The sequence below is a fragment of the Hemiscyllium ocellatum genome, chromosome 13 (genome assembly GCF_020745735.1).
Source record: "Hemiscyllium ocellatum isolate sHemOce1 chromosome 13, sHemOce1.pat.X.cur, whole genome shotgun sequence".
NCBI lineage: Eukaryota > Metazoa > Chordata > Chondrichthyes > Orectolobiformes > Hemiscylliidae > Hemiscyllium > Hemiscyllium ocellatum.
In genome coordinates this window covers 76,598,834-77,710,108 of record NC_083413.1, presented here as the reverse complement: position 1 = coordinate 77,710,108, position 1,111,275 = coordinate 76,598,834, and the positions used below count along the sequence as shown (strand labels likewise).

The window sequence follows — 1,111,275 nt, the reverse complement described above, 5'->3', positions numbered from 1 at the left end:
CTTTGGACTGTGGGAGAATATGCAAACTCCACACTGACAGTCACCCAAGAGAGGAACTGAACCTGGTTTTCCCTCATACTGTGAGGCAGCAGTGCTAACCACTGAGCCACCGTGCCATCCCACTCGCTTTTCATTTCCGCTTGCAGTTGTCCTTCCGTGTCTCAATCATAATGTTATTCTTGAAACCAGCCTGCTATTCAACAGCATGAGGCATCACAGCCAAGACTGATGCCATCCTTCACCAACATCCACTTTCCCTTGGCTGAGAATCTCCCTGCCCTGTGATACGGTAAGGACATTTGCAGCCCCGTAGTTAGAAAGCAGAACAAGGTCAGCTGGTGTCCGAGGATAGTTTCCCAGATGGGTAAAACATCTTCTTCACACACCCATAAGGCCATACAGATATAGGAGCAGAATGAAGTATTCAGCCCATTGACACTGCTCTGCCGTTGAATGAATTCATGGCTGATCTGATAATCCTCTAGTCCAGTTTCCTAAATTCAACTTTCCTGCCTTTTCCGTGTAACTCTAGATGCCATTACTGGTTAAAATCTGCCCACCTCAGCCTTACTTGACATTTACATAATATGTATACATAACAATCAGCTTGTACAGCCCTCTGCGGTGAAAAATTCTACAGGCTTCTTACCCTCGGAGAAGAAATTCCTCCTCGACTTTGTCTTAAATGGCCAACCCCTCACTCTGAGGTTAACTCTCTGGTCCCAACCTCAATTAAAAGGGGAACCAACTTTTTTTGCACCTGCCCTGTCAAGCCCTCTGATATTCATCTTCATTCATGTGCCTTTTCATGAAAGAACGTGACCAGGAAAGAAAAGCTGCACATCACCATTACCACAATTGCACAAACTTTTTTTTATTTCAAAAATATACTTTATTCGTAAAATAATCATAAAATAATTTGATGGTCTGTACATTTGGTCATGCCATACATATGTCAACATTTACATACACAGATCAGAAATTATCATTGTTAAATACAGGTCTGTGCATTTCTCACTCATATGCCCATATATTTAGCTGAGGCATCAGCAGAGCCCAAACGACTGCATGGGCCCCCTGTTCTTCTTTAGGCAGGCAGATGTTACACGGTGGTCTATCCCCACCGCGCCTTGGCGGCAGCTGCCCCAAGCTTCAACGCGTCCCTCAACACGGAGTCCTGGACCTTGGAATGTGCCAGTCTGCAACACTCAGTCGGGGTCAACTCCTTAAGCTGGAATATCAACAGGTTTCGGACCACCCAGAGAGTGTCCTTCACTGAATTGATGATCCTCCAGGCACAGTTGATGTTCGTCTCAGTGTGCGTCCCGGGGAACAGGCTGTAGAGCACGGAGTCCCGCGTCACGGCGCTGCTCGGGACGAACCACAATTGCACAAACGCCAATTATGCACGAGTGGTGAGATTCTCAGTGAAACACACCTTCTCACCATTGTTTATTCAGATGAAAGGTTGAGCAAACCCTTTTTGGGTGAGACATCGAAACAGTCACAAAGGTCAGATAAAACTTAATGAACCTTGGCCCTCAATGATCTCACACTGTCCTTTTCAGACTGAACTGCTGAACTTCTGAGTTGGTCAAAGGTTATTGAAATTGACTGAGGTGTCTGTATCTCCGTGGCTAATCAGTTGCCCATGGCAATGACACCCTTGGTAACTTGTGAGCACTTCCTCCTTCATTCACCCATGTGAAATGCCAGGTAATGAGATCTCCTGTAGCCTTTGACCTACCAGTCTATTCTAGCTGTTGTTCAGGCTGAGGTCAGCTAGCTCAGCATCATGAGATTTTTTAATTCATTCACAGCATGAGGCATTACTAGCAAGGCCTCCATTTATTGCTCACTGGGCAATTGTCAATCACATTGCTGTGGGTCTGGAGTCGTATGAAGTCCAGATCAGGTGCGGATGACAAATTTCTTTCCCTGAAGGACATTAGTGAACTAGCACCATTTTGCCAATAGACTCTCAATACCAGATTTTCTTTTATTGAATTCAAATTCCATCATGGTGGGATTCCTCCCAGATCCCCAGAACATAATCTGGGTCTCTGGATTAATAGTCGGACAATAATGTCACTAGGCCATTGACTTCCTTGGTTGTTATTGCTCAAATCTATCTAAAGTAATGCACTCAGCTTTTGTGTGGCATCACTAGTTACTTTTGAGTCCAATCTGAACTCCCTCTCTCAAAGTGTTTTGGCTCAGTTGGTAGGATTCCTACCTTTCAGTGAGAAGGATGTAAGTCTAAAATGCAGTCCAGAGGCTTGAATGGATCGATAAGGCCTGCACTGAGCATATGATGTTGCTTTCTTGGATGCATTGTTAGCTGAAGTCCCACCAAGCTTTTCAACATATGCAAAACATCCCAGATTATCATTTTGTAGAGGAGCAGGGAGATCTTGCCATTGTTCTGACCATTATTTTTCCCTTAAATAGCATCCTTATCAAGTCATCATGTTGCCTTTTTTGTGGGAGCTTGCTGTGTAGAGATTGGGTGTCAAATTTCCTGCAGTTGGATGAACTGAGGATTATTCGAGAGGTTGAGAGGGTGATTGATAGAAGCTACAGGGACATAGTTACGCCGGAGAACAGAGGTAGCTGGGTAACAGTTAGAGGTGGGAAGGGGAAGAAGCAGGCAGTGCAGGGTTCCCCTGTGGTCATTCCCCTAAACAATAAGTATACAGCTTTGGAAACTGTTGGGAGGGACAGTCTTGCAGGTGTAAGCTGCAGTGACGGGGTCTGTGGCGTGAGGTCTGGCTCTGAGACTCAGAAGGGAAAGGGGGAGAGGAGGAGAGCGCTAGTTATAGGAGACTCTCTAGTTAGAGGGATGGACAGGCGGTTCTGTGGACATGGGCGAGACTCTCGGATGGTTTGTTGCCTCCCGGGTGCCAGGGTCCGAGACATCTCGGACCGTGTCTTCAGAATCCTTAAGGGGGAGGGTGTGCAGCCAGAAGTCATGGTACACATTGGCACCAACGACATAGGTAGGAAGAGGGGTGGGGAGGTCATTCAAGAGCTCAGGGAGTTAGGCTGGAAGTTAAAAGCTAGGACAGACAGAGTTGTCATCTCTGGGTTGTTGCCGGTGCCACGTGACAGTGAGGCAAGGAATAGGGAGAGAGTGCAGTTGAACACGTGGCTGCAAGGATGGTGTAGGAGGGAGGGCTTCAGGTATTTGGACAATTGGACTGCATTCTGGGGAAGGTGGGACCTGTCCAAGTAGGACAGGTTGCACCTGAACCAGAAGGGCACCAATATCCTGGGGGGTAGGTTTGCTAGCACTCTTCGGGGGGGTTCAAACTAATTTGGCAGGGGGATGGGATCCGGACTTGTAGTCCAGCAAGTAAGCTAGCTGTTTGTCAGGATGTCCAAGAATGTAGGGAGGCTGTGGAGAAGGTAGCACTGACAGGGAATACTTGCAGACACAGAGATGGGCTCAAGTGTGTATACTTCAACGCAAGAAGCATCAGAAATAAGGTGGGTGAACTTAAGGCGTGGATCGGTACCTGGGACTACGATGTTGTGGCCATCATGGAAACGTGGATAGATGAGGGACAGGAATGGTTGTTGGAGGTTCCTGGTTACAGATGTTTCAGTAAGATTAGGGAGGGTGGTAAAAAAGGAGGGGGGGGTGGCATTGCTAATTAGAAATGGTATAACGGCTGCAGAAAGGAAGTTTGAGGGGGATCTGCCTTTGGAGGTAGTATGGGCTGAAGTCAGAAATAGGAAAGGTGCAGTCACCTTGTTGGGTGTTTACTATAGGCCCCCCAATAGCAGCAGAGATGTGGAGAAACAGATTGGGAAACAGATTTTGGAAAGGTGCAGAAGCCACAGGGTCGTAGTCATGGGCGACTTCAACTTCCCAAATATTGATTGGAAGCTCTTTAGATCAAGTAGATTGGATGGAGCGGTGTTTGTGCAGTGTGTCCAGGAAGCTTTTCTAACTCAGTATGTAGATTGTCCAACCAGAGGGGAGGCCATATTGGATGAACCGGGACAGGTGATGGGCTTGTTAGTGGGTGAACACTTTGGTGATGGTGACCACAATTCTGTGACTTTCACCTTGGTTATGGAGAGAGATAGGTGCGCACAACAGGGTAGATTTTACAATTGGGGGAAGGGAAATTACGATGCTGTAAGACAGGATTTGAGGAGCATAAGTTGGGAGCATAGGCTGTCAGGGAAGGATGTGTTAGAAATGTGGAACTTTTTCAAGGAACAGATACAACGTGTCCTTGATATGTATGTACCTATCAGGCAGGAAAGATATGGTCGTGTGAGGGAGCCTTGGTTGACAAGGGAGGTTGAATGTCTAGTAAAGAGGAAGAAGGAGGCTTACATAAGGTTGAGGAAACAGGGTTCAGACAGAGCAGTGGAGGGATACAGGATAGCCAGGAGGGAGCTGAAGAAAGGGATTAGGAGAGCTAAGAGAGGGCATGAAAAATCCTTGGCGGATAGGATCAAGGATAACCCCAAGGCATTTTATGTGTATGTGAGAAACATGAGAATGACAAGAACGAGGGTAGGTCCGATCAAGGACAGTAGTGGGAGATTGTGTATTGAGTCGGAAGAGATAGGAGAGGTCTTGAATGAGTACTTTTCTTCTGTATTTACGAACGAGAGGGACCGTATTGTTGAAGAGGAGAGTGTGAAACGGACTGGTAAGCTAGAAGAGATACTTGTTAGGAAGGAAGATGTGTTGGACATTTTGAACAACTTGAGGATAGACAAGTCCCCCGGGCCTGACGGGATATATCCTAGGATTATGTGGGAAGCAAGAGAGGAAATTGCAGTACCGTTGGCAATGATCTTTTCGTCTTCACTGTCAACGGGGGTGGTACCAGGGGACTGGAGAGTAGCGAATGTTGTGCCCCTGTTCAAAAAAGGGAATAGGGATAACCCCGGGAATTACAGGCCAGTTAGTCTTACTTCTGTGGTAGGCAAAGTAATGGAAAGGGTACTGAGGGATAGGATTTATGAGTATCTGGAATGACACTGCTTGATTAGGGACAGCCAGCACGGATTTGTGAAGGGTAGGTCTTGCCTTACAAGTCTTATTGAATTCTTTGAGGAGGTGACCAAGCATGTGGATGAGAATAGAGCAGTGGATGTAGTGTACATGGATTTTAGTAAGGCATTTGATAAAGTTCCCCATGGTAGGCTTATGCGGAAAGTCAGGAGGCATGGGATAGAGGGAAATTTGGCCAATTGGATAGAAAACTGGCTAACCGGTCAAAGTCAGAGAGTGGTGGTAGATGGTAAATATTCAGCCTGGAGCCCAGTTACAAGTGGAGTTCCGCAGGGATCAGTTCTGGGTCCTCTGCTGTTTGTAATTTTTATTAATGACTTGGATGAGGGAGTCGAAGGGTGGGTCAGTAAATTTGCAGACAATACGAAGATTGGTGGAGTTGTGGACAGTGAGGAGGGCTGTTGTCGGCTGCAAAGGGACTTGGATATGATGCAGAGCTGGGCTGAGGAGTGACAGATGGAGTTCAACCCTGCCAAGTGTGAGGTTGTCCATTTTGGAAGAACAAATAAGAATGCGGAATACAGGGTTAACGGTAGGGTTCTCAGTCAGGTGGAGGAACAGAGGGATCTTGGGGTCTATGTACATAGATCTTTGAAAGTTGCCACTCAGGTGGATAGAGTTGTAAGAAGGCATATGGTGTATTAGCGTTCATTAGCAGAGGGATTGAATTCAAGAGTCGTGAAGTGATGTTGCAGCTGTACAGGACTTTGGTTAGGCCACATTTGGAGTACTGTGTGCAGTTCTGGTCGCCTCACTTTAGGAAAGATGTGGAAGCTTTGTAGAGGGTGCAGAGAAGATTTACCAGGATGTTGCCTGGAATGGAGGATAGGTCGTACGAGGATAGGTTGAGAGTTCTTGGCCTTTTCTCGTTGGAATGGCGAAGGATGAGGGGTGACTTGATAGAGGTTTATAAGATGATCAGAGGAATAGATAGAGTAGACAGTCAGAAACTTTTTCCCCGGGTACAACAGAGTGTTACAAGGGGACATAAATTTAAGGTGAAGGGTGGAAGGTATAGGGGAGATGTCAGGGGTGGGTTCTTTACCCAGAGAGTGGTGGGGGCATGGAATGCGCTGCCCGTGGGAGTGGTAGAGTCAGAATCATTGGCGACCTTTAAGCGGCAATTGGATAGGTACATGGATGGGTGCTTAATCTAGGATAGATGTTTGGCACAACATCGTGGGCCGAAGGGCCTGTTCTGTGCTGTATTGTTCTATGTTCTATGTACTATGTTCATTACAACAATGACTACACATCAGAGAAGCATCTCATTGACTTCAGAGAAGCATCTCATTGACTGCAGAGAGCTCTTTGGAGATGTCCTGAACACACTGTGCGTCTTTGTGCCTTTTCACCCCACTCTGCAGCCTTACTGAACTTTGCACTCACTCTGCGCCAACAATACAAATAACAATCACTGTTAATTGAAGCCTGCACCTCCTGACAAGACACACGTCAAAATATGATTCAGTTGGCAATGATTGTGAGGAGTTATAAACAATGAGTCAGCATGGGGATGAAATTACAAATCACATCAGTTACAAAAATAATAAACTGAAATGCTGGAAATCCTCAGCAGGTCTGGCCATCCTGTAGAGAGAGAGCCAGAGTTACTGGAAAATGTTAACTCTGCTCTTCTGTCCACAGATGCTGCCAGACCTGCTGAGTAATCCCAGCCTTTCATATTTTGATTTCTGTTTTCCTGCACCAGTAATATTTCCCTTTTGCTTCAAAAGGTGACTCTTTATTGTGTAAAGTTTTGTACTTATAAAGATGAGGTAGGGAATGAAAAGGGGGTCTTCCTTTTTCTGAGATCTCTGAATCCAACCATTCTGTACATCTCTAAGTTCCTTCCATCTGTGCTGCTGCTCCCCTAGTAGAATCGGTAATTCTGGCCCCAAACCTGGGTCCCCACCTCCCTCGCACCCTTCAAAAAAACTCCTTACAGATGGCCTGTTTGACCAGATTTAAAGTCATTGACCTTATTATTTCTTTCTTTGGTTTGATATTAATCCTTTGTCTGTTTGTACATCTATGAGGGATCTCACCATATGTCATGAATTTCCAGAGCATGGAGTAAATGCAAGCTGTTGCTTTGTAGATATCGAATAATTACAAGTAAGGTTGAGTGTAAATACATGCACAGGGAAGATTTCTCCAAAACATCTCAAACAAACACCTTCGAGACATGGGGAGACAATGGCCTAATGATAATATTGCTGGATTGTTAATGCAGAGACCACGTAATGTTCTGGGGACCGGGATTCAAATCCTGCCATGGTAGAGTTTGAATTCAATACATGTCTGGAATTAAGAGTCTAATGATGACCATGAATCCATTGTCGACTGTCAGGGAAAGCCCATCTGGTTTGTTAATGTCCTTTAGAGAAGGAAACTGCCATCCTTACTTGACATGGCCAGCATGTGACTCCAGATCCATAGCAGTGTGATTGACTTTTAACTGTCCTCTGGGCAATTAGGTATGGACAATAAATGCTGACCCAGCCAATGATACCCTCATCCTGGGAATGAATTTTTAAAAAGGCAAATACAGTATGAGGTTAGATATAGAGTATGGCTATTCTGCCATTGTTCCATAGAACACTTGTAGGAGAAATATGGATATTTTTCCTAATGAACCTGTTCAGAGATGTTATGACATATGTCCTGAGCAGGTGGGACTTAAACCTGCATCTCCTGGCTTAGAGATAGAGATGCTACCAATGTTTTCGCTCGAGTCCACAGTTATGTATCTATGTAAAGCTTCCTCAATTCTACCCTGTAATCAAACGCAAACTCAGATGTGCCTTCACTGCTACCTCAGTACAAGATTTGTTTTTGGTAGTTTGCGTGTTGTTTTTTGATAACTACTGAACTTGTAAAGTAGCTAACAACTGCTCAGGGACATCCTTAAAATGTGTTCAGAGTCCCTATTAAATTCTGGAAAAGGATTTGTTCTGGAATCTTTGGGTGTTTCCTCAATAAAGCTGTGAGGATAAGGAAGATCTCTCTCCAATCTGGCTTCGGTTGGTGTCCAAAACCAAGAACAGCAAGAAGGAAAAGGGCTACAGTCTTTACTTTGTCTCACCCCAAATGTAATTATGTCCAAAACAACTCACAAGCCCTGATTCTTTGATGAATTATATTACTATGTCAATTATAACTCAGGAGGGAAGCACATTTCTATCAAGTGAATCAATCCTTCTGTTCACAAGGTGTCTGTTGTCACCACTTCTTGGTTGTTCTGTTACAACAATATGACATTCTGATTAACCAGTAATCGAAATTTGTAATGGGAGTTCATTTGAAAGCAGTTCAAAAGACAAATGTGCTTACGACCACACCAGAACACTCTGGGAGAACGGTTGGGAAATAGCGTCAGTGGTTAAGTAGAAGAAAGTTGCAAGAGCTCAGAATAGAAACTCCATTAGCTAGAGTCCCGGACATGCACGTGTTATACTCCTGACAAATGAAGAGTGATGGCCATCAAGAGAGAAGCAATACAGGAAGGAGAAAAGAAAACTGCATTGTTGGAATGTTATGGAAATTAATCCAAGCATCCCAGAGGGAGATGAGGTCATCGGTGCTGCAATGATTCAGTCGAGAGTGAAGATTTCCTGTGAGCTTTGCCAAAAGGTGCAAGCAGCAGTTGAATTAACTAGACTCAGAACAAAATTGAATGCACTGCTGCTCAATGTAATTAGCTTCTCAGAAAGGACATATCAGTCTTGGAGGAGGCACAAGGCTGGAACAATGGTGGAGTTAAAAGGGTTAAGTTATGAGGTCAGGTCGCAGAAACATGTCTGTGTTCCCTTGAGTATGGAACATTGATCGAGGTGTTTATATTATTTTTTGGAAGGGTTCAAGAGGCGGGCTGTAGAGCAACTGTTTCCTCTGCAGGCGAAATCCAAGACTGCATCCTAAAGTTAAAACTTCAACCATTGAAAAGAAAAATCAGGAAGCAACTGTTCTAATCTGGAATTCCCTGTGCCCTGTGCTCCCAACAAAAAACAATGCTCAAACCAATTTTTTTAAAAAATTGATAGAATGTTGTGGGTCAGTGGTTAGCACTGCTGTCTCACAGCACAATGGTCCCAGGTTCAACTCCAGCCTCAGGTGACTTGTCTGTGTGGAGTTTGCACATTCTCTCCATGTCTGTGTGGGTTTCCTCCCACAGTCTGAAGATGTGCAGCGCAGGTGAATTGCCCAAAGTATTAGGTGTATTAATTAGAGGGAAATGTGTCTGGGTGAATTAAGGGCCTGCTTCCACACTGTAGATCCAAAGAAGGGAAGTTGAGTTGAAGGTCAACTGTGGTCTCACCGAATTTTTTAAATTTAGATTTCATTGTCATGTGTACTCAAGTACAGAACTACAGGAGTACAGTGAAAAGTGTCTAATGTCACCACGCACTATGCCATCTTAGAGACAAGAGTTACCCAGGTTGAAAATGTAGGTACAAAGTAGTAAAAGAAAGAAACAAAATAAAGAAGTTAAGCATTATAGATCAGCATAAGTAGAAAAGTAAAGAAATAAGTAAATAGTTAGCATTAAAGTCCTTCGTACTATTAACTGGAAAAATAAAGAAATTGGCTAAAAGTTCAACAGTCTTTCTTGAGTGTTTAACCATGCTGGGGCTCGAATCCCCTCTGCTTAGCTCACTCTCCAGGAGACCTCAGCTGCCTGTTGTTGATGTTACAGCCACAGACACCAGGGGACTTCCCTCACCACTCACTCTTCCCACATTGAGCCGTCATGCTGCCACTGAAGCCGCTGCCTCTAGAAGATGCCCGAACAGGGTCCGCTCACAGCCTCCAGTCACCAGGTACACACTTGGACCCGCTCTCACCAGCGGCTGCCTCGGACACCAGGCTGCGAGATCATGGGCTGCCGAAAGACCATCACTCTGGGCTGAGACATGGCCACAGGCCAACAAGAGACCGTGCCGAGACACCGGGCTGAGAGATCACCACAGAAGGAAGAAGAAAAGAAGCACAGAAAAAAAAAAGAAGAGTAAAAGAAACAGATGGAGTGGACAAGCTCTGGCTAACAGGCCTTACTCTGCCGCCATCTTGGAATTTGAACAGTAGATATGAGAGGCTAAATGACCGACTCTTCTTCTATAGGAGGCTACTTTTGACTACCACAACTGATGGATGTTGGTCAGATAGAAAGAAGAAATGTAATGAATTTCAAACATTGTGTAACATGAATCTGTTCAATTCACGTTTTGATTAAACAGCGATGGGATGAGAGGCTACTCACCATTTGACCCTCACAAGACAGATTAATCATTGAAAGCTGTGTTACGTCTGTACCATGCCTCCATTTCAACAGTTTCAATTTTACACCAAACTATTCCTATTTTCAACTCTCGACGTAATTGGTGCAAAGTGAGTTACTGTTGCATTCTTAAACTGTAAATTCCTCAGTTTATTCTGTCACTTCATCCCATGGGTAAATATTGCTTTCCAAACCTGAAGCTGGCAAGCAGCTAAAATGGAGTGGCTTCATTTCCCACGCCACCCTCACTTTTAATCAGTTGGCGTTGTGGCTTGCTGATTCTTAATATTTCAATGAGAAGTGAGGGCCCACAACCTCAATTGTACTTAGAATCATAGGATCCCTGTTGTGCAGCTAAAGGCTATTCAGCACATTAAGTCTATAGCAACCCGTCTGAAGAGCATCCCACCAAGACCCAACACCCCCTCATCCTATCCCTGTAACCCCACATGGTCAATCTAATCCAATCCAGCTAGCCTGCACACCTTTGGACTATGGGAAGGAACAAGAGCACCTGGAGGAAACCCACGCAGACACAGGGAGAATGTGCAAACTCCACACAGACAGTCACCCAAGGCTGGAATTGAACCCACATCTCTGGTGGTGTGAGGCAGTAGTGCAAACCACTGAGCCACGACTCCGCTCTAGGATTGGATTTTAAGTTAGGTCTGGGTAGCCCAGGTTTCTCCTGTTGTAATGAAACATATTGTGCACATCTGGGCATTGAAGGAAGGTCCAGGCCTGTGCTGCTCCAAGCTTGCCAATTTTCCTCTGTCAAGACCACGCCGAACACCCACTGCTACTCTCAGTGCAACCACCATCGTCCCGATGTACAAAGGTCTCCTTCTATTCCTCAGCTGCCACTTACCCCAATCCCACCAACCCACAACCCATTCGGGATTCAAATCTGCCTTGGTACCTTGTAGTCTGTGAATGTTAGCATTAGTACACTCCTAACTGTGCATTCAGGAAGTAGCTTGCCCTTAGAAAATAGCACTCACAGTCTCTTGACATTCCAAACCACTTTACAAGTAAAGAAATACTTTTTTTGAAGTAAAATCACTGTTGTTAAAAAAAAAGAAGCACTTAGGTTAACTTGCATTAACATTCCAAAAAGACTGATCTAATATTGACAGAAGAGAGACATTGGTTGCAAGAATGATGCCAGTTAGGATGAAGTCAAAAAATGCTGGAGATCACAGCAGGTCAGGCAGCATCCACAAAGAGAGAGCAAGCTATCGGTTCGAGTCGAGATGACCCTTCATTGGAGTTGACCTGCAATGTGGAGGGGGTAGTATTTATGCTCCAGTGTGGGAGTGAAGTGCTGGGGGAGAAAGAGTGCTGATAGAGCAGATTAAGTGATCAGAATGTGAGAATGGCAGAACAATGGTATGTCTACCTGCCAGACAGGAAAGAACAGACAGTCCCATTGGGATCAACAACTTCAGGTTGTGAACCCATTCCTATTCATTCCCTTTCCTTAAGCTTTCCTTGTTACGTTCTCTGTCAATTCCCCTCTCCTCCCCTGCCCCACTCTAGTGGGACTATCTGTTCTTTCCAGTTTGGTAGTTAGACTCACTATGTTATGCCATTCTCACAATCCAATCACTCACTCTGAACTGTCAACATCCTTTCTCCCCCAACACAGCACCCCCATACTGCAGCATAAATGCTGTCCCCTCCAAACTTCACATCAGCTCTGATGAAGAGTCATCTGGACTCAAAATGTTAGCTTGCTCTCTCTCCATGGATGCTACCAGATCCACTGTGATTTCCAGCATCTTTTGTTTTCAGTACAGATTCCAGCATCTGTAAAAATTTGCTCCTGATGGTTAGGGTGCCATGAAAACTCTCCCATGCTGCTTTAAGGCGGTGCCACAGGATCTTTTATTTCCATCTGAGAGGGACCGCAATTTGACAGTGCATCTGAAAGGTGGCACCTCCGACAGTGTAGCCCTCACTCGGTAAAGCACTGAGGCATTAACCTGCATCAGGTGCCCATGCTGTCAGAGCTTGATGAAGGGCTTTTGTCCGAAACCTCGATTCTCCTGCTCCTCGGATGCTGCCTGACCTGCTGTGCTTTTCCAGCACCACACTCTTGACCTTAATCTCCAGCATCTGCAGTCCTCACTTTCGCCCACTTGTCTTTACTGTTTAAGGATACAAAATCAAAGAGGTTATGATGGAGCTGTATACAATGTTAGCTGGGCCACAGCTGGTGTATTGTGTGTAGTTCTGGTCACCACATGGTAGGAAGGATAATGTTGGGCTAGAGAAGATTCACCAGGATGTGCCTGGGCTGGAGTGATTCAGAGAGACTGCATAAGCTGGAATGGATTTCTTTAGAACAGAGGAAGCTGAGGGGGCATCTGAATGAAGTGTACAAAGTTCTGAGGTGTATAGGCAGGATAGAAAGGAGAAACCTTTCCCCTTAGTTGAGGAGCCAATAATCACAGAGCACAGGTATATGATACGGAGCAAGGGGGATTTGAGGAACAACCTTTTCATGGAGAGGGTTGTGGGTATCTGGAACTCACTGCCTAAAAGTGTAGTTAAGATAGAAACCCAAAAGATATGTAAGAAATATTTAGATCAACTTGAAACAGCATCACATATAAGCCAATGGGCCACATGCTGGAAAATGTGATTGCATTAGATGGACGTTGGATGACTGGCGCAAACACGATGGGCCGAATAGCCTATTTCCTTGCTTTAAAACTGCATGACTGTATAATTCAAAGTAAGCATGCTGATTTATTCCTGACACACTTCAAAAGCACAAAGTTAATGAAGAAATACGACATATTTTCCCACTGTGAAGATTCCGGAAAAAGAGGTTAATCCTTCCACACAGATGCTTATAGGTGACCTAGTAGGGCATGTTGGTCATGTTAGCATTGAAACCAGCTGAAGTGAAACAGTTTGCAAGCTTAAAGTCAGGCATAATTCAGGGCCTAGTGGTATTGCAATAATGTCCCTATCTCTGAGGTACACAACCTGCGTTCAACTAGAAGAAAGTGCAGATGCTGGAGACCAGAGTCAAGAGTATGGTACTGGAAAAGCACAGCAGGTCAGGCAGCATCTGAGGAGCAGGGTGATGAAGGATCTTATGCCTGAAATGTTGATTCTTCTGCTCCTTGGATGCTGCCAGACCTGCTGTGCTTTTCCAACACACATTCTCGAGCTTGGGTTCAAGTGTCACTTAGACTTAGACTTAGACTTACAGTGTGGAAACAGGCCCTTCGGCCCAACAAGTCCACACCGACCCGCCGAAGCGCAACCCACCCATACCCTTACATTTACCCCTTACCTAACACTACGGGCAATTTAGCATGGCCAATTCACCTGACCCGCACATCTTTGTGACTGTGGGAGGAAACCGGAGCACCCGGAGGAAACCCACGCAGACACGGGGAGAAAGTGCAAACTCCACACAGACAGTCGCCTGAGTCGGGAATTGAACCCGGGTCTCTGGTGCTGTGAGGCAGCAGTGCTAACCACTGTGCCACCGTGCCACTTGTTCCAGAGGTGTGTAATAACACCTCAAAAGATTAGAAAATATGAAAAGTCAGGTGTACAATGCATTGCTAATGGGAAGAGTAAATGTTCAGACAGCACTATGAAGAGGAATTAAGGTGAAGGCTTTACGTCTTTTGCTTGAGGCTCTTGATTGGTATTCCTACAATTGAATCCACTGAATTCACACTACACTCAAATTTCAGACATTTGTGCACCATGGCTCTGTGCCCACAACAATTATGTAGAAGCAGCCTAACTCATTTCCTTTGAACTCTTATTAATGGAAGATGAAGCAGAAATTTATCCTGTTATTCTGATCTGGATTTTAACATTAGTCCCAGAGAACAGGACTAATATTTGGTCAATTTTCTGATCAATACCACAATTTCATTCAGTTTCGACTTGCTGGAGTATTAATGAATTCGTGGTTCATGCTCACTACCTGTAGAGGAAAAAAAACTCCATGTTGGGCTCTTGTGGTGCAGTGGTAGTGCTCTTGCCACTAGTTAGGAGGTCCAGGTTCCAGTCATAAATGGTCACATCTCCAAATAAGTTGATTAAAAACACTTACAATTAACATGTGACTCTGTGTCTTGATTTTCAAGGGCCTTGTGGTGGTGTGGCAGTGTCCCTGTCTCTGAGCCAGAAGACAAGCATTCAATTTTTACTTATTGCCTTACTTACTTATATGTCTGAACAGGTTGATTTGAAACAATTGCCACAAACAATCCATTAATGCTAATGGTAGAGATGACCATGGCATTTAACAATTACGCCAAAAAACTCAAGCAGGATTTAGCTTACATTGCTCATTTTACAAGTTCTAAGGAAGATTGTGATAGATTCCTGGATATATGAATGCAGAATACGGATTTTTATTAACAAGCTAATGTGAACGTCATGATTATGTTGATCAATCTTGATTGATTGTTCTGTACCCAGGTGTGGATAAATGCAGTAAACTTCATTATTCACTTCAGTTAGAAAAGCATAGTAAGGTGGAGCTCCATGGAATCAATTGTTCATACTCTAATTCCCAAGATCTAGTTAAAGAATTTTAAAAGAAAAACTTTCTGATATGTGTTATTTTGATTTCAAAAATGATTTAAAGGTATTTAATAAACTAGTGCATTTCTCTTACTCTTTAGATGTATTTCTTTCCATATAATTTTACATTTCCCAATAAACACTTTTTGTCATTTAACCAGAAGTAAGCAGTCTATTGGCATAATATTTTCCAAGGATTGCAGAAAGATGGAGTATACTGCATGCATTCAATAATTCATTGCTTCAGAAAGGTGCTATGTCTCAAGATAAAAAAGGGCTGAGAGTTAGAGTATGGTTTTATAGACTTCAATCTTGTTTCTTTTAAGGATATTTCCAGTAAGATTGACAAATTTATAAACATAATCTGAAAAGGTGAAAACCTGACATAAAAAAATAATAGTTCAAAGGCAAATCACTCTGCCTTTCATAATTGTTTTGTTACCGCGAGAACAAAGAAAAAATGTTGAGAGTAATGAATTGTAACAAGTGTCCCATAAATATTGAATACAAACCACTGTTTGTTTTGAAAGAAAATCAGAACAATTTGTTTCCCTTTTTATTTTTACCTGAAATGCCAGACTGGTTCTTTTATTCTTGAAGAATGAACATCAAACATTGATCTTAGTGTCAATTAAATGAAAAAAAATGCTGACTTGATTGTTTTACTGTGCAGTGTTGTTGTTTCTGTATGTTAGTATCCTGTGCAGTGCTGATGCACTTGCTGGCTACTTTTTAGTCTTTCTGCTTGTAACACAGGGCTCTTTACAAAATGATTTAACTAGAAAGTGCTGGTGAATTTCCAGGTTAACTTTGTTCATGGTATGTCCTTGTATTTGCAAGCTTTCTGCAGTATGGAGCAGCCTTAGACTCTTATATAAAATACATCTACACAGAAATGAATAGAACGTATCAGCACAACCTTTGTTCATTTCAAAATATACTTTATTCATAATTATGTATGCACATACAAAGTCACTACAGCAGTTTGGTTCTATATAATAGTACATGAAGTAAACAAACAAACTTAAGAGTTTGACTTTATTTATCTAACAAACAAAGGCATCTCTTGCCTATGTGAAATTATATTTACATATAATTGAGGTACCGAGAGGGTCAGATAACCAAGCAGACCCCCATTTAACTTCAGCAGAAAGACCTTAGACAGTGGTCTTTCCCTACTGAGCCATGGCAGCAGCTGTCCCCAGGCTTTAATACGTCCCTCAGCACCTTGAAAAGTGCCAGTCAGCAACACTCGGTCAGGGTCAACTCCTTGCTCTGGAAGACCAACAGGTTTCAGGCAGACCAGAGAGTGTCTTTCACTGAGCTGATGGTCCTCCAGGTGCAGTCAATGTGTGGGTTTGCATTTACCTGTTGTGAGATTAACTTGAACTGCATTTAGCTCCCCTGCTCCATTAGATTAGATTAGACTTACAGTGTGGAAACAGGCCCTTCGGCCCAACAAGTCCACACCGACCCGCTGAAGCGAAACCCACCCATACCCCTACCCTTACATTTGCCCCTTACCTAACACTACGGACAATTTAGCATGGCCAATTCACCTGACCTGCACATCTTTGGACTGTGGGAGGAAACCAGAGCACCCGGAGGAAACCCACGCAAACACGGGGAGAACGTGCAAACTCCACACAGTCAGTCACCTGAGGCGGGAATTGAACCCGGGTCTCTGGAGCTGTGAGTCAGCAGTGCTAACCACTGTGCCACCGTGCCGCCTACTCAGCTTTTCTTTCATCCTTTTCTCCATTCTGATGTGTTGACAAGAGGGCAAAGTCTTACACTGGGCTGTGGTGAAATGTCTGGCAGAATCGGGTGACAAAGTTCGGTGAGGCTCTTCTCGATGTCAAGATCATCTCGCTCCATCTTTAATGCCTCATTAATATTCAAACCCCATCTTACCCAACTTGCCATGTGAATAAAATTCAACAAGGAATCCAGAGCATGTACCTGGTGGATTCACCTCACTGCTCCCACCGAATGACCTCCAGGCTGCCTGTGACCAAACTGCAGCCCAGAGCATGACAAGCTGCATTCCACGGGCAATGGCATCCAGCATCTGATATTCCAGTTTGACTGTCTTGGCACTTCTAATGTACTCTACTATTGCACTCTCAAAGCACAGACTTGATTGCAGGACACACCAGTCTGGGAATCATAGAATCTTACTGTACTGAAGAGGCCTTTCAGCCCATCTGGTCCATACTGTCAAAACTCGGCTAAATCTACACTAATCCCATTTTCTTGCACTAACACATAACTTTGAATGACACCTCAACTGTTCATCCAAGTACTTTTTTAAAGGCTATGAAGGTACATGCCTCTACTACCCTGCACTACTATTGAAAGGCTGCCAAGGGGATACCGACCACACAGGGACAGGCACTTGGCTCACACAGTAGGCTGCAGCTCAAGGGTGTTGGTTTTCTGACTGAGCGCTCGCTTGCTGAGCACCTATCTGCTCGCCTACAGTAGTCCTGCCTTGCATTGCCATGCCCAGCCAATTACCACAGGCACAGAGCCAGGCAGCTGGCCTTGCCGGTCAGCAGCCCTCAGTCAAGGAGACGTACAACTTGCTGTGTCGCAGTGTGCCACGTCAATCTCACACCTGCTCTCGGAGCTTACATGGCGCACAGCAAGCAGACAACCATGTTACAAAGTCTTAGGCGACTAGTCCTCAATAAGGTGCCTGGAGGCATCTGGCAGTCAGGGGCTCCCAGCATAGTAAGTTAAGAGCAATTTCCCATACCAGTCAAGGGCAATGGTCCCAGTCAGGTGTCCAGTTAGGAGACGTCAGTCAGGGGAATCAATCCAGAGGGTGGGCCATACTGTCCATTTGCTCTGTAGCGGCAAGTCTGGCAATTGGACTAATGCAGTCGGGGAGGGGTATAGGCACCAGGAACGAATTTGGTTAGAAGTCGACAGTGTGCACTGGGAATCAAAGCTTACTCGGAATGGGTGGGACTAAATGACTCGACCTGTGAGGGAGGGGACAGCAGTACCCATCGTTCATGGGTTTTTTTCAAGGGAAACAACTGGTCCCTGAAATGTCTGGTACACTGGCCTGCACGTCTATGTACTCCTTGGCCATTTTACAACATCGACCCTCTCTGGCACAGCCACTGCTGAACAAATCTCTGGCAACTCACCTTTGCACACAGACGAACCCAGGCATTAGCAATTTGCGTCCAAAAGTGCCAAAGGAGTAGGCAGGGTACCTTAGCATATGTGCACATTATTCCCCTGCTTGTAACATATATGGTAAGCTCTCAGTGCAGAGCTCAATCCATGAAGCCTCTGTACAGCCATGAATAAGCGAAGGGCTTATGCCCAAAACGTCGATTCTCTTGCTCTTTGGATGCTGCCTGACCTGCTGCGCTTTTCCAGCAACACATTTTCAGCTCTGACCTCCAGCATCTGCAGTCCTCACTTTCTCCTGTCTGGACAGAGAGACTCAAAAGCTGATGTGTGCAAGTTAAAGTCAACATTTGTGCACAAAGTCTGAAATAACAAGGTAGCCTTTTACACCAAAGCACCTTCAATATGTTTTTTTCATTATCTCCATCCCACTGAGTCTAAGTGCACTCCCTCCGCTTCTGTTTCCAATAGAAGCTTTCTTTAATGTAGGTGTGAAAGGGTGACACCAAGGCGGTCGTATCTGGACAGGCCAAACCTGCTGAGGGTCTTCTCGCTAGAGGTAGGTTGACCCTCCTCAGAGTGAACTTTAAGGGGGCAGGCAGTGTGGAGGTGGAGGACCAGGACCCCACTCTCCTGTGTCCTGAGTGGAAAATGCAGAGAGATCTGGTGGTTCCTCCTCTGGCCTCTGAGACCGTTCTGTCTCCTCGTGAGAACAGGGCAGGCAGACTAGGGACAACCTGCCCTGCGCCCTTGTCACCAGGCCCAGAGTCCCGGGAACCAATGGGTGAGGCAATGGAGAGTAAGTGTGTGTGCATTACCAGGAGCCCCTGACAGCGTCGGACTTGGGTCTCCATGGCAACCTGTCAATGGAGGTAGCCACACCATCAGTCAACTCTTGGCACCGCTGCAGCTTCTGGGCGATGACGGCCACTGTGTTCCACAAACTCATCAGGCCCGATACAGTTACAAAGTTCCTGATCACTCAAACCACAGGGCATTTCCCTGCCTGATCTGAGTAGCTGCCTAGTCTCCTACAACCCTTTAAATGCTAGCAACCTGCATAGCTGCTGCTGTGAGAGATACAGATCACCATTGCTTACCAGACTGTAGCCCCTCACTCTCCATAATAATGGTCCCCCACCCAGGTATCTGGTTGGACGTTGCAGGAGGCAGTCTTGCCAGTGTTTCCTCTGAGTTGTTGGTATCCTTATCCTCAAAGGTTAAGAATGGGACATCTGGAGGTGCTGGGCATTTCTCTGCAGGGCTCAAGGTTAGGATTGAGGCATGCTTGAGGCTTTTATAGTTGGGTGGCATGGTGGCTCAATGGTTAGCATGCTGCCTCACAGCGCCAGGGACTCAAGTGTGATTCCAGCCTTGGGTGTCTGTCTGTGTGAAGTTTGCACATTCTTCACGTGTCTACGTGGGTTTCTGCCTGGTGCTCTAGTTTCCTCCCACAGGTTAGGTGGGTTGGCCATGCTAAATTGCTCCTGTATCTAGAGATATGCAGACTAGGTGGGTTAGCTATGGGGGAATGCAGAGGAAGGGGTTGGATCTGGATAGGACGCTCTATGAGGTTTGGTGAAGTACTGATGGGCCAAAAGATCTCTTTCTGCACTTTAGAGATTCTCTGATTCTATGAACCTTCAAGACAAAGAGGGAGTGTCACAGCAAGTGGTTTGCAATGTTTGAGAGTGATAGGGAGGTTAAAGGCAGATTGCCAATGGCAGGCAAATGGCACTTACTCATCTGGTGGGTCATGGATGTCTTAAGATCACTGCAGGATCAGTCCTGGTCCTCTGCTCAAACAGAGTGAGGACCATCTCCATCACTGTGATGGGCTGTTGTCTTCTGCAAAAGGCAGTGAACGAGTGAAATTATAATGGGTAGTGTGTCTGCTCATTCTGGCACCTGTGGGGAATGGTTGAGAGCTGCTCTGAGAGACTGAGGAGGGAGAATGTTGGGCATGCAGGGTTTAATTGCATGGAAGGCTGAGGTGTGAGAGTAAATGTTGGGAGATGTTGCAAGAGACTTGGTGAGAGGAAGTGCAGTAGCAGAGATGGAGTCGAGATGGGAAATATATCTGGGGGGGAGGGGGTTTACTCTTTAGTGGGCGGCACGGTGGCACAGTGGTTAGCACTGCTGCCTCACAGCGCCTGAGACCTGGGTTCAATTCCCGACTCAGGCGACTGACTGTGTGGAGTTTGCACGTTCTCCCCGTGTCTGCGTGGGTTTCCTCCGGGTGCTCCGGTTTCCTCCCACAGTCCAAAAATGTGTGGGTCAGGTGAATTGGCCATGCTAAATTGCCCGTAGTGTTAGGTAAGGGGTAAATGTAGGGGTATGGGTGGGTTGCGCTTCGGCGGGTCGGTGTGGGCTTGTTGGGCCGAAGGGCCTATTTCCACACTGTAAGTAATCTAATCTAAAAAAAATGTAAAAACCAATTTCTGCAGAGTTAACTCCTATTAAAAAGAACATGATAAGGGCTGGGTGATCTGTGATACTGATTTTGTTCCAAAATTGGTCAGAATCCCCTGATAACTTGCCAAGATTTTATCTGTCGATCTGGAAGGGAGGGATGGACTTGGTTTAACATCTCACTTGAAAGCTACCACTTTTGACAGTGCTGCACACCCTCAGGGCTGCAACTGAATCCACAAACTTCTATAATCTGTTACTTTCATAACAAACTAATACTTTATTGTCAAGTACCTCATTGCACAAGAAGGGTATTACAGCTCTGTCCAATTGACCTGATGTTTTTTCAGTTCCCAGAGATGATATAAGATGCACTTCAGTGTGACCACCAAGGTGTGGTTGGGTCATTCTTCAAACATCAATCCACAGTACCTCATGCTAACTGGTCTCCTCTTCATCTTAGTTGTGCTGAAGAAGGATCTGTTGGGCATTAACACAGAGAGCTCAGCGGCATCTGTGGAGAGAGAGAAACAAAATTAACATTTTGAAACTCCCTGACTTCTGGTTGACATTCGGATGGATTTCAATCTTTGCCTCCACTTAAGGAATCAGTCTGAGTCGAAATTATATTTTCTTGGCAAAGTTGACATCCACGGATCAATCTGTCCTACTGAACTTCATGTAATGTACTGAGTGATATCAATCCCGAGGGAACTATTTTATGGATTCGCGGATGTTGGTTTGGATTGGCCATTTCCTTACTTCAATTATTTTCAGCAGTATAAATCAATAATTTTGAAGAAATATTTGTTCCAGTTGACAAAGAAGGTACTGAACAGCTTTCCTACGCCAGGCCTGAAGATGGAGGGTTTAAGAAGCATCACAACTGGTTTCAATACAAGGCTGGAGTCTCTTCTTAAATGGAACATGAACCTGAGGCATAAATTGTGCAAGGTCTGTTTGGTTTCAGAGGGCAGAACACAGACACAGGCCTTTCCAGTTGCAAAAGGTTTGAGCACAGCTGGGAAACGCATCATCAATGGAATGATACCACACGCGGTCCACTCAGTCATGGGGCAAGAATGTCCAGTATTCATGTTGAGCATTTAAACCAGTTAATACCAGTTCATCATTATTTCTCTTTCCTTTGAATGACAAGTTTACCTTCCCTCTAAAATAAGAACAGGCACCTTTTACCAGTGCAGTTCATAGCTTTTCTCCTGAAGGTTTAATTCTTATGCCTGTCCTCTGTAATCCTGGGATATACAGCTGTAATCTTGGAGGTATAACTGCAATCCCAGGATCTGGCAGAAATCCCCAAGAATGCAGCATTCCCAGCTGCAATCCCTGGATATAAACATGCTGGAGCAGCATTTGCAGGACACAGCTACAATCCTCGGAAAACAGCATTCCTGGCTTAGAGCAGCATTCTTGGGGAGCAGCTTTTCCAAAATAGAGCTGTAATCCGGGAAGCAGCATCCCAATGATATAGTTGTAAACCCATGGAAGCAGCCTTCCTGTGATATAGCTGTAATCCTGGGGTAGCAGCACTGCTAGGGCATAACAGCATTCTGGGGATATAGCAATATTCTCAGGGCATAGCAGAATTCCTGGGATTTAGCAGCCTTCCCGGGATATAGTAGCATTCCTGGGAGAAAGAAGTATTCCCGGCGTGTAGTCATTTCCCTGGGGTTGGGCAGCATTCCTAGGATTTAACAGGATCCTCTGGATACAGCAGCATTCCCAGGTATAAGCAGCATTCCTAAGATATAGTAGCACTCCTGGTATCCAATAGCATCCCAGGGGTATCTTAGCATTCCCAGGATATAACAATATTCCCAGGGGTATGGTTGCATTCCGGGTTATAGCAATACTCCCAGTGGATATGGTTGCATGCGTGGGATATGGCAATACTCCTGGGGGTCTGGTTGCATTCCTGGGATATGGCAATACTCCCATGGTATGGTTGCATTCCCGGGATATAGCAATACCCCCGGGGGTATGGTTGCATTTCTGGGATATAACAATACTCCCGGGGGTATGGTTGCATTCCTGAGATATAGCAATACTCCCGAGGGTATGGTTGCATTCCCGGGATATGGCAATATTCCCGGGGGTATGGTTGCATTCCTGAGATATAGCAATACTCCCGAGGGTATGGTTGCATTCCCGGGATATGGCAATATTCCCGGGGGTATGGTTGCATTCCTGAGATATAGCAATACTCCCGAGGGTATGGTTGCATTCCCGGGATATGGCAATACTCCCAGGGGTATGGTTGCATTCCCGGGATATAGCAATACTCCCGGGGGTATGGTTGCATTCCTGACATATAACAATACTCCCGGGGGTATGGTTGCATTCCCGGGATGTGGCAGTACTCCTGGGGTGTAGGAACATTCCCGGTATAAAGCAGCAATCCCGGAGTGCTGGCTCCCCCCGCCCCGCTGCACGCGCTCTCTGTCCCAGACTGTATCCAAGCGGTTGCCCGGGTGACGGGGGGTTTGTTTATTTCCGGGCTGCTGCCTCACTCCCTGAGTGACTGGGTGGGTGACTGACTGAGTGAGTGGCCAGCTCTCCTCCCTCCCTCCCTCTCCCCAAAACCATGAGCTCCCCGGGTAGCCCCAGCCCTGGGCTGCCCACCCAGGAGCCCCTCAGCCCGGAGCAGCAGCAGCAGCCCTGGGAGTCCCTGGACTCCCCTGAACCGATGCAGCCCAGCCCTGCGCCCAGCGTCTCGGTGATGCCCTCCCTGGTGGACGTGGGGCTTCAGGAGTGGCCGAACGGCTGGAGGTACGAGGGGCAGTTCGAGGGAAGCCTGAAGCACGGACACGGGATCTTCCAGTGGGCCAGCGGCGAGGTAGGTCAGCGGCAGGAAAGGTCAGAGTCCATCCCCGGACCCCAGCAACTTTGTCTCCGTGCATTCCCCGCTTGGGAGCCATCAAGCCGAGAGTTTTCTGCCTCTTAACAATTGCCCTCCCATCCCCAGGAAGTGAGGGAACCAAACAGCTCCACTCCTCCCAATCTCTGGGCCACTTCATCCAGGACTCTGCAGCTGCAGGTACCCTGACCCACCCTGGAATCATCGTTTTGTTTTCTTGTTTTACGGCTCTTGAAAGAGGGACGCTGCAGAAATGTGCGTGTCCCCCTTGAACCGTGGAGGAGGAGGGGCAGATAAACCTCGAAGGGCACGGTTTTGTTAAATCGATAGGAAATGGAATGAGGCGAGCTATTTAATAAGAACCTGATGGAAAGAAGCCTGACAACGTATGTGTCATGTGAAAATGCTCAAAAGCGGGGCAGCCATGTGTCCATTAATCACACTTTGAACCACAGAATTCTTACAGCTTTTACAACATGGAAATTTGCCCACTGCTGGTCATCTCATATCCATCTACTCCCCCCCCCCCCCCCCATTTGCCAATACTTGGTTGGTAATCTTGTATGCTATGGTGTCTCAAATGTGCCTGTCAGTGTCCTTAAATCTTGTCCATGACCCTCGGAATTCTGCACCTCAATCAGATCATCCCTCAGTCTTCTCTAGTCTGAGTAAAACAAACCCCAGCCTATCCAGCCTCTCTTCATAGCTGAATCACTCCAGTCCAGGCAGCATCCTGGTGAATCTCTTGCACACCCTCTCTCGTGCAATCACATCCTTCCTGTCGTGTGGCGACCAGAACCAGCTGAACTAATGTCATATGGGGTCAGGCAGTGTATTTCTGGAAACCTTGGAACCAACTGCTTTTCTGAAATCAGATAATTTTGGCTTTCAAATACAGCTACTTCTGATTTCAAATTAAGTTTATCACTTCCTGCTGGTTTGGTGGCTTGGTGGTTAGCCCTACTGCCTCACAGTGCAGGTGACTCAGGTTCAATTCCATCCTCAGGTGATGGTATGTATGGAGTTTACACATTCTGATTCCACACGGTTGGATTTTAAGATTCAGTGTGGCCTGCTTCCCCACTGTAAGGATTCTATACTTTTCCTAAATCCCGGAGCAATGTAGTCATATCTCATTTTTTTGTACTTTTACTTTTTTAAAAAATATATTTTTATTGAAAAAGAGAGCATTTCTTGGATACTAAAACAAAAACTAAGCTAAACAATTCAAAACAATACAAAGAAACCCACTAATTACATAAATAAATAATAACTAATAGCTAACAATTAACTAATAAATCATGATTAGGAGATGCCGGTGTTGGACTGGGGTGTACAAAGTTAAAAATCGCACAACACCAGGTTATAGTCCAACAGATTTAATTGGAAGCACACTAGCTTTCGGAGCGATGCTCTTTCATCAGGTGATTATCACCTGATGAAGGAGCGTTGCTCCGAAAGCTAGTGTGCTTCCAATTAAACCTGTTGGACTATAACCTGGTGTTGTGTGATTTTTAACCTAATAAATCATGACAGTTATAATAAGGATACAGCACAGCGAATCAAGGTAATCGCTCTCGAGCATCGAGTGCATAAATTTATACATATTCATATGTTTGTAGTTCCTCCTCTCTGGATACCAGATTCATTAAACAGAATTGTCATGGCTATGTAAAAGTCCTTATTACTATGGCAGACACATCTGTACCCAAATCGTCTAAAAAGGGCTGTCACATCTTATAAATATTCTCAGTTTTGTGGCACACCATACTTGTAAGAAAGTCCAACGGGATATGTTCATGTCTAACTTAAACCCAACAGCCCTGGTGGGTTTGCAGACACCCAACCCAACAAAATGTTCTTTCTCGCACAAAAAGTGAGGATACTGAAAAGCCTTTTTTTTGTGCGTGTCTAATGGAAGTGGACTATCAAGGTCAACAAGAAGGGATACCGGGTCCATCTCCACCTCTGTCCCCAAGACCCTCTCTATTTCACCTACCACAGTGCTCCAGTATGCCCACAGTCTGTGGCAAGACCAGAGACAATGACTGAGTGACCCATACTCACTTTGCATTTAGGACACATTGCAAATATTCCCACTTTAAATTTTGATAGTTGGTCTAGAGCCAAGTGGACCCTATGGAGAATTTTCAATTTTGAGAGTGCAGTGTGGAAAAACACAGCAGGTCAGGCAGCATCCGAGGAGCAGGCAAATCAACATTTCAGGCATAAGCCCTTCATCAGGAATCACTTTCTCCTAGAGGATGTTCAATTGCAAGGCCTGGGTCCTGTTGCAAATGAAGATCCTTCTTGCATTTTCCCAGATATCCTCCCATACTGCAGAAGAGATCTCAATGCCCAGCTCCCTCTCCCATACCTTACAGAGCCGTTTGGTATTGTCCGAGGGACCCTCTCCCAATAGATGATAGACATTACTGAGAGAAAGTGTGTTCTCGGCACCCTCTTCTCTGTGTCAGATCTATAAACATCAGCTAGAAGTGTGGTCTCTTTTCGTGTGAAATTTGTAATTTGAAAAAAAATGGAAGAGGTTCCTACTGGGCTACTTGTATTTCCAAGCCAACTGGTCGAAAGACATCAGTATATCCTCCTCGAATAAGTCACCCAGGGAAGATACACCCTAGCTGCTCATAGTTTAAACCCTGAGTCTATCATCCCCAGCTGAAAACCCGGCATACCAACTATGGGTGTGAAAAATAATGTTTTGGCAATTTGCCCTCATTCTGATGCATTGCCCTCTACGCCTTGACAGTATTAATAACTATGACAATATTACTTAACTGTCTTCATTTTGTCCAAGAACAGCAAGCTAGTAAGGGGGCATCTTGCCTCAGATGCTTCAATGTCCAACTAAAATGAGTGAGGGTCCTCCCCCAGGCCCAATCATTCATGTAAGGTAGCAACAAGCCTAGTTGATAGTTTTTGATCTGTGGGAGGTCCACTCCTCCCAGTCTGCGGGGTAGCTACACTTTAGTCAGATTAATAAGGGGTCACTTGTGAAACCCGATAAAGGAACTGAACCAGCCATTCAGTCTTCTAAAGGTTTGCTTAGTAAAAAGCAGAGGAACATTTGCCAAGCAGACGGGGCAGAATGTTCATTTTAATGAGGGGCTATCCGACCTAACCAAGAGATCAGAAGCGCCTCCCATCTTCGGAGGCCTTCTTTGGTTCTGTCGAATAAATGGGCAAAATTGGTTTTAAATAACCGATCAAAGACGGGAGTAATGAATATACCTAAGTAGAGAAAGCCCTCCTGCAACCATCTAAAGGGAAATCAACATTCATCCTCAGGACCAGGCATTTTCGGGAGACCACCCACAGGCATGACCTCTGATTTTGTAAAGTTGATCTTGTAACCCAAAAAGCCACCAAATGGCTTAATGCATTGTATCATTTGAGGCACTGAAACTGTTGGCTTTGATAAAAATGTCATCTGCATACAGTTATGTGACTTTGTCCCCAGTTCTGGAGCAGATATATTGGGATCCTTACGTATTGTCTCCTCCAGCAATTCAATCACCAATGTGAAAAGCAATGGTGATAAGGGACAGCCCTGTCAACTGCTCCTAAGGATATTGAACTTGCTTGACAGTGCACCATTGGTGATGATGACAGCAAGAGGGTCACTATCCAAAACTTTTACCCATCTGATGAAGGCCTCACCCAAGCCAAAGCACTGTAAAATATCAAAAAGATATGGCCACTCGACCGGTCGAATGTCTTCTCTGCATCTAAAGAGATCACTAATCCCTGTACCAATTGTTGTTGACATGCTTGGATTATATTAAGTAACCTCCTGACCTTATTTGACGATCGGCGACCTTTTATAAAACCCATCTGAGCCTCCTTAATGACGGAGGGCAGCACAGTTTCTAGTCTTAGTGCGAGAGTCTTAGAGAGGATTTTGAAATCGACATTCAGGAGTGAGATGGGCCTATAGGAAACACAGTCCTCTGGGGCCTTCCCTTTTTTAAGGATAAGAGATATGTTTGCTTCTCTTAAAGATGGTGGGAGGAGGCCATGACTATGTGAATCGTTAAACATACTGAGCATCAGTCCTGACAGTACATTTATAAATTCCCTATAAAACTCACTGGGAAGTCCATCAGGACCAGGTGCCTTTCCACAATGAAGCAGCATCACAGTCTCCTGCACTGTGTCTTGCACTGACAACGGGACATTAAGGAGACACTCTTGCTCAGGGTTCACTCCCAGGAGGTCCAAATTCTTAAAAAAAAACTCCATCCTAACCCACCCAACCTCTCAACTTTCAGACTGGTATAGTTTGGAGTAAAATGTCTGCGTTAATCCTTTTAGATTCAAGGGTTAAACTTCTAGTATCTTCCCTGATCGAGGTAATGGCTTGGCGAGCACTCCTTTTCCTGGTGAGGTACGCTAAGTACTTGCCCGGCTTGTCACCATACTCAAGCAGCCTTTGGTTTGCAAATGTAGGCTCCCTCTTAGCTGTCTGTGTGAGCATGGAGTTCAGTGTGGATTGAAGCGCTGTGAACCTCTGCAGTTTAATCAGCGAGGGCCTGTCAAAGTATGCCTTTCAGAGGTGTCTCAAGCAAGCACTGCTGCTCACCCTTCTGCCATTTCTTACTGGAAATAACTAACCCTGTAACATAGACTTTTTAGCAGTTTCCCAGAGAATGGATGGATTACTGGCTGAGTCTTAAACTGCCCTGAACTCAGTAGAAAAGAATTCAGTAAAGTTGTTATCCTTAAGGATGAAGGGATCCAGTCGCCAGTGCCTCGATCCTACCACAGTATCGTTACACTTGACCATTAAATACACTGGAGCGTGATCAGAAATAATGATTTTGCCAATTGTACATGACACCACTGAGCTCAATGCACTGGGGAGTCAAAAAGAGATCAGTCCTGATATGGTATTTGTGCGGATTCGAGAAAAACGTAAAATCCCTGCCAATGTGATGAAGGTGCCTCCAAACATCTACCAATCCTAGTTCAACACACAAATCCCTTAACTGCTTAGATTGTGAAGAAGATATGGGGGGGGGGGGCGGCTTTTGGCAATCTGTCCACCGTAGGGTCTATTAGACAATTAATCCCCCCCCCCACCATCACCACCACCACGATAGTATGCTGAAATGCAAGGTTAACCAGTCTACCACATGCATTAATCAAGAACTTGAGTGGTTGGGCCGGAGGACAATAAACATTTATCTTCCCCATTTATCAAAGCTTTAAGGATTACAAATCTCCCATGTGCATCTTCAATGCACTGTAGCAACTGAAATGGAAGATTCCTAACAAGTATGGCCTCTCCCCTACTCCTAGTATTGAAAGGTGAGAAATAAACCTAGTCATACCCATTCAGTTGCAGTTTCAGATGCTCTACATCATAAAGGTGTGTTTCCTGCATGGCCAGTTTACCTGACATGCACGTCTTTGGATTGTGGGAGGAAACCAGAGCACACCCACACAGACACAGGGAGAGAGCGTACAAACCCCACAGAGACAGTCACCCAAGGCTGGAATTGAACCCGGGTTCTGGCACTGGGAGGCAGCAGTGCTAACCACTGAGCCACCAGACTGCCTCTCCATTGTGCCACCCCTTTTTATTCTAAACTTGTCTGTATATCACTTCCTTCTGTATTTTCGCTCCATATCTATCTTCCTGTCACGTTGACCAACTGCACCAGAAAACCTTCCCACAAGGATGTTGGTCTTGTTCCAATTTAGGCACAACCCATCAGACTTGTACAGGTCTCACCTTCGCCAGAGACAAATCCAGTGATCCAGGAATCTTTGTGCTTTATTATTACAGTATTATGTTGGGAGCTTCTACAAGGATCACCGTCATGGACATGGGATCTACGTCTGGCCAGACGGGAATAAATTCACAGGAATGTTTTACCTGGATCGAAAAGATGGATATGGGACCTTAGAAATGAAGGATGGTGCTATATTCCAGGTACTTCCATATATTCAGAGAAAAAGGAAGCTTGAAATATTTTACTTCGAATCCCTGCATTGTGGGAGCAGGCCATTCAGCTGCTTGAGTCCACACAACCCCTCCAAAGAACATCTCACCTAGACCCACCCCAACCCTGCATTTCCCATGGCTCAACCACTTAGCCTGCACATCCCTAGACATGCCAGGCAATTTAGCGTCGCCAATCCACCTTGTGGCTAAAGGCAGAGGGTAGGAATAGGATATTAAGATTGCATTATCAGCCATGATTGTATTGGATGGTGGCATAGGCTCAAAGGGCCTACTCCTGTACCTATTTTCTATGGTTCGAACCTGCACATCTGGGAGAAAACTCATGCTGACACCGAGAGAATGTACAAGTTCCACACAGACAGTCATACAAGAGTGGAATTGAACCTGTGTCCCTAGTGCTGTGAGGCAGCAATGCTTACCACTGAGCCACTGCGATTTGTTGCAAAGTTGGCAGTGGATTCTCAACATTCACTGGATATGGTAATTGCAAGCAAGGCCTGTATTGATTGCCATCCCTCATTACCCTTAAACATGTGGTGAAGTTGCTCCCACACTATCATTAAATAGGAAGCTCCAAGGTGACTCTTTGGCTCTATTTTGACAACGTAATGAGAAAGGACAGTAAAATGCTTCAAGAAACTGGAATTCTGAAATGAACACAAAGAATGCTGGAGAAACTCAGCATGTCTGAAGAGCCTTAATGAACTTGAACAATTAACTGTTTCTTTCTACACAGATACAGTCAGACCTGTCGAGTTTCTCCAGCATCTTTGTGTTTGATAAATGACAGACTTATGTTTCCAAGTCAGAATACGATGTGGCTAAGAGAGAAAATGCTGCCCTTGTCCTTTTAGGTGGTGGAGGTCACAGGTTTGGGAGGTATTGCAAGTAAGCCTTGGTGTGTTGCTATATTGCATTCTGCGAGTAAGACATCGTACTCTGGTGATGGACAAAGTGAATAGTTCAGATAGTTAAAAAGAAAAGGGCCAAAGTAAATGATGAAGACAGGAAAGAGTTTCCAAACTGGCAATGTTGGCAGTGGACCTTGCCCATTAGCTGAATACATTGGAACATGATGGGGGCCCTGCCACTTTTCCAATCTCTAAAGATATTGCAGGCCTACCAGCAGCATGGTGCTGGAGAAGTGAGAGAGAGAATCAAAAGTCTGTTGTATTTCTCAAACTTACGCAGAGGGGACATTAGTGTCTGAGTGTGTGTGCTACATGTTTTATTCACAGGATTTTTGATGTCTGCTTCATGCTTCTAAGCTGCTTTCAGCTCATTGTACAGTTTGCTTACTTTATTTCAGAATCCACATCCAGACTTAACCAATCAAGTAGAGAGAGCACCAATAGTAAACTGACTCACAAAAGGTAACAGGTCAATTGAACCACTGAACAGCACAACTTCTACAGCAATCCCATAATATGATGTATCTGCTTCATTCTTTGCAATGTGAGCTGTTCAGATTGAAGAGAGATAAAGGGCAATAATGAATTCGGAGTCGTGATGACATAATGATATTGTCACTAAATGAGTGTTCCAGACCCACAGGCAAAGCTATAGAGATTTGAACATAACAGTTTTGAATCTGACCATGGCCAATGGTGAAATTTGAATTTGATAATGAAGAACCATTGATAATTGTGGCCATGCCATGCAAACCAATCTGGTTCATTAGTGACCATTACAGAAAAACATCTGCTGTCCTTAATTGGTCTAGCCATTGACTCTATAACATTGACTGAAACGCTTATGTGCCCTGTGTAACAGCATGACACACCTATTGGTTGTATCAAAGTTGCAACAAATCCTTAAGTTAGGAATAAATCTGGACAAACTATCTAGCTTCAACCTAGGCACCAGAAAACCCAGCCTTAATGTCCTTAATAACATCTGGGGCCCTGTGAAATAAAATTGGGAGCACTGTCACATAGTCTAGTGAAGTAGCCATGTGATATAGTCATACTTAACGGAATCGTACCAGACAGACAATGTCCCAGCCACCATCATCTCCATCCTTGGATACTTTCTTTCCCATCGACAGGACGGGCCCAGCAGAGGTGGTGTCAAAGTGATACACAGTCAGGAGGGAGTTGCCCTGGGTGTCCTGAACATTCACTCTGTAGCCCATGAAATCTCACTGCATCAGGTCAAACATGCGCAAGGAACTTTCCCGCTAGTTAGCACTGACAAACAAACCCCCTCCCTCAGCTAAGGAATCGGTACTTCTCCATGTTGAACAACACTCCTTCGAAGGTGACAACAGACACAAAACATATGCTGAGTGGGGATCTTCACTGTCCATCACCAAGAACGGCTTGGCAGCAGCACTATTGATTGAACTGGTCATAGGGCACAGCTGCTAGGCTGGGTCTGCGGCTGGACGTGAGAGAGTCAACAAGCAGGAAATATATCTTTGACTTCATCTTCACCAATCAGCTGGCTGGAAATGCATTTGTCTGTGATAGTGGAAGTGACCACTGCACAGTCCTTATGGAGGCAAAGTGCCATCTTTATTTTAAAGATACTTTCCTTAATTTTCTTTGGCACAGTCACTGTGTTGAATGAGATAGACTTTGTATAGATAAAGCAACTCAAGACTGGACATCCATGAGGCACTGTGGAGGGCCATTAATAGCAGCATTGTGTTCAACCAGAATTTACAACATCATGGCTTGGCCTATCGACTGCCCCACCCTTACTACCACACCAGAGGATCAGTCAGGGTTCATTAAAGAGAGCAGAAGGGGATGCCAGGAGCATCCTAACCCAAAAATGGAAGTGTCAACCCAATACAAGACTTCCTCTACTTTTTGTCATTTACATAAATGATTTGGATGTGAGCATAAAAGATGCGATTAGTAAGTTTGCAGATGACACCAAAATTGGAGGTGTAGTGGACAGCAAAGAGGGTTACCTCAGATTGTAACAGGATCTGGACCAGATGGGCCAATGGGCTGAGAATTGGAAATGGAGTTTAATTCAGATAAATGTGAGGTGCTGCATTTTGGGAAAGCAAATCTTAGCAGGACTTATACACTTAATGGTAAGGTCCTAGGGAGTGTTGCTGAACAAAGAGACCTTGGAGTACAGTTCATAGCTCCTTGAAAGTAGAGTCGCAGGTAGATAGGATAGTGAAGAAGGCGTTTGGTATGCTTTCCTTTATTGGTCAGAGTATTGAGTACAGGAGTTGGGAGGTCATGTTGCGGCTGTACAGGACATTAGTTAGGCCACTGTTGGAATATTGCATGCAATTCTGGTCTCCTTCCTATCGGAAAGATGTTGTGAAACTTGAAAGGGTTCAGAAAAGATTTCTAAGGATGTTGCCAGGGTTGGAGGATTTGAGCTATAGGGAGAGGCTGAACAGGCTAGGGCTGTTTTCCTTGGAGTGTCAGAGGCTAAGGGGTGACCTTACAGAGCTTTACAAAATTATGAGGGGCATGGATAGGATAAATAGACAAAGTCTTTTCCCTGGGTTCGGGGAGTCCAGAACTAGAGGGCATAGGTTTAGGGTGAGAGGGGAAAGATATAAAAGAGACCAAAGTGACAACTTTTTCACACAGAGGGTGGTACGTGAATGGAATGAGCTGCCAGAGGATGTGGTGGAGCTGGTACAATTGCAACATTTTAGAGGCATTTTGATGGGCATATGAATAGGAAGAGTTTGGAGGGATAAGGGCCAGGTGCAGGCAGGTGGGAATAGATTGGGTTGGGATATCTGGTTGGCATGGACAGGTTGGACTGAAGGGCCTGTTTCCATGCTGTGCATCTTTAAGACTCTATGACTCTACTCGTGTACCAAACAGAATAAGCAGCAAATGATTGACAGACCTAAGTGATTCTACAACCAGTAGATCAGATCTAAGCTCTCTGTTCTTGCTGCATTCAGTTAGGAATGGTAGTGGACAATTAGCAATCAGGTCACAGCTCTGTGATTATCCCTATACCCAATGATGTATTGGTGAAGTGGCAGGGTGGGGGTAGCACATTGATGTAAGGGACAAGGCTAAAATATTTGGATCCATTTTCAGCCAGTAGAGCCAAGGGGATGGTCCATCTCGTCCTCCTCCAGAGTTCCCCAGCATCACAGATGCCAATCTTAGAGTCATAGAGTCATAGAGATGTAAAGCACAGAAACATACCTTCTGTCCAACTCATCCGTGGCGACCAGATATCCCAACTAAATATTCTAGTCCCATTTGCCAGCACTAGGCCCATATCTCTCTAACTCTAAACCCTTCCTATTCATATACCTGGCCAGATGTCTTTTAAATGTTGCAACTGTACCAGCCTCCACCACTTCCTCTGGTAGCTCATTCCATACACGTACCACTCTCTGCATGAAAAGGTTGCATCCTTCGGTCTCTTTTATATCTTTTCCCTCTTACCCTAAATCTATGCCCTCTCGTTCTGGACTCCTCCACCCAATCTCTATAAAATCACCCCTCAGCCTCCAACACTCCAGGGAAAACAGCCCCAACCTGTTCAGCCTCTCCCCATAGCTCAAATCCTCCAACCCTGGCAACATCCTTGTAAATCTTTTCTGAACCGTTTCAAGTTTCACAACATCTTTCCGATAGGAAGGAGACCCGAATTGCACACAATATTCCAACAGTGGCCTAACCAATGTCCTGTACACCTGCAACATGAACTCCCAACTCCTGTACTCAATGCTCTGACCAATAAAGGAAAGCATACCAAACGCCTTCTTCACTATCCTATCTACCTTTGACTCCGCTTTCAAGGAGCTATGAACCTACACTCCTAGATCCCTTTGTTCAGCAACAGTCCCTAGGATGTTACCATTAAGTGTATAAATCTTGATAAGATTTGCTTTCCCAAAATGCAGCACCTCACACTTACCTAAATTAAACTCCATCTGCCACTCCTCAGCCCATTGGCCCATCTGATCAATATCCCGTTGTAACCTTCTTCGCTGTCCACTACACTTGCAATTTTGGTGTCATCTGCAAACTTACTAACTGTACCTCTTATACTCACATCTAAATCATTTATAGATAATGCTGAAAAGTAGTGGACCCAGCATCGATCCTTGTGGCACTCCATTGGTCACAGGCCTCCAGTCTCAAAAACAACCCATCGTCACCACCCTCTGTCTTCTACCTTTGAGCCAGTTCTGTATCCAAATACCTAGTTCTCCCTGTATTCCATGAGGTCTAGCCTTGTTAACGAGTCTTCCATGGGGAACCTTGTCAAACGCCTTACTGAAGTCCATATCGATCACGTCCACTGCTCTGCCCTCATCAATCCTCTTTGTTACTTCTTCAAAAAAACTCAATCAAGTTTGTGAGACATGATTTCCCATGCACAAAGCCATGTTGACTATCCCTAGTCAGTCCTTACCTTTCCAAGTACATGAAAATTCTGTTCCTCAGGATTCCCTCCAACAACTTTGGGGTGTCACAGTGGCTCAGTGGTTAGCACTGCTGCCTCACAGCACCAAGGACCCGGGTTCAATTCCCATCTCAGGCAGCTGTCTGTGGGAAGTTTGCACATTCTCCCCGTGTCTGTGTGGGTTTCCTTCGGGTGTTCCGGTTTCCGCCCACAGTCCAAAGATGTGCAGGTTGGGTGAATTGACCATGCTAAATTGTCCATAGGATTAGGTGCAGCGGTATATGTAAGGGAATAGGTCTGGGTGGGTTGCTGTTCAGAGGGTTGGAGTGGACTTGTTGGGCTGAAGGGCCTGTTTCCACACTGTAGGGAATCTAAAATGAACTTGCCTACCACCAACGTCAGGCTCACTGGTCTATAATTCCCTGGCTTGTCCTTATCACCTTTCTTAAACAGTGGCATCACATTAGCCAACCTCCAGTCTTCAGGCACCTCACATGTGACTATCAATGAAACAAATATCTCAGCAAGCGGCCCAGCAAACACATCCCTAGCTTCCCATAGATTTTCAGGGTACACCTGATCAGATCATGTAGATTTATCCACCTTTATGCATTTCAACACATCCAGCACTTCCTCCTCTGTAATATGGACATTTTTCAAGATATCACCATCTATTTCCTACATTCTATATCTTCCATGTCTTTCTCCACAGTAAACACTGATGCAAAATACTCGTTTAGTATCTCCTTCATCTCCTGAAACACCACACAATGGCCGCCTTGCTGATCTTTGAGGGGCCCTATTCTCTCCCCAGTTACCCTTTTGTCCTTAATATATTTGTAAAATCCCTTTGGATTCTCCTTAACCCTATTTGCCAAAAGTATCTCATGTCCCCTTTTTGCCCTCCTGATTTCCCTCTTAAGTATACTCCTACTGCCTTTATACTCTTCTAAGGATTCACTCGATCTATCCTTTCTATACCTGACATATGTTTCCTTCCTTTTCTTAACCAAACCCTCAATTTCTCTAGTCATCCTGCATTCCCTATACCTACCAGTCTTCCATTTCACCCTACCAGGAAAATACTGTCTCTGGATTCTTGTTCTATCATTTTTGAACGCTTCTCATTTTCCAGCCGTCCCTTTATCTGCGAACATCTGCCTCCAATCAACTTTTGAAAGTTCTTGCCTAATATTGTCCAAATTAGCCTTCCTCCATTTTAGAACTTCAATTTTTAGATCTGGTCTATTCTTTTCCATCACCATCTTAAAACTAATAGAATTATGGGCGCTGGCCCCAAAGTGCTCCCCCACTGACACCTCAGTCACCTGCCCTGCCTTATTTCCCAAGAATAGGTCAAAGTTTGCACCTCCTCTACTAGGTACATCTACATACTGAATCAGAAAATTTTCTTGAACCACTTCTCTTTATTTCATGTGATATTAAGAAATGGGGGAAGACACTGGATGCAGCAAAGTTGATGGCCCCTGACAGCATTCTGACTATAGTACTGAAGACCTGCGCTCCAGAACTAGCTGCACACTGAGACAAGTTGTTCCCATACAGTTAAAGTACTGGTACCTAGCAAACTCATGACCATGTCCATCTAGAAAGACAAGGACAGCAGAGACAGCAGGAACACCACCACCTGCAGGTTCCCCTCCAGGCCACATCCTGACTTAGAAATATATCTCCATTCATTCTGTGTCCTGGGTCCTAACAACATTGTTGGTCTACCAATGGTACATGGACTTCAGCAGTTCAAGAAGGCAGCTCATCACCACCTCCCACTGGCCATTAAGGTTGGGCAATAAATGCTGTCCCAGCCAGCAACATCCGTATCCCGTGGGCGAATAAAAAAGAATCTATCTGACAATGTGAAAATTTGCAAAGGAATATCCTCTCCCCAAAAAGCAGCAAAGACTCAATCCGAATAACTACTGCCCTATCAGTCTACTCCTCATCATCAGCAAAGTGATGGAAGGTGTCGAGAAAGTCGCTATCAGTCAACATTTGTTCAGTCACACAGCTCCTGACATCATTGCAACTTTGGTCCAAACATCGACAAAAGAGCTGGACTCAGGGGTTCTGATGAGAGAGACTGCCTGAATATTAGCTCAGCATTTGACTGACTATGGTGATATTCAATGGTATTAGTGTTACTGAAAACCCTACAGTCAACATCCGTTTATTGACCAGAAATTGAACTGGAACAGTCATTTAAATACTGTGCCTAACTAGAAGATCAGAGGCTTGAAATTCTGCGGTAGGTAATTAATTCACCTCCTGACACTTCAAAGCCTGTCCAGTATCTAAACAGCACAAGGCAAGAGAGTGCTGGAATACTCTCCACTTGTCTGGATGAATGCAACTCTTGCAACACTCAAGAAGCTCAACATCATCCAGGACAATCAGTCTAATTAATTGGTACTCTATCTACCACTTTCACATTCACTGCCTTCACCATTAACTCAGAGTGCATCTACAAAATGTATTGTAGCAACTCACTGTGGCTCCTTTGACAGCTCCTTTCAAATGTGTGACCTCTACCATCTAGAAGGACAAGGGCAGCAGATACGTGGGAACAACATAATTTTCAAGTTCCCCTCTAAACCACATGCCACCCTATCTTATAGAGTCATATCATCATACAGCGTGGAAACAGACGCTTTTGTCCAAATAGTCCACATCGATAATGTGCCCAAACTAGGCTAGTGCCACCTGCCTATATTTGGCTCACATCTCTCCAAATATTTTCTATTTCTGTACTTAACAAAATGTCTTTTATATTTAACTGGACCCGCATGCACCACTTCCTCAGAAAGTCGATTCCACACACTAACCACTCTCTTTGTAAAAGAGTTGCCCCTCGTGTCTTTTTTAAGTCTTTCTCCTTTCACCTTAAAAATATGCCCCCCAATTTTGAACACCTCCACCCTAGGAAAAAGACCTTCGCTATTCACCTTATTAATGCCCCGCATCTGATGCTCCTGTGAAAAAAGTCCCAGCCGATCCAGTCTATTTTTATAACTCAATCCCAGCAACATCCTGGTAAATGTCTTCTGAACCCTGTCCAGTTTAATATTATCCTTCTGGCAACAGGATGACCCGAACTGGACACTACTCCAGAAGAGGCCTCACCAATGTCCTGCTCGAACTCAACACGATGCCCCAACTCCTACACTCAAAAGCCTGAGCAATGAAGCAAGCATGCTAAATGACTTTTTCCCCAATCTGTCTGCCTGTGAGGCACATTTCAAAGAGGTCTCCTGAAAATATATTACTGTTTCCTTCACTGTCTCTGGGTCAAAATCCTGGAACACTCCCTTCTAGCATTGTGGGCGTACATACATTCCAAGGACTGTAGTGGTGAGAGGTGAGATATGACCACCTTCTCAAGGGTCCTTAGAGATGGGAAATGAATGCTGGCTTAACCAGTGATGCTGTTATCAATGAAACAAATACAAAGAGGAGAGATTCCGTGCATGCAAAACTAAAAGAAGCAATCAAAGAAACAACAAAGAAAAAAAGGTGTATATTTTATATAAAAATGCCATTAGATTAGATTATATTCCCTACAGTGTGGAAACAGGCCCTTCGGCCAACCAACCCACACTGACCCTCTGAAGAGTAACCCACCCAGACACATTTCCCTTCAACTAATATATCTAACACAATGGGCAATTTAGCACGGCCAATTCACCTGACCCGCACATCTTTGGACTAGAAAAGTGAATAGTCCCAGAGGACCGGCAGACAGCAAATATGATTCCTGTATGTCAATAGGGATATTGAACCATTCAGAGAACTATAGATCAGTTACTGTAATGTAGCAACAATAATGGAACTTTTACTGAATTATGTCATAGGAAAACATCTCAAAATCGCAACAACAGCTAAAAGTAATCAACACACTTCTCTCAAAAGGGAAGGTCATATGTGGCCAGCCTTGGTGAGTGAAATAACTCCACAGAAGCCTATCTTTACCCTTTATTTACACATTAATAATCCATGACTCTAGTACTGCCTCTTCAGAGTTATGTACTAGAGTGTCAGTATCTCTGACACTCAACCTTTTTATATGTCAGCCAAGGCTCCCTGGTTGGACCAGATTAACAGCCCCAATCAGGGAACTCATATTCTGTGAGGTGCAGCTGGCTGACCTCAGTACAATCACTACAGTGAGGTTTTCCATGAAGTAACAGAACAATCATGGAATATGAACTAAAAACAGGGATAGGCTACTAGGTGCTTCAAGTTTTCAGTACAATCCTATCAGATCTATTTGCGGCCTTAATTCCACTTTCCTGCCTGCCTCTTTAAATCCTTGACTTCCTTGTAGATCGAAAAGCAGCATATATGCTTAATTGATTCATTAATCTAACCTAGATCAGTGTGAGATGCTTCATTTTGGGAGGAATATAGGGAGCACATAAGGCTTCGACAATCAGCCTAACTGGGGTAGAGGAACTAATGGATCTGGGAATGAAAGTTATCAAACAATTTAAAATAGCTGTAATTTTTTTAAAAAACACTCAAGATATATGTAAAGCACTGAGGTTCATTTCAAGAAGATGAAGTTTGCAGGTGAACTAAAGGGAGTGATTCTTAAAAGTTTGATGTCCCAGGTTTGATGGTGTAGATGTGGAGTAGGCATTTCCATTCGTACAGATGTGAAAATGAACACGCACATAAGCTACGAAGCTGAAACTGTGTTACTGGAAAAGCGCAGCAGGTCAGGCAGCAGCCAAGGAGCAGGAGAATCGATGTTTCGGTCATGAGCCCTTCTTCAGGAATGAGGAAAGTGTGCCAAGCAGGGTAAGATAAAAGGTAGGGAGGAGGGACTTGGGAGAGGGGCGTTGGAAATGCGATAGGTGGAAGGAGGTCAAGGTGAGGGTGATAGGCCGGAGTGGGGTGGGGGCGGAGAGGTCAGGAAGAAGATTGCAGGTTAGGAAGGTGGTGCTGAGTTCAAGGGTTAGGACTGAGACAAGGTGGGGGGAGGGAGGGGAAATGAGGAAACTGGAGAAATCTGAGTTCATCCCTTGTGGTTGGAGGGTTCCTAAGCGGAAGATGAGGCGCTCTTCCTCCAGCCGTCGTGTTGCTATGGTCTGGCGATGGAGGAGTCCACATAAGATAAGCAATACTAAATCTAATAAGGAACTCAGGTGAAACTTCTTTCCCTGAGAGTGTTGTGAACGACAACCTTGTTGCAAATGGAGAAAGTTGGGGTCAAGAAGATAGATAGAGTTAGGAACATGTGCTGAACGCATGAGAGAAAAGCAATCAGAACACGACATACACCCCGTCCCAACAGTATCCCAATTCCATCAGTGCGTTACAAGCACCACACTTGTGCTGGTGCCCCTTTATTACATTTCCTGATATATCAAGCTCCTTATTTTTGTCTCTTTTGGTATTTGTTGACCCATCCATAATTGCACCTAAACCGAGTGACTTGCTAGACCATTTCAGAGGGCAGTTCAGAATCAACCACATTGCTGTGGCTCTGTATTCTCTAGCATCTTTTTTGTTCACGGACCTGCGGGGTCCATGCAAGGCAGGAGCTTCCAAGATGGGAAGTCAGTGTGTCTACAGTTGGATCACGCAGATGGGCATGTGCAGAGCCTTGCAGTCACTGTGCAGCTTAGGGCAAATGCAGTTCTGGGCCTTGAGTTACACATAGGCCAGAGCAGGTGAGAGTTTCAAATAGAAACAGAAAAACACTGGAGAAACTCAGCAGGCCTGGCAGCATCTGTGGACAGAGAAACCAAGTTAATGTTCTGAGTCCAGTACGATTCTTTCAGAATGTCCTTTCCTAAAGGTCGATATTGCACCAAATGGATTTTTATGTCAATCGATGTTAGTCATCAAGGTCACTCACTGGTGCTGGTGTTACATTTAAGATTTGTTCATTGAATTTAAATTCTACCAACCGCTATGATTGGATTTGAATCCAGCAATGACCACTCACCCCAAAGAATTACTCTACCCCTCTGGATTACAGTGAGTTGCCCACAATACTACTGCCTCCACCATTGTTTCATTTGCAGTGTTGTGAAGAGTAGTGATGCTTTGTGCAGACTTGCACATTCTAAATCAGAACACTGAGATCCTGTAGTGATATGGGTTGTACACTGGAAGCATGGTATAATTAGATTGACATTGATTGGGTGAGGTAGTGTGTGTATTGTATTAAACACCATCACAGGGCAAGTTGCGAGATTGAAGTCAATAAATCCACTCATTTCTGGTCTGCCACCAGCAAGACTCACCGCAAAAGTGATTGAATTGTTAAAGGCAAGCTTCTGCTCAAACCTGACCTGAGCAACCAGAGAATACCATGAAATAACGCTGCGTCACTGCTGCTTACATTCAGTCATAGAGTCACACAACACGGAATCAGACCCTTCGGTCCAACCAGTCCATGCCGACCAGAATCCCAAGCTAAACTAGTCCCAGCTGCCTGTGCTTGGCCCATATCCCTCCAAACATTTCTTATTTGTGTACTTATCCAAATGACTTTTAAATGTTGTAACTGTACCTGCATCTATCACTTCCTCTGGAAGTTCATTCTACACAAACACCACACTCTATGTAAAAATGTTGCCCCTCGTAACTTTTTAAAATCTTTTTCCTCTACACCTTAAAAATATGTCCCCTAGTTTTGAAATACCCCACCCTAGGGAAAAGGTACCCCTCGTGATTCCTCCGTAAGGTCACCCTTTACCCTCCTACATGAGAGAAGTCCCAGCCTATCCAGCCTCTCCTTATAACCCTCCATTCCTTGCAACATCCTGGTAAATCTCTCCTGGACCCTCTCCAGCTTAATAATATCCTCCCGATAACAGGGTGACCAGAACTAGACACAGTACTCCAGAAGACGTGTCGCCAACGTCTTGTACAACCTCAATAAGATGCCCCAACTCTAACGCTCAAAGATCTAAGCAATGGAAGCAAGAATGCTAGACACCTTCTTAATCTTTGAAAGAAATGTTTGTTACCTTTTCTCATTGAAGAGTGAGCCCTATTAGACCGTAGAGCCGTGCTCTCATCAGAGAGACAACTGGTGGTGACCTAACCTGAGGGTCACTAAGCCTCAGGTAAGGGGAGAGGCTGAGAAGATGAGTCCTTCACAGCATCAACATACTAATGCTGTTAGTATTAATTTGCATCACAAACCAGCTATCCAGCCAACTAAGCTAACCAGCCACATCTAATCTTATTAGTATCTAAGTAAATGTGTGACTGTGAATGAGTTGTCCATCATGACACTTCGCCCATTGCCAGCCTGTGCTGAGTTACCTCATTGTTGTTGTGGTGGGTGATTTAAACTTCCCATATATTGACTGGACTCACTTTGTGATAGGGGCTTGTGTGGAGCAGAATTTATAAGTTCCATTCAGGAGGGTTTCTTGACACAGTATGTAAACAGTCCAACAAGGGAAGGGGTTATACTTGACCTGTTTTTGGGAACTGAGCCCGGCCAGGTGAGTGAAGTTTCAGTGGGGAAGCCTTTTGGGAATAGTGACCATAATACTATGAGTTTTAAGTTACTCATGGATAGGGATAACGGCAGTCCTCAGGTGCAGGTGTTCAATTTGGGGAAGGCAACCTACAATAATATCATGACAGGAACTGGAAAATGTTGATTGGAGGCTGTTGTTTGAGGGCAAATCCACATCAGATGTGGAGTCCTTCAAGCAGCAGTCGATAAGAATTCAGGAGTGGCACATTCCTGTGAGAATGAAGGATAGGTGTGGCAAGTTATGTGAACCTTGGATGACCAGGGACGTTATGACTTTGGTCAAAAAGAAAAAGGAAGCATATGTAAGGTCTAGGAGGATGGGAACTGACGAAGCCCTTGAAGTACATAAGGAAATTAGGAAAGAACTTAAATAAGGAATTAGAAGGGCTAAAAAGGGTAATAAAAAGTCATTAGCAAACAGGATTAAGGAGAATCCCAAGGCTTTTTATACATATGTAAAAAGCAAGACGGTAGGCAGGGAAGGGGTTGGCTTACTCAAGGACAAAGGAGGGAATGTATGTGTGAAGCCAGAAGAGGGAAGTGAAGTCATAAATGATATCAATGAATATTTTGTGTCGGTATTCACCACAGAGAAGGAATTGGTGGAAGATGGTTTCAGAGAAGCGAGTGTCAAGTAAGTTTCTGTTAAAAAAGAAGAAATGTTGTGTATCTTAAAAAGTATTCAGCAAAGTCTCCGGGGCCTGATGGGATCTATCCCAGAATATTGAGGGAGACAAGAACAAATTGCTGGAGCATTAACAAACATCTTTGTATCCTCTTTTGGCCACAGGTGAGGTCCCAGAGGACTGGAGAATAGCCAATGTGGTCTCATTGTTTCAGAAGGGTAGCAGGGATAATCCAGGAAATTACAGGCCTGTGAGCCTCACGTTGGTGGTAGGAACATTTAAATATTCTCAGGGACAAGATCTAGACACTCTAAGACGTAAACTGACTTATTAGCGATTATCAGCCTGGTTTTGAGCGGAGGAGGTCGTGCTTCACTAACTTGATTGAGGTTTTTGAGGAGGTGATGAAGATGATTGATGAGGGAAAAGTGGTTGGTATTATGTACATGGATTTCATCAAAGTCTTTGACAAGGTTCCTCATGGCAGGCTGGTACAAAAGGTGAAGACACATGGTATCAGAGGTGAGCTGGCAAGATGGAAACAGAACTGGCTGAGTCATAGGAGACAGAGGGTGGCGGCAGAAGAACTTCTTTAGGAATGGAGGTTTGTGAATGGTGGTGTTCCACGGAGATAATTGCTGGGCCCTCTGCTGTTCCTGGTCTACATAAATGATTTGATGGAAAACATGGCTGGTCTATTAGTAAGTTTACAGACAATACAAAGATCGGTGGTGTTGTGGATAGTGAGAGGGATTGTCAGAGGATGCTGCAGAATATAGATTAATTGGAGGCATATGCAGAAAAATGGCGGTGGAGTTTAATCCAGACAAATGTGAGGTGATGCATTTTGGAGGGTCAAACATAGCTGGAAATTCTATAGTGAATAACACCACCCTTCGGAGTATTGATATGCAGAGGAACCTGGGTGTGCAGGTCCACAGATCACTAAAGGTGGCAGTGCAGGTAAATAAGGTAGTTAAAATGGCTTATAGCATTGTAGCCTTCATGGAAGGGGCATTGAGTATAAGGATAGACAAGTTATGCTGCAGCTTTTTAGAACATTGGCCACACTTGGAATATTGTATTCAGTTCTGGTCACCACACGATCAGAAGGATGTGAATGGAGAGGGTACAGAAACGGTTTACCAGGATGTTGCCTGGTGTGGGGGATTTTAGTTATGAAGAAAAATTGGATAGACTGGGTTTGCTTTCATTGGAATGCAGGAGGTTGAGGGGGTGAACTGATAGATGACTATAAGATTGTGAATGGCAAGGATAGAGTGGGTAGTATGAGATTTTTTTTTCCCAGGGTAGAGAAGTCAATGACTAGAGGACATGGGTTCAAGATGCGAGGTTCGGGGTGTGGTGGTGGTTTGTTGGGGGGGTGGGGGGTGGGGAAGGTGGTTGGGGGTGGGGAGATGTTTAAAAGAGATGTGTGAGGCAAGTTTTTCACACAAAGGGTGGTTGAGATCCTGTAACATGCTGCCAGAGGAGGTGCTGAAAGCAGACACAATAGCAGCATTCAATACGCATCTGGATGAATACTTGAATAGGAAGGGAATATAGGAATATGGATTCTGTCAGTGAAGAGAGTGTCATGTGGAAGGGCAAAATACGTTGGCGCAGGCTTGGAGGGGTGAAAGTCATATTCCTGTGCTGTATTGTTCTTTGTTCCTTATATTCAACAGAACAGCGTAAAGGTGCTGCATTTGGCCTGCATCTCCTGGGCACTGTGCGCAGTGAAGGCTTCCATTGCGGTTCACTATCTGAAAAACCCATTCTCACTGAGATTCCAGAAAAGCCGCAAATGGGGAGCAGTAGGTGTAGCTGCATGGAGATTGTCAGCCAGTGCACTTTGCTGCGTGATGATAAATGCACGGCTTCAAGTTTATTTTTCAACAAATGTCCTGATTTTAACAGTCAAGAGGCCCATTTCAGTATACTGTGCATTACCATTCTGCTCTGCATTCAGAATTGCAGAATGTATGACTGCGGAATTGGCTCATTTGCCCTAAGTTTTGTTTCTGTGCTGTCTGTAACCAGGAATCTTTCTTTCCCATTTAGGGGCTTTATAAAGCTGATGAGCGATTTGGGCCTGGGGTATTGACCTATCCCAATGGCCGGCAGGATGTGGGCCTGTGGTACCGGAATCACCTCATCCGGCTTTGTACTGAAGTTCCAGGAAACACCACCATGAAGGATCACCCGCTTTACTATCCCAGCAAGGAAGAGCTTACCATCCCAGTGAGAACGTACAAGGAGAAGTATTTCTGGAGAGTCAATCCCGAGGAAGACCCCTTCTTTTACCCTTTCAAAAAACTCCTGTTTGACGACAACTACACCCTGCCTGCGGACATTGCGATTTATTCCACCGACGCTGACCACTTGCCCCTCACTCGCTCCTACACAAAGGAAGGTGACAGATATTTCTTCCAAAAAGAAGAGTTGGGAGATGAAGATGAGACGGTGAAGCTCCCCATCGTAAACCAAACCCCTTTGCTGGTTCAAATGCAAATACACATCTATAGACATAGGTATACATTTGTCAGTTATTCTAGGATGCTAACCATTTTGCAAATGTTGTGGCATAGGGTCATACAATGTGGAAGCAGAACTTTCGGTCCAACCAATCCCCTGGTCATAATTCCAAACTGAACTAGTTCCACCTGCCTGTACTTGGCCCATATTCTTCCAAACATTTCTTATTCATGTGCTTATCCAAGTGTCTTTCAGGGTTGTCAGTGTACCCACATCCACCACTTCCGCTGGAGGTTCATTCCGCACACAAGCCACACTCTGTGTAAAAAGATTGCCTCTCATGTCCTTTTTAAATCTTTCTCCTCTCACCTTACAGATATGCCCCTCAGTCTTGCAATCTCCTCCTGTAGGGAAAAGACACCTGTCACCCACCTAATCTGTACTCTTCATGATTTTACAAATCTCTATAAGGTCACCCCTCAACCTCCGACACTTGTATGAAGGGAAGTTGTAGGCTATCCAGCCTCTCCTATATACTTGTTTGTGCAAGGTATTTTTCTCCTTTCACATATGTAGGAGGCCAAAAGGTAAGTACTCTACTCCCAGGTTTCCGTCAATGCTCCTCACTGTGGCATGTGTGGAGAAAAGGTTTGAAAATGACTTGCCTGTGCAGCTATCCCTTAGCCCATGCAACTCAAACCCATGCAAGTGACCACAGACTCTAAGCTATCACTTCAGTGCTGTGCTGAGGGAGTGCCAAATCTATTAAACTCTCAGCTCTGTCAGATTAATGCAACAGAACCCAGTGGTACTATCTCAAGGAAGACGGTTGGATTCCTTGAGGAGGTGAAAAGTTTTACATTTTATTCATTCATGGGATGAGGGCATCACTAGCCAGTCTAGCATTTATTGCCCATTCCTGACTGTCTGGGGTGGGGAAGTTCAGAGCCAACCATTGTGTTATGGGCCTAGAGATGCATGCAGACCAGACCGGGTCAGGGTGGCAGTTTCCTTCCCTAATGGACATTAGTGAACCAGATGGGTTTTTCCAACCATCAACAATGTTTTCACGGTCATCATTAAACTCTTAATTCCAGGTTCTAAAATTTTTATTGAATTCAAAATGTAACATCTGCCACACCAGGATTCGAACCCAGGTCTCCAGAACATAACCTGGACCTCTGGATTAACAATGCAGCTCAGCTATTACGCCCCCTCCTCTTGCTAAAAAAGGTGCTATATAAGTGCAAAATCTCAATGTCCTTTAATACTTTTTGCCTGACTTTGTTTCGATTAAGATTGTGTTGATGACACAAATGACCAAACTTAGACCAGACAAGCACGTCTAGGTATGTTTCTCATGAGTCTCCATCCATCCTTCTTGGTCTAACCCTAGTTAAAAAGTGTGGTGCTGGAAAAACACAGCTAGTCAGGCAGTATCCGAGGAGCAGGACAGTCGACGTTTCGAGCATAAGCTCTTCATCAGGAATGTGCTTATGCCCCAAGCGTCGACTCTCCTGCTCCTCGGATGCTGCCTGACCAGCTGTGCTTTTTCAGCCCCACAATTTGTGACTCTGGTTTTCAGCATCTGCAGTCCTCACTCCTCTTTGGTCTAACCCTATCAGAGCCTCCTTCTATTCCCTTCTCCTTCATGTTGATAGAGCTTCCCCCTGAATGCATCTGTACTAATCGCCTCAGCTATTCTTTATGGTAATAAGTCTGACATTCTAACCTTCCTCTGGGTATAGAATTGTACCTGGAATCCCTATTGGAATTTGTTAGTGACTGGCTTATATTTAGGACTCAAATCTTGCCTTGCCTCATGGAAGCATCTTCTCTACCTCTACCCTGACGAATACTTGCCTCAGAGGTCTCTATTCGGTCACCCCTTAGTTTCTACCTTTTGAGCGAAAAGAGCTCCGCTGGTTAGGCCGAACCTCCCTAATAGAGTGGATTTGGAGGCATAGTGGCAACGTCTCCAGAAGCCAGGCTAATGCTTTGGGTTGTGAGATCTATTCTACCCTACCGTGGTGCACAGTAAAACCTGGAATTAAATGCTAGTCTAATGGTGACCATGCAGCTGATTGTCAACTGATATTAAAAATCCATCTGGTTCACTCATGACCTTTTCCTGATCTGGCCTACATGTGATTGCAGACTCCGAGCAATGTGGTTAATATTTAATTGCCCCCTGAAACAAATCAAGTGACACATTTCAAGAGCAATTGAGGATGGTCAACAAATACTGGTCTGGCCAGTTATGCCCACACCCCATGTAAAAGTTTAATAAAAATTCAGGATCTCTCAATTTTGGTGTAATCCAGTAGCACCTTTTTCCCATTCTTCTTTCTTCCTTTTATAATATGGAAACCAGAACTGTTCACCAGACTCAAAACCTGTCACACTTGAGGAAGTTGAGTGTAAGGGGCTGTATCCTTGCCTTGGCTTTGGGCAGTAGGAGCTGGGACTGTTTCAGTGACCCTAGTCTGAGGGACTTCATTGGAACTTTGGTTGGAATGCTCCCTAATTGGCTTGTGGAGGGGTTGCCTATCTGACTGTGAGTGGCAGGCTGGCTTTCAAAGCAAGTGGGTAAATCAGAAGCCTTCCCAGGTTGCAAGGAGCAGACAGCTACAACTAATGGTCAATAGCTGAGAGGAGGGGACTCCATCACAAAGGTGCTCTGTAAGTTACTTCATAGAAAGGATAAGTGCATAAATGAGCGAGAGCTGCCAAGTTGACTAAAAACTGTGTCTCCAGAGGTGGGGCTATGTAACAAAATAAATCTAGCCTTGAACTTATCTATCCCTTCCATAAGCTGATGACACCCCAAAGTAGTGTACAGTCAATAATGAAACAGCATTTATTTTAGCCAAATATGTCATCATTCTTATTACGAAGAAAAAACTGCTGGTTCAACCACAGCAAGACCTTACAAACATGATCATTCATTTAAGGGTCTACCGTTCCGTTACTTAATGGATAGGTACTGGCCAACTCAGCAGGAGGTCTCACCTGCTCTTCACCAAGCTCGTGACCGGATTGTTATGGCTTCATTGCCACGGGGAGACAGGACCTCGGTTCAACATCTCATCCAAAAGCCAGTGCCTCAATGTGGCCCTGTCTTGAGGTATCATCGTTGACCTTTGTGCTCAAAAGCTCCAAGGTTGAGATCTCGAGGTGTGGGGCCTTCAAAAACTGAAGAAGGCCAAAAGATACAAAGGAATTGAAGGGTTGGAAGCAGTTGTTGAAGCAGGGGCATGTGAGACTTTGGATATGGTTGCAGAAAAGGATTTGAATTTGGAGGTTCATTGGATAAAGATCAACTAGAATATTCTAGTTTTATTCTCTGTCAAGTATAGTTGAGGGAGTTAGTGATGCAGTGATACTGTCACAGGATTACTAGTCCAGAGGCCTAGATTAATAATTAGTAGTCCATTGGCCTGGATTAATAATCCGAAAAGGGAACATGGATCAAATTCCATCGTGGCAATTATTTTAATAAATCTGGATTAGAAATCTTAGTCAGTAATGGCTACCTCAACCATCAATTGGTTGTAAAAGCCCCTTCAGAAAATCTAAGCTTAGTATAACCAGGGACTCTATTTTATCAATTTTAATCGTAACATTTTTAAAAGACTCCAACAAAGGAGGTAGGGAGGAGGGACTTGGGGGAGGGGCGATGGAGGTGGGATAGGTGGAAGGAGGTCAAGGTGAGGGTGATAGGCCGGAGTGGGGTGGGGGCGGAGAGGTCAGGAAGAAGATTGCAGGTTAGGAGGGCGGTGCTGAGTTGAGGGAACCGACTGAGACAAGGTGGGGGGAGGGGACATGAGGAAACTGGAGAAATCTGAATTCATACCTTGTGGTTGGAGGGTTCCCAGGCGGAAGATGAGGCACTCCTCCTCCAGCCATCGTGTTGTTATGTTCTGCCGGTGGAGGAGTCCAAGGACCTGCATGTCCTCGGTGGAGTGGGAGGGAGAGTTAAAGTGTTGAGCCACCGCCCTCCTAACCTGCAATCTTCTTCCTGACCTCTCCGCCCCCACCCCACTCCAGCCTATCACCCTCACCTTGACCTCCTTCCACCTATCCCACCTCCATCGCCCCTCCCCCAAGTCCCTCCTCCCTACCTTTTATCTTAGCCTGCTTGGCTACTCTCTCTCATTCCTGATGAAGGGCTTATGCTCGATACGTCAAATTCTCTATTCCTGAGATGCTGCCTGGCCTGCTGTGCTTTGACCAGCAACACTTTTTCAGCTGTGATCTCCAGCATCTGCAGACCTCATTTTTTACTCCCAACAAAGGAGGACCAAGGAACTGATAAGGAAATGAAGAATAGAATATGAATGCAATCCAGCAAAAATATATAAACAGTCTGTAAAAACTTCTATAGGTACTTAAAACGGAAATGTTTGGCTAAAATTAATTTTGATTAATTATAGGCAGAGGAAGGAGAGTTAGTAATGGGGAATGGAGAAATGACAGAAGAGCTAAATGACTACTCTGTGGCAGTTTTCACTGAGAAAGATACAGAACTAGAGATTCACGTGGCTAAGGAGGATGAGGAGTTGGAAGAACATTAGCATTAGTAAGAATGTACTGAAGAAACTAGTGTGATTGATAATCCCCAGGACCTGATGGTCTACATCCCAGAGTGTTGAAGGAGGTGGCTATGGAGATATCAGTACATTGGGAATTATCTTCCAAAACTCTGCAGTCTGTGGAATAATTCCTGCAGTTTGAAAGCTATCAAATGTTTAAGAAGGGAATGTGAGAGAAAACAGGAAACTACAGACTTGTTAGCCATTGCATCAGCAGTGGAGAGAATCTATCCTAAAGAATGTGATAAATAGACAGTCTGTTTACTAATAATGATCTGATTGAACACAGTCAGCATGGATTTGCAAATGGGAAATCATGCTTGACAAAGTTGTTAAAGTTTTTATGAAGATGTTACAAACAGAATTGATAAAAGAGAGTCAATGGATAGAGTATACGTAGATGTTCAGAAGGCTTTCAATAGAGGTTCCCAGAGGAGGCTGATTAGAAATGTTAAAGTACAGGTAATGTACTGGCATGGATTAATGATTGGTTCCAGACAAGAAAACAGAGCAGGAATGAATGTGTTCTTCCTGCGTGGGAAGGCTGTGACTAGAGGGGTACCATGAGGATCAGCACTTGGGCTCCACCTCTTCACAACACTTAACAATGATTTGAAGGTAGGGACCACGTGTGATATTTACAAATTTGCAATGATGCAAAACTCAAGGAATGTTTTGTGAGGAAAATGTAAAACAGTTCCAAGAGCGTTTGAACAGGCTTGGTCAATGGGTAAGAGCATGGTAGGTGGCAGAGAGAGATTGAATAGAAGACTGGAGAGTGTGACCTTAACTGCAGCTGCTAATTGTTGTTAATGGTTATGATGAAGTTGGCATTGAGGTGTGATGGATTGTCAAAGGATGGGAGGTTATTAACAGTAGAAAGAACAGGAAGTCCAGCAACCAAGTTACCCTTGATGGGGTGATTAAGAGCAGGTGAATAATGGCTTAGAGACCTCATGAAATACCAGGTCCCCAGCTGAAATACAGAAGGAAATGCAGTCAGATTCACCACCTCTGCTGACACTGAGTGAGTAAGAGTATAAGGATTCAGGGAGAAACTGCAGCTGTAGGAGAGACCAGAGACTGGAGCAGGAACTAGGGACCAGATGGAGACTGGGGACTGGGGCAGAGACTAGGGACTAGAGGGAAACTGCAATCAGAACAAAAATGGGGACCAGAGAATAGGCTGGGACATGTGTGAGAGACTGGACTAGGGAGAGAATGAGGATCTAGGAGGTGTCTAGGTACCAGAGGAGAGAACAGATCGTGAGAAAGAGACTGGAGATCAGCAAGAGACTGGACTTGAGCGAGAGGATTGAGTCTGGGAGAGGGATTGGGCTCCAGAGAGAGGGAAACCAGGGATACACCAGCAGGGAGAGAAAAGACCAGAGACAGAAATACAAAGGAGACAGAAAGTCTGGGGACCTGTGGAGAAATCAGAGACTGGGGGAGAAACTAGGGACTAGGGGAAGAAAGGACACCAAAGAAGAGATTGCGGATTGGGGAAAAGACCAGAGGGAGAGACTTGTGACCAGAGAGAGAGTGGGCAACAGGGAAGAGATCATGGGTGAGACTGAGGACTGGGGGAAAAGTTGGAAATGGAGAGAAACTGGGGCAGCCTGTGGGGAATGTTGTCACCTAACTATAATCAATATATAGAGTGAATGTTGTGATACAGCTCCCCCAGAATTACAATGCTGTTATATGCTGTCTGCACTGTGATTATATGGTGAACAGAATCTGGTTCACATAGGGCACACAGGACATTGGAGGGTATAGTGCTCATGTCCCTGCCAATGGTTGGCTGTGGCAGATAAAGAACAGAAGGCAAGCGTAGCCCAACAGCAAGATGCTCCCGTTTGGGGAAATGTGGGAGGACTGGGGATGGTATCAACTGGTATTGTATCTCGGGAATGAAATGGGAGTGGGATATTAGTGAAGAGGTGATTAGAGGATGAAGATACTATGAGAGGAATCCAATGCTGTATTTATTCTAACAAACCTGTTCAATGATGTCATTACAAACCTCTGGAGCAAGTGGGATTTGAACACGAACTTCCTAGCTTAGACATACTGACACTGACGTTGCTCCAGAAAGGGTCCCAATACAATGGAATAGTCTGAGACAATGTTGGCATGGAATGAATGAAATGACATTAGGTGAGCATTAATAGATACAAGTTGCAACAGAGAAGCTCATTCCATTGCTAGTATTTTGTAGGTCCCTGCTGGTAATAAACTTAAAATGGAATGCTGTGAATGCTGAAATTCTGAAAGCAAAAGAGAAAATTAGAGAAATACAGAAAAAGTTAATGTTTCAGCCCATATGACACATACCACAGAGAAACAAGTTATTACTGGGAGAGATGTCTGGAAGTTTATTAACAACTAATCATGCTCACTGATATGACATCTCAGATTTCCACGTAGTCTGCGTCTTATTCTTACTTAATTACAATGACATTATATGTAGTTGACTGCCTCAGATTGACTCATTGCTCGCTTACTTAGTTCTACAAAGAGTAAAATGGGGATATTGTGTGTAGAGTCACACATCATGATGTTGTCTAACTGTCTTAAAGGTCGAGTGCCATTCTGAGATCTATGTGACAATACTACGTGCTGACATATTCACTCCTGTTTCTCTCTCTGAATATGAGGAGTGGACATCACATGATGCAACCTCCAGATGCATCCAATCAGAGACATGTACACGCAGAGTTGGCAACCCTCAGTTCAATGCACATTGCATTAACATGGTGTCACATTCCCTTCCCTGTAGGCACGCTGAGGCAATGCTCTCCTGGGATGTCGCTGCTGTCATTGCAGGAAATCGTAAGGGCTTTGGTCCAAAGGGGCCTCTGGAATGCAGTTCCGAGCAACTTATCACTGCAGCCGGAGAGGGAAACCAAGAGACCGTGCTTAAAATCCTCAAAACGAACTTAGTGAATGCAGATGTGGCAGATGTCAATGGACACTTCTCACTGATTGGTGCTGCAGTAAGTATCATTCCTTTGTCAGGGCTCTCTGTGGAGTGTCTATGAGGAGTTATCATTACCCTGTGGTAAAGTGAACAACCCATCTGTAAGGGGTTCACTCTCAGGAATGACCCCATAAACTAAGAGGAGTTCCCACCATCCCAGCCAGGGAGCTCTTGATCTCCGTGAGACCAGGTTGACATAACATTGTACAGTGGAGACTGAGGTAGCATGTTTGATATATCTCACAGAGGTATGTAGCCCTCCACAGCAACCGTTTCCGACCTATTTAGGCCTCCATAAATAGACATAAACCCCGACACACACCTACCTATTGAGAGAAGATGCACCTATTTCCTACTTTGATAATGATTATAAATAATCAATAAACTGTCTGGGAGAGTGGGTCAGACACTGTCCTTTAACACTCTGGGACTGACTGGGACAGTGGGTCACACTGTCCTTTCACACTCTGGGACTGACTGGGACAGTGGGTCAGACACTGTCCTTTCATGCTCTGGCACTGACTCGGACAGTGGGTCAGACACTGTCCTTTCACACTCTGGGACTGACTGGGACAGTGGGTCAGACACTGTCCTTTCTCACTCTGGGACTGACTGGGACAGTGGGTCAGACACTGTCCTTTCACACTCTGGGACTGACTGGGACAGTGGGTCAGACACTGTCCTTTCATGCTCTGGCACTGACTCGGACAGTGGGTCAGACACTGTCCTTTCACACTCTGGGACTGGCTGAGACAGTGGGTCAGACACTGTCCTTTCACACTCTGGGATTGACTGGGACAGTGGGTCAGACGCTGTCCTTTCACACTCTGGGACTGACTGGGAGAGTGGGTCAGACACTGTCCTTTCACACTCTGGGACTGACTGGGACAGTGGGTCAGATACAGTCCTTTCACATTCTAGGACTGACTGGGACAGTGGCTCAGACGCTGTCCTTTCACACTCTGGGATTGACTGGGACAGTGGGTCAGACGCTGTCCTTTCACACTCTGGGAGTGACTGGGACAGTGGGTCAGACACTGCCCTTTCTCACTCTGGTACTGACTGGGACAGTGGGTCAGACACTGTCCTTTCACACTCTGGGACTGACTGGGACAGTGGGTCAGACACTGTCCTTTTATGCTCTGGCACTGACTCGGACAGTGGGTCAGACACTGTCGTTTCACACTCTGGGACTGACTGGGACAGTGGGTCAGACACTGTCCTTTCACACTCTGGGACTGTTTGGGACAGTGGGTCAGATAGTGTTCTTTCACATTCTAGGACTGACTGGGACAGTGGCTCAGACGCTGTCCTTTCACACTCTGGGAGTGACTGGGACAGTGGGTCAGACACTGTCCTTTCACACTCTGGGACTGACTGGGACAGTGGGTCAGACACTGCCCTTTCTCACTCTGGTACTGATTGGGACAGTGGGTCAGACACTGTCCTTTCGCACTCTGGGACTGACTGGGACAGTGGGTCAAACGCTGTCCTTTCACATTCTGGGACTGACTGGGACAGTGGATCAGACACTGCCCTTTCTCACTCTTGGATTGGTCAGAGTTTTTGACTGACTCCAAACTGCATGGGTTGAGAGCAGTAAGCCTAGTATGTGTCACCCATTTCCAATTTTCCTTGGGCTAAATGGTCTGTTAGGCCATCTCAGAGGGCAGTTGAATGTCAACCACATTGCAGTGGGTCTGGAGTCTCATGTGGGCCAGTCAAAATAAGATTTCCTTCCACAAAAGGCATTTGTGAACCAAGTGTTTTTTTTTCCCCAGACAATCAGTGGTCATAGTCATCATTACTGAGACCAGCTTTCAATTCTAGATCTGCTAACTGAATTGAAATCTTTCCAGTCAATATATTTAGATTTGAACATATTTCCAGTGCATAAGCCTGGCTCTCTGTGTTCCCAGGCAAATGCTGTGTGGGTGGGTACCCAGAGAATGCGGGGTGCGCAGGAATGGGGTGCATGGTGAAAAAAAACAAATTGGGGAAATGTGGTAAAAAGAAAGGAACATGGGAGCAGACTGCAGAAGGACATAGACTTAAAACAGGGCAGGCAGATGCGATTCAATGGGGTGGCACGGTAGCTCAGTGGTTAGCACTGCAGCTTCACAGCACCAGGGTCCCAGGTTCGATTCCAGCCTTGGGTGACTGTGTGGAGTTTGCACATTCTCCCTGTGTCTCTGGGTGCTGTGGTTTCCTCCCACAATCCAAAGATATGCAGGTCAGGTGAATTGGTCGTGCTAGATTGCCCATAGTGTTAGGTGCATTAGTCGGAGGGAAATGAGTCTGGGCGGATTACTCTCCGGAGGATCGGTGTGGACTTGGTGGGCCAAATGGCCAGTTTCCACACTGTAGGGAATCTAATCAAATGTATGAGAGATGCATTTTGGATGGGAGAATGAGAAAAGACAATAAATGAATGAAATAGTGTGATGCTAAATGTTGTCATCAAACCAAGATACCTTGGGTGTCTGTCCCCTAATACTTGTACATCGCAGAACTAGTTGAGGAGGCTATTTTGAAAGGCCTACCTCCTCGGTTTTATTAATGGAGACCTGAGTACAAAAACAAACAAAAGGTTATATCTGGGCAATAGAAAATTTACACCTCCCAGATTGAGTGCTGTCTTCAGTGATGGTCAGAAACCACATTCCAAGAAGGACACAAGGCATTGGAAAGAGCAGAAGAGATCTACTGAAAGGCACCAAGTATAAGGGACTTTGAAGACAGGACCTTGGTAGTAGTTTAGCACGGCTACTTCCCAGCACCAGGCACCTGGGTTCAATTCCACTCTCCATTGACTGTCTGTGTGGAGTTTACACATTCTCCCTGTGTCTACATGGGTTTCCTCCCACAAACCAAAGATATGAAGGTTGGGTGGATTAGCCATGCTAAATTGCCCATAGTGTCCATGAATAGGCGGATTAGCCATGGGAAATGCAGAGTTACAGGGAAGAGTCTGGGTGTGATGCTGTTTGGAAGGTTGGTGTGGACTTAATGGGCTGAATGGCCTGCTTCTGTACTGTAGGGATTCTGTGATTACCTGGAAAGGGAAGAGAGGCTACAATTATTTATCCTTTGCACAGCGGTGGTTAGCAGAGATTTAATTAAGGTATTTAAAATCAAGAAGGGTTTTGATAGAGTAAATAAGGAGGAAATGTTTCCCAATTGAGAAGTGTTGGTGACAAAGTACAAAGTCAAAAGAACCAGTGGCAATATGTTTATGACCAGATGAGGAGGTGAAATTGGCTCCCCTTTTTTCTCATCCCCTCTCGGTCAATCACAATAAAAACTAATATTTCTTTTTTTAGCACACAGCTTTAGTTAAACTTAACAAGCCAGAGGAAAATGAAGGACCCAAAAGATGGGTTTTCTAAAGTGGAAAGATGAGGAATTTTATTATCTATTAATTCTGAAAGTATAATCAAACCATAGTCTCAAACAATGCACACAAACATAGGTAATAGTTAAAAAGGAAAAGATATATGGTGGCTCAGTGGTTAGCACTGCTATCTCACAGCTCCAGGCACCTGGGTTAAATTCCAGCCTTGGGCAACTGTCTGTGTAGAGTTTGCACGTTCTCCCTGTGTTTGCATGGACCTCCTCAGGGTGCTCCAGTTTCCTTCCACGGTCCTAAGATGTGCAGGTTAGGTGAACTGGCCATGCTAAATTGTCCGTAATGTTCAGGGATGTGTAGGTTAGGTGCATTGGTCAGGGGAAAGGATGATAAGATGGGGGAATGGGTCTGGGTGGGTTGCTCTTTGGAGGGTTGTTGGGCCGAAGGGTCTGTTTCCACACTGTAGGGATTTTATGATTATAGGTAGGAAAAATAGGTCAGGTCTTCAGACTGTCTGATTTTAAATTGGAAGCCGATTGTTTAATAGTTGACTTGGATTCTTCAGCAGCTGCTAAGTTTGTTGACAACCTTGAGTTGTCAGTGAATGCTGGATTGTGAGAGACAGGGAGAAGAGAAATTTGCAGTGTCCGTGCTGTTATGAGTTTATATTTATTTCTGTGTCTGCTTTTCTACTCAAAGCAGCCGTTGATATAGTTCCATTGATAGTTCCTGAGTCTGCTCCATTGTCTTTCCAAGTTGACAGTTGTGGGCAGTCCTTTGATGCCCAAAACAGCTAACTCATCACCTCAATATAAATTAAATTACAGATGGGAATTCTTTCATTGCTGATTTAAAGAGATTGGTTTTGTTCATCCCATGTGTGTTCCCAGGACTTACCTCAATTTGGGGCCGAGTTAGCCATTTTATTTCAGTATTTTCCACTTTTGAAAACCAGGTTTAGTCTATAAAATCATATGATTTGAATCAGAAACTTGAACATCAATTGTTTATTTTTTTATCAGCGGAGCAGTAAGAGGAAATAATTTTATCACATAATGGATTGTTGTGATCTGGAACAAACCGCCTGTTAGGATGGTGGAAGTAGGTGGTTCACAAAAGAGAACAGGAAGAAATACACAGAGTTAAAAGGCAAAGTGGCAAGCCATTCACAAAGAGTAACAACGTGGGATTAATTGGTTACACCAATGAGCCAATGCAGACATGATGGGCCCTTCTGTTCAGTATATTCTCTGATTCTGTCATTGCATGTTCATCCTACCTCATATAATGCAAAATTGAAACAATGTTTTGCAGGCTGTCTGCAATGACTCGATCATCAACCTGCTGCTTGATAATGGAGCCAATGTGAATAAGCTGAACAACGAGGGTGTATCTGCGCTCAACTACAGCTGCATACATTACTATCCTTCAGGCTGCTTTCTTCACAATGAGATCTACAAAGTCACAAACAAAAAAGAGGTTTGTTTCACTTGAAGCCAGCACTGGATGGTAAGAAAACTCCCTGAGTCCGGTTGCCTTTTGGTAAGACCATGTGCAGCACAGTGGCTCAGTGGCTAGCACTGCTGCCTCACAGCGCCAGGGACCCAGGTTCAATTCGAGTCTCAGGTGACTGACCGTGTGGAGTTTGCACCTTCTCCCCATGTCTGCCTGGGTTTCCTTCGGGTGCTCCAGTTTTCTCCCACAGTCCAAAGATGTGCAGGTCAGGTGAATTGGCTGTGCTAAATTGCCCATTGTGTTCAGGGATGTGTAGGTTAGGTGCATTAATTAGGGATAAATGTAGAGAAATAGGGTCGGGGAACGCGTCTAGGTGGCATACTCTTCGGAGGGTTGGTGTGGACTTGTTGGGCTGAAGAGCCTGTTTCTGCACTGGAGAGGTTCTAAAAAATAACAGTTGTGTACTTATTGGGTCAAATGTTCTGTTGCCACTCTGTAGGAATTCTGTGATTCCATAAAAAGGTAGAGGGACAGAATGGCTGATATGTTTCCTAACCTCATTCTCCTCCTAAAGCTGGATCCACTTACTAATCTATCTACCTCTGTCTTAAGTACATTAAATGGCTTGGCTTCCACAGCCCTCTGCAGCCATGAGTTTCACAGATTAACCACCCTCTGACTGAAGGCATTCCTCCTCATCTCAGTCCTAAATCCCTTTATCTCAATCATTCGGGTAATCCTGACAGTGTGCTGTCGACATGATCTTCAAGGTCGGATACCACTTTCCAACACTCCTAGTTTTAATTTAAACAGTGATTTTTGGGAATAGTTGTTGGCCTCTTGAATTTTCACAAATTACTGCGTGGGATAAATCTTTTCTGTGTTGCTGGTTTAAATTAAGCTGGGTGGGAGGTAGTTTACCTCGTGTCATAACATTTTGGGGGCTTTCGTCTGAGATTTGAACTGCTATAGACAGATTTAAATAGATTTGGGGGTACGAAAAATCCCAGCAGATATAAGCACCTGCTAGTTAGTGTTGTGGATCTTTAAATAAAATGTAAGTGAGACAATTTGTTTAATTTTGGTGACTTATGATTGATTAAATTAAAAGTGAGAGAAATGACTCTTAAAATTGCTAAAAAGGTTCTGGGATTTGAACATGATTCTCAAACTTGCCAAGAAAATTTAGAAGGATGAAAAAGGCCATACTTTTAGAATTAGCAAATAAGTTAGATTAGGATATAACCAAGGACAAAAGTAAAACTGAAATTGTAAGGGAGTTGCTCAAACATTTAGGTCTGTCAGATAAACAGACAAGTGCAGTAGAGGTAGAGAAACTTAAATTACAATTGAGGAAAATGGAGTTAGAAAATAAACAGAGAGAGAGAGAGAAAGGGAAAGAGAAGGTTCTTAGCTGAGCAAAGAGAGAGAAGAAAGGAAGAGAGAAAAGGAAAGTGAAGAGAGAGAAAGAGAGAGATGAGAAAGAGAAAAAAAGAAAGAGAGAGAGAAGGTTCTTAGCTGAGCAAAAAGAGAGAGAATTCGAACTTGAGAAGTTGCGACGTAGTCAGCAAAGTCAAGGTAACAAGATGGAGATTAAAGGAGAGGGTAGTGATATATACAAAATGTCAAAACTCTGCCACAATTTGATGAGAAAGATGTTGAAGCATTCTTTATGTCATTTGAAAAATTGGCTGGGCAGATGGAGTGGTCTGAGGATTTATGGGTAATGCTAGTTCAGACTAAACTGGTAGGCAGAGCTAGTGAGGTATTTGCCACACTGTCAGATGAGGGGTCAAGAGATTATGAAGAGGTTAAACAGGCTATTTTAAGTGCTTATGAATTGGTGTATATAGACAGCTGTTCAGAAACACAAAGGAGGAACTAGGTCAGATTTATGTTGAGTTCAAAAGAATTAGACAGAGTCATTTTGATAGATGTGCTTTAAAAATAGATAGGACCTTTGAGGCTTTACAAGAGAGTATTCTGCTGGGGGAGTTTAAAAATTCACTTCCAGGGGTAGTAAGAATTCACATGGAGGAACAGAAAGTTCAGGAAGTGAGAAGTGCAGCAGAATTAGCAGATGAGTACATGTTGGTGCATCAGACAAGCTTCCGGCCAGAATTTCATCCTGAGAGGGATAGACATTGGGAAAAGAGAAGATCCTACACTACTAAACCAAGAATAGAGAGCACTGGTAAGATTTTACCGCAGGTTAAAGAAGCCCAAGAGGGTGGACAGGAGTTGAAAGGCCTCATATAGTGGAGTGGGACACAGAATTACAGTACAGGTGGTTTCAGAAGCGCACTGAGAAAAGGTATTTTCACTGCTAGAAGGTGGGACAGGTAAAGTCACAGTGCTAGTTGTTTAAGAAAAGTGCTGTGGGAAGAGATGAGGTAAAAGAAGCTAAGCCAGTGGCATTGATGGAGGTAGTAGAGGAGACCCCAAGAAGAGCCAAGGAGCTGCAGGAGAGTGCACAGCCTAGACAGGGGCAGGGTATGGAGTTAGTACCTGATCTCTACAAAGAATTTGTCTCTGTGGAAAAGTTTACTCAGAAAGAACGGTGGAGAAGGACAAGAAGTTATCATTTTGAGAGAAACTGGATCTAACCAGTCACTGAGGATCGAGCGAGTAAGGAACGAGAGAGTGTACACTCTCTCTGTTACCTGAGAGTGTGGTAATTTGTGGGATAGATGGACAGAAATGTAACATCCCCCTATGTAAGATCAGGCTGGAGTGCCAACTCAACTTTGGGGAAGTTACAGTGGGAGTGATTGACCGAGTGTCAATTCCAGGAATTCAGTTTGTTCTTGGGAATGATTTGGCAGGATCCAAGGTGGGAGTGACACCCCATGTTGTGGAGAAGCCCAAGGAAGACCAAGAAACTGAGGAGTTAACACAGAAATATCCTGGTATTTTCCCAGATTGTGTGGTAACCAGATCCCACTATCAGACGTCATAGCATGAAGCGAAAAGTAAAGAGAAAGATGAAGGAGTTGAGGTTCAGTTAGTGGACACCATGTTTGACACTATGGTGCAGGAAAAACCTGAACAGGCAGAGGGTCAGACAGAAGTATTTCCTCCTGAAAGGCAACAGCAAGACAAGACATTAAAAGATATACATGTGGATGCACACTCTGAAAAAGAGGCAAAGAATATTCCTGAAATTTTTAACTGAAAATTTTCATCTGGATTCTTTTTTTAGTTATTATGTGAAAGATAGAATCCTAAGATGGAGATGGAGACCACGGCAGGTTAGAACAGAGAAGAAATGGGCTGAAGTGCACCAGATTGTGTTGCTGGTAGTGTACAGATAGGAAGTGTTATAGATAGCACATGGACTACCTGTCAAAGATCACTTAGGGGTACAAAAGTCTCAGGCTAAGGTACAAAAACATTTTTATTGGCCTGGAATGCTCAAGGATGTGGTTAACATTTACCGTACGTGTCAGACATGCCACATGGTAGGTAAGTCTCAGGCGGTAATAAAACCAGCACTACACAATGCTCACATTTGAAGAATCTTTCACGAGGGTTATAATTGATTGCGTAGGTCCGCTCCTGAGAACTAAAATTGAGAACCTGTACTTGTTAACCAAAATGGAAATGTCTACAAAATTTCTGGAGGCAATTCCATTACAGAGTATCAAGGCAAAAAGGGTAATAGAGGTGTTAGTAGCTTTCTTCACATGAGAGATTCAGTCAGACCAAAGGTCAAATTTTACTGCTAGGCTGTTTAAGGAGGTTATGGATAGCTTAGGTATACAGGTACAGAACTTTAAATCCAGTGCGTATCATGCTGAATCCTGTATGAGCCCCAAAACTGTTACGACATGGGGTAAACTATCCTGCTTAATTTAAACTAGTGAAAGGATTTATCCTGTGCAGTAATCTGTGAGAATTCAAGAGGCCAAGAACTATTTAAAGTAAAAATTAACAACTTGATTTCTTAAGTCTAACATAGAATATTAACTAACAATTATTTACAACTCCTTCCTCTAACCTATCTTTTACCTTTCCCTCTACAATACTAGTCTGATAAAACCCCTGAGTAAGATTTACCAAAAATCAAACTTCAAAAGCAGGTAAATCTTCCCTTTATATCTTCCTCTGTAGATTTTCTTCTTCTTAGGGATTTCTGTTTCACAGGACTTTGATAGATAAAGGGACCTTTAAGAGAGCTGTGTTTCAGGCAGTCTGTACATGTTGGTGGCTTAGCAATTCTCCCCCAACTGTTCAGTTTTGTTTGGTTTTATATCCCAAAGCATCGGATTGTTTCATTGGTGTTAATGTTGTCAAAATATCAACTTCAATCTTGATTGGAGTTTGGTATTTTGGGGTATAATTTAAAATGATTAGTCAAATTCGAACTTGTTTTTTTTTCTCCAGGCAACCCAGCTAATCTAGCTGTTTGACCAACTGTTACATTTTAAATTTTTCAGTACTCTCTGCAACTCTCTAAGTCTTTCAACTCTCTTAAAGGTACAGTCCATCCACATCTGCATAACATGAGTTATCTCCTTCAGAACCCTGAGCTGTGGTCCAGGTGATTTATTCACCTTTAGATCTTTCAGCTTCCCAGCACCTTCTCCTTAGTGATGATCACTATTTTCATCAGTGCCCCTGAAACTCTTGATGTTCTGGTATGCTGCTGGTGTCTTCCACCATGAAGACTATTGCAAAGTAGCTATTCAGTTCCTCTGCCATTTCTTTGTTCCCCATTACTACTTCAGCAGCCTCATTTTCCAGTAGTCCAATGTTTAAATGCCAATCCCTTTCTTGCTACATCTCTGCCATACCCACAACATCATACCTGTCAATTTTGATCTGCACTACAAGCTCTCATTTACCTTGTTTCATATACTACATGCATTTAAGTACAACACCCTCAGTCCTGCATTGACTGCTCCCTTTCATAGTTGTCCCCTCATCTGCTATGCTTAAAGTTAGATTCCTGACCCTTTCCACACTCTCTGTCCTATTATTTGCTCTGGAAGCTTTAACAACCTTTCCTGAGCCCTCCCCACATTAAACTTTTTTCCATAATTTTCCGTGCAATGGAAACCACATCTCCCCCCCCTCCCACAATTGAGTTTAAAGCCCCATCCACAGCCTGATTTATACAGTTCACCAAGAGTCCAGTTCCAGCATGATTCAGGTGGAGACCATCCCATTGGAACAGTTCCCCCCCCTTCCACAGTACTGGTATTACTGTCCCATGAACTCAAAACCTGTTTCTCCCACTCCAATCTTACAGCCACATCTTTGCCTTTTTGATCTTATTGGCCATGTCCCAATTAGCTCGTGGCTCAGGTAGTAATTAGAGATGATGACTTTTTTTGGTTCGGCTCTGCAATTCAGCCCCGAGCTGCTCATATTCCCTCAGCAGAACCTCATTCCTCTTTCTGCCTATTTCATTGCAACCAATGTAGTCCATGACAATTGGATCTTTCTCCTCCCACTCCAAGTTCCTCTACAGCCCAGGTGAGACATCGTGAACCCGGGCACCAGGCAGGCAACACAGCCTTCAGGATTCTGCATCCTGGCCACAGAGAACGGTGTCTATTCCCCTGACTATACTATCCCTAATTACAACTACCTTTCTCTTTTTTCCTCCTGTCATGACTGCAACTCAGTGCTATGGACAGTTTCCCATCTTCCCTATAGCCTCGAATCTCGTTGACATAGGAAGCAAGAATGTCAAACCTGTTCGACAAGCTCAAAGGCTCAGGTTCCTTCAGCAGTACCTCCTAGATCCCTCTGCCTGCCTCGTTCGTAGTCACATACTTCTGTTCCTGACCACTGACCAAATGCAAATCTAAGGGATGGGCCTGTCTCCTGAAACTATTCCCCCTCCATGATGTGTCACAGTGTTTGAAGCTCAGACTTCAGCTCATCGACTCTGAGCTAGAGTCCCTCAACCAACCAGACGTTGCTTTAGACATGGTCACAATGAACGACAATGGGATCCACCAGCTCCCACACCTGAAGCCTGCCCCAGTATTTCGATTTTATTTAATCAATTATTAATTTGTGTTTTTGTCTGAAATTCCTACTGGTCTTTTAGTTTGTAGCCTATAAATATTTGTCCTATTTAACTTTAATCTAAAAATAACCTATAACACATCGTCAAATTCGCGATTGTTACCAACCAATGAACTTACCGTTTTCCAGTGATGTCACTCTTTCTTCTGACCCTCGGCTTCATTTTATTCTGTTCAAAAAGGACTGTGTAAACTATGAGCCAAAAAGCAGGCAAAAAAACTCCTTTTCACCTCTGGCCCGAATTCCCGGCTGCCTCCAGAACCCTGTTCTACATATACTCTCGGGCTGTGGTCTCACACTTGGGTAATTATTCAAAATGGATCTGCTTTCAGTTGTCCAAGTTCTGTTTAATGTCATTGACAGAGTTATATTAAGTGGATGTGGAAGCAGTTCCAAGCAATGGTTCCAGGAATGAGGAGCTTCAGTTAAAAGGATTGATTGAAGAAGCTAGGACTGTTCTCTTTGGACAGACAAGGGATATTACAGGAGAGGAGTTGCAGAATGTCTTGAAATGCATAAAGGTGGATAAATCCCCAGGACCTGATCAGGTGTACCCGAGAACTCTGTGTGGGAAGCTAGGGAAGTGATTGCTGGGTCCCTTGCTGAGATATTTGTATCATCGATAGTCACAGGTGAGATGCCGGAAGACTGGAGGTTGGCTGACATGGTGCCACTATTTAAGAAAGGTGGTAAGGAAAAGCTGGGGAACTGGAAACTGGTGAGCCTGACCTCGGTGGTGGGCAAGTTGTTGGAGGCAATCCTGAGGGACAGGATGTACATGTATTTGGAAAGGCAAGGACTGATTAGGGATAGTCAACATGGCTTGTGCGTGGGAAATCATGTTTCACGAACTTGAATGAGTTTTTTGAAGAAGTAACGAAGAGAATTGATGAGGGCAGAGTGATGGATGTAATCTATATAGACATAATTAAGCAATCAACAAGGTTCCTCATGATAGACTGATTAAATTTACAAGGATGTTGCCAGGGTTGGATGATTTGAGCTGTAGGGAGAGGTTGAATAGGCTGGAGCTGTTTTCCCTGGAGTATAAGAGAAATTTGAGGCAGAGATGATTCATAGTTTGTAAGTCATTTTTTAACAGGGTAAAACGAAACCCAGGATCAAAAGACAGAGTGACATCACAGGAAAACTGTGGATTCATTGGTTGGTAATAATCACGAATTTGATGATGTGTTATGGGTTATTTTCAGATTAAAGTTAAATGGGGGGGAATATTTACAGGCTACAAACTAAAAGACCAGTTGAAATTTCAGACAAAAACACAAATTAATAGTTGATTAAATAAAATCGAAATATCGAAATTAGCGGTTTATAAAATCATGAGGCACATGGATAGAATAAACAGACAAGAGTTTTTTTTCCCTGGTGTGAGGTAATCCAGAACTAGAAGGCATAGGTTTAGGGTGAGAGGGGAAAGATATAAAAGAGACCTAAAGGGCAACTTTTTCACACAGAGGGTGGTGCGTGTATGGAATGAGCTGTCAGAGGAAGTGGTGAAGGCTGGTACAATGATAACATTTAAAAGGCATTTGGATGGGTATATGAATAGGAAGGGTTTGGAGGGATATGGGCTGGGTGCTGGCACATGGGACTAGATTAGGTTGGGATATCTGGTTGGCGAAGACAAAGGGTCTGTTTCCGTGCTGTATATCTCTGTGACTCTATTACCCGATGGAGGTTTTCAAAATCATGGGTCATCTGGACAGAGAGAAACTGTTTTCACTTGTAAAAGGGAAAAGGGAGTATTGACTTAAAGTGATCAGTAGAAGAACCAAGGGTAATCTGAGGAAAATCTTTTACATACAGCAAGCAGTTTGGGTCTGGAATGCACGGCCTGGGATCTGTAGAAGGCTGGTTCAAGTGAGGCATTCAAGAAGGTACTGAATGGTTATTTGGACAAAACCATCATGAATAACAGAAGATTAGCACTAGGTAATAATGCTTATTTAACAAGCCAGTGCAAGCACAGTGGCCTGAATGGCTTCCTTCTGCCCTGGGACAATTCTATGATTCCGTCATTCAGAAGTAACGACTTCACTAAAAAGATAGTGGGGATTTGGAACTTGCCAGCAGGAAATGGTGGAAGTGAATAATTTGTCTTGACTTGATTTGAATCAGCTTTATTGTCACGTGTACTGAAATGAGCACCGTGAAAAGCTTATCCGTCACCACTTACAGTGCCAGCTTAGGTACCTTGCTACAGCTTCTGTAGTTACAGGATTAATTCCAGTGTGTCATTAACACACAGCACCATCTTAGCTGCAGAGAATCTAGGTACAGTCCTTACGTACAGAATAGAGAAATTAACAAAAATAATTTGCCTGTATTTGGCGGATTACTGGACTAGCCAATGAGACAGCAGGGATTAGAGAGTTTCAGCAATTGATGTAAACAGGAGAGCAATGGATTGTACCCTTCCATCATCAATCATGGCCATCCCCAAAGATACCAGGCTCCATCTTCCGGGTTGAACTAAGGATACCTCTCAATGCCACTGCAGCCTTGTTGGCACTGATGGTCCACCATCTTGTTTTTCAAGAAAGATGAAAGTTTTTCGGTCAGTGCAATCTTTTTGGGCGATGTTCCTAGCATAGCTGACAGTATGTGCAAGCTGGGAGTTTTGGGGACAAGGCTTGAGAAAATGCTGGGTGTGTGAGTGTGAAATGAAGTGTACGAGCTCCGGATTCATAGAGAGTTTTCCTTTTCCCTATTCTTTCACGGGACCTGGACGTTGCTGGCAAATCATTTGTTTTCCATCCCTAATTGCTGTCTGAAATCAGCGGCTTGTGAGGCCACATCAGGGGCTAGTTGAGAGGCAGCGAGGCTGGTGGGTCTGGGTCATGTATAGGTCAGGTCAGGGAAGGAAGAGAGGTGTCTTTCCTTCAAGGGCATTGGTGAATGAGGTGGGCTTTTGCGATAGTCAATGATGGTCATTGCCACTGAGAGTAGTTGGTATTGCTGATTTCTCAAATCATTTAATGTAAGTTTTGGATTGTTGGTCGGTGAGATATGGTATACTCTTCAGTGAATGAGGTCCCATTATGCAGTTGATGTGCTGTGGCAATTCAAGGTGCATTCACCTACCTTGATCATCACTGTGAGGCCATTGGAACTTCTTGTGAAGCCAGTCCTCAGGATGGTCCGACACAGTGATCTGATCCCACTCCCTCCTCAAAGCCTCCATCTGGAGTCTACTTTCCCTCCTGATGATAATAGACATCTTCCTCCACTAGGCGAAAGTGGTACAGCAGATGCTGGAGATTAGAGTCAAGACTAGAGTGGTGCTGGAAAAGCACAGCAGGTCAGGCAGTATCCGAAGAGCAGGAGAATTGACGTTTCGGACAAAAGCCTTCATCAGGAACCCTTCCTTCACCCCAGCCTCCAATGCATGATAGCTGGAATGTCTTGAAGGGGTACATAAAAGGAATTTTTCTCCTTTTAAAAGATTGGCATTAAATTGTTCTGACCTCCTGGGAGTTTGCAATAAAAATACAAAATGGAGCCCGTGTGATTGGGACTGCCTGTACACAGGTAAATAGGAAGACAGTGTAATGCTGGGGAAACAGCAGGTGTAGGTTCTCCTGGTACATGTGTCCCTGAAAGTGAGCATGTAGGTGCAGTTGGCATTGGTGTATGGGCCTTCATAGCGAGAGGATTTGAGTTCTGGAGCACGGGTGTCTTGCTGCAGTTGAGCAATGCCTTGGTGAGACCAGACCTGGAATACCGTGTGCAGTTTTGCCCTCTCTGTCAGAGAAAGGATGTCCTTGCGAGAGAGAGAGAGAGTGCAGTGAACATTTACCAAGTTGATTCCCTGCGAAGAGGTTGTATCGGTTAAAGATTATGTTCACTAGTACTCAGAGGCTTAGGGGTGGGAAACCTATAAAATGGGAGTCCAGAACTGGTTCTAGATGTGGGGTAAACCATTTCGGAGTGAGATGCAGAGAAATGTTTTCACTGGGAGTGGTGGGCCTGTAGAATTCACTGCCACAGTAAGCAACTGAGGCAAACATATTGTGTGACTTCAAGATAAAGCACTTGGTGCTTAAGGGATCAAAGGGTATGGGGGATAAATGGGAAAAGTTGGATGGTCAGTCATGGCTGAGCAGGATCGAAGGACCGATTGGCCTAATCCTGCTCCTAATTGTCTATGGTTCTGTGTAGCTTGTCCCTCCCGCACCTGTTTTGGCTTTCACAGCCTTGGAAAGCAAGCCTCTGTTTGCCGCTCCGACAGTAAGCGTTTGAAGTAGGCTGCGACATGCAGAAGTTCTTCCCTTTGTGCGGTTTTCGCTCCCTGGAGGGTCACTGGCCTTCCATTTTAGAGCGGAGACACCCAAGTGTTTAGACTCTGGGCTCATTTTCCAGAACCTTGCCTCTGGCCATTTTCAGCTCCCACTCTAAAGTACCAAACACTTCAGGCTGTGAATTCAATAAAAGCTGTCTTCCACGTGAAACATCTCCACAGAGATTGGAAATGGCACATTGCAAAAAGGAACCCACCACCACCTCCCCCAACCCCGCCTAAAGTTTACACTCACCTTAACCCCACGCTCTCTCCTAGGTCCGATACAAAAAGGGTCTCAGTTTAACAAAGAACAATGAAAATTCCGCTCTTCGGCCCTCCAAGCCTGTGCTGATCTAGATCCTCTATCTAAAACTGTCGCCTGTTTTCAAAGCATCTGTATCCCTCTGCTCCTCGCCCATTCAGGCATCTGTCTAGATACATCTTCTATAATGCTATTGTGCCCGCCTCTACCACCTCCGCGTTCCAGGCACCCACCTGCGTAAAGAACTCCTTAAACTTTTCCCCTTCAACTTTGAACTCATGACCCCGAGTAATTGAGTTCCCCCACTCTGAGAAACAGCTTCTTGCTCTCTACCCTGTCTGTACCTCTCATGATTTTGAAGATCTCAGTCAGGTTCTTCCCTCAACCCCTGTCTTTCTAGTGAAAATCATCCTAACCTATTCAACCTCGTAGAGAATCCTGCGCTTGCCTCTCAGTCACTTGCTGATTTTTCCTGCTTACAGTATTCACAATCACTTGCATTGTGGTGAGAGCTGGCTGACTTTGGGATTTTTTTTTCCCCCTGTCTCCAGCCTCCCAGTGCGACCGAAAGGAAGGTAGAGGATATGGAGATGGATGACGAACTGACAACGCAGGTGAAGATGGCCAAAAGGCTCTCAATTTACGACCGCAAGATAAGAGTTGGCAGCATAAGCTTTAAGAAGACTTCATTAGTAGCTTCACAACAGGAAGAGCTGACGTGGAGAGAGGAAGAGGATGCGCAGGTACACGAGCTTCCGTATTTTGAAGGATCTGTAGACGGTGAGACTATCACATCAGAAATCGACGAGGAGAGTCTTGTGTCACCGTCAGTAGGGCCTCCCTCAATTGGTTACTTTGAATCCTCACGGAGCGTTCACCATTTTCAGTTCAACATAAGTGGCCAACAGCTGCAGCGGGCTGCCCACGTCTTAAGTAGGAACCAGCGTTTCAAGAGCTCGGCTGGGAAATCTATGCTGACATCTGATTTCAAACACGACGAGAAAGTCTGGCGGATAGCCGCGATGAAATCTGAGTACGTGCAACAAGAGCAAATATTGCCTTACCCGACGGGGCCTGTGTCGTAAATGTATGCCGCTCAATCTGACCCAAAGCACGTTTTTAGCTTGCCCCATGTGACCCGGGTCAAAAGACCACCCCAATAGATTTTCCATCAGTTTCTGTTCCCCATCCCTTATCTTCCTGTGTAAGGCCCATTGCGAACAGAGGTTCAAATTCAGGGCAGGCTGCACTTGAGAATCTCACGAAAATGCCAAACATTGAGTGGCTCACATGGGGATGGCATCAGCGCCATCTGCAATCCAACCCCAAGATTGGTTTTCTTTTGCCTGGGTTACTCTCGTGTGTTAAGGCTTTGTTTTTTTTTACAGTACGTACCCAGGCCTATACCTGCTAACTCGTCATAGGGATTCCAACATGCAAGTTCCCTGCATCGGCCCAGATTAAACTCTTACTGCCTCCTGCTCTATTATTCCGCACAGAACCAAGGCTGAGTCACCCTCACACTCGCTTCTGTTCCATTACTAATGATATTGACCTCTCTGCAGCAAGTTAATGCCTCATTGTCCCATTACTGCATGCTCGTTATACCCGGTCGAGTTTGACCCTACGTTTCTGCATTAAAGATAGTCAATCCTTGATTTGCGGAGGGTATTGTAGATTAAAGGATGGCATAAATCTATTTTTTTTCCAAATGTTTCCCGTTCCCAGGCACCAGAAGAGAAGGGAAATCATCATCCTGCTTCTCCGAAGAGGAGCAGATCCCAATATTTCCACTAATCCGATACCAGCACTCTTTCTCGCTATGTTGGCTGGGGACCTCAGCTCAGTCAAATTGCTACTGGAAAGCAAGGCAGATCCGAACACCCGTATTCAGTCACAGGTAATGCACCAAACCAGCACAGCGAAGGGGGTAGCCATATTGATATGCTTCAACATGTTAATCAAGTGCAGGGGACAGCATGAGCTTTCATCAACAACAGCACACACTGAAGCAGTTTTGAACAGCCGAAACACGCTTCAGAATAAAAAATGGTTGAAAGCAGATCCAAAGATTGAGTTTTAAGGAAATAGTTGACAAAGAGATGGTTGGTAGGTTTGAAATGAAAAAAGGGGGGGGGCAGGGGGCTACACGGTGGTTCAGTGGTTAGCACAGCTGCCTCACAGCATTGGGGACCTGGGTTCGAATCCAGCCTCAGGTAACTGTCTGTGTGGAGTTTGCACATTCTCCCCGTGTCTGCGTGGGTTTCCTCCGGCTGCTCCGGTTTCCTCAAACAGTCCAAAGCTGCGCTACATTGCCCATAGTGTTCGGGGACGTTAGGCTAGGCGGGTTAGCCGTGGGAAATGCAGGATTACAGGGATTATGCTGTTCGGAGGGTGGGTGTGGACTTGTTGGTTGGAATGGCCTACTTCCACACTGTAGGGATTCTATGAAAAGGGATAATGGTGCAAGGCAAAAGGGGGCGATAATATGACAGGTTAGGAGGACTTATAAACAGAAACTGCAGAATCATTACCCACACGTTTCTCCCCTAAAAGGAAGAATGGCTGCAGTGGTTATGAAATGGCAAGGACTCATTCCTGAGGCCGGAAGACTGTGAAGTGTATTGTCCGAAAGATTTAGTGCAGTTTCTGTAGCAGGTTGAGGACAGAGGTTTGAGAGTGAGAGCAAGGCAGAGAATTAAAATGAGGGCACCTGGAAGCTAAGGGTCCCACCTGAAGTCTGAATTCTGGAGGTATATCTTGTGAGGAGCACACCATTGTGAGTGCGGGTAACTAAATTGCAAGAAGCACAATTTTATTCAGAACTAGTGCTTGGGCCCCTGGGTGGGGGTGAAAGGGCAAAGGTTGCATCTTCAGCACTAACTTGGAAAGGTGGTGTAGAAAAGATGGGGTTTTCCAAGCCATTCAAAACAGGAACAGGACTTGAAAGAGGAATAATACTTCTGGCACATAGTCACTGCTAATCCAGGTGGTTTAACTCTGATTGACAAAGGCATTGCCATGAGGAATGAATGAGATGATGGTTGTGTTGAATTTGAAGGAGTGCAGTGTGTGCATATGTTCCTGTTGTCTGCAGAGTACAGGGCACTGGGTGTTAATCTGTATCACTTCCCGTACACACTGCACTATGAGCCCAACTGACAATCCTGAATTAATGGTCAGCTTAATTCTTCACACACTATGCAGCAAGTGTTGTCCAATTGCAAAATCTTATCTAATAATCACTGTGCTTTGCAAGTGCGGACTGGTTCAGTATTGGCAGTACCTTGGTAAGTTTGAACAGAGAAATGGGTGTGCTTGGCTGTTGACTGCCAGTCATCTTTAACTGATGTATTCTCGATGGGAATACCTCTACCAATCAGAGTACACTTGCTCACCAATCTGTCCTCTCCCTGCTGCTTTGCTTTGATCTTGCTTGTAAATTGTCCTGGTGAGCGCAAAACAAAAAGCTTCAACAAGATTTTTTCTCCCCCCCAGCAGCATGACCACTTCTGTACTACAAAGCAACTAAGAGATGGGTTTGTTGGGGATGATTTGGGATCTAAGTGCATTGCGTAAGTGAACACAGGGGTCAGAGGGAGTTGAAATCAAACTTGCTGAGGATGAGAATCATTTGGTGCACAAGCTGAGAGAAGGCAGGGAGAGGATATACTGAGGTGTAACCTTGATGGTGGGGCTCAGGCCATTACTTCAATGATTTGGACACTCCAGGCAACAGAAGGCAAGGCATTGACATTGACAGAACGTCAATGAAGGTGACCATAACATGGCTGCTAATGGCAGGGACACTGTTTGCAACCTCCTGATGTTGATTCAGAGAAGGCTGTGATTGCAGGTTCATTGACTGAAGCCAAGGGGGACGATGTGGGTGGGTGTGAGGAGACAGTCATTGAGACCAGGATGAGTCAGGATGGAGGGGCGTGCATTGGTATGCTGGGGGATGAGAGAGTAAGTCAGTGATGGGAGGAGTCAGTGGGGAGGGGACGGTGAATGCGAGTCAAGGTAAATGGACAACAAATGCTAGCCCATTGATGACCCATACTCCATGAAAGAGTTAAAAAATAAGACCAGAAAAGAAGGGATATCTATGGAATGTTTTGTTTTTCATTCAATCTTGAGATGTGCGTGTTGCTGCCAGTTACTGTCTATCCCTAGTTGTCCCTTGAGTAGTTGGTGGTGAGTTGCCTTCTTTAACCACTGCAGTCCATTACTGTGGGTTGACCCTCAATGCCATTAAGGAGGGAATTCCAGGATTTTGACCCAGCGACAGGGAGGCAACGATAATATATTTCCAATGGTGAGTGCGTTGGAGGGGAACTTGCAGGGGTGCGTGGTATTCCCATGTATCTTCTGCCCTTATCCTTCTAAATGGAAGTGGTTTTGGGTTTTGAAAGTGATGTCAAAAGAGCCTTGAGGGTGGCATGGTGGCTCAGTGGTTAGCACTGCTGCCTCACAGCACCCGGGTCCCAGGTTCGATTCCAGCCTGGGGTGACTGTCTGTGTGGAGTTTGCACATTCTCCCCGTATCTGCATGGGTTTCCTCCCACAATCCAAAGATGTGCAGGTCAGATGAATCGGCCATGCTAAATTGCCCCTAGTGTTAGGTGCATTAGTCAGGGGGAAATGGATCTGGGTGAGTACTCTTCGGAGGGTCGATGTGGACTTGTTGGGCTGAAGGGCCTATTTCCACGCTGTAGAGAATCTAATCTAATCATAAGTTAGTACAGTGCATCTTTTCTATGATTCACACATCGCTGCCCCATTGTAACTTCAAGATGAAGGGAATGCATGTTAAAGATGGTTAGATGATAAGAGTTCAGCAGGATGCTTTGTACTGCATGGTGTCAAACATCTTGAGTGTTGTTGGAGCTGCACTCCTCCGGGCACGTGGGGAGTATTCCATCACACGCTTGGCCTGTGCCTTGTAAATGATGGACAGACTTTGGGGAGTCAGGAGGTGAGATACTCAATGCAGGAGCTCCAGCCTCTAACTTGAGCTTGTCGCCCCAGCATTAGACGGCTGGACCAGTTCCGATTCCTGATGAAGGGCCTTTGCCCGAAACGTCAATTCTCCTGTTCTTCGGATGCTGCCTGACCTGCTGTGCTTTTCCAGCACCGCACTAATCTTGTGTCTAATCTCCAGCATCTGCAGTACCCACTTCCGCCCAGTTCAGATTCTGCCGATAGGGAGGAATTCAGGAATGGTAATGAGAGATGGTGCAGACACCACACCCGGGAAAACATTCATGGCACACTTAGCATCACCCCAAAGCTCTGTGATTGGATCCTGGAATTGGATGGTGGGATGGGGGTGAAATTTAAAACCCACAACTCACCGTCTCACTCTGTTCTCCCTTGATCTTCGGTATTGTTTTCTGAGCAAGGAGCCCTCATCCAGGACAGTTTCTTTGGGCATTATCGTGTTGTTGCTTCACATCTACCAAGTCCCATTTCACCCAGTTCCTAATCTGAAGCAGGACAAATAGCAATGTAAGAACATACCAACAGGAGTAGGCCATTCAGCGCTTCAAAGACGCTTTGCCGTACTCAATAATGTTGATTATCCAGCTTAATGCCATATCCCTCAATATCATCAGTGACTAGAATTCTACCAATTTCTGTCTGAATCAAACTCTGTGAATCAGCTTCCATATCCCTCTCGGGCTGATGAATACAAAGATTTACCATTCTCTGAGTGAAAGAGTACGTCTCTATCTCACTCTGAAATGGATTGCCTTTTAGTATGTGTTATGGACCAGGTCAGAAGCCCTCAAACCATTTCAAGAAGATAGCCCAGACCCTAACTTTTAAACAGATGTATAGTGGATATTCCAGGAGAGAATCAGCTAGTCAAACCACTTAGTTTAAAACAAAACAGAATTAAATTACAAGATTACTGAACGAAACACAAAAAAAAGACAACAGATTACCGAATGACTTATCCAATCCGAAAACCCAACAGACATTCCAAACTTAATGATTCTGTTCCAAAATACTCGCGAGCATCCCCATAACACTCCTTGGCAGAAAAGGTAAAATCAAACAAGGTCTTACAGGCTTGATGTTACAGAGAGAGAGAGAGAGAGAGACTACAGTAGCCTTTCCTCACAACCCACACTCACAGCTGCATTAAACCAAACCAAAGAATAGCTACTAGAACTGGCCACTCCCCTTTCATTATACAAGTGCTTTTTTTTCCAAAACTTGAAAGCCTTCTGTCTGCGGCAATATCGGTTAGCTGTAAACAAATTGGCCCTGCCATCCATCCAAACTCAGACCAGTCGGAACCTTTTGTTGTTTACAACCTCTCTGAAAGACAACCTAACCTTGCCAAAGGAACATCTTCATCACAGTCTGATACTGTGTCCCCTGATCCTAGGCCCCCACACCAACAGGTAACACCCTTTCTGCAAATACTCTGTCAATCCGGTTGAGAATTTTGCTACACCACCACCTTACCCCCCCCCCCATTATATTTCATATGACTGTGTCCTGTCCGTTCCTGCCTGTCCAAATCCCTGAGGAGGCCCTTTGCATTCCCTGTACACCTCACTCCCCACCAAGTAACATCTCCCACTATCTTCCAGGGAAGACAGTCACTTCCGAATAGTCTGTGAGTGGTTCCAATGGGCACTGTTAAAAATCGCGCAACACCAAGTTACAGTCCAACAGGTTTATTTGGAAGTACAAGCTTTTGAAGGGCTGCTCCTTCATCTGATAGCTAGTGGGAAAGGATCATAGGACACAGAATTTATAAGTAAGAGATCAAAGTGTCATGCAACTGTTGCAATGTATTGAACAAACCTAGATTGCTGTTAAGTCTTTAATCACTTAGAATGCACTGGCACCACTCTCCTCCCTCTACATGCCCGTCACCCGGTCTCAGCTTCCAGTATCTGACTGGGTAACTATCGATAGCAGAGGCAGGCTCAGCATGTCTGATTGAAGCCAGCGTGTGAGAAGCCAGTGCAGGTAAACACCAAGACTGCTGGTTTTGTGGCTGTTTTCTTGCAGATAAAGGAAATTGATGGACTGACCCCACTCCACGTCTCTGTGGCGATCCCTGGCAAGCAAGGAGTGTTGATTACTGAGCTGCTGCTTAATGCTGCAGCCAACCCTAACGAAGGAGCGTACGATGACAAAGTGATCTACGAGCCTGACATGGTACGCCGTTTAACACGTATATCCTGCACTTGTATGTTGTGAGGAACTCCCTGAACCTCCCACGGGAAGGAGACAGCAGCTCCACTCCTCCTTATCCAAGGAAGGAGGCAGAGCTATAAGGGAGGCCCTGAAATTGCCCACCAGGTCTAGCTGCATTTTTCGGTTTCAGGAGAGTTCCTCGTTGCTTCGGAGGGCGCAAAACGTCGAGACTGGGTTTTTGTTTTAGGTAACTTGGAGCTCTGAGTTGGAGCAGCACAGTGGCTCAGTGGTTTGCACTGCTGCCTCACAGTGCCAGGGATCCGGGTTCGATTCCAGCCTCGAGTGACTGCCTGCATGGAGTTTGCACATTCTCCCCGTGGGTGTGCTCTGGTTTCCTCCCACAATCCAGGTTGGATGGATTTGCCATTGGAAATGTGGGGTTGCAGGGATAAGGTAGGGGTTGAATGCTCTTTGGAGGGGTCAGGATGGACTCAACGGGCCAAATGGCCTGCTTCCACACTCTAGGGATTCCATGAATTCAAAGCAAATTGCCTATTGACCACAAAACCTATTTATGTAGCCCGTCCACTTTTGGCTCTCCAACAATCATTGCAGCTCAGAAAAGGCATCTACCCTCTGGAACAGGAACTGCAGTGTCCAGGGACAGTGATGCAAGTGGCAGTGTTAGGAAGACCAAGACTTCCTTCCACCGAAACACCTCAAATATTCCTATTAATTGTTCTTCAGGGCACCATTGGCTAGACCAGCATTTATTGCCCAGAGGGCAGTTCAGAGTCAACCACATTGCTGTGGGTCTGTAGGCCAGGCCAGGTAAGGACCAGTTTCCGTCCCTGAAGGACATTAGTGAACCAGATGGGCTTTTTGCAGCAATGGTTAACATTAATGCTTGCCTTTAATTCCAGTTTGTTCTTGGAGTTCACCTTCCACCATCTGCCATGTTTGAGTTGAAACCCATGTCGCCATTCTGGATTACCCGCCCCAGTACCAATGCCACCTCACCTTCCCGTCCAGCCTGATCCAACTGCTGGGCGTAGACCCAGCCCCAACAGTGTGGCCATGGCTTGGCTGGTGTAAGGACAGACACTGGTTAGGGTGCAGTCTGATGGGACAGACTCCAGGGCTGGTGTTGGGGAGAGGTGAACCAGCCTCCTGTACCCACAGCGGGTCATCAGCAGGGCCGTCCCTCTTGGGCGACGTGAGAAAGCGACACCCAGTCATGAGTTGTCTCTCTGGCAGGACATCCAGATAGAGGAGCCCACAGGTATGATCCTGAAGAGCCCCAATTTGATGGGAGTGCCATCACATTACTTTACGCCCACCGACATAGTGCCCATCGAAGATGGACGAACCCCGCTGCATATTGCTTGCCAACGTGAAGATAACCACAAGGTAAGAGAACATACTGGTGTTTTCCCCCCTCTCTCCGTGCTGCCTGGCCAGCTCCTGACCCGCCTTCTGGTGGGTTAGGTAGATACCGCATTGGGGGAGAAGGTAGGGGCTGTTTTGGGTGCTGGATGAGTAGGTGGGGGGCAGAACCTGACACTCACCCAATGTCAACATTGAGGGGAGTGATCTTCAGTGCTGTTGTTTGGGATTAGTAAACCCACCCGTTGGAGGCAGAGTTCCATTGGCTAGAAGTTACATGGCAGACTCAATACAAACACTGCATTCCACCAGTGACTGATAGAAGTTGCAGTGCTGCTTTCAGGATAAGCGCTTTCTCTCTCCTGAATGGCCGTTGATGGCAAGGTTAGCATTTACTGCCCATCCCTAACTGCCCAACAACCGAGAGCCTTCCTCAGCCAGTTCAGAGGGCAGTTAAGAGCCAAACACATCACTGTGGGCCTGGAGTCATGTGTAGGACAGACCTGATGTGGGCTCCCTTCTGTAATGATCAATGGGGTGGAATATTCTCAGTGCCGCTGAGATGGGATCAGCAGCAGTGCAGTCTTACAGGCCAGGTGTGTGTGTGTGTGTGTGGGGTGTGTGTGTGTGTGTGGGTTGGGCTGTATCTGGAGGCTGTGTTGCAATGGTTCAATCCTGACAGCTGACAGTGAGTGTTTATTGATGATGGGCATCACGTGTCATTTCAGGACGCCCACCAGATTGTCAGACTGCTCCTGCTGCACAAGGCTAATCCCAATTTACTGTGGAGTGGTCACTCACCCCTTTCGTTGGCAATCGCTAGTGGAAATGACCTGGTAGGTGCTCCCTTCGAACACTTTGAAAATGTTTGTTCACATTCTCACCCATATCCCATGACGCAGCTATATTGACACTGTGTGTCCTGCAAAGATTCTCAATGAACCAAGTCTGTGTGTAGCGAGCGAGGATTAGATTGGGCTCACTGTGGGTCAATCCAAGTTAGAGAATTTGCCAAGACCACTGAGGTACCAGATGTGACCACTCGGGGCAGGCACTGGAGTGCACTCTATAATGGGAAATGCTCATGGGTTTGCCCAGGGATTTGCAGATTCTGAGGAGAGGGTTGACTCATTAGAGGGGGAGGGAGGGGTGGAGTTGTCCTCTTGGTGAGGGAGACTGACCTTTTTGATCCTTGACAAGTTTAACATTTGGACATGAAGAAAAGGGAGAAGGGAATGAACTAGAAAGTAACCTTTGCCCTATTTAAGGTGTTGGTCAACTTCCTATTGAAAATCCTCTGGCCTAATAGGGTTTGAGGATTAATGTGGCTGCTTTTAATGTTACCTTCAGCTTCCTGCAATACTAAGATTCGCCGCATGATGGTGCAAGTGCATCATATATAACTGGCAGGCTCTTCCCTATTGTGGCTGTACTCTGCTATAACTTGCAGGAAAAATGCAGTTAAATGTGAATACATCAAATAAATACAGAGATTATTTTAAAGTTGCAAATTGAAAATGAGGGCAGAAGAGGGAGCAAATTTATATGAGGAACAATGCTGACCAGTTATTTAGAGAGGGAGTGAAGCAGACAAAGAAACCTTGCCATTAGATTCACTGCTGAAAATGTGTTGCTGGAAAAGCGCAGCAGGTCAGGCAGCATCCAAGGAGCAGGAGAGTCAACCTTTTGGGCATGAGCCCTTCTTCAGGAAAGATTCTGAAACCCACCCGCCCCACCCTTATGCTCCCCTCATCTCCCCTCACCCCTCCCCTCATCTCTCCAGTCTAGAATCATCCTGCTGCCAGTCTCAAAGTTCAACCTCTTACTGGTCTGGCTTTGCCCTCATCTAACATTACCCCTGCCACCTTCCCACCACTCAAGGGCAACTAGGGATGGGCAATAAATGTTGGGCCCGGCCAGCGATGCCCACATCCCTTGAGTGAATGTTGGAAAAAGTCTGCATTAAAGATTTAAGAAAGGACTGTCAATTCTTTCATCAATTTGAGTTGTAAGTTGATTTGTTGGCCTCTGGTGTGAATTGATTTATTTGCAACAAATATTCCTCCTTATTGGGAACAAAAATCTGCTCAGTGTTTTCTCTTGATCTGAGTCCATCCCGCAGGCAAATTGGGGAGCTTGATTAAGTTTTGAACTTACGTGGAGACCCGGAGTGGTGGGGTCCAAGTATCAGTTGAACTGTCCCAAGTGTTTCGTAGCAAATGCTGGTGACTCAGAATTCTGAATCCTGGGCTCCACCAAATTGAGTGGCTTAGGGTTAGCTTTTATACTATTCTAAGTGTGCCATTATTACTCCACTCAGTGCGTTTTGAACACCCTATGTTCTTGAGCAGACTGCACAACTGAGTCACGACTGGCGCTCAACGTACGTTACCTTGCCAGCCAATTTTGCGTAGCAAGATCCCAATCTGACTGCACGATACTCATGGTGTTTGGAGCTCAGAGGCTGGTATTTATTCGGCCAGGCTGTTCCAGTTTGGGACCTTCCTGAGACAGCATGCCCACTTCGCAAGGGATCCAGGTGAAGCGGCCTCCTCCCACCTCTCTGCTCCAACCTCTGTAGACCCCCCCGCCCCACTCCCCCACCCCAACAACATGCCCAGGGTTAGCCCAGAGCCACTAGCTTCCCCCCTTTCCTGTGGTGTTGCTCTCACACCCACTCCCACTGTCAGCTTGAGGGAGTCGGGCTGCACTAGTTCTCGGGTCCCGCCAGGAGCAAACGTTCGGTGACCTCTGAACCCTCTCTCTCTCTGCCCTCCATCTGTCCCCAGGCAGTGAACGAGCTGCTGGCTAACGGAGCTGAGCCGAACCTGCCGCTGACCCACGGACTGGGGAGTGCGATGTGCACTGCTGTCAACACCAGGTACGAGCACAAGAGGAGCCTGACGGGCAGACTCGCATTGGTAAGTGACAGAAAAACCCAGCCAACTGAGGAAGGGGGGGAGCGGGGGGTGCCGGGGGGTTGGAATCATTGCTGGGTACCATGCTGAAGAGGGAAATGAAGAACCTATCATATTGAGGAGATCGCTACAGAGTCCCTGGAAGCAGGCCATATTGCCTATCGATGAGCTTCCCTTCTGGACCCACTCCCTGCCCTATCCCTGTAATCCTGCACTTCCCATGGCTAGCCCACTCAAAGGGCGCATCCCTAGATACTACGGGGGGAGTTTAGCATGGCGGCACGGTGGCACAGTGGTTAGCACTGCTGCCTCACAGCGCCAGAGACCCGGGTTCAATTCCCGCCTCAGGCCACTGACTGTGTGGAGTTTGCACGTTCTCCCCGTGTCTGCGTGGGTTTCCTCCGGGTGCTCCGGTTTCCTCCCACAGTCCAAAAAATGTGCAGGTTAGGTGAATTGGCCATGCTAAATTGCCCGTAGTGTTAGGTGTGGGGGAATGGGTCTGAGTGGGTGCGCTTCGGCGGGCTGGTGTGGACTTGTTGGGCCGAAGGGCCTGTTTCCACACTGTAAGTAATCTAATCTAATCTACATAACCTGCACATAGAATGAATGAATAATAGAATCCCTACTGTGTGGAATCAGGCCATTTGGCCCAACAAGTCCACACTGACCTTCCGAAGAGTAACACACCCAGACCCATTCCCCTACCCTATCACTATACATTTCCCCTGACTAATGCACCTAACTGACACCTCCCTGAGCAATCTGGCGTGGCTAATTCACCGAAGTTGCACATCTTTGGACTGTGGGAGGAAACCGGAGCACCCGGAGGAAACCCATGCATACACGGGGAGAATGTGCAAACCTATAAACAGGCAGTCGCCCGAGGCGGGAATCGAACCCAGCTCCCTAGTGCTGTGAGAAAGCAGTGCTAACCACTGAACCACCATGCTGCCCAGGGCCTGAGGGGGCAACCTTTCCACAGAAAAGGTGGTGCTTCTTGTATGGATCAGGCTGGCACAGTTACAACAATAAAAAGACATTTGGACAGCTACATGATTTAGAGGGATATGGGTTGAAAAGTGTGGTGCTGGGAAAGCACAGAGGGCCTGACCTGCTGTGCTTTACCAGCACCACATTTTTTGATTGTGATCTCCAGCATCTGCAGTCCTCACTTTCTCCGAGAGGGCTATGCGTCAAACACAGGCAAGTGGGACGAGATCAGTTTGGGAAAGCTGGTCGACATGGACAAGTTGGGGCGAACTGTCTGTTTCCATACCGGATGACTCTGGGTGGATCTAGAGTCACATGTAGCCCAGACCAGAGCAGGACAATGGATTTCCTTCCTAAAGGACATTTGTGAATTGGATAGATTCTTACAACATTTCACGGTAATGTCACCATCACCATCCCAGATTTTATTAGTGTGCTTTAAGTTAACTCCAGCAGCTCTCCCGATGCAATTTGACCCCATAACAGCAACCTGTGTCTGCAAAACTATTCCAGTGACATCGCACCATCTCCACCATAACCTCTGCCCTCCCACACCTCTGTCATTTCCAGCAGGTTTAATGGTTCACTAGTCTACTCAATGGCCTTCAGTTGGAAATGCCTGAAGAATGATGGATCGGTCCAGGATCATAGATGTATAGAACGTAGGAGCAGGAATATGCTATTCAGCCCTTCAAGCCTGAGTCTCCAATAAACACGATCATTGCTCTTCATCCCTGTCTCTCCTGAAACCCCTTGACCTATTAGGTAGAGACTGATACAATTGCAACATTTAAAAGGTGCCTGGATGGGTATATGAATAGGGAGGGTTGAGAGGGATATGGGCCAAATGCCAGCAAATGGGACTAGATTGGGCTGGGATATCTGGTCAGCGTGGATGAATTGGACTAAAGGGTCTGTTTCCGTGCTGTAAATCTCTATGACTCTAGTAACCAAGCAGATTGATGAGGACAGAGCAGTAGCTATTGTTTACTTGGATTTTAGTCAAGCCTTTGACAGTGTTCCACACAGTCGACTAATCAGTAAAGTTAGAGCACATGGGACTCTGGGTGAGCTTGCCAAATGGACACAAAATTGGCTGAACAATAAGAGACAGAGAGTGATTATGGAGAGTTGTTTCTCAGACTTGGAGGCCTCTCAGCCCGCTCTGGTTTGTCATTTATACGAAATGGATGAGAGTAGACATGGTTAGTAAGTTTGTGGATGACACCAAGATTGGTGGTATAGCAGACAGTGAAGACAGTAATTCTTCATGAATTGGGTCAATGGGCTGAGGACCAGCAGATGGAGTTTAATTTGTATAAATGTGAGATTTTGGTCAAACGAACAAGGGCAGGACTTATACAATTAATGGTAAGGTCATGCAGTAGAACGTAGAGACCTAGGGGTTCAGGTACATAATTCTTTGAAGTTTGCATCACATGTAGACAGGGTGGTTAAGAAACGTTCAGCACACTTGCCTTCATTGCTCAGTCCTTTGAGTATAGGAGTTGGGTACGTCATGTTGAGATTGTACAGGACGTTGGTCAGGCCTGCTCTAGAGTACTGTGTCCACTTATGTCACCCTGTTAAAGGAAGGGTATTATTAAACTGAAAAGAATTTAGAAAACATTTACCAGGCTGTTACTAGGAATGAAGGGGTTGAATTATAAGGAGCAGCTGGATAGGCTGGGATTTCTTTCACTGGAGCGTAGGAGGTTGAGGATTGGCCTTATAGAGGTTTGTAAAATCTTGAGGGCATAGATTAAAAAAGGTGAATGGCAGGTATTTTTTCCCTAGAGTGGGGCATTTCAAGACTAGGGGACATGGAAGGGGACAGGAGAAAGACATGAGGGCAACTTCTTTAAACAGAGAGTGGTTCATTTGTGGTATGAAAATTCAGATAAAATGGTGGATGAGGGTACGGTTACAATGTTTAAAAGACATTTGGATAAATATGTGAATAAGAAGTGTTTGGAGGTATATGGACAAGAGCAAGCAGATGGGACTCGTTTGGTTTGGGACTGTGCTTGGCACAGACTTGTTAGGGTCTGTTTCTGTGCTGTAGCACTCGATAACTCTAAGAATTTTATCTAACTCCTTGAAAACATCATTGTTTTGGCCTGAACCACTTCCTTCAGCATGAAATACCATGGGCTCACCCACTTCTGAATGAAGAAATTTCTCCTCATCCCAATCAAACCAGTATACCTATACTGTGACCCTTTGGTCCGTGGGTCAATGGGAATACCCTTCCTGCTTTACCTATTCTAGTCTTGTTAGAATTGTATTGGATTCTATGAGATCCACCCAATCCTCCGCACCTCATTCTTCTGAATGCCACTGAATGTAATCCCAACCAACCCAGTCTGTCTCCATTTATCAGTCCAACTTTCCAGAAATCAGTATGGTAAACTCCCTCTGTAGCCAGAACAACTTTCTCAGATAAACAGACCAAAACTGCACACAATACTCTGAGTAAGGTCTCAGAAAGGCCCTATATAATTACAGCAAGACATCTCTGTTCCTGAATCCCCTCTCGGTGAAGGCCACCTACTGCACCTGCACGCTTACTTTCAGCGACTGGTGTAAAAGAACCCCAAGTTCTCTTGGTACCTCCTCCTTTCCCAGCCATTCAGATAATAAACTGTCTTCCTGTTACTGCTACCAATGTGGAAAGGCTCACGTTTATCCAAGTTACACATCATCTGCCATTATTTTCCCACTCAGTCAACTTGTCCAAGTCACACTGAAGCATCTCTGCGTCCACCTCAGAGCAATGTCTCATGATCCTGTGTGTTCTGATCCTTTGACTCATGCACATTGAGGCGCTGCATTGAACCTGTGGAGAGTCAGCACGTAAAAGCAAGATGCTCTCTCCCAGGAAGAGGAGGTGCAACAGTTCCATTCCAATTTATCTCCTGCCTAAGAGCTGTCATTAAACACGCCCTTGGCAGCACTGAGCTGAAAAGTGCTGCCCATTTGCTTTGTGCACATCAGCACAAATGCTAAATTTCAAACAATCACAGCAATTTATACCACAGGAGACAAACTCTTTACAATAATATTAATGACTTGGAGGAGGAAGTGAATGTGCTGTAGCCTGTTTTGCAGACAACACAAACCTAGATGAAAAGGCAGTTTGCAAGAAGGATGCACACTGTAAGGTTGAGTAAGTGGGCAAAAAGTTGGCAAATGAAGTGTATTGTGGGAAAATGCAAAGTTGTTCATTTTGGAAAGGCGAACAAAAGAGCAGAGTATTATTTAAATGTCGCGACAGTGCAGAAAGCTGCAACACAAAGAGACTTGGGGTACTTGTGCACAAAATACAAAGCTCACACACACGGGGCAGCAGGTAGTCTAATGGGCAGGGAGGCGAATGGGCTTGATGGCCCTTAATACAAAGGGATTGGAGTATAAGAGTAGGGATGTCTTACTGCAACCGTACAAGGTGCTGGTGAGACCACTACTGTGAGCAGTTTGGGTCCCCTTTTTAAGGAAAGATATTATTTCCCTGGAGGCAGTCAGAGGTGGTTGATGAGGATGGTCCCTGGTACGGAGGGATTGTCTTATGAGTAAAGGCTAAACCATTTGGGACTCTCAACTAGATTCTAAACTCACTGGGGTTTAGAAGAATGAGAGATGACGTTACTGAAAGATATAGGATTCCAAAGGGGCCTGACATTGTGATGATGCTGCTCCTTTAACAAGGTTATGTTGTCCTTGGCTTTTTTCAAAAGTGCTGTATGAAGCAGAGTTGCTGAGAGGTCTGGCTTGGATGGGTTTTAGGGCCAGTTTGATTATAGGTAACAGATACTGCCTCAGGAAAATGGCTTTCAAACTAAAACAAATCGCATCAATAATGAAAAAGGAGTGACCAGTTCTCCCAGCTCAGCTCAACTCTGGTTTGGATGGTTTTAGCAATCTGGCTGTTCAGTTTAAGCTGGTCAAAGAAACAGTTCTATGGAAGAATTGTTCCATGCTGAATCTGTCTGCCATTTCTCTCTCCTGTAAGATCCTGTGTTTGATTTTACCTTTTTTGCCAAGGAATGTTGTGGAGATAGTTGCAGGAATTTGAAAAAGCATCATTAAAAGGGGATAATCTGTTTGGTTTTCGGATAGATTAGGTTATCCTGTATTCTGTTTTCTTAGTGTTTCATCAGGTAATTTGTTTTTAGACTAGATTAGATTCCCTACAGTGTGGAAACAGGCCCTTCAGCCCAACAAGTCTACACTGACCCTCCAAAGATCAACCCACCCTGACTAATGCATCTAACACTATGGACAATTTAGCATGGCCAATTCACCTGAACCTGCACATCTTTGGACTGTGGGAGGAAACTGGAGCACCCGGAGGAAACCTGCGCAGACGCCGGGAGAATGTGCAAACTCCACACAGACAGTTGCCCGAGGCGGGAACTGAACCCGGGTCTCTGGCGCTGTGAGGCAGCAGTGCTAACCACTGAGCCACCCTGCCGCCCTTTCTTGTAAATAAACTCTGTTTTGCTTAAAACTAAATAGTTGGGCCAGCTGCATCCCTCCTGGAATATCTACTATACCCTGCTTAAAACAACGAGGGAAGTTAGGGTCTGGGCTACCTTCTTGACATGTTTTGAGGGGGTCTGGCCTGATCAGAACAACAGGGGATGTTTCCGCTCATGGGAGAGTGTAGGACCAAAGGACATAGTCTCAGAATAAAGGGGCACCAAATGAAACTGAGATGGGGAGGATTTTCTTCCCTCAGAGGATTATGAGTCTTTAGAACTCTTTGCTACAGAGAGCTGTAAGGGCAGAGTCCTTGTGCAATATTTAAGGCTGAGGTAGATTCTTGATCTGTTGGCGAATCAAAGGTTATGAAGAAAGGACAGGAAAGTGGATGTGAGGAATGTCAGACCAACCATGATCCTCGTGAATAATGGAGCAAGCTCAAAGGGCCAAATGGCCTAGTCCTATTTCCAGTGTATAAAATGAGGTACAGTACCCTGCTGCTGCTGGTTTATCCATTTCCTGTTGAGCTCTGTGCTGCCCATGACACTCAGCATAACCTGCACATGACCAGTGTGGGTTTCACCTGCAGCCTGGTACTGATGTTTGAGTGCCTTTTACAATGGGAGCATTTCCCTATTTAGGATGTTCGTGCAGTAACACATGTGCAGTCTTATGAAATCTCATATTCGTGATACGTAATGTAAGGGTTGCTTAATGTCACACTGATATTGTTGTTTGAGGTTTTGGGTTTGAGTTTTGATGAAAGAGCAGTGCTCTGAAAGCTTGTGATTTCAAATGAACTAGTGAGACTATAACCTGGTGGTCATGTGACTTCTGACTTTGTAATATTGTAGATCGTGGTTGCATAATGTCACACTGTGATATAATTGGTTAAGGTGTTGTAATGTCAGACTGTAAATATTGTTTTAGGTGTTGTACTGTCACACCATGATATCATTGTTTAAGGTGTTGTACTGTCACCATGTGATATACTTGGTTAAGGTGTTGCAATGTCAGACTGCAATAATGTTTAAGGTGTTGTACTGTCACACTGTGATATCATTGGTTAAGGTGTTGTAATATCAAACTGTAATACTGTTTAAGGTATTGTACTGTCACACTGTGATATCATTGGTTAAGGTGTTGTATTGTCACACCATGATATCATTGGTTAAGGTATTGTAATATCAGACTATAATACTGTTTAAGATGTTGTAATTTCACACCGTGATATCATTGGTTAAGGTGTTGTAATGTCACGCTGTAATACTGTTTAAGGTGGTGTAATGTCACATCGTTATATCATTGGTTAAGGTGTTGTAATGTCAGACTGTGATATCATTGGTTAAGGTGTTGTAATGTCACGCTGTAATACTGGTTAAGGTGTTTTAATGTCACGTCGAAATACTGGTTAAGGTATTGTAATGTCACGCTGTAATACTGGTTAAGATGTTGTAATGTCACACTGTGATATCATTGATTAAGGTGTTGTAATGTCACACTGAGCTATCATTGATTAAGGTGTTGTAATGTCATGCTGTAATATTGTTTAAGGTGTTATACTGTCACCATGTGATATAATTGGTTAAGGTGTTGTAATGCCAGACTGTAATACTGTTTAAGGTGTTGTACTGTCACACTGTGATATCATTGGTTAAGCTGTTGTATTGTCACACCGTGATATAATTGGTTAAGGTATTGTAATGTCATGCTGTGATACTGTTTAAGGTGTTGCACTGTCACACCGTGATATCATTGGTTAAGGTGTTGTATTGTCACACTGTGATATCATTGGTTAAGATATTGTAATGTCATGCTGTGATACTGTATAAGATGTTGTAATGTCACACTGAGCTATCATTGATTAAGGTGTTGTAATGTCATGCTGTAATATTGTTTAAGGTGTTGTACTGTCAACACCGTGATATAATTGTTGAAGGTGTTATACTGTAACCATGTGATATAATTGGTTAAGGTGTTGTAATATCAGACTGTAATACTGTTTAAAGTGTTGTAATATTGCACTGTGATATCATTGGTTAAAATATTGTAATGTCACACTATAATATGGTTTAAGTTGTTGTAATGTCGCACTGTGATATCATTGGTTAAGGTATTGTAATATCAGACTGTAATACTGTTTAAGGTGTTGTAATGTCACACCATGATATCATTGGTTAAGGTGATGTAATGTCACACCGTGATATCATTGGTTAAGGTGTTGTAATGTCACGCTGTAATACTGTTTAAGGTGGTGTAGGGTCACACCGTGATATCATTGGTTAAGGTGTTGTAATGTCAGACTGTGATATCATTGGTTAAGGTGTTGTAATGTCACGCTGTAATACTGGTTAAGGTGTTGTAGTGTCACGCTGTAATAATGGTTAAGGTGTTGTAGTGTCACGCTGTAATACTGTTTAAGGTGTTGTAATGTCACGTTATAATACTGTTTAAGGTGTTGTAATGTCACACTGTAATACTGGTTAAGATGTTGTACTGTCACGCTGTAATACTGTTTAAGGTGTTGTAATGTCATACTGTAAGACTGGTTAAGATGTACTGTCATGCTGTAATACTGTTTAAGGTGTTGTAGTGTCACGCTGTAATACTGTTTAAGGTGTTGTAATGAGGGTTACGTAATTTGCAGATCTCAATCGGCACAGCTTAGTAAAGATGTGGTCACCACTCAGATTGTGTTGGAGACAGGGCGGGACTCCCACCAACCCCCTGTCCCTCAAGTTGCTCATGGAGAGGAGGCTGAAAAGGTCGAGAGAAAATTAGCATGTTGTGTTTCTTTCTTTTTCCAGGTCCACAAGTTGCTCGAAGCCAAAGCAAGTATTTTGATGCCCATCACTCTTAACTCCCAGGTCAACCAAGCTGTAGGAACAGCTGTGGATTATGCATACTACAAATATTTTCAGGTACATCCTCACAATCTTCCCTTTACTTATTTCAGGGCCTCAGAGGCCATTCATTCCCACTCAACCCCATCGCCCCCATGTAATCCAACATCCTATCATAGCTTTCACAGCTGCCTATGTTTCAGCTGGGGCTCACTGGTATTGCTCTTGTGTCTGGATTGGAAGGCCATGACTTTAAATCCCCCACAGAGGCCTGATCTAGCCACCACTTCAAGTGCTGCACTGTCTCTCGGATGAAGCATTAAATCAGAGCTCGATCTGTCCTTCAGGAGGATGTTTATGAGTAACACGCTCTAGCTCTTGTTGAGGAATTCCACAGCACTGAAAGGGGCTATTTTTCCTGGTTTCCTCACCAATATTTGTATTGGGGATCAGCCTGAAGGCAGGCCCTGTGCTCCCTTGGGAGGCTAACGAAATTCAGCACGTCCATAAAGATTCTTACCAACTTTTATAGATGCACCATAGTGGCACAGTACGGTATGGCAACTGCTCTTCCCAAAACTGCAAGAAATTATAGAGTTGTGAACACAGCCCAGTCCATGATGTACACCAGCCTCCCTTCCATTGACTCCATCTATACTGCCCACTGCCTCTGGAAAGTAACCAACATAATCAAGATCCCTCCCATCTCAGTCATACTCTCTTCCACCCTCTTCCATTGGGCAGGAAATATAAAAGTTTAAATACACGCATGAGCAGATTCAAGAACAGCTTCCTTGTCACTGTTATCAGACTTTTGAACAGACCTCCCAAGCGTTAATTCTGATCTGCCTCTCTCTCTGCACCTTCTCTGTGGCTGTAACACACTATCCTGCACTCTGTTCTATTACCTGATGCACTTTGGATAGTACGATCTGTCTAGATAGCACGTAAAGCAATATTCTTCACTGTATTGTGGCATGTGACAACAATAAATCGATCAATAGTTTTTCTATGCCCTCCTATCCCGACGTACCTCTTAAATCCATGTAGTTGCCTCACGTTTTCAATTTCAATGGGCAATGAGCCATGTGACCAGGTTAAACTAATCAAGGAAGTAGTTTTCCTGTTCTCCCTTCCTCATGTGTGATTAAAGAAAACAGAAGTCCTCTTCCCAAAGGACACTCTCAGTAATCAGCACTAGATCCTCAAGGTTCTAGCCATCCCACAATCACTCATGAAAACTCTGTGGTTCCACCTTTGACCCTGAGCATGGGACTCTTGCCTGGTCTGATTTACAGAGATGACCATTGCTTACTCACCCTATCCCCACTCCTCGTGAATTAAAGTGATTCACGGGTAACATCTATGCCTCAACAAAAATCACGATAAACAGCTCATCTGATCACTGCTTCTTGCAATACTTTTGACCATCTGAAAAGTGCCATGTAAATGCACACCTTTCTTGCCAGCGTGTTGATGCACAAATGTATTAGAGGAGTTGTTGTAACGCAATGTCAGTGAGTTAACCCAGGACATGAACTTGCCTCTTCTCTGTTCAGGTCTACCTGACTTTAGGTTGTCTCTTGCCTTTTTTTATTGTTCCTGCATTGTGGCATCTAATTCTCCTTCTTAATTATCGGGTTAAGAATAGTCTCATTAGTCTTGGTCTGCTTTGAGTTCAGAATGTGGCTTTTCCTATTCACTGTAAATTATCAATGGAAAAATCAGACAGGAGTCTTTAAGGCCAGGTTCTTCCTCTTAGATCCAACATTTAGGAACAGCAGTTACAGTAGAAACACTACACAGAATATTTCGCTCCAGATGTAGGCCATTCAGCCCAATTTTGCTAATGTTTATGTTCCTCCCACGCAACATTGACTCACCTGATCACCATGTCTTCATTCCTTCATGCACTTACACGGTCTCCTCTGAAATGTAATTACTTCTGCTCCTCTGCTCCTGCTTTCTCTCAAGAAGCCATTAGACGCAGAATTCTCTTCCACAGAAAGCACTGGGTGACTTGGTCATTGAGTTTATTCAAAGTCAGAAGTCACACGACACCAGGTTATAGTCCAACAGGTTTACTTGCAAATCAGAAACTTTCAGAGCGTTGCTCCTTTGTCAGATGGAGCAGTGCTCCAAATGCTAGTGCTTTCAAATAAATCAGTTAGACTATAACCCGATGTCGGCTGACATCTGATATTGTCCACCCCAGTCCAACACTGGCACCTCTACATCATGGCTACTATCGAGTTTATTCAAGGCTGAGATTAGACAGATTTTTAACAGACAAGTGCTAATGGGTGGACAGGAAAAACCACAACCAGATTAACTATGATCTTATTGACTAGTGGAGCAATGCTGAGTGGTATCTTGCTCCAACTAAGTCTGCTTTCTGACACCTGTACATAATTGACCTCAGTTACTCAGTAGCAGATATTCCGGGTGTGATGCAGCTGGTCAAACAACTTAGCTTTAAGCAAGCAGAGTTTATTTAAACACGACTGTTGAAACACAAACAAAATAAATCAAAATTTAGAATAACTTAACTATTGGAAAAGTTAACCAACCCAACACAGCAACTTAACTCAGGAGCCGTTCCAATTCATCCCATAAACACATCCTTTGACAAAAGATATATTCAAACTCAGGTTCTTACAGGCAGAAGTGATTTCAGGGAGAAAAGTCTATCAAAAATCATCTGCTGAAGCACGGAACCTTTCTCTGGACTGTAGCAGCTTCTCAGTGTTACAACTACAAAAGAAGCAAGAGCAAAAAACCTGAACTGGGAGAATGCCACTGCCCTGCCATTTTATAGACATTTCAGCATCTCTGCCTTTGCAACTTCTCTTAAAAGAACCCAAGGACAAAATAACCTTGTTCAAGTGACAGCATTGTCACAGAGATGCCACCATCTGTGTAAAGAAGAATTGGTTTGTGACTTTCCGATATCCTGGTTGGACCTCCAAATGACTATAACATAGAACATAGAAAAATGCAGCGCAGTACAGGCCCTTTGGCCCTCGATGTTGCGCTAATCCAAGCCCACCTAACCTACACTAGCCCACTAGCCTCCATATGCCTATCCAATGCCTGTTTAAATGCCCATAAAGAGTGAGAGTCCACCACTGCTACTGGCAGGGCATTCCATGAACTCATGACTCACTGAGTAAAGAAACATCATTGCTATATTTAATAAGATCAATAGTTTTAAAATTCTTTATCAGATCGCCCCTAAGCCTTCTGTCTTCCAGGAAGAAGGGCTCCTGCCTGTTCAATCTTTTTTTAGCTGACCATTTTTTCTTACCTAACACATCTGATAACATCAGGTGTCAAAACTCTCACCCATTGTCATCAGAATGGAGAATGAAAAGTCTGTACCAAGGCTCTTGCCTGTGCATACTCACTCTTTCCTTTCAGTGCCCTGAATATAATGCTCTTAACTACTCCTTGAGGTGCTAGATGAGCAGAAATACTAACCCTCTTCAAATAAGCCACTTAGTTCAGGTTAACCCAGGCATCCCAGGTCTGGTGGAGTTGGTTTTCAATGGTCATGGCCTGGATGCTGTGCTATTAGCTGCTTCAAACACCACTAGTGTTAATGCACCTAATCTCCCAGCTGAAAAGGAGAATCCATCTCAAACAGGGTTGACGGTACTTCTCCAGGGTCTTGAGTTGGTCGTCTGAGTTCACAGCATAGCCAGTGGGTCAATTACACATGGCTGCATTGTGACCAGCGTCAAGATCACATCTCGTTAGTTTACATATATTCGGACTGTAGATCAAAAACTGGGAAAATACTGCTTTGAATGAAGGGAACTGTGGAAAGGGGATGGCTACAGTTTTAAAACTGAGAGTGTGGTGCTGGAAAAGCACAGCAGGTCAGGCAGCGTCTGAGGAGCAGGAGGATCGAGGTTTCAGGTGAAAGTCCTTTACCGTCACTTTCACCCACAGTTTTAAAATGTCAAGTGTACTGGAGCTGCAAAGGAAATAGAGTGAACAGATGCACAAGGAGCTACTATTAGGGCACGGCAAAGCCAGACAAATCCTCTCCAGTTCTCTTGTGTTCAAGGGGATTTTGCACCATGACTCTGGTTTGATTACTCTTTCCGTTGTTTATTTTGTCTGGGTGCACAAGAGCTCAATCTAACGACAGCATCTCGATTGGCCCCTGATCAGGTGATGAAGTCTTGCTTGTGCTAGCAGAGACAATCTAATCTCTGAAGGTAAACCACCAAGATCTATTTCTCTCTCTCTGTCTGTCCACCTCCTGTGTATGACATTCACCTTCAAAGCCAGCTCCTACTGACTGTTCTTATCCAACTCGCCCTCCTTATCCTGTCATACCCCTATTAAAGGAAGGGAGAGAACCCTTCAAGAGGGTTGAAAGGATCGATTCTCAACCACTGACTGGAAGACTGAACATCAGTGCAAATAACCCCATGTCATCAGTAAAGTACCAAAAGAGATCCAAGGAAATTGGAAGACATCAACCTTAAACAACTCATCAGATCCTGTAATCCAGATTGCACTATCAAACCAAATTATCCCTGCTTTCCCCCCACCCATAAAATCCATATCCCTTTGTCCATGGGTATATATGTAACGGTACTTAAGAAGAGATAGAGTTATAAGGTTTTAAGCTGGCGTTCATACTTTTTCATTACCATTGGCTAAGGGCAGTTTGTTTACAATGAACAGTTCCGTTCTGGTGAAATCACATACTTTCTGTATGAATTTGAGAGTCAGATAGAAGTGGGCAATTCGGTGGTAATCAAGTTAGTGATGACTCTGGGAGTAATGGAGCTGGATTTCCAGCGCGCTACCCCAGTATTTGCTAACATAGGTGACATACTACCTTCTGTTGTCAGTACCACAACCACAAATGGGTCACACGGGAATGTAAGGAATTGAAAGAAGATGGTGAATTTTTCTGTGACTGGAAGCTAACACTCCTAGATTGGCCTCGAGAATAGAAACAAAGCATTCTTTTTAATAGGAGAAAGTGAGGACTGCAGATGCTGGAGATCAGAGCTGAAAATGTGTTGCTGGAAAAGCGCAGCAGGTCAGGCAGCATCCAAGGAGCAGGAGAATCGACGTTTCGGGCATGAGCCTGAAGGACTCATGGCCGAAACGTCGCTTCTCCTGCTCCGTGGATGCTGCCTGACCTGCTGCGCTTTTCCATTCCTTTTAATACCCAAAAACAGAAATTGCTGAAAAAGCGCAGCAGGTCTGGCAGCACCTGGGGAGAGAAATCAGAGTTAACGTTTTGGGTCCTGTGACCCTTCTTGTTCTGAAGAATCTTCCTCTGATCTTTGATCTTGCTGCAATCTCATATTGTCGGGGCATCCATCTATGAAGACCCTTGAAAGCTCCTACTATCCCCAGACCATTAAGGTGTCTCAGAAGAAAGTAGCTTTGACCAGCAACATAGTATTATGGCTGAGCCAATCTGACCTCAGTGGGTGACAGAAGAAACATTGTAAATGAACTCAGTGCCCCTGAGCTGAAGGCATGTGCTAACTCGGTCCTGAAACTGAACATGCGTTTCCACTCTTGACCAGTATCCCACCAGAAACAGGAGACAATGTGAAATGCATAGCTTGATACAAAAGGATTGGGTGTAGCAAGTCCTACTCCCCGACATTGATCATCTCCCGGTTATTTTGTGCACAGGATTCAAGAATATCGCAAACACCTTACCACGCCCTGACACACAATGAGCGAGAAATCTATAATGCCCGCCGTGAATTACTCAACTTTCTGAGCAACCTGTTTCGAAAGGCTACCATCACCATGGAACGGAAGAGATTTGAGGAGATCATACAGCAGAACATGCAAGGTCAGTGGAGACGTGTGGGTGGCTCAGTGGTTAGCACTGCTGTCTCACAGCACAGGAGACCCAGGTTCGATTCCAACCTTGGGTGACTGTCTGTGTGGAGTTTGCACATTCTAGCTATGTCTGTGCGGGCTTCTTCTGGGACCTCTGGTTTCCTCCCACAGTCCAAAGATGTGCAGGTTAGGTGGATTGGCCACACTAAATTGCCTGCAGTCTCCAGGGATGGATGAGTTAAATGATATAGGCATGGGGCAAACCTTTGTGGGGTTACAGGGATGGGTCTGGGCAGGATGCTCTTTAGGGGTTCAGCCGAATGGCCTCTTTCCACACTGAAGTGATTTGATATGGTGACACTTTCCTTTTTATGTTGTCGCATTGAGTGTTTTGCTCACCTGAACCTGCCACCTGAGGAGCGTGGTCTAACCGCAGCGACTGTCCAGGCTGAACCAGGAGGCTATCCGCAAATGAGTTCAAGTCTCACACTGCGAACGGGGCCCCCCGCTGAAGCTCACTGGGCAGGTTGAAAATCTAACTTCCATGCCTGCACTGCCTGACAAATACTGAGAGAGCAGCTAAAGATGGAAATCCCCCATTTTAACCTAATTCCTGCTTTCCCAGTCATAAAGGGGTGGACTCAGCTTGTGTTAGGGCTCGGGTTAGGGTTCCCACTGACTTCCAGTTGAATGACATATGGGACTTTTAAAAAATTATGTTGTGGGATATGGGTGTGATTGACAAGGCCAGTACTTGTTGCCCATCCCTAGTTGCCCCTTGAACTGAGTGGTTCAGACTCACACGTAGACCAGATAAGGCCAACACATGTCTTTCCCTAGATGGGGTTGGGTTTTTACAGTAATCAATCATTATCATCTTGGTCACCATTACTGAGTCTAGTTTTACATTGCAGATTTACTAATTGCATTTAGATTGCTGAATTGGGATTTGAGTCTTTGCCATCAAAGCATTAATCTAAGTGTCTGAATTTCCTAGTCCGGTGGCATTGCCATAATTGCTGCAGTCTTCCTGGCCTGATATCCAGATGAAACTTCCTGGATGGGTAATGGCCTTAGTCATCAGGAAAAGACCATCCCCTCCTTTTATTTTTGGAGATTGGAGTAGTCTAAGGTTTCAGGGTTACGGTAAGGATCTGATTCACAAGATAAGCATGCTGCCCTAAAGAACCCAAGCACTCTCTAGCAGCAGCTATTAACCATGATTGGATTAGTCCAAGATACAGTCAAAAATACAAAAGGCAACATTGCTGTCTCCAAAGGAATGGGTGGGGGAGGTTATCCAATATACAGGAACCATTGCACGAAGGAGGAGACCCACTTCAATTTCAAGAAGGCTGTCAGCTCAGTGCTAGGATCTATCAGAGAACAGGGATGAGTTTTGGAATTTAACCCAATACATCCACCACCTCAAATTTCACCTTGAGTCTAACCCTCGCTCATGGAGGGGGCAGGGTGGGGGCCATGGGATAAGGTTGCTCTGTACATTTAATGTGATCTCTTTGCAGGTCCTATGTTGACGACATTGTAGGGGGACAGTTTTATGTTGTATGGTCATCTGAAAGAACTAGGAAATTTATACAAGGAGTGGTAACAATGGATTAATCAGTCAGATAAGGTGGTGACAGGTACCCTAAACTGCTCTGTACAGATCTGGAGGACACATCAAAGCTCTTTATTGGGATGTCTGCCCAATAAAATTGTACAGCACAGATGGAGGCCAATCATTCCTTTGTGCCCGTTCTAGCTCTTTGGAAGAACTATCTATTCAACTTGTTGCTGTCTCTTGCTCTTCCCTCTTCACTCTGAAATGATTTCTCCTTTTCAAACATCTACACAATTCCTTTCTGGAAGCTATTTCTTTTCAGGCAGTATCCTCCAAATCATATAAACTCACTGCATTAAAAAAAAAGGTTTCATCTCCGTTATGGTTCTTTTGTTTTTTATTTTAAGTCTGTGTCCTCTCGTGACCGGCTTCCTCCCTCCAACATACTTGTTATTGAGGGAGCCCAGCGAAGATTAATCAGTGAAGGTTGATTCCCGGGATGGCAGGACTGAGATATGAGGAAAGACAGGATCAACTGGGCTTGTACTCACTGGAATTTAGAAGAATGAGGTGGGATCTCATAGAAACATATAAAATCCTGCTGAGACTGGCCAGGCTACATGCAAGTAGAATGTTCCCGATGTTGGGGAAGTCCCGAACAAGGAGTCAAAGTCTGAGAATGAGGGTACGCTATTCAGGACCGAAATGAGGAAGAATTTCTTCACTCAGAGAGTTGTGAACCTGTGAAATTCTCTCCCATGGGAAGGGTTGGAGCCAGTTTGTGAGATATGTTCAGAAGGGAGCTGGACCTGGCACTTGCATTTAAAGGGATCAAGGGGAATGGAGTGAAAGTGGGAACGGGATACTGAGATGGCAGGATTAGCCGTGATCATATAGAATGAGGATGCAGGCTGGAAGGGCTGAATGGCCCATTCCTGCACTTATTTTCTATGTGTCTATGTTTCTTCACCTGTAATCTCTCTCTCTATATAAATGTTAATGTATACGTGAATCCCTCCCTGTCTATCCCAGTTGACCACAGAAGCTAACTATGTATAAATTGCTGGAAATTAAGGGCCAGATTTTCACATGGGTATGGGAAAACGCCACCAATGCAATTTTGTGACTTCTGGAAATTTCAGCCAGCCCATGCGTGACCCAGAACTTTTTTCTTCTAAAGGATTACATCTGTAGAGAACACGTTTGTTAGAGGCTTAACCTTCACCCTCCAACATAGCAGCCCAACTTCCCTAATATCATTCAAAACTCTGCTCCACCTCACGGCAAACCCCATATCCCCTCAGATTCCCCACATATGATTCCCTATTCCATGTATCCTCTGTCGCCACTCACACGGTATCAACTATGTACAGTCCTCGTGACCCATGTCTAGCAATTGTGGACTATTTTGAAGTCATTGGATTGAAAAAAAGACTTGGGGCAATTTAACAATTCAAGCACTATTATTGATACAGAAAAAAAGCCAGCTGCAGCAGAAAAACAAAATCCCTCCGTGCCTCTTGTAAACAAACAAGAAGCCACATCAAAGGTGTGTTATGTTGTTACATGCTGTTAAAAATGTTAATCATGCTTGAAAGGATAAACCACTGATTGAGCCAAAGCTGCCCAAACCCTCTGACATCTGTAATGGCTATTGCTGTCATTGCTGTGAAAGCTCCATGCCACATTACCCGAAATTGAGAGAGCAGAATGGAACCCTTTTCCATTTCAAAGTGGCCTGCCTGTACATCCATGGAGGGGAGCAAGTGCAGAGCTTTATCTTCAACTTCCAAAAGAATTTGTGTTTCACAAGACAGAACTGTCAGCTGATTTAAATCACAGCACCACGCATGTTAGCAGAAGCTGGCAAGGCTTGAGGAAGTACTGTGTCAGTTCTGGTCCTGTTCCAGGAAGAATCTTATTAAGCTGGAGAGAGTTCAGAAGCGGTTTACCAGGATATTGCCAGGGATGGAAGGTTTGAGTGACCGGGAGAGGCTGGATAGGCTGGGACCTTTTTCACTGCAGTGTAGGAGGTTGAGGGATGGTCTTATAAGGAGTAAAGGTAAGGTGAATGGCAGGTGCTTTTGTCCCTAGGATGGGGGATTTCAAGGCTAGGGGGCATATTTTTAAGTGAGAGGAGAAAGATTTTAAAAAGAAATGAGGGGAATTTTTGTTTTACAAGGAAGAGTGATTCGTGCGTGGAATGAACTTCCAGATGAGGTGATAGGAATAGGCGCAGTTACAACAATCAAAAGACATTTAGATAAATACATGAATAGGAAATGTTTGCAGAGATATGGGCCAAACGCAGGCAGGTGGGACTAGTTTGGGTTTGTGGTCCACTGAAAGCTCTGTTTCCCTGCTGTAAGACTCTATTACTTTTTATTTTACATCTTTAATGCAATATAGCACCTTCGATATTTGGAAAAAAAACTGATGTGATGCATGATAATGGACACATGAAGCTGATCAAAATAGGGTTCAACTTACCAGCGCAGGACTGATCCTTGTGATGAACTACAGCGTCTAGTCTGTAGTACAACATTTGACAGTCACCTGTAAAAGAATCAAAATGTTTTACACCAACCTGTCATAATCCTCAGCAGGTTTCCTGCAATGGTCACGAACAGTCCAAGTGGGTGAATCCTTCAGGGCTTCCAAAACCCACAACAGAAGATATAACAAATATGCGGGAGGGAATACAATTTACCTGTAGTCCTTGCAATGGGGGACTCTCACGTTGTATATAGTGCATTGTGTTGTGCATCCAAGCCCCTTCCCAACACAAGAAACGGTCACACCAGCAGCATGGAGTGGGTTGGAGAGGACAATTGTTTTATCTTCCAAATGAGTGCTGGGTTTTGTACCTCGGATCCCACTTCCATTTGGAGTTGAAAACCTGGCCTAATAACGCCAGACTCAAAAAAGAAAAACATCTAATTGGCTTTTCCCCTTCGTTCATCAGCAGTTGAATGGATGCTTTGAAATATTTGCAGAGTACGGGAAGGCAGCAGGGGAATGGGGCTTTCAGACAAAGCAGCAGAGGTGCAATGTACCCACCCAGTGGCTCCCACTTCCTGATTCTATGACGGGACCTAGTGGCTCTGAGGAACTCCTGGTTTACGTAGTTATGTATAACTGTGGCACTTTGTACACAGCTACGCCAACCACTCAAAGTAAGCCTCACAACAAGACATCCCCCAGTATTGTAGAGACGGGCAGGTAATGAGTGTGGGCTTTGAAAGTCTTGTAAGTAGAAGCAGCAAAGTTGTATCAAGAGACCTGTATTTACTGCAGTGACAGCCAGTTTTTACGTTGCTTTGTTTTAAATGTCCGCTGATGCCTCTGTATGCCTCGTGCAACCACCCACTTCATTGTATGGCAGGCACAAGGGATTTGGTATGTTTCTGATGACAAGAGGCTTCATTTTTGCAATGTGAGTTTTTTTGTGTGTGTGTGTTAGTCCATTAGGCAGGAGATTGCTTTTCTATTAGGGTCTTCTCATTCATCAGTGTCTCAGTCATTGAATGGCTGTAGTTTTTGATTGCCTGCTCACAATTACATGCAGATAGACTCTGGCTCCTGACATCCACCATCATTCTCTTACTCAGCCCAGTTGCTTCTCTCATTATTGATCTGGAGCATTTTAAATTCAAAATTTATTTTTCAGCCTGACACGCGTATGCTTTTTTTTTCTCTCTCTCTCTTTGTTTTGCTACAATGCATGAATTCAGTTTGTGAAAACAACGGGATTCTCCTTCACAATGTGGCAATAAGATTGGAACTGCCGGAGCTGTCACTTCTGAGTCACTTGAAGTGGTTGTTCCCTCATGGAATTGGGTTGGATGATGTGGATATTGTCCAAATTTTCCTGGAAGTCTCAGCATTTAAACTAAATGGACAAAGTGCTCAGTGGTTGGCACTGCTCTCTCACAGTGCCAGGGACCCAGGTTTGATTCCACCCTTGGGTGACTGTCTGTGTGGAGTTTGCACATTCTCCCCGTGTCTGCGTGGGTTTCCTCTGGGGTGCTCCGATTACCTTCTATAGTCCAAAGGTGTGCAGGTTAGGTGGACTTGCCAAGTTTAATTGCCCATTGTGTCCATGGATGTGCATTAGTCATGGGAAATACAGGTTATGGGCATAGGCGGGGGGATGAATCTGGTGGGATGCTCTTCAGAGAGTTAATGCAGACTTGATGGGCCAAATGGCCTACTTCCACACTGTAGGGTTCTGTGATTCTTTGAGTTGGCTGCCGTACCCAACATTGTTACATCCAAGTTCTGAATTGCCTAAGCCGCTGAACCACAAGCAATATTCAGCACAGCAAGAGGCCATTCAGACCAAACTGTCCATGCCAACCCATGCCAGATCAGTTCATACTGAATCACACAGTGCTGCCTATTTCCCCACTGTCCTGTTTGTTCCATTGCTTCCAATATTTACCCAGTTTTATCTTAAATGTTTCAATAGTTTCTGCTTCAATGATAAACATTCCATGGGTTAACAAGGGGTTACAGAATTACATTTCCAGTTTGTCATGTCTTCAATGAGAACTGTAAGCTGATGACCCAGGGATAATAGCTTTTCCTCCTCTCCAACGTACACCTACAAGACCATCATCGTTTAAAAATCTTCACTTCATGGCACAAGGTGAGTTGGTAAATCAGAGAGAGTTCACACAGATGATGGAATGGATGGCCTCCATCTGGGCTGCAGCAACTCTGTGTTCCTGAAAAATCTCCCCTTTGCCTTAAAAGTATTCGCAGCATCTTAAATCTAACCTCATGACAATAGTTTTTCAACACATGATATTATCCTGCTAAATCTATTCTACGCAATGTCTTTGCCTTGAATGACCATTCTAATAGCAGAGTATCAAAAACACAGTACTTGAACAATATGTCACATTTGCTTTGTGAAAAATCATTATTTCATGACTCTTGTATTACTGTTAAAATATTTTTATTGTCACTGGCCATCTTATAATGTGTCATCCATCTGAACTTGCAGCGATTTATTTATCTGAACCCTTTGATTCATTAACTCGAATTTTTCTATTGTGTGTACACAATTTCAGTCCTTCTTTTTCCGTCCTCGCAATCCTCTACCTATCTCCCCATTGCACTGATCCCCAGTCTTTTCTAGTCTACTCCACTGTTTGCTAACTGTCCTGCTTTAACGTATGAACACATTCTCCCGGATTCTTGCGCCAAATCCAGTCACATATATAAACCAAGCACTCACTCTGAGGGTGCACAACTGTTAATCCTCTTTATCTCCAGCAACGTACCTTTCCCAAATTCTGCTGGGTCAGATGTGATTTGAACAGCCCCCTTTACACCTCTCCTTGCCAAAGTGTGTGCGCATGAGTGACAAGGAAAGTTCTTGCATTTGCTTACACCAATCGTGGCCTCAGGACATTTCAAATGCACTGGAGGTAATCGCGTCATCCTTTTGGAAATGTCGGAGCTTTGTAATAGGGGAAAAACATCATTTGCAACTAGCACTGTCCCCCCCCATCATGATCGGGTTATTTTGTGGCTGTTGAGAGATAAATTTTGATCAGTACACTGAAATGAAACCCCCTGCGTCTTCTTCGAAATGACACAATGGGATCTTCTGCATCCACCGAGAGGGTACCGAGAGCTTCTGTTTAAAGTTACAATTGAATGCGGGTACCTCAGGCAATGCAGCACTCCCTCACTGTTGCAGTGGAGTGTCTGTCCAGAGGTCTCAAAAAGGGACCTGAACCTATAACCTTCAATCGGACCATAAGACATAGGAGCAGAAATTAGGCCATTCACCCCATTGAGTTCTGCTCAGCCACTCAATCATGGCTATAGGTTTTTTGACTCCATTTTCCTCCTTTGTCCCCATAACTTTGATCACCTTGGCAATCAAGAACTTATCAATCTCGGTCTTAAATACACTCAATCTCCTGGTCTCAACAGCCTTCTGTGGCAATGAATTTGACAGATTCACCACTCTCTGGCTGAAAAGGTTTCTCCTTAACTCTGTTCTAAAGGGTCTTCCCATTACCCTAACGATGTGTCCACAGGTCCTCATCTCTCCTGCCAATGAAAACATCTTCCCAAAGTCCACTCTGTCCAGGCCGTTCAGTATTCTGCAAGTTTCAGTCAGATCCCCTCTCATCCTTCGGGTTTAGTCCCAGAGTTCTCAAACGTTTCTCATATGTTGAGCCTTTCATTCCAGGGATCATTCTCGGTGAACCTATTCCAAGGTTGTGTCCAGTGCTTTGAAACATTTATCATCCACATAGACCTGTAGGGATCGAGCGTACCTTCCCCCCTCCCTCAATCCCAGTGTCAATGGTGTTGCTTTAAGGTTGGTTTAAAAAAGTGCAGATGAATGGTTCTCCATTTGAAAGGATTGTCCATTTCAATGACTACTTCCTCAACTGTACCTACCAGCCCTGCAAAGTGTCTCAATCGTGAACAGGCTTTGACGTTGCTCTGGGCAGAGCTAGGCTGCTCTGTCATGGGTAGTGCCTGCCAATTTAAGACAAAATGAAAATGTTGTTATGGGGCAGAGTTGACGTACTGCATCCCCCATGGTGTCCAGTGGATGTCTCCTGTGTGTACAGTATATAAACATGCATGTGACCTCAATTGATACTATCAGAATATAATTCACACCCAATGAGTACTTTGAAATTCCTGTGGAAACCTAGTAAGCAGAAGCCATTTCTTAACTATTTGTCTGATATTTTTACCTTTTCTTCCCATGGTGGCACCTCTTTCATTGTGTATATTTTCTACCAGGCTTGTGCCAGTAGGTTTTCTCCTGTCTGGCAAATGTGGCACATGGGTGCCAAGCAGATCCTGCTGTATGAGTGATGACATGTTACATTCTTAGCTATATCCGCCTGCACATTAGGGTCAGTCAGTAGCAGTCTCGCCCTGTTCAGTATGTGACTTTGACCTTGAAGCTCTGCTCTACAGAGTGCAGTATAAGATTGAGACTGGCATTCCAGGGTGGGTGCTGCCCTCCCTCTCAGACCTGCTTGCTGCCTTGCAGGTACTTCCCTCTTGGTTAGACCCTTCAGCACGGTGTTGGAGGCGAGCTGACAGGTTCTGTCCAGTGTCCTGGGCCAGTATTTGTCCCGCAGCTGATAAAGGGATGGCCTTTTTGTTTATGACTGCTGCTTGTGGAGCCTAGCTATCTGCTGTATTTCCTGTATCACAGCAGCCACTATGGAAAGTGCTCAACTGGCCGTCAATCAATTTGCTACGTTGAGAGAGGCGCTATATTAATGCAGGGTCTGAAGGAAGCCTAGCAGGCGACCCCGTCTCCAGTCGTGGCACTGAGTAATGTGGGAGCCCGACTGAGTGAAGCAGTTTCCCGGTTACACAGTGTCTTGATCTTGGTGATGCAGCATGGCATGAGCAGGGTGGTGAAATGGCAGCTTCCGTCTGATGGGCTTCACCCACCCGAATATTCCTGCAGTTTTCGGGACAACCCGTAACAGTGGGCACCTGTTGACCCTGGGTCAAGTTGGACAGGGAGGCACAGTTGTACCATTTCAGCGTTTGGAAGGGATGGGCAGGAAGCCATACATAACCGTCTCATAAACATTCAGGCTGGGTCAGATTTCCCCCAGAGGGATCGGGCGTGAACCTACTTGCTCTACATTAACGTGTCATGAATAATGGTGAGAGCCCAGCCCCACTGGAGGAGGGTCAATTGCACAAACTTTGTTCAGTAAAATCATGAGGCCCGTCTGGTCATCAAACCGATGAGAAATCAATGAGATGCCAACCTGACCGGGTAGTCTTCATGCTCCAGTGAGCTTCTGGTTAGCTCATGTGGTTCGCAACACAGAATGACACCCACAGGATGCCTTCAAGTCCTAGACTGCTTGAGGTCACCACAAAGGCCCCAACTCCCAACCTCTGACGAGTCCTTCCCTGAAGTGGTGCTAACCCTCAGGTTAAAACCCCCACCAGTCATCTCCCTCACCAGTGAGAAAGCAGCCATCTTTCACCAACCTTTCCTTCAAAAAAAATCAAGTTGTTATTTTTACACTAATGTTTAAACTCTTTTTGTTTAAGGTGTGAAGCCTCTCCCTGTTGGTCAACTCGTGAGAAGTCTCAGTCTGGCTTTTTGTTGTTAAACACTTACAGCGTTGGCAGGAGCTGTGGGAAGCCTGACTGTGCCTTCTAAGCGAGGTAATGGCATTGGCTGACGCCAGTCAACTTGACCAGGGCAGACAAGTAGGGCTGAACCCAAAAGGCCACACGTCATGGTCATCTCCTTGTCCCATGATGCCTTTGATAAAAACCTGTCAGATGTGTACATGAGCTGCTGAGTGTTGGAGCACCCTTTATATTTGAAGGGTGAATACTAAAATGTGAGAGGTCATGCTGCTCTCAAACTATTATTGCTCCAACACAATGACATTAATTTCCCATGAGGGGCATCTGATGGAGATGCCTAATGTTCAGTCTTGAGTGTGAACATCCTCTGCAGTGCCAATCTTACTACGTTAATTCACACTCAGCAGATACTATCTATTGCATCTGCTGCACCCGATGTGGCCTCCTCTATATTGGTGAGACAGGCCGCTTACTTGCGGAACGCTTCAGAGAACACCTCCGGGCTGCCCGAACCAACCAACCCAACCACCCCGTGGCTCAACACTTTAACTCTCCCTCCCACTCCACCGAGGACATGCAGGTCCTTGGACTCCTCCACCGGCAGAACATAACAACACGACGGCTGGAGGAGGAGCGCCTCATCTTCCGTCTGGGAACCCTCCAACCACAAGGTATGAATTTAGATTTCTCCAGTTTCCTCATTTCCCCTCCCTCCACCTTGTCTCAGTCGGTTCCCTCAACTCAGCACCGCCCTCCTAACCTGCAATCCTCTTCCTGACCTCTCCACCCCCACCCCACTCCGGCCTATCACCCTCACCTTGACCTCCTTCCACCTATCCCACCTCCATCGCCCCTCCCCCTAGTCCCTCCTCCCTACCTTTTATCTTAGCCTGCTTGGCTCTCTCTCTTATTCCTGATGAAGGGCTTATGCTCGAAACGTCGAATTCTCTATTCCTGAGATGCTGCCTGGCCTGCTGTGCTTTGACCAGCAACACATTTGCAGCTGTGATCTCCAGCATCTGCAGACCTCATTTTTTACTCGAAGATACTGGCACAGGCCCTGGCAGAGTGCAGCTGGTCAATTATCTTCTTGTGGCACTGGAACCAGGTTCTCTTGAACTGCCCCGTGGGCACTAACTTCCTCACCCACCTCTGTCCAGGCTGACTTCGCCAGCTGAGGTGGCATCTTGTTGCCACTCACAGGGAATAGAACTTCCCTTGTCTCCCTTTCAACCTTCAGGAGGTCACAGAACCACAGAGTTATGCAGCACAGAAACAGATGCTTTGGTCCAACTTGTCTGCACTGACTAGATATCCTAACCTAATCTTGTCCCATTTGCCAGCACTTGGCCCATATTCCTCTAAACCCTTCCTATTCATATACCCATCCATATGCCTTTTAAATGTTGAAATTGTACCAGCCTCCACCACTTCCCCTGGCAGCTCATTCCATATATGCACCACCATCTGTGTGATAAGATATCCCCTCAGGTCCCATTTAAATCTTTTCCCTCTTACTATAAACCTATGCCTCTGGTTTTGAACACCCCTCCCCTGGGAAAAAGACCTTGTCCATGTCCCTTAAAGTTTTATAAACTTCTGTAAAGTCACCCTTCAGCCTCCAACACTCCAGGGAAAACAACCCCAGCCTATTCAGCCTCTCCCTATAGCTCAAACCCTCCAACTCCAGCAACATACTTGTAAACCTTTTCTGAATGTCTTAAAGTTTAAAAACATCTTTCCTGTAGCAGGGACACTAGAATTGAATGCAGTTTTCCAAAAGTGGTCTAACCAATATCCTGTACAGCTGCAATATGATGTCCCAACTCCTAAACTCAATGCTATGATCAATTAAGGCAAGTTTGCCAAGTGCCTTATTCACCACCCTGTCTACCTGCAACTTCACTTTCAAGGAACTATGAACCTGCGCCCCTAGGTCTCTATTCAGCAACATGCCCGAGGACCCCACCATTAACTGCATAAGTCCTGCCCTATTGGTAACATGTGGCTGTGTTTTTTGCTTAGTCGCCAGGGATGGATGGGGGCGATGAGCAGAGGTGTGGTGGTGGTGCTCCTATTGCAGAGAGTGAAGTGCACTCCAGGTCCCTTATAAATATATCAGACAAACGGTGAAGCCTGGAAAGACCAAGTGCAGGACGACCTTCCTGTGCCCGCCTGCCACTCCACAATTTGGCCTTTTACCCACTCATGAATACCAAGCTGAGAAGGATGCAGTGAACATGCCTCCCACCTATCCACTTAGCTGTGTAATTAGCTCAAAATAAAAACAATATTTTACCTGAGGGGTTAATCCGCTCTCTTCCTTCTTGGTCCACCAAACCCCCCTGCCATAGCCACTCAAATGAGAAATGACAGGCAAAGCTATCCCTCATTATCTACCTTAACTGGGATCTTCTTGCAAATTCGAGCTGAAAGGTCAAAGGCCATCACTTGAATTGCTGCCCTCTTGAGAAACAAAAAGTGACACAGTGAGGATACATGTGTTAATTGTACTCCCAGCTCCGGAACAGCAGGCAAGCCCCAGGTCGTCGATGGAAGTGCTTCAGGGATACCCTCAAGGTCTCACTGGCGAAGTGCAGCATTCCCACAGACACCTGGGAATCACGGGCCCTAGAAGGTCCGAGGTGGAGGAGGAGCACCCAGGAAGGCATGGACCACCTTGAGACTTGCCATCGGGACAGAGGGGAAGCCGGGGGGGGGAAACAGCGAAAGGAGCGCCCTTCCACACCACCCACCCATTACCCAAGACCATCACCTGCCCCAAGTGTAACAGAGCTTGTGGTAGCACACGGTCTGTATTGCCAGCTATGGACTCACCCTAACAGTGGAAGAGAGTCGTCCTCATCTGTGAGGGACCGCCGATGATGATGATGTTAATTGTTTATCAAATGTGTGTTATTTGATGCAGCTGGAGGGCACTAAATCAAGTTTTATTTGAGTGCTTAGAATCAGACAATAACTGCAGCATGGCAGGAAGTCATTCAGCCAGTTAAAGGAGAATGTTACTTTGTACCAATCTCCTGCTTTCTCCTCATCCCCATGCACTTTATTTTCGGACAGTGATACCCGGTACGGAGAGGGGCAGGCACATCGGAGGATCTCCTTGTGGCTCTGCGCCTGGGCTTTACGCAAGATACCTATGAACTGGTCCAGGCACAGGCTATAGTAGGTCGGGGTGGGGGTGGAATCCCTTGTGTCCAAATGCCTGCCTTTGCTTGGGGACTAAGTCAGTGCCAAGGTATCCTTGAGAGAAAGCACAGAGTGCCTGCCGGTACATCTCAGGCCTTTGACAACTGCTGAGCCCTGTTGGAGGATCCTCAAACTCCAACAGATATTTTCATTTATAATTGTGAGTTACCTTTGCAATTGGATTTTTGCTACTGTGCCCTGAAGGGGATGTACACAACTTTTTCTTTAGTCTAACCAATTAATTGTTTTGGCTTCACATAGTAGAGGCACTTAGTAAAACTAAGAGATGGCTGAGCTCGAAGCTTTAAGATCACAAACAGGCTGTTCAAACCATCATGCTTGTGCTATCTCTATTATTTAGTCCGAATATCTTATTTAGTTCTAATCCCCTACTTTTCTCTCATATCCCCGCACACCCCTCGTATCTAGAAAAGAACATCCTATGTCTCCTTGAGTGCTTCAATTGAACCTAGCTCCACCACATCTCCAGGTAATCCATTCCATATCCTAGCTACTTGCTGTGTGAAAAAGAACTTTTTCTTAAATTATCCTTGCTTCACCAAAACATCACCTGAAAGGTATGTTCTCCCTGCCCTTGTACCTTTGGCAAGCTGAAACACTCGACCTAATCTATCCAGCCCGCTCATGATTTTGAAAACCTCAGTCAAATCTCCTCTCCACCTCCTTCTCCCCCATCCTCACGTGATCGATCCCCAAAGCCAAGGGAAATCACTTCCGCACTCTCCCCAGTGCATTTGCACCTTTTCTATCGCGTCATGTTTCACATTTGTAAATAAAGTGAAGACTGAGTAAAACTTGAGTCCAAAACCATCGCTCACCAACTGGCTTTTCAGCTCAGCTCAAGGACTTATGGTTGGGTGACTTGAGCCTGGGTTTTTTCAAGCCTGCAGATTGTAGCAGAAAGAGTTAGCAAGAGGGTGTCTCAGTCCTGAGGGAGATTGGCCCTGGGAAATGCAGGGTTCCGGGGTTAGGGCCAGGGGTTGGCATGCTCTTTGGAGGGTCAGTACAGACCCAATGGGTTGAATGGTCTGTTTCTGTGCTGTAGAGATTCAGTGACAGAAAGAAATTGTGCAATTGTTTCCAAGGGGTAAAGGAACAGCTCAGATGGTCCAAGAGTGGAGAGCAGCAGAACACACACCGTTAATATACTTATTAGATTGGGAAACGTTGTGTGAGAGAGATGTTGAAGATTTGGGGGATGGGAGTCAATGAAGGTAATGTGTGCTCTAATCTTGACGGATAGGCTTGAGCATTCAAATAATACTGCTTCCCACAGTATGGAAGCAGGCCATTGAGTCCACACTGACCATCCAAAGAGCAACCCATCCAGACCCAGGCGCTACCCCTGTGACCCTGCATTGCCCATGGCTAATCCACCCAGCCTACAGTTAGACTGCGGGAGGAAGCCAGAGCATCTGGAGGAAACCCATGCAAATGCAGGGAGAACATACAACTTCTACACAGACAAGCATCCAAGCCTGGAATCAAACCTGGGCCCTTGACACTGTGAGGCAGCAGTGCTAACCACTGAGCCACCACACTGCCAATGCTGTTAAATGAAAATGCATGAGTCTGGTCCCTCTCGCTTTGGAGACTGCTCTAGTTTTAAATTGTCCTTATTTCAGGATTTGAGATCGGCATGCATTCCGTTGTAATCCTTACTGGAAAATGTTCATGCTTTTACAGATCGGGAAATCGACTCAGCTTTGCCACCCCTGACTGAATCAGAGGCCCTGTCTTTCGCCAACGTCAGTCTGACAGCAAAGGCCATCTTTGAGCGAAACGCTGAGGGGAACCTGCCAATATTGGCAGCCTCCGAAAAAAAAAGCAAAGTCCAAGATACAGCTCCCAGGTAGGATGTGTGGGCTGGAGGTTGGCAAGGCTGAGGTGGCCAGATCTCCAAGTGTCCCGGGTTTCTGGAATCAATAGCATCAGACCTGGAGTCCGTTCCCTCCAGAAGCACTAGGACAGAGTCGGTGGAGTGTAACACTATAAATACAATACCAAGCGAGTAGAGAGCACCACCCTGTGTCAGCTTCACTCAGTAAGCAGGGATTCATACTTAGAAAGAGAGAGAGACACAGCCAGTGAATAGAGAGCAACAGAGACAGGGACTCACTGAATGAGCACAGAGTGACTCAATGAGAGGTCACAGAGTGAAACAGAGTGAGGGACACACTAAGAGAGAGCAGAAACGGACTCATAGAGAGAGCAGGAAGAGACTGAGGGAGAGAGACATGGCAGACAGGGACACAGAGAGAGAGACAGACAGACAGACAGAGGAGAGCAGAATGGAAGAGGAAAGAGGCCACATTTGGAGTACTGTGTGCAGTTCTGGTCGCCTCACTTTAGGAAAGATGTGGAAGCTTTGGAGAGGGTACAGAGGAGATTTGCCAGGATGTTGCCTGGAATGGAGAATAGGTCATACGAGGGTAGGTTGAGAGTGCTAGACCTTTTCTCATTGGAACGGCGAAGGATGAGGGGTGACTTGATAGAGGTTTATAAGATGATCAGGGGAATAGATAGACAGTCAGAGACTTTTTCCCTGGGTACAACAGAGTGTTACAAGGGGACATAAATTTAAGGTGAAGGGTGGAAGGTATGGAGGGATGTCAGGGGTAGGTTCTTTACCCAGAGAGTGGTGGGGGCATGGAATGCACTGCCTGTGGGAGTGGCAGAGTCAGAATCATTGGTAACCTTTAAGCGGCAATTGGATAGATACATAGCTTAAGCTAGGACAAATGTTCGTCAAAACATCGTGGGCCGAAGGGCCTGTTCTGTGCTGTATTGTACTATGTTCTATGTTCTATTCTATGGGAGGGAGAGCAGAGAAGGACACAGGGAGAGAGCAAAGAGGGACAGAGAGAAAGAAAACAGGGAGGGACACAGAGAGTGCAGAGAGGAACACAGAGAACAGAGTGGGAGCAGAGCTGAACAGATAGCATAGCAGGTGAGGAGACTTGTGTCAGAGTTGGAAATCCCGCAAATAGCCAGAGGAATCCTCTCCAGGATCATCCTTTCTACCAAAGATCAAGCAGCTTTCTGTGTAAGGTCAAAGTCTGAAGTCACAACGCTGATTAGCAAAGTTAAAGAATTAACTCCAGAAGAAAAGAAATGTGTACCTAGTGGAAGAGTGAGGGGGCATCAAGGTAACTAACTGATCAGAACAATATGGAAAGGACCCTTGCCATTGGATCTCTGAACTGTTCCACAACTCATTAAAAGTTGTGATGATATGCCCAGGTAGCTACATAGAAACATAGAAAATAGGAGCAAGTGTAGGCCATTTGATCCTTCGAGCTTGCTCTGCCATTCGTTATGACCAAGGCTGATCATTCAACTCAATAGTTTTTCCCTGTTTTTCCTCCATATCGTAACACCCCAAGGGCTATATACAATTCCTTTTTCAAATCAGACAATAATTTGGACTCAGCTGCATTCTGTAGGAGCAAATTCCACAGGCTCATCACTCACTGGATGAAGACATTCCTCCACATCTCTGCCCTAAATGATATACCCGTGTCCTCAGACTATGACTTTGGCTGTGTTGCAGTGATCACAACTGTCTCTGAAAACCCTCCGATTCATATTTCTTGACTTTGCTCTTTTGCTCGCTGCTTGTCCCATGAAACTCTGTAAGAGAGAACAGCAGCTAGGAACTACCACAGAACCTGGGCAAGGGGGAGAAGCAGGGCTCAGGATTAGTGTGATAAGGGGCAGGAGCCAGCTGGTATCTATGAGGCTGGCGTGAGAGACATCAAACTGAAGAGTATTATTACAAGGGGACATAAATTTAAGGTATTAGATTACCTACTGTGTGGAAACAGGCCCTTCAGCCCAACAAGTCCACACCGACCCGCCACCCACCCATATCCCTACACTTACCCCTTCACCTAACACTACGGGCAATTTAGCATGGCCAATTCACCTAAACTGCACATCTTTGGACTGTGGGAGGAAACCGGAAACCCACGCAGACAGGGGGAGAATGTGCAAACTCCACACAGTCAGTCGCCTGAGGCAGGAATTGAACCCGGGTCTTTGGCGCTGTGAGGCAGCAGTGCTAACCACTGTGCCACTGTGCCGCCCACGTAATATCAGGCAAGTATGGCATAAATGGAACAGGATTGTTTGACCCGGCAGGAATCAGCTGAGCCTGAGTCGGGGGATGGGTATATGCAGAGATCAGAAAGGAGATTCATCATTTCACTGACAATTTACTCTCCCCTGCTCCCCCTTTTGAAATATGAAGTCCTAATCTTTAATCACTTGTACCTCTGCTGACAATAAGATATAAAACTAATCAATATCCTTTCTTCCTTCATGTTTGTGCATCGAGTATTTATGAGGGAGGGATTTTGAGTTTCAGCTAATTGAGTTGTGTTATTAATTCCTAGTTTTGTTTGTCTGCTGCTACTACTAATAGGAAAAGTTTAGAGGGATATGAGCCAAGCACTGGAAAACGAGACAAGATTAATTTAGGATATCTGGTCAGCACAGAGAAGTTGGACCAAAGGGTCTGTTTCCAAGCTGTATATCTCTATGACTCTATCAGACCTGCACAACCTTGAACTGTGAAAGAAAACCCACATAGACCCAGGGAAGATGTGAAAACTCCATACAGTCACCCGAGGGTGGAATTGAACCTAGGTCTCTGGTGTTGTGAGGCAGTAATGGAGCAGATTTTGGAGCAAAATGGAGTTGGCTCAATCAAAAATTGTGTGAAGCAGTGAAAAAGAAACATTGTTGTGTGTTTTAGCTGTTCACAGTTGCTAATGGGCAGATGCGTCTTTCCTGCCCAGTGTGCAGTGTTTAGCTACAATAGCAATGAAATTGAATCTGTGTGAATTTTTCATAAAGTGAGCTCTCACTCCAGAATCTGCTGTACAGTTTTACTGCAGCTTCAGAAATCACAGCAGACAGGATTTTGCTGTTTAACTGTCGCAGCTTTTACCAGGATCAGATGTTGTCTGGGCAAGGTCCATCCCAGAATGGAGGTACTGTGTGTGTATAATCCCCACAGTGCTGCCAGTACCTTACACTGAGTGAATCTCAGATTATTTTGTTGACAATTCCTCTCCATATTGGGTTAATCGGGAAAGAGATGTCAACATGGCCAGAATCTTACTAACGTCAGAGTGCCCCCTTACGTGAGGTTAGACACAGGGTCCAGAGTTGAACCAGAGGCAGCTTCGCAGTGGTGGGTCCAGTCTCCATTGTCAGCTCCTCTCTGCAACAGCTGAACCGCTGGCTGTAGCTGGGTGCACCAGCCGTGCTGTGGATTGGCTGCTCCTCTGCATCAGTGGCCTACAGGGGTGGACTTTTCTCAACCCTGCGGACAGCACCTCCATTTTGAGACTGCCTCGCCGTCTCCTGCCCTACCTCAGAAGGGGCTGGCCAGGCATTGCAGCGGGCCCTCTGATTAGCTGTTTCACTTCCCTGCCCTGCTCCCTGTCTTTAATATGATGGATGCCTTCTTAACTATGAATAGCAATGCCAACACCCCCCATCACCATCTTCTGCCCCATCACCTTTCACCATCATCTTCCCCCCTCTTCCACCACCACTGCCTCCCCATCTCCCTCCCCAGTTTCAGATTCCAACCCAGAATCCAATTGGATGGCAGGATCCCATTGGGCTGGGTCGGTTGTTTGCAAAGGCCCCAAAAACACAGCAGTTATAGGCCCTTACTGAGCTCACTACCAGGTAACAGGGAGCCCCTGGACTAGGCCGTCCAGGTAGCTATCATTATGAGCAGAGGGTGTGAGTTGGATTGGGCCTGTGAGAAATTAGGCTACACACATCCTACATCAGGATGGCTTTGCGGTTTAATCTCTGGTCCCTTTTGAATGAGAGGATTCAGAGTGGCAGTACAGATGCTAAAATTGATCTTGAAGCTAAGATGGGGGAATGAAGTCACCCAGTTCCTCTTTGCCACCAACATAATGAGTGAGTCGGAAAATAATCAGGATTGGCTTTGATGGGCCACATTGCTGAATAGCACAATTATACACAATTTCTACAAATGAAGGGTGGGTTCTTGGGCCAAGGATCAAAGTTACTGTTCAAGCAGTGACACTGACAATTTATTTGCAGGAGGGGAATACACACAAGGGTTCAATACCTGTTATATATCAGTGAACTATTTAAAACCAAACCATTCCCCTTTTAAAGCACATGACTGTAGTTGGGTTGGCTACATGTGGGATGGTGCTGGGATGGAGAGGGAGAGCAATGTTTTGGCTACATTCTTGAAATGTAACCAACCAGGAGCGAAAATATGTTTATTTCTTGAAGGTGCTTCTTGAGATTTTCTGGAGCGCTATTTGATTTTCAGGGGCTACTATTTCATTCTGACTAACTCGTTTATCTAGTCATAACAGCACCTCCAGTACTGCTTCGATGTATTTAGTGTCACAAAGGAACAGCATCAGAACGATTTATCAATATATTCAGTTATCAGCCCTCCATTGAACTTAAAGCCACTACACTGAGAGGAAAGCATAAATTTCTTAGATACCATTGTACTTAAATTGGCATAAGAAATTAGCACAAGCTTCCAACAGAAGTTTTCTTTCCAAAACAATTGACACGCAAATCTACACAAAGTCATCATCCTTACCATAGCTTCTATCGATTGGCCAGGTCATTACCAATTCCTTTGCAGATGCATGAAGGTGGAACGTATTAACCAGGCAGTTACTACCCTATTTATTGAGTCTCAAATCTCAATCTCAGATTCAAAATTTAACAATTGATACGGAGTCTATTATAATGACAGAAGTTCATTTCACTCTAAACGGTAAAGTCATGCATACTTAAGCTAGAGATTCCATTTTGATTACTTCAGTGATTTCACATTTTCTGACTTCAGTTGACTGACAATTCAGTTGTTATCCCTGAAATCATTCTCTTTCCTTCACAGCCTCCATCTTCTCTCTTCCCATTTGCAGTGTCCATCTCCCTCCCTTACATCTCTTCTGCCACTCTTTCCTGATACTTGTGGCCCTCCTTTTACCCCAGCCCTGCAGCCTCCTTCTTCAACCCTCCCTACCTCAACCACTTCCTTCCCCCACCCCCAACCAATGCAGGAGACAACACCACCTGAATATGGCAGACTGCAACCCCAGCAAGACAGTACTCACTCACATACCGTCACATTCTAGACCTCTCCCATGGCCACTACTGATAGTGAGCCTATACATAGAAGATCTATAATCACAAGGAGCAGGAGTAGACAATTCTGCCCCTCAACCCCCCCTCAACCATTTAATACCATCATAGCTAATCTCATCTCAGCCTCAATTCTTCCCTGCCCCCGCTCTATAACTATTCAATCCATTACTAATTAAAAATCGATCTCCTCCTTACATTTACTCAATGTCCCAGCATCCCACTGTGGGCTACTGAATTCTCCAGATTCATAAGCCTTTGAGAGAAGTAATTTCTCCTCTCTTTTAAATCTGGTACCCCTTATCCTAAACTATGACTCTTCATCTGAGATTGCCCCACAAGAGGGAACAAGATCCTTTCTACACGTACTTTGTCAATTCCTTTTCGGATCTTATATACCTCAAATAGATCTTCTCTCATTCTTCTGAACTTTCAGAGAGCACAGGCTTGAACTGCTCAATCTCTCCTCATAAGAGAAACCCTTCATTTCTAGAATCAGTGGCAAATACAGGTGAGAAACAACCTGTGATTGGAGGAGTGTGAGAGATTTCTGATTGGAGGAGCAGCTCCTCACTGACCCTGGGTCCAGTCCCAGAGAGCGGAGTGGGAGGAGGGCAGTGTCCTGGTTCTGACAGAGTGACCCCATTGATTGAATCTCCCCGGGCGTCTTTGTTGATCTTGGAGGTGGATTCACCTGCTGTCTCTTTGTATTTTGTACGCTGCCACCCACCCGCAAGTGGAATATCACAAAATAGCTGATACAAGCCTGTTTTTCAAGAGGGAGAGGGTATCCCAATGAGCATTGTCTTTTGATTTCACACATTCCCTTCCCTATCCCTGGTCTAGGACATCACATGTCACATCTTTGATCTTTGACTGCCACCTCACACTCCTCCCAATAGTCACCGCATTTGTCCCACTGCGCCTGATATCCTGGCAAGCGAGAGGCGTGCACAGGCATTTGCTGACGGGCTATTGCCCCAGGGAAATAGGCACAAGCCCTGCCTTGGCACACCCCAGTGGAAGAGGAACGGCAGCGCCCGTTTGCAGATCCGGCCCTGACTAACCAGATTTCTGCTCTCCTGCCTGTTTTAACAGGAGGCAGCTATTCAAGTTCAAGTTCTGTTACGCCTGTGGGCGTTCGGTGGGCGTTCGGCTGATCACGTGCAGTCGGTGCAAGGAGGTGTACTACTGCAGCAAGGCCTGCAAGGTGACAGCGTGGAACGAATTTCACAAGGATGAATGCCACTTAACGAAAGGTGAGGGCACCCTATGTTTTTAATTCATTCCTGGGATGCAGCATTGCTTGTGTTTCATGCCCATTCCCAGTTGCCCTTGAGAAGGTAGTGTTGAACTGCTTTCTTCAACAACTGCTGTCAATGTCATTATGGACCAGACCAGACCCCCTGTAAGAAGGTGGCTTGCACCCTAATGTTTCTTATTTTAAAGGCAAATGTGAAGTGCTGTGTTCCAAATGCAATTTGACTGGTCAACATTAAGCAAAACACAATTCAAATACTATCGTTAAAACACAACAAAAGAAAGAAGAATTTAGAAGTATGTAACTCTGTTGGGAGACTTAACAGAATGACAGATACAGTAACTACTACTAATTAACTGTTCCAACATTGTAACATTCCATAAGCACACCCTTCAGCAAAAGGGAAATTCAGAAAACAGGTTTTGTCTCACATGTAATCCAGCAGCCTTGGCTGTAATTGAGAGCGGGAAAAATAGTTTCCAATTCTTCAAGCCCACAGCAGCAATTGCTGAAAGCTAAAAGTCCTTGGTCTGTGAGAGCTTGACCACACCCATTCAGGCTACTTCTATTGTTCCAACTTTAAAAAATACAAGGCTTCACAAGTTGTTTATCTTCTCATAGATTGCTCAGCACTTGTACCCCAATCTCTATCTAAAAGAAACCAGGACAAAACATACCATCGTCACAATGTGCTGTACGCCACTAGGAAGGGAGTTCCAATAGACCCAGCAACATTGAAGGAATGGCACATGTTCAGCCATTCACACTTTTGGTGTATGTAAGACATGATCCTGGACTTCCTTGGCTCTTAGGATCACTATCATCATGCCATCATATCCCTGAAGAAATGGTGGTATACTTCCACGTCCATTCAAGAATTCAGTTTCGTCATTTAGTTAATGAGATAAAGTCCATATTGTCTAGATGTATGGATGTCTCTATTCCATGCATATATTTCAATAACCTCCACATTTTTCATCGAACTCTTTTCACTCTCTTAAATGCTTACTGCTTTGAGATACACATTTTAAATGTACAGATATACCTATAAGTATGTAGCCACTAACCACACACAAGACTAAACATTTGCCATCTGTTAATGCAGACTGTCAGAGTTAAACACTGCAGGCGTGCTTGACATGGAGAAGTCTAATACAGCTGGTCAGTTGCAGGCATCCACTGTATTTGATTGTTTTGCAATGCCTCAGGCCAGTTGCTACACTGCCAGCCTGTAATCAAACGTTAACTTCAATATTGTCAATTTGCCTGCCTCTTTAAACTCCCAATTGCCTAAATTGTTCTTCAAGTTCCACTAATTGAATGCGTGAGGTGCATTTCTCTTTGTCTCCCCGTGTGGCCGAGGGGTAAACCTGTACCAATCAGATTATCATTCCACTTGACAGACAGAGCTCCCTTTCATCTTCTGTTGCAGTTAGATCTGTTTTAATGAAGTGCTTCGATGAGGTGGAAGAGTGAAGTTACCTTCTCAGTCGTTAATTGAAGGCTGCCAGAAACAACATGAACAATTTACCTTGGAGACATTCCCGAAAGCTAGTGCTAGAATACCATAATCTGTCAGTCTTTATATAGTCCTAGACACATTAGGACAGGGAGAAGACCATCCAGTCTATTGGATCTCTGCCGGTGCTTTATAGAGCAACCCATTCAATCCCATTCCTCCTTCTATTTCCAGAGCCCTGCACATTGATTTTCTTCAAATGCTCTCCCAATTCCTTCGTGAAACCGTCGATTGTTTCTGTAAGGAACATCTGACTGACTTGTATCATTTAAAAATCTTGTCATGGAACTGTTGTGTGAAGCAGCTTGTATAAAATGAAAAAGTAAGTGGTTTCCTGCCATTGGCACCACAAATGTCCACTGGAGTGGTCTCCTCCTCACTTACTTCAATGGCAGATTAGGGAAAAGCCCAGAAATCTTCTATCTGTGTGGAATTTACACATTCTCCCCGTGTCTGTGTGGGTTTCCTCCAGGTGCTCCAGTTTCCTCCCACAGTCCAAAGATGTGCAGGTCAGGTGGATTGGCCATGCTAAACTGCCCATGGTGTTCAGGGATGTGTAGGTTAGATGCATTAGTCAGGGGTAAATGTAGAGTAATAGGGGAATAGGTCTGGGTGGGTTACTCTTTGGAGGGTCAGTGTGGACTTGTGGGGCCGAATGGCCTGTTTCCGCACTCTAGGGATTCTAAAAAAGAACAGTTTTCTGGGGCAACATTTGAGAACAAAGGTAAACAATGCTCTGCCATGCTATTAGCCAATATAAAGATTTAATGGTGCAGAAAGGTAATATATCATATTGTGCATTACTTAAGTACAAAGAACATTTGAAGCAGGCATTGGAAAGTAAAATGTAATCTAAAGGAATGTTTGGAAAGCAGAACAAGTAGTGGGCAATTGTTGCAGTGCATGTGTGTATTATTCAAAATGTGAATGGATTGCAGAATTCGATCCTGGGGAATGGGCTTTGTAGGAAAGGTGACTTGAGGGATGGACTTCAGTGGGAGATTGAGGATACTAGAGGGATAGGCTTGATGGAAGAGCTGGCAGACTGGAAGAGTAAGCATTGGTAGGAGAGCTAAAGAAATATAAGCTTCAATGAAAAATTTGGGAAACTGGAGGAATGATGCTTTGATGAGAAAACTCAGGTAACAGGATAACAGAAGTCGTACTGATGTGGAAATTTAAGGGATGATTTAAAATTGAAAAGAATAGGCTTTAACAGGAGAGTGAGGATACTAAAGAACAAGTTTTGATAACAGAGGCAGACTGAGGCAGAAGTGTTAGAGTACTAGAAAAATGAACTTCAATGGAAAAATTAAGGTCTTGTAGGCTGGAGATTTGAAGGGAGGGCAAGGACAGTGGCTTGAATGGGCTGTGGTGGCAGGTTCGGAGACTAGAGCATTGAGGTTCAAAAAGCCAAAATGGCCATAACTTATTCTAAACATGTTGTAATTGTTAATGTAATCTCTCTCTCTCTCTTTCAGGTCGCCCCTCAAGCAAAAAAGATGGTTTTTATGGGGATGGTGGATTGCGAAGTGGTTCATCATCACCATCTGTAGAACTGGACAACTACAGCTATATTTAAACTGATACCCAGTCGATTCTTTTGTTCATGTTAATTCTCACTGTTTTGTTTTGTTGGAGTGTGAGGCATCTTCCCTATTTTTCTATCAGTGCAGGGAACTAAAAACTTTTGTGAAAAGTGCCAACATTAAGCAACCCTGGGCCAGAATTTACACAGACCCTTTTTGCACTGCCAAGATAGATGTGATTTTTTAAAAAAAAAAGTTTATTCTATCTTCTAGAACCGTTTATCAAGCACTCTCACAGAACAATGTTACATTTCCCCGAAGTGGGGGGAGGGGAAGGGGGGGCATCAGAATAAAATGTTAAAATTTCTGCCATTGACCTAAACCACTCTGAACAACTGAAATTACATGCTCATCAGAATTATACAGGTGTAAATCAGCTTGGTGTGCTGAAGGCAAGGAAAGATAACTTGACGTTTCAGTAATCACCCACACTCGTCATTGCTGTTTTAAATTTAGCATAACTCATCACCAGGTTAGTCCTATGGTTTCCACTCTGAGGGGGGAGGTATCAAGTTGACTAGAATGCTGAAAAACACAGCAGGAAGTATTAAAGCCAGGGAGAGGGATGGCTCCAGTACTGAGTCAGAAGGTATGTGGAGAGAGTAGCAAAATAAACTCAAAAGCAATTAAGATGACTCACTGTGCACTGTGTTTGTTACTTTTATATAACTTGAGAATAAACTATTTTGATGGAAATAAATGGATCTGATCTAATGTTACTCTGTTTGAACACATTATTGTGAAATAAAGCAACGGTTTGGTTTCAGTCTTACCCCATCTAGTTGTAACCTGGGCTGCTCCTGGAGAGATTGAAGAAATGCATGTATGAAAGAAAAGAACATTCTCTACACAGAAATCACAAAAATGTTATGGTGCTGAAAGAGGCCATTTGGTCCATCGTCAAGAAAGCATGCCAATACCTATATGTCCTCAGGAGGCTAAGGAAATGTTGCTTGTTCACAGTGACCCATATTAGTTTTTATAGATGCACCAGCGAAAGCATCCTTCTGAATGCATCACAGCTTGGTATGGCAAGCGTCCTGCCCAAGGCAAGTGTCCTGCCCAAGGCCACAAGAAATTACAGAGAGTTGTAAACACAGCTCAGACCATCATGAAAACCAGCAGCCCATCAATTGATTCTGTCTACACTTTCCACAGCCTCAGGAAAGCAGCCAATATAATCAAAGACCCTGGTTATACTCTATTCCACCCTCTTCCATCAGGTAAAAGATACAAAAGTTTGAAAACACATGCCAACAGATTCAAGAACAGTTATTTTCCCCAGGTATCAGATGTTTGAATAAACCTCTTGATCTTTCTCTGTACCTTCTCTGTAGCTGCAACACTATATTATGCATTCTGTTCTGTTACCTTACTTACATAAGGGATGATTTGCCTGGACAGCACACAAGCAATACTTTTCACTGTATCTCAGTACATGTGACAATAATAAATCAAATCAAATCAAATCATGTCTGTTTCAGCTCTCCAAATGAGAATCATGATCTATTACCATTTTCCAACCTAATTCACACACCCTTGCACATTATCTTTATCAATTTTTTAAAAATCAAATAATCATTAATGCACTCTCTAATGCTTCAGTTGGTTCATCCTCCACCTCATTTCCAGGCAGTACATTCCTTAATTTTTTTCTCTCATGTCACAATTGCTCCTTTTGCAATTCATTTTGAGTCTGTGGCCTCTCATTCTTGTTCCTTTTACAAACGGGAACCATTTTTTCCTATCTATTCTGTCCAAACTGGTCATAATTTTGAGAATGTGTATCAGACCTCCTCTTAGATTTCTTCTCTCAAAAGAGAGCAGTTCCAATCTCTCCAATCTGTCCTCAGAACTGAGGTGTCTCATCCCTGGAACCATCCTTGTGAATCTCTGCTGCATTGACATCCAATGACCTCACATCCTTCTTATAGTGTGGTACCCAGAAATGAGAACAATATTCCAAACTATTAAGTACCTGTGTTGTGCTTTCAGACAGTATTGTGAGTCAGTAAATCACTCAGGCTGCTTAACACCATAAATTACCCCATGGTCCTCTGGAGGAACCATGGAAAGATCTGAACTGAGAATAAGTTAATTAAATTACCACAATATTCCTTCATCAAACACTCACTTGCTGAATTCAATAGACAGAGAAAGGGTCCAAAGTTCCTTCCACACTGTGCAATTTAAGAGTAGAAGATCAGGTTTCAGTGTTGGTTAAACATATTGCATTTTTCAAAATGCAGTTATACCCAGCAAGCAAAGATAAAGTTCATCGTAGTCTCACCTCCTCATTAGAGAGTTTTAAGATGACAGTCACCATACCTCCGGTGAGCTGGACAGGCCAGGGCCCCCATGGTAATCCCAGCCCATCTGGGAGTTGAACCCATGCTGTTGGCATTGCTCGAGCATTCATGCCCCAAACCACTTGTTCATTTCATTCTATTTCAATTTAAACTCCACCAGCCGACATGGTGGGATGTGAACCCACGACCCCTGAGCATTCAGCTGGGTCTTGCGATATCTAAACCGGTGACATCACCACTATGCTATCGTCTCCCCCTGACATCCCACGACAGAGACAGTGCTGGTTAGATGTAATACACACTGTTCCAGGCAGGATCAGGTTAGATCCAGGGTACAACTTGATCCATCTTCCACAAGCAAAGATTCTGAAGTCGGGTCCAATACAAGTTGGATCCAAAATAAAGCTCCTTCTGCACTGCTCCATGAAACACACCCAGATCAAGTTAGATGCAACATAAAACTTTCTCTCTAAACTATCTGAACCAACAATCCCAAGAGAAGTACAACACAGGTTAGATACAGAGTAAAGGTGGCATACTATATTGATATTTTTTCCAAAGCAGGTACAATGTTAGTCAGATTCACAGGAAAGCTGCATCAATACTTTTAGGTGAGATGCAATGGAAATTCGAGAGGCGCTTCTGCAATTAGTCACACACCCTGTATGTTTATATTTACATGTGGAGCACTGACTTATTGTTTCTTTAATACTGCTGTTGAATTGGTATTAATATGGCAATGAGCAGAGTTCCACTTTCCTGGTGACAGTACAGGTAAACGGTCAGCACCACTTCCATCCAAGTGGATACCTGTGACAAAGAAATAACCTGCTCGCTGATGCTCACTTTGGGATCTGCCCTGGCCATTTGACCTCATCACAGTCTTGGTCCAAACATGGACAAAGGATGCTAAGCTTCAGAGGTGAGTGAGAGTGATTGCCCTTCGCAGCAAGATGGCATTTGACTGGGTCAATGGGAATTAAAACTCTGCCGTGGCTGAAGTTACACATAGGACAAAGGAAGAAACTTCTGTTTTCTGGAGGTCAATCATCCCTATCCTAGGGCACTACACCAGGAATTCCTAAGGGTAGAGTCCTCGGCCTAACCATTTTCAGCTGTTTTATCTTTGACTTCACTCCAGCATGAGGTCAGATGTTCACTGATGATTGCATAACGTTCACAATTCCTCAGATACCAATGTTGACCAGGTCCAGCTGGAGAAAGACCTGGACAGTATCCAGGCTGAAAAGTAGCATGAACAACACTGTACAAGTGCTAATCAGTGACCATCTCAAATGAGAGGACTAACCATCATCCCTCGAGATTTTGTGGCATTACCATTGCTGAATTCACCACTACCAATATCCTGGAGAGTTAACATTGACAAGAAACTGGAAAAGTCAGTGACTTATGGAGTACAAGTTCAGGTGAAAGGCTGGGAACTCTGTAGCAAGTAATTCACCTTGTGCCCAGCAGTCCCTTGAATTTTCTTTGCAGCTGCACAGGCTTCCTATGTCTGTGTAAGGCAACGATTTCTGGAAAAGGAGTCAATGCCTCGGGTTGACGTGCTGATGCTGATCGCCACATGCAGAACCCTTGGAGTAGCTGCACACACGCAATTTAGATAGAATGTTGCTTGTTTCCCTAATTCCTGTCCACCATCTACCATCGGGTGTGTGGTGGTATAATGACTATTTGACTGAAAGGGTACCGACCTAAATAAAGTCAAGCTCAACATCATCAAGGACAAAGCAGTTTGCTTGATTGATAGCTCACAAAACATTCTCAATAGTCCTAATGTACAGTGGTTGCTGGGGGTCTTGTCTACAAGATGTACTGCAGTAACTCACCAAGTCTCATTCAGCAACTTTTTCAAACCTGTGGTCACAACTATCTAGGAGGGCAATGGCAACAGATACATGTTAAAAAAACTCATCATGTATAGGTTCCTCTCCAAGCCACACATCATCCTGACTTGGAAATATTTTGCCACACCTTCACTGTGGCTGAGTCAAAATTCTGGATCTATATTCCGAACAGCATGACTACATCCCAAAGTGCCACATCAAAACCAGAAGGGAGCTCACCACCACTTTCAAAAGGGTAATTATTTGGCAATAACTGTTGGACAAGCCTGCAATTCTTATATCGCATAAATCAATGGAAGAAAGCAAATTGCTTGAACCAGCGTTAAAAGTTCAGTCTTACTCTATACTATCTGTCTATAGTGTCTAATTTATGCAGAATCCCAACAGTACAGATTGAGACCATTCAGCCCAATGAGTCTGTAACACCCCTTCAAAGAGCATTCCAACCAGACCCACCCCATCCCTGTTAAATTCATTTACCATGACTAATCTATCCAACCTACACATCCCTGGATACTATGGGCAATCTTTAGCATGACCAATCTTTGGATTGTGGGATGAAACCAGAGCACCCAGAGAAAACCCACTCAGACACAGGAAGAATATGCACATTACACACAGACAATCGCCCAAGGGTCAAATCAAACCTGAATCCCTGGGACTCTGACACAGCAGGGCTGAATACTCAAGTCTTTTTAAAAATTTCTCTCCTCTCACCTGAAAAATGTGCCCCCTGGTCCTGAAATCCCCCATCCTAGGGAACAGTCACCTGCCATTCACCTTATCTACACCCCTCATGATTTTATAAATCTCTATAAGGTCACCTTTTGACCTCCAATGCTCCACTGAAAACAATTCCCAGTTTATCCAGCCTTTCTTTATACTCAAACTCTCCATACCCAACAACATCCTGGTAAATCTCTCCAGCTTAATAATATCCTTCCTAAAGCTGGATGACCAAAACTGGACACAGTACTCCAGAAGAGGCCTCACCAATGCCTTGTACAGCCTCAACATGAACTCCAATATTCAAATGACTGAGCAATGAAGGCGAGTGTGCTAATTGGTTGAATGAGGTTGAAGGGCTGAATAGCTGACTCCCCTTCCTACAACATTGATTATCTGTGATCCTCGGAATGAATGTGGCATATTTCTATGTACCATCTTTAAGTCTCCATCCATTAATGGCTGCAAGTTGCGTAGACATCAGCTACCTCAACACTCAAATACATTCTTTCCAATATCATTGAATGTCTGATGAAGTCCACTTTCTACATCTTTGTGTTAATCCATTGTCAAATGTTGTCAAGTATGTACAATGTATTGAACTTCCCCGGCACTATAACAATCACCTGTCAGTAAATGAGAATATTGAGACCTAAGTTGAAGTGGAACAGCAATATAATCAACTTCAAACTGTCTTGGCTTTAACATTTGTCCCTCAGCCAGTATCAGCATTGTCACATGAGGGTTTATTTGCATTTTTGTGACAACTGGCTGGCGTAAATGGTCGTAGTCTTCGATCACAATAGTTCAAAAGCACACAGTTAGTTGCAAAGCACTTTCAGACATAGTGAGGCTGGGAAAGACGCTACACAAATTCTGATCCTTTTGTTTTAGTCTAGGTTGTGATCAGTGCTAACAGGGAGACGTGCGATTGCCCAAAACAATATTTTTTTGTCGGGTTTTTTGAAAATGCTTTATTGAGGTGTGCACTGATTTGTGCCCTAAGGGATTGTAAATTTTCTGGTAATTAACAATGATAATGCCGTAATGGACAATGCTGTTCAGAGGAGTTATTAATGACCTTGGCAGGGGTTTTGTAATTAATCATTTAAGTTTGAGGATGACATGCATATAGGAGAACAGTGCATTTCAATGAGACAGATATTATTGAAGGAGACCTCCAGTCACTTAGAAACCGGACAGAGATAAATAGCAAACACAGTTAATAGAAAATTTGTACAGCGAACAGTAAATTGGAGGATATGAATATAAAATTAAACAACTCTGAGCAAGCTTAGAGACTGTTTCGCTACACTTCAGTGGGCTAATCTCTCAGCTAAAGAAATGAACACAAGAGCAAGTGAAGGCTGGAAAGAACACATTTAAATTTATATTGCATGATTCACAATCTTATGATGATCCAAAGGGCTTTACAGCTGATGAAGTGCTTTTGAAGTGTAGAGTCTGTTAAACTTCAAGGAAAAATGGCAACCAAGTTATACATAGCATGATCCCACGAACAACAATACAATAACGTCCAGGTTATCTGTTTTAATAATAACCTCCAGCAATCTGCATTATTTTGCTACACCAATGTTGACTCGGATACTGGGGAGATCATAGAAACACTACAGTGTGGAAACAGGCCATTCAGCTCATCAAGTCCACACTGACACTCTGAAGATCATCCCCTCTAAACTATCCATGAAACGTTGTATTTCCCACAGCCAATCCACAGAACTTGCGCATGTTTGGATTGTGTGAGGAAACTGTAGCAAAACCACACAAACATGGGGAAAATGTGCAAACTCCACTTAGATAGCTATGTGAGGGTGGAATCAAACCTGGGTCCCTGGTGTTGTAAGGCAGCAATGCTAACCACTGAACCACTGTGCCACCAATGATGGTGAGTCAGGAGATGAGTACCCACCATAGGACACCTAGCTTTAGACCTGCTCTTGTAGACGCAGGTTTTATATAGCTAGTCCAGTTCAGTTTCTGGTCAATGGTAACACCACCCCAGATGTTGAAAGTGGAGGACTTTGTATTGGCAATACCATTGAATGGCATGAGGCAGAGGTCAGATTTTCATTTGTTGAATATTGGTATTGCTGGCTGTTAGAGTCATGGAGTCTTCTTCTTCACCCTATTATATGTGACTTCTGCATCCTAAGGTCTCATTGTTTAGCAACACTTCCCAGGATCTTACCATTAAGTGAATAAGTCCTGCCCTGATTTACCCTACAAAATTCAGCACCTCACCTTCTTAGGATAGTAGCTTAGAGCATAAACAAGATGTTTAGTTGAATACACTTGGAAGAGACATTAAACTGAAGCTCCATTTGAAATCCATCAACTATAAATGACTCAAATGCTGACCTGCATCAGCATTGGAGATTAAACTTAGGATCTTCCAGTTTCCGGCTGCCAACACTACTTTGGTCTATTCCTGGAGGATTCATGACTTGACTTCCCACCTCTAATTCCCAGCCAAGTAAGTGAGTCTGTTTAAAAACCTCTAATATGTTCATAACTAATGTACCAAAGTGCTTAAATAAAAAATATGAAAACAACATTTTTAAATGTCCTTGCGATTTTAGTTTCCTGGGCTATTCAGAACACTGTTGAATTGCAATGTAGTCATGATTAACGCAGAATTATTGAAAACTCCAGGGTAACTTCTGGAGGAGTAGCAACTTGTGACAGTCAGGTTTCTAGCTGGATTAATGAAACAGGAACAAGAGTTCAAATCCCACCATGACAACTGGGAATTTGAATTAAATGAATTTCCAACAAAAAAGGTAGTATCAGTTAACTTCAACTGCTTCACCAATGGCCTATCCTCCAATATAAAGTCAGGAATGAGGATACTTGCTGATGATTGCACATCATTCTTCATAGTTTGCGACTTCTCAGATACTGAAGCACTCCATTTCTCTTTGTAGCAAGACATGAACAACACCCAATCATTTGCACTGATTAGTGGCAAGTAATATTTTTGCCATACAAGTGCTAGGAAATGGCAATCTCCAACAAGAGAGAATCTAACCATTACCCATTGACATTCAATGCCACTGACATTACTAAACCTCTCACTATCAACATCGTGCAGGTTATCATTGACCAGAAACTAACCTGGGTCAGCTACATAAATTCAGAGTCGCGACTGTGGTGCTGGAAAAGCACAGCAGGTCAGACAACATCGGAGGAGCAGAAGAATCAACGTTTTGAGCAAGAGCCCTTCATCAGGAATGAGGCTTGTGAGCCAAGGGAATGGAGAGATAAATGGGAGAGGGGGTGGGGCTGGGGTGAAGGTAGCTGAGATTGTAATAGGTAAATGGAGGTGGGGGTAAAGGTGATAGGTCATAGAGGAGGGTGGAGAGGATTGGTGGGAAGGAAGATGGACGGATGGGACAGGTCAAAAGGACGGTGCCAATTTGGAATGTTGGAACTGGGATCAGGTGGGGGAAGGGGAAATGAGGAAACTGGTGAAATCCTCATTGATGCTATGTGGTTGGAGAGTCCCAAGCTGGAAGATGAGGTGTTCCTCCTCCAGGCACTGAGTGGTAAGGGTGTGGCGATGGAGGAAGCCCCAGATCTGCATGTCCTTGGCGGAGTGAGAGGAAGAGCTAAGACATTTGGCCACGCGGCGGTCGGGTTGCTTCGTGCATGTGTCCAAGAGATGTTCTCTTAAGTGTTCCGCAAGTAGGCGTCCTGACTGTAGAGTGCATCGCTCTCTTTGCGGTCTCCTCTACATTGGGGAGACAGGATGCCTACTTGCAGAACGTTTCAGAGAACATCTCCAGGACATCCACACCAACAAACCCTGAAACGTTGATCCTCCTGCTCCTCTGATGCTGCCTGACCTGCTGTGCTTTTCCAGCACCACACTCTCGACTCTAGTACATTCTCCAGCATCTGCGGTCCTCACCTTCTCCACATAAATTCAATGGCGACAAAATCAGGTTAGAAGCTCAGCATGCTGTGGTGAGTATAGGTGCACAAATAGGAAGGGTTTAGAGAGACATGGGCCAAATGCAGGCAACTAGGGCTAGATTGATTTAGGATATCTGCTCGGCATGGATGGGTTGAACCAAAGGGTCTGTTTCCGTATTGTGTAATTCTATCACTCTAGTCATCCCTTGACTCCCTAAAATATTGTCCACGAGACTCAAGTTGGGGATGTGATGGATTATAGTCCACTTGCCTGCAGGGCCAACAATGCTCAAGTGTTTTAACATTATCTACGATAAAGTACGATGTCCATTCACCACTTTAAAAATTCATGTCCTCCAGCACTGATGCACCAGACACAAGATGCATTGCAGCAATTTACCAAGTCTCCTTCACTAGCACCTTCCAAGCCCACAACCTCTATCATAGAGTCATAGAGTTATAGAGATGTACAGCATGGGAACAGACCCTTCAGTCCAACCCGTCCATGCCAACCAGATATCCCAACCCAATTTAGTCCCACCTGCCAGCACCCGGCCCATATCCCTCCAAATCCTTCCTAGTCATATACCCATCCAAATGCCTCTTAAATGTTGCAATTGTACCAGCCTCCACCATTTCCTCTGGCAGCTCATTCCATACATGTACCACCCTCTGCGTGAAAAAGTTTCCCCGAGGTCTCTTTTATATCTTTTCCCTCTCACCCTAAACCTATGCCCTCTAGTTCTGGACTCCCCGATCCCAGGGAAAAGACTTTGCCTATTTACCCTATCCATGCCCCTCATAATTTTTTAAACCTCTATGAGGTCACCCCTCAGCTTCCGATGCTCCAGAGAAAACAGCTCCAGCCTGTTCAGCCTCTCCCAATAGCTGAAATCCTCCAACCCTGGCAACATCCTTGTAAATCTTTTCTGGAGCCTGCGAAGAACAAAGACACTGTTCCTTCACTATGGCTGGATCAAAATCCTGGCACTCACTCCACCCTTTGGAGACTAGACCTCCACTGCATAGACTGCAGCAATTCAAGAAAGGAACTCACCACCAACTTCCTCCAAAGCATTTAGGGATGGACAATAAATTCTGGCCCCTCCAGCAATATTCACATCTGATTAACAAATAAACTAAATTGAGATTACATGACAACCAGTTCATGGTATAAAATCTATTTTGCTCACTGCTAACCTTTTCGGAAATGAAACCTGCTGATGCTGGCCTTTAAAAAACTCCAGACCCACAGCAATATGATTGACTCAACAGTTTCTTCTGAAATGGCCAGTCAAGCTGTTTGTTCATGTCAAACTACAATGACAAAGTGTTCCTGATTTTTCACTGTCATTGGGTTGAAATTCTGGAAATCCTTTCCAACAGTATTGTGGATGTACGATACCACATTGACTGCAGCAGTTCAGGAAGGCAGCTGATCATCATAAAGTCCCCTTTTTTGTACTGTGGGCTTAAAAATGGGAAAAGAAACTGATTTAAAGCAAAGGACTGTGGAAGAAAATGTTACAGTTGTTAAAAAAATTAATGAGTTTCTGGAAGTCATTATGTGTTTTGTCTGTATTATTGCCTATTCAAACAAAGGATGCTAGACATCTCATCTCTGTGAGTGGGTGGGTGTGTGTACAGGATAACTTTGCCGAGTGACAGTCTTTTAATTGTTTTGTCAATCAAGATCAGTTGTGCATGCTCAGGAGTACTCAGCATAATAACAGATTTGTGATTGTTCCTGGCTGAGTGGTATAGTATTCAGCCTGGGAAGGATAGAACGTCTCACTCTGTTTCCACCTTCCATGAACGCAGAGGTAAAAGGATTAACTAGCCACTTTCATTCTCCACACACCCTCTGCTCTTTGACCAATCTGTTTCAGAACGACCACTGTACTGGCAGACTGGGATCTTACACTGTTCCTGGAGTCATCAAAAATGTGAAAATTTGATTAAACTGCTGAATTGCACAATCCTAGCAAACTGCATAATTCAGTTTAAAAGAACATACACATAGGTTTATTCATTAACAAGAAAATAATCACTTATTGCCAATAAGCTGTTCTTAACCAATTGTGAAAAAGAAACATGAAGTGTTAGGTTTTAACTCCTTAACCTAAACTCTCTCCCTTTTCAAAAATATTTTCCAGACAAACCAATAGATTCATAGAGACAAGACACAGGTGTTGTGGGTGCGGGAGGGAAAATAGTCAAAAAAGCACTGTCCTGGCACTGGTCTGGATCACGGCTTTCAATCAGCTGTTTTCGTTTGACTGCTTCTTATTCTTTGCTGGTGACCTGAGTTTGTTGATGTACTGATTGTCTGTCTGCCATTGAATTGAGGATTTGCCCTTTCAGCACCTCTAAAGGTGACTTTTCTTTTCCCTTTTCCTGTTAACACAGAATTTGCAGAAAGAGCAGTTTACAGGGAAATGGTGAGTCACAACATCTCTGAGGAGATTTTCTGTTTATTCTCCTTGCAGCAGAGAGAGGGAGGGAGGGAGAGAGAGAGAGAAAAAGAAAGAGGTTTAGGTCCTTTGACATTTACAGTCTGAAAGCTTTTCTATTGTCTTCATGGAAGGCCATAATCATTTGTCCAGGTCAAATCTTACATTTTGTTTCATAATAGTGACCTGTTGGTATAAAGATGCATAGTCCATCTTAACAGGAGCCACTTGAGGCATGACTCATGAAGGAAACAGGCTACACTTTTTAACTGAATAGCTTTACATTAGCCCAGGATGATAGTATCTTTGAATGCAATAATTGCATATATTAGTAAGCAGTAATAAATTACTTTTGCGACTTTTGATACCACATTGCCCACATTATAGTTTCTTATCTTAGGAGGGTTTACATAAGCTTAGCAATGGTCATAGAGTCATAGGGATGTACAGCACGGAAACAGACCCTTCAGTCCAACCCGTCCATGCCAACCAGATATCCCAACCTGATCTAGTCCCATCTGCCACCACCCAGCCCATATCCCTCCAAACCCTTCCTATTCATATACCTATCCAAATGCCTCTTAAACGTTGCAATTGTACCAGCCTTCACCACTTCCTCTGGCAGCTCATTCCATACACATACCACCCTTTGCGTGAAAGAGTTGCCCTGTAGGTCTCTTTTATATCTTTCCCCTCTCACCCTAAACCTATGCCCTCTAGTTCTGGACTCCGTGACTCCAGGGAAAAGAACTTGTCTATTTATCCTATCCAAGACCCTCATGATTTTGTAAATCTCTATAACATCACCCCTCAGCCTCCAACGGTCCAGGGAAAAAAACTCCAGCCTGTTCAGCCTCTCCCTATAGCTCAGATCCTCCAACCCTGGCAACATCCTTGTAAATCTTTTCTGAACCCTCTCAAGTTTCACAACATCTTTCCGATAGGAAGGAGACCAGAATTGCACGCAATATTCCAACAGTGACCTAACCAATGTCTCGTACAGCCGCAACATGACCTCCCAACACCTGTATCAATACTCTAACCAATAAAGGAAAGCATACTAAACACCTTCTTCACTATCCTATCTACCTGCGACTCCACTTTCAAGGAGCTATGAACCTTTACTCCAAGGTCTCTTTGTTCAGCAACACTCCCTAGGACCTTACCATTAAGTGTATAAGTCCTGCTAAGGTTTGCTTTCCCAAAATGCAGCATCTTGCATTTATCTGAATTAAACTCCATCTGCCACTTCTCAGCCCATTGGCCCATCTGATCCAGATCCTGTTGTAATCTGAGGTAACCCTCTTCGCTGTCCACTACATCTCCAATTTTGGTGTCATCTGCAAACTTACTAACTTTACCTCTTATGCTCGCATCCAAATCATTTGTGATTGTTTTTAAATAGATAAGTCCAAGATCTTATGGCAAATGTTTGAAAACCTAATTGAAGATCAACTCGAGAACCTCCCTGGATATCAAAGCATTTTGACAATCAGGAGCATTAGCTGGTGACCTATAAGTAGGCATTGAGCAGCCAGAAGCTATGTTCTATCTGAATAAAGTCTACATTGTTTCAAATTTGAAGACCTGCCTGTCATTAATAGAAAAGAACTGATAGCCTGGCATACTGATTTTGGAATAATTTTAAACTGGCTGTTTAATGCTGTGCACAGCATAGATACAAAACTTTCCTGAAAGGAAAGACAGCTTTACAAACTTTGAAAGTCTTTCAAACTCTACCTCTATCCAAAGGTCAGTTGGTTCTACCAAATTTCTTTCTTTAAATCAGTGCCAAAGTAGAGGGAGCCCCTTTGATATTCTGATGCAAACTACAAGACATCATCCCATAGTGTGTGATGGACCACCAACTCCATACATTGACCGAGTCATATGCAGAGCCAATACCTGACTTCACTTTAGCTTCTCAAAGCCGCCTATCTCATAGAGTGGTGTAGCAGCAGCAGGATGTATAGATCTCAGTGTAGTCACAGCTCATGAAATTCAAACCACACCTAATGTTGGGCGCAGACCATGCATAATGCAATCAAATCAGTTGAAGTTAGAAACTTTCTCAAGGCTCGTCTGTTATACTTTGGCAAGAGCTAGTGTGGAGAGTTGCAATCAGCAACTGCTAAAGATGAACTACTGAAGGAGAATGTTGAAGACCATTATCCAGGGATAGTCTGACAGTACCAAAGAAATATTTGAAAACTTTCAATTATTCATACAGAGAGGAACTTGATATATCATAACAAGTCAATTTCAAGGGCAATTGAGAACTAATACCAAATATCATGTCTATATTACAGCAGGGACACATGGATATTGAATGAGGTAGCTGGTGATAATTCTGTAGACTGTCCAAAGATGAATCAAGGTATTCAATGACTTGTAAATGCATATCAGGCATGACATATTATTCCAGTGACAAAGGGACACTTTACAGCTACATGATGTTCCAACTACTCTTTGTACAAAAGTAGCAACAGTGCATGAGGAAGATTACACTTTGATGATGGATTACTTCTCCAAATTACTCGTTGTTCAACACCTTAGCAATGCCCCAGGCATTGTCAGCAATAATCACTGACGTAAAGACTGCTATTTTCAACTTATTTAATGGCCCAGGATGGAGCATGTCTGAGAACAGACTGCAACTTACTGCCAAACTGTTCCAAGACCCAACTGTTGGGAGTGACCCATATTTCATTGTCACCACACCACCCATGCTCAGATGGTCTGGCCAAATCTATAGTTTGTACCAGCTGTACTCTTCATACCACAGAAATGGAGAAGTGGTTCCCAACCACAGCACAAACATATGCTTGGAGGCAAGTCTGAATGACCAAATGTCTAATCATTCCATGACAAAGGGCATTCTTCTGCAAATTTAGAGGGGAAATGAAAGAGACATACGACCAGCAAACAGATGGGAAACAACCACAATGGTGCACCAGTCTCACAGCACACGATGGACCACCATTTTCACACATTGACAGAATCACATTGCAGTGCAAATACCCTAGCTCATCTGGCTCCCAAACGTCTTCGGCCTGGTGGATACCAAGGGTGCAGCAGTATTAGGACTACCAATATGCATAGATCTTAGTACATTCAAAGTTTATGAATTTCAAATCAAGCTTACTGTTGGGGAGCAGGCCAAATATAAAGCAGTCACATCAGGTAAAGTTGAAAACATTCTCAATGTTGATCTGTGATAATTTGGCTGGAGATAGTTTGAAGAGTTGCTCTTAACTGCTAAAGATGAGCCACTACAAGAACTGCAGAAGACCATTATCCAGGAATGGCTGAGTTTGAGTTGGAAGCACAAATACAAACTCTTGGATAGCAGCAAAGATTTCCAGACGATGCAACCAACCCAGGTGATACAAAGTCTTTTCTGATCACTGAGCTACATTGCAAAGGATCAGAAGCCAGCTCAGGTCAATGTATGACCCACCAATCATGAATGAGGAGAGTGAAGAAGAAAGCTCTGATGACGATGATTGTATGGTGATGTTGAGTGACAACCACCACCAACAAAACAACCAAGTTATCAAACGTGTACCTCTCGAAGACAGCAGGCAAATCTCTCTCTCTGGGTACAGGATCACCAAATCAACTCAAGTTGTCAAACCTCCAAAGTGTTACATTGGAGTTTGAATTATTCATTTTGTAAGCTCTGTATTTACTTGCTTTTATGAAGATTAAATTGACAATACATGTCTATGTACAACCATATATATCTGTTTCAGAATTTTCTTTTAATCTTGGATAATGAAGATTGTCATGTTATGTCTCACAGTCAGTATGTCAGTATACCTTTACGAGACATGCTCATGACATTGTCACTGTATCATAGCATGTGACTTGATGGGATAAAGATCTCATACCCCATCTGAACTGGGGCTATTTGGAGTATGATACGCTGATGGAAACATGTTACAATTTATAACTGAGTTGCTTAATGTTAACCCGGATATGGATGTACCTGTGAATGTAATAGTTATTTGTATTAGTTTGCTGTAATAAATGTATTTTGGATCTTTCAATACCACATTTGTCACCTCCTAGTTTGCTTTATTATGAGGGATAACAAAAGGTTTGGCGCATCAGAGATAAAGGGGGTAAAACAAACACAAAATTCAATACAGCCAATTATCACCCTGTTAGCCTACACGTGCTGAGCACCAAGGTGATGGCTGGCAGTCCTGTCACATGAACACGCTAAGATCCTCTGCACTGATGCTCAGGTTGGGTTTCACATGGGTCACTCAGCTCCCAAACTTACTCAAACTCTAAACACAGCACATGTGCTGATTTCAGTGGTAAGTTTGAAAGTGTGACTACTCTTGGCACCAATTTAGCCAGCCATGCAGCCTTCGCAAAATTTATGTCGATAGGAATCAATTGGAAAGCTTTCCATGGGAGTTCTCGGTGGCTCAGAGTATGGTTGCAGCTGTTAGACGTCAATGATCTCAGCCCTGGGATATTAGAATCCCTACATTGCAGAAGGATGCCATTTGGCCCATCAAGTCCACACCAATCCTCCAGAGAGCATCCCACCCAGACCCACCCGCTATGATATTCTGCAATCCCACATTTCTCATTACTAATCCAATTAACCTGCACTTGTTTAGATCTGTGGGGGGAAGCTGGAGCACCTGGAGGAAACCCAAGCAGACGTGGGGACAATGTGCAAACTCCATGCGGACAGTCGCCCAAGGCTGGAATTGAACCTGGGTCATTGCTGCACGAGTTCCTGAGGTACTGACATAGGCCCAACCATCTTCTTCAGTTACTTCACCAAAGGCTTTCCTTTTATCATAGGTGTGTAAGTGGGGATGTTTCCTCATGATGCTCTGAACTGCTCACATTTCTTCAGATAATGCAGCAATCCACGCAGGGCATGAACAACACTGAGGCTTGAGCTGCTGAGCAACTTTTGCATCACACAAAGGTTTTACAATGATGATCACCAATAAAAAGAACGTATAACCACTTATTATTCAAGAAGCTCAACACCATCCCTAATAATATAAGCTGCTTGACTGTCAACCAATCTGGGAAAAAGTGAGGACTGCAGATGTTGGAGGTCAGAGTCAAGAGTGTGGTGCTGGAAAAGCACAGCAGGTCAGGCAGTATCCAAGGAGCAGGAGATGAGCTTATGCCCGAAGCGTTGATTCTCCTGCTCCTCCGATGCTGCTTGAACTGCTGTGCTTTCCCAGCACCACACTCTCAACCGCCAACCAGTCTGCCACATTTAAACATTCACTCACTCCACAATTGCCACATATTGGCAGAGAATCTGCAAACAATAACGTGACATTTACAATTTACCTAGACTCTGTCAACAGCAACTTCCAAAAGTGCAACCTGTAGCACAATGGAAGCAGACACATGGGAAATATTACTATCTCCATGTCCCCCAGGGTGATTTTGACATGGAGTGTTGACAAAACTAGAAAAGAATGGGAACAAAAGTGAATTGGTCCAGATATAGGGAAAGCAGTTATCAAAAATAATGGTCAAAGAAATGAAGCTGCAAAGCTTGATTGTGTGCAATTCAGACTCCCATCAAGTGCACCATTCCGGGTTTCTGCATTTTATTGCGTGATCATTAAGTATATTGTTCTATCGCAGTCTATGTGAGCTGAGAAACATGTATAAAGATGTTCCAAAATATACCAGTGAAGCATTAATTGCCACGAAGATATTGGCTAATATTGCTTTTTTAAAAAAAAATACTATTTTCCTTGTTTTGCAACTGGAACCCAGTTTCACTTGGGAACAAAAAACAATTAGTGTGAAATGATTTTCTGGCATTCGCTTAATTAGCTTCTGGGGAGGGCGCAGTTGCCAGGCAACCTTCTTCAAACACACTGAAAGGGCTGGGTAGAGTCCAGCATCAAGCATATTACTGAATGTTATCATATTGATTTTGATGAATAAGTTGCTGATAGTGCCATGTTGTCTCTCTGTTTTATAGTCCTTTGGTATGTGTCCATGTAGGTGGTTATGAGGCTGGTGCATGTATGTCTGTGGCATTGTTGAGGAGAATGGGGGAGGGCAACAATTGGAGCCCGCAATTAAGTAGTTGAAAACAAGGTCACGTTGATGGGCTTGTTTTCAAAATTGCTCCCACAGGACCCAACTACTGGAATTTATATGAGCTTTCCTTAACATGTAAAGACATCCCAGGGCAACGTTCTGGGATTGGAAATAAATGCTGGCCCTATGAATGATGCTCACATCTGACAAATGTATAAAGGAAGAGAAAGCTTTGATTTAATGACAACATTGCCCTCTTTTAGCCAGAAGATTATGGCTACGAGTCTCATTCCAAGGGCTTCTGCAAGTCAGCCAGGCTGACACTGCCGTACTGAGGGAGAGTGCCAACTGTTTGATATACTGTCATAGAATCATACAGCATAGAAACTGACCCTTCAGTCCAACACGTCTGTGCTGACCAGACATCCCAATCTGGGCCAGTTCCATTTGCCAGCATTTAGCTCATATCCCTCCAAAGCCCCTCTCTCTTCATATACACATCCAGATGCCTTTTAAATGCTGTGATTGTACCAACCTCCACCATTTCCTCTGCCAGGTCATTCCATTACATTATATGGTCCACCTTCCACATGAAAATGTTGCCCCTCAGGTCCCTTTTAAATCTTTTCCCTCTCACCTTTAACCTATACCTAGTTTTTGACTACCCCAATCTGGGTAAAAGACCTTATCTGTTTATCCTATCCATGATCCTCATGATTTTATAAACCTCTTCAATGTCATCCCCCTCAGCCTCCAACGCTACGGGGAAAAGGCATCAGCCTGTTCAGCCTCTCCTTATAACTCAAAACATGCCTTCATTCATTCAAAAGAAAATTAACCTATGGCCTTCCTCAAGAAACTAAATGCTTGATTTGAAAATAAAAGGTCAGGATTGATGATCTGGCCAATACTTACGTCTCAACAATTACTAAGATCTATCGGCATGGTGGCTCTCGGGTTAGCACTAATGCCTCAAAGCACCAGGGACGTGTGTTCCTCCCACAATCTAAAGATGTGCAGCTCAGGTGAATTGGCCATGCTAAATTGCCTGCAGTGTTAGATGCATTAGTCAGGGGTAAATGTAGGAGAACGGGTCTGGTTGGGTTGCTCGTCAGTGTGGACTTGTTGGGCCAAAAGGCCTATTTACCCACTGTGGGGAATCTAATCTATTTTATAGCATAAAAGGGAACCATTCTGTTCTTCGGGCCTGTACTCACCTTTGAAAGTACTATCCAATTAGACACCCAGCTCCAGCTCATTCCTCAAATCCATATCATTTTTCCTTCATATGTCCAACTTCACTTTGAAATAAGTTACTCTGCTTCCATCACCCTTTCAGGCACGGCTTTCCAAATTATAACACGGCATATAAACCAGGGGAAATGATTTTAAACACTAATCAATCAGGAAATATTTCTGCTTCGCTGAGTTCATTAACCTCTACCCCCCTCCCTCCCCCCACCTTCAGTGATTGACAACACCCTGGGCAGGAGACTTCCTAAGCATCTGGAATGATCACTCACAACACTTGTCAGCATCAGGAGTGCCAACTGGGAATGGCACTAACAGGACTGCCCTGTAATTTGGCCAGGCTGATCAGCTGTCTGGTATCTTAAGGGATTGTCTGTATTTTGTTCTTTGTTCCTAGGACAGAGTCTGGGACTCCTCTCCTTTTATTGTTGTTGCAAACATGTGTATTGCAGGTATCAAACACGAGGGACATTTATAGCCACCAGCACGCAGAGTCCTGTCAGCATGATAGTTCAAGTGTCCTTTATGTTCGTTAGCATGGCTTGTGTCACGCTGAAATTAGATATTTGCCCTCCCAAGACACCATTTGTCTCCAGTCCGTATGAAGCGTATTGCTTTGGCTGGTACATTAAGCCAACACTGCTGCCTGTGCATTCAGATTCCAGTCTCAGGCTGTGGATGTCTGCACTTACATTTACCACTCATTATCTACGCTATCCACGGATTGTTTACTTGCAAATTCAGCCCCATACCTTGTCTTTACTTCCATCGTCCTCAGTAAAATAATTGCACCATCCACACTTTTAATTATCTATAAGAAGTCTGTGTTTCTAATCCTTAAGGACAATGAGGACTGGATGTACACTGTACCTCAGACTGCTTACTCCTTATCACTAAGTATGACTCTATGATTTATTATGGACTAATAAAATAAGATTAACACTCTTATTTTAATCTGTACATTGTAGGTCATCAAAAACAGCTCTCTAGTGCACTGTCTAAGACCTCCCTCTTCACCAGCTCCCTTATTGGCAGACTTCTGGACAAGTAACAACGCAAAGTGGCCGAGGAGAGGCTGATAGCCACGTTCTGTACCCATGGGGATGGCCTCAACCGGGACCTTGGGTTCATGTCACACTACAGGTGACCCCAGGTCTCTCACACACACACACACACACACACACACACACACACACACACACACACACACACACACACACACACACACTCTCTTTCATATGCACACACATGCACCCTCCACTCTTAGACCCACACATGCACCCTTTCACAGACTTATATCCTATCACATTCACACACATACTTGACCAAGCTGATTGACACACACACACTCACTCACATGTATACACTCACTCTGTTCCTCCTGCACGAACACACATATAAGTTTATGGAGTGAAGTGATATTTACAGAATTACATATTATTTTGCTCAAAAATTATATAAATCATATAAGATTCTATAAGTCCCACTTTCAAAATAGAACCTGTCAACATTAGGACACAGACAGGCTTTAACCTTATACCTTTAGGCATTGTCTGAGCTGAGATGGCACTTGTTTTTAGAAAAGCTGAAGCTATCTTGAACATGTAACTTAAAAGGAATTCTGGGATTTACATTTGAAAGAACTGAAACTGGCATTTTTCATTCTAAAAGGTGAAAGACTTAATCTAAATTTGTTTAACATATCATTACAGCTCCATGGTATTGTAACCCTTTTACTATAAATTTAGTGTCTTATGGCCCTATTCCACAACTATCTGATGATAAGGCAACACCTTGAAAGCTAGTGCTTCCAAATAAACCTGTTGGACCATAACCTGGTATTGTGTGAGTTTTAACTTTGTCCACCCCAGTCCAACACTAGCACCTCCAAATCATCCCTTATTGATGTCAGAGTCATCTGAGCAGCATATGATCTTTACTTTGCTTACACAATTCCTGTAGTTTACTTTTACTTATTTACATAATCTTTGCAATCATTAATGTCATTATTAACATCATTTTTACTATTACCATCACTTCTACTCAAAGTCTGAATCAATCCAAGACCATCTGAAACACTGACTGGAAGTCGTGGTCTGGCTTACTTGAGTTCAACACGAGCGTGATGGGGTTTTACCATGTCTGGAATAGTTGTACCATCTGCACACTGCCTGGTGTATGGGTTTGGCTGTCCCACATCTAAAAGCAATCATACTCAGTCTCACCTCTTGGCTTGAGTAAGATCAGTACCTTCTTGTTCCTGTTGAATATCCCTCTTTTTTTTAAGTACCCAGTTCTTTAGTTTTTCTGATAAGATTTCAGTTGCATTGTTTCCCTGATGACCATGCCTTCTAACTTGCTGTTCCTTAACCAGTCTTCCTGCCCTGATGCTAAGGTTGACTGGGTGTTTGCTGTGTGTCTGGAGTATTGACACCTCTGTTCCTTTCTGCTGTTTTTTTTTCAGCTTGTTGAATGCAAAATGGCATGGCGTAAAGACAACACTCTCTCCATCAATGCCAGCAATATGAAGAGCTGGTCACTCACTTCAGTTAGCGGAGTGGCAGGCACGTGGTATTGAGGTGGAGATGGACAAAGAGCATCAAGTTTTGTGGGAGTGACAATCACCAACAATCTGTCAGGATGACCCACATTCATAGTACAGTCAAGAATATTCAACAGCTTCCTCCCTACTTTTATCAGACTTTTGAATGGACCTCTGTAATGTTAATGTTGGTCTCTCTGCACATTCTCGGCAGCTGTAACATTGTACTCAGCACTCTGTTCTGCTTCCCTGATGTGTTTGTGTAATATGATCTGCCTTTACAGCACGTAAGACAACACTTTTCGCTGTACCTTGGTACACCTAATAGTAATAAATCAAATCAAATCAACCTTCCAGTGCTTTTGAGAGTTGATGTTCAGCCTGAGGTGGTACATCCATTTGAAATACTTCCCTATCAGCAATTCCACTGGTGAGGACACGTTATTCAATAGACAATAGGTGCAGGAGTAGGCCATTCTGCCCTTCGAGCCTGCACCACCATGATCATGGCTGATCATCCTTAATCAGTATCCTGTTCCTGCCTTATCTCCATAACCCTTGATTCCGTTATCCTTGAGAGCTCTATTCAACTCCTTCTTAAATGAATCCAGAGACTGGGCCTCCACTGCCCTCTGGGGCAGACCATTGCACACAGCCACCACTATCTGGGTGAAGAGGTACCTCCTCATCTCTGTCCTAAATGGTCTACCCTATATTTTTAAGCTGTGTCCTCTGGTTCGGCACTCACCCATCAGCGGAAACATGTTTCCTGCCTCCAGAGTGTCCAATCTTTTAATAATCTTATATGTCTCAATCAGATCCCCTCTCAGTCTTCTAAACTCAAGGGTATACAAGCCCAGTCGCTCCAGTCTTTCAGCAGAAGGTAGTCCCGCCATTCCAGGAATTGACCTCGTGAACCTACGCTGCACTCCCACAATAGCCAGAATGTCTTTCCTCAAAATTGGAGACCAGAACTGCACACAATACTCGAAGTGTGGTCTCACCAGGGCCCTGTACAGCAGCAGAAGAATCTCTTTGCTTCCAGACTCAATCCCTCTTGTCATGAAAGCCAGCATGCTATTAGCCTTCTTCACAATCTGCTGTACCTGCATGCTTGCCTTCATTGACTGGTGTACAAGAACACCCAGATCTCTCTGTACTGCCCCTTTACCTAAATTGATTCCATTTAGGTAGTAATCTGCCTTCCTGTTCTTGCCACCAAAGTGGATAACCATACATTTATCCACATTAAACTGCATCTGCCATGCATCTGACCACTCACTTAACCTGTCCAGGTCACCCTGTAATCTCCTAACATCCTCCTCACATTTCACCCTGCCACCCAGCTTTTTATCATCAGCAAATTTGCTAATGTTATTACTAATACTATCTTCTATATCATTAATATATATTGTAAAAAGCTGCGGTCCCAGCACTGATCCCTACGGTACCCCACTGGTCACTGCCTACCATTCCGAAATGGAGCCGTTTATCACTACTCTTTGTTTCCTGTCAGCCAACCAACTTTCAATCCAAGTTAGTACTTTGCCCCAATACCATGCGCCCTAATTTTGCTCACTAACCTCCTATGTGGGACTTTATCAAAAGTTTTCTGAAAGTCCAGGTACCCTACATCAACTGGATCTCCCTCATCTATCTTCAGAGTTACATCCTCAAAAATTTCCAGAAGATTAGTCAAGCATGATTTCCCCTTCATAAGTCCATGCTGATTCTGACCTATTCTGTTACTACTATCCAGATGTGTTGTAATTTCATCCTTTATAATAGACTCCAGCATCTTTCCCACCACTGAGGTCAGACTAACTGGTCTATAATTTCCTGCTTTCTCTCTCCCACCTTTCTTAAAAAGTGGTACAACATTAGCCACCCGCCAATCCGCAGGAACTGATCCCGAATCTATCGAACTCTGGAAAATAATCACCAACGCATCCACGATTTCTCGAGTCACCTCCTTCAATACCCTGGGATGTAGACCATCAGGCCCTGGAGACTTATCAACCTTTAGACCTAACAGTCTCTCCAACACCAAATCCTGGCAAATATAAATTCCCTTCAGTTCAGGCCCTTCAGCCACTGTTACCTCAGGGAGATTGCTTGTGTCTTCCCCAGTGAACACAGATCTGAAGTACCAATTCAACTCTTCCGCCATTTCTTTGTTCCCCGTAATATAATCCCCTGTTTCTGTCTTCAAGAGTCCAATTTTAGTCTTAACCATTTTTTTACCTTTCACATACCTAAAAAAGCTTTTACTATCCTCCTTTATATTTTTGGCCAGTTTACTTTCGTACTTCATTTTTTCTCTGCGTATTTCCTTCTTAGTAATCCTCTGTTGTTCTTTAAAAGCTTCCCAGTCCTCTGTTTTCCCACTTATCTTTGCTACGTTATACTTTTTCTCTTTTAACTTTACATGTTTCTTAACTTCCCTCATCAGCCACGGCCACCCATGCCTCCTCCTAGGATTTTTCTTCCTTTTTGGAATGAACTGATCCTGCATCTTCTGCATTATACACAGAAATATCTGCCATTGTTCCTCCACTGTCATCTCTGCTAAGGTATTTCACCACTGAACATTGGCCAGCTCCTCCCTCATAGTTCCGTAGTTCCCTTTATTCAACTGAAATATTGTCACTTCCGATTGTACCCTCTCCCTCTCAAATTGCAGATTGAAGCTTATTGTATTATGGTCACTACTTCCCAATGGCTCCTTCACTTCGAGGTCCCTGATCAATTCTGATTCGTTGCACTATACCAGATCCAGAATTGCCTTCTCCCTGGTAGGCTCCAGCACCAGCTGATCTAAGAATCCATCTTGGAGGCACTCCCAAAGTCTCTTTCTTGAGGTCCAATACCATCCTGATTCTCCCAGTCTACCTGCATGTTGAAATCCCCCATAACAACTGGGGGATTTTTGCGACAGGCCAATTTCAGCTCCTGATTCAACTTACATCCGACATCCAGACTACTGTTTGGGGGCCTGTAGATAACTCCCAAGAGGGTCTTTTTACCCTTAGAATTTCTCAGCTCTAACCATACTGACTCTACATCTCCTGATTCTTGGTCCCCCCATGCAAGGGACTGAATATCATCCCTTTCCAACATGGCCACCCCACCCCCTCTGCCCGTCAGTCTGTCCTTACGATAGCACGTGTAGCCTTGAATATTCATTTCCCAGGCCCTGTTCATTTGAAGCCATGTCTCAGTTATCCCCACAATATCGTATCTGCCAATTTCCAGAAGAGCCTCAAGCTCACCCATCTTATTTCTAATGCTTCATGCATTCATTTATAGTATTTTTAATTTGTTACTGCCCTCACCCTCCCCATTCAATGGTGTCTCTCTGCAACTGAGCGGAGTTAACTTCCGTTCTGGATTCCGAACTAAAAGGTCAACAGTACAAATGATCTTCTCCCTTCGCCAACTGCAGAAGTACAGAGAACAGAAAGTGTCCCTGTATGTCACCTTCATCAATCTCACCAAGGTGTTCGACCTGGTCAGCAGAAACAGCCTTTTCAAGGTTCTCCTGAAGATCGGCTGCCAATTGAAACTGCTGAGCAGGATCGAATCCTTCCACAGTAACACGAAGGGGACAGGGCAGTTCAACGGCAGTACTTCTGAGCCCTTCGACATCTGCAGCAGGGTCCTTGCACCCGCACTCTTCGGGCACTTTTTTTTGTTGTGCTCCTGAAACATACCTTTGGCACCACAACGGAGGGGACTTACCTATGCACTAAATCAGACGGCAGGCTCTGCAACCTAGCCCGCCTTAGAGCCAAGACAAAAGTACGTGCGGCACTCAGCAGGGACATGCTGTTTGCTGATGATGCTGCAGTTGCAACACACAGAAATTCCAGTTACTGATAAACTGTCTCTCTCACGGATTTCAGGCTGACTATCAGCTTGAAGAAGACGAGCGTCCTGGGTCAGGACACAGAGGTACCACAGGTCATCACCATCAACCATTATGAACTCAGTGTCATCTATCAGTTTAGGTACCTTGGCTCTATTGTCACTGACAACCACCCCTTATACACAGAGATCAACAAGAGGTTTGGGAAAACAGCCTCAACTATTGCTCACCTCATGACTCGAGAATGGACAAATCCCAAGCTGACAATGTGAAGACAAAAATGTCAGTCTACAACGCCTGCATCATAAATAAGCACACTGTTGTATGGCAGTGAGATGTAGACTACATATACCAGACAGGAGAGAAGAGTATCCACCGTATCCTGGGTATATACTGGCAAGACAGAATGTCCAACACAGTGGTCCTATCTCATGCTGGCCTTCCCAGGATGTACACTCTGCTCAGGCAGCAGAGACTGTGCTGGCTGGGCCACTTCCGCCACATGGAGGATGGCCGCATCCCAAAGGATATCCTCTATGGAGAGCCTACATCTGGGAAGAGATCCACTGGGCATCCTCAACTGCACCACAAGGATGTCTGCATGAGGGACATGAAGGAGGTTGATATTGTTACCGAGTCCTGGGAAAGGCTTGCAGCCGACTGCATGAGATGGAGAAGCCCCCTGAACCAACATCTCAAAACAGCGGAATAGAAGCTGGTGTGCGCTGCAGCAGACAAGCGGCACAAAGGGAGGAACGCAGCAGCTCGAGCAAATCAACAACCACATACAGATGTGACTTCTGCGACCGGGACTGTCACTCCAGCATAGGTCTCGTCAGCCACAAGCGACGTTGCTTCAGGGAAGCAGAAAGCTGGAACAACGAGGACGCAACCCATGCTCAGCCATAACCGAAAGGGCCGAAATCGGTATGTAGTGGGTTAACAAATACAGCTCTCTAACCTTCCAAGATCTTGCTCTTCATATGCCCATTTCAAACTCATACCTTCTCTGTTACCGATGTTGATGCTATGCAATCAGCTTCAACATCATGATTTGCATGAATCTCATTATCACACACGTGCCATGTGCCAATGATGAGGGAGACTGCCAGCTCTGTTTTCCTATCTTCCTGCTATGGTCCTGCTGTCAACCACTGAATGGAGAAGGAATCTTGGGAGAGCTGAACTGGTAGATCACCGGCCTCTCTAATTATGTGGGTTACTATGGAGGGAACCCCTCCTTGCCCTCCATACTTTGAAGTGGGCATATGAACAGAGACGTCTTGGACCATAAATGAGAGAGTTGTATTTGTTAGCCCACTATGTACAGATTTTAATAAAGTGAGCCTTCCTGCACCCCACCTCTCATCTCCACATCCCTGATCTCACCAGCACCCCCATCTCCTCAGGTCCCACTGAGGGAATACCCCTCATTTCATTCTCCATGGTCAAAGGTATGGAAAAGCAGTTCTTCAGATGGGGGGTGGTGGGGGGAGTCATTAGAAGCATCACTCTGGCTAAAGTGATCAGGAAGGAAAGCTCCAGCTGGGAAGGAGAAAGCAGAAGCTGAGAGCAGTGCAGGGCAGGCTGGTCAACGAGGGGTGGATATGACATCTGAGCTTGATCCAGTCATAGAGTCCTCACTTGAAAGCCAAAAACAAACACTTCCTCATTTCCCCAAGTGAAGCTTTTGCTTTTCTCCCTCTTGAAATTCGAAAACTCCACACACCCTCAGAGCTCAATTGACCAAACTCTGTTAGTCATCTCAATTTGCACCACACAGCATTAAAACTGGGAGAATAAATAACAGAAATTGCTGGAGAAACTCAGCGAGTCTGGCAGCATCTGTGGAATGAGAATAGGGTTAATGTTTTGAATCCAGTGACCCTTGTTCAGAAACTAGGCATCTTTTTCAAGATGGAAATGATTGGTCAGTGTACTGACTGGCAGGGAGGCTCATGGGTATTATTATTCATTCTATCCCACTACAGTACCACAATCAGAATGATCTCAGAAGCTGAAAAGGATTTCAGTAACTGTGTCCATTCATGGTACTCTTGGATAGTTAAAGCAAACAAAGTTTTTTACCTTCACTTTGTTTGACCTACTCGCAAGTGAAAAGTGATCAAATGCAATGAAAATTTGTCAAACAGCAATCCTCGCTTCTCTGCCGTCCTGCTGTAAAAATTGGCAAAATACAAAGCAGTTGACATAATCTGTGCCCAGAGACAATCTTCAAAGCCAGACTTGTCAGTCAATCTCTGTTGTCTTTCACGCACAGACCTCCCTCTTATTTTGGTGTCCTCCTTGCTGAAACCCTGTCACATCTTCTTAATTTTTCCTCATTCTGATGAAAGCTCACTGACCTGAAACAATTACTTGGTATTTTTCTCTCTCTCTCTCCATGAATGCTGCCTGACCTGTAGTGTATTTCCAGCATGTTCTGTTTACATTTCAAATTTCCAGCATCCTGTTTCTCAAATTAACAGGGGACATGGTGAATTGCTTCTGTGCGTTTTGGAAACATTTCAGATTCTACGTGGGAATTCATTGCCATGGAGCGCAGTGGAGGCTGGGAGGTTAAATGCCTTCAAGGCAGAGATTGATAAATTCTTAATCTTGCAAGGAATTAAGGGATACAGGGAGAGTGCAGGCAAGTGGCATGAAATGCCCATCAGCCATGATTGAATGGCGGAGTGGACTTGATGGGCCGAATGGCCTTACTTTCACTCCTATGTCTTATGGTTTTATGGATGAAATAAAGTACAGAAACAGGCCACTCAGGGTTAGCTCCTAAACACTTCTTTTCATCCAATCAACATACCTTTCTAATCCGTTCTCCCTTGTACTCTGCTTGAGACCCATATACATTCTCTGCTTTGTTCCGGGATCCTCATTCTCACTGACCTACTAGTTCTTTCATACTGTATCCAAAAATATTATTTTGTAAGACATATGCCTGACATGTTGAAGCATTAAAATGCCTCAACTGTGGTTTTGGTCATGGTGAAGCCTTTTTGAGTGGGAATTAGCAGGGCTTGTGTACTCTGAAGCATTAGACACATCAATTGGAGAGCTATTTTAATGAGCACTGCCGGATTCACAGCAAGCAATCGTTCAGTTCTGAATGACAAAGCCTGCCGGTACATGAACAGTACAGTGTTCACTCCACTGGGAGGAGAGAGTGTGTCATCTGTCAAAGTACCGAAGGGGATTCAATGGGCAATGGTGCCAGATGTTGTCATTCAAACTTGAACTTTTTTATAGAAGAGACCATGAACACACAGAAATAATTGAGAACAAGGCTTTTTGTAGTTCAAAGCGTTGTCAACTTTTCTGAGTTGAAACTCCAGTGATCGTAAGTTCGAGGCAGCGGCACACTCATTCTCGTGGACCTTTGGAGGTAAATGCTCCAATAGGAAAACAAAGAGGTGGTCCGGCACATTAAACACATGCCACCATTTTATTCGTTACAGTGGCTCTTGCTTTAGTTTCCAAAGTTATCCCATACTCAATCTTAGGCCTGAAATTTATTTATCAGACAAACTGTAAAAGCAGAATTAGGCTGTTTAGCTCATCACATCTGCTGTGCATTCCCATCTGGCAATCCACAACTTGGCTTCCTGCCTTTTCCTCGTTACCCATGATTCCCCTAAGGATTAAAAATTCTACATCTCGGCCTTGGAGTAGCCTTAACAAACTTCTCAACAGCCCTCTGTAGTTGAAAAAAATGAGCAGATTCCCTACCCTGAAGAGAAGAAATTCCTTCTCATCTCTGATTTGAAAAGGCGATGCCTCATTCTGAGATTATACCCTCTGGTCTTAGATTCTCCAACAAGGGGAAAACAACTTTTCATTCCGACCTTGCCAAGCCCCATAGCAATCATATTTTTTCCATAAGTTCTCATCTCAGTATTCTGAGCATTGGACCAAACAACTCAACCTTACCTCATCAGAAATTCCCTGCATACACAGGATCAACTCATTGAAGTGCCTCCAATGCTGGTATATATTTTCTTAGATAAGGGGACTCCTGACTGTTGTACATTTTATGCATTTAATTTTCCTCACAGCAACGCAGAGAGAACATTAGCTTCCGAGTTACAGAAACTTTATTGACTGAGTTTTATACAATGCTTTAAAATGTTCCTCCATGTTTCTAGATCAACCTCGAGTAGCCTCTATGGTGTCTGCTTAAGTTTCTCTAAGTAAACACCAAACTTAATCATAGAATCCTTAAGTGCAGAAGCAGGCCAGTTTGCCCAGCAAGTCTACACAGACCCTTCGAAGAGCATCTCTCTCAGACCCACCCCATCCCTGAAACCCCACATTAATCCACTTAGCCTGCACATCCCTGGACATTGTGGGCAATTTATCATGGCCAGTTCACCTAATCTGAACATCTTTGGACTTTGGGACGAAGCCGGAGCACCCAGAGGAAACGCACACAGACATGGGGAAAATGTGCAAACTCCACACAGACAGTCCTCCTGAGGGTGCCTGGCACTGTGAGGCAGCAGTGCTAACCACTAAGTTACCATGCCACCTAAGTCAATTAAGTAGTGAATATAAATCATTTACCAGACACAAATAATCAAACATAGATCAACCGAGCACTTTACTAACGTGAGCAGAAATGTATTGTTGACACCGTGTGGCATCCCTTCTTTCATTTACTACCAGCTCAATGGCTCCTATTGGGGTTGCTGTCCATCAAGCTCACCGTGCCATTCATAATGATATGGCTGATCCCCTATCTCGACACAGTACTCCCGCTCTCTCCCAATACTCCTTTACGCTTTTAGCCTTTAAAACTCTCCCAATTTCTCTCTTAAATATATCCCATCACTTTGCTCCCACAGCCTCCCACTGTACTGAATTCCAAAGTTCACCCTCTGAGTGAAAACATTTCCCATTGTAGTTCAAGATGGCCTACTGCGCATCCAGAGACCGTGGCTCCTTGTTCTGGACTGCCCTGAATCCAATCTGTCCAGCCCTCTCAGAATTTCACACATTTCAATGAAATCTCCGCTCATTCTTCTAAACTCTAGTGAGCACAGGCCCGGACAATCCAATCTCTCCTCACATGACAAACCGGCCAACACAGCATTCCGTCTGGTGAATGTTCACTACATTCCCTCTCTGACAAGTAATTTTTTTCTGAGGGAAAAGGAACAAACCTTCACACAATACTTCAGGTGTGGTCTTACCAAAACCCTGTACAGCTGCAGCAATCCTTCCTTGCTTCCTTACTTAAAGCCTCTTGCAATGAAGACTAATGCACCATTTGCCTTCTTAGCTGTTTGTTGTATCTGCACGCTTACTTTCAATGACTGGTGTGTAAGGACACCCAAGTACCCTTGTACGTCAACTTTTCCCAATCGATCACCATTTAAATAACACTTGGTCAATCGTTTTTTTTCAAGAAGCAGACAATTTACCATTTATCCATGTTATACGTCATCTGCCACGTACTTTCTCACTTACTCAACTTGTCCACATCACCCTGAAGTCTCTTTACGTACTCATCATTCACATTTCCAGCTGGTTTTTGTGTCTCCTGAAAACTTGGAAATATCACACTTAAATCCTTCATCCAAATCATTGATATATATTTTGTGAATAGCTGGGGCCCAAGCAGCGAGCTCTATGGTACCCCCCCATGGGAGTCTACCTACAAGAGTTGCCAAGCTGATCAGAGCATGGCCTGCCTCAACAGCTCCACCAGCAGCAGTGGCCACTGTCGGCATGGGCACTGAGTCATACAGGGTTGCTGTGCTTTTCCAGCACCACTCTGATCTCTACTCTGATTTCCACCTTCTGCAGTCCTCACTTTTGCCCACTGAGTCATACAGTCACTCAGCATGGAAACAGACCCTTCAGTCCAACTAGTCCACTCTGACCAAGTTTCCCAAATTAAAGTACAGCAGCGCCTCGACATACGAGCGACCCCGTTCACATACAAATCGGTTTACAAACAGGATTGTACGTAAAATTTTGCTTCGATGTACGTACGAAATTCAAGGTACGAACAAAGGCATGAACGCAAAAAGCCCGTGTGTGACCACGTGGTTTCATTGTTCTGCTTCGCTACGCGCTTGTTGAACGCAAAAGCTCTCAGGCCCCTCGTGATCTCATTCAGTTCATCTTTGACGCGTGCGCTGTGAACAGCCGTCCAAGCATTCTTACGCTATCCAAACAATGGGAAAAATTGATTCAATTTGCGAACTTTCCGGTTCGCGAACCAGGTCCCGGAATGGATTAAGTTCGTAAGTCGAGGCGCTACTATAGTTCCATTTGCCTGTGTTTGGCCCATATCTTCCCAAACCTATCCTGTTCATGTCCTTGTCTTTTAAATGTTGTAAATGTACCTGCATCTACCACTTCCTCTGGCAGTTCATTCTACATATGAACAATGGTCCTTTCTTTCTCCTCTCACCTTAAAACTTTGCCCTCTAATTTTGAACTCCTCCACCCTGGGGAAAGAACTTATCTATTGTCCTCATCTATGCCTATCGTGATTCTATAAAGTCACCCTTCAGCCTCTATGATCCAGTAAAAGAAGTCCCAGCTTATCCAGCCTCTCCTTATAACTCAATCCTTCCAGTCTCTGCAACATCCTGGTAAATCTTTTCTGAATCCTCTCCAGCATAATAACATCCTTCCCGTAGCAGGGTGACTGAATGGCACACTGTACTCCAGAAGAGGCTTCACCAAGGTCTTGTACAACCTCAACAATAATGTCCCAACTCCTACACTCAATGGTCTGTGCAATGAAGGTAATTGTGCTAAAAGCTTTCTTCAGTATCATCTGCCTGTGACGCAAATTTCAAAGAACTTTTGACCTGAAGTCCTAGATCTTTCTGTTTTACAACCCTACCCAGGGCCTTACCATTATTTGTATAAGTCCGGCCCTTGTTTGTATTACCAAAATGGAATACCTCACATTTATCCAAATTAAACTCCATCTGCCTCTCCTCAGCCCATGACCCAATTGGTTAAGAACTCTTTGTAATGGATGTACTGAAAGGGCAGGTCGCTGGGGTTATTCGCACAATCATGGCTAGAGGAGAAAACATCTCCAGCAGTAGGCTCACATTACCCAGCCTGACAAGTCAATGCCATGGATACTCTTTGGATGAGGATCCTGTTCACCTTTTGAAGCCTTCATCGCCAGCCCACTGTGGAGTTGCAGACAATGCAGTCACAGAAGAGACCTCAACCCCTGCACATCAAGGCTGGCTGTCACGATCCTTAAGGCTGGTGAGAGACACCAGCAGAGTGGGGTTTGACCACCTCCAAGTCAACATGAGGAGCATCACATAGGATTATCCACATTCACAGGGTATCAGGATGACCAAGTAATTGGGTCACAGTGCTGTGAAACTCTAGCTTGTTGTAAATATTCATCTTAAACCACTAGATATGTACTTTGACTGCTTGCTTCATTAGCTGTCATGATATGTAAGGATTGCATTCTAGCTTCATTAACTGGGTAAACTAGTGCCATCAGGTATCAATGGAGGCTGCTATCAACAGCCGATCTTCCAGCAATGGTTGCTGCTGTTCATTCTTTGAAGTGAAGATGACTAACTCCATCGTCTGGGTAGAGTTTTGCTAGATAAACTAGAAGGTACAGGTTTAAGGTGAGAGATACAAAAGGGTCCAGAGGGGCATCACTTTCCACACTGAGGGTGGTGAGTGTCTGGAATGGGCTACCAGAGGTTGTGCTAGAAGGTAGCCCCTTGTCAGGAAGGAAGGGAATTGGGCTAATGCTGAGTTGAGACTCTGAAGTGACTGTTAATTGGTCACTTGTGGAACTAACTGGGTGTGGATCAAGGAAGCAGCCATGGGCCTACCTACCCACTCAAAACCCAGTTGCTGAGACAACAGGAAGTGGGCAATTTGGACAGTGCCAACATGTCTTGACTATTTGTCCTCCTCAGCACTTCAAAAAGAGGAAAGTACTCATTTGGCCGTGAGACACTTTGGGATAGCCTCCATTTCTGAAATGTGCTCTACAAATGCACAACCCAACCCCAGAGTAATATGTGTCCCTCAAAAGAGAGAGTCTGGCCTTTATGAAGGTGATCATTGTTTGGTCTTGGTGTGTACAACTGGATTTCTGCCTTTCCCATATTACAGTAATGAGTACAATGCACCTTGAATAGCCTGCTATTGTGAAACAGTTAATTTTAACTGAGGCAAGAGCTGAGACAGACTCAAAATGTTCTTTTTATTTTCTGAAAAGCTTTGAAATCAAAAGTGTAGTAAACAGATGAATGTGTACTTTTGTTATTTTTTTAAAGCAACAAAATAACACAATAAAGAAAGACTTAACAACACTGATTTCCAAAGCATCTTATTCTTGGAGGTTATTGATAGCTCAATCCAACAATGAACAGTAAAATGAAAAGAAGACTACCATATTGACATTTAATACATTCCTTTGAGTTTAAAAAAAAGGCACAGAATGACTTGTGAGGTGTCTCAACTTGACAGGGAAAAGCTTTTATCTACATATTGAAGTGAGTAAAACAATCCACTGGATTTATATGACCACAGCTAGTGGAAGGATTCGTGTTATCCAGGCCTGAGGCTATTGTTAGCATGGTGGCATTACACTCTCGAATACAGTCATTAAAGATGACAACTTATGATAACTCTACACTCTCCCCAACCTTTAAAAATAAAGTATATCCAACATTTTGGTCCTTAATTGAAGGAAACAAGTTGGAATAATTATGAGGAAAATAGTTTCCAACCAGGCCAGAAATTGGGAGTAAAAAAAAAATGCAACCTGTGGGGTGCAATGTGGTCCCTTAGATGTGTAGGCCCTGGGAGCAGCCAGTGTGACAATGACTGGGCCACAGTTATTGTCCATCAGTCCATTTACTGTGAAGAAAAGCCCTGGAAAGTTAAGGAAGCATTGGCTATGGCGGACATTTTCCTCCAGCAATCTCTTCCCTCCTTACTTCATGTTTAACCCAAAGATCAACAAAACAAACAAACTGCGAGGGTATCCCATCAGCGGGCAGGCCAAACCTGATCAGTTAGCTGGTAGGGAGATCAAACCAAATCCCTATGATGTGGCCACTATCTTTACCCCTCCACTCTGGCATGGCAACAAGAAAAATCCCCAAACCCTCCACCTATCGCCAGAGACTGTTACAAAAACAAGAAATAAAATACAGTTGAAAGGCCTCAGTAAGTCAGACACTGCCTTTTGTTTTGTAAAGACCAGTCACAACATGTGTGTGGACGATGGTATAAGATGCCCAGATCCCACCCCCATCCCAAATGATTACTCAAAAATGGCTGACAGTTATGTAAAGTGTCAAATATCATAAAGAATGCGTAGGCCGGTCTCTGCAATGTTTAGTATCAGAACTGCGTGAACCCTGAGCTGATATTAGTACAAATAAAAAACAAAACGGTATACTCAAAGCAATTTGAAGGTTGGAGGGATGAGGAAAAGGATAGAGATCGTCCTTTTATGTTTCATTACCAATCAGCATACATGCTTGTTATGGTGCGCGTGTAAAACTATTGCCAATACCACCTCCTCCAAACTCAAAAAAGGTTACCTGTTTGCCAAGATAAGTAGGAGAGAGAGGAGTTCCCCTCCTCATCTACTGCGGCAGCCCTATGAAACCAGCCTTGACTATAAAAACTCCATACTGGACAATTCTCAACAGGCATGAGGAAGGATGCCCTTCTGTCAGCCCTTTCAACTGGGTGTAGGTCACTCCATACAGCGATTTGGTGGACCACAAGGTTAAGAAAAAAAATTACTTCCCCAAACCATTATACTCCTCGCTGCTGACATCGCTTTCTTTTAACTTAATAGATTTTACAAAAAATTTACACCTGTGGTAATATAAAAAAATCCTAAACCATTCACTTATAAAGGTACTGAAAATCACACATGAGCCACAGCTCTTGCCCCACTGTAAAAGTTATCTCCCTACTGAGAAAAGAAACATGTATGCATGCGAGAGAGACAGACAGACAGACAGACAGAGAAATGGAGGGAGAAAATACACCAGGTATGATTCCGAGAGAAAGGGTGTGAGGGGAAACCAGGGAAAGTGTAAAAGGGTATAAAAAGAAGAGAGAAGCAGAAAGAGGGAAGGAGCATGAGACAGAGGAGAGACGAACAAACATAGGGTACTACATGGGCGATATTATTCCAAAGCACATGAAGACTCACCCCGACAACAAGATCGTGTAACAGAAGCTTTGTCACAGGCAACAGTAATAGTGAGAATTACAGAAAAAATAAATTGGGAACTTGGTATGGGGAGGTCGGGGCTGGGAAACAAAGGCGGGGATTGATTAACATGTACACCCTCCAGCCCCTCCAGCACTGAAAGGTCCTTAAACTTAAACCCCAGCCTGGCCCCAATTATATCTTATTTCAATATACAACTTTAAGACAATGCAAAAGAAAAATCAAAGTAAGTGTTCTTCTGAAAGAATAGCAACCAGCAGCTGGAATATGAGCAATATGCATGAAATACAGGACCTGAAATGAAGCAAGAATTCAGATATAGCGTCTAAAAAGGGGACAGACATTTAATCCTTGACTGTGTGAAGTAACAAACCCAACAAAACAGCACTTAATAAATGAAATACTCTGAGGACATTTGAATGACTTGAATGCAGTTCGAAAGTAGGAATTCTTTATAAATCTGTCAGATTCTGGGACAGCTGTTCTAAATTTCCAATGTATTTTTTTGTTTATACCTTTAATCCATTTTCTACTCATTCAAGTTCTTTCTGCTGTGTCAACACTTCAGGAAGAATAATTGCAAAAAAAACATGAAATTTGAAAATGTTGAACAGGGAAAGCCTTCAACATTAGTTACCAAGTGAGATCTATGGCCTAGACAACTATAAATTATTTTATAAAAAATGCCAAGTAGAGTTTTGTTTAATGGACAAACGGTATTCAGGCACCAAAAGACAACCTCCATAAATGAGGCAGACTGTTCAATTAGGGCTGAGAATTTAGCCAGGGTCACTGCAGGGTGAAGGGGTGAAGGGTTATCTAAGGTTACTCATGGGTGGCAGTTGAGTGGTTATCCTGGGTCACCATTGGGTAAGAGAGGAGTCAGGGGTCATCCTGGGTCACCACCAACACATCAAATCATTACTGGAGGAATTGACTGACTACATAGCTTACACAAGACTGCAATTTCTCTCAGTAGGGAGAAGGGGATGTATACAAGCTTGAAATGAAACGTTAAATTAAGCAGAAGCCTAAAAATTGAAATAAATCCCAATGTTAGCATGCTGGTTCTGTGTGCAATTCTGTTATTTTTATTACTTTATTTTCCTAAAAGCAAAACCACGGCAACTCAATGATTTTTTCTTAGTCATATTCGTGCAGGTCAAAGGTATTGCCCAACATTCCCCAGCAACCCTACCTCAGAGTACCTCAACTGACAGTTATCTTTCAGAATGGAATGGAGCCATTTTTTTAAAAACACAACAATGCTACTATACAGCTCTACCACATAATGGACCACATACACAGCAAGGGTCTGATTGAAGGCCCATTTTGTCTTTCACGAGCCCCACCACCACTACCACCAACCCCATCCATTTCGTTCTTCCAGTAAGTTGAAAATTCAGGAACCAGAACGTAAAGAAACGTTTTACCCATCAGCGTCTTATGCACACATCATTAAATTTTTATTGGTTGTCTCTAGGCTCGCTCGAAGTAGGCTCGCTGCATTGTGCCAACACCAATAAACATCTTTCCTTTTGCCAAACCTTCCTCTGCCTATTCCATCTTTCTGATAATACTTGCATTACAACCAAATCACACACAATTTACTTTCTTGCAGGAGACAACAGCAGATTCCTGTGTGCACTAGTGAGGAGGCATACCTGACACAATTAATGGGAAAATTGTCTCAACCACTCAACTCTTTTGTTAAATGTTTAAACCCCTGGAGAAGGCAATGTACCGCTCTCATCTGCTACCTACAACCACTCCCCCACCCTCCCACCCTCCTTATTAATCCCATTCTCTACCATTTGACAGTGCAGTATTAACAAGTAGCATCAGTCACTCTCCAATCCTTTGAGAAATATCAACCACCATTTCGCTTTAAAAGGCTTAATATGAAAACAGAGACGGCCCCCACCCCCCCCCCCACTTCGTCTCCGAAAACAAGGACATTTCACAAATGATTATACCGTAGCTTCTTATGCTCTAGGTTAAGATGAACTGGATAGCCTTGTTATTGGGGGTAAATAAAATCAAAACGCAGGGAAATCAATCCTGGTATTCCGTGATTAGGTGATCCACCTGGAAATACAGGGATAACGTCCAACCTGATATCCACTGGGGTGCCATTCTGAGAATGTAGCATAGCTCATAATGTACCAGATAATACCTCACTGGCAATGTTTTACTTTCAAGAAAAGGAAAACTATCTCAACCTTAGGATTTAAAAAAATGGTTAGTTTTCTTTTCCCATATGGGGAAACCTCCTGGTCTCAAGTGGGAGCCTGTGTTTGTGCTGCGTTGAGAACAAGTGACCAAAACAATCCCATGTCCCAAAGCTAGGGGGCGAAAGCATTCAGCTTGAAAAGTAAAGGGGGCCTCCTCCAACAGCACTCTCCCCAAAGAGTTCAAAGATCCCAAGTATATCCACCTCCAGCACCGCCAGAATTTACAAATAAGATTCTTTTATTTTTGATGCAAAGTTAAACAAAACGCTTGTCCTTTTTTGTTGTTGGCAAAGGTTTTGCCTCAGTCTCTCTCTCTCTCTCTCTCTCTCATGCCCCATGAAGAATTCTACCGACAGAAAAAAGGCAGGGCAAGGGCCAAGGCCAGCAGGTGGAAGGAGGCAGCTGAGCATTGCAGGACATTGCCTCCATTTCCCGGGTTGGATTTGCCGCTCTGTTCTGGGACGGCGTAGACAACAGGTGACCGGGTCGCAGCATTGAAGAACCGTCTCCTGCTGCATCCATCTTCCAAGCAGGCATCACCACTCCCAGACCCGCTGCTGTCATCACCTGTGGGAAGTGCAAAGGCGTTAATTAGGAAGAGTCGGTTATCATCGCCCCATCAGGCCAAAGATATACACCCAACTTTGGAACTCAGCTCACTCACAGGCCTAGGTCAGGGACCCACTCAACTCCAGATCCAGTTATATTCCATGCGTGCAACTCCAGGAATTGGGTTGCCTTGGGAAACATGGGGTCCTAATTCTAGAGACCAGAAGTGTAGATTAGACCACTCAATGAGGGTGTATCTTCTTAGTATTCAGTGTCTGTGGTCATTGTGGGATTGGAGTTTCACAGAATCCCTACTGTGTAGAAGCAGGCCATTCAGCCCATCAACACTCTGAAGAGCATGGCACGCGTCCACTCCCTGTCCTATTCCTGCAACCCTGCCTATCCATCTAGTCTTCACAACCCTGGACACTGTAAGGCCATTTCGATTGGCCAATTCACCTGACCTACACACCTTCAGATTGTGGGAGGAAACCAAAGCACCCAGAGGGGACCCATACAGACACGGGGAGAAAGTGCAAACTCTACACAGACAGTCACCCGAGGGTGGAATCGAACTCGGGTCCCTGGTGCTATGAGGCAGCAGTGCTAACCACTGAGCCAGTTTTGAGAACTCATGGGAGAGGGCAGCATCCCAGGATGCAATTGGTAATTGGGAAGCTCCACATTTTCAGCAAGCAATCATGAGACTCCTAGCATTTAGGTGAAGCCAGCAGAACTGCAGAGTGAGAGATTGGAGATGGTACTTGAAGACAGAATTGAAACAGCTTTCAAATGAATGTGTGGTGAATGGAAATGCCTGGAAATATGACCCAAATCTTTCTTTATTTGGTCAGAGTGGAGCCTATCTTGGGTCATTTAGGGAGAGAGTGGCCAGGTCAGTAAGTTCAAGAGCACACAATGTCAAGCTAATTGCCCATTGTGTTCCGGGATGTGTAGGTTAGGTGTGTCAATCAGGGGAAATGTAAAGTAATAGGGTAGGGGAATGGATATGGGTGGGATACTATTTGGAGGGTCAGTGTGGACTTGTTGGGCCAAATGGTCTGTTTTCACACTGTAGGGGTTCCATGATCTCAGATAGCACACAGTGAGGGGAACAGAAACAGGCAACAACACGAGCGACTTTGACCAGCATGTAATCTGTCAAGATCCAAAGTTTACAGGCGACAGTCTGGGTGGGGAAGTGGAGTTGTGAAAGGTCATGGAGGATGTGAGCAAGAGATAGGGACACTGTGGTCATGGTCTTCAAATAATATTCAGACCCGAGCACCACAGACAGAGATGTACTAAGCTCATGCTTAAAACAAGAGGAGGAAGGTTACTATGGATGCAGGATGTGAGAAAGGGCAAATCTAGTAGTGCTTTAAATTTGAAGTATCCTTTCCCATTACACATAGCGAGTCAATGCCTGCTTTACCCTTCAAATAAAGCTGGATCACTGAGCATGGAACACTGCCGAGAATGCATCCAATTTAATTCAATTTTAAAGTCAGACATGATTTCCCAGCAACGGTGCATTTACAGTTAGAAGAAAATGGACTTTAGCAGTTCAAGGTGGTAGCTGAGCACCAGCTTATCGGGACAATTACACAATGGGATTGATCAGCCAATAGATTCAAGTTTAATGCAATAATTGGGACCAACAGTGAAGCCAACTTGCTTTTATATAGGACCTTTAATATGCCAAATTTGTAATGGCCTTATGGTATTATCGCTAAACAATGGACAAGGCAAGAAAAAGGCAAGAGAGCTGTCCCCAGTAAAACTAATATAAGATTGTGGAGGAAGGAGCAAGTAGGTTATTGACAGGAAAACATCAAGCAAGTTAAAACATAAGACCTGATCCTAAGGATTGACGAATTGGTTGGAACCTCTCTTTGGGAGGTCTCTTAAACCATTGAGCACATCCACTAAGAACAAAAAGCAATGACACCAGAACAGCGTAAATACTCACTCGTGTCCTGGAAATCCACATCATTGCCATTGTAGGCATTCCGCAGTCGATTGGTCATTATCCGCAGCTGCATGATCTGCTGGCGAATGGTCATATCAGGTTTGGTGATGTCAACCTCAACCTCTGGATTGTTAATCTGATTGGCTAATCCATCCGCCATGACCTCTGGGAGATACCTGTCAGACATGGCGAGACGCAACAAGCAATCATGCAGTGTGTGTAGAAACCAACCGTGCCCTCTTCTGGTACTGGGAGTTGCGGAGAGAGGGGGAAGAGATAATGGAGTTGGGAGGACCGGAGAAAACACGGATGAGGACTAATCCAACCAGTTTTATACTGAAATGCTTCAAATCAGATTCTTTGAAGTAATTCGAGGTTAGATCCTATTGTCTATCCTTTATAGGAAAACACCTAGGTATTTAAACCAGGTTAAAGGGGCTTTTAATGATGATGCAACCAGATTTACAGCTCTGGGTGAAACTCAAAGTATTACTATGGCAAAGCCAACCAATCAGACCAAGGCAATGGGACACGTTAGTCCAGGATGGATCTACTTTGTTGGGACCCACTTGGTGAATGGGTAATCTCCTAAGGCAGTGAGCTGTGCACAACCAGGTGGTCTTGTACTTGGTGCCTTGCTGTCAGATCTCAATAATGTAAGGAATACGAAAACTTATCAACTCCACAAGAATAGTTAGGAGGAAAAGAAATTCACCAGAATAATTTTCTTCCAGCCCCTTTAGTAATGGAAAATGGCAGGACTGCCCTCACATATGATGCACCCCATAGCCAAACAGCCAGCAAAAGGCTTGAGGCAGGTCATTATCGAGGGCTTCGTTAGCCCCGGTGCAGACAGAGATGATGGTCCAGTGGTCACACTGTTTTCCTGATTAAGGGCTCTGGCCTGAAACGTCGAATTTCCTGTTCTTTGGATGCTGCCTAACCTGCTGTGCTTTAACCAGCAACACATTTTCAGCAGTGGTCACACTGGCCAACAGACGGGTGAGCAGAGCAACTTTCCTGAAGGCGGTCTTTTCTTTGATTGGGTCCAACTATGAATTAATCATGGGGAGAGGCGGTTGCTGCTAAGGCAGGGTCTTGTCTCAAAATGGAGGTGCCCCTGGAAGAGGAACTTTTAAATGGAAGATTGGAGGGGCCAAGTAGGCTGGCACCTCCCAAGGGAAGGTTCCTCTGCCCACGCAGAGCCCCTAACACCTCCCTCACCAATCAGGAGCCTCCCAGATACCTGCATCCATAAGACTGGCAGCTGCCCCATGTGATGGGGGATACTTGGTTGCTCCAATGAATTGACCCTCAGAAGGTCATGGTTTATGTAAACTGCCTTCCCATCTAGGGGGCCTTCAGACCCAGTCAACTGCCTCGCGACCAGGAAAATCCTTCCCTCGATCATTAAGTACACTCAAGCCAGGTTATCTGTATTTAGTAAGGGTCATGGACCTGACTGGAATATACTGGGCTGGATTTTCCAGGGATTGGCAATATCACTCCATCCTCTTAGTTCTTTGTGAAAGGAGTGAGCTTTGCATTTCTGACAGGAAATTCTGCTCAGCGTCGGTCAGAAATGCAGAGCCATACTTCCATTCTGACCATTCTTTTGTAATGAATAACTGCCAGAGGAAGATAAACAATTTCCACCTCTTTTGCAGCATGGAGCTGCTGCATTCTGACACTTAAAGGTCCAGGATAGCAGGCAAGCCACTCCGACAGCTGCTGTCAAATATTAAGTACACAACGCCAGTGTGACATGAGGGCACTGGGAGGAAGGGTGCTCAATGGGAAAGGGGTGGCATATCAAGTGTGTAGGGTGCAAGGTAAGTTTGGTGCCAGGTGTGTAGGGTGCTAGCTGAGTGTGGTGCCTGGTGTGCAGGGTGCTGGGTGAGTGTGGTACCAGGTGGGCAGGGTGCTGGGTAAGTGTGGTGCCTGGTGTGCAGGGTGCTGGGTGAGTGTGGTACCAGGTGGGCAGGGTGCTGGGTAAGTGTGGTGCCTGGTGTGCAGGGTGCTGGGTAAGTGTGGTGCCAGGTGTGCATGGTGCTGGGTATATGTGGTGCCTGTGTGTAGGGTGCTAAGTAAGTGTAGCACAAGCTAGGTAGAGGATAATGGGCCAGGTGTTGGAATTCCAGATAGATAAGGGATAGGGCACCAGGTGGGTAGTGCCTGGGTGTCACGTGGATACGGTACCAGGATGCAAGAGTGGTTATTGTGGGAAGGGGGAATCAAGTGTGGAGATTGGGAGGGAAGAGAGGAGGAACAGGCTTTGTGGGGTAGGTGATGAAATGGGGTCAGTTCTACCTGGTGCAGAATGGGGCTAGTGGAGGGTGAGGTGTCATGCCTGTAAGGGGGGGGGGGAGGGGCAGGGTGGAGAAGGAGGGAAAATGAGGAGCACATAACCAGTGCCAGCAGCTCCACTGGGGTGGGGGTGGGGGTGGGGAGGAGACAGTTCATGAGCGATGCGATGGGTTGGGGGTGTGCTCAGGGGAAAGGGAAGGGCTGGGACTCTCTGGGGTGAGGGTCAGGTGCAGAGCAGGGGCAAGTGATGTCGGGTCAGCCAAGTGGAAGCTGTCAGGCAGAGATGTGGCCTGGGGTGGGGGAAGGGGGTGGGGGGAGGGTGATAAAGGCTTGTTTTCAACAATACACGCTTTCCTCCTGATTAATTATTTTACAAAACGACATTGGAACAGGCATAGAGGGACTGCCCAGTAAAATCTTCGATTTCTCTGGCAATTACTTCACAGTGTGTTGCGATGGGTTCCCTTGTACAACGCCTAGAATAATGACTGTCTGGCTGTCAGAAAATCCATTTCACATCCAAGAGGGTTAACTGTGTCTTTACCCTCCAGCAATATTAAACAGTCCAGAGATTAAAGGTGCCGATGTATCCATGGTGGTGGCGCCCCCAGTGGCCAGTAAGTGCACAGTCTGAGCTCCCTCTGACAAAATGCAGTGGGTCAAAAACTCCTGCTGTTGACACAAAGTCGAGCAATGTAATTGAGAACAGAGAGATAGAGCTCAAAAGCACAAACATACACATACACATAGACAAAGGCTTCATAGATTTCCGTGAAACCTGTGTCCTGACAGATGCTGAGCTTGGTATTTACATTGTTCCATTGACCAGCCACACAACCTCAGCCTCGGTTACATTACATGCCTGCAATGACAGCTGCTATGAAATTGCAATACAGTGCAGTTCAGGGAGAAGAAACCAAATCTGCTTGGTTTGGATAAATACAACCACTGTTGAAACATAGACTGAGCAATCTAATATGGCACTTAATAGCTCCAAGCCCCCATCTCCGTACACAAGCTTTGGAATTCAGTCGATAAGATTTTTAATTAGAAAACCACTCAAACGACAAATTTCCATTATTTTCTTTAAAAAAAAGCATGCATCCCCATTACTTAAAGTTGCACAATTCCCTTTGGGTAGTTTTTCAGCACAATAATCAATAAGGAAAGAAATTTCCTCAGATGGTCTGCTGCAGGAGAAAATCCATTTGTTGCTCCCTAACAAGATCAGCAGCATACACTCTAATGATCCTCAGGGGTACACAGTGCATCCTGCAGTGCCAGGTTGGATTCTGCCATGAGACATCACCTTGTCTATTGGTACAAAGTCCATAGAGTTCTTAAAAAGGTCTGTGTTTTTTTAAATAACATTTACAAGTTCAACTGAGGAGGATTAAAAGCTCATTGTAGCACCCCATGGCTCAACACTTCAACTCCCCCTCCCACTCCACCAAGGACATGCAGGTCATAGAGTCATAGAGAGGTACAGCATGGAAACAGCCCCTTCAGTCCAACCTGTCCATCCTTGGACTTCTCCATCGCCAGACCATTGCAACATGATGGCTGAAGGAACAGCGCCTCATCTTCCACCTAGGAACCCAGATTTTTCCAGTTTCCTCATTTCCCCTCCCCCCACCTTGTCTCAGTCCCAACCCTCGAACTCAGCACCACCCTCCTAACCTGCAATCTTCTTCCTGACCTCTCCGCCCCCACCCCCACTCCGGCCTATCACCCTCACCTTAACCTCCTTCCACCTATCGCATTTCCAACGCCCCTACCTTTTACCTTAGCCTGCTTGGCACACTCTCCTCATTCCTGAAGAAGGGCTCATGCCCAAAACGTCGACTCTCCTGCTCCTTGGATGCTACCTGACCTGCTGCGCTTTTCCAGCAACACATTTTCAGTTCTGATCTCCAGCATCTGCAGTCCTCACTTTCTCATAGTAGCAGTGAGCATGCTAACCTGTAACATAAACATGACTATCTCGAGTACCAGTTAGAAAAATCAAATGGGCAGGGACTCAAATTTAGGCTTCCCTCTTCACAACGGGCCTACTTGCTAACCTGTTGTCAAGGGAGACAATCACAGGCTTCAAGCAAGGTGTGTCAGCTCCTAGTTCACCCCCTGCCCCTGCACAACGTGCCCCCACTTACAATCATGAGGAGACAGTGACGTAGTGTTAAGGTCACTGAATTCGTAATCCAGAGGCCAAGGCTAATTAATGCTCTGGGGACACCGGTTCAGAACACACCACAACAGCTGATGTGAATTTAAATTTAAATTGATAACATTTGGAATTCAAAGATAGTCTGAGTTGTGGTGATACCATCTTTTGTCAAAAAAAACCTCCCATTCACTGACATCCTTTAAGTCTGGTCCACACATGATTCCACACCCATAGTCATATGGGCGACTGAATTACCCTCCTCTGAAATGTCTTAAGGATGGTCAATAAATGCTGACCTCGCCACTGATAACCAACCACCACACAGGTAAAGAGTGAAAAAAAACACTGCTGTTGGCAGTTATGAAGGTAATCCATAGTTCTATCGATATAGCTATGATTTGATAGGGTGTCTTTGACTTGCTTTCTTAGCACTTGGTACTGCTTTGCCTATAATGATGTCCCCTTAGCTATGTGTAGCCATACAACAAGGAAAGAAGGAACATCGTTGAGTCACAGTCCAAACCTTACTTCATAGCTAGAAGTTCTAGGGAAATGTGAGATGAAAAACAGGACAAGAAAAAGCAGGCCACAAGTATCTAATAAGTTGTATTATAATTGCTACATAATATCTAATTATATCTAATCAAATATGAGGAACCATAAAGGAAAGAATGTTGTGAAGATGCTTTATACGTAATATGTAATAACACTTAAGTTTTGATGGATTGCAGAAAAGGTAAATTATTTCAAGTATTGTGAATATAGTTTTCTTTTAAAGAGGTCATTGAAAGTTCACTACAAACATTAGAATTTATTTTAACAACGCTCCCTATAAACGATGTGACTGGTGATAGCTGCTTGCATTTTTGTAGATTTTGCTCAAGTTATTTGAACTGTGACTGACTTGCTGAGGTCCTTTTGGAGGAAAGCCTTGCTAAGAACAAGCTGCCCAGCTGATCTCTGTCACTTCAGGAAAGAAAACTGTCTACATCACTTTAAGATGAAACTTGTTTATTCTTTTGAAAGAGTGATTGAAGGAACATCTCAAGAATGTACTTCCTGAGCAATTAGTGTCTACAGAAATGACCTGCACAATCAGCAACTTGACCACACATCAGAACGTCAAAGCAACAGAGTCAGGAACATAAGACATAGGAGCAGAAAGTAGGCCATTCAGTCCATCTAGTCTGTTCCACCATTCAATCATGGCTGATAAGTTTCTCAACCCCATTCTCCCGCTTTCTCCCCATAACCCTTGATCCCCTTTATAATCAAGAACCTATCCATCTCTGACTTAAATATACTCAATGACCTAGCCTCCACAGCCTTCTGTGGTAGTGAAATCCATAGATTCACCACTCTCTGGCTGAAGAAGTTTCTCCTCATCGCCATTTCAAAAAGTTCTTCCCTCAGGTGCTAGTCTCTCCTACCAATGGAAACATCTTCCCAACATTCACCATGTCCAGTCCATTCAATATTCTGTATGTTTCAATTTGATCCCCCCCCCTTTATCCTTCTAAACTCCATCGAGTATAAACCCAGAGCACTCAAACATTTCTCATACATGATGCTTTTCACTCTCGTGAACATCTTCTGAACATGGTCCAGGGTCAGTACATCCTTCCTGAGAGATGGGGACCCAAACTGCGTACAAAACTTCAAATGTGGTCTGACCAGAGCCTTATAGAGCCTCAGAAATACATCCCTTCTTTTATATTCAAGTCCTCTCAAAAGAAATGCCACCATTGCATTTGCCTTCCTAACTGCTAACTCAACCTGCAAGTTTACCTTGAGAGAATGCTGGACTAAAACTCCCAAGTCACCTTGCACTTCAGACTTCTGAATTTTCTCCCCATTTATAAAATCATGAAGGGCATGGACAGAATGAATAGACAAGGTCTTTTCCCCAGGGTAGGAGGATCTAAAACTAGAGGGCATAGGTTTAAAGGGAGAGGGGCACGATTTAAAAGGGACCTAAGGGGCAACTTCCTGTGCTCATTCTGTTGCCTTCAAAATAACACATTGTCTAAAATGTTCATTTTTCTCCACAGAGCAATTTGCTTTTGTCCCCCCCGAAGAGTGTCTTTGTGGGAAATACTTGGGATAAGCACCCATACTTCTATATTACTGACTGCGAATGTTAACCAATTATTGCATCTTACTGAATAACTTTTGATAATAAACTAAGAGATGATAAATTAAGAGATATGGTTGTCAGATGTTCTTGTTTAGATTTAGACAAAGTATTTAATTGGTCATTCTCGTAACTGGACACAAGTAATTCATTTTATGTTACAAGCTGCAGAGTAGTGGGCTACAATGCTGGTGCACTCCCCCAGCCGAAACACAAGGCACCTGGAGGAAAAGAGACAGCCCCTCTTTATGGAGCAACTGGCTTCTCATGGGGTTTCCTTGTGCCACTCAACTCATTATCCTGAGGAAATGTTCTATAAAGGGATCTTTTCCCAAGCTAAGTTAAAAAAAACTAGCGAACGCTAATCTATCCTCATATCTCCACATACACACACACACAAAGATTTGGTCAATCACTAAGGCTGCTAAATCAATGAAGCTCAGTCATGAAGTTGATTATTAAAAGCAGCACAAATCTGCATTTTCATTCATCTGGCCATTGATTCTTCACACCATTAAAATCCTACAATTGCTGGCTAGGAAACTGCTCTCAACACTTCCAAAACATGGCCACCTGTAACAGCTCAACACATGAATATCAAACACTTTGAGTCATAGAGATGTACAGCACGGAAACAGAACCTTTGGTCCAACTTGTCCATGCTGACAAGATAGCCTAAAATTAATTTAGTCCCACTTGCCAGCATTTTGCCCATATCCCTCTAAACTCTTCCTATTCATATCATCTTCCATTCACCCATCCAGGTGCCTCTTAAATGTTGCAATTGTACCAGCCTCCCCGGTTTCCTCTGGCAGCTCATTCCATACACATATCAGTTTCTGCATGAAAAAGTCACTGCTTAGGTCCCTTTTAAATCTTTCCCCTCTCATTTTAACCTATGCCCTCTAATTTAGGATTCCCCTACTCTGTAGTAAAGATCTTGTCTATTTACCGTATCCATGCTCCCCCACAAGTAGATAGGATAGTGATGACGGCGTTTGGTATGCTTTCCTTTATTGGTCAGAGTAATGAGTACAGGAGTTGGGAGGTTATGTTGCGGCTGTACAGGGCATTGGTTAGACCACTGTTGGAATATCGCAATTCTGGTCTCCTTCCTATCAGAAAGATGGTGTGAAACTTGAAAGGGTTCAGAAAGGATTTACAAGGATGTTGCCAGGGTTGGAGGATTTGTGCTCTAGGGAGAGGCTGAACAGGCTGTGGCTGTTTTCCCTGGAGCGTTGGAGGCTGAGGGGTCACCTTATAGAGGTTTACAAAATTATGAGGGGCATGGATAGGATAAATAGACAAAGTTGTTTCCCAGGGATGGGGGAGTCCAGACCTAGAGGGCATAGGTTTAGGGTGAGAGGAGAAAAACATAAAAGAGACCTAAGGGGCAACGTTTTCACGCAGAGGGTGGTATATATATGGAATGAGCTGCCAGAGGAAGTGGTGGAGGCTGTACAATTGCAACATTTAAGAGGCATTTGGATGGGTATATGAACAGGAAGGGTTTGGAGGGATATGGGCCGGTGCTGGCAGATGGGACTAGATTGGATTGGGATATCTGGTTAGCATAGGCGGGGGTTGGACCGAAGGGTCTTTTTCCATGCTGTACATTTCCATGACTCTATAACTCTATGATTTTATAAACCTCTATAAGGTCACCCCTCAGCCTTAGACGCTCCAGGGAAAATAGTCCCAGCCTATTCAGCTTCTACCTACAGCTCAAAATCTCCAACTCTGGCAACATCCTTGTACATATTTTCTGCACCCTTTTAAGTTTCACAACATCCTTCCTACAGGAGGGAGATCAGAACTACACACAAAATTGCAAAAATGGCCTCACCAATGTCCTGTATAGCTGCAATATGACCTCCCAACTCCTAAACTCAATGCACTGACCAATAAAGTCAAGCATACCAAAAACCTTCTCCACTATCCTATCTAACTGCAACTCCACTTTCAAGAAACTATGAACATATCTCAAGACTCCCAACTCAAAATGCTCAGGCAAAGTAGGATTCATTAAACTGGCGACCATGGAACGAATGAGGCAAAGTGGAACTGAGATACAGATGAGCCGGAATCTAATTGGACATCAGAGCAACTCGGAAGAGCTGAAAGGCCTATTCCTGTCCTTAACAATCTGAGGATCAGAAATAGTCAAGGTAGAAAACAGACATGAAATGATCCACTGACAAAAAGCTCAGAGGAACGAGGTGCTTTGTGGTTTACAGAAAAGAAATCAAAGTGAAAACAAGGCAGTAGAAATTAGCTGTTTATAGAAAATACAAAGTGTACAGCTGAGGAGGTTATAGAAAAACCTCCTCAGCTGTACACCTTTCATCTCTTTGTGAACCTGCACACTATGCAATCAAGGGAAAAACAGACTGAGTTTAGAAGCAGAGTGACAGAGCAGATTAGCTTGCAACTTGCTATTTTTGCATGAGAAACCTCTGCTGGATGGAGGGATTATTCCATGAGGAAAGACTGAGGAGGTGCTGCGTCTGTATTTTCCACAATCCAGAAGAATGAGGGGTGATCACAAAAACGTAAGGATTGGGAGCAGGAGTAGGCCATTCAGCCCCTCGAGCCTGCTCCACCATTTAGTACAATAATGGCTGATCTCACCTCGGTCTCAATGCCACTTTCCTGCCCGCTCTTCATCACCCTTCAACCCTTTACTGATTAAACTTGTCTACCTCCTCCTTACATTCACTCTATGTCCCAGCATCTACTACCCTCTGTGGTAGTGAATTCCGCAGACTCACAAGCCTTTGAGAGAAGTAATTCCCCCTCATCTCTGGCTTCTTTAGCTCAAATATTGCTGAAGCAGATGAAATTCTTACAGGGTTCGACAGGGTTGATGCAAGAAGAATGGTTTCCCCCAGGCTGGAGAGGGAGGGAGGGAGTTGTGACATCTAGAAACAGGGGTTACAGTCTGATGACAAAACGGAGGTTACTTTGGGCTGAAAAGAGGAGAAATTTCGTTACCAGTTGAACGGCTTACTCCTGCTCTTAATTACTTCTTCCCTATAAAGATGAGTGACAATGGGATATTTTGATCATATCGGTAAGGACTACACAACGTAAAATAAGATTATCTTCTCAAGTCTTGCCAAATTGGTATTGCTTTAAACACCATATGGAGTAAAATAAATCTGAGAGTTAGTGCTAATTTTCCTTACTCATTCAAAGGATCAGAACATCACTGGCTAGGCCAGCATTTATTGCCCAGAGGACAGTTGGGTGTCAAGTATTGCTATGGGTCTGGAGTCACGTGCAGGCTGGACCAGGTGAGGATGGCAGTTTCCTTCCCTGAAGAACATTAGTGAACCAGACGGGTTTTTTCCTGACAATCGACAATTGATTCCTAGTCATTGTTAGATTCCGAATTCCAGATCCTTTATTGAATTCAAATTCCACCATCTGCCAGGGGCGGGATTTGAACGCACGTGCAAAGAACATTACCTGGGTCTCTGGATTAATAATCCATGGATTACACCTGAAGGCCATTGCCTCCCCTATATGTTGCTCATTTGACTGTTGTATTGAATACAGTGAGTCATGCTAACAATATTCTTGGTCCTGAAATGGTGGTTTATCCTCCCTCAGCTGTGCTGCGAAAAATTCCCAACATCATCACATTGCTGTGGCCCATGTCTTCTCCAGCATGCCCCGTCATGTGAATACAATTCAAGCTTCTTGTGTTCCTGGCCCTGCTCCTCTCAGTCCCAACATTCCTCAGAAAGCTCAGGGCTTTGCTCAAGTCCCCTGCTTTTCCGATGTAACTTAGTTTGTCCACAACCAGACACAAAGCCCCGTGACCCTGCTCTCTCCCATAAAGCCAGTGCCCCACCACATCATTCAATAATACATGTCCTTAAAAGTCTTTCCCCTCTGACTGCGCTCAAATTCCCCCTCTTTCTAGATTCTCTCTCTCTCTCTCTCCCTCTCCAGTTGCTCACCAATGGCTCAGGGGCACTTCCCTTGCTTCTATATTTCTCTTGAAAGAGGCAGGTCCGAGTCCTGCTCACCCGGAAATGTACCAAACAGGTGGGAAATAGAGAGAAAAAGATACAGCAGCACTAAAGGTGCAGACAGCCTGAGTCCCAGAAAATAGTATACAAGAAACAAGAGCAGCTGTAAGGCCATTTGGCCCCTTGAGTTTGCCCCACAATTCAATTAAATCATGGCTGAACAGCCCAAGATCTCAACTCCTGTTTTCATCGAGTCACAGAATCCCTACTATTCAGCCCATCATGTCCCCGCCGACCCTCCAAAGATCCGACCACCCAGATCCACCCCCCCCTATCCTATCCCTGCTTTACCCATGGATAATTCACCTGGCCTGCACATCCTCTGAACACTATGGGCAATCTAGCATGGCCAATCCACCTAACCTGCACATCTCTGGAAGGAAACGGGAGCAACCAGAGGAGACCCCTGGAAACTTGGGGAGAACATGAAGTTTCCACACAGTCATCTGAAGGCAGAATCGAACCCGGGTCCCTGGTGTTGCAAGGTAGCAGTGCTCACCACTGAGCCACTGCCCCAGCTCAACAAGGTCCTCAAGTTCCTGATATTTCAAAACATTGGAAAACTTTCAGAAGGAAGAATTGGGAAATGGGGAGGGTTTGGTTTAAGATTGGGAAGAGGAGCCAAATGGCTTTTTCCTGCCCCGATTGTTGAGGCATTGGAAAGCAACGCAGCGCAGCGGAGGGAACAAGGTAGAGATTTCGGACAGCAGAGGTGCAGTGTCTGATTGAGTAACCATCAATGGTGAAAGGTTCGAGGGATAGCTCGGTGTTTGAAGATCAGGCTGAGAGTGAGTGACTAAGGAGATCGGGGTAAACAGAAAAGCACAACAAATGAGGAGGAGTAGTTAGTGAAAATCAGAGTTCCCAAGGTGATCTCTGACACAAAGCACACCAAGTGTTTATTATAAGGGCCTCAGATGGTTGACAGTAACTCATTTTCTAGGCCCAAATATGAAGAATGAGAAAATGCAGGGCACATCAATATCTGTTGATGATCTCAGAACTGAAATGGGAAGTGTCCTGTTTGACTCGTTCACTCTATTTTGTCAACAACTGAGTAAGGCTCATCAAACCTGTTTTAGAACAGGTATGGACAATTTTTTTTTAAATTAATTGACAGGGTGTGGACATTGACTAGATCTGTGTTTGTTACCCATCTCTAATAGCCCTGGAGAAAGTGGTGGTGAGCTGTGTTCTTGAACCACTGTAGTTGGTTGGACCATAGGTATACCCACAATGCTGTGGGGGGGGGGGGTGGGGTGGTTTCGGGAGTTTAACCTTCTTACCTCCCTCTGTTCTGCCCATTCCAACACCTGTCCTCATTGGCCAACCCTGCCGTCACCTTCTCACTGCACAGTGCACTGGGGAGCGTGACCCACAGTTGTCGAACATCGCGGAGCTTCATCTTGACTTCAGTAACCTGAAAACACAACAGCCATTACTGCAATGCGCCCTCCCTCCGAATGTCCTTGACCCCTGACCCCAGGTGGAGATGGGCCGCTGCATCAGGTGAGCTCGGAAACAGTTCAAATTCCCCTCACCGAGACACATAAGTGATTCCCCTCACCAATGATAGATTAAACTTTCAGAAACAATATGAGTCAGTAAGCTTTATGGGGGTCCGATCTTGTTAACACAGTGGGTGCTGGGATTCATTAGGCGTTGCATTAATTGCCACAATATGGCAGTGCTGTCTGCACTGCCCCTGGGCCATGTGGCCATTTTCCTTGTTTTCATTTTCCCTATAGTTTTGCAGCAAGTCAAAAGAAGGCACAATAAGTGAAGGGGACTCAAATGATCAACACTCCAGAGCCTAAACTCCTGGGAATGCTACACAATCACCAACGTGTACCAAACCCAGTCAAGAACTATGGGAGCTAGATAGCGAAGTGAAGTTCGGGCCACAGTAAGGGCAGCTATGATTGATTGAGCTAAGACGAAGGGGCTGAATTGCTTGCTCCTGCTCCTATTTCTTAGCAATTTGACCCCCCAGAACCATTTTGACCCCGAAACCCCAGGTGGAGATGGGCTGTTACATTTGGTGAGTTTGGAAACAGTGCAAATTCCCCTCGCCAAGACACGTAAGCGATTTCCCTCGCCAATGATATATTAAAAAGCCAGAAACAATACGGGTCAGTAAGTTGCTTGGCGTTATGTCAGACAGCTCTCGTTCACACAGTGGGTGAGCAGACCTATATAACAGGTGTCCTGATGACCCTCTCTCCTGTTCTTTGTTTTAGGTTTTCAACAACAATGACTGCTCCAGAGGATTGTCCCAGGCTTGTTGCTTCCCTCCCGTTGCAGCTGGATGTCCAAATTGGCTGTAGAGGTCTCCCCATCACCTCCCAAATGAATAGGCCATCAGTGTCTGGAAGTAGATAATGGCTCTCCAGTGGTCAGTGCGTCTGAACACATTGTGACATTCAAAGTTTGTTCCTAAGGCCTACAATGACAGTGCCGCCCCGGAGCCCAACAGCCAACCGGCCCTCAGTTCTTAGAAAGGCTTCATTTCTTTCAAAGACACTCAGCAATAGCAGTGTTCATTGCAATAGGAATCTTAAAATGGAGTCATCTAGTACCCACCAATCTGTCCATGGGCGGAGTGGCAAGACTGACTGGCCTGTCCTCCACTGGGTACGGTTTCCCACGTCTCCTTGGATCATCCTCGGTTGACCGCTTGCTTACTGATTTGAGATGACCACACCCTTGAAGAACCTGAGCAAGAAACACAAAAAGAAGGGGAAGTTCAGCCAAACAGAGAAACATCCCCTCTTTCCAACAAACTTACTGATATCAATCAAGCAAAGCACAGGCAGTTGCACCATTTTCTGTACTCACCAGGATCTCAGGGTAATGGGAGGGCACACTTTCCTTTCGTGCCAAACAGCACCAAAACATCCAATGAATGATCACCTGATTGGGGCGTGAGACTGACTAGTTCAATTTTAGTGGCTGCTTCTGTTCACAAAGCGCTGACCTCCACACAACAATGACCACAACCTATGTTCACACAGCACCTCTTGGGTAGTCATTATTTTTAATCAATCTGTTGAGAGATGCTATGATATAATTCTTGAACAGGTGGGACTTGGAAATCCTGGCCCAGAGGTGAAAACACCACCAACTGTAGTCCAAAGATCCTCCATCTTTGATGTTGTAATACAAATTCCAAAGCACATTACAGCAGAATTGCTCAACAAGCCATGAGATATTGGGACAGGCAACCAAAATCCTTCCACTGAAGTAGCATTTTGGCTCATCTTAAAAGGTGAGGGGTTAATAAGTGTAGAAGATCATGAGATTTTGACCGAAGCAAATGTGGGTGCTTAAAGTGTAGAATGGTCAAGGGACCAACATTGAAGGGATGCAGAGGTTTCAGAGCATTGCAGCTTCGGAGGAGATTGCAGAGATAAGAAGGATAACAAGGACGAGAACTTTTAAGGTATTGGCAGACTGGGAGCCAGTCTAGGTCAGCAAGCACAGTGGCTCAGTGGCTAGCACTGCTGCCTCACAGCAGCAGGGATCCGGGTTCGATTCCCGCATCAGGTGACTGTTTGTGTGGAGTTTACACATTGTCCCCGTGTCTGCGTGGGTTTCCTCTGATTACTTCGGTTTCCTCCCAAAATCCAAAGATGTGCAGGCCAGGTGAATTGGCCATGCTAAATTGCCCATCGTGTTAGGTACATTAGTCAGGGGTAAATAGAGGATAGGGAAATGGGTCTGGGTGGGTTACTCTTTGGAGGGTCAGTGTGGACTTGTTGGGCCGAAGGGCCTGTTTCCATACTGTAGGGAATCTAATCTAATCTAAGCACAGGAGTTACGGGGACAATGGGACTCAGTCAGAATTGGGACACGGACAGCAGAGATTTGGATGAGTTCAAGTTCCTTGGTGTTGAAGGATGGTATTCCAGATCATCTGAAATGCAAGCTTTAGAAACAGCTTCCCAACCATCCTCCAGAAATTCTGCAGGACTGCTCCCAACCATAGCAACCTCAAAGCTCCACCGCATATCCTTATTTTCTTATGCATTCTCCCTGCAGTCTACCCATACGTCCTTGCCTTCAAATTTTAGGGCTATTTGAATTTCTGTTTTTGGGCTTTCTAAAGTCAGTTAGAAGCAGAAGTAGGCCATTCAGCCCCTCAGGCCTGCTCCACCATTCAGTGAGATTATGGGTGGTCTCTGACATAACTCCATAGATCTTTGGCCCATATTCCTTAATGCCTTTCCTTAATTTGAAATCTGCGGCAAGTAAATTTTTGTGAACAACTGATTCGGCATCCACTGCCGTTTGTGGAAGAGAGTTCCAAAAATCAACCACCTTTTGAGAGCAGAGGCCTGACCGTTGACATCCCCGCTAAAATGGTGTGGTGGTTTTATTTAGCTTTGTCATAATGGTGCTTACAGACTGGGAAGCTCATTCACTTTGTGATGTCAGTGCGTGCTGTTCAATCCTGTCACGTTCTCTTTCCTGTTTGGCTCTGTCCTATATGTGGGCTGGACTCGGTTCACTTCAGAGGCTGAATGGCCTGCTCTGTTGTTTCGGGTCCGCTTGCATATGACTTCCGCGAGATTTCCCTGCTCTCCCTTGGCACTATTTGGCTTCCCTCTTGATCCTGACGCTAACTCAATAAGCCGTAGGGGAGGATGGGCAGGAGGTAATCAATAAGGATCACAAAAAATGTACAATTTATTGTGAAGGAACTTATAAAACATGTGGTAGTAGTGGACAGGGGTCCCAACTGATGGAGGTGATTACTTATAAAGCTCAACGACATAATCCTCCAGCTTTCTTAGAGAAATTAATTACCACAAAACAAGACCCAACAAAGCAATCAACACAAGCTGGGCACAGAGGTGGGAGTGGGGGTGACTGAAAGATAGAGAGATGACACAGACTGGAGTTAGATAGGGGAGGAGAGAATGTGAAATCATTCCTAACAACCCCCCTAATTGAGATTAACAAAGTACCCTTTTCCTCATTCTTTGCTACGTGAGGATTCATCTGTTTCTAGAGTCAGAGAACCCAACTTCCTCTATACCCTGCCCAAACACGTCAAGTCGGGCAGCCTCTAACCTTCCAGACACGTGAAAGAGTGACAAGTTCCCCTTCAAGCCATTCACCATCCTGACTTGAAAATATATCACTGTCCCTTCAGTGTTGCTGGGACAAAAACCTGGAACTCTCTCCCTAACAATATTGTGGGTCAACCTGTAGCAGGTAGGCTGCAAAGATTCAAGAAGGCAGCTCACCACCAACTTCTCAAGGGCAATTAGGGACAGGCAATAACAGTTGGCCCAGACAGTGCCATCCACACCCTGAGTGTATTAAAAAAAACATCAACATTCAGGACTCAGGATTCCCTTTGGATTAGGCACTTCGATGACAATTCCAACTCAACAGGTTCAACTGGTTTAAAAATTGGATTCCAAAACAATGAAGAAGCAGATGGTAAAATACAAGTCCAAATATGAAGATCATTTGCAGGTGTTTGTGTAGAACAGGTTGTTCAGTCTAAAAGAATATCCTTGACCTTCCAAGAACCCAGTCAATCTTATTTGCAAATCGCAATTCAGGGATGTCAAATTTCATTGCAGATGGAATTAACAAGTTACACCCATGTAACACCTTTACAGGCACACCCCAAGGTGTTTCATGCAGCATTAACCAACAAAAGTTTGTGCCAAACCATGGAAAGTGACGGCAAGACAACATCTGACTGAAGGCCAAGGCAAAGAGGCAGGTTTTAAGCAGCAGTGCGGGGGAGGACTGCAGTCAAGGGCAGTTAAGGATTGAGAACACATTTTGCCTTGTATGTGACACTCACATCCCATGGAGGCGTGTAATGATCTGCCAAAGTAATGTCTTTTTCAGGCTATGGTTTTTGGGGAATTGTAGGCCTCAATGTTTGACTGCTTAGCGCCATTGGCCAAAGCTTACTTTCCAGGGGACCCAATGGTATTTTCTTTGGTTTCTCGTGGGGTTGGAGTCGGAGTTAGTGTCACCGGAAAAAGAGGGGGTCAAAAGTAAGGATGACACTTTTTTTCCAGAGGCCACACCTTTGCCTGCTCCCCCCATCCCCGACCCCCAGTCTGTGCCTAATTTCCACAGAGTGGGAGCAAATGGGAAGCCCACTGCAACCCAACAAGAAGGTCACCCTGACAACCAAGAAGGAAAAGCAGCCATTTTTTGTCACCTGCCGGGAAAGCAGGTAACCGGAGAGCTGGTGGATTGAGGCCCTTAAGTAGCTATTACTTTACCAGCTAACATTCTAAAATGCTGGTGAGTTGAGAAAGTCCCTAACCAGCACTTAATTCGTGAGGTGGTGAGACAGGAGCATGTATCTCTCCAAGGCCATCTCACCCAATTATCTCCCTTTCTTGTCACCCCCTCTTGCATCCTCCAGGGGATTTGCACCCCTAATTTGTGAAGTGAAGGAGTTCAAGGTTGTACAATCGGGTAGAACAATTAATTTCTTGTGTCACCTTAAAATAGACAACATGGCAAAGTGAAGTCAGCACCTATCCTCTTCCACTCTGATATATGTAGCTCGGCATATCAATCTTCAACAGGTAGAATGGTGATTGGTAATTGGGGTGGGTAATAACTCCCGATTCTTATACTCTTCCAATAGTCCATTGTTAGCAAGGTAAAAACAATGACTGCAGATGCTGGAAACCAGATTCTGGATTAGTGGTGCTTGAAGAGCAAAGCAGTTCAGGCAGCATTCGAGGAGCAGCGAAATCGACGCTGCTGCTCCTTGGATGCTGCCTGAACTGCTGCACTCTTCCAGCACCACTAATTCAGAGTCCATTGATAGCATCTGGACATCCAGAATAGAACTGCTGACTGGCAGGTGTTCATTCTGAGTCTGTCAGCCAAGAAAATCTCAGGTGAAGTAACACTCTGAGGTGAGGACTGTGTCTGGTATTGGTGTTTATAAAAACTGTGAACTGAAATCAGAAGGAGCAGTTTTCAAAAACGGAATTTGACAGGGCAGCGGCTGTTTTGAGAAGTAAGCAAACTGACACCCATGGCTGGTATCATGTCAGCAAGTGTTTGAATAAGCAGTAACTAGAGACTGAGTTGTAATAATTTGGATTTCAGAGGGTGTACGGGTGTAGCTTTTATTGGCAACAGAGGTTGATTCGTCTATGGACTAGTAACCATTTATCAATGATAACAACCTTTTTGTCTGTCAACTAAGCGACTTGTTCTCAGGGAACTGGAAACATTGAAGTTAGGAACAAGTTACAGACTGAGTGATAGGAAGAGTGGAAGAGTGAGAGTGTGTGAGATAGAGAGAGCATGAAAGCAAGAACAAGAGAGGTCTTCAGTGCTTCTTCAGCTTAGGAGCAGTCTCCCTGTTCTCTGCAGACAAACCTCACTGTAAACTTAAATGAAAAAGTTTATCTTTCCTGCAATAGTTGTTGTAAAACTATGACTTTGAACTGATACAACAGAGACTTTTTGTAAGGGAACCAGCATCCTCGTGTCTCTTGTCAACCAGAGGACGAAACCAGAGAAAGGTGAGTGAAGCAGCTTGCTGGCTAGCAGTAGAGTCATAAATATCATCTCAACAACAGAACCTTGGAACAAAGATCACTGAACTGGCCTTCCAATTTTTCTCTTTTGTCCACAATCTATTTAACCACGTGTGTATAGTGTGTGTGTGTATTGTGTGTGCGTATATATACTGTGTGTGTGCGTGTGTGTGTATATGCGTATGTTTACAGTGTGTACGTGCAATTCTGTCTGGACTGTTTATAACTGTTTACTGTAGCTAGATGCTAAGTATTTATAATAAATTGTGAGTTTTGTTTAGTACAGAAATCTGGTTCTCATTTTAAGTCAATTTGGATTTGAAAATCAGGTAATTTGAAGAATTCTTCATAAAATCTTTAACTTTTTTAATGAGCCTGGGAACAGCAGAACTCAATTTCCAGTGTGCAACCCAAGGGAGTCACAGCATTTGCATTTAAATAGCCTCTTTAACTTTGTAAAATGTCCAAAATGCTTCATAGGATATCAGCAAATAAAAACTTGACAGTGTACTTTAAGTCGGTATTAGGATAGTATCAAGAAGTCTGATCAAAAGGTGCGATTTTAAAAAGGAGAGAGTCATCCTTTGAAGTTTTCATTACTAGTATTTTGAAAAGAGGGTTTAGATATTCATACTATATAAAGGTAAAGTCACCAGAGTCTTACTGAACTGTAGGGCTCCTCTCTCATTAGAGAGAGGTGACTGGTGATGGTTTAATCCAAGGGTCACCACACACCTCAGATGAGGGGAGAGCTGGACAGGGAGAGCCCTTCATGATTATCCTTAGCTGGTTTGGGAATTGAACCCACACCTCCGATGTCGCTCTATATTGCAAACCAGCCATCCAGCAAACTGACCTAACCGAGCCCTTCACATCATATACAACACATTACAGAAATGTAATTCCTTCTCAGGGAAGTGGGAGGCAGTAAGGTCAGACATTTGACTTTTTCTATGTTTTGGCACACATGAATGCAAACAGTAATATCAACCCAGTGCAGTCTAACATCAGTTGCTTGCCAAGTATAAACACAATACTTTTTTTGTTATCTTTCATCAACCTGTTCAGACATGTTATGATACACCTCTGGAGCAATATCCTCTTGGACTTGAAATTAGACCTTCTGGCTCTGAGTTAGGGGCACTACCACTGCTTCACACAAAGCCCCACTGTGATTAATTAGACTTGGTTAATTATGGATAATTCATTCAGCCTCTACAACTTGTAAAGGGTAGTTCAAACCCATGGTTCCAAATCCACTCCCAATCATGGCTCCCAAATCCAAATCCAAATCCAAAAGTTAATTCTGAATTCCACCCTGACTCCCAATTTGATTCCAATCGATTGACAAATCCATCCTGCACTCCAACAGTATTCTAATTCCACCATGTGCTGGCTGTCCTATGACATAACCCAAATGTGATGTCAACTCTCCTACCATCTAATGTTTACAATTGGGTATTATTCACTGACATGCAGTGCCATTCATTGCTTCCAAGACCAGAACTCACTCTCTCTGCTCTGGGTGACCTTACCTTCGATGAGATATGAGCTCTGTTATCTCGCATGGTCTGTATTGCCTCAGCGATCTTCATGTAAATTGTATCGACCAGCGACTCCATGTTTGATGGTCCATTAAATCTGTCAGCCACCTGAACCATAGAGTCTGAAATATCAAGAATGGTCATGGTTAATGCTCACAATTCTCCTGTGGAATGCTAGTATACCGTCTTGGCCCTGCACACTGGAATTTCCACCCTGAACCTCTTTGCATCTCCATCATCCTTTGCATACCAATCCTAAAACCCATTGGTTTGAAAAGCTTCTGTATCACCTCTCCTTCTTAGGATTGATCTTGACATTTACTTGCCTTTATGCCTGAGAAGTTGCTTTGAGACATTATGTTCTATATTAGCAACATTGTGTAAATGGCATTATATTACAAATGTCATCTTTCCCTCCCACTGCTATTTTTCTCTCCTGCTCTGGATGTGTAGCTAGAGCAGAGCTTTCCCGTCGCTCACACCCCTGTGCTTTCCAAGTCAAGGGTTTTCAAAACCATGAGGATTCGAAACAGTGTTGATTGAGCACGATTGTTCCATTTGGCAGAACGGTTGAGAACCGCAAGGTGAAGGACGATAAAACCCAACAACAATGTGAGAGGGAATATTTTGTAAAGTGTGTGTTAGGTATCAGGAATGCAGTGCCTGGGAGTGAGATAGAGGCAGATTCCATTTTGGATCTCTAAAGAGAGTTGGGTATGTCCTCAAAATTTGCAGTTGGAGAGTGTGGGGAGTTGTTGATGGGACTACATGAGAGCCAGCACAGCCATTTTGGGTCTAATGGCCTCCTTCTTTATTCTTACTGTCCTTTGGCTCTGTTTGTTTCACCTCGATTTAGATATAAATAATGAATGGACTCAGAGTGAATATCAGTTGATTACTCTGCCATATCACAGTTAACACCAATCTGACATTAGTACATACTGTTCAGCAAGGCTGGAAGATAGGCTAATATTTTCATAGAATCCCGACACTGTGGAAGCATGTCATTCAGGCCATTGAGTCCACACTGAAGAGTACCCCACCCTGACCCACACACCCTACCCTTCCTTGTAACCCTGCATGTCCCATGGCTAATCCACCTAACCTGCACATCCTTCGACTGAGGGAGAAAACTGGAGTATCAGAGGAAATCCACGCAGACACGGGGAGAATGTGAAAATTCCACACAGTCACCTGAGGGTGGAATCAAAGCTGGGTCTCTGGCGCTGTGAGGCAGCAGTGCTAACCAGTGAGCCACTGTGCCACTCCATCGCCAGTTCCAGGATGTGCCATTCCTAGTGTTATCCTGGCTGAAATCAGTTAACGCATCACAGACCACGGATGACACCATGGTACTCACTACACTATAACTCCCAATATTAATTCATACTCTTACTCAACTGCCTCTCTCCCCTCAGCAGCCTGGTCATATCTCTAAACACATTAATCCAGCACCCTTACACAGTCACTCAGTAACCTCCAGCCAATTCACCCAAAGACCCAGGAGCATCCATGCTTTCAAGTGAAGGTCATCTCCCCAATCATTCCTTGCAAGATGAGTGATGGATTAATCAAAGCTTCAGACAGGACATGGTAAGTAGACTTCCCATCTAAGATATGACAGATGATTCATTGAGTGGCCAGCAGGATCTGTGCAGATACCTAACATTGAGGCTGAGTGCCTGTGACTGTTCCCCCTCACTCCTCTGTTCACCACCACAGACCTTACCGACTAGGTTCCTCCATTCGCTGTCTAGGTCAGCATGATTGGCCAGGCAACCCTTCAAGATGTTGAGGCAATAGTTGTTGCAAGGTTTCACACTTGCCATGCTCCGACAGTGAGGACAATACATCAATCTCATCATGGCTCGAGCACACTCTGGGCTTGGAGGCACCTGAGGGGGAGGGGAGGGGGGTAAAATTTGACACAGTTTTGAATACTTTGAAAAGAATCATCCCTCAAAAATATATTGTCTCCACCCAGATTTAGCCATTGCAGCTCAAAGTTTCTGCTGCACTCTTCTCAGTAGCAACGAGGAAGGACAACTGAATATTTTTTAGCTTGGATCTCAACTACTTACAATCTACATCAATGACTTGGATAAAGGGACTGAACATATGGCAGCTATGTTTGCCAATGACACTAAGATGGGTAGGAAATGGAGTTATTACGAGGTGATGAAATCTACAAAAGGTTAAGTGAGTGGGCAAGAAATGTCAGATGGAGTATAATGAGGGAAAATATGAACCTGTGCAGACGAGAAAAGCTGTATTTTATTTAAATGGAGCAAGGCGGCAGAACTCCATGATAGAGAGACGTGCTGGAACATGAATCACAAAGTTAACATGCAGGTACAGCAAGTGATGAGGAGAACAAATAGAGTCTTGGTTTATTACAAGAAGAATGGAATGTAAAAGTAACGGAATTGGGTGGCGCATGTAAGGGGGAGGGATTCATTAATGCCTCAGTGATGGAATCTTCAGTCTTGGAAGTTGGTAATGAAGAGAAGAAGTCATGTATTCCATAGATCAGATACAGGGAGCATGGGTCCTTATGTTCCAATCTCTGCTTCAGCGCAAACTCAGAATAATGCCCCCACATTTATGTGCAAGTCATGTCTCTTCCTACAACCGCCCTGATGGAGTATAACTTGCCAGGGGAGGGCTAATTTAAAGACAATTCTTTGACATGATGCAATGCTAACTATTAACTTGGGAATTATACTGGAGGCAGCAAGGGAGTTGGATTCAAACATGGAAATGACAATGATTTGATTCAGTATCTCAGAAAACAAAGGCTTTACAAACACAAGGGCAACTCAAGAAAGTCAATTTGCTTTTTCCAGGGTAAAAAAATGAACACTTAGATAAGACCCAGTCTTTTCCTGCGAGATAGGATAGGAGTCAAGAGGGAATGCTTGTGAAACAGGGCAACGTTACCTCAAAAAGGAAAGATTGAAGGGGAATTGAAACGGGCAAAGGCACTGAGAATTTTTTTTTTATTCTGGCATGGATTGTGGGTGTCATTCGCCAGGTCAACATTTATTGCCCATCCCTAACTGCCCTGGAACTGAGTGGCTTGCTTGGCCAATTCTGAGGGCATTAAAGAGTCGGACACATCACAGGTGGCTCTGGAGTCACATGTAGGTCAGACCAGATAAGGAGGCAGACATCTGGTGCTAAAAGGGCATTTTTGAACCAGACAGGCTTCAACGATGGTCACTGTCACTGAGCCAAGCTTCACATTCTAGATTTTTATTTCAACAGGTTAGGGAAGCAAATATAAATTACTTTCATTGGTTGGAATGCAAAGACAATACGATAATCTTGAGCAGGCATATAGGAGCACAGACAAAGATTATGAGCAGTCTTTCAACACAGTGATATTGGAATATGGAATTATTCTCTCAATTGTTCGTTCAATCTGAACTGAAATATAGCATTCAGAAAGGTCATGGATAACCATTGATACACAATTATGAAAAGGGTTTAAGGAGAAGAGTTGGATAAGGGGGCTATAAAACTAGCCAGGGAGGTGAAAGCAGGACAGTCAGGTGATTTGCTCTTACTCTGTGAATTTAAGATATGCTTCGTATCTTATACAGCGATATAACTGCACAGCTCTCTCCAGTCTGCACGTCTTCACTGATTTTGTTTTATTCTACACATTAACGGCTTATTTTGAGTCAACTCCTGTCGGGACTTTTCACTCTGAATGGGTTTGACATGTTTGATCTACCTCTTCCCTGCCCCACCACTGGATTTTAAATCTTAAACATAAAAGACACAGCCCAGCTAACTGCCACAGCCTTACGTTCCCTCTCTCAAACGCCGCCCAACAAGGAGGCTCCTGGATAGACTGTGGGTGGCACATACTACTTTTTGTTTGAGAATTTGGAACTCATTGTCTGAAATGATGTGCAGACTTAAATCCTTATTGTATTGAAGAAAAATACTTGGGCATGCAATTGAGGTGATGTAACCTACAAGGCCACAGACACGGCTGCACTGTGTGATTAGACCTGATAAGAGTTGGCTGTCAAGTACTTGTCCCATTTTACTTGCGTGCTGTAAATATTTTTGTGTTCCTAAGCAGCGTCACTGCCAAGGGAAGGGCAATTAGCACAACCTTGCCAGCTTTGTTCATAACCTTAACTCCTCAAAACTCTTCTCTTTAATAACCTTGCAGCAATCCCTATGGCTCCTTCTCCTTTGGTTCAGTGTCCGAGTTTCTGCTGCTGATTTGAGAAACACCTCTGCCCATGTTAAAGGCAGTTTGCAACTGAAGCTTGGGGCCACTGCAAGATGAGGCATTTGAAACTGATGATGATCTTCCCACTCCAGGAACTTGAACACATCATTTCAGCTGACATTTTTAAAAAAGTATGATGCAGGTACTGCATTATTAGCATTTCTGCGTTTTATGTGGCTTATTGAATAGATTTCCCATCTGTTCTCCAATGTCAGCATTTGAGATCAAATGGACTATCTCAAAATGAAGTTCATGGTGCATGCCTCGACCATCATCGCAAGTACAGATCATTAACTGATCATTTACTTCATTGCTGTTTATGGGAGCTTACTAAGAGAATTTGGCTGCTGCCTTCTCTATATCACAAGAGTTCAAAAGTATTTAATTGGCAGTAAAGTGCTTTGGGACTTCCTATGGTCATGAAAGGTGCTATAGAAATGCAAGGCTTTCCTTTCATTGCACACATTTCACAGTTTGTTGTTAAGGGCTCCTCACGCAGTGTGTATACAATATTGTGATTCTGCCTGGCTATTAGTTTGAACAGGTTAGAAATTGTTATTATTCTTTATTCATTCACGGGACGAGGGCGTCAATGGCTGAGCCAGCACTCATTGCCCGAGCCAGAATTTATTGCCCTTCCCAATTGCCCAGTGGGCTGTGGGTCTGGAGTCACATGTAGGCCAGACCAGGTAAGGATGGCAGCTTCCTTCCCTGAAGGGCATTAGTAAACCACATGGGTTTTTCTGAAAAATCAATGAACTAATGGTTATCATTAGGCTCTTAATTCCAGATTTTTAAAAATTGAATTCTGCTTCAAAACTTACATATTTTACTATTTTGAATAACACAAGGAGTTAATCAATCACTGATGAATGATTAGTTCTTCACTCATCATTATTGACATGATACACTTCTATCCCAAGCATGTCTAAATAGGGTGCTTGTAAAGTGTGGGTGCTGTTGTAATGTAGCCAATCAGCACGCAGCAAGATGCACGCATCAACATGATAGTGGCTGGTTAATCGGGTTTAGGTGGACTTGGTGGATTGAAAACTATTGTGCAGAAACTCCCAGAATTGCAAACCCTATCTTGGATTCTTTTATGCATACCTGAAAACTCTCAATTTCAAGACTTCCACTGAAATGAAGAACACCCCTGACGGAGCAACATTCTTTGAACACATCGCACAGTGAAAGCCTAAACTATCTCCTTGTTCAATGAATATTTGGTTGGACTTGGACATGTGCATTTCTACCTTACAAGTGAAAAGGTCACCAACCAAACTAAGCCAACAGTTCAGGTATAACAAGATTACTTCGTGTGATAGATGTCCCCAAGTTTCTGTCCCCTCGCAGAAATTAGCAGGAAGTGAAATAAAGCAAAACCACAGATTCACTCCAATAAAACGGCTAATTTGAGGAGACAGCTGCTTTCCATTTGTTATGATGTAATCTGACAGCTCTGTCTTCTCAATAACACAAGCTCCTTTGTTAGGTGGACGTGCGAGAGTTTTATCTCGATTTCCAGGCATTTTCTCAGCAGGAGGTGGGTGGATCTCTGCAGTGTAGATCCCTCCAGGGGAAAGTCTGGAATTGTAACACCTTCTCATTAAAATCTTCCTTTACGCACACAGGTGCATGGGTCTGACTGCCAAAAGGGTCTTATCACTGTCCTGCCCATGCTGACAAGGTGAATCAGGAGTGGGGGAGTATTATGGAGGCAGTTGATCCTCAGTGCCATCACAGAACCTTTTCTGAATTTAATCAAAGAGATAGTCGTTAAAATCAACGCAATTTGGTGTCTCTGACTGAAAGCCTGGGATTTGACAAAGACATTGTATCTTAGGGCACCATCCCAATGTAACTATCTGGCATGTTCAACTGTGGAGTGCATAAAGAGTGGAGATGGAAAAAGTGCAGCAGGTCATTACCGAGTGCATCCGTCGACAGAGAAACTGGAAGAGAATGTTCTTCAAAGGAATGAGAGCGATTTTTAAAGGTTTTTAAAAGGTACCTTTTGCAGCTGTAAATGGAGTGAACAGTGGAAGATGGGATGTGGAAAGGCAGCATTCCCAGTGTAGGAGTAAACAGCTCATCCCATTTATTGCCAAGAACACCTTCAACCCAAAGAACAGCCAGCACCTCAGGCAGCCCATTTAGCATTACAATTGGCACAATATTTTGGAACACTAGCACCATCGCCACCAATTGCTGTACCTTTTTCTTTTATTCATGCCCCACAACACTTTGCCTCAACAGCCTTTTCCATTTTCTTTGCGCTTTTCAGCTCTTTCTGGTTACAGGCCCACAGGGTGACAGGAGCTTCCCGGTGTCTTAGCTCAACGTATGATCCTTGATGCTGGTCAGCATGCTTTGTCGAGTCACACTGCTCTCGAAAGTGCCAGAACGGAGTCTGACCCTCTCCTCCTGCATTTTCTTTCCAGTAAGGACGATGGAGGTGCGTTTGGGTGGCAATACATTCACTGAATGGAGATCGGGGAGCAGCTTTGCTTCATTTCTCAGTGTACTTAACGATAACTGAATCAACTCAAACAGCTGCCTTAAATAAAAGAACTTTTAGATCAGCAACAGACAAGATTAGAAACTGATACATGCTGGTCTGCATGGTTAAATGCTACATCAGGCTCTGCCTTGTGAGTCCATGGGGAACTATTTTCAACGTATTGGCAACCACAACTGTATAAATTGACTACCATGTTAAAACCACAAATGAGATCATGGGATATGTTCTCAAATAGATGATTGACGTATTTTCTCACACTGGTGCTCAGAGGCTGCTCTTGAACTGTCAAGTAGGGTCTTTTTTTGGGACTGATAATGGGCAAAGTTCCTGAAACTGGTCAAAGGTGTACATTCTTTGTCTGGGGCTCAAACTGGCAAAAGGGGTAATGCGGTATGTTTCTGACCTGCTGCACGGGATGGATTTTACAGCTGCCAGTCTAGCCTGTTGCACTCAGTTCCTCGGAGCTGTTCCTGAAACACAGCCCTTGAGCTGACATGACACCTTCTACAAAATAGGACACCACAGAAGTTAATACAAATGGATCAAATAACTACAGCAGGGCACCCGTTGGAAGATCAAGCACTGTCACAACAAGCTATTTTCTGTTGCACAGAGAGGTTTCACAGAATTTGAGATTAACATGACCATCCCCAATGTGAGCCAGTAGCTTTCCCTATAGTGGCCTCATCCTTCCTCTCTATCCACTACCATCTGACAACACCTTGCTTGTTTATGCCTTTCCTGTACATATTTGGGTTACCCAGTTAATGAGGAGAAAGTGAGGACTGGAGGTGCTGGAGATCAGAGCTGAAAATGTGTTGCTGGAAAAGCGTAGCAGGTCAGGCAGCATCCAAAGAGCAGGAGAAACGACGTTTCAGGCATGAGCCCTTCTTCAGGAATCATTCCTGAAGAAGGGCTCATGCCCGAAGCGTCGATTCTCCTGCTCTTTGGATGCTGCCTGACCTGCTGCGCTTTTCCAGCGACACATTTTCAGCTCTTTACCCAGTTAATGAGCTGAAGATGAAAGCTATGGAGAATCTGGGACTGAATCTATATCTTAAGAGTAGCTTTGGCCTTTCAATTAAGCATATGGTCTCTATCTCAACAGAACAAATGCATTTTGACATCCCTTTTAACAGGATTCTGGGTAATCCAAGATGGAGGACGGGAAAAATTTCTGGCTATAACAGCTGTTCCTTTTTTGAGGTATTTTATGTGTTGGAGGTGATCTCCTCGAATTCCAGGAGCAGCAATCACTGTCTTCTAAACTATCGTATTGTTTTGGAACTTTGGAGAAAAAAACCGTCAAAACAGCACTTTTAAAAGGGAGAAGAACAGACAAAGGAAGTACATCGTGAGGTTAGTGCAGGTAACAGAGAAAGAGAAAGGAACCCACATTGCTAACTGACAGAGTAGTGAACCTGTACAGTTACCGTCTTTGCTGTTGCAACGTTTTCACACAGAGGGTGGTACGTGTATGGAATGAGCTGCCAGAGGAAGTGGTGGAGGCTGGTACAATTGCAACATTTAAAAGGCAGTTAGATGGGTATGTGAACAGGAAAGGTTTGGAGGGATATGGGCTGGGTGCTGGCATGTGGGACTGGATTGGGTTGGGATATCTGGTCGGCATAGACGGGTTGGACCGAAGGCTCTGCTTCCATGCTGTACATCTCAATGACTCTATGACTATAACTCAGTAGAAACATCTCTTCTCAATTCTCCATTCACATGCACAGTAAAAATCTTCAGCCCTTCACTTTCTATTCATTCATGTGTCAGCAACATTGGTAAACATTTGATGCCCATCCCGAATTGTCCTTGAGGAGGTAGTAAGCCACATTGTGGAATGGCTGCATTCCATCTGGTTGGGCTTGGGACATTACTCTAAGGAATTGAGAAGTGGGGGGTCAATGGCAGTGTCTCTACCTTTAAGCCAAACTGCTCCTGGTTAAAGTTCTACTTGCACCAGAGGTGTGCAATAACATTGCCAAACAGGTTGATGAGGAAATAGATCCACCTTGAGGAATTGAAAGCTCTCATGGCACAGTGACAGTGTCCCTAACTTTCAACCAGGTGGTCTGCGTTCAAGTCTCACCTACTCCAGAGATACGTGATAGCATTTTTGAACAACTTGGTGGGGAAAAGAAAGTATTCTGAGGAAATGCTGCAGAGATGTTTCAGAACTCAGGAGATCACCTATAAAAACCACAACCTTTTGCACTAGGTATGACCCAAACAGAATTTTCCTTCGCTTCCCACCGATATCTATTCTGCTTGGGGTTCTGCGTGTCACATTGGGACAAAAGTTTTCTTGATGCCAATGGCAATCCCACTCAGTTCTCCTCTGACATTCAGCTCTGCATTCTGTGTTTGTCCAGAGGCCATACTGACATCTTGCGCAGAGCGCCTCTGGTGAAAACGCAAGTGTAGGTGTAAGTGAGCAGGTTACTTCATTTTATTTCATTTATTTAGTTATTGTCACATGCATCTTGCACACAATGGAGTGAAAAGTATTGTATAGTGTCACCACTCTCCAGCACCATCTTAAAGTGCAGAAAACTAAACCAAAACACAGAAAAGAAAGGCAGAAAAAATGAAGAAATAAAAACAAACAGAAATAAAGAATATTGATGAGTCAGGGCCACTTCATCATGCTGTCAGTAACACCTTCTATCACTTCACTGTTGATCGGGAGCAGACTGATGTGAAAGTAATTTGTTGGATTCGATTTGACCAGTTTAATTTTGTTTTAGGCAGTATGTATCTGTGCAATTTTCCATATTTGCAGGTAAGGGCCATTGTTGAACTGGAAGAGGGGCATCATTGTGCATTTAAATGAACAGAAACAGATTCAAGAACTTGTCTGGTTTCTGGGAAGCTCTTTGGATTGCTTCCTGACATTGACGGGCACTGCGTTAATCCAAGCTGCTAAACTTGGCCATTCACCAAAACACGCTTTGGATGGGACTGCTGAAACTATGAGTTGCAGTGTTCACGTTGACATACAAGGGAAAATCTTGAGACTTTGTTCAGACTTGGAGACAATCAGCTGGAGTATCAGGGTGAAGCTCCCTAGTTGCAGTGGAAAAATGGCTGGAACTGGCTGCACGATACTGTGACAATCAGCTGCCTTTGCGTTTTTAAATGGTACTTTACAGCACCGGTGAATACTCTGTGAAATGATCTTACTCTATATCTAAGCCATGCTGCCCTTTCCCATCAGAAACTTGGGCTTGAATCCAACCCAGACACTTCTTTTCAAAATATCTCCACAGTCTGTCGACAGAATCAAGCCATTTCTTAGGTGCATAGAAGAATAGCAAGTCCTGCAACTGGAAACAATATGACCAATAGAGACTATATAGGATTTATAAATGCTCTGCTGATAGAGCAATGGATGCTTCTCTGAGACAATGCTTGTGAGATGCTTTCATAGAATATTGTAGAAGCTACACTCTGGATTTAAGTGAAGTTTTAACTGGGAGAGTTGGGTGAAATAATATAAAGGGGGATCTGACTTAATGCTAACTCCTCTTGTATCTGACCCAGCAGCATTTTAATCCTTTTGCGATATGAACAGAGGTTTTGGTGGGGATTTTCACACAAGTGTTGAAAACCTCCTCAGTTGACTAGAGAGACCTGTAAGCACCCATTCTCCCTTCAAGCAGTTAAATGGGAGAGACCTTCCCCCTTACCCTATCCCTGTTACCCTGCATGTGCCATGGAATTGAACCTGGGGCTCTGGCGCTGTGAGACAGCAGTGCTAACCACTGAGCCATTGTGCCACCTTAACTGGTACAGGATTATGCAGTTTAAATCTAACTCTCAAAAGAGAACTATGAGGTTATGAAGTGTTAATGGCAAGGCTGGACTGGGGGACATTACCAGATGGGTTGACAATGGACAAGCAGTAAATCATATTTAAAGTTTGCGTGCATTAATTATAACAATTATTCATTCCTGCCTGGTGCAAAAATAAAAGAGGAAACATGGCACAATTATGGCTTACAAAAGAAATTAAGGGTAAAGTTAGATTTAAGAATAAAGTTATCTTTACTCAGCAAGTGGTGAGTTCATGGAATGCCCTGCCAGTAACAGTGGTGGACTCTTCCTCCTTATGGGCAGTTAATATCATATGGAGGATAGTGGGCTAGTGTAGGTTAGGTGGGCTTGGGTCAGCACAACATCGAGGGCCAAAGGGCCTGTACTGCGCTGTATTTTTCTATGTTTCTATAAAGAAGAGACATACAAAATTGTCAGAAAAAGCAGTAAGCCTGACGGCTTGGAGCAGTTTGGAATTCAGTATAAGCAGGCAAAACAAATAAAATCAAGGGAGAAAGTAGAAGTATGGAAGCAACATTGTTGGAAACATTGAAAGTGATCGTAAATGCTTTGATAAATATGTCAGTAGAAATAGATTAGTAAAGACAAATGTAGATCTCTTACAATCAGAAGCCTGGGAATTTATGATGGGGAACAAAGGAATGGCAGAAGAAATGAACACAAACTTTGGTTCTGCCTTCACAAAAAGAGGGTGGAAATAACCTCCCAGAAACATTAGGGAACCAAAGGGTGAACTGAGAAAGGAGAATTGAAGGAAATCAGTATTAGAATCATAGCATCCCTACAGAATGGAAACAAGCCACTGAGTCCACACAGACCCTGAAAGGAGCATTCCATCCAGACCCACTCCCTACTCCATCCCTGTAACTCTGCATTTCCCATGGCTAACCAACATAACTTGCACTACTGGTAATTTAGCACGGCCAAGCCACCTATCCAGCACATTTTTGAACAATGTGAGAAATCCGGAGCAGCCGGAGGAAACCCACACAGATAAGGGGAGAATGTGCCAACTCCACACAGACTGTCTAAAGCCTGGAAATGAACCTGGCAGTGTGAGGAAGCAGTGCTAACCACAAAGCCACTGTGCTGCCTTAGTAAGAAAGTGATGCTGAGGAAATGAGTGGTGCTAAAGGCTGACAGATCTCCCAAGGGCCTAATAATCTACATCCCACAGGAAGTGGCCCAGGAAATCCTTGTTGCATTGGCGGTGATCTGCCAAAATTCTGTAGCTCCTGGTGGTGTTGGGATTGAAGTTCAATGTGGTGAATTTCCACCTGTGGGATGGGTGGAGTGATCTACAGGTGGGTATAGACTGGGACAGAGCAGACCTTGCACTTGACATTGAAATAGGTGGGAAATCGGGCTGTGATGAGATGATGAAGAGTTTACAGATAGACTGGGAGAATGGATCCGAATCTGGCAGGTGGAGTTTAAATGCGAGGTTGTCCATTTTGGCCGGAAAATTAAAAGGGAAAATTATCATTTAAATGGGAAGCAAATTGAAAGTGCATCAGTGCAGAGAGATCTGGAAGACCTTGTGCATGGATTACAGAAAGCGGGAATGGAGATGCAGCATATAATAAGAAAGGTGAATGGAACATTAGCATTTATTGCAAAAGCATTAGTTTATAAAAGTAAAGAAGTGTTGTTACAATTATATAAGGCACTAGTGAGACCACACCTGGTGTATTGTGTCCAGTTTTGGTTTCCTTACTTGAGGAAGGATGTGGTGGTACTCTAGGCAGTTCAGAGGATGTTTACCAGATTGGTTCCAGGGATGAAATGTCTGTCATATGAGGAGCGGTTGAATAGCTTGGGTTTGTACTCACTGGAATTCCGAAGAATGAGGAGGGATCTGATTGAGGTGCATTAAATACTAAAGGGGATTGTTAAGGTGGATGTGGAACAGATCCTTGTGGGATAGTCATGAATAAGGCAGCACAGGTGAAGAATGAGAGGAGGTAGCTTCAACACTGAGATGAGGAGAAACTACTTCTCCCAGAGGGTCGTGAATCTTCAGAACTCACTGCTCCAGTATGCAGAATCAATCGACAGATTCAAGAAAGAAATAGATGCATTTCTGATGAAAAGCAGGATAAAGGGCTACAGGGAACAGGCAGGAAAGTAGAGTTGAGACCAGAACAAGATCAGCTATGATCACTTTCAATGGCAGAACAGTCTCAAAGGGTTGGATTGCCCACTCCCACTCCTAATTCTTACGTCCCTCATCGATGAGATTTTTCGGGGTTGAGTGAGGGGATAGGAAACATTGGAAACTCTGGGGGTACCTGGTGCTCAGGTTGTCCACTACCAGCTGCATTCTGCTATCATTTACCATTCCCAACATTCAAAATGCAATTGGAAAACAGCTGGGACAATGCCTCGGGTGGATGGAGTCAGTGTCAATTTGATTATGGGATTCATGTTGGTGGATGCTTGGAGATGAGGGGGCAAATACATAAAGCAGCTGTTTGCTAAATCCAATGACGTTCCATTTGCAATCATTTCATTGTCCATTAGCAATGATGGCCAAAGGTAATTTGCACCACTCTATTGATGCCTAATTGAACTTCGCCATCTCAGTGATGCTGAAGTTAGCTGCAATGAGTCATGAGCCAATGCAAGGGGCTACTTCCAAAATGGCTGTGGACGATGGAGACCATCACTTCATCATCTGTCCATGGAGGTTTAACAATGGTTTGCATTAACTACAAGGAAAGGATGAAGGATGGATGTGAGTCTTGGCTGGAAATGGTATCTGTACATCAAACAGAAGTGCATGTACTGTTACGTGTCTGTCAATGAGCTACTGCTGCACTTTTGCCAAGTTAGTGCTGAAGCGGAGGATGAAGCTGAATGGATGGTGAACATGACCCTCATTATCAGGATGCTGCGTGTCCCACTGTATTGAGGAATGTGTGCAGCATTCAGATTCAAGCATGCCTTTGGTTCCCGCTTTCTGTCAAGAGTCCTGGGTCCTGCCATTTGTGGGATGTCGCTTGACTTGGCTGCTTTACTAAGAATGTGGAGACAGATGCAGCAGGACCAGGGCTGACTACAAACCCAGCAGCATCAACAGGCCAGCGCAGTGAATGAGACGTACCCAGTTCATGATGGACGCTGCACTAGGCAGGCAGGACTCAGGAACATTGCTGACTTCCCCAAGATGCAGGATGCCAGGAACTGCTCACATGTTACTGAGACGACCGCATCACAACACTGCAGAATTCATTAACAGGTGATGGCTCCATCCCATTCACAGTCATGTGACCTGCAATCAGCGTTACCTCTACCTGGAGGTGTGTGCCCGCTACCCTGGCAGCTGCCAAGACACCTACATCCTGGAGCACTCATGTACACTTGCTGTGTTTGAGGGTATGAGTGATGGACAGTACAAGGTAGGTTACTGGGTGAGGGTGGGAGTGGGGAAAAGAAGAGGTACCCATAATGATCAGGGCACATAACACTATTGGACAAGCCTTGATGGATGCTGAGCACAGACACATTGCTGCCTTTGTTTCGATCAGGGTTGTGATGGCACAGTTGAAGGTGTGGTTCAGTATAATCTGGTCAGAGTGTACTCCATCGCCCTGGCAAGCTGGGTGCTACAGACTATCATGGAATAGACTGGGAGATTTTATTTTTGTTTGGCTGATTTGCTATGACTTGGAATGCGCTGCCTGGTGGAAGCAGATACAATTGTAACTTCCAAAAATAAAACAATCTATGATAATGCTTCAGAATTACTGAGGACTGAAAGTAGTTGAGTTAAGATGACAATGCCATAGTGGCCTGATTGTGTTTGGTGCAGAAATATAGAGGAGTCTGTCCTCTGTATCTAAACTGCACTGTGCATGACCTAAGGATACTCGTACAGAGCAAGACCCACTCTGTAACAAAGCCATGTCTGTATTAAGATCCTGAGACAGTGGAATGATGTAAAGTATACTTCGCTCTGCATCCAATCTATATAAAATCAAACATGAGAATGATTTTATCTCATTATAAATCACACAAGCCACATTCAAAAGTGTTTGCCAAATCCTTAACTGTTAGTTTTGCCAAAATACAGATGTGATGATGTAATTCATGTTACAACAAGTCTCGATGCTACCCAAGTGATTCAATGTATAAGAACACTTCAGTGTAACGTCTGGTGAACTGAGTGTTGTTGACCTCAGCAATTCTGGAGAGTGAGGAGTGTTGACTACATGAGAGAGCTGCATCACCATTGCAAAGAGATGAAGATATATAGCACAGAATCAGGACATTTGGCCCACCACTCCATGCTGTTGTTCTTGCTCTACTCATGCCTACTCCTGATTTTCCTAATCAAAAGGTTACCTCAGAGTACAACAGAATCTTGATGAGATGGGCCAATGGGCTAAGGAATGGCAGATAGAGTTTAATTTGGGTAAATGTGAGATGCTGCATTTTGGAATGGCAAATCAGAGCAGGATATATACACTTATTGGTATACATCCTGGGAAGTGTTACTGAACAAACAGATCTCGGTGTGCAGATTCATAGTTCCTTGAAAGTGGAGTCATAGGATAGTGAAGGCGGCATTTGGTATGCTTTCCTTCATTGGTCAGAGCATCATGTATAGGAGTTGGGAGGTCATGTTGTGGCTGTACAGGACATTGGTTAGGTCCCTTTTGGAATATTGCATGCAATTCCGGTCTCCTTCCTATCAGAAAGATGTTGTGAAACTTGAAAAGGTTCAGAAAAGAGTTACAAGGATGTTGCCAAGGTTGGAAGGTTTAACCCACAGGGAGAAGCTGAATAAATAGGGTGGGGCTGTTTACTCTGAAGCATTGGAGGCTGATGGGTGACCTTATTGAGGTTTATAAAAGGTCATGATAGGGTAAATAGACAAGGTCTTTTCCTGGGGTGGAGAGTCCAGAGCTAGAGGGCATAGGTTTAGGGTGAGAGGGGAAAGATATAAAAGAGACCTACGGGGCAACTTTTTCATGCAGAGGGTGGTGTGTTCATGGAATGAGCTGCCAGAGGAAGTGGCGGAGGCTAGTACAATTACAACATTTAAAAGGCATCTGGATAAGTATATGAATAGGAGGGGTTTAGATGGATATGAGCCAAGTGCTGGCAAATGGGACTAGATTAGATTAGGATATCTGGTCAGCATGGACAAGTTGGACAGAAGGGTCTGTTTTTGTGCTGTCCACCTCTACGACTATGCCTCTAATTTACATCGAGAGAAGTCAACTCTTAAATCCAACTGATGTGACACCTTCCATGACAGCTCCATATTATACATAATTGCATTTTTACAGATCCAAGTGTCTGACTGCTGAATGCTCTACACAGTCAATGTCCAAATTCGCTGTTGAGTCCATGGAAAAATGCCAGAGAATGACTGAACCCAGCAGTATAATCCACCTCCCCACCACAAAGTTAACAGCTTCATGGGGGAACAGGAGAGAGAATTGATGGACAAAGGCAACTTGACAGGAAAAAAAAACATATGTGGGTTGGCTCATTATGCTTAACCAGATGATCTGACTGAAGTACATGGCCCTCTGCCAATGGTGATCTAGCATTCTCAGACGATCATGTCTACTCAATCCCCCAAAACTAATGTAACCACTGAGCTCAGCAACATTCCTTCCAGAAGCCGTTGCGATGTGAAGAGCTGTTACAAAGTGAATCACTTGTGCGGCTTTGAGACTTTTGTTTAACATGAATCACATCATCGCATCAGCATTTTGGAAAACCAACAGGAAAAAGATTTGGCAAACATTTCTGGTCGTGGTCTGTATGACTGGTTATGAGAATATTTCTCTGAATGGAGTAAAGATCCAATGCTCAATCATTTTAGCCAAATGATCTCAGCCAGTGTTTTCCAGTCGGATCAATGTATTTAATCTCTTTCTACACCCCCGATCGAATCAGATATGGACTCTACCCATCCATTTAATCTCCAATTAAATCCCTCAGGAATAGTACAATGATTTTTGAAGGAGTGCAGATTTCCTAGAATGATATCTCTCGGGTTAAATTGCAAAGAACAATTATATAAATTAGGCCTGTGTTCCATGGAATTTAGACGGTTAAGGGTCATTGAACTGGAGTTGACGGTAGTGCTTAACAGTAGATAAAGAAAATGTACTTCTGTGGGTTGGGAGACTAAGTCTGGGGTTCGTAGCCTATGTGTTAGAGCCAGACCTTTGAGCATTGAAATCGGGAAACATTTACAACAAAATACAAAGTCAATGTTTGGACCAGTTACTCCACAAATGGAAGTGATAATCAATTGTTCATTTCAAAACTGAGGGTGATAGCATTTTATTAACAAAACATATCAAGGGAAACGGAGTGGGGGGGGGGGGTGGAGGGGGGAGTTATGAGTTTGGAGCTTGGATCAATTATATCTCATTGAATGTAGCAGCAGCTTCAAGGAGCGAAATGGCCTCCTGTTCCTATAACCTGAATTTTATTCAGCTCCCATCTCTCATGTTCAAGATGAAAAACGCTGTGAATACGATATATGTTTCCTTCAGACGAATTCCCTCCAGTAAGATCAGGGTTAACTCATGAAGTTCCTTCCAGTTTGCAGGCCGACGTTCAGCAATCACACTGAGCTGGAAAATAGAGCAGCGTGGTCACATGGTCATCACACACCAGTGACAGGCCTGAAGCCAAGGGGGCAGGTAACTGGAGGCCAAGAGACTGGAGTAGGCTGTGTAGGCAGCTACTTTTATCTTGATGGAACCACTTTTAAGAGAACTTGGATAGAGGAGCAACATGAGAAGAACTGACAGAGGAGAGTGAGCAGTGGCAAGGTCACCTGACAAGCTGGAAACAGTAGCGATATTGATTGTATATCTCACAAGGTGAATGCTCTATCTTTATATCACTGTATATGGGCTAAGGCAATCTTATAAGTGGCTCATCAGTGGTTAGCACTGCTATCTCTCAGTGCTCAGGATCTGGGTTCGACTCCATCCTCAGGCGACTGGCTGTGTAGAGTTTGCACATTCTCTATGTGGGATTTGCTCTGGTTTCCTCCAAAGATGTGCAGGTTGGGCAGATTGGCCATGCTAAGCCCACGGGGAGGCAATGGCCCAGTGGTATTATCACTGGTCTAGTAATCCAGAGGGCCAGGTAATGCCTTGGCGACTCAGGTTCGAATCCCACTGTGTCAGATGGTGGAGTTTGAATTCAGTAAAACTCTGGAGTTAAGAGTCTAATGATGACCATGAAACATTGTTGATTAACAGGGGAAATGTTCATTATGGAGGGAAAGTGCCATCCTTACCTGGTCCGGCCTACCCGTGACTCCAGACCCACAGAATTATGGTTGACATTTAACTGCCCTCTAGCTAATTAGGAATTGACAATAAATGCTGCCCACATCCAGTGAATGAATTTTAAAAAAACTTGAATTTCTTACAGTGACCAGTAGCCATTAGAAATATGGGGTTAGGGTGGGATGCTCTTTGGAGGGCTGGCACAGACACAATGGGCCGAAATGGCCTCTTGCTGCACTGTTGGGATTCTATGAGTATAAAACAGCCTGACAGTATTGGGTGAGAAAAGCAGTTGCATTTATGTACCCTCAAGATACTCGGAAGCTCTTAACAGTCAATCAGGTTTGTTTGCTTGAAATGCAGACACTGTAGGAAACACAGCATCCGCATTAACACACAGCAAGATTCCACAAACAGCTGCTCTGGAACGTCAAGCCTGGATACTGCACAAAGTGGGTGATGAACTTGAACCCATCACCTTCCGACTAAGAGACAAGTGCCCTACCGCGGGCCGCGGTTGTCGAAATGAAAGGGCTGCCATACACAGTGATATGTTAAAGACCCCCTGTCCACCCATCCCTGAAGAGGAGGCCCTGGCCCCAGCTGCTCCAGGCAGGATGAAAGAAAGCACAGTTTTGCAAAAAAAAATCAATACTTAATGAGAGGATTGAGTGAAGAGCCCACTGTGACTCTCTCTCAGCCAGTGCTCTCGAACGTAGTATTTCGGCTTCTACTGCTGTCTGGCGTGAAAGAGGAAGTTTCCTGGACAGGTTGAGTACTACACCAATCCCTGCAGCGCTAACATTTGGAATTGTTCCCAGCTCATGTCACTGAGTCGGTGGGAAGACTGGACGAGGTCCCATTCTGAAAAGGTCATCACCTATGATGATTCACACATGTAAACAGATACATTTACAAGGATCTCCATGAATAAGGAGCTTCCGGCTGTGACCTCTGACAGCAGATGAAGGCAAGACCTTCTCCACGTTTGGTGCTTAACAGCAACTTGCATTTCTTAAACGCCATGTAGGGGGTAGCATCATGTTCCAACCTGTTCTAAGGCAGTAGTGTATCCCATGCAGGGCAATGTCAAGATGGCTGACCAAAATCTCAAAGAGCTGAAGGTTGGGCTCTCTACGCAACACTCCCAAGGTCAGCCAGGGCATAACCTAACTCCTTCGACACAAAGTCATAGAGTCATACAGCATGGAAACAGACCCTTCAGTGCGACTCATCCATGACATCCTAAATTAATCTAGTTCCATTTGCCAGCACTTGGCCCATATCCCTCGAAACCCTTCCTATTCATATACTCATCCAGATGCCATTTAAAGTGTTGTAATTGTACCAGCCTCCACCACTTTCTTGGGCTACTCATTCCATACACACACCATCCTCTGTGCGAAAACGTTACTCTGCAGGTTCTTTCTGAATCTTTCCCCTCTTACCTTAAACCCACCCTTGGGAAAAGACTATTCACCCTATCCATAGCCATCATGACTTTATATACTTCATTTAGCTCACCCCTCAGTCTCTGACACTCCAGGGAAAAAAGCCGCAGCCTATTCATCCTCTCCCTATAGCTCAAATCCTCCAGTCCCTCGTAAATCTTTTCTGTACCCTCTCATGTTTAACAACACCCTTCCCAAGGGTGACCAGAATTGCACACAATATTCCAAAAGTAGCCTCACCAATGTCCTATACAGCCGCAACATGACATCCCAATTCCAATACTCAACATTCTGACCAATGAAGGCAAGCTTGCCAAATGACTTCCTCATTGCCCTGTCTACTCGCCACTCCACTTTCAAAGAACTTTGCATCTGCACCTCTACCTCTCTTCGTTTGGTAACATTCCCCAGGGCCCTATCATTAACTGTATAAGCCCTGCCACAATTCGCCTTTCTAAAATGCAACACTTCACAGTTATCTCAATTAAACTCCATTTGCCACTCCTTGGCCCATTGGCCTATGTGACCAAGGTCCTGTTGAACACCGAGATAATCTTCACTATCCAACGACACCACCTATTGTGGTATCATCTGCAAACTTACTACCCATACCATTTTGTGAATGAGTTTCTTTTCAAAGTGCAGTGATGCAGGTGGTCACAGTGGCAATTCCATACAATCTCACACACTGAAATGAGCTGAATGAAGCTTAAAGCTGGCACTGGCTAAGACATGGCAATGCTTGTGTGTGCTCATACAACCAACAAGGCTGATAATTGCCTCTATTTCTCCACTTTCCACATCGTTAGCAATACTTTGATGGCCTGGCTGAACTGGACCAAGACCAGAAGGACTGAGATTGTGAGCAGGACCTGGTGCAAGGACTAGAACAGAACTGGAATGATGACCATCAATAGAACCTGGGATAAGAACAAGGAACAGGAAGTGGATCTAGAGCAGAAGCAGGAGCTGGAGCAGGACCAGGAGCTGGAGTCGGGATAGGTCCAGGAGCTGGGAGCTGGACCAGGAACTGGAAGCAGAAGCAGGTGCTGGAAATGGAGCAGGAGCAGGAACTAGGAGCTGAAGCTGGGAGCATGACTGGGAGTTGGGAGCAGGGAGCAGGAGCTGGAGCTGCAGCAGAACCAGGAGCTGAAGCTGGGAGCAACGGCAGCTGAGAGTAGGAGCTGGTGTTGGAGCTGGAGCAGCAGCAGGAGCAGGAACTGGGAGCAAGAGTGGGAGCTGGAGCTGGGAGCATGACCCAGGAGATGGGAGCAGGGAGCAGATCCAGGAGCTGAAGCTGGGAGCAGGAGCTGGTGCTGGAGCAGGACCAGGACCAGGTGTTGGGAGCAGAACCAGGTGCTGGAGTTGGAGCAGGAAGTAGACTGCAGCAGGAGCAGGAAGTAGACTGCAGCAGGAGCAGGAAGTAGACTGCAGCAGGAGCAGGAAGTAGACTGCAGCAGGAGCAGCACCAGGAATGGCATATGTATTTGAGTCAGATAGTACACCCAATTCCACAGCACAATCTGTGTGTTACTCATTAGGCGAGTAAACAGTATTCTCTTGTTTGAAAACCATGCTCACCTAATATCTGGTTTAGTTTTCCTCAGAATATCTGTTGCAAAACACATACCATCTGTGCAAATACTGACTTGTTTCTGATTGACCTGCTGCATTGTTTGGAGGGAATGGAGTGTCCTGTTGCTGAAACATTAACCTGACCGTCATCCTGCCTTTAAAAGCTGATGTTCTGCTGGAAATCTCCAAGTGTTCTTCATTTCCACTTCAGGCAGTTTCATGTTCTGTCACAGACTACAGCGGCCTCAATGCATGTCCTTGTCTGAGCTGCTTATGTACTGCGAACAAAATGTTTGTTTTATCTATCTGGAGATATTCCAATTCTCTGGGTTATTGATGGCTGCAGTTGAGGTGACTTGCTACAGTGCTGAATGCTTTGATTGTAAGGTGCAGGTGGAGAACAATGGCTAAAAACTATCACCAAACGTGTCTCTCAAAATAACTCCTCTTGTTCTGACAAGATTTTGTCGCTCTCTGTTTGGCTCAGTAATTTGCAAAAACAGATACGAAAACAAGACGGGAGGAGGTTGAACACTAAAATGTAGAAAAATATCCAAAGCACGGAGGAGGCCATTTAACTCAATGTTCATCCCACTGAGAACCCAAAACACTCCCATTCAAGTAGCCTTTGCATTTCTGCATCAAGAGACTGTGCTGGGGAAATGATTCAATTATTATCCATGTTGGTGTGGCTTAAACTGGTAACAATTTGGAGTGAGTAAGTTGTGTGTTTACCAAGCCCAGATTGAGAACTAACTTCATAATGTAGCTCAACTCTTAACCCTTTGGGGAATGGTGCACTATCAGCGATACAGCCTGGTTGGTCAGGAATTGACCTGTTTAGATGGCCCAGGATATCCAGGGCACAATTTGGAGAGGGGCATGAGAGCTCTCCTCAAAATCTAACCCCACCCCCACCCCACCACACCCACCACCCTACCCCCAAAACTCCCCTCAAAAAAAAAATTGGTTCACTAGTTTGCAAGACAACAAATTCGTAATAATCCAAACAAACTGCTAGGCATAATGTCGGGGGCGGGGGTGGGGTTAGACAATGTTTGAAAAATGGTGCTCAGTCCCTGGGTCTCCATATTAAACCAAAGTGAGATAGAGACAAAACGTTTACAACATTGTCTGGAGGACGATCAGGAAGAAGTGAACATGGTGGATCTTCTTTGCAACAGAAGAGATGACAGCCAATGAGCAATAAAGCATTCACATTACATGAACGCTCAATGTGGTAGATGCATGAAAGACATTTTTACCCACTTCTGCGGAGACCATAACCAAGGGCCGTAAATACTCACTAATAAATCGATGAACCAATTGAGGAGAAATTTCTTTATCTAGGAAATGGTGGGAAGGTGCAACTTGCTGCCACATACAGCTGAATGGTTTGCATGTGTTTAAGAGGAAGTTGGCTAAGTAAAAGGCAGCAAAATGAACAGTAAATAGCCCTGATGGGGGTGGTATGCAATAGGTATGTTTCTGCAGAGTGTTAGCGGTAACACAGAACTGTTGAGCAATTGACCAGTTTATATCCTTCCATTGGAATTCAACCTGTTAAACCAGATCCACCATTCGACTCAATCATGGCTGATCATCTAGCTCAAAGCCATTTTTTTTCACCATGCTATCCCTGTATTCCTTGATGTTATTAGCCTCCAGAAATGTATTGGTTTTGTCTTGAACCTGCTCGATGATTATACTTCCACGTGCCTCTGGGGTATAGAATTCCAAAGATTCACCACCATCTGAATGAATTCTCATTATTTAAGGCTGTAGTGACCTGCCCCTTAACCTGTATCTTGGTTCTAGACTCCCCGACCAGAGGTAACATCCTATCTGCATCCTCTCTCTAATGTCATGGAAGAATGTTGAAAGTTTCTACGAGATCACTGCTCATTCTTTGAAACTCTGGAGAATACAGGCCCAGTCTCCTCAATCTCTCCTCAAAACCATGCCTCCTTATTCTGGCAAACCACCATTGCACTCCCTCTATGGCAAGTATATCCTTCCTTGGACCAATACTTTACACAGTGCTCCAAATGGAGTCTCACAAAGGCTGTATAACTGCAGCCAAAACATCCAGACTTCAAACCCTGTTGTGATAAAGGCCAATATACCTACCATTTGGCATCCTAATGCCTTCCTGCTTGTACATGTTAGCTTTTACTGATCATGGATAGCCAGGACCCTTTGAACACAAACTTCCCAGCATTTCAGCGTTTTCAGCGTTCTGAAGTCAAAGTGGATAACTTCCCATTTATTCACATTTTATTCCACCTACCACACTCTTGCTCGTTCACTCAACCTGTCCCAAACCTTCCAAAATTTCTTTTTTTAAAAAAAAAACACCTTCCTCAAAATTTACAATCCCACCAGGTGACGTGCCGTCTGCAAATCTGGTAATATCACATTAAATGTGACATTTGCAATTCAAGTCAGATCTTTGAACAAAAGCTGGAAGTGGCAGTTTGATGAAGCAGTTTATCCTTCGACACAGAGTTTGATTACAATCAAGTTTTAAAATAGCACTAGCCTTGCCCGTTGGCTGTAAACAGCTTGTGAATCCAGTCTCAGTGGAGTGAAGAGGTTGCTGGTTGGTATGGTGAATGATAAGCTAACAATCTCACCCTTCCCTCTGAATCTCGCAACTAGCAAGATTAATTGCCATTTAAATTCGCAGAATAACACTGGCTTCTGCTTTGGAAGGTTCCACTTTCCCCCCCACCACCTTAAACATTCTGCTTTGGGAGTCCCGAAGGAAAATAGAAATTGCTGGAAAACCTCAGCAGGTCTGGTAGCCCCTGTGGAATCAAATCAGTTTTGGGTCCAGTGACCCTTCTTCAGAGCGGGACCTGATGGAAGGGACTCAGGAGATGGTGCAGAGGGGATTTATGAGAATTGGGCCGAGGAGGAGAGACTGCGCGTGGAATTCTCTCATTTGATTCATTTATTGTCTTGAGTATCTTGTTACAAAAATACAGTGAAAAGTGTTGCCATTCTCTGGCGCCATTTCAAATGCAGAAAAATAAACCAAATCATAGAAATTAAAAGACAGAAAAATGAAGAAATAAAGTGTCTAACTTTACAGTGCTTCTTGTTAAGTGCTCCACTATGGTACTGGTGGTCAGCCAGGAGTCACCTTTGACACGCCATCACTGCTGAAATGGACCTTAAGTGAAGTGGCAAGGTGACCAACACCCATTGCCAAAACCACTGGCACTCGCCCTATCTATTTGCGTCCTGAGAGAATTAAGGCCTCAACACACAATAGGAAGCCTCAACTCCACGTGAGATGCATAATTCCTGGGGCCCTGCTCCACACTAACCTGAGGCTTGCTATCAATCTAATGCTAACGAGCTCATTTGCCGCAGTGCCCCAGGCACATGATAGTGTAGCTGAAGAAATGGTGGGTGGTGGGGTGGGGGAGGGGAATGACACATCAAAGCCCTCCCTGATATCAGGCTCCTCAACCAAGAATGTCCCCCATGGGGCAAATCTGATGGCTGATATCCCCATGTAGCAGCTCCACACCCAGCGTCGACTTAATTAATTACCCACTGACGGACTTAGGATTCCTTCCCAGAGACAAATCGATGTTTCCACCGGGTACTTAATTTGGAGAGGTGTAGGGCAAGGCTGACACTCTCCCGCCCAATCAGGTAACCTCTAGATTACCTCAGAGTAATGCATCCGAGGGAGCATCAGTAAATTCCACCTTTTGTTTGAAGTGGAGAGATTGTTCTGAGGGTGACAGGGTCGATAATTTGGCGAATTCAAAGTCTTGTGGGGTTTTGATCAAGAAAGCAGAGTGGTCTTCATTGTTGGGACTGTTGTGAAAGAGGGTGTTTATCGAACCTCGAAGATTTAAGTTACCAGAGGCAAATGTACCAGAGATGAATTGAGGAGAAATTGTCTTAGAAAGGGCATTGTCGTGATCTAGAATGTACGCCTTGAAACAAGGATGGAAGTAGATTCAACATTAACTCTCAGTAGGGAATGGAAAATGTGCTTGAAAAGGAAACAAGCTACAGATTTATATGAACAGAACAGGGAAAGGGAATTACTGTACACCTCTTTAAAAGAGCTAGCAGTGGCATTGCAGGCTAAACAGTCTCCTTCCGTGTTTCTCTATTCCAGAGTTGGAACTGAACCAGTAAAAGAAAAATGAGTCCGGGCAAATATTTTTACACAAAAGATGATATGTGTATGAAATGTCCCATTTCAGAGTTAGACATGAGTAATAAATCGTGGTGCTTAAAAGGGAAATAGATACCTGTTTTCAAAAGTATAGCTATTAATAGATATGGAGAGATAGGAAGGGATTGGGATTGAAAAAGCTTCATGTTCCTGACTGATACTGTGGAGACTTGCTTGCCTCTCTGTTCAGACCCTGCAGCTGGGGCTCTGAGCTCCCCCACTTTCCGTGGTCAGGTTACATTTACTTATCTGCTGAAAGGTGATCGGCCAGTACTCTTGCAGGTGCGAGCACATTCTTCAGCTCTTTCTCATGATCTGTGGAATTGCAAGGCAGAATCCAGCCAAAGCTCATTTTTTTTTAAAAGAAAATTATCAACACCCACATGCACGAGAAAGTGAATAGTGTTCTTTAAGAAGTATATAGCAGGACCAAACGCACCGACGCCTTTTAGGGGACAGCTACACTCAGGGTGTGCTGTGCTCAGCCAACCTTGGACTGTCACACCTCCTTCAAGTGGGATCATCCATTGGGAATGTGGGATTGGAGAATTTATCCGTCACACAATGTCACTGAACAACCATACCTGCAAATGGGCTCCCGAGTACTTTGGCTACACTGACTGGGAAGCACTTCAGACCTGGCCCCTTGTCTGTGCTCTCAGCCAGCAGCCCGCTATTTAATGTCTTGGTTAAGGAGGGGGACTTAGCCAGGGACCATGCTCCTGATCATTCGAGAGCAATCCACAATCTGAACTTTGTATTTGCAGCACCGGTGCTGACCATTCAGCCCACTTATTTGGTGTGGGCCCTGCAGGAATTGCCCTGATCCCTTCTTTACTTAATCCCATCAAGGTGGTGGCAGTGGCAGCAACAAGGGTCTGGTGGAGCATGTCCCAGGAGGAGGCTGACTGAAACCCCAGGCCAGGGCTGGAGCCAGGGAGACAACCCTTTAAAATTCAGACTATTGCCCTTTTCTTTTGGATAAGGATTTGAAGATCTGGATGTTTTTTTCTTTTGGCTGTCAGTTTTATTTCTTGTTTTTCTTAAATTCTGGTTTTGTATTTTATGTTTTAAGATGGCATTACAGAATGGTGACTTTTCACTGTACTCCTACACATCTCAATAAAATCTAATTCTAATATCTCATTCTTTTTTCCTCATGAACTTATCTGGTTTCCCTTTAAATCTAGTTGTATCACTTACCTCAATTGCTCCTCATGATGGTGAATTCCACATGTTAGGTAAAAGGTAATAGGTAAAATCCCTCCCAAATCTATCTTCTTATAATAGACTAGTTCTGGTCATACACGTGCAGAGAGACACACGCGCGCGCGCACACACACACACACGCAGACACACACTTTACGTCTAGTTCATTTAGTATTTCATAATTTTCAAAAATCTCAGGTTACTCCTCATTCTTCTCTGTTCTAGGGAATAAATGCCCCATCTGTCCAATCTTTCTTGGTACTTAGTTCTGAAGCAGAATTATACCAGGTTGAAAACACTAGCTCTGCCCTCTCTCCACAGATGTCATCAGACCTGTTGAGTTTCTCCAGCACACTCTGTGTTTGTTTCCTGTTGTATCCTCTCAATTCCAGTAAATCATTTCACACCTTCTCCAGTACCTCTACATCCTTTTGATAATATGGAGATGTAAATTCTTCACCCTGATTCAAGTACGGTGTATCTGAAGGACAACACTAGTTCAGCCAAACTTGTCTGTTTCTCATCTCTGTCCCTCTTAAAGGGAACACCAGCATGTGGAGTCAAGGAGGATGAAGTATCTCTTGCCCTCTCTTTATTTCCTAGCAGATTATATGAAGTTAAGCGATAGATTTCCCGACAAGAGAACTAATGATTTTGCTGCACTACCATCAAGTCAATTGATCACAAATAGGTTTCAAGTTTTAACCACTACCAGATACAGTCTATTTGTTCAAAAACACTACCCGTAGACAGTCAGTCAGTAAATGCGGCATTTTATAAATTCTTACTTTGGAAATGAAAACATTCCAACTCCAGGTTACAACACAGACAGATCGAAACAAGGCCTCACACCTAAAGGGCATTATCTGTCCAGATATGTCACCTCTTATAACGATAATACCTTAAGTTATCAAGGGGCAGTGACTCAAAATAAATTCTGTGATTTAGATATTAATCAATTGAAAGCTGCACCTCCATTCTAACTGATTAAAGACTTACAGCCATTAGGTTTGTTCAATACATTGGCATCAGTTGTATGACCCTTTGATCTTTTACTGATAAGAAGGGTGTCCAATGTATTCTCTCTCACTAGCTCCCTGGAGGAGGAGCAGGGCTCCGAAAGCTTGTGGTTTCAAACAAACCTGTTAGACTATAACCCGGTAACTGTAACAAGGCAAAGCAAAGGAAAAAGACTTTACAAGCATCCTTGAAAGAAAATTCGAAGTCTTTATCATGACCAAGCACGTACCAAAAAGGAATAGGATCCAGTCATTCATGTTAACATGAGGAACACAATGATGAATAACTCGGTTAGTGACAGTCCCACAATGTCACATGGGACAGCATTTAATCACGATGGTGCACTGTGGGTACAGCACTGCATTGTTCATCTGTAGGATGTGCCAGTCAGTTAAACTGCTGACAGCAGATACTCAAGTGACCACTTACTTGTGAATTGTTAATGACTACACATTAACCATCGCAGTTAAACCTGGATTGCAGAAAGTAAATAAAAACCAAAAGAACTGCGAACGCTGGAAATCAGAAACAAGTTGCTGGAAAGGCTCTGCAGGTCTGGCAGGATCAGGGACTTTCTCTACAGATACTGCCAGCCTTCCCAGCAATTTCTGTTTTTGTTTTAGGGTTCTGTAGTGTGCTGTTTTCAAACTAGCAACATCGTTACAGGGAACAAACTCAACACAGGAATGTGTCTTGGACAAATCAAAGGCAAACTCTGGAAATCTAACCAACGTTCTGGTAACAGAATTCAGTCTCTACAGCTGCAACATCATTGTTGATTAGATTACCTACTGTGTGGAAACAGGCCCTTTGGCCCAACAAGTCCACACCGACCCTCCAAAGAGTAACCCACCCAGACCCATTTCTCTCTGACTATGGGCAGCACGGTGGCACAGTGGTTAGCACTGCTGCCTCACAGCGCCAGAGATCTGGGTTCAATTCCCGACTCAGGCGACTGTGTGGAGTTTGCATATTCTCCCCGTGTCTGTGTGGGTTTCCTCCGGGTGCTCCAGTTTCCTTCCACAGTCCAAAAATGTGCAGGTTGTGTGAGTTGGCCATGCTAAATTGCCCATAATATTAGGTGTAGGGGTAAATGTAGGAGAATGGGTCTAGGTGGGTTGTACTTCGATGGGTTCGGTGCAGACTTGTTGGGCCGAAGGGCCTGTTTCCACACTAAGTAATTTGATCTAATGTACCTCTCACTATGGGCAATTTAGCATGGCAGATTCACCTGACCTGCACATCTTTGGAATGTGGATGGAAACCGGAACACGTGCAAACTCTACACAGAGAGTTGCCCGATGCTGGAATCGAACCCAGGTCCCTGGCACTGTGAGGCAGCAGTGCGAACCACTGAGCCACCGTGCCACCCCGAAGAGATTCAAACTATACTTGAGGGATCGGTACATTGTAAATCTTGTCTTTATGGAGGACTGGATGATGGCTATTCATCCTTTCCCTGAAAGTCATGTTCAGTGCTCCATCCTATGGCACCATGGTGTGACCTTTACCACCAACATCCAGATCCCATCCTGGGGTCAAGGGTTTATCCTACAGCTGGACTGCTTCAGCTATTTTACAACAAACAGCCTCTTCATGAACTGTGTTTACACCTAGGATCCAGGTAAGGGCAGCTAGCGAGCTCTTTTTGTTGTTGGCCCGATCAGGCTACTCTGAAGCCTCACCTGACCAACAGGGAGAGTTTGATACTGCTGAGGGAGGCAGAAGACCTTCGGAGGTGAGAGGGGCAGGGTGCAAGGTGGAGAAAGAAAGGAACATTTGATGGAGCTGAGGGTCAGAGGGAAAATTCTCCTCCCAGGAAGACCACTGGGGCTCCCATCTCCACCCACAGCCCCTCTCCTCTGTGGGCCATGAGTAACAGAGAATTGACGGTCCTCTCCACTCGGCACCCCACACAGCCGGGAGTAACACTGCCGTCCACAAAGTGCTCTCAGCCTCATGCCGAGACACTCCACGGAATGGGCAGCTGCTCCATCTCCATTCACATCGCTAGCAAAATGCCCCAGCAATGGAAGGGCCATCTCAAAGCAGCTCCTGACTGTTTGACTGTCTTCTCCTCCTATGCCCTGTGTCGCAGATCCTGATAAAATCAGGCACTGTGTTTCAGAGATCAGCACTCGCCACAACAATGTAATGGCAGAGATAGAAAATGTCACTCCGACTGAATACACTGGAATGCTCCAAACAAACTTCAGTTGTTCTGTTAGTTCCTGGGATTTTGCAGTTGTATTATGTACTTTGGTGTATGCAGAAGTGTCAATGTGCTTGTTAATTTGCAGAGGAAATGGTGGATGTGGGTACAATTTCGACATTTAAAAGACATTTCGATAAGAAAATTCTTATTCTTATTTTCTCATTCCACGAATAAAAAAAGTTTGGAAGGATATGGGTCAAGCACAGGCAGGAGGGACTAGTTTTGTTTGGGATGAGGGTTGGCATGGACTAGTTGGACCGAAGAGTCTGTTCCCATGCTGCATGACTCTGTGACAAATATGTGCCAATACAGGTGGACAAGCAACCTAAGCGTACATCAACATACGTCAGTGTTCATGATGCAATAATCGTGACATGAGGGGCAAATGTCTTACACAGAGGGTAGTTCACTTGTGGAATGAACTTTGTAAGGAAGTGATGGATGTGGGCACAATTAGAACACATTTGGATATGTACATGAATACAGCATGGACTGGTTGGACCAAAGGGCTCATTTCTTTGCTGTTTTACTCTATGACTTTGTGTATGCATATTCTGGTTTACACAATGGTTGGTGATCATGGATATGGAGAAATGGAAGGAAATCAAGTCTAAAAAGACAAAACATTGTGAAGAAGCGACATGGTGAGACTGGCCTACTTATTTCTTCTGTGAGCCACTCGATCTGATCGTAAGATACGGGCAGCTCTTTAGAGAACGGAGGTTGGAGAATGGAACTCCTTGCCACTGGTACTGACCTAGCTGAGGGTTACTGACACTCCCCACATTCACCATGACCCAACAGTCAACAGGTCCAGGACAGACGGCAGTGCAGAAATTATTGAAATAAACTATTTTATGAAATCACAATGTTAGTCAGACCAGAGGCACCAGTTGCTCTCTCTCTCTCTCTCTTCACGCTCAGCTGTCACCCCAGTGAGCTTCAAGCTCCAACACTTGTCACAAACAGAAGCCATGAGGAATCCACAGTCCTGCAATTCAGCACACCAGCATTCTGCAGTGAAAGTGAACAGACTTTCAGACCAAACAGATGCTGAAGTCATAGAATTCCTCCAGAGTTGGCTGTGAGCAGCTCTCTGCCAAATGGCAGCAGTCAACTTCAGTCTTGAGATTACTATGTATTAGCAAACAGTCTCAAACACTGAGCACCATTCACATGGCACTGTTTCGCCACCTAACACTGCGGCTGTGGGAAGCACGTCAGTCTCTGGTCAGGACATTGTGGGCTCGGGACCCCTCTCTCCACAGACGTGGACACAAAATCTAGGCTGATATTCCAGTGGCCGATTGGGGGAGTGCTGCACTGTCAGAGAACCCCCCCCCCCATTCAGATGACTCTCAAAGGAAAAGCAGCGGAATCTTTTTTTCCTGAAGCCCTGCCCAATATTTATTCCTCAATACGAGCAATAGCAAATATAGTTGAGGTTAGCTTAAGGAAAGAGGGTTGCACCTACCTGAGAAACTTTCTTCACCACATCAGTTCCAAGACTGAGACTCCGCACGAAGGACCGAGCAGCGATGAACACCCGAGTTAGCCTCATCTTGAAGAAGCGAGGCACCTCGCCAAAGGGTCTCAGAGGCTCTGCATGCTTAACCATGCACTCCAGGTACTCATCGCTGATCTGGTAATGTGGGTTCTGATGCTTGAATTGGCACTCCATCAGCCTCGACCAGAACTCATTCAGTACCTCCTCCAGGTTGATGTTGGCGCCTTTGTAATAATGGCGGAGCTCGCTGAACAGGTCCTTAAAGATTTTGCTATTCTCAGCGCAAAGGAGTCCATACATGTGTGTCAGCTTCCTGTGCAGGTTCTTTTCGGATTGGTCCAGCAGTTCCTGGAAATAGCCTGTGGGTGAGAGAACCAAATGGTCACTCTAGGATATCTCGGATAGCTGAGAGGCACAAGATGTGACTCTTGCACCATTCCTCAGCACACCATCAGGAGAGAATCTAACACCTCTCTCACAGACCTAGACAGGGAAAGAGGAGGAAATGTCAATGGGTAATGCCATTCCCAACTCCGGACTATCACACCCCTCCACATCTTCCTCTAGAACTATCCACGCACTGTCCTGTAAATGTCCCTCCTCTTCCAGTGTTCACAGCGAGGAACTTCATCTATTCTCTCATTCCCAGGGATATCACTACCCCTTACTAACCAACAATTTTGGTCAAGAGGCATTGCATTGAAGTATACAGCCTTCAGCTGTTGAAACACCATGATAAATATTTGTGAGCAACTTGGTTGCCAACACAGCGACTCACTGCATGTCATCACACTGAGATGTGGAAAACCCCTCAAAGACCGATGACTAGTGTGTGCCATCCAATTTATTTCCCTTAATCTATTACTTGGGGTTGTAGTGCTTCAGAGCCCATCTCGCCCATGACTGGTTACATCCTGAAGCAGACACCTAGTTAAAATGCAGTTTTCATTAGTTGTGTTCAAATGCAACCACTGACCATCAATCAGCGAGTGAACCGCTCACTGCAATTAGAGTCAAAGCTCACAAAAACATCCAAGCGAAGGGGAGATTGGTTCAGCAGGGTTGTCATAACGTAGTGAGTCAACAACTGCTGTGACTACACGGGAAGAGAAAAAGTAAGTCTCGTCTATTCTGTACATGTTGGTAGGCTCCTACAATGATCTGAACCATCAATCTAAAAATATCAAGCCTTAAAAGAAGCTGGGCCTCAATGGTTGCGTTCAGAAGCCATGTGCCCATTCCTGAAACGTGCGTCAACCAAGATTGTATCTTTTCATGTCCCACTTGTCCTCCAGATGCTGGCCAGACCAGACACAAGGATTCATTACAAATGCTCAAGTGATAAAAGTCTATGTTGTGGCCAAACACCTGCTGGTTCAAAGGGGAGGCACACAGAACAGCATTGTACTGTGATTGTACTAAAGCCAGCTCAGGCTTGTTGACAACATACTTAGTGTGAACAAACCAGGTGCAACTGGCGGCAATAGCAACAAGGCATTCACATTCGCACAGCAGATTTAATTTGGAAATAAATGGCACCGGACACTCCGCTGTTTAGTAATCACGAACGTTGAAAGAATCTGCAGCTTAAAAGCTAGCTTCCTACTCACATCTTTAGCCTCTGTTCCAGCATTACATAGAAACTTGGAGCAGTTAGCCCTCCATATGATGGTTCTTTATTTCAGTGCTACATTTCTGCCTTCTCTCTGCACTGCTCAACGCCTTTAATGTTCAAACATTGATCAATCTTTTTCTTGAACAGACACAGCAGCCTGGCCTCCACAGGCTGACTACCCTCCCTATGAAGAAAGGTTGCCTCATCTCAGTCTTAAATGGCCTACCCATTTCCTGAGACCATGTCCCTGAGTTCTAGATTCACCAGGCAGAGAAAACATCCTTTCTATACCTGGTCTGTCCAGCCCTATCAGAATGTTTCAACGAGATCTCCTCTGGTTCTTCAATACTCTAGCGATTACAAGCCTAATCTCCCTGCATATGACATCCTGCCAGCTCTGGTATCAACCCAGTGAATTTCCACAGCACTCACCCCATGGCACCTATACAATACCCCAGGTGTGGCCTCACCAAGACCCTGTATAACTGCAGGAAGACATCTTCTGAACTCAAAACCATACGGTTTCCCTTCCTAATTGCTTGCCTTCTGTGGTTCAGTTCCAAGTTACCTTTGATATTTGCTCCTCAAAGATCCTACGAAATTTTACTACATGAAGGATAGTATACAAATTTAAGCTGCTGTTGCTGTAATTGGGAGAGTAGCAAGATTATTCAATCCACCTTAACTCTTTAATGCAATGGGTAATTAGTCTCAGTGCCCCTGCTTTTCCCATAACAGAATTTTAAGTTGCTATCCAATTCTCTTTTGAAAGGTGAGCACAGATCCATCAAACAGATCATTTCTGAGGCTAAGAGAGATAAATTAGAGGGAATCAGAGAGAATTCCAGTGAGCTGAGCCGAAACAGGTGATAACCCTCTGTCCCATCTTGCAAGAGGCAGGATGACTGACCAACTGGGAATAAATCCAAGGGGATTCATGTCTAAGTTTCCATTTGGCAATTTGCACTGATTAGCAACTGGTTTGGATACTTGGCTGGTGGGAAGACATGGCATGGAGCTTGATGTTCAGGAGTGAAAGAAACAAAGAACTCCAGACAAGACATAACAGCAGAGGAGGCACCACTATAGGAAATGGTGAGTCCATGGAATGGAGTGGTATGGGAAAGCATTCTGGAATTGTTCTGTAAGAGTATAGACTCCCAGTATTATTCAACGAGAATGAGCACACGGTTGGTTGAGAAGTCTGGCTGAAACATTAAAACCCACATCTTAACTAATTGGAGTAGGAGAGGAAATGAAGCTGAAATAAAAATTGCTTATTGCATTCAGCTGAAGCTTTTCACAACAATTCTCAGGTAATCCCATTTATGATTATATTAGATTACTTAGATTAGATTACTTACAGTGAGGAAACAGGCCCTTCGGCCCAACAAGTCCACACCGACCCGCCGAAGCGCAATCCACCCAGACCCATTCCCCTACATTTACCCCTTACCTAACACTACGGGCAATTTAGCATGGCCAATTCACCTGACCTGCACATCTTTGGACTGGGGGAGGAAACCGAAGCACCCGGAAGAAACCCACGCAGACACGGGGAGAACGTGCAAACTCCACACAGAGAGTCACCGGAGGCGGGAAATGAACCCGGGTCTCTGGCGCTGTGAGGCAGCAGTGCTAACCACTGTACCACCGTGCCACCCAATTTATCTTTGAAAGATTATAATGTACCCATCATTTGCGCAAATCTCTGAAGGAACCAGTAACCCTGATGTTTCAGAGGGGCACTCGCTTACTCAGTACAATGTTGAGTAGTTAATCACCCAGCCCCACCCTCTTTCTGAATCCTTGGTCTGGTTTATATGCAGCCACAGCATGGCATGACTAAGGTTGGTCTGAGAAAACAGGGTGTGGTCGGAAAGAAATATCAGCCACAATTTTTACCAGTGTTTATGAAGCTTGTGTCCATTAAGCAGGGACAGTGAGAAGCTTTGCTTTAAGGCCCCTTTTGGGTGGGGGGGTGGGGTGGGAGGTGATAGCATCTTTTAGCACAAGCAACAAGCCATTCAGCCCATCAACCCTGCTCCTACTGATTCTTCTCTGGGATTCTGCTTGTCCATTCATTCCCTGTATCCTTTGTTTCAATTGTCTGTCGATTAACCGACCCCTTGCCTTTCCAGGAATTGTTCTATTTAACAGATCAATATCGGGACTATACAATTGAGGAGCAAAAGATTTACAGAGAGCCACAGAGACATACACACTGAAACAGACCCTTCGGTCCAACTTATCCAAGCCGGTCAGATATCTCAACCTAATCTGATCTCACCTGCCAGCACCCGGCCCATATCCCTCTCAACCCTTCCTATTCATGTACCCATCTAGTTACCTTTTAAATGTTGTAATTATACCAGCCTCCACCACTTCTTCTGACAGCTCATTCCATACACGCACAACCCTCTGCTTGAAAAAGTTACCTCTTAGGTCCCTATTAAATCTTTCCCCTTCCACTCTAAACCTATGCCCTCTATTCTGGATTTCCCCCATCCCAGGGAAAAGATTTTGTCTATTTACCCTATCCATGCCCTTCGTGATTTTACAAACCTCTATGAAGTCACCCCCTCAGCCTCCAGCGTTCCAGGGAAAACAATCCCAGCCTATTCAGCCCCTCCCTATAGCTCCAACTCTCACAAAATCCTTGTAAATCTTTTCTGAACCCTTTCAAGTTTCACAACATCCTTCTGAGAGATTTACAAGGGTTTTTATTGTAAAAGATAGAGTTTCGCATAAAAACACAAGTTTCCATCTTTCCCTGTCCAGAAGCCAACCACATCCTGTGGGAAAAAAACCTGGACCTCTTTTAACCTTGTATAATTAATAACAACTTATGGTCACTATTTCTGTAAGTAGCTGTCAATTGCAGATCTTATTCTGCTCTGGTGGAACATCCATCGTCAGGATATGAGCCTATGGATTCTGTTGGGACTTGAGCCCAGGCCTTCTGACCTGGAGGTAGGGAGTACTGTCTGTGCCACAAGAACTCTCTAAGAACCTGCTATTATTTTGGAAGGTCTGTAGCTGTTGGACAATTCGGACTTCAGGCATTGACGTTAACACCAATCCACCTGACGTGCACATCTTTGGACTGTGGGAGAAAACCAGAGCACCCAGAGGAAACCCATGCAGACTGCTACCTCACAGCGCCAGGACCCTGGTTCGATTCCTGGCTCAGGTGACTGTCTGTACGGAGTTTGCATGTTCTCCCTGAATCTGTGTGGGTTTCCTCCAGGTGCTCCGGTTTCCTCCTACTGTCCAAAAATGTGCAGGTCAGGTGAATTTGCCATGCTAAATTGCCCATTGACTGCATTAGTCAGAGGGGAATGTGTGTGGGTGGGTTACTCTTTGGAGGGTCAGTGTAGACTTGTGAGGCTGAAGGGCTTGTTTCCACACTTGAAAGCATTTTGAATCAACCTGCTCAAGAGTGTCATGACAGGTTTCCAGCACCAAATGGGACTTGACATTAAACCTCCTGGACACTACCACTGCACTACAAGAGCTCCTTAAAGAATCCAGCTGTTTTTGCTCGTGTAACCGACCATCAAATCATCAATTAATTTAGGTAACACAACCTTTTTGTCTTGGAAGGCACACCACCAATTATAACAGGTGTGATTGTAGACCACAGCAAATACTCCGCTGTTCAAGAGAACTGAGGGACCAGAGGATGGTTTTGATTCATCGATTGCTGGGTTATGGGTCCAGTAGTCCTATGCTACATCACTCAGAAGAGCTCAACTCTTGTACTTATGTAAACCCATCATGAAAGCAAGTAGTAAATAAATAACAATTAGTGAACACTAAGCAGCAATGGCAGGGAGACAATTACCAAAATCCAAAAGGGAAGGGAAGGGAGAGATCAAAATGGTGTTAGAGAGAGAAATAATGGACTGTATCTTCTCTTGGAGCCTGTCTTTCTCGAAATGGATAGCTGGGCACAAGCATAACTGAGGAAGAGAAGCATCCAGTTCAGAATCGCACAATCTCCTCCACTTGCCGCTGCCTGGACCTGCTGATGGGCCCTTCAGCTAGGCCCAGGAGCAGGCCTACAAGGAGGTCATAAAACCCTGCTCTTTTCTTCATCTTTTGTAAACCCATCACCAAAGTGACTCAATCAACTGAACAGGAACCATTGACAAACACTGCCCGCAAGGGGCAGTGACTGCTTTTTAAAAAAAAACATTCACAGGATGACGGAGTCACTGGCTAGGTCAACCTGTATTGCCCATCCCCAATTGTCCAGAGACCAGTTAAGAGTCAACCACATTTCTGTGTGACTGAAGTCACATTGTAGGCCAGACCAGGTAAAGATGGCAGTTTTCTTCTCCAAAGGGCTTCAGTGAATGAGATGGCTTTTTTTCTGACAGGGGACAATGGCTTCATGGTCATCATCAGACCTCTAAGTACAGATTTGTTTTTTTTTCAAAATTGAATTCAAATTTCACCATCTGGTCCTCAGAACATTAGTAATCTAGAGACCCAGGTAATCTCACAATAATCCCATCAGGCTGTGGTAATAACAAAAAGGCAAAGAGGTGGAGGAAACAAGAGAGGGTCTAAATCAAAATGGCGTTGGAGGGAGAGATGCTGAAGCCCAGGCCCATGGTGCCCACCTCTCACTAAATGCTTTGAGGGCAAATGGTGGACACCACATGCTCCTTCTCAAAGGGCACATGGGCACAACATTGCCACACAAGAAGGGTGAGCATTATGGTAACTAAGACCCTCTCTCCCTGGACTTCCTGATGGCGACAACCCAGCTCTTAAATACAAAGTCCGTTCAGCATCACCCACTGCGACTCAGCTCTGGAGCTGTTCTGTTTGACACGGAATAGGACCTGCATTTCTAACACACTAACGTGCCAGACTCTGCCTCAGAGACTGGGTGAGCTGTCCCTACTCACTGCCAACAGCCTCAGCTAAAGGATAGCCACTCAGTCGATGCACTCCACAGATAGAACAGCAAAGGAATCAATGCTGACATTGGGCTACGAGGGATTAGAGCAAAGAGGTTTCTCTTGGAATGAACAGCCTGCAGTCAGTTGCTGGAGAAATTAGTTGAATAATCATGGTTTTATTTTGCAGGGGACAATGTCTCACCTTGATCTTAATGAATCAAGCTGGAAGTGAAATGACAATTTAATGTCTTGCCACCTTGTTTCATTTAACCAAGTTCCCTTCAGGTGTCTGCAGCATTTTAACACACATTTAATCATGAACCACAGGACTTTAGTGTGCAAGACATTGACACCGTGTTAAAAGCTCCTGCACTGAGTTTAAATTCAATTTATAACGATGCTGAGCTTTTATCTTTAGGACATTTGGAATGTACTTATTCCTTTTAAAAGGGATCACGCTTTAGTGTCTCTCCTTTTCCTGGCTGTGGATGGTGAAAATCTCCTCTGGCAGCTCTTTACAATGAGACAGTTGCAATAAGCTCACAGCACGGAATCCTCTTGACCCAAGATACAGCTGACAAATTGAGGAGGGTGAGGAATACCTTTGGTGAGTCAACACTGGGGAGATACCAGATCCCGTTCGCAACAGTACAGGCACCAGAAACTCCCGAAACGGGGACTTTCCCAGCTCGCCACCAACCGAAATGTTCAACTAATAATCACTTCAAGGTCTGATCCCATCTCCGACAGCAATGACTTCAGCTCCCAGTGACAACTCCCCAACATAGTTCACAGCTGTGAAAGTTCTGGCTACAGTTACAGATCACAGAACTCTAAAGTCTGCATCCAAATCTCATCAACATTAATCTTTTCTGCCTGTGCTCACTGGCCTACAGTGGTTCCAGTTCCATCAAAGCCGCCATGTTAAGATAGTCATCCTTGCTCAGCTTCATGACTGGCATCCTTCACTTGGCAACCATCTTCCTGGACAAGGGAATTTCCAACCCCCTCTGACTCTGGGGCATTTGGCAAACACCTTTCGCACTCACTGTATGTTTGTCAGACATTATTCATCAGCTTGTACTTATCCAGTGTTTTTAACTTTGTGAAATGCCAAAGGTACTTCACGTGAGCAGCATAAAACAAAGAATGACACTGAGCCACAAATGGAGGTATTAGGTCTGATGGTCAAAAGCTCAAAGAGATAGGCCAAAAGTAGCATCTTAAAGAAAAGTGACGGAGAGAGGTGGAGAGAGGGTGGGAAGGGATTCCAATGCTGATTTTACCTGAAGATCATCTAACTCTCCAACATTTAGAGGAAATGATAGCCAAGTGGTATTATCACTGAGCTGTTCATCTAGAGACCCGGCTAACATTCTGGGGACAAAAGTTTGAATTCTGCAACGGTAGATGGTGGAATTTGAATTTAATAAAGAGTCTGGAATTAAGAGTCTAATGATGACTAATAATCCATTATCAATTGTCAGAAAAACCCATCTGTTTCACGAATGTCCTTGAGGGAAGGAAATCTGCCATTCTTACTTGGTCTGGCCTACATGTGACTCCAGACCTACAACAATGTGGTTGACTCCTAACTGCCCTCTGGGTAATTAGGGATGGCAAATAAATGCTGGCCTGGCCAGTGAGGCCCCCAACCCATGAGTTAATACTAAAACAAAGTCAATATCCCTTAAACACTGTTGGAAGTCTGGCAAAAAAGAATGGCTTGCATTGATGGAGAGTACTCACTTCTCTATAATCATTGGTAGCTGTTTAACCACCACAAACACACACCATTGCAGTATGATAGTTCAGCTTTTTTACTGAAAGGTATTACATCGATTGCAATAATTCAAAGTGGGTGTGCTGTGTTGCTCCAGCACCCAGGGGGTTAACATTATCCAAGTAAACAGCTACCAACATCTAGATCCAAACAGTAGACAGGCCAGACAGATGCACACAATCCTGGCAAGAGTGGTCAGAAGCAGCTGCCTTGTCACATTATCGCCACAGAAAGGGAAAGGAGAAGATCCAATTACACAGCAAACTCTGGGAAGCCAGGGAGAATAGTCTGGGAGACGGGGCTGAGAATGAGACTGTGTCAGGGAGGAGAAGGAAGGGAGAGAGTAGGAAGGGAGCAAAGAATGAAGGAGTGTATGGAAGTAAGAGAGAAAAATGGTACGGGGGGGAATGAGAATGAGAGGAGTACATAAACTGGTGGTAGATGGCGGGAGCCAGTTTACATGGGATTCATGCTCGAAGTTCCTACAGGACCTTTTGCACATTTGTCAGGTGAGGCCAGGCAGTGGTCAGAAAGAATGAGGATCTGGTGCTAGCACGTTCACAAGCAAAGTACAAGTGAGATCATTCCCAGTGCGTCTGTTCTCAGACCCATTGCTATCTCCTTCTTTATCCCATGTTCATTTTCAATTTCCTCTTTTTCCACCCTCCTTACTTCTTGTTGCTTTCCTCCAGTTTTATATCACCTACTCATTCCAGGAACTTCCCTCCACACCCCCATCCTTCCCTATCCTGCTGTCTCTCTCCTTTACTGTTCCCCATCATTCATTCACTAACAGCTTCAATACCGCTCTCCGCCCCCACTAAAGTTGTTCGCTCATATTACATTTCCTATCTCTCATTCACTCCAGGTTCCCTCTCGCTCCCTAGGTCCCGCTCACACTCATTCCTCTTATGTTTTCTCTGAGCAAAGGAAAAATAACACACACCCTGGGCATGATACGGGTACCAGTAGAGTAGCAGCAGCACAACTGGGGCCCAGACTGGGCCAGCCCACCACATCTTGTGAACAAGGCTGACTTCAAACACGATCCATGGCTTCACCCTCAAGCATCTTGTCAAATGTGACCTTCTCACGTGCCAGGACAGAGTGGGACATGCTCTACCTGCAAATCGGCTAACCCCAGTAGGTCAGTTTAATTCAAGTGTAGGTGAAGTAAAGCTTATTCCCACATTGTCATATCAGCAGAGGTGAAGGATGGACTCTAAAACCTAGAAAACAGGTGCAGGAGTAGGCCATTCTGCCCTTTGTGCCTGCACCATCCATTCAATATGGCCATGGCTGACCATGCAATCTCAGTATCCCACTCCCACTATCTCTCCATACCCCTTCGATCCCTTTAGCCGCCAGGGACACGTCCAGTTCCCTCTTGTTGCATCTAACAAACTGGTCCCAACTGCATTCTGTGGGAGAGAATTCCACCAGTTTGCAACTCTGAGTGAAGGAATTCTTCCTCTTCTCAGTCCTGAATGGCCCATCATCTTTATTCTTCGACTGTGAACCCTAATTCTGGACTTCCCCAGCATTCCCAATCTAGCATGTCCAGTCCCATCAGGATTTTGTATGGTTCTAGGACATCCTCCCTCGCACCCCCTCCATTCTTCCAAATTCCAGTGTGTACAAGCCCAGTCTTTCGCGATGTCGCCATGATTATTTCGAACACAAAAAGCTTCCTTAAAATCCAGGATGGGGGGGGGGGGGGGGGGGGGGGTCGATGAAATTCTGCTCTTCGTTGTCCACATTATTATTTGATCCGACTCATTTAACAGAGTGAAGAAGCAGTTCAGCAGAAAGTCTTTAGCCATCTGGTTGGATGAGTGAATGGTTTGGCTAGGGGGTAACAATGTCATGATTACCACATGAATTTGCTTTAAGAGCGTCTGCTATTTCAGGCAGTACATGCAAACCAGGAGCACCCAGTATCTCGAGTCTACCCTGCCATTAAACAGAGCCATGGCTGATCTCGATGTTTCCAGTGCCAAATTCCTATCTGCCCACAGCAGCTTTTGGTTCCTTTGTCAAACACAAATCTACCCACCTCTGCCTTAAAAGCATTCAATGATCCTGCCTTCACAGACCAAGGGCTCTAGACTTGCGTAACCTCCTCACAATGAATTACACTGAAATGACACACAAGTCATCATAACTCCCTGCATTAAAAACATTCGGCTCATCTCCTCCCCATCCCGTGTTGTCGGAACTCAAACAATAGAATGCTTTCTTTGGTGGAGGCGAGGGTGATGCCCTTGGTGCCATGTCTGAAGGAGTGAGTCAGAACTGGTTACCCAATTCTCTGCTGGTTTGATTGAACTAGGCCAGCTATGGAGGAGTCAGACTTCTCAAGGCCAGAGCATTCTGGTAGCTGCTCCACACATCCCCCGCCAAGCCAATGCATGGCCTCATCTCCCTTCCCCTCTCACATCACAATGGCTGACGCTGAAGGAACAGGTGGGGCACAGGCCAAGCCCACAAGAGGGCCTGAGCACAGTACCCACTTGAGGGGGAATCAAAGCAGGAACATAGGAGCTGTTGGAGATTAGGCCGTTCCTGATATTGCTGACTCAGAATTGACACAATTCTGGAAGCGTTATGTCTGCTTTATGTGTGACTGATAGACACAGTTATATTCCTGGCTCCTCATAAAATCTGGGCACTTGATCAAGGACAAATGAAGGTCAGAGATATTCAGATTAATTCCTCTTCTGGGTTTTTTTTTGTTGGTATGTTCCTCTCATTCTCTGCAGACAACATGAGCAGCTGTTAATGAAAATCTCAGGACTGGGAGGGTGTGTGGAAAGCACAGGAAGAGAGCCAGGATTAGAGTATATTAGGTAGGGTGTTGGGGAAGAGATACAGAGAAAAAAAACTGAGCAGATTTTAACTTTCAGTCGGGTAGAAATGGCCTTGCTGCCTCAGACAGAGGCAGTGTGGAGGTGAGCTGGCTATAAGACTTGTCTCAGTTCCTCAGGCTTTTGTCTGAGTTGTTTTACTTAAAGGTATCCAAGCCCCAAACTCTCCCTGTAACCCTGCATTTCCCATTACTAATCCACCTAGCGGGTACATCCCTGGACACTATGGGCAATTTAGCATGGCCAATCCACCGAACCTGCACAGCTTTAGACTATGGGAGGAAACCGGAGCACCTGGAGGAAACCCACGCAGACACGGGGACAATGTGCAAACTCCACACAGTCAGTTGCCTGAGGTTGGAATTGAACCCAAGTCCCTGGCGCTGTGAGGCAGCAGTGCTAACCACTGAGCGACCTTTTGGAAAGCTATTTTAGATATTTTTGCAATGAATTCAAAAACATAAAATGGAATCTTTGAAGGAAAAAAAAATTGCAGATTAGTTCATGATAATGGAAATTAGTTTCTAGTGTTCCTTCAGTGTTAAGTGGTTTAAATTTCTAGAATTCCCTTTCTAAAACTTTGAGAGAGTATTTCACCAGTGGCTCAGGGTGATTCACTACCAAGATGGGTAATAAATGTCATAAATGCTCAACCCCACATTCTTGATGGGGTGCATATTTATCTGAAGAGACAGTTTCACATGGTTGCAAACAGAGTGTGGAAAACAAAAATGTGTCTTGAGAACAAGTCACATTGCCTATCCAACTGTCTCTGTAATCCATATTTTGGCTCCTGGACAACACAGGGTCATGCTTAATCAAATCTCTTTGTACACCCATTGCTTTGAAAGCAATCATACTTCACAGATCAGAGTGACAGGCACAAACGGAGAGAGAGAGAGAGAGAGCGAGAGAGCGAGAGTTGCTAATGGACAGACACAGGCTGACTGATAACAGTACAGGAGAAAGAAAGCTAAACGACTTGAGAGAGACAAACAGTACAAAAAGACAAAAATAAATTAAAGCAGTGAGGTGGAGATAGAGAAGCAATGAGAGGGACAAAACAGTACTTGTACACACGGAAGAGGGGATATGAACACTCACAGACATACACATACACAAAGAAGGTTAGAGTTGTAGAGATATATTCTATTTTCGTGTTCAGTTTTTTTTACCGCTTCGACAAGACGTCAGCATGGTGTGCATATTTATTGGAGGATACTATAAATAACATTAAAGATAGAAATAACAGGACCAATCCAAAACTACTGTGGTTAGTCATTCAATCAGGTTTTCCTAACACTCCCAACAACAGTAGCTCCTCCACACACGTCATTGTTTTATTGATGAGATAGTCGACATTCAATGGGAAACCCAATGATTTAACCATCCAATTGATGCTTTGGCTTTTTTGCCCCAGCTCCCTATGGGCTTTAATAATTTTATGTCTTATCCATTAGATCGCCAACCTCCGAACCCCAGCGCTTGCCCTCAGGACAGAGTTAGCATCCTTCACTTTCCAACCCCTCTGGAAGAGACATCGCTCATCTCTTCCAAACCCCTCATCCCTACTGTCCTCACTCCTCCTTTCCGACTGCCCTTACTCTTCTGTCCCACCATTCCTCCTGCATCTCGTCCCTCCACACCTCCTTACTCATCTGTGTTCTACCACAGTACCACAGCCACCACAGTCATGTCCCTCTCCTCCTCCTTCCCCAGCCTCTGAACTGTAGAAAAGAAACATCGGAAACAGTACCCCTGTGTGTAGCGTTAGGCACCAGCAATGCCTCTCAGCAAATGAGACTGGGGAAGTGAACTGCGGGGAATGGCCTCCCTCACAAAGTCAGATCTCTCGCCACAGTGGAATTGTTTTGGTTCAGGTTATCATTTTTGAAGGGCAGCTGCACTTTTAGGGCAGAACAGTCGCCAGTGTCCACAGCATCAACGACAAATTCAAGTCGTCGTGCCTCAGGCCATTACAATGGCATAAGCAGGATTCAAACGCAGAGCCAAGATCCAACACTTGTTAAGAGGGCCACATTGAGATGTTATGTTGAGGAAAGCAGTGTTTCCAGCACAATCCCTTAATGACAGCTCCTCAACTGGAAAACCTGTTTTGCATGCTGCAGCTTTCACCCAGGAATTTAGCATGTGACAGAGAGAGAGAGAGCACTCAGCACATCTTCCAGGGCCTCTTGAAATTGGAGATTAAGCCACAGCCCACAGGCACTTAGCTCAACACCGATAAACATTGTACCTCAAAGGAGTTACAAAAAATGAAAGCAGGCTGACTCATACTAAACAGAGCTGGGCTTCAGCAGGGAACCTTTCCTCAAAACTGCACTGAAAATGTTAACTTATTTCTTTCTTTCCATAAATGCTGTCTAACACACTGAACATTTTGCATCATTTCACAGTCATACAACATAGAAACAGACCCTCCAGACCAACTCATCCACACCAAAACAATCTGACCCACCTTAAACCAAGTCTGTCCCTCAATCTATTCCTCAGTAGGCTGGTTCCTTTGAATTTTGAGAAACCGTATATAAATTTGTCAGACTGCAAGTTGCTATCTTGTCAGGCAAACGTCACTGAATTCTCAGCTGCGGCACTGCAAATTTTTACCCCTTAGAACTTCAGGTCTTAGAGGTACAACAACAATTTGTATTTAAGCAGCACCTTTAACGACGACTGTCCTCAGGGAGAGTCTGACAGGAGCTTTTCCAAGTCCGATACCCGGCCGTTTAAGGAAATGCTAGGGTTAGGGAGTTTGAAGTTCTGAAAAAGAGTCACTGGAACTTGAAACATCAACTCTGTTTCTCCCTCCACAGTTGGTACCACATCTGCTGAGTTTTGCCAGCATTCTCGGTGTTTGTTCCAGGTCTCCAGCATCTGCAGTTCTTTGGTTTTACCTTCGACCTTTGCTTCGTCCACCACTGATGCACGGTGGCAACGAGATCTACAGGAAGCACTTTGGCAATTCGGTGTCACTCCTTTCACAGCTCCTTTCAAAGGCGAGGCCTCTATCACTGAGAAGGACAACCACAGAAACCCCATTGCCTGCACGTTCCCCCTCAAAGCCGCACACCATCCTGACTTGGTACGACTTCCCTGTCGCTGGATCAAAGCCCTGGGAGGCACTTCTGAAAAAACACCACGGATCTTCCTACAAGGTACGCACTGCAGCAGCCCACGACCACCTTCTGAAGGACAATTAGATGTGGGCTGATAGGGCCCACATCCTGTCAAAGAATGAATTTTTAAAATTGCACATTCTCAGTCAGCCAGGATTGGATGGACTGCAGACGCATGGGAAGGGTGTGGGGTTGGAAGAGATTATAGAGACGAGGCCATGGAGAGATTTGAAAACAAGGGCGAGAATGTTAAAATCAACACATTGATTAACCGGGAGGAAGTAAAAGAGGATGTCAGAATGGGATCTCATACAAATTTAAGACAGTTACCAGAGTTTTGAATGAGAGCAGTGTTACTGAACGTAGATGTGAGAATGTGTCAAAACACATGAGAAGCTTGAGCTAACCTGAATGAGGGTTTCAGCAACAGACAGTCGGACCGTGCTATTTCGATGGAGACAGGCAGCGTTAATGATGTGTTAATGTGCAGTACCTCAAGGGCAAATGTGACACCGAGGTTGGGAACAAGATTGATTTAGCTGGCAGGGACAGATTTGTTAGAATGGAGTTCAGAACAGAGACTTTTATCTTCCCAATGTTAACTGGAAGAAATTTCAGCTCCTCCACTTACGGGATGCTGACTGAACAGTCTGATAACTTAGCAAAGAGGGAGGAATTGAGAGAAGTGGCGGTGAGTTAAAGCTGGGTGGTGTACATTGAAAGAATGAATGCTATGCTTTCAGACAAATGTTGCTGATGAGAAATGGAAGATACCACGGGATCGATCCCTGAGGGATACTATTGTATTAGCACTGAGGCAAGAAGAGACGCCATTACCGATAAATCTCTGGCAAGCGTAACAGATAAGAATGGAATCAGGTAAAAGCTGCCAAACCAGCTGGATGACAATGGAAGATGATGGTGCAGTCAATCAGGTAAAAAGTCACAAGTCCGGTCAATGAGGAATAGTTTACCTTAGTCACAGACTAGGTGTGACTCTGATAGACTTGGTATAGGGCAGAAGGGTTCGAAGATGGAGACGGAGGTGTGGGAAAACTAGAATGGATTTGGGAAGAAATGCAGGTTGGAGATGAGATGGTAACCTGCAAGTCTGGAGAGGTTGTCCTTTACAGAGGACAGATGATGGCATCAGATTTATAGGAGGGAGGTAGAATTGCAAACAATATTGGCTTAATAGAGGGAGGGGGGCAAGCAGAGGGAAAGTTGGGTGGTGAGCAGGTTTATGGGACAGGATGAGGGGGGAGCAGGAAGTAGGTCTCATGCACAAGGCGAGCGTAGTCAGGGTAGGAGAGAAATAGAGGAGAGAAGCTACAGGAAGAAGCAAGCTCAGGGCTCGGGCTTGTGGGAGTTCAGAAAAAGTCTGGCTAGGCTGGCTGGACTAATAGAAGCAGCAGAGAGAGCTGGTCTAATAATCTCAATCTGTGGCATAGAAATCCCGGTGCTCCTCACACTTATTGTTGGGCAGGATTGAACAAGAGAGAGGCACATGGGAATGGTTTACAGTAAAGAAAAGGTTTTGGGAGTTATCCTATTGACCTTGGAATGTTGTACAGTTTTAGCACATTAGAGCAGGACCCAATGGAGCTAAGTACAATACAGCCAGATTGAATAGTGGATCGGGCAATGAATTCAACTAGAAGCAATGATTTACTTGCACTTCTTTCAGTCTAGTGTATGGCATTCACTGTTCAAAACGTGGTCTCCTACACACTGAGGGTACCAAACGCAAATTGAATGACCACATTGCAGTGCACTACTGTTCGGTGTGCATGCCCAATCCTAATCAGCCAATTACTTACTACTTCAACATATTACCTCGCACTCACACTCACGTTTCTGTCCAAGGTCAGCACAGAGGCCCAATATGAGCTGGAGGAGCAGCAAAAAAAACCAAAAAAATACCAAAAGCACTGAGGACGTTGGAAATCAGAAATAAAAATCAAAATTGCTGGAGAAACTCAGCAGGACTGACAGCATCCGTGCAGACAGAAACAGAGTTAGGTTTTGAGTCCAGAACAATTCTGAAGAAGGGTCACTGGTCTTGAAACATTAACTCCATTTTTCTCTCTCTCTCTCGACAGATGCTGCCAAGAGCTGTTGAGTTTCTCCAGCAATTTTGGTTTTAGCATCTTGCTTTCTGTTTCTGCACTCTGGCATTGAACACTGAGTGCAACAACTTCAGGGTATGAACTCGACGGTTTTGGTTATTCCCAGTTCTCATATCCCTCCCTCAGCCTATTGTTTGCAAAGTTTTTGCTTTCAACTAAGATTATCGATATTGACATATTAAACACAACGGTTACCACCTACTTTGGACCTAACAACTTTACAATGGATATGATAACTATCACTCTCTTCGCCTTTTACAACATCTTCCTTCTGCCCCAGGTACTCCTCCCCAGCAGTTGCTGCAGCATAAAAACCATCATTTTCTCCATCCCACCACTAGCCCCCTTTCAAAGAAGAGTTATACTGGACTCAAAGTGTTAGCTCTGTTTCTCTCTGCACAGCAGCTGCCAGGCTTGCTGAGTTTCTCCAGCACTTTCTGGTAATACTCCAGATCTCCCGCATTTGCAGTATTTCACTTTTGTTTCTAGTTATCATCATACCCATTCAACACCGTGTCTCTTGGACATAATGAAACACAGATGGTGCAAGGAAGCGTACACACAAGTCCTTGAGGAATAACAAAAGGAAGTTTCACCACAAGGGACTTCAATCAAATTGGAAACCTTTGTATATTTAAGTTTCTTATCCAACTATGCAAAAGAGAGAAAATGAAAGAAAAGAAATGCAGGAAGAAAGGATTGCATAAAATGACCAAATGTGCTCATATTGAGATAGACTGAAGAGAACACATGGTGGGTCAGTGGTTAGCACTGCTGCCTCAGGGACCTGGGTTCAATTCCAACCTCAGGCAACTGTCTGTGTAGAGTTTACACATTCTCCCCGTGTCTGTGTGGGTTTCCTCCGAGTGCTCCAGTTTCCTCCCACAATCCAAAGGTGTGCAGGTCAGGTGAATTGACCATGCTAAATTGCTAGTAGTGTTCAGGGATGTGTAGCTTTGGTGCATTGGTCAGGCGCAAATATAGGCTGGGCAATGGGTCTGGGTGGGTTACTCTTTGGAGGGTTGGTGTGCACTTGTTGGGCCAAAGGGCCTGTTTCCACATTAAGAATTCTAGTCCATTATAGTAGTGTCTTCATCGAGACCCATGTCGCTCCATTCCATTCTCATGGGGCTCTGAACCCAGTCCTGAGGGAGGGTCACCGGACCGGAAATGTTAACTCTGATTTCTCTACACAGATGATGCCAGATTTGCTGAGCTTATTCAGCAACTTTTATTTTTGTTTCAGTTCTATCAGCACCTGCAACTATGTAGATACCAATCCAATTCACCGGTAACATTCTTCCAAGCCCCTGCAGGGAGCAAAGGTGATTGCCTGTTCCGCACATCCATTCCTGAACTGGGAGATGTGCAAGACTTCTTAATTTCTCTAAATCTTCCCTACCGAAGCCAGGAGCACTTGTATGGAACATACTCTCTCTGGGAACAACCAGCTGAGTAAGAGCTGCACATTTTGACAACAATCCCTCTTTTAAGGCAAACTGCCTCTCTGAGCTGCCTAGTCGATTGACAATAATGAAACGTTCCACGGGGTTGTACTTTTTCAGTCTACAATCGTCCTCATTAAACAGTAATGAACGCAACCCCCTTTTATCTCCAGCTGCTACACAACAAGATACGAACGATTCAAGAGGTGATAAAAAAAGTTATGCACAGAAGGTACCGGAATAGTTCTGGAGTTCAGGCTTGTGTGTAGCTCCGCCGTTGAATTAAAGGGATCGCCTCACTGTTATTAAGCCCTGTTTATATTGCTGTGGTTGCCAAGGATACTGCAGAGTCAAACCAGAAGCACAGAAACTTTTCAAGTCTCTGGCTAAAAGTCAGGACTATTCAGAAGCTTCTCCCAGTGGGGGAAAAAAAAAACCCCAAAAAATAAGGATGTAAAGCAGCAGCAGAAAATAGCTCGCGAGGGAAGCCAGGAGCTGAAGAGACTGAAATCTGGGCCAAACAATTTCCTTTTGTTAGAAATCTGAAGTTTAGCCAGACAAAATGGCCAATGATGCATCCAATGAAAGAGTGCTGGCTTCGTCGTTGTCCCATGCCTTTGTTCTGAATCGTGTTACATAGTCTTTAGACCAGAAGAGAGTCCTCTGCGCCTTGCTAAAAACCAGCCAACAATAACTCTGCTCAGAGGTGTGAAAAGCAGTTTTCTCTCCTTCCATTACTGCATGACTTTTGGTACAAACACCAAAAAAAATGTAGGCAATCCAATCCAATCAGAAAAATGAGAGAAATGTTCCACTCCCTTGATTGGTATAATGGTGAGAGTGTTAGGAAAAATTGGCCAAAATGGAACATTTAGATTCACAACATTGAGAAATAAATATTCCAATACTCTCCCCTCAAGAGTTTAAACTGCAAGTTCTAAATCTTGCTAAAGAGTTACGACTATCTTAATTGCAAACATTTGCATTTGCAAGTTAACCTTTCCTCATTTCTATGGAGCGGCTGATTCCAGTCTTCTTCCCCAAAAAAATCCCAAAAAGAGGGGTGCTAATTGGGCTGACACCAATTGTGAAAGTTCACTTGAGAATGTAACTTTTTTTTAAAAACGTTTTGCGGTTTACATCTGAAAGAAGTGAAACTATCATGGTCATTCTAACAGATGAGAGACTTAACAAACAATCAAGGTATTTTTCAATGTATAATTTCAGTTACATCACACTGTAAACTTTTGCTATAAATTCTATGTCTTACAATTGTGCCCTCCACAACCATCTCTGAAAGCTAGTGTGCTTCCAATTAAACCTGTTGGACTATAACCTGGTGTTGTGTGATTTTTAACTTTGTACACCCCAGTCCAACACCGGCATCTCCAAATCATCCCAAAAATCTAGCCAGTGTCAATTCCCAAACCTTTCAGGAGCAGTTTATACAACAAATCCACCCCCTGCAGACATCAAGCAATGGCAGGGGGAAGGGGGGAGCGGGCTAGTGCCACAGTGGGGGGTTTGTCCAATTCTATTCAAGGTGTTTTGCTGTGGTTAGTCTGGCAGGTCAGACTACAGATAGGTCAGTCAGGGTGCTGTGGAAACAGCAATCCAGGCAGTAGGCCAATCTGTCATGCAATGAGAAAAAGGCAGGGACTTCGTTTGATAGAAGCAAATGGATGGATAATAATAAATTGAAGAAGATGCAGAAGAGATTCACAAGAATGCTATCAAGACTAGAGGGTTTGAGGTATAAGGGGAGGCTGGATAAGCTTGGACCTTTTTTGATTGGAGTATAGGTGGTTGCGGGGTGACTTTATAGAGGTTTACAAAATCGTAAGTGATGTAGATAAGTTGGACAGCAAAAGTCTTTCCCCCAGAGTTGTGATATTAAAACCAGAGGGCATAATTTTACAGTGAGAGGATAAAGACTTAAAAGGGACCCGAGGGGCAACATTGTCACACAGATGGTGGTTCATGTGTGGAATGAGCTGCCAGAGAAAGTCGTAGTTTCAGGTACAATTACAACATTTAAAAGACATTTGGATGGGTACATAAATAGGAAAGATTCAGATGGATATGGGACTAAATGGGTTTGGGAAACGTGGTCAACATGAACGAGTTGGACTGAGAGGTCTGTTTCCATGCCAAATGACTCTAGGTGGAGTTAGTTATAAGGTGTCAGCAGCAGGGGTAATTAACTGTCCCGATTGAGTGAGCAAGAACTGCAGAAAGGCTTAGAAATTTGGAAGAGGAGATGGGGCAGAGGTCCTGCATGGACATAATGCATGAAATAATGAGAATTATCGTCCATGAGTCTTGCTGAGAGGCATGTACAGTAGCAGCGTTAGAGTCAGCGGTGACACTTTGAAGTAGAGGAACCCACCCCCCAGCTCATGACCCTATGCCAGGCTCATTTTGTGTTTCTGTCTCCCTCGCTCCTTCCTAGTGGAGTATCCTCTCACTGCCTCATCCATTCCTTTCCTGATTATGTTGCAGATCAGGTGGTACCCTCCACATCCAGGTCAGACATTTCTCCCTCCTCCTTGGCCCTACTCGGAAACTAGCAAGAAAGGAACGCCTCCAGGAAGCTGGTTCTGAGCTCGATGATCACCTTAAATAGCGAAGCACACCTGAAGAGCCAAGTGGCCTATTTAGAATCATAGAATCCCTACGGTATGGAAACAGGCCCTTCAGCCGAACAAGTCCACACCGACCCTCCGAAGAGTAACCTACCCAGGCCCATTCCGTTACCCTATTACTCTACAGTTACCCTGATTAATACACCTAACCTCCACATCCCTGAACACTATGGGCAACTTAGCACGGCCAATTCACCTATAACCTGCACATCTTTGGACTGTGGGAGCAAACCAGAGCACCCAGAGGAAACCCACACAGATAGGGGGGAGAATTTGCAAACTCCATGCAGACAGTCACCCAAGGCTGAAATCGAACATGGGTCCCTGGCACTGTGAGACAGCGGTGTTAACCACTGGGCCACTTTGCTGCCCCTTTTGCTCCCAGTGCCTCTGTAAGAGAGCAGCAGACTATTCAGCACCCCCCCCCCCCGCCCCCCCAAGGCCTATTCTGAATCATTAACTTTGTTTCTCTCTCCACAAATAATCTGAGAGTTTCAAGGAGATCATCTCCTCCTTTTCCAAATGCCAATGAGTACAGGCCCAACCTCCTCCCATTTTCCTGAGGACTCAGGAATTAGTTGAGTGAATCCGCTCTGAAGTGTTTTGAAGCCTCTACAATCCCCTTTAAGGAGACCAAAGGTGTACATTGTACTTTGATCTTTGTTGAGTGAGGTACAAATCAGAGGCCAGGGTCTGTATGATCGAGTACTGAAAACGAACAAAAAAGGCTGAGTCAGGCAACATCCATGGAGAGAGAGCAAGCTAACGTTTCACTTCTCTTCAGCTCTGATGAAGAGTCAGGTTGACTGGAAATATTAGCTTGCTCTCTCTCCATGGATGCTGCCTGGTCTGTTGTGATCTCCACGCTTCAGGCTCACTGCCTTTCTTCCTGATGAAGGGCTTTTGCCCGAAACGTCAATTTCGCTGCTCGTTGGATGCTGCCTGAACTGCTGTGCTCTTCCAGCACCACTGATCCAGAATCTGGTTTCCAGCATCTGCAGTCATTGTTTTTACCTCTGTTGTGATCTCCAGCATTTACTGTTTTCAGTACAGATTCAAGCTTCTGTAGTAATCTTTTCCTACTGTCGGTGTATCGAGGTTTCTTCCCGTGCTGTTGGTTGCAATTTGTGACATTAGGGTCAGGCATACGCATTTGTGTGCAGTGGTGTTGCAACACACGAAGCAGTCAGTAATGTCAGGGAGAGGCTGCAGGGACCATTGAAGGTACACTCAGGCCAGTGCAACACAGACTGATCTTTTAGTACAAGTTCCGTGGGGGCTGTAGAACTAATGGGATACTGATCGCACAGCTCTTTCCAAATTGATAGCATAGACTCGAAGGGTCAAATGGCCTCTTCTCGTGTTGCAAGCTGCAATGATTTTAACGTGTCAAGGGCCAGCCTGTACAGCAATATGCACCACACAGCTGGCCTGGCAGTGACTCCAGTGACATCCCTTCACTCTCACAATCCCACCCCCATCTGCAAGGCACATCACATAGTCCCAGAGGCGTCCCGGAAATAAATTGCATCTCTGGAAGGCTGCTCCCATCGTGGTGACATTTGAAGGATGAAATGACAAACTGACAGCCTGAAAATTGTTTGGCGGTGTCTGGGGAGTGCTCCAGTGCTAGGAGTCGTCACAGACAGAGAGCAACAGCTCCTTCTGCTTTCAAGATGTAGGTTGGCGGTGCCCGGACCATACTACTCCAAGGTGACAGTCCCTCTCAGAAACAGAAAACCTCCCGAATTTGCCTGGATACAACGTTTAAACAAATTGCCTTGGACAGAAAGAAAGTCTCATCACTCAAGCCTTTGGTCGATGTTGTGGAGGAAGATCTGACATTAAACTACAATATTGGATCAAAGGAACACGGGCACATACTAAAACCGTTGTGTGTGTGTTCCTGGTAAAGCACAGCAGGTCAGACAGCATCCAAGGAACAGGAAAATCAGTTTCGGGCCAGAGCCTTTCATCAGGAACAAATATCGATTTTCCTGCTCCTTGGATGCTGCCTTACGTGCTGTGTTCTTCCAGCACCACACTCTCAACTCTGATCTCCAACATCTGCAGACCTCACTGTCACATACTGAAACATATTATACTGCATAGAATTATAGGATTGATATAGTGCAGAAGGGCACCATTCAGCTCGTTGTATACCACTGACTCTCTGAACGTTTTAACTCAGTGCCATTCTCCTGCCGTAAAGGCAGCATGGTGGCTCAGTGGTTAGCACTGCTGCCTCAGAGCACCAGGGTCCCAGGTTTGATTCCAACCCCCAGCAACTGTCTGGGTGAAGCTTTGCACATTCTTCCCATGGGCTGCCTCTGGATGCTCTGGTTTCCTCCCGCTATCCAAAGGTGTGCAGGTTAGGTTGATCGGCCGTGCTAAACTACCCATAGTGTTCAGGGATATGTACGCTAAGCGGGTTAGCCAGAGGAAATGCAGGGTTATTGGGATAGGGTAGCGGGTGGGCCTGGGAGGGATGCTGTTCGGAGGGTCAGTGTGGACTCGATGGACTTAATAACCTGCTTTCACACTGGAGGGATTCTATGACTTCTCCCTCACCCTGCATGTTTTTCCTATTTGAATAATCATGTAATGCCCCTCTTGTCTACCTCAAACGAACCTCCAGGAAGTTTCCTGAGATCCTGACAACTTGCCAGTGAACCAAAACTTTCATCTCCTTGCACACTTGTCTCTTTCGGAAAATACTTGAAAACTGTGCCACTGGCTCTGGGTCTTCCTGTGAGCGGGAACTGCTTCTCCCTGCTTGCTGTGTCCAGACCTCTCACGATTTTGGAAATCTCTACCTGACCATTTACTGGCCTTCTCTCCTCTGACAGAAACCGTCCCAACTTTTCCAAGATAAAACACTGTGTAGAATAAGGCCATTCGGCCGAACCAATCTGTGCCAATGTTTATGGCCTGCTTGAGTCTTCCTCTGTCATTCCCTACCTAAATTTATCAGTAAAACCCTCCAATCCCATTTCCATCCTTCAGTACCTCCATTATATTCTACTCCTTCTGGTTGTATTTTGAAACTGTGTTTTTGATTTAGCAGCATGTACTTTTTACACAGATGAGCAACAATGGTTCCAGCACGGACCCTGGTGGAACACCACCTCCTGCTGAAAGCGAGCCCCTTACTCACATTTCCTGCCACATCATCTACTTATTCACTTCTCCACATGCTCTGGTCACTGATCCTCATTAGTCTATCGGGTAGTACTTTAGCAAAGGCCTCCAAAAAACTAAACAATTCATGTCTATTTTCCCTGTAAACCTGAATTTCGAAGAAGTAAACAATACAGGAGATGGGCATCTGCAGACAGACTGCAAATAGAAGTAACAAAGTTATTTTGGAATTTGATCTGTACTGAAGGAGGTTCAGTAGATTGGACCTGCACTCATTCGAATGCAGAAGAGAGAGAGCTACCACATCAAAACGTATGAGATTCTTAGTTAAGAATCACACAACACCAGATTACAGTCCAACAGGTTTATTTGAAAGTATTAGTTTTCTGAGCGCTGCTCCTTCATCAGGTGGTTCCCAAATAAACCTGTTGGACTCTAACCTGGCGTTGTGTGAATCTCAATTTTGTCCACCTCAGTCCAATACCGGCACCTCCACATTATTAGATTCTTGACTTGCAAAGAGCGCAAGTGGGAAGAGCGCTTTTCCTCGTGGGAGAGTTTGTGACCAGAGGGCATCACCTCAGAATAAAGGGTCGCATATTTAAGACATGGATAAGGAGGACCTTCTTCTCTGAGGGGAGAGAATCTGTGGAATTCTTCACTGCAGAGGGCTGTCGAGGCTGGGTCATTGAGTATATGCAAGGGGTCATTGAGTATATGCAAGGCTGAGAAGGAAAGATCCTTAATCAGTAAGGGAATCAAGGTTTATGGAGAAAAGGCAGAAAAGTGACATTGAGGATGATCAGATCAACCATAATCTAATTATATGGAGAAGTAGACTCAATGGTCTCCTTCTGCTCCTACAAGTGATTGTTATGGTCTTATAGTGTTGTTGTGATCAAGAGATATCAAGTATCGCGCCCCCCACCCCGATCTCTACATTGTTTTAATCAACCTGTTCTCTAATGACCTTTGATGCTGTGTAATAACCATTAGTTAACAATGACCAATTAACACCTCAAAGAAGGTGCCTCTTTCTATTAAACCATCTGAACTGGTCTCATGGGGCAATCATGCTCTTTTTATTTACACTCTCTTTGTGTTGTTACTAGGCAGATTAGGCACATTGGTATTAATTAGCTATTAGTAAAGCAGAGCATTTTTCACCTGGAGAAATGCGGTCAATCTGAAACATTACCCCTCTCCAGAGATGTTACTGACCTGCTCAGTATTTCTAGCTTTTATTTCAGATCTCCAGCATTTGTAACAGCTTGCAATTTGCATTGGAGGGGATAGACAAAGGTATTATCGCAATTCTATTAACACAAAGACTCAGGTAATGCTCTGGGGACCCGGGTTCAAACACCACCAGGGCAGATGGCGAAATTTGCATTCAATAATAATCTGGAATTAAGAGTCTAATGATGACAGTGAAACCATTTTCAATTGTCAGGAAAAACCCATCTGGTTTACTGATGTCCTTTAGGGAAGGAAATCTGCTATCCTTACCTGGTCTGGCCTACATGTGACTCCAGACCCAAGGAGTTGACTCTTAACTGCCCTCTGGGAAATTAGGAATGGGCAATAAATGCTGGCCAATTCAGTGATGCCCAAATCCCAAGAATTAAGAAAATTGCATCGTTCACCTAATCTGTTTTTGAAGGTCAATGTCCTTCTGTGATACCTCACTCGTAGACACAGAAAGGATCACGTGGACCCTTAGTCCAAGAATCTTATCCAAACCCTATGTTGGTCAAAGAACTCACACACAACCGGAGTTTGGAAAGATAGATGCTGAAATCCAAGGTGTTTTGCATGTTTAAGAGGACATTGTATGAGTCAGTGTTAGGAATTTTGACAAATGTTAGCATGATTTTCTGTCCAGTGTTTCTCTGCAGCCAGACCAACTTCACAATACACATTCTTTATTTATTCACAGGGTGTGGATGGAGTCAGCATTTACTTGTCTCTGAACTTGAACTCAGCAGTTTGTGAAGCCATTTCGAACAGCAGTTACTACAGTACTGGCCTGGAGTCATGTATAGGTCAGACCGCAAAAGCATATTACTGAACCAAAAGCAACATTTTGGCAATCTGAAAAAAAAACAAAAAACTAGGCGGGTAAGGCAGCATTTGTGTAGAGAAAGTTAATGAAATTGGTTTTAACAACAATAGTCTCCCCTTATCAAGCCAGCCAACCACAATGTGTCTCTGTTCAAGATATTGCAAGACTATCCTCATGTTAAAAAGTTACTGAACCTGCATTTGTGCAAATCCATTACTGCATGTCATCACAGCTTGTTTGCAGTCAGGATGGGATTGAGATACAGTCATAATTTATCTGCCAGGCCAGCTCTTGTGCTGAATGCTACCCCGTGACCCTTGCTGTACTGGAGATACAGGGAATGATTTATTTTCTTTTCAGGAGGTCATGGGTTCAAGTACCACTCTTGTCCATTGAGTATATCACTCAGTCCGACAGTCACGAGCAGTATTCCGCAGCATCGTTCACGTCTACCTGAAAGGTAGATGAGGCCCTTGGTTTGAAAGCACATCCAAAAATGCGTTGTTCCCCTGACAGTTCAGCACTCCTTCAGTTTTGCACTAGCGCAACAGCTGGATTGTACAGTGAAGGTTCAGGATTTCAAATTGTACCCATGACCTATTGAGACAAAGGTAGGAGTGCTACCCATTGAGCTAAGCTTGACACTGCTTCCCAATGTAAGGTAGGGAATGGGAAAGCTGAGACTTATCAGAAAGTGTAAGAGACTTCCCTTTAAAAATATAGAAACTGTGGCATCATGAACATCCTGCTTAGCAGCCTGCTTTGCAGTTGAAACTTCTCACCAAGTCAGTGCGTGATTCTGAAACATTACAAATTGCACTTTTGCACACGAGGCTGATCACTTTCCACTTTCAAACTCAGTCCTGTTGACAGCACTGTGTGAGACAGTAAGTCACCCACTTTTGTCATGCTTCACAGTTTAGAAAAAAATACCAAGGTTTCTCCCCACATACTTCCCCCTTCCCTCAAGCCTCAAGTGAAATAAATCGTTTCCAATCTGTGTGCTTACTCAACCACTGTGATTAACTGACCCAACTAATCCAGCCAAGAGACCGCAATCCATTATATTTTCCATATCCGGGAGCTCCATGGCTCACAGCACAAGAGACTGGAAGGTGTTGCTGGTTCAGTGTTCCAGATCTCTGCAGGCTTCACCAACATTAATCAATCAAACTCAGGGGCCTCCTGATCCCAGCTCAGGACCCTGTATGCCATCAGCTTTTTAAATACTGGGAGGCAATGAGAACCAACCCTTCCAACTCTCTATTGCTCTGACTCACAAGAGTTCTCAGGAAGAAAGCAACGGCACCGTTTCGATCAACTGTTGTCAATTTTACAAAAAGTGCATAAGTTAGGAGGAGCTGAGATGGAGAACACACTGTCATAGAGATGTACAGAAACAGGCGCTTCGGTCCAACTTGTCCATGCCGACCAGATAGCCCAACCTAACATAGTCCCATTTGCCAGCACTTAGTCCATATCCCCCTATACCCTTCCTATTCATATACCCATCCAGATGCCTTTTAAATGTTGCAATTGTATTTGCCTCCACCACTTCCTCTGGCAGCTCACTCCCCATACATGCACCAACCTCTGTGAAAATGTTGCCCCTCTGGTCCCTTTTGCATACAGTCATAGAGACGTGCAGCACGGAAACAGACCCTTCAGTCCAATTCATCCATGATGACCAGATATCCCAACTTAGTCTAGTCCCATTTGCCAGCACTTGGCCCATATCCCTCCAAACTCTTCCTACTCATATTCCCATCCAGATGCCTTTTAAAACTTTGTAATTGTACCAGCCTCCACCACTTCCTCTGGCAGCTCATTCCATACACGTACCATTCTCTACGTGAAAAAGTTGCCCCTTAAGTCCCTTTAATACCTTTCCCCTCTCATCCTAAACCTATGCCCTCTAGTTGTGGACTCCCCCAACCCAGGGAAAAGACTTTGTCTATTTACCCTATCCATGCCCTCCATGATTTTATAAACCTCTATGAGGTCACCCCTCAGCCTTTGACGCTCCAGGGAAAACAGCCCCAGCCTGTTCAGTCTCTCCCTATAGCTCAAATCATCCAACCCTGACAACATCCTCGCATATCTTTGCCGAACCCTTTCAAGTTTCACAACATCCTTCCGATAAATTGGAGACCAGAATTGCACACAATATTCTAAAACTGATCTAACCAACGTCCTTTACAGCAGCAACTCCCTACTCCTGTACTCAATACTCTGACCAATTTAGGAAAGCATATATCTTTCACTTCTCACTCTAAACCTATACTCTCTAGCTCTGGACTGCCATACCCTAGGGGAAAAGACTTTGGCTATTCACCCTATCCATGCCCCTTATGCAACAGCAGAAGGAATAAAGTACCTGCATTTTTACAACATCTTTCAAGATGCCGGGATGTCCCAAAGCACTTTAGGGACAATTCAGTGCGGTCGCTGCTCGTACACAAGAGAGACAGCAGCTAATTTATGCACAGCAAACTCTCACAAAGAACAATGTGGCAATGTACAGAACCATAGCAATTACAGAGAATACAAGGGGCCATTCAGCCCAACTTATCCGTGATTAGAGACCCCAGACGACCATTCCTGATGAAGGGCTCTGGCCCGAAACCTCGATTCTCCTGCTCCTCAGATGCTGCCTGACCTGCTGTGCTTTTCCAGCACCACACTCTCGACCCTGATCACCAGCATCTGCAGTCCTCACTTTCACCCAGCTGACCTTCCCAATGATTAATTTGTTAATGCTTGCTAATGACTTGCTATAGTTGTGCTAATGTTGTTCATATTGTGGTGTCGTCTCAGGGATAGATTATGACTTTTAAAAGAGTCATTTACCCGAGAGGGCGACTTCAGCTTGGCTTATCCAAATGATTTTACTTGCCGCAGCACTACCTCAGTACCGCACTGGAATGTCAACGTGGATTGTGTGCCGGGGCCTGTGCTGTGGCACAAAGTGCACTGGGAAAAGGAGGCAGCATTTTGGAGATCAGTGTATCGGATTTTTTGAGGATGTAACTCTGAAGATGGACGAGGGAGATCCAGTAGATGTAGGGTACCTGGACTTTCAGAAAGCTTTTGATAAAGTCCCACATAGGAGGTTAGTGAGCAAAAGTAGGTCGCATGGTATTGGGGGCAAAGTACTAACTTGGATTGAAAGTTGGTTGGCTGACAGGAAACAAAGAGTAGTGATGAAGGGCTCCATTTCGGAATGGCAGGCAGTGACCAGTGGGGTACCGTAGGGATCAGTTCTGGGACCGCAGCTTTTTACAATATATATTAATGATATAGAAGATGGTATTAGTAATAACATTAGCAAATTTGCTGATGATAAAAAGCTGGTGGCAGGGTGAAATGTGAGGAGGATGTTAGGAGATTACAGAGTGACCTGGACAGGTTAGGTGAGTGGTCAGATGCATGGCAGATGCAGTTTAATGTGGATAAATGTATAGTTATCCACTTTGGTGGCAAGAACAGGAAGTCAGATTACTACCTAAATGGAATCAATTTAGGTAAAGGGGCAGTACAAAGAGATCTGGGTGTTCTTGTACACCAGTCAATGAAGACAAGCATGCAGGTGCAGCAGGTAATGAAGAAGGCTAATAGCATGCTGGCCTTCATAACAAGAGGGATTGAGTATAGAAGCAAAGAGGTCCTTCTGCAGCTGTACAGGGCCCTGGTGAGACCACACCTCGAGTATTGTGTGTAGTTCTGGTCTCCAATTTTGAGGAAAGACATTCTGGCTATTGAGGGAGTGCAGCGTAGGTTCACGAGGTCAATTCCTGGAATAGCGGGACTACCTTACGCTGAAAGACTGGAGCGACTGGGCTTGTATACCCTTGAGTCTAGAAGACTGAGAGGGGATCTGATTGAGACGTATAAGATTATTAAAGGATTGGACACTCTGGAGGCAGGAAACATGTTTCCATTGATGGGTGAGTGCCAAACCAGAGGACACAGCTTAAAAATATGGGGTAGACCATTTAGGACAGAGATGAGGAGAAACTTCTTCACCCAGAGAGTGGTGGCTGTGTGGAATGCTCTGCCCCAAAGGGCAGTGGAGGCCCAGTCTCTGGATTCATTTAAGAAAGAGTTGGATAGAGCTCTCAAGGATAGTGGAATCAAGGGTTATGGAGATAAGGCAGGAACAGGATACTGATTAAGGATGATCAGCCATGATCATTTTGAATGGTGGTGCAGTCTCAAAGGGCAGAATGGGCTACTCCTGCACCTATTGTCTATTGTCATAAACTGTACCAAAACCCTGTTAGTTTGGCTTGTGCCTGAACTGTCAAGTTTCCTATTTTGTTAAAGCTAAACAACACTGTGTTCACAGCTTTGAACATCAATGGCACTAACAGACATCAAACCAATAAATCATAAATATTATCAGAGAGTTACAGTTAGCAGTCCATTGCATTTGGATGCAAGACATCTCCCTACTCTAATCAAAGTACATTTTCCTCCCACAACCTTGACCCATGTTTACTCCTAACCAATCTCTGATCAATGGATCCATCTCATCAACTGGTGCTCTGTTCCAATTGGCTGCCACATTTCTTACATTAGAATGCATCAATGCTCTCAAACCACTTTGTTATCTGTAACCTATTTGGTGTCTACCAGAGATTTTGAATGGCACTATATAAATACAGGCCAAAAAAAATCAAAGAAATGTGTATGCTGGAAATCAGGAACGAGAAATAGAAATTGCTGCAAAAAAACTCAGCAGGTCTGGCAGCAACTGTGGAAGAAAGCAGAGTTAACATCTCAGGTCCAGTGACCTTTATTCAGGATTACTTGTAGCTGGGTAAAGGTTGGCATTCATTCCTGCTCCACTCCCATTGCCTCCCCATGCTGCCACGGCAATTCCCCATGCAACCACAGAAGGTGTAATACCTGCCAGTTTATTTCCACCCTCCCCACTATCCAAGGCCACAGGCGTACCTTCCAGGTGAAGCAGCAACTTACCTGCACTTCACTCAAACCAGTCGACTATGTTCGCTGCTCACAATGGGGTCTCCTCTACATAGTCTGCGCTTCATCTCGTCTGAGTGATCGCTTTGCGGAACACTTAAACTTCTGCCTGCAAAATTGACCGAGCTTCTAGTTGTCTGCCACTTCAACACCCCACCCTGTTCCCTGGTCAACATCCCTGTCCCGGGCTTGCTGAAGTGCTCCAGCAAAGCTCAGTGCAAGGTGGAAGAACAGCACCTCATTTTCCAACTGGGGACCCTACAGCCTTCAGGACTCAACACTGAGTTCAATAACTTTACAGCCTGAGTACCTTTGCTCATGTCCTTTACCTACCCCCAGACCTCAGGCCTTGTCATCACATGGGCAGTTACCACAACCAACCCTTTGTCAGACGCTACTGGTCACCATTCGCAGCTCTTGATTCCCCAGCCCGACCATTATCCAATCCTTTATCTTCCCAACTGTTTCTCTCTTATGAAAAAGGGTAACTAAATCCAAAATGTTAACTCCACTTTCTTTCCACAGGTCCTGCCGGACCTGCTGAATTTTTCCAGCAATTTCTGCTTTCAGTTCTGATTTCCAGCACCCACACTTTTGTTTCTCTCTCTCTCTCTTTGGGGCTCTATCATTTGCTCCTCCCACCATCTATTTTTTGGCACATGTACCAACCTTTTTCCCAGCTACAATCAGTTCTGCAGAAGGGTCAAAACACTAATTCTGCTTTCTCTCCACACATGCTGCCAGACCCGCTGAGTTTTTCCTCCAATTTCTACAAATACAAGTCTTTATTTGATATGCACAATGCAGAAACAGACCATGTCCCAATTGATCTGCACCAAAACATTGGCTTGCTGTGCCAGTGAGGGTCTTTCTGAGAGACATTAATGGACTTTACTTCAATTCCTTGTGACAATCTAATTTTATCCTCAGTCCATGAAACAGCACTGGCTGACCAGAAAGGAAAGGAGGAGGCACTGATACAAGCTTTTCAGCTGTTGTTATGATTTTAAAACGATGCTTTGTCTTTAAATTACAGTTTGGAAAAGCCTAAAACTGAATCCAAGACTGACTCAACCCCCCCACCCCCACCTCTGGATCCTGAATGGCTCATTTCATTGTTGTCTTATATTACAAACCAATTAACGCAGACATGGGGTATAACTAAATCTGTGCATTTCATTATCTCTGCTTCCTCCAGTTTATTAATAGCCAAATGCTGGTTTTGCGAAATTTCTCATTAGATTAATACACAAATCCATCTCATAAACTGAGCCAAGGCTGCAAAAGATCACAGCGAATTTCATTACAAAATCCAATCATGAATATGTGAGCACGCAGTGACTGCAAAGGTTATATTGCTGGGAGTCCAGGGACAAATTACTGCCACTGAGCTGTCCGATCACCATATTATAGACTGGTGAGCAGATGCCCTGGAAAACAGAAGACTCTTGGGCTCATTCCTGCCCTGTGCTAAACCAGAGAGGGCAGTGATATAAAGGAGACAGTCTGAACACCCGAGCAGAGAGGGAGGATATAAATAGATCTGTATTATAGAGTCTGCTGGAGAGAGACTTCAGCTCAGGGGGAACGTCTGCTGTCTCTGACTTAAGGTGGGGGTCAGGATCAAACCCAGCTCCGGCCAATGGGTCACACTTTTCTATCTCCAGCAGTGAGTGGAGGTGGAACTGACAAACCAAGGACTTCACACACAAACTTCTCATGCTGCCCTGAAACATCGGGGGTGGATTTCACAGACCAAGGGCCCATTTGCATTTTGTAGCCGGTGGTATTTTCATTGGCATAGACAAACTTTGGGAAACCCTCCAGCTAACAGAGTCTGTGAATTTTGGAAGGAGGATTTTGGGCAGTAGTGAACACTCTAACAGGGAAATGTTAAATGCTTTGTCAAATTCGAATGTCATTATTAGAAACTGCCTTATCACTCACATGCATTTTAGTGCAGTTATTGAGCATTGGGGTCTGTCCTGAAAAGCTAAGTTGATTAGTACTTTGGCCAGCATTGTGTATGCGTTCAGATGCACCACAGTACTTTTACCATTGGCTTTAGCTTGAAAAAAAACAACACTGATTTGCAGCTTTAAGAGACCATTAAAATCACAACTCTCAAGTTCTTTAAATGATAGGCTACCAGTTCAGAAACAGACCTCACCATCTGTTTTTCCAAACACTCCCCTGACTGGATCCATAAACGTTTATTTTGACAGCTGAGCCCATTATGAATACGTGGTTGAGTTTCAAAGGCTGTTGGAGCACATGCACATGCAATAAACTTGGCAATTTTAAGGGGTTATTAAAGATAGTCTGTCTTTTATACAGTTTTTAAATGGAGATGAAAATATAGTGGGCTCTGGAAGAGGTGACAGGTTTGGATTGGCAAAGTCTGAAACCCCCCCCTAATCATGATTTCCAGATCTGAGATCAAACCCACCCTGGAGCTTGGGATCAGACAGCTGCGTTGACATCTAGAAGGATGTTTGCATTTTGTACATCTGGGTGGCATCCTTCCACCATTTGTGCAAACCCATGAAACCTGTCTTCAAATGATAAAGTGAGAACAATTGCATGACATTTTTCAAAACCTCAGGATGCTCCAAAGTACTTTATATTTACTTTGTAAAATGTAGGAAATGTGGTAGACGATATATAAACAGTTTATTCACAGTGACACTACTGTGGGTGTAATGACCAGCTAATCGGCTTTTAGGTACGTTGGTTTGGCGTTACATATTGACCTTAGTGAGTTCCAGTGCTGCTCTTTGAAAGAGTGCTGTTTTACACCTACCCAAAGTGGCAGGTGAGATATTGGTTTAAATTCCCATCGAAGACAGCACTGGTGACATGCAAAATATCCTCAATACTACACTGGCGTGAGAGTGTACGTTATGTTCTTTGAGCAGGAGTTAAGCCCTCAAGTGCCTGATTCAAAGGGGAAAATGAGGACTGCAGATGCAGGAGATCAGAGTTGAGAGTGTGGTGCTGGAAAAGCACAACAGGTCAGGCAGCTTCAGAGGAGCAGGAGAATCGACGTTTCGGGCACAAGCCCTTCATTAGGAATGAATTCCTCATTTCTGACGGGCTTATGCCCGAAACTTCGATTCTCCTACTCCTCGGATGCTGCCTGATCTGCTGTGCTTTTCCAGCACCACACTCTCGTTTCTGATTCAAAGACAAGGAAATTAAATTTTCATCTCCCAACAGAGGTATGAGTCAACCTGTGAAGCGTGGAACTTGATTTTTGCAGGAAAAGCAATTTTATTCTGCCTTCCTGACCTCACACCATTTTATGTGGCTTTTTGGACTAGAGGAAGCCGGTATTTCGTCCCGAGTGCTGTTCTCATCTGGTGGTGGGGATTTTTGATGCCTTCGAAAGTGCACCTCCGTGGAGTGTTCTTGGGCACTGATGAAGGTCTGTTGAGGAGTTAAGAATATTCTGAAAACTAAATTTAAAATGTTTTGACACCTTCAGATGTCATTAATAGATGTTATATTGTAATATACATGTATTTATAATGCAGTAAATCATTGTGGGAGTTCTGTCCTGCTAAGGCAAGATGATGTTCACTTTGTGCAATTGTGATACGTTACAACACCTTTTCAATTATCAAAAGTATTATAATGCATGAAAATGTAGAGAAAAAAAATGCCTTGTCAACTTCTGTCACGTTTTCTGCTGTGATTGAAATTGACTGAGAACACTAGCAAAAACAAAACAGAAATTGCTGGCGAATCCCTACAGGTCTGGCAGCATCTGCAGAGAGAAATCAAAGTTAATGTTTTGGATCCAGTGACTCTTCCTCAGAGCTGATGATACTTAGGGAAAAGTTGTTTTTTATGTAGAAGATGGGGTGTGGGCAGGTGGAGGGGGAGGAGTAGATTAGATTACTTACAGTGTGGAAACAGGCCCTTCGGCCCAACAAGTCCACACCGACCCGCCGAAGCGCAACCCACCCATACATTTACCCCTTACCTAACGCTACGGGCAATTTAGCATGGCCAATTCACCTGACCCGCACATCTTTGTGACTGTGGGAGGAAACCGGAGCACCCGGAGGAAACCCACGCAGACACGGGGAGAACGTGCAAACTCCACACAGTCGCCTGAGTCGGGAATTGAACCCGGGTCTCAGGCGCTGTGAGGCAGCAGTGCTAACCACAGCGCCATCGTGCCGCCCAATGAGAGAGAGAGAAAAAGAGAGTGAGAGTGAGAGAGAGAAAGACAATTAGTTGGACAGTCAAAGAAATGGAGAATAGTCAGCCTAGGAGAATGGACAGCTGCTAATTGGGACTGTTCGTGCCTAAAAATGGGTGGTGTTTAATAACACACCATGTGATGACAAGGCCTGGTGTGTGGGGTTTGCGGTGAGGACAAGGCCTGGTGGGTGGAGGGAGGGGGCTTGTAGTGAGAACAAGGCCTGGTGTATGGGGGTTGCTGTGAGAACAAGGCCTGGTGTGAGGGGGTTGCTGTGAGAACAAGGCCTGGTGTGAGGGGTTTGCGGTGAGGACAAGGCCTGGTGGGTGGGTGGGTGGGGGGGGGGGGGGGTGTAGTGAGGACATGGGAGAAGGTGCTTCAAGTCCTAAAATTATTGAACTTGACACTGAGTCCACAAGAGTTCCTAAGCAAAACCCTACCTTTGAAAGTTGTAATAAAACCCTCTGAGTTTTCTCCCTCTAAGCACATGATGGTAAGCACATATTGCTTTGACATGGAAATGGAACTCTGCTCCTGTTGTTATTTTTAAGCAATGCAGCTTGAGGGCTTTATTATGACAACTGCATTCATCATTAATGCTTGGCTGGGTTTCAAAAACTATGAATAACTGCAGCTCAGCAGCGGGCCTATTCATCCAAAACGATTGATATTTTAAAAGCTAGTGATAATAAAATACGTATTGATGTGGTTTCTGATATGCAAAAGAATGCAATTATTTAAATACCTAGAAGTCGCTTCTCTTTTCTTACCCATTTAATGATAGTGTGCTTGAATTCAGCATTTTATTAGCTTATTAGCAGCTTATGTCAAAAATTTATTTTTTCCACTTTAAAATAACTTGTTTGTACTACAGCATGGTATCTGAGGATTCTCTGCAGTTCATATTGGTTGAGTAATTGTGGAAGATACTTGGGAAATGTGAGGAGCAGGAATAGGCCATTCAATTCAAGATGTTTGCTCCACTATGCAACGTGAACCTAGCTCATGCCTTTTACCACACTATCCCGATAACCTAATATTATATTTTGACCACAAGAAGTCCTATGCATTAATTCAATCACAACCACTTGGTGGAGAATTAAATTGATGCGAAGAGATTTGTTCACCGATTCTAGTCTCCCTACGTTGCCAAGAATTCTGTCTTTAACCCTGTATTCAGGGTTCAAACTCGACCTTCCAAAATGAATCACTTCACACTTTTCCAGGTTGAACTCCTTCTGCAACTTAACAGACCAGTTCTGCATCCTGTCACTGTCCTGTTGCAACCTACAACAGCCCACCACACTATCCACAACTCCACCGATCTTTGTGTCATCCGCAAACTTACGAACCCACCTTTCCACTTCCTCAAGCAAGTCATTTATAAAAATCACAAAGAGCAGAGGTCCCAAAAAGTATCCCTGCAGAACAGAGCTCCAGGCTGAATATTCTCCATCTACTATCACCCTCAGTCTTTTATGGGCCAGCCAATTCTGTATCCCATGTTTCCTTATCATGGGGAATGTTTTCAAATGCCTTGCTGAAATCCACTTTCACCACATCCACTGCTCTACCTTCATCAATTTGTTTTGTCACATCTTCAAAGAAATCAAAGAACCCTCACAAAGTCATGCTGACTACCTCTAACCAAACTATGCTTTTCCAAATAATCATAAATCCTGTCTCTTCAAATCCTCTCCAATAATTTGCCCACCACAGGCATACGACTGACTGATCTGTAATTCCCAGGGTTATCCCTATTCCCTTTCTTGAACAAAGGAATAAGATTTGCCACCCTCCTATCATCTGGCATTACTCCAGTGGACAGTGAGGACTCAAAGATTATTGCAAAAGGCACAACAATCTCTTTCCTCGATTCATGTAGTAACCTTGGGTATATCCCATCTGCCCAGGAGACTTATTTATCCTTATGTTTTTCAAAATTTCCAACACATCCTCCTTCTTAACACTAATCTGTTTGAGCATATCAATCTGTTTCACACAGAGCTCACAAACGACAAGGTCCCTCTCACTAGTGAATACTGAAGCAAAGTATTCATTAAAGATCTCCCCAACCTCCTCTGACTCCAGGCACAAGTTCTCTTCACTATCCCTGATCGGCCCCACCCTCGCTCTGGCCATCCTCTTGTTCCTCACACAAGTTTAGAATGTCTTAGAGAGCTTTCCTTAACCCTACTCGCTAAAGATTTTTCATGCCCCCTTCTGGCTCTCCTAAGTCCATTCTTCAGTTCCTTCCTGGTTACATTGTAATCCTCAAGTCCTGTCTGATCCTTGCCTCCTCAACCTTAAGTAAGCTTCCTTCTTCCTCTTCACAAGATGTTCCACATCCCTTGTCTCCCAAGGTTCTTTCAACCCACCTCCCTTCCTTGCCTCAGTGGAACAAACTTATCCAGCACTATCAGCAAGTGCTCCCTAACCTCCACATTTCTGTCATGAATTTTCCTGAGGACCTCTGTTTCCACTTTAGGTGCCTCAGTTCCTGCCTAATAGCATTGTAATTCCTGGTCCCCCAATTAAATACTTTCCATACCATGTGCTCCTATCCCTCTCCGTGACTATAGTAAAGGTCAGGGAGTTGTGATCACTATCACCGAAATGCTCTCCCACCGAGAGATCTGACACCTGACAAGGTTCATTGCCAAACACCAAATCCAATATGGCCTCTTCTCTAGTCGGCCCATCTATATATTGAGTCAGAAACCCTTCCTGGACATGCCTGACAAAAACTGCTCCAACCAAACTATTTGAACCAAGGAAATTCCAATCAATTGTAGAGAAGTTAGTCACCTGTGACAAAAATCTTGTTACTTCTGCACCTTTCCAAAATTTACCTCCCAATCTACTCCTCTGTTGCTATTGGGGGTCTGTAGGAAACTCCCAATAAAGTGACTGCTCCTTTCCTGTTTCTGACTTCCATCCAGACTGACTCTGTAGACAAATCCTGCTCCACGATCTCCCTTTCTGTAGCAGTGATACTATCCCTGATTAGCAATGCTACTCCCCCACCTGTTTTACCAACCCCCCCCACCAATCCTTCCTTTGTTGTTAATGCTCTTCAGCCATTTTTTTTTTTACTAACATAATTAGCTTATCAATAATCCTACATGAAACAAATTGGAGTGATCTGGCCTATGCTGTGAAATAGTCATAATCTGTAGCATTAAATGGTACCAAAGTGGGAATTGAAATAATGTTCCGGTGTTAAGGTTTAAGGCTCAGATAGATTCCTGGTGCCCTGGAGAGAGGAACTTGCTGGACTATGATACACCCAACCTGGTGAGTACCCGGCACTCAAGGGTAGCTCCCAGAATTCGGGGGAGGTCCTCCCTCTGAACAGTGGCACCCCACACATTGGTAAAGATTAAAATTCTGAAAAATTTACCAGTTCAAACATTCTTCATCACTCAAGTAACCTGCTCAAATTTAGAAAGTAATTTCAAGGTATAATTATAGAGAAGTGCATGAGGCCACTGGGCCCATCATTCCTATACTAGTGGCATTACATCCAATTCCATTCCTTCACCCCTCAATTTTTCATGCACCGTTTTGTACTCTGACATTGCAATTCCTTAAACAATTCCAAAACAATATAAAATAGTGCTGTCCTGCCTGGGTCAGTAATCAAAAAAACAATTTGTTAGTGTCTGGAATTTAGTAAAATGTCCCAGAGTGTTCCATTAACAAACAATATTTGACACAAGACAAAGGAAATATTATGACAGGTGACCAGAGCTTTGGGCAAAAGTCACACAATCCCTACAGCAGGCCATTCAGCCCAACGAGTCTACACCATCCCTTCAAAGAGCATCCCACACAGCAACTCTATCCCTGTAACCTTGCATTTCCCATGGCTAATCCACCTAGAGTGCCCATCCCAGAACACTATGGGGAAATTTAGCAAGGTCACCTAACCTGCACATCTTTGGACTATAGGAGGAAACTGCAGCATGTAAAGCAAACCTACGCAGACACCGGGGGGAATGTCTGCGTGAAGCTTGCACAGTCACCAAAGGCTGGACTCAAACCTGGGTCCCTGGTGCTGTGAGGCAGCAGTGCCAGCCACTAACCACTAGGTAAAGGTAGTTCAAGACAGCAATAAAGTGACAGTGTGTTTGAGTGGGGGTCTTTCCAGGGTTTATTGTAGGGCCATGTCTAGCAGGGAACATTGGGATCTCGAGGGGTAACAGGGTCGGAAGAGGTCGCAGAGATTGGGTGGGGCAAGGAAACCGAAGGATTTGAAAAAAAATCAAAAAGCTGAGAATTTTCAATTTAAGGCAATGTCACAACGGGAGACAATGTATGTCAGGAACTACACAGCTGATGGGTTAAATTGATTTGGTAAGAGTTCAGGCGGCAGAGGTCTGTAATGTATACGTGTGAGTATACAGTGACAGTTTCACTGTAAATGGCAACCAGATAAGGAGATACTGTGAAGCAAACAAACATTTGTGATGTAACTAGAGTGTAGTACTGAAAAACAAACATCTGTCTGTTAAATGTGGTGGTATAATTTGCATGTTGCACTGCTAAATGTGCAATTTGAACTTCTTTTCCTTCCAGTAATGATAAACTGCCCCTTGGATAGCGAGGCAGCCGTATAAAATGACTGACAAAATAGATTATGTCGCAAAAGGCTTGTTCAAAGCATTAGCTCTCAGAGAACATCTGAAAGGAAGAACACAGTAAAAAAGTGGACAGTTTTGGGGAGGATTAAGAGCACCACCAGCTGAAAGCACAACCACACCCAGGATAGTAAAGAGAAATGAGGGATGAGGGAACTGGAGGAGTGCAGAGTTCTCCAGTGATGATAGGACTGGAAGAGATCACAGAGGTATGAATAGTTAAGGACATGAAGTGATTTGAACACTAGGGTAAGAATGTTAAAATAAAGACGTTATTGTCTTGCCATCAAGGAGGGCACAATGAGCATCTGGGTAACGAGAGAGTAAGAACTGGTACGAGTTAGGATATGAGCTGCCTAGTTTTGGATGAGTTGAAGTTAGAAGAATTTGGAAGATGAGGAAGCAAGCCACCCACTTAGTTTGTGCAGGTGCATGGGCAATTTAACTTAAAAGCCATACCATGGACCGTCACCAAGGTAGAGTAGGATTTTACAGGAATTTGGCGGATCATTGAAGATAGTTACCGATACCTACTAAAAGCAAAATTCTGCCGATGCTGGAAGTCTGAGATAAAAGCAGCAAGTGCTGGAGAAACTCAGCAGAAGTAGTCACATTGGGCTCAAAACGTAATGTTTCTTTCTCCACAGATGTTGTCAGACCTGCTGAGCTCGTCCAGCACTTTGTTTTGTTCCCATTCTTAGATGCAAAACTCTTAGTAGTGATCTGCTGGCATGTGAAGCCAAGAAACAGCAAGGAGAATTCTCTTAATGGATGTGTGGTCACTTGGCAACAACTGAGAACAATTGGCAATGCTTGGATCAGTCACACACCATTAGTCACTGCTATAAGTAATAATAATCCCAAGCTGTAATCAAGGTGCATGTACATCCTGCGAACAGTTCGAACACAATGATTAGCCTTCCGCAAGGATCATAAATGCCCAGCAAAACTAACTCGTTATTCTAATTTCCATGCTGCCTCAACCTCCACTCTAAGCAGAAAGGTCACTCAATTGCTAGCTGCAGGCTCTAATAATAGATCTCACATAACTGGGAGAGAAATTGGGAAGCTCATCATATTTTTGTAATTACAAACCGCACTGCCTCAGCTTTGAAAATAAACCACTTAAATAATTAAAGATGAGAAGCAGCGTTGAGATAACTGAACACTTATTCCAACCCTGCCCTCCCCCCACACACCCCACTTGAACAGCAAGATCCAAACAGACATTCGAACGAGCTGCATACAGCTGACAGACAGGGCAAATGTGGAGCCCGTGAATGAAAGTGACCCCTCGATAGTGGCGACAGAGCTTCAGGGCAGGAGCAAAAAGAATTTGGAGGTAGTCAGGGGAAGCAATAAAATAACAACTATTCATAATGATGTACAATTGTTTTCTTTAGTAATTATGCATCCCCTCTGTGAATGTAAATGTCCTGCTTGTGATTCACCAGCCTCGCACAAGCTTGGGATTTTGATGATTGCTTAAAAAAAAGGTAAAGTTGGCATTGATTTGTTGGATTATCGGGCTCCTCTCTCATTACAGATAGTAATGTGAGCAGGCATTCAGCCCATTAAATCTATCCTGCTATCCCATACAATCAGGTTTCACCTTTGGCCTCAGATCCATTTTCCCAACTGCTCCCAGTGTCTCCTGACAGATCAAATCAAAGAATTATCTCAAGTTTAAACATACTCAGTGATAGAGTATCCATAAACCTTCATGGTAGAGTATTCCAAAGATTGAAGGAGCTTCTACTCATCACAGTCCTAAATGATTGAGCCTTTTACCCTGATGCTGTGGACCCCTCCTTCTGTCTCCGACTGGGAAAACAACCCCTCCATGTCTACCTTATCCAGTCTGTTCAAATCTTAAAGTGTTGGAAATACTCAGTCAGACAGGTGGCATCTGTGGAGTGAGAAATAACAGTTAACAAAAAATAAGAGACTATGATAGTTCTTTGGAACTAGGGTGAGATGGGTTTTATATCATTGGGTCGGGGAAATGGGAGGGGAAATGAACAAAAGGGAATGCCTGGGATAGGGTACAAAGCAGAAGAGGTTAAACGACAAATGCATCATGGGACAAAAGGCAAAACCTGTGGCCCAGGGGTTTAGGAACAAAACAAAGCATTGGTTCACAGTGAATGTTAACGAAAAACTAGGGAAGAACTCCGCTTGAAAACAGGGAGATTCAAGCTAGAGGACAGAGTTCACTGTCTGAATTCAACCGCTGAGTCCTGAAGACCGACAAAATTCCCAACCGGAAGATGGGGTGTTCCTCTCGGTTACATGGGGCTTCACCGGAATATTGTACCAGGCCAAGGACAGAACCATCAGAACGGGAGCAATTTGGGGAATTAAAATGGCAAGCAACTAGAATGCTGGGGCCATCCTTACAGACAACAGTGTTCTGTAAAATGGTGGCTCAGTCCGTTTCTAACCCCAACATAGAAACTGTCCTATTGTGAGCAGCAGAAAGGGTCGACAAGCCTGAAGCAAATCCAAGCAAATTGCAACCTCAGCTTCGGTTTGATCTCTTCAGGACCTTGCACCTTTCAATGAAATCACGTCATGTTCTTCCGAGCTTCGGAGATGAAAGTCCCAAAGTATTCAGGCTGTATGGCTATCCTACGATCAAATTATCTCAAATAACTGTTCGGGTCAAAGACTAATAGTTAGAGTGATTCCACTTGTGCAACTTATGGAAAGTGCATGTTTTAAACTAATGAATTTCCAGCAATTTATCTGCACACATGCATATGTTCTTACGGGTCAATATTCCTTTAAGTCACGGAATAATCTACAAGTGAAAAACAGACAGGAAAGGGGAGGCCGCAACCAAATCGCATCAAATGGGAACGCTGCCTTCAGGGTTCAAATGGCCTATTTCTATTCCAAATCCACCCATTTGTAAGACTTAGAACATAGGACATAGAACATTCCAGCACAGTACAGGCCCTTCAGCCCTCATTGTCGTGCTGACCTGTGAAACCAATCTGAAGCCCATCTAAACTACACTTTTTCATTCTCGTCCATATGTTTATCCAATGACCATTTAAAGTCAGCAAGTCGCCAACTGTTTGCAGGCAGTGCATTCCATGCCCCCTACTATTCTCCGAGTAAAGAAACTACCCCTGATATCTGTCCTATATCTATCATCCCTCAATGTAAAGCTATGTCCCCTTGTGCTAGCCATCGCCATCCAAGGAAAAAGGCTCTCACTGTCCAACCTATCTAACCCTCTGATTACCTTATACATCTCAATTAAGTCGCCTCTCAACCTTCTTCTCTCTAATGAAAACAGCCTCAAGTCTCTCAGCCTTTCTTCGTAAGACCTTCCCTCTACACCAGGCAACATCCCAGTAAATTTCCTCTAAACCCTTTCCAAAGCTTCCACATCTTTCCAATAATGCAGTGACCAGAAGTGTATGCAATACTTGGTTCTGGGGAGTGGCAGCCAAGATCCCATGATTTAGGCTACGCGTCTCCACAAGAAGAAAGTGTAAACTATGATTAAAAATTCAATACTTGCCTACATAACAATAATGTTGCTTCAAAAGAGTTAGTTACATGGAGACAAGACAAGTTGTGATTGTTCTCCTTACAGTAGAGGCTGTTAGGGGTTAGTTTTAGTAGAGGGGTTCAAAATGTTAGATGGAGCACAGGAGGAGAAACTGTTCACTTTGGCAGAAGAATTAGTAGCCAAAGGATATTAATGGAATCTAGTTGACAACAGAATTATTTTGTCACTGAGCAGGTTGTTATGATGAGGATGCATTTCACAGTGGATCATAGCCTACAGTGTTGAAGCAGGCTGTTTGACCCATTGAGTCCACACTGAGCTTCCAAAGACTATCCCCCTACCCTATCCCTGTAACCCTGCATTTCCCATGGCTAATCCACCTAGCCTGCACATCTTTGGACCTTGGAAGAAAACCCATGCAGATGTGGGGAGAATGTGCAAACTCCGCATAGAGTGGACTCAAATCCCATTGTGCTGTGAGGTAGCAGTGTTAGCTATTGAGTCTCCCAAGGGAGGTGGATTTATATTTGAGAAAACAAAATATTCAGGATGATGGTAATACAATGGGGCAAGTGGGATTATTTTTACAGCCCTTTTACCAAGCTGGTACTGTACTGATGGCCAAACATCTGTACCAGAAGATTTTATTAAGCTTTTTTGTGTATTCATTCACGGAAACGAGGGCATCACTGGCTGGGCCAGCATTAATTGCCCATCCCTAACTGCCCAAAGGGCAGTTGAGAGGCAACCACATTGCTGTGGGTCTTAAGTCACATGTAGGCCAGACCAGGTAAGGATGGCGGTTTCCTTCCTTAAAGGACATTAATGAACCAGATGGGTTTTTCTGACAATGGACAATGGATTTATGGTCATCAGACTCTTAATTCCAGAAATTTTATTGAATTCTAAACTCCACAACTTGCTATAGTGGGATTTGAACCTGGCTCCATAGAACATTACCTGGGTCTCTGGATTAATAGCACAGCAATAATATCACTGTGCCATCTCCTCCCTGATTACCTACAAAAGATGTGTCAGCCACAGATCACTTTGAGATGTCTTAACGATGTAATTACTCAGTATTGAATGCTGATTTCTTATTCTTTTCAATACTTTTTAGCAGCTTTTTAGTCAAACATGCCATGGGCTTGCCTCAAACTGGCTGGAAACCACAGATGATTTCTCTGCGGTATATCAACCAATGAAGTGGAACACAGCAGGTTTGTTACCCAGTCAATGGAAACATCATAGACTGATGCTTTGATGCTACTGATCAACTTGGTGACTAGAAACCAGACTTCTTAATTCTTATATCATTGCTGGATCTCCTTCAGAACTGTACAGTCTATGATACCAATGGATCAAGAAATGGCTTACACCATGCCCTGCTGATAAATGAGCTACTGGTTTGTTTATCCTCACTAATCAGCAAGGTAGTCTGCTCTGAGTAACCTCATCTCAGTCAGGTCTCTGGGTTAGGGATGTGATCAGCGATTACTGTTGTGATTTACCTACGGATTTCTGTTAGGGATGAGGATGTCTTTATACACACCACGTTCATGGAGGGCAATTGGCTGTGGGGGAGAAGGTCATAATCCAACCTGCGTATTACCACATACCCTTGGCACACATGCTAACCTGTTTACATACATGGTGAAACAATGGACATACCATGCTAGTAATAGACTCATCAGTAATGGCGTTTCAAATGCTCCTCCATGTTGGTGCCACTCAAATCACCACAATACGATCTGTCTCAATTTGCCTAACAAACACGTGTACAATTTAAGAGCAGAGGTAGACCATTCAGCCCCTCTAGCCTGCTCCTCTATTCAATGAGATCAAGCCTGATCTATGCATGTTTTGAATTCTACATTTCCATTGGTTCGAATTATAAATGCAGGTCTCTTGAACACTCAAGCAGAACAGCTCCAGAGTTGCAGGTGACGCTGTTTGGACTTTGCTTAACAAGATAGCTAAGTACCCCTTTCGACTCTATTTTGATCTCATCCCTCTCTTGTTTCCTCCCCTTTTTCCAATGTTGTTGTTACAGTTGACAGTGCTTGTAACTTCTCAATTGGGTGAATTAATAAATTGATGTTGTGTTCTAAAAATAAAAACATGGTTCTTCAGTGGGATATTGGTCTTTGGACAGAGAAAGGGCTCAAAAGGGCAAGGACGTTTGTAATACACCACAGATTTACAACAAAATCCTTCTAATTTGGAAAGTCTTTCGCTCACTAACATGATTGAGATATCAGTGTAAAAAATGTCATCTTTCCTGATAATCTCCTCTGATTCCTTTGGCTAGCAAGATCTATCCATCTGTCTTAAATATTCCTTCTATACTGTCAATGCTGTCTGACGTTGTCTAACACTTCTGCCTGGGGTGAGTTCTCCAATGAAAATAAATGAGGAGACGGCTCACTCCCACTCGTCTTGCTGATGTCTAGAGCCTGTAACATCAGAAGCCAAGAGACACCCTAAAATTCATCATTCAACCAAACAGCCACTCAACAAAAAAAAAACACAAACTGCATCAAGTACTCTCAGCTGTCTGATTACTTACTTCGACACTTGATTCAAAATAATTTCTAGACATTCCGCACTTTGTGTCGTAGCGTCATCCAGCATGGAAACAGATTCTTTGGTCCAACGAATCCACGCCAAACATATTCCCAAACTAAACTAGTCCAACTTGCTTGATCAGCTCATATCCACCCAAACCTTTCCGTTTCATCAGCTTATCCAAATGTCTTTTAATGGTGTAACTGCACCTGCATCCACCACTTCCTCTGTCAGTTCAGTCCTAACACAAACCACCCCTGTGTAAAAAAGGTTGCCCCATATGTCCTTTTTAAAACTTTCTCCTCACACCTTAAAAATATGGCCCCCTAATTTTGAGCTCCTCCACCTCAGAAGAAAGATCTTTACTATTCACCTTCTCTGTGTACCTATGGTTTTGTAAATCTCCATAAACTCACCCATCAACCTCTTATGCTCCAGTGCAAAAGATCCCAGCTTAATTTTATAACTCACCCTGGTCAATCTTTTCTGAACCCTCTCCCATTTAATTTTTCCTGCAGCATGGTGACCAGAACTGCGCACAGTACTCCAGAACAGACCTCACCAGAACCTGATGTCTCAACTCCCAATGCACCAGTGATGCAAGGAAGGAAAGCCAAAATAATCTGCCAGAATTCCCGCACCACAATCTGATAGCGGTTGCTTGAAAGTTCATGAGGGTCAAGGTGCCCTACAAAAGCATGGCTCTGCATCTTTAGGAGGGACGACGGAACAGATCTTTCCCAGAGTTGGGCCAACAATCCCAGATCCAGGTTTCCTGCACCAGTTCCATTTCTGATCATTGTATGGCTGCAGTAGCCTGCCTACTCCCAGCATTCACCACCCTATCCTGACACCTCCATTGCAGAAGTGAGCAGTCCAGCTCCCACAACGCCTATTATTTTAGTTGGGCCTGTTAATGGTTTATTGCCACTCAGAGGAGGCAGGACTCGTGGCGGGTGGGGGACCCAGACTCAGATGACGAACAAAAAATAAAACCCCTGGCTCCTGAAATTCTTGCATCGAAATGCACAAGATGTGTTCTTTCCCTTTCTACAGTCATGCTACTTATACATTACATGCAGTTTTTAGTGCTGTGATTAATTGTACAATTTTGATCTGGAGAGGTAAATTGATCAGCATTACTTAAGCACTGGAGTACTTTACTCATGGAAAATCTGTTGTTACACATTCAAAACTGAAGAATATAGGCTTTGGTAATAGTCAATTGTCACAATCTGAAGTGATTTAAATTTTCACAGCTCAAGGACATTGTTGAGATCGGAAGCTTTGAGCTATAGGGAGAAGTTGAATAGGCTGGGAATTATTCCCTGGGGCTGAAGAGTGCCCTTTTAGAGGTTTATAAAATCATGAGGGACATGGATAGGGTGAATAGCTAAGGTCTTTTCCCCAGGGTAGCAGAGTCCAAAACTAGGGGGTATAGGCTTAAGGTGAAAGGTTAAAGATTTAAAAGGGTCCTGAGGGGGATCTCTATTTTTATGCAGAGAGTGGGTGCATGTATGGAATGAGCTGCCAGAGGAAGTGGAGGAAACTGGTACAATTACAACATTTCAGCACATCTTTGGACTGTGGGATGAAACCAGAGCATCTGGAGGAAACCACGCAGACATGGGGGGAATGTGCAAACTCCACGTGGACAGTTACCTGAGGTGGGAATCGAACCTGGGTCCCTGGCCCTGTGAGACATCACTGCCAACCACTGAGCCATTGTGCTGCCTATTTCTTCAAGCAACAAATAAATGTGACTTATCCAGCACCATCCTTACCTCCAGAAAAATAAAATCCAAAAATTAAGTACGCCATAAACTGGCTCCAGGGAAAAGTTTCTCTCAGAGATGGGAGAGCTGAGAGGACATTCCATCAAGATGTGTAGAACAAGGATGATTTAGACAAATACATTCAGAAAAGCAGCTTCCACTGATGTAATGATCAAGGACCAGAGGACACTGATTGAACGAGTCTGAACAACGGGTGGGGGAGGGGAGTGACTTGTTCTTCAAGTGGACAGGCGCACACACACAATGATCTCTTTCTGCACGGTGACCATTTGATGGTAAATTCTTTTCTTTTCAAACCATCCCACCTGATCTTCCCCAACCACCCCTCAAACAATTAATTCTACCACCATTTGTAGTTCCCTGGCCCTTCAGCCAATTGGCCAAACACCTTACGTCAGCCAAGACAGTGAGCTCAAACATGGAAGATATCAGAGAGCTAAGACCAGACAAGTTGCCATTGAATGGCCACATTTTCCCCACGGATTCACGGAGGAGTGACACAATGCAGGATGCTTCGCTGGTTTCTCTCTTCCCTGCGGTTGCCCCAACTGGGATCAGAAAATTCCACTGGGAATCAAACCTGGGCCATTTTCTGACCTTTAGCACTCATTACCGCACTGTGCAATGCATTTACCCAACAGCACATCAGTCAGGCTTAGAAGGATCAAGTGAGCTTATAATAAGCTATGCAGCTCCATGCATTTCAAACATGCATCCAAATCGACAGAAACAATCCTCTGTCGTAGGCCTCAAGCTATTCAGGATGTTTTCTAACAATACTGCCAGCTCCTGCACAGACTTGCTGAGATAGTTTAATATGTTAAAAAAAAATAGCGTTTGAAAGGCACTACCATCCGATGAAAGGAAATTCAAAGCAGATCTTCAAGGAAAAATGAGAGGAGGAAGAAAGGAATTCCACCCTCTGACAAGGAGCCCTTTCTTCTCCATCCAGCTGGTTAATTGGGGCTGACAAAACGTCAAGCGTCAATCTTCAGGGAGATGTGAGGATGTGGGGGTGAAGCCAACAGTAGCAGCGCTAGGAGAAATGGATCAAGATCAAACCTCAACTTCTGACAGGCGATGGGTGAGCAACACTAAATCACTTTCCTACCAGATCATGATTACACCACTCAATGCCAGGCAAAATTATGACACAAGCTAAAAGCCAGAAAATCACTTGCTGATTGATTTCTACCTCCCACCACAGGGAGGTGAGGGAAGCTAACTTGCTGTTTGCCTTTGGCTCTACCCAATACTGCTATAGGTTTGTTAGCTTGTTATTTAGTCTGAAGACATTTGAAAAGCCCCCTACAAACTGATAAAAGGCTTCAAAAGCTTGCTCAGACATACCTCCTGTCTGTGAACCTACTTGATATAACAGTCATACAGAGAGGTGCTGTGCAAGCAACTCTCAGTCCTGTCCCTTGTCTGCGTTAGCAGTTTTCTATTTTGGGGGCCAGGACTGTGGGGTCCTGTCAATGGATGCAGTTTCAAAGATCCTTGTGCAGGAAAACAAAGATGACATTGAAAGAACATTGGTCCACAATTAGCCTCAGGGTCATACCACGATATATAGCCCCAGCTGTAGTCTGTGTTGGAAAAAATAAAGAAACATGTGTTTATACTGGTGCCATTTGGAATCTTTTTGGGTGTTCAAGGTGAGAGATTGGTGCCAAACAAGCAGGCTGCTTTTTTCCTGGATGGTGTTGTTGGAGCTGCACCTTTCCAGATAACTGAGGAGAATTCCATCACACTCTGGGCTTGTGCTACGTAGATACTGGGCAGGCGGCATTGAGGCTTTCGCCACACAGTGTCCATTCACTGGCAGGTTCTAGTAGCCATAGGCATTTGTAGCGTTTGAACAATTGAGTTTCTGGCCACCATTTCAATCCTCAAGGAATCTGATGGTGAAGCATTTGATGACAGTAATAACTCTGAATATCAAGGAAAGATTGCTTTAAATTCAGTATCACTGGAGAGGATCATTGCCCAATGTGGCATGAATGTAATTTATCACTTTGCTCAGGTCTTGCTGCAAATAGGCACTCAATCCTTTATTACCTGCATACCAAATTGCATCTACATCTTCTATGCCTACGTGCGGTAGATGCAAAACCTGAAGATGTCCCCTCTCAATTTGATGCAGAAACTTTATCCTTCCGGTCATACATGGCAGTGTTTTAAATTGACAGGGCATATTGAGGTAGCAGGTTGGAATCACAGAAACCCCACAGTGTGAAAGCAAGTCATTTTCCCCATCGAGTCCACACCCACCCGCTGAAGAGTATCTCACCCAAACTCACCCTATCCCTGCAAACCTGCATTCTCTATGGCTAATCCACTTAGCCTGCACATCCCAATGCACCAATTTAGCATGGCTATTCCACCTAACCTGCACACCTTTGGACTGTGGGAAGAAATCTATGCAGACAGGGGGGAGAATGTGCAAACTCTACACACAATCACCTGAAGGTGGGATTGAACCCAGGTCCCCAGTGCTGTGCCACCGTACAAAAAAAAAGTGGGAATCTAGGCTATACTAAGAGACACAAATGGCACAAAGTGAGGAAGTTATGTTAAACCTTTCAAAATCACTGGATAGGTCTCTTCAGCAACAGTACTGTCACCACAGTTTAGTAAGAGGTCAAGGCCTAAAAGTAGGTATAAAATCGTGCTAAAGATAAGGGAATGGTTATATAGAGGATCTGAAGAAGCTGGGTTTAATAGAAGCCTTTCAAGTTATAAATACTAGATAGTGAGAAACTATTAGTATCGGTGTGAGGATCACTAATCAGAGGATACAGGTGAAAATGAAGCTATGCAGATTTATTTTTATAACCTAGAGTCCAGGTGGAAGATAGGTCAATAACACCTTTCAAAAGGAAATGGAAAAAATGCTCCAAATGGAAATGTTTGCAAGACGGGGCACAAGTAGGGAAATAAGGATAATGAAAACCCTTCCAAGGGGTTTGGTACAACTATGACGAATGTGATGGCATTCCTGGGCAGAGCACCATTCTGTGATTGCATGCTTCATGAACCCCAGCTTTCAGATGTTGTTGTGGTGTCTGCAGTTTTGCAGATCAACCTGTTTGTAAGACGGGGTCAGCAATGTGTCCCTGCTGGAATTGACTGAGCAGGTAAATAAAGGTGACTGCGACATTGTAATATATATTTGCAGTCCCACTTGATGACAGGTAACCAAATCAGCTCTGATATAACTGCAGCTATTATAGAGCTCAACTTGCTGAAACATGACTCGTTGTCTTCAGTCGAGACTGAAGAGTAAACTCAGAACAGCCCATCACACAAGCTTGAAGAACGAGCTAACACTAATGAAAAGGACAGACTTTTCTTAGACTTGGTAATGAAAAAGCATGTCTTCAATTTCTTTTCATTGCAATGATGTCCCAAACAATCAAATGCCGCTCTTGACTCCTGTCAGCATGCCTCAGCAATCACCAATAAATTAACAAAAGGTCACAAAATGATTTTTCACACAGACTACACCCCTTCAAAGTTTAGATGGGTGCATCAGGAAAAGGGTAGAAACAGTCAGATGAAAGATGTTAATGATAAGCCATGCATTAATATCAGTTAACATTCACTAGATAGTAAAGGACAGTCACATCATCATCTTTCGCAGGCAATCTTAACACAAGGGTCACCTGTCTTGTCAAGTGAATATTCAAAAGGATTTAGATTACATTAGATTCCCGACAGCGTGGAAACAGGCCCTTCAGCCCAACAAGTCCACAACGACCCTCCAAAGAGTAACTCACCCAGACCCATTTCCCTCTAACTAATGCAGCTAACACTATGGGCAATTTAGCGTGGCCAATTCACCTGACCTGCATACCTTTGGACTGTGGGAGGAAACCAGAGCACCCAGAGGAAACCCACGCAGACACGGAGAGAATCTGCAAACTCCACACAATTAGCCACCCAAGGCTGGAATCGAACCTGGGACCCTGGTGCTGTGAGGCAGCAATGCTAACCACTGAGCCACTGTGCTGCATTCATAGAGTCATGGAGATGTACAGCATTATTTAGAGAAGAGCCAAATGCATTCTTGTTAGGGCTAATATAATGTGAGTAGTTTTGTGTATTCATAGATTGTGAACATCTGGACCAGCATGTATTACCCACCTTAGTGACTTACTACACTATTATAGAGAGTAGTTGAGAGTCAAGCAGATCGATATGGGTCTGAAATCACATCTAGGCCAGACCAGGTTGGGTCGGCAGATTTCCCTCCTGAAAAGCGTTCATGAACAGATGGGTATTTACAACAATTGAGAGCAGTCATCGTTAGACTAGATTTTTAATTGCAGGTTTGATTTTTCTTATTGAATTCAAATGTCACCATCAAGCATGATGACATTTGAACCCACGCTCCCATAAATATCAGTCTGGGCTCCTGGATTACTCACCTAGTGACATTGCTACACCCTTCTCTTAATTGCTGATGTATATTATGTTTAACAATGATAGCAGCAGTCATGTGCAAAGAATGGAAATGTGTTGGCACAGGCTTGGAGGGTCAAAGGGCTTGTTCCTGTGCAGTTTTGTTCTTTGTTGGAAGAGTCTGTGCTAGTAAATATATCCACAGAACACAATTAAAGGTCACAGTGAAAACTGCAAATAGATCAACAGATGCTAACTTTCCTCACAATGTTCAGGCTCTGCACACTCCTGATCCAGGTTTGTCCAGAGACAACAGTAGAAGATTGAGTGTGAAGGCAGCGTTTGGTATGCTTTCCTTTATTGGTCAGAGTATGGAGTACAGGAGTTGGGAGATCATGTTGCGGCTGTATACAGGGCATTGGTTAGGCCACTTTTGGAATATTACGTGCAATTGTGGTCTCCTGCCTATCAGAAGGATATTGTGAAACTTGAAAGGGTTCAGAAAAGATTTACAAAGATGTTGCCAGGGTTGGAGGATTTGAGCTATAAGGAGAGGTTGAATAGGTTAGGGCTGTTTTCCCTGGAGCGTTCAAGACTGAGAGGTGACCTTACAGATATTTATAAAATCATGAGGGGCATGGATACGATAAATAGACAAAGTCTAGGGGAGTCCAGATCTCAATGGCAGAGGTTTAGGGCAAGAGGGGCAAGATATATAAGAGACCTAAGGGGCAACGTTTTCAAGCAGAGGGTGGTACGTGTATGGAATGAGCTGCCAGAGGAAGTGGTGGAGGCTGGTACAATTGCATCATTTAAAAGGCATCTGGATGAGTATATGAATAGGAAGGGTTTGGAGGGATATGGGTCAGGGTGCTGGCAGGTGGGACTAGATTTGGGTTAGGATATCTGGTCAGCATGGACAAGTTGGACCGAAAGGTCTGTTTCTATGCTGTACATCTCCATGACTCTATGAATGCAGATGTTGGAGATCAGAGTCAAAATGTGTGGTGCTGGAAAAGCACAGCCAGTCAGGCAGCATCCAAGGAGGAGAATCGACGTTTCAGGCATAAACATTCCTGATGAAAGGCTTATCCTCCCTGACCTGCTGTGCTTTTCCAGCACCACATTTTCTGACAACAGCAGAAGTGAGTCAGAATTACAGTCAAGCACCAGACTAAACACCTTTTGAAGTGTGTGAGAGTGAGAGTGAGAGTGAGAGTGAGAGAGAGTGTGTTTGTGTGTTGTGTGGGCATGTGTGCGCGTGCATGAGAGAGAGATAGCATGTGTGTGAGTGAGAGAGTGAGCGAGAGCGCGAGAGAGAGAAACAGACAGACGGTGGGGGTGGGGGGGAAGACAGAGAGAGAAAGAAAGAGTGAGTGAGAGAGTGGCGGGGGGAAAAAAAAAGAGTGTAGAGCATCTAGCCATTTATTTCATTTACTCTCCGTGAGGCATTGCTATGCGAAAATTAGCTCCCACTTTATACTATTTAGAACAATAACTATTTTGAAAGTAATTTGTTAACTGTGAAATGTTTTGTAACACCTTATGGACCTCAACAGCATCTGTGGCAATACAGAAGGTTCACCCATGAACTGGACAGGGTCAAAAAACAGCAAATTGTCAATAATTTGCGAGACTTCACCTCCCCCTCCATTCCCCAGGCTCCCTGCCTCATCTCCAAATGGATTAAGGTGTTAGCTTTCTGAGGAGGAGGAGTAAGGTTCAACATCAGCCCACATGTATTTGGCCTCCAGGTCAGTGTGTTGTCCACAGGAACAGAATGCTAACAGAAGCTAGAGTGTGTAGAGTGGCTCTTTCTTCCTTAAGAATATTAAACACTCAAAAGCTGTCCATAATATGAACACAGATGATTTAATGTGAATTTGGTCAAAGCATTAAATTCCACATCGATCTGAGCTGCCAACTAGTTGGATTGATTTACAGACAGGAACTCATTGACCTACCAAGGATTGATGCTTTGATAGCTCTGAGAGAGACCTCCCCAAATGATCACACTCACCTGCAGGATTTTGTGTGAATTAGTTCAGTTTTCAGTTGTTTGCTTTCACTTTCCACAACATTAGCCTTGAAGAGGTTCAGAAGCCAAAGTTATTGGATTGCCTTGTCCATACATTGTGTTTCATCCTGACACTGAATAAAATGGAGCAAGGTGAACCCAAATTTCTGCCTCGAATGGTCTGGATTTAGCTCGTCTTCCTCACAATATAGAGCAGTGATGGGGGAAAAGGGAAGTGCTATAAACGCTAATCAGTGTGGGGGAGCATGGCTCAGGGAGAAAACATCACTAAGAGTTCCCATTCTAAAGATTGGTGGAACATTATTGCAAATCAATATCTCAAAAGAAAAGCAGGGGGGATGGGGAGAAACATTAAACGCTCCAACAGTTTTAACAATCTCAATTTCATTTCCTTTCTCCAGCGAGACATTTACAATATCTTGCATATGCTGCATCAGAAATAGCTCATATAATAGACAGAGCAGTCCGCCTACTCAAACCTTTTACCAACTGGAAAAGCATTCCTAGGAAATAACAGCATCACATAGCATGGAAACAGACCCTTTGGTCCAATTAATGTCACCCATTTCTCATGAACTGAGTTGAGATTGAAACTTCACTTGAGCTTCTTATTGACAACGGAGGAAAGGAGTTGGCTTGATATACCCTGGCTCATGGCTTTGGAATGGACCTTACACCCAAGAACGAACACCGATTTCCGATGTGAAACAAAAGTCTCCAAATATTGGAACAGCAAATCCTCAGTGTGCCATCCTTCCACATTCACTCATGGTATTGTACCTTCGTTGTCGTGTTTGCACACTGGATGCCAACTTTGAAACAGCGTGAGCCAATAACTATGAATGATTTGGTTTCTTGCTGTGATGAAAGCACATCATTCGGCTGAGTCAATCCTGGCTACTCAACGTCCAAGTACCACTGAGCAAACTCATTGAAATGGCAGAGTTGTGCAATCCACCCATTACTGGCTGATAACAGAAAGCTTCTGCTCTGTGCAGGTGCAAGTATGACAGGCAAATCTTAACAACCAAATGTCCAGAAGTATTTCAAAGCATTTTTTTTAAAACAAAACATGAAAGCAGGAACATACAGCAAGTTAGTTCATGTGCACTCAAAAAGAACTAAAAAGAATCCCCAAACAGAACATTAAAAATTATACAAATCACTTGAACTGCTTGATTGGGTTCCAGTAAGTCATTCCCTCCAGGTATCTGTTATTCTATACGTAAATCACTTAAGTTGTTTGATTAGATTCCTGTACGGAAACCCTTCTCAGTAACCAGTGCTCAAGAAATGAATAATTCAAACCTCTTGTGCACAACTCATTCCAACTTATCCAATATTTTACATGTGACTTCAGCTCAGTGGTAGTCTTCTTGCTCTTAAGCCCAGATACATGGGCATTGGAGGCAGTCTGAAAATAAATGTTACAAGGCTGATACCAGGGATGAAGGGAGTGTCTTATGTGGACGGATAGATTAGATTGGTCCTATGTTGGAATATAGAAAAATGAGAGGTGACCTCATTAAAACAGAGTTCTTAAGATGACTTGAAAAGGGGAGATGGGGAAAGGTTGCTTCTTCTTGTGAGAGAGTTTAGGACCAGAGGGTATACTCCCAGAATAAGGAGCCACACACTTAACACAGAAATGAGGAGGAATCTTTTCTCTCAGAGGATGGTGAACCTGTGGAATTCTTTATGGTTGAAGTTGGGTCATCATGTATATGCAAGGTTGAAAGAAACATTTTAATCAGTAAGGAAATCAAGGATTATGAGGAAAAGTGAATTTGAGAATTATCAGCCATTGAATGATGGAGCAGACTAAATGGGTTGAATGGCCTCCATCTGTCCCTACATCTCATGGCCTTATGGTCTCATCCAAGTATTCTGGGTTGAATCTGAGCAGCTCCTTCCTCCCTGCATGCTGCTTCACACCTCCCTTTCCCTCCCCCAATGACTCTGCTCCCATTTGGCTTTGCCCTAGATCATGGGACAACCTGCAGGACATATAGAACTTACTGTCGAAGCTGTTGTGTTGCGTCGTGAGCATCATCTGCACTGTATTGCTGGCATTCCTCACCATTGCCTCGAATTCACTGAGGCTCCTTTTGGCCAAGTTGTCCTCCATTTCGCTCGTACAGCAGGTGTAACCCTGTGGGCAGATCCGCAGGTGCTCTCCTGAAACATAACATACATCCAAATGTGAGAATGAAGTTTGATAGTGTTCTGGACCAGACTAAACCCTCTAAAACATTAAGAAGTTAGCCTAGACTCTAACTTTTTCTTATTTAAAACGTAAGTATAAAGCATTGCATTCCATTGGTTAAACTACCAGCCTTGAAGCAAAACACACGATATTAATTCACTTAAGTTAAAAAACGGCATAAGAAATTAAAATAACAACTCTATTGGAAAACTTAAAGAATGACAGATTATTTAGCTACCAAACAGGTAACCGTTCCAAAACAGCAACATCCCATAAACATACCCTTGCTAATGGCAAATTCAGTAAAACGTAGATTGTCTCACATGCAATTCTATAGTCCAGGAAGAAAAACATAGGGAAAACTCAGAGTGCAGGAGGGAAGAGGCCTACAGCATCTTCCAAACTCAGCTTCAAGACCTCCGGCAACAACTGCTATTGAAAAACTCAAACTAAAAATTCTGGTTCTGCTGGTACTTGACCCCACCCATTCAGGCTGCATCTATTGTTCCAACATTTAAAAAAAAACAAGGCCTAACAAACCGTTTACTCTCTTAGAATCAAATAGACAGCATGGTACCTCTATCTTAAAACCTCTCTTCAAAAAATAACAGGACAACCTATACCTCTTAAAGTCACAATATTGTCATAGTGAAAAGGCTGAACCAATTAAAAACCTGGTCAAAGTATTTTCAAATTTTCCCAAAATGTAATCTTCTAATAGCCTACTGGAAGTGAAGGAATACCTATAAGTTTTCTGTTTCCCAGGAACCCCAAGGGAAGCTTTGTTAAAAGGTGTTCAAAATGATAAGGAGCTCTGAAAACAATGATAGGGAGAAGTTGCTTCCACTGGAAGGAGCAGAGGGCAGGGTTTAAGATCATTGGCAAAAACCAACAGTGAGGGAGAGTCAGGAGACTTTTTTTTGCAAAGAGACAAGGAATGGTTCAAAATATACTGCTTCAAAAGATGTCGGAAGCAGATTCAGTAAAAAAAAATTCAAAGGGAATTTGATAAGATGGAATATTTGTGAGGTATTTAAGAAATGAGGAAAGAGTGGGTGAGTGAGACAAACGAGATAGCCTTGAGCAAGTATCTGAATAATTTGTGAAATGACACGGTAAGTATTTCATTATGTTTCATGATCAATATAAATTTAAAGACATGTTTATGAAATCATCACAATGTTACCAGAAGGTCCAATAATCTCATACTCCATTTTAGCTCAGATCACTTGAAGCATGACATCGAGTTATGACATCAGAAGCATGCTGTTCTGTTGTAAACTATTAGCTACATACTAGCCCAGATACTTTGTTTACCTCAGCAATGTAATGACTGTATTTATTAGCTAGTTGCAATAAGTATCTTTTGGATTCTTCTCTATGACAACACGTGGGACCAGTTTCTTATATTTGGGGTGATAACATGAACATTATCGCAATACACTTAACCCTATCAGAAGCAAATTCACACACCAGTAACAGTAGCAAGGTAACTTTGGAACACGGTCTGCACCATTGGTGCCTTCTTCACATGTCTAGTAGATGAATTGATGTGTGCGTGACTGCCATAATTCATCAACAACTGCATTAATACTGCATATTATGACAATCGCAAAAAGTTGAGTTAGATGCACTTTGGTCTCTTGTCAGTTAGTTACTCCTATGTTTCTACTTGCCATGCACTTGCTTAATAGGAGGAAGTGAGGACTGCTGTTGCTGGAGATTTGAGTCGAGAGTGTGCTGCTGGAAAAGCACAGCAGAGCAGGCAGTATCTGAGGAGCAGGAGAATCGAGGTTTCAGGCAAGAGCCCTTCATCAGCAATGGGTAGGGCCTATTACACAATGCAATCCGACTCATCAGCATCAAGAATTGAAAACAAACAGCTCACACTTGGCTCCAATCCAACTGGTTTGGGAACCACATTATTTAGTTTTTGATTGGTATGGAAATTTCTAAAATGCATATTTCAGCACTCCATCTGAGGCTCCTTAATTACAAAAGACTATCGCTCTTCACCCAATCAGCTTCTCCCCTCTCCTCAAGCAACCCCAACAAAGCTACCAAAGCACCAGTTGCCTATGGTAATTTCTCCAATGGCTGTTTTGTTAGCTCTTCCAACAGGCATATTTAACACTAATGAGGAGCTATCTTTAACCATCTCTTCAAGCTAGGTGCTAAAATAATCATGGCACTTGGACTAACTCCCCATAGAAAATACAGTAGAATAGACAAACCTAATTTGTATGCTTCATGCAAACACTAATTTCTGTTACTGAGCTATGGGCTACTTAATGTTCAGAATGTTGAATTTTTATCAGCAACAATTGGGCTACCCTAGTGCACTGAGAAAAAGATACTTGACCTAAAAGCAAAATACTGCAGTTGCTGGGAAATGAAACACACAGCAGGTCTGGCAGCATCTGCACAGATGGAAACACAGTTAATGGTTCGAGTCTGGCAAAACTTCAAGTTCTGAAAATGATACTAGAATGGAAACATTCTCTCTTCATAGATAATGCCAGACTTGCTGAGTTTCCCCAGCATTGCCTGGATATAGACACTTTGCTGAAGATCACAGGTTCAATCCTGGACCTTGTCCATCTCATCCAGCGCAATCGGAGTTGTGAATGTGGATTGGCAAGGGACAAAAGTCAGCCGCTCCCTCACTCCCGATTGTCAGACAGTGACTCAAGTAGAAAGCACAAGTGAGAGGGGAACCCAAGCTCCCCTGTTGACAGTTCACCACCCTCCCCATGACCTGTTTTAAATACACTTTCTATTTTCTCACATTGCCTATAGGTATACCAGATTGATTCCTAGGATGGCAGGACTGATGCTTGAAGAGAGACTGGATTAGTTATGCTAAGTTCACTACAGTTTAGATGATTCTGGGGTGGGGTTCTCATAAAAGATATACAAAATTCTAACATTAGACAGGGTAACCACAGGAAGGATGTTCCTAATGACCAAGGAGTCCAGAAGTCAGGTCATAGTGTAAGGATACAGCATAGGCGATTAAAGATTGAAGAGAAATGTCTTCACCCAAAGAGTGGGAGCCTGTGGAATTCTCTACCACGGAAAATGGTTGAGGCCAAAAACATTGAACATCTTCACGAAGGAATCGGATATAACCCCAAAGGCTAAACAAGGTCAAGGAGCATTTGTAGAAATCGGGAACAGGAATTTGAGTTGGATGATCAGCCTTATCATACTAAATGGTGCAGCAGGCTTGAAGGGCCGAATGGCCTACTCTTACCCCCTATTTTTGATGTTTCCATGTCATGAAAGTATCGTCATGCAGCGCTGCCTGAAAGTTGTGGCTGGTGTGCATGTCGAGGAAAATTATGCCAGGTCTGTGGTCCTCACTCCATCCACCTTATTGACAGGAGAAGGAGAGAATTTGCTCCTTAGCAAATCTATTGAATGTCAATCAGAAGGAGTTCGGGCTATTTCAATTCAACATCTCAGCTCTACAAACATCTTTCTGTGTGATAAACAGGACAGAAAATGTAAATACTAAAACATAACGGAATGCAATAACCTGAACCTATCAAGTCGCAACACCCATTGGGCCTGATTGATATGACAATGCAGATGGAGGCACTGCTAGGTGGGAAGGTAGATTGGTGGGGGGGCAGGTAGTACACACCTCTACACATTGGCTGACAAGACTGATATAGCCTATAGCAACTGCCTCAGACCATCTGTGATGACAGGAACAAAGAGGAATTTATTGTCACATGTACTCATGGAAATACAGCAAAAAGTATGTAAGCCGCCGTCTTAGTTACCTAGGTACATATTCTCGAATACAAATTCTTAAGGGAAAAGGAACAGAAAAATAAAATAAATAAAAAGTCCTTCAATAAGTTAGACAAACAGAGAAATAAGAGTTCAGAATGACAGTCCTACTAACCCAGACCATGCCAGACTTCACCTCATGGCCAGGAATAGAGTCCACGCTGAGGCTGAGAGCCTGGGCTGCCTCACACCGCGGACGTTGCTGATGCCGCACGAGGAAGGGAGGGCAAAAGAAAAATTTTTTTAAATGCAAAAAGACAGAGGGGAACAAGAAAAGAGATGGATGGAGGGGGGCGGTGGGGGCTCCAGCTCAGGAATCTGACTCCACTGCCACCTTGGAGAGCCGACCAAGAGATTTTACTGCGTAGTCTCCAAGCTAGAAGCTTTAAAATTCTTTGATGGGTGCATTCGTTGCCCATTTCATAGAGCAGTGAAGACTCACGTGTAGGTCAGACCAGGTTAGAAGAGTCCTCCGCTAAAAGGACATTAGTAAGCCAGATGGGGTTTTGTGATGATCAATGTTTGTTTCATGGCCATCATCACAGCGAATCATAAATTCAGAATGAGAAGTGCAGTAATTGAATTTAAAATCCTCCAGCTACCCTGAAGGGATTCAAACTTGTGTCTCCAGAGCATAATGCTGGGATGACGAGTCCAGTGACATTACTATGGTCCCCCCGAAGACTTAGATTCTAATCACACTCCCCAGAGGTGAGTACTTAATTCAGGCTCCATTACGAGGGGAGGCAGTGCACTGTTCATTCACAAACCCAGTCAGTGAGGGATTGTACAGAAGACAACCTTTACACATTTGGATATTTATTTGCAGTTATACATCCAAGCATAAACATAAGACCATAAGATGTTGGAGCAGGACTAAGCCATTCAGCTCATTGACCCTGTTCCACCATTCAATAGCTGATTTGACAATCCTCAACTCCAGTTTTAGCCTTTTCCCCATTACTGCAGATTCCTCTATTGTTTAAAACTATGTCTATCTCATCCCTGAACACAATTAATTACTTAGCATCTTCCCTCCTCTGGAATAAAGAATCCCATTGATTCATTAGCCTCAAAGGACAAATTCCCCCTCATTTTTATCTTAAATGGGTGACCCCTTACCCTCAGATGATGCTCCCGGTGTCAGACTCTCCAATAAGCAGAAATAACCTTCCCCCCTACTTTTACTCTGGCAAGTCACCCAATAATCTTGGATGTTTCAATAATGTTGTCTCTCATTCTTCTAAACTCCATTGAGTACAGGCCCAACATTCTTAACCTCTCCTTATAAGACGGTCCCAACAAGCTAGGGATCAGCCGAGTGAAGCTTCTCTGGACTGCCTCCAATGCCAGTTAGATCTTTCCTTAGATAAGGAGCCCAAAGCTGGTCAATGGATTCTAGATGTGCTCTAACTAATGCCTTGTATATAGATTTAGCAGAACCTCCCTACTTTTATATTCCATTCCCTTTGATGTAAAGACCAACATTCCATTTGCCTTCCCCTATACCTACTCGCTAGCTTTTTATGTAAGAGGACTCCCAAATCACTCTGTGCTGTAGCTTTCTGCAGTCTTTCTCCATGTAAATAATACTCAGCTCTAATATCCCTGTGAAAGCACACAACCTGACATCTCCCCAGATTATATTCCATCTGTCAAAACCTTTGGTCATCTTAACCCTACAGTTTTAGTCCATGTCTATTTGTAGGGGCTCAGTGAATCCCGGGTTAATCCCCACACAATTTACCAGAAGTAACTTAGATATTTTTCATCAACCTGTTCAGAGATGTTAGGACCCACTTCTGGAGCAGGTGGGACTTGAACCCAGGCCTCCTGGCCTAGAGCGAGGGACACTACTGTTGCGTCACAAGAGCTCGAACAGAATTAATCTACAATTGTGTGCAACATTTCTTGAGATGCCGAGTGTTGATTTGATTTGATTTATCAGAGTCTTGTGTACCTAAGTACAGTGAAAAGCTTTGTTTTGCAAGCAGTACAGGCAGATCATAGCAAAACAAGAACATAGAGCTGAAAGAGTGCTTAAACAGAGTCAGGTATGTAGGTTACACTGCAAGCGAGGTGCACAAAACGAGATCAACATTACTTGAAGTTAGCGAGACCTATTCATCAGTCTAATAACAGCAGGAGGGAAGCTGCTCTGCAACCTGCTGGCGTGTGTTCAAGCTTCTGTATTTTCTGCCTGACGGAAGAGATAGGAAGAGAGCATTACCAGGGTCAGAGGAGTCTTTGATTATGTTGGCAACAAGACATGCAAATTGAGTCCATGGATGGGAGGTTGGCTTTTGTGATGGGATGTGCACGCAGCCTTACGGTCCTGGGCAGGGCAGTTGCTGCACCAGGCCGTTTTGCACCCGTATAGTATGTTTTCCGTGGTGCATCTGTAAAAGTTGGCGAGGGTCCTTATGGATATGCTGAATTTCCTGAGCTACGTGAGGAAGAAGAGGGGTTGTTGAGATGTTAAACAAAAATAAAGGTAGATGCAAAACATCTCACGGCACTCTTTCATGGAGGAAAAGGGGAATTCTTCTCACTAGCCTATCCTACAGGAATTCCGCAATCGGAAAGGATTATCTGCATACTATCTCATTGCTCTTTGTAGGAGTTTGCTGTGCACAAATTAGTGACCATGGTCTTCATTTTCAACACAGACTGCATTTCAAAAGTGCTTCAACATTGTGACATCATGAAAGGCATGGTCCAAACATAACTGTCTTTTCTGTTTTCCCTTTAAAGCGCTGAGAATAAAGGGTCTCATGTGGTTGGAACCTTGCCATGATTTAATCTAGTGTGGAATGTCAAATAGCTGAAAATGGGGGAGGGGGTGGATGATAGCAAGTGGCAGAATATGGGGGCCACTAACTTTTTTGTCTCCTTCCACCCTATCTTTCCCTGTGAGTGAGATTACACATTCTTCCTACAACACACACTGTCTTCTGTGTGAACTTGATACAATTCAGAGGTAAGTGCAGTAGTCCCAACTCGCCGTTGTGATGTTTCGCTGCTCAGCCTTTTGTCCTCTATCTCAGGCCTAGCTCGCAACATGGGCTTGGAAGGCTGAGCGATATTCAAAACGCTGAATGGCGCATACACTGGGATGGGCTCAGAAATGGCCTCGTTTCACATTTGCAAAGGTTAAGCATGAATGGAGAGTGTGATGAATAATAGGACACGAACTCACGAAGGTTAGCATGTTATCTAAAGAGAGGGAGCGACATTTCCAGCTTCTATTTTTAAACCATGGAAAGAGTTATTATTAACACAACCAGCCATTTCTTTCCCCATTGCTGTTCCTTTCTTTTTTGTTAAATTATAGCTTTGAATGTTGAATTGTGCTGACAGGTGAAGCTTTGCAACAAGTCAGTCACTTCAGCATTTGGTAAAGGGAATGTAATTAGCATCAATAAAGGCCGTCATTAACCCTGGTGCTGAGAGATTGAGTGTCTCACTTTTAGCCTCATTACATCAACAGTGTTAACTTTTTCCAAGTCTGTCTCCCCAATGAAGTCATCAGCAAAGTCTCTTTGTGTATATAGTACAAACAAACAAAGAAAGAACTTGCATTTGTATAACGCCCTTCAGAACCTCAGAACTTCCCAAATACTTGACAAATGAAATTTGTGTCAGTGTAGAAGTCGAGAACATGGTACAAAATGCACGTGCAGCAACATCCCAGCAAAAGCAATGTGAGATTAATAGATTTTTTTTGAAATGATGATGAATGAGTGGTAAATATTGCCCTAGTCTCTAAGCAGCACTCCTGCGTTCTTATTCAAAGCAATGCCTTGGGATATTTTACATCTAGGTGAAGGGTGGACATGGATTGATGTAAACCTTCCTTTGTTTTTATCAATGTTACTTGAGATAATGAGAATATCTCGTCATTATGGCATTGCTACATGTGGAAGCTTGCTGTATGAACACTGGTTGTAATACATCCCACATTCTAACAGTAAGGAGCCTTCAAAACATACTTCTTTGGCAATGAAGTGCTTAAGGATTGATTAAAAAAAAGTTAAAGATTCAATTTAAATGCAAGTCCATCTATCCTTTTGTATCTACTAATTACTACCTTTTTGTTCCTGTATCGCCATTTTTGATCTTTTTAGATGCACTCAGTCCTGATATAATGTCTCGGATTGTTCATAATGGTTTAGCCTAATGTGTAAGTGCTGATCACAGGGTTTCAAGCATCTTCTGTATAGCCAGTCTGCCATAGGCATTGGTTATAGTGCAATGGCACCAGGTTAGAGAGTACCAAAACAGACCCTTTTGGTCCAACCCGTCCATGCCAACCAGATATCCTAAAATAATCTAGTCCTATTTGTCAGCATTTGGCCCTGATCCTTCTAAACCTATCCTTCCCATTCACATGCCCTTTAAATGCTGAAATTGTACCAGCCTCCAACACCCCCTCAGGCAGCTTATTCCATACACTCACCACCCCCAGCGTGTAAAAGTTCTTCCTTTTATACTTTTTCCCTCCTCATCTTAAATCTATGCCTCTAGTTTTGGACTCCCCTACCTGGGGAAAAACTTCACCTATTTACCCTGTCCATGGCCCCTCATGATTTTATAAACCTCAATAAGGTCATCCCTCAGTGTCTAAATGTCCAGGGAAAACAGCCCCAGCCTATTCAGTCTCCCTCTGTAGCTCAGACCCTCCAACCCTGGCAACATCCTTGTAAATCTTTTCTGCACCCTTTCAAGTTTCACAACATCGTTCCTACAGCAGGGAGACCAGAATTGAAAGCAGCATTCCAAAAAGGGTCTAACCAATGAGCTGTATAGCCACAGCATGACCTCCCTACTCCAATAGTCCAGAGTGTGATGCTGGAAAAGCACAGAGAGCAAGAGAATGAACGTTTTGGCCGTAAGCCCTTCATCAGGACTCATGCCCGAAATGTTGATTCTCCTGCTCCTCAGATGCTGCTTGACCTGCTGTGCTTTTCCAGCACCACACACTGATCTCCAGCATCTGCAGTCCTCGCTTTCTTCTACCCTTCCCTACTTCTACGCTCAATGTACTGTGGGTGAAGACAATTTGACTTTAAGCAAATGCCACTTGCCTCTGCTGTGTTGTCAGAAAGGTGCAAAGATTAAGAGTGAAGTTGCACTTTCATACTGGTGGCATCAGTCAGCCTCAGTCTTTCTTGTCTGGCTGAGCTGGGCTGATATAAAAAAATGTGCGTGAATAATGTCACATTGGTTGCTACTCAACTGAGTGCCCAGAGGGATCATAACCTCCACAGCACACATCCACTCCACCTTGCGTTGGCATCATGGACACATGTAAAGTGTCAAGCAGAATACACAGAAAGATGGCAATCTGATTCCTAGCGTTATGAGAAAAGACCAGGCAAACTTCAAATATACCATTTTGAAATTAGAACAATGCAGTAGGATCAATCCACATCCAAATGCATCAAGACTTGGACAAATCAATAGATTTTGACTAATAATAATACTCATCTCCAAGAGGAGAGAATCCAAACACCTCCCCTTGACATTCAATGGCATTTCAAATGATCAATGTCCTCATGGGGGTTACCATTGACCAGAAGCTAACTGGACCATCTATTGAAATACTGCATCCACAAGAGCAGGTCTAAGGCTGGGGGGTAGGGGATGGTGGGATTAGGATATTGAATTCAACGCTCAGCGATAATCGGACTGAATGGTGAAGCAGGCCTGAGGGGTCTTCTAAGTTTATGTGCTGCAGATAGATACAGACTGCAAAGCTACATCCGAAAATTGGTGTGGAAGGGAGGGAGCGTGCACATTTTTGTGTACAACACTGCAAAGGATACATGAGCAGCGAATATGTCTGAGCATCAACCAGGTTTCAAAGAGCAGTGATGGGAATTGAGGAGTGTGTATGAATGAAAAACTCCTTCTCGGCAACCAGAGAAAAACTATAGGGAAGCAGGGTTGGAAGAACTGAAAATCATAATGCAGTTGTGAAAGAGGGACAGATTTTCCCACCACCCCAGGCTGCCAAATCGCTCAGACATATGTATTATTGTCACTAATCTAATAACCGTGCGAACCAGTTATCCTGAGGTCCTCAGTGGTCAACATTTCTTCTAATGAAACTGAAAGAAGAGTTGAGGCATGGCCAATGCAGCTGCCTCAACCCTTTTAGTGAATACCACACTATACTTGTCAACATGGGAGCAGACAAGTAGCAAGAGATGACAACCGCAGTAATCAGTCGGCTGCTAGTCAGGGCCTGCTATTTCCAAATAAAAACAAACACTCACTTTGATCTCAGCCTGCCATTCCCCCAGTCAAGCAAGCCAGACTGAGACTGACTTTGGGAGAAGGTGAGAACTGTAGATGCAGGAGATCAGAGTCAAAAAGTGTGGTGCTGGAAAAGCACAATCGATTGGGCAGCATCTGAGCAGCAGGAGAATCGACGTTTCAGGCATAAGCTCTTCATCAGGAATGAGGGGGGTCCAAAGGGGCTGAGAGATAAATGGGAGGGTGGTGGGGCTGGGTGGGGGGCTGGGGGGGGGGGGGGGGGGGGGGGGGGGGGGGGGGGGGGGGGGGGGGGGAGGGGAGGGCAGGTAGCTGGGAAGGCAATCGGTAGATCAAGGTTGGGGTGATGTTGATAGTTTGGTGGGGAGGTGGGGAGAGTGGAGCAGATAGGCGGGAAGGAAGATGGACAGGTAGGACAGTTCAAGAGGGCGGTGCCGAGTTGATTGGTTGGATCTGGGATGAGGTGAGGGGAGGGGAGATGAGGAAACTGGTGAAATCCACGTTGATCCCGTGTGGTTGGAGGATCCCAAGGTGGAAGATGAAGCGTTCTTCCTCCAGGCATCGGGTGGTTAGAAATTGGCATTGAAGGTTGAACCCAGAAGCTTGGGCTTGAGTTTGCCATACTTGCTCAGGGCTACAAGAGCCTGCAAGGTATTTGGTTTGATGATCAGTCTGTGACACTGGTTAGGTGCCTGTGCAGTGACCTTGAATCTTTGTTCCTCTGATACTTTGTGTTGCCATTGTGCAGGAATCCAAGGAAATGAAGTTGAAGACAATCAGATCAGCCATGGTCCCAATGATTGGCAGGGAAGACTCTATGGGGCTAGATGGCCTATTTCCACCCTTGCATCTTGTAGTCTCATCCTTTCCATATGGTCTCTCACCACTCAAGAACTAACCCATATTTCTGGTTTTTCCTATAAGTATGTTGCACTTCTCATTTAATGTTTTTTTTAATATAAACATAGTAAATAGCGTCGAGCCCATTCAGCTCTTCACAGTGATCATTCAACTCTGAACCGTAGTGCTGCTTTAACCCCATACTCTTTGAAGTTTTTAACCCAAAGAACTATATCCACGTCCTTCGTGAAAACATTCAACGTTTTGGCTTCAGCCACTTTCGGTGGCAGAGATTTCCACAGGCTTTTCACTCTCTGGGTGAAGAAATTTATCCTCATCCAAGTCCAAAATGGCCTGCCCCATATCAAGATATCCCTTATTCATAGGGTGAGGGGCTCACTAGTTAGGCCAGCATTAATTGCTTATCCTTAATTGACCTGGAGAAGGTGGTGGTGAGCTGCCTTCTTGAACAGCTGCAGTCTTTATAGTGTAGGTTGACCCACAATCCTATTAGAGAGGGAATTGTGAGACTTTGACCCAGCGACAGTGAATGAATAGTGATATATTTACTAATTCAGATGCTATTCCTTCTTCCAAATATTTGCTCATTTATTTATCCTCTCTGAGTCCCCTCGAAATATCTTTGCATCCTCCTCACTACGCACACTTCCACTTAGATTTGTGTCATCTGCAAAATCGGGCATTCAATCCCCACACTCAAAATGTCTACACTACACCACCGACCATGCTTCAAAATGGACTACTTGTCGAGCAGGACACAAAAGGCATCATTTAAATGCAAATGTTTCTCTCCTGCATGACCTGCAGCGATATCTATTCTTCTGGTAACACAGGTAAAACGATACCTTTGACAACGAAAATGATGGTTCCTTTCGAGGGAATCAAAACACTTTTCAGCTTGTGCCAAAGCCAACAGGAAACATTATTGGAAAATAGTTAGAAATATCCTGCAGCATTATTCTTGTATGAAGAGCAAACTCTGGTCCAAACCCACAAATCTAACAAGCAAGAACTAGCATTCATACAACAACTTAGCTTATGCCCCTGGAAGTACCTCAAAGCCTTTCATTTGAACACTTTGAAGAATTGCAGGCAAATGTAAAAGAGTGATGAAAGGCCTATTAATGTCCTTTTATGGTGCAGGTTGCAGGAATGTAGGATGATGGACAGTGAAGGAGCAGCGTGTAATGGAAGTGACAGTGCTGGGGGAAACAATGTAAAGGAAGGGCAAGGGGAGAGGCTGACAAGGTTAGGAAGGGGAGAAGGGTCGAGGCAAGAGAAAGCTAAAGAGCAAAGTGAGAGCTGAGGAACAAGTGAGGCCTGAGGAAAACTAAAAAGGGTGGAGATCACAGCGGGTCAAGCAGCATCCATGGAGAGGAAGCAAGCTCACGTTTCAAGTGGGCAGCATGGTGGCTCAGTGGTCAGCACTGCTGCCTCACAGCGCCAGGGACCTGGGTTCGATTCCAGCCTTGGGTGTCTGTCTGTGTGTGGAGTTTGCACAATCTCACTGCATCTCCATGGGTTTCCTTCAGGTGCTCTGGAGGAAACCCATGGAGTCCCACAGTCCAAAGGTGAATTGGCCATGCTAAATTGTTCAGGGATGTATAGGTGAGAAACATTAGTCAGGGGGAAATATAGGATAGGGGAATGGGTCTGGGTGAGTTACCGTTCAGAGGTTGGTGCAGACTAGTTGGGCCGAAGGGCTGTTTTCACATTGTAAGGATTCTATGATTCCAGATGACTCTTCATCAAACTGATGTGAGGCTGAGAAATTGCACTTCTTTTAAAATTGAAGAAGAGGCAAGGTTCCTAATTCACGTCCAACTCTACCAAGCAGCTCAACATTGGTACGAATTTCCAGTGGTTCACGGAACCATAAGCCAGCATTACTTAAGAGTTCCTGCAATTTAATCCATTTCACACTTTCCAATATATTTGCGTCATGTCTTGTTAACAAATTGGGATGACTCACTGTCTGGGAGAACAATCTTTCCACAATCTATTTTAGCACTTAGCTCTATTCTTCTGTAATTGTAAATCTGGTGCCATGACGACACTACAATTTTCATACCAGGACAGCTGTAAAACCCTTTCTTATCCTGGAGCCAAAGCAGTGGAAAACACAAGTAAAGGCCAGTTCATATGCCTTCGTCAGCTGCAATTCCATTCCTAGCATTCTAGCCTCTCAGTCAGAAGAGTGTGGCTTCAAGTTCCATGCCAGCAACTTGAACAAGAGAGCTGCTATGTGTGCCAGTTTTGAGGTGCCATCTTTCAGATAAGAAATAAAAATGTGATGCAAAGATCACAAAGCCACATTGCAAATAGGGGAGCCATCTTTCGGTTGGCATGGTGGCTCAGTGCTTAGCACTTCTGCCTCACAGCGCCAGAGTCCTGGGTTCAACCCCTCCCTTGGGTCACTGCACAAACTCCACATAGACGTTCTCCCTTTGCCTGCATGGGTTTCCTCTGGGTGCTCCGGTTTCCTCCCACAGTCCAAAGACGTGCAGGTTAGGTGGGTTGGCCATGCTAAATTGCCCACAGTATCCAGGAATGCGGGTTAGCAATGGGAAAAGTGTGGAATTACAGGGACTGGGTAGAAAGGTGGGTCTGGGTGGGTTGGTCTTCAGAGGGTCGTTGCGAACTTGATGGGCTGAATGGCCTCCTTCCACACTGTAGGGATTCTATAATTCCATGGGGTCAGAGCAAATATTTATCCTTCAAGGGGCGGCACGGTGGCACAGTGGTTAGCACTGCTGCCTCACAGCGCCTGTAGACCCGGGTTCAATTCCCGACTCAGGCGACTGACTGTGTGGAGTTTGCATGTTCTCCCCGTGTCTGCGTGGGTTTCCTCCGGGTGCTCCGGTTTCCTCCCACAGTCACAAAGATGTGCGGGTCAGGTGAATTGGCCATGCTAAATTGCCCGTAGTGTTAGGCAAGGGGTAAATGTAGGGGAATGGGTGGGTTGCGCTTCGGCGGGTCGGTGTGGACTTGTTGGGCCGAAGGGCCTGTTTCCACACTGTAAGTCTAATCTAATCTAATCTAAAAGTAAGAGCATTTCAATGCTTAGATCAGAAGGTTGTGGGTTCAAGGTATGCTCAGGTCTTCAGTACAACAACTGTAGCTACTACTTTAGTGCAGTGTTGAAGGGTACTGTAATCACAGAGGTGCCATCTTTCAGAGGAGTTGATAAACCGTACGACAAAAATAAAAGATGGCACAGCACCCTTTAGATGATGAATCGGGGGTGACCCTTGATGCCTTGGCCAATATTTATCCTTCAACCCCGATCACAATCATCTGGTCATGGTCACACGATGTTTATGGGCGCCTCCTACATTTCAACAGTGATGACATTCCAAAAGTACTCTATTGGTTATAAACTGCTTTGGAAGGTCCAGTGGTCATGGAGGATGCTCTATTAATACATATCTTGCTTTTACACATTTACATTTTGATGCTCAACAACATTTTTACACAGAAGAGCAAGCAGTCTTCCTATCATGACCACATTAATTTGGAGCTTCGATTTTCTGCTCAGTTGTATTTGCATGCTGGCAATAATCATTGGAGTCATAATATCCAGTTGACTAACCTGCTACTATTTCCAGCTATAATTATTCTCCCCAGCGTTCTGTTTGCAAAAGTTATTTTTAAAAAAGCGATTTAGGAAAATAATTTCCATTATTGCGTTGGCCGAATCTAACAGTGTCATTTGATCAAGGGTCTTCTCCAGAATCTGCACCCAAACAGGTGGCTCAGGGGTCAGCACTGCTGCCTCTCAAAACCAGGGTCCCGTGTTTGCACATTCTCCCCATCTCTGAGTGCTCCCGTTTCCTCCCACAGTCCAAAGATATGGACTGCCCATGCTAAATCCCCCGCAGCATCTGGGTTTGTGCAGGTTAGGCGGACCAGCCATGGGCAATGCAAGGTTACAGGTGAAGCATAGGTGTGTAGGTCTGGGTGGGGTGCTGTTTTCAGAGTCACTGATGGGCTGAATGGCTTGCTTCTACACTGTAGGGATTCTATGAGTCTATGAAACCCAGGGTACGATAGCATAACAAAGTGCTGGGCTATTCGCTCCTTTCTGTCTCACCTCTGTTACCAAGGCAATCCACTGGTTAATACCCAACTTGTCCCACCTTTAGCTCAATGATGAACATTTTCTTACATCACCAAAGATTAAACGGCAAATTAGATAATCAATTCACTCATATTCTTGGCTGATAAAACCAAAATGGCAACCCGCCCTGTTGGTCCCACCATCCACAGCCATCACCAGGAGCATCACTCCTTAAGATTGCCAGCTCTGGTTGGGGATAGTCATTTTACATGATTTCCCTCTGCCAACCAACGTTTCCAATAAACAGTATTCGCTTCCAGGTCTCCAACAGTTTTACAATGATAGCCAGGTGCTCAAAGAAAACAGAAGCCTGTAATCTTTCTCCCGGATTGCTCACAGCAGTGCTCAGGAAATTCATCTTCGATTCTTAAGAGATTCTGTGGAAATTCTGGAGGGCTGACAATAGTCACCAGCGATCATCTGTACTCAGGTCAGTGTCACATTTTCTAAGACCACCTTCTGGAGCCAAAGGCATGGGTCGACCTGTGCATGGGTAACATTTGAGGAGTTGCTTGATTTGGGCCCAGAAGTGACTGTTGTGACAAACTCAAGTGAAAATGAAGAACATTAAAGAATTCACATTAATTATCATTTATAATCCTATCACTTCAACTGCCTGAATAAATAAAGACAAGCCTTAAACATGAAAATAGTTTTAGTATTTACCTATCAGTATTCATTTTGATTAGTGTTTACAATGAAGTAGAACCATAAACATCTCCAGGATTATATTTTGGTTCTGAAATTTGACAGTGTTGATCGCTGAAAACTAGGGTTTCCAAAGAAAAGATGAATGAGAAAACCAAAAGAAAAGTAAAAACAAAAGAAAGAATGCCCTGCTACTTCATCGCTATCTTGGTCACTGGACCCAAAACATTAACTCTGCTTTCTCTCAAATCTTGGCAGACCTGCTGAGTTTTACCAGCGATTTCGGTTTTGGTTACATTAAATGCTGATCATGTCAGCAATGCTCACACTCCATGTAAAAGTATAAGAAATGATGGCTCAGTGGTTAGCACCGCTGTCTCACAGCACAAGGGACCAAGGTTCAATTCCAGCCTTGGGCATCTGTCTGTGTGGAGTTTGCACGTTCTCCCCATGTCTGTGTGGGCTTCCTCCGGGTGCTCCGGTTTCCTCCCACAATCCAAAAGATGTACATGTCAGGTGAACTGGCCATGCTAAATTGCCCATAGTGTTAGATGCTTTAGTCAGAGGGAAATGGGTCTGGGTGGGTTATTCCTCGAAGGGTCGGTGTGGACTTGTTGGGCTGAAGGGCCTGTTCCACACTGTAGGGAATCTAATCTAATCTAAACTCACTGGAGTTGGAGGGTCCACATTCTCAATGATGAAAGAGCCTGCATATCTGTGCAAAAGATAAGGCTGAAGCATTCATAGCAATCCTCAGCTAGAAAAGCCGAGTAGATGATCCATCGTACCGTCCTCCAGTTGTCCCCAGCATCACAGATACCAGTCCTCAGCTAATTCCATTCACTCCACGTGACATCAAGAAGTGGTTGGGGAGACAATGGTCTAATGGTATTATCGCTGGACTGCTAATCCAGACATCCAGATAACGTGTTGGGGATGGGGGTTCAAATCTCGCCACGGCAGATGCTGGAATTTGAATTCAACAATTATCTGGAATTAAGAATCTAATGAAGACCATGAATCATTTGTCGATTGTTGGAAAAACAAATACGTCTGGCTCACTAATACCTTTTAGGGAAGCAAACTGTCATCCTTTCCTGGTCTGGCCGACATGGGACTCCATACTCTCAGCAATGTGGCTGACTCTGAACTGCCCACTGGCAACACCCTCATCCCATGAATAAATAAAAAAGCAAAGGCTATAGGCTCTGACAATATTCTGGCAATAGTACTGAAGACTTGTGCTCCAGACCTTGCTGCTCCCTTAGCCAAGCTGCTCCTGTATAGTTACAACACTGGCCCAACAATGTGGAAAATTGCTCAGTTACGTTGTGTACTTAAAAAGCAGGACAAATCCAACTCGGCCACTTGACGTTCCATCAGTCTACTGTCAAGCAGCAGTGAAGTGATGGACAGTGTCATCAATAGTGCTAACAAGCAGGACCTGCTCAACAATAACCTGCTCAGTGATGAACAGTTTGGGCTCCCTCAGGGCCACTCAGCTCCTGACCTTATTACCACCTAAAAACACTAGCTTTGGTTTAAACATGGTCAAAAGAGCGGAGTTCCACTGCTGCCTGTCGTTCTCCAAGTGTGACATCGCAGATCCTTAGCACTCATGGAATCAATGGGAATCAGGATGAAAGCTCTGCATTGTCTGGAGTTATACCTGGCACTTAGGAAGATGTTTATGGTTGTTGGAGACCCTCAGCGTAGTGTCCTAGGCCCAACCATCTTCAGCTACTTCATCAATGACCTTCCCCTCCATCAAAAGGTCAGAAGTGGGAATGCTTGGTTCTAACTGCACAACTTGATTTCTCAGAAATTGAAGCAGTCCATGGTAAAATGCAGAAAGACCTGAACAAAATCCAAGTTTGGGCTGAGAGGTGACAACTAGCATTCGCGCTATACAAGTGCCTGGTAATGACCATCTTCAAGAGAGAGTGTAACCACCAACCCTTGTATGTCAATGACATTATCATCACTGAACCCTTTTAACATCCTGGGAGTTATCACTAACCAGAAACCAAACTGGACTAAATACAATGGCTACAAGAGCAGGTGAGTGGCTCGGAATTTTGTACCAAGTAACACGTACTGATTCCTCAAAGCCTGTCCAACGTCTACAAATCAAAACTGTGATATAATACTCCGCACTTGCCTGGAAGCTCAACACCAAAGTTGACCACCCATTTGGCACCCCATCCACTACATTCAACATTCACTCGTCACCACCAGTGTTCAGGAGCAAAAGTGTGTATCATGTACATGATGCACTATAGTAACTCACCAAGGCTCCTAACTGCATAGGAAAGACTGCCACCATGAAGATCATCCTCCAAGCCAATAACCATTCCGTGTTGGAAATATATTGCTGCTCATTTTGTATTGTTGGGTCAAAATTCTGGAACTTCTTTCCTAACTGCATTGTGGGTCTACCTACTGACAGAAAATGGACTGCAGCAGTTCAAGAAGGCAGCTTACCACTACCTTCTCAAGGGCAACTAGGGATGGACAATAAATGCTTCAACCAGTGTGGCCCATGTTCTGTGAAGGCATAATTGTTACCAGTGTTGACTAGGCTTTGGAAGGCATGCGTTCACGTCTCTGTTTTTCTGTGTGTTAACAAGAATGACTGAGACTGAGAATGCCAGATACCCATTACAGCTGTTACCCCAACACAAGGCAGTTAGTTCAGGAAAGAAACCAAACTGCACCTAATACTTTCCTCTGCAGGTGGCCTTCCGAGACAATATTTTATACATACACAGATGCCAGTCACTAGAACAGAAACATTTCCAATACCCAAGGAATGGTTTGGCTGACTGATCAAACTACGTTGGAAATTGCACATAAAACTTCTAAAACCTCCCTTTATACATTTAAGCTGCTCCCTGTTTCTGCCCTCTGCCTCTAATACATCCTTCCTACTGGTACCCAATCACTGGCCATGGGAAACAGTCACTGCTTATTAATATGGCTGAACACAAGATCCATTCTCAGGGCCTGGTGGTTGAACAAGCTGTCAGGTTCAGCAGCACAAAGTAGAAAGCCCCACCGTTTCCTCTGTGCTAAATACTCTGATCACAGCCAAGGTACAGTCGAGAAATCTGCATACTGTCGCAATGCACAGAAAGAATATGAGGAAGGATGTTCGGACTCTCGAGGGAGTCCACCGAAGGTTTACCAGGCTGTTTCCAGAACTGGCAGGGCTGACGCATGAGGAGAGACTGACTAGGTTAGGATTCCTTTCTCTGGAGTTCAGATGAGTGAGGGGGGGGAAATCTCAGAGACTCAAGGAGCAGTGCTCCGAAAGCTAGTGCTTCCAAATAAGCCTGTTGGATTATAATGTGGTGTTGAGAGATTTTTAACTTTATAAAATTCTAACCGGAGTAGACAGGGTAGATGCAGAGAGGATATCCCCAACAGTGGGTGTGTCCAGAACCAGGGGTCACAGCTTGAGGATTCAGGGCAGACCATTTAGGACAGAGATGAGGAGACATTTCTTCACCCAAAAAAAAGAGTGGTGAGCCTGTAGAATTCATTCCTACATTGAAGGCATTCAAGAGGCGGCTAGATATAGCACTTAAGGCGAATGGGATCAAAAGGTTATGGGGAGAAAGCAGGATTAGGCTATTGAGTTGGACGATCAGTCATAATTGTGATGAACGGCAGAGTAGGCTCAAAGGGCCAAATGGCCTCCTCCTGCTCCTATGTTTCCATGTTTTCCTTGCCCCGTTTGCAATCTAGAGGCTCCTCCTGGACAGGGCATGTGATTCTGCATTATCAGGGGCAGGACTCAGCTCAGCTTTGATGTCTCTTACCAAAGAGCCTGCAAATACTCCCCACCTCAGCTCAACCATGACCACTTGGGTAATATATTGAAAGCTCATCAGGCCTATTACAACATTACCCTAACAAGATAGACTGCAGAGGCTAGGAGGACAAAGCTACGGGTTTAATCCCTCCTGCTTTTAAATACTACGTTAAATGACATGCCCACTCAAATTGTACAGCAATCTGAATCCAATGTGCTAAAGATCAAAGAAACTATCAGTGCAGTCTGCCTGTGCAGTCACATCCATCATCGGAGAGAAAATTGGTTCATGCTCACAATCCTCCACTTTGACCTCCCAAACTCATGCTACAGGGATGGTGTTTTCCTCTTAACTAACACTGGCTGCACTTGCACTGGGAGCATTGCTCAAACAATGTAGAGAAAGCTTTACTTTACATTGTATCTAATTCTGCCCTGTACCTACCCTGAGAATGTTGCTGGCAGTGTTGAGTGAGCCTTACACTGCATCTAACCCTGCACTCTACCTGCCCTGACAGCATTGCTGGAACAACACAGAGGGAGCTTCACACTGCATCTAACCCTGTGCTGGATCTGTCCTGACAGTATTGGTAGAACAATGCAGAGGATGCTTTATAGCGAGTCTAACCCAGTGCTCTACTTGCCCCGAGACTGTAGCTCAAAGAGTGTAGAGGGAACTTTACTTAACCCTGTACCGTACTTGCCCTGCAATCACTACAACACCGTAAAGGGAGACTTCTCCTCCAACTAATCTCTGTTACCTGCCATGGGAGTGTTTGCCAAGATATGTATAGGGAGAATTACTCTCCATCTAACCCATGCTTACCTGACCTTGGAGTGTTTTACGGGCCATAGGAAGGAGTTTTACTCTACAGCTAGTATGTGATGTTGAAGCCTTTAATTATTTGAAGGGACAATGCTAAAGGAGTCTTACTCTGTGTTTAACCTGATCTGAGAATCAGATGCTCAGCTGCTTTGGGATTTAAACCTTGAATCAGAAGCAGCTGAAGATGATCAAATAATGTTTGTACCAGCATGTGTACACAGTTTTACCCAGATCCTTTTATTGTCACATGAGATAGCAAGTGAGCAGGTAATTCAATAATGTTAAAATAGGCATTTCAAAAACTAGCCCAACTAAACCTAAGGCATTAGGGTCTGAGAGAATCTGACAGCATGGCCAGTTTATCCTCATTCCAACTGGATTCTAGATTAGAGTGGTGCTGGAAAAACACAGCAGTTCAGGCAGCATCCGAGGAGCAGGGGAAAAAAAAAATCGACGTTTCGGGCAAAAGCCCTTCATCAGGAATCAGGTTTCCAGCATCTGCAGTCATTGTTTTTAACCTCATTCCAACTGGCCAAATTAGTCCTGTAAGGGAGGTGGAACAGCCCCATCATCAAATAATAGAATTCCTACAAAGTGTGGAAGCAGGCCATTCGGCCCATCGAGTCCACGCTGACCCTCCGAAGAGCATCTCACCCTATCCCTGTAACCCTGTATTTCCTATGGCTAATCCACCTAGCCTGCACATCCCTGGACACCATGTGCAATTTAGCATGACCAATCCATCTAACCTGCACATGTTTGGACTGTGCAAGGCAACCGGAGCATCCGGAGGAAACCTGCACAGACACAGGGAGAATGTGCAAACTCCAGTCACCAGAGGGTGGAATCGAACCTGGGTCCCCAGCGTTGAGGCGCAGCGGTGCCGCGACACTCCTTCTACAACTGCACCCCCCAACCCACACAAAATGTCACTGAGTCAGTAACTTGAGCATGATTCCTAATTCCAACACTGCAGCACTGATTGGCATTAGGTAGAAATTAGGAAAATTAGCTAAAGCCAGTAAAGTAGGATAATCAAACACTTACTCCTTTTTACCAAGAACCTGATAACAAGACATAGAAAAAGACTTGTATTAAATTAGCACCTTTCGTGACCTCAGCTTGTGCTCTCCTCCATAAGAAGAATCATTGTCATGTCAGAAACATGGCAGCCATGTTTCCACACAGCAAGCTCCCAATGAGATAACAAGCAGAGAATCCAAATATTTTTTATGGCAAGTCCAAAGATGTTCAGGTCAGGTGAATTGGCCATGCAAAATTGCCCATCGTGTTAGCTGCATTAGTCAGAGGAAGGTTGGTCTGGGTGGGTTACTCTTCAGAGGGTCGGTGTGGACTTGTTGGGCCGAAGGGCCTGTTTCCACGCTGTTCTAATCTAATCTAATTGGAGCATAAATATTGGCTCCTGCACCACTTTGAATCAGGACACCGTATTACGGAGAGGTCAATGGATTTTCCCCTGCCTCTTTGGCCACGGAGAAAGTGGAACACAGACTTGCCATGATGACATCAAAGGTAGATGGCTGGAAATACAATGAAAGAGGTTTATATTCTCTCCAACCGAGAAAATTGTGAGGAGATTTAAAAGGTGCATCAAAAACGATAATGTAGATGGAAAATTTCCATAGGACTGTAAATTGATGAGGCCCTGATCTCATGATAAGTATCAGATGTATAAAGAGGCAGATTAGAACATGCCTTTTCCTGTGGTTATTGTAATGAGGAAATGTATCAACACAAATGGCATTTAATGTTAACTTGATTCCACATTCAGAAAGGTACAGGATAATGACCAAGCTAAAAATATCCAGTGGAAGGAGAAGGTTTGATACAGTAGAATAAAGGTGGGATTGACAAATGCAGTCTACGAGGGGTCCCATTAGGGTACAGGAAAGGCAGGCCTGACTGCCTCCTATTAGGGTAAAATCACTGTCTTATCCTTTTCCAGCTCCCCTCACTTGTGTGTTAACCGTGGCTACAGCCTTGAATTGCAGAGTGGGACAGTCAGTTTATTCAGCGCAGAAAATTTTAAACAGCAAACAAAATTGAAGAAATAATGCCCATCCCAACCTTTCAGCGTGAGGTTTGGATTTAGGACCCACTTATAGCCTCACTTTCTTGATGATTTAGGGGAAAAGGTAGGAATGTTGACATTTAACCCAAGGATATTTAGACCTGAAATCCTGCCTGGCTTCATGATTTAGTCTCAAAGATTAATTAAAGAAACACAAAGAGAGAAAGGGAGATGGAGAGAAACCTTTTTGAAGAGTCACGTTTCAAGTGACAAAAGAATTACCCTTTTAAATGGTTCTCTGATGTGGGGCTTAAGTCACAATAAAGCTCCCATTAATTTTCTGCATCCTGTCTCTCAGTTGTGGGTTTAGCCTGCGGGGCCAGACTTGCTGGCAATCTGACATTAAAACTCCCTTTGCTCCCTCAGGGATTTTTCTTGAAATGACAATGAGTGATGGCTTGTTTCAGAGTCACTCACTCAAACTGAGATGCAAGCGCATTTTAAAACCTTTTAGTTTCGAAGCAGCCATTTTTTTCCCCCTCTTTGGTTTGGATCCAGAGGAATTGGGCATCTCCCAGCAAGCCCCAGCCACCAAATGTGGATCCCTTGTCCCCGAAAGGGCAATGATTTTTCAGTGAGTCAATGGATCTGCAGTCAGCATAAGTCAGAATTTGACTCAGCACGCACAACATCTCGCAGAGTCCAAATTAAAATGGCACCATGCCTTTAATTATCCCATGGTCCCTCTCTTCACTGAGTGGTATTACCATGACAATGGCTTTCATTGTACAGCATTTCCCTTCCCCCGATGGGAACCAAAATGGGAAGCGTTAAACCAACCTCCTCAAGATCCCCATCTCGGATTCATAATCTGCTAACCACCAGCCACATCCTTCGCAGCCCCAAGAGGTCAATTCTGGATTTTGTCCAGACCACCAGCCTCTCCTCTGGACTGGGATCCGCATCCCCTTCCTTATTAGTGAAAAATCAAACACTCACGTTTCTCCCTTGAATTTTAATAACTTGCTTTTTAACCCAAACTCATCACAACAAGGGAAAAAAACGTTTTTTTTTAAAAAAGCAGCATCTATGGCAATACAAAGGCTTTGCTATCAAGGCTGGCATTTCTTTCCTACCACTGGCAGCAAGCGTTGCCACTCCATCACTCCCCAATCTGGTTGGCAAGAGACTGAAGTCACGTGGGCCAGATCGGGGGGGGGGAAGGCAGCAAGTGTTGTAGCAACCTTTCCTAATGCCAGAATTGTACTTTTCAACTGGTGCTGAATTCTAAAACTGTCCAGGCAGGACTGACCGGTTGACTTGTTTTATAATTATGAGGCTAACATCCTGCTGGCTAGAGGGAAAAAAAAAGCAAGCCATAATCAGGTTCCCACAGTCTCAAACAGCCCAAAAAGTTACTGATAAAAGGTGGCAAGCAGGTTGTTTAAGGTCATAATGCAGAAGGAGGCCATTCAGCCTATCATGCCTGTTCAAGCTGTTTGAAAAATGTTATCTAACTAGTCCCATCTTTCCATGCATCTCCTCTAAGTGTAACAATGCCATTCCCCTATTTATTTAACATACATGTGAAAGGTTGAACCTGCCTTCCTCCAATACTGGCAGTTTTTGATGTCCCATTTAGTTGCTTCTCCAACACACAAGGAATACTGTTCCCATGATCAAAAGCCAGACTACTGGGGAATGTACACTGATGGTGGTTTCTACTTGCCTGACTATGGAATGCACTTCTTTCTTTTATGGGCACATAGTTTGACAGAGCCAGGAGCCCAAAAATTACACTAAGACTCCCCCCAATCATTCATATTGATGAAACAAATGAGAAAAGTACTTTACTACATCGGAATGGTCATCATTTTCCGAGCTTACTTCAGAATGCCAGCTTACTCACACAGCTGCTCTGTTTAGCAGCTACTTTTAAGGACAGAACCTTCTGATACAAAAGAAGTATATTTTAATTGTGCAAACAAGTTCAATTGAAATTGGCCAGAGCTTTTAAATTTAGCTGTCAAAATGTTCTTGATTTCATAGCAATCATCCTGCAAGTTTCTTACGTGGTATGTCTCTCTGGTAAAATGTGGTTTGTTTGCACAGCTAGCTTGCAGTACAGAGTGACACCAAATCCTTTCAATTCCTGAACGGGCCAAGAGCAATACAAAAGTCCTGCTTCTCACCCTCGCCCCCTCGAACCAACAAGAGATATCCTGAAGCCGGGATGACTGACCTCCAACAACCATAACCATCTTCCTTTGTCCCAGGTATGACTCCAACCAGCAGAGAGATTTTCCTCGATTCCCGTTGAATCCAGTTTTGTTGGTGACATACCTAGACAAAAGTGGTTTTGATCTCAAGGGCTGTCACTCTCAGGAATTCAGCTGTCTTGTTCATGTTTGAACTAAGGCTTTAATGAGGCTAGGAGTGGAGTGATCCTGGCGGAACCCAAAGTTGGCATTACTGGGCAGGTTCTCTCCCTTATGCGCTGGTTCATGGCATGATCGCTGACACTTTCTGAGAGTTGACTCTGTGGCAGTAACTGGCCAGTTGGATTTATCCAGCTTTGTGTGTATAGGGCATACATGGGCAACTTTTCCAAGTTGTTGGCTGGATATCAGTGTTGTAACTGTACTGGAAGGGCCTGGCTAGGGGAGTGTGAAACACTCTGGAGCACAAGTCTTCAGTACTGCTGCCAGAATATTATCAGCACTCATAGCCTTTGCAGTATCAAGTGCTTCCCATTGTTTCTTGATATCATGTAAAGTGAAGCAAATTTACTGATGACCAATCTCCTGTAGGTGATTTTATCAAAAACATTCTGAAACTCCTAGTAAAATACATCCACCGATTTCCCTTCATAATTCTGTTAGTACCCTCTGCATAATTCTGTTATCAGCATCCTCAAAACACTCAAAGGTTGCTGAACACAAAGACCTTGGAGTGCAGGCTCATAGTTCCTTGAAAGTGGAATTACAGGTAGATAGGATAGTGAAGAAGGCGTTTGGTATGCTTTCCTTTATTGGTCAGAGTATTGAGTACAGGAGTTGGGAGGTCATGTTGCGGCTGTGCAGGACACTGGTGAGGCCACTGTTGGAATATTGCATGCAATTCTGCTCTCCCTATCAGAAGGATGTTGTGAAACTTGAAAGGGTTCAGAAAGGATTTACAAAGATGCTGCCAGGGTTGGAGGATTTGAGCTATAAGGAGAGGCTGAACAGGCTGGGGTTGTTTTCCCTGGAGTGTCGGAGGCTGAAGGACGACCTTAGAGGTTTACAAAATCATGAGGGGCATGGATAGGGTAAATAGACAAAGTCTCTTCCCTGGGTGGGGGTGTCTAGAACTAAAGGGCAAAGGTTTAGAGTGAGAGGGGAAAGATATAAAAGGGACCTAAGGGAAATTTTTTTCACGCAGAGGGTGGTGCATGTATGGAACGAGCTGCCAGAGGAAATGGTGAAGGCTGGTACAATTACAACATTTAAAAGGCATCTGGATGGGTATATGAATAGGAAGGGTTTAGAGAAATGTGCTAGCAAATGAGTCCAAATTAGGTTGGGATATTTGCTCAGCATGGATGGATTAGACAGAAGGGTCTGTTTCTGTGCTGGACATCTCTGACTCTTAACTACCCTCAAACAGCCTAGCAAGCCACTCCGGTCAAGGAACATTGGGATGGCTACAAATGCTGGCCCAAACAGTGACTCCACATATCATGAAAGACAACATTTCTTTTAAAAACCTCTCAAGTGGGAATATAGAGTGCTCGGGACATGTACAGACTGACCAACACAGTCCTTAGAGTGACCAGGATACAGAAGCAATACAGGAGATCGTGCCGGATGTCTAAGTTGCACTGAACATTGGTGTCCTCCGAAGGAGTGGAAATAAGACCATTTTCCAAGGTTACAACGGAACAACAGACCCAAACGGAAGAGCGGCAACTGACGAAAGAGCTGCTGCAGAGATGTCACTGCAATGATAACTACGGGAAATGGCTCATTGATTGCCATGATTCCAAGGACAGACTGGCACTCCCTGTGCTGGGAATGTGACATGAAGGTTCACAATGCAAATTACAACAGAACGAAAATGCCAAGTGGAAAAAGAAGTCAAAGCAAAATTGAAAGTGGAAACTCACTTCCACTCGGTATGCTACCCATCCTTTACCCAGCGGTCTGCTCCAGGATCACAGAATCTCTACAGTGCAGACTGAGACCGTTCAGCCCATTGAGTCTGCACCGACCCTCTGAAGAGCATCCCATCCTATCCCCATAACCCTACACTTCTGAAGGCTAACCCACCTAGCCTGTACATCTCTGGACAATAAGGGGCAACTTACCATGGCCAATCCACTTAAACTGCACATCCTTGGACATTGATCAATAAATGGTTGCAGCAAGTTATGAAGAGGAGATCTCTCAGAAATAGTCACATGCAACTAGCATCAACATCAGCTTAACAACCAAACACTGGCTCCATTGTGACGGCCAGAAGAGAGAGTTCATTTGAGACCAAGGATATCAATAGATCGGGGTGCCCGCTCTCATATGACTGCACTGCCCTCATCCCAACAATGGAGTCTGTTATCTCCCAATGGTGAGACAGGAAACTGGTCTTATCTCACATTAAAAGAACAGGAGTTATGTAATGGTCATTTATGATGTTGCCAAGTCATGCAGCCACTGCAGTAACCAAGAGGCAAAGCCGACAACTGAACTGGTAAACGGGTTACGGAATGTGCGATTACTCTACCCGGGAGGGGCCACGTTCAATCCTCAGACCACTCTGAGTTAGTTAGCAGAGCAAGTCGGGTTTGGGGAAAGTGAGGAGACTATTGAACTATTAGAGGCTTGAAATCGCTTAAAGCTTTTGCTCCTGGTCATGGAATGATGATGTCAGGAATCCACTTGTATGCAAACTGAGTGTAGGAAAGATGGGGCTCAGATGTGATTCCTGACACAGTCGATCAGCTGGTTGAAATGTTGGGGGGGGGGGGTATGCTAGTTAAATGATAGTCCAGGTGCACCACACGACAGACCATTTTCATAAAACATGGCAGCCCTACTTGAGTTATTTGGATACAGACTTGTCAGCTATCTGAACTAGGGCATTTGTTTAACCAGGATGTTAGATTTGTCAAGCCCCAGGCCCTGAAGGGGGTTTCCGGAGTTAAAACGGGTATATATACACTGTTTGGGAGCTTTGCGCCAAATATAGCTGTTCTGTATTCTGTGCGGGTTTTTTTGCTTTACTTTCTTTTCTTTTGGTGGTGCTTTGCACAGTGTTAGGGTTTGTTTTGTATTGTAGGGTAGGTCAGGAGTTAGTAGACAGTAGTTCTATTGTAACTTATGTTTTTTTTCTTTTTATTACACTGATATTTGTTATTGATTGTACTTTTCAATAATTTCATATGTTGTAAAGTTAAAAAAATTTGCTAATAAATATATTTACAAAAAAAATTGATAGTCCAGAGCTAGCACTGCAGTTTTCAGGACAGACAAAGGAAAAAAGGTAAACTCTGTTTTTATGACAGACCTTTTAATATTTTTTCCAAGTGTTGGAGTGAAGGGTTGAGTTCATCCAGCTCTACTTTTGTAAATTATGACAGGCAATGCTCTCTCAGAAGATATGTGACAGCATTGATAATACTAAGCTTACTGGGCAAAAGCTGAGGAAATAACCAGCAGAAGTAGTCCTTTAATAGGATGCTAGGGAGAGACAATTGCTGGAGAGTCAAAATGCTCATGGATCAGGGGAGGATGATACTACTCTGATTGGCATTTCTGGCATCTCGTGGTAGGTGCCTACTCTGACAGTCTGTGCTTTAGATGAGTGATTCTTTGAGGTAATTCATTGACAGCAATCCTCACTTGTGTGTATTTGTCCACGGCCTGTCTAACAATCAGCAGCAGAGGATGCACCACTGCAGAGTCTTCATGGAACAGGGATTATTCATAGTTAACAAGAAGATTTCTCACAGGATAACAAAAAGTACAACAATATGAGAGTGAGGTACAGTCAGTCACAGGCTCTTAGGAGTGGTATAGAAGTAACAAATCAAAAGGAAAAGGAAACAAAGAAGAGGAGAAACAGATGGGTATCAAAAGTCCATGCAGAGTGATAGACGGGGGAAAGGAAATTAGATTAAAAAAATGAAAAGTGAATTAAACAACAAAAAGGAGTGAGTGATAAATACAAGGCAGCATGTGAGACAGAGAGTGTGTTACAAAATGCAAATGTGTGGAAAAGCAAGTGAGAGAATAAGAGACGGTTGCTCCATAAGGTAATGATTCTGAAAGGGTTCAAGTGGAAGACTATTTGGAACCAGCAATCTGCTGATATTAGAGTTCTAGATGGAAAATTGAGGAAGCTCTGGATCCCATGGTGATAGGAAGTGTTATTATGGCTCCTGATTTCCTTCTTGTTGTGTCTAACTAACCATTGTAACTCAGACCAATTGCAGTCGTGTGGTAAACTATATCTCACCAAAAGGACAGCTACCTCTTCTTATACGGACCACTAGTTGTCCAACCACTTAACTGAACAGGCCCTTAGATCCAGAATGGAGGAGATGAGGACTGGGACTCTTGTGGTGCAATGGCAGTGTCCCTACTTCTGAGCCAGGGTGCCCACACCCACTCCCTCCACCATCAACACTGAGTTGCAGCAGTGTGCACTATGTATGAGATGCACTGCAGAAATTCACCCAAGATCCTCTGATAGCATCTTCCAAACCCCACAACCACTTCCATCGAGAAGAACAAGGCCAGCAGATACATGGGAACACCACCTCCTGCAAGTACCCTCCAATCCATCCACCATCTTGACTTGGAAATATATCGTCATTCCTTCAGGGTGGCTCCGTCCAAATCTTGGAATTCCCTCTCTAATGGCATTATGGGTCTACTTACACTAGATGGACTTCAGCGATTCAAGGCAGTAGCTCACCACCATCTTCTCAAGGGTAACTAGGGATGGGCAATAAATGCTGGCCAGTCAGCGATGCCCACATGCCACAGGAAATATATAAGTAAAAACACACCTGGGTAGTAAAGGAGGTGTTTGGTACACTAACCTTTATTAGTCAGTGCATTGAGTATAAGAATATGCAAATCTACAGGACATTGGTTAAGCCATTTTTGGAAAGATGTTGAGAAACTTGAAAGGGCCCAGAAAAGACAGGGCCAGGGTTGGAGGGTTTGAGCTATCGGGAGAGGTTGAACAGGCTGGGATTGATTTCCCTGGAGCATCGGAGGCTGAGGGGTGACTTGATAGAGGTTTATAAAATCAAGAGGGACATGGATAGGGTAAACAGCCACGGTCTTCTCCCCAGACTAGGAGTGTACAATTCTAGAGGGCAGATGTTTGAGGTGAGAGGGGAAGGATATAAGAAGGGACCTAAGGGGTACCTTTTTCACACAGAGGGTGGGGAGTGTATGCAATGAATTGCCAGAGAAGTGATGGAGAGTGGTACAATTACACCATTTGGAAGGCATCTGGATGGATAGATGAATAGGAAGGGTTGAGAGGGATACGGGTCAAGTCCTGGCAAATGGGACTAGATTAATTTAGGATATCTGGTCGGCATGGATGGGTTGGATCGAAAGGTCTGTCTCCGTGCTGCATATCTTTATGACTCTATGCTCCCGATATGTCTACTAACATATTTGAACAGGCTCTTTAGGATTGGTCTTTCAGATCTGTGGACACCATAGGGGGCCGGGTAACACAGAGTCATAGAGATATACAGCACTGAAACAGACCCTTCCATCCAACTCGCCCATGCCGACCAGATATCCTAACCCAACCCAGTCCCATTTGCCAGCACTTGGCCCATGTTCCTCTAATTCTTCCTATTCACACACCCATCCAACATCTTTTAAATGTTCCAATTGTACCAGCCTCCACCACTTCATCTGGCAGCTCATTCCATACACACATCATCCTCTGCATGGAAACAGTTGCCCCTAGGTCCCTTTTATGTCTTTCCCCTCTCACCTCTGGTTCTGGACTCCCCTCAACCCCCAGGGAAAAGATCTTGTCTATTTCTCCTATCCAAACCCTCATGATTTTATAAACCTTTATAAGGTCATCCCTCAGCCTTTGACGCTCCAGGGAAAACAGCCACAGCCTATTCAGCCTCTGCCTATAGCTCAAATTCTCCAACCTTGGCAACACCCTTGTGAAACTTGAAAGGGTTCAGAAAAGATTTACAACATCTTTCCGATAGGAAGGAGACCAGAACTGCATGCAATATTCCAACAGTGGCCTAACCAATGTCCAGTACAGCCACAACATGACCTCCCAAACTCCTGTACTCAATGTACTGACCAATAAAGGAAAGCATACCAAATGCCTTCTTCTCTACCTTAATTGCCTAGACTCCACTTTCAAGAAACTATGAAACTGTACTCCAAGGTCTCTTTGTTCAGCAACAGGACCTTGCTATTAAGTGTTTAAGTTTCTACTCTGGAATGCCTTTCCAAAACACCTTACATCCTTCCAGATAATCTTATGATGATTCGATTTTGGTAATTTTTCACTCTACTTTTCTAATTTTCCACTGATCAATAAATTTTGTTTTCTGTACAATGTCCCACCAGGGGCTATCTAACCTGATAAAGTTCTTGTAAAAGAATAGGGAGGAGGATGAGTGGTATCACTCTCCCCAGCTACTGCTGACCTCAGAGCTGCTAAGAAAGACAGGAAAATAAGCATGAGCTAAGAATAGAGTAATAAAGCTGGTCACACTGGGCAGATACAGAATCCTTAGAGAGGAAGAATCTATAGGGCCAGATCAATTTGAGATTTGACTGGAAGGCAACCACTACAAAGCATCAGAATAAAAGCTAAACATCCCTGTGGGCGAGAGAGAAAAGGAAACTTTAATTTAGTGGAACAAAAGACCAGGCTGGGAAGCAAAAAGCAGCAGTACTTAACATTTACGAGTGGTCTCAACAACAAAATGTGCACACTGCCCATAAAATACAGGGACTGTGGTAAAGTCAAGGGCCGTTAAATTAATCTATACCAAGGCCTCAGCATCAGGAACATCGCACAGCAGATTTAAGGAAACAAAAGGGCCATTTGAAAGAGTTAGAAGATGGAATCTGACAGAAGCTGTTGGAAGAATTTTCCTGTAATGGTAAGATGATATGCACATTAAATTACGGTTTGGGCAGGAACTACAAACATTTGAACAATTGGGGAGAGGGATTTGCATTGTGAAAGGTGGGAAATATCCATTTGCCCACGAGGAAGTGAAAATCCTCCACAGTGATTACTAAAGGTGAGCAAACCTCCACTTTGTCTACAGAAGTTGGGAAACCATCAGGCTCTTGCAAAAATGATTGGAAACATGCAAAAAACCAGAGGTGTCTTATTGCTACTTAGACAGTTGACCCTCCATTGCTGTGGGACAGAGTTTTAAATCCTGTGAGCAAGGAGAGGAATATAGCACGAATTACCAACGGTATTGAGATGCTGCAAATGTAAAACAGCTTTCAAGAATTAGGAATAAAGACAATAAACAGAAAAAAAACTAACACTACTTCAATGATATAAAGTCGGAGATGGGTCAAACAGAACATTGGATTAGACATCTTGGAGAAAATAGTTCTTAAAATAGAGATTTGCTTCAAAATTAAAGACTAAATCTCAAGCTGAACAAGCAAATACAATATTATATTCAATAAAAACTATAACTAATGGAATTATGAGTCACAAAAAAATAAAATGCATAATCTGACTAATAGCCATTTAACAGCTTTCAATAACTACTTCAGTCTGAGAAGAAATAAAACCCTTGGAAGAACAAAATGCAACCAAAGAGTTCAGCATTCAAGGGAATCCATGGATAATTTAAATAATGATCTCCACAGGTAAGTAGACAATTGTTTCTACTGGGGTTTGAAATCAGAAATAACACAATCTTTGAAGGAATTATTGGTGAGTTTTTGTCAGATTTATTACAGTCCAGAATTGGAATTTGGAGAAAGATACTGAAATTCTGACTCCCAAAAAAACCTTGAGAAATGACACCAAACTCCCTGCAGGAAAGTGACAAAACCTATCCACTTTGGAATGTATGAACACTCTAAACAAACACACAATTAGCCAATACAAAGAGTGCAAGCCAAACTGCAGATAATAAAAATCATTGTCAGTGCTGTGGAACGAGAAAGCCTCACTAGGTACAAGCAGTGCCCAGTTTTAACAAAATACTATATCTATAAAACGAGGTCACTTGCAGATGATTTGCAAAAAGTGCAACCATTCTTAGAGCAATAAAAAAATCCAAATGCTTACTCATAAAGAGGTTAATGAGATAGAAACACCTTCACCTTAGAGAGGATACCAATGCAGGGGAAGTTGGTGACTTAAGTAACTTAACTTTGACAGAAACATTGAAATATGGCACTCGTCTGTCTGTCTACACCATGGGAAAATACCATCTAAACTATTCTGGACATGCTGGTTGGCATGCCAACGCATTCACTTCCAATTTTTCAAGTTGCTGCCACACTCAGGCCTCAGAGTTCTGAGCAGCAAAAAAGAAATTAGAGGAACTCATCGATTTGAAGTTTGATGCAGGGGTGAGTGTTACTGTCCCAATTTTCTAATGCCAACAGTTTCTGTTCCTCTTCTGCAGTGAGTTTATCATCTCCTCTCAAGATCTAATACCATGGCTAAACAAACTGAAGTAACCGGTTCTAGAGATTCAACCTTTCAATTGGAATAACTTTTAAGGTATGCCATGAGTGACTACAACAGGAAGAAGATAAGAAGGCTGAAAATGCATTAATACTTCACAATCAACACTTCTCAGTTATCTTCCTGTATGTATGTCTTGATCTCAATATCCTTGTGGTCGCAGGTGGTCAACTATTTCCAAGAGAACAAATGGTTCAGGAATAAACTGTTGTGGAAGGGACTCATAATGTAACCTAAAAAAAGACAATCTACCGAACTACCTAGATTGCATGAGAGAATTGTTTCATATTGTTAATGGGAATTATGGAAACGTTTTCCAAAGGGTGGGCAGTGGCTAGCCTCACAGTGCCAAGGGAGGGATTTGATTCCACCCTCAGGCAACTCCCATATTCTCCCTGTATCTGTGTGGATTTCCTCACAAGTACTTCCGCTTCCTCCCACAATCCAAAGATGTGCACGTCAGGTGGGTTGGCCACATTAAATTGCCCACAGTATCTAGGAATGTGCAGGCGAGGTGAGTTTGGCATGGGAAATGCAGGGTTACAGGAATAGGGTCGGGGATGTATCTGGGTGGGATCAGTGGGTCAGTGTGGGCTCGATGGGCCAAATGGCTTGTTCCCACACTGCAGGGATCCTACATTTCCCATTCCGAACCTCACTGGAGGAGATTCAGCAGAAGAGAATATCAGCAAGATTTGCCAGAACAAACAGCTACAAGCAACAAGAGCAGTGCAACTTTTGTTACATCTTTCCCATAGATTGTTCAGCCAAAAAAACAGCCCATTGAACAAATTGATATAACAGAGCTGCCGTTGATGATGAATGATGAGCTGACACAAGTTCTTTGCCTTTTCAAAGAGAATTATCAGTTGCAGTGACAGAGCTAATGCTAAGTTAGCGCCAATCCTCTAATACAACAACAGAGGATGTGAAAATGTCTAGTTCACCAAGATGACATTCAAACAGGGTGAATGACAACATCCAACCTATTCAAGTTGAAGCAAACAGCATACATAATTCAACACATAACTATCAGCAGACTGAGAGGAAAGATTTACTTGAAAACCCAGGAAATAATTTCTCCAGTAGAACAGTCATCTTCCATGTTCGACATTCATGAGATTAAACAACCCCAACAGAAGGTAATTGACTACAAGATCATAGGATAAAGCAGAATTAGGCCGCTCGGCCCATCAAATCTGCTCTGCCATTTGATCACAGCTGATCTGTTTCTCAACCTCATTCACCTGTCTTCTCCCCATTACTCTTGATCCCCTTACCATTCAGGAGCCTGTCTATCTCTGTCTTAAATACACTTAATGAGTTGGCCTGTACAGCCCTCTGCGGCAATGAGTTCCGCAGATTAACCACTCTCCGACTTTAGAAACTTCTCTTCACCTCAGTTCTACAGGGTCGTTCCTTCACTCTAAGGCTGTGCCCTCGGGTTCTAGTCGCTACCACTGGTGAATATATCTTCTCCATGTCTAGTCTATCCAGGCCTCTCAATATTCCCTAAGTTTTAAATCAGACTCCACCTCCCCCCCCCAACATCTTTCTAAACTCCGTTGAATACAGACTCAAAATTCATCAACCGCTCCTCACATGACAAGCCCTTCACCCCAGGATCATTTTTGTAAATCTCCTCTGGACTCCCTCTAAGGCCAGCACATCCTTCCTTAGATACAAAGCCCAAAGTTGCTCACGAGATTCCAACTGCAGTTTGACAGAAGCTTTTCATCTCTGACCTTGTGTTCGAGACTGCCTGAAGTGAATTCCATTTACCTTCCTAACTGCCAAGTGAACCTGCCTGTTAAACGTAAGAGAATCCTTAAGGAGGACTTCCAAGTCCCTTTGTGCTTCAGATTGCTGAAGCCTTTCCCCATTTAGAAAATAATCTATGCATCTATTCTTCCCACCAAAATACACAACCTCGCAGTTTCCTACATTGTACTCTATCTGACACTTCTTTACACACTCCTCTCGGCTGTCCAAGATCTTCTGCAGCCTTCCGGCCTCCTCATCACTACCTGTCCCTCCACCTAACTTTGTCATCTGCAAATTTTAGTGATATTTCTGTCAGATCTTTCATCCAAATCATTAATGTCTAATGGTTTCAACACAAATCTCTACAGAACTCCAGGAGTCACCAGCTGCCATCCTGAAAAAGGCTCCTTTATCCTCACTCTCTGCCAGTTAGCCAAATCCTCTATCCATGCCAGTACCTTGCTGCTAACATCATGGGCTCTTATCTTATGTATTAGCATCCCATATTTGGGCACCTGGCCTGTAGCACTACAGGTTACAGAGCTCCAATTGCAGATCCAGGTTCCTTTAAAAAGAGGTGACACTTTCTGGCTCAACCATCAAACCAAAGCAGTCAATTCCAGACACTCCCCACCCTCTGAGTGAAGAGGATTTGCTGCCTTGAATCCTTCTATCAATCACCTTCAACCTGTGTCCAGGCCTTACCTGTCCAACCTATCCAAATCCCTCATTATTTTATACACCCTTCAGCCTCCTCTGTTCTGAGGTAAACAACCCAAGCTTATCCAATTTTCTTTTAAAATTAATGAGCTGTAAATTTCAAGCCCTGACAGCATACCAGTGCGTCACCTTGTCAAAAGTCATTTGGAAACCTAATAGATCACATCCACTGGTTCTCCTTTGTCTAACTTGATTGTTACCTCCACAATAATTCTAACAGATTTGTCTGGCATGACCTCCCCTTGATGAAGCCATGTTGTATCAGCCCTATTTTACCCTGCACTTCCAAGTACTCCACAATCTCATCCTTAATAACGGACTCTAAAATCCAACCACCAATTGAGGTCAGGGTAATCGGCCTATAATTCCCTGTGTTTTGCACCCCCCCGCCATCTCTGCTTAAACGTGAGTGTTACATGTGCCATTTTCCAATCCTCCGGGGTTCCAGTGATTCTTGAAAGGTCATCACCAATGCCTCCACAGGTTCACTAGGAACAGCAACCAATACAAAGGATATTCTCGAGAGAAATGTCATCCAGCAGAAAAATGGCTTTCAGAAGATCAGAAGCAAATCCAACAGCCCTCAAGCCAGAGGCAAAACAAGTTCCCAGGTCTGAAAGGAACGTATTTTTGGAATAATTACAGCATTTAAAAGGCATCTTGATGGAAGTAGGAAGGGTTTAGAGGGATATGGGCCAAGTGCTGGCAAATGGGACTAGATTGGGTTGCGATACCTGGTCGGCATAGACGAGTTGGACCAAAGGATCTGTTTCCGTGCTGTACATCTCTATGACTCTAATTGTGAAAACTTCCAGATTTGTTAAATCAAAGACTACGAAGAGAGAAGGGCTAGTGGAAAATGTAAAACTAGTTTGATACTTCAATGTTAAAGAGTAACCATGGGTAGAAATCCTTGGGAATATCCTGTATAAAGCAATGGTTCTGAAAGGGTGAATGTTGAAGTTACTGAAGGCTCCATCCAGTCTAATGACAGCACACAATCCTGGGTTGAGAACTGAGAATATAAATGCAGAACCCATTGGGAACAGATGTGTCATCTTTGGCTCCCGATAGTCTGAGTAATTGTGTCTAACCAGCCAACGTAACTTGAACCTTTAGTACCAAACATAAACTATATTTTGTTGTTAACACAAGACCCTCTTCTTGTTCAGACTCACAGTGGGTCATTAATGATACAGGCTGAGACACAGTCTAAGAAAGAGGACTTTGACCTTTTGACTGTTTTGCAACATTGTCCCAACATGATCTGTGTAAAACGATGAGAAGAGTGAGAGTGAGTACAAAATACAAGGAGAAAGGCAGAAGAATGAGAAAGAAGGACAGAAGGAGAAAAGTGCAATTGGGGAAAAAAAAAAGAATTCAGATGGACACAGAATAAAACATGAAAGGCAAATCAAATGAGGAGAGTGATGGGGAGAGCGAGATAGATGGAGAGAGCGCGCGAGAGAGAGTGCACGAGAGAGAGAGAGAGAGCGCGAGAGAGATTGAGATCAAGAGAGAGACCAACAGAGTCCCATTCTATCCTCAGCAGACACCCTCAAGCATTTGGTAGCAGACTGCAGAACATTGACAAGGAGTGGAGAAGATGGCCACACAACGTTTTACCCCATCCTCACCAGCAAAGACTGCAGAAACCTAAAGGTCACTTCTAACAAAATGCATCCTTAGCAGTGACATGTTTCCCAGCCCTGAGATCATCAGGTCTGAAGGTCATGCCCATGGATGGAGCCTCGGTGTGTCACTGTTGGGTGTACACGCCAATGCTACCTTGGGCTTAGGGCAAACTATCATTCAGAAAGTAACCAATCAGCCCATCATGACTATGTGGGCTGAATAGACCAGGCGCCCATTCTCATCACACACTTGGGTATCTGGCTTGTAGCCTTACAGGTTCCAGTGCTTCAGTTGCAGAACCAGGTTCTTTTAAAAAGGGATGACACTTCCTGCCTCAACCACCAAACCAAGCAGTGAATTCCAGAAACTCACCACCCTCTGAGTGAAAAGGATTTTCCTTTTGTTGCCTCTAATCCTTCTATCAACCACCTCCAACCTGTGCCCAGGTCTTTCCTGTTCACTCTGTCCGAATCCCTCATTATTTTACCCTTCAGCCTCTGTTCTGAGGTAAACAACCCAAGCTTTTCCAATTTTTATATTAAAGAGCTATAAATTTCAAGCTCTGACAGAATACTAGTAAATCTCCTCCATACTCTTTCTAGAACAATTGTGTCCTTCTTTTACTGTGGTGACCAGAACTGGACATAAAACTCGAGCTGTGGTCTAAACAGTGTCCTATATAGTTCAACCATACATCCCTGCTTTTGTGTCCAATACTTCACCCAGAGGAGGAAAGCACCACATTACCAAATTAACCACCCACCCTGCCACCTTCAGTGACCTTTGCATGCCCAGATGTCACATTTTGATTATTCTTCCCAACATCTTCCCATTTACTCTGTAATCCTTTGCATTACTTTCCATCCGCTTAGGCCGAATCTATGCACTCAAACTCGAGGGATGACTGCTGCTGCCAATATTCAGTGGAGATGAGCTAAAACACACCCAAGTGACTCAGGGGTTAAACGACCCATCAGATTGGTCAGCTGTCGGTTTGACATCATGCCAGTCTTGCCCAGTTAGAGCGTCTGAGCCACTCCAGCAACATGCATCCACTCCACTGCAGCATGATGCTTCGGAATGAGATGTTAAGTCAATCTCTGTTAGACTGCTGTAGAAGATGCTATAACACATTTTGGTGTTCTAACCAATATTTAACCTTCAATGCATGCCTCTAAATAAAGATTATCCACTTGTTTATCATGTTGCTGTCAACAGAAACTTGTTGTACTCAAATTGTATTTCAACATGCTGCACTGAAAAACATAATTCATTGGCTGAGAAATACTTTGGCAAGTCCAATGGTTTCAGATATTATTTTTTAAAGATTTTTTAATTAACCTGTTTAGAGATGCAACGACACACCTTCGGAGCAGATGGGACTTGAACCCAGGCCTCCTGGATCAGAGGTAGGGATATATACACCCCATAGAAACAAAAATGCGATGATCGCCCAGTCGGAGGGCATGGAGGGAAAGCCAATGGGAAAGTTTCATCTCAATGCAGTGATGGCGTACTGCAGCAATGTGTGCAGGTGTCAGCCAGACCAGGCTCATCATGTGATGGCTTTCACTGTGGAATAGCTCAAGGGCAAGATTGATGTCCAGATGGAGAAATACTCTGGGAAGCTTGCAGAATAGGAGCAAGGAGGGAGCAGAGGAAGCCATCGAGATCTCGTTCATCGCTGCTTGTCCAACCTCCAATCTGTTGGGCTCCGTGATACTTGTCTCGGGCAGGCTGCGCTGTGTGTATCAGAGTTAATGATTCCGACTCAACTCTTTGCCAGTGCATATGGATTTATAATTGAGTGTATTAAAGCCGAATTCAAATGTCAGCTTGCTCAGTCACTCATTAATGAGAAACATGTGAGGCTGACACTCTGCAATGTAAGCTCCTGAAGTGCGGGGGAGAAGTGGAAGCTGCCATTCATCTCTTGTCCTTTGAACCAAATGAGAGGTGACATCTGGTTGACAACAGAGGAAGAGACTTGCTTTTGTACCTCTACATGAAGCAGTGCCATTTTACAGTGTGCTCATTAAAGTTGCATAATTCAATCAAAATGCACACAGAATGAATGCCCTTGACAGGCCCAGTAGGGCACTGTTACCAGCGATCACAAGCATGAGAGAAGCCAGAGGCATCATTCCCAGATGGTTCAGGGAGGTCAGAGCATTGGTCTGTTTAAAATCTGTGCCCTGCAGCGGCCTAAATGTAGCAAAGATGAAAAGAGCCACGTGGCCTCACCCAGGTCTCAACACCTTCACATTTCTAAACACAGCCTTTCCCCAAGATCGGAAATCAGAGCGTTGGTAAGAATTTGATGCAAAACCTGTCTACTGACCAGTGTTTGGGAGCTCTGCAAAGCATTTCACAGCACATCGTGTGTGTGTCATGCTGCACAACTGCAGAACAAAGACCTTTGCGGTAAATCCTGTAAAAAAAATGGCCTGCAACAGCTTGTTTTGCGGGGAGGTGGCCCACTCGTTCGCGTACTCAATGCAGCAGCGACAACGAGGCACTAGCAACCACCATTGAGTCATAGATGTACAGCATGGAAACAGACCCTTTGATCCCACTCGCCCATGCCGACCAGATATCCCACCCAATCTAGTTCCACCTGCCAGCACCCGGCCCATATCCCTCCAAACCCTTCCTAATTGTATATTGATCCAGACACCTTTTAAATGTTGCCTCCACCACATTCTCTGGCAGCTCATTCCATCCGAGTAAAAAATGAGGTCTGCAGATGCTGGAGATCACAGCTGCAAATGTGTTGCTGGTCAAAGCACAGCAGGTTAGGCAGCATCTCAGGAATAGAGAATTCGACGTTTCGAGCATGAGCCCTTCATCAGGAATAAGAGAGAGAGAGCCAAGCAGGCTAAGATAAAGGGTAGGGAGGAGGGACTAGGGGGAGGGGCGATGGAGGTGGGATAGGTGGAAGGAGGTCAAGGTGAGGGTGATAGGCCGGAGTGGGGTGGGGGCGGAGAGGTCAGGAAGAGGATTGCAGGTTAGGAGGGCGGTGCTGAGTTGAGGGAACCGACTGAGACAAGGTGGGGGGAGGGGAAATGAGGAAACTGGAGAAATCTGAATTCATACCTTGTGGTTGGAGGGTTCCCAGGCGGAAGATGAGGCGCTCCTCCTCCAGCCGTCGTGTTGTTGTGTTCTGCCGGTGGAGGAGTCCAAGGACCTGCATGTCCTCGGTGGAGTGGGAGGGAGAGTTAAAGTGTTGAGCCACGGGGTGATTGGGTTGGTTGGTTCGGGCGGCCCGGAGGTGTTCTCTGAAGCGTTCCGCAAGTAAGCGGCCTGTCTCACCAATATAGAGGAGGCCACATCGGGTGCAGCGGATGCAATAGATGATGTGTGTGGAGGTACAGGTGAACTTGTGGCGGATATGGAAGGATCCCTTGGGGCCTTGGAGGGAAGTGAGTGTGGAGGTGTGGGCGCAAGTTTTACATTTCCTGCGGTTGCAGGGGAAGGTGCCGGGGGTGGAGGTTGGGTTGGTGGGGGGTGTGGATCTGACGAGGGAGTCACGAAGGGAGTGGTCCTTGCGGAACGCTGATAGGGGAGGGGAGGGAAATATATCCTTGGTGGTGGGGTCCGTTTGGAGGTGGCGGAAATGGCGGCGGATGATACGTTGTATGCGGAGGTTGGTGGGGTGGTAGGTGAGAACCAGTGGGGTTCTGTCTTGGTGGCGGTTGGAGGAGCGGGGCTCAAGGGCGGAGGAGCGGGAAGTGGAGGAGATGCGATGGAGGGCATCGTCGATCACGTCTGGGGGGAATCTGCGGTCCTTGAAGAAGGAGGCCATCTGGGCTGTGCGGTGTTGGAATTGGTCCTCCTGGGAGCAGATGCGGCGGAGACGAAGGAATTGGGAATATGGGATGGCATTTTTACAGGGGGCAGGGTGGGAGGAGGTGTAGTCCAGGTAGCTGTGGGAGTCAGTCGGTTTATAATAGATGTCTGTGTTGAGTCGGTCGCCCGAGATAGAAATGGAGAGGTCTAGGAAGGGGAGGGAGGAGTCTGAGATGGTCCAGGTGAATTTCAGGTCGGGATGGAAGGTGTTAGTAAAGTTGATGAACTGTTCAACCTCCTCGTGGGAGCACGAGGCAGCGCCGATACAGTCATCGATGTAGCGGAGGAAAAGGTGGGGGGTGGTGCCAGTGTAGTTGCGGAAGATGGACTGTTCCACATATCCTACGAAGAGGCAGGCATAGCTGGGGCCCATGCGGGTGCCCATGGCAACTCCTTTAGTTTGGAGGAAGTGGGAGGATTGAAAAGAGAAGTTATTCAGGGTGAGGACCAGTTCAGTCAGTCGAAGGAGGGTGTCAGTGGAAGGGTACTGGTTGGTGCGGCGGGAAAGGAAGAAGCGGAGGGCTTTGAGTCCTTCGTGATGGGGGATGGAGGTGTACAGGGCTCATTCCACCCTCTGTGTGATAAAGTTGCTTCTTCGGTCTCTTTTATATCTTTCCCCCCTCACCCTAAACCTATGCCCTCTAGTTCTTGATTCCCCCTCCCTAGGGAAAAGACCTTGTCCATTTACCCTGTACATGCCCCTCATGATTTTATAAACCTCTATAAAGGTCACCTCCTCAGCCCCCAACACTCCAGGGAAAACAGCCCCAGCCTATTCAGCCTCTCCCTGTAGCTCAAATCTTACAACCTTGGCAACATCCTCGTAAATCTTTTCTGAACCCTTTCAAGTTTCACAACATCCTTCCAATGTTCAATGAAGTCAGACAGGTGCTCTCTATGGACTCCCAGAGGCAGCATACACTGTGCAGATTCTGCCACTTGTGTGTGCAGTCAAACTTTTGCCCATCCAACGAAGGAGATCTCTGCAGGGCACAAAGATGGCCTGGGTTTGTACAAAAAGAATAAGACATTGAGGTCCATCTGGCCCATCCAGGTCAACCTGTCACAATGGCCACGGTACATGCATGGGCCCATCCAGATTACTTTGGCATCTACCTACCACTGGAGGCGTAATTCTGTTCCCCTCATCCTGTATCTCACATGCCAGTTTAAATTTCGGCCAACCATCCCAGATTCCTAAATGTTGACAGGTTCTCTGTTTCAATTACTAAATCAATCTGGTAACTCATTCTACAAACTCATAGCCACCTGCATTAACAGGGATATAGGAATAAGACGGGACAATTCTTCTGGTCAAACATGCCTTATTGTTTAATATGACCACAGCTGATTGAACACTTCAACGCTTTTTACCCACTCCATCCCCAAAACCATTACACCACGAGGAATTAGCAGTCGATTAGACTAAACATTAAACTACTCAGAGACTAAGCCTTCACAGCGGCAGGAAATTCCAAAGGTTCAACAACCCCTGAATTAAAAAAAATTCTCTTCATTTCCACAAATGGTGGAATCCCCCTTATTTTTAAATTGTGCCCTCCCCTGCCAAGTTCAAAACTTCCCAACTACAGGAACCATTTTACATTCATCCACCCTGACTATCCCTTTAAGTATTTTGTAAGTTTTAATGAGATTACCTCTCATTCTTCAAAACTTCAGAGAATTCTAGAGTGGTAGGGCAGCACAGTGGCGCAGTGGTCAGCACTGCTGCCTCACAGTACCAGGGTCTCAGGTTCGAATCCAGCCTCGGTCAACTGTCTGTGTGGAGTTTGGCACATTCTCCCCGTGTCTGTATGGGTTTCCTCCGGGTGCTCCGGTTTACTCCCGCAGTCCAAAGATGTGTGGGTCAGGTGAATTGGCCATGCTAAATTGCCCATGGTGTTGGATGCATTCGTCAGAGGGAAATGAGTCTGGGTGGGTTACTCTTCAGTGTGGACTGGTTGGGCTGAAGGGCTTGTTTCCACACTGTAGGTAATCTAATCTAATCTAATCCAGATTTGCCCAATCTGTCTTCATAGAAAAGTCCCACAACCCCAGAAACAAGTTTGGTGAAACTTGGTTGCACTCTTTCAACAGCTAATCCCTGAGGTAAGGGCACCCAAACTGCACATGGTACTCTATGCACAGTGTAACAAAGGTCCTATACAACCATGAAGACATCACTATTCCCTTGTATTCAAATCTTCCTGCAATAAAGGCCAGCATTTCATGAGCTATCCTAATAACTTAGGGTCAATAAAGTGTGGAGGTGGAAAAATACAACAGGTCAAACAGCATTGGAGGAGCAGGATCCCTCTTCAGGGCTGGTAATCCTAATAACCTGCTCCATCTGCATGACTTATTGACAAGGACACTTAGGTTCCTTGGATGGGAGGTAATGTACTGGCATGGATTAATGGTTGGCTACAGATAGAAAACAGAGCAGGAAGAAACAGGTCATTCTCCCACCAGTAGGCTGTGACTAGTGGGGTACCACAAGATTTAGTACTTGGGTCCCAGCTCCTCACAGATATATCAACAATTTGGAGAAAGGAACCAAATTTTAAACTTTCAAATTTGCAGATGATACAAAGCTAAGGACGATGTTTGGGAGGAAGCTGTATGATGTTTTCAGGAGGATTTAGAATGCTAAGTGAACAGAGAGGAACATAGCAGAAGGCATATAATGTGCAATATGTGTGGTTATCCACTCTGGTAGAAGTGACATATCCGCAGAATGTCTCTTAACTGGTAAGAGGTTGGAAGTGTAGATGTTCAAAAGGACTTCACCATCCTTGTCAATAAGACAAAATATTATCATTTACCTTCTTTCTACTATCACCAAATGTAATTTTCTCTTGGATAACTCCATTCCCCTTTCTAGGCATCCAACCCAGCTTCTGCTCATTATTTATTTGAAGAAGCACTTCCAAATATCATCGCTGAATGTGACTTGAACAAATGTGAGCTTATGGTTTAGCCCAAATCAACTCTTGCGTTGTCTTAATGGATAACTCCTGAGCATCTGAGTCATATCTACCATACAGCCCTTTGGTCATAGGATCCACCCAATGGTGGAGACCAGGGAAGCAATTTCAACTTTGCTGACCAGTACAGAGCACGAAGCTAAATTATAATATTCAAGTTTAAGACAGTTAACGCACAAATTAATTGTGTGATTCAGAAGGGCTGACAGTTTCATATAACTGATAGAATAAGGGAGAGGTAGTATAAGGGATTAGATCTGACTACATGATATACTAATGAGGCACTACACAATATTGGCGGCAGGGGAGGGGAGGTGGCGATGGTGATGGTATATCACAATCTTGCTCTTTCTTGCAGTTTTTTTGGCAAATTGAAGCTGCAGTAATATGTTTCTTAATCAAGTTAGCCTTGTTCCTTATCCCAGCAGGCACTGTAAATGTTCTTTAGCCGCTTACTGAGATCAAGAATGTTTTAGATAGGAAAGTAGCAAAATTATCTGAACATTTTAACAGAGTTGTATTCTTCGGCTAACACTGCACAATTGCAGTACGCAAACCACACAATTGATATCTGGTCCAAGTCCAAAAGGTTATAAACTCAGTCCTCACTCCAGAGGCCTAAGCACAGATTTCTTGGGATTAATTCAGGGCCCTTTACCTTCACAGGTCATCATTAAAAAAAACTCACAATATGATGTGAAGGACACTTGGAGACATATCCCACATTCCTGGCCAGTATTTATCCTCAATCAGCGAAAAAGTAAAAATTGGTTGGTGTCTCCCCGTCCCTGGGATCTTGCTGTGCACAAAGTGGCTGCTGAACTTTCCTACATTAGAACAGTGACTGCGCATCAATATAATCCGTTGGCTGTCAACCCACTTTGGGATTGACCGAGGTTGTGAAAGATCCAAGTCTTTCAGAAACAAATACATTGGAAAAGCGTAGTTTGTCAACTTACGACAATCGCCACTACGTCGACTCAACGTGGCCAGGGAGCCTGAAAGAGAAAACCTCTCCCAGCACCTTTCAGAGACTCTGGCTGAGGTTAAAGGTTTGCAAATGTCAGTTATAAACAAACAAAGAAGAACTGAAGTAGAAGCAGAAGCTGGTGAAAATGTGCAATATGGATCCACTGCGCAGTACAGCCCAGTTCATTCATCATGTTTGGATTAAATGATTCTAAAAGGTTAATGAAACCCTTCAGATTTCAAGTGTTAGTGGATATTACAATCTTCAACTCCTGGGCTCTCCACATGATGGGAATGGATGGCACTGTTTGCAAATATCTAAAAGATATTTTGAAACAAAATCTGGCTTTTCATTCCCCTCAAGAATCCAATTCGGTTTGACCTACAACACAACTTGTTCATGTTTGTTTGTATCCCTCAGTTCCTTCTCAGTCCAAGAAAAACACAATTGTTTATAGAATCAAAGAATCCCTACAATGCAGAAAGACCCCTTCTGCCCATTGAGCCTGTACTGCCCCTCCAGAGAGCATCCTAATCAGACCCACCCTCTCGATCCAATCCCCATAACCCCACATTTATCATAGCTAACCTACCTAGTTGCACATCCCTGGACGCTGTGGGGCAATTTTAGCTTGGTCAATCCACTAACCTGCACATCTTTGGACCGTGGGGGAGGAAACCAGAGCACCCGGAGGAAACCCACACAGACAAAGGGAGAATGTGCAAACTCCACATAGACTGTCACCAGAAGCTGGAATCAAACCAGGTCCCTGGTGCTGTGAGGCAGCAGTACTTATCACTAAGCTGCTGTGCACTTTTTAACCATTTATTCTGAGCTAATTCAATGGCCTTTCTTGGTGAATTCATACAAAACTCTATTATTCACTTTCCAAAAAAAAATGTCCTGCCGGATTTATCCTCTTTGGACTTAATTTCCTGTTTCCAAACCTTGTGACTCCTTGGCCATGAACTCTTCATAATCATGGACCAGCTTGGTCTTCCAGGTTCCTGAAGATGTCAGTTAGGTCAATTTCTCCTTCTCAAAGACAGAAAACCCAACCATTTAGTCTTCATTTGCAACCTCAAGTCTGCAGATTTTAAAGCCAGCATTTGTGCTTCCCTCTCACTGTTACTTTTGTGGATTAAAACATTTGAACAGAGACGACAAACATATTACCTGCATCCATTGAAGTCATCTGAAAAATGCCATTAAAATCCCAGGCCTGTACCGTCCCTGCCGAGAGTTGCAAGCTGCTTAAATAGTAAGTGTTTGAGGTGAAGTATTTTATCACTTAGTTCTAGTTGAAAGCAGAAAATGGACTGGCAATAAGAGATTGTCTTCTTATCCTCAGCTGAGATTGCTTTAGTATAGAGGAAGATGCTTCATGGTGTTTAGAATACAGTAAAAATATCAGGGTAACCAGCAACGTAGCTCAAACACAGATGACCTTTCCTCTTCCCCAAGTCAATCTCACAGCGAGCTGCATCCAAACTCCACTGCACTCTGGGGATGCCAGTAGCTAAATAACCTGCCTGTAAAGGCTAAGAATCTTACAAAGAAACATTGCAGGTGATCTACTTCAGTCTCCATGGGTTATCTTTGAACACCGATCTCATTAGTACATCAACATTGACTGCTAGCCTCCTTACACAATCATGACCTGCACCGCAGAGATGTCGACTCTGGGGGACTGGATTATATTGGCTGCTTCAAAGGGATAACTGTCACCAGTACTGAATCTAAATGAAATGAAAAGGCCTTCTCTTGGCAGCAAGCTAACAAGGATCCCTTCACAGTCATGGCTTTCAAGAGTACTTGCCTGTACCCAGAGATCTTTCTGAACAGGTTTTGTTATCTTGTAATTTTTATGAAAATAGGGTTGCTGTGCAACATGGCCTAGTTACTAGTTTGAGGCCTGAAAGCAATGAATTGTTTTCTGAACCAAGTTCCCCTCACAGACCTGCATCCTTGCAAGGGCTTCACTTAATAGTTTGTTCTTCATCCACGTGATCAGGCCTACGTCAGAAAAAGTCCAACGTAGATCGCCCATCTTGGGCTGCCGTCAAGATGGATAGTGGTGGTGTTGCAGTCAGTGGGGTGAAGGTACGTCCACAGTCCTGCGAGGGAAATGTACAACAAAGTTGTTGCACAACTTTGACTCAGTGATGAAGAAGGAATGGTGCATGACTCAGAGTTTCCCATGTGCCTGCCGCTCTGAAACATCTGGCCAGTAGAGGCCAAGGTCCGGGGGATGTTGCAACAGAAGCACAGCTTCTGAGCTCCACCAATTCCTGATCAAAACGGTCATGATTTGGGTCTGCTTAGGCAACCAGTGCTTAACAAGTTACTTTATCAATGAATGCGATCTCACTCAATCAGATGCTGACAGATAGATCATTTCAGGGAGCCAGCGGATAGCACTGAGTAGCAGTGACCACAGCCAATATTTTACTTCCTTACAAGAAGCCACTCATAGCATTGCAGAGGACAGTGTACTCTCTGTTATCAAGAAAATGAGAGGGAGAGGGAGGGTGACTAAGGACCATCCTGCCTACGTGTGGCTCGGACTATAAGTTAAAAATGATTTTAAAATAAACAAATACAGTACAAATAAAAGTATAAGAAAAAAAGCGACTGGATGGGTGTCACCTCTGAGTTAGACAGCTGTGGGTTCAAATTGCACATCACAGAGCCAAGAACAGAATCTAAGCTAACACTCCAGTTCAGCAGGAAGTGTAGTGATTGGATCGAGGTCAGTCAGCTAGACCCTGACTAGGCCTGTTAATCTGGTCCAATCAGGGAGCCCTGGCTGACAGATAAGAACAGGAATGTCTGAATAAAGATTCGTGCACCAATGTGTCTTTCACTGTGTCGCACACCTGCACACACACACACCATGGTGCTGGGGAAAAAATAAGCACTACCGCAGTTAGGTGGGAGTGTGGGGGTTAACTTTTAAAGGAAAAAAAAAGAAAATAAACAGGAGTGAACATTGCAAAAACAAAGAAGAAAAGAACAGGAATGTCACTGAAACTTGGGGCAGCTACCGCCAAGGCGTGGTGGGGAAAGACCACCATGTAACGTCTGCCTGCCTAAAGAAAAACGGGGGGCTCACGCAGTCGTTTAGGCTCTGCTGATGCCTCAGCTAAAAATGTAATCGTACAGACCTGTAAATAGGAATGATTACTGTGTTTCGGTATGCAAACAAATGGAATGTTTACATATGTATGGCATGTCCAACTGTACAGGCCATCAAATTATTTTATGAATAAAGTATATTTTTGAAATTGAGAAAAAGATAAGAACAGGAATGTCAGCAATACTGATGCCCCGCTGCCTGACGCCACATATGTCCCAGAGTCGAAAGTGTGGTGCTGGAAAAGCACAGCAGGTCAGGCAGCATCCGAGGAGCAGGAGAATTGACGGCCCTTCATCAGGAACGAGGCTCGTCTCATTCAAGCCTCATTCCTGATGAAGGGCTTATGCCCGAAACATCTATTCTCCTGCTCCTCAGATGCTGCCTGACCTGCTGTGCTTTTCCAGCACCACACTCTTGACTCTGATCTCCAGTATCTGCAGTCCTCACTGTCTCCTCCTTATGAGGCAGGACCAAATGTGTAAATAAAGGGCGACTTGGTGACAGGATAATGATCTCTGTGGAGTTATTTCAGTCGGGGAATGCAGTACTGTCAGGAGTGCTGTCTTTTAAATGAAACGTTAAATGGATTCTGTCGCCCTGTCCTTTCTGCAGAAAAGTAGAAGGCTTTATTCCAGCTCTCAGTATATGCCTCAGAAAACATCATAGAGAGAAATCTTCTGGGAGTTGTGTGCAAATCCGTTCCTGTGTTTCCCATTGATAAATATTTCACAGTACTTTATTGGCTAGAAAATGTTGAGTTCTGTGGTTGTGAAGGGTGAGATATAAATGCAAAATTTTCTTTCAATCCTTTGCTTCTGCACTATCCAAGCTTGAAATCAAAATTGTACAAAACTGCTGGCATTTCTTTTCAATCCCCTATGTGTTTTTATTAATTCCGTGGATCTATTTCAACGGAACATATTCAAACATCTTGTTATCTGTTTGCTATGTCAAAAGATTACTCGTGTTCCCTGTTTAAATGTACATCTTTTATTATTGATGGGATAGCCTTCTTCCTTTTCAGTTCTGCCTGCAAACTCCCATTTTTAACATTAATAACGAGGGGACAGGAACAGTATTCTGAACAGCAGAGGAGCCAGATGCTACCAGTGACCCAGGTCCCTCGTGAAACCTGTCTCCTCCGACTGCTGCACTTACACATGTTACAGTCCAGGCCAATCCTGCTTGACAGCAGTAATCCCATTGCTCCCTCCCCCTCCAGGCTGACTTTTCCCAGGCTCATCCTGGGGGCACTAAGTCCAGTTGTGTGGCCAGCCTTTTCTTGCCCCTCCCCAGCAAGGCCAATTACAAGGTTGCTGTGCCAACTCAACAAACACAGGAGTGGAGAGAGTGCAGTGGACCGGATTTTACTCAATGGCAATTGGACTAATACTTGCCTCACATCCCATGACAGAAATAAATAATCAAATAAATAATATTCTTTTGCGCTCCAGTAGTGACTATTAGTTGTCAAGTCACCATTGTCTTGACAGACCATAGTGCTGTTCTCTCATTCAACAGAGACGACTGGTGGTGATTTAACCTGGGGGCCTCCACTGCTCAGGTGAGGGGAGAGGTTGAGAAGGATAGTCTTTTTGTGGTAACCTCAGCCAGCGATGGGAATCGAACCCACGCTGTTGGCATCACATTGCTTCGCAAAGCAACTGTCCAGCCAACTGAGCTAATCTCAAATTTTGTCCAACACCTCGAGTTTAGTTTCGGAGCATTAAAAAAAACTGCAAGCCAACAAAAGTTGCCTGACAACCAACTCAAAGCTTCTGCCTGAAAAACACAGAAGAGCGTCCACAAACAGCCCTGAATCAGCATTTATAACTAGGTGTGGCTCAAGAAAAGCATAAACAGCATTTGCTAATTGACAGTGTGATGAAGGGTACAGCGTAAATTACAAAAAAAAAGGCAGGAATTTGGTATGCAAGAACATTTGGCATAGATGGTGAAAAAAATGATCACTTGAAAAATCAAATTATTAAAACTTCTATTCATGTTTAGAGCTTAGCAAAAGTTTGTATGTTGGAGTAAAAAAAAACTTTCAGCAAAGTAAAAAGTATATATAAATGATGTAAAGATACTTGCAAATAAACCGTCTTGCCACATATGAATAAGAGTCTTTGGATTCAAAACATGAACTCCATTCCGCTCTCCACACTTAATGCCAGAACAGCTGAGTTTCTCCAGCACTTTCTGTCTTTATTTCAGATTTCCAGCATTCGCAATATTTTGCTTTTATGATAGCTTAAGTGTCTAAACTGTTTGTGAATAGTGAGGCTGTCCTAACGGGCAGGTTCTCCCTTCCTCAGTTACTGAGCTGAAGTGTGAGTAGGAGTCACCTGAATTTTAAATAATACCAATGGCCAGGCTTTTGGTGATCTATAATTCAGGATCGAGCAACTGACACCTTGAAAATTTTCAGCTGATCAGTGAGCGGTCGCATCTAATGAACCTGATTGAATTATTTTTCAAAAAAAAAAGTGACTGAAGTAGTGGACAAAAAAAAATGTCTGCGGTAGACGGATTTTCAAAAGACATTTGATGAAGTCCCTCATAAAAGACTGAAGTTCACAGAATTAAGGGCAAATTATTGACCTCGTTAGGAAGCGGCAGGAGAGAGAAAGCAGGGATAATGAGCAGAGATTGTACTCTCGTTGACAGAATATGACAAGTGGCATTTATAATGACCCATGGCATTGCCTTGCCTATCCATCATGTTTATGAACAACATAAGTGGTGGGATAAATAACCATGTGCTCAGCTTTGTTGGCAACACAAAGATAAGCTTTGGAAGCGTAAGATGGCAAAGACATATTGCTAAATTAATGCGAATGGGTAAAATTGTGACAAAGTGATTCTCAAAACGGCCAAATGTGTGGTCATCAAATTTAGACCTACAAAAGACTAGAGAAAGGTACTTTGTAAATAAGAAAAACGCAGAAGCAGTGCAGACCCCTAAAGACGAGGGATTTCAGAAACATAAATCATTGAAATGTCAAGTACAGCTACACAAAATGTTGAAAAAGGTTAATGGTTTATTGCTCTTCCTGTATCTGGAGGGCTAGAATCTGAAAAGTTAGGAGATCAAAGTTTGTGAGAAGATTTGTAGCTCGGGTGCTCGTTGTTGTGGTTCTGTTCGCCGAGCTGGGAAATCTGTGTTGCAGACGTTTCATCCCCTGTCTAGGTGACATCCTCAGTGCTTGGGAGCCTCCTGTGAAATGCTTCTGTGATGTTTCCTCCAGCATTTATAGTGGTTTATATCTGCCGCTTCCAGCTGTCAGTTCCAGCTGTCCGTTGCAGTGGCCGGTATATTGGGTCCAGGTCATCCACAGATTCGATGAATAAGCACATCAATCTGGACCCAATATATCGGCCGCTGCAGCGGACAGCTGGAACTGACAATCGAAAGCGGCAGAAATAAATCACCATAAATGCCGGAGGAAACATCACAGAAGCGCTTCACAGGAGGCTCCCAAGCACTGAGGATGTCACCGAGACAGGGGACGAAACGTCTGCAACACAGATTCTCAGCTCGGCGAACAGAAACACAGCAAGTTAGGAGGCATTATATCTACACAAAACTGAAGTTAGATCACACCTAGAGTTATTGGGGAGCAATTTCAGCACCACGCATTAGAAGGGATATGTTGACTTTGGAAGGAATGCGGTATGGATGTACCAATTATTAATTTACAAGGAAAGTTTTTAAAGACTAAAGTTGTATTCCATAAAAGATTTAGAAGGTCAAGAGGTGATTTGATCCAAATTTTCAAGATTTTAAGATTGTCAAGCGTATAGACTCGAGAGAAACCATTCTCACTGACGGGAGAGATGGTGTCTAGCGAGACAAAATAGGGGAGCCTGGTTTTTCAGACCTGTAATTAGGAAAAGCTTCTGCACATAAGACGTGATTGGAATCTAAACTCTCTTCTGTAAACAACAATTGATTATTAATTTTAAAACCGATCCCGACAGATACCACGGTGAGCTCAGATGGCTGAGTTGCAATGCAGAATAATGCCAACAGCATGGGTTCGATTCCCGCACTCGCTGAGGTCACTGTGAAGGACTCTCCTTCTCAAGCTTTCCCTCACCGAGGTGTGGTGACCCTCAGGTTAAACCACCACCAGCCGTCTTGCTTTACTCAGAAAGCAGACTTATGGTCTAATCCGACTCTAACGATTTTACCTATTAACCCAAGACACTAAGGCATTTAGAATACAGGCAGATATAATAAATCAGCTCACAGATTATGCACAAACTGAATGAATGGTAGAGCGAAATGACCTCGTCCTATTCCTGTATTGAGAGTCAAAAGACCAATTCCAGTGAATCTTCTCCATGTGCTCGAGGAATCTTTGTGGATTGACCCATTTTCTTCTCTCACCCATCAGTTCCTGATCAAGGACTAACCGTGTATGGGGCATTCCCACAACATATTCCAATCCAGTAGAACTAACCTTCAGGTCTGGTGTTTTCAGCACCTTCCAGTCAATGTCTGTTAATGACCTTATCACAACATAAGTGCAAAGGTGTCTTTGACGAGAACAATCAAGAGCGCATTCTCTCGTCTCACGTCATACAGGAGAACGATATGGGCAACCAGTCAACTTAAGCACTACTGATTCCAAATACACTTGGACAGCCATGCACTCCATAGGGAAGCCATCACTTAGTGCAGGGAACAATCAACATCAGACAGAACCCTTGATCATATTTAATTCAGTTTCACCAAAAGGACTTGGTGGCTGGTTGAGATGCGGACAGCACTCCTCTACAGACCAAGAGTTTGGAGTTTCTGGTGAAATCTAACATCAAGTCAAAGCCACTTTAGAATGTGCCATGTGTGTGAAATGCACAAATAGTCTGCCAACCTGGTCATAGAGTCATAGAGATGTACAACACGGAAACAGACCCTTTGGTCCAACTCTTCCATGTTGACCAGCCATCCCAACCCAATCTAGTCCCACCTGCCCTACCCAACCCATATCCCTCCAAACCCTGCCTCTATTCATGTACCCATACAGATGCCTTTTAAAATGTTGCAATTGTACCAGCCTCCACCACTTCCTTTGGCAGCTCATTCCGTACATGTGCCACTGTGTGTGTGAAAAGGTTGCCCATGTGGGTCTCTTTTATATCTTCCCCCCTCACCCTAAACCTAGTTCTGGACTCCCCCACCCCAGGGGAGAGACTTTGTCTATTTATCCTATCAATGCCCCTCATGATTTTATAAACCTCTATAAGGTCACCCCTCAACCTCCGACACTTCAGGTAATAACAGCTCCAGCCTATTCACCCTCTCCCTATAGCTCAAACCCTCCAAATGCTTGCAACATCCTCGTAAACCTTTTCTGAACCCTTTCAAGTTTCACAACATCTTTCCGATAGGAGGGAAACCAGAATTGCATGCAATATTCCAAACGCGGTCCAACCAATAGATGATTGACATTATGAGAGTGCAATGTCACACCCCAGCTTTATTTGGTACTGTAGGTCACAAATATACCCACGAAATACAACTTAATGCACCCACAGTTTAAAACAACTTGCCCAACTTTTCACAAATTTGCTCAAGGTCAATTGTAACGTTACTTCATGTGCAAACTGAGGTTGATAAGCATGGGGCAACATAACAGGATCTGCATTGTAACTCCAAACGTCACTATGTTATTCAGCAGAGATTCAATGGATAGTGATCAGGAGTGCCAAGACGACATGAAAAAGGGCAGCACAGGGATGGAGTGAAGTGCACCAAAACAATCTCAACACAAGGGAGGGAGATTGTGCCGGCTTTGACAACAAAGGCAAGGGCACGACACTGCACCAGAGTTAAGGAGGACTGATTGCCTACTTAAAGAATCTTGAGCTAAAACAATTCTATTAAGGTGAGGCGTCCAGTGACATTAATCCAGCTGCAACCTTGCAATGGAACTGAACTAGCACCATATTTAGACACATCAGAGATGAGGTGCTAAATCTGCAAAACGTAAATTGCAACATGCAAGATTGAAATGAAGAGCTTGCATTTATATGACACCTTTCTTATATTGCCAAGATACCCCCAGTAAAGGGTAAACTTTATTTTCATTCCCACTAATTTATGATATGATGCAGTCACACAATGTCAGTACTTTCTGTATTTGGGTCAGAACATGAAATATTTTGACTCACAGAAGCATTATTAGGATAATTCATCAATATCCCGAATACTTATTAACTTTCCATTAAGTTTAAAGGCACACACTAAGATGCTGTTTTTATTACTGGATATTTATTCCAAGATGGCGGCACTGTAGGGTTCCTGAGCCAGAGCTCATCTGCTCTGACCAGCTTTCTTTCTTCATTTCTTACTCTTTGCTTTTTTGTTTTGAATAAAGTTTTGTTTTCGTTTTGTTCCCCTCTGCAGGGAGCCCGATCGTGGAGGCAGTGGCTGGGGGCCCAGAACGGGGGGCTTTGCCAGTCAGCACGAGGCGGTTGGCGTGCCCTGGACAGAATCTGGGCGGTTGGGAGCAGCTAGGGGTCCCGGAGCACCGACAGAGTGGGACTCTGGCTGCCTGTGGTGAACACGGATAGCAGTCCGCAGACAGACAGCAGGGCAGAGGCGAGAGGTGGGAGCGAGCCTGGAGTGGGCAGGTGTGGGCAGAGAGCCAGCCCGGTGCAGGGAAAGAGCGAGCCCGGCCTGGGGAAGGGACGGTGAGAGAGCAAGCCCGGTATGGGGAAGGCAAGGGGAGAGAGAGAGAGAGAGATCCTGGTGTGGGGGAGGCAAGGGGAGAGAGAGTGAGAGAGATCCTGGTGTGGGGGAGGCAAGGGGAGAGAACAAGCCCGGTGTGGGTTAGGCAAGGGGAGAGAGAGTGAGCCCAGTGTAGGGGGAGGGGGGAGAGAGAGAGAGAGAGCGCGAGCCCGGTGTGGGGGAGGCAAGGGGAGAGAGAGTGAGAGTGAGAGAGTGAGAGTGAGAGTGAGAGAAATCCTGGTGTGGGGAGGCAAGGGGAGAGAACAAGCCCGGTGTGGGGGAGGCGAGGGGAGAGAGAGAGAGCGAGCCCGGTGTGGGGGAGGCAAGGGGAGAGAACAAGCCCGGTGTGGGGGAGGCAAGGGGAGACAGAGTGAGCCCGGTGTAGGGGGAGGGGGGAGAGAGAGAGAGAGAGCGCGAGCCCGGTGTGGGGGAGGCAAGGGGAGAGAGAGTGAGAGTGAGAGAGTGAGAGTGAGAGTGAGAGAAATCCTGGTGTGGGGAGGCAAGGGGAGAGAACAAGCCCGGTGTGGGGGAGGCGAGGGGAGAGAGAGAGAGCGAGCCCGGTGTGGGGGAGGCAAGGGGAGAGAACAAGCCCGGTGTGGGGGAGGCAAGGGGAGACAGAGTGAGCCCGGTGTAGGGGGAGGCAAGGGGAGAGAGAGAGAGAGGGAGCGAGCCCGGTGTGGGGGAGGCAAGGGGAGAGAGAGTGAGCCCGGTGCAGGGGGAGGCGAGGGGAGAGAGAGAGAGAGAGAGAGAGAGATCAAGCCCGGTGTGGGGGGAGGCAAGGGGAGAGATCAAGCCCGTTGTGGGGGGAGGCAAGGGGAGAGATCAAGCCCGTTGTGGGGGAGGCAAGGGGAGAGATCAAGCCCGTTGTGGGGGAGGCAAGGGGAGAGAGAGTGAGCGAGCCCAGCAAATAAAACCTGCTGCACACATGGAAACTTGTGTCATCTCTGTATTGATCGGGAATATAAAATTTACAACAGTTCACCATGAAATTCTGATTGAGTTGCTAAATATTCTGCTTTGTCTACATTGACGTATGTAGAAGTAATGTTAGAAAGTTGTGTAGCATTTTTCACCAACTCAAAACATCCCAATTAACCACTTTTGAAGTATAGTGGGTATTATAAAATATAGAACATGGCAGCTAATTTGTACTCAGCAAACTCCCAGAAACAGCAATGTGATAATGGCTAGATTTTTCTTTTATGCTATTCATCAAATAATGAATACGTGCCAGCTGACCAGGAATAACCTTCGTCTCACAATATTGGTGAGTGATCTTTTAGGACAAATTGATTCCGGCAGTAGTCAGTCTTCAGTTTTACCTCCTGTCTGAAAGACTACACACCCGATAGCCAGGGTCATGGAGTCATACATCCATGCCAACCAGACATCCTAGTCTGGCCTAGTCCCATTTGCCAGCATTTGGCCCATATCCCTCTAAACCCTTGCTATTCATATACCCATCCAGATGCCGATGTTGTAATTGTACCAGCCTCCATCACTTCCTCAGGCAGCTCATTCCATACATGCACCACTCTCTGTGAAAAAGTTACATCCCTCAGGTCCTTTATAAATCGGGTCACAGAGGTCTACAGCATGGAACAGGCCATTCAGCCCAACTTGCCTATGCCGCCCAGTTTTCACAATTTAAACTGATCCCAGTTGCCTGTGTTTGGTCCATATCCCTTCATATCTATCCCATCCATACCCTGTTGAAATGTTCCTTAAATGACAAAACATTATTCGCTTCCACCATTACCTCTAGTAGCCCATTCCACACACTCACCAACCCTCTGTGTTGGAAAAAAAGTTAAATCTGCACCCTCTAGTTTTAAACTCCCCTACTTTATACAAGGCCCCTTGTGATTTTATTGACCTCTATAATGTCACCCCTCTGTTTCCTTCTCTCCAGTGAAAAGAGTCCCAGCCTATTCGACCTCTCTTTATAACTCAAACCTTCCAGCCTTTCTCCTCTCACCTTATAATCTATGCCCACTAGTTTGACATTCCTCTTCAGTGCATCATTGAGTGTCTGCACGGATTATTTACTCAAGTCACTGAATTGGGGTCTTGAAACCATAACCATCAAACCTGGCTCCCCTCAGAGTGTAACCAATGAATTAAGTAACTTAAAGCCTGAATTATTTCGTACTCTTTCACAAGTTACCCATTGCAAGACCACAGAAACAAGATAGACTACTGTGCGTCTGACTTAAATATTCAATTGGTCCGAAACACAGCTTGTACTTGGTTTCTTTTAACACCTCTTCATCCTCCTCCTTATCCCATCTCTTCTTGAATCTTAACATTTCTTTCTCAACTCTGGTAGGGAATTCCAAAGCCTAACAAGAGAAAGGTTTTCCTAGCTGTCCCATGTTCTTGATCGTTAAGGTGTCAGCTTGTTTCTATGAATCCAGAACAAGTGGAACTGGCCTTCCAAATGTCAGAGCTGAGATTTCAGGGTCTCCATAAGACATGTTCCACACACGCAGACATAGGAGCAGAGGTTAGGCCATTCAGCCCATCGGGCCTTCTCCATTCAATCATGGCTGATACGTTTCTCAACCCCATTCTCCCACTTTTTCCCTGTAACTCTTGATCCCCTTCACAATCAAGAACCTATCTATCTCAATCTTAAATATACTCAAATGACCTGGCCTCCATGTCCTTCTGTGGTAGTGAATTCCATAGATTCACCACTTTCTGGCTGAAGACATTTCTCCTTATCCGTGTTATAAAAGGTTTTCCTTCCCTTTACTCTAAGTATGTGCCCTCAGGTCCTAGTCTCTCCTACAAATGAAACATCTTCCCAATGTCCACTCTGTCCAGGTCATTCAGTGTTCTCTAAGTTTCACTTATAGATTCCCCCTCAAGGCAGCTAATGCTTCTACCACCTACCTGCCAATCAGTCAGATTGTTTTCCCTCCCTGACCCTGTGCTCTCATGTAAAAAGTGAGGTCTGCAGATGCTGGAGATCACAGCTGCAAATGTGTTGCTGGTCAAAGCACAGCAGGCCAGGCAGCATCTCAGGAATAGAGAATTCGACGTTTCGAGCATAAGCCCTTCCCTGATGAAGGGCTTATGCTCGAAACGTCGAATTCTCTATTCCTGAGATGCTGCCTGGCCTGCTGTGCTTTGACCAGCAACACATTTGCACCTGTGCTCTCATGTGTCTGCTTCAACCCTTCCTACCCACCAACTCTCCCCCCACCCCGCCCCCCCCGCCCCAACCCGAACCTTTTAGCTTGACAGCGTAAGACTGCATAGCAATGAGACTAGAAATCCAGGGTATCCCAACTTCACTTAAAAAGGAGTCACTCAACATCGAGCCTGCTGCCCAGAATGGCACAGATGCCCACTGGTATGGTGTGGTGTGCTTTGAGTGGCAAGTGGTGGTCTCTCTCGGCCTGGCATAACCTCCGTTTAGAGTTCCGGTCTCTAGGTGATTCCAAAGCAATCTGCCAGCTTCATGATCCTCAGTACGAAGCGTGGCACTGTCTGGAGTCAGGGCTTGGTGCAAACTGGATGCTCGGTGCCAGCGTGGTCAGGGTTGGGAGACCATTGTCCTGAGCTTTTATTTCTGAAGTGTCGGGCTTTTTATTTCTCTATTTTCCCTCAGATTTTATGACTGACGCAGCTGTAACTGGCGACTTATAAACCTCATGCCAAATTGGGTGGCACGATGGTTAGCACTGCTGCCTCACAGTGCCAGGGACCTCAGGAAACTCCCTGCATAGAGCTTGCAAATTGTTCCTGTATCTCCGTGGGTTGCCTCCAGGTGCTTCGGTTTCCTCCCACAGTCCAAAGAAGTGCAGGTTAGGGGAATTGGCCATGCTAAATTGCCCACAGTGTACAGGGATTTGCAGGCTAGGCAGGTTAGCCAGGGGAAATGCAGGGTTACAAGGCTGGGGAGTTGGGAAGGTGAGTCTTCAGAGAGTCACTGTGGACTTGATGGGCCAAATGGCCTGCTTCCACACTGAGTAGGAATTCTAATGATTTTCACTGCATTCATTTGATTACACGTGACAATAAAGCTAATTCTAGTTTCAGACCTGGCTTCCACTTAGCAGATTAGACAGGCAGGAGGCTGGAAGAACACAGCAAGCAGCAGAAGATGGAGAAGTCAATGTTTCAGGTGTAACCCTTCTTCAGGACTCAGTTTAGCAGACAACAGCAATGGAACAACAGAGAGGGAAGGAAACACTGCATGTCGCATCCTTGCAGGAGGCAGAGTTTTTGAAAATGACCCTCGGACAAAACACTCAGTTTGGATTGCGGCTGTTCACAAATATTAAGTGGAGCTGCACAAGAGGAACTTTACAGATAGTGGGGAGGGGAGTGGGGCGGGGGGGGTCCTTGCCATGCAGTCCAATAAGTGACTCTTATCATGCAAATGCTTTTTTTCCTAACCATTTACAAATTCCAGCCAAAACTCTCCTGTAGGACCCTTCGTCTATAATGCTCTTTTGCTGATAACAATATTTACAAAGGCTGCAAGAACTCAGCAGAATCTATTTGAATTTAGAATGTATTTTGGTCAGGGGCCGATTTAGTTTCTATGGAAACCCCAGCAGTGGGTCCAAAAGGTCCACTCCTGTGAAACACAAGTTCACAAAGGAGGCTTCCGTCAATTACAGAGTTTACCAGCTCTTAAACTTTGCAATAATCCATATAGGGCTCTTCACCCTGCTACCGTATTGTATGGCATTGTGCACTGGTCAGAAGGCTGGCATTTTAAACAGAATTTTGAAACAAAGGCACTTTTAAGCAAGTCTATTTTCCGATAGGCAGAAATGTAGGTAAAGGGTCATTCACACATTATCTTTGCGAAGGTTAATAGCGCTGCAATGGCCATTGTTCAGGAGACATTCCTCAGGCAGGGTATAACAAAGCCTTGAATGAGACTCGTCCTTGGTAGGTAGGTGGAGATTGGAGGGAAGAGGCAGAGTGGGTGGGGATGATTGATGACAACAGGTCTGAGCATGTCCAGACAGCCTGGCCAGCAGTCCAGACAAGGCCAGACAAGTTAATAGCCTCACATTTTCTTTCTTCTCCTTCTTTTCCTTACACGCCAATTAAAAGGCCAAGATCAGTCTCATAAGGGATTTCATGGGGGGGGGGGGGGGAAAGGCAAGAAACAAACGAGGGCTTTCTGCAATTAAGCACACACTGCGATGAATTCATACAGCGAATTAATTTTTATACCTACACAACTCAAAAATGTGGGAGGGGAGGTGGGAGCACTGAAGCGGAAGAGTAATTTTCGGACCAGCAGTTCTTAAATGGCTCCCCTTCCCCCACCCACCAGCCCTGCTGCCGGGGCAGCTGTGATTAGGTTTCTGCGTATTCTTCAAGGTCTATAGCTCATTTATATTACACAGCTCCTTCTAATCCCAGCCGCTAGCGTGTAGAACACTCCCAGTTTATACCGCCAGCGTGTCTGGGATGTCAGGAACAACTGGGAATGTGCATTGTGACCAAAATACCAACCTACCTGGGAGGACAAACACAGGGGTATTAGCAGTATTGGGTTTGTTTGGGGGTGGGTTGGGGTGGGGGTGGTTCCAGGATTATCCTGCATTCCGGGACTATCGTGGAATTCAAGATTTATCTCGAGGAAAGTATAACTCCCAAAATGATGGGGTGAGGTGGTGCACATTCTGGGGAGACAGGCAAGGCGATGAAACCTTCTGGAACACATGGTAACCCTGACTAAAACTATAGGCTCATTCCTGACCTCAGAGTCCCACTCCTGTACATCCCCCGACATTGGTGCTCTGAGATCATGGTACACACATGGCCAACCATCACTAACCACCGATGCCCATTGCCAGGAAGCGCCCTATTGTTGCCAAAAGTAGAAAGAACCTACCCCCCACCCCCTCCACCCCCTGCTGCTTTCAGGTATATGTGCAGTGTTCAGCACAAGGACCAATATGACTGAAAGAGAGACTTCCCTCTAGACATCTCCACGTGTTTTACAGCTAATTAAAGGTACAATTGCCAGATCATAGGGGTTCCCTCTCATGAGAGAGAGAGAGAGACACGATTGATAGTGGCTTAAAATGATAGTCACCACACCTCAGGCGAGGGCTCAGGTTGAGAAAGGAAACCCTTCAATGATGTTATGAAACTCGTAAGGTTACAGAAAACATTTACAAGGATGTTGCCAGGGTTAAAAGGTTTGAGCTACAGGGAAAGCTGAATAGGCTGGGGCTGTTTTCCCTGGAGCATTGGAGGCTGAGGGGTCACCTTATAGAGATTTTATAAAAACATGTATAGGGTAAATAGACAAGGCATTTTCCCTGGGATGGGGAAGTCCAGAACTAAAGGCCAAAGGTTTAGAAAGATCTATATGGACTTCAGCAAGGTGTTCAACAAGGTTCCCAGTGGGAGACTGGTTAGCCAGGTTAGATCTCATGGAATATAGGGAGAGCTAGCCATTTGGATACAGAACAGGCTCAAAGGTAGAAGACAGAGGGGTGTGGTGGAGGGTTGTTTTTCAGACTGGAGGCTGTGACCAGTGGAGTGACACAAGGATCGGTGCTGGGTCCACTACTTTTCATCATTCATACAAATGATTTGGATGTGAGCATAAGATGTATAGTTGGTAAGTTTGCAGATGACACCAAAATTGGAGGGGTAGTGGACAAGAAGGTTACCTCAGATTACAATGGATCTTGATCAAACGGGCCAACGGGCTGAGAAGTAGCAGATGGAGTTTAACATAGAAAAATGCGAGGTGCTGCATTTTGAGAAAGCAAATCTTAGCAATATTTGTATACTTAATGGTAAAGTCCTAGGGAGTGTTGTTGAACAAAGAGACCTCAGAGTGCAGGTTCATAGCACCTTGAAAGTGGAGTCGCAGGTAGATAGGATAGTGAAGAAGGCGTTTGGTATGCTTTCCTTTATTGGTCAGAGTAGTGAGTACAGGAGCTGGGAGGTCATGTTGCAGCTGTACAGGACTATGGTTAGGCCACTGTTGGAATATTGCGTGCAATTCTGTTCTCCTTCCAATCAGAAAGATGTTGTGAAACTTGAAAGGGTTCAGAAAAGATTTACAAGGATATTGCCAGGGTTGGGGGATTTGAGCTATAGGGAGACATTAAATAGACTCGGGCTGTTTTCCCTGGAGTGTCGGAGGCTGAGGGGTGACCTTATAGAGGTTTATAAAATCATGAGGGACATGGAGAGGATAAATAGACAAAGTCTCTGCCATGGGGTAGGGGAATCCAGAACTAGAGGGCATAAGTTTAGGGTGAGAGGGAAAAGATATAAAAGGGACCTAAGGGGCAACTTTTTCCACATATAGGGTGGTACGTGTATGGAATGAGGTGCCAGATAAAGTGGTGGAGGCTGGTACAATTGCAACTTTTAAAATGTATCTGGATGGGTATATGAATAGGAAGCTTTGGTGGAATATGGACCGGGTGGTGGCAGGTGGGACTAGATTGGTTTGGGATATCTGGTTGGCATGGACGGTTGGACCAAAGGGTCTCTTTCAATGCTGTGCTACGCTATGACTATGGTAACCACAGCCAGTGCAGGAATTGAACCCACGCTGTTGGCATCACACTGCAGTGCAACCCAGCTAAACAGCCAACGGAGACGCAACATGGAGTTCTCCAATTTCAAGTAACCTCCCTACCAATCCCCCACTCCCTTTCTAGCCCCTCCTCCTCCTACCTTCCATTCCCCTGACTGATCCTTTTTTCCAGCTACCAACCAGGATCCATTCCTTCCATTGACCGAGTAGGTCGTACCCTTTACCAGTCTTCACCTATCCCCACCTCACCAACCTGCCCCTCTCCCCACCAGAAACCCTCCCCCCCCACCCACACTTTATCTGCAGCTCTCCTTAGACCCACCCCCAATCCTGAAGAAGGGTTCCAGCCAAAACACTGACTTCTCCACCTCCTGATGCTGCCTGGCTTGCTGCGTTCTTCCAGCCTCCTGCTTATCTCCTTAGATTCCAGCATCTGCAGTTTTGTTTTTGTCTCGAACAGATAACGGAGTGAAACCAAACGCCTACAGCTAACTTGTTGAATTGCCCTAACTGTTGTAATGTTGGAAACATGGCTGACAGCCCGTGCACAGCAAACTCCCACAAACTTAAGTATAACAATATCTGACCATCTGTTTTGGTGACGTTGATGGAGGCATCAATGTTCACTCTCCTGCTCATCTTCCAAACAATGCTCAGGGCCTTTTAAACATACCGATGGGGCCTCAGTTTAACACCTCACCATGGATAATGGGTCAGGATTATCAGATGAATTGTTACCACACTCAACAGCAGGGCCAAATGACCTACTGCTCCTACACCTTATGGTCTTGGGTACAATCCACAATGAAGCAACTTAAGTGGAAACTTCGCTAGCTGAAAGCTACCTTCCTCTCACTACACCCACTGACACCTGACCACCATCCTCCAAACTTTGGAATTAGCTGGTTGACGAGGGTTACAGTCCCCCATGCAGTAATGGTCCAGTGGCTCAATTCAACTGACCATTCATCCATCACAAGTGAGCCTGATCATTGAGAAATAGCTGGCACTGGGGCACTTCAGTTGAACCCGTACCTGTATACATTCAATGCCCAAGTGTGTGAGCTCTACACAACAGAGAAAGATAGTCTGGGAAGCCGTGTGGATCAGCTAATCAGTCAAAGAAAGGGCGATGAGCAATGGGGCTCAAGGGGCACACGTTTAGAGGAGATTCCTGATTGAGGATGGGGTGAAGTTGTTAATGGATTTGGGAATGATAAGGATCTGGAATTCAGAGTGGGAACCCTACTCTTCCATCTAAGGTCTTCTCCCTGGGGTGGGAGAGTCGAGAACTAGAAGGCATAGGTTTAAGGGGCAAAATTTAAAAGGGGCAGCTTTTGCACGCAGAGGTTGGGAAGTGATTGGAATGAGCTGCCAGATGAAGTGGTGGAGGCTGGTACAATTATACATTTTAAAAGGCATCTGGATGGGTACATGAATAGGAAGGGTTTAAAGGGATATGAGCCAAGTGCTGACAAATGGGATGAGATTAGGTTAGGATATCTAGTTGGCATGGACAAGTTGGGCTGAAGAGTCTGTTTCTGTGCTGCACATCTCTATGACTCTAGGCGTTCAACAATAAACAGTTTTGTTTTGAAGGGCACAGATAGACAGATGAGATGGATTAAACTGCACAGGAGTTACAGCAACTACCAGCATAAACAGGAGAGCAAAACTGATCACGCTTGATTACAATTTGAGATTGCAGCTCCTGTCCCTTCAATACTCAATGAAAACATTTTCAGAATAATAGGCACATCGAGTTAGAAACATATTAAAGGGACAGCTCTCGAGTGTCACTTGATTCAATTGCTACAACCTTGAGAATCCAACAATACAGTGAGCGGACAGCAAGGAACAATGGCCACTATGGCTCATGAAAAAGCAGAGACCCAAGCAACAGACCATCTTCTGTTTCTCACTTCGGCCTGCTGCACTCCTTTCTTTAATGTGAACACTTGTGTCTGTGTGAGAGGGGGAGAGCAAGAGACCAAGAGAGTGAGAGCATAATCCCTCCCTCACACAGATAGTGAGAACTGCAGATACTGGAAAGTCAGAGTTGATAAAGTGTGGTGATGGAAACAGCACAGCAGGTCAAGCAGCATCAGAGGAGCACGGGAGTCAATGTCTCAGGTTGGGACCTTTCATCCACACTCCTCATCCTTCTGAAGTGTCACTCACCCGGTAACTTTTCCCCAACACAGATAAGAGCTCCATACCTGAATCATTAACCTGTGTGTTCTCTTCACAGCTGCTGACAGTTTGTATCTAACGTTTTGAACAGAATAGACCTAGTGGGGTGGCACAGTGGCCAAGTGGTTAGCACTGCTTCCTCACAGCACCAGGGTCCCAGGTTCGATTCCAGCCTCAGGCGTCTGTCTGTGTGGAGTTTGCACATTCCCCCCGTGTCTGCATGGGTTTCCTCCCACAGTCCAAAGATGTGCAGGCCAGGTAAATTGGCCATGCTAAATTGCCCATAGTGTTAGGTGCATTAGTTAGAGGGTATTGAGTCTGCTGGGTTACTCTTCGGAGGGTCAGTGTGGACTAGTTGGGCCGAAGGGCCTGTTTCCACATTGTAGGGAATCTAATCTAATCAGCAGGGGAGAGAGAAATGAGTTTTTTTTCCTCCCCAAAAGTATTGTTTAAGCGACTAAAGAAAGGACCTACCATGCAATCCCCACCTCAATGCACATTCTGCATTGACAGATTCAGAGAAATCCAGAGCAGATGGACTGAAGTGCAAATAAGTAAAGGGTTTAAATGGGTTAAATTAGGAGCCCAGGCTGCGTAAAACTGACACGCAGACCCTGAGTTTAAATGTTTCGGGGGGGCGGAATTCATTCAATTGCCATCATCAAAATGATACAAATAACTCAATGGGAGTAAATACAGGAAAACAATTTCCTCTGGTGAATGAATCAAGGAACAATACAGCATAATCTTAACATTACAGCTGGGCCATTCAGAAGCAAATACAGGAAGCAATTTTTAAACCAAAATAGAAGTCTGGAACTCTCCCCATCAAAAAGGCTGGGTTAACTGAAGATTGAGATTGACAGATCGTTTTTATCTCTGGGTATTAAGTGATTCGGATCAAAAGGTGGGTCAATGGAACTGAGGTACAGGTCAACCATGATCCAACAGGAGAATAGATGAGGATCAAGGGGCAGAATGGCATCCTCTTGCTCCTCAGACGTCAAAACACAGATTCAAATCAAGCTATTTTACCCACTAGCCAAACGGCCGTTCAGAATAAATGGGTTAACTTTTCAGCCAAAGCAGCAGTAAAAATAGACCAAGTCTTTTTTTCCCTGGGGGTTGGGGATTCCAGAACTAGAGGGCATAGGTTAAAAGTGAGGGGAGAGATTTAAAAGGGACCCAAGGGGCAACGCTTTCATGCAGAGGGTGGTGTGCGTATGGAATGAGCTGCCAATAGTAGTGGAGGAGACTGGTACAATTACAGAACTTAAAAGGTAGCTGGATGGGTACACGAATAGGAAGGGTTTAGAGGGATATGGGCCAAGTGTTGGCAAATGAGACTAGATTAGGTTAGAATATCTGGTTGGCATGAATAAATTGGATCAAAGGGTCTGTTTCCGTGCTGTACATCTCTATGACTCTACGTGACTTAAAGATGAATTTGCCAAACTATCATTGCACCCCATGGTTTAATTTTAGTTTGCATAATTGCTGTTGTTCCAGTTGTCAGGGCAATGCTACTAACTTCTTGCTGGGCGAATTAACCATCTCCCAGACCCTACAGCAATCATTCACTCAACTTAAAAACAAAAATTACAAGGCCCCGAGGGTTTCTATTTCTCTGGCTGGATGAGCTGCCAGAAGAAGTGGTGGAGGCTGGTACAATTGCAACATTTAAAAGGCATCTGGACGGTATATGAATGGGAAGGGTTTGGAGGGATATGGGTCAGGTGCTGGCAGGTGGGACTAGATTGGGTTGGGATATCTGATCAGCATGGAAGAGTTGGACTGAAGGGTCTGTTCCATAGAGTGCTGTACATCTCTATGACTCTGAGTTACTCAGACAGTGCTGCACTGTATTTTCATTTCAGCGTTGAAACACGGGATTTATCTGTCTGAGCAGATGCGAAGTTAGGATTTCTCCTCTCAATCTATGTGAACAAAATTAATTGTATATTGGTAATGCCTTTTAAAGTACCATGTGTGGGACCTTGCTGCACACAAATTGATTCTTGTGTTGCCTGGGTAATATCAGTGCACGTCCTTCAAAGAAAAAAAACGCATGCAGGTGGCTTTGAAGACATTTGAGTTTGAGAAGACTTGTAGAACAATGATGGAGACACTTCAGAGTTTCCTCCCCGATCTCTTCCCCAAGACCCTTGGGAAGAGATCAGGGGAGGCCTGGCCATTCAAGCATGTTTAAGAAGGCACTTCTCAACACCTGTGCACCAGGAAGTAGGAACACTTCCAAATAGCTGCAAGGCAGGGCAGGGGTTTAACAGAATATCCCCAAGCTGAGTTTAGTGGATTTTTATTCGGGTGAGGGTGTTAAGAGTTACAAAATAACTCAGGGTAGATAGAGAAAATGCACCAATCGCAATGATTTAATTGTATGGCACCACAGGCTCAAGAATGAGTTGAATAACTAGCTCCTGTTAGTATGTTCCACTTGGTCAGGGAACCCACAGAGAAGTCAGGACAGAGCTAGAGAATTCCTGAGCTCTTCTCAGTAGCCATGTACCCCCCCTGGGCGGAGCCAAAAAGAACATGTGCAAAGAGAGGACGGTCAATGGGTTATAATGAACGTGCTAAATTTTCATTTTCAATGTCAATAGAGATACAAAGAAGTGTCAAGCAATATGGCAACATGGTATCAACCTTCCCTTTGAACAGTGAACAGACATTAGACAAAGTTAAAAACTGAACTCAAACACAAACCATCTATTTTCCTTTAAAGTGCAAATTCCAAAGCTTCTGGGTGGCGGAGAGAGGAGGACAGGAGGTACGCTACCCAACTGACAGATGGAATAAGTCAGTCACCAGTGTGGCCAGCCCTGCCATAGACATGCCTCAACACAGCTACATGGACCATGGGAGTGATATCAACCGAGGGTCGGTTCAGTCTTCTTTTGCTCTCTGTGTACACTGCTACGGTAGGCATTAATTGCCCAGCCCCAGTGGAGAATGTGGTGGTGGTAGGCCCTGCATAATGGAGGCTGGGTTTTATGGAGCAGGAGGTTTCTGTATTCTGAACAACTAATAAGGAGGGGCTTTGCAAAACAATAAATAAATTGGGATATTATTTTAAAAAGGCCATCTTGGGACGTGGTCACCAGGGAATGATTAAGGCACAACCTCTCACCATGCATACAGGGGACTTAGCAATATCTGAGCAATGAACCATTGCTGTACAGCACACAGAGATGAGGAACCATTGGAGTTTAGCAATAAATAAACTGCTGAATATATTTATTGTTTGAAGTAAACGCATGACTTCAGTATGAAACATGCAGAAGTCTGGGCGTCCACCATCAGACTGGACAGCAGCCAAATCCTGTCAGCTTTTGTCAAAAACTGTGCATGCCAAACATTTGATGAGTTTGCTGAAAAACAACATTTTATTTGGCAATGCGAGGTGGGGAAAGTTTTGATCGTTCCAGTGAAACATCCACACATCTCGTTTGCCTGCCATATATCCAACTGTTTGATATCAAATCAGGATCTTTCCTCAGTTCTTACATTCCTCTGTGCGAGAAAGGGGGGCACGGTGGCTCAGTGGTTAGCACTGCTGCCTCACAGCACCAGGGTCCCAGGTTTGATTCCAGCCTTGGATGACTGTCTGTGTGGAGTTTGCACATTCTCACTGTCATCTGCATGGGTTTCCTCCCACAGTCCAAAGATGTGCAGGTTAGGCAAATTAGCCATGCTAAATTGCCCATAGTGCTTTAGGAGGGTCAGTGTGGATTTGTTGGGCTGAAGGGCCTGTTTCCACCTTGTAGGTAATCTAATCTAAACAGAGTTTCAAGACCAGTGAAGGAGGACCATAAAAGGAGGATACGATTGCAAACTGACAAGCAATGGAAGTGGAAGAGCTTCTTTGAGGAAGTGAAAAGGAAGATATTAAGCAGCAGAAGTGCAGGCCCATTAGAATTGGAGACAAAATAATTTATAGTGGAAGAGCCAAACAATCATCTTGTTTCTATTTTCAAAAGAAAAAAAAGTTCCCAAACATTTGCCAAGAATACTAGGCAACCTGAAATTGAGGAACTGAAACAAATCTATATTTGGAAAGATTAGATTCCCTACAGTACGGAAACAGGCCCTGATTCCCAACAAGTCCACACCGACCCTCCGAAGAGTAACCCACCCAGAACCATCCCTATATTTACCCTGACTAACGCACCTCACGCTATGGACAATTTAGCATGGCCAATCCACCCTAACCTGCACATCTTTGGATTGCAGGAGGAAATCAGAACACCCAGCGGAAACCCACACGGACACAGGGAGAACATGCAAACTCCTCACAGATAGTCATCCAAGGCTGGAATCAAACTTGGGCCCCTGGTGCTCTGAGGCAGCCGTGCTAAACACTGAGCCACCGTGCCAACCTGAGGGAGTTCTTGATAAGTAAACGATTTGAAGGTTAATAAATCCCTAGTATAAGATGAGCCACAGCTCTTAGTGTTGAGAAAGGGGATGATAGGGACAGCAAATGTACCTTTCAGAAGTCTATAGATTTCTGCAGACCAAAGGGAGCAAGTGATATCTCTCAACTATTTAAGGAGGGAGGGAGAAGGAGAATAAAGATCCGTTGGAGTCTAAGATTTCCCCTACTACTAATGTCAAACTGTTACAAAGGACGTGATAACTGGACACTTGGAAAAGAAAGATAGAATTGGAGACGGTCAACAAGGATTTATGAACAGAAAATCACATGGAAAACCCGGTGCCAATAAGTATCAATAAAGGTGAACCAGTAGACGTGGTGCATTTGAATTTTCATGAGGGTTTTGATAAGGTCCTACACAGGAGGCTAATAAACAAAATTAAAACGTTTTAAGTCAGTGGTATTGCAGGAGTATGGATTGGCATGTTAACAGATACAAAACCGAGAGCAGGAACATGCCAATTATTCTCAGGTCGTTAGGCTGTTACTAGTTATGGGTTACAGGGGTCACTGCTTGGACCGTAGCTGTTCACAATCTAAAAAAAATGATTTGATATTTATACGTTTGTACATGAGGATGGTTTGGGTTCTTAAATTTTTTTTGTGTTTCTTTGTATTGTTTTGTATTTGTTGTGATATTTAAAAATGTTTCACTGTGGAACGATCAAAAATTTCCCCACCTCGCATTGCCAAATTTTTTTTTTCAAGCAAACTCATCAAATGTTTGGCATGCACAGTTTTTAACAAAAGCTGACAAGATTTGGCTGCTGTCCCGTCTGGCAGTGGACACCTAGACTTCTGCATGTTCCATATGGAAGTCATGCATTTACTTCAAACAATAAATATATTCAGCAATTTATTTCTCATTAAAAATATATTTTTAAAAACATGACTTGAGTGTGGGGACCAACTGTGATATTTCCAAATTTGCTAGCATTTCAAAACTCTGCTCGAATGAGAACTGTGAAGGGCATGTTTGAAGGTTTCAAATGGATGTGGATCAGCTGAGTGAATGGGCAAGAACATGGTGAAATACAATGTAAATAAGTGTAAAGGAATTGATTTTACTTGAAAAAATGTAAAGATAAAATATTTCTTAAACAGTGAGTGGTTGAGAATTCATAGTCTCCAAAAGGGATCTCGGTAACCTTGTGCATAAGCCACTAAAAGTCAGCCTATAGCGGCAACAGTCAACAATAAAGGCAAATAGATATGTTGGCCTTCATCACAAGGATATTTGAGAATAGAAATAAAAGGGTCTTTCTGCAGTTGTACAGAGCCTTGGTGAGACCACTCCTGGAGTACCGTGGAGTGTTTTGGTCCTCTTATCAAAGCATGAATGTAACACCACGAATGCTAGTGTTTACTTGACTAATCCTTTTCATTTAAAAAGGATACACTGCAGATATTCACCAAAGCCCTTCAGCAGAACCTTCTAAGCCCACGACCACTCCTAGAGGGACAAGGGCAGCAGATATATGGGAACACCAGGACTTATCAAGTTCCCCTCCAAGCCACTCACCATCCTTACTTGGAAATATATTGTTGCTCCTTCAGTGTTGCCATGTTTAATTTCTGGAAATCCCTTCTTACCAATTCTATGGGTGTACCTACACCAAATGGACTGTAGCAGGTCAAGATGACAGCTCACCACCTCCTTTAAAGGAGCAATTAGGGAGGGTCATAAATGCTAGATCAGGTTTGTGTGGTGAATACTGTTGCATTCCCTCGATGGGGAATGCAACGTGCGATGACCCCATGGAGACTTGGTGAATTTCTGCAGCTTATCTTGTAGATAGTCACACTGCTGCTTTGGTGCATTGATAGCGGAATCTGTGAATGTGGTGTCAACCAAACAAGCTGCTTTGTGTTGTACAACGTTAAGCTTCTTGAATGCTGTTGGAGTTGCACTCATCCTGGCATGAGAGGAGTCTTCCACCACACTCCTGACTTATGCCTTGTTGATAGTGGATTGGCTTTCGGGATACAGGGGATGAGTTACTCACGCAGTATTCCTAGCCTCTGACCTGTCCTAAAAGCCACAGTACATATATGGCTAGCCTAGTTGAGTTTCTGGTCAATGGTAACCTCAGGATGTTGGTAGCAGGGAACATACCCTGCATCCTCGACTCCTTAACTGGATTCTCCAAGTGAAGATCAACACGGAAGGTTAATAATTCATCAGCCGAGGGAGGACGGTCCATGGTAATCAGCAGGCATTTCCTTGCCCATGTAGAACTTGATGCAATGAGACATCATGAGATCCAGAGCCGATGTTAAAGGTTCTTAGACTAGTTCTTTCCTGACTGCATATTAGTATGTCTGCTGGGTCCGTCTTGCTGATGGGATAGGACATACCCAGGGATGGTGGCAGTTTTATCTGGGATGTTGTGTACAAAGTATGATTCAGTGAGAATGTCTACAACAGGCTGTTGCTTGACTGGTCTGAAAGATAGCTCTCTCAACTTCGGCACTAGACCCCAGATGTCAGTCAAGAGGAATTTGTCAGGCTTCAGAGTTGAGTTTTCCGTCTTACTCCCTGTGCCTTAGTTGATGCCAGTGGTCGATCTGGTTTCATTCCCTTTTAGCAGTCGAATGACTAGCCAGACCTATTTCAGAGACAGTTAAGAAAAACAAACCATGTTGCTGTGGGACTGTAGTACCATATAGGGCCAGACCAGGTGAGGACAGCAAAAGATCGTATTCTCTGGAGTTTCAAAGCATGAAAGGTAATCCCATTGAAATGTAATAAAATTCATACAGTGAATTTTCATACAATGGGCAGCACGGTGGCACAGTGGTTAGCACTGCTGCCTCACAGTGCCAGAGATCCGGGTTCAATTCCCGCCTCGGGCAACTGTCTGTGGGGAGTTTGCACATTGTCTGTGTGGGTTTCCTCCGGGTGCTCCGGTTTCCTCCCACAGTCCAAATATATGCAGGTCAGGTGAATTTGCCATGCTAAAATGCCTGTAGTGTTAGGTGAAGGGGTAATCGTAGGGGAAATGGGTCTGGATGGGTTGCTCTTCGGAATGTCGGTGTGGACTTGTTGGGCCGAAGGGCCTGTTTCCACACTAAGTAATCTAACCTAATCTATACAGGATGGATGTAGATAGGGTGATTCACATAACCACTCAGCCTAGAACTAGGAGGTCTAATTTCAGGATAAGAGGCAGGCCATTTAAGACTGAGATAAGGAGGAACGTCTTCAGAAGATGGTGAATCTTTAGAATTCTTTACCCTAGAGAGCTGTAGAAACTCAATTACTGAACAGATTAAAGACAGAAATTAAGGGATTTCTGGAGACAAGTGACATCACAAGACATGGGGATAATGTGAAAACGTAGCATTGAGGTTGATGAAAATCTCATTGAGAAGGCATACACGCAACTCTATGTGCTAGAAAACTGGAGTGCACAATCTAAACTGAAATTCTAATAAAATACTGATGGAGGGCTGTACTGAAGGAGGCAATGTCTTTTGGATGCAATGCACTTGCTTTGCCCTCTTAAATAGATGTTAATTATTCCATTGTTTGATCTCAAGCAAGCACAGAGGATGTATCCCAAGTCAATCTCCCAAACAGCATCACAAAAATCAAAGTGCCCGGCCATCGATCACATCGCAAATGGTGGGAGCTGGCTGTGCACATGTTGGCTTCTGATTTTCCCGTGTGGTCTCTGAGATTTTCCCTTCAGGTCCTGTGACACCTCTGGTTGCCTTCCTGCTCTCACCCCCTCACTCTAAGGCACTGAAGGTATCCCCAGTTCTGGCTCGGGGCGTTCTGTTGTCAGTGTGGGGGAAAGTTGGACGGCGAGTATCCGCCAGCGATCTCACACATCTGAGGGAGTGGGTTATCATGATGGAGTTCATCTTCCCCGACTCGGACATCCACGCACACCTGCACATTCCAGCAGCATAGGGAGGGGCCAGATGCAGGTGTTCAAGGCCAGGAATCGTACCTCCAGGGTACAGAGGTCTGATCGTAGCAACAACATGAACTCATATAGCACCCTTCACACTGTAAACGATACCAAGGCCTTTCTCTGAAAGGCAATCAAACAAAACCTGGCATCGAGCCAAAGAAAGAGACTTCAGAACAGGTGATTAATAGGTTACTCACAGAGGATTGATTTAGGGAGCATGTCAAACGGCTAGAGGCACACAGGTTTAGGGAGAGAAATCGAGACTTTAGGGTGCAGACAGTTGATGCAAAACACCAGGGAGGGGAGGTGGAGCACACACACAAGAGACTGGATTTGAAGGAACCGCAGTATTTTCAAATGGGAATGTGGTTGCAGGGCTAGAGGGGGCTTCAGAGATAGAATGGGCACAGTCATAGAGGGATTTGTACACAAAGGTAAGATTTTTTTTAAAACTCAAGAAATAGCCAGACCTGGAGGCAATGTTGGTGAGCAAAAATAAAGGCAATGGGCAGACATTAGGTTATGGAAAACTAAGATTTGAATAGGTTCAAGTTTCTGGACAGAACAAAATGGGAAGAAATGGGAAGGCAGCCAGAAGAAAATGGATAGTCAAGTCTGGAGGTAACAGGCACCATGGATGATGATCCCACCTCTTTCTCTTCCTGTTCTATCCCTGCAGTGTTGCTGGGTCAAAATCCTGAAACTCCCTCCCTACTCATTGGGAGTCAACGTCAGCGCTTGGACTGCAGAGGTTCAAGAAGGCAGCTCATCACGTTTTCTCAAGGGGCAACGATGGACAGACCCATCCCACAAATGAATAAAAGAAAAATAAGACCAGAAAACATTGCTGTTCCTTCAATCCCGTTAATTCAAATGCAGAGTCAATTTCTGATCAATGGGAACCCCCGCCCCCTCAGAGCATCAATAGTAGAAGATTCAGCGATAGTGATGCCATTGCTTGTCAAGTGGCGACATGGTGAAGATAGTCATAGTTTGTTATTTGCGTGGGGCAAATGTTACATCCAAGGGGGTTTTTAAAAATTCATTCAGGGGATGAGGGAGTCATTGGCTAGGCCAGCATTTTTTTGTCCATGCCTAATTGCCAAGAGAGCAGTTAAGAGTCAACAACATTGCTATGGATCTGGAGTCATATGTAGGTCACACCAGGTGAGGATGGGAGTTACCTTTCATAAAGGGTATTAGTCAACCAGATGGGTATTTTTCTGACAATCAATGGTTTCATGGTCATCATGGAACTCTTAACTCCAGATTTTTATTTTATTGAATTGAAGTGCCACCATCTGTTATTTTAAGGTTCAAACCCAGGTCCTCAGAACATTACCTGGGTCTCTGGATTAACAGTCCAGTGATAATACCACTTGGCCATAGCCTGTCCTCCCATGATTGACTGACTGATTGATATAATTGAAGGTTAGACCATATGGAATACAGGGAGAACTAGCCATTTGGATACATAACTGGTTCAAAGGTAGGAGATATAGGGTGGTGGTGGACGGTTGCTTTTCAGACTGGAGGCCAGTCACCATCGGTGTGCTGCAATAATCCATGCTGGGTTCACTGCTTTTTGCCATTTATATAAAGGATTTGGATGTGAATATAGGAGATAAGTTCAGTAAGTTTGCAGATGACATCAGAATTGGTGGTGGAGTGGACAGCGAAGAAGGTTACCTCAGGGTACTACAGGACCATGATCGGATGGGCTGATTGACCGTGAAGTGGCAATTTGAGCTTAATTTCGATAAATGGGAGATGCTGCACTTCAGTAAGGCAGATCGGGGTAAGGTTCCGGGGTGTGGTGCCAAATAATGAGACCGTGGAGTGCAGGTTCATAGTTCCATGAAAGTGAGGTCACAGGTAGACAGGATGATGAAGGAGGCATTTGGTCTGCATGCCTTCATTGGACAGAGCATTGAGTAGAGGACTTGGGAGGTCATGTTGCAGCGGTATAGGACATTGGTTTGGCCACTTTTGAAATACTGCATTCAATTTGGTCTCCCCACTGTGGGGAAAAATGGGGTGTGACTTGAAAGGGTACAGGAAAGATTTTCAAAGATGTTGTCAGGGTTGGAGAGTTTGAGGTACACAAAGAAGCTGAATAGGCTGGGGCTGTTTTCCCTGGAGTGTCAGAGGCTGAGGGCTGACCTTATAGAGGTTTATAAAATCATGAGGGGCATGGATAGGGTGAATGGTAAAGGTCTTTTCACCAGAATAGGCGAAATCCAAAACTAGAGGGCATAGGTTTACAGTAAGAGGGAGAGAGAGAAAAGAGACCTAAGGGGCAACATTTTCACACAGAGCATGGTGCATAGGCCACTGTTGGAATATTGCGTGTAATTCTGGTCTCCTTCCTATTGGAAACATGTTGTGAAACTTGAAAAGATTCAGAAAAGATTTACAAGGATGTTGCCAGGGTTGAAGGATTTGAGCTACAGGGAGAGGCTGAACAAGCTGGGGCTGTTTTCCCTGGAGCGTCAGAGACTGAGGGGTGGCCTTATAAAGGTTTACAAAATTATGAGGGGCATGGATAAGGTAAATAGGCAAAGTCTTTTCCCTGGGTTCGGGGAATCCAGAACTAGAGAGCATAGGTTTAGGGTGAGAGGGGAAAAAAGACCAAAGGGACAACTTTTTCACACACAGGATGGTACGGGTATGGAATGAGCTGCCAGAGGAAGTGGTGGAGGCTGGTACAATTGCAACATTTAAGAGGCATTTGGATGGGTATATGAATAGGAAAGGTTTGGAGGGATATGGGCCAGGTGCTGGCAGGTGGGACTAGATTGGGTTGGGACATTTGGCTGGCATGGACGGGTTGGACCGAAAGGTCTGTTTCCATGCTGTACATCTCAATTACTCTATGACTTTATGATGAAGGCGAGTACAATTGCAACATTTAAAAAGCGTCCAGATGGGTTTATGAATAGGAAGATTTTAGAGGGATATGGGCCAAACGCTGGCAAGTGGGACTAGATTAGGTTCGGATAATTGGCTGGCATGGACGAATTGAACCAAAGGGTCTGTTTCTATGCTGTACGTCTCTATGACTCTAAAAGTCAGAACACACCAGAAATCGATTCTGGGGGTCTCTAGATATTGCCTCGGTACCTCATGCTGCTTTCGAGACTAATAAAAGGTTATTTGTTAGAAGGCCTTAACCAGGTCACTGTGGTGGCAGCAGGGTGGCTCAGTGGTTAGCACTGCTGCCTCACAGCTCCAGGGAGCCAGGTTCAATTCCACCCTCATGCAAACTGTCTGTGTGGACCTTGCACATTCTCCCCGTGTCTGTGTGGGTGTCCTCTGGATGCCCCGGTTTTCCCTCAGTCCAAAGATGTGCAGGTCAGGTGGATAGACCAAGCTAAATTGCCCTGTAGTGTCAAGGGATGTGTAGGCTAGATGGAGTGGCCATGAGAAATGAAGAATGATGGGGTGGGGTGGGCAATGTGGGTGGGATGCTGTTCGGACAATTGGTGTGGACTCAATGGGCCGAATGGCCTGCTTCCACATTGTAGGATTCTATGGACATGCCCATTAACTGCCTGACTCAAAGTCAGACTCTGATTCTTGTGCAATGTGATTCCCCTTCCTGATACAAACTCCACCATTCATAAAAGAAACCAAAAAAAAGGCCTGTTTAATAGTAAATTCTATTCAAGTTAATGATTGACTATTCTGACCAATGTTTATCTCTCAACCAACACCATCAAGAACAGAATATCTGATCATTTTATCTGTTATTGCTGTTCTGGGACTTGTTGTACACAATGTGTCTCATCAAAGTATAACACTAATTTTACTAACAACTTTCCAATGTCCTGAGGTCAGACCTGGTGCTACATTAATACAAGTCCTTTTGGCTTCCTTTGTAGAGAAAAACAATGCAGTGGGCAGCAAAAAACTCACCCATGGCCTTGCTGAGGGAAATTAAGGATGGACAACAAATACTGGCCTTACCATCTCATGACTGGATTAAAAATAACACTCTCTTTTCTCCCGAGCGGAAATGAAAGGCAATATCTTCATTTTTAAACCCCCAGAACAGACACCGTGAGTGTGCTGGAGCTCGCATGGAATTATTTTGCACAAATGAAGAAAGGAAAGGTCTTGGGAGCCTGAATTGATCAAAAGGGAACTCAAGTTTCAAGGCAGGCAGGGGAAACAAGCTGCATTGATATGGCGCCTTTACTTTGAAAAATGCCCTCAGATGCCAGCTTCACAGAGACATAAGGACGGACAAAGGAGCACCAGGCGGGTGAAGCGTAGGGCAAGGATGAACGATGGTCAACAAATGGATAATAAAGGAGGAGAAAAACAAAGGGGTTCAGGAAAGGTTATTCACAGAGTGGAACTCTGCCGTCAACAGCAGGGAAAAGGAACTCATATACCCATTTGCAGAGCTAGTCTAATGAAATTCATGACTAGAAAATCCAAACTGCTGTAAACTGCATGTAATTCACTCTCTGACAGATTTCTGTTTCTGAAGATGTAGATTAAAAAAAACAACACCCCTTCGCAAGCCTGTGTGAACTATAGGCCGACAGGAAGGGAGGGAATCAGATGTGAAAACTCCTCTGTTCTGTGTCTACATGATAGAATAGCAGTCAATCAATCTGTGCATATCACTGGGATTCGAGCAAAGCAATTTTCTCACTGGTGATGGGAGCAATTTGAGGTGTTGAATTAAGAGCATCACACCAGAAGTGTGCTCCATAGCAGTGAAATAAATTAACCAACATGTGATTTTTCCTATCGTTTATTGCTAGCAACAGACTTAATATCCCCAGTACTGTCAGCAGAGAGTAAACATTTTGTTTTTAAAAGAATACAGCACTAGGTGGAGCAGGGGGTGCTGGTTACAAATGCAAGTCAAACAAAAAAGTGACATTTTGCGATACAGTATATTTGAGCAATTTGAGACACAACATGTGGTGAGTGGGATGGTGAGAAGAAACAGCTAACTTTGGAACAATGGCTCTAAATCGCTGCATTACTGGGGATTCCTTGCCTCAAGTCTGAGTCTGTTGTAGGCTGTATAAGAAATTCTGTTTACATGGTATCCTGCAGCTACCAGGAGGCAAACTCAAAGGACCAAGTCTGGAAATCCCTACCTTGCTGGTTTTGAGTGCTTCCCTCAAGAAATCTTGAAGATACCAACACTTTAACTGACAGACACATGGTGAAGTGTTGGTGTCCCATTAGGTGGTGATCCTATGCGTAGTTTGAGAGTGGAGGAGGAAGCAACAGTCAGGGGGACTGAGGGAATTTGGGAACCATGGGTCACTGAGCAGAACTGCACCACCATTGGCCAGGAAAGATCATCTTGTTCCAACCTGCAATCCTTCTACCTGCCTGGCTCAGTACAGTGGTTGCTTACCCAGAAACCATTAATAATCCTACTAACAACTATTTTAATAGAAGAGTCTTAACGCCAAGTTCAAAACTAGCTCAATCCTATACTCAAATCAATGGGTTTCAATACACCATTTCAATATTATGCAAGGGGGCTACCAAAATGGTGGACCATTTACAATTTTAAAAGGCAGTCAGAGACCAAAAAATCCAGCAGATGCTGGAATCCAAGGTAGACAAGCAGGAGGCTGGAGGAACACAGCAAGTCAGGCAGCATCAAGAGGTGAAGTAGTCAACATTTCAGGTATGACCCTTCCTCAGGACTAGATGTGGGGGTAGGGGGAGCTACAGATAAAGGGGCAGGATGTGAGAGGGAGAGGGGAGGAATAGTGAGGTAGTAATGGGTACAACCTGGTTGGTCGATGGGAGGAAAGAATCCGGTTGGTAGCTGGAAGGATCAGTAGGTGTAATGGAAGGAAGGGAGGGGGCAGGGCTGGAAAAGGAACCAGGGGATGGGTGGGAAGGTTACTTGAAATTCAAGAACTGAATGTGAAGGGCTGTAGGCTGTCCAGGTGGAAGATAAGGTATTGAGGGATCCTCACTGAGTTCATGTCTGAAGGAGGCAGAGAACGTACTCAAAGGGGGCAGATGTAGCAGGGGCAGGAGATTGGGGAGTCAGGGAAGGAGAGGTAGGTAGAGGATCATGCACCTGAATAATCATTAATCGTCAGGAAGTCTGATAAAGAAAACAGAAATATCATAAACTCCCAAAAATTCGCAATGAGCCCTGGAAATGCCAAATCAATTTCTGCCGATACAACAGCACCTTGCATTTATACAATGCCAACCGAACAAGAAAGACAGGAGAATGCTAGGAATGGGAGATGGGTCTTTGTTACAATGGACCAACATGAATAACAGCTGTAAAACCGGGGACTGACGATGAGAGAATAATGAGTGTGTAAAAGTACAGGGGGCTCTTACACTGATATCATCCTATTTCCAATCTCAGGAATTCTGAAGGGCTTACAGCCAATGAACTATCATTCTGAAGAGAGTGTTAACGGTTTGTGAAATGGGAAAAGCCACAGCCAACGTGGGCACAGCAAGCCCCCAAATGCAATGCCCAGATAACCTGTGTTTTCAGGGATGTTAATTGAGGAACAGGCATTGTCCAGGAGACCAGGGATAATTCCCTGGCTCAGCATTCATGCCTGAGGAACTTTTACAAGCATTGGAGAGTCAAGCTGATACCAGCTACTCAGTAGGTATATCCAAAGTACAGATGGACTCACGAGCCAGAAAGGTGTCAATATCTCCAGTCAACTCCACTAGTCAGTGACCAGTATGGAAGCAGACTGCGGATTGGGTTAACTGACGGACATTAACCTTTGGCAGTCTTTCTAACACAGAGCGGGGATAACAGCAGCACTTTACTAATCTGTGAGGAAACAGGAGAGGAGATCACAGCTGCTCGCTGCCTTATGGAAGGGGACAGGATAGGGAGCTCAGATTTGCCCCAGTCCAGCAATACCTGTGCTTGGTAAGGGCTGCAATACCCGTGCTTGGTAAGGGCTGCAATACCCCCGTGGCGGTACAGCCCACCCAATATCCCACCTCATGGGGACGTGTGCCAAGATAAGACACAGCAACTGAACAAATTCTCCAGGCAAGTACTGAGGGGAGTGTGCTAGCTGTAGAACCGGGGGGCAACAATAAGAGACTTGGGTGGAAGGGAATGCACCAGCCCTCATTCTATGTAACCTGGAGTACCTAAAATAACCTGCTGCACATCTTCAACTCTTTCCCCTTCCCGTCAAAAATGAACAATAAATCTGAAATGGAGCCTCTTCCAGCGCCAATAGGTAGTCGCCAGGAAACTACTTAACAGTTACATGCCCTTCAAACAAATGGCAGTCAGCTTTCTGCAGTCATTGCTATTGTCCTTGAGTCTCATCAGCTTGGAGGACCCGGGATGAGGGGGACAGGGGAAAAACGGAGGCAACAAGAGCAGCCCCCAGCAAACAGACTGACCACTTGCCATCAGCCGCCACCAACTCCTGCTGGAGGCCACAGGGCAACCTCTCTCGCTCATCAGTCGCCCCGCACACAACAGACAGCGCAGGGAATGGTCACATTGTGCCAACTCTCAGTTGGCACATTCAACACACCAGCAAAAGGAGCAAGGCATTCTCAAACAAAAGGCTCTCTGGCAAAGAATTCTCACACTCCCTCACACACATACATAAGTGAAGACAAGGGAATTCCCCCCCCCCCCCCCCCTTATTAAAAATAAGGCCATTGTCTGACTTAGCAATTCGGAGTACGGATTTGAGGATCCACTTTCCACTTTGGATATCACCTTCAGCGTCCAGCTCATATCCCCAAACGCTGTCTATTCCCACACTGGGCAGACCAGACCCATTCCACTTAGAATTTCTCTCTCTCTCTCTAGGGGGTTGGGTAATTTTATTATACATTCCCAACAAAGAGCTTCGGCTACTGCTCGCTTCCAACAGCCTCTTGTTAAAACAAAATCATCAGTCGAGCCTCAGCGATTCCCATCCAAGAAACGCATGCCAAATACGGTCCTTTTCAAACAAAACGAATTGTTTTAAATATCGCGGAGAGTAACCACACATGATTATAACCTCAAATAAGCAACGCATTGTCCTTACATATCTTGTCTCCACATTATTATTCTTGCCCTGTTAGCTAGAAAACACAATCTCACTGCGAGTACCATTCTAATTTCTATATTTTAGTCCTTTTTTAAAATATCTCTCTGAAGATCAATTGAAGCTTTCAAAATGTAAAAGTCCTCAGGTCAGGAATCCTTTGCCAGCTCTCTCTCTCTCTCGTCCCCCACCCTTCTTCCCACCTACCTGAGATCTCAGCTGAAGGCGCCCCAGCCACCGAGAATCCTTTAGAACTGTATAACATTCTCGTGTCGGAACAGGTCTTGAGTCTCTGGTCTCCCAGAACAGTGGAGGGAAAGAGTCCCAAGAAAGCCAGGTACAGCGAAGTCCACATCATCTTCACAAGGACGGTGCCCTGAAACGAGCAATGTGTGTTCGCACGGGAGAATGGCACACACACACACACAATCGAGTTTTCACAAGAAACTGGGATCAACAGAGAAAGAGAAAAAAAATGTAATCCAAGCAAAAGTTTCCCCAAGTCAATTGCAGGAGGAAAGGAATCCCAAATGATTTTATTCTCTCTCTTTCCCCTTCTGAATTAAAAACAAAGCTGGTGATTTCCAATCTTCAGTGAAGAGACGCGAGTTTCAGTGTCCCCTCTGTAGTTGCCGATGCAAACGGGTTCATTAATGTCTCACTTAGAAAACACAGCCCCCAAACCACACAAAGGGATGCAACTGACAAAATGCTGTTTCTAAAACACATGCACACAATCCTTGGAGCCTTCTCTTTTTTCCTTAATTCCAATTCTGCCCCTTGTTCTTTTCCTTGTTACTGGTGGTTGCAGTCTATGATGAAGAATAGTGTTGATGTGTGAGTGAGCTGGCACAGACAGAGACAGAGTGACTGCCGGCTGCCTCTGTCTCTGTCTCTCTCTGTGCAGACTGTGCCTCACTGAGTTTTCAAACTCCACCCCCAAGCCTCTGGCAGGATGTTACGAAAGGCGCGGACTGGGACCAATGAAGACGGACCGTGCCTTTGTCAATCACCTCCCCTTTTTCTCTGTATTGTCACTGAGCCGCAGGAATGTCATCTTCTTCTACCAGGGTGCTAGTGAGCAACTGTGCACGAGTCTTCCTGTGTGTGTCTGCCAGCCTTTATTAATCTTCCATTCATTTAACCCGTTCAGCCACACATCTCTGCAAATTTACACACTCGGTGTTTTGAGCAATGGTTTCACAATGGGGAATGGGGAATGGGCTCAAGTGATTCAGAAGCAGCGCTGTCCGAGTCTATGAATGCATTGCACTTTTCAAGAGAATGGCTTCATTATTCCCACAGTGGTGCAGGGGGAGGTGGAACAGCCACTGAAATAACCTTTCCCCTGAGTCTATTGCTTACTTGTTGCCATTTGTGGCAAAGATAACAGACCCCCAAAAAAGATTTCAAGTCAGATTGAGAGGGGGGGGGGGGGGGGGGTTGGTGGTACCCCATTGTCCCTGAGCTGGAACAGGGAACAATAAGATGTGGTCTTTGCTATGTCCTTCTTCCACATTACCTCTCCTGCAGGTCAGAACAATATGTATTATTAAGCCCCCTCTATGACAATCAAGTATAAAAGACAAGCCTGCCTTTAGGTGGTACAATGCACAGGATTGTTTTATCTGAAGAGGTAATATTTACATATAAGTCTGCCATTCTGAATGAAATAACTCAAAATATTCTGCTTGAAAGATAGGAATGATGCTCGAAATATCAACTCTTCTGCTCCTCAGATGCTGCCTGACCAGCTGTGCTTTTCCAGCACCACACTCTCGATTGCAGATAGACAGTAAAACTGTTGCGTGGTAAACCATTGGGTTACTGCCTCTGTGATTAAAAAGTTGTCTGTTTCACTTTTTAGAAATTACGATGCAAGTCATCCATAATGTTTGCCAGAAAGAACTCTTAGAGTCATAGAGGTGTACTGCACGGAAACAGACCCTTCAGTCCAACTGGGCTTTTGCCCGAAACATCGATTCTCCTGCTCCTCAGATGCTGCCTGACATGCTGTGCTTTTCCAGCACCACTCTAATCTAGACTCTGATGTCCAGCCTCTGCAGTCCTCACTTTTGCCTTCAGTCCAACCCGTCCATGCCAAACAGACACCCCAACCCAATCTAGTCCCACCTGCCAGCACCCGGCCCTTATCCCTCCAAACCCTTCCTATTCATATACCCATCCAGATGCCTTTTAGATGTTGCAATCATACCAGCCTCCACCACTTCCACTGGCAGCTCATTCCATACACGTACCACCCTCAGTGTGAAAATGTTGCCCCTAAGGTCTCTTTTATATTTTTCGCTTCTCACCCTAAACCTATGCCCTCTAGTTCTGGACTCCCCCAACCCAGGGAAAAGGCTTGGTCTATTTATCTTATCCATGCCCCTCATGATTTTATAATCCTCCAAAAGGTCACCCCTCAGCCTCCGATGCTCCAGGGAAAACAGCCCGAGCCTATTCAACCTCTCCCTATAACTCAAATCCTCCAACCCTGGCAACCTCCTTGTAAATCTTTTCTGAACCCTTTCAAGTTTCACAACATCTTTCCGATAGAAGGAGACCAGAATTGCACGCAACATTCCAAAAGTGGCCTAACCTATGTCCTGTACAGCCACATCATGACCTCCCAACTCCTGTACTCAATACTCTGACCAATAAAAGAAAGCATACCAAATGTCGTCTTCACTATCCTATCTACCTGCGACTCCACTTTCAAGGAGCTATGAACCTGCACTCCAAGGTCTCTTTATTCAGCAACACTCCCTAGGACCTTACCATGAAGTGTATAAGTCCTGCTAAGATTTGCTTTCCCAAAATGCAACAGCATCTCACATCTGATCAAGATCCTGTTGTAATCTGAGGTAACTTTCTTCACTGTCCACTACACTTCAATTTTGGTGTCAACTGCAAACTTACTAACTATACCTCTGATGCTCGCACCCAAATCATTCATATAAATGATGAAAAGTAGTGGACCCAGCACCGATCCTTGTTGCACTCCATTGGTCACAGGCCTCCAGTCTGAAAAACAACCCTCCACCACCACCCTCTGTCTTCTACCTTTGAGCCAGTTCTGTATCCAATGGCTAGTTCTCCCTGTATTCCATGAGATCTAACCTTGCTAACCAGTCTCCCATGGGGAACCTTGTCAAATGCCTTACTGAAGTCTTATGAATGTTTCACAGTTTTTATGGGCAGTCATTTTTTACTCTTGTGGAAAAATGGGTATATTTCAACTTCAGTATATGCCTGAAATGTGTTTTTCTTAAAAATTCACTTTGGGCATTGGGACATGTTTTTAAAACCAGGCATTTCTTAGAAACCTCATGGTTTCAGCTAATTGCTGGACCTGTTTGGTGGAGGGCACCTATCAGAGTTTTATCATCGCCAGGGAGTTAGTTTCTGATATCATAGTGTTTTGATTTGATATTGGTCCTTTCGCTTGCTGAAGGAAACAAGCTTCCCAGACCATCTCTCCCATTTCTGAAAAACAACACTGTTCATCTACTGTGGTACTGGAACTCACTAACTCATGAGAACTGCCTGAAAGAGTTTGTCTTGATATTTCCTGAAACATCTGCAAACACCCCAGAGAAAATTATACATGAACAGTCTTTTGTTGACTGCCTGATTGTCTGATGAATGCCTTCTGAATTTTCCACACCTTATCATTGTTAACTTCAAGAACTAACAAAAGTTTTCTTTTTCCCAAAGCGAGTCTCTGCAGAGAAATCAATTTTCTCGTTTCCCTTTACCAGTTGTGTTTATGTACCTATGTGTTGTGTTATTTAGAGGGGCAAATGGTTATCCTTCCATACTATGAATTATGTAGGACTTCCAACAATCCATCCTGGTCCATCCATCCACGTTAATGCTGTGGTCTAGAAAGGACAACAGTACCTCTAATTCCTAGCTGTGTTTGGAATGCAGTGATAGAAAATGCTGAAAATGAACAGACTCGTCTATAAGACAGTTATGAGACCAGTCTTGATACTTAGTGGCATAGAGTCATGCAACACAGAAACCGACCCTTTGATCCACTTGTCAATGCTCTCCAAGTTTCCTAAACTAAAGTAATCCACTTGCATGCGTTCGACCACGCCCATCCAAACCTTTCCTATTCAAATACGAGTCTAAGTCTACTTTCAACATTGTAACTGACATCCATCAACGTTTTCACTATTTTGCTTGAGCTGAAAGTGAATCAAGTGTTGATGACTCATTCTATGATGAAGTACTTCCTCATATCATTTTAAATTTACCAATGTTTCAATTTGTCTCATTTTTCATGTTTTATTTTATGTAACATTACTGTTTAACATTTCCAGCATCCTTCACCATTTTACGCAAACATACAAATTCGAAGCAGAGTAGGTCTGCTCCACCATGTGATAAGATCGAAGCTGATCTGCTTGGAGAATGTTTGGATTGGGATTCATCTGAGTAATTTGTCCAGGAATTCTATGTGTTAGGATTAAGGTTCCACCTTGGACCAATTTTCTCAGTATATAGTTGAAGTGATAGTTTTTAGAAAAGTCATTCATAAGAAGATAAACCATCTGAAGATAAGCCATCTGAAGATAAACCATCTGAAGATAAGCCATCTTTTTACAGAAGGCCTTTTCACACAATCTCATAAATCTCATGGGAACCTATAGAATTCTAACAGGACTAGACAGACTTAGATACAGGACGTTCCCGATAACTGAGGAGTCCAGAACCAGGAGTCACATTTAAAGGATACAGGTTAGTCCACCAAGAGAAATGTCTTCACTCAGAAAATGGAGAACCTGTAGAATTCTCTAGCACAGAAAGCAGGTGAGGCCAGAACATTGAATGTTTTTAAGAAGAAGTCAGATATGGTTCTTAAGGATAAAGAGAGCAAAGGATATGGGGATATGGATGAAACTTGGACAATATGTGACTGTGACTGGATACTAATGAGATGCAGATACTGACATGAATGTGAGAAGTATATGAATAAATTGGTGAGGGTGTAGAAAAAATTTATAAGGAGGTTACTGGGACTGGGGGAATTTGAGTGATAAGAGGCTGGGTCAGCTGGGACTTTGTTCATTGGAGTATAGGAGGTTGAGTGGCGACGCTATCGGGTTTTATAAAATCATGAGGGGCATTGATAAAGTGAAGGGGCAACTTTTTCACCCAGAGGGTGGTTCTTATGTAGAATAAACTGCTATAGGAAGTGAAAAATGCGGTACAGTTTCAACATTTAAAAGATATTGAGAAAGTTACACGCATAGGAAAGGTTTAGAGAGATGTGGCTCCAAAACAGGCAAAGGGGACCTGTGTAGTTTGGGAGACTTCGCTGGCACAGACGAGTTGGATCAAAGGGCCTGTATGACATGATGATTCTAAGTGACAAGAAAAGACAAAACCAGGGATCAGGGCACTAGGGTCTCAGTGAAGAGTGTGAGAACATCAAAGAAACCAGCTGAAAAGTGATTGCAAGGGAATGACCATCTGTTGTGGAGAGAAAGTGAAATGTGATGGTGTGGGACTACCAGGAAGAAGGAGATTTGAGACCAGGTGGAAATCTGCTGTGGGAAGTGATTTAAATACAGCGGGATTAGATGAGGAGTAGGGGGGGAGCTGACAGGAGGAGTTGGAGATCAGCCAACATTATAGTGACCCAAAGTAAAATGGGGAAGGAATTCTGTGTGTGACTGAAGCCTATGTTGATGGCATTCAAAATGATAAATTAGGAAAAACAGTAGGTCAATCAATAAGATCATGGCTGATCTGATTTCCGACGTAACTCCACTTTCCTCAATAACTTTTGACTCCTTTGCTCGTCAATCTACCTTTGCCTTAAATCCTCTGCATTTCAATCTTTGTGGGTGACCCCAGATTTCTAAACTGTGTTGAGAAACTGTGTAAAAGTGGAGACATCTTTCAGTACCCACCCTGTGATAGAGTCATAGAGGTCCACAGCACAGAAGAATGCTCTAAACCCATCAAAAACACTGGTCACAAACCACCCACCTAACTATGCTAATTCCATTTTGAAGCACATAGCCTTGTTTGCCTGAAATGTCATCTCAGGTCTTAATATTTCAATAAGATAACCTCACATTCTTCTTGACTCCAGTGAATGGAGAACAAGTCTGCCCAACCTTTTCTTATAAAATAATCACCCCAAATTTTTGGTACCATCCTCAACCATGGTCGAAACAACTGATCTCACTGGAGAGAAAATACAAGCCGAGGTGACCTTGGGATAGATCCTAAATTTGACAAATAAAACTGGGTGACAGCAAGTCAGCCGCACTTCGGTGTTGGGCTTTGCTGGGCATGCAGTTATTGCAAGTAAGTTGTGCGTGCCCACTTAATTCTGAGTTCCTTCGTGACTTTGAGAGGGTCATTCCACCATTACAATGGTTATTCCATAACCAGACTAAAGAATGAAAGTTGCATGAAGATGTTGAAAGGTAAGGGACACCCTTGATGGAAACAAAAATGAATTTGCTGTGGACCAGCAGCAGAACCCCAACAATAATCCATCTCCCTGGAGTTGCGAGAACAATATCATCAGAATCCCAGAAGAAGAAGTTCAATTTCATTCAAATTTGATGAAAAGCCATTCACTCCTATCCCTGCAGCTGCTAGCTGAACTGCTGAGTGGTTCCTGCCTTTGTTACAGTTAACTCCTTTCCTCTTGCGTATTTATATTTCACTTTTAACTCTTTAATTACAAGTTGGGCTGGTTTTCTGTCTATTGCCGATCTTCACTCGTCCAATACTGAAGTTAGTGATTCCAGATTTAGGTTTGCTCGCTGAGCTGGAAGGTTCACTTTCAGATGTTTCGTCACCATACTACAGAAACTGGAAGATGCTGGTACAATTGCAACATTTAAAATGCATCTGGATGGGAATATGAATGGGAAGGGTTTGGAGGGATATGGGCTGGGTGCTCGCAGGTGGGACTTGATTGGGTTCGGATACCTGGTCGATATGGACAGGTTGGACCGAAGGGTCTGTTTCCACGCCGAACATTTCTATGACTCTATGAGTAGGTAACATCACTCAGTGAGCCTCTGGATGAAACATTGGTGGTATGGTCACTGAGGGGAGTGTGTCCCGGAGCAGACTGAACGGAGCATGTCCGGAAGCAGTTTGAGGGAAATGTGTCCCAGAGCAGTGTGAGAGGAGTGAGTCCTGTAGCAGTGTGAGGGGAGTGTGTCCTGGAGCAGTGTGAGGAGAGTGTGTCCCTGAGCAGTGTGAGGGGAGTGAGTCCCTGAGCTGTGAGAGGGGAGAGTGCCCGTAACAGAGTGTGGGGAATGAGTCCCGGAGCAGTGCGAGGGGAGAGTGCCCCAGAGCAGTGTGAGGAGAGTGAGTCCCGGAGCAGTGTGACGGGAGACTGCCCTGGAGCAGTGTGTGGGGAGTGTGTCCCAGGGCAGTATTAGGGGAGTGGGTCCCGGAGCAGTGTGAGAGTAGAGTATCCCGGAGCAGTGCGAGGAGAGAGTGTCCTGGTGCAGTGGGAGGGGAGTGTGTCCGGAATCATTGAGGGGGCAGTGAGTTCCGGAGCAGTGTGAGGGGAGTGACTCCTGGAGAGGTGTGAGGGGTGTGTGTCCCTGAGCACTGTGAGGGGAGTGTGTCCCGGAGCAGTGTGAGGGGAGAGAGTTCTGGAACAGTGTGAGGGGAGTGACTCCTGGAGCAGCCTGAGGGGAGTGAGTCCCTGAGCAGTGTGAGGGGAGAGTGTCCGAGAGCAGTGTGAGGGGAGTGTGTCACGGAGCAGTGTGAGGGGAGTGTGTCCCGGAGCAGTGTGAGGGGAGTGAGTCCCGGAGCAGTGTGAGGTGAGAGTGTCCCAGAGCAGTGTGAGGGGAGTGAGTCCCGGAGCAGTGTGAGGTGAGAGTGTCCCAGAGCAGTGTATGGGGAGTGTGCCCCAGAGCAGTGTGAGGGGAGTAAGTCCCGGAGCAGTGTGAGGGGAGTGAGTTCTGGAACAGTGTGAGGAGAGTGACTCCTGGAGCAGTGTGAGGGGAGTGTGCCCCAGAGAAGTGTGAGGGGAGTGTGTACCTGAGCAGTGTGAGGGGAGTGAGTCCCTGAGCTGTGTGAGGGGAGAGTGCCCTTAACAGAGTGTGGGGAGTGAGTCCCGGAGCAGTGTGAAGTGATAGTGTCCTGGACCAGTGTGTGGGGGGCGTGTGTCCCTGTGCAGTGTGAGGGGAGTGTGTCCTGAGCAGTGTGAGTGGAGTGAGTCCCGTAGCAGTGTGAGAGTAGAGTGTCCCGGAGCAGTGCGAGGGGAGAGTGCCCCAGAGCAGTGTGAGGAGAGTGAGTCCCGGAGCAGTGTGACAGGAGACTGCCCTGGAGCAGTGTGTGGGGAGTGTGTCCCAGGGCAGTATTAGGGGAGTGGGTCCCGGAGCAGTGTGAGAGTGGAGTATCCCGGAGCAGTGCGAGGAGAGAGTGTCCTGGTGCAGTGGGAGCGGAGTGTGTCCGGAATCATTGAGGGGGCAATGAGTTCCGGAGCAGTGTGAGGGGAGTGACTCCTGGAGCAGCCTGAGGGGAGTGAGTCCCTGAGCAGTGTGAGGGGAGAGTGTCCGAGAGCAGTGTGAGGGGAGTGTGTCCCGGAGCAGTGTAAGGGGAGTGAGTCCCGGAGCAGTGTGAGTTGAGAGTGTCCCAGAGCAGTGTATGGGGAGTGTGCCCCAGAGCAGTGTGAGGGCAGTGTGTCCCGGAGCAGTGTGAGGGGAGTGAGTTCTGGAACAGTGTGAGGAGAGTGACTCCTGGAGCAGTGTGAGGGGAGTGTGCCCCAGAGAAGTGTGAGGGGAGTGTGTACCTGAGCAGTGTGAGGTGAGAGTGTCCTGGACCAGTGTGTGGGGAGTGTGTCCCAGAGCACTGTGAGTGGATTGAGACCCGGAGCAGTGTGAGAGTAGAGTGTCCCGGAACAGTGCGAGGGGAGAGTGTCCCGGAGCACTGGGAGGGGAGTGTGTCCGGAATCATTGAGGGGACAGTGAGTTCTGGAGCAGTGTGAGGGGACTGACTCCTGGAGCGGTGTGAGGGGTGTGTGTCCCTGAGCACTGTGAGGGGACTGTGTCCCGGAGCAGTGTGAGGGGAGTGAGTTCTGGAGCAGTGTGAGGGCAGTGAGTCCTGGAGTAGAGTGAGGGGAGAGAGTCCCTGAGCAGTGTGAGGGGAGAGTGTCCCAGAGCTGTGTGAGGGGAGATTGTCCTGGAGCAGTGTGAGGGGAGTGTGTTCCGGAGCAGTGTGAAGGGAGTGAGTCCCGGAGCAGAGTGAGGGGAGTGTGTCCCTGAGCAGTGTGAGGGGAGTGAGTCCCTGAGCTGTGTGAGGGGAGAGTGCCCGTAACAGAGTGTGGGGAGTGAGTCCCGGAGCAGTGTGAGGTGAGAGTGTCCCAGAGCAGTGTATGGGGAGTGTGCCCCAGAGCAGTGTGAGGGGAGTAAGTGCTGGAGCAGTGTGTGGGGAGTGACTCCCGGAGCAGTGTGAGTGGAGTGAGTCCCGGAGCAGAGTGAGGTGAGAGTGTCCCAGAGCAGTGTATGGGGAGTGTGCCCCAGAGCAGTGTGAGGGGAGTAAGTGCTGGAGCAGTGTGTGGGGAGTGTGTCCCGGAGCAGTATGAGGGGAGTGTGTCCCGTAGCAGTGTGAGGGGAGTGTGTCCCGGAGCAGTGTGAGGAGAGTATGTCCCTGAACAGTGTGAGGGGAGTGAGTCCCGGAGCAGTGTGAGGCGAGTGTATCCTGGAGCAGTGTGAGTGGAGTGAGTCACTGAGCAGGGTGTTAGGAGAGTGTCCTGGAGCAGTGTGAGGGGAGAGTGTCCCAGAGCAGTGTGAGCGGAGTGAGCCTTGGAGCAGTGTGAGGAGAGTGTATCCCTGAGCAGTGTGAGGGGAATGTGTCCTGGAGCAGTGTGAGGATAGTGTGTCCCTGTGCAGTGTGAGGGGAGACAGTCCTGGAGCAGTGTGATGGGAGTGTATCCCAGAGCAGTGTGAGGGGAATGTGTCCTGGAGCAGTGTGAGGATAGAGTGTCATAGATCATTGTGAGGTGAGTGTCTCCCGGAGCATGTGAGAGGGGAGTGTCCTAGAGCAGTGTGAGGGGAGTGAGACCCGGAACAGTGCGGTGGGAGTGATTCCTGGAAAGGTGTGGGGGAAGTGACTCCTGGAGCAGTGTGAGGGCAGTGTGTCTCGTAGCAGTGTGAGGGGAGTTTGTCCCGAGCAGCGTGTGGGGAGTGAGTCCCGGATAAGTGTGAGGGAAGTGACTCCTGGAGCAGTGTGAGGGGAGTGAGTCCCAGTGCAGTGTGAGGAGAGTGAGTCCCGGAGCAGTGTGAGGGGAGACTGTCCTGAAGCAGTGTATGGGCAGTATGTTTCGGAGCAGTGTGAGGGGAGTGTGTCCCGGGGCAGTGTGAGGAGAGTGTGTCCCTGAGGTGCGTGAGGTGAGAGTGCCCGTAACAGAGTGTGGGGTGTGAGTCCCAGAGCAGTGTGAGGGGAGTATGTCTTGGAGCAATGTATGGGGAGTGACTCCTGGAGCAGTGTGAGGAGAGTGTGTCCCAGAGTAGTGTGAGGGGAGACTGTCCTGAAGCAGTGTGTGGGGAGTATGTCTTGGAGCAGTGTGAGGGGAGTGTGTCCCGGGGCAGTGTGAGGGGAGACTGTCCTGGAGCAGTGTGAGGGGAGTGTGTCCCGGAGCAGTGTGAGGAGAGAGTGCCCGTAACAGAGTGTGGGGAGTGAGTCCCAGAGCAGTGTGAGGGGAATGTGTCTTGGAGCAGTGTGAGGAGAGTGTGTCCCGGAGCAGTGTGAGGGGAGACTGTCCTGGAGCAGTGTGTGGGGAGTGACTCCTGGAGCAGTGTGAGGGGAGTGATTCGTTGAGCAGTGTGAGGGGAGAGTGTCCCGAATCACTGTTGGGGGAGTGTGTCCTGGAGCAGTGTGAGGGGAGTGAGTCCCGGAGTAGTGTGAGGGGAGTGTGTCCCGAGCAGCGTGAGGGGAGTGTGTCCCGGAGCAGTGATATTGGAGTGAGTCCGGGAACAGTGCGATGGGACTGACTCCTGGAGCAGTGTGAGGGCAGTGTGTCCCGGAGCAGTGTGAGGAGAGTGAGCAATGGAACAGTGTGAGGGGAGTGTGTCCTGGAGCAGTGTGAGGGGAATGCTTCCCGGAGCAGTGTGAGGGGAGTGTGTCCCGAGCAGCGTGAGGGGAGTGTGTCCCGGAGCAGTGCTATGGGAGTGAGTCCGGGAACAGTGCGATGGGAGTTACTCCTGGAGCAGTCTGAGGGCAGTGTGTCACTGAGCAGCATATGGTGAGTGTGACCCGGAGCAGGATGAGGGGAGAGTGTCCCAGAGCACTGTGAGAGGAGTGTGTCATGGAGCAGTGCAAGGGGAGTGGGTCCTTGAGCAGTGTGAGGGGAGAATCTCCTGGAGGAGTATGTGGGGAGTGTGTCCTGGAGCAGTGTGAGGGGAGTGAGTCACAGAGCAGTGTGAGGGGAGTGTGTACCGAAACATTGTTGGGGGAGTGTGTCCTGGAGCAGTGTGAGGAGAGTGTGTCCCTGTGCAGTGTGAGGGGAGACTGTCCTGGAGCAGTGTGTTTGGAGTGTGTCTCGGAGCAGTGTGAGGGGAATGTGTCCTGGAGCATGTGTGAGGGGAGTGTGTCCCGGAGCAGTGTGAGGGGAGTGTGTCCCGGAGCAGTGTGAGGTGAGAATGTCCCGGAGCAGTGTGAAGGGAGTGTGTCCCGGAGCAGTGTGTGGGGAGAGTGTCACAGAGCACAGTGAGGGGAGTGAGTCCCGGAACCGTGTGAGGGGAGGGAGCAATGGAACAGTGTGAGGTGAGTGTGTCCCTGAGCAGTGTGAGGGGAGTGAGTCCTGGAGCAGTGTGAGGGGAGTGTGTCCCGAGCAGCGTGAGGGGAGTGTGTCCCGGAGCAGTGCTATGGGAGTGAGTCCGGGAACAGTGCGATGGGAGTGACTCCTGGAGCAGTGTGAGGGCTGTGTGTCTCGAGCAGCGTGAGGGGAGTGAGTCCCGAGCAGCGTGAGGAGAGTGAGTCCCGGAGCAGTGCGGTGGGAGTGATTCCTGGAAAAGTGCGATGGGAGTGACTCCTGGAGCAGTGTGAGGGCAGTGTGTCCCGGAGCAGTGTGAGGGGAGTGTGTCCCGAAACACTGTTGGGGGAGTGTGTCCTGGAGCAGTGTGAGGGTAGTGTGTCCCTGAGCAGCGTATGGTGAGTGTGACCCGGAGCAGTGTGAGGGAGAGTGTCCCAGAGCACTGTGAGGGAAGTGTGTCACGGAGAAGTGTGAGGTGAGTGAGTCCTTGAGCAGTGTGAGGGGAGTGAGTCCCTGAGTAGTGTGAGGGGAGTGTGTCCTGAGCAGCGTGTGGGGAGTGAGTCCCGGATAAGTGTGAGGGAGGTGACTCCTGGAGCAGTGTGAGGAGAGTGAGTCCCGGAGCAGTGTGAGGGGAGACTGTCCTGAAGCAGTGTGTGGAGAGTATGTCCCGGAGCACTGTGAGGGGAGTGTGTCCTGGAGCATTGTGAGGAGAGTGTGTCCCTGAGCTGTGTGAGGGGAGAGTGCCTGTAACAGAGTGTGGGGAGTGAGTCCCAGAGCAGTGTGAGGGGAGTGTGTCCCGGACCAGTGTGTGGGGAGTGACTCCTGGAGCAGTGTGAGAGGAGTGATTCGCTGAGCAGTGTGATGGGAGAGTGTTCAGTAGCAGTGTGAGGAGAGTGAGTCCCGGAGCAGTGTGAGGGATGACTCTCCTGGAGGAGTATGTGGGGAGTGTGTCCCGGAGCAGTGTGAGGGGAGTGAGTCACAGAGCATTGTGAGGGGAGTGTGTCCCTGTGCAGTGTGAGGGGAGACTGTCCTGGAGCAGTGTTAGGGGGGTGAGTCCCGGAGCAGTGTGAGGGGAGTGTGTCTCGGGGCAGTGTGAGGGGAATGTGTCCTGGAGCAGTGTGAGGATAGAGTGTCCCGGAGCATTGTGATGTGAATGTCTCTCGGAGCATGTGTGAGGTGAGTGTGTCGCTGAGCAGTGTGACGGGAGACTGTTCAAGAGCAGTGTGAGGGGAGTGAATCCCGGAGCAGTGTGAGGGGAGAATGTCCTGGAGCAGTGTGAGGGGAGTGAGCAACGGAACAGTGTGAGGGGAGTGTGTCCCTGTGCAGTGTGAGGGGAGTGAGTCCCGGAGCAGTGTGAGGGGAGTGTGTCCCGAGCAGCGTGAGGGGAGTGTGTCCCGGAGCAATGCTATGGGAGTGAGTCTGGGAGCAGTGTGAGGGCAGTGTGTCTCGGAACAGTGTGAGAGGAGTGAGTCCCGGAGAATTGTGAGGGAAGTGACTCCTGGAGCAGTGTGAAGGGAGTGAGTCCCGGAGCAGTGTGAGGGCAGTGTGTCCCGGAGCAGTGTGAGGGGACTGAGTCACAGAGCAGTGTTAGGGCAGTGTGTTCCGAAACATTTGTTGGGGGAGTGTGTCCTGGAGCAGTGTGAGGAGAGTGTGTCCCTGAGCTGTGTGAGGGGAGACTGTCCTGGAGCAGTGTGAGGTGAGAATGTCCCGAGCAGCGTGAGGGGAGTGTGTCCCGGAGCAATGCTATGGGAGTGAGTCCGGGAGCAGTGCGATGGGAGTGAGTCCTGGAACAGTGCGATGGGAGTGACTCCAGGAGCAGTGTGAGGGCAGTGTGTCCCGGAGCAGTGCGATGGGAGTGATTCATGGAACAGTGTGAGGGCAGTGTGTCCCGGAGCAGTGTGAGGGGAGTGTGTCCCGAAACATTGTTGGGGGAGTGTGTCCTGGAGCATTATGAGGGTAGTGTGTCCCTGAGCCGCGTGTGGGGACTGTGACCCGGAGCAGTGTGAGGGGAGAGTGTCCCGGAGCACTGTGAGTGGAGTGTGTCACGGAGCAGTGTGAGGGGAGACTGTCCTGAAGCAGTGTGTGGGGAGTATGTCCCGGAGCACTGTGAGGGGAGTGTGTCCCTGAGCTGTGTGAGGGGAGAGTGCCTGTAACAGAGTGTGGGGAGTGTGTCCCGGAGCAGTGTGAGGGGAGAGTGTCCCGGAACACTGTGAGTGGAGTGTGTCACGGAGCAGTGTGAGGGGAGTGAGTCCCTGAGTAGTGTGAGGGGAATGTGTCCAGAGCAGCGTGTGGGGAGTGTGTCCCAGATAAGTGTGAAGGAAGTGACTCCTGGAGCAGTGTGAGGGGAGTGTGTCCCGAGCAGCGTGAGGGGAGTGTGTCCCGGAGCAATGCTATGGGAGTGAGTCTGGGAGCAGTGTGAGGGCAGTGTGTCTCGGAACAGTGTGAGAGGAGTGAGTCCCGGAGAATTGTGAGGGAAGTGACTCCTGGAGCAGTGTGAAGGGAGTGAGTCCCGGAGCAGTGTGAGGGCAGTGTGTCCCGGAGCAGTGTGAGGGGACTGAGTCACAGAGCAGTGTTAGGGGAGTGTGTTCCGAAACATTTGTTGGGGGAGTGTGTCCTGGAGCAGTGTGAGGAGAGTGTGTCCCTGAGCTGTGTGAGGGGAGACTGTCCTGGAGCAGTGTGAGGTGAGAATGTCCCGAGCAGCGTGAGGGGAGTGTGTCCCGGAGCAATGCTATGGGAGTGAGTCCGGGAGCAGTGCGATGGGAGTGAGTCCTGGAACAGTGCGATGGGAGTGACTCCAGGAACAGTGTGAGGGCAGTGTGTCCCGGAGCAGTGCGATGGGAGTGATTCATGGAACAGTGTGAGGGCAGTGTGTCCCGAAACATTGTTGGGGGAGTGTGTCCTGGAGCATTATGAGGGTAGTGTGTCCCTGAGCCGCGTGTGGGGACTGTGACCCGGAGCAGTGTGAGGGGAGAGTGTCCCGGAGCACTGTGAGTGGAGTGTGTCACGGAGCAGTGTGAGGGGAGTGAGTCCCTGAGTAGTGTGAGGGGAATGTGTCCAGAGCAGCGTGTGGGGAGTGTGTCCCAGATAAGTGTGAAGGAAGTGACTCCTGGAGCAGTGTGAGGGGAGTGTGTCCCAGAGCATTGTGAGGGGAGTGTGTCCCGGAGCAGTGTGAGGGGAGTGTGTCCCGAGCAGCGTGAGGGGAGTGTGTCCCGGAGCAATGCTATGGGAGTGAGTCTGGGAGCAGTGTGAGGGCAGTGTGTCTCGGAACAGTGTGAGAGGAGTGAGTCCCGGAGAATTGTGAGGGAAGTGACTCCTGGAGCAGTGTGAAGGGAGTGAGTCCCGGAGCAGTGTGAGGGCAGTGTGTCCCGGAGCAGTGTGAGGGGACTGAGTCACAGAGCAGTGTTAGGGGAGTGTGTTCCGAAACATTTGTTGGGGGAGTGTGTCCTGGAGTAGTGTGAGGAGAGTGTGTCCCTGAGCTGTGTGAGGGGAGACTGTCCTGGAGCAGTGTGAGGTGAGAATGTCCCGAGCAGCGTGAGGGGAGTGTGTCCCGGAGCAATGCTATGGGAGTGAGTCCGGGAACAGTACGATGGGAGTGACTCCTGGAGCAGTGTGAGGGCAGTGTGTCTCGGAACAGTGTGAGGGGGAGTGTGTCTCGAGCAGTGTGAGGGGATTGAGTCCCGGAGCAGTGCGGTGGGAGTGATTCCTCGAAAAGTGTGAGGGGAGTGACTCCTGGAGTAGTGTGAGGGCAGTGTGTCCCAGAGCAGTGTGTGGGGAGTGAGTCCCAGAGAATTGTGAGGGAAGTGACTCCTGGAGCAGTGTGAAGGGAGTGAGTCCCAGAGCAGTGTGAGGAGAATGTGTCCCGAAGCAGTGCGATGGGAGTGAGTCCTGGAACAGTGCGATGGGAGTGACTCCTGGAGCAGTGTGAGGGCAGTGTGTCCCGAAACATTTGTTGGGGAGTGTGTCCTGGAGCAGTGTGAGGAGAGTGTGTCCCGAGCAGCGTGAGGGGAGTGAGTCCTGGAGCAGTGTGATGGGAGTGATTCCTGGAACAGTGTGAGGGGAGTGACTCCTGGAGCAGTGTGAGGGCAGTGTGTCCCGAAACATTGTTGGGGGAGTGTGTCCTGGAGCAGTGTGAGGGAGTGAGTTTTGGAGCAGTGCGATGGGAGTGAGTCCTGGAACAGTGTGAGGGGAGTGACTCCTGGAGCAGTGTGAGGGCAGTGTGTCTCGGAGCAGTGTGAGGGGAATGTGTCTGGAGCAGCGTGAGGGGAGTGAGTTCCGGAGCAGTGCGGTGGGAGTGATTCCTGGAAAAGTGTGAGGGGAGTGACTCCTGGAGCAGTGTGAGGGCAGTGTGTCCCGAAACACTGTTGGGGGAGTGTGTCCTGGAGCAGTGTGAGGGGAAAGTGTCCCGGAACATTGTTGGGGTGTGTGTCCTGGAGCAGCATGAGGGTAGTGTGTCCCTGAGCAGCGTATGGTGAGTGTGACCCAGAGCAGTGTGAGGGAGTGTGTCTGAGAGCACTGTGCGGGGAGTATGCCACAGAGCAGTGTGAGGGGAGTGAGTCCTTGAGCAGTGGGAGGGGAGTGAGTCCCTGAGTAGTGTGAGGGGAGTGTGTCCCAGTGCAGTGTGAGGAGAGTGAGTCCCGGAGCAGTGTGAGGGGCGACTGTCCTGAAGCAGTGTGAGGGGAGGGTGTCCTGGAGCAGTGTGAGGGGAGGGTGTCCCGGAGCAGTGTGAGGGGAGTGTGTTCCGGAGCAGTGTGAGGGGAGAGTGTCCCAGAGCACAGTGAGGGGAGAGTGTCCCTGAGCAGTGTGAGGGGAGTGTGTCCCGGAGCAGTGTGAGGTAAGAATGTTCTGGAGTAGTGTGAGGGGAGTGTGTCCCGGAGCAGTGTAAGGGGAGGGTGTCCCGGAGCAGTGTGAGGGGAGGGTGTCCCGGAGCAATGTGAGGGCAGTGTGTCGCAGAGCACAATGAGGGCAGTGTGTCTCGGAGCAGTGTGAGGGCAGTGTCTCTCGAGCAACGTGAGGGGAGTGAGTCCCGGAGCACTGCGGTGGGAGTGATTCCTGGAAAAGTGTGAGGGGAGTGACTCTTGGAGCAGTGTGAGGGGAGTGAGTCCCGGAGCAGTGTGAGGGGAGTGAGTCCTTGAGCAGTGTGAGGGGTGTGTGTCCCGAGCAGAGTGTGGGGAGTGAGTCCCGGATAAGTGTGAGGGAAGTGACTCCTGGAGCAGTGTGAGGGGTGTGAGTCCCAGTGTAGTGTCAGGAGAGTGAGTCCCGGAGCAGTGTGAGGGGAGATTGTCTTGAAGCAGTGTGTGGGGAGCGTGTCCCTGACCTGTGTGAGGGGAGAGTGCTCGGAACAGAGTGTGGGGAGTGAGTCCCAGAGCAGAGTGAGGGGAGTGTGTCCTGGAGCAGTGTGTGGGGAGTGACTCCTGAAGCAGTGTGAGGGGAGTGATTCGCTGAGCAGTGTGATGGGAGAGTGTCCCGTAGCAGTGTGAGGAGAGTGAGTCCCGGAGCAGTTTGAGGGGAGGCTCTCCTGGAGGAGCGTGTCCCGGAGCAGTGTGAGGGGAGTGAGTCACAGAGCAGTGTGAGGTGAGTTTGTACCGAAACATTGTTGGGGGAGTGTGTCCTGGAGCAGTGTGAGGAGAGTGTGTCCCTGTGCAGTGTGAGGGGAGACTGTCCTGGAGCAGTGTGTTTGGAGTGTGTCTCGGAGCAGTGTGAGGGGAATGTGTCCTGGAGCAGTGTGAGGATAGAGTGTCATGGAGCATTGTGAGGTGAGTGTCTCCCGGAGCATGTGTGAGGGGAGTGTGTCGCTGAGCAGTGTGACGGGAGGGTGTCCCAGAGCAGTGCGATGGGACTGACTCCTGGAACAGTGTGAGGACAGCGTGTCTCGGAGCAGTGTGAGGGGAGTGTGTCCCGAACAGTGTGTGGGAGTGAGTTTTGGAGCAGTGCGATGGGAGCGAGTCCTGGAACAGTGTGAGGGGAGTGACTCCTGGAGCAGTGTGAGGGCAGTGTGTCCCCGAGCACTATGAGGGGAGTGTGTCACGGAGCAGTGTGCGGGGAGTGAGTCCGGATAAGTGTGAGGTAAGTGACTCCTGGAGCAGTGTGAGGGGTGTGAGTCCCAGTGCAGTGTGAGGAGAGTGAGTCCCGGAGCAGTGTGAGGGGAGACTGTCCTGAAGCAGTGTGAGGGGAGGGTGTCCCAGAGCAGTGTGAGGTGAGAATGTCCTGGAGCAGTGTGAGGGGAGTGTGTCCCGGAGCAGTGTGAGGGGAGTGTGTCCCGGAGCAGTGTGAGGGGAGTGAGTCCCGGAGCAGTGTGAGGGGAGTGTGTCCCGAGCAGCGTGAGGGGAGTGTGTCCCGGAGCAATGCTATGGGAGTGAGTCTGGGAGCAGTGTGAGGGCAGTGTGTCTCGGAACAGTGTGAGGAGAGTGAGTCCCGGAGCAGTGTGAGGGGAGACTGTCCTGAAGCAGTGTGAGGGGAGGGTGTCCCAGAGCAGTGTGAGAGGAGTGTGTCCCGGAGCAGTGTGAGGTGAGAATGTCCTGGAGCAGTGTGAGGGGAGTGTGTCCCGGAGCAGTGTGAGGGGAGTTTTGTCCCGAAACACTGTTGGGGGAGTGTGTCCTGGAGCTGTGTGAGGGGAAAGTGTCCCGGAACATTGTTGGGGTGTGTGTCCTGGAGCAGTGTGAGGGTAGTGTGTCCCTGAGCAGCGTATGGTGAGTGTGACCCAGAGCAGTGTGAGGGAGAGTGTCTGAGAGCACTGTGCGGGGAGTGTGTCACGGAGCAGTGTGAGGGGAGTGTGTCACGGAGAAGTGTGAGGGGAGTGAGTCCTTGAGCAGCATGTGGGGAGTGAGTCCGGATAAGTGTGAGGGAAGTGACTCCTGGAGCAATGTGAGGGGTGTGAGTCCCAGTGCAGTGCGAGGAGAGTGAGTCCGGAGCAGTGTGAGGGGAGACTGTCCTGAAGCAGTGTGTGGGGACTATGTCTCGGAGCAGTGTGAGGGGAGTGAGTCACTGAGCTGTGCGAGGGGAGAGTGCCCGCAACAGAGTGTGGGGAGTGAGTCCCAGAGCAGTGTGAGGGGAGTGTGTCCCGGACCAGTGTGTGGGCAGTGACTCCTGGAGCAGTGTGAGAGGAGTGATTCGCTGAGCAGTGTGATGGGAGAGTGTCCAGTAGCAGTGTGAGGAGAGTGAGTCCCGGAGCAGTGTGAGGGATGACTCTCCTGGAGGAGTATGTGGGGAGTGTGTCCCGGAGCAGTGTGAGGGGAGTGAGTCGCAGAGCATTGTGAGGGGAGTTTGTACCGAAACATTGTTGGGGTAGTGTGTCCTGGAGCAGTGTGAGGAGAGTGTGTCCCTGTGCAGTGTGAGGGGAGACTGTCCTGGAGCAGTGTGAGGGGGGTGAGTCCCGGAGCAGTGTGAGGGGAGTGTGTCTTGGGGCAGTGTGAGGGGAATGTGTCCTGGAGCAGTGTGAGGATAGAGTGTCCCGGAGCATTGTGATGTGAATGTCTCCCGGAGCATGTGTGAGGTGAGTGTGTCGCTGAGCAGTGTGACGGGAGACTGTCCAAGAGCAGTGTGAGGGGAGTGAATCCCGGAGCAGTGTGAGGGGAGAATGTCCTGGAGCAGTGTGAGGGGAGTGTGTCCCTGTGCAGTGTGAGGGGAGTGAGCAACGGAACAGTGTGAGGGGAGTGTGTCCCGGAGCAATGCTATGGGATTGAGTCCGGGAGCAGTGCGATGGGAGTGACTCCTGGAGCAGTGTGAGGGCAGTGTGTCTCGGAACAGTGTGAGGGGAGAGAGTCCCGGAGAATTGTGAGGGAAGTGACTCCTGGAGCAGTGTGAAGGGAGTGAGTCCCGGAGCAGTGTGAGGGCAGTGTGTCCCGGAGCAGTGTAAGGGGACTGAGTCACAGAGCAGTGTTAGGGGAGTGTGTTCTGAAACATTTGTTGGGGGAGTGTGTCCTGGAGCAGTGTGAGGGAAGTGTGTCCCTGAGTGTGATGGGAGTGATTCCTGGAACTGTGTGAGGGGAGTGTGTCCTGGAGCAGTGTGAGGGCAGTGTGTCCCGAAACATTGTTGGGGGAGTGTGTCCTGGAGCAGTGTGAGGGTAGTGTGTCCCTGAGCCGCGTGTGGGGAGTGTGACCCGGAGCAGTGTGAGGGGAGAGTGTCCCGGAGCAGTGTGAGGGGAATGTGTCCCGAGCAGCGTGTGGGGAGTGTGTCTCGGAGAAGTGTGAGGGAAGTGACTCCTGGAGCAGTGTGAGGGGAGTGAGTCCCAGTGCAGTGTGAGGAGAGTGAGTCCCAGAGCAGTTTGAGGAGAGACTGTCCTGGAGCAGGACGTAGGGAGTGTGTCCCAGTGCAGTGTGAGGAGAGTGAGTCCCGGAGCAGTGTGAGGGGAGAGTGTCCTGGAGCAGTGTGAGGGGAGAGTGTCCCGGAGCAGTGTGAGGGGAGTGAGCCTTGGAGCAGTGTGAGAGGAGTGAGTCCTGGAGTAGTGTGAGGGGAGTGTGTCCCGGAGCAGTGTGAGGGGAGTATTTCCCGGTGCAGTGTGAGGGGAGTGCGTCCCGGAGCAGTTTGAGCGGAGACTCTCCTGGAGGAGTATGTGGGGAGTGTGTCCCGGTCCAGTGTGAGGGGAGTGTGTCCCAGAGCAGTGTGAGGGGACTGAGTCACAGAGCAATGTGAGGGATGTGTGTACCGAAACATTGTTGGGGGAGTGTGTCCTGGAGCAGTGTAAGGAGAGTGTGTCCCGAGCAGCTTGTGGGGAGTGAGTCCTGGATAAGGGTGAGGGAAGTTACTCCTGGAGCAGTGTGAGGAGAGTGAGTCCTGGAGCAGTATGAGGGGAGTGTGTCGCTGAGCAGTGTGACGGGAGAGTGTCCCAGAGCAGTGTGAGGGGAGTGAGTCTCAGAGCAGTGTGAGGGGAGTGTGTCCCGGTGCAGTGTGAGGGGATTATGTCCTGGAGCAGTGCGTGGGGAGTGATTCGCAGAGCAGTGTGATGGGCGAGTGTCCCGTAGCAGTGTGAGGAGAGTGAGTCCCGGAGCAGTGTGTGGGGCGTGTGTGCCGGTCCAGTGTGAGGTGAGAATGTCTTGGAGCAGTGCTATAGGAGTGAGTCCTGGAACAGTGCGAGGGGAGTGACTTCATGGAGCAGTGTGAGGGCAGTGTGTCTCGGAGCAGTGTGAGGGAGTGAGTTTTGGAGCAGTGTGAGGGGAATGTGTCCTGGAGCAGTGTGACGGGAGAGCGTCCCAGAGCAGTGTGAGGGGAGTGTGCCCCGGAGCAGTGTGTTGGGAGAGTGTCCTGGAGCAGTGTGAGGGGAGTGTGTCCGTGAGCAGCGTGAGGGGAGTGAGTCCCGGAGCAGTGTGAAGGGAGTGAGCAACGGAACAGTGTGAGGGGTGTGTGTCCCGGAGCAGTGTGTGGGGAGTGTGTCCCGGAGCAGTGGGAGGGGAAAGTGTCCGGAACAGTGTGAGGGGAGAGCGTCCCGGAGCAATGTGAGAGCAGAGTGTCCTGGAGCAGTGCGAGGGGAGTGTGTCCTGAGCAGTGTGAGGCGAGTGACTCCCGGAGCAGTTTGATGAGAGCGAGTCCCGGAGCAGTGTGAGGGGAGACTGTCCTGGAGCAATGTGTGGTGAGTGTGTCCCAGAGCAGTGTGAGGGTAGACTGTCCTGGAGCAGTGTGTGGTGAGTGTGTCCCAGAGCAATGTGAGGGGAGTGAGTCCCTGATCAGTGTGAGGTGTGAGTGTCCTGGATCAGTGTGTGGAGAGTGTGTCCCGGTTCAGTGTGAGGGGAGTGTGTCCTGGAGCACTGTGAGAGTAGAGAGTCCCTGAGTAGTGTGAGGGGAGAGTGTCCCAGAACAGTGTGTGGGGAGTGTGTCCCGGAGCAGTGGGAGGGGAAAGTGTCTGGAACAGTGTGAGGGGAGAGCCTCGCGGAGCAATGTGAGAGCAGAGTGTCCTGGAGCAGTGCGAGGGGAGTGAGTCCCGGAGCAGTTTGATGAGAGCGAGTCCCGGACCAGTGTGAGGGGAGACTGTCCTGGAGCAGTGTGAGGGGACAGTGTTCCAGAGGAGTTTGAGGAGAGTGAGTCCCGGAGCAGTGTGAGGGTAGACTGTCCTGGAGCAATGTGTGGTGAGTGTGTCCCGGAGCAGTGTGGGGGTAGACTGTCCTGGAGCAGTGTGTGGTGAGTGTGTCCCGGAGCAGTGTGAGAGGAGGGTGTCCCGGAGCAGTGTGTGGGGAGTGTGTCCCGGAGCGGGGTGAGGGGAGTGAGTCCCGGAGCAGTGTGAGGGGAGTGAGCCTTGGAGCAGTGTGAGGTGAGTGTGTCCCAGATCAGTGTGAGGGGAGTTTGTCACTGAGCAGTGTGAGGAGAGTGAGTCCCGGAGCAGTCTGAGGGGAGAATGTCCTGGAGCAGGGTGTGGGGAGTGTGGCCTGGAGCAGTGTGAGGGGAGTGAGTCTCGAAGCAGTGTGGGGGTAGACTGTCCTGGAGCAGTGTGAGGGGGGAGAGTCCCTGAGCAGTGTGAGGTGACAGTGTCCTGGACCAGTGTGTGGGGGGCGTGTGTCCCGGTGCAGTGTGAGGGGAGTGTGTCCTGGAGCAATGTGAGGGTAGAGAGTCCCTGAGCAGTGTGAGGGGAGAGTGTCCCGGATCAGTGTGAGGCGAGTGAGTCCCGGAGCAGTGTCAGAGGAGAGAGCCCCTGAGCAGTGTGAGGGGAGTGAGTCCCTGAGCAGTTTGACGAGAGTGAGTCCCGGAGCAGTGTGAGGTGAGACTGTCCTGGAACAGTGTGTGGGGAGTGAGGCCGGGAGCAGTGTGAGGGGAGTGTGTCCCGGAACAGTGTGAGGGGAATGAGTCTCGGAGAAGTGCGATGGGAGTGAATCCTGGAAAAGTGTGAGGGGTGTGACTCCTGGAGCAGTGTGAGGGATGTGAGTCCCAGAGCAGAGTGAGGGGAGTAAGTGCTGGAGCAGTGTGTGGGGAGTGTGTCCCGGAGCAGTGTGAGGGGAGTGTGTCCCGTAGCAGTGTGAGGGGAGACTGTCCTGGAGCAGGATGTGGGGAGTGTGTCCTAGAGCAGTGTGAGGGGAGTGAGTCCCGAAGCAGTGTGACGGGAGAATGTTCCAGAGCAGTGTGTGGAGAGTGAGTCCCAGAGCCATTTTAAGGGAGACTGTCCTGGAGCAAGATGTGGGGAGTGAGTCCCTGAGCAGTGTGAGGGGAGTGTGTCCTGGAGCAGTGTGAGGAGTTGAGTCCCGGAGCAGTGTGAGGGGAGAGTGTTCGGAGCAGTGTGAGGGGAGTGAGTGCCGGAGCAGTGTGAGGGGAGTGTGTCCCAGAGCAGTGTGAGGGGGGAGAGTCCCTGAGCAGTGTGAGGTGACAGTGTCCTGGACCAGTGTGTGGGGGGCGTGTGTCCCGGTGTAGTGTGAGGGGAGTGTGTCCTGGAGCACTGTGAGGGTAGAGAGTCCCTGAGCTGTGTGAGGGGAGAGTGTCTGGAACAGTGTGAGGGGTGTGAGTCCCTGAGCAGTTTGAGGAGAGTGAGTCCCGGAGCAGTGTGAGGTGAGACTGTCCTGGAGCAGTGTGTGGGGAGTGTGGCCTGGAGCAGTGTGTAGGGAGTGAGGCCGGGAGCAATGTGAGGGGAGTGTGTCCCGGAACAGTGTGAGGGAAATGAGTCTTGGAGCAGTGTGGGGGTAGACTGTCCTGGAGCAGTGTGAGGGGGGAGAGTCCCTGAGCAGTGTGAGGTGACAGTGTCCTGGACCAGTGTGTGGGGGGCGTGTGTCCCGGAGCAGTGTGAGGGGAGAGTGTCCCGGATCAGTGTGAGGCGAGTGAGTCCCGGAGCAGTTTGAGGAGAGTGAGTCCCGGAGCAGTGTGAGGTGAGACTGTCCTGGAGCAGTGTGTGGGGAGTGTGGCCTGGAGCAGTGTGAGGGGAGTGAGTCCTGGAGCAGTGTGTGGGGAGTGAGGCCGGGAGCAGTGTGAGGGGAGTGTGTCCCGGAACAGTGTGAGGGGAATGAGTCTCGGAGCAGTGTGAGGGGAGTGTGCCCAAGCAGAGTGAGGGGAGTGAGTCCCGGAGCAGTGCGATGGGAGTGGGTCCTGGAACAGTGTGAGGTGTGTGACTCCTGGAGCAGTGTGCGGACAGTGTGTCCCAGAGCAATGTGAGGGGACTGAGTCATAGAACAGTGTGAGGGGAGTGTGTCCTGAAACATTGTTGGGGGAGTGTGTCCTGGAGCAGTGTGCGGGGAGAGTGTCCCAGAGCACAGTGATGGGAGTGTTTCATGAAGCAGAGTGAGGGGAATGAGTCCCTGAGTAGTGTGAGGGAAGTGTGTCCCGAGCAGCGTGTGGGGAGCGAGTCCCGGAGAAGTGTGAGGGAAGTGACTCCTGGAGCAGTGTGAGGGGAGTGAGTCCCTGAGCAACGTGAGGGGAGTGTGTCCCAGAGCAGTGTGAGGAGAGTGAGTCCCAGAGCAGTGTGAGGGGAGACTGTCCTGGAGCAGTCTGTGGGGAGTGTGTCCTGGAGCAATGTGAGGGGAGTGAGTCCCTGAGCAGTGTAAGGGGACACTGTCCTGGAGCAGTCTGTGGGGAGCGTGTCCCGGAACAATGTGAGGGGAGTATGTCCCGGAGCACAGTGATGGGAGTGTGTCACGAAGTAGAGTGAGGGGATTGAGTCCCTGAGTAGAGTGATGGGAGTGTGTCCTGAGCAGCGTGTGGGGAGTGAGTCCCGGAGAAGTGTGAGGGAAGTGACTCCTGGAGCAGTGTGAGGGGAGTGAGTCCCAGAGCAGTGTGTGGAGAGTGTGTCCTGGAGCAGTGTGAGGGGAGTGTGTCCCTGAGCAGTGTGAAGGGAGTGAGTCCCTGAGCAGTGTGAGGGGAGAGTGCCCGGAACAGAGTGTGGGGAGTGAGACCGGGAGCAGTGTGAGGGGGGTGAGTCCTGGAGCAGTGTGTGTTGAGTGTGTCCCGGGGCAGTGTGAGTTGAGAATGTCCTGGAGCAATGTGAGGGGAGAGTGTCCCAGAGCAGAGTGAGGGGCGTGAGTCCCGGAGCAGTGTGAGGGGAGTGAGCAACGGAACAGTGTGAGTGGAGTGTGTACCAGAGCACCGTGAGGGGAGTGTGTCCCGGAGCAGTGTGAGGGGAGTGAGTCCCGGAGCAGTGTGAGGGGAGTGTGTCCCGGAGCAGTGTGAGGGGAGTGTGTCCCGGAGCATTGTGAGGGGAGTGAGTCCCAGAGCATTGTGAGGGGAGTCAGTCCCGGAGCATTGTGAGGGGAGTGAGTCCCGGAGCAGTGTGAGGGGAGAGTGTCCGGGGAACAGTGCGTGGGGAGTGAGTCCCAGAGCAGTGTGAAAGGTGTGTGTCCCGAGAAGCGTGAGGGGAGTGTGTCCCGGAGCAGTGTGTGGGGAGTGTGACCCAGAGCAGTGTGCGGGGAGAGTGTCCCGGAGCACAGTGATGTGAGTGTGTCACGAAGCAGAGTGAGGTAATTGAGTCCCGGAGTAGTGTGAGGGGAGTGTGTCCCGAGCTGCGTGTGGGGAGTGAGTCCCGGAGAAGTGTGATGGAAGTGACTCCTGGAGCAGTGTGAGGGGTGTGAGTCCCAGAGCAGTGTGAGGAGAGTGAGTCCCAGAGCAGTGTGAGGGGAGACTGTCCTGAAGCAGTCTGTGGGGAGTGTGTCCCGGAGCAATGTGAGGGGAGTGTGTTCCTGAGCGGTGTGAGGGGAGTGAGTCCCTGAGCAGTTTGAGGAGAGAGTGCCCAGAACAGAGTGTGGGGAGTGAGACCCGGAGCAGTGTGAGAGGAGTGTGTCCCGGAGCAGTGTGAGGGGAGTGAGTCCCGGAGCAGTGAGGGGAGCGTGTCCCGGTGCAGTGTGAGGGGAGTGAGTCCCTGAGCAGTGTGAGGGGAGTGAGTCCCTGAGCAGTTTGAGGAGAGTGAGACCTGGAGCAGTGTGAGGTGAGACTGTCCTGGAGCAGTGTGTGGGGAGTGAGGCCGGGAGCAGTGTGAGGGGAGTGTGTCCCGGAACAGTGTGAGGGGAATGAGTCTTGGAGCAGTGTGAGGGGAGTGTGCCCAAGCAGAGTGAGGGGAGTGAGTCCCGGAGCAGTGCGATGGGAGTGGGTCCTGGAACAGTGTGAGGTGTGTGACTCCTGGAGCAGTGTGCGGACAGTGTGTCCCAGAGCAATGTGAGGGGACTGAGTCATAGAACAGTGTGAGGGGAGTGTGTCCTGAAACATTGTTGGGGGAGTGTGTCCTGGAGCAGTGTGCGGGGAGAGTGTCCCAGAGCACAGTGATGGGAGTGTTTCATGAAGCAGAGTGAGGGGAATGAGTCCCTGAGTAGTGTGAGGGAAGTGTGTCCCGAGCAGCGTGTGGGGAGCGAGTCCCGGAGAAGTGTGAGGGAAGTGACTCCTGGAGCAGTGTGAGGGGAGTGAGTCCCTGAGCAACGTGAGGGGAGTGTGTCCCAGAGCAGTGTGAGGAGAGTGAGTCCCAGAGCAGTGTGAGGGGAGACTGTCCTGGAGCAGTCTGTGGGGAGTGTGTCCTGGAGCAATGTGAGGGGAGTGAGTCCCTGAGCAGTGTAAGGGGACACTGTCCTGGAGCAGTCTGTGGGGAGCGTGTCCCGGAACAATGTGAGGGGAGTATGTCCCGGAGCACAGTGATGGGAGTGTGTCACGAAGTAGAGTGAGGGGATTGAGTCCCTGAGTAGAGTGATGGGAGTGTGTCCTGAGCAGCGTGTGGGGAGTGAGTCCCGGAGAAGTGTGAGGGAAGTGACTCCTGGAGCAGTGTGAGGGGAGTGAGTCCCTGGGCAGTGTGAGGGGAGTGTGTCCCAGACCAGTGTGAGGAGAGTGAGTCCCAGAGCAGTGTGTGGAGAGTGTGTCCTGGAGCAGTGTGAGGGGAGTGTGTCCCTGAGCAGTGTGAGGGGAGTGAGTCCCTGAGCAGTGTGAGGGGAGAGTGCCCGGAACAGAGTGTGGGGAGTGAGACCGGGAGCAGTGTGAGGGGGGTGAGTCCTGGAGCAGTGTGTGTTGAGTGTGTCCCGGGGCAGTGTGAGTTGAGAATGTCCTGGAGCAATGTGAGGGGAGAGTGTCCCAGAGCAGAGTGAGGGGCGTGAGTCCCGGAGCAGTGTGAGGGGAGTGAGCAACGGAACAGTGTGAGTGGAGTGTGTACCAGAGCACCGTGAGGGGAGTGTGTCCCGGAGCAGTGTGAGGGGAGTGAGTCCCGGAGCAGTGTGAGGGGAGTGTGTCCCGGAGCAGTGTGAGGGGAGTGTGTCCCAGAGCATTGTGAGGGGAGTGAGTCCCAGAGCATTGTGAGGGGAGTCAGTCCCGGAGCATTGTGAGGGGAGTGAGTCCCGGAGCAGTGTGAGGGGAGAGTGTCCGGGGAACAGTGCGTGGGGAGTGAGTCCCAGAGCAGTGTGAAAGGTGTGTGTCCCGAGAAGCGTGAGGGGAGTGTGTCCCGGAGCAGTGTGTGGGGAGTGTGACCCAGAGCAGTGTGCGGGGAGAGTGTCCCGGAGCACAGTGATGTGAGTGTGTCACGAAGCAGAGTGAGGTAATTGAGTCCCGGAGTAGTGTGAGGGGAGTGTGTCCCGAGCCGCGTGTGGGGAGTGAGTCCCGGAGAAGTGTGATGGAAGTGACTCCTGGAGCAGTGTGAGGGGTGTGAGTCCCAGAGCAGTGTGAGGAGAGTGAGTCCCAGAGCAGTGTGAGGGGAGACTGTCCTGAAGCAGTCTGTGGGGAGTGTGTCCCGGAGCAATGTGAGGGGAGTGTGTTCCTGAGCGGTGTGAGGGGAGTGAGTCCCTGAGCAGTTTGAGGAGAGAGTGCCCAGAACAGAGTGTGGGGAGTGAGACCCGGAGCAGTGTGAGAGGAGTGTGTCCCGGAGCAGTGTGAGGGGAGTGAGTCCCGGAGCAGTGAGGGGAGCGTGTCCCGGTGCAGTGTGAGGGGAGTGAGTCCCTGAACAGTGTGAGGGGAGTGAGTCCCTGAGCAGTTTGAGGAGAGTGAGACCTGGAGCAGTGTGAGGTGAGACTGTCCTGGAGCAGTGTGTGGGGAGAGTGTCCTGGAGCAATGTGAGGGGAGTGTGTCCCGGAACAATGTGAGGGGAATGAGTCTTGGAGCAGTGTGAGGGGTGTGTGTCCCAAGCAGAGTGAGGGGAGTGAGTCCCGGAGCAGTGCGATGGGAGTGTGTCCCGAGCAGCGTGAGGGGAGTGTGTCCGGAGCAGTGTGAGGGGAGAGTGTCCCGGAGCACAGTGATGTGAGTGTGTCACGAAGCAGAGTGAGGGACTTGAGTCCCTGAGTAGAGTGAGAGGAGTGTGTCCCGAGCAGCGTGTGGGGAGTGAGTCCTGGAGAAGTGTGAGGGAAGTGACTCCTGGAGCAGTGTGAGGGGAGTGTGTCCCAGAGCAGTGTGAGGGGAGACTGTCCTGCAGCAGTCTGTGAGAGTGTGTCCCGGACCAGTGTGTGGAGAGCGTGTCCCTGAGCGGTGTGAGGGGACTGTGTCCCGAGCAGTGTGTGGGGAGTGACTCCCGGAGCAGTGTGAGGAGAGTGAGTCCCGGAGCAGTTTGACGGGAGAGTGTCCCAGAGTAGTTTGAGGAGAGTGAATACTGGAGTGTCTTGGAGCAGTGTGTGTTGAGTGTGTCCCGGAGCAGTGTGAGGGGAGTGAGCAATGGAACAGTGTAAGTGGAGTGTGTCCCGGAGCAGTGTGATGGGAGTGTGTCCCGGAGCAGTGTGAGGACAGTGTGTCCCGGAGCAGTGTGATGGGAGTGTGTCCCGGAGCAGTGTGAGGGGAGTGTGTCCCGGAGCATTGTGAGGGAAGTGAGTCCCGGAGCAGTGTGAGGGGTGTGTGTCCCAGAGCAGTGTGTGGGGAGACTGTCCTGGAGCAGTGTGAGGCGAGTGTGTCCCGGATATGTGAGGACAGTGTGTCCCTGAGTGGTGTGAGGGGAGTGAGCCCCTGAGCGGTGTGAGGGAGGAGTGCCTGGAACAGAGTGTGGGAGTGAGTCCCGGAGCAGGGTGAGGGGAGAGTGCCCGGAACAGAGTGTGGGGAGTGAGACCCGGAGCAATGTGAGGGGTGACTGTCCTGGAGCAGTGTGTGGGGAGTGAGTCCCGGAGAAGTATGAGGGGAATGACTCCTGGAGCAGTGTGGGGAATGTGTCCCGGAGCAGTGTGAGGGGAGACTCTCCTGAAGCAGTGTGTGGGGAGTGTGTCCCGGAGCAGTGTGAGGGGAGTGAGTCCCTGAGTAGTGTGAGGGGAGTGTGACCAAGAGCAGTGTGAGATGGTAGTGTCCCGGAGCACAGTGATGGGAGTGTGTTACGGAGCAGTGTGAGGGGAGTGAGTCCCTGAGCAGTATGGGGGGAGTGTGTCGCAGAGCAGTGTGAAGCGAGACTGTCCTGGGGCAGTGTGTGGGGAGAGTATCCCAGAGTAGTTTGAGGAGAGTGAATCCAGGTGCAGTGTGAGGGGAGACTGTCCTGGAGCAGTGTGTGGGGAGTGTGTCCCGAATCAGTGTGAGGGGAGAGTGTCCCAGAGCAGTGTGAGGACAGTGTGTCCCTGAGCAGTGTGAGGGGAGTGTGACCCAGAGCAGTGTGAGGCGAGACTGTCCTGGAGCAGTGTGTGGGGAGTGAGTCCCGGAGAAGTATGAGGGGAATGACTCCTGGAGCAGTGTGGGGAATGTGTCCCGGAGCAGTGTGAGGGGAGACTCTCCTGAAGCAGTGTGTGGGGAGTGTGTCCCGGAGCAGTGTGAGGGGAGTGAGTCCCTGAGTAGTGTGAGGGGAGTGTGACCAAGAGCAGTGTGAGATGGTAGTGTCCCGGAGCACAGTGATGGGAGTGTGTTACGGAGCAGTGTGAGGGGAGTGAGTCCCTGAGCAGTATGGGGGGAGTGTGTCGCAGAGCAGTGTGAAGCGAGACTGTCCTGGGGCAGTGTGTGGGGAGAGTATCCCAGAGTAGTTTGAGGAGAGTGAATCCAGGTGCAGTGTGAGGGGAGACTGTCCTGGAGCAGTGTGTGGGGAGTGTGTCCCGAATCAGTGTGAGGGGAGAGTGTCCCAGAGCAGTGTGAGGACAGTGTGTCCCTGAGCAGTGTGAGGGGAGTGTGACCCAGAGCAGTGTGAGGCGAGACTGTCCTGGAGCAGTGTGAGGGGAGTGAGCAACGGAACAGTGTGAGGGGAGTGTGTCCCGGAGCATTGTGAGGGGAGTGAGTCCCAGAGCAGTATGAGGGGTGTGTGCCCTCGAGCAGTGTGAGGGGAGAGTGTCCCAGAACAGTGCCTGGGGAGTGTGTCCCAGAGCATTGTGCGGGGAGAGTGTCCCGGAGCACAGTGATGGGAGTGTGTCACGAAGCACAGTGAGGGGATTGAGTCCCTGAGTAGAGTGAGGGGAGTGTGTCCCGAGCAGCGTGTGGGGAGTGAGTCCCGGAGAGGTGTGAGGGACGTGACTCCTGGAGCAGTGTGAGGGGAGTGAGTCCCAGAGCAGTGTGAGGGGAGACTGTCCTGGAGCAGTGTGTGGGGAGTGTGTCCCAGAGCAATGTGAGTTTAGTGTGTCCCAGAGCAGTGTGAGGAGAGTATGTCCCTGAGCAGTGTGAGGGGAGAGTGCCTGGAACAGAGTTTGGGAGGGATTCTCGGAGCAGTGTGTGGGGAGAGTGCCCCGAACAGAGTGTAGGGAGTGAGACCCGGAGCAGTGTGAGGGGAGACTGTCCTGGAGCAGTGTGTGGTGGGTGTGTCCCAAGCAGTGTGTGGGGAGTGTGTCCCGAATCAGTGTGAGGGGAGAGTGTCCCAGAGCAGTGTGAGGACAGTGTGTCCCTGAGCAGTGTGAGGGGAGTGTGACCCAGAGCAGTGTGAGGCGAGACTGTCCTGGAGCAGTGCGTGGGGAGTGTGTCCTGGAGCAGTGCGTGGGGAGGGTGTCCCGGAGCAGTGTGAGGACAGTGTGTCCCTGAGCAGTGTGAGGGGAGTGTGACCCAGAGCAGTGTGAGTTGAGAATGTCCTGGGGCAGTGTATGGGGAGAGTATCCCAGAGTAGTTTGAGGAGAGTGAATCCAGGAGCAGTGTGAGGGGAGACTGCCCTGGAGCAGTGTGTGGTGGGTGTGTCCCAAGCAGTGTGAGGGGAGAGTGTCCCAGAGCAGTGTGAGGACAGTGTGTCCCTGAGCAGTGTGAGGTGAGTGTGACTCAGAGCAGTGTGAGGGGAGAGTATCCCGGAGCACAGTGATGGGAGTGTGTTACGGAGCAGTGTGAGGGGAGTATGTCCCAGAGCAGTGTGTGGGGAGTGTGTCCCGGAGCAGTGTGAGTTGAGAATGTCCTGGAGCAATGTGAGGGGAGAGTGTTCCAGAGCAGAGTGAGGGGAGTGAGTCCCGGAGCAGTGTGAGGGGAGTGAGCAACGGAACAGTGTGAGGGGAGTGTGTCCCGGAGCAGTATGAGGGGTGTGTGCCCTCGAGCAGTGTGAGGGGAGAGTGTCCCAGAACAGTGCCTGGGGAGTGTGTCCCAGAGCATTGTGCGGGGAGAGTGTCCCGGAGCACAGTGATGGGAGTGTGTCACGAAGCACAGTGAGGGGATTGAGTCCCTGAGTAGAGTGAGGGGAGTGTGTCCCGAGCAGCGTGTGGGGAGTGAGTCCCGGAGAGGTGTGAGGGACGTGACTCCTGGAGCAGTGTGAGGGGAGTGAGTCCCAGAGCAGTGTGAGGGGAGACTGTCCTGGAGCAGTGTGTGGGGAGTGTGTCCCAGAGCAATGTGAGTTTAGTGTGTCCCAGAGCAGTGTGAGGAGAGTATGTCCCTGAGCAGTGTGAGGGGAGAGTGCCTGGAACAGAGTTTGGGAGGGATTCTCGGAGCAGTGTGTGGGGAGAGTGCCCCGAACAGAGTGTAGGGAGTGAGACCCGGAGCAGTGTGAGGGGAGACTGTCCTGGAGCAGTGTGTGGTGAGAGTGTCCCGGAGCAGTGTGTGGTGAGTGAGTCCCAGAGAAGTGTGAGGGGAATGACTCCTGGAGCAGTGTGAGGGGAGTGAGTCCCAGAGCAGTGTGGGGAATGTGTCCCGGAGCAGTATGAGGGGAGACTCTTCTGAAGCAGTGTGTGGGGAGTGTGTCCCGGAGCAGTGTGAGGGGAGTGTGACCCAGAGCAGTGTGAGAGGGAATTGTCCCGGAGCACAGTGATGGGAGTGTGTTACGGAGCAGTGTGAGGGGAGTGAGTCCCTGAGCAGTGTGAGGGGTGTGTGTCGCAGAGCAGTGTGAGGCGAGACTGTCCTGGAGCAGTGTGTGGGGAGACTGTCCCAGAGTAGTTTGAGGAGAGTGAATCCCAGAGCAGTGTGAGGCGAGACTGTCCTGGAGCAGTGTGTGGAGAGTGTGTCCCGGAGCAGTGTGTGGAGAGTGTGTCCCGGAGCAGTGTGTGGGGAGTGTGTCCCTGATCAGTGTGAGTTGATAATGTCCTGGAGCAGTGTGTGGGGAGAGTGTCCCAGAGCAGTGTGAGGGGAGAGTGAGGGGAGTGTGTCCCAGAGCAGTGTGAGTTGATAATGTCCTGGAGCAGTGTGTGGGGAGAGTGTCCCAGAGCAGTGTGAAGGGTGTGTGTCTCGAGCAGCGTGAGGGGAGTGTGTCCGAGAGCAGTGTGAGGGGAGTGAGTCCCAGAGCAGTGTGAAGGGTGTGTGTCCCGAGCAGCGTGAGGGGAGTGAGTCCCGGAGCAGTGTGAGGGGAGTGTGTCCTGGAGCAGTGTGAGGGGAGTATGTCCCGGAGCAGTGTGAGGGGAGTGTGTCCCGATGCATTGTGAGGGAAGTGAGTCCCGGAGCAGTGTGTGGGGTGTGTGTCCTCGAGCAGTGTGAGAGGAGAGTGTCCCGGAACAGTGCGTGGGGAGTGAGTCCCAGATCAGTATGAGGGGAATGAGACGCGGAGCAGAGTGAGGGGAGTGAGTCCTGGAGCAGTGCATGGGGCGTGTGTCCCGGAGCAGTGTGTGCGGAGCGTGTCCCACAGCAGTGTGAGGTGAGAACGTCCTGGTGCAGTGCGAGGGGAGAGTGTCCCAGAGCAGAGTGATGGGAGTGAGTCCTGGAGCAGTGTGAGGGCAGTGTGTCTCGGAGCAGTGTGAGGGCAGTGTGTCTTGAGCAGCGTGAGGGGAGTGAGTCCTGGAGCAGTGCGGTGGGAGTGATTCCTGGAAAAGTGTGAGGGGAGTGACTCCTAGAGCAGTGTGAGGGCAGTGTGTCCCGGAGCAGTGTGAGGGGAGTGTGTTCCGAAACACTGTTGGGGGAGTGTGTCCTGGACCAGTGTGAGGGGATTGTGTACCGAAACATTGTTGGGGGAGTGTGTCCTGGAGCAGTGTGAGGGGAGACTGTCCTGGAGCAGTGTGAGGGGGGTGAGTCCCGGAGCAGTGTGATGGGAGTGTGTCTCGGAGCAGTGTGAAAGGAATGTGTCCTGGAGCAGTGTGAGGATAGAGTGTCATGGAGCATTGTGAGGTGTGTGTCTCTCGGAGCATGTGTGAGGGGAGTGTGTCCTGGAGCAATGTGAGTGGAGTGAGTCCCGGAGCAATGTGAGAGGAGTGAGTCCCGGAGTAGTGTGTGGGGAGTGTGTCCTGGAGCAGTGTGAGGGGAGTGTGTCCTGGAGCAGTGTGTGGGGAGTGTGTCCTGGAGCAGTGTGTGGGGAGTGTGTCCCGGAGCAGACATAGGGGAGTGTGTCCTGGAGCAGTGTGAGGGGAGTGTGTCCCGAGCAGCGTGAGGGGAGTGAGTCCCAGAGCAATGTGAGGGGAGTGAGTCCCGGTGCAATGTGAGGTGAGTGTGACCCGGAGCACTGTGAGGGGCGTGAGTTCTGGAGCAGTAGGAGGGGAGTGAGTCCTGGAGCATTGTGTGGGTACTGTGTCCCGGAGCAGTGTGAGGGGAGTGAGTCCCGGTGCAATGTGAGGTGAGTGTGTTCCGGACCAGTCATAGGAAAGTGTGTCCTGGAGCAGTATGAGGGGAGTGTGTCCCGAGCAGCGTGAGGGGAGTGTGTCCCGGAGCAGTGTGTAGGGAATGAGTCCCGGAGCAGTGTGTGGGGGGTGTGTCCTGGAGCAGTGTGTGGGGAGTGTGTCCTGGAGCAGTCATAGGGGAGTGTGTCCCTGAGCAGTGTGAGGGGAATGTGTCCCGGAACAGTGTGAGGTGAGAGTGTCCCAGAGCAGTGTGAGGGGAGAATGTCCCGGAGCAGTGTGAAGAGAGTGTGTCCTGGAGCAGTGGGAGGGGGGTGCGTCTGGAAACGTTGTGGGGGGAGTGTGTCCTAGAGCAGTGTGAGGGGAGTGGGTCCCTGTGCAGTGTGAGGGAAAATTGTTGCGGATCAGTGTGTGGGGAGTGAGTCCCGGAGCAGTGTGAGGGGAGTGTGTCCGGAGCAGTGTGAAGGGAATGTGTCCCTGAGCAATGTGAGGGGAGAGTGTCCCGGAACAGTGTGTGGGAGTGAGTCCTGGAGCAGTGTGAGGGGAGTGTGTCCTGGAGCAGTGTGTGGAGAGTCTGTCCCAGAGCAGTGTGAGGGGCTTGTGTCCCGGAGCAGTGTGAGGGGAGTGAGTCTGTGAGCAGTGTGACGGGAGAGTGTCCCAGAGCAGTGTGTGGTGTGTGTGACCCGGAGCAGTTTGAGGGGAGTGAGTCCCAGAGCAGAGTGAGGGGAGTATGTCCCAGAGAAGTGTGAGGGGAGTGTGTCCCTGAGCAGTATGCGGGGAGAGTGTCCCAGTACGTGTGTGGGGAGTGCGTCCCGGAGCAGTGTGAGGGGAGTGTGTTCTGGAGCAATGTGAGGTGAGAGTGTCCCGGGGCAGTGTGAGGGGAGTGTGTCCCGGACCAGTGTGAGGGGAGATTGTCCTGGAGCAGTGTGAGGGGAGTGTGTCCTGGAGCAGTGTTAGGGTAGTGTGTCCTGGAGCAGTGTTAGGGTAGTGTGTCCTGGAGCAGTGTGAGGGGAGTGTGTCCCAGAGCAGTGTGAGATGAGAGTATCCCAGATCAGTATGAGGAGAGTTAGTCCCTGAGCAGTGTTAGGGTAGAGTGTCCCGGAGCAGTGTGAGCGGATTGAGTCCCGGAGCAGCGTTAGAGGAGTGAGTCCTGGAGCAGTGTGAGAGGAGCGAAACCCAGAACTGTGGAAACTGATGTGAGAGTGACTGTCCTGGAACCTACTCGAAGCAGCTGAGTGCTGGTAGGGAGTGCGATGGTCGCTTGGAGCAGAGCATGGACGCCTTTTAGACTGGGGTCTGCCATTGGTGTTCACACTACATGCGGAGGCCCTGCACTGAACTGCTGCAATATAATGTGTATTTGAATTTTTTTACCTGACTGGAGTGCCAATCCTTTAATCATGTCTTATTTCTAACTTATTTTTTAAACTCTGTGAAGTAATGCAACTAGTTTTTATTCCTCTTTTGTACCCATGATTTGTACCAAAGTACTTGTCACTAAGATGGCGCCATAAGAGGGAGACAGTGTGAAAGCTTTTCTCTGTAATTCTACAGTGGAGTACACATGACAATAATGCATATTCTATTTGAACTGTTCACTACGTCTAACATCATTTGAGAGTGAGTGGAGAGGTAGCATTTCAGGTTGATTTGATGAGACCATTCTGAGGTTGCAGAGAGAGGTGAATCTGTCCTCATCTTCGTGCACAACAGTCTTTATGAACTCTTTGTCCTGTTGATATAAATGTGTATAAATCGGTGGGAGAGAGTATTCCAAGAACCCTGAAAGCTCAATCAGAATAAAAGGGCAGGAGAAAGACGGCAGAAAACTACAGAACATTTAGCTTAACATATAACATGGGGGAATGTAAGAAACTATTTCTAAAGAAGTTGCAGTCAGACACTTACAGAAGTTCAAGTTATCAGGTGTAGTTTTATGAAAGCAAAATCATATTAGATCAATCTATTGGAGTTCTTCTGGTCTCCCTGCTGTAGGAAGCATGTTGTGAAACTTGAAAGGGTTCAGAAAAGATTTGCAAGAATGTTGCCAGGGTTGGAGGGTTTGAGTTATAGGGAGACGCTGATTAGGCTGGGGTGTTTTCCCTGGAGTGTCGGTGGCTGAAGGAAGACCTTATAGAAGTTTATAAGATCATGAGGGGCATGGATAGGATGAAAAGTCAAGGACTTTTCCCAAGGGTAGTAGACCCAAAACTAGAAGGCATTGGATTAAGGTGAGAGGGGAAAGATTTAAAAGGGACTTAAGGGGCAACATTTTCACACTGTGGGTGGTGCATGTATGGAAAAACTGCCAGAGGAAGTGGTGGAGGCACATACAATTACAACATTTAAAAGGCATCTAAATGGGTACATGAACAGGAAATGGGACTAGATTAATTTAGGATATCTGGTTGGCATGGACAAGCGGGACTGAAGGGTCTATCTCGAAGACCGACACTAACTAACTTGTACTGTGAAGAAAAGAAAACTGTTGAATGCATTGTACTTAGGTTTCCAGAAGTCATTTGATAAATTGCTACATCAAGGTTATTGTGGGAAACAACAGCTCATGATTTAAAGGGTAGGGCATATTGGCATGGATTGAAGATTGGCTGGTTAACAGGAAGCAGTGAGTTTTTGTTTAAATTTGGCAAGATGGAATGAGCAGTGTGCCAAAGAATCAATGCTGAGACTTCATGTGTTTATAATTTATACCTTCAATGAACAGACATAAGTTATAGATGCTAAATTTGTTGATGACAGGTTGCAGAGTAAATATGAAGAATGCATAAGGAAGCTACAAAAAGGATATAGGTAAGTTTAGTGAGTTAGCAATGATGGGGCAAATGGAGTATGATGTAGGAAGCTGTGAAATTATCCAGGGTGGAAAGAAGAATACAAAAGAAGCACATTACCTGAATGGTGAGGGATTGCTTAGCTCTGAGATACAGAGATATCTGGGTATCCTTGCGCATTAATCATAAAAGATTAGTATACACATACAGCAAGTAATTAGGAAAACTAATACAATGTTATCAGCGAGTTTGATGAAGATTTATAGCCCAGATTGAAGTTCTGGATGTGAGTTTGCTTGCTGAGCTAGAAGGTGTATTTTGTCATCATACTAGGTAACATCATCAGTGAGTGTCCAGTGAAGCTCTGGTGTGAGTGACCCACTCTCACTAGTGTCCTTACATACAGATGAGGAAGGACACCACTTTGACTGGGACAACAAGCCAAACAGAGACACGCAGGAGAATTCCTAAAAGCATAGTACTCCAACCGTAACTCTATCAACAAACACATTGACTTGGACTCCATTTACCACCCCCTGAGAAAACAAACAGGAAATGACATCACCACTGGAAATTACATCACTAGAGGAAATTATGTCACTACAGGAAATGATGTCACACACCCCAAGGACACCTAAACACATAAATAAAAAGCAGGTCACTAACACCAGTACTTCACCAGAGGCTCACTGATGATGTTACCTAATATAGTGACAAAACATCTGAAAACAAACCTTTCAGCTCAGTGAGCAAGCTTACATCCAGAATGTCATCACATAGTATGCAGTGAACTGAATACCAAAGTAAGGAAGCTATAAAAGGCACTAGTTAAACCAATCTGTCCTTCTGTGTATGGCAATGGCATTACTTGTAAAGGCATTGCTTGCAGTTCAGAGAAGGTTTACCAGACTAATACCTGGAATGGGCAGGTTGTAAGTTGGAATGTCTAGGCTTGTATCAGCTGCAAGCTGCTGGTTAGCTTGGTTGGCTGGATGGCCGGCTTCTAATGTAGAGTGATAGCAACAGCAGAGATTCCGTTCTCCTCACCAGCTAAGGACCCATAATCATTCTACCTTCTCAGCTTTACCCTTGCCTGCGATCTGGTGATCATTAAACTCACCACTGGTCATCTCTTCTAATGAGAGTTTGGGACATTGGTGACATTATGTATCAGCTGCACTTTAGAAAAGCAGAATGTGAATTGATTAACACATAAAAGATCCTGAAGGGACTTGATAGGGTAGGTGTCTCTTTTTAAGAGGAAGCCTAGAACTGGAGGTCATGCTTTAAATAGCCAAGGTCCACCATTTCATAAGTGATGACGTAAACTGTTTTCTCTCAGAGGGCTGTGAGTCTTTGGAACTCTGTTCCTGAGAAAGGTAATGGAAGAACAATCTTTGAATATTTTTAAACTTGGGGAGATTCATATTCAGTGAGGGGGTGACAGATTATCAAGGATAGGAAGAGATGTGGATTTGAGGTTACAATCAGACCAGTCATGATCTTATTGAATGGTGGACCGAGCTCAAGGGTCCAAATAAAGATTCTGATTAACGAAGGGATCTTAGTGTGCATAACCTCAGATTCCTGAACTTGGCAAGGGAGGTAGATAAGGTGATTAAGAAGGCTTCTGGGATAGGGTAAGTAGCCAAGGTCTTTTTTCAATGGGTGGGGGAGTCCAAAACCAGAAGACATAGGTTTAGGTTGAGAGGGGAAAGATTTAAAAAGGGCTTGAGGTGTAAATGTTTCACACAGAGACTGGTGGGTGTATGGTATGAGCTGCCAGAGGAAGTGGTGGAGGTGGGTACAATTACAACATTTAAAAGCTATCTGGATGGGTATATGGACGGGAAGGGTTCAGAGGGATATGGGCCAATGGGACAAGGTCAGATTACGATGTCTGCTCAGCATGGACGAGTTGTTCCAAAGGGTCTGTTTCCATGCTGTATGATTCTATGACTACTCTTGCTGCTTGTTTGCATGTTTGTAAGTTGTTCCACATGTGTCTCAACATGAACAGTCATCAATAATGCGTAAACATCACAACACCAGGTTATAGTCCAACAACTTTATTTGGATGCACTAGTTTTTGGAGCGCTGCTCCTTTGTCAGGTAGCTAGTGGAGTGGGATCATAGGGCACAGAATTTGTGGCAAAATATCTCACTGTCATACAACTGATTCAATATATTGAACAAATCTAGATTGCTGATAGAGGGTGGCCTCAACTGGGACCTTGGGATCATGTCACACCACAGGTGACCCCACTAAACTATACACTCTCACACACACACTCACACACAAGTACACATACACACACATTCTTATATATTCACACACTCACGCAGACCCTCTCTCACACACATGCTCTTTCTTAGGCACACACATACACACTCCTCACACCCATGCACACAGCCCCTCGCAGGCATATACTCCATCACATTCATGCACATGCTCTACCAAACACGTGTACACACACAATCACATTCTTTCCCTCTTCCACACATACACAGACACACATACAAGATAATGGGGTGAATTTGCATTTGCAGAATTGTATTTGCAGATACATTCTATTTTGTTCAAAAAGCACACAACCTGTTGGCAGTCAATAATTTTTATAATCCATGTGACATTTTATAAATTCCTACTTTGGAAATAAAGCCAGTCTGACTCAAGACTGGGCTACCTACAGACTCTAACCTCACACCTTTAAGGCATTGCCTGAGCTGAGATGTCACCATTTTTTATAACACCTTAAGTTATCTCAGGAATGTGACTTGAAAGAAGTTCCAGGATTTACATATTAATGAATTGAAACCTGCATCCCCATTCTAAAAGATGAAAGACTTAACAGCAATCTAGGTTTGTTCAATATATCACACCAGTTGTATGACACTGTGATCATTTAATATAAATTCTGTGCCCTATGATCCTGCCCCACTAGCTACTTGACAATAGAGCAGCACTCTGAAAACTAGTGCTTCCAAATAAACCTGTTGGACTATAGCCTGGTACAGTGTGATTTTTAACTTTATCCACCCCAGTCCAACATCAGCACCTCCACATTATCAATAATGATGCATACCATTGATTCAGGCCATCGCATCTGTGGCAGTCAATAAAGAACTGCTCAGCCTTTCCTCCATCCTGTCCATAGCCCTGCAGGTCATAGCTCATCAAGTGGACATCTACATACTTTATAAACGTATTGTCAGGGACTTGAGGCTGTTTTCATTAGAGAGAAGTTTAAGAGGTGACTTATTATGGACATACAAGGGGATCAGAGACTTAGATAGGCTGGCCAATGAGAGCCTTTTTTCTTTGGATCATGATGGCTAGCATGAGGGGACATAGTTTAAATTGAGGGGTGATAGGTATAGGACAGATGTCAGAGGTAGGTTCTTTATTCAGAGAGTAGTAAAGGCATGGAATGCTCTGCCTGCAACGGTAGTAGATTTAAATGTAAGGGCATTTAAATGGTCATTGGATAAATATATGAATGATAACGAAATAGTGTAGGATAGATAAGCTTCTGATTGGTTTCACAGGTAGGCACAACATCGAGGGCCAAAGGGCTTGTACTGCGCTGTAATGTTCTACCTTCAGATTCTGCCTCTACTACCGTTTCAGACAGTGAGTTCCCAAATAAAAATGTTTCCCTATTTCCATTCTCGACTTTTTATTTCTTTCCATAAATAGGCCACTGCGGGGAGGGGGGCGTGGCAGGGGTAACTGAATACTTGACTAACTCAGCAAACACAAAGATTGCTCTCTGCAGATTACAGAGCAAGGCACAGACAGAGCTATGCATCTCACAGCTCTGCGACGTTACATCTGCTCTGACACATTCACATTCCGAAGCGACAAGCTAAACCCGTGGGAGATTGAGAAGTGGGGAAGGAGAGAAGGAAAGAGGGAAGCTCGGAGCCAGGAATCAAGCAAAGGGAGCAGAAAGCCAGAAGAGTTACATTAATCCAAATGAGGTCAGGACATACGTGTTGTGATGTGCTGAGCATACTGTCACTGTAGGACAGACCCCCAGCTGTTCAGTTTGATGCCCTGTACTTATTTTCCTTAAGGTTCTGACTAAAACTGAAAAATCTGATAAACTATTCCTTGTGCCAGCACACCATAAGGTAGAAGACATTTCATGTGAGCACAGTTGTGCGATTTTCTCCCCTGTTATAGCAAGCATGCTGACTGGCTGCCTAGAGTTAACAAGCAAGATACCTCAGATGCTTAAAATCTCAGAGGAATTCTGGAGAACCTCAGCAGGTCTGGCAGCATCTGTGGAGAGTGAAACAAATTAATGTTTCTAGTCAGGTATGACTCTTCTTCAGAACTGAAGACAAGAAGGCCTGAGGAAGACTCATACCAGACTGGAAACATTAATGTTGTTTCTGTCTCCAGACCTGCTGAGTTTCTCCAGAATTCTGTGTCTTTGTTCCTGATACTAATTGCTTAACCATTGGCAGCTGTTGCTTCAGCTTTCGAGACGCAGTTTCTAAAGATCCCCCACACCCGCCTGCCATCTCTCCATCCCTCCACCTCTGAGATCAAACTTTCAGTCATTTATGCTGTGGTGCACCGCCATATTTTGTTTATAATGTCGCTGCAAAATGTCTTGAAATGCTTTATTGGGTTAAAAATACCATATAAATATTTGATTAGATTACTTACAGTGTGGAAACAGGCCCTTCGGCCCAACAAGTCCACACCGACCCGCCGAAGCGCAACCCACCCATACCCCTACATTTACCCCTTACCTAACACTACGGGCAATTTAGCACGGCCAATTCACCTGGCCCGCACATCTTTGGACTGTGGGAGGAAACAGGAGCACCCGGAGGAATCCCATGCAGACACGGGGAGAACGTGCAAACTCCACACAGTCAGTCGCCTGAGTCGGGATCTTGTTAAAAAAAAATCTAAGAAGGACCTGAGGAGAAATGCCTTTATGCATTGTGGGATGAGAACATGGAGCTTAGACCCACCAGGAGTCATTGAGCGGTATAACATAATTGGAATATGGTTAAGTATGTGGCTGTGTGCACTACAATCTACTTAGTTTAACATTATACTAGGCTCTTTATATGTTAAAACCAGAATGTGTTTTTTTTTGCTTCTAATGCATAAGGGAGTGATAAGTTTAGAATTGTTTTCTACTCAGATGTGTCCGCAATTAAGTTTATTTACGCAAAGGTCAAACAGCTTATTCATTTTATGTGATTTGAATAATTTATCACATCATGTTTCAGAAAATCAGCAACAGGAAATAGCCAGGGAGCAACTTAGAGACAAAGTATTGCAGTAGGAACATTTACTAAGCACAAAAAATGACATTAATTTGGGATAATGGATGCTGGAAATCTGAATTCAAAACAGAAAGCACGAAAGAAACTCTGCAAGACTGGCAGCATCTGTAGAGGACGAAAAACAGAGTTAATGTTTTGAGTCAGAACCTTTACCTTGCAAAGTGACGAAACATCTGAAAACGAACCTTCCAGCTCAGCGAGCAAACCTACATCCAGAATCTCAACCTGAGCTATAACTCTTCTCAAAACTTGCTTACCTGGCAAAGGCTGGGTGGTAACTCTCAGACACTCCCTCTCTGACCAATGAACATCAACCTGCTGTTTGTAGGACTAATTTGGAGGTGCTGGTATTGGACTGGGGTATACAAAGTTAAAAATCACACAACACCAGGTTATAATCCAACAGGTTTATTTGGAAGTACTAGCTTTTGGAGCGCTGCTCCTTCAACAGGTGGTTGTGTAATATAAGATCATAAGACACAGAACTTGTAGCAAAGGTTTACAGTGGGATAAAACTGAAATTATATATTGAAAAAAAACTGGATTGTTTGTTAAGTCTCTCATCTTTTAGAATGAACATGTTGGTCTCAGTTCTTCTATAATTAAATCGCAGAGCGTTTTTAAAGTTACGTTCTCAAGTGAACTTTAACAATTGGTGTCATGTCGGCCCAGACAATGCATTGAAGGTGTGAGGTGCCCTGTGTGAGGCTGTCTGTGCCCCAATGTACAGACTGATTCTAATCAAAGAAATGGATTTACAGAATCGTACATGGATTCATGCAGTTTTTGATCAAAATAAAATGTAATTCAGCAAGTACAGGTTCACCTTTCAAACTTATGTGTGTGTGTACAGGGTTGGGGGGGGGGTGTTATGAGTGTGAGAAAGTGTGTGTATGTGTGTAAGTGTGAGTGTAAAGGGGTATAAGTCTGTGAGAGGGTGCGTGCATGCGTGTGAGTGTGGCAGTGCGTGTGTGAGCATATGAGAGAGAACTTGTGTATAAGAGAGGATCTGTGTGAATGGTATGGATCTGTCAGATTGTGTGTGCGTGTGTGTGTGTGTGTGTGTGTGTGTGTGTGAGTGAGCATGCGTGTAGTGCAGTGGGGTCACCTGTCATGTGACATGACCCCAAAGTCCTGGCTGAGGCCCTCCCTATGGGTACCAAACTTGACTATCAGCCTCTGCTCGGCCACTTTTCATTGTTGCCTGTCCCGAAGTCCGCCTTGGAGGAAGGTCATCCGAAGGTCCAAGGTCAAATGTCCCAGATCGCTGAAACATTCTCTGACAGGGAGGGAACACACCTGTCTGGTGATTGTTGTGTGGTGTCCATTTATCCGTTGCCATAGCCTCTGCTCGGTCTCACCAACATACCATGCCTTGGGGCATCCTTGCCTGCAGTGTATAAGATGGACAGCATTGGCTGAGTTGCATGAGTACCTGCCACATACATGGTGGGAGGTGTCCCTGCGCATAATGGTGGCATCCATGTCAACACTGACACATCTTGCAGCGTCCACCGTGACAAGGTTGTATGTGTTGGCCTGAAAGCCGGGCAGTTTGCTGCAAACAATGATCTGTTTAAAGTTTGGTGGTTGTTTAAAGGTGAGAAGTGGAGGCGTGGGGAAGGTCTTGGCGAGGTGCTCACCCTCATTGATAATGTGTTGCAGACTTCGAAGAACATGATGTAGTTTTTTCAGTTCCTAGGACTGTCACTGACCTCATCTCCTCTGAAGATCGCCCCTCCATGGCTTCCCACCTCATAGTCCCCTGACCCCTCACACCCCACTTCACCCTGAAAGCAGTTTTGAAGAAGAGTCACATTCAGACTTGAAACGTTAACTCTGTTACTCTCTACAACAGATGCTGCCAGATCTCCAGCATTTGCTGTTTTTGCTTCAATAATTTGGGGCATATTCTTCTGCACGGACAATGTCGGGTCTTGCTGTAGTTTAGCTCATCCAGTCACACGAGAGTGAATCCTAATCCAATTTATCACATGCGACTTGTTGATTTACTTTAATTGGTCAATTAGCTTTATTTAATACAATTTACTCCAGATGCCATCCCAGTACAAAAGGTTCAGTTTGTCAGGTGGGTGTTCCATACCAGGTGAGCAGAAGAAACAACATAAGCCATTCAGTATCTCACACCCCCATCTCCTGCCCATTTCAACACTATAGTGACATCTCACACTGGGTGTAAACAGTGGCCCATCACCTAGATTTTACAGTCCACTGCAAAAGAAAGTGTCTGCCCAGAGGCCTGTCAGCTTGTCAAGCCTGATGATGGGTTATTGCGTAACACTCGAGACTTTTTTCACAGGCTGCTGAAGACATTTACGTTGATAATTCAGAATCTGATTCCCGTCCCAGCAGGAAATGGGATATCTTTTCTTAAAACCACCCTCCAGTCATGTTGGATATTGAGAAGCCTCAGTCTGTCCAACTTGTGCCCCAGTGCCTTTCTTCGGAACAATCGGCCCTTTGATACCAAATGCTACCTGTCGTAGTGTTGGAAGTTTTTCTCATCAGAGTTTGAAGCTTTGTCATTTTTTGCTGAAATTGGAGCCTGTGTGTGAGCAAGCATTGTATGGCAGTTCTGGGATAACTGATAGCCTGCTGCAATTTGTTTGTCATTCTGCGACTAAAGCTGTTTCCCACAGAGTATTTAATTTGACAAAGTTTAATTAATACTAGAAAGATATTCAGAGTGGGCAAAAAGGGACCCAACGGGCAACTTTTTAAATCAGAGGTGGTGCATGATTAGATTACTTACAGTGTGGAAACAGGCCCTTCAGCCCAACAAGTCCACACCCACCCTCCAAAGAGTAACCCACCTGAACCCATCCCCCTAACTAATGCATCTAAAACTATGGGCAATTTGGCATAGCCAATTCACCTGACCTGTACATCCTTTGGATTGTGGGAGGAAACCAGCACAGACAAAGGGAGAACATGCAAACTCCACACAGACAGTCACCTGAGGCTGGAATTGAACCTGGGTCCATAGTACTGCAAGGCAGCAGTGCTAACTGCTGAGCCATTGTGTATGGGATGTGCTGCCAAAAGGAAGCAAGAACTCTGGTACAATTATAACATTTAAAAAGCATCTGGATGGTTATATGAATAGGAAGGGTTAACAGGATATGGACTAAATGCTGGCAAGTGGGACTAGATTTTTTCGGATACCTGGTCAGCATGGACGAGTTGGACCGAAGGGTCTGTTTCTGTGCTTGTATATCTCTAAGACTCTAAATAGTGGAAGATGTGAGGCAAACCATGAATGGATTCCAATTTGAGTTTCATGGGGTCCCATTCAACTAGAGAAGAATAAGTTCAAGGATAGCTCAGTCTGACATAACAATTAAAGTAGGCAACAGTGAGGACTGCAGATGCTGGAAATCAGAGTCTAGATTAGAGTGGTGCTGGAAAAGCACAGCCGGTCAGGCAGCATCCGTGGAGCAGGAAAATTGACGTTTATTTTGATTATTCCTGCTCCTCGAATGCTGCTGTGCTTTTCCAGCACCACTCTATGGGTAAAAAATGAGGTCTGCAGATGCTGGAGATCACAGCTGAAAATGTGTTGCTGGTTAAAGCACAGCAGGTTAGGCAGCATCCAAGGAATAGGAAATTCGACGTTTCGGGCATAAGCCCTTCATCAGGAATGAAGGGCTTCCTGATGAAGGGCTTATGCCCGAAACGTCGAATTTCCTATTCCTTGGATGCTGCCTAACCTAGAACATAGAACATAGAAAGATACAGCGCAGTACAGGCCCTTCGGCCCTCGATGTTGCGCCGACCGAATCCTACCTAACCTACACTAGCCCAATAACTTCCAAATGCCTATCCAATGCCCGCTTAAATGACCATAAAGAAGGAGAGTTCACCACTGCTACTGGCAGGGCATTCCATGAACTCACAACCCGCTGTGTAAAGAATCTACCCCTAACATCTGTCCTATACCTACCACCCCTTAATTTAAAGCTGTGTCCCCTAGTAACACCTGACTCCATTAGCGGTAAAAGGTTCTCAGTGTCGACCCTATCTAAACCCCTAATCATCTTATACACCTCTATCAAATCTCCCCTAAACCTTCTCTTCTCCAATGAGAACAGCCCCAAGTGCCTCAGCCTTTCCTCATAAGATTTTCCTACCATTCCAGGCAACATCCTGGTAAACCTCCTCTGCACTCGTTCCAATGCCTCCACATCCTTCCTATAGTATGGCGACCAAAACTGCACACAATACTCCAGATGAGGCCGCACCAGAGTCTTATACAGTTGCAACATGACCTCAGGACTCCGGAACTCAATTCCTCTACCAATAAAGCCCAGTACACCATATGCCTTCCTCACAGCACTATTTACCTGGGTGGCAACTTTCAGAGATCTGTGTACATGGACACCAAGATCCCTCTGCTCATCCACACTACCAAGTAGCCTACCATTAGCCCAGTAATCCATCATCTTGTTACTCCTACCAAAGTGAATGACTTCACACTTAGCTACATTGAATTCCATTTGCCACCTTTCTGCCCAGCTCTGCAACTTATCTATATCCCGCTGTAACCTACCACTTCCTTCCTCACTATCCACAACTCCACCGACTTTTGTGTCATCCGCAAACTTGCTTACCCAGCTTTCAAGCCCTTCCTCTAGATCATTTATAAAGATAACAAAAAGCAATGGTCCCAAAACAGATCCTTGTGGTACACCGCTAGTAACTGCACTCCAAGATGAACTTAGTCCATCAACTACTACCCTCTGTCTCCTTCCAGCCAGCCAATTCCTAATCCAAACCTCTAATGTATCCTCAATGCCATACCTCCGTACTGTGTGCTTTAACCAGCAACACATTTTCAGCACCACCCTATATCAACTAAAGTGGTGGTTTAATTAGGTTTGCATTTTGAAAGTTATAGGGATGGAAGATAAATGTTTTCCCGGAAACTCTTTCAATAACCATCATCTTATTATAGACAACATGAATTTTACTTTGAAATGTGTTTTTAAACTTTAATCCCCTCATTCTTTCTTTACTTCTCTCTCTTGACTCCTTGTCAGCCATAGTCATGTGTCATCATCAAGATTCCTTAGCTTATCCAAGTGGTTATTCTTCACGCATGAGCGCAGTGAGCACAGAGGGAGAGGTGAGGTAAGTGTATGAAAAATCACAGCAAATTCCAGTTCTAATTTCATGTATCATGTATGTACACATGGACTCAAACATTTACATGCACATAGGCATGTACACATATACCCATTTGCAACCATGCACACATAAATACATTTTTGTGTTTGGAGATTCACATATTGAAAACCAAATACCTTGTAGTAAATTACAGGCTGGAACATAATGGAGAGGTTCTGATGGTTTATGTACAGAATAATGGATATGTGGAAGTGAATTACATGCTGGCAACTAATCAAGGAGTTCAGTTGATTCATATTTGCTACAACAGATACCTGGGAGTAATTACAGGCTGAAACATAATTGTCCAAGTGGTTTATAGTTTGAATAATGGGTAATTTGAAGTGTGTTACAGGCTGAAATCCAATGGAAAGTTGATAGGGTTATGTATAAAAGAATGGATAACTGGGAATGACAAATTAATAATTATAGAAGTTCTCAATGACATTCAGCAGTGGGAACCAGATTTTGGAGGCAACACTACTGCTTCTGTGAAATTAGCTCCTGAGAGCATTTCCTTTCAACCAATTATCAGTGCTTTATATGACTTGAAACCTTGGGTTTAATGAGAAAAATGCAGATTTGTTTAAAAATTAACTGGACTAATTCAAACTAGTCAACGTGGGAGAAGAGCTTATGAGACTGTGGCCAATTAAAAGCAAAATTATTTCTGGTATGCTCTTATTCACCTGAAATTTCCATGGTGGTTGTCTGTCACGTGGTCAATGAATCCCAGAAGGAATGTTCAATAATGGTGCATTCTGAAGAAGATTCCTGCCTGTTTCTCAATAAATTTAAAGTAAATGAAACCCAGAGAAGCAGTTTGCCATTTTTTTGGAATTGACCAGTGTCTTAATCATTAAGCAGGACTAAGGAGCACAATAGACCTTCCGCAACAATGCCGATCACATGGGAAATGACATTGAAACAGATTTTGTGAAGTTCAGTTTGATTACAGGTATGTTAAACTTACCAATGTTAAAGCAAAACAACATTAAATGGGGTAACTTTAAATGAGAACCTTCTGTACAATGCAGTTTAGTTGTAAATGCGTTCCATGATACCAGATGCATAATTACATATAACTTTTTTTCCCAAATGTATCTTTAAGATCCAGATCAATTAAAGAGTGCATCCACAATGTGACACTACATATACCCAGGTCAGATACTGTGCCTTGACTTTCACTCAAAGCCATCGTTCACATCTTCACCACCCATGCACTGAATCTGCAATCTAATCCTTGTTTCAAAGTCCATGCACACTCTCATTCTTGGCCACCTTTTCAATGTCTTACATGTTGATATCTTTAAAATATTCCCACCTCTACTTCTCTTCATCACTTTTGTATGACATTTCCAAATTCCATGACCTCGACCACTAAGAACATCAAAAACAGGATAGGGACACCGTCACCTCCACATCCCCCCACAAATATCACTGCTCTTTCAGTGTATTTCCATCTCTGTAATTTCACCCGTTTCAGCTCCCAGCTCAGTTGAAATTCTCATCCATGCCTCCATTATCTCCAGACTTGACCATTCCAATGCTCTTCTTATGGATAGTATCTGCTTATCACGTGAATGAGTAATGAGGCATATGGATTTTAGTGCCAGTGTGATGCCAGGTATGTAGGCTGTGTATGGAAGATACTGGTAGATTACATCAAATAACTTATCCCTTTGGCTGTTCACACTTAAGGTACTAACTGTATCCAACCTGCAAATGCTTTTATGCTCAAAACAGTGTTCAACATTAGATGTGATTGAGCAACGTTTGCTAAATAATCAGAGTGATTGAGGACTCTGGTTCTGTATTTTATGAAATTTAAAAGATTGGCAGGGGGTTATTATTGAAATTTACAGAATACTGAGAGGCCCGGATAAAGTGGACGTGGAGATGTTTCCACGAGGAGGAGAAACCCGGACCCAAGGGCACAGCCTTAGGGAAAAGGGATGATACTTTAGAAGTGAGGTGAGGAGAAATTTCTTCAGCTGAGAGTGGTTGATCTGTGGAAACCATTTTCATAGAAGGCTGTGGAGGCCAAGGTATTAGTTGTACTTAAGACAGATAGATAGGTTCCTGATTGGGAAGGGGATCAAGGATTATGGGAGAAGGCAGGAGAATGGGATTAAGAATTATATCAACATGACCAAATGGCAGAGCGGACGCAATGAGCTGAATGGCCTAATTCTGCTTTTACTTTCTGTGGCTTTGTGTCTTACAGTGCGACACTTTTGTACATTTTAAGTTGCATATATGAATACATAGGGCCCTGTTCTTTGTAGAGAGAAGGAACATGCACACAAACTGCACCTGTTGCAACTCAACTAAAAGGCTTACAGCCATTTTCTGGTTCACTTCTTAGGGCAATGCCTTGACCAATCAGAGTCAACTTGGCAAGTTTAAAATATTAACAAAGCTTGACAGTTAACTGTCAGTCATCACCAAATTGTGGCCTTGCTCATGTCAATGCCTCTACCAAATAGAGCTGTCAACCAATCAGCACTCTCGTCTTGTACAGAATAAATTTTGTTTCCCCTACCTTTTTGATATCTGTTTGCAAGTTATTCCGTTCAGAGTAAGAGAAAAGTTATTGACAAAATGTGGCTTTTTCTCAGCAATGTTTCAATTGAAGTCATTTCATACAAAGTTGTGATTTTTGGAAAAACAACCTTGGCTTTAAGTGAGGATTCACTGTACCTGAGAGTTTGATGCAACAGTTCAAAGTTCTTTAACAGACTAGAAGTATATGGCATAAGAGGTTAGAGGCTTTTTTACTTCGAATGTAATCCATCTTGTACATGTGCCGGGAGTGTTTGAAAATCAAGGGACACGAAGCTTTACTTTCAGTCTGTTCAATGCTGAACATGACCTGAAGTACTTGAGGTGACAGTAGCTAAAGGACTTCAAAGTACTTTAATATCCAGGAGCACTTCTGAGCAAAATGTATCCATCAACCAACACTATCAAAAAACAATCTTGTCTCATATTTTGTTGCAGTTAGTGGAAACTTGCCGTGCACAATTTAATGATGTTCCCATTGTCCAAACAGTTAAAATACTTCATTGGCTTTGAAGTACATTGGGACGCTCTGAGATGACAAATCCGAATAGATGCAAGAGGTTTTATTTCTCCATTTTGGTTTCTATGATTATTTGCAATGTCCCTTTCCAAGCCACAGGTTCACCTCTTTCTTACATTTTAATATGCCCTGACATTTTAATACAGCTTAAAATTCATCAAAGCAACACCCTTAAATAAGCATGCATGTGGATCAATGCCTTACAGTGTACATCCTCAAATGCCCTTCTCCTGACAAATACCTTGATAACTTTCCTTGTTATGATACATGTTACGGGTTTCCATGACCTTCAAGTTCCATTAGAGAAAAGAGCAAAAGAACTTATCTTTTTTTAAACACATATCACACCATCAAGGTATCTACAAATGCTTTGCAGCCCATTTGATTACCTTTGAATTGCCTGGCAAATGTGAAAACTAAATTATGTACTTAGAAAGGTCCCAGAGAAAACGATGTGATCAATTTGTAATCCGTTTTGTAATTGAGGGACTAATATTGGCCAGGGCACCGGGAAGAACGCCCACAACTTTCTTCAAATAGTGTTTTCCATTTTATCAGAAAGGTAGCAGCTCCTACAAAGTTATCATTTAATAACCAGTATACATTTTGTTTTTAGTTCACTCATGGGATGTAAGTGTCACCAGGATTTCCTGCCATCTCAGGTTATCTTTGAGAAGGTGATAGTGAGTTCGCTTCTTAAACAGCTGCAGTCCACAGGCTGGAGGTAGACCCAGAATGTCCTTTGAGAAGAAATTCCAGGAGTTTGACCCAGCATCATTGAAGGAACGATAATATATTTCCAAGTCAGGATGGTGAGTGCCTTGGAGGGGAACTTGCAGCTGGTGGTGTTTCCATGAATCTGCTGCCCTTGTCCAAGATGGAAATGGTTTGGAAGGTGCTATCCAAGGATATTTTGGTGAATTTCTGCAGTGCCTTCTGTAGATAGTACACACGATGCTACTGAGCGTCAGTGACAGGAGAAGTGAATATTTGTAAATGTGGTATCAATCAAGCAGGCTGCTTTGTCCTGGATGGTGTCAAGCTTCTTGAGTGTTGCAAAGGCTGCTAATGACTCTCAGTGGAATGCTGTTCGGAGGGTTGGTGTGGACTTGATGGGCTGAATGGCCCATGTCCACACTGTAGGGATTCAATGAAAACTCCCAGTTTTCTGAATGGGGCTAGAATCCAGAACTGAGTAAAAGATAGCTTCCAACTGAGTCATGTCTGGCTCTGGTGAGAGGGATAGACTTAGTTGTTTTTAAAACTGTATTCAGTTTCATCTCCTTCCTTGTTTTCGGAAATAAGGAATTGAAGTGAAACTGAGGATCTATACAAACTGCAGGCTTTCCCACAATTCAGGGTGTCATTGACTGCACACATTTTGCAGTCATGTAAACTCCAATATTTTGCTGGCCCATGAGGGATTTCACTCTGTGTGACCATAGACAGGACAATGGATGGAATCTTATAGGGTCCTCAACAATTGTCCATGCAGCTGCCTGTGATTAAATGGTAATCAAACTATCACATCTCCCATAGGGAACTGACCCTGGCCAGTTTGACATAAACACTAGTTTAACATTGCCTCATGTTCAACCATCTACCAACATTCCTTTCAGCTCTGACCTTAATTCTATCTTAATATCATCTGACAGGAGTGGACTCTGATTTAGTGGCATCTGTGCGTCAATGTGAATTGCTCTTCATTCCTTCAGTGATAAAGAAATTGTACATTGCTGTGAACAGTCTGTTTATATAGTGATATATAAAAAAATAGTTTGCCAGATATACTTTTCTCTCTGGACTGGTTGATTGACTCAGTAAGACAGATAGATTAAGGAGAATCTCAGTTACAGCATTGGTCTTCATTGAGATAGCTGAGCCAAGGCAGGATGAATAGATATACCCCAGTTCCTATTGTAAGGACATTGACTTGAACACACTGCAGCTGCAGAACTTATTTGGATTCATTCCTAGGGTGTGAGGAGTCATTGGCAAGGTCAACATAATCTCTGATTGCCCTTGAGATGGCGACAGTTGAAATTTTTTCTAGTTTGCTGTAGTCTGTGAAAGAAGTATTCCTACAGGGTTTTGACCCAGTGACAATGAAGGCATGGTGAACGAATTGGAGAGGAATTTGGAGGAAATGATGTTCCCATATACATGTTGTATTCTAAAGTTCTTTGCAGACATTTTGGGTGTTCTCATAAGCATGTTGTGCAGGTACACATTGCTTATGGATTAGAATCATTGTTACAGATGCAGGCTTTGATTTCTCCTGATGTAGCTAGCACAGAGGAATATATAAGTGATTGGGCTGAATTTTACAACGTTTGGCTAGGGCCAATTACATTTGTTTTTTGATGGGTTTTTTGCTGTGAGACTGACTGAGTTTTCTCACTAGATGTTACCCTACCTCACCACAACAGTGCCCCTTCGGTCCCATTCTATCCTGATCTCATCACGCTCTGTTTCCATAACAACTGTCCACTGCCATGATATCTCAGAGTTGACTGGTACCTCTGGTACTGGCGTCATCTTTAAAAGGCCGTCATGCACCTGGACAAGCACTATTAGTCTGGAAATGCGTCCCAGGCAAGGGAACAAAGAGATTTGGCCACCCACTCTGTGGGCAAGGACCTGGACAGGGTGGTGAACCGTTGGGTCAAGAGCAGTTTCTTCCCCACTGTTATCAAGCTTATGTATGGATCACTCATTTATTAGGGGTGATTTTTCTCTGCAACCTCTCTGTAGATGTAACAGTATACTCTGCATTCTGTTCTAGTACCCACAAGTAAGGTATAATTTGTCTGGTTAGTATGCAAAACAATATGTGTGACAATAATAGGTCAAATCAAATCAAAATGTATCCTTCTCTGCTAGCACTAGCAGAAGACACCATGATACTATCCTTCATATTCTCAATGTCTATCGTGTTTGGTAAGATATCTGACTAAATATTGATGAGGTGTATTGTACTGTTGGTAAGGTGGTGAACAAGCAATAGTTCCCCGTAATTGGTGATTCGCTATGACCCAGTGAGAAAATTCACCTCGCTACTTGGCAAAAGCATAAAAGATGGAGAGAGATGCTTCCAACATAGAGATGGGCCTCACTGAATCTTCTGTGCAATTCTGCCACAAATCTCACTTTTACAACAGATCAACTTCAGAAGGTTGGCTTGGTGGTAAACCTAGCTAAATGTGAATTTGCCAAAGCCCAAGTCACCTTCCTGGCCAAGTCACCTTCCTGGCCCCGTGGGATGCGAAAACAAAAGTAATTTGGGGAATTTCCCATACCCTCGACAATGATTCTCCTTAACCTATCTTCTCACTGAGTTAATCAGCCCTTATCACATAGATGCAGAGTAGAAGTGACTTTCAAAATGCAAGGTCAGGTGAAACCCCACCAAAGTCTCTGTGTCTTTGAGTCATAGAGATATACAACATGTGCTGTGGACCAGGCCCGATTCCTCGGAACATTTTTTAAGCAGGTAACCCAGACCGTAACTTTGCTATTTGTTTAGCTAAGTGTATAGTTGATATTCCTGGAGTGAATTAGTTAATTCAACTGCAAAGTTTTAAACAAGCAGAATTTATTTACAATATTATGGAATGAAACACAAAGAACAGAAAATAGAATACTGGATAGATTATCCTATCTGAAAACCCGACAGACTATGCTGACGTACTGATGCTGTTCCGAAAATACTTGCAACATTCCCCATAAACAGACCCCTTAGCACAAAGTGTAATAATGACACAAACAGCTCACAGGTTACAAAGTCAGAAGGGCAGAAGGAGGGAGAGAACCAGCAGTCCCTCTTCACACACACACTGCTGCTGAACTGAATTCAAAACTCGAATCTTAACGAAGGCGAGCTACACAGATAACTAGCCACACCCCTTTGTTTTTTTTTAAAGACATGAAAGCCTAAAGTCGGAGGCATTATCTGTCAGGGATAAACACAAAGGGCCCCAATAAGCCTCTCAAACACAGCCTAGTTGGAGCCTGGCCAATTACTAACCTCTGGGGAAAAGACCCAAGGACATAGTAACCTTGTAAAAAGACAAATGTCGTGACGCATGGAAATAGATACTTTGTTTCAACTTGTCAAGCTGAGCAGAAATCCTAAATTAATCTCGTGCCATTTGCCAGGACTTGGCCCATATCCCTCCAAACCTTTCCTATTGACATATCCATCCAGGTGCCTTTTAAATGATAGAATTGTACCAACCTTCGCTACTTCCTCTGGCAGCTCATTCAATACACACACCACCCACTGTGCGAAAAGACTGCCCCTTAGGTCCCTCATAAATATTTTCCCTCTCAACTTAAACTTCCCTACCCAGGGATAAAGGCCTAACGTAGTTACCCTATCCATGTCCCTCATGATTTTATAAACTTCTGTAAGGCCACCCATCAGCCTCTGATGCTCCAGGGAGAACAGCCCCAGCCTATTCAGCCTCCCGTTATAGCTCAAACCTTCCAACCCTGGCAACATCCTTGCAAATCTTTTCTGAGCCCTTTCACGTCTTCGCTATAGCAATAAGCAATTTCAGCTCTTACACCATGTTGAATCACATGGCACAGAAGGAGACCATGTGGCCCATTGTGTCTGTTTCAGTTGTTTGAAAGAGTTATACCATTAGTCCCAGCACCCTTGCTTTTTCACAGCGCTTGGGAAATCTTGCCTTGTTTACATCGATCCTCCATTTTTATAAATCCACAATTGGCGGTCATATACCTTCAGATGCCTCTTCTCCCAGCTCTCCCTAAATCTCTCTGTTTCTTTATTTCTCCAGTTAATTGCTTTGAACCCTATTTGATACAGGTTTTGAACGTTTGTCCTAATTCTATTTACATCACCCACTGGCAAAACCTGCCGGATGCACACGACTGTGAAATATTTTGGGATCGTTTTAAGGCACCTATAAAATTAAAATAGTACACGTATCGAAATGCCTTTTGAAAGTTCCTTTGAATCTGTTTCCACCCTTTTTTGCAGTCCGTGAATTCCAGCAGAGATAGGGGATGATGCTTAGTGGTGCCAGCCCTCTATAGTCAGGGCTGAAAATGTGTTGCTGGAAAAGTGCAGCAGGTCAGACAGCATCCAAGGAGCAGGAGAGTCGACGTTTCGGGCATGAGCCCTTCTTCAGGAATGCCCGAAACGTTGACTCTCCTGCTCCTTGGATGCTGCCTGACCTGCTGCGCTTTTCCAGCAACACATTTTCAGCTCTGATCTCCAGCATCTGCAGTCCTCACTTTCTCCTGTATAGTCAGGGGTCAATCATCTTAATCTTATTGAAAAATATAACTCCTGTAAAACAAGATGGTAAAAGCAAGTTCACAGAGTCAGCATCTGTGTGAAGATATCATCTGCACAGCTCATAATTATTCTTTATCTATGCTCAAAGAAACATCTTGAAGGTGTAGAAACGGAAATTGCTAACGATACCAGGTCAGAAGTAAGTATTTGAGAAGAATATTTTAGTGGTAGAGATTAACTTGCAATTGTCCTTTCACTTCTCTGCAGCACAACCAATGGTTTTATCCAGATCACCATGGAGATGATTTAAACACTGAGCCACAGCAAAGTGGGTAATATCAGGTTGTACCCCTGTCCAGTTTTCCCAAGAGGACATACAATCCAATCCAATGCTACACATTGCAAGTAGGTCCCAACATTAATGTGACCTGCCATATTGACTTGGCTCTCCTTCTTTCCCTCTTGTCCTTTGACTGGCCCAGAGTTTCATGATTGTGAAGCTGTTCTCAATTCTGGACAAGCCCACCTAACCAAACACCAAAGCGCTCTCTCTTTGTCCCACCAATAGGGGCTACTTTGGGCTACACAGGGACACTTGTCCTTACTGAGATCATTGTGGAGAAGGAACTTTCAGGTCAAGAGTTGGGATGGCTTCAAATTCACTCAATGATATAATTAAAATGATAAGGAAAGGTGATGCAGGCAGACAATGCATGATGTGGTTGCACAATGCTGTAACATGTAACAGTGCTTAATGTGGTCTAAAATACTTTAAAATAAGGACCTTGGGATATTATAGCTACTAAACAGCTGCAAATTGCTGCAATTATCTAATTGTCCTGAACAATGATAATATTGACGCTAAGTACTGTTGGTGAAGGATGGTTCACAATGTTAGAAACACTTGTTAATTTGCGGGTCCAGGTGAGAGTGAAACAGCATGAATTGCTTATCTCCTGGAAAAATATCTTAAATACTCTCGAGTGTGTGGCCTGAAGTGTCAAAAGCTCAGGGTTTTTACAGGATACCCATGGAGAGTAATCAATAAACTAGCCTCACAGTCTGGTATGGCAAGCAAAGGGGAGCTAAGAGGTAGGCTGCGCAATGAGGGGTGGGGGGAGAAACAGCAGGCTCCCTGGACCCTAAACCTGAGGTGCAAGACTGGCGGAAAACAGATGGAAATTCAACGGTAAGCCACATCCGAGATTAGGAGAAAGTGAGTAACTGCAGATGCTGGAGATCAGAGTCGAGAGTGTGGTGCTGGAAAAGCACAGCAGGTCAGGCAGCATCCAAGGAGCAGGCGAATCAACGTTTCGGGCATGTGCCCTTCATCCGAGAATAACAATGAACAGCTTTGTCCCTCAGTTGTGTAAAGTTACAGAGAAAGGAAGACTTAACATCTTTCCCAATCATAGAAACACAACCAAAGCCCTTTGCTTCTAATGGATTATTTGGAAGTGTAGTTCATGCCACTAGGATAGCAGGGCATTTGAAACCTTGGGGGCATCTTCCCTACCCTCCACCAACTCCCCCATCCCCCCACCTCTTATGAGTTGGCTGAAACCCAGGTAACAGTCCCATACTCAGGACTATGAGCCACAGTGGAACCAATGAACTTTCAGTGCCAGATACTCTCAAGACATGGGCCAATTCCAGGTGGAGGGTTCTCTGGGAAGAACCTTGCATTTCCAGTTTTTCGCTGGATACGTTACTCATTGAAATTGAAAATGAGAAGCTCTTTATAAGCAACTGAAGGGGAAAGCAAAGGACCCTAAGGTATGGAGAAATGAGTACAAAGCATGGCCACAGAGAGAGAGAGAGAGAGAGAGAGAGCGAGAGCTGCTATCTTTGTAACATAGAAACCTGTCAGCATTTCTCTTGCTATGACCTCACCCTCTACGATCTCTTCCCTTGCAAATCCTCCATCTGCAAATGCTCTGCCGACAATATCCCCCCACCCCCCCAACCCCCTGCAGGTGATCTGCCCCACAAAGCATCTTCCTTTTGCAATCTCTCCTCCTGCCATCTCTCCCCCTGTGATCTCTCTCCCTCTTGCAATATCTCCTCTTACAATCTTTTGAAACCTCCCCTCCTGCCCTCTCCTCCCCAAACCCCTTCCATTCCCTGCCTGCACTGTAGGGGTTCACTCTCAATCCACTTGCTTCTCAATCTGGGTTAGGAAGTGAGAAATGCGAATCAGACATTCAGCAGGGACTCCAGGCTCCATGTTTCCTGGTATTTCTGCACTTCCCCGTGACAGATGCCCCTTCTTTCTCCACAACACTCATAACTATCAGGCTCTTACAACCTGATCCAGAAGGCAAGGGGGCGGGTCAGTCAGGAAATGTGCATCAATGAAGAAAATATTAAAAACAGCATAAACAAATCAAACACATCTTCCTCAATGAAATGGTTGAGTACGTTGAAGATAAAAATTTGCAACTGATTTTCTCTTTAAGTAAATCCATTTTTAGGTAATAGAATACATTTTAGTGTTGGTCTAATGATGAACAATTATTGAAGCTCAGATCAGGCATGTGAGACACTCATCCCCATTTCCTACAGACAGAAGCTCATTGATAGTAAACAAAATGATGGAACTAATTGGACTTATTTATTTGAATTCTGGCCCCTGTGGTGCAGCAGCTCTAAGCTTATGGCTTGACCCAGCACTGTCTGGAAAGCTGCTTAATTATGAGTTGCTGGCACATTATGTTTTTATCACTGTTATGAGGTAAGGGTGAGCGGGACTGTATTTCTAACACCGCTGCTCCAAATTCTCTGGGGAGTCAGTGCTGAATTTAAAGAAGGGAAATCTGGGTCAGTTTTATTTCTGGCGGCTGATGTATATTGGGGGTGAGTTTTAATTGCCAGGGCTCACAGTAATAGCTCAGAGGGAGAGACAGAGAGGCTGACAACTGGACTGTGACAGAGAAATAAACAAACTTAGATTGGTTTCTTGAGAACCGAGACTAACAGAGAGAGCAAGAGACTGTCAGAGAGAAAGCGTGGAATACTATAAGGGTGTGAGTAACGTGGACTGTGCAGAGATGTGAGGTGAGGCCAATCTCAACATCAAATAGCATGATGAGGTTCTCACTAAGCAGCAGTGGGATGACAATTGACTAAGCCTATTGCCCCATGTCTCAGGAAGGATGTACTGACCCTGGAGTATGATCCCAGGACTGAACAGCTTAACGTATGAGGAACATTTGAGGACTCTGGGTATACACTCAATGGAGTTTTGCAAGATGAGGGGGATTCTAATTAAAATTTACAGAATATTGAATGGCCTGGACAGAGTGGATGTTGGGAAGACATTTCCATTGGTAGGCGAGACTAGGATCCGAGGGCACAGCCGTAGAGTAAAGGGAAGACCTTTCAGAACGGAGGTAAGGAGAAACTTCTTCAACCAGAGAGTGGTGAAGCTACGGGATTCACTGCCACAGAAGGACTAGAAAATTCATTGGTTCCACTGTGGCTCATACTCCTGAGTGTGGGACCCTTACCTGGGCCTCATAAAAGGTTGGGTGGGGGTGGAGAATGCCCCCAAGGTTTCAAGTACCTTGTTATCCTAATGGCATGAACTATACTTACAAATAATCTATTGAACGCCAGGACATTGAGTATAGTTAAGACGGAGAAAGATAGGTTCTTGACTGTAAAGCAGATCAAGGGTTATGGGGAGAAAGCAGGTGTATGGGGTTGAGAAACTTATCAGCCATGATTGAATGGTGGAACAGACTCAATGGGCTGAATGGCCTAATTTCTGCTCCTATGTCTTATGGTCTCATGATGCCTTGTTAACGGCTGGTTTGTGATGCAGAGTGACACTGACGGCATGGGTTCAATTCCTGACAACAGTTGATGTTACCAGGAAGGACTCTCCTTCTCCACCTCTCCCCTCGCTTGAGGTGTGGTGACCCTCAGGTTAAACTCCCACCATCATCACTCTCATGAGTAAGCAGCCTAAGGTCTGGTAAGGGTATGGCAACTTTATTTTCAATGCCACAATGTTCATGTTCGCACTCCCATCCGGCCAAATTCACCAAACCTGCTCAACGTCAGGAAATCAGAGTGGGCACCTGGCAGATTCAGTTGGTTGTTTGCTCCAAATGAGCTCCATATCGCACACTGGGTGCCAGTATCTCAGGGCATGATCCACAGGCACCAGCCACACGTGCCCTTCTTCTATGGGCACTGGCATCAGATAGCTAGTAGCCTGTCATAGAATCATGGAATTTTACAGTAGAGAAGGAGGCCATTTGACCCATCCTACCCATGCTGGCTCCCAAAAGAGCTACCCAGATAGTCCCTATCACCAGCAGTATTGTCATTGCTCTCTAGTGCCATCACTTTCCAGCTCTCTTTTACAACTCTGTGTAGAATTGGCCTTCGCCACTCTCGGGGACAGTAAATTCCAAAGCCTAACAACTCTCTGAGTAAAGATGTTTCTCCTCATCTCACTCCTAGCTCTCTTGCTGACAACCTTGAATTTTGTTACATCTAGTTACTGTTAGAAAGTCAGGACCACCGGTGCTGGACATCAGAGTTAAAAAGTGTGGCACTGAAAAAGTACGGCAGGTCAGGCAGAATTCCTGATGAAGGGCTTATGCCCGAAACATCGACTCTCCTGCTCCTTGGATGCTGCCTGACTTGCTGTATTTTTTCCAGCACCACGCTTTTTGACTTGCTACTGATATACAAACTAGTGGAAATACAATATCCTTCTTTACCCTGTCAAAATTGTTCATAATTTTGAACACTTCAATACAGTCACCTTTTAATCTTCCCTGTTCCAAGGAATCTGAGCCCAATTTCTCTAATCTTGCCTTGTATTCCTTATTCCTGGTAACATTCTAGTAAATCTCATTTGCACTCTCTCCAGCGCATAGCATCTTACTTAGCTAAAATGCCCAGAAGTGAACACAATATTCCAAATATGGTCCGATTAATGACTTGTAGCATCACTTCCTTGCTTTTATACTCTATGCCTCTATTTTCAATTACATGGATCCTATAAGCTTTCTTAGCAAGCATTTTTACTTGTCTGTCCACCTTCAAAGAATCATGTACTTGAACCCGAAGGTCCGTCTGCTCCTGGATTCCCCTCAAAGTTATACCATTGAGACTGCATTGTCTATTCTTGTTTCTTATGCCAAAATGCATTACCTCACATTTCTCTGCATTGAAATTCATCTGCCATGTGTGTGCCCATTTGCCAAAAATGTCTTTCTGAAGTCACTCAGAATCATCCTCACACTGTATTATTCTTCCTAGCTTTTTATTATCTACAAATTTAGAGATTTTGCCGTCAACACTCATTGTTGTGGTTCTGTTCGCCAAGCTGGGAATTTGTGTTGCAGACGTTTCGTCCCCTGTCTAGGTGACATCCTCAGTGCTTGGGAGCCTCCTGTGAAGAGCTTCCGTGATGTTTCCCGTGAACCTCAACACCCATCTCCAAATCTTTTATATGAATCAGAAAAGGCCAGGGTCCCATCACTGATCCCTCAGAACGTCACTTTCAACTCGCCTCTAATCTGAGAAATGTCCATCTGTATCTATCCTCTGTTTCCTGTCTTTGAGACAACTTCTCATCCATGCTGCCAAGAACCCATCAATCCCAGCCATTCCTAATTTGCTAACCAACCTGCCATGTGGCAATGTATCAAATGCTTTCTGAAAGTCCTAATATATAACACCCACAGCACAATCCCCATCCACTGCTTGTGTCACCTCATCAAAGAACTCAATCAAGTTTGTCAGACCTGAATTTCTCTTGACAAAGCTATACTGACTGTCTAGTATCAACTTATTTTTCTCTAAGATATTTACCTTATCCCGTTCTTTGGCTTCCATCAGTTTCCCACAATCAATGTCAAGCGAGCAGATCCATAGATTCCGGAGTTAACATTTGCTCCTTTCTTAAACAATGGCATCACATTTCCTGTCCCCTGAGACTAATCCTGCGTTCTGACAAAATTTCTGTCAATGTTTCCGTGGTTTGCTCCATTACCTCTCTCAGCGGTCTCGGCTGCATCCTATCCCGGGCTGGTGACTTCTCTATCTGGAGTGCTGCCAGCCTTTTCAGCAGCTCATTTTTAATCTGTCACTATATCGCGCAGTTGTTCAACACTCACATTTTCAACTGGGCCTTCATCACCATCTTTTAATTTGTGAAAGGTGGAAGCAAAATATTAATTTGGTGACTGTCATATCTTTTGCTTCAGTCTCTTGCTATTTGATCTTTTACTATTAATATGGTTGAAGAACATATTACTCTTTGTTTTAGCTCAGTCTGCCATGCTTTCCTCATGCATCCTCTTAACCTTTGTTATTCCAGCCTTATCCTTTCTCCTGCATTTGAGACTCTCTTTCTGATTTTGTTGCTATCATTATTCTGGTATGCAGCATATGCCTCCTTTTTCTTCCTTTTATCATCAACATCCTTTGTCATCCATGGTACCCTGGGCTTTGGGTAACCCCTATTTATTTCTTATGTGAATGTACCTGAATTGTCCCTCTTTTGGAATTCTCCCATTTCTTATCTACCTATCATTGGCACCCCTTGCAGGCTGCCTAGGAAGCAAAGATGTATGCAGGGCACTCAGCAGCTAACATTAAGAAGTCTGTGGCACCCCATTTGCCAGTCAGGTCGGGGGAGAGATCCGGTTGCCATCAGTCACGGGCACAGTCCAGAGAGCTTTGTCACGGTCCACTTCAAACTCCTATGATATAGGATCTGTCAGAGTATAGTCCATTGGGTATTCAGTGGTCAGTCCTGCTGAGACAGACCCAGGCAGTCATATACCAACAGTCAGGGAGATGCAATAACAACGGTCAACGGTCATGCTCAATTAAGTCAGTTGGAGGTTTAGGGGAAAAGCACTCCTGAGTGTCCATCTGAATTTTTAGGAGGCTTTAGGGACAATGGGATTGTGAGTCATGATAGGGGGGGGGAAAGCAGATGCATGAGTAGTGATGGGGATAAGGATGGTGACAGGGCAAAAACTCAAGCTCCATGGGTGGAATTCGGAAGAGCATCACAAGGCATGGTAGGCTCTGGGAACTGGGAAGGTGGTCAGTGCCTGTGACCTCCACACGGGGGTGTGTAGAGGAGCTGGATGGGAATGATTAGGTGTAGATGGAACCACGCTGTTCACAGTTCCCATGTTCAACATGATCTGCATTACCAACCATCTCTTTTCATTCTGTCAATGCAACGTACAACAAGGAAATAGCAATGATCAGAGCAATTGGAGGAAATGTCCGTTTCATGTCTAAAAATGTGGGTTCCACTGCTGGGACCAGCCTGGTGTGTGTGTGTGTGTGTGTGTGTGTGTGTGTGTGTGTGTGTGTATGTCCGTCCTCCAGTATAGTCTGGACTGAGTGTGTCCTCATCATCCTGGCATGTTGTGCTCTGCACAATTGGAGCAGGCAGTGAGATGGTCGGCTGGATGCAGAGGGACCGAAGGAATGGGAGCAGTTGTCCGAGGAGGGGGATGAGCAGGCCATTGGAGTGCAGGAAGCTGACATTACCCATGGCAGGGCACTACAGGTCAGACAGACTCCCAATGACAGCTGTTTCCACTAGAATGCCTCTTTCAATTGTAAAGCCCAGTTTCTGTAATCCATTGGGATCAGCCTTGTCATTTTCTTTTTGGTCGTGATGCCCACAAGTTGTTAAAGGTGTTGCGTGAGTGAATTTCTGTTCCCTTTTCCTTTCTGTAAGTCGAAGTTCACATTTGTGTTCGGGATTGTCTAGTTTCTTGCCTGTAGGTGATCTCCCCTGACTGGACAATGTCAAGTTGGTATTGATAATCTTCTAATGGGAATTGGAGACAGGCTAATGCTGACTGTGTTCAGACAGATGTGGCTAATCGGAGCTCGAATTGCATCAGTTGGATGTAAATCTCCAATGATATTATTTCAAAATGGAGTGGGGCAGTCACACTTGGCCGACATTCACCAGTCAACAGCACAAGAAAACCGATTGTCCTGTCACCATCACACACTTGTTTGTGGGAACATACTGTGCACAAATTGGTTATTGCATTTCCTACAATTTAACAGCAATGCACTTCAAAACTTAATTAGATGGCTGTAAAGCACATGGAAACATCTGAGTTCATAAAATGCATCCTATAAATGAAAGTTTTTTTCCTTCTACTGATGGAGTTAAGAGACTGAACCGAGACTGATGGGAGAGAGAGTGAGAAAGACATGCAAAAAGGGAGAAAGACAGATTCCGACGAGGAAAGTGACAGGCAGGCGGGGAGAGAAAAAAAACAGAGACTGACACAGAGAGAGAATAGCAGTGAAAACAGATTGGCAGCACAAGAGAGATAGACCGAAAGAGAGAGACTGATAAAGGTAGGAGCACTAACAAAGTCAGTTTCCAAAGCTGGGTGTTTTGAGATGAAATCGCTTAATTAAAGTGTTGAAATAATTTTCACCAGAAGCAAAACAGATAATAGAAATAGTGAAATCTGACATAAACCGAGATCCTCTTTTATAGAAAGAAATGAAAATTCTGCACTTTACACATCCTCAGGCAAGCCCAACGTGCTGTGTAGCTGCTGAAGTGCAGTCACACTGTGGTTCTGGAAAATCTTTATCACTTATTAATATCATTTAATGTTTGATTTCTGTCTTCGCCTGCTCCCTAAGTTGTAAAGCTGGGTTTCTGGAATCCATTGGGAATAGTCTTGTTGGTCATTACCGCACACTCACTAATGTGCGTACATCCGATTTATTTGTGGAGAGCAGAACTGAATCCGAGCAATCCAAGTGTGGTCTGATCAATGCATTGTAAAGTCTTAATACTTCACAGTTCTGGCTGTGCATCCCTGTATTATGTTACCTTTTAAACTTCCTTCTCCACACTCCCCAGTCATTGAAAGTGATGTGTCTATTATTAGTCCCAGATCCATTTCTCAGTCCTCCGTGCGAATGTTGTCCCATTGATTGTACAATTATAGCACATAATTTTCATCTCATGAGTAATTCTTTATTTTTGATGATAATAAATACTATTTGCTGTTTGCCCGATTTGACTTTTTCATTTTGTTCACGCCTTCTAATACCTCCTTTTATTCTCCGTTCAATTTGTGTTTCTTATTCCTCTGGGGATTGTCTCGAAATGCTTTCTTTTTCCTTCGTTGAAGGAGCTATTGTAACATAGATCAGTTGACAAAAACTGTTGCTAAATCAAAGATAAAGAAATATAATTTGAGCTGAGACGGAATCTAACAAAACAGTGTACCGATTCTGTTGCAACACCTTTACTGAAGTCAGGGGAAGTCCCCAGAGATTTACCCAGTGTTTCTAAAAGGTGACAAATGCAGGTCTTCAGCATAGATAAGGTTGGAGAAAACAGGAGGAAGCAGATTCTTTGACATGACACTGACCTAGTCTGGGATTCACAACTCTATTTGAGATCATCAACAGGGATCTTCCTCACTAGAATAGTTGCTGGTCAGTGTTCCAGTGAACGTAATTAATGAAGGGTCAACTGACCCTTTTTAGAGGGAGCTGGGTTGGTAGCTTTGTGAACGGGATGTTCTTTGAATAGACGTATGATGATGATGATGATGATGCGGCTTTCAAGAGATTATTTTGACCCGATTTTTTAAAAAGAGAGGTAACGAGCAGAGGTAACGAGCTGTCTCTAAGAAGGTAAACAGATTGTGAGGCCTTGGGGTTTTTTTTAAAAGTTGGCAGAATGGGTGCAGCCTGGCAGTGGCCAGCTCTCACAGGCTGGGTTTTCTAGTTTTTTTAAAAATTAGTTTTGAGATTTAGCTTTAAGCAGACGCTATTGGGGTCTCAACAGAGTTGGAAGCTTCAGTGAATGTCTCGTGGCTGCAACTGTCTCTGAATTTTCTCTTAATGTTTTCCTCTTAGATTGGAGAACTGCATGTGAGAATCTGTGTCTGAAATTTCCTTTTTGCCAAGGGGTGTGTTTATGGGATGTTACTGTATTGGAGCAGTTAATCAGTAATAATTACTGTATCTATTATTCTGTTAAGTTTTCCATTAGAGTTAAGTTATTCTAAATTCCTCTTACTTCGGTTGTATGATTAGATTAGATTCCCTATAGTGTGGAAACAGGTCCTTAGGCCCAACAAGACCACACCGACCCTCCGAAGTGGAACCCACCCAATCCCATTTCCCTCTGACTAATGCACCTAACACTACGGGCAATTTAGCATGGCCAATTCACCTGACCTGCACGTCTATGGACTGTGGGAGGAAACTGGAGCACCCAGAGGAAACCCACGCAGACATGGGGAGAATGTGAAAACTCCACACAGACAGTCACCCGAGAGTGGAATCGAACCTGAGTCCCTGATGTTGTGAGGTAGCATTGCTAACCACTGAGCTACCGTATCGCCTCTTGTATTTTAACTACAGTTAGAATCATAGAATACGCACAGTGGAAACAGGCCATTTCGCCCAACAAGTCCACACTGACCCTCCGAAGAGTAACCCCCCAGACCTATTCCCTACCTATTATTCTACATTTATCCCTGACTGATGCACCTAACCTGCACATCCCTGGACACTACAGGCAATTTAGCATGGCCAATTCACTAAACCTTCACATCTTTGGATTGTAGGAGGAAATCAGAGAACTCAGAGGAAACTCCCACAAATACAGGGAGAACGTGCAAACTCCACACAGACAGTCACCCGAGGTGGGAATCAAACCATGTCCCTGAGACAGCAGTGCTAACCACTGAGCCAGTGTTTAATAAATTGTGTTTTGTTTAACGTTGAGTGGTTTAACCAGTCACATTGCATCTGAGAACTTTACATCTGCCTATAAAATAAGAGAAAGTTGGGATCTCAGCGGCCTTCTGAAAATATTTTTGAGACGGTTTGGTTTGATCTGGTCCATAACATGTGATGCCTCTACTTTACAACTTTTCCAGACTGCATGCCTCCATCAATGCCACAGAGAATTCCTGAAATCAGATAACCGTGACCCGTCTCAACACCCCAAGGAAGATTTCCAGGCTATAGCAAACAAATTCTCGAGTGCTGCCAAAATTGTCCGTCTCCAAACCAGTGTGTCCAAAACCGCGGCAATGTTTCAGCCAGAACGATGGACAGCCCACGAAGCAGCAGGCAGAAACGTCATGGACACCGGCCTCAAGGCTGTGGAGAAAAACTTGGGAAAAGGATCTTGGTAGCACACTTTCTCGGGATGCTACTATTCATGAAGCTATCCATGCACACCATCCAGAAAGCAAGCTCTGTCTACAAACCTGGATCTAACACCATGATGGTGTTGTGTGCAGCATGGCATCAAGTTGACCAGCTTATTGCCATTAACACTCTTCTGTATGGCACTGAATCCAGCTTTCAGTGTAGATGGCCCATCAAAGTTCTGGGATGTGTCAAACGAAGGACACTCAAGGTCCATCATGAGAATCTGTTGTAAGGTCTACCTTCATTCTGGGCTTAATTTCATGGAGAGAAAATTGATATTAGATGGCTGGCCACATCTCCCATAGGGATAGGTATAGAAACTCCCAGCAGATCTTCCATGGGGATCTGCCTGAGTTTTGTAGGTTCTACAGAGGTTACCCAGTCAAGGTTTCTTCATGTCCTTAAATCTGGGCATTTGATTGATGATTGCCACTCCTTTAGCTCCGCTGCTGTCAGCCCTGCCACCACTTGTACAAAGCTCTTGTGTCTGAATTGAAAGCTTGTGGGCTGAAGGCTGTGTTTGAAAGTTTTCCCTCGGTTGTAGAAGGTTCCAAGGCACTATGTCCAGGAAGAGTTTGAGAGTTCTTGCTACCATCCTGGCCATTATTTATCCCACAATCAACATCATAAAAAGTAGATTATGTGGTCATAATCTCATCGTAGTTTGTGGGATTTAACTGTGAGTAAACTCTCTAATATATTTACTCCACATTAAAGCAATGACACTCCAAAAATGCCTTCTAGGTGGCTAAGTGCTTCGGGACTTCCTGAGGTCATGAAAGATGCTGTGTTGGTGCAATTCTTTTATTTCTCTTTCATCTGAGGAAATAAAGTGGAGATTTTTATCTCACACTCATGAGTGAGTCAGGAGACTTCACTTGTGGATTATTTTGCTCCATTTCTGCTGTCTCTTGTTTAACTGAGCAGGCAGCATGGATGCCTATCCCAAAGCAAGCTGGGTCCTTCATTAAGCAGACAAATTTGGTGGTCATGCATTCTTGAGCTCCAACTGTTATTGTAGCTGATGGATTGGGGAACGAGTAAGAGAAGCTGGTAGGAGAAAGGTCGAAAGAGGCCGTTTTTCAGTTTTAACCTATAATTGGAAGCTTACCTTTATTTTCCTCACCAAACAGGAGGGATTCCTTGGGCCTGATGGAGCTATAGGTGAAAGGTTGAGGTGCATATTAGTCCTTAGTCCTACTATGTTACCACCCATCCATCTTGCACAGGTCCTGCCTGCCCCAAAATTGGTTCCCAATGGCTCAGAAATCTGACATCTTCTTTACTACAGCGAGCGCTCCAATCACTTAGTTATTGTGTTTCGAAGCTCACTAGAGCGTGGGGCTGGGAATAATCCTGAGATTACAGCAGAAAGCAGATTTCAGAGACCTCGACATCTCCTACCTAAGTAATTGATGCTGGTGTGGACCATGGCTTCTGGCACCTCCCACTCCCCCAGAAGGATGCCCTACAACTGCTCCATGGCACATCTGACCCTGGTAATAGGGTGTCATATCTACGGCCACAGAACTGCCTGTTTGATCCTGTAACTGCTGAATCCCTGACCACTATTGTTCTTCCATTCTTCTTCTTCTTTCCCTACTGTGTAGCTGAGTCACTCACATTGCCATGAACCTGGCTCTTGTGGTGTTCCTCCAAGGAAACAATGTCCTTACTTGTTTCCAAAGCCAAAAGCCGATAAATGAGTGAGACGTCAGGTGACTCCTGTGCTACCTACTTGACTCTCTTGAACTGTCTATCAATCACTCATTTCCTCTCAGCTTCCATGTTCCTAAACTGCAGAGTGACCACCTCCAAAACCTGGACCTCAGTCTCTGCAACTGGTGATACTTGCTGCTTATGCACTGCCCAGGACATCCCTGATTTCCTACACCACAGGACGCAGATTCCAATGCACCTGGGCTGCCCTGACAATCCTTTACTTCACTTATGCTAACTTTATTTGAATTTGGTGTACTTATGTTAACTTCCTTTCACTTGGCCTTAATGTAATAAACCTTAAAATCTTAAATTAGCCTGAACATCACATTACTACCAGAGATACGGGGAGGAATTAGGTACAGAAGAACCTATGAGTTGGGCGGGCAGCATTTCATTCGGATAATCGACTTGACCTTAAACAAGGAGAGCCATATTGGTCCAACACTGTGCTCTAGCGGACAGTTTAGTTAAATCTATCATTTTGATGACTCTGCTATATAAAAAAACTAATCTTGGCATTCTGCAAATTGCAGGTTAAACTGAGAAGGACTAAACCCTTACCGCCACATAAAGATATGAAATCCCAGCATTAAACAAGGTCCTGAACAGCTTCTACAATCACAAGAGCATTTGTCAGTTAACACTGAATTCAGTGTAGCGATAGAAAGACAGAATCACCACCTCATTCATGTGTTTACTTTCTCTGCTATTTCTTTAATGAACAGCCCGGTAAAGTGAGGGGAATAAGGCACTTACTTTTGCAAAGGGCTATGTAACTAATCCTTACACAAAAAAAAACATCCAGTCACTGTTGCTTGAGGTTCTTGTGTTTCTTTGTTTTTGTCAGCGTTTTCACATGTTCTTCAGTACAGGTCATCCAAATTCACTTAGCTCTTTGATGTAATGTTTTTATGGGACCTTGAGATTGTGTTCGGATAATCCGAAATTTGAATAATTGGTATTCGGATCATCGAGGTTCCTCTGTACTATCAGCATCACTGGAGATGTAGTATTAGACAAACTAATGGGGCTAAAGGCAGAAAAGTACCCTGGCCCAGATGACATGCATCCGGAGATTTTTAAAAGAAGTAGCTATAGAGATAGTGAATGTATTATTTGTAATTTTCCAAACATTGTTGGACTCTGGAAAAGTACTAGAGTTTGGAAAACTGCCAATGTGACATCCCTATTCACAAAAGAATGTAGGCAAAAATTTGGGGCGACTATAGGGTGATTAGCTTGACATCAATTGTTGGAAAAGTAATGGATGCGAAAGTACTGTAGTCAAATTTGCAGACAACATAAAAATAAGTGGAAAAGCAAGTTGGAAGAAGAATAAAGCAATTTACTGAGACATATTGATAGATTAAGTAGGAGGACAAAAAGTGGGCACATGGAGTATAATGTGGGAACATGAGAAATTGTTTAATTTAGAAGTGAGAACAAAGTATTATTTAAAAGGAGAAATACTGCAGAAAGCTGCAACACAAAGGGAGTTGAGGATACACAATCATGAAACACAGAAAGCTAGCACACAGGCACAATGGATAAGCAGGTAGACGAATGGAATGTTGGCCCTTATGTCAAGAGATGTGTTGTAAATGAGTATGAAGGTCTCACTGCAACTGTGGAGCCAGAGGACCTCGAGAGTTCTAAATAATACTTTGTGTTGATGTTCACTATTGAGAGGGATGATAATGAATATAGAAATCAGGAAGTGGACCTGTGATGCAACGAAAGAAACTAGCATCGACAGTGGAGGTTCTGAATGATCCAGCAGGCTTAGAAGTAGATACTTCTCCAGGGCTGGATGAAATGTATCTCAGGTTATTGAGCGAGGCAAAGGAGGAAATAACCAATGTGCTTGCCAAAACATTCTGTTTCTCTCTGGCCACAGGAGGGATACTGGAGGACTGGAGGGCAGTCAATGTGGTGCCAATATTCAAGAAGGGAGCAAGAACCAGGAAATTACAGACCAGTCTGTCTAACCTCATGGGGAACCTAATGGAAGCAATTCTGAGAGACAAAATTAATCCGCATCTGGAGAGGCAGGGCTTAATCAAGATCAGTCAGCATGGTTTTGGTATGAGGACATGTCTGACCAATTCGACTGAATGTTTTGGATGGTGTTTAGATGAGGGCAATGCTTTTGGTATAGTCTACTTGAGCTACAGCAAGGCTTTTGGCAAAGGAGACTGAGACCGATGGTAAGAGCCTATAGATTCCAGGTAATTTGGCAAATTGGATACAGAATTGTCTGAGTGGCAGAAAACTGAGTTTCCTGGTTGAGGGGTGTTTTCTGACTGGAAACCTGTGTCCAGAGGTTTCCCACAGGGGTCAGTGTTGGGACCAATGCTGTTTGTGGTTTATATAAATGATTTTAGACTTGAATATAGAAGTGTTCATCAGTACGTTGATAGACAATACAAAAGTTGCTGGAATGGTAAGTAGTGAGAAGGATAGCCTCAGATTACAGAAGGATATAGATGGTTTGGGCAAATGGGCTGCTCAGTGGCAAATGGACTTCAATTCAGATAAACATGAGGCACAGGACAAACAAGGCCAGAGAATGCATGATGGATGGTATGGCTCTGGGGAGCACCGCGGATCAAAGCGACCTTGATGTGCACGCCCACCAGTCCCTTCAGGTATCAGGACAGGTGGATAAAGTGGTTAAGAAGGCCTACGGGATTCTCGTCTTTATCAGTCAAGGCATAGAGTTTAATAGCAGGGTGGTTATGATGGAACTAGATAAAACATTGGCTAGACCACACGTAGAGTAACGTGTGCAGTTTTGGAACCCACATTATATGTTGGATATTATAGCACTGACAATGGTTCAGAGGAGATTTACCAGGATGTTGCCTAGGCTGGAGACTTCTAATGGTGAAGAACAAGGAACAATGAACAATCCCTCCTCTAGCTTCTCTCTCCACGCTTCAGGCTCACTGCCTTTATTCCTGATGAAGGGCTTTTGGCCGAAACGTCGATTTCGCTGCTCGTTGGATGCTGCCTGAACTGCTGTGGTCTTCCAGCACCACTGATCCAGAATATGGGACAGGGACAGATCCTTCACCCACCCAAGCCTGTGCCGACATATGATGGTTTTCTGAACTAAAAACTTTTTGCCTGAATGCACTCTGTATGCCTCTATTCCCTGCCTATGACAGCATCTGCTAAGATGCCTTTTAAATGTTGCTATTGTACCTCTTTCTACCACCTCCTCAAGCAGCGCATTCCAGGCTCTTATGTTAATGTCATTTACTGTATACTTCCCTCCTGCCTTAAACTTCCAGAATGGTCAACTCGCATTTGTCTGAATTAAATTCCACCTGCCATTTCTCCACCCAAGTCTCCTGGCTATCTATATTCTGCTTTATTCTGTGGCAATCCTTCTCATTATCTGCAGCTCCTCCAATCTTTACGTCCTCTTACTTATCAGGTGATCTACGTTCGCCTCTAAATCATTTGTACATATTACAAACAACAGAGGTCCCAGCATTGATCCCTGAGGAACATCACCGATCACAGATCTTCAGTCAGAAGAATGGTCTTCCACCTCTACTCCCTGTCTTCTATGACCAAGCCAGTTCTGTATCCATCATACCAGCTCACTGCTGAGATTGGACAGACTGATGTTGCTTTGCTTTTAGCAAAGGAGATTGAGAGGGAACATGATTGACGCATTTAAATTATGAGGGGGATAGATGAGGGGGAGACATTTCCCCTTACTAGAGAGCTCAATGACCAGGGACATGGATTTAAAGTAAGGGGCAAAGGAGGAAATAGCAAGGACGCTTGCAAAAACTTTCAGTTTCTCTTTGGCCTGAGGAGAGATGCTGGGGGTAGTGGGAATCTAGAACTTGCTGTCTATAAGGGTAGTTGGGACAGAAACCCTCATAACGTTTAAGAAGTATCTCGATGTGCACTTGCGATGCCAAGACCAATTTTGGAAAATGGGATTAGAATAGTTCGGTGGTTTTTGACTAGAATGTTCTGAAGTGACTCTTTCTGTGCTGAGGATCTCTGTAACTCAAAGGTGCTGGTGAGATGCATCCAGAGTACTATGAGCAGTTGTGATCTCCTTATTGAAGGAAAGGCATTATTTCAATGGAGGCAGCTCAGAGAAGGTTTGCCATGATGATCCTTGGGATGGAGGAATTGCCTTATGAGCAAAGGCTCATGAAGTGGTCTCATTGACAAGAGATATAAACATGTAGGATTCTTAAAGGACTGCAGAGTTAATGCTGAGAGGATGTTTCCCCTCGCGGGAAAGTCTAGTACCAGAGGGCATAGTCTCAGAATAAAGGGGCACTAATTTAAAAATAAGATGAGGAGGGATTTCTTCTCTCTCAGAGGGTTGTGGGTCTTTGAAGTTCTCAGTCACAGAAAGCAGGAGGGGCAGAGTCATGGAGTTATACAGCACAGAAACAGATCCTTCAGTCCATTCATCCACGCCAGCCAAGTTTCCCAAACTAAACTGGTCCCACTTGCTTGGGTTTGGTCCATATCCCTCTAAACCTTTCATGTACCTGTCCAAATGTTGGTTAAATGTTGTAAGTGCATCTGCATCTACCACCTCCTCTGAGAGTTCATTCCACATATGACCTACCTGCTGGGTGGAAAAGCTGTCTCTCAGATCCCTTTTAAATCTTTCACCTCTCACCTTAAAATTATGTCCCCTAGTTTTGAATTCCACTGCCCCTTGTTTGTTTTACCAAGATGCAGCACCTCACATTTATCCTTATTAAACCCCATCTGCCACTTCTCAGCCCATTGGCCCAATTGATCAACATCCCTCTGTAATTTTAGGTAATCTTTTTCATTGCCGACCCTACAGCAGAGTCCTTGTGTATATTTAAGACTGAGATAGATTGATTCTTAAATAAAGCAAAGATGCTGGTGATCTGAAGTAGAAACAGAAATTGCTGGTAAAATTCAGCAGGTCTGGTGGAATCTGTGGGGGGAAGGCAGAGTTAACATTTCAAGTCCAGGGACTCTTCATTGGAACTGATTACAGCTAGAAAAGAGTATTTACTTTGAAGATGAGATTGGAGGAGTCCGAAGGAGAGAGGTGAGCGAATAGATGGAGACAGAGCTTAGAGAGGGAGAGAGAGTGAGAGAGAGAGAGAGTGTGTGTGTGTGTGTGTGTGTGTGTGAGAGAGATGAAAAGGTAATCAAATGAGGGGAATATTAGGAGGTAGGCCAGAACAAAAGAGAAGCTGAATAAACTGAGAGCTCAGGGGAGGTGAGAATGGATAATTTGTGCCGAAAGCAACCCATGTTATGATAGGACTGCGAAATAAAACTATGCTGCCTACAGACTGAAGGCGAGAAGAACACAGGAGCTCAGTCAGTTTTTTTCCATTTCCACCTCATTTCAGAGCAGCTACCTCCACGCTGACTGTGACTTGCGTTTTTGCAACAATCGACAATTGCTTGTACACATTTATTGAAATATCATTTGTACTTTTAGATTTTCTAATAAATGAAACTCAGAATCTCAAAAGGTCCCAGTGGGAATTTTCTCTGAATTATCAGTTCTTTGTTTAAACAGACTAATGACCTACTTATTTCCACAGCAAAAGCACTCAAATCTGCACACCTTGGACTTAGGAGAGCCGTACCAAGGCTGGGAGTGAGTAAAAGCTTTATTGAGGACAAAAGCATTGAAGGTGAAGGTGGGCTGTATGGTAGCTCAGTGGTTAGCATTGCTGCCTCACATGGTAGGGACCCAGGTTCGATTCCAGCCTTGACTGACTGTGTATACTTGTCTGTTCTCCGCATGTCTGCATAGGTTTCCTCTGGGTGCTCCGGTTTCATTCCCTCAATCCAAAAGTGTGTGGGTTAGGTGGATTGAGTGTGCTTAAATTGTCCAGGGATGGGCAGGCTAGGTGGGTTAGCCATGGGAATTGCAGGGTTAAAGGGATGGGAGTAGGTCAGGATGGGATACTCTTTGGGGAGTCGGGGATGGGCCGAATGGCCTACTTCCACACTGTATGATTTGGTAGATCACTAGTTGCATAAATATCCTGGCGAATGACCCTGTCCAAAGGTTAGGTAATTGGGATTTTGAAAATGCCATCGTCATTGCAAGTGACTTTGGGAAAGGGATGGGAGGAAATACTTATTAGTTAAGAGTCTAATACAGAGGTAAGTTGCTGGAAGGGTGAGGGCGATTCGAGTGATGAGAGGTAAGGGGAAACCACTCAATGATGACCAGTTGAGATCACCTGAAGTTTGAGAAGATGGCCAGGAAAATGGATTGAAGATTTTATACGGAGGGAGAGGTTTCAGTGGAGTGGGATGGGGTGGTGGTGGGTGGGGGGGGGGGGGTACATGGACAAGCAGTGAACTCAGAGGACGGAGGGCAATGTGAGTAGAGAAGGAAGTGGAAACTCATGAGGATGAGGAATTGCTCAATGCCAAGTGCAGAAAGCAGTGATGATATCTCCGTGAGAAAGAATGGTGGAGTACATTGCAGTGAAAAATGAATGAAAGGATTGACAGATTTAAAGCCTGTATCTTAGCATATCGAAACAGAAGAAAAGGAATATTCCAGAAGTATCAAGTTGCTTCATTCAAACACGCAGAAGCCTTTCAGTTGAAGTGACGATGTTGTGAAGATATTCATGTCTCAGGCAGCAGAATAAAAAGGCAAAAAAATGATTTAAATTCAAAGGGAGAAAGCTGACATTTTATGAATAAAAGATCAATGCCGGATTGCTCCAGAATCAGAATTTTAATTTTTAATACAGCTAGAATTAAGTGTTCAGAAGTTGCAGATATCCAAATGTGTGGCTCGCACGTTAATTTCCAACATTATAGCAGTGACAACACTTCAAAAAGTTTCTCATTGGCTGACAAAGGCTTTGTGAGGTCTGGTGGCCATGAATAACATACAAAAAGGCAAGGCTTTCTTTCTTTTTATAGCAGATTGAAACTGATGCAGTGAAGAAGAAGTCAGATCTCGACTCTGACCTGAGAAATATTTTAGCCCGTGAATCACCTGGCTGACTGCTGTCTTCCCAGAAGGGGGGAAGAAGCTTTTTTTCAAACTTCAAATCATTACTTAAGAGGCGAGAGATCATTGTTTTTCTCAGTTGAGTGGGGCTGCTTTCGTTTGATTTGATGCTTGTCTATCCAGCTTTCAGACAATCTCCTACTGTACCTTCCCTCTATGCTCCTGCAGTTAGCTCTCATGTGCCCCAGTGATTTACCTCTGGGACTAGTCTATTTCTCATCGACATGCTGCCCCTCAGTTGAAAACACAGCACCAGTTTCCACAAGTGCACTGATGGCAGCCAACTCTACCTAAACCCAATCCTCGCTTGACCTCTCCAATGTCCAGTCCTGGATGAACATCGATTTCCTCCAATTTAATATCAGAGAGTTGAAGGTATTGTCATCAATCCTTGCGGTTAGTCCTTCTCCATTCCCCTTCCTTGCCACTCTTTAAGGTTAACTTCACCATCTTTCTTGTGTTTTTCACAGAATGTGGGTGTCATTTTGCAGTCTAACATATATTGCCCATTACTAATTTGTGTGAAAAAGTGATGGCAACCTGCCTCCTTTAAGCGCTGAAGTCCCTATATACTGATACTGTCTATATATCCCTATGTACTGTACTGTCTGTATGTCCCTATGTACTGTACTGAGTGTATATCCCTTTGTATTGATACTGTCTATATATCCCTATGTAATGTACTGAGTGTATATCCCTATTTATTGATACTGTCTATACATCCCTATGTACTGTACTGAGTGTATATCCCTATGTATTGATATTGACTATATATACCTATGTACTGTCTGCATATCCCTAAGTATTGATACTGTCTATATATCCCTTTGTACTGTACTGTCTGTATATCCCTATGTATTGATATTGTCTATATATCCCTATGTACTGTACTGTCTGTATATCCTTATGTATTGATATTGTCTATATATCCCTATGTACTGTCTGCATATCCCTATGTATTGATACTGTCTATATATCTTTATGTATTGATACTGTCTATATATCCCTATGTACTGTACTGAGTGCATATCCCTATGTATTGATATTGTCTATATATCCCTATGTACTGTCTGCATATCCCTATGTATTGATACTGTCTATATATCCCTATGTACTGTACTGTCTGTATGTCCCTATGTAGTGGTACAGCCACATAGCTGTTAGGAATGGAATTCCAGGCTATTATCCGAGCAATAGTAAACAAGTCATCAGGCAATGGACACTGCAAAGGTTATCTACCCTGACAACATTCTGACCATCAAACTGAAGGGTTATGCTCCAGAACTTGTCAATCCCCAAGCCAAGCTGTTCCAGTACAGTTACAACATTGGCATCTACAGACAATGTGGAAAATTGCCCTGGTATGTCCTATAAATAAAAAGCAGGATGAATCCAACCCAGCCAATTACTGCCCATCAGTCTACTCTTGATCATCAGTAAATGATGGAAAGTGTCACAAACAATGCTATTAAGCGGCACCTGCTCAGCAATAACCTGCTCAGTGACTCCCAGTCTGGGTTCTGCCAGAGCCACTCAGCTCCTGACCTCATTACAGCCTTGGTTCAAACATGGACATAAGAGCTGAATTCCAGATGTGAGGTGAGAGTGACAGCCCTTCACATCAAGGTTGCATTAGATCAAGTGTGGCAGCAAGGAGCCCAAGCAAAACTGGAATCAGAGGGCAAACCCTCCATTGGTTGGAGTCATACCAGAAACATAGGAAGATGGCTGTGGTTGTTGGAGGTCAGTCATCTCAGCTCCATGGCATCTCCGCAGGAGTTCCTCAAGATAGTGTCCTAGGCTCAACATTCTTCATCTGCTTCATCAATGACCTTCTCTCCACCACTAACCCATGTCCAGTTACAAACGATCTGCACAGTATCCAGGTTTGGGCTGACAAATGCCAAGTAACATTTGTGCCATACAAGTTGCAGGCAATGGCCATTACCAGTAAGAGACAATTTAACTTCTGCCCCTTGACGATCAATGGTGTTATCAACATTGAATCCCCTACTGTCAACATTGTTAGCGTTACCATGGACCAGAAACTCAACTGGACTCACCTCATAAACACATTGACTACAAGAGCAAGTCAGAGGCTAGGAATGCTACAGCGAGTAACTCACCACCTGTCTCCACAAAACGTTCCCATCATCTACAAGGTACAAGTCAGGAGTAATACTTCTCATTTTCCTGGATGGGTGCAAATCCAACAACACAGAAGAAGCTTGACACTACCCAGGACAAACAGCTCATTTGATTGGTACCACATCCACTAACATCCATTCCTTCCACCACCGATGCTCTGTAGCAGCAGTGTGTATTAACTACAGGGTGTACTGCAGAAATTCACCAAAGATTCTTAGACAGCACCTTCCAAATCCATGATGACTTCCATGTAGAAGGACAAGGGCAGCAGATAAATGGGAACACCACCATCTGCAAGTTCCCCTCCAAGCCACTCACCATCTTGATTTGGAAATATATCACCGTTCCTTCATTGCTGCTGGGTCAAAATCCTGGAATTCCCTCCCTAACTGCATCATGGGTCAACCTACAGCAATGGACTGCAGTGGTTCAAGAAGGCAGCTCACCACCACCTTCTCAAGGGAAGTAGCATTAAATGCTGGCCCAACCAGTAACATCCATGTCCAATGAATGAATAAAACAAAAAATTCCAAATTGGAATGGTGTGTCATTTGAAAGGAAGTTTGTACAAAACTGGTCCTATTTGACCCAGGTTGACCTTCCTATGATAACCTCTCCATTTACCAGATCACCTACTCCTTCTGTAACGTCTCGTACCCTCACCTGCAGATTGCCTACTTTTGAAAGCCTCATCCTTTTTTTTTATAGCCTCTTGACCAAATCCATTCTATTCCTTTCCTCACTAACCATCTATCCTAACTATCCCTGGCCAAAATTGTGCCCTCCATGTCCTGACTTATATAATGTCCTGATCGCCCATCACACATTTTGCTGACTGACTGATGCTGGTTTTCAGATCCACAATGCCTTGAGTTTAAAATTCACACCACCCTTTGCTTTCTCTGCAATCTCCTCCAAATTCACTCCAAAAGCAGAAATTGCTGGAAAAGTTCATCCAGTCTGGTAGCATCTTGGGAGAAAAATCTGAGTTAACATTTCCTCAGAACCCATCTTCAAACTGTTGTACTTGACACTTTTGAGATGGAAGCTTAAAATATTGTTGGCCTGATGCTTCCCTTTTGGTTCCCTGAAGAAATGGAAGTTGGGAATTTCTGGTGGAGAATTCCTAGCGATTTGTTCCTGTGAGCAACAGTTTCTGGTTTCGCATAAATTAAGTTGTCTTCCAGCCCCTGTCCTTCAAATTCTCAGTTGCTCAAACTGGTAGGTAAATAGAGAGTCCGAAATTCTCTGCTTCTGGTGGATTTCAGAGAGTGGCCTGTCTTTGCTGGATCTGTATCTCTTCAATATGAGTGTCCTCATTACTCAATCAAGTTGCCACAAAATGTGTGCTGATAAACGTTTCCCATCACAACCCGGCTTCTGCCAGCTGACCATAGTATCCATTTATCCAGTGTCCACATAAATGACCCCTGAGTGCTGACACACTCAATGTTATTTTTGCACAGACCTGGGAAATAAAATCTGAAGGGCTCTCTGAAAACGAAAACAGTCACTCTTGTTCCGAACCGGATTCTGGTCACTAGACCTGAAACGCCAACCCTACACAGGTGCTGCCATGCTGAGCCTCTCCAGCAATGTCTGTTTCCATTTCAGACCTTTAACATCCACAGTTCTTTGTTTTGTTTTATTTTTCTGCATGTATTTAATCAGGTTCCTAAAAGGAGCCAAGAATGCACCTACATTCATTTGAAAACAGAAGAAGCCAAATTCTAGATTCAGAACTCATCAATAGCCAAGCCAGGAATCTATTTAATGGATAACAAATGAAGGTTCCTGTCCGAATTAAGGTATCTGGGTGTCAGTTTAATAAAACAAAGACTGTGTACAAGTGCAGAGATTAACTTGATTTGATTTTGCATGGTTCATTATACTCCACCCACCAAGTGTTCTCATTCCTCAATGCTCACTCTTACTTCACTCACTAGCTATGTGATTGCTACCCATTTCCAATGATTCACATTGACCCGTGACCCTAATGGCCAAACCAATGTTACACTATCCCCAGTGGGAGGTCTGTCACTGTATTGTGCAATTATGTCCAAACCTTTTTGTCTGCCTTAATCAGGAACAGAAGAATAGAAAGGAATCATTCAGCTTTTCAGGCTTACTTCACCAATTAAGTAGGTGGTGGACGATTTGCATCAACTATAGGAAATAGGAGCAAAAGTAGTCAATTCAGTCCTTCAACTCCTCTCTGTAGTTCTACATAATCATGGCTGATGCTCTATCTCACCATCATACCCCTGCTGTCTCTCCATATCTCTTTACACTTTTAGCTTCTGGAAATCTATTTCTTTCTTAAATACATTCAGTGACTGCCTCCACACCTTCCATGGTAGAGAAAACCACATCTTCTGAGTGAAGAGATTTCTCCTCACCTCAGTCCAAAGTGGCCCGCTGTGTATCCTGAGACTGACTCATTGTTCTGGACTGCCCTGGACTCTGCATCCAGTCTATCCAGCCCCACCATTTATACATTTTCAATGGAATCCCCTCTCATTCTTCTAAACTTGACTGAATACCAGACCCAGTCAACACCCAAGCCAAGCACCGTTCTCAGGGAGAGAGTTTGAGACTTTCACAACATGGGTAGAGAATTGCTTTTGCTTGTAGCTCTGAATGGCTCAGGTCTAATCTTAAAGTGATGTCCCTCAACCTGTGTTCTGTCACCAGAGGAGACAATCTCTTTCTATCTGATACCAGCTCTTTTAGTCTTCTGAATATTCAGGATAAAACATGACTTGCCCGTGCAACCTGTCCTCACAACCCAACACAATTAAATCTTATGAGATGAATTGGCACAATTTCTGCTATAGACACAGAAATATGGGCAGGTGAACACCGAATGGTATTGTTGCTGGACTGTTAACCCAGTGACCCATGAAATGTTCTGGGGACCTAGGTTCAAATCCCACCATGATGGCAGATGGTGGAATTCGGATTTGATAAGAAAAGTCTGGAATTAAGGGTCTAACGATGATGATGAAACCATTGCCAATTGTCAGAAAAACCCATCCAGTTCAGTAGTGTCCATTAGGAAGGGGAACTGCCATCCTTACCTGCTCTGGAATACATGTGACTCCTGACTCAGAGCAATGTAGCTGACTCTTAACTGCCCTCTGGGCAATAAATGCTGGCCGAATCAGTGATGCTCTCATCCCGTGAACAAAAATAAATTTTATATCTCTCCAAATAAATCAATACATCCCTTCCAGGGTTGTGCTGCTCAGAAATGAAAATAGTGCACAAATTGAGTATAGAATCAAGTGAGCAAGCTTGCAGTTATAAACTCCTTTCCTGAGTTCGGGATGTCCCTGAGTACTTTACAAACAATTGGATACGCTTGAAGTGTTAACACTGTTGCAGTGTTGCCCACTGCAAAGCAGCAAGGTCACAATGACAAAATGACCTGCTTTTATGGACTGTGTTGGTTGAGGAGTAACTGTTGGCTAGGAGGAAGTTCATTGGTGGTGAAGTTGGCCTCTGCCAATCGTGAGGAATGAGTTGGCTGAACCCCATCAAATTCTTGCAGGGAATTCCAATAGAAGTGATACAAAATGGATGGCAGGTTCAATATGAAACCATTTCTGTCAGGTGGTATGGTAGCTCAGTAGCCACCGCTGCTACCTCCCAGTATCAGAGACCTGGGTTCAATTCCATTCTCGGGTGACTGCCTGTGTAGAATTTACACGTTCTCTCTTTGTCAGTGCGGGTTTCCTCTGGGTGCTCTGGTTTCCTCCCACTGTCCAAAGATGTGCAGGTTAGGTGGATTGACCATGCTAAATTGTCCATAGTATGCAGGCTAGGTGGGATAACAATGAGAAAAACAGGGTTGCAGGGATGGATGGGTTGGGGTAGGAGGCTCTTCAGAGGGTCAGTGTGGACTCAATGGCCTGCTTCCACACTGTAGGGATTCTATTTCTGCTACAAATAAAGTGCAATCTCCCTGTCCAAGGTGATGTGATTGCGGGCAATAATTTCTGCTCGCTGTGTCCAATTAATATGAATCAATGAGGAGGTATCTTTGTCCATCTGTTATACATGGAATTATTGCAGTCTTGCCAACATAAGTTGGCTTCTTGCCGTTCATTGTGATTTATTGATAGAGCCATGAGGTGTTTGGTTTGCCAAGTCAAATGAAGAATAAAGGAGGTTTAATGTGTTTTTTTATCAACTTTGCCTTTGCTTTGAAAATTCAGCACTGAGATTGTATTCTGTTAAACTCTCTGAAGAGAGAAAATCAAAAGGTCTGATGTACAGGGATGCAAATTTATACATATTCTGACCAACTGGCCTGGTTCACTCCTTCAATTGAGGCAATGTGGCAATGTTAATGAAAGTTTTGGCCAAGTTTTTAAAAGAACTAAGACATAGCTGGAGGCAATTCATAGATTCTTGTCGGGCAGAAAAGGCCATTTGGCCCATCGAGACTGCACTGACATATTTGCCACTAAAAGTGCATTAACCCCAATTTCCTGCACTTGTCACATATCCTTGAATGTGATGATATTCATTTGAATATTTTTTAAATGTTGTAAGGTTTCCAGCCTCCCCTACCTTCCCAGACAGTGCATTCCAGATTCCCACCACCTGCTGAGTGAAAACCTTTTTTTTTCCCCCAAATCCCCTCTGAATCTCCTGCCTCTCACCCTAAAACTATGCCCTATCATAATTGACCCCTCAACCAAAGGGAAAAGCTGCTCTGTCGTCACGCATATCCATACCACTCGCAATCTGATACACCCCAGTCATGTCCCCTTCAGTCTTTTCTTTTTGAAAGAAAACAATTCAAACCTGCTGAATCTCTCCTTATAGTTCAATTTCTCCCTCCCAGCCAATGTCCTGGTGAACCTTCTCTGCAACTGCTCCAGTGTGATCAATGTTGTGATGTGACCAGAACTGCACCCAGTACTTCAGTTGTGGTCTGACCAATGTTCTGTACAACTTCAACATTACCTCCTTGCTCTTATACTCTATGCCATGTTTCCCCATATACCTTCTTATTCAGGTAAAAGGTAAGAAGGTTGAAGATGGCCTGTTGATCAGGCATAACCTCTTCACCTCAGAACTTCCCCAATACTTTGCAATAAAATTTGACGAATGGGTGAGTAATTCCAAACCTCTACCTGTAGATGAAACAAGCCCTTCAATTAGATTCACCATAACCCACTGCCCAGGGAGCATGAAAGTACGGATAACCAACCCAGAGCACAGCATATAGTGGTGGGTTCTGATCACACTGTGTGATACGATAATAGTGACAGTAACATCACTGGTAGTTACCACAGCCTCCACTTATTTAGGTGAAACATCAATTTAATAGAATAAGTCAAGGTGACAAACTCACCAATTAAAGCCAATTAAAGGTGCGGCACCTCTCAGCTGAAGGAAGCAGGTGTTAAACAGTGCCTATTTAAATCAAAATTTAAACAAGTCTGAACACTTCACACTGACTTACATTCACACTTTCCGTTCAGTGTTTGTGCACTGACACTAATTTGTAGTTGAACATACAGTTGAAGAGGCTTATTACCCTTTGCTCTGCTGAAATCTTCAATATGCTTAATTATTTTCCATTTGCATTCATTGAGAAAATTAGTGCAGCTTCAGAGAGCACCAAAAATAATGTTGAAACCTTTTCAATAACAAAGACAGAAAAAACTCGCTTCTGAGGAAGGGTCACTGGATCTGAAACATTGACTCTACTTTCTCTCCACAAATTTCTGCCTTTGCTTCTGATGTCCAGCATCCAGAGTTTTCTGTGTTTTTTTCAAAAATGTTTTTAACTTGACAGTTTTCAATCCAAGAAACATTTGGGTTTGAAGAAAAGATTACTCACTCTGCCAAATCCAGTCACCACACTCCCGGCTCAAATTGACGACAGGCCAATTCAAACTCTCTCTGGTTGGTAGCCATAGGCAAGTGCAAACTCAAAATTGGTACAGAATCACTCAGCTCCATTGATGCTTTTGCCATCTCACAGAGGGGGTGCTGAGGTGGGTACCTGGCATGCTTGCCTCTGTCAGGAAGGAGGTATGTTGTTCAATGGGCCTCTTGATGGCAATTTTTGAGATCCAGGTGGGTGGCGCAGGAAGGCCTTTGCCAGTTAGTGCCAGTTGAATTTCCCAGACATCTGATCAGATTTTCGCATCAATTCTGCATTCCGGCTTCTCCCCAATAACCTTTCATCCCCCTTGGTAATCAATTGACCTCTGCCTTAAAAATGTATAATAATTCTGCTTCCACTGTCTTCACAGCCCTCCAGCCCTCACCCCTCACACACTCTGACCTGCAAACACCGTCCATGCCCTATCCACACCACCAAATCCTTCCAGCCACCGTCATACCTTCTATGCTAAACGATGCTCCTCCAACCACTCTGTTGAGTCCTTCCTATCCTCCTACGGCACCTCATACTCATTCACTTGCTGCTTAGAACTAATGAACCCCGTAGAGACAATAGGAGACAATTAAAAAAGTTTAAGAAAAGTGGGTTTGCTGATCGCAATTTCTGAGATACCAGGCAGGCGGCATATGAACTAGGAGGCACTTTGCCAATTGGCACCAGTCAATGAATGGCCCAGCCAATGAGAAGGAGTACTGCTGAACACACTGCTCCCTAAACAGTCCTGTCTCCCACTTTTCAAGGAGTGGCAAGATCCCACACAGTGGCCATTGACTGCCCCTCCAACTGGCAGGTGGTGAGTTGACTGGTTGTTTGCTGGAACTGGGAGAAAGGTGTCGATGTTCATGACTGCACAATCAAAAGAAACACTTTGGAAGCTTGAAGCCCTTCTTTTGAATGGGCCCTTCAATGATATTTGGTTATTGGAAGCTCAGACTCTGGAAATGCTGCTCTGGGCTCAAGTATAACCATGAACTGCCATTAGTTTTCATGAATTTAGTAGTGCAGGACAAGTCTGAAAAGCATAGATGTAGGAAGCCTCGGAAAAGGGTCTAACCATTTTAAAACCATGCTCAATATTCAGTTGCACTGCCAACCAGGTATTATTTTGAGTCGTAAATGGGTATAATCATGTTGTAATAAAAACAGAAAACACTGTGAATATTCAACCAGCATCTGAACAGAGAAATAATAAAAATACACCCTATAAATCCCTTTGTTCAGCATTTCACATTGTATTTTTTAGTAGCATCATTACTTGGCATTGTTCAGCTCAAGGTGATTTTTTTTGTTATCATTCAAGGGTTTTTCTGCTCTGGCATTGCATTGTAGAGTACGTGTATCTTTTTCTGTCCTGTATTAGCATCAGCTCCATCAGGTATGGTCAAAGCTGCTTTGTGTGATGGGGCTAATTTCACGAGGGCATTGATATGGCTTTTCCACTTCCTACACTAATCACTCCTTTGGCCCTCTCTGACTAAACAATGAGCATTTTCCTGATTGGCTTATGGGGTCAATGAGAGACATGGGTTGAAATTGTATATTGCATTCACATCCTTGCAGACAGTAGAGACATTCTTTTCTTTGTTCAATGAAGCAACCAAGGGTCAGAGGTGAAAGGGTAGGATGCACGACCATGGCATAAGTCAATTCCCCCTGTGATGCACATTTCTGAAAGGCCTTTCAGTTACTTGTGCTGTTTTGCTGTGGCTTGTAGCAGTTGAGGAACCTCTGATGAGTTTCCTGGAACCTCGCTGTGCAGCTGGCTTTGTGGCCAAATGCCTGGCGAAGTTTTCCAAACCAAGTATTATGTGAATTTTGCGGTCTCGCTTGCAGCACGACATTCAAACCTGTTTTTCTTTAACTTTTTAGGTACTTGTTTGGATCTACTGGGTTCTTACTGCCTCACCTTCCATACAATTCCTGCCTTATGACAATGGCTGGCTTTTGTCCACACACACACACCATGAGTCATGTCACAGACTGCTTGCAGTCTCATGTTGTGATCACAGCTTTCATGTAACTTTGCCCCTCTTTCTCATCAAAACAAAGACCTGCACATCTGGTTAACCTTCTCTGGACTACCTCCAGCACCAGTATATCTTTCCTTAGATTAGGGGATGAAAAGTCCCAAAATGTTGGCAGCACAGTGGCTCAGTGGTTAGCACTGCTGCTTCACTGCTCCCTCCAATTCGATTCCACCCTCTGGCAACTATCTGTGTGGAGTTTGCACATTCTCTCCCTGTGTCTGCGTGGGTTTCCTCTGGGTGCTCTGCTTTCCTCCCAAAGTCCAAAGATGTGCAGGTTGGGTGGGTTGACCATGCTAAACTGCCTTTAGTCTCCAGGATATACAGGCTAGGTGAATAAGCAATGGGAAATGCAGGGTGACAGGGATAGAGTGGATCAGGGTAGAATGGTCTTCAGAGGGTCGGTGCAGACTCAATGGGCCAATTGGCTTGCTTCCACATTGTAAGGATTCAATACTTCTCTTACCTGCAGACAAAGGACGCTTGACAGTCATCTTAAGTCAAACAGACTACATTGAGAAAGTGAATGCACTACTTGCAGATACCAAGAGTAAAACCTCCATTCAATACTTCTGCTGGGAGAAGTAGAAACTCTCACCACACTCAATAAATACTTAGATATATCCTTGGAGAACTGTGACCCGCAAGACTATGGATTTAATGTAGGAAGGTGGAATAGAGTTCTTTGTTTGAGAAAATTACTGCAGATGCTGGAATTTGTACTGAAAACAAAAAAAACGTTGGAAATCACAACTGGTCAGACAGCATCGATGAAGAGAGAGCAAGCTAATGTTTCGAGTTCCCGATGATTCTTCATCAGAGCTCTTTGCTGACTGGCACAGACAGGATGGTTCCATAACCCTTGTCTGTCTTATTAATGATTTCAAATAGTGGCTCAGCACTGCCTCAGCCACACCACGGTCCATATCCTTCAACGTGTTTCCCTAATTAAGACCTCTCAACCTTACCCTTGAAAATTCCCATTGACCCACAACTTCTTTGTTTGGAAATTCCATACTCTCAGGCCCTTATATTGGAAAATAGTTTTGCTGTAAAGAAAATCAACAAATTATTCTTCAAATTAAAAGGTTAAATTTAACAGAAAATAATAGATCTGAAGTTTTGCCAGGAGCAAGCTCTTTGATAGGATTGCAGAAGGTTAAGGTGGTGTGAATAGCCTTGCACCTGTTAAACATTTACTGTGGACTCGACTTTCTGAAAAGGGATTATTATGATCCATCAATTATTCTACTGTTTATCAGACTTAACAATAATAATAGCAGATCCTTTCTAGAATGATGGTCAATGGTTAAAGAAAAAGCTTTTAAAACTTCAAGGGTTATTACAGGCAAGCCAAGACAAGCATTTTCAGTGATGACACACAAAGCTGAAGTCTGCAAAAAAATTTCCTCTTTTAAAGAAATTAAGACGTTACATTAGACAGGGTGTATAATATTATTCAAATATTTATTTTGGATATCCAAGTTTTGCTTTTTAAAGGGAATTTGAAAATTGTGTTTAAATTTAAAGTAGGCTTGTCATGCCATAATCAACACTTGCAAAGACTATCTTTTTTTTGCTTTTAAGAATTGTGGAGTGAAATGGGAAGGACTTATTTTAAATATAATGTTTTGCATAGATTGCTACATGTTTATATTGTGACACTAAGGGTCATTTATACAAATGCTTGAACAAGAATTATTGAAAATTTGGTTGTAGATGAGCTGGTGTTGAGGGGTTCTGTGCTCAGATGGTTACAATAACCTCACTGGTCTATGGACTAGTGTCCAGTTATCAATGGGCAAATGCCTTTTTTCCTGCCAACAACTGTGTGACTAGCTCTCTGTATAACTGAATAGCTTGGAGTTAGTTACAGTGAGAAGTTACAGTGAGAAGTGATCAGGTCTCGAGCAGCTCAGGAGCTGATTCTCTGTTCATTACAATTAGAATCCTCTTAAACATGAAAAAAACCCAAATAATTTTTCCTTTAGCAATTGCTGTAAGAGCGAAAAGTAAAAAGTCAGACATCTATTGTAAGTGACTCAGCTACCCTGAGCCTCTTGCAAATCAGTGGAAGCATTCAGTATAGTAAAGCCAAGAAGGAAACTGTGAGGAGCATGTGAATGAAGACTACTTTCTCAGATTTCCCTTGATCCATGACATTTTGCTATCTATCTGAGTGTGTCAGAATTTACAAGGGGATTAAAGCTTTAATTAGTAGTGTCAAATGCTGATTTATCATAACCATTTATCTGTAGCCAGAGTCTAATTACTTGTAATAAATAGTGATTTTTGTTCAGTACAGATACCCTGTCCATGATTTCTACCAACCTGCGTCTGAAGATAAGGTAAATTGGGACATTTTGTTGACTTATTTTAAGATCTTTAACTTTAACTCCAAAAATAGCATGGGTTGATTTCCAGCACACTTCCTCAATGTGGTCTTGATATATTCTTTAGGAAGTGGATAAAGTATTGAATATTTATTATAATTGGATTAGTCACTTTGTGTAGATGTAAATTTACTATGTTTAATTAGCATATAACCTATAGTATAGTGCTCATTGCTTTAATATAATCCAAAATTGATTTTCATCACAAATATTCTCAAGCAATTGTGCAGAAGTTGTCATCTTGAATTTGATTACTTAGCATTCCACAAATAGGTAGCAATAGAGTTCTTGAATTTTGATTATATGTGCAGATATTAGTCAAGTTGTTTCTGCTAATATACCTGTAAGTATATCTTCCATCTTGACATACATTTGTTGGCCTGAAAACTCCTAAGATGAAGGGCCACTCATTATAGAACCCAGACCATAGCTAGTAATGCTGACCTACTTTTTTTAATAACCTGAGGTTTTAGTGTGACAAGATATTAAACAGAATGGGCTCACCATGTTGTGTAGGTAAGGAGAGTACAACCATGAGCAGGTAGTGCCAAGTGTGGAGTTTGGATAAATATTAATTTAGAAACATCCAAAATACAATTATCCTTTGATAGATAATTCATTGTACATGAAAAACTCGTGCTAAAATTAAACTCCTTGCTGTGGTGACATTCTGTCAAATGCAACTATGGCACAACATGGTCCACTGTTTTGCTCAACAACAAAATGCAATTCTTAGTTTCTCAACCTGAACAGGTTATAATCTTTACTGTTATAGTCATAGAGTCACAGAGATGTACAGCATGGAAACTGACCATTCGGTCCAACTCATCCACGCTGATCAGATATTCTAAATTAATCTAGTCCCATTTGCCAGCATTTGGTCCATATCCCTCTAAATCCTTCCTATTCATGCACCCATCAGATGCGTTTTAAATGTTGTAATTGTACCAGCCTCCACGATTTCTTCTGTCAGTTCATTTTGCATATGCACCATCCTCTAAATGAAAAAGTTGCCCCTTAGGTCCCTTTTAAATATTTCCCCTCTCATCTAAACCTCTGCCCTCTAGCTTTGGACTCCCCTACCCTGTGGAAAAGACCTCGGCTATTCACCTCATCCACGCCCCTCATAATTTTATACACTTCTTTAAGATCGCCCTCAGCCTCCGACACTCCAGGGAAAACAGCCCCAGCCTATTCAACACCTCCCTGTAGCTCAAACCCTCCAACCTTGGCAACATCCTTGTAAATATTTTCTGAACCGTTTCAAATTTCACAACATCGTTCCTATAGTAGAGAGAATAAAAATGGAGGTGGACCCAACAGAGATAATGCTCTAAAGATTTTCTGTTCCAACAAAAAAATCAGACAGCAACAGCACAAATAAATTTGAAGCAAAATGTTGTCTCACAGCCTTTAAATCAATATGCTGTCTACATGACAAATGGACCAGCATGAGGTAACTTGCCACATCATCTTCGAGTAGGAAAAGGAGTCCATGCATTTGTAGAAGTGAAAGGAGGTGACTTTGACCCAAGAAGAATTGGTTTTTGAGGAGAGGTCCTGTCAGTGGATAATTGTGTCTTGAACAATGTCTAACAGGCCACTGTGGAGGTTGAGAGACCTTTCTCTTGCCTGCAGAAGAGTCTTCAGTTTTCAGAGACTCCAATACAGACTAAATACTCCTAGGTGGTCTGGCAATGCCAGTTACGATACAATCATTCATCAAGTCAGTCAAAAACCATAAGGCTAGACAAATACCAAAAGCAAACTGGAAAGGACTTGAAAAAATCAGACAAGATGTAACCTTTGTACTAATCAATGGAGATCAATTGCTCTACACACAGCAGCAAATCTAATATGAGGATCTTCGGCTGTGCCAGCAACAGAAAATTGTATTTCATGAGAAGCAATTCGTTTCCATGTTTATGAGAAAACATGTGGCAAACCATTTATTTCTGAATTGCCCACAATGATTGTAAACTTAAAGAGAAACATAACTCCTTGCTGCCAATGAAACAAGTTGAGTTCTTACAGTGAATAATTGAGACATTAGTTTGGATCATTACTATTCTTACTTCGTTACCAAAGCATAGCAACTAAATTAAACAGCTTTAGATAATGTGCAAAATAATCAGGATAAATTCTTGCAAGTCTGCAGAATAATTGAAATCCACATGTTCTCATGAGCATCCTGATAATGAAGGAAGAAAGGGAATCAGCTTACCACCCTTCCTCATCTGATGCTGGACAGCCTTATATCCATCCTGTCTCCTTCCGAAGCAGCCTATTATTCATCCTATCCCCTTCCCCAGACAGGATGTATTGTTCTAATATTCAGCCTAACTCTAATGTTATGCCTTTGTTTTCTTGTTTTGGATTCTCCAATCAAAAAAAGTAACTTCCCTCCTTCTCCTCTATTGAGTCTGTTTAATATGTCAAGGGCCTTCATTAAATCAATGTTAATCATTGGATGAAGGATGTTATTGGTTACAGAGGGACATAGATAAGCTGCAGAGCTGGGCTGAGAGGTGGCAAATGGAGTTTAATGCGGAAAAGTGTGAGGTGATTCACTTTGGAAGGAGTAACAGGAATGCAGAGTACTGGGCTAATGATATGATTCTTGGCAGCGTAGATGAGCAGAGAGATCTCTGTGTCCAGGTACATAGGTCCTTGAAAGTTGCCACCCAGGTTGATTGGGTTGTTAAGAAGGCATACGGCGTGTTATAATTTAATGCTAGAGGAATTGAGATTCGGAACCATGAGGTCATGCTGCAGCTGTACAAAACTCTGGTGCGGCAGCACTTGGAGTATTGCATGCAGTTCTGGTCACTGCAAAATAGGAAGGACGTGGAAGTTTTGGAAAAGGTTCAGAGGAGATTTACCAGGATAATACCTGGCATGGAGGAACGGTCTTATGAGGAAAGGCTGAGGGACTTGAGGCTGTTTTGGTTAGAGAGAAGAAGGTTGAGAGGTGACTTAATTGAGACATATAATTGAAGGGCTAGATAGGGGAGACAATGAGAGCCTTTTTCCTCAGATGGCAATGGCTACCATGAGGGGACATAGCTTTAAATTGAAGGGTGATAGATACAGGTGACAGATTTCAGAGGTAGTTTCTTTACTCAGAGAGTAGTAGGAATGTGGAACGCACTGCCTGCAACAGTGGTAGACTTGCCAACTGTAAGGGCACTTAAGTGGTCATTGGATAGGCATATAGATGAGAATGGAATAGTGTAGATAAGATGGGCTTCAGATTGGCTTCACAGGTCGGCGCAACATTGAGGGCCGAAGGGCCTGTACTGCTTTGGGAGATCATACCCACAAACAGATCCACTGAAGGATGCTCTGATGTGTTTGGGTTGTGTTTGTGAGGTTGGGTTGCACTGTCAATTCACAGCCTAGGGAACATTAATCTGAGCTACCGATGAAGCCTAACCTGGTTAGTTAGAGTGACATGCTTCAAACTGGATTACAAAAATATTACACTTCCTGCCACTACTTCACCCACCAACATGACCAGAAGAATCCACTAAAACGTTTAAATTTCTAAGCATTACAAATTAATGTGAAAAATTAGGGATGTTTTGATAGACTTAAAATAACTCTTTACATATTTTTCCAAAGATAATTCCAGGAGAAGATTGACCTGTTAAACAGCAGATTCCATTTAGGCATACACAAGCTGTGAATTTTACGGATATATCATCACCTCATCATGTTCCACAGTGACTCTGAGAAACAAAAATACATCAATCAATGTCACTAGGTCAAAATCCTGGAATTCCCCAGCTAACTGCGCTGTGGTAGAACATCTAGGAACAGAATTTGAGTTTTTCTGGGTGGCATTTATTAAGAAGGTGGTTGGGAGTCACTTCTTGGATTGCTGCAATCCGTGTGGGAATAGTTACACCCACAGTGCTGTTAGGAAGGGTGTTCCAGGACATGGACCCAGTGATAATGAAGGGATGGTGATGGTTGTCTAAGTCAGGATTATGTGTGTGGCATGAATCGGCATTTGGAGTGATGTTTCAAGCACGTCGTTGCCCTTGATCAGCCTCCGACATCCATCATGGGGTTCAGGGTCCTCTGAGGAGTGGGGTCTTCGGCAGCTCTTCCAATGTTCATCTGATGCTTCAGCACCCCAGCTTCTCTGACTTTGAAATGGATGTGAGGGGATAAGGAGGGATCAGCTATTTATGGAGTTTGACTGCCTGTTCATTTCCTGACACAGATATTTTCCCTTTGCTTGACCTTGCCACACACGAAAGCAAAGAGCAAATGTCCATATTACAGCCTGTTGTGAAGTCAAAAGAACATCTTTAAGATAGAAAGTGTTTTCTGAATTTGAAGCACAGCCACAGCTGCCAGAACAAAAGAGGTAAGAGAAAGGCTGTTCCAAAATGTGACAATTGGCTGTTAAATGGATACCTGAGTGTTGGTTGTTGTTTTAACAACAATTCAAATTTAAACAATTCATTTAAATTCTGCCCAGAACATCAAAACCCAATTGAACTTTATTGTATTGGCAACATGGTATCAATGAGAGGGTACGATGTGGGGGGTATAAAATATGAGGAAACTTTGAAAATTTGTCAGAGCAATTGTCCATCAAACTGGAGAGCAACTGTCATCCAAAGAAATAAACATCTTGCTCTCAAATAAATCTCAGAAGGCACTGTTTGTCAAAAGGTACCTTGTCCTGTAAAAGCAGTAAAAGGTAAGAAGACGATCCGGGGAGAAAACAGCAGAATCGGAAGGAAAGAAAGAAGTGACAGATTCGGAATACCGGAAGGAAGACAGCATAAGAGACTGTGTGGCTTTGAGATTAAATTAATGTAATATTTATCAATTGCATTATTGCAGCAGCAACGTTATAGAGTTAGGGTCAGATAGTAATCAGGTAAGGAAAAGGGGCATCAGATTTGTTAATAGGTTTTGTTCAGTGTTCAATGTTAGAGTTTGGAAAATAATTTTTTTGTCAGACAATGGAAATCAGGGTTTTTTTTAGATTAGGTTAGATTACTTACAGTGTGGAATCAGGCCCTTCGGCCCAACAAGTCCACACCAACCCGCCGAAGCACAACCCACCCATACCCCTACATATACCCCTTACCTAACACTATGGGCAATTTAGCATGGCCAATTCACCTGACCCGCACATCTTTGGACTGTGGGAGGAAACCGGAGCACCCGGAGGAAACCCACGCAGACACGGGGAGAATGTGCAAACTCCACACAGTCAGTCGCCTGAGGCGGGAATTGAACCCAGGTCCCTGGCGCTGTGAGGCAGCAGTGCTAACCACTGTGTCACCGTGCCGCCCACTCACTCAGACTTTTAACAGATTACGAGATGAGGGGCGCTTTTCTGGGTTTTAATTAGCAGAGGGGTTTGAGGCTGACTGCTTGTTCATTTCCTCACACATATATTTTGAATACACTTGACTCTGGCCACACATGAAAAGCAAAGAGCAAATTTCCATATTACAGCCTCATCCTTTCCATTGACTGTTACACTCCATTTGCCAGCCATCCATTTCTTTTCATAGCCTTGTACAATGTGGACTGCATATTTAATGAGGACCAGTCTCAGGAAATCCTGTCTGCATAGCATCACGTGCTGTCATTCAACCACTGCCCAGCAGTGAGCAGGAAATTTTGTTCTCAGTTAGATGAGTTGGACTGTGCTTCCAGCTGGGGTAGATGGATAAGCTGCCTTCTTCCCCTGCCCTGAGAATGGAAGGCAGGGGCAAAGTATCTCTGATAAGTAAAACAGCTCAGGGGGGAGCATCAGTAGACAATGAGCTAAGGACCTGTCTTCAGGCACATACCATCCCAGGTTCTTTATCTGCTGACTTGGAGGACTGAGTATTGTAATCTTTTGCAAAATGTTGAGGAAGTCCATTTCTAGGAGATAGATGAGCAACAGAAGCACATATCCTCTGTTCAAACCTAATAGGCAGAACATTATCTCAGTCCCACACTTTCCATTGATTTTTTAATGCACAACTGGATCATACAAGTACCTACTAAATGTGCTTTTGTCATTGTTTAGTTAATTAAATACACCTTTTCTTTTTTAACAATCGTATAGGCTCCGTGCCAAACAAATCCACAAATTGTAATTCTGACAGAATATCAAAAGCTCATGGAGGTTGGTTCTTTATAAAAAAAAACAAGAATTCCTTATGACAGGTGAATATTATGTTAAATTACACATTTGTTGATTTGTTCATTTCTACAGGAACAGGCAGAGGCCATTCAGCCTTCTGACCTTCTTCCCCTCGCTGAACTAGAAAATGGCTGCTTCAGACCTCCCCATCATAGCTTTTGATCTCATTTGTTGATATCAGCATCCAAAGAAAACATGGCAATCTTAGCGCTGAAAGTTTTGATTGATCTGGTATCTATAATGTTTAGGCAAATGCATTCAAGGTTTTTTCTGTGAAAAACAAATTTGTGGAGAGGCCTGGCTCCAATCTTTGAAGGATTGCTTTGCACTTGTGATTCAAGTTTGTAGCTTTAAAGTTTGATGTTTGTACTTGTACGCTGGAGACCAGAATTTTCTCATTGCAGATCAAGGGGTATAGTGGTAATGTTCCTGGATGAATAATCGAGAGGCCCAGGCGAATGCTCTGGGAACATTACTTCATGTGGTGGAATTTAAATTCAATGAATTAAATCTGGAATATTAAGCAAATAATAGTAACGCCCTTGCGACTATCATTGTTTCTTGTAAAAGAAAACTGGTTCACAATTGCCTGATATGGCCTACAAGTGACTCCACACCTTTAGCAATGTCGTTGACTATTAATTGCTGTCAAAAATGGTGAGCACTAAATTCAGTTCAAGGGCAATTAGATACAGGCAATATATTCATAATTTCATAAGTTCATAAGATATAGGAGCAGAATTAGGCCATTTGGCCCATCAAGTCTGCTCTGCCATGGCTGATATGCTCCTCCCCCCATTTTCCTGCCTTCCCCCCATAACCCTTCAACCCATTCTCAATTACAAATCTGTCCAGCTCCTCCTTATATTTACTCCCTGTCCCAGCACTTTGGGGTAGGGAATTTCACAGATTCACAATCCTTTTGGTGAAGTAGTTACTCCTCAATGCTGTTTTAAATTTTCTATCCCTTATCCTAAGACTTTGACCTCTCATCCTAGAATTCCCCACAAGAGGAAGCATCCACTCCACATCTATTTTATTCATACTTTTTATCATCTTGAATACCTCAATTTGATTTCCCCTCATTCTTCTCAATTCCAGTTAGTATAGGCCTAATCTGTTCAATCTCTCTTCATATGATCAACACCTCATCTCTGGGATCAATCTAGTGAACCTCCTCCGACCTGCTCCCAATGCCACTACATCTTTCCTCAAATAAGGAGATTAAAACTGTGCACAATATTGTTGTTCAATGGCAACAATACTCCTTTACCTTTACATGCTATTCTTTTAGCTATAAAAGCCAACATTCGCTTTCTTTAAAATCTGCTATATTCTGGCCTTGTCAGCAACATCCACATCCCATAAAAGATATAACAGTGGACCGACCTAAGAGAAGGTGATGATAGGATGACCAGTTGCTTAGGAGAGGCTGAGATTGTTCAAAGGCTAAGTCTGTTGGGCTTACTACCAACTTCTAATGAACAGTTTGAGTCAGTTGACAAACGGAGCCCCCATGACCATGTGCTGCATCGCACCAGGTCTCATTTATAGACACATCTGCGCCAGAGTTAGGGAAGACATGCTAAACATAAAATCACCCATCCTTGTAAAACTGAGCAGAGGCCTTTAAAAGGCCAGGTCAGGAAGGAAGCTAAACTTTACAGGCCAAGTCTTAAGTGCGTCAACTTTTCCAGAGGGTTTTTCTGTCCTGAGGCCTAGACAGTTTTTCTCCTCATCAATAGCCTATTTTGGCCTTATGGTATTTCCCCCATCCAATTCTAGCCCTATCCTGACACACTGTACCCGGAACAAACTCACCACTCACTGGAGATCCAGGAATTGACTGGCAACCCTGGAGCCTCCACTATATATTAAAGGCCATTGTGTACCTGGGCCAACACTATTAACTGGAGCTGCGCTGCATACTTTCTGACATTTTCCCCTGATGTGGGAGGCCAGGGAAAATTTAGGGGCATGGACCTGGAGGACTGGCTGCACAGTGTGGTGCAGGAGCAGGATGTCCTCTTACAGAAGAGGTGACAACACCAAACCATGCCAGCCTGGTCTGACCCGGGTCAGTGGAGTCTTAACCATCTAGAAGTATGCACACCACTGTAGGAAGGAGGTCAAGATCCTTCTCTGTTCCACAGCATTAGTGTCACCATCTTCTCTCTGATATCTCGCACTCACTTTAACTCTGCAACTGTGCCCACCTCTCAACATGGCTCACACTCTATCACTTTCATTAATTTCTGCAACATCTTTCCCATTCAGACTTATGCACCCTAATCCTAAACACCACTAACCTTGCGCGCTTTCTGCCTTTTCACTCTGTCTCTCTTGAGGCACCTCCCCACCTGCACCGACAGTAACAGCCGTGCCACCCAATTCCATCTCCCTTAATCCTTGCCTTTATCTCATTACAGGAGGAAAGTAGCCCACAACAGCACAAGTAAACTCAGAACATTAGTTTGCTGCCTCTTATGTAGAGAGGATCCTGACTCTGACTGGCTGCAAGTGGCTCACTGACCATGTCCAAACCCTGGACCTCTATCAGAGGCTGCCATTGACTCACTCTGCCTGGAAACCCTGAGCAGAGACTATCCTCTTTGACATAATCGATCGCTGCTGACGACCATGACAATCTTCCTGGCTTTGTGCGTGGGCTAAATGGCAAGGCAGGGCAACAATACTGTGCGCCTGACATCTCTGGCCGAGGGGGGTAAAGTGAGTAAACACAGTGCAAAGCAGGGATGTGTGAACACCCAATTAGGTTCATAATGAGGGAGCGCTGTGACAACAAGAGCCCAGGCAGGAGACCCCTCGTAGGTTGGTCCAGTCCATGAGCTGGGTGTGTGTCCCTGAATGCACAGTGTCCTTGCCAGTTCCGTAGGTAGTGTAGCACTGAAGTGCAAAGCTGGATCGTAGATGAGCTGACAAGATTACTAGAGGCTGGTACATATTGCATGCCAATGTTCATGAACATTGGGTGCACGTGGCTCATGCCTGGGGAGCATGCCCTGAGATATTGGTGCCCAGGGTCCAACATGGACATTCTTTGAAACATGAAGCAAGCTGGTGCCTGTTGTGAGTTCCATGCCCTCAATGCTCACCATCTAGCTTGTTCGGGGTGTTTAGTATGACAGGAAGTTAAATATTAATTGGGCAAGTTGCAGCATTAATAAGGTGTCTAGCAAGTAATATCGCTATCCTCCCACTTTTTGAAAGTTCTTTACACCACTTCGCTTTTACGGAAGACCTACATTAGTATCTGTTTTCACCAATTGAAAGAAATCTGAAGAGGATTTTCGCTTTTACTAAAAAAAGGCAAAATGTTTCCAATATTAGTTAATGCTTCTTCACTTTCCACCATTTCGGCTGAAGAAAGGTTTCAGAGGAATGTATTACTTTCAGATAGTCAGGGATTCCTGTCATTCTTCTTAACTGGCAATTCCCAGGTGTCTAGCAAAAGAAACGGTGTCTCACTAATGGCAAATGCATAAAAGATGCAGGAAATTGCTCCCACCATCAGGATAGACCTTGCCAAATGTTCTGTGCGATTCTGCCACAAATCTGACCATAGCCCACATTGTTCAGGCCACTATAAGATTCTGGACTGCAGCTGTGCTCCAGACCCTTTACAACAATACAGGGGGTCCGCACTTGATCGTACTGTTTTACTGCAGGAGCTGCAGCAGCACAGTGGTCAGGGTGTGCCCATGACTCAAACGAATGCCTTGCATTCCAGGATCTCTTTGAAAGTGGCTGCGCACATGTGCAAACCGAGCACAAGGAATCACAAGCACTCAGTGAAACTATAATTATTGGGAACACTGAGCACTTATCACAGGACAGGGACACTTCAGAGAACCCTAGTATCATTCCATATCGTGAGATGGCGGTCACAGTCCAGCAAGATCACGGTGCTCTTGTGACACGATAATGCACCAAACAGAAGGAAGGCTCTTCAGAAACATTTCTGTCCCAGTGTAAGGCATTTAGCACACCTGCCCTCATTGCTCAGAGCTGAAAATGTGTTGCTGGAAAAGCGCAGCAGGTCAGGCAGCATCTAAGGAACAGGAAATTCAACGTTTCGGGCATAAGCCCTTCATCAGGAGGGCTGATGAAGGGCTTATGCCCGAAACGTCAAATTTCCTGTTCCTTAGATGCTGCCTGACCTGCTGCGCTTTTCCAGCAACACATTTTCTGCTCTGATCTCCAGCATCTGCAGACCTCAAGTTTTCCTCGAAGATTTTAACCTACTGCGAATCCTCTTGCAAGGGTGCCTTCCTTGAAGAAGCTCTCTTCCTTTCCTGATGAAGGGCTTATGCCCGAAACGTCGAATTTCCTGTTCCTTGGATGCTGCCTGACCTGCTGCGCTTTTCCAGCAACACATTTTCAGCTCTGATCTCCAGCATCTGCAGACCTCACTTTTTTCTCATTGCTCAGAACCTTGAGTTGGGATATTATCTTGAGGTTATGCAGGACGTTGTGTGCAGTACTGGTCACCTTGCTATGGGAAGGATATTATTAAATTGGAGAGAGTTTAGAAAAGGTTTTACCAGGATGTTGCTGGGAATGGAGGGCTTGAGATAAAAAAAATAGACTGGATGGGCTGGGACCTTTTTCACTGGAGCATAGGAGTTTGAGGGGTGACCTTATTAAGGTTTATAAAATCATGAGGGGTATAGTTAAGGTGAATGGCAAGGGTCTTTTCCCTAGGGTGAGGGGAGTTCAAAACTAGGGGGCATATTTTTAAGAGGTAAAAACAATGACTGCAGATGCTGGAAACCAGATTCTGGATCAGTGGTGCTGGAAGAGCACAGCAGTTCAGGCAGCATCCAACTAGCAGCGAAATCGACGTTTCGGGCAAAAGCCCTTCATCAGGAATAAAGCAGAATCTGGCATATTTTTAAGGTCAGAGGATAAAGACTTAAAAAGGGGAAAGCAACTTTTTCACACAGAGCGTGGTTCATGTGTGGAATGAATTGCTTGAGAAAGTGATGGGTGCAGGCACAGTTACAAGATTTAAAAGACATTCAGTTAAGTACATGAACAAGAAAGGTTTGGAGGGATATGGGACAAGCACAGGCTGGTGGATTAGTTTAGTTTGAGATTTTGGTTGGCGTGGCTGGTTTCCATGCTGCATGACTCCATGACAGCAATTCACACCTCATATAGTCATCTTGTTTCTTTGCAGGAAGTTCTTTTTGACTCCTTTTTTGCAAGGAGATTTGTACACATTCCACATTGGATCCTAGATCCACCAGCTTGGCAATCTTTTGTTTCCAGGTTTTCAGTCTGTATTTGCATTCAGCATCAACAATGCAACGGACTCCATAAAGGAGGTGTTTCATAAATTCTGGTTTCTCAGCAAGTTTTTCGTCTTAAGGAAGTCATTCCCACTTGTGGATCTCTCTGTGGCCCACTACTTTTACTGCCCACTACTAAATCACTTGCCTGCATTTATAAAGATTTTCCTCGATACTCATCCATCCCACACATGACCCAACTACCATAGTCATGTCTTCATGATTAATTACTCCTATAGATTAGTTGGGCAGACCTTTTGGGGGCTCAGGGATTCCATTTTGCCAGCTGATTCTCATTCACATGCCTTACATAGTATGACGTTAAAGGAGGCTGAAGAAGGGCTCATACTGACAGATTGGTTGTCCACTGTAATGCTACTAAACATATCTGCTGACATTGACACACTTGTGGAGAGTAAGTCTATTGGTCTTCTCAGGTCTGGGTCAGTGGGAGCTGTGATTGAACTGTGCTGATTGCTACAAGAACACTTCATAATTCTGAGGCTATTGTTGCAACTGTGAAGCTGATATGATTATTGTCTTAAATCTGGGGAAATGAAGGGTTCATGTGATCTGCTGTCAGTAATACAGGTGATTGGGTTGTTAGACATCAAATGAATGGCTTAGATTGTTTTATTGAAAGATACTGGATTGTAAATTTATTGTGTTGCAAACTGTTCATTTACATCTAACATGGAAGGGAGTTGGGATCAAGAATAGCTTATTAGAAATTCTACCTGGATGTAAGGTTAATGTTGTGATGCGGAAGAATGTTGGGGAAGACATTCAGGTTACAGGCTTCCCTACATATGAATGAATATCACAGATAGCATAGGTTGTCTGGGCCTGGCATATAGGACAGGATGTACAACCTTGCTACTACAATCCAGTGTGGGCGGGAAACTTTGCTAGTCAAAGAAATGCATTTTGCAGTTACCCAAGGATTCTCGGAGCTTTATTCTGATACGGCTGGAAGGAGCAGCCTGTACTACTGGCAATGGATTAAGAACCTCTGAAAACTAGGAGAGCAGCCAGTCACTCAAACTTACTATCCAGCAAAATGGGAATATGAAAATCCATTGAAAACTCAGGGAAAACAGTGGATTTTTGTTAACGTGATTGTAATTCCATGAAGAGTAACTGCAAAATGGGAACGTTCCTCTCTGCGGTTTAAAGTCCAAGTTGCATGCAGAAACAAAATAGTTTTTAGTCAACAGAGCTGGGAGCCATTTATTACAGAAAACATTTAAAAAATATGAATAATTTCAGTGAGGCACTGATTGTTTGATAGTCACACCATGCAGGCCCTGTTAGGCATGATCTCAAGACTCTTTCTAGGAATGATGCTGTAGTGCTGACCAATAGCAAGGTGATGTAGAGTGGCACGGAAAGGGAAACTACTCCCCAATCTCCTCACACAGTACCACATTGACCTCAGTGAAGAGACCCGCTCTCTTGCTGACATCTGACTGCACTCCCATGCCTGCACCCAGGGTTCTTCATCTCATTATTGTCCATTATGCAGCAAGATGAATCAATGGTGGGCTGAGATGCCTTTTAAAGATTTAGAGGTCATTCTCAAAACCTACCACTACCCCGAGCTCATCCTGGGATCGTCACATTCCTGGATTTGAGCCCATCTTGTTTATTTTGATCTCTGTAGCATGATTTCGCTCTGCTATGTGTGGAGGTGCCAGTGTCCGACTGGGGTGGACAAAATCGAAAGTCAGACGGCACCAGGTTATAGTCCAACAGGTTTATTTAAAATCACAAACTTTTGGAGCTGACGAAGAGGCAGTGCTCTGAAAGCTTGTGATTTCAAATAAACCTGTTGGACTATAACCTGGTGTCGTGTGACTATTGACTTTTGTTCGCCCCACTACATTTGTGATCCCTAGATGCGGCTGATTCTATGTGAAATAATGTAATGGAATTTGGGCAGATAATTGAGTGTTTTTGGCATTCAACGTCTCTGGATGGGATGTGGACCAGTTCTAAAGCACTTAGAGCTTGTTTAAAAATAATAGACAAACATTTCCCATTAAACAGCAAAGTCATCGATTCTTAGCAGGTCCCTGACATGGACAATAACTGCTGGCCTGGCCTATGACGTCCCCATCCTATGAATGAATAAAAAAAAAAGACTGGAAGAAAATGCAAATGATCAGTAGTTTCCAGGCACCATGTTTTCCCAATATTTGCTTTCTAGTTAGAAGCTTTTTTTTCATGAATGTGGTTGTTCCATTTTCCATTTCAGATTCTCCCAATGAGAGTCTCTCAATTAGTGCTAAATTCCGATTCTCTTAAAGAGACCGATATCTTGGTGCTAAATTAGGACAGTGTACAGTGGGTTAGCACTGCTGCTTCACAGCGCCAGGGATCCGGGTTCGACTCCTGTGTGTAGAGACTGTCTGTGTGGAGTATGTACATTTTCTCTGTGTCTGCATGGGTCTGTTCTGGCTTTCTCCCACAGTCCAAAGGTGTGCACATTAGCTGGATTGTCCACAGATATGCAGGTTGGCCATGGGAAATGGTTACAAGGATAGGGTAGAGGATTGGGTCTAGGTGGGATATCCTTTCAAAGGGTTGCAGTGGACTAGATGGGCCAAATTGCCTGCTTCCACATAGTAGGGATTCTATGATACCTGTGCAGATGAGAAACTAGATTAAGTCTACAACTCAACCCGTTATAATCCAGGTACCCGCGGGAGCGATGCAATTGCATAAATAGCCAGGAATGGGTTGAACATAGGTCTCTGAGATGAAAGACCGACATTACCAACCACTGTGTCTCTAACCTTTGTTGCATATGCATTGGAAGTTGCTGTAGTGTACTTTACTGGCTCCTCTGTGGGCACCGGGCTTGTATTGAATATATCTCACAAGCCACTGTCTCTTTTCGAAGGGCTGAGGAATATAGAGAGAAGGTGTTTAGCACGAGTACAAATTCAGCATCTCCCTACTGCTCCCCAATGCTCCCATTAGATTTCAGTCTCAAATGCAAAACACACCATTGAATTTCCCCCAGAGATACCTTGTTAGCTATGATGTGTTGTGCTTTGCCAGTTACTGCTGGAAGACAAAATAATATGGGTTAAATACTGTGTATAAAATAATTAATTTTATTGGCAAAATTGTTGTTTGTTTGTTTGTTAAAGGTGTTTGAACAGACAGTTCCTTGACATGAGGAGTCATTGAGAGTACAGTTGCACAGCCAGCAAGTGTAGCAGTGAAAGGACATTGCTGCTGCTTGTGGATTGAAGCAAGTGTTTCTTTTTAACTTGTTACTCTTCCTCTTCCTGTAATATGTAGCAATACAATCTTATCTTCATTTAGTTTTGACGGAAACTCTTTAAAAGCTGCAATATATTATAGCAAAACAGTGCCTTTTGAAGTCCTCTAATCGGGAGAATGTTAATTGATAGCTAGACATGTGCAGCCACCCACACCAGTGCTTCCTGAATACTTTGCCATTGGGACCCGTGCTGATGCTTGATTCATGTCACAATCCCTCAATGTGAAACAGGGGAGGGGGGAGGGAGAAGAGAGCAGTGGGCAAAGAGCAAGCAGATCTATGAAATCAAGGGAAGAGGTGGGGTACATCTCTGTGGTGACTATTGGTGCTCCCAAGAAACTCTAACCTGCAGAGGAACATGGAAGGTTGGCAAGTGTTGCTGCATGAGAGATTAGTTCTGAACCCGGGGGACAGAAAGGTTTGAGGGCCAACAGTGCAGAAAGTCGCTAAGCTCTCTTTATTTTTAAACACATAGCTGGCGGGCAAATAATGTTTTATATTGGATAGCTGACACTGAAACAGGCCATGTGGTCCATCCAGCCAACGCTTGGAACTGTGTTTGGAACCTGGGGAAAATGAGAAGGACTTGCATTTATACAGCATCAGTCACAATCTCAGAACATTTCAAAGTGCTTTATGGTCATTGAGCATGTGGATCTCATTAACCACGAGGTTCTAGATTGGGTCTGTTAACCTGGGTCAATCAGGGAGCCCTGGCTGACAGATATAAATGGGAGTCTCAAACAGCATTGCCCTTTGATGTGAAGGGCACTGCTTGTCACTGACCACCTGGGTGTTTTCCTTTCTTCCTGGTGGTGGAAATTGAATAAAGAGTCATGTACTTTGTGTCTTTTACTTTGTCTTACGCCTACACACACACACCATGGGTGCTGGGGGAAAATAAGCACTACCGCAGTTAGGTGGTAGTGTGGGGGAAGAAAAAAGAGAGAAAAAAAACAGGAGAAGAAAAAAACCAAAAAATTAAATAGGACTGTTTGATCACACAGCATTGCCCTTTTGTGAAGGGCAGTGCTTGTCAAAGAAAATAAACAGGAGTCTCAGACAGCATTTCCCTTTGATGTGAAGGGCACTACTTGTCACTGGCCACTTGGGTGTTTCCTTTCCTCCTGGTGGTGGAAATTAAATAAAGATTTGTGCACCTTGTGTCTCTCACTGTGTCTCACACCTGCACACACACAACATGGGTGCTGGGGAATAAATAAGCACTGCTGCAGTTAGGCGGGAGTGTGGGGGGTAATATATATATAAAAAAGGAGTATCAAAGGTTCTGGGGAAAAAAAAATAAACAGGAGTCTCAGAAGGGCTCCTCAGTCTAGGGACTGGTTGGTCACAGCCAACATACTGTGCAGGTGTAAATAAAAGGGTAACTTGTTGATGGGATACTGGCCTCTGTGCAGTTATTTCAGAGCCCTTCTGAAGAATAGGAATCGAGGGCAGCCAATTTGCCCACAGCAAACTTCCACAAACAACACATTAATAGCCAGATAATTTGTGTTTTCAGATGTCAGTTGAGGGATAAGTGCTGGTCAAGAGACCAAGGAGAAAATCTCCCTGTTCTTCTTCCGAAGGGACTGTCTGAGCTCTAACACCCACTGGAGAAGGCAGTTGTTGGTTCAACATCTGGCATGATAAACAGTACTTCCAATGGTGCAGTGCTCCCTCCAGTTTTGCACTATAATATTTTAATGTGTTGGTCTGCCGAGTTGGATGTCACCTCTCAGGAGTCTAACTCAGAGGGAGGGGCACTACCAACCGAGCAACAGTTAAGGCCTGAGGAAGCCCGTCTAGATGCTAAAGGTGAGATTAGAAGATTAGCCTATCGGACTGTAATTTCCTGACCCCTTCAAACAGGTCTGAGCTCTCATATGATCAGTCATGAAAAGCTCCGAGCTACTATCAGTAATCTTTTGACAAAGCCAAAGGCATCTTTTATAGATACTAAAATAAAGTACATTGTAAAGGGATGTCTACTTCTACAAGACATGGTGCTCCTCACTGCATTCGATGGCTCTGGGTGAGGGGGCATCTACACATACCGCTTCCAATGGCAATTAAAAGTCTGCCACATTAATGACTGACTCCAATTCAATGCGACAACTAAAGAGCCTCACAGAGACTTTTACTGACATCAATATTTCATTTATAGATGTTTGTTTTAAATTGAATTCAAATTTTCAAATTTCCACAACGGGATATTAAACTCATCTCTGGATTATAAATCCAAGTTTGTGCAGAACGAGACCAGTAACATAGCAAATACGCTTCGAACATTGATTGTCACATAAATGCATCTGGCTCACTAAACTCCTTCAGGGAAGGAGATCTCTCATCCCTGCCCAGTCTGGCCTACACATGACACCAGACCCACAGCAACGCTGCTGACTCCTTCCTGCTCTCTGAACTGGCCTAGCAAGCCACTCAGTTTAAAGGGCAAATGAGGATGGGCGTCAAATGCTGGCCGATTTTAAAACAAAGTGAAGCATCGATGTGAGAGTGTCAAAAGTGAGCAGGCAGACTTTGCACACTCCAGGTCTTAGCTACCGCACTGACAAGAAACTGGAGCCCATTACTGAGGCCCTGACCACTGTCAAGCAGTGAATGGAGGAACTGGGGGTAGGGGTAACAAGAAGAACAGGGAATGATGGACTCTATTGCAGTAAAATCTTGCATTACAATAATATTTCAAGATGGCACCAGAACATGGCAACACTTTGCATTTTGCGGATACGGGACAATAATATTAGTTCTAATTCAGCTGGTGTATTTGAGTGGTGAGAGTCCCCCTCAAAGGTGAGATGGTCAGAAATGATTTACCCACAGCTCTCCAGTAATGTAGGACACAGCTGGCTTGAGGAGCATCAATGAGTGATAATAAACTGAAGGGTCTTCACCCCCATCAGCACCTCCCCTTATTACAGAAGTTGAACCACCAAAGAGGGAGGATGGGTCATTCTCCCAGACCCACAGAATGAGATAGACTTACTGCTCCGAAGAATAGTGTTCCTTCAAAGTACGAAGTTGTGGGTTAAAAAAAAAACCAATGGTGTAACAACAGCACCGTGAACATTGGGTGCTGAGTGAGGCTTAAGTGTTTTTGACGAATGTTAACTGACAAAAACACCTCCTTCTGAAGTAAAGCAATGCCTGGCTTGCTTTTTTTCTAAGAGAAGCAATTGCATCATTCAAAAAGCTGAGAGCGCCAACATACAATTGCAACATTGAAAAGGTATCTGGATGGGTATGTGAATAGGCAGGGTCAAGAGTGCTATGGATCAAATGCTGGCAAATGGAACTCAATTAGGTTGGGATATCTGGTCAGCATGGACGAGTTAGGCCGGAGGGTCTGTTTCCGTGCTGTGCATCTCTACGACTTTATCTGGTGAACTTTTGGTGTGGTACTGCCCCAGAAATATCTGAGCGTCAACAGAGCACAGAGGTATCATGGAGTTTGAGAGTGGAGAGGGGTTACAGCTTTGGCTCAGGCCAGACGTTCTCCCACTGTGAGGTGTAGTTTGAATCTCATCCTCGTGCAGGTGCTGGGGGCAACTGGCTTGTTCTGAATGTCCATCCTGCTGGAAGCAGATGGCACTGCCAAACAGGATCAGAGAGATGGCAGCTGGAAAGAGGCTGTGTAGATCTGGGGATGGAGTGCGAGGGAGACAAGTGTGCGTCACAGGCCGAGGAAAGGCCTGCTAGCAGCCATCTGCAGCACACATGTTGCAGGGTAAAAGAAATAAATCTCTGAAGATTCTTTGAAGCATTTTGAAACGTGAACTCCCAATCTTCCAGATATTAGGCTATATATAGAAATGATAAATCAAAGATGGGAAAGACATTATGTTGCAACTTTTATTACCTCAGGGCATCAAAACGTACGCTATGGGCAGGGAAGGTGCTTTTGAAGCACCATCTCCACTGCAATGTGAGGCAACTGGACAGCTGGTGAGTGCACAGCAAGATCCCACAAAACACAAAGCGATAAACAGGCTTTTTATCCCCAGAATTGAAATGCCATTTGCTCAGGGACGTAGGATTAAAGTGAAAGGGGGTAAGTTTGAAGCCGATGTGAGAGAGGCAATTTTTTTTTACAAAGAGCATTGTAAGTGCCTGGAATGCACTACTGAGGATGTTGCTCAGACTGATACAACAGCGACTTTTAAGAGCCATCTTGGCATACATGTGAATAAGCAGAGAATAGAAGGTTACTGACTGTGTAGAGATAAAAAGGTTTTTAGTTTAGAATGGCATCATGTGTCAACACAGTCTTGATGGGCCGAAGGACCTGTGTTCTACTGTTCTTTTTTTTCTTTATATACAGCCAGAAGATCTGCTATGGATGCTGACCGATGGGCAAATGCTGGGTCAGGACTCAGTGATGAGAACCTCCCTCCCCAACCCCCCCACCCACCCACAATTGATCTGTTTTCCCAAATGGTGCCAAAAGATCTTTCACCTGAGGAAGGGAACAGATGGCTCAACATTGCATTAGATCGACCAAAAAAAAATCCAGCTGGGGTTCATTGATGGCAAAGTTTGGATTTTCAGATGTATCGGAGCTGCGGGAGGGATCAGATGATCTACACAGTGACCTGAGGAGCTGCCCAGTGTTGATGGAAAATGCTAGAATACAACAAACACTGACAGCAGCATAGCATCATGTCACAAACTACAACGAGCTAAACAACTGGATATTGTGAGAGTGCAGGATGAGGGATAACTGCTGGCATAGCAAAGAGACAAAACCCACTAGATTATAACCAATGACCAGTCCATTCTTTATGAGGCAAAGAATCAGCACCATTTTCCTAGAAACCACATTCACGTTACAAATAAACCAGTGATTACCTTCCACAGAAATACCCCTTAACTAGAAACACCCAAATCATGTTCATCAGAAGATCCCAAATCCAGTTAACCACAGGAGCTGGTGTTTGGGAAATTTGATCTTCAAATTGAACAAGCATTTAAAACTTCAACGTAAACAAATGAAGCCCTTTCCAAAAAGTAAACTTGTCACAAGAGGGAAGAACTCCCCTCACTTTTGATACTTCTCAGCTTGTGATATCGATGTGAAAGGTTCAGTTCTGTGGGAGAGGCTTAGAAGCCATTCAGTAAATGCATTCAGCATGAGTCACTGTGACTCTGATCTTAGTGGTTAAGCAGCAGATACAATTGCAGTTTACCATGCCCACCCCCCATCCCCATCCTGCCCACCCCCCATATCTCCATCCCGCCCACTTCACATATCCCCATCCCGCCCAACTCCCATATCCCCATCCTGCCCACCCCCCATATCCCTATCCTGCCCACCCCCCATATCCCTATTCCGCCCACCTCCCATATCCCCATCTCACCCACCCCCTTTGTTTGGTTCATAATGTCAAGATTAGCCAAGGTCTTTTCCACTTGGTAGGAAAGTCCAAGATTAGGAAGCAGGGATTTGAGGTGAGTGGGGAAAGATTTAAAAGGGACCTGAGGAGCAACCTTTTCAGACAGAGGGTGGTGCGTGTATGGGATGGGCTGCCAGAGGAAGTAGTAGAGCCAGGTACAATTACAACATTTAAAAGACACCTGGACAGATATATGGATAGGAAAGGCTTAGAGGGATGTGGGCCAAATGCAGGCAGACAGGACTAGCTTGGTTTAAGAAACCTGGCCAGCTTGGATGAGTTGGACTGAAGGGTCTGTTTCTATGCTGTATCCCTCTCTATGACTTTATCATCTCAATCCAGACGCTTATTGCTGGATCTGCTCACCTTTATTGCCAGCATACGTGTGTACATTTTCCAGAACCAGCCACCGATTATTAACCAGGATTAGAGATAATGATACTCCAGATGGCTACCCCAGCAGGGGGATAAATGTTGGGGCCTACACCAAGGGAGTCAAATCAATAGATCCTGAGAGTTAGTCAGACAACTAAAGGAGCAGGCTGCAAAAATCAAGAAACGCTATTAGGCCTCAGTGTCTGAATTCATGTTCAAAGAGATTGTCTATTTGTATCTCGGACAGTTCCTTTATCTTGACTAAATCGACTGCCTTTTTTATACAAACTATGTACATTTTTCACATGATTCGTTTTGTTTATACAATATCCTTTCAAGACCAACAGTTTGCGATAGTATATTGCAGCTCTCATCTATATTACAAGAACACAGATCCTAAAGCATCACTTGGCCTCCAACAAAGAATAAAAGCTGCGTGATTGTTGTAATACTGGATAAATAAGAGCGGGCAGGTGCACCCACAATGCATCATTAACTATAACAGCCAATGACACATCAGCCCCAGCACTGTGACCGTGGCGACTGTGGACAGGCTGTAATGATTGGCTCCTGCTCCTGGCTTGCTCTGAGCTGTGCTGCTGGGGGTGGAGCTTGGAGAGGCCACCTTTGCTCCCTTCAGTGTGGGGGCCATCCCTGGGTAAATGTGATCCTTCGTCCATCGCTCTTCTGGCACGTCTGAGGAGAGAAGAGAGAGATAGAAAATAATTTAACTAGAAGATGACTTGTACAGTGTGGTTGTGCTAACATCAGAACAATCTGTATGCAAACTATCTGAATAAACTTGCCAATCTGTACCTGTAATATGTCATAACTAAAAAAGCCAATATCTACAGTGCATCAACACTATATCAGCCGAGAGTACCACCTTTCCAGGGTTGCAATGAATTCTATTTGTGTCTACTCATTTCATTCTTTACCTTTATGATGGCCTTGATTTATACAATGAGTTGGTTTCAAAGACACCCACCCCAATCATCCATTCTGTTGTTATCTAGATAGTCAGTTGCCACAGAATAGCATGACAGTCAGTCTTAATTCAGTTTCACACTTAATGCAGAGTTAACGAGACAAGTACATATCTCAACCTTGGGTACAATATGTGTCCCTTTATTTACATTTAAGACATTTTCTAATCAACCTGTTTAAAAATGTGATTACACGCCCCTGGAGCAGGTACGACTTAGAAACGTAGAAAATAGGTTCAGGAGTAGGCCATTCAGCCCTTCGGACCTCCACCACCATTCAATATGATCATGGATGATCATTGAATTTCAGTATCCCACTCGGCTTTCTCCCTTTGGCCACAAGGGCCAGGTCCAGCTCCCTCTTGAATGTATCTAATGAACTGGTCCCAACAGCTTCCTGTGGGAGAGAATTCCACAGGTTCACAGGTCTCCGAGTAATGAAATTCTTCTTCATCTCAGTCCTGAATGGCTTACCCCTTATCCTTAGACTGTGACCCCAAGTCCTGGACTTTCCCAACATCAGCAACATTCTTCCCACATCGGGCCTCTCCAGCCCCAAATGGATTTTATATGCTTCTATGAGATCATCCCTCATTCTTTGAAATTCCAGTGAGTATAAGCCCACTCAATTCAGTCTTTCTTCATATGTCAGTTCTGCCATCCCCGGAATCAGTCTGGAATCCGTGCTTCCTGGCTCAGATGTAAGGACACTATCACTGCCCCTCAACAGCCCTCCATGCATGTACTCAAGTGAAACTCCATATAATGCCCTCCGCATACATGTAATTAAACACATTTAATATACAATGAATCACCATCACTGCTACAGAACAGTTCTGCCCTTGCCTTGCATTCAGCAGAGGGAATGGGAATAATAATTGTGACAATTGCCACAGGGGCCAGGAACATTTTTCTTTTAACAAAAAAGACATCCAAAATCCCAGATAATTACTATTGGAAACATGTCACAGATTCTAAGGTTTGAAACAAAAGTGTTTTTACTGTTCAAGAGTGAAAAAACTTAAGCACTAAACACAATTTTAGATCACACTTACAATCTAGCATCCGGAATGAATATAAAGATGCATTGTTAGGCAAATTGTAGTTGATAGTATACTTCGTACGAATTGGTTAGCAGTACACACTCGGTCACTTAACCCTTCAAAACCATTTCCTCCTCATGAAGAATTTCAGCTCTTCTCTTCCTTTGAATTCTCAGTCAACAGCAGTGTGCAACCAACACAAGTTCAAATGGGACAGACTTCAGCACAAATGACAGAATCATCGAATCTCGACAGTGTGGAAGCAGGTCACTCGGCCCATTGAATCCACAATGACTCTGGAATAACATCCTTCCCAGACCCACAAGTATATGCAGAATTTATTTGGCCAAGGTAGCATAGACCTATCAATGTTACCTTCAACTACAGCAACTTAGTCTCAGGATCTAGATCCAGCCTCAGTCTTCTTCAGCCTCCCTGTCCTGCAGCAACTGAGCTTGTAACCTCGACCTGTTTTAGTCTTCCCTGAAGTTCTGATTTCCAGTCTCAGTTTCAGTTTCTGTTCCTTTAGAAACTGGGAAGGGGGTGGGGGACGCTGTCAGTTTCTTTTCTCTTATCCTTTTCAGATTTTCTTGAAAGATCGGCATTAGCTTGGACGTCAGGAATAACTCGCCTGTCTTCTCCAAAGCAGTGCCAGCGTGCTTTTAACACTGACTTGAGCAGGCAGATGGGGCATTGGATTTGATATCTCATCTGAGAGACTACACCTCAGGGAATGCAACACTTTCCCAGCACTGCAAATGGAGTAACTCTGAGGCAACAGGACTACTGACCCGTCAAAGAGAGTGGAAACACAAAGTAGTTGGTACCGAGTGATCATACTCTAGAACGGAAGGGGAAAGGAGAACATTCAAGCCAAAGGTAAAGAAATTCTGGGTCTTTGCCAACCATCTTCAGCTGCTTCATCAATGACCTGCTCTCCATCACTGCTCAGAAGTGGGGATGCTCACTGCCGATTGCACAATGTACAGCATCAGTTTCCGTTCCTCAGAGGAACTTGTGCCCAAATACAGCAAGATCTGGACAATATCCAGGTTCGGGCTGACAAGTGCCATTCACAAGTGCCACGCAATGACCAAGGCAGGATTCAAAATAATCCTATTACTCAATGGCATTACCATCATTGAATGCCTGACTACCAACATCCTCAGAGTTACCACTGACTAGAGAATGAACTGAGCCAGCCACGTAAATACTGTGGGTAGAAAAGCAGGGTAAAATTCTACAGTGAGTAAGTCACCCCAACTCCTCGGAGCTTGTCCACTGTCTGCATGGCGTAAGTCAGGATGTGACTTAGTTGTATGGCTGCAGCTCCAACAACACTCAAGAAGCTCATTACCATCCATCGCAAAGCAGCCACTTGACTGGCACCTTCAGCATTTACTCCCTCTACCATTATAAACAGTGGCAACAGTATCAAGCATCCACAAGATGCACCAAGGCTCCTCCGACAGCACCGCCTAAACCAGCAACTGACAACTTAGAAACATAGGTGGACAACTATTACACAGGAACACCATCACCTGGCTCTCCTGCAAACCACACATCACCCTGACCTGCAACGATATCACTCCCCTGCTACTGGGTCCTCCTTCCCTATCAGTACTGCGGGTGCACATACACCAAAAGGAATGTAGTGATTCATAAAACCAACTCATTAACATCTTCTCAGGGGCAATTATGGATGAGCTGATAAAGTACATGTGAATGAATAAAAGTTCTACAATTCAAGCTGGATTTAGAATATTTTGTAGCTCCGTGCAGCGATCTTTGCTCAACGGGATAGTTTCTGGGGTTTGAGACCTTTCACCATATTCTGACATGTTATTGGAAGAACCTGACTTAGTTGGTGTAGGATATAAAATCATAGGCAGCTGACAGCAACCACCAGCAATGCATTAGAAAATGCCATCATATTTTGCCAGCTGTCTCAGTTATACTGAAAGGATTATGAATGCCTTGGGCTTTAGTTAGTTAGAGAGGTGATGCAGTGCTACAGGGAGCAAGTTTCATTTAAGGAATTCCCCAGGGAACATCTAATTCATGGTACCAGCCTTGCAGGATGGACTTAATTGGATGGGAGACTGTTATAGAAATATAGGGTGAGTATATTTGTAAATTAGAAAATCTCAGTGTAAGATCTCAGAAGAAAAATGTCACAATGTTGAATTTAAAGGATCTGTAAAGCTGAAGGAACAAATGAAGCTTGAAAACTTGCTTTCTGTTAGTATAACACATTGCACAACATCACCACATCCCAAAGCTACTCGCAGACAATGAACTACTTTTGAAGTATAGTTATCTTGCTGGTTGTAACGCAGGAAATGGGCGCAGGAGTAGGCCATTTGGCTCCTCAAACCTATCCTATCACTCAACTAGATCGTGGCTGCTCTTCTACCCCAATGACATTTTTCATGTGACCTAACATTCCTTGCTGTCCTTACTATCTAGAAATCTATTGATTTCTGTCTTGAACATATTTAATGAACTGAACCTTTACAGTTCCCAAGAGTACAAAATTCCAAAGATTCACTACCCTATCAATGAAGAAATTCCTTTTCCATTCCATAACTCTGAGACTGAATTCCCTGGTTCCAAACCTAAGCATACAGGAAAGCTTCCTTCCTGCATCTATTGTTGAGCATAGTTAAAAAAAAGTGCCTGGTTACCTCAGAGTACAACAGGATCTTGATTAGATGGGCCAGTGTGCTGAGGAGTGGCAGCTGGAGCTTAACTTAAATAAATGCAAGGTGCTGTATTTGGGAAAGGCAAATCAGAGCAGGACTTATACACTGAATAGTAAGGTCCTGGGGAGTGTTGCTGAACAAAGAGACCTTGGAGTGCAGGTTCATAGCTACTTGAAAGTTGAGTCACAGGTAGATAGGATAGTGAAGAAGGCATTTGGTATGCTTTCCTTTATTGGACAAAGCACTGAGCATAGGAATTGGGAGAATATGTTGCGGTTTTACAAGACATTGGTTAGGTGACTTTTGGAATATTGTGTGTAATTCTGGTTTCCCTCCTAGGAGGAAGATGTTGTGAAACTTGAAAGGGTTCAGAAAAGATTTACAAGGATGTTGGGAGGGTTGGAAATTTGAGCTATAGGGAGAGGCTGAATAGGTTGGGGCTGTCTTCCCGGGAATGTTGGAGACTGAGGGGTGAACTTATGGAGGTTTATAAAATCATGAGGGGCATGGATAGGGTAAAGAGACAAAGTCTTTTCCCTGGGGTGGGGGAGTCCAGAACTAGAGGGCATAGGTTTAAGGTGAGAGGGGTAAGATTTAAATGGGAGCTAAGGGGCAACTTTTTCACACAGAGAGTGGTGCGTGGAATGAGCTGCCAGAGGAAGTGGTGGAGGTTGGTATAACTACAGCATTTAAAAGGCATCAGGTTGGATATATGAATAGGAAGGGTTTAGCGGGATATGGGCCAGGTGCTGACAAATGGGACTGGGTTAGGTTAGGATGACTGGTTGGCATGGGCAAGTTGGACTGAAGAGTCTGTTTCCATGCTGTACAGCTGTGACTCTATGACTTAGAACCTAAATAGAAATATTTTCTGACAGCTGGTTGATGGAATCAAACAGCCTATTGCTTTGATTGTTCATAATAATTAGAATGCAAACCATACTCAACCAGCCCAGGCTTGGAAAATCCACCCTAAAAATCGTATGATTCCACTTGCTTGAATAATCCTGAGTGTGCCAACTGTGATACTAGCAACTAATTTGAGATATAAAGGAAGCTTGCTTGTTGATGTGACATATATTCGGCTGCATGGATCCATTCTCCACAAGCAAAAGGAATGCAATAAATGCGCCTTTTCTAAACTAGCTGTGAACTTAGGGAGTCATAGAGACATACAGCACTGAAACAGACCCTTCAGTCCAACTCGTCCACACCGACCAGACAAACTGTAGTTCCTAATTGTTTTCTCCACAGTAATTCATCAGCCATTTGAAGTCATCATTTAAACAAATCTTGGCTGTTAACGCTCAGTCATCATCTAACTGATGTATTCTCCAGTTCAACATCACTATCAATCAGAGTGCACTTGATAACCAATCAGTACTTTCCACTCATGCATTTTAAATGTTCGCATCTTGCAAATTGTCCTGATCAATCCGAGATAAAAACTTCCACAAAATGTTTTTTTTTGGTAATGCTTTCACATATAATCTTGGCTGAAACTCCAGAGGCTTTCTGATGGGATGGGAAATCGGAGATCTTCACTGCATTCTCAGGTGGAAACAAAAGATGCCAAGGTGCCATTCTGGGAGGAGATTGATCAATTGGATCAATGGGCTGAACAATGACAGATGGAGTTTAATTGGGACAAATGCGAGGCATTAGATTTTGGTAAAACAAACAAAAACAAGACTTATACAATTAAAAATAGGGCCCTGGGTAGTGCTGTAGAACAAAGACCATGGGGTTCAGGTACATAATTCTTTGAAGTTTGCATCTCATGTAGATAGGGTGGTTAAAAAGTTAATTTTCTTGCCTTTCTTGTTCAGATCTTTGAGTATAGGAGTTGAGGATGTCATGTTGAGGTTGGTGAGGCCTCTTCTGGAGTACTGTGTCCAGTTTTGGTCTTCCTGTTATAGGAAGTATATTATTATGCTGTGGACAGTTCAGAAAAGATTTACTGTGTTGCCGGGACAGGAGGGTTTGAATTATAAAAAGAGGCTGGATAGGCTTGGACTTTTTTCACTGGAGCACAGGAGTTTGAGAGGTGACCCAATAGAAGTTTATAAAATAATAAGGGGTATGGATAAGCTGAATGGCAGGAGTAATTTCCTGAGGATGGGGATGTCAAAGCCTAGGGGACATATTTTTAAGGTAAGAAGAATGAGGTTTATAAAGACATGGGGGCATTTCTTTTTCACAGAGATTTGTTCCTGTGTGGAATGAAATTCCAGAGGAGGAATTTACAATTATACAATGTACAATTACAAAGTTTAAAAGACATTTATACAAGACATGTCTTCAAATATCTAGCTTATAAGAACAATGGTTTCAAACTCAGAAATATACAAATGAACCATATTTCAGTAGATGTTTTCTAAGATAGCTAAGAACTTTTTAAACTGTCTATTCTAGAGCTAATCTTTCGACCCAGCCACACTTCCCTTCTTCCGCTTCCAAACTGTGTGTGTGTGTAAGTGCGTGTGTGTGAGAGAGAGAGAGAGAGAGAGAGAGAGAGAGAGAGAGAGAGAGAGTGTGTGTGTGTGTGTGTGTGTGTGTGTTTGATATTTTTTCTGGCTTAGTCGGTCACAAACCTTTTTACACTCAAGAGTAAGTTTGCAATTGGTTAACTAATTCTGATCAAGTGATTACATTTTGATTGAAGTGTGAGGTGGCTCTGTGCTAAAAAGAAAACAAAACATTTGTTGCAAACTGACTGAGGGGGTTAAAGCGAAGGGAAATTCTAACCCTCCCCACTTTCTGCAATAAATACATCTCTTTACTTTTACTTTCAAACCATCTCAATTTCATGTCTTAAATGGTTGAAAACAGAATTTCAGGGCTTCCTTGTTACCCTAGGAAAATCCTGAAATGGCTAAATTGGTTGACTGGAATAAATGATGTGTAGATGTTGGTGTTGGACTGTGGTGGACAAAGTTAAAAATCACACAACAGCAGGTTATAGCCCAACAGGTTTATTTGGAAGCACTAGGTTTTAGAGGAGCAGCGCTCTGAAAGCTTTTACTCTCAAATAAACCTGTCGGACTATAACCTGGTGCTTTGTGACTTCTGACTGAATTAAGGCAGAATTCGATGCATTATAATTGGTGTCTGCACACTCTGACCAAGGAGAAGAAGCACAAACTGGGCTTCGCATTACTGAGGGTCATTTCATGATCTCCATGATTGAGCAGACCTTTCACAATGAGAAGAATGGGCACTGATATAGCATGGGAGTAGATCCATCTTCTAACACGTTGAGGAGAAGGGGAGGGTAGAAAGCAGGAGTGCTGACTCTAAGTGAGAAACAGTCTTCCAAGGAATTTCTATTGACGAATAAACTCTGCACACTGGGCCAATCATTAAATGCCCAAGATACCTCTATCAGATGTGCACATCTCAAAGGCTGAAGGATTTCTCCGATTGTACCTACCCCCCACCTAGAAAATAAACATTAGTGTTTATTGATCACTGGAAGAGTTACATAACTCTCAGTCTTATCAATGAGAATTTAATTATGCCACCATTACACTGGTTCAGGAAAGAATTTGATGCCTTTAAGAGATACAAGAGGAGAACCTGCAAAATATTACTGAGGTAAATTACCAATAAATCACTTTGCTAGGTACATTCAGGCAGCTCCTTGGCTCTTTTCAAGCTCCTTTCATTATCTTCTGTGGCAATGAACAGAACACATCTCCGCAGCACTCTGCATTCTATTACATTGCATCTCGCTGACTCCAGCACTCCAGAATCATCTGATTAAATTAAGACCTCACTGGGGTAAATCTATTTCCCTCGCTCACTCAACCATGCCCAGCTTTGTAATTCAATTGCTCGCTATAAATCAACCTGGCCAGAAAAATATATTAATTCCATTATTCCCCTGTATTGACCCAATGTCAAGCCAAAGCTCTTTGATGGTTGAAGTGTGGGGAGAGAGAGAGTAGTAACTGGTTGTGAAAAGTTATAGACATTTCAACCTGTTGTTTGAGAATTTAGGTCTCATCAAAAGTAAAGAGAGATTTGCATTGGTATAGCAATTTTCACAATACACTGAACATCTCAAAAAGCTGGATAGCCAATGAAGTGTTGTAAGAATCACATAAGCTAGTGCAAAAGCTAAATCCATGTTTGGATTTCCATGCTGGGAATCTGAAAAAAAAACCAAAAAAATGCTGGAAAAAACTCAAGGACCCATCTGTGGAGAGGTCAGGTTGTGCTTGTGCAGGCTTTTTTTTGATTTTCAAATAGCAAACATTCACAAACAGCAATGAGATAATGATTTTTTAAAAATTAATTTGATGGGATGTGGGCGTCACTGGCTGGGCCAGCATTTACTGCCCATCCCTAGTTGCCCCTTGAGAAGGTGGTGGTGAGCTGCCTTCTTGAACAACCGCAGTCCACCTGCTGTGGGTTGACCCACAATGCCATGAGGGTCAGAATGCCCGGATTTTGACCCAGCAACAGTGAAGGAACAGCGATATATTTCCAAGTCAGGATGGTGTGGAGCTTGGAGGGGAACTTGAAAGTGGTGGTGTTCCCATGTATGTGCGGCCCTTGTCCTTCTAGGTGGAAGTGGTCTTGTATTTGGAAGGTGCTGTCTGAGAATCTTGGGGAATGTCTGCTGTGCATCTTGTAGACTGCTGCTCCTGAGTGTCGATGGTGGAGGGAGTGGATGGTGTCAATCACACAGCCTGCTTTGTTCTGGATGGTGTCAAGCTTCTTGAGTGTTGTTGGAGTTGCACTCATTCAGGCAAGTGAGTAGTATTCCATCATACTCCTGACTTGTGCCTTGTAGGTGGTGGACAGACTTTGGGGAGTAAGGAGGTGAGTTACTCGCTGCAGTATTCCCAGCCCCTGACCTGCTTTTGTAGCCACTGCATTTATGTGGTGAGTCCAGCTGAGTTTCTGGTCAATGATTACTCCCAGGATGTTGATAAATGGGGATTCAGTGATGGTAACAGCATTGAATGCCAAGGGATGATGGTTAGATTGTCTCTTATCGGGGATGGTCATTGCCTGGCATTTGTGTACCATGAATGTTATTGCCACTTATCAGCCCAAGCCTAGATATTATCCAGGTCTCATTGCATTTGGACATAGACTGTTTCAGTATCTGAGGAGTAGCAAATGCTGCTGAATATTGTGCAATCATCAGCAAACATCTTCACTTCTTCTTCTGTGGTGCTGGTTTCAGGATATTATAAATATTACACATAAATACAAATAAATATTACACAGATTATGGACTAATCTTCTTCAATGTATCACCATGGGATCTTTTACATTTCCCCAGAATCAGACAGATGGGGTCTCACTTTAATGTCTCAATATAAAGACAAAACCTCTAACAGTGCAGCACTCCCTCAGAGTCTTGGATTTTGGGCTCACAGCCTACGGTGAAAGTTATACTTTGTACTTTCTGACTCAGTGGCAACAGTCTCAACGAACTGAGACTCAAATAAACCACCAAACTTTCATCATTAAGCCATGTGCTTTGTGATTTGCCTTGCTAAAGTGTCTCAGTGGGATACTTCTTACCAACTCAGCCATCTTACTCTGGGATTTTCCCTTCTCCTTGTGGCAGGGTCGGTTCTCAGCCAGCTATTCCCCTAATTTAAGTTTGAACAGCACCTTCTTCGTGGCCCAGGGGAAGACTTCCACTTGCCCTCCCAATTCTACTCCAGCTCCAACCCATTTCCTTCAGTCTGGGATCATTAAGAGATTTCTGACTGGATACTAGCCCACTGAGAATGCAAAAAGAGAACAGTCCCAACATGACTGACATAGCTGGTGAGGGAATGTAAAAGTTTAGAGGTCCCCCAGAGGTCATGTTGTGCCCTACCTCTGGACTAGAAGCTCCATGTTCAAGTCCCACACCAGAACTTGCTGGCAATGGAAATCATTCATAATATGGCCAAGGGATTGACTGGCAGTGTCTAACACCTAGTGTGCAAGAGTAGGAGAGTTTCCTGGTCAGCTGTCCTACAGGATGTAATGGTAAACCACTGCCGCACTTTGCCCTTAAGCATGGCCTGGTCCAATGGAGTCCATGGCCCAGTCCTTGGAATCCAGGCCCAGGGAAAAGACAAAGAGAGAAGGGCCCCAAGATCAGAAGCACTGACCCCTATATAATCTTGAATGAGACTGGGGCTAAAAGGTTGAAAAGGGTTTGATAATGTAAATAAAGAGAGACAATAGTCTCTGACAGGTAGGTGAGTCATGAGAGAGCACAGGGCGGCCCGGTGGTTCAGTGGTCAGCACTGTTGCCTCACAGCTCCAGAGATCTGTGTTCAGTTCCACCCTCGGGCAACTGTCTGTGTGGAGTTTGCACATTTTCCCTGTGTCTGTGTGGGTTTCCTCCGGGTGCTCCGGTTTCCACCCACAGTCCAAAGATGTGCAGGTTAGGTGGATTGGGCAGGCTAAATTACCCATAGTGTCCAGGGATGTGCACACTGGGTGAGTTAGCCATGAGAAATGCAGGGATACAGGGATAGGATAGGGGTGTGGGACCTTGAAGTGCTGATGAATGAACAGCCTCGTTCTGTGTTGTCGGGATTCTATGAAAAATAACCAGAGGCAAGATGAGGATGAAATGAGAGTGGAGATAAAATCGAAAATAACCTCCACAGGGGAACTAGACCTGCTCTGAAAAGGAAACATTTGCAGGTTGAGAGTGAACAGCAGAGGAACGGCATCCTTTGAACAACACTTACCAACCAGAGACATGATGGGCCAAATGGCCTCTTCCTCCGTCATATGATTCTATCATCAAGTGTTAGGGGCCAAACTGGAGGGAGAGGAGGGCACTACGAAACAGTCAAATTCTTTGAGGGACTGGAATGGGACGCCCCGTGGTGTTCCATCACTTCCTGAGGCCAACTACTATTGCAGCTCAATGAGCTAGAAACAAGACTGAAAGATGGGAACAAATCTTAAAGGGACTGGGCCTGTAAGTTGGAGGGAAAAGGGAAGCCGACAGAAGTCGCACATACAGCCATTGGGAAGGAGAAATTAGCCATTGGACAGAGATGCCTCACCATTAACCATTATTTTGGCTTTACATTAACAGTGAACTGATGGGAGAGCTCTGAGTTATATGCCAAAGCTTAGCAAAACTGGGCAACTTTAACTATCACAAGATAGACTGGAATAAAGCTAATACTCAAGATAATAGAAGCACGTTTTTCAATGTTTCCATGACTACATTTAAATCCAAAAATCGCTGGAAAACACTCAGCAGGCCAGGCATTGACATTTCAATCCGACTGCAATTCTGAGTGTAATTCCCACTGCATTTCTCCTTAACTAAGAAGAATGTGTAATCAACTAACTCCCCACATTATTTCAAATCCCTGGTACCGCTGCCTCAACCGTGGTACGCCTTGTCAAAATAATTCAAAATAAAGCAAGCTTTCTTGTTGGGTAACATCCATCTTACCTCATGAGGACATTAAAATATATTTGCATAAAATCAATTCCAAAACTTTCCTGGAAAAACTGTGATTCTCTGTGTTGCAATTTTGTTGGAGTCAGCTACCCAGAGAACATATCGCTACATAGAATGGTTCTAGTCTTCTGGGGAGGAAATAAGGTATTGGGACAGGAAAGCAAAACTGAAGCCATGATCAGATTGAATGGCAGAGCCTTCTCAAGGAGCTATGTGGTTTAATTCTGTGTTGAGAATGTGGTACTGGAAAAGCACAGCAGGTCAGACAGCGTCCGAGCAGCGGGAGCATCGATGTTTCGGGCAAAAGCTCTTCATCAGGAATGAGGGTGGTCAGATAAATAGGATGGGGGTGCTGGGGGAAGGTAGCTGAGAGTGCATTAGGTGGATGGAGATGGGGGTGAAGATGACAGGTCGAAGGAGAGGGTGGGGCGGATAGGTGGGGAGGAAAATGGACAGGTAGGACAGGTCTTGAGGATGGTGCTGAGCTGGAAGGTTGGAACTGGGATAAGGTTGTGGAAGGGGAAATGAGGAAACTGGTGAAATCCACATTGATGCCATGTGGTTGGAGGGTACTGAGGCGGAAGATGAGGCGTTCTTCCTCCAGGCTTCGGGTGGTAAGGGAGTGGCAATGGAGGATGCCCAGGACCTGTACTTCCTCGGTGGAGTGGGAGGGGGAGTTGATGTGTTCGGCCACAAGGCGGTGGGGCTGGTTGGCGCGGATGTCCCGGAGATGTTCTCTGACGCGCTCTGCGAGTAGGCATCCTGTCTCACCAGTGTAGAGGAGACCACATCGGGAGCAACAGATACAGTGAATGACGCGTGGAAGTGTAGCTAAAACTCAGATGGATATGGAAGGCTGTCTTGGGCCTTGGGAGGAGGTGAAGGGGGAGGTGTGGGCACAGGTTTTGCAATCCCTGCGGTGGCAGGGGAAGGTGCCGGGAGGAGAGGGATTTAATTCTGGTCCTATACCTTATACAGTCAAAGAAGCAGACTGTCAAACAGCAAGGCAATAGACCCTTCAGTCCAACCAGTGTGTTCTGACCATAATTCCAAACTAAGCTAGTCCCACCTGCCTGCACTTGGCCCATATCCCTCCAAACACTTCATATTCATGTACTTATTTAAATCTTCTTTAAATGGTGCAATTGTACCCGCATCCACCACATCTACACATGAACCATCCTCTGTGTAAAAAAGTTGCCCCTCGTGTCTTTTTCAAATCTTTTGTCTCTTGCCTTAAGAATATGTCTCCTAGTCTTAAAATCCTCAACCCTAGGGAAAAGACACCTGCTATGCACCTTATCTATACCCCTCATGATTTTATAAACCTCTATAAGGTCACCCCCTCAACCTCCTACCTTCCAGTGAAAGAAGTCCCAGCTTATCCAGGTAGAAGCAAATTATTGTAGATGCAGGAATCTGCGTTGAAAACAAAAAAATGCTGGAAACCACAGCAGATAAAGCAGCATCCATGGGGCTCTGATGAAGAGTCATCTAGACTCGAAAAATGACCTTGCTGTCTCTTTACGAATGCTGTTTGCCCGCTATCATTGCTCGCCTATCCAGCCTCTCCTCATAACTCAAACCCTCCATTCCTGGTGACATCATGGCAAATCTCTTCGAAACCCTCTCCAACTTAATAATATCTTTCTTATAACAGGGTGACCAGAAAAGGCCTCACCAATGTTCTGTATAACCTCAACATAACATCCTCAAAGGTCTATTATTGGAACTCTCTGAAGCCATATGGGTATTTTATTTATTTTTACTTAAAAATTCTGTACAAGTAATATGGGTAATCATGTTTGATTGGTTCTTGCTTGATTGTCCAATCAAGCTAATCGACTGTTCTGCCTTGATCATTTAATAGTGTCTTCATTGCTCTCAGGATAGAGTGAGGACTGCAGATGGTGGAGATCAGAGTTGAAAGTATGATGCTGGAAAAGCACAGCAGATCAGGCAGCATCCTAGGAGCAGGAGAATCGACGTTTCAGGCATAAGCGCTTCATCAGGAATTGCTCTAAGCGCTAAAGAAATGCTCATTGTGAAACTCTAGCAAGCCAACTCTAGGTTTTGAAATGGATTTGAAGTTGTACTGTTTTGATGTGATGCCCTGTACTGCCACCATGTTATTTCAGATGCTTGGGGAACAACTACTGGAGGATTGTGATCAGGGCAGGGTTCCTGCCACCAATGTTCCTTCGTGTTCTAGTCTAAGGGGCTGTTCAGTAGTCAGCGGTGCAGCATGGACCATGATTAAGTTTCAGCAGAAGAGGCACGTGTCTTAGATAACAAGATGCAGCTTATTAAATATCAGGAACCATATACAGGCTACATTAACTCTTTGGTATACTAACTGCAATTAACAGAAGGCAGAAAAGACACATCTCTTTTCATCAGATCATACCAGACTCCAACCAATTCTCTGCCCAGAGCTAGGTGACAACAGCAGACTGAGCGGAGTTGACTGTAGTTCAATACATTAACTCTTTCAAGAACTAGTAAATATACAACACTACTTATGGGAGCAAAATTGTAGGAAAAGCTCAGCAGGACTGGCAGCATCTGTGGAGAGAAAGCAGAATTAACATTTCAGGTCTAGTGACCCTTCCTCATCACTGAGACCAGTTCTGAGAATGGTCACTGGACCTGAAACATTAACTCTGATTTCTTTCGACAGATGCTGCCAGGCCTGCTGAGCATTTCCAACAATTTGTGTTTTCTCTTCTGATTTGCAGCATCCGAAGTTCTTTCTATTTTTACTATGTACAGGAGGCTGCTTCCTTTATGACTGCTTTCTAAGCCATACCTTAAATCAACTGTGGCTCTCTGTCTCTGGGTCAAAAAGCCATGGGTTCAGGGTTTACTCCACAGGCTTGAGTGCAGAAACCAACTCGAAACTCCAGCGCACGACTGAGGGAATCCTACAGTCTCAGCTTTCAATGGCATGTTAAACTTGTTAAACTCTGCCGACTTAAAATGTGTGGCTGTATCTTTAAGAAGATCAGGAGAATTCTGGGTATTTTCATCAAAAGTTTTCCTTAACCAACTTCAATTGCAAATTGCTTTGGGATATCCTAAGGGTGCATACATCAACATATGTTTCACTTTCATTTATCAACTCCAAACTTCTTCATTTAAAATTGGCAAGCACTCCTGCTAAAACAGCAAACAGAGGGAAGTTACACAAATGTAACACATGCTCATTAACTAAAATCATCAAGAGACATATTACAGTTTGCATGGATGCAACATAGCCTTTAACTCATCGAGCTTGACAATCAACTATTATACATCAATTATAAGGCTGCAGAAAGTCAGGAATATGCTGATTATTTTTCCACCCGGTCCTCTAAGAGAGATGGCTATAAATAAAGATTACTGGGGTCCCATGTAATTCATGCCTAATGGAGTCGGCTCTGCAGAATGGAGATTTGCAAATAGGCTGCACACCAGCTGGTGGGGTTTTAACATCCAGCCCTGTAATAGTGTCTCTTTGTAAGCATCCAGCTGACATAAGTGATGCTTTGTGTGACGGCTTGCTTTCTCTCTCCTTCTTTCTCTCGAGAATTCTGACTGCTATTGCATAAGGCATTCATGCATTTAGAAACAACTATCTCTACCTTCATACAGTTCTCTTGATTGTAAAATGTTGACTATGCACGGAGTCAATGACCAGCATCATCTTTATTGTTGCAGGCAGAATTTGCAGCATAACTGCTTTTCTTGTAACAGTGAATGGAGGACTCCTGTGTATTTCTGAGAGAAAGTGACTTTCAGAGGTGATGTCTTTTGGCAGGGACTTTAAATCAAAGGATAAATATTAGTTGGAGCTACTCTTTAAAACAGAGCCATGGAATCTTTTACATTCACATCACAAGGCAGTTAGCACCCTGGCTAAACACCTGAACTGAAAGGCTATATCTTTGACAATGCTGCACTCCCTGAAAATGCCAGTTTGGTTTTGTGTGCTAGCACTCTAGGGCACTCGTGAATATGAGGGACAAATGCTATCAACAGAGCAGTCACCAACTATTGGCCTAAGCTTGAATCTTAAGTCTTTGGCAAGATGCAGAAAGCATTATAAGCATTTGGGTGGCATGGTGGCTCAGTGCTAGGAACCTGGTTTTGATTCTAGCCTCGGGCAACTGTCTCTATGGAGTTTGCACATTCTCCCCATGTCTGAGTGGGTTTCCTCCAGGTGCTCTGGTTTCTTCCCATAATCAAAGATTAGGTGAATTGACCATGCTAAATCGTCCATTGTGTTCAGGGATGTGAAGGTTAGGTGCATTAGTCAGGAGTAAAATGTAGAGTAATTGGGAAGGGGTGGGTTACTCTTCAGAGGGTTGGTGAGGACTTGTTGGGCCAAGTGGCCTGTTTCCACAGTGTGGGGACTCTATGATTCTTACAGAATAGGCCATCCCACTGGAAGTAATGAAGACCATGATACAGTGATTCTTGAAGCTTTTAATATGTGGGTCACTTAAGCAGGCAAAAGTCTCCACTGACCATCTTCCTTTTTTTTAATGGGATATTGTCATTGTTGGCAAGGCCAATATTTGTTGCCCTTTATTAATTGTTCTTAAACTGAATGGCTATCTCAGAGGGCAGTTAAGAGTTAACCATATTGCTATGTGACTGGAGTCACTGATGGACTAGGTAAGGATGACATGTTTCCTCTCATCAAGAGCACTGGTAAACAAGATGAGTTTTACAACAATTTGAAGGTAGTTTCACGGTCATCATAATTGAAATAAGCCTTATATTCTAGGTTTTATTAATATAATTTCAATTCCATCCCAGAGATGACGGGCTTGTCGTATGAAGAGAGATTGAACAGTTTAGGGCTATACTCACTGGAATTTGGAAGAATGAGGGGAGGTCAAACTGAGGTATTCAAGATGACAAAGGTTGTGGGTAAAATAGACATAGAGTGGATGCTTCCTCTTATGGGACATTCGAGGATGAGAAGCTAAAGTCTTAGGATAAAGGGTAGCAAAATTTAAAACAGAGTTGAGGACTTCATGCTCTATCTACGCAGCATCAGCCTGGGGCCCAATGGATGGTGGGACAGACTGTGTCTTTTTATCTTTCTGTGTTTTTTTAAAAATTGTAGACCAAACCAAAAAGGAACAACCGTAAAGGCAAGTGTTGCGGAGGTTAAAACCAAATTACTTGATGGTCATTATGAACACCGTTTGCACAGCTGTGGTTGTAGATGAAGTGGACTCGAAGAGCTGTGTTTCATCAGAACTGTGGTTGGCAGCAAGTAGGGAACTGACTTGTGAACCAACAACCAGGTACCAATGACAACCGTCTCCTGCCTGCTCATAATTACCTGAGTGATTCACCTATAGCTGAACAATTTGGGGCTGTGCACAAGATACAGAAAAACCTTCAGTCCACTGACTCCGCTCTCTGTTCTCTGTTGAAAAATCCTTTTTAACCCTGAAGCAAATCAGTTTATCTTCCCTTCAGCAGTTGCTGTAAGCTGTGACTTTTAATGAATAAGCCAGAGAGCTTTTATAAGTGAACCAGTCACCCTGTGACTCTTGAAAACCAGTGGAAGCATCTGGAGAAGGATGACTATGAAGCAGCATTTTAACCATCACTAGAATAAGAAGAAACATCTCAGCAATGCTTATGAAGAGGAACTTACTTCTTCCCTTCATCCACAACCTATATTTTTGAACCTGTGTGTGGGTATGTCTGTCTGTATACAATGGAGAATTTATAAGATATTAGAGAAAGTTCACTAGATTGATCCCAGAGATGACGGGCTTGCCATATGAAGAGAGATTGAACAGTTTAGGTCTATACTCACTGGAATTTAGAAGAATGAGAGGAGGTCAAACTGAGGTATTCAAGATGACAAAGGTTGTGGGTAAAATAGACATGGAGTGGATGCTTTCTCTTATGGGACATTCGAGGATGAGAAGTCAAAGTCTTAGGATAAAGGGTAGCAAATTTAAAATAGAGTTGAGGACTTCATGCTCTATCTACGGGTTGTGAATCTATGGAATTCACTGCTCCAAACTGCAGTGGATGCTGGGACAGTGAGTGAATTTAAGGAAGAGTTAGACAGATTTGTAATTGGGAATGGGTTGAAGGATTATGGGGAGAAGGAAGGAAAATGGGGGTGAGGAGCATATCAGCCACGATCGGATTGGCAGAGCAGACTCGATGAGCCGAATAGCCTAATTCTGCTCCTGTATCTTATGAACCTGTGAGTGTTTTAACTGGCGGAGTTTTACACTGACAGTTTATAACTGTTTATCTGTATTTAGAGTCCAATTACTTTTAATAAACACTAACTCTTGTTAATTACCGAAACACAGCCTATGTGTTCTGTCAATCTGGGTCTGAACATCAGGTAAATTGGGGAATATTTGCATATTTTAAAAGAAATCTTTCATTTTTGTGATTACTCCAGGAATAACGAGTCTTGAATTCAAAAGCAACACCCAGTGAGTCATAGCACATTACCACTATCCCAGCAAAGGACTTGCAGGAACTATCCCAGTATGGATAGCACACACACGTATGGAAACTACAGAATCCACAGTGACAACCATGTCCTTGGTGATCTTCCCTCCTCTGTACTGAATTAAAGTTGGGGAAGTTGAACCATAACAGGTGACATGTGGAAGAGTCAATAGAGGGCACCATATTTAACATTCAGTGAGTAGATGTATCCAGTGAGGGCACTGGAAGGGGCACAGAGCAAGACAGGAAGGGAACCAACAGTTGAAATCAAAGGAAGTGAAGATCCATGATTCAGTGAGCTCCCCTCACCATCTGTGCAGATGTTCCTGCAGACAGTGAGAAAGGGGAGAGAGAGGTACTGTCTCCAGTGAATGGGAGGCAGAGGCCAACAAATGGTAGAGAAGGCAATGACACCTGTGAGCTGTGGAGCCAGGAGCTTGGCCGGTGTATCTGGCAGGATCCAGGATGCACAGTAGACACAGAGCCACCTCAAACTAGACTCCACGATCAGTCAGGGGTGACAGCTGCTTTGATAAGGTTAATGGTCACTTGCAGCTGGGTTTCCCAGGCACTGGGCACAGAACATGGCATGAACTGATGAGCACAGCTCGCCTATAAGACAAGGGTGACTCATATGCTCACAATCCAAGACAGGATTTGGAGATGCCGGTATTGGACTGGGGTGTACAAAATTAAAAATCACACAACACCAGGTTATAGTCCAACAGGTTTAATAGGAAGCACAGCTGCAAATGTGTTGCTGGTCAAAGCACAGCAGGTTAGGCAGCATCTCAGGAATAGAGAATTCGACGTTTCGAGCATAAGCCCTTCATCAGGAATTGGAAGCACACCAGCTTTCGGAGCAACGCTCCTTCAACAGGTGATAGTGGAGGGCTCAATACTAACATAGAATTTATAGTAAATGTTTGCTATAAATTCTGTGTTATGATCCAGCCCTCCACTACCACTTGTTGAAGGAGCGTCGCTCCGAAAGTTAGTGTGCTTCCAATTAAATCTGTTGGACTATAACCTGGTGTTGTGTAATTTTTAATCAAAAGCAGTACAGTGAAAAGGGAGATGGTTCTAGCACTGTAATGGTAAAGGGATTGACAATATGAGCCATCTCTCCAAATGAACTGGGTGTGGAGCCCATTAAGAGAAAGGTAGCTAATGAGTGGTAGCATCCAACCTTCTGAGTACTAGCTATGCAGGCCTTGATGAAGGCAGGAGGCTTCAGGTTACAAACGTTGAGTCGCCTGAATGAGTGCAGTTCTGCTGCAAAGCTCGAGTGGAGGAGTGATTAATCCTGGATCAGGGACCAAATGAGAGCTCTGAAAGATCTGTTATCGGTGTTATATCAGTCCAATACTTGCTCATCAGTGGGTGTTTACACACATTTAGAAATAGTGCCAACAGCAGGAGCAGCTAATGGAGGCAGTAATAGTGTGGTCACTCCCCATTGAAGGATTAATGAGGGGTGCAGTGACATTCAGCTCTCTGCCGATAAGTCAGCCATCTGACCAATGAATTGGCCGATGCTGTGGAAGCACTTGGAACCAGGTGGCCACCCGTTTGGAGGAGACCAATGGTCCAAGTGGCAGTTTATTAATGGTGTGCAGGTGAATGGCCTCATCAACTGACAGCCATTGAGGCGGGCCATGTTTGGACAGACCACCCCTCGTAGTATCCACACTGAGCTTCAGGAAGCTGAGAATGCCTGAAGACACATGGACCCGTTGCCAATCATTGCCCCAGTGGGTGGGTGGTCCCTGAAAGGGGAAGGGCGCAGCTGCCTTACATCTTTGGGGGCTCTACGCCAGATGCTTCTTCTGTTGAGGGCACATCCTTAGCCTCTTTGACAGTGACATGAATACTGCACAGACCCACCTGGCACCTACACTAGGGCTCAAGCACGCCCAGAGGCTGCCTGCCACAGATACCAAAGCAACAAGTGCAGCGGCCTTCCTCTGTACGAGTAGCAAGTGTTAGGACAGCACAGTGTGGGAGTAGCCCAGAATGGTTATGCTAATCTACCTAGCAGCACTTCAATTCAGTTCAATTTAATTTCACTTTAATATCTATATGAAAATTCATTTTGGATAAATCACTTGGTTGTTATGAACAGCAATAATAAAAGAATGGAAATTACCCTATCTCAGAGATCTAATTTTAATGAAAATATGTATTAAAACGGAATCCAATGCATTAAAATAATTAGTGAGTCTCTTCCTGAAAGCACATCCTCATCCTTATTGCAAACCCCTGTTAAAAGTTCCTGCGGAAAAGGTCACAAATTAATTCAGTGATGGATCTGTCCTGCACCTGATAGGTTGGAACTTTCTTCCCTGAACACAGCAAGCAGTGACATTTAGGGGTGATCCTCATTGATTTATGGCATGCTTAACTTTTACCTAAAGTGTCAAGAAGTAAATGATCATCAAGTACTCTTGCTGTCTGGTATAAAAACATTAAACAGTACCAACAGCCGAGGCAACCTGGCAAGACAACCAAAAAAAAATAGCATTTTAAATGACAGCCTCAAAGAATTTCATAATTGTAGGATCTATGTATGTTAATTTTCTGGGGTTGCATTTTCATGCATGTCCCTTGGACACCACATCTCTTGAAGCAACATACACTTGGGTCCTCTCCAGGTGATATTTATTTGCTGAGTGCCAAAAACTTAGATTTTTGTTCAACTTCGCCGGCTTCGTCATTCACCCTTCAGTGGGTCATCTGTTTATTTCTGTTGCTGGAGATGTGTTAGCAGATGTTGAACATTTGACATAAGGGCAAGAAACGAGTTGGGGACCAATGGAAAATGTGGCACGTGGATTGATATAATGATATAGTTTGTGAGACAGTAAGGGAGTTTACGAGAAAGCCACCCAGACAGAACATTTTCCGGTAACGTTCAATGGCTTCTGGGGAAAAACGCGATGCTATTAACTGTAAATGCAAAACACTGCAGATGCTGGAAATCTGAGACAAACACAAAGTGCTGGAGAAACTCAGCAGGTCAGGCATTATCTACGAAGAGAGAGAAAGAGAGAGAGAGAGAGAGAGAAAGAGAGAGCGAGAGAGAGATGACATCAGAGTTTGGAGCCCTGACTCTAAGTGGGTTGTGTGTCATCCTGTCAATGGATTATGCAAATGACAGTTTATAATTTATCCACTGATATATCTTCAGAGAACCTCTGGTCTTGACACTCCTGCAGTTTAATCTCCACGATGAGGTGGTCAGTCCAACACAGCCACCTCTGACACTACTGCAATTTTCTCACTGGAATGTCACTTTGTACAGAGCGCAGCACGCCACCCTCCCACATATGTACATCCAAAACCCTTGATGGATCCCTCAAACCTATCATTTGCAGTACGCCATCTAAATGGACAAAGACAACAGGTACATGGGAACACCACCATCCTCCAGCTCTTCTCCAGACCATTCCTCATCCTGAGTTGGAAATATATCATTTCCTTAACCATCACTGGGACGCCTGGCACTGTCACCTTACCATTATTGTGAATGTACCTACACCACATGGACTGCAATGGTTCAAGGCAGCCCACTTCCTCAAGAGTAATTAGGGATGAGCAATAAATGAGCCGGCCAAGCCAGTGACACCCACATCCCACTAATGCCTATCCTCCAGGATCCAAACATTCAGGCGACCTGCAGAGCCGGGGCACCTACAGCCATCTCAAAATGAAGGGTTTTTAAAAATTCATTCAGCATCAACTACATTGCAGTAGGTATGGAGTCACATGGAGGCCAGACTAGGTAAAGGTTGAGAGATTTTCTTCCTGAAGGGACACCAATGAACCGGATGTGTTTTTCCCAACAATCTGCAGTGGTTTCATGGTCATCATCAGTCTCTTAATTTCAGATTTTGGATTGAACTCAAATTCCACCATAACCCCAATTGGTATTCAAACCCTGGGTCCCTGCTAGATTACGTGGGTTTTTGGATTAATAGTCTCGTAATAATACCGTTAGCCCATTGCTCATGACAGCTTCCTGGAAACACCTAAGTGTCTGACTGATGCGGTTTCAGACTATTCACTAAGCAGAACTCCTTCCTGCTGACTGAGAATGTTGGCCACTCTATGGGAGACCCAACAATGGCTTGTTCACAGTCATACAGGTGTGTCAGGACAGCCCATAGATGCAGTCCTCTATCCCTGATAGAATAGCAATTTCTCAATTCTCGTCGTTTTATCCAGTTTGATCATCGTCTTTACTTCAAAGTAATGAGGAAAAAAGGAGTGTTTTTCTATCTCTGCGACTGCTTTTATTTTCTCTCTGGTGACTGTACCTGTTAATTATTCCATCACTTTGCAGTGCTCATTAAGGTGAGGGATCTCCATGCTACTTAGCACATTCTTTACACTGTCATTAGTCAGTTGTGTGCAACCATACTTTATCAGTTTACATCACCTCCTCAGGTACAGAGACTATATCCCAGTACAAAGACCCTTGAGACCCCATACAGACACCATCCCCTAAATCCCAAGAGTCGGCAAAAAGGCCAAGTGTTCTCTAAAACCTACCTTTTTTAAAAATAACAAAATGAGATTGCTTTTTCTGGTTTACAACTGGTCAACTTTAGGCTTTGGAGTGAAGCACAGTGCACAACCCTCACCACAGACGCGGCCAATGCCAAGCCACACTTCAGAATCTCTTTCCTAACCTGAGCATTTCTAAATCAAACAGAAACAATAGGCAAGTGGCACTAATCCCACGATACATCCACGTGTGCTATATCTTCTCCTCAGGAGACCTCTGGTGATACACATTACTGCTGGGTGCATTTGTTGTGGGTCTGGAGTCACATGTAGGCCAGACCAGGTATGGTGGGTGGCACAGTGGCACAGTGGTTAGCACTGCTGCCTCACAGCGCCTGAGACCCAGGTTCAATTCCCGACTCAGGCGACTGACTGTGTGGAGTTTGCACGTTCTCCCCGTGTCTGCGTGGGCTTCCTCCAGGTGCTCCGGTTTCCTCCCACAGTCCAAAGATGTGCGGGTCAGGTGAATTGGCCATGCTAAATTGCCCCTAGTGTTAGGTAAGGGGTAAGTGTAGGGGTATGGGTGGGTTGCGCTTCTGCGAATCGGTGTGGACTTGTTGGGCCGAAGGGCCTGTTTCCACACTGTTAAGTAATCTAATCTAAAAAAAAGGTAAGGACAGTGGTTTCCTTCCCTAAAGTGCATTAGATAGGTTTTGCCAACAATCCTGAGTCTCTCAACAGCAGATTGTTGTTGAATTCAAATTCCACCATCTGCTGTCATAGGATTCAAACCCAAGTCCCCAGAACATTACCTGGGTTTCAGAATTAATAGTCCAATGATAACAGTACTAGGCCATCGCTTCTCCTTACTGGATAGCAATCAGGAGCAGAAACTAGTCAGATTTTTAGAGTAAGTTTATTGTGCAATGCACACAGGATTTTAATTTCTAGACCGGGCTCACTTCAGGGAATGAGCTCTGTTTTCAGCTTGCTGTAATGTTAGTGCTCTGTGGTAAACAAGTGAGCAGTGATTTGGATTTTTTTGCCATTGGGTTGACATGAGAGTCATCTCCTTTCGTCTCTTACTGGGACTTAGGTGCAAACATACAAATAAGAAGCAGGAGTAGGCCATTTGAACCCTCGAACGAGCTTCACCATTGGATGAGGTCATGGCTGATATGATTGTGACTTCTACTTTACTATATATTCCCTATACGCTTTATTTCTTTGTTAATCAACTAACTATCTGATTCAATCTTAAAAATGTACAAACACCCATCTCTGGGGAAGATAGACTCCACAGACTCATGACCCTCTGAGAAAAAGCAATTTTCCTCATTTCTGAGTTAAATGGGAGGTGCCACACTTTTAAACCACATCCCCTAATTCTAGTCTCTCCCACAAGAGAAACACTTCAATATTTCACAAGGAATAATCTCGATATCCATCCTCTCAAAATTCCCACAGGATCTCATGTCTTTTGATAAGATCACCTTGCATTCTTCTTAATTCCGATCAATACAGGCCCGCCCAATCTTTCCTCAAAAGACAATCCCCTCCATCTCAGGAAGCAGTCAAGTGAACCTTCCCTGAACAGCTGTTTAATGTGATTCTGTCCCTTTATAGACCAAACCTGTACACAGCACTCATGGTGTAGTCTCACCAATGTTCTGTAAGACTATAACAAAGCGACAACATTGGATTTGCCTACCTAATTAATTACCACACTTGCATATTCACTTTTTGTGATACACATAGCAGGACTTCTCCACACCTCACAGTTCTGCAATATCACCCCATTTAAATAAAATGCTGCTTTTGTATTCTTCCTGCCAAAGAGGACATATTCCCATATTATACTCCATCTGCCAACAGTTTGCCTCTCACTTAACCCATCAATATTCCTCCGGGACTCCTTATGTCCTCTTCACAACTTGCATTTCGATCTATTTCTGTGTCATCGGCAAATTTAGCTTTCACGCATTCAGTCCCTTCATCAAGGTCATTAATGCAGAATGTAAGTAGTTGAGGCCTGAGTACTGATCCCTGTGGTACTCCATTTGCTGCAACTTGCCAAGTTAAAAATATAGAAACACAGAAACTAGCTGCAGGAGTAGGCCATTTGGCCCTTTGAACGCTCTGCCATTCAACATGATCATTGTTGATCCTCTAACCCCATGTCATATTTCCTATTTCGCTCCATAATCATTGATGCCTTTCGTATTTAAAAATTTATTAATTCATCCCTTCATTATCGTGAGTGATCTGGATTTCACAGCCTTCTGTGTGAGCAAATTCCAAAGGGTGACCTCTCTCTGAGTGAAGCAATGTTTTCTATCTCAGTTCTAAATGGCATACCCTTATCCTGAGTCTGTGTTCCCTGGTTCTAGATTCATCGACAAGTGGAATCATGCTATCTGCATCTCGTCTGCCTAGCCCTGTTGGAAGCATACCAGATCCCCTTTAATTCTTTTAATCTCTACTGAAAACAGACCCACTTTAATCTAGTCTCTGCTTTCTGTTAGCTAACCTCTTCTCTATCCATTTATTATGTTACCTCTGACACTAGGAGCTCGTATTATTTTGTGATAAGCTTTGATGTGACACCTTGTCAAATGGTCTTCTGATATCCAAGTTCAATACATTTGCAGATTCCCCATTATCCTCTTTGCTTGTTACTTCCTCGCAGAACTCTAATAAATTAGTGAAACACAATTTCTACGCTGTGGGAAACTAGGGAAATAATTGTGGTGCCTCTTAATGAGATACTTGTATCAGCAATAGCCACAGGTGAGGTGCCTGAAGACTGGAGTTTGGTTAACGTGGTGCCACTATTTAAGAAAGGTGGTAAGGACAAGCCAGGGAACTATAGACCAGTGAGCCTGACGTTGGTGGTGGGCAAGTTGTTAGAGGGAATCCTGAAGGACAGGATGTACATGTATTTGGAAAGGCAAGGATCAATTAGGAATAGTCAACATGGCTTTATGCGTGGGAAATAGTGTCTCACAAACTTGACTGAGTTTTTTGATGAAGTAACAAAGAGGATTGCTGAGGGTAGAGCAGTAGATGTGATCTGTAGGAACTTCAGTAAGGCATTCGACCAGGTTCCCCATAGGAGACTGGTGAGCAAGGTTAGATCTCATGGAATAGGAGAACTCACCATTTGGATACAGAACTAGTTTAAAGATAGAAGACAGAGGGTGGTGGTGGAGGGTTGTTTTTCAGATTGGAGGCCTGTGACCAGTGGAGTGCCACAAGGAGGGGTGTTGGTTCCACTACTTTTCATCATTTCTAAAAATGATTTGGATGGGACCATAAGAGGTATAGTTAGTAAGTTTGCTGATGACACCAAAATTGGAGGTGCAGTGGACAGCGAAGAAGGTTACCTCAGATTACAACAGGATCTGGACCAGATGAGCCAATGGGCTGAGAAGTGGCAGATGGAGTTTAATTTAGATAAATGCGAGATGCTGCATTTTGGGAAAGCAAATCTTAGCATGACTTATACACTTAATAGTAAGGTCCTTGGGAGTGTTGCTTAACAAAGAGACCTTGGAGTGCAGGTTCATAGCTCCTTGAAAGTGGAGTCACAGGTAGATAGGATAGTGAAGAAGGCGTTTGGTATGCTTTCCTTTATTGGTCAGAGTATTGAGTACAGGGGTTGGGAGGTCATGTTGTGGCTGTACAGGACATTGGTTAGGCCACTTTTGGAATATTGCATGTAATTCTGGTCTCCTTCTTATAAGAAAGATGTTGTGAAACTTGAAAGGATTCAGAAAAGATTTAATAGGATGTTGCCTGGGTCGGAGGATTTGAGCTATAGGTTGAATAGGTTAGGGCTGTTTTCCCAGGAGCACTGGAGGCTGAGAGGTGGCCTTATAGAGGTTTATAAAATCATGAAGGGCATGGATAGGATAAATAGACAAAGTTTTTTCCCTGGGGTGGAGGATTCCAGAACTAGAGGGCGTAGGTTTAGACCGAGAGGGGAAAGATATATATAAAAAAAGAGACATAAGGGGCAACTTTTTCACTCAGAGGGTGATACATGTATGGAATGAGCTGCCAGATGAAGTGGTGGAGGCTGGTACAATTGCAACATTTAAAAGGCATCTGGATGAGTGTATGAATAGGAAGCATTTGGAGGGATATGGGACAGGTGCTGGCAAGTGGGACTAGATTGGGTTGGGGTATCTGTTCGGCATGGATGGGTTGGACCGAAGTGTCTGTTTCCATGCTGTACATCTCTATGACTATTTCATAAAACCATGCTGACTGCTGGATTACAACAATATTTTCCAAGGAGCCTGCGATGACCTCCTTCATAGTAGATGCCAGAATTTTCCTGAGTCAAATGTTAGGATAACTGGCTTGTAGCTTCAGTCTTTCTGCCTCCCTTCTTTATCAATAGGGGAATTATATTAATTATTTTCCGATCTGATGGTGCCTTTCCAACCTTTAGAGAATTTTGGAAAATTAAAACTAACACATCTATTATTTGAGTGAAAGTCTGTTCAGACTCTTGGATAAACCCATCAAGATCTGAAGACTTATTAGATTTTAATTCTAATATTCTGTTCACTGCCCTTTCCCTGGTCGTGGTAATTATTTTGAATCCTTTTGTTTCTTGATTGAAGATTATTCCTGGGATGTTATTTGCATCTTCTGCGATGATACCATTGCCTTATACTATGTTAGCTGCTCTTCTCCTTTTTAAATACCTCTAGATTCTTTTACTATCTGTTGTTATATTTCTGGTTAGCTTTCTCTCACACTTCAATGTCGTCCACCTTGACACATTTTAAAGACATTTTTTTTTAAAAACAAAACTGTCTCCTCTCCAATGTTCTGACGTGTCACTAATCTCCAAGGAATTGTATGCTTTTTTTTCAGTTTGATATTATCTTTAACTTTCTTAGTCAAGGATGGCGTGTCTTTGCCCTAGAGTCTTTCTTTCTCCTTGGAATGTATCTTTGTTGAGTGTTATGAAATATCTCCTTAAATGTCTAACATTGAATTTCTACTGACTTATCACTATTTCCCAAATCGCATTAATCAGCTATATCTTCATACCCTAACTAATGTCCTTATTTGAATTTAAAACACGAGTCATAGAGATGTACAGCATGAAAACAAACCTTTCAGTCCAACCCGTCCATGCCGACCAGATATCCCAACCCAATCTAGTCCCACCTGCCAGCACCCAGCCCATATCCCTCCAAACCCTTCCTATTCATATACCCATCCAAATGCCTCTTAAATGTTGTAATGGTACCAGCCTCCACCACATCCTCTAGCAGCTCATTCCAAACGCATACCACCCTCTGTGTGAAAATGTTGCCCCTTAGGTCTCTTTTATATCTTTCCCCTTTCACCCTAAACCTATGCCCTCTAGTTCTTCACTCCCCGACCCCAGGGAAAAGACTGTCTATTTACCCTATCCATGCCCCTCATAATTTTGTAAACCTCTATTAGATCACCCCTCAGTCTCCGATGCTTCAGGAAAAACAGCGCCAGCCTGTTCAGCCTCTCCCTGTAGCTCAGATCCTCCAATTCTGGCAACATCCTTGTAAATCTTTTCTAAACCCTCTCAAGTTTCACAACATCTTTCCAATAGGAAGGAGACCAGAATTGCACACAATATTCCAACAATGGCCTAACCAATGCCCTGGACAGCCGCAACATGACCTCCCAACTTCTGTACTCAATACTCTGACCAATAAAGGAAAGCATACCAAACACCTTCTTCACTATCCTATCTACCTGCGACTCCACTTTCAAGGAGCTACGAACCTGCACTCCAAGGTCTCTTTGTTCAGCAACACTCCCTAGGACCTACCATTAAGTGGATAAGTCCTGCTAAGGTTTGCTTTCCCTAAATGCAGCACCTTGCATTTATCTGAATTAAACTCCATCTGCCACTTCTCAGCCCATTGGCCCATCTGGTCTAGATCCTATTGCAATCTGAGGTAGCCCTCTTCGCTGTCCACTACACCTCCAATTTTGGTGTCATCTGCAAACTTACTAACTGTACCTCTTATGCTCGCATCCAAATCATTTATATAAATGACAAAAGGTAGAGGGCCCAGCACCAATCCTTGTGGCACTCCACTGGTCACAGGCTTCCAGTGTGAAAAACAACCCTCCTCCACCACCCTCTGTCTTCTACCTTTGAGCCAGTTCTGTATCCAAACGACTAGTTCCCCCTGTATTCCATGAGATCGAACCTTGCTAATCAGTCTTCTATGGGGAACCTTGTCGAACACCTTACTGACGTCCATATAAATCACATCTACTGCTCTGCCCTCAATTTTCTTGGTTACTTCTTCAAAAAACTCAATCAAATTTGTGAGACATGATTTCCCACGCACAAAGCCATGTTGACTACCCTGAATCAGTCCTTGCCTTTCCAAATACATGCACATCCTGTCCCTCAGGATTCCCTCCAACAACTTGCCCACCACCGTGGTCAGGCTCATTGGTCTATAGTTCTCTGACTTGTCATTACTGCCCTTCTTAAACAGTGGCACCACATTTGCCAACCTCCAGTCTTCTAGCACCTCACCTGTGACTATCGATGATACAAATATCTCAGCAAGAGGCCCAGCAATCACTTCTCTAGCTTCCCACAGAGTTCTCAGGTACACCTGATCAGGTCCTCGGGATTTACCCTAGTCTTAGGCCCAACCTTCTCTCCCTCAAATTGAAGGTAAAGTTAGATCATGCTATTGTCATATGGACTTGAGCTTTCTCCTGCAACCAGAATCCTGGGACACCATGTTGAACTTCATTTCAGCATCAGGAATCTAATGTTGGCACCACTCCTGTGTCCTGCCCCTATGTGATATGATCCTTACTCACCTTCATTTTGAAAATGTCAACTAATTTAAGGGCAAGGGAGTAGGCCTCAACATTTAATTCCTGATGGCATGTGATTGCTCAAATTTGGAGGGCCATCGGGAGACTGTCCATCAGCAGTGGCCGAGTTGGGAGCTATAGTTTTGTGACGGACAGACAGGAGGCACTACAATATTGAGGCATCTACTGGAGAATTCAAAATGGCCTCATAGCCGCTTGGCTGTGATTGTTGGCATTGGCATGAGGAGTGCAGGCCAGGGAGTGGGGAGAAGGTTTTAGGTGGATTAACCATGATAGTAAACATCGCCTGACTTTTTTTTGTGTTGTGATGCCGTATCACATAGTGTGAAAGGTCTGTTCTCCAATTGTAAAAGACAGTTTATGAATGCCCTCCATTGACTACCCACTGATATTGAGTTGGGCACGACTAATCAATTGCACAAACTTGCAGTATTCCCAACCCATATCTCATCCCAACCCTCTCGGTTAACTGAAAAAACTCGAACCATCTGTTTGAAAATGAATGGTTGACAGAGATGACAATGTTATTCCTGTAGGGATTGTGCCATTAGCTTTCTCATCCTGTCACAGACAACAGCAAGGGGGTGCAGTGGTCAGGCTATGCCTTTACGAATTAGGCCATCACGTCAGAAGTGACCTCATTATTTAAAACATACATCGTTCTCCCCTTGATAAAGTGAACATTGAATTTCCAACACCACAATGTAGTTAAACAATTTCAGTCAGAACTGGCTCCTGTACTCTGGAGAAACAATTCACCAACAATGCTTTCTGCCTGATTGATGTTTCTGGACGGGCAAGGACAGATTTCTCCTGTGATGAATGCAGGGAGTAAGCTTTAGTTTCATAATTATATTTGCACTCCATTTGTTTGAAAAACAGATGTGAGCCACTCTCCCAGTCCCTGGTGATGCCTGCTGCACCCAGTGTCAGATCTGGCTTAAATGATATCGCCTCTTACTTTGGAAATAGATAGCTGTGGATAAAAGCCCTGTTAGAGACTCGAGTGAGTTTAATTTTAATTTATTCCCTTGTGGCCATGGGTGTCACTGGCTAGGTCAGTATTTATTTCCCCATCCCGAGTTGCCCTTGAGAAGCTGCCTTCTTGAACCGCTGCAGTCTGTGTTTTGTAGATTGACCCACAATGCCTTTAGGGAATGAATTCTAGAATTTTGACCCAGCAACAATGAAGGAATGGTCTGTATTTCCAAATCAAAATAGTAAGTGACTTGGAGGGGAACTTGCCGGAGATGACATTCCCAAGTATCTGCTGCCCTTGTCCTTCTAGATGGAAATAGTCATGGGTTTAGAAGATGCTGTTTTTGGATCTTTGGTGGATTTCTGCAGTGCATCTTGTAGATAGTACACACTGCTGTTACTGAGCGTTGGTCGTGGAGGGAGTGGATGTGGTGCCAATCAAGTTCGGCTGCTTTGTCCTGAATCGTGTTGAGCAACATTCAAGGGGCTGCATCCATCCAGGCAAGTGGGGAGTATTCCATCACACTCCTGACTTCTGCCTTGGAGATGGTGGACAGATTTTGGGGTGTCAAGAGGTGAGTTACTCGCTGCAGTATTCCTAGCCTCTGCCTTGCTCTTGTAGCCATTGTATTTATCTGGCGAGTCCAGTTGAGCTTCTAGCCAATGGTAATCCCTTGGATGTTAACAGTGGGGGATTCAGTGATGATAATGCCATTAAATGTCAAGGGGAGCTGGAGGTCAGATTGTCTTTCATTGGAGATGGTCATTGCCTGGCATTTGTGCGGCACAGATGCCACTTGGTAGTCCAAGACTGGATATTGTCCAGATCTTGTTTCATTTGAAAATGGATTGCTTAGGTTTCTGGGGAATTGTGAATGGTACTGGTCTTTGTGCAATCATCGGTGAACATCCTCTTTCTGACCTTTTGATGGAGGGAAAGTCAGTGATGAAGCACTTGAAAGTAGTTCAGTTCTTCATTACCTCAAGGAACCCCTGCAGAGATGTCCTGGAGCTGAGATGACTGACCTCCAACAAACACAGCCATCTTCCTCTGTGCCAGGTATGACTCCAACCAAGAGTTTGCTCCTCAATATCCACTGATTCCAGTTTTTCAAGGGATCCTTGATACCACACTCAATCACCTGCTCTCTGGTCATTCCATTCCAGACCGGTTAATGGCTCCATCATTCTCAATGCTCTGCTCCCTCACTGTTGAACATTCCCTGCAAGTGAGGGAGCATGGCAGTGAGTAGGATAGGGTGAGGTAACCGGTGCAGGTCAGCTGGCAAGTGCTGCACTGTTGGAGGTGCCATCATTCTGTTAAAAACTGAGGCCTCTTTTGGATTTTCAAGGTGGGGGAGTCAAAGGTCATAGGCTAGCACAACCAGGACAGCAGTGCAGCCTTCACCACCAACATGTCACCTTGGGTTTGGCACTCTCCGGAAGAGCCCACCTCTGATCAAATGTTGGTTTGGATAAAAGGATCCAGTCCTCATGTTGAAGTTAGCAAATCCATCCTCATCAGATGAACGAGGAAATAAAGTGGAGCCTTTGTGGAATGGGAGACCAGTAGAAGAGTGACAGTTAATTTGTTATGGATGGTGTTCAGACAGGGACATGATTGCAAGGAATTATGTGAAAGATGTAGCACAGAAACAGACCATTCAGCCCATCCAGGTCATGCCAGCATCTACACTCCACATGAGCCTGCCTCCATTTTTCCTCCTCTGACCCTACCCTCTCTCCCTTCTCACACACATCCTTTTTCAGCTTTCCCTTGTCTGCATCCACACCTCTCAATCACTCCCTCTGCACGCCAGCTCAACAGTCTCACCAGTTCTTAGGTGAAGATGATTTTGAATTCTCTACAGGATTTCTTGGGGACTATCTTCTATTGGTGGCCTCAGGTTTACACTCTTCCTCACAATATCCGCATCCATGAACACCAACTAGCCATTAAACCAGCTAACCCCAGGACAGAGTGTGTTGCTGGAAAAGCACAGCAGATCAGGCAGCATCCAAGGAGCTGGAGAATCGACGTTATGGGCATAAGCCCTTCATCAGCCATTCCTGAAACATTGATTCTCCTGCTCCTTGGATGCTGCCTGACCTGCTGTGCGTTTCCAGCACCACACTCAACTCTGATCTCCAGCACTTTCTCCTAGTTGTCCCTAGTAGCCAAACACACAGATGACAAGGACAACAAATTCGACCGGGACAACACAACGATAATAGGACAAACTAAACAGAGGACAGCCAGACACTTTCGAGAAGCATGGCACTCATCCACAGACTCCATCAACAAACCCATTGACTGAGACCCAATATCGCGACCACTGCGATGAACAACTGGGACCAGTAACTGGAAGCAGCAGGAATGGAACAAAATAAATTCCAACTGACAAAGTACAGCAGCACTTCACAGGAAGCTCCAGAGCACTGAAGATCTCACCTAGACAGGGGACGAAATGTCAGCAAATCATCTTCCCATTTCGGCAAACATACTCTGTATAATCTACACTAACGCATTTCACTGAAAAGACAACTACTGAGTCAATGCTCAACTCTTCTTTCAAGTGACTGTAAAATGGAGGAACAGAAGTAGGTGATTCAGCCCATTGAATTTGCTCCACAATCTCATGAGACCATGGCTGATCTGCTAAGGAGGAGAGGCCCAGCCTATTAACCTTTCCTTATCAGTATAACCTCAGTTCTGATACCATGCCTTTATAATTTTTTGCACCCTTCCAGTTCCTCAACATTTTTACAGTATGGCCACCAGAACTGTACTCCGGGCCGGATTTTCACTCTGGGATCACACGGACGGAATTCCAGGCCTCGTGAACCCGACTCTTACAAAAGACCAAATTTCCGACTGGAGGAGAGGGATGGATTGGAACTCCGGGCATGTGACCCAGTGCAGGAAATGTGGAGGCTGCTGAGTGAGGTGGGCTGGCCTGGATATCTGCTTCGGGGAAATCAGTACTGCATCCAACTTTTTAAAATAAAGAGAATAAAAGAAGAAGCCTTTCAGCCCCCAGTTCCCCGCTCTCTGCCAAGCATCCACCATGCTCCAACCACACCATCTTATGCCCCTTACCCATCCCACATGACCCTCAACTACTAAAACAGACTATGTTCCCATACCCACAACTCTATTCTTCTATCCACTACGCCAACTATGAAGAAATGGGATAAAATAAAGTTCTAATTGTTTTATGTAGAGTTCACTATTTAAAAAACACTCATTCATAAAAATCCATTTGCTACTCTTACATTCCTTCAAAGTATTTAGGACAGAAATAACCAGGAACTCCATCTCTTGGAGGGAATGAATCGGTGGAATTCTTTACCACAGAGGGCTAAGGGAATCAAGGCTTACAGGGATAAGGCAGGAAGTGGAGATGGGAATTATCAGATCAGCCATGGTCTCATTGAATGACAGAGCAGGTGAGATGGGCCCCACTTCTCTCGAAAGACCTCCTTATTTTTCTGACCAAATTCAAATCATTCACGATTAATCATTGAAATTCATTAGTCAATTATATATCCATTCTGCAAATTTATTTTAGTGTTCTATCCTCCTCTTAACTATCCTCCCCAATTTGGTGCATTCTGAAATGTAGAAATTAAATTTTTGATTCATCAGTGCAAATTATTAATAAAATTTATGCAAAGTTGTCTAGTATTTACTCGAGAACATATTGATCATATCACACTACTGTTAGCCTTACTCCCTAATGCTGATTTGAAGCCATTTTTGTCTTGATATCTCATGTGCTGGCATTTGTCAAATTTGTGCCTCCTTAACTAAACACTTTTTCAAAATGTTTAAAGTGACAAGGAGTCGTTGGAGTATTTCAAGGCCAGTAACAGAGTGTGGAAACAGAGCACAAATTAAGACTAATCACAGAACCAGCTAAAATCAAGCAGGCATATTACAATAGAAAGACCAATCCATTATGGAACATGGAAACAGGCTATTTCGCCCATCAAGTCCACACTATCCCTCCAAAGAGCATCCCAACCAGACCCTATCCCTGTAACTCTACATGGTTAATCCATCTGACCTGAACATCTTTAGACTATGGGAGGAAACCAGAGCACCCAGAGGGAACTCATGCAGACAAGGGAAGAAAGTGCAAACTCCACACAGACTAGAATTGAACCCAGGCCCCTGTGATTTAGCAGTGCTAACGACTGAGCCACCAAGCCTCCCATATAAAAGTCTGTTGTACATTTTCATGACCTCCATGAAGGTGTGGCCAAACAGGCTGCAGAATATGTCTTAAAAAGGTTTCATGACTTGTGTTGAAGGGGTTTTGTGGAAGATAGATAATATAATGTTGAACAGGTACGGATTGCCAGTAAAATCCAGGATATGGCATTGTCAGGCGATAAAATAACTGAATCATATCCCATTCCTCAATCAGAAAAGGAAAGACCTCTGGACTTCACCTTCATTCCTTCCAGGAGCACTGAGAACAATGACACACTGGGTACATTTCAACAATAACAGGCCATTCAGCCCCTTGAGCCTGACCCAACATTCTCACAATAAATGGTGATCCATGCCTCAATTATCTCTCTTTAGCAAGCACCTTAACAAGTCTGCAATGCTGGAATGATAAAAGCTTAGGTTTACTGAGGAGGAGAGTGAGAATGTGAGGATTGAAAGGGAGCACCAGAGAAGAGAGAAGAAAGAATCATTTCCAACAATGACCAAGATGGGAGCCAGGACAGGAAGTTGAATGACTGTAGATTTAGTAGGAATAGGATTGAGGGAGAAGGAGGCGGGATTCATCAACAAGGTGAAGAGACAGAACAAGAGGACTTCGGAGATTTAAATTCAGAATCCAGAAACAACACATGAAACCAGCTACCTGCATGACAACATTATACAGAAGAACACACAAGGAAGGAAATGACAGTTCTGCTGCCAAGGTAACAACATCAAAATTTAATGCAAGTCAGGCATGATTAATAATGACGATATTCATGGCTTGCCTTGTGACTTCTCTCTCCAAACATTCACCACATATACACAGATGGGACAAGACCAAAACCTAAATGATGTCAGTCACTAACCGGAGTGACTGGTGTGAGCACACATTCCCCAGTGACCATGATAACAATGGTCTGGACAGCTGTCAAAATGCACAGGCACTGGGTGGGCGGGGGCAGAGACGCACTCCTGGGTCAATAGACAACAAGGCATGCGGTTCTGGCAGCACTGTGTCTGCTCTCACTAAGATTTTCAGAGAGTGACAGAAGCGTTAAAGTTTGCCTTGCGGCTCCTTCACATGGGACAGGTTAACAAGTGTCAGGGTAAAAGACATGGGACCGGGAATAGGCTGTTCAGCCCCTTGAATTTGCCTCTCCTTTCAATGACATCACAGCTGATTCAAGCACCATCCACCCATCTTAATTCCATCCATTTTGAGACAAGCTAACCTTCAGTGTATTGAAAATCCAATCACAGTAACCCTAACCTCATGAATCTCAGTGATGAAAATAGGAGTTATGTTCTGGGGGGTTCAGATCACCCTGAATATCTCAGCTCTAATTTGATAGTGATGCTTCCTTGTTCTGGGCTCTGTCCTGCCAGAGGAAAAGGTTTCTCTCATATCTAACGAACTAACTTCTTCAATCATCTTAAACACCTCAATCACTCCTCAATCTCTTATACTCAGGGATCCCTGCCACTAGGTCACCAAGACGTCACCTGCTAAAATGGTCTCCCGTTGCTTGGTGTGGATTGGCAAGCAAGTCAAGGAGAATCAAAAAGTTATTATTTAGGTCAACATTACACAAGAAAAGTGTCACTGCAGATGTCAGATGGCAGAAACATTCTGACCGGATGCATCACGGTTTGGTACGGCAACTGCTTTGCCCAGGACCATAAGAAACTACAGAGAGTGGTGAACACAGCCCAGTCCATCACGTGAGCCAATCTTCCATTCATTGTCTCCATCTCCACTTCTCATTGCCGCGTGAAGGCAGCCAGCACAAAGACTCACACCCCCAGTTATAATATCTTCCATCCTGTTCCATTGGTCGTAAGGTCCAAAACGCTAAATACACATACCAACAGCTTCTTTCCCACTGTTATTTGACTTCTGAATGGACCTCTGAAATTTCAAATTTAATATTTAACCTCGCTCTTAGTGCACGTTCTCTGCAGCCGTAATATTGCATTCCTTGCTCTGTTACCCTAACACTTTGTATGGTATGATCTGCCCGTATTGCACACAAAACAAAACTTTTCACTGTGCCCAGGTACGTGAAACCAAAATCCAAACCAAAATCAGATCGGGACACTAGGTGGGTACATGGTTACATATAACAGTTACACAAGTCAGGTACATCAGAGAGTGCACCAGACAGAATGACAGATGTATGAAACAGACAGTTACACCAGGCCATCTTGCCAGCTACGCACTCAAAACAAATATAATACACAGATATACACAAAGCATTTGTCACATATACAAGACAGATTTACCAAACTAGTACACCAGGACAAAATGGTAGGCAACTACAATGTGGAATGCCAAAGCCAGAACAGATGGTTTTGTTTAAAACGAATGAGAAAAAATTAAGCCAGCGATTTTGAAAATGTGACACAGGGGTGATGATACTAGTCTGCTAGTTTGCAGTTGGACAATACCCAGGCTTGGGCTGACCAGTGGCAAGTATCACTTGCACCACACAAATCCCAGGCACCTCCAATAAGAGATAATCAAACCACTTCCCTTTGACATTCAATGGTATTACCATCACTGATTTCCCCCACTATCAACATCTTCAGGGTTACCATTGTCCAAAAACTCAACTGGACGTGCCCCATAAACACTGACTATAAGAGCAGGTGAGAAGCTTGGAAACTGCAGCAAATAACTCTCGTCCTGAATCCCCAAAGCCTATCAGTCATCTACAAAGCATAAAACACTAGTGCAATGGAATACTCTCCACTTGCCTGAATGGGTACAGCTCCAACAACACTCTAGAAGAGTAACACCATCCAGGACAAAGTAGCCCACATATTGGCATTACACTCACTCCTTTCATCACCAATGCTCAGTGGCAGGAGTATGAGCTATCTATAAGATGCACTGCAGAAAGGCACCAAAGATACAGGGGTTATGATACCTGTCTGCTAACCCTGAAGGTGGCACAGTGGCTAGCACTGCTGTCTCACAGCTCCAGAGACCTGGGTACAATTCCCACCTCGGGCAACTGCCTGTGTGGAGTTTTCATATTCTCCCTGTGCCTGTGTGGGTTTCCTCTGGGTGCTCCGGTTTCCACCCACAGTCCAAAGATGTGCAGGTTAGGTGAATTGGCTATGCTAAATAGCCCATAGTGTTAGGTGAAGGGTTAAATGTAGGGGAATGGGCCTGGATGGGTTGCTCTTCAGAGGGTTGGTGTGGACTTGTTGGGCCAAAGGGCCTGTTTCCACACTGTAAGTAATCTAATCCTTAGATTCGCACCTCCCAAACCCATGGCCTGTTCCATTTGGAAGGACAAGGGCAGCAGATACATGGGAACCACCTGCAATTTGGCTTCCAAGCAACCCATTTCCTGACTTGGAAATACATCATCATTCCTTCACTGTCACTGGGTCAAAGTCCTAGAATTCCCTTCCTAAGGACCTGATGGGCCAATCCATAGCAGGGGGACTGCAGCAGTTCAAGAAAGTAGCTCACTGCCACCTTATCAAGGACACCCAATAAATGCTGGCCCAGCCAGTAAGGCCCACAAAAACATAAAGAAGATATATGAACCATACAGATATACCTGGACCAAACACCATACCAAATTCTCACTGCTGCTAAACCAAATCCTGAAACAAGCACAAAACGGGAACAGCACGCAGTTTCCTGAAGCTCTACTCTGTATGGGTGATTGAAAAAAACTCAATCATCTTTCTAACAGGAGCAATTAGCAACAGCCTGTGGGGAATCAAAATCAATGCAGAATTGTAATTCAAAGCAGACCCAGCCTACTCTCTGACCAGCCCCTATTTACACAGGAATGGGCATTTTGAATGTTCACTGCCTAAGAGACTGTTTTATTCATCTCACTAACAGATCCATCTTTTTGTAAATCAGATCTTTGAACTAATGCTGAAAGGCAAATGAACCAATCTCGATGGCAGGTTTGGTGTTGAGTCTCAATTGAATTATTGGGTTATCTGGGTGTGAGGAAGTTAGGAAAGGGTCTGGTCAATTAGTGGGCTCCGAGGAACCATGGGTGTGTAAATCAACCGTGTATTAAGATGCAGTGCCCCTGCTAAACACCGTGAGCGGCACGGTGGCACAGCAGTTAGCACTGCTGCCTCACAGTGCCTGAGATCTGAGTTCAATTCCCGCCTCAGGCGACTGACTGTGTGGAGTTTGCACGTTCTCCCAGTGTCTGCGTGGGTTTCCTCCGGGTGCTTCGGTTTCCTCCCACAGTCCAAAGATGTGCGGTTCAGGTGAATTGGCCATGATAAATTGCCTGTAGTGTTAGGTAAGGGGTAAACGTAGGGGTATGGGTGGGCCGCGCTTCGGCGGGTCGGTGTGGACTTGTTGGGCCGAAGGGTCTGTTTCCACACTGTAAGTAATCTAATCTAATAAACTGTGGACTTCTGGATGCTGCATCATGCCAGTAGTAGGCGCTGTGATGTAAAACAGGAGCCTGCTGACACAGTGTCAACTTGCATATGAGGAATACCCTTCCACTTCTGAGGGTCACTGTTGCCTACAGAACAGCAGGGGGTCACTTTCTGACCAGCCACTTTTATTGGGATGGGGAGGTATTGGACACAGGAGGCAACAATTCTTCAAAGTTGTGCCACAGGAACTTTTTAGATTTGCGTCGGCAGAGAATTGGGATCACAGCTTAATGTCCATCCTGAGAGGCAGCAACTCTGATGGTGCGGCACTCCATGAGCACCGCACCAGGGAGCGCCAGCCTTGAGTTTTGTGCTCAGTTCTGGAGAGGAATTTGGAGCAAAACCATACTGCAGTGTCTGGCGGCCATGAGGGGCTGAATGGCGTGCATGGGATGAATTGTTCAAGGATCTGAAGTGGGATTCAAACTCACAAGCGAGACTCAGGCAGGAGTGTGACCGACTGAAACACAGTGTACAGACAGACTGGTGGGCGGCACAGTGGCACAGTGGTTAGCACTGCTGCCTCACAGCGCCAGAGACCCAGGTTCAATTCCTGCCTCAGGCGACTGACTGTGTGGAGTTTGCACATTCTCCCCGTGTCTGCATGGGTTTCCTCCCACAGTCCAAAGATGTGCAGGTCAGGTGAATTGGCCATGTTAAATTGCCTGTAGTGTTAGGTGTAGGGGTATGGGTGGGTTGCGTGTCGGTGTGGACTTGTTGGGCCGAAGGGCCTGTTTCCACACTGTAAGTAATCTAATCTGGAAAGACAGTGAACAATTTTACAAGCCCACGTGCGATTGAGGTGCCAGTTTTCCCTTACAATAGCCATAATCCAACAGTGTTGATACAAACAATGGCAGGGATTGTGAAATCCGTATCGAGATCACAGACAGGGGCTGCACTAACGGATTTATAATAAGTGACACTTAGCAAAGGTTTAACAGGCTGCCAGGAAGACTACACAGTACGCTGTCAGGAATTTGCTTATTGATTCACTTTGGAGAATTTGAACACGTAATTGTCAGCTTCGAGCGCACCCAGGTCAGGTACAGCTCCCAGGCAAATCTCCCCGTCAACAAATCCCCAAGGGGCTAATAAAGTCAACCTGTTCGGGGTAATGTTAATGGTCCCACATCACTAGTTAAAGAACAGCAAGGCGTTTTACTGTTATCTAAGTCAATATTGCTCCCTGAGCTAACATAATTAAAGACCGGGGTAAGTGTGGAAGGATTATGGGATCTTGCTGTGCACAGATTTGTTATGTGCTTGTCTCTACAACAATACATGTCAAAGAAAGTGCTGTTTTTGGACTTTCTTCTCACTTGCTTTTGTCACATCCCTGAATGGCATTGCCAACTTATGCTCAGAAGGGAATGTACAACTTTGCTCCAAGCACATGGCACATTGCAGTTATTAAGTATCAGATGATGTTCAGTGCCAACTCTCACAGGTGAAAACAAATTACGTTTAGCCCACTGCCTGGCAGTGACATTCCACTGTGCAATAAATTGGCACAAAACTGAGTTGCACCATTCATCATCCTGCCTTTCAGTAGCCCCCTGCTGGCTGTTTTCAGAGAGCGAGAAAACGACCCCAAACCACACCCAATTTGTTGGGAGACCTTCATGCAATAACAACTGTGACCAGAACCCTCCTGTTGGGAAGCAGAGTGGGCTGCTAAACTAACAGGGAATGTGTCAGGACACCTACCATCATGGTTCTATAGAGGCATTTTTGCAGTGGATGTGAGGTGCCTGGCTTGTCCTTCTCATTTGACTTTCCAAATCCCCCCCGTACAAATACTCGCTTGCCCCTATCCCAACATGTGCCTTCACATGCTGACCTTGTCCCAAGCATTGTTTAATGTGAAGCTCTCTCAACAGCGCCATGTAGACATAGCCTGCCCATGGTCCCTTTGCTATTCAAGTGGAGACCACTCCAGTGGTACAGCTTCTGTACTGGTGCCAGTGTTTCACAACTTCAAAGCAGTGGATCCCACACGGTCGTGATCAATACAACCATTGAGAACAATGAAGCTGGACTCTTAACACTTGGCTAACTCGATGATTCATCCTAAGACAAAACATTAGAGCACACTCATGAAGTTAATGAGCTTTAAGGATTATTATAAAAGATACAATGTTTTCTCACTGATGTTTTGCACTTGGCATCCACTTGGTGCAGATAAACCACTTCTCCTTCATTCACTGGGATTCAGTACTTGCCTTTGCTTCCAAAATTCAAAGCGCTGTGAGAGATCTCTGGCAGCACTATTGCTTCCTGACTCCCTAATCTTCACCCCTCCTTCCACTGTATCACTGGGCCATTTCCCCTTCCCCCCTCACACCCTCCCTCCACTGTATCACTGGGCCATTTCCCCTTCCCCCCTCACACCCTCCCTCCACTGTATCACTGGGCCATTTCCCCTTCCCCCCTCACACCCTCCCTCCATTTTATCACTGGGCCATTTCCCCTTCCCCCCTCACACACTCCCTCCACTGTATCACTGAGCCATTTCCTCTTCCCCTCGCACACTCTCCCTCCACTGCATCACTGGGCCATTTCCCCTTCCCCCCTCACACCCTCCCTCCACTGTATCACTGGGCCATTTCCCCTACCCCCCTCACACACTCCCTCCACTGTATCACTGAGCCATTTCTCCTTCCCCTCATCATACCCACCCTCCACTGTATCACTGGGCCATTTCCCCTTCCCCCCTCACACCCTCCCTCCAGTGTATCACTGGGCATTTTCCCTTCTCACCTCACACCCTCACTCCAATGTATCACTGGGCCATTTCCCCATTCTCCACCACCACCCCCACATCCTCCTCGACTTTATGACTGGGCCATTTCCCTCCCCCCTCACACCTTCCCTCCAACGTATCACTGTGCCATTTCCTCTCCTCCCTTCACCCTCATACCTTCCCTCCACCATATCATTGAGCTACTTGCTCTCCCCCCAACCCTCACACCCTCTGCACTGTATCACTGGACCATTTTCCGTTCCCCCCTCACACCTTCTTTCCACTGTATCACTGGACCATTTCATCTTAAACGCCCAGCCCCAAAATATCCTCTTTCCACTGTATCACTGGACCACTCCTCACCTCACCCCCCCCCCTTCACTCCAGATCTCTTGCCTCTTCATTCAATGCTGTCTAACACTCAGCTTCTCCATTTTGTAAAGGGAACTACTTTATCTAAGTACAGCCATTGAGCATGTGCTTGAGGAGCTAGGTCATGTTGTCAGATCACATGAACATGATTCTCGACTAGAAAGCCTCTCTTCACATCCTCTGTCGATGATTCTGTTCAACAATGCCTGATGCTTTTCATTTTCACAAGGCGGTGGATCCCATATCAGTGCACACTTTTCTTCACTCATTTCATCCTTCATTTATCACACCCTCATTTATCACACCCCCATTTATCACACCCTCATTTATCAGACCCTCATTTATCACACCCCCATTTATCAGACCCTCATTTATCACACCCCCATTTATCACAGCCCCATTTATCACACCCCCTTGCTCCTCCAAAACTGGACTTTGTGCCCTCACCTCCTATTCTTTAGTTCCTTTTGTTCGACTCTTCTGTTTGTAAATACTGTTATGAAGGTGTAGAAGTGGAATGTACCTTTAAGAAAGTTAAAAGCTACCTGACAGCACCAAGTGTTCTGAACAAGATACAATGTAACTTTTTAGTCCAGCAGCTGGGGTAGCTGGTTGCCTGGATACAAAAAACAAATTCAAATTAGGCCAATCAGTTTAAATTATGCCCCCCAAAAATACTAGACTCCAATCAAGTTTGAATTGAGTATATTGACAATATTAAAAGCCAATGACACAATCCAATGCTTTGGGGGTATAAGACCAGGGAAAACTTGAACAGTTGAGGGAGAACAGCCAAAAGACCAACAGATGTAGGCTGCTAGTCAGAACTCTCTGAGAGGTACCTGTCTAGAGAATGAGTTTGCACAGAGAAAAAACATCGACACTGACCTGAAAAGCAAATTTACAGAGGAAGATATGAAGGGAGGATTCAGCAGCTGCCTGGTTTTGAAATTAGAATTTTTGGTAAATCCTAATTGGGGATTTATCAGACTAGTAGTATAGTATGGAAAGTAAAAGATAGGTTAGAGGAAGGAGTTGTAAATATTTGTTAGTTAATTATTCTCTGTTATACTTTAAGAAATAAAGTTGTTAATTTTTACTTTCAATAGTTCTTGGCCTCTCAAATTTTAACAAATTACAGCACGGGATGAATCTTTTCTGTGTTGGTGGTTTAAATTAGCAGGGTTTTTTTTTACCCCATGTCGTAGCAATACACTTTCCATGTTCATTGCCTCACAATTCTCATCTTAATTTTCCAATTACCCATACTTCCAATGTTCCCCTCAAACTCTTCCCTTCAAATGTTCCTGATTTTAATTTTTCCTTTTCACAACTTCTATTGATACTGTCTTCCATGACCTTACATAGAAAGCAAACACGGATGTGAAGAGAAAGAAGGGGATTTCAGAGGTTTGGGTGGGGTTTATGGAGGCAGGTATTGCACAAGGTAATGGTTCTAAAAGAGTTAATGCTGAAGGGTTACCCAGTTGTTATCTTGTACATGGCTTATGAAATGTCTGCCAGGGTGATGCAGCCCTGCACTTGGCACAATGCAAGATCTCGTAGCCCACCCTGACCTTCCTACATTGTCCAAGCCAGACCACACATGGTGAGAACCAGCAGGGCCATATTCCATCTTTCTCAGAGGGTCAGTTTGCTGGCTTCCATCTTGTCCCTTCATCAGGAGACAACATCCCTGATGACAAATATCTTTTCAGGACTCCGCGAGTCTTCGGGATTGGAGTCTCAGATTGTCACTCAGAGTTTAGATCAGACTGGTGCTGGAAAAGCACAGTAGGTCAGGCAGCATCCAAGGAGCAGGAAAATCAACGTTTTGGGCAAAAGCCCTTCATCAGCCCATTCCTGATGAAGGGCTTTTGCCCGAAATGGCGTTTTCTTGCTCCTCGAAAGCTGCCTGACCTGCTATGCTTTTCTAGCACCACTCTGATCTAAATTCTGGTTTCCAGCATCTGCAGTCCTCACTCCTGCCTTGTCACTCAGACCCAACTTCTATAGATAAGGGAGTATCCCAGGCTGCCTCCTGTGTATTCAGTTATATGCTAGTCATGTGAAGCTTTCTGGAGGAAACTCACTCACCCCCTAACTCCCACATCAAACCCCACCCTCAACCCCCATGTCCTTCCAATCAGTGTGTAGAGGTTTCCTGTACAGGTTAGTGCTTGCTTTCTTTCTCTTACCATTGGTCCTGTTGTGAACATACCCAGGTGCTCCATGTTAGTACCCGGTGATAGTGGAGAGCTGTCCACATTGCAGTCCTCCCCCTGTGCATGGGGTGGAGGGTATTCAATGCAGGAGGGTAAGTGAAACCAGGAAATGACATGCTAATTAGTTTAACATTAACTGAGGGGAAGTTACTGGAATCTGTGGTCAGAGATGAAGTCTTGGGAAGGACAGATTATACAATATATAATAGATTATATCCAACTAATCTCCAATACGTTAATTACATCATTAATATCTTGAATAAGGTAGTGTCTGTTCTTTATTCTTTCAACATGTATTGCCCATCCCTAAAGGATTGCTCGGCAATTTTAGAGGACAGTTAAGAGCTAAATACATTACAGTATATCTGGAGTCACGTAGAGACCAGGTAAGGAGGGACACCAGATTTATTTCCCTCAAAACCTGTTTGGTTTTTACAACAATCGGGAGTAGTTTCATGGTCACCATCACAGAATGAGCTTTCAACTGCAGATTTATTAATAATCCAATTTAAATCCCACCATCTGGAATAGTTAAATTTGACCCACATCCTGGATCCCTGACTATTATTCCTGAAGTCAGCTGTTTCCAGAAAAAACTGGAATTAGACGTTAATTACAATTGTAAAATGCTGTTTTTTCATTAATTCATTCACAGGATCTGGGCATCACTGGCTAGGCCATCCCATCCCTAATTGCCCAGAGGTCAACTGAGAGTCAATCATATTTCTAGGGGCCTGGAATCACATGCAGGCCAGACCAGGTAAGGATGGCAGTTTCCTTCTCTAAAAAGGCATTAATGAACCAAATGAATTTCTACAACAATCAGACTCTGAATTCCAGATTTTTGTTGAATTCTAATTCCACCATCTGCCATGGCAAGATTCAAAGCCGTGTCCCCGGAACATAACCTGTGTCTCTAGATCAACAGTCCAGGGATAATACCAAGAGGCCATCACCTCCCCCAGAGCACACCGAATTGGATGTAACCTTGTGAGGTGTGTCTGTAATTAGTCGGGGCGAAGGTGGGGGAGAAAGAGAGCTGTATACAGAGTGAAAGCAGAATGAATCATTGGTGAGACCTGACAACAAGAAGGACATCATTAAATGTGAGAGGGTAGAGATGACAATGGGATAAGAAAGATGAGGCATTGGAGGAAGATGGCGATGTTCATGTCAAGGGCTGCAGGGAGGTGGAGGAAAATAAGGAGAGATAGTGCAATCACCTGTATTCTCCATTCTCCTTCACTTCCTTATTCTCATGCTTAGTCCCCATAGCTTCAGTTTATTGCCACACATACAAAGCATTTAGATACTTCCCCATGCATGAGCACTGAATAAATACAAGGCATTGTTTGTTATAGCCAGGTATCACGTAAGTTTCACACCTTATCCAACTGGAATCGAGCTGGTTTGAATCCACAGGCATAACCCACGATATAGCTTGGCTGCTGTTTAGTGGAATAACATTGATATAACTGTGTCTGAGGAAAATTAGCCATGATTATTGGTCCAATGACCATCCGGTGACTGCTGTCTGTATGGGTATCAGTGAGAAGAGAGCTGGGATCTTCAGTTATGTTCTCTTGTTTAACTGATCCACTTGTAATTGAACGAGAATGCTTATGCTCATGGTAAGTGGTTTTAACGCTGGCATCAACAGTCTCAATCTACTGAGACTCAAAGAGTGGAATGAAGGAGCTGTCTGGGGGTGTTGGTGTACAAGAAACAGAGGTCTGGACGAAAATGAAAGGTTTTTCGGAATTTCTGTGAGTCTGGCAGTTTTCAGTCTGAGACAAGGCAAGGACAGCGAGGTGGTGAGTCCAGGCCAGTGAGTCAAGATCTGAAGGGCGCAGGGGTGGCTGGATACCTGGCTAAATGCCAGAGCCGGGAAAAGCGGGCGCTGTGTGTAATCTGGGGCATGAACCAAGCATCGGAGTGTGGCAGAGTGCCAAGTGGCGAAGTGTAGCAGTGATCTGAGCAGCGGAGCAGGGCAATGGGTTGGTGAGCCAAACACTGGAGTGGGGGCTTTGGGATGGTGAGACAACAACTGAGGGTGGTGTGGGATTGGTGTGTCAACAATGCTGTGGAGGGGTAAGATGGTATGTCAACACCAGAGTGGGGTGCGGGACCACGTATTAACACTGGAGTTGTGGGCTTAGGGGTGTAAGGTGTGCCAAGTGAGGTTGTGAGCATAATGATGACATCAGCAACTCCATGTATCTATCAGCTGACCTTCACATTATATTCTAGTTGCACATCAATGATGCCATCACCACCCATGTCCTGGAACAGTCCTGGAGGCAACCGACAGTCTGAAGAGTAAACCTGAAGTGGGAGAGTGTTTAGTGTGCACCTCTGCGTTAGTACCATCAACTACAGAGATAATTCCCTTCCAGGCATCTGTACCAATCAAAGCCTCAGCTGATAACAAAACATGGGGTGGACAAACTTCCTGCTCAGTCTGGCTGAAGCCAAGCTGAGGGAAGGAGTGGTCAGGTCTCCCGCAGTCTATCTCCTGCCAACATCCTGTGCTGTCTGACAGTGTGACATGGATAGATCAATCTCCACCTGCTGCCTGTGAGAATCATATCTACTGAGCCCCTGGGATTAGACTGTGCACAGGCACTGTTAGAGAAGGTCAAGCTGTCAATACTAACAATACATTTCATACAGAGATCAAACATAATAAGGCAGTTTGGGCCCTGTGCTAGGTAAAGGTCTGTCCTCTGTTAGTTCTACTAGTGTGACTAAATCAGCATTTGCAACAATAAACTGAGCTTTTGTCAGCCGATGTCTTACTAACACATTGCCACTTTTGTACAATTTTACCTTTTAAAATATAGATTCCTACCCACTCAACTTGAAGTCTTTGTGTCAACTTTCAATCTTAAAACCATACACAAGGGCAGCAGACATTCGACCTTTGTCAGTTTGAGTGGGGAAGATAGACAGAGCACCGACTGTGGTGTAATGTTATTCAAATTTCCCAGTTCCATAAACGTAAGGAGCATAAGGGGCTGGATTTTATATCCCAATCCACACGCATGGGGGCATCATTCCCACTGTCCATCTGCTCCCAGTCTAATTTTACCAACAACATGTCAGCTATCATGAAGTCCACTTGCTTGGTGGCCAATTGAGTCTCAGGAGAAAATGATGCCACATTGCAGGAAATGTCACTGGGGTAACAATCCAGATACCTGGGTTAATGCACTGGGCAGATGAGTTCAAAATCTACCATGGTGTCTAGTGGAATTTGAATTCAATTCATAAAACCTGGAATTACGAAACTGGCCTTTGTGACGAGCAAACAAAAATCACCAATTCTTGCGAAAAACCTATCTTAGTCACAACGCCTTTTAGGGAAGGAGATCTGCCTTCTTAACCTGGCTTGGTCTACACATGACTCCAGACCCACAGCAATGTGGTTGACTTTTAACTGCGCTCTGAATGGATTCATTTCTAGGGAAATTTAGGATGTAAAATAAATGCAGACGTGATCAGCAACACCCACGTCCAGAGTATGTCTCTGACCCCCACGTTCCTCCTCTCCCCACGCCAACACCATCAGCAAGACCTATCAAGTTGCCTTTGATGAGACCACCCTCAATTGCCCTTTAACACGGCAATCTTCACTATTGTGGACTGGGTGCAGTCCCAGTAATGGTCACACCTCCTGGTGGTTCTGTAGGGACTAAAGACTCCCAGAGTTATCAGAGGTGGTACCTCCTCCACAGATGAGCTTTCAACAGACTAAACAGTCATTAGAATACTGAAGGACAACCTGAAGGTGTGATCAACGCTGACTTTTCTTGTCTGGGGACTGGGACTCTGGTTTTCCAAAATATTCAGAGAAAAGTTGGCAATGATTTTTCGAATTGCAGTCTGCATGTTGGACTTGTTTTATGGAACAGATACTTGTACCACAAATCATCAGAATTTCATTTGCAACGATTTCAATATAGTAGATTATCACATTCATCAGACACTGTCATTAATCATATAAGAAAGTCCATTGTAAATATATTAGGGTATGTTATTGAATCAACATGTCAGAATATTTACACTAAAGGTATCAGAGATTATGACACACAGTGTACATTATAAATATATCACTGTGTTAAGTATAGATATATTATATGATTTAATGTTATTTACCTTATTTTATCATGAATACATTATACAGATTGTTGTAAATATAATAGTGTTTATTATTAGATATGTTGAAGTGTTAAATAACAATACTTTAGTGTTAACCATGTTTAAATGCTATTATTAGGTATTAATTGGGGTTACATTTGCGCTCATACGAAGAGACAGTGATTGAAACAGTGGTACAGTTGCATTAAGAGGTGTATGCTTGTAATATTTCATGCTACAATTAACTGTGAGGCTGAGTAATGCCAGCTCAGTACTACTTCTTCTGGAACAGACATAACAGCAGAACATGGCCACTTAAAGATCAAGGCTGGAAGTTTAAAAAGGAATGGAATATAGTAACCATTGTGAAAGAAAAAAAAACACATAAACTATCAGTGTAGGAATACTGTCTGATGTTTCGGGAGTATGAAGCCATCAGCTTGTGGAAGAAGGAAGTGGGTATATGAATGAAGTGGATGTGTGTCAATGTTTTAACCAGAGAGGAAACAAGGTATAACCTTGATATTGTCATTCTCTATCAAATGCAAAATAAAAAATAAAGTATTTTAAAGCCAGATGTCCAATAGTTGGATACCGATGAAGGTTTAGATCTTCTGTTTGAGTCTTTAGATTTTATAAGACCACTGATCTGTGAAGCACAGATAAACTTTAACAGATTTTGTATTACAGGTAGTTATTTAGTGGAGAAATATACCATAACTTTTACAGACTGTGTGTCATCTATTAATTCACTTGACTAAATGATTAGCATGTTATTCAGAATGTGGCCAACACTGTGCGTTCAACTTCTGGTCCAAGACCAGCACCTGAAGAGGGAGCCGTGCTCCGAAAGCTTGTGCTTTCAAATAAACCTGTTGGACCATAGTCTGGTGTCATGTGATTTTTGACATTGTCCACCCCAGTCCAGCACCGGCTCCTCCACATCATGTACCAGCTGAGATAGGCCTGGGACCTGCTACTTCACCTGTCCCTGTAAGTGGAAGGCAGTGGCAAACCATTCCTGACCAAAACACAGCCAAGAGGAACAACTCAGGGTGAGATATCAGCAGACAATGAACGAAGGACCTGCCTTCAGGTGGAGCACTCATCAAAATGATTTTACAAACTGCACGAAATATTAAGGAAATTGAGTTCAGAGATCCCAGGTTCAGTTGCTGGATTGTGTCAAGTCATCAAATATGGGCAGGCAGCTGGTTCAAACTAGCTCTTGGAGAATGAGACTGTGATGAATCAGATGTGTGTTTCCCTTAAAAAAGATTTGGGTAAAAAGACTTTTTCTGTCAGTTTTGATGGAGCAAATGATACATTCTATATTGAGACAGAGAGTTGTAGATACAATGATATCCAGATTTTGAAATGGTCCAGATATTGCATGGGGGCATCAATACAATGGATGAACTGAATGCAGTCAGAATGAATACAAAAGCATCTTTTACAGATCTGGGTTGGCAACAAGGGCTGGAGGGAAGAGCTGGTAGCTAGTGGTGGCTTTCAGTAACCATCAACTGCTAAATGCCAGGTCTTCTTGCCAGCAGCCTTCTGGGTCCACTTGGCAGGCTGCTGGCAAACCCAATATGGTTTTGCTGGGCTGTCTTTGGGTGGCATGAGAAAGCTATGCTAATTCCTGAACCACCACCGCACTGCAGTCATCTCAAGGTTAATGGGTGCACATGGAGACATTAACAGACCTATTTGATATCCACTCCCTGTGCCAACTGAGAATCCCACACCAACCCCTTCTGCTTTCATTGAGGAAAGGCTTACAGCTGCTGGAGTCTTCCATAAGGCTTCATCCACCATTAAGTGAGGTTGGGTACCTTGCTCCCGGCATTAATCCAAGCTCTATTTTATAATTATATCAGACTGTGCATGCTATAAATTTATCAGTGTTCATGTTAGGAATATATCAATGGGTTCAATATGATTACATCAGAGTGCCAATATTAAGTTATATCAAAATATGTATCATAAATATAACAAAAGCTTTAATGTAGGCTGCTATGGAAGGTTAGATTGCATGGAATCAAGGATAGGCTGAAAAATTGGATACATAATTGGCTTGATGGTAGGAAGCAGAGGGTGATAGTGGAAGGATAGTGGAGGCCTGTGACTAGTGGAGTGCCTCAGAGGTTGGTGGCTGGGCCCATTATTGCTTGTTATCAATGATTTGGATGAGAATGTACAAGGCATGATTGGTAAGTTTGCTGATGACACTAAAATAGGTGGTATCGTGGACAGTGAGGAAGATTATCAGAAATTGCAGCAGGACCTTGATCAACTGGGGAAGTGGGCCGGGAAATGGCAAATGGAATATAATAGAGGTAGGTGTGAAGTCTTGCATTTTGGAAAGTCAAATCAAGGTAGGACTTTAATGGTGAATGGTAGGTCCCTGAAGAATGCAGTGCAACAGAGGGATCTTGTAGTTCAGGTGCACAGTTCTCTGAAAGTGGAGTTACAGGTAGACAGGGCAGTGAAGGTGGCTTTTGACACACTGGCCTTCATCAGTCAGGGCACTGAGTATAAAAGTTGGGAAGTTACGTCGCAGTTATACAGGATGTTGGTGAGGCCGCACTTGGAGTATTGTGTTCAGTTTTGATTCACCTTGTTATAGGAAGGATGTTATTAAACTGGAAGGAGGCAGAAGAAATTTACAAGGATGTTGCCTGGACTCAGTGGTCTGAGTTATGCGGAGAGGTTGGACAAGCTAGGACTGTTTCCTTTCGAGCATAGGAGACTGCAGGGGACCTGATAGAGGTGTAGAAGATCATGAGAGCCGTGGATAGAGTGAATGTACTCAGTCTTTTTCACAGGATTGGGGAATCGAGGACTAGAGGGCATCAGTTTAAGGTTAGAGGGGAAAGAATAAAAGGGAGCCTGAGGGGCAACTTTTTGACACAGAGGGTGGTACGCAGATGGAATGAGCTGCCAGTGGAAGTATACAGAGAAAGGAAAGGTTTAGAAGGATATGGGCCAAGTGCTGGGAACTGCAGTTAGCGTGGATGGACATTTTGGTTGGCATGGACCAGTGTGGGCCAAAGGGCCTGTCTCCGAGCTGTAGGACCTCTATGACTCTGAGTTCCCAGGAACGAAAAGCTTAACATAAGAGGAATTTTTGAGGACTCTAGGTCTATACTCAATGGAGTTTAGAAGGATAAGGGAGGATCTAAGTGAAACATACAGAATACTTAATGGACTGAACCACAGTAAATTTTGGAAAGATGTTTCCATCAGTAGGAGAGACTAGGACGCAAGGGCACAGCCTTACAGTAAACCGAAGACCCTTTAGAATGGAGATAAGGAGAAACTTCTTCAGCCGAAGAGTGGTGAATCTATGTAATTCAATGCCATAGAAGGCTGTGGAGACCAGGCCAATGAGTACAGTTAAGATTGAGTTAGATAGGTTCTTGAGTATCAAAGGGATCAATAGTTATGAGGAGAAAGCAGGAGAATGGGGTTGAGAAACATATCAGCAATGACTGAATGCAGAACAGACTTGATGGGCTGAATGGCTTAATTTCTGCTCCAATGTCTTATGGTCTTATGGTCTTATTGATTACAAGTATAACAGAATGTGTATAGTTAAATACATTAGAATGCTCATTATAAATATCTGTATGCCTTTGTAATAACTACATCAACGTGCACATTATGAAAGTATCAGTGTGTCTATGGTATATATATTTTGAGAGCTCATTACAAATATATTGGAGTTCCCCTTATAATTTATGAAATCATTCATTTTAAAAAACTCTGAGTCTGTTCGTTTAAGTACAAAAGAGATTCATTATAAATTCATCAGGGTCTCCATGTTAGGTATTGGTGGTTATCTCAGATATCTTTGTTAAAAATGAATCAAAAACGTTATTAAAAATATATCTGAGGGTTCATCCTGCTCACACCCAGAGTATCTACATTATATATGTTTCAAAGAGCTTATTAAAAATCTATTAGTGATTGCAATAATATATCAAAGCACTCATTATAAAAATATCAGAATGTTTCTTATGAGTACATCAGAAGGTTAAGACTAAAGATACCAGACTGTCAATTATATCATGGTCCAAATATATTAAAACATCTATGTTACGAATAGATTAGTTGTCAGTTCAACATAAGTGTATCCAAAAGTTCATTGTAAATAAAACAGCTTGTCAACTTCACACAATATGAAGTCATCAAAAACAGATGTATGAGTAGACCATATTGCATCATTCAAGTGATCATGGCTGATCTTCAACTTCAATTCCACTTTCCCACCAACTTTCCTTATTCTTTGATTCAGAGATACCAAAATCTGTCTATTGCAACCTGATTTAAATTCAACAATATGTCAATACTACATATCAGCATTCATTATTAGATATGTCAGAGTAGCTATACTGTATGTCAGTATTCATTGTTAGATATCTCAGAGTGTCTATGTTATATTTCTGAATTCATTATTAATTATCTCTGAATGTCTATATTATATGCCAGTATTCATTATTAGAATTTTCTGTGTGTCTATGTTATATGGCAGAATTCATTATTAGATATCTATGTTGTAACTGCACCAAAGACTTTATTAAAATTATATCTGAGGGCTCATTATGCTCACATGCAGACTATCTACATTATATATGTTTCAGAGAGCTCATTAAAAATCTATTAGTGTCTGTAGTAATATATCAAAGCACTCATTATAAAGATATCAAAATGTTCCTTATGAATACACCATTCTTCAGTTTGGAGGATTACTAACATTCACTGCTCTTGAAGTGAAGAATTTTCTAACTCTGAAATTATTGTGCTCCTTACTGTGTGTTAATGCCCCCATACTCTACACTTCTGTATCTAGGACCTGGGTTCAGCAGCCTTGCCCATATCTTACGTATTCACTTTTTTCCAAGTTAGGGAAGGTTACAATTCAAGCAGGGGGCAAATACATACTCAGCAAGGCCATTTGAGCTCAGTGCAGGCTTCAAACAGACTCAATTGTTTCTGAACTCAAGGCTCTGTTCCATTTACAAAGCCCTTGATAGATAAATAAGACATGTATAACTGTCACGATGTCAAGTTCATTTAAAATCCCAGCATATTAAAAAAAACAAAATAGGTGGCCTGTGACTTAAATAAAATCTGTTCCACTTGTTACAACAGCTTCTTTGATGACATTATCCTAAGGGCTGTTCAGGAATCCTTTGCTTCTTTTCATTACCCATAATTCTCTCAGAAGGAATGGTAAGGAGGTGGTGCAAAGTTCATTGACTGACAGCTTAAAAGGTTATTAAAGGATTAACTATAATGCATTTTGGGTAATGAATAAAAGTTTGCTTTTTTTTTCAAGGAATTAAACATTTCAGGTGATTTTAAACTTTAGAATGGGCTTTTATGAATGAAGGATTTTAAAAAAGAATTAGTGAAGGTTGCAGTACAGATTTAGACCTCTATTTTATTTCATCTCAGCATGGCTCCTGAGGTCTGCCATGGCCGATACTGGGTAAGATGACATGAAGGTTTTAAGGGCCAAGGGTGGTATATGGGTTGGCATTAGATTGGCATGAGGTTAAGACAAACCTTAAGATGAACAGCTCGGACAAAGTCACAAAGAATGGTCCTTTATGTTGCCACTTGGCGCTTCGGTGACCATCTCTAATTTGTTTCAGGGGTGATGTTGCCAAGTCCAACCCATGCCCACCTCCCTGTGCAAATAAAAACATGTTTGATCAGCTACTTTTTACTGAGGCAGGTCTGTACCAAATGTCCAACTGCGGACTCGTTACTCAACGCTCATTTTACGAACCTAGTCCCAGGAAATGACTCACTCACCTTAATGTGTCTTGTGCTTTTTTCTCTGCTCTGTATTTCATTGTGGAGTACCTATCAGCTCGCTGTGTTAAATGTCGAGACTGTGATGCTGGGAACGCACAGCAGGTCAGGAGAGGAGCAGGAGAATCGACGTTTCGGGCATAAGCCCTCTGACCTGCTGTGCTTTTCGAGCAACACACTCTCGACTCTGATCTCCAGCATCTGCAGTCCTCACTTTCTCATAGCTCACTGAATTAAGCCCATTTCAAATTAATCAATCACAGAATTAAAAATCACACAACACCAGGTTATAGTCCAACAGGTTTATTTGGAAGTGCAGGTACACAACCCTTTATCCAAAATCCTTGGGCCCAGTTGTTTTTTGCAATTTGGAATTTTTCAGACTTTGGAATAAATGACATTTTCACGGAGAAATAAAAAAAGTTAACTAACAGCAGACGCAAGTGTGACTAGTTTGAGCGCTGAGGCACAATTGATGCTTGCCAGTGCAGGGGGGGAGTGGGGGGGTGGGGGCGGGTCACATCACAGTGACGTGGTTCGAGTGGTGTGGCACTGGGTCATCTGTTTGCATGCCGAAATGACGCTTCACACTCCACGAAAAGCATTTCGGAGCAAATCAGATTTTGGATTTTCAGAAAAAGGATTGTGTACTTCCAAACAAACCTGTTGGACTATAACCTGGTGTTGTGTGATTTTTAACTTTGTCCACCCCAGTCCAACACCGGCACCTCCACATAATCACAGAATTGTTATGATGCAGGAAGCTATTCAGCCCATCATCACTGCATTGGCTCTCTGACTTTAGTGCCAGTCTCCTGTCCTTTCTCCACAACCTGGCACATCATTTCGATTTGAATAATCATCTAATCTCATCTTGATTGTCTCAATTGAACCTACCTCTACCACCAGCACTCCAGCTACTAACTACGTGCTGTGAGATAATGTTTTTTTTTCTCTATCTCACACTTGATTATTTTGCAAAACACTTTAAAACAGTGGCCTCTGGTTCATGATCCTTCTACCATCTACTTTGTTCAGAACCCTCATGAATTTGATAGCTTCGATCAAATCTCCTCTCTGCCTTCTCCTTTCCAAGAAAAACAGTCTCCAGTTCTCAGATCAATCCTTACAACTGAAATACCTTATACCAGGAACCACTTATGTATTTTCTCATGCACATTCTTCTTAAATTTAGTCCACAGAACCGTACTCAAAATTCCAGGTGGTGTTTAATAATTGACCTCTATAAATTTAGTGCAACATCCCTGCTCTTGTATCTACACCTGGATTAATGAAGGCTAGAAAACTGTACTTCAAACTGATTAGACTTTGGGATAAGGAGAATGAAATGTTAAATAACAACAGCAATTCTTGGGAGACCACATGAGTAGCCTAATATATTTTGCTGGCAATTAATAGTGACCGTAAGTAACTTTGGTCCAATGTTCAACAGTATAACTTTCAGAGGGACCTTATTATAAATATATTACAGAGTCAGAATTAATTATCAATATTGGTGGTCATTATAAAATCAGTTGCTGGTCAGCATCTCTTAGGGGAGTAGTCTTTGTCCATAACAAGGTTGAAACTTAAACTGCAGGCAGTAGCTACCTATTACTGTTTATTCCTGTCGTTATCATTACCTGCTTTCTGGTCAGTCAACAGGGTCATTGGCATGGCCTACATATTCAGCCTTATATATTAGCAGAAAAGACCCAGCTGTCTTTGCAGGTGACTCAATGTTGAAACATCCCATCGCGGTAGTGACTAACCCTTAACCGGTGCCAGTGATAGTGCCAGCAAATGAGGTGGGGCGAGATCTCCCTCTCCTTTAGTGGATGCCAACCCAAATGGGTGGCCTGTTAATTAGCTGCCACTGTTAAAACACAATCACAGCATCCTGCTGCTCACCTAAACAGAGTCAGCTCCCACTATCTGGGAGATTATTTAACTCAGAGCATCCACCACTCTGTCCACTTCCAAAGAGACATAAAAATGTACTGCATAGAAACAGAACCTTTGGACCATGCTGACTAGATATCCTAAATTAATTTAGTTCCATTTACCAGCATTTGGCCCATATCCCTCTAAACCCTTCCTATTCATATACCCATCTATATGCCTTTTAAATGTTGTAATTGTACCAGCCTCCACCACTTCCTCTGGCAGCTCATTTTATACATACAATTCCCTCTGGATGAAAAAGATGCCCCTTAGGACCCTTTTAAATCTTTCCCCCTCACCTTAAACCTATGCTCTCCAGTTTTAGATTCCCCTACCCTGGGGAAAAGACCTTGCCTATTTACCCTATCCATGTCCCTCATGATTTTATAAACGTCTATAAGATCACCGCTCATCTTCCAACGCTCCAGGGAAACAGCCCCAGCCTATTCAGCCTCTCCCTAAAGCTCAAACCCTCCAACCCTAGCAACATCATTGTAAATCTTTTCTGAACCCTTTCAAGTTTAACAACATCTCTCCTAAAGCAGGATGGCCTGAACTGAATGCAATATAAGTGGCCGAACCAACATCCAGTACAGCCACCACATAACCTGCCAACTCCTATACTCAATGCACTGACCAATAAAGGCAAGCATATCAAGTCCATTATACGTATACCAGAATGAGGGTTCATCATCAATATATCACAGTGTATGTTATATTAAGGCATTTTTTATATAATCCACCTAGTATCTTTATTGTTAAATATCAGATAGTGTTTCTCATTAGAGCTGTCAGAGTATGTTTGTTACGAGTATCTCTCAAGGGTGTTCATATTAGGAGTATTAGAAAAGGTGTCATTAAAATGACGGACACTTGTGGATCTGTACTCCAGCAGGAGTTAACAATTTCAGCAACGGGGGAATTAACCCAACTGAAAAGACAGCTGAAAAATGTGAAATCAGCTTCTCATCACTAATGTCATTTTGAACCTCTCATTAACCATGTTCTGAAAAGACAATTTCCGTCAGGGACAAAAGCGTTTGAACATCTGGGTCGGTGATGGATGCGCAATGAAGTGTTACCCACATTGATTCTCTCTGATGTTAGGCATAGCCCGAGGTGACAATAGAGAGTTGAATACCATCAGGCTGATGATTCATGATGTCAGCCCCATTCTGTTTATTTCTGGCTGCGAAATTGGAGAGGTAGCTAACTAGCACTGTCACAGGATGTTAGAAAAGCTGACGTGAGCTGAGCTGGATAATGGAGCAATTATTTGGGCAGTTATGCTATCAGTTAGGGGACAAATTTAGAAACTTCATTTGGTCAGGTGATTACACCACTTGAGTCTTTTATAATGGAAATCTACCAACTTCCTGCATTTTCCCTCCTCATCACAGTGAGTGATAGTTATTAATGCCTGTTTTACCGAGCACAAAATCGACAATTTGACATTTTCCAAATTGGCTGATCCAACAGAATTGCAACTTTCCCCATGAGTGATTCAGACAAGCTGGGATAGAATTTGGAAACTCCTTGTTTGTGGCTGTGGGAATCACAATGCTCAACTGCCTCATGTCCGATGGAGCAGTGTACAATCCCCATAATGGTGCTTCGCAGTCTTGTAAAGTTAGATATGAGCTGCTGAGCAGTCCAATAGTCCACAGGGAGCCCCCTGCTTTATGCAGGGGTAGCACTATTTAAAGCTTTCTTCCACCCCTTGAATGGTTCAGGTGATGGAATTTGCTGACAAAGACTTCCCGAGCAGGAAGAATTCCAGGGAAATAGGTGGTTCGGCCTGCGTATGACTCCAGAACCACAGCAATGTGATTGATTCTTAACTGCCCACATCCGCAAGGTTGCCCACATCCCGTGAATGAGTAAGAACAACATCCATTTTCCCCCTTGATGTTGGGTGGCAAACTGCGGGATGTTGCTGACATGTTCTTTCTGACAAGACCCATTGTTTGACAGACCCATGATATGCCTGGAACAAGTTTAGGACAACGCATGGCCACCCTCCACTTCTGGAGCCCAAGTACAAATCCCCAAAGCCCTGTGGATTAATGAGTACAGAGGAGTAAGCCCTTTACAGACCGAGTGACAGATTAATCACTTCAGCCTGTTTTCCCTGCACGTCGGAGGCTGAGGGGGTGAACTTATAGAGGGTTATAAAATCATGAGAGGCATGGATAGGATAAATAGACAAAGTATTTTCCCTGGGGCGGGGGAGTCCAGAACTAGAGGGCATAGGTTTAGGGTGAGCAGGGAAAGATATAAAAGAGACCTAAGGGGCAACTTTTTCACACAGAGGGTGGTACGTGTATGGAATGAGCTGTCAGAGGAAGTGGTGGAGGCTGGTACAATTGCAACATTTAAGAGGTATCTGGATGGGTATATGAATAGGAAGGTTCAGAGGGATATGGGCCGGGTGCTGGCAGGTGGGACTAGATTGGGTTGGGATATCTGGTCGGCATGGACGGGTTGTTTCTGTGCTGTACATCTCTCTGATTCTATGACTCTAAATGAGGAGACCGTTGCCTGCCTCTGGAGATTTGCCTTTTTTGAGTAAATAAATAAATACCACATAGAATATCCAACAATTCACCGCCAATTTTTCAAAGTAATCCCCAATGGCAGATCTCTGTCTTTTAAGTATTTTTCAACAGGTTTGTCTTGTCGGAAGAATAATGAGAACCGAACTTTAATTTCTCTGAGGACTTTAGACCCCCTTCCTCAGACAGAGCATCAGTAAGGCCAGGGTTCCATAAAAGAACTTGTAACTTGAAAACCAGGGAGCAAGAAAAACCACCCAGTGACTTGCCTAAACCTTGATCACAGTCAATGACAATACATTTGAGGAGGGAGAGGGTATTGTGAGAGGAGGGGGAGGATAGTTATTAAGCATCTGTGCCAGAATAGGATAAGAAAAGGAAACCCCCAGATGGAGTTAAAAACATATCAGAGAAGACCCTACACTCCTCACTGTCCTTGATTAAAAGCCCTGTAGAAACTCACGGGCCGTCTATCCAGCTGCTGTCAATATCCCAAGGACCCAGTCCTGGTCGAGTGAGATTGACAAAAGCCAAGATCATAAATTGCCAAGTGAGAGCCAGCAAATTGGAATGGATGAGACACAACGCTATTATTTATCATCTGGGTCCCAACGACAGAAAACTATTTGGCGTGAAATAGTAACAACTGGTTAATGGGGATGACATAGCTCTCCCCCCTTCACCCCCCCTATGTCTGATTGCAGTTGTGCCCCTTCTTTCAAAAGAAGATGCCAGGCATCTCAGCTTGAATTACCAATCAAATTACAAATTACCAATGGACATTCCCTCCTCCCCCCCCCCAGCCCCACATTTCATATTCTTCTTGGAACACATGCAGCATTCAGTGGTGGGGTATTGTCTGCATATCATTCCATCCTCCGAGTGCCTGGTATCACAGGTCCAAAGCTCCTGACAGGCAGCTCCCACTGGAGCTGAGTGCATCTGGTTTCCTTCAGTTTGTCCCGATCCCCTGCAGAGGTTACATACACATGCTCAGTGGCCATTGGGGAGCACCCACACTTGTCCTGTTAGTCCTTAGTTAATGCTTGCCACCAAGTGATGCCACAGTGCGGAGCTTGACTTTGAATGAGAGGTAGGGAAGAAGACAGGATTGAGATTCCTGGTGGATGATGCCTTTTTCCTGGCTCTCTGCCTTGCGACCAATCACATTTGAGCCAAGCCTCAGTCAAACCAATCACCTTATGGATAGGGAGTTGCTGGTAACATGACAAGAATGAAGACCTGAGTCAAATTGTTCCCAATGTTCCCTCCAAACCCAAGCTAAACATTGTTTGTTCATTGCTGGCATTTCAAATCACCTAAACCTGCCCTCAACTCAAGGCCAATTCCTTGACAATGTGGATCAGAAAGACAAGTGAGGATTGGAGTGCACTTTGATAGTAGACCACTCCGATGAATCTGCAGCTAAATATTCTCCCATTTAAGATGGAACTTAGGATGGGTTTTCTTCTTGCAGAGGTTAGTGAGATCTTTGTGGAACTCTCTTGCAGTGGAGGCAGGGTCGTTGAATACTTTTCAGGCAAAGGTTGATAAATTCTTAAGTAATGGAGTCAAAGGTTATCAGGGATGGGCAGATATTTGAGCCACAATCAGATCTGTCATGATCACACTGAATTGCTGACCAGACGCAAGGGTCACAGTGTCCTAATGCTGTTCCTTCAAAGCAGCATGTCCAAGAGTTAGGGTTGCCCGTTTATCATTGAATGTGTCCTATCCTCCCAGCAGGTGGGAGAACTTAACAATGGGTGAAGAAACTCCACACAACAGGAAAGATAGAAAACAACACATGAAGACAGACACATTGTGAAAGACAGTTGATCTGGGGAGTGTAGCTCCAGGAAATCACACTGCCATGGTGCCAAATGGTCTTACACATACAGTTGCTGATCCCACATGTCCCGCCATATATTCTAATGGAGAAAAGGTTGACCCCTTTCCTACACAAATCGAGTACATTCAGCATACATCTCTTCATTATCTTGTCGAGAGCTGGTTCAAAGGATAATTATGACAGACCAGGAAGTGGAATCTGTCCACATGAACAAAAGGAACTCCCTACCTGACCGTTACATTTTAATTCCGCTCTCTTAACCACCTTGGTACCTTCTCTTACACTTCTCAGTCAGCTCTGCAAAAAAAGGTCTTGCTTTCCAACCCATTTTAACGCTCCACAAGCTAATGTTGGGTTTGACATTTTAGGAACAGAATAAAATGGAAACATGTTGATAAAGAAGAACCGAATGTATGACTTTGACATGAAGCTTGTGTCCTGACCACACACCTTGCTGCAGTCCTCTGCTATCTCAAACTGTACAGAGAGGTACAGAATTACACATAGCCCACCAAGGACCATAGGTATCTCTTTACATTAGAGAGACACAATGGGCTATCCAACATTGTGATGGGTTCAGAAATGGTGCAGCTTCATTTCCATTGCACTACCTCAGTGAGTTGTGACATACATAATGACCATGCCATTTTATTTTTCTGTCTGCTTAATTGTGGCCTGAAAATGTAGACGAATTGTTTTAAAACCAAGGACCTGCACCAGTTTAGAGTTTTCAGGCAGATGGAGAGGGTGCTATACAAATTCCCTTACAAGCTCAATGCACCACGCGTGATGCAGTGGAACCAGTTGGATGGCTTTGGGCCTCTTCGCTTAGAGTCCAGGACGGTCACAGGTCAGAGCTCCCTGACCGCTTTCCTGCCACTGATTGTAGCTCCCCTGGCCAGGGGAACTGATGCCATCCTCCATCTGTCTTGTGCCATCCTCACACACCCCACATTCTGTGACATCTGTCATCCAAATGCACCCAGATTGATCCCTCTTTCCGCTGTCCCCTTCGTCCGTCCCCCCCCTCTAAGTGATCCAAGTTATTTAGCTGGTCTGGGCAACATGACTGAAACAGACACATCCTTTTCCAGAAGTCTTTCCTTTCACACTAACAATTTCTCTTCACTTATCCTATGGCCTGCATATGGAATTATAAACCCATCTCTTGGTATCCACATTTCAAAGGCCTCTATTTTCTTTCCCTTATTGTCCCAGGTTCCTCAGATGCACACCGACATGAATAGTTTTGTTTTCACCATGTGACAAGCTTGAGTTTTCTTGTTGTTAACACATCCTTCAACTTCACAAAATTACTTCCGGTCACCTCTATCCTCTTCTGACACACTTTCTCTTATCCTTCGTCCCAAAATAGACAAACGTGTGACACCAGCCACTTCCATCTCTGCACCAGTTCATTCTAACGTTCTCCATCCAACCATCCGCCCACTACGTAAATGCAAATTCGTTCTATCCTTCCTGTCTTTTCTTTTCGCTGTTGGTAATCATAATCAACAGGAATCCATTATGGAGCCAAACCTCGGGTTCTCCCTCCAGGTAAAACCTTAAAGTAGTGTCACCTGATCACCCCCCACACTCCATCCACCTTGTAAAGCTGTCAAATCCCACTGGGCCCTGTCATAACGGAGGCAAAATCCCACAATCTGGCGCTGACAAACTCTAGGACCATGTCCCATAGGCACAGGACTCTCCCTCAGATGGAGCTAATGCCTATTCCCCCTCCTCAGTGTTGATAAATGTTGAAGGGCAAGGAGGTGACTTCCTTTGGCTGCTTACGTTTGAGATTTCCAACGACTCTGCCTTTGTCAACGGTGAGAATCCCTGAAAACACTCACCCCAGATACCTACTGCTAATTGCTGGACCTCACCGACCAGCTTTTACTGTACAGTTTCAAGAAAGGTGAGGGAATCTAGTAGAAAAGCTTTTTCTTTACTCTTTCACAGAACCATGGAAATTAGTTGCCAGAGCAGCAGGAAAAGTCCTGAAAATGCCTTTGAACAAAAAATGTCTGGTGATTACAAATCAATAGCTTCGATGTGACTCATTACGTGAACCTTGCCTTATTGTAAAATCACAAATCTCTCCCCGTCACAAGCAAAACCACACGTCCGTGAGTTAAGTGACAGTAAAGTAATGACCTAGGTACTCAGGTTTTCGGTCAGCAACTGTGCTACCATTCAATGCATAAACACATAGGTTTTAATTTTTTTTAAATCTCAATGGGTCATCTTTACAGAATCAAGGAACAGCCACAGCACAGGGGGGAGATCCTTCAGTCCATCATGTCTATGATGGTTCTCTGCAAGTGTAACACGATTCATAGGATCACAGAATTGTTCGAGTGAAGGATGCTGCCTTTCAGCCTGCACTGCTTCTATCACAGAGAGCCAATCTCCTGCCTTTTCCCCATAATCCCACACATCATTATGATCCAAATAACCATCCAATGCCCCTCTTGAATGCCTCAGTTGAACCGGCCTCCACCACACTTCCAGGAAGTTCATTTCATGCCCTAATTATTTGTTGCACTCAAAAAGCTTTTTGTCACATCACCCTTGCTTAATTTGCACAGTCACCCTTTCAACATTTAATTTATTCCACTCACTTTCCTTTTCCCTATAGTCCGGCAGTGTTTTCTCCTCAGATACTAACGTGTTTCCCTTTCGAAAGCCCAGACTGAACGGTGGCTCCAGCCCGCGCTCAGGCAGTGAGGGCCTGAGCTGGAAGATTCCGAGCCTGGCTTCCCAGGCTCCACTGCATTTGCTGATCTCACTCGTCGTTGCTGTGGGGACAGGCTCTGGGTCTCAGCAGGGGGGAGGTCCCCCTTTCCTGAAACAGAGGAAGCAGACGCACCAAAGATGATCAGTTGGCTCATGCTAGTGTGGGCGAAAGCGATCTGCCCACCCTCTGGGACTGTCCTGGAATCACCAATTGGAGATTTATCCACTGGACACCCCTGTAGGCAACCCAAGAGCGAAATCATTTAAAAGGAAAACACTTCCTGCCTGTTACCTTCGTTTATTGGTTATAATAAGTATTAGAAAAGGGTTGCAGGATAGAGGTTTGTTGGTGGGACTCTTGGGGGGGGGGGGGGAAGCATTGGGAGGGGAGTAGGTGAAGAAACATCCCAACCACAGGGGAGCAATCATCGTTCCCAACCCCCGCTCCTCCCTCAGTGTGGAGCCATTGCCTCCATGATGGTTGGAGAGAAGGATGGATGCGGGGGAAGAGAAAATTGACAGAGCAAGGAAAAAATATGACGATTTAAATGCGAAACTTGTTTACTCAGTGACCTTGTGAATCTCAAGCAGAACTCAGCTGTGGAATGGATCTGAATTATCGAGCGCTTACACCACACAGATAAATGATAATCACAGAACGTATGGCCTCAGAGAGAGGGAAAGCAATTTTCTGTTAATTATTTTCGTCTGTTATTATTCCAGAAATTGCTTCTCTTCAATCAATGGAAGAAGGAAAGAAAGGATGATGGAAGTCAAGTTCAAACTGCGGTTGCTTGGCAGCAACTCAAAGTACTCTGCCAGCACTGCTACCTCTGCACAAATATCCATGCGTTATTTTCCATTTGACTTGCTTCTTTGGACTGTAGCCTTCAGAAAAGGGAGCTATGACCTACATCCCTTCTAGAGCAAGGTGGCTCCCTTCATTGCCAACCCCTCATTAACGTGAGCAAGGTGAAGAAAGAAATGGGAGAAAGAGAGGTGGAGAAAATTACAGTGTGAAGGAGAGCAAGGAAATAAAAGGGAAAGCACAAAAAGGGAAAGCACTGGGAAAGAAACTAAGAGAGAAAGGGGGAGAGATAGGAGGACAGTGGAAATGGAGAAAGGAAGAAAGGCAGGGAGAGAGAGAAAGAGAAAAAAATACCAAAAAAAGTAGAGGTAGAAGGGCTTAGAAAGAAAGTGATGATCCAGTTTTTGCTGATCTCAAAACATACACCAGTTGAGCTGCTGTAGTGGGTCCTGACTTCTCATTCATTCATTCACTCCCAGACTGCTGCATGGAGATGAAGTGGTTCTGTATTAGATGAGATTCCTTACAGTATGGAAACAGGCCCATTCGGCCCAACAGGTCCACATCGACCCTCCGAACAGTTAGCCAGCCAAACCCATTCTCTCACCCTACACTTACCCTTGACTAATACACCTAACGTTATCGGCAATTTACTATGACCAATTCACCTGAGCTGCACATCTTTGGACTGTGGGAGGAAACCAGAGCACCCGGAGGAAACCCACACAGACACGGGGAGAATGTGCAAACTCCACATAGACAGTCGCCCGAGGTGGGAATTGAACCCAGGTCCCTGGCGCTGTGAGGCAGCAGTGAGCCACAGTATTGTTCAGTGGTTTCCCTCTTTTTGCTCCCCTCCCTCACTACGAAAAAGACCCATTGGAAATGGTAGCACTGGGAACAGAATGGTGTCCGGATTGCGGTGGAGGTTAATGTGACTGCCCTCAGGGTTCCTGAAGGACTGCCAAAATCTGGAATGTGATTTCCATTGCCCACACAATGCCCAGCATTCACCAATCAGACATTCCTCTCCAACCTGTACAACCTTCTATATCCTGACTGTTTGAGAGATGAAGATGGCACGGTGGCTCAGTGGTTAGCACGGTGGCTCAGTGGTTAGCACTGTTGCCTCACAGCACCAAGGACCTGGGTTTGATTCCAGCCTCAGAGGACTGTGTGTGTGGAATTTTCACGTTCTCCTCATGTCTGTGTGGGTTTCCTCTGGGTGCTCCTGTTTCCTCCCACTATCCAAAGACACGCAGGATGGCCATGCTAAATTGCCCAGGGACATGCAGGCAAGGTGGATTAGACATGGGGAATTGCAGAGTTGGGTCTGGGTGGGATACTCTTCGGAGGGTCAGTGCAGACTCGTTGAGCCGAATGACCTCCTTCCACACTGTGTTGGGGTTCCTTGATTGCTGGAGAGCCTGCAACCACAACCAAATAACCCACTGTTTTTGGAGTTTCTACCATTCTGAAGAATTTACAGTGAGAATGGCATGGCAAATAGAGAATTGATTCACCCTCCTTTGTTTCTCAGCTCTGAGGATGAAGGACAATCTATCAACCCTACATATGCACCATGTAGATCTGCCAAAGGCTATGTTCACATGTAGGGTGCTTCCAGTTCGGCAGACTGTCCAACTGCTGGCACTGGATCTGCCATCTTATTCGCCTGGGGCACTGCTGCCAGTTACATTGCCTTCAGGTCTACCTCAAGGCCTGAGGAGAGTCACCAGTTCCCCACCCATATGTTGCAGCTGAACCCACTGTGAAAGGAAGCTATTCAGGAATGACTTCAGCTTTCACACAGCGCGCAATAGGATTTTGTTTTCTTTCTCCAATCATGGGGTGAGAGCATCATTGGCTAGGTCAGCATTCATTGCCCATCCCTAATTACCCAGAGGGCAGTTAAGAGTCAACCACATTGCTGTGGGTCTGGACTCACATGTAGGCCAGACCAGGTGAGGAAGGCAGTTTCCTTCCCTAAAGGGCATTAGTAAACCAGATGGGTTTTTCCAACAATCAACAATGGATTCATGGCCATTGTTAGATTCTTAATTCCAGATATTTATTGAATACAAATTCCACCATCTGCCGTGGTGGGATTCGAACCTGGGTCCCCAGAACAGTACGAGGAAAAGGTAGCAGAAGGATGTGTGGCTGAGAAATGTCAAGGCAGGAGTACGTTATGGTCCTGCCAAATCTTTTCCTTTGCCTCATAGCACATTGGGCCTTTGATTCTACTCCAAAATGATCACAACTGATCATCCAACCGAATACCCTGCTCCCGCATTCTCCCCGTTTCCTTTGATCCCTTTAACCCTCAGAACTGTATCTAAATCATTCTTAAAGACCTGCAATGTTTTGGCCTCAACTGCTGTTCTATGGCAGAATATACCTAAGGCTCCCCACTCTTTGAGTGAGGGCATTTCTCCTTGTCCCAGTTCTAAATGGCCTACCCCTATCCTTCGAACGTGACCCCCTGGTCACGGGAACTTCCTTCCTGCCCTGCATATAAAGGTTCTTCGATGTTCAAAAACAGAAGATTGCTGGAAAAGCTCAGCAGGTCTGGCAGCAGCTATGGAGAGGAATCAGAGTTAATGTTTTGGCTTCAGTGACCCTTCGTCAGAGCTGTGCTACAGATGCTGCCAGAACTGCTGAGCTTTTCATGAGTAATTTCTGATTTTGTTTCGGAGTTCTTTCGGGTTTCTGCTTACTTATCTGTCCATCTTTGGGAGATACCACCAGTTTCCACCACAGAATTGGAGTTCTGTATCCCCTCTCTCTTCATCGATTCTGGACTTTATTTGTGTGACTTCCAAACAGCCTTGTCTCTGATTTGATCTCTGCTGATATAAACTCAACAGACATAGGCCCTTAGCCATAGTAACACGTTGATTTTCAATTGTTCTATCTCCTTGTTTATCAGTGTTTCATCCCTTCCATCTCATCAGCTCTTTAACTTCAGCAACCTTTAACTGCTGCAGCTACAACACGTTCATGTCTCTCCCAGCAGCACAGAATGATTCCACAGCAGAATTCCCAGCTTAAACCTGCCTTGTCCTGCAGTCACTTCAGGGAAGTGTTGTTGTTTGGGGCAGGATTCTGATCGGGGGCCAGTAGGGAAGGCTGGCCTATGGGACATTACACCTCTTGTGTTACCGGTGGGTTAGGAATAATCCAAGACAGTACTGGCAGTTAATTATCATTGCTGCAAGACAGAACACTTCTCCTGTCGGGCTGATTTTGAACAACAAGAACTATTTGTTCAGAAAACCATTCTCTCGCTGTCTGTTTAATTACTGAGGGATTTCATATTTTACAGTGATTAAAAAAAACCCTTTAACTTTAATGGCTATAACAATGAATTGGTAACATGAAAACATAAGATAAAGGAGCAGGAGTAGCCCACTCAGCCTCTCAATTCCATTCTGTCACAACCATGATCATGGCTGACCTTCCAACTCAAGCCCATCTTCCCTTTTCTTCTAGATTTCCTAAGTATCCGAATGTTTACAGATATTTTCAAAGACTGAGCATCCACAGTCACCTGGCGTGGGCAACTCCAAAGCTTGCAATCTGGGAAGAACACTCAGTGAAAGTCAGAAACTGCTGGAAAACTTAGCAGATCTGGCTGTATCCGTGGAGAGAAAGGAGAGTTAACATTTTGAGTCCAGTGACCCATCTTCAGAACACGTTAACACTGCTTTCCCTTCACAGACTATGTTTATTAGTCCAAAACTTTCCAATCAGTGGATCTTAAAAAATATTTTTACAATTTCTTTACTTTTATATAAAATCCTATATTTACACCAATACACTTCACTTTTTATCTTTTAAAACCCCAACTTTAAAGGATTATGGACAGTTCATGGGGCGAAGCGATTGGAAGTCATATGACTTAAGCTAATTGCTTGTTTTTTATTGGCAATCACGTGCCTGGAATTATGGCTTTGCTTTGAATATTATCTGATGTTCAGCTGGGGTACAACTTGCTGAGGGAGAGGGAGAGAGAAACAACCCAGCTCATCCTCTGCCTTCCTGAGAAAAAAACTATCTTTTAGACAGCCCAATATAGGACCTAAAATCCTGAGGCAGCTACTCTTTTCAGAAGCTTCTTAAGTCTTGACATCACTATATATGTGCCAACATGCTGACTGAAAACCATCTTAACATTTTAGCCTTTGTGCTTGTTGCCATCAAGAATGAACAACTATTGGCTAAAATTTCACTTTCCAAGATTGATCTCTGCAGAAAAGCTTTGTTTCCCCCCCCACCTCCTTTAATTAGTGCACGCATGCGTGTGTGTGTGTGTGTGTGTGTGTGTGTGTGTGTGTATGTGTGTGTGTATGTGCATGTGATGGTGGTATTACTGAGGGATAAATATTTTTCAATTTCAAACTGTGTGTTAATCAGTTTTACATCATTGCTGAAGAAGTCCTGGTTTCATAATCAATCAAGAACAATATCATTTTATAAAGTTTGATTGATTTGATTCATTCCCAGTTGAAAAGTGTTGAACTGGAAAAGCACAGGTCAGGCAGCATCCGAGGAGCAGGAGAATTGATGTTTCGGGCATAAGCCCTGCATCAGGAATGTGATTTATTCTGAACCAAATAAAGTGAAGGAATTGCCCATATTAGTGATTGTATAAAGCATTTAAGTTCATACTGTGCCATTGGAACAGTTGGACTCAAGAGACAGTGCACTCACTGATGACAATACATACCCTATTTGTTCCCTTTAATATCTTAAAACTTTGATCATATCTCCCTGTAACCATCTAATTTCCCAAGGCTGCAACCCTAGTTTCTGTCTTCATGAATAAACCTGCATCCTAGCACCATTCTGGTGAACCTGTGCTTCACTCACTCTTAGGTTAATCCACCTCTCTAATTACAGGTGTGTTGTCCAGAAAGGGTGGCATGGTGGCTCAGTGCGTAGCACTGCTGCCTTTCAGCACCAATGACCTGGGTTCAAATCTACACTTGGGCAACTGTTTGCTTGAAGTTCATACTTTCTCCATGTATCCACATGAGTTTCCTCCCACAGTCCAAAGATGTGCAGGTTAGGTGGATAGGTCATGCTACATTGCCCATAGAGTTTAGGGATGTGTAGGTTAGGTGGATTAGCTGTGGGATTTACAGGTTCTTCAGTGTTGAATTGATAGGCTGAATGGCCTGCCTCCACACTGTAGGGATTCTATGAAGGTGAGATGGCAGGCCCTTTGGGAGCTGGTTAGCTCAGTTGACTGGACAGCTAACTCATGATGCAGTGTGATGCCAACAGCGCTGGTTTAGCCCCTGCACGGTCAAAAACCTTTCTGCTGTTAGTATGATTTAAACATGGGAGCTGACCAGGAAATTTACCCCCTCCCCACCAACCCACACCCTCCCCACCTCCCTAAGTTAATTGCTTTAATCTAAACAAATTCCAGTTGTGTTGGAGGAGTGGTGATTTCTGGAGGTCTAGAACATCGATCAGGTCTAGAACATCGAGGCCTGGAAATAATTTCAGCAGGTAAGGTTGGACAGTGAAGAAAAATGTCAAAATGCCCATTGGCATAAAAGAAGGATTAGCAAAATTGCTGGTGTGTCAGCAATGTTCACACCTCATCAAAGAACAAAACCGATGACATTTTCTGAAAATGACTAGCAGGTTGGTAAATGTGATTGCCAGGGAGGCGTCAAACCAGCTAGGAAGATCTCTGTCCATTTTTTCAGGTCTCTCCATGTTGTGGCGACCTGGATTACCTGAGTTCATTCTCACATTGCTGTTTTTGGGGCTTGCTGTGTGCAAACTGACTGCCATGTTACAAGAGCGACCATACTTCAAAAGGGCTAAGTTGTTCAGAAAGTGCTTTAGGTGTCACTGGAGATGTGACAGCCACCTTACAAATATGTGTTCCATATTTAAAATGCTCTCCTTTTGATCTGAGGCATCAAATGATCTGTGTCCAGTCAAATAGAGAGGGCAGATCTGGCCCATGTCCCCTCAGCTTAGCAGGGGAAATAATTAGCCACAGTTCACGTTACTGTGTAATCGCTGGCTGACCGATATGGCCTCAGTTTGCCTTGACAATGCATGGGGGTCTGACAGTGGCTTCTCAAGTGATCTGTCATCGTGAGTCAGTGCCTTCAAGAAAGCAGATTGGAAGGGAAGGCATAAAAAACATTTTCGAAATGTTCCTTCTCACCCTGATAGGCCCACTCAGCACATTGAGTGATTCAATTAAGCTGACAAGGCTTGTTCACTGTGACAAATTACACTCAATTAGATGACTGCTGTATCACTTTTCATGGCCTCATCTCCCAGAAGTCTTTGTCGTACAACGTAATGCCCTTCAGTGGCAATGTTGTGCCTAGTGTAGTTTTTGGCACCAAAGAGGGTGGTTTAATCATCGAGTTCTTGACAAGCTCTAGTGATACTTGTTAAATTAACTCTTGAGGATTAGCTGCATTTGAGCGCCTGGATTTTAAGCACGGTGGGACTCTTTAACCCAGCACATTCTTTCTCATAATTTATTGTGAAGGTGCCAAGCTGGCTCAGTGGGTTTGTGTGGCAAATCAATGCCAGCCCAGACCAGATTTCCACCAATATGTAGTGTGTTCGAACACTCAGGAAGGGGATTACTCCAGTTACGCTCAGGGTCTCTGGGTGAACACAGCACTATAACGTTTCTGCTAACTATTTATAAAGTATTTTCATGAGATATGGGCGTCACTGGCTAGGCCAACATTTGTTGCCCATCACTAATTATTCTTGAACCTTTTGCTTGAACTATGGAAGACCTTGCTGTAGGTGCGCCCACAGAAATGTGTTTGTGGTTTCTAACTCAGTGACAGTGAGGAAATGATACATTTCCAAGTCAGGATGGTGATTGGCTTGGAGGGGAACTTGTCGGTTTTGGTGTTCTTATGTATCTGCTGTCATTGTACTTCTAGGTGGTAGACATCATGAATTTCAATGTTGCCATGACAATTGCTTCTTAAACATGTCACACATCGAGCACTTATGGTGCAGGCAGTGTACGGTTAAGATGGCAGACAGGGCTACTTTGTCGTGGATGATGTCAAGCCTCTGGCTTTCAGTAACACTCCTCTAAGCAAGTCGAGTGTTAATGAAGGGAAATGCCTCCTCAGTGTTAAACACATATATCCTGTGGAACCATGACAAGCAGTTTCCTTAATCCAAGGATCAATCATAGAATCCCTACAGTGTGGAAACAGGTCATTTGACCCAACAAGCTCACAATGACCTTCCAACAAGTACCCCACCCAAAGCCATTTCCCTTCCCTATTACTTTACATTTAACCCTGACCTAAGTTACACATCCCTGAACACTATGGCCATCTTTGTGATTGTAGGATCAAACCAGAGCACACGGAGGAAACCCACGCAGACATGGGGAGCATGTGCAAACATCACACAGACCGAGACTGGAATCGAACCCAGGACCCTAGTGCTGCGAGGCAGCAATGCTAACCACTGAGCCACCGTGCCACCCAAAGGTAGTCAAGGTAGCCTCATTGATCCACATCACCTCCAGCCCAGACCTCAGCCTAACTGTGCCTACCCAGGACTGAGTGCGAACCAGGAGTGCTGCCAGAGAGGTGTTTGCTCGAGCCCTGCCAATTCTCCGTGAAAGATATTTCGTGGGTCATCAGTGTTCAAGGGATCACCAACAATGAAAGGCAGGAAAACTGAAACCACTTTCACACTCACCACACAATAACTCATTGCTTGCAGTGTTTTGACATACTTGAATGAGGTGAAAATGGACTATGTAGATTTAGGTATTTTCACCTTGTTCCTATCTCTCTCACTATCAGGTGCAGCATTGACTGTTGGGGTCAGCAAGTCTGCTTTATCCTGTCAACCCGCCACTATTAATCCAAACTTTCTGATTTTAACTCAAATGTTAAATTTCTGAATTTAAGGTTGCCTGCACCTCGTAAATTTCAAAGGATGCCACTGAAATCCATAATTTGAGAGGAGCGCGTTTCGTGGCAAAGATTCAGATGGTCGTGGAATCCAATAAATTTCACATGCAGATAATTGAAATTGTATCCAAGTGACAAGTCTAAGCGGCAGTGTTCGTTCTTTTCTGAGATTTACAAAGGTTATTTCACGCATTCCATCTTTTCATTAAAGGAAGAATGTCCATGGAAGATTTACAGCGAGTTTTCCGCACAGATTTTGAGTGCTCTGCAGGAACTTGTTCACCTGCTGCCAAGATCAGTCAACTTGAGAATTGAGCCGAACTATCTAAAGTCTTGAACACCATTGCCGCCCACATTCACAGTTGCCCATTTAGATTCCATCCTTTCAAGAACAGCGAAACCGAGTCAGTTTGATATGACCGTATGTGGATACCACTTGCTTGTCCCTAACCCCCACACTGAGTGATCCAATTCATTGGGCGTTTATAAGATTTGACAACATTGCTGTAGGTCTGGACCAGACCAGGTAAGGATGGCGGATTTCCTTCAACATTAGTGAACATGATTAGCAAAATTACATATTTATCATCACGAGGATAGCTTCATAATTCACAATTTTATTAACTGAATTTAAGTTCCATTAGCTACCATATTGGGAATTGAACCAATGTCCTGGCAGCATTAACGTAGACCTTGAATTAGAAAACTTAGAAATCCAGTGACCTTACCACTGCCTCCCCTTGTGGTCAAATTAGGATGAAAAAATGCTGTCAAGGAGAGCATCCAATCAAAAACTAAAGCAAATAAAGCAGCAAAAACTAGCGGAAAGCCAGAGGATTGGGAATTTTTTTAGGAATTATGAGTGAATTACTAAATTACCAACAGGCTGAAAATTGATTACGAAGGTAAAATGGCAAGAAATATAAAAACAAACAGCAAGAGTTTCTGCAGGTGTATAAGAAGAGAGTAACTAAAGGCAGTGTGGGATTCTTGGAGGAACATTGCACATCAATTAAATCCAATATTTTGTCTCGGTTTTCATGGTGGTGGACACTATAAACATCTCAAAGATAATGTAAGGAAAGGTCTTACAATGGCCTCTATCATGAGAGGCAAATTATTTGACAAACTATTATGACTGAAAGTAGAAAGGTCAGCAGGACCTGATGGCCTCCATTAAAGGAAATGTCTGTAGGGATAATGGAGGCATTGATCAAATTATTCCAGAGCTCACTGGAACTCACCAGGAGAGTTCCAATTGATCAGGAAAACAGTAATAAAATGCTCCCCTTCGGAAGGGAAGGAGACGGAAAGCAAGAAACTATTGACAAGTTAATCTAACATCTGTCATTGGGAAAATGCATTATTATGGTAAGTTGAAAATGTGTTGCTGGTTAAAGCACAGCAGGTCAGGCAGCATCCAAGGAATAGGAAATTCGAAGTTTCGGGCATAAGCCCTTCATCAGGCTGATGAAGGGCTTATGCCCGAAACGTCGAATTTCCTATTCCTTGGATGCTGCCTGACCTGCTGTGCTTTAACCAGCAACACATTTTCAACTGTGATCTCCAGCATCTGCAGACCTCACTTTTTATTATGGTAAGTTGCCAAGTTTTGTGTACTTTAAAAAAATGTTTAACTTTTGTGATGACTCTGGGAAATGGGGCTTGATTTCCAGTGTGCTCCCCTAGTGAGGCATAATGCACATTCTACTGTGTTGTGTGGTACTACCACCATGATGGTTAGTACGCATTTCAAACCAATGTATCACCACAAAACTGAGCATCCATGAAGTAATGTGGGACTTCAAACAGCATCAGCAACAGAACTGTATACAAGCAAATTCGGCAAATCTAACTGACTGGCATATTCCCCACTGCGCCTTTACCATCAAGCCAGGAGATCAGCCCTGGACCAATGGAGAGTGCAGAAGGTCATGCCATGGAGCAGCACCATGTATGAGGTGCCAACCCGGTGAAGTTACAATACAGGACTAGCCACATGCCAAGCACAGGGAGAAAGTGAGGACTGCAGATGCTAGAGATCAGAGTCGAAGAGTGTAGTGCTGGAAAAGCTCAGCAGGTCAGGCATCATCCGAGGAGCAGGAGAGTTGATGTTTCGAGCATAAGCTCTTCATCAGGAACATGCCAAGCACAGTGAATAGCAAGTGATAGACAGAGCCAAGCGATTCCAAAATCAACGGATTGGATCTAAGTCCTGTCATATCGAGTTCTGCATGGCGGTGGATAATTAAGCCACCCATGAAGTCTCCATGAAGATCTTCACCCTCAATGATGGGGAAGCCCTGCACATCCGCACAAAAGACAAGACTGAGATATTTGTCACAATTGTCAGCCAGAGGGGCCGATTTACCAGCCCAATTAAGTCTCCTCTGGAAGTCCCCAGCATCGGGAAAGGTACTCAGCCAATTTGACTCACTCTACGTGATATCAAGAAGGGCCGAATGGAATCTGCAAAGGCTCCAGATCCTGACAACACTCTGGCAACAGCGTTAAAGGTTTTTGCCTCAGAGCCAGCTGCTCCCCTAACTGAGCTGTTCCAGCACAACGACAACATTGGCATCTACCTGATAATGTTGAAAATTGTCCATGCACTCAAAAAGCAGGACAAATCCAACCTGGCCAATTCCTGCCACATCAGTCTACTCTCGATCATCAGTACAGTGCTATCGAGCAGCACCTGCACAGCAATAACCTGCTCAGTGATGCCCAGTTTGAGGTCCCCCAGGGCCACTCAGCTCCTGATCTTATTACATCCTTGGGCCAAACATGGACATAGGAGCTGACCTTAAGAGGGGGAAGGGAAGCTAATTGAGTGTAGCATCAAGGAGCACATGCAAAGCTAGAGTCGTTGGTAAAAAAAGACTCTCTGGCTGTTTGATGTCATGCCTGGTACAAAGGAAGATGGTTGTGGATAAGACCATAAGAGCAGGCATTAGGTCATTCGGCCCATCATGTCTGCTCCACCATTCAGTCATGGCTGATAAGTTTCTCAACTCCATTCTCCCACTTTCTCCTCATAACCCTTGATGCTCTTGACAATCAAAAGCCTATTCATCTCCGTCTTAAATGTACTCAATCACCTGGCCTTCACAGCCTTCTGTGGCAGTGAATTCCAGAGATTCACCACTCTCGGGTTGAAGATGTTTCTCCTTATCTCCATTCTAAAAGATCTTTCCTTTACTCAAAGGCTGTGCCCTCAGGTCCTAGTCTCTCCGACCAATGGAAACATCTTCCCAATGTCCACTCTGTCCGGGCTGTTCAGTGTTCTGTAAGTCTCCCCCCCTCATCCTTCTAAACTCCATCAAATATAGAACCAGAGTCCTCAAATGTTCTTCATATGTTAAGCCTTTCATTCCTGGGATCATTTATGTGAACCTCCTCTGGACCTGCTCCAGGGCCAGTACATCTTTCCTGAGATATGGGGCCCCAAACTTGCTCACAATACTCTAAATGTGGTCTGACCAGAGCCTTATAAACCCTCAGAAGTATATCCTTGCTTTTATATTCAAGTTCTCTCGAAGATAATGCCAACATTGAATTTGTGTTCCTAACCACTGACTCAATCTGGAAATTTACCTTCAGAGAATCCTACACAAGAACTCCCAAGTCCCTTTGCACTTCAGATTTCTGAATTTTCTCCCATTTTGAAAATAGTCCATGCCTCTATTCTTCCTACCTCACACCTTCCCACGTTGTACTCCATCTGCCGCTTCTTTGCCCACTCTCCTCCCCTGCCCAAATCCTTCTGCAGCCTCCCTGCCTCCTCAATAAAACATGTCCCTGTACCTTTGCATCATCTGCAAACTCAGCCAGAATGCCCTCAGTTCCTTCATCTAGATCATTAACGCATAAAGTGAAAAGTTGTGGTCCCAACACTGATCATTGTGGAACATCACTAATCACTGGCTGCCATCCTGAGAAAGACCCTTTTTTTACCCACGCTCTGCTTTCTGCCAGGCAACCAAGCTTCTATCCATGCTTATAGCTTGCCTCTAACACCATGGGCCTTTGTCTTGCTCAGCAGCCTCCTGTGCAGCACTTTGTCAAAGGCTTTCTTGAAATCCAGGTAGATGTTATCGATTGGCTCTCCTTAGTCAAACCTGCCTGTTACCTCGTTAGATAATTCCAGAAGATTTTTCAGCCATCAGCTCCAACATAGTTGTCGGAGGTCAGTCATCTCAGCTCCTGGCGATCTCTTCATGAGTTCCTCAAGGTAGTTTCCTCACCCCAATCATCTTCAGCTACTTCATCAAAGACCTTCCCTCCATCATAAGGTCAGAAATGGGGATGTTTGTCGGTGATTGCACAATGTTCAGCACCGTTTGTGACTCCTCAGATACTGAAGCAGTCCATGTCCAAATGCAACATCCAGGTTTGGGCTGAGAAGTAACAAGTAACTTCTATGGGAAATTTTAAGAAATCATAGAGGCATAGAGATGTACAGCATGGAAACAGACCCTTCGGTCCAACCCATTGACCAGATATTCCAACCCAATCTAGTCCCACCTGCAAGCAACCAGCCCGTATTCCTCCAAACCCTTCCTATTCATATACCCATCCAAATTCCTCTTAAATGTTGCAATTGTACCAGCCTCTACCACTTCCTCTGATAGTTCATTCCATACACATACCACCCTCTGTGTGAAAAAATTGCCCTTCAGGTCTTTTTCATCTTACCCCCTCTCACCCTAAACCTATGCTCTCGAGTTCTGGACTCCCCAACCCCAGGGAAAAGACTTTGTCTATTTATCCAATTCATTACAAGGTTACTCTATAAGGTCACCCCTCAACCTCCGACGCTCCAGGAAAAAAAGCCCTAGCCTGTTCAGCCTCTCCCTATACCTCAAGTCCTCCAACCCTTGGCAAACATCCTTGTAAATCTTTTCTGAACCCTCTTAAGTTTCACAACATCTGACCAAGAGGAAGGAGACCAGAATTGCATGCAATATTCCAACAGTGGCCTAACCAATGTCCTGTACAGCCGCAACATGACCTCCCAACCCCTGTACTCAATACTCTGACCAATAAAGGAAAGTATACCAAACGCCTTTTTCACTATCCTATCCACCTGCAACTCCACTTTCAAGGAGCTATGAACCTGATCTCCAAGGTCTCTGTTCAGCAACAGACCCTAGGACCTTACCATTAAGTGTATAAGTCCTGCTAAGATTTGCTTTTCTAAAATGCAGCACCTCGCACTTATCTGAATGAAACTCCATCTGCCACTTTTCAGCCCATTGGCCCATCTGGTCAAGATCCTGTTGTAATCTGAGTTAACCTTCTTCGCTGTCCACTACACCTCCAATTTTGGTGTCAACTAATTCCAAGAAGTGAGAATCCAATGATCACTTCATGACATTAAATGGCTGAATCCTCTACTATCAACATGCTGGGAGTTTACCATTGACTAGTAAGTGAGACGGACCAGCCATTCTGGCCAACTGTGCATGGCCAATAAACACTGTGTGCAAATTAGCTGGTACATGTCCTCCATTACAAAAAAAACAACCACTTCAAAAGTATTTAGTTGGGCTGTAAAGCTTTTTTGGAGCGTATCTTTCATTTAACATTATGGCAAAGACTGTCATTTATCAATTTGTCCCAAACTCAATTACAAAAGTTGCCATGAATCATTTAGTCGAATTTAATAACAGATTCCCAAGTATTTAAAATGCTGCAGCAGAGAAGTTATACGTATCACGTCAATTTGGAAGTAATTTTCACTATTGAAGTTTGTGGTTGGTGTTTGTACCAACACTGAACACACAGTGTGAAAAGACCGTCAGTGAATAGCATAGGCCAGAGTTCATAACTGCACTTTCCCTCTACTATCATCTAAATTATAGCAAAGCTTTTAGCATTCAATTAATGTCAGAAACACTTCACTTCATTACAAGGTTAGTAATTCCAAACCACATGCATTTTCCATTTGATCCCTTTCCATTCCCCAGCTAATTGTATAGAACCATTCCGCCACTTACTGCCTGCACTACAAGGCAGTAGCACATACATTAGGAAAAGTCATTTGTCCTAATGATAGTGAAATATCATTAACCTGCACTTGAAGTGAAGTAGAAACTGTTTGAGGTCTTTTCTACCTATTAATGAGAATGATGTGTGGTCAGCTTGATGGGGATACTCAGGGTGTTAAAGACTTTACCAAGAGCACTTGACGCTTGGAATACACTTTTCACCAGAAAACTGTTTCACCCCAGAAGCGGAAAGCTAGCTTCTGTTATACTATCTCTTTCCTTTCACACAGAAGAAGATGGAGGCATTGAGCTATGCATCATCGGCGAGTCTTGTTATCTCTTCCAGGATTTTGACCCAGTGACACTGAAGGAATAGTGATACATTTCCTAGACAGTTGCTCGGAGGGGAACTTGCAGGAGGTGATGTTCCCAAGTATCTGCTGCTCTTGGCCGTCCAGATGGAAGTGGTCTTGGATTTGGAAGGATCAGTCTAAGGATCTTTGGTGAATTTCTGCAGTGCATCTTGTAGACAGTAACACTGCTGCTACTGGTAGAGGGAGTGCATGCTTGCGGATGTGCTGCTGACCGAGTGAGCTGCTTTGTCCTGGATGGTGTCCATGCTGCTTGAGTGTCATTGGGGAGTGTTCCAACCCATTCCTGACTTGTTCCTTGTAGATGGTGGACAGGCTTTGGGTAAACAAACCTGCCATCCTTCCTCTGTCTGAACTGTATGTCATGCCAGATTCACAGTAATACAGTCAATTCTCAATGCCCCCTTAAATGGTCCTGCTAGCCACTCAGTTCAAGGGCAATTAGGGATGGGAACAAATGCAGCGCCTGGCAGTCGGAGAACAATCACACTGCATATCCAATCAAATCATCTTTAAATCTTCATTGATATGCCATGGGAGTATCAGAGAAGGATGAAGGAGGCAGAGCTGCTTAACCCGGTGGGTTGGCTCTGGAGTTGGAAGGCCAGAATGTGGAAGCTCTTGGTATATATCCACCAAGGGACAGCAACACCGTGTACAAGGAGTGTGCAAGGCTACACTCAATGGCTAAAGCCCTTACTTCTGATCCTCGTGCACTGCCACGCATGTTGGGAGTGAGAACGTTGGAGACGAACCCATTTAAATCTTCAGGCAAAGCCTGCCTGACAGGCTACTCACAGAATAAGAGTCGGACTTCAGCCAAACACAGCTGACAAAGTAGGGTAGAACATAAAGAAGATGGACGAAGGGGTCACTCACTAGACCAGCATTTATTACCCATCCCTAATTGCCCAGAGGGAAGTTAAGAGTCAACCACATTGCAGTGCTTCTGGAGTCACGTGTAGGCCAGACCAGGTAAGGATGGCAGTTTCCTTCCCTAAAGGGCATTAGTGAATCAGATGGGTTTTTCCAACAATCAAAACTATCTCATGGTCACTAGACTCTTAATTCCAGCTTTTTAAAAAATTGAAATCAAATTCCTCCATTTATCACAGTAGTGATGCAAGCCTGGGTTACCAGAATACTACCAGGATCAATTCTCCACTGGGTCAATACCACTCGGCCATCATCTCCCTAAGTATCAAACCAAGTATCAAACCAAATGCAGACTGTGCTCTTTACCATCTTGTATTCAAGGCCTCAGGATGATCTGTTAATGTCTTTTTTCTGTCAGCTCTCACCACAATTTTCTGTGAATTCCTTTGAATTCATTTGCCCTGTTCAGTCCCAGAACCCCAAAGATTTCCGGGAACAATCTCTTCAATATAGCAGAACTCAGAATAGAAAAATAAAGGAAACATGTACATTTATTTTGTTTAACACTTTTACTTGTTAATTATCAAAATACTGAAAAAGTGGGTAAAATGGCTAGCTGTTTCGCTGGAAGGAGATCAAATGAAGAAACCGTTAGGATTATTCCCAACCAGAGCTGGAAATCTGAATAAAAAATTGATGTAAGACTGAAACTTGAGCGTCTCTTAGAAAGGAAAGGATTGAGTTGAACAATTCCAGATCAGGTATAGTATGGAACAGAGAAGAAACTATTTTAGTGTCTAATCCAATCCTTCAAACACTAATTTCAACACTTGAAATATCCTTGAAAGTGGAGTCGCAGATAGATAGGATAGTGAAGAAGGCGTTTGGTATGCTTTCCTTTATTGGTCAGATTATTGAGTTCAGGAGTTGGGAGGTCATGTTGCAGCTGTACAGGACATTGGTTAGGTCACTGTTGGAATATTGCGTGCAATTCTGGTCTCCTTCCTATCGGAAGGATGTTGTGAAACCTGAAAGGGTTCAGAAAAGATTTACAAGGGTATTGCCAGGGTTGGAGAGTTTGAGCTACAGGGGGAAGTTGAATAGGCTGGGGCTGTTTTTTTCTGGAGCTTCAGAGGCTGAGGGGTGACCTTATAGAGGTTTATAAAATCATGAGGGGCATGGATAGGATAAATAGACAAAGTCTCTTCCCTCGGGTGGGGACCCCAGAACTAGAGGGCATAGGTTTAGAGTGGAGAGGGGAAAGATATAAAGGAGACCTGAAGGGCAAGTTTTACACACAGAGGGTGGTACGTGTATGGAATGGATTACCAGAGGAAGTGGTGGAGGCTGGTACAATTGTAACATTAAAAAGACATTTGGATGGGTATATAAATAGGAAGGGTTTGGAGGGATATGGGCCAGGTGCTGGCAGGTGGGACTAGGTTGGGTTGGGATATCTGGTCAGCATGAACGAGTTGGACCGTAGGGTCTGTGTCTGTGCTGTATATCTCCATGATTCTATGCCTCTAGTGTTACTGGACTAGTACAGACCCAGGTGAATGCTCTATGGCATGGGTTCAGATCCCAACATGCCATCTCATTGAATTTAATTTCATTTAATACATAGAGTCATAGAGCTGTACAGCATGGAAGCAGACCCTTCAGTTCTTCTGGAACTGAAAACTAGTCTCAGTGACGTTGACCATGAAACTATCATCAATTCTTGTCAAACACATAAGTTTGACTCATACTGTTCAGGGAAGGAACTCTGCTATCTTTAGTTACTGTGAAATGCTCCCTGAAGGTATCCAGCAGTCACTTTGGTTGTGGGGGAATTAGATCTAGGCAAAATATGCTGATTTTGTCGGTAATGCTACAGGGAGCAGAAATGTGAATTGTTAACTGTGAAGAGCCGATTGCAATTAAACTGCACCTTCAGTCATACTTCGTGAACAGAGAAGCTGTATCTCGCTACACATTCATCCTTCAACAAAAATGACCTTTTGGAAAAGCAACTGGGAATTGAGCATTCACAAATCCCAACTTCTTACCCTGACCTCATCGGAATGACTTCCCTCACCTGGAACATGGACAATCTAGCACCACCTGCTGGTTGCGGAACTGAATATCAGAGAACTGCTGACCAGGCTGCTGGCTACCCAGTGTTCCAGACATGCTTCCAGTGGTACAAACTATCATATTTAATCTGCCGGAATCCCCAGCATCACAATCACTGAGTTGCTCACTGATACTTCAAAGGAAAATATAATTTTACTGACAAACATTTCTTTGCTCCCTTGCAAATGAGCAACATTATTTCAAGTTATTTTCATGCAAACAGTTCCAGGTCGTGCAATTTTCAGCACATTCATTTATGACAGTTGATTGTACAACCAAAAAGCACCCTGGGCAATGTAGCACTCCCTCAGCATCATACATAGTCTATCCGTTGTAGTGCTTTTATGGCACACTGTGTTTGGGGTTTGAGACAGACTAGTTGAGCATTTCTCCCGGTTTATTCTTCTAAGTAATACTATTTATTAACTTTACATCCGATATATTAATGTATGTCTTAGTCATATAACTTGGACTTATAATTACATTAGATGTTGATCTATCTCTCCATGTCTTGGAGTTACTTACTCTGGTATGTCTTATAGAGTTTTCCTTCGAGCATGTGCTAACTCCACCCCCATTGTGGTATGTATACCCAGTGATGTGCCACACTGGCACATCTCAGCAAGATTGCTCCAAGTCCTGTAGACCTTACACAACAGGCGACATGCTGTAATCCAGAGTGGGTCTTGGAGCCATGGTCCCCTGACTCAGAGGCGAGGGCCGTGACACGAAACTATGATATGGATAATAACATATCCTAACGATGTTCTAGTTTTCTAAAGGCAGGATATAATTTCTAGTGGGTCAGCAAAACTAGAACCAACCTCAGTAAAACAGCGTCATGGCAGCTACCCAGAAACGCACACAGACCTGTGGGACCGGTCAGATGGAGTCTGCAGGGATGTTTTCCTATTCCAGCAACCTGGAATGGGAAAACATCCTTGCAGACTTCATCTGACTGACGGGGATACGGGCAGGAGATTTTGCAGATGCAAGCAGTTGATCACTGGATTGAGCTGGAGACACAGAAACTCTCTGCTGCAGGCAATAGGAGTCCATCCACTACGTCTTCCCTCAGGTTCTCCTTCAAGAGGTGCCACTGCTCTAAGAGGTCCAGGAATCTGACCCCTGGCCCTGTCGAGCAGTCGAAGAGTGTGGTGCTGGAAAAGCACAGCCGGTCGTGCAGGAGAATCGATGTTGCAAGAATAAAATGAAGAGCATATGCTTGAAATGTTGACTCACTTACTCCTCGGTGCTGCCTGACCGGCTGTGATTTTCCAGCTTCACACTTTTCAACTCTGATCTCCAGCATCAGCAGTCCTCACATTCTCCCTGTCGAGTTGCGCCGAGGCCACCACCTTCCTTCAACTCTGGGCCCATGGCCTTACTCCTCTCTGCTGCGTTGAGCTGGACTTGGAGCCCCTGCATGCTGCTGCTGCTGCTCCTCACCTGCTTTTGGCCTTGTCCCTGAGGCTGCTAACACTACACCCCATTCTCAGCCATGTACCTGCCCAAGCTCAGAACAGGCCTGTCTTCTGTCCCTGCAGTGACTCATCCCTGGGGAGGTGTCAAATACTGCAGCATCCTCTTGTGATTTCCTCCACCCAAAACATTACCAGGAAGAGCAACCGTTGAGCTACTCCCGTAATCATTACGTCTGTGCCACTTACTAGAGTCAAAGAGTCATAGAGTTGTACAGCATTTGAATCCAACACATCCATGCTAACTAACCCAATCTAGTCCCACGTGTCAGCACCTGGCCCATATCCCTCCAAACCCTTCCTATTCGTATACCCATCCAAATGCCTTTTAGATGTTGCAATTGTACCAGCCTCCACCATTTCCTCTGGCAGCTCATTCCATACATGTACCACCCTCTGCGTGAAAAAGTTGCCACTTATGTCTTTTTCATCTTTCCCCTCTCACCCTAAATCTGTACCTCTAGTTCTGGACTCCCCCCACCACAGGAAATAGACTTTGTCTATTTATCCAATCCATGCTCCTCATGATTTTATAAACCTCTATAAGGTCTCAGCCTCCGAAGTTCCAGGGAAAACAGCCCCAGCCTCTCCCTATAGCTCAAGTCCTCCAACTCTGGCATCATCCTTGTAAATCTTTTCTAAACCTTTTCAAGTTTCGCAACATCCTTTTAGTAATAGGAAGGAGACCAGAATTACACACAATATTCGTCCCTGCCTTGCTGCTTTCCCACTTTACTCCAGCTCAGGCCCCAAAGACCTGTCACTGTGCACGGACCTCCTCAAACGTGCAGCGCTCTCAATACTTTGTTTGACTCATTAAGCTGCTGGAAAAAATGTCAATGCTTCGGGAAAATGGCTCTTAACTGCTTCCTTAAAGAGTCTATTCCTAACAGGAATGCCACTGGACTAGTAAACCAGAGACACAGACTGAGGTTCGAGAGATTCTAATCCAATTAACAGATCTGGATTACAAAGCTAGTCCCGAGATCGCCGTGAAGCCATTGTTGTAAATATCCATCTGATTCACAAGTGTCTGTTAGGGAAGGAAACCGCCATCCTTACCCGGTCTGGCCTACATGTGACTCCAGATGCACTGCAATATGGTTGATTCTTAACTGCCCTCTAAAGTGGCCTAGTCAACCCTTTTGTTCAAGGCAAAATCTAAAGGATTAAAAGATTGGCTTGCAGGCACACTGATAATCCGTAAAGCGCAGGACCTGGGAAAACACAAGGAGATAGATGCCAGCTTGGCACATCTTCCCTGATTTGCCCAGCCCCACCTACTCCCCAACACCTCAAACAGCAAATTGCCCTCAGCCCTTTTAAACAACTTCCTTCAAACAAATCCAGACTCATGTCCCGCTGCATTCTTCACCTTGGCTTCAGGTTAAACAAAAAAGAAGAGTTTTTTCTGGAAAATTCTGCAGCAAGTTACGAAATGGGAGGAGTTACATTGAGGGACAAAGAAATATTTCAACCCTGAGCTAACCTGTGCTTGGACAGCACATGACCCATTCCCCATTGAAGACTGGAGGAGGTAACGAAATGCCATTGATTGCCAGATCTCCTCCGATAGCGTTGCTGACAAATGGAGATTGCCTGGCCTTATCTGGGGGATCAGCTTTAGCTACACCTGAGCAATCAGTCGCTGTTCGAAGATAATTAATTCTCACAGAATGGGGCAACTGAGCTCTTTTGAACCAAACCCTGAATCAATGGGAAAACACTTGAAGGCAGTGCAAATTCAATCAGCTTCGAAAATTGAATCGAAAATTCATCTGCAATTAACTAAAGTCAAAAATCACACAACATCAGGTTGTAGACCAACAGATTTATTTCGGAGCCTCATTCCTTCTGGTTAGAGATTTAATAGCCGTTGTAGATGTGTTCAATTTGTTCGCCATAGTTGTTTGACCCTTTGATCTTTTACTTACAAATTCTGCGTCTAAAGTCTCCCTCTCTCACGAGCACCAGAAGGAGGAGTGAGGCTCTGAAAGCTTGCGTTTCCAAATAAGCCTGTTGGACTATAACCTGGTGTCGTGTGATTTTTGACCTCGTCCTACCCAGTCCTACATTGGCACCTCCACATCATGGCAATTAGTGAAGGCAGATTGGCCACAGTCAGAAGTAATGCACTTTTAAATGTGCTTGGATGGACAGTCCACAGTGTTGAATCATAGAATCCCCACAGTATGGAAACAAGCCATTTGGTCCAACAAGTCCACACCCACCCTCCAAAGAGTAACCATCCAGACCCATTCCCCTACCTTGTTATCCTATATTTACCTCTGACTCATGCACCTAGTCGACACATCCCTGAACACTATGGGCAATGTAGCACAGCCAATTTCCCCAACCTGCACATCTTTGGACTGTAGGAGGAATCAGAGCATCCGGAGGAAACACACACAGACACAGGGAGAATGTGTAAATTCCACAGACAGGCGGGAATCAAACATGGGTCCCAGGTGCTGTGAGGCAGCAACTGCGAACCACTGAGCCACTATGCCGCCCAAGTTGAGTTGAAGAATGTTTTTGGTTATGAATGGATTTGGGGGTGCGTGCTGCCTGCTTTCAGGGTAGCTCAGTCTGTAACAGCTGTACACACAAACACAGTGTTGTCAAGACAATTGGGCAGGAGGTGACTTTCTGGGACTTCCGCAGCACATACCCTGATTCTATCATTGGTGTGCAGACCCCTGCTGCCATCTCAGATGGATGTAAAATGTCACGTGGCAATATTTCAAAGGGAGGGAGGGGAATTCTCCCTGTGACTTATTTATTCCTCAGCCAATGCTGTAAGAATGGATGATCTGCGCACTGTCGCTCTGCTGTTTTAAGGAGGTAAAGATTGAGAACACTGTTGCGGCAGTCCCACCAACGCTGCCTATGCAAGATCCTGTGAATCCACTGGGAAGACAGATGCACCAGCACAAGAGTCCTCGGTCAGGTCAATATCCACAGCATCAAGGCACCGAACACTCCCCCCCACCCTGCCATCTTTGATCGGCTGCAATGGGCTGGGCACATAGCCTGCACATGACTGATACGAGACTCCCCAAGCCGGTGCTCTACGCCCAGCTCCAGGAGAAGAGGCGAGCCCCAGGTGAACAGAGGAATTGCTCAGGGCTGCCCTCATGGGCCTCAATGACAAAGTGCGGCATTCCCAAAGACAGCTGGGAATCACTGGCCCCAGACCATCCAGAGCAGAGGAGGAGTGCCCAGGAAGGCTTTGTGCACCTCACAATTTGCCGTCAGGGTGGAAACCACCCACCTCTTCCCGCGACCACTGTCTGCCCCAAGTATAACAGAGCCGGCGGGGGGCTGCATCGGTTTGTACACCCACCTACGGACTCACCCTGAGAGTGGAAGAGAGACATCCCATTCTGTGAGGGACTGCCAATGATGATGATGGTTTTAAGGAGGCTGCTGTCCACAAACTGGTTGTTGCATTTCTACATGACAAGGCTGACTGCTCAAAAGCACCTCCCTGACTGTAAAGGCCTTGGGATGTCTGGAGGAAACTAAAGGTGCTCTAACAATTTTATTCTTCTCACAGGACAGTGTGCACCAGCCGAGAGCCAACTGCAGAAATTAGGAATAGAATTAAGGACATGTTGGGAGGGGTTCATAACATAGAGCTGTATAGATAGAGTTAATGTTAGTTGGCTTTTCCCTAGGATGGGGGATTCCAAGACTAGGGGGCACATTTTTAAGATGAGAGGGGAGAGATTTGAAAAAGTTGTAAGAGGAAGGTTTTTACACAGAGGGTGGTTTGCGTGTGGAATGAACTTCCTGAGGAAATGTTGGATGTGGGTACAATTACAATGTTTAAAAGACATTTGGATGGATACACTAAGAGGAAAAGTTTGGAGGGATACGGGCCAGGAGCAGGCAGGCAAGACTAGATTGGGTTGAGATATCTGATCGGCATGGACGAGTTGGACCAAAGGGTCTGTTTCCGTGCTGTACATCTCTATGACTCTATGAGGTTATGTACTTTAGTAGGAAGAATAGAGTCGCAGTCTATTTTCTAAATGAAGCAAGGTTTCAGAAATCTGAAGCACAGAGGGACTTGGGAGTCCTAGTTCAGGATTCAGGCAGGAGCAGTCAGGTGGGACTAGATTAGTTTGGGATTATGTTCAGCATGGACTGTTTGGACTGAAGGGTCTGTTTCCATGCTGGATGACCCTATGATTATATAGAGAAAGCCTGAGACTATGACAAGAAATATTTCTTCGCCAAAGACCTCTCCCTCTAAACCTTCAAGTTCTTACCTTCACTCGTGCAATAGTCCAGGGAAGTTCTGTTTCTGGAGAGTGCCCTAACTGGGTCTGAGACCTGAGTGTTTCCTTTCTCCTCGGCTTCACGAGCCTGTTGTGTGTTTTGTGGTGGAGCAGTGAAAGGAAACATGTAACCTAATATTCCACAGCAGGTTTTACTGACTCACAGTATGAGAACTAAGCCTTGCATGAGGACATCACCATCTCTCAACATATTCCTAGTAGCTGAGGAGTCCTTTAACAAAGAACCATTACACAAGATAGTTTTTTTTTCCAACTGGCAGTGGAATATTAGAAACAGAATTGCACAGTTCCTCTGACCTGCTTCTTCACTCATTAGAGCCTGATTTATCTGTACCCCAGTCCCAATACCCCCTTGCTCTACATCCCGATGGTTCATATTCTATGACTTATGCTCTGGTTGTAACCTAATGAAATATCCTCAGGAATAATGATGCCAACTCTAAGAAGATTGTCATGGACTTCTAATTTAATGTTCTGAACACCACTGTGAACCACCCAACTGGACAAAACCCATTGGAATGTTAAAACAACAGCTTATTTTGCCTCTTTATAGTTTCCTGGCAAACAAATGTTTGAAGGTAAGGTATGTTTAACCGGATGAAAAGGTCACAAAATGAAGGGAATATAGTCTAATGTTAACGTGAACATCTACGGTTGGGCAGGGTCCAAGGTCAGTGGAGCAGAGTTTGTTTGAGTGAGGAGCAGTAGAAGAGTCCGGAGGCTCTCTGTAACTAAACTCAGTGTAGGCCCCAATCAGTTTATCTGCAACATCTTAACCTGCTTGATCCAGTTGCACACTTAACTGTTTAGAGCACAAAATAAAACTTTTCGTTAGAAAAGGTTTGGAAATTGAAAAATTAACTTCATTCTTTACAAACTGCCCTATAAAAACATTTCTGCGGCTAGCTTTTACAGCGTGCAAGGACTCGGCAGCCACATCAGCACAAGTCCCTTCCGGCCTAGCTGCTAACAAAGCCTGTCACTTCAAGGCCAATCTGCAACAGCTTCATCTATCAATGTCTTGCTTGGGTGCCCTTGTTAAACTTAGCCGGACCAGTTTTACAAAACATCATTGTGCAATCATAGTGTGTGCATGTGCCTGAAAACACTCTGACTTCACAAAAAAACACAGATGTCAACAAGTATCACTGATCTTCACCTGATGGTAAAGGAACAGGCCTGGCATTTTCAAAATCATCAGTGCAAAAACTGACAGAATAAAATCTTTTTAGGAAATGAATGCACAATCCTTCTTCATCACCCTAGGACCTCTCTACAGGTGTCTGGCCGCAACACCCAAGTCTTCAGTTCTAGCATTTGAGTCCGACAGAACTGGCAACCTTATCTATGTCTAGTTTTCTGCAGCCAAGGAATGAAGCATTGAAATGATTAGATTACTTACAGTGTGGAAACAGGCCCTTCGGCCCAACAAGTCCACACTGACCCACCAAAGCGCAACCCACCCATACATTTACCCCTTACCTAACACTACGGGCAATTTAGCATGGCCAATTCACCTGACCCGCACATCTTTGGACTGTGGGAGGAAACCGGAGCATCCAGAGGAAACCCACGCAGACACGGGGAGAACGTGCAAACTCCTCACAGTCAGTCGCCTGAGGCGGGAATTGAACCCGGGTCTCTGGCGCTGTGAGGCAGCAGTGCTAACCACTGTGCCACCGTGCCGCCCACTGGGAATGGTATACAAAAAGGTTGTGAGCAGATGCTTCAAGGGATCGGAATTACAGGCTGAGACTGGTGGAATTTTGCCAAGGAATAAGGCATCCGAGTAGTGGTATCATGTCAAACCACAATGCAGTATCAGGCCATTTAGCCCAACCAGCCCAGCCTAGTGGCTGTGTTTCATATGACCTTCCTCCCTTCCAGTTTGATACCCATCTTATTTTTATGACCAGACCGTGGGTGAGATTCCCCAATTTATTATGGTTCCTGACAGGTTACCCCAAATTATCAAACACTAATATGAGGAGAGATGAACAGGTTTCCCTTCTTTATTCACTTGTTCTGTTGGTTAACCACAGCAGGTTAATTTACAAAGGATCCTCTCCTTTGTGGATATATTCCTCCCAAAGTAAATAAATTTATTTTTTTTTAAGAAAAGCCAATTTAACCTTCCTTTAACAAAAGGCGAGTACCTTGCTATAATTATTGTGTGTGCGAAGAAATAAAAGCAAAATACACATTCTTCCGATATCTAATGTGCACGCGAAACCAAAAATAACACAAAGGTTCAAAGATTGTTGGTTCAGTCTGTGAAGAATACATAGTGAAACTTTGATGTATGTGCAGTCGATTTTGAAATGCTCAGTTTTTCAGGTTGTTGGAAATTAGCGTCATAGAGTCATTAGATATGTACAGCATGGAAACAGACCCTTCTGTCTAACTTGTCCATGCCGACAAGATATCCTACATTAATCTAGTCTCATTTGCCAGCACTTGGTCCATATCCCTCTAAACCTTTTATATTCACACACCCAATGCTTTTTAAATGTTGTAATTGTAAAGTCTCTACCACTTACTCTGGCAGCTCATTCTATGCATGAACCACCTTCTGCATGAAAATGTTGCCCCTTATGTCCCTTTTAAATCTTTTCCCTCTCACCTTAAATTTACGCCTTCTAGTTCTGGGAAAATATCTTGTCTATTTATCCTGTCAATGCGCTCAATATTTTATTAACCTACGGACTTTAGTAAGGTGTTTGACAAGGTTCTTTATGGTAGACTGGTTAGCAAGATCTCAAGGAATACAGGGAGAACTAGCTATTTGGATACAGAACTGGCTCGAAGGTAGAAGACAGAGGGTGTTAGTGGAGGTTATGTTTTAGGTCTGTGACCAGCAATGTGCCACAAGGAAATTCTTTTGCCCTGTTTTTCTTGCTGATTTTTAACACTCAGTGTAGTGAGCTATTTACCTGCAATGCAGGGGTGACCATTGGGTGGTTCTTCAACTATGACCTTTACAACACACTAGGCCCGAACCAAGGCTATTAGACAATAACCCTAGCAGCCCTCCAGTGCATACAGACTAGGATTGAATGGACATTTGACCCTGTGAATTCATCAAAGGGGAAAATGCAAATCTGTCTGTCGCCAGACTGTGATCATTTTTAGAGCTGAAAAATGTGTTGCTGGAAAAGCACAGCAGGTCAGGCAGCATCCAAGGAGCAGGAGAATCGACGTTTCGGGCATAAGCCCTTCTTCAGGAATGAGGAAGGTGTGCCAAGCAGGCTAAGATAAAAGGTAGGGAGGAGGGACTTGGGGAAAGGACGTTGGAAATGCGATAGGTGGAAGGAGGTTAAGGTGAGGGTGAAAGGCCAGAGAGGTTGGGAAGAAGATTGCAGGTCAAGAAGGCGGTGCTGAGTCCGAGGGTTGGGACTGAGATAAGGTGGGGGGAGGGGAAATGAGGAAGCTGGAGAAATCTACATTCATCCCTTGTGGTTGGAAGGTTCCTGGGCGGAAGATGAGGTGCTCTTCCTCCAGGCGTCGTGTTGCTATGGTCTGGCGATGGACGAGTCCAAGGACCTGCATGTCCTTGGAAGGGGGAGTTAAGTGTTGAGCCACGGGGTGGTTGGGTAGGTTGGTGCGGGTGTCCCAAAGGTGTTCTCTGAAACGTTCCGCAAGTAGGCGGCCTGTCCCCCCAATATGGAGGAGGCCACATCGGGTGCAGCGGATGCAGTAAATGGTGTGTGTGGAGGTGCAGGTGAATTTGTGATGGATATGGAAGGATCCCTTGGGGCCTTGGAGGAAAGTGAGGGGGGAGGTGTGGGCGCATGTTTTGCATTTCTTGCGGTTGCAGGGGAAGGTGCCGGGAGTGGAGGTTGGGTTGGTGGGGGGTGTGGACCTGATGAGGGAGTCACGGAGGTAGCGGTCTTTTCAGAATGCTGATAAAGGAGGGGAGGGAAATATATCCCTGGTGGTAGGGTCTGTTTGGAGGTATCGGAAATGACAAAGGATGATACGATGTATCTGGAGATTGGTGGGGTGGTAGGTGAGGACCAGTGGGGATTGGAGGGGTGGGGTTCAAGGGCGGAGGAGCGGGAAGTGGAGGAGATGCAGTGGAGGGCATCATCAACCATGTCTGAAGGGAAATTGCGATCTTTGAAGGAGGAGGCCATCTGGGTTGTATGGTATTGGAACTGGTCCGCCTGGAGCAGATGAGACAGAGGCGAAGGAATTGGGATTATGGGATAGCGTTTTTACAGGGGGGCAGGGTGGGAGGAGGCATAGTCTAGGTAGCTGTGGGAATCGGTCGGTTTATAGTAAATGTCCGTGTTGATTCGGTCACCCGAGATAGAAATGGAGAGGTCTAGGAAGGGGAGGGAGGAGTCTGAGACGGTCCAGGTAAATTTGAGGTCGGGGTGGAAGGTGTGGGTAAAGTGGATGAACTGTTCAACCTCCTTGTGGGAGCACGAGGCAGCGCCGATACAGTCATCGATATAGCGGCACGGTGGCACAGTGGTTAGCACTGCTGCCTCACAGCGCCTGTAGACCCGGGTTCAATTCCCGACTCCGGCGACTGACTGTGTGGAGTTTGCACGTTCTCCCCGTGTCTGCGTGGGTTTCCTCCGGGTGCTCCGGTTTCCTCCCACTGTCACAAAGATGTGCGGGTCAGGTGAATTGGCCAAGCTAAATTGCCCATAGTGTTAGGTAAGGGGTAAATGTAGGGGTATGGGTGGGTTGCGCTTCGGCGGGTCGGTGTGGACTTGTTGGGCCGAAGGGCCTGTTTCCACACTGTAAGTCTAATCTAAAAATAGCGGAGGTGGGGGGTGGTGCCAGTGCAGCTGCAGAAGATGGACTGTTCCACATATCCTACAAAGAGGCAGGCATAGCTGGGGCCCATGTGGGTGCCAATGGCTACTCCTTTGGTTTGGAGGAAGTGGGAGGATTGGAAAGAGAAGTTGTTCAGAGTGAGGACCAGTTCAGTCATTCGAAGGAGGGTGTCAGTGGAAGGGTACTGGTTGGTATGGCAGGAAAGGAAGAAGCGGAGGGCTTTGAGTCCTTCGTGATGGGGGATGGAGATGTACAGGGACTGGATGTCCATGGTGAAGATAAGGCGTTGGGGACCAGGGAAGCGAAGATCATGGAGGAGGTGGAGAGCGTGGGTGGTGTCCCGAACGTAGGTAGGGAGTTCTTGGACTAAGGGGGACAGGACAGTGTTGAGGTACGACTGAATGTGGTCATTTCTAACCATCATGTTAACAGTCTGAGATACATTAAGGAGATTCAGCACATTTCTCTCTTTGAAGCTTCTTTGACACTTAAAAGTGTGATATTCCGTGATTCGTCTCCATGCAGCCTCTGGAATTACATCCACAGTTGCTTTGACTGCATCAGTCCTCTTTAAAAAACAAATGTTGATTTAAAAGTTTATCAGGCATCATCTTGTGGGCGGCATGGTGGCACAGTGGTCAGCACTGCTGCCTCACAGCGCCAGAGACCCGGGTTCAATTCCCATCTCAGGCGACTCTCTGTGTGGATTTGCACATTCTCCGTGCATCTGCGTGGGTTTCCTCTGGGTGCTCCGGTTTCCTCCCACAGTCCCAAAATGTGCAGGTTAGGTGAATTGGCCATGCTAAATTGCCCATAGTGTTAGGTGAAGGGGTAAATGTAGGGGAATGGGTCTGGGTCGGTTGCGCTTTGGCGGGTCAGTGTGGACTTGTTGGGCCGAAGGGCCTGTTTCCACACTGTAAGTAATCTAATCTAATCTTCTCCCCTGTGTTCTGAGGAAGGGTCGCTCAACCCGAAATGCTAACATTGTATTTCTCTCCACAGATGCTGCCAGACCTGCTGAGCTTTTCCAGCAACGTCTGTTCTTGTCTCCAACTTACAGCACCCGCAGTTCTTTGGGTTTTTATTTAAGGGGCTTGACAGGGTAAATGCTGAAAGGATATTTCCCCCTCACGGAACAGGCTAGGACCCAGAGGACACAATCTCAGAATAAAAGGGGGGGCCAACTTAAGACTGAAATGAGGAGGAATTTCTTCTCAAGATGGTTGTGGGACTTTGGAACTACTTGTCACAGAGAGCTGCAGAGGACAGTATTGCTGTATGTTAAGGTTGAGATAGAAAAAGTCTTGATCTGTCGAGGTATCAAAGGTTAGGGAGAAAAGGCAGGAAATTAGATATGAGGAATGTCAGATCAACCAGGATCTTATTGAATGGCGGAGCAGGCTTGAGGAACTGAATGGCCCACTGCACTCCCTATTTCATATGGTCTTGTGAAAATGTATCCATGTTTTCTTCCCCAGCAATTTTTTTCTGGTAGCAATTTCCACTTTCTCACTGCTCTCTACTTGCAGATGTTTCTCATTCATTCCTTAACGGATTTATCCGTGATTATCTCCTTTTTAATGGCCTTGTTATTTTTTTCCGTTCTCCCCCACGACGGGTAGGTCTTCCCTATGCTCCCAATTTTACAAGGATACTTTGATTAATCAAGCTGACGTGTTTTTCTCCCCCCTGAAATATTTAACAATCGAATCTCAAGTAAGTTAAAAATAACGCCCACCTTAACGAATCCCACAAGATGCTTTGAATTTGAACATGGTGTTGCACACCCCCATCCCCCACTGCCGCAGTCAAAGCAAACAATTTAAAAATTATTGTAATGTGAGAGGCTGGCTTTTAACCCTTTATCTACCATGACTCAATGAAAGAACCACCAGTAGAATAAGGCAGAGACAACAAGTGTTTCATTTTCACTGCAGCTTCCTTCAGCCAGTTCTGTGGTAATTAGAATGGGAGGGGATGGGGCATTGAACAAACAGTCTGGAACTGATGTAACAGAGCTATACCTTGTCAATGAGGTCAGAATTAGTGATTGCTGGTGTTGTACTGGTTGGACAAATGCTATTCACAGCTAAGACAAGGAAGTGTTTGGCGCAGGCTTGTCAAATACAAAAGGGACCTTCAATCAACATGCCAGCCATTCAGGGAGCGAATGTTTCAGTGAAAAGAGTCCACTCCCCCCATCCCTCTGCGAGCCTCCCCAGGTATGTATTGCTGCAACAAACCAAACTCACACGCAGTTCCTTAGCAGGGTAACACATTTGGCTGACCAATTTCTTCTGCAGAAATATAATTCGGTTCTCTCAAATGTGCCTGGCATCCATCTTACTGCTGTAGGCATTTTGAATTATAACACTAGAAGACATGATGTTAAAGCAATACCAAATGTAGTGTAGATCCTCATTCCTCTGGTTGCACGGCCACTTTACCTTTTGAGCTGAGGAGAGTCAAGGTACTAACATACATAAACTGGGAGGAGTAGCACACACAGACACAGTCACCGACAACTGAACAACCAGGAACACTACAGGCAACTATCGGCCGGTCCGACCAAAGAGCACACGCATGAATTAAACACATTGATCAGGACTTTGAACCCAGTCCTTCAGAGTTCCTCCAAAGTCTCATCCCACATACTTCTCGCGTGGGCGACTTCTACTGTCTCCCGAAGATACACAAAGCCAACACGCCAGGACGTCCCATCATGTCAGGTATTGGGACCCTGTGTGAGAACCTCTCTGGCTATGTCCAAGGCATCTTGAAACCCATTGTACAGAGGACCCCCCAGCTTCTGTCGCAATGCCACGATTTCTTACAGAAACTCAGCCACCACGGACCAGTCAAACCGGGAATATTCCTCTTCACAATGGATGTTTCCGTACTCTACACCAGCATCCCCCACAATGGCAGCATCACGGTAACAGCCTCAGTACTCAACACCAACAACTGCCAATCTCCAAACACCGTCCTACAACTCATCCACTTCATCCTCGTCCATGTTTTCACCTTTGACAACCAGCTCTTCATCCAGACACACAGAACAGCTTGGGGACCAAATTTGCATCCCATTATGCCACATCTTCATGCACAGATTCGAACAAGAGTTCTTCTCTACGCAGGACCTCCAACCAACATTATATATCAGGTATATTGACGACATTTTCTTCCTCTGGACCCATGGTGAGGAGTTACTGAAAGAACTACACAGTGATATCAATGACTTTCATCCCATCATCAAGCTCACCATGGGCTACTCTTTAGTATCTGTCTCATTCTTGGACATATGCATCTCTATCAAGGATGGGCACCTCACTCTACCGCAAACCCACAGATAACCTCACAATGCTACATTTCTCCAGCTTATACCCGAAAATATTAAAACAGCCCTCCCCTATGGACAAGCCTTACACATACACAGGATCTGTTCAAATAAGGAGGAACGTGATGGGCACTTGGAAGTACTCAAGAATGCCCTAATAAGAACGGGGTACGATGCTCAACTCATTGACCGCTAGTTCCGACGTGCCACAGGAGACAGACACGTGCTGCAACCGACAGGGTACCCTTCATTGTCCAGTACCTCCCAGGAGCATCATGTTCTTCGTGGCTTGCAATACATCATCAGTGAGGATAAGCATCTCACCAAGACCTTCCTTTCACCTCCACTTCTCACCTTTAAACAGCCACCAAACCTCAAACAGATCAGTGTTTGCAGCAAACTGCCCGGCCTTCAGGGCAACACCATACAACCCTGTCACAGAAGATGCAGCAAGACGTGCCATGTTGACACGGATACCACCATTACGTGTGGGGACACCACCCACCATTATATGCGGCAGGTACTCATGTGACTCGGCCAACGTTGTCTATCTCATATGCTGTAGGCAAGGATGCCCTGAGGCATGGTACATTGGCGATATCGAGCAGAGGCTATGGCAATAGAGAATTGGACACCACACAACAATCAACAGACAAGTGCGTTCCCTCCCAATCGGAGAATACTTAAGTGGTATGGGACATTGGACATCAGACCTTTTAGTGACCATCCTCCAAGGCAGACTTCGGGACAGGCAACAACGCAGAGTAGCTGAGCAGAGGCTGATAGCCAAGTTTGGTACCCGTGGGGATGGCCTCAACCGGGACCTTGGGTTCATGTCACTCTACAGGTGACCCCACTACACTACACGCACACACACACTCCCCCCACACTCACCCTCTCACATACCAAAACCCTTCACACTCATACACACACACATGCAAACACTCTCTCACAGACACTCATGCTCCCTCCCCCCACCGCACACACACACACACACATACACACATATACTTTTGTGGGCAAATTTGTACTTGCAGAATTACATTTTAATTTGCTCAAAAACTGAATGAATCCATGTAAGATTCTGTCAATCCTTTTTTTAGATTAGAATCCATCTGAACATTGGGCACAGACAGTCTCACATAGGGTACCTTACACCTTCAATGCATTATCTGGGCTAACATGGCAACTATTGCTAAAGTTCACTTGAGAAGATAACTTGAGGGAATTTCAGGAATTTAAGAACTGAAACCAACATGCCCATTCTAAAAGATGAGAGACTTAACAAACAATCCAGGTCTTTTTTCAGTATATTATTGCAGTTACATAACAATGTAAACTTTTGCTATAAGTTCTATGTCCTACAATCTTATACTCCACAACCACCTGATGAAGGAGCAGCACTCCGAAAGCTAGTGCTTCCAAATAAACCTGTTGGACTATAACCTGGTGTTGGGTGATTTTTAACTTTGTACAGGTCTCTGAGCACTTCACATGCAATGCAAAACACCACACATCCCGTTATCTTCACTGTTTGCTTTCTCACTCTCTGTGGAGATAGCTGATCCCAGCTATGGGCAGCCGGTACTTATGGTCTCCGCATTTTGGGTTTGAGATGGGAGAATTTTCATCCAGGGTATTGCTCCAAAAGGTGGAATGGGTAGGAAGTTACAAGAGTGAATGTACTTGGCTGACTGATGCATTTTCACTGGGGGAGCATCCTGTGAGTGAGGAAAAAAAGAGGGAAAAACACGAAAAATGCACAAAACAGAGATGGTGGGAGAGTTGACAACAGGTTGAGGTTAGGATTTAGATGTAACAACCATCATGCAACTGTCTTCCTCCTGTCTTATAAATCTCACGTACTGATTTTCAATAACCAGCAAATGGCCATTTCAATCTTACATCAGTGTTAAGCGTGCAATTATTAAAATGGACACACCAGCAACTGTTTCACAAGACAGCGATTGATAGTGAGGAGAGTAGGTTGCAATGATTTATTGGTTTGAAGCAGACTAATTGGAAAGGTTACTCTAATGGCAGGAAGTGAGATGAATGATTTCACACTTTCTTGGAAAAACAATTGGAATTATGAAGTTCGATCCCCAACATTCCCAGAAACTTGTCTGAATCGAGCAATGGAATTTGACTGTACTTGTCATCTACTAACAGTGCCATGAGAAACTGGTTTAATTGTGTTCAGTTAGCTCTTAAAGTGATCAGCCTACAATATGAACCCAGTATGCTGAAATATTCAGCACGTCTGGCAGCATCTGTGGAGCAACTCAGAGAGAGAGAGAGAGAAAGTGAGGGGGGTGTGGGGAGTGGGGGACAGACAGACAGGGTTAATATTTCAAGCTGTAACCTGTCACTGGATTTCCAGCATCTGCAATAGTTTGATTTTTGATCCAATTTGCTGTAAGATGATTTTCTTGGGTTAACAGTGAAGTGGTGTCCACTCTTTCATGTCAGAATGAAAATGGGGAATGCCTGCAGGTCTCCAGCCCTGTGCGAGTCCATTGTTAAAGGTCAAAAGGTTTGAAAGGGGCAGATGGAAACTGATCAATAAAATATTGATGCCATTAAAAGGTAAAGTCACCATAGGTCTACTGGACATAGGTCACTTGGTTATTAGAGAGAGCTAGTGGATTAACCCAAGGGTCATAGAGTCATAGAAATGTACAGCATGGAAACAGACCCTTCAGTCCAACTCGTCCATGCTGACCAGGTATCCCAAACCAATCTAGTCCCACCAGCCAGCACCCAGACCATATCCCTCCAAACCCTTCCTATTCATATACCCATCCAAATGTCTTTTAAATGTTGTAATTGTACCAGTCTCCACCAGTTCCTCTGGCAGCGCATTCCATACATGTACCACCCTCTGCATAAAAACATTGTCCCTTAGGTCTCTTTTATATCTTTCCCCTTTCACCCTAAACCTATGCCCTCTAGATCTGGACTCCCCCACCCTAGGGAAAAGACTTTGTCTATTTATTCTATCCATGCCCCTCATGAATTTATAAACCTCTATAAGATCACCCCTCAACCTCCGATGCTCCAGGGAAAACAGCCCCAACCTTCCAAGCTCTCCCCTTAGCTCAAATTCTCCAACCCTGGCAACATCCTTGTAAATCTTTTCTGAACCCTTTCATGTTTCACAACATGCTTCTGATAAGAAGGAGACCAGAATTGCACACAGTGGCCTAACAGTGGCCTAACCAATGTCTTGTACAGCCGCAACATAACCTCCCAATTCCTGTACTCAATACTCTGACCAATGAAAGAAAGCATACCAAATGCCTTCTTCACTATCCTATCTACCTGTGACTCCACTTTCAAAGAGCTATGAACCTGCACTCCAAGGTCTCTTTGTTCAGCAACACACCCTAGAACCTTACCATTAAGTGTATAAGTCCTGCTAAGATTTGCTTTCCCAAAATGCAGCACCTCAGCCCATTGGCCCATCTGGTCAAGATCCCGTTGTAATCTGAGGTAACATCCATCGCTGTCCACTACACCTCCAATTTTGGTGTCATCTGCAAAGTTACTAACTATACCTCTTATGCTCGCATCCAAATAATTTATATAAATATTGAAAAGTAGTCACCATGCCTTAGGTGAGGGGAGAGGTTGAGAAGGAGAGCACCTCATGGTACCCTGAACCAGTGATGGGAACTGAGCTCACACTGTTGGTATTACTCTGTAATGCAAACCAGCTGCCAGATCAACTGAGATAACTGAACTCCCCTGAGCAGACAGAGATGAAATCTGAGGGGTACAAATAAAACCTGATCTTATGCATTTGGAGGTTCTGACTTGCTCCTTCATCGGTGACAGCTATAGCTCAATGGGAAGCTCTCTGAGTTAGTCATTGAAGCCCCAACCCAACGACTTGTGTCTGTAATTTATGTTGACACTGGAGTACAGCATTGAGGAAGTGCTGCATTGTTGAAGGTGCTCTCTTTTGGGTGAATGATTGAATGAGGGCCTGTGTCTGATCTCAGACCGGAAAGTGGAGCTGCAGTAGGTCACCATGATCCTATTGAATGGCAGAGCAAGCTCAAGTGGCTGTATGGCCAACTCCTGCTTCTTATGTTCTCTAATGGGAAACCAAGTGTGGTTAAAATCCGCTGCCTCATGCAGTCTAAATCAATACAAACGTGGAGATTTGTTCATTTGTCTCCAAGGTTACAGGCTTGAGAGAGAAAAACCAAGCTGCATAATTCAGACATAAACAATGTGTAATTGGTTCCATTATGTGCGTGACTGACAGCTCCTTTCTGAATCAAATTGTCAGTTATTTAAATCCGAGCAGCCATTCTCACTGTTACAGGGGGTGTATGAAGTGAGCTGAACAGTTCAAATCAAGCAGAATTTGTTTTGAACATCCAATAGTTCAGCTCGAACAAGATAGCTCTTACAGCAATGAGGAAAGAATCACTTTGTGAAGGAAATGTTACTTTCGGAGATGAGTTAGTTAGTAAGTCTGAAGATTGCAAGAATTTGCTTCTTCTGTGGAGCTGAACAGCATGATTTTGACAGTAAAGTTAGATATCCAACGCACTTTGACAGTAAACATATATGCTTTACATTTTTGCTATGAATTTGCTTTTTGTCATTTGTTCAATACATGTTCCTAATAGCTGGCAGAGACAGTGATTCAGGCAAAGGTTTTGCTTCCTATCTCTTGTTCTTGTAATGAAGAAGTCACGAGGAATTGTGGTTCACCTGTGTGAGTATTCCGAAGCACGGATAAGCTCTCAAGTGAGGAGGACATCTAAGACACAAAAATATATCACTCTGTCACTGATTTCCATGAGGGACTCCTCCCGGTACAGTGCAAACTTGACAAAAAATTACTCCAGTTCTCACCATTCCTACCTCGGGGATCTTTCAACTACTGCATCCCTTGCTTCCCTTTCAGCCCCAAATCTTTCACTTGCCTGAACATTAGATCCTGGAACTTGGTTCCCAAACCTCTTCTTTTGTTGCATAGCAAAGATAAGTGGGAAAACGGAGGACTGGGAAGCTTTTAAAGAACAACAGAGGATTACTAAGAAGGAAATACGCAGAGAAAAACTGAGGTACGAAGGTAAACTGGCCAAAAATACAAAGGAGGATAACAAAAGCTTTTTTAGGTATGTGAAAGGCAAAAAAATGGTTAAACCTAAAATTGGGCCCATGAAGACAGAAACAAGGGAATATATTACGGGGAACAAAGAAATGGCCAAAGAATTGAATTGGTACTTCAGATCTGTGTTCACTGGGGAAGACACAAGCAATCTCCCTGAGGTAACAGTGGCTGAAGGGCCTGAACTGAAGGGAATTTATATTTGCCAGGATTTGGTGTTGGAGAGACTGTTGGGTCTGAAGGTTGATAAGTCCCAGGGGCCTGATGGTCTACATCCCAGGGTACTGAAAGAGGTGGCTCGAGAAATCGTGGATGCGTTGGTGATTATTTTCCAGAGTTTGATAGATTCGAGATCAGTTCCTGCGGATTGGAGGTGGTTAATGTTGTACCACTTTTTAAGAAAGGTGGGAGAGAGAAAGCAGGAAATTATAGACCAGTTAGTCTGACCTCAGTGGTGGGAAAGATGCTGGAGTCTATTATAAAGGATGAAATTACGACACATCTGGATAGTAGTAACAGGATAGGTCACAGTCAGTGGATTTATGAAGAGGAAATCATCTTGACTAATCTTCTGGAATTTTTTGAGGATGTAATTCTGAAGATGGACGAGGGAGATCCAGTAGATGTAGGGTACCTGGACTTTCAGAAAGCTTTTGATAAAGTCCCACATAGGAGGTTACTGAGCAAAGTTAGCGTATATGGTATTGGGAGTAAAGAACTAACTTGGATTGAAAGTTGGTTGGCTGACAGGAAACAAAGAGTAGTGATAAACGGCTCCATTTCGGAATGGCAGGCAGTGACCAGTGGGGTACCGCAGGGATCAGTGCTGGGACTGCAGCTTTTTACAATATATATTAATGATATAGAAAATAGTATCAGTAATAACATTAGCAATTTTGTTGATGATACTAGGCTGGGTGGCAGGGTGAAATGTGAGGAGGATGTTAGGAGATTACAGGGTGACCTAGACAGGTTAGGTGAGTGGTCAAATGCATGGCAGATGCAGTTTAATGTGGATAAATGTATGGTTACCACTTTGGTGGCAAGAACAGGAAGGCAGATTACTACCTAAATGGAATCAATTTAGGTAAAGGGGCAGTACAAAGATATCTGGGTGTTCTTGTACACCAGTCAATGAAGGTAAGCATGCAGGTACAGCAGGTAGTGAAGAAGGCTAATAGCATGCTGGTCTTTATAACAAGAGGGATTGAGTATAGAAGCAAAGAGGTTCTTCTGCAGCTGTACAGGACCCTGGTGAGACCATACCTCGAGTATTGTGTGCAGTTCTGGTCTCCAAATTTGAGGGAAGACACTCTGGCTATTGAGGGAGTGCAGCGTAGGTTCATGAGGTCAATTCCTGGAATGGCGGGACTACCTTACGCTGAAAGACTGGAGCGACTGGGCTTGTATACCCTTGAGTTTAGAAGACTGAGAGGGGATCTGATTGAGATGTATAAGATTATTAAAGGATTGGACACTCTGGAGGCAGGAAACATGTTTCCGTTGATTGGTGAGTGCCGAACCAGAGGACACAGCTTAAAAATACGGGGCAGACCATTTAGGACAGAGATGAGGAGAAACGTCTTCACCTAGAGAGTGCTGGCTGTGTAGAATGTTCTGCCCCAGGGGGCAGTGGAGGCCCAGTCTCTGGATTCATTTAAGAAAGAGTTGGATAGAGCTCTCAAGGATAGTGGAATCAAGGGTTATGGAGATAAGGCAGGGAGTGGATACTGATGAAGGATGATCAGCCATGATCATATTGAATGGTGGTGCAGGTTTGAAGGGCAGAATGGCCTACTCCTGCACCTATTGTCTATTGTTGTCTCTCTTCTCACCCTCAAAGTTGCACCTCTACATCTTAACTCCTCTGGTCCTGTTTCGCACTATCTTTTCCTGGCAGGTTTATTCCCAAAGAAAAGTGCAAAATCAATCAGGTTTCAGCATCAATTAACGCTTCGAATGTCCAACTTTAATCAAACTAGCTTTGAAGATGGGAGATGTGGAAATGGAAGTGCCTCACAGTGACAATAAAAATATAAAGTTCAGGCTGATACAAATCTCTCACTCATTATACACAAACTGAAGGGGAGTGGAATGAGAGAGGAAGACAAGGTCCCATTATCATACGTGGAGAAGCAATGTTTAGTCATCACTTTGACTCCATTGGAAGATGTTTTACCTCCAGGTGAGAATATTATCTGCTCAATTTCTGCTTTAGATTTAAGCACAAGGTGCATTTTGGCTTTGATATGTGTGAGGTACTATATTTTGGTAAGAAGAATACACACATCACATATTCCTCACAAGATAGAAGCCTAGGTGAGAGACAGTAAGGATTTACAAAGATCACTCCAGAGTTGCGAGACTGTATCTGTCAGGAATGGAAGAACAAACAGATGACTTTCTCTTTGCAAGAGAGAATGGAGGTGAAACCAGGGAGTGATTCGCTGGACACAGAGTGTAGATTGTACTGATATGGAGGGCGAGGTTGGAGAGAGAGTGTGGCAGCGAGTGCCACCTCTGTTCCCCATGAGTCAGCTTTTCGCGCATGGTCCCCCGGTTCTTACCTCATTGCATTTGTAAACAAGAGGAGCACGGACAACGGGCCACCCCTGCCATTACCTATTGTTGAGGAGGGGGGAGGGGGTTCAGGGTTTGCAGGACAACCCTGTGTGGGTTCAAAGGTCAACCTCGTATGGGCTCAAAGGTCACCTGGCAGACATTCAGTGAATGCAAGCCAGGAGTGCCTCGTGGGCTCTCGGAGCCTGCCACTAAACATTCTGACCTTTCCTCGTTCAGGCTGTGACCCTGGCCCTCCCTCCTCAGGACGTCCTCCACCCTTGGCCAGCTTCAGTACCTGGTGACCCTTTACCTGCCAATCTCCTTACCTTGCTGATTCTCTGTGGCCCCATACAGCTTTTAACCCACTGCCACCTGACAACTGGCATGGCATGGCTTAGCTAAGCACATCCCCGAAGGGAATGAAGCAGCGACACACTCCAAACTTTCTCAAGTACATAAAACCCGAAAGATTTACTGCGGATGCTGTAAACAAGAAACAGAAGCTGCTGGGAAAGCTCAGCAAAAGGGAAAAAGCTCCTCTGCACTGGGAACACAAAGTGTAAACTGGGTGGCCACTTCACAGAACATCTATGTCCTGTCTGAAAAACAAAATCTCAAACTTCCAGTTGCCTGCCATTTTAACACCCCAGCCTGTTCCTGGCCAACACCTCTGTCTCAGGTTGGCTATAGTGCTCCAGAGCGAGCTGGAAGAACAACGCCTCATTTTCCACTTGGGAACTCAACAGTTTTAGGGCCTCAACTCTCCCCATGTCCTAGCCTCCTACCCCATACATCAGGCCTCGTATTTGCATCGCCTGACGTTGCTCACTACCTATTGTTGGCACTTATGGTCTCCATTAACAGATATTCACACTTCTAGCCAGATCGGTATCCACTCCCTTGTCTGTCCAACTGCTCTTCTCTCTCTTTGGGATCTATCTGCACCTATCGTTACTCCTTACCCACTGCCCCCGACACTATCTTCTGCATATAAACCGATATTTCCCTAGCTACCATCAGTTCTGAGGAAAAGTCTCTCGACCCAAAATCTTAACTGTAATTTCTCTCCACTGATGCTGTCAGATCTGCTGAGCTTTTCCAGCACGTACATGCCAGCTGCATGCCTCCAATATGCTGTCGGGGATTTGGAGACATGTGATTAGACTGGATTAGATTCCCTACAGTGTGGAAACAGGCCATTTGGCCCTACAAGTCCACACCAGCCCTCCGAAGAGTAACCCACCTAGACCCATTTCCCTCTGACTAATGCACCTAACACCACGGGCAACTTAGCACGGCCTATCCACCTGACCTGCACATCTTTGGACTGTGGGAGAAAACCGGAGCACTTGGAGGAAACTCATGTAGACACGGGGAGAATGAGTAAACTCCACACAATCATCCAAGGCTGGAATCGAACTGGGTCCCTGGTGTTGTGAGGCTGCAGTGCTAACCACTGAGCCACCGTGATGTGGACTCATGGAGGGGTTAGTTGGGGAGGGGTCCTTGATTCTGGTGATCTTGCCTTTGAAGCAGCATACATAACGTACAAAGGCACATAGAAGGATATCCCATGCCGCTGGGGAACTCAATACTGCTCGAGGGTTCTGAGAAATGAACCCCGAGAGCTCACCCCATCATCAGGTTTCTGATTTGTGATTTTTCTCTCTGAATTAAGTTCCCCAAACCTGCCCTGCTTCCCGTTCCCAGGAACAGCACAGGATCCCACCCAGAGAGTGTCCCTCCAATCAGGGAGAGGAGCAAAGTAGAAGCCATCAAGATAAACTCATCACCAAAACTCAGACAGAGGACTCAGAACAAATACCTTTCCCGAAACATCAGCAAGACTGGAACAGTGACTCAGTGGGTTAGCATTGCTGCCTCACAGTGCCAGGGACCCAGGTTCAAATTTAGCCACAGAGGACTGTCTGTGTCGAGTTTGCTCATTTTCCCCGTGTCTGCATGGGCTTCCACCCGGTGCACCGGTTTCCCACCACAGTCCAAAGATGTGCAGGTTAGGCGGATTGGCCATGCTAAATTCCCACAGTGCACAAGCCAGCTGGGCTGGCCATGGGAAATGCTGGATTATAGGGTGGAACTTGTGGGATGTTCTTCAGAGGGTTGTTGTGGACCTGATGGGTTAAATGGCCTGCTCCCACACTGCAGGAGTTTTATGATTCGCCTACTGTGGGACTTGTTACCACTGGAATCAATTGAGAGAAACAGTTCAAATGCATTTAAGGCTAAGCTAGATCAGCAATTGAAGGAGAAACAGATGGCTTTGTTCACAGAGTTAATAATGAGAAGGGACTAGATTACAACATCAATGGACTGGTGGGGTCTAATGATACTGCATGTTATAAGCAATAATTTCAGCACTCAAGACAACTGCATATGAAGGTGGTGTAATTTTGACTTCTACCTGTCATTCTGAGGCAGACAATGTTCAGAACAGCAGAGCAATCACCTCTTTTTCTGATCAGCATTGCTTCCTTATCCAACACCATGCAGTTGTGGGAAAGGTTGTGACTAATTCGGTTGCTGTTTCTGTGTCTGTTAGTAACAACTTACTGGACTTTGACAGTGGACCTTTAGCTGTGTGGCACTCTGGAATAATCTGGAGGAATGATGTAAATAGAAGACTTTTTTTTAATGACAATGTCACCAAACATTGGGGAATGTTAGTAGAGGGGCAAGCAATCCAGAGGAGTGGAGATTGAGGGGCAATCACACAGGTAGCTGGTGAAACAGGAAGGCAGGATAGTGTGGGCAGGATTTCAAATTATTTAACAGAATTGCCATTCAAATTGAGCCTAGACATAGAGATAGAAAGGAATGGGGAAACATTCTAACTCAGGATGTATCCTGCATTGTAAAACACAGATGGCAGCAATGGAAATAGCTGGTTAAAGCTTCAAAACATTGGAGAGCAAAGTGTCATTGAACATGGACAGTGGTTTGAACCAATGAGAGATCGGGTCTTGTGACTGTCAGGTGTACTGCCTATGGTCATCTGGCATTAGCCTTTTCTCAGAACTAGTTCCGAACTGACCATCCGACTTGCTGAGGTGAGGAGTTTAGCATGATTTTGTTTGATTTCGTACCAACCCAACCTGCCACCATATATGCCCAGGATTCAGGCATGGGGCAGTGACAATGCACAAGCCCATTTTACTTTTATTATGCCCCCAAGAATGTGCCCCACTTCTGATCTGAGTAAGATATACCCAGTATCCTCTTGCCCCACCCATTGCCAAAATGAGATTGTGCTTCCAACTCCGACAACAGCAACAGTGTGACTGTTTTCTGTCAGATTCTGGTTAATGTCAACATGAGGATCCCATGTGCAGTGTAGGAACTGGGCTGAGATGAAGCAAGCAGAGGCACAATTAAAAATGAGGCAGGAAAGGAATATAAATGAGGATCTGATTACATGAGCACGGTTGTTGCAGGATCTTCCTTTCACAATTCTGAAAGAGACCAATAAGACCTGAATGTCAAAGGGGTGCCTCATAGAAACTGCAGCCTCTGCTATATCTCCGAGGCACTCCAGCATTGATTAAACTGCTTCTGTAGCTGTTTCTCTTTTAACCTGTCTCTGTGCAACGGTGAAATGATGGGGACTTGGTTTCATTCCAGGAGACCTTGAGTGCAAAGGCAGCTAAAGAAATCATGGACTTTCCTTTTTCTCATCTTGGGATAATGTGACAAGTGCTAACCTTGTCATAGAATTATTGATGTGGCAATGAAACATTACAGAAGCTACTGGAGGACAGAGGCTGTCTCACAGCTTTACAAGGTGACACCAATTTCATTCCTTCCCCCCCCCCACCCCGTGAAGCAGCCCTCCCGGACTCACCGGGGAATTATTGAGTCTGAACAGGGTGGGAAATAAATGCACAGTCAGATATTTGTGTGGCAAGCTAAACTGGAGCAACAGGACCATCGTTGTTGCTAGTTGGCAGAAGGGATGTCAGTGCTTTTCACTCATATTGCCTCCTCTGACTCAGTTGGGTCAAAACGGTTGCTGGGAGACGCACTGACAACTTCAGTTGGTGCTGGGCCAAAGGAATCAAAGAACAAGAACCTCGATTGAGTGTGAGGCAACTCAGGAGCGAAATCAGAAAACACTGCCGCACACAAAAAGAAGTGGGATCCTACACCAGGTGGGCCCCAAAGGCTTGTCCCCCAAGGTGACCTTTTTAAGAGTTAAAACTATGAAACAAAGTGGACAAAGAGAGTTCAGATGTAGCCATTACCTGGTGGGGCAGGATGTAATGTCCCTATCTTTTGTCAATGCTCCTGTATTTCATTCACAACTCCCTATCTAAAGCTCCTTGTACTAAGTCAATGGATTCCACTGTCAATGATGCACATTCTTGCACAATTCCCAACCTAAATTTTGATTAATCACAGTGTGGGTCCAATTGGGTAATTCAGTTGTAAGGTGAGGTTGGAAAACTGGTCCCGTACGGGTGTGGAGAATAGCTTATCGCAAAAGGCATAGATTTATCAAAACTCAGGACAGGATAGATAACAGCACAGAAAGACCAACATTAGGAAGCATCCACAATCTGGTCCAAATTTCAGTGACACCTCCTTTAATCCAGAGCCAATGGATGTAAAGCTGGAAAAGCACAGCAGGTCAGACAGCATCCGAGGAGCAGGAAAGTCTTCAGAATATTATGGCTTCATGCATTTTGTAAATAGCTGATTTTATTATTTTTAATGCTGCTCAGTTTACATTTTCTAAACAGGCTTTACAAGTATTAGACAATGGGATACTGTGGAGGCTGACTCTCATAGTATCCAAGACCAGGTACGGGGAATCATGATAAGTGATTAACCCATGCCTGTTAATTACAATCCAGGCAACTCACCACCTTTGTCTTTCTTGCTCATTTTAATGATACTCACATTCAGTCAGCACCACCCACTTCAATTAGCTAGACACATCAGCAAGGGGTTAACCTCGTTGACACTATTACCAAAGTATGCCTGCCTTGTTTAAAGCCAGCCCACATCTGTTCCAGTGTATTTTACTGTGGCTGGACTGCTGATGGCAGTCATTCAAGATGTAACTCTGCCTTGAGATACAGTAAAGAATTGTATGACATGGAAGAGGGAATGTTCCAAGGTTTCTGAACTCTGCACACAGGGGCATTGTGAAGAAAGTAGAATGGATAAGCGTTAGGGCTGGGTGTGGAGTTGCAGGAGCTCCTCCAGACATATATTGAGAAGGCTATGTGGAAATGAATTAATGTAGCAAGACGTTCAATGGTCTCACAGGATTGACCAAGTTCAGTGTTTGTTTTTACACAGGGAGCAGTTCATGTTTGGAATGAACTTCCAAAGAATGCGGGCTCAGTTACAATGTTTAAAAGACATTTGGATCAGTACATGAATAGGAAAGGTTTGGAGGGATATGGGCCAGGAGCAGGCAGGTGTGGGATTATAGACTGGTTGAACTGAAGGGCCTGTTTCCATGCTGTGTGACCCTATGATATGGGCCAGGAGCAGGCAGGTGTGGGACGAGTTTATGTCAGCAAGACTGATTGTACTGAAGGGTCTGTTCCATGCTCTCTGACTCCGTGACACTGAATGCACCATCACGTGCCCTATTCTACCAATTGCAGCCTCAGCCAGCATTCTCATCACTAACCAACCAATGATCTCCATCACTCATTTTTCACCTGGGTGGGTGAGGCTGAGTTGAGTTTATCTTCAATGGTTATTGATGGTGGGGGATTTAGTGACAGTAACACCTGACTGTCAAGGGGTGATGGTTAGATTGTCTGTTATTAGTGATGCTTTTGGCATTTGTGTGGCAGGAACATTACTTGCGACTTGTGAGCCCAATCTGGATATTATCGAGGTCTTGTTGCATTGGGACTGCTTCAGAATCTGAGGAGTTGCAAATGGTGCCAAACATTGTGCAATCATTGGTGAAAATCCCCACTTCTGACCTTATGATGGAGGGAAGGTCACTGATGAAGCAGCTGATGATTGGTTGGGCTGAGGACACTACCCTGAGGAACTCCTGCAGAGATGACCTGCAGCTGAGATGACTGACTTCCAACAACCACAACACCTTCCTTTGTGCAGAGAGCTGGCCCAATTTCAGGTTTGTTAGGGCTCCTTGATACCAGGCAATGACCATTTCGAACAAAGAGAGAAAATTTATCGTACATTGATCTTCAAAGTTATCACCATCACTGAATCCTCCACTATCAACACCGTGAGAGTTATCATTGATCAGAAACTGAATTGAACTAGCCATATAAATAATACAGTTGCAAGAGCAGCTTAGTAGTTTGGGAATCCTGTAGCAAAAAACTCACCTCCCAAAGCCTGTGTCCATTCACAAGACATGAAGTAGGAATGTGATGGAATACACAACATCTGTACGGATGGGTGCAGCTCCAAAAACCCTCAAAAAGCATGACATCACCCAAGACAAAGCAACCCGCTTGATTGGCATCACATCCATAAGTATCCAGCCCTCTAGTAGGAGTGTGCATCATCTACAAGATTCACTGCAGAAATTCGATTAAGGCTCCCTAGACAGCACCCTCTAAACCCACAACCACTTCCATCTAGAATTACCACAGCAGCAGACACATGGATTTACCAAGTGTAAGTTCCCCTCCAAGCCACTCACATCCTGACTTGGAAATGTATCACTGGTCCATCAGTGACACTGGGTCAAAGTCGTGTAGTTCCCTCCCTAGCAGTATATTCACACCACAAGGGCTGGACCAGTTCAAAAAGGTAGCTCACCACAGCCTTCTCCAGGGCAAAAGTGAGGACTTCAGATGCTGGAAACCAGAGTTTAGATCAGAGTGGTGCTGGAAAAGCACAGAAGATCAGGCAGCATATGAAGGGCAGGAAAATCGACGTTTCGGTCAAAAGCCCTTCCTCAGGCCAGTATTCCTGATGAAGGACTTTTGCCCGAAGTGTCGTTTTTCCTGCTCTTCGGATGCTGCCTGATCTGCTGTGCTTTTTCAGCACCACTCTGACCTAAACAACCTTCTCCAGGCCAACTAGGGAAGGGGAATAAATTTTGACCCAGCCAGCGACACCCACATAAAATAAATGGTTCTGTGTTCCCCAGGTGCGTGAGATTGTGTGCTCCCGTGTGTGTGTGTGTGTGTGCGTGAGTGTGTGAGTGTGTGTGTGAGAGAGAGAGAGAGAGACAGACAGACAGACAGACACTTGCTCTTCCTAGAAGGCAGCGAGGTTCCATGATCCTGGGAAAGACACACTGTGTTCCTCGTAGAGAGAGACACTCTCTGAGGAACAAAGACTCTCTTTCCCAGGATCAGGACACTCGGTGTCTCTCTATAAAAGACGCTCCATATTTCTGAGAGAGAGAGAGAGAATCGCTGTGTTCCCAGGAGAAAGTAGGTAAGTTTGAGTATTCTCCTGGACCAATCAGCTCCAGACTCAATACAATCTTGGTCCAGAATGGTCAACACAGCTGAATTTCAGAGGTAAGGTAACAGTGACTGCACTTTGCACACTAAGACAACACTTGAGCTAGTGTGAATGCAAGGAACCATAATTAGCTTCAGATATTGGGTGAGGAACAGTTACGTTTTCAGCTACTTCATCATTGACCTTCCACCCATTCCACAGTCATTATTTGGCACCCTGACTGATTATTACCCAGTGTTTAACTTCATTCATAACTTCTCAGATGAACCAGAACATTCGTTTTTGCAGCAAGACTTGGACCATTGTTCCTGATCTGGAACTGACCGAACAACATCTGCTCAGTCCATTCCTTTCTAACACATACAAGTGTCATTTTTCTGTTAACTTTTTATTTTGATTTCTAACTCTGACTGGGAATAATCCAACTGGTTTCTCCTTTCAACCATTTTACTCACTTCTTCAGTACTTTGACTACCAACAAATAAAAGTATTAAATAAAATAAATGTTCTTATATGCATTTACACGATTTGTTTTTGTTCTGGGGACTGCTGTGTTAAAGTGATGGTTTCTTTAAACTTCGGGGACAAGGTGGAGATCTGGCAACTGAAGAGGCCAAAAGAAGTCAAAGGGATTCACAGAGAAGTGATCTACAGAGCCAGAGATCCGGTTCAATTCTCCGCCTCGGGCAACTGGTCCGTGTGAAGTGTGCACATTCCCCCCCTGTCTGCGCGGGTTTCCTCTGGGTGCTCCAGTTTCCTCCCAAAGTCCAAGGATGTGCAGGTCAGGTGAATTGGCCATGTTAAATTGCCCGTGGTGTTAGGTGCAGGGGTAAATGTAGGGGAATGGGTTGGGTGGGTTGCTCTTCGGAGGGTCATTGTGGACTTATTGGGCCAAAGGGCCTGTTTCCACACTCGAGGCAATCTAATCTAAAACGTGCAGTGAAAGCTGACAATAAAAGACGATGGCAGATTATACTGGGGCTTTGAATACAAGGCAGCAAAGGCAACAGTCTGCATTTGGCACTGTTACTCAATTTGACACTTGGGGACGTGATGGCCTCGTTGGATTATCACTAAATTATTAATCCAGAGATCCTTGTATTGTCCTGGGGACCTAGGCATGAATCCTGCCATGGTAGATGGCGGAATTTGAATTCCCAAAATATCTGGAATTAGGAGTTTAACGATGACCATTGTCGATTGTCAGGAAAAACGCATCTTGTTAACTAATATCCTACATGGAAGGAATCTGCTATCCCTACTTGGTCTGGCCTACATGTGACTCCAGACTCCAGTTGACACTTAACTGCCCTCTGAGAGATGGGTCAGTGATGCCTGCATCCCACAAATGAATGAAAGTAAATGGGTTTTGACATCTGAAGTGGAATTATCATTCATATCAAACATCTCCACATGACATTCAATTACACTGTGTCACATTCAAATTCCAAAACCCAGCAAATTAGATTACTTACAGTGTGGAAACAGGCCCTTCGGCCCAACAAGTCCACACCGACCCGCCGAAGCGAAACCCACCGTACCCCTACATTTACCCCTTACCTAACACTACGGGCAATTTAGCATGGCCAATTCACCTGACCTGCACATCTTTGGATTGTGGGAGGAAACCGGAGCACCCGGAGGAAACCCACGCAGACACGGGGAGAACGTGCAAACTCCACACAGTCAGTCGCCTGAGTCGGGAATTGAACCCGGGTCTCTGGCGCTATGAGGCAGCAGTGCTAACCACTGTGCAACATTGCCGCCCACTAAAGAGTAAACCCCCTCACCCCCAGATATATTCCCCTACCCTATATTTACCCCTGGCTAATGCACTAACCTACATACCCCTGAACACTATGGGCAATTTAGTACAGCCAATTTACCTAACCTGCACATCAAAATATGGGCCCATATGTCAGCCACTGGCATTAACAGCAGGATTGTGCAGTGTACAAACTGTGAGCTGTCTGATGGACAATCCTTCTGCCCAGAATCTAAACTACAAGGAGTGGAAGTGGAAAAGTGTACGAGGCCCAACTGTAGTAGAAAATGACTCTTGGTCAATTAATGGAGAATTGATGGACTGCCTGCACCCTCATGCATTAACCTGTCTGAATAATTCAGGCTGTATTTAAAGCACTAATTGATAGCGAAAGCGATGGAGTATTTCACACAGGCAGAAACAGCTGTGCAGAGTGACGGCAGCAGCTATGTCAGACACACTGACCTACTCAGCTTATTGATTATAGTTTCCTCTGAGGTAGTCATGCCAAAGTTCAAATCATTTCCAAACACTTGATATGGGGCTGTGTTACAGATTTCCAACTTTCTGTTTTTATCAATACTCTATCGCCAGTCGTGCAGGAAGGCATAACGGTCCCAATAGCCTGCTTTAATTCACACTTGTGTCCATTTTCATTGACCCAGAGCCTCTGACGAAGATACACATTTTCTGAGGGCAAGTTCCACAACACCAGCAAGACTCCCAAGGTCTTTGGTTCTGGTCCAAATATGTCTCCAGACTTTCCTGAAATCCATGATTCCTGCAGGACCAAAGTGAATAGCCCTTGCAGATGCCTTATGGAGAAAACAGGGAACTGCGGCTAGTTAGCCTGACACCTGAAACATTGTGAAATCTATTTATTTAGCAGATGCATTTAGAAAATCACAGTGTAGAATCAATATAGTTCAATGAAAGGGAAATCGTGTTCAATAGACATATTAGAGTTATCAAAATTGTTGCCTGTAGATTAAATAATGGGGAACCAGCAGATGTAAAATATTTGAACTTCCAAAAGGCATTTGATAAATTGCTGCACAAAGGGTCAATGCACAAATTAAGTGTTCATGGTGTTGGGAGAAACATATTAGTATAGGACTGGTTAACAGGCAGGAACAAAGAGTAGGGATTAATGAGAGATTTTTATTTGGCTTTAATCATTGAAGTGTCACAAGGAACAGTGCTGGGTGCGTACCCTATCCCAGTTTGCTGATGATACAAAGCTAGGTGGGAATATTTGCTGTTTGGAGGACATAAAGGCCTAGAGGGTGCTAGCTGGCAGGTGAATGGAGATAGGGGGTCAGGTAAATACAGTGCCAGATGGAGTTAGAGGGTATGTTGCCAGCTGGGAGGGATGTCACATTGGATGGGGATAGTGCCAGCTGGGTAGAGTGTCAGGGTGCAGGGTGGTAAGTGTGTGGGTGGGGGAGGGAGGGGGCGGCAAATAAGACTTTAGGTCATGATCTGCTGGAGAATCAGGTTTGTTGGTGTATGAAGAGTTTGGGGAATGGGTCAGGGACTTTGTGTTGGCTGTGGTGGGACAAGGGTCTATACTGATTTGGTGGAGGGACTGGGATTGGAGCAGGCAGCAGGGGTGTCAGGTCCAAGGTTACGGTTCAGGGAGGGGCTAGATAGTGTGCTTGGGGTGTGGGATATTGGGTCCCGGGATGGGAGTGGTGTGCAGACCCTTGAGATGTGTGGGGAATGTACATTATGTAGCAGAGGTGCTGTTGCGTATGTTGGGTGTAAGCATGGAGTCAATTTAATCGTTACTCAGGAAAGAGATTATGTATTTAATAGTCTAACTTTCCCTGAGTAACTACTTTACTTAATTTTGTCAAAAATCTGAAGTCTCTGATTGAAAGGGACACTTTCGGAGGATTGCACACATCAGGATAATGCCCAGAAGAAAATTCAATTTCTCAGACTATTGTCTCAGCAATGTGCGACATTGAGGATTTTACAGAGTCCCCTTGCACACCTTCCAAGTATGCTGGACTAGCAACTATCTGTTCAGCAGAATACCTACCTCAAAGACTGAAAACAGAAAGACAGGTTCAGAAAGTGTGCAAGAAGATGGCAGGCAGAATAAAACTCCGAGAAGTGTGAGATTGTTCATTTTGCTATGAATAGAAAAACAGCTTGCCTTCAAAAGTATGTGAATATTTTAAATGTTGATCATAAGACCGTAAGAAATAGAAGCAGGAGTAGGCCATTCTGGCCCTCAACACTGTTCCACCATTCAACAGGATCATTGCTAATCCAACATTCCTTGGGCCCACTTTCCTACCTTTTCCCTGTAACCCTTGATTCTCCGACTGATCAAGAATCCATCTATCTCAGCTTTAAGTATACACAAGAACTCTGACCCTACAGGTCACTGTGGAAAGGAGTTCCAAAGACTCTCAACTCTCTGAGAAAATAAATCCTCCTCATCTCAGCTTTAAATTGATGACCCTCTATTCTGAGACAATCCCTCAGCTTCTAGACTCTCTCTGCTGCTGCTCTGCCTGAGCATGAAGACATTTTGACTCAAAACATGATATGGCTTAATATATAAGTGGTAGCTAGCTCCTCCAAGTCATTAAGCTGCTCCACAAGGAGAACTTTACATTGGCTTTGTTGTATTTTCTCTCTTTCCATGGAATGCTGGTGAGTTGAGAGTTGAAACAACAGGGTCTGAAAGGAAGATATTTTTCAGCCATCTTTGTCACAGTCTCTAGTCCATCAATGTTGATTTTCTTTTGGGAGCTTAGCTTAGGTTAGATTAGATTACTTACAGTGTGGAAACAGGCCCTTCGGCCCAACAAGTCCACACTGACCCGCCAAAGCGCAACCCACCTATTCCCCTACATTTACCCTTTTACCTAACACTATGGGCAATTTAGCATGGCCAATTCACCTGACCCACACATCTTTGGACTGTGGGAGGAAACCGGAGCACCCGGAGGAAACCCATGCAGACACGGGGAGAACGTGCAAACTCCACACAGTCAGTCGCCTGAGTCGGGAATGGAACCGGGGTCTCTGGCGCTGTGAGGCAGCAGTGCTAACCACCGTGCCGCCCAAAAGCTCTGTCTGAACGTTCATGAAGTTGCCTCTGAGAAGGATAGTGGCAACTGTTCAACAGTCCTTCCACTGAATTCAAAAGATTTGATGGAGAGATTACTGGAAGATTGATGGAAAAGACCTCGTCTATTTACCTTATCCATGTCCCTTATAATTCTATAAATCTCTATAAGCTCACTCCCCCCAGCCTTTGATGCACCAGGGAAAATGGGCCCAATCTATTCAACCTCTCCCTTTAGCTCAAACCCTCCAACCCTGGCAACATTCCTTTTCTGAATCCTTTCAAGTTTCACAACATCCTTCCTTTAGGAGGGAGTCAGAATTGTACACAGTATTCCAAAAGTGGCCTAACCAATACCCAGAGCAGCCACAACATGAGCTCCCAACTCCTATACACAATGCTCTGACCAATAAAGGCAAGCATACTGTTACAACATGGAGACGAACCCTTCTGTTAATTAAAGCAAACACTCAGAAAAACTCACCTTGTCTCTTAACCTATTAAAATATGTGTGGACAGAGAACTCCTAAAGTCCATTATTTAAAGAAAATAACATCAATTTATTTTCCAACTCTTGAAGTGAACATTAAACAAAAGCTATTCACAAATCTAAGCCTCCCTTTTTCCTAACTGCTTATTATCTGCCTCCAACTCTTGAACAATATGCTATTCTAACAAGACAACTTATTAAAATTACATCACGTTGATTTGAAAGCCACGCAGTCTCTCTGTCTTCTTCAGCGTCTTCACTCTTCCGCCTGTTGGCATCCCTGGGTCATCTTAGTCTTAGAGTCATAGAGATTTTCAGCACAGAAACACATCCATCCAACCCATCCATGCCGAGTAGATATCCCAATCCAATCTAGTCCCACCTGCCAGCACCCAGCCCATATCCCTCCAAACCCTTCCTGTTCATATATCCATCCAGATGCCTTTTAAATGTTGTAATTGTACCAGCCTCGATCACTTCCTATGGTAGTCCATTCCACATATGCACTACTCTCTTCATGAAAATGTTGCCCCTTAGGTCTCTTTTACATCTTTCCCCTCTCACCCTAAACCTATGCCCTCTCGGTCTGGACTCCCCCACCCCAGGGAAAAGACTTTGTCTATTTATCCGATCCATGCCCCTCGTGATTTTATAAACCTCGTGAAGGTCACCCCTCAGCCTCCGATGCTCCAGGGAAACCAGCCCCAACCTCTTCAGCCTCTCCCTGTAGCTCAGATCCTCCAACCCTGGCAACTTCCTTGTAAATTTTTTCAGAACCCTTTCAAGTTTCACAACACCTTTCTGATAGGAAGGAGACCAGAATTACACACAATATTCCAAAAGTGGCCTAACCAATGTCCTGTACACCTACAACATGACCTCCTAATTCCTGTACTCAATAATCTGACCAATAAAGGAAAGCATACCAAACACCTTCTTCACTATCCTATCTACCTGCAACTCTAATTTCAAGCAACTATGAACCTGCACTCCAAGGTCTCTTTGTTCAGCAACACTCCCCAGGACCTTACCAGAGCAGATCCTGCATTGATTTGCCTTTCCAAAATACAGCACCTCACATTTATCCAAATTAAACTCCATCTGCCACTCCTCAGCCCCTTGGCCAATCTGATCAAGATCCCATTGCACTCTGAGGTAACTTTCTTTACTGTCCACTGCACCTCCAATATTGATGTCATCTGCAAACTTACTAACCATATCTCCAATGGTCACATTCAAATCGTTTATATAAATGATGAAAAGAACTCCTGGTTCCATTTCTTATGTCCTTAAGATTAGATCATATGGTTCCTGGCCATTCATGAGTGAAGCTTTCAAATGTTCACAACAAAGAAATGTTGCATTTATATAGAGTCCAAGTGGCTTAGTGGTTAGAACTGCTGCCTTGCAGTGCCAGGGACCCAGGTTTGATTCCAGCCTCAGGTGGCTGTCTGCATGGAGTTTGCACATTCTCCCTGTGTCTGCACGGGTTTGCTCCGGTTTCCTCCCACAGTCCAAAGATGTGCAATTTAGTTAAATTGGCCACACAAAATGACCCATAGTGATAGGTGCATTAGTAGGGAGTAGGTGAATGTGTCTGGTTGGGTTTCTCTTTGGAGGGTCGGTGTGGACTTGTTGGGCCGAAGGGCCCGTTTCCGCACAGTAGGGAATTTAATCTTATCTTCCACAACCTCAAGGAACACAGAGCACTTTACAGCAAATCAAATGAGTTTGAAATGCATTTATTGTTGGAATGCAAGAAACAGTTAATTTATGCATTCATTAAAACAGTCAATTAATGCATAGCAAAATCCAAAAACAGCAATGGAAGCATCCTTTGGTTCAACATCTCATATGAGAGACAGTGCCTCTGACAGAGCAACAGTCCCTCAGCACACCTCAGTTTCATGGATAAGCCAAGACAAATGCTGAACTTAAATGCAGTGGAATTTATTTCCAAAAGCGAGTCTGGCTACACTATCGGTAACTGTTATTGAGTTAATGAAAAATTCTTGGATCAAAAAGCACAAGTCAATGCTGATGAATCTCAGACTCAAATTCCTGGTATACTTTCCCATCACTACTTCACAAAACAACCCCATTAATTCTCCTGGACCAGAAGATGCCAGTCTTCCCCGGAGCCGGCAGAGTTAGAATGCTTGTGCAATTAGAGCGTTTGAAATAGTAAATGGAATTCCCCCTGATCTGTGGGCGTTCATTCACTCAGCACTCTGTACCTAATGCTGCTTCTTTCATGTACAGCTTGAAAAGAATTCCAGTCTGAATGGTGAGCATTTTGGGGCAGGTCCGCACTTGCAGACCCACAGATGTGTCTGTGACGGAGAGAGATGACATATGAAATGTGGACACATTGTCCAAATCCCGGCGCTGAGAACAAGCCTCTGTGACCACTAACCTCTGGGTACAAACAGCTGTCAAGAGATTCAGATTGGCCTATTGTGTGGGTCAAATGCACAGGACTTAATCAGGCTTGAGAAGCCTGTATGCCTGCTGCATGAAAGGCTTTGTTGGATGAAGCTTTTTAGTGGAGAACCCTTCGGAATCCTCAGAATGTCTGAAATGAACAAAAGCCTATTTTCCTTCTCATCTCATCCACGCCCCAAGGACAAAGTGACTGGATTATTTCCACGAGACCCGAGTGACATCCAGTGAGAATCTGGTCATAACATGTAGACTCGGACTGTTTTCTTTTGGACGAAACATTACAAATATTTATCTAGGTACGGCACCTCCATCCGCAGGACATTAAAGCTTTGGCATTGCGTCTCTACACCTGTAAGTTTCTAAATATTTGCATTTCAATGTAACTTTATCCAGACCAAAAAGGGCGGCCTGCCTTTATTGGATACATTGAGTTATTCCAGGTTACTGGCCCTGCACATACCAGGTTAGGGATCACTAGTGGCAGTACAACTGCCAATCAAGTAATATATTTTTACTGCATTCCTCTCACAGTAGTATCGTATATTAATAAATAACAAGACATTTAATGTAACTACTGTTGATGTGGAGGATTATCACCAACATGGATTGCTTTGGCCAAGTACTGTGATTTTGATCTGACATCAGACAAGTCGACCTGTTTAAAGTAAGCAAGCTAAAATAATATAGCAAAAAGAGAGAAAGAAAGAAAAGCAGACATCCCAGATTATGTTGTTGAGTAGAGAAGAGGATCCAAATTGACATCGGATGTGGCAGTCATTTCCAATGGAAATTGAGGTTGACATAGTGGCTCAGTGGTTAGCACTGCTGCCTCACAGCACTAGGGACCAAGGTTCAGTTCCACCCTTGGGTAACTGTGCAAAGTTTGCACATCCTCCCTGGGTATGAGTGGGTTTCCTCTGGATGCTACAGTTTCCTCCTACCTCCTACATTCCAAAGATAGGCAGTTTTTTTTTGTCTGGTCAGCATTTATTGCCTGTCCTTAGTTGCCTTTGAACTGAATGGCTTGCTAGACCATTCCAGAGGGTTGATGAGAATCAACCACATTGCTGTGGGTCTGGAGTCACACGTAGGCCAGACCAGGTGAAGATGGCAGATTTCCTTCCCTGAATACATTAGTGAACCAGATTGGCTTTTCTAACAGTGGATTCATGGTCATCAATAGGTTCTCAGTCCCAGATTATTATTGAATTCAAATTTCACCAACTGCCGTGATGAGATTCGAACCCAGGTCCCCAGAACATTACCTGAATTTGAGGATTACTAGTCTAGCAATAATATCACTAGGCCATTGCCTCCCCTCCATGGGTTGAAGGATTTGAGTTGGGGGGGAGGCTTATTCGGCTGCGGCTATTTCCTCTGGAGCGTTGGACACTGAGGGGGTTACCTTATAAGAGTTTATAAAATCACAAGGGACATGGATAGGGTAAATAGCCAAGGACTTTTCCTGGGGTGGGGCAGTCCAAAACTAAAAAGCATAGGTCTAAGCTGAGAAGGGCAAAATATAAAAGGGATCAAAGGGGCAACTTTTTCAGGCAGAGAGTGGTGCATGCATGGAATGAGCTGTCAGAGGAAGTGGTGGAGGCTGGTACATTTTAAAAGGCATTTGGATGCGTATATGAATAGGAATGGGTTAGAGACATATAGGCCAAATGCTGGCGAATGGGACTAGTTCAATTTCTGATATCTGGCCCGCATGGATGAATTGGACTGAAGGGTCTGTTTCTGTGCTGTACATCTCTCTGACTCTGAGCTAAATAGGTTCTGCAGGTCAAGGGGAGTCAAAGGTTATTGGGGACACAGAGGAATGTGGAATGTGAAACACTGGGAGCTCAGCCATGACCTTATTGAATGGCTTAGCAAACTTGAGGGACCAAATGGTCTACTTTTGTTCCTGTTTTGTCTCTTCCAGTGTCTCTTTAAATAGCTTGGTATAAAATGTTGTTTGATCATTTTCCTATGAGGCACCTTGGGAAACTTTATCATATTGCGGGCCCAGTTGATTTGGTTGGTTCAGCTTCTGCTTGTTTTAATTAGGATTTTCCCGGCAGGTTTTTCAGGACTGTTTGCTTTCATAAATCCTTAATTATGACTCACTGGCAGCCGTCTTAGCACACTGCTGACTTTTGATTTGTGCAGCCAAGTGTAAGGGAGAGGTGTGAATGCAAGTCAGGGTGACAGTGGAAGAGAAATGGTGAAGAAAGAAAAAAAAGCATCAGGCTAATAAACTGATGGCAGCACAGGAAATGCTGCACAAGAGAGAGCGCACGCTATCGAAAAATTTTACAATTTTGTATTACGCGTAGCGACATACAGCTTATTCCACCGGCATGGTATACCTCTGCAACCTCCTTTGGGTCACAGGCAGAATAGCAGGTGTGATACTCGCTCAAAGATCACAGGAAATCACTTGTTTGGAAATGCGCAAACGGAATTCTGCTTATCACTTCACACAGCAGAAACATCACATGCTGCTAGAACAATGTATATGATTAATGTGAACTGCACAGATTTGTTTATTCATGCAATTGCAGATAGTTCAGCAAGGCACTAAGAAGTTTCAGGTTTGGGGGAGTTGGGGAAGTACATTTGCTTCAAAATTTGAGAACTGTACAGATAAACTCCACCCCAGAGAGTTGAGCACATCGTCTAAGCACAGTACAAGGTGCCACCTTTTAGGTGAGATTGGGTTGAAGGGTTTTGAGCTATAGGCTGAATAGGCTGGGACTGTTTTCCCTGGAGGGGCGGATGCTGAGGAATGACTTTATAGAAATTGATAAAATCCTGACGGGAATGGATAGGGTGAATAGTCAAGGTCTTCTCCCCTGGTTACAGGAATCCAAAACTAGAGGGTGTAGGTTTAGGGTGAGAGTGGAAAGATTTAAAAGGGACCTAAGGGACAATTTTCTCAAGCTGAGGATGGTGCGTGAATGGAATGAGCTGCCAGAGAAGGTGGTGGAGCCTGGTACAATGACAACATTTAAAAGACACCTGGATGGGTACATGAATAAGAAGAGTTTAGAGGGATATGGGCTAAATGCAGTCAAATGGGACCAGACTGATGTAAAATATCTAGTCAGCATTGACGGGTTGGACTGAGGGGTCTGTTTCTGTGCTGTACAATTCTATGTTAAAGCAAGACAATCCTTCTCAGTTCAGTGTGAAATGGTGCTATTCAAAGAGGCACGAGGGAGCTCTCTTAGTAGCCCAACCAATGTTTATCCCTCAGCTGACATTAACAACAATAAGTTATCTGACCATTTAATGTCTCATCCACAAGATGGCCACTCGTACAGTGCAACACTCTCAGCAAAGCTATGGTGATGGAAGTCTAGGTGAAGCACCAAAGGTATTCCAGGCCATGCAGTTTCCAGTGGGATAGATTGTAGATTTTCGTCCTCCCTTGTCTTGGAGTATTGAGGACTAATTGCAAGCCTTCACATACCTCCTTCAACAAAATCAGCCAGCTCAGTGTGGAGGGGCAAAAAAACGGATTGCCTGTTCCAGAGGTCTGAACATCACAGTGGATGGCATGGCAAGGCAGAGCGTTCACCAACACAATATCACCTGAGGATAAGTTCCGGTTTGTTCAGGAATTAAAGCATTGGGGAATTGCTCCTCACTCGAACCTTACACTGAGAAGCAGTCCTTAAGTTTCCGAAACAGGTTTTAGCGGTAAGCGCAAGTGATCTGAGGAATTATGGTGCAATTAATTACTGATTATTTTGCTCAACATATTTAATTATACGTCTGCCAAGATACTGAAGGAGACTTAATTGCTTATTAAGAAGCAGACATTATTGAATTTGAAGGGGAGTGTCACGGTAAAGTGAAGTGCTTTAAATGTGATAAACATATTTCTGTATGTATTCCCTAGCACAGGTTTCTAAAATACTTTATGTTTGATTTAATATTTCATTCAGGGCAGACTTTTTTTTCCCCCTTTTCCCAGTTAGAGTGCTTTGTCAAGTGAGAGTCATGCATCAGAGCCATCTTTTTCCCAGAATCCACTGCTATTCGCTTCAATAATCCCATGACTGGGCCTCTTTGGTGTCCTTCTTGGGGGATCACATTGGAAAGTGAGGTAAAGTGCTCTGTTTCCAGGTCACTGGTGCTACACTTAAACAAAGCCCAGCTGCACACCACTCCAGTCAGAAACAGGTCCTTGTATTGTGCTGCTGAACCACTTGGACCCAGAAAGCAAGTTCACATCCTGCTTTGTAGGTGGGGAACGGGGTGCGGAATACATTAACCCCCTCCCAACCAAAAAGGAAGTCATGTGATTGGACCAATTCAGCATGGGCTCAGAAAGCAGCCCGGATCAGCGCTGTGTCCCCGAACAAACAGCTAATGATCCTCGGCACTCTGTAAAGCAAATGCCCACACTCAACGACCACCAGTCTTTCTAACTCTGCCACTAAACACACATCTCACCAAGGCATATGGACCATAAACCTCACTGCTGCGTGCATCGTGTCCACTCATTGTCCCTCACTCACTGTGTTCTCCCAAACCATTAGCCTATCTTGCCCTCTGTGTATCCTGTTCAGTCACTAGTGACACCTTATCGTCTCTCCTCTTCATGCGTCACCACAAATTGCTCTTCCAACACATTCAATCCCTCTGTTTGACTCATTGAAGGAAACCGTGGTCCCCAGCACCAGACCAAGATGGCCAAGACAAGAAGGAGATCAGGATCCTCGCTGGCTACTCAGAGAAAATATGAGTATTAGCTTGAGAAGTAACACATCCCTTGGTGGGGACAGGGAAAGCTCAGTGGTCTAGACAGCCAGTAAGAGTCATTGTGCTGTGCAGTATTGCTCTCCCATCGCCACCAGTGCTAACATATTCCTAATTTGCACACACTTTAATCCCTCTTGTGCCCACGTTTATAGGTACCCAGTGAACTTCCACAAAAGGAACAGTGCTGGAGATCCTCAGCTCCACCTTCCCCTCAGGCAGCAAGTGGACTTTCAGACGATGTACTGATGAGACCCGCACTGGTCCCTCCACCAGCTCAGAGATGTTCAACTTGGTGGGTAAGCTCGCAAATAGACTGGAGAGTGTGAACTTTAAGCTCTGATGGTTGATTTTAAGTGCTTTGCTGGCATGAAAAGGAGGGAGTTAGTGCATACAGTTGTATGCTTCTGACTGTGTGAGGCCATGATTGAGAAGGTTCATTCTTGCGTTGCTTTCCTGTGGCCCCAAGACCTTAGCTATAACACCTTGCTGGGGAGAACATCCATAATCTCTGCACAGAATTGATCTGCTCTGTCAGGAGCCACCTCTGAGCAAGAGACTGCTGAGGCATCATAGGAAGTTGAAGGTGGATAAAGTGGCTAAGAAGGCATGCGCGATACTTACTTTTAATAGGGGAGACATAGAGTTTAAGAGCAGGGAGGTTTTGCTGGACCTACATAAAACATGGGTTAACCCACAGCTAGAGTATTGTGTGCAGTCCTGGAACCCACACCATAGGAGGGGTGTGATCGCATTGGAGAGGGTGCGGAGGAGATTTACCGGAATGTTAACTGGGTTGGCGAGTTTCAGTTGTGAAGGGAGACCGGACAGACTGGGCTGGTTTCCTTTCTAACAGAGGAGAGTGTCAGGGGACTTGATGTATGAGGGGCATAGACAAGGTAAACAAAACAAAAGTTTTCCCCTTGATGGGGGGACCAATGAGCAGGGTTCATTGATTTAAGCGAAGGGGCAGAATGTTTACAGGAGATGTGAGGAAGCCCTTTTTATTCAGAGGGTAGTGGGAATGGGGAAATCACGGACGCTAAGGGTAGTAGAAGCAGTCACCCCTCATAACATTTAAGAAGTACCCGGCTATAGACCACCAGCTGAAAAATGTGATTAGAATAATAAGGTGGCTGTTTTTGACTGGCATTGATGCAATGGGCCAAAGGGCCTTTTCCAGTGCTGCAGGTCTCTATAAATCTACAAGGAAGCATTGGCAAGGCTCTCTCTTGCAGCCCTCACCACCCCAGATACAGTGGGAATATCAACCCTAAAACTTCAGGGAACACAAGCTGCTGAGCATCTCACTGTCACAGCGCCACAACTGGCCCAGGAAGGACAAACCCAGGGCACTGGCATTTGGAGGGCTGGCAGAGACCAGATACTTGCTTTGTCACAGCTAGCAGAGGAGCCTGAAGTTTCAGTGATCAGGGACTTCACCCATGAACATGGCCAGGAACAGGAGCAGCAGACAGGGATGTGGGACACAATGGCCCTCAATGCCCAGAAGCTGCAGCATTGCAGTGCATCATGTCTCCATAGCCAAGTTAGCAGTTGTCATGGAGAGCTAGGCCTACATACCTGGTGCACATACCATTGTCCCAGCCATTGGCCCTCATTGGACAGCAGTCAGAAACAGGAAATCTGCCAAATCTATCTCCCTGTATACACATTATTCAAACACTGTGCATGAATGAGGGCCAGCATTTATTACCCATCCCTAAAATCTCTTAGCTACGTGACTTGTTGGTGCACTCCAGGGAGCAATTGAGAGTCAACCACATTGCCATGAGTCTGGAGTCACATGAAGGTCAGATTGGGCATTGACAGCAGATTCCCTTCCATAAAGGACAACGACATGGGTTTTAAAAACAAGTTAGTAGTTGCATAGCCATCAATGAGGCTAATCTCTTCTCTCTCACTCCAGACTTTCTTCTGAACTGCAGTAACATAAGGTACTGATACCAATTATAGCATACCTGTCATCACCCTGGTTTGAAATCAGTCATCCCAGAATAATCAGACTGGAATGCTTCTGCTAACAGTGAAGGTTCTTTAATCTGTGTATCGTTGACAGCTGAAGAAGACAGGCTCTTTTATGACAGATGGGATTGTCACAATGTTGCCTGCATGCAGGACAATTGATTAACCCCACAAGTTACTCTCAACAGCCATTACAACCTTGTTAGCTGTCAACAGGCCTTCAGTACTCATGCTAATGCAGGGAGCCATTGTGTGAGCGGTTGTTTCTCGCAGGGTAAATTGTCTTCTCAAAAGGCAATTTTGTCGTCCGTAAATTGAGAGAAAGGGGAGCATTGAAATACTTCAAACATTCCAGTTTGTTACAAATTTGACTCAGCCTTGGTGGGTGTGGAGGCAAGGATAAACTCTGCAGGAAAGATGGCATGTATCATTCACAATGCACTGAGGAAGCTTGTGCACCCCCTGGTACTTTAGGCACAGTTAATGGAGTTTACTGTGCCACACCAAAACGTGACTCTTCCTCACGTTGCTCTAATTGGCTGCAAAGTGCTTCAACATGCCTAGTGCTTACAAAAGATGCATTATTTTCATTTTTTGTTAACTGCCTGCTAAAAAGGACCACTCAAATCTAGATTGGTTTGTCTGTTGAACTGGATTGACACTAATTGTGCTGATTATTTTAACTGCTTTAAGGAAAGGCTCTATCCAAAGTAAACGTAGTTGGTATTTCAGTCTGTTAAATTTGTGGCCCAGATGGAAAACCCTTGCCTGAATCCTGGATCATGAAGCATCAGATTATGTTCCCAGGTTAGGTCATTCCAACTTACTTTGAGCTTTAATACAGCTCACAAGGGATGAGGCTGCTTTGACTTCAAGAGTTCATGTTTGTGTAACACATGATAACTCTAAATCATAGAGGGCCATGCTGTTTGTGTCTCTGGGTTAATCAATAAACCGGATGCTGCAGGTGCATTGCTCTATAATATTCAGTACAGTGCATTTCTACATACTTTCGGAGACCTGCCATTTTAACCTTTATGTCAACTGAATTAAGCATGGCTATGTTGTCCCTGGGATACAATCAAAGTGAGAGCTCTCTGTGCTAATGCAAAATTGAATGGTATACAGAAAGAATGCCTTAGGTTTGATCCTTCACTGAGTTGGTTGGTATCTGCTAAAGAGGCAGCGTGGAAACTAATGGTATTCAATTCTGACAGGGTTAGGACTGGGTATGATTGGCATTCTTTGTGGTGCTGGATAGAATAGAGAGCTTCATAGTGCAAAATAACATCGGACATTTCGATTTGAAAGTAGATAAAGCAGTTGAATTCCATAGATCACAAAATATTGGAGCTGAATTAGGCCATTCGGCCCATTGGCACGGCTCTGCCATTTGATCATGGCTGGTATGTGTCTCAACCCCATTCTCTGCCTTCCACCCATAACCCTTGATCCCCTTATCAATCAAGAACCTATCTGTCTCTGTCTTGAATGTACATAATGACGTGGCTTCCACAGCTTTCTGCAGCAGCGAGTTAACCGCTCTCTGGTTGAAGAAATTCCTTCTCATCTCAATTCGAAAGGGTAGTCCCTTCACTTTGAGGCAGTGCCCTTGTATCCTAGTCTCCCCTGCCAGTGGGAGAATCTTCTTCACCGGTTCTCTGTTTCACTTTCATTCCCCTCTCTCACTTTGTCCCTCCCTATCTCATTTTGCACCCAGCCCATCTCAGTCACTCTCTCACTGTTCTTGTTTTTCTCAATTCTTCTTTTGTTCCTCTCTTACGCAGTCATTCCCCCATTTTTCTGAACCCCCTGTTCTGAGTTTGTGTGTGGACAACTTTAACTGTACAAGGCTGGTTGCTGTAGGAGTAGATTTTTCTATTAATGCTCGCCTAATTCTCCTTCCACACAATTTCATGCTTGATAATATGCTGAGCTGATCATATTTAAACATGCACATCTGGAGTGACGGACCGCTCAAAGTCAACAACTGAATTAGAGTGGCATCTTTCGAAAAGTATTTGTGATGAATAACTCATCTGAGCTGAGTGAATCCATCATTGTCTGTACCAGAGTTAGACTGAGTTGCCGTCCATTGCAATAAATGACCATTGATGTCTGAATAGCAAAGAGCAGAAAAACAGAATCCCTTTGCAAGATGTGTGACAGGGGAAAGGGAAGTCGGAGGGTTGATGTGTGTGGACTGTCTTTGCAGGTTAAACGACCGTATGAGGGTGAGAACAATTGGATCCTCTGGGCCATATGATCAAACGAGGGTGAATAAAAGAGAGGATATGTTTGACAAACAACATAAAGTTTGATGAGACTGAAAATAGCATATTAGTTTGAGTGGGCGGATGCAAATGCTGTTTGGAGCTGAACAGCTGCCTAGGTAACAAATTAAAATGATAAAGAAAGAGAAGGCAGGGGAGTGAATGGTACTTGCTACTCTGTCTAGGAACTGAATGGGTAATATATGATCTGCTTTGGTGCTGTGATTTACTACCTGCACACTGTAATGTGCCAGTCCCTGTTGTGTGACAATAAAAACAATTTGCTGTACCTAATTAAGATTCTTGAAATTCTAACAGGGATCTTATTGTCACCAAGTTACCAACCACTAATGGGCTCCCGTGACACTGTGGTATGTCCCTACCTCTGGACTGCAGGGGTTCAGTTCAAGTCCAACCTGTTCTCAAGGTGTGTCACAACATATCTGATCAGGCCAATCACTAAAAACTGAATTATCATTCATCCTATCAGATCTTTTCATGTCTCCAAACCCAGATGGACTTGAAGGTTCCTTTTAACAGCGTTACAGTGAAACATGAGGTGGCCCCATCTCACAACCTCTCCCCGTACATTAGGGAGCATGTATCTGAAAATTTCAACAGATCCAATGTCTGCCTTCTGTGGTTACAAAATGAATAGTATGGCACAGTAAGAAGACCGCTCTGCCTATCCATCTATTCCAGCTCTCTTTGCAAGGGCCAACCATCAGTCCCACTCCCCTTCCCCACTCCCGGGCTTGCATTTCACTTCTTCATTTCAAACATATATGCAATCTCCTTTGGAAAATTATGATCGAACCTACTTCCACCCCTGTGCAGCCCAGGCCAAAACAACTCACTGTGTCAAACAGGTTCTCATAGGCAGCCAACAGAACCCATCACCCATGGCCGTAGACACAGGTATCCCGTCTGAAACACTTCAATATCATACATACTCAATCCTTCAACTTTTAACTCAACCAAATCTAGAAGTGTTGCATTCCACTGACCAAATATTCATCAGTGAACAAAGCTGTATTGCAGCACATCAATTTTCACGTGGACTTGATGCACGCTTGGGCTTTGACCTAGACTGAAGTCAGCTTGTGGAATTAAATACCCTGGATTTGGAACAATCGTTTGTTTGGGTAAGACCTTATAAAATAAGTTTTGACTGCTCTGTCCCAACTCTAGAGTTTCTCATACACTTCCTGGATCTTCCATATCAAACTTGTTGAGGACAGTTATCGCCAATGGAATTTTCTTCATTCTGTCCTTGCTATTCTTGGCTGAACTGTATAATCTGAAGGAAGACTGAACACGGTAGCTACTGCAAAAGGTTAGGCTCAAGCTTGTACAACAACCCCGAGTGATAGGCCATTAAGTAGGTGAGCTCCAGTAGCAAGGGGGAGTGGGGGGAAAATCCGGTCAATCCAGGTGTACATTTGCTTTCTGTTGATCCCTGCTGGGTAGGAATCGAGGACAGGATTGGTTTCGAAGCCAACACTTGGGTCGTTACATGACTATCAGACAGCTGTTCTCATGGCCTGGTACTTTAGTGCCATTGTGGGTGGGACAAGGGATTATCAGAGGAAAACAGGCAGAGAAACAACCCAGGGTTGAAAAGAATGCTGCCTTTAAACAAGAGCTCTCTGTTCACACCGGCGCTACAGACCATTCTGAAATCTTGTGATGGCACTCAGATCTTCAATGCAATTTCCAATTAGCACAGAAATGAGTCAGAGATTGATATTTGTGCTCACTGACCCATTTGTTCCTTTGGCAATCCCTGTCGAACTAAATTGGCCAGCAAAAAATGTTGGAGAGAATGAAGAGTTTTTCCATTCTGCAGTACTCTACCTCATTCACCACATGTTTCAATGAATGCCCTGTAATGGATAAGCTTCAGAGATCGGACATTGATGAATGGAGTTTTCGATTAATGGATACAGGGAGCTGGCACTCCTTTCATAAAGGTAACTGTGAACCATTTTAATCAGGTTTCCCTTTCAAATTAGTGATACATATTAGACCAACATTAAGACCATAAGACATAGGAGTGGAAGTAAGGCCATTTGGCTCATCAAGTCCACTCTGCCATTCAATCATGGCTGTTGGGCATTTCAACTCCACTTACCCGCACTCTCCCCATAGCATTTAATTCCTTGCGAGATCAAGAATTTATCAATCTCTGCCTTGAAGACATTTAACATCTCGGTCTCCACTGCACTCTCTGGCAATGAATTCCACAGGCCCACCCCTCTCTGGCTGAAGAAATGTCTCCTCATTTCCGTTCTAAACTGACCCCTTCTAATTTTAAGGCTGTGCCCACGGTCCTAGTGACCCCGCCTGACGGAAACAACTTTCCAGCGTCCATCCTTTCTAAGCCATGCACTATCTTGTAAGTTTCTGTAAGATGTCCCCTCAATCTTCTAAAAGCTAATGAATACAATCCCAGGATCCTCAGCCGTTCATCTTATCTTAGGCCTACCATTCCAGGGATCATCCGTGAGAATCTCCACTGAACATGCTCCAGTGCCTGTATGTCCTTCCTGAGGTGTGGGGCCCAAAACTGGACACAGTATTCTAAATGGGGCCTAACTAGAGATTTATAAAGTCTCAGAAGCACATCTCTGCTTTCATATTCCAACATTGGAAGCACTGCTGTGCCATGAGTCAATTTTAAATGCTTATCTTATGCTTGTTGTGACTGGAACAAGGGCTGGGGTGGGCCTCATTGACTGTGAGATCCTTGATTGGGATTGTTAATCTGGGCCAATCAGGGAGCATAGGCATAAACAGGAGATTCAAGAATCTCCTCATTCTAAGGACTGTCTCTGAGCTGGCTGGTTGGAACCTATGCATTGGCACATGTAAATAAAGGATGACTTGGTGATGGGATACCAGCCTCCGTGCAGTTCGTTCAAAGCTGCAATACGTTCATGGCCTCAGCCCTGTCATTGTAGGACCAGCACGCAACACCCTGTCAGTTCACAAGACCAACCCCACATCTCCTCCAGCCCCTTCACTGCTCCCCATCTGTAACCTACTCCAGCCTCACTATCTCTGTAATCTCCTCCAGCCCCTAGAGGACCTCTTATCTCATAAACTTCTCCAACCCCTCCATATTTCTGTAATTTCCTCCTGTTCCTAAACCCCTCCTTATTTATTTAACCTCCTCCAGCCCATACAAGTGCTCCCTATCTCTGTAACCTCTTTCAATCCCTACACGTCTCCCTATTTATGTCCTCCTCCAGTTCCCACACCCTTCTGAAATCACTGCATTGCTACAATTCTGGCTTCTTGGCCTCAGCCCTGAATCCATCATTAATTCCTTTCTCTACTTATCAACTCAAGGCTGTGCCTTGAGCTGTCTAAACTCTAGAGTTATATCCTTAATCACCTGCACACAATACCTCAAAATCTATTTCTCCTCCTTTAAGGTTTTAGCTAATTTTGAAATGTTTTAATGTGATTTTTTTTCTATCAAAGTGTCTAAGAAACATAGTACAGCCCTGAGAAACACCTTGGGGTGCTGTACTACTGTAGCGGTGCTAGATAAGTGAAGATCCCTTTGAAAATGAATGATGCTTCCTGTTTGAAGGTGACTTCAGAGACAGTGCTCTTTATATTTGTTAATGACAGTGGACATTGCTAGCATTTATTGCCCATCCCTAATTGCTCACAGGGCAGTTAAGATCAATTCTGCGGCTCCATGACTTGAGTTACATTGCTGTAGGTCTGTGTTCACATGAAGACTAGAGCAGGTAAGGTTGGCAGATTTCCTTCTTTGAAGAATGTTAGTGAGCCAGATGCGTTTTTCATGACAATTGATAATGATTACATGGTCACCAGATCCAATTTTTAAAACATGAAATAAAAATTTTATTACCTGCCATAGTGGGATTGGAACGTATGCCACCAATAGCCTTGGCCTATGCATTATTAGTTGAAAAATGTGGCGCTGGAAAAGCACAGTAGGTCAGGCATTCAAGGAATAGGAGAGTTGACATTTCGGGCATAAATCCTTTATCATAATTATGGTGGACGAAGGGGGAATGAGAGATAAGTAGGGGGTGGGGGTGTGCTGGGGAAGGAAGTTGGGAAAGAGGTTGGTGGACATAGGTGGTAAGTAATTGTGGTAGGTCAGTGGGAAGGGTGGAGTGGATAGGTGGGACAGGTAAGGAGGGCGATGCTGAATTGGAGGGCTGGATCTGGGAATGAGGGGAGACTTGGAAACTGGTAAAGTCGATGCTGGTGCAGTGTGGTTGGAGGCGGAAGATGAGGTGTTCTTCCTCCAGTTGGTGGCGGATCTGGTTTAGCGGTGGAGGAGACACTGGGCTTGTGTGTCCTTGGCGGAGTGGGAAGGGGATTTGAAGCAGTCAGCCACAGGGCGGTGAGTATGTTTGGTGCATGTGTCCCAGAGACGTTCCCTGAAACTTTCTAAAATCCTGCTGAAATCCTGTCTCCCTGTTGTAGAAGAGACCACATTGAGAGCAACGGATGCAATAGGTGAGGTGGGTGGATGTGCAGGAAAATCTCTGCTGGATTTGAAATGATCCTTTAGGCCCTTGGTCAGAGGTGGTGGGGGAGGTGTGGGCATAGGTTTTACACCTCGTGCAATGGCAGATCAATGCAAAAGATAAGCACATGTTGGAATTCTGAAAAACTAAAACTGCTGAAGGCCAGGCAACATCTGTTGAAACAGAACACCCATTGCAGATTGATGATTTTTCATAGAGCAAAGAACAGTACAGCACAGTACATGCCCTTTGGCCCTCTATGTTGTGTCGACCTTTTATCCTACTCAAAGATCAAGCTAACCTACATGCCCTTCATATTACTATCATCTATGTACCTATCCAAGAGTCGCTTATATGTCCAGAAAGTATCTGACTCTACTACCACTGTTGACAGTGCATTCCACGTACCCACCACTCTCTGTGTAAAGAACCTGCCTCTGACATCTCCCCAAAACCTTCCTCCAATCACCTTAAAATTATGCTCCCTCATGATAGCCATTTCCACCCTGGGAAAAACATCTCTGTCTATTCACTCTATCTTTGCTTCTCAACATCTTTTACACCTCTATCAAATCACTTCTCATCCTTCTTCGTTCCAGTGAGAAAAGCCCTAGCTCCCTCAACCTTTCTTCATAAGACATGCCCTCCAATCCTGGTAAATCTCCTATGCACCCCTCAAAGGCTTCCACATCCTTCCTATAATGAGGTGACCAGAACTGAACACAATATTCCGAGCGTGGTCTAACCAGGGCGCTGAGCAAAACCTCAGAGCTCTTAAACTCAATCCCCCCGATAACAAAAGCCAACACACTATATGCCTTAACACCTCCATCAACTTGGGTAGTAAATTTGAGGGATCTATGGACATGGACCCCATGATCCTTCTGTTCCTCCACTCTGCCAAGAATCCTGCCTTTAACCCTGTTTTCTGCATTCAATTCGACCTTCAAAAATGAATCACTCCACATTTTTCCAGATTGAACTCCATCTGCCACTTCTCAGCCCAGTTCTGCATACTCTCAATGTCCCGTTGCAACCTACAACAGCCCTCCAAACTATCCATCACTTCACCAAACTTCTTGTCATTGGCAAGCACAATAACCCACCCTTCCACTTCCTCATCCAAGTCATTTATAAAAATCATAAAGAGCAGAGATCCCAGAACCAATCCCTGTGGAACACCACTAGACACTGAGCTCTAGGATGAATGCTTTCCGTCTACGAACATCCTTTGTCTTATTTGGGCAATTCTGTATGCAGACAGCCAGATTTCCCTGTATCCCATGCCTCTTTAGATTCTGAATGAGCCTACCATGGGAAACCTAATCAAACACCTTGCTAAAATCCATGTACACCACATCCACCTCTCTACCTTTATCAACGCGTTTTGTCACATCCTCAAAGAATTCAATAAGGGTTGTGCTGCATGACCTGCTCCTCAGAAATCTATGCTCTAATCAAGCTATGGGTTTCCAAGTAATCATAAACCCTGCCTCTCAAAATCCTCTCCAATAATTTTCCCATCACAAGACTTAAGACTGATTGGTCAGTAGTTCCCAGGATAAGTGGCAAGTAACACTTGTGCCACACAAACGCCAAGCAATGGCCATCTCCAGTAAGAGAGAAGCCAACCATTTCTCCTGACATTCATTGGCATTACCATCAGTGAATGCCTCACGAACAACATCCTGGGTTTATCATTGACCAGGTACTGATTGGATTTGCCATATAAGTAATGTGGCAACTAGAACACAGAGGCTGGGATTCCTTTCAGAGTTTAATTGATCTCCTGGCAACCAAGGCACAGGTCGGGACTGTGATGTCCTACTTTCTACATACCAGGATGGCTTCAGCTCCAGCAACACAGAAGATAACTTAATGTTATCTAAGACAAGGCACTTGACTGGCACCATCCATCACATTTAACATTCACTCCCTCCAGAACTGACGTACACTGTCAAGGTACCTTCAGCAGTACATTCGAGACCTATGACCACTTCTATCTAGATGGACAAGGGCAATTGACACATGGGAACACCACCATCTACGAGTTCCTCTCCAAGCCACTCACCATCCTGACTTAGGAATATATCACCATTCCTTCACTGTAACTGGGTCAAAATTCTGCAATTCCCGTCTGAGTGGCATTGTGAATGTACTTATAATCAGTGACTGCAGTGGTTCAAGAAAGCAATTCAACACTGCTTTCCTGAGGGCAATTAGGAAGGAGCAATGAATGCTGGCCCAGCCAGTAACATCTAAATCATGTCAACTAATAAATGCAAAACAAATCTCCAATTTCATGCAGGAAGCTCACATCTTTACCACTATAGCCTGAAGCATTGCAATTCTGTTAGCACCTAAAACGCTACTTCATTGTCAGTTTTTGGTGTGATGTTTTGGTACACCTTTATCTGGATTAGGATGAAATAGGACCTGATAATACTTCTGCCAAGCATTTTGGGTTATTTTGTTCCATTAAACTGCTTTACAGATACAAAAGTTTGCTGTTGACTCCCATTCTCTCAAATCACCTCACATGCTAATGAACAAACAAGTCTTTAATGTCTCTTAGTGAGCGAGGGGTGCTCCAGTAAAACCATTCCAAAGAGCTCCATTGCTGCATTCCAGAAAAGCATTCATTGTGGCATAATTTAGTGCTAGAGTCTGACTGAAGGCATCTCAGTGTGGGAGGTGTTTCTCATTATGGGGGGGGGGTCTCTGTGTTGGGCCCCTGAGTGTGGGAGTCTCTCAGTGTACAAGTCTCTCAGTGTGGGAGACTCTCAGTGTGGGAGACCTTCGGTGTGGGAATTTTTCATTGTGGAGGGGTCTCTGTGTGGGGGCCCTCAGTGTGGGAGTGTCTCAGTGTGGGAGACTCTTGGTGTGGGAGTTTTTCATCGTGGGGGAAGGGCGGGTCTCTATGTGGGGGTCCCTCAGTGTGGGAGACTGTCAGTCTGAGTCTGTCAGTGGGAATTTCTCAGTGTGGGATCCGAAGTTGGGAGTGAGACATTTACTCACTTGAAGAACTATTGCTGTTAAGTGACAATGAATGCTTTAAGACTGAGAGTCACTGATTGATGTTGGCCATTCACCGTAAGGAGGTGGGGCTTTGGGACTAAGTGGAAGCTCTTCACCTGTGGGTGCCTCCCATTTTCCAAGTGGACATTTCTGCTGACGAGTACTTTCACTCACAGTAAAGATGAGAAGCATGGAAGATCAAGATGCTCACAGTCACTGGTGTTGTAGCCTCTTGTACTGTGCTAAATGACTGCAAGAGTGGCCTGTGCTCAATGATATGGCTTCAAACACAGATCAGGTTCAGTGCAGGTTTTCGCACTGGCCCTGAAGCAGCCTGCGTTGACCCTGCAGTGGATGCCATGACTTGGAGTACAGTCCACGGAGCTGCCTGCGCTCGGCAGGAGTATCAGGATTAGGCCACATTTTGTCCTCCTCTGTCAGTGTGGCTTCATATGTGCGGCAATGAGACTGCAGCAATATAGGCAGTCTGTGCTTATTTAATGCATTATATAGCAAGCTGGATCAGTCAGCTCTCAAACAAACTTCCAAAACCAGCTATAAATCTCAATTTCTTTTTCAATCATGTTTTCTTTGGAAATGCCTTATGAGTAGAGTGCATCTTCTGATATTTTTCCAACATTTAAGTAGACAGTGTGTCACTATTTAAGCAACTTCTAGCCAGGCTGAAAAGTGAGGTGATTGCAGGCTGCAATGGCTCACTGTAGGAGTGTATTGGCATTGGGCTAGGATGAATATCATCGTTGAGTACTAACAAAATGAGCCCTTGTGACTCGGTTTTGTTTCCTTGAAGCGTTGACCTTCTATGTTGTTCAACATGCACCTGAACGATTGGCTTCATTATATTTCATTCTCTTTGATGCAACAGTCAAAACAGTTCGACATGGAATTACCCTGTACATTAGTAAAGCTTGCGTCAAGATGTGCAAATGTGACAGTTTTAATTACCAGTTTGCAGAAACCCAGGATCAACTCTTACACGTATTTAAATTCCATTTGCACCTCTCTTGTTTTCTTTGGCTCATAACACAGAAGGTCATTGTTCGCAACATGTCTCTTTACTTGACAGAGGTTGACATGATTACTCCAATTGACAAGACAACCATAAAATGTAGGCTGCAGCTGGCTCAAACGTGTCTCCTCCTTTTGGCCCAGAGCCCTGTAGGTAATTTTCTCTCCTCGAAGTTCACTTCCTAGTGTTCTTGTTGAAGCAAAGTTTATCAAGAGTTTTCAAACTTATGGCTTAACGCAAAAATCAAGATTCATTGGTATTCCTTCACTGGATCTCCAGTGACAATCTTTACTACTCACTCAATGTGAGGTCACGAGAGTTCACTGTGGTACTAGCAATGGGTTAGCTTGCTAAACCCAGGTTTATCGCTCAGTATCTGTTGGGCCTCTGGTCCCATAGACCGTTGCCTGCTGGGACTCCTGTCTCTGGAGCTCACTACTTGCTAAGACTCCAATTTAGGTTAGGTGCTTCCTGTGATTGATTTAGTTTAATGAACAACAAGCTGCTTATTGAGCTTAACAAATCTCATCACAGTTTGAAGTTTGATGTTAACAGTTAGAAACTTTCCATCTTCCCCACTGTGAGATTGTCCTCAGTTCTGTTGGGCTGTTTTTAAATGGCAGACTGGAACGAAGAATGGTAGTGAACATAATATACATGCAAAATACAGTGGAAACTTTCACTCTGATATATGTATTCCCGCCATTGTTGGGAATACCCTGATGAAAAGTCTGAAATGTTATCTCTGTTTTTGTTGTGGCTGTACAGGACATTGGTTGGACAATTTTTGGAACATTGCATTCAATTCCACTGTAGGAAAGATGAAAATGCTCAAAAAAGATTTACAAGGATGTTGTTGGATTGGAGGGCTTGAGCTTTAGGGAGAGGCTAAATAGACAGAGGGTATTTTCCCTGGAGCGTCAGAGGCTGAGGGGTGAGCTTATTGAGGTTTATAAAATCATGAGGGATATGGATAGGGTGAATAGCCAAGGTCTTTTCCCCAAGGTGAGGGAGCCCAAAACTAAAGACCATAGGTTTAAGATGAGAGGGGAAAGATATAAAAGGGATGTGAGGGGCAACTTTTTCACTCAGAGGTTGGTGCGTGTATGGAATGAGCTGCCAGATGAAGTGGTGGAGGCTGGTACAATTATAACATTTAAAAAGCATCTGGATGGGTATATGAACAGGAAGGGTTTTGAGGGATATGGGCCAAATGCTGGCAAATGGGACCAGATTAGTTTAGGACAAGTTGGACCCAAGGGTCTGTCTGCATGTTGTACAAAACTAAGACTCCATTTCTCTCTCTTTACTGGCTAACTAATCTGTTCAGTATTTCCACCATCTTCTGAAGACACTTATGATCGTAACAGAAAGTGGCATCATCTAGATTCAACCAATGATTTCTCCAGCCTTGGCCCACCATTACACGGACATAAATGGTCTCGGGGGCAAAAAAAGCCCCGCAGCTTCTCCAACAGTTACGAGCGTTCATATCAGTGTTAAATCTCAAGCCCAGTAGTAGGATAGCTGTGTGGTGTCACAAAGCATTATCTGATGCTGCAACTTTTCCATGCTGAATGGTTGCACTAAAGCTGATAACAAGTTACTGCTTGCATTTTGACTTCCAATTAATGTGATATCATGAACTATTTGTCCAACTCATCCAGTTGGTTCCGGACTCTGAAGGATCAGTATCTGGATGGCATGACAATTGTGTGTACTCATGAGTGAGTAATTGACAGCTTTGGAGAGTCAATATACCTCAGTCCCACCCTTCAGCCGCTTCGGGTCTCAAGTGCAGCTATTACACATTCATTGATTAAAGTATGGGGCTACATTAATCAATGATGTTTAAAAGCTGTATTTGAGACCTGAAGCAGCTTAAAGGTAGGACTGAGGGATATTGACTCTCTGAAGTTGTCACTCACTTGCTCTTGGCAATACGTCATACCACTGCCATACCATTCAGATACTTATTCTTTAAAGCAGGAACCAGTAGATAAATTGGACAATTAATTCACAATATCTCATTTGTTGGAATTCAAAAAGCTGGCAATAACTTGCTATCAGCTTTATTACAACCATTGAACATAGAAGTATCGCCCACACCCCTCAGATCCAAGACAAGTAAACAAATAGACTGCACCAGTATGAAACCTGAGAGTGTTCCCACTATAATACTGCATTCAAGATTACATTCAACTACCTTGTCTGCATCAGATTCAGCTCAAAGGGTCATCTTACACCTCACTTTCATAGGATGTCATTAGGAACCAAGTATCTGTGAGACAAATTCACCTGTATTCTTCTTACGGCCCACTTCTCCGCTTCCAGATCCTGTGCATCCATCTTCATCGTCACAGTCTCCGCTCGATTCAGAGTCCTCTTCCCTGTCATCACCACTGCCAGGTTCTCTTGAGGACCACTGCCCTGACTGCTTGCTCCTTTTCCCATGCAACATCTGAGATGAAACAGAATGTGAACTGTGAGAAAGGTGACCATGGGCTTAGAAATAAATTGTTAGTCTTTTGTTCCAGTACCTGTCAAAAGAATTCCTCATCCTAACATACATAACTCTCACTTACTGCCCTTGTGCACTAATACCCGGAATGCTATTAATTCAGCCATCAGATTGCTTTCTGATTGGCATCTTCTCACTCTCTATAAACCTGAGCTTATCTAGAATATTGTTGTCCATAGCCTAACTAGTACCATTCACCCATCAGCCCTCTGAACAATGGCGTATATAGGCTCCCCATCAAGATTCACTGAATCTGTACAGTGTGGAAACAGGAAATTTGGCTCAACAAATCCATACCAACTCTCCAAAGAGCATTCCACTCAAGCCCACCCCCTTCAGCCTATCCATGTAACCCAGCGTTCCTCATAGCTAAACCACCGAGCCTACATATCTTCGTACACTTTGGGAAATTTACCATGGCCAATCCAGCTAACCCTCACATTTTTGGATTCTGGGAGGAAACCCACACAGCCATGGGGACAATGTGCATATTCCACACAGCTAGTCACCCGAAGCTAGAACTGAACCTGGGTCCCTGCAGTGCCACCTCATGCAGCAATCTACCAGCACCATGACTTTAAAACTTAAAACCTACATAGTCTGACCCTCCCCATCTCTCTAGTCCCATCCAGAGATCTCTGTGTTTCAGAGTCCCAGGCAATGCACCAGCTAATTCTCCATATGTCCCTTCATTCATAAAACCAACCCTAATGCGTAAGAGGGACTATTCCCAAGGCCACTTACTTTGCCAAAATCATGTGGTCAATGTCTCACACGATACACTGGCTGTTCCAGTAAAGATATCATTGCAATGACTTTACGGAAAATAGTTCCCATTACAACTCAGACCAAGCTCTCAAAACCCTTCTCTTTCTGGCTGTGATGACATGCTTTGCTCAGTATCAGAGTGGAACAGTGTTGTCATCAGTGGAAACTTGAAGCATCTATTTTTCGGTATATAGCAAGATTTTGTTGCGAGCTGAGTGGATTGAGCAAAGGTCCCAGTCACCAGCTGACACTTAATGCTTAAAGGCAGCAGCACCCATGGAAGATTGGAAAGGGAATCCGGGGAGCACGGAGCAAATGGATGGAAAATCACTCCATTGAGGTACATGGAAGATGAACCTCAATGGTTTACAGTGGCTACCAAAATGCAGGAGCCTTTCATGAATCCTCCCTGCCTCTTTTGTATAAACGACTGCTGGTCTGATTTATATATGATTCATTGCACTTGTCAAGCAGCTGACTGGCTACAGCAACAGCTGAAACAGTGCTGACCCCTGAGTGGAAATGAATCTAACACCAGCTGCACAATATTAACTGCCTTTTGAGAATAAGCCGACTAGAGTAAAAAAAACCAGGGAAGGTTCAAAACCCAAGTTCACTTGTTTATGGTTTATAAAGAAAACTTGAAGGGATTACGGAATGTGCTCCCTCAAAAATGCTGGAAATCCAGGAAGATCCTAGACTTCACTGCAATAAACCTGCCTCAACTGGCAGTACACTGAGATGCCTGGAGATGGCTGTTGGAGAGTATGTGAAGACAGCGCAACAGTACCTCAAGAAAACTGACACGTTGGCACACGGGGGTTAAACAGGAATCAGTCTGCTCAGGCACTTTGATTCAAGCCTATCCCAAATTGGATGCACTAAAGGATTTGTGTTTCATTTGTTGTCAGGGCCTGAACAGGAATTAACCTCAGGGTGAGCAAACCCACAAGGCCTGGAGAAATGGCAATGTCCAATTAATGTCCACTTTTTTGGTGCAGCCACCACACATGCTTCAAAGCAAGTGAAAATTTAAATGGTATCAGGACACAGCTCAGTGCTAAAGGCACTGTGCAGTGATTTCCTACCTCAGTCCTTTTCATTCCCAGGCCAGCAACACTGAAAACCAGCTTTCTACTCTGAAAGAGAGGTGCAGGAGAGGTTGGTGTCGGGTTTCTGAGAGGATTAAAGGGAAAAACTCACAACAATTAAACTGGATTTAAGGTAGGCCACGGGATCATGGTGTTGGAAGTGACTGGGGGCCTCCAAGGCAACACTTATCTGAAGCGAGAGAGGCGGCGCAACTTTCTAACTGGTTGCTTCCACACTCGTTGCCGTACGGAAGGTTGTGTTTGATCCAACCAGCACACTGAGAGAGCAGGCCATTGTGGAATCAGGTCAGTGGCTGCTGGAACGCTTCCATGTTGGGGTGAAGGGTCTGAAGGCAGCCTGAATCTGAAAGATCACTGGCCAGAGCTTAAAGAACGATCGAGGTCACGGGTCGCAGAGAGGGAATCACTCTACAACAATGCCAACTGAGACTCTGCGGCCCTCCCCAGACTCCACCTTGGCAGAAACGTTCCACTGATGGGTGGTAAAGTCATGCTCCCCAACTTAATTGGGTTGCACAATGTCCCCGGAATGGGCATCCAATTCCATATCACCCCCTGGGAATTAATCTCCACAACAGTGCAAATGCATCTGGGAAACACCTGCTCAATTCCTCCAGCCTCCTCTCTCTGCCATCAACCACTCTATCTCCAACCCTGCCACCACTCGGATGGGAAAATTGCACCCAATGATACAACACAGCAGAGATACCTGCAGGGCTGGTGGGGAAGGTGGACAGGTGAAGAGAAGCCCTCTACGCACAGTGGACCAAACAGACAGTGTGAACAAAAGACAGTGCATACCTAGCAAAATAGATTCAGTCACCAGACAAGTTGTCTTCAAATGACTCATCATCACATTCAAACCACTAGCCTTGCAGCCAAGATGTCATTGAATTAAGCAGCTTGATGGGTCAAATGGCTTATTTTTGCTCACACATCTTAAGGTCTTGTTGTCTTGCATCTTGCTCACTTCACCAGCCTCAATGGTGGAAATGAGGGCCCACATTGTCCACGTACCTCATGCTTCACGGGAATGGAGTAGGGGTTAAAACAGTTTCCAGTTGTGCTAAACAGGGCAGCTTTGTGAAGCAGGTCAGGTTGAAGGAGGATCATTCATTTACTTAGACTCACAGAATCATACAGCACAGAAACAGACCCTTTGGCTCAACTCATCCATGTCCACTAGGTTTCCTAAACTGAACTAGTCCCATTTGCCTGCATTTGGCCTCATTCCCTGTAAACCTCTCCTTTCCATGTACCTGTCCAAATGTCTTTTAAGTGTTGTAACTGTACCCACCTCCAGCACTTTCTCTGGCAGCTTGTTCCACATACGTATCACCTTCTGGGAGAAGAAGTTCTCCTCAGGTCCCTTTTAAATCTTTCTCCCCTTACCATAAACCTGTGCTCTCTACTTTTGGACTCCTCTACAATGGGGAAAAGACCTTGGCTATTCACCTTATCTGTGCCCCTCATGGTTTTATAAACCTCTATTGTGGGTCACCCCTCAGACTCCTATGCTCTGGAGAAAAATGTCCCAACCTATCCAGCCTCTCCTTTTAACTCAAGCCCTCCAGTCTCGGTAATATCCATGTAAACCTTCTTTGCACCCTTTCCATTGGGAAATGAGGCTGGACAAGTAGTAATGGGGGACAAATAAATGAGGGAGGAAGTGAATAGGTTTCACTTGCATCAGTTTTTACAGAACTTCAAGAAAGTCAGGGGCATGAGCAAGCGTGGTGGCATTACTAAGGAGAAGGTGCTGGGGGAAAACTGAAAGGTCTGAAGATGGATAAATCATCCGGACCAGATGGACAACACCCCAGCATTCTGAAGGAGATAGCTGAGGCGATTGTGTAGGATTTGGTGGCGAGGTCTTAGGAATTTCTGGAGTCAGGGAGGATCCCAGAAGCAGTGGAAAATGGTAAATGGAACACCCCTAAGAAAACGAGGGAGGCAGAAGACAAGAAGCGATAGGCTGGTTAGCCTGACCTTAGTCGTTGTTAAGATTTTACAGCCCATTACTAAGGATGGGATTGTTGAATGTTTGGAAGTGTATGATAAAATAGGCACGGCTTCACAAGTGGAGGTCATGCCTAACAAAATAGTTACCATGGCTAATTTAACTAACTTACACATCCCAGAATCATAGAATTCCTAGATACAAAAAGAGGCCATTCAGCACATTGAGTCAGCACTGCCCCTCCAAAGAGCATCCCACTCAAACCCAGCCTCTTACTCTATCCCAGCAACCCTGCATTTACCATGGTTAATCCACCTAACTTACACATTTCTGGAAATTAGGGGGCAATATAGCATGCCCAATCCGCCTAACCTGCACATCTTTGGGCTGTGGAAGGAAACCAGAGCACCCAGAGGGGATCCATGCAGACATGGGAAGAACGTGCAAACTCCACACAGACAGTCACCCGAGGCGGGAATTGAACCTGGGCCCCTGGTGCTATGATTAGCTAACTGGCAGAAGACAGAGTGTGAGGATGAGGATGACGGCAGCCAGTGAGTAGCGGAGTTCCACAGGGGTCCGTGTTCATTATTCAAGTTAGACATTAACGATCTAAATGAAAGAACTGTGGGTCATTGTTGCTAAGTTTGCAGATGACACAAAGATAGACAGAGGGCCAGGTAGTGCTGAGGGAGTGGGGAAGCTGCAGAAAGGACTTGGACAGGCTAGGAGAGTGGGCACACAAGTGGCAGATGGAATGCAATGAAACTCTCAGGACATTGGTGAGGCCACTTTTGGAATATTGTGTGCAATTCTGGTCTTCTTCCAATTGGAAGGATGTTGTGAAACTTGAAAGGGTTCAGAAAAGATTTACAAGGATGTTGCTCTGGTTGGAGGATTTCAACTATAGGGAGAGGTTGACTAGGCTGGGACTGTTTTCCCTGGAGCGTCAGAGGTTAAGGGGTGACCTTATAGAGGTTTATAAAATCATTAACGGCACAGATAGGATAAATAGACAGCATCTTTTCCCTGGTGTGGGGGAGTCCAGAACTAGAGGGCATAGGTTTAAGGCGACAGGGGAAAGATATAAAAGGGACCTGAGGGGCAACATTTTCACAGAGTGTTGTGCGTATATGGAACGAGCTGTCAGAGGAAGTGGTGGAGGTTGGTACAATTACAGCATTTAAAAGGCATCTGGATGGGTATATGAATAGGAAAGGTTTAGAGGGAACATTGGCCAAGTGCTGGTAAATGGGACTAGATTACACTGGGATATCTGGCCAGCATGGATGAGTTGGACTGAAGGGTCTGTTTCCATGCTATACATCTCTCTGACTTTGGTAAGAAGAATGGAGTCATAGTCTATTTTCTAAATGAGGAAAGGTTTCAGAAGTCTGAAGCACAAAAGGACTTGGGAGTCCTAGTTCAGGATTCTCTTAAGGTTGACATGCAGGTTCAGTTGGCAGTTAGGAAGCCAAATGCAATGCTAGCATTCATTTTGAGAGGGCTACAGTATGACGGCAGATATATACTACTGAGACTGAGTAAACCTCTCATCAGGCTAGATTTGGATTATTGTGAGTAATTTGGGCTGTGTATCTTCGGAAGAATGTGCTGGTGTTGGAGGAAGTTTACAAAAATGATCCTGAGGATGAAGCTCTTGTCACATGAGGAGTGGCTGATGACTCTATATCTGTGCTCAGTGGTGTTTAGAAAGATGAAGGTTAGATCTGATTGAAAATTACAGAATACTGAGAGGCCTGGATAGAATGGACATGGAGATGATGTTTCCACTAGTAGGAGAGACTAGGACCCAAGGGCACAGCCTCAGACTGAAGGAACGACCCTTTAGACTGCAATGAGGAGGAATTTCTCCAGCAAGTGGGGTGGTGAATCTGTGGATCTCATTGCCACAGAGGGCAATGGAGGCCAAGTCATTGAGTCTCTTTAAGGTAGAGATAGATAGATTCTTGATTGGGAAGGGGATCAAGGGTTACAGGGAGAAGGCATACCAGCCATGATTGAATTGTCCTAATTCTGCTCCTATATCCCATGGCCTTAACTTCACCTCACTCTATGACACAGCAGTGAAAATCGCTCCTACATCCCACATTGACCTCACACTGTCATCTGTACAACCATGACAGTCACATCACTCAAATATAGTGCAGCATGTTCACAAATACATAACATGACACATTATCAGAGACAGCCGTAGCTAACTGACAAGGAAATGTCGAGCTGGACGTCTTTTCCCGATGGATGAGTCAGCAGGTACCAATAGTCCATGGCTGTGCCCAGACGCCGGGCAGAAACCATTGGAGATGCTGGAACTATCCTACTAATCCTTTGTCTCCATCTCACTTCTCCCTCAGACTACAACCTTTTCTGATTTACAAGCTGCAATTGGTATCAGTAAACCTCTTGTTTCCCTCGCTCACCCCTAACGCCATCTTCTGTCTTTGTCTTTCCCCTTACAGGGACATAAGAGCAACATTTGCCAGCAATCTGTGCATGAGTGTGAAGTGACAGAACAGAAAGGAAAAAAATGATGATTAAACAGTTCAATCTCACACGCAACCCCCAACTTACTAACTACTGCCATTGTCTGCTTTTTTGAGGATCGATTCGAGGCAGGATTTGTCGGTGGCGAGTCTCCAGGCAAGTGTGGTCTGCTGGCATGGCAGGAGGAAAGGGTGGAGTAGGTGCCAGTTTCTCAGACGGTGAGTCACACAGCTCCAGTTCAACTGCGGACAGCTCCGATGAGGACTTTCATTGGGTAGTCTACAGGAAAAGGTTGGTAGATAGACGCAATGAAACGCTTGGTGCATTGGAGAATCCCCTGACCAATGTCAAGGGCCATGATGGAGTTCTGCTCAGACTCCTTAATATCAGGGCTAACACGCTCACCAAAATTGTGTCGTGGGACAAGGGACTGCACCAGAAGGTAGAAACTGTAGATACTAGGGGGAAAACTTATAGCCCAACTTTTAACTAAGAAGAAAAATGTGAATTTGCAATGAAAGTGAAAAATGCTGGGAATACTGCGTAACATTTGCGAAGAGAGAAACAGAGTTAAGCCTCAAGGTCCTTTGTCAGTGCTGACAAAAGGTCACTGATCTGAAACATTGACTCTCTTTATTTCTTCAAAGATGCTACTAAGTATTTTCCAGCATTTGGCCTTTTTACTGCAGCTGATGAAGAAGTCAGTTTTGGACAGGACCAATACACTCCTAAGTTCCAGTTAGCATTATGTCCTAACGGTAGAAAAATTAAGTCAGAAAGGTTGGCAAAATGGTTGCCATATTTGCAAAGGTGCACAGATTGTCAGCACGGACGATGTTCTCTGTTCAATGCTGGAAAGGCCTTTCCTGAGACCGAAGAGCAACGTGTAAATTTTAACAAACACAAACCTTGTGGAAAAGGATTTGCTCACAGAAATGTGCACAAGAACCATAAAAAAAGACACTTTGAAGAGAGAGGTGTGTAAGACTTTGTTTCAGACTCACCTCCTGCAGGGGCACCTCCCAATACAAAACAGTGAACGAACTTTCAAATGTGCTGTAGTGATAAAGCCTTTGTGACCAACTCTGCGCTGAACAGCTATTCAAAGGACACATATTGGAGAAAAGATGGCAATCTGTACATATTGTGATCAGAGATTTGTCAGTAACAAAACATTGTATGGGCTCATTTGGTCAGAGACCTCCCAGTCTCTCTTTCCTGGGACAAGGCGGAATTGATGGATTTCAGAATTACAATTAGAATTAGCTTTATTATCACATGTACACACAGGGGTACAGTGAAAAGTTTACAAGTCGCTGCTTACTTAAGTACAAAGGTCTTCGGTACAGCTTAGAAAAATAGAGAAGTAAAAAAGTCCAGCATTGTGGATTTTAACATGGCAAAAAGGGGAAAAAAAAGTTCAGAATACACACGGCCAAAACATTATCAGCGTGTATTTAATCAGAAGTGGGGCCTAAATGAAGACCTGAGGACTCCAGCCGAATTTATGATAGTTTGCAAAATCCACATGCCATTCATCACTCACGCACAGCAAGTGGTTGCACAGTACCAATGCTTATCTGTTGGATGACAACTCGACATGGAATGCAAAATGCTTGATAGCGAGCAGACAAGGACATTTCAAAGATAGTTGTGATAGGATTTGTTTCTTTTTTCTGCGAGCGATATTGATCATCTGCTTCGTCAAGCTCATCGCAAACAATCACAACAACAGACTTGTAATCTCATTGTCGACATCAGGAACTTTTGTATCCATTTGGAAGAAACAGACAAGTTAAACTTAAAACATGATGTATTTAGAGTGACCTAATTGAAAATATGGACTTCAGTGTCAGAGGGAAATTGCAGCACTTCATTAAAGCTCATCTGCCCACAGATCCTTGTACAGTACTTGATTGCTTTAGGTTGTGCTAGAGAATACAGTGACTGACTCCTGATTCTCATACAGAAAATTATTGATTCCAGACATACCACTCCTGGGTTTGAGTGCATGCGTAGAAAGTCAGGCAATGTTTGAAGAAATTTTAAGTCATGTGAGTGAACTGTTTGAAATTAGAACTACCTTTTCATTATTCCAAGATGAACAAAATTTACAGCAACTCCATCTAAACATGACATGTGTTTACCCTCCCCCCTCCCATTTATCTCTTCACTCCCGAGGCTCCCAGGCTCATTCCTGTTGAAGGACTTTTGCCCGAAACGTTGTGCTCCTGATCCTCGGATGCTGCCTGACCTGCTGTGCTTTTCCGGCACCACACTCTTGACTCTAATCTCCAGCATCTGCAGTGCTCACTTTCGCCTACATTCAGTTGGATATCCTGGGGCTTGGTGCTTGGGCCAATGTTCTTTCTCATTCATATGAATGGACCAACCTCAGGTTATAAGTGAGAGGAAGTTATGGTCTGGCCTGGCTAGACCTCAGCATTGCTGAGACACAAGAAACCTTGAAAGGCTTGAAGCAATGATGGGAAGCCCTCTGAATTGACCTTGACTGATCTTGAGGCACCCAAGTTAACAGGAAAGGCTTAACTTATGTTTCCTCATCCTGGAATAGAGGTATCTTATAGATGGAGGAAAATCTTTAGTAAATGGTGTTTAAATTCAGAACAGTAACGCAATCCAAACATGATGTGGAGGAGCCGGTTCTGAACTGGGCTGGACAAAATTAAAAATCACACAGCACCAGGTTATAGTCCAACAGGTTTATTTGGAAGCACTAGCTGTCAGAGTGCAGCTCCAACATCAGGTAGTATCTGATGAAGGAGGAGCACTCCAAAGTTAGTGCTTCCAAATAAACCTGTTGGACTATAAATCGGTGCTGTGTGATTTTTAATGTAATCTAACCACTAGGACAAGAGCACAAGGACACAGCACGAGTAACAAAAAGTAACTTTATGAGTACTACAGGTGGTGATTCATTGAAAGAGCAACCAATACGAATACCCTCAATGTATCAAGGGGCTGAATGGTCTGCTCCCCTCTTTTATAGAATGATGCAGATTAAGTCTTCACATGGATTTAAGTTGCAGCAAATCTGGCAAAGCTGAGTGATGCAAGGTGGAACTGGAAGGCTTTTCTGGGGGGAGGACTGCATCATACTCCTCATTGTAATGATATGTTATACTCTGAATACTCCCCTGCTTTACCAGAAATTCCTAGCCTTCGATGCATATGTTCTGCAATGGAGCTTGCTCAGCATGCAGTGGGCAGAGGTGCAGGTTCAGTTTGCATTGCACAGCAGACCATGGATAAATAAAGTATGACAACTGCCCCTCCCTCCCCCCCCTCCCCAACCCTTGTCACATGTGACAATTGCATTAAAACCCCAGAATATAGCCGAATGCGAAATCCTTAAAATGTCTGCAGGTAAATGTGATTGGCCCTACTTCTGGAACTCCTTTAGCTCCACATCTCACCAAAAGCTTCACTACTTCTGACCTCTTGAACATCCTCAGTTTTACTGTTCCACCATTTTGTATCTGTGCCTTCAGTGACGTGTTTTGGAACAACCTCCTCACTCCTCTCTCGCTCACTACTTGTCATATTCCTTTACCACACTTTTTAATTCTTCCCACTTTGACTCCCTATGTGAAGCAGTTTTATGCTTTGTTTCATAATGCTCTGGTGAAATGCTTTTGGAAGTATTATAACATCATAGGCGCTACATCAATTGTGGTCGGCCATTTTAGGATGGAATGTTTGAGTATTATGAATGCTCTCGTAGTGTCTCCACCTGCCTATCTTTCCCATTTAGAATTTAAATGTTCTCACTGAAACATCCTTTATGAAGCAAATCATCTTCTTTCAGCATTCCTCCCTCACTTGGCTACTTCTGCGGATTGTTGAAACCAGGCAATAGATTACTGAGTGGGAAGAAATCTGTTTCAAAAACAAGGAAGATTAAAAAGCAACCTACTGAAAAGATTAAAAATAAAACCAGTTCGGTTTTGGATTTAAATCCAATTTAACAGGTAGGAATCTGCCATTCCTCAGAAAAAGAAGTTTATTCAGTAATCATCATCAGATGATATTTGTGAGGACGTTTCTGGAACATTTGCCTGCTTTTCAAGTCAGTTTTGCTGAGTGGGTGCACTCCAAATTCAAGGAGTCACTACATCCTCTTAGATAGTCAGTGTGTGTTGACAAGCGAATATCTGACAGGTGAGCTGTTATCTGAGGCCTCGCCCATCAGTCCAGTGTGTGTAAATATTCTTAATATTGACAAAGAGTTTGCCTTGTGCCCTGAAATGACATTTCACCCTCAACCACCAGCACTGAAAATACAATGTTGAGCATGTTCCTGCATATTTTGATAGTGAAATCTCATTACAGGGCTCCAGGGCTTGTACAAAAAGGCTTCTAGATACGTCTACATCTACAGGTGAGTCTTTGCACTCTGAGTACGTCCCTTTTTATGAGGATCTTTGGGAGTTCCCTCTATTCTTCCCCAACCTCTGATTACAATCAGATACTTTACAATATTATGGATATCAAACACAGAACATTCCAGTCTATTCCTCCAAGACCATTTCCCTCAATTCCATGTCCTCCCAGTGTCACTCTTCCTCACACAAGGTCAACACAACAATGATGTGATCCTCCCTTTCCTACTCCCACTTTCCCGAATTAAAACACGTGCCCAGTACAGCAGCCCTTGCTCACGGTTCACTTCCCAGTACCAACCTGTCCATCCCAATGTTACTCATCCCAACCCAGTGTCATTCTCCACCGACAAGTTTAACCAGGTTTCTGTTCCATTCTCCCCCTTCCAGCATTACCCTTCCCCTGCCTATGTTACCCCCTGTCCCTAAGTAATTCACTGTCCATCATGACACCTACTGCTGGCAAGGTGCCAAGAAACTTGAAAGTAACTGTGCTGTAACACAAAGAAACACGTCGTCAGGTTGCTAAGGTTGAGATACAAGTGGCGTATACAGATGCCAGGATGCTTCTGAGATATTAATGGAAGCTTACAAGTCCTGATGAAAGTTTTTTTCTTGACTTGCAATGACCTCCATTTCAGCATTGTCAATGATTCAGTTTTCAGATTTTCAGCATCTTTTTTCCCATTTGATCATGGGCATGTCATCCCTGGCAACATACGACTGTCATTGAGAAGGTGATTGGGTGTCACCTTCTTAAACATCTGTAACGTGGGTACATTAACAATGCTGTTTGGAAGGAGATCCCAGGATTTTGATCCAGTGCTGGTGCAGAAACAGCAAAAAAAATCCAAATCAGGATGGTGTGAGATTTGAAGGGGAACGTGCTTGGGTTGGTGTGCTGATGTATCTGCTGCCTGTGAGCTTCTGGGTGGCTATAAGCATGGGTTTGCCACTCTCAATGAGCCTTGGTGAGTTCCTTATCGATGTTATGTATTGTTGCCACTGTGCTTTGGCGCTGTAAGGAGGGAATGTTGAATGTGACAGATCTGGTGCCAATCAAATGGTTGCTTTGCCCTGGATGGTGTCAAGCTTCTTGAGGATTGTTGGAGCTGCCCCCCTCATCCAGGCAAGTGGGGAGTATATCATCAAGCTCCTGACATATGCCTCACAGCTGGTGGATCAGCATCAGACAGTCAGGAAACAAGGCACTCACCACAGAATTCAAACCTCCCCAGCTCCTGTAGGGATTCATATAGCAGGTCCACTTCAGATGCAGGAAATTGGTAACTAATGTCAAGGGGAGATAATTGGATTTCCTTTTGTGAAGATGTTGAGGGTCTAGCATTTCTACTATCAGTTTAAGCCTGTATGTTCTCCAAGTCTTGCTGCATATGGGCACCGACTTTTACTTTTGGATTGCAGGAGTTAAGTCTGACTTTATAATGGAAGGGAAGATCATTGAGCAAGCAGCTGAAGATATTTGGTCTGAGGACATCATCATGGGGAGCCTTTGTGGAGATGTACTGGAGCTGAGATGACTGACCTCCAACAACCACAGCTATGTTTCTTTCTAACATAAACAGAAAATGCTGGACAAATTCAGCAGCTCGAGCAACCACTGTGCAGAGAGAGATAAAGTTAACATTCTGAGTCCAGCACGAATCTTCTTCAGAGCTGTGGTGGGTATGATTCCAACCAGCGGAGAGATTTCCCCGTTTCCCAATGACTTCAATTTTTCTAGGTCCCCTAGATACCCCACAGTTGGTCAAATGGTGCCTTGATACCAAGGACAGAAACTTATATTCTCCTTTGAAATTCAGTTTCCCTGGCCATGTTTGGACCAAAGAAGCTTGGGGCCCTGGTAGAATGAAAACCGATCAGAGAGCAGGTTGTTGTGGCAGATCTACTGATAGCACTGTCAACAACCCCTTCCACTTCTTTGTTCATAACCTAAAGACCACAGCACTGACAGAAAAGTACAAGTTTGAATTGTTCAGGACATATCTGGGTGACCTTCCACATGTTCAGTGAGATGCTTGAACTGGAAGACCATGTCTACAGGGGTGGAAAGGTCTGGAGCAAAAGCCTGCAATATGGAGGTGTAGTGGACAGCGAAGAGGGTTACCTCAGATTACAACAGGATCTTGATCAGATGGGCCAATGGGCTGAGAAGTGGCAGATGGAGTTTAATTCAGATAAATGTGAAGTGCTGTATTTTGGGAAGGCAAATCTTAGCAGGACTTATACACTTAATGGTAAGGTCCTAGGGAGTGTTGCTGAAAAAAGAGACCTTGGAGTGCAGGTTCTTAGCTCCTGGAAAGTGGAGTAGCAGGTAGATAGGATAGTGAAGAAGGTGTTTGGTATGCTTTCCTTTATTGGTCAGAGTATTGAGTACAGAAGTTGGGAGGTCATGTTGCAGCTGTACAGGACATTGGTTAGGCCACTGTTGGAATATTGCATGCAATTCTGGTCTCCTTCCTATCGGAAAGATGTTGTGAAACTTGAAAGGGTTCAGAAAAGATTTACAAGGATGTTGGAGAATTTGAGCTATAGGGAGAGGCTGAACAGGCTGGGGCTGTTTTCCCTGGAGCGTCGGATGCTGAATGGTGACCTTATAGAGGTTTACAAAATTATGAGGGGCATGGATAGGGCAAATAGGCAAAGTCTTTCCCCTGGGTTGGGGGAGTCCAGACCTAGAGGGCATAGGTTTAGGGTGAGAGGGGAAAGATATAAAAGAGACCGCAGGGGCAACTTTTTCACATAGAGGGTGGTATATGTGTGGAATGAGCTGCCAGAGGAAGGGGGGGGGGAGGCTGGTACAACTGCAACATTTAAAAGGCATTTGGATGGGTATATGAACAGGAAGGAGTTAGAGGGATATGGGCTGGGTGCTGGCAGGTGGGACTAGATTGGGTTGGGATACCTGGTTGGCATGGACGTGTTAGACCGAAGGGTCTGTTTCCATGCTGTACATCTCTATGACTCTATGATGTTATCAAGACCCGTGACCTTTGCAGACTCCAGTCCTCTTTGCTGTTTCTTGAGGTCACATGGAGTGAACCGAATGTGTTGAAGACTGGGTTTAGTAATGTTGGAGGATGAGGAGGCTGAGGTAGTCCTCTGGCTGAAAGTGATGATGGATCAGACCTATCTTTTGCACTCAAGCACTGGTGTACCCCACCAATGGAGAGTCTGTACCTAGGGACCTTGGTAGCTAAGATGGCACCGTATGTGGCGACTCGTAAACTTTTCTCATGTGAGTAAATGTGACCATAAAGTGTCTTTAATTTGGTGAAGATGGAGGCACTCACAGAGCTTTGTGTGGCACCAAACTGGAAGATTTTGTGGTTTCATTTCACTGAATCCCCTGGGGCTGCCAGCCCGCTAGTGGTGGCACGGGGATCAGCCAATGCCCTGTTTTTGACTGCTACCCATCAGAATATTTTGATGCCAGTCTCACATCGGGTACAGGTTTTGATGACCCCCCACCCCAACCCCATGGTCCTTTAACCCTTGGCACACTGGAACTGTCAGTCAGTATTCGAGAATACAGGCTGATTTCTTAACCAAGATAATAAGGGCTGCCTCTTATTCATGAAGCCAGTACTCAGTCTGAATCAGCATCATTAGATTAGGAAGAGGCCAAATGAAGGGAACAGAAAACAGATGGAAAGTCAAGTTTGGACCTCAGCCCTTCCACTGAAACCATTGGTGAAAATTGAATAACTCTGCCTGGGTGGCATCTTAATTGGGTCTGGACTCAGTTTGGCCCTACCCAATAATTTTACCTAACAGAGGCAGCAGACAATTTATGCAAATAAAGCATGCAAACAAGCATAAAATGCCATGCAACATAACCCCCTGCCACTTGCACCACTGCCTTATTATTGGGCGTAAGGGGGTACAAGGGTGCTGTTACGGTCCGTCGTCATGAAGGGCTCCAGGTCGCGATGGGCATCCCATCGCAACCTTTCAAACCTCTTCCCTATTTGAGATCCCAGTATGGTCATCAATAGCCAAGTACCCACTGGGGAACACCTCAAGGCATTGGAGGTTAATGATCCAAGTAATGAGTGAGCCAAAATTTCAAATTTTCACCCTATGTGCTGAGGGGTTTTTCAGTGGCATTTTTGACCCCTTACCCCAAGGCTGAGTTGTAAATCATGCTTCAATTTGTTGATTCAGACCTCCAACAAAATGCGGGTATTTAGCAAAGAAAGGGAGTTAAGGTGCAAAAATGCACTTAACGTAAGTTTGAGATGGTCTAATGATTTAAGAGAGACCCTGTGTCAGTGCAGGCCACACACAAACAGAAAACACAGCTGCTCTCATCTCAAAGGAGCCCACAGGGCACCAGGTAAAGTGTAACTGTCACATTCTATTCCCAACTGTCTGTTACGTGTGGTTCAGGATGAATATGAACTGCCTGTCATCTGAGCAATAGGCAGGAAATGGTCTTGGACGGTATCCAAGTCATGCAACTGAGATCTCAGAACGTAAGCCAAGGTAGGGTGTGGTTAGATGATGCCTGGATGGGATGGTGTGTGCCTGATTTGAATCTGAGTTTGATCCCAGCTGTGATAACAATCTCAACAGTGCTGCTAATCCCCTAGCTGTACTGTACAGTGTCACCTGATAAAATACGCTGTAACAATGTGTGGGCTCAAGCACCTGCTTAAAAGGCCACATTCACATGTTTGTGGAGTTAGATAGTGATGTTGTTGGGAGTGAGCGCCTCAAGGCATTCTACTCCTAAAGCCCTCTGCAATCAATGCTGAGACTACAGGGATGGGAACTTGCTGCCTCGATTTCTGCTCCACCGAAGTTGGGAGCTGCAGGAATCAAGCAAGACTGGGCGGTGAAGTGCACAAGGTTGGGCCTGTGTGTGAGCTGGTCTTGGCTAGACTCCTGCTGAGGCAATAATTTCCAATATATCATCTAAGCAGTGACTGTGGAAGATCTGGCACTGTGTGCGCTGACTGCTAAAGACAGACCATCCAGTCTGAGGCTGATCATCCAACAGAACGCTGATTCCATTCATCCACTTTGACATTTCTCACCTTGGGACAAGCAGATTTCCTTTTTTCTTTCTGAAGAAGGATCTGAAACGATAACTCTGATTTCTCTCCACAGATGCTGCCAGACCTGCTCAGCTTTTCCAACAATATCTGTTTCGGATTTCCAGCATCCGCAGTTCTTTCGGTTTTTTTTCCCCCAGAACACTAACTGAGATTCTGGATTAATAGTCTTAGTGGTAGTACCGCTATGCTATGGCCTCCCCATATATTTGGGTTGCATACCTGTGGCTCTGTGGTTAGCGTGTCCACCTCCCAATCACAAGGTTTTATGTTCAAAGTTTGGGAGAAGATTTGTAGCTCGGGTGCTCGTTGTTGTGGTTCTGTTCGCCGAGCTGGGAATTTGTGTTGCAAACGTTTCATCCCCTGTCTAGGTGACATCCTCAGTACTTGGGAGCCTCCTGTGAAGTGCTTCTGTGATGTTTCCTCCAGCATTTTTGTGGTTTGTCTCTGCCGCTTCCGGTTGTCAGTTCCGTCTGTCCGCTGCAGTGGTCGGTATATTGGGTCCAGGTCGATGTGTTTGTTGATAGAACCTGTGGATGAGTGCCATGCCTCTAGGAATTCCCTGACTGTTCTCTGTATGGCTTGCCCTATTTATGTTCAAACTTCACTCTAATTTTGGAGCACAAGATCAAAGTTGAAACCAATACAGTAGAGAGGAGCTCTTCAAGGCCGTGTCCTAGGTTCAACCATCTTGAGCTGCCTCATCAATGACCTTCTCTCTATCATAAGGTCAGATGTGGGGATGTTTGCTAACAATTATGGCAATTTGTGACTCCTCAGTTACTGAAACAGTTCACATGCAAATAAAACGAGACCTGGGTAGAATCTGGGCTTAAGCTGGAAAATGACGATGAACATTCATGTCACACACAAAATTCAGGCAATAGCCAGCCCAACAATTGAAGATCCAACCATTGCTCTCAGTGTCACCATCATTGTATTCCTCACGAATATCATCCTGGGGGTTACCATTAACCAGAAACTGAACTGGACTAGTTATATAAATACTGAGACTACAAGAGCAGATCAGAAGCTAGGAATCCTGTGATAAATTCTGTGGTAGGTAACTCACTTCCTGTCTCCTCAAAGCCTGTCCACAATCTACAGGGCTCAGTCAGCAATGTGATGGAATACTCCCCAGGTGCCGGATAAGTGCCGTTCCAATAATGCTCAAGAAACTTAGTATCATCCAGGCCGAAGCATCCCTCTTAATTGCCACCACATCAACAAACCTTCACTTCCTTCACCACCGACACTCAGTAGCAGCAGCAGTGCGTACACTCTATAAGATGCATAGCAGAAATTCACCAACGCTCATTTGACAGCAACTTCCAAACCCATGACTTCTTCCAACTAGAAGGACACGGGCAGCAGATGCATGAGAACACACCACCTGCAAATTCCTCTCCAAGCCACTCACTGTACTGACTTGAAAATGTATCGCTGTCCTTCAGTATCCCTGGATCTCCCTCACTGTCAGCATTGTGGGTGTACCCGCACCAGATGGACTGCAGTGGTTCATGAAGGCGGCTCAATGCAAGGCCAATGAGGGATGAGCAATCAGTGCTGGCCCAGCCCGAGAACCCACACCTCCTGAATGGGTCAAAATGAAGATGATCAGATCAATATCGAATTTCTGCTTGTGCTCAAATTAGCGGCTGCATTTCCAACATTACAACACTGGCCACATTTCAAGATCTATTCAATTGCCTTCAAAGAACTTTTAACATATTCGGTGATCATAAGAAGTGATGTACAAGGCTGTTCTTTTTCTTAAAATCTGGCCAGAGGAATAGACCACACATTTTTCTTTTTGTTTGGAATTACAAATTGATATGGAACTTGGACTACTATAGCTGAAAAACCAGAGCAGTTATGTGATTTGAGAACAAGGAGTTGCATATTGTTGTGCAATGCACCAATAGACAGCTGTTTTGAAGCAGGTTAAAGGATATTCAAGACCGAGAAACACTGAGAATTTTTCGAATTAAGGAAATTCTGTCTGGTAACAGCTCTCTGATAGGTTGAACTGTGGAACGTTAAAAGCAGTAAATCCAAGAGCAGCAGAGATGGAAAGCATCCAGATCCTGCAAGCATCTCTCTCTCTCTATCAGAAAATGACAATAAAACCACAAAAGATTAAAAGAACGAATTCGTACAAGGAACAAACTTCACCTGATTGCTCATTGAATCAAATAATGATCAAATGCCTGCAGACAAATGCATATTATTATTGCAAAAATCAAAATTACTAGGAGAAAAATACATTTCCATAAGTGAACTTGTGAACTTGACTTTACACTGTCTATATTTGTTTTCCAACCTTGGTATTTATATTAAACTATTTTTCTCCTGTATAATTTAATCATGATTGAGTGTGTGTATATTTGGGGGTTTGAAAAGGTATAGTTTAAATTTAAACCCCTCCTTTCACTATTCTTTGGAAAGTTGAGTGTGTTGCAATAAATAGGTTACATTATATGTGTGCGTGCAGGGGAGGCAGAGTGAGTGTCAGCATGTGGGTGTGTGTGTTGGGGGGGGATGTGAGTGGCTGTGAGAGTGTGATTTTGTGTATATGTCTGAGTGTAAAGGGGAATAAATCTGTGAGAGGGTGCATGTGTGAGGTGTGTTTGTGTGCGCGTATGAGAGAGCTCGTGTATGAGAGAGGATCTGCTTGAGTGCATGGGTCTGTAGGAGGGTGTGTGTGTGCGCATGTCTGTGTGTGTGAAAATGTATAATGCGGTGGTGTCACCTGTAGTGTGAAATGAACCCAAGGTCCCGGTCGAGGGCTGACATGGTGGCTTAGTGGTTAGTACTGCTGCCTCACAGTGCCAGGGACTTGGGTTCGATTCCAGCCTCGGGTGACTGTCTATGTGGAGTTTGCACATTCTCCCGGCGTCTGCGTAGGTTTCCTCCAGGTACGCCAGTTTCCTTCCACAATTCAAAGATGTACAGGTTAGGTGAACTGGCTATGCTAAATTGTACATAATGTTCAGGGATGTGTAGGATAGGTGCATGAGTCGGGGTAAATGTAGTGTATAGTGTAAGGGAATGGGTCTGGGTGGGTTATGCTTCGGAGGGGGCGGAGTGGACTTGTTGGGCCAAATGGCCTGTTTCCACACTGTAGGGATTCTATTCTATTCTATCCCCATGGGTACTGAACTTAGCTATCAGCCTCTGCTTGGCCATTTTTCGCTGAGGTAAAAACAATGACTGCAGATGCTGGAAACCAGATTCTGGATCAGTGGTGCTGGAAGAGCACAGCCGTTCAGGCAGCATCCAACAAGCAGCGAAATCGACGTTTCGGGCAAAAGCCCTTCATCAGGAATAAAGGCAGTGAGCCTGAAGCATGGAGAGATAAGCTAGAGGAGGGTGGGGGTGGGGAGAGAGTAGCATAGAGTACAATGGGTGAGTGGGGGAAGGGATGAAGGTGATAGGTCAGGGAGGAGAGGGTGGAGTGGATAGGTGGAAAAGGAGATAGGCAGGTTGGACAAGTCCGGACAAGTCATGGGGACAGTGCTGAGCTGGAAGTTTGGAACTCGGATGAGGTGGGGGAAGGGGAAATGAGGAAGCTGTTGAAGTCCACATTGATGCCCTGGGGTTGAAGTGTTCCGAGGCGGAAGATGAGGCGTTCTTCCTCCAGGTGTCTGGTGGTGAGGGAGCGGCAGTGAAGGAGGCCCAGGACCTCCATGTCCTCGGCAGAGTGGGAGGGGGAGTTGAAATGTTGGGCCACGGGGCGGTGTGGTTGATTGGTGCGGGTGTCTCGGAGATGTTCCCTAAAGTGCTCTGCTAGGAGGCGCCCAATCTCCCCAATGTAGAGGAGACCGCATCGGGAGCAACGGATACAATAAATGATATTAGTGGATGTGCAGGTAAAACTTTGATGGATGTGGAAGGCTCCTTTAGGATCTTGGATAGAGGTGAGGGAGGAGGTGTGGGCGCAGGTTTTACACTTCCTGCAGTGGCAGGGGAAAGTGCCAGGATGGGAGGGTGGGTTGTAGGGGAGGCGTGGACCTGACCAGGTAATCACGGAGGGAATGGTCTTTGCGGAAGGCGGAAGGGGTGAGGAGGGAAATATATCCCTGGTGGTGGGGTCTTTTTGGAGGTGGCGGAAATGTCAGCTGATGATTTGGTTTATGCGAAGGTTTGTAGGGTGGAAGGTGAGCACCTGTCCCGAAGTCCACCTTGGAGGATGGTCACCCGAAGGTCCACTGAAGTCCTGGCCCACTGAATTGTTCCCCAATTGGGAGGGAACACACCTGTCTGGTGATTGTTGTGTGGTGCTCATTCATCCATTGCTGTAGCCTCTGCTCGATCTCACCAATGTACCGTGCCTCAGGGCATCCTTGCCTGCAGCGTATGAGAGAGACAATATTGGCCAAGTCACATGATTACCTGCCGCGTGTAATGGTTGGTGGTGCCCCCACATGGAATTATGGCACTGACATGTCTTGCAGCGTCAACTGTGACAAGGATGTATGGTGTTGTCCTGAAAGCCGGGCAGTTTGTTGTTTAAAGTTGGGTGGCTGTTTAAAGGCCAGAAGGGGAGGCGTGGGGAAGGTCTTGATGAGGTGCTCATCCTCATTGATAATGTGTTGAAGGCTGAAAAGAACATGGCATAGTTCTTCAGCTCCTGGGAAGTACTGGACAACGAAGAGTACCCTTTCTCCTGAGGGGGCCTTTATGGTTTCTTGCTGTGGCACACCGGAACTGGTGGTCAATGAGTTGAGCATCGCACGCAGTTCTTATGAGGGCATTCTTGAGTACTTCCAAGTGTCTGTCACGTTCCTCCTCATCAGAACAGATCCTCTCTATGCGTAGGGCATGTCCATAGGGGATGGCTGTTTTAATGTGTTTCAGGTGGATGCTAGAGAAGTGTAGGTTGTCTGTGGGTTTGCGGTAGGGTGTGGTGTTGAGGTGCCCATTCTTGATGGAGATGCATGTGTCCAAGAATGAGACAGATACTAAAGAGTAGCCCATGGTAAGTCTGATGGTGGGATGAAACTCATTGATATTACTGTGTAGTTGTTTCAGTGACTCTGCGCCATGTGTCCAGAGGAAGAAAATATCATCAATGTACCTGGTATATAGTGTTAGTTGGAGGTCCTGTGTAGAGAGGAAGTGTTGGTCGAATCTGTGCATGAAGATGTTGGCATACTGGGGTGCAAATATGGTCCTTATGGCTGTTCTGTGTGTCTGGATGAAGAGCTGGTTGTCAAAGATGAAAACATGGACGAGGATGAAGTGGATGAGTTGTAGGACGGTGTTTGGAGATTGGCTGTTGTTGGTGTTGAGTACTGAGGCTGTTGCCGCGATGCCATCATTGTGGGGGTTGCTGGTGTAGAGTGTGGAAATGTCCTTTGTGACAAGGAATGTTCCCAGTTTGACTACTCTATGGTGGCTGTGTTTATGTCAGAAATCTGTAGTGTTGCGACAGAAGCTGGGGGCCCCTTGCACAATGGGTTTTAAGATGCCTTCAACATAGCCAGAGAGGGTCTCACACAGTGTCTCATTGCCTGACACGATGGGGCGACCTGGTGTGTTGGCTTTGTGTAGCTTCTGAAGGCAGTAGAAGTCACCTACACGAGAAATGCATGGGATGAGACTGTGGAGGAACTCAGAAGGACTGGGTTCAAAGTCCTGATCAATGTGATTAATTCACGGGTGTGCTCTTTGGTCGGATCAGCTGATAGTTGCCTGTAGTGTTCCTGGTTGTTCAGTTGTCGGTACACTTCCTTGCAGCAATCTGTCCTATTCGGAATGACAATGGCTCCTCCTTTATCTGCTGGTTTGCTGACAATGTTGCAATTGGTTTTGAGAGCACAGATGGCATTGGGTTGTGATCAGGTGATGTTTTGCCATACTCTGTGGGTGCTCCTGTCATGATACTAAAGATTTCTTACAGAAACTCAGCACCCGTGGAACAGTCGAACCAGGAACATTCTGCATCTCAATGGACGTTTCAGCACCTACACCAGCATCTCCCATGATGTAACAGCCTCAGTATTCAATACCAACAACTGCCAACCTCCAAGCATCATCCTACAACTCATCGTCTTCATCCTCAACCACAATGTTTTCACCTTTGACAACTGATTCTTCATCAAGAGAAATGGTCCAGCCTTGGGGACTATATTTGCACCCCAATATTCCAACATTTTCATGAACAAGTTTGAATAAGACCTCTCTATGCAGGACCTCCAACGAACACTATACAGAGGAACCTCGATTATCCGAATGTGATGGGCGGGCACTATTTCGGACAATCGATTATCCGGTTAATTGATGAAATGCCTTTCCTCTGGGGCTCAAAGTTTTTAAAGTCTGATCCCTGTTCAGGAGACTGCAGCAGCACACAGGCCCCGCCCTCCAGCCAATCCCATCTAACACCGCCCCCAACCCCGTCTAACACTGACTCCCAGTCCCCAACCCCACCTAACACCACCCCCCAACTCCAACACCGTCGCCTGTTCCTGTCCAACACCAGACCTCAACCCCATCCAACACCACCCCAATACCATCTAACACCACCTCCCAACCCCATCCTACACCGTCGCCCAATCCCGTCTAACACTGGACCCCCTGCTCCCAACCTCGTCTATCACTGCCCCCAAGCCCATCCAACACTGCGGCCAACCGCATCCAACACTGTCCCGCCAACCCCGTCTAACACCGGACCCCCTGCCCCCAACCCCGTCCAACACTGCCCCGCCAACCCCGTCGCCCAATCCCACCCAACACCACCCCCCAACCCTGTCCAACACCACCCCCCAACCCCGTCCAACACCACCCCCCAACCCCGTCCAACACCACCCCCCAACCCCGTCCAACACTGCCCCGCCAACCCTGTCGCCCAATCCCGTCCAACACCACCCCCCAACCCCGTCCAACACCACCCCCCAACCCCGTCCAACACCACCCCCCAACCCCGTCCAACACCGTCGCCCAGTCCCATCCAACGTTGCCCCCCAACCCTGTCTAACACCGCCCCCAACCCCATCCAAAACCACCTCCCAACCCCTTCCAACACCGCCCCAAACCCGTCCAACACCACCCCCCAACCCCTTCCAACACCACCACCCAACTCCATCCAACACCGCCCCACAACCCCATCTAACACTGTCCCCCAACCCCGTCCAACACCTTCCCCCCATACCCTCTCCAGAGCAGCCAGTCTGTACACCAACAAGACAGCTGCTGCAGCTGCCATTGTGGGGTAAGTCTCCAAATAGCGCACGCGCGCACATACACACACACACATACACACACACATAGCCACACACACGCACACACGGTCACGCACATACGGTCACACACACACACACACACACACACACACACACACACGCACACACGCACACACGGTCATGCACACACACACAGCCACACACGCACACAAGTTTTTACTGCAATTTTTTGACAAGTTCCATCTTTGCCCTGTACAGGACAATATTGGAGAGATTATGTGGGGAAGGGGGGGTTTAGGGTACACCCCTGTGTAGAACTCCAGGGGAAGTGTGGATGGGGGGGAACAGTGGGAGGGTGGACTATCATTTGGAGACGTGTCTGTTTAATCACAAGAAAACAAAAGGCACAAGCAGTGTTGAAAACACGTCTTTGATGTAATGTTTCCATCGGAACCTCAAGATCTGCTTTGGATAATCCGATTTTCGCATAATTGGTATTCAGATGATCGAGGTTCCTCTGTATACTTGGTATACTGATGACATTTTCAACCTCTGGGCCCAGGGCGAGGAGTCACTGAAACAACCGCACAGGGAAATCAACAAGTTTCATCCCACCATCAAACTTGCCATGGACTACTCTTTAGAATCTGTCTCATGCTTGGACACATGCATCTCCATCAAGGATGGGCACCCTACGCAATTAGAGATAGGAAGTGAGTGCTGGCCTAGCTACCAAAACTCAAATCCTCTGAACTAAAATTAAAAAAAATCTGACGTAAACAGCCCCAATAGCTAGGCACTAAAACTAGGTGGAGTCATTTTCACAATCAGCCGTCCAAGTGTAGGTGATTGCTTAGCTGACAGTGTGTCTGTAAAATGGTGCTGTCTATGAGGTGTTACCTCTGCCATAAAACAGGGACATGACCCATCGGTTTGGGTCCCTGTTAAATACCTAGTAAATACTTAGTTGTCAAAGAGTTTGTTTGCACAAGTGTAGTAAAAAAGCACGGGCACATTCCTCGATTTAATCTGCTCCATGATGTCGGGGAACATGGCGTACACATCACTGGAAAAGAGGCAGTTGAAGGGTCCGTACATCCAAGGTAGTTTATTAGCTTTGGTGCACTTCAGGCCATCCCAAGGTTGTAAAGAGTGTTCTACATAAATCTAAGTTCTTTAGAGTCGTTTATGATCTGAAAAGGGTTAACAGCATAATGCAAGCTGACACACAAACCTCAACCAAATGATTTGAAAGGCTCGTAATATCTGTTCATAAAAGCTCAAACCAAAATCAAAGAGAAATTTTTTAAAAAGCGTGACCGTCAGTGGCTTTATGACAGTAGTTCTCTCTGCTTTCACTCACCGTCTGCGTCTTTAAAGATGTTGTAAAGTCAGTGAAGAGGCTGACTGCGCTATAAACCTGCACGATGGCCTATATTTATTAACGACATAACTTTCTCATAAAGTGTAGCACATGAAGAACTTGTTTCACCGATGCAACACAGACAACATGTTCAATCAGTCTCTTGGTCTGGCCTCTTTCTCTAAATACATACATCTAATACAATACCTCATCACATGATTACACTGTTCAGAACTGCCCCTTATTTGTAATTTACGTGAATTGAATATCATGCCAGATGAGCATGATATTGGTCCAGTATGAGTAATATTGGACTGGGCAAGGGTGATACTGGATCAGGCAAACAGGATATTGGATTGTGTGAGAGTGATATTGGAACAGGTGAATGAGATATTGGACTGGCTAACTGTGATTTCCTTTTTTATTCACTCATACAAGGTTGGTCCAGCATTTATTGCCCATCACTGGTTGCAAGATATTTGACCTAATATGTACAATGTGATGGTTGTGTTCCGATGCAGCCCTGTGTTACAGAAAAGTCACGGTTTAAAAACACTGCTAAAGTATTGGTGATGTAATTGCCTTACAGCCAAAACACACTTTAAAAGTTTATGCTTGAGAAACAGTGCCCCAATTCGTCAATCACATCACAGCAAATTTGTGCTAATGCAACACGTATTATAAGCAGAACAACCTGCACGAAATCGAGCTGCTTGAGTGTGCTATTGAGTATGACAATGCGCCGAATGACTGAGAGTGTGATGTTGAATCTCGTAATGGTAACTTTAGACAGCATGAGTGTGGCATGGGGCCAGGTGAGTGTGTAACTGGGGTAAGTGAGTGTGATATTGGAATAGAGTCAAAAAGTGTGGGGCAAGAAAAGCACAGCAGGTGCTTTCCAGGTGAAGGTCATAGGCCTGAAATGTCAACGGTCCTGCTCTTCGGATGCTGCCTGCCCTGCTGTGCTATTCCAGGAGCAAACGTTTTGACTCCTGATTCTCCAGCATCTGCTGTCCTCACAATCACCTCTGTGATATTGGAGGAGGTGAGTCAGAGACTGGACGATGTGAGTGCGATATTGGACTCTGTAACTGCGATACTGAACTGGGTGGGTGGGATATACAAGTAGGTGAGTGTGATATTGGAATAGGTGGGTGTGATATTGGAGTACATGGGTGTGATATGGAGTAAGTGAGTGTGGTGTTGGAGAAAGTGGGTGTGATATTGGAGTAGGTGGGTGTGATGTTGGAGTAAGTGGGTGTGATATTGGAGTAGGTGAGTGTGGTATTCGAATAGGTGAGTGTGGTATTGGAGGAGGTGAGTGTGATATTGGAGTAGGTGAATGTGATATTGGGGTAGGAGGGTGTGATATTGGGGCAGGTGAGTGTGATATTGGAGTAGGTGAGTGTAATATTGGAGTAGGTGGGTGTGATATTGGAGTAGGTGAGCGTGATATTGGAGTAGGTGAGCGTGATATTGGAGTAGGTGAGTGTGATATTGGAGAAAGTGAGTGTAATATTGGAGTAGGTGAGGGTGATGTTGGAGTAGGTGGGTGCGATATTGGAGTAGGTGAGTGTGATATTAGAGTAGGTGTGTGTGATATTGGAGTAGGTGGGTGTGATATTGGAGTAGGTGGGTGTGGTATTGGAGTAGGTGAGCGTGATATTGGAGTAGGTGGGTGTGATATTGAAGTAGGTGAGTGTGGTATTGGAGTAGGTGTGTGTGATATTGGAGTAGGTGGGTGTGATATTGGAGTAGGTGGGCGTGATATTGGAGAAGTTGAGGGTGATGTTGGAGTAAGTGGGTGTGATATTGGAGTAGGTGGGCGTGATATTGGAGTAGGTGAGGGTGATGTTGGAGTAAGTGGGTGTGATATTGGAGTAGGTGGGCGTGATATTGGAGTAGGTGAGTGTGGTATTGGAGTAGGTGAGTGTGATATTGGGGTAGGTGAGTGTGATATTGGGGTAGGTGAGTGTGATATTGCAGTAGGTGAGTGTGGTATCGGAGAAGGTGAGTGTGGTATTGGAGTAGGTGAGTGTGGTATCGGAGTAGGTGAGTGTGGTATCGGAGTAGGTGAGTGTGGTATTGGAGTAGGTGGGCGTGATATTGGAGTAGGTGAGTGTGGTATTGGAGTACGTGAGTGTGGTATTGCAGTAGGTGAGTGTGGTATTGGAGTACGTGAGTGTGGTATTGGAGTAGGTGGGTGTGATACTTAAGAAGGTTAGTGTGATATTGGAGTAGGTGAGTGTGGTATTGGAGTAGGTGCGTGTGATATTGGAGTAGGTGGGTGTGATATTGGAGTAGGTGAGTGTGGTATTGGAGTAGGTGAGTGTGGTATTGGAGTAGGTGTGTGTGATATTGGAGTAGGTGGGTGTGATATTGGAGAAGGTGAAGGTGATGTTGGAGTAGATGAGTGTGATATTGGAGCAGGTGAGTATGGGATTGGAGAAGGTGAGTGTGGTATTGGAGTAGGTGAGTGTGATATTGGGGTAGGTGAGTGTGATATTGGGGTAGGTGAGTGTGATATTGGAGTAGTTGAGTGTGATATTGGAGTAGGTGAGTGTGATATTGGGGTAGGTGGGTGTGATATTGGAATAGGTGGGCGTGATTTTGGAGAAGGTGAGGGTGATGTTGGAGTAATTGGGTGTGATATTGGAGTAGGTGAGTGTGATATTGGAGTAGGTGAGTGTGATATTGGAGTAGATGTGTGTGATATTGGAGCAGGTGAGTATGGCATTGGAGAAGGTGAGTGTGGTATTGGAGTAGGTGAGTGTGGTATTGGAGTAGGTGAGTGTGATATTGGGGTAGGTGAGTGTGATATTGGAGTAGGTGAGTGTGGTATTGGAGAAGGTGAGTGTGATATTGGGGTAGATAAGTGTGATATTGGAGTAGGTGGGTGTAATATTGGAGTAGGTGATCGTGATATTGGAGTAGGTGAGTGTGAAATTGGAGTAGGTGAGTGTGAAATTGGAGTAGGTGAGTGTGATATTGGAGTAGGTGAGTGTGATATTGGAGTAGGTGGGTGTGATATTGGAATAGGTGGGTGTGATATTGAAGTAGGTGAGTGTGGTATTGGAGTAGGTGAGTGTGGTATTGGAGTAGATGGGTGTGATATTGGAGTAGGTGAGCGTGCTATTGGAGTAGGTGGGTGTGATATTGGGGGAGGTGAGCGTGTTATTGGAGTAGGTGAGTGTGGTATCGGAGTAGGTGAGTGTGGTATTGGAGTAGGTGGGTGTGATATTGGAGTAGGTGAGTGTGGTATTGGGGTACGTGAGTGTGGTATTGCACTAGGTGAGTGTGGTATTGGAGTAGGTGAGTGTGGTATTGGAGTAGGTGAGCGTGATATTGGAGTCGGTGGGTGTGATATTGGAGTAGGTGAGCGTGCTATTGGAGTAGGTGGGTGTGATATTGAAGGAGGTTAGTGTGATATTGGAGTAGGTGAGTGTGGTATTGGAGTAGGTGTGTGTGATATAGGAGTAGGTGGGTATGATATTGGAGAAGGTGAAGGTGATGTTGGAGTAGATGAGTGTGATATTGGAGCAGGTGAGTATGGCATTGGAGTAGGTGAGTGCGATATTGGAGTAGGTGAGTGTGGTATTGGAGTAGGTGAGTGTGATATTGGGGTAGGTGAGTGTGATATTGGAGAGGTTGAGTGTGAGATTGGTGTAGATGACTGTGATATTGGAGTAGATGACTGTGATATTGGAGTAGGTGGGTGTAATATTGGAGTAGGTGAGCGTGATATTGGAGGAGGTGAGTGTGATATTGGAGTAGGTGGGTGTGATATTGGAGTAGGTGAGTGTGGTATTGGAGTAGGTCTGTGTGATATTGGAGTAGGTGGGTGTGATATTGGAATAGGTGAGTGTGATATTGGGGTAGATAAGTGTGATATTGGAGTAGGTGGGTGTAATATTGGAGTAGGTGAGCATGATATTGGAGGAGGTGAGTGTGAAATTGGGGTAGGTGAGTGTGAAATTGGAGTAGGTGAGTGTGATATTGGAGTAGGTGAGCGTGATATTGAAGTAGGTGAGTGTGGTATTGGAGTAGGTGTGTGTGATATTGGAGTAGGTGGGTGTGATATTGGAGTAGGTGGGTGTGATATTGGAGTAGGTGAGCGTGATATTGGAGTAGGTGTGTGTGATATTGGAGTAGGTGTGTGTGATATTGGAGTAGGTGGGTGTGATATTGGAGTAGGTGTGTGTGATATTGGAGTAGGTGGGTGTGATATTGGAGTAGGTGTGTGTGATATTGGAGTAGGTGGGTGTGATATTGGAGTAGGTGGGCATGATATTGCAGAAGTTGAGGGTGATGTTGGAGTAAGTGGGTGTGATATTGGAGTAGGTGAGTGTGATATTGGAGTAGGTGAGTGTGAAATTGGAGTAGATGAGTGTGATATTGGAGCAGGTGAGTATGGCATTGGAGAAGGTGAGTGTGGTATTGGAGTGGGTGAGTGTGGTATTGGAGTAGGCGAGCATGATATTGGATAAGGTGAGTGTGGTATTGGAGTAGGTGAGTGTGATATTGGAGTAGGTGAGGGTGATGTTGGAGTAGGTGGGTGCGATATTGGAGTAGGTGAGTGTAATATTGGAGTAGGTGGGTGTGATATTGGAGTAGGTGAGCGTGATATTGGAGTAGGTGAGCGTGATATTGGAGTAGGTGAGTGTGATATTGGAGAAAGTGAGTGTAATATTGGAGTAGGTGAGGGTGATGTTGGAGTAGGTGGGTGCGATATTGGAGTAGGTGAGTGTGATATTAGAGTAGGTGTGTGTGATATTGGAGTAGGTGGGTGTGATATTGGAGTAGGTGGGTGTGGTATTGGAGTAGGTGAGCGTGATATTGGAGTAGGTGGGTGTGATATTGAAGTAGGTGAGTGTGGTATTGGAGTAGGTGTGTGTGATATTGGAGTAGGTGGGTGTGATATTGGAGTAGGTGGGCGCGATATTGGAGAAGTTGAGGGTGATGTTGGAGTAAGTGGATGTGATATTGGAGAAGGTGAGTGTGGTATTGGAGTAGGTGAGCATGATATTGGAGTAGGTGAGTGTGGTATTGGAGTAGGTGAGTGTGATATTGGGGCAGGTGAGTGTGATATTGGGGTAGGTGAGTGTGATATTGGAGAAGGTGAGTGTGGTATCGGAGAAGGTGAGTGTGGTATTGGAGTAGGTGAGTGTGGTATCGGAGTAGGTGAATGTGGTATTGGAGTAGGTGGGCGTGATATTGGAGTAGGTGAGTGTGGTATTGGAGTACGTGAGTGTGGTATTGCAGTAGGTGAGTGTGGTATTGGAGTAGGTGAGCGTGGTATTGGAGTAGGTGGGTGTGATATTGGAGTAGGTGGGTGTGATATTGGAGTAGGTACGTGTGATATTGGAGTAGGTGAGTGTGGTATTGGAGTAGGTGTGTGTGGTATTGGAGTAGGTGTGTGTGATATTGGAGTAGGTGGGTGTGATATTGGAGTAGGTGAGTGTGGTATTGGAGTAGGTGAGTGTGATATTGGAGTAGGTGAGTGCGATATTGGAGTAGGTGAGTGTGGTATTGGAGTAGGTGAGTGTGATATTGGGGTAGGTGAGTGTGATATTGGGGTAGGTGAGTGTGATATTGGAGAAGTTGAGTGTGATATTGGTGTAGATGACTGTGATATTGGAGTAGATGACTGTGATATTGGAGTAGGTGGGTGTAATATTGGAGTAGGTGAGCGTGATATTGGAGGAGGTGAGTGTGATATTGGAGTAGGTGGGTGTGATATTGGAGTAGGTGAGTGTGGTATTGGAGTAGGTCTGTGTGATATTGGAGTAGGTGGGTGTGATATTGGAATAGGTGAGTGTGATATTGGAATAGGTGAGTGTGATATTGGGGTAGGTGAGTGTGATATTGAAGTAGGTGAGTGTGATATTGGGGTAGATAAGTGTGATATTGGAGTAGGTGGGTGTAATATTGGAGTAGGTGAGTGTGATATTGGAGTAGGTGAGTGTGAAATTGGGGTAGGTGAGTGTGAAATTGGAGTAGGTGAGTGTGATATTGGAGTAGGTGAGCGTGATATTGAAGTAGGTGAGTGTGGTATTGGAGTAGGTGTGTGTGATATTGGAGTAGGTGGGTGTGATATTGGAGTAGGTGGGTGTGATATTGGAGTAGGTGAGCGTGATATTGGAGTAGGTGTGTGTGATATTGGAGTAGGTGGGTGTGATATTGGAGTAGGTACGTGTGATATTGGAGTAGGTGAGTGTGGTATTGGAGTAGGTGTGTGTGGTATTGGAGTAGGTGTGTGTGATATTGGAGTAGGTGGGTGTGATATTGGAGTAGGTGAGTGTGGTATTGGAGTAGGTGAGTGTGATATTGGAGTAGGTGAGTGCGATATTGGAGTAGGTGAGTGTGGTATTGGAGTAGGTGAGTGTGATATTGGGGTGGGTGAGTGTGATATTGGGGTAGGTGAGTGTGATATTGGAGAAGTTGAGTGTGATATTGGTGTAGATGACTGTGATATTGGAGTAGATGACTGTGATATTGGAGTAGGTGGGTGTAATATTGGAGTAGGTGAGCGTGATATTGGAGGAGGTGAGTGTGATATTGGAGTAGGTGGGTGTGATATTGGAGTAGGTGAGTGTGGTATTGGAGTAGGTCTGTGTGATATTGGAGTAGGTGGGTGTGATATTGGAATAGGTGAGTGTGATATTGGAATAGGTGAGTGTGATATTGGGGTAGGTGAGTGTGATATTGAAGTAGGTGAGTGTGATATTGGGGTAGATAAGTGTGATATTGGAGTAGGTGGGTGTAATATTGGAGTAGGTGAGCGTGATATTGGAGTAGGTGAGTGTGAAATTGGGGTAGGTGAGTGTGAAATTGGAGTAGGTGAGTGTGATATTGGAGTAGGTGAGCGTGATATTGAAGTAGGTGAGTGTGGTATTGGAGTAGGTGTGTGTGATATTGGAGTAGGTGGGTGTGATATTGGAGTAGGTGGGTGTGATATTGGAGTAGGTGAGCGTGATATTGGAGTAGGTGTGTGTGATATTGGAGTAGGTGGGTGTGATATTGGAGTAGGTGGGTGTGATATTGGAGTAGGTGTGTGTGATATTGGAGTAGGTGGGTGTGATATTGGAGTAGGTGGGCATGACATTGCAGAAGTTGAGGGTGATGTTGGAGTAAGTGGGTGTGATATTGGAGTAGGTGAGTGTGATATTGGAGTAGGTGAGTGTGAAATTGGAGTAGATGAGTGTGATATTGGAGCAGGTGAGTATGGCATTGGAGAAGGTGAGTGTGGTATTGGAGTAGGTGAGTGTGGTATTGGAGTAGGTGAGCATGATATTGGAGTAGGTGAGTGTGGTATTGGAGTAGGTGAGTGTGATATTGGAGTAGGTGAGCGTGATATTGGAGTAGGTGAGCGTGATATTGGAGTAGGTGAGTGTGATATTGGAGAAAGTGAGTGTAATATTGGAGTAGGTGAGGGTGATGTTGGAGTAGGTGGGTGTGGTATTGGAGTAGGTGAGCGTGATATTGGAGTAGGTGGGTGTGATATTGAAGTAGGTGTGTGTGGTATTGGAGTAGGTGTGTGTGATATTGGAGTAGGTGGGTGTGATATTGGAGTAGGTGGGCGCGATATTGGAGAAGTTGAGGGTGATGTTGGAGTAAGTGGATGTGATATTGGAGAAGGTGAGTGTGGTATTGGAGTAGGTGAGCATGATATTGGAGTAGGTGAGTGTGGTATTGGAGTAAGTGAGTGTGATATTGGGGTAGGTGAGTGTGATATTGGGGTAGGTGAGTGTGATATTGGAGTAGGTGAGTGTGGTATCGGAGTACGTGAGTGTGGTATTGCAGTAGGTGAGTGTGGTATTGGAGTAGGTGAGCGTGGTATTGGAGTAGGTGGGTGTGATATTGGAGAAGGTGGGTGTGATATTGGAGTAGGTACGTGTGATATTGGAGTAGGTGAGTGTGGTATTGGAGGAGGTGTGTGTGATATTGGAGTAGGTGGGTGTGATATTGGAGTAGGTGAGTGTGGTATTGGAGTAGGTGAGTGTGATATTGGAGTAGGTGGGTGTGATATTGGAGAAGGTGAATGTGATGTTGGAGTAGATGAGTGTGATATTGGAGCAGGTGAGTATGGCATTGGAGAAGGTGAGTGTGGTATTGGAGTAGGTGAGTGTGATATTGGGGTAGGTGAGTGTGATATTGGAGTAGTTGAGTGTGATATTGGAGTAGGTGAGTGTGCTATTGGGGTAGGTGGGTGTGATATTGGGGTAGGTGAGTGTGATATTGGAGTAGTTGAGTGTGATATTGGGGTAGATGACTGTGATATTGGAGTAGATGACTGTGATATTGGAGTGGGTGGGTGTAATATTGGAGTAGGTGAGCGTGATATTGGAGGAGGAGAGTGTGATATTGTGGTAGGTGAGCGTGGTATTGGAGTAGGTGAGTGTGATATTGTGGTAGGTGAGCGTGGTATTGGAGGAGGTGAGTGTGATATTGGAGTAGGTGAGCGTGCTATTGGAGTAGGTGGGTGTGATATTGGGGTAGGTGAGCGTGTTATTGGAGTAGGCGAGTGTGGTATCGGAGTAGGTGAGTGTAGTATTGGAGTAGGTGGGTGTGATATTGGAGTAGGTGAGTGTGGTATTGGAGTACGTGAGTGTGGTATTGCACTAGGTGAGTGTGGTATTGGAGAAGGTGAGTGTGGTATTGGAGTAGGTGAGCGTGATATTGGAGTCGGGGGGTGTGATATTGGATTAGGTGAGTGTGGTATTGGAGTAGGTGGGTGTGATATTGAAGTAGGTTAGTGTGATATTGGAGTAGGTGAGTGTGGTATTGGAGTAGGGGTGTGTGATATTGGAGTAGGTGGGTGTGATATTGGAGAAGGTGAAGGTGATGTTGGAGTAGATGAGTGTGATATTGGAGAAGATGAGTATGGGATTGGAGTAGGTGAGTGCGATATTGGAGTAGGTGAGTGTGGTATTGGAGTAGGTGAGTGCGATATTGGGATAGGTGAGTGTGATATTGGGGTAGGTGAGTGTGATATTGGGGTAGGTGAGTGTGATATTGGAGTAGGTGAGTGTGGTATTGGAGTAGGTCTGTGTGATATTGGAGTAGGTGGGTGTGATATTGGAATAGGTGAGTGTGATATTGGGGTAGGTGAGTGTGATATTGGGGTAGATAAGTGTGATATTGGACTAGGTGGCTGTAATATTGGAGTAGGTGAGCGTGATATTGGAGTAGGTGAGTGTGATATTGGGGTAGGTGAGTGTGATATTGGAGTAGGTGGATGTGATATTGGGGTAGGTGAGTGTGATATTGGAGTAGGTGGGTGTGATATTGGAGTAGGTGAGCGTGATATTGGAGAAGGTGGGTGTGATATTGGAGTAGGTGGGTGTGATATAGGAGCAGGTGGGTGTGATATTGGAGTAGGTGAGTGTGATAATAGAGTAGGTGAGCGTGTTATTGGAGTAGATGAGGTGATATTGGAGTAGGTGAGCGTGGTATTGGAGTAGGTGGGTGTGATATTGGAGTAGGTGAGTGTGATATTGGGGTAGGTGAGTGTGATATTGGGGTAGGTGAGTGTGATATTGGAGTAGTTGAGTGTGATATTGGGGTAGATGACTGTGATATTGGAGTAGATGACTGTGATATTGGAGTAGGTGGGTGTAATATTGGAGTAGGTGAGCGTGATATTGGAGGAGGTGAGTGTGGTATTGGAGTAGGTGAGTGTGGTATTGGAGTAGGTCTGTGTGATATTGGAGTAGGTGGGTGTGATATTGGAATAGGTGAGTGTGATATTGGGATAGGTGAGTGTGATATTGGGGTAGGTGAGTGTGATATTGAAGTAGGTGAGTGTGATATTGGGGTAGATAAGTGTGATATTGGAGTAGGTGGGTGTAATATTGGAGTAGCTGAGCGTGATATTGGAGTAGGTGAGAGTGAAATTGGGGTAGGTGAGTGTGAGATTGGAGTAGGTGAGTGTGATATTGGAGTAGGTGGGTGTGATATTGGAGTGGGTGGGTGTGATATTGGAGTAGGTGTGTGTGATATTGGAGTAGGTGAGTGTGATATTGGAGTAGGTGGGTGTGATATTGGAGTAGGTGAGCGTGATATTGGAGAAGGTGGGTGTGATATTGGAGTAGGTGGGTGTGATATTGAAGTAGGTGAGTGTGGTATTGGAGTAGGTGAGTGTGGTATTGGAGTAGGTGAGTGTGATATTGGGGTAGGTGAGTGTGATATCGGAGTAGGTGAGTGTGATATTGGGGTAGATGAGAGTGATATTGGAGTAGGTGGGTGTAATATTGGAGTAGGTGAGTGTGGTATTGGAGTAGGTGGGCATGATATTGCAGAAGTTGAGGGTGATGTTGGAGTAAGTGGGTGTGATATTGGAATAGGTGAGTGTGATATTGGAGTAGGTGAGTGTGATATTGGAGTAGGTGAGTGTGATATTGGAGTAGATGAGTGTGATATTGGAGCAGGTGCGTATGGCATTGGAGAAGGTGAGTGTGGTATTGGAGTAGGTGAGTGTGGTATTGGAGTAGGTGAGCATGATATTGGAGTAGGTGAGTGTGGTATTGGAGTAGGTGACTGTGATATTGGAGTAGGTGAGCGTGTTATTGGAGTAGGTGAGTGTGATATTGGAGTAGGTGAGCGTATTATTTGAGTAGGTGAGTGTGATATTGGAGTAGGTGGGTGTGATATTGGAGTAAATGGGGTGATATTGGAGTAGGTGAGCGTGTTATTGGAGTAGGTGGGTGTGATATTGGAGTAGGTGAGCGTATTTTTTGAGCGGGTGAGTGTGATATTGGAGTAGTATAACATGATATTGGAGTAGGTGAGTGTGGTATTGGAGTCGGTGAGGGTGATATTGGAGTAGGTGGGTGTGATATTGGAGTAGGTGAGCGTATTATTTGAGTAGGTGATTGTGATATTGGAGTAGGTGAGCGTGATATTGGAGTAGGTGGGTGTGATATTGGAGTAGGTGAGTGGGGTCTTGGAGTAGGTGTGTGTGATATTGGAGTAGGTGGGTGTGATATTGGAGAAGGTGAAGGTGATGTTGGAGTAGATGAGTGTGGTATTGGAGCAGGTGAGTATGGCATTGGAGAAGGTGAGTGTGGTATTGGGGTAGGTGAGTGCGAAATTGGAGTAGGTGAGCATGACATTGGAGTAGGTGAGTTTGATATTGGGGTAGGTGAGTGTGATATTGGGGTAGGTCTGTGTGATATTTGAGTAGTTGAGTGTGATATTGGGGTAGATGACTGTGATATTGGAGGAGATGACTGTGATATTGGAGTAGGTGGGTGTAATATTGGAGTAGGTGAGCGTGATATTGGAGGAGGTGAGTGTGGTATTGGAGTAGGTGAGTGTGGTATTGGAGTAGGTCTGTGTGATATTGGAGTAGGTGGGTGTGATATTGGAGTAGGTGGGTGTGATATTGGGGTAGGTGAGTGTGATATTGGGGTAGGTGAGTGTGATATTGAAGTAGGTGAGTGTGATATTGGGGTAGATAAGTGTGATATTGGAGTAGGTGGGTGTAATATTGGAGTAGGTGAGCGTGATATTGGAGTAGGTGAGTGTGAAATTGGGGTAGGTGAGTGTGATATTGGGGTAGGTGAGTGTGATATTGGGGTAGGTGAGTGTGATATTGGGGTAGGTGAGTGTGATATTGGAGTAGGTGAGTGTGATATTGGGGTAGATAAGTGTGATATTGGAGTAGGTGGGTGTAATATTGGAGTAGCTGAGCGTGATATTGGAGTAGGTGAGTGTGAAATTGGGGTAGGTGAGTGTGAAATTGGAGTAGGTGAGTGTGGTATTGGAGTAGATGTGTGTGATATTGGAGTAGGTAGGTGTGATATTGGAGAAGGTGATGGTGATGTTGGAGTAGATGAGTGTGATATTGGAGCAGGTGAGTATGGCATTGGAGAAGGTGAGTGTGGTATTGGAGTAGGTGAGTGCGATATTGGAGTAGGTGAGCATGACATTGGAGTAGGTGAGTGTGATATTGGGGTAGGTGAGTGTGATATTGGGGTAGGTGAGTGTGATATTGGAGTAGTTGAGTGTGATATTGGGGTAGATGACTGTGATATTGGAGTAGATGACTGTGATATTGGGGTAGATAAGTGTGATATTGGAGTAGGTGGGTGTAAAATTGGAGTAGGTGGGTGTGATATTGGAGTAGGTGAGTGTGATATTGGAGAAGGTGAGTGTGATATTGGAGTAGGTGGGTGTGATATTGGAGTAGGTGTGCGTGATATTGGAGAAGGTGGGTGTGATATTGGAGTAGGTGGGTGTGATATTAAAGTAGGTGAGTGTGGTATTGGAGTAGGTGTGTGTTATATTGGAGTAGGTGGGTGTGATATTGGAGAAGGTGGGCATGATATTGGAGAAGTTGAGGGTGATGTTGGAGTAAGTGGGTGTGATATTGGAGTAGGTGAGTGTGATATTGGAGTAGGTGAGTGTGATATTGGAGCAGGTGAGTATGGCATTGGAGAAGGTGAGTGTGGTATTGGAGTAGGTGAGTGTGATAATACAGTAGGTGGGTGTAATATTGGAGTAGGTGAGTGTGGTATTGGAGTAGGTGAGCATGATATTGGAGTAGGTGAGTGTGGTATTGGAGTAGGTGAGTGTGATATTGGGGTAGGTGCGTGTGATATTGGAGTAGGTGGGTGTGATATTGGGGTAGGTGAGTGTGATATTGGAGTAGGTGGGTGTGATATTGGTGTAGGTGAGCGTGATATTGGAGAAGGTGGGTGTGATATTGGAGTAGGTGGGGGTGATATAGGAGCAGGTGGGTGTGATATTGGAGTAGATGGGGTGATATTGGAGTAGGTGAGCGTGATATTGAAGTAGGTGGGTGTGATATTGGAGTAGGTGAGTGTGATATTGGAGTAGGTGAGTGTGATATTGGAGTAGGTGAGCGTGTTATTGGAGTAGGTGAGTGTGATATTGGAGTAGGTGACCGTATTATTTGAGTAGGTGAGTGTGATATTGGAGTAGGTGGGTGTGATATTGGAGTAGGTGAGTGTGATAATAGAGTAGGTGGGTGTGATATTGGAGTAAATGGGGTGATATTGGAGTAGGTGAGCGTGTTATTGGAGGAGGTGGGTGTGATATTGGAGTAGATGAGCGTATTTTTTGAGCGGGTGAGTGTGGTATTGGAGTAGGTGATCGTGATATTGGAGTAGGTGACTGTGATATTGGAGTAGGTGAGTGTGGTATTGGAGTCGGTGAGGGTGATATTGGAGTAGGTGGGTGTGATATTGGAGTAGGTGAGCGTATTTTTAGAGCGGGTGAGTGTGGTATTGGAGTAGGTGATCGTGATATTGGAGTAGGTGACTGTGATATTGGAGTAGGTGAGTGTGGTATTGGAGTCGGTGAGGGTGATATTGGAGTAGGTGGGCATGATATTGGAGAAGTTGAGGGTGATGTTGGAGTAAGTGGGTGTGATATTGGAATAGGTGAGTGTGATAATGGAGTAGATGAGTGTGATATTGGAGCAGGTGAGTATGGCATTGGAGAAGGTGAGTGTGGTATTGGAGTAGGTGAGTGTGGTATTGGAGTAGGTGTGTGTGATATTGGAGTAGGTGGGTGTGATATTGGAGAAGGTGAATGTGATGTTGGAGTAGATGAGTGTGATATTGGAGCAGGTGAGAATGGCATTGGAGAAGGTCAGTGTGGTATTGGAGTAGGTGAGTGTGATATTGGGGTAGGTGAGTGTGATATTGGGGTAGGTGAGTGTGGTATTGGAGTAGGTGAGTGTGATATTGGGGTAGGTGAGTGTGATATTGGGGTAGGTGAGTGTGATATTGAAGTAGGTGAGTGTGATATTGGGGTAGATAAGTGTGATATTGGAGTAGGTGGGTGTAATATTGGAGTAGGTGAGCGTGATATTGGAGTAGGTGAGAGTGTGGGGTAGGTGAGTGTCAAATTGGAGTAGGTGAGTGTGATATTGGAGTAGGTGAGCGTGATATTGGAGAAGGTGGGTGTGATATTGGAGTAGGTGGGTGTGATATTGAAGTAGGTGAGTGTGGTATTGGAGTAGGTGAGTGTGGTATTGGAGTAGATGGGTGTGATATTGGAGTAGGTGAGCGTGCTATTGGAGTAGGTGGGCGTGATATTGTGGTAGGTGAGCGTGGTATTGGAGTAGGTGAGTGTGATATTGGAGTAGTTGAGCGTGCTATTGGAGTAGGTGGGTGTGATATTGGGGTAGGTGAGCGTGTTATTGGAGTAGGTGAGTGTGGTATCGGAGTAGGTGAGTGTGGTATTGGAGTAGGTGGGTGTGATATTGGAGTAGGTGAGTGTGGTATTGGAGTACGTGAGTGTGGTATTGCACTAGGTGAGTGTGGTATTGGAGTAGGTGAGTGTGGTATTGGAGTAGGTTGGCGTGATATTGGAGTCGGTGGGTGTGATATTGGAGTAGGTGAGCGTGCTATTGGAGTAGGTGGGTGTGATATTGAAGCAGGTTAGTGTGATATTGGAGTAGGTGAGTGTAGTATTGGAGTAGGGGTGTGTGATATTGGAGTAGGTGGGTGTGATATTGGAGAAGGTGAAGGTGATGTTGGAGTAGATGAGTGTGATATTGGAGCAGGTGAGTATGGCACTGGAGTAGGTGAGTGCGATATCGGAGTAGGTGAGTGTAGTATTGGAGTAGGTGAGTGTGATATTGGGGTAGGTGAGTGTGATATTGGGGTAGATGACTGTGATATTGGAGTAGATGACTGTGATATTGGAGTAGGTGGGTGTATATTGGAGTAGGTGAGCGTGATATTGGAGGAGGTGAGTGTGATATTGGAGTAGGTGGGTGTGATATTGGAGTAGGTGAGTGTGGTATTGGAGTAGGTCTGTGTGATATTGGAGTAGGTAGGTGTGATATTGGAATAGGTGAGTGTGATATTGGGGTAGGTGAGTGTGATATTGGGGTAGGTGAGTGTGATATTGAAGTAGGTGAGTGTGATATTGGGGTAGATAAGTGTGATATTGGAGTAGGTGGGTGTAATATTGGAGTAGGTGAGCGTGATATTGGAGTAGGTGAGTGTGGTATTGGAGTAGGTGTGTGTGATATTGGAGTAGGTGTGTGTGATATTGGAGTAGGTGGGTGTGATATTGGAGTAGGTGAGTGTGATATTGAAGTAGGTGAGTGTGGTATTGGAGTAGGTGTGTGTGATATTGGAGAAGGTGGGTGTGATATTGAAGTAGGTGAGTGTGGTATTGGAGTAGGTGTGTGTGATATTGGAGTAGGTGGGTGTGACATTGGAGTAGGTGGGCATGATATTGGAGAGGTTGAGGGTGATATTGGGGTAGATGACTGTGATATTGGAGTAGATGACTGTGATATTGGAGTAGGTGGGTGTAATATTGGAGTAGGTGAGCGTGATATTGGAGGAGGCGAGTGTGGTATTGGAGTAGGTGAGTGTGGTATTGGAGTAGGTCTGTGTGATATTGGAGTAGGTGTGTGTGATATTGGAGAAGGTGGGTGTGATATTGAAGTAGGTGAGTATGGTATTGGAGTAGGTGAGTGTGATATTGGAGTAGGTGAGTGTGATATTGGAGTAGATGAGTGTGATATTGGAGCAGGTGAGTATGGCATTGGAGAAGGTGAGTGTGGTATTGGAGTAGGTGAGTGTGGTATTGGAGTAGGTGAGCATGATAATGGAGTAGGTGAGTGTGGTATTGGAGTAGGTGAGTGTAATATTGGGGTAGGTAAGTATGATATTGGAGTAGGTGAGTGTGATATTGGAGTAGGTGGGTGTAATATTGGAGTAGGAGAGCGTGATATTGGAGGAGGTGAGTGTGATATTGGAGTAGGTGGGTGTGATATTGGAGTAGGTGAGTGTGGTATTGGAGTAGGTCTGTGTGATATTGGAGTAGGTGGGTGTGATATTGGAATAGGTGAGTGTGATATTGGGGTAGGTGAGTGTGATATTGGGGTAGATAAGTGTGATATTGGAGTAGGTGGCTGTAATATTGGAGTAGGTGAGCGTGATGTTGGAGTAGGTGAGTGTGATATTGGGGTAGGTGAGTGTGATATTGGAGTTAGTGGATGTGATATTGGGGTAGGTGAGTGTGATATTGGAGTAGGTGGGTGTGATATTGGAGTAGGTGAGCGTGATATTGGAGAAGGTGGGTGTGATATTGGAGTAGGTGGGTGTGATATAGGAGCAGGTTTGTGTGATATTGGAGTAGGTGAGTGTGATAATAGAGTAGGTGAGCGTGTTATTGGAGTAGATGAGGTGATATTGGAGTAGGTGAGCGTGGTATTGGAGTAGGTGGGTGTGATATTGGAGTAGGTGAGTGTGATATTGGGGTAGGTGAGTGTGATATTGGGGTAGGTGAGTGTGATATTGGAGTAGTTGAGTGTGATATTGGGGTAGATGACTGTGATATTGGAGTAGATGACTGTGATATTGGAGTAGGTGGGTGTAATATTGGAGTAGGTGAGCGTGATATTGGAGGAGGTGAGTGTGGTATTGGAGTAGGTGAGTGTGGTATTGGAGTAGGTCTGTGTGATATTGGAGTAGGTGGGTGTGATATTGGAATAGGTGAGTGTGATATTGGGGTAGGTGAGTGTGATATTGAAGTAGGTGAGTGTGATATTGGGGTAGACAAGTGGGATATTGGAGTAGGTGGGCATGATATTGGAGAAGTTGAGGGTGATGTTGGAGTAAGTGGGTGTGATATTGGAATAGGTGAGTGTGATAATGGAGTAGATGAGTGTGATATTGGAGCAGGTGAGTATGGCATTGGAGAAGGTGAGTGTGGTATTGGAGTAGGTGAGTGTGGTATTGGAGTAGGTGTGTGTGATATTGGAGTAGATGGGTGTGATATTGGAGAAGGTGAATGTGATGTTGGAGTAGATGAGTGTGATATTGGAGCAGGTGAGAATGGCATTGGAGAACGTGAGTGTGGTATTGGAGTAGGTGAGTGTGATATTGGGGTAGGTGAGTGTGATATTGGGGTAGGTGAGTGTGGTATTGGAGTAGGTGAGTGTGATATTGGGGTAGATAAGTGTGATATTGGAGTAGGTGGGTGTAATATTGGAGTAGGTGAGCGTGATATTGGAGTAGGTGAGAGTGTGGGGTAGGTGAGTGTCAAATTGGAGTAGGTGAGTGTGATATTGGAGTAGGTGAGCGTGATATTGGAGAAGGTGGGTGTGATATTGGAGTAGGTGGGTGTGATATTGAAGTAGGTGAGTGTGGTATTGGAGTAGGTGAGTGTGGTATTGGAGTAGATGGGTGTGATATTGGAGTAGGTGAGCGTGCTATTGGAGTAGTTGGGCGTGATATTGTGGTAGGTGAGCGTGGTATTGGAGTAGGTGAGTGTGATATTGGAGTAGTTGAGCGTGCTATTGGAGTAGGTGGGTGTGATATTGGGGTAGGTGAGCGTGTTATTGGAGTAGGTGAGTGTGGTATCGGAGTAGGTGAGTGTGGTATTGGAGTAGGTGGGTGTGATATTGGAGTAGGTGAGTGTGGTATTGGAGTACGTGAGTGTGGTATTGCACTAGGTGAGTGTGGTATTGGAGTAGGTGAGTGTGGTATTGGAGTAGGTTGGCGTGATATTGGAGTCGGTGGGTGTGATATTGGAGTAGGTGAGCGTGCTATTGGAGTAGGTGGGTGTGATATTGAAGCAGGTTAGTGTGATATTGGAGTAGGTGAGTGTAGTATTGGAGTAGGGGTGTGTGATATTGGAGTAGGTGGGTGTGATATTGGAGAAGGTGATGGTGATGTTGGAGTAGATGAGTGTGATATTGGAGCAGGTGAGTATGGCACTGGAGTAGGTGAGTGCGATATCGGAGTAGGTGAGTGTAGTATTGGAGTAGGTGAGTGTGATATTGGGGTAGGTGAGTGTGATATTGGGGTAGATGACTGTGATATTGGAGTAGATGACTGTGATATTGGAGTAGGTGGGTGTATATTGGAGTAGGTGAGCGTGATATTGGAGGAGGTGAGTGTGATATTGGAGTAGGTGGGTGTGATATTGGAGTAGGTGAGTGTGGTATTGGAGTAGGTCTGTGTGATATTGGAGTAGGTAGGTGTGATATTGGAATAGGTGAGTGTGATATTGGGGTAGGTGAGTGTGATATTGGGGTAGGTGAGTGTGATATTGGAGTAGGTGAGTGTGATATTGGGGTAGATAAGTGTGATATTGGAGTAGGTGGGTGTAATATTGGAGTAGGTGAGCGTGATATTGGAGTAGGTGAGTGTGGTATTGGAGTAGGTGTGTGTGATATTGGAGTAGGTGTGTGTGATATTGGAGTAGGTGGGTGTGATATTGGAGTAGGTGAGCGTGATATTGAAGTAGGTGAGTGTGGTATTGGAGTAGGTGTGTGTGATATTGGAGAAGGTGGGTGTGATATTGAAGTAGGTGAGTGTGGTATTGGAGTAGGTGTGTGTGATATTGGAGTAGGTGGGTGTGACATTGGAGTAGGTGGGCATGATATTGGAGAGGTTGAGGGTGATATTGGGGTAGATGACTGTGATATTGGAGTAGATGACTGTGATATTGGAGTAGGTGGGTGTAATATTGGAGTAGGTGAGCGTGATATTGGAGGAGGCGAGTGTGGTATTGGAGTAGGTGAGTGTGGTATTGGAGTAGGTCTGTGTGATATTGGAGTAGGTGTGTGTGATATTGGAGAAGGTGGGTGTGATATTGAAGTAGGTGAGTGTGGTATTGGAGTAGGTGAGTGTGATATTGGAGTAGGTGAGTGTGATATTGGAGTAGATGAGTGTGATATTGGAGCAGGTGAGTATGGCATTGGAGAAGGTGAGTGTGGTATTGGAGTAGGTGAGTGTGGTATTGGAGTAGGTGAGCATGATAATGGAGTAGGTGAGTGTGGTATTGGAGTAGGTGAGTGTAATATTGGGGTAGGTAAGTATGATATTGGAGTAGGTGAGTGTGATATTGGAGTAGGTGGGTGTAATATTGGAGTAGGAGAGCGTGATATTGGAGGAGGTGAGTGTGATATTGGAGTAGGTGGGTGTGATATTGGAGTAGGTGAGTGTGGTATTGGAGTAGGTCTGTGTGATATTGGAGTAGGTGGGTGTGATATTGGAATAGGTGAGTGTGATATTGGGGTAGGTGAGTGTGATATTGGGGTAGATAAGTGTGATATTGGAGTAGGTGGCTGTAATATTGGAGTAGGTGAGCGTGATGTTGGAGTAGGTGAGTGTGATATTGGGGTAGGTGAGTGTGATATTGGAGTTAGTGGATGTGATATTGGGGTAGGTGAGTGTGATATTGGAGTAGGTGGGTGTGATATTGGAGTAGGTGAGCGTGATATTGGAGAAGGTGGGTGTGATATTGGAGTAGGTGGGTGTGATATAGGAGCAGGTTTGTGTGATATTGGAGTAGGTGAGTGTGATAATAGAGTAGGTGAGCGTGTTATTGGAGTAGATGAGGTGATATTGGAGTAGGTGAGCGTGGTATTGGAGTAGGTGGGTGTGATATTGGAGTAGGTGAGTGTGATATTGGAGTAGGTGAGTGTGATATTGGGGTAGGTGAGTGTGATATTGGGGTAGGTGAGTGTGATATTGGAGTAGTTGAGTGTGATATTGGGGTAGATGACTGTGATATTGGAGTAGATGACTGTGATATTGGAGTAGGTGGGTGTAATATTGGAGTAGGTGAGCGTGATATTGGAGGAGGTGAGTGTGGTATTGGAGTAGGTGAGTGTGGTATTGGAGTAGGTCTGTGTGATATTGGAGTAGGTGGGTGTGATATTGGAATAGGTGAGTGTGATATTGGGGTAGGTGAGTGTGATATTGAAGTAGGTGAGTGTGATATTGGGGTAGACAAGTGGGATATTGGAGTAGGTGGGTGTAATATTGGAGTAGGTGAGCGTGATATTGGAGTAGGTGAGTGTGAAATTGGGGTAGGTGAGTGTGAAATTGGGGTAGGTGAGTGTGATATTGGAGTACGTGGGTGTGATATTGGAGTAGGTGGGTGTGATATTGTAGTAGGTGAGTGTGATATTGGAGTAGGTGGGTGTGATATTGGAGTAGGTGAGCGTGATATTGGAGAAGGTGGGTGTGATATTGGAGTAGGTGGGTGTGATATTGAAGTAAGTGAGTGTGGTATTGGAGTAGGTGAGTGTGGTATTGGAGTAGGTGAGTGTGATATTGGGGTAGGTGAGTGTGATATTGGGGTAGGTGAGTGTGATATTGGAGTAGGTGAGTGTGATATTGGGGTAGATGACTGTGATATTGGAGTAGGTGGGTGTAATATTGGAGTAGGTGAGCGTGATATTGGAGTAGGTGAGTGTGATATTGGAGTAGGTGAGTGTGATATTGGAGTAGGTGAGTGTGATATTGGAGCAGGTGAGTATGGCATTGGAGAAGGTGAGTGTGGTATTGGAGTAGGTGAGTGTGGTATTGGAGTAGGTGAGCATGATATTGGAGTAGGTGAGTGTGGTATTGGAGTAGGTGAGTGTGCTTTTGGGGTAGGTGAGTGTGAAATTGGAGTAGGTGAGTGTGATATTGGGGTAGATATGTGTGATATTGGAGTAGGTGGGTGTGATATTGGGGTAGGTGAGTGTAATATTGGAGTAGGTGGGTGTGATATTGGAGTAGGTGAGCGTGCTATTGGAGACGGTGGGTGTGATATTGGAGTAGGTGGTTGTGATATAGGAGCAGGTCGGTGTGATATTGGAGTAGGTGAGTGTGATAATAGAGTAGGTGAGCGTGTTATTGGAGTAGATGGGGTGATATTGGAGTAGGTGAGCGTGGTATTGGAGTAGGTGAGCGTGTTATTGGAGTAGGTGAGTGTGATATTGGAGTAGGTGAGCGTATTATTTCAGTAGGTGAGTGTGATATTGGAGTAGGTGGGTGTGATATTGGAGTAAATGGGGTGATATTGGAGTAGGTGAGCTTGTTTTTGGAGTAGGTGGGCGTGGTATTTGAGTAGGTGAGCGTATTTTTTGAGCGGGTGAGTGTGATATTGGAGTAGGTGATCATGATATTGGAGTAGGTGAGTGTGGTATTGGAGTCGGTGAGGGTGATATTGGAGTAGGTGACTGTGATATTGGAGTAGGTGAGTGTGGTATTGGAGTCGGTGAGGGTGATATTGGAGTAGGTAGGTGTGATATTGGAGTAGGTGAGCGTATTATTTGAGCAGGTGATTGTGATATTGGAGTAGGTGAGCGTGATATTGGAGTAGGTTAGTGTGATATTGGAGTAGGTGAGTGTGGTATTGGAGTAGTTGAGCATGATATTGGAGTAGGTGAGTGTGATATTGGGGTAGGTGATCGTGATATTGGAGTAGGTGATCGTGATATTGGAGTAGGTGAGTGTGGTATTGGAGTAGGTGAGTGTGGTATTGGAGTAGGTGAGTGTGATATTTGAGTAGGTGAGTGTGATATTGGGGTAGGTGAGTGTGATATTGGGGTAGGTGAGTGTGATATTGGGGTAGGTGAGTGTGATATTGGGGTAGGTGAGTGTGATATTGGAGTAGTTGAGTGTGATATTGGGGTAGATGACTGTGATATTGGAGTAGATGACTGTGATATTGGAGTAGGTGGGTGTAATATTGGAGTAGGTGAGCGTGATATTGGAGGAGGTGAGTGTGGTATTGGAGTAGGTGGGTGTGATATTGGAGTAGGTGAGCGTATTTTTTGAGCAGGTGAGTGTGATATTGGAGTAGGTGATCGTGATATTGGAGTAGGTGATCGTGATATTGGAGTAGGTGAGTGTGGTATTGGAGTAGGTGAGTGTGGTATTGGAGTAGGTGAGTGTGATATTTGAGTAGGTGAGTGTGATATTGGTGTAGGTGAGCGTGATATTGGAGTCGGTGAGGGTGATATTGTGGTAGGTGGGTGTGATATTGGAGTAGGTGAGCGTATTATTTGAGTAGGTGAGTGTGATATTGGAGTAGGTGAGCGTGATATTGGAGTAGGTGAGTGTGGTATTGGAGTAGGTGAGTGTGATATTGGAGTAGGTGGGTGTGATATTGGAGTAGGTGAGCGTGCTATTGGAGAAGGTGGGTGTGATATTGGAGTAGGTGGGTGTGATATAGGAGCAGGTGGGTGTGATATTGGAGTAGGTGAGTGTGATATTGGGGTAGATGACTGTGATATTGGAGTAGATGACTGTGATATTGGAGTAGGTGGGTGTAATATTGGAGTAGGTGAGCGTGATATTGGAGGAGGTGAGTGTGGTATTGGAGTAGGTGAGTGTGGTATTGGAGTAGGTCTGTGTGATATTGGAGTAGGTGAGTGTGATATTGGGGTAGGTGAGTGTGATATTGGAGTAGATGACTGTGATATTGGAGTAGGTGGGTGTAATATTGGAGTAGGTGAGCGTGATATTGGAGGAGGTGAGTGTGGTATTGGTGTAGGTGAGTGTGGTATTGGAGTAGGTCTGTGTGATATTGGAGTAGGTGGGTGTGATATTGGAATAGGTGAGTGTGATATTGGGATAGGTGAGTGTGATATTGGGGTAGGTGAGTGTGATATTGAAGTAGGTGAGTGTGATATTGGAGTAGGTGAGTGTAGTATTGGAGTAGGGGTGTGTGATATTGGAGTAGGTGGGTGTGATAGTGGAGAAGGTGAAGGTGATGTTGGAGTAGATGAGTGTGATATTGGAGCAGGTGAGTATGGCACTGGAGTAGGTGAGTGCGATATCGGAGTAGGTGAGTGTAGTATTGGAGTAGGTGAGTGTGATATTGGGGTAGGTGAGTGTGATATTGGGGTAGATGACTGTGATATTGGAGTAGATGACTGTGATATTGGAGTAGGTGGGTGTATATTGGAGTAGGTGAGCGTGATATTGGAGGAGGTGAGTGTGATATTGGAGTAGGTGGGTGTGATATTGGAGTAGGTGAGTGTGGTATTGGAGTAGGTCTGTGTGATATTGGAGTAGGTAGGTGTGATATTGGAATAGGTGAGTGTGATATTGGGGTAGGTGAGTGTGATATTGGGGTAGGTGAGTGTGATATTGAAGTAGGTGAGTGTGATATTGGGGTAGATAAGTGTGATATTGGAGTAGGTGGGTGTAATATTGGAGTAGGTGAGCGTGATATTGGAGTAGGTGAGTGTGGTATTGGAGTAGGTGTGTGTGATATTGGAGTAGGTGAGTGTGATATTGAAGTAGGTGAGTGTGGTATTGGAGTAGGTGTGTGTGATATTGGAGAAGGTGGGTGTGATATTGAAGTAGGTGAGTGTGGTATTGGAGTAGGTGTGTGTGATATTGGAGTAGGTGGGTGTGACATTGGAGTAGGTGGGCATGATATTGGAGAGGTTGAGGGTGATATTGGGGTAGATGACTGTGATATTGGAGTAGATGACTGTGATATTGGAGTAGGTGGGTGTAATATTGGAGTAGGTGAGCGTGATATTGGAGGAGGCGAGTGTGGTATTGGAGTAGGTGAGTGTGGTATTGGAGTAGGTCTGTGTGATATTGGAGTAGGTGTGTGTGATATTGGAGAAGGTGGGTGTGATATTGAAGTAGGTGAGTATGGTATTGGAGTAGGTGAGTGTGATATTGGAGTAGGTGAGTGTGATATTGGAGTAGATGAGTGTGATATTGGAGCAGGTGAGTATGGCATTGGAGAAGGTGAGTGTGGTATTGGAGTAGGTGAGTGTGGTATTGGAGTAGGTGAGCATGATAATGGAGTAGGTGAGTGTGGTATTGGAGTAGGTGAGTGTAATATTGGGGTAGGTAAGTATGATATTGGAGTAGGTGAGTGTGATATTGGAGTAGGTGGGTGTAATATTGGAGTAGGAGAGCGTGATATTGGAGGAGGTGGGTGTGATATTGGAATAGGTGAGTGTGATATTGGGGTAGGTGAGTGTGATATTGGGGTAGATAAGTGTGATATTGGAGTAGGTGGCTGTAATATTGGAGTAGGTGAGCGTGATGTTGGAGTAGGTGAGTGTGATATTGGGGTAGGTGAGTGTGATATTGGAGTTAGTGGATGTGATATTGGGGTAGGTGAGTGTGATATTGGAGTAGGTGGGTGTGATATTGGAGTAGGTGGGTGTGATATAGGAGCAGGTGGGTGTGATATTGGAGTAGGTGAGTGTGATAATAGAGTAGGTGAGCGTGTTATTGGAGTAGATGAGGTGATATTGGAGTAGGTGAGCGTGGTATTGGAGTAGGTGGGTGTGATATTGGAGTAGGTGAGTGTGATATTGGAGTAGTTGAGTGTGATATTGGGGTAGATGACTGTGATATTGGAGTAGATGACTGTGATATTGGAGTAGGTGGGTGTAATATTGGAGTAGGTGAGCGTGATATTGGAGGAGGTGAGTGTGGTATTGGAGTAGGTGAGTGTGGTATTGGAGTAGGTCTGTGTGATATTGGAGTAGGTGGGTGTGATATTGGAATAGGTGAGTGTGATATTGGGATAGGTGAGTGTGATATTGGGGTAGGTGAGTGTGATATTGAAGTAGGTGAGTGTGATATTGGGGTAGACAAGTGGGATATTGGAGTAGGTGGGTGTAATATTGGAGTAGGTGAGCGTGATATTGGAGTAGGTGAGTGTGAAATTGGGGTAGGTGAGTGTGAAATTGGGGTAGGTGAGTGTGATATTGGAGTACGTGGGTGTGATATTGGAGTAGGTGGGTGTGATATTGGAGTAGGTGAGTGTGATATTGGAGTAGGTGAGTGTGATATTGGAGTAGGTGGGTGTGATATTGGAGTAGGTGAGCGTGATATTGGAGAAGGTGGGTGTGATATTGGAGTAGGTGGGTGTGATATTGAAGTAAGTGAGTGTGGTATTGGAGTAGGTGAGTGTGGTATTGGAGTAGGTGAGTGTGATATTGGAGTAGGTGAGTGTGATATTGGGGTAGGTGAGTGTGATATTGGAGTAGGTGAGTGTGATATTGGGGTAGATGACTGTGATATTGGAGTAGGTGGGTGTAATATTGGAGTAGGTGAGTGTGATATTGGAGTAGGTGAGTGTGATATTGGAGTAGGTGAGTGTGATATTGGAGTAGATGAGTGTGATATTGGAGCAGGTGAGTATGGCATTGGAGAAGGTGAGTGTGGTATTGGAGTAGGTGAGTGTGGTATTGGAGTAGGTGAGCATGATATTGGAGTAGGTGAGTGTGGTATTGGAGTAGGTGAGTGTGCTTTTGGGGTAGGTGAGTGTGAAATTGGAGTAGGTGAGTGTGATATTGGGGTAGATATGTGTGATATTGGAGTAGGTGGGTGTGATATTGGGGTAGGTGAGTGTGATATTGGAGTAGGTGGGTGTGATATTGGAGTAGGTGAGCGTGCTATTGGAGACGGTGGGTGTGATATTGGAGTAGGTGGTTGTGATATAGGAGCAGGTCGGTGTGATATTGGAGTAGGTGAGTGTGATAATAGAGTAGGTGAGCGTGTTATTGGAGTAGATGGGGTGATATTGGAGTAGGTGAGCGTGGTATTGGAGTAGGTGGGTGTGATATTGGAGTAGGTGAGTGTGATATTGGAGTAGGTGAGCGTGTTATTGGAGTAGGTGAGTGTGATATTGGAGTAGGTGAGCGTATTATTTCAGTAGGTGAGTGTGATATTGGAGTAGGTGGGTGTGATATTGGAGTAAATGGGGTGATATTGGAGTAGGTGAGCTTGTTTTTGGAGTAGGTGGGCGTGATATTTGAGTAGGTGAGCGTATTTTTTGAGCGGGTGAGTGTGATATTGGAGTAGGTGATCATGATATTGGAGTAGGTGAGTGTGGTATTGGAGTCGGTGAGTGTGATATTGGAGTAGGTGACTGTGATATTGGAGTAGGTGAGTGTGGTATTGGAGTCGGTGAGGGTGATATTGGAGTAGGTAGGTGTGATATTGGAGTAGGTGAGCGTATTATTTGAGTAGGTGATTGTGATATTGGAGTAGGTGAGCGTGATATTGGAGTAGGTGACTGTGATATTGGAGTAGGTGAGTGTGGTATTGGAGTCGGTGAGGGTGATATTGGAGTAGGTAGGTGTGATATTGGAGTAGGTGAGCGTATTATTTGAGTAGGTGATTGTGATATTGGAGTATGTGAGCGTGATATTGGAGTAGGTTAGTGTGATATTGGAGTAGGTGAGCGTGATATTGGAGTAGGTGAGTGTGGTATTGGAGTAGGTGAGTGTGGTATTGGAGTAGGTGAGTGTGATATTGGGGTAGGTGAGTGTGATATTGGGGTAGGTGAGTGTGATATTGGAGTAGATGACTGTGATATTGGAGTAGGTGGGTGTAATATTGGAGTAGGTGAGCGTGATATTGGAGGAGGTGAGTGTGGTATTGGAGTAGGTGGGTGTGATATTGGAGTAGGTGAGCATATTTTTTGAGCAGGTGAGTGTGATATTGGAGTAGGTGATCGTGATATTGGAGTAGGTGATCGTGATATTGGAGTAGGTGAGTGTGGTATTGGAGTAGGTGAGTGTGATATAGGAGCAGGTGGGTGTGATATTGGAGTAGGTGAGTGTGATAATAGAGTAGGTGAGTGTGTTATTGGAGTAGATGAGGTGATATTGGAGTAGGTGAGCGTGGTATTGGAGTAGGTGGGTGTAATATTGGAGTAGGTGAGCGTGATATTGGAGGAGGTGAGTGTGGTATTGGAGTAGGTGGGTGTGATATTGGAGTAGGTGAGCATATTTTTTGAGCAGGTGAGTGTGATATTGGAGTAGGTGATCGTGATATTGGAGTAGGTGATCGTGATATTGGAGTAGGTGAGTGTGATATAGGAGCAGGTGGGTGTGATATTGGAGTAGGTGAGTGTGATAATAGAGTAGGTGAGCGTGTTATTGGAGTAGATGAGGTGATATTGGAGTAGGTGAGCGTGGTATTGGAGTAGGTGGGTGTGATATTGGAGTAGGTGAGTGTGATATTGGAGTAGGTGAGTGTGATATTGGGGTAGGTGAGTGTGATATTGGGATAGGTGAGTGTGATATTGGAGTAGTTGAGTGTGATATTGGGGTAGATGACTGTGATATTGGAGTAGATGACTGTGATATTGGAGTAGGTGGGTGTAATATTGGAGTAGGTGAGCGTGATATTGGAGGAGGTGAGTGTGGTATTGGAGTAGGTGAGTGTGGTATTGGAGTAGGTCTGTGTGATATTGGAGTAGGTAGGTGTGATATTGGAATAGGTGAGTGTGATATTGGGGTAGGTGAGTGTGATATTGGGGTAGGTGAGTGTGATATTGAAGTAGGTGAGTGTGATATTGGGGTAGATAAGTGTGATATTGGAGTAGGTGGGTGTAATATTGGAGTAGGTGAGCGTGATATTGGAGTAGGTGAGTGTGGTATTGGAGTAGGTGTGTGTGATATTGGAGTAGGTGTGTGTGATATTGGAGTAGGTGGGTGTGATATTGGAGTAGGTGAGTGTGATATTGAAGTAGGTGAGTGTGGTATTGGAGTAGGTGTGTGTGATATTGGAGAAGGTGGGTGTGATATTGAAGTAGGTGAGTGTGGTATTGGAGTAGGTGTGTGTGATATTGGAGTAGGTGGGTGTGACATTGGAGTAGGTGGGCATGATATTGGAGAGGTTGAGGGTGATATTGGGGTAGATGACTGTGATATTGGAGTAGATGACTGTGATATTGGAGTAGGTGGGTGTAATATTGGAGTAGGTGAGCGTGATATTGGAGGAGGCGAGTGTGGTATTGGAGTAGGTGAGTGTGGTATTGGAGTAGGTCTGTGTGATATTGGAGTAGGTGTGTGTGATATTGGAGAAGGTGGGTGTGATATTGGAGTAGGTGAGTATGGTATTGGAGTAGGTGAGTGTGATATTGGAGTAGGTGAGTGTGATATTGGAGTAGATGAGTGTGATATTGGAGCAGGTGAGTATGGCATTGGAGAAGGTGAGTGTGGTATTGGAGTAGGTGAGTGTGGTATTGGAGTAGGTGAGCATGATATTGGAGTAGGTGAGTGTGATATTGGAGTAGGTGGGTGTAATATTGGAGTAGGAGAGCGTGATATTGGAGGAGGTGAGTGTGATATTGGAGTAGGTGGGTGTGATATTGGTGTAGGTGAGTGTGGTATTGGAGTAGGTCTGTGTGATATTGGAGTAGGTGGGTGTGATATTGGAATAGGTGAGTGTGATATTGGGGTAGGTGAGTGTGATATTGGGGTAGATAAGTGTGATATTGGAGTAGGTGGCTGTAATATTGGAGTAGGTGAGCGTGATGTTGGAGTAGGTGAGTGTGATATTGGGGTAGGTGAGTGTGATATTGGAGTTAGTGGATATGATATTGGGGTAGGTGAGTGTGATATTGGAGTAGGTGGGTGTGATATTGGAGTAGGTGAGCGTGATATTGGAGAAGGTGGGTGTGATATTGGAGTAGGTGGGTGTGATATAGGAGCAGGTGGGTGTGATATTGGAGTAGGTGAGTGTGATAATAGAGTAGGTGAGCGTGTTATTGGAGTAGATGAGGTGATATTGGAGTAGGTGAGCGTGGTATTGGAGTAGGTGGGTGTGATATTGGAGTAGGTGAGTGTGATATTGGAGTAGGTGAGTGTGATATTGGGGTAGGTGAGTGTGATATTGGGGTAGGTGAGTGTGATATTGGAGTAGTTGAGTGTGATATTGGGGTAGATGACTGTGATATTGGAGTAGATGACTGTGATATTGGAGTAGGTGGGTGTAATATTGGAGTAGGTGAGCGTGATATTGGAGTAGGTGAGCGTGATATTGGAGTAGGTGAGCGTGGTATTGGAGTAGGTGGGTGTGATATAGGAGCAGGTGGGTGTGATATTGGAGTAGGTGAGTGTGATAATAGAGTAGGTGAGCGTGTTATTGGAGTAGATGAGGTGATATTGGAGTAGGTGAGCGTGGTATTGGAGTAGGTGGGTGTGATATTGGAGTAGGTGAGTGTGATATTGGAGTAGGTGAGTGTGATATTGGGGTAGGTGAGTGTGATATTGGGGTAGGTGAGTGTGATATTGGAGTAGTTGAGTGTGATATTGGGGTAGATGACTGTGATATTGGAGTAGATGACTGTGATATTGGAGTAGGTGGGTGTAATATTGGAGTAGGTGAGCGTGATATTGGAGGAGGTGAGTGTGGTATTGGAGTAGGTGAGTGTGGTATTGGAGTAGGTCTGTGTGATATTGGAGTAGGTGGGTGTGATATTGGAATAGGTGAGTGTGATATTGGGATAGGTGAGTGTGATATTGGGGTAGGTGAGTGTGATATTGAAGTAGGTGAGTGTGATATTGGGGTAGACAAGTGGGATATTGGAGTAGGTGGGTGTAATATTGGAGTAGGTGAGCGTGATATTGGAGTAGGTGAGTGTGAAATTGGGGTAGGTGAGTGTGAAATTGGGGTAGGTGAGTGTGATATTGGAGTACGTGGGTGTGATATTGGAGTAGGTGGGTGTGATATTGGAGTAGGTGAGTGTGATATTGGAGTAGGTGAGTGTGATATTGGAGTAGGTGGGTGTGATATTGGAGTAGGTGAGCGTGATATTGGAGAAGGTGGGTGTGATATTGGAGTAGATGAGTGTGATATTGGAGCAGGTGAGTATGGCATTGGAGAAGGTGAGTGTGGTATTGGAGTAGGTGAGTGTGGTATTGGAGTAGGTGAGCATGATATTGGAGTAGGTGAGTGTGGTATTGGAGTAGGTGAGTGTGCTTTTGGGGTAGGTGAGTGTGAAATTGGAGTAGGTGAGTGTGATATTGGGGTAGATATGTGTGATATTGGAGTAGGTGGGTGTGATATTGGGGTAGGTGAGTGTAATATTGGAGTAGGTGGGTGTGATATTGGAGTAGGTGAGCGTGCTATTGGAGACGGTGGGTGTGATATTGGAGTAGGTGGTTGTGATATAGGAGCAGGTCGGTGTGATATTGGAGTAGGTGAGTGTGATAATAGAGTAGGTGAGCGTGTTATTGGAGTAGATGTGGTGATATTGGAGTAGGTGAGCGTGGTATTGGAGTAGGTGGGTGTGATATTGGAGTAGGTGAGTGTGATATTGGAGTAGGTGAGCGTGTTATTGGAGTAGGTGAGTGTGATATTGGAGTAGGTGAGCGTATTATTTCAGTAGGTGAGTGTGATATTGGAGTAGGTGGGTGTGATATTGGAGTAAATGGGGTGATATTGGAGTAGGTGAGCTTGTTTTTGGAGTAGGTGGGCGTGATATTTGAGTAGGTGAGCGTATTTTTTGAGCGGGTGAGTGTGATATTGGAGTAGGTGATCATGATATTGGAGTAGGTGAGTGTGGTATTGGAGTCGGTGAGGGTGATATTGGAGTAGGTGACTGTGATATTGGAGTAGGTGAGTGTGGTATTGGAGTCGGTGAGGGTGATATTGGAGTAGGTAGGTGTGATATTGGAGTAGGTGAGCGTATTATTTGAGTAGGTGATTGTGATATTGGAGTAGGTGAGCGTGATATTGGAGTAGGTGACTGTGATATTGGAGTAGGTGAGTGTGGTATTGGAGTCGGTGAGGGTGATATTGGAGTAGGTAGGTGTGATATTGGAGTAGGTGAGCGTATTATTTGAGTAGGTGATTGTGATATTGGAGTATGTGAGCGTGATATTGGAGTAGGTTAGTGTGATATTGGAGTAGGTGAGTGTGGTATTGGAGCAGGTGAGTGTGGTATTGGAGTAGGTGAGTGCGATATTGGAGTAGGTGAGCATGACATTGGAGTAGGTGAGTGTGATATTGGGGTAGGTGAGTGTGATATTGGGGTAGGTGAGTGTGATATTGGAGTAGATGAATGTGATATTGGAGTAGGTGGGTGTAATATTGGAGTAGGTGAGCGTGATATTGGAGGAGGTGAGTGTGGTATTGGAGTAGGTGGGTGTGATATTGGAGTAGGTGAGCATATTTTTTGAGCAGGTGAGTGTGATATTGGAGTAGGTGATCGTGATATTGGAGTAGGTGATCGTGATATTGGAGTAGGTGAGTGTGGTATTGGAGTAGGTGAGTGTGGTATTGGAGTAGGTGAGTGTGATATTTGAGTAGGTGAGTGTGATATTGGTGTAGGTGAGTGTGATATTGGGGTAGGTGAGTGTGATATTGGGGTAGGTGAGTGTGATATTGGGGTAGGTGAGTGTGATATTGGGGTAGATGACTGTGATATTGGAGTAGATGACTGTGATATTGGAGTAGGGGGGTGTAATATTGGAGTAGGTGAGCGTGATATTGGAGGAGGTGAGTGTGGTATTGGAGTAGGTGGGTGTGATATTGGAGTAGGTGAGCGTATTTTTTGAGCAGGTGAGTGTGATATTGGAGTAGGTGATCGTGATATTGGAGTAGGTGATCGTGATATTGGAGTAGGTGAGTGTGGTATTGGAGTAGGTGAGTGTGGTATTGGAGTAGGTGAGTGTGATATTTGAGTAGGTGAGTGTGATATTGGTGTAGGTGAGCGTGATATTGGAGTCGGTGAGGGTGATATTGGAGTAGGTGGGTGTGATATTGGAGTAGGTGAGCGTATTATTTGAGTAGGTGAGTGTGATATTGGAGTAGGTGAGCGTGATATTGGAGTAGGTGAGTGTGGTATTGGAGTAGGTGAGTGTGATATTGGAGTAGGTGGGTGTGATATTGGAGTAGGTGAGCGTGATATTGGAGAAGGTGGGTGTGATATTGGAGTAGGTGGGTGTGATATAGGAGCAGGTGGGTGTGATATTGGAGTAGGTGAGTGTGATAATAGAGTAGGTGAGCGTGTTATTGGAGTAGATGAGGTGATATTGGAGTAGGTGAGCGTGGTATTGGAGTAGGTGGGTGTGATATTGGAGTAGGTGAGTGTGATATTGGAGTAGGTGAGTGTGATATTGGGGTCGGTGAGTGTGATATTGGGGTAGGTGAGTGTGATATTGGAGTAGTTGAGTGTGATATTGGGGTAGATGACTGTGATATTGGAGTAGATGACTGTGATATTGGAGTAGGTGGGTGTAATATTGGAGTAGGTGAGCGTGATATTGGAGGAGGTGAGTGTGGTATTGGAGTAGGTGAGTGTGGTATTGGAGTAGGTCTGTGTGATATTGGAGTAGGTGGGTGTGATATTGGAATAGGTGAGTGTGATATTGAAGTAGGTGAGTGTGATATTGGGGTAGACAAGTGTGATATTGGAGTAGGTGGGTGTAATATTGGAGTAGGTGAGCGTGATATTGGAGTAGGTGAGTGTGAAATTGGGGTAGGTGAGTGTGAAATTGGGGTAGGTGAGTGTGATATTGGAGTACGTGGGTGTGATATTGGAGTAGGTGGGTGTGATATTGGAGTAGGTGAGTGTGATATTGGAGTAGGTGAGTGTGATATTGGAGTAGGTGGGTGTGATATTGGAGTAGGTGAGCGTGATATTGGAGAAGGTGGGTGTGATATTGGAGTAGGTGGGTGTGATATTGAAGTAAGTGAGTGTGGTATTGGAGTAGGTGAGTGTGGTATTGGAGTAGGTGAGTGTGATATTGGGGTTGGTGAGTGTGATATTGGGGTAGGTGAGTGTGATATTGGAGTAGGTGAGTGTGATATTGGGGTAGATGACTGTGATATTGGAGTAGGTGGGTGTAATATTGTAGTAGGTGAGTGTGATATTGGAGTAGGTGAGTGTGATATTGGAGTAGGTGAGTGTGATATTGGAGTAGATGAGTGTGATATTGGAGCAGGTGAGTATGGCATTAGAGAAGGTGAGTGTGGTATTGGTGTAGGTGAGCATGATATTGGAGTAGGTGAGTGTGGTATTGGAGTAGGTGAGTGTGCTTTTGGGGTAGGTGAGTGTGAAATTGGAGTCGGTGAGTGTGATATTGGGGTAGATGTGTGTGATATTGGAGTAGGTGGGTGTGATATTGGGGTAGGTGAGTGTAATATTGGAGTAGGTGGGTGTGATATTGGAGTAGGTGAGCGTGCTATTGGAGACGGTGGGTGTGATATTGGAGTAGGTGGTTGTGATATAGGAGCAGGTCGGTGTGATATTGGAGTAGGTGAGTGTGATAATAGAGTAGGTGAGCGTGTTATTGGAGTAGATGGGGTGATATTGGAGTAGGTGAGCGTGGTATTGGAGTAGGTGGGTGTGATATTGGAGTAGGTGAGTGTGATATTGGAGTAGGTGAGCGTGTTATTGGAGTAGGTGAGTGTGATATTGGAGTAGGTGAGCGTATTATTTCAGTAGGTGAGTGTGATATTGGAGTAGGTGGGTGTGATATTGGAGTAAATGGGGTGATATTGGAGTAGGTGAGCTTGTTTTTGGAGTAGGTGGGCGTGATATTTGAGTAGGTGAGCGTATTTTTTGAGCGGTTGAGTGTGATATTGGAGTAGGTGATCATGATATTGGAGTAGGTGCGTGTGGTATTGGAGTCGGTGAGGGTGATGTTGGAGTAGGTGACTGTGATATTGGAGTAGGTGAGTGTGGTATTGGAGTCGGTGAGGGTGATATTGGAGTAGGTAGGTGTGATATTGGAGTAGGTGAGCGTATTATTTGAGTAGGTGATTGTGATATTGGAGTCGGTGAGGGTGATATTGGAGTAGGTTAGTGTGATATTGGAGTAGGTGAGTGTGGTATTGGAGTAGTTGAGCATGATATTGGAGTAGGTGAGTGTGGTATTGGAGCAGGTGAGTGTGGTATTGGAGTAGGTGAGTGCGATATTGGAGTAGGTGAGCATGACATTGGAGTAGGTGAGTGTGATATTGGGGTAGGTGAGTGTGATATTGGGGTAGGTGAGTGTGATATTGGAGTAGTTGAGTGTGATATTGGGGTAGATGACTGTGATATTGGAGTAGATGACTGTGATATTGGAGTAGGTGGGTGTAATATTGGAGTAGGTGAGCGTGATATTGGAGGAGGTGAGTGTGGTATTGGAGTAGGTGGGTGTGATATTGGAGTAGGTGAGCATATTTTTTGAGCAGGTGAGTGTGATATTGGAGTAGGTGATCGTGATATTGGAGTAGGTGATCGTGATATTGGAGTAGGTGAGTGTGGTATTGGAGTAGGTGAGTGTGGTATTGGAGTAGGTGAGTGTGATATTTGAGTAGGTGAGTGTGATATTGGTGTAGGTGAGTGTGATATTGGGGAGGTGAGTGTGATATTGGGGTAGGTGAGTGTGATATTGGGGTAGGTGAGTGTGATATTGGAGTAGATGACTGTGATATTGGAGTAGGTGGGTGTAATATTGGAGTAGGTGAGCGTGATATTGGAGGAGGTGAGTGTGGTATTGGAGTAGGTGGGTGTGATATTGGAGTAGGTGAGCGTATTTTTTGAGCAGGTGAGTGTGATATTGGAGTAGGTGATCGTGATATTGGAGTAGGTGATCGTGATATTGGAGTAGGTGAGTGTGGTATTGGAGTAGGTGAGTGTGGTATTGGAGTAGGTGAGTGTGATATTTGAGTAGGTGAGTGTGATATTGGTGTAGGTGAGCGTGATATTGGAGTCGGTGAGGGTGATATTGGAGTAGGTGGGTGTGATATTGGAGTAGGTGAGCGTATTATTTGAGTAGGTGAGTGTGATATTGGAGTAGGTGAGCGTGATATTGGAGTAGGTGAGTGTGGTATTGGAGTAGGTGAGTGTGATATTGGAGTAGGTGGGTGTGATATTGGAGTAGGTGAGCGTGCTATTGGAGAAGGTGGGTGTGATATTGGAGTAGGTGGGTGTGATATAGGAGCAGGTGGGTGTGATATTGGAGTAGGTGAGTGTGATAATAGAGTAGGTGAGCGTGTTATTGGAGTAGATGAGGTGATATTGGAGTAGGTGAGCGTGGTATTGGAGTAGGTGGGTGTGATATTGGAGTAGGTGTGTGTGATATTGGAGTAGGTGAGTGTGATATTGGGGTCGGTGAGTGTGATATTGGGGTAGGTGCGTGTGATATTGGAGTAGTTGAGTGTGATATTGGGGTAGATGACTGTGATATTGGAGTAGATGACTGTGATATTGGAGTAGGTGGGTGTAATATTGGAGTAGGTGAGCGTGATATTGGAGGAGGTGAGTGTGGTATTGGAGTAGGTGAGTGTGGTATTGGAGTAGGTCTGTGTGATATTGGAGTAGGTGGGTGTGATATTGGAATAGGTGAGTGTGATATTGGGATAGGTGAGTGTGATATTGGGGTAGGTGAGTGTGATATTGAAGTAGGTGAGTGTGATATTGGGGTAGATAAGTGGGATATTGGAGTAGGTGGGTGTAATATTGGAGTAGGTGAGCGTGATATTGGAGTAGGTGAGTGTGAAATTGGGGTAGGTGAGTGTGAAATTGGGGTAGGTGAGTGTGATATTGGAGTACGTGGGTTTGATATTGGAGTAGGTGGGTGTGATATTGGAGTAGGTGAGTGTGATATTGGAGTAGGTGAGTGTGATATTGGAGTAGGTGGGTGTGATATTGGAGTAGGTGAGCGTGATATTGGAGAAGGTGGGTGTGATATTGGAGTAGGTGGGTGTGATATTGAAGTAAGTGAGTGTGGTATTGGAGTAGGTGAGTGTGGTATTGGAGTAGGTGAGTGTGATATTGGAGTAGGTGAGTGTGATATTGGGGTAGATGAGTGTGATATTGGAGTAGGTGGGTGTAATATTGGAGTAGATGAGTGTGATATTGGAGTAGGTGGTGTGATATTGGGGTAGGTGAGTGTAATATTGGAGTAGGCGGGTGTGATATTGGAGTAGGTGAGCGTGCTATTGGAGACGGTGGGTGTGATATTGGAGTAGGTGGTTGTGATATAGGAGCAGGTCGGTGAGTGTGATATTGGAGTAGGTGGGTGTAATATTGGAGTAGATGAGTGTGATATTGGAGTAGGTGAGTGTGATATTGGGGTAGGTGAGTGTGATATTGGGGTAGGTGAGTGTGATATTGGAGTAGTTGAGTGTGATATTGGGGTAGATGACTGTGATATTGGAGTAGATGACTGTGATATTGGAGTAGGTGGGTGTAATATTGGAGTAGGTGAGCGTGATATTGGAGGAGGTGAGTGTGGTATTGGATTAGGTGAGTGTGGTATTTGAGTAGGTCTGTGTGATATTGGAGTAGGTGGGTGTGATATTGGAGTAGGTGGGTGTGATATTGGGGTAGGTGAGTGTGATATTGAAGTAGTTGAGTGTGATATTGGGGTAGATAAGTGTGATATTGGAGTAGGTGGGTGTAATATTGGAGTAGGTGAGCGTGATATTGGAGTAGGTGAGTGTGAAATTGGGGTAGGTGAGTGTGAAATTGGAGTAGGTGAGTGTGAAATTGGAGTAGGTGAGTGTGATATTGGAGTAGGTGGGTGTGATATTGGAGTAGGTGGGTGTGATATTGGAGTAGGTGAGTGTGATATTGGAGTAGGTGAGTGTGATATTGGAGTAGGTGGGTGTGATATTGGAGTAGGTGTGCGTGATATTGGAGAAGGTGGGTGTGATATTGGAGTAGGTGGGTGTGATATTGAAGTAGGTGAGTGTGGTATTGGAGTAGGTGTGTGTTATATTGGAGTAGGTGAGTGTGATATTGGAGTAGGTGAGTGTGATATTAGAGTAGATGAGTGTGATATTGGAGCAGGTGAGTATGGCATTGGAGAAGGTGAGTGTGGTATTGGAGTAGGTGAGTGTGGTATTGGAGTAGGTGAGCATGATAATGGAGTAGGTGAGTGTGGTATTGGAGTAGGTGAGTGTAATATTGGGGTAGGTAAGTATGATATTGGAGTAGGTGAGTGTGATATTGGAGTAGGTGGGTGTAATATTGGAGTAGGAGAGCGTGATATTGGAGGAGGTGAGTGTGATATTGGAGTAGGTGGGTGTGATATTGGAGTAGGTGAGCGTGATATTGGAGAAGGTGGGTGTGATATTGGAGTAGGTGGGTGTGATATAGGAGCAGGTGGGTGTGATATTGGAGTAGGTGAGTGTGATAATAGAGTAGGTGAGCGTGTTATTGGAGTAGATGAGGTGATATTGGAGTAGGTGAGCATGGTATTGGAGTAGGTGGGTGTGATATTGGAGTAGGTGAGTGTGATATTGGAGTAGGTGAGTGTGATATTGGGGTAGGTGAGTGTGATATTGGAGTAGTTGAGTGTGATATTGGGGTAGATGACTGTGATATTGGAGTAGATGACTGTGATATTGGAGTAGGTGGGTGTAATATTGGAGTAGGTGAGCGTGATATTGGAGGAGGTGAGTGTGGTATTGGAGTAGGTGAGTGTGGTATTGGAGTAGGTCTGTGTGATATTGGAGTAGGTGGGTGTGATATTGGAATAGGTGAGTGTGATATTGGGATAGGTGAGTGTGATATTGGGGTAGGTGAGTGTGATATTGAAGTAGGTGAGTGTGATATTGGGGTAGACAAGTGGGATATTGGAGTAGGTGGGTGTAATATTGGAGTAGGTGAGCGTGATATTGGAGTAGGTGAGTGTGAAATTGGGGTAGGTGAGTGTGAAATTGGGGTAGGTGAGTGTGATATTGGAGTACGTGGGTGTGATATTGGAGTAGGTGGGTGTGATATTGGAGTAGGTGAGTGTGATATTGGAGTAGGTGAGTGTGATATTGGAGTAGGTGGGTGTGATATTGGAGTAGGTGAGCGTGATATTGGAGAAGGTGGGTGTGATATTGGAGTAGGTGGGTGTGATATTGAAGTAAGTGAGTGTGGTATTGGAGTAGGTGAGTGTGGTATTGGAGTAGGTGAGTGTGATATTGGGGTAGGTGAGTGTGATATTGGGGTAGGTGAGTGTGATATGGGAGTAGGTGAGTGTGATATTGGGGTAGATGACTGTGATATTGGAGTAGGTGGTGTGATATTGGGGTAGGCGGGTGTGATATTGGAGTAGGTGAGCGTGCTATTGGAGACGGTGGGTGTGATATTGGAGTAGGTGGTTGTGATATAGGAGCAGGTCGGTGAGTGTGATATTGGAGTAGGTGGGTGTAATATTGGAGTAGATGAGTGTGATATTGGAGTAGGTGAGTGTGATATTGGGGTAGGTGAGTGTGAAATTGGGGTAGGTGAGTGTGAAATTGGGGTAGGTGAGTGTGATATTGGAGTACGTGGGTGTGATATTGGAGTAGGTGGGTGTGATATTGGAGTAGGTGAGTGTGATATTGGAGTAGGTGAGTGTGATATTGGAGTAGGTGGGTGTGATATTGAAGTAAGTGAGTGTGGTATTGGAGTAGGTGAGTGTGGTATTGGAGTAGGTGAGTGTGATATTGGAGTAGGTGAGTGTGATATTGGGGTAGATGAGTGTGATATTGGAGTAGGTGGGTGTAATATTGGAGTAGATGAGTGTGATATTGGAGTAGGTGGTGTGATATTGGGGTAGGTGAGTGTAATATTGGAGTAGGCGGGTGTGATATTGGAGTAGGTGAGCGTGCTATTGGAGACGGTGGGTGTGATATTGGAGTAGGTGGTTGTGATATAGGAGCAGGTCGGTGAGTGTGATATTGGAGTAGGTGGGTGTAATATTGGAGTAGATGAGTGTGATATTGGAGTAGGTGAGTGTGATATTGGGGTAGGTGAGTGTGATATTGGGGTAGGTGAGTGTGATATTGGAGTAGTTGAGTGTGATATTGGGGTAGATGACTGTGATATTGGAGTAGATGACTGTGATATTGGAGTAGGTGGGTGTAATATTGGAGTAGGTGAGCGTGATATTGGAGGAGGTGAGTGTGGTATTGGATTAGGTGAGTGTGGTATTTGAGTAGGTCTGTGTGATATTGGAGTAGGTGGGTGTGATATTGGAGTAGGTGGGTGTGATATTGGGGTAGGTGAGTGTGATATTGAAGTAGTTGAGTGTGATATTGGGGTAGATAAGTGTGATATTGGAGTAGGTGGGTGTAATATTGGAGTAGGTGAGCGTGATATTGGAGTAGGTGAGTGTGAAATTGGGGTAGGTGAGTGTGAAATTGGAGTAGGTGAGTGTGAAATTGGAGTAGGTGAGTGTGATATTGGAGTAGGTGGGTGTGATATTGGAGTAGGTGAGTGTGATATTGGAGTAGGTGAGTGTGATATTGGAGTAGGTGGGTGTGATATTGGAGTAGGTGTGCGTGATATTGGAGAAGGTGGGTGTGATATTGGAGTAGGTGGGTGTGATATTGAAGTAGGTGAGTGTGGTATTGGAGTAGGTGTGTGTTATATTGGAGTAGGTGAGTGTGATATTGGAGTAGGTGAGTGTGATATTAGAGTAGATGAGTGTGATATTGGAGCAGGTGAGTATGGCATTGGAGAAGGTGAGTGTGGTATTGGAGTAGGTGAGTGTGGTATTGGAGTAGGTGAGCATGATAATGGAGTAGGTGAGTGTGGTATTGGAGTAGGTGAGTGTAATATTGGGGTAGGTAAGTATGATATTGGAGTAGGTGAGTGTGATATTGGAGTAGGTGGGTGTAATATTGGAGTAGGAGAGCGTGATATTGGAGGAGGTGAGTGTGATATTGGAGTAGGTGGGTGTGATATTGGAGTAGGTGAGCGTGATATTGGAGAAGGTGGGTGTGATATTGGAGTAGGTGGGTGTGATATAGGAGCAGGTGGGTGTGATATTGGAGTAGGTGAGTGTGATAATAGAGTAGGTGAGCGTGTTATTGGAGTAGATGAGGTGATATTGGAGTAGGTGAGCGTGGTATTGGAGTAGGTGGGTGTGATATTGGAGTAGGTGAGTGTGATATTGGAGTAGGTGAGTGTGATATTGGGGTAGGTGAGTGTGATATTGGGGTAGGTGAGTGTGATATTGGAGTAGTTGAGTGTGATATTGGGGTAGATGACTGTGATATTGGAGTAGATGACTGTGATATTGGAGTAGGTGGGTGTAATATTGGAGTAGGTGAGCGTGATATTGGAGGAGGTGAGTGTGGTATTGGAGTAGGTGAGTGTGGTATTGGAGTAGGTCTGTGTGATATTGGAGTAGGTGGGTGTGATATTGGAATAGGTGAGTGTGATATTGGGATAGGTGAGTGTGATATTGGGGTAGGTGAGTGTGATATTGAAGTAGGTGAGTGTGATATTGGGGTAGACAAGTGGGATATTGGAGTAGGTGGGTGTAATATTGGAGTAGGTGAGCGTGATATTGGAGTAGGTGAGTGTGAAATTGGGGTAGGTGAGTGTGAAATTGGGGTAGGTGAGTGTGATATTGGAGTACGTGGGTGTGATATTGGAGTAGGTGGGTGTGATATTGGAGTAGGTGAGTGTGATATTGGAGTAGGTGAGTGTGATATTGGAGTAGGTGGGTGTGATATTGGAGTAGGTGAGCGTGATATTGGAGAAGGTGGGTGTGATATTGGAGTAGGTGGGTGTGATATTGAAGTAAGTGAGTGTGGTATTGGAGTAGGTGAGTGTGGTATTGGAGTAGGTGAGTGTGATATTGGGGTAGGTGAGTGTGATATTGGGGTAGGTGAGTGTGATATTGGAGTAGGTGAGTGTGATATTGGGGTAGATGACTGTGATATTGGAGTAGGTGGGTGTAATATTGGAGTAGGTGAGCGTGATATTGGAGTAGGTGAGTGTGATATTGGAGTAGGTGAGTGTGATATTGGAGTAGGTGAGTGTGATATTGGAGTAGATGAGTGTGATATTGGAGCAGGTGAGTATGGCATTGGAGAAGGTGAGTGTGGTATTGGAGTAGGTGAGTGTGGTATTGGAGTAGGTGAGCATGATATTGGAGTAGGTGAGTGTGGTATTGGAGTAGGTGAGTGTGCTTTTGGGGTAGGTGAGTGTGAAATTGGAGTAGGTGAGTGTGATATTGGGGTAGATATGTGTGATATTGGAGTAGGTGGGTGTGATATTGGGGTAGGTGAGTGTAATATTGGAGTAGGTGGGTGTGATATTGGAGTAGGTGAGCGTGCTATTGGAGACGGTGGGTGTGATATTGGAGTAGGTGGTTGTGATATAGGAGCAGGTCGGTGTGATATTGGAGTAGGTGAGTGTGATAATAGAGTAGGTGAGCGTGTTATTGGAGTAGATGGGGTGATATTGGAGTAGGTGAGCGTGGTATTGGAGTAGGTGGGTGTGATATTGGAGTAGGTGAGTGTGATATTGGAGTAGGTGAGTGTGGTATTGGAGTAGGTGAGTGTGATATTGGAGTAGGTGAGCGTATTATTTCAGTAGGTGAGTGTGATATTGGAGTAGGTGGGTGTGATATTGGAGTAAATGGGGTGATATTGGAGTAGGTGAGCTTGTTTTTGGAGTAGGTGGGCGTGATATTTGAGTAGGTGAGCGTATTTTTTGAGCGGGTGAGTGTGATATTGGAGTAGGTGATCATGATATTGGAGTAGGTGAGTGTGGTATTGGAGTCGGTGAGGGTGATATTGGAGTAGGTGACTGTGATATTGGAGTAGGTGAGTGTGGTATTGGAGTCGGTGAGGGTGATATTGGAGTAGGTAGGTGTGATATTGGAGTAGGTGAGCGTATTATTTGAGTAGGTGATTGTGATATTGGAGTAGGTGAGCGTGATATTGGAGTAGGTTAGTGTGATATTGGAGTAGGTGAGTGTGGTATTGGAGTAGTTGAGCATGATATTGGAGTAGGTGAGTGTGGTATTGGAGCAGGTGAGTGTGGTATTGGAGTAGGTGAGTGCGATATTGGAGTAGGTGAGCATGACATTGGAGTAGGTGAGTGTGATATTGGGGTAGGTGAGTGTGATATTGGGGTAGATGACTGTGATATTGGAGTAGATGACTGTGATATTGGAGTAGGTGGGTGTAATATTGGAGTAGGTGAGCGTGATATTGGAGGAGGTGAGTGTGGTATTAGAGTAGGTGGGTGTGATATTGGAGTAGGTGAGCATATTTTTTGAGCAGGTGAGTGTGATATTGGAGTAGGTGATCGTGATATTGGAGTAGGTGATCGTGATATTGGAGTAGGTGGGTGTGGTATTGGAGTAGGTGAGTGTGGTATTGGAGTAGGTGAGTGTGATATTTGAGTAGGTGAGTGTGATATTGGTGTAGGTGAGTGTGATATTGGGGTAGGTGAGTGTGATATTGGGGTAGGTGAGTGTGATATTGGGGTAGGTGAGTGTGATATTGGAGTAGTTGAGTGTGATATTGGGGTAGATGACTGTGATATTGGAGTAGATGACTGTGATATTTGAGTAGGTGGGTGTAATATTGGAGTAGGTGAGCGTGATATTGGAGGAGGTGAGTGTGGTATTGGAGTAGGTGGGTGTGATATTGGAGTAGGTGAGCGTATGTTTTGAGCAGGTGAGTGTGATATTGGAGTAGGTGATCGTGATATTGGAGTAGGTGATCATGATATTGGAGTAGGTGAGTGTGGTATTGGAGTAGGTGAGTGTGGTATTGGAGTAGGTGAGTGTGATATTTGAGTAGGTGAGTGGGATATTGGTGTAGGTGAGCGTGATATTGGAGTCAGTGAGGGTGATATTGGAGTAGGTGGGTGTGATATTGGAGGAGGTGAGCGTATTATTTGAGTAGTTGAGTGTGATATTGGAGTAGGTGAGCGTGATATTGGAGTAGGTGAGTGTGGTATTGGAGTAGGTGAGTGTGATATTGGAGTAGGTGGGTGTGATATTGGAGTAGGTGAGCGTGCTATTGGAGAAGGTGGGTGTGATATTGGAGTAGGTGGGTGTGATATAGGAGCAGGTGGGTGTGATATTGGAGTAGGTGAGTGTGATAATAGAGTAGGTGAGCGTGTTATTGGAGTAGATGAGGTGATATTGGAGTAGGTGAGCGTGGTATTGGAGTAGGTGGGTGTGATATTGGAGTAGGTGAGTGTGATATTGGAGTAGGTGAGTGTGATATTGGGGTCGGTGAGTGTGATATTGGGGTAGGTGAGTGTGATATTGGAGTAGTTGAGTGTGATATTGCGGTAGATGACTGTGATATTGGAGTAGATGACTGTGATATTGGAGTAGGTGGGTGTAATATTGGAGTAGGTGAGCGTGATATTGGAGGAGGTGAGTGTGGTATTGGAGTAGGTGAGTGTGGTATTGGAGTAGGTCTGTGTGATATTGGAGTAGGTGGGTGTGATATTGGAATAGGTGAGTGTGATATTGGGATAGGTGAGTGTGATATTGGGGTAGGTGAGTGTGATATTGAAGTAGGTGAGTGTGATATTGGGGTAGACAAGTGTGATATTGGAGTAGGTGGGTGTAATATTGGAGTAGGTGAGCGTGATATTGGAGTAGGTGAGTGTGAAATTGGGGTAGGTGAGTGTGAAATTGGGGTAGGTGAGTGTGATATTGGAGTACGTGGGTGTGATATTGGAGTAGGTGGGTGTGATATTGGAGTAGGTGAGTGTGATATTGGAGTAGGTGAGTGTGATATTGGAGTAGGTGGGTGTGATATTGGAGTAGGTGAGCGTGATATTGGAGAAGGTGGGTGTGATATTGGAGTAGGTGGGTGTGATATTGAAGTAAGTGAGTGTGGTATTGGAGTAGGTGAGTGTGGTATTGGAGTAGGTGAGTGTGATATTGGGGTAGGTGAGTGTGATATTGGGGTAGGTGAGTGTGATATTGGAGTAGGTGAGTGTGATATTGGGGTAGATGACTGTGATATTGGAGTAGGTGGGTGTAATATTGGAGTAGGTGAGCGTGATATTGGAGTAGGTGAGTGTGATATTGGAGTAGGTGAGTGTGATATTAGAGTAGATGAGTGTGATATTGGAGCAGGTGAGTATGGCATTAGAGAAGGTGAGTGTGGTATTGGAGTAGGTGAGCATGATATTGGAGTAGGTGAGTGTGGTATTGGAGTAGGTGAGTGTGCTTTTGGGGTAGGTGAGTGTGAAATTGGAGTAGGTGAGTGTGATATTGGGGTAGATGTGTGTGATATTGGAGTAGGTGGGTGTGATATTGGAGTAGGTGGTTGTGATATAGGAGCAGGTCAGTGTGATATTGGAGTAGGTGAGTGTGATAATAGAGTAGGTGAGCGTGTTATTGGAGTAGATGGGGTGATATTGGAGTAGGTGAGCGTGGTATTGGAGTAGGTGGGTGTGATATTGGAGTAGGTGAGTGTGATATTGGAGTAGGTGAGCGTGTTATTGGAGTAGGTGAGTGTGATATTGGAGTAGGTGAGCGTATTATTTCAGTAGGTGAGTGTGATATTGGAGTAGGTGGGTGTGATATTGGAGTAAATGGGGTGATATTGGAGTAGGTGAGCTTGTTTTTGGAGTAGGTGGGCGTGATATTTGAGTAGGTGAGCGTATTTTTTGAGCGGGTGAGTGTGATATTGGAGTAGGTGATCATGATATTGGAGTAGGTGCGTGTGGTATTGGAGTCGGTGAGGGTGATGTTGGAGTAGGTGACTGTGATATTGGAGTAGGTGAGTGTGGTATTGGAGTCGGTGAGGGTGATATTGGAGTAGGTAGGTGTGATATTGGAGTAGGTGAGCGTATTATTTGAGTAGGTGATTGTGATATTGGAGTAGGTGAGCGTGATATTGGAGTAGGTTAGTGTGATATTGGAGTAGGTGAGTGTGGTATTGGAGTAGTTGAGCATGATATTGGAGTAGGTGAGTGTGGTATTGGAGCAGGTGAGTGTGGTATTGGAGTAGGTGAGTGCGATATTGGAGTAGGTGAGCATGACATTGGAGTAGGTGAGTGTGATATTGGGGTAGGTGAGTGTGATATTGGGGTAGGTGAGTGTGATATTGGAGTAGTTGAGTGTGATATTGGGGTAGATGACTGTGATATTGGAGTAGATGACTGTGATATTGGAGTAGGTGGGTGTAATATTGGAGTAGGTGAGCGTGATATTGGAGGAGGTGAGTGTGGTATTGGAGTAGGTGGGTGTGATATTGGAGTAGGTGAGCATATTTTTTGAGCAGGTGATCGTGATATTGGAGTAGGTGATCGTGATATTGGAGTAGGTGATCGTGATATTGGAGTAGGTGAGTGTGGTATTGGAGTAGGTGAGTGTGGTATTGGAGTAGGTGAGTGTGATATTTGAGTAGGTGAGTGTGATATTGGTGTAGGTGAGTGTGATATTGGGGTAGGTGAGTGTGATATTGGGGTAGGTGAGTGTGATATTGGGGTAGGTGAGTGTGATATTGGAGTAGTTGAGTGTGATATTGGGGTAGATGACTGTGATATTGGAGTAGATGACTGTGATATTGGAGTAGGTGGGTGTAATATTGGAGTAGGTGAGCGTGATATTGGAGGAGGTGAGTGTGGTATTGGAGTAGGTGGGTGTGATATTGGAGTAGGTGAGCGTATTTTTTGAGCAGGTGAGTGTGATATTGGAGTAGGTGATCGTGATATTGGAGTAGGTGATCGTGATATTGGAGTAGGTGAGTGTGGTATTGGAGTAGGTGAGTGTGGTATTGGAGTAGGTGAGTGTGATATTTGAGTAGGTGAGTGTGATATTGGTGTAGGTGAGCGTGATATTGGAGTCGGTGAGGGTGATATTGGAGTAGGTGGGTGTGATATTGGAGGAGGTGAGCGTATTATTTGAGTAGGTGAGTGTGATATTGGAGTAGGTGAGCGTGATATTGGAGTAGGTGAGTGTGGTATTGGAGTAGGTGAGTGTGATATTGGAGTAGGTGGGTGAGATATTGGAGTAGGTGAGCGTGCTATTGGAGAAGGTGGGTGTGATATTGGAGTAGGTGGGTGTGATATAGGAGCAGGTGGGTGTGATATTGGAGTAGGTGAGTGTGATAATAGAGTAGGTGAGCGTGTTATTGGAGTAGATGAGGTGATATTGGAGTAGGTGAGCGTGGTATTGGAGTAGGTGGGTGTGATATTGGAGTAGGTGAGTGTGATATTGGTGTAGGTGAGTGTGATATTGGGGTCGGTGAGTGTGATATTGGGGTAGGTGAGTGTGATATTGGAGTAGTTGAGTGTGATATTGGGGTAGATGACTGTGATATTGGAGTAGATGACTGTGATATTGGAGTAGGTGGGTGTAATATTGGAGTAGGTGAGCGTGATATTGGAGGAGGTGAGTGTGGTATTGGAGTAGGTGAGTGTGGTATTGGAGTAGGTCTGTGTGATATTGGAGTAGGTGGGTGTGATATTGGAATAGGTGAGTGTGATATTGGGATAGGTGAGTGTGATATTGGGGTAGGTGAGTGTGATATTGAAGTAGGTGAGTGTGATATTGGGGTAGATAAGTGGGATATTGGAGTAGGTGGGTGTAATATTGGAGTAGGTGAGCGTGATATTGGAGTAGGTGAGTGTGAAATTGGGGTAGGTGAGTGTGAAATTGGGGTAGGTGAGTGTGATATTGGAGTACGTGGGTGTGATATTGGAGTAGGTGGGTGTGATATTGGAGTAGGTGAGTGTGATATTGGAGTAGGTGAGTGTGATATTGGAGTAGGTGGGTGTGATATTGGAGTAGGTGAGCGTGATATTGGAGAAGGTGGGTGTGATATTGGAGTAGGTGGGTGTGATATTGGAGTAGGTGAGTGTGATATTGGAGTAGGTGGGTGTGATATTGGAGTAGGTGAGCGTGATATTGGAGTAGGTGGGTGTGATATTGAAGTAAGTAAGTGTGGTATTGGAGTAGGTGAGTGTGATATTGGGGTAGGTGACTGTGATATTGGAGTAGATGACTGTAATATTGGAGTAGATGAGTGTGATATTGGAGTAGGTGAGCGTGCTATTGGAGACGGTGGGTGTGATATTGGAGTAGGTGGTTGTGATATAGGAGCAGGTCGGTGAGTGTGATATTGGAGTAGGTGGGTGTAATATTGGAGTAGATGAGTGTGATATTGGAGTAGGTGAGTGTGATATTGGGGTAGGTGAGTGTGATATTGGGGTAGGTGAGTGTGATATTGGAGTAGTTGAGTGTGATATTGGGGTAGATGACTGTGATATTGGAGTAGATGACTGTGATATTGGAGTAGGTGGGTGTAATATTGGAGTAGGTGAGCGTGATATTGGAGGAGGTGAGTGTGGTATTGGATTAGGTGAGTGTGGTATTTGAGTAGGTCTGTGTGATATTGGAGTAGGTGGGTGTGATATTGGAGTAGGTGGGTGTGATATTGGGGTAGGTGAGTGTGATATTGAAGTAGGTGAGTGTGATATTGGGGTAGATAAGTGTGATATTGGAGTAGGTGGGTGTAATATTGGAGTAGGTGAGCGTGATATTGGAGTAGGTGAGTGTGAAATTGGGGTAGGTGAGTGTGAAATTGGAGTAGGTGAGTGTGAAATTGGAGTAGGTGAGTGTGATATTGGAGTAGGTGGGTGTGATATTGGAGTAGGTGGGTGTGATATTGGAGTAGGTGAGTGTGATATTGGAGTAGGTGAGTGTGATATTGGAGTAGGTGGGTGTGATATTGGAGTAGGTGTGCGTGATATTGGAGAAGGTGGGTGTGATATTGGAGTAGGTGGGTGTGATATTGAAGTAGGTGAGTGTGGTATTGGAGTAGGTGTGTGTTATATTGGAGTAGGTGGGTGTGATATTGGAGTAGGTGGGCATGATATTGGAGAAGTTGAGGGTGATGTTGGAGTAAGTGGGTGTGATATTGGAGTAGGTGAGTGTGATATTGGAGTAGGTGAGTGTGATATTGGAGTAGATGAGTGTGATATTGGAGCAGGTGAGTATGGCATTGGAGAAGGTGAGTGTGGTATTGGAGTAGGTGAGTGTGATAATACAGTAGGTGGGTGTAATATTGGAGTAGGTGAGCATGATATTGGAGTAGGTGAGTGTGGTATTGGAGTAGGTGGGTGTGATATTGGGGTAGGTGAGTGTGATATTGGAGTAGGTGGGTGTGATATTGGGGTAGGTGAGTGTGATATTGGAGTAGGTGGATGTGATATTGGAGTAGGTGAGTGTGATATTGGAGAAGGTGGGTGTGATATTGGAGTAGGTGGGTGTGATATAGGAGCAGGTGGGTGTGATATTGGAGTAGATGGGGTGATATTGGAGTAGGTGAGCGTGATATTGAAGTAGGTGGGTGTGATATTGGAGTAGGTGAGTGTGATATTGGAGTAGGTGAGTGTGATATTGGAGTAGGTGAGCGTGTTATTGGAGTAGGTGAGTGTGATATTGGAGTAGGTGAGCGTATTATTTGAGTAGGTGAGTGTGATATTGGAGTAGGTGGGTGTGATATTGGAGTAGGTGAGTGTGATAATAGAGTAGGTGGGTGTGATATTGGAGTAAATGGGGTGATATTGGAGTAGGTGAGCGTGTTATTGGAGTAGGTGGGTGTGATATTGGAGTAGGTGAGCGTATTTTTTGAGCAGGTGAGTGTGATATTGGAGTAGGTGATCGTGATATTGGAGTAGGTGAGTGTGGTATTGGAGTAGGTGAGTGTGATATTTGAGTAGGTGAGTGTGATATTGGTGTAGGTGAGCGTGATATTGGAGTCGGTGAGGGTGATATTGGAGTAGGTGGGTGTGATATTGGAGTAGGTGAGCGTATTATTTGAGTAGGTGAGTGTGATATTGGAGTAGGTGAGCGTGATATTGGAGTAGGTGAGTGTGGTATTGGAGTAGGTGAGTGTGATATTGGAGTAGGTGGGTGTGATATTGGAGTAGGTGAGCGTGCTATTGGAGAAGGTGGGTGTGATATTGGAGTAGGTGGGTGTGATATAGGAGCAGGTGGGTGTGATATTGGAGTAGGTGAGTGTGATAATAGAGTAGTGAGCGTGTTATTGGAGTAGATGAGGTGATATTGGAGTAGGTGAGCGTGGTATTGGAGTAGGTGGGTGTGATATTGGAGTCGGTGTGTGTGATATTGGAGTAGGTGAGTGTGATATTGGGGTAGGTGAGTGTGATATTGGGGTAGGTGAGTGTGATATTGGAGTAGGTCTGTGTGATATTGGAGTAGGTGAGTGCGATATTGGAGTAGGTGAGTGTGATATTGGGGTAGGTGAGTGTGATATTGGGGTAGGTGAGTGTGATATTGGGGTAGGTGAGTGTGATATTGGAGTAGTTGAGTGTGATATTGGGGTAGATGACTGTGATATTGGAGTAGATGACTGTGATATTGGAGTAGGTGGGTGTAATATTGGAGTAGGTGAGCGTGATATTGGAGGAGGTGAGTGTGGTATTGGAGTAGGTGAGTGTGGTATTGGAGTAGGTCTGTGTGATATTGGAGTAGGTGGGTGTGATATTGGAATAGGTGAGTGTGATATTGGGATAGGTGAGTGTGATATTGGGGTAGGTGAGTGTGATATTGAAGTAGGTGAGTGTGATATTGGGGTAGATAAGTGGGATATTGGAGTAGGTGGGTGTAATATTGGAGTAGGTGAGCGTGATATTGGAGTAGGTGAGTGTGAAATTGGGGTAGGTGAGTGTGAAATTGGGGTAGGTGAGTGTGATATTGGAGTACGTGGGTGTGATATTGGAGTAGGTGGGTGTGATATTGGAGTAGGTGAGTGTGATATTGGAGTAGGTGAGTGTGATATTGGAGTAGGTGGGTGTGATATTGGATTAGGTGAGCGTATTATTTGAGTAGGTGAGTGTGATATTGGAGTAGGTGAGCGTGATATTGGAGTAGGTGAGTGTGGTATTGGAGTAGGTGAGTGTGATATTGGAGTAGGTGGGTGTGATATTGGAGTAGGTGATCGTGCTATTGGAGTAGGTGGGTGTGATATTGGAGTAGGTGGGTGTGATATTGGAGTAGGTGAGCATGTTATTGGAGTAGGTGGGTGTGATATTGAAGTAGGTTAGTGTGATATTGGAGTAGGTGAGCGTGGTATTGAAGTAGGTGGGTGTGATATTGAAGTAGGTTCGTGTGATATTGGAGTAGGTGAGTGTGATAATAGAGTAGGTGGGTGTGATTTTGGAGTACGTGGGTGTAATATTGGAGTATGTGGGTGTGATATTGGAGTAGGTGGGTGTGATATTGGAGTAGGTGGGTGTGATATTGGAGTAGGTATGCGTGCTGTGAAAGGTTGAATTTGAGCAAGTCTCAACATAAATGGATTAGCTGAATGGTCTAAAATGTTGTCACATCATCCTAGCCTACCTGTATATACCACTAAAAGCGTTAGCAGGATAAGAACTGTTTAGCATTATTCCACATGCAGAGTAGTGGTGACCCAGATTTATTTGGCACTAACCCCTGTTCAACAAGGGAGGATCTCTGATCCAAGTCAGACTATCAATGGAACAAGGAAAGTGGAGCAATGTTTAGCATATTCTTTCAGCAACTTTTCTGAAGGTGCTCGTTAATGCTGGGGCTAATGGTACTCTGCCACCGCACTCATATTATGTGATCCTGCCTAATGTGAGCAGCTATTCAACTGTGACAGTTAGCATTTCTACCTCCGTGTATTTACAATTCCAGCAGGGGTCGCTGGATGGCAGGCAAGGTAATGAACCGGAAGTGGTTTCCTTTTTCCCAGCCAGAGACACCAACAGCTCTAACAGCAAGATCCCATAACGTTGCTGAGAGATAAGCTAAATCATTAGAGAGCAGGGAGGGTCAAGAGCTATTCAGCAGTATTAACCATTGAAACATCAATAAAAAATGCTCAGTTCATTTGCAAAGATGACATGACTTTCATCGCCTTGCAGGGTAATACATTAGTTCTGAAGGGCTCCCACTTGAACCTTGAAAGGACTTCCATCAGTGCAGCTACAAAGTGCAAACCTGCTAATTAAAGTTTGCAATGAGCCTGCAGAATGGCAGCGATGAAAAGGCCATTTTATGAGCACCACTGTACTTCCACAGTTGGATGTGAAGTGACTGTGTCAATACAGGTAATAAGTCCCAGCTATTTTGCTGAGCAGAATTTTTGAGCGTTCATTAACTGGATTCAATTAATTAACAAAACTCAGCAGTTATAGAGCAAAATCCATTTTACATCTCAGTTTATGGCCATGGGCATTATTTTAAAGAGGGAGCCTGACCGCTCTGCTAAACATACCAGTTAAAAGCAATCAGGACTAGCACCACATGACCAGGGACCTTAACTTCTTTTTCTTGTTTCATCGACTTGGCTTATTATAAAAGCTGTGAATCATACATCCTTCTATTCTCTCACCCATGCTGCTATCTTTCAATGATCTGTGATATTTGAAGTGTCAGGATGTTTTTCCACCATGGGAGCCTCCTGGGTTTCTACAACGGACTGACACACTGCCCAGGCTCCTGTCAGACCACTGACCTCTTTGCTGAGATGTACGGGAGCCTCGTATCTTGAAGTTGAGCCCTAAAACATCCCCCCCACCTATTCACTCATTCCCTCACCCTCACTCCTCCAGAACAATAAGGGACTTGAAGAGAGGTGTGGAGAAAGTTATGAGTAGATTCGACTGAGGTGTTGAAAATAAGGAGCAGTTTTGGCAGAGAAATTAAGATGAAACTATTCCCACTACTGAGAGGATTGGTAACCAGAGAAGATATTGAAAATGGGAGAAGGAGAATGGGAGATGAGATGAAGACTTTTTTTTTGCAACCAGCAAGTTAAAATCTTGTGTATCTTAGCTGATAGGTGGTTAAGGCAGGTTAATTAGCAACTGGTTTCAAAAGCGAATTATCAACAAGAACAGACATCAGTTAATTAAACTCAACTGTCTGTCAGTGTGTGCGCACATATGCACAACAGGCTTCAGCTATCTGAGGATTAGCACATTTGATGACAAAAACAGCACCAACTTCATCATCACAATACCCCTCTGCATGAGTTAAAATTATGGATAATGTACATTGGACACGTCAAATCCTTGGAGGAGCATCACCAGTGATGACTCCATAAAATCCTGTAAATTCTGTGGCAGGATAAGCTGTCTACCAGTGCCCTCTCTCAGACCAGCACCAAGGCACTGGGTAAGGTCAAACAACACTCTGTCTGCCTGGCCGACACTACACTCCAGAACAAACTCTCTTCTCTGTGCTTCATCGTGCCACGTGGATACCAGGTGGGTAAAACAGATGCTTCAAGGACATCCTCAAAGCCACCCCTGTCTAACTGTGGGAACCCCTTGGCCAAGATCACTGAGGCCCATGAAGAATTTCCACAAAGGATCAACCATTTCCCATAGGGTCAGATGGACACAAAGTGCAGATAGTGGAAGGAGCATGTGAAAGCCTGAGCACACTACCCGCCCCATCTCTGGCAGTGTGTGGGGATCCAGCATTGGGCTGTTTTGCCATAACTCCGAAGTGGAAGAAAGTCAGCCTTGCTCCCGAGGCACTGCCTCAGAAGCCTGGGCTGAATGGCCTCCTTTTGTGCTGTATTCTTCCAGGATTCATAGAATAGAATCCTTATAGTGCAGAAATAGATCTTTCAATCCATCATGTCTACCCTGACCTTGCAAAGAGCAACTTACCCCTATCCCCAAAACCCCACATTTCCCATAGCTAACCCCCCCTAGCCTGTATATCCCTGGAACTATAGCATGGCCAATCCACCTAACCTGCACATTTTTGGATTGTGGGAGGAAACACACACAGACACAGGGAGACAGACAGTCACCCCAAGGGTGGAATCGAACCCAGGTTCCCAGCACTGTCAGGCAGCAGAGCTAACCACTGAGCCACCACGTCACCCATTCAAAATTCAATGAAGTAAACAGCTAAACTTGACTCGGAAGGAGACCAGTCTTCACTCAGTTCCAAGAAGCAGGCAGTGTCCCTGGTAACAGATTAAGTCTCACTGACTGACCTAGAATAGCCTAAAATGGCTGGATTGCTTTAACATTGTGAGGTGAATTCCACAGAACCATGCTGCTCAGAACTGAGGCCATTTGGCCCACCATGTCTGTGTTGGCTGATTGAAAGAAGTCTACAATTAGTCTCACATGTCTGCTTTCCTTAAAAGCATGAGAAAATTCCTCCATTTCAAATATTGATCCAATACGCTTTGGAAAGCTTCCATGACCTGCTTCCATTACCCTTTTGGTTGCACATGCCATAGCATGTCAACAGATGACTTTGTGTTCAAAGCAAATAACCTGACTTTCGCGAACATGTTTTCAGAAGGGAACTGGAAATGTACTTGAGAGAATAGGGAACAGAACAATGCATTGAAAGGCTGGTGTAATACATGGATTCTGAAATTTAGGATTTAAATGCATTTGGAGAGGCAAGGACTGCATGGGCATAGTCAGCACAAAACCACCCTTACTGTGGGGCCAAGGAGTGTCAAGCCTTGTGAAAACCTTCAATGCCAGGCTGCAAGCCAGTTATCACCCCCCTCACCTCTCGCCTAGCAGGCACTATCCAACTGGCCAGCTGACCGTTACAGTCAGTCGCTGGCACACTGCAGGGAAGTGTTTGGCCACTGGTCCTAGCTTACCCAGAGAAAAATTAGGCACAACCATAGAATGGTATCCAGTAAGGGCAAGTTTGCCAGATCTTCATTTCCAAAGCCCACTCTTGACTATCTTTTTTTCCAGCTAAATGTACATTGCACTGGCTTGGATTCCTGAACTTCGACGCTTGACTTAATCCACTCATGTGTCTTTCTGTCCAGTCATTGGTTATGAAGATCACCACCACACCACATTTTAAAAGCTAGTACTTGCCACGCAGTCCAAATCTTACATCTCTGCAACGCAACACTCCACACTAACGACTACATGAGATGACTTTGTGGCTTTACAGTGGTGCTTTTGAACTTCCATTTGCTACTCAAGTTGCCGGTTGTGTCTCGTGCTATGGTTAATCTACTTTGGATTTCACTCTTGGATGTAACTTTGATGGTTGCAGCGTGGGAAAAGGAAACGTAGGGAATCTCAGATTGCTTCACACTCACGGGCAAAACAATGATCTAGAGACTATGGCAATTTGACTCAACATAAATGAGAAAAAGTGCAATGCTAAGAATGGAAAAGGCAGTTGAAACGTCATGACTGTAAACTCTCATTGAGAGGCAATAATGAACCAATGAAGAAGGAAATCCAGATTACAGTAGCTAGGTCAGGGCCAGAGCCGTTGCTTGGCCTTAATCTCCAACGACAGAGTTTCTGCCACTAACTCAAATCTGCATCGAATGATAGCCATCGTTCAGTGGTCAAATTCCACCCCTCAAAGTCAGGAGGTAGTGGATGCAAAACTCCAGAGATCTGACGTCACAATAAAGTCTTGGATTGGGGGAGAGCTGCATTGTTGGAGGCGCCAATGTTTCAACAAACCATTCATCCTGTCTGCCCTTGGAAGCTAAAAAATAAATTGCACAGCATTATTTGAAGAGGGGGGTGGTTCTGGGACTCTTCACGTGGACACACTGGTTACAAAGCCCCAACAACGCCTCTTCTTCCTCAGGCAGCTGAGGAAATTTGGCATGATGGCAGATACCCTTACCAACTTTTATAAATGCGCCATCGAGAGCATTCTGTCTGGATGTATCACTACCTGGTATGGCAACTGTATCATTCAAGATCGGAGACGGTTACAGAGAGTGGTGAACTTGGCCCAGACAATCACAAAGGCCAACCTCCCATCGACAGAATCCATCTACCAGGCCTGCTGTCAAGGTAAGGCCTCCAGCATTCTCAAAGATCCATCCCACCCTGGCAATGTTTCTCTACAACCTCTACCATCAGGGAGAAGGTACAGAAGCCTGAATACACACACCGGCCAGTTTCGAAACAGTTTCTACCCTACTGTTTTTAGAACACTGAATGGACTCAGAAACTCTTAACATTCACCTGTACCTGTGTTTTTGTTTTTGCCGCTGTTTATCTATTATTTTCTTATCTATGCTACTTAACTTTGTGATCTGTCTGTATTGCTTGCAAGACAAAGCTTTTCACTGTGCCTCGGTACACGTGACAGTAAATTCAATTCAATTCAATTTGTTACTCTAGCCAACAAATGTCCCTCAAACCACATGGTTCATACACAGATCATCTACTCATTAGCACAATGCTGTTTGTGAGAGCTTGCTTGGATAAAATTGGCTATTGTTTTTCCCACGTTACTACGGAGTCTGTACTTCAAAAGCACTGCAGGGGGTATAGAGATGTCCGGAATTGTGTAACTCAATGCAGAAACAAAGTTTGTTTTCTCTTTCATTGCCTTTCACCATTCTATCTGGATGTATCACAGCTTGGCACAGCAACTGCTCTGCCCAGGACCATAGGAAACCACAGAGTGCTGTGAACACAGGCCAGTCCATCACACAAACTAACCTTCCATCCACTGACTCCATCTATTCTTCCTGCTGCCTGGGGAAGGCAGCCAGCATTATCAAAGACCCCTCCCACCCGGGTTATAATCTCTTCTAACCTCTTCCGTCAGACAAAAAAATACAAAAGATTAAACACACGTCCCAACAGGTTCAAGAACAGCTTCTTCCCCGTCGTTATTAAACTTTTGAATGGACCTCTCAAATATTAAATTGGATGCTGATCTCGCCCTTTGCTCTACACCTTCTCTAAAGCCGTAACTTTGTATTCATTGCTCTGTTCTGTCACTCTAATGCACTTTGTGTGCCATGATCAACCCATCTGGAGGGCTAAACAAAACTATTCACCCTACCTAGGTACATGTGACAAATCAAATCTCAAAAAAAACAATCCATGAAAGCAGTGGAAAAATAATGGGTAGGAAGGCAACAGAGACTCTGCACATCAGTATTTGCATGCACTGGGCAGAGATGATCACAGAGTGGTATTACTGGCAAGTTTAGCAATTATTGTCCATCACTAGTTGCCCTAAGGTTTATACAAGTGGATAGTGAAGCATCAGCCACATTGACTTGCAATGCAATCACATTTAGCCCAGAGCTGGTAAGAATGACAGGTCCCATCCTTAATGAGGGACCAAGTTGGGTTTCTGTAACAATTTGACAGCTTCATGCTCAATTTTGTTGGCAAAGGCTCTCGATTTCTAGGTTTTAATTGAAAACTGCATTTACATTCTGAAAACTGCTTGGATGGCACTTGAACTCTCATTCTCTGGGTTACTAATCCTAGCAGCAGAGCTGGTTCACAAGGATGAGACTAAAGATTTATTGTTCGAAATGCATTTTATATGATGATGTCCTCACAAATGTACGTCCATTTTAGCAATTCCCCTGCTGATGGACATCCATTTGCAACTGTTCTTAAATACGGCCCTGTCTTAATGGAGAAGTCATGTACTTAAGCAGTGTAATGTCAGAAACTAATACACAGAATCTCATTTTATCTCACTCTAGCCACTCAAACAACTAAGCCGGGCTCTGTGCTTGCACATAAATTATACCAGTAACAGATGAGTCCCTTCGGAGAACGGAATTAGAAAACAGAAGAACAATTACCAAGCACAATTCATCGCCCGGTGTTAACTAATGCGCCAGGGAGTGTCGGCAATGTTTTAACCACCATCCAACTGCCTAGAGAAGCTTTCAAAAAAAATTAATAGATTATGAAATGTTTTATCATGTGCCTATTAACAGGCTACCATTTCAGGACGTCTGCCTCATTTGATCATTTACCCATTTGAAAGGACTTGACTCTGAATGGCAGAATAGTTAACTAGCCCCAAATGCACTCTTTACACCCTGCCACCTTTTCTTTTCGCCTTTAAGTCCCTCATTCGAACCTCCCACTTTGACTAATCTGAAATTCTTCTGACCTGATACCTCCTATATGACTCATATTTTATCAAATAGTGCTCCTGTGAAGCGCCCTCAGTGCGTGCTATTACTTTTACGGTGATATACAAAAACAAGTTGTTGTTTGATGGATAGCCACGTTCTGTATGGCTTGTCCAGCTCCCACCATATTCCTTTTCCCTCAAACCTATTCCTTTCGCTTCTAGCTCACCTGGTCTCCTCAGTTACCAGCTCTCACAGTTATCCACTCAGAGACCACTGCCCCTCGCTTGTGAGTTTAGATCAGGTCACTGCAACTTTCCACCATCACCCGACCTTGACCTGTATGCACATCTACCTGTATTGACACAATTCTACAGGCACCAGCCCATCTCTCTGGCACCTTGCCCAAGTAGCAATTTTAAAGAGTGCCGGCCTGTATTTTATTTTTGTGTAGTATCTTAGGAGCAGGCCATTCAGCCCTTCGAGCCTGCTCCACCATTCAAATGATCAGAGTTGATCCTCTGAACCAAGAAAATACTCCTGCTTTCTCCCTATAATCTTTGATGCCTTTAATGTCTAAAACATTTTTGAGTATATCCCTGCGATAAAAAGCCAGAATGGTGATGGAATGCTACTGAATGTCCACTGGCCATGGTCAGACTCTCTCTTGTTGGAGATACCTATTGTTTAGTATCTGTGTGGTGTGGACACTGCTTACCATTTGTCAGCTCAACCCTGGATATTGTCCGAAGTATGGCAGTGCTGGGACATGAACTGCTTCAGTATCAGGAGTCATGATGGCCCTGAACATTGCGCAATCATCAGCAAACATCCCCATTTCTAGCCTTAATGACAGAGGATAGCTCATTGATAAAGCAGCTGAAAAGGTTTGGGTGTAGGACATTTTCCTGAGAAACTCAAAAGGGCCTTTGTGATAGTAGTGTCCCTACATCTGAGCCAGGAGACCTGGGTTGAAATCCAACCTGCTTCAGAAGTTTTAAATAGGTTGATGAGAAAATATCTACCCCGAAGGAACACCTGCAAGTGATGCAAGATCGCACTTGGAGCAATGTGATAAGATCAGGTCAGTTGAAGATAAATACTGGTCACGCTTTCTCTGCTCTTCATTGAGATGATGCCACTAATCACTGATACCAATATCTCAGACAAAACGTAGATGGGGCTACGTGTGCAACACAAGCCCTTTCTGGCCAGAATGAGTCTATTACCTGGTCAATCTCATGTTGTCAGGATTGAAACCCACAACTTTCTGACTCAGAGGGATGGATGTGGCCGTTCTTCTGCCGTTGAGTAAACTGGCATCATATTATCCTTTACAGAATCTCCATATTGCCAAAGCTTGTTCTAAATTAAACAATGCAATCCTCAGTCAAAGCTATGAGCAGCTCTCAAAGCCATCACTGGCCCAGAAAGACGGTGGGTTGGTGGGGGGGCGTGGACCTAAAGAGGGAGTCACAGAGGGAGTGGTCTCTGCGGAACACAGATAGGGGTGGGGAGGGCAATATATATCTGGTGGTGGGGTCTGTTTGTAGGTGGCAGAAATGGGCGTGAATAATGCGCTGTGTCAGGAGACTTTTCGGGTGGAACGTGGGGACGAGATGTAAAACCTGAGCCCACACCTCCACGACTCACCTCCATCCAAGGCCCCAGAGTATTCTTCCATATCAGACGGAGATTTTCCACCTCATCTACTGCATCCGTTGCTCTTGATGCGGTCTCCTTCACATTGGGGAGTCAGGACGCCAACTCACAGAGCGATGCAGTGAACATCTCTGGGACACACGCACCAGATAACCCACCACCCTGTGGCCAACCACTTCAACTCCCCCTCACACTGCCCCAAGGACATGCAAGTCCTGGGCCTCCTCCGCTGCTAAGTCAAAGTCACCCGCCAACTGGAGGAAGAATGCCTCATCTTCCACCTTGAGACCCTACAACCACACAGCATCAACATCAACATCATTAGTTTCTTCATCTCCCAACCCCTCACCTTATCCCAGATCCAATCCACCAACTCGGCACTGCCCTCTTGACCTGTCCTACCTGTCCATCTTCTTTCCCAACTATCCGCTCCATCCTCCCTTCCAAACGATCACAATTACCTCCCATTTGCATCCACCTATCATCCTCCCACCTGCCTTCTCCCCAGCCACACCCATCTATTTATCTCTCATCTCCCTTCCCCTTCCATATTCCTGATGATGGGTTTTTGCCTCTCCTGCTCCTCAGTTGCTGCCTGACCTGCTGTCCTTTTCCAGTGCCATACTTTTCCCCTCTGACTCTCTAACATCGGTCGTCCTTCAAAGAAAGAGGTCCAACTTTCATAGAATCCCAACAGTGTGGAAACAAGTCCACACCAACCCTCAAAAGAGTAACCCAAACAGATCCAATCCCCTATTACTCTACACTTGCCCCTGACTAAACTACACATCCCTGAACACTATGGGAAATTTAGCATGGCCAATTCACCTAAGCTGCACAGCTTTGGACAGTGGGAGGATACCCACGCAGACAAGGAGAGAATGTGCAAACTTCACACACACAATCACCTGAGGCTGGAATCCGAACCTGAATCCCTGGAGCTGTGAGGCAGCAATGCTAACCACTGAGCCATTGCACCACCCTGATACTTTGGCCTAGTCTGTCTGACTCTCCTGTTCCCTACAGAAACTTCCACAAATCTCCTTCACAATATTGACACTCATTGTAACCTTCAGCAAAATCTAGCCCTATATTTACGTTTCAGGTTCCTCGACGTATTTCCCAGCCTCCACTTAATACCTCCTTCAAATTGAAAGCCCTGTTAAATGGACTTTGCTCTAGAATTTCAATCTAAATATTTATAGTACATCATGATTACATTCATAAAATATACAAATCTCATTCAGTCAGAGTTGTTGACAGGAGTCAGCTCTAATTAATTTTTGACCAATGTTTTCTTAAATTTTGAATGCAAGTAAAATGTTTAATCTTATTTTTATTCATTATTTAAAAGGCAACAATGAATAATGCAAATCAATTCAGTCACTGGTTCAATTGAGATGACTTCTGTTTCTCTATTACTAAAAAGGATGGCTTGAAATAACCAAATGAAAAATCCTTTTTCCCACAGATAGAAAGGAGACAAGAGGCTTCACACCATCACCAAACGATACTTAACAATTTTTCACTAGTATTGGTAGTTAACAATGACTTGACAGATAGTTTAGAGGGGCAGCAAGATGGTGCACTGTCCTTGTGGGTTTGAGTGGAGGATCCAGTGGCTGTATCTGAGCTGAATATGGCCCATTGTCCAGTCAGTTCCTTAGTCACAGCTCAGAACTGTCTAGAATCTGGTCAGGGCTAGAGTTCATCTCCTGGGGGAAGATGGAGCATCTGCAACTGACCTTGTTGTACTTTTAACAGTATCGTTATTCACTTTGGTGACCTTTTAACTCCATAAGGCGCTCTGCATCAATTATTTTGGGAGTGGGACGCCTTGAGGGGAGATGTAGGGCAGGATTTAATGACGACGATGCGAACCTTAGCATCAGGCCAAATAGCCAGTGATGTCCCATGTCGTCTCTTATCATGAATGACTGCCACCTCAAGTGCCAATCAGGTACTTCACTGGGTATCAGTGGGACCAGGGACCCTGACAGGTGACGTCCCATCTGCTAAGAGCCGGCAGCTCATCAGGAACCAGAAGCGTTTCACTGCTCAGCAGCACCACTGGGAAGATGGTGGCTGATGTTGGTAGGACAGCCACCCACCTGAGGAACCCAGACAACAGGGGAGTGATGGCAAGTGGGGATTCAAGGTATTGGGTCATGGGGTCGTGGCGGGCATGAAGGCATTAGCACAGAGGACGTGGGTTGGCTCCTACATTTATTTTTGACCTCATTGAGCAATTAAAGGGTCTGCTGAGGTAAGGGAAACTTTTAATTTTACTTTAAAAATGGCTTCATCTAGTCTCAAGAGTGAAAGATCATAAAACACTGCATCGCTTCCTGTGATGACATAAGTGTCTCATTGGCAAATTAGATTAGAGTCTCTAAAGTAAGGAAACAGGCCATTTGGCCCAAGAAGTCTACACCAACCCTCCAAGGAGTAACCACCCAAACCCCTACCTTATATTTACCCCAACTAATACACCTAACATTACGCACAATTTACCATGGCCAATCCACTTAACCTGCACATCTTTGGATCATTGGAGGAAACCCACACAGACATGGGGAAAATGTGCAAACTCAACACAGACAGTCGCCCTAAGGCTAGAATTGAACCTAGGTCCCTGGCACTGTGAAGTAGCAGTGCTAACCACTGGGTCACAATGCCACCCCAAATGACAATGCATGATGGCTCAGTGGTTAGCACTGCTACCTCACAGCGCCGGGGACCCGGGTTCGATTCCAGCCTCAGGGGACTTTCTATGAGGAGTTTGCACATTCTCCCTGCATCTGTGTGGGTTTCCTCCCATAGTTCAAAGATGTGCAGGTTTGGTGGATCGGCCATGCTAAATTGCGCAGAGTATTCAGGGATGTGCAGGTTAGGTGCATGGGTCAGGGGTAAACGTAGTGTGTGGATCTGAGTGGGATACTCTTCGGAGGTTCAGTGTGGACTTGTGGGGCCAAATGGTCTGTTCCCACACTGTAGGGATTCTAGAATTTTATGAATTTCTTATTCCACAGCACCCACACCCTCCTTCTTAATGTCAGGTCCCTCAGTGAATGCCTTCGAACAGGACACTCCCACAAGAAGCTTGCCATGTTGGGAATTCTGATTGGCAAGACCTTTGCCCACCACTGGGTGCTTATTAGCTGTGGTGAATGAGGCCTGTAAGTGGGCATTATATGGCTCAGTCAGACCCGGGATGAGAAAGTGACTGGATCCCCAATCGCCATATTGCTACCTGATTTAAATGCCTCCCTCACAACCAAGTGTGCCACAGTGGAAGGCATAACATATCCCCCTATCGGGTCTGGAAGTGGAACAATTCTGCTTGCATATTGTTTCAGACTTTAACTCTGCCACATCAAGCTATGGCAGCACGACTAGGTTCCTCAGTCTGTATTTCTGTGCAAAGGCGAGAAACCATCATCTTGAGGATGTGTTTCACCGCTCTGATTCAGCAGTAATAGACATGAACTGTACTTAGAAACAATGTCAGTCAGATAGTGAGCAGATTTTGTCTCAGGCCAATTGAATCCAATTTATTGGGAAATGGATAGAGAGGGATGTTATCCATTGTAATAATGGACAATGGAAATGAATGCAGAAGGGATTTGGTCCATTGAAATTCTATACAGTGGTAGTGAGTATAAAGGGGTTTCATCCATTAGGAGGTCTATATATTGGCAGTGAGTACAAGGAGCTTGTTCCATTATGACCCGATGCAATGGGAGCAAATACAAAGGGATTTGGTCCATTGCAATCCTATACAAAACCGGTAATGGGAAGACTCTTAATTGAATTGCTGTACTTTTAAAATATTGTTCTTGCGATGTGACTCCTGAAGGACAATAGCGCACCTGTTGTGTTTTATGAAAACCTCAGGAACTTTTGTGGCCAACATTTTTATGATGCCAGTTCTTTACAATCAGGTTTATTCACTCCAGCTTTACCAGCTGCGTCACTGCCGCTCTGAGTTCTTGAGTTGAAATTTTGAGATTATACGCAGTTTAGAAACTGGATTGTGTCCAAAACTCTGGCCAACGTAAGTGCCTACTGCAATCGGAGGCTTGGCAAATTGGTAACTCAACACAATGGCCACAGTGCCAGTGAGTCTCCCAGCCTCCACCATCGAGGGGTGATAGTGGGGGGTGGAGGGGTAAAATTCACTCAGCTGGGATGCTAGCTGAAAGCCTCAGGTGAGTTTGGGAGACGGAGGGAGGTTGTGGCAGCCCGGAGACAGGAACATACGAAGACCAAGGTGTGCTTTCCATGTGGAATGCACTGTCCAGCTCAACATTTGGATAAGTAATTTAGAGTCATAGAGATGTACAGCACGAAAACAGACCTTTGGTCCCACTTGTCCATGCTGACCAGATATCACAAACCAATGTAGTCCCACCTGCCAGCACCCGGCCCATATCCCTCCAAACCCTTCCTATTCATATACTCATTCAGATGCTTTTTAAATGTTGCAATTGTACCAGCCTCCACCACTTCCTCTGGCAGCTCATTCCATACACGTACCACTCTCTGAATGAAAAAGTTGCCCCTCAGGTCTCTTTTGTATCTTTCCCCTCTCACCCTAAACCTATGTCCTCTAGTTCTGGACTTCCCCAACCCAGGGAAGAGATTTTGTCTATTTATCCTATCCATGCCCCGCATGATTATATAAACCTCTATAAGGTCACCCCTCAGCCTCTGACACTCCAGGGAAAACAGCCCCAGCCTATCCAACCTCTTCCTATAGCTCAAACTATTTAAACAGAAAAGCTATCTTTTTAGCAGGGCACTCCAGCAATCTCTTTCAAGACAGTTAGTCACTTGACATATGGGTCACGTGATCGTGAAGGGAGCAAAGCTAACCATCCATCAATAAACTGTATCACACCTAGGCCCCTTTCTCAAAGCTTTCAGCCTTGCTCTCTTCTGAGCATGTTATAGGCACCAAAAGCCTGTGTTGGAAGGTTCCTGTAGACACCTCCATTGCACTGGAACCTATAAGCTAATTGCTATGATCTGCTGCTGTTGCAGTGCAGCAGATTGACCCCCATAAGCATTGTTAAATCTCCTTTACGTCCAGCAATCTGCCAAGCGGGAATATGAATCCCCCAGTTGTTAGTTCGGTATCATTCGGTATTTGACGATGAGGAAGGTAGTGTCCATTAAGGTTCTGTACAATAGGGGCAAACAGGAAAGGGCTTACTCCATTGAGCATTGAATGAACAAGATAATACATGGCTTAGAAAGGGTGGATGCTGGGAAATTGTTTTCGTTAGGTGGGGAGACTAGGACCCATGGGATAGCCTTAGAATTAGAGGGAGTCAACTCAGAACGGAAATGGGGAGACATTTCTTCAGCCAGAGAGGTGTGGGCCTGTGGAATTCATTGCCACAGAGTGCAGTGGAGGCTGGGACGTTAAATGTCTTCAAGGCAGTGATCAATAAATTCTTGATCTTGCATGGAATTAAGGGCTACAGGGAGAGTGCAGGTAAGTGGAGTTGAAATGCCCATCAGCCATGATTAAATGGTGGAGTGGACACGATGGGCCGAAAGGCCTTACTTCCACTCCTATGTCTTATGGTCTTAACAAGGAGCACTCAATTCTTTACAATGGGAAAGCATTTGATTGGGATGAGAAAATCCTCATAGCTTGCCTTCTCCTGTCAGGGCAGTTGCTTTAAATGAACGTTAGGCCCAGTGCTGGCCCCTTTTATTGTCCTGAAATGTTCTTGTTCAATCACAGTACAGTCAGTTAGAGCAGAATGGTTGGAAAGTGTGACCTTGTGTCTGCAATAACTTCACAGCAGATTACCAAACTGGACACACTACTAATTAGTTATAAACATTAAACCAAGCATTTCTTCAAGGAATGGTGGCTATCAAACAGAATTCCATTTAAAACCTTTGCAGATCTTTTCAGTAAAAGAAATATTTACATATTCATGGTCTTTGGTGCATGAATCATGAGACAGGGACTCATTAATACTGAATGGCCCTGCAGTAAAATATAAAACACAGCTTTGCTTCAGAAGCTGGTTTCACTACTTTTTTCCAGTTTGCTTCTTCAGTGATATTTGTTTTAAGTAAAGAGATGGAAATGGAAATGGAAATGAAGAAAGCTTTACAAAAAGACCTTGACCTTTGAGTGGTTAGGGTTTGGAACGGACTGTTCGGCAGAGTGGTGGAAACAGATGTAATAGTAGTCTCCAGTGGCAATTGGACTGAGGTTGTGTTTGTGACCGTTGGCATCGCTGGGTTGAGTTCTGTGCAGGCATGGATGAATCTCAGGTCCTGAACGGTACACTTGTACAACTTAAATAGTCTAATCAATCATAGGAAGGGAGGTTCAGAATACAAATGGAGGAGGTGAGAGCTGCCTACCTGCCTCTGTCTGTAAAGCAAGGTGGCAAGTACCCTGAGGATTGCTGCTGTCTTGGCAATTTTTAACAGGCAGCTCCTCAGAAATGGACGGAGATGGATAGAGCCCTTGCACAATAGAGGTAAGACAAGTGCTTGTGCCAATGCGAGTTGGCCCCAGAGTTTTGCTGAAAGAACCACTGTAAGCAATGTCAGGACCTATACATCCCTTACATTACAGGCCGCACTTCACTCACAGCGAGGGGGGTGCAACTGTACACGCACAGCTGGCAGCCATTGTTAATGTTGGTATCTGCACTGGGAACAAGTAACTCTGACTGGGTAAATACTCTGGCAGTGGGAACTACTCACCTTTGGGGTTGTCTGATTCTGTCCTTGCTAAAGTGCATCCATTGTTATCCTCCAAATGTTAACCATATTTAAAACAGAATTCACGTCCACACTTTCAGTGCGAGCTTTATTTGAGTCAGCCACACTCCATAAAACTCTCACACCGCACTGATTACTCGCTCCCTATATTTATACAACCAATTCACACCCAATTAATTCTTAATTGCTATGTCCATTTCCTCATTCCATTAGCTCTCAGGCATCCCTTCAAATGATATTAGACAATAACATCAGGGTCTGGAACCTTGAGGCTGATTGTAACACTGCTTGGTGGATCCAGCACACGGATAGGGCACCAAACTGCTGGATGTGTGACTGCTTCAGCCATCAGAAAAGCACAGGCAATGTTAAAACAGTTCAGAGCAATGTTGCCCCATGTCCTGAGGTCAGCTGATGATTGGTAAGGCTGTGGTCATGTGACAGGCACACATTGCCATCTCACGCTGACACAATCTACAGTCAGTCAAGGTGCAGCTCTGACATTACTGGAAAAAAAGGGCATCATGTGAATGGGTTTACAGTGAGACAATGTCATGAAGGAAATATTTATGCAAAGCAGTTGTTAGGCAGGAGTTATGATGGATATGGGAATCTCTCAGTCGTGTTTAGATGTGACACGTGACCAAAGAACCCCAATATACCTCTGCGTCCCTGCCTAAGTACTTGTTAGGTAAGTTTGTACAATGCTGCAGGCTATTCTACAGCACTGAAAATGTGTTGCTGGTTAAAGCACAGCAGGTCAGGCAGCATCCGAGGAACAGGAAATTCGACGTTTCGGGCCAGAGCCCTTCATCAGCCTGATGAAGGGCTCTGGCCCGAAACGTCGAATTTCCTGTTCCTCGGATGCTGCCTGACCTGCTGTGCTTTAACCAGCAACACATTTTCAGCCCTGATCTCCAGCATCTGCAGACCTCACTTTTTACTCGCTATTCTACAGCAACCAGCCTTGTACGGTTAAACTTGTCCATACACAAACTCAGAACAAGGAGTTCAGCAAGACAGGAGAACAACTGAGGAAGAAAGGAGAATGGAGAAAAATAGGAAGAGCGAGAGTGAAAGCGTGACTGAGACAGGCTGGGGGCAAATTGAAATAAGGAGGGACAAAGTGAGAAAGGGAAATGAAAGTGAAACAGAGAGCCGATGGAAAGATGCTCCCACGGCAGAGAGACGAGGATACAAGGGCACAGGCTCAGAATGAAGGGACGACCCTGCAGAACTGAGTTGAAAAGGAATTTCTTCAACCAGAGGGTGGTTAACTCGCTGCTGCAGAAAGCTGTGGAGCCCAAGTATTTGAGTGTATTTTAGGCAGAGATAGAGAGGTTCTTGATTAAGAAGGAGTTATAGAGAGGAAGGCAGGAGAATGAGGTTAAGAAACATAACAGCCATGATTGAATGGCAGAGTGGTCTCAATGGGCTGAATGGCCTAATTCTGCTCCTATATCTTATGGTCTTACAGTTGGTCCAAGAATTGAACCTATGCTATTGGCGTTACTCTGTGTTGCAAACTTGTTCAGCCAAGTGAGCTCACCAATATCCCACAATTCACACAGAATTACTCTACAACTGACAGGAAGGTCAATCTAAAATGTCCCCAACAAAGTGTGAATTGCAAAGAAGTTAATTCTAAAGTTGGTCTGCCAGAGGAGTGAAGGAGCTTTGTGGGTTGAAAGGCTGGTGAAGTTCTGAATCGCTGAGAATGAGGGGAAATGTCCTCACCCAGAGAGGGGTCAGGCTGTGGAATTCTCTGCCATTGAATGCGGTTGAGGCTAAAATACTGAATGTTTTCAAGATGTAGCTCTTAGGTTGAGTGGGAACAAAGGACATGGGGAGAAAGCTGGAACCAGGGGACTGAGCTGAATGAGTGAAGGGCTTTTGCCCGAAATGTCTATTTCGCTGCTCCTTGGATGCTGCCTGAACTGCTGTGCTCTTCCAGCACCACTGATCCAGACTGAGCTGAATGATCAGCCACAATCATACTGAATAATGGAGCAGGCTTGAAGGGCCGAGTGGCCTACTCCAGCTCCTATTTCCTATGTTTCAATGAAACTTGGCAAGAGAGGCAGAGCTGGATTGGATGACAAGATAAACAGAGATGGACAGATGTAGAGGTAACTCTCAGGGATGGAACAACATGATCTGGGAGCTCACAGAACTGAAAAGAGAGCGCTCTCATGTAGACAGGAAGTGAGATAGTCAGAGACTGAAAGAGAAAATTCATAGAAGCAGAAAGAGAGAGACAGAGGGCTCCAAATGAGACAAAGACAGATGACTGAGATGCAGAGACAGTGAAATTTTAAAAGAGATAATTAGAGAATTCAGCAAAACAGAAAGAGAGGGAGAGTGACCAGAGAGAGGGACAGTGACAGGGACAGAAAGGATGAAAGTTGGTTTCTGCAGTGTGTGATGAATTCTTTCTTTTCTGCTGTGTGGTGGGAAGGCAGCTAAACAACATGGATTCTGTGTAAGGGAACTCAGTGAGGTGTCAACAGCAACTGGATGGCTGTTACACCGAAGTCAGAGAGAAGTTCTTGGAAATAGCACGCAGCTAAAGTCAAGACTCCGATGAAGTCCAGGGAAGCTCTGAAAGTCAGAAGGTGTGTGTTCAGGAAAGCCATAAGTGACTCAGAACAAGCCTGTGAGCATGAATACAGCAGTGTGGCAGAGATAGTGGGGTATGAATATCTTACAAGCAGAATTTGCTTAAAATAACTGAGCGAGGTTGGAATTTGGAGGAAATGGCGAGGCAGGGATGGCTTGGTAAAGCTAGCTGTCAGTGGACAGTTGGGTTAAGTTTGTAAATGGGCACTGAAGTGTAGTTTCCGAGCCCATGGGCCCAGGACAGGAAGGTGATGAACCAAAACAGGAGGAGCCGTTGAGGCAGTTTGTGATGAAACAACTCTTGAGAGGGTATTTTGAGGCCCAGATCAGTACAGATGAAGAATTGTAATCCCTTGCAATTAATGAAATTTGATGACCTAGCTACTCATGATGAAGGGGAGATTTCTTTATTCACTCGTGGAATGTGGACATTGCTTGCTGGGTCAGCATTTGTTGCTCATCCTTAGGTGCCCTGGAGAATGTGATGGTGAGCTGCCTTGTTGAGTAACTTCTGTAGGTAGACCCACAATGCTGTTGGACAGGGCATTCCAAGATTTCTGTCTAGTCTTTGAGGAATCTGTGGATTAGTCTCAATCACATTTCATGTTTTTAGTTATTTTAATTGACCTGCTCAGGTATATTATGGCACACCTCCATGACAGGTTTCACTTAAACCTGAACCATTTGGCCTAGAGGTAGTGACACTAGCATAGTGCCACAAGAGCCCAATTATAATTGTGCTGCAGGGGAATTGAACACAGTACCTTACCCAAGCTTATCACTGTTAGAAGGAAGTTGGACATGTATTGTAGACTGCAAATGTCTTCTAACGTGTATAGCCTTGGCGTTTGTTCAAAATGATGGATTCATGTGGCATTTTTCTGTTCGTCAGTCTCCTTTATCTACCTTAAAAATAGTGTTAACTAGTCTCTGAACTTATTATAAAATAAGGTGGTGGTTTTGTCATGACCTGTAACATACATCTGGTCCAGTATCGGAACAAGAGTCTGTTCAGCTGGCAGTCACATTTGGGATTGATGACTTGGTCTTACACTGCAACACAGGGCATTATTGTCATGACATTGCCAAGTACTCTTGCACTTGAAAAACCTTTGCCTAATTTTCTCAACTCAGCCATTTGAGTGATTTTCAGATGTAGGTCTCAGCATCTTACCTTGTCGATTTGCACAAGTTTGTCGATGACCTTCTTCACCATAGCATCAGGTCCTCGGACTTTCACTTCCGGGTTGTTCGCTTGTTCTTTCAATCCATTCCCGACCACCCTGTTTGTGTAACTAGAAACAGGCAAAGGGCATTGAGGTTCTGAATGACAGCAGAAAACTGTGATAAATAATTATATTGATATTGTGGGGTTTTTTTTCGTTTGTTCATCTTAGATTGAGACTGCCCTCCTGGAATGTGAAGCAGGGGAAAGATACCGATCATAACAAATTGGAGGAAAATGGCTCCTCCACCAACCAAAATGATCATGGCTGATCGACGTCAACTCCACTTTCCCACCCATTCTCCAAGCGACTCCCTGAGAGGTCAACACTGAGGCCTACTGAACCTCAAAAATAATCAAGAATGGAATCATAGCATCCCTACAGTGTGGAAGTAGGCCATTCAGCCCATCAGGTCCACTCAGACCCATCCCACCTACCCAGTCCCTGCATCGCCCATGGCTAATCCACTTCGCTTGTACATCTTTGGACTGTGAAAAGAAACCTGAGCACCCGGAGGAAATCCACACAGACATAGGGAGAATGTATAAACTCCACACAGACAGTCACCCAAAGGTGGAAACAGACCCAGGTCCGTGGTGCTGTGAGCCACCCTGTCCACCACAATCTAGTGTAGAGAATCCCAAAGATTCACAACCCTTCCAGAGAAAATATTTTTGCTCATTACAATCCTGAGTGAGCAGCAAAAATGCCAATTGTAGTGTCGATGCTATCCAATGAGGACAAGCCAAAAGAATGATCAGCGAAATGATGTGGGATTAACCCACTCCTCCAGCCTGTTACACAGGAGCAACAGGTTATTCAGCATGGTAACTCAGTGATTATGACTGCTGCCTCACAGCACCAGGGAAACATGGTCCAGATTCGGGTGACTGTCGGAATGGAGTTTGTACATTCTCCCCGTATCTGTGTGTGTTTCCTCCGGGTGCTCCAGTTTCCTCCCACAATCTAAAGATGTGCAGGTTAGGTGAATTGGCCATGCTGAATTGCTGAAAATGTGTTGCTGGAAAAGTGCAGCAGGTCAGGCAGCATCCAAGGAGCTGGAAAATCGACATTTTGGGCATGAGCCCTTCTTCAGGAATCCAGCAACACATTTTCAGCTCTGATCTCCAGCATCTGCAGTCCTCACTTTCTCCTCCATGCTGAATTGCCCATAGTGTTCAGGAATGTGTTGATTAGATGCATGAGTCAGGGGAAATGTAAAGGAATGGGTCTGAATCGATTACTCTCTGGAGGATCGGTGTGGACTTGTTGGGCCAAATGGCCTGTTTCCACACTGTAGGGATTCTATGAAAGAGGGTGGAATGCTGACCTGTTGTTTTCTCATGGCACCAGGGGAGATGTTGAAAAGGCATCTCCAACAAACACAACACTTGCATTGAACTAAACTGTCATGAGAGCCTTGTTGATGGATTGAAACCCGTGACTGGAGACTTAAATCCCTATCTCAGCAAGATAGTTCCAACAATTGGTGCACAGGTTTGAAGTTTTTTCAATGCTTAACAAAGTTTATCTCAAATGCTAAAAGAAATTAACACAGCTCTTGTTCCTCAGAATGATACCTTACAAATGCTACAGGTTTGCAGAGAAGGTAGTGGAAAATAACTCAGCCATGGGGTCATGGCATTGATATTGAATTGGGCAACAAGAGAGTATTTTGTTTGTATTGATATCTCTTGGTTTAGTTAGGTTTGGAGACTCAGTAGGGGGAGTGGGAGATCACGCAATCAATAATCGTGTTTTCAATGTTTTCTTACAAGAGGTCTGACCCAATGTATTTAAGTAGTTACATGTTTTTATTTGCCGGAGGCTAACAATACAGTTGGGAGCAAATTACTTCAGAAAGAAAGCATATAACAGTATGTGTCTACATCAGAATTTCAGGACTTGAGATTTCTCAGCCCCTTCTTCCTCATCCAGCTCCGTTACATGGATCCCATCAAAGGCTCTTCAATTGATAACTCAATACATTATTGATCAGACCCAACAATCTCCTGCTCTTTTACTTTGCACATTTCTCAATATGTTGTGACCAAGCATGAACTTGCATTGGAAATATCCTTATTGTACTTTATCCTACTGGAGGGCAATTTAAGAAACTTTTCAGTGGTGAGCAAATAGCTTTTCGGGGCTGTGTTTTGTTATTAGAAGGAATGCCTCAATTAAGCAACTTGCTCGTCAAGCCTGGTCCACAGCAGATTCAAGATGTGGGTCAGCTAAAGGTAGAGATCAGGCCTAAGTCCTGATGCTTGCTTCATTGTAACATGTCTGTTATGAAGGTGTAGGTTTGTTCTATATCTTTAAGAGAGAGAGAGAGGAAGCTAGCAAGGACTGACTGAAAGCACACAGTGGACTGAACACGGTAAAAATGTAACATTTGATTGAAGCAAATACCTGGAGTTGTGTTGCCATGGAAGAAAAACAAAGTCAAATTTGGCCAATCAGTTTAAAATATGCCCCAGATACCAAAATCAATTTGAATTTGAATTTTACTGTTTGGGATGACATCAAACCAATGAAATGATCCAATATTTTGAGGTATAAAACCAGACATTTTGAACAGTTAGGGGAGAACAGCAATGAGCACCAACAAGTACAGACTGCCAGCCAAATAGCTCTCTGAAAGGTACCTATCCGAAAGAAAAGGTGTGCAGCCAAAAACCAAAGAAGAGATGACTCAGAAAAACGCAGAGGAAAATCTCACCCTCTCTGAGACATCCTTGATCCTGGCACCAGGGAAACAACACGCCATTCTGATTTTTCTCTGCTGGCCACAGAAACGTCTGTCTGTACCTCTGACTACAGAATCCCTAACACAATTGATCTCTTGGAAGCCGACGTACCCCTCGTTGCATTAGAGCCAGTCTCAACACCAGAAACCTGGCTTTTCGTGCTATGTTCCCCTGAGAATCCATCAACCCCTACATTTTCCAAAACAGCATTCCTGTTTGAAATGGGTATATCCACAAAAGACTCCTGCACTAGCTGCCTACCTCTCTTACCTTTCCTGGAATAAACCTATCTTTGTGACTGTATCTGAGACTTCCCCCCTTCCTATAACTGCCATCCATCACATACTGTTGCTGTTGCAAATTCCTCATCACTTTCATCTGTCTCTCCATACGATCCACTTGATCTGATAAGATTCACATCCAACAGCATTTATGGCAGATATAATCCACAGTAAGCCTTAAACTCTCTTTAAACTCCCACATCTGACAAGAAGTACATATCACTGTAAAAGCCATTTTTGCTCCTTCACAATCTACATTCCCAGAAAATAACACCGTCTTATTCCTCTACAAACACTGCCCCAGGTTAAATTAATAGCTATGGCTTGTATTTTAAGTTTAATCAAGAGACGTATCTCCAAAAACATATAATCAAGAAAGAATCCACTATACTCACTACTGCAGCCTTTCTCTTGGACAGACTTAAAACAATGATTAATCTGATTCTGTGCTGTGAACTTCGCCCAACAGTTCCTCCAAGATTAGTTGTGAATTTCACTGTTTGTTAATTTTCCCAGATTTTATCTATCTCTCTTTCTCTCTCTCCTGCACTGTCCTCACCATGTGCTCCCTTTGTCTGCTCTTCTCCTTTTAAACTGCTGTTGTTTTGACTTCTTTTTCCCGAAGTTCCAAAACAATGCAACAGCATATAAAACAGGAATTGCTGATCCTGGAATTCGAGGAAATCCCCTCCAGCACCTAAAATACCTCAGAAAAAGGAGCAGCTCTTACAGCCAGAAACTTTTCCCGTCCTCCATCTTGGATTACCCAGAATCCATCTTGCCTGTCAAAATTTAATGGATCACAGTAAGAGGTGAGGTTCTCTGTGTGTCAGGTTTAAATTAGCAGGGGCTTTTCCCTCAGTCACAACATGTCAGAGAACTGAGCCAAAGCCTCAACAATCCCAACATTGATGACTCCCTGTCAGAAGGCAGTGTAAAAGGAAGGGAAATTACACATTTAGATACTTGATCTCTTAATAGTGTATGGGTTGCAAATTGAATGGGCAGCAACCCCATAATATATTCCTGTACAAAGCATCCCTACAGACACAGTACAAACCACTCCCTCATGAATACTACATGACAATCCAATTTATGGGGTACCCCACAATGCAATATATAGCAAACACAACAATGTTAGAGAATGGATATATAACAATGCAATGCATAGGGTACACCACAATCCAACATGTAGAGTACACAGCTAACTGATAATAGGCTACACAACACTGTAAGCCGTGGGGTATGCAATGCATTGCATAGGGTACACAACATTATGATACATGACAATGTGAGACATATGGTAATAACAATGTCAGACACAGAATATATGACAATGCAATGTGTAGGGTATCTTACATTGCAAAGTGTAGGGAACGCAACAACATAATACAGAGGATATGCAACAATGCAAGACGCACAGTCCGTGACAATACGCTACGCAGCGTACATAGCAATATGATACATAAGGTTTACAACATTTGAATGTGTAGGGTACACACAATACGAGGCTAGGGTACACAACACTGTGTTATCAAAGTCACTGCTGATTTTGGATAAAGTCATGACACAAAAGAAATTCAACGACTGTAGCGAAGAGATCCAGAATGTGACTTGTATGAATTTGGAGTGGCAGATTAGTTTAATTTGGCTTTAATATGTTGATTAGTAACATTTTTGAATTTTGTTTCAATTGTCCTCTGAATAAAGTGGACAAGTAACTTTCACATCAACAATACCCATTATAGCAAGTGGATCTGTAACTTTTTGGAGCAAAGTGCTGTGGGATGCCTTGATGATACTGAAACTTGATTTATAAAAGACAGACGCTTTCTTTGCTTTAACAAATCACAGCAGGCTTAGTATCAGTTTCATCTCACTGCACTCTGTCTAACCTTTACCTTCACATGTCCTAATGACTATGTTGAGGTCTGCTTTTTCAGTACATTTAGATTAGATTAGATTAGATTAGATTAGATTAGATTACTTACAGTGAGGAAACAGGCCCTTCGGCCCAACAAGTCCACACCGACCCGCCGAAGCGCAACTCATCCAGACCCATTCCCCTAAATTTACCCCTTCACCTAACACTACGGGCAATTTAGCATGGCCAATTCACCTAACTGGCACATTTGTGGAAGGAAACCGAAGCACCCGGAGGAAACTCACGCAGACTCGGGGAGAATGTGCAAACTCCACACAGAGTTTGTCTGTGCCTGAGGCGGGAATTGAACCTGGCGCTGTAATTCCGCTGGTATTTGTTTCACTATCAAAATAAAACCAAAATACTGCGGATGTAGGAAATCAAACAAACACAGAGGTTGCATGGAGAAACTCAGCAGGTCTGGCAGCATCTGTGGAGTGGAAACTGAGTTAACGGTCCAGTGACCTTCTTTCAGAGCTCAAATTTTCAAGTCTGGAATGACTTCTTCCTAATGGGTGTTTTATGCTAGCTGGCTGGTTGGCACACAAGTTTTTATTTCTGCTGTTCTTTCTGTTTTATGTTGTAATCAAGTGCGTAACTAAAATGGTGGGCTGATCACATCAGTGAAGGCGAGATGCAATCAAAGAGTGATAGTTATCGTTCCAGCAGCAATGTGGTGAGGGGAACTCATGCCTGGTCACCAGGCCCAGGGTCCGAAGCAGAGTACTGAACTAGAAGGACTGTAAAATTGGACACTTGATTTATTTCTTCATTTATTTGCCTTTGTATTCTTTTTTTGTGTGTTATAAGATGGTGCCAGAGAATGGCAACTCTACACAACACTTTTGACTGTATTTTGTAACAAGATACATGTGACAATAAATAAATAAATAAATCAAATCAATTCAGAAAGGGCCAAGGGGAATTAAAAAGGAATTGAATCAAAAATCAGCTAATGCAGAGTGGTAAACTCTGGTAGACTTTTCTCCTTCATTGGCCTAGAGATACAGAGTGAGATGCAGTGCCCCAAAAACTTGAAGTCAGTCAGCTCAGTACACATTAAGGCATAAAGCCACTCAGCTTCCTGCAATGATAATGCTCCGGGAGTAAATAATTGTGTCAGAAAAAGTCAATGCATTGTGAAGATACACAGGACATGATTTTACAATTAAGCAGAAACTGCTGACTGCGTTGTCTCTCTGCAACGCTCAAACCACTTGCCTGACGATGGATTTTAATTTAACCCCAAACCACTCTAGGTTTGAAATGATAACCACAGTCCAATATTACTGGGCCTCGATCTCATGCAGAAGAAAAATCACTGGAGAATGACTCAAGGGCTGCCACAAAGCAAACACACAAACAAACACATTCCTTCATCAAATATTTAAAACAATAACTCGAGGGCAGTCACCATTGCTGCTTTCCGAGCTTAAACACCATTACCTTGGAGAAACAGAAAATAGATTGGAGGGGATTCACAGGCCGATTAACTGACCAGCAGAGCGAACACCTGGTGTGTATTTTAAAGGGGCAGCCCTTACTAGATTAGATTAGACTTACAGTGTGGAAACAGGCCCTTCGGCCCAACAAGTCCACACCGACCCGCCGAAGCGAAACCCACCCATACCCCTACATTTATCCCTTACCTAACACTATGGGCAATTTAGCATGGCCAATTCACCTGACCCGCACATCTTTGGACTGTGGGAGGAAACCGGAGCACCCGGAGGAAACCCACGCAGACACGGGGAGAACGTGCAAACTCCACACAGTCAGTCGCCTGAGTCGGGAATTGAACCCGGGTCTCAGGTGCTGTGAGGCAGCAGTGCTAACCACTGTGCCACCGTGCCGCCCACTACGTTGCCTATTTATCTTGCCGCCATTAAGGGACACCTTTGTTCTTGATTTCTCAGGACTGGCCCTGGGATAGTGAGCCCGGGAGTCTCCTCTTGCCTTTGCCTCTTTGCTTTCGTTTGGTGAGTGTGTACACTGGCTACTGGAAGAAGTTACGGTCACCAGAAACATCGCGAACCACCGCCCACCACCCCCCAGTAAACTGATTTCAGTCCTACATGACCGGGCTGTGACCCCAAGACTGCACCTCACCCCATGGTCTTGGTGTCTAGCACAAATAAACCTTCAAACCTACACAGCCATTTCAGAGGCTTGTCTGTTTCACCTCTCACTCTGTCGCCAGGTTAGAGCAATCAAACACAGTGAGCATAGGTCAGTTACCAGACTCACATAATCAAATGCAGTGATAGTGCAATACCGTGATTGCAGAGTAAATATGCCAAATTACCTGTGGCTAAGCACAAATACTTAGTTTTTTCTGACAACGCTTCTAGTGTTATTGGTCTTAGATTAAGGCAAAATCAACAGGACTTTGTAATTCAATACTGAGATTCAAAAGCTGCCCAGCTGAATGTATGTAATTTCACGATGAAGGGCTTATGCTGAAACATTGACTCTCCTGCACCGAGGATGTTGCTTGATCTGCTGTGTTTTTCCAGCGCCATATTTTTCAATTCTGACTCTCCAGCACCTGCAGTCCTTAGTTTCTCCTGTATATAGTTTCTGATTTATATACAAACATTGGAAATTGATGGATAACACGAGTAGACATTTATCCTCTCCCTACTACTCCCAACCCATCCTCCCACAAGGAGAAACCATGCTCGAAACATTGACTGTCCTGCTCCTCGTCTGCTGCCTGACCGGCTGTGCTTTTTCAGCACCACATCTTTTGACTCATCCTCCCCAGACAAGTAATCTTCTAGAAAGGAGAGGCCGAGAGATAGGTAAAAAAAGACAATACTCAACCAAAAGAGAACAACAGGGGAAACAAAAAACCTTCTCTGATGCCCTCCTGCTGTTGAAACTACCCGGGAAATCAAACTGGATAAGCCTATACTATCTGCTAATCCTTGTTCTCTGCCCCAGCCACTGCCATTTAAGAAGTGGAGATACCAGTGTTGGACTGAGGTGGACAAAGTCAGAAGTCACATGACACCAGGTTCTAGACCAACGGGTTCATTTAAAATCACAAGCCTTTGTGTGAAAAGACAGCAGCCACCATCACCACCCAAATCTGCTGGCTCCTGGCATCCGTACCCTGGGCCAAACTTACCGGGATTTGGCATTGCTGGTGAATTTGCAAAGCACAGAAGTCAGTGACACCTTAAACCACACGTTTGAAGTCCTGAGGAACGGCTTGTGCCTGAAACATCAATTTTCCTGCTCCTCCGATGCTGCCTGACCTGCTGTGCTTTTCCAGCGCCACACTCTCAACTCTGACTCTCCAGCATCTGCATTCCTCACTTTCTCCTCGTTAGACAATTTGGTTAAGTTCAGATCCTCCGTTCTGCTAACATCAAAACCCAAGTCACCTCCATTTTCCTCATGGAGGGAGGAGGACCAATTCAACCGGTGTTGCCACCGGAATCTGAGGTGTGAATGTCAGGAGGTAGAGGTAGGAGTGGGAACTCAGCATCACTGTGAAACATCTAAAGAGTAGTCATACCAGACTTTAAATGTTAACTCTTGTTTTTCTCTCGCGATGAACCTGTTGAGTTTCTTTAACGTTCTCCTTATTTGTTCCAGATTTCCAGCACCTGCAGTATTTTGCCTTTATTGAAATATCAAGACCCATGCTGCTGAACCAAATTGGCTGCCCACACATTAAATTGGATGGTCCACACATTAAATTGGATGGTCCACACATTAAATTGGATGGTCCACACATTCGCCATGATCTTCTAAACACCCGCATTTGCCATTCCTTGGCTCAGCCATTAACTGATCCAGATCCCTGTACATAGTGTCAATGGATCTGATACACACCATTTGAATCAAAGCCTTGTTATGATGACCGTCTTCTGTAACATGAGTAAGGGGGCCACACATGAACAAAATACAAGGCCTGCAAATGTGCTGCATTGCCAATGAGTGTTTTGGAATGGATCATGGTGATTAAAGGCACGGGGGACTGACTGTGGTACAATGGCATTGTTTATGGGTTAATAATTCCTGAAGCCTCAGTTAACATCCTGTGGACAAATGTTCAAATCCCATAGTGGTGGAGTCCCAATTCAATTTAAATATCCAGGTTATGTAGCTTGTTTGTGATACCCATGATTGCCATCATCATTTACGGTAAAATCCCATTACTCAGTCTAGCCCACGAGACTGCAGACTCACAGCACTGTGGTTACCTTTAGCTACCCAGTAAATGGCTTAGCCAACCTCATTCCTGATGAAGGGTTTATGCCTGAAACATCGATTCTCTTGTTCCTCGGATGTTGCCTGACCTGCTGTGCTTTTCCAGCACCACACTCTCGGCTCTGATCTCCAGCATCTGCAGTCCTCACTTTCTCCTCCTTTGCCAACCAGTACGTTCAATGGCAATAAATGCTGGCCATACCACTAACATGTACATCCCATGAAGGAAGAATTTTAAACTACATAAATGTAGCTAATACTGTACAAAGGCTCTGTCCCTGGCATCTATCCATCAGCACATACTGCAATTTTACCAGGAGAGGTATTGAAAGGTCCACACATCCGCATGCCAATTGGAGTCTTTAAATTCATGGCCACTTAAGGACCTTGTCCAGCATGTTATCCACAGGAGAAATGACTCACATCAAGTGTACAGTCCATAGGCTTTACTGAGGTGTTGGTAACCTGATAATCTTGGAGTTGCCTCCTTTATGGGCTATTGGAGGCCACCAATAACAGCCCATTCCCTCTCAAAGATCATCCAACTCCATATTACTCCTGCACACCACTGTCCTGTCCGCCCCACAACCCCTCACCAGCACCTTCCCTGGCAAGTCCCTAGCATTGCTTTAAATGCTGGAATCTATAACTTCTGTCATCTTTGGGACTACCTGCAGTTGTGGTTCTGTTCGCCGAGCTGGGAATTTGTGTTGCAAACGTTTCGACCCCAGTCCAGGTGACATCCTCAGTGCTTGGGAGCCTCCTGTGAAGCGCTTCTGAGATCTTTCCTCCGGCATTTGTAGTGGTTTGAATCTGCCGCTTCCAGTTGTCAGTTCCAGCTGTCCGCTGCAGTGTTCGGTATATTGGGTCCAGGTCAATGTGATTATTGATTGAATCTGTGGATGAGTGCCATGCCTCTAGGAATTCCCAGTCTGTTCTCTGTTTGGCTTGTCCTATAATAGTAGTGTTGTCCCAGTCGAACTCATGTTGCTTGTCATCTGAGTGTGTGGCTACTAAGGATAGCTGGTCGTGTCATTTCGTGGCTAGTTGGTGTTCATGGATGCAGACCGTTAGCTGTCTTCCTGTTTGTCCTATGTAGTGTTTTGTGCAGTCCTTGCATGGGATTTTGTACACTACATTGGTTTTGCTCATACTGGGTATCGGGTCCTTCGCTCTGGTGAGTTGTTGTCTGAGAGTGGCTGTTGGTTTGTGTGCTGTTATGAGTCCTAGTGGTCGCATCAACAACCCACATCCATGAACACCAACTAGCCACAAAACGACACAACCAGCTATCCTTCGTAGCCACACACTCAGATGACAAGCAACATGAGTTCGACTGGAACAACACTACTATTATAGGACAAGCCAAACAGAGAACTGTCGGGGAATTCCTAGAGGCATGGCATTCATCCACAGATTCAATCAATAATCACATCGACCTGGACCCAATATATCGGCCACTGCAGCGGACAGCTGGAACTGACAACCGGAAGCGGCAGATACAAATCACTATAAATGCCCGAGGAAACATCACAGAGGCATTTCACAGGAAGCTCCCAAGCACTGAGGATGTCACCTAGACTGGGGACGAAACATATGCAACACAAATTCCCAGCTCGGCGAACAGAACCACAACAACGAGCACCCGAGCTGCAAATCTTCTCACAAACTTTAAAGTACTGCAGTTCCAGCAAAGACCAGTTCTCCAGGTGGCACTACTGGGCCCAGAGAGCTGATCTGATAATGTGTTGCTGGAAAAGCGCAGCAAGTCAGGCAGCATCCAAGGAGCAGGAGAATCGACGCTTTGGGCATAAGCCCTTCTTCAGGAATGAGGAAAGTGTGTCCAGCAGGCTAAGATAAAAGGTAGGGAGGAGGGACTTGGGGGAGGGGCGCTGGAGATGCGATAGGTGGAAGGAGGTCAAGGTGAGGGTGATTGGCCGGAGTGGGGTGGGGACGGAGAGGTCAGGAAGAAGATTGCAGGTTAGGAGGGCGGTGCTGAGTTCGAGGGATTTGACTGAGACAAGGTCGGGGGAGGGGAAATGAGGAAACTGGAGAAATCTGAGTTCATCCCTTGTGGTTGGAGGGTTCCTAGGCGGAAGATGAGGCGCTCTTCCTCCAACCGTCATGTTGTTATGGTCTGGCGATGGAGGAGTCCAAGGACCTGCATGTCCTTGGTGGAGTGGGAGGGGGAGTTGAAGTGTTGAGCCACGGGGTGGTTGGATTGGTTGGTGCGGGTGTCCCAGAGGTGTTCTTTGAAACGTTCCGCAAGTAGGCGGCCTGTCTCCCCAATATAGAGGAGGCCACATCGGGTGCAGCGGATGCAGTAAATGATGTGTGTGGAGGTGCAGGTGAATTTGTGGCGGATATGGAAGGATCCCTTGGGGCCTTGGAGAGAAGTAAGGGAGGAGGTGTGGTCGCAAGTTTTGCATTTCTTGCGGTTGCAGGGGAAGGCGCCGGGAGTGGAGGTTGGGTTGGTGGGGGGTGTGGACCTGACGAGGGAGTCACGGAGGGAGTGGTCTTTTTGGAAAGCTGATAGGGGAGGGGAGGGAAATATCGCCAGGAGTGGAGGTTGGGTTGGTGGGGGGTGTGGACCTGACAAGGGAGTCACGGACACCGGGAGTGGTGGTTGGGTTGGTGGGGGGTGTGGACCTGACAAGGGAATCACGGAACTGCAACCCTGCAACTGCAAGAAATGCAAAACTTGTGCCCACACCTCCTCCCTTACTTCTCTCCAAGGCCCCAAGGGATCCTTCCATATGCACCACAAATTCACCTGCACCTCCACACACATCATTTACTGCACCCGCTGCACCCGATGTGGCCTCCTCGATATTGGGGAGACAGGCCGCCTTCTTGCAGAACGTTTCAGAGAACACCTCTGGGACACCCGCACCAACCAACCCAACTGCCCCGTGGCTCAACACTTCAACTCCCCCCCCCACTCCACCAAGGACATGCAGGTCCTTGGACTCCTCCATCGCCAGACCATAACAACATGACAGTTGGAGGAAGAGCGCCTCATCTTCCGCCTAGGAACCCTCCAACCACAAGGGATGAACTCAGATTTCTCCAGTTTCCTCATTTCCCCTCCCCCCACCTTGTCTCAGTCAAATCCCTCGAACTCAGCACCGCTTTCCTAACCTGCAATCTTCTTCCTGACCTCTCCGTCCCCACCCCACTCTGGCCTATCACCCTCACCTTGACCTCCTTCCACCTATCACATCTCCATCGCCCCTCCCCCAAGTCCCTCATCCCTACCTTTTATCTTAGCCTGCTGGACACACTTTCCTCATTCCTGAAGAAGGGCTTACGCCCGAAGCGTCGATTCTCCTGCTCCTTGGATGCTGCCTGACCTGCTGCGCTTTTCCAGCAACACATTTTCAGCTCTGATCTCCAGCATCTGCTGTCCTCACTTTCTCCTCAGAGAGCTGATGGTCATTTCACTGGCAGGTAGCTCTGGCAAGCGAGGTGTTCGACCCTATGGTTTAGCCGTGAGAATGAGCCCACCAGGTGAAGGCAGGGTCACCCCCAACATTACCCCATTGTAAACACCAGAGGGGAAACAGGTTTGAAAACAGAAAGGAATCAGACATAGGAAAATCTAAAGCACAAGTAAGGTAGCCTTGTCACTATGCGAGCAGGAGTAAAATTGCCCCCGTCAGCTGTCCAGTGCAGTAGTTGGACTGACGGACTAAGTGTATATGTGTAGACCCATTTCTGAAGAGATGATATTAATGATGTCACTCAACGGCAAGCCTTGCTCAATCAGAAGCAAGGTTACCCAATACATTGAAGTGCTTTTATTTGCTTTTCTCTTCCTCTCTGCAAATTAAAGAAAAGACCCTCCGGTTTTTAATTTTTAGAAGTGATTCCATTTCCAATCTGCCCAGAGGTCACTTCAGTGGCTACTGCTGCTGCTTTGGGGAGTTCAACTAATTACAAACGCTTTTGCTATTTGTTCCTTCAAGGCTGCTGTGGATAGGGGAGGTGGTGAAATCCAGTGTGCGGCTGCCATTCGATAAATGAGCTTTTTACTTCAGATTTATTTCACATTCAAACCTTACGGCTCAGAGGGAGGCTATTCAGATGAAAATGCCAGTGCCCACTGGTTTAGAGAGCTTCCTGGGCCTGAGGGCCTCAATTTTCTATTCCTTCTCCGAGTGCTTGTGTTCTGATGATTTCCAATCTCTTACTTCGCAGCCCTGTGAATATTCCCATTTCAAACATTTATCCAGTTCCCCTTCAAAAGTTATCGCTGAATCTGTTGCCATTACACTTGTGGGCAGCACCGTCGAGATCGCGGCACATTCTCTGCTGAGGAACAAAATCTCATCTCCTCTGTTTCTTTTGCTCATTAGAAGCAGTTCCTCCCCTTAACCCCAACCGATGCTCTTCAATGATTTTGAATTCTGAACACGTCCATGCAGTGTGCCTTCAATGTCCTCTGTTCACAGGAGCACAGCCCCCTGCTCCTCCCTGCTCTCTGCGTAGTTCCCGAATTTCAGTTCTGCAGCTGCTGAGATGGAGATTCTAACTTTGGTTCGGTATTCATAACTGGTATACTGGACTCGATGGGCTGAATGGCCTGCTTCCACACTGCAGGGATTCTATGATACTGCCATTCTCAAACAATGACAATACAAGGGGGGTACAAAATGGACATGCAAGTCAGAATGAATTGCTTCAACATTTACATGCAACTACAGAGGAACCTCGACTATCCGGCAATCGATTATCCGAATATTGGATTATCCAGCAAGATCGCAAGGTCCTGATGCTCGGTTAGATTATGTTATCCTGCATTCGATTATCCAGAATTCGATTAACCAAATGAAATACTCCCCACCCATGTCCTTTGGATAATCGAGGTTCCTCTGTACAACTTCATGTAGTTTTTTTTTAATTATTTATTCATAGTGAGCGGTCATCACTAGTCAGTCCATTCCTAATTGCCCAAAGGGCAGTTTAAGTCTGTGGGTCCTTCCTGATACTGTGGGTCTGGAGTCACGTGTAGATGAGACCAGCTAAGAACAGTAGTTTCCCTCCCTAAAGGATACTGGTGAAGCAGATGGGTTTAGCCCCAACAATCAGTTTCATGGTCATTAGATTCTTAAATCCAGAGTTTTTTTTACTGAATTCAAATTCCATTACGTGCCGTGGTGGGTCCCCTGAACAATACCCAGGTTGCTGGATTGACAGTCCAGAGATATCGCCACTGGGCCATCTCCTCCCCTGAGTCACTTGGAAGCTCTTAAGCATGTGATTGACTATTTTTTCAACTTTTGGTTTTGTCTCATCCTATTACTCAGCTTCACAACTTCTCCTTCTGATCTCAACTGGGCATGTGCCGAGCCCCTGCTTTCCCGGGAAAGCAAACACAACAGCAGCTGGGATGCCAGTCCAGGAGGAAGCTGACGGGTTGAACCCAGTGTTTGGTCTTTCTGGCTACCTCCATGTTGTCGAGTGAGGTGAGGGAGTGGGAGAGATGTTTATGTCAGGGCGCCTGGATTTCTCCAGACCTGACTGGAATGGCCTTGGAGGACCGTGTTGTTTCACACTCAGTAGCAGCACCTGGGCCCGCTTTTGAACAGAGGCACTTTGAACATCAGATCTGAGGCCCAGGGCCTGTGTAGCTAAAGGGAAGAATGTTGTTAAACTTGAAAGGGTTCAGAAAAGATTTACAAGGGACAGGGGTGGGGGTGTATGTTGCCAGGGTTGGAGGGTTTGAGCTGTAGGGAGATGTTGAATAGGCTGGGGCTATTTTCCATGGAGCATCGGGGGCTAAGGGGTGACCTCATAGAGGTTGATTAAAATCATGACAGGCATAGATAAGCTGAGCAGCTTTTTTTCCCCAGGTGAGGGGAAGCTCAAACCAAAGGGCATTGGCTAAAGGTGAGAGGGGAAAGACTGAAAAGGGGCCTGAAGGACAACCTTTTCACACAGAAGGTGGTAAATTTGTGGAATGAACTGCCAGAGGAAGTGGTGGAGGTAGGTATAATTACAACATTTAAAAGGCACCTGGTTGGGTATATGAATAAGAAGGAGTTAGAGGGATATGGGCCAAAACCTGGCAAATGGGGCTAGATTAATTTAAGGTAGCTAGTCAGCATAGACGAGTTGGACCAAAGGGTCTGTTTCTGCATTCTACAACTCTCTGACTCTCTCTCGTTGGACCCAGGTAAAAAACACTGCCCCAGTACATGGGTTCAGCTTTAAGCACAGTTTAGAAATCGGCCCTGCTTTTCCTTTTATTGACTCCAGCAGCAGGAATTCCCATACGTTGCTTATGGTTTCTCTGTTTCCACAGAAGCTCAGTGCTCTGCACAGGAGGAGAATCGAGTTGGGTCAGCCCTGCTGCCTCCACCCCCAGCGTGTTCTTTCAACAACCCCAGGGGCTCGCTGGCTGGGCCAGCACTTATTGCCCATTCCCAGGTTGCCCTGGAGTAGGTACTGGGTGAGTTACCTTCTTGAACCGCAGCACTCCACGTGCTATCAGCTGACCCACTGTACCAGACCCCCACCATTTCCCTCCTGCAAGTCCGAGCAGAGGCAACTCCCTGGAGTTGCTAAGTTGAATCCTCTATGTGGACTGTCTTACCTCACCCACTTTCAGGTGGTGCAGGCTGTGGGTTTGGAAGGTGCAGTTTAAGAAACCCTGATGGGGAGGATGCAATCGCCCACTCTACATCCTCCCAGTGCCCTTCCAAATCCCACCACCTACTCGATCCGTCCTCTCACAAAGTCCCCTCCATCTACTATGCTTAATCCGAACCCCTTATCAGACTGGGCTCTTCGAGCCCACCATCTTTTCTGCCACCTCTTTCCAAACCCTTGCCTCCATCCTCCCATCCTTTGGTCATTTATTCCTCCACCCTTACCTCAACCTCCACTAAGCCCTGCACCTCCTAACCTCAGTTCCCCCTGACCCCTTTACATCCCTGCCCAGTGGTGGAGAGTTGCAAATGAGTTAATTTAGCGTTTGAATGCACGGTTAAGAACTGCTGCTGCTGCTGTTACATTTGTCCTGTGAAGGACTCAAAGGTGACAGGAATAAATTGATCATTTGTGTGAAATGTGAGATTGTTAACATTCAGGACCAGATATTTCTATATCAGGGGCTTATGCCATCTAACTCTTCAGACTGCTAATGAAGAATAATGGTGAAATTCTCCAAAAGAGATGGTCAAATTTCCCATTAAAGACAAGGTTAAACTTTCATTCAGCTGAGTAAGCAGGAGGCTGAGAGCAGGCCAGGACAACTGGAATGAGTATAGCTTGAGAAAATTCACAAGAGCATGATTGATAGCAGCCCTGAGATACTTCAAAATGGACTTTATCAGTTAGGGATGTCAAACACAAAGGAGATCACGCAGCCTTTGAGCTGATCAGAGGGCGTCACGGCAAGCTGGGAGCAAGTGAAAGAATGAGGAGTGTGTCAGAGGGAGCTGGGAACGTGTGAGAGAGTGAGCAGTGTGTCAGAGGGAGCCAAGAGTATGTCAGAGGGAGCATTAGAGAGAGCCGGGAGTGGGTCAGAGGGAGCCGAGAGTGTGTCAGAGGGAGCTGGGAGTGTGCCAGAGAGAGCTAGGAACGTGTCAGAGAGAGCTGGGAGCGTGTCAGAGGGAGCTGGGAGTGTGTCAGAGAGAGCTAGGAGTGTGTCAGGGAGTGAGGAGAGAGTTGGACATGTGTCAGAGGGAATTGGGAGTGTCAGGGAGTGAGATGTGTGTCAGAGGGAGCTGGGAGTGTGTCAGAGGGAGCTGGGAGTGTTTCAGAGGGAGCTGGAAGTGTGACAGAGGGAGCTGGGAGTGTATCAGAGAGAGTGAGGCGTGTGTCAGGGAGAACTGCCAAAATATAACCGTGTGCCATACGTAATAGGCAGTATTTTGTGCTGTTACGGCTCAATCCATAGAATCGATGACTTCCCTTGGCTCATTCCAGCCAAAATATACCCTCCTGGATTCTGCCGGCAATGGGCTTGCTGTGCAGTATACCTGAGGCTTCTCCATCGTGCTAGACCTGAGTCTGTGACTTTCCTATTTTTGCCTTATCTCACAGTAACGCCCTCACCCTTACTCAGTGGTTATGTACATTCTAACATAGAGAATACTGATTATAGCTTGCATCCAGTGTCTGCAGTCTTTTTCCAGTATAGACTTGGCATCATGCGGCAGACAATGCCAGTGTGACAACACCATGTACATCAACAACATTAACACATGTATTTCCCATGATGCTGTCTAGGGAACTACATGGTTAGCAGCTGACGTTGAGTGAAAGGTCAGGGTCTTTGAGCATATTCATGTTCTGAGCACTCGTTAAATCTCTTTTAGCAACATTGGACCAACCGCCCAAAGAGGGACTGACTTTCCATTTATCAAACGTCCCGTAAAGTAAATTCCCTTACTGCGGCTTTATAGTTACTCTCGGCTCTGGGTGACCTAACAGAGCGGGGAAACCCTACCCTCTACTGCCACTCTGTGCTCAGTTGGCTGTGTGCACCCCACAGCAAGTTCACTGAGACTTCACTGACAGCCCCATGTTCAGTTCTCCCCATTCACCACATCACAAAGCGCTTTGCATGCTCCTTGACCAACTCTGAGACAGCAAGCTCCCAGACAACTGCGGGAAAATGACCAGCTCTGATTCCTCATGATGTTGTTTGAACAAGTGAACACATCATCTTAAAGCAAGTGTGGGCCCCACAGCTGTTCACACCTACTATTCAGCAAGATCATGGCCAGTCTCCTAGCTTTACTTCACCTTTTTCTCTGAGAGATGAACATCGATGTGGATATAAGGGAGAATTCCCCCACTTTTCCTCCAAATAATACCATGGCATTGATTACTGTGGTATCCCGAGGGCAGACAGGATTTTGGTTTAACTGGTGTGGAACTTGAACCCACAACTTGGTGACTTTTGGTAAAGAATAATGCTTACCAGGTCACAGCTCTCACCTAAAGAGAACTCCTATCCCTCCCATCCCATCTTTCCCAAGCCTCTTCTGGCCATTGTGGTCGACTCACCCACCTCCCAGTCCAATAGGAAGGATATAATGAAGCTGGAGGGAGTCAGAAGAGATTTACCAGGAATGTTGCTGGGGATGGAAAGTTTGAGTTATAAAGAAAGAGGGGATAGGCTGGGACTTCTTTCCCTGCAGCGTGGGATGTTGAGGGGTCATGTTATTGAGATTTACAAAATCCTGAGGGAGATAGAGAGAGTTAATGGTCGTTGTCTTTTCCCTAGGATGGGGGATTTCAAGACTAAGGGGCACACTCCAAAGGTGAGGGGAGAGAGATTTAAAAAAGACGGGGGGCAAATGTTTTACACAGAGGGTGGTTCATGTGTGGTACCAACTTCCTGAGGAAGTGGTGGATGCGGGTACAAATACAAAGCTTAAAAGGCATTTAGGTAAGTCCATGAATAGGAAAGGTTTGGAAGGATATGGGCCAGGAGCAGGCAGATGGGACTAGTTTAGTTTGGGATCATGTTCAGCATGGATTGGTTGGACCGAAGGGCCTGTTTCCAATGCTGTATGACTCTGTGACTGATCTTGCCCCAGCAAATGACATTTTTGCAACATGGCAAATGAATAGCTTTCAAAATACTTCAGCAGTTAATCTGCACTGACTGTTTTCAGAGCATTGGCCATTGTGCTGTCACAGAAGGGCGTGCTTTCATGACCAACAATCTCTTCCAATTGTCTTGTCTTGACACCCACTTCTGTTTAAGACTTGAAAATGACCAGACAGAGAAGCAATTGCTCTGGAAAGAAACAGAGTTAAAACTTCAACTCAGAATGACACTTTTCCAGAAGAGTATCTGAAAAAGAGTCAATACAGCCTTCAGGGTTAATTCTGCTTCCCAGGGTAGGGGAGTCCAAAAACCAGAGGGCATAGGTTAAAGAGAGGAGCAGGACTGTGGTGCATTAGGGAATAAGCTGCCAGATGAAGTGGTGGAGGTTGGTATAATTACAACATTTAAAAGGTATCTTGATGGGTATATGCACTGGAAAGGTTTAGAGGGATATGGGCTAAATGCTGGTAAATGGGTCGAGATAAGTTTAGGATATCTGGTTGGCACAGACGAGTTGGTCTGAAGTGTCTTATGTGACTCTATGAGGCTGAGTTTCTCCAGCATTCTCGCTGTTCGTTTCAGATTAGATTCCCTCCACTGTGGAAACAGACCCTTCGGCCCAACAAGTCCACACCGACCCTCCGAAGAGTAACCCACCCAGTCCCATTTCCCTCTGAACAAATGCACCTAACACTATGGGTAATTTATCATGGTCAATCCACCTGGCCTGCACATCTTTGGATTGTGGGAGGAAACGGAGCACCCAGAGGATACCCACATAGATACTGGGAGAATGTGCAAATTCCACACAGTCACCCAAGGCTGGGATTGAACCTGGGTCCCCGGCGCTGTGAGGCTTACAGTGCTAACTACTGAGCCACCATACCACCCCCAATATCAATCTGACATCTTAAAGCCATAGTGTAATTGAGTGGTGGAGATAGCTCCAGTGAACGAATGGCTTACTCCCATTCCTACGGTCCAAGTTGTAAAGTTGTATTAAGCCGACAGAAAACTGTAATGTTGCAGGTAACCTCGTGGCTCCCTTGACAATGTGGAGCTGAGGAATCTTAGCCCAAATGCAACAGCATTGCCGAGCAGAAAAGGAAGCAGACAGCGACATGAAGTGGTGACAAAACCGGTGACTTGGCTTGTTGAGGGGTGTGCAAAATGCCCAGGCAGAGGTAGGACAAGTCCTGAAGGCACAAGTGAAAGTAAAACCAAAAAAAGCTACCTTTCACTGGATTCTTAACAACTCAATGTCTAAGTGCACCAGTGCCAAAGAATTCAAAGGCCCTCTTGGATTTACAACCTCAACTTAAATTCCAAATGCCTCCGCTTCTGTTAAAAAATACATGTAATGTGGCATCGATTATATACTCAGGCAAATCAATCAGCCATTTCAGAATCAATGTTTAATGAAATGCTGACTCTGTCAATGGATTGTGGTTGCATCGGAGTGACTGTGTTAATATAGATGTGTATTACATTTCAGATAGTTTCAGCATCAGTGGCTCCAGCAAAGTAGTAATTGGCTCATTTCACTTGGGTTATGTAGTGTCATGGCAAATTGGCTTGGGGCATTAGCAGTCAATGACTCTGCAATGGAATCTCAGACAGTTCAAAGTAGGCTGAGGCAGCGTTTTATACACCTGGAGCTCACACAGTGGAAATCTTATCCGTGCATAATCCAGAATACAACAGCAAGGAAGCTGGGTCAAACCCCACCTGCAGCACTGGGTTCAGTTTGAAGCACGGTGTCTCATAGAAGGTGTGCCTTCCTTGAAGGGGTGGTAATGTTCGAATGACTTCTGGCTCGCATACTTTTGAGTATAGCAAGTTGAGGGAATGTGATCGAAGAGTTTGAATTGTAAACAGCATTCAATAGAGTAGATACAGAGAAATTACTTCCACTGAATGGGGTATTCCAGAACATCACAGAACAGTGTGGAAGCAGGCCATTCAGCCCACTGTGTCCATACCAACCCTCCGAAGAGCATCCCACCTAGACTGAACCCCCCCTGATGCTATCCCCTAGAACCCTGCTTTTCCCATGCACATCCCTGCACACTACGGGCAATTCAGCATGGCCAATCCACCTAACCTGCACATCTTTGGATTGTGGGAGGAAACTGGAGCACCCGGAGGAAGGCCATGCAGACACAGGGAGAATGTGCAAACTCTATGCAGTTTGAACCCAGGGGCCTAGCCAGCAGTGCTAGCCAGTGAGCTATCGTGCCACTTATGGGGACACGATGATTAAATTAGAGAGAGGTGGTGTAATTTTGCCACAGTGAGTGGAAATCTGGAACTCACTAAGTGGTGTTTAGTTGTTCTAGTCTGTATAGGACAGCCTGATAACTGACCCATGTGTAGTGTGCTAAGCCAGGGCCAGGCGAGCAGACACCACAAGACTTACCAGAAACTGAGCTGTAGGCATGCGTGTGTTTTTGTGATTGTGGAGTCATTTGAAATCACTTGCAAATAAACTTGTTGCACAGTTCAAAACTAGTGGCATCACTGTATTGCTCAGAGATATATAGGACATAAAATTTATAATCCAAAAGGTTGATTGGCCGCTGGAGAGGTTGAAAAACCAGACCGTCTGTTGGTGGCATCAGCCCTGAGCAGGTGTCAGTGGCCATTCGTGCCACTTTGTCCAGTCCTTACAGTCAAAATGTGAGAGATTGAGAGTGGTTAAAACTGAATTGTGATACTCCTTTGCTTCTGCCCAAGGTATACAAGAAAACTGTTTTCTAACATCTTTCAGTTCTGAAGAACAGTCATACCAGACTCAAAACGTTCACTCTGTTTCTCTCTCCACAGGGTGTTGCCAGACCTGCTGAGTTTCTCCAGCATTCTCTGTGTTTGTTTCAGATTTCCGGTATCTACAGTATTTTGCCTTTATCCAAACGTTTGAAAACTCAGATTGATAAGATCTAAAATAAATGGAATTGAGGTCACCTGTGACTGAATTGAGTAGAGGAGCATCCTTGGGTGGGGCTGAATGGCCTCCTTCAGAGCAGAAAAGGACAAGGATTGATCCAATCGTGCTCACATCTTCAAAGTGAATGCCTCCATCCACTCGCAGAGAATGATGTCTCTGGGTCCTCCTTGCTCTGTTTGACCAACACTTGCCTCTACTGCCTCACCATCAGGCCCCAGAGGGCCTCTGTATCTTGGGTCCAAAACTCAACCAAAGAGTAAGAGACCGGGATCAAACCACAGGCCTAAGCTCGCAAGATTTCGAGAACAGACCTCTCATGCCAACAAGCTGCCCCACTACGCTCCAGAGCAGAGGCATATGTCAAAAAGGATTTTCTGGGGCCGGCTCAATGTTTCCAGACAAGATCAGAGACTTTCCCTTCAGCATTCCCATCCCCAATCCTGAGGGGGGCACACAGACTTTTAGCTGAGACTTGCTTGGAGCAACGCCAAGAATGGGGTCAGCAGTTGACTCTGACTTTGCCCATCCATGGGCATTGATGCTGGTCATCTAACTCATTGGGAGCAAGGAGCAACCTTAAGCCACAGGGGGTGGGTGGGTGGTTCGGCACAAATCTGCTGCAGGTCAGTAGCTCTTTCCGTGTTGGTGAGGCCTCAGAGAGGACAAACTTTGTGCACTTCCGGCTCAGATTTTCCTGGGGGCTTGCACAGATATGGATGTGAACAATGGAACCCAGCAGGGACTGGCCTGAGATGCCCTGCCAGAGGGGGGGGGGGGGGGGCAGGGGAATTTGATCTGAACTCCCTGGTGGAAAATGGCACTGCAGGTTGCATGAGACAGCGTCAGCCCCATTCTTACGGCCACGCGTGACTGGCCAAACCGCATTCTAAACTGGCCACTGAAACCGGGTTATAGGAAGGTTACGTCCTTGATCCTTGAGCTGAGCTAAATGGTGAGGTTGACTTCAGGGGGAAATTCCTGTTGCAGAAGGGGTTGGGAGTGGGTCGGGGGAGGGGAGCAGCTCAACCTTTCCTGAAAGCTTCATTGGGCTGGTAGGGAAACCATCGCTACTCAGGTCTTAGGTGGAAATGGCGTATTAGCACAAAACCATGAAACCCCACTCCCCCCACCCACTCACAGTCTCGATCACCATCAGCTCATCTGGCCCTTCCCACATTGCCGTGCATCAATGAGCTGCCTTGCCTCCTGCCTTACAACAGTGACCACACTTCAGAATGTGCTTCGATTGGCTGCAGTTGGAGATGTCCTGAGGTTGTGAGAGGGACTATACATACAAGATCCCTCCTTTTCCTTCCGTTTACCCTCGCTGATTCTGGGATCTCGCTACGCTCTGGCACAAAAAAAGGCTTTTCAACTTTACTGATGTCACAACATCCCCTGCAATTTGAAATAACCTGCAGCCCATTAAACACCTCTGGGGTCTTTAAGAGACGGTGCTACATATAAAAGGATCTTAGTGTTGGGGGAAGTAAATGATGCCAGACCTCAGTGACACTAGATAGGGGAAGGTCAGAAACAGAGTCACAGGAGATCATTCTGTCCATTGTGTCTGCACCTGCTCCCTACATGAGTATTATGGCAAGGTGCCCTTCTTCTGCCCCTTCCCCATTATCTGTACATTGTTCCTGTTCAAATAAACATCTAAAGCCCTCTTGAAAACCATAATTGCACTTGCATAGACAGAGGCCTACACTAACCCTGATCATAACTCAGTGGGCAAACTGTACTCCTACATTTGGGTAAGTGAGGGGAATGTCTTGCTGTCTTTCACCCATTATAAGGCGATCTCCAAAGAGCTCCCGGAGTGTAGTTTTATACTCATGGCTAGGAGGGTGAGCATCCCTAATTGAGCGTGTGATGATGAGAATATGTTAGTGAGAAGGCTGTACACTACAACCCTAAAATCAGATGAGCAAAGGTAAGATAAAGTCGCCACAGTCTTACCATATCATAGAGCTGCTCTCTCTCATTAACGAGAGACAACTGGTAGTGGCTTAACCAGAGGGCCATCACACCTCAGGCGAGGGGAGAGGTTGAGGAGAGTCCTTTATGATAACCTGAGCTGGTGTTAGGAATTGAACCAATGCTGTTGGCGTCTCTCTGCAACACAAACCCGCCATCCAGAAGGGAGGTCACCTTGGTATCATAGCTAATGGAAGAGGGAGTAACACAGTGAGTGCTGAGGAATTGGGAACTTCCTTTAAGAATGCGAATGGTTTATGATGTGCAGGGTTTGTATAAACAGTAACAGTGTGGGAGGACAAGAGGAAATCTCCACTGGGAAAGACCCCTGCTCACAGATCTCCCATCATCTCATGTTGGTATGGCTTTGCTGTGGTTACTTGCGCTGCACCACGACCTCATTCCTATGTTCATTCTTCTAAAACTTTTACAAATATGGGCAAACAAATACATAAAACTGGGGGAACGAGTAGGCCATTCGGCCCTTTCCAGTCTGCTCTGTCATTTGATAAGATTGTGGCTTCAACTCCGTTTTCCTGGCTACCCCTGACAGACTCTTGACTGATGAGGAAGTCAAAACCGGATTTAACCGGACCTTAAAAATATTCCATGTCTGTGCATGCGCCAGTTTGCAGGGAAGGGAATTTTATAGCCTAATGACCTTCTGAACAAAAACATTCCTCCTCATCTCTCTCAAAAATGGCATGTCCCTTATTCTTACATGGAATGTCCTAGCTCTGCTCTCTCCCACTACAGATAACATCCTCTGTGCGTCCACTGTCAAATTCTCACGAATGCACACCACAGTGTGACTCCATGCAGCTGTGCAATCTTAAACACACACGCACACAATATGCATCACTGGAGAGTGGTTCAATGTGAGGAAACTGGCTCAGTTTTCCACTCTCCCCTGTCCGGCCCATTAAAACCTTATTGAAAATCCAATCAAGATCAGCTTACAGAGGCTGGCCTTTCAATCTGGGCCATTTTCAACCTAGACTTGAGGTCAAGGCTAGTGATGCTGAGACAGGTTCCTTACGGTCACCCATGACAGACAGTATAGTAGATGGTAAAATCAATGCTTCTCATTCCAGCTGAAATTAAACTCTTCGACAAGATACTTGGCTCCTGTTCCCTGCTGACATCCTTCTGCATCTAATCAGCTGCTGAGGGCTAAACAGACTGCCCACGACCGTATCAGCTTTCAGGTTTGTTTGCCAGTGCTGCTGCTATTGCCATTACAACATTGAGATCCAGTGACGTAAATCCGTGCCACATCTTCCTGATGGCTGGTTTTGATTTCCTGGGCCAGAAGAGGACTCCAACGCCACACGTTTGGGCAACTTCTCGTCTACTGTTAACTCCCTGTGGACACTGAATTCCCAGGAGCAACTGCCTTTGACTTCGCCATGGATGAGTGAAGGCAGCAGGCTATTCCACCCTGTATGGCATCGCAACTGAGGCCTACCTTGTCCCTCAATTGACATCCACATGGATATAATTTGCAGCAAATTTTTTTTAAGGAGGAGGGCATTGTCGGCTAGGCCAGCATTTACTGCCCATCCTTAATTGTCCAGAGGGCAGTTAAGAGTCACATGTTGTGGGTCTGGAGTCACATGTAGGCCAGACCAGGTAAGGATGGCAGATTCCTCCCCTAAAGGACATTAGTGAACCAACTGACGATGGTATCCATGATCATCATTTGTCTCTTAATTCCAGATAGTTATTGAATTAAAATTCTACCATCTGCCATGGCAGGATTCCAAACCAGGTCCCCAGAACATTACCTGGGTCTCTGGATTAAAAGTTCAGTGATAATACCATTCGACTGTCACCTGCCCTCAGAAATAGCATTAAGCTTCACCGTCCACTTCTTAACAGAGCAGACCCTGAGATTTGTGGTAAATGAGAAAGCACTTATCTTTCAATTTCTTTTTTACTTTACTTTAATCCAGTAGATGTTTATATATTTCATGTGGGTGGCACAGTGGTTAGCACTGCTACCTCACAGCACCTGAGACCCGGGTTCAATTCCCGCCTCAGGCGACGGACTGTGTGGAGTTTGCACATTCTCCTGTGTCTACGTGGGTTTCCTCCGGGTGCTCCGGTTTCCTCCCACAGTCCAAAGATGTGCGGGTCAGGTGAATTGGCCACAGTGTTAGGTGAAGGGGTAAAGGTAGGGGTATGGGGGGGTTGCACTTCGGCAGGTTGGTGTGGTCTTGTTGGGCTGAAGGGCCTGTTTCCACACTGTAAGTAATCTAATATTTCCAGGTAAGAAAAAGACCATGGCTAGTTAAGGAAAAGGTGCTTAGAAAAGTCCAGAAGTACATCCAATGAAGTTGACAACCCTTCAGGCCAAATGCTTCAGAAACTTAAAAATGTGAAGAACATAGAACAGTATAGCACAGTACAGGCCCTTCGGCCCTTGATGTGCCCACTTTTTATCTTACTCTCAGATCAAACTGACTGACATACCCTTCATTGTACTATCTTCCATGTACCTATCCAAAAGCCACTTATATCTCCCTCATGTGTCTGACTCTACTACCACGGTCGGCAATGCATTCCACACACCCACCACTTCTGTGTAAAAAAACTTAGGAAAAAAAACATAGGTTACATTTTAACCAATTGGAAGGAGACCCATTGTTATGAAGGTGTAGAAGTGTACTGTACCTTTAAGAAAGTGAAGGGCTTAGAGAGACACACAGAGAGCTGGAGAATTTACATTGTAACATGCGGTCCAGCAGCTAGAGTAGCTGGTTGCCTGGATACAAAAACAAATTTGAATGCAGCCAATCAGTTTAAATTATACCCCAACAAATACCAAACTCCGATCCAGTTTGAATTTGGTATAGTGACAATCTTAAAATGACAATGACACAACCCGGTGCTTTGGGGTGTAAGACTGGGAAAAATTGAACAGTTGAGATAGAACTGCCAAGCCACCACCACCTGCAGACTGCCTGGAAAATTAGCTTTCTTAAAGGTACATTTATTTATCAATGACTGATGAAAGAAAAATCCTAAGAAGAAGAAAATCTGCAGAGGACGATACAAAGGGAAGATTGGACAGCTGCCTGGTTTTGAAATTTGAAGTTTGGTAAATCATAATCGGGGATTTTATTGGACTAGTATTATAGAAGGGAAAATAAACGATAGGTTAGAGGAAGGAGTTGTAAATAGTTGTTAGTTCATCATTCTCTGTTATACTTTAAGAAATAAAGTTGTTACTTTTTGCTTTAAGTAGTTCTTGGCGTCTCGAATTTTCACAGATTATTGCAAGGGATAAATCTTTTATGTGTTGCTGGTTTAAATTAACAGAGAGGGGTTTACCCCGTGTCATATATGGTGCCATAGCGAGACCTCAGTAACATAAAGGCAGTGCACTCTGGGCAACAAATATCTCAAACAATCTTTACCCATCAAGCACTGTGAATGCCAGTCTCACAGAACCAAACACAGAATCATCAAACACAATAGCAACAACCAGTGCTACCTGACCACAGAAGGAAGCCCTTCCTTTGCCTCCTCGAGTTGACAGGGTCCTAGGGCAGTATCTTTCTAACTGCAACAAGGAAGCTTTGGCACTGGGCAATGGGGAACATTTTGATGACAATGTGTCAGCTCAGTTACTCGTCATGTTTCTGCTCCTTGTTGGCAGAGACAAGAGGGTAAGTAACAGAGGAGTGACCCAGCTGGCAGTGACAAGGGAGTGCCAACTTACAGGAACCAGACTGGGCACGATGCTGATATCCTTCTCACCAATCCAGTGCCCCATAATGAAGGCTGGAGGATCAGTGAAGTCTCCTCTCTCTCAATCCCCAATCTCTCCCACCCAAAGGGTCACAGGCCACCATGGGCTGTGGGGCACGTGTGCCTCTACAATGTTGGCCTGGCCGCTCTGGCCACTGGAATGCCTCAGAGAGTGGCCTCCTCCATCTGGAGTCAGGCTTGCATTCTCCTGGTTGACTCTGCCTTTGGAGGAGAGTAAACTGACTGATCGCCATCATTGGAGAAATGACCCTGTGGTTAGTAAATGTGGAGGAGGTGACAACTGTGTGTTCTCCCAGGCTCCTTATGGGCAGAATCTTACACCCTTGCAAGATACAGAAAGATCACTGCTCAAATCACATGTCCTCAGGCTTCCTCCTCCTCCTCCTCGCCCTTCCATGCGATGTCTTACTGCCCATTTACAAACAGCCGTGTGTGCTGAAGACAAAGTCAAGCAGGAGAATGCAAGCCTCCCTCCAGATGGAGGAATCCACCCTCCGGGGCATTCCAATGGTCAGAGCAGCCAGGCAAACACTGTATCAATCTCCTGCTCGAAGATCGTCTGTGTCAATTTTGGCCAAGCCATTTTGCCCTGGGAGGCAAGTCCCAGGGTCTGCCTCAGTCAGAAATTGAACCCAGTGCAGTTGGAGTTCATCTGATCCTCATGTCCAGCCAACCGAGCTAACCGGCCCCCTTCCTCACTTTGTTGCTCCGCTGGTGAGTTCCTCTCAGGTGAGCTACCGCAGACCAAGCTGAACTTCCTTGAGAAGGTGTTCCGTCTGCACCTAGCCAGGGCTGTATTGTCACACCTCTGACTTGAGCCAGATAGGAGGCAGAGTGTATTCCTGATGCTGGGAAGTAAGCTGTTGATCACAGATCACACAACATCGCCCCCTAGCTATCAGCTCATCAGCAGTAACCGCTTAATGCAAGACATTGAGTCTGAGGTGGGTGGGGTGGGGGTGATTGTGAAGTCTCCTAGCTAGGGTTAATAATGATTGATCTGTTAACATCCCATCCTTACAATAATAGCTATAATGCCTCATTTTATCATGCTCAACACCTCCTTGGATGCATCCCTGCTAACTGTCTGAACTACTCATATGATACTAGGAGTGCAATACCGTTTGACCAGAACAGAGCCAGTCCAACATTCAGATATCCTACTTAGCCTGACAGCAGAGGGCAGCAAAGAATCATTCAAATTTCAAAATTGCGATTACACAAATTCAATCTCAGTTTACAACTGAGTTCTAGCAAAACCTAGCATTTAACTTGGTTCACTTTTTGTGTGTGTCAGGGTCAAGTCTGCATTTGATCTTCCTTTTACCCTGATACCTTGGCAAACTGATTCCAATAACCTGAGTTCCACTGAGAGAGAGAGAGAGAGAGGAAATGTGTGAGTGGTAGAGAGTGTGAGCATTACCAAGGCTGTACGACTGCAGTTGTAAAGGGAACAATAAGAAATGGAATGACAGGTACAGCCTCCGATAAAACGCAGACACCGAGTGAGAGGGACACTCAGCAATGCAGAGAAAAAGTTAGAAGCAGGTTTTGAGAGTCAGAGATGCAGAACCAAGGAGACCCAGTCCGAGATAGAGTGTAGATGGAAGACACAGTGTAAGACACAGGCAGACGTAGCCTGTCTAAAATAGAGAATAAAGTGACGACAGAGAAACCAATTGGGCAGGAAGCAGACTGAGGCAGGATAAGTGGGAGACAGAGAGTGGGACACACAGAGCAAAGCACAATACTGTCAAAGAGCGAAAGGCTGGGAGAGAGCTGTACACACAGAGATACCTGACAGAGAACTGTATTGAGAGCGCGGCACGGTATGGGTGGGATACAATATCTCCCAGGTACCAAACTTCCTTAATGGGAGGAGAATGTCCAATGGCAACTCATAAAAATGAGTCGGAAAATAGGTGCTGAATTAAAGTTTGCAATGGGTCAATCAACGAGGTGGTCTTCAGAAAATTGAAAGGACAGAGGTATTTAGGGAGAAAGTCCCAGAGCATGGGACTGAGGTGAAGTCAGAGTCACTGGTAGTGGGTAGAAAGGAGAGGGCGGAAGTTGTGAGAGAGGCTGGAATAGGAGGAAGGAGTGATTGGGACGGACTGGAAGATAGTTGTCAGGTTGTGTTGGCAGTGCTGAGATCCTCGAGAGATTTAGACCATGAGTGATCTCAGCTTTCACAGTCAGACCTTGAGAGACCAGAAGCAAAGCAATGGAAGAAAGACAGTATATACACATTATATATTGCATGTTGCAGAGGTGATTAACATGGATGAGAAACCAAACTCATGAATAGGTTAATAAAAAAACCGCACCTCTTGCCTGATTAATCCAGAGACACAACTATTGCTGTGGGATCACTGATTCAAATCCCACCAAGGCAGTTGATGGATCTTAAAATCAAGGGAGTCCAGGACATAAAGCCGAGCTTGATAATAGCGAGTACAAAATAATCGCTAGCTGTTGGAAAAACCTGTCTGGTTCACTAATATCCTTCAGGGAAGGAAATCTGCTGTCATTACTCAGTCTGGCCGACACGCGACTCCAGAGTCACAGCAGTGTGTTTGAATCTGAACTGCCCTCTGGGCAATTGGGGATGGGCAATAAATGCTGGCCTGGCTAGAGACATCCAATGAAAGAATAAAATAACTATTGCTCAAATGTTTTACAAGATGACACAGCCGTTTATTCTGTGTTGCTTAAGTCATGCCCAGGAAGCATCTAAATCTTTATGGTGTGCTGTGGGGCTTCACTGCTCGAGGTGAGAGGTCAGACAATGTTTAATTTGGGCAAAAGAATGACAGGAGACATACCCTGAATTGCAAAATGCTAAATGTAGTTCAGAAGCAGTGAGAGTTGAGTGTTGAAATAGATCTTGAAAAGTGGGAGGGATTGGGTTGTTCAAACTGAAAAGAGTGGATCCCCTGTTACCCCAAAAGAGAAAGTGGGATGAAAAGAGTGGTTAGTGGATAGAGACATACAAGATGATCAGAGGATTACAAAGGGTAGACAGTGAGAGTCGTTCTCCTCGGATGATGACGTCAGCTTGTACAAGGGGGCATAGCTACAAATTGAGGGGTGAGAGATTTAAGGCAGATGTCAGAGGCAGGTTCTTTACTCAGAGTGGTAAGGGTGTGGAATGCCCTGCCTGCCAATGTAGTTACCGCAGCCACATTAGGGAGATTTAAACAACCCTTGGATAAGCACATGAATGATGATGTAGGGGGATGGACTTAGATTAGCTCACAGATCGGCGCAACATCGAGGGCTGAAGGGCCTGATCTGTGCTGTATAGTTCTATGTTCTACGCTTTATCACATGACCGGTTATATTGCAGTTTGAATACAATGGCCAAGTTTCAATCCCTGCCGTTACATAGGGCCTCGGGAGGATTAGGATGAGGGAGCCAGAGCTGGATAATTTAATTGGAACGGAAACAGTTTGTACTCCAACAGGCCTTCATGCTAAGGTATGCTCCAATGCACCAAAGGATGGCAGCAATGATGGAGGTAGAATAAAAATAGAAAGTGTTGGAATAAATGGAGAGGGAAATGAGAGTTCATGTTACGAGTTGAATATATCTTCTCTGGAAGTGTTGGGGGTGCCATTCTTTGGAAAAATGCCCATGTTAAGGACTCATGGCTCCATTTGAGGAGAAGCAGGATGTTCTCCCAGGTGTCCCAGCTTTCAAACTCCTTCAGCAATCCCACCAAAGGCAAACACAGAGGAATTTTCCACCAGCCTCACTTGAGGATGTGATAGTGGCCGCGATTCCTTCTGTGATTGCCCACGGTCCCAGCAGTGAGCACATTGTATTGTAGGGATGTGATAAGAAGTCAAATAAATACACATCTTTCACAAGCTGGGCACAACCAGGCACCACCTCCCCTCCTCCCCCCCCCCCCCAACCCAGAGCTGTGCCTGGTATTTCTGTTCCCCTAACCTGTGGGTAAAACATATACCCACATTTTTCTTCCTGAATTTAAAGCAAATTTTTCACGAGGTTGACTGATTGCAGGGGATTGAAGTTCTCAAGTCCAAAGAATATGCAACACTTATAAAGCAATGGAAAACTCAAAGCAGATGCCTTTCTGCATCAGAATCACAGATACTACATAAATTAAAGCCAGGTTTGAATGGATATCCCAAGTTCCCAGAGGATAGACCTCCAACTGGTTAATGCTTTTCACAATTGGCTATTGTCCTCACGTATGTTGTGACTGTATTCAAAGAAGCTCAGAGGAGGTCTTCCCAGTGTCTTGATCAGTGTTTATCCCATAACGCACATCACTCAAACAGTTTATCTGGTCATCATATTTCTGGCTTTGGAGATTCCTGCGCACAAATTTGGTGCCACTTTTTGTGCAGTTTAACAGTTCACCTTCTGGCGGGTGACTGGGGTTGAGGGGATCAAGAAACCCTCACATGCGAAAAAAACACTTCATTCACAGAAGCAAAGAGTTGACCTTTTAGCCCCTTGAACCTGCTTCCACATCCTATAAAAACATTATTGATCTGAATTTTAACTCAATCCATCTAGATTTGTGCCCTTTATCGTTTAAGCAACAGAAATTTACATACCTCAGGCTCGAAGATATCAAGGAACCCAGGCTTACAAGTGTTGTTCTAATGAGTTGGTCCAGATCTCCCCCATCCTTTCACGTGAATTAAGTGTTTTCTGCCTTTGCTCCTCAACGATACAGTTCTAATTTGTAATTTTTTTTCCCCATTACTCCAATTTCCCCACCAAAGGGAAACTGAATTCCTTAATCATTTTAAACACTTCAGTTAGAACACCACTCAACACTCAATTCAAGCCAACTTCCTGCAACCTGTCCTCATAATTTAATCCTTTCAGAACATTGTATCATTGTGATGAAGCTGCAACTCACTTGTTCCAAAGCTAAACACCCTTCCTAAGATCCTTCTGGCCAAAAACTGAACCCAGTACGTCAGTGCGGTCTGACCAAGTCTCTGTTCATAAGAACATAAGAACGTTAGAGCTAGGAGCCGGAGAATGCTATCTGGCCCTTTGAGCCATTCAAGACAGTCATGGCTGATTTTTCCCTGGACTCAGCTCCACCTATCCGTCCGTTCACCAGAACCCTTAATTCCTTTCCAGTTCAAACATCTATCCATCTGTCCATTTTTGCTTTACAAACATTAAATGAGTTAGCCTCGACTGTTTCACTGGGTAGAGAATTCCACAGATTCACAAACCTTTGGGTGAAGGAGTTCCTCCTCAGCTCAGTCCTAAATCTGCTCCCCCTTATTTAGAGGCTATTCCCCCTCGTTCTAGTTTCTCCTGCCAGTAGGAACAACCTCCTTGCTTCTACCTTAGCTATTCCCTTCATAATAAGATATCCCCTCTCCCATTCTTCTAAATTCCAACAAGTGTAGACCCAGTCTACTCAATCTCGCCCCATACGCCAGCCCTCGCAATTCCGGAATCAACCTAACAAACCCCCTCTGAACCCCCTCCAGTGCCAATACATCCTTTCTCAAGCATTCTTCACTTTAGTTCACACATCCACTATTGATAAACAGCAGCATTCCAAACGTTATTTTGACGACTTCTCAATAGCTTACAGGAAACCAATGTTACACCTGCCTCTTCCTGTGGGCACAGATGATGCCCCAGTTGTAGTATGAAGAAGGGCAGCAGAGATTACCTTCTTGTTCCCAAAACCAATGCCAAAATCATTTGGTCATTCTCAACTCTGCTGCTTGTGGAAGCTTGCTGAGCACAAATGAGCAGTTCCGTTACCTGGTGTTCTATTGCTTTAAGAGCTGTGTTGCTTCAAGAACTAAATATGTTGATGAGCTAAGGACCAGAATGGAACCACGTGACTAACAGCCAGGCGCAGTCCTTCAGAAGCGTGTTCAGTCAGGACGCATTCATAGCTACACACAAGAGCAAGTTGTCGTCTTTTAAATAAATCTCTATGAGATTTTCAAGTTAAACTGAATCCACGCTACTTGCGAACACAGCCCAGACCATCATGTAAGCCGAGCTTCCATCCAATTACCCCGTTTATACTTTTCACTGTCTCGGGAAGGCAGCCAACATAATCAGAGACCCCTCCCACCTGGTTATAATCTCTTCCAATCTATTCGGTCGGGCGGAAGTTACCAAAGCTTAAGCACATGCACCAACAGATTGAAGGCCAGCTTCTTCCTTGCTGTTATTAGACTTCTGAATGGACCTTGCAATTTTTTATATTTAATGTAAGAAGGGCATCATGGGTGGCTCAGTGGTTAGCACAGCTGCCTCACAGCTCCAGGGACCCAGATTCGATTCCAACCTCACGCGACTGACTGTGTGGAGTTTGCACATTCTCCCCGTGTCTGCATGGGTTTCCTCCAGGTGCTCCGTTTTCCTCCCACAGTCCAAAGATGCGCAGTGTGAATTGGCCATGCTAAATTGCCCGTGGTGTTCAGGGATATCTAAGTTAGGTGCCTGATCACCTGATGAAGGAACGACGCTCTGAAAGCTAGTGTGCTTCCAATTAAACCTGTTGGACTATAACCTGGTGTTGTGTGATTTTTTAACTAGGTTAGGTGCATTAGTCGGGAGTAAATGTAGAGAAATAGCGTAGGGGGAATGGGTCAGGGTGTGATGCTCCTTGGAGGGTTGGTGTGGACTTGTTGGGCCTAATAGTCTGTTTCAATTATGTAGGGATTCTATGTTGATCTCACTCTTTGTACATCTTCTCTGCAGCCATAACATTGTATTCCTCACTCTGTTCTTTCCCAAATGCACTTTGTATGGTATGACCTGCCTGTGCTGCACACAAAACAAAATGTTTCACTGCACCGAGGTACATGCGACAATAATAAATCAAAATAATCTGTGTTATTCAGCAACAACACAAAAAATACAACTTGATGATTATCAGTGACTTTACTAAAAAAAAATGCAAGTTTGAAAGTCAGTTGAAATATCCTCAGTCAAGCAGAATGGAAGTTACATTGACGTGAGGACTCCAGAAGAGAAGCAAATCATTACAGAAACAGGGAATGGTTTGTGAGCTTGATCTGGCAGAGAGTTGATTCCACTATCAAAAGTTCAAACTGCAGCTGGAAACAACACAGGACAGATTATTTTTTGAGAAAAGCAAACAAAATGCAGCAGCCGCATTGCTGAACCTCCACACACAGTATCTTACAGTCATGTTACATCTGTGAATACCCTACACATTGATAGCATTTGCAAAAGACAGTTAAAACCGAACGGCTACCAAATTCCCTAGCATGAACTGGAAGGCCATAGACATTAGACAATAGACAATAGGTGCAGGAGTAGGCCATTCAGCCCTTCGAGCCTGCACCACCATTCAATATGATCATGGCTGATCATTCCTGATCAGTATCCTCTTCCTGCCTTATCTCCATAACCCTTGATTCCACTGTCCTTGAGACCTCTATCCAACTCTTTCTTAAATGAATCCAGAGACTGGGCCTCCACTGCCCCCTGGGGCAGAGCATTCCACACAGCCACCACTCTCTGGGTGAAGAAAGTTTCTCCTCATCTCTGTCCTAAATTAAGCCATGCTTTTTAGATTTCGTAATTGCAGCTTCGGATATGCTAGTGATGCCAATAACGATAGCCATGGGGAACGAGGGCTGTACAGAATTAACACGTTAGGTCTGTCTTACCGAGACTGGAATGATCTTGCTAAGCAGTGGGGAAATCAGATTCATGTTTCACAAACTTTACAATTCACCATCCAGAGCTGAGATCTTACAGGCAACAGACACAGGAGTCAACTAATCAGCTGTTCGGTGGGTTCCACAACAAAGGTGAATATTCAGAGGCGGAGCTGTCTGATTGGTTAATGTAGCTATCAAAGCATCCAAAAAGACCTCTTAGAGGAAAGGAAGTGCCAAAACATTAATATCCTGCTAAAATAGAGCAGGAGAAGTGAAGCCATTGTAACCAGGTAACAACGTCTGCAAGCATTTGGTGGAGTTACCTGTATTAATGCAGTAGACAGGATGCCGAAGGAAGCAAGTTGTGTGGGAGATGCAGTCTGTTGCGCCTGCCGCAAAGCTGTCCTGTGTTCCAAGGGGCCACGCAGTGCAAAAGGACACTAGACTCACCTATTTCAGAAATTCATTTACAAAAATACATCCAGAGACTCCAGTGAATGAGAAGCATGTGCAGTATGCCGACAGCAACAAACAGAAAGAGAGGGGGGAGAGAGAGAGAGAGAGAGAGAGAGAAGGTTTTTGGTACATTGTTTGAGTCAGTGCATTGTCAAAGTTTGCTACACAACACAGTAAGTCATTCTTTGTTCCACAATAAATGAGTCACAGACAGCAACTACTTGGGCAAGTTTGATATCACAGTTTACAGTGAGTTTTACTCTGTATCTAATCCCATGCTATACTTGTCCTAGGAGCGTATGATGTGACACTCTAGATGAAGTTTTACTCTGTATCTAATTACTGTGCTGTGCGTGTCCTCATGCTGTTCTTGACACTGGAAGTGTTTGATTGGGACTGTGAAGAGGGGACTTTATTCTGTATCTAACCCCATGCTGTCCCTGTTCTGGGACTTTTGATGCAGGTGGTGGAAAGGGAATTTTACTCTGTACCTAATTCCATACTGAACTGTGTGAGTTTGATGGGGACAGTATAGAGGGAACTTTCATCTCTATCTACCCTTGTGATCTATTTGCCTTGTCCCCCATCATGCACTCCTGATGAAGGGCTTATGCCCGAAATGTCATCTCTCCTGCTCCTCAGATGCTGCCTGACCTGCTGTGCTTTCCTAGCACTGCACATTTCGACTCTTATCTGTCTTGGACATGTTTGATCAGGACAGTGTGAAGGCAGCTTTACTCACTATCTAACGCAATGCCATACCTGTCCTGAGTGTGACTAATGGTGACAGAGTAGTGGCATCTTTACTCTGTATCTAACACTTAGCAGTACCTGTCCTGGGAATGTTTAACAGGGACAGAAGGCAACCTTACTATATCCAACTCTGTGTTGTACCTGTCCTGAGAATGCTTAATGGGGATAGTGGAGAGGGAGCTTTACCATTATTTAAACTCACACAGTAGCTGTCCTGGGAGCATATGCCGGGGGACAATGTAGAGACAGTTTTACTCTGTGACTAACCCAGTGCTGTACCTGTCTAGGGAATGTTCGATGGGGACAGTGCAGAGACAGCTTTACACTGTATATAACACTATGCTCTACCTGTCCTGAGAGTGTTTGATAGGACAGTGTAGAGGGAGCTTTATTCTGGATCTAACCCAGTGCTGTACCTGCCTGGAGAGTGATCAGTACTCACAGTGGGTGAGCAGATGGAGTTCTATTATCCAGTGTTCATATCCTTGGCCTTCAACTGTCCTTTCTTCAATACCCCCACCTCCTTGGAAACAAGGCCTTACTGTGACCCTCTGCAGTAGTAACAGAGAGAATGCCAGTCCAACCCATTATCTTGACAATGAAATTCAGTGTGGCTGTGGTCCCCTTTTTACTCCTCAATTATTTTGTTTTAGACTAATTGGAAATCATTTCCAACTTACTGTGGTTTTCTCACCTTATCGTAACAAAAAAAAATGCCAAAAAAAGACCCTTTTAACTTGAAATCCTTTTTGTCCCCTTGGATTGAAGCTGATAAAGCAATTCCTGCATTCAGCGCCTCTGAAGAAAAAACAAGACATCACATTCTTGAGAGGAAATGAGGGTCAAGCTCCAAGGAACCATGGCAACAGACAATTGAGACAAACTCGTGCTCTCACAGACAACGGACAGACTGAGCAATCAGATGAAAGTTGCCTTTTTTTTGTATGGAATCTCCATAGAGAGGCTAACAATATCTGTTTTCAGCCTTTCAGTAATGGACAGCACACACGGCTCCTTCACTCTGCTCTTCCCACTCGTGCATCCAAGTTCCCACAGGAATCAACTGACTGTGACTGCACTGAACACTGCCTCGGGGGAGGGGGCCTGGTCTTTCCTGTCCCTCATCTGTACACAGGGATGGGGTGGGCAGGTGAATGGGAAGCAATTCCCTGCCTACGCTGTAGGAAGCGCTCTCTGGGAGTTCACGATTTGGAGAGTTAAAACTCACCCAACACCAGATTGTAGTCCAACAGGTTTATTTGGAAGCACTAGCTTTCGGAGCGCTGCTCCTTCATCAGGTGATTGTTGGCATTTTAAAGCCATCCTTATTCGCTATCAGTCCGGGCACAATGCCATTTCGAAGCTCTCTGGCATGAAGGAGGAGGCTTTGCATGTGGTGTAAAAAAGGACGATTGCCACTCAAAAGCACCTCCTCCCTTCCATGTGTGAAATTAAGTTCCTGTGCCTCAGGATTTGTCCATTTCCCCTCTCCTTGTGCTCAGAACCACCATGAATGGCTCAATGGCAATAGAGACGGACATTATACTCACAGCGTCCAGCACGATTTTTAAAGTGCCTTTTTTTAAAATCTGACCACATTCTAATTGATGCTAACAAAAACAGAAATTGCTGGAAAAGCTCAGCAGGCCTGGCAGCATTTGTGGAGAGAAATCAGAGTTAATGCTTCGGGTCCAGTAACCTTTCCACAGAACTCCCTGTTGCTGCAGCCTTTAATACTTGCTTTCACTCCTTCATATAGAATTTGTAGAATGGTAACTACAGGCCTCCCTGGCTACCCTGAAGAATGAGGTACGAGATATTAGACTAGAAAGGATCGAGGTTAGTTATGAACAGGTGTTATCAATTCTAGAGGGAGTAAAAGTAGACAAGTCCCCTGGGCAGGATGGAATTTATCCGAGGATTATCTGGGAAGCTAGGGAGGAGATAGCAGAGCATTTGGCTTTGATATTTGAGTCGTGATTGTCTACAGGTTTGGTACCAGAGGACTGGAGGATTGCAAATATTGTGTCATTATTTAAGAAAGGCAGTAGAGATGACCCAGGTAATTATAGACCGGGGAGCTTTACTTCTGTTGTAGGAAAAGATTATAAAAGATAAGATTTATAATCATCTAGCAAGCAACAAGTTGATTTCAGTTAGTCAACATGGTTTTGTCAAGGGCAGGTCATGTCTCACAAACCTCATTGAATTTTTTGAGAAGGTGACCAAGCATTTGGATGAGGGTGGGGCAGTTGACGTGGTATACATGGACTTCAGTAAAGCCTTTGATAAGATTCCACATGGTAGGCTGTTGGAGAAACTACAGAGGCATGGGATTGAGGGTGATTTAGCAGTTTGGATTAGAAACTGGCTTTCTGGAACAAGGCAGCGAGTGGTGGTTGATAGAAAATATTCAGCCTGGAGTCCGGTTACTAATGGTCTGCTACAAGGATCTGTTTTGGGACCACTGCTGTTTGTCATTTTTATAAATGACTTAGATGCAGGCATAGGTGCATGGATTAGTAAATTTGCATATGACACTAAAGTCGGTGGAGTAGTGGACAGTGTGGAAGAATATTACGGGTTACAGGGGGACTTGGATAAACTGCAGAATTGGGCTGAGAGGTGGCAAATGGAGTTCAATGCAGCTAACTGTGAGGTGATGCACTTTGGGAAGAATAACAAGAAGGCAGAGTACTGGGTCAATGGAAAGATTCTTGGTAGTGTGGATGTGCAGAGGGATCTTGGAGTCTATGTACATAGATCCCTGAAAGTTGCTACACAGATGGATAGTGCTGTTAAGAAGGCATACGGTGTGTTAGGTTTCATTCATAGAGGGATTGAGTTCCAGAGCCACAATATTATGCTGCAACTGTACAAAACGCTGGTGTGGCCACACATGGAATATTGTGTACAGTTCTGGTTGCCATATTTCGGGAAGGATGTGGAAGCATTGGAAAAGATGCAGAGGAGATTTACCAGGATGTTGCCTGGTCTGGAGGGAAGGTCTTATGAGGAAAGGCTGAGAGACTTGAACCTGTTCTCATTGGCAAGAAGAAGGCTAAAGGGGATTTGATAGAGACAGACAAGATGATCAGAGGATTAGATAGGGTAGACAGTGAAAGTCTTTTTCCTAGGATGATGACGTCAGTTTGTACGAGGGCACATAGCTACAAATTGAGGGGTGACAGATTTAAGAGAGATGTCAGAGGCAGGTTCTTTACGCAGAGAGTGGTAAGGGCGTGGAATGTCCTACCTGCCAATGTAGCCACATTAGGGAGATTTAAACAATCCTTAGATAAGCACATGGATGATTTTGAGATAGTGTAGGTCGGTGCAACATCGAGGGACGAGGAACCTGTTCTGCGCTGTATTGTTCTATGTTCTATGTTATACTCAGCCAGAAGGTGATAGAGGAACAGACATGGGGGCAAATTATGGAAAAATGCAAAACCAACCAGGTGGTTGCAATGGGTGATTTCAACTTCCCCTATAATGACTGGCTGTTGTTTAGTGGCAGGGGATTTGATGGGAAAGAATTTGTTAGGTGTGTCCAGGACAGTTTTATCATGCAACATGTAAAAATCTAACTAGGGAAGGGGCCATCCTAGGCCTGATACTGGGGAACGTGCCTGGCCAGGTGATTGAAGTTTCAGCAGAGGAGCATTTTGGGAACAGTGACCATAACTCTGCAAGATACAAGTCACTTATGGATAAGGATAGGAGTAGTCCTCGGGTGAAAGCATTGAAATGGGGGAAGGCCAAATACCACAATATTAGGCAAGAACTGGGGAATGTAGACCGAGAGCAGCTGTGGAGGGTTAATCCACATCTGGCATAAGGGAATATTTTAAAAGCCAGTTGATTAGAGTCCAGGAACAGCATGTTCCTGTAAAAATAAAGGATAAGATGGCGAGATTCAGGAGCCTTGAATGATGAGAGGAATTGAGAGCTTAGTCAAAAAAAAAGGAGATATACACAAAAACTGAAGACAGACAGAGCCCTTAAAGAATACAAACATAGCAGGCAAGAACTTAAGCAAGGAATTAGGAGGACTAACAGGGACCATTGGCAAACAGGAAAAATTCCAAGGTGTTTTATATATGGACTGAGAGAATAGCTAGGAAAATGGCAGGTCCATTCAAGGACAGAGAAAGGAATTTATGCATGGAACCAGAGAAAATGGGTGAGGTCCTTCATAAATACTTTGCATCAGTACGTATAAAGAAAAGAACATGGTGGATGGTGAGCCTCAGCAGGGGACGTCGATATAAAAAATGAGCTGGTTTGGGTGCTGTGAAAAGCATTAAGGTAAAGAAAAACCCCTCGACCTGAAAGGACCTATCCCAGAATGCTGAGGGAGGCAGGTGAGGAAATTGCTCGAGCTCTGTAGGAAATCTTTGCATCGTCTTTAGTCACAGGAGAGTTGACACAGGACTGGAGGATAGCCAACGTTGCTCCTTTAAGTAAGGAGGGCAACAGGGTTACAGACCCGTGACCCTTATGACAGTAATAGAAAAAGTACTGGTGAAGGTTCTGAGGGATAGGAATTGGAAAAACTTTGGACTTACGAATGATAGGCAGCATGGCTTTCTGTGGAGAAGGGCGCACCTCAGAAACATGTTGGAGTTTTTGAGGAAGTGACAAAAATGATTGAAGAGGGCAGGGCGGTGGACCCTGGCTATATGGACTTTAGCAAGGCCTTTGACAAGTTCCTTCATGACAGACTGATACAACAGGTGAAGTCACATGAAATCTGCAATGAGTTGGTATGATGGATACAGACTGCTTACTCACAGAAGACAGAGAGTAGCGGTGGAAGGGTGGTTTATAACTGGGCAATCAGTGGTGACTGTGGTGTTCCCTGTGATCAGTGGTATTCTGCAGAGATCTGTGCTGGGACCATTGTAGTTTGCAATATATATAAATAACTTGGAGAAGAAGGTAGGTGGTCTTATTAGCAAGTTTGTGGATGACACAGAGATTGGGGGAGCTGCAGATAGTGAGGAGGATTGCAAGATATAGATAGGCTAGAGACTTGAGCAGAGAAATAGCAGATGGAGTTTAATCCAGACAAATGTCAGCTGATGCTTTTAGGAAGACTTAATGCAGGAGGGCAGTGTATTGAAAATGGAAGAACCCTTTGCAGCATCAACATACAGATAGATCCTGGCATACAAGTCCACAATTCCCTGCAAGTGGCCACACAGGTGGATAAGATGGTTAAGAAGACATACGTCATGCATGCCTTCATTAGTCTGGGCACAGAATATTAAAAAATGGCAAATCATGTTGCAGCTGTATAGAACTTTAGTGAGGCCACATTTGGAATATTGTGTGCAGTTCTGGTCATCACTTCTACCAGAAGGATATGGAGGCTTTGGAGAGGGTCAGAAATGGTACAGTGATTCCTAACCTGGTGTGGATGGTATTAACTAAGAGGAGAGGTTAGACAAACTTTGTTTGTTTTCACTTGAATATTGAAGGATGAGGGTGAACGATACAAAGTTACAAAATTATGAGAGGCATGGATAGAATATCTTTCTCCTAGAGTAGAAATGTCAATTATTAGGGGACATAGATTTAAGATAAAAGGGGGTAAGTTTAAAGGAGATGTGAGAGGCAAGTTTTTTTTAACACAGACTGTGGTAAATACCTGGAATACACTGCCAGAGGTGGGGGTGGAAGTGGATAAAATAGCAACAATTAAGAGGCATCTTCACAGATATATGAATAGTCAGGGATCAGAGGGATACAGACTTTTGTAGAGGCAAAGTATTTTTAGTTTAGAAAGACATCATATCTTGGCACAGAATCGTTGGGCTGAAGGGCCAGTTCCTCTGCCATACTGTTCTTTGTTCTTTTATGACAGCACAGGAGGAGGCCATTTGGCCCACTGTACCTATGCCAGCTCTTTGAAAACGTATCTTTATTTAGTTCCACTCTCCTGTTCTTTCCCCATAGCCCTGCATTCTTTACAAATATATAACAAATTATTTTGGGAAATTACGATTGAACCTGCATTCCTCACTTTCTCAAGCAGTTCATTCCAGATTGCAACAACTAGCTGCCATTAAAAGAAACTTCCTTGCCTGCGTTCTCCGCCAATTAACCATCTCCTCTGTTTACTGGCACCTTGGCCAGTGGAAAGATTTTCTCCTTATTTATTGAATAATCGTTCACACTTGCAACAGACTTTGGGCAGGGCAGTAACGATCAAAGACTCTGGAACTATGAATTGGAATTGCTGTTCTGATGTAACTTTCTCGAGGCATGATCTTTTCAAAGAAGTCTTCATCACTTGAGTCAGTCCTTCAATAACTCACTGTTCCATTAAGAGGCTCCACCATTCAGTTGGATCAGTACTTAAACTTAATTTACTCACCTTGTAGTCAGTTTATAGCACAGTCCGTTAGAGATCACAAGCAAAGTAGAAACTTAGGATCATGAGTAGGTTATTCAGCCCTTCAAATCTGCTACATCATGGAACTAGACCATGGTTGATCCACATCTGAATTTACGTTATGTTGCATGTGCGATGATATCAGTCATGACTGGATTGAAACCCTTGGATAGTTTACTGCCACTATCCCTTTCCTCGTCTCGGTGTATGTATTTGCAATAGCATAGGAAAATCACTAGAGAGTTTAAAAAGAAGAGGTTCTTGTTTTAATCAAGGCATCGTTAATTGAATAATAGCAACCAAGTGCAACTTAAGACACAGTCATGAAGAAAATTGGGATATCTGTGAATATTTGACTTTGTAGTACAAGATCTTAAAATATTAGGCCATTTCAAACCCAAATCCGTATGACATTGTCAGGTTCGGCAGGACTTAGTGGGGTCTGCAACTCTAACCCCTTCAGAACTATTCCCTTATACATCTTGAGGTTCTCTGTATACCTTGACCTATCAAGATATATTATGTAGAATCCTGATTTGCCCCAGAGCAGCTGGTGGAATTTGAATTTACTAAAATCTGGAATCCGAGTCTTAATGATGACCATGAATCCATTACCAATTGTCAGGAAAAATCTCTGGTTTACTCAAGTCCTTTCGGGAAGGAAACTGCCATCCTGATCTGATCTGCCCTATATGTGACTCCAGACCCACAACAACGTGGTTGACACTTAACGGCCTTCTGGGCAATTAGGGATGGGCAATAAATGCTGGCACTAATGAGTGATGCCCTCGTTCCCATGATTGAACAAAAACATGGCTTTACAATACAATGGGTAAAAAATGAGGTCTGCAGATGCTGGAGATCACAGCTGAAAATGTGTTGCTGGTTAAAGCACAGCAGGTTAGGCAGCATCCAAGGAACAGGAAATTCGACGTTTCAGGCATAAGCCCTTCATCAGGAAATACAATACAATGGCCACGTTATCTGCATGAGAAGCTTACAAGGTAAGAAGGCACCAGATCAGACCCAGACCCAAATATTTCCATTTACAGAAATACTTCATGACTCCCAAAGATGCTTTAAATAGAGAAAATTCTAAAAGGTGCACCATCATGATTAATTAAGGAAATTAAGGATGGAATCAAACTCAAAAAGAGAAAAGTTAAAAGCCGTAAAGATTAGTGGTAGGCCAGAGGATTAGGATTTCTATAGAATCCAGCGAAGGATGACTAAAAGAAGTATAAAACAGGGGACCTTTGCAGAATGAGCGAAAACTAGCAAGGAATATAAAAGTGGACAGTTAAAGCTTCTCCAATCATATTTAAAGTTTTTTTTTAAAAAAGCGCTTAGCAGACCCGGAAGCTAGTGTCGCGCTAGGTTACCTGGGTAGGGTTTTTTCCTTATTTAAACGCGCAGGCGAGTAACCCGAGGCACTACACGAGTAGTGCCTCCCACCCGTCCTCCTCCTCTAACCTAATAATAAGACCAGTTGTGACTAGCAGGTAAATGCTGCATTTTGCTTGCTTGTTTCTTTAGATTTAGTTGTTTTTTTTAAAAAAGAAAGCTTACTTTTTAGAGGGATGGCAGTGCAGACAGTGCAATGTTCCTCTTGCAACATGTATGAGGTGAGGGAAGCCATTAGCGTCCCTGCTGATTACACTTGCAAGAAGTGCACCCATCTCCAGCTCCTCCAAGCCCGTGTTAGGGAACTGGAGCTGGAGTTGGATGAACTGCGGATCATTCGGGAGGCAGAGGAGGTCATAGATCGGAGCTTTAGGGAAGTAGTTACTCCGAAAGTTATAGACAGATGGGTGACAGTGAGGGGGAGAGGGAGGAAGCAGCCAGTGCAGGAACCCCCTGCGGTCATTCCCCTCAAGAACAAGTATACCGTTTTGGATACTTGTGGGGGGATGACTTACCAGGGGCAAGCAACGAGGTTCAGGCCTCTGGCACGGAGCCTGGCCCCGTTGCTCAGAAGGGAAGGGTGGAGAAAGGTAGAGCGATAGTTCTTGGGGACTCAATAGTGAGGGGTACAGATAGGCGGTTTTGTGGGGGCGACAGAGACTCACGATTGGTATGTTGCCTCCCAGGTGCAAGGGTACGTGATGTCTCTGATCGTGTTTTCCGGGTCCTTAAGGGGGAGGGGGAGCAGCCCCAGATCGTGGTCCACGTTGGCACCAACGATATAGGTAGGAAGAGGGGTGAGGATGTCAGGCAGGCTTTCAGGGAGCTAGGTTGGAAGCTCAGAGTTAGAACAAACAGAGTTGTTGTCTCTGGTTTGTTACCCGTGCCACGTGATAGAGAGTCGAGGAACAAGGAGAGAGAGCAGTTAAACGCGTGGCTACAGGGATGGTGCAGGAGGGAGGGATTCCGGTTTCTGGACAACTGGGGTTCTTTCTGGGGAAGGTGGGACCTCTATAAAAAGGATGGTCTACACCTGAACCTGAGGGGCACCAGTATCCTTGGGGGGAGGTTTGCTAGTGCTCTTTGGGAGGGTTTAAACTAACTCCGCCGGGGCATGGGAACCTGGACTGTAGCTTTAGGGTACAGGACCTTGAGTGTAGGGAGGTTATGAACAAGGCAGCAATCTCGAAGGAGGGTGCCTGTAAACAGAAGGGCGGCTTGAAGTGTGTATACATCAATGCCAGAAGTATAAGAAATAAGGTAGGTGAACTTGCAGCGTGGGTTGGTACCTGGGACTTCGATGTTGTGGCCATTACAGAGACGTGGGTAGAACAGGGGCAAGAATGGCTGTTGCAGGTTCCAGGGTTTAAATGTTTTAGTAGGGTCAGACATGGGGGTAAAAGAGGGGGAGGTGTGGCATTACTTGTCAAGGATAGAATTACAGCGGTGGAAAGGATGATGGAGGAAGACTTGCCATCTGAGGTAGTTTGGGCTGAGGTTAGAAATAGGAAAGGTGAGGTCACCCTGTTAGGTGTTTTCTACAGGCCTCCTAATAGTCCGAGAGAAGTAGAGGACAGTATTGCGAGGATGATTCAGGAGAAGAGTGAAAGTAGTAGGGTGGTTGTTATGGGGGACTTTAACTTCCCAGATATTGACTGGGAAAGCTATAGCTCGAGGTCGTTAGATGGGTTGGTGTTTGTCCAATGTGTGCAGGAGGGTTTCCTGACACAATATGTAGACAGGCCAACAAGAGGTGAGGCTATACTGGATTTGGTTCTCGGTAATGAACCAGGCCAGGTGTTAGACTTGGAGGTAGGTGAGCACTTCAGGGACAGTGACCACAACTCGGTGACTTTTACTTTAGTGATGGAGAGGGATAAGTGTGCACTGCAGGGCAAGAGTTATAGCAAGGGGCAGGGAAATTATGATGCGGTGAGGCATGACTTAGGATGTGTGGATTGGAAAAACATTCTTCAAGAGAAGAATACTAATGATATGTGGAGATTGTTCAAGGAACAGCTACTGAGTGTCCTTGATAAGTATGTACCAGTCAGGCATGGAGTTAAGGGTCTTGTGAGGGAGCCGTGGTTTAATAAGGAATTGGAATCCCTTGTGAAAGGGAAGAAGGTGGCATATGTAAAGATGAGGCGTGAAGGTTCAGTTGGGGCGATTGAAAGTTATAAGGTAGCCAGGAAGGATCTAAAGAGAGAGCTAAGAGCAGCGAGAAGGGGACATGAAAAGTCCTTAGTTGGTAGGATTAGGGAAAATCCAAAGGCTTTCTATAGGTATGTCAGGAATAAAAGGATGACTAGGGTAGGTATCGGTCCAGTCAAGGATAGTAGTGGGAAGTTGTGTGTGGAGGCGGAGGAGATTGGAGAGACACTAAATCAATACTTTTCGTCAGTATTCACTCAGGAACAGGACACTGTTGCTGGTGTGAATATTGAGTCACAAGCGATTAGAATGGATGGCATTGAAGTATGTAGGGAAGAGGTTTTGGGAATACTGGAAAGGATGAAAATAGATAAGTCTCCTGGGCCTGATGGCATTTATCCTAGGATCCTCTGGGAAGCTAGGGAGGAGATAGCAGAGCCATTGGCCTGGATTTTTATGTTGTCATTGTCAACGGGAATAGTACCAGAAGACTGGAGGATGGCGAATGTGGTCCCCTTGTTCAAGAAGGGTAGTAGGGATAGCCCGAGTAACTATAGGCCAGTGAGTCTGACTTCTGTGGTGGGCAAAGTCTTAGAGAGAATTGTAAGGGATAAGATTTATGAACATCTGGATAGGAATAACGTGATGAAGGATAGTCAGCTTGGTTTTGTGAAGGGCAGGTCGTGCCTCACAAACCTTATTGAGTTCTTTGAGCAGGTGACTAAGGAGGTGGACGAGGGTAAAGCAGTAGATGTTGTGTATATGGATTTTAGTAAGGCGTTCGATAAGGTACCCCATGGTAGGCTAATGCAAAAACTACGGAGGTATGGCATTGAGGGTGCATTAGAGGTTTGGATTAGAAATTGGCTGGCTGGAAGGAGACAGAGGGTAGTAGTTGATGGTATAGGTTCATCTTGGAGTGCAGTTACTAGCGGTGTACCTCAAGGATCTGTTTTGGGACCATTGCTTTTTGTTATCTTTATAAATGATCTAGAGGAGGGGCTTGAAAGCTGGGTGAGTAAGTTTGCGGATGACACAAAAGTCGGTGGAGTTGTGGATAGTGAGGAAGGATGTGGCAGGTTACAGCGGGATATAGATAAGTTGCAAAGCTGGGCAGAAAGGTGGCAAATGGAATTCAATGTAGCTAAGTGTGAAGTCATTCACTTTGGTAGGAGTAACAAGAAGATGGATTACTGGGCTAATGGTAGGCTACTTGGCAGTGTGGATGAGCAGAGGGATCTTGGTGTCCATGTACACAGATCTCTGAAAGTTGCCACCCAGGTAAATAGTGCTGTGAGGAAGGCATATGGTGTACTGGGCTTTATTGGTAGAGGAATTGAGTTCCGGAGTCCTGAGGTCATGTTGCAGTTGTATAAGACTCTGGTGCGGCCTCATCTGGAGTATTGTGTGCAGTTTTGGTCGCCATACTATAGGAAGGATATGGAGGCATTGGAACGAGTGCAGAAGAGGTTTACCAGGATGTTGCCTGGTATGGTAGGAAAATCGTATAAGGAAAGACTGAGGCACTTGGGGCTGTTCTCATTGGAGAAGAGAAGGTTTAGGGGAGATTTGATAGAGGTGTACAAGATGATTAGGGGTTTAGATAGGGTAGACACTGAGAACCTTTTACCGCTAATGGAGTCAGCTGTTACAAGGGGACACAGCTTTAAATTAAGGGGTGGAAGGTATAGGACAGATGTTAGGGGTAGATTCTTTACACAGCGGGTTGTGAGTTCATGGAATGTCCTGCCAGTAGCAGTGGTGAACTCTCCCTCTTTATGGTCATTTAAGCGGGCATTGGATAGGCATTCGGAAGTTATTGGGCTAGTGTAGGTTAGGTAGGATTCGGTCGACGCAACATTGAGGGCCGAAGGGCCTGTACTGCGCTGTATTTTTTTCTATGTTTCTATGTTTCTATAAAGGAAGAAAGTAGATAAAATGAACCTTGGTCCCGTAAAGGGTGAGGATGTGGAACTGAAGGAAGTTTGAACAAATCGTTTCCTCTTCACGATCAATGGCTCAAAATGTATTCCGAGATGAGTGTACCACATATATAAAACTACATGCAGTCCTGGGGGCCATATTATGAAAACGCATCAGAGGCACTGTGGAAAATGTATAGAAAATTTACACTGATCACACGAGGTATGAGTGCGTGCACTTATCAGAAGAGGAAGGCTGGATTTCCTTTCTCTTGAGAGTGAAGGCTGAGACATTCAATAGAGGTATTTTAAAGTGAAAGGTTAGCTTTGAGTATACTCAATGTGTTCAACACAATGTCTTTTCTGAAGTGAGCTCAAGATGTCAGCTTACTGTATGTTTATTGCATCGTAGAAGTCACAAGACTACAACAGACTAGCAGGAACATTTGTACATGTTTGCATTGCAATCCAAACATGTTTTACTCAGTTACCAACTATACACACAGACAATCTTATGCCTTAGCAATTCATTATTCCCATCAGTCTATGCATTTGTATTGTACACAAAGCGGTGCTGGTCTCTGCATGGGATGTGCATGTACTGTTGTCACTGGTTGTTATTCTAAATAGTTGCCGTTTCCTGAGGGAGTGTTGTTCCTATGTCATTTATTGTGTTGGTACCTGCTGTTGTTCTATCATTACTGTCAGATTGCAGGGCACCTCTGGGTCCGCCGAGTGATGTTGTGTCTGTGGTGTTCACCTCTTACTAATCAGCTGCTTTCAAGACAGCTTCTCCAGAGGGAACTGCTGCACTGGGATCAAGGTGACAACCGTTCCTTTCAGCTCCAAAGCTGTTACAAGGTCTTGCATTTAATGAGAGCATTGAAAGTTTGTACCCTGACTGGCTTTCCAATGTTCAACTCTGTTGCTGGTCTCACAGTTTTGTCAAAATGAAGCTAGGCTTTCTGCTGTCTCAGGGAAAAAGTGACAACTGCAAATGCTGGAGGTCAGAGACGGGCAGAGTCGTCAGGAAGGGCTTTTGCCCGAAACATCGATTCCCCTGCTCCTCGGATACTGCTTGACCTGCTGTGCTTTTCCAGCACCACACTCACAATTTCTGCTATCTCACCTTGATTTTGTCATTTATCCAATAATATTTCTGGCTTCAGTCATTTTTTTTGATATCAGAAAAACAGTTTGATGCGGTGTGACAATAGTCTTTGTCCTGGGCCTACTTCCCATGCATTCAGTCAATGTGTTTGTCCATTCGAGAACTGCCTCATGTACTTCAGCACAGAATTTGCCACAATTCTTTATGATTCCTTTCACTGTCCCTTCAGCCTTTCCATTTGACTTGGGGAGAGCATGGAGATTACAATAGTCGCCTCAGGCGACTGACTGTGTAGAGTTTGCACGTTCTCCTTGTGTCTGCGTGGGTTTCCTCCGGGTGCTCCGGTTTCCTCCCACAGTCCAAAGATGTGCGGGTCAGGTGAATTGGCCATGCTAAATTGCCCGTAGTGTTAGGTAAGGGGTAAATGTAGGGGTATGGGTGGGTTGCGCTTCGGCGGATCGGTGTGGACTTGTTGGGCCGAAGGGCCTGTTTCCACACTGTAAGTAATCTAATCTAATCTAATCTAAAAAAAACCATGTGCTATGATATTCCCCAAGCCTTTAAGAAATGACGGAATCTTTCACTTGTGAACGGAGGGCCATTGTCACTCATGATAATGTGGGTGATGCAGTCATGACTGAAGTGTGCTTTCAGGTATTCAACCAACTCAGTGGCAGTCACCAAACTCATTGGTCCACTTCCCAATAGTCAGTATGGAACGGTCACCCTACAGCAACATCATCAGTTCCCGCTGGTGTGACAGATTTGCTCCCGGCTTCATCCACGTCCTGTCTGAGATATCATCACCTTCTCCAACTTGCATTGCTAGGTACTTAATGACAGGCACTGCACTGGCTGACACGGCCCTTGATTTTGTTGCTCATATTTGGCCAGTAAAACATATCTGTTACCTTTCTCAGATTTGACCCAATTCCTTCATGGCATGCACTGACGTGCTTTAGCATTTCTCCGTCATAACCTTCAGGATAATGACTACTTCCTTTGTACAATATTTGCATAATATGCCATCATGGGCTGTCAAATTCTCCCTAACTGCCCAACATACCCTTGTAGTAACAGGCGAATCCTTGATGCTCTCAGGCCATCCTCCTGCTGCTCCTTGTTGCAACACATGTTGGTAGTTTGTGTCTTGTTGGTAGTTTGCCTGCATGGGCTAGGCACGGCCTCAGCTGGGTCACAGCATGACGAACTGCTGCTTCATGATGTACGTGGACAAGTTCACACTCTTGTCGCTGCATCCGCCACTTTCTTCACTAGGAGTGCTGCTCTTGACAGCTTCAGGGGAGCTCAGTGGGCGGCACGGTGGCACAGTGGTTAGCACTGCTGCCTCACAGCGCCTGAGACCCGGGTTCAATTCCCGACTCAGGCGACTGACTGTGTGGAGTTTGCACATTCTCCCCGTGTCTGCGTGGGTTTCCTCCGGGTGCTCCGGTTTCCTCCCACAGTCCAAAGATGTGCGGGTCAGGCGAATTGGCCATGCTAAATTGCCCGTAGTGTTAGGTAAGGGGTAAATGTAGGGGTATGAGTGGGTTGCGCTTCGGCAGGTCGGTGTGGACTTGTTGGGCCGAAGGGCCTGTTTCCACACTGTAAGTAATCTAATCAGTGGAGCAGTCTTGCTAGGTTTTGATTTTGGTCAGCAATCCACCCTGGTGTCTCTTCATCCATGAGAAAAAGGTGGGAAAGACTCAAACTAAGAATAAATAGACTGCTTGAGTTGTATGACCTGTTTATCCGACATAGCTACGGACATAATGGGTACCATGTGATTGAATGGCAGATAATCACACCCCCAGAAATACTTCAAATCGGCAGTAGCATCCCAAAGTGTGGAGGTATGCGATATACAGAGTAAAGTTGATAGCGGACACTCAACCAAAGTGCTTCAACATGAAGAGATATGGGGATGATTTAAACACTTCAAGATATGTGCCATATTGATCTCCACCCACTAAAATAGGACCTCAAGTGACAAGACTTCATACCATCTCACGCGACAGACACATTCCATGGCTACCAACTGATAACAATAGGCATCCTGATTCAGGAACGTGGTTCAATCAAGAGAAGCTTGGACCAAAATGGACTCAACAGTAAGCTGTTCCACCTTCCCCTTGTATGCAGTCACATCACAATCTCTCTTTCTCACTATCTCTTGGCCAGTATAATTAAATTTATTCAGCTATTTTGCTTTTTGAAAACCGCAAATTGCAACATTAAAACTAAGTATGTGGAGAAACAGCTGAGGATAGATAGACCAACGCATTCCGGGTGGAGATATTAACATGTATAAACTTACCACATTCCTCTGCTGCTATTTTAATAAAAGCATGAATCTATCAGATGGAGCACATGGTAAGTTCACATTCAGGTCAGTGCACCATAGTCAACAAAAAAAATACATGAAATAGTCTAAAACTAAAGATAGTGCTGACACGAGTACTAAGCAGATCGGTCAACCCATGGACTGGACCAGATATAATGAACAACAGAGAGAAAGCATTGAGTCAGTTGAAGGCACTATGAAAAAAGATTCTTGCAACTGAAACCAAGATCAGCACTAGAAGTTTTGAAAAGTCTGTCAAAAGAGAGACACAAGGGCTTAAGGTTAATGAGGGCTCCTTAAACACAAACAGAGGTGGCGTTTTAACTGAAAATAGGCAAGTGGCAGGAACTGATAAAAATTATTTCAAATTATGTTCACAGTACAGGAAGGAAATAATATGGAAGTACACGATAAGTCAAAAGTAACTCTCAGGAGTTTATTGGATTTGATGTCAATATAAAAGATAGTAATAGAGAAAACAATAAGATTGAAGGCAGTATCTACTAAAAGTAGGTGAGCAGATTGTTGATCATTTTAGAATTATCATGCAAAGCTTTCCTGAATCAGGAACTGTCCCCTCGGATTGGATTGTCCTTGGATTGGAACATTGCTATCATCACTCCATCAGTTAAGCAGGGTGGGAAATAAAAAACCCATGAATACTCTAAAATCTTTTTGGCATAGGTTTTAGAATCTGTTAGCTGGGGCAGATTGACTGAGCACTCAGAGGACTGTGAATTGATCAAAGTCAGCACAAATTTATTACAAATAAGTTATGTCTTCGAAAATGTGTTTGAATTTTCTCGAGAAGTATGGAAGATGTTGCACAACAAACAGAGGAAGGACTTATGCAACTAATGGCAGGGCTTAGGGGAGTGTTGTAGAATAGAGGGACTGAGGCGTTCAGGTAGATAATTTTTTGAAGTTTGCATCACATGTAGACAGAGTGGTTAAGACCCTTGCCTTCATTGCTCAGTCCTTCGAGTATAGGAGTTGGGAAGTCATGGTGAATTTGTACAGGACAAGGTGAGGCCCCTTCTGGAGTACTGCGTCCATTTCTGGTTGCACAGTTAGAGAAAGGATAGAATTAAGCTGGAAAGGGTTCAGAAGAGATTTACTAGGATGTTGCCAGGTGTGGAAGACTTGAGTTATAAAGGAAGGCTGGATAAGCGAGGACTTTTGTTACTGGAGCGTAGGAAGTGGAGAGATGACATTATAGAGATTTATGAGGGGCGTAGATAGGGTTAATGATGGGTGCCTTTTCCTTAGAATGGAGAATGTCAAGAGCAGGGGCTCATTTTTAAGTTGAGAGGAAAGAGGTTTAAAGAGGACATGTGGGGGCAAAATTTCTATACATTGGATTGTTCACATGTGGGATAAACCTCCCGAGGAAGTGGTGGGTGTGGGTGCAGTTACAACATTTAAAAGACATTTGGATAAGTACATGAAATTTGGAGGAATTTGGGACAAATGCAGGCAGGTGGGACTAGTTTAGTTTGGGATTGTGTTTGGCATGAACTGGTTGGACTGAGTCTGTTTCTGTGCTGTATGACTCTATGATTGCCAATGGGATCAAAGGTTACAGGGAGAAAGCAGGAAAATGGAGTTAAAAAACCTATCAGCCTGATTGAATGGCCGAACAGTTTTGATGGGCCAAGTATCCTAATTTCTGCTGCTATATCTTATGGTCTCATGACTCTATGGTAAATTAAAATTGTTGATGCTGGGAATGTGAAACAAAAACAGAAAATGCAGGAGAAACTCAGCAGGTCTGGCAGTATTTGTGGAGAGAGGAAGACAAAATTAATATTTCAAGTTCTGTGACCTCTCTTCAGGAATGACAGGATCTAGGAAAAGATGGTATTTAATGCAGATGAAGCAGGTTGGAGGCAGGGGAAAAGGAGTGAGTGGTTAGGTGGAGGTGGAGCCCAGAGAGAAACAGATGAAGAAAGTTAGGCAGACAAAGGGATAGTTGATAGCAATTCAGGGAAGAGCAAAAGCTAACAATGTGGTAATGGGGCCGATCAGTAATTGAAAGTAGGTGGATAGAGCCGAAAGCAACAGATGCCCCGACAGGACATGGGTATGGGGATGGGTAATCAATACAGAGTTATCCAGGCTTTAAAATTATTAAACTCCATATCGAGTCTCAAAGATGGCAGGATCCCCAAGCAGAAGATAAAACGCTGTTCCTCCAACTTGCATGGATCCTCAATATCAAATTCAATGTCTTTGGATGTTGTTCACATGCACTTTCACAAGGCTTTCAACATGATTCCGCATGAGAGACTGTCAGTGAAAAAGTAAAAGACTGTAGAACTAAACTTGTGACGTGAGTAGGCAATTGGTTAGGAGGGTGGATCTAGAGTAGGGATCTCAGATTAAGCAAGTCACAGGTCAGAGAAATTGGCAATTTGGAGATTGAAGAATGGAAAAGTCACAGAAGGCAATGGGTGAGTCGGGGATCAGGAAGTGGAAGAGATTGGGATGGGGTAATGGTTAGAGATCGAGTCGGTGGCGGGGAGGTAGAGATCGAGATGGGGTGGGGGAGTAGAGATCGAGATGGGGTAGGCAGGTAGAGATCGAGATGGGGAGATGGTTGGAGATCGAGACAGGGTGGAGAGGTGGACATGGGGTCAAGAATCAGGAAGTAGGATAATCCAAGAGCAGGTATGAGGGAGTCGGGGATCCAGAAGTGGATGTACTTGTACATGTAACAAATCACAAAAAAAAACTAGTGGATTGTGGAAAATGGAATTTATGTAACTTATGTATAAGGCTCTACTGAGACGAGATCATGTGTAACATAAAGGACACAGGTTTAATTGAGGTATTCAAGAGGGACGATGATGATTATTTGGATTGAATTGGACTGCATGAATATGTCAAAAAGACAAGAGATCAGCACTAGGTAATAGAACCAATGCTGGCATGCTGGGATAAATGGTTCCTACAGCTCCAAAGCACTTCAGACATGCTGTGACATGGGCGAGTTGGAAATCAGGGAGTGGGACAGTCAAAGATTGGGAAGTAAAGCAATGGCCTCTCAATATTATCACTAGACTTTTATCCCAGTCACTTATCTATAGTTCTTGAGATGCAGGTTCAAAGCCCATCATGGCAGATGGTGGAATTTGAATTCAATAAAGAATCTAGCATTGAGGGACTAATGATGACCATGAAACGATTGTCAATTGTTGGGAAAACCCATTTGTTTCACTAATGTCCTTTAGCCTATCAATTAAACAAAGTGGGAAAATTAGAGAACGGTAGCATTGGGGGAGTCAAAGTGAGGGCAGTCAGAGATTGAACTATTTGAGTGGGGGGGGGGTGGAGGTTCGAAAATAGGGAGTGGGAGAACCAGAGAATGGAGGGGTAGGGGAGTCAGTGATTGGGAAGTGGGATAGTCCGAGATTGAAGGGCGGGATGGTCAGAGTCTGGATTGTTGGGGGGGGGGGTCGAAAAGTGGGGAGTGGGATGATTAGAAACTGGATTGTCAGGGGGTCGGACAGTGGAGAATGGTGGAGTTAGAGACGGTGAAAATTGTGGCAGAAAGATTGTAGTAGCACGCAAAATGAACATGCGAAAAAACTTCAAAGGGGTACTGATCGATTAAGATACTGAGCAGAAAGGGTATGATGGAATTTAATGCAGGAAGCGTGAGATCACCCACTATGGTCTTGAGAGATCACAGTGTTTTCCAACTGGTGGGGAAGAGCTTAATGATTTAAGTGTCTGCGTACACAAATTACTCAAAGCTAGGAGACTGCCAGACAAGCGATGCAAGTTATGTCACAGTTCTTTAAGGCTCTACATCGACCAGATCTGGAGTAATGTGCTGAGCTCTGGGCACAACTAATCAGAAAGGATGCACAGACCTGGGAGAGGCTGCAACAGAGATCCCTGAGAATGACAGCAGAGCTAAAAGAGGCAATTGCTGGAATAACGTCAGAACCGAAGAAGGGTCACTGGACACGAAACATTAGCTCTGCTTTCGCTGCACAGATGCTGCCAGCCCTGCTGAGTTTTTCCAGAAACTTCTGCTTTTGTTTATGATTTCAAGCATCTTCATTTTTTGAAGAGCTAAAGGTGTTAGATTAATAGGGCAAATTGCATAAGCTCAGCCTGTATTCCTCATGTTCACATGCACACACTTAAAAACAGGGGTCACTGGACGAGGATTGGAGGCAGTAACGCTGGAGTACAGAGGATTGAAAGCTTATTGAGTTCAGCTAGTTAAGGCATTTTAAGGCTTTAATAGAGTTGACAAGGAACAACCTATTTGGTCTGGTGGGAGAGTCCAGAATTAGGGAGGACAGATCTGAAATCTGGGGTGTTCTTTCCCACTGATGACAGATGAAGTACTGGGTCTGATAATATTCCCATGCTGCTCTGTGCCTTTGCAGTCTTGTCACCTGACCCCGCACAATAGTGTGAACCATGGATATTTAATCAAGATAAAGAACTGCGGATGCTGGAAATCTGAACCAGAAACGGAAAGTGCGAGAGAAACTCGCCAGGTCTGCCAGCATCTGGAGAGAAAGAAAACCAGAGCTAACACAAACAGGAGTCCAGTGACCCTTTGTCAGAGCCCATCTCACCACGCCAAGGGACTGAACTAGGAGTGGTCTCTGTGACCGCTGGGCAAAATTGATAAAGCAGATCATGAGGTGACCCCACGTCAGACAAGCCTATTTCAGCACTTCTCTGTCACTCCCAATGTGCAGTGGCTGTGTTCACTACGAAAAGGGTGCTGGGAGCTATTTGCTAAATTGCATTAAAAAGTGATGGACCAGATTTATCCAGCAGGAGCTCTGTATCCAGGCGACCTGCAGTCAGTGTTGGAAGGGAACATGAATCATGTCAAAGAGACGACAACAAATGTTTTGCTTTAAGCCAGGTCTGGAAGTGGGCCAAACAAGGATTTGGTAAAGTGATCTCTGAATATGAGAAGCAGATTGGCTGCAGTGGATTAACACAAACAGTGTGCTCACATCAGATTTTTATTTCACTGTTTTGGCTGCCAGAGTAACAGAGTCCACATGTGGCAGGTCTTCAATGCTGAGAAAGTCCCTCATGCTCAGCGGTCTCTCCCCACGCAAGGGACAGAACCAGAAGTGGCCTTTGTGTTGTCTTGGTGAGGGTGAGAGATCAGAGAATGTTCGCACACATGAACACTGTCCTGCTGAGAAGCACGCTCATGTGTGTGAGCCAGCACAATACTTGAGGGGGCCGTACTATTTCCATACAGATAAGTGGGACCCAGAACTGAGTTACAAATGGCAATCTCATTCACCTTTCTTTCTCCTTGCGATGCTAATTGACCTGTTCGGATCTACATTTTTACACGAGACTCCCAACCTCTGAAATGAAATAAAGCCCCCTACCTTTTGCCAATTATGATAGTTTATCATTTGGGGTGCATTCAGTTGTTTGGCAGTACCCAACTTGAGTATTACTGATCAATTACATATTTTGTTGAAGTTACTAATTGTGCGCTCATCAGGACAATTAGGAAAAATTTACTGAAGTAAAACAAACACATTCTTCCTGTAAGAGAGGAGAGTGCTAATTGGTTGGTACGTTCTGTGTGGCAGTTGCACAAGGAGCAGGGGTTGGAGATGGTCATTGTCTAATATTTCTGTGGCGAAATGTTACTTCATTACATTATTATACACCAGTGGCTCAGTGGTTAGCACTGCTGCCTCACAGCGCCAGAGACCCGGGTTCGATTCCTGCCTCAGGCAACTGTCTATGCGGAGTTTGCACATTCTCCCAGTGTCTGTGTGGGTTTCCTCCGGGTGCTCCGGTTTCCTACCACAGTCCAAAGATGTGCGGGTCAGGTGAATTGGCCATGCTAAATTGCCCATAGTGTTAGGTGAAGGGGTAAATGTAGGGGAATGGGTGGGTTGCGCTTCAGCAGGTCGGTGTGGACTTGTTGGGCCGAAGGGCCTTTTTCCCCACTGTAAGTAATCTAATCTAAGTAATGCCCCTCATAATTTTGTAAACCTCTATAAGGTCACCCCTCAGCCTCCAACGCTCCAGGGAAAACAGCCCCAGCCTGTTCAGCCTCTCCCTATAGCTCAAATCCTCCAATCCTGGCAACATCTTTGTAAACCCTTTCTGAACCCTTTCAAGTTTCACAACATCTTTCCCTGGGCATGCTGAACTTCCTTAGCCTCCTGACCATAGCATCAAGGCAAGGTGGGGGGGGGGGGGGGGGGGGGGTTGGGGTCTGTTTACCCCTCGTATTGGCCCAAAGAATGTGTAAACCTGCCTGACATTGTGCAGGTTAAGTCAACTCAGGAGTGGAGAAGCACTGGGCTATGAATTTCGATGGGCTCATTTCTGAATACCTTGACGGTCAAGGGTAGTTATAATTCAGGGGCAGAGGACGTTAATGCAGATCTGCAATCAAACAAAGTGTGAAGGGAGTGGGTTGTTTAGTTGCAGTACATTGATTGGAGGGGGGAGCATATTGTTATCTGCATAAATTGTATGCTTTAGTCTAAAAGGATTACTGGACTGATCAGGCATCTCAATAAATCTGAGATGGTGCGAAGCCAAATGGCCAACCAATGAAATAGAATCCCTACAATGTAGAAGCAGGCCACTCCACCCATCAAGTCCACACTGATCCTCCAAAGAGAACTCCATCCGCCTACCCACAGCTAATCCAACCTTACCTGCACATCGCTGGATTGTGGGAGGAAATTGGAGCATCCAAAGGAAAGTCACACAAACTCTGGGAGAACATGCAAACATCACACAGATAATTGCCCGAGGTTGGAATCGAACCCAGGTCCTTGGTGATGTGAGACAGCAGTGCTAACTACTGAGCCACTGTGTCGCCCTTTAATGCTATTGATTGATGGCTTTCCACCTGAAGCCATTGTTTATTCGGAAGCCAAAACAACAAGGACTATTCAACCTGGGCAAGCATCGAAATCAAACTTGAAGGTGTCCTCACTGTGAATTTCCTCAGCGAATGACAATCAGGATCAGTACATTTGTTCACTTGGCGTCTCCGAAACAATTCCGCACAAAATGAGCCCGACCGGAGTGTCAAACCCAAGATATAACTTTGTCTGCATATTGGAGCTGGGTTGTGGGGTAGAGACTCATCATGACCTCTGGCTGTCAGCAATACCAATCGTCAGTACACGGCCTGTGCTTCTACAGGCTAGCCCTGACCTTTCACTGCACTGACAGTCTGAAGCTAGGCTGGACATTTCACAGCACCGAGAATCCAACACCATCACAAGGTTAAAGTAATTCTCCGATGCATTTCTCCTTTCTCGAAGGACTGAACCCGATGTGGTTTACCTGGTGAGGGCAGAACGTTTGCTGAGCAGAGCAACACTCTGGTTAGAATGCTAAAGCAGGCAATTTGTAAAATATAATTAAAACCAATGGTGAAAGGAAAGCTGGAACTGTCTGGAGAGACTCGAGGGTATTGTGACCTTTTCCAATACTTGCAGAACCCGGTTGTGGTTTATATGAAAACTTCAGTGTGGTTTTTGTTTCCACGAGAAATTTAAACCTTTTGAGCCAAGTCACTGAGAAAGGGACCATCACTGTGATGTTTGTGGGACCTTGCTGTGCACAAATCGCCCGTTGCGTTTCCAGAATGCAGCAAAGACTGCACATCAAAAGGAGTGCCTCATTGGCTGGGGGCAGCCCTGGGAGGTCACAAAAGACCCTGTAGCAATGCAAGCCCTTCCTTTCTTTTCAATTAAGCTGCTCCTTATCTGACGACCTCTTCGAAGAGGTTATGATGGATCATTCATCGCAAATGCCACATATTAGAGCTCCTTCACCGATTGTTTAGAACTCAGTGAAGCCCTCATTGTGGGTTAGGTGCTAACCTTTCACCTCCGGGACCTAAGTTCATACACGGAGTATTTGAGTTATGACTTTGAAGACACAGGTCAGGTTCTTAACACAGATCCAATGTTTGCAGCTGATCATCACAACTAGGCTCCAGTTTGCCCATGAGTAATGCAACAGGAAAACAGCTGGGATTTGTGTGTGTGTGTCTACATTAACAAAACTGAGCAAGGCCACGTTTCCAACGGATACAATCTCATGTGATGATAACTCTTCTGTGACTCACTACATGATAGCAGTTGACCCCTTAATGAGACTTTTCACCTGCGATCACTCTAGACTTCCATTTGTAGAACAGCTAAGCCGTTTCTCAGTGAGTAAGTAAGCATACCACCAGAGGTGGGGCTGAGATACAAGAGTCAAACTGCTCCTGGTTGATTTCCAGTCCATTTTCCGAGTGCTTTGTAAGACTGAAGCGTGGAGGACGCTTTATAGGCCAAGGTGGCCGATTTCCCAAGGTTCCTTGCTTCTACAATACAAGAATTACAGCCTGAGAGCTTAGCAACTCAAGTAGGAATTTGAATAATCTACGAACAGAGTAAATAGGAGCAGAAGTAGACCATTTGGCCGTACAGGTCTGCTCCACCTCTCAATATGATCATGGCTGATCGCCCAACTCAGTCCCCTGTCTCCACCTTCTCCACATACCCTTTTAACCCTCTGGCCCTAAGCATTACATCTAACTCCTTGAAAAATTCAATGTTTTAGTCTCAAATGCATTCTGCGCCAGACAATTTCACAGGCTCACCATTGTCTGAATGAAAATAACTTTCCTCGCTTTAGTCTTCAATGGCTAATCCAACATCCTTAGACTGGTTTTAAGATTTCCTGGTCATAGGAACATCCTTCTTGTGTTTATCTTATTTATTCTTCTTAGAATTTTATCGATCCCCGTGAAACCACACCCTGCTTTCCATTCGTCTCAACTTCAGCGAATCGCGTCCAAACCGCATGTCAATCCCGCCATCCCGGGAATCAGTCTGGTCAACCTTTGTTGCACTCCCTCCAAAGCTAGAACATCTCTTCTCAGGTGAGGAGGCCGCTCCAACCTCCTCTGTTTACCCTTTTCCCCTACTGATCGGTTCAGAAGTGAATGGCAAAATGCCAGAGATGCTGGAAATCTGAATTTATAAAAAACTGGAACATGCTGGAATGCTCTCAACACAGTCTCCTTAGGCCTTCCATTGCCATGCCTTTCACCATTTAACCATTCCTGCCTCCACCTCTTACCCACCTACCCTTCTGCGCTTTCCTCCCTCTGTACTTGTCTTGTCAGTTTCCAGTGCATCGACCTGGGGACACTTGCACGGAAGCTGAAAGATCAGAAGCTCCCCGTATCTGGGAGGCCTTGAGTACTGAGTGAAGGGTTTGTGATAAACTTGCAAGCAGGAAGGCGGTGAAGTGAGATCACATGACAAGTGTTTCCAAAGTAGTGGTTCCTTGTGGAGCCTCACGATATGCTTGTCCCTTCGTAGACTTAGAAGACAATGTTCAATAAAGGGGAGCATTTGCCAAAGGCTCTGATTCCAACAGTTTAACCAGGGGACACCAACCAGGTTAAGAGCCACAGCAGCGATAAGAGGATTGAAGGCCGTCAGCCTGTGGATTGGCTCAGAGCAGAGCTCCTGGTTTGGTTGGGAGCAACGCACGCACCTGAGTGTGGCTGGAGAGACAACACCCCCTCAGATGGGAGAGGCGTACAGAGTGGATGCCCCCCAGCGGGCACCATTAAGAACACGGCCTTTTGCTAATGGGTGAGAGGCCTGGAAATGTGCTGGCAGAGCCTAATTGTGAAGAGAGCTGGTACAAAACATAAAGGTAGTCAACCCTTAGACACGCAGCTCTGGAGGAGCTGGCGAACTCTGCGACCATGTCGGTGATAAAATTTAATGCAGAAATGAGTAAAGTGATGTACCTTGGAAGGAAGAATAAATTCATATAAAAGGATTGGTACAAATCAAAAAGGGCTGCATAAACAGAGATACATTGGTAAAGTTGCTAAAAGAAGAAAGCTCATGTGATCCTGGGCGATATAAAAGGTTGCACATTTAATAGCCTTCCCCATGATGGCCTTCATGGCCGAGGTGGGGCGCATTTAACATGAAGATAGCAACAGCTGGGCATCCATGGATTCCCTTCGCAATCCACTATCATTTGAAGCCCCAAAGCATGAAAGTTAATGCCCACTTAATGGTCTCTCATCAACGTTGCTGGGTATTAACTCCATGGATGGAAGGGGGCTCCCAGGAGGCTTCCTCGTTCAAGGGCACGCAGCCTCAGGAAAGGGAAAAGGAGGTGGGCATTATGAAGAGACATCCCCCTTGCCTTGCTGGTGAGCCCCTGTCCTATGACTGTCTCCTGTGACACCCACTCCCATCACCGATGCCCTGAAATCTGGCAGTGGGACCTAGGCTTTGAGCGGGTGTGGTGTTGACAGTAGTCACTACCTCCCTGGCATTGCCGCCAATCGATAGTGCTGTCGTCTTCTGATCAGCTAATCAGCAGGCAAGATGGTCGGCCCCATTGACTTTGGGGAGGACCCATCACTGTCCAGTTAAATGCCTGAGTGGCAGCAAGACCCCATCACCTCCTCCAAATACCTCCATAGAATGCAAACTCAAATACGTTACTCTAAACGTTTTCAAATCACTGGTTAGATTGCAACTGATTTTCAAAACATGGCTGGGCCTTGTACTGGGAGTCAGATAGGTTTAACTAGCATGAAAACACAAACGTCAGTTCTATGGAGCAGCTTCAGAAGCTGGGATTGCTTTGCCTTGGGCAGAGAATTTAAGCAGGGATTTATTAAGGCCAGTAGGAAGCATAGAGGTTTCGATGAAGGTGAATAAATGGAACCTATTTCAACTGATGGACCAGTAAGTGGAGGACACAAACTTCAGGCAGTTAGTAAATGAACCCAAGGAGTGCTCAGCAGAATTGTCCATTCGCACAGTGAGTTGTCATAATCTGGGATGCCCTGCCCAAAAAGCTGATGGAAGCAGATTCAACGGTAATTAGCTTTGGGTTCACACAGATTTGGCCATGGGGAAAAGAGCACTAAATAAGGTTTCTGGTTGAAGTGCCACTCCAAGGCTTGAGGACAAAAGTCAGAGATGCCATTCCAGTGCAGTACTGAGGGACTGCTGCACTGTTGGAGGTGCCAATTTCCAAATGAGACAATACCACCTACCCTCTCGATGAATGTGCAAGATCCCATGACACATTTTTGTCTTGAGGAAGAACTGCATAGGTATCCTTGCCAACATGTATCCATTAGTCGATATTTTTAAAAATACATTTGGCAGTTATCGCAGAGGTGCTCGTGGGACCTTGCTGTGCACAAATTGGCCGCCACATCTCCCTCATTGCACCGCTAACTGCATTGCAAATGTACTGCATTGGCTGTAAAGACAACCAGTGTTGTGAATCCTGTGACAAAAATGCGCCTCCTTCTTTTTCTTTTGAATTTCAAGGACCCAGCGCACACTTTGATGGGCCAAATAATCTCCTTCGGTGCTGTCCGACTCTGTATAAAACAAAATCCTGAGAAATAACAGACTGGGAGCTGGGGAGCTCGAGAATAGAACCTTGCACCCAAATTAAATGAATTTTCATCAATTTAAAAAATTCTGGATTGGCAAGCAATGGGCAACAGTTGGCAAATTGAAGCACGCTTCAATGTCAGATCCCGGGAGACCATCTCCAGGACAAACTAAACATCATTGTATCTTTCTAGTCTATTGTTGCATTTCCCACATCAAGTTGTCATGAGTCTGCCTCTGCCCACAATCTATTCCAGATGTATGTGGTTCTCTAATCAATTCATGTGTTGATAAAAATGCAGAAAGTATTTACAATGAAAAGTCTCAAAGAGACCAAACGATTAATGAGGTGCTGCTGCTCATCTCAAGTATCCAGACCCTTCTTGGTTACTTTCCTACTCCCAGAAACAGGCTCGTTCAGGAATTCCTTTCCCCAAGCCACAAGCAATCTTCTGGGATGTTTTCCTCACAAAGTAACTCTCTGCTTTCAATGCTGCTTCTCGCTGAATCAGAAGCAGCAAGAGTTGGAAACGCACAGCGGGCCCAAGACAGCATTCGGTAGAAAATAAGAGACTGGGGCATGGCCTGACTGAGATGTTGCCAGGAATTTGACAGTTAGGTAGAGAATAACTCGCAGCCTTTAGCAAGCATGCCCATCACATCACTGCACGAGTCTGACAGTGTGGAATTATCCATGCAGAGGAAATTGAGGTGAGAAAAGAGGGTAGTGCTCATGTAAGCAGTAAAGGTATTACAGGTTGGGAAGAGAACTGAAACGAGAGAGATGTATGGGGCAATGGTAGCATAGTCCATAAAATACTGGATTAAGAATCTACAAGCCAAGGTTAATGCACCGGGAATACGGGTTCAAACCCAGCGGCCCTGGCCTCCACAATTACAAAGTGCTTTGAGAGGTTAGTCATGGCTCACATCGACTCCAGCATCCCAGCCTGTCTCTTTCCCTTGCAATGTGCCCACTGGCGCAACAGGTCCACAGCAGATGTCACCTCTCTGGCCCTACAATCATCCCTGGCACATCTGGGTAATAAGGATACCCACGTTAGGCTTCTACTTATCGCCTTCAACATTATGATCCCAATCCAAACTCATAGCCAAACTCCAAGACCGAGCTCTCTTCTCTGCCCTTTGCAGCTGGATCCTCAGCTTCCTGACCCACAGACCCCAATCAGTCAGGATAGACAACAGCACCTCCTCCATGATAATCCTCAGCACTGGTGCCCTGCAAGGGTGCCTACTCAGCCCCCTACTGTATTCCCTGTACACTTATGACTGTGTAGCCAAATTTCATTTGATTGCCATCTCCAAGTTCACTGATGACACCACCGTTACGGGCCGGATATCAAACAATGACAGGAAAGTGATAGAGTGCTTGGTGGCATGGTCAAAAGATAACAATCTCTCCCTCAATGTCAGCAAAATTAAAGAGCTGATCATCGACTTTAGGGAGCAAGGAAGAGGACACGCCCTTATCTACATTAATGGAGCTGAGGTGGACAGAGTCGAGTCCGTCAAGTTCCTGGGAGTGACAATCACCAACAATCTGTCCTGGACCACCCATGTAGATGTGACGTTCAAGAAGGCACAACAATGCCTCTTCTTCCTCAGGATTTTAAGGATATTTTGCATGTCCATAAGCTCCCTCACCAACTTTTACAGGTGCACCATAGAAAGCATACTATTCAGATGCATCACAGCTTGGTACAGTAAATGGTCTGCCCAGAAGTACAGGAAGTTGTGTGCACAGCCCAGACCACCACACAACCACCCTCCCATCCATTGACTCCTGGGACACTTCTCATCGCCATGGAAAAGCAGCCAACATCAAAGATGCCTCCCACCCCAGTTGTAATCTTTTCCAACCTCTTCCATCAGGCAGAAGATACAGAAGCTTAAATATGGGTACCAACATTTATTTTTCCCCGCTATTGTTGGCTGCTGAATGGACCTCCCAAATTTCAAATCTAATGTTGACCTTGCATTTGTGCCTTCTATGCAGCCACAACTTTGTATGTCTCATTCTGTTCAATCACCCTGTGATCTGCATGTCCTTGTAGTAAAAAGTGAGGTCTGCAGATGCTGGAGATCAGAGCTGAAAATGTGTTGCTGGTTAAAGCACAGCAGGTTAGGCAGCATCCAAGGAACAGGAAATTCGACGTTTCGAGCCAGAGCCCTTCATCAGGAAATTCCTGATGAAGGGCTCTGGCCCGAAACGTCGAATTTCCTGTTCCTTGGATGCTGTCTAACCTGCTGTGCTTTAACCAGCAACACATTTTCAGCTCTGCATGTCCTTGTATGATATGGTCTGCCTGTAATGCAGACAAAGCAAACTTTTCACTGTGCTCAGGTACATGTGACAATAAAAAATTAAATCAAAGCCCTTCAAGCGAGCTCGCGGGATTTTAATTCAAATAAATCTGTAAGATAAAGCTAATCTTAGTGATGATAGCCATAACCACTCTCACGGTTATTGTAAAAACCATCTGGTTCATTAATGTCCGTGCGGGCAGGAATCTGTCCTGCACTCGTCTGTCCTACACCTGATCTCAGACATAGAATCAGAGAATCTTGACACATTCCACAACACAGGATTACTCTCTCCCCAACATAGGATCACTATGCTCCCTCTCCATCACAGAATCACTGAACTCTTACTCCCTCCATCCCAGTGTCACTAGACACTCTCTCTCTCTCCATCACCGAATCACCACACACTCTCTCCATCACCGAATCACCACACACTCTCTCTCAACACAGAATCATACACTCTCTCTCTCTCCATCACAGAATCACAGAATCACCACACACTCTCTCCATCACAGAATCACTTCACTCTCTCTCTCCATCACAGAATCACTTCACTCTCTCTCTCCATCACAGAATCACCACACACTCTCTCCATCACAGAATCACCACACACTCTCTCCATCACAGAATTACTGCGATTGCTGCGTCACAGAATTACTCAACACTATCTCTCTACCGCAGAATCACTAAACACTCACTCCGTCACAGAACCACTGAGCGCTCTCTTTCTCTCTACCACAGAATTCCTTGCCTACATTCTGTCCTCTGCTGAACTACACAACACTTCCTCTTTCAAAGAATCACTTCAGTGGTCTTCGCCGAAGCGCTGTTCAAACATTATCCATGCAATCACTCAGATTCTCGACTTCTGAGAAATCATTATTTGATTTACTTCAGGAAACCCTGCATTGAGCCTGCCTCTTCATAGAAGAAACCTTCATCTCCCTCTCATGCAGAATCTCTGTTTGCACAACCATTCCTCCCATCCTTTCAATTTAGCTTGGCACTTGGAAACCCATGACACTCCCCTACCCTTTTCACATGTTCACAATGCCACGGCACCTCAGTGAGTTCTCCTCACGGCCCAATCCCAGACCTGATGTCATTGCTGTTCTCAGTTACAGATTTCTTGCCTCATATTACAGGATGATATTTTCCTTGTCCAACTCTAATTATGGAAAGATCAGGAATGTTCATAATACAAGCTGCAGCTTCCAGTATACAATATTAGGGCCAAATGAATGGTACAACCAGGGTCATCAGTGAGTAACATGATAGGGAGACAGGACAACATGGACATCTTGCTCCCACAGTCTCGGTCGAGCAATGTTTAGTTCAAGTCATATGGGTAGATAACAGCACAGTACCACTGTGACAACGCTGTTGCTTTAAGAGGTATGTTTTGTTCGGGTTTCTTTTAGAGAGATTGGAGAACAGGTGACGCAAAGTCTATCAGAAGATAAACAACTTGTGAAGCTTTGGGTTTTTTTAAAAGGTTGGAACAATAGAAGCAGCCTGAATGGGTGTGGTCAAGCTCCCACAGACAAAGAATTTTTAGGTTTAGCTTTCAGCAATTGCTGCTGTGGGGATTGAAGAATTGGAAGCTATTTTTCCCGCTCTCACTTACACCAAGGCTGTGGGATCGCATGTGAGACAAAACTTGTTTTCTGATTGTTTTGCCAAAGAGTGTGCTTATGGGCTGTTACTATACTGGAACAATTAATTAGCAATAGTTCCTGGCATTAACGTGCCCCTCTATATGTGGTAGGCACTGTACATGGTACAACTGTACCCTATCATCAAGGTGGACAAAAGCATTCATGACCTGCCCACTGTTTGAGCTTGTAGCCACAAACCAGCCCAGAAAGGGTTAATGCACAATGGAAACTGGTCTGAGGTAATTCAGGGATTGGATTGTTTGGAATGAAACACTGTTTACAGAAGGAAATCGTTTGTTTTTGATTAAGCAATTCTGGTCTGACTATGATGTAATAGGTCAAGTGACCTTGGTTAACTCAAGTGGTTCAGGAGCAGTGTGAATGATGGGAAGTCCTGATGTACAATTTCAATCCAGTCACTACCAGTCATCAAATGTGAGGAAAATCCACATCCCATGTATTTTACCATCCACATAACATATTTTATGCCAGGTCAGCGAGAAAAGAAGCTTTCTTTAGGTTTTTCTTAATTTTTTAGCTTCTTTTCTAATAAGTTGCATTTACACAGACTCTTTCCATCACTCCAACGCACTACAAACAGCAGGGAATGGATCAACAGGTTGGAGTTAGTTTACATTTGGACATAGAAAGCACAATGGATTTTGAAAAGTTATGTGCTTGAGAGAGGGGGCACTCCGCGAGTAGTGCTGCAAGATAGTGCGCATTCCAGCTGTAAGGTCATCAAAAGTGTAGGCCTCGTATCACAGGCCTCATGGGTAATCTTTCCTGTCATCTTCCAACCCACGACCATCGCCCAAAAGGACGCAGGCAGCAGATTCATGGAAATACCACCAGCAGCAAGTTCCCCTCCAAGCTACTCACCATCCTGACTTGGACCTAAAAGGCTGTTCTTTCACTCTCGCTAGGTTAAAATCCTGGAACTGCCTTCTAACAGCGCTCTGGCTGGGCCTACACCATACAGTTCAAGGCCACCTCCCCCTTCTCTAGGGCAATTAGGGACAGGTAATAAGATTAGGTTACTTACAGTGTGGAAACAGGCCCTTTGGCCTAACAAGTCCACACCATACCCGCCAAAGCACAACCCACCCAGACCCATTCCCCTAACACTACAGGCAATTTAGCATGGCCAATTCACCTAACCTACACATTTTTGGACTGTGGGAGGAAACCGGAGCACCCGGAGGAAATCCACACAGACACAGGGAGAATGTGCAAACTCCATACAGTCAGTCGCCTGAGGCATGAATCGAACCCGGGTCTTTGGTGCTGTGAGGCAGCAGTGCTAACCACTGTGTCACCGTGCCACCCAGCCAGTGACGAGCAGATCCCTTGGCTGAGTGGGTTTCTCCCGGTGCTCCAGTTTTCTCCTGCAGTCCAAAGATGAGCAGGTTAGGTGGATTGGCCATGCTAAATTGCCCCATAGTGTCCAGTGATATGTAGATTAGTTGGATTAGCCGACGGAAATGCATGGTTACAGGGATAGAATTGGGGAGGTGGGTCTGTGTGGGATCCTCCTCGGAAGGTGGGTATGGGCTGAATGGCCTGCTTCCACACTGACTGAAGGAAAGGAAGCTGTCTGGTATCATAAGCGTCACACACACACACACACACACACACACACACACTACATCTGCCTGTCACCAAAATACTGCTTACAAAGGAACTCAGGCACAGCCCTATAATATGAGCCAGTCCAGCCTCTGCTAATAAAGCAACAGATACATTATTATGTCTCTGTTATTACACGTACTGCCTGCAACAGCCCAGTTACAGAACTATCCTGCAGACCAGGGCACAGCATCTCACCCACATGGTATGTCACTCAACTTCAACTGAGATGTGCAGGGCAGGGGGAAGAGCAAAACCATTTTGCAAACAGAGAAACAAAGACAAATATCTATCACAAGTCTCGATGGGCTGTTTCACGGCACCATGGTTTTCACAGACTGTGTCCGTGGGAGAAGACTCTAATCAGGAGACGGGCAAAAGAAAGGACAGTTCCAAATGCTGAGTTCACCGGTTGCTCATCTCCCAGGGCATGCCAACTCTCCCAAATCTCCTGCGGCCCTCTAGGAATTACAGATTAATCAAACGCTTTACAGAAAAAAATCCAAAGAACTGTGGATTCTGGAAATCAGAAAGGGAAGCAGAAAGTGCTGGAGAAACTCAGCAGGTTCGGCAGCAACTGTGGAGAGAAAGCAGAGCTAACATTGCAGGTCCAGTGATCTTCCTTCAGAATTCAAAGGCCTGAAGTAGGGTCATTGGCAACGTTCACTCTGTTTTTATCTCTCCACAGCTGCAGCCAGGCCTGCCACATTTCTCCACCAATTTCTGTTTTCTGTCTGTGTTTAATCAGATGCCTCGTTGATTTGAACTGATCCACCATCACTGACCGTGTATGGACCTTTTGCTGTGAAGCATCCTCCTTCTAACTTTATCACTTCACTTTTCTCCATTAAACCAATCCTGAAAACCTACCTCATTTCCCAAGGCTTTGGTCACTTGACCTAATGTCTCCTTATGTACCTCAGTATCACACTTTGGTTTATAGTGCACTGGGACCTGTTACAACGATAATAATGTCTTTTAAATGATGAGTTTCTGTGAGCAAACCAGGAGAAAATTCATTCTCTCATCCTGGACACTTTCGTTTATTCATTTTAAATTCAGTCAAAGATGGAATTCAAGGTTATTTAATTGGTATTGGAGATGGGAGATCATGCATGAGGAAAGCTCCAGGGATATATCCACACAGGTGGCAACACCCCAGTCCTTGCCATGCCTTCAGGGACTTGCACTGTCAAACAAAGACAGACCGGGAACAGCAATCACAGACCTCTAATTAGATCCTCATTTCTTCCAGTATTGTTTCTGGCACAAATTTAATCAACAGAAATTATCTTCATGCTCAATTGCACAGCTTTGGCCACTGAGAGCAGGAATTAAGCATTTGGACATCGCTGTGAGGTTTTTCCACCCCTTCACCACCTCAGGCCTGGAGGTTTTTTTGCTTGCTAGGCCATTTGAGGGCAGTTAACCACATTGTTGTGGGTCCGAAGCCACATGGAGGACAATTTTATGAGAGGAAGCAGACAGGGTCTTATAACAATTGACAGCAATTAAATAAAGATGGGTAAGAAAGTGTATAGCGAAGAGGGCACAACGAGCCTACAAATAGGCAAAGAATAGGGTAACGGGGGGGGGGGGGGGGGAACGATAATCATAAATTAAGTACAATATGAAAAACTATGATATTGTCTATTGTTTCAGTCATGAAGGGCATTGGTGAGACTTGGCAAACCAGAGGACTGCAGACGCTGGTGATTAGAGTTGAGAGTGTGGTGCTGGAAAAGCACAGCAGGTCAGGCAGCATCCCAGGGGCACTAGAGTTGACGTTTTGGGCAAGAGCCCTTCAGGTTTCCTCCCACAGTCCAAAGATGTGCGGGTCAGGTAAATTGGCCATGCTAAATTGCCCGTAGTGTTAGGTAAGGGGTAAATGTAGGGGTATGGGTGGGTTGCGCTTCGGCGGGTCGGTGTGGATTTGTTGGGCCGAAGGGCCTGTTTCCACACTGTAAGTAACCTAATCTAATCTGGAGTACTGTGTACCGTATTGGCCAGTGTACTTACAGAAGGATGTTAATGTGTTGGAAGCAGTTGAGAGAAGGTTTACCAGACTTAGAACAGGAATGAGAAGATTGTCTTATGAGGAAAGGATGGACAGGCTAAGCCTGTATCCCCCAGAGTTTAGAAGAATCAGAGGTGACTTAATTGAAATACATAAGATCCTGAGGGCACTTGCCCGGGTGGACGTGGAAAGGATGTTTTGTCTAATTAAAGATCGTTGTTTAAAAATAAGGGGTCATCTGTTTAAAACAGAGATGAGGAATCTGTTTTTCTCTGAGAGCTGCGAGTCTTTGAAATTCCCTTCCTCAAAAGCAGAATCTTTACTTTTTTTTAAGGCAGAGATAGATAAGATTCTTGACCACCAAGGGAATGAAAGATGAGTGGGAATCTAAAGTTGAGGTTAAAATCAGATCTCAGCTGAGATGCTCAGTGCAGCTGAGATTGTGGTCTTTAGTGGGAACATGAAGACACATTTGGGCTCATGGATAATATACACCGGGAGTGAAAAGGTTCCAAATGATCAAAAACAATCTGGACAGAAGACTTATACAGGAACATTTCTTTGCTCTTATTCCTTGTTTCTCTTCATTCTGTTCTGTTGTACTGCATCCTTCGAGTTTTGACACATTTCTAGCGATTAATAACCCCTATTAGACGTAGCATTACGTTAAAACACACAAGTCAAGGGAGGTTTCCAGCATATATAGCCTCCCTTTCACGCAAACCCACCCAGCGTCCATCATGGGTAGGTCTCAGGTTCCAGACTGAGATGAGGTAATGCAAGTATGTTTCGATTGCAGACTCTATTTCCATTAATCCTCCTTCTGCAAAGAAATCACTACATTCGACTTCTTTCAATGGCGTAACCCCACAAATATTTAATTCAAATGGGTAATCCCATCAAAACAAAACTCATATTAGAATTCAGATTTCCCTTCTAAGAGTCCACAACCACTTGGAGCTATCAGGAAAACCGAAATCCTACTGCAAAAATGGAAGTTTTGTTTTATTCATGCACAGGTTGAGGGCATCGCTGGCCAGGCCACACTTAGTGCCCTTTCCTAATGGACCAGAGGGCAATTAAGAGTCAACCGTATTGCAGTGGAGTCACCCAGACCCACTAGGGGTGAAGATTTCCTTCCCGAAAGGACATTAGTGAACCAGGTGGTTTTTTGCAACAATTGACTACCGTTTCATGGACATCATTAGACTCTTAATTCAAACCCCACCATTTGCTATGGTGGGATTCAAGCCCGAGTCCCCAGAATCTCTAGATTAGTAGCCCAGTGAGAACAGCATTAGGCCAGTGTCCAATTCTCTGAGTTAGACATACAACACTATTCTCTCAGACTCAAATTCAAGAGTGAAATGCAACAATAATATAGTTAAAAATCCCAGACAGTATTTTCAAATATTTAAAGGGCAAGTTTTTAAATGATTTAATAGATTGATAATCCCCATTGAGAGTTTTGGCACTTCCACTTGTCTATCTTGGTTGTTCCTCTCTGACAGTTTACCTTGACAGTTTCTCTTGATACAACGGCTACTGACAGTTCCGATGAGCTTTGCAGTTACAAATCATTATGGCATTTTTAACGCACCTTCGTGTTCCCTTTAAAGAATCCAAAACAGCATTCTATCCCTCACAAAGAGCCCGTGGCCCTTCACAAACTGTCCCCAGAACTGTACCGGAGAGTCTGACCTCTCCAAAAGGGGGCCAAAATTATTCACAAAGTTCAGGGCAGCTTCTACTGAGCCCAATTTGTGCCTTTCATGTTTCACACAACCAGATAGTCAAAGGCACGCGACTAGAGGCAAGTGCTGTATTCTAGAGGTGGCTCTCCCTCTGTGAAACGCACGAGTTTGAAATGTAACCCATCTTCATTCACCCCTCTACATACAGGGGTAGATTCCATATTGGGGACAGCACTTCCTCCTGCATAAATCCAGCCTAAGCTTCTGAATCCTGAAGCATCTGATTGGACACAGCTTCTCCTCAAGATGCCAAGCATGTAAACTTAGCCGTTACGAGTTCAATTTGCCCTAGCCTTCCCCATTCTCAAATCGGATCGTTGCTTGTGGTTCTGAAAGGTGACAGTGATAAGAGCATAATTAAATGGTAGCGCGTGAGAGAAAGTGAAAGTCTGTACATGGGTCATCAAGGTGGAGTGACGCTCAGCCTTCAGGGCTCGGCCTGTGTTGTACCTCTGTGCATGCTTGCCACCGTGGTAACACAAATTATTTGCACAGGATGTGCATTATAAAGTTTTCACATTTATTCTGTTTATATTGCAACATGTAATATCAGCAGGAAGTGTTCAGCAGTAGGACCCCTCTCAAGCGCCTTTCAGAAAGTTCCACTACGGGTGGAGGGCAGAGTTCCAGCTGGGAATTCCCAGTTGATACCTGGCAGGATACTCAAGTCCTACAGCTGCCTCTCTCCATTACTAACATCACCTAGTTTAAAGAGGATTCAGGCTACAAAAGAAGCATTCATTTTGTAGCCTGTCAATCCATTAATCAGTCAATGGATTCTTCCAATGCTTCAATACCCTTCTCAAAAGGACGAGTTGAAGATGGAAAAACAAGCAATGTTGCAGCCCTGAACAGCTCCCTAAGTACCACAATAAATTACTTGTTGAAATTACAGCTACCTTATAATAACTCTTCAATTTTGTTATAAAAAGTCAGTAAAACTAAAGGCATGGCTGAAATTATTTGTTCCAGATCTCTTAATTGCAAAGATCTGATTACAATGAACATTCACTTTACTATGAATGGAAATTCAACTTCAGAAAAGCCTCCAACATGAACAGTAGTGGATGGGCTACTTATTAATTACTCATGCTGCAAAAGATGTTATAATTTGAAATTACTTTATAAAAGTTGTGTATAAATAGAGCAACACCCCCTGAGCCTCACTCTATCAAATCCCACTGCACCCCCATCCCAGCCAGTGCAACATTAAATAACATGTAAATCCTCAGTCCAGAACTTCAAGGCAGGCTACAGTTTGCAGATTGAACTGAGGCAAATACCTCACACTGAGACTTACTGCACAGCACAACTGCTCAACACAAACATTGGTGGCTCATTGGATAGCACTGCTGCCTCACAGCATCAGGGACTCAGGTTCGATTCCACTCTCAGCCAACAGTTTATGTGGGGTTTGCACATTCTCCCCGTGTCTGTGTGAGTTTTCATCCGGGTGCTCCGGTTGCCTCTCATAGTCCAAAGGTGTGCAGGTTAGGTGGACTGGCTGTGCTAAACTGCCCATTGTGTCCAGAGATGGGTGGGTTAGCCATGGGAAATGCAGAGTTACAGAAATTGGTTGGGATGTTCTTTGGATGGTTAGTGTGGACTCGATGGGCTGAATTGCCTGTTTTCACCCTGTAGGTGTTCTATTCTATGATACATATGAAGTGAAGTCTTTTGGGGGCACTCAGCTTCTCTTTTATTAAAAACCAGAGAATGGTTACAACACAGAATGTGACTATTCAGCCCATCACACCTCTACTGGATCTTTGTAAGAGTCTTTCAGCTAGTCCAATCTTACCTTTTCTCTGTTGCCCCACTATCCATTTTCTCTTCAGTCCCAGATCCAACACCAATTTTGCATCCACAAAAATCTCCTTCTTCCACACTCTTCATCAATGCATTCCAGATATTAAATACTTAATGCAGCCAAAACAAATAAAAAGCTTTTCCTCATGGCACCATTTTGCCAATCAACCTAAATTGTTGGCCTCTATTTCTCAACCCTTTGTCAATGGGGACAATTTCTCTCCCACAGCTCTGTCAAGGTTCTGAACACCTTTAAAATTGATCCTCTCAGTCTTCTCTCTGAGGAATACCCCAGCTTCACCAATCTATCCATGTAACAGAAGTCCCTCACCCTATGACCATACTTGTGATTATTTTCTGTGAGATCTCTAAAGACTTCACATCCTTCCTGAATGCAGTGCCCAAAATTAAACACAATGCACTTATGGTGGCTGAACCTGTGTTTTATAGAAGTTCATAATAACTTCCTTACTTTGTATTTATTGTCTTCCTAAAGCTCAGGATCTTACGTGTTGTTTAAGCCAATCACCTGTCCTCCCAGCCGTATTGAGATATTACAGATCACTCTATTCATGCAACTTCTTTCTCAATGGGCCCTTTAGTCTGTATCCACTCCCTCTTCTACATACCAAAACGTATCAAGTTACACATGTCTAAATACAATTCATCCGCCACATGGTTACCAAATCCATCAGTCTACCTCTCTCTTCTTCAATCCTATCAGTTTCTTCCTCTCTGTTCACAATACTTCCAAGTTTCATGGCATCTGCAAATTTTGAAACTGTGCCCAAGTCTAAGTCTTTAATATAGAGCAGGAAAAGCCATTGTCTGAGTATTGACCCTGTGTGAACCTCACCACAAACCTTCTCCCAATCTGAAAAAACAACCATCTACCTCAGTTTCCTGTCTCTCCATCAACTTCATAACCATATTACCACTGGTCCCTCAATTCCATGGCCTTCAATGTTGCTGACAAACCTGGAAGGGTCGAACCAGACTCAAAAACCTGAACTCTGTTTCTCTCTCCAGAAGTTCTGAAGTTTCTCCAACATTTGCTGCGCTTGTTTCAGATTTCAGTGGTCCGCAGTATTTTGTCTTTATTGTTAGCAAATGTTTATTGTCTCTCTGGCATGCTTAAGCTCCCTTCTCAATCTTGAATGGTTGTATGAACAGCTTCAAAGCTTTTCTTCAGCCCAGCCAATCCAGACTATTTCAAGCACTAGGCCCCATGAAGAAGCATCACTTCTGTCCTGACTTAGCCTTGTTCTGATTTATGGCCCTCCGTCTTGCAGTTGTGAACTAATTCGGGAAAAGTAAACAGCACAGGGTTAACAGTCTGAGTTTGACATGACATGCTTGATATTTCTGGACAGTCCCCTCTTAGTTGCTTCCTTTCAAAGCTGAAGATTGCACCTCTTGTCGTAATTGAATGCCCCTGGCATCAGAGTCCAGATCTGTTGGCTCTTCCTCGACAGTGTTCCCACTGGGAGGGGGTTGTTTCTCCCTGTAACTCAGTCACCGGAGCTTCGTATGATGTTCAAAGTGCAGAATGACCACGACTGCAGCTAAGATCCCTGAAATCCTGGAAATGACACATTCGGCCCCTCACATCTGTGCGGGTTCTCTGAACAAGCCATCCAATTAGTCCCGCCCCTCTCTGCAGCTCCCTCCTCATAGCCCTGTAAGTCACAAAGGTAGAAACGCCTCTGCGTTTACAAAAACCAAACTCAGAAAGGAACAAGCCACCAGATACAGAGCACTGCCCATCAACCTGAGAGTGTGCATACAAGCTAAATATAAAAGATCATGAAAAGAACAAAAAAGGATTGCATTTATATAGCACCTTCCATGATGATGGGCTGCTCCAAAGCATGTTACAATCAATTGGGTTTTGCTTTGAGTGTGGTCACTATTGCAATGCAACAGACAATTCAGCCACTATAGTAAGGACGTAGCAATGAATTTAATGTATTTTAGCAATGCTGGGTGAGTGAAAACATCTGGCCAGGGCACCAGGATCCTTGCGTACCGTCATGGAATATTTTGAAAAGGGAGCACAGCTTAACATCCCATCCAAATGTTGGATAAGACACAGAGCACACCCTCTTGAAATTTAGTTCGAAACAAAGGGACACAGAGGGAAATGAGGTCAAGCCACGTTTGGAATATAGCGCAGAGCTTTGGGTCCCACATCTCAGGGAGGATATACTGGCCCTGGAACATGTTCAGAGGTTCAGGATAATGAAAAGCTTAACATGTGAGGAATGTTTGAGGACTCTGGGTCCATATTCGATGGAGTTTAGGAGGATGACGGGGGATCTAATTGAACCGTACAGAATATTGTATTGAATAGCCTAGACAGAGTAGATGTTGGGAAGATGTTTCCACTGGTAGGAGAGACTAGGACGTCAGGGCACAGCCTTCGAGTAAAAGGGAAGACTTTTAGAATGGAGATAAGGAGAAACTTCTTTACCAGAGAGTGGTGAATCTATAGAATTCATTGCCACAGAGGGATGAGGAGGCCAGGTCAGTGAGTATATTTAAGACTGAGATAGATGGGTTCATGAGTTCAAGGATTACAGGGTGACAGCAGGAGAATGGGGTTGAGAAACTGATCAGCCATGATTGAATGGCAGAGCAGACTCAGGCTGAATGGACTAATTCCAGCTCCTATGTCTTTTGGTCTACATAAGGGCCTGAGTACATTTATTCAGCAGATCTAATGAACCTGAACTGGTCTGGGTTTTAATAATCTCCCAATTAACCATGTGCACCTCAAATCCACCACAAGTCATTTCCATCAATTCATACGACTAAGCTGTGCAAAGTTGCAATCAGGACAGAGAAGGAAATGAAACGATATGAGTAAATGTGAGGGGTCCCTGATGTCCTGTCAGAGAAAGCAGCATCTTTGACTAGCTGCTGCCTCTGGTAAATTCTGAATTTCAGGGCTAGGACCACAGCCAGTGTAAAAGATGAAGGGGATTAGTAACATTATCTCTGAAACAATCTCTCATGTGTCAGTGTTCCTCTCTGTGAAACGACCTTATAATTCGAAACAGATTTCCCTGCTAACCCACATTACAATGTCCCCATCTTTAACGCTCAAGTCTAGTGGGTGTCTTGTTCCACAATTCTGACTATAGTGAACTCCTAACACTGTACACTGAGGAGCCGAAATAATTATCAGAGCGAAAGTTTTAGCCGGGCAAGCCACAAAACACAGGAGCGGCCGAGATGGTGCTGGAGAACGGTGACTTTATACACTTCTCAATGTACTCATGTATTCCTACACTTGAGCACACGTAACAAAAAAAAATCCAATTCTGATTCAAAAAGAAATTCTAGCACGTTGCAATTTATCTGCAGCCTTTGACTCGGGAAACATTCTGAGGGGTTTTACAAGATGGAAAAAGGGAGATAATTTATAGGAGGAGCTAGGTATATGAACAAAAAGCAGAGGGAATTGCGAACACTACTTTTCAGATGGGGCAGTTTTCAAATTGGAAGAAAAGCCGAGCACTACCGCAGGGTGTAGTAAATCCAGAGAGCAGAACACAGGAAGCCAAAAAATAGTGGATCAGTGCAGAGGCCTTGTAAGATTTAAAAACCATCACCCATGTTTACATCCAGGTTCATCTGTGAGGGGATTACATTACCACAGAACTATTTGTTTTAATTACAGTCTGGAAGGGTTCAGGGCAAATTCTCCTTTTTAACCAGCAAAGCATCCTTGGCCTTAATTTTCCCACAGTGCAGATGAAATGAAGGCATTGTTTACTTTCCATTTGATGTAGTTTATTCAGTCTCTGAGCTGAGGCACTGTCACTGGCTCTTATGAGACAGGCATGCAGTAGTATAAACAACAACAAGAAAAGAATTCCTTTGCCATTGAACATTCTCAGACCTTACCTTCTCACTCACAGTTAACCTCAGTCTCCTCTTCTATAGCCCAAGGGATGGCACAAATGAACCAGCCAGAATTAGTGAACTGACTACAGAATATTGGTTGATTAACGGGTAAAAATAGGCACTTGCAGCAAGCTTTCTTGCAGTTTTGATGGTTTGTTGGGGTAAGTGCACTGTCACTCCTGGCACTGGATGTCACATCTTTTCTCTTGCAGTAACGTTTGCAACAAAAATTACCTCTGTCAGCAACTAGCTGTTTTGCCATTGAAAAGATAACCTCAAATGCATGATTTGCTAAGATTGCAATTATAATTTTATTTTTACGTTTTATGTAGTGCCTGGAAAATAATATCTTTTCATGAGCATTTTAAGAGAGAAAGAGGTGAATAAAGTCTATGTGGATTACATACTTTCATTAAGCATCTTTGTCACTTCCTCAAATGACGGTATCTCAAGGTGCCAACAATTTCACTTTGTTAGCTACTTCCTGCAATCTCAGCTGCTGTCTGCAGTCTCACTTGGTGCCCACTTTTGCACCTTGTTCCCAGACTCACCGAATGCCCACATGCTTCTATCTCCCAGCAGGCAGAGAGTCAGGACCACAAATCCAGTTTACCCCTTTCTCAGTTACTGCAAGGCCTCTGGTGGTCCATTATAACACTCAATCTGTCTTCTGCTGGGGTGAGGGTCAGATCTGGGAGCTCCCTGATCTCTCTGGCTGAGTTTCATATTAATTACTTTGCGGGAGAGGAAGTGGCAGAATTTGAAAGGAACGCACAGACCAAGGAGCTGAGAAGGCTCACAGTTCACACACAATTTCTTGCTGCAGTTTCACGTTCTGCACAGATGTCCAGTTCCTCTGCACATTGTCTCCATATTGCTGAGGGAATTGCGAAATATGAGAATATGCACAACAGCTGGTTTACCTCAAAGTTCAAACAGCAGGTAAAAGTTTTAATTTCTTGAAGGTACCAGTTATGGAAATTTGCAAAGGAACACGCAGCCCTTAATCATTGACTAATTTGGGCCATTGACTAATTTGGCTTAATTTAGACCCACCACATAACACTTATTCCGTGTTGTGCCCCACATTTTTCACATCCCAAACTCACAACTTCCCTTCATCCACGTGAACCTTCCAGAAGTACAGGCAGAGAAGTGTGACTCACGTCCAAAGCTGTAGTAAAACCAACACTCCATGCAGCAACCGGTACCAGGCTGAAGCCTGATCCTATCTCAGCACTGGGCCTCACTTAAAAGTCACCGACAGGCTGAGTGTTGGAGCTTATTGCTGTTTGAGGTGGGTGGTAAATGTGCTGGGCCTTCTCCACTGAGTGAAGTGGATCAGTTCAAGGCATTGTGGGTTTTATAGGAAATTAGGCTGCAGGATTTTTCTCTATGTCAAAAAAAAATGGAATCTGCAATTTCCCTCTTTAAACTGAGCAGTCTTCCCGCAGTCCTTTTAAGGAGAGTCAAATTGACTGGTAACTACACTAACACTACTTTTCCCTTTTGCACCAGAATGGTTCGATCTAAAGTCCAATGTGGCACCTCTGATTAGCATTTTAAATTACCTTACATCTGGGTTGAGCTTAGTGGCTGCCCGCTGGCTGATAGACGAACCTTACAATTGAATGAGGGTGGCTTTTGGGCGTCAATGCCATGGACAATGTGGCCCCTTGATTTTCAACTGTTGCAAAAGGCACTCCCCCCAACCCCCAACATCCACATAACTTCACTTAAGACTGCCTTCAGATCCCTCTTATAACAGTTGCTAAATAATTCGTTGCCCACTTCAATTGACAACATGAATTTATTTGGGATCATACCATGGTCATTACCTACCATCCTTCCACGCCCCACAACCAATTTCACAACAGGGAGGTAAATGCAATAAGAATTGCCCTTTGAGTTAATGGCAATCACCCTGAAATAGAGTCATAGAGTCATATAGCATGAAACCAGACCCTTCAGTCCAACCAGTCTACACCAACCATATTCCCAAACTAAACTATTTCTAACTGCCTACACTTGGCCCATATCCTTCCAAACCTTTCCTATTCATGTGTTCCCCAAATGTCTTTTAAGTGTTATAACTGCACCCACATCCACAATATCCTCTGGCAGTTGATTCCATACATAAACCCAATGTTAACTTGGTTTCTTTCTCCACTGCTGATGCCTGAAGTGTAGGGCAATCCCAGCATTTTCTGTCTTTCTTTCAGATTTCCTATAATCACAGCATTCTAGTCTTGTGAAGTGAGGAGCAAGGGATTTGCGATGCTGAGACTCTGTACATGATAATACATGACCCAGTTGACAGAACAGTAGAATACCTAGGGACTGTTGCTGAACAAAGAGACCTTGGAGATCAGGTTCATAGATTCTTGAAAGTGGAGGTGCAAGTAGATAGGATAGTGAAGAAGGCATTTGGTCAGAGTATTGAGTACAGGAGTTGGGAGGGCATGTTGCGGCTGTACAGGACATTGGTTAGGCCACTGTTGGAATATTGCGTGCAATTCTGGTCTCCTTCTTATTGGAAAGATACTGTGAAACTTGAAAGGGTTCAGAAAAGATTTACAAGGATGTTGCCAGGATTGGAGGATTTGAGCTGTAGGGAGAGGTTGAATAGGCTGGGGCTGTTTTCTCTGGAGCGTCAGAGGCTGAGGGTTGAGCTTATAGCTTATAAAATCATGAGGGGCATGGATAGGGCAAATAGATAGGGTCTTTTCCTTGGGGTGGGTGAGTCCAGAACTAGAGGGCATAGGTTTAGGGTGAGAGAGGAAAGATATAAAAGAGACCTAAGGGGCAACTATTTTTCACGCAGTGAGTGGCACATGTATGGAATAAGTTGCCAGAGGAAGTGGTGGAGGCTAATATAATTGCAACATTTAAAAGGCATGTGGATGGACATATGAATAGGAAGGGTTTGGAGGGATATGGGCCGAGTGCTGGCAAGTGGGACTAGATTGGGTTGGGATATCTGGTCGGCATGGATGGGTTGGATAGAAGTAAAAACAATGACTGCAGATGCTGGAAATCAGATTCCGGATTAGTGGTGCTAGAAGAGCACAGCAGTTCAGGCAGCATCCAAGGAGTAGCGAAATCGACGTTTCGGGCAAAAGCCCTTCATTAGGAATAAAGGCAGAGAGCCTGAAGCGTGGAGTGATAAGCTAGAGGAGGGTGGGGGTGGGGAGCAAGTAGCATAGCGTAAGAGCTTCAGGGCAGAGGAAATGACCTGGGAGATAGAAGTGTCTGTTTTCGTGATGTACATCTCCACGACTCTATGACTCTAATAGACTATGAGAACGGGTGAAGGGAAAGGAATCTATTTTTAAATATATCAAAAAAGTCCATTTGCTTCAGAACTCTGCTTATTGCTAATTAACACTGAGTAATAATTTCACATAGGTGGTATGGTAGCTCAGTTGTTAGCAATGCTACCTCACAGTGCCAGGGACCTGGGTTCAATTCCAGCCTCGGGCAACCGTCTGTGTGGAGTTTGCACATACTCCCCATGTCCGTGTCAGTGTGCTCCGGTTTCCTCCCACACTCCAAAGATGTGAAGTTAGGTGAAGTGGCCACGTCAGTTGCCCACGGTGTTCAGGGATGTGTAGGCTCGGTGCATTAGTCAGGGGAAATGTAGAGTAATAGGATAGGATAATGGATCTGGGTGGGATACTCTTTGGAGGGTTGGTGTGGAGGTGGGCTGAAGGGCCTGTGTCCATACTGTAGGAATTCTAATGTAATAATGTTTGCCACTAACAGAACACTGCCATTAAGCCAAAAAGGCATTCTGCCTGTTCCAGAAATGAGAAGTGTGGTATACAAATTATGATGTCGGTGAGATGTTAGGTATGTGGATTATGATTCTCAAAATCTGTTGATTATATCAAACATCAAATCCCTTCTATTTTTGCACTAAGGAAGATATTGACCATACCCAATCAGTACACATTTCTAAAGCTCATAATCACTTTAGGTATGATTCCACAATCGGATAAAATTTTCTACATAATCCTGAGAGTGCTACAAATTCTGCCAATACCAATTTGAGACCATCAGTCGGGTTTGCAGGATAGAGCACTTCAAATACCAGAAGCTATTTACATTAATACACACAGCTTTATTCTTCACAATCAGAAATAACACATCAACATACCATGCCTGGTTCATTTGTCAGGGCAATGCTTTAAATCCTCAACTTGACTTGCTTCAAATTTAAACCAAACTTGACAGTTAACTGTCGATCATCAGTAACAGGTACATTCTTCAAGGCAATGCTTCCAACAATCAAAATCCACTTGCCAACCAAATCAGCACTCTGCTTGCCCTCTACTTTGATATTACTTGTGAATTGTCTAGATGAGTGCAAGATAAAAAAAGAAAATTTTGAGAAAGGAGACTCCAAAGAGTTTTTATAAATGTATTAAGGACAAAAGGGAAACTAGGGAGAGAATAGGGCCCCTCAAATATCAGCAAGACAGCATATGTGTGGAACCGCAGGAGATGGGAGAGATACTAATCAAGAACTTTACATCAGAATTTACTGTGGAGAATGACATGGAAGGTACAAACTGTAAGGAAATAGATGGTGACATCTCAAAAAATGTCTATATTACAGAGGAGGAAGTGTTGGATATCTTGAAACGCACAAAATTGGATAAATCCCCAGGACCTGATCAGGTGTACCCTAGAACTCTGTGGGAAGCTAGAGACGTGATTGCTGGGTGCCTGACTGAGATATTTCTATCATCAATAATTACAGGTGAGGTGCCAGAAGACTGGAGATTGGCTAACGTAGCCAGGGAAGTATAAACCGGTGAGCCTGACGTCGGTGGTGGGGAAGTTGTTGGAGGGAATCCTGAAGGACAGGATGTACATGTATTTGGAAAGGCAAGGACTGATTAGGGAGAGTCAACATGGCTTTCTGCATGAGAAATCAAGTCTCACAAACTTGATTGAGTTTTTTAAAGATGTAACAAGGAGGATTGATGAGGGCAGAGAGGTGGACACGATGTATATGGACTTCAGTAAGGCATTCAACAAGGTTCCCCATGGGAGACTGGTTAGCAAGGCTAGATCTCATGGAATGCAGGGAGAACTGGCCATTTGGATACAGAACTGGCTCAAAGGTAGAAGACAGAGGGTGGTGGTGGAGGGTCGTTTTTCAGACTGTGATCAATAGAGTGCCACAAGGATCGGTGCTGGATCCATTGCCTTTCATCATTTATATAGATGATTTGGATGTGAACATAGGAAATATAGTTAATAAGTTTTCAGATGACACCAAAATTGGAGGTGTAGTGGACAGCAAAGAGGATTACCTCAGATTACAACGGGATCTTGATCAGATGGGCCAATGGGCTGAGGAGTGGCAGATGGAGTTTAATTCAGATAAATGCGAGGTGCTGCATTTTGGGAAAGCAAACCTTAGCAGGACTTATACACTTCATGGTAAGGTCCTAGGGAGTGTTGCTGAACAAAGAGACCTTGGAGTGCAGATTCATAGTTCCTTGAAAGTGGAGTCGCAGGTAGATAGGATAGTGAAGAAAGCATTTGGTATGCTTTCCTTTATTGGTCAGCGTATTGAGTACAGGTGTTGGGAGATCTAGTTGCAACTGTACAGGACATTGGTTAGGCCATTTTTGGAATATTGTAGGCAATTCTGGTGTCCTGCCAATCAGAAGGATGTTGTGAAACTTGAAAGGATTCAGAAAAGATTTACCAGAAAGGATTTGAGCTATAGGGAGAGGTTGAATACGCTGGGACTGTTTTCCCTGGAGCTTCAGAGGCTGAAGGGTGACCTTATAAAATCATGAGCGACATGGATAGAATAAATAGATAAATTCTTTTCCCTAGGGTGTGGGAGTCCAAAACTAGAGGGTTTGGGTTTAGGGTGCGAGGGGAAAGATATAAAAGGGAACTAAGGGGCAATTTTTCACACAGAGGGTGGTACGTGTATGGAATGAGCTGCCAGAGGAAGTGGTGTAGGCTAGTACAACTGCAACATTTAAAAGGCATCTGGATGAGTTTATGAATAGGAAGGGTTTGGAGGGATATGGGCTGGGTGCTAGCATATTGTACTAGATTAGGTTGAGATACCTGGTCGGCATGGACAAGTTGGACCGAAGGGTGTGTTTCTGTGCTGTACATCTCTATGATTTGATGATTCTGAAAAGTGTCTTTTCACAGCAATACTCAAGTCCTGTTCTAGATTATTCGAGTTCTGCACTAGACTAATTGTGTAATATGAATTACTAAGTATTTAACAGTATGCCTACGACTGTCTTTTCAAGATAACTAAATCACATTATCTCCCACACCAGGATTTCCGTGTCCACACTCTTCTCATCCATATCTCCATGTATAACACCTTTCCATCCTTTCCCTTCCATTTCAGTTTTCTGATGTATAAGATGTACTTCAACATTACAATCTAAAGCATTTCTCTCCTGAGAGAGAAAATGAAAATCGCCGATTAACCGGTCGGTGTCAATGGGGAGCAAGTATGGAGGAATTCTTCACAAGACTTGCCCTCGGCAACTTATGAACCTACATCTTCAGTACAATCGGCACTAACTGAACCTTGAGTGAGTGAGACATTGTGTCATTACCATGATGACTAGTTCTGTATACCTTAGGCATCTAACCTCCAGACAAGTCGGGGGCACCAGTATCTGAAGAAGAATCTTATTTTGCAAGAGTCAACCCAAAGAATTGAAGAGGTTTCCAGAGGAATTTGTTTGTTCAGAGTATCTCCTGATTCTGTTACCGATTTGCAAAAGGAAACATTGTGGGTACAATGTAATGCTTTCCAGCTGTGTAGAAAAAGCAATAGAATTATTTCCCACCAAAAGGATTAAAGTTGCTGGGAAATTATTGGGAAATTGTTGAACAGAGTTGGAATTTTCTCACTGAGTACAGTTGAAGAAGGCAGGGGACTTTAAGTCCATGTTATCCCAAGGGCCTTTCCCAATTTCAGTCTGTAAATATCACGCCAGCAAACTGTGACTGATCTTGTTTATTCCTCTCATGACGCAAAACACCAAGAAAATGTTTCACCGAGATTTCAAAACACTTTGTTTCACAAAGTAAACATAGGTTAATATGCTGTGTCTCTGAGGAATGAACAATGAACAGATTCATTGCATATTTTGCATCCCCACTCCCCCATGACCTCCCAACACACTTTACAGCTGATTTAAAAAATCCACAAGTATAGTCGCTTATACATCGTACATAACACAGCAACCAATTTACTCACAGTCAGCTCCCTCAAACAGCAATTCCATATTGAACAGTTTGTTTGAGCAATTAATGTTTGCAGGACTCCATTCAGAATTAAAGACAGAAAACAGTTAATGCTGAAAATAAAACGGAGAGTGGTGGAAAAATTTAGATGGAGAAGAGTCCCATTTAACTCAAACTATTAATTAAGAGTTTCTCTCTGCAAAGCCACTACTGAGTATTTGAAGTACTTTCTGCTTTCACTCCAGAAAGAATATCTGCTGCTCCTCGAAACAGTGCCTTGGTGTCTTTTCGACCCATCCAAGATGGCTGACCACTTGACTTAGCATCTCATTTTCAATAGCACTGCACTCTCTCAGTACCACACTGGCATTTCTGCTCAATCTCTACAGTTGGATTTGAATGCTCAACCAACAATGGTCAGACTTACCACCGCTGCAGCACTGATGACATCCAGATGTTAAGAAAAATTGATACACCAGTGGCAAGGTTATCAAACCAAGGACGGGCCATTTGCTCTATCAAGTCTGCCTCAGCAAGCAGTAATGTCCTCTCATGAATATTGACCCATAGCGCCACCATGTATCATTGAGGGATGCAGGGTCAACTTGCTTAGAAACAGACCATCGCCTGCTGGAGGCATGGGTTGGAAAATTAGAGACAGAGTTAAGCAGACCCGATTTTCCCAATGTTAAAATTAATGACCATGGAGATGGAGGTTTCACAAAGTAGGGATGCTGAACTCTACATGAGATTATCCCATTTACATTCCTGTGATATTTGCTCTAGCGTCCTTCCTTCCTTTCTGTCTCCTGCAAACAGGGTGCTTTTATCTCTAAAATCTTCAAAAGTAATGTAGCATGTCGAGGGAGCTCTAGACCAGTTAGCTTAACACTTGCTGTAGAAAAAATGGAATCCGTACCAAAGGAGCAAACAGAATAATATGTGGAAAGTAAAAAAAAAATGGAATAGTATATCAAAAGGGAAAGTCTTATTTGATCAATCTCAGTGAATTCCCTGCAGCCATAATAAAGTCAACAGCAATATTTCAGTGGATACGAAAACAGAAATTGCTGGAAAAGCTCAGCAGGTCTGACAGGATCTGTGAAGAGAACTGTTTCCGGTCTGTAAGGAAGGGTCACTGGACCCAAAACTTTAATGCTGGTTTCTCTCCACAGATGCTGGCAGACCTGCTGAACTTTTCCAGCAATTTCTGTTTTTGTTTCTGATTTACAGCACCTGCAGTTCTTTCAGTTTTTATAATTCAATGGATATAAGTTATCCAGATTTCCAAAAGCCCTTCAATTAAGTACCATAAAATAAGCTAACGATTAGCGTCACAGCACAGAGTCAGGTATGACTGGCAGAACTGACTTCAGAGCTGAAAATGTGTTGCTGGAAAAGCGCAGCAGGTCAGGCAGCATCCAAGGAACAGGAGAATCGATGTTTCGGGCATGAGCCCTTCTTCAGGAATGAGGAGAATGTGCCCAGCAGACTAAGATAAAAGGTAGGGAGGAGGTACTTGGGGGACGGGCGGTGGAAATGCGGTAGGTGGAAGGAGGTAAAGGTGAGGGTGATAAGCCGGAGTGGGGGTGGGGACGGAGAGGTCAGGAAGAAGATTGCAGGTTAGGAAAGTGGTGCCGAGTTCGAGGGTTGGGACTGAGACAAGGTGGGGGGAGGGGAAATGAGGAAACTGGAGAAATCTGAGTTCATCCCTTGTGGTTGGAGGGTTCCTAGGCGGAAGATGAGGCGCTCTTCCTCCAGGCGTCGTGTTGCTATGGTCTGGCGATGGAGGAGTCCAAGGACCTGCATGTCCTTGGTGGAGTGGGAGTGGGAGTTGAAGTGTTGAGCCACGAGGTAGTTGGGTTGGTTGGTCTGGGTGTCCCAAAGGTGTTCTCTGAAATGTTCCGCAAGTAGAAATTCTGTCTCCCCAATATAGAGGAGGCCACATTGGGTGCAGCGGACGCAGTAAATGATGTGTGTGGAGGTGCAGGTGAACTTGTGGTGGATATGGAAGGACCCCTTGGGGCTTTGGAGGGAAGTAAGGGGGGAGGTGTGGGCGCAAGTTTGTATTTCTTGCGGTTGCAGGGGAAGGTGCTGGGAATGGAGGTTGGGTTGGTGGGAGGTGTGGACCTGACGAGGGAGTCACAGAGGGAGTGGTACCTGACGAGGGAGTCACTTCAGTACAGCATGGATAAAGAGAGATTATTTAGAGTGGAAGAAGATAGGATAAGAGTTTCCAAATTGTTCCACATTTATTCACAATTTACATTAACAATTTGGATGCTGGAATCAGGAACAGAATTTCTAAGCTCACAGATGACACTAGACGTCCTGGTCTGGCATGGAAAGGGGTGGAATACTCCATATTAAGTTAGATTCTAATCATCTACAAGATGACATTAATGAATTTGCAGAAAATAACTGGCAAATTAATATTAACATAGATAAACGAGAGATTACATTTGATAACAAAAATAAGGAGAGTGCTTAATATTTGGAATAGAAGAATTTATATGAGGATGAAGAAGCAAAGGGGTCGGGGTATATACAAACACACCAATCACTAAAAATAGCGATATAAGTTAAGGAGGTTGTAATAAAACTAACCAAACATTCAAATTTATTTTTAGAAAGAGAGAATTGAAGACAAGTTGTGGTAAATTGTTCCAATCCTTCGGTAGACCACACTTGGTGTGCTACATACTGTTTCAATCAACATATTAACAATATTATAGGCAGAGTTATTACATGTCAGGGTAGTGTAACCTGGCAAACTTACACCTATGAGGGAATCAAAATAGGTTGGGTTTCTCCTCAAAACAAGAACACTGAGGGCTGACCCAGTGTTTAAAATGATGAAAGGTTTCAGAACAGGAGATGCTGAGTCTTTTTTCCCATGTGAGGGGAAGAACAAAATCAGTCGTCAAAAAAAGACAGTAATGAAAAATCGAATTGAGAACTCAGAACAAAAAGAATGCTGAGAACCAGAAAGTGATGGAAATGTGGAAATACTTCCCAAAGGGAGTGGTGGTGATCAACAGCATGGATCTATTTAAGGGAAGGCTGGATAAGCCTATGAAACAGATGGGAAGAGAGGTTTATGCTGTCGGACTTAGATCATGAAAGATGGAAGTGGAGCAGGAATTCCAACATGGACTGGGCCAAATGGCTCATAGCTGTGCTGTACATTTGAAGTGTATTCAATTAGAAATTTACCATCCCTCATAGTTCCCTAATAGGCAGAACAATGCATTGAATAAAACTTTGTATGTGGAATAATCTTGAACATGGAGAACTTCAAATCAAACCTGCAAGGAAGTTGGTTCATAGCACAAAAACAGTGCCTGTCTCTTCCACATAGTAACAATGCATGTGACATCTGGTTACCCAAGCTTGCACTCACTTGATAAATGATAAGAATGGTAGCTAGTGGGCGGCACAGTGGCTCAGTGATTAGCACCGCTGCCTCACAGCACCAGGGTCCTAGGTTCGATTCCAACCGCGGGTGACTGTCTGTGTTGAGTTTGCACATTCTCCCTGTGTCTGTGTGGGTTTTCTCCCACAGTCCAAAGATGTGCAGGTCAGGTGAATTGGCCATGCTAAATTGCTCACAGTATTAGGTGCATTAGTCAGAGGGAAATGGGTCTGGGTGGGTTACTCTTCAGAGGATTGGTGTGGACTGATTAGGGCAAAGCGCCTGTTTCCACAATGTAGGGAGTCTAATCTAGTAATGTAAAGGACAGCTCTCCAGTGTTCCCTGATTGGAAGTATATATTAATTAACTCAATCACAGAGTGCGGGTTTCGCTGGCTGAGCTAACATTTATTGCCCATCCTAACTGTCCCAGAGAGAGTGACAGTGCTGTCTTGAGAACCACGGCAATCTATTTGGTTTAGGGGCACCCACTAAGCTATGAGGGATGGAATTCCAGGATTTTGACCGAGCAACTGTGAAGGAAAGGTGATAAACTTCCAAGTCAGGATCATGTATGGCTTGGAGGACAAATTGCAGGGTATAGTATTCCCATGTATCTACTGCTCTAGTCATTCCAGATGGTGGTCATCATGGGGTTGGAAGGTGCTGTCTAAGGATCGCTGGTGAATTTCTGCAGTGCATCTTGTAGATGGTACACACTGCTGCGATTGATTATTGGTGTTGGATGGGCTACTTGTTTGTGGATGTGGTGCCACTCAAGTGGGCTCCTTTGTCCTGGATGGTGACAAGCTTCTTGAATGCTGTGGGAGCTGCACCCATCCAGGCAAGTGGGGAGTATTCCATCGCACTCTTGACTTGTGCCTTGTAGATGATGGATAGGCTTTGGGAGTCAGGAGGTGAGTTACCTGCTGCAGTATTCCTAGCCTCTGACCTGCCCTTTTAGCAACTGTATTTGTATGGTTAGCCCAGTTCAGTTTCTGGATGACAGTAATGCCCCAGGATGGATTAGTGGGAGATTAAGCAACGGTAATACAATCGAATGTTAAGGGGCGATGCTGTCTTGCTGGGCAGAGAGTTGTGTGTTGCGAATGTCACTTGCCAGTCGCCAAAACTCATCCATTTTCTCTCAGTGTCCCACTTCTTTCTAAACATGTGCCAGATCGTTTGCCTTTCAGTTTGCTTATGACATTTTCCCATGAATTCAAAGTAAAATTCTACAGCAGCATGTGTTCTCTTCAATTTGCACTCACTATAACAGTGCTGTACAGAGTCCTTAAGTGATTGGACAGGAGACTGTGACTATCTGCAGATCCCGCACTTTCTTGGATTTCCTCCACCACAAGTGAGGAGCATTCTGGGCTGGGTACAGGTCCTGAGTTCCAGAGTTAAAAAGGTTTTCTACAATCACACATTTACTCAAACCTGTGCTAACGAGTGACTGACATTATCTTCACATGTTACCAAACCAATTAGAAGTGGTTGTTTTGCCTTGGTTTTTCACTTGCAATGCCCCAATGGCAATGCAGGACTGTTAGAATATCTCAATAGGGACTATTGAGAGATCCTTAGATCACATATAACCAAACTCATATGGTAGACAATGGAGCAATACAGAATATGTCAAGAGGTTGTGTGAACCTAGTCCAGCTGATGCGAAGGTTGCTTTATCTAAACTTATAGCCAACAGTTATGTGTCGTTACATCTGTCACAATCACATTGAAACACATTTCTTGAATTTGGACATGAATCGACAATACAATTCATCTTGGCAAAGCCACCAAATAGCAAAAAGAGGGCACGTTCATAATATTTGTGCAATACAGCATATCAACAATAGACCCAAAGTGGGTCAGAGGTTAAGGTGACAGATGTCACATCTATTGCTCTTTCACATTGCAATTTTGCAGCCAAACCACTTACCTTTCCACAACGTTTACTCCGTTCCAGCAGGTTGAGCTATCATGAGGTCGGAGATCATCTTCACAGATCTGCTCTGCCATGGAAGCATAGAAGGTCCTGTGCCGCCGGATGTAGTTCATGAAGTCCCTGTTGAAATAAATACAAGTCAATCCTCCAATGTAATCAAGGCCAGTACAAATAAAACATGAGCAAAGTGTATCCATTGTAAAGCAAATGAACAACCCAGCAAATACAGTAGAATAGAATTACATCACTTCACAGCTTCCACCCTAGCATGGGTTTTTACCATTAAGACATCACTGCATGGCAGTTATCTTCCAATTATACACCTATTTAAGTTCCTTTCAAAAATATAACGTGACTTTGTACTCAGAATTAAAAGATCTAAGTTCTACATGAAGAAGCAAGAAATGAGTCTCAGATTATTAAACTGAAGTATTTGATAGTCTTAAGACAGATTTTTCGTCGCACCTTTTTTCGGGAAGGCTTTGCAATTTTTTTGGAATATGAGGGACTTCAGCCAGACTGTTCTTTATTTCCAGTTCCAGTCATCCTTGAGAAGGTTATGACTTTTTGAAATACTACAGTCTGGTGCCACATTGGAGAAGGTACTCCCAGAATACCGTAGAGTTGGAAGTTGATTTTCTTTGTACAACATGAAAGTCAATGACTAGATGAGGTTGTTTGATTGATAAACCAGCAGAGCTACTTGGAATTTGCCCTACAAAATAATCAGATTACACATGGTCTATGTAGCGATAAATATGCTGACAAGGTAGGTGCATCTTCTCATAAGACCATTCTATGCATACTTTGTCCAATTGTGGTCTTCATCTGGGGTGATTGACAGTCTTTGAATAAGGGACCATCTACAGTATATACCATCAATGCAGTTAACACAGGAATACTATCATTTTCCCGTAACAATGCATCAAGAAGACTACAAAAGACTGTTTCATGATAAAGTTTTGCAAATTATTGGAACTATGTAAGAAATACATTTGAAGGGACATCGTTTGGAGTCATATTGTGCTTTTTCGTCAGCGTTAGCTCGATGTTAACATGGTTACCTTCAACAGAAGATTGTGGACTCAAGGGCCACTGACAATTCATTCTAACCTGAAGGTTTTATGTGAGTTTTGTTGACTTTTGAAATGTTGTAGGTACTCTATATATGTTTATTTTTCTCTATATATGTATTTTTATATTGTACTATAAGAAAGAAATAATAAATACTCCCAAATCAAGTTTGTTTTGATACTGTCTCAAGACAGCATTGAGAATATTTTCTGTAATTGGTTCAGTTCATGAATGCAGCTAACCACCTCCTTCAAACACAATTAGGAATATGTAAAAAAAAGTTACATCTATAATTTATAAATTTATTGCTGTTTATGGGGAATGCTAAGAATGGAGTTAATGCCTTAAGAGAAATGTATAAATGTTGTGCTTTCTAGGCCTGAATGGAAAGCGTATGTGTTGACGAGGAGGGTACTCTGTATAACTGAGAGGCTCGTGAATTTTATGATGATTTGCCTGATTATCTTTGTGCATCAGAAGGAATTTAAACACATCATCACTGAGAAGATTAAGTGGCAAATTGTACATGACATATAAAAGAGAGTGAAGATGCTGGGGTTCTTGGAGCAGAGAATGTTAGCAGATGGTTTGAAGAGGTTGTAAACTCAACATGGCTTTGATATAGTAAACAAGGAGGAACTGCTTCTCAGTTTAGATTAGATTAGATTCCCTATGGTATGGAATCGGGCCATTTGGCCCAACAAATCTACACCGACCTCCGAAGAGTAACCCACCCAGACCCATTCCCTGACCATATATTTACCACTTACCAATACACCTAATACAATGGGCAATTTAGCATGACCAATTCACCTGACATGAACATCTTTGGATTGTGGGAAGAAACCAGAGCACCTGAAGGAAATCCACACAGACACAGGGAGAATGTGCAAACTCCACACAGTCACCCAGAGTGGGGATTGAACCTGGGTCCCTGGCGCGGTGAGGCAGTAGTGCTAACCACTGAGCCACCGTACCACCCAGTGCCGCCCGTTTAGATAGGGCAATAATGAGAAGACCTAGATTTCAGGTCATTAACAAAGAGGAAATGTGAGGAAATCTTTATTTGTGTCCACAGCGATCACAAATACACTACTTGAAATGATGGAAGAAATAGATACAAAAGGAATGTTCAAGATTAAATTGAAGAAATAGTGACTGGACAAACAAAGTATAGCAAGATGCAACTGCTCTTCAGCAGGGAATGGGATTACATGAAAGCTCTTCCCAAGAAGCAGCACAATAGACTGGGCTAAATTAATCCCTTCCACATTGTCTTAGGCCATGACTCAGGTCTGAATCCTGATGCGGTCAGGGCCACCTTTATCTGTTTGTCTATTAACGCTGTATGATTTCTGCTTGGACAGCCTAAGGGCAGGTTGGTGGTGTATGGCAAAAGAGTTTCAAATTCTCCGTAGATTGGGTGGCCATGAAGAAACAGAAACTGAAAGGGGAGCTTTTTAGACGTGACACACTGTTGGGATAAAATGGAAGGAATGGACATTGCGTTGGCTTGAGAGTGAAGCAACTACTACACCTGAAAGAGCATTCACCCACAGTGTTTGTTGTTTGTTTTATAACAAAAAGCTTATGTTAGCTGAGGGACAGTTAATCTGCCCACTGTACAGGTTCTCTTACCTAGAGTTCTTTTTCATTGTCCTAGGCCTATCAGTCTTTACTTCTTTCAGAGGCAGGGAGCTGGACAGAATCGCAGGCAGGAAGCGTCAGTCAGACAGGGTAGCAGAGTGTTTCGGGACAAGGTGAATGGAGCAAGGGAGTGTGAGAGAGAGAGAGAGCGGGAGTGAAGGAGAGAGGGAGGGAAGGGAGGAAGGAGCATATCATGAAAAAGAGAGAGAGAAAAACAAGTGAAAATGATGAAACCATATGGAAAAATAAAACATCATGCACATGCTTACAGTAGGATCAAAATCAGAATGAAGCATAAAAGGTGCCATTCCCCCTCCATATGTGAAGACCAGGACATAGAGAATCACTTACTGCCTCATCCCTATGATTAAACATAGTAATGGGACATTAATGGGACAGATCACCAACACAGAGACGAGATTGAGCTCCTGGAGTCGCTGGCTTGCAGCCACACAGGGTTCATTTTGGGGGCGATCTGACAACCATCAACTGCACTCTCCTCCTTTCCCCCCATAACCATCACTTTTACTGATTACACGTCCATCTGGGCCTTGAATATACTTACTGACCCAGCCTCTACAGCCCTCTCTGATCAAGAATTCCAGATTCACTACATTCAGAGAATTAAATCCTCGCCATCTATAGAAGTATATCTGCAACGTTAGCAACCTGTATCTCTGTGGTGTTTTTTGTGAAGTGTCAAGGAACTATCCAAGAGGCTCTTCAAACAAAACCTGACACCGGGCTACATAACAACGACAACCTGTAGTAACGCAGCTGCCATAATTCAAACAAAATCATAAAGTGTGTTGCAGGAGTGTTTTAGAATAAAGCACACTGCTGAACCACATAGGTCTGATAACCAAAAGCTTTGGTGAAGGAGATAGATTTTAAGGAGTGTTTAAGGAGCAGGTTAAAGAAGGAAAGAGAGGTAGAGAATCAGAAAGTTTCATCAACATTAGAGCTCAAGGCCTGAACTACTGACTGCTTGGCCACCAAAGTGGAGATATAAAAATGCGCAAGAAACTTGTACTAAATGATCACAGGCATTGCAGAGGTTTGAAGGTTTGGAAGAGAGTTCAGAGATTGGGTGGGATGAGCTCAAGAAGTGACATGGTTTAAAATCATTGCAATTCTTGACCAGGGGCCAATCTAGATTAGTGAGCACAGGATGGTATGGAATCAGGACTGAGTGCAAGTTAAGACAGAGGTAGACAGCTCTGGCTGACTTCATGGTTATTGGAGGGTTAGAACTGAGGAGACTACTCAGGAGTATGTCAGAATAATCACATATAGAGGTAACAAAGACATAAATCAGGTTTTCAGCAGCTGAAAGAGAGCATGTTGTAGCAATGTTACACAGGGTTCAGAAGCTATTTACCAGGATCTTGCCAGGTATGGAAGGCTTGAATTATAAACAAAGGCTGCATAGTCTGGAACATTTTTCACTGGAGTGTAGGAGGCTGAGAGGTGACCTTCTAGAGGTTTACAAAATCATGAGGGGCATTGATAGGGTTAATGGTCGGTGCCTTTTCCTGAGGGTGGGGGATTCCAAGACTAGGGGGCACATTTTTACGGTGAGAGGAGATGGGTGTAAAAAGGACAATGAGAGGGACTTTTTTTTTTACACAGAGTGTGGTTTGCATGCGGAATGAATTTCATGACAAAGTCATGGATGTGACCACAGTTACAGTGTTTAAAAGACACTTAGTTATGTAAGTGAATAGGAAAGGTTTGGAGGGTTATGGGCTAGAAACAGGCAGGTGGGACTAGTTTAGTTGGGGTTATGTTTGACATAGACAGGTTGGACTGAAGGGTCTGTTTCTGTGCTGTAAGACTCAATGACTATGACTCCATGAGTGTCAACAGGTTGGTTTTAGTGTTGGCACAAGTATGAGGGTCATAGCTCAACTCAGATTCAAATGTGATATCAAGCTCACAAACAGACTGGGTTAATCTTTAACTCTTGCATGGTAAAGGGAGACAATGTTTGGAGCTGTAACTGAAGACAAAGGCTTCAGTCATCTCAATATTTATTGGGTGGAACTTTCTGCTCACCCAGCAATGGGATGTCAAATAACTGGTCTCACAAGGAGATATTAGGACAGATGACAAATAAGCTTAGTCAAACAGATTGATTTTAAAGGCAGAAAGAGAAAGAAAGGCGGAGAGACCTAAGGAGAGAACGTCAGGTTTTAAGAGATTTAGCAACTGAAAGCACAGCCACCAGTGACAGATCAATTCAACTCGGGGATGTTCAAGAGGCCAGAAATGGAGAAAGGACTAAGGACAGGAAACAAAACAAAAAGCGATGTTGAAGGAGTTAACTCCAGGGGGTTGGAAAACAGAGAGTGAATGGAGAGCTGTAAATTATCACTTATTTACTTAGCTGTGTCGCAGCACTTTAGAAATGACATAATCAGGCTACAGGATTACAAAGAAGCATAATTATCCACTCCATTAGGCTAAATTGGAGGCCAATTGCAAAATTTATGGGAGTAATTTTCTAACGTGCAAACTGCCAGCCAAGAGTATTCCCCACCAGGAATGTCTATAGACCCATGCCTGACTATAAAATGTGGCTGGTACGGGTAGGAGTATAACATATTGACAGGACTTTGTCTCCTCTATTTTAAGCTGGGCATGTTCCTGTCTGAGTTAAAATGGAGGGATGTTGTGCAGTGCTTCATACGCTTGTCTGTTAACTGATAGTGCCTCTTTCTCAGTGGTGTAACTGTTCACTGAGTCAGCAGTTCCAGACACAGTCACCTAATCTGGACAGACAGCTCAGTGCAGTACTGAGACAGCCCTAATGTCTGCCTCCTTGAGTGGATGTAAACAATCTCCCCCCAGCACTTTCTACAGAAGATGACCTTTCTCCCTGGGCTTCTGCCCAGCATTTATCCCACAATCAACACCAGCAGAAAGCATGCTCACTAGTCAGTACCTCCTCGTCGTTAGTGGGAGCTTTCTGCACGATAACTGGCTATGCCTTTCACCTACATTCTAACGGTGAACTACACTTCAGTGAAGACAATGGGTCCTTGAGCAGCTCAGTCTTGCTTTACAAAGGCTCACAGAGCTTGCCTGCTCTTATAAATGAGTGGAGCTTGAACTGCTGTGAAGCCAGTGACAAATCCTGACAGACAAAGAGGGCTAAGAAAGAAAAGTTTGATTCTCACCACTTATGGTAAACTGCTTCCCTCCTCAGGTAGCAAAATTAAATTTTCTCTCTGTGTTCACAGGATACTGGAGTGCTGTGTGCAGTTCTGGTCGCCTCACTACAGTAACAATGTGCTGGCACTAGAAGGGTGACAGAGGAGGTCCCCCAGGTTGTTGACTGAGTTGGAGAAATTGAGCTGCAAGGTGAGACTAGAATGGCTTGGACTGTTTTCTTCAGACCAGAGAAGACTGAGGGGAGGGGGACATGATTGAGGTGTATAAGGTTATGAGGGATATGGACAGGGAGAAAAGCAGCAGCTGTTCCCCTTGGTTGAGGAGCCAAGCATAGTTTTAGATTAAGCGGCAGGAGATTCAGAAGGGATTTGGGACAAAACATTTACCCTCAGTGGGTAGTAAGAATCTGGAATACACTGCCTGGGAAGGTAGAAGAGGGTGAAAACCTTACAAACTCTAAAAAATATTTGGCGAGTACTTCAAATATAAGTACATTCAAGGATATAGGACAAGTGCAGGAAATTAGGATTAACACATGTTTATTAGTAGTTATGTTGGCAAAGATTCGATGGGCTGAAGGGCCTTTGCTGCACTGTATATATCTCTGAATTTATGGGTGTAGGTGTCATTGGCTGGGCCAGCATTTGATGCTCATCCTCACATGCCCCTGAGAGGATGAGGGGGAGCTGTCTTCTTGAACTGCTGCTCCCTATGTGCTATAGATAGAAACACAATGCTATTACAGAGTTCCAGTACCCCCAGAGGCACTGAAGCAATGTTGATATCTTTCTGAGTTAGGCTGGTGTGTGGTTTCAGACTGTCCCCTCACTGCTCCTGACTTGAACGCTGGTCTCCCTTCCTCCCCATTGCTGTAACAGACCAGGTTCAACTCTCCTCACTGCTCTTGATCTGAAGTACTCCCAGAGAACCCCAGTGTGAAACATAACATCAGGAATTACAAGAGGCACTGTACAGGAGGGAAGGATCTGCACCTGGTCATCACTCTGATGCTATGAGACTTTGCTGATCTCCTAGGGGCTGACTGAGATGGATCACCTGCTCCACACTGAAGCTGGTCCACAAACAAGCAAGACTGCAGGCTCCTTAACTGAGATGGGGTAGGGGCAACATCAATGTGTATGTGTGCAAGGAAACCTGGTTTCCAATTGTGTCAGATCACCCTGCCGCAAGACAAAGATTTGTCTGGATCGTGTGATCACACTACATTAAAGATCTCACATGGGCATCTTCCAGTCTCTTGTTAGCAATAACTGTTAATTTCCTAGATTAGCCAAAAGATGATAACAAAATATATGAAACCTGCTCTATTGAAAGGTCAATGGTTGGATGGTGGGGTATTAACCATTAACCTAATCATTTAAAAAGCACTGAATCACCTGAAGGGATGTAAGTGTTTATAGCTCAGTAGGTGATGTACTGAATTGGTGACACTATTTGTCTGGCTGAAGTTCTGATTTAAAGCAGATACAGTGCATGACAGCACAACAACATATGGTTGATCATACAGGAAGCACATTGTGCTGTGTAAACATCACACAGTCAATCAGACAACACAAAAGCTGCAAGGAAATAGTTCATGGCAGCAGCCTGGACAAGCTGTCAGTGTCCATTAAAACCGAGAGATAAGCCTCTCTCCAGAGAAAACAAACAGTTGTCGTTATGAGTGAAATGTTAACCAAGTATGGAAGGTGTTACACATTTATGAAGTTTGCCGGTGATCAAACTGATCAATCACTTACAAGACTGGGCACAGTCAAGTTTGACCACATCCATTTGATCAGCCTTAGTCAACTAGTTCAGGAACAGGAGTTGTCTGATAAGAGACCAGAGGTTGGAACAGAGCAAGCCAATCACTTATTTCAGTGTGACATGTCGACATAAACCAAGTCACTTGGAACTGTAACCATGTATGTGTAAGTTGGTGACATTTTACCTCTTGTTTGCAATACTTTGTTCAATACCTCGTTTGAGTAAAGAGCAATTAGGTATATCCTCTTTTTGGGACTGGCTTGTGTGATCGATATCCAGAGTAAAGCTGACAGATGAGGAAAAGGAGGAATGAAAGCCTCCACCCTGAAAATGAGGTTTGGCACCTGGAATGTCAGCACACAAATAGACAACTGCAGCAGGGACAGACTGGAACGTCACACTGTCACTCTCACGTGGGACCTCTTCCTCCACAATATTGGCATCACTGCCCTGAATGGAACTCAGCTGGCAGGAGGAGCTCAGCTCAAAGAACAAGGTGCTGGATCCATCTTTTTCTGGAAGGGTAAACCTAAGGCATGGTGACAACTCCACGGAGTTCGATTCACCATTAAAATAAGGCAATGTGGCTTGGAGGGGAGCTTGCAAATGGCATTCCAACCTGCCCTTGCCTTTCTCGGAGTGGGATGGGGATCTAAAGGTAGCAGGAATCATGGAGATTGCTGCAGTGAAGTGTAGATCACAGTGACAATACCAGCAGCAGTGGTCCTAGTAGCTTCTCATGCTATTGCCAAATTATTGATGCATTATCTTACACACCCAGCTTTATTGCCTAACACGTCTGCACACTGAAATCAAGATCACTCTCTGTAGCTCCTCCTTCTTTCCCAAGATCTCTTAGTTAGGGATCCTCTTGGAAGGAGTAATCACGGTATGGTTGAATTTAGAATACAGACTGAAAGCGCGAGGACAAAATCCAATACCAGGGTCCTCTGCTTAAACAAGGGCGGCACGATGGCACAGTGGTTAGCACTGCTGCCTCACAGCGCCTGAGACCCGGGTTCAATTCCCGACTGACTGTGTGGAGTTTGCACGTTCTCCCCGTGTCTGCGTGGGTTTCCTCCGGGTGCTCCGGTTTCCTCCCACAGTCCAAAGATGTGCAGGTCAGGTGAATTGGCCATGCTAAATTGCCCGTAGTGTTAGGTAAGGGGTAAATGTAGAGTTATGGGTGGGTTGCACTTCGGCGGGTTGGTGTGGACTTGTTGGGCCGAAGGGCCTGTTTCCACACTGTAAGTAATCTAATCTAATCTAATCTAATCTAACTAGCCATTTGGTTACTACAATAGGATGAGGGAGTAGTTGGCTAAGTAGTAGACTACAGACAAAGACTTTATGGTGGGACAGTTGACACGCAGTGGAGGACTTTCAAAGCAATCTTTCAAAGTGCTCAGCAGAAACATATGCCAGTGAAAAGGAAGGCCTGTAAGAAAAAGGGTTATCTGCCATGGGTGTCTAGGGAAATAAGGCATGCAAAGTGACAAAGGCCAGCAAGAGACTGGAAGATTGGGAAGACTTTAAAGGTCAACTAGAAACAATAAAAAAAGCTATAAAGGAAAGTAAAATAGATTTTGAGAGTATAACAGCTCAGAATAAAAAGACAGACAGTGCAAGTTTCTATTAAAATATGAAACAAAAACAGAGTGGCGAAGGTAAACGTTGATCCTTTAGATGATGAGAAGGGGCGCTTAGTCATGGGATATGAGGAAATGGCCGAGGCATTGAACAGGTATTTTGCGTAGGTCTTCAAAGTGGAGGACACTAATAATATACCAGTAATTGAGAAGTAGATGAAGGTAGGTGATGACCTGGAAACAACCATTATCACGGAAGGCACAGTGTCAGGGAAGCTAATGGAGCTAAAGGTAGACAAATCTCCCAACCCTGATTGAATGCTTCCCAGGGTACTAGAACAGATAGCAGGAAAAATTGCAAATGCACCTGTGGTAATTTTCCAAACTTTGTTGGACTCTGGGGGAGTTCCTGCAGATTGGAAAATAGCAAATGTGCCACCATTGTTTAAAAGGGAGATCGACAAAAGATGGTGAAGTATAGACCAGTTAGCTTAACTTCTGTAGTGGGGAAAATGCTTGAATCAATTATCAAGGAAGAAATGGCTGGGCATCTAGATAGAAATTGCCCCATTGAGCAGATGTAGCACGGGTTCATGAAGGGCAGGTCATGCTTAACTAATCTTTTGGAATTCTATGAAGACATTACAAGCAAGGTGGACAACGGGGACCCGGTAGGTGAGGTGCGCCTAGATTTCCAAAAGGCTTTCGAATTGATGACACACAAAAGGCTGATGCATAAGGTAAAGATGCATGGATAGAGGATTGGTTAACGAACAGGAAGCAAAGAGTGGGAATCAATGAGTTCTGGTTGGTGATCAGTGACTAGAAGTATGCCTCTGGGATCAGTGTTGGGACTGTAATTGTTCATAGTTTACATATGTGTCAAAGTTTTCAGATGACATAAAGATGAGTGGGAGAACAAAGTGTGCAGTGGACTCTGAAACTTTGCAAAGGGACATAGACAGTTTAAGTGAGTGGGCAAAGGTCTGGCAGATGGAGTACAATGTTAACAAATGTGAAGACATCCAATTTGGTAGGAAGAACATAAAAAGGACTATTACTTGAATGGTAAAAAGTTGCAGCATGCAACTCTGCAGTGGGCCCTGGGTGTCCTTGTGCATGAATCACAGAGTGTTGGTCTGCGGGTACAACAGGTAATTAGGAAAGGCAAACGGAATTTTGTCCTTCATTGCGAAACGGATTGAATTTAAAAATGGGGAGGCTATGTTGCTGCTGTATAGGGTACTAGTGAGGCCACACCTGGAGTACTGTGTGTAGTTTTGGTCTCCTTACTTGGGAAAGGGTGTACTGGTGCAGAGGAAGTTTACTGGGTTGATTCTGGAGTTGAGGGGGTTGGTTTATGAGGAGAGACTGAGCAGACTGGGTTATATTCATTGGAATTTAGAAGAATGTGGAGGGATCTTGTAGAAACATAAAATTATAAAGGGAATAGATAAGATAGAAGTAGAGAGGAGGTTTCCACTCGTGCATGAATCTTGGACAATAGGGCATAACCTCAAAATTAGAGGGAGAAGATTTAGGACTGAATTGAGAAGGAACTTCTTCATCTGGAGGGTTGTGAATTTGTGGAATTCCCTGCCCAGTGAAGTAGTTGGGGCTTCCTCATTGAATGGTTTTAAGACTGAGATAGATAATTTTTTGAACAGTAAAGGAATTAAGGGTTATGGTGAGAGGGCGGGTAACTGGGGCTAAGGCCACAAAAAAGATCAGCCATGATCTTATTGAGTGGTGGAGCAGCCTCAAAGGGCCAGACGGCCTACTCCTGCTCCTGGTTCTTATGTTAACACCGTGACTAAAAAACTGCTGAACTGCTGATTGCAGGCTGGGCTGCAACAGTGGTGATGGAGGATTCATGTTTTAATGGGATAGGATATAAAAACATCATTCATTCACCACAACACATAAACATTCCACCAAAACAGCTGGAAAACCTTCGGTTTACAGGAAAGCTGATTGTACTAATTCTCATTTTTAGACTACAAAGCATGAAAGCATAATCAACATTCCAAGCTACGCATAAAATCACAGCATAACATATCACAGCAGGAAGCTATTCCATTTTTCATGGGCTGGCTCTTCATTGTTAAAGGTCACCTGGCACAATTTGAAGATGAGCTCAGAATTCTCCCAGAATCATTGCATCATACAGCTTTCTATATTCTCATCTAAATCATTTTGTATATGACAAACAAAAGTTGACCTCGCACCAATCCCTATGGAACACCACTGGTCATTGGCCTCTAGTCCAAAAAACAACTCTCCTCCACCACCCTCTGTATCCTGCCATCAAGCTAATGTTGTATCAAATTGGCAAGCTTTACCCAAATCCCATGAGATTTAACTTTACTGATTATTCTACCGTGTGGAACCTTGTCAAAGGCTTTACTAAAGTCCAAGTAAATAAAGTTTACCACTCTGCCATCGTCAACCTTCTTAGTTGCTTACTCAAAAAACTCAATCATGCTTGAGAGACGCAATTTCACTCGCACAAAACCATGCTGACTATCCCTAATCATTCCTTGCCTTGCCTTGCCAAAAGCAGGTAACTCCAATCTTTCAGAATCAGAGTCATAGAGATGTACAGCACAGAAACAGACCATTCAGTCCAACTCATCCATGCCGACCAGATATCCCAACCCAAATCAAGTCCCACGTGCCAGCACCCAGCCCATAACCCTCCAAACCCTTCCTATTCATATACCCATCCAGATGCCTTTTAAATGTTGCAATTGTACCAGCCTCCACCACTTCTTTGGGCAGTTCATTCCATAGACGTATCACTCTCTGCATGAAAAAGTTGCCCCTTAGGTCTCTTTTATATCTTTCCCCTCTCACCCTAAATCTATGCCCTCTAGTTCTGGACTCCTCTGCCCCAGGGAAAAGACTTTGTCTATTTATCCTATCCATGCCCCTCATGAATTTATAAACCTCTATAAGGTAACCCCTCAGCCTCCAAGGCTCCAGGGAAAACAGCTCCAGCCTGTTCAGCCTCTCCCTATAGTTCATACCCTGGCAACATCCTTGTGAATCTTTTCTGAGCCCTTTCAAGTTTCACTTCCAACAACATAACCACCACCTAAGTCAGGCTCTCAGCTTTACAGTCCCCAGGGAAATTGGGAAATTGCTCTGGAGAATATTCCCCCATCAACCATGAAAGACAGCAGACTGACTGACTGGTACCTGATTGCACATGTACTTGTATGATGTCCCAGTATGCCAGCCTTACAATAAGATATACCACATACAGTCATCACATACCACATACAAGTAAATTATGTCTACCATTCTGCCCACATCAATAAACACAAAAACATCTGAAGTAAAAGTTAATACCAATACAATAAAACAATTGCAGAGTAACTTAGAAGTAAAGGCAAGAAGTTCTTTGACCCAGGACCAGGTGTTGTTGAAGGAGGTGATAGATGGTTTCTACTGGATTGGGAGGAGGAGGACAGTGCTGATGTGACTCCCTCCCAGCCACAATTCCCCAAATGATGAGCCATCCTCCTCTACCTCCAGCTAATAGCCAACCTCAACTTGTTCATCCTCCTGAGCACCTATGCCCTTGCTCTTGGAGGGTTGAAGGGGAAGAGCTGAGTAAAGGAACAGGTCAAGATAGCGAGATTGCCACATAAGTGAAAGAGGTTGTGGATAGGTGAGGTTTGCTCTGATTCTGATTGATTGGTTACTCATCGGCGAAATAGCGATTCGTGAATTGGTGGTTATGGAGGAATGACTGTAACAATCTTAATGCATCAAAACAACTCAAGTCCCTTGTCAAAATGTGTGGTGCTCGAAAAGCACAGCAGGTCAGGCAGCATCCAAGGAGCAGGAAAGTCAACGTTTCAAGCATAAGCTCTTCATCAGGAATTAGGGTGGGGGAGGGTGTGGGTGGTATGGCTGCCAAGGAGGCTGCAAGATAAATGGGAGGGGTTGGGGCTGGGGAAAGGTAGCTGGGAATGTGATAGATAGATGAAGGTGGGAGGGTGATGGTCATAGATTGGAAAGGAGGGTGGAGTGGTGAAGTGGGAAGGAAGATGGACAGGTGGGGCAGTTCAAGAGGGTGGTGCTGAGTTGGACGATTGGATCTGTGATAAAGTGGGGCGAGGGGAAATGAGGAAACTGGTGAAATCAATGTTGGTCCCATGTGGTAGGAGGGCCCAGAGTCAGAAGATGAGGTGTTCTTCCTCCAGGCATCAGGTGGCTAGATTTGGCATTGGAGAAGACAAGGACTTGCATGTCCTCGGCAGAGTGGGAGGGAGCGTTGAAGTATCTGCAGTCCTCACTTTCTCCACTCAAGGCCCTTGACAGGATCAATGTCAAAGCGTAACACTGAGAATATATAGGTCCACAGCGAGGTCAAAAAGAAGTGCCTCAATGGACAAAACTGATGCAGTGAGGCCAAGAAATGTTGAGAGTGTGTTCACATCTTAGGGCTTCAGCATTTTGAGGCAATGATCAGAAGCAATGACTTCAAGTCTTCGTATTTTTTAATTGAAAACTGGGCAACAGCATTGAAGTCAGAAGAGCAGGTGGTGAGGCAGGGTGGAGTACTATTAATGTGCATGTGAAAACTAATGCTTTACCTTTGCATGTTGTCACCAGGTAAGGTATGTAGATTAGAAATAAGTGAGGGTCAAGGAATGATCCTTGCGGGACACCAGAGGTAATGGTGCTGGAGCAGGAAATGAAGGCATTACCATTTAACCTCTGGTTATGGCTGCTCAGATAACAAGGCAATCAGGTGAATGCAGGAAGACGTTGGAGAGGCATGGGTGGAGGTTGGTGGGGTCAGTGTTCCCAAGACTACAGCCAGATCAAGAAGGGCGAAGGGGAAAGGTTCACCTTTGTCGCAGTCACGTAGGATGTCATTTGTGATTTTGAAATTCGATTGGAGGCTTCAAGCATGGAGTTCTGTGGAAACTCATGGAATCATAGAATCCCTACAGTGTGGAAGCTGGTCATTTGGCCCATCGAGTCCACACAGGCAATCCAAAAAGCCAGACCTACACCCTCGCTATCGCTGTGACCCTACATTTTCAATGGCTCATCCAACTAACCAGTACGTTCATGGACACGATGGGCAATTTAGGATGGCCAATCCACCAAACCTGCACATCTTGTGCAAGCTGGGAATGGATTTAGGATGCAACAGCACATTCAAGGAATTTAGCAAAGAAAGCGAAGTTGGAGGTGGGACCATTAATTGCAGTAATAGTAGAGTCAAGGGTTGGATGTTTTGAGGGGAGGAGTCAATAAGAGTGGATTTACAGTAGAGAGGAACAATCCTGAAAGGTACAAAACAGTGGGACCCAGGAAGAAGAAGTCACCATTTGACAACAGTCCGAGTTCTTCAGGGAACATATACTGTATGGGGCACTTTGAGATGGGCACATGAGGATTGGTGGAATATCCCACTGTTATGACATAAAAATCAGGACATCTCTTGGCAGTTTTCTTGCCTCCTGATGAAGATGGTACTGGCTATTATCGATTTCCACACGTGCAAGTGAATAGCTAATCTGTGAACTTTGACCTTGAATAGTGGCAGCCTCCTTGGTCATGAGGGATATCAGAACTGATTCGGATTTAGTGTCCACACAACAACCTTGAACAAGCAGCTGCATAAGATCATGGATGACAGGTCACTGTCAAGTTCGAGATAATGATTAAGAGCAAGAACTGTCCATTGTTTTCCCTCCCAACTCAAAGACACTGGGACAATTGGACCTCTCCTGTTAGAATCCCAGCCAATATCATCAAAAATGTACAAGCTCAAAACAAGGGGCCAACCCTGGGATTTTTTTTATGTAAACCCTCAACTCATCATGGTTTCTAATATAGGAACCTTGCAGGATTTACAACACAGAAGAGCAATCAAGCTTATTCCCACCTTTCTGCACTAGACACACTGCCCTACAAGTCACTGATTTCCAGCCAACATCCAGGTTCTAGTTATATATGGTGAGAGTTTCTGCCTTGACCATCCTCTGGGAGAAAAACTGTCTCATCTCCCTTCTACCAGTTGGTTTAAACAGTTGGTCCCTATTTATCTTGGAGGCTTCCATCTTATATATCTGAAATAAGATATTTCTTATCCCAAGGCAAACAGCCAAGCCTATTCAATCTTCCTTATTTTCACAATTCTCCAGTCCAAGTGGCATCCTCATAAGTCTCACTTGCATCCTTACCAGTGCAAATAGGTCTTTCTTGTAGTGACCAGAAACGCACATAATAGCTTTATGAATGTTGCATCAAGTTCTAGTATAATTGCCCACAGGGCAGCTTTCCCTCTTTTGGCACTTTCCAAGGTGGCACAGAGCACCTTTGTGCCATTGCACTGTGGCACACGTGGGCATTTGGCTGATACTGTGGATCTCATAGTCTTACTATGCAAGACTCATGCCTTTGTGAGGTACCACCTGACACATCCTCCAAAGAGAAGAACAAGTGAGAGTGGTACAAAAGCACTTCTGCAGCCGTGCCAACAGGCTGAGCAATATTTGGGATCGAACTACCCTAGTCCACCAAGGGATGCACAACCACTTCCCTGTTCCAAAAGCGTGCGATTTCAAACAAACCTGTTGGACTATAACCTGGTGTTGTATACTTCTGACTTTATCCACTCCAGTTCAACATGGGCACCTTTACATCATGGCAATCAAGGGATGTCAAGGAACGGGAAAGTACACTGCCTTGTTAAGACTCCACTGGCAGTAGAATGCCCTTACCTTCTTCTCTGGGCCAGGGTGCCATATGGGGTCACAGCCTGGGGTTTGAAGCTGGGCATGACCAGGACCTGCGCTGTGTTTTCCTGTGAAGTAGCTATTGATCGCTCTTGGGTCTGGTCACAAACTTTACCCACCTACAACACAAAAGCACACATGAGCATTCAGTTCCTTTTTGCAAATAGAGAGAGATGTTCATTGTAAGTGGTGTAAGGATGCAAAGCAACAGGAATCTCGTTGTTGAGTGTAACATCTACATGGTTCTTAACACTGCCATTTTCCAACTCAGTCAGAATAAAAGAGTGACCATGAGGGACATCATAAACCCCACAGTATCAAAAAGAACAACTGCACAAATATCAAGGTGCTGGTAAACTGCTGCTAAATCTACCCAGATAAACTTCCCACTCCTTTAAAATTCAATCATCCACTGTGAATGTTGTTGAGTTACACTTTGGATCCCGTAGCTATAAACGCTACAAATGACCACACTTTCATGCCTTACAAACTGGTGGTCAACAGGCCAGCAGATGACCACTGAAAGAAATTGGATTTAAACTGCACACTTAGCAGAAATAAGGAACATTGTAAGGTCCTTCCAAGAGAAGGGGAACCACTAGGGAGGAAGAATAAGTTGAGGAGGTGGGTTTGGAGGAGTTTGATAGAGAGGGTGAGGGATGCAGAGGCAGAAGTTTACAAAAGATGTCTACAGAAAGAACCAAAGCTGCAGAAAGGCCTGACTGGGATCAAAAAGGATAGGAAATGCACAGATGACTGGACACAAAGAACTGGGACATTTGAGAGGAGGTATAGCCCACAAGCTGCCTTAATGCACCAATAAGATTCTCTCACGTTCTCTTGAATACCTATGTTCGTTGACAGCTCCGCAAACAATGACATTAGCCCTCTGCAAACCAGCTGCACAATTATTCACATATGAGCCTCAACGATTAGTTCTGGCAGGCTATCGGACTCGGAGTTGCATTATTATATAGGTTAGTCCCGATTTCAATACACAACACCTTGTATCTCCCAACGTCAGTCTGAGGACAGTGACTGGGGGAAGGTATATCAGCAAGCTCATCCATTCCTATCAGAGCGGTGGAGAACCCACTCCAGCACCACAATGAAGTCCCAAGCTAACTTGGTACAAATTGAGAGAGAAGTGGAGCTTCGTGCTTATCTAGAGCCCAGATCCATAATGGACAATCCATTTGCCAACTGAGCCACTCTGGTCCAAACTTTTAAGCCACCATCTCCAACCGTACTTCCTCATTGATGAAGAAAATGAGATGTTCCTTGCTGTTCGGTCTCTTTGATGGACAACAGCAGCTGTGGTAACATATTGTCTTCACAATGGCCATTTTATGACCCTGTTTTTTTTCCATTGTGAATGTGAAATAAACACATTTTAGATACATAATCATCATGACCTTTTAGTCACGGAAATCTTGGCAGCCTGATGAAACTACATGATATTTCTGAAACTGGAGGGGCTTTGCTGGAAGGAACACTGTTGTCCACAGAAAGTGGTGTCAATGTAAGGTCATGAGTTGCCCTGATTGCGGTCTTCAGGATTCTGAGGAGCAAAATAGTACTCAATTGTTTTTTTGCTGCTGAGCAAAAACAAGGCAGCAGGGATGTGAGAAAAATCACAAAAAGAACTTCAAGACGGTTCAGAACAAAAAAAAATCCTTTGATTGGAGTATTTGCTGCTGCATTCCATTGTTGATACAGAATCCAGCATTTTTTTTAAAAAGGGAATTCAAAGAAAGAAATGTGAAAGGCTGTGCAGAGTGAGCAGCAGACTGCAATTAATGCAAGCAGTCCATTGGAAGGACTGTAAACTGCTGAAGACTTGCCTTGACGGAAGTCCCACAGAGCACTTCATAGCAGTCGCAATCTTAGAAGGGAATTGTCCCCTCGCCTTTCTGCAAAGTGCACAGGGATATTAGTTATACCCACCCGGTTTACCATCTCATCCAGAAGTTTCTAAATGTGTAACAGCACTATCCCAACACCACATGGGAGCGTCAAAGTAGATCACAGACACAAGTCCCTAAAGTGGGATTTGAAATCACAGCCTTCTGGTTCAGAGGTGACAGTACGACCACTGAGCCAAGACTGGCACATTGGTACAAATTATGTAAGTACAGAGTTCAGCTAGATGCCAGGAGATATTTCTGCTTGCTGAGCTGGTGACCTCTGCCTTGAGTTGTCAGCGTGTGGCTAGTGTCAGTATTTAAAAAAGATTAGTTCCTGCAAATGGAAGATGCTGTCAAGGTACAGAAAGTGGCCTCGGATTGTTTTCCCCGCTCTGCTATCAGCTTGTGTCCTGGGACAGGGGCAGAGATGAGGGGTGTGTGTGTGTGTGTGTGTGTAGGTTACGCCGAGTTATCCTCAAAGGGATGAGTGCTACCCAGAGAGTTGTAACTGACAGATTTCAGTATGAGTTATGTGGTAATGGATCTGTTTCCCTGGGCTAGAGCAATCAGAGAGGGTTTCTGTGTCATGTCATTGCCTGGTGACCCCTGATAATAGGGTACTTGGGTAAAGGTGGATAAAGACTGTGAAGGTAGGATCTATGATGACTCTCCCAGGCAAGTAGTTCATTCACACTTCTTATATATTGAACAGCAGAGGATTGATTCTCCAAATGCACCTTCCTAGCATGGTTCATTTGTCCCTAATCATTCACATCAGGGAGCTGCAGGGCAGGGCAGGCTACCCACAAATTGTTAACCGCTGGGAAGCAACATGCACTCGATCTTCCAAAATATGTCACAGCACGTCAGGCTCTCTTTATAACGGGGAAGCAGTGGCCTAGTGGTATCATTGCTGGACTATTAATCCAGGCAATGCTCTGGGGATCCAGGTTTGAATCCTGGCATGGTAGATTGAGGAATTTGAAATTAATAAACAAAAGAAATCTGGAATTAAGAGTCTAAATGATGACTATGAATCCATTGCCAGGGAAAAAAAAAACTCATCTGGTTCACTAATGTCCTTTAGGGAAGGAAACTGCCTTCCGTACCTGGTCTGGCCTACTTACCTGGTCTGGCCTACATGTGACTCCAGACCCACAGCAATGTGGTTGACTCTTAACTGCCCTCTGGGTAATCAGGGACAGGCAATAAATACTAGCCTAGCCAGCGATACCCACATCCTGTGAATGCAAATGAATAATAAATTCGAGGCATTCAGTATCATGTGAACCCAGCAAGCCTTTTCCTATTAGCGTTCCCAGGCAGCCAACATGGAATCTGTACAGCAGACTGTTGTAGGAGACGAAAACAGCCCAAAAACATCTCATTTGAAATAATTCAATCAACAGAACATTCCAGACAAGGGTTGATTCCATTGCAAAAGTGCTGGCCTTGCCAAAACATACTGTCAGAGCAATCAAAAAGAATGCATTAATGATAATGTCTACAGAACCATGTCAGATCCCATATAGTTCCAGCATCAAAGTTCAAACTGACAAATTCACACAACTAATGAATGCATCAAATGACAATTTATTGACTCGTTATTAGGACAAGGCTGGTACACCATGTGACAGTCAAATAAATATGAAACACATGTTATCTCCCTAATTATCAGCTCCAGTTTGAAAAAAAAACTGGCCTCAAGTTTTTGCTGTAATGAGTAGGGCTTACATGCTGGGAGAGGAGCTTTTTGTCAATGGCCTATTACATGAACAAACTGTTCTTCGCAAACTTAAGATATGGTCACTCACTCACTCATTGGCAGTCCCTCGCAGACGAGGATGACTCTCTTCCACTCACAGGGTGGAGGTAACTGTCCAGACTGATGCAGCTACTGCAAGCTCTGTTACACTTGGGACAGATGGTGCTCACGGGGAGGGGTGGGTGGGGCGTCAGTGTGGCAGCACATTCTTTATATTGCTTTCACCTGGCTTCCATTTTCCCAAACTTCCAGTCTCAAGGTGCTCACGCCTGCTCTTCCTCCACTCCGGACAACTTTGGGGCAGTGATTCCCAGGCGTCTGTGGGAATGCCATACTTCGCCAGTCAATGTGGAGTCTGACATGAGCACCAACAACAGATAGGACAGTACCAAAGTGGAGCAACGGGCTGGACTTTGACTTCGGGCTTGTTAGCAGCAACCGCACAGCATGGGAACAACCCAGGAAGCTCAGCTCTGCTCCCTGGGAACCCTGCAGCATCCATGTGTGGTCCTACGCAAACTGCACTTCGATGGAGTGGGAAGCCTGCAGGATTGATGAAGAATCCAGCACGATCTCAAGCAGTGATGATCGCCACATCCACACAGTGTTCCTCAGTGTAGGCTTATGAGAAGGCTGGCACCCATTCACTCTCAGTGACCTTGTCTGTTGTCACATGCACATCGCTCTGCACCCTGGAAAACGCTAGCGAGGTACATTTGAGGGCAGTGGTTTGCCTCAGATCCCGGAAGGAGCCAATGGTGGAGAAATGAATGATGGTGCTGACCCTTTACAGCACTTGGTAGTGCACGATCAGCAGGTCCACTGGCCAGGGAGGTGTTTCCAGACTCTGTCAATATCTGTGAACTGTACCCTGATGCAGTATCCTGAGTCTCCTGAGGCTCTGCTGTTCAAACATGTGCGTGTGTTTAGACTCATTGATTTGTTAGCTTTGGAGGGTAGTCATTCTGCCCCGTCATGTCCAAGCCAGCTCCCTACACGAGCAACTCACTTCATGAAGCTGAGCTGCCTTTCATGAAGGCCTGCCCCAGATTAGCATCCAGTTACATGTTGAAGGCTGTGTTTGCATCTGTCCACATCACTCTCCCAGGCAGTGCATTCCAGATCCACACCTCGTTGTGTAACACTGTTTTCCTTCATGACAATTAACTGAAATCGGTGATCCCTGATCTTCAGTGTGTGTTCTCGCTAAATTAGCATAAGTTGGCAGGTTGCAATAACTTCATTCCTGAAGAAGGGCTTTTGCCCGAAACGTCGATTCTCCTGCTCCTTAGATGCTGCCTGGCTTGCTGTGTTTTTCCAGTGTCACATTTTTCTACTCTGGTCTCCAGCATCTGCAGTCCTCACTTTCTCCAGGTTGCAATAAACCACCTCCCTGAGGCCACGTGTGCACCCATTACAAATATACACCAGCATCTTAAATCGACTCAGAAACATTTACATCACAGATGGAGGCCATTCTGTCCATCATGTCCAACTTCTCCTAAGCTCACTCACATTTTCAGTTTAAACACTCATTCCAATACCTCTGCACTCGAGTACTGTGTCCAGTTCTGTTTGCCCTGCTATAGGAAGGATACTATTAAGCTGGAGATGGTTCAGAAGAGATTTACTGTGTTGCCAGGTATGAAAGGTTTCAGTGGCAAAGAAAGGCTATTAAGGCTGGGACTTTTTCACTAGGAGGTTAAGAGATGATTTTATAGAGGTTTATAAACTCGAGGGATATAGATAGTGTCAATGGTAGTGGCTTTTCCTTACCGGGATTTCAAGACTCTGTGGCATATTTTTAAGGTCAGAGGAGAGACATTTAAAAAAGGCATGGGGGTGGGGGCAATATTTTTACACAGAGGGTGGTTTTCATGTGGAATGAACCTCCTGAGGAAGTGGTGGATATGGGCACAAGTACAACATTTAAAAGACACAATTACAATGTTTAAAAGGCACTTAGATAAGTACATGAATAGGAAAGGTTTGAAGGGGCATGGGCCAGGGACAGGCATGCAGGACTAGTTTAGTTTGGGATTATGTTCAGGTTGAACTGAAGGGTCTGTTCCCATGCTGTATGACTCTATGCGAATGAAACATTGCACAGAGATCCCACTGCTGCCCAGTGATTCTGGGGAGCATTGCACAGTTCTTCTGTAAATACAGGCTGAGTTCTGATGAGCCATATGGAAGTAAGGCCTGCTAACATTTAACCAGCATTCAGCATATTCACTTGCGTTGCTGTAGCCTCCAGAGCTATTGGCCAAGTGCTGGAAAATGCGATTCGAGCAGTTAGACCTTTGTTGGCTGACATCGACATGATGGACTGATTGGCCTCCATCTGTGCTGTAAACATTTGAGTCGGTTTAAGATGCTGGTGTACGTTGGGGATGTGTGCCTCAGGAAACTGGAGACGAGAAAAGAGGTGCTTCGAAAATCAAGCTGGCCATTGATATCCATTCGAGGTCTGTGGTAGGAATCACTTCCTTAAATGGTCTAAGATGTCAACTCCCATTGCCTTGACTAACTGACTAACAAGTCCCACCTAACAAGCAGGTTAGGTGAATTGGCCATGCTAAATTGCCCATAGTGTTAGGTGAATGGGTAAATGTAGGGGAATGGGTCTGGGTGGGTTACTCTTCGGAGGGTCGGTGTGGACTTGTTGGGCCAAAGGGCCTGTCTCCACACTGTAGGGAATCTAAACTAATCTAAAAACAATATACCCTTCATATCCTACAGTAGATCTCTCTCTGTCGTATGTCCCAAAGGTGAACCAGCAGGTACTTTATACCACATTAGATGAAAATGAGCAAACAATGGCGTCGATAGTAGTTTCTTTGTCCACAGCAGCACAGCGTGTATTGTACAGTACAGCCCCCACTGTGATGATCAAAGGTTTTCAACAGTATGATAGAAAGGTGCCTCTTTGAATATGCCAACACAACTTGAGAACTGCTCATTGTTTTGGGTCCCTGACAGTAAACAGTCTCCTACCCCCTGATGCACAACCCATCATGGAAAGCAAAGGCTTTTGTTAAACAGAACGCAGACTTTTGCACAACTTGTGCTCAATCAGGATTTGCCAAAAGAGACACATCTGCATGGGAAGAAAAACATTTAAAACGCTGTGTATCTTGCTATTAAGAAGCTGGCTTGCTGAGCAGAATGACCTTCCCTCAGTGCTTGCTTTCTTAGATTTTTAGATTTATATTTTATTGACATTTCTATTCAAGTGCTGAAGTACAGGAGTATAGTGAAAGGTGTATAATGTCACCACACACAATGCCATCTTGGGTATAAAAGTTGCTAGTTACAAAAAAACTGAGGAACCAAGCAGGGTAGGAAGTACAGAGTTAAAAAGTGAAGTATTTCTTCATATGATAAGTAGAAAAATAAGGAAATAAGGTAATAGTTAACATTAAAGTCTTTCTCAATTTAAATTAGGAAAATTTAACGTTTATGTGAAATCTCTCTGCGCAAAATGTGCTACAAACTCTGTGAATATTAAATCCAAAAGTTTATTCATGTACTTGTATGGCTTCAGTACAGCTGAAATGGTTGGATCATCTAATTTTATGCCTCCAGACTGAAGATACTGCATAACAGTTGAAAAAGGTTTATAAATCTCCATCAACTCAGACTTAATATGCAGCTTGGCAGATATTGGCTTCCATTGAGCACAGATTGGCCATCAAAGTGGTTCCTTCCTGTTGAGTGTTTACACAACTGCCAAGCCTGCAATGTAAATCACGGCTGCAAAGTCCATGTGAACATGTCATTGTGCGATTCACAAAAATGAAGAATCCAATTCTTTATACAAACAGAGGGCAAGGGCCAAGAGCCTGGGAAATTGTGATAGTTCTTTCATGCCTTGCTGTCAAAGAATCTGAGTGTCTCTTGGCGTGGTGGGGCGGCACGGTGGCTCAGTGGTTAGCACTGCTGCCTTACAGATCCAGGGACCCAGGTTCGACCCCGACCTCGGGTGACTGTCTGTGTGGAGTGTGCACGTTCTCCCCCTGTCTGCGCGGGTTTCCTCTGGGTGCTCTGGTTTCCTTCCACAATCCAAACAAAAGACGTGCAGGCCAGGTGAATTGGCCATGCTAAATTGCCCCTAGTGTAAGGGTCATTAATCAGGGGTAAAAGTAGGGAAGGGGAATGGGTCTGGGTGGGTTACCCTTCAGAGGGTTGGTGTGGACTTGTTAGGCCGAAGGGCCTGTTTCCATACTATAGGGAATCTAATCACCAGAGTCTGCACACCACCATGGAAGGTCCAGCAAAGCCATAACAGCTTTGCCAATCCTCTCGGACTGAAAGGTTAATTTTCAGAATGTTAGTGAGTGTAACCCAGGAGGCAAATCACACAGGCATTTCATAGAATCCCTAGTGTGGAAACAGGCCCTACGACCCAACAAGTCCACACTGACCCTCTGAAGAATATCCTACCCAAAACCCATTCCCCTATCCTATTACTCTATATTTACCCCTGAGTAATACTCCTAACCTACACATCCCTGAACACTATGGGCAATTTAGCTTGGCCAATTCACCTAATGGGAGCAAACCAGAGCAAACCCACATATACATGGGGTGGTGGAGGGGGGAATGTGCAAACTCCATACAGACAGTCACCTGAGGCTGGAATCGAACCCAGGTCCCTGGCACTGCAAGGCAGCAATGCTAACCACTGAACCACCATGCCAGTTATAAAATTGTTGGATGGGGAGGAAAGGCTATTGGGGTAGAAATCTAGAATTATCAAATAGTGTGAAGAGCAGCATATTTTCTCTCTGATTGGCACAGGTACATGGGTGCTCTGCAACAAGGGAATTGGCAGGTGATCAACAGGGCAAGTGTTGGGCAGGAAGCAGGTGGTAAAGTAATATCTGGTCCAGCATGGGGCAAGGAACAGTGGCTCAGTGGTTAGCACTGCTGCCTCACAGCGTCAGGGATTCAGGTTCAGTTCCGGCTTCAGTCAACTGTCTGTGTGGAGTTTACACACTCTCCCTGCATCTGCATGGGCTTCCTCCGGATGCTCTGGTTTCCTCCCACAGTCCAAAGATGTGCAAGTTAGGTGGATTGGCTATGCTAAATTACCCATAGAGTTCAGGAATGTGCAGTCTATCTGGGTTAGCCATTGGAATTACAGGGTTACAGGGATGAAGTGAGTCTGGGTAGGATGCTCTTTGGAGGATCAGTGTGGGCAGAATGGCCTACTTCCACAATGTAAGGATTCTATGAGAGCAGAATCCTGAAGACTGCTGGATATACTTCACTTCTATTTTCATTGCACCAGCAATGATGCCATTTTAACCAGGGTCTGTTAGCTATTGTTCATCTCACTGTCCTTGGTCCAGGGAAATGGCCAATGCTGCTCTTCAGTTTCAGTAGTTGTGACGTGCCCACACACCACTCACCGCCCCCACCCAGGAAAAAGTCACTTCCTCCTGCAAGCCCATTCTGAGATTCACATTATGTTGCCTCGTGTAAATGCACTGTTGCAATCACACACAAATTTCTTGTGCAAAACCATCATACTCTCACCGAGATCCTTTGTGGAAAACACCAGGGTTCTTCCTTGTTTCAATGATTCTCCCACTGCTGCGATGTCACACAAAGAGTAACAGCATGTTAAAACCTAGGGCAAACCCCAAGCTTGGCAAGACACTGCAAATGGATCCATAACACTGGCCAAAAACTTTAATCTAAGAGAAATATAGTGAAAATATGCAGGCATTTGCCCAGGCAGTAAATTAACATTTATAATTTGCAACCTTCTGCTGGCAACTGATCCAGTTGCTCCAACTAACATCTAACCAACTTGTCTTTATTTTGTTTTCATTTATTTGTAAAGTGAATGCCTGAATATTTAATTAGCTTGGAAAGACAATTGGAGAATGGAACACGCGATACAATGGGCAAATTCTCATGTTATGAAAGACATAAGAGGAGAGTGTTGTATAAATAATTCTGAAATAAGTGAAATGAAGAAGAATAGTGTAATAGTCAGAAATTATGCATTAGGCAGGAGAAGAAAAGGGAAAACTCAATGATTTAAAGTAATTAAACCGAGACAGGAAGAATAAAAGTGTAAGCAAAGTATTAAATATGAATGCACGGAGTATACCAAACCAATGAACAAGTAGTAGATCAAATTTAACTCAGAAGGTATAAGATATTATCTATCACAAGACATGGTGCAAAGCTGCCAAGTGAGAAAGCTAAATATACCAGGTAACAAATGCAACAGAAAGACAGGAAATGAGTGTGGGGGTAAAGTGTGAGGAGAGGGAGCAAGTAGCTTTGCTAATGAAGGATGAAACCATTACAATGGTAAGGGGAGATATAAGCAAGCATTGGAGACTTTATGGATTGAATTTAGAAGATTAGATTAGATTCCATACAGTGCAGAAACAGGCCCTTCGGTCCAACAAGTCCAGACCCATTCCCCTACATTTACCCCTTCAGCTAACACTACGGGCAATTTAGCATGGCCAATTCACCTGACCTGCACAGCATTGGACTGTGGGAGGAAACCCACACAGACACAGGAGAATGTGCAAACTCCACAGAGACAGTTGCCTGAGGCTGGAAACAAAACTGGGACCCTGGAGCTGTGAGGCAGCAGTGCTAACCACTGAGCCACCGTGCTCAGGAAAGGATCTACAGCTGCAGTGGGAGTTGTGCACAGACTCACTATGTACCCCCAAAGTCGTAGGACATATTAACACAGACATTCAACAAGTTGGGGTAAAGGCAGAGTGAACTCATTGGGGGCTTTGAGCTTCCATGTAGGTAAGCAAATAAAATGAAATCAGCAAGGTAGCAAAGCTTTATGGTGCATTCAGATTAATTTTCTGTAACCCATATGTCGAAGACTAAATAGGTGTGGAGAGATATAATTGTGACCAGTGAGCCAAACTTAACTAATGGAGCCCGTCCTGATAAAGGGCTTTTGCCCGAAACATCGATTTTCCTGCTTCTTGGATGCTGCCTGACCTGCTGTGCTTTTCTAGCACTAGTCTAATCTTGACTCTGGTCTCCAGCGTCTACAGTATCCACTTCTGCCAAACTTGACTAACAGCCTCATGGTAGGCAAACATTTATCTAAAATCTAAATAATGGTTCAAAAGCGTGTTTGAGAGGGAACAATGTGAAGCAGTTAAGTAAATTGAAACTTGTGAATGGGTAAAATGACAGAGCAGTGGGAGATGTTCAAATGAAATGTAATAATATGTGTTATATCAGTTGATATCCCTAAGGGGCAAGCAATACGAATGCCAAAAAAAGCAGCCAGATTAAATAAGGCAAGGTATAACACAGAACTAAACGAGCATACATGAATGCAAAACGAAACAGCTCTTGGTGAATGGGGAAAGCAGCAAGAGGTGATAAAGGAATTAAAGCTGTGTGAAGTATGAAAAGAAATGTGCAAAGGTAGCCTAATCAAAAAACAAAACTCATTTGTAATTATAAATGGAAGACGGTGGTCGTTAAGAAAAATATGGCAGCCTCAAAAACTGCCAAACTGGATACTTTCAATAAAAATAAGGAGTTAACAAGTATGGTATATGGCATTACGATGACATAGGTAGTGTGCACAGACACCTTCTTAATTCCAAAATGTGTTTTTCTTTTCAAAGGACTATTACAGAAAAAAAGTAAACCTGCATTGTAAACTCAGTGACTGACAAAGTCCCATGTGAAGTCCCTGCAAATTATCAGCGAGACATCAGAAAGTCAGATTTAACAAGAAGATATTATGAAGAGGCTGGCTATCAGCCAGGAAGCCACTTCTTACAGAAATTTCTGTTTTACATTCCAGGAATATTACAGAATAAAAACTGACTCCAATTGTAGAGTGTGTGCATGTTATTGGCTGGGCATTCTGTGGACTAGAGTGCTGTGAACACCACAACATTAGAACACCCATTAAAACACACTTGCACTGCTGGTAAAACAAAAGGGCAATATTCTCTCTCATTCTGATTGCTGGAATTTGTTCCCATCAGGAGGAAGAAGAACAGAATTTACACCTACCTACAATACAAAAGATCACAGAATTCATTGCTCAACTGCTAAAGTCAAAGTTACCAATGCTATCCAATAATGGCTGTCACATAGCCATAGAATTATTCATGAATGATCTTTTGCAAATCATCCCTTATTTCTACTCTATGTAAGCATGTTAGATTACTATTTCTTCTTATGTTTAGTAACTCAAACTTTCTTTCGGTCAATTCAAGAACGGCTGGTTAAATTGACTCCTTTAAAAACCGAAGTTAATAAGACGATGGACTGTAAGATATAGGAACATAAGGGGGCAGTTCAACCCATTGAGCCTGCTCTGAAATCCACTGAGATCATGACAGATCTGATAATCCTCAACTCTAGTTTCCTGCCTTTTCCATTAATCCTTGATTCCCTTGCTGATTAAAAATCCATCTCAGACTTGAATATACTTAAAGACCCAGCCACAACAGCCCTCCAAAGCATTCCAAAGATTCACTACTGTCAGAGAAGACCCACTATACTCAGGACAGTACAGTGGCTCAGTGGTCAGCACTGCTGCCTCACAGTACCAGAGATCCAGGTTTGACTCCAGTCTCAGGTGACTGTCTGTGTAGAGTTTGCACATTCCCCCTGTGTCTGTGTGGGTTTCCTCCGTGTGTTCCAGTTCCCTCCCACAATACAAAGATGTGCAGGTTAGGTGAATTGGCCATGCCAAATTGCCCATAGTGTTCAAGGATGTGTAGGTTAGGTGCATGAGTTAAGGATAAATATAGGGTAGGGGAACAGGTATTGGTAAGTTTCCCTTTGGAGGGTTGGGTGTGGACTTGTTGGGCCAAAGGGCCTGTTTCTACAATCTATTCCATGATAAGAAATTCATCCTCATCTTGTTTTAAATATGTGACTCCATATTCTGAGATTATTCCCTGTGATCCCAGACTCTCCCACAAAGGGAAACAACCTTTCTGTCCCTACTCTGCCAAGTGTCAAATAAAAATAAAATACTACAGATGCTGGAATTCTGAATCAAACACAAAGGAAGCTGGAAAAGTTGTGGAGGTCTGGCAATATCTGTGGACAAAGAAAGACTTTATGTTTTGAGCCCAGTATGACTGAAAGGAGTCATGTCAGACTCAAAAAATTAACTTTAATTATCTGTTCTGCCCAACCTGCTGAATTTCTCCAGCTTTCTTGATGTTTATTCCCCTAAGAATCTTGTATTTCAATCAGGTTACCTCTCATTGTTCTAAATTTCAATGAGGTCAGACCCAACCTACTCAAATTCTCCTTATAAGACAGTCCCTCCATAGCTGGTATCAATCTAGTGAACCTGCTCTGAACTGCCTCCAATGCCAGTAAATCTTTCCTTAAATACAGGGCCCAAAACCATACACAGTATTCCAGTTGTGGTATGACTAGTGTCTTATGCAGTTTTAGTAACTTGATACTCCATCCATTTTGAAATTAACAGAAGCGTTCAATATGCCTTTTCTGTTATCCGCTGACCTGGGATACTAGCTTTTTGTGTCTAATGTGTCCTGTGTTCTGCAGTTTTCTGCAGTCTCTCTCCATTCAAATAATATCCATCTTCTTTATTCTTCCTGGCATAACCGCACATGTTTGCACATTATATTCCATCTGCCAAGTTTCTGCCTATTTGTTTAACCTGTTCATCATGCCTCCGTAGACTCTTCTGGTCATCCTCAGCACTTGACTTTCTACTTTCCTCATCCAAGTTACTAATATATATTGTAAATTTCTGCACTGATCCCTGTGGCACTCCACTGGTTTCAGGTTGTCATCCTGAAATTGCACCCTTTATTCCTACTCTGTCTTCTATTAATCTTCTAATCCTCTATCCATGCAAATCCCCAACAAGGGCTCATAGTTTAAGTAGCCTAATGTTTGTCACCTTATCAAACACCTTCTGAAAATTTAAATATATTGCATCCACTGTTTCCCCCTTATCTATTCTGCTAATTCACTTCTCAAAGAATTCTAGTAAATTTGAGATGTATGATATCCCCTTCATGAAGCCACGCAGATTCTGCTTGACTATATTATGTGCTTCTAAATATTTCGCTATTATATCCTTTATTATACATCCTGTTCAAGTACATACCTCCTTGAAAGTGGCACCATAGATAAATAGGATGGTGAAAAAGGCATTTGCTATGCTTGTCTTCATTGGTCAGAACACTGAGTATAGAAGTTGGGAGGTCATGCTGTGGCTGTACAGGACATTGGAGTATTGTGTACAGTTCTGGTCACCCTGCTATAGGAAGGATACTATTAGGCTGGTGAAGATTCAGAAAAGATTTACCAGGATGTTGCTGGGGTTGGACGGTTTGAACTATAGGGGGAGGTTGGATAGGCTGGGACTTTTTTTCCCTGGTGCATAGGAGGTTGAGTGGGTGACATTATAGGGGTTTATAAAATCATGAAAGGCATAGATTAGGTGAATAGCAAAGGTTTTTTTTCCCTAGGGTAGGGGAGTTCAAAACTAGAGGGTATAGCTTTAAGGTAAAAGGAGAAAGATTTAAAAGAAACATGAGGGGCAACGTTTTCATATAGAGGGTGATTCGTATGTGGAATGAACTGCCAGAGGAAGTGATAGATGCAGGTACGGTTAAAAGACATTTAGACAGGTACATGAGTAGGCAAGGTTTGGAAATATATGAACCAAACACAGGAAATGAGACTGGTTTAGTTTGGGAAACGTGGTCAGCATGGACGATCTGGAACTGAAGGGTCTGTTTCTATGCAGTATGAAACTATGACTCCATAAATAACAGATGTTAAGCATACAGTTAAGCCTGTAGTTCATGTGGATATGGGAAAAAGGTGACCACAAGGGTTAGGAATCTTTCCCTCCTCACCTGAGAGTTTAACAAATCAGGGAACTCCACCAGAATCTGGTCATAACAAGTTACCTTGGACTAGTCCATTGAGGAAGGGAATGCATGCCAGTCAATGTAAAGAGACTCATATTGAATTAGTAACAGGGACCACAAAAATTAACAACAACAAAACAGCAAACGTGAAGACATGAATGGAACTAAAGGTTTACATCCTAGGGTTTTAAGCAAGGTGAGAACATTGCAAACATCGAGACGAAACCTTCCCAACTTCTTTCCATTTTGGAACCATTCCTTCCTTATAAATTTCTCATTCTGAAACTTTAAAAAAATGAGAGGCGGAAAACCAAGGAATTACAGTCCACTTATCCTAAAACTGCCGTCAGGAAATTACAAAAGTGTAAATTGAGGACAGAGTGAGTGAACACCTTTACAATGAACAGTACTCAAAGAGAACAGCATTAATTTGTAAAGGATAGGTCATGCCTGACAAACCTGATCGAAGAGGTGACTAAAGTAATGGCCAGGGAATATCTATCAATGTTATCTCTATGCACTTCCAGAAGATTATTGATTATTGGCAAAAGTTTGAAGTTTATGCAATTGAGGAAAGGTTATTGGCCTAATTAGGAACCTGACAGCTGCAGGCAGTAGAGATAATGTGTAGGTAATCCAACTGGCAGGATCAAACTAATGGCCTCCCACAAAAATTTGTGTTGTTGTCCCAAATCTTCATGTTCTGGATTTTGCATGCAGCAACAAAATCACTGTGCTTGCCATTGGCCTTGAAAAACAACATTCTACAAAGAACACCGGATTCTCTGTAACACGACTTTCTCTTTCCAAGGTGGAAATCTGACCTCAAGAGGATCTCCAGGAAGCCTACAGTGACATCAACAAGCAGGTTCAGTAGCCAATCACGGTGAAGCATTCTGACAGACGGCTAACCAGGAACTTTAAAAACAATCCATTTTCAAACAGCTAAACAAATGATCGTAAATACACTATGACAAGTCCGAAACAACTTTTTAAAAGTGTGGAGAAATAGGGAAGTTTCACCTTCGACAAAATCAGCTTATTGGATCCACAAGGGTTACTCATTTTCAAGATATTTACAGTGAGGTTGACAGAGTAGACGTGACAAGTTTTCAGTCAATTCGCTGATTCCTTAGGGATTGCCCCATGATGGGGCACTCAAGAGTGAAATTCCAGAGTAATGTAAATTTACTGATTGTCACTATTGGATTTCTGGGTTATTCTGCACATGTGCAAACTCCTGATATTGCTGTCATTTTCATTGCAGAATGATGGTGAAAGCTGATAGTTTTCTTGTCAATAACACCACAAAGTACGAGCCAGTGTAGACTATGAATGACATAAATGATGACATAGAGAGCCACTTAGCCAAGTTTGCTAATGACACAAAGATAGGTGGCATTATAAGTAATGAAGATGGAAGCCTAAAACCACAAAGAGATAATGGATCAAGTGAATGGCAAAAACTGTGAAGAATGCATTCCAATACAGGCAGGTGTGAGGTAATCCATTTTAGATCTAAAAAGCACAGGTGAAAAGCTAGAAATAGCGAAGACACAAAAAGGTATTTCTGTGCATAAATTCTTAAAATGTTACTGACAAGTACAGGAAGTGATCAAAAGTTCTGATGGAAGATACGTCTTTGTATCCTTAAGACGAGAGTACAGACTACAAATCATGCTGCAGCACACAAACCATTAATGTGAGCAATTCTGGCACCATACCTAGGCAGGAGATTGGAGGGAATGCAATACAAATTTACTGGAATGAGAGCTGGACCCCAAGGGGTAAGCTATAAGGAGAGATTACACAAACAATCCTGTGGAAATACAAATACAACAATTAACTGGCAATTTTGATTTAATTTTTCAAGATATTACAAGGGATTGACCAGGTTAGTCAAGAGAAACTAGCCCCAGTGGTTGAAGGACCTAAAGATCGGGGCCATGACTTTCAGGAGTGGAATGAGGAAATACCGCTTTCTGCAAAGGGTTGGAAGTGTGAGACTCTCTTTTGCGGATGGCAATCAATACTAGAACAATTGTTCATTTACAATCTAAGATTAAAGTGATTTGTGGCAGAGGTGAATATCATGAGTCAGGCCACAGATCTGTCATTATCTGTGAGAAATAGGCTTCCGACAGGAGGTGGGGGGGGGGAGGAATTTCAGTCAGGGACCCCAAACATCAGAGGTCTTGCATTGATATTACTGATGGCCCCCAATCAGATGGAGAATACTCCAGAGGGAGGCAGTGATCACCGGGGCTGGTGGGAATCCTACCGTTCCATTTGAGGGAGCCTGCCGGGCCAGAATCCCAATCCTGGTGGAAACAGGGCAGGAGGGGAAGGGAACAAAGGACAGTCTTTGGATGAGGCAATGCAGTGGCGAAGGTGGGGGGAGCCGGGGCAAATCTAACCACAGGTAAGGAGGTCAGGCTGGTAGGCAAGAGCATGGAAATTGGGCTCAAGATGGTCAAAAAATGATTAATTTTCACTCAACCCTCCCAGCAATTTTTGTAGATTGAAATTCCTTCCCCCTCAACCCTATGTTGAATGACACATCATTCATGAAGTTGTATATGATATGATGAAATGTATATCTGGTGGGTGAATCATCACACAATGGAAGGCATACAACATTGCATTGATACTGCGGTGGAAGAAAGTATTGTGATCAATTTCAACTCTGGCAATTTGAGCACAACTTAACATTAGATAAGTTCAACCAGAGTCCACTCACCCTGCTGGAATTATCAGTGCAAGGTCATGCCACAAATATACCCTCTCAGCTGACAATGAGATTGGCTCAGAGAGGGTCAAAACAAAGGAGGAAATCAACGTTCAAATGGACAGCACAGTGGTTCAGCGGTTAGCACTGCTACCTCACAGCACCAGGGATCTGGGTTCAGTTCCAGCCTAAGGCGACTGTCCATGTGGAGTTTGCACATTCTCTCCTTGTCCACATGAGTTTCCTCTGGGTGCTTTGGTTTCCTCCCACAGTCCAAAGATGTGCAGGTTAGGTGAATTGGCTATGCTAAGTTGCCCATAGTGCTCAGGGATGTCTAGTCAGAGGTGAATGTACAGTAGTAGGGTAGGGGAATGGGTTTGGGTGGGTTACTCGCTGGAGGGTGATGTGGACTTGTTGGACCAAATGGCCTGTAGGGATTCTCTGAGAATTATCATTAGAATAGATGCCTATATTGATTTTTTGCAAAAGGTGACAGATGCTCTTTCAATCTCAATTGCCATCTGATCATCACGACCAGTGGGAAGGCTGTTTCCCAGAATGGTCAAAGTATTGCTGTGGTTGGTGATCAGTTGCAATTATGTTTCTGTCTCACATCCAGAGTCCAATTGCAGACTTCTACACCCGAATCCAAGAGGTAGGTCATCCCCCACACACCGAACACAAGCTGCCTAGGCATCATGAGCCAAACCTAATCCAATTCCCACCCAACAGGCACTCACATGCTCATTCTCGCAGTGATAGTGATCAGGGAGAATGACTAATTGATTTTGCACGGCCCATTAGTCCAAGGATTTCTGAAGCTAATTGCATCAGCCCAGCAGCTGCCTTGGGTCTCCAAGTGTTAAACTTAATATTCTGCTGGCACTGCCATCAAGAATAATATTAGTGCAGTTGGAAGGAGTGTGATGATATCTTTACAGAAAACAATTTTTTTTTGTTTCCCCCAACTGTCAGCTCCTGTGATTAAGCTGAAGGTTCGTGTAAATTAAAAATAAAGTCGAACCAGCTGTGAGACATCTGACATTTTGTAATGATTACTGCTTAAGCAGTGTACAGTCAGAACCTGTCCAAATGTGCACTCGGAACCTGGGAAAATCATGTTGCCTTTGGAAGAAGTGACTACAAGATATTGCCATATTTCACTCGTCCATGTGTTTGAAGCTGAGGCCAAGCTTTAAAGATTCTGGGTTTAATTCCCAGCTTCCACTAAATTGTGAGCGACACATTATAGAAATGATGTGAACGCACTGGAGAGAGTACGGAGATTGACAAGAACAATTCCAGGAATAAGAAGCTTCGGTTATGAGGATAGATCGAAGATGTTGGCACTGACCTGCTTGGACAGAAGGCAGCTGAGAGGAGAGTTGATTAAAGTTTCAAAATCACCAGCAGGTTTGGTTGAGTAGATAGGGAGAAACTGTTTCCGTGCATAAAAGGAAAAAGAACGAGAGGGTATAGATTTAATGTCCAAATGAAGCAAACTGTTCTGAGAAAAGCATTTTTTTTTACAGATAATTAGTAGTTAGGGCCTGGAATGCCATGGCTGGCAATGAGATGGAGGTATGTTCAATGAGGCATTCAAGGGGGTATTAATCGATTATTTGGACAGAAATGTTGTGCAGGGATATGTGGAAAAGACAGGTGGACATCAACACTGAGTAATTGAACCAGTGTAAGCACAATGGGCCGAATAGCCTCTTTCTGCATTGTCACATAGAAAATAGGTGCAGGAGCAGGCCTTTCGGCCCTTTGGTCTGCAGTACCTTTCATAAAACATATGTTCCATATTCAATATGATCATGGCTTATCATACAACTTCAGTGTCCCGTTCCCACTTTCTCTTCATACCCCTTGATCCCTTTAGCCTCAAGGGTCATGTTCAGCTCCCTCTTGAATATATCCAAGAAAATGGCCTCTTCCTGTGGGAGAGACTTCCACAGGTTTCCTGCTCTCTGAGTGAAGAAATTCTTTCTCATCTCAGTCCGAAATAGCTTACCCTTTATTCTTAGACTGTGACCCCTAGTTCTGAACTTTCCCATCATCAGGAACTCTCTTTCCACATCTAGCCTGTCCAGTCCCATCAGGGTTTTATATGTTTCTATGAGACTGCTCCCTCTAAGTTCCAGTGAGTACAAGCCCAGTCGATCCAGCCTTCTCTCATATGTCAGTCCTGCCATCCCAGGAATCAGGGTAAAAAATGAGGTCTGCAGATGCTGGAGATCACAGCTGAAAACGTGTTGCTGGTTAAAGCACAGCAGGTTAGGCAGCATCCAAGGAATAGGAAATTTGACGTTTCGGGCATAAGCCCTTCATCATAAGCCCTTTTCCTATCCCGGGAATCAGTCTGGTGACCCTTTACTGGACTCCCTCAATAGCAAGAATGTCCTTCCACAGACTGGAAGACCAAAACTGCACACAATACTGAAGGTGTGGCTTCACCAAGGCCCAGACCTGTAGAACTGAAACTGATTTTCTAATGTAGCTACTGTCAGGCAGATGTAGATGTATAAAGGGACCTAGGTGCCCTGTTGATAAGCTGCTGAAAGATAACAGGCAGGTGCAGCAAGCTATCGTGAAGGTGCATGGAATGTTGGCCTTTATTTCAAGAAGATTTGAGTACAAATGTAGTGAAGTCCTGCTTCAATTATATAGATTTGGATTAGATTCCCAACAATATGGAAACCGGCCCTTCGGCCCAACAAGTCCACACCAACCCTCCAAAGAGTAACCCACCCAAAACCCATTCCCCTAACCTATATTTACCCCTGACTAACACCGTGGGCAATTTAGCATGGCCAATTCGCCTGAACTGCACATCTTTGGATTGTGGGAGGAAACCAGAGCACCTGGAGGAAACCCACACAGACACAGGGAGAATGTGCAATCTCTACACAATTGCCCAAGGCAGGAATCAAACCCGGTTTCCTGGTGCTGTGAGGCAGCAGTGCTAACCACTGAGCCACCGTGCTTCCCAGGAGCTCAGGTAGACCACAACTGGAGTACTGTGTGCAGTCAGGGTCTCCTCATCTCAGGAGAGAAATCACTTCCATACAGAGAATGCAGCAAAGGTTTACTGCACTCATTGAGAGGTGAGACAAACTCGGTCTGCATTCTCCAGAGTTACAAAGAATGACAGGGTGATCTCACCAAAGCCGACAATATACTTAAAGGGTAAGATATTTCACCTGGAGACATCTAGAAACTGGGTACTTCCCATCACAGAGGGCTGCGAAAGTGTAGAATGTTGGGCTGGCTCAATGAACTGAATGCGACTCCTGTTCCTATTTTCTTACACCTTCCCATCCGTGAATTTTCAATTTCTCCCCAAGCTTCCATTCCTCTGGTTCACTGTCTTTCTATCTCTTCCTAAGCTCCAGTTTCCCCTGTAAGCCAGCACTGTTCAGTTTCCAGTTCTCATTCACTGAATCCCCAACACCCCATGTTCTATCTTTAGTGCCAATCCCTCAACTCCTCATGTTGAGACCCTTTGACCAAGTCTCCTTCCACCTCCCCGCCCCCCAACCCCAAGTCTACCCAATTCTAGATTTCAATTCCACCCATGTCTCAATTCCAGAGCCTTTCTGAGTTCAGAAGCTCCTGAAACGCTCACCTGTAATTCCCAAGACTCCTGTCTGTGGAGTATTCACCTCCATTTCTTCCCCTGTGCACAAACTACCCCCAGCCATTGGCAGTCTAGATACAGGGTCTACATGGTAGTGGCTCTTTGGGTTGATGGACCAGTAACATCACCAAATTTGAGGCTTTAATAGTATCCAGCAATATTATGGAATAGAGTTGTGAGGGGAAACACGAATAACTGATTTCCTGAGTCTCTGGGGGCAGAGCTCAAGAAGGGGTGGGCCAGATTCCAGGAGACTCAGTTACTCAGGATACCATTCAGAAGCAGCTCAATGGAGTTGAACCATTGAACAGCAACATATTCCTGAGGGGCAGACTGACACTTCTCAACCTAATTCCTGTACAAAGCATACATACGCTCTTGATGCGAGAACAGCAAACAATTAGGAAAGCAGATCATAAATCAGCCGATGATCCGGGTACCGGAATGAAGACATCTTACAGCAGTTGCATAGAACCTTGATGAGTCCCTATCTGGAGTATTGTGTACAATTCTGGTCCTCTAATACTTTCTACAGTGGGAGAACAATTAAAGTTCACCAGACTGATCTCTGGGATGGTAGCTATTATTCTAAGAGGAAGAACTGAGGAGTTTGGGCTTGTATTCTCTACAGAATTTAGAATAATGAAAGGTTATCTCATTGTTGTTAGCAATATTCTTACACTGTTAACAGATTTACAGATTCCTTCATCTAGGGCTTCCACAGCAAAGTCTCAGGATAATTCAGGCTATTTAGAACTGAAGTAGAGAAGAACTTCTTCACTCAGACAGCAATGAATCTTCAGAATTCTCTATCCCAGTGAGCTGAGCGGGTTCAGTCGCTGGGTCTGTTTTAAAGATAATTTGATAGACTTCAATATATTACAGATACCAAGGAATTTCTGGATAGTGCAGGGAAATGGTGAAGGGACGGATCAGCCATGATCTAAGTGAACAGCAGAGCAGGTTTGAGCAACCAAATGGCCTCTTCCTGACCAATGTCAAACTCTTCTTACAATCAAAGGCAGAATGTACGAGGATAGTAGAAATTAGTACACGTCCTTTCCATCACGTTTTCCATCATGTTTTCTACATTCAATGCTGAAATAATTCTCTAGTCACATTTTAGAGCAAAGGCAACTCTTGGGGTCGACGCCTTCCAAATGCCTCCAAGACAAGGCAAGAAAATGCTGCACTTGTCAATCTACTGTAATGTATCCTCAAAACTGGGCTTATGGCCCAGTCTGGGAAACAAAGGCCCAAAACATTGAATAAATCTTTCCAACAATGTTCATTTGACAAGACCCCTCCTACTCACTTCTATTGGAAAAGAGTGATAAATGCTCGGTGATAAATCATAATCCGTCATAGAACACGCATTGTTTAAACTTTCCTCGCAAATTAAAAACATACAAGGTACTCTCTCAATAACTCATTTATTTCAGGGCCAACAACATCATTTTTAGTTTCATGCTTCACAAAGATGAACTCCCCACGGCATGGGCTTCATTACATTCTTTGAAGCTAAAAAAAGGAAGAAGAAAATGATACAAATCACTCTCTGCGCTTTAAAGCAAATTGTTGTCTGTTGTCTCTGGCTACATTGTTAATGAAGAAACCACAAAATCATATAAACTCGCACATGTAACCAATCTCAAATATAAAGCTTCAGTGGATAATGAAAAGCCATACGCAGGAGTGTAGAATTCAGAAAGGAAAAGGTCAGTTAACCCAACAAGTCTACTCCTCTTCAAACCACAGCTAATCCACTTTATCCTGGACATAACCCAACTCATTTCTGAGGTGATGCTTTGACTCAATATGCAACCCAAACAACTTGCAGCTATATAGTAACCAATGTACCTGGAGGTTTGAACAATACCAAATGATCTACCAGCCGTGGAGGTTTCAAGCTGCATTTGATTTTATTGTGAAGGATGAGATTTCTGATCACTTAAAAGTGTATGTTAAAACTAGGGCAAAGTCAGCATGGTTTCATCAAGGTGAGATCATGACTGACAAATCTGCTAGAATTCTTTGAGCAGGTTAGCCCAAGGAGAATCAATCGATGTTATTTACCTGGACTTCAAGAAGGCCTTTGCAAGGTGCTGTACAGGAGGATGCCGAGTAAGATCAGGCCCCATGGTGTCAGAGGCAAGGTGCTAGCACGGATAGAAAGCAGAGAGTGGGGATAAAAGGGTCCTTCTCAGGATGGCAGCCAGTGATGAGCTGTGTTCCGCAAGGGTCAGTGTTGGGACCATAAGTTTTCACTTTGTACGTTAGTGATCCAGATAAAGGAACCGAGGGCATTTTGGCTAAGATTGCAAATGATACAAAGATAGGGAGAGGGACAGGTAGCATTGAGGAGATGGGGAGGCTGCAGAAAGATTTGGACAGGTTAGGAGAGTCGGCAAAGAAGTGGCAGATGGAGTGCAACATGGGAAATTGTGAGGTCATGCACTTTGGTAGGAAGAATAGAGGCATGGACGATTTTCTAAAAGGGGAGAAATTTCAGAAGTGTGAAGTGCAAAGAGACCTGGGAGTTCTCGTCCAGGATTCTTTCAAGGTAAACTTGCAGGTTGAGTCAGTAGCTAGGAAGGCAAACGCATTGTTGGCATTTATTTTGAGAGGACTTTAATATAAAAGTAGGGAGAAACTTCTGAGGCTCTATAAAGTTCCGGTCAGACAATATTTAGGCTGTTGTGCACAGTTTTGGACCCCTTATTTCAGGAAGGATGTATCAGCCCTGGAGCTGGTTCAGAGAATGTTCACAAGAGTGGTCCCAGGAATGAAAAGCTTAACATTTGAGGAAAGTTTGAGGACTCTAGGACTCGACTGAATAGGAGATTAGAAGGGTGACGGGGGATCTAATTGAAACCTACAGAACACTGAATGGCCTAGACAGAATGGATGGTGGGAAGATGTTTACATTGGTCGGAGAGACTAGGACCAGAGGGCACAGCCTTTGAATAAAAGGAAGACCTTTTACAACAGAGATAAGGAGAACCTTCTCCAGCCAGAGATTGGTGAATCGATGGAAGCCACTGCCACAGAAGGCTGTGGAGGCCAGGTCACTGAGTATATTTAAGATGGAGATAGATAGGTTCTTGATTGTCAAGGGGATTAAGGGTTACAGGGAGAAAGTGGGACAATGGGTTTGAGAAACTTAACATCCATGATTGAATGGTGGAGCAGACTCGATGGGCTGAATGGCCTAATATCTGCTCCTATGTTTTATGGTTTTATTTGCTCTTGGGATATCAGCATTGCCGGTGAGGCCAACATTTATTGTTCATCCTAACTTTCTATGAGGAGGTATGTGAATATACAGTAGCTTTAAGAGGTGTATTTTATCCATTTTTTTGAAGAGGGGTTTTAAGGCAGGGAAGGTGAGCTGACTGTTGAAAGTCCATAAAGTAAATGGCTTGTGAGGCGTTGGCTTTTTTTTAAAACTAGGAATAATAGAAGCAACCTGAACGGGTGGAACAAGCTCCTATAGAACTAGGATTTTTAGTTTTAGCTCTCAGTTACAGCAAAAAGCTGTGGGGTTCTCTTCCTGCTGCTGAAGTTGCATGTGAGACAGTCTGTTTCACTGAATTTTGCTTTTTCCAAGGGTGTGCTTAGAATAGAATAGAATAGAGACCCTGCCGTGGAAACAGGTCATTTGGCCCAACAAGTCCACACTGACCCTCTGAAAGGCATCCCACCTAGACGCATCCCCCCATTTCCCATGGCTAACGCACCTCATCTCACCATCCCTAAACTGGGATGTTATGATATTGGAACAGTTAATTCATAGCACTTAATAATCTAGTATTCTATTAAGTTTTCCAATAAAGTTAAATTATTCCAATTTCTTCTTTCTTTTGTTGTATTTTAACTGTAGTGTTTGAATAAAGTGTGTTAGATTCAAAACCCAGCAGTTTGATCAACTGAATCGCATCTGGAACACAACACCTTACACTTACCTTTCAAAGAAGAAAAGGTTAGGGTCTAGACAACCTTCTGAATGTACTTTGAAGGGGGTTCAGTTGCGTCCATAACAAATAGCTGGGATTCACCGTGTTGAGCAACTGCTGTCTGATGCTGGCACATCCAAAGTGCTGATAGGAGGGAGTCACAGGACTTTTACCCAGTGACAATGAAGGAACAGTGATACAGCTCCAGGTCAAGATGAGATGTAACCTGGAAGGCAATTGTGGATGGCATTGTTTGCCGACATTTGTTGTTCTAGTTCTTCTAGGTGATAGAGGTTATCGTGTGGAAGCTGCTGTCAAAGGAATCTTTGTGAGTTCTTAGGATGCATCTTGTAAATGATAAGACACACTGCTATCACTGTGCATCAGTGGTGAAGGGAAAAAATATTTAAGTTGCTGGATAGGGCTCCAGTCAACAGGCTGCTTTATTTTAAGATGGTGTTAAGCTTCTTTAGTGTCACTCGAGCTATACCACTTCAGATGAATAGGGATTATTCCATTACTTTTCTGATTTGTGTTTTGTAGATGGTCAACCAACACTGAGGATTCAGGAGGGTGAGTTAATTGCCACTAAATATTAAGTATACAATCTGCTGATGATGCCATAGTATTTACATGGCCGGACCCATTCACTTTCTGGTTAAGATTGATCCCAAGGATGTTGATGATCAGAGATTCAATGAGGTAATGGCATTGAGCCTAGGGTGAACTGGTTAGATTCTCTCTTGTTGTGGATGGTCATTATCTAACACTTACATGGAGGACATGTTCCTGCCAATAACCAGTGCAAGCCTGAATGTTGTCCAAGTCTTGCTGCTTTCAAACGGGGAAAGAAAGATAAAGAGGAAAAGGTTGAGGTGGGAGTTCCAGAGTTTAGCACCTAGATGTCTGGAGGCAACGGTGAGATGAGGGAAGCGCAGTTTGTACAAGATACCAGAATCAATTGAGTGAGTGTTCCTACCATTGATATGTGTCTCTAAACTGAAAATAGTGAGTCCACATTGCTAATTTTACATTGATTTGTGCTGATGTACCATCCCAGTGAATTACAGGAGTAAGAATATGTCTTTCAACTCTTCAATATTGCACTTCCATGTAGTAGTCACCACAGTCTCAGAGATGACTGGTGGCGAGTTTATCCTGAGGGTCAACACACCTCATGCAAGGTTGAGAAGGTGGGACTTTCATGGTGACTGCAGCCAGTATGGGAATTGAACCCATACTGTTGGTGTGGCACTGCATTGCAAACCAGCCAGCTGAACTACCTGACTCCCAGAAAGGACAGAATCAGGATTAGTATGACATCCACTGAAAGATAATGTGCCAATATTGTTTTAGGTGTTCACAAATAAAACCTCCGCTCACTACAACACCAGCATGAGTGAACTGCTTCAGGAAAAGGGGCAAGTTTGGAAAATAAAGTACGTGCAATGGACAATATTAGGCTCCGGGCAAATGCCAGACTTCAGAAGAAACATCTGCAAGCTAATAACATATCTGCACCTCCCTCTCATTTTCCTGCATAATTTCCACTCAGTCACTGTTCCTATAGCTGCGGAGACGCTTCCCATTATTCTCCGCATTAGTACCAGGGCCCTGAAGACTGCTTTCTTCAATTGACTCAACTCTTCACTTTGATTTCATTATAAGAAAAAGTATTGCCCATATAGTGAATTAGGCCAGGGTACTAGCCTGAAAGAACCAAGTCCAAAATCCCTAAGAGCATTACCCAACAGCAAACATTTTGAATAACAATGCTCTGGCTTTGTGAATGTCGTATTATTTGCTAACTTTCAATGAACAATTAAGTTAAACCATGTATCGTTCATCAAGAAATAAAGCATATTGTGACAGAAGATGTTTTTTTGTGTGCCGGCAGCAATCAATGTTGAGGTCTAGTGAGCATGCAGTCCCTCCTGGTTAACTCATCTCCCAATGACTTCAGTGGAAAATGCATGGCTCCCCATGTGGTGCGGAGTCAAGCTGACTGGAAGGTTGCAAGCTCCAGTCTGCATCAATTATGCTGTTCTAAACTCGGGTAGATCATTGGAGCAGCACAGCTGAAGTATCCATGGGGGGGATAGAATGGAATCACACAGTAATGAAAAGGCTCTTCAGCCCATTGAGTCTGCTGCAACAAAACTACTCTCAATCTACACTAGTCTCAAACTTTCCAACTGGTGCATAGTCTTGAAGGCTATGACATTTCATGTCATTTGTAAAGTTTGTGATTACCTTCCCAGGCAGTTTTCTAGGCAGTTTCCTACCACAACTACCCACCCACTAGATTTCCTCCATCTGCCCATCACCTTAAAATGATGCCATCCCATTATTCACCCTTCAACCAAGGGGAACAGCTGCTTTCTGTCCACCCTGTCCATGCCCCTCATAATCTTATACACCTCCATCAGGTCCTCTCTTTCCTGGATAACTTCCAATAGAAGGTTTGAATTGCAATCAGACTGGAACTCAATTGGCAGTCCATGATCAGTAAAAATCTGTGTTAACTTTCCCAGTACCTCCCTAAAGGTAATCATTTTTAAAATAACAGTTTCTGGGAATTGGTCGGTGGGTGACTGTAGTGAATGTAATGAGGTCAGTCAGGTGGACCTCATAGAATATGAGATCCCTGATTGGATCAGGTTAACTGCCCCAGTCAGGGAGCCCTGGCTGACAGATATAAAGAGGAGTGTCAGGGGTTCTGTTCATTCTAGGAGTCAGCCCTGAGTTAGCTGGGTCAGTAAATAAAGGGTGACTTGGTGACAGGATACAGGCCTCAATGGAGTTATTTCAGTAATCGCATAATGGAGGTCAGAAGAAAGAGCGAGAGGTAGTTCACTCCATGAAACCCACACTGTAACCAATGAGACCATGTGGCATAAACAGCACAGAAACATATCTCTTAGACCAACTGGGCGATCCTAATGTTTCCAGTCCAAAAAAAACCTGTCTCCGCCCTCTCAACACAATTTTTATTCCTTTCTGCCTCATGTACTTTGAATATCCATTTTATAACCCAGCTGTATGCACAGATCATTTGTGGCATTTCCTTATGCTAAACAGTGATTACACTTCAAAGGAGGTTCATTGGCTGTGAATTGGAATGAGACGTCCCAGGACCATTAAAGGTGCTATAGGAATGTAAGCTCTTTCTAATACTAAACAAACTTTAAAAGGAACATTATGCAAACAACAAGTACACTCAGGAAATCTGTAAATATTTTGTTGGACTGCCAAAATTTCAGATCAGAGCCTTTTGTAACTGAAGGAAATAATTTATTTCCCAGGTTGAATGTGAACGAGATAATTTATCACAGCATGAAATCAAAGCATTCAATTGGAGCGCCCTGGAAAAAGCAGCATGTATTCCGACAAATCGCTGAGATTGTATTTCTGGACTGGTGTTTAAGAATTAAACCTGGTGTGTCTCTCTCTATCCTAGTCATAGACTAAGGAGAAAATGTTAATGGGGTAAGGGAAACGATCTTATCAAAGTACAATTGAGAAGAAGGGGCACTGGACCTGAAACGTTGACTCTGTATTCGCTTCACAACGCTGCCAGATCTGGAAAGTTCCTCCAGAAATTTATGTTTTAGACATCAAAGTACATACCTGGTTAACTTTCTCCTGGGAGAAAGTGAGGACTGCAGATGCTGGAGATCAGAGCTGAAAATGTGTTGCTGGAAAAGCACAGCAGGTCAGGCAGCATCCAAGGAACAGGAGAATCAACGTTTCGGGCATAAGCCCTTCTTCATGAATGTCATTCCTGAAGAAAGGCTTATGCCCGAAACGTCGATTCTCCTGTTCCTTGGATGCTGCGTGACTTGCTGTGCTTTTCCAGCAACACATTTTCAGCTCTAACTTTCTCCTGGGTGAAAGTTGCATTGACTGGGTGGAACTGTCTTCCACTTTTTAGGGACTGTAGGTTTTGGGGGGGGTGGGGGGAGCAGGTTGTTTCAGTTAAATCAGGGAGTGATTTCAGTTTCAAAGTATACGCAGTCTGGGCATTCCCTGCCAAGTAGACTGGAAAGGTTAGAGAAACTTTACCGATGCGTAACTTACTTTGATCAACATCCCAACGCAAACCTAACTTTTCAAGCACTGACTGGTTCAACATTTTAGCTGGAACTAAAAGGCTCCCTCATCCTTGTGGAGCACGTTCCTTTCTGCCAAACCTCTCCAGACGTAATGTGTCAGTGAGTGTGCCTTAATCCAGCCACGAACCTCAGCGTGCTCCCTGACGCTCCCTGTCTTTTCCAGATGGATTGATTGGCAAAATAAAGAGAGCTGTAACAGCATTTCACTCAATGTGAAACAGAAAGCAGGCCAGTTGAACCCAGTAAACGCCCCAACTCCTCTCACAAGTTCCAAAAAGCTAAAGCCGTAGAAAACAAATCATTCACACTCAAGATTGGATTGCCACGTAGGACTCTCTGTTTCTAGTCAGAAGGATGTGAATTCAAGTGCTAGCCTAGGATCTGTACATATAATCAAGGCTCACACTGTGCTGTAGAACAGAGGAGGTGCAGCTGTTGAACTCAAAGCTCCATCTACATAGTTGCATGTTAAGGACTCTTTAGGCATCACTTCTTCAAAGACATTGACCTCCTTAAAGCCTGGTCAACAAGGCAACTGGCAAGGTTCCACATGGTCAAGTGGTTAGCAAGGTTACATCACATGGGATCCAGGGAGTGCTAGCCATCTGGATATAAAATTGACTTGAAGGTAGGAGGCAGGGGGTGGTGGTGTTGGGTTGTTTTACGGATTGGAGGCCTTTGAGCAGTGGTTTACCACAAGGATCAGTAGTGGGTTCACTGCTCTTTCTCATTTATATAAAAGATTTGGATGTGAATATAGGAGGTTCATTAGTAGGCTTGCAGGTGGCACCAAAATTGGTGTTGCAGTGGACAGCAAAGAAGGTTATCTCCGAGTACAAGAAGACATTGATCAGATAGGCCATTGTACTGAGGAGTGGCAGGCGGAGTTTAATTTAGATAAATGTGAGGTGCTGCATTTTGGAAAGGCAAATCAGAGCAGGGTTTATACACTTAATGGTAGGGTCCTGAGGAGTGTTGCTGAACAAAGAGACCTTGGAGTGCAGGTCCATTGTTTCTTTAAAGTGGTGTTGCAGATAGGGTAGTGAAGAAGGTGTTGGTATGTCTGCCTTTATTGGTCAGTGCATTGAGTATTAGAATTGGAACGTGGCTATGCAGGGCATTGCCCAGGCCACTTTTCGAATACTGTGTTTAGTTCTGGTCTCCCTGCTGTAGACAAGATGTTTTTATAAGGATGTTGTGAGGGTTGGAAGGTTTGAACGATAGGGAGAGGCTGAATAGGCCGGGGCTATTTCCCTGGAGGGTCAAAGCCTAAAGGGTGACCTCTAAAATCATGACTGGCATGGATAGGGTGAATGGCCAAGGTCTTTTTAACACTGGAGGGAGTGCAAAACTAGAGGGCACAGGTTTAAGGTGAGAGCTGAAGGATTTAAAAAGCACCCAAGGGGCAACTTTTTCACACAGAGGGTGGCGCGTGTTTTGAATGAGCTACCAGAGGATGTGGTGGTGGGTGGTACAATTACAACATTTAAAAGGCATCTGGATTGGTCCATGGATAGAAAGTGTTCAGAGGGAAACGGGCCAAATGCTGGCAAATGGGACTAGATTAATTTAGGATATCTGGCCGGCATGGACGAATTGGACCGAAGGGTCTGTTTCTATGCTCTACAATTCTATGACCCTAGTCCTCCTACGATCAACATCACCCCTAAGCAGATCAATTGTGACCAGGTAATTTGACCACTGGATTAGACACCAACTGCCCTTTACTTGTACAAATACACACGCGTGCGCATTTGGTAGCAAAGGTAGCTGGAGAATGCAAGGAATATTATCCCTTAATCATTGCTAAAAAGAAATACAATGTCGAACCTTTTCATCTTGCATTTATCAGGACTGACGCAAAAGAAACCAAACGTGGAAAGGGAACATCAATTTTTTTTTAGCAGTGCCCTTCACATCAAAGAGGGCAATGCTGTGTGATCAAACAGTGAAGGGGAGGGCAGGGACTAAATCAAAATAGCGTTGGAGGGGGGGAACATCAATTTATACTGCATCAGAGGAGCGTGCTGATTGGTTGGACCACGGTTGGCATGGAGAATTAGCCGAAACTGAATTTATTTAACTGACTAAATTCAGACATAGCTAAACTCTGATTAGTTGTGGCATTGCTAAGGGGAATGCAGCAGGGACTGGAAGTTTCCATGGATTTTGTTGATAGAAAAAGTGCAGCATCTAGATGAATTCCTTTTACCTACACAGGGCAGGCCTCTGTTTGTAAATGTAGCTCCTATGACACATGAATGCACCTCATAATGAACTAGAGTGATCATCTTAAATTGGTCATTGCTGTAATTCGTAAACTGGTCTGAATGATTTAGTAAATGTTTCCAGTTGCATCTAATGCTGGATAGGGTGTTCTGAGGTTTGCAAACACAGGCTAGATGAGCACAACTGGCATGCTGCCCATTGTAAATGGTCAAAAGTAAAACCCATATCGCATTTATGTGGTAGGCAAAGTGTAATTTTGGCTGAATAGTCGCATCTTGTTCCTGGAGAAAACCATTTGAGTGCTGGCTGAGTGGGCTAACTTCACCTTAGCAGCACGCTGGCTCAGTGGTTCACACTGTTATTTTCCAGAGCCAGGGTAGGCAAGCAGGAGGCTGGAGGAACACATCAAGCCAGTCCTGAAGAAGGGTTACACCCAAAACGTTGCCTTCTCCACCTCCAGACGCTGCCTGGCTTGCTGTGTTCTTCCAGCCTCCTGCTTGTCTACCTTGGAATCCAGCATCTGCAGTTTTTTTGGCTCTTACAGAGTCAGCGTGGGAGATTTGTTAGCCAAACCAGCCATCTTGCCACATATTAAAAGCCTGGAATCCATGTTAAATCTCATAATAGTGAGCTGGTTGGCCTTGCAGCTGTACCTAATAGTGAGTTCTTGTGACAATTAGGTCGACTTGTCCCTCCCCACGAGCTCACAACTAAACAGTCAATAACTCAAGATTCATGTGGCGCGATTCATTGTTCCTCTAAATTAGATTGCTACAAACGAGTTACCCACTACATAATTCATTTCACCCCCCAACAGCAGGCCTACCTGGCAGGACTTCTATTTCACGAGGTTTCCAGACATTGTCCTTTCGTTTTCTTTTCCTCTCGATCTTCTCCTTTTTTGGTGCAACCTCCCTGAGTCAGTGGGTTTGTATTTTTGCGACAAAACGGGAGGGTTGTTTTCCTCCCTGAGTCAGCGGGTTTATTTGCGACAAGACGGGAGACGATTTAAAATCCCTACACAATGGGTAATTTAGCACAGCTAACTCACCTGACCTGCACGTCTTTGGACTTTAAGAGGAAACTGGAGCACCCAAAGGAAATCCATGCAGACACGGGGAGAATGTGCAAGCAGACAGTCCCCCAAGACTGGAATCAAGCCCAGCTCTCTGGCGCTGTGAGGCAGCAGTGCTAACCACTGGCCCACCATGCCACCTGTCCCCGAGTCAGCGGGTTATTTTGCGGCGAAATGGGAGAGTTGTTTTCCTAACTGCGTCGGTGGATTTGTATTTTTGCGACAATACAGGAGAGTTGTTTTCACTGCTGGCGCTGTTTCCCTCTGCCACTATCCGGAGCGGGTAGTTTTGGGCTGTGGCGACAGAGGCGAGTAGTTTTTAGTTTTAATCCTTCGCCTTGACACCTTGAGCCACAAGCAATGTGCTGCGACAAGAAAGGTTGCGTTTGGAGACTCCTCCAAAGACTCCCCCTGGTAGTTGGTAGCTCTGAGCCAACAGGCGTGAGTGGGGAGCTGGTTTGACGCTGAGGCAAGATTGGATTGAAGGAGACCGTGCTGCACTTTGGGATTAATTTGGTGGCATTTGCCTTGAGTTTTTGACGGGATCCCGAGTTCTGGTGTCTGTCTCTGCTTCAGTAGTCAGTACCTTTTTGCCTTTACTTTCGGCGGCCGTGAATACGCATGGACTCAGCTTCCCCAAGAGTATACGGAGAGCCCCACTGTTTATTCCTCCACTGTTCAGCATAACCTCGAGACCCTCCACATGCCTTGCAACAGTGTCCTTGTTCTACACGCTGATGATTTACTCATTGCTTCCACTACATCTGATGCCCTGCTTCCACGCTTGGCACAGGATGGCCACAAGGTTTCCTTGGCTAAGATGCAGATCTGCCAGCCCAATGTTCATTACTTGGGTTTCACAATATCACAGGGTATCAGGACACTTGTTCCTGATCGCTTAAAGGCCATCACAAATCTCCTTCCTCCCCTAGCAACATGCCGAACCTATGTCATTTCTAGGGTGGTGAATTACCGCAGGCACTGGATTCCTGATCTTCGTGAGATTGATGTGCCTTTGAGAGGCGTCTTCACCTAAGAAGCCATCGAAACTACAGTGGACCCCTGAAATGACACAGGCCTTTGAACAATTGAAATCTGTACTGACTCAGCACCTGCTGTGGGACTTCCAGATAATTCACAGCCGTTTCAACTTTGTGTTGCTGAGAGGGAAGGTTCTGCCTCTGGAATTCTGACACAGATGCATGGAGATCTCCGGTGCCCTGTAGCCTTTTACTCAGTCCAGTTGTAAGGAGAATGCCAGTGTGTTTGCAGGCTGTGGTGGCTGCCTGGGTAATGGTTGATAAGTCCACTCCCCGCCTTATGCTGGATCATCTATGCATGGTTTTTGTTCCACATTCGGTCTCCCTGCTGCCTAATTGTGCAGCTACCCACCATTTTGCTGCTTCCAGGGGTCCGGGCTATGAGGTCATCCTACTCTCCCGGTCTAATCTTACTCTGCGCCACACCCTGGCTTTGAATCCCATTTCAGGTAAACCTTCACAACACTGTCAGTTTATTAATAATCTTTTGGAGGCCATTCTCCTCCCTTCGGCTGTGGCTGTCATCAACTGCACTGCATACATGTCTGCTGGAAATAATGTCGCCCAGGGCAACGCCTTCGCTAATAGGGCCGCTCGGGTGGCTGCTACTAATCCAACTATGCAGGTTTTTACTTAGCCCTGAAATACGCATGTTTCCCACTGGATGCCCTCTCCTTTTGGAGAGGCAACCATGAAACTCAGCAGGTGGCCCCTCAATCTGAGCGCGCTCATTGGGCTCATTGAGGTGCCACTGAATCTGAATCCCTTTGTCTTCTTACGCTTGGCGACGGCCGTATCATCTGCCCTAAGTCTCATCTACATGTCGTAGCCCTGGCCGTCATGGAGTTGGCCGTGTTGGTAAGTGGGGCATGTGCCATTTAGTCAAATGCTTTTGGTATGCCCCGGGCTTCACTCCCGCTGCTTGCACTTTGTTATCACGCTGTATTATTTGCCTACAGAACAATAACTCAAAGCCACTGGCCAAGTTTGACCATCTTCCTATCTCTGCTGGCCCCTTTATGAAACGGCAGATCAATTTTGTGCACATGCCAACAAGGCTGGGTTGCCACTACCCGCTGGTGATTGTTGATATGTTCTCCATATAGGGTGAGGCATTTGACACCAAGAAGGACGATGCTAGGACAGTTGTTAAATGTTTAATGAGGGATGTCATCCCTAGATTTGTGGTCCCTGGGTCTATTCACAGTGATAGGAGCACTCATTTCACTTCAGCAGTCGTTAAAGCTATTTATAAGGCTCTGGGAATTTCCTGGCAACATCATATTCTGTTTCAACCACAGTCCTCGGTATGGCGGAAAGGATGAATGGCATCCTTAATACAGTCCTTACTAAGATATCACAGGATACAGGCTTACCCTGCACTGAAGCTCTGGCCCTTGCTCTAGGTTCCATTCGGCATCAGGTTAACCGAACAACAGGCCTCACTCCTTTTGAGATTTTGATGGGCAGACCCGTGCCTACTGCGACCAGGCCTCCTGTGTTCTCTGCCGATGTGGCTCTGCTCCTGACACAGGAGTGACACAGTTGATTATACTAAGGTCCTTTCAGAACTTATCATTCAGAATCATGACATTGTCACAGCGGCCATTCCTGTTCCAACCACCGTGCATCCTTTCCAGCCAGGGGACTGTTATTATTAAATTGTTTGAAAAGAACTCTTTCTCTCCCAGATGGAAAGGTCCATTCCTTGTCCTCCTGGTGACCCAAACTGCTCTCAAGGTCAAAACAGTATGGACTCATGCCATGCAGTGCAAGAGAACACCACCCCAAGGGGGATATCTATTGATTTCCCACGACCTGCAGATAGCTCCAAATGATTGTTTATGCCATTATTTTATTGTTTTTGCTTATTTTTCTGATGTTGCTTTTCTCTGATTGGGGTCCTCGGTGACCTTGACCCTGAACCTCATCCCCCAGTCCCCAAAAACACCCCTGGGTCTGGCTATCTCCCTCCTTTTACCAATTCTTCCCAACTGCCCTTCTGATTTGGTCAAAAGAAAAAAGGAAAGAATTGTGGAAGATTTATTAACCAAAGCAGCCATCTTGTCGCATATTAAAAGCCTGGAATCCATTTTAAATCTCCTATTAGTGTCTGTTTGTTAAGTTTGTACATTCCCAGGCTCGGTGAGGTGGTTGACCTTGCAGCTGTACCTGATAGTGAGTTATTTCCCATCATGGGAACGTTCTTCTTTGACAAGGATCTATTGTTATCCTAATACTTGCTAATCAGCTACTAACTAGCACTGTCTAGACACTATGTGACTTACGCTAGTGACTGGGCAAAGCGCCTATTTACTCATTATACTACAATTAACAGTTTGCTAATTGTTAAATGATTGTAACCTATATAATCACGCGACTTTCTGTACCTTGTCGGAGTGACTTGTGACCATTATGTCGATATGTCTCTCCCCGTGAGCTCACGAATAAACAGTCAATAACTAAAGGATTGTGTGGCGTGATTCATTTTTCCTCTAAATTAGATTGCTACAAGCGAGTTACCCACTGAATAATTCATTTCATCCCCAACAGCCAAGCACTTCGGTTTAATTCCACCCTTGGGTGACTGTCTGTATGGAGGGTGCATGTTCTCCCTGTGTTTGCATGGGTTTCCCCCCACTCTCCAAAGATGTTCAGGTTTGGTGAATTGGCCATGATAAACGTAGGGTAGCAAGGGTTGGGTCTGGGTGGGTTGCTCTTCAGAGGCTTGGTGTGGATTCAATGGGCCTAATGGCCTGCTTGCACACTTGTAGGGGATTCTGTGATTCACCTGATTCTTAAATTTCCTCACACATCTTAATAATCTCCATCCAACACTCAAATGTACTGTGAAGAGAAAGTAATCAAACGAGTTCCCTTTCCACTAATGTGTTAGTAAAGAAATCCGAATTCCCAAGCAGGGCAATGTCGTCTATTTGATTTCAGTAGTTGGAAGCTTTTTTTCTTGACTGTGTCCTGAATCTGTGAACATTGGTTTTCTCACCTCAGTGTTGGCTTCCATGGATTCTGTTGCAGCCCAGCTCCTAATTCTCAATCCACCATCTAACCAGCATTGAAGTGTGGGGACTTTGCACTTCAAGTTGTTGATTATGTTAGATCCTTGTATTCATCCCCTGTGGCTGACTAATGTATTAGAGTTTTGAGGGGAACCAGAACATGTGTTGTATTTGGATTTGCAGAAGGTGTTCAACAAGGTACTTAATAAAAGGTTAAGTCATAAGATAAGAGCTGAAAATGTGTTGCTGGTTAAAGCACAGCAGGTTAGGCAGCATCCAAGGAACAGGAAATTCAACGTTTCGGGCCGGAGCCCTTCATCAGGAATGAGGGCTCCTGATGAAGGGCTCTGGCCCGAAACGTCGAATTTCCTGTTCCTTGGATGCTGCCTAACCTGCTGTGCTTTAACCAGCAATACATTTTCAGCTCTGATCTCCAGCATCTGCAGACCTCACTTTTTACTCATAAGATAAGAGCCCATGGTGTTGGAGGTAGTGTAACAGCATAGATAGAGAATTGACTCATGGGCTGGAAACAGGGAGCTTTCCTTTATTCAAGTCAGCAATGCGTGACCAGTAAGGTTCCACAGGGATCGGGGTTGGCACTGCAACTGTTTACACAGTATGTTAATGACTTAGAGGAAGGAAGTGAATGTGCTGTTGCCAAATTTGCAGACAACATAAAAATAGGTGGCTGGGCAGGTTACAAGAAGAGCATAAACAGTTTACAGAGAGATATTGAGAGGTTAAATAAGTGGGCAAAACGTTGGCAAATCTAACATAACATGGGGAAATCTGAAGTTGTTCATTTTGGAAGGGAGAATAAATGAACAGGGCATTTATTAATTGGAGAAAAAAAACACAGAAAGCTGCAATACAAAGGGACTTGAGGGTACTTGCGAATGTAAAATGGAAAGCTAACATCCGTGTGCAGCTGGTATTCAGGAAGGCTAATGGAATGTTGGCCCTTATCTCAAGGGGGTTGGAGTGTAAGAGTAGGGCAGTCTTACTGCCACTATACAAGGTACTGGTGAGATCATACCTAGAGTAGGGTGAGCAGTTTTAGTTCCCTTCTTGAAGGAAAGTTATTATTTCATTGCGGGCAGTTCAGAGAAGGATCACGAGGATGATACCAAGAATGGAGGGACTGTCTTATGAGCAAAGATTATGGAACTCTACTCATTAAGAGTTTAGAAGAATGAAAGATGATCTCACTGAAACACATCGGATTTTTAAGGGGCTTGACGAGGCATACCTTGAGAGGAAGAGTATAGGAGCAGACAGCATAGTCTCAGAATAAAGGGGTGCCAATTTAAGGCTGAGATGAGGAGGAATTTCTTCTCTTATAGGGTGGTGAATCTTTGGAACTTCTTAGTAAGTTTGCAGATGATACCAAAATTGGAGGAGTAGTAGACAGCGAAGAAGGTTACCTCAGATTACAACGGAATGTTGACCAGATGGGCCAATGGGCTGAGAAGTGGCAGGTGGAGTTTAATTTAGATAAATGTGAGGTGCTGCATTTTGGGAAAGCATATCTTAGCAGGACTTATACACTTAATGGTAAGGTCCTAGGGACTGTTGCTGAACAAAGAGACCTTGGTGTGCAGGTTCATAGCTCCTTGAAAGTGAAATTGCAGGTAGAAAGGATAGTGAAGAAGGTGTTTGGTATGCTTTCCTTTATTGGTCAGAGTATTGAGTACAGGAGTTGGGAGGTCATGTTGTGGCTGTACAGGACCTTAGTTAGGCCACTTTTGGAATATTGTGTGCAATTCTGATCTCCTTCCTATCAGAAAGATGTTGTGAAACTTGAAAGGGTTCAGAAAAGATTTACAAGGATGTTGCCAGGGTTGGAGGATTTGAGCTACAGGGAGAGGTTAAATAGGCTAGGCCTGTTTTCCCTGGAGCGTCGTAGACCTTATAGGGGAATACAAAATCATGAGTGGCATGGATAGGATAATAATTAGACAAAGTCTTTTTCCTGGGGTGGGGGAGTCCAGAACTAGAGGACATAGGGTTAAGGCTGATAGGGGGAAGATATAAAAGAGACTTAAGAGGCAAATCTTTTACGCAAACGGTGGTACGTGTATAGTCTGAACTGCTAGAGGAAGTGGTGGAGGCTGATACAATTGCAATATTTAAAAGGCATCTGGATAGGTATATGAAAAGGAAGGGTTTGGAGGGATATGGGCCGGAGACTGGCAGGTGGGACTAGGTTAGGTTGGGATATCTGGTCGGCATGGACGAGTTGGACCGAAGGATCTGTTTCTGTGCTGTACATCTCTATGACTCTATGAGTTGTGGGAGGAGAGTAAATATAAGGCTGAGGTAGATTTTTGATCAGTCGGGGTATCAAGGATTCTGGGAAAAGGGCAGGAAAGTGGACATGAGGAATGTCGGATCAGCCATGATCCTATTAAATGCTGGAGTAGACTCCAGATGTTAGTGACACCCTGAGTCAGGAAATTTCATTCAAGCTTCACAAGGGAGTCTAATCTCTTCACTTTTGACAACTTGACCTTGAAGGTCCCTCAGGAGCTGCCCTATCTTGTACCACCTCAATGACTTGTGTTCTGGTGGTTCTCCAACTTTCTCTGGGTCTGCACTCCCCTGTATACATGGATACTGCACCCCAGGCACAACTCCAGGTCTTCACAACAGCAAGTTCACCAAGCCAGCACTGCTAGTGATTTGTTTTGTTTCCTGAGGTCTAATCTGGCCCAGTTTCAAAAGGAAATGCTGCTCATGAGCTTTTAACCTCCACACTCAACTGTACTGAAGCATTAATTATACACAGGCTGGTTTTGAGCCCCTTCTCTAACACTTAGCTGCCTCCCAACTCCTAGAACATCTTCCTTGACAGTACAGAACTATCCAAGTAATCTTGACTTCTTCCTGAATTCCCAAATATACAGAACCACCATATTTCTGTTACCTCCTCGGCAGTACAATTGAACAGTTCTCACCCGCCAGCAGTTTTGCTTTTGTCGTTTTCTGCCTTCGTCTCCAACTAGCTGTGGCCCAAAATTGCTCTTTCTTCATGAAACCCTGAACTGTTTTGAGTGATCTACTGAATTCCGTCCAACAAGCCCCACGCCTATTGTTGCAAAATCTGAATGCAGCATCTCGCAGTAGGACTGAAATGTAACAACCCCTTGGAACTGTGTGTTCTCTGAGTGTTACAACATTCACTGTCTCCTGACTCCCACATCTCAAAAGGAAAAGTACTCCATCACAGCAGATTCGGAATAGAGGAATACATTCTCTGATTGATAGAGAACTGTGTGCGTCCAATGAACTGGCTTCCAGCTGACCTCTGTAACTCAAACACACAACAGGGAACAGAAATTGAATTAGAGCAGGGTGATCACTCATTGCACATCCATTGGCTAAATAACTCACTTTTCTTAATTAATTAAAAGAATTAACTGGGAGATTGATCAGCGACTGTGCACATGGGACAGGCAATAAATGCTGGCTAGCCAGCGACGTCCATATCACACAAAATAAATAAACATAAATAAATAAACTAGATCTCACATGGGCTGTCAGACAGCATCAGTACCTTACATATGAGTATCAGGTACACATGGTTAGACTACAATATATTACCATACAAATCCCAGGTACGTGATGCCAGATTAGATTGTACCATTCAAGGAGTTCAAAGGGCAAATGACATAAGACTACATTAACCCCTGAATTCCCAGGGCGAATGCCATCAGACTACATTAACCCAACAAGTCCTAGCTGTGTGAAATCAGACTCCATTTTACCAGGGATCCCTAGAATAATAACTTTAGATGTTTTCTAAGCCACCCATTCAGAGATGGTATCACACACCTTCTGCAACAGTTCGAGTTGAAACCAGGCCTCCTGGCTCAAAGGTCAGGACATTACCACTGCACCGAGTACCCAAAGTAATGGTTTTAGACTATTTGACCCTCTGAGTCACAGGTGTGGGGCACTGAAACACATTACCCTGAGCCTGTGGGTGACTAGCTGCAATCTATTCTACCTTAATGCCTGGCCAGACTAGATTAGGCCACAACGAACGATGAAGTCCCAGTGGTTTCCTGAGAATGCTTTGTTAACAGAAAGGTCCCGGCCATTGTCAATGACTGTCATTAAAGTGAAAGCTGTCCACCCTCGGGATAGAAGGCAGCAGATGGTCAGCCCAGTCACAGGAAAGCAGCCAATGGCTGCATCCAAAAATCAGTTAGGTGAAATAATGACCAATTATCTGAAACGTATCTATCAGCTGACAGGCAGTGACATGGGCAGATGCTCACTCTCTAATTACTATTGTTATTAAGGAAATGCCACACTTTGGTGTAATTGTACGCAATATCTTCTCAGGTATTTCTTCACCATTGACAAAGTGAACCTTGCTTTGCCCTCTCTCGTCCAGTATCCAGGAAAACGACAGCAAGACCTACAGGACCAGGAACTGTAAGACAGAATGTTCCGTCTGTATACTGGCTGATGGAATCTACCATGTGCTAGTTATCTTTGAACAGGGGACTGAGTCTATATTGTTATCACTTCAGGACACTTTAAAAACTAGATGGGCAAAGAATAAACAGTGCAACAGAATGAAGTATATTTCACGCAGAGGGTGGTGCATGTCTGGAATGAGCTGACAGGAAGTGATGGAGGCTGGTATAATGACAGCATTTAAAAGGCTGAGTATATGAATAGGAAGGGTTTAGAGGGATATGGGTCAGGTGCGGTCAAATGGGACTAGATTAGGTTAGGGCATCAAGTCAGCATGGACGAGTTGGACCGAAGGTTCTGTTTCTGTGCTGTACATCTCTATGACTCCATGGCTCTGCTTGTCCATTGTGTGTTTATGTAGGATCTGGTTTTCATTTGATTTGATTTAATTTATTGTTGTCACGTGTACCTAAGTACAGTGAAAAGCTTTGTTTTGTGAGCAGTACAGGCAGATCACAGCAAACACGGACATACCAGATCATAGGGTGCTTAGACAGAGCCAGGCATACAAGGTTATAGCTGCACAGGAGGTGCACAAAGCAGGATCAACATTAGATTTGAATTTAGAGAGATCCATTCAACAGTCTAACAACAGCCTGTCCTTGAGCCTGTTGGTGTGTGTGTGTTGACAGCTCTCTGCTCGTAACTTGGCTGAACATTCTGGGGGTTATGAACAGTTTTATGAGTTTACGATCAGTCAACTACTTGGCTATAGAGAACATCGTAGCTAATCTTAATCCCATGTAATGAAAATTCAATGGATATCAATCAGTACTGGGGCAGGGAACTAGCTAGTTTTTTTCCCTTTCTGATCAAAAGATGTTAAGGTCAGTTATCGTTGTAGTTACTTGGGCCAAAATCAGACAACTCAGCACAGAGAGGTGATCGGTTTGTGACTTAGCCAGCACATTGATGCAGAATCCCAGCCCTTTAATCAAACTGGTGTGACCCAGTAGTTCTAGTTCAGGATACTTGTCTGGTCACATCATTGGCTCCAGTTGCTAGGTAACAGGGAGACAGCCATGCTTCCTGTTCAAACAGCATTGTCTGCACTCAGCAAAGCTGGCATCGCGCGGCAGATTCACACCTCTAAGGATAGCAGCATCCAAATTCTTGTCCCATTGATTGGCACGTCCTGCAGAGTGGCACATTTCAAAGTTGGTGTAGAGTTTCCGTGACTCATCAGTCCATAGATAGGTGAGGGCCTCAATAGCCAGTACACAGGCAGGTTTAGAATGAGCTGACACTGGCCTGGGAGAGTCAGCCTCAGCTGTCTGCACTATGGAAAGAGGTAAGGCTCACAATCATGTTCGTCTGCTCCTCATGCCCTGCAATGTCCATTACAGCCAAACAGCCAACTGAAGAGACAGCATTACTGAGCAAGTGTCCATCCATCACTTTAAGAAAGTGATCTACATGCTTGTGGCCAACTAAGGAGTATTTTCTTTCCAGAACAAGTCACATGGCCATTCTTCATTCTACCCCCTGGTTTTCCATGTCAATGGAGAAGGAGAGGAATGGTTGAACTTCGTCAGGTCCAAGGTCTGATCTGGTTGCAGAGGGAAATAGGATGACAGTAGCCCCCTATTCCCCCTCTTGGTGCACAATCATCACTGGCAGCTTCCTGCACTGGCATCAATGGCTTTGGAGCCGGAAAAGCCCAGGAAGACAAGCTCACATCACTCGCTGGCCCTCCAATATTCTCTGCCCAGCCCTCAGTTTGTTGACAGTGCTGGCTGATCTCTTGGGGATCATTCTATACTCTCTCTGGAATGAGGTGGGGAGGGGAGGGGGGTGGTGTGGAGGGGGCTGTGTGCATGCTGAGGGGGCTGGGGGTGGTGGTTGCGTCCAAGTGCCAGTATTGGATTAAACCTGAGACTTGCTTCTTTCATGGGGTGTGGGTGACACTGACCAGGCCAGCATTTATTGCACCTCCGTAGTTGTCCTTGAACTGAGAGGCTTGCTTGGCTGCTTCACAGGGAAACTAAGAATGCAACTGCTGTGAGAACCTGGAATCACATGAGGCCAGATAGGTAAGAATGGCAGATTTCCTTGCCAAAAGGACGCTATTGAGCCAGATGGGTTTTTTACAACAGGCAATGATAGTTTCACAATCGCCATGACTGAGATTTTACTATCCAGATTTATGGAATCTGAATTTCAGGGATCTACTGAATGTTAGTGTGCACTTCTGGACTATTAGGCGAAAGGGGGTACTGCAGATGCTGGAGATTACAGTCAAGATTAGAATAGTGCTGGAAAAGCACAGCAGGTCAGGCAGCATCCAAGGAGCAGGAAAATCAATGTTTCGGGCAAAAGCCCTTCATCAGGAATGAGGATTACTGGTCCAGTGACAATAAGACTAAGCCACTATAATGGTCAGTAAACAAAGCAAAAATAATGATCTCCATTGCAAGGACGGACTTGAAAAATTACTTAAATCACTGCAATAATTCCGGCTCAAATCACCTCAGTCCATCCGTGAAGATCTAGAACACAGCACTGGAGAGCGATACTATTTGTATTGCAATGTCAACCCACTTCAGCCAACACATCATGATCTGACTGCAGAGCTCATCAAAGAACTGTCCTTACATCACCCCTTTCCACTTCACCATCAATCACACACTGACAGGGAACAGGTCCCAGATCCAGATCAGTCATACACCAATGGCCAGAATATGGTCAAGATATAGAATTCTGGCAACTTAAAGACACATTCTTTGTCTCAGTAATAGGCAGATGCTTGGAATTGTATTAGTTTGACATGCGCTTGAATTAAAGGCACTTTAATTTTTCTCAACGGAAACTCCACCTCCCCAACAGAAATCGCTCAATGCCTTCCAAGAATCAGATATCTTGGAAAAGTCCAATAAAGTTCTCAATGCTGCCATCTGGAGGAATATTCCTACCTTGCATGTTCTGGGAGAGTGACAACTGTTTCCTCCAGCCCGCAGTTTACAGATCAGGCCCAGGAACTTAAGGCATGGGTTTCCTCGTATGACTAGACTCTAGGTCAGCCACTATTCCAGGGGCAGCAAGTTCAACAGGTTTGGGTTCAAACTCCAGCCCAGAGGTTAGCGAATGGAATCCAGGCTGAGATGGCAGTGTTAATGCTGAGGGAGTGCTGCACTGTTGGGGCTGCTGCTTTTCAAATGCGATGTTAAACCAACATTTGTCTGCCATCTCAGGTATATGCAAGAGATTACACAGCATCATTCAAGGAAGAAAAGGGGAATGCCTCCTGGTGACCTGGTTAATATTTATTCCTTAACCGTATCTGACCATTTATTACAGTGTGGGAGCTCGTTGTGCACTTTATTCTGCCACATTTCTTGCATTACAATAAGTGGCCGTACTTCAAAAGTACTTAGTTGTCCACACAGTGCTTTGAGATGTCCTGACGTTGTGAAAGATGTTACACAAATCTAAGTCTTGTTAGATTTTTATGACAAATCAATCCTTCTGTTAACAGCTGAGTTTATCACTGAAATATACAACGTTTAAAAGGTGCTTAAATAAGTGCATGAATACGAAAGGTTGGAGGGATATGGGGCAAGAGCAGGCAGGTGGGGCTAGTTTAGGTTGGCATTATGTTTGGCATGGACTAGTTGGACCGAAAGGCCTGTTTCTATGCTGTATGACTCTATGACTCCAGAAAGTTCAGCCTCTTATCTAATGAAGACTATGAAGGTCACTTTTGTGAAGGAGATTAAAGTTCCATCACCACAACCGCTGACCCACAGAGATTCTTCTGGGAATGGAATTCTTTCCCTATTCCTTTCCCTCTCTCACTGTTCCTTCAGGAAGCTCCCCAAAACCTTGAATATTTTCACAGTATGTTCACTGTTCTAAGATGCACAGGGAAGAGTATTACTTAATTCAGTACAAAAATGGACTGATGGGTTGGTAGGTTGGAAGATTTATACAATGCTGCATTCTGAAAATAGATCTAATATCAAGAAAGGTAGCTGTGTCCATTTCATAATTCTAGTATCGCCGACCTGTTTGGGACTGGATTAACAGTTCTGATTGTACCTCAGTGTATTGCACTGGCCCTCAGAAACTAAGAAGTGCTGAGAGCTGTATTCAACTCTTATTTCAGCTAATTCACTGTAATTTCCCTCAGTGACTTTGAGATGGGAAGGAAATCAAAAATACCATGCTCCTCATGGTACAAGCTCTTGTACCACTTGGAATTTTCTGCCACAGGAAATTGATGAGGCCAAACCATTGGAGACTTCCAAGAAAGATGGTGATATAGTTATGACTTGGAGGTGCCAGTGTTGGAAATCACACAACACCAGGTTATCGTCCAACAGGTTTAATTGGAAGCACAAGCTTTTGGAGTGCTGCTCCTTCATCGGGTGGTTGTTAAGACTAAAGAGATCAGAGGATAATGGGAGAGCAGGTACAGGTTATTGAGCAGTGCTGAATGGCGTGCTCTCACTGCTGTATTCTATGGTGCTATGATTGAAACGATCCTCCATGAGTTGGTGATGTCACACGTTAAGACAGCAACAATGCTTCATCCAGTCAGCGGTGCTAGTCAAATGAAGACTGGGGTCCAACAGCTCGAAAGGTCCGCTGTCCGGAGGTGTGATGGAGGGGTGATGTTACCATTTCATCTCCCACCAACAAAACTCCATACACATCCCCACATCCCCCCCACCTCCTCACCTTCACCTCCCCCACACCAGCTCAGCCCTTGTGTTTTGATAACGGAAGAGGGAGGATGAGGAGGCTACAAGACGTTGTGGCAGCTTCCTATGGGTGCTCCAGCTTCCTCCCACAGTTCAAACATGTGCAGGTTAGGTGGATTGACCATGCTAATCTACCCAAAGTGTCCAGGGATATGGAGGCTAAGGTGGGTCAGCCTTGGGAAATGCAGGGTTACTGGGATGGGGTGAGTCTGGGAGGGTTGCACTCTGAAGGGTGGGTGTGGACCCGATGGGCTGAATGGCCCACTTCCACACTGTAGGGGACTCTATGGTATTTTGGTTCAGAGTCAAGCTGGGCTGTAAGTAAATCTCGGGTCTTCTCCACGTCACTGGAAGTGGGCTACGCTGACTGCCTGGTTACCACACAGCCCTCTCAAACATCCCACACTCCCTGCAGCAGCCAGTCAGCCTTGAAAACCTCAAGTACAAACTAGGAGAGCTGCCAAAAAAAAATTACTCAGAGCCTGCTTTGATAACAGAGCTTAAAGACTGCCATCCAGCACTCTCACACAGAGTTCTGGCAGGGCCCGTCACAGTGGGTATAATGAGGCTTCTCACATTTTCTTTTGCTGATTTTTGTGGAAAAGTTCCCACAAACAGATCCTTTCCCCAACAACAAAAAAAATCACCTTGGCCGTTCTTCTCATTTATTTATTTACTCAGTGTGTCTGTGATTTCAGCTCAAACATTCCTGTCAGCAAACCCTTCCCAAAAGGACTAAATCCCCAGGAGAGTCAAAAATCACACAACGCCAGGTTATAGTCCAACAGGTTTATTTCCAAATATGGCTCCTCCACATCATGACAGAAAGGAAGGAAAGTTAAGCTGGCCTGCTGAAATAGTTTGATTTCCCCGTCTGCTGTTTAGATCTTACCATCCCGCTCACATTTCTGCGTAGAGCTGGTGATCACACTGGAACGCCAATTGCTCGTTTTCGGTACTGGTGGAAGTTTGCACATTCTCCCCACCTGTCTGCCCATTTCAAACCCTGTACCCCAAAGCCCTTGTGCTTTGATATCATTGTGGGGTGACCGAGAATTCTCCTTACCGCTGGGATATTTTGTGCGCGGATGTCTGTCCGACTCAATCGGCTCCTCCTGCTTCATCCGCTCCTCTCCTGTAGGCTGTAGGACAACTCCACATGCAATCTACAATTTTGTCCCAAGTGGCTAATTTCCCACATACCCTGCTCTGTGAAGACCAGGCAGCTGTAGATCCTGGAGACAGAAGCAGCCCTCTCTACACCTGGACAACTAGAGGCAGACAGCATTGGACAGCAAATGTGAGCGGAGATTCCAGCTGGTTATAGTTCTGCTCACTTAATGTCATGGAAGGAAGGAAGAAAGAATAGGCTTTTAGATCACGTTTTCCATGATTTCAGTACATCTTCAACAGTGCTTCACAGCCATCCAAGTGTGGTATGGTGGCTCAGTGGTTAGCACCATGGTCCTGGGTATGATTCCACCCTCGGGTGACTGTCTGTGTAGAGTTTAGTTTGCACATTCTCCCCGTGTCTGCGTGGGTTTCCTCCCACAGTCTAAAGGTGTGCAGGTTAGGTGGATTGGCCATGCTAAGTTGCCCATAGTATCTAGGGATGTAGAGGCAGGGTGAATTATTCCTTGGGAAATGCAGGGATTGGATGGAATGCTGTTCAGAAGATTAGTATTGACTCGATGGGATGAATGGCTTGCTTCCACAAAGTAGGGATTCTGTGATTCTGAGTGTTTTTCAGGTACACTCAGACACAACAACGTTCACACATAGCAGCGCTGCAACAACTAGTTAATCGTGTTTTTTCATGAGGGGCAAATGTTGGTTAACACAACGAGGCAACCTCCTGTCCTCTTATTTGAAACATTGTGATGGGATACAGACACCCAGCAGCGAGGACAAACTGCACCTCTGTTTGTGGGATCTTTGACCATCTCAGTCCTCTACCGAGAGCAGCAGCCAAAGAGTTTGTACTCATGGCTCAGGAGTAAGATTGCTGCCAGGCAAGTCACGATTGACATCAATGAGTTAGACCTCTCATTGTCCCAAATCCTGACAACTCAACAAAGAAATTCTTAAACAGTTTCAAACAATCACCACACTGTGTGGTTTATATGTCCACGGGCCAGGCTATTATGCGCTGGGGAGCTTATGTCTGCAGAAACCTTCTTTGAGATGGATAGAAAGGTATTTACCAGTTACAGCAAAAAGAGACAGAAAATGAAGAGAAAGTTCATGTGAGTATGTGAGAGACAGAGAGAGAGAGAGAGAGAGAGAGAGAGACAGAGACAGAGAAACATAGAGAAACAGAGAGAGAGAGAGACAGGTAGAGAGACACAGAGAGACAGACAGAGAGACAGAGAGTGAGAGAGACAGACAGATGAAAGAAACAGAGACAGAGAGGGAGAGACAGAGAAACACAGAGAAACAGAGACACAGAGAGACAGACAGAGACAGAGAGACAGAGAGTGAGAGATACAGAGCAGACAGACAGACAGACAGACAGTGGCACAGAAACAAAGGAGCGACGCTCCAAAAGCTAGTGTGCTTCCAATTAAACCTGTTGGACTATAACCTGGTGTTGTGTGATTTTTAACTTTGTACACCCCAGTCCAACACCAGCATCTCCAAATCAGAAACAATTAGATAGAGAGAGACAGAGATAGAGACACAGAGAGAGACCAAGAGAGAGAGAGAGAGAGAGGAGGGGAGAGAGAGAAGCACTGTAGCGTAATCATTTAAATAAACAGGTGAAGCTAAGGGAGTGAGTATGAAAGGAAGGAGGGAAAGGCAGGACAGACAGACAGACAGATCAACGGTGAGACTAACAGAAGAAATACACAAAGATGAGAATAAACAGAATGAAAAGTTAAAGAGGAAGAAATGAGCAGAAATAGCATTAGACAGAGGTGCATAAAAGAGCAAGAAAAAGATGATTACTCAGGTCAAGAGAAAGATAGTGTACTTTTGCAACCACACACATATGGAGAAAATCATAGCAAGACCGAAAGCCAGGCAGTAGCAACAATAAGAAAGAGACTCAAATAGCATAGATATTTTGCAAGGGAAAGATACACTCAGAAAAAAGGGGTGAATTAATACTATTACATTTGCCTGGAACTTAGTCCCACAACAAACCCCTAGAAGTGTCCAAGCATTGCTATTAACACACAATTATATATCTTTACTTACTGTAGTAGAGATTTCGGGTCCGTTCAGCTGGGCGTGTAAAATAGCTTCATTAACCAGTGGTGCCACTCTCAGTAAAGCCAGCTCCACACCTTGAGGTCCTGTAATGATACTGGTGAGCTCGTTTAGGTTCGAAATGTAGGCCTGCCAGTGAGGGTCAACATCGGCAACATTGGCCAGGCATCCCCGCATCACATTCAGACAATAGGCCACACAGGGCTTGATCAGAGTAAGGCCATGGCAGTGAGAGCAATATTGCATCTTCACCAGGGCTCTGGTACACTCCCGGGTGAAAACAATGTTCTTAGTCATATTTATCACCTCGCTGCCTATGTTCAGGACCTGCAGGAGGGTTTTCATTGCTTGCAGTGGCTCGGCTATCTCAGCTACCATCTTCATAGGGTAGCTTCCAAAGGGGTTGATATTCTGCCTGGCCGACCGTAGGCACTCTAAGTAATCCAAAGAGACCTCATTTAGTCCAGGGTGTATCAGCCGATTATAAACCAATGGGAAAAGGTTGTCAAAGAAACCCAGGACCATGTCCTCAATGCTCCAGCTCGTATCCAGGACATAGAGTGATAGGTCAGTAAACAGCCCCTTCACCACCTCTGTAGCCTCCTTTGCCATTGTCCTGTACCCTGTCTTGAACATGGAGTTGGTATGATTGCTGGCACTGTGAATCAAGGATATAAAAGCCTCTGCCAAAGGAAAAGAAGAAACTTCAGTAACAATAGATTCAACATATTCAGGAATCAAACAGAAATGTGCTGCACATTCCAACCACTTCTACTAAAAGTCCCCTTACCCCCTCTCATTCTAAGTCCCATTCATCGCCAATTTAACATTGACAGTGAAATTCTCTCAATAAACCTCACCACCACCAAACCACCCACCCACACCCTGTCAAAACACTCCAACCTCATGCAAACTCAGTCAAGGTTGAGAAATCCATGCAAAATGGAGGATCTAGTAGATCCATTTTACACCAAGGGCAATGGGATGGATTTTTGGAGAGTTTCATTGAACTACAGAACAACTGTTGGTGCAGGACGAAAAGAATAGAAAATGGGTTTGAAGTGATGTCTACAGGAGAATGGAATTGAGGAGGGCAAGTTACATCTGTTTTGTGCTAAAATGTTTATTTTCCAAATCACTCAGATCCAGCCCCTCTTCAGGAATGTATTAACGGTCGACAAAATGAGGAGTTGAAGAGCAAAATAAAAGTGGAAACAGGGCAGCGAACTAAAAGGGTCTTCACTGAACCTACATGTGTGAATTTTTCGTGGTCAGTGATGGGTATTAACCATACCTCCTTGAACAGTGGCTCATGAGAGGCACATATAACATTGACTTCGGCACTCTGTATATTTGCAAATATTGTAAAGTTCAGTATTCGTAACAAGAATTATATTTTAAAACATCTCCTTTCATTAAAGGGTGGAATATAATGTCTGGGCAGTGAGATTATGATGACATACCAGACAGCTATGTTCAGAGACAGGTTGACATAATTTAGTTGCCACAGAGAAAGAAAGTCAAGCAGAAAGCTACTGAAACATCAAGTGAGAACGATCACACACAAGCCATCTGCTTTTTGAAAGAGTTTTAACATAGTTTTAACTAAGCCTGAAGAGCTGGGTTTTATTCATGTAATGCTATGACTCTGTCAGAACAGCATTGCACAGAAAAAAAGAGCTGAAATAAAAACAGGAAGTCCTGAGCAAACTCAGCAAGTCTGGCAGCATCTGTCGAGACAGAGACAGAGTTAACCTTTTCAGGCTGATATGACTCTGCTATTGAAACCATTGAGATGGATTTTGATTGCATTAGGTAGTTAATGCAGAAGTACCGCTGCTTTAGATTGATGTGTCGGTTGCCTGTTAAACAATATTTGATGCAAGTTGATGTTAGTTTGCTTGTTACATACAAATCTTAAATAACATAAGAACTAGGAGCAAGAGTAAACTATTCAGCCCTTGACCCTGCTCCACCATTGATATGATTATGGTTGATCTCATCTCAGTCTCAAATCCACTTTCCTTCCCCTCCACAGCCATTTAATCCATTCATAATTAAAAACCTGTCTACCTCCTCCTTATTCAATGTTCTGGCATCCACTGCACTCTGGGGTAGCGAATTCCACAGATTCACACTACTACCCCTTATCCTAAAACCACGGCCTCTCATTCGGGATTGTCCGTCAAGTGGAAATGTCTTTCTACGTCGTCTTTGTCTATTCCCAAACAGCCTGTTTCTATGCTGCATGACACCATGATCTGTGCAAAACTGAATAAGTTGGATTTAGAAGAACGATAGGCGACCTCATTGCAACTTACAATATTGTTAGGTGGGGGGGGGGGGGGGGGGGGGGAGCGGTGGTGCTTGACAGGGTAGATACAGTGAGGTGGTTCCCTGGTTGGACAGCATTGGACCAGAGGACATCAGCACAGAATAAGGGGGCTGTCCATCTCAGGTTGAGGAGGTTTCTTTTCTTTCCTTCACAGAGTCTGAAAATCTTTACCGCAGATACTGCGTTATTAAGAATATTCAAGGCTGAGATTTTTAATCAGTAAGGTATTTGAAGGTTAAGGGGAAAAAGACAGGGAAGTGGATTTGAGGATTACCAGATCAGCCTTGACCTTGTTGAGGGAAATGGGCCGAATGCCTTATCTTTGTCCTATGCCTTATGGAGTAACGTTACAATATAATAAACGCTGTGTGCTCAGTCTTATTTTGTTTCAGTCCAGACTGATCATTCCTTTACGTCCCAAGCATCTCATAGATTCACTGGGTCATTTGGTTGCTTACCCTAAAGGCGAGAGTTTCGACACCAGTCCGAGCTATGTTTTATTTTGCCCAAGCTACTCCATATCAGTTGGAGAATGGCTTTGCACTTTAATTACCTTGTTTTTATGTACCATGACCGCTGCCACCAAACAAGCTTACAAATCGATTATTCAAAATGTCCTGCTGCCAACAGAATGAGAGACAGCATGTAATTGAGTAATTAGAAAGGCTTTGGCAGTGTGCAGGATAACTATGTGATTGCATTATACCTCATTAAGCTGCCAGAAAGGTGTCAGACTGCCTGTTTGAATTACCTGCAGCACCGGACAGACAGTCTGTGACAGACTGAAACACAATCAGCGCTGACAAAGCTCACAACGAGGTAAAACAATTTGGCACTGAGGAAAACTAAAATAACTCGTGACTGCTCCATTAATTTAAAACTTAAGCTCAGCTTCCTGAGGATCCCAGATATAAGCCTATTTAAAAATATCGTCAATATTGTGACAGGGAACTGGAGGAGACCTCGATTGAGGAATAAAGCAGACGGTAAATGAATTCTGGGAGAAAGTGAGGACTGCAGAGGCTGGAGGTCAGAGTCGAGAGAGTGTGGTGCTGGGAAAGCACAGCAGGTCAGGCAGCATCTGAGGAGCAGGCGAATCGACGTTTTGGGCCAGAGCCCTTCATCAGGAATTCAATCAGCCTTATTCCTGATGAAGGGCTCCAGCCCGAAACGTCGATTCTCCTGCTCCTCAGATGCTGCCTGACCTGCTGTGCTTTTCCAGCAACATACCCTTGACTGTAAATGAATTCTGAATGGGCAAAAGTTTTTTCTTGTTCACATTCATTCACGGGATGAGGGTGTCACTGGTTAAACCAGCATTTATTGTCCATCCCCAATTGAGGTGGAGAGTCAACCACATTGCTGTGGATCTGAAGTCACATGTATGCCAGACCTGGTAAAGATGGCAGCTTCCTTCCCTAAAGGGCACCAGTTGGGTTTTTCCTGACAATTGGTAATGGATTTATGGTCATCACTAAACTCTTAATTTCAGAAATTATTGATTTAAAATTCCACTATTTGCCATGGCAGGATTTGAACCCAGGTCTCCAGAACATAACCTGTATCTCAGTTTAGCGCTAATACCACCAGGCCATCACATCATTGGCAGCTCACTGCAATTTCTCCAGAGAAATTAGGAATGAGCAATAATTGTTGGCTGAGCCCGTGTCGCCCCCATCCCAAGAAGAAAGACAAAAAAAAACTGAAGAAAGTCAAGATTTAGTATCAGAAATTGTTTCAGATAAAGTTGCAAAAGTAGGAAATTCAGGAAGAAAGTGCTGCTCTGCTTGTGGTATGTCAGATCATACTTGCAGCCAAATGCCCAAATCCCACGAATGAATGGAAAAGAAAGCCAGGTCAATTTCCACTTGGCTATCTGCTCCAGGTCAATGTTAAATCTGTGAATGAAAATTTGAAACCACTGAACAATCCATTGAGCAGAGCTTCAGACATACCAGAAATGAAGTCATTGAACAAAAGGGTAGAAATCCCAAGAACAGCACCTAGTATTGCAACAAATTTAAGTTTCATGTGTGGATACTTTAGTTGCTGAGTTTTTTACAATAAATGACAATAAATTACAAGAATGTTCATCAAAACTCATGCAAAATGAGATATTGTGCATGATGGCCATCACATCTTCACAGAAAAATAATTAAAAGCTACATTTCTGTCATGATTGTAATGAATCAGCCAGATGGACCTCATAGAATATGAGTTCCCTGATTGAATCTGTTAACCTGATCCAATCAGGGAGTCCTGGCTGACAGATGTAAACAGGAGTATCAGATATCCTGTTTACTCTCCATGTGAAAAGAAGGGTGACTTGGTGTTGGGCCTCTGTGGAATTAGACCTGAAAATGTGTTGCTGGAAAAGCGCAGCAGGTCAGGCAGCATCCAAGGAGCAGGAGAATCAATGTTTCAGGCATGAGCCCTTCTTCAGGAATGACCCTGCTCCTTGGATGCTGCCTGACCTGCTGCGCTTTTCCAGTAACACACTTTCAGCTCTGATCTCCAGCATCTGCAGACCTCATTTTCTCCTCTGTGGAATTATTTCAACTTCTGTTTTCACATTTAACTTAACAGCTCCCCACCCACATAGCTGTCAGCCAGGAAACTTCCTTGAACTGTGAACACAGCCTGTCAAAATGCCCCTCACTTTGCATCCTACCTGATTGATTGGTCATGAGGGCACATAAGGAAGTGAGTCTGACATCAGTCTTAACAGCTTCAACTGTAATTACATCAGCTCAAAAGTATAAACGGTCTCCTGGAAGAGCAAAAGGACACACAAAGAAGGTTTTCTCACAAGTTTCAAGCAAGATTTCTGAGCATTTTCATGTTTATTTAAATGGTTTGGATGTGAACTTAGGAGATTTGGTTAGTAAGTTTGCAGATGACACCAAAATTGGAGGCACAGTGGACAGTGAAGAAGGTTACCTCAGAGTACAACAGAATCTTGATCAGATGGGCCAATGGGCTGAGGAGTGGCAGATGGGGTTTGATTTAGAGAAATGTGATTTTAGAAAAGCAAATCAGGGCAGGACTTAAACACTTAATGTTAAGGCCCTGGGGAGTGTTGCTGAACACAGAGACCTTGGATTGCAGGTTCATAATTTCTTGAAAGTGGAATCGCAAGTAAATAGGATAGTGAGGAGGCATTTGGTATGCTTTCCTTTATTGGTCAGAGCACCGAGTATAGGAGTTGGGAGGTCACGTTGCGGCTGTATAGGACATTGGTTAGGCCACTGCTGGAATATTGCATGCAATTCTGGTATCCCTCCGACAGGAAGGATGTTGTGAAACTTTAAAGGATTCAGAAAAGATTTACAAGGATGTTGCTGGGGTTGGAAGTTTTAAGCTACAGGGAGAGACTGAATAGGCTGGGGCTGTTTTCCCTGAAGCATTGGAGGCAGACGGGTGACCTTATAGAGGGACATGGATAGGGTAAATAGGCAAGATCTTTTCCCTAGGGTGGGTTGTCCAGAGCTAGAGGGTTTAAGGTGAGAGGGGAAAATTTTACACCGGAGCTAAGGGGCAACGTTTTCATGCAGAGGATGATGCATGTCTGGAATGAGTTACCAGAGGAAGCATTAGAGGCTGGTACAATTACAACATTTAAAAGACATCTGGATGGAAAGGTTTAGAGGGTTATGGACCATGTGCTGGCAACTGGGAATAGATTAGTTTCAGATATCTGGTTGATATAGACGAGAAGGACAGAAGAGTCTGTTTCTGTCCTATACATCTATGACTCTATGACTTGTTGCTTACATATTCCTTTCTGAATCTCCACAACTTGCTAGATATTTCAGAATTGGCTTCGGAAAACAATTGGAAGACACAATCTGGCGTGCCCTGCTGTCAGGGAGAATGTAATCTCCATTGACTAATCCATTAGTCTTTTTAATATCTTGCTGCATCTGCATATGACCATTTAGTGACTCATTGACAATGACACCCAAGTGTATTTGCATAACTATCTATACTTTCCACTCTCTCACCATTTAAGAAACACCCTGCACATCTGTTCTTTCTGCCTCACATTTTCCACATTATATTACATCTGCCATTTTCTTGCCCAATCAGAAAGCAAATCCTCCTTTATGTATTCATCACAATATGAGTCATACCAGACTCAAAACTTGTTTCGCTCTCCACGGGTGCTGTATTTCTCCAGCAATCTCTGAGTTTGTTTCAGATGTCCAGCATCTGCTGTATTGTATTCCTGATTAGCTCTGTCTGATCCACAAATTTGGAAATGTTACATTTTGCCATCCTTGTGGTTCTCTCTAGTCTCAGTTTGTCGATGTGAGAATGACCCATTAATTCATAATTTTAGTTTCTATGAGTTTGCCAACAATTAATCTATTTCTTTCATGACCCATTGAGGGAAAAAGTTGACCTTACATAGAAGGCTCACTGTGGTGGCTCAGTGGTTAGGACTGCTGCCTCACAGTGCCACACACCCAGGTTCAATTCTAGCTCATGTCCCCTTTTTGCCCTCCTGATTTCCCTCTGAAGTATACTCCTACTGCCTTTATACTCTAAGGATTCACTCGATCTCTGCTCTCTATACCTGACGCGTGCTTCCTTCTTTTTCTTAGCCAAAACATCAATTTTTCTCGTTATCCAGCATTCCACCTTCCTTTCACCTTAACAGGAATGTACTGTCTCTGGACTCCGGTTATCTCAGTTTTGAAGGCTTCCCATTTTCCAGCCATCCCTTTACCTGCAAACATCTGCCCCCAATCAACTTTTATAAGTTCTCCCTTCATTACATCTAGATTTCAACATACATCCACCTCTAAAGCACACCAACTTGTCATAAACAGCGACAGATGTCAAACCCAATTCACACACCCCCTCCCCAGTTTCACTTATACGTCATGCGCGCAAGACATTTCCTGATCCCACAAAATCAACCCAGGATAGACCACCTCAAGAGGCTGGATCTCAGTTCTGAGATGTTGGAAGTCTTGAAAGGTGGAATGAGGAACCCTGAAAGGACAGCAGAGATTACTGCCTCCAATGCAAGCTGGCTGTTGGACCTGCCTCCTTACCGACTCTCTACTGCAGCTTATTCTGATGATGATGCTCCTTTAACAGGGTTATGTTGCCCTTGTTTTTTTTCAGGAGGTTGTAAAGACATGTCTGGGGTGATTTATTTGAGGAAGCATTTTGGTTTAAAAAAAACACTTGTACAATTAATGGTAACATCTTGAAACATTTCCATATTACAGAGGAGGAGGTGCTGGATGTCATAAAATGCATAAAAGTGGATAAATCCTCAGGACCTGATCCGGTGTACCCTAGAACTCTGTGGGAAGCTAGGGAAGTGATTGCTGGGCCCCTTACTGGGATATTTATCAGTTTTCCCAGCTCAGCTTTTCTTTGGTTTGGTTTGGTTTGGGTGTTTAGCAGTCTGGCTATTCGCTGAAAGCAGGCAGTCAGTTTTGAGGTTGCTGGTCCAAGAAACAGCTACATGGAAGAAGGTGTTTCATGCTGAATCCCTTTGCCATCTCTCTCTCTCTCTCTCTCTCTCTCTCTCCTGTAAGACCCCATGTTTGATTTTACCTTTTGTGCCAAGGGGTGTTTGTGGGATTGTTGTAGGAATTTGGAATAGCATCGTTAAGTTGGGATAGTCTGTTCAGTTTTCGGACAGGTTGTTATTTCATATTTGTTTCTTTTTTGTTTGAGTTTCATTCAGTAATCTTGTAAATAAATTCTCATTTGTTTGAAACTAAGTGGTTGGGCCAGCTGCATCACTTCTTGAATATCCACTTTACACCTGCTTCAAACAAGTTAGGGTCTGGGCTACTTTCGTGAAATGTTTTGAGGGGGCCTGGCCTGGTCCATGACATTACTAAAAAGAAAATGTTGTAACCAATATTATGCCTTCACCCCCTCACCATTCATAACCCCTCACACAGCCACGTCAACCCATGCCATCTCATATCCTCTATGCCACCCTGTGTTTCTCTATTCACCCATCACCCAATACGGTACCATATTCTTTGTACCAACTAACCTGGCCCTGTATTTGCAGAGTAAATCAATTTTTACCTTCATTCTATGAACTGCCACTGATCCCCACCCATATTATTTAGTTTAAAGCCCTATCTACAGCCTTAGTTCACCAGGAATCTGGTCCCAGCGTGATTCAGGTGGACCTGTCCCATGGTAACACCTCTTTCTTCCCCAGTACTGCTGCCAATGTCTCATGAACTCAAACCCATTTCTTTCACATCAATCTTTGAGCCACCCATTTACCTCTTTAATCTTGTTGACCCGTTGTCAATTTGTTCAATTAGTAATCCAGAGATTATTACATTTTTATTTCTAATTTAGCCCCTAGTGCTCATATTCCCTGAGCAGACCCTGTTTCCTAATTTTGCTTATAGCATTGGTATATGCATATATGGACAACAACTGGATCTTTTCCCTCCCATTCCAAGTTCCTCTGCAGCTCAGATGAGATATCCCAAACCCAGGCATAACGTGGGCAACAGAGCCTTCGGGTCACTTGCTCCTGGCCACAGAAATCAGTTTCTATACGAATTCTGATTGCAACAACATCTCTCTTTTCTCACCCCTCTTGCCATCTCTCTGCACCATGAAGCTATGGACAGTTTGCGCAGCCTCCCAATAGCCCCCACTCTAGTCTACACAGGAAGCAAGAATCTCCAACCTATTAGCCAAGCTCGAGGTTCCTTCAGCACTACCTCCTGCATCCCTCTACCTGCCTCGCCTGTAGTCCTGTCCCTGATCACTGACCGAATTCAAGGTAGCTAATCTAAGAGATGGGGCAGCCTCCTGAAACATAGCCTACGGGTAACTATTCCCCCTGCCTGATATATTGCAGCCGTCAAAGCTCAGGATCCAACTCATCTGAGCCAGAGTTCGCCAAAGAACACTTGCTGCAGATGTGGTCACTATGAACCACAATGGGGTCCACCAGCTCCCACACCATGTAGTTAAAACACGCCACCGGACCCGGCAGCTCTATTTCAGTTCTTAATTTTAATTCAGAAAAAATTCATTCGGGTCTTTTAGCTTGTAGCCTGTAAGTATTTCCCCGATTGACCTTCAGTCTGAAAATAACCTCGACTAGGTAGTCAAATTAGCAGCTATCATCAACAAATGAATTTATGGTTTTCCTGTGATGTCACTCTTTTGTACTGCCCCCTAATTCTGGCCTTCAAGTTATCCCGTTAAAATATTCCTTACAAACTATGAACCAAAAAAAAACCAAAAAGCACCTTGTCCACTCTGCACCAAATTCCCACGCTGCTCCAAATTCCCCAAACTCACTCCTGACCGTGTGAAGTTGACTGATCACCATATTTGGCATTTACTGTGCCACATGAAACATTATTCAACCAAAAGACTTATCAGGTTATTATGAGTGCAATGCTTTCAGAAACAAGATTGTGTTCTTCGAAGTAAAATGAGAGGAACAAGGTGAAAATGGTCGGCCTGGCATCATGAGTAGCCACCCATTATCATTGGCTGAGAGTATTTAGACACATGCTTGGCACAGCACAGAAAACCATCGCCCAAAGTAACCAACAGGGATAAGTGAGGAGAGACAGGCACAAGCAAAAGCAGGCAGTGAGCAGAAATGGAAAACAGAAAAGAGATTTCAGACGTCATGTATGTGATTTGTAACCATTATGATTCTTTAATAAGCAGAGCTGCTATTTTAGATTAGATCAGATTACATTACAGTGTGGAAACAGGCCCTTCGGCCCAACAAGTCCACACCAACCCACCGAAGCGAAACCCACCCATACCCCTACATTCACCCCTTACCTAACACTACAGGCAATTTAGCATGGCCAATTCACCTGACCCGCACATCTTTGGACTGTGGGAGGAAAACCACACAGACACAGGGAGAACGTGCAAACTCCACACAGTCAGTCGCCTGAGGCAGGAATTGAACCCGGGTCTCTGGCGCTGTGAGGCAGCAGTGCTAACCACTGTGCCACCGTGCCACCCATGATACTTTTGTATCATGCATCCTGCAGTTAGCAAACACCGATGCTAGTTAGGCCATAGCATCACAAGAGGGTGGGGAAGGCCCTCAACTTCTCTCTTAGCATGGCTTCAAGAGGACCTTCAGGACTCTTCCAGAGTATGGATACAGAGAAAGAAACAAGTACAAGGTCATTAACTTACTCAAATCTAAAACTTTAGACTTTCCTGTATTTGGTATTCAGGACACTGTTCCTCAAAATCAATTGACTCTTTTCAGAAGAATCCATCCTCTCTTGAAGAAAATTAATAAGAAGTCAAATTATTTACTTATTACTCAGAACCTGGCCAGGAGCTGGAGCAAAATGTGACGTCTGCAGATGCTGGAGCTACAGCAACAGCAATGAAAAAGGTTCCTCTGAGAGATGATAGCCTGATCATTGCTGGAAAGTAAGAACATCACCTTGTATTAGTTCAATCATCAGTGAACACAAATGAAGCTTCAAACGTTTTATTTACAGCTAGTAAATGATCACGGAATCTAAGAAGTCCAGAATTATGCAGTTAGGTAAGAGATCTTCAATCCTGCAAGAGAGATATCTCAGAACCTCAACATAAACTGACAATAAGAAAAGAACAGCCTATAATTAGACTCCATAAATCATTTGATAAGCTGCATCATGAAAGATTATTGCAGGAAGTAAAATGCCACAGTGTAGTTTGGAACATATTAGTGTGGATAGAAGATTAGCGAGGTAGCAGGTAGCAAAAGGTGTCACTTTCTGATTGGCAAGATGTAGCAAGTGACATGCCACAGGAATCAGGATTGGAGCCTCAGCTTTCCACAATTTACACAAATTACTTGGATTAAAAAGCTACAGTTACTAAATTTGCCAATGAAGCAAGGACAGGCAGGAAAGGGAGTTGTAAGGAGATTACAAAGGAATATGGATAGCCTAAGTGAGTGGGCAAAGATCTGGCGAATGGAGTGTAATGTGGGAAAATGTGAAAATGTCCACTTTCAGTTAAAAAGGAAGCACATTGTCCAAGTGGCAAGAGTTTGCAGAGCTCTGGAAGCACAGGTTACCAGTTAACCTCATGAATCACGGAATCTTAGAGTGTAGGTACAGAAAGTAGAATATTTTATCAGGGAAAGCTTAAGGGAGAAATGCAGGGAAAATGTTTCATACAGAGGTTGGTGGGTGCCTGGAATGTACTGCCAGTGGGAGTGGAGCAAGAAGGCCTGTTAGCAATGTTTAAGGTGAATGGGACACAAACAGAGGTACAGAAACCATGTATGGGCAATTAACAGTGGGTCTAATTAAGGAACAGAAATCGGCACAGGCCTAGTGGGTCAAAGGGCCTGCTCCTGTGTTGTATTGTTTTTTTGTTCTTGAAAGTTGAATATAAAAATAAGGAGATAATATTTCACTTATGCAGGGTAATGGAATACTGTACACAGTATTTGCTTCCTTATTTAAAGAAATGAATTGTAAGCAGTTCAGGTAGACTAAGCCTAATACAGAACAACCTTGATTATCCGAATGAGATGGATGGGGAGTATTTTGTTCGGATAACTGATTGTTCAGATAACTGTTCGGATAACGGATAACATCTTTAAGGGACCGTGAAATCTTGTTTGATAATCTGAAGCTCGGACAATTAACGTTGGGATAAGCAAGGTTGTTCTGTGCCTGGGATGAATGAGTTGACTTGTGAGGAAAAGTTGAACCAGCTGAGTTTGCATCTGCAGACGTTTCGAAGGATAAGAAACACATATGACCCTAAGAGATTGCAACAGGCTGCATGTGCAAAAGATGCTTCTGCTTCTGAGAGAAGAACGTATCATCCGTTTAAGACTGAGATAAGGATTTTTTTTCTCTCTCGCAGGAGGTTGAGTCTTCAGAAAGCCCCCCCTCAAAAGTCAGTGGAAGCAAGGCGAACATTTCTAAGGCAGTAGGATGTGAATGTTTATCCTAGGTAGGTGGAAAATGGAGTGAGAGTGGGATGCTGGAAAAGCGCAGCAAGTCAGGCAGCATCCGAGGAGCAGGAGAATCGACACAGTCCTGATGAGCCGTACACCGCTACCACGCTGTCCCCAGGCTATGCCTCGGTCAGGAGGACTTGGGTGACTTGGCATCGTCGAAGAAAGAACTTCGAAAATGGAGTGATCGGATCAGCGGCAGAGTTACTTAATGGTGGAGCAGACTGGAGGACAAGTGGCCTACTGCTCTCGATTTGAATGTTTGCACAGACTTGATAATGGTCTGAGAAAAAACCTCCCAATGTCAGAAACAGCCCACCCATTCAACAACACAAACAGCTGGTGTAAAGCTATCCAGGGAAGAGGAGTCACTTCACTGGAGGCTCACTGATGATGTTACCTAATATGGTGACGAAACGTCTGAAAACGAACCTTCCAGCTCAGCCAGCAAATTTACATCCAAGGAGACACTTAAGTCCAAATTTGTATAAAGCCAATGTTGGATGTTCAGAGATTGGTAATATGTATAAAAGTACAAAAGAATCTCATCAGTAAGCCCTGAGGCACTCAAGGGAGCCATCAGTAAAGAAACAGAGCCCAAATTACAGGGCTCCTACAAGAGAGGAGTACCTCAGTCAAGCTTAAAGTCAAATAGAACTTGGATGTGTTAAATGGAAGCAAGAGTTAAAGAAGTTAAAACAGATTGAACAGCAAGCTCACCCATTGTTCATCGCATAGCACCATTAAGCCTCGGAGTTTGAAAAAGAAGCTTTGGAGTGAAATCAAACAGTTGCGCCAACTACTGGATAAGGCAACAAAGGAAATCACAGGCCTCCAAGACTCGCTCTCCAACATCAGCCAGCAGCTGGAAGAACTTCAAAGGAATAATATAGAGATAGGCATTACAGCTTTACAGAGTTGCCAGCAGTCCTCAGAGAAAAAACAAGAACTCAGAACTGTAAAAGGGAATCTTGAGAAGAATTCTCCAAATCCTGAGCAGGGATGTGTGTGAGACTTTCACTTCTGAAGCATCAAAGAGATACTTATGTGCAAGGAAAGGTCCCTCTTTTGCTGAAATAGATCACTGTGAGTTATTAACTGAGGGAAACACTCCTTTCCAATCCACAAGTGATGATCTGAACTCTAAAAGAGAAGCTTTCGAGTGAGTAGACAGAGATCCTTACTTACATCTGTAGAAGGCTTTTCTAAAAAAGCACAATCTAATTTCCGGAAGCAATCAAATGCAGAATAAAAAAGGTATTCAAAAAAGATGTGCAAGGAGATGCAGAAATTAAAACCTCAATGTTTAGCCAGTCCAAATTCTTAGTTGAGATCAAAACTAACAGGGTGGTGACAGACTCTATGTCCTACTTTGTCCAATGTTCTGTTAAGTCTCCAGAACATGGCATGGCACAGCAGAGATCCATTTAGAGTTCTACCTAGAGATTCTAGATAACCCACTCCCATTGAAGGAATCCCAGAAAGCACACTTATGAAGTCTTCGCTTGTTCAAGAAGCCTCCTTCTGTCTGTCAATTAGTTACTATGGACGAAATGATAACAAGTAACTGTGTCCCACATAGCGTCTGCTTTTGATCCCCATTTATGTTTGAAGACAAGGAAAATCTTGTCCAGTATGTCCATTAGGTTTCTAATTATAAAACACTCCCTGTGCTGAGAAAATATTCCAAGGATTTTGAGCACCTTAAGACATAAGGAGGAAATGCTAAGGCATTGCATAACGACAAATATTTCCTACTGCCTTTGCTGTATTTTACGAAACCTCTATTTCAATGACCAAGCAAAAGAAATTCAGAGAAAAGGCATATTTTTCAGGAAGGTTAACATAATTTACATTTCTGGTGTTCACTCCTGCCTTTAATAGCTTCCAAAGTCAAGAACCTAAAGGTATCCCCAATCCCTTTTTAACACTATTCAACCTTAGTTAATTTATGACTTTAGATGGTGATAGATGAAGTTAAACGTTTTGCCCGATCTCTTTTGGGATTGGGGGAATATGGATACCAAGCTTCTCCTTGAGTGAGGAAAGGGAAAGGATAGGGTATGCATGCAATTCGGGTTTCCTTCCTATCAAGGGGATGTTGTGAAGCTTGAAAGGGTTCAAAAAAGATTTACAAGAATGTTGCCAGGGTTGGAGGATTTGAGTTATATGAGGGATTGAATAGGCTCAGACTGTTTTCTCTGAAGTGTTGGAGGCTGAGGGGTGACCTCACAGAAGTTGATAAAATCATGAGGGGCATGGATAGGATAAATAGACAAAGTCTTTTCCCTGAGGTGGGGGAGTCCAGAGCGAGAGGACATAGGTTTAGGGTGAGAGGGGCAAGATATAAAAGAGACCTAAGGGGCAACTTTTTCACACAGGGGTGGTGTGTGTATGGAATGAACTGCCAGAGGAAGTGGTGGAGGCTGGTACAATTTCAACATTCAAAATGGGTATATGAATACGAAAGGTTTGGAGAGATATGGCCAAGTGCTGGTAAACAGCTCTGGATTAGGTTAGGATATATGGTCGGCATGGACAAGTTGGACTGAAGGGTCTGTATCTGTGATGTACACCTCGATGACTCTATACTATTGAGAAATACGAAATGAGGTTCTAAAACTGAGAGTCTGTTTCAGAGGGGAAATTCAGTTTTGTGGCTGTGGCAAGCTCACAGGGTAACTTGGCGTGGTTATCATACAATTTGCTGTAAGTTGTGGGTTATCACTGGCTGTACGGTTACTGCAATATCACTGTACCACCTCCTGACTCTTACTTTCAAATCAGATTCTGATTCCAAAATGGACTGGTAACAGTGCACTGTGATAACTGCTTGTGTTCAAGATACTGTTTGGCAAATAACTTGACAGACAGCACAGCTGATCCAACAATACGCTGGCCTATCCTGATATCACCTTAGTGCGATTGGCTAAATGCCACAGAATGGCAGGAGCTGAGCATAAAATGCAGCTGTAAGTCCAGTCTCCAGAGGGGTAACTGAGACGAGCATGATATGGGAAGTAGCAGCCCTCTATTTTAAGAAGATATGAGCAAGCATTTAAACAGCATTGTAAATATACTTTAATAACAGAAAACAGCAGGCACCAAGCAAGCCATTCATTACACAGAAAGCAGCTCTGATATCTAGTTACTGACATTGGTTCATTTTTATCATTCCACATGTACAGTGGAGCTAGATACAGGCTAACAAAGGAAGAGAGAGAATACAAAGGGAGAGAGAATGAAGCAGAGACCAACACTGAAAAGCACTGTAAAAGACAGACCAACACCATGACACACAGAGACAGATTATGAAACACCCAGACCAAAAATGTAAGAGACACAACGCAACACAGAGAAACAAAGACATAGACCAGCATAATAATGGGCATGTAGACAAACAGTATGGGAGACGCAGATAGAGCCCAACACTGGGGGAGACAGACACCGTGCAACACCATGGGGGAGACACAGATACAGAGTAATCGTAGGGAAGACACACACACACAGAGACACTGTGGGGGAGACATAGACACAGACTAACACCAGGGGGGAGACACAGACAAACAGAGCAACTGTAGGGGAGACACATACACAGTGCAACACCGTGAGGGAGACACAGACACAGAGAGACATTGTGGGGAGACACAGACACACAGAGCAACCGTAGGGGAGGCACAGATACAGAATTATGCCATGGGAGAGACAAAGATACAGAGAGACACTGTGGGGAAGACACAGACACAGTACAACACCGTGAGGGAGACACAGACATAGTGCAATACCGTGGGGGAGACACAGATACAGAGTAACACAGTGGGGGAGAAACAGGTATAGTGCAACACCGTGGGGGAGACACAGATACAGAGCAACACTGTGGGGGAGACACAGACACAGTGCAACATCATGGGGGAGAAACAGACATAGTGCAACATCGTGAGGGAGACACAGACACACAGAGCAACCGTAGGGGAGGCACAGACACAGAGAGACACTGCGGGGGAGACACAGACACAGTACAACACCGTGAGGGAGACACAGACATAGTGCAACACCGTGGGGGAGACGCAGATACAGAGCAACACCGTGGGGGAGACACAGACATGATGCAACAACGTGGAGGAGACACAGATACAGAGCAACACCGTAGGGGAGATACAAACACAGTGCAACATCATGGGAGAGAAACAGACATAGTGCAACACCATGCAGGAGATACAGACACAGAGTAACACTGTGGGGGAGACAGAGATACAGTGTGACACCATGGGGGAGACACAGCCATAGAGTAACACGTTGGGGGAGACACAGATAGGAACAGAAAGAGGTACGGAACAACATATTAAGGCAGGGGCACAGGTTCATCCTTTTCTGACACAGCCCCTTGGGATTCAGAATGAATTGCTTTGACAGTTGATTTGATGGGTTCCGAGATGGCCAACAAGACGTGTGTAATCCACAAACTCGAGCACACTGCAGGGCCGGAGCTGCATGAAGGGTCTGGTAGTTGGGGATGTTTGGAGGTTTATGCATTCTCTCTGATGCCTCCTCTTTCACTCTGCATTTTAGAGATGGAGTCTCTCAACATCTCCAAAACCTTCCTGAGTCTTGTCCATTGTAGTCAGTCACCAGCCAGGAGCTCCCATAAATCAGCGGGGATGTCTGACCGCTTCAGAGACGCTTTGTGGGTATTTTCTAAAGAATTTCTGCTAATCTTCTGAGAGAATGTTGGGATCTGAATACAGCAGTTGCTTCAGGAGGCAAACAGGCAATGTGCTTTCACCAGAGAGCTGGTGATTGGCACCCGAATGCTGGGCAAAATGATTTGGGGTAATACATTACCATTGGACTACCTTTTATGGCACTGGATACAGAGAAACAGCTAATGGCAGCTCTGCTGGTGCCTTGAGGTGCCCGCTGTAGATTATCTAAATCGCTAAAGCATATATGAGTGCTGGGATCACTGCTACCCAGGAAACCACAATCACAGTCTTGGATTTGAGGTCCTGGTCCTCAAATACTCCTATCCTCCACCAGCCAAAGGCACATTGGAGGTGATGATGAATTTCATCATCAATATCTGCCTTCATCAAGAGATGGAAAGTGATCCTTGTTATCCAGGATCGTGCCTTTAACTTTATCAACAGGAGGGAAAGGGGGCAAGGAGGTGTTGTACCATGATAGATAATTGGAAGACTTGCAATACCCCCTCAACCTTCCCAGTTTCTTGCTGCAGAACCCATCAAATGATCTCCCATTTCAACCCACATGCAAAATGGTTGCACTGACTACCTAAGAAAATGGTGTAGACCAATACAGGAAATACATGTGAACATAACAGCTACACACAGGTCAACAGTGTTGGGCAGAGACATACAGACAGGTCAAGAAAAGCAAAGCAGGTGAAATGATAAACACTTAGAGGCACTTAAACAGAAGAGAAAAGCTTACACATCTCATGCTTTTACAACTACTGGGCACCTCAAAGCACTTCATGGCCAATGCCAGACTATTTGAAATGGAGTTCCTTTAGTAACGTGAGAAATGTAACAGCCAATGTGTTCTCTGTCAGTTCACACAAACAGCAATGTGAAAACAACCAGGTCATCTGCTTGTGTGATGTTGGTCAGCACTGCTGCCTCACAGCGCCAGGGACCCTGGTTCGATACCAGCCTCGGGCGACTGTCTGTGTGGGGTTTGCACATTGCCCCCATGTCTGCGTGTGTTTCCTCTGGGTGCTCTGGTTTCCTCCCACAATCCAAAGATGTACAGGTCAGGTGGATTGGCCATGCTAAATAGTCCATAGTGTCCAGGGATGTGTAGGCTAGGTAGGTTAGCCATAGGAAATACAGGGTTACAGGGATAGGGTAGGAGTGTAGGTCGGGGTGGAATGGTCTTCAGAGGGTCAGTGCAAACTCAATAGGCTGAACGGCCTGCTTACACAATGTAGAGATGCTACAACTTTATGATAAAAATTGGCAAGGGCAGTGGGTTCATTACTTGCTCTTCAAAATAGTGGCCATGAGTTCTTTTTCAGCCACAGCCAAACTGATGGGACCTCAGTTTAAGATGAGGCGCACCCAGCAGGACAGCATTCCCTCAGTTCTGCACTGTGGTACCAGCCATGATTATTGCACTGGAGTAGGTACAAAGGTAAAGGGCTTTTGCCCAAAACATCGATTTACCTGCTCCATTGGATGCTGCCTATCCTGCTGCGCTTTTCCAGCACCACTCTAATTATGACAAACATACATGTTAACAATAAGGTACACGTACATGAAGACAGGCAGGTCTTGATGCAGGAAAAACTCAGACACTTGCTGAACACATGCAAGGAAAGGAAAACTCAAAAGCACCTGCGATTGATAAACCATCTCTAAGGTAATGAAACAACCTGAAGTGCTTTACAACCACAATATTAAACAATGTTTGACAGCGAGCCACATAAGGAGACGTTAGGACAGATGTTAGAACCAAAAGCTCAGTTAAAAAAAACTGTTTTAATAAGCTTGAAAGCAGTGGGGAAAAGGAGACTAACAACGGTATTTATGAAGAGAAATCTATGTTTAAAGTCTCAGCAGCTCCAGGCATGGTGAGCAATGCCGAACTACAGAAAATTGCATATTGCTTGGGCAATAAATATTGGTCTTTTCAGCAATGCCCACAATCCATAAATAAATTAAACTAACCATAAAAGTTAGCGTTTGGCACCACCCTGATGTCACCACGATAAGAACACCACACACTCAAACATCCTGGGTATGAAGGGAAGCAGCATGATAAGGTTTTTGCAAAAAAGGAGTTATCAGATTTTCTGTTTTTTGAAACCACCCAAAGATAGATCACATGAACAACAATTCTAGTTACACCTGGACACAGCATCCCTGGATTTCAAACTCAGAATAAAGCCAACACCTTGATTTAAAGTTACATCTTAAAACACATCTGGAAACTAACACATCACATTGTGCATTTTCTGGGATTTACTTGATGATATAAGACTGGTTATGAGTCTCGCTCACAATGCGAGTATGGCAATCCTCTCATTGTCCAATATGAAATATAAATTTATAGTATACATAATCCAGTTCCCATCAGCCATGGAAGCTTGGATGCTGACTGACCGGCTGCGCTTTTCCAGCAACACATTTTCAGCTATTCCACCCATGCAGCTCTCCACTGCAACCTCAGCTTCTGAGAAACAACATTGTAATCCCACAAAGCTCTCCTCGATGGTTAATTGCATTCTGATATAAATGCATACCATCACTCCTTAATCATTTGCTTCAAGTTGTCTACCTAACATCATTCTCAGTACATCATGCTACAAGCTACAATAGTTCCAAGAGGAGACCCAAGACCCAAGGTGCAACTAGGGATAAATGTGGCACTTCCAATGTCCTCCACAGCCCAGAATAATAAATTTAATAGCCATTCCCATGCGCAACACTGACCGTGTGCTTTGGTCCTGATTAATTCAGGTGGACTCTAAATCCATAGCCAATCACCATATCAGGCTATTTGGGAATCGGGTTGCAGCCAATTGCTTTCCTGATTTGTACGTTCAACGTGAAATGGACAGTGTCACTGAGCCTGAGAGAAAAAAAGCTATTGCACACTCTGCTTCCCATCCTAGCCTTTTACTAAAATTCTCACATAACGTTTCAAATTCTCATGCATACACTCAGCAACTCCATTTACTGTGGTTGCATGCTTAATTTATTTGTATTTATCAAATGCAAATCCCTGAAGCGAAGTGATTGCCAACTTAGCAAATGAGCACGCAAGAGTTTTTCCTATCAGAAATGTGTTACTTAAGTTGATCAAGAATAGCGGCTGATACTTTTACTGTACATATGTATGGGACATTTACTTCTGCTATGCATAGGGCTTATCTACAAAGTCAAAGCATATGGCTAAAAAGTGTTTTCTTAGCCAGATCTGTAGCTAATCAACAGTTTCTACTGAACAACATTGCACTGATTGTTCCACGCCCCTATTTTGAAATTCTCTGAGTGTCCTAATAAACTCTTGATCATCAGCCAACACATTAAAAATAGATTAATTGGTCATTTATCTAGTTGTCAGTTATGGAACTTCACAGTGTGTAAAATGGCTGCCATGTTTACTGCCAACATCATGAACCTCAAAGTGGCTGTTCCTTCATGATGATATATATAGGTAGTATGTAACAGCAGGTTCTGTCTCGATATAAGGGAACCAGCAGACATGTTTTGACTTTGGACAGGGCTACACCATTAGCTTTGAGCAGCCAGTGATTCTGCTGTGAACCTAAATCTGCATCAGTGAGTAATCACATATTCCAAGCACTCCTTATCTGAGCAAATCAGAATATGGTCTGTTACTAATACCAAGCTCTACAGCAGAAACTCGAGCTGGGTGGTTTTCAACTGAATAAATCGACTGCATCTAATAGCAGTGACATACTGTGGCCAAGAATGCTGCTCGAAAAGGCAAGAACTGAGCAACAAGACCCAATTCTGTCTCGCTTTTATGGCTGCCATAGGTGGCAACACAGGCAGTTTCACTCAACTTAACAAATGTATACTACCATTCTGCAGCCAAGGAAAGAAACCCCTTCAAATGTTTTCACTTAAAAACTCTATGTACTTCTTCTTGGCCTTCTTCTCTGACACCCAACTCTCAGCCAGCACCAGCTATGAATCTGCTCAGGTGCAGTGCCACACAGGACTCAGCCAGACTCCGTGCTTTGAGGAAAGCTCCCATTCTCACTTGCAGACATCAGTTCTTGGTGGACTGAAGGTACATATCCACAGGCAAGTGGAGTAAGCGTAGGCTTGGTCAAATACACATTCACCATGTCAAGGACTAGGCAGGAAATGTTGACCACCAAGGCTATTGCAGCCTAGTTTATTACATAGCCAATGAACTCTGGCATATGTCACTAGATTACTATTGGTCAGAGGCCCAATTCTCCCACTCTTAGCCCAACTGCTTCCCACTTGAGACTAATCCACTTATTCTAAGTGGGTGGGGACCACGTAAAGGAAAGCCAATGAGAAAATCTAGCATAGAATTACAAGAGAAGGCGCAGTCTTCAAACAATGTTGTAAACACATTTGAATGAAGTTAATAACGTCGTGCCATTCACAACAACATGGCACAATGGTTGGAATACCCCTACCTGTCCCAAAATGTTGTGGGTAAGAATTAATAGAAGGAAAACATTTCAAAAAACTGCTTTTGGGCAAGCCATTGAGAACACAAAACAATTAAAATCCCCCAGTCTGCCACTTCCAAAAAGATATTCAGGAGAGAATTAATAGTCAGTTGGAAAAATGTGACTATTAATTTAAAAGAATTGGCACAGAGTTGTTCAGGGTAAATTGTGCTCTGACTTGCTGGAGTTCTTTTGAACAGGTATCAGAGAGGGTTCATGAGGCTAAGGCTTTTGATGTAATGTTCATGGACTTCCCACGGATCATTGACACAATCTACTACAACAAACACAGGAGGAAATCTATAGATCATGGAATAAAGGGTACAAGTAGCACAGTGAATACAGAGCTGGCTGAGTGATAGGAAACGGACAGTGATGATCAGTGGGTATTTTTAAGTTGGAAGAAGGTTTGTAGTGGAGATCCTCTGGGATTGGTCTAGAATTGCTGCATCAAAGTCCTTGAATTCCCTCATGAATGGCATTGTGGGTCAACCCGCAGCAGGTAGACTACAGCAATGCAAGAAGGCAGCTCACCACCACCTTCTCAAGGGCAACTTGGGACAGGCGATAAATGCTAGTCAGCCAGTGATACCCATGTCCCATAAATAAATAAAAACACAGGACTCTTTCTTTACCTAATAATGATCTGAATTTTTGCTGCAGGGGCTTGTTCAAAGATCATAGAACCCAACAGTGTGGATCAGGCCCTTTGGCCCAATAAGTCCACACCAACCCTCTGAAGAGTATCCCAACCAAACCCATTCCCCAACTCTATTACTCTACATTTACCCCTGACACATCCCTGGCCACTATGGACAATTTAACACGGCCAATTCACCTGACCCGCACATCTTTGGACTATGGGAGGAAACCAGAGCACCCGGACGAAACTAACACAGACACAGGGGAGAATGTGCAAACTCCACACTGACAGTCACCCAAGGCTAGATTTGAACTCAGGTCCCTGGCACTGTGAGGCAGCAATGCTAATCACTGAGCCACCGTGCCACCCAAAAGATTGTGGATGACACAACATTTGGAACATCTGTGAGTTGAAGAGGTCAGTGTAGAACCTCAAGAAGATATTGACGTGAGAGAGCAAATGGGTGGCAAATTCAGTTTAATATGGTGAGGTAACACCTTGGTATAATGAACACAAAGGGACAATCCAAAATAAAGGGGACAATTCTGAGCCCTATATCTTAGGAAGTATGTGCTTGTCTTGGAAGAGATAGAGTGGAGGTTCCCAAGAATGATCCTGGGGATAAAGGGTTTGTCATATGAGGAGTGGTTGAGGACACTGGGCCTGTATTCGATGGAATTTAGAAGGATGAGGTGGGAATTTCACTGAAACCTCCAGCATTCTGAGAGGCCTGGGTACTGTGAACATGAAGAAGATGCTTCCATTCCTAGGAGAGACTAAGATTTGAGGGCACAGCCTCAGAATGAGGGGACAACCCTATAAAACTGAGGTGAGGAGCAATTCCTTCAGCCAGAGGGTGGTTAATCTGTGGAATTCATTGCCACAGAAGGCTGTGGAGGTCGTCACTGAATGCACTTCAAAGAGCGATAGATGAGTTCTTGAATAGTAAGGAGATCATGGGTTATAGTGAGAAAGCAGGAGATGGGATTGAGAAACATGATTGAATAGTGGAGCAGACCTGATGGGCCAAATGGCCTAATTCTGCTTCTATATCTTATGGTCTTATGGATATGCACGAGGAGCAGGAGCTGGGTGCATATATTTATAAGCCAACAAAGGTATCAGAACATGTAGAGATGGCAATTAACGTATAGTATTCTAAGCTTCATTAATCGGGGCATAAAGGACAGCAAAAGGGAATCCACTGTAATCCACTGGTTAGACTTCAGCTGGGATATTGTCTACAGTTCCATGTGCCACATTTTAGAAAGACCTGGGGAGAGTGCAGAAGAGATTTATGAGAATGGTTTCAGGAACGGAAAACTTCAGTCATGAGGAAAGATTGGAGAAGGTAGAACTTCTTTCTGAGACAGGAGAGTCACAGAGTCATAGAGATGTACATCAAGAAAACAGACCCTTCGGTCCAATTCGTCCATGCCAACCAGATATCCTAAATTAATCTAGTCCCATTTGCCAGCACTTGGCCCATATCCCTCGCAACCTCCCTACTCGTATACCCATCCAGATGACTTTTAAATGCTATAATTGTACCAGCCTCCACCACTTCCTCTGGCAGCTCATTCCATACATGTACCACCCTCTGTGTGAAAAGGTTGCCCCTTAGGTCCCTTTTATATCTTTCCCCCTCACGCTAAACCTTTGCACTCTAGTTCTGGACTCACCGACCCCAGGGAAAAGACCCTATCTATTTCCTTTTTCCATGTCCCTCATGATTTTATTAACTTATATAAAGTCACCCCTCAGCCTCCAACACTCCAGGGAAAACAGCCTCAGCCTGTTTAACCTCGCCCTAAAGCTCAAATCCTCCAACCCTGGCAACATCCTTGTAAATCTTTTCTGAATCCTTTCAAGTTTCACAACAGCCTTCCTATAGGAGGGAGACCAGAATAGCACACTATATTCCAAAAGTGGCCTCACCAATGTCCTGTACAGCCACAACATGACCTCCCAACTCCTATACACAATGATCTGACGAGCAAAGGAAAGCATACTCAATGCCTTCTTCACGATCCTATCCACTTGAGACTCCACTTTCAAGGAACTATAAACTTGCACTCCAAGGGATCTTTGTTCAGCAACATTGCCCAGGATCTTACCTGGCTAAGTGGAGATTTGTTAGAAGTTTTCAAAATCATGAGATAAGGAAAAACTGCTCCCCCTCGTCAAACAGCAGAGAACCAGCGGGCACAGTTTTCAAGTGTTTTGCAAAAAAAGCAAAACCTTTTTCAAACAGTGAATACTTTGGATATAGAATACACAGCCTGGATTGAATTGAATTGAATTTATTACCATGTGTACTGAAGCACACTGAAAAGCTTTGTCTTGCGAGCAATACAGGCAGATCACAGAGTTAAGGAGCATAGGTAAGTAAATAATAGATAAATAGCAGCTAAACCAAAAACTCAGGTACAGGTGAATGTTAAGAGTTTGTGAGTCCATTCAGTATTCTAACAACAGGAGGGTAGAAACTGTTGCGAAACCGGCTGGTGTGTGTATTCAGGCTTCTGTACCTTCTCCCTGTTGGTAGCGGTTGTAGAAAAACATTGCCAGGGCGGGATGGATCTTTGAGAATGCTAGCGGCCTTTCCTTGACAATGGTCCTGGTAGATAGATTTTATAGATGGGAGGTTGGCCTTTGTGATTGTCTGGGCTGAGATCACCACACTCTGTAACCGTCTCCGATCTTGAATGGTGTAGTTGCAATCCTTGGTAGTGATACATCCAGACAAAATGTTCTCCATGTCGCACCTATAAAAGTTGGCAAGGGTATTCGCCGTCATGCCAAATTTCCTCAGCTGCCTGAAGAAGAAGAGATGTTGTTGGGCCTTTGTAACCAGTGAGTCCACATGAAGAAAGCTTGTTGTGGATGACCACTCCCAGGAGCTTGACATTCTCCACTCGTTCCACCTCTGTGCTGTTAATGTGTAGGGGGCATGAGTAACATCCCGCCTAAAGTCAATAATGAGTTCCTTGGTTTTGCTGGAATTGTGAGGTAGGTTGTTCTCATTGCACTATTTTTCCAGGTCTTCCATCTCCCATCTATAGTTTGTTTCATTGCGATCTGAGATTCAACTGACTATTGTGGTGTCATCAGCGAACTTGTAAATGGCATTATTCTGGAATTTGGTGACGCAGTCATGGGTATACAATGAGTACAGTCGGAGACTGAGTTTGCAACTCTGGGGGGCTCCAGTGTTGAGTGTTAGTGAGAATGAAATGTTGTCCCCAATCTTCACTGATTGTGGCCTGTGGATCAAGAAAGTGAGGATCCAGTTGCAGAGAGTAGGGCTTAGTCCGAGATCACTAAGTTTAGTAATCAGTCTCGAGAGGATAATAGTGTTGAAGGCTAAACGGTAGTCAGTGAGTAGGATTCTTACGCAGCTGTTGTTGACGTCAAAATGTTCTAGGGAGGAGTGAAGGACAAGTGATATGGCATCTGATGTGGATCTGTTGGTCCGATAGGCAAATTGAAATGGGTCGGGAGTAATGGGGAGGCTGGATTTGATTAATACCTTGACCAGCCTTTAAAAGCACTTCACGACCACCGAAGTTAGGGCCACTGGGCGGTGGTCATTGAGACATGCTGCATGAGCCTTCTTAGGCACAGGGATGATGTTGGCCCTCTTAAAACAGGCAGGGGCAGTGGCCTGCTGCAGGAGAGGTTGAAGATGTCTGAGAAGACCTTTGCCAGTTGATCTACGCATGCTCTGTGTGCACAGCCTGGTACTCCGTCTGGTCCCATCACTTTCCTTGGATTCACACAAAGGAAAACTGATCTGACCTCCAATGCAGTGACTGTTGGGATTTGTTGGAAAAGGTGTTACCTCTCCGCCAAAATTCTGCTCAAAGTGAGCAGAGAAAGCATTGAAACGATCTTGGAGGGATGTGTATTCATCTGCTATCTAGTGGCACAAAGGGTCTATTTCCATACTGTATGACTCCATGACTGTACGTTAGGATTGTGGCAGAGGCAGGTTCAATTGAGGCATTCGATGAATGATTATTTAAATAGAAACAATGTTTAGAGTTACAGGAAAAAGGTAGATCTTTGGCACCAAGTAAATCTATTCAGAACGCTGATGCAGATATGATGGGCCAAATGTCCTTCTTTTTACCATAATAACTCTGAGATTGATGTTTCAAGGAATGTCATGAAAAGCAATGTGATAAAGACCAGGTACTCGAGAGATTTAGTGGTGGTACTCGAGAGATTTAGGACATCACTGAATCACAGAATACAGAAAGACGCCATGTGGCTGTGTTGATCTCCAAATGAGCAATTCACTCTCCTGTCTCCTCCCCCTAACCCTGAACCCTCTTCCTTTTCAAACAGTTGTCCAGTTTCATTTTGAATGCCTAACGTACAGTCATAGAGTCACACAGCATGGATATGGACCCTTTGGGTCAACTCATCTGCACCAACCAGACATCCTAAACTGATCTCGTCCCATCTGCCTGCATTTGGTCCATATCCCTCTAAACCTTTCCTATTCATACACCCATTCAGATGTTGTAATGTTGTAATTGTACCCACCTCCTCCACCTTCTCTGGCAGTTCATTCCAAAGTTGCCCCTCGGGTCCCTTTTAAATAGTTCTCCCCTCACTTAAAACCTATGCCCTCTAGATTTGGACTCCCCTATCCTGGGAAAAGAAACTTGTCTATTCGCCCTATCTACACCCCTCATGACTTTATAAATTTCTAAAAGGTCACCTCTCAGCCTCCGACCCTCCAGGGAAAATAGCTCCAGCCTATTCAGCATCTCCCTGTACCTCAAACCCTGCAACCCTGGCAACATTCTTGTAAATCTTTTCCAAACTCTTTCAAGTTTAACAACATCCTTCCTCTATTAGGAGGAGTTGCTTCTCAAAACTTAGTGCTTCCCAATCTCCTTGCTGGATTATTTAACTTTTTTACAGGTGCCACAGGGTGACTGGAAGGCGAACTGTACAGTCTTTTGAGTTTCTTCTTCAAGACAACAGCTTACAGCAAGTGATGGGTGGAAATAACTGGTTTGCTTCAGGCTTTAGATACTTGGCTGCAGAGAGATAGTGAGAGAGCATCTGGTCCTTCTGCAGTTCGGAGATGGATGCGTATACACACACACACACACACACACACACAACGTAAACGCAATGCACAATGAGTTCCACTTACCTGTTTTTAAAAGTGCAATAACACCTTCCACGTGAACCTGCCTGGAGCACACCTTATGATACTGAATTTCAACTGTAACTACTCACAGGGAGAGAAAACACTTTTCCCATAACACTCACATCACTTTTGCCAGTCGCAGCAATCTTTGTTTTAACCGGCACCTTATGAACCTGCACTCTCAACAAACCAGCGAAAATGATATACCTCAAATACTCTGAGGTTTCTTGTATTATTCTGTCCAATGACGACAATTTTTTAAACTTATTTAACTCCATGTAAAGATATTTGTTGTTCAATCGAATGGCCACAGGAAATATTAACAGCTGATTCAATTTCAAGTCAATTCCTCCTCAACTCCTGTGATCCACCACAAACTCTGAGTAGTCAGTCAAGGGTATGATTGAGAAGGGTCTCTGCTGCTAAGTTTTATTTAAGGCAAAGTTGCTTTGTTATTAAAGTGGGTTGTGCTGTAAATAAAGTATAACAGTGATGTGTGTGCCCCCTGCACTATATTTCTATCACTTATTGTGTTTTTCCACATTGATTATGTGGACTTCTTGATTATCCAGGTCCCATAGGTACCGGATAATAAAAGGCTTGGAGCACTTTAAATCTGTGCTTCCCTATTTTCAATCCTTTCATGACTGGGATCAGTTTCTCCTTACCTATCCTGTTTCACCCTGTCTACTTTGGGGAACAGCCCTCTTCAAATTGGGCTATGGGATCTTCACATCTCTCTGAGGTGGATGGGTAGGGGGAAACAGATCCTCAGCTTAACATCACGTTGGGAGGACAGCGCCTCTAACTGTGCTGCACTCCCCCAGCAGAGTTGCATGTTTGGTTTGGGTTGAATTCTCTGTTGGGGGTCTTAAACCTACGAACTCAGAGAGAGAATGCTACAACTGAGGCATTGCCGAGAGTCATGTAACTGAAAGTGCCATTAAAACTGTTGCATTTTTACCAGGCAGCAACTGTTTCAGACTAGACACAACTCTCCTCTTTAACCACCAGACACAAGTGGCAGTCTACTCACTCTCACTCACATTCGGAGGAGGACTGGACTCAAACCGGGACTTTAAGAGGTGCATTTGTCTTGGTTTCTTGCCAAAGGAAAATGGAACAAGAGGTGTCAAGTGGTCTGCGGTAACATAAACAGCTTGTGAGGCCTTCGGGCTTTTTTTAAAAACTGGAACAACAGAGGCAACCTGGATGTCAGGTTTCCATTTCTTTTAGCTTTTAGATTTGACAGTTGCTGTTGGGATCTTGAAGATGTGGAAGCTATTTTTCCTTCTTTCGCTTACGCCCAAAAGCTGGGGGCTGTCCTCCGAGGCTGCTGGACTGCATGTGTTCTCTGAAATGTTTCTGAACTTCTGAACAGTGTGTTTAGAGGGTGTGACTATGCATCTACCATTATGTTAAGTTTTTCAATAGAGTTAATTTATTCCAAGTTCTTCTCCTGTTGCTGTATTTTAACTATAGTCTTTGAATAAATAGTGTTTTGCGGAACGTCAAGTAGTTTGACTAATCAGATTGCATTTGGAACACAGCATCTGATATTAGGGTCTAGGATAACTTCTTAATATATCTTGAGGAGGTCTGGTCTGATCCATAACATATAGCAGAAAGCTTTGCCCTTTTGTGCCCAGCACCAATGCCCAGTGCCTCCCAAACCCAGGAACGTTTATAGCGCAGCTTGAACATATTCAATTAGAGGAGCAAAGGACTGGGAAGAGTGGAGGCTGGCGTTTACTGTGGGAGAGCTGAATTTTGAGAACAGTCTGTAGCATTTTGCCAAGAAGTATTGCACTTGGACCTCAATGTCTATCAAACTGCAGAGAAATAGCCGCCAATTTGGGAGCCTTTCTACCGCAGCTCGCTTTGTCATTCATTCAGCGACTCAATCTGAATAAAACCACCACACAAATGAACAAAAAGCTGTTTATACGCAGAGTGATTAGGATTGCAAAATGAGCCATAGCTGCTGGGTGAGGACTGGCTGCCAGTTTACTACAAACTGCATGCAGAGCATTCAAAAGCAGGGGAGTCGGCAGCTGAGCTGTGCTCGTGCTCGGGAGGATTTAAACTAATAAGGTTGAGGGGTGGGACTCAGGGAGATAGTGAGGGAAGAGATCAATCTGAGACTGATACAGTTGAGAACAGAAGCGAGTCAAACAGTCAGGGCAGGCAGGGACAAGGTAGGACTAATAAATTAAACTGCATTTATTTCAATGCAAGGGGCCTAACAGGGAAGGCAGATGAACTCAGGGCACAGTTAGGAACATGGGACTGGGATATCATAGCAATCACAGAAACATAGCCTAGGGATGGACAGGACTGGCAGCTTAATGTTCCAGGATACAAATGCTACAGGAAGGATAGAAAGGGAGGCAAGAGAGGAGGGGGAGTGATAAGGGAAAGCATTACAGCCAGGCAGAGGCAGGATATTCCTGGAAATACATCCAGGGAAGTTATTTGGGTGGAGCTGAGAAATAAGAAAGGGATGATCATCTTATTAGGGTTGTATTATAGACATCCTAATAGTCAGAGGAAAATTGAGAAACAAATTTGTAAGGAGATCTCAGCCATCTGTAAGAATAATAGGGTGATTATGGTAGGGGATTTTAACTTTCCAAACATAGCCTGAGACTGCCATAGTGTTAAGGGTTTAGATGGAGAGGAAATTGTTAAGTGTGTACAAGACAATTTTCTGATTCAGTATGTGGATGTATCTACTAGAGAAGGTGCAAAACTTGACCTACTCTTGGGAAATAAGGCAGGACAGGTGACTGAGATGTCAGTGAGGAGCACTTTGGGGCCAGCGACCATAATTCTATTAGATTTAAAATAGTGATGGAAAGGATAGACCAGATATAACAGTTGAAGTTCTAAATTGGAGAAAGGACAATTTTGACAGTATTAGGCAAGAACTTTCGAAAGCTAATTGGGGGCAGATGTTGGCAGGCAAAGGGACGGCTGGAAAATGGGAAGCCTCCAGAAATGAGATAGCGAGAGTCCAGAGAGAGTATATTCCTGTCAAGGTGAAAGGTAAGACTAGTAGGTATAGGGAATGCTGGATGACTAAAGAAATTGAGGGTTTGGTTAAGAAAAAGAAGGAATCATATGTCAGGTATAGACAGGATAGATTGAGTGAATCCTTGGAAGAGTATAAATAAAGTAGGAGTATACTTAAGAGGGAAATCAGGAGGGCAAAAAGGGGACAGGAGATAGCTTTCGCAAATAGAATTAAGGAGAATCCGAAGGGTTTTTACAAATATATTAAGGACAAAAGGGTAACTTGGGAGAGAATAGCGCCCCTCAAAGATCAGCAATATGGCCTTTGTGTGGAGCCACAGAAAATGGGGGTGATACTAAATGAGTATTTTGCATCAGTATTTACTGTGGAAAAGGATATGGAAGATATAGACTGTAGGGAAATAGATGGTGACACCTTGCAAAATGTCCAGATTACAGAGGAGGAAGTGCTGGATGTCTTGAAACAGTTAAAGGTGGGTAAATCCCCAGGACCTGATCAGGTGTACCCTAGAACTCTGTGCGAAGCTAGAGAAGTGATTGCTGGGCCTCTTGCTGAGATATTTGTATCATCGATAGTCACAGGTGTGGTGCCGGAAGACTGGAAGTTGGCTAACGTGGTGCCACTGTTTAAGAAAGGTGGTAAGGACAAGCCAAGGAACTATAGATCAGTGATCCTGATGTCAGTGGTGGGCAGGTTGTTGGAGGGAATCCTGAGGGACAGGATGTATATGTATTTGGAAATACATCGTTTCCTGATGAAGGGCTTATGCCCGAAACGTCGAATTTCCTGTTCCTTGGATGCTGCCTGACCTGCTGTGCTTTAACCAGCAACACATTTTCAGTTATGTATTTGGAAAGGCAAGGATTGATTAGGGATAGTCAACATGGCTTTGTGCATGGGAAATCATGTCTCACAAACTTGGATTGAGTTTTTTGAAGAAGTAACAAAGAGGATTGATGAGGGCAGAGCGGTAGATGTGATCAAATGGACTTCAGTAAGGCTTTTGACAAGGTTCCCCATGGGAGACTGAGTAGCAAGGTTAGATCTCACGGAATACAGGGAGAGCTAGCCATTTGGATACAGAACTGGCTCAAAGGTAGAAGACAGAGGGTGGTGGTGGAGGGCTGTTTTTCAGACTGGAGGCCTGTAACCAGTGGAGTGCCACAAGGATCGGTGTTGGGCCCTCTACTTTTTGTCATTTACATAAATGATTTGGATGCGAGCATAAGAGGTACAGTTAGTAAGTTTGCAGATGACACCAAAATTGGAGGTGTAGTGGACACCAAAGAGGGTTACCTCAGATTACAACAGGATCTGGACCAGATGGGCCAATAGGCTAAGAAGTGGCAGATGGAGTTTAATTCAGATAAACATGAGATGCTGCGTTTTGGGAAAGCAAATCTTAGCAGGACTTATATACTTCATGGTAAGGTCCTAGGGAGTGTTGCTGAACAAAGAGACCTTGGAGTGCAGATTCATAGTTCCTTGAAATTGGAGTTGCACATAGATAGGATAGTGAAGAAGGCGTTTGGTATGCTTTCTTTTATTGGTCAGAGTATTGAGTACAGGAGTTGGGAGGTCATGTTGCGGCTGTACAGGACAGTAGTTAGGCCACTGTTGGAATATTGCACGCAATTCTGGTCTCCTTCCTATCGGAAAGATGTTGTGAAACTTGAAAGGGTTCAGAAAAGATTTACAAGAATGTTGGCAGGTTTGGAGGATCTGAACTATAGGGAGAGGCTGAACAGGCTGGGGCTGTTTTGCCTGGAGCATCGGAGGCTGAGGGGTGACCTTATAGAGGTCAACAAAATTATGAGGGGCATGGATAGGATAAATAGGCAAAGTCTTTTCCCTGGGGTTGGGGAGTCCAGGAATAGAGGGCAGAAGGTTGAGGGTGAGAGGAGAAAGATATAAAACATACCTAAGGGGCACCTTTTTCACAAAGAGAGTGGTACATGTATGGAATGAGCTGCCAGAGGAAGTGGTTGAGGCTGGTACAATTGCAACATTTAAGAGTCATTTGGATGAGTACATGAATAGGAAGGGTTTGGAAGGATATGGGCCTGGTGCTGGCAGGTGTGACTCAATTGGGTTGGGATATCTGGTTGGCATGGACGGGTTGGATCAAAGGGTCTGTTTCCATGCTGTACATCTCTATGACTTTATGAGGTGTTTACTGATGGATTCTACCACCCAAAGCGAGTAGATTGGGAAAGGGATAATCTCTAATGGGATGAGTTGAAGGTCCATGTTTTGGTAACATAAAATTGAAGCAGGTTGCATATATATAAAACACCCGAAAGCAATACCCAATCATTTTAGCATTTTTTAAAATGTAGTCAACATTGTTATGTAGGGACTAATGGCAACCAATTTGCTCTCCCATGAACAGCAATATAACAAAGACCACATTAACTGTTTCAATGCTGCCAATCATTGCCCACAACACAGCAGAGAATGCTCCTCCTTTTTAAAACAGTGTTGTGGGTTCTTTTCCATTTACCTACCGAGACAGAAGGAGTTGTGCTTTGTTGTGGTATCTTGGATATGTCACTTGTTTGTTTAAAAAATGGCCTCCTACTATTAATACAAGTCAGTCCTTCACCAATGATCAGCCAATGATTCGGTGATGGGTTTTTTAACCTTCAGCATCATGGTTTGTGGTTAAAAGGCCATAAGAGCAGGGTTAGGCCATTCAGCGCATCGAGTCTGCTCTGCCAATGAGATCTTGGTTGATCATTCCTCAACTGCAGTTTACTGCTGTTGTCCCATAGCCCTTGATTCCTTTATTGATTAAACATCTCTCTGTGTCAACCTTGAATGTAATTAACACCATGGCCTCCACAGTTCTCTGCAGTAAAGAAATCCACAGATTCTCTCGCTTCAGGAAAATAAAATCTTCCTCATCTCTGTCTTACATGAGTGACCCCTTACTCTGAGATTATGCCCTCTGGTCTTAGACTCTCCCACAGGCATCTCACAATTAACCCCATAAGGCCCGCTAAGAATCTCAATGAGGTCTCCTCTCATTCTTCTAAACTCCAATGAATACAGACCCAACCTACTCAATTTGTCCACATAAAATATACGCGGGATCAACCAAGTGAGCCTTGTCTGAACTGCCTCCAATGCCAGTATACCTTTCCTCAGATCAGGAGCCCAAACCTGTTTACAGTATTCTAGCTGTGACTAGTGCCTTGCATCATTTTAGTAAAAACTCACTTCTTTTATACTACATTCCCTTTGAAATCAAGGCCATGATTCCACTTGCCTTCCCTATTACACACCAACCTTAGCTGTTAGCTTTTTATGAACCATGGAAAAGGATGCCCTAATCCCTCTGTGCTGTTGCTTTGTACAATCTCTCTCTATTTAAAAAATATTTAGCTCCTCTATTCTTAACGCCAAATCCTAAACCTCACATTTTCTCACATCATGTTCCATCTGTAAGGTTTTACCTACTCTCGTAACCTATTTCCATCCCTCTGTAGAATCTTTGCGTTGTCAAGACTTGCTTTCCCATCTATATTTCCGTCATCTGCAAACTTGGCTAGAAGACTATCACATTCCTCATCCAAGTCACTAATAAATATTGGAAATAATTGTGGCCCCCAGCACTGATCCCTGTCATTCTCCATTCACTATGGTTGCCATCCTGAAAAGGCCCCCTTATCCCAACTCTGACATCTATTAGTTAACCAATCCCCTATACATGCCAATATACTACCCCAACACTATGGGCTGTTATGCTGCTTAGCATTCAGTACTTTATTGATGGCCTTGTGGAGATCCAAATATTTTGCATCTTCTGGTTCCACTTTCTCACCCTGCTGGTTAGTTCCTCAAAGAATGTGAATAAATTTGTCACATATGATTTCTCCTTCATGAAGCTGCTATATCATATTATGCATTTTTAAATGTTCTGCGTTTATATGCACAGTCAGTCAGCGGTCAACACTGCTGCCTCACAACGCCAGGAACCCAGGTTTGACCCCACCCTCGAGCAACTACCTGTGTGGAATTTGCACGTCCTTCCTTTCTGTGTGCATGGGATTCCTCTGGGTACTCCGATTTCCTCCCACAATCCAAACATGCGCAGGTTGGGTGGATCAGCCATATTAAATTACAAATATCATCCAGGGATGTGCAGGCGAGGTGAATTAGCTATGGGAAATGCAGCATTGCAGGGTTGGCGTGGGGGCTAGGTCTGGGTGGGATGCTTTTCAGAGGGTTGGTGTGGACTTGATTGGCCAAATTGGCTGCTTCCACACTGTAGGGATTCCATGATACCCATTATAATAGAGGCTAAATTAATCCCAATGAGAGATGATCAGTGAATTGGCCAGCAGAAACCTGCATTTTGATGCTTTCCGTCTTTGAAAACGGTTGTTACATTGGCAGATTTCCAATTCTCCGGCAATTTTCCAGAATCTAAGGATTCTTGGAAGATTGTTACATCACGGAACATCAGTGATGACTGTAGCTCCTTCCTTATAATATCCAGGATGCCACCTTTGGACTAGTGGTTTATTGGCATTTAGCTGAATTTGTTCCCTTAGTAACTTTACTCTAGTGGTAGTTATTATACTATCTCTTCCCCTTTTTAGCTTCTTGATTAGTTAGCATATTTGGAATGTTATTAACATCCTCTACTGTGAAGACCGATTCAACTCCTCTGCCTTTTCCAATTCCCCATTATTTCCCCAGCCTCATTATCTAACAGGAGCACTTGCTGTTAATTTTTATGCTACTTGCTAGTTGGGCCTCAGTTTATTTTCTCCTTCTTTGTTATTTCTTGGATCATGTTTTAATGGCAATCCTCTAATTTATCATTAATCTTTGCCACATTGTTTTGTTTGTTTGTCCCCCTCTACACTGGCAGGTGGACACTGTCGTGTTCAATTGTTTGTATTTGATTATGTGTGGCTAGGGTCTGTTCTCTCGCTCTCTCTTTCTCTGCCCAGTGTGTACAACGTATTTAGCCTGGGTATGGTTACTTAGATTAAAAGAAATCTAAACTATGGGCATAGCAGCTGAAAGCATGAGACAGTAGATATCTTAAAGCAGCAAATAAAGTTTCTACACACATCAAACCTAGCATGTTATCTCTGCATTGCCCAAAGATATAAATCAGGAATGAAACATTGCATGGCAATATTTTAAATAAGAACAGGGGAGTTATCCCCACCTTGGTCAACTTTCATACTTCAGTCAACATTACAATAAAAAAATTGTTGACTCGTTCTCTAATTATTGATTAGGGAGCTTGAGAAGTACAAATTGGTTGCTGATTTCCTTTTGTGTGTTTTATTCACCTGTGATTATGAACAATCTGTGATCACTTTACAATCATGAGTCCTACAACTCAAAACAAAAAGTGCTTCATTAGCTGCAAGGCTCTCTGGGTGTCTCACAAATGATGAAAGGTGCTACATAAATGCAATCCTTCCAGTCTGCATTTTTTGATGCAGCATAGGCTAACACACAGAAATAAAGTTGGAGCTTTGAATTGACACATAAAATGAACAGTTTGGCCATTTTATGACTTTGATTCCTTTTTGACGGTGAACCAATGTTTATTTTGTAAAGTTTCCAGGAAGAAGTGAACTGTGAGAACTGATTGAGATCAGTAAACATTCAGAGTCGACAGGAAGCTTTCCCTCAAATGAAAGAATGCTGCCAGCAGTAGGATTTTGGAATCAATTTTCTTGCCCATCCCGGGGTTAACCCACACTCCGTGGACTGTTCCAAGACGGAGAATGCACACAGTCTATTTGAGGCCTGGCCTAGAGCTTTGCTGTAGTAGTGAGATCCCCGGGTCAGCCCAGCAGCAGACAAGTCCCTGGGGATTAGCCGGCAGATTGCTGTCAACACATCCTGCAGAAAGAGTTTTGTGGAATAAGGAGAGAGGTTCTTCTGTGGGCCTCATCAAGGATCGGTGCTGGATCCACTTTTGTTTGTCAATTATATAAATGATTTCCAAGAGAATATGGGAGGCATGATTAGTAAGTTTGAGAATGACACCAAGATTTGTAGTATAATGGACAGTGCAAAGGGTTATCTCAGGTTACCAAGAGATCTTGATCAATTGGGTCAATGAGCTGAAGAGTGGCAGATGGAAGTTTAATTTTGACAAATGTAAGCGATTACATTTTGGTAAAACCAATAAGGGCAGGACTTATACAATTAAAAGTAGGCCCTTGGGTTGTGTTGTAAAACAGTGAGACTGAGGGGTTCAGGTACATAATTCTTTGAAATGTGCATCACAGGTAGGCAAGGCATTTAGCACACATGCCTTCATTGCTCAGACCTTTGAGTGTAGGATTTGAGACGTTATATTGAGGTTCTACAGGACGCTGAATGAGGCCTTTTCTGGCGCACGTTTCCAGTTCTGGTCACCCTGTTATAGGAAGGATATTATTAAGCTGTTGAGGGTTCAGAATAAATGCACCAGGATGCTTCTGGGAATAGAAGGTTTGAGTTAGAGGCTGGATAGGCTGGGACCTTTTTTAACTGGATCGCAGGAGGTTGAGGGGTGACCTTATAAAGTTTAATTAATCATGAGGGGTATAGATAAGATGAATGACAGGTGTCTTTTCTCTAAGGTAGGGGATTTCAAGTCGAGGGGGCATTTTTTAAAGGTAGGAGAAAGTTTTAAAAATAACATCAGGGGTATTTTTTTCACATAGAGGGTGATTCAGGTGTGGAATAAATGTCCAGAGGAAGTGATGGATGGGGGTACAATTATAAAGTTTAAGGAACATTTAGTTAAGTACATGAATAAGATATGTTTTGAGGGATATGGGCAGGTGGGACTAATTTAGTTTGGGGTTATGTACGGCATGGCCTGGTTGGACCAAAGGGTCTGTTTTCATGCTGTATGAGTCTATAACAATTGCTACTGCATGCTAAAATACCACACTCTTCTGTCCTGGCTTATACTATATAGGTGCAGTCCAAAGCTTCACGATGGGACAGATTTCAAAACTGCATTGCTCGTAACAACTCAGGAACAGGGTTAGATCTGATCAGCCTCATACATCCTAACTTGGGGGGTAATGTGGTTGATTCTTAACCGCACTCTGAAACGGCCCCAGCAAGCCATTCAGATCCAGGGCAATTAGGGAGAGGCGATAAAGCTGGCTTCGCTAGTGATACCCACATGTCAAAGATTATTTATTTTTAAAACCCTCGCTTTATCCTGGAGTCTTCAGGAAATGAATCTTTCCAACACTGCTTGCAGTCACTCCGGAAAAACAATTATTGGCAAGTAAAAAAAGGTTAATCATTTTTGAAAATTTCTATCAAAAGTATTGCCGATAGAAAAAAAATCCATTAGTATTCAAGTGTCAATCAGATGACAAAAGACTGTTCAATTCTCAATTAACTTGCAGAGGCCACATGTTAGCAATATGATAAGGAGAGATGTAGGGGTCATGTTTGCATATCTCCAGGAATCCACGCAACCACAGCTGGCAAACTCACATCCAATGCACCCAGCCACTCATTCACATGACCAGCATGAATAGCAAAACAAGGAGCAGACATTTCCTTAAGGTAAGTATATTTCTCATCTACCCTCCTGTTTTAGTTTCCTTATCAGAAGGCAGGAAGAACCATCCTCTCCTCTTTACCCCCAGAGAGGGCGCTGCAAGGGCATTCTGCAAATTTATCTCAGGCTCGAGATCAGGCTCCATCTTGAAACCATTCTGCCACGACCCATTCTAACAGGCAGCACCAAACATTAGTATCCCTTTTGAGGTGCATCCTCTTCAAAACAAAGTAGTACTTAGTCATTATTTTGGCAGGTAGACAAGGTGAAAGTCTCTTAGATTGAGCTTCAGGGGCAGGGGGTGTGCCCTTTAGAAGTCCAATAATGAGTCACCATCTGTAATTGTAACGGAACTGGTCACAGAAAATGGCGACTCACTTATATTCTGAAGCGAACATCTTTTTCACATTTGCTGTTACAGCTCCCTCCTCTGAGCAGTTAATACTCACTTTCAGTTTATTGTCCACACAGAAAACTCCAAATGGAACTTAATGTTGGACACCTTGTTCATTCGCTTAAAACCTCAATGACACACGAGTAATTAATAACAATCGAGAGAAACGATTACTCTGTCACAGAAATTCAACCAAAAGTAAAATACATATTAAAATTATCCCAGCTTAATTAGTGAGTCTCATCCATACATCAGCTCTTGGGAAATGGAGAAGGACACTGCTGAGTACAGGAGCCCATTCCTCTTCCATCTGCAGATGTACAGATATTTCAATCAATCTGTTCAGTCACGGTAAGATTTGTGACTGGAGCAGGGATCTGAACCCAATCTTCTGCCCCTGGGGTAGGGGTACTGTCAAGGTGCTGTTAAAAAAAAAGCCCTGAGGGATAAGAGCCTTTTCTCTGAACACCTCCACAGTAATACCCCTGACTTAAGGGGTGACCTTCATTCTTCATGTCACATCTGGGAAATTGATCGATAAATTGCAAGAAACTGCAAAAATTTTAAACAGTGCTTCAGAAACATTGGAAACACCACTCCCTGGGCGAAGAAATTTCTCCTCAACTCAGAGTTAAATTGCCTACCCCCATCCAGACTCCCCAGTCAACAGGAACATCCTTCATACATTTGCCCTGTCTAGTCCTGTTAGAATTGTATAGGTTTCTATGAGATCCCCTTTCATTCCTCTAATTTCCAGAGAATGTAGAACTGACTGATTCAATCTCTCTTCATGCATCAGTCCTCCCATCCCAGGAATGAGTCTGGTAGATTTCCCCTAAATAGCCTGAACACCCTCCTCAGATAAAGAGACCAAACATGCGCACAATATTCTGGGTGTACTTTCACCAAGGTCCTGTACAATTGCAGCAAGCCATCCTGTACTCGGAACTGCTCTCTATGAAGGCCAATGTACAATTTGCCGTCTCCACTTGCCTGCTGCATACATACTTTCCATGCTGTCAGGATATCTCAGAGGGGTTTTACAATCAACACTGAAGTCATTCAGTGTGCTATAGTGTGCAGAAAAGTGGCAGCCAATTTGTGAGCAGCAAGATCCCAGAAGTGGAAATGAGATAAATGACCAGGTAATCTGTTTCAGTACCATTGGGTGACGGATAAACATTGTTGAGGACCTCAGGGAGAACGCCTATGAATCCAAACAGAAGTTTCACTGTTCACTGAATATTGATAAATAGTTTTAGAGGCGTTGGTGCAGCCCTTGTCTGCAAACCTTTTCCCCTGTTGTTCCCAACTGTTTTCACAGTATTAGGTTCGGGTGTAGAACTATATTCATGAGCAGTGTTGAACAAGCTGTCCTTTCCAGTTCTGACTCCTTGGGACATAACAAATAAATGTGGAATTTTTGTGTCAACACTGGATGTTTTCCTTCATGATGATTGGAGAAACGAATAGGAAATAGTACCATGAGATTAGCTTTCAACACAGAAGAAGGTAATGCATGCAGTGTAACCTACTTAAGAGTTTCGGAGAAACAAGAGGACAATTTAACGGGGCACAGGAAAGGGACCATCAGTAAAACAGGGAGTAGGGAGTCAAAAAGATAGCAAAGGAGATTGGTTTCCTTACAGTTCCTTTAAATTACAGATGGTGATTGATTATTGGACTTCTAAAGGGCACATCCCTGTCCCTGCAGCTCAATCTGAGAGACTTTGACCTTGTCTACCTGCCAAAATAATGATTAAGTACTACTCTGTTTTGAAGAGGATGCACCTCAAATGGGATAATAATGTTTGGTGCTTCCTGTGCCAGAACTGTTCCAAGATGGAGTCTGATCTCGAGCCTGAGATAAATTTGCGGAATGGCCTTGCTCCATGCAGGTCCTTGCAGCGCCCCCTGTGGAGGTAAAGAGGAGAGGATGGTTCTTTCTGCCTTCTGGTAAGGAAACCAAATAAAAAAATAAGAGAAATTACAGGGGAAACCCAGCAGGTCTGGCGCAGCATCTGTGCAAAGAAATCAGAGATGTTAACATTTTGGGTCCAGCGACCCTTCTTCAGATCTATTCGGATTTCCAACATCTACAGTCCTTTTGGTTTTGTTTTGATTTGGGAGGGAACTACGCACAAAAAACAAAACATGTGACGCAAAACAAGAGAGAAGGGGCGAGAGCAGAAAAGAAAGACAGATAAGAAACAGAAACAATGCAAGAGACTGTGGACAAGCTTTTTTCTCAGAAATTTGAGGGTGCGTACATGAGGGTCAATGGTCGGCACAACATCGTGGGCTGAAGGGCCTGTTCTGTGCTGTACTGTTCTATGTCCTATGTTCTATGTTCTCACTTTCTTTCCATTCATTCTTGGGATAAGGGCTTTGTTGGCTAGGCCAGCATTTATTGCCCATCCCTAATTGCCCAGAGGGCAGTTAAGAGTCAACCGCACTGTTGTGGGTCTGCAGTCACATGTAGGCCTGACCAGGTAATGATAGCAATTTTCTTCCCTGAAGAGCAGTAGTGAACAAATTTTTTTTTTCAACAATGGATTCGTGCTCATCATTAGACTGTTAATTCCAAATTTTTTTTATTGAATTCAAATTCCACCATTTGTGGTGGGACTCAAACCCGGTCCCTGGAACATTACTTGGGTCTTTGGATTAACAGTCCAGTGACAGTACCAACGGGCTGTCGCCTCCCACAAATCTGGTCCTAGTTTGATGGTTAGGACAACACAAGAGAGTGATGAGTTGTTAACCTCCCCAGATGCAGTGACAGGCTTACTGGTTCACAGCATCCATCAACTGCTTTTGAAAGCACTCACTAGCTACAACGGGATGTAAAAAGGCCTCCCTCGCCCATCTTCTGCATAGTTCCACAGGCAGTTCCCTGGCACCTTCAGCAGCGAACTCTTGCCAGGAAGTGCAAGCTGCTCAGGTACCAACTGGGTTTTCAACGCGTGCGTGTGCTGCCAAAAGGTTGGACTCTCATCTTTGCGCTGGTAACCGAGTTGGAGGCTTGGATCGCTTCCAGCACAGCTGCTGCCTCTAATCCACATCTCCAGTTCCTCGTACCGAGTTGCTGCATGGGCTGGAATTTGATGAAGACCAGGATAACTCAAGGGAGGGACTCTCACCAGACTACAGGGGCCACATAAAGGCTTGCAGGGAACCTGGGTGCGCAGATAAGTGCAGACCTGCAGTGACACATGTAAAAAGCACTTCCAATATTTGAAATGATTGCCGTCTAATATTTCCCACACCCATTTCCCTTCTCGTGCTGTTGATTCTGATGCTATGCAGTTATGGGCATTGGTTGCTCTTGGCTCAGTAAGAGCAATCTCAACTCGGAACCAGGAGACTGTGGGTTTAAGCCACCCTCCAGAATCTGAACACACACACACACACACACACACACACACACATCATAATAAACACAGAAAGCGTTGAAGAAACTCTGGCAGCACTTGTGGAGAGTGAAACAGAGTTAACATTGCAAGTCCAAATACGACTCTGCTTCAACATTGAAGGTAGAATTCTGATAGCTTTTATGTTGTCAAAGGAGCGGGAAATGGAGAAATGTCTAGGATTAAGTAGCAGGCAGTAGAGGTTAAATAACAAATATGATGGTGATGTGGGATGGTAGTCGTTGTGGGAAAGAAACAAAGCATTTTCACACAACAGATGTTAATTGAAGAGCAAAGGACAACTCTGAAAGCAAAAACTGAAACAAAGATACAGACTGACATACTGAATGGAGGTCAATTTTCATGAACAAAGACAGAAATTGCTGGAAAAACACAGCAGATATAGCACCTATGGAGAGAAAGCAGAGTTAATGTTTTGGGTCAAGTGACACTTCTTCACTGTAAGATTCAGTGCTGTTATAAAGGGAGTTGCAGGATTTTGACCCAGCAACATGAAAGGAATGGTGATATATTTCAAAGTCAGGATGGTGAGCAGGCTTGGAGGGGAATTTACATGTTCCCATGCTGCTGTTATCCATCTAAGATGGTAGAGGTCAGAGGTTTGGAAGGCGGGGGCGAAGAAGGAGTGAATTGTTGCAGCCCATCTTGTAGACAGTACACACTGCTGCTGCTACTGAACCATCAGTGGTGAAGGGAATAGACATTTAATGTGTTATTGGGTGAGAATCAAGTGAATTGTTTAACCCCAGCCAGTGTTGAGTTTCTTAAGTGCTGCTGGATTCATACAAGAAAGAGGGAAGTACTCCATCATACTGTTGACTTGTGCAATGTAGATGTGGACAGGCTTTGGGGAGTCAAGAGGTGAGTTATTCCAGGTAGAATTCCACACTTCCGAACTGTTAGCGAGCTCTGCCTCATCAGTCCTTGACAAGCCAGCCTGATCTCAGTTAAGAGATTGAGCGGTTCTAGCAGCCATTTTGGCTTCTTCAGGCCTCTCTTTAATCAACCAAAGTTCCACTAACTATCCCAAGTTTTTGACCTCCCCCTCCTAATGGTCCACCAGTTGTGTGAAGATATTCTCCAAACAGCCTGCTATTACACACTACTGGAGCACGTAGGGCTGGAAAACTGATTGTCCTGGCTCAGAGGGCCATGACCACTGAGACAGAGGAGCCCCAGACCATCTGAGTAATGAATGAAAAGTGGCATAACTGTCTTAAGTGGTTGAGTGAAAGCTCCAGTCCAGAGCTTCAATCTCTCCAGCAGGTTCACGCTCCAGTGTAGTTTCAGAAAGAACACCATCAAAGCTGCTGTCTTCTTGGTCAAGACTTTAATGTTACACCACCTGCCTACGCAGGTCGATGGATGGTGATCAATAGCAAAGACCTGGTCAGGTTTGCTGTAAGATTAGGTGCTGGAGTACACTATTCAGTGCATCAAGCCCACACCTCCATTCAATGTAGTCATGGCTGATCTGATTCTGGCCTGCTTTCTGTATCCTGCCATTCCCCCATCATTCCAGAACTGGTCTGTTGAATACATTGATGCCTGAACCTCCACAGCTTTATGGGGCAGAGTCCTTCTCCTGAAAAGGGGGTCAACTTTACAGCACCAAATAGGGTGTGAACAAGAGTCCTGCAATCTTCGTACCTCAAACCATTGCTGGCTGCTCTGTCTGAGCTCCAGGGAAACTATCCAGGTTACCTCCGACCTGGATTGGGTACAAGGGCAGAATTTTCCCAATCTGATGGTCATGGGGTTGGAGCTGTGATGCGAAATGGAGGTGAGACAAATGGAATGGGAAACAAATTGGACTGTGGTGTTGGGGGGGTGGGTGGGGAAGAGAGAGATTGATGGAGTTCCACCATGTGCCTAAATATGTCCATGAGTATTCTCCAGCATAACTCCAGCATAAGAAATGGTCAAAGTGCACTCCATTTCCACCCTTTCTCCAGGATAATTGAGGTGGAAGATGTTTGGCCGACAAACCTGGACTCTCTTCAACTTAGCGTCATAGAGATGTACAGCATGGAAACAGACACTTCGGTCCAACCCGTCCATGCCAACCAGATATCCCAACCCAATTTAGTCCCACCTGCCAGCACCCGGCCCATATCCCTCCAAACCCTTCCTATTCATATACCCATCCAAATGCCTTTTAAATGTTGCAATTGTACTAGCCTCCATCACTTCCTCTGGCAGCTCATTCCATACATGCATCACCCCACTTTTATATCTCCCCCCCTCACCCTAAATCTATGCCCTCTAGCTCTGGGCTCCCCCAACCCAGGGAAAAGACTTTGTCTATTTATCCTATCCATGCCCCTCATGATTTTATAAACCTCTATAAGGTCACCCCTCAGCCTCCGAAGGTCCAGGGAAAACAGCCTCTCCCTATAGCTCAAACCCTCCAACCTTGGCAACACCCTTGTAAATCATTTCTGAGCCCTTTCAAGTTAAGTGGGGAAGTTCTCAATTTCTCTAGCAGGGGAGGGTATCAGATACCCAACACATTAGTGCCAACTCCCCTCTCTCGTACCAGGACTGGCTGCTGGTATATGGCTCCAAGACCAAGATCCTTTGAGAAGAGGCCCGGCTAGTCTGAAATACGCTGTCAGCCAGCAATAGCAGCAGCGGGGATTATATCAGATGCTGAACGCTTTAAACTGATGCCAAGCTCGGGTGAACTATGTGCTGGAATTGCAGATGTACCCTGCCCAGTCAAGCATGTGAACCACCCAGACAGCTGACTGCAAGTAGAGGGCTCCAAATTCTTTGTTTAAAATAACCAGACTGCTGGTGCCCAGATGAAGGCGATTTTTCTCTGCACTCTCTCAATAAAAAAAATTGCAAAACTGCACTCGACACTTTTAAAAGAAAACCCAGTTTTAAAACACTACTGATGAAAAGTGTCGTACACAGTTAAACCTGAAACACTACAGACAATAATAATAGCTTGATAATAGAGCTGGTTTGTTTTGTATGACTTGGGTACACAGTGAGACCTGCTTATACTGGTTTCTGAACATGACCTGCTTCAAGCATCACAGTGTCAAAAATAAACACAACTCCCATCTATTCGGACAGCTTGTGCCTCACTCATTTAGTTCACAAAATGTAATCTATACATCATGACAACTAACAACTCGTGTGTAAAGAGACAAATATACTGCCTAACACAGGGAGTACACACAGATTACATGCATCAACAATAAACACTGTCACTTTGGAATTAAGAATACAGGCATGGACTGTTTTCTAAACAGTGAGAAAATTCATAAACTACAAAGGGATCTGGGAGAGCTAGTACAGGATTCTCTAAAGGTTGACTTGCAGGTTGAGTCCTTGCTTAAGAAAGCAAATGTATTGTTGTCATTTATCTCAAGAGGGTTGGAATGCAAGAGCAGTGATGTGCTACTGAGACTTTATAAAGCTCTGGTTAGGCCCCATTTGGAGTACTGTGTCCAGTTTTGGGCCCCACTCCTCAGGAAGGACATAATGGCACTGGAGCGTGTCCAGCGGAGATTCACACAGATGATCCCTGGAATGGTAGGCCAAACATATGATGAATGGCTGAGAATCCTGGGATTGTACTCATTAGAGTTTAGAAGGTTGAGGGGACAACTAATAGAAACTTACAAGATAATGGCTTAAAAAGGATGGACACTGGGAATTTGTTTCCGTTAGGCGGGGATACTAGGACCCATGGGCACAGTCTTAGAATTAGAGGGGGTCAATTTAGAACAGAAATGAGGAGACATTTCTTCAGCCAGAGAGTGGTGGGCCTGTGGAATTCATTGCCACGGAGTGCATTGGAGGCCGGGACGTTGGGTGTCTTCAAGGCAGAGATTAATATATTCTTGATCTCGCAAAGACTGAAGAGATATGGGGAGAGTGCAGGTAAGTGGTGTTGAAATGCTCATCAGCCATGATTGAATGGTGGAGTGGACTCGTGTGTGTGTGTATATATATATATATATATATATACACACACACAAACACCTATGTGAACCAATAACAGAGCAACAGACAAACTTAGTCCTGTGTCCACCAGCAGAAAGACACACACATACGTACAGAGATTAGCAGAGTGAGGTTTTAAAGCCACCGCAGGAGCAAGCAACTGGCAGTGAGGGCACCAGGACAGTGACTCTGTGGCTGCTGATCACCCAGCTCTACCAATACGCTACCACCAGCAGGTGAGGTATATCCAGCAGCAACACACACACACCCCTCAGGCCAAGTGAGGCTCTGAGCAATTCTCCCTCTCATCTGGTTTGTGGTGTATGGACCTTCGAAGTCCTTGTGCAGCAGCAAGTTCTGGAGCCGAAGCCAGTGTGTTGGCAATGCACCGAAGCTCAGAGGAATGTCGGAGGGGCTGAGTTAAGACTATAATACATAGGAGCAGGAATTAGGCCATTCGGCCCACTGAGTCTGCCCTGTCATGGCTGATAGGTTTTCCAACCCCATTTTCCTGCTTTCTCCCCATAACCTCTGACATCCTTGGCAACCAAGAGCTTATCGATCTCTATTTTAAATATACTCAATGACCTGGCCTCCACAGCTTTCTGCGGCAATGAATTCCACAGATGAAGGACTGGCTGTTGGGACTACAATTAATCATTACTTAAGGCCCTTTTTCCAGCAAATGGCAGGAGCTGTTGGAAATGATAACATGTAGAGAGCAGGTCGTTCAGGTTGGTGCATCTTGGGCTCAATGGAGACTAACACCCGATGATTCTGCAACTACCCTCCTGCACATAATCCTCCTTCCTTGCAAACATAGACACACTCCTTTCTGCTCCACACCTCACCAGGACCTGGCAGTCTGGCCCCAGCAATACCCTGGCCTTCCTCTGCATCTCCAGGTCCATTGCTCCTCAATGTTGGGATTATCCTGCATTCCCAGCAGCAGCTTGTACAATCAGTAACCACTTCTGCCTTAATAGGGTACTTGGTCATTGGATTGACTGTCAACTCTAAGGAAGAATGTGCTCCCAAACAGGGAGGATAGGAGTTGCCCTGAGCAAACCATGGGGCACCCCATGTCCAGCCGCAAAATGAAATAGAGATAAGCATGCACATGGTGAGATATAGGATGCGCTGAAGCATACAAACAGGTACAGAGTGACAGATGGAAACACACATTGAATAGCACTGACAGAAGTGCACACAGACAGCAAGCCACACAGAGCTACACTCAGTCCGAAATGCCCACAGAACCAGACTCACAGATAGATATGCATCAAGCGGAACACACCAAGACACAGAAAGTAAAGTGATGGAGACTGATACACATAAAACTTGAAGACATCCAGTAATTGTGAAACAAATCTAGTGCTCAGAATTAGTTGCACAGAATTACTTGAACGGTGACATTTCGAAACACATCCACGAATTTGTTTTACAGGCTGAAAGGTTCACGGATAAATGATTGACTACGGGGAATTTGTAAACTGGCGAGCAGCAAAATCACTCAGGTGCTGAAAGCAGATCATTTATAGCACCAGATCCCACTAGTGAATGAAACCACAGTAACCCTCTCGATCACATATTCTCCCATCACTGTGTGGAAAGCGAATGGATGAAGCATTATCCCACACCAAGCTACTTCAGTCATCACCTTTAGGCTCAGTGACCACACTGGCCTCCTGGTTATGCAGGACCGAGATTCAAAAATTCAAATTTCAAAACTTTGCTTTCAAATTCCTCCATGTCCTCACACTCCCTCTCTCTTTAGCCCTCTGAGATCTCTAATTCTAGCCTCATCTGCACCTCCTCCGATTCCAATTGCTCCACATCTGGCCGCTGTGATTTCAGCTGTCCAGGCCCTCAGTTGTAGAATTCCCTCCATAAAACTCTCTTTTCGGTTTCTTTAAACCTCTCTCTTTGGCTCACTGAGATTGAGAGAGTGGAGAGCATCGAGTCCCTAGGAGTGATGATAACCAACAGCCTGTCCTGGACTTCCATGTAGACGTGATGGTCAAGAAGGGACAACAACACCTCTCCTTCCTCAGGTGAATCAGGAAATTTGGCATGTCCATGAGGACCCTCACCAACATTTACAGATGCACCAGTGAAAGCATACTGTCTGGGTGCATAACGGCCTGGTATGGCAACTGCTCTGCCCAGGACTGTAAGAAACTACAGAAGGTGGTGTGCACAGCCCAGACTATCACAGAAGCCAACCTCCCATCCATGGACTTCAAGTACATGGCACACTGCCACGGAAAGACTGCCAACATCATCAAAGACCCATCGCCCCACAGTAATGACTTCCAATATTCTCTTCCATCAGGCAGAAGATACACACGCACCAGCGGGTTCAGGAATAGCTTCTTCCCAGCTGTTATTAGACTGATGAATGGACTCTCTAGACTTAAATAATGCGGATCTTGCTAACGTTGATCTTGCCAAGTGCACACCATGTGCAATGTATCCTATAGGGTTCTGTCTAAGTGTTTTTGATCTGTACATCGTTGCTTACTACGATGTGCCTGTACTGCTCACAAACAAAGCTTCTCACTGTATTTCGATACGTGTGACAATAAATAAATAAATAAATAAATCAACCAACCCTAATATCCCTTTTGAAAAGTGTGTGCTGCAGCCCAGGCAGCATCCGAGGAGCAGGAAAGTTGACGTTTCGGGCCCAAGCCCTTCTGAAGGACCTATGCCCGAAACGTTGATTCTCCCGCTCCTCGGATGCTGCCTGACCTGCTGTGCTTTTCCAGCGCCACACTTTTCGACTCTGATCTCCAGCATCTGCAGGCCTCACTTTCTCCGAATAGCCCTTTATGTGAGCTGATATCAAATCCTTTACAGTGTCTCGAAATGTTTTACTCCATTAAAGATACGATATAAATGCAAACTACTGGTATCTGCAGTTGGCCGCATCACTATAAACCAGTGATCCAATAGGTGAAGGTTCACATTGCAAACATGAATTCAAAACATTCCAAACGTGCTGTGAAATGTTGAATGAATTTTCTTCTTATCTGAATTCCAAACCCTCAACTTCACCCCTTCTCTCCAATGACATTTTTTCTAATGTTCTCTCCTTCACTTTCCCAAGATTTACGCCAATAGCAGATAGCTTTCTTGTTTCTCAGTCAGAAAGCTGTGGATATTACTCCCAGATAAAAGCAAATTACTGCAGATGCTGGAATCTGAAACCAAAAGAGAAAATGCTGGAAAATCTCAGCAAGTATGACAGCATCTGTAAGGAGCGAAAAGAGCTGACATTTTGAATCTAACTGACCCTTTGTCAAAGCTGCTTTGACAAAGGGTCAGATAGACTCGATTTCAGCTCTTTTCTCTCCTTACAGATGCTGCCAGACCTGCTGAGATTTTCCAGCATTTTCTCATTTGATATTACTCTTATTCAAGCACAGAATCCAGGCTGATTCGTGTGCATTGTCAGTCGGTGACATCTTTCAGGTGAAATGTGTTACAAGTCTCTCAGGTTGATGTAAAAAGGACTACTTCAAGGAAAACAGATTGGTCCTCCTCACGTCCCTGCCAATATTTATCGCGCAGTCAACATCAGTGATACAAATTATCCAACTAAACAACAATAGAGAGGATACAGCTCCACAAACATCCCCATTCTCAAAGATGGAAGATCCTAACACACTAGTGTAAAAAGTTTGTGAGAAGATTTGTAGCTCGGGTGCTCGTTGTTGTGGTTCTGTTCGCCGAGCTGGGAGTTTTTCTTACAAATGTTTCGTCCCCTTTCTAGGTGACATCTTCAGTGCTTGGGAGCCTCCTGTCAAGCGCTTCTGTGCTGATTCCTCCGGCATTTATACTGGTTTGAATCTGCCGCTTTCGGTTGCCAGTTGCTGTCCGTTGCAGTGGCCGGTATATAGTAGCCATACACTCAGATGACAAACAACATGAATTCGATTGGGACAACACCACTATTATAGGGCAGGCCAAACAGAGAACAGCCAGGGGAATTCCTAGAAGCATGGCACTCATCCACGAATTCGATCAACAGACACATCGACCTAGACCCTATATACCGGCCACTGCAACGGGCAGCAACTGACAACCTGAAGCGGCAGATTCAAACCAGTATAAATGCCGGAGGAATCAGCACAGAAGCGCTTGACAGGAGGCTCCCAAGCACTGAAGATGTAACCTAGAAAGGGGACGTAACGTTTGCAAGAAAAACTTCCAGCTCGGCGAACAGAACCACAACAACACTAGTGTAGAAAGTAAGGCTGAAGCATTCCCAGCAACCCCTACCCAGAAGTGCCAAGTGGATGACCCATCTCGGCCTACTCCAGTGGTCCCCAGTATCACAGATACCAGTCTTCAGCCAATTCATTTCACTTCATGTGATATCTAGAAATGGTGAGAGACACTGGATACTGTAAAGGCTATGGGTCCTGACAACATTTTGGCAATAATGCTGAAGAGTTGCGCTCCAGGACTTACCACTCTCCTAGCCACACTGATCCAGTACAGCTACAACGCTGGCTTCTATCTGAGAATGTGCGCAAATCCAACCCAGTCAATTACTGCCCATCAGTCTCCTCTCGATCATCAGTAAACTGATGGAAGGTGTCACCAACAGTGCTATCAAGCGGCACCTGCTCAGCAATAACCTGCACAGTGACTCCAAGTTTGGGGTCCCCCAGGGCCACTCAGCTCCTGACCTCATTACAGCCTTGGTTCAAACATGGACATAAGAGCTGAGTTCCAGAGATGAGGTGAGAGCGACAACCCTTGACATCAAGGCCACATTAGACCATATGTGGCATCAAGGAGCCCTAGCAAAATTGGTGTTAATGGGAATCAAGGAGCAAACTCTCTGCTGGTTGCAATCATACTTGGCACAGGGAGGATGGTGTTGGTTGTTGGAGGTCAGTCATCTCAGGTCTAGCACATCTCTACAGGAGAAGAGGGTGGCATGGTGACACAGTGGTTATCACTGCTGCCTCACAGCACCAGGGCCGCAAGTTCAATTCCACTGTTTGTGTGGAGTTTGGACATTCTCCTCTGCGTCCGGGTGCTCTGGTTTTCTCCCATAGTCCAAAGACGTACAGGTTAGGTGGGTTGTCCATGCTAAACATTGCTCTGTAGTGTTCCAAGATGTGCAGGTGAGGTGGGTTAGCCATGGTAAAGACCCGATGTCATGTTACAATGAATGAGGTGGTTTAACATTAGCAAGTTAGACATAATTTAACAAATCCATGATGGCCCTTCCAAGTTAATCCACATTTTTTCCACGTTATAACTAATTGCATTTAGAAGTACCCCCAAAATCCATTGTTAAACTGGCTGGTCTGAAATTGGTGGGGCTATCTCTACAACCTATTTTGGACAAAGCCATAATGATTGTAATTCTCCAATACTCCAACGCCACTCCTGAATCAAGTGAAGATTGAGAATTACTACCAGTGCCTCTTCTGGGTTCAGCGGCCTTCTCAACTTTGAGCACCAACACCTTGTCGAATATCACCTCTCTATCATTTTTAAACTCTCTAGCCACTACATTACCTCATCTGTCACCAATATCCTCATCTATGGACATTGATGCTCCATATCTCATCTGTGGACATTTAACATGCCTCTTGGTTCGATGTGGAAATTTCCATCTGGTCCCCGAAGCTGCCCTCGTCCTCCTTTTACCACCTTATTACTGTTAGTGTGTTTGTGGAATACTGGGATTTCCTTTTGTGGTAGCTACCAGTCCCTTTTCACACTCACTCTTCGCTTCTCATACATGCTTCTTCAGCTCCTTTCTGAACCTTCTGTAATCAACTTGCCTTTCAGTCATGGAGACTATCGTGAGTCTGTCCTGTCTGTCATTGGTTAAGTTAATTTCTAATCCCTTTTTATACCCGGGGAGCTCTGGATTTGTTTGTCCCACTGATACCTTCAGAGAGAATATACCTTGACGAAGCCTGAACCATCCCCTCTCTGAAGACCATTGTTCAGCTAATGTTTCCCTTCTCCCCCTTTGATCCCGGTCTGTTTGGGCTAACTCTGCTATTACCCCACAGAAGTCCACTGTCTGCCAGTTGAACAGTTTAACTCCAGATTAACCAAAGCGACTTTCTACCACCTCCCCCCCACCACCTCCCCCCCCCCCCACCCCCCCCACTGTCACTTGACCTAGCTCAATTCGAAGACCTTTCCCAAATTCAACGCAATGGACCACTGCTAGAAAACCTGCCTGCAGCCTTGACAGAGTAGAAGATGGAAAGAGATGAAATGGAGAACACAAGACAGAAAGTGAACATAAGAGAGCAGTGCAACTGAGGAAACCATTCCATCCATGAGGTGGTAGATGCCACATCATGTACTTGCCTAGCTCACTTTCTCGCACTCTCTGCTCCAACTATCTCTCAGCCTGTGAGTAGGCAGTTTCTCATGAGTCACAAATCCTGGATGACAATATCCCCTTAACAGTGGGGGATCTCATCAAGCAAAATCCAGCCAGCAGTCAATGCTTCTTTGAAGACGCTAAGTAAATAGAGTGTTGGTGAGTGTGTTTTGCTTTGCAGAACATTTGGACAGGTCTACAATACCCAGGGGCCAGTGTATAGTTTTGCACACAAGAGAAACAGGTCCCTAACAGCCTGTCAGTGAAGTTCTTTAAAAAGTCATCGTGCCTAGAGATAGAGGAAATGGAAAATAAATTTCTCAAGTGGGCTGTGATTTTTTCTTGCCAATCTAGCAGTGCGATTAAGCTCAGTGGAGAAACCACAGTAGAATTCCACTGTTCCTGTCAGTAAATGAGTAAGGGAAAAGTGCCCAAGCTCGTTTGGGATGCTGCTTAGCTTTGTGCGAGACGTGGTAACCTCCAGTATTGTCCTGGAGACGGCAGGAGTTGAAGGTTAATCTGCAGGACAACTCCAAACAAGCCAAGATAAAAACCAAAGCATTATTTTAAAAAAACACCCACTTCGTATGAACACTCTTAGTTTATTGGTTCTAAAAATATCGAAGACCGGAAAATACGATGTTCTGTCCGGCAATCAAATGCCATCCAACCAGCTTAAAAAACTGACATGAGAGGACAATGTGTTGAGACAATGGAACAAGCCATGGTGGGAATGACAGCATGGGGCAGATGAAAGCAGGAGTAATAGGAATACATGCAATCCAATTTGGCAGCTGTTCACTGCACAGCTTTCAAATGCACATCGACTCTGAAGGTAACAGATTGAAGAGCAGGATAATGTTCTGTGTAATAAAAAGCGACAATCTGTGCTGTGGGTAATAATGGCACCGAGTTCCTTCGCAGCCCAGCACTTTGGCTTCAAGACCTAAGTTTCCTGTTGCTCTCAGAGCAGACACAAGCAACAAATTCAAATTCCTGGCCCTGGTTTCAATTTCACTCCTGCTCAGCAAGGGAGCAGGTTCCTCATCGCTGTGCAAGATGCTGACCGACACTGAGTTTAAGGCACAAAAACAGACCACTCAATCCAAGCAGTCTCAGCCAGCATTTATCCCGGAGCTGACATTTCAGTGCAGCACTGAGTGGGAGATGCCAATATTGGGAGGAGATATTAAATCGGAACCTTGTTCTGTCCTCTTGAGCAAACGTGAGAAATCTATTTTGAAGAGGAGCAGGAGAGACCTGACCCATATTTACCTCCACACCCCCACCAATGTACATTGCTGCAAAAGATGATCTGCTTATTTATCTCATCTCTGTTTGCAGGGGCCACTACCTGCAAACTAACTGGTGTGTTTATTATATTGAAACAGCCAATGCATCTCAAAAGTACAGTTGTAAAATGCTGTGGGATGTTGAGGCTGAGGAATGTGCTGCATTAGTGCAAGGCTTTTTCAAAACACTCAGCACAAGCTCCCTCACACTTTAATGACTTCTTTCTACTCTGTGCTCTGAGCTCTCAAGTTCTTTCCTATTGTATCCAGCCCTGAATTCAACCTTCTGATTGGCACTGACTGTTGCAATCCTAGTCAGCCTTCTGTAAACTTGTAAACATTTGCTATGTCTTAACTCAAAACCAGATCAGCCACAATCTCATTGAATGGCAGGCCAGTCTCGAGGGGCCAAATGGCCTACTCCTGCTCCTGTAACCAGTCGATTTATAACAAGTTGATGCGTGTTAGTTCAACAACAGCTACCTACATTTATATAGTGCCTTTTACATGATGAAATGTCAAGACTGTGGTGCTGGAAAAGCACAGCAGCTCAGGCAGCATCTGAGGAGCAGGAGAATCGACATTTCAGGCATTAACGCTTATTCAGGAATGAGGCTTGTGGGCCAAAGGGGCTGAGAGATGAATGGGAGGAGGGGTGGGGCTGGGGGGAAAGTAGCTGGGAATGTAAGAGATAGATGAAGGTAGGGGTCAGAGAGGAGGATGGAGCAGATAGGTGGAAACATGATGGACAGGTTAAGAGGGCAGTGCCGAGTTGGAGGCTTGGGACTGGGATAAGATGGAAGGAGGGGAAATGAGGAAAATGGTGAAACCCACATTAATCCTGTGTGGTTGCAGGGTCCCCGAGTGGAAGGTGAGGTGTTTCCTCATTTCCCTTCCCTCCACATTATCCCAGTGACAAGCCTCCAACTCAGCACCACCCTCTTGACCTGTCCATCGCCTTTCCCATCTATCTGCTCCACCCTCTTCTCCAACCTATCTCCTTCTCCCTCACCTTCATCTACTATCACTTTCCTAGCTACTTTCCCCCCAGCCCCATCACCCCCTTCCATTTATCTCTCAGCCCCCGGCCCACAAGCCTCATTCCTGATGAAGGGCTTATGCCCGAAACTTCGACTCTCCTGCTCCTCAGATGCTGCCTGACCTGCTGTGCTTTTCCAGCGCTACACTCTTCGACTCTGATCTCCAGCGTCTGCAGCCCTCAGTTTCTCCTACATAATAACATGTGTCAAACTGGAGTGATATGAAGCAAAACTCAACACCACGGGCAATATTACGGCAAACTGTCTGAGCTTGACTGGAAAGGCAGGTTACAACCATTTTGAAGAGAAGATTCAGAGTTTTAAACAGGTTTGAGGAGGGGATTTCGGAGTTTAGACCCAAGGACACCAAAGTCACAGCCAGTCACTTGTGAAATGATTCAAACTTTGGATGTTCAGGGTTAGACGAGGGGTGGAACTGGAGGATATTACAGGGGCAATGAGGGATTGGTAAATACGACTGGTAGATTCAGAATAAGGCATCGCTTGACTGGGAGCCACTGCATGGCACAACGCCCTGGCTTGATGATGGCTGACGGGTGGGGTGGAGGGTGAAATTGGGTTTGGTTGCTGGGTGAGAGTTGCCACAATACAATCACATCATTTCGTCAGATCATGGCTGACCTGATCAGAATCTCAGATTCTGGATCAGTGGTGCTGGAAGAGCACAGCCGTTCAGGCAGCATCCAATGAGCAGCGAAATCGACGTTTCGGGCAAACGCCCTTCATCAAGAATAAAGGCAGTGAGCCGGAAGCATGGAGAGATAAGCTAGAGGGGGGTGGAGGTGGGGAGAGAGTAGCATAGAGTACAATGGGTGAGTGGGGGAGGAGATGAAGGTGATAGGTCAGGGAGGAGAGGGTGGAGTGGGTAGGTGGAAAAGGAGCTAGGCAGGTCGGACAAGTCCGGACAAGTCATGGGGACAGTGCTGAACTGGAAGTTTGAAACTATGATGAGGTGGGGGAAGGGAGGAAACTGTTGAAGTCCACATTGATGCCCTGGGGTTGAAGTGTTCCGAGGCGGATGATGAGGCGTTCTTCCTCCAGGCATCTGGTGGTGAGGGAGCAGCGGTGAAGGAGGCCCAGGACCTCCATGTCCTCGGCAGAGTGGGAGGGGGAGTTGAAATGTTGGGCCACGGGGCGGTGTGGTTGATTGGTGCGGATGTCTCGGAGATGTTCCCTAAAGCGCTCTGCTAGGAGGCGCCCAGTCTCCCCAATGTAGAGGAGACCGCATTAGGAGCAACGTTTACAATAAATGGTATTAGTGGATGTGCAGGTAAAACTTTGATGGATGTGCAAGGCTCCTTTAGGGCCTTGGATGGAGGTGAGGGAGGAGGTATGGGCACAGGTTTTACAGTTCCTGTGGTGGCAGGGGAAAGTGCCAGGATGGGGTGTGGACCTGACCAGGTAGTCACGGAGGGAACGGTCTTTGTGGAAGACGAAAAGGGGTGGGGAGGGAAATATATCCCTGGTGGTGGGGTCTTTTTGGAGGTGGCGGAAATGTCGGTGGATGATTTGGTTTATGCGAAGGTTGGAAGGTGAGCACCAGGGGCGTTCTGTCCTTGTTACGGTTGAAGGGGTATGGTCTGAAGGCGGAGGTGTGGGATGTGGACGAGATGCGTTGGAGGGCATCTTTAACCACATGGGAAGGAAAATTGCGGTCTCTAAAGAAGGAGGCCATCTGGTGTGTTCTATGGTGGAACTGGTCCTCCTGGGAGCAGATACGGTGGAGGCGGAGGAATTGGGAATTCGAGATGGCATTTTTGCAAGAGATAGGGTGGGAAGAGGTGTAATCCAGGTAGCTGTGGGAGTCAGTGGGTTTGTAAAAAATGTCAGTGTCAAGTCGGTCGTCATTAATAGAGATGGAGAGGTCCAGGAAGGGGAGGGAGGTGTCAGAGATGGTCCAAGTAAATTTAAGATCAGGGTGGAATGTGTTGGTGAAGTTGATGAATTGCTCAACCTCCTCGCGGGAGCACGAGGTGTCGCCAATGCAGTCATCAATGTAGTGGAGGAAGAGGTGGGGAGTGGTGCCGGTGTAATTACGGAAGATCAACTGTTCTACGTAGCCAACAAAGAGACAGGCATAGCTGGGGCCCATACGTGTGCCCATGGCTACCCCTTTGGTCTGGAGGAAGTGGGAGGATTCAAAGGAGAAATTGTTAAGGGTGAGGACCAGTTCGGCCAAACGAATGAGAGTAGAATCTCAGATTGACATTCCCACATAGCCCCTGTAACCTGTCACCACTCAACCCCCCCTTAGTAACCAAGAATCTGTTCACCTCTGCCTTTGAAATACTCAAAAACTCAGCTTTCAACAACTTCTTCAAGAAGAGAGTTCCAAAGACTCACTATCCTCAGAGAAAAAAACTTACCATCTCTGCTTTAAATGGGCAATCCCTGATTTGTAAACATCAACTCCTAGTTCTCTAGGTTCCTCAATAACAGGAAACAGACTCTCCGAATTTACCTTGTCAAGACCCTGTTGGGAATAACATGTTTCAACTAAATCACCTCCCACTCTTCTAAATACCAGTAGATGCAAGCCCGGTCTGTCCAACCTTCCCTCGTCACACAACCCGCCCATTCCCGATATTAATCTATTAAATCTTCTCTGAACTTGCACATTATGAATGCTCTCAGGGAAATGAAGTTCCTCTTTGTGAAACTGTTGGAGGCAGGATTCCAGTCAGGTTATAAATCATGTGGATGAACTGAACACTCATCGTTAACCTCCCATAATCAGCGTGATGTTTCATGAGTTATTAAGATGGTTCATCCCATCCAATGGTTGAAGTGTGAAAGTTGGTCCAGCACCCAGTAGGCTTTGCTCTGTTGCTACCAGAGATGTTTACTGAAGAAATTCATAGCAACTGCCTTTAAAGCTGCAGACATGGTGAAACCATCTCTGCCGGGAGACGTCTGGAACTAGAATGCCACAATTCCAGGAGGCATTGAGCAAACCAAGGCTGGGCAGTCAGGACAGCAACAATTTGGGCAGAAAACCTCAGTCTGATCCAACATTAACAGTCCTGACACACAGGCAGGGTGATTGACAGAGAGATGTCCATACAAAGCTACACTGAGAGGGAGAGAGAGAGAAAAAGAAAAAAAATGAGTGGAGTTGTGGACAATGAGGTCCAAACAAAATCACAAGACAAGAGATCTGAATTTTCATTCCAGGGTCAGGACCTGATCAAATGGTGAGAGGCAGACGGCAGCATTGATAGAAGTCATCTACGCCTCGTAGAATGGTACAAGAAGCCAAATGGTGAATGGAAAGATAGGTGGAGCACTATGTTTCAATCACCCTCTTTTCACACCAATCTCCAACTGCATTACTCTCAACTGTGAACTTCGTGCGTACCCAACTTTTCCCTCCTCCCAGTCTCTGTGTGATATGGGTTTGCACCATGTCTAGCTTAACAAACTGATTTTACACACTGCTGAATATGTAAAAGAGTCTGGTTCACAGCAACACAGGAAGGGAAGCAAGTTCATGTCAATATGATATTTGGAGCAATAGAATAAAAGCTTATTGCCTAAATATCTGAATAGAAAGTTATGTCAGTCATGATCTCATGAAGATGGAGAGACACCAAGGAGAGAAGCAACTGCACTGGCCTCATGTCTAAACTAAGTGTACATAGTTATTGGAAGGTGAATCAGTTCCCTTAAAAACGCTATGGACTCCAGCAACCTCTCTTTGATATAGTGCAATTGACCTCCTCCAAGAGTGCCCCCACAACAACAGAGTTTCGATCACTAGGTAACGTGTTTGAAGAACTCTCTTACATCCAATTATTCATCAAAAAAACCTTCATGTCGTGGACCATTCCTTGTCACAATTCTTTGAACACTTATGCTAAGACCTAAAAATACAACTCCCTCTTGCTTGACAACTATTTTCTGGTCCTTCCCAACAAGCTTGCCAACTAACTATTTACTAGCTGTTACTAGATGGTTAATTGGAGGGAAGCGGGATGCTAACTACCCCTTCCCCCACCTTCTCTTTGAAAATCAAGGCATATTACAGAGATGTCAGCATCTACAAGGTGCCTTCCAGAAACACATTTGACAATCCTCTACCACACTCATCCCCGGAATACTATCTCACTGGGAGAAACAAAGGCAGAGGTTGAGAGGAACATTACCTAAAAGAAAGGAGAGAGCAGGAGGAGATAGGATATCATTACAGTTTAGATTAGATTAGATTAGATTAGATTCTCTACAGTGTGGAAGCAGGCCCTTTGGCTTAACAAGCCCACACCGACCCTCCGAAGAGAAACCCTCCAAACCCAAGTTCTTAGTATAATACATGGACCACCAGATGATGGGATACAGGGCAACCTCGATTATCCGAATGACACGAGAGAGGAGCATTTGGTTCAGATAATCGAATGTTTGGATAATCAAACATTTGGACAATATGGTTTACCCAAGCTTTGGGACCTTGAGATCTTGTTCGGATAATCCGAAATTCGGGAAATAGAAGTTTGGATAATCAAGGCTGCCCCTGTATATAGAAGGGAACAAATCTGCAAGGAAATCACAGAGAGGTGTAACCATTTAATGAGGACTTTCAGCATCTGAACATTGACTGCTATAATGGCAGCGTAAGAGATTACGAGGGATAAGTGTTCCTCGATTGTGTTCAGAATTTCTTACAGCATTGTGCATAAAGTCCAACAAATAAGGAGGCACTGCAAGACCTGATACTAGGAGTGAGGCAAGCCAAGTAGATCAATTGACAGTGAGAGAACATTGAGGAGACAGTCATGAGATGTAGTGACTATAGGTTTAGGAAGACAGTAGAAAATGACAATGGTTAATCGAGAGTAAGAATGCTCAACTGACAAAGAGCCAATTTCAATGAGGCAAGAACAGACCGCAGAAGCACTAGTTAGACCTCAGCTGGAATAGCGTGTACATTTCTGGATCCCACACAATTGGAAAGATGTGAGTGCATTGTAGAGATAGCAGACGAGGTTTACAAGAATGGTTCCGAAGGTACAATGCTTCAGCTATGAGAAAAGACTGGAGAAGTTGGGACTATTTTCCCTAGTGAAAGTGTCGACCAAGAGAAGATTTGACAGAAGTCTCCAAAATCATTAAGGGTCAGGATATAATAATTAGGGAGAAAGGTTCCTCTCTTGTAAATGGCTCAAGAATCAGAGGACAAGTTTGAAAACATTTTGCAAAAGAAGAAAAGCAAGTGAGAAAAAGACTTTAAACACAGAAGTAGTTAGATTCTGGAATGTACTGGCCTAGAAATGTGGTGGAGGTGGGTTCAATTGAGGTATTCAAGAGATTGTTGGAAGATTATGCAAATAGAAATATTGTGCAGGGTTATGGAGAAAGGGCAGGTTAATAAGTTCCAATGCTCAGAAAATGACTGCAGATATGATGGGCTGAATGGCATCCTTCTGCACTGCAACTATTCAGTGATTAATTCTGTCAAAGGCATGGTTTGAGATAGAGTAGAGTATCTTTTTATCTGTCATTCCTATCATTTACAACTGATCCAGTAAAATCGAGACAGCATTCCTCCAGGGCCAAGGGTGCTACGTGGACAGCACAAACTACACACATGATATGGAGATGCTGGTGTTGGACTGGGGTGGACAAAGTTAAAAATCACACAACACCAGGTTATAGTCCAACACGTCTAATTGGAAGCACTAGCTTTTGGAGCGCCGCTCCTTCATCAGGTGGAAGAAACTGGCCGTGAGAGACTGAATGCTCCAGTATCTTCTGCCCGATGGCAGGTGGGAGAACAGTTTGAGTGAGGGGTGTGGTGGGGGGGGTTATCCACAATGCCCTTAGCCTTTCAGATGCAGTGTGTGGTGTAAATGTCTGTAATGGAGGAAAGAGAGACCCCGATGATCTCAGCAGTCCTCACTATCCACTGTAGGGTCTTACAATCCGAGAGAGTGCAATTCTCAAACCAGGCAGTGATGCAGCAGCTCAGAGAGTGACACAGATTGACAGACATAGGAAGTAACCTCAGGATCCAACTCACGTCACAGTAAGTACAGTATCCTGAAATAACCACCCAGGTGCATCGACGGCAGAGTCCAGTCTAATCACTTGGACTAACCCAGGGGCTCTGAGGTTAAATGAGGTCAGCCCCAACTGGGATTCAAGCCTGTGATCTTCTTGCTCTGTATCATCTGACATAGTGCCAATGTAACGGGCATCACACTGTGAGCGCAATTTGTCATGTCAGGCACTTTCGGACATTTCGCTGCGCTATTGTGGGATATAATAATGATTACATCGCCTCGGTGAGACATTGAAGGACAGGCTGCTCTCCATTATGCAAAAAATCCTGAGTTTTCCCCACTGACATGAACTCAGATTAAAACAATGTTATTTGTTAATCAGAGGGACTCAATGGAACTGCTTTTATTGGTTAAAACATTATTCTCATCCCCATTCCTTTTTATTGAAACATCACTCAGTGGCTGTAATTAATCAATTTCTTTTCATCGTGGTCAACACTTATTGCTCAAACAGCATCACTAACACAGATTATCCGGTCAATTATCACAGTACTGTTTGTGGGGCTGTTGGAGCGGTGAGATGTTTCTGTGAGAAATACCATTTACTCCTCTCGTTTTTAAACATAGAGCTTTGGATCCTGCGCACAAGCCTGAGGAAAACCGTTTTATTAAAGAAAAGGGAAACAATTATTTTGGAAACCCTGCTGGGAACCAGGAACTGATGAACGACTGGCTTCAGCTCCTGGCCGTGTGTTTAAAACTAATCAGCCATCTGTTGGACAGTATGGGCCAATTAGGTGAGTGCTGTCAGATCTCATTAGTAGGTTGATTGGCCAGATTAAACTTAAGGTATCATTGACTTGCCTTTTCCTCATGGCCTGAAGGAGGAAGCTCTGTTCTGTGGTTGCCGTGTCAGCATGTGAGGATCATACAGGTCCTAATCCTCTACAACAACTCTGGCTTCCAAGCACAGGCTTTGAGTTTAATCCCCGACAATTAGACTCTCTCGGCTCTGACTTTGAACTGCTCCAGCGTACAATATTCAGCAATCTGGCACTTTTATTAGGCTGGTCAATTAAAACTGCACTAACTGGCCTGCCTCTTGCAACACCTGTTAATAACTAAGAGCCAAACGCTCCAGCTCTGTCCACACTGACAGCACCATTTACTGCCAAGTCCTCTACTCAGCCAATTTCCTTTCTCTTATTCATTCGTGGGACATGAGCATCACCATATGGGCCAACACTTTTTGTCTGTCCCTAGTTGCCCTTGAGAAGGTGGTGGTGAGCTGCCTTCTGGAGGGTTGGTGTGGACTGGTTGGGCCGAAGGGCCTGTTTCCACACTGTAGGGAATCTAATCTAAACAAAAAGTCTTTAAAGTAGAAGAACGAGGAGACGGTTTCTCCACTGATCCTCTCCAGTTGTACATTTACTAATGTACATATTGGTAACAGATAAGAAGGCTATCTGATATATTCAGAGAATGTGAGTGTTAACTTGCCTGGCGTGTCAGGAGCAGCACAGAGAAGTGATTCTGAGATTTCAGTACAGTGATGAAAGAGTGAATTATGGATCCAGACCTTTACTGTATGTGTTGAAATTTTGAATGAAGGCCCACTCCAATAATTGAATTAGCACTTGGCTTGAGGGAGCGCCAGGTCAAACTGAAAGTGAGAGCATGAAGATTGCAACTTCACGACTGTGCGAATGTTTTAACCAGAGGTTATCAGCAGAACAAACAAACCATCTCTCTTTTTTTTATTTATGCTCTTACCGCAACCTCCATGTTACTGATCCTTTGGCCTTTGCCCAGTGCCCTCATAGGGCCCATCTCGTCTGCCCAAATCCTAGGCCAACAAGGAGAAATTGTGTACGCATTAAACGTTCTGAACTTTCCAGTCATGTTTGAGATGTAGATCAAGCATCCTTTAAGGGCACGTTTGATAAGATTTGCATAGAATACAGAGTCTAGATTAGAGTGGTGCTGGAAAAGCACAGCAGGTCAGGCAGCATCCGAGGAGCAGGAAAATCGACGTTTCGGGCAAAAGCCCTTTATCATGAATGAGGCAGGATAAATAGGAGGGGTGTGGGGCTGGGGTGGGGTGGGGTGGGGGGGGGCACGGGTGGCTGAGAGTACAATAGGCGAATGGAGGTGGGGATGAAGGTGATAGGTTGGAGAGGAGGGTGGAGCTGATCAGTGGGAAGGGAGATTGACAGGTGGGACAGGTCATGAGGATGGTGCTGGGCTGGCAGGTTGGAACTGGGGTCAGGTGGGGGGAGGGGGAATGAGGAAACTGGTGAAGTCCACATTGATGCCCTGGGGTTGACGTGTTCCGAGGCGGAAGATGAGGCGTCCTCCCTCCCGGTGTTGAGTGGTGAGGGAGCAGCGGTGAAGGAGGCCCAGGACCTGCATGCCAGCTCAACACCATCCTCATGACCTGTCCTACCTGCCAATCTTCCTTCCCACCTCTCCGCACCACCCTCCTCTCTGACCATCACATTCATCCCCACCCCCATCCACCTACTGTACTCTTGGCTACCTTCTCCCCAGCCCCACCTCCCTCCCATTTACCTGTCCAACCCAGAGGCCCTCTGCCTCATTCCTGATGAAGGGCTTTTGCCCGAAACATCAATTTTCCTGCTCCTCGGATGCTGCCTGACCTGTTGTGCTTTTCCAGCACCACTCTAGTCGAGACTCTGATCTCCAGCATCAACAAAGAGGGTTACCTCAGATTACAACAGGATCTGGACCAGATGGGCCAATGGGCTGAGAAGTGGCAGATGGAGTTTAATTCAGATAAATGTGAAGTGCTGTATTTTGGGAAAGCAAATCTTAGCAGGACTTATACACTTAATGGTAAGGTCCTAGGGAGTGTTGCTGAACAAAGAAACCTTGGAGTGCAGGTTTATAGCTCCTTGAAAGTGGAGTCGCAGGTAGATAGGATAGTGAAGAAGGTGTTTGGTATGCTTTTCTTTAATGGTCAGAGTATTGAGTACAGGAGTTGGGAGGTCATGTTGCGGCTGTCCAGGACATTGGTTAGGCCACTGTTAGAATATTGCATGCAATCCTAGTCTCCTTCCTATCGGAAAGGTGTTGTGAAACTTGAAAGAGTTCAGAAAAGATTTACAAGGATGTTGCCAGGGTTGGAGGATTTATGCTAGGGAGAGGCTGAACAGGCTGGGGCTGTTTACCCTGGAGCATCCGAGGCTGAGGGGTGATCTTATAGAGATTTACAAAATTATGAGGGGCGTGGATAGGATAAATAGACAAGGTCTTTTCCCTGGGATAGGGGAGTTCAGAGCTAGAGGGCATAGGTTTAGGGTGAGAGGGGAAAGATATAAAAGAGACATAAGGGGCAGCTTTTTCACGCAGAGGGTGAGGATGTGGTGGAGGCTGGTACAATTGCAGCATTTTTGAGGCATTTGGATGGGTATATGAATAGGAAGGGTTTGGAGGGATATGGGCCGGGTGCTGGCAGGTGGGACTAGATTGGGTTAGGATATCTGGTCGGCATGGACGGGCTGTTTCCATGCTGTACATCTCTATGACTCTGTGACTCTATCTGCAGTCCTCAATTTCACCATAGAATACAGACTTCTCTCGTTCATATGGGAACACATAAACAATGAGTTTGGCAGCAGTGCTAGCTATATTGTTGCAAACCTAAGGAATAATGGATTATCACATTAAGCCATTCAGTCAATCAGGATGCACATGAGTTAATGTCACCGTTCCCTATTCCTGTAAACACAGATCGACAACAAAAAGTGTTCAGAGGAAAAGAATCAAATGACTCTTTTGGAATATTGCTTGCAATTCTAGTCTCCCTCCTATCGGAAGGATGTTGTGAAACCTGAAAGGGTTCAGTGAAGATTTACAAAGATGTTGCCAGGGTTGGAGGGTTTGAGCTGTTTTTTCTGCATCATCTAAGGCTGAGGGGTGACCTTATAAAGGTTTATAAAATCATGAGGGGCATGGATAGGGTAAATGGACGAGGTCTTTTCCGTGAGGTGGGGAGTCCAGAACTAGAGGGCATAGGTTGAGGGTGAGAGGGGAAAACTTTAAAAGGGACCTAAGGGGCAACTTTTTCACGCAGAGGGTGGTACGTGTATGGAATGCACTGCCAGAGGATGTGGTGGAGGCTAGTACAATTACTACATTTAAAAGGCATCTGGATGGGAACAGTATATAAATAGGAAGGGTTTAGAGGGACATGGGCCAAGTGCTGGTAAATGGGACTGGACTGGGTCACGATATTTGGTCAGCATGGACGAGTTGGACTGAAGGATCAACTTTCATGTTGTACTTGTCTATGATTTTATGACTAAAAACTCTACCACCAATTGCAGAGTAGAGTTGAACAAGGAGCAATCCAGTACTCGTGAAATTGGAGATAGTGCGTGAAAGTATATAAGGTCTGGATAAAGAAGAAATGTAGGGCTTTCAGCAAGTCCAACAGGAGCAATTCAGCAGCCCTAAAGGAATACATGAACTGCAGGAGGGAACTTAAGAAAGCAATTAGAAAAGCGAAAAGGAGCATGAAAAAAGAATTGTGAACGGGATTAGGGAGAATCTTAAGATACTTTATACTTACATTAAAGGGAAGAGGTTAATCAGGGAAAGAGTAGGCCCTACTCAGAACCAAGCGGGAAACCCATACGTATTGAATGAATGCATCTCTTTAGTCTTCACTTTGGAAAAAGAGAACTTCAGGAAAAAGGACAGTTTGACATCAGAAACAGGGAGGTATTTGTGGTATTCTGTCGAACTTAAAAACAGACAAATCCCCTGGCCCAGATGAATCACATCCCAGGCTTCTGTGGGAGGCAAGGCAGGAAGTTGCAGGGACTCTGACATAAATTTTTAATTCCTCGCTGACCATGGGGCAAGTGCCAGAGGACTGGAGGATGGTTAATGCGGTTCCACTTTTTAAAGAGGGTTGGTCGTGATGAACCAGGAAATTACAGATTGAGTCTCATGTCAGTGACAGGGAAACTATTTTTCGAAAATTCTGAAGGAGTGAATTAATACCCAGTTGGAAAGACATGGGTGAATTAGCGATAGGCAGCTCAGCTTTGTCAGAGGGACATAATGCCGAACAAACTTGTTAGAATTTCTTGAAAATATGATCAAGTGTGTGAATGAGGGTAGTTCATTTGATGCATTTCAGCATAGCTTTTGACAAGATCCTATGTGGAAGACTGACTGAGAAGGTTAAAGCACATGGACCTGAGGGAAACTTGGTGAGATGGATCAGAAACTGGCACACAAAGTAGAAGGCTGTTTGAGTGACAAGAGGCCGGTGACCAGCAGTCTACCACAAGGATCAATACTGGGACCGTTATTGATTGTTTTCTGTATATTTATGTAAATGATGCAGATGAAAATCCAGGGGGGGGGTGAGCATTAAGCAAATGTTCAGATGACACCACAATTGGTGGATTGGTTAATAGCAAAGTGGATGTTTGTAGGTTACAGGAAGAAATAGATGGGTTGGTCGGATGGGCAGACTAGTGGCAGATAGTCTTTAACTCCGATAAGTGCGAGGTGATGCACTTTGGAAGAAGAAACGAGATGAGGGAGTATTTACTAAACGGGGGAACATTGGGTAGCTTAGAGGAACAAAAGGATCTTGGGGTAATTATTCACAGACCCCTGAAGTCAGCAAAGCACCTGAGTAGGGTAGCGTATGGGACATTTGCTTTCATCAGGCGTGGCATAAAGTAAGAGCAAGGAGGTAATGTTGTACAGATCCATTGGTCAAGCCACAACTGGGGTACTGTGTGCAGTTCTGGTCACCTCACAACAGGAAGGATGTGACAGCACAAGATGGGTGACAGACGAGGTAAACCTGGATGTTGCCTGAGATGGAGAAACTGAGCTGTAAGGGGAGACTAGATAGGCTTGGACTGTTTTCCCCAGAGCAGAGAAGACTGAGGCACATGACTGAAGTGTATAAGGTTATGAGGAGTACGGACAGGGTGAATAGAGGGCAGCTGTTTCCCTTGGTTGAAAGGTCAATCACGAGACAGCATAGTTTGAGAAAAGAGGTAGGAGATTCAGAGGGGATTTGGGAAATAACATTTCCACTCAGCAGGTGGTGGGAATTTGAAATGCACTGCCTGGGAAGGTAGTGGAGGCTAGAAACCTTACAGCCTTTATAAAATATTTGGATAAGTAGTTCAAATATCATGACACTCAAGGATATAGGACAAGTGCTGGAAATTGGAATTAGTTTTTAGTGGGTAATTATGCTGGGGAAGACTCGATGAGCTGAAGGACCTTTTCTGCATTGTATGAATCTATGAAAATGCAGCATGCAGAGACATCACCAACAACATAGTAAAACATTCCAACACATCCACAGGATGGCATTGTACACTACAGTGTATAAAGACTTCTTATGGAAGGTGACCAAAACCTTGATCAAGGAATTAGGTTCTGAAAAGGGTGCTCAAAAAGGGAAGCAATGTGGACAGACTTTGGACAGACTCTTAAACATTTGAAAAATTGACCCAGTTTCCAACTAAGTTAAAATCCTGCCTTGCAGGCTTTTAAAATTATATGTGGCAACACTGAACAAAGAAAGAATTTATGACCCATATATTTCACAACCTCTGGAGGTGACAAAATGCATCACAACCAATGAGGTGCAGCCACTACTGAAACTGACAGCTGATTGGTTCCAGTGAGGTCCCATATGCAGCCATGTGAAAACAACCAGAAATCCATTTCCAAGATGGTGTGCGAGAGGTAAGTATTGGAACTTACTTGAGCATTTACAAACAGTGGCAAGAGATCTATTACATTCACCTAAGAGCACCTTGGTTTTATCCAAAACGTGGCCCATGAAACACTGTCTTTTGTACTGCTTTCGAGTCTTAGACTGGACTATGTTGCAAATCAAATCAGTTTAACAGGAGAACAGCTGCATCACAAAAGTCTTGCATTTATTTGCCATATGCTGGTTTTGCCTTGGGTTATCAAAAGGGCACCATAATTGCCCAGCAACAGATTGGAGCTTTTGCCATCACTATCCTTAGCTCCAGGCTACAACATGTATACATGAATATATACCATCGCAGCAACTCAGCTTCCCATCCTGTTAGCAAGGTGTTGATCAGATTGGTGCCATCCGTACTGAATTCAATCCCCATTTTGGTGGGGGGGAATTGGAGATCTGTCTCTTTGAGCGGCTTATGGTGGAAGCTGTAGCACTATAGCTCCGATATATCTTCAGGCTGAGGATTCAAGATGGTAATAATGGTGGTTGGTGGGAGGACAGGGATGGAATATCTGCTGCTATTGTGATTCCTGATTGTTCAGTCTGACTCTGATTCCCATTGTGGGAGCAGCACCTGCCAGAACATTCCAGACTGCAATGAGAATAGTAACCATTTTTGCCAAGTGTTAGAAAGCAAATGAGGGGAACAGCCAGGAGGGTGTCATCGCCCTTGGAGGAGGACAAGGCAGAAGGTTGCAAGAGTATACATACCCTTTATTCTACCCCTTCTCTTACCCTTCCTCCAATCTTCAACCTCACAGTTCCCCTCTCTCTTTCTCTCTCCAACAAAAATCCATTGCGCAAAGCCAACTCTCACCCCACACAGATCTCTGTGTTTTCATTTGCAACGTATGTATGTGGCAAGAGGGACTCAGAGCTGAAAATGTGTTGCTGGAAAAGCGCAGCAGGTCAGGCAGCATCCAAGGAACAGGAGATTCGACGTTTCGGGCATAAGCCCTTCTTCAGGAATCATTCCTGAAGAAGGGCTTATGCCCAAAACGTCGAATCTCCTGTTCCTTGGATGCTGCCTGACCTGCTGCGCTTTTCCAGCAACACATTTTCAGCTCTGATCTCCAGCATCTGCAGACCTCACTTTCTCCTCGCAAGAGGGACTCACACTTGATTGCATCTTCATCAATCTTCCTATCACAACTGTCCAACGCAGTGTTGGTAGGAGTGACTGCCATGTACTCCCTGTGGAGATGAAGCCTATCTTCATACTGCTACTGTGTGACACTAGCATCTTGCTATAGCTCTGTAATTTTGTCAGATTCCCAACCTCAATGGTGACAGAATATCAGCCAATACTCAATCATCAGCAGAGTGACAGAAGATGCTGTCAGCGGTGTTACTAAGATACACTAATTCACCAATACTCAGTTTGGGTTCTACACTGACCATAAACATTTACTGCTACCTTGTTTCAAACATGGAAAGCCTATCTCATTCCAAAGACAGGGCAGGAGTGACTACCCTTGGAATCAAGGCATCGTATGACTACAACTGTAGAATCAAGGAGCCCTAGCAAAACCTAGGCCACTGGGAATCAGAGAGAACTCTCCAGTAATCAAAGTCATACGTAGTACAAAGCAAGATGGTTGTGGTCGTTGGAGGACAATCATCTCAGCTCCAGGGCACCTCGACACGAACTCCTCAGGGTTGTGTCCCACTCTGAAACAGCTTCAGCTGCTTCAACAATGGCCCTCCCTCCACCTTAAAGTCAGGTGCACAATGTTCGATGACGAGTGCACAAATGTTGAGCAACTCGTCAGATACTGAAACAGTTCTTGTCCACAGGTAGGAAGACCTGGACAACATCCAGGCTTGGACTGATAAATGACAAGAAACATTCACACCTCATAAATGCCAGATAAACGTCACATCCCAAAACAAAAGTGCCAAACCATCTCTTGACATTCAATGACATCGTCAATGCTGCATATCTGGGGTGGACACTGTTGATTAGAAATATCCTGAACCAGCCATTTAATATTATAGCTACAAAAAATCAGGCGAGGAGCTAGGAGCTCAACAACAAGTAACTCGCCTCCAGACTCCCAAACCTTCTGTCTCCAGTATATAAGGCACAGGTTAGGAATATGTTGGAATGCATAGCACTAGCCTAAACACGGGCAGCCACAGCAATACACGGTGTTTGACACCATCCAGGACAAAGCAGCCCATTTGACTGGCACCCCATCCACCATCAGAAACATTTGCTCCTTCTATCACAGTCCCACTGAGGCAGTGGTGTGTGCCACCTCCAAGAAATAGTGTGGACCATTGGCAACAACACAACAACTGAGCACCTTCCGAACCCACACCTTCTACCAACTTGAAGGGCAAGGGCAACAGATGAATGGGAACACCACAACTTACAAGTTTCCTTCCAAATCACTCACCATCCTGACTTGGAAGCATATCGCTTTTCCTTCAGGATCTCTGGTTTGAAATTCGGGAACCCGCCCACTGTCACTAACAGCACCACATGGACTGATACAGTTCACCACCACTTCTCCAGGGTAAATAGGGATAGCATTGAATACTGACCTGAAGAGTGATGCTTAAATTCAATGAATAAATATTTTCAAAAAATAAAAAGATAATTCATTGATAACATGTGAGTTAAAAACTACAACAAAACCAAACCAATAAGTCTAGTACCACCTCAAGCAACTGATAAGGGGAGCTCTGGAACCTACAGGAATGAAAGGTTCACCAGTTAGATTTTACAACCTAGGATAACAATCAGGGAACTATTAAACAAAATGGTGTCGTTTAAATACTTTGAATGTTTGTGTTTGATGGCTACCAAAGCTTTTGGAGCTGGGTTTGAAAGGGTGGGAGGGAGGGCAGTTAATACAATAAATCTGTAGTAATGCTTCCAACCAGGTTTGATTTAACATTAACCCTGGCAATTCAATTCAAATGATCTTGCATGGGGCTCACATCCACGATTTAATCGTGTGAGAATTCACACAGCTCTCTTTTGTTCCTGACCTAAAGCTATAGCCCTGCTGGAAGAGACAAAGTTTGGGGTACCTTCCTTTGCTAATTGTAAACTAAGCACAGATCTGACGACAGCCTAATCACCCCCATTATGCCTCCCACCCCAACAATCCTCCCCTCACTAGCTGGTACAATAAATTAAAAACCTAACTCTATTAAGCCTTCAACCAGATTTTATTGCCTGATCACAGGTAACATCTGTTTTATTTTGCAATGTGGTGTATCCTGAGGCTGTAATCAGCTCAGTACATGCCTCAGCGGGAAGCAGTTAATGGCAAAATTATTCCCCTAACATACACACTGCAATAATGATTGTGATGACTTTCCTCTGTTATCCCCTAAGACACCATGCATAGTAAGGCAAACCCTTATTAGAGTGAGTTTGACAGTTATAGATAAAGATAACCATACAATACAGCTCAGCTGAAACACACGCCAGCAATTTCTTAAACCTCCAAATCTGAAGATTAGTTCCTTGCTTTCCGTAATTCATTTCAGATGGTAAGACACACGGCAGGCTGGACAGGTTTAACCTGAAATCCCATCCCTCCCCTCCTGACTCCTGACAGACGCACAAGAGAGCAAGCTGCCAGCCACCACCTCCCCCAACCTTCCATCTGTGGCCCTCAGACTGGGGCGGGGAGGGCATTCCACTGTGAGCTGACCCATTCCTGCTCAGGAAACAGGATTTAGAGTCATAGAGATGTACAGCACAGAAACAGACCCTCCGGTCCAACTTGTCCACGCCGACCAGATATCCTACACTGAACTAGTCCCAATTGCCAGTACTTGGCCCTTCTCCCTCCAAACCCTTCCTATTCATGTGCCCATCCAGATGCCTTTTAAAGGTTGTGATTGTACCAGCTTCCACCACTTCCTCTGGCAGTTCATTTCCACTTCTCCCCTTCCTCAATTTAGCAACACCGAGGTTGCTTGCAGTACCTCTCTAGCTAAGAACTGCCAACACAGTACATAGCAGCGTTGGCATCTGGGGAATTTGTGTCTGGAGGATCCAGTATAGTGCCAAATTATAACCTTACTAACTAATAGACTGGGGATCACATTTCAAAACACAATGGGGGCCTCCAATGCCGCCAGCAAAACAATCACTTTTGATCACCAATATCATTAACAAATGTCCAGTGAGTGATCCCGAAGCACGGCCTCCAGAGTTTGACCTAACTCAGAAACATTGGTCTTCAACTCAGCAGGGTTCACACTCTCCTTCCAAATCTCAGCTCCTTCCAAATGGACGTTCAAGGACAGCCCAGCACGTGACAGTGCTCACCAGAATCAAACTGCTCACCACGTTGTGAATCAGTGTAACTCTCACAAACGTGCCACGGGACTTATAGCTTTCCACGACACGGTATGCATGGTCTGTGACGTGTTTGTCCAACTTAGACATCAACTTGCAAAGCAATATGTTACCTTACACAATAAAAAGATTTTCAAAATATCAAGGAGCCAGTAACTGGTTTTTCAATCCATCGTTCTGATTTCTGCAGGAACTGAAACAGTAATGTCAGGCCTCAGGAGATCCCCATTTGTCTCCTTCATCCAGGCAACTTGCAGCTTTCCCCTCTCTCTCTCCCCAGCCCCAGCTGTCCCTGTTCTTCACTCTCACTTTTTCCCCAGTTCTCCCTGATCCTTTCTCTCCCTCTCTCTCTCCCCCAGCTTTCCCTGAACCTCTCTCTCCTGCTCTTTCTACCCCCCAGCTCTCCCTGTCCCTCACTCTTTCTCACTGTTCCTCCCTCCGTCTCTCTCTCTCTCTCTCTCTCTCGCTACACGCCCCCCCCACCCAGATTTCCGTGTTCCTCACTTTCTCTCTCTACCCCAGTTCTGCCAGGTCTCTCTCTCTCTCCCCTAGCTTTCCCTGTCCCTCACTCTCGCCCTGTTCCTCTCTCTCTCTCTCTCTCTCCCCCAGTTCTACCAGGTCTCTCTTTCTCTCTCTCTCCGTCTGCCTGTCTGTCTCTCTCCCACTCTCTTTCCCCTAGCTCTCCCTGTCCCTCTGTCTCTCCCCAGCCCCAGTTCTCCCTGTTCCTCAGTGTCTCTTTTCCCCAGCTCTCCCTGCCCCTCTCTCTTTTCCCCAACTCTGTGCTTTTCTCTCCCTTTCTCTGTCCCCCAGCTCTCCCTGTCCCTCACTCTCTCTCTCTCTCCCTGTTTCTCACTCTCTCTCCTCTCCAGCTCTTCATCTCTCTCTCTCTCTCTCCTCCCCCCCCAGCTTTCCTTGTCCCTCTCTGAGTCTACACCATTACTCACTCTGTCTCTCGCCCCCAGCTCTACCTGTCCCTCACTCTCTCTCTCGCTCTCTCCCTGTTCCTCTCTCTCGCTCAGCTCTCCCTGTTACCTCACTCTCTCTCCTCTCCCTCTGTTGCCCATTACCTCTGCCCCTCTCTCTCTCTCCCTCTCTGGGGTGAGTCATGCTGGGGAATTAGCTAGATATCCTCTCGCGGGCAAGAACTAGATGAATAATCCTTGGAGCCCTGATTCCACCCTGATCCACTAAAACATAAACTGCCTCAATTAATAAACAAGTAGATTATTGCCCCAATACATTATTAATAAAGCAAATCATATCACAATGCACTTGTTTAGGTAATAAAATTTTAATTGCTGCAATCCATCATTCACAGCTTCTTGATCTGTATTATAATGGAATGATCACTCTGTATGATCAGCAATACAGATAGCTGCCAATCAACATGCTCCGAAATGTGATGGCATTCCTCTGGAGTAGGCGGAGCTTGAACCTAGTTATCCTGGTTTGGAGGTGGGGCACTATCACTGCACAACAAGAGCCCTTCTTTCTCCAGTATATTAAGTGCTACAATACTTGATCCAGCTGAGACACGAGTGTTACTGAGCTGCATTTTGCCAGTCGCATCATTTGGCCGATGTTTTGAGTTCATGGACCCTTAGCAGAGTACTTTCCAAAGACTCCTACAGGACAGCAGCACCTTCTGAGCATCAGGTGAGGTACAACACCAGAGCTTGCTCCTTTGAGGGCAAGTTGGTGGTGTAGTGACAAAGTGACTGGACTGGTAATCCATGCTACAAGCCCCATCCAAACAGCTGATGAATTTAAAACATGAGAACAGTGTTCTGAGGAAGGATCACACTAACTCTAATGTCTCTCCATAGATGCTGCCAGAGCTGCTGAGCTTTTCCAGCAATTTCTGTTTTGTTTCTGATTCACAACATCCACAGTTCTTTTGGTTTTTATCAATATTATTCATGCCATCTAGGCCACTCCATTAGTTTCCAGTATGTGAATAGTGTTAGGGACATGGTGAAAGAAGACATCCATGGTCTGAACTCTAATGACAAAATCCTGCACCCTTTGTTCTTAAATCTCCATCCATAGGAAATAACGCTTGAAATACCTCATTCACATGTCCAAGAATTCTGCAATCAAGGAATACAAGCCACACTTCTGCAATGTCCTGAGCTAACTTAACCCTTTGAGTCCAGTATCATCTGGGTGAATCCAATATATTTATCCAAGGTGGATTCTAAATAGCGTACCAGTAGAGGCTAACCATGCAAATGAAACATAGCTTTCCTCTCTTAAGATGCAGGTGAACACTTTTTTTTCCCACCTTTCTGATCATGTTTTGTGCAAGTTATCTCACTTTTAGTGATTTATGAGTGTGAACATCTGAATCCCCTTGGTGTTTTTTTCAATTTAGGAATACTACCTCTTTTCAGAAAATGGACCTCACACTTTCCTACAATGAATTTCATTTCAACACTTCATCTGATAAAGTCCCTTTGCAACTTTCTGCTCATATCTGCCCACCTTACCGTGCCTCCAAATTCCATACCATCTGCCAACTTGGATATACAATGCAATGTTCTTCCATCCAAGTCGTTGATGAATTCAATCACAGCTCGCGCTAGCACAGTTCCCAACTCTGTATCCTACTTTCCAAGGAATATTCATGTCATAACCTTCCATGTCAATCAAGCACTCCTTCATTGTCGTTCAGAATCTCCAAAGTGAAACCTTACCAAATGCATACCAGAAAGCTCTATTGACAGCACTCATCGGCACTCTGCTATTCTCCTTGATTATGCCCTCTTCAAAAATTCGAGGAGATTAGTCAGATACAATCTATCTTTTATAAATCCAGATTGCCTGTCACTCACCAGTTCATGTTTATCCAAGTGCTTAATAACTGTGTTGTTAATGATAGATTCTAATAACTTCCCCATGCCTGATGTTAGACTGACAGACATAAAGCACCCCTCCCCCCCCCCACCCCCCCCCCCCCCCCCCACCCCCCGCCCCCGGCTTGTCTCTCTACATTACCCTTCCAAAATCATGGAAGGATATTTGCAAATTTTCCAACTCAAATACGCAATTCCCAAATCAAAGGGAGCTTTGGCAAATTGCGACTAATTCTAAATAAATAAACCACCCGAATCCAATTAGATTCTAGCCTGTAACTCAGTTCCAGGTATGCCCTGTTGCTCTAAACAGCCAAACGTTTAATGAACTGTAAGGTAGTGTTCAAAAGTGGCGCTTCTGAACTACGTGTGCTGATTTCCCCAGCTCTGTTCATCAGACTCTGTAGCCCAGTTTGGCAGCTACCAAAAAACATAGACCCCCATTGCTTCCCCACCTTTGACATTTACAATGCCATCATTGTCAAAGGAATGGGACCATAAAGTTGAAAGAATAATGAAAACTGCTAGGTCGCTTCCATGTTCAAAACTCTTGACTGAGAAAGATTTGATAGAACTGCGGTTCAGCAGTTTCCACTGTCTTTTTAAACAATTATACTGCTATTTGAAGGTCAAGAGGCTACAGAAAGGCAAGGCAGCATTCCAACATTCATGTTATTTGCTTTTATAATTGAATATTCTGATTGTGTTGGATAAGATCCTGCTGTGGACCCCATCCAACCTCACACTTTAGCTGGAGAACAACTGGTCTGAATTAACAGGGCTCCTCACAACTTGGCTCCAGGGTAGGGTTCGACCTGCTCGAGGCAATAAAACCAGGCACAGACCAGGGGAGAGAGAGTAAAAAAAGAGAAAGGAAGAGAAGTGGAGCGTTGGGAACTTACAAAGAGCCAGGCAGAGGAGGAAACTGTTCCTTAAGGCTTCATGAGGATGGAGGAGAGGTTAGGTCGAGAGATGGATTGGTGGCGGGGGGAGGTTGTTGGGAAGGGAGGGTTTATTTTATTTATCACAGACAAGGACAGCAGTTACTGTACGTGTCTGATCGCTCTGGGGGAAGTGAAAATGAGCAGTCTTCTCAAACAATTGCAAAGATGGCATCGAGGAGTGGGCAACTTTCATTTCAATCACTGATCCTGTGATTTGTTTCCTTCAGTTGGGGTGGCACGGTGGCTCAGTGGTTAGCACTGCTGCCTCACAGTGCCAGGGACCCAGGTTCACTTCCAGCCTCAGGTGACTGTCTGTGTAGAATTTGCACATTCTCCCTGTGTATGCTGGGTGCTCCTGTTTCCTTCCATAGTCTGAGATGTGCAGGTTAGGTGAATTGGCCATGCTAATATTGCCCATAGTGTCCAGGGATGTGTAGGTTACATGTATTAGTCAGGAGTAAATATAGGGGAATGGGTCTGGGTGGGCTACTCTTCAGAGGGATGGTGTGGACTTGTTGGGCCGAAGGGCCTGTTTCCAATCTGTAGGGATTCTATTCTATGAAAGTAGCAGTGGTGTGGGGAAGGGGACTAGTGCCTATCCACCAGGTCCTCAACGGAGCATTTAATAAGAAAGACAGTCAAGTTGGACACATTTTCTTTGTTTTGTCGTGTTTCTACCTTTATATTCTATGTTTTGGTTTAATTTACTGTGTTTTAAGATGGTGCCGGAGAGTGGCAACACCATACAAACACTTTTCACTTTTGGTAACAAGATACACATGTGTTGCTGGTTAAAGCGCAGCAGGTCAAGCAGCATCCAAGGAACAGGAAATTCGACGTTTCGGGCATAAGCCCTTCATCAGGAAGGGCTTATGCCCGAAACGTCAAATTTCCTGTTCCTTGGATGCTGCCTGACCTGCTGCGCTTTAACCAGCAACACATTTTCAGCTTTGATCTCCAGCATCTGCAGACCTCACTTTTTCCTCCAACAAGATACACGTGGCAATAAATAAAATAAAACCAAAGTATGCCATTGTTGAGAGAGTTCCAGGGTTTTGATGCTGTGACAATGAAACAATGGTGATACAATTCCAATGTTCCAAGTCAAGATGGTGAGTGTCTTGAGGGTCTGGTGCTCCGATGCCCATGTCCTCCCAGGGGGCAAAGGTCATTGGTCTGGTACATGCTGTTGAAGGAACTTTGGTGAATTACAGAAGTCTGCCTTTTAGATAAGGCAAAGACTACCAATATGTTCTGATATGTGCTAACTCATTGCGAATGAAAGTTTGCAGAGCTGTGGTGATTCAGTAGGCTGCTTTGCAGTGGACAGTTTCGACTTTCTTAAGTGTTCTTGGAAATGCATTCATCCAGGCTAGTGAAGGATATTCCATCACACACCTGAAGTGTGTCACATGCAGGTTTGTATTTGCAGATGCTTTCTATTTTGTTCAAAAAGCACACAATTTCAGTCAGTCGGTGTGGCATGTTATAAATTCCTGGTTCGGAATAAAAAATAGTCTGACTCCAGGTTGAACCACAGACAGATTCTAAACAAGGCCTCACACCGAAAAGGCATTATCTAACCTGAGATTTTACCTCTTGTATACATTGATAATATCTTTAGTTACTTAGGGGCAGTGACTTGAAAGAAATTCTGGGATTCGCATTTCATTCAATGGAAACCTACATCTCCTTTCAAACGGATTAAAGATTTAACGGGACTGAGTCAGCCATTTTAGGTTTCTTCAATACATTCACATCAATTGTATGACCCTTTGATCTTTTACTTATAAATTTTGCGTCCGATGCCTCCTCTCTCATTAACACCTGATGAAGCAGCAGCACTCCGAAAGCTGGTATTTTCAAATAAACCTGTTGGACTATAACCTGGTGTCATGTGATTTTTTAACCCTGTCCAACCCAGTCAAACACCAGCACCTCCACACCATTATAAATAGTGGACAGAAACCATGGGTGGGAGAAAGAGGGTGAGGTTATAGGAACAGGGGAAAATCAAAGAGGGTTGGGGGTGGAGGGTATGGATTGAAAAAACAGGGAAGAATGTGTGTGGAAAAGGGAGGATGGAGCATAAGGGGAGAGGGGAAGAGTGAGGAGCTGGGGAAAGAGGTAAAAGAGCTTGAGGTGGGAGAGCTGAGAGCGGGAAAGGTGACAGTGAAGGGACAGCAGGGTGTTCAGGGAGAAAGTGAAGAGGAGGCCAAGAAGCCAGGCTAAATTGGGGGTGCACAGCAGAGGAGGTGAGGTTGGGGACAATGGAGTGGGGAGAAGAGTAGGCAAGGTCTGGGGTGGTGTGCGGCGATGGTGCGATAAGACAAGACAATGGGAAGTACTGACACGTAGAAGGTGACACAGTGTGTGGGTGAAGGGAGCAGCATAGTGACTAGATCACGGGTGGAGAATTCCGGGTGCAGGAAAGAGATGAGGAGGGAGGCAAAGTCAAAGGAAGAGATGACTGAGGGACGTAGAAAGACAGAATCAGCAACTCTCACTCTTCTGGGCTGACAAAACATTTGAGCACAGTGATACCAGCTGGAGAATGTGCAATGCAGGTTTCAATCCAGATTCTTAAGCTCAGAAAAAGCCCTTGTAAACTGCACACCCATTCTTCGTGCATGACATCAAGCAGTAATTTGGTCTTTTCACACTGAGGTTGGGTTCACAACTCAGAACACAGGCTGCGTACTGATGTGTGAGGAGTGTGGGACAGAGGGCAGGCTGGTGAGAAGGCCAATTTCAGTTCTCCAACACAGTTCCCAGACTGTGCTCCCTCTGGACATTGAAGCCACCTCAATGCATCCCTTTATCCTCCATGCCTCATTAGATGCACTAATGTCACTACATGCCACCTCTAGGCCTCACGTATCTTCTACAACTACTCACCTCTTCACACACTGCATACCGTCCTCAGATTCCAAGCAAAATTGAACAGAAAATATTTACATTCCTTGGGGAAGAAATTAAGTCTCCCACTGTCGAATTTAAACCTCCATAATATAGCTATGAAGAAACAAACTGCATTCTGCAATATGAAAATAAACCTTGTAATCTTAATAGATTTGTCAAAGAAAAGAAACAATTTTTAAAAATTCATTGACAGGATGAGGGTATCACTGGCTAGACCAACATTTATTGCCCATCCCTAATTGCCCAGAGAGCAGTTAAGAGTCAACCCATACCTGGAGTCATATGTAGGCCAGACCAGGTAAGGATGGCAATTTCCCTCCCTCCAGCACATGAGTAAACCAAATAGGCTTTTTCCAGTAATGGGCAACAATTTCATTGTAATTATTAGACTCTTAATTCCAAATTTTTATTCTACCGGGTGTCATGACAGGACTTGAACCCATCCTTCAGAACATTACCTGGGTCTCTGGATTAACAATTCAGCAATTAAACCACTAGACCATTACTTCCCCTCCTATCTCTATTTATCACAACTTCTTGAAGCCATAATGAGTGGATCATCTATTCTGCTAAAACCATTAGCAGTTGAAATTTAGCCATGCATTGATATTGGCCACAGATACCTAAGTAATAAACTGTTGCCTCAGAGGATACAACTCAGTTCAATTACAGCGTGTCTGTCAATCAATACTGCAGCAGATTTTTTTTTCAAGTTTATTCGCCAGTTTTCTTATTAAATATAACCTATCAAAGTAGAAAAGATTACATCTCTTGTCACAGGACATTTGAAATACTTTTCATTGTACTGTGGTATTTTCTCCAATGGTAAAGCAAAGTAGTACATGGAAATAAATATTCAAGGTTAATCAATGTAAGGATTAGTTTCCCTACAGTGTGGAAACAGGCCCTTCGGCCCAACAAGTCCACACCGACCCTCCGAAGAGTAACCCACCCAGACCCATTCACCTATGCCCTACTAATGCACCTATCACTATGGGCAATTTAGCGTGGCCAATTCACCTGACCCACACATCTTTGGACTGTGGGAGGAAACCGGAGCAAACCTACGCAGACACTGGGAGAATGTGCAAACTTCATGCAGAGGTTACCCGAGGCTGGAATTGAACCCGGGTCCCTAGCGCTGCAAGGCAGCAGGGCTAATCACTGAGCCACCGTGCCGCCCCAACTAAACTTTGAAGGATGGATCTCTATAATGAATAACTACATTAAAAATACAGATTAACTACAAGATTGCAACTAATAGCACAGTTGAAGGTATGAAAGCACTTTACAGTTACTTTTTAGCATGTTCCAGACATTTCTTTTTAATTCATCCATGAGATTTCAGCATCACTGGCTGGGACAGCATTTATTGTCCATCCCTAATTGCCCAGAGGGCAGTTAAGAGTCAACCACATTGTTGTGGGTTTCTGGAGTCACATATAGGTCAGGCCAGGTAAGGATGATATTTCCTTCATTAAAGGACATTAATGAACCAGATAGGTTTCTGCTGACAATCAACAATGGTTTCACGGTCATCATTAGCTAGGTCAACAATGGTTCACCTAGCTATCACCACTGTTAACAGCTAACCCAAGAATGCAACTTTTTTAAAAAAAGGTTTTGTGATTTACACATGAAAGAAGTGAAACTATCACTGTATTCTAACAGATGAAAGGCTTATCAGACAATCAATTTTTCAATGATTAATGTCAGTTACATCACACTGTACATTTTTGCGATAAATTCTGTGTTAGGATTGAGCCCTCCACTACCACCTGATGAAGGAGCGTCGCTCCGAAAGATAATGTGCTTCCAATTAAACCTGTTGGACTATAACCTGGTGTTGTGTGATTTTTAACTTTGTACACCCCAGTCCAACACCGGCATCTCCTAATCATGAATACTGCATATACAGGCTTCAAGTGATATATGTCCACATCACCCCAAGTGCAAACAGTGCCACAAAACAAAATTCTGCTCAGATTGCCATATCCCACTATTCTCAACATCAAAACTAAATTCAAAGAAACAAATAAAATTGCTGATTGATCATTTGACCTTTGAATCAACTTCTACACCCAAGTGAATTGTTTGACTTAGAGCCATTCATTAGACTTACACTTGTCACACGGACTTACTGTCAGGGAACATCCAAAAAGCACAGTGTCTCCCTACAGGGAATCTGTATCTCCTTAGCTGATTGGATTCAGGAATCTTCAATGAACAGGGCTGAGTCTGAACTGAGATGCATAAGTTCAAATACCAAAAGTAATGTTATATAAGGTACAGAATGTGAAATAACAGGAAAGGACTAAAACAAGGAGGTGAAGGAAATAAATAGTCAAAAAAATTAATTATAATCATTTTATATTTCCAATAGTAATTCAAAGCTGAAGGAGCAAGATCCAGTGTTTGTCCAAGTTAATTTTCAGTGTCTCAGAGGTTGTTCAGAACTACAAAGACCTAACTTTAAAAGGAGATTTGGATGGAAATGAGCAAGCATTCTCTCTTTTTGGTGGGTTGAGTCCCTGAGGTGAGTTTGGAAATGCTGTGCCTTTCAGTTGAATGCTGACTCAGATGGTAATGTGCATTTTCCGAATGCTCTTCAGAAGCAAGGCATCTGGAACAGCACTGTACCAATTTGCATGCGTAATTTCATATGCGCAGTCAGCAGAAGTGTCAATCTGATTGTCAAATAAAGAAAAGCCTTTCCAGCGGACGCTCAAGTAAATGGACGCCAAAAACATTACAACAGACCAATTTAACAGAACTTTACTCTCACTCCTGCAGTTAGTACATTTTGACAGGAGCAATAAGATCACCTACTCTTTAGAAAATAAATGCACGAAAATAGGGTAGAGGTAGAAAGGAATCAAACACATCAGGTTCACAAATGATTAACAGTAACAATTGTAAATAAGACAGTCACAAAACGTCATAAGAAAGCAATCTCAGAAAGAGAGAGAATTCAAAAGCAGACACAGAATGTGGTAAGATAACACCTCAAGTAGTCATGATTTGGAGATGCCGGTGTTGGACTGAGGTGTACAAAGTTAAAAATCACACAACACCAGGTTATAGTCCAACAGGTTTAATCAGAAGCACTAGCTTTCGGAGCGACACTCCTTCATCAGGTGGTTGTGGAGGACACAGTTGTAAGGCACAGAATTTATAGCAAAAGTTTACAGTGTGATGTAACTGAAATTATGCATTGAAAAATACCTTGATTGTCTGTGGAGTCTTTCATCTGTTCGAATACCATGATAGTTTCACTTCTTTCACATGTAAATCACAAAACCTTTTTTTAAAAGTTGCATTCTCAGATTAGCTGTAACAATTGGTGTTAGCTAGACAATATGTTGAAGGTGTTTGCCTCCACAACCACCTGATGAAGGAGCGTCGCTCCGAAAGCTAGTGTGCTTCCAATTAAACCTGTTGGACTATAACCTAGTGTTATGTGATTTTTAACTTTGTACCTCAAATACTAAGCACAATGCTGGTCTCCATCTTACAAAAACACAAAAGGGAGACACCAGATTAGGTGCAGTACGGTTTCCTGGAATCATACTAGCACCAGCAATGTCAATACTATCAAAAAGACTGAACAGGCTGGTCGGCTTTTCTCTAGAAAAGAGAATACTGAGTGGTGACCTGATCGAGGACTTTAAGGTGATGATTGGCAGAGCGGCTGTCAAAGAGATATTTCCATTCATGGAAGAGTAACAAAATCTGAGCTAAAATACTCACTAATAAATCTATGAAAAAAATTCAGGAGAAACTTCAGTATCAGTAGAGTGATGAGCATGTGGAGCTCAGTACCTCAAATAATTGTTGAGGCAAATAGCATAGAGACATTTAGTGAGCTGCTCACTATATATATGGGTGGAAAAGGAATAGAAAGCTGTACTGATGATGTCAAGAAAGTTAGGGGAGGGGTCATTCATTGCTTAGCATGACCACTGGATTAGAGCGATGGGGTAAAGTAGTCAGTTCTATGGAATTTGTTGGAATGAACTCCTTCAGTGAAAATACAGACCCATGGTACAACTCCAGAGCTCGGCAACATTGTCAGCACCAAGCAGTTGGCGGAATCAAAATGGAATAAGGATTTAGCCGCAGCACTGGAAGACCATCCATTTCCATGAAGGAATTCCTGCCAAGGATCAGAATCAAAACTTTGAGAACTGGAGTTGATCTCTCCTGCAAGAGTTTCATCAAGCTCCCAGAATCAAACCATTGGGTATCTCCCATCATTGTCCCTTCCCCATGAATACAGGAAGAATTGCACACCCCAATACTCCAGCTCAAAGTTACCACAAAGAAGGCAGAGCACACTTCTCCTTCCCAATCTGCCAGCTACAGATCCATCTATTCATGATAGTATCCCCAGGAGCGACCACCACATAGTCCCTGTGGAAACAAAATCCCACCTTCACGTTGAAAATACCCTCCGTCGTGTTGTGTGGTATTATCACCATGCTAATTGGACAGATTTCAAACACATCTAGTAACTCAAGACTTGGCATCAATGAGGGGCTGTGGGTCATCAACAGCAACAGAATAGTACTCCAGCACAATCTGTAACCTCATGGCCCAGCACATCCCCCACCCAACTATTACCATCAAGCCAGGGGATCAACACTGGTTCAATGGAGAGTGCCAGAGGGCATGGTAGGAGTAACATCAAGCATACTTAAAAATGAGGCGTCAACCTGGTGAAATAGGACTACACTTGCATGCCAACCAGCATAATCAGCAAGTGATAGGCAGAGCCAAGCAATCCCACAGCCAATGGATCAGATCTAAACTCTGCAGTCCTCCACATCTAGTCATGAATGACTGTGGACAATTAAACAACTCACTGGCATAGATGGCTCCACAAATATCCCCATTCTCAATGATGGACAAGTCCAGCACATCAGTGCAAAAGATAAGACTGAAACATTCGCAGCAATGTCTAGCCAGGAGTGTGAGTGAATGATGCATCTCGGCCTCCTCTAGCAGTCCCCCGCATCACAGACACCAGTCTTCAGCAAGTTCAATTCACTCTATGTGATGAAAATGTGTTGCTGGAAAAGCGCAGCAGGTCAGGCAGCATCCAAGGAACAGGAGATTTGACGTTTCAGGCATAAGCCCTTCATCAGGATTCCTGAAGAAGGGCTTATGCCCGAAACGTCGAATCTCCTGTTCCTTGGATGCTGCCTGACCTGCTGCGCTTTTCCAGCAACACATTTTCAGCTCAGATCTCCAGCATCTGCAGTCCTCACTTTCTCCTCACTCTATGTGATATCAAGAAATAGTTGCAGTCAGTGCATACTGCAAGGGCTATGGGTCCTGACATTCTGGCAATAGTACTGAAGTCTTGAGATCAAGAACCTGCCACTCCCCTAGCCAAGCTTTTCCAGCACAGTTATGATACTGCCATCCACCCAACAATGTGGAGAATTGCCCAATTATGAGCTATACACAAAGAGTAGGACAAATCCAACCCAGCCAATTAGTTGCCCCATCAGTCTACTCTCAATCATCAGTAAAGTGATGGAAGGTGTTATCAATAGTGCTATCAAGCAGCACCTACTCAGCAATAACCTGTTCAGTGATGCCTAGTTTGGGTTCCGCCAGGGCCACTTAGCACCTGACCTCTTTACCGCCTTGTTTCAAACATGGACAAAAGAGCTGAATTCCAGAGATAGACAACTCTTGATATTAAGGCTGCATTTGACCAAGTGTGGCATCAGGGAGCACTAACGAAACTGGAATCAATGGAAATCAGAGAACAAATTCTCTGCTGGTTGAAGTCATATCTGGCACATAGAAAGATGGCTGTGGTTGACAACTCCAGGACATTTCTGCAGGAGTTCCTCAGGGTAGTGTCCTATGCCCAATCATCTTCAGCTGCTTCATCAATGACCTTCCCTCCACCATAAGGTCAGAAGAGGTGATGCTCATCGATGATTGCACAATATTCAGCACTATTCACAGCTCCTCAGAGACTGAAGCAGTCCATGTCCAAATGCAGTAAGATGTGGACAATATCCAGACTATGCTGACAAGTGGCAAGTTACATTCAAGCCACTCAAATGCCAAACAAATGACTTTTCAATAAGAGACAATCTAACCACTGCCCCTTGACATTGAATGGTGTTACCATCATTGAATTCCCCACTGTCAGTATCCTGGGGGTCATCATTGACCAGAAACGCAACTGGATTTGCCACATAAACATAGTGACTGTGGGAGCAAGTCAGAGGCTAGGAATAATATGACAGTTAAATCACCTCCTGATTTCCCAAAGCCCATCCACCATATACAAGGCACAAGTAACAAATGTAATGAAATACTCCCCATTTGCCTGGGTGGGTGCAGCTCCAATAATGGTGGCTCAGTGGTTAGCACTCATGCCTTACAGCACCAGGGACCCAGGTTCAATTCCAGCTTTGGGTGACTGTGTGGAGTTTGCACATTCCCCCTGTGTCTGTGTGGGTTTTCTCTGGGTGCTCTGGTTTCCTCCCACAATCCAAAGATGTGCAGGTTAGGTGAGTCGGCCATGCTGAATTGCCCATGACGTTCAGGGATGTGTAGATTAGGTGCATTAGCCAGGGGTAAATGTAGAGAAATGGGTCTAGATAGGTTACTCTTCAGAGGGACAGTGTGACTTGTTGGGCCAAAGGGCCTGTTTCCACATTGCAGGGATTCTATGATTCTATAACACTCAAAACGTTTGACATATACAGGAGAAAGTAGCCCGCTTGGTTGGTACTATATCCACAAGCATCCACTCCCTCCACCACCGACACTCAGCAGCAGCAGTGTGTACTATCAATAAGATGCACTGCATAAATTCACCTAAGATCCTAAGGCAGCACCTTCCAAACCCACAACCACTTCTATCGAGATGACAAGGACAGCAAATACATGGGAACATCACCATCATCATGTTCCCTCTGAGCCACTCAACCTCCTGACTTGGAAATATATCGCCATTCCTTCCCTGTCACTGGGTCAAAATCATGGAATTCCCTCCCTAAGGGCATTGTGGGCTACCTACAGCACATGGACTGCAAGAAGGCAGCTCATGCACCACCTTCTCAAGGGATCTAGGGATGGGCAATAAATGCTGGCCCAGCCAGCGGCACCCTCGTCTCAGGACTGAATTTTACGAAGTTAAACCGTTAAATGTGGCATGGCTGTGGTGAGGGAAGTTGCATTTCATTGTCAATGGTCACACAGCTTGTCCATTGAAACTTCTTAAGGAAACGTACTCAGTGTTTTTCTTCCCCCACCTAATCAGCTGATTTAAAGCACGTTTACAGTAGAAAATGAAAATCCACAATTTTAAAAATCCACAATTTTATAAATCCGTCTTTATCACGTCTGTGGTATCACAATCATTCCTGATTGGGTTCAGTTGCCATTGGAATACTTAATCCAATAGTGGGTTCAGTTGCCATTGGAATACTTAATCCAGGCTGATATATCTAGGGAGTGGTGCTTTGTTTAGAACAAAGAACAAAGAACAAAGAAAATTACAGCACAGGAACAGCCCTTCGGCCCTCCAAGCCTGAGCCAATCCAGATCCTCTATCTAAACCTGTCACCTATTTTCTAATGATCTGTATCCCTCTGCTCCCTGCCCATTCTTGTGTCTGTCTCGATTCATCTGAAATGACACTATCCTTCCCTCCTCTATCACCTCCGCTGGCAATGCGTTCCAGGCACCCACCATACTCTACATAAAGAACACTCCACGCATCTCTCCCTTAAACTTTTCCCCTCTCACTTTGAACTCATGACCCCTAATAATGGAGTCCCCATTCAGGGAAAAAAGCTTCTTGCTATCCACCCTGTCTATACTGCTCATGTTTTTTTTAGACCTCAATCAGGTCCCCCCTTAATCTCCATCTTTTGAATGAAAATAATCCTAATCTACTCAAGCTCTCTTCATAGCTAGTGGCCTCCATACCAGACAACATCCTCTCCAATGCATCCATATCCTTTTGGTAATGTGGCGACCAGAACTGTACACAGTATTCCAAATGTGGCCAAACCGAAGCCCTATACAGCTGGAACATGACCTGCCAACTCTTGTACTCAATACCCCGTCCGATGAAGGGAAGCATGCCGTATGCCTTCTTGATCACTGTATCGATCTGCGTGGCCACCTACATTGGACCTGAACACCCAGATCTCTCTGTATAGCAATTTTCCCCAGGACTTTCCACTTCCTGTATAGTTCACTCTTGAATTGGATCTTCCAAAATGCATCACCTGGCATTTGCCCAGATTGAACTCCATCTGCCATTTCTCTGCCCATCTCTCCAATCTATCTATATTTTGCTGTATCCTCTGACAGTCCCCTTCACTATCTGCTACTCCACCAATCTTAGTGTCATCTGCAAACTTGCTAATCAGGCCACCTATACCTTCCTCCAGATCATTGACATATATCACAATCAACAGTGGTCCCAGCACAGATCCCTGTGGAACACCATTGGTCGCAGTTCTCCATTTTCAGAAACTCCCTTCTACCTCTATTCTGTTTCCTGTTGGCCAACCAGCTCTTTACCCATCTAGCTAGTACACCCTGGACCCCATGCGACTTCGCATTCTCCATCAGCCTACAACGGGAAATCTTATCAAATGCCTTACTGAAGTCCATGTGTATGACATCTACAGCCCTTCCCTCATCAATCAACTTTGTCACTTCCTCAAAGAATTCTATTAAGTTGGTAAGACATGACCTTCCCTGCACAGAACCATGTTGCCTATCACTGATAAGCCCATTTTCTTCCAAATGTGAATAGATCCTATCCCTTAGTATCTTCTCCAGCAACTTTTCCACCACTGACAACAGGCTCATCAGTCTATATTTACCTGGATTATCCCTGATACCCTTCTTAAGCAAGGGGACACATTAGCAATTCTCCAGTCCTCCAGGACCTCACTTGTGTTCATAGATGTTGCAAGGATATCTGTTAAGGTTCCAGTCATATCCGCTCTCCCTTCCCTCAGTAACCTGGTATAGATCCCATTTGGACCTGGGGGCTTGTCCACCTTAATGCCTTTTAGAATACCCAACACTTTCTCCCTCCTTATGCTGACTTGACCTAGAGTAACCAAACATCTTTCCCTAACCTCAGCATCCTTCATGTCCCTCTTCTCGATGCAAAGTGCTCATTAAGAATCTCACCCATTTTCTCTGACTCCACACAAAGTTTTTCTCCTTTGTCCTTGAGTGGGCCATCTTCTCGGCCACACACTGTTTTGCCTTTCAGCTGGACATGAAAGATGGAACGGCACTAATTTCTCTGGTGCTCTGCTCAGTGTTTATCCTTCATTTATTAATTGCGGGAGCTATGCACACTTTGGCAGCAGTGTTAATGAAGCCACAATGCTGTGGCTGTGGAAGGTCTGAAATAATCCTGCAGGGACCCAACAGATTTGGCAGCAGCTTTGGAGAAAGAAACAGGGTTAATGTTTTCAGTGCATTGTGGCCTTTTCAGAACAGAGGATAGGTAGAAATGTGATGGGTTTTATGCCGTTGATAAATAAGAGAGGAATTACGACAGAAGGTCATCAAAAGGTCGAGAGATCAGGAAACAAAAGCGTCATTGAACAAAAAGCAAAGGCAACAATCATAATAATAATGAAAAAGCAAAGCATTCTTAGCAGAATTAAACTAAATTCTGACTGAAAGCCAAAATACAATGAAGGTGGGCTATGTTTTCTTTCTACAGACCAGTACTTCATTGGATGTAAGCACTTTGGGAGATTCTGTGGTTGTGAAAAGCACTACATAATTTCACGCTTGCCCTTTACTTTAGATTGCTTTGTTCCAAAGTATTCCTTAAGGAGATTTGCTCTTTAGCAGCATTCAACATTTTTTTTTTGGTGTTGGTGAGCTCTGCTTCCATTCCGTGATCATCAAACAGCAACATTGCTGGACAGGACCCAGTTACCAACTGAGGTTGGAACTCATCATCACTGAAGTGTGAAAGAGCTTCATTACTTTGGTCCTCCAGTGGGGCTCTTTAGGTTTCACAACATTATAAAAGAGGAAGCCAGAGGCAAGCATTGACAATCGGCCGAGATTTCGCTTATTTTGACACCCTAACCCTGTTTCAAAATGAGCAAGTGATTTGTGAGGTTGATTTGAAACGGTGACTCACCTCTGGGGTCTGAAGAAAATCCAGCACATAACAAAACACAGACATAATAGAAACTGTGGATCACTGGCATTGGAATAAGAAATAACGAATTGGTCCTCACTGGATCTGGAGGAACTACACAAGACTAGCGCCAGAGGAGAGATTAATAAGAACACGGTTCTCTCGGGAGGCACTAGAACATTACTGAGATGATAGTTAGTGATGAAGCGAAATTTCCCCCTTAGGGGTGCTGCCAAGATTTATAAAAGACAGACTTATAATTCTGCAGCGATTTTCACAGCTTTAGGAATTTCGAAAATGCTCTACAGCATTTTGAAGTATAGTCATTGCTGGAAAGAAGCTAATGTGTTTTTAATGGTGTTGGCTGAGGGATAAGAATTAAACGAGACATCAAGGAGAAATTCTCTGCTCTTCTTTGAATAGTGCAATGTGATCCTTACATTCACCTTAGAGGATAGAGGCGTTATTGCCGTCATCTCTCAGCTGAAACTGCCGAACAAAGCAGGATTCCCATAGTATTGCACCAGGAGCTTCAGCATTGTTTATCACCAAAATCTCTGCTGTGGGAATTAATCTCACCATTGTTGACTCAGATGATTTTAACCTAAGATGTCGTTCTTATGACCAAAAGGGTATTTAATATGTTTCTCATCAGGTGATTGACAAAGCAGGCAATTTACAAAACATCTGGGAGGGGCACGCTGGGTGGATCTGCTGACTTTTTCATATCCCTTTTCCCAATGTTTCACAACATCAAATAATAACAGCCATCAGAGTATGTTTCTAAACACTGCCCACTGGATAAGGGATTCGAGGTTAGTCACCACCACCACCACCCCCCCCCCCCCTCCCCCCCTTTAGAACTTTGTCTCAATATGCACATCACACCTTCAGGACAGGTCATCTCAATGGAAAACTGATCTTTTCCAAATAAACACACATTATATCTTGCATGCCTATGCACAAAGGAGCAGTGTCTGGTGAGAATTGCCAAGACCACTGTGTTGTATGCACAGAAAGGGTAGACAATTCTCAATTTTTCCTCCTTGTCAAGACCTTTCGGACTCTTCTATGTACAACTGATGCTGACAGATCATCCACCATTGACATTTCCATTGCTGAGCCCATGAGCTGTTCCCGGGCCTGGTTGACAAAGCTTAGGAATTCTATTACGATGCACTGTCTGGCTGAAATAGGTGTCATCAAATTCCTTCAACAAACAGTTACCAAAGGTCACAAGTTGTCATGGATTGCGTGGACTTCCTTCGGGTCAACAGAGGAAACTCCTTTGCTGAAGGAGTTCCCACCAAAGACACATGGCTTAGTCACAATGAGCTGATGCAGAGAAAGGGGATCACCTGTAGTCTCAGTCACTGTGTGGTTGCTACCTTCCAAAATGTTAGCAAGAAGTTGAAGGTGCCATTAAGGTTCATGCATTTGACTAGGAACTGCAGAAACCTTGGCCAGCAATGACTTGCAGATTGGGCAAGCGATCGCAGAGAAGGGGAAGGTCAACAGGATTGGGTAGCGGCTTCCTCCTTTCTTTAAAAGTTATCATCACCTTTGGATCATGCCACTGCTTCTCAAAGAAACTTAATGACTACTATGTTTTATTTGCAGACTCTGGTGATGTACTCAAATAAGGAGACATAACAAATATGGTGGCAGCTCACATCAGAATCTCGACTGTTCATCATTCGGGCCAGAACGTGGTTTGTAGGAGCCTTCAAGGCATCAGCTCCTTCTTAAGTGCCTTCCGCTCGGTGGATCTTGATGATCGCCCTCTAGAAATCAGCCCGTGGATCCTAGCAACCAGCATGTAACAGAGATTGCACATATCAAAAATTTGGGGTCATCTTTTTTGAATGATGTCCATGCACCTAGACACTTGAGAGGTCAAATAAACATCACTACCTTAGTGAGGACTGCAATCAAGTATTGGTTTCCTTCCCAAACAGGTACTGGTGAATCAGTCAAGTTGGTCATAAAAGACCACAGAGGCAGAAGAAGAATGAGGCCATTCAGCCCATCAAGTATGCTTTGCCAGTCAATGAAACTCAGCTAATTGATAATCCTCAACTCTTCTTTCCTGCCTTTTCTCAATAAACATTGATTTAGCAACCCCTCGACAGCCATCCACGGTAAAGAATTCCACAGATTCGCCATCCTCAGAAGAAATTTCTCCTCATCTCTGCCTTGAATGTGTGGTCCCTCATTCTGAGCTTAAGCAGTGTAGTCCTAGACATCCCTGCAAAGGAAACAACCTCTCTGAGCCTACCCTGTCAAGTTCCCTAAGAATCATGAGACTCTTGTTCAGAACTTTAGAAGGAACCCAAAATGTTAACTCTGCTTTCTCTCCACAGATGTTGCCAGACCTGTTGAGTTTTGCCAGCAATTTCTGGGCTTATTTTTGTTTCTGATTTCCAGCATCTGAAGTTTTTTGGTGTATTTTTTTGCCCCCCTAAGAATCTGGTATGTTTCAAAAAGGTCATGTCTCATACTTCTAAACTCATAGTGAGTACAGGCCCAATCGACTCAACGTCTCCTCATAAGACAGTCCCTCCATACCCAGGATTAACCAGTGAATCTTCTCTGGGCTGCCTCCAATGCCAGTGTATCCTTCCATAAGGGGAACAATACCATTCCCAGGATTCCAGCTTTGGTCTGACTAGTGCCTTGTATGATTTTAGCGATACATCGCTATTTTCATCCTCCACATCCTTTGAAGTAAACGCCAATATTCTATTTGCCTCCCCTATTACCTGTAGAACTAAATACAAGATTTTTGTGACTCCTGGACAGGGACCAACAATCTCTGTATGCTGTATGGTCTACAGGGTCCACGTTGTCTTTCAACTTCAACGTTGTCCAGTTGTTCAGATAGAACATACATTTTTTTTCAAAGTCCAGCAGAAACGTCTAGTGACCTAGGCTGATGTTTCCCCCTTTAGAAATGTTACCACAAATGAAGGAGAAAGGAATTTACCTCATTTGGTTGCTGTGGGATCTAGCTGTGCATTTGTTATAACAGTGCAACATCAAATCTAATTCAATAGATGCGAAGCAGATTGGGTAGTCCCAAAGATGTGACAGGCTACAATGAAAATGCCAGCACTTTGGCTTTGCGAAGGAAACTTCCTGTCTCAGGTTTACTACGCGTTTCTGGTTTTCTTCCCAACGGTTATTTATTTGACACTTTTACAGTCGAAATGAACGTTCTACTACCTACTGTTCTGGCTGTGAGGATTATTTCAGATTTAGTGCAAACTCACATGAAATTGTTGAGCCGCCTTTGCCCTTACAAGATCTTGAATTTTGGATCTCAAGTATTTATTCGTTCTCATCAAAGTGAGGGATGTTTGTGCTGGAGAATGACACACTGCCCTACCATTAACTATCCCCAGGTAGTTATGGCACAGCCAGATGTCAAGATCCCAACAAGTCCCAATCTATGTTGCTAGGTAACACTGCCAACTGAAGCTATCCGAAGGGTGGGTTTAGATCGCAGACTTATGCCCATTATGGTAGTCAGGCAGGAGGCTGGAAGAACACAGCAAGCCAGGCCACATCAGGAGAAGTCAACGTTTTGGGTGTAACCTTTCTTCAGGACTGGAGGTACGTGCAGGGGGAGCTGCGGATAAAGGTGTAGGCAGAATGGTGAAGTGGGATTGGTGAAGACAGGCAGAGGGTTTGACTTGGTTGGTCAATGGGAGGAATGAATCCGGTTGGTGGCTGGGAGGGGTGGAAGAGATATGAAGATATATGAAGCCGTTTTGGATTTTAAGTGCATCAGTACATTACTCTTTGTTTCCCTCCTTTGTAAAGAATAAGTTAACGCTCAGTATATTAGAATAAGTCATAATACTTCTTTCTTGAAAATAAAGAGAAAGTCATGAGGTGACCTGATAGAGGTCATTAAAATTAAGATGCAAATGATTGAGGAGCATAGAGAATAAGTTTCTGCTGGTGAAGGGCTCAGGACTAGGGAACATTAACATAAGTCACTAATAAATCCAAGAAAGAATTTAAGGAAAGGCTTTTACTCAGAGGGGACTGAAAATATAGGACACACTGCCACACGGAGTGCTTGACGGAATGGAAAGATACATCAATGTGTTGCAATGAAACGAGGTGGGATTAGTTTCATGTGGAACATAAAAACCAGTACAGAGCAGTTTGTTTCTGTGTGGGAAAGTGCTGAGTAATCCTGTATGTTGGGAAGTGGAGGGAGAAGACAGCAAGAGAAAACAAAACACAGATGAATTAGAAATTATTGCCATCCTCCCCTTCACTGCATGATCCCTCGTCATTTGATTTGTGCACCAACTGAGTCTGTCATGTTGGAAAGACCGATAGTTCGGCTAATAGATAGAGGCATTAGCATCTGTAGGGTGAATACCAAGCCAAACACTGACAGTGTTTGTGTCAGCTGGATTAAATCATAGTTGATAAATTGAGCATGAAGATTTGGCTTGACGAAAGGTAATGCTGATTTCCCATCTAATTTTATATCATCAAATCATCAACACTGATTATTTCTGGAATTTCCTCACATCTGCTGCACAGGAGAAGCCAGAAATAATTTGGCACAAAGAAGTGCTCTCCACCAGTTTGCCCATTAGTTTATAAGAGTCTGACAGACTTCTTCAACAGTCACCTGGGCACTGACCTCAGCAGTGGGCTAACGAGTCTCATCCACCTTCCTCAGGGACTAGCTGTGCCCAACTCTGAAGACCAACTCAACTAACAAAATCGGTTGTCGGTTTGGACAAAGGAACCAAAGGAACAAAAGTGCACATTGCAGGAGACTGCATTTTAGTGGGAATTAACCAGTTTTGCTAATAAAATCCGCAGGGCACTGGCAAGCATCAAAAGCACAAAATCCCAGCTTAAATGGTAACTTCAGGGGTGACTAACTTCCCAGCACCACCAGCAAAAAAGCTCAACAGGTCAAGCACCAAGTAGGTCCTTAAAATGATGGCCAATTAGCTTCCCATCTAATCAGCTTCATGACTTCATTCCCAATCTGCTTGACACTGCCAGCCAATGGACCCCCATAGCCTCATGGTCACCCATGATCTTTTTTGGCCACTATTAATTCCTGAGGTGGCAAGAAGGTTGGGAGTGGGGTCATATCCCTCGGGCCAACCATCCAAATTATTTGGGCTTCCTTGCCATCTCTAGAGAGGGGGGAAAAAAATCACACCTACTTACTTAACATTACAGACCAGCACACTGTTGTCATTATTTCTAAACAAGTAGGGAGATTGATGGTTTATTGTATTCACAGAACGGAAGTCAGCCATTCATCCAAGGGGCCATTATCTTTAGGCTCCATGCTGCAGTACCAGGGTTTAATATCCACCAGGCTAATAGCTTGGATACATCAGCAATGCTATCAGATCACAAGGAACTGGAACCTGAGGGAAGAAGATTCTAATGGTGTAAATAGTAAATAGATAAACAGCATAGTTTTTAGCTCTCTTCTATCAAGGGCATGCAGAATCCAATATGAAATGAATATGTGGTGGCAAGTTGAACCTAAGGATGCCAATTAGTGCCAGGAAAGGCAGGCAGGTGAAATATGTTTGGCCAACAGAACACATTAAAGAAAACTTCGATACCTCCGTGCACACTTCAACAATCCTCACGCATTTCGCTCCATGTCTTTGTTTGCTTTTGACATCTAACTTCCCTGAAACGTTGTTATACTATTCACCTCAATTGCTCTTTGGGGTAGAGAGTTTCCCATTATAACCAGTTTTAAATTTGTCCAGAATTTCCAACTATATTTATGACCAAATATTTTCTGTTGAGGGGTTTCAGTTTCAAATTCCAGTCGATGCCCAAATGGCTTGTCACATGGGCACTGCTTAACTATTTCTGCTTGTGTAAACATTCTGAATGCAATATCCAAGCATGGCTCATCTACTCTGTCAGTTATATGGAAAAAATTCCATTGTGCTATCAAAAGAAGAACAAGGGACATCTTCCTAGTGTGCAGTCCAATATTTATCACTTCACTGCCATCACTAAAACAGATTGTGTCCTGTCACATTGTTGTTTGCCTGACAAATGTGTGCACCCATTGATTAGATTACAATCCCTATAGTGTGGAAACTGGCTATTTGGCCGAACCGATCCACAATGACCCTCCGAAGAGTAAACCACCCAGACCCGTTTTCCTACCCTATATTTACCCCTGACTACTAATGCACCTAAAAATATGGGCAATTGAGCATGGCCAATTCACCTAGCCTACACATCGCTGGATTGTGGGAGGAAACCGGAGCACCTGGAGGAAACCCAGGCAGACGTGGGGAAGAACGTGCAAACTCCACAGAGACAGTCGCCCAAGGCACGGATCGAACCCTGGTTTCTAGTGCTGTGGGGTCGCAGTGCTAACCACTGAGCCACCATGCCACCCTATTGGCTGCTATTTTTCCTATGTTACAATAATGACAATGCTGTAAACGTACTTCATTGAGTGGAAAATAATTTACGTACCTTGAACCTGTCAAGAAGGGCTCAACAGAAATGCAGAGTTGCTTGCTATATCAATAAATGAGGCTGACAATAAATGTTATCCATGTCATTCATCATTATAAAAGCCCATCTGGTGCACCGTTTTCCTTAAAGGAAGGAAATCTACTGCCATTCCCCAGTCTGCATGAGACTTTGAGCCAAGAGCAATTTGGTTGCTTCTTGAATGCCCTCTGAATTAGCCTAGCAAGCCATCCAGTTCAAGGGCTAGTAAGAATAGGCAATAAATGCTGCCCAATCAGCACTGCTCACATCCTGTGAATAAAGAGAAAACAATGGGTTCTTTTAAACTTTTGAAAGGAATTTATAAACAAAGACATGGTAGTTATGATCAACTATCATTCAACTGCCTACACTGGCCAAGAGCTTTACTGGACATAAGATCAAACTGCTCCTGTAAATATAGATATTTATATATTAAAAGGTAACTGCAAACTGCAAACTGCAGATACATCATTTAATATGTAGGTATATGAGTCTGAAGTAAGCCGTGATGTAATTGTTACCTTAGTAGTCATGGCTTAGGGACTTTACTAGAATGTTAGAACAGGTGCAGGTCAGAACACAGAGCTCTGCAATCTTACCGTCCTACATGCATAGCTAATAAACATAGTTAAAAAGGTCCCCTGAGTTTGTATAAAGAACAATAAGAGACGTACTCAGACAGTTGCTTCCTCTCTTACACTGCCTAGAGAAAACGAAACAATTCTACTTGATATAGGATGCTTCAGTGTCACTAACAAAGATTCTGTTCACGGTATCATTGAAAATAGGAACATTTAGGGTTTCCAAACCTACAGTGATTAAAGATTAATCCCCAGGACAATTCAGTGAGCAAATCTGGAGAAAGATCAGAGGGAGCATTTAAAACCATGCTTCTTCCTTGCCCTGAGACAACTACTGTGATTTGTGGTTAGAACTGCTGCCTCAAAGTGCCAGGGATCCAGTTCAATTCCAGCCGCAGGTGACTGCATGGAGTTTACACATCCTCCCCGTGTCTGTGTGGGTTTCCTCTGGGGAGAATGGAGATTAGGAGAGACGTCCTCAGCCAAAGAATGGTGAATCTATGGAATTCACCGCAACAGATGGTTGTGGAGGCCAAGTCATTCAGTACATTTAAGACAAAGTTAGATAGGTGCTTGATTGTCAAGGGTTACAGGGAGGAAGTTGGAGAATGGGGTTGAGAAATTTAACAGCCATAATTGAATGGCAGTGCAGACTCAATGGGTCGAATGGCCTAATTTCTGTTCCTACATTGAATGGGTACTCCACTTTCCTCCCACAGTCCAAGTATGTCGAGGTTATGTGGGTTGCCATGCTAAATTGCGCATAGTTTCCAGGGATGTGCAGGCTATGAGAGAGGGTAGGGGATTGGAATGGTCTTTGGAGGCACGGTGCGGACTCAATGGAGTGAATGGCCTGCTTCCACAATGTGATTCTAGATACTACAGTTTATTAATTAAAAACATGTTGGTGATGGGAAAATGGGTCTTTAGCCGATGATCAAAAATGAGCTAAGCGGTGATGACGGAGAATCTGCTTACTTTCTGACTGACCAGAGAAAGTGGACACGAGGAGAATGGATGTTTGGGGCAACTGATGCTGAGTGTGTGGGAGAGGGAGATCTTGTCAAGAATTTGCCTGAAGTAGCTACAGGGAGAGGCTGAATAGGCTGCAGCTGTTTACCCTGGAGCATCAGAGTCTGAGGGGTGACCTTATAGAAGTTTATAAAATCATGAGGGGCATGGACAGGATAAATAGACAAAGTCTTTTCCCTGGGGTGGGAGACTCCTGAAATAGAGAGCATAGGTTTACGGTGAGAGGAGAAAGGTATAAAAGGGGCCTAAGGGACAACCTTTTAACACAGAGGGTTGTACGTGGATGGAATGAGATGCCAGAGGAAATGGTGGAGGCTGGTACGATTGCGGCATTTAGAAGACATCTGGATGGGTATATGAATAGGAAGTGTTTGGAGGGATAATGGCCAAGGGCTGGTAAATGGGACTAGATTAGGTTAGGATATCTGGTTGGCATGGACAAGTTGGAACATAGGCTCTGTTTCCGTGCTGTATATCTCGATGACTCTCTGACTAAGACCTGCCTCAAGAGGTTAGAAACTAAGGAGCAATGTCAAGTTGGCAAATCTGCATCCTAGAGGAACTCACCACGATGATGGATCCATATCCCAGAGAAACTCACAATGACGTTGGATGCATATCACAGGGGAGATCACCACAGTGATTGATCCATACCATAGGGGAGGTCACCATGATAATGGATCCATATCACAGGGAACTCACCATGATGGTGGATCCATATCACAGGGAGTTCACCATGGTGATGGATCAATATCACAGGGAGGTCACCATGATGGTGGATCCATATCATAGGGAGCTCACCATGATGATGGACCCATATCACAGTGGAGCTCATCATGATGATGGATGCACATCACAGGGAGCTCACCATGACGGTGGATCCATATCACAGGGAGGTCACCATGATGGTGGATCCATATCACAGGGAGCTCACCATGATGATGGATCCATATCACAGGGAGGTCACCATGATGATGGATCCATATCACAGGGAGCTCACCATGATGGTGGATCCATATCACAGGGAGCTCACCATGATGGTGGATCCATATCACAGGGAGCTCACCATGATGATGGATCCATATCACAGGGAGCTCACCATGATGGTGGATCCATATCACAGGGAGCTGACGATGGTGATGGATCCATATCACAGGGAGCACACCATGATGGTGGATCCATATCACAGGGGAGGTCACCATAATGATGAATCCATATCACAGGGAGCTCACCATGATGGTGGATGCATATCACAGGGGAGCACACCATGATGGTGGATCCATATCATAGGGGAGGTCACCATGATGGTGGATCCACATCACAGGGAGGTCACCATGATGATGGATCCACATCGCAGGCAGCTCACCATGATGGTGGATCCATATCACCGGGAGGTCACCATGATGGTGGATCCATATCACAGGGAGGTCACCATGATGGTGGATCCATATCATAGGAAGGTCACCATGATGATGGATCCATATCACAGGGAGGTCACCATGATGATGGATCCATATCACAGGGAGCTCACCATGATGGTGGATCCATATCACAGGGAGCTCACCATGATGGTGGATCCATATCACAGGGGAGCTCACCATGATGGTGGATCCACATCACAGGGAGCTCACCATGATGGTGGATCCATATCACAAGGAGCTCACCATGATGATGGATCCATATCACAGGGAGCTTACCATGGTAATTGATCCTTAACACAGTGGAGCACACCATGCTGATGGATCCATATCACAGGGAACTCACCATGATGGTGGATCCATATCACAGGGAGGTCACCATGATGATGGATCCATATCACAGTGGAGCACACCATGGTGATGGATCCATATCACAGGGAACTCACCATGATGGTGGATCCATATCACAGGGAGGTCACCATGATGATGGATCCATGTCTCTGGGAGCTCACCATGTTGGTGGATCCATATCACAGTGGAGCACACCATGATGGTGGATACGTATCACAGGGAACTCACCATGATGGTGGATCCATATCACAGAGGAACTCATGGTACTGACAGGGCCATGTCTCAGAGGAGCTCACCATAATGCCAGGTCCTTATCCCCACTGAATGCATCATCATGACTGGTCCATATTCCAGCAGTTCACAACATAAGGGAACTTCTTGAGAGTGGACCGCAAGGGAGGAACTGTGGAAAGGTTAGTGAGAAACAGTTTTAAATCAGTTTGCTTACAATGCTGCCCAAAGAGCTTTCATCGGAACATAAACCAACATAAAAGAGTCTACAATTAATTATCAGGGATAAATAAAGGTCAAAAGGCAATGATATCTGAGGGTTTCAATCCAATCTGGAGACCATGGAGAACAGGAAGGAGAGTAGGTCAATACTTTCTAAACACTTTTGTGTATCCTCAATTATTACCATTAACTAATTGAATGGACATATTGTTATATTTTTAATAAAGGTTTACAAATAGACATATGGTTTTTATTTCACTGGGACTGCACGACTTCAAAATGCCATCTGGATTTTATTTAGGAGGCTTAAGCTGAGTCTGCCAGTAAGGCCTTAGGCCCTCTCACCCTGATCTTTCTCTTCTAACAGCAAGACAAAGCAACACTTCAATCTCTATTTCCAAAAAACCAATTTAGTAACAGTGAATGCTTCTCAGACCATGATCCAATCAAAGCATTGGCAAGGAAAACATTACCATTCAATAATAATTCTACAATTTCAGCACAAGCTCTGTACGCTTCAGACTTCCAACAAGGTGGTCACAACTCCAAATTTCAGTGAGCTCCTGGCGGTTTAACTCTCTCAACTCAGATCTGTTTGAGCACAATCAAGTTTGGAGCTGGTCAAACCTGAATGAAGTTGCACTGAAGGAATACTGTTACTCCTGAGGAAAGGGAATAGCGGTGGTCCAACATGAAGCAGGTTGTCAGAGAGTGCTGAAAGCACAGATTGTAGCTCTGTCCTGCAGGCTCTCACACCATCCACCTATGGTTGGACAGGAATGATGAGAACAGGAGTCCACAATCCACTGAACCATTTTCTTTCTTAATATTCCTTCTTCCTTTTAAATATCAAGGGCATGCTAACCAGTTTTTTATTGAGTCACCTGCCCTTACTCATTTCTAAATTTATGGATGAAATCTCTATTGAATTCCTAGCTGCCAAGAGTCTGATTCCTCCTCGCACCTTCTGACTCTTCAGGACTATGTTCAGGTTTTCCACTTGCTTTTTGCTGAAGATGTGTGGTTGTTGGGGTGGGTGTGCTGTAGTTCTGTATTCCATCTGGTGGACTAGCCGTCATTGGGTGGCTATGCTTGGTGTAGTGACTGGTCTTCAATGGAAGCTTTCTGTGAAAGGGGTCTCCCTGTTACGTGCTGCCTCATGACACTTAACGTTGCAAAGCTGGAGTTAAATGGTATTGTGAGTGATAACCAATATCAGAAGGCATCAGAAAGCAAATCTCTGACAATTAGCTTCACCACTCACACAGTCTTCATGCTATGTCTGTCTTGCAAACAACTGGATTTTCATTTGCTTCCTCAATGTAAAACCTGGCAGGCTTGCACTACATACAAAGTCCCATTATTCAGAAAAAATGTCACTGAAAGGACAAGATTGTTCAGTCGGTGCACATTTCATGGATTGCACTATGGAACTCTCTATTCCCTTAGATTGTCTCGAGAATATTTTAAGTGCAGACTGGCAACGAATCAGTTTGAGAGCAAAGAGAAAAACACCTACCTCTTAACTGATGACATCTACACTTCATCTCCAAAGAATGGCTATGCCGGACTCAAAATGTTAACTGTATCTCTCTACACTGATGCTGCCAGATGTGCGGAGGTTCTCTTGCATTTCCTGTTTTTATTATGTAACAATTCACTGCTCAGGTATGTGGCCCATAAACACTTGCAGCCAGCTTTTAAGAAAACTGGCAAGGTCTCTCAGTCCCAATTGTATTGATGGAGTACAAAATTCAACCATAATTGAGAAGTAAAGTTAACAAGGTTTTCACATAAGAAGTGACTAACATTTTGAATTCACATTTTAAATTGAAATGTCCCAAAATGATGCAAGTTAATCGAGACAGATGTCATGGGTTGGACAGCACTTCTTCCATAACTCCTAACACCTTACATTCTGCTTTCAGTTTAGAAAAAGGGATGAAGTCCTCATGTCATTGTGCACCAAGGTCACTGGCTTTTCACCCTCCTCCTCTTGTCCCATAGTTATTCTGAGACATCCTTGATTCTAGACCCATACCATCCTGGAGACCCAGTTACAGCCACAGAAATGTTTATCTGTTTCCCTTACTATTGGATCCTCTGTTACTGTACCTTTCTACGGTTATTTGTCATCTCCTGTGCAACACAGCCAGCTGGGGTACACCAAATGTAGGCGATGTTGCTTTCTTCTGAAAGGCCATACCCCACAACTATATCCCAAACAGTATATCTATTTTGCAAAGGACTTACTCCTGCAATGCCTGCTTAGTCCTATTTGTCTGCTGGGTACTCACCCATACCCTCTCTACAGATGCAGTCTTAGCCTGTGGCGTGACCAGCTCTCTGTTCTGGGGAGTCTAGAAGCAGGCCCCACAGATTAAACATGACGGAGTAAGCTGTTTAGGACTGGGGTGAGGAGACATTTATTCACCTGGTGTCATAAGGCAATGCACTTCTCTGCCACAGAAAGCCAAGCCATTAATACTTTCCCAGCAGAGTTAGGTATAGTTCTTCGGGCTGAAGTGATCAAAAGGCTATGGGGAAAGAGCAGGAACAGGGTACTGAATTGGATAATCAACCAAGATCACATTGAATTGTGGAGCAGACTCACAGGGCCCAGCCCTCCTCCCATTTCCTATATTCCTATGTTACATTCTATCCACGATACCCTCAGTCTTGCAGGTGTTCCACAGTGTCTCCAGCTGCCATTCCAGCTCTCAGGTTCAGACTTCCAGGAACTCCAGCTGGAGATACTTCCTGAGCATGACCTGGTCCCGAGCACAGGAAGTGTACCCAACCTCACACATAGACCAGGAGGAGCACACTGCAACTTTCAACTCTCCATCTCAGCCTTACCACTTTAAATTAAACTCTTAGATTGTTCTTAAAATTAAAATTATATAATCCAAGGGTTCTTCTTCGCTGGACGTCTGCGCTATTGTCCTTACAAATTATAAAGCTAAATAAAAAACCTTACAATCTATAAGTGATTAAAAATAATATATATTTCACCCAATCAGCTTTCAACACGCTGCATCACTTTTTGTCACTCTTCCCAGAATGCTTCACTGCGATGCTGATTGTGGAGCACTCTTCCCAGACTGCTTCACTTCGATGCTGACTACAGGACACTCTTCCCAGACTGCTTCACTGCAATGCTGACTGTCGGACACTCTTCCCAGACTGCTTCACCACAATGCTGACTGTCGGACACTCTTCCCAGACTGCTTCACTGCAATGCTGACTACAGGACACTCTTCCCAGACTGCTTCACTGCAATGCTGACTGTCGGACACTCTTCCCAGACTGCTTTACTGCAATGCTGACTGTCGGACACTCTTCCCAGACTGCTTCACTGCAATGCTGACTACAGGACACTCTTCCCAGACTGCTTCACTGCAATGCTGACTGTGGGACACTCTTCCCAGACTGCTTCACTGCAATGCTGACTATAGGACACTCTACCCAGACTGCTTCATTGCAATGCTGACTACAGGACACCCTTCCCAGACTGCTTCACTGCAATGCTGACTACAGAACACTCTTCCCAGACTGCTTCACTGCAATGCCGACTGTGGCACAATCTTCCCAGAATGCTTCACTTCGATGCTGACTGTCGGACATTCTTCCCAGACTGTTTCACTGCGATGTTGACTGCGGGACATTCTTCCCAGACTGCTTCACTTCGATGCTGACTGTCGGACATTCTTCCCAGACTGTTTCACTGCGATGTTGACTGCGGGACATTCTTCCCAGACTGCTTCACTGCAATGTTGACTGTGGGACACTCTTCCCAGATTGCTTCACTGCAATGCTGACTGTCGGACACTCTTCCCAGAGTGCTTCACTGCCATGCTGACTGTCGGACACTCTTCCCAGACTGCTTCACTGCCATGCTGACTGTCGGACATTCTTCCCAGACTGCTTCACTGCACTGCTGACTACGGGATACTCTTCCCAGACTGCTTCACTGCAATGTTGACTGTGGGACACTCTTCCCAGATTGCTTCACTGCAATGCTGACTGTCAGACACTCTTCCCAGACTGCTTCACTGCCATGCTGACTGTCGGACACTCTTCCCAGAGTGCTTTTCACTGCCATGCTGACTGTCGGACACTCTTCCCAGACTGCTTCACTGCAATGCTGACTATGGGGCACCCTTCCCAGTCTGCTTCACTGCATTGCTGACTGTCGGACACTCTTCCCAGACTGCTTCACTGCGATGTTGACTGTGGGACACTCTTCCCAGACTGCTTCACTGCGATGCTGACTACAGGACACTCTTCCCAGAATGCTTCACTGCGATGTTGACGGTGGGACACTATTCCCAGACTGCTTCACTGCAATGCTGACTGTGGGACACTCGTCCCAGACTGCTTCACTGCAATGCTGACTGTCGGACATTCTTCCCAGACTGCTTCACTGCAATGCTGACTGTCAGACACTCTTCCCAGACTGCTTCACTGCAATGCTGACTACAGGACACTCTTCCCAGACTGCTTCACTGCAATGCTGACTGTGGGACACTCTTCCCAGACTGCTTCACTGCAATGCTGACTACAGGACACTCTTCCCAGTCTGCTTCACTGCAATGCCGACTGTGGCACAATCTTCCCAGAATGCTTCACTTCGATGCTGACTGCCGGACATTCTTCCCAGACTGTTTCACTGCGATGTTGACTGCGGGACATTCTTCCCAGACTGCTTCACTGCGATGCTGACTGTGGGACACTCTTCCCAGAATGCTTCACTGCAATGATGACTACAGGACACTCTTCCCAGACTGCTTCACTGCAATACTGACTATGGGACACTCTTCCCAGACTGCTTCATTGCAAAGTTGACTACAGGACACTCTTCTCAGTACTCATGCTAAATCCCAAAGAAAGTTCAATGGTTTTGCCTCATCCTTACACAGCCATGATTCAATGAATCTGACTGAAAATAACTACTGTCTAAAAGTGTGGCATTGGAAAAGCGCAGTTAGTCAGGCAGCATCGTAGGAGCAGGCAAGTTGACATTTCGAGCATAAGATGAAGAGCATAAGAAACGTTGACTCTCCTGCTCATCAGGTGTTGTCTGACCGGCTGTGCTTTTCCAGCACCACACTTTTTGACTGGTCTCCAGCATCTGCATTCCTCACTTTCTCACTGATAAAACACTGCCCCTTGTGCAAAGCTTAACAAAGCACCCTCCAATGTACTCAATCACCTCAGTCTTCAGTCCTTGCTGCAAACATCAATCGCATTTCTAATCAAAAATTCTATCATTTTGAATAATTAATAATTTATCTCAGTTGACACAATTGGTTAGGCCACTGTTGGAATATTGTGTGCAATTCTGGTCTCCTTCCTATCAGAAAGATGTTGTGAAACTTGAAAGAGTTCAGAAAAGATTTACAAGGATGTTGCCAGGGTTGGAGGGTTTGAGCTAAAGGGAGAGGTTGAATAGGCTGGGGCTGTTTTTCCTGGAGCGTCAGAGGGTGAGGGGTAACCTTATAGTGATTTATAAAATCATGAGGGTCATGGATAAGATAAATAGACAAAGTCTCTTCCCTGGGGTGGGGGCATCACAGAACTAGAGGGCATAGGTTTAGGGTGAGAGGGGAAAGATATAAAAGAGTCCTAAGGGGCAATGTTTTCACTCAGAGGGTGGTACGTGTATGGAATGAGCTGCCAGAGGAAGTGGTGGAGACTGGTACCATTGCAACATTTAAAAGGCATCTGGATGGGTATATGAATAGGAAGGGTTTGGAGAGATATGGGCCGGGTGCTAACAGGTGGGACTAGATTGGGTTGGGATATCTGGTCGGCATGGACGAGTTGGACCGAAGAGTCTGTTTCCAAGTTTACATTTCTGTGACTCTATGACTCTAATTGCTCAATAGTAACATTCATAGCAGCTTCTGTTTGCTCCCTTTTGGGTGGTCACATACTTCAGTTGGGAAGTTAGTTGTTCAGAATGAAGCGTCATAAATCATATTCACCTGACAGACTCTTTCTTTGTCTTATTAAATTATAGCATTCAACCAAGCCCAAGGAAAGAAAGGAGTCAGATCATTTACTACTGATAGCAATGACAGCCTGACCCAAGGGGATAAGGCCACAGAAACCGAAAAAAATCCAGTTAAGGTTCTGTCAGCTCCAAGAATCACTTTACCACAGATGATGTGGAGAAGTTGCAGAGCCCGCTTTCCCCTAGGGTAGAACCTGACAACTTTGTGCCCAGTGCCACTGCATCACCTCCATCATTAATGCTTAAAAGTAAATAATAAAGAAAACTAAAGTTGCGGTCAGGGATAGTCTGCTTGATAAGTTTGCAAGGCTCAACGTGGAAAATGCTGAGACTGTCATATTTTTTCAGATAAGAAGTTAAACCAGGTTTCTTCTGCCCTCCGAGGTGGATATAAAGGATCCCATGACACTATTCAAAGAGCTGTGAGCCTTTGTGTTCAGTTTAAAATTCATCACTGATTACCTATCTACTATAGCGCTTCTACCTATGGCAGCTTGCTGTGCACAAATGCGTTTCTCTGTTCCCTAAATTACAGCAACAACTGCAGTTCGAAATAATTTCATTGGCTATAGAGTGTGCATCGGAACATCTAAAAAAGCTCTGCATAACTTTTATTTCTTCTAATACACAGACTAAATTGTCATTATGTTTTTGCAGAACATTGCAGTCATGAATGAACACAAACAGAAGTTGTTAACAAACCAAGAAATGATAAATATAATCTAGCTTAAGGAAAGCAAATGTTTCTAATCAAATTTGATTTTTTTTTGGTGAACTTTGAACTCAAAGAGGGAGCCTGGTTGTTGGTGAGGAATAACAGAGATTGTCGTTCCAACCTTTAATATCTACAGTTGGTAATAAGCACTTCCACAAGGAATTACAGACATTGTCATTCCAAATTAAGCCAGTCTATTTGCAAAGTTGGTGTCACATTTGACCTGATGATGAGCTTGCAACCTCAATTATACCACGATTAAAACCTCCTCTTTCTACCTCCGTAACATCACTTGGCTTCACTCCATCTCAACCCGTCTGCTTGTGACATGAAATTTGAACACAGACAACGTAAAGATCATGAAGCAGAGATTCTTTATTCCGCTGACATCCAAACTTGAAGGGAAATTAAGCCTAACAAGGAAATATTCACATGGAATGAAGCCTCTGGTTTATATAATATTGAAATATTGAAAAAACCTTTAATATCTACAGTCAGTAATAAGCACTTCCATAATGTATGGAATCTGGAAAGGGAAATGGCATATTGGAATTTATTCCAAAGGTATCTGAGTACAAAAAAGTAAGCAAATCTTGCTATAGTTCTATGTGGATTTTCTTGTGCAGTTTTGTTCTGAGTCCAAGGAGGAATATACTTACTTTGGACGCAATGCAGAAAGGATTCACAAGGATTGTCACCCTAAATTTGGTCCAGGAGCTTCGAAACTTGAGAGACAATCTCAGTGAAACATTCTCAATGGGTTTGACAGCATAGACACTGAGACATGTGAGGAGAATCTAGAACGTGGGGTTGATCTTTTAGAATTAGAAATGTGTTACTGAAGAACCAAGCCAACTGGTGGGACAGAAACCAAGATACCGTTCTCTGTGGATAGAGATCATTAACTCCCCAGTCTTGAAGCTCCATTCACATACCAAACACATCTGTGCCCCCTTTCAAAAAAGAAAGTCAATCAACATTTTTAAGCATATTATTTCATGTTTCCATGGCAGGTAGGATCTGAAGCTGAACTTTCTGCTCCAGGGATAAAGGACATTCCTAATGCTGCTCAGGACCCACTCCATGTTTCCCTTTTTATTTTTTTAAAAATAATCTTGGATATGTGATGACACGTCTGGAGCAGGCGGGATTTGAAACCAGGCCTCAGAGTAGGAGCACCACCGCAAATGCCACAGGAGTCCGACTGCGATACCCCCTTTATAGTCAGCAAATGAGTTAACCAATTCACTCCAATCTGCTTACCTGCTTGCTATATTAACAGATTGTTCTCTTTTCCTAAAAGAAAAACATTTGAAGACATGCATATTCACCTTGAATAAAATTAAACAATGATCATTTTCATATTCCAGTCCTTACCCTATTACACACACTCCATTTTTAGGCACTAATTGTTGTCATTAATCGCTACTCATTCGACTAGACTGACTGCTATCCACTCCTTTGTCAGTCCAATCAGTCTTCTCTCTCTGTGGGCTCTAGTTCCAACTATCGTTTGATCCTTACCTCCTCCCCCATCCTATCTTATGCATAAAAACTACTTCCTCCTGGCTACCATTAGTTCTGAGGAAAGGTCATAGGACCTGAAACGTTAACTCTGTTTTCTCTCTACAGATGCTGCCAGGCCTGTTGAGCTTTTCCAGCAATTTCTGTTTTTGTAACTGGTCTGTTTCTTGCCTGGATGAAAAATCATATTTGTAGAGACATAGATCCATAGAGACCCGGTTTCCTCCCACAGTCCAAAAATGTGCAGGTTAGGTGAATTGGCCATGCTAAATTGCCCGTGGTGTTAGGTGAAGGGGTAAATGTAGGGGAATGGGTCTGGGTGGGTTGCACTTCAGCAGGTAGGTGTGGACTTGTTGGGCCGAAGGGCCTGTTTCCACACTGTAAGTAATCTAATCTAATCTAATCTATAACACAGAAAAAGGTCCCCCCTCATCCTATCATAGAGTTGTGGAATCATACACCACAGAAACAGACCCTTCAGCCCAGTCAAAAATAACCATTTAACTTTTCTACTCCCATTTTCCAACACTTAGTCCATAGCCTTCAATGCCTTGTTATCACAGGTGTGCATCTAAAAACATCTTAAATGTTATGAGGGTTTCTGTCTCCAGCACCCTTACAGGCAGTCAGTTCAAGATTCTATTTTCCAGATGAAAAGGTTTTCTGTCCCATCTCCTCTAAACCTTCTGCCTGTTACCTTGGTCGTTGATCACTCCAGGGGAAGGTCTCTTGCTGTCTACCCTAGCTTGCTGGATAAGTCTTTAGCTAAGCCACATTTGTGTACAGTTCTGGTCGCCACACTATTGGAAGGATGGGGAGGCTTTGGAGAGGATGCAAATGAGGTTTACCAGGATGTTGCCTGGATTGGAGTGCGTTCGCTATAAGGAGAGATTGAACAGACTCGGATTGTTTCCACTCAAGCATCAGAGGCCTGATAGAAATATATAAAGTTATGAAGGACACATTTAAGGTAGACAGTGGGAGTCTTTCTCCTTGGGTGGAAAAGTCAAATAATGCAGGGGACGGGATTAAAAACAGGGGGGGAAAGTTTAATGGAGATGGACAAAGCAAGTTTTTTTTTAACCTGAAGGTATTAAGTGGGTGGAAAGCCCTGCCAGGGCAGGTGGTAGAAGCAGATCAGATAGCAACATTTAAATGGCATCCTGAACAGGAGGGAATAGAGGGATATGGACCATGTGCGGGCAGGTGGGATTAGGTTAGAATGCAACAAGGTTAGCACAGAGATGGGGACCGAAGGGTCTGTCCCTGTGATGTACTGTTCTATTTTCTATGTCTCTCATTATTTTATACATCTCAATCATATCTCCTCTCAATCTCCTCTGCTCTAAGAAAATCAATGACAGTCTGTTCAATGTCTTTTCATAACAAACTCTGCAGCTCAGGCAACAACCTCATAAATCTCCTCTGCATACTCTCCAATGCTATCACATCTGCCCTACAATGAAGACTCCAGAACTGCACACGATAGTCTAGAGTCATAGAGTTGGACAGCATGAAAACAGATACTTTAGTTCAACTTGTCCATGCCAACCAGATGTCCTAAATTCATCTCGTCCCATTTGCCAACATTAAACCCATATCCTTCTAAACCCTTCCCAATCATGTACCCACCCCGATGCCTTTTAAATGTTGCAATTGTACCAGTCTCCACTACTTTCTCTGGCAGCTCATTCCATATATGCAATATCTTCTGTGTGAAAAAGTTGGCCTTTAGGTCCTTTTTGAATACTTCTCTCACCTTAAGCCTATGCCCTCTCGTTTTTGACTTCCTTACCCTTCGAGAAAGCCCTTGGTTACTCACCATATCAATGTCTCTCATGATTTATAATCTTCTATAAGTCATCTCTCAACCTCAGAAACCCCAGGGAAAATAGTCCCAGACAATTCAGCCTCTCCATACAGCTCAAACTCTTAAACCCTGGTAACATCCTTGTAATTCTTTTCTGCACCTTTTCATGTTTCATAATATCTTTCCTACAGCAGGGAGACCAGAATTGAACACAGTATTCGAAAGGTGGCCTAAACAATGCCCTGCATAACCATAACGTGACATCCCAATCATATACCAATGCACTGACCAATAAAGGCAAAGTTACTACATGCCTTCCTCTGTGTCCTGAGCTGAAAATGTGTTGCTGGTTAAAGCACAGCAGGTCAGGCAGCATCCAAGGAACAGGAAATTCGACGTTTCGGGCCAGAGCCCTTCGACTCCATCTTCAAGGAACTATGAACCTGCACTCCAAAATCTCCTTGTTTGGCAACATTCCCTAGGACTCTTCAACTAGTTCTGCCTTGGATTCTCCCTCTGCCACTCCCTGGCCCTTCAGCCCATTTGATCTACCTATCATCAAAGTAATGTTTCTGGCCTGATTAATTAGGGTGTGATTATCACTTTCCAAGTAAGATTGTTGATCCAAAGTCACTCCTGGCTTATTCTGTTTAATATCTGGCCTGGCCTATTCAAAGACACCTAAAAGTTGACTTCTAGTCATAAATTTCCCATTTGTTTTACTTATCACACTTCCCCAAGGAAAATCACTGGCTAGCATCATAAAGTTGCCTGCTAGTTTCCCTTTATGTTACCAGTAGAACATTTCTCACTGTGCATGCAACCTATCTCAACAAGACAGTGTTAACTAAGAAATACCATGTGCTGGCTGCAAAATTCAACTTATAAACAAATTTGTTTGACTTCCACATTTTCCCTTCTATATGACTTGCTTTGTTCGGTCATTTCAAAAAACTCACTTTCGAACATTTCACTAAAAAAATGCAGATTTTATGTTAATTGACTTCCATTCCCAGGAGTATACTGCTAAAAGAGTTAAGGAGATCATGTTTTCTGAAATCAAGGAATCCATTCTAACATCCCGATCACAAACTTTCTCTTTGAACCCCTGAGTCACGAGTGTAATTTTAACGTTACATGTCCCATTAGGGAGTGTCTTTTTCCGTGCATATCTATCTGTGTGATAAAGGCTAACTGTCCTCCATCTGGTACCTCAATGGTTATACCAAATTCTTTTCAGCTATCCAACTCCTTTTGCTTGACACACATCATCAACACATCTCCCAGTCTGCTTATAGTCACAAAACATCTCAATTACGAGGGGCTCTATTTCTCACAGTAGTCCCAGCCTGTTCATGGTTCACATTCTTGTCAAGCTATGGCTTCTACTTGCCTCTTCGCTCTTATTCTGGATTAGTGCTACAAGACCTCCCCTTACTATGCTTAAAATTCCTTTTGCAAGTTCATTTCCCTAGGGATATCATCACTTTAAGGTCCACTTTCAGAATACATATTGCACTTTCTGGCTTTCCATATCTTCAAGTCATATTACCAATCCATGGATCTTACTTCATTTTGCACATTTAGCCAATGTTTGCATTTGCCAATGGTTTTTCCTGCTCTCCATATAATCCCGCAATTCACTGATCCCCTTTGACATATATGTGACTCGTGTCAACTTTCAGTAGTTACGACAAATAACTTAGTTCTGCACTTCTGCTGCACTTATTCATATTTAGCCAGTTCTTCATTTGTCATAATCTAGTACTCAGAATTGTCCAAAGCATGTGCTGTAATATGCATGGTGCTCCCATCATTTTACAACATTGTTCAGAATCTCTAAGTGTGTAATGAGCACCTCTGAAATGTGTTTGAAGCATGGTTCTCTCTGAAAATCAAACTCCATTTAATAGGAGAGATGATCCACTTCAACAGATTAGCATGTCCCAACAATTTAAAAGTAAGCGCGGTATTAAGAAGCTCCAAAACACAACTTCTTCAATAGTCTGGTATAGAGTCATAGAGATGTACAGCACGGAAACAGACCCTTCGGTCCAACCCGTCCATGCCGACCAGAAATCCCAACCCAATCTAGTCCCACCTGCCACCATCCAGCCCATATCCCTCCAAACCCTTCCGCTGCATATACCCATCCAAATGCCTCTTAAATGTTGCAATTGTACCAGCCTCCAACACTTCCTCTGGCAGCTCATTCCATACACATACCACCCTCTGCATGAAAAAGTTGCCCCTTAGGTCTCTTTTATATCTTTCCCCTCTCACCCTAAACCTATGCCCTCTAGTTCTGGACTCCCCGACCCCAGGGAAAAGACTTTGTCTATTTATCCTATCCATGTCCCTCATAATTTTGTAAACCTCTATAAGGCCACCCCTCAGCCTTCGACACTCCAGGGAAAACAGCCCCAGCCTATTTAGACTCTCCCTGTAGCTCAGATCTTCCAACCCTGGCAACATCCTTGTAAATCCTTTCTGAACCCTTTCAAGATTTATAACATCATTCTGATAGGAAGGAGACCAGAATTGCACACAATATTCCAACAGTGGCCTAACCAATGTCCTGGACAGCCGCAACATGACCTCCCAACTCCTGTGCTCAATACTCTGACCAATAAAGGAAAGCATACCTAACGCCTTCTGCACTATCCTATCTACCTGCAACTCCACTTTCAAGGAGCTATGAACCTGCACTCCAAGGTCTCTTTGTTCAGCAACACTCCCGAGGACCTTACCATTAAGTGTATAAGTCCTGCTAAGATTTGCTTTCCCAAAATGCGGCACCTCGCATTTATCTGAATTAAACTCCATCTGCCACTTCTCAGCCTATTAGTCAAGATCTTGTTGTAATGTAAGATAGCCCTCTTCGCTGTCCATTACATCTCCAATTTTGGTGTCATCTGCAAACTTACTAACTGTACTTCTTATGCTCGCATCCAAATCATTTATGTAAATGACAAAAAGTAGAGGACCCAGCACCGATCCTTGTGGCATTCCACTGGTCACAGGCCTCCAGTCTGAAAAACAACCCTCCACCACCACCCTCTGTCTTCTACCTTTGAGCCAGTTCTGTGTCCAAATGGCTAGCTCTCCCTGTATTCCATGAGATCTAACCTTGCTAATCAGTCTCCCATGGGGAACCTTGCCAAATGCCTTACTGAAGTCCATATAGATCACATCTACCACTCTGCCCTCATCAATCCTCTTTGTTACTACTTCAAAAAACTCAATCAAGTTTGTGAGACATGATTTCCCATGCACAAAGCCATGTTGACTATCCTAAATCAGTCCTTGCCTTTCCAAATACATGTACATCCTGTCCCTCAGGATTCCCTCCAACAACTTGTCCACCACCGAAGTCAGGCTCACTAGTCTATAGTTCCCTGGCTTGTCCTTACATAGAACATAGAACATAGAAAAATACAATGCAGTACAGGCCCTACGGCCCTCGAAGTTGCGCTGATCCAAGCCCACCTAACCTACACTAGCTCACTATCCTCCATATGCCTATCCAATGCCCGTTTAAATGCACATAAAGAGGGAGAGTCCACCACTGTTACTGGTAGGGCATTCCATGAACTCACGACTCGCTGAGTAAAGAATCTACCCCTAACATCAATCCTATACCTACCACCCCCTAATTTAAAGCTATGCCCTCTCGTAATATCTGACTCCATACGTGGAAAAAGGTTCTCATGGTCAACCCTATCTAAACCCCTAATCATCTTGTACACCTCTATCAAGTCACCCCTAAACCTTCTTTTCTCCAATGAAAACAGCCCCAAGTGCCTCAGCCTTTCCTCATACGATCTTCCTACCATACCAGGCAACATCCTGGTAAACCTCCTCTGCACCCGTTCCAGTGCCTCCACATCCTTCCTATAGTATGGCAACCAAAACTGCACACAATACTCCAGATGCGGCCGCACCAGAGTCTTATACAACTGCAACATGACCTCAGGACTCCGGAACTCAATTCCTCTATCAATAAAAGCCAGTACACCATATGCCTTCTTCACAGCACTATTTACCTGGGTGGCAACTTTCAGAGATCTGTGTACATGGACACCAAGATCCCTCTGCTCATCCACACTACCAAGTATCCGACCATTAGCCCAGTACTGCATCTTCTTGTTACTCTTACCAAAGTGAATCACTTCACACTTAGCTACATTGAACTCTATTTGCCACCTTTCTGCCCAGCTCTGCAACTTATCTATATCCGGCTGTAACCTGCCACATCCTTCCTCACTGTCAACAACTCCACCAACTTTCGTATCATCCGCAAACTTGCTCACCCAACCTTCTAGCCCCTCCTCCAGGTCATTTATAAAAATGACAAAGAGCAATGATCCCAAAACAGATCCTTGTGGAACACTGCTAGCAACTGCACTCCAAGATGAACCTTTACCATCAACTACTACCCTCTGTCTTCTTCCAGCCAGCCAATTCCTAATCCAAACCTCCAACTCCCCCTCAATGCCATACCTCCGTATTTTTTGCAGTAGCCTACCATGGGGAATCTTATCAAACGCCTTACTAAAATCCATATACACCACATCTACCGCTTTACCCTCATCCACCTCCATAGTCACCTTCTCAAAGAATTCTATAAGGTTTGTGAGGCACGACCTGCCCTTCACAAAACCATGCTGACTATCCTTGATCACATTATTCCTATCCAGATGTTCATAAATCCTATCCCTTACAATTCTCTCTAAGACTTTGCCCACAACAGAGGTAAGACTCACCGGCCTATAGTTACTAGGGTTATCCCTACTCCCCTTCTTGAACAAGGGAACCACATTTACTATCCTCCAGTCTTCTGGCACTATTCCTGTAGACAACAAGGACATAAAAATCAAGGCCAATGGCTCTGCAATCTCCTCTCTTGCTTCCCAGAGAATCCTAGGATAAATGCCATCAGGCCCAGGGGACTTATCTATTTTCACCCTTTCCAGAATTTCCAACACCTCTTCCCTACAAACCTCAAAGCCATCCATTCTAATTAATTGTGACTCAGCAATCACATCAGCAACAATGTCCTGTTCCTGAGTGAATACTGACAAAAAGTATTCATTCAGTGTCTCCCCAATTTCTTCAGCCTCCACATGCAACTTCCCACTACTATCCTTGACTATTCCTACCCTAGTCATTCTTTTATTCCTGACATACCTATAGAAAGCCTTTGGGTTTTCCCTAATCCTACCTACCAAGGACTTTTCATGTCCCCTCCTTGCTGCTCTTAGCTCTCTCTTTAGATCCTTCCTGGCTACCTTATAACTCTCAATCGCCCCAATTGAACCTTCACGCCTCATCTTTACGTAGGCCGCCCTCTTCCCTTTAACAAGGGATTCCAATTCCTTACTAAACCACGGCTCCCTCACACGACCCTTTCCTCCCTGCCTGACAGGTACATACTTATCAAGGACACTCAATAGCTGCTCCTTGAACAAGCTCCACATATCGATTGTGCCCTTCCCTTGAAGCCTAATTTTCCAAGCCACGCATCCCTAAGTCATGCCTCACCGCATCATAATTTCCCTGCCCCCAGCTATAACTCTTGCCCTGCAGTGCACACTTATCCCTCTCCATCACTAGAGTAAAAGTCACCAAATTGTGGTCACTGTCCCCAAAGTGCTCACCTACCTCCAATTCTAACACCTGGCCTGGTTCGTTACCCAGAACCAAATCCAGTATGGCCTCACCTCTTGTTGGCCTGTCCACATATTGTGTCAGGAAACCCTCCTGCACACATTGGACAAAAACCAACCCATCTAACTCGAGCTATAGCTTTCCCAGTCAATATCTGGGAAGTTAAAGTCCCCCATAACAACCACCCTATTACTTTCACTCTTCTCCTGAATCATCCTTGCAATCCTTTCTTCTACGTCTCAAGGACTATTAGGAGGCCTGTAGAAAACTGCTAACAGGGTGACCTCAACTTTCCTATTTCTAAGCTCAGCCCAAACTACCTCAGATGGCGAGTCTTCATCCATCGTCCTTTCCACCGCTGAAATACTATCTTTGACAAGCAATGCCACACCTCCCCCTCTTTTACCCCCACCTCTGACCCTACTAAAACATTCAAATCCTGGAACTTCAACAGCCAATCCTGTCCCTGTTCTACCCATGTCTCCGTAATAGCCATAACATCGAACTCCCAGGTACCAACCCACGCTGCAAGTTCACCTACCTTATTTCGTATACTTCTCGCATTGAAGTATACACACTTCAAGCCACCTTCCTGTTTACAGGCGCCCTCCTTCGATATTAATGCCATGTTCCTAACCTCCCTACACTCCAGGTCCAGCACCCTAAAGCTACAGTCCAGTTTCCCATGCCCCTGCAGAATTAATTTAAACCCCCCAAAGAGCACTAGCAAACCTCCCCCCACGGATACTGGTGCCCCTCAGGTTCAGGTGTAGACCATCCTGTTTATAGAGGTCCCACCTTCCCCAGGAAGAACCCCAGTTATCCAGAAACCGGAATCCCTCCCTCCTGCACCATTCCTGTAGCTACGCATTTAACTGCTCTCTCTCCCTATTCCTCGACTCTCTATCACATGGCATGGGTAACAAACCAGAGACAACAACTCTGTTTGTTTTAACTTTGAGCTTCCAACCTACCTCTCTGAAAGTCTGCCTAACATCCTCATCCCTCTTCCTACCTATGTCATTGGTGCCAATGTGGACCACAACTTCGGGCTGCTCCCCCTCCCCCTTAAGGACCCGGAAAACACGATCAGAGACATCACGTACCCTTGCACCTGGGAGGCAACATACCAAATGTGAGTCTCTCTCGCGCCCACAAAACCGCCTATCTGTGCCCCTAACTATCGAGTCTCCAATAACTATTGCTCTGCTCTTCTCCACCCTTCCCTTCTGAGCAACGGGGATAGGCTCCGTGCCAGAGGCCTGAACCCCATCGCTTACCCCTGGTAAGTCGTCCCCCCCACAAGTATCCAAAACGGTATACTTGTTCTTGAGGGGAACGGCCGCAGGGGGTCCCTGCACTGGCTGCTTCCTCCCAGTCCCCCTCACTGTCACCCGTCTGTCTGCAATCTTTGGAGTTACTACTTCCCTAAAGCTCCGATCTATTACCCCCTCTGCCTCTCGAATGATCCTAAGTTCATCCAACTCCAGCTCCAGTTCCCTAACACCCTTCTTAAACAGTGGCACCATGTTTGCCAACCTCCAGTCTTCTGGCACTTCACCTGTGACTATTAATGATAGAAATATCTCAGCAAGAGGCCCAGCAATCACTTCTCTAGCTTCCCACAGAGTTCTCGGGTACACCTGATCAGGTCCTGGGGATTTATCCACCTTTAACCATTTCAAGACATCCAGCACTTGCTCCTCTGTAATCTGGACATTTTGCAAGATGTCACCATCTATTTCCCTACAGTCTATATCTTCCATATCCTTTTCCACAGTAAATACTGATGCAAAATATTCATTTAGTATCTCTCCCATTTTCTGTGGCTCCATACAAAGGCCGCCTTGCTGATCTTTGAGGGGCCCTATTCTCTCCCTAGTTACCTTCTGTCCTTAATATATTTATAAAAACCCTTTGGATTCTCCTTAATTCTATTGCCAAAGCTATCTCATATCCCCGTTTTGCCCTCTTTATTTCCCTCTTAAGTATACTCCTATTTTCTTTATACTCTAAGGATTCACTTGATCTATCCTGTCTGTACCTGACATATGCTTCCTTCTTTTTCTTAACCAAACCCTCAATGTCTTTAGTCATCCAGCAATCCCTATACCTACCAGCCTTTCCTTTCACCCTGACAGGAATATACTTTCTCTGGATTCTTGCTATCTCATTTCTGAAGGCTTCCCATTTTCCAGCCATCCCTTTACCTGTGAACATCTTCCCCCAATCAGCTTTCGAAAGTTCTTGCCTAATATCGTCAAAATTGGCATTTCTCCAATTTAGAACTTCAACTTTTAGATCTGGTCTATCCTTTTCCATCACTATTTTAAAACAAATAGAATTATGGTCGCTGGCCCCAAAGTGCTCCCCCACTGACACCTCAGTCACCTGCCCTGCCTTATTTCCCAAGAGTAGGTCAAGGTATGCACCTTATCTAATAGGTACATCCACATACTGAATCAGAAAATTGTCTTGTACACACTTAAGAAATTTCTCTCCATCTAAACCTTTAACATTATGGCAGTCCCAGTTGATGTTTGGAAAGTTAAAATCCCCTACCATAACCACCCTATTATTCTCATAGATAACTGAGATCTCCTTTCAAATTTGTTTCTCAATTTCCCTCTGACTATTAGGAGGTCTATAATACAATCCCAATAAGGTGATCATTTCTTTCTTATTTCTCAGCTCCACCCAAATAACTTCCCTGGATGTATTTCCAGGAATATCCTCCCTTAGCACAGCTGTGATGCTATCCCTTATTAAAAATGCCACTCCCCCTCCTTTCTTGCCTCCCTTTCTATCCTTCCTGTAGCATTTGTATCCTGGACCATTCAGCTGCCAGTCCTGCCCATCCCTGAGCCATGTTTCTGTAATTGCTATGATATTCCCAGTCCCATGTTCCTATCCATGTCCTGAGTTCATCTGCCTTCTCTTGCATTGAAATAAATGCAGTTTAATTTATTCGTCCTACCTTGTCCCTGCCTGCCCTGACTGTTTAACTCACGTCTGTTCTCAGCTGTACCCGTCGGAAATATCAGCTGGCTTTCTAAATTTGACTGTATTGCATTAATTGCTCAAGAATCCAGAAACATGGGAGGTTTGACAACCTGTTAATACTTATAGTCAAAATTGGTAAAAAAGATTTCTTTAATGCATTAAAGAAATCTTTTTTACCAATTTTGACTATAAGTATTAACAGGTTGTCAAACCTTCCATGTTTCTGGATTCTTGAGCAATTAATGCAATACAGTCAAGATAAAGTGTGCCCATGCTATACTGTGCACAAGTGCATAATACTTTGAAGATTACATCACAGGTAGACAGGTTGGTTAAAAAGGTGTTTAGCAGGCTTGCCTTCATTGCTCAGACCTTTGGCTATAACAATTGGGAAGTTATGCCGAAGTTGTACAGGACATTATTGAGGCCTCTTCTAGAATACTGTGTCTAGTTGTAGTTGCCCATTTATAGGAAGGATGTTACTGAACTAGAGGGGGTTCAGAAGAGATTTACCAAGACGTTGCTGGGATTGGAAGGATTGAGTCATAAAGAAAAGCTGGATAGGTTGGGGCTTTTTTCTCATTGGAGCGTAGGAGGTTGAGAGTGGATAAAGTGTGGAGCTGGAGAAAGCACAGCAGGTCAAGCAGCATCAGAGGAACAAGGGAGTCAATATTTCAGGTCAGAACCTTTCATCAGGGGAAGGCGGCTGAGAAATAAATAAAGGGAGGTGGATGTGGCTGGGGGCAAGGTTGGTAGGATGGCAATTGGTAGATGCAGGTAGGATGTGATTGTGATTGATCAGTGGGAAAGGTGGAACGGATAGGTGGGTAGGAAGATACACAGGTTAGGTCAGATCAACGGGGCACGTTGGACAGGGATGGCTAAACCTGGCATGAGGTGAGGAGATTTTGAAGCTGGTGAATTCTATGTTGAGGCCCTATGGTTGGAGGTTGAGAAGTGACCTGATAGAAATTTATAAATCATGAGAGGTATAGATAGGGTTTATGGTGGGTGTCTTTCCCCTGGACCAGGGAATTTCAAAACTGAGGGGCATATTTTAAAGTGAGAGGAGAGAGACTTCAATTCGACATGAGGGGGAAATATTTTATAGAGAGGGTGGTTCAGGTGCAGAATGAACTTCTTAAGGCAGTGGTGGAGGTGAGCACAGTTACAACATTAAACAGACACTCAGATAAGTACATGAATAGGAAAGGTTTGGAGGGATATGAGCCAAGAGTAGGTGGGTGAGACCAGTTTAGTTTGGGATAATGATCAGCATGGACTGGTTCGACTGAAGGGTCTGTTTCTATGCTGTATGACTCTTTTACTCTCTCTGACTCTAAGTGGAGCAGGTGAAGAGAGGATGTGATCTGATGCTGAAGAGCTGTCTACCAAGAAGGAAGATGAGGACACACAATGTGCGGAGCACCACTTTCAGCACAACAGAGCACTGTACCATTAGGGACAACAACCAGTCTGATATGATTAAAAATTCAATATAAAACAAAAATCTTTCTTCCAGCACCTTTCGGTTCATACCAGACTCAAAATATTAACTCTGTTTCTCTCTCCACAGAGGCTGCCAGACCTGTTGAGTATCTCCAGCATTCTCTGTGTTTTTTTTCAAATTTCCAGCATCTGCAGTATTGTGTTTTTATCTGAATAGAGGATGTTGAAGAAAAGCAGCAGACCTGAGGATTGGGGACAGCTTAGATATGAGCAAAGGAAGACAATGGGATCACCGAAGAGGGGGGGAAATAGAGTACAAGAAATACAGGAACATACAAAATAATCGCAAAAGGTTTGACAGGTATGCAAGGAAAAAATGATTAGTGAAACAAATGCAGGCCCCTTACATTCAGAAGAAGTTATGATGGGGGACAAAAATGTGGCAGACCAACTGAATACATACTTGGTTCTGTCTTCACAAAGGACAACACGAATAATGTCACAAAATATTGGGTAACACAAGTTGATAAATCCCCATGACTTGACAATCTCCATCCCAGAGTGCTTAAGGAAGTGACCCTAGAAATAATGGATGCATTGGTGGTCATCTTCTAAGATTCTACTGATGCTGGGACAGTTCCTATGAATTGGAGAGTTGCGAAAGCAAGCCCACTATTTAGAAAAAGGGAGAGAGAAAATGGAATTATAGACTGTTTAGTCTGATGCCTGGAGTAGGGAAAATGCTAGAGTTCACTATTAAAGAGAGTTTTCACTATAAAAGATTTCATAGCAGAGCACTTGTGAGCAGGGTTCAGACAGAGTCCCTCCTGATGAAGGGCTTTTGCCCGAAACGTCGATTTTACTGCTCTTCGGATGCTGCCTGAACTGCTGTGCTTTTCCAGCACCACTCTAGTCTAGACTTTAGAGAGAGTCGGCAGAGATTTACCAAAAGGACAATCCCACTGGAGTTTTATTGAGGATGTAGCGAGTGGAGTTGATAAGGGACAGCCAGTGGATGTGGCTTACTTGGATTTTCAGAATGATTTTGATAAGGTCCCTCATAAGAGATTAGTATGTAAAGGTAAAGTGCATGGAATTTGGGGCAGTGTACTTATATGGATACAGAACTGATTGGCAGGCAGGAACAAAGTGTAGGAATGAATGTTTTTTTCTTCCAAGTAGCAGGGTGACTAATGAGATACCACAGGGATCAGTGCTAGGACCCAGTTATTCACAATACATATGAATGATTTAGACGAGGGACTCCATGTAATATCACCAAGATTGTAAATGACTCAAGCTAGGCAGGAGGATGAGCTGTGAGGAGGATGGGGTGGCACGGTGGCACAGTGGTTAGCACTGCTGCCTCACAGCACCTGAGACCCGGGTTCAATTCCCGACTCGGGCGACTGACTGTGTGGAGTTTGCACATTCTCCCCGTGTCTGCGTGGGTTTCCTCCGGGTGCTCCGGTTTCCTCCCACAGTCCAAAGATGTGCGGGTCAGGTGAATTGGCCATGCTAAATTGCCCGTAGTGTTAGGTAAGGGGTAAATGTAGGGGTATGGGTGGGTTGCACTTCGGCGGGTCGGTGTGGACTTGTTGGGCCGAAGGGCCTGTTTCCACACTGTAAGTAATCTAATCTAATCTAATCTAAAAAGGATGTGTTGAGCTGGTGAACAAATGCATGGTAGGTGCAGTGCAGTGTGGATAAATGCAAGGTTATCCACACTGAATGGTAATAAGTTAAAAAAGGAGGTGCAATGAGACCAAGGTGGCCTCGAACACCAGTCGCTGCAATTAAGTTTGCAGATGCTACAGGTGGTGAAGAAGGCAACTGATATGTTGGCTTTCATAGTGAGTGGATTTGAGTACAGGAGCAGGGATGTCTTGCTGCAATTGTACAGGACCTTGGTGAGACCACATCTGAAGTATTATGCAGTTTTCACCTCCTTATCTGAAGAAGGATGTTCTGACTATTGAGGCAGTGCCACAAAGTTCATTAAGACTGACTCCTGGGATGGCAGCACTGAGATCTGTAGAGAAACTGGATTGGTCAGGACTATATTCACCGGAGTTCAGAAGCAGTGTGGTGGAGGGGGGGGAGAAATCTCATAGAAACTTATAAAATTCTGCAGGACTGGACAGGGGGGTCAACGCAGGAAGGATGTTCCTGGTGGCCCAGAAATTCAGAACCAATTTAACAGTACGGGGTACGCCATTTTGAGATAAGGAGGAATTTCTTCACGCAGAGAATGGTGAGTCTGTGGAATTCTCTGCCACAGAAAGCAATTGAGGCAAAAACACTGAATGCTTTCAAGAAGGAGATAGACACAGTTCTTAGGGCTAAAAGAATCAAAGAGTATGGGGTGAAAGCAGGAACAGGTTACTGAGTTGGATGATCAATCATGACCATATTGGATGGCAGAACAGGCTTGAAGGGCCAAATGGCCTATTCCTGCTCATATTTTCGATGATTCTATGACTGCCAGTTCCAGTGGATCTGAGCTGGGTGCAACGATCACTCATTGACTGTCAATTCACCGCTGCTCGAAAGAACATGCTTGCATTAAGGAGCAACTGCAGCTGTTAGCCTCTTTCCTCATGTCTGCAGTGGCAAGTAGTTCTGCTTATTGTGAGAGGGCAGAGAGGACTAGTGGGTCACCATTGAGGTGCAGAGTAAAGGTAATAAGGTGCGTTTCGGAGAGTAGTATGAGAAACCTCACTGGGGCTCACAGAAAGAGACCGTCCATGAATCTGCCATTTAGCCGAACTCCTAGTGAACTGCAAATGATGAATTGGCCCATTGTTTGAAACAATCCCTCTCACCAAATTTTCTCTCTTAAAAACTCACACTATGGTCCAAAAATTACATGTTGTGATTAGAGGAAGTTCTGATTAAGCTGCAAGTGCTGTAATCAAACCCCATCTTCAGTACTGGACACAGGCGTGACAATGATTAATCATGCACTGAAGGCAGAAGATACAGAATGACATGGTGATAACAGTGGGATTCGTTTTTTTCAAAGTTCTCACAAACTGTCACTACAAGCCTGGACCTCATGGGCTGGATAGCCTCCACCTGTGGTGGAAATGTCTTTGATACTTCAAACCTTTAGTGTGATGAGCAATTTTTCCTTGACTGACTTTAAACTGGAAAGGTCACTCCAGTGTGATCATCAATGTCTCAGCGTGAAGTATAAGAAATGGAAAGAAAATTTGAAAATGCCCTCAAAATAACAGTGATTCTGATGATGTCAGCATTACTTAGGTGAAAATGCCACAGCAACTTCAGGAGAAATTTGATGCCCAATTAAATGTGGAAATCATGAATTTGTGGTCCGAGATGCAGCACTCTGCTGTTACCTTCATGAAAATGGCATCAGACTATTTCAATCCCCATGGAAACCCATTGAGTGGCAATGAAGTTTCTATTTCTGCGCATTAAATATAAGTGTACTCACTGCAGAAAGTTACACCAGTGTCATTCCATTACTAATTATCCTTTCTATAATATGATGACTAACAGTTAACCACTTTGGTATTGAAAATGAACCACACAAGTTTAGTGCCATAGCCATTTGTGATTCAATCACTAAATGGAAAGTTGTTTTTAAATGTCCCTTTTTTCTTTCTCTGTTAATCCAATCTTTCTTTTCCTATTTATTTTTCCATGCCACATTTGTCATCAATTTCAGTCACTTTAATCTACACTGTTTTCTCTGTGCTCTGTTAAATTCAGAATAATTCAGCGTGATTGGTTAAACGGGCAGAACTTGGTCACTCAGGTCCCCTGCAGTTTGCATGACGGACTTTCAGCAACTTGTGGGGCCAACCCGCAACAACAGTAAGCAGGGAGGTGAGTTCGACCTAACAGCACCGCTTGTTAATTGGCAAAGCACAGAAAATCTTGGGCCATTGTGTGGCGATACCTTCCACAAGGCTTAGTGGAATATAGGGGAAATGTCAACTCCAAAGGGACTGCCTTCAGTGAGCTTGAGCAGAATCACTTTCAGTCTAAGTCAGTATTAATGCAACAGCTTTGACAGACCTGCCAAATCTCACTCAACCGTCCGTGGGTTTGTTTGGCTACAAAACAAAATATACACAGTTCTGAATTTTAGTGGGTTTCCTGTCTGTTTCACTGATCACTGTTCTCTGGCTTATCAAGTATAACACTGAGGCAGTTGGATTCTACCCTTGCAAGTGGTTATTGCGCAACAACAATCTTATTCGAGAACTACATGTTATATAGGCTTTACCACAGAATACCATAGAGTCCCTACAGGGTAGAAACAGGCCAATCGGCCCATCAATTCCATACAGACCCTCTGAAGAGCATCCCACCCAGACCCATCCCCTTACCCAATAACCTTACACTTCCCATGACCAATGCACCCAACCTATACAGCCCTGGACACCAAGGGCAATTCAGCATGGCCAATTCACCTAGCTTTGTTCCTCGGAAAGGTGCTTTAATAAGATTGCACAGGACTCACTCCCAGAACCAAGTAACAAAGGGTTAGAATGTCATGGAATCCAAACTAGCATGAATCAACCATACACACAGGGTTAGGGAGTCATGGGATCCATAATAACGTCTGTAAACTAATGCAATAGGGATATGGAGCAATGAGGTTAAAGATCACTCTGACAGAATTGAGGTACTTGTCATATAGGGAACCAAAAGACCATGAGAACCTTTTTCCACGTATGGAGTCAGATATTACGAGAAGGCATAGCTTTAAATTAAGGGGTGGTAGGTATAGGACAGATGTTAGGGGTAGATTCTTTACTCAGCGAGTCGTGAGTTCATGGAATGCCCTACCAGTAACAATGATGGACTCTCCCTCTTTATGGGCATTTAAACGGGCATTGGATAGGCATATGGAGGATAGTGAGCTAGTATAGGTTAGGTGGGCTTGGATCAGCGCAACATCGAGGGCTGAAGGGCCTGTACTGCACTGTATTTTTCTATGTTCTATGTTCTATGTTCTAAAACCCATTGAGTGGCATGGAAGCTCAGTGGTTAGTACTGCTGCCTCATAACGCCAAGGATCAAGGTACGATCCCAGTCTTGGGTGACTGTCTGTGTGGAGTTTACACATTCTCCCTGCGTCTGTACTAGTTTCCTTGAAGTGCTCAGCTTTCATCCCATAGCCCAAAGTTACACAAGTTAGGTGGATTGGTCATGTTAAATTGCCCACAGTGTCCAAGCTAGGTGGATGAGCCATGGGAATGGAAGGTTACAGGGATTGGATAGGGGGGTGGGGCTAGGTGGGATGCTCTTCAGAGGGTCAGTGTTGGCTCGTTGGGCCGAATGGTGTGCTTCCATGCTGTAGGGATTCTATGAAGAAGAAGCATGAACCACAATGTAGAATCTGCTGCATCTGCTTGTTTCGTGGCATCTTCTATTCTGAGAGTACAGCATTCAACAAATAAAAAGGGGCAAATACATTCAGAGTGCAAAATGATGAATGGATGAAAATTCCAGAGAGGGAAGAGAGAGACATTAAATGCTATACCTTTCCTATTTAACTCAGGCCAGATGGAAACACCAATAAAGCGTGTGAATGGTACACACTAATCTCATTCTAATTAGAACAGAGCTCCAGTATAGCCAGTATGTTCATTTTCAAATATTACTGGGATTTTTGAACTATTTTTTGGGAGGAAAACGACCATCTTTCTTGATCCAATACCCTAAATATCGTTTAGTTCTTCAGTCTTTTTCTTTCACTGTGGCTCCATATTGACCAATGTTTTGAGTCACCTTGATAAGCACAATGCCAAAAGGGCAAGCAATATCTGCAATCATGAGGTGACCATAGGGCAGGAAGGGTCTGAGTGATCAGTAGAAGCAGATGGACAATTAGCTATTTGGGACAAAGGAGCAATCTCAGCACATCCAGAGGAAAAGCAGTCAGAATTTAGATCGCACTCTTATTTTAAAAATCCCTTTGAAGTTTAGAATAGATGCACTTCCACTACAACTTGGATAGGGACAGGTCCAGGCCATGAACCACAAACGTAGTTTTACAAGCACTGCAAGAGGGAATCACATTCACTTCAACAGCATGCTAACTTGCAACTGGATCTCCACCCAGGGTTTATTTGCCAGAACATTCCTACCTTGGAAAGCCTCCCCATTCTTCTCAATCCTGTATTTCAGCTCGTAGCTCAGGAAATGGATGCTCTGCAGGACCTCTCTCCGAACAACTGCTTGATACTTCTCTTCCATCCTCTTTGTGCAGCAAGTCGGCCCGTCGTGTGTGCAGATCTGTAGATCCTCAACTTTTAACAAGAAGAGAAGCCGTGTCAGTACAGTCAGTTCTTTTTTAACGCGATGGTCGCGTTCTTGTGCAACCCCGTGTTATGGATAATTCGCGCTTTAGAAACACCACTTCAGGTGTTGGCAATGTCATCACGTTACAGCTAACATCCGTTTTAAAAGTTTGTGCTTTAGAAACAGTGCCCCCCAATTTGTTGATCACATTACAGCGAATTCGCATTGACAAAACGTGGGCTATAGCAGAACAACCTGTACGAGAGATTGGCTCAGGCAGAGTAGTGAAAGTGAAAGGAACTCCATTAATTAAGCCTGTGGCTAATTGGGATTTCTGAAGTGGATCATTGAATTTCTTAATTAGCAACTTAATAAGAGGAGTAATAATTGACACTGTGCCTTGGCTGGTCATTTCAACATTTATATTCATACAGCATACATCTGTGAACTATTACCACTGCTTAAAGTGATAAGATAGTGGGACAGAAAGCAGTGAATGTGTTTTTATTCTCTGATTGAAGTGAGAAGGTAGTTTCAACAAATAGAGAAACATAAACAAAAAAGGGCTTGCATTGATATAACATTTTTCATGACCACTGAACATTTCAATACTCCTTTTTGCTGAGGAAGTACTCAGAAAGTGTAGTTGTAACATTGGGAATGCTATAGACTTTGCAAACATAAATATCAAAAATATTTACCAGTGTTATGACGTTTTTACTGATAATTTCACACAAGATAAAATGGGATTGATATCAGCATCTCAGTAGCTAGTCAGTCACAGCCACTGGAAAACACAGTCTCCACATTGCAATGATGTGGAGGTGCTGGTGTTGGACTGGGGTGGACAAAGTTAAAAATCACACAACACCAGGTTATAGTCCAACAGGTTTATTCAGAAGTAAGAGCTTTCGGAGCGCTGCTCCTTCATCAGGTAGCTGTGGAGCAGAAACATAAGACAGAATTTATAACAAAAGATTACAGTGTCATGCAACTGAAATGATATATTGAACAACTTGTTCAATAGATTAACAATAGATTGTTGTTAAGTTTTTCATCTTTTAGAATGGGTTGCAGGTTTCGGTTCAATAATATGTAAATCCTAGAACTTTTAAGTCACATTCTAGAGATAACTTAAGGTTTTATTAAAAAAAAGTGACATGTCAGCTCAGATAATGCATTAAAGGTGTGAGGTTAGAGTCTGACTCAAGATTGGGATACAGACAGACTTTAACCTTACGCCCTTAATGCACTTCCTGGGCTGAGATGTCACTTTTTTTTATAAAAACCTTAAGTTATCCTCAGAATGTGATTTAAAAGAAGTTCTGGGATTTGCATATTAATGAACCAAAACCTGCAACTCATTCTAAAAGATGAAAGACTAAACAACAATCTAGATTTGTTCAATATATCATTTCAGTTGTATGACACTGTAATCTTTTGCTATAAATTCTATGTCGTATGGGCCTGCTCCACAGCTACCTGATGGAGCAGCAGCATTCTGAAAGCTAGTGTTTCCAAATAAATCTGTTGGACTATAACCTGGTCTTGTGTGATTTTTAACTTTGTCCACATAGCAATTGAGGGAACCCCATGTCTTCGTTTTGGCTACTGGTGTGGATTCTTGCTGGGCTAAGGTTTCACAGACAACAAACATATTCAACATCTGACCTCCGATGTGGGAAAACTAGCCAGGCACATGAATCTTCTTCCACGGAGGTCAGGTGGTGAATGTGGCAGGCTAATCATTCATGAAGGGAGCTAAGAGACTCAGGATTCTAGATGTAGGTTTGTTCATTGAGCTGGAAGGTTCATTTTCAGATGTTTCATTACCATACTAGGTAACATCTTCAGTGAGCCTCCGGATGAAGCACTGCTGATGATTCCTGCTTTCTTTGGGTTTCTTTGGGTTGGTGATGTCATTTCCTATGGTGATGTCATTTCCTGTTCTTTTTCTCAGGAGGTGGTAAATCTGTTTGTTGATAGAGTTTCAGTTGGAATGCCATGCTTCTAGGAATTCTCCTGCATGTCTCTGCTTGTCCTAGGGTGAATATGTTGTCCCAGTCAAAGTAGTGTCCTTCCTCATCTGTATGTAAGGATACGAGTGAGAGAATCATGTCTTTTTGTGGCTAGTTAATGTTCATGTATCCTGCTGGCTAGTTTTCAGCCTGTTTGTCCAATATAGTGTTTGTTACAATCCTTGCACAGTATTTTGTAAATGACATTAGTTTTACTTGTTGTCTGTATAGGGTCTTTCAAGTTCATTAGCTGCTGTTTTAGTGTGTGGGTGGAGTCGTGGGTTATCATGATGTCAAGGGGTCATTTCCGAGATGTCTTTGATGTAGGGGAGAGTGGCTAGGGTTTCTGGATTTGTGTTGTCTGCTTGTTTGGGTTTGTTGCTGAGAAAGCTGCGGACTGTGTTCATTAGTACCCATTCTTCATGAATACACTGTATAGATGATTTTCCTCTGCTCTGCCCAGTTCCTCTGTGCTGCAGTGTGAGGTGACTCATTGAAATAATGTTCTGATGCAGCTTCGTTTGTGGATGTTGGGGTGACTGTTTCTGTAGCTCAATATTTGGCCCATGTGTGTTGTTTTCCTGAAGACGCAGGTTTGAAGTTCCCCATTGGCTGTTTGCTCTACTGTGTCATCTAGGAATGGCAGCTTGTTGTTGTTTACCTCCTCTTTAGTGAATTTATGCCAGTAAGGGTATTATTGATGGACTTGAAAGTTTCCTCTAATTTGTTTCGTTTAGTGATGAACAGGAAATGACATCACCACAGGAAATGACATCACCAACCCAAAGAAACCCAAACATATAAATAGAAAGCAGGAATCATCGGCAGTGTTTCGTCTGGAGGCTCACTGAAGATGTTACCTAGTATGGTGACAAAATGTCTGAAAATGAACCTTCCAGTTCAGCATGCAAACCTACATCCAGAACCTCAACCTGAGCTACAAATCTTCTCAAAACTCATTAGGCTCACGGGTGTCCGTAGAGAAACCTTATAGATCTTTATATAATCATGAGAGGTGTAGATTTGGTGAATGGCAGTGTCTCTTCCTTATGGTGGGAGATTTCAAGACTGGGAGCATGTCTTTGAGGTGAGAGGAGAAAGATTTTAAAAAGACATGGGAAGCAAAGTTATTACTCAGAGAGTGTTTCGTGGGTCGAATGAACTTCCAAGAAAGTGGTGGATGTGGGTACAGTTACTATGTTTAAAAGACATTTGGATGAGTTCATTGACAGGATGCAGAGATGGGCCAAGAGGTGGCAGATGGAGTTCAACCTGGATAAATGCGAGGTGATGTATTTTGGAAGGTCGAATTTGAACGCTGAGTACAGGATTAAGGATAGGATTCTTGGCAGTGTAGAGGATCAGAGGGATCTTGGTGTGCAGGTACATAGATCCCTTAAAATGGCCATCCAAGTGGACAGGGCTATTAAGAAAGCATATGGTGTTTTGGCTTTCACTAACAGGGGGATTGAGTTTAAGAGTCATGAGATTTTGTTGCAGCTCTATAAAACTTTGGTTAGACCGCACTTGGAATACTGCGTCCAGTTCTAGTTGCCCTATTATAGGAAAGATGTGGATGCTTTGGAGAGGGTTCAGAGGAGGTTTACCAGGATGCTGCCTGGACTGGAGGGCTTATCTCATGAAGAGAGGTTGACTGATCTCGGACTTTTTTCATTGGAGAAAAGGAGGAGGAGAGGGGACCTAATTGAGGTATACAAGATAATGAGAGGCATATATAGAGTCAATAGCCAGAGACTATTTCCCAGGGCAGAAATGGCTAACACAAGGGGTCATAGATTTAAGCTGGTTGGAGGAAAGTATAGAGGGGATGTCAGAGACGGGTTCTTTACACATAGAGTTGTGAGAGCATGGGATGCGTTGCCAGCAGCAGTTGTGGAAGTAAGGTCACTGGGGACATTTAAGAGTCTACTGGACATGCATATGGTCACAGAAACCTGAGGGTGCATACATGAGGATCAATGGTCGGCACAACATCATGGGCTGAAGGGCCTGTTCTGTGCTGTACTGTTCTATGTTAAGAAATGTTTGGAGGGATATGGGCCAAGTGCAGGCTAGTTTAGTTTGGGATTATGGTCGGCATGGACTGATTGGACTGGGGGGTCTATTTCCATGCTGTATGTCTCAGGAGTCACTGAACCCAAGTGCATCAGTCATTTAAATATGAGTAGACACAAGATCAAAAAGGCTAATGAAATGTTGGCCTTTATCTCAAAGAGGAGAAAGTGAGGACTGCAGATGCTGGAGATCAGAGCTGAAAATGTGTTGCTGGAAAAGCGCAGCAGGTCAGGCAGCATCTAAAGAACAGGGGAATTCTTCAGGAAGGGCTTATGCCGGAAACGTCGATTCTCCTGCTCTTTGGATGCTGCCTGACCTGCTGCGCTTTTCCAGCAACACATTTTCAGCTTTATCTCAAAGAGACTGGAATACCAGGGAGAGAATGCAATGCTTCAGTTGTGCAGAACTATGCTGTTCCCACAGGTGTATTGTCTTCAAATTTGAACATCACAATGGCCTTGGAAGGAGGAGCACAAAATTTATCAAACTTGCACCACGCTTAAGAGGATTAAATATGGTTTTTGGTCCCTGGCCACAGATGACTGCAGCATGATACAACAGCTTTAAGGTGCTTAAATCCTAAAGATCCCTACAAGTTATACACAGAAAAACTGCCATCAGAAGGTAGAAATTCAGAACAAAGGTGTAATGCAAAATTAGAATATCGATTATGAGGGAATTCGCAAAGCAAGTGTAAATCTAAAACTTGTGACCACAAGCATTGTGAGTTCTATGTCAACTAGAAATTTTGAAGCTAAAGATTGGTAACTTTTTGTTAATTAGGATGAAAAGGAGTAAAGAAATCATAGAATTCTTATAGTGTGGAAAGAGACCATTCAGCCCACCAAGTCTGCACTGACCCTGCAAAAGGCATTCCACTCTCTCCATCCAGTGCCTGAAATCACCATGGCTAATCCACCCACAGCACGCACCATGGAGCAATTTAGCACGGCCAATCCACCTAACCAAAGCATCTTTGGATTGAGGGAGGAAACCAGAATGCCTGGAGGAAATCCATGCAAACACAGGGAAAATATGCAAACTCTATCCAGACAGCAGACACAGGGAAAATGTACAACCTCCACCCAGACAGTCACCCAAGGCTAGAACTCAACCTGGGTTCCTGCCACTGTGAGATAGTAGTGTTAACCACTGAGCGACCGTATCACTCTCGGATAGAGTCAGGAATCACATCACACCAGGTTACAACAGATGTATTGGAAATCAAGCCTTTGGAGCATTGCTCCTTTACTTCACCTGATGAAACAGCTGCCCGCTGAAAGTTTTCAAATACATCTGTTGGATTTTAACCTGGTGTCGTGTGACTTTTCACTTTGTCCAGCCCAGTCCAACACCAGCACCTCCACATCACACCCTAGGACAGTAAAAAGTTCATAGTTACAGTCAATAGATGTGAAACTCTGATGACTGAACATACTCATGCAAATGTGTACTGATTTGATTGGATATTATGTACAAGTTTGAATATGATTGGAGAACATAGTAATTGAACGAACTTGGGATGTAAGGTAAGATGAACACTTTTGGATAAAGATAAGAGAGTGTAAATATGCAGCCTTTTAATTGGAAAACCATTATCTTTAAAAGGGTCTTAACCCATTGTTAAGTGACAAACTGCAGAGTTGTGTGCTATCCTTGATAGGTACACTTGCCATGCATGGCTGAATAAGTACCTAGACAAAGAAATCTAAGACTTGTTTCATCTTTAAGGGATCAAAGGGTTAAAAATGTTCTCTTGAAGTAGGGGTATTAAGGGACAGGAAATAAAGGATAGCTAATTGAATGCCGTTTTCCCACATTATTCTCCTCATTTGAGGAAATCCTTAAAACCTACCTCTTCAAAGCCTTTGCTAATAACACAAATGTACTGATCTGTGGGAAAATTAAGGGTTCTTTATTGAGGAGTGACAGGATCCAGGTATAAGCTGCTATTCAATCCTGCTTCTACTACTATATCATATGTCTTCAGTTCTTGTGATTATATATATATCAAACTATTCACATATTCAACAGTATCCTTACCAATATGTAAAACTACACACTTAAGGAACATTTAAATTAACATTTAGTCATTAGTCTGAATATCTCTATGCAGTTTGGTCAAATGTTTGATCATTGTACCTGTGTTTTCCTATGTGATTGGTGTCAATATAAATGTGCTATGTTGTTGTTATTAGTATCTTTCATAATAACAACCATTCTTCCCTGCTCAGAATCTGCAACTTGATAGATTCTAAAGGCCTTCAACAGAATAGCCATTCCTCACAGAAGGAAGAAGATTGTTGAGGAAGCCATTTGGAAGAGAGAATGAGAATATATTCAATTAAAGAGGAAACATCTGAAAAAATATTATTTTTTTAAATTTCTAAAATATACTTATTTATAAAGATATCAATCACTCAGGCAGTTCAGTTCTGTACAGTGGCACATGAAGAACCAAACAAACATTTGACTCTGAAGGAGAAAATGAGGACTGCAGATGCTGGAGATCAGAGTTGAGAATGTGATGCTGGAGATCCTGTTCTTCAGATGCTGCCTGACCGGCTGTGCTTTTCCACCACCACACTCTCAACAAACTTTTGATTCTATCTGGCAAACAAACCCAAAGCACCTCTTGCTTGCACAAGTCTATATTTACAGATTTGAGGCACCAGGAGGGTCCGATAACTGAATGGAGCCCCCAAATAACGTCAGCAAATTATTGGTAGCTGTGTGAATTATACAGAATTTGTCAGGGGATGCTAGGCACAAACAGTACGTTGAACTAGTAACTTTGAGCAAAAGCTTCCTATTGTGGTGCATTTTCCAGGACTTACTTCCAACATGTTTCAGACCAAAAACAATGGGGTTAGAAGTGGCTTAAAAGCAGATGAAAATGTTCTCAGATGGTCTTGCAAAAGGGCAGCATTTGGATGCAAAATATAAAAGTTGGATCTTTGAGAGAAGGGGAGTACACCAAAGGCCTAGAGTGCTGCAGCAGCCATTGTAGTGCTTCACTGGCCACAACCGGAAAGAAATGAGTGGAATTGGCTGAGTGTGGTCCCACCCCAGCTATGGAGGTGTAGAGGGAATGGTCTGGTCAACCATGTTAATGGCTGCAAACAGGTTGAGAAAGAATTGGCACGGTCAAGATTCTGAGTCTGATAGAGAGTTGCTCAGTGCTGAAGCAACGCCAGAAAACCGATTGAAGTTTTGGGAACGGGGTGGGCAAATTTACGTAGTGAAAGCAGATTCCAGCAGATTGAAGAGTAAAATAGTATTGGTGATAGCCTGAATTGGTAATAGTAAGAATGAAAGGGTCTAAAACCGGGGCTTGAGTGAGCAAGCGTTGACAAAACGTTTTGAAGGAGAGAGGGATGGCATTTGAGAAGGGAGAACGATAATGCTATCAACTGAGGGGTGATAGCAGAAAGCAAATTTGAGGGGTGTTGGTCAATAGGTGTACAAGGTGGGTCTGAAGAGACTAAATCAATTTGCAAGCGCAGGGCTAGGGAGCAGAATTGTCAGGCGATGTTTGACTTGGAAAGGGAGGGAAACAACCAAAGCTGCTAAGTGAATGGTCTCAGTGTAAGTACTACGAAAGTCTGTGAGATTCTCACATTGTTGTTAAGTTCGAAGGAGGAAAGACAGACGGAAAGGAATGCACTGACACAATGCGGTAACAACCTTCCCCTGCTCTCCTGGAGCACAGCACTGCACACAGATCTCCCACATCATTTTTGGAAAGCCAGTGAACTGTGCATTCTGTGATGGCAATCAGCACAACTTCGTTGGAAGGACTTTGCAAAAGTGACTCGCTAAAGAGAGTTGGCACTTTCTCAAGTTGGCAAAACAAGTTACAAAAGCAGTAGACTTAAGTAATCAGTTACACTGTGATCTCCACAAAACTCCATCAAAGTGCCAAATCAAATCTGGGTGGATTTGACATTTGCCCCAGGTAACTGAAGACTCTCAATTAAGGTCCTTTTCAGAAGGACGCCAAATACTCTCAGGCTGAGGAGCTGTTATATTTTGGCTGCTTTCCAAGAAACATGACCATAGTTTATATAAACCTACACAAGGCTCACAATTGCAGCTTGCAGGTTGCCAAATTGGGGCCAAAACAAATCCACAAGTCCAGTTCTCACTCACCGTCCACCTTTTTGCAATTTTTTCTCTGCTAATTCCAAAGCCCTATGTCCAATTATCATTTTGTCTTGATGCCATGTCATAAACAGACTTGCTCTAATGCCATCTCCCCCACCCTCTCAAACCCCTTCCTGACTCTCACTACTGAACTATTCTTCCAGTTGGTTATGGCCATTCTGGTTTTGGTCAGAAGCCGAAGAATTGAGAGATCTCCAATTGTCAACTGGCTACTGGGACACCAGCAGCATGAACATCAATCCATTGATTGTTCCTCCAATGTGTCAGTATATAACGAGACAATAAACCTCTCGTATTGAGAAATTAGTGGTGCTAAAACTTGTGACAAGAAACCAAACAATAAAGTGTCAATCACCATGTTTGAGAACACAGTCAGGTGTGCATGGGATCGATCCAATGCTTCCATCCATCTACAGTCAATAGAGGCATACAGCACAGGAACAGACCCTTTGGCCTAACCAGTCCATACTGACCATATTCCCAAACTTAACTAATCCCACCTGCCTGCACTTGGCCCATATCCCCCCAAACATTGCCTATTCATGAACTTATCCAAATGTCCTTTAAATGTTGTAATTGTACCTGCATCCACCACTTCCTCTGGAAGTTTATTCCATATACTTCCATGCTCTGTGTAAAAAAAAAAATCCCTTGTATCTTTTCAAAATCTTCTCACCTTAAAAATATGTCCCCTAGTCTTGAAATCCCCAATGACTCCCCAAAATCCATTGCAATCAGTTATACAAATCGAGACTTGGTCTGAAGTCCCACATGAGGTGACATCAATTTCAACTGCAAACTGGTCTCCTGTCTTTTTTGGTGGACAGTCATCCAAAGTGACGGGAGAATAGATCATCATCATTAATACCACAACAGAGAATCTAAAGAATGGAGCCCTTTTCACTTTCTTGACTCTGAGAAGAATTCAGCAGCAGTTATGCAGCATTTCATTTTGCACGCAGCAAGGTCCTGGAAAAGTCAATGCGATCACTTATTTTTGGCTGATTGGCTGAGAGATAAATTAATTTGAATGAATACTCCCATCTCTTCTTCAACAGAATGTTATAGGACCTTTGAAGTCTATCTGAGAGGGTTAAATACCTCTTCTGAAAAGTGCCATCTGCAATAGCATGCACTTCCCGAGTACGAGCCCTGCAGTGCCAGCCTAGATTACTTACTTGAGTTTCAGAATAGGTTTAAACTGACAATCTTCTGAGTCAGGGCAAGAGCACTACCAACAAGCCTTGGTTCATGCAAATTTCCAACTGTGGCCCAATCAATGTCTTGTATATATTTGAAGTAGCTCCCTCACTTCGAAATTAAGCCAATGAGTCCAGTAGGCTTCAGTGTCGAAATGCTGGCAATGTTTTTGATGCCAGCTCAATTTGAGCGGCACGGTGGCACAGTGGTTAGCACTGCTGCCTCACAGTGCCTGAGACCCGGGTTCAATTCCCGCCTCAGGCGACTGACTGTGTGGAGTTTGCACGTTCTCCCCGTGTCTGCGTGGGTTTCCTCCGGGTGCTCCGGTTTCCTCCCACAGTCCAAAGATGTGCGGGTCAGGTGAATTGGCTATGCTAAATTGCCCGTAGTGTTAGGTAAGGGGTAAATGTAGGGGTATGGGTGGGTTGCGCTTCGGCGGGTCGGTGTGGACTTGGGCCGAAGAGCCTGTTTCCACACTGTAAGTAATCTAATCTAATCAATTCCTATATAGAGTCATAGAGACAATACAGCATAGAAAAAGGCCCTTCGGTTCATCCAGTTCATGCCGAACATAATTCCAAACTAAACTAGTCCATATCCCTCCAAACAGTTCTTATTTATGTAATTATCTAAATGACTTGTAAGTATTGTAACTGTACCTGCATCTACCACTGCCTCTGGAAGGTCCATCCACACACAAACCACCCTCTGTGTAAAGGAATTGCCTCTCATGTCTTTTTAAAAATCTCTCTCCTCTCGCCTTAGAAGTATGTCCCCTCATCTTGAAATCCCCCACTCAAGGGAAAAGACACATGCCAGCCACCTTATCTATACCCCCTCATCACCTTACAAGCCTCTATAACGTCACCTCTAAACCTCCGACTCTACAGTGAAAAAGTCCCAGCCAATCCAGCCTCTCCCCATAACTCCATCTCGCCATTCCTGACAACATCCTAATAAACCACTTCTGAACCTTCTCTAGCAAATGCATTGTATTTTTAAGAGAGCGAGCTAGACACAAAGAATGAGGCCATTTGATGAGTGCTACCCTTGCTTATGTGGCTACTCTGCACACATTAGACTGAACAGTAGGCTATTTGACCATGAGTGCATCACAAAGTCATGTCTAACCCTCAACCAAAACATACAAATCCACACATTGTAATGCAAAACAGCAACTCTGTACTGATTCCTTCCACAAAGCAGATGCTTAAGGCAAGTGCAGGAAGTCAATAGCTAATTTTATCCCAATTGGAGACCATTCGATCTCCATGACTGAGCATGACAACAAGTGGCTCCTTTATTGCATAAAGCCTCTGTGGCTTGATGCACGGATCAATAGGTGGGGCTCAATTACATCTTGTATAACAGGGGAAAGCTATCGTAACTAAAAATGCAACACTTGGATACCAAATGGGAACTGTTAGCATGATCTGACTTGCGGTACATAATGGCTTTAAGACCTAAGTGTCACCCCGTATTTTCTCCACTCCCCCTACACCCCCATTCTACAACTAAACTTCCACCAAATGAACTTTTTGACCAGACTATGCAGGCAAGAGGATTAGAGGCAACAGGAATGTTTACATTCAGAAATCACACAAAGAACCAGTCTGTTTAGGAACTGGGAAAGACTCGCTGTGCCATGAAGGATCAGATTAACAGGAAAAGCTATTGGCTTTTTAAACAACATTCTCCCAGCAAGACAGCAGGAGCTGTAATAGAGCTGAGCCCGTGTAAGGGAATATCTGATCAGGGAATACAAATTGAGAAAGAGAAGCAGGATGGCAAATTCCTCGTGTTGCACTCTTGCTGGTTAAGGGCACGTCCTTTTTAAACAGTCAAACTCCAGTTGATGAATCTGACAATCAAAGTGACTAAAGGAGAACATCCACCGACCCTGTCTAGGAGCTGCACAGCAGGGGTCAACTTTGGGGAAGAATTTACTCGAGGAATATTGAACTAACAACAACATGCAGGCTGAGAGAAATCAAGGAGCAATGCAATCTGCCAGCTTTTAAAGTCAACAGAACCTACAGGATATTTGGCGGCAAATGGAATGGCCCAGCAGTGATGCACCCCACGGTGGAATTTCCTGTTGACGGACACTGCCCCAGACTCTCACATGTTGAGTGGGTGAGGTGCCAAAAGAAGAACAGCTGTGAATCACGCTGGAGGCTTGTGGAATATCTGTGTTCGATTCTGGTCTCCCTCTTATCGGAAGGATGATGTGAAACTTGAAAGGGTGCAGAAAAGATTTACAAGGATGTCGCCAGGATTGGATGGTTTGAGGTACAGGGAGAGGCTGAATAGGCTGTGGATGTTTTCTCTGGAGCATGGGAGGATGAGGTTGATAGAATCATGAGGGGTATGGAGAGAGTGAATAATCAAGGTCTATTCCCCAGGGTGGGGGATTCCAAAACTACAGGGCATACGTTCAAAGTGAGAGGGGGAAGATTTAAAAGGACTTGAGGGGCAACTTTTTCACACAGAGAGTGGTGCGTGTGTGGAATGAGCTGCTAGAGCAGGTGGTGAAGGCTGGTACAATTACAACATTTAAAAGGCATCTGGATGGGTGTATGAATAGGAAGGGTTTGGAGGGATATGGGCCAAGTGCTGGCAAATGGGACTAGATTAATGTCGGATATCATGGATGAATTGTTTCCATGCTATACATCTCTATGACTCTCAGGAAATAAACCAGGAGAGAACCAGGAAATGAGTCCTAGAACAATGTGATGCAATATGTCATCAGGAAGAATGGATTCAACCACTGGACAGCCTCAGCAGCTGTATCCTTCTTTCCAAGCACCTAGGTTCAAGTCTCAACTGTTCTACAGACTTAAGAATCCAGGCTAATGCTCCAGTGTAGTACTGAGGGAGTGCTGCACAGTCTGCAGTGCCATCGTTCAGATGAGAAACTAAATTAACATCCAGTCCAACCTTTGATTTGGAGATGCTGGTGTTGGGCTGTGGTGTGCGAGTGCTTCCAAATAAACCTGTTGGACTATAATCTGGTTTTGTGTGATTTTTAACTCTGACCTTTGCCGTAAATATAGAAGATTCCATAGTACTATATGAAGATGAGTTTTCCCTGGTACCATAGGCAACTTTATCCCTCAAACGCCACCATATCCGGTCATTATCTCATTGCTGCCTTGTGAGGGTTTGCTGCATGAAAACTGTCTGCTGGATTTTCCACATTACAATAGTGACTGCCATTCAAAAAGTACTTCATTAATTGCAATGCACCTTGCGACATTCTGAGAGATATCATATGCAAGTCTCACTTCTGTGAAGAGTGCACAGCATCTGTAGCCTGATCTTTACTGAAGAGTTCACATTAGAAAAACTGGTTAAATACTACTTAAGGATAATTACCACTGAAGGTTAATTAAGCAGTTCATTTTAGTACCAATTATGAAATGTCATGTCCATGATGCAAAACAAAATCCTTTCTCTCCTCCAGTCCATCTGTAACATCCTTGCTATAAAGTCACAGAGATTTCCAGCAAGGAAACAGGCCTTTAACCCCAACTTGTCCATGTTACCCAGTTTTCACAATTAAACTAGTCCCACTCGCCAGCATTTAGGCCCCTATCGCATCCAAATGTTTCTTAAATGACAAAATTATACTTACCTCCAACACTCCCTCTGGCCATCTGTTCCAAATACCCACCAAACCCCTGTGTGAAAAAGTTGCCCCTGTGGACCCTCTCTTGTGCCCTCTGATTTTAGAGTCCCCTACCATGGGGAAAAGCTGCTAGCTATCTACCTTATCTATGCCTCTCGTGATTTTATTGACCTCTATAAGGTCACCCTTCAGTCCCAGACCATCCAACCTCTCCTTGTGACTCAAACCTTCCAGTCCAGGTAGCATCCCTGTTAATCTTTTCTGCACTCTTTCTAGTTTAAGAATCACTTTCGTCTCTTGTCATTGCATTGAACCATATCAGGTGAGGAAGGCCCACTCTATCTCCAATCTCGGTGCTAAATTAACATACAAACCAGAAGAGGGAGTAGGTCATTCAGCCCTCAAGACTGCCACCATTCAATAAAATCATGGCTAATCTGACTGTCACCTCAAACCTACAATCCCACATACCCCGATAGTATTTCACTCCCCGTTGCTAAACGATAGTTTATACCAAGTAAATCAGGAAATGCTGGAGCAACGCAGCAGGTCTGGCAGCAGCCCTGGAAAGAAAGTAGCGTCAACATTTCGGGTCCAGTGACCCTTCTTCAGAACTGGACTGGTGACGTTAACTCTGCTTTCTCTCTCCACGGACGCTGCCACACCTGCTGAGTTTCTCCAGCACTTTCCGTTCTTGTTTCAGATTTCCGGCATCTGCAGTTCTTCGGTTTTTATTTGTTCCATGATATATCAACCTCCGCCTTAGAAGTAAGAAAGGCCTCTGCTTTTCAGGAAGAGAATTCAATAAAGACTCACACTATTCTCAGAGAAAAACTCTCGCAACACCCCCATATTTGTGGGCGGCACGGTGGCACAGTGGTTAGCACTGCTGCCTCACAGCGCCTGAGACCCGGGTTCAATTCCTGACTCAGGCGACTGACTGTGTGGAGTTTGCACGTTCTCCCCGTGTCTGTGTGGGTTTCCTCCGGGTGCTCCGGTTTCCTCCCACAGTCCTAAAGATGTGCAGCTTAGATGAATTGGCCATGCTAAATTGCCCGTAGTGTTAGGTAAGGGGTAAATGTAGGGGTATGGGTGGGTTGTGCTTCGGCGGGTCGGTGTGGACTTGTTGGGCCGAAGGGCCTGTTTCCACACTGTAAGTAATCTAATCTAAATATTTTAAATGGTCAAGCCCTGACCTTTTTAAGTATGACCCTGAATTCTTGATTCTCTGGTTAAAGGATCCTCTCCCTGTCTAACCTGTCAAGCCTCCTCAGGATGTTAAATGTTTCAGTTCGATCACCTCTTATTCATCTAAACTCCAGTAGTTACGAGTCTAATCTATCCATGAGACAATCAGCCCACTCCAGGTATTAGTGTGAACTTGAACTCTGAATGTCTCTGCCATGCAGCTACATCCTTCCTTAAAGAATGTAACTGATACCGTTCTCAGTACTCCAGATGCTATTTCACCAAATCCTTGTATTACTCATTTTAGACAGTACTGGTAAGAAATGGAAAATGAATACCGGTAAATCAGCCTGGATTACAGCTAAAAATAGGAGGTTCTCGTGTGCAGAATCAAAATGCAGAAGCCTGTGATATGATAAATTGAAGTGCATTAAATTGGAGGCAACCAAGTCATATGGATAGTAAACTGGCTAAGAATTGGAGACAGAGATGAGAGACGATAGATTTGTACTCCAACAGCAGAATGTGATTACTGGTGTCCCCCTGGAATCTGTACTAGAACCATAGCTTTTCACTGTATTCTTAAATGATTTAGCTGAATGACGAGACAGAATGTAGCCAACTGCACTGGCAGCATTACATTAGTAAATAATGCAAATGGAAACAGAAAATTGCCAAGTGCACTGATAGATCATGGTGGCAAGTGTTCCAGAAGGAGTTCACTTGGAGGGTTAATGATCATTCACTTCAGATTAAAGAAACATTGATCAGAGTATCTTCTAAATGCTGAGAACCTGGGAACTGTAAAGAAGCAGCAAGATTTAAGGATCCACATGCAGAATTTGCTAAATGCTTGAGGAAAATTACAAAAACATTTTAAAATGAAATTTTAACTTTAATCTCAAAAGGGCTAGAATACACAGAAGTAGCATTTATATTTAGTTGTATTAAGTTCTTATTACAGGCATTTTCCAGAGATTAAGCTGCACATTCTCAATGCTGAGCTCTTCCATACATAAGATAAACTTGCCTTTACATAGTGCCTTTTGTGAGCTCAGATTACCTGCAGGAAAGATATAATGTCAACAAAAACAGAAATTGCTGGGAAAGCACTGCAGATCTGGCAGCATCTATGGAGAAAAAGCAGAGGTAATGTTTAAGGTCCAGTGACCTACTCCAGAACTAATAACCATAGAATCCCCTACAATGTGGAAGCAGGTCATTTAGCCCATTGAGTCCACACTGACCCTCCAAAGAGCATCTCACCCAGACCCACCCCCTACCTTAGCCCTGTAACCCCCTGTATTTCCCATGGCTAATCTACCTAGACACTATGGGCAAGTTTGCATGGCTAATCCACCTAACCTCCACATCGTTGGACTATGGGCGGAAACCTATGCAGACGCAGGGGGAATGTGCAAACTCCACACAGTCACGCTAGGAATCAAACCTGGGTCCCTGGTGCTATGAGGCAGGAGTGCGCTAACCACTGAGTCACAGTACTGCCCCGACCTTCAGTAGCCCTTCTCCCAGCAACCACAGTTTTATTTAGTTTATGGATATATTGGCCTCAGGTGAGGCACGGTGCAAATTTACCAGCTTGTATCTGAGTCTTACAGAGTTAAATTATAAAGGCAAGTTGCACAAAATAAATTTTCATTTCTGTAAGTTTGGAAGATAGATATAATTGATGATTTTAAGATGAGGGTTTAAAAAAAAATTATAGGGTACATTGAGAGAAATTAATTCCTTTGGCTTGGCAGTCCAAAGCAAGGGATATAATTTTAAAATTAAATTTAGGTTGCTCAGCAATCGAGTCAGGCAGCACTTATTTAGCACTAGGGGAGTCAAAATCCAGAGTTTCCTCCCCAAAAGAGCTACTGCGTTTATATCAGTATGAAGCTTTCAAAATGGATTCAGACAGATTTCTCAGCTGAAGGGACTTATTGGTACAGAACTAAGATGAGCAAATGGTGGTAAAGCAGACATCAGCAGTTGGATTGAGGGGCTGAATGGGTTAATCCAGTTCCTGTGTGGGGCTTTATTGAAATAGGACAGGAACAAAGTTAGTAGAGGCTGTTGTAAAATCCTAAAGGTTTGTGAGGATAATGAGTGAACAATTGCTTCCATTGCTTTTCAGACGGAAACATAAACAGTACAAGAATGGATGGGGGGAGGTGAAATTTATAATATTTTTCCAACAGCATGCCATTTGATAATAGAAGTAGGTCAATTGGTAGTATGCTCGCTTTAATCTGTTTATCTAACTGCAATCTTTATCATTTTAACTTTAATATCATTTTCTAACTTATAATATGAATCACTGTAAGGAAATGTAACTTTTTTTTCTTTATTTCTCTATTTTGTATCTAAGATTTGGACCAAGATACTGTGTACCTAAGGTGGTACTGTTTTGACTGTACTCCTGTACCTGAGGGCACGTGACAACAAACCTGATTCTAATTCTAATGCTAACTTGAGTCACAACAACCCAGGTTCAAATCTCACTCCAGGACGTGACCACAAAAGTACTGGATGAATAGTTAAACATCGATCCCATCTACCTGCTTGGATGAATGTAAAATCATAAGACACTTTCTAGTCGGGGAGCAAAAGACTCCTCCTCAATGACCTGACTCATATTAATCCCTCAATTTACAAATGAACACAGATCAGCTGACAATTGCACTGATCACCACACTCGAAATGTTAACTCTGTTTCTCTCTCCACAGATACTGCCAAACATCTGAGTTTCTCCAGCAATTACTATTTTGTCAGCAAGCGCAATTGTTGTTTTATGATACAATCGTGCTGATATTTGTAGGAGCGTGCTGTGGAAGAAATTGGCTGCCACATTTCCTACTTCAAAAGAATTCAATGGCTATAAAACAGATTAAATATCCAGTGGAAAGCACTATGTAAATTCAAGTCTTGAAAGTGCTTTAGAACAGTGACTGTAAGTGAAATGAACACGACAACATTGTGCAAAAGATAATTTTATAAGTTCTTGGGAAGGAAGAGCCTAAAAACAATATTGTTAAAAGGACAGGAGAAAGATGATTCAACAGGTCTAGCTAAGTAGTTAGCAATATGGTATTGCCAGTGCACTGTGATTTCTGATCATCATCCCGTGCTCTTGCAGATTAGCTTCAAAATACAATAACTTCCCAAAAATCACATGGTGACGCTCACTGTCAAACCTCACCCATTGTAAGGATCACGGGTGAGGTGCCAGAAGGTATAGTTTGCAAGAATACAAGAGCATGTTAGCAACCAGGCCAAGTGTCAGAGTGAAGCTGCCTACTCAGACAGTTAGACTGTGTGAAATTAAGGACAGAATGATTTTAACCTAATGTGAGTAAGGGAACTCTGAAGAGAGCAGAACCAAAAGAAAACCCTGGAAAATAGAAACCCTGCACAGAAGGAAGATGTTCAGTTCATTTACAATTCCACTACTGACTTAAATTCAAAGGATCAATGAGAACAATCTAGTGACAGCCTCCAGGGAGCTAAGATTTCATTTGCTTCATCGAATATCCACTTACCAGCACAGAATTTCACCACTGAAACCAAATCCGTTCCCACTTAACTATATCATGAACAGTTTAAATTGCCATTTCTTGTTCATTCCTCTCACAACATCCAAACCTTTATCCAAACGATGGGTCACCATCAAAACAATGTGCAGTTCTGCAAGGTTTTCAACACAATATGGAGTGCCCCAGTTTGTGGGAACATCCCGGCCACACTGACCTAAAGGCTATCTCTCCATTTTTAGCATGATAGTCGCTCATTTAAATCAAGATATATAGTATTCAGAATCCAAAGGCATCTAGGCAATGATCATTTGCAGTCAAGTTGGGTGACATTCTGCCTCAATGAATGCTGGGAGACAGCAGCGTCATTGAAAGACGAATAAAAAATACAAAATCATGTTTTCAAATCTGATTACGATTGTAGTCATAGATAGGAAATTATTACATCAATTAGTTCAGTTTGAACTAACTGTGGGATACTCTGTACAAATCTGTTCAGGACTTCTGATCATCCATCTCTACAGCTATTGACAGACATGAAGCCAAACAGTTCAAAGAAGAAGGTATGGGTTGACTTGGTAAATCCTTTCAATGTTAACTTACACTTATTCATACTTAAGATGCCCCAGCGATTACTTACAGGCATATTTATAAGCCTTAGCTCTTCAGCAACAGTCTAGAACTTCTGTATAAACTAACTTGGACCAGGTTGTTCACATAATTGGCAAGGTTGAAGAAAATAATGATGTATTTTGTAATGACATTTATTTCCAGTATTCTGTGAGAATGTAACCTTCAGCGTGTAATGAATTCCAAGGGAGCTACATTTGACTGTTCCAAAATGTTAGTAACTTGCAATTCTGCCCAGCTGCAGGGGAAGTCTTATTGCACGGTTTTTAATCAGACACTTAACGCAGTTCTGGAGTCACCGAAGAGGAGTTCAGAGGACACAGCGAACTGCAGAAAGAGAAACGAAGCAGGACAGACTCAGTTTTAGATGTGCAACAGTTAATTGTACTAGCTGAACCACACAGACTCTGTACAGAGGGACTCAGGAGTCACGGGCAGCTGGATGGTTCAGTGTTGGTAGAAAAAGCTCAGGAAGGATTGGAATTGTTAGGGTATTTGTGAGATCTGTCTTTACTTCATATGATATTCTTGTTTGCGTAGTGAGCTGTTTAATCACTATATATTATCCATGTTTATCCCACAATAATTCTGAGTGTTAGAAATGAGTTGAATATGTATTGTAAAATGTCATACTATTCTAACTTGCATAGTAAAGTATTGTTACTTGTTCAAAACCATGGAATTGTGTGGTGTTATTCTATTACTTAGTCCAAAGGAAACACATTTTCTGTCTATTTTAAAAGTAAAAGGTTATTTGCCTTTTACCAGATTCTAGTATAAATTTGCCAGTTTGTCCAGGATCATAATGTACACAGTATTTAGCAGTATCCAAGGGCCCAAAAATACCTTTCAGGCGAAGCATCATTTTACCTGCACTCTACACAATCTAGTCTACTGCACTCGCTGCTCACAGTGGGGTCTCCTCTACATTTGGGAAATGAAGCGTAGGGTGACCACTTCACTCAATATCTATGTTCTGCCCGTAAAAAAGACCCTGAGCTTCCAGTTCCTCCACTTTAACACACCACCATGTTCCCTGGCCAATATCTCTGTCTCGGGTTTGCTGCAGTGATCTGGTGAAGCTCAGTGCAAGCTGGAAGAACAGCACCTCATTTTCTGATTGAGGACCCTGCAGCCTCTGGACTCAATATTGAGTTCAATAACTTTAGGGCCTGAACTTCCCATGCCCTAGTCCGCACCAACAACCAAGCCTTGTTATCACATTGCCTGCCATTACACTCTACCTATTGTTAACCAAGAAAAGTCTCCTAGCCATATCATTATCCGCTCCTTTATCTGTCCAACTGTTCTCTCTCTTTGGACAGTATCCCCACCTATCATCTTTTCCTTACCCCCTCCACCACCTAAACTTCGGCATATGAACTGACATTTTCCTAGCTACCATCAGTTCTGAGGGTCACCGGACCTGAAACATTAACTCCGAAAACTCTTCACAGGTGCTACCAGACCTGCTGTGCTTTTCAAACAACTTCTGTTTGTTGTTTCAATTCTATTCATCTTTCCTGTGGTTCATTTGCCAATTATCTTATGTTAGGTATCACAGTCTGTGAACCATATGTTATTGGTGTCAAGAAGCTACCATCGCTAATTTTCTGCAAATATGTTCATTGAATTACTGCGATTTATTCACCTATTTATTAAATGTCATTGAACAAACAAAGTTGAAAATGAGATCTGGTGTTATAATACTCATCTGTTGCCTGGAGTCTTAGCAGGACATGTCAATGGAGGCACATGACAGACCTCGTGACTAAAGGGATATTCCCTGTTTGTTATTGAGAGTGTGTTATCATCAATTTACCTTCAAATAAAAGCCAGGAGAGAAAGTGTTGAGGCCTGTGGGACCCAAGATGTGGATAGTCTGAGATGTATACTTAAAATGTTCAAGCAAGTGGGCAGAAAAGAACCTCAGCTGTACTCTCTCTAACTTCTACTTAATGCTTTTGCCTTGAGCTGTCTGAAACTGTATATGACATTCCAACACTGCTTCGCTCTGAATATTCTTGATCCAAACCAACTTTGTCTTCAGTTATATTTTTAATTCTAACATGGGAGGTGGGCATTCCTGGAGAGGCCTTCCTTAATCGCCCTTGAACTGAATGTCTTGCTCAGACATTTCAGAGGGCAGTGTTGTGGGTGTGAAGTCACATTTTAATGTCTCTAAGGTACATTAAGGTGCAGTAGAGGACAGCCCACAGGTTAAATGGGCTTTAAAAGTATTCAAGGTATCGCCTGTTGGGTGAGATGCAACAAAGGAACATATTGCTCTCTTCTCTGCAGTTTTGTTTCCTCAGGGTACACCTTTTTTGTGATTTGGAACACCAGACTTGAATGCAACCTCTACCATGAAGAAGGGCAATGGAAGTGGCTAATTGGGAGCATCATCATGTGCAAATTGCTTTCCATGTCTCACCCCATCCTGACCTGGAGATAAATCACCACTCCACTTTCTTTTCTTCAGTTGCCTGGAACACGTTGCCAGCAGAGGTAGTAGAGGCAGGCACGGTAGATTCATTTAAGGTGCATCTGGACAGATGCACGAGTAGGTGGAGAGCAGAGGGAAATAGATCCTTCGGAACTTGGTGACAGGTTTAGACAGTGGATTCGGATCGGCTCAGGCTTGGTGGGCTGAAGGGCCTGTTCCTGGGCTGTAAATTTTCTTTGTTCTATGTTCACTGTTGCTGGGTCAAAACCTAGAATTCACTCCCTCACAATATTGTGGGTATACCTACACCCCAAAGACTTCAGCAGTTCAATAAGAAAATTTAGGAATATTTGAAAAAGAAAAATTAACAAATAAGAACTGATAATGAAAAATAAGGAAATGGCAGATGAAATGAACAGATATTTTGCATCAGTTTTCACTATAGAGGATACAACTTATACTCCAGAAGGCATGTGAGAAATGGCCACATCAAAGGTTATGACAGAAAATGAAATCTCATATTGTAAGGAGTAGTGTATTGGCGTGGATAGAAGCACAGAGTAGTCCTAAATGGGTCTTTTTCAGGTTTGCGAGATGTCACGAGTGGTACGCTACAGGGGTTAGTGCTGGGACCTCAACTGTTTACAATTTATATAAATTTAAAAGACCCAGTACAACCCATGGACAAAACCAACGTCATCTACAAAATTCCATGCAAGGACTGCCACAAACACTACGTAGGACAAACAGGAAGAAAGTTAGCCACCAGGATACACGAACACCAGCTAGCCACAAAAAGACACGACCCTCTCTCCCTCGTAGCCCTACACACGGATGAAAAAAAAACCCACCATTTCGACTGGGACAACACATCTATCCTGGGACAGGCTAAGCAAAGACATGCCAGAGAATTCCTAGAGGCCAAGCACTCCAACCACAACGCCATAAACAAACACATAGATCTAGATACCATCTATCAACCCCTCAGAAAACAAACAGGAAATGACATCATCACAAACCCCAGGAACCCCATCCAGGAGAAACATATAAATAGAAAGCAGGAGACAACAGCTTCGCTTCACTTGGAGGTCGCCACTGATGATGTTACCTAGCCAGGTAATGAAACATCTGGATAGCAAACCTACACCCCATGAATGAGGTGAACGAAGAGATGGAAGATTTGGTTGCCACATTTGCTGATAATATAAAGATTGGTAGGAAAATATGAAGGGGCTACAAAAAGAGGTTAAATAAATGGACAAAGATCTGGCATGTAAGTGGAAAAATATGAAATTGTCTGCTTTCACAAAATTTTTTTAAAATAGAAGTACATGATCTAACTGGTGAGGGATTGCATAGCTCTAAGATGCAGAGCGTTCTGGGTATTTGCATGAACTGTAAAAGGCTGCAATGTAACTACAGCGAGTAATTAGGAAAGTGCTTATAATATTATCATTCATTGTGAGAGGTACTGAATACAAAACTTAGAAGGTTAGGCTTCAGCTATAGAAACTGGTGAGAACGCATCTGTCTATTGGTCACTGTATTCAACAAACGATTTAAATGCATTGGAAGCAGTTCAGAGAAGGTTTACCAGCCAAATAATTAGAGTAGGTTAGTTGTTTTATGAGAATAGGGTAGGCTTGTATCAAGTGGAATATAGAAGATTTGATTAAAACACTTAAGATGCCGAGAGGTCTTGAATAGAATATCCTTTACTCAAGTATACTCAAGTCATGTGTACTCAAGTGATTCCTGATGAAGGGCTCTGGCCCGAAACGTCGAATTTCCTGTTCCTTGGATGCTGCCTGACCTGCTGTGCTTTAACCAGCAACACATTTTCAGCTCTGTACTCAAGTATATGCATACAAGTGTACAGTGAAAAGTTTAATAATGTCATCTCTTTAGGCACCATCTTAAATATAAGTACCTAGGTACAAGTCTTAGATACAAAAAGAGGAATAAAAAAGATACGTATTTGCATTACTTTACAGAAATAAGATATAGCTAAAAGGATAGTCATTACATTTGTGTAAACAAATTACACAGAAACATTCCGTTGCAGTAGCTGAGATGCTTCAACACGTGGTGTAACCACCCACACCACACCCCAGTTGAACAACCGTCCCTGTTCCGATCCAAGCCTCCAGTCCACTGCTCACTGGATCTCAGCTGATCAAAGGAAAATTTTCTTCGGGACTGCTTCCCCACGCTGGCCCCCGCTCCAGCAGTCAATTCCACTCACTGGCCTCCGCCCTGGAACTGTTTCCCCACGTTTCTAGGATTTGTCTTCAGGGCTCACCAGCTCCTCCCTTCCCCTCCGGTAAGTTAAAAGTCATTAGTTGAAAAATAAAGCAGGGTAGAGGAAAGAAAAGAGCTAAAAAGAAGAAAAAGAAACACAAAAAAAACACTTGGAGCAGAGGAGCTCCATCTGGAGTGTCTTACCCTGCTGCCATCTTGCTCATATAGGATGGATGTAGAGGGGATTTTACCTTTTGCTCTAGAATCTACAATAGGGGTCACTGTTTACAAATAAGTACCTGCTAAGATAGCTGATGAAAGCTAGGGGCGGCAGAGTGGCTCAGTGGTTAGCACGACTGCCTCACATCGGTGGGGAACCCGGGTTCAATTCCAGCTTTGCACAGATTGCACGTTCTCTCTGTGTCTGTCCTCCGGGTGCTCTGGTTTCCTCCCATAGCCCACAGATGTGCAGGTCAGGTGAATTGGCTTATGCTAAATTCAGGTGAATTGGCTTATGCTAAATTGCCCCATAGCATTCAGGGATATATAGGTTAAGTGCATTAGTCAGGGGTAAATATAGGGGAATGGGTCTGGGTGGGTTACTCTGCAGAGGGTTGGTGTGGACTTGTTGGGCCAAATGGCCTGTTTCCATACTATAGGGATTCCATGATTGAAAATATAAGCTGTTAAGAAGACACAAAGTAGTTGCAAAGAGGTCTGGACAGATAAAGTGAATGAGCAACAAAGTGGCAGATCGAGTGTAACATGGGGAACTGAGAGCGTATTCACTCCTAGGTAAGAGAAGGTAGAATGGGAAATAAAAATACTTTTCATAATGCATGAAATTCAATGGGATTCATGCAATGAACAGAGTTGCAACAGTGATTAAGAAGCAAATATCATACCGATGTTTATTGCAAAGGACTGGAATAAGGGAATAATGTGCTCTTTCTACAGGTACACAGGCTTTAGTAAGGTCATTTCAGGAATACTGAGTATAGTGTCAGTCTCCATATTTAAGCAAGGATAGATTTGCATTGAGGGAGGTACAGTGAAAACTCACTGCAATGGTTCCCAGGATGATAATCTTCTCCTATAATGAGAGGCTGAGTAAAGTAAATTGGGTCTATGTTCCCTCGGGGTATTGAAAAATGAGAGGGGACCTCATTGAGATACACAGGATTTTGGAGGGGATTCAGAGTTGAAATCCTGAGGTGCTGGGAAATTTAGACATGAGAGCACAGTCTCTGAATAAGGGGATGATCATTCAGCACCAAGCTGAGGGGAAATTTCTTCACACAGAGCATTGTGAATCTTCAGAGTTCTCTGCCCCAAAAACTGGGCAGAAATGTAGCTGATGGACTGCAATGTGGGAAGGTGTGATGTTACGCACTTTGACACGAAGAGCTGAACATTCATGGATTCATAGAATATCTACAGTTTGGAAGCACGCCATTCGGCCTATCGAGCTCACATTGATCCTCCAAAGACCATCCCATCCAGACCTACCCCCCCCCCCCCCTACCCTATCCCCGTAACCCTGTACTCCCCATGGCTAACCCACCTAGCTTGCACACCCGTGGACACTACAAGCAATTTAGCATGACCAACCCACCTAACCTGCATATCTTTGAACTGTGGAAGGGAACTAGAGCATCCGGAGGAAACCAACACAGACACAGGGAGAATGTGCAAACTCCACACAGACAGTCACCCGAGGCTGGAATCGAACCCAGGTTCCTGGCGCTGTGAGGCAGCAGTGCTAACTACTGAGCCTCAACAAAAGATGTATATTTTACTCCCATTCCTATTTCTTTAATTCTTACATTCCAATTGCTGAGCCATACTTGAAACTATAAAAGTTTGCTTCATCATCGCTGAGTCATGGAACACCCTCCTACCATCACGGTGGATGTACACCAGAAAACTGCAGTGATTTAAGGTAGCTCACCAAACCAGGGCAATGAGGGATGAACACTGAAGCGTGGCCTTGCCAGTAAATGCTCAAATTTCACAGACAAATAAAACAACCTTGCAGCATTTCTAACATCTGTGGCCTTAGATGTGACACAGAAATACTGAATGGTCACTTTTGGAGCTTGAAGTTCACAAGAGCAGATGGTAATTCTGTCTGGTCTGTATCTCGTGGAAAACATTTGGTCTAAGGATGAGAAAGGAAAGCAGCTGCCAGCAGTCTCCTGAGAGGGTCCAGAAAAAGACATTGTACTAACTGCTACAGTCAGATTATATTTCCTTGGTTTATTTTCTCCCCGTAATTGCATTTCCTATGCATCGTCCCTCACTAACTGCTACCTGCCCCCTGCATCATTCCCTGGCCAAGACTGTGGGAATGCAACCCATTGCCAGGCCCACATTAATCGAGCTCTTGTGCCAACTGTTAAGTGTATTCGGGGCCGTACTTATTGCAGTCCTTGTTCCAAGTGAATACTGTGCAATAAAGAAACACTCATTACAAATTCCAATCATTCATCCCAATTGAGGAAAGTGCATCAGTTCATTTACCACATTCACTCTCTCCACCATCAGTGTACCATAGCTGCAGATTATACAACTTCTGCAATTTCTCCTGCTTGGAAGGAGTTAGGATATCACCCCCATGAATTTTGCCTCAGAACACTAATTCGCTTCTCAACGCATGTAGGGATGGGCAATAAATATGACTTTTCTGAAATCTTTTTGGAAAATATATCTTCCTATCTGTTCCAGGTCTGGTTTGCAAAGCTGAGTATCATACGTAAGAAAATGTAGCATTTATCCTTAGTGTCACAAATCACATCTCCCAGGCGGGCATGGTGCCCTCCCAGCCTGGAGTAGCATTCTCTCGATCCGGCATGGTGGACTTTTAGCAGTACATGGTGGTCTCTCAGCTTGACGTGGCTTCAGCGTGGACATCTGGTCTTAAGGTGATTCCTCAAAATGCCGCCCCACCATGGCAGAGCACTTAAGGAAGACGAGAATAGAGTCACAGAGTCATAGAGGTCTACAGCATGGAAACAGACCCTTTGGTTCAATTCATCCATGCCGACCACATATCCTATATTAATCTAGTCCCATTTGCCGGCATTTGGCCTGTATCCCTCTAAAACCTTCCTATTCATATACCCTGATGTCTTTTAATTGTTGTAATTGTATCAGCCTCCACCACTTCCTCTGGCAGCTCATTCCATACACGTACCACCCTCTATATGAAAAGGTTGTCTCCCTTAGCTCTCTTTTAAATTTTTTCCCTCTCACCCTAAACCTATGCCCTCTAGTTTGCGATTCCCCCACCCCAGGGAAAAGACATTGTCTATTATTGCCTATCCATGCCCCTCATGATTTTCTAAACCTCTATAAGGTCACCCCTCAGTCTCCGACACTCCAGCCCCTGTCTGTTCAGCCTCTCCCTATAGCTGAAAACCTCCAACCCTGGTAACATCCCTGTAAATCTTTTCTGAACCCTTTCAAGTTTCACAACATCCTTCTGATTGGGGGGAGACCAGAATTGCACGTAATATTCCAAAAGTGGCCTAAGCAATGTCCTATACAGCCACAACATGATCGCCCAACTCCTATACACAATGATCTGTCCAAACAAGGAAAGCACACCAAACGCCTTCTTCACTATCCTATCTACCTGTGACTCCACTTTCAAGGGGCTGTGAACGTGGTCTCTTTGTTCAGCAACTCTGCCCAGGACCTTACTACTAAGTGTATAAGTGCTGCTGTGATTTGCCTTTCCAAAATGCGGCACCTCACATTTATCTAAATTAAAGTGCACCTGCCACTCCTCAGCCCATTGGCCCATTTGATCAAGATCCCATTGTACTCTGAGGTAATGTTTGAACTTTCACATTTACATCATTATTTTCTCCTTGAAACAAAGAAGGTGTCACCATATTATAACTACTGCAATGCTTAACTTTGTTCTTTCTTTCCATCTCAATCTTAAGACTCTGTACCTTGGTACTTGTACCTAAGATAATGCCTTGTGTGGTGACATTATGTACTTTTCACTGTATTCTTGTGAGTACTGTCCTCAAACATCAATTTTCCAACTTACTTCTTAACTGCTCGATTGAGCTTTTTGTGAAGAAAATGTCCACATAGAGATTATGATATTCAACATTAGTGGATTGGCTCTCAATCACAAAACAGATGTACTATACAGCCTTTCCTTTTTTTTCATTTACAGAAGGAGGGTGTCACTGGCTAAGTCAGCATTTACTGCCCATGTGGCTAGTAAGGGTCAACAACATTGCTGTGGGTCTGGAGTCACACAATTGGCCATACCGGGTAAGGATGGCAGAAGTGGAGGCCGGGACGCTAAATGTCTTCAAGGCAGAGATTAATAGATTCTTGATGTCATGAGGAATTAAGGGCTACAGGGAGAATGCTGGTAAGTGGAGTTGAAATGCCCATCAGCCATGATTGAATGGCGGAGTGGACTCGATGGGCCGAATGGCCTTATTTCCAATCCTATGTCTTATGGTCTTATGGACTTATTACCTTCCCTCAGAGACATTAGTGAGCCAGATGTGGTTTTCCCAACAATTGACAATGATTTCATGGTCATCATTAGACGCCTAGTTCCAGATTTTTATTGACTTCAAATTCCACCATCTGCCATGGCAGGATTCAAAGTAGATTCCCAGAACGTTACCTGTGCCTTTCAATTAACAGTCCAGCGATAATACCATTTGGTCATCACCTCCCATAAAAAATATCACTTTAATCGGTCATAATTTGTTGCAGTCCACAAAAGACTGTAAGACATCTATGCAATGGTGTCAGTTAGCTTTGCTACAATCCTTATAATGATGCATCCCTATGCTCAGGTTGCTTGGGGACGCAGGTTCACAGGTCCCTTCTCCAGGTAATGATGCCTTGTACCATGGCAGAACTGAGAAATCCATTGCAGGAGAAGAAGTGCGGCTGGCTGATAGTGCAGGATTTTCAATCACCCTCAGGAGTGAGTGAGATAGGGGCGAGTTTTGTAAACTTGGGCCCCCTGGATGGTACATCTGCCTTGTGCTGCTATTTTCAAAGCGAGGACTGGGGGAATGGGGTGGAAACAAACCATTAGCTCTTTAACCTTCAACCATTTTCCTCTCAGGAATGATTATTAACGGGCTGGAAGAAGGCAGGGGAAATTTGCAAATTTGAGAATGGGTGGAGAAAATGGTCTGGGGGGGGCGTGGTAATATTAGTACACAGCTATCAGGAGCACTGCGTGGTATGTAATGGGAATGTGATTTAAAGTTTTGGAAAGAAACGTAAATTCCAGTGGAGATGCTCAAATGGTGGCTCTAAGCTTCCAGCACAGTGAAACAAGAACTGTGTGACTGACTGAGCATTGTCCCTCCATTCTCTAACATGCAAGACAACAACAAACCTAGCTATCACTGCTACCTGTCTTTGAGATTTGCCTTCCAGTGTCACTTCCTACATTTAGGTAGCACTTGGCATAATCAATTTGCTGCCAATTGCACCTCCAACCTAATTGTGGGCTTTGCACGTGAAAACAGCACTGCATTCCCAATTCCAGATAACTTCAACCCGACTACATTGTGTTCGTACAGAAGACAGTCAATGATGTCCAACATGGTGAAAACCGATCTGGGACAGAAAGGGGCCAAGGAGTGCACAACTCAGAAGCGAATGCTGATACATTGCAGGGGCAGGAGTGAAAAATTACAGTGAGGCGTTAAATTGTGCACTCCACACTCACTGTAGAACATCGCAACAAACTCAAATTCACAGCAAAGCGCTGACAAGATGAAGCTTTTGATTTTCACGCTCAGAATTATGTGTGCAGCTCTCAAGCAAGGATAGGTATTGAGGAAATTCCTTGTTTGTTTTGTAATTGACCTTTCCTCTGACAGTGCCAAGTGAAACCATATATTAGGAATAAATTATCTTCCATTTTCTTTCAAACACCACATCCTCTGTGTAGCTGCCCCTAAGGGGGTATGGTGTAGCTCAGGAGTACTCTCTGGTTCCATTTCCTCCTTTACGGTTGAGGGGGATTACAGAATACATAACAGGTTTGTTAAATGTTGGAAATATTTGGAAACCTAAATTAATAGTGGGATAAATCTGCATCCTAACTTATTGAGGTGAATTCCAGTTCATGCGTTTTCAAGCTCAGTAAAAAGTTAAGGATAGGAATGTCCAGTTCGAGACTAGCTTCAGAATGCAATCAGGCTTTTGGGATGAACTGTGTGACCGTTCTCAGGAATGCCACCAGGGAGAAATGCAGAGCAAATGACCATCTGTTCCAAACTGAGAAGTGGGGTGGGGGGCACAGTGGCTCAGTGGTTAGCACTGCTGCCTCACAGCGCCAGCGACCCGGGTTCGATTCCACTGTTCAAAGACTGTCTGTGTGCAGTTTGCACATTTTCCTGGTGCCTGCGTGGGTTTCCCTCGGGTGCTCTGCTTTCCTCCCACAATCCAAAGATGTGCAGAATAAGTAGATTGAACATGTTGAACTGCTCATAGGGTCCAGGGATGTGCAAGCTAGGTGAATAAGCCATAGGAAATGCAGGGACAGAAGAATGGGATGGGTCTGGATGGGATGCTCTTTGGAGGGTCAGTATGGGCTGAATGGTCAGCTTCCACACTGTAGGGATTCCATGAGAAAACTTACTGAATACATACCTGGGCTACTGCATGGAATGGGATAGTTATGGAGTATTACTGGTATAGTACTGAGAGAACTATTGAACCAAAACAATTTACATCACAGAGGAGGCCGTTTGGCCCATCATATCTGTGCCAGTTACCAAGTAACCTTCCAGCCAAATCCCACTTTCTGGCTGCTGGTCATAAACTTGCAGGTTACTACACTACAAGTGCATAGTCAAGTACTTTATAATCATATGGGTTTTTTTTACCTCTAACACCTTTTCAGGCAATTCATTTGAGATCTGCTGCCACCCTCTGTGTAAAGATATTTCCTCTCGAACGTTAACTCACGAGCAGCAGGACCTTTCTAACTTTTAGATAGCAAGTGTTTTGCTGATTTTCTAGGACAGCCACAGCTGCCAGCTGAAGGTCAGGCTGCAGTTAATGCTTCATTGGTTTAGTTAAACACTGAGAAGCTGAATCGTTTTCAGTGGGACAGTGAAGGTGTGGGAATGAGGTAAAAGCAGGCAAGACAGGAGGGGGCAGAATGTGGCAGAGTGGGCAATGTGCAAGCTGACCAGAGTGGCAGCATGTGTACACTGGCAGGTGTTAAACTGAGTCAGGTCCAGTCAAGACCAGGCATTAGAGGGCTGGGGGTGGAAGAAGATGAGGGGATTGTCAAATGGTCAGGTGTACTCAGGGATTCACAGCAGTGGGAGAGGGGTCTGGGTGTAACGGTGGGATTGGAGGGTCAGGTAGGGATCAGTGGGTTGTTGGTGCTGGCTGATCATTGTTCATGGGCTAAGGAATGGTTAAAAGAGAGGATAGTTCTAGTATGATGAAAAATAGTTTTTTATATGTGTGTATATATATATTGACAATTTTTGTACTGTCTGGATTTTAAATTAGTTGCATACCAGTGTTGGTTTTTTTTAAGAGGGTCAATAACTAGGTCAGTCTTTGCAAAACCATGATTTCAAACCAGTTATCTGCCTCCTGAAGTGTTAATGGAAGTTTATTTATATTGTGAGGGTTGGTGACAGAAGGGATAATTGGGCTTGGAGTAATTATGGAACAATTATATTTTAGGGGAAAAAACAGACATTGGGAAGGTTTGGGACAGTCTGAAGGAGACATGACGAGCATTAGATACAAGAATAGTTTGTCCTGGAAAAAGGAGATTATTCTGCACTGTTGCAGAGTGAGTTAATTCAGGGAAAGAGTTGTGTTTGTGAATCTTCTAGACCAGGAGTATTTTGTTAGAAATCTTCACTGGTTATGCAAAGCTGAGGAAGTCTAAGGTCTCGGTTGTGTGAGGATTCAAGAAAAAAGTCTCACAGGACAGGAATTGAGGGATAAAAACAACTAGGTCAAATCTATTGTTTACAATGTCTCAGTGGTCAGCACTGCTGCCTCACAATACGAGGGACCGGGGTTCGATTCCAGCCTTGGATGACTGGTTGCACATTCTCCCTGTGTCTGCGTGGGTCTGCTCTGGTTTCCTCCTACAGTCCATAGATGTGCAGGTGCAGTGGCATGGCCATGCTAAATTGCCCATAGTATTCAGGGATGTGCAGGCTAAGTGGATTAGCCATGTGAAATGCAGGGTTACAGGAATAGGGTGGTCTGAGTGGGATGACCTTCAGAGGATCAGTGGGCTGAATGGCCTGCTTTCACATGGCAGAGATTCTATTCTGTGAATTGTCTCTGGTTTTGGGAAATAGATGAGGTTTTATTTGCTGCGATAAAGCTTTTCAAACTCTTATTATGTGTAAACAGCTTGATTTATTTAATCTCTCCTCTTTTTGCATAATAAGCTTTTATTTTTGCATAAAATATGAGCTATCAAGTCAAATTTCATTCTGGGATCCAATCGTAAAATTAGTTGGTATTAGAAAAGAGAGGAAGTGGAGGGGCGTGCAGACAGAGGACTGGGAGGATCAGAGAGGTGAGAGGAAGGAGGGTCCAGGGATCATTTGCATTGTTACTCAGGAGTTAGAACGGGTTTTTAATCATATAAAATCTCTCAGATAGGTCTCTAAGCAAGCAAGTCAGAACTTGGAATCTAACACAGAGTTGAGATTTGTTTTGGGAGAATTCCAGACACAAGGCCTAAATTTCCTGAGCATGTTGTAGATAGTCAGGACATCCAAAAGGGTCCCAATGCACATCGTTCAGAGTATCATCATCTGGAGAGCTGAGGACCTGGGCCATAACTTTCCTACAGCTATGTTTAAGCTGACTGGGCTGTAATTACTCAGTCTCTCCCTTTTCAAACAATTGTTCAACATGGGTTGTCCCCCCCAGTCCTCTGATACCACACATGTAGCATCATAGAATCCTGACAGAGTGAAAGCAGACCATTCCGCCCATTGAGTCCACACCAACCCTCCCAGCCACAGCGTACCACCCAGACCCACCCCATTCCTGTAACCCCACGTTTCCCATGGTTAATTTTCCTAGTCTACACACCCCAAGACACAAAGGGCAATTTTGGCATGGCCAATCCACCTAAACTGCACATTTTTGGAGTGTGGGAGGAAACTCACACAGACATGGGGACAATGTGCAAACTCCACTCAGACATATGCCTGAAGGTGGAATTGAACCCTGGTCCCTGGCGCTGTGAGGCAGCAGTGCTGACCACTAAGTGACTGTGCTGCCCCTTCCATCTAGCCTGCACATCCCTGAGCAGACTGAGAAATGATGGTCAGATCCTTTGGTATTTCCTTTCTTGCTTCCCTCGACAGTCTGGGATAGAAGAGGTGACTGAATTACGCATTCATTCCACTTTGCTGGTAACAAGCAGCCAATATTTTTGACTGAATGCCAAGATTTGAATACGTTTTGTGGCACTTCTGTGGGGTTTGAAGTAAGCTGTTTTTAACCACATTGGGCTAGTTGGAAGGAATGTCTATTGTGTCCAAAGCCAAAAGACTAAATGACTTACTTGCTTCATCTTCATTGGTCTTAATATAGGAGAAAAGGGAGGTAAAATTACTGGGATAACAGGGAGACATGCCACCCCATGTACAGCTCACCTGTGATAACTACCTTTCCAAAGAATGGAAAAGTCAGCAGTGTTAAGAGTAGGAGACAAATGCTCTCAGAAGAAGTTAAATTTAACCTGTAACCAAATGTATATGGTTCATGTCACACTTAGCTTGCAATTGGATAGAGGCAACCAACAGTGGGAATCAGGACAAGTGGTATTTTGTTGTATTTTCTGTAGTTCCAGATGGAAAGTGTTTTGTAATGTACTTACAGCTATGTTATAAATAAAATATATTTTTGCATTATATTTTTGCCGCTCCTCAGCCCATTAACCCATCTGACTGAGGTCCCTGGAGCGTCAAAGGCTATGGGGTGACTTTATATAAAGTCATGTGGGGTATGGAATGGGTGAATAGCCAAGGTCCTTTTCCAAGGGTTGTGATGTCCAAAGTTAGAGGGCATAGGTTTAAGCCGAGAGGGGAAAGATTTAAAAGGGACCTGAGAAGTAACGTTTTCACGCAGAGGGTGGTGCGTGTATGGAATGAGCTACCAAAGGAAATGGTAAAGGCTGGTGCAATAACAACATTTAAATGGAATCTAGATGGGTATATGAATAGGAAGGGCTTAGAGGGATATGGGCCAAGTGCTGGCAAATGGGACTAGATTAGGTTGGGACATCTGGTCAGCATGGACGAGTTGGACTAAAGGGTCTGTTTCCATGCTGTACATCTCTATGACTCTATGAAGGTGTAAAAAAATGTGAGGAGTATGGTATGGTATTGAGATAACAGCTGAACATGTTGAATGACAGAGCAAACTCAATGGGCTGAATAGACTACCTCGGCTGCTATGTTCTATGTTTCTATCGATGTTTCTTTCAGTATCAGTTCAATTAAAGTATCGTATTACTACTTTGCTACACTGTGTTCATCATGAATTAGTCCATATCTTCAAGACTTAAAATTGAAATGTAAGGTTTACATCTATCTATAAACCAGTTACCATCTAAAAATAGGGAGACAGGATAGGTAACTGGATGGCTGAAGGGAGGGAAGGCTTTAGATTCCAAGGTTATTGAGACAGTTCCTGGAGAGGGTGGAGTCTATGCCAGATGATGGATTACAGAGTCAGAGAATCATACATCACGGAAACACACCCTTCAGTTCAACTTGCCTGTGCTGACCAGATAATTGAAATTAATTAGTCTCATTTGGCAGCGTTTGGCCCATATTCCTCTAAACCCTTCGAACGTACCCAACAGATGCCTTTCGACAAGGCCAGTGCATAAATTATTGGGAGATGTCAGATCCCATGTTCAGACACTGAGTTTCCTAACAATGAGGCCTACCCACCTCAAAGGAAACTAAAGCAACTCACACAGTTTTGCTCCTCACCTGGCACCAAGTCTGCCTGCTGCAGTTTAATGCCAGTGTTGGCAGGATTGGGCTCTTTGGTGGGCAACTGTTGTCACACGCGCCATGACGTCTCAGGCCTTTGTGCTGTCATCCACTTCCTTGGAACCAGTGGCCACCTGGACAGAGAATCAAAGTGCCACGAGCCGTCAAGGGCACAGTGGACCTGACCAAATATCTTCACGGGCCCTGTCTGTCAGTTTGAGGAGGATGAGCAATGTCCCACTCTGGCCAGAGCAGCACAGTGCATCCGGCTTCAGTGTGCCAGGGGAAGCGCGAGTGAGAGGGCAGATGGATAAAGGGGAGGGGTGTGGGGGCACAGATAGGAACCCCCCCTCCCCCAACCCCTCAAGTTGTTCCCACTTCTCAGTCCATGTTCCAGGCCCCCTCAGACAAAATCCCACAAACTGCTCCACTGGACATCGTCAACTAAGCAGTCAGTTCAGGAGAATGAGCAGCCAGCCTCCAGCTCTGTGAAGTGGTTATATAACGTAGAAAGTAATTGAAAACATAAGAGAGTTGCAAAGGGAGATTCACTTGGGTGTTTATAGCAACATCATTATCTTAAGATATTCAAAAGTACTGATGAATCATAAACTTTATTTCCAACCTTCATTATTCAGTCTTCATGACTATTGCCTTCCAAATAGTCATGAGTCTAGGGGTGAATGGGATGGTCAAGGCAGAAGACAGGGGAGTGGAGAAGGTGCAGTATAAATGAAATGGAGGAAGTCATGACTCTGTGAATGATTTGCTTTGGAGTGTTGGGACAATGTGCTAAGCATTTTTGTGCCGAAAGGCTTGATAAATTCAAATTGTCCAAACTGTACCTGGACAAATCAGCCCCTGGCTTACCTGGCAACCAGGTATGTTACTGCAAGCATCCTAGCCACATCTGCCTTCCCATTCTGTAATGCATGTCTTAGGTTCCTGCTAAAGGCTGTCTTTGAGGCAGTGCAGAAACAGGTACTTTTACCTTACTGCTGGAACAGCTAAGCTGTGGAAATTAAGCACTTTTTAATAAGGAAGCAACTTCTAGGCATTTCAGTGCTGTTTCAAGTTGCGAAAGTGTGGAGAACTAATAAATGCTCACAATTTAAGATGGGTCAGCAAGATAAATTAGGGGAGTTTAAAATCACAGACTGCTCTCCGTGTAGCAGAGAGGTTAAGAAGTGGCCAAGGGGAGATCCAAGATGGCGGCGACTCAGCAAGTCTGAGTCTACAGAGCCCTTCCCAAAACCTGGGTAAAGTGGGTTTCCTGTCCCCACCACACTTGCCAAACCACCCAAAAAATTTCTTTAATCTTAATTAGCTGCTGAATATTATATTTAAATAGTCTAATACTGAGTGGATAATGAGTAAATCAAAGGGACCCCGCAGCTCTCAGAAAACAAAGACCCCTCCCCCACCCTCCTCTCCTCTGGCTGCAGCTGATGTAAAAACAGGCCTTATAGAGATGATTGCTAGGCTGGAATCGACACTCGTCAATTTCATCGCAGAATCCCGACAGCGATGGAATGCATTCGAAGAAAAGCTGCAGAAACAGAATCAAATCATGGAAGAGCTGCAGGGCCGAGTGGAGGGGGTGGAACTAAAGGCCATGACCTCCGAGGCTGCAGCTCAAACAGCTGCAGAACAGGTGAGAGCTCTGGAGCAGAGAGTCAGGGCCTTTGAAATTTACATCGATGATATTGACAACAGAAATCGGAGAAAGAATATTCGGCTGCTGGGCCTTCAAGAGCAAGAAGGGAAAGAACAGTTAGTAGCATTTCTGGAGCGATGGCTGCCGCAGATTTTAAACCTGGGGGCTGAAACTGACCGGGTAAGGGTGGAGTGGGCCTACCGGGTCGCAGTACGCGGATCTGGCCCAAACCAGCGCCCACGCCCGGTCCTGTTCCGGCTGCAGAGTTATAGGGAGAGGCAGATACTCCTGGATGCCTCCAGAAAGCTTGGAAAGGATCCTAAAGCTATGATTCATGAAGGATCCAAGATTATGTTATTTCAGGACTTCTCCCCGGCTTTGGCACGAAGAAGGAAGGCGTTTGGTGAGGTGAAGAAATGTTTAAGGGACTTAGATATTCAATACACCTTACGCTACCCAGCGACGTTATGCTTTACCCACGAAGGATCCGAGTATAATTTTAGATCATCGGAAGAGGCCAAGAAACTTTTAGACTCGGTTAAATAAATCGTAAGAGACAATTTATGTTGGCTTGCCTCTCCCACACTCCGTGGGGAGAAATGGTTACTTTATTCTACTTTACTTTTGCCTCTGGGAGCGGGGTTGTCTTCCTTGCTATGTTATTATACTTAACTGTAATCTGTTGGAGTTGTAATTTTATAGTTATGTGTGTTTGTACGTGGCATTGATGCTATTAGATATACTCAGGTATGGGTGGGGTGGGGTGGGGGTGCGGCGCTCACTGTTAACTCTAGCTCGGTATTATATCTAAATCCTATTAAGGAGCGCCCGGGTCGAGGGTGGGACACTGTTTGGGAGAGGATATGGTGGAACGTTGGAAAGGTAGTAAGGCCCCCTGAGAACAAGGGGGAAGATCTCCATTCAAACATGTTTAATTTTTTTTTGTTTGTTCTTATTGTTTGGAAATAGCTTCCTTTTAATCATACTGTTATGAGTGTATTAGAGAACATTTTCTCTTATTTGAAGGATGTAAGCGACTCAACTATACACTCTGGATGATTGTGGATTAGTTGAATTTTGATGATTATATATTTAAGATCTATTTTTATATTAATGTTTGTGCTTGAAAATTCTGCTTATTTTTGTAAATTTGTCAAAATGTTAAATTCCCAATAAAAATATCTATATAAAAAAAAGAAGTGGCCAAAGATCCTCTAGACATTGCGAAATTTTAATGGAGTAGGGCAAAGAAAAACAATGATTCCCTTTCTTAACTGGATCATTAACCAAAGGCTAATGAACTAGTGTGGGAATGGGAGTTTCATTCAAAACTTCCCATATGGGATCTGTCATTTCTGTATCAGGTACTGGGGAAACTTCAAACCATTTATGAATGCAAAGTGAAGTATAATTTGGAAGCTGTGATACACGTAGTGAAAATCCTTTAACATTCCACCTATAGTAAAGGGTCAGGACAAAAGGTGTCCCATGCACGTACACCTATACAGCTGTCAAGATAGATGCACAACTCCTGAGATACAAAGGTCTATGTTCAGATGTTTTTCACCCACTTACAGAAAGACAACTGACAGTCAGATACAACACATGCAGAAGCAGCATCGCTTGAAAGCTGACTTGGATAAAGAGGAGCTTTCATTTATTTCAACAGATGAACTCTGCCTGGAGCACAGTTCTGCCTGGGGAAGAACAAGCAATCATCAGAGATGCATTAAGAAAGGACAGAGCACTTACTCCATCCTGCCTTGAAGAGAACAATGCATAAGTAGGACTGTAGGAACCTTCTACTGAGAAGGGCAAACGCAGAATCGAAAAACATGATGTTTGCTGAAATGTTGGTAATGGACTCGCAGAGGACAGTCATTCCTCATGATAATCTGCCGTCAAAAGCTGAAGTTACACTCTTTTACAACAGTGAGAATCTGCCCATTGCTCTTATTATCGTATTGCTAGAGAAACATTTGGATATCACCATGGTAAATACAAGAAAATCCAATAAGGTCAACTTAGAAGACATGTAAAACCAGAAAACAGCTTTTCAAGTAATGGTCGATAGTTTGCCTTTGAAAGAATCCCAGCCTTAAGTAGCACATCTTCCAGCAGCATGTCCATACAATAATGGGAGTACAAGGCAAACAGCTTACACACCAAAGAGCTCAGACATTGTCATGTTGGGCTGTTGCAATACCAACCTACATAACGTAGTCTATTGCAGATTTCAAACCGAATGAAGACCCTATTATTGTACCTAAAACAGACTGAAAATCTGAACGTGGGATTTGTTGGTACTTCAACCATCTCATGTCCAGTGCAGTACTGAGGAAGTGCTGAAGTATCAGAGATACCATCAGAGATGTTAAACTAATGCCATTGAGGTGGACAATGATGATCCTATCACTCTATTTTGAAGAACAGCGAGGAATTCCTGGTCATCACTTATCCCTCAATCTGCACCACTAAAATAGGTCATCATTATCCTGTTAGGGGTGTGGCAGCTTGCTGAATAATTGACCGTTGCATCTCTCACAACAGTTCACAAGTATTTAACCGTCAGAAAAAGTACTCAGGTACATCAAGAAAGGCACCCGCTCCAATGAACCCCACCACCCCTTGGCCGAACATTTCAACTCCCCCTCCTGCTCTGCCAAGGACATGCAGGCCCTGGGCCTCCTCCATTGCCACTCCCTCACCACCCAGCGCCTGGAGGAAGAACATCTCATCTTCTGCCTCAGAACCCTTCAACTCCATGGCATCAATTTGGACTTCGCTAGTTTCCTCATTTTTCCTCTCCCCACCTTACATCAGTTCCAACCTTCCAGCTCAGCACCGCCCACATGACCTGTCCCACCTGTCAATCTTCCTTCCAAAGTATCCTCTCCACCTTCCTCTCCGACCTGTCACCTTTACCCCTATCTCCATCCACCTATTGCACTCTCAGTACCTTCTCAGTATATCATTCCAAATTGCTTTCTTTTGATTCATGGAACATCATCAACTAGACAATTACAGCAGTGCATTTTTGACCTTAAAATGAGATTTTGGCCTCATCTTCATGCCTCCAGTAAGACCTGCACAACATCACCCAATTTACAACCATCTGAGCCCAACAGCTACTGAAATACTAGTTCATGCCTTTGTTACCTCTCCACTCAATTGTTTAAACAAACTTCAGGTCTGTCTCCCACAATCAGCCCTGGGCAAACTTGAGGTAATTAAAAACTCTAATTTCCATGGTTAAAAATCACCAACACTAGGTTATAGTCCAACATGTTTATTTGGAAGCACTAGCTTTTGGAGCGCTGCTCCTTCATCAGGTGAATGCTAGTGCTTCCAAATAAACCTGTTGGACTATAACCTGGTGTTGTCTGATTTTTAACTTTGTACACCCCAGTCCAACACCGACATCTCCAAATCCTAATATCCATGTTTTAACTTGCAGTGAATTCCCCATACTCTGACATACATTGGTTCCAGATCAAGAGAAATTCTTACTTAAAATGGTCATCCACATTTCCAATTTTCTCCATCATCTCACTGCTTCCTATCTCCATCATTACCTCAGAGCCATTGGCTCTCTGAAATGTCAGTGTTCCTTTAGCATTAGTCGCTTGTGCTTTCCTGATGTGAATCACTCTACAATTGAGAGCTGTGCTTTCAATTGCCTCTGCCCAAGTTCTGGAATTCCCTCCCTAAACCTTTCCCCGCATCTCTACTCACTTTCCTCCTTTAAGACATACCTTAAAACATGCCTTTTTGACCAAACGTTTAGTAATTTAATCTAATATCCCCTAACGTGGCTTGGTGTCATACTTCATAATGCTCTTGTAAAATGTCTTGTATCATTTTTATTGTGACAAAGGTACGATATAAATATAGGGTGGTGCTGTACATTCTAACCTTCCCGATTATTGAGAATCAGTGCCCTAAATCAATGACGGTTTTTCTGAATTGACTTTCTTTCTGATAGAAAGAAAATCTTTTGTTGATGATGAAAATTGCTCACCACCACTACCTTAAGGGAGATTAGGGATGGGCATATGGTGCTAGCTGAGGACACTATAATTCAACTTCAAGAGTAGAAAGTGAGGGTAGACAGATTATTCAGGATCTTTTCCATTGTGATGTTGACCGAGGGCTAAATATTGCTCAGGAGTGAAAGGAGATCATCCTCTTAATTTGTTTCAAATAGATGGAAAATTGGACATCAATTTAACATCTGATCTGAAAGAACAATGTAATAATTTGCTCCAGTGTCTTTTCTTCCCAAGCACGAGCCTTGAAGTTCAAAGGTCAGCTGTAGCAATCAAATGGTAACTGCTGCTAAGATTAGCTTCACCCTGTATGGTTTGGAAATTAGTTCTCAGTAACTAAACACAGACATTTGGAAACGCAGCGGTCCCTTCCTCAAAGAGGGAGGTCAGCACAAAGCAAATGTAGAGCTTCCAACAAGGACTAAAGCAACTCTTAATTTTTGGCATCGTGGGAATACGGTGTAATTGAACGCAAGGCACTCCTCCTTCCCTGAAGATAACCAATACTGACTGGTTCGTGTGAGGTTCAGGAATGGAGGCATTATTGACATTGAGTGTCTCCACTACACAGGCTCCAACTCACCACACCCTCCAGCCCCCAATCCAGACAAGCTCCTGAATCTAGCTCAGGAAGAAAAACAGGTTGAAAGTCTCCCATTGTGCAGCAAGCCACAATTAAAGAGACATCTACCAGTTATGCTAATGGATCAGCTATGTTAGCCTTGGTTCAGTTGGTAGCATGCTCCCACCTGTCAGAATATCAATAGTTCTTGTCCCAGATGACCACTAGTCTGGTCCGACACCAAACAGTCCAATTTTCAGCTGGTCAATATCAGACTTCTTCATGTCTGGTATTTTTGGAAGGAAAAGCCTCTAAGAGGTTTACCTACTTTGGAGTATGGGTCAGCCCTCCATACCTCTGATGAGGGGTGTGTGTGTGTGTGTGTGTGTGTGTGTGTGTGTGTGTGAGATTTCCACCTTCTATTTGAGTCCCTGCTCCTGTGACAGCCTCAGTGCCCATGCCCAGATCATTATTACTGTCATCATATTTGGTGTCTAAGAGAAGCTCCATCCCACTCCTTGCTTTGTCCCTGTTCTCCACATCCATCACATGGAGCAGTGTGAAGTTTTAGTCTTTCAACATTGCTGCAACCTGAGAAAGGGATGACTTGGGATTGACAGGAAAGTGCCCAGTATTCTGAACGTCTATCGGTGGGCACTTTGCTTGAATCAGCCCCTCAGTAATATGCTGGAGGCTCAATCATGAGTCTGTGCTCAACTCTCACTCGATTGGCACCACAGCAACAAACATCCACTCCCTCCACCACTGGTGCTCAGGAGCAGCAGAGAATACTGTCTCCAGTAAGCCCTGCTGAAATCTGTCAATTCTCCTGAGGAAACTTTCACTATCATCCTGAAGACAAGGGCAGCAGGCTGGGTAATCCAAGATGGAGGACAGGAAAAATTTCGGCCATAACAGGTTGCTCCTTTTTTGAGGTATTTTTGGTGTTGGGAGTGATTTCCGTGAATTCCAGGAGCAGCAATTACTGCTTTATATGGTATTGCATTGTTTTGGAACTTTGAAAAAAGAAACTGTCAAAACAACAGCACTTTTAAAAGGGAGAAGAACAGACAAAGACAGCACATGGTGAGGACAGTGCAGGAGGGAGAGAGAGAGAGAAAGAAACCCACATTGCTAACTGACAGAGTTAGCAGTTACTGCCTTTGCTGTATGAATTCATGTATCGCTGGACCTCAGAGTGCATGTGGGAAATTTAACAAACAGTGAGATTCACATCTAATCGTGGACAAACCTGTTTGGGAGAGGTCACAGCATAGAAACAGATAAGTGAATATTTTTAAGTGTGGCCTTACAGTATGTCTGCAGTAGTGAGTAGAGTGGGTTCTTTGTTGATTATATGTTTATTGAGATATGTCTCTTGGTTAAACTTAAAATATATAAGCTGTAAGTATTAACTTAGCGTGGAGCAGAGTTTTGTCGAGGAATAAGACAATGCTATTTTCTGGGTCTGCAGACTGAAAGAAGCAAATATGGCTTCAGCAGAGTGATATGCTGTCCTTGTTGGATGCAGGAGTTCAAGGAGAGTTTGCATGTTACTGAGGATTATATCTGCAATAAATGCCATTGGTTGCAAATCCCATCGGATCAAATGGATCGGTTGGAGAGACAGTTAGAGGCAATGAGGAAGTTACAAGAGCAAGGGGATGCGGTGGATGGCAGTTATAGGAAGGGAGAAAAGTTACAGAGACAGTCACATGGATGGGTTAACTCCAGGAAAGGTAAGAGAGGTAGGGAGGTAGTGCAGGAGTCTTCTGTGGCTATCCTATTTCAAACAAGTATGCTGTTTTGGAAAATGATGGGGTGATGGATTTCAGGGGAATGTTGCACGAACATAGCCATGTTTCTGGTATTGAAACTGGCTCTGATGCAATGAGGGGGTACGTCGGGTTCCAAGAGATCGATTGTGTTAGGGGACTCTCTGGTCTGAGGCACAGACCGACATTTCTGTGGCCAGCAGCGAAAAATCAGAATTGTGTGTTGCCTCCCTGGTACCAGGATCAAGGATGTCTCAGAGAGGGTGCAGAATGTTCTCGGGGGGGGGGGGAGAAGGACCAGCAGGAGGTCATTATACACATTGAAACTAATGACATAGGAAGGAAAAGGATGAGATTCTGAAGGGAGGATATAGAGAGTTAGGCGGGAATTTAAAAAGGAGGTCCTCGGGAGTAGAAATATCTGGATTACTCCTGCTGCTGTGAGCTAGTGAGGGTAGGAATAGAAGGATAGAGCAGATGAATGCATGGCTGAGGAGCTGGTGTATGGGAGAAGGATTCACATTTTTGGATCATTAGAATCTCTTCTGGGGGAGAAGTGACATGTCCAAGAAGGACTGATAACACCTGAATTGGAAGGGGACTAATATACTGGCAGAGAGATTGCTCAAGCTGCTCGGGAGGATTTAAATGAGTAAGGTGGGGGGGGGGTAGGGTGAGGGGTGGGAACAAGTGGGATGGTGAGGAAAGAGATCAATCTGAGATTGGTACAGGTGGGAAAAGGAGAAAGTCAAACAGTCAGGGCAGGCAGGGACAAAGCAGAGAACAAGGTCAGACCGATAAATTAAACTGCATTTATTTCAATGCAAGATGCCTAACAGGGAAGGCAGATGAACTCGGGGCATGGTTAGGAACATGGGACTGGGATATCATAGCAATTACAGAAACATGGCTCAGGGATGGTGCAAAACTTGACCAACTTTTGAGAAGTAAGGCAGGGCAAGTGACTGAGGTGTCAGTAGGGGTACACTTTGGGGCGAGCGACCATAATTCTATTAGTTATAAAATAGTGATGGAAAAGGATAGATCAGATCTAAAAGTCAAAGTTTTAAATTGGAGGAAGGCCAATTTTGACAACATTAGGCAAGAACTTTCAAAAGCTGATTGGAGGCAGATGTTCGCAGGTAAAGGGACAGCTGGAAAATGGGAAGCCTTCAGAAATGAGATAACAAGAATCCAGAGAAAGTATATTCCTGTCAGGGTGAAAGGGAAGGCTGGTAGGTATAGGGAATGCTGGATGACCAAAGAAATTGAGGGTTTGGTTAAGAAAAAGAAGGAAGCATATGTAAAGTATAGACAAGACAGATCAAATGAATCCTTAGAAGAGTATAAATGTGGTTGGAGTACATTTAAGAAGGAAATCAGGAGGGCAAAAAGGGGACATGAGATAGCTTTGGCAAATAGAGTTAAGGAGAATCCAAAGGGTTTTTGCAAATACATTAAGGACAAAAGGGTAGCTAGGGAGAGGATAGGGCCCCTCAAAGATCAGCAAGGCAGCCTTTGTGTGGAGCCATAGAAGATGTGAGAAATACTAAATGAGTATGTTGTGCCTGTGTTTACTGTGGAGAAGGGCATGGAAGATATAGAATGTAGTGAAATAGATGGTGACATCTTGAAAAATGTCCTTATTAACAGAGGATGAAGTACTGGATGTCTTGAAACACATAAAAGTAGATAAATCCCCAGGACCTGATCAGGTGTACCCAAGAACTCTTGGGAAACTAGGGAAGTGATTGCTGGGCCTCTTGCTGAGATATTTGTATCATCGATAGTCACAGGTGGAGATGCCAGAAAACTGGAGGTTGGCAAAAATGGTGCCACTGTTTAAGAAGGGCGGTAAGAACAAGTCAGGGAACAATACACAAGTGAGCCTGACATCGGTGGTGGACAAGTTATTGGAGGGAATCGTGAGGGACAGGATGTACATGTATTTGGAAAGGCAAGGACTGATTAGAGATAGTCAACTTGGTTTGGTGTGTGGGAAATCATGTCTCACAAACTTTTTGAACAAATAACAAAGGGCATTGATGAGGGCAGAACGGTGGACATGATTTATATTGGATTGTGGGTGGCACGGTGGCACAGTGGTTAGCACTGCTGCCTCACAGCGCCTGAGACCCGGGTTCAATTCCCAACTCAGGCGACTAACTGTGTGGAGTTTGCACGTTCTCCCCGTGTCTGCGTGGGTTTCCTCCGGGTGCTCCGGTTTCCTCCCACAATCCAAAGATGTGCGGGTCAGGTGAATTGGCCATGCTAAAATTGTCCGTAGTGTTAGGTAAAGGGTAAATGTAAGGATATGGGTGGGTTGTGCTTCGGCGGGTCGGTGTGGACTTGTTGGGCCGAAGGGCCTGTTTCCACACTGTAAGTAATCTAATCTAATATGGACTGCAGTAAGGCATTTGACAAGTTTCCCCGTGGGAGCTGGTTAGCTAGGTTAGAATCCCTCCCCAGCCACTCCCCCTCCCTTCCACCCTTCCTAGCCACCAACCGGATTCATTCTTCCCAACGACCAACCAAGTTGTACCCTCTACCTGTCTTCACCTATCCCCACATTACCACCCTGCCCCTGCCACCACCTTTATCTGCAGCTGCCAACACACACATCCTTCAATCCCGAAGAGCGGTTACGCCCGAAACATCGACTTCTCCACCTCCTGATGCTGCCTGCCTTGCTGTGTTCTTCCAGCCTCCTGCCTGTCTACTTTGGATTCCAGCATCTGCAGTTTGTTTTCACTCTATTTAAATAGTAACAGCTGCTGAAAGCCACTGCACTGAGTTACTGCTTCAGTCAGAATCTCCATTTCTCTTATTCCCATTAACAGCAGGAATTCCGACTACTTTCAATAGAGTTGTCTGGCTTTCAAACAGTGTTGATTCAAACGTGACAAGCTGCCACAGTACCTCCTGATGTGGGCACCAGTGACTCGAAAAGCCAATTAAGAGGTCTGCGTAATTAAGTAACGGCATCTTCAAACTAAATAAGGATCTCGCACCCAACCCTACCCAGCTCCCCCGCCCCCCCCCCAACCCCCTCACCATCTCAGCAATCATCCGTCCCATGGTCATTATATTTTCCACGCACAGACTTCATGCATCTCAAGTATTTACAAAATTAAAAGGTTTACAAAAACGGTGAGAATTAGTCACCGATTGGGCACAGAATTTCTCAGCAGACAGCCTGGCAGCTGGCTAGAGTGGCAGACTGGACTAACTTGTTCTACAATGGGTAGTGCATTCATCAAAGGAAACTGCTGGAGTGCCATTCTAGTATAGTGATGGGACATTCCATGATATGATCACTTGAGCACAAAGCACTGCAGGAACAGCGCCAGCTGAACAAACCAAAGACAAAGCCAATTCAGACTGGGTGTATTGTCAAAGCTTACACTGAAAAAGGTATGTCTTTACTGCAATCACAGGGCCAGCCCAGTGCCAATGGTGCCCATTTGTAAAATTGGCCTTTCACTTCTCACGCCTGGCTGGTTGCCAACACCAGCATTTCGTGCCAATCTGTAATCCCCAAGAATGATTGCAGTCTACATCTTCATCCTCAAATCCCACAGTCACCTATTCAGTTCCACTTGGAGGAATCAAACCGCTCCTTCGACAGAATCAAAATATATTTCATCATGTGGAAGAGCTCCACATATTTGGAGATTGGAGGAAAGGTTTAGTTTGGAAGTGTTGGGAGATCATGGCACAGGACAAGACCAAATACAGCAAAGCAAGCCAATGTAATGGTCCCCACCTTTCCCTTCCAGCCCTTAGTATATTATTTAACTTCAAATAACTTTCCCTTGAAAGATACAATGGCCTTTTCTCAGCAGCAAAGCACTCCATGTTACAAATTTCTCTTAATATTTCCTTTTGCTCCCTGAAAATGTTAAGTTTTTTATTATTGATTCACAGGATGACAGTGTAGCTGGCTCGGCCACCATTTATTGCCCATCCTCAATTGCCCAGAGAGCAGTTAAATGTCAACCACATTGCTGCGGGTCTGGAGTCACCTGTAGGCCGGACCAGGTACGGATGGCAGTTTCCTTCTCTAAAGGACATTAGTGAACCAGATGGGGTTTTTCCGACTATCAACATGGTTATCATTAAGTTTTTAACTTCAGACCTTTAATTAATTCAAATTCCACCACCAAACCTGAGTCTCCAGAACACCACCTGGGTCTCTGGATTAACAGTCCAGCAATAATACAATTAGGCCATTGCCTCCCCTCTCTCAAAAGGAATATGGACCTGGTGCCGGCAGGTGGGACTAGATTGGGTTGGGATATCTGGTCGGCATGGACGGGTTGGACCGAAGGGTCTGTTTCCGTGCTGTACATCTCTATGACTCTATGGCTCTAAATACATGAGAGACAGGAACAGAAAGAAATGTTGATCAGATGAGATGAAGTAAGATAGGAGAAGCCTTCAGTGGAGTACAAAGACCAGTCTAAAGCAATTGGGCTTAATGACCAGTTGCTGTCTCTATTGTTTTGAGGTAGTTTTGGAGAAGGGTGAGTGTCTTATACCATAACAGAGGAAGCGTGTGCTATTCATTGCATCAATGGACGTGGCTTTGCATCTACATTCCTCTTCAATTAGAGAATGACTTGCAGCATTCATTCAGCTGTCTCATTCTTCTGTAGTTATCTCAGTGCATTGCTGAGCATTACAAGAAACTCCTGCCTGGAATTCTTTGCACATCATTCCCTCTCGATGAACTTTGCATTTGTAGTTCTCACTGTGAAGTTAGTGAGATCACTCTTAACTTCTACCATCTTGAAACCATGAAATCAGGCAGCCACAAGTGGAAAATGCAGCACCAGCGGAAAGGGTGAAAGCTCTCAACATAAGCGACACCAGAGAAGTCTGACTCTCAGTGAGGAGATAGACGTAATTAGGCGGAGTGGGGATGGTGTAGCCGACATTGCTCACCATCTTGGATTGTCGCCATTGACCGTTTTTTCCATCCTCTAAAACAGCAGCTAGGTCAGCGAAAAAGCCAAACATGCAACGCTGCAATCAATGCAAAGGATAACGCAGCAGTGCAGCAAAACAATGGAGATGATGGAATGCAGGCTGGCGATGCGGTTTGACCAGTTTCACGATAAGAACACACCAATCAGCCTCAACCTTATCCAACAGAAGGCTGTCAGTCTTTATGAAAACATCAAAAAAGATTTGATTTAATTTATTATTGTCACATGTACGTAGGTACAGTGAAAAGTTTTGTTTAGCATGCAGTACAGGCAGAACACACCATACAAAGTGGATTAGGATAATGGAACAGAGGAAGGAGTACAATGTTGCAGCTACAGAGAAGGTGCACAAAGGGCGTGCTGAACATTTAATTTAAGATTTGAGAGGTCCATTCAAAAGTCTATTAACAGCGGGGAAGAAGCTGTTCTTGAATCTGTTAGATGTGTGTTTAAGCTTTTATATTTCTACCTGATGGAAGAGGTTGGAAGAGATTGTAACTGTCTGGGAGGGAGTCTTTGATGATGTTGGCTACCTTCCTGAGGCAGTGCAAAGTATATATGCAGTCAATGGTTGAAAAGTTGGCTTGCATGATGGACTGTGCTCTGTCCACAACTTTCTGTAGTTTCTTACGGTCCTGGGTGGAGTTTACCATACCAAGCCAGGATGCATGTGGATTGAATGCCTTTTATGTTGCATCTAAAAAAGAGAGAGAGCAAGCACTTCTACATGGCCCAGTGAGAAACAAGAAATCTTTGTCCAAGCTGTGGCTGGTTTCATTGTTTCCAGGTATGGTACAGCTTTAAGAATGTCCACGACCAGGGGGATGCTGCAAGTGCTGACACCAATGTTTCTGATACATTCTCAGAGACATTGCAGCAGATCATGAAGCATAATGGCTGTGACCTTCACCAAGTCTTCAATGCTGATGGAGGGGGTCTGCATTGGAAACAAATACTGACATCTCCATCATTGAGAAACATGCTCCTGGCTTTAAAGCTGCAAGAGACCAGTTCACTCTGATATGAGGCAGCAATGCAAAAGGTGACAAGAAGCTGAAACCTATGTCCATTTATCATAGTGAGTGCCCACGAGCAATGGAAAATTAGGCCAAATCTCATCTCCCTGTGACCTGGAAATTGCATGATAAGGCATGGATAGGTGGAACTACTTTGAGTATCACATAAAGAAGTATCGGGCCAAGGAAACCTTGACACTTAAGATTATTCTCACTTTGGACAATGCCAGAACTCATGACTTGGACCACAAGGGTCTTTGTCCAAATGTCATAGTTGTATTCCTGTCACATGAATGACATCCATCCTACAGCCAATGGATCAGGACGCCACATCAACCTTTAAAGCCTACTAATTCCATTGAGTTTATGGACTCTCAGTGAGAAAGCAGGTGGTGAAGGGAAGCCATCTGTCCAAAAGCTCTGGAAACCGTTTCACATTGTTGACTCTGTAAATACCATCAGCACTGCATGGAACGGTCTCGGTTCATCACATGAACAGTGGATGGAAGAGGTCACTCTGGGGGCAATAAACAACTTAGTTGGCTTCGAGCCAATCACCATTCATAATGAATTAATGAATCTGACATAGCAGGTTGGAGAGAACAATGTCACATAGTTACTTGAGTCCCGTCCCAAGCTTTTCCTGGATCAGGAATTTGCAGAGCTGGTGTGCATGCATTCAGCAAAGAGAGTTTTAGGTGACGATAACAATGATGCACCACTGCAATATGCAAACAGCTTGACCATAAAGTGCCTGCGAGATGTTTTCAAGCTCGTTGACAAAGCCTTGAACATTCCCCGGTGTCACGCTCAGCTAAAGTGGCACAGCTCATTACCAGGAGAATTATGCTGCATGACAGAAAACAATCAATATGAATATTTTCTTTAAAAGAGAGACAGCTCCTAAACTCAGTAAACCTAAAGCCCAAACATACAGGACCCACAGGTCCCAAAAGCCAGGGAAAGAGAAGGTGCAGATAAGGAACCCACACCTCCTCTCCACAGTCCCAGTAAGACAAAGCAGTCTTTTTTCATCGGGAAGAATAAAATTGTTTAAGACTGCTTGAAATTGTTGAGAAGCTGTGTTTGGCTTGTGTACATTATATGAAGATGATGAAATAATAGCATAAAACGCGACAAGTGTCACAACAAAGGCAACTTAAAAAAGATTCATTGGATATATCGCCCTTAATTGCATTAATTCTTATGGGAAACAAATCTCCATTTTCCATTCTTTCGCTGTTTGTCAGGCATTATCTAAATGCATTCCCCACAAAAACTAGGAACATGCATGCTAAAACTGAGTGATACAGAGTAGATTACATGGCATTATGCAACAAAGTTAAAAGTCACACAACACCAGGTTATAGTCTAACAGGTTTATTTGGAAGCACAAGCTTTTCAGCTGCCTCTTCATCAGGTGGTTGTGGAACAGGACCATAAGAGACAGAATTTATACCAAAAGGGTTAGTGTCAAGGAATTGTAATGATGTATTAAACAAACTTAGATTAAGTCTTGCATCTTTTAGGATGGGATATGCTGGTTTAGGCTCTTTAATATTTGAATTTGAGAACTCCTTTTAAGTCACATTCTCAAGGTGGCTTCAATTTATCTAACAACAGGTGTTATCTTAGCTCAGACAATGTATTCAAGGTGTGAACTTAAAGTCTGCCCCAATGTTGAGTCAGTTTATTTCTAAAGTGGGACTTACAGAATATCACCTGGATTTATGCAGTTTTGAGCAAAATAAAATATAACTCTGCAAGTATAGATCCACCCCATAAATTTATATGTGTGCGTGTGGAAGAGAGACAGAGAGGGTCTGGATGTAAGTTTGCTCGCTGAACTGGAAGATTTGTTTTCAGACGTTGCATCACCACACCAGGTAACATCATCAGTGAGCTTCCGATGAAGCACTGGTGGTATGGCCCGCTTTGTGGTTAGGTTTCCTTGGGTTGGTGATGTCATTTCCTGTGGTGATGTCATTTCCTGTTCTTTTGTCAGGGGGTGGTCAATAGGATCCAAATCAGTGTGTTTGTTGACAGAATTCCAGTTGGAGTGCTATGCTTTTAGAAATTCTCGTGTGTGTTTCTGTTTGTGTTGTCCTGGGATGGATGTGTTGTCCCAGTCAACGTGGTGTCCTTCCTCATCTGTATGTAAAGTGGGTCATGTCTTTTTGTGGTTAGCTGATGTTCATCTATCCTGGTGGCTGGTTTTCTGTCTGTTTGTCCAATGTAGCGTTTGTACAGTTCTTGCATGGTATTTTGTAAATGACATTTGTTTTGTTTGTTGTCTGTATAGGGCCCTTCAAGTTCATTAGCTGCTGCTTTAATGGGTTGGTGGGTTTGTGGGCTACCATGATGCCAAGAGGTCTGAGTAGTCTGGCAGTAATTTCTGAGATGTCTTTGATGTAGGGTAGAGTGGCTAGGCTCTCTGGACATGTTTTGTCTGCTTGTTTGGGTTTTTTGCTGAGAAATCGGGGGACTGTGTTTATTGGGTACCAGTTCTTTTTGAATACACTGTGTAGGTGATTTTCCTCTGCTCTGTGTAGTTCCTCTGTGCTGCAGTATGTGGTGACTCATTGAAATAATGTTCTAATGCAATTTAGCATGGCCAATTCACTTAACCTGCACATCTTTGGACTGTGGGAGGAAACCAGAGCACCCGGAGAAAACCCACGCAGACACGGGGAGAACGTGCAAACTCCACAGTCAGTCGCCTGAGGCGGGAATTGAATCCAGGTCTCTGGCACTGTGAGGCAGCAGTGCTAACCACTGTGCCACCATGCTTTTCTATAGATGCTGCTTTAAAGTTCCCCATTGGCTGTTGGCTCTGCTGCGACATCTAGGAATGGCAGTTTGTTGTTGTTGTTTTCCTCCTCTTTAGTGAATTTTATGCCAGTAAGGTTATTATTGATGGCTTTGAAGGTTTCCACTAATTTGTTTCATTTACTGATGACAAATCAGTCATCCATGTAGCAGACCCAAAGTTTGAGTTGGATGGTTGGCAGAGCTGTCTGTTTGAGTCTCTGCATTACCGCCTCTGCTAAGAACCCTGATATGGTGTTCCACTGGTTTGTCTGTAGGTTTTGTTATTGAAGGTGACATGGATTGTAAAGCAATATTGTCCATATTGTCATTAGCTTGACGATATTGTCCTTGCCAATGAAGTTGGTGGTGTTTAGTGTATATGTCTTTGGTTCTTTTAATAGTGTAGTCAGTGTTTCCTTGGTCAGTTTGATGTTGATGGATGTGAGTAGGGCAAAACTTCTCAAAACTCGCTAAGACAGAGTGGGTGTGTGTATGTGAGTGTGTGCATGTGGGTCTGAGTGCATGTGAAGAAGTTTGTGTGTGTGTGTGTGTGTGTGTGTGTGTGTGTGTGTGTGTGTGTGTGTAATGCAGTGGGGTCATCTGTAGAGTGACATGAACCCAAGGTCCCGGTTGAGGCCATCCCCATGGGTACTGAACTTGGCTATCAGCCTCTGCTCGGCCAATTGGCGTTGTTGCTTGTCCCGAAGTCTGCCTTGGAGGATGGTCACCCGAACACATGTATTTGTAAAGTGTTCCACATTTTCCCCTGATTGGTGAGTCTAGAACCAGGGGACACAATTTAAAAATAAAGGGCATGTCATCACCTCAAGGGATCTCCCATTCACCGCCTCCAACCTCACGTCCCACAACCCCGCACCGCCCGTTTCTACCTCCTGCCCAAAATCCACAAACCCAACTGCCCTGGCTGACCCATTGTCTCAGCCTGCTCCTGCCCCACCGAACTCATCTCTGCTTACCAAGACACTGTCCTGTCCCCCTTAGTCCAAGAACTCCCTACCTATGTTCGGGACACCACCCACTCCCTCCACCTCCTCAATGATTTTCGCTTCCCCGGCCCCCAACGCCTTATCCTCATGATGGGCATCCAATCCCTATACACTTCTGTCCGCCATCACGAAGGCCTCCAAGCCCTCCGCTTCTTCCTCTCCCACCAACCCAACCAGTACCCTTCCACTGACACCCTCCTTGAACTAGTCCTCACTCTTAACAACTTCTCCTTCCAATCCTCCCACTTCCTCCAAATCAAAGGAGTAGCCATGGGCACCCGCATGGGCCCCAGTTATGCCTGCCTCGTCGTTGGATATGTGGAACAGTCCATCTTCCGCAGCTACACTGGCACCACCCCCCACCTTTTCCTCCGCTACATCGATGACTGTATCGGCGCTGCTCGTCCTCCCACGAGGAGGTTGAACAGTTCATCCACTTTACTAACACCTTCCACCCCAACCTCAAATTTACCTGGACCTTCTCAGGCTCATCTCTCCCCTTCCTAGACCTCTCCATTTCTATCTCGGGCAACCGAATCAACGCGGACATTTACTGTAAACCCGACCGACTCCCACAGCTACCTAGATTACACCTCCTCCCACTCTGCCCCCTGTAAAAACGTCATGCCATATTCCCAATTCCTTTGCCTCCGCCGCATCTGCTCCCAGGAGGACCAATTCCACTATCGAACAGCCTAAATGGCCTCCTGCTTCAAAGACCGCAATTTACCCTCCAACGTGGTCAACAATGCTCTCCACCACATCTCCTCCACTTCCTGCACCTCCACCCTTGAACCCTGCCCCTCCAATCACCACCAGGACAGAACCCCACTGGTCCTCACCTACCACTCCACCAACCTCCGGATACATCGTATCATCCTCTGTCATTTCCGCCACCTCCAAAAGGACCCCACCACCAGGGATATATTTCCCTCCCCACCCCTATCAGCGTTCCGGAGAGACCACTCCTCCGTGACTCCCTCGTCAGATCCACACCCCCCACCAACCCAACCTCCACTCCCGGCACCTTCCCCTGCAACTGCAAGAAATGCAAAACTTGCGCCCACACCACCCCCCCCCACCTCCCTCCAAGGCCCCAATGGATCCTTCCATATCTGTCGCAAATTCACCTGCACCTCCACACACATCATTTACTGCATCCACTGCAGCCGATGTGGCCTCCTCTACATTGGGGAGACAGGCCGCCTACTTGCGGAACGTTTCAGAGAACACCTTTGGGACACCCGCACCAACCAACCCAACCGCCCTGTGGCTGAACACTTTAACTCCCCCTCCCGCTCGGCCAAGGACATGCAGATCCTTGGCCTCTTCCGTTGCCAGACCCTGGCCACATGACGCCTGGAGGAAGAGCACCTCATCTTCCGCCTGGGAACCCTCCAACCACAAGGGATGAATGTAGATTTCTCCAGCTTCCTCAATTCCCCTCCCCCTACCTTATCTCAGTCCCAACCCCCGGATTCAGCACCGCCCTCTTGACCTGCAATCTTCTTCCTGACCTCTCCGCCCCCACCCCCTCTCCGGCCTATCACCCTCACCCTCACCTCCTTCCATCTATCGTATTCCCGGCGCCCTTCCCCAAATGACCCCCCCCCCATACCTTTTATCTCAGCCCGCTTGGCACACCAGCCTCATTCCTGAGGAAGGGCTTATGCCCGAAACGTCTATTCTCCTGCTACTTGGATGCTGCCTGGCCTGCTGCGCTTTTCCAGCACCACACCTTTCAACAATAATGGTATCAGGATACAGGTGAGACAATCAGGACTGAGTTGGACCATGAGGGTCTTTGTCCAAATGTCACAGTTGTATTCTCATGAATACATAAATGACAACCATCCTACAGCCAATGGATCAGGACACCAAGGCAACCTTTAAAGTCTACTAACTTCATTGATTTTATGGACTCTCGGCGAGAAAGCAGGTGGTGAAGCGAAATGTTGAGGAGAAATGTTTTCACTCAGAAAGTGGCGAACCTATGGAGTTTTCTTCCAAATAATGCTGTGGAGGCCTTCTCTAGATTTCTAGACCTAAAAGGCATCAAAGGGTAGGAGAGAGGGTGAATGGGGAGGGGTGGGGAGTGAGATGGAGGATCAACCGTCATCATAGCGAATGGTGGAGCTGCCTCCATGGACCAAATGGCCTACTCCTGCTCTTAATTTCCATCTTCCTAAACAGTGGCAGGTACTGGATACTGCTGAGTCTACTGCCCCTGTCAACATACAACGGTAGCACACAAGACTTGTGCTCCAGAACTAGACACAGTCATTAACTGAGCTGTTCCAATACAACTACAACACCCAGCATCCACCCAGCAGTGTGGAACATTGCCATGGTATGTCTTGTCCATGAAATAAAAGGACTCATCCAGTCAGATCAAATCCCATCAGTCCAATCTCAATCATGACCAATTAATAAAACAGTGTTATCAACAGTCCTATCAAATGTCACTTACCTACCAGTAACCTGTTCATTAATGCTCAGTTTGGGTTCTGCGTGACCACTCAACTCTGACCTGGATTATAGCCTCGGAACAAACACGACGAAAAGAGTTGAACTCCAGAGGTGGGATGAGAGTAATTGCCCTGACTATCAGGGTAGCAGTGTTGTGACATCAATGATCGCAAATAAATTTTACGTCAATGCCAATCAGAGCAAAACTCTTCACTAACTGAAGTCACAGCGAGCACAAAGGAATATGGGTATGTTTGTTCAAATGTTATCATCTCAGGCCCAGAATTTCACTTCAGATATTTCACTATTGGCCTTCCTTCCATCATAGATTCAAAAGGGGGAAATGTTCTCTTATGATTGGTTAGGCAATTGCCTAGCGTATTATTCCTAGACGATTAATCCAAGTAATCTCTGGAGGCCTGGATTCAAATTCCACCACAGTAGCTGGTAGAATTTGAATTTGATAATAATTTGAAAGTAAGAGTCTAATGATGACCAGTCCCTTAAGATAGCAAGAAAGGTGTTAGTTAAGAAGACCTATGGGATACTTGCCTTTATTAGCCAAGGCACAGAGTTTAAGAGCAGGGAGGTTATGCTGGAATTGTATAACACACTGGTTAGGCCACAGTTAGAGTACTGCGTGCAGGTCTAGAATTCTCATTATAAGAAATATGTGATCACACGAGAGAGGGTGCACAGGAGGATGTTGCCTAGGCTGGAGAGTTCCAGTTATAAAGAGAGGTTGGATAGACAGCAGTTGTTTTCCTAGACAGGAGGAGAGCGAGACAGAAGAAGAATGAGATGTATAAAATGATGAGGGGCACACACAGAGTATACAGGAAGGAACCTTTCCCCTTGGTGGAGACACCAACGATCGGTGGGGGGGAACACTGATTTAAGGCAAGGAGCTGAATGTTTAGAAGGAACGTGAGGAAATGTTTTCTTTCTAGCCAAAGGGTGGTAGGGATCTGGAACTCACTGCCTGTCAGGGTGGCAGAGGCAGAATCTCTCATAACCTTTAAGTTGTGGACTTGTTATGTCACAGCATGCACGGCTACAGACAAGTGCTGGGAAATCGGATTAAAAAGTCTCAGTGATTGTTTTTGACCAAGGCAGACTCAGTGGGGCAAAGCGCCCTCTTTACGCGATAGAGTCCTCTGTAACTCTATGTAATAAATATCAAGTGACTGCATACAGTCGATGGCAGAAGAGAGGAATAGTCTTGTTGCATACGGTAAAGATATCACAAAGTGTACTTACTAGCTAGTAACATTACATCTATTCAACATCAGGCTGGACTTCAGAGTAAATATACAATACTGTTTTAGCTACGTAGAAATGAGATTACCTAAACGCTCATCCCACAAACAGTCCTTTATATCCCGATTCTGGATTAGTGGTGCTGGAAGAGCACAGCCGTTCAGGCAGCATCCAACGAGCAGCGAAATCAACGTTTCGGGCAAAAGCCCTTCATCAGGAATAAAGGCAGTGAGCCTGAAGTGTGGAGAGATAAGCTAGAGGGGGGTGGGGGTGGGGAGAGAGTAGCATAGAGTACAACGGGTGAGTGGGGGAGGGGATGAAGGTGATAGGTCAGGGAGGAGAGGGTGGAGTGGATAGGTGGAAAAGAAGGGTAGGGCAAGTCCGGACAATTCATGGGGACAGTGCTGAGCTAGAAGTTTGGAACTAGGGTGAGGTGGGGGAAGGGGAAATGAGGAAACTGTTGAAGTCCACATTGATGCCCTGGGGTTGAAGTGTTCCGAGGTGGAAGATGAGGCGTTCTTCCTCCAGGCGTCTGGTGGTGAGGGAGCGGCGGTGAAGGAGGCCCAGGACCTCCATGTCCTCGGCAGAGTGGGAGGGGGAGTTGAAATGTTGGGCCATGGGGCAGTGTGGTTGATTGGTGTGGGTGTCCTGGAGATGTTCCCTAAAGTGCTCTGCTAGGAGGCGACCAGTCTCCCCAATGTAGAGGAGACCGCATCGGGAACAACGGATACAATAAATGATATTGTGGATGTGCAGGTAAAACTTTGATGGATGTGGAAGGCTCCTTTAGGGCCTTGGATAGAGGTGAGGGAGGAGGTGTGGGCGCAGGTTTTACAGTTCCTGCAGTGGCAGGGGAAAGTGCCAGGATGGGAGGGTGGGTTGCAGGGGGGTGTGGACCTGACCAGGTAGTCACGGAGGGAACGGTCTTTGCGGAAGGCAGAAAGGGGTGGGGAGGGAAATATATCCCTGGTGGTGGGGTCTTTTTGGAGGTGGCAGAAATGTCGGTGGATGATTTGGTTTATGCGAAGGTTTGTAAGGTGGAAGGTGAGCACCAGGGGCGTTCTGTCCTTGTTACGGTTGGAGGCGTGGGGTCTAAGGGCGTAGGTGCGGGATGTGGACGAGATGCATTGGAGGGCACCTTTAACCATGTGGGAAGGGAAATTGCGGTCTCTAAAGAAGGAGGCCATCTGGTGTGTTCTATGGTGGAACTGGTCCTCCTGGGAGCAGATACGGCCGAGGTGGAGGAATTGGGAATACGGGATGGCATTTTTGCAAGAGTTAGGGTGGGAAGAGGTGTAATCCAGGTAGCTGTGGGAGTCAGTGTCAAGTCGGTCATCATTAATGGAGATGGAGAGGTCCAGGAAGGGGAGGGAGGTGTCAGAGATGGTCCAGGTAAATTTAAGATCAGGGTGGAATGTGTTGATGAAGTTGATGAATTGCTCAACCTCCTCGCGGGAGCACGAGGTGGCGCCAATGCAGTCATCAATGTAGCGGAGGAAGAGGTGGGGAGTGGTGCCGGTGTAATTACGGAAGATCAACTGTTCTACGTAGCCAACAAAGAGACAGGCATAGCTGGGGCCCATACGTGTGCCCATGGCTACCTCTTTGGTCTGGAGGAAGTGGGAGGATTCAAAGGAGAAATTGTTCAGGGTGAGGACCAGTTCGGCCAAACGAATGAGAGTGTCGGTGGAAGGGACTGTTGGGGACGTCTGGAGAGAGAAAAAACGGAGGGCTTGGAGGCCCTGGTCATGGCAGGTGGAGGTGTAGAGGGATTGGATATCCATGGTGAAGATGAGGCGTTGGGGGCCGGGGAAACAGAAGTCTTGGAGGAGGTGGAGGGCATGGGTGATGTCTCGAACATATGTGGGGAGTTCCTGGTCTGGGGGGATAGGACAGTGTCGAGATAGGTAGAGATGAGTTCAGTGGGGCAGGAGCATGCTGAGACAGTGGTCGGCCAGGGTTGTCAGGCTTGTGGATCTTGGGAAGGAGGTAGAACCAGGCAGTGCGGGGTTTCTGGACTATGAGGTTGGAAGCTGTGGGTGGGAGATCTCCTGAGGTGATGGGGTTCTGTATGGTCTGGGAGATGATGGTTTGGTGATGGGGGGGTGAGGTCATGGTCGAGGGGGCAGTAGGAAGAGGTGTCCTCGAGTTGGCGTTTGGCTTCAGCGGTGTAGAGGTCAGTGCGCCAGATTACCACTGCGCCCCCTTTATCCGCTGGCTTGATGGTGAGGTTGGGATTGGAGCAGAGGGATTGGAGGGCTGCATGTTGTGAGGGTGAGAGGTTAGAGTGGGGAGGGGTGTAGACAGGTTGAGGCGGTTAATGTCCAGGCGGCTGTTGGAAATGAAGAGGTCAAGGGCAGGTAATAGGCCAGCGCGGGGTGTCCAGGTGGATGTAGTGTGTTGGAGGTGGGCGAAGGGGTCCTCGGAAGGTGGGCGGGAATCCTGATTGTGAAAGTAAGCTCGGAGGCGGAGGCAACGGAAGAATTGTTCGACGTCACGGCGTGTATTAAATTCATTGATGCGTGGACGGAGGGGGATGAAGGTGAGTCCTTTGCTGAGGACTGATTGTTCATCCTCAGTGAGGGGGAGGTCTGGAGGGATGGTGAAAACTCGGCAGGGCTGGGAGCTGAGATCTGATGTGGGTGTGGAGCTGGGAGTGGGGGGCAGAGCCGGTTACTGGAGTGGGTGTGATGGTGGGGGGAATGGGGGTGGAGTCATGAGCAGGGGTAGTGTTCTCCCCGGGGTTCTGGGGGGTGGGGATAGTGACAGTGGGATCTGTGGGGGGCGCGTAACAGGATGAAGGTGAGTGGTGCTGGTGAGGGGGGAAGTAGTGGTGACCACGGCAGTAGGGGTGGCGGGAGTCATTGAGCGTGTGGCATCAGCGATGATGTGAGGGGTGGACGTGATGTCACGTGTGATGCATGAGGAATTGTGAGGGGCAGAAGTGGTTGTGGGAATGGCCATGATGAGGGAGGAAGTGACATCATCAATCAGCGTGGGGGTGGTAGCTGCATCAGCCGCATGGCTAATGGCGTCTAAGTCATTTTCGAGGCCAGGGGAATCTTCTGGAATGTTTGAGGAGCACTGGTTATGGAGGTGGGTAGATAAAAGTTTGTTGTACTTACAGTTTTTGATGTTTGAGATGGAATTGAAATTCTGTTTGTTGAGAGTATGAATTCTCCTGAGGATGTAGTACAGAGTGGGTCCTTTGCAATCCTTTGCAATCGTTTTTACCACCTTTATATCCCGAGCTAAGCTTGTCTCTTGATGTCAGTTAACCTTTTCAGGTACTACCTGACTGATACAACACCTTGTGAGCAGGAGACCCTAAAAGAAAGAGGCACCCCCACCCCCAACCTGTTCCAACTTCAAATTCATCTGAGGACTGACCTACTGTAAATTTGACTGTGAAAGGCCTCACTAGCTCCTTTCACATTACAGAACCCTCACTTTAACCCTAAATAACCAAAATCGCTTCAGAAACTACACTGCTGCCGCAAAGAATACTGAGTTTATAAACCGAAGACTGAGTTAGCCATAATTTGTAACCATACACCACTTTGACCTGAAATCAATCTTTGCAAGAGTGCATGTGGGAATGAATGGACATACTGCATTTTAAATCCATGGTAAATAATTGAAAATAAATGACGTTTCTTTTAGTTCAAACTCACAAAAGCCTGCTGCTGATGTTATTTATTTGAGATCAACACACCGAGGATAAGAGAAGACACAGCACGTACAGACAAATGTAAACATCACAGGCTGAAAACGGAAATACATAAATTCTTTCCTTAGTAAAATTGCAAGTATGATGTACTACCAATAACAAAGTCTCAACAGTTAAATTCCACTAACTATATTTACAGTATGATCAATTACAGAAAAGTACACATGCAGCTACTGCATTGTTCTTCCTCTAAGCCTGAGCCAAGCTGAGTGAATAAAGCTGACAACATGTTTCATTTCACCCTCAGTCCAACTTGTCCATGCCGACCAGATATCCCAACCCAATCTAGTCCCACCTACCAGCACCCGGCCCATTTCCTTCCAAAATATTCCTATTCATATACCCATCCAGATGCCTTTTAATTGTTGCAATATTATCAGCCTCCACCACTTCCTCTGGCAGCTCATTCCACACACGTACCACCCTCTACGTGAAAACATTACCCCTTAGGTCTCTTTTATATCTTTCTCATCTCACCCTAAACCTTTGCCCTCCAGTTCTGCACTTCCACCACCCCAGGGAAAAGACTTTGTCTATTTGTCCTATCCATGCCCCTCATGATTTTGTAAACCTCTATAAGGTCACCCCTCAGCCTCCGATGCTCCAGGGAAAACAGCCCCAGTCTATTCAACCTCTCCCTATAGCTCAAATCTTCCAACCCTGGCAATATCTTTATAAATCATTTCTGGACCATTTCAAGTTTCATAACATCCTTCCGATAGGAAGGAGACCAGAATTGCACGCATATTCCAAAAGTGGCCTAACCAATGTCCTGTACAGCCACAACATGACCTCCCAACTCCAGTATTCAATACTCTGACCAATAAAGGAAGAAGGTGGAGTTTCTGTTTCCTAATGATAGTAGAAGGTGGAGTTTCTGTTTCTTAGTGACAGCAGAAGGGGACTCTCTTGCCTGACTGAGGTGACCAGGGTGGTGGCTGTAGTGGAGATCAGTAGCCACTCAATCTACAAGAAATACTGGATCAAATGCTCCAAAAAAAATCAACAAACTCCAAGACTCCACTGCAAGGCTCAGTCTGGTCATTCCAACTAGCAGACGCAATGGATCAAACATTGAGAATTTGAGAATGGAAGGTAGCGCAGGGAGTTGATGTATTCTCACCCCCTTTAGCAGATGGACTTCTGGACTGAACGTGTGGGAGCCAGTTCATGCTGTGAGAATTGTATCAATTGCAGGAGAATGGGTTTGTCAAACACATCCCAGGGAGGTGAGAGCAGCTGTCAAAGTACCACGTGCTTTTCAAAGTCTTTCCTGTGTATTGGGAAGATACTTGATTGTTCTGTCTTGCAGGAGCAAAGATCACAAACGGTCAAGAAGCTCAAACCATCCGTCATCTCCGTACTGAGGATATGACGATCAAGCTGCTCTGGTAGCAAGGCAGACAGGCACTACACAAACTCAGTGAAACAGCTCAACATCCTCTCCCTTCATTCAACAAGGTTCACCCAAACAAAAGAAACAGCTCCCATTCCTTTCAAATCCACCAGAAAGACTACCTTGCCTACTGTATGCTGCGTTTAACCAGTCATGGAGCTGAAGGCAAGTGTTCCACATTTGCTTCCGATTAGAGCAAAAATGTTCAGTTTAATCTGAGGAGCATGTGTTTTCATTAGCATGCATGACCTGCCATTAAAAATATTTTCCTGTCGCTACTCATCCAGAACCACAATCCGCTTTTAATTACCACATCTTCCATCCATCATAAGGTCAGAAGTGGCATTTTCACTGATGATTGCACAATGTTCAGCACCATTCATGACTGCTCAGATACTGAGGCATTCAATGCCCAAATTCAGTAAGACCTGTGCAACATCCAAATTTGGAATGACAAGTGGTAAGTAACATTCACATCACACAAATACCCGCCAATGACCATCTCCAACAAAAGATAATCTAACCACTACTTCTTGAAACTCAATGACATTGCTATCACTCAATCTTCCACCATTAACATCCGTGGTGTTACCATTGACGAGAAACTGAACTTACCTAGCCATATAAACACAGTGACCACAAGTGCAAATCAGAGGCTAGGAGTACTGCAGCAAGTAACTAACCTCCTGATTCCCCAAAGTCTGTCCATCATCTACAAGGTACAAGGTGGGAGGAAACTCATGCAGACACGGAGAGAATGAGCAAACCTACACACAACCAATCGCCCGAGGCTGGAATCAAACCCAAGCCTCTGGAGCTGTGAGGCAGTAGTGCTAACTACTGAGCCACCATGCCACGTCAGACATGATTCAAAGTATAATGGAACAGGATAATGGTCTACTCCTCTTTTTGATGGTCTTATCAAGAGTCATCCCTTACTCCTTATAAGTAAACTGAAACCCTTCAGTTGGATGTAGATTCCTCTATTAATTGGGGATTGAAAACATGATCCGTCAGATATTTGGTTAACTAAAGGAAAGATTTAGTAGAGTGATATGCTCTTCTTGTCGGATGTGGGAGTTCAGGGAGAGTTTACACATTACTGAGGATTATATCTGCAATAAATGCTGTTAATTGCAAATCCCATCAGATTGAATGGATCAGTTGGAGATTCAGTTAAAGGCAATGGGGTATTTACAAGACCAAGGCGCAGTTATGGATTAGATTACATTACTTACAGCGTGGAAACAGGCCCTTTGGCCTAACAAGTCCACACCGATCCTCTGAAGAGCAACCCACCCAGACCCATTCCCCTACACCTAACACTACGGGCAATTTTAGCACAGCCAGTTCACCTAACCTGCACATTTATTTTTGGACTGTAGGAGGAAACCGGAGCACCCGGAGGAAACCCACATAGGCACGGGGAGAATGTGCAAACTCCACACAGGCAGTTGCCTGAGGCGGGAAATGAACCCGGGTCTCTGGCGCTGTGAGGCAACAGTGCTAACCACTGTGCCACCGTGCCGCCCATCAAATAAATAGGAAGGGAGTAAAGTCGCAGATACAGTCACATAGATGGGTTAACTTCAGGAAAGGTAAGAGAAATAGGCAGGAAGTGCAGGAGTCTTCTGTGGCTACCCCCATTACAAACAAGTATGCTGTTTGGAAACTGTAGGGTGTGATGGATTCTTAGGGGAATGTAGCAAGATCTAATGCAATAAAGGGTAGGCCAGGTTCCAAGAGATCAATTGTGTTATGGGACTCTCTAGTCCAGGGCATGGATAGACATTTCTGTGGCCAGCAGCAAAAAAGCAGGATGGTGTGTTGCCTCCCTGGTGCCATGGATCAGGAATGTCTCAGAGAGGGTGCGGGATGTTGTCGAGGTGGGGCGGGACCAGCAGGAAGTCGTTGTACACATTAGAACCAATGACATAGGAAGGCAAAGTGAGATTCTGAAGGGAGAATATAGAGAGTTAGGCAGGAATTTAAAAAGATCCTCGGAAACAGTAATACCTGGATTACTCTCAGTGCTGCGAGCTCGTGAGGGTAGGGATGGGAGGATAGAGCAGTTGAATACATGGTTGAGGGGCTTGTGTATGGGAGAAGAATTCACATTTTTGGATCATTGGAATCTCTTTTGGGGTAGAAGTGACCTGTACAAGAAGGACAACTTGCATATGAATTGGAAGGGGACTGATATACTGGCAGGGAGATTTGCTAGAGCTGTTCAGGAGAATTTAAGCTAGTAAGGTGAGGTGGGGAGGGTGGGGGGTGGAGGTGAGACCAAGGGGGATGGTGAGGAAAGAGATCAATCTGAGACTGGTACAGTTGAGAACAGAAGCGAGTCAAACAGTCAGGGCAGGCAGGGACAAAGCAGAGAGTAAGGTCGGACTGATAAATTAAACTGCATTTATTTCAATGCATGCGGCCTAACAGGGAAGGCAGATGAACTCAGGGTATGGTTAGAAACATGGGACTGGGATATCATAGCAATTACAGAAACATGGCTCAGGGATGGGCAGGACAGGCAGCTTCATGTTCCAGGATACAAATGCTACAGGAAGGATAGAAAGGGAGGCAAAAGAGGAGGGGGAGTGGCATTTTTGATAAGGGATAGCATTACAGCTGTGCTGAGGGAGGATAATTCTGGAAATACATCCAGGGAAGTTATTTGGGTTGAACTGAGAAATAAGAAAGGGATGATCACCTTATTGGGATTGTATTAAAGACCCCTAACAGTCAGAGGGAAATTGAGAAACAAATTTGTAAGGAGATCTCAGCTATCTGTAAAGATAATAGGGTGGTTATGATAAGGGATTTTAACTTGACAGACATAGACTGGGACTGCCATAGTGTTAAGGGTTTAGATGGAGAGGAATTTTTCTGATTCAATATTTGGATGTACCTACTAGAGAAGGTGCAAAACTTGACTTCCTGTTGGGAAATAAGGCAGGGCAGGTGATTGAGGTGTCAGTGGGGATACACTTTGGGGCTAGCGACCATAATTCTACTAGTTTTAAAATAGTGATGGAAAAGGATCGACCAGATCTAAAAGTTGAAGTTCTAAATTGGAGGAAGGCAAATTTTGACGGTATTAGGTAAGAACTTTCAAAAGTTGATTGGGGGCAGATTTTCACAGGTAAAGGGATGGCTGGAAAATGGGAAGCCTTCAGAAATGAGATAACAAGAATCCAGAGACAGTATATTCCTGACAGGGTGAAAGGAAAGGCTGGTAGGTATAGGGAAGGCTGGATGACCAAAGAAATTGAGGGTTTTGTGAAGAAAAAGAAAGCATATGTCAGGTACAGAGAAGATAGATCAAATGAATCCTTAGAGGAGTATAAAGGTTATTGGAGTACATTCAAGAGGGAAATCAGGAGGGTAAAAAGGGGACATGAGATAGATTTGACAAACAGAGTTAAGGAGAATCCAAATACAAATACATTAAGGACAAAAGGGTAACTAGGGAGAGAACAGGGCCCCTCAAAGATCAGCAAGCCTGCCTTTGTGTGGAGCCACAGGAGGTGGGGGAGATACTAAATGAGTATTTTGCATCAGTGTTTACTGTGGAAAGGACAAGGAAGGTATAAAATGTAAGGAAATAGATGATGACATCTTGAAAAATGTCCATATTACAGAGGAGGAAGTCTGAATGTCTGGAAACACATAAAAGTGGATAAATCCCCAGGTACTGATCAGGTGTACCCTAGAACTCTGTGGAAGTGATTGCTGGGCCTCTTGCTGAGATATTTGTATCATCGATAGTCACAGGTGAGGTGCTGGAAGACTGGAGGTTGGCTAACGCGGTGCCACTGTTTAAGAAAGGTGGTAAGAACAAGCCAGGGAACTATAGACCGGTGAGCCTGACGTCGGTGGTGGGCAAGTTGTTGGAGGGAATTCTTAGGGACAGGATGTACATGTATTTGGAAAGGCAAGGATTGATTAGGGATAGTCAACATGGCTTTGTGTGTGGGGAATCATATCTCACAAACTCGACTGAGTTTTTTGAAGGAATAACAAAGAGAATTGATGAGGGCAGAGTGGTGGACGTGATCTATGTGGACTTCAGTAAGGCGTTCGACAAGGTTCCCCATGGGATGCTGGTTAGCAAGGTTAGATCTCATGGAATACAGGGAGAACTAGCCATTTGGATACAGAACTGGCTCAAAGGTAAAAGGCAGAGGGTGGTGGTGGAGGGTTGTTTTTCAGACTGGAGACCTGTGACCAGTGGAGTGCCACAAGGATTGGTGCTGGGTCTACTACTTTTCATCATTTAAATAAATGATTTGGATGTGAGCATAAGAGGTATAGTTAATAAGTTTGCAGATGACACCAAAATTGGAAGTTAAGTGGACAGCGAAGAAGGTTACCTAGGATTATAACGGGATCTTGATCAGATGGGCCAATGGGCTGAGAAGTGGCAGACGGAGTTTAATTTAGATAAATGCAAGGTGCTGCATTTCGGGAAAGCAAATCTTAGCAGAACTTATACATGTAATGGTCAGGTCCTAGGAGTGTTGCTGAACAAAGAGATCTTGGAGTGCAGGTTCCTAGCTCCTTGAAAATGGAGTTGTAGGTGGATAGAATAATGAAGAAGGCATTTGGTATGCTTTCGTTTATTGGTCAGAGTGTGAGCACAGGAGTTGGGAGGTCATGTTGCGGCTGTACAGGACATTGGAATATTGAGTGCAATTCTGGTCTCCTTCCTATTGGAAGGATATTGTGAAACTTGAAAGGTTTCAGCAAAAATTTACAAGGATGTTGCCAGGGTTGGAAGATTTGAACTATAGTGAGAGGTCGAATAGGCTGGGGCTGTTTTTCCTGGCATGTCGGAGGCTGAGGGGTGACCTTATAGAGGTTTATAAAATCATGAGGGGCATGGATAGGGTAAATAGACAAAGTCTTTTCCCTGAGGTGGGGGAGTCCAGAACTAGAGGGCATAGGTTTTGGGTGAGAGGAGAAAAATATAAAAGAGACCTAAAGGGCAACTTTTTCACACAGAAGGTAGTACGTGTATGGAATGATCTGACAGAGGAAATGGTGGAGGATGGTACGATTGCAATATTTAAAAGACATCTGGATGGGTATATGAATAGGGAGGGTTTGGAGAGATATGGACCGGGTGCTGGAAAGGTGGAACTAGATTGGGTTGGGATATCTGGTCAGCATGGACGGGTTAGACCGAAGGGTCTGTTTCCATGCTGTACACCTCTATGACCCTATGACTGTCTGTGCAAACTCTTTGCCAAAAATGAGGCACTAGTTGCAATTTCTGAGGGTGTATAGACCGTCTGTTTCTCTTCTCCTCCCCCACATTGTGTGGCCTCCCACGCATTTTCTGTGATCACTGCCTCATGTATGGGGTGCGATTCTATGCAGGCAGCTTCCTCGAATCTCAAGCAAGTAAGCGTGTGCATCTTCAACTGGAAGAGGCACTGCCCCAACCTCGACTCACTCACCTGGTCTTCACGTGATCATGAAAGAGGTTCCAGCATGACCAAACCTTAATGCTGCGGATACGGTAGAGTCACTGCACTGGTCCATCTCCTGCTTCCCCTGCCCAGCATCAGATCATTCCAATGCAGGCCAGACCAGAGTGGGTGATTCTGTGGAGATGAATTGACTCTACTTGCAGAACCAAAACAGCTTAATAAACTTAAAACGCAGATGCATTTGCGAGGTTTGTGAAGATTTGTAGCTCAGGTTGAGGTTTAGGGTGTAGGTTTGCTCGCTGAGCTGTAGGTTTGATATCCAGACGTTTCATTACCTGGCTAGGTAACATCATCAGTGGCGGCCTCCAAGTGAAGCGAAGCTGATGCTTTCTATTTATATGTTTGTCCTGGATGGGGTTCCTGGGGTTTGTGGTGATGTCATTTCCTGTTTGTTTTCTGAGGAGTTGATCAATGGTACCTAGATCTATGTGTTTGTTTATGGCAGATGCATTTCTCCTGTTGGTAAATCCTGACAGACTGGAATCGCGGGCATCTTTACGATTCCCACGACAGAGCAAGTCCTTTCATTTGCAAGGCTTCTGCCGCTCACAAAAACTAGGGAACCTCTCTCCCACTGGGTCTGAACAGGTTAGCATTACACCTGGGTGGGTTGATGTGATCCGAAGCGGCAAGGGCCTGACCAACAAGACGGACGGTCCTGTCACAAACTGCCAAAGGTGCAGAACGATCGGTCAACTAACCTGGTCGGGATATGTTTCTCCAACATAACTTGTATCTGGGTGTGTTGGCAAACTAATAAAACTCACAGTTACACAATGACACCCTGTCATCTGTCAGGTGGAGGTCTTGCAATGAAGCAAACCCTTGTTCAAGGAACATAGCGTTCAGAGGTCCAATCATGACCAAGGAACATTTGATCTATTGCCAAAACAACGTCCAAAAGTCCTTTAACTTGCAGCTGGCATGGGGTCTGCTGCACGAAGAACCTACGGCAGTTGCTAACTTGGCAGAATTTGAGCTGGGAGTTTCCCAACAAAGTCCGTTTAGAAAACAGATTGTTACTGGCAACAGAGCCCTAAAGATAACAAAACCCTCCAAAGAGAAATTGGACTAAATCACTAACGTCGATCCCATAATTGCCATGCAATAACAGAACCAATGCTCACTGACTATTAACCAATTGCCCTTACTACAGACAGATATAAGCAAGGACTCGGAGTGCCAAAACACAGGCCCTGGTCCTGGAATTCCATCAAATAGTAATAGATTGTATCTCGGGCTTCATACTTCAACAGCTTTTCCAAAACCTTACTCAGAATGCTGTAATCTGTGAAGGTTTACAGTTATCCAAACCACAGAGAATCTTTAAATGCAGCTGTGTTGTTGTGGACAGGCACTGACAGAGCTAAACAGCAGTCAGCAAGTCTTCCCCTACTGATCAGAATCCTTCTTCAAACCTTGACTCACATTAATGCCACTGGTTCTGAGCCATCAGGGTGTGGGTTGGATTTCCACCCCAGTTATTTGACCAGCTAAGTCAGTGCTTCCCAAACTGCTTTCCAATACAAAATCACTATAACACTGAAAGCGAATGTGGTCCCAAACACCAAAATACACACAAAACAGCAATAAAGAAGCATAGTAACATTCAGTATATAATTACTAAAGTCCATATGACTCTTACATCTATCGCGTTATTTCGGCCATTTGGTTTGTCTCTAGCCCCATTTTATTTTTGAATTTTTTTTGTAATTATCTCTCTGAATTAATTAATTGGATCATAAGTCATCCCTTCCCTTGCTATTCAGCTGTTGATACTTTACTCACACCACTTGACACTTCAGATCACCTGCAGAGACTTGTTATTCAGCCTGATGATACTCCCCTCTCACTACATGTACTTATCTTCTGACACTCTCAATTATCTTGCTATTATCTCTCCGCCTCTATATTCTGTACATGTGCACTTCCCTCCACTTCACCTGGTGAAGAAGCAGCACTTCGAAAGCTTATGAGTTCAAATAAACCAGTTTGATTATAACCTGGTATCATGTGACTTCTGACACTGTTCACTCCAGTCCAACACCTGCATCTCCACATCATGGATATCGATCAATGTACATCATCTCAATCTAAAAATGTATATGTTTGAATACTTTTAACAACATTATTATTATATTTACTCACCAAGAACAACGTGTTATGGACTAGACCAAACCCCCTTAAAATATTCAGAAGATAGCCTCGACCATAACTTTTTTTTGTTTTAAAGATAATTATAATTTATTGCATTCCAGATGCAATTCAACTGGTCAAACTGCTAGATTTAAAACAAAACACACTTTATTCATCCACTTACTTAAAATACAACAAAAGAAAGAAGGAATTGGAATTACTTAATTCTATTGGCAAACTTAACAGAATTATAGATACAGTAACTTTTAGTAATTAACTGCTCCAATATAGCAAAATCCCATAAACACACCCCTCAGCAAAAGGCAAATTCAGAAAACAGACTGTCTCACCAACAGTTCTCCAGTCCATGAGGAAAAGAACATCAAAAGTCAATTCTGTAAGAGTGAGAACTCCAGTTTTCAGGTACAGCAAAGTGAGATGTAGCAGCTTTTCAGAATCTGGAAGCTAAGCCTAAAATCCCCGGTTCTGTGGTTGGGAGCTTGACCACACCCACTCAGGCTGATTCTATTGTTTCAACTTGTTAAAAAAAACACACAAGGCCTCAAAAGTTGTTTATTCTATCTTAGACTGCTTGGCTCCTGTTCCTCCAGTCTCTCTCTGAAAGAAACTAGGTCAAAACACACCTCTTAAAGCACAGTATTCTCACAAATAAAACACGTGTGAATGCTCAATTTTCATTTGGATGTCCACTTGATTGCAGACAGTTAGAAAAGAGAACAAATCCCTGGAAATCAATGCATTGACTGCATGGCATGTCATCTTGTTAATGGACATCACAATAAATATGCTTGGGGAGCCTTGATTCCAATGCTAAATGTAGTATCTGTACTGTTACGTTGTGCAGTCACCATACAACCATAAGGCATAAAAGCTGGTGGACGTTAATCCACTGAAATGTAAGATGATGCATTTTGGGAGGTCTAATGCAAGAGGGATATATGCAGTAAATGGCAGAACCCTTAGAAGCATATGGGGATCTGGGTGTTCAGGTCCACAGTTCCCTCAAAGTGACAACACAAATGGATAAAGTAGCCAAGAATGACATGTTTGCTTTCATCAGAGCATAGAGTATGAACATTGGCAAGTCACGTTGCAGATGTATAGAGCTTTGGTTATGCCACGTTTGGAATGTTGTATACAGTTCTGATCGCCACACAATCAAGGGGGATGTACGGCTTTGGAGAGGAGACAGAAATGGTTTATCAGGATGTTGCCTAGTTTGGAGGCCATGAGGAGAGACTGAACATTCTCAGCTCGATTTCAATTGAACATCGGAGAGTGAGAAGGACCTGATAGAGGTTTACAAAATGGTGAGAAGCATGGATAGAATGGATAGTTGGGGTCTTTTACCCATGGAGAAAGTGAGGACTGCAGATGCTGGAGATCAGAGCTGAAAATGTGTTGCTGGAAAAGCGCAGCAGGTTAGGCAGCATCCAAGGAGCAGGAGAATCAATGTTTCAGGCACGAAGAAGGGCTCGTGTCTGAAATGTCGATCCTGTCTTTTTCCCGTGGTAGAAATATCAACTACTAGGAGACATGGGTTTGAGGTCAAAGAAGGAAAGTTTAAAGGAGATGTGAGAGCCAAATTTTTTTAAACAGAGGGTATTAAGAGTGTGTAATGTGCTGCCAGAGGAGATGGTGGAGACATACAATAGCAACACTTAAGAAGCACCTTGAGAGATAGATTAACAGGCAGGAAATAGAGGGATAGAGATTGCATCGGGGCAAAAGGGTTTTAGTTTAGAAAGAGGTCAATTGTTGGCGCAGGCTTGGTGGCTGAAGGGCCTGATCCTGTGCTGTATTACTCTTTGTCCTTTGTACTTTGGGAGTATGCCATCCAGCCCATCGAGTCTGTTCCTCCATTCAATAAGATCATGGCTGACCGGATAATCCTCAACACCAGTTTCCCGCCTCTTTCCCATCACCCTCGATTCCTTTAATGATTAAAAATCCATCTCAGACTTGAATATTCTCAATGGCCCAGTCTCTACAGCCTCTGTGGTTAAAAAAATTCCACAGATTCACCACCCTCAGAAAAGAGTTCCTCCTCACCTCTAAACCTTTACTCTGAGATTATGCCTTCTAGTGCTACCTTCTCTCTCACAAGGGGAAACAACTTTACTGCATCTAGTATTAGTGCACCCAGTAATAGCTATTTTCTCTAATATCCTAGGATTCATTCCATCAGGTCCAGGGGACTTATCAGCCTTTAGTTCCAACAGTTTCCCTCGTTCTTTTTCTCTGGCAAAAGTTATTGTATTTATTCCTCTCCCTTGATTATTAATTATTAGTTTTGAAAATCTAATGGCGCCTTTTACTGTGAAGATGATGCAATTCATTTCCACATTTTGAAGGCACTGTGAGATCTATGTAAACTTACTTGTCACAACCCTCTTCATCATTTCTGTGATCCCTGTTAGGATGATCACCTACAGTTTGGGAACCACTGATCCATCTAACCCAGCACCTAGAAGTGCCCCAGTCTTTCTCACCTCTGCACAGTGCTATGCCCTGACAACTTCAGGGATTTTGTACACCATGAAGAGAACTCTGGTTGCACAGATGCAAACAGAAAATGTTGCAGATACCCAGTAGGTCTGGCAGTATCTGTGAACAGAGGAAAAGCTCACATTTCAGCTCAATAACCTAGCCTTGCCTCTGAACTGAGGGAGTCAGCAGGCTGGAGCCTTAAGCAGAGAGAAATGGCCAGCGTAATTGGAATGGGGACAGTTGTGGGACCAGGGACCAGTGCAGGTGGTCAGTGGCTTATGAGACCAGTCACCGAGCATGTGTTGTAGGCCCTGCATTAATCTACTGCAGGACTTTTATAGGAAGACTGTAATGTTTATCTTTGTAACTTTAGTTTTTATTTTTCTAACTTATACAGTGAATAACTGTAAGGTAGTGTAACTCTTTTTCTTTACTTTCTCCATTTTGTATCTAAGATTCGCACTGAGGTCCTTGAGATGGCACGGTGAGGGGCGACATTGTAAACCTTTCACTGTATTCCTGTAGGAGAAAGTGAGGACTGCAGATGCTGGAGATCAGAGTTGAAGAGTGTGCTGCTGGAAAAGCACAGCAGGTCAGGCAGCATTTGAGGAGCAGGGGATTTGCTGTTTCGAGCAAAAGCTCTTCCTCTTCAGCTGCTGCCTGACCAGCTGTGCTTTTCCAGCACCACACTCTTCCACACTATACTCCTATACTTGAGTACACGTTACAATAAAGCAAATTCTGGAAGTATAATAGGCTCTGAGCAAGTAAAATGGGGCAGAAGGGAGAAAGAACAAAAGGGAGGGCTGTGTCAGGGTGGAACATGTGAGAAATAACTGATTCAAAATGTCATTGTATAAAAGGCAAAGGGAGTGGTCATAGTTATAATCGAGAAACAAAAGATTTGCTCGATATGGGTGTGATGGCAGCATAATGACTGAAAGCAGACTTTTTAAATTCTCAGAATGTGAGCATCACTACCTAGGCCAGTACTTATTGCACATCCCAGAGAGAAGTTACAAATTAACCACATTGCGGTGGACCTGGAGTCACACGTAGGCCAGACCAAGTAAGCTTGCTACCCGAAAGGAAAGTGAACCAGATGGGTTTTTCCTGGCAATCTTTCACAGTCCTCGTTAGACTCTTAATTCCAGATTTTTATTTAATTCAAATTTCACCATCTGCCATGGTGTGATTTGATCCCAGGACCCCAAAACTTTACCTTGGTCTCTGGATTACTAGTCAAGCAAATAACACTACTAGGCTATCGCCTCCTCAGAAAACAAAAGTTCAGGTCATGCACATGTGGAAGGAAAACAGAAAGGAAAGTGGTCTGAAATTGTTGAACTTGCTGTTGAGTCTAAACGGGCTAACTGAAAGATGCATTGCTGCTACTTATGTTTGGGTTAAGTTTAATTGGAACACCCCAGCAAGCCAAGGGCAGAAACAATGGAAGCGGGGGTTTATGCTCAAGGACTGAGCATAGGTGTTCCAGAAAGCAATCACTTAATATGCATTTGGTGTCTACAATGGAAAAGAGATCACAAATGAATGCAATGGACTAGGTTGAAAGAGGACAATAAGTTGCGTCTTCACATGGAAGGAATGTTTGGCTTTTGATCAGTGAGGAGGGAGGAGATAGTCATAGAGCACAGAACCAGAACCTTCAGTCAAACTTGTCCACGCTGACCAGAATCCTAAATTCATCTAGTACTATTTGCCAGCACTTGGCCCATATCCCTCTAAAGCCTTCCTATTCATGTACCCATCCAGATGTCTTTTAAATGTTGTAATTGTACCAGCCTCCACCACCTCGTTTGGCAGTTCATTCCATACACAAACCACCCTTTGCATGAAAAAGGTTGCCCCATAGGTCCCTTTTATATCTTTCCCCTTTCTCCTTAAACATACACCCTCTAATTTTGGACTCTACCCCTGGGGAGAAAGAACTCAGCTACTCACCCTATCCACGTCCCTCATGCTTTTATAAACCTCTATAAAGTCACCACTCAGCCTCTGATGCTGAAGGGAAAATAGCCCGAACCAGTTCAGACTCTCCCTGTAGCTCAAACCCTTCAACCTCGTGAACGTCTTTATAAATCTTTTCTGCATCCTTTCAAGCTTTTTTAAAAAGTTTGAGATAAAATGGCAAGTGCTCCAAGTCCTACATTTACATGGGAATGGGACAGAATGTTGGGGGGAGGGAGTTGATTGAGGAACGGACCAGGGTGTCACAAAGGTAATGGTCCCTGTGGAATTCTGACAGAAGAGGGGAGGAAAAGATGTGTTTGGTGGTGGCATCATGCAGGGATTAATGGAAATGGCATACGATTATGCATTGAATATGGCAGTTGGCAGAGTGAAAAGTGAGGACAAGTGGAACACAATCATCCTTCCCTGAGAGGGCAGAAAGGGAATGAAGGCAGAAGTGTGAGAAATGGGTCAGGCACAGTCACGGCCATGCTTCACCGTAGTACAGACAGTCCTGAGTTTGGGAAAACTGAAGACTTATGAGAGGCACTGATATGGAAGACTGCATAATCAGACCTGATGTGCTGTGGATGGAGAAAATGGGAGAATGGATTGGAGCAGGAGGTAGGGTATGAGGAAGTGCGGTTGTGGAGTGGTTGCATTTACAAGAAATATCAGTCAAAGGCATAGCCCAGGAAATGGACAAAGTTAAAAAAAATCACATGACACCATGTTATAGTCCAACAGGTATTTTTGGATGTACAAGCTTTCGGAGCGCTGCTCCTTCATCAGGTAGCCAGGAAATGGAGACAGAGAAGTCAAGGAGGATGAGGAACGTGTCCGAGGTGGTCTGGGTGAAGTTGAGAGAAAGGTGGAGTCAAAAGTGAATTTGTTGAAGCTTTCTTATTCAGGGTAAGAGCAGGAAGGGGCAATAATCTAGTTTTCAAAGTTATTCAGAAAGAATGGGGTGGGTGGAATGGCTATGCACGAGCTGTTTCTATTTGTCTGGATGGATAAGTTCTAGATTGCTGGCTGGCTGCTCATATACAAGATGAGTTCAGAGCTGTGCAGAGAGAGTGCCACACTTTCGGGTGAGATATTCAATTGAAGCATTGCCCGTCCTCTCAGATGGATGTAAAGGATAACAAAACATTATTTCAAAAGGGGCAGGGAATTCTCTCTGGTGTCCTGGTCAACATTTCTAAAATAACGTCTGTCACCAAGTTTAATTACACATGGAATATCCTTGACATTGATCCAGCTCCCTCAAAGCCAGCTCTCAGAGTGAACAGAACCCCTGAAAGTCCTGTTTATATCTGTCTGCCAGGGCTCTGTGATTGGAGCAGGTTAACAGCCCCAATCAGGGAACTCATATTCTATAAGGACCACCTGGCTGACCTCATTACAATCACTACAGTTTCCATGAAGCTGGACTTGCCTCTAAGAAGCCCCACACACACTGAGCATCATGCCGCTGCATGACTTATGCTTACAGAAACCACTGCCACACATGGACTTTGTGGGCACACGCAAGAGGAAGAAATAGTTGGTTCTAGTTGTTAGCTGTTCCTTAACCATCACTGCTGCAAAACAGATTATGTGGTCCTTAGTACAACGACGGTGGTGGGAGCTATCATGTGCAAACTGGGTGGTATGTTCCCTACCAATGGGATGACATCTGAAACATGTTTCATTGGCTGTGAAATGTTTTGGGACTTCCTGCTGTGGTGAAAGGCATCACATAAATCACAGTTCTTTCTCTTTATTTCCCACACAATTCGCTGTGAAGCACCTTTGGGCCTTTCACTGAGTGCAAGCTGTTGCAATAAAAAAAAGCCCTTTAATAAAAAGGAAAAGCCCTCATAAAAAAATGAAAGCAACATGTCCAAGCATTTCATGAAATTGTTTGACAACTGTGGAGACCAGAGGGGCGTTTAACCCATGGAACGGGTCAAATTTTGGAGAGTTTGCTTCTGGTGGAAAGAAGAGAGAAACAGGGCAACTTCAGAATTAAATGGAACTCATCAGCTGCAGGTACACTCAGGGCTTGCACTCAGTAACAACACAGGATGAATGAGACTATAATTACCAGCCCCCGGTTTGGCAGAAATTGAGGCGTGTGTAGGGGAGAGTGTGCCATCAGGACTAGTTTTTTTTAGGCCTGACATCAAGGCTATGAGGCCAGAATAAAACTTAGACCAATGAGTCTGCTCGATGGTATTGAGGAGAAAGTGAGGACTGCAGATGCTGGAGATCAGAACTGAAAATGTGTTGCTGGAAAAGCGCAGCAGGTCAGGCAGCATCCAAGGAACAGGAGATTCGACGTTTCGGGCATAAGCCCTTCTTCAGGCAAGCCCTTCACAGTTTCCTGTGCAATCTGAAGAAGGGCTTATGCCCGAAACGTCAAATCTCCTGTTCCTTGGATGCTGCCTGACCTGCTGCGCTTTTCCAGCAAAACATTTTCTGCTCGATGGTATTGTAAGGCACAAGGTCGTGGGCTCAAGCCACACAAACGCTAGGGTAGTCCTCGAGCTCAAAACTAAGAGAGTGCTACATTGTCAGAGGTGCTGTCTTTCAGATGAGACATTAATCTGAGGCCCTGTTCACCCTCTCATGTGGGAGTAATAGATCCCATGGCCACTATAACCATGGTCACTATTTTACCAAAATCATTGGAGCACGTTTATCCGGACATCGTCACACTGCTCCTTATGGGAGTCTGCTGTGCACAAATTAGCTGCTGATTCCTCCATGACATCAGTAGTAATGCTTCGAGAAACTCAGGGGTTGAAAAGAATTTAGGGACATGCTGCCACTGTGAAATGTGCCATATAAATGCAATGCTTTTCTAAGAAAAAAATCAACATTCCCTTACAAAAAGATTGCTGCCTGGTATTCCACTATCCTAGTTCCGTATGCAATCTGCTCAGTAAATGTACATTAATGGGTCACTTTCTCCCTTAACTACTGAAGTGGCCACTACTTCAGTTCAACATTCCAAAGTCTGATATGTGTGCTAATGCCCAGGACATTGAAAGTGACAATTTGTTGGCTCCTTGTAAACAAATACAGGCCCGAGTGACCACAGTTTCCAAAAGGGGACAACAACATCCAACCTTGCCCTTTCCAGCACAAGGACCCACTGAATGTGTACAGAATACAGGAGGAATCCCAGTTGATATTCTGTCCTCACTTAGCACTCACCGTGAGAGGCTACAGCAAGCGTCAAAGCCAACCTGAAATAGGAATCTGGTGAACTCCTTCCATCTTTTCCCCAGCTCCCACTGTGCCACCCACCCCACGCTTACTACAGTCACTTCCCTGGAGCCAAATCATAAATATGCCATGTAAAAATAATAGAAGCACCCACATTCTGGACTCCTATCCTTGGTTCTGGACTTACGATTAGAATCGAGTGAGCTTTGTCCATAAGGTACAGTGTAGAGGCCAGTATCCTGCCATCGGGTCACCCTTTTATTTACATGTGCACGCTACACTGGCTGTGGCCCCACCAACTCAGAGTCAGTCCCCGAAGTGAGGAGATTCTGAATCCCCTGTTTCTATTTTTTTTCAAACTCAATCCTTCACTGATGTTACTTTGTAAAATGGTTAAAATAACAATGAATTCATGTAAAACTCTGTTATTTCACTTTTTAGATTAGAATCAATGTAAACATCATGGCATAGATAGAGAACACAGGGGGCTAACACCTTCAACATATTGTCTAGCTAACACCAATTGTTAAAGCTAACCTGTGAAAGCAACTTTTAAAATAAGGTTTTGTGATTTACACATGAAAGAAGTGAAACTATCATGGTATTCGAACAGATGAAAGACTCAACAGACAATCACAGTATTTTTCAATGTATAATTTCAGTTACATCACACTGTAAATTTTTGCTATAAATTCCGTGCCTTACAATTGTGCCCTCCACAACCAACAGACGAAGGAGCGTCACTCCGAAAGCTACTGTGTTTCCAATTAAGCCTGGTGGTCTGTAACCTGGTGATGTGTGATTTTTGCTGAAAATGTGTTGCTGGAAAAGCGCAGCAAGTCAGGCAGCATCCAAGGAGCAGGAGAGTCGACGTTTCGGGCATGAGCTGTGTGATTTTTAACAATGTCACCTACAAGTTAGAAAAATTCTTTCTCCATTGTACTGCTAAAGTATTTTACTTCACACGCACAAGAAAGAAAATGCCACCACTTGCAGACATTTTGTAAGAGCATCTTACATGATACCAAGGCCAAGATTAGTGGTTATAGGTCAGCCAGGAATTTCCTGACTGGCCCAGGTTAATAACCCCAATCACGGATCTCATAGTCAATAAGATTCACCTGGGTCCAATCTCTACAGTTCCAACTCCCTGTCACAGATCCTAACTCGTAATGTCCCTTCAGTCTAAAAGGTTACTGCTACATCCTCCATTCAACTACAGCATTGGCACAGAAGTGTCCACAATTGTAAAGGGTTTGACAGGATCTCACTGCAGGGTGATGCAGATTTCAGATAATTATCAAAAAAAGGAGCAAATTTACGTGCTGGTTTGACACATCTAGCAATGCCTGAACAAAACAAAGGAACAAAACCAATTAGGTAGCTATTTCTGAGACCTGGTATAGGGACGATGGGATACATGTTACTGTACGGTTCTGCAGTTCATTGCAGTAACTGGGGGCAGTTTAACTCACTTCCAGTCTGTTGATAAAAGTACAATTTAAAATAGTTCCAGGAGGGGGAAAAAAACACTTCTGAAGCTTTGAGGCATGTTCGAGGCTGGTCAGGTCAGGTTTCCGAGGAAGTGGAACAATTTCTCCACAAGGCCTCGGGATAGTGAGGAGAAAGTGGGTGGGCTGGCAGACCCAGTTAGGATTAAACACTTAGCAGAAACTACTGCAGCAGCAAAATAAGTGTTCTCTGAAGCCACTGCACCAGCCGCTGAGTTAATGCAGGGTGAAACTGAGTCACACTAAGCAGTTAAGCCCCAGGCTCCAGCTCCAGTCTGCAGTGAGTTAGCAAAACTCAAATAGTACAATTGCTTCTGGACAGGGAAGGGAGAGAATGCAGGGTCAGTGCAGAGGAATGAGCCTGTCTCGGATCCCGAATAATATTTGGCGCTCCCTATTGAGAAGTGTGCAACAATCAATAATGGTCACAGATGTCTCGATTGTGAAGCACCCCGTTGCCAAATAGCCAACAAGCCATGTGGCCCCAGGCTTATAGAATGGTGTCTGTGCCTATAGCAACATACCCCACCAATGTTCCACAGAAAAGGAAAAGGCTACACAATAAAGGGACCAGAAATTATTCCACTTTTCAGACACTCAAATTGAGCACCAAAGGGGGACTTTTGTTTTGCACCAGCAGATGGTAAATGTTCAGACCTTTCTCTTTAACTGCTACACATCCCACTTGCAGTTCCCAGTCACAACAACAAACAGTCCCCCCCAGCAATGCATATTCACACAGAGAGAAACCTGAAATAACTAATGATGTGAATTAGGCAACACATTGTGCATTGTCACAGGATTGACGTGGCTGGCAATGAAAGAGCTTAAACTGAGAGAGAAAAAAGGAATGACAAAGACTGATACAGCAATGGTGAGAAATTCAAAACACTCCGAGTTTGCTTTCATTCAAAAGTAGAACTTGGACTATGCTCAAAGTAATTAATGGCAACTTGCACATTCTACATTCCCTTCCCAGACCCCCCTCTTCCTCATCCCCACCTCCTGCCGCATTCTTTTCCTCTCCCATCTTTTTCCAACACATGGGTGCCTTTGGCTGGGCCAGCATTTATTGCCCAGAGGGCAATTCATAGCCTGCTGTGGGTTTGGAGTCACATGTAGGCCAGACCAGGTAAAGACAGCAGATCTCCTTTCCCAAATAAGCTTTAGTGAACCAATAGTTATGTGGTCAATGTTAGATCGGTTTTTAAATGCCAGATTTCAATGAATTCAATCGTAGCCATCTGCCCTGGTGACAATCTCCCTCAGTTGTGCATTGACTAGTCCAAGTGACATTACCATCATGTCACCACCTCCCTCATGTTTGTTCCTTCTGCTTGATCTTCTTCATCCTCACCCAAGCTTTTTCCCTCCCCTCTCCCTCCCCTTCTTCCCCTGCTCCTCTCTCCTTCCCTCCACCTCTTCCCTCACTTCCCTCCCAGCCCAAGAGGCGACAGTGACTGAACACAGTTACACATCAGGGTGCAAGACCAGGAGATGGGAAGGCAACTCCGGCATGTCCAGTGCTTCAAAGGCGCGGGCAGTTTGCCTGGTTAGACCCTGCCAAGCACTTTGATCACAGCATTAGTCCAGGGTAACAGCCAGTCCCAGTGGACAGCAGACTGATTCGGGACTGACCCGTTGCAATAACAACGACACCCGGCGGTAAATCCACAATTCCTTTTGATTACAAACGCATTTGGGGGGGGGGGGGAAGCAAGCAAAAGCTAATCGGCGAAGACAAATTCAAAAGATGCATGAGGTCTTAACGCAAGAGGGGGGGAGCAAGACAGGTTAGTTTTTAATCGCCGGTTGCAATTGCAATCTGTTAATTCCCATTGCAAAATCGATGCCACCCCCCAACTCCTTCGCAGACTAACCTTTCCCGGGAAAATCCGGCACAAATTTCAGTGGCCCGATCTGACGGAGCTGAAAAGCGGTCCTCACTTCGTGACAACTCGGGTTCTTCAGGTGGACCCCAGTCAGCCCACCGAGTAGCAGCGACAGAGGCAGAACCCACTGCAGGCGTCTCATTCTGCATTCCATACCGGGCAGGTACACACACACACACACACACACTGAATCAAAGAAACAACAACAAAACAAAAGAAATCGTGTTTGTTTTTCTCTCTCTCTCTCTCACTTGCAAACTTTTTTCTCTCTCTCTCTTTCAGAAGTTCAGTGGCTCATGCCTGGTATCTCCTGAGTTGTACACACTCTGTATGTGTGTGTGTTTGTGTGTATGTGCAGCTCTCGCTGCTCCCCCCTGTGTTGGACTGGCAGACGCTGAGGCTGGAGTTCAGTTTGCCTCTGCCTTGTCCCCCCACAGCTTGGGAAATCGGCCTCTTTGCTGCTGCTGCTGCCTTGCCCATTGGCTGGCTATTCTTAGCCCTGACCCCTCTGAGTGAAACCTCCTTGAACGCGCCGTTGCTGCTGCACCCCCCCCCCCCCCCGAACAAACGCCTCACTCTCCAGCCACTTCCACTTGCCAGCCTTTTTTCTGAACCACCGGCTGACTTTGTGTGGGAGCTAGGTCTTCCCCACCTCCCTCACCGCCTTGGCTCTGCATCAGACCAGGAACTCTATTTCAATTCGATTTAATTGCAATCCTTCAGGGAAGGAAATCTGCCGTCCTCACCTGGTCCTGCCCGACATGTGACTCCAGACTCATCAGCAATGATTCTCTCAAATGGCCCGATCAGTTCAAGGGCATATAGGGATCCACAATAAATGCCAACCAGACAGCGACCACCCCCCAACCCCTCCCCTATCCCACCAGAGAGTAAATGAAGTTTAAAACATTGAAGGGCAGCTCAGTGGTTAGCACTGGTGCCTCACAGCGCCAGGGACCCAGGTTCGATCCCACCCTCGGGCGACTGTGCACGTTCTCCCTGTGTCTGCATGGGTTTCCTTTGGGTGCTCCAGTTTCTTCCTACAGTCCAAAGATGCGTGGATTAGGAGGATTACTAAATTGCCCATGGTGTCCAGGAATGTGCAGGTGAGGTGGACTAGCCTTGGGAAATGCAGGGATTGGGTGGGATGCACTTCCGTGGGTTAGTGCAGACTCGATGGGCCAAATGGCTGCGGGGATTCTATGAATGAATCTGGACTATAATGCTAGCCTTGGGACGGCTGGCCATGAAAGTATCATCAGCTGGTGTTGGTTCACTTCAGGGAAATCTGACTCCATTATCGTACTTGAGTCTCTGACCCAGGACAATGTGGTTGACTCCTCATGGTCCTGAAATGGTAAAAATGTAATGAAAACCCTGAAAGGTTTACACCAGAACTGAGAGGTTCTACCTGTCAGGAAGAGTGTGCACACTGTGGCAGTCCTTCTCTGCCAAAGGGAAAGGCGGCTCAATCATCTTGATGGGTTCTTGAAGATTATGATATGGTTCAATAAGTACAAGATAGTAAAAATGATAAGGGACACTTCTTTATACAGAAAGAGGTGAGTATATGGAATTGCTACCACAAGGAGTGGTTGAGGCAAGCGATGATGATGTTTAAAAGAAGCAGCTGAATAAATAGATAAGAGAGACAGTGTGAGGGAATCAGGTTGGAGGAGGCTGGTGTGGAATAAATATTCAGTACCTAGATTAACATAATGGCATCAAATGAAATGTTTATGATCTATATTCCGATGTAATCTAATTGTCTCTTTGTCTCTAGTTGTCATAGCCCTGTATATCTCTCCCAATCCCAAAAAAAGCCTAGCTGTCTTTCTGTCTATCTACCTATCTATCTATCTATGTATCTATCTATGTCAGTCTGTCTATCTATCTATCTATCTATCTATCTATCTATCTATCTATCTATCTGTCTATCTATTTCTTGTATATTTTTCAGTCTGGCCATATCTATATTCAGGTACATACTGTATCCTCTGTCTGCATGTCCGCTCTGCTTCACAAACCTTTGAGTTAGTGATAGCATTCCTCCCTCTGTGTCAGAGGGTGCAGAGTTCGAAGCCCAGTCTAGACAGTGCACTAAGCAAGGGCAAACTTCAGCTCAAATCTCCAGCCTGAGATCAGGCAAGGTGTTTGTGTTCACCCCCAGCCCTTCTTTGTGCTTTGTAAGATTTGTGCAAGTCTGTATAAACCCCTCCCATCACATAGAACAAACATAAATATTGGCTGGTATAAAGGTATCCAACAGCTTGTCAGTCTGATGATTGCCCTGTCTGTTAGCCTGCAAGGTCAGGAAACAACAACAGCTCCAGGTGGAATCAGGCTCAGCAGAATGAATTCAGTATCTGTGCACTGCCTGTGGTCTGAGGGCTCATTGAAGGCGATAAAAAGCCAAAGAGAGTGACCAACAAAGTGCAATCAACGTGAAGCAAACCCCAAAAATCGTAGCTTCGATACTCCCATCATCTGTGGGTGACTAATCTGGCCACAACTCTCGCAATTTGGTCCCTGGACGCATAGGGAAATCCTGCCCCCTAAAGCAAGTGGCGACTTTCATTAAACATGAGGATCAGCTCACAGTGCACGACCCTTCCCAGTTTTCAGGAATTCTGCAGTGCACAACATTTCAATCATGGCTTAGCTATTTATATAAACATTGCAAATGTCTCATTCGTCTACATATATATTTATTCCTTTTTAAAAAATGCCCTTTTCCCATCATTCCTGATCAGAATTGATATGAGTGAAGAAGACCCTGAGAGGAACTCTGATAGGATAATGTCTTGTGGTGATTCTCGGAAGCCGCTTTGGGTGTTCTTCTATGTGCATGGTGCTATATAAATGCAAGCCATTGTGAATTTTTTTTAACCCTGCCTGACAATCTCACTGAAAGCTGTCTTCTGGATTTTGCCTGCATAAGGGAAATGGAATGTTGCTGTTTATTGCAAGGGGAACAGAGGATAAAGGTAGAGGAGTTTTACTACAGCTGTACAGGCTATTGGTGAAACCACATCTAGAGTTTACAGTTGTGATCTCCTTATTAGAAAAAAAGGATGTAATTGTGTTAGAAGCAGTTCAGGGAAAGGTCACATGATTCATTCCTGGGATTCGGAGCTTTATGAAGAAAGGTTAGACAGGTTAGGATTATATACACTGGAGCTTAGAAGAATGAGAGAAGATCTTATTGAAAGATATGACATCCTGAGGGGACATGATCAAAAAGATACCACATACTTGTGGGGGAGACTGGAACCAGAGAAACAGCTTAAAAACAATAGTTTTCCCAGTTAAGGCAGTGATAGGAAGAATTTTATTTCTCTCAAAGGGCCATTGCTCTACAATGGAGTCTGGGTCATTGGTGAGCTCGGTTTTTTTGATGAATCAGTGTTACCAGGGCAGCAATGGGGAGTTAGTGAGAGGGGAGGTGGAGAATATTCACAGATGGAAATTGAGATTCCGCTCACAGTCCGATTAGCCATAATCTTATAGAATGATGGAGAGCACTTAAATTGTCTACTCCTGTTCCTAAGCTCTGTGTTCCCAAGCTGTTAATCTGAGAAGAAACTTTATTTTTGTTTGAGGCAAAGGTGATTTTTTTTTCTGTTTAATTTTAATAAACAAATTACAAAACAGTTTACAAAATACATTTACAGCTGTACACAAGAGACAGCAATTTTACAAGGGAGAGGAGCAGCAAAGCTAGGCCCCAAACCCTACTGTTTAACCAGTTTATAGGAAGATGAGGACAAACCTCAAATCCCAGTTCCACATATGACAAGACAGTGATAATGACATTTGTACATTAGACAATATTGTTCCATACAAAAGTGCAACAATACAGACCCAGCAAGCCCCCCCGTCCCTCCCAACTTCCAGCCACGCTAAGGCAGCCCGCCCCTACCCACCTTCCGGTTCTCGGACCACCCCGTGCCCCTTCCAGTTCTCGGTCCGTCCTGACACACCTTTCGACCACCTCGTGGACAGCCCGCCCCGGTACCAGCCCAGGGGGAGGCAAAGGTGGTATTTGTGGCCTGCAGTTCCTTCATTGGTGCATCTGAGTCTCATTCACATTTCGTTTAGAAACACAATCAGAATTTGCTGGTGAAACTCAGCAGATCTGGCAGCATCTGTGGAGAGAAAGCAGAATTAAAGTTTTGGGTCCAGTGACCCTTCCTGAGACGAGACTCAAAATGTTAACTCTGCTTTCCCTCCACAGATGTTGCCAGGCCTGCTGAGTTTCTCCAGCGATTTCTGTTTCTGATTTCCAGTGTCCGCGGTTCTTTGGCTTTTCACATTTTATTTGTATCCGCATCAACCGCTAAACGTTTTAGCGTTCCTAAGGGTGACCCTGGACAAAGGGTTAGAATAACACTGCCAGGCAGCATGTTCAATTCATAGACAGTCACAGCACTGAAGGATGGCATTCAGCCCATCTGTTGTCTGCAACAGTCAACAAGTATCCAACTACATGACTCCAGTTCTCCAGCTCTCAGCCAATAGTATTGGGGGCTATGGCAACATAAGTGAATATCCAAATACAGCAAACTTTGTTTTAACAGGCTGTTCATGAACCGTGACTCTCAATAAACCGGCAAAAGTTATGAACCATAGAATCTGTAGAGTATGGAAGCAGGCCCTTCGGCCCGACAAGTCCTGACCGACCCTCCAAAGAGTAACCCACCCAGATCCAGTCCCCTACCCTATTATCCTATATTTACCCCTGATTAATGCACCTATCCCTCATACAGCTCAAATCCTGCAAAGTTCACTGTATTACAGCTTTTAATTTATTTACCACAATTAATTGCTGTTCAATTGAACAGCCACAAAAAAATCAGCAGCTGATTCAAGTTTGAGTCAATTTCTCTTCAAATACTGTAATGTCCAAGTAGTCAATTGAAGGCGTGAGTGGGAAGGCTTTCTGCCGGTAAGTGTTATTTAAAGTAAAGTTACTTTCTTATTTAAGTGATTCATGCTGTAAATAAAGTATAACAGTGATATGTATAGCCCCTGTATCACGTTTCTATTATTTAATGCGTGTTTTTACATTGATTATGTGGATTTCTTCATTATTCAGAATATTTGATCAACCAATATACTTGTGGTTGCATAAGCGCCAATCATAAAAAAATTACTGTAAGTGTGATGAAAGTTTCTGTCTCAACTGCACTTACAGGTAGTAATTTCCAGACTCCCACTGCCCTTTGAAAAACATTTCTCCCCCTTTCTCCTCTTTGTTTTCCACCTCCTATTTTAAATCTATGCCCTTTAGTTATTGACCAGCCAATGAATTGGAAATGTTCCATTCTAGCCAGCTTATCTACACCCTTCCAGAATCATATACACCGCTATCAATTCCCCCCCCCCAATCTTACTGCTTCCAAGAAAACAACCCTAGCCTATCCAGTTCCTTACAGCTGAGTCCCTCAAGCACCAGCAGCATCCTGGTAAATCTGTTCTGTGTCCTCTTTAGTGCAAATCACATCCTTTCTATAATGCGATGACCAGAACTCCACACAGTACTCCAGTTGTAATCTAACCAATGTTTCATACAATTTCAGCATAAACTCATAGCTTTTGTATTCTATGCCTTTGCTAATAAGTATCCTATATGCCTCTTTAACCACCTTGGCCACCTGCTCTGCTATCTTCAGGGAGCTGTGGATATGCACGTCAGGTCCCTTTCGTCTTCAGTTCTTTCCATGGGCCTGCCATTTATAGTGTAATCCCTTACATTGTTAGCTCTCTTCAAGTGTATGACCTCACACTTGTCTGGGTTGAATTCCGTTTGCTACTGCTTTGCCCACCTGACCAATCCATTGATATTGTCCTGTGGTTTACACCTGCCATCCTCACTATTTCCCACCTCATCTATTTCCATGGCAACTGCGACCCTCTTGAACATTCCCCTTCATTTAAGTCCAAATCATTAATGTACAGCACAAAGAGCAAGGGCCCCAGCACCAGGACCTGTGGAACTCCACTGGGAACACACTTCTAGTTACAGAAACATTCCTCTCCCATCAAACTCTGACTCCGACTTCTCAACAAATTCCGGATCCAGTGTGCCATTTTGCCTTGGATCCCATGGGCACCTACTTTCTTCACCAGTCTGCCAATAAGGCACCTTATCAAAAGTTCCGCTGAAGTCCACGTCAACTATATCAAATGTGTTACCCTCGTCAGCATTCCTGATTACCCTCTCACTGTTGTTTATTGATATGCGGGGAGATGGGGACAAAGGTGGTGATGGTAGTGAGGCATAGTGTTGTGAGGGAGGGGGGTAAATTAGCAGCAAAGTAAGCATTGTGGTCATAAAGTCATAGAGATATACAGCACTGAAATAGACCCTTCGGCCCAACTCATTCATGCTGAGCAGATATCCTAATTAATCTAGTCCTATTTACCAGCAATTGGCCCATCTCCCTCCAAACCTTTGCTGTTCATTTAAACATCCAAATGCCTTTTAAATGTTGCAATTGTACCAGCCTCCACCACTTCCTCTGGCAGCTCGTTCCATACGTGCACCACCCTCTGCGTGAAAATGTTGCCCCTTGGGTCCCTTTTATATCTTTCCCCTCTCACCCGAAACCTATGCCCTCTAGTTGTGGACTCCCCCACTCCTGGGAAAAGACTTTGGCTGTTGACCCTATCCATGCCCCTCATGATTTCAGTCATTGCTCATGCATTAGCTGGCAATGGGAGCCCTGCATTCTTGGACCATCTTGACTTTGGGCTCCAAACTGTCGTAGAGTAGGGAGACAGACAAGGTCACAACCTTTCACCTCCATGCATGGGGCATTTAAAAGTAAGCTTGATACATTTTTAAATTTCAATTTATAATTTATCCATAAAATATATCTTACATACATAGTCAGAAATGCTGCTAGGTTCTGTGCAGTAGCATATGAAGGAATCAAATAAACATTGGAGTTTGACTTCATCCAAACAAACCAAAGACATCTCTTACTTGAACCAGACAATATTTACATGCATTTCAGACAGGAGGAGGGTCCAATAACTGGATGGATCCCAATGTAACTTCAGCAGAAAGACCTCAGATGGTGGTCTTTCCCCACTGCACCTTGGTGCACAGCTGCCCCTCAGCACCTAGTCCCAGACCTTGGAATGTGCCAGTCTGCAACACTCGGTCAGGGTCAACTCCTTGTTCTGGAAGGAGACCTAGATGAATGCATGAGGGAGAAAGCAGTTATTGTTACACAAAGTGAAATGGTAAGAGGTTCACATGGAGCATAGCACTCGCCCCACAGTTGGGCTGAATGGCCTGATTCCATGCTACAGATTCAGTGCAGCAAGAGTCATAATTCAGGGAAAATGCAGGCTCCAATCTCAATGCTCACCTTCACCTGACTCATCCACTCTGCTCTCGGTACTGTGCTGGGAGGAGGAGTGGAAAAGGTTCCGTTCAGAATGGGCAGTACCTGTATCACTGACCTGCTCATCTATTATTCAAGAGGAGACAGCAGTCTGAGCATGGGTAGGCTAGTCTCAGAGTTGCCAGGTAGCTTAGACACTGACATGGCAACTGTATTTCAAGACTTTTATAGTCACCCAATGCCACTCATTCTTGTGTTATCATTTTGTCACATGGTTTAATATGTACATGTGGCTTTTCACGCTGCACTGTCAATGATTGGGAATCACATTAAGTCACCAGTGGTAATGTTATGTTAAAAAGTATAGAACCACCAAATCTGAACACCTACTCAGGAACTCCCCCCAGAGGGCACACTCTACTCCTGCCTCTTCACCTGAAACCCACTGGAAAACAGAATGTCCATTAAAAGCATTGAGTTTGATACGTTACAAAACACTTCTTGATTTTTTTACTTAAAACAGGACTCCAGGAATGGCGAACAGATGTGACGTGTTTTTGATTCTGTTAAAGTTACTGACTTTGCAACACAAATCTCATTTGTCAATACAAACCACCTGGAAGCCACATTATTCAGGATTACTCCTAACTTAACGTTTTTATGTTTACCTCACAGTGTATATGCCCTCATTACTTTTCAGATCTGTGTTCCGATCCTCTCTTCCCAAAATCCCCCCACTCTTTCACCACCCACATACCCCCCGCCCCCGCCCCCTCCTTCTGGAGAGCTGCCAAGCAACCGTAGATGTGTTGTTTGTGAGCTAACCACTAGGGGGAAGAAGGATTGGATGTCCCCAGTCAGATGTTTTCCTTCCACTTCTGGCAGGAGTGAACTATACTAACACTTATTTCACGTAATCCACCCATAGTGACCAATGACTGCCAATTATGGGCGGGCACATTCCTCATGCATATTCAAAACTGCCCATGCTGCCACTCTTTCAGAGCATGGTACTATAAAAAGAGGCCATTTAGCTCACTATGCTTGGGGTCCCAATTCATTGCTTTCTTCTCGTAGCCCTGGAAATCTTAGCCCCACCAATATACATCCTTTTGAAAGTTGCTACTGCCTGTGTGCTTTCACCAGAATGCTTGGCATTGAATTCCAATTCACAAACCCACACTGTAAAGATAGATAAACTCTCATTTTCTCCTGAGTGCTGCAGTCGCAAGTCATTATAAATCTTTGCCATCTACTTACTAACTGTTCTGATGCTCGAAGCTGTTTCTATCCAAACCATCACCAATGTGCCCATCCTTGCCTTGCAGCCAATTGGAAACTAATAGACTCTTCATTGTCTGATTGGTTGATGCCTGATTTTCAGCCATTTTTATCCCCTTGTGTGATATTTTTGTAGGAGAAAGTGAGGACTGCAGATGCTGGAGATCAGAGTCAAAAGGTGGAGTGCTGGAAAAGCTGGAAAAGCTGGCTAGGAAACATCTGAGGAGCAGAAGAGTTGACATTTCGAGCATACCTCTTCATAACCAATCTTCATCCATATTGGCACTATGGTCATGAAAGCACTGTAACACCTCTACTTCCACAGGAAGCTAAGGAAATTCGACATGTCCAGAAAGACTCTTATAAACTTTTATAGATGACACCACTGAAACCATCCTATCTGCCTGGTATAGCAACAGCTTCCTCCAAGACCACAAGAAACTACAGAGTTGTGAATACAGCCTAGTCCACCATGCAAACCAGCCACCCATCCATTGACTCCATCTATACTTCCTGTTGCCTCTGGAAAGCAGTCAATATAATCAAAGACCAGTCCAGCCCAAATTATATTCTCTTCCACCCACTTCCATCAAGCAGAAGATATAAAACTTTGTATACATGTAAAAACAGATTCAAGAACACCTCCTTTCCTGCTGTTATAGAGTCACAGAGGCATAGAGAACAGAAACAGACCCTTCGGTCCAACCAGTGCATGCTGAACATTATCCCAAACTAAACTAGTCCCACCTGCCTGGTCCAGGCCCATACCCCTCCAAGCCCTTCCTATTCATGTACTTACCTTTTAAACATTGTGATGGCACCCGTATCCATCGCTTCCTCAGAAAGTTCATTCCACATGCAAACCACCCTCTGTAAAACAAATGCCTCCTGTGTCTTTTTAACACTCTCTCGTCTCACCTGAAAAATATGTTCCCTCATCTTGAAATTCTCCATCCAAGGGAAAAGATAACTACAATTAACTCTATATGTACCCCTCTTTATTTTAGAAACTTCTGTCAGGTTTTTCAATGGATCTCTTTAATGTTAATGTTGATCTCTCTCTCTCTTCACCTTCTTGGTAGCTGTGACATTGTGTCCTGCACTCTGTTCTGTTACCCTGATGTACGTGTATAGTATGATCGACTGTCTATGAAGTATGTAAAACAACACCTTTTGCAGTACCTCAGAACACAAGACAGTAAAAAATCAAATCAATAAACAAAAGCATATTTTTTATAAAGTAGCTTTTTATTGCACAATAATTTCAATTCTTCCCCCTCCAATCTGTCTATTTGTTAGTGACAGTGTCCTACGTATAAATTTTCAACTCCTGGATAGCTTAGCAGCCCCTGGAGAGTTGACCACTCTATAATAGGCTTCAGTCGAGAAATGCAGTGTCTATGCAGACCGAGATTGTTCAGACGTTTGTCTGTTTCTGAGCTGAGTCCTCCAACGGACAGGCCGGATTTAAGAGGAAGATCGATCAGCTTTCCAACTCTGTTCCCTAAGCAATGACTGGATCTTGAGGCAGAGCAGGGTAGGAATGTCTTCCTATCCCTTCCTTTGGCGCAGCCTCGAGAGGAACGTTTGAATCGGCAAAGTTTGCATTCCTTTATGAGCAGTTTTTGGATACCAAACCAAAAGATACCAAACCAAAACGCAGCAGTATTTAGAACTAAGGCCTAGAACTGATTTGTCCTAGGCCTGTTGCAGACTGGAGTTCACTGTGTAAGCCCAAGGTCGACCCAACACTGGAGCTTAGCTCTCACCCACATTGGATCAGAGAGTTACAGAGAGTAGGCAGTTCATTGACAAAGACAAGTCCAATCTCCGGCTGGCTGTGTTTTTTAGCATCGGCTTGTATCCCAGGAGAGGGAAAATAAGCAATTGGTAGGGGAAGAAAACACAGGGATGGGCATAATTAGACAGAGGTAAACAATGAATTGGGGTTAGGAGCTGAGGGGTGAAGTAACCAGGCTGCTGGGAACAGGCAGAGGGGGAAGTGGTGCTCTGTGACTGGGAGAGAGTTACATTGTACACCATAGAGACAGATGGTGCCACACTCAAAGGATTAACTTCCAGCAGTTTCTGCTAATCTTCAGAAACCGTATTTGGTTTCCACACTCACTTGGGTCTTTCAATTGTCCACTAAATATCATTCTGGATGTGTCAGATCGGTTTCATTACTGGGCTCATTTTTACTATGGTTTGTTCCAACAGCAGGTCAGATGTGGGTGTTGTTGAGTTTACCAATGGATCGTGCTGTGTTGGAGGTATTGCAGAATGGATTGGGTTAGGTATTGAGTTCTATTGAGGGTTAAAGAAAATCAGTATAAATACAGTTGTTGTTGACTTGGGTACAGTAATATATGCTATTGCACTTTATTCCATCATATACTCTATGCAATTGCTTTTCAAATTATTTTTATAGCTGTAATTGCACTTTCAGAGTGTAATGCGTTTGAGCCTCTTGGGCTCTGTGTTCATTTGTACCATTTGGCATCTTTTCTTTGTGTTTAGTTTCTGAGGAATCAGTCACTGATGGTTCCTTTCTTTATGTCTCACCCTAACAGTTCCACAATCCTGAATGTCTTAACAGTGTGCTGTTTGCCATAAGTCCTATCTCTGTGTTGACAGCAAATTTTGAAATGAAGTTTCTGATGTGCAAGTTCAAATTACGTACATGAAGAAAGCAATGAAGCCAGTCCTAATCATTGCAATAATTCACTTGAAACAAATCCCTTAGTTGACTAACAACAAGCCCTTCCTGAAGAAGGGCTCATGCCCAAAACGTCGACTCTCCTGCTCCTTGGATGCTGCCTGACCTGCTGCACTTTTCCAGCAACACATTTTCAGCTCTGACAGCTTCACCTACTCTAGCACTGACACAGGCCTCTGCTGAAAACTCTCTACTGGTCGGAGTTGTACCTGGCACGTAAGAGCATGGTTGCGGCTATTGGAGGTCAGTCATCTCCACTCCAGGACATCTCTGTAGGAGTTCCTCAGCGTACCTTCCTCGGCCCAACTATCTTTATTTGCTTCATCAATCACCTTCTCTCCATGATAAGGCGGGGATATTTGCTGATGACTGCACAATGGTCTGCACCACTTGCAACTCCTCAGATATTGAAGCAGTCCATGTCCAAATGCAGAAAGACACGGACAATATCTAGATTTGGGCTGACAAGTGGCCTCAGCTTCCACTTCGGAACACTTCAACCCCAGGGCATCAATGTGGACTTCACCAGTTTCCTCATTTCCCCCTCCCCCCACCTTACCCCAGTTCCAACCTGCCAGCTCAGCACCATCCTCATGACCTGTCCCACCTGTCAATCTTCCTTCCCATCTATCCGCTCCACCCACCTATCCGACCTATCACCTTCACCCCCACCTCCATCCACCTATTGCACTCTCAGCTACCTTCTCCCCAGCCCCACCCCTCCTCCCATTTATCTCTCCACCCTGGAGGCTCCCTGCCTCATTCTCCTGCTCCTCGGATGCTGCCTGACCTGCTGTGCTTTTCCAGCACCACTCTAATGTTGACTCTGATCTCCAGCATCTGCGGTCCTCACTTTTGCCTAAGTTACAAATAACACATGTGCCACACAATTGTCAGGCAATCACAGTTTTCAACAATAAAGAACCTAATCTTTGACATTCAATGGCATTGCTGTCAATGTAATACCCATTGTCAACGTCTTGGGGGCTTATCATTGACCAGAAACTAAACTGGACTCACAATATAAATACAGTGGTTATTAGATCACAGGTTGGGGATACTGCAGCAAGTAACTCACCTCCTGACTCCCCAAAGCCTGTCCACCATCGACAAGGCACAAGCCAGGAGTGTGACGGAAAACTCCTCACTTGCCCAGGTGGGTACAACAACTCAAGATGCTTGACACCATCTCGGGCAAAGAAACCAGCTTAATTTGCACCCTATGCAACGCCTTACAAATTCACTCCCTCCATTACTGATGCACAGTGGCAGCGGTGTGTACTATCCACAGGATGTACTGGGGAAAATATCTGGGGCCTTCTAGAAGAACAAGGGCAGCAGATGCATGGGAACACCCACCAGCTACAAGTTTCCCTATGAGCCTCTCACCAACTTGACCTGGAAAGACAGCAGGATTCCCCACTTGCAGGTCTGCTTTACCCAAATTCATTTCCTGACACGTACATATTGTACACCAATTTAATATTCTCACATTTTAAACAGGAAATCCCAACAAAATCTTAATGGTGTTTAAGTGTACAATGCAGATGCACAATCTGAGATGTTTGCTGTTTGTCTAAATCACCAGCGGTGACCTTCTCCTGGGTCAATCTCCTTCCCTAACAGCACCGTGTGTGTACCTATCCCCTGCAGCTTGAGAGGTATATTCACCACTGTCGTGATTGTAATGAGGTCAGCCAGGTGGACCTCATAGGATTTGAGTTCCCTGATTGGACCAGATTAACAGGGCCACTCAGGGGAGCCCTGGCTAACAGATATAAACAGGAGTGTCAGAGGTTCTGTTCACTCTGACAGCTGGCTCTGAGGGAGCTGGATCAGTGTCAAGGACTCTCTACAGGGAAATAAAGAGTGACTTGGTGATGGAATACCTACTTTTATGAAGTTATTTCAACCACCACATTCTCCAGGGCAATTAAGGCTGGGGACAATGAATGGTGATCTATTCAGTGGTGCCTACATGTTGTGAGCTAATACAAAGATAATTACTTCGACATCCTCAGTCTTTTTAGGCCCTTGGTTGCCTTCTGCTTCTGATTTGCAATTTCTATCTTCCGTTGTGTTACAAAGTTATAGAAATTACCAGCTTAATGTTCTTTCTGATGGTAATAGCTACTGTGAGTGACTTACAAATAACTCCACAAGTATTTTCTAGTCCTTGCTCTGCCCACACCAATTCCACCATCTTGGTCATATCCTTTCTCATGACTATGATTATTGCCATTCCTTATTATCAGGGGGTATTCTGCCTCCTTTTTCATTCTGTTACTCTTTTTCGATGTTATGTGCCTTGGAATATTTATTTCCCACCTTTGGTCACCTTGCAACCATGTCTTCCTTTGTGCACTCATTCCAGTACGTGACTATGAATGTTTCACATGTTTATATAAAAGGCATTTAATTTCATTTTTTTTGCCTGACTATTCTTTGGATGGATCTTATTCACCGCTAATATTAGTGTGAAATGCTCTGTCCTTGTTTAACGCTGCTTATCATAAACCATTCCACTGTTCTGAGGCTTTGACTTTTCACTTTCCATTGTTAAATTTCCCTTTTCCATCATCTTACCCCCAAACTCTTACATTGAGTTTAATTGCCTTCCTTTGTTGACCTCTCCAAATGCATCCATCTCTGTCTTATTATCTAGTCAGGTCTGGTTTAGATGTGTAAGACCAAATAGAACTAAGGATATTTGGATGATCATTTGATTGGCTGTACATGGAGAACATGTCATTAGGATTGTTGGAGCTTGTGAAATGTGATATAAATGAAAGTAGAATTGTATATGCCTGAACTCTATCCAACCATCCATTAAGCTCAGGTGTTTAACACTCTGGGTTGATGTGTGTTTGTCACCTTCTGACTAGCCTCTTGCTATTTTCCTGATGTTTCTAGCTTTCTTTCCTATTATCAACCACACAACATTTTTGCCTCTTCTGCAAACTTTTGTGTCAGGTCACCAAATTTATAAATCATTGAATCCCTACAGTGGGGAAGCAGGCTATTCGGCCCATTGGGTTCACAATGATCTTCCAAAAAGAATCCTATCCAGACCCAACCATACCCCTACCCTCTCCCTATAACCCTGTATTTCCCCATGGCTAGCCCACTTAGCCTGCACATCCCTGAACACTATGGGCAATTTAGCATGGCCAATCCACCTAACCTGCACGTTTGGACTGTGGGAGGAAACCAGAACACCCGGAGGAAACCTCCACGCAGGCACGTGGGGAATGTACAAACTCTACACAGATGGCAGAGGATAGAATCGAAACTGGGTCCCTGGTGCTATGAGGCAGCAAAGTTCGCCACTGAGTCACCAAAGTCCATGTGATTGATATGTACCATGGGTGCATCAGGTACAGTACTCCACTGGAGAGAAACTAACTTCACTCCCAGCAGATTGGCTCATACACCTCAGCTGATCCTTCTACAGATGTAGCCTGCCTACTGAGAGCTATGATTGTTTCCTTATCCGATAATGTGATCCCTCTCCTTTGCTATCTCCTCTGATAAAGCCTATGCACAGGAGCATTGAGCTGCTATTTCCGAAGCCCTATCTCAGTAGGAGCTGTATTCTCGTAATCCAGATCACCTCTCTGCATCCCCAGCTCCTCTGTCTTCTTCACTTCACTCTGCGCAATGAAAGATGGAGGGTTGCTCCCAGATCAGCCCCTTCCTTGCCTGTTTTCTAGCCTTTGTGTGCTCTATGCCCAGCTTTACCAGCTTTCTACTTTCTATTTCCAGCTTTGTTTCTCGCTCTTCTGAATCAGAGCGCCAGCCCCCGCCTCTATGTTTTAAGCCATGCCCAGCAGCAGCAGTACCCGCCATCCTACTAGCCCAGATTGCACATCTCCTTATAAGCTGTTCCAGGAACCTAAGCCGTCCATCTTTGTCGCTACCTTTAACGTTCTGCATTTTAATTTCCTTTCAAGCCTCCTAAAGTCGGTTTGGGGATGTGCTTCTACTGATATGAACCACATCCTCTGACTGTTCATCCTCAGGATGGACTGCAACCATCCAGTGAGGTCCTTGAGCCTGGCACCAGCGATGTACCACACTGACCTGGATTCAGGTTTAGGGCTGCAGAAATGCCCATCTGTTTCACAAACTCTCTGATCTCATATCACTCTGACTTCTGCTACACCACCCGTCAACCTCCAAGGTCAGCCTGCCACAGAGCAGTCCCTCACTCGATCTGCACCTCCCCACCCAAAGGCTTGACCAACAGTCTTCTGAACTGAGCCCCGCAGAGAGTCAGAGTTATTAAGTGGGGAACTGCTGAACCTAAACTGACCCACCTTGACTGTCTGACATTCTATCGCCATGCTCTCTCGCTGCCTCTGCTCCTTTAAGCTGCAGGGTGACCACATCCAGCTGCCCACAACACCTCTCACCCTCATGGATCGTCCCCAGCTACTGTCACCATTCATCACACTTCAAAATATTGCCTTTAGGTCTAGGGCAGTTATGCCAAACTGAGCACTTTGTGTCCATTTCCATGTCTTCAGTGATCCACCTTCTCACATCGGGCAGAAGATACAAAAGTTTGGAAACACGTACCGACAGATTCAAGAACAGCTTCTTCCCCGCTGTGAATGGACCTCTCATTTATCAGAGTTGATCTTTCTCTGTACCTCCTCTGTAGCTGTAAAACTATATCCTGCATTTTATTTTACCGTCCTGACATACTTACATGAGGTATGACTTGTCTAGACAGCACACAAAACAATACTTTTCACTGTATCTCGGTACATGTGACAACAATAAACCAAACCAAATGAAAAATGATTGCAAGCAGGCCATTTGGACAGACTGAATTTGTCCTTCTTTGAGCACTGGGTAATTTGCACATTTACCAGGTAAGCTGATAGCTTTACACCTGGAACTGGAACAGGCTAGCTAGGAACACGACAAGTGTGGGAGCACACACACACCTTCAGTACCACAGCCTGAAAACGATCAAGTCTGTTTTCGGTTAGATTTCCTATCACCCACCCTCCGGCCCACCATGCCCTCCACCCTGCACACCGATAAAAACAGAGACAACAGGGAAACGTGAATGCCAGAGAACAGCAGAAAGAAACAAACCTTCCTGTGCAGCCACACATAATAAAGATAGACTCTCCCTTGTTCTCACCTACCAGCCCACCAGTCTCTGCATCCATGGCATCATCCTTAAACGCTTCTGCCAACTCCAACTAGACCCTACCACCAAATACCATCTTCCTCTCCCCATCTCCCTCTCTGCCTTCCGCAAGGACGGTTCCCTCGACAGTCCTTGGTTTTTGCCACTCTCCCCACCAACCCCCCTCCCACCCCTCCCCCCCCCCACCCCCAAAACCCCCAGGTACTTTCCCCTGCAATCGGAAAAGATGCAAGACCTGCCAGTACGCTACCCCTCGTCACATCCCTCCAGGGCCCCTTCCTGCCCTCTCCTCCAACCTAGTTTACTGCATCAGGTGCTCCTGGTGTGGTCTTCTCTACACTGGGGAGACCAAATGTAAACATAGGGAATGTTTCAGCCAGTGTCTCAGCCGGGCCCGCAGGGGCCAACCGGACCTCCTAGTCACCGCCCATTTTAATTCCCCTTCTCACTTCCTTTCTGACATGACCATCCTTGATCTCCATTGCCACAACGAACTATAAATTGGAGGAACAACACCTCAGCTCAGAGGACTCAACATTGAGTTCTCCAATTTCAAATTACCTATCTCCCCATGCCCCTGACTCCATTCCCAGCCCCTCCCTGTCCCTCCCTTTCCAGTGGCCATCCCTTCCTTCCAGCCACCAACCGAATTCACTCCTCCCATCGATCAACCAGGTCATACTCTCCACCTGGGTTCACCCACCTCTACCTCACCACCCAGCCCTCTTCCCACCCAAAACCCTCCCCACCTTTATCTGCAGCTCCCCCTACACCCACTCCCACTCCTGAAGAAGGGTTACCCCCCTCCCCCCCCCCCACTGAAACATTGACTCCTCCACCTTCAAATACTGCCTGGTTTGCAGTGTTCTTCCAGCCTCCTGCCTGTGTACATCAGAAAGAAATGAACAGCAGCCAGTGAGATTGAATGAAATGAAGGTTCACATGGGGTGAGCGAAAGACAGAGTTGGGAGCGTGGAGTGAGTGTGAGAAGAGAAAACTGTGACAGAGGAGGAGGTGACAGAGACAAAATGGAGAGAAAAGACCCCTCAAAAAGACAGGATTAATGCAGAGACAGTGGAGGATTTGATTTTAAAAATCAAAATGGATGAAGGAAGATGGAATGAGGGAATATGTGCATTCATTTTGGTTAAGACCATTTAATCTCATCACTTAAATTATTACACACCAATGTGTGGCCTCCCTTCATTTAATGAATTGGAAGGTACCATGTCTGAGCCGCCACTGGCTCCAAGACTGCCACAGTCCATTCTGTGTGCTTTGCTGCCATCTGGTGTTCATTATACTCATTGCAACACCATGGAAAATTGCCCTGGCATGCCTGAAGCATCCATCATCTTGTCGCTCTTTGTTTTCTATGTTTTCACATTTTAACTCTGTGCTAAATCTGTCTTTCCGTCGATACTCGCTTCCTCATCCAGCAAACCTCTGCCGCTAAAATCGTTTCCTAGTCCTATTTCCACCCTGGATCATTGCTCTTTCTACAACATTCAGATGCCAGGCTTTCAGCAGCTAGAGGAGGAAGGAGGTTTCTCACCCAGTTGTGAGTCGAGTTCTTCATCACATACAAACAGGTGGAACTCACTGACAAGCAGAAGTGAAGACAGTCACGCTACTTACCACGTGCTGTTGTCACTCTGCCTGACTCCAAGCTCCTTCCAAAGTTCTCAAGAGCTATGAGCGCAGCTCTGTCAAACAGAGCTGATCATTACAAATAGGGCATTCTACCACGATAGGAAAACACTGATCTGCTTCACTGTATACCACAGTGCCACACAGAATGCTGACAATGCTTTAGGGTCGAGCCCCTGCTGAAATATAAGCACGGCAGTAACCAGGTTGCTCACAGTGAACTCCCATAAACAGTGGCATAATAACAACTAGGCAATCCTGATGGTTGAGATGCAACAGGACATTGCTACTTTTCCAAACAGTGCTGCTCTGAATCATGGGGCATTTCTAACAGGTTAGCACAATGAACAATGACAGGGTTAAGTGATTCCACGCAAACAACAGATTAAATATAGGTTCTGCAGTCCTACCAGGGAGAAGACTTTGTCTATTTACCCTATCCATGCCCCTCATGATTTTATAAACCTCTATAAGGTCACCCCTCAGTCTCTGACAATCAGGGAAAACAGCCCCAGCCTATTCAGCCTCTCCCCATAGCTCAAATCCTCCAACCCTGGCGACATCCTTGTAAATCTTTTCTGAACGTTTTGAGGTTTCACAACATCTTTCCAATAGAAAGGAGACCAGAATTGCACACATTATTCCAACAGTGGCCTGACCAATGTCCTGTACAGCCAGAGTTGAATACTGTTGAACAATGGGGGACCCCAGTAGCTCAAAGCAAAAGAGAACCATCTTCAACCCGAACTGCCGCATGGATGATCCATCTTGGCCTCCTACTGCAGCCCTCAGCATCACACACAACAATCTTCAGCTCCCTCAATTCACCCCATATCATATCTTGCATTGGCTGAAAGTATTGGATACTGAAAAAACAACGGGCCCTGATAGTAACTTAGTCCTTTTACCAAAGACTTGTGTCCTTGAACTTGCTCTGTACCTTACCATGCTCTCCCAAAACAGTTACAGCACTGGCAGATACCTGACAATGTGGAAAATTGCCCAGGTAAAAATCCAACCCAGCCAATTACCACCCCATCAGTCTCCTCTCGACCATCAGTAAAGTGATGGAAGGTGTCACCAACAGTGCTATCAAGCAGCACCTGCTCAGCAATAACCTGCTCAGTGACGCCCGGTTTGGGTTCCACCAGGGTCACTCAGCTCCTGACCTCATTACAGCCTTGGTAAAACATGGACAAAGGAGCTGAATTCCAGAGGTGAGGTGAGAGTGATAGCTGTTGACATCAAGGCTGTTATTTGATGAGCCCAAGCTAAACTGGAATCAATGAACATCAGGGGGCAATCTCTCAGCTGGTTGGAGTCACGCCTGAGACATAGGAAGATGGCTGTGGTTGTTGGAGGTCAGTCATCTCAACTCCAGGACATCTCTGCAGGAGTTTCTCAGGGGAGTGTTCTAGGCCCAACCATCTTCAGCTGCTTCGTCAATCAAAAGTGGGGATGTTTGCTGATGATTGCACAATGTTTAACACCATTCACTCAGCTACTGGAGTATCCATGTCCAAATGTAGCAAGTGTCTGGCCAATATCTAGGTGTGGGCTGACAAGTGGCAAATATCATGCACACCACACAAGTGCCAGGCAATGACCATCACCAATAAGAGGCAATTTAACCAGCACCCCTTAACATTCAATGATATGACTGTCACTGAATCCTCTGCTATGAACATCCTGCAATGTACCATTGACTAGATACTGAATTGAATGAACCAAATAAATATAGTGGCTACACCAGAAGGTCAGAGACTAAGACTCTTGCAGCCAGTACCTCACTTTCTTACTACCCAAAGCCTGTCCTCAAGGCACAAGTCATGAGTGTGATGGAATACTCCTCACTTGCCTGGACGAGTGCAGCTCCAACAACACTCGAGATGCTTGAAACCATCTAACACAAAGAACCTCGGGAAGTTTGCCACGATCCAGTAGCTTGCACAGTAGCAGCAATGTGTACCATCTGCAGCATGCACTCCAGAAATTCACCAAAGATCCTTCAACAGCACCTTCTAAAACCATGACCTCCAACAACAGCAATAACAAGGGTAGAGATTCATGGGATCACCCCTATTTGCAAGTTCCCCTCCAGCTCACTCACTATTCAGTTCAGGAAATATGTCGCTGTTTCTGGTTCAAATCCTGGAACTCTGTCCCTAACAGCACTGTAGATGTACATCTTTATCTGGCAGTCCAAGATGGTAGCTCACCTCTGGGGCAATTAGGAACAGGCAGCAAAATGCTGGCCCAGCCAGCGACACCCACATCCTGTGAAAAGAAAAGGAAACAGGCAGTCTATTACCAAGGTCACCAATAAAAGGAACTGAACACAAACTCTCTGATCCAAGGGGCAAGTGCGCGCCCTGGTGAGGTACAGCCGAAAGAGGAGCCTGGAAGGAGGTACACGAGGTAAAGACTGGGTTGTGTGATGTTTGAGTTGAAGTGGCGGACCCATTGGCCTGGTCTGTATCCAGTTGTGGAACAGTACAGTGAGATTGGCGATGCCACTGAGGTACAGAACCACCTCGCCTGCCCTGTCAACCCAACCTTACTCAATTACATGAATGGCTCAAAGTGTTATGCCTGCACCAGGGCAGTGTGGGATTACAATGTGCTGGATAATAAATCAGATTTGTCAACTGGACTTGCAGTCCCTCCAGCATGGAATGACAGAGCTACTGGCACCGTTTCTGTTCTCAGGTGTGGGCACCAGGTAAGCAGAGGTGATGCGAGCCAGGGTCAACTGCTCCTACCTCCAACAGTGAAGGAGGGAGTGAGTGAGTGCAGGAGGTCACGCTCTCTTGGGAGGGTTCCGTGACCTTCTGTGAGCTTCAGACCACCCCCAGTCAAGTAGTGCGTGTTGTCGCTGGTAGCTCCTCCTGCCAGGGGATCTGCTGCCGCACAATGCCACGCTCACCTGCCTTCCGCCAGCCTCTCACAACCCACTGTGACCTCTCTGTGACAGCATTGTGTACCTGCACCAGGTCAGCACCTCGTTTTGCTGTCCCCCTCCCCACTTTGTTGTCTAGGGACTCTGACCACATCCTGCCATGTATCTTTTCCACCCATCACTTGAAGGCATGTTGCTCTCGCAGTTTCCATCATTTGCCTTACCCTGTCGGTCATTCGCAAACGCCTTTCTGGTTAATGACCCATGCTGGCTCCAGACCCGAGTGAGGCCAGGGTGGCGTTCAGACCGGGGTCACCAGAGCATTACCAGGTTCTTGGATTACTAGCTCAATGTCAGTACCGCTGTCACCCCATCCTTAATGTATTGCCTCTTGATCTGAAAGCAGTTTGCTCCAGTGTCCATTCCAGGAGACCCCGGCTCTCTGAATGAGTCTGAGTCCCCACCGACTGCTGGACTCTCTTCCAGGGCTTGGCACTTACCTGCACCACACTTTCATGGTGTTGCCACTGGCATCGTCTCTGCCTTGTGCCGTCCTATCCCACATTGTTATTCCAGCTCTGAGAATGGGTGTGTTTGGAATGGATTGAAATTGGGTTTGTCGAACACAGGCAAGCGGGACTAGTTTAGTTTGGGAAGGCTGTACAATCCAACGTGAAAAACACACCGCCTGGAATGGCTGGGAATTTGAGCTCAGGTCCTGCTGATTGTGTGGAAGCTCTTTTACCATTTAATAACATTGTTTCAACAATGCAGTTCATTATGGTGTTATTCTGCCACCTACTGACAAAGTGAAGAACTGCCAGTGGTTACTAACTAAACCAGCTCTCTCTCTCTCTCTCATCTAAATCAATGTCATTTTATACAAATTCCCAGGCAAGTGGGACAAACACAGGATTCCAAACCTTGAGAGTGAGAGGTACAGGGGAGACATTAACACGGCAAGATGTTCACAGCTTGAGGGTGTTACTGGAAAGGCCAGTATTGGGTTGATAATTGCTCTATAAAAGGTGGTGGTGAGCTACCTCCTTAAAGGGTCCACGTGGTGTTGGTGCACCAACAATGCCATTAGAGACGGAATTCCAGGATTTTGACCCAGCGGCAGTGAAGGAACGACAATACATTTCCAAGTCAGGGTGGTGAGTGGCCTGGAGGGCAACTTGCAGATGGTGATGCTCCCACACACCGGCTGCCCCCCGCCCTTCTCACTGCCAGAGGTCATGGGTTTGGAAGGTGCTGTCTGAGGAGCCTTGCTGAGTTGCTGCAGTGCATCTTGTAAATTGCATGCATTGCTGCCACTGTGCATTGGTGGTTTGATGCGTGACTTACTCACCAGAGAATTCCTAGTCTCCCAGTTACTCTTATTGGCACAGTATCTATAATGGCTGGTCTTCTGAAGTGCTTGTCAATGTTAACCACCCAGGATGTTGATGGTAGAGGATTCTGGGATGGCAATGTCACTCCTTGCCAAGAGGCAATTGTTGGAGATGGCCATTGCTCGGCACTTGGGTAAGGTGGATGTTACTTACCATTAATAGTCCAAATCTGAAAGGTGCCCAGGTCTTGCTGTATACAGACACAGACTGCTTCAGTATCTGAGGAGTCATGAGTGATATTAAACAAGGTTCAATTATTAGCATCCCTGCTGCTATGATGGAGGGAAAGTTACTGAAGCAGCTGAAGATGGTTGGGGACTTGGACACTACCCTGAGGAACTCCTGCAGAGATGTCCTGGAGCTTAGATCCACCGACTACAATCACCTTTCCTTTTGCAATTATGACTCCCTGATTCCCATTAACTCTCATTTTACTTGGGCACCTTGATACCACACTGGGTCAATGATATTTTCTTGTCCAGGGTAATAACACTTACTTCATTTCTTGAAGTTGGATCCTTCACCAATGTTTGGATCAAGGCTGCAGTAAGTTCTAGAGCTGAGTGTTTTTGAATGGGAGTGTGAATATACTTGTGTATGAGGCTGCACTAGTGTCCATAGAGGGAGCCAGAGTATAATATCAGAGCATATGAATGTTTAATGTCTATGGGATGCTGTGAGTGCACTAATCAAGGTAACTGCTTCTGTTCATTATCTAAATCATTGTCAAAAATGCAGGGAAATGTCCCATATGCAACATTTAAATGAAACCATTGATATAGTGGATGATCCTGAATTCTGTGCGATGAGACAGCTCTTGTTTATCAGATGCTACTGAGTTCAGAAGTTGAAAGTGCAGTGGTTGCCAATGGACGCTTCAGACAGGAAGTGACACCATGGTTTGGCTGTTTGAGAACCTGCATCCAATCAACATCAGAGTCGACATGTGACATTAATCATGTCCAACATCTGAATGGAAAGCTGTACTCACGCTAAACTGTAACAACTGCAAAAAGCTTCATTTTTACAGCCACTGGCAATGCTGACCTGCTTCTACTTTAGTGGGGAGTTGTGATTGCAGTGCTGAGCAGGTTTCAATGGCAACACCCTTTATGAAGAGCAGACTTCTCAAATGTTGACCCTCCCTGAAGTCTAGGTTAGATAGTTGACCCCAGGATTATCATTAGACAATAGGTACAGGAGTACTGGCCATTCTGCTCTTCGAGCCAGCACCACCATTCATTATAATCATGGCTGATCATCTTCAATCAGTATCCTGTTCCTGCCTTATCCCCATAACCCTTGATTCCACTATCCTTAAGAGCTCTATCCAACTCTTTCTTGAAAGTATCCAGAGACTTGGCCTCCACAGCCTTCTGGGGCAGAGCATTCCATACACCCACAACTCTCTGGGTGAAGAAGTTTCTCCTCAACTCTGTTCTAAATGGCTTACCCTTCATTTTTAAACTGTGTCCTCTGGTTTGGGACTCACCCATCATTGGAAACATGTTTCCTGCCTCCAGAGTGTTCAATTCTTTAATAATCTTATATGTCTCAATTAGGTTCCCTCTCAGCCTTCTCAACTCAAGCGTATACAAGCCCAGTCACTCCAATCTTTCAGCGCAAGATAGTCCCGCCATTCTGAGAATTGATCTCGTGAACCTACGCTGTACTCCCTCAATAGCCAGAATGTCCTCAAATTTGGAGACCAAAACTGCACACAATATTTCAGACGCAGTCTCACCAGGGCCCTGTACAGCTGCAGAAGGACCTCTTTGCTTCTATACTCAATTCCTCTTGTTATGAAGGCCGTCATGCTATTAGCCTTCTTCACTACCTGCTGTACCTGCATGCTTGCCTTCATTGACTGGTGTACAAGAACACCCAGGTCTCTTTGCACTGCCCCTTTACCTAACTTGACTCCATTTAGGTAGTAATCTGCCTTCCTGTTCTTGCCACCAAAGTGGATAACCACACATTTATCCACATTAAACTGCATCTGCCATGCATCTGACCACTCACCTAACTTGTCCAGGTCACCCTGTAATCTCCTAAAATCCTCCTCACATTTCACCCTGCCACCCAGCTTTGTGTCATCAGCAAATTTGCTATTATTACTTTTAATGCCTTCATTTATATCATTAGTGTACATTGTGAAAAGCTGCAGTCCCAGTACAGCTCCCTGCAGCACATCACTGGTCACCGCCTGCCATTCCGAAAGGGAGCTGTTTATCACTACTCTTTGTTTCCTATCAGCCAACCAACTTTCAATCCATGCCAGTATTATCTCCATTATCTGGAGAGCATTCTACAGCCAGCACCTCCTCCAGTGAAAACCATGTTAAGCAGCAAGTGTCACCAAAGGGCTCACAAACCGCTCAGAGATTCATTGCTGGACTACTGTTTTCTGATTCTTATGCACTTACACATGGTTGGAGCACTTTCCTATAGTAGTTTAACGTTTGAATATTTTACAGGGAGTGGTTGGTGCTAAGGTCACGTTTTGGTAGTTTATTGGCCTCTGCTGAACTGTTTACCAGACATTGCTCTCTGTTTGCTCCTCTTCAAATGGGGCATGACAAGGACATGAAGTGGGACAACTGGTGGAAGAAGGATGTGGGCTCTCAACTGAAGGTCAGGTCTGCTGAAGACCATTAGAGAGAACCTTTGCTGCTGGATGTTCAGACAGCCTGTTGTAATTTATTCTATCGATTCAAAAGGTGAGCCGCTATGTCTCAGTTCCTCTTGACTGACTCAAGAGGCAGAGTAAGCACAAGGGGTTTGTATAGAATCTAGGATTCCCTCTGAAGTTTCTCTTGACATCGAGTGCAGCGAGCATGTGACCACATACATACAGCATGCAGCTGTACATCCACTGTCCTAGCAGTCATCACGATTCCTTTATATTGTAGCAGTCCTCCATATTTGTCCCATCAAGGCTTGCTATTGGGTTAACAAAGGTTATCCACCCATGAGGTGGGTCCAGGACTCCAGTCTGGAACTCAATCCCACGTGGATCTTATCCAATTTCTTGGTAGAACATTTGTTTAATTCAGCGAGTGCAGCATGACATTTTCAGTATACCGCATAACTCAGACCTGTCGTTGCATTAATCTATTTCTCAGCCCTTACAGAGTGCTGTTGATACAATAACACTTGCCAGTTAAATTTTCATTCAAGATGGCCTCCACTTTCCAGGGGAATGGTCAATGACCATCTTTATAAGGTATCAAGGTGAGCCCTGGTGTGGATGTGGGAACACAGACAGAAAGAGACTCTCTTGGTTTTTCAATTCATGCTCAATGATGTCCCCTGCTCCGTGATTAGTAAAAATGCCATAAATGTTCGCAGTACCCCTTAAGCTAACATGAAAGCATCTAGATTTGCTCACCATGCTCATTGCTACCAACCCTTCAGAAACTTGTGTGTGTGGGTGAAGGGGGTACAGAGGGAGCGGTCATGGGTGAAGTTCATGCTGGGGAAGGTAGCCCACCATCATTCATGCTCCCTCAGTATTGTGGATTCACATCTCTGCAGGAGGGATTGCCTACAGGAGTGTTCTGGGGGAAACTGCTGGAGTTTCACTCGTTGTAAAGGCTGAGTGGGTGGCTGAGATTCTTTTTTGTCGATTGTGTCGCAAGACCACCCTCGTCGTCTCCACACCCCAACCAAAAGGTTCCGAATAGAAATAACACAAACAAGCAACAGATTATGTTTGGTTTCAATTATGATCAAAGTGTATTTTTCAACCAAATGTCACTTTGTACTATTTTTGCAAATATCTTTTCAATGAGCAACTCAAAATCAATTTTGGCAGTGATGTGTGTATAAGAATAAAACTCTAAGAGAAAATTAGTTAACCCTTGATACAACTCAGGTGCTTTAGGGTACAAAATTCCCACTGTGACACTGTAATAATCGTTAAGAACTCCAGTCGGTGGTAGAAAGTTGTTGGAGGGAATCCTGAGGGACAGGATTGACATGTATTTGGTAAGGCAAGGGCTGATTAGGGATCATCAACGTGGTTAAGAACTTCAATAATTGTTCACGGATTGGAAGTATTAGCAGTAACTCTTTCTGGAATAAACTGTTTCCCGAGATGAAGGGGACAAGGACAAACTGTTATAAAGGAATTAAAACAACACGCCATCACCAAGATGAAGCCGGTTAGGCAACATAATCAAACTTTCCTGGGAGAGAGGAGGTACTCCTGCTTGATAGCCTGCAGCCTCACGACAAATGGGCAATTACAACTCCATGCGGAAGGACTGTCCTGACACAAAGGGATTAATTGCAGGAAATGTTGTCTATCCAAACAGACAGCTAACACAGACTGCAACTAGGGTGAGGCAAATTACTTCTCATAAGGCGGCAAACTGCAGACTTGAGGACTCTACAAATGTAACCAATGGTAGGGATTCAAGAATCTCAAGGATCATGTCAAGGACAATGTCAGACCACAAAATGAGTGAAAATGATCTAAGGCAGGGCAAGTAACTTGGGGGTGTCAGTGGGGCCAGTGACCATAATTCTATTAGTTTTAAAACTGTGATGGAAAAGGATAGACCAGATCTAAAAGTTAAGGTTCTAAATTGGAGGAAAACCGATTTTGACGGTATTAGGCAAGAGTTTTCAAATGTTGATTGGGGCAGATGGAGATGTACAGCATGGAAACCGACCCTTCGGTCCATGCCGACCAGATATCCCAACCCAATCTGGTCCCACCTGCCAGCAACCGGGCCATATCCCTCCAAACCCTTCCTATTCATATATCCATCCAAATGCCTCTTGTTGCAATTGTACCAGCCTCCACCACTTCCTCTGGCAGCTCCTTCACAGGGAAAGAGAAGGCTGGAGAATGGGAAGGCTTCGGAGCGTCAGAGGCTGACGGGTGACTGTAGAGAGGTTTATAAAATCATGAGAGGCATGGATAGTGTAATTAGATAAGGTCTTTTCCCTGGGGTGGAGAAGTCCTGAACTCGAGGGCACAGGCTTAAGGTGAGAGAGGAAAGATTTAAAAGGGACCTAAAAGGGCAACGTTTATACACAAAGGACAGTGCGTGTATAGAAGAAGCTGCTAGACGAAGTGGTGGAGGCTGGTACAATAACAACATTTAAAAGGCATATGGGTCGGTATATGAAGAGTTTAGAGGGATATGGGCCAGGTGCTGGCAAATGGGACTAGATTAGGTTGCAATATCTGGTTGGATGGACCAAGGATCTGTTTCCGTACCATATATCTCTGTGACTCTAATTCAACTCCATGATTCTGCAGTAGCAGAACTTTGGAGAACATCACCAAGTCAAAACTCTGAATTCATCAAAAGACAGTCACTGTTGGTTGGAATTGTAGCTATATTAAATCAGAAAATAGCTGAGTGGAGTTGCAAAGCTTTACTCAGGAGGTCTTACTTTGGTATAAAGTTTAAACAACACTTGTTTCAGTATTTGATGGTCTGCACAGTTTCTTCATAAGTAGCTGAATTAAAAGTGTTTTGTGGTAATTCTCCTGCAACACCATTGTGTTCTTCTCTTCAACTCTCGTCCACTTACCAGGATCTAAATCACGGTATCAGAATAAGGTCTTTGCCCAGTGTCATGTTGCTGTGGTATTTCCATGTTGACTTTTTCTCATGATTCAAACAGGCAGGACTTGAAATGGTAGTATTCATTGAACTGCTGAGGGCTGTTTTCATAGAATCCCTACAGTGTGGAATCAGGCCACTTGACACACCAAGTCCACATCAACCTCCAAAGAGTAACCCACTCAGACTCGATCCCTTACCCAAAATTACTCTACATCTCTCACTAACCTACACATCCCTGAAGACTACACTACCTGGAGTAAACCCATGCAGACATGGGGAGAATGTGCAAACTCCATAGTCACGGGAGGCTGGATTTGAACCTGGGACCCCGACCCTGTGCAGCTAACCACTGACGCACCTGAAGCATGCTTGCTGAAATTGATAATTTACAAGAATGGTGCCAGGGTTGGAGGAATTGAGCTATAGGGAGAGGCTGCACAGCCTGGGGCTGTTTTCCCTGGAGTGTCAGAGGCTGAGAGATGACCATAGAGGTTTACAAAATGAGGGACATGGATAGGATAAATAGGCAAAGTCTGACCTCAGTGGTGGAAAAGGTGCTGGATCTATTATAAAAGGATGAAATTACGACATCTGGATAGTAGTAACAAGATAGGTCAGAGTCAGCATGGATTTATGAAGGGGAAATCATGCTTGACTAATCTGCTGGAATTTTTTGAGGATGTAACTCTGAAGATGGACAAGGGAGATCCAGTAGATGTAGGGTACCTGGACTTTCAGAAAACTTTTGATAGTCCCACATAGGAGGTTACTGAGCAAAATTAGGTTACGTGATATGAGGGCAAAGTACTAACTTGGATTGAAAGTTGGTTGGCTGACAGGAAACAAAGAGTAGTGATAAACGGCTCCATTTCAGGATGGTAGGCGGTGACCAGTGGGGTACCGCAGGGATCAGTGCTGGGACCGCAGCTTTTTACAATATATGTTAATGATATAGAAGATGGTATTAGAAATAACATTAGCAAATTTGCTGATGATACTAGGCTGGGTGGCAGGGTGAAATGGGAGATGGATGCTACGAGATTACAGTGTGACCTGGACAGTTAGGTGAGTGGTCAAATGCATGACAGATGCAGTTTAATGTGGATAAATGTATGGTTATCCACTTTGGTGGCAAGAACAGGAAGGCAGATTACTACCTAAATGGAATCAATTTAGGTAAAGGGGCCATACAAAGAGATCTGGGTGTTCTTGTACACCAGTCAATGAAGGTAAGCATGCAGGTACAGCAGGTAGTGAAGAAGGCTAATAGTATGCTAGCCTTCATAACAAGAGGAATTGAGTATAGAAGCAAAGAGGTTCTTCTGCAGCTGTACAGGACTCTGGTGAGACCACTCCTCGAGTACTGTGTGCAGTTCTGGTCTCCAAAGGGGATCTGATTGAGACATAAGATTATTAAAGGATTGGACACTCTGGAGGCAGGAAACGTGTTTCCGCTGATGAGCGAGTGTCAAACCAGAGGACACCGCTTAAGAATACAGGGTAGACCATTTAGGACAGAGATGAGGAGAAACTTCTTCACCGAGAGTGGTGGCTGTGCGGAATGCTCGGCCCAGAGGGCAATGGAGGCCCAGTCTCTGGATTCATTTAAGGAGTTGGATTGAGCTCTCAAGGATTGTGGAATCAAGGGTTATAGAGATAAGGCAGGAACAGGGTACTGATTAAGGATGATCAGCCGTGATCATATTGAATGGTGGTGCAGGCTCGAAGAGCAGAACGGCCTACTCCTGCACCTATTATCTATTGTCTTTTCCCTGGGGTTAGGGAGTCCAAATCAAGAGGGCATAGGTTTAGGGTGAGAGGGGAAAAGAGACCTAAGGGACAACTTTTTCCACACAGAGGGTGGTACATGTATGGAATGATCTGCCAGAGGAAGTGGTGGAGGCTGGTACAATTGCAACATTTAAGAGGCATTTGGCTGGGTATGAGACTAGGAAGGGTTTGGAGGGATATGGGCCGGGTGCTGGCAGGTGGGACTAGATTGGATTGGGATATCTGGTTGACGTGGACAGATTGGACCGAAGAGTCTGTTTCAGTGCTGTCCATCTTTGTTTTAGGCAGGACAGCATTGTGAAGTCTGGCATATGCTTGTTAAGAGAGCGCGGAGGATGGACATGGATTAAACAGTATCTCTTTACAGTACAATCTCTGCTGCTGCACTCAACTGCACTTCAAGTCTGTGCATCCCATAAGGTTTCACCATTGACAAACACGCCTTCACCAATCTAGCTTCAATCCTCTAGCAATGCCCTCTTCGTTCACCTTTAGGTTCTTTGTTGAAACTCACCCCCATGACAAAACTGCTTGGGTCATCTCTCCTACCATCTCCTTCCTTAGCACAGTCTCAAGCTTGTGTCTGATTCAACCCCCCCGGAAGGTGCCTTGGGCCTCCTGCCGAGCTTGGAAGAGCTACCAAAATGCAAAAGCAGTGCACTGTGGATGGTGGAAATCTGTAGTGCAAGCAAACAAATTCTGGAAATGCTTAAGAGGCCTGGCAGCTTGAGGGGAGAGAAGCAGAGCTAATGACCTTTCAACTGAACTGAACATACATGAAAGCTGATGATGAGCCAGGGACCGATCAATTCAGAAGCTGCAGGAATACCCTCTGAGCAATATTACTGAACAGATATGCATCCCTATTAGTTAATAAGGAGGGTTACTTTAATGAACAAGAACAAAGATGGTCCTCAAGGGAGTGGCAAAATATTACTATTTCAAAATGCAGCAGAGTCTATCAATGGCCAATAAATGAAATATTGTCCCCTACCTCAACAGACTGATGTCAAGGCAATCAGCACAATGGATGGAGTTGCTAATCTGACAGCACACTAGGTTGACAATATTAAACTATAGGTCTTGTGGTTCAGTTTGATAACAACCCTGCTCGAAATAGAAACTCCAAGCTCTCATGGGTTTCATTAGCCTCTCATGAAACTTTTAGCAAAATACTTTGCGATCAGTCAACCAAAAACATTTTATTTCATGGTTAGATCACAGCGAGAATTCAGCTGTCAAACTGGGGCTAAATTTGGAGCACTCTTGTCTCTGAATCTGAATGTTGTGCTTTTCTTATTAATTCATGGGCACTGGTGCCACTGTAGCATTTATTGCCCATCTCTAGTTGCCCTAGATGGTGGCAGCATCTGTTTGAAATGCTGCAGTAGGTACACACAGGGGCAGGAGAGTTGGTGGCATGCTCCAGGATTTTGATCGAGGTGCATAGTCCTTCAACACGGTAGTGGTTGCAGGTTTGGAGGATGCTGTCTAGTGAGGCTTGCCAAACTTTGGCAGTGCATCTTGTAAACGGTACACACTGCTGCTTCTCTACATTGGTGGTGGAAGGACTAAATAATTGTGAAGTAAAGCACATGACTGAGATTGATACCAAAGTTGCATGGAGGGAATGCTGCACTGCCTTTCCAATGCAATATTAAACTAGTGTCCTGAAAGACCTGAGGTGGATGTAAAAGATCCCATGCCCAATACTTCAAAGAACAGATACAATCTCCAGGTTCCTCAGCCAACATGGATAAAACAATTACACATCCAAGATCCCATGCACTCCTTCGAGGAAGAGCAGCAATTCACAATGTACTTTCAATCTAGTCTACTGTGTCCGTTGCAGAACAGCTCAGTCAGCCAGCCAGCATCACTCAAGCTTCTGTTCACTTACCATGTCATCAGTTTGCTCTCAAGCTCATCCCTGTTCTGTGGACCTACTGCTGTGTTTCAGTGAAACCCCAACATATGCTGGAAGAACAGTGCCTCATTCTGCGATTGAGCGTTCTTTAGCTTTCTTGGCTCAACAACTTCAGATGTCAATTTCTGTCAGACATTTTGATTTCTCCTGCCCCTGTTCCCATTTCTTGTTTTTAACTTCTTTCCATTCAGGCAAAATTGCCAGAAGCCAAATGGTCTTTTGTCTTCCAGAGTTGGTCACATCACAAAGCAACCAGCTACTTGCTGCTGGCCAAATCTCACTATGTACACAGCCATTTGGAACTGTCCTATCCCACTCCTTGAATAAAGCAGCAGTAAACATCATGAGTTTCAGTAACTTGCTTTTAAAATATGCATTAATCCCTCCCACAATCCTTAGCTTTAAGGATTTGCTTTTTGTCATTTATATAAATGCTTTGGATGTGAACATAGGAGGTGCAGTATTAAGTTTGCAGATGACACCAAAATTGGAGGTGTTGTGGACAGCGAAGAAAGCTACCACAAAGGATAACAGGACCTTGATCAGGTGGGCTAGTGGATTGAGAAATGGCAGATGGAGTTTAATTTAAGTAAATGTGAGGGGCTACATTTTGGAAAGTCAAAGCAGGGCAGGACTTGTACAGTTAATGGTAAGGCCCTAGGGAGCGCTGCTGACCAAGGAGACTTGGGAGTGCAGTTTCATAGTTCCTTGAAAGTGGTATCAGATGGATAGGATACTGAAGGTGATTGGTACAGTTGCCTTTACTGGTCAGTACATTGAGTATAAGAGTTGGGAGGCATGTTGCAGCTATACAGTACACTGGTTAGGCCACGACTGGAATATGGTGTTCAATTCTGATCTCCCTGCTATTGGAGGAATGTGAAACCTGAAAGGGATCAGAAAAGATTTACAAGGATGTTGCCACAGTTGGAGAGTTTGAGTTTATAGGGAGAGGTTGAATAGACTGGGGCTATTTTCCCTGGAGCATCAGAGGCTGAGGGATGACCTTGGAGGTTTATAACAGCATGAGGGACACAGACAGCACGAACAGCCAAGGTCTTTTCCCCAGCAAAACAGAGTCCAAAACTAGAAGGCATAGGTTTAGGATGAAAAGTATCTGGGTGGATATATTGACTAATGCTGGCAAACAAGACTAGATTAAATTTAGGTCTTCCAGATGGCATAGAGGAGTTGAAAAGCAAAATCCTGCAGATGCTATCACCCTGAAACAAACACAGAAAATGCTGGAGAAACTTAGCAGGTCTGACAGCATCTGCGAATGCCAGTTCTGAAGTCATATTGGACGCAAAACGTTAATGCTTTCCTCTCTCCCCACACGACTTCTGCCCCACCGCCCCTACCTCCAAAAGATGCTGGAGAAGGAATGAGCCCAGTCAGGTGGTCAGGAAGGAGGGGTTGGTGGTGATAGGGCAAGGAGCATCAAGGCAGAGGACAGGCCTGTTTAGGGGATTGCGATCTTGGGAGAGGGAAAGATTGCAAAGCTAGAGAAAGTCACGTGTGAAGCCTCAAGGAGGGGTGGGAACAAATCAATAATTGGATTCAACGAGTCTTGGAGATGGACTTTGAGACACCAGTTGGTAGTACCCAGAAGTTGCTCTCAAGGAGGCATCTTGCTCCAGGAAGTAGACATGAGGCAAACTCATTTAAACCCACTGCAGATCAGTATTTCCCGACAGACTAGAACCTCAGCTGACAGCAGCAGAGATCTGAAATTTGATTGACAAGGCATTTTCAACTTCATTGTCATGTTTAAGTGTTCATGTCTGCCTCCATGAAGCAAGTTAGCTGACCATGCAACTTCAGTTCAAGGCAGAAATGGGCGAGTTTAGGGCAGCAAAGATTTTAATCCCTCACCCCACCAAATCCACCAGTCTCTCTTTGGGCTTTTTAAAGAGACTTATGAATCCCACACTTGTGTAATAGAAACTAAATCTGTATCACATTGGTTTAGCTAGAGTTGAATTCTAGATTGGGCAGAATTTTGCTGCCAATGTTAAACTCTACTCTTTAGGGAAGAATTTGACACGGTGTAGAGAAGGTTAATTAGAACAGTAATCAAATGAGGAGCTACAGCATTGTGAAGAGACAGGAAAATCTGCATTTACTGCTCAGAACGAGGAGAGACCAGTGAGGTGAAGTACCCAGACAAAAAGTTGGCAGCAACTGGTAAAAATTGCAGAGGGTAGATAAGGATAAGAAAAACATCTGACAGATTTCAGAGGCATGTTCAAGTCAAATAAAACAAAGAACTGTAGATGCTAGAAATCTGAAACAAAAAACAAATTTATTGGCAAAATTCAGCAGATCCGGCAGCCTGTGGGGAGAGAGCAGTTAATGTTTCAGGTGCAGTAACCGTTCTTCAGAACTGACAGCAGCTAGGTCATGGTATACATACTGAAAGGGATGGGGTAGTGAGCTGATAGAGATGGATTTCACAGACAGAGCGCGAGCGCAAGAACGAGAACGAGAGCAAGACAGACAATGGTAGTTAGAGGAAGACTGGTGGGTAACAAAACCAGTAAGAGTTGTGAACTCAAAGATGACGCTAAAATGTAAAACATACACATTTGGTGGAATGGTAGACAAATGGCAAATGATATTCAATGGAGAGAAATGTGAAATGATGCAGTAGAGCAGGAGAGACAATAGAAAGGATATGATTCTAAAAAGGTGTAGCTGGAGAATGACCTGGGATGGACAGATAGACACACAGAAATCATTGAGGAAAGCAGAACAGGCTGGAAAGTGCATAATACAGTAGCAAAATACAATTCAGGACAAGTTCAGCCATGATATTACTGCCTTGTGCAGTCTTCTAAAAGGACTGCAGGTTGCATACGCCTGCCACTCTCACATTGGGAAGAGCGTTTTCCCTGGCAATAACACAACTGGGTATAATATGTTGCTGCTTTTCTTTAATATCCTGCTCATTCAGCCAATCGCCACAAAAAATCTCATTACACAAGTCAGGAGACGCATCTTAATTTTTACACGTTCAATTCAGCCATTTTCCAACGCAAAAGCACACACACCATTCATCCAGTAATTAAAATGTTTAATGACCTTCTTTCAAAAGGTGTAACAGCACATCTTAGGACAGATTCAGGTACAGAATGCAACATGGAAAGCAGCAACAAAAGATGCCAGCAAGGTTAAGAAGACTATTATTTATTTAAAAAGTGTGCAACACCCTTTCATTAATCAAAGTAAAACAAACAAGCAGCCAGACATGACCACTGTCACTGAATCTCTGGATATGGGTGAGTCCAATCCAGAATCCAAAAGTGTGCTTCATTGGAGAGTATAAGGAGGCTATCATCTTACACAAAGCATAACAGGGGCATGATTGGTGCAATAAGGTGCCCTTCAACATTTCACTAGAAACTAACATGGACAGAACAGCAGAAATGGACAGACTCTACCCTGGCTGCCTTCTCTTCTGGAATCTCCCATTATTTAAAATTTGGTGGAGGCAAAGAATAATTTAACTCCACCTTCCATTCTCCCTGCCCACCCCAGACACCCCAACAAAACTTCCTCCCATTCTTACCAGAGGAATTAAGACATCTGTACCTCCCACTCTTCCTGCATGCAGTCTCAATGTATAAACACAGGCAACTTCTCAACTATGGAAAGAGGTTTCCAACCATCCAGAATTATTTGCCGATAATCACGTATTACCCAGCAACGGCTCTAAATGACAAGACTGGAAACATTCCCGATGGGCAGCACACACAACTGCAGGTTGCCAATTACCCTCACTCCCAAGGCATGGACATTTACCCAACCTCAGCCTGGAATGGAACGCAACATTTGGCTGGGACCGGCTACTTGCAACAGCAGCATCTAACAGTTCCTGTCCAGGTAATGGCAATGATTGTGTGTGACTGAGCAGGGGTCAGCAAGCTTACGAGCAGTGGTGTTATACCAGCACTGTCGGACCGAGACAAGTGCAATGCTTCATGGGAAACCCAGCAATTGCTCCAGTCTCCGCCTCTCAACACTGGCCAGTCTTGACAAGGGAAAGGAGGGCATTCAACAAGGTGGGATGGTGAGGAGACATGAACAGACAGAAAGCTAGATGGGGGATATGTAACAGACACATAATAAGCAGGGGAAAGAAAACACCCATTAATTACAATAACCCTCAGTTGAACAACAGTAATTGTTACAGATAAGGTGTGCAAACCCCACATGACATCCTTGCCTCTTGATCTGTATAGGCCGGGACAAGTGCAATATCAAATAAAACGTAAATACTGCTGCCCATCCCAACCTAGACAAAACAGGGAAGGGGAGAGGGGGAATGGGGAACTGCATCGCAGCCTCTTGACAGCTTCTCACACCACCTCCTCGGTTTCACACAGTTCAATGTACAGCAGCAATTCAACGGGCCAGAGGATTCTAAAAAAAGGGTAGCCCAATGGGCTTTCATGCTCTCATCAATCTGAACTGGTGGCAACAGCCGTTGGGTCAGAGTCCATCTCAGTTGGAGATTACAGCCTTGCATCCCACGGATATTAGCAAGTGCATGTGAAATATATTTTAACATAGAGGGAGGTGGTCGAGTTAGCAGAGAATTGACAACAGTACCTTGACCACAGCAGCATCCCCACTTCAGGGCACATCTATTAGTTCAGTTTCAGTGTCTTCAGAGGTCAATATGCATCAGCAAAGACAGACACCCATCACTTACCCAACTCTCTCGACTGCCCAAATTGCTCACACACTAACCCTGCTAGCGGCACTCTTAACTGTACAGGTTGCCAGGGGATTAGATCAGGCATTTCTTGCCTCAGTGTAGATGGCACAACCCACACTGTTGTTTAGCCCCGTCCTCTAGTCTCAGTCTTCAGCCTGCAGCATGAGACCAGTGTGTTCCTGATGCCGCTCGGGATTAGATGAATGTTCACACATGCAGGTATCGGTGGGCTCGCTGCCGTTGCCGAAACACAGTCAGTTTTGCGTGGATTTGCACAGCAACGAGAACCCCCAACTGACTGCAAAGCCAGCAAAACTAACCAGGAGTCAGCGCCATCACCAGAGATCGATCAGCGAAGTGCACAAAGGAAAACAGGTCTAACCCCAACCAACCCACACTCTAACACCTCCTTACATTTTTGGTTATAGATTCTGTGTCTTACAATTGTGTACTCCACAACCACCTGATGAAGGAGCAGCGCTCTGAAAGCTAGTGCTTCAATTAAACTTGTTGGACTGTATATAACCTGGTGTTGTGTGATTTTTAAACTTTGTACACCCCAGTCCAACATCGGCATCTCCAAATCATGACAAGGAGATCAGGTAGCCACAAGGTGGCAATCAACTACAGGAATTACTGTACAGTCAGGGGATTAGACAGCACTTCTGTGGTAGGACCCATACCACAGTGTGCTACCTCACTGGTGCCATGGTCATGGATACCACAGGAGGCGGCTGCAAGGCATCATCCTGGGAGATGGGGAGATCAGCTCGACATTGTACTTCACATTCGTACCAAGCCCTTGAGGGGGATGAGATCCCAATGGCAAATTTCACAAAATTATATTATAGAATTCAGACAGCATGAAAGCAGGCTATTTGACCCATTGAGTCCCCACTGACCCTCTGAAAAGCATTCCAAACCAGACCCACGCTATCCCCAAAATCCCAGGCCTAGGTGGCTAATCCACCTAACCTGCAGGTGTTTAAACTGTGGGAGGAAATTGGAGCAGCCAGTAGAAGCCCACGGAGGAGAATGTGCAAACTCCACACAGACAGTCATCCAAGGGTGGAACTGAACCCGGGTCCCTGGCACTGTGGGGCAGCAGGACTAACCATTGAGTCACCACGCCACCCAATCAGTCAAGAAATCTTTTTAAAAATCAGGACCTCAAGAGTAGTAATCTCAGGATTATTCTCAGCGCCATGTGCTAGTGAAATAAACAACAGAACTGACAAAATTTATTACATTGCTAGATAACTGGTGCATCAGGTCAGGAATGAGACTGGAGAGATTGGGACCATTTCTGGGGAGGGAGGGATCTGCAAGATGAATCACGCCTTAATGGGACTGGGACAGATCTCCTCTCAGTGAGATTTGCCAGTGCAGTTGGGAAGCATTTAAACAAGCTTGTTATGGGATAGAAACCTCAGGGTAACAAACTGGAAGGAGAGAAATAAAGTTAGCAGCTGAAAAGATGATGAGAGATTAAATGCCTGGAGGAACACATTCAAACATTGCGCATGCTTCAAAAACAGAAGGGTGCAGATAAGACAGAAGGCAAGGGCACTCTACCTCATTGCATGCAGCATTCACAACAAGTAATATGTATAACAGGACAAACACAGAGACACATGGGTATGATCTAACTGCCATCACAAAATCATAGCACCAAGGTACCCAGGATTGGGAAATGAATATTCAAGGCTGTTTTACATCGAAGGACAACACAGAGGGGAAAAAAAAGGTGGCGTTGGCACTGAAGGGATGGGATCACAAGGGAGAATCCAAAATTGCGGAATCTGTTTGGGTGGAACGAAGAAAAAACAAGGGACTGTGAATATTGATTGAAGTTATTTGTAGGCACCAAGTCGTAGTGGTAGTGTGGGACGCTGTACTAATCAGGACATGACACAGGTATGCAGCCTGGGCCACACTGTTTCCATTAATTACTTCAATTGACTCGGAAACTGGGTAAACCAATTCAACACCAAAGCTACACAAGTGTGTGTTAGGGATGGCTTTTTCAAGCAGAATGTTGAGGAGCCAACTATAGGACATGCTCCTTTGACTTAATATTATGGAATAAAAAAGGCCCAATTAACAATTTTGATGTTAAAAAAAAATTAAGAACGAGTGATCACAATATGGCAGCATTTTACATTATTTTTGAAAGTGAGGCAGGGCATTTTGAACAGTGTGTGTTAAATCTGAATAAGGAAAATTATAAAAAGGTGTGAGGTACAAAGTGGCTGTGATGGACTGGGAAAATTCATCACAAAACACAGCAATGGGCAATCTTCAATGAACTTATGCATGAATTACAGCAAATATAAATTCCTTCAAGGTGCAAAAACTCAAAAGGTCAGTCAACTGTGGCTAACAAAGAAGATGCAAGACTCTAAGATTAAAAGTACAACGCCAAGGAAGTTGCAATAAAAAAAAAATCAGCAATTCTGAGATTGCTGGGTGGGGGAGGTTTAACAGCATACAATAAAAGGAAGACCAAAACCCTTCACAAGGGAGCAAGGAGTAGGAATGCAATCGAGGAAATCAAAAACTTTCACAGGAATATAAAAAGGAAAAAAAGTCTGGCTAAAATGAATGTGGGTCCATTACAGGCAGTCTGGAGATTCTGTAATGAGGGAGAGAGAAATGGCAGAGAAGCTAAATCATTACCGTGTCTCTATGTCTACTTCCTCACTCCAATGTAATGTATTGAAGGGGTAGGCCATAGATAGTTTATATTTTGGAATGATCCCCATTATTTAAGGGAGCAAGAGAGAGGAACTGCAGATCTGCTAGTCTTACGTCAGTAGCAGTAAAAGTGCTGTTCAAAATGTAACATCTCCATATACGACAATGATATAAAACTAAATGGGAATGTGCATTGACAGGAAGATGGGTAAAACATGGAAGATGGGAATAGGATATGGAAAAATAGAGGTTATCCACTCTGGTGGGAGTGACAGATTCATAAATGTCACATCATGGAAACAGACCCTTCGGTCCAACTCACCCATGCTGACCAACTAGATCCACTAGCCTGAGTTTGGCCCATATCCCTCCGAAATGTTTCCTACTCATATACCTGCCTGATTTTATTTTTTTTAAAATGTTGTAACTGGGCCTAATGTATCACTTCCTCTGGCAGCTCATTCCACATACGAACCAGCCTTTGTGGAAAACATTGCCCCTCAGGTCCCTTTTACATATCTTTCTCCTCTCGGCTGTTGAAAACATCAATGAGATAATGACCAGACATTTTAATTTTCTGATACTGATTGAGGGATAAAAGGACACTGGAGAGAACTTTGCTCAATTTCTTTACAATTGTGATACTGGACTTTCCCATCTGAAAGATGGCAAGTTTATTTAGGAAGTTTGAAGGTCAATTGTGAAGAGGCCAAAGTGATGTATAGTATATTTCTTAAATGACATGAGGTTGGAAAGTGTAGATATACAAAGAAACTTGGGTGTACTGGTTGGTAAGTCACCAAAGCCTAACATGCAGATGCAGCAAGTGATTTAGGAAGGCGAACAGAATGTAAACATTTATGACAGAAATATCCATATACATGAATCATGAAATCTTGCTTCAAGTGCATAGGTAGTTCCTGAGACTGCACCTGGGAGTAGTGTGTGCAGTTTTGGGATCCATATCCCAGTTAAAATATTGTTGCCATGGAGGAAGTGCAACGGAGATTCAAAGACATGATCCAAGGTAGATGGGGCCGTCCTATGGAGAGACATTGGACCTGAATTCTCTAGTACTTTAAAGAATGAGAGGGTGATCTCACTGAAACTTATAAAATACTTAAAAGGGATAGACAAGGTAGAGAAAGGTAACATGTCTCCTCTGGCTGGGGAGTCTAGACCTGGGGACCCAATTTAAAAATAAAAGCAAGGGGGGGGTTCCATTTCAGAGTTGTGAACTTTCGGAATTCTCGGTCAGAGCGCTGTGGGTACTCCAGTCTTTGGGAATGTTTAATTAGGATTTTGTTCGACTTCTGATTATTAATGGTGTCTGGTGTCTGGTGTCTGTGGTTATGGGGACGAGTGAGAAAAATGCATTGAAGTTTCAATCAGCCATGGTCCTATTAAATAGCAGAGACCGAAAGGCTACCTCCTGCTGCTACAAATATAGTAGGGGAATGGGACTGATTCTACATGAATCGGGTATGGACTTGATTGACCGAGTGGTCTCTGTCAGTGCTGTAACAATTCTGACAGTTCTGAAGTAAAAGTTTCAATAAAAGGATAAAACCTGATGGAAACGTTTTACATTTTAAATTCTCAATTTTATCCGAGAAAGAAGGCAATTTGTTGAGACTGAGTATAAATCTCCAATTCTCACCTCTTCACCCTCGAAGAAGAGCGATCAGTAAACTAGTGAATGACCAATGAAAAGCTGTCCATGCTGTTCACCTTCAGACATCTACAAATAAATTTTAAATCCACTAGTTCCACAACATCTTTCAGCAATCCAGGTCTCGCTACCTGTTAATATTTGCCAGGATATCAGATTTTCCAAATCTCCTGGCTCCCAAAATAAGGAATCCAGGAAGAGGCATTAATTAAGTCATGGTTGATCTGTTAACAAACTCTTCAAATCCGCAGACCGTAAAACCCACTCCCAAGAATAAATACCTTTTTTCAACAAAAAAAGGTCAATCAAACTCAGTTTCATTAGCTTTTTGAGAACACATGGGAAAATGGATCTGGTTTAAAAACAGGATCAAACCAGTCACAATAAAAGGGCCGATCAGGTCAGGCTGGGTTTTAATGGTTACACAGCAAGTGTTTGGGGGAAACTGGGCTTGAAGCCATCTTTAGCTCAATTGGACAGCCCTGCCTGTAACAGCTAGGGCTGCATGGTGGCTCAGTGGTTAGTACTGCTGCCTCCCAGTGCCAGGAACATGGGTTCGATTCCCTCCTACGGTGACTGTCTGTATGGAGTTTGCACATTCACCCAGTGTCTGCATGGGTTTCCTCCCCCAGTCCAAAGATGTGCAGGTTAGGCGGACATGCCATGCTGAAATTGTCCAGAGATGTGCGTAGGGGGATTCGGTCTGGAAAAAGTAGAGTTACAGGGGTGCAGATTGAGGGGTGGTTCTGGCTGGGATGCTCTTTGGAGGGTTAATGTGGACTCAATAGACAGAATTACCTGCTTCCAGGCTGTAGGGATTCTAACGCAAGATTCAAAAAGGTGGGGGTGCGTGTGAGCACATCTCTCTCTGCGATTGTCAAACCTCTTCCCTGCCCAGAAGTGCACAAACTTACCAGTGAAGAGCTGGCTGATGTTACTTTATCCAAAGATCAGAGAATCAGACCAGGTAACCAGGCCACTGTCAAGCTGCTACTCAAGGACTGCAGTCAATCCCTCTCGATCTGATGCACAAATCCAAGCAGCGCTGAAAGTGATTGTTCTGCAGTAGGTTTCAATGCGACTACCTGCACTACAAGCACTTTTGGGCTGCTCGGACATGGCATGCCCTCCATTCCAAGGCGGGTAGTCATCATCGTCTGCAGGGTTAAGATCTGAGAGAGAGCAAGCGCATCGAACTATTCCCATCCCCCTCCCTCCAAACAGGCTTGCCCCAGTAAGAGGCTGCAAAATGGAGTAACTCTTAAACACTTCCCCGAGGGGATAAAGCAACCACCACCACGTGGGCAAGGCCTGTAGCTGCTGCAGCCCAGGGCCTTCTCTGGGAGTGGCGAGACACCTATCAACGAGATGGTGACTGCCTGGAAGAAAAACAATCCAACTTAGATCTGCTCTCATGTAGGACTTGCAGTTCAGGATTAGTCTAGTCTGTGGAAGGAGGAAAATAATACAAAAGGTTACAGAAACCCCAAAACGTTATACACGACCCAAAGTGAATGGCTGATGGCTCCATAATTCAAGATTCAGCTGTCTCCTTAAACACCTCCAGATGCAAGGCACTTTTTGTCACCCATGTCAGATATACCAAGTCCAAAGCCTCCACTACAAACATGGAATAGTTAACACTGTGACCCACCCATTTCAGTCATCCCACTGCATTGAACACTTGCATGATATGAACAGCCTGAAGTTCCCTCTAATCCATTCTAAGCATGTGTTCACAGACAGCTCTGGCTACAGCAGTGTGATGTGTCCATTTAGTCAGGAACCGGTGGCCAACTTGACAAGATTGCCAGATGTGCCATCAGTACATGTGAAAAGACAGCCCATTAATGGCGAGGGGATACATGCGCATAGTGGCTGTTCCAGAATGTCAACCCTTTCAGAACCTTGGAACAGAATCCTTCCTGAGCAAAGATCTTGAAACAGGGCAAGCCAACTGCACAGGCAAATGGCCGGTTTGTTCTAAATCAGCACGTACGCACCCACTAACACAAATGGGGTAAAGCTGCTGTAGTACATATTGACTCTACGTTTTGTTTAAAAAAACAAAAATCACATCTTTCCCAAACAGTGGACCACATGTTTGCTCAAGGCATCATCCAAACATGGAGGTCAGGTCAAAGAGCATTTTCCTTCCTGTCAGCAATTGGGTACAACAGTGCTTGAAGTGTAAATAGTGTAGCTAGGATTCACTCGACACTACCTACCACTATTTGCACTTTGGCACTCTAGACCCAGAAGAAGCACCTTCACTCCCCTCCACCAACTCAAAGACCCTCCAAATCTCTAAAATAAATGATTTCCAATGGTTTCCCAGGAGTCCCAAGTCAGGGAAAGACTGGCTAAAAGCTGGATTAGCTGTTTAAGCTTTAAAAACAAAAGTCAAATGGCAAGCGCCAAGAAGCTGTTATAAAATTACGATCTGCTTTGTATAAGTACAAAGCATCTTGAAATATTTAAAGGTCTGTATTTGAATACTGGACATTAGGAATAAAATAGACCTCCTAACCCTGTTGCTCTTTGGCTGATCTCAACTCACTCCCTCACCAAATATTTCTAACAATTTTCACGAAGCTCAGGGTCTCAAACCATTTATTTCAGTATTGTTTCTAGCATTCCTTACCCACCCCCAAAACCATGCTGATAATGGAATTAAACTCCCTACTTTATGTGGTACTCTACTTTAAAACTCGAGTTGGCCACCACCTTATCCTTTTCTTTTTATAAGCCCTTAGTGAAGCAAAACACTTCCAAATCAGAGTTACCTCGCACTTTTTCACAAAGAAAAAATTTGAAATCACTGGGCTAAAGATTGTAATGATCCACAACTCCAATGATGGGCAGTGACTTGAAGAGGTGTTGACTGTTCAATTAAGGTCAGTGCAAAAGGGATATTCACTCCACTGCTCAGATTTCCCCTTTCCAATTCTTTTCTTTGGTTTCTGCCATAACCAATCATTTTTCACATTCACTCTTGCTCAACAGACAAAGGGGATGCAGCGATGAGATAGAAACAGCAGAGGGAGCAGAGCAATGAGTGGGGGGATTGTAAAGTCCGGTATCACGACAGACTAATTCTTTACAAAGAACAGAAAAACAAGGCCAAAGCTTTGGAAAAGAAAACCATCTGCTTACACACAAGGTTACTCTTCCTTCCCCCGGATCCCACAGGAAACAGCTGCTGTCAGCAAGTGGCCGGTCAGCTCCAAAGTCAGGAAAGAAGTGGAGGAGAATCCAGAAACAGACAGGAGGCCAGGGCGGTGTCCAGGCCTTCTAGGTGCCAGAGACTAGAGACAGAAGACAGCCACGGGTCACTCTCCCAGCACATGGAGAATCCCCAACAAACCTCCTCTCTCTACAATGGCACAGCTTCACATTCTAAAGCCTGGCACTTCAGGGTCAGGGTGATACGAATACATAACACCCTCCTTGACTTGTATTTGCTGAAGTGGCATGTTTATTTAAATAATATCATTGGGAAAGTGGGCATGAGTTGTAATACCAACATTTACTGTCTAACACCTGCTGTTCTAAGCGAGCTTCTAGCTAGGCCACTTGTGATTGACGCTCAGTTGTCCTCGCATCTGTAAGGACCCTAGAGTCATGCAGAGGCCAGGCTGGATGAGAGTGGTAGGTTTTCTTACCAGTGATCCAAATTCCTTTCTTTGAATAAGACAGAAAACAAGCATTACATGACCACTTTACTCATATTCAGTTGTATTTTTAAAAATTTTCCAGGATTCTTTTCTCAAGCTGCCTAGGTGGGATTTCAAGGTGCTCGGAACCAATAACCCAGATGTCTAGATTACATGTGTCACAAGCCACTGTACTATTTATAGCAGACATGGCTTTAACTGGCCTCCTATGAACCGGCAAAAATTATAAACCTTCAGATACTGTGTCGTTCACTGAATCATTCTGTCCAATTATTATGGTTTTTTTTTTTAAAAAAAGTTTACCTCAGTGTAAATATACTTGCGGTTCAATTTAGAGACAATTTCTCCTCAAATAACGCAATATTCAAGTAGTCAATTGAGAGTGTGAGAGTGAGGGAAGGCTCGCCGCCTGCAGGTTTTATTTAAGGCAGAGTTATTTTGAGTAATTTATGCTGTAAATAAAGTATAACAGTGACGTGCATACCCCCTGCATTATGTTTCTAATAGTGTGTTGTCACATGGTTATGTGGACCTCTTGATCAATCGGAATATTTGATCCACCAGTACACTCCTGGCCCCATGGGTGCCTGTTAATAAAACATTTGTTGTACGACATTCATTAGTTTGTTTAAAAACCGTCACCTGATGGCCGACAGAAAGGCGGTGCAATAAGGTGGGGCGGGGTGGATTAAAAAAAAACACACACAGGTCGTTCAACATATATAATCAGTGGGAGCTGGTGGGAAGAGAAAGGACAAGTCTTCAGAGAAGATGGTGTGTGCAAGGAGTACGTTAAGTGCTGACACTGCAGTAGAAGTCCGCATCACTACCTGCACTGTCAGCACTTTGGCACTACTCGGACAGATGGCCGCACAATAGTTTCCACGGTAACGCATTGCTCCAGAGGCCCACCAAACCTTCCAGTAAATCACAGGCCTTCAGCACAAAACACCATACCATACGACAGCGGGATGAGGAGCAGGAGAAGGGACAGCGAAGCATGTTGACTGAAGGCTATCATTAAACAATTTTAAAAACCGTCACCAATTCTAGGATTGCTAACACGATACAAACATGAACCATGAGTAGTCCGATGGTACCCTCAGCCACTGGTCTAGAGCTGCCAGATTCTTTCAATCATTCCCAGTGAGGTTTCAAAAAGGAAAAACGTCACCCACCTACAGAAAATAAAAAAAGAGAAAATATTCTCTTCCTTGGATCTATCCATCCTTGACCTCCCAATGGAGCCATAAAACAAACACACATTGGCACGCAACTCAATTGGGGCAACCCAGTCAGTCAGAAGTGCCGGGCCACAATCCGTGGCTGATTCCTGCATTCCCATAAAGCCTAGGCGTTTAGACTCCAGAGTACCCACTGAGATTGATATGGAGCACAGCTTACAAGCAAAAACATAGACTCCAATCCCAAAAACACAAACTGTTTCATCTAGGTGACAGGAGCCTCTGCTGTAAACCTTGCAGGATATGCAAAGCAAGATAATAGGTCCGCACTGAACGGTGTCCATGAAGGGGAGGGACCAGAATTGGAAAGGAGTAAGCAGGGAGACCTTCTAGCCCGCTTAAGGGCAGACAAACTCTGCTTTCGTACAAACAATTGCTTGACCTGCCTCACCTCACTTGCTGAGAATTAAACGGGTTGATGTTGCCATGAACAAAATGCATGTAGCTACCTGTGGAGTTGCATGGTGGGGGGGGGGGGGGGGGGGGGGGGGGGCGGGGGGAGAGAGAGAGAAAGAGAGCAAGCAATTGTGCAATTGTCCTTCTGAGATCTGTGTTTTTTTTTGGGGGGGGGGGGGTGGTGGTATATCACTAGGTATGATTCCACTCCCACAGCAGAAGGTCTCACGTTCAAATTCCACCACAGAAACACAAGCATTTCACTGAAACGGACATGCAGTGCAAAGCAGAGGGAGTGCCAAAGAAAAAAAAAAGGTGCCATCTATTGGGATTAGGCATGAAGTCAAAGCCCTGCCTGCCTGGTCTGGTGCATATAAAAAGATTGCACAGCATCATCCAAAGACGAGGAGGGCCGGTCTGTCTGCTGCTGCGACCGACATCAGAAAAATCTGATGTTTTCCTCATCCTCACAGCACGTTGTGGTGGGCAACTTTACTGTGTACATATTAGCTGCTGTTTTCCATGTCACTTCAGTGGGAGCAAATCACTTTGAAGGGGGTTTTTAAGACTGCGATGTAGGGAAGTTTTATTAGAAAAACACAGTGACAAAGAAAACACTTGCCGCTTCCATGAAAGAGATTTCATTGTTTGGCGGGAAGGCATTTTTCTTTTCAAACCAAAAAGAATCGCCATCTCCCTGTAAGCTGATGGAAGAGGGGAGGAGGATGGCACTGTTGGGAGGGGAGGGAAGTATTGGAGTTGGGCTAATGGTACGTATTTAGGAAGGGTGGAAGGGGGCTGTATTTGCATTAACCATTCAGTTTGGTCAGTAAGCTGTTAAAGGATGCCTCTCTGCAGCTGCCTACTCAATCAGCCTTAAGTATCCATCTGTCCTGTAGATAAAACATCTACAGGGAGTATGGATCACCTCCTCCATCCTCCCCCACCCCACCCTCTGAGCACAAGAGGTCACGACCCTTCTCAAGAGGCGTCGATCCCCGGGCCTGCGTGGCGCAACCATTTCTCAAATATAACAGAATGGACAGAGCTCAGCTCCCTCTCTCTTTCCCTGCATCCTCCTCCCCGCCCCGACCCACGTCAACCTTCACTTTAGCGTCAATCCGTGTCATAGTTCTCACGCTTTGTGGAGGGACAGATTCTACTGATCCCATCCTCCATTGTGTACCTGGCCCCCTCCCCACCCCCCGGCCCCTCGGTAACCTCTCCACCCAGACCCCAACAAAGGCTGGCCCAGGCCGCATCAATCACTGCAGGCTAATGCATTCCTAGGCCAGTCAAAAATTCAAAGGCGCCTTCAGGGCCAAAGTCCTTGCTCCCCCCTCCCCCTCCCAGGTAGGGGTCTTCAATGCTTAAAGCTCTATAGAAGGCATTCAGCAATGGCCAACAAAGAGAAGCATTTTAACAATGGGCCGGCAAGGATTCCGCAAACAAAGAAAACTCTACCATCACTTCCCAGAAATACAATCAGCGATTGCCACATCAAATGGGCTAAGGAGCTCAGGTAACAGTCCAGCCTCAAATCTCCAGTGTTCAAATGAGCTGGAGATTTTCGGTTTTCAGGGTGGCAAGACAGAGACAAAGTGGTGATGCCACCGGTCCAGCAATCCAGAGGCCCAAGGTAATGCTCTGCAGGCCCCGTTTCGAATCCCACCAGGACAGATTTTGGGGGGGGTGGGGAAGAGAGAGAGAGAGAAAAAAAAAAGAGGGTGGGAAATCAGTTTCACAAATCCGGAAATGGAAGTTAAGTCTCAGCAATGGTATAACCATCTTCAATCATGGTTGAAAGAAAAACCATCTGGTTCGTAAACGTCCTTTTGAGGAAGGAAATCTTTCGTGCTTACAGCAAATGCTGGCCTACACAGTAATGCCCACAGCCAGTGAAAGGGAGTGAAGTAAAATATGCAAATATAGATATCAAAGATTCAGTCCCCATACATGCCAAACTTTGCATCAGTAAAATATTTAGATTAAAAAGAAACTTGCATCGGCGTCGAGTCTTCCAGGCCCTTGAGACAATCGTAAACCAATGGAGTATTCTCCTAAGTTTAGTCCATGTGATAAAGCAGAGAGATGGTAGTGTACTAGTAACATTAGCCCAGGCCTGCACTTGATGAGAATGGCAATGGTTCAGGGCAAAAGCCCTTCATTTCTGACGAAGGGCTTTTGCCCGAAATGTCGATTTTTCTGCTCCTCGGATGCTGCATGAACTGCTGTGCTTTTCCAGCATCACTCAAATCCAGAATCTGCAGTCCTTGTTTTTATCTAATGGTTCAGAGGACAGGACAGGACAGAAATTATGTCAGCCTCACCTGGTCTGGCCTACACATTACACTGACTCCAAAATATCCGCAACATGGTACGACAATTCCCTCAGTTCAAAGGCAATTAAGGATCGATTTTTTTTTTAAAAAAAAACGCGGTTTAAAAAGTTTTTCTTTAAAAACAAGTGGTTTAAAATAGTCAGTCATTTTGTTTGCAGCACACACTCGAGAGATAACACTGGACAGTGCCATCATCGCAAGAATCAATGAGAGATTAAAGCTCATTAGGCAGTACTCCCTCTTCTTAGAGAGGAGAAAGATCCCATTGAAACATCGGAGACTCTGAATGGGTAATCCATTTACTATTTTTTTTGCTCAATGGATTGCCATACCTGAAAGTACAGCCCAGAAAGCTGGTCAGCCAAATGTACTCAGGGATGACATCGCTAGATGTTTGGATGAGGTTGCTTTACGAAAAAAGAAAGACACAGACAGACACCCCTATCGAAGTGCAGCATTCCATCGGTCTGGATTCCTCACTCCAATCTCTGGAAGGTGATCGGGACACCTCTCCTACTGAAATGGCTTTGAGACAGTAGGGCGGCACAGTGGCACGGTGGTTAGCACTGCTACCTCACGGTGCCAGGGACATGGGTTCAATTTCCGCCTCAGGCGACTGAGGGTGTGGAGTTTGCACGTCCTCCCAGTGTCTGCGTGGGTTTCCTCCGGGTGCTCCGGTTTCCTCCCACAGTCAAAAAGATGTGCAGGTCAGGTGAATTGGCCACGGTAAATTGCCTGTAGTGTTAGGTAAGGGGTAAATGTAGGTGGGTTGCGCTTCGGCGGGTCGGTGTGGAATTGTTGGGCCGAAGGGCCTGTTTCCACACTAAGTAATCTAACCTAATCTAATGGATCAGCAATGGTGGTGATCCTTTTTCATTTTTGAAAACAAACCTTGGTACAGACAAGGACCACGTGCAGGAAGCAAAACACTGGCTTGTTTACAATTGTAGAATAGTTACAGCAATGAGGCCATCAGCCTGCTGTGCCTGTACTGCCTCTCTGCTAGATTAAGGTCCCCATTCCCTTCTCTGCTCCTAGAAGGTGCATGCCCCACTTTCTCTCCCTTCTGATCATTATCCAATTCCCTTTTGAAAGCCTCAACCAAGCCTGTATCCACCTAATTCTCAGGCAGTGCCCGCTAAATCCTAACCGCTCACTGCATAAAGATGGCTTTGCCTCATATCACTGTCGCATCTTTTGCCAAACAGTTAACAGCAGGAGTATGTGGCGGAATATCTGGTTTTCACCAATTCTGGGACGGACCTCCGAATGGCGGGTCAAGTGGTCACATTAACCCAAAGACTGACCTGAATCTCACCCTTCGTGATCACCATACCATCCCCAGCTTGTGGCCAGTACAATTCCTGGTCAACTGAGTCACCCCAATATGCCCAATTGCTCTCCAGCCCAACGGCACCAATGCCAGCTTGAGCAACCCAATCTGCAACTCCACCACTTAAGTAATGATACTTTGCCTCATGCCTTGGCATTTACTCAGCAGGGAGACGAACAGGGCAAGATGGAAAACAGCAGAACTGAAGAAGGGGAGAAAGGAGGTTATGAGTGAGGGAAGATGCTCATCTATACCTACCTTTAACAGTGGGATCAATGGGTTGCATACGTCACCTAAAAAGCAGTATTCCTTCAACCCGTTCCAGTTCTACAAACTCACTTGCAGCTCATCTGATGATCACAAATCTCTGCCCAATGTGGCATGTGAACTCTGTGAACAAAAGGAGACAGTATTCAAAATGAACTATCACTGCTACACAACACTCACTTCTCAATATGTGCTGCTAATTCTCCTGCAATATTTCCAAAACATTGCAATATTAACTCACAGTACAACAAGAAGCACATGTTTAGTTTGCATTAAACAATTCCCGGGTCAGTCCCTGAAATTCCACTAGGATTGTTTCCCCAAAAGCACCATCCTCCCCTCAATTGCTGCACACTTCATGGACAGCAAGTTACTTAACACGTCGTACATATCTTCGAGACACATACACCATTCACTCCAGGAAAGCATCTGTCGACATGAGTCACACAGTCAGAGAAGGGGTCCTCTGTCCAGATAATCAGACTGCTTCTTCCAAACCCCTCCCTACTCAGCACAGTGGGTGTACAACACAAACACACATTTTCCCTTTGAATGGTGAAAGTAACACCACTCAGCAATTGCAATGCTCAACCCTTACTCTTTCCAACTTGCCTTGCGTCATCAAACCCAGGGACACTGGCAGAAGGGCTTGGTCAGCTAAGAGAACAAGCAAAGCCAGCATCACAATAAAACATCTCCCAGCGTGTCAAATGGTACGGTTGCAAAGCATCACATGAAAGCAGCCAAGCAATGGAATATTTGAACATGTTTGAAAGAATTACCCTCAACAACCAAACAGGGTGATTTATCTACTGCAACCTCGGGTGACACAGTGGTTAGCACTGCTGACTCACAGCGCCAGGGACCTGGGTTTGATTCCAGTCTCTGGTGACTGCCTGTGTGGAGTTTGCACATTCTCCCAGTGTCTGCGTGGGCTTCCTCCCACAGTCCAAGGATGTGCAGGTTAGGTGGATTGGCCATGCTATATTACCCACAGTATTCAGGGATGTGCACCTTGGTAGGTTAGCCATGGGAAATTCAGGGTAACAGGCATAAGGGAGGGGGTGGTCTGGGAGCGACGCTCCTCAGAGGGTTGACGTGGACCTGATTGACCGGCCTCCGCATGGGTAGGGATTCTTTGAACCTCATTTAAACCCCCAACTGATGGAGTAAACATGTGCGCCTGGGATCTGTCAAATCTAGGAAGTTCTGAGCTGCAGCCACAAGATTCCTGCACATAGGCAGTGTACCTACTGTTATACTACAGGCGCATAGTGACAGCTTGCTGTAATTCTGTCAGACTGAAGGTGTGGAAGGAACGGTTCCAAGTGCTGTTACCTCAACTGATAGATCAATCTCGAACCATTTATTAGGTTTGTCAGTACGAACCATGCAAGACATTCAAAAAAAATAATGAGCTCTTGGATTTAAACATGATCTGAATGAAGCTCTTTCTGCAAGACTGGTCTGAAGAGCTGTAAAGTTTTAACAAGTTGTGACAGAATCTTGGCAACTTCTACTCACTGTCAACCATAGCTGGTTTGACCCAGGAATAAACTTCTCACCTCAGGAAGGACGTTGTGAAACTTAAAAAGGGTGCAGAGAAGATTTACAAGGATGTTGCCAGGTTTGGAGGATTTGAGCTATAGGGAGAGGCTGAACAGGCTGGGGCTGTTTTCCCTGGAGCAGAGGCAGAGGGGTGACCTAATAGAGGTTTCGAAAATCATAAGGGGAAACAGCTATGGTCTTTTCCCCAGGGTGGGGAAGAGTCCAAAACTAGAGGGTATAGGTTTAAAAGTGAGAGAGAGGGGAAGAGATTTAAAAAGGGACTGGAGGGTTAACTTTTTCAGGCAGAGGATGGTACGGGTATGGAATGAGCCGCCAGAGGAAGTGGTCGAGGCTGGTACAATTGCAACATTTAAAATGCATCTGGATGGGCATATGAATAGGAAGAGTTTGGAGGGATACGGACTAAATGCTAGCAAATGGGACTAGATCAGAATGGGAAGTCTGATCAGCATGGACGAGTTGGTCCTAAGTATCTGTTTCCATGCTGTACAACTAAGTCTTGAGCGCATAATCTGCTTGGGGGATACTTCACTGCAGTATTGGAGATTCAGATAAGACATTAAACCAGATTAGATGCAAAAGATTCCCAGGACAACAGAAAGACATACAATTCTTAAAGTTCACAAGGTGCTGTGGCGGATATTAAATCTACCAATAACAGTGGAACAAGTTAGCTGATCAATTGGGCCCAGTTTAGACAAGTTAAACCAAATCATGATTAACAATTAGGATATCAATTTTCATTTCAATTATTGTAACATTCGAACTTACAGCCCGCTTCTATTCGCATGTTTACGGGAACACACTGGCCATACACACTCACTATTACCTTTGAATGATACTCACTCCTCTGATGTGGTTTTTCCTGCGAGTATCTCCTCCCAGTCCATTCTGGCCAGATCCAGTCTTATTAAAACCAACCTTTCCCCAATTTAAAAATTTTATTTCCAGTCCTTCATTATCCTCATCCACCTTCTATCCTCCTGAATTCTGGTCACTATTCCCGAAATCCTCCCACTGCCACATCTCCTACCTGGCCAGTTTCATTCCCTAAGATTAGGTCCAACACTGCCCACCCCTAAGCCTTTCGCACTCGTCATTCATCACAGAACTGTAGAATCCCTATAGTGTGGAAGCAGGTCATTTGGCCCATCAAGTCCATATTGACCCTCCAAACAGCATTTCACCCAGACCCACACACTCTACCTTATCCCGGTAATCCTGCATTTTCCATAGCTAATCCACCTAGCCTGCACTCCTTGGGCACTACGGGCAATATTAGCATGGAGAATGCGAGGTCTGCAGATGCTGGAGATCAGAGTCGAACGTCTGTTGCTGGAAAAGCACAGCAGGTCAGACAGCGTCCGAGGAGCAGGGGAAATCGACGTTTCGGGCCATAGCCATTTCCTGGATTGTGGGAAGAAACCGGAGCACCTGGAGGAAACCCACGCAGACACGGAGAATGCGAAAACTCCACACAGAGAATCAAACAACGGTCCCTGGTGCTGAGAGACAGCCATGATAACCACTGAGCCCCCATACCTTATTGGGGAAACTGAAACACTATTACTTTGGCATTTCTAAGTGTAAAAAGAGGACATTCAGGATATCAATCCAGCAACAATACTCCAAATCAGGAGGGTAATGTGACTTGGGTGATGCCGAAGAATCCCCAGTGAGCTACTGCAGCCCATCTTTTAGACAGTACAAACAACCAGCAAGATGTGCTGATGGAGGAGGAAGTAAATGTTTAGAGTGGTGGATGGGGGTGATCAACCTTTGGTCTACTTTGTCCTGGATGGTGTCAAGCCTCACGAGTGTCACCAGAGCAGTGTCCATCATACTCCTCCTGACTGATGCTTTGCAGGTGGTGAACAGGCTTTAGGGAGTCAGGAGGCAAGTTACTTCCTGTGGAATTTCCAACCACTGATTTGCTTTTCTAGTCACAGCACTAACCTCAGGTGGCGGTGAGGAACTTGCCAGTGTTTCAGTTAAAAGTTAGTAAAGGTAACCCCGACTGAATGCTGATAATGGGGGACTACGATAATGGCAACGACACTGCATGTCAAGAGGAAATATTTCAACATTCCCTTGATAGTGATATCCAGCACTCAATTGGTGCTAATGTTATATATCTGGAGGATTAATGTTGTGGTATCCAGGTCTTGATGCCCACAAGTTGAGGTAATCGGCCTCTAACAACCGCAACCATCTTCCTTCGTGACAAATACCACTCCAACCACTGGGGTTTCCACCAAACCCAGTTCCCCTCTGATTCCCAGTGACTTCAATTTTACCTGGGATCCTGATGCTCTACTGGGTCAAATGCTGCTTTTGATGCTAAGGCCAGTCACTCTAAGCATTATAGCACTGCAACTAACTCAAACTTTCTAATGGTCCATTAGCTACCAAGTGAAAAGGTCCAATGAGCCCTACAAGAAGGGGCAGGAGAGATGGGTATATTGAAAACAGTATCCATTCGAATTTTCAGCATTTCACAGATAGCCTATCCCACCACACCAAGCACGGAGGTAGGAATAAGACAAAGCTGCTATCCTCAAATAGGCAACAATAGAAAGATTCCCATTCGTTCCCATTTGAAAGCCCAGAGCTTGCAACTGGAAATGAGGCATTATCTCTTCAATTCCTGACATAGCAAGCTCCTCACCTCTGCACGGTCACTGTGCAATCTGCTCAATTTCATTGGGTGGCCAAAGTCCAGCATTATGGCCTCCTGTGCTTCATGATAAATATGAACATTACTGGTGGGGGCATTCATTCGAACAAAGAGGTTTACATGAATGTTTTCATTTTTGAAAAAAAATACATGCAGTCTCCCACATGTTTAGACTCTGGATGCTGGGGGGGGGGGGGGGGGGGGGGGGGGGTGGAAGCAGGGGGAAAACGTGCGTACTCCAGGAAAGCAAGTGGAGACCCTATCTACCAATCAGCCCTGAAGGTGGCCCTGAACAGAAGGAACCAACTGTGCTGCTCCAGGAAAGCAGACAGAATAGATAACAGCACATTAGCCACAAGGTCATTCAGCAGTGCTCGCTCTGATTAAACACAGCCCAACAACTCTTTACAGATAGGTCCCTACTCACCAGCTTCACACAGGCCAGTTCAATCACAGCAAACCACTTAGCGATTGGGAGACCCCTCCCTCCCTACCCAAAAAACTATCTCCTTTCCCAAACCCAATAGCTCTCTAACTCTTACACACCCTCACCACTTCAAACCAAGTGGGCAAAACATCAGGACAGCCCGACTGGGGACAAGCGCTTGGGTGATCATTTCAAACAATGCGTTTCCAGCTAACTTTACTCCCTCCCGGTGAATTGGTGCATTTCTCCTGATCTTGATGTCGGTCTCCTCACGCAGAAGCTGAGAAACCCCTGCCCCAAACTTTTTAAATCCGATCTTTAATCCTGACTGGGATTCAGGGAAAGAGCAAATCTCTCCGCCCAGCCCCTCAGTCGAATGTCTCATTAAAAATGAACTCCACATATAATGATATTCCCTTCTCATCGATGGGGTTTTTCCTCTCTCTCTCTCTCTCATTATAACAACCAAAATGTGACAAACTCTAAAAGGTAACAAAGGCTGACAAAAATCTTCAGATTCAAAATGATGGCTCACTTTCTTCCAGTTGGTCAGCCATTTTGAAGCATTGAGGTTGAAGATTTTTCCACAAACATTTCCTTCCACCCCACAAAATAAAAGTCACGGCTAACCTACAAGACAAGGCAGACAACAATCGGGGCTCTACCTGGCAAAGATGCACCAAATTTAAGTTAGTAACTTGCGTACAACGGTCACACGGCTTCTTTGGTGATCAAGCACAAATATTCTACCCACAAGCAATCATACTTTAGTCACATTCTTTACTTTCCTACAAATGTCTTAGCTGATCACTCCAAAGGTAGACTTAGACCCAATAGTGTCACCCTAATATTATAATCCAATATGTTCTCTCCATGAGGAAAGGGCAGAATTTACAATCTGTTGAAGGAGATAAGTGGATTCCTTGTGGAAATTCCATTGCACTGCACTGCAGCCTGAAACATCCCGAGTTTCACTCATGGTGCTAGCCTTTCTCTCACCCTCCAAATAATTGAACAGGAACTTCCTTGGCAACAAAACTCCAGCAGGGAATATTCCAGTTTAAGAAGCTGGAATTAACAGCTCCCATGACAACTCCCCACACCACCCCACTCCACTCCACCCCCTCCCATCATTGTTCCTGCATATGCTGGTTCCATCATCACACTCGCACTAACAGCCCGTGCTCAGTGCTTGGCAATAACGTGCCAAGCCTCTCCTTTGGCTGGAGAAGGAAATTCCACACAATCCTTCCTCGAGCAGCTGGTCTTGGTTGCTTCCCCATTTTCCTTCCACCACCCCACATCACCCCAAAGGCTTCCACCAAACCCCAGAATTAACTGGGCAGATTCTGAAGTGTGGGGTAAAGTAGCTTGCCTTGTAAACACAGACTTTGTTGAATCACCCACTGCTGGAAGAAAGATTAAAAATCAGGGATATGCAGGAATGTAGAGTCGAGGTTAATATCCGATCAGGGGTGATCTTATTGAATGGGAGAGTGGCCTATTCCTTCCCATGCATTTGGATGGAGATAGTGCCTTGTTCCTCCCTCGCACCCAAAATACAAAGAGCAACCTACACTTCACCAAGACAAGCAACAGCAGCCAGGATAGCTCTCCAACACCACCCAATTTCCTCTTCTATGGGCACTGCCAGGTACAAGGGCAGCAAGCTATTTGGTCGAGTTTAGTACCCATCCCAATCTCAAGAGGGCAGGAGTGCACAACTGACGGGGTTTTTAAACTGGCTGAGCCCACCTCAAAGTATCGACACCAGTCTGAACAGCAGTGCACCACAGAACCCACAAAAATGGGACAAACAATCCAAACTTTCATTGGTTAATGGTCCATCTTCTGACCCATCACAAGCTCGCTGCATGTCACGTTTGGGTGAGATGTGTTTTGGCAGGAAGAATAAAGGAGAGGTGGTATGAAATTAAGAGGATGACTCCGAATGGTCTTAAAAGGATATCAAATGCAAGTTATCAAGGTAATGCCATAACGTGGGTCAGGAAGGAGTGTTGCCAGGGCTGTTAGGAACATTCACACTTTGGAGTCAGTCCGAGGAGCTGAACACCAAATCTAGTTTGCAATTTGCCACCGTACTTAGGGAAAGCTGCTTCCTCTTGGGGCAAGGGGTTGAACTTGGGTCTCCCATCTCCTCCCAAGATTGGTAGATACAGAGAATTCCACAGCAATACTTTTGAAAAGCTAGAAAATTTCAGTGACTTGCTGAATATTAACGACTCGACCATCAGTAAAACCAAAAAGGACCCTACCATTTATTGTGTGTCAAGTTGCTGCAGTGGCTCCTACATTACATGACAAGACATCAAATAGTACTCTACTGGCTGGGAAGACCTTCGCAGTCTGCTGAGGTCTTGAAAAAGGTTTTGTTTTGAAAGTTCTGTCAGGGGTCACTACTTGAACACAGATTCCACTTTGCTTAACTTCTACGCGGTCAGTATCTCTGGAAAATCACTGCCTCCTGCCCCTTAGCAGTTCTGACTGCAAACTGCAAGGACCACTGACAAGCCAAGATTTCCTTAAGCAAATCCTTCAACCATAAATCCTACATATTCCTGCCGCACGCGAATTAAGTGTAACATCAAAACACAGGAACGAGGAGGAGTAAAAGTAGGCAAATCAAACCTGATCCAATATCTAGACCAGACCTCACCGCAGCCTGAACTCCACTGTCCAAACTGCTCTCCGTGACCCACCACAAAGCAAAAACATTTGCCCATCTGCTCCTTGAATACAGCACCCACCACGCTCTGGGGGGTAGTGAATGCCACAAATTCAGCTCAGAAGTAACTCCACCTCAACTCCATTTTAAAATCTGCCGCTTCTTAGCCTGAAGCTGTTACCGCTCATTCTCAATTGCCCTACATGGGGCAACATCCACTCTCCTCTGCACCCTCTCCAGTGTCTGGGCATGTCATTTACATTGCTACGGTACATGAAACAGAGCGACATCCAATCAGCATCAAGATAAAAGCATCAGGATATGGCTGAGCCTTTCACAACCGAGGTGCCAGTACTGTACTTTTCTTCCTAAACTCCTCTAGCCTTTTCTGAGTTGGCCTGGGCCAATTAAATGCCAGTTACTACAGGCTAGTGGTGGTCCATGTTTCTAACCCATGCATAATTCTTCAGTCTTCCACCTACCATATCCCACCAGTGCCAACAATCCAGGTCCTCCCATCGACCTTTAGGCCGGTCCAGCTCCTCTTGTTGGGAGAGTTGATCCCTCAACATGCCCTTAACAGCGATGGGAGATCAGCAGAAAAACATGACAAGCTCATTCAGGTCATTATTTAACGTTAGGAGGTAACCGAGAATTTGGAAGGCCTCTACTCAACATCTCAAAGATTCACAGAACAGGTGCTGACCACTCCAGCCGTCACGTCTGCACTGGTCAAAGGTCTGACTACACCAGACTATTCTTTAGAAAAACTCCAACTGGCCACAATCACACCTTCCCCCTCACAACAAGCAATTCGTTCTCTACAAAACAAAAAACATCTCGACTTGCTCTGTTCTAACCCTGAACCGAGTTTATTAAAAGGTCCATTAGCACAACAGATTAAAAGAAACCCAGGGATTTTCTTACAGGACGTGAAGGACACAGGATGAAGAGGACTGGCTGCAATCAGTTTTGGGATAAGCGGCCTCCAGGCATGGATAATAAGCGTGACTTGGGTTGCTACGGTGACGTTTGCAGGGACGCCCAGAATCCTCGCCAGTCAGTCAGACCGACCGACCGTGACTTCTGGCGCCACAGCAGAGAAACAGATTTGCTAGGTTGGCCATTCACCACTTCACAACTAATACTCGCAATCTCAAAAATCAGAAAATCCCAGTTATCAATTCCCTCCAGCTCCTTCACTGGTGCCACTAACAAAAACAAAGGCTCGCTCCATATATCCGTGCCAAAGACCACTCTACTTCGGACTTGTGCATTCAGGCGTTAATGGGCGGTGACACCAAGGGGGCTTCCATTGTAAGCGTACCTTGATGAGTCGGCTTTTCCTCAGACCGCACACCCAACGGCCAGACAGCACCACCCTGGCTGAAGATGTCAATGAAGATGTGGAGGGATTATGGGCCAGGTGCAGGCAGGTGAGGTGGTCTAGTGTGGGATTAGGTTCAGCGTGGACTGGTTGGACTGAAGGGTGCGTTTCCACGCTGTAGGACTAAGACAATGGCCAGTGCTTCTTGACTTTAGGGTCAGTGAGTGTAAAAGAATGACAAGAGATTGAACAAAGCCACCAAGACCTGATATTCCTCATCCCTGCCCTGTCTCTCCCACCCAAAAGAATGTCTAACCTAGTTTCACTGTGGGAGACACAATCTTGCCTCCTCCTTGCCAAGTTTCAAATCCAGACGCATGAGCACATCATCATCATCCCAGTGCCAAGGAGGTGCAGCATTGTCAGAGGTACCGACTTTCAGAGGTGGTTTTCGCGGCTCCAGTTGCCCTCTCAGGTGGGCCTGAAGCACTTTACCAAGAAAGGGCAAACTAGTTCAACCTAGCATCCGGCAGCCATACTGTCCTCTCAACTGACATGACAGAAAACGACCATCATGTCAGAATTACGGCAGTGTTTCTGGGATCTTGCCGTGCTTCCTATATTAAACTACTTCACTGGCTTTAAAAAAAAAGCAGTGTGGGACAACTCATTATCCCCCCACAATTCGACAAAAAAGTCTGGAAGGCTCTCCAACCCAACCTGCAGCTTGCCCTGCCAATTCTAGCGTGTGCAAAGGAAGATACCGGCCAAGACCTTGCAGCTGGGGGTGAAGTTATACCAGAGCACAGGGCATTAGGCAGCTATATCCTCCATTTTCTACATTCACAACAGTTTGTTTCCACCCCCCTCCTCTCCTTCCCGCCTGCAGCAAGCGCACCTGTAAGCAGTTCAACTCACTGACTACTGGCAGCTTGCCAGTAAGCAGCCTTGAATTGTTCTACAACAGAAATATTTACACAACACAAACCACTCAGTTCTGTCTCCCGTGTACTCAGCACTCCTCGCAAGTGTCAAGTGCAGGAGGTCCTTAAAGCTGTCAGTTGGGAGCCAATGGCTAGACTGTATCTGCTCGCAGCGGAGCACCATGTCAAAACAGCAGTGCAGAAGTTAAAGTCGAAGCACCTAGGGAATTGAGCGATTTTTTTCCAAATTATGAAAATGGGGAAAATAACAGTACTGAAGAAAAAAAAAGGTTTACAACCTCAGTTTCTGCTCCAGAGCTCGGAACTAAGTTTGGAAGAATCTGCAGGTGAATTAGCCAACGATCCACAAATTCAGGAATTATTTTAAATTGATATTCAAATATTGGGGGGGGGGGGGGGGGGGGGGGAGGGGGGAGGAAACCAGGTAACTACTGACCTATAACCTGTGGGAACCTGGAATCTATCACTGACTGCAAATTTGGATAGGTTGGAGCTGGTTTGGAGGCAGCGTGGAATTAAAGTGAAATGGAGATGGAGGATAAAACCGAAGAATTCCCTGGTCTCCGCAGCCCTAAGACAGAGGAATGTGAAGGCCCTCGAGGACCAACTTCCACTCCAATAACAAGCAACAAAACGGCAAATGTAAGAATTCGTCTCATCCCCAAGAAAAAAACACTTTTGGCCATCCCAAAAAGCTCATACGGGGAAGAGAGTGGGTTTTACGGGAGCAGAGTAGATCCAGGTTGTAACAAAGATCATTCTCACTACATAACGCGACTCGCAATCGAGTGAGACTGTGCATTCAACGGGGCAGACGAGTCACAGGCACACAGCAGAACTGTGCACTTTTATGGATCATATTGGCAGGAGCTAAAGGCCCTCAGAGAGACAGATTCATTAAAGCATGAGTCCACATTTCCTTAAACAGTTTCCATTTCAAGTCAATGATATCTAACAGCTCTGGCCGTTCGGAATGGGTATCGAACCTTCCAGGCTGAAAAAGACCTTTCCAAAGTTTGAGAATTTGGGAGGTTTAAAGAGGACAAACCCACCAAAGTAGGAATACAGGGGAGACAGGAGATGGCAACAGAGACTAGCATCTGAGATACCTTCTTAGGAAATTCCTACAAGTCAAGCCAATCAATCACTTTCCACTTAAGTGAACGGATGGGAACATTATCTGTTAAAACCATTACTCAGAGGGCATGCTAGATCACAGCTTTTAAGTGCAAAGGGGTCTGGATTAGTTGGGCTTGCCATTACCCAGTTCATTGGCTATGTGCAGTACTCCTCTGTAGCACGGATGATGTTCTGGTAAGGTACAGCATGTGGGCCACAGGAGGAGGAGGAGGAGGAGAGAGAGAGGTGCATTAACAAGTAGCAGTTGGTGCGGAAATGCAAAGACAACACAAAGTGGTACTCACCTTGTCTGCTCAGTGTCAGCCATTTTATTCACCCGACTTCGCCCCCTCATGCTGATCACATTCTAGGTGCCTGAAATGAAGAGGTAATTGATCATAATTCCGCTGCAGCATTCACTGAATTCCAACTCAAATCACCATCACATTCAAGGACTGGAAAAACAGCCCAAATACAACTAGTACTCAGTCGTGGCTGGATGGGAGCATACTATCCCGAGTCACCGGGCTGTGGGTTTAAATCGTACTCTAAAGACTGGAATATTGAAGCTGAGCTACGATTTCAATACTCAAGGAGTGCAGACTAGACACTAAATGCACACCATACCTGCCCTCTCCAAGGGGCATAACCCTGGCCCCTCAAACATCATTGAAATGTCAGATGCTCTTGTCAACCACTGTTTGTGAGAGCATGCCACTCAATGTGATTGCTGCGTTCCAAAAAGGCTACACTTAAGTAATCTGACATTGCAAAGAAAAAAAAGGTGCTATATAAATGTACATCTTTTCAGCTAAGCAATACCCAACAAACCCTGCACATTACACACAGTGGACAAGGCCAGACTGTCTTGCCCACTATAGATAATCATTAAGTTGTCAGTGAAGCACAGGTACCAGCTGGTGGTACACCCTCATGGGAGACAGAAATAAACTATCAATACCCTAGCCCCCAAAGCTCTACCTCCACAAACAACTGTGGGCCGAGTTACAGAATTTCAAATTGATGCAATTAAACCTCAATGAGAGTGTCAAAACATCTTATTTAAACAGTTTATTTGAGATTGACCCCCAACCACCACAATCCATTTGGCAAAATATTACGAACAAAATCTAAAACAGCATACGCACATGCCCCAAACTGGCAACTGGGGTCAGGATTCGGTTCAGAGATTGGGAAAAATACAAATCAATTGTACATGCTCTCTTTCCATTTTTGGAGGGAAGATGTAAGGGGGAGGGGCGGGGGGGGGCGGGGGCTGGAGAAAATGTCAAGTGTAAAAAGGCTGTAATGCATTGTCCACTCAAGATATGAAATAACTCAACAATAATACCCTATGATATGGCCTGAGCAAAGCACAAGATACAGTGTATAGTCCAGATATACAGAGGGGAAAGAGAGTTGAAATAAATCCTGTACTGAACTGGCCACAACACCTCATATCAAACTATACATGTAAGTTGAATTTTCTTCTTCAACAGATAACATCTTCAGAAATGTTTACTGGGAAGTGTTATTGAATGAAAGTGCGAAACAGCTTAGTTATCAGTAGAAATAGTCAGATACACTATGGAGAATTCCAACAGGAGTTACCATCTCTGACAGGGAAAGATAGTGGCTTAACATGAGCTGATACAACAGTGGAGGCACAGTTACATTCATTTCCACATTATGAGAATAGGAAAAAACATAACAAAACAAAGCTTCCAATTCCAGGTCCTATTGGGTTACTTCTAGTAGAAAGCACTCTGCAACACTACAGAGGCCCTATATCTCCTTTCAGTCAAACTCTCATTGAGCAACACTCACTCTCTCTCTCACACACACACACACACGATGGATAGCCACATGGACAAACACAGGAAGATGCCGGCAGCCATCAAACTGAACGTTAGCATGCAGCAATTCCATTAGGGCAGGGCAAAGGAAAACTGGGGAGAAAAACGTAAAAGGGCCCCTTCCAACTCCTGATTCTGAACCAAACATCAGGAGAAGTACTGTCCATAGACCGCAAATATACTGCTGTTTCTGCAGCCAGAGCTCGGCTGAGGATAGAGAGAACCCCATGTCTTTGCGTGGGATGTGACAAAATGAAAACAAAACAAATGGCATATTAGAAAACAGACAATGAGAAAACACAACTCAACTCAAAATAGGTTCAACGTTCCCATAGGGTTAAACCCACAGAAACAGACACATTTAGCTATAGCCTTGCAGAGCACCTGACAGGGTTCAGTACCAAGCTCTTCCAAGAAGTAGTTAAGAACTCACTGTGCACAGCCTTAACCTTCAAGTTGTCATCTGGGTGCTTGATACAAGAAAAGGTCATCCATTGGGAAATGATAATGATGTGGGCATGCTGTTTGTTCTTGCTTGGTTCTCAGTGCAAAGATCAGACCTATAGTGCTGCAATTTCCACTGTTTAGGGCAAGGCACCAGGTTTCTCTCTCTCACACACACACACACACACACACACACACACACACACCCCCCCCAGTGGACTGAGGATTGACTCCCCCATGCTACTGGCACCATCTTGCTCCAGATGGTCCATCGAGCCAACCTCCCTCGCCACCCAGTCAAGTGTTACTGTGCCAACATTCCCTTTCACATGCATATAGTGGCCAGCTATAGATGACAGCAGAAACTCCAACCTTCTTTCCATCGCGCAGGCCGGCCAGGAAGCTCACCAACTCTTACCACCTGATACTTGGTGGGATTTGAAGACTGATCCTCAAACTGTTTGGACACGTGATGAACGCACCTTCCTCAGTCATCAAGTCCTGGAGAAGGTCTTAAACCCAGCCTTCTGGCCCAGAGGCAGTGAAGCTATGACTGAGCCACAAAGCCTTGCATCAGGCCCAACCTTCAATTCCAAATGCAGCCCTTCACTGTCATCGCGTGATCAAAGGATTTGATGCGATCATATTTCTGGCCAATTCTTATTAACTCCCAGTCTGCACTACAAAGGAAGAGAGACAAATCTTCAGGTTCAAGCAGGTGTCAAGAGAACATTAATCCAGTGCAGGAAGGAAAAGGCCAGTGCTCACTTTGACAACGATGTTGACTGCTCACGATCAAATAACTTGAATTGCTCATCACTTTAGTCACTTAGACGAGTAACTTGAAGTTAACAATAGACCAAGAGTGTCTCAGTAACCTTTAACTCGATCAAAGGTCCAACCTTAAAAGGTTCAGCCATTTTCTTATTGCAAACTAACTCACTGTCACCAACCCAATGATGCTCGCACATGAACAGTCCACGAAGAACAGAAACTAGAGATCATACCAAAGTGTTACTGGCAGTTTGATCACTGTATATCAGTTTGAATGCGGGATGGGGGGGGGAGCGAAGAAAACTCATCAAGATCAATTATTTGGCAAAGGCTTTGATTTGTCATGACATATAACAACAGCAACCGATAAGATTCAGATAATTCATCCTTTAAATCGACTGAACATTAGTTCTTTTTTCCCCTCCCCTCTAACATCTGTAAGTTTTCAAAAACTTAAAACTTTGCCACCATCTGAACA

General features: G+C 44.7%; 3 protein-coding genes across 4 annotated transcripts; 1 reads left to right on the top strand and 2 right to left on the bottom strand.

Annotated features, from left to right (window-relative positions):
• Positions 1-23,055: 23,055 nt before the first annotated feature.
• Positions 23,056-118,361, top strand: ankmy1 (ankyrin repeat and MYND domain containing 1). Its single transcript, XM_060833954.1, has 18 exons — positions 23,056-23,307; positions 29,141-29,287; positions 44,894-45,363; positions 52,685-52,901; positions 57,549-57,713; positions 63,558-63,686; positions 68,848-69,329; positions 70,025-70,196; positions 75,337-75,480; positions 76,717-76,869; positions 77,574-77,681; positions 79,635-79,766; positions 88,046-88,159; positions 93,758-93,923; positions 98,474-98,653; positions 108,513-108,678; positions 115,098-115,258; positions 118,261-118,361. The coding sequence occupies exons 1-18, from the start codon at positions 23,056-23,058 to the stop codon at positions 118,359-118,361; spliced, it is 3,459 nt and encodes a 1,152-aa protein (XP_060689937.1).
• A 33,228-nt stretch (positions 118,362-151,589) lies between these two features.
• Positions 151,590-347,281, bottom strand: LOC132821952 (glypican-1-like). Its single transcript, XM_060834973.1, has 9 exons — positions 346,580-347,281; positions 265,114-265,272; positions 209,142-209,533; positions 179,827-179,992; positions 178,089-178,219; positions 171,593-171,724; positions 170,296-170,429; positions 158,362-158,537; positions 151,590-156,407 (listed from the first exon to the last, which is right to left on the bottom strand). Exons 1-9 carry the CDS (start codon positions 346,728-346,730, stop codon positions 156,187-156,189), a joined length of 1,662 nt encoding a protein of 553 aa, XP_060690956.1. The 5' UTR covers positions 346,731-347,281; the 3' UTR covers positions 151,590-156,186.
• Positions 347,282-454,073: 106,792 nt separating this feature from the next.
• Positions 454,074-1,047,208, bottom strand: gpc5b (glypican 5b). Of its 2 annotated transcripts, XM_060834330.1 has the most exons (9): positions 1,046,838-1,047,208; positions 967,086-967,247; positions 841,971-842,665; positions 793,182-793,315; positions 779,885-779,944; positions 777,167-777,292; positions 686,303-686,423; positions 593,406-593,568; positions 454,074-455,172 (listed from the first exon to the last, which is right to left on the bottom strand). In XM_060834330.1, the coding sequence occupies exons 1-9, from the start codon at positions 1,047,001-1,047,003 to the stop codon at positions 454,973-454,975; spliced, it is 1,827 nt and encodes a 608-aa protein (XP_060690313.1). In that variant the 5' UTR covers positions 1,047,004-1,047,208; the 3' UTR covers positions 454,074-454,972. The 2 variants fall into 2 exon arrangements, with proteins under 2 accessions (XP_060690313.1, XP_060690314.1); XM_060834331.1 differs by lacking the exon at positions 779,885-779,944.
• Between the last annotated feature and the right edge of the window lie 64,067 nt (positions 1,047,209-1,111,275).

Excerpts from the sequence above, each read along its gene's own strand:
- ankmy1 (XM_060833954.1), top strand. The coding sequence starts at position 23,056 with ATGAGCTCCCCGGGTAGCCCCAGCCCTGGGCTGCCCACCCAGGAGCCC. Across the intron at positions 69,330-70,024 it reads ATAGCCGCGATGAAATCTGA|GCACCAGAAGAGAAGGGAAA; the intron begins GTACGTGCAACA and ends TCCCGTTCCCAG. Across the intron at positions 88,160-93,757 it reads CATACTACAAATATTTTCAG|GATTCAAGAATATCGCAAAC; the intron begins GTACATCCTCAC and ends TTTTGTGCACAG.
- LOC132821952 (XM_060834973.1), bottom strand. The coding sequence starts at position 346,730 with ATGATGTGGACTTCGCTGTACCTGGCTTTCTTGGGACTCTTTCCCTCC. Across the intron at positions 209,534-265,113 it reads GCAACACAACAGCTTCGACA|GCTATTTCCAGGAACTGCTG; the intron begins GTAAGTTCTATA and ends TCTCACCCACAG. Across the intron at positions 171,725-178,088 it reads GAGCTCATATCTCATCGAAG|GTTCTTCAAGGGTGTGGTCA; the intron begins GTAAGGTCACCC and ends TTTCTTGCTCAG.
- gpc5b (XM_060834330.1), bottom strand. The coding sequence starts at position 1,047,003 with ATGGAATGCAGAATGAGACGCCTGCAGTGGGTTCTGCCTCTGTCGCTG. Across the intron at positions 842,666-967,085 it reads GAATGGGGAGGCTTTCCAAG|AGGCTTTTATATCCTTGATT; the intron begins GTAGGAATGTTC and ends TTCCTTTGGCAG. Across the intron at positions 455,173-593,405 it reads GGGCCGTAAGAAGAATACAG|ACGTGCCAGAAGAGCGATGG; the intron begins GTGAATTTGTCT and ends TTCTCTCCTCAG.